This window comes from Rattus norvegicus, chromosome 17, assembly GCF_036323735.1.
Source record: "Rattus norvegicus strain BN/NHsdMcwi chromosome 17, GRCr8, whole genome shotgun sequence".
Taxonomy (NCBI): domain Eukaryota; kingdom Metazoa; phylum Chordata; class Mammalia; order Rodentia; family Muridae; genus Rattus; species Rattus norvegicus.
In genome coordinates, this window is record NC_086035.1 from 83,130,330 (window position 1) to 84,283,762 (window position 1,153,433).

At 38.4% G+C, this 1,153,433-nt stretch overlaps 2 protein-coding genes, 2 long non-coding RNA genes, 2 other non-coding genes and 1 pseudogene across 17 annotated transcripts in view; 5 read left to right on the top strand and 2 right to left on the bottom strand.

Annotated features, from left to right (window-relative positions):
- The first annotated feature begins 663 nt into the window (after positions 1-663).
- On the top strand, positions 664-46,181 carry Csnk1a1-ps1 (casein kinase 1, alpha 1, pseudogene 1; annotated as a pseudogene).
- A 150,861-nt stretch (positions 46,182-197,042) lies between these two features.
- On the top strand, positions 197,043-909,229 carry Malrd1 (MAM and LDL receptor class A domain containing 1). Its single transcript, NM_001287618.3, has 39 exons — positions 197,043-197,367; positions 223,269-223,409; positions 251,610-251,704; positions 251,795-251,956; positions 273,052-273,148; positions 299,287-299,433; positions 310,458-310,624; positions 324,466-324,558; positions 327,272-327,479; positions 343,351-343,497; positions 348,509-348,606; positions 358,805-358,978; positions 372,068-372,188; positions 397,993-398,145; positions 398,522-398,627; positions 399,048-399,415; positions 406,309-406,721; positions 446,657-446,744; positions 475,927-476,103; positions 478,630-478,795; positions 525,565-525,721; positions 530,621-530,731; positions 533,446-533,659; positions 553,578-553,825; positions 557,271-557,562; positions 615,178-615,423; positions 617,720-617,877; positions 679,090-679,273; positions 710,286-710,414; positions 732,460-732,621; positions 758,885-759,042; positions 789,488-789,689; positions 803,580-803,843; positions 815,848-815,973; positions 824,602-824,668; positions 875,983-876,062; positions 876,152-876,248; positions 905,632-905,707; positions 909,021-909,229. Exons 1-39 carry the CDS (start codon positions 197,190-197,192, stop codon positions 909,102-909,104), a joined length of 6,354 nt encoding a protein of 2,117 aa, NP_001274547.3. The 5' UTR covers positions 197,043-197,189; the 3' UTR covers positions 909,105-909,229.
- On the bottom strand, positions 232,055-232,188 carry LOC120097989 (small nucleolar RNA SNORA17). Its single transcript, XR_005495942.1, has one exon. It is a non-coding gene; the product is annotated as a small nucleolar RNA SNORA17 (small nucleolar RNA).
- LOC120098039 (U6 spliceosomal RNA) lies at positions 605,578-605,684 on the top strand. The gene has a single exon (XR_005495969.1). It is a non-coding gene; the product is annotated as a U6 spliceosomal RNA (small nuclear RNA).
- A 38,234-nt stretch (positions 909,230-947,463) lies between the features above and the next one.
- The window catches only part of Plxdc2 (plexin domain containing 2), a 425,039-nt gene continuing 219,069 nt past the window's right edge, over positions 947,464-1,153,433 (top strand). Inside the window, exons 1-5 of one of the 12 annotated variants that reach the window (XM_039095938.2) lie at positions 947,464-947,734; positions 964,685-964,746; positions 971,788-971,916; positions 974,714-975,463; positions 1,127,860-1,128,071. In XM_039095938.2, the coding sequence (XP_038951866.1) occupies positions 975,352-975,463; positions 1,127,860-1,128,071 (324 nt within the window). In that variant the 5' untranslated portion in view covers positions 947,464-947,734; positions 964,685-964,746; positions 971,788-971,916; positions 974,714-975,351. The other 11 variants (XM_039095937.2, XM_063276640.1, XM_039095939.2 and 8 more) reach the window with 11 other exon arrangements.
- LOC134482612 (uncharacterized) lies at positions 1,004,529-1,011,661 on the bottom strand. The gene is made up of 2 exons (XR_010058996.1): positions 1,011,546-1,011,661; positions 1,004,529-1,007,571 (listed from the first exon to the last, which is right to left on the bottom strand). It is a non-coding gene; the product is annotated as an uncharacterized LOC134482612 (long non-coding RNA).
- LOC134482613 (uncharacterized) lies at positions 1,011,899-1,036,211 on the top strand. The gene is made up of 2 exons (XR_010058997.1): positions 1,011,899-1,016,443; positions 1,021,443-1,036,211. It is a non-coding gene; the product is annotated as an uncharacterized LOC134482613 (long non-coding RNA).

The window sequence follows — 1,153,433 nt, forward strand, 5'->3', positions numbered from 1 at the left end:
TTGCCTTCAGTTTTGAACATTTGGCTCCAACATACCTCAGTTCCCCAGTCATTTTTCACTACTCTTTTCCTTCTTTGAGTGCATTAACATGAAGAACTGTAACATTTTAGACTTTAGTGCAGCCTATTAAGATATTAACTCACTGTACAGAGTTATCCCTCAGAACCAAAAGTGGATTGCTGTCCTCCTGTAAAAACCAGAATCTGAGCATGAGTCAGTAAGGTGTAAAAATACCGTAGCTTTCATACTGGTCAGAGAGAGGCCCATACAGCCTTGTTTTGAATTCCCCTTGTAACGCAAATAGAAATTTCACATGAAGTTCAGAGCCTTTGGGGTCCCGCAAATGACAGAAGAGAATGTCCTTGAATTCCTTGTAGCAAGAACCCACTCAGGTGATACGGACATTAATTTCTAGATAGAATAGAACATAGACAAAGGAAGAAGTGGTGGTCTCTGCATCATAATTCTGAAGAAGATATGGGAGAAACAGCTGATGACGATTACAGCCACTGTTGCTATTGGACAGTCTGTTTATATGAGCACCCAGCAGTACTGGCCATTTTTCTGTGTGACTGGAGCTAGTGATTCCTGGGATCTTTACTAACTGGCATGCAGCCTTCTGGGAACTCTATCACTGCCTACTGACTGATCCCAGGGGTAACCATGAATCCCTCTTATTTCATCCTGCCTACCATTGCTCTGAGTGACACAGATTCTCCTATGGACTGCGTGCACATTGTCACCACATGCACCAGCAAGGGAACTTACTCCTTAGGCTTGATGTGGTGCCTAGTTTGGATATGGTTGGTAGGTTTGATATGGCTGGCCAGGAAGCTGTATGGCGCCATCTCCTGTAAGCATCCTTGGAACGCCATGCCTAATTTCTGCTGTCTATAGACATCCTAAATGCATGGAGAAGGAAGCAAAGGCATTGCTGAAGTCTGTGACCAAGGTGGATTTCAGCGCAAAGGGATCGTGCTAGCTCCGGAGTTCATGGCTGCTCCATGTGGAGGCTGAACGACCCGACAAGGCTGTGCAGGCCCTCTCTTTGCCTATCACCTTTTTCCTGACTGAAGAGTGGGGTCCCCGGATTCCCACTGAGGACTGCCTTGTGGCTTCCATTTTCAGGCCAATGAATGGGCAAGAACAATAGTGAGTTGTCACAAGCCGTTGTATAGACACTGATGCAAAGTGGGAAGAATGTGGATAAAGCAGAGGTTAATAGAAAAGATGTGGTGTTGTGTAGATCCCACATAGATCCTCATGTTCTTGTGGTGATCCTTAGATTCCTTACAACATCTAATACAATGTCAATATTCTGTAAACAGCTACACTGTGCTGTGAGAGAGGTCTGTGCATACTTAGTACAGATTCAGCCTTTTATTTTTCTTCTTCAAATAGGTTCTTTATGCACTTGGTTGGATTCATGGTTGTCAAACCTGTGGATGGTATTGAAGTGACCAGTTTGTTATCCCTATAAAGACACAGACACACACACACACACACACACACACACACACACACACACACACACACACACACGTCTTTAAGGATAAGCATTCTTCTAATGATCCTCCCAAGCCTTTTGTCCCCAGACATTCCTCCCCAACTCCCTATTCTCACTCTGCTTCCCAGCTGCTACATTGCCAATTCTTATCTGGATTTTGTCCTGTCCCATAGTTAGCGAAACCCTTTTCTAAGAAAATTCTGAGAAATTGAGCAATAAACAATTCCTGGAACCCAATTTAATGGAGCTTGCTTTTTCCATAACAGATTTTCTGGAGATATTGTAAAGACATATGTAGCTTGGAGCTTAGCTTATCTGTTTGGCATTGAAGTGATGTCTTAGGAACACATTAGGCAATTAGAGATTATGTGACTTTATCCCTCAATAACCATATTTAAAAAATAGCAAAGCAGTTTCCTTCTGAAAAGCTAGCTCTGAAATTTAGCTGTCTCTCGGCAGAATTGCTAGGTGAAACTGTGAAATAATGAGAATGTGGGACCTTTGCCTTGGTAACTGGGTTAAGGCGGTCATCACAGGATTGTGTTAGGTGTAACAGAGGGAAGTTTGGTGACTTTCCTTTCTCACTTCTCTTCTGTCTTGTTACGTGATGCTTTCCATCATATGATGTAGCAAGATTGCTTTAAACCAGAAATTTCACCAGATGTTCCCCTTCACCTTTGGCATTCTTAGCCTCTAGACTCTGAGGCACATATTTATTGTTTATGATTTTTCTAACGTGTGTTGTTATAGCAGCACTAGATAGACTAAGATAGAGATCCATTACCATCATGCTTTGAGAAGTATCATGCTTTGAGCATATATATGATGTGGCAAATCATGTCTGAGGGGAAAAATCACATGGTGTAACTATAGTCCAACTTGAAAATTACTGAAACCAAAGTTTAGTATAGGTAACTTCTGAGACCACAGACCATAATGTCAGAACCCAGTTTTGAAATTCGAGTATACTCATTTCTAAAGCCTGGCATTCTATCCTCTATAGAGCATATTTGTGCAACCCGTACCTTAAAAACAGAATGACAACAACAACAACAATAACAACAACAACAACATCGGACATAGCTAGCAATTCTCACCAAAGGCACAATCTATCCACTAAATTGTTATGTAACCAAGTGTTATCATTTATAGCACAATTTCTTATTTGAACACAAATTATAGTTCTCTCATGGGCTCTCCTGGATTTTTATTTTTATTTTTTGTCTTAAAAGACAAATGTGAATGCTACTTATTTCTTCATACAAAAGGCACAGAAAGCCCTTTACTGGACTTAAAAGCCTGTTGATTTGTGCTTCCCTTTCACCTTCAGAGGTGAATCTGAAGGTTTAAGCACATCTCTTTTGTTGTCTTGAAAGCTCGAGATAACGTAGCTTACTTAAATTTGAAGAAGATCTTCAAGATGGCTTGTGAGTGAATTTGTCTGAATGGCTCCCTTGTTCTGGATAATTCTTACTGAAATATCGTTTTCCTGCTGCTCTCTATCAACGCCACCACAAAGCAGTTTACCAGCTTGTTCTTTCACCATTTATTTATGCTGCTACCAAGACTGAGGGAATCCATCGCCAGAGGTTTTCCTGGTAGAGAGGACTACACCTGTGAGCTCTGTCTGTCTGTCAAATCTTCAGGCTCCAAAGGGCACATTTAAACAACGCCCCTGCTGCTTCCCAATGATAACTGGAAAACCCTGTGCCATCTGCTAAGGAGGCAGCTCATTACACTTTACAGCATAAATTATTTTTATTTTTTTTTTTAGCAAAGTGTGTTTTAGTCACATCATTTTGTCCTATTTTTTCTGCATGTTATGTCATTGTCATTGAAGTTCAACACAATCACCATAATGCTAATAGTTTGCAGCCAGCATTCCAGGGACAGGCTTGCACCAAAGGCTTTTGAGCACCAGTGGTGGGCATTTTAAATGGGTAAGAAAGAAAATGCTGACACAAGTTCAGTATATGGAGGGCTTACCTAGTTTGGGAGTCAGTTAATCTCAAAGCCCCTTTTATTATAGCTTTTTATTAATGGATCATTTTACTCGTGTTATACATAATTCATAATATATCACACTGGTACTACTTTCATGCCTCTCAAATTTATGTGTGGCAGAGCCACATTTTTTACTATTCTTACAGAGTCAAAATCAATGAAAAATTTTGGTTTTGTGTAGAAAGCTCAAGTCTGATGTATAGGTGACATTTTTCAATGAACATGTTTCATGCACTTTTTTAAATTTCCATGAGGGGGAAGGAGAACGAGAAACACTTATGTTTATAGTTTTCATCACTCCTAAACATAAACACACACATACACACACACACACACACACACATACACACACACTCACACAGAGCAACCCCTCCCTCACACTATTAATGTTTCACCCTAGGAAATAATTCATATAAGCACAATACAAGCCTAGAGATGAGGTAAAATTAAAAAGTCGATATTTAGACCCCTAGACCAGTATGATATTTGTCATACTGTGCACAGTAGTCAGAAGAACAAACAAACAAACAAACAAACAAACAAACAAACAAACCAAAAACCTAATTGATTTTAAGGACTTCCTAAGATCATGAGACAAATTCTATTAAATGATTAGTTTAAAATATAATAATTACATATTATCCCCCTTCCCTTTCTTCTCTCCAAACTCTCCCACATAAATCTCCCTTGTCACGTTCAAACACATACTCTCTTTCTTCAATAATTGTTGCTACATATTTATGCATATGTATACACACACACATATTCTTAAATATATAAGCGCAACCTGCTAAGTCTGTGTGATGTTACTTGGATCTACGATTTCAGGACTGACCATTTGATATTGGATGACCAATTGGGATGCTCTGCCTCTTCTTATGGAAACTATATTTCCTGATCTCAGCATTTCTCTGTTGTCCACTATTAGTTCTTGGCTGGGATTGAGGCCTCATGGACTTTTCCTCTTCCTACCTTAATGAAGCAAATTTTCTTGTCAAGGAAGAAACTGAACACAGCCCACATCTTCAGACTCACATCTTGAATATTTAAAAAATCTGGCAAATATTTTAAGGAAAATAATTTTTTCTGGGAAGAACATTATCCTCCATGTAGGGTAATTCAATTTTAATGTCTTGTATATATGTAATATGTATGTATGTATGCATGCATGTATGTATGTATGTATGTCTGCATGAATGCATGGCATGTATGTATAAACACATATGTGTTTATAACATAGTAAGTTTCTTACAGACACCTTTAGTCTTAGATATGCTTCCCCAGCCTCTCCTCCCTACCTACCCACTTCCTTCGCTTCCTTGTTCCCTGTGTTGCTTTTTAGTGTGTGCTGGAAGCAATCCGCCATTTTTGAAGCATTGACAACTGGGCACACTTTGACTCATAGAGAAATGCTTGACCTACCTCCCCACCTCCTTTCTATCTAGCATCAGACCCCGGAGATACCTGTGAGCACATCGCTATTGCTTCAGGTCCCTTCTGCTGTCAATCTGCAACACGATTTCCCTTACGACTACTGAAAACCGTCCTAATTACGTCCTGCACTTCTGAAACCATGTCAAGGTAAGCCTGGACAGGTGTAGATAACCTAGATCTTGGTCGGCTGCGGAAATTAGCTCCTGTTTTATAAGGCTGGGGGCAGATCTAGATATCATCAGCTTTCCTCAGAATGTGTCCACTCATATAGCTCCTTAAATTTTTTTCTTGGATTTTAAATTTTTCATCTTGCTTATTTATGATCCACTAATTTCTAGTTCCTTGTCAACATGGTCTGAGTCGTTTACCTGTCTTTTTTGTACTTACTGTAGCAGGAGCATTGGGGTTTCTGCAAATTAGAATCTCAGACCCGGATTTCAAGTTTGGGTTGGTTGGCTATCGTTCCCACTCCGTCTTTTACATCCCATTCGCTTTTTACTGATGTAGTCATTCTCCTTTCACTTACATATTACCTGTGATGTCACAACACACATTCATATTCTTGTCGCTTAGGAAACACAAGATATTTCTGCTCCTTACCTTTGCGCAAATTGCCACCAAATTTAATGTCACAAGTCAATATTTTTTGGTTTCTTACATTTCTGTGGTGACTATGGCTTACTTGTCAATTATCCAATAGCCTCTTATGTAAAGCTCTGGATAGATAATGAGTACAATTAATACTTTTCAAAGACTCAGGCTAAAGATTGATTTTTCTTCAACAATAATATTTTCTTAATATTTTTATTCATTTTTCTTCTCTTTTTTAAATGCTTTCTTAAATCATCTTTGATAGTCTCATTGTGAGGAATGGTAATTAAAGGGATTTTCTTTGGATTGTTTATAATTGACAAATAAAAATTACACAAATTTGTAGTTTATGAAATTATCTATTCATACATTATGAAGAATAATCACCACATTCATCACGTAGCACAAGGCTGATTATTTATTAGCAAATTTGAGCAAATAATATATTATTGTTAACTACAGCCACCATGCTGTACAGAAGATCTTCAGAATTAGTAATAACTGAAGGTTTGCTCTCCTTGACCGTCATTTCCCTACTCTCTGAGCCATCTCCGTTTGATATAAACATTTTTGGTGGCTCTCTCATGGATTCCCCTCTTCTGAAGTTGATTTGATCTCACGGTGATTGGTTACTCAAAAGAAAAAACAGAAAATCATTGTATTGTGTAGCTATAGAAATGAAATCTCAAGGAAACTTCTGGCATTTTCCTGGACATCATGGTGGTTTACTCCTCAGTTGCCTTCTTCCAGGGTGCAACTGATATCACATTCCAGATGGGAAGGTCATGGAAAAGCTTGTAGCTTAACAGCCCCTTTCACTTGACCTTGGTCTCTGAGTTTTGGCTATCTAGCCCCATGAGCCTTCATAAAGTTCTGCTCAACAAGTTTGCTTCTTACAGTTTTCCTTCTCTGCAACCACCAAGTATCCTCCAGGAAAAAGTGACCTCATGTACTAGGTCCCTTTTTGGATAACTTTCCCTTCAAGTCTCAGCTATGCAATATGTTATTGGTTCATTGTCCTTTTTGTGTATTAGTCTATATTTTACTGTTGTTAATGACACAGTACCATGAACCCATTATGTGATCTGTAAAAAGCTACAAACAATACATTGTTTATTTTGGTTCAGTGTTCTGGACCAAGGTTAAGGGGCTGCATGTGAGACTGGATTTCTTGGTACCACATGGCATCACATGGACACAGATATAGAGCCTACCTCTGCCTCTCCTGGTTTATGTTCCTCTTATCAGTCATAATTATCTTACTTAATTACATTCTGAGGACCTGTAGTCTAATTTTCCATCCTCATAATGTCTCACATGGGGGATTAAAGTAAAAAATAGGTTTTGAACAAGATGAAGCAATTTGGATCATAAAAGCTGATGATACACATCTTTGAGAAATGTGTATAGGACTCCTGATTTCCCTTACTAGGAAAATTTCGATTGTCAGTAGATGAAGCAAAATTCCCACTTGTCTCATTGTTTGGCATACAATACTGAACTAACAAATCTAAATTAGTAATTTTTCTCAACCTAACTTAATATCATCAGCCATTTAATGAGATGCATGGACTTTTCATGTTGTGAAAAGTTAGGACCTAGGGGTAGGGGCTGGGGTACAATGACAAATAACTGTACAATTTCTACTTCTAATTTTGTTCTGAAACTGTCCTAAATTTGTTCTGAAATCTTACCTTTAATATATATATATATACATATACATATATACATATATATGTATTCTCAAAGATACATTTATTCTGATGTAGGGCTTACATTAGCAAGACAGCATAGTTTTAAAGCTGAGAGAATCATGCGGAAATATTTCAGGTAAGTCCTGGAAAATCAATATATCTCCATAGACATTCCCTACGTGTCTCTCTGCCTGTAATTACTAAGTCCTTGATGTCGTGCCCTCTACTTCCCTCTACTGGAATATGTTGTGCTAGAATCATACACTTAGGCGTGTGTCCAAGATGCTTATAAATGTGTGCACGGGGCAGGTGCAATTTCAAGGACAGTGACCATTTTCATTTATCTTTTATCCTCAGTCCCTAAATATGATCATTCCATAGTCAGCACTCAATATGTGCACATTGATCTGGCCTAAAATGGAGTACAAGTTGAAGATTTGAGATAAGTTTATTTTCAACTGAGATATATATATATATATATATATAATATATACTATATATATTATATATATATATATATATATATATATATATATATATATATCTCCAAAAGCAACTGAAGGAGGAAAGGTTTATCTGGCTTATACTTCCAAGTCACAGTCCATAAGAGAAGGAGGCTGAGGCAGGCACTCAAGCAGGAACCTGGAAGCAGGAACTTGAGCAGAAATCATAGAGGAATTCTGCTTACTCTCTTGTCCCCATGTGCATATTCACCAATCTTCCTTAAACATCTCATGATTGTCTGCCTAGAGGGTCAAACTGCCCACAGTGGACTGGGCCCTCCACTGTGGATTTCATTAATCAATGAAATGTCTTGCAGACTCGCCCACAAGCCAACCTGGTTGCGATGTTTTCTTAATTGAAGTAATTTCTTCCAAAGATGACTGTGCTTTGTGTCAAGGTGACCAAAAACTAAAAATCACAAGTATTGATTTTGAATATTTTCTTCGACTAAAATTATGAATTATCTAGTGGTTACACGTAAATCAGGGTTTGCTTTAATATGAAATTATTACAATAGTCATCAGGTAAAATGAAGATAAGAATCACGTAACTGGACTTTTGGTTACTTTATTGGGTACTTTTATCTACTATCCTTCTCCATACTTCAACCACTACCTACCCCCCAAATACTAGGTGGCAGAGAAAGAAGATTAGAGGGGGAAATGACACCGAGTTCCTTGAGGCAAGTCCAATTTCTTCTATTTAACAAACAGCAACCAACAGCATCCAGCCAGCCACCAGCCACCTACTATCATACATATATGATTGCTGCCTTTGCTGTATTTTTTAGGTGATCACCAAGACAGAAGTTGAGCCCACACTCATCAAGAGATAATGATGCAAGGGCATGGTTGATAAGATCCCCTATGGAGTTCTGCTACATTTGCAAATTTATTGAGCACCAAGATGGACAAGAAAGGGATACTTAAAAAGGAGATCAAGGAAGCTGTAAAGGATGACACTTATATTCACTATCTTGACTGTAGAGATTGCAATATGAACTGCATGACTGTAAATGCATGTTCCAGCTTTGTTAAGCATCCTAGTTAGTAGAAAAGTTGCCTAGGATTCAGGAATTCTAGGTTTAATTCTCATTATCACAAACACTAGGCATTGTGGCACATACCTATTATCTCAGAATTTAGTAGGTAGACACAGGGGGACCTTGGCTACAAAATGAGTTTATGGCCAGCACATGATACTTAGACTGTCTTATATAACAAAATAGAAATGGAAAACATATTAAATCATAGTCATCCCTTAGTACTCATCAGAGGTAGATGTAGGACTCTTTAAGTCTCCCTAAATTTAGGGATGGCTCACAGTCTTACATAAAATCATGTACTGTTTGATCATGACCTAAAATCTTCTTATATTTCGTATGTTCTGTAAATCATCTCCACGTTCTTCATAAAATCCAGTTCAAGGTAGCTGACGTGTAAATAGTCATTATGCCACATTGCTCATGTAATAATGGTAAGGGGAAAATCTTCACATATTCCAACATAGTTTTTCTCTCCAAATATTTTTAATACATGGTTGGTCAAATATTTACAAATGATACTCCTAGATATGGAGGAACAATTATATATAGTCAAACTGTAAAGTTTCTTGTATGTCAATGATCTACTGACAAAACTATCTTTTAAAACAGAATTATGATTCATTATGTAGCCAGACTAAAATTGATGGTAAGAGAGAAGCAAGTAGAAATATCATTGGCATTTCCTTAGTGTGAGCTCCTTGCAGGGAGCCCACCAATACACCTTTCATTCTTCCTGTGTGAAAGTATGCTAATGCTACTGCTATTGCCAGCTTTATGTAAACAAATGCAATTGCACGAAACATTGATGCAGCTGACATCAATTTAAATGTTATACAATTATGAGCTGTAGTTTATGTCTTCTCAGGAATAACAAAGAAAAATGCAGCTCATGTGTTTTTCAACTGGCAAGTTAATTCCTTGCATAAAGCATGGACAGAATAAGAAAATAATCTGTCACATTTGTGAAACTGGAGACATAGCTGCTAGACAGGTACATTATTTTAATGATACAATGCAAGTTCTTTTACAGTTTTTCATGATAATGGAATTATGCAAATTTGCTTTATGACATGGACAAACAATGTATAATGATAGAAATATGGATATTAAACTGAATTGCTATTATGTTGATGTTCAAATGGATATGGAAGATCTATCGTCTAAAGTCCAGAAATAGACAAGACAGTCATATATTACTTTATGATAAAAATAAATTCTGGTAGATTAATATAGTCTATACATAAGGAGAAGGAATACATGAAAATTTTCTTCTCTTTTTTCTCTTCTCCCTCCTTCTTCCTTCTTCTCTTCCTTCTCTTGGGATTGAGTCTGGGGCCTTGAATATGCAATGTGTGTCCTATACCCTCTACCATTGAGGTACATCTGCAGCCCTCAAAGACCTTACATTCATAATGAGAAAATGATGGAGAAATTGTTGAATAGTAGCAGTATAGTAAGAAAGAATGACAAGACTGAGGAGATGGCACAGTGGTTAAGAGCATCAGTTTCTCTTCCAAAGGACCTAGGTCACTTCCTCGTTTTCTTCTTGCGTTTCAGCTTCTCTCAATGTCCTGCCTTGCATACTGTTTACTTATTTTTGAACAGTTATATAAAATTTTATTTTATTCATAATGAAGTTATTGGTAAACATATTTTTATTGAATATTTTTTATTTATTATTCAAATGTTATTCTCTTTCCTGGTGTCCTGTCCATAAGCCCCCTATCCCCTCTTCCTCTCCTTCTTCTATAAAGATGTTTCCCTTCCATCCATTTCCCCCTTCCAACCCTCCAACATTCCCTTACACTGGGGGTCCAATCTTGGCAGGACCAAGGACTTCTCCTTTCTTTGGTGCCCAACACGGTCATCTTCTGCTACATGTGATGCTGGAGCCATGTGTCAGTCCATGTATAGTCTTTGGGTAGCCGTTTAGTCCCTGGATGCTCTGGTTGTTTGGCATTGTTGTTCTTATGGGTTTGCAAGCCCCTTCAGCTTTTTCAATCCTTTCTCTAATTAATCCAACAGGGGTCCAATTCACAGTTCAATGGTTTGCTGCTAGCATTTGCCTCTGTGTTTGAAGTGCTCTCTGGCTGTGTCTCTTAGGAGACATTTATATCCAGTTCCTGTCAGCATGCCCTTTTTAGCTTCATCAATCTTATCTAGTTTTGGTGGCTATATATATGTGGGCCGCATGTGGGGCAGGTTCTGAATGGCCATTCCTTCAGTCTCTACTCCAAACTTTGCCTCCATATCCCCTCCTATGAATATTTTAGTTCCCTCTTTTTAAAAAGGAGTGAAGCATCCACATTTTGGTCATTTTTTCCTCTTGAGCTTCTTGTGATCTGTGAATTGTATCTTGGGTAACTCAAGCTTTTGGGCTAATATCCACTTATGAGTGAGTGCATACCATGTGTGTTTTTCTGTGATTGGATTACCTCACTCAGGATGATATTTTCTAGTTCATTCATTTGCCTATGAATTTCAAGAAGTCATTGCTTTTGGTAGCTGAGTAGTACTCCATTGTGTAAATGCACCACATTTTCTGTATCCATTCCTTTTTTGAAGGACATGACGGCTCTTTCCAGTTTCTGGCTATTATAAATAAGGCTGCTATGAATATAGAGAAGCATATGTTTTTGTGGTATGTTGGAGCATCTTTTGGGTATATGCCCTGGAGAGGTATAGCTGGGTCCTCAGGGAGTGCAATGTCCAATTTTCTGAGGAACCTTCAGACTGGTTACCACAGTGGTTATACCATTTTGCAATCCCACCAACAATGGAGGAGTGTTCCTTTTTCTCCAAATCCTTGCCAGCATCTGTTGTCACCTGAGTATTTTATCTTAGCCATTCTGACTGGTGTGAGGTGGAATCTCAGGGCTGTTTTGATTTTCATTTCTCTGATGACTAAGGATGTTGAACATTTCTTTAGGTACTTCTCAGCCATTTGATATTCCTCAGCTGTGAATTCTTTGTTTAGTTCTGTACCCCATTTGGCTCTCTGGAGTCTAACTTTTTGAGTTTTTTGTATATTTTGGATATTAGCCCTCTATCAGATGTAGGATTGGTAAAGATCATTTCCTAATCTGTTGGTTGCCATTTTGTCCTATTCCACTGATCTACCTGCCTGTTTCTGTGCCAATACCATACAGTTTTTATCATGATTTCTCTGTAATACTGCTTGAGGTCAGGGATGGTGATTCCCCCAGAAGTTCTTTTATTGTTGAGTATATTTTTCACTATCCTGAGTTTTTGTTATGCCAATGAATTTGCAAATTGCTCTTTCTAACTCTGTGAAGAATTGAGTTGGAATTTTGATGGGGATTTTATTGAATCTGTTGATCGCTTTTCGCAAAATGGCCATTTTTACTATATTAATCCTGCCAATCCATGAGCATGGGAGGTCTTTCCATCTTCTGTGATCTTCTTCAATATCTTTCTTCAGAGACTTGGAGTTCTTGTCATACATATCTTTCACTTGCAAAACAGGCCTCAACAGACACAAGAAGATGGAAATAATCCCATGCATCCTATCAGATAACCATAGACTAAGGCAATATACAGCAAAGCAGTAGCTAATATTAAACTAAATGGAGAGAAACATGAAAAAAATCCCACTAGACAAGACTATCCACCCTCTCCCTACTTATTCAATACAGTCCTCGAAGTCCTAGCCAGAGCAATCAGACAACAAAAGGAGGTCAAAGGGATATAAATTGGGAAGGAAGAAGACAAAATATCACTATTTGCAGATGCTATGATAGTATACTTAAGTGACCCCCAAAAGTTCCACCAGAGAACTACTAAGCCTGATCAACAACTTCAGCAAAATGGCTGGGTATAAAATTAACTCAAACAAATCAGAGCCTTCCTCTACTCAAAGGATAAACAGGCTGAAAAGGAAAGAGGAAAATGACGCTCTTCACAATAGTCCCTAATAATATTTCCTTATTCATTACTTTTTAAATTCAGAATTAATTTATCTTTTTTAACTTTCTCTCCAGTTCATATTTTAATGCCTCTTTATTTGTTATTTATTTAGTTTCCTCCCTACTGCAGCCTCTCCTTGCTCTCCTCCCATCCTCATCTTCACACTTCTTTCCATAGCTTTAATTTTCAAAGCCTACTTTTAATAATAATTTTAATAATAGTTCTTCGACACTTTAACCTCGCTTCTAACCCATCACCCTCCACAGGCAGTGGAGAGAAAGCATATGCGAGCAGTGGACCTGTTTAGAAATTGTTCTTTGGAACAAAATTTATACAACTTGTCAGGAAATCAGCAGTTCAGTTCTCAGGTCAGCAGTGGCAGCTCAATCCACTGGCAAACACTTCATGGCTATACCATCAATCCAGTTCAGTAGAGTCAGAAGAGCAAACAAGTATCAGCTGCAGTGACTTGACCTAGCAGAGACAGCCAGTCCTCAGTTGGATAACACAAGCCACCTGGAGAAACGTGGGCCAACAGGGACGCCAGGAGTTCTCAGGTGTGCCTCTCTCAAACAAAGCAAAGATCAGCAAAGACACAAGGCTAAAAAGCATTGTACGGCTTGCTCTACAGGCAAGACTGTAGAGTCCTATTTATATTTTCTTCAAACATCACATGTCCTCCAAGGGTCTCGCCTCAACATGTTAGTCTCTTAGCAAAACTCCATGTAAGTCTGTCTTAGCTGACATCATCTGCTATATCAGTAGAAGTGGCAAGAACCCGTAGCACACCACCGGAAGTTTTTGGTGCATTTCTCTGTATAGATTCCTGGAAAATGTAGCTCAACTATGCAATGTAAGGTAGACCAATACATGTGTATCATTGGTGAAGAATTCTTCATCATGTGTCTTTCACATTCTTGCTTTATCAGAACATCATTTTGTCTGTGTCTGCTTCAGTGAAATGTTCCTTCGTGTGTTTGCCCCAGCAAAACACTGTCCAACACAACTGACTTTCCAAAGAACCCATAAGTTTCCACTTACCCTCCCCACCCTTCCTCCTTTTCTCCTCAGAAAAGCAGAGCACCCCCCCACCCCTTCCTATGGCTACCAACCTGCCCTGGCAATCAAATTTCAGCAGGACTAAGTGCATGGTCTCTCACTGAGGCCAGAGAATGTAGCCCAGCTAAGGGAAGGGAATCCAAAGGCAGGAAGCAGAGTCAGAGACAGCCTTTCCTCCATTTCTTAGGACCAAACTGGTGTACATCTACTACTTATGTGTAGGGAGCCTACTCCAACCCAAGCTTGCTCTCTGGTTTGGTTTATGATTCCATCTCTGTGAGCCCCTCTACTCTGTGGTCCCAGGTTAGTTCATTCAGTAGGTCTACTTGTGCTGTTCTTGACCCTGTTGGTGCTCCCAATCATTACTCTTCTCTTCCACAAGACTCCTCAAGCTCCTCCTACTATTTGGCTGTGGGTCTGCATCTGTTTCCATCAGCTGCTGGATAAATAAAGCCTCTCAGAAGTCACTTATAATATGCTCCTGTCTGTAAGCATAACAGTATCGTTAATAGTGTCAGGGGTTGGCTTTCTCCCATGGGATGTGCTTCAAGTTGGGCCAGTCATTGGTTGGCTGTTCCCTCAATCTCTGCTCCACCTTTATCCCTGCACATCTTGTAGGTCAGTCAAATGTGGGGTTGAAGGTTTTGTGGATGGATTGGTATCTCCCTCCCTCTACCAGAAGACCTGCCTGGCTACAAAAGGTGGCCCCTTCAGTCTTCACATCCCCAGTTGCTGGAGTCTCAGCTAGGGTCATTACCATAGACTCCTGGGAGCCTCCCTTGTCCCAGACCTCTGGCTAATCCCAAAGATGACCCCCCCCCCACCCTGGCTCAGATTTCTATTATCTCTCTCAGTCCTCTGCCTAGTCCCCACAACTCATCCCACTCCCATTTCCCTCTACACCCCCTCTCCCATCAAGTTCCCTCCTTCCATCTACCTCCTGATGTGTAATTTATTTCCCCTTTGAAGTAAGATTCAAGCATCCTCCCTTGAGCCCTTATTACTTAGCTTCTTTGGGTCATTGGATTGTAGCACTATATGTCTATATTACACTTCCATTGTCATGTACCATTGTACATGTTGACCCCTGCATGTGATTTACCTCATCTCGTTCCCATGTCCTTTGCTTCTTCCAGTCTTTACCTACTTCCCCTTTGCCAGCCCCTACTAGTTCCTCAAATATCCCCTACATAAAATTTGCATGAGACAAATTCTTTGGCGTGGGTAGCATGTGCCTCATGACAGGAAGGGCATGTAAGTCTCTTTTCTATTTAGCCTAACAGTTAAGAATGGCTTTCATGAAGTGCAGGCCGACAGGAACTGGATGTAGCTCTCTCCTGAGAGACACAGCCAGAATACATCAAATACATAGGCGAATGCCAGCAGCAAACCACTGAACTGAGAATGGGACCCCTGTTGAAGGAATCAGAGAAAAGACTGGAAGAGCTTGAAGGGGCTCGAGACCCCATAGGAACAACAATGCCAACCAACCAGAGCTTCCACTACCCAAAGACTATACATGGACTGACCCTGGGCTCCAACCTCATAGGTAACAATGAATAGCCTAGGAAGAGCACCGGTGGAAGGGGAAGCCCTTGGTCCTGCTAAGACTGAACCCCCAGTGAATGTGATTGTTGGGGGGAGGGCGGTAATGGGGGGAGGATGGGGAGGGGAAGCCCACATAGAAGGGGAGGGGGAGGGACTAGGGGGATGTTGGCCCGGAAACCGGGAAAGGGAATAACAGTCGAAATGTAAATAAGAAATACTCAAGTTAATAAAGAAAAAAAATGGCTTTCATTTGTTCAAATAGTTGAAGAATAACAAAAATAAAATAACATTGTGATGCCTGAGCGTTGAGTGAATGTCAAGCATTGGTGACCATTGACATGTTTAGTCTGCATGCAGCCATACCCATTTATCTATACATGTATGTGGCTGCTCTTGTAGCACAGGGGCTGGACTATGAGAGAGGTCATGGTTTCATAAAAACTAAAATATTTACTCTGTGGCCTTTTATAGAATCGTCATACTGATCCCTGCATAGAGCAACATTCTGAAGTGGATATTTCTGTAGTGACAGAAATGTTGAGAATTACACTTTTATTAAAAGAGCAGCTGGTATATTATAGTGATTTTAATTGAAATTTATATTACTTAAAATAAAATGAAAAATCAGTCTTTTATACACATTATTCACATATGACTGGTGGCTGTGCTGTTGTGTGGGGGAGCATTTAGAAATTGAGGTTTGTTATGCTAGCAGCTCTTTAGTTACATAGCACCTTGAACATAATGGTCTGTGTATGATTAAATGTAATATACTGTTTAATAACTTCCTAATTTATCCTTTTGTTTCTGGCTCACAATAAATCTTTTGGAGAAAGTTATTTTTATTTTATTGGACTTTGGAATTTAGGGCTTTTGTAGTAGTTGAGATAGGTCAGGACCTTAATGTGTCTTCCTTATGCTTGAAGTTTACATCCACATATTTACCAGCTATAAGTTGAAAATATTCAGAAAATTTCATATTTATTAAATACATACTCACTTAATTTTGTAACTATTTCTTAAACAGTAGAGTATAATGGCCATTTCCATACACATTTAAATCGTATTCTGTATTTTTGTAATCTGGAAATGAATTTAAGTGTGTGGAAGGAGGGGTGTAGGTTATGTCAAACACCATGTTACTTTATTTTTTAATCAACGAAATAACATACAATGACATACAGAAACTACCACATCAGAATTGGCAAAACAAGCAGAAGGAAAAGGGCCCAAGAGAAGGAATTAGAAACAGACTCACTCATTTGCACTGTCAGGGTTTATATAAAAAAACACTAAACTGGAAGCCATAATACATGTAAAGAATCTATAGCATAAAAGGAGAATAATATACATAGATAAAATTAAAATACAACAAAAATATATAAGATAAAATTTTAAAAAGGGAGAAGTCCTACCACAGCATTAAAAGATGAGGAGCCCCAAAGAGGCCACTGATTTTCTTTTTGCCACCTACTGTTGGGCATTATGCCTAGATGATCCTGGCAGGTGGAGGGAGGGGGAATGTGGGAGGGAGAGAGGAGGAGAGGGATAAAATAAGGGGGGCATTATCAGGAATTGGAGGTACAGAGGGTCAGGAAATCGAGTAAGAATATGTTATGGAGGCGATGAGGAGATGGGAATATTTTAGTAGAGAAGGGGAGATAAAATCTGTAGAGATTACCTCCAGTACACAGGCATGGCTTCCGGTCAAGAGATGGGTCTATCCACACATCTCAAAGTTTTTAACTCAGAAATGTTCCTATCCAAGGGAGGAGCAGGGACAAAAAAAATGGAGTAGAGACTGAAAGAAGGGCCATCTTGTCAGCAGACACCAAACCCAGCACTGTTGCAATTGCCAAGAGGCAATTGCTGACAGGAAGCTCCTTGGGAGGAGCTTGGTGTGGTTGCTACTTGGGAGGTTCAGTCCGCACCTGACCAATGTAAACAGACATGGATGTTCTCACAGCTAACCATCAGACTGAGTCAGGGACCCCAGTTGGGGAGCTGAGGTAAGGACCGGAGGAGTGGAGGAGGATTGCAACCCCATAGGAAGTACAATGTCTGCTGTCTGGACCACCCAGTGCTCCCAGGAACTAGACCACCAACAAAGAAGTGTCCTTCCCAGGGAAGAATTCATGGCTCCAGATACATACGTAGCAGAGGATGGCCTTGTCTGACAGCAATGGCAGGGGAGGCCCTCTGTTCTGTGGAGGTTTGATGTTCCAGGATGCTGGAGGGGTGGGGAGGGAGAAGATAGGTGGGGAGGGGAGCTCCTCATAAAGGCAAAGGGGAGGGAGGAGAGGGAGGTTATGGGATAGGGGGGAGCTTGTGGAGAGGTAACTGGGAAGTGGGATATCATTTGAGATGTAAACAAATGGAATGATTAATTTGAAATAAGAGTAGTTTGTTTTTGCAATGAGACTCCCTTGGAGGAAACTATATTTTCATTTGCAAGTGTTTATTGTAATCTCAATTGGCAATTGCTTCTCGGTTAGGGATGGGGCATGTGTAAACTCCTTTTTGTTCTAGAACTCCATCTGCCGCTCAGTATGAATACAGCCTCAGTCTCTGTGGATTCATATGAGCTTTGCTCATGTTGATATAGAGGGCCTTGTTTCCTTGTTCTCCTCCATCACCTGTGGTTGTTACATTCTTTCCATCTCTTCTTCAGGGTTCCCTTCGCCCCAAGGGGAGGGATTTGATGGAGACATCCCCTTTGAGGCTAAGTGTTCCAAATTTTATAATGCTCTGGATAATATCTCTGTATTTATTCTCTTTTTCTGACAATGCCTGAGCAGGATGTTGATTTATGACTATAGCAAAATTTCATAGGGGATTGTTTTCTTACTATTAAAAAAAGAACAGTAAAGTAGTATTTGGTATAACCCTAAGTCCTTGTGCTATCTAGTCTCAGGTACTTGGCTGCCCATGCTATGTCCAGTATGGTTTTGATCTCATGGAGTGGGCTTTACATCAAATCAGTGATTAGTTTGTTACTCCCACAAGTTTTGTTCAATCATTGCACTAGCCTATCTTCCAGAATGGACACTATGGTAGATCAAACTGTTGTGGCTGGGCTGTTGTTTATCTTTCACCTGTGATAGGGTGCAGAATACAAAAGAGCACTGCACGTAATAGCATGCACAGTCCTAAGATGTACTTCCTGTACTGAAGTTGCTAGAACAGGGGTGGGAAGACTCAATGTAGGCACTAACTGTGCTTGCCCATGTTCAAGGTGTTGTGTAGGTGTTGTCTTCAGTAATGGGTCCTCGCCATCATTCGTGTAGAGCAAACTATAGTCTTGGCTATAGCTTGGGTTGTTTAGGGATTCTTATCAGATCCATTTGGTCAACAACTCAATTAGATATAACCCAGTTGCAGGTACTAGAAGCATCATTTGGTGACAAGAGATATCCAGTTTGGGCTATCTCCTACATTATTTAGCAAGTCATTTAAATTCCTTTCACACATACACACACACACACACACACACACACACACACATATATAACATATATAATATTATATCATATTATAAATTATATACCACATGTTATACACTATATAACATATATATCATATATATTATATTGCATATCATTTATGACCTATGATTTATAATGATATATTTATTTATTCAAATATATTCCATATATATGTGAAAACTTTCTACTGTATTAGATTTCACTTTTGTTATTATACAGGCTTTAGGAATCCAGTATAACATGACTGGATTTGTTAGAATGAATAATAGGATGATCATGACTCAGTATAAGCCAGAGACAACACAGTGTCTAATTTTTTGCTCTTATAACTAAAGTTACTATACATATAAATTCCAGTGGCCTAACTTTTATTGTTAGAAAGAATGATATAATTAAAATGAAGTGGTAAGTCATTTTTACAGACTGTGATGGATAATCTTGGTCATTAACTTTACACCTCAGAAGACAGACCCCTAATTCAAGGAATTGTCCCCATTGCATCGGTCTGTGGAGACATGTTTTTGATTGTTAATTGATGTACAGGGTTCAGTCCACTGTGAGTGGCACCATTCCTAAGCAGGTGGGTCTTGACTGTAAAAGAAGGTTAGCTAAATATAAGCTGGAAGGGAAGTCATTTAATGGCATTCCTTCTTAGTCTCTGCTTCAGTTTCTGCCTCTGAAGGATCAGGAAAAATTCAGACCCCCTAACAAACAGAGTAGAGCCAAAAATGTAGGTTAGCCATTTGAGTAACTCTACTCCAGGAACCAGGGACCACAGAATGAGTAATTACACCAGCTGGTTCAACAACTCTCTCCCAGGAACTAGCTGACCATAAAGTTAGATTAAAATCTTAAAAAACAATCTTGAGGAACAGGGAGTTTCCCCTTGTGATTTTTCACTGGTATTCTCGACATTTTCCAATGACGTCATCCCTACCCCCTTGAGTTGTGGTTTCTTCCTTTAAATACCCCTAGCTACTCAGGGTCAAACTCTTCTACCCCTGCTTGGGATACCAATCTCAACCTCAGTGCACTGTGGTTCCTATCATAAACCTTTGTGATTACAGCAAGTATGGTCTCATGTGAGTTCTTGGGGGTTCATGTCATCCCAAGACTTGAGTAAGGGTCTCCCCTCTCTGGGGGGTCTTTCACCTCCAGGTTTGTGTCTTGAATTCCTGTTCTAGCTTGATTGGAGGTATATTGTGGCCTGGAAGTTCAATCTGAAGTAAATCCTTTCTTCCAAAAGTTGTTTTCAGCCATGAAGTTTATCAAATCAAGTAGTGAATTGTTGGGCCCTACCTTGGGATGTTTTCCTTCCCTCTCACTGAGCCTTTTAGCTTGCTATAGCAAGAAGTTGTTTTCACCCTTGGTAGCTGCTCTGGGCACCTGATTTGGGGCTGGGACTTTCCATGGCACCCTCCCACCCACTCCCCCACCGAGCATTCCAGCTTGTTGTTGTTAAGAAGTTGTTTATGCCCCTGATTGGGCCCGGGACTTTCCACCACACAGATTTTCCTGTTTTCCTGGTTGGGGATTTTCACGTGCCTTGTTGTTTTTCCATGGCTTTTGCCTCAGGTATATAAGAAGATTTCAGTAAAGCCTTGGTGACACTCTCTGAAAATGGGTGACCCGTGTACGTGTTTTCTTTCAATACCACAGACCTACGTCCAATATTCACACATTGGCGGCACAGGCACAGTCATCTGGAGGTTCCACTGAGATCAGGAAAGAGAGGACAACTTGACAGGATTGTTCCAAAAGGCCACCCATCAAGGAAGCGGAACAAGTGGTGACCACCGGGCAAAACTGAAAGTAAGTAGCCTACAAAGGTTTTGTCTTAGCCATGGGAACTACAAGTTCCTCATTATTGGTCATAGATCAGCTTGTAAGTTTACTCAAACAGCAAGGTACTGGTATTAAGGTAAAGACAGCCCATGGTTTTGATAAAACTATATAGAACAAGTCAGTCCTTGGTTTATAGCTAATGGTGGTTTGAATATTCCAGATTGGAAACAGCTTAAAAGGGACAAGGTAATAATGGTAAAATATTTTTGTGTATGTGTTCTTTTAGAGTTATGCTAAAATCTAGAGAAGTGAAGTCAATTCTCATTGATGCTTTTAGTCTTTGGACCCTGACTAGAGACAGTTTACACCCTAGACAAGAGAGAGAATGGGGTTGAGAAAAACAGTCCTCCCGGACTCTCCACAGAAGCTTTGTCGAGAGAAGGAAAATGAGCTTAAGCTTTGTAAAAGCTCTTCAAGGGAGAGAAGGAAGGTAGGAGACAGTCCTGCCTCCTTGCTGGTATTGGAGAAGTGCTTATTTCTGGTTCTGGGTCCTTTAGGTAGGATATCTGGGTCCCTTTCATGGGACACCATTTAGTTTTTTCCCCATGTGTTTGTCTGTCCTTGGTGCACCACGCTGTCCATGTATGTCAATTTATGTCTGGCTTTTGCTTCTCATTGCTTGAATGTTTTGTGTTTCATGTTTTAAAAAAATGGTTAAAACTTTAAATGCTGGTTGATTCACCCCTTGATGTAGTTTTAACTTCTTTCAAGACAGGAACAAATAAATAAAAAGCAGTTTCAGTTGGCTTTTGGAGCCCTGCATCTGTAGCCAGGACCTTAGGTCCGCTGGGAAAGCTCTCCAGGAGGCTGGCTAAATGTTTACACTAGCTGATCCTAAAGGGTCCAGGAGCTTCACAGATTCTATGGTAATGGCTGTTTCTCTTAGAAAAATCTTTGACTGTGATTATTGGACTCAACAGCTGACAAGGTGCTTCTCTTAAAATTATAGTTAGAAAAGGTAAAAATGGTGTTTGATCTAAATATTTAAGATATGTGTACCCACATTTTTGTTTCTGATTAGTTTTAAATGTATAATACGCTCTACATGTCTTGGTGATAGTTTACTGACTTTTAAGTTATTGGGTATGGTTAAAAATTTGTAACATTGATAACATAATGTTGGCTTAAAACTGATAATTCAGATGGAGTCATTTTAGACAACATATGGCATGAACCAGTCCAGGGAAACAGGCCTAAATTGAGATAATATTTTAATATAATTCTTATCATAGAAACCAGACTTATAAAAGAATTTAGGGCAATGTCTCTTTGTTGAGGAATTAGAGACTGCACCATCGTTCATTCATATGCAAGAATTGGCAGTCAAACTTTAAAGCATGAGGAATGGACATGGTGTTTTGGAGAGACTGGATTTTAGAGAATAGATGGTTTGTTGGAAGTTGAGTTTTGCTTTCCAAAATTATGGTTGTGCTCTGGTGATACAAAGGAAAGTTAAAGATTATGGTTAATCATTGTCAGTGTTACATTGACTACAGTTTTACAGTTCGATCACAGACAGTCTCAGGATTCTAACTCACACATATTTGTAATTAAAAAAATCAAATAGGTATAGATTGTTAACTTATAAGAACATTACAGCCTGTTTGCTTACTCAAACTGCTATTTCAAAAAAACACATGTAAAATTATTATAGATTTAAAAGTTTTTATGCTGTTTCTTTACTTACTGTCGATTGTAAAAAAATTTTCATTTAGTGAGCTTGCTTATAATTTTGGAGAGCCCATGAAGTGATAACCATTGGAAAGTTTTGCCTTGAGGAATCATTTTGGCCCTATATTATGTAAAAAAATTTTTGTCACTGCTTCAATACAAGAAGACCTACGCCCGATATTCACACACTGGTGACACAGGCATTGTCAGTGAATGATACTAGGATACAGATACAATTAATATGTTACTGAAAGGTATTATATACATTATAATAGTGAATCCTATATCTGCATTGCTGGAGTCCTGTAGATAAAGGCTAACCTACCATATATTCTCTCTCACGTATCTTATGATTCTAAATATATATATATATATATCTTTTAAAAATAGTTTTTAAAAGTTCAGGAGAGTCAGCACCATGCTTTTCAGTAACAAAACATCCCAATCTGTAGAATTTTGTGACTATGTACATAACCACTTGAATTAAAATTATGGTGCTGCAAAGGATACCAACTAGCCATCTTCTACATGCCCTTATCTTTCACTGTTGGTGTTAAGCTGATCATATGAAATCTTCTAAGTAAGAGTAAATTAAATGTCTGAAGGATGCAGAAAGATGTGACCTGCAGGTGCTTTCACTGAAGATGGAGTAAGGCTTTCATTGAAGATGGAGCCAAAGAATGTGATGGCACCCAACTCCTGAAAAGTAAATGAAGAACTTCTTCCTTTGAACTTCACAAAGACCAGCAGTCCAACTCAACACCTGGACATTAGCCTAAAAGGCCAGTGACCTATAATTGGCCTATAAAAGAATAAAGTACTAATTCATGCTGCCCCAAGCAACTGAAAAACAACAGGAGCAAGACGTAATGCTAGGTATGGTCACTTTTAGTGCCATTCTTAGTTCCTACAATTGTGTAGAAGACATTTTTTATTTTATTAAATTGTCATCATTACTAGATATCTTCTAACGGTCAGCATCACGAGTGTCACACGAAGATTTGAATTACTCTAGGGGATTGGAACAGACTTTAAATAAAGTGAATGATTCTTTGATGCAAAACGTCAGCAATCCAAGATAAATGAGAAGGGTAGGTACTTAGAGTGAAGAAAATAACATCTGCTTTCTTGAAATCTCACCCCATGGGTGGTCATGTATTGCATGCCTATTGGTTAATTCCCAAGGTGTTTGAGTAATATGGCTTTATTTAGTTGTATGGTGAAGAGATAATATTTAGTTACAACTATCTTTGTTGTTAGTGTAGAACAACACTAAGCAGTGTTTTAGTTAAGTTAACAACACTGAATTTCCTAACTCCAAATTGATGACTGTCAACCAATATTACAGGGAGAATCAGTTTTTCCTATAGATGATCCCCTTGATAGATTATCTCAAGCCCAAGTGCTCTTTCCTAAACACATATACATACAAAAACTACTGAATGGAGTCAGTAGGAGTGTGTGTGTGTGTGTGTGTGTGTGTGTGTGTGTGTGTGTGTGTATGTGTGTGTGTGTGTGTGTGTGTGTGTGAGAGAGAATTTGAGAGGAAGTAGTGGGGTAAGAGGGAGGGATAGAAATGATGTAAATACAGTACTTACATGTGAATTGCTTGTTAACAATAAAATTTAATTTTAAAATGTGATGACTTCTTAATCAGAATGTACTCAACAGAGATGCAGTAGAATTAGGTCCCCCAGATGATGGATTCCCAGCTGAAGTTCAGCGACTAGTTCTGAGCTAAGGAAAATAGTATTTACACCTAACACAGTGGCAATGCAGAGCATCCTCAGGGGTTCAACAAGCTTATGCTTGTGGTTGTTTTCCAAACAATGTGGATGTTTGTAATCAAATCTGGGGCTTCTGTAAGCGTATCCAGCACTTTAAACTGCTGAGATATCCCTCCAGCCCGTAATCATAAAATTGATGGATATATAGTCATTTGCTGAATTTTTAAAATCATCTATCATCTATCTGCCTATCTGTCTGTCTATCTATCTATCTATCTATCTATCTATCTATCTATCTATCTATCTATCATATATATATCTCTCCACCTATCTATCATCTATCTACCTGTCTACCATCTATCTATCTATCCATCTATCTATCCATCCATCCATCCATTTATCATTTATTTCCTGTCTGTCTGGCTGTCTATCTATCTATTTTTCTAATCTATCATTTATAATTATTGTCAAGAACACAGTAAGACAGGAATTTACTCTTAGCTTTTTGTGTGTGTTTTTATTTTATTTCTGCTTTCTTAAGTGCCTAGAATTACAAAGTGTTTTGCAAGTCAGATGAATTTTCACTAAAGTATTTATCATCCAAAACATTTTGTCCTTTTAGCAAATGAGTGGAACAGAAAGAAAATATATTTTGTTGCAGAAATTTCCTATAGCTATGCTTTAATTTGAAGATTTTCTTAAGATTATGTGAGTAACATGAAAATATGTTGTTGAAGGAAATTTTTTAATTGCTAAGATTATGTATTTGTAGAGTAAAAAAATCTATCATAGTGTCTATATTAGATCTACCCTAACCCCCAAGACAAATATTATAAATGTGCTACATACATCCTAGACAAGCTTCCTTATTTCATATGTATGCTGGGTTTAGTTTCAATGTTGTGTGATCATTCTGGAATTATTTTCCTGTGAGATGCCCTTCTAAGCCATCTCCTCTTGCTATGGTCTGTTGCCTAGCACCAGCCAACACCTAAAAGCAAAGGTCTCATTACCTCAATCCCCAATTAAGACCTTCTCATTGTGAGTCAAAACATTTTTTTTGTGTTTATTAACCTGATTCATCTCAGATATTGCTGTAGTAACAGACAGTAGAATAATGCTCACTGTGTAACAAAATCTCTCTAATGACTTTAAAGGATAACCACTTATTTCTTATTTGAAAGCACATCATTATTTTATTTGTACTGGTGTTTTGCCAGCATGTATGTCTGTGCACCAACTATGTTTGTGATTGCTACATGCAGAGAATAGAGGGGAGTATTAGATCCCCCAGAACTGGAGTTATAGATCATGTGGATGTTTGGAGTGAAACCTAGGTTTTCTGGAAGAGTTTGCAGTATTCTTAACTGCTGAGATATCTCTCTAGTGCTCATTTATAATTTGGTATGAGTGATAGTCATTTGGTGATCCTTTGGATAGTCTATCGTGTCTCTCTCTCTCTCTCTCTATATATATATATTTACATATATTTATATATTATATATCTATATATATTATATCTATATATTTATATAATATATTTAATCTATTTTTATGTGTTTATTGGCAGGCTGGTAAGAAGTTAGCAGGCCTATGATATCTCAACTGGGAAACTTGGCCTTTCGTCATATCTCTGTCACATCTCTTATGCATAAGGTCATATAGGTGTATTGTAATGGTATAAGGGGGAATCCTGGAGTGCACATAGATAAAAGCAAGGTCTCTAAGCTTCTATGAGCATAAAATTTGCTGTAGTCCTATTGATAGATTACTAGGTAAAGCCTAGTCCAGCAGAGACAGAGAGGAATATAATGTGTTGATAATGAAAATTATGAAAAGGTCACAAAATATAACATGTGATACAACATATTATTGATTCCATGTAGCATGATCCAGTAGGGTCGTATCCAAATTTATTAATTCCGAACCTCTGGACAGACACTGAGATTTCTACTAGCTTCACTGAGGCAGACACTGCTTCATACTTTAGCATGAAGCTTATATTCATGCTTAATTTTGGAGTAGTAATAAATTTTTAAAAATTGGTATTCTTTTTTTCATTGAGAGAAAAAGAAATTGTGAAATATAATCTTTCTTTCGAAAATGTGTCAAGAAAGCTATTCTGTCAAACCTACTCACTGCTCTCTGTTTTCACATTTTATGACCCAGAGTTCAGTGTTTGTCTTCCTGTTGTGAAGGGGAGAAGGCAAAGGGGAAATGGCAAATGGCCAGGCTTCTGTTGATTTTCTTCTAAGGCTCTCGCTGGTTTAAAGTAGGTCCAGTAACAAGAGGGAGTTAAAGAGTTGCTGAAATATAATTTCAGGTGAATGCTCTTATATTCTGTTACCATTTTCTCTAATCGACTATAATCTTATCTTATCTCATGGCTTCAAAAATTATTCTGTGTTAGGGCATTGAGGGATATAGATCAGCTGTTAAGAACACAGGATACTCTTGCAGAGGACACAGGTTCAAATCCTAACACCCACATGTCATCTCATAATTATCTGTAACCTGGGCGCAGGGGGTCTAATGCCTTCTTCTGGTCTTGATGGGCATGTATCTTGTGCATGTGGTGCACAGACATATAGACAAAACTGCATACACATAGTATAAAAGGCATTTTTAAAGTTATCGTATGTAGTTACTTCCTCTGAATAAAGTAAATGTGACATTGGGGTATTTAGAAACATTAAAAAAAACATATGAATCTTGTTCATGTCCTGAATGTAGTGTTTGGATCACTTTCTAGTACAAAATATGTTATTTAGTACATTTTTACTCAATATTGAAGATTTGTCATAACTTATGCAGTAGGTTCTGTGCATAAGAGAGGTTATATACAACAGAAAGTGAACTGATGCCCAAGAACTGGAAAATCTTGTGATTTTAGCTCACATACACAAGGATTCTGGTTCTCTTGATCATTTAGTCAGTGTCTAAGGTGCTAGAATAATAATTTTCTGCCATTTCATATTTCTGCTCATGACTAGTTATGAGTCCATCAGTTGTAGCATAAAGATTGGCATACTATAAATAGATCTGTGAAGAGCCAAGGTCTTGCGTGTGGATCACACAATTAAAAAATAAATTCTAAACCATAATGAGAGCTTCTGAGGCCTAAAAGCTAAGAATTTAAAGGGAACAGATGTAAAAGGGGAGGATAAACACCGTTGTTATTTGAAGAATGTTCTCTTTCCTACTCTCAAATTGAATTTCCTAACAATCCGAACTCAGCTTCTTTCATTTATTACTGAATAGACCCCTGTGACCTGCCTTCTCCTTCTTTGATTGCCAAATTTGGTTCTAAGAATAAAGAACAAACGGTGTGCCTTTGGTGCCTTAGAGGAAAGGTGATTATATAATTAAATTTTATTAGGATGTAGAAAACATCTTTTCCAAATCCATTGTCTGTAAAAGCAGTATGTTTTCATTGTAATTGGTTAAAAGAAACAGTCTAAAACAAGTTAACAAATTAGCACTCTTTTTTTTTAAATATCCTGGAAGAGTTGTTAAAATAAAGCTGATTCTTCTATTAACAATACATCTCACCACTAGCAATATGTAAATCACTCTATGATATTTGTGCTTTCAAATGGACAAATTGATTGACTCTATAGAAAATTCATTTTTTTCCCCAGTAAGTAGCAATCCTAAAGAAGGACAATGTAGCTGCACTCAGACTGTGTTTTAGAAAAACTCCTCACAGGAAATGCTGCCTAAAAATATATTTCTTCAGGTAGCACAAGGTTCAAGAGGCATCATTTGAGAATCACTGATCTGTACTGGCAGATTCGACACCATCTGCTCATAAGGAGCCCAGGGGCCTTGCCGCTATACTCTGGCAAAATCCCACAACTGTCTCAAGAGTGAGGTTTTCCTCCTCTGGTGCACAATTACGGTTCCTCACCATTCTCTGGGTACTTCCTCCTTGATTCTGTTTGCCTCATTGCCTAGGGCTGTCACAGGAGCACAATGCAGGCAGCCTGAAGATCCTTTCTCCCAAAATTGCTCTTCCACGTCAACTGATGACATCACCATACTCTTCCATAAAGGATGTAAACACAACCCTTTTCAGGGTTTTGATTTGCATTTCCCCGATGACTAAGGATATCGAACACTTCTTTAAGTACTTCTTGGCATTTTGAGATTCCTCAGTTGAGAAATCTCTGTTTAGCTCTGTACCTGATGTTTTAATAGGATTATTTGGTTCTCTGGAGTCCAACTTCTTGGTTTTTTGTGTATTTTGGATGTTAGCCTTCTATAGGATGTTCAGTTGGTAAAAATCTTTCCCCAATCTGTAGGTTACCATTTTGTCCTATTGACATTGTCCTTTGTCTTACAGAAGCGTCTCAGTTTTACGAGGTGCCATTTGTCAATAGTTGATCTTAGAGCCTGAGCCATTGGTTTTCTGTTCTGGAAATTTCCCCCTGTACCATGTGTTTAAGGCTGTTTCTCTTCTTTTAGATTCAGCATATCTGGTTTTATGTGGAGGTCATGGATCCACTTGGATTTGAGCTTTGTAGAAGGAGATAAAAAATTTGCATTCTTCTACATACTGATCACCGGTTGAACTAGTGGCATTTTTTGAAAATGCTGTCCTTTTCCACTGGATGGTTGTAGGATGCCATACAGGTGAAGGCAGGTACCAGATAGAATGAGGCCTGTCATTAAATGAGAAGGAAGGATGGACAGGAGAAAAGTTTTAGGAAGAAGGGGAGACTGGAACAGAAGAGGACTGGGGAGAAAAAACAGCCAAGAGAACATGGAGGCTGATGTTAAGATTCCACTCTGCACCTTTACAGGTCGTTATGAATGTTCTTAAGGGATGGATGTGTACAGGGCTTTGTATGTTTAGGTGGGCAATTACATCTTATCAATTGGGTCAGAGGTTATTGTGTTATGTGTTCTTTCTTGTGGCAATTGGAGTTTGGGAGAGTGTGTGGCAGCTGGGACACTAGGCCGTCACAGAATTGGGATGTATGTTTTTGGTATGATGGCAGCCTGCCTTGGCAGCTGGATTGGTGGAGGGATTGCTGTCAGGCTCAGAGAGGGACCTTTGGCAGTGTGATATGGGGTGGAGCAGAGCTGGTGAGAGACTTTGCTGATTGAGATTAAGATATCTACTAGATATCTTGGGTCAGTGCAGTGCCGGCCCTAGTGGGGGTGAAAGACAGCATTTTATTTTATTTTATTTTTTTATAATTTTATGGCTTCTTTGTCAAAGATGAAATGACCATATGTGTGGGTTTATTTCTGGGTCTTCAATTCTATTCCATTGATCTACCTGTCTGTCTCTGTACCAATACCATGTGGTTTTTATCACTATTGCTCTGTAGTACAGTTTGAGTTTGAGGTCAGGGGTGGTGATTCCTCCAGAAGTTCTTTTATTGTTGAGAATAGTTCTTGCTATCCTGGGTTTTTATTATTCCAAATGAATTTGAGAATTGCTCTATTTCTGTGAGGAATTGAGTTGGAATTTTGATGCAGATTGCATTTAATTTATAGATTGCTTTTGGTAAAATGGCCATTTTTAATTTAATCCTGCCAATTCATGAGCACAGATCTTTCAGTCTTCTGAGGTCTTCTTTGATTTCTTTCTTCAAAGACTTGAAGTTCTGATTATACATATTCTTCACTTGCTTGGTTAGAGTCAAACCAAGATATTTTATATTATTTATGACTATTGTGAAGGGTGTTGTTTCCCTAATTTCTTTCTCAGGCTCTTTACCTTTGTTTATATGAAGGCTACCGATTTGTTTGACTTAATTTTATATCCAACCACTTTGCTGAAATTGTTTATCAGCTGTAGGAGTTCTTTGGTAGAATTTTTGTGGTCTCTTGTCGGACCCTCCTGGGCTCCCTTGGTGTTTGCACCCTGCTGAGCCTTGCTCTGATGCATGGAGACTTTTGTTTTTAAGAAAAGAACATCTTGGCCTTTGCTGTTTGGCCAATGGGCGGTAACACCATTGAGTCAGTTCCTGTTTTTATCCTGAGAACATAAAATTTGTTTTTCCACTGTGCTTCCAGGTTTTCTTCAACCCTGTGGACTTGGTGTATATATTCTGTGAACCTCAGTAAAGCTTTAGCATTCTCGTAGCATGAATGACCCAAGTCTCTGTCTTCTGTTAAATCTACCAGGCCTACACCTGGTTCTCAGTACTGTGTTGGCGTGGGCACTATCAGTCTCTTAAGTATACTATCATATAATCAATCTTCAAATAGTGATATCTTGACTTATTCCTTTCCAATTTGTATCCCTTTTACCTCCTTTTGTTTTATAATTGCTCTGGCTAGACCTTCAAGTATTATATTGACTATATAGGGAAAGAGGAGGGGGCAGCCTTATTTTGTCCCTGATATTAATGAGATTTCTTCAAGTTTCTGTCCATTTAGTTTGATGTTGGCTACTGGTTTGCTGCATATTGCTTTTACTATGTTTAGGTATGGGTCTTGACTTCTTGATCTTTCTAAAACTTTTAACATGAAGGGGTGTTGAATTTTGCCAAACGCTTTTTCAGCATCTAATGAGATGATCATGTGGTATTTTTTCTTTGAGTTTGTTTACAGAGTGGATTATGTTGATCGGTTTCCATAGATTGAACCATCCTTGCATCCCTGGGATGAAGCCCCTGATCATGGTGAATGATCATTATGATGTATTCTTGGATTCAGTTTGTGAGAATTGTATTTGGTATTTTGGCATAATGTTTATAAGGGAAATTGGTCTGAAGTTCTCTTTCTTTTTTGGGCCTTTTTGTGGTTTTGGTATCAATATAACTGTGACTTCATCGAATAAATTAGGTTGTGGTTTTTCTGTTTCTATTTGTGGAATAGTTTGGGAAGTATTGGCATTAGGTCTTCTTTGAAGGTCTGATATAATTCAACACTAAAACTATCTGGTCCTAAGCTTTTTTTTTTTTTTTTTTTTTTTGGTTGGGAGAATTTTTCTGCTTAATTCTTTTTTTTTCTTTATTAACTTGAGTATTTCTTATTTACATTTCGATTGTTATTCCCTTTCCCAGTTTCCAGGCCAACATCCCCCCTCCCCCACCCCTCCCCTTCTATATGGGCTTCCTCTCCCCATCCTCCCCCCATTACCACTCTCTCCCCAACAATCACGTTCACTGGGTTTTCAGTCTTGGCAGGACCAAGGGCTTGGTTGGGAGACTTTTTAAAATATTTTTATTTATTTTTACACTCCAGATTTTATTCCCCTTCTGGTCCATCCTCTGAATGTTTCATATTCCATCCCCCAGTCTCCATGAGATGTCCCCACCCCACCCACCACACCAGACCTCCAAACTTCCTGGGGCCTCCAGTCTCTGACTGAATCCAGACCAGGGAGTCCTGTGCTGTATATGTGTTGAGCTGCCTGGTTGGTGATCCTAGTGTCTGAGAGATCTCAGGGGTGCAGGTTAATTACGACTGCTGGTCCTCTTACCGGTTTGCTCTTCTCCTCAGCTTCCATTTCCTCAGAGGTTATGGGACTGTTTCCAAGGTTTATCTGATCCCGATTTAACTTTGGCTCCTGATATCTATCTATCTATTTCCTCCAGATTTTTCAGTTTTGTTGAGTACAGGCTTTTGTAGTAGAATCTGATGATTTTTTGAATTTCCTCAGTTTCTCTTGATATGTCTCTCTTTTTATTTCTGATTTTGTTAATTTGGATACTGTTTCTGTACCCTCTAGTTAATTTGGCTAATTGTTTATCTGCTTTGTTGATTTCCTTAAAGAACCAGCTCCTAGTTTTGTTGATTCTGTGTATCGTTCTCTTTGTTTCTACTTGGTTGATTTCAGCCCTGAGTTTGATTATTTTCTGCCATCTTACCCGTCTTGAGTCTATTTGCTTTTGTTTTACAGAGTTCAGGTGTGCTATTAAGCTGCTAGAGCATACTTTCTCCAATTCCTTTATGGAGGCAGTCAGAGCTACGAGTTTTCCTCTTATCACCGTTTTCATTGTGTCCATAAATTTGGATATGCTGTGTCTTCATTCTCATTAAATTCTAAAAAGTCTTTAATTTCTTCCCTGACCAAGTTATCATTGAATGGAGAGTTGTTCATCTTCCATTAGTATGTGGACTTTCTGTTGTTGTTGTTGTTGTGTTGTTATTGAAGATCAGCCTTAGTTCTTAGTCTGATAGAATTCATGGGGTTAATTCAATCTTGTATCTGTTGAGGCTTGTTTTATGTCTGATTATATGGTCAATTTTGGAGAAGTACCATGAGGTGCTGAGAAGAAGGTCTATTGTTTTGTAATATGGTGAAATATTTTGTAGATATCTGTTAAATTCATCTGGTTCATAATTTATGTGAGTTTCACCGTGTCTCTGTTTAGTTTCTGTTTCCATAATCTGTCCATTGGTGAGAGTGGCATGTTGAAGTCTCCTACTGTTATCATTTGAGGTTCAGTGTGAGCTTTGAGCTTTAGTAATGTTTCTTTTACAAATGTGGGTGCCCTTGCATTTGGAGCATAGATGTTCCGAATTGAGAGTTTGTGTTGGTGGACTTTTCCTTTGACGAGTATGAAGTGTCCTTCCCCATTTTTTTGACATTTGGTTGAAGGTCTATTTCATTGGATCTTATAATGGCTACTCCACCTTGTTTCTTGGGATTGTTTGCTTGAAATTTTTTAGCCTTTTACTCTGAGGTAGTTTCTTTCTTTGTCACAGAGGTATGTTTTCTGTATGCAGCAAAATGCTGGGTCCTATTTATGTATCCAATCTATTAGCCTATGTCTTTTAATTGGGGAACTGAGTCCATTGATATTAATAGGTATTAAGGAATAGTGATTGTTGTTTCCTTTTATTTTTGTTGCTAGATTTGGAATTATGTTTGTGTGGCTCTCTTCTTTCTTGAGTTTGTTGCAAGAAGATCACTCTCTTGCTTTTTCTAGGGTGTAGTTTCCCTCCTTGTGTTGGAGTTTTCCATCTATTATCCTTTGTAGGGCTGGATTTTTGGAAAGATAGTGTGTAAATTTGGTTTTGTCTTGGAATATCTTGGTTTCTCCATCTTTGTTAATTGAAGAATTTGCTGGATATAGTAGCCTGGGCTGGCATTTCTGTTCCCTTAGGGTCTGTGTAACATTTGCCCAGGATCTTCTGGCTTTCATAGTCTCTGGTGAGAAATCTGGTGTAATTCTTATAGATTTGCCTTTATATGTTACTTGTCCTTTCCCCCTTACTGCTTTAATATTCTTTCTTTGTTTTGTGCATTTGGGGTTTTGAATATTATGTGAAGGGAGGAATTTCTTTTCTGGCCCAATCTATTTGGAGTTCTGTAGGTCTCTTGTATGATTATGGGCATCTCTTTCTTTAGGTTAGGAAAGTTTTTTCTCCTATCACTTTGTTGAAGATGTTTTGTTTACTGGTTCTTTGAGTTGGGAATCTTCACTCTTTTCTATACCTATTATCCCTAGGTTTGGTCTTTTATTATGTCCTGGATTTCCTGGATGTATTGGGTTAGTGGCTTTTTGTACTTTGCTTTTTCTTTGACTGTTGTGTCAGTGTCTTCTATGGTGTCTTGTATGCCTGAGATTCTCTCTTCTATCTCTTGTCTTCTGTTGGTGATGGTTGCATCTCTGACTACCATTCTCTTTTCTAGGTTTTCCATCTCCACTATTGTATTGCTTTGTGATTTTTTTATTGTTTCTATTTTCATTTTTAGATCCTGGACAATTTTATTCAATTCCTTCACCTGTTTGATTCTGATTATGTTAGAATTCCTGGGGGTCAAAGTGTTTCTGGGTGTGGACGGGGGGGGGGATCAGGGCTGGAGCACAGGAACTGCTCCCAGGTGTATCTTTCAAATGGAAGGATGATGTATCTCAGGCAGGGCAGAATTTTCTGTGTTCCTTTGGCCCCTATGGGTCCCAGTTATGCCAGGTATTGGGATGGGGGCAATCTCCTGTTAGTCTTGGGGTACCATAACTCCTTGGGGTTTAACTGTCTCTGGGTGGGGGCAGGTTGGGGCTGTGGAGCACAGAATCTGCTTCTGGGCACTGATGCAAACTGGAAGGAAGGTGTCAATCAAGTACAAATTGTAAGTACAGAGTTTCCTGAAGAAACACAGGTTGGCATATATTCTGCTTAACATTTGGAGGGTAGGTTGTGATGATGGTGGTGGTGGTTATAGGGAAACTTTATCACAAATTAAGTCTACTCCAATAGTTAAAATTTTTATTCCTTTTCTCCATTTTGGCACAAGTGTTGTTCTTACTTTAATATAATGAATAACTTTGGCATAGTAACAATGTTAATGGCTAATGAAAATGCCAGAATAAAGTATATTATTTATGACTCTAATTATAAGACAACAATAACAGTTGTGTGCTGTGAAAATTATAATCCATTAAAACTTAATACATGTTATAGACTTTAACCCTGGTAACAATCCTGTGAACGTAGATGACTTTACATTTTACAAACAAGGAGACTAAGGTCCAGGGAAGTTAATAACTTGTACAAAATTGCAGGGTTAGTAATTGGCGAAGAGGCAATTCGAGAAGAGGTCACTGAGCTTAATTTAAATGAGCCCATTTCCCAGTTAACCACATGACTTAAAGAGTAGATTGTTGTTTGGTAAGTGTTTCAAATTGTTCTTGCACTCTAATGGTTGGATTCTATACATAAATGGGCACATTTCCATATCCTGTGAGCTTATACTACTGTATTCTGCATCTCCATACTCTAGTTTATGCCTCACTTGTCTCTCTTATCAAATCACTGTGATCTTTGGTTTTCATTATCTCTTGGTAATAATTCTCTTTTTACATCATACCACATCACACAATGTATACACACACATGCCTGTGGGAATGATTAAACATCTCACTACTTTTCTGCATTTTCCCCCATTAAACAGTTTCAGAGCTCTAAATTCAAAGGCTTATTACTCATCCTTTTTCATAGCCATGAAGTATATCATGGTCATGCAGAACTTTAAGTTGTCCAGAATTTGTATGATAATGACAACTATTTTAGTTTGCAATTTTAGTCAATCTGAGCAGTGGTTTAATAAACTTTCTTTGAGATAAGATTCCACTCTGGGGTTTAGACTAGAAACAGTAATCTTTAAATAGTCTATGCTACTCTCAAATTTCTGACCTTTCTGGTTATGTTTCTCATGGGGTGCTGTTGTAAATATTTGTCACTATGCTGAGGAGTAATTATGATTTCTATATGTATATTTTTTATGGATTTTGCTGTGAAGGGGTACAGGCATAATTTATTTCAAACAATTATTGATAGTTTGCTTCCAAAAAGATTACAGTAAGGACCTGTGATGAATGGTCAAATTGGGCTTTTCATCTCTGGGAATAACATAATATCTCTTGGTAGATTTAGTCAGGACTTCTTTCCCTGCTATTATATCTCTGGCTTTTTTGACATATAAACAAGTATATTTTATATAAATAAATGCTTTCTTTGTAGAGCTTTTTTTATGATTGCCTTCCTATATTCTTTACTGTAGTTTTCTCCGGGCTCATTTACATTATCATGAGCTACTTGTAAACTCTCCCAACATATTATTTTATCCTTATATAACATATTAATAGTTTTGTTTATATTAAAGTATTTTCAGACTCATTATATTAGGTTAAAGTGTTTTCTGTCATCCATATATAATATATTGCTTCAAATAGTCTTTCTTCTTTCTTTTATAGGTACTGGTTTTCTACATATATTAAAGATTTTCTCATATTTAATATGATATACAAATTTTACTTTTGCAATTTGTTCTGAAATTTATTTTTTGTACATGGTAAAAGAATGAATTGCTTTAGTACATAAAATGCTGCTGGTCGGATACCACCATTTGCTTTTTATTTGTTTAAATTTATTCATTTATATTTATGAGGCAGGGTGTTGTGTAGCTTGGACTTGCTATGCACCCTCAGAAGTAGTCAAAATCACAGAACCAGATATAAAGGTGATTGCCATGGGCCAGACAGATAAATAAAGAATAGTTAATGTCTAATGGAGGTAAAATTAAATACCACAACATAAAATGTTATAGACAATGCTACATAATACGTGAAACTCCTAAGGAAAAAGAGTGTAGGTGGTAAGTTAAATGTTCTACGCTATTATCAGAACAAAAGCAAGTAAAAAGTACCTGAAAAACAAGGAAGTTAATAAATAAGGGTTGTATAAATAAGATTACAATGATTAAATTAAGTAGTTTTAACTGGTATGCAATCTTCTTAATTTAGGCTTATTGTAATTTCCACTTAATTTCTGCTTGCATTATTTTAAAGTTTTTTTTTCCCTTCTGACTCTGCTTTTTAGGCTGAATCTAGTTGCTTTCCATAATTTAGTGTTGTTTGATTTGTTTCTAAAGTTGCGTTTTAATAATTGTCATCTTTTTTGTTCTCTGTTCATTACATTAGAACTGATTTGTATAGCTCATGTGTGTGTGTGTGTTTGTGTGTTTGTGTGTTTGTGTGTGTATGTGTATGTGTAAATATCTCCTGTCGAATCCACTTCCCTTCTAGCCCACCACCTACTAGAGGTAGGGGAAAAGAAAGAGTAATAGGAAATAGGAGTTGTGGACTTGTTTAGAAATAGTTCTTTGGTGCAATTCTAATCTATGTTGTCAGTAGTCCAGTCCACTAGCAAAATATCAAACATGAATCAGCAGCAGTGGCTTAATCCAGAAGAAACTGTGAGGCTCCACCAATTGTGCTGTTTATATGTCCATTTGTTTACAGCTGAGCACTTGGAATTGTATAGGTTTATCTGGGAACTCATTACTGTAACTAATATTCCCTCTCCTAGATGCCATGGCTTAGTTCTTCGTCTCGAGATTGGACCCTGCAGGGCTTTCTCGATTGTCATGCTAACTGGAACAGTCCTTATTTGGGTCTTATTTAGGCAACCACGTTGTTGAAGTTTCAGTGGTAAAGCTTCTCTGTCTTGTTGGGAAGATGCTATCCCTCAACAGGCATCCCAATCCTCTGGCTCTAACAATTTTTCTGTTTCCTGTTTCATGATGCACCTTGAGACCAAGGTATAGAAGTTGTGTTGTATATGTATCAGTCGGGATTAGATACCCAGCAACTGCTCTTTCTTATAGGGTTAAGTTTTTCAAAACTTATTTTAATTATGGTTCTTTAATGCTTCAGCCTCCATTCTAGCCCACCAGCTATACCAGAGGTAGGAGAAAAGAAAGATTAATAGGAAATGGGAATTGTGGATCTGTTTAGAAATAGTTCTTTGGTACAATTCTAATCTTCCTTGTCAGCAGTCCAGTCCACTAGCAAAATACCACACATGAATCAGCAGCAGTGGCTTGATCCAGAAGAAACTGCGAGGCTCCACCAATCATCACAAGTCTTCAGAATCAGCAAGAAGCAAGTGGAATACCACCAGGGGTTCTTTGTTGATTTCTCTATGAAGTCACAAGTAAAGATCAGTGAAGGAAGTAATGCTAGGGTGGAGATGCCCAATAAAGACCAGCGGTTATAACTTGAACCACTGAAAGATTGTCATTCACTCTCCATTGGGTTGTACCCCTTTAAATATCACATGTCCTCCCAAGCATCTGCTCCAGCAAAACATCATATGCCCTTTCAGAAGGCAACTTCCAGAAAAACACATGTCTGTTCTCAGCATAACAATTCTCTCGTGTGTCTTACCCAATAAAATTCTTCCACAAGACAGTTTCCAGAAAAACATCACATGACACAACCGAGTCCCAATGGAAATCACAAATTCCCATTTCACCTTTTCTTCATTTTGAGCAGTTATGGATCTCTGTAGTAGACTCTATCTGTTGCAGAAAGAATTGTCTTTGATGAGAAGTGAGAGCTACACTTTTCTGTGAGTAAGTTACTAGTGAGCAAAGTTTACTAGCTTGTGTCTGCTGGTTCATGTGTACAAGTATAATATTATACTAAGCCTAATGTATTATGTGAGTTTCATATTGTTCTTTTGTATTTAAATATTTATATATGGGGTATTATAAATTTCTATATATTAGAAACTTAGTGTTGCTTTGAGAAGTTAAATTTTGAAAAATATTTGAAAACTGTCTTCACTTACTAAAGCATTTTAAGCTTTCAGGAAAGCATCAAAAATAATATTAAATCTTAATGCCTATCATCTAACTTATATCAGAATTTGCAAATCGTTTTGAAGATAAGAATGAAGTAAAATGAATAACCCTTAGTATGTAATTACATGACATGTTTTTACAAAATCTTCATGAATTTATTTAGTCCCAAGTCTCATTTAACTGGGATAGTCTAGAAACAGTGAATATTAATTATTTTAACAATTTCTCAGGTACGCAACACATTACTATTTTATTCTCATTAACTCAATCTTGGTTTTGAGAAATTCAAGTTTGTAGGAATCATTCTACTATACTAAAACCCCAAGACAGTGGTCAAACAACCTTTTTTACAGTATTCTCCTGAGATCATCAGAAATACCAGCTATTTACATTATGGTTCATAGTAATAGCAAAATTACAGTTATAAAGTAGCAATGAAAATAAATTTATGTTTGATGGATCACCACAACATGAGGAATAGTATCAAAGAGTCACAGCATCATGAAGGTTAAGGACTGCTGCCCTAGAACAAAGACTTAAATGAAAGTCAAAACAGGTGACTCCTTGTGCACATAATATTTGCACAGAAAATACTCATGTTTTTCAGCATGTGGCAGAAGCATTTTTGTGTGGCACAGAATCATGTCATTGAAAAAAAACCCTATAAATCTCTATTGAGATGAGGTGAAGGATTATGTGGTTCTTTATGCAGAAAATATCCCCAGTTTCTCCTGCCCTGTCCTCTCATTTGATTTGAGATGAAGGATGTCAGGGTGGATAATAAGGAAGCCAGTTCTCATTTTCACCAAGACTGCCCAAATTTAATACATGTGCTTCAAGCTTCAATGTCCTCCTAAGTAATAAGCTTCCAGGTGTCTTACTTTGTATTTGTCAGATGTGTGCAAGGGCATTATGAGACTTATATTTGCTTTGTTCAACCACCTGTAGTAACATTAATTGAAGTGACAATTATTTACTGTGATCATTAAAGATTTTAGTGCTCTGCCGTCCTCATGTAATTTTAAAAGATTTTTCAGATTTATTGGAGTAATTAGAGGTGGTACACAAAAAACACTTCTGAGAATATTCCTAATGTATTTATACATTTTAAAATTCATGCCACAATGAGCAACATGTAGACTTGGATTATGAAGGACTTTCCTCTCTCTTACGGCATCACTTCCTAGTAAATTATTGACTTTCTATACATTAACTGCTTTTGTATGTTATTCTGTATCTATTTGGAATTCAGTCAAATATAAAAGGATCTCTTAAGACTATTGTAGAATCCTATTTTAGTTTTGTTTCAGAGAGAAAACATATGGTCATGCTCACATACACATCAAACCCACACACACACACACACACACACACAAACACACACACACACACACACACAGAGAGAGAGAGAGAGAGAGAGAGAGAGAGAGAGAGAGAGAGAGAGAGATGCACACATACACAGGCACACGCACACACACAGATACCCACGCATAAAGGCAGTACATAGATGATTATGAGCTGCCTCATCAGCCCACATTTTATGCCTGAGAAGAATAGAGTAATAGTAATGAGTTTTTTGATAATGATAATAGGAGCTTTTCCTCAGTAGCCATTTCTGGACATAAAAATAGCAGAGGGATTTTGAACAGAAACAGAATTGCAATTCCTTTGTTCAATCATTAGTTAACAAAAATATTTAAGATTTATTAGAAAGAGCAACATAATTTGATTCTGTCTGCAATTAAATAAGGCCACCATTTACCTGAAAAGAAGGTATGCAGGAAATAGAATGGCTTCTAGGAGGAATTACCAGGAGGAGAAGATCAGTCACAAGGGGATTCTTAATTGTTTACTTTCATGTGAGGCACTATGTAAATTATAAAATAATGTGGTTTTTGGGACCATGGTCTAATATCATTAGAAGGTTTGACATTTATCTCCAGCATAAGCCCTATTTATACTCAGAGCATTAATGAAGGAGGCGAATTGAGGCAACGAACTGAGAGTTAGATGTGAACGGGTGACATAAGAAAAAGGGTCTGGCAAGACCTAAGCCCTCAGTGTTAGGTCTTGGTCTGACTTATAGGAAAAGTACAGCTCAAGAGATAAAGGTTAAAATAGAGACAGGGTTTTGATTGACCTGCTGTTAGGGGATATGGGCTGTCCTTTGAGAAATCATTCAGCAAATTTATCAGAACCTCAGAACATTGCAGTGATAAGACAAGGGCTGAGAGCCGAAACTGAAACCAGATCTGTAACTTTTACAAGGATGTACTTATGCAAGGAGCTGTTGTTGTCCTCATTCACCAATCTGTTTGCTATGACAATCTCTGGATGACATTCAAAGATTGTACAAAATATGCAAAGATAAAGAAGACATTTCTGGTTTTTGTTAAGATTTATTTATTTCATACATGAATATTTTGCCTGTCTATATGTATGTGTAGTGTGTGCATGTCCAGTATCCCTGGAAGTCAGAAGAAGGAATAGGATTGCCTGGAACTGGAGTTACAAATGGTTTGCAAATCACCATATAGGGGCTGAGAACTGAGTGCAGGTCCTCTGTAACACCAACAAATACTTTTTACTTCTGACCCATCTCTTCAGTTCTAAGAAGATATTGCTAAGAAATGAGGACAGTCCAGTCCCACACCCCTCTTAAAATGTAGTAAATATGAGCCATTTTCTCTTGTAGTAATTTCTTATTTTATTGGATATTTTATTTATTTATATTTCAAATGTTATCCCCTTTCCCAGTTTCCTCTCCGGAAACTCCCTATCCCATCCTCCTATGCTTCTAGGAGGGTGCTCCCCCACCCACCCACTCACCCAGTCTTGTCTCCCTGCCCTGGCATTTCCCTACAATGGGGCATTGAGCATTCCCAAAAAAATAAGGGTGTCTCCTTCCATTGATGTCCGACAAGGCCGTCCTCTGTTACATATGTGGCTAGAGCCATGGGTCCCAACATGTGTACTCTTTGGTTGGGGGTTTAGTCCCTGGGAGTTCTGGGGAGTCTGTATGGTTGATACTCTTGTTCTTCCTATGGGTTGCAAACCTTTTCAGCTCCTTCAGTCTTTTCTCTAACTCCTCCTCTAACTGGAGGAGGACTCTAACCCTGTTCTCATTCCAATGGTTGGCTATGAGCTTCTGCCTCTGTATTTGCCAGACTCTGGCAGAGCCTCTCAGGAGACAGCTATATTAGGCTCCTGTCAGCAAGCACTTCTTGGCATATGCCATAGTGTCTGGGTTTAATGTCTGTATATGGCATGGATCCCCAGGTGGGGCAGGCTGTGGACGGCCTTTGCTTCAGTCTCTGCTCCACACTTTGTCCCTGTATTTCCTCCCTTGAGTATTTTGTTCCCCCTTCTAAGAAGGACTGAATCATCCACATTTTGGTCTTTCTTCTTCTTGAGCTTTGTGTGTTCTATGAATTGTATCTTGGGTATTGTGAGCTTTTGGGATAATATCCATTTATCAGTGAGGGCATACCATGTGTGTTCTTTTGTGACTGGTCTAACTCACTCAGGATATTTTCTAATTCCATCCATTTCTTTCAGTATTTTCAATAGTTCTCATTACATCCTTGCTGTGAGCCTCTGTCTACACCTAGGAGTCTTTACATGCAAGAGCAGAGGATGTTCTAGGTAGTAGATCCCAGTTCTCGGATTTCCTGTGACCAACCTTTATACAAAAATGAGTAGAATTTGGTAGGCTTTTTCTGTATATTCTATATAGCATTGATCCTTTTGAAATTCTTATTCTTTACTTTTTCTTTGTTCCTTTCAAAGATCTCTTTCTCATTATTTACCTTACATCCCAATCAATTCAAGCTTCCCCTCCTTCATCTCCTCCCAGTCCCTTCCTGTCACCTCTGCTTTCTCTTATCTACTCTTCCTCCCTTTGGCTTCAGAGAGAGAGAGAGAGAGAGAGAGAGAGAGAGAGAGAGAGAGAGAGAAAGAGAGAGAGACAGAGAGACAGAGAGACAGAGAGACAGAGAGACAGAGAGAGACAGAGATAGAGAGAGACAGACAGAGAGAGACAGACAGAGACAAAGAGAGACAGAGAGAGACAGAGAGAGACAGAGAGAGAGACAGAGAGAAAGAGAGACAGAGACAGAGACAGACAGACAGACAGAGAGAGACAGACAGTCAGACAGACAGACAGACAGACAGACACACACAGAGGCCTATCACGGATATCAAGCAACCTTGGCATATCAACTTGCAGTAAGATTAGGCACATCATCTTCTATTGAGGCATCCCAGTTAGGGAAAAGGGATCCAAAGACAGGCTATGTAGTCAGACACATCCCCTGCTCCTGATTTAGGAGTCCCACATGAAGACCTGCCTGCATAGCTCTTACATATGTGCAGAGGGCCAAGATCTGTTCCATTCATGCTCTCGGGTTGGTAGTTCAGCCTCTGTGAGCTATGGGCTCAGATTAGCTGATTCAGTAGGTTCTCTTGAGTCCTCTGAATCCTTCAACTGTTCCCTTATTCACAAAGGTCCACTTAATGTTTGGCTGTGGGTCGCCACATCAGTTTTCAACAGGTGTTGGGCGAAACCTCTCTGATGACATTTATGCTGTCTGCAAGTATATCAAAATATCATAAATACTGTCCAGTAGGCTCCCTCTCATGGCATGGGTTTCAAGATGGGCCAGTCATTGGTTGGCCCTGCCCTCAAATTCTGCTCCATCTTTTATCTCTGTACACCTTGTAGTCAGGGCAAACTGGGTCTAAAACCCAAGCCAGGTTTTGTGGCTGGGTTGGTGTCCCAGTAGCTCCATTGGAATACTGCCTAATTATATGAGATGGCTGGTTTGGGCTCCACATCCCCTATTGTTAGGAGTCTTAGCTAGGGCCAGTCTCATAGATTCCTGAGAGTTTCCAATATTTCTAGTAAAAGAATTATACAAAGCAAGAATGCAGTGATCTCCAAAGTGATAATTAAACAGCTAAGGGTAAATATCTTTTGAAATGAGCAGAAGACCACAATCTTCATGTCTCTAAGTTATCACTCACAGCTGTCAAATAGTTGAACATTTGAAGTTTGTGGCCGTTGGTGTCTTCATTTGGAATGACAACTTTTCCTAAATAAAAATTAAAAGAAGCCATCATTTTGGAATGTATTTCAGACCAGGATCATACCGAAGTGGGTTAAATTACATAAAAAGTTTCCCATTAAATTGAAACTAAACATTTTATTTGACCTTCTAAGAAGTTAGGGTAGAGATACAGCAGCCAATTTTCCTTCTGTCCTGATTGGGAGTCCTTCCTGCCTCCATCTTCCCACACAGAGAGAAAATGGGGAGCACCTCAATGCCGACTAGCCAGATGCTTTTCTGTTGCTCTGGCTTCCTGTCCTGGTCACATGAGGAAAAGGTTTTTGTGGTTATTGTTCTGTTCAGGTTACTGGAATATTTATTTATTCTTTTTTATGGATATGTAGCCTGATTCTAGACTTTAAAACTAAAGCCAATCAGGTTACTAAACTCGGTCATAGTTTGGTGCTTTGACATTTGTGTTACTTTATATGCCAGACACCACACTAGTACAAAATAGGTCCCACTAAAAGCCATGTTGAATTTTTATTTATATTTGCACACATAGAACTCTGCAAGTACCAAGTACTCATTATAGAGTGAATATATGGGATATTTTTCCTGTGTTGTTGGCTACAGTTGTAGGCCTTAAATAGATACTGTTATCTTTCCACACTAATGGCTCCTTTGTTCAGCTGACAAATTTCATAACATTTCCTATTCATTTCTCTCCTCAAAATTCCAACACTTCATTATTTTACTGCTACCAAGAAATTTGAAAAGAAATGGAAAAAGAATCTCATTTTGAGACTTTTCATTTGAAGCATAGGTAAATCTAATAGGTAAACTAATTACAGGTAAATGGAGGGTTGCCATGTTTTTCAAATTATTCATCCAGCGCGAGCCAGGGACGGCAAAGTTTGGAAATCAACAGAGATCATTGAAAGGGATAATGTATCAGTAAAATAGGGGAATTTAATAGAACCACTTTGCAAACTCTCCTCTAGTGATTGTTGTAATTGGAGATTCTGAATTGAAAATGTGATAAAAATGTCCATCAACAGGCAGTGTGCCAGCTCTCAGAACGAATCTATCCAGGCACTTCTCAGCATTAGCTCTTTTGAATGTTCCATTTCCTTGTTATTTGATCATGAGCTCATTATTTTCTTTATACAGTTGCGCTGACTAAAATTTGATCTGACCATCTAATACTGCAGATTCCCTTAAACGCGCAGCCACTGGCAATATCGCTGCATGCATCCTGAGCAAGCGGATAATGAAACTGCACTTGAGTTATGCAACTGCTTCGCAATTTCAGCGAGAAAGCATGGTAGTCAGTGGAGCACGAAGATGATGTGCCCACCAGTGCAGAATGTTAGTACCTTGCATACTAAAAGTTTAAATCCTTAGTTAAAACAGTCAGACATGCTTCCAAGAGAATAGCACCCACTCTGATATAATTCTGTGAATTCAGCCCTGTGAACTCTCTTTTCGGTATTTCTGTTTCAAGAAGGTTAGGACATGGAATGGTAAGTGTGGTAATATCCATGCTTTTCCATTTTGTGTTTTTGTGACGTGTGTGTGTTTTATTTCCTATTATATTTCTGAAAAGAGAGATAAAGAAAGGGCATGGAATTGGGTTGGTGAGAAGGATCTGGAGAAGCTAGAGGAGGGGTGTCTTAGTCAGGGTTTGTATTCCAGCACAGAACATCATGACCAAGAAGCAAGCTGGGGAGGAAAAGATTTATTCATCTTATACTTTCACATTGCTGTAAGGAACTCAGGACAGGAACTCACATAGGACAGGAACTTGGAGGCAGGAGCTGATGCAGAGGCCATGAATGGGTGCTGCTTACTGGATTGCTTCCTCTGGTTTGCTTAGCTTGCTTTCTGGTAGAACCCAGGACCACCAGCCCAGGGATAGCACCACCTACGATGGGTCCTCCACTCTTCATCATTAATTGAGAAAATGCCTTATTGCTGGACCTCATAGAGGCATTTCCTCATTGGAGTTTGTGATAACTCCAGCTTGTGTCAAGGCGACACACAAAACCAGTCAGTACAAGAGGAAAACGTGATCAGTATATACTGCATGAAAAAAAGTGTTTTGTGAAAATGGTCAGTGTTTTCTTGCTTAGCATCCTACCTCACTCTTTCCCTAAAAAGAAAAATCCTGACAGTAACCAGAGTAAATTCAGGTTTCCCAGCTTGTTCAAAATATCTCTTTTTGTCTGTTATTTAAGGTATAGTGGGATTGAAGCGAGAGCTCCAGAAGGCCTGGCATCCCCAGATGCTGAATGAGAGAAAACCACATACAGTTCTTCACAGTGCAATTGGCGTTCCTCACAGATAATGGGTATGGGCAAGAAGATGCTATGGTGGCCTGGCTCTTATTAAACCACTCCCTGAAGATCTCCAGTTTCTGTTCAAGAAGGCTCAAAGGAAGATTCTACTTTTGTTAGCTGATCAGATGATCAGAATTGAATACATGCATAAAAATAATCTTATATGCAGGCATTAAATTAGATAAGTTCCTAATACATATTGGGCATCATTGTATTAAATTACTCATTGATCTTGGTTTGACCAAAAAGTCCAGAAGCAGCTGTAGAAAGCAATATGTTTCATACAAAGAAGATAAAAATCTCACTGGTGTTGCCCAACTCACTATCATTAATGTACATTTCAGTATAGTCACGAAGATGACATAGAATCTTTGGAATATGTCTTGATGCATTTTGATAGGACCAGTCTGCCAGGCAAGGGCTAAAGGCTGCAACAAAGAAGGAAAAATATAAAAAGATCAGTGAAAAGACCCATTCTGCTGAAGTTCTATGTAAGGGGTTTCTTGTAGAATTTGACATGTGTTTAAATTACTTTCATGGGTTATGCTTTGTGGAAGCTCTGGATTCCACATGTCTAAGGTAGCTCTTCTGAATCCTTTTTAGAACTTTTAATCAGCAACAGTTGATTGGACAATATAAAAGCAGAAACCAGCACAGCAAGCCAACCCCTTCCAGTTGCCAGGGTCAGTAGGTCCAACTCCCTGCAGGCAAACTGCCAACCCCAGAGTAGCATCGACCATGTCTAAAGCATGAACTGAAGTAGAGAAGTTATAGGGTAGATGATTAGAAAAATGTTCGCTTCTTCCCAAAGTTATGGATTTTAATTCATATGTAAACTAGCTAGTGGTTCTGCACAATCATTTACTTGGTGTAAAGAACTTAATTTCCATATAAGCTGTCTCTGATGCTGATTCTGGGCTGTAGCCACTCTGATGGTGAATATTAACTAATGTAGTAAATCAGGGTGTCTGGTTTTTGACTATACTTGTAGTCCCAAGTGGAAAAGTTAATTGAATGGCTGACACAGGAATTGGTTTAGAAATTGGGAATCTGCCCTTGTTAAAATCTTTTATTTTTGAACTATATTGCTTTGAGATCTCATTTTAGAAGAGCATAAGTAGTCATCAGCCACAGCTGTGATGGTTTTTAGTGTCCACAATTGTGTGTTTTTAGGGATTTTCCACCACTGGGATTTATAAGTTGTTCACTAAAATCATTCCTCAAATGGCTGGCTTCTTGGTTGCAAGCTTGCTGATATGGTAGCAACCAGACTCAAGTGCTTGAGCACTTGCAAGACTGTCCACTTACCTATGCCAGAAAGAACAGCATCAAAAGTAAAAAATTGAGGAAAAAAATCATGATGAATGTTGGATTTTACTTAGCACTCCACACGAGCTCTCTAATGTCCTTGGTATTACAAAACATAAGTTTATTTGTCACAAGAATTTAGTTACCATCTTACAAGTGAACATGTATGTGTGTCACCTAGGTAAATGTAGTCACTATTAAAAAAAGAAAGAAATTAAGAGATGGTATGGCAAATTCATGTAATCCAGACAGCAATCCAAATGTTAAGGAAAGGACATCATTGTAAGTTCAAAGCCAACTTGATAACTAAGTTGAAGGCCAGCCTAGGCTACCAGTGAGAACCTGTCCCAAAGTTCCAAAACAAACAAACAAAGAATAACACAGACCATTTCTCATGTGTCTTCTTGTCTGTTTCTATCTTGATAGCTAGTTTCTTTGTGTTACTGGATAATAGACCACTGTGTGATGTTTGTCTATTTGCTTAGTGATGAAAATCGTTTAATTACAACTACTGAAAATTATGAAGTCACTATAAATATTCTCGTGTAGGGTTTTATATGAATTAAGTTTTCAATACGCTGGGCTAAATACATACAAGTGTGATGGATGGATGATATCAATGAGATCTTTCAATTTTCCCTTCACAAACTTTTTGTTGTCTTAGCTCAGCCATTACCGACCTAAGATGACTTGGGTTTTCCCTGTGCCTTACTTTCTGGAGAAATCTTACAGTGCTATATGTTTTATTATGTGGTCTATGATCTCTTCTGAGTTAAACACTTGCAAAACTTGTAAAAAAACTGTACCCAGCTTTATATTGTGCATGTCATAGTGCCCTTTGTTCAAACCACCACCCTTTGGCTCTGAATTTGCTTTAGTTACCTTGTAGAAGCTCAGTTGGTCATATCTGTTAGGGATGTTAGGGGAAGTTTAGGCTGCTTTTCCCTCTTTTGATCTATTTGTCTTTTCCCGTCTGTTCCCTGCTATCTTGATTGCTGTAGCCTTAAAGTACTTAGATGTCTAGTGGCGCCAGTTCTCTATTTCTCTATTTCAGTAAGATATTATTGATAACACCCATAATTTTGTCTTGTCCCTAGTGTGTTTCTGAGGCTTGCATTGTTACCATTCTGTGCTTTCACATTTCGGTAGCCTTGACCTGTCTGGTTCATAAACAGCATATATGAAATGCAAGTGCATGGGTCTCTAGTTCCAACTTCTCTGCCGATTGGACTGGAAATTTCACATATGCTGTTGGCTGAGCAGCAAATACTTCCTGTGCTAAGGATGGAACCCAGAGCCTTGTATATGTGGGTGAGGATTCTACTTCTGAGCCTTGCTTCAGCCTTTGTCCCTCTGTCTCCCTGGGAAAGGATTCTGAACAGACTCAGGTATTCAGTGCTTTCTGCTGGGATCCATGTTCCACAGGAGGCTGGTTGATGTGGTTAGGAGTGAGGCTAGCAGAACATCTCATGGTCTTGGGAGTAGGTTTGGGTCTTTCAGAGAGCAGCAAGCTTCTCAAATGTCTATATTTCTTTACCCCAGCGTGGCTGATCATGAAGATCCCTTCCCCTTGCTATTGACTGGACTGGGATTAGTTAGACTCTAGGGCTGGGGCTGGTTAGATTCTGGGGCTGGGATATTTTAGACTCTCTGGCAAAGCCTCATTATCTAGAAACTGATAAAACAGTTCTTGCTGAAGACAGGCCTTCAGTAATGGAGGTGTTAGGGGTGGGTGCAGAATGGTAGGGATCAACCAGAAGGTTGCCTTTCTCTTTCGTGCTCTAGAACTGTGTGAAGAGTTTCTTCCACTCTTCTTTTTTTTCTTTTTCTTTTTTTTTTTTTTTTGAGCTGGGGACCGAACCCAGGGCCTTGCACTTGCTAGGCAAGTACTCTACCACTGAACTAAATCCCCAACCTCTTCCACTCTTCTTAAAACATGTTTCCTCCCGATCCTGACTACTGTAACCACTTCTGGCAAAATCTCCAATTTGGTCTAATCCTATTACTATCCTTCCCTGGACTTGTGGTCAGGTGATCAGTTTTATGAAAGAAAATCAGTCTTAAATCACAAATTCCACCCCTATGGATTCATTTAGGAAGCAGGTTTTAGTGTTCAGCTTGCTTGATGTGTCAGCAGCTCGTCAGATTACCACTTACTATGTCATCTGATGTTTTATTATTAGATTGTATATATATCTAATGTTGTGTGTGTGTGTGTGTGTGTGTGTATGTGTGTGTGAGAGAGAGAGAGGGAGAGAGAGAGAGAGAGGGAGAGGAAGGGAGAGAGAGAGAGAGAGAGAGAGAGAGAGAGAGAGAGAGAGAGAGTTTGTGTGTACCTGCATGTCTGGATATGACAACATCACATGTAGAGAACAACATTTGACAATGGCTTCTCTCTCCTACCATATGGGTCCTGGGGAATCAGTAGATCACCAGGCTCAGAAAGGAATCACCTTTAACCCCTGACTAGTTCTACATTTTTGAAGTCATTATCCACCCTTGCATCTTCTAAGATCTACACAGTCTTAGGACTACTACCTATCTACTCCTTAGTCTTCATTTTTAAATATTGTTTAGTGTGCGTTTGTGTGTATATGTACACATGTGCCATAATACATAATTGGAGACCAGGGGACAACCCGTTAGAGTGAGTTCTACCTTCTACCATGTGGGTCCAGGGCTCAAAGTCAGTTTATCAGGCTTGATTTCAAGTATCTTAACCCACTGAGCCATCTCAGCAGCCTTCCCCAATTTTCCTATTGGGTTATTCACAACCGTCTCCCTGAATATTAAGTAGAGAACCCTGTGCTGTTGGGTCCCCAGTCATCCTCCCTTATCCTTGTCTTACTGACAGGAATTTCGAGGCTCTCCTCCATATCCTGACATCTCTTCTGCATTTCCTGTTACCCACAGTACATTGCATTTGTTGATAAATGCCTTTCATTCTGGAAGTGTAGAGGAATAACCTGAGAAATACAGTCTTATGTGATTTTGTCACTGTGGAACTATCATGGAGTCCAGTTACACAAACTATATTAGTGGTGATGTCACTAGGCAACATAACCTTAAGAGGCCAGAAGTATATAATGCAGTCACCCTTCAGTTGAAAAGTCACTTCATGATGCATACCTGCATTCAAATATGAGCTCATCATATCTACACAGCTCATCTCCTTTATTCTTATTATCTTCATATGTATTCAGTGTGAGTAGTGTTTCTCTGAACTTTTTCATCCAGAAAATATAAGCAGCTAATAACTCCTTTCCATTGCAAGTGTTCAAATGTTCCCTGTGCCTTCTAGGTATAGTGCACAGGTTACTCTTAGGGGAATAAACTTTTTAGTCATTTTAGAATTTCATCATGAGAGGCTGGAGGGAAAAGGTAGCTTCATTAGTTATTTATGACCAGAGAAATGATTATTTATTCCAAGTGATCTGTAGTTTGAAGTCAAATATGTACTTATAAATACATCCCCTAGAAGAAAAGAGACCCATCTGTGAACACTGCTGGTTTAGAAAACCTGTGAAAGAGAGTCTAGACATAGCCTAAAGCTTCGTCTCTTTACTTGTCTCCTTTGCCTTGAGTCCCATGCAGGGATCAGGGTGTGTGTGTGTGTGTGTGTGTGTGTGTGTGTGTGTGTGTGTGTGTGTGTGTTGGTGGGGGTAGCTAAGAAAGAAAAAAATTGACCACTGTGGAGGCAGGCTTTATATGTTCAAACTACATTCATGGTAGGACACAATCTCCTCTTTTCTGCCTGTAGACTATGATGTAGAAGCCTCAGCTCCTTCTCCAGTACCATGTCTGCCATGATGCCGCTACGATGCTTCCCACCATGACGATAATGGACTAATCCTCTGAAACTAAGCTAGCCTGAATTAAATGTTTTCCTTTGTAAAAGTTTCCTTGGTCATGTTGGCTCTTCACAGCAATGACACTCTAGCTAAGACACCATATATGAAAAGGCAGACTGAGTTGATGTTACACCTTGAAGTAAGGCTGCACAAATAATCATGTGAGCCATGAAATCATCTTCAGCCTGTGGGGATAAACATTGTTTCCTATGTTGTAAACATGGTTCCTTTCCTTCCCTTTCTTTTCTTTTCTTAGTACAATTAAAAAATTTATGGGATATATTTTTATTTACATTTCAAATGTTATTCCCTTTCCTGGTTTCCTGTCCATACGCCCCCTATCTCCTCCCCCTCCCCTTCTTCTATAAGGGTGTTTTCCTCCCATCCACTCCCCTTCCTGCCCATCCCTCAACATTCCCCTACACTGGGGGGTCCAACCTTGGCAGGACCAAAGGGCTTCTCCTTCCATTGGTGCCCAACAAGGCCATCTTCTGCAACATAGGCAGCTGGAGCCATGAGTCAGTCCATGTGTAGTCTATGGGTCTTCCCTTTCTTTTCTACATAGTTCCTTACGGTGCCGTCTCTTATCAAGTAATTCTTCCCTAGTCCTCATGTGACCTGGTTACAGTTATCATTTGGAAAGCATCCTGAATCTGTGATTTCCTTGAAGAATCTCTGAAGTGTTTTCCCATTGATATTAGGGTATAGAGATCTATACCATGTCATACTAATGCTGCATGAACTGGCTTGTGTCTACTTCACCAACCGTGAGGAACAGGGTTTCTCTTACCTTGGTAGGTTTCAGCCCACATGTGTTACCTATTTCAATTCAGAGCCTTTGTGAAGGTTTTTCTTTCACTCTTTGGTGAACTCTGATAAGCACTTCAGTACATTCATCAACCCAATCATCTCTCTCCATATATATATATGTGTGTGTGTGTGTGTGTGTGTGTGTGTGTGTGTGTGTGTGTGTGTATTTCCTGAACTTACACTTTTACACTTTATGTAATCACTAATGTCTATTGCTTCTCTTCCCATTCTCATGAGCTTAAACACATGGTCTTTCCTAGAGTTTCCAGGGCAGTCTCCAGGAGAGAAAAGAGTATGCACTTGAGGAAAAGATATGAATGAATCATCAGAGCACTGATGTGGAATGTTTGTTCTATAGACGAAGTTTCTTAACTGGAAACAAAGTAACTGGCAACAGGCTTTAAAAATACAACTGAAATAGATTTTGCACAACACATTAATACGTTAAAGTGAACTCAGTAGCATGCCATACTTTTGTATTAGTTTTAAATGACTACCTTTGTCTAGTTCAACTTTGTTCATCACCCAAAGGAAACCTTAATCTCATTATGTACTTATTTTCTGTTTGCCTCTTTGGTACTCATTGATGCGATTTGTGTCTTTACCCTTCTTGGGTGTTGGCTCTTTGTTCTTCTGGATTTCTCATACAATAGGAGTTGTGAAATCTGTGATCTCTGGAGTTGGATACTCTGACTTGGAACAATGTCTCCAAGTTTCGCCCATGTCACACTTACCAGCATAAAACTCCCTTGAAAGGCTGAATAATATTCTATTGCTGTTTATATCCAGTCTATAACCTCTTTGTCTTTATCCACATCATCTATATCTGTTTCTCATTCCGTGTCACAGTTATTTTTCACAAAACTTACCTTTAAGAACAAATATATGTTCTGAATTTATTTGAAGTAATAGTATATCTCTTTACAGAGAATTTCGAGCTTGAAAACCTAAAGATCCCATCTAGTATAAGTAAAATCATCAAACTGTATATGTTGGTACTTAAAGAAATATGAGAACTTATTTTCAATTCCTTTAGGCATCAAATATTCATCTTAAATTGGTTTGATGAATGCTACAGTACTATAATAACTTGGGAAGATACTATGCACAAATCTAGTTTAATATCTGTGTTTGTAAATGAAATTCTGTCAGAAAACAGCTACATCTATTCATTTCTATCTTGCCTCTAATTTTTTCCATCTTACAAAAAAATTGCGTAGCTTTGACAGAGACTGATATGGCAGAGAAACATTCCTATCTCACCCTCTGTAGAAGAAGCAGACTAAACCCTGTTCAGGATTACTAAAATTCATATGAAATTCCTTTTCAGCCAGGATCTCTTTGGCTTGAATCTCTTCAAGAGAAAAATTGAAAACAAATGATATGTCTCTTATTTTCCTCCTGGGAGTTATTGATTAAAAGTAAAAAATAAGAACTTAGAATTTTGGTCTAGTGAAACCATCCAGACCATGATGGCTGCTTTGGGAATGATTTCAAAGCATGGGAACCCAAGAGAATTACAGATTGCTCACAGCAAATTTTGAAATGATTTTTTTTTAAATTATGTGCCCTAAATATTTCTTGATAAAGTTAAGAATAATGACCTCTTATTTTAGGAGGAGAACAAGACTAACTTTCTCTGAATAAAAACATATTAGAGTTTAGTTATTGAGCAATAACTTTGAGTTATTATTTCAATTACCATTGACTCCCATATCACCTTCTGCTGCCATCAATTTTGTAGGGAACAGTTCTGAAATAAAAGTCTTGGACCTTCTGAACCACTTTGTCCAATTAGTTTTCAACACACTGTCTAAACGTCATCTATGTAGACATCAAAGACAAAGAGTACTCATATCTTCTTTCACTTGGATAAAATTGCTTTTCTACCCAATTTTATTTTCAGGATTCTGTTGGTTCCTAAGAAAATGGATTTCAATTGGCCATAGATGACATGATATATTTGAAGAAACTTGTTTGTATCTATAAAGTTAAGATATAGCAATTGAGTTTCTTATTCTGACTTGAGTCTATAAATTAATTTATAGTCTTAAAGCCAAAAGTCAGTAACAATATTTCTTTCAGGCCATAGTGATGATGCTTTTTCATTGTTTTCCTTGAGTGTCCACATGTGTAGTGTATGCATATGTGGCTGTGCAAGTACATGTGCCTGTGTTCACATGTGGAAGCCACAGGAAGTTGTCAGGTTTACTGCTCTACAACTTCTCTGCTTTATTCCTTCGAGATGGGACATCTCAGTGAACATGGGCTAGTCTGGTGGCCATCAAGACCAAACAATCCTCCTGTCTGGGATTATAGACAAACATGTACTGTGCTAGAATTACAGTCACATGCTGCCATGCTTGCAATGTTTTGAATGTGGCTGCTTGGGAGTGAACTGAGGTCCTTACGTTTTTTGCATCAAGTACTCTTTTTATTACTGAAAATAGATTATTACCTCATACAATATCACGATTATAGTTCTCCCTCTCTCCACTACCCCATGTTCCTCCCCACATCTTCTCCCTTCCAGATCCATTCTCTTTCCATCATCTCTCATTAGAAAAGAACAGGCTTCTGAGGGAAAACAAGCAAACATGACAAAATGAAACATGAGATGAGGCTATTCTAGTGATGCTGGATACATCAGGAAAAACGTCTCAAGAATAGGCAAAAGTGTCAGGGATTTACTCATTTTCATAGTCAGAACTCCCATAATAGTAAGCTGATAGCCACAGTATACATGTAAAGAACCCAACACATATCCACATTGCTCTGTGCTTGCTGCCCTGTCTCTGCAATCTCATATGTGCCTTGCTTAGTTGACTCAGATGGCCTTGTTCATCTGGTGTCCTCCAGTTCCTCTGACACTTACAATCTTTCTGACTCTTCTTGCAAGGGATTCCCTGAGTTCTCAGGGAAGGGATCTGTTGGAAATCTCCAATTTAGACTCCCCATCTCTTCCCGTAACGGCTGGCTATAGGTCTCTGTATTTGTTCCTATCTCAGCAAGTACTCTTACCCATGAAGCCACCTCCCCCGTACGATGATGCTGTTTTCAAACAGGCTGATGATTCAGTTATATTGTTTGGTTTTTGTGGTTCTAGTATTAGAAGGTAAAATGATCTAGTTTTTTTTCGTTTGTTTGTTTACTTTCTATTTATGTTAAGTGATGAAAGAATTGCAGGCAGATTTCACTTTCCTGAAGATGATTATACAGTCTGTGATTTTTGTGTGTGATGATTCTCTCATCTGATTGTTACTTTTTCAATGTCTCTTTGTTTCTACAGTGATTTGAAGGGACAAAAGTCTCCCAAATGTCCCCTGTTGGTGGTACCCACTTAAGGAGGTCGTGGAATCCTTCGGAAGTGGAAACTTGCTGGCAAGAGTATGTCACTGGGGGTGAGCTCTAGAGTTTATAGCCTCTCCTTACATCCTCTCTGACTGCTCTGCTTTCTCTGTCATGCTTCTCACACAGACTGTTACAGCCATCGCTCCCTCAGTAGCACGGACTCTGCTCCAAATGAAGTTTTTCTTTTGTAAGTTACTTCAGTCATGGAGTTTTATCACAGGAAAAGAAAACCAAAAACCAAAACCAAATAATTTCTTTATTAAACTCTAGAAAATAGGAAAAATTATTGCTACTTAAAAACTATTTTAAGAAAACAGATTGGAAGGTTACTATACTCACACTAGCAGCACTGTGACAGCAAGAGTTTTTAGAAAGATATTTTACATGTTTAAGAGGCACATATGTTATGTTGAGAATGAATTTACTAAAGATGTATTTTGGTTTTCCTGATAAACAATTCAAAATGGCATTTGCCACCTTTTAAAATTTACAAGGCAGTTTGATCTTAAACTCAAAAATTAAAATGTGTTATCTCCAAAAATTAATATTAGTGGCTGTAGAAATGATGCTTTGATAATGGATTTATACTTTTCGCATGCACAGGCAATTTCTGTTTCCTTGGATTGAAGCTGAGTTCCTATGACTGCCTGAATTCCCAGCTTAAATCACTTTTTGTCTGTTATGCGGGTGTGTTGGTCTCAGTGCCTAAGCAGTTGTACCAGCGATACCAGTCAGTAAAACTTCCTTAGCCAGTTCTCAGTGTTTTTCATGCTGGGAATATAAGATTTTTCTGATTAATTTCTGTATTTCACTTTGGTAATTAATGATTTCGTGATCAACAGCATTAGGATTCCTAGAAACATACAATCTGAGTGTTGGTTCACATGGTAATATTTCAGTTGCAATCAATAGAGTCTAATCAGGAAGTCCTAAAAAAATGGAGACATTCATGAAAAGGATAATAGATAACGAAGAGTTTACAGATGAGTGAAAAGTTTTGACAGCTGGGCTTGGTAAGGGATGGAGACTGTATAGATAGCAGAACCACCTGTTCACCAGATGAAGCAGGGACAGGCCACTGCTTCGCTTCAGCTGGGTTCTGGTTCCATTTCCTACTAAGTTTTACAGTCAGGGAACGAAATCTCAATTACTCCTGGGACTCACATTCTCACCTGTTCTTTACAGGAGAGAGTGAGTCAATGGCTAAAAATATTCCTTCCTGACTATATCAAAACAGCAGAAATTAATTCTACAATGAAAATAAATTTGCTGTTTTGAAGGAATATGGAATGACTGTGAATGGAAGAAAACTCAATATATATCTTATGAATCTGTATTTATAAAAAGAGTGCAGTTTTATGCTCTTTTTCAATTTAACATACTTAAAGGTTGGTATTTTGATTAGATTTTACAATTTAGTTAATGCTATTGATTTTAGGATTATAAAATTTGATACCTTTTATACTTATTTCTTTGGGAGTATTAACAATTCCCTGATTATAGTTGCTAAAAGAATGAATTTGAAGGCTTATGTGAATTATTTTTAACTAATTGTTAAAATGAAATATTTCTAAGATTATACTAACACAAATTACGTATACATACATATATACATGTAATTTCTAGAGTCTCATCTAAGAAGCTGCAACTATATTAATAATGGAAAGTAAATATTTCCAACCAAACTTCAATTACCATTTTGTAATGCCCCAAAAGTATGCTCCTTACTTTCAGATGTTGTACTTTTACGTTAGTTGTCTAGCAGTATTTAGCATCCTTACCGGTGTTCTGGTTTGGATTGCTCTCGGTTTCCACAATCTTGCTTGTAACATGGTTCATTCTCTATCCTTAGTGCTGCTAGCTGCTTGCTTGCTGGGAGTTCAATTTCAGAACTTGCTGAGTTCAGTTTAAGTTTCCACAAAGGGTATCTGCAATCTCCCTCCTTTGTAAAGACAGAGGGATGTACTTAGGTTTCTGATTAGTGATACTAGAACCCCCTCCAGTTTGGTAGAAACTCAGCTTGGATGTAGCCTTCCATTTCTTTCTTTCTTTTTGTTTTCCCTTCACACTTTGCCCAATAGCTTCTTATTGATTTCAGTTGCAGTTGCCAGCTGGGCTTGTTAAGTGGTTGTTTGTGCGAAATCATGATCTTCGGCTTCTAGTACTCATTTATCACTGTCTGGTTCTGTTTCACTCTTGTGTGGAGGACCCAGAACCAAGTGACAGCAAGAGTTTAATAGGCTTCTTAGAACAGTGGTTCTCAACTGGTGGGTCACGACTCCTCTGGGGGGTCAAATGACCCTTTCATGAGAAGGTCTCCTAACAACATCAGAAAACACAGATATTTACGTTATGATTCATAGTAGTAGCAAAATCACAGTTATGAAGAAGTAACAATGAAAATAATTTAATGACTAGAGGTCACTACAACATGAGGAACTATATGAATGGTTTGCCGCATTAGGAAGGTTGGTGCTACAATTTTTTTTTACAGTGTTCTTCCTGCCTTGCAGATACTCTGAAGGTTTTCCTGCTGTGGTACTATCAGCAAATCTGACCAGGAACATTATCATATAGGAAGACACTCACTGTAGTTGTCTCAAAGAATGGTAGAAACTCATTGTGCTTATCCAGAGAAGAAAATAAAGTGCCACGTTATAAGGTCATGTCGTATACAAGAAAAAATATTTAAAAATTATGAGACACAAAGCCTTTAAACTACCTTTGTTATTCTGAAGTGACAGAATAACATTATTTTTAAATAACTTAATATTTAACAATTATACTGCATGGGTATAAATTACAACTTCAAGATTATAAAAGAAAGAAATGAAAATAGCACAGCAGAGCACTAAAAAAACTATAGCAAATGTCCAACCTAAAGGCAGGCACGAGGAGAACACTGCCTTTCTGTTTTCTTAAACAAGCCAGCAGCATTTTCTTCTTGTTTCTGTTCCTAACTCTGCTGCATCCCTTCAGTTTCTTCTCATTTATGCATTTCAGATGAAACCTAGTCAATCTTAGAAGTCACTCCATTGCTCCAGCCATTTCCTACACTCACAGCCAGGAGCCCCACAATCTCCTCTTTGTGAATCCCTTGTCCTACCTTTCCATATTTCTTTCTGTCACCGTGAGATAGATCCTTTTTTTTGTCCTTGACCATGTTGCAAATCTCTCTTGCCATCACCCTATCGACCCAGCCACTCATGGGAAGTCTGTTTATGTGTCAAGTCATTTTCTATCTGAGCCCTAAGGAAGCCATCATCAATCAGTTTGTCAAATATTTATCAAGTTCACAATAAAACATCAAATTCTAGTGCCCCAGCTCCATTGCACTTTCCTAATATGTGCAGAATCCTGGTAGATGTCTTCTTAGAACTGCCAGCTAGGTAATTTTTATCCAGCCTTTGTAATACTTCCTATATTAAGCTAGGGTTGGCTCTTGATACTCTCATATGTTCACTCATTTTTCTCAGAAATGTATTAGCTCTCCAAGGACTCGTGGGTATATGAGTTTATTGTCTTAAAAAAAACTATTGATTTGGGTACCCTCCAGGGCAGGGACAGAGGCAAGGATTAAGAGAGCATAACCAAAATTGAAAAGGAAGAAACAATGTCCTCTGAGCTGCTTTTGGCTCTGTAGAAATGAAAAATGATGCAAACTCTCAGAATGAAGTCTTAGGCACCAAATAAATCTATCGCAAACACTACAGTCTAGACTTCATCTGGTATATACTCAGGAAAATTTGATCGGGAAGTCTTTTGCTTTTAATGTAACCTGCAGGCTACTGAGAAGTTTAATGTTTAAGGGTGTGGAATGGCAATGAAAAGAGAAAATAAAACCAACAAATAAAGAAAAGCCGCAGCCTTAGTGTTGTGGTCGTAGCACAGCCACAGAGATGTCTGGGTAGTGTAGAGAGAATATCTTTTGTATTTTATGGATGCATCACTGCCAAGAAAACAAAGCAAAACAAAACAAAACAAAACAACAACAACAACAACAAGGAGCCCCAAACAAACCTAGGCCCATAGGAAGGGTAGAATACAAAGTGGGCCATCCAGGAGGCCAAAGGCATTTTTTGGATAGAGGCAGGTGCACAGGAGGATTTGTCTCAGGATGTGAAGGAGGACAGACATATGAAAGCTAAGTAGAGGTAACCGGTCATGTGGTAGAACTTAGATAAGAATAAATGGTATATTAAGTTTGTATCTAGCCAGAGAATAGGCCAAAGCTTATGTCCAAGGTGTTTGTAAATATAATAAAGCCTCAAAGTTTTTATTCCTGGGAACAGGGGCATGGGTGGAAAATTCCCCACAACAGGCCAGGGTACTTTGTAATTATCCCTTCATAGGAATTTATTACATTTTTATTTAACGTAAGAACTCCGTAGTGTTGGGTGTAAGACACCCTTAATAGGTCAAATTGCTGCTTATTTGATTAATATTAATTTCTTGCTCAGGAGCCCTTCTTTTTAAATTTTATATAAATAACTTAAATTGGTACCATTTGACTTTACTTTCAAATTTTATATGTGTCTCTTGCCTGCAAAGTGGAAGAGTTCATTTCCATCTTCTGAGCTGGGTGAAGAATTCTGGGTATTGTAGGAGTGTGTTACTTCCTGGGTGTCCTTGCTTTTGAGGTACAGGTGCTGAATTAGTAACTATATAAAGCTGAGTTCAGTTTATAAAGTAGCCAAATTTGTGTGTTCCTGATTTGGTATCTCTTTGGATTTGGTCACCATTCATAATGATTATTTGTTAGATCTTCAAACTTAAATTCCAGGGCTGTCAAGAGACTTTCCATCTCCTCCCACAACATGCTTCTCACATTTTCTTCCTTTCACAAAAGTCTTTTTGGAACACCTAATCTGTCCCAGGTCACACCCAATATACAATGATGAGCAGTGTAGTATTCGTTTGCATCACTTTTTCAAATAAAGCATGTAAATTGATAAATATCAATAGATGCTGTAAAGTAATACTAAAAAAAACCAATAATACAAACAGGGTGAGGAAGATAGAGGAGCATGTGATGGTCAGGTTCTATTGCTGGATTCCCTTTTGACACCAAGGCCCCCCGATTCTGGCTCCTACTTTAGTAAACCTGTGGACCTGTACTTTGCAACCCAGTGCCACCCAGCAATTCACTCCACAGGGATTCCTTTTATGTCAAACCTTTTGCTGTTCTGTCTTCATGGTTTTGCTCTTGTTTGTGAGTTGATCAGTTAGGTTTTGGGACTGCTGTGTTCTCTATAAGGCATTGTTTACTATACATTTTTTACTGACATCTTTTAAATCTTTCCCTGTACTCCTATAATTTTTCTTTTTTAGCTCTTCCATTTATGTCTTAAATAACCTTCCATAACTTTTATGACCTCTAGAACCTGAGACTACAATGGTATCTCAGCTTTTTGTCTCGTAGTAATTTTACACACATTGGTATTTTTCTTTTCAATGACAGGCTATTACTAACACCTATCATAACCTACCCTACTTCCCTCTAGCTTCTAATTTTATTAACTAAAACTTAACTATACAGCATACAATAATTGTTTATCCTTCAATAGTCATCTAAGTTGAAGAGATTACTGTTGTTAATAGGCTAGTACAGCATTGACTTAATGTAATATACAAAAAGTTGTGGTTAATGGTTAATATTTACTTATAGAATCCTATTCAGTAAGCACAGGGAACTTCGAGTTACTAGATTTAAAAACTATTTGCTGAAGTATAAACCTTAACTCAACCACATCCATATTTCACTTGAATGCAGCAAATATTCCAACTGAAAAATGCTGCTAAAAATGAAGGGGTGAAATAGCCCCTAATTCACATATACAACAAAGGAAAGTTTAACAAAAGGAAAGAAAATCCAAAGCAACATAACTTCTCCTGGAAAATTACTAAGCTTCCGGTAATGACATTCATTGAGAGTGAGATAGACAAACTCCCAGACAGAGAACTACAAAGAATGATTATAAAGCAAGTCGAAGAAAAGCAAAATCTCCTGAGAGAAAACCCAGACAGCTAAATGGACTAAGGAAGGTGATGGGAGATATAAAAGTGGAATTCAAGAAAGGAATACTGAAGAAAAGGCAATCTGAATTGCCAAAAATGCAAAATATGATACCTCAAATAAAAAGCTCTATGGAAAAGTTTAACAATAGATTGAACACAGAATAACCAACCTTTTCAAGATGTACTAATTGGAGAAATCCAACAAGGAGAAAGATAGAATAATAGGAAGGTATGAGTTAGAATGTTAGAATTTTCATGTATTCACATTATCAAAATATCAATCAATGGGTTATGGGAATAGGAGGGCAAGAATATTTCTAAAGCTATAGGAAATATTTTAAAAGAGTCATAATGGGAAACTTCCCAGAGTTAGGAAAAGATATTCCAACCTAGATAGTGGAGGTGTTTAACATACTGCACAGATAAAACTATAGCAACTCATAATAAAAATAGCAAAAAAATGTATATTGAAACTGGCAGGAGAGAAACACCAAGTAACATATGAATGTAGGCCTATCAAAATGATAATAGATTTTCAACAGAAACTTTAAAATATAGTAAGGGGTTAAAAAGTATAATTTAACTTATGGAGGATTATTGCCAACCCAGTCTATTATACCTAGCAAAGGTATCAGTCAGAATATTAATGGTCTCCTTCCCCCTAAAAGGCACACACTAGGAAAATGGAATTAAGAGTAAGAAAACCATATGCTTGTTACCATTAAGAAATTCAGATTACTCTAAAAGACAGACATTGCTTTAGGGTGAAAGGATAGAAAGAAGGTATTTCAAGTAAAAGTACCTTATATACAAACAAGAATCATTATTCTAATATCTAGGAAAATACTTTAAAATCTATTTAAACTATTGAGAAAGTACCACAGTGACGATATCACTAATCTGCACATTCCTGAAACAGGGGGACAAGTGCACACACATCTTCTTGTAGTACTTTTCAAAGTGCTTACACTTTTGGATGTAGTGGATGGCTATGGTCCTCTGTATCTTCATCTTAGTCATGATACCAGAAAAGATCTGACCTCTGATAGAGACATTGACAATGAAGGAACATTTCTTGTCTATGTATGAGCCCTCAACTGTCTCTTGGTGTGTCTTGAAGCCTAGACTGATGTTCTTGTAAAATATTAAGGGAACTCTTGCTAGTTTCTCCCAGCAGAACCTGCTTCTTGTTTGAAAGATCATGGGCTCCTCTTGGCATGCATGCTCTCTTTAAATGTCTGTCACACTCTGGCAGCCTGAGGAAAAAGAGACAATGTTATTATTAATGTCAGGGCAGAAATTAACGAAATAGGAAAAAATCCAAACAATTTAAAATACCAATGAAACAAAGATTTTTAGAAATAAAAATATCACGTCGGTAGACAAGCTAACCTAAATTGATAAAATTAAGAATTAAAAGAGAGTTGGGCTGGCTACTCTTATGTCAACTTTATATACAAATGAGTTATCATAAAACAGAGAATATGTTTCAATAATATCTGAAGGTAAGTAATTTTCTTTCTTTTTTCAACAAAACATTTTTATTGATTCTCTTAGAGTTTTCATCATGCACCCAGATCACTTCCGCCTCCTTTTCCTTCCATGCCTATTCCCCAACAAAAAGTTCAAAAAACCAAACCAAACCAACCCAAAACAAAAATGAGTCCAATTTGTGTTATCTATATACTTACTGGAGCATGGTTAAACTCTCATTGGCCATTCCCTTTAATACAACTAAGTCCTTTTCCTCCCATACCTCCACCAGAAACCTTCAATTGTACAGAGCTATTCTTCAGTATCCATACCATACTCTTAAGAGTTCTTTTCAGTGGCCTCATGTCTAGGCTGTTACTTTTGGTGACAGGGAGTTTGGGGAGTGGTAACAGAAGCATTCTGCCTCTCTCCCTCTCAACAACTATGTCTGAAGTGATCATACCACAGCAAAAGTAACCTCATTGCCCTTCATAGTCAGTGGGAGTGTGGTCTTATAAACACTTACTGGCAACAGCACAGACCACAAACACAGCTCCCTGTGCTGTAGCTCATGGAGATGGACAAGTCCTTCAGAGGCTGTCCAGACCACAGACATCAGTATGGCCACAGGTGGCAGCTACTCACATCAGCACAGCTTCAGAAAGCATCACAGACATGGACAAGTGCAAGACCTTAGATGGTAACTAGGGCCATGGGCATCACACAGATTCTGAGCACGGTAGGACCACAGATCCACAATGGCCTTCAGCAGCAGACTACACCCAGACTCTCCTATGACCTCAATAGACAGCATGGGTCACTCCCATCATTATGGCTCCAGCAGCTGCACAACCCACAGAACTCAACATGGCTTCAGGCTATAGCATAGTTCATGGACATCTACATAGCCCCTGGTGATAACATGTGCCACAGACATCAACACAGGCAGGCATGGTATGGTTTCACTGGCTCTTTTCCACCCTCAAAGTAAGGCATTTTCTTAATTTGTGATTGATTGTGTAGGGCCTAGCCCATTGTAGATGGTGCCACCCGTCTCTTGGGTGGGTGGTCCTGAACTCTATAAGAAAGGCTGAGAAAGCCAGTAAGCAACACTCCTCCATCCTCTTTGCATTAGCTCCTGTATCCAGATTTCTGTCCTGCTTGAGTTTCTGTCCTTACTTCCTTTGGTGATGAACAGCAATGTGAAAGTGTAAGATGAATAAATTCTTTAATCCCCAACTTGTTGCTCATGGTGTTTCACTGAAGAAATAGAAACCATAACTAAGGCAGGAGTCATTATGACACATGCCAAATTTCCTACTCCTTTCCAATACGGCCACTCCCTGGAGATTAAACATTCACATCTAGGAGCCTATATGGACTATTGCCAATCAAACCAGCATATTATACTCCCTGGTCCTCACAGGCTTGTGTCTGTATCATAGTTCAAAATACATTCAGTCCAACTTCAAACGTCCTCATAGTCTATTACCGTCTCAACACTGTTTAAAAGACCAAAGTACAAAGTCTTTTCTAAGACTCATAACCATCTCTTAAACTGCAAACCCCTGTGAAATCAAAATAAAAAAGCAGATCACATACTTATAACATACAATGGCACAGAATATACTTTACCAGGACAGAAGGGGAAAAATGCACTGTGAGGAAAAGCAAGACCAAAACCATCAGGGCAACTCCAAGCTCTGCATTTTCATATCTGATGTCAAAGCACTCTTCAAATCTCCAACTCCTTTCGGTTTTGTTCAGTGAAATACACTTCTCTCTCTTGGGCTGCTTCCACACTCTGCTCTCCTTGACTGATATCCTATGACTCTGGCATCTCCACTATCTTGGAGTCTCCAGTGAAATTGCCACACTGGGCCTCCATGCAGGGACACTCCTGACATATGGTTGACCATAGTGGCAGCTTCAGAAATTATTTCACAATTCTTTTCTTTTATCATTGACTCTAAAAAGCTAGAATCAAGTAACCAAGTACTACTGTTGGTTGGAGTTGGAACTTGACCCCCTTTTCAATTACATTTGCATCAGATTTCTATTGAAGCTTTCCTTCACTCATTGCTCAACTTTCTATTGTTGGCTTCCTTTGCTTCTTTTAAAAATTCCTTTTCAGAATTTGGAACCTTAGCTGAGCATGGTCTTACTCTGTGGTCATGTCTCCAATTACTCCATTTAGCATTAAACTTTTCTATAAACATTTTATTCCTTTGAGCACTATACTTATCTTTAATACACTTTCTGATGCTCCTTTTCTTCTTAAATTGTACATTAAATTTTTTTTGATTAGCATGCTCTTTCTTGTTATAGATATACTTAGAGTGACCATTAAAATTTATATGACAGATTTAATACTAGGCTGTCTTGAAATCTCCTCTGCCAACACCATTAATCCAAAACTTTTCAATTTAGCTTCAAGCAGATTTTTTTGTACAATGTCATAAAGCAGCCATATTCTTTACCACAATGTCACAATAATGGTCTCTAGGCCACTTATGAATATGTTTCTCCTATGAATCTTCTTGATGCAGGCCATCGAAATCTACATTGCTTTCAGCACCATCATCCTCCATGATTCTACTATTAGGGCCAATTACGTCCCTCTAAAAGCTTTTAACACTTTTTATAGTTGAAAGTCCCAGTGTTTACATTCTGCCAACAAGTAGTATTGTCAGCATGTCACAGCTCCCTGGAACCAACTTCTGTCTTATTCAACATTCTACTGTATGAAGGGGCACTATGACCAAGGCACTCTTATTAGAAAATGCGTTTAATTTATGCTTGCTTACAGTTTCAAAGTTTAGTCTGATATCATCATGGGAGGAAGCTTAGCAGCACAGAGAGACATGAAGATGGAGAAGTAGCTGAGAACTACGGCCTGATCCACTGACAGAGACAGAGGAAGAGAGAGGGAGAGAGAGGGAGAGGGAGAGAGGGAGAGAGGGAGAGAGGGAGAGAGGGAGAGAGGGAGAGAGAGAGAGAGAGAGAGAGAGAGAGAGAGAGAGAGAGAGAGAGAGAGACTGACTGACTCTGACTCTTGTCTCTACCAAGGCTATATCTTCTAATCCTTTCAGATAGTTCCATTTCTTGGTGACCAAACCTTTAAATCTTTGAGCCTATGTGACCATTGTTATTCAAATCACCAATATGTAATTCAGTTCATGTTATTAATTACACAAATGGTTCAAGGGTAGACATAAGACACTCATCTGTAGATATAGAAAAGATTTGAGAAAGCTGACATTTCAGACATAAGAATTCTGAAATAACTTGGAACACAAGGCATGTATCTCAACATAATAAAGGCCAGATACAACAAACCACTCCCTAACATTATATCAATTGGAGGAAAGTATGAAATTTTTTTCATTAAAAGAAAAATCAAGACAAACGTGTTCTCTGCTTCTATTCTTTTTTTTCATATTTTTAAAAGTTTTTATTGTTTATTGTGTTTATTTTTTTTCTTTTTTTTTATTAAATTGAGTGTTTCTTATTTACATTTCGAGTGTTATTCCCTTTCCCGGTTTCCAGGCAAACATCCCCCTAATCCTTCCCCCTCCCCTTCTTTATGGGTGTTCCCCTCCCCACCCTCCCCCCATTACTCCCCTCCCCCCAACGATCACGTTCACTGGGGGTTCAGTCTTAGCAGGACCAAGGGCTTCCCCTTCCACTGGTGATCTTACTAGAATATTCATTGCTACCTATGAGGTCAGAGTCCAGGGTCAGTCCATGTATAGTCTTTAGGTAGTGGCTTAGTCCCTGGAAGCTCTGGTTGATTGGCATTGTTGTTCATAAGGGGTATCGAGCTCCTTCAAGCTCTTCGAGTTCTTCCTCTGATTCCTTCAACAGGGGTCCCGTTCTCAGTTCAGTGGTTTGCTGCTGGCATTCGCCCCTGTATTTGCTGTATTCTGGCTGTGTCTCCCAGGAGCGATATACATCCGGCTCCTGTCGGCCTGCACTTCTTTGCTGCATTCATCTTGTCTAATTGGATGGCTGTATATGTATGGGCCACATGTGGGGCAGGCTCTGAATGGTGTTCCTTCTGTGTCTGTTTTAATCTTTGCCTCTCTATTCCCTGCCAAGGGTATTCTTGTTCCCCTTTTAAAGAAGGAGTGAAACATTCACATTTTGATCATCTGTCTTGAGTTTCATTTGTTCTAGGCATCTAGGGTAATTCAAACATTTGGGCTAATAGCCACTTATCAGTGAGTGCATACCATGTATGTCTTTCTGTGTTTGGGTTAGCTCACTCAGGATGATATTTTCCAGTTCCAACCATTTGCCTACGAATTTCATAAAGTCGTTGTTTTTGATAGCTGAGTAATATTCCATTGTGTAGATGTACCACATTTTCTGTATCCATTCCTCTGTTGAAGGGCATCTGGGTTCTTTCCAGCTTCTGGCTATTATAAATAAGGCTGCAATGAACATAGTGGAGCACGTGTCTTTTTTATATGTTGGGGCATCTTTTGGGTATATGCCCAAGAGAGGTATAGCTGGATCCTCAGGCAGGTCAATGTCCAATTTTCTGAGGAACCTCCAGACTGATTTCCAGAATGGTTGTACCAGTCTGCAACCCCACCAACAATGGAGGAGTGTTCCTCTTTCTCCACATCCTCGCCAGCATTTGCTGTCACCTGAGTTTTTGATCTTAGCCATTCTCACTGGTGTGAGGTGAAATCTCAGGGTTGTTTTGATTTGCATTTCCCTTATGACTAAAGATGTTGAACATTTCTTTAGGTGTTTCTCAGCCATTCGGCATTCCTCAGCTGTGAATTCTTTGTTTAGCTCTGAACCCCATTTTTTAATAGGGTTATTTGTTTCCCTGCGGTCTAACTTCTTGAGTTCTTTGTATATTTTGGATATAAGGCCTCTATCTGTTGTAGGATTGGTAAAGATCTTTTCCCAATCTGTTGGTTGCCGTTTTGTCCTAACCCCAGTGTCCTTTGCCTTACAGAAGCTTTGCAGTTTTATGAGATCCCATTTGTCGATTCTTGATCTTAGAGCGTAAGCCATTGGTGTTTTGTTCAGGAAATTTTTTCCAGTGCCCATGTGTTCCAGATGCTTCCCTAGTTTTTCTTCTATTAGTTTGAGTGTGTCTGGTTTGATGTGGAGGTCCTTGATCCACTTGGACTTAAGCTTTGTACAGGGTGATAAGCATGGATCGATCTGCATTCTTCTACATGTTGACCTCCAGTTGAACCAGCACCATTTGCTGAAAATGCTATCTTTTTTCCATTGGATGGTTTTGGCTCCTTTGTCAAAAATCAAGTGACCATAGGTGTGTGGGTTCATTTCTGGGTCTTCAATTCTATTCCATTGGTCTATCTGTCTGTCTCTGTACCAATACCATGCAGTTTTTATCACTATTGCTCTGTAATACTGCTTGAGTTCAGGGATAGTGATTCCCCCTGAAGTCCTTTTATTGTTGAGGATAGCTTTAGCTATCCTGGGTTTTTTGTTATTCCAGATGAATTTGCAAATTGTTCTGTCTAACTCTTTGAAGAATTGGATTGGTATTTTGATGGGGATTGCATTGAATCTGTAGATCGCTTTTGGTAAAATGGCCATTTTTACTATATTAATCCTGCCAATCCATGAGCATGGGAGATCTTTCCATCTTCTGAGGTCTTCTTCAATTTCCTTCTTCAGTGTCTTGAAGTTCTTATTGTACAGATCTTTTACTTGCTTTGTTAAAGTCACTCCGAAGTACTTTATATTATTTGGGTCTATTATGAAGGGTGTCGTTTCCCTAATTTCTTTCTCGGCTTGTTTCTCTTTTGTGTAGAGGAAGGCTACTGATCTATTTGAGTTAATTTTATACCCAGCCACTTTGCTGAAGTTGTTTATCAGCTTTAGTACTTCTCTGGTGGAACTTTTGGGATCACTTAAATATACTATCATATCATCTGCAAATAGTGATATTTTGACTTCTTCTTTTGTGATCTGTATCCCCTTGACCTCCTTTTGTTGTCTGATTGCTCTGGCTAGAACTTCAAGAACTATATTGAATAAGTAGGGAGAGAGTGGGCAGCCTTGTCTAGTCCCTGATTTTAGTGGGATTGCTTCAAGTTTCTCTCCATTTAGTTTAATGTTAGCAACTGGTTTGCTGTATATGGCTTTTACTATGTTCAGGTATGGGCCTTGAATCCTATTCTTTCCAGGACTTTTATCATGAAGGGGTGTTGAATTTTGTCAAATGCTTTCTCAGCGTCTAATGAAATGATCATGTGGTTTTGTTCTTTCAGTTTGTTTATATAGTGGATCACGCTGATCGTTTTCCGTATATTAAACCATCCCTGCATGCCTGGGATGAAGCCTACTTGGTCATGGTGGATGATTGTTTTGATGTGCTCTTGGATTCGGTTTGCCAGAATTTTTTTGAGTATTTTTGCGTCGATATTCATAAGGGAATTTGGTCTGAAGTTCTCTTTCTTTGTTGTGTCTTTGTGTGGTTTAGGTATAAGAGTAATTGTGGCTTCATAGAAGGTATTTGGTAGTGATCCATCTGTTTCAATTTTGTGGAACAGTTTGGATAATATTGGTATGAGGTCTTCTATGAAGGTTTGATAGAATTCTGCACTAAACCCATCTGGACCTGGGCTCTTTTTGGTTGGGAGACCTTTAATGATTGCTTCTATTTCCTTAGGAGTTATGGGGTTGTTTAACTGGTTTATCTGTTCCTGATTTAACTTCGGTACCTGGTATCTGTCTAGGAAATTGTCCATTTCCTGAAGATTTTCAAGTTTTGTTGAATATAGGTTTTTATAGTAAGATCAGATGATTTTTTGAATTTCCTCTGAATCTGTTTTTATGTCTCCCTTTTCATTTCTGATTTTGGTAATTTGGACGCACTCTCTGTGTCCTCTCGTTAGTCTGGCTAAGGGTTTATCTATCTTGTTGATTTTCTCAAAGAACCAACTTTTGGTTCTGTTGATTCGTTCTATGGTCCTTTTTGTTTCTACTTGGTTGATTTCAGCTCTGAGTTTGATTATTTCGTGTCTTCTACTCCTCCTGGGTGTATTTGCTTCTTTTTGTTCTAGAGCTTTTAGGTGTGCTGTCAAGCTGCTGACATATGCTCTTTCCTGTTTCTTTCTGCAGGCACTCAGCCCTATGAATTTTCCTCTTAGCACAGCTTTCATTGTGTCCCATAAGTTTGGGTATGTTGTACCTTCATTTTCATTAAATTCTAAAAAGTTTTTAATTTCTTTCTTTATTTCTTCCTTGACCAGGTTATCATTGAGTAGAGCATTGTTCAATTTCCAAGTATATGTGGACATTCTTCCTTGATTGTTATTGAAGACCAGTTTTAGGCCGTGGTGGTCCGATAGCACGCATGGGATTATTTCTATCTTTCTGTACCTGTTGAGGCCCGTTTTTTGACCAATTATATGGTCAATTTTGGAGAAAGTACCATGAGGAGCTGAGAAGAAGGTATATCCTTTTGCTTTAGGATAGAATGTTCTATAAATATCCGTTAGGTCCATTTGGCTCATGACTTCTCTTAGTCTGTCTACATCTCTGTTTAATTTCTGTTTCCATGATCTGTCCATTGAAGAGAGTGGGGTGTTGAAATCTCCCACTATTATTGTGTGAGGTCCAATGTGTGTTTTGAGCTTCAGTAAGGTTTCTTTTACATATGTAGGTGCCCTTGTATTTGGGGCATAGATATTTAGGATTGAGAGTTCATCTTGGTGGATTTTTCCTTTGATGAATATGAAGTGTCCTTCCTTATCTTTTTTGATGACTTTTAATTGAAAAGTGATTTTATTTGATATTAGAATGGCTACTCTAGCTTGCTTCTTCTGACCATTTGCTTGGAATGTTGTTTTCCAGCCTTTCACTCTGAGGTAGTGTCTGTCTTTGTCTCTGAGGTGTGTTTCCTGTAGGCAGCAGAATGCAGGGTCCTCGTTGCGTATCCAGTTTGTTAATCTATTTCTTTTTATTGGGGAGTTGAGCCCATTGATGTTGAGAGATATTAAGGAATAGTGATTATTGCTTCCCGTTTTATTCATATTTGGATGTGAGGTTATGTTTGTGTGCTTTCTTTCTCTTTGTTTTGTTGCCAAGACTATTAGTTTCTTGCTTCTTCTAGGGTATAGCTTGCCTCCTTATGTTGGGCTTTACCATTTATTATCCTTTGTAGTGCTGGATTTGTAGAAAGATGTCGTGTAAATTTGGTTTTGTAATGGAATATCTTGGTTTCTCCATCTATGTTAATTGAGAGTTTTGCAGGATACAGTAACCTGGGCTGGCATTTGTGTTCTCTTAGGGTCTGTATGACATCAGTCCAGGATCTTCTGGCCTTCATAGTTTCTGGCGAGAAGTCTGGTGTGATTCTGATAGGTCTGCCTTTATATGTTACTTGCCCTTTTCTCCTTACTGCTTTTAATATTCTTTCTTTGTTTTGTGCATTTGGTGTTTTGACTATTATGTGACGGGAGGTGTTTTTTTTCTGGTCAATCTATTTGGAGTTCTGTAGGCATCTTGTATGCCTATGGGTATCTCTTTTTTTAGGTTAGGGAAGTTTTCTTCAATGATTTTGTTGAAGATATTTACTGGTCCTTTGAGCTGGGAGTCTTCACTCTCTTCTATACCTATTATCCTTAGGTTTGATCTTCTCATTGAGTCCTGGATTTCCTGTATGTTTTGGACCAGTAGCTTTTTCCGCTTTACATTATCTTTGACAGTTGTGTCAATGATTTCTATGGAATCTTCTGCTCCTGAGATTCTCTCTTCCATCTCTTGAATTCTGTTGGTGAGGCTTGTATCTACAGCTCCTTGTCTCTTCTTTTGGTTTTCTATATCCAGGGTTGTTTCCATGTGTTCTTTCTTGATTGCTTCTATTTCCATTTTTAATTCCTTCAACTGTTTGATTGTGTTTTCCTGGAATTCTTTCAGGGATTTTTGTGATTCCTCTCTGAAGGCTTCTACTTGTTTCTTAATGTTTTCCTGTGTTTCCCTAAGGGAGTTCTTCACGTCTTTCTCGAAGTACTCCAGCATCATGATCAAATATGATTTTGAAACTAGATCTTGCTTTTCTGGTGTGTTTGGATATTCCATGTTTGTTTTGGTGGGAGAATTGGGCTCCAATGATGCCATGTAGTCTTGGTTTCTGTTGCTTGGTTTCCTGCGCTTGCCTCTTGCCATCAGATTATCTCTAGTGTTACTTTGTTCTGCTATTTCTGACAGTGGCTAGACTGTCCTATAAGCCTGTGTGTCAGGAGTGCTGTAGACCTGTTTTCCTCTCTTTCAGTCAGTTATGGGGACAGAGTGTTCTGCTTTCGGGCGTGTAGTTTTTCCTCTCTACAGGTCTTCAGCTGTTCCTGTGGGCCTGTGTCTTGAGTTCACCAGGCAGCTTTCCTGCAGCAGAAAAGTTGGTCTTACCTGTGGTCCCGAGGCTCAAGTTCGCTCGTGGGGTACTGCCTATGGGCTCTCTGCAGCGGCAGCAACCAGGAAGACCTGTGCCGCCCCTTCCGGGAGCTTCAGTGCACCAGGGTTCCAGATGGCCTTTGGTGTTTTCCTCTGGCGTCCGAGATGTATGTACAGAGAGCAGTCTCTTCTGGTTTCCCAGGCTTGTCTGCCTCTCTGAAGGTTCAGCTCTCCCTCCCACGGGATTTGGGTGCAGAGAACTGTTTATCCGGTCTGTTTCCCTCAGGTTCCGGTGGTGTCTCAGGCAGGGGTCCTGCCGCTCTTGGGCCCTCCCCCACGGGAGCCCAGAGGCCTTATACAGTTTTCTCTTGGGCCAGGGATGTGGGCAGGGGTGGGCATTGTTGGTGGTCTCTTCCGCTCTGCAGCCTCAGGAGTGCCCACCTGATCAGGCGGTGAGGTCTCTTTCCCACAGGGTCTGGGAGTAGAGAGCTGCTGCGGGCCGGGATCCGCGGGCGTGGGACCTCCGGCAAACACAGGACGTGCCCGGTCCTAGATGAACTCTGCCTCTGTGTGTCCAGATCTCACCAGGCAGCTCTCTTGCAGCAGACAAGTTGGTCTTACCTGTGGTCCCGAGGCTCAAGTTTGCTCGCAGGGTGCTGCCCACGGGCTCTCTGCAGTTGCAGCAACCAGGAAGCCTCTGCTTCTATTCTTATTCAATATAATGTTAGAAGATTTTTTTTGCTAGAGAAATAGGACAAAAGAAACAAAATGATACTAATAGGAAAAAATTATGTACCATAACTTAAAGATATGGTTCTATACATAAGAGGCTTTAAACCTCACCAGAACCTTTTAAACTGTTCTTTGAACTTGTAAAAATCCTACAAGTGGAAAGATATAAAATTAGCATACAACAGTTAGTAGCTTCCAATATACCAATGATTGGAAAGAAATCAGAGAAAGAATTCCATTGACAGTAGCATCAAAACTACCTCATCTAAAACCTAGGTAAGGAAATGAAAGACTTCTATGATAAAAACTAAAGAAACTGCAGAACAAATGTAGGGAAGACCTTAACAGATGTAAAGAACTCCTGTGATCATTGATCAGAAGAATTAACATTTATAAGTGGCCAGCTCTCAAAGGAAGTGTATAGATCTGTGCATTATGAGTTGAAAGTTCAAAGCCGTTCTTCACAGAAATAGTAGAAAAAAAGGACCCTTAAATTGATACAGTAGGGAAAATATCCTAGATTGCCAAGACATTACTGAACAAAAATTCCTACTAGAGGTATCAACATACCTGGTTTTAAGTTAGATAATAAAGCAATATTTGAAAAGCAGCATAGAATTGGTCTAAAAGCAGACATACAGATTAATGGAATAGAACAGATGATACAGATATAAACACATACACACCTATTGCTATCTGTTTATTGACAGAAACTAAAAACTTCAACAAATGATGTTAATTAAACTGGATGATAGCACATGCAGAATAATGAAACTATCTCACTCTGCAAGATAGGCTACATTCCTCAGAAGGTCCCATGGCCAGGAATAGATGGGCAGCATAACTGAAGCTGAGGAGGTTGAAGAGAAGTTGACAACTTGAATTTGTTTTGTAGGGGTTAAAGTTGAATATGATAGGAACTGGATGATATGTTGAATATGATGAAAATGCTTTGTATGAAATTATCAAAGAATTAATAAAATTTCATTAAAAATGTTGAATTTTATGTTATCTAGAATCTTCTGTGGTTTGCAATAGTAAGGACAATTCTCCCCATCTCAGACTTTGTTGTTGTTATTGAAAATGGTTTGAATATACTTCCTTGAAGAGGCTGTTTCTGCCTTGCTGTGAATCATCATTCAGATACATCCTCTGCAACTTGTTAACAGTTTATAGCATACCCCATCAATTTTTAAAGGAATTTATCTTTAGAAAATATTTAAGTTTATAGTACTCATTAATAGAGGTTAGAGTTTTTCCTTATGTTTCCAACTCCCTACAGGTATGGCTGACCTGACTGTCAACATGCCATATCAGAGTAATGAATTCTTTTCATACTTGATGAACCTCCATGGAAAAACAATAAGTGATGTATATAAAAGTTCTCTGGTGGTCTTGAATATTTTATAGTTCTGGAAAAATACATAAATAGGCATTAGCCATTGTTATAATGGACAGAGTGGTTTTATTTGCCTTAAGCATCTAAGCTCTTCCTATTTTTTAGTTCTTCTCTCATTTATCCCCATCTTTATTAAATTGTGTACTTCTTATTTACATTTCAAATGTTATTCCCTTACCTGGTTTCCAGGCCAACATCCCCTTAACGCCTCCCCCTCTCCTTCTATATGGGCGTTCCCCTCCTCATTCTTCCCCCATTACCACCTTCCCCTAAGAATCCCTTTCACTGGGGGTCCAGCTTTGGCAGGACCAAGGGCTTCCCCTTCCACTGGTGCCCTTACTAGGCTACTCATTGCTACCTATGCAGTTGGAGCCCAGTGTCAGTCCATGTATAGTCTTTGGGTAGTGGAAGCTCTGGTTGGTTGGCATTGTTGTTCATATGGGGTCTCGAGCCCCTTCAAGCTCTTCCAATCCTTTTTCTGATTCCTTCAACGGGGTCCCGTTCTCAGTTCAGTGGTTTGCTGCTGGCCTTCGCCTATGTATTTTCTGTATTCTGGGTGTGTCTCTCAGGAGAGGTCTACATCCGGTTCCTGTCAGCCTGCATTTCTTTGCTTCATCCATCTTATCTAATTGGGTGGCTGTATATGTATGGGTCACATGTGGGGCAGGCTCTGAATGGGTGTTCCTTCAGCCTCTGTTCTAAAATTTACCTCCCTATCCCCTCCTAAGGCTATTCTTGTTCTCCTTTTAAAGAAGGAGTGAAGCATCCGCATTTTGGTCATCCTTCTTGAGTTTCATGTGTTCTGTGCATCTAGGGTAATTGGAGCATTTGGGCTAATATCCACTTAACAATGAGTGCATGTGTGTTTTACTGTGACTGGGTTATATTACTCAGGATGATATTTTTCCACTTTCATCCATTTGCCTATGAATTTCATAAAGTTTTGATAGCTGAGTAGTATTTTCTGTAATCCCTTCTGTTGAAGGGCATCTGGGTTCTTCCCAGCTTCTGGCTATTATAAATAAGGCTGCTATGAACATAGTGGAGCATGTGTCTTTATTATCTATTGGAGCATCTTTTGGGTATATGCCCAAGAGAGGTATAGCTGGGTCCTCAGGTAGTTCAATGTCCAATTTTCTGAGGAACCTACAGACTGATTTCCAGAATGGTTGTACCAGTCTGCAATCCCACCAACAATGGAGGAGTGTTCCTCTTTCTCCGCATCCTCGCCAGCATCTGCTGTCACTGTAGTTTTTGAACTTAGCCATTCTGACTGGTCTGAGGTGGAATCTCAGGGTTGTTTTGATGTGCATTTCCCTTAGGACTAAAGATGTTCAACATTTCTTTAGGTGCTTCTCAGCCATTCAACATTGCTCAGCTATGAATTCTTTGTTTAGCTCTGAACCCTATTTTCTAATAGGGTTGTTTGGTTCCCTATAGTATACCTTCATGAGTTCTTTGTATATTTTGGGTGTAAGCCCTCTATCAGTTGTAGGATTAGTAAAGATCTTTTCCCAATCTGTTGGTTGCCGTTTTGTCCTAACCACAGTGTCCTTTGCCTTACAGAAGCTTTGCAGTTTTATGAGATCCCATTTGTTGATTCTTGATCTTAAAGCATAAGCCATTGGTGTTTTGTTCAGGAAATTTTTTCCAGTGCCCATGTGTTCGAGATTCTTCCCCACTTATTCTTCTATTATTTTGAGTGTATCTGGTTTGATGTGGAGGTCCTTGATCCACTTGGACTTAAGCTTTGTACAGGGTGATAAGCATGGATCGATCTGCATTCTTCTACATGCTGACCTCCACGTGACCTGGCACTATTGGCTGAAAATGCTATCTTTTTTCCATTTGATGGTCTTGACTCCTTTGTCAAAAATCAAGTGACCATAGGTGTGTGGGTTCATTTCTGGGTCTTCAATGCTATTCCACTGGTCTATCTGTATGTACCAATAACATACAGGTTTTTTTAAATCACTATTGCTCTGTAATACTGCTTGAATTCAAGGATAGTGATTCCACCAGAAGTCCTTTTATTGTTGAGGATAGTTTTAGCTATCCTGGGTTTTTGTTATTCCAGATGAATTTGCAAACTGTTCTATTTAACTTTATGAAGAATTGGATTGGAATTTTGATGGGGATTGCATTCAATCTGTAGATCAATTTTGGTAAAATGGCCATTTTTACTATATTAATCCTGCCAATCCATGAGCATAGGAGATCTTTCCATCTTCTGGGATCTTCTTTAATTTTTTTCTTCAGAGGCTTGAAGTTCTTATCATACAGATCTTTTTCTTGTTGGTTAAAGTCACACCGAGGTACTTTATATTATTTGGGACTATTATGAAGGGTGTTGTTTCCCTAGTATCTTTCTCAGCTTGTTTCTCTTTTGTGTAGAGGAAGGCTACTGATTTATTTGAGTTAATTTTATACGCAGCCACTTTGCTGAAGGTGTTTTTCAGGTTGAGCAGTTCTCTAGTGGAACCTTTGAGATCACTTAAATATACTATCATATTATCTGCAAATAGGGATATTTTTGACTTATTCCTTTCCAATTTGTATCCCTTTGATCTCCTTTTGTTGTCTGATTGCTCTGGCTAGAACTTCAAGAACTATATTGAATAAGTAGGGAGAAAGTGGGCAGCCTTTTCTAGTCCTTGATTTTAGTGGGATTAATTCAAGTTTCTCTCCATTTTGTTTAATGTTATCTACTAGTTTGCTGTATATGGCTTTTAGTATGTTCAGGTATGGACCTTGAATTCCTGTTCTTTCCAGGACTTTTATCATGAAGGTGTGTTGATTTTGTCAAAAGCTTTCTCTTCATCTAATGAAATGATCATGTAGTTTTTATCTTTCAGTTTGTTTATATAGTGGATTACATTGTTGATTTTCCATTTATTAAACAATCCCTACACACCTGGGATGATGCCTACTTGATGATGATGGATGATTGTTTTGATGTGCTCTTGGATTCGGTTTGCAAGAATTTTATTGAGTATTTTTGGGTCGATATTCATAAGGGAAATTGGTCTGAAGTTCTGTTTCTTTGTTGGGTCTTTGTGTGGTTTAGGTATAAGAGTAATTGTGGCTTCATAGAAGGAATTCAATAGTGTTCCATCTATTTCAATTTTGCAGAATAGTTTGGATAATATTGCTATAAGGTCTTCTATGAAGGTCTGATCGAATTCTGCACTAAACCCGTCTGGACCTAGGCTCTTTTTGGTTGGGAGACCTTTAATGTCTGCTTCTATGTCTTTAGAAGTTATGGGGTTGTTTAAATGGTTTATCTGTTCCTGATTTAACTTCGATATAGGAAATTGTTCATTTCCTCCAGATTTTCAAGTTTTGTTTAATAAAGGCTTTTGTAGGTAGGATCTGATGATGTTTTGAATTCCCTGTGATTCTGTTGTTATGTCTCCATTTTCATTTCTGATTTTGTTAATTTGGACACTCTCTCTGTGTCCTCTGGTTAGTTTGGCTAAGGGTTTATCTATCTTGTTGATTTTCTCAAAGAACCAGCTTTTGGTTCTGTTGATTCTTTGTATAGTCCTTTTTGTTTCTACTTGGTTGATTTCAGCTCTGAGTTTGATTATTTCCTGCCTTCTACTCCTGGGTGTATTTGCTTCTTTTTGTTCTAGAGCTTTTAAGTGTGCTGTCAAGCTGCTGATATATGCTCTCTCTTGTTTCTTTCTGCAGGTACTCAGAGCTCTAAGTTTTCCTCTTAGCACAGCTTTCATTGTGTCCCATAAGTTTGGGTATGCTGCACATTCATTTTCTTTAAATTCTAAGAAGTCTTTAATTTCTTTCTTTATTTCTTCCTTGATCAGGTTATCATTGAGTAGATCATTGTTAAACTTCCATGTATGTGTGGGCGTTCTTCCCTTATTTTTATTGAAGACCAGCTTTAGCCCGTGGTGGTCTCATAGGATGCATGGGACTATTTCTATCTTTCTTTATCTGTTGTGGCCTGTTTTGTGCCTGGTTATACTGTCAGTTTTGGAGAAAGTACCATGAGGTGGTGAGAAGAAGGTATATTCTTTTGTTTTAGGATAGAATGTTCTATAAATATCTGTTAAGTCCATTCGGTTCATAACTTCTGTTAGTTTGTCTATGTCTCTGTTTAATTGCTGTTTCCATGATCTGTCCATTAATGAGAGTGGGGTGTTGAAATCTTCTACTATTATTTTTTGAGGTGCAATGTGTGCTTTGAGCTTTAGTAAGGTTTCTTTTTTATATGTAGGTGCCATTGTATTTGGAGTATAGATATTTAGGATTGAGAGTTCATCTTGGTGGATTTTTTCCTTTGATGAATATGAAGCGTCCTTCCTTATCTTTTTTGATGACTTCTGGTGGAAAACTGATTTTATTCAATATTGGAAATGACTACTCCATCTTGCTTCTTCAGACCATTGCTTGGAAAATTGTTTTCCAGCCTTTCACTCTGAGGTAGTGTCTGTCTTTGTCTCTGAGGTGTGTTTCCTGTAGGCAGCAAAATGCTGGGTCCTCATTATGTATCCAGTTTCTTAATCTGTGTCTTTTTATTGGGGAATTGAGTTCATTAATGTTGAGAGATATTAAATAATAGTGCTTGTTGTTTCCTGTTATATTCGTATTTGGAGGTGAGATTATGTTTGTGTGCTAGTCTTCTCTTTGTTTTGTTGCAAAATATTTAGTTTCTTGCTTTTTCTAGGGTGAACTTGCCTCTTTGTGTTGGGCTTTACCACTTATTATCCTTTGTAGGGCTGGATTTGTAGAAAGATATTGTGTAAATTTGGTTTTGCCATGGGATATCTTGGTTCCTCCATCTAAGTTAATTGAGAGTTTTGCTGGATACAGTAATCTGGACTGGCATTTGTGTTCTCTTAGGTTCTGCATGACATCTGTCCAGGATCTTCTTGCTTTCATAGTCTCTGGCGAGAAGTCTGGTGTGATTCTGATAGGTCTGCCTGTATATGTTACTTGCCCTTTTCTCCTTACTGCTTTTAATATTCTTTCTTTGTTTTGTGCATTTGGTGTTTTGACTATTATGCGACAGGAGCAGTTTCTTTTCTGGTCCAATTTATTTGGAGTCTGTAGGCTTTTTTTTATGTTTATGGGCATCTCTTTCCTTAAGTTAAGGAAGTTTTCTTCTATGATTTTGTTGAAGATATTTACTGGTCCTTTGAGCTGGGAGTCTTCACTCTCTTCTATACCTAGTATCCTTAGGTTTGATCTTCTCATTGTGTCCTGGATTTTCTGTATGTTTTGGGCCAGTAGCTTTTTCTGTTTTATATTATTTTTGACAGTTGTGTTGATGATTTCTATGGAATCTTCTGCTCCAGAGATTCTTTTTTCTCTCTCTTGTATTCCGTTCGTGATGCTTGTATCTACAACTCCTGGTATCTTCCTTTAGATTTCTATATCCATGGTTGTCTCCCTTTATGCTTTCTTTATTGTTTCTATTTCCATTTTCAATTCCTTCACCTGTTGGATTGTGTTTTCCTGGAATTCTTTCAGGGATTTTTGTGATTCCTCTCTGTAGGCTTCTACTTGTTTATTTATGTTTTCCTGCATTTCTCTAAGGGAGTTCTTTATGTCTTTCTTAAAGTTCTCTATCTTGCTTGTATTTTTTAAATCTAGATCTTGCTTTTCTGGTGTGTTTGGATATTCAGTGTTTGCTTTGGTGGGAAAATTGGACTCTGATGATACCATGTAGTCTTGGTTTTTGTTGCTTGGGTTCCTGCGTTTGCCTCTCACCATCAGGTTTTCTCTGGTGTTACCTTTTTCTCCTGTTTCTGACAGTGGCTTGACCATCCTTAAAGGCCTATGTGTCAGGAGTGCTGTAGCCATTTTTTCCTGTTTTCTTTCAGCCAGTTATGGTAACAGAGTGTTCTGCTTTCAGGAATGTAGTCATTCCTGTCCACTGGTTTTCAGCTGTTCCTGTGGGCTTGTGTCCTGAATCCACCAGGCAGGTCACTTGGAGCAGAAAAGTTGGTCTTCCCTCTGGTCTTGGGCCTGATGTTGCTCCTCAGTGCTAGTTTTCAGCTCTCTGTGAGGGCAGCAACCATAAGGGCCTGCCCCTACTTCTTGTTCCTTGTGTGCAGGGGACCCTGATGGTGCTACGTGTTTTCCTCTAGAGTCAGAAATGTGGGCAGAGAGTAGTCTCCTCTGGTTTCCCAGGCATGTCTGCACCTCTGAAGATCTAGCCAAACCCACGGGATTTGGGTGCAGGGAGGTATTTGACAGCGTCCGTTCAGATCCGGGCACAGTCTGGACTGCAGGGCTCCTGAAGCTTGACTGCCCCTATCTTCCTATTCCCAGAGGTCCTATACAGTTTCCTCTTGGGCCACGGATGTGGGCAAAGGTGGGCAAAAGTGGTGGTCTTTCCTTTTCTACAGTCTCAAGATTGTCCACATGTCTGAGCAATGAGTTCTCTCGCTCACAGGGTTTTGGAGCAGGGAGCTCTAGTTCTTCTCTCTGAACATGAAAATTTGGCAACTCCAGTCTAAGCTTCAGTAGCTATTCATACACAGGTTTTTATGTGAACATATCTGTTCAATTACTGTTGGTTAGTGACAAAGGGCATAACTGCTGAGTCATGTGGTAGAAATGTATTTAGTTTTCTTGTAACAAACTGACAAATTGTCTCCCAAAATAGCTGTAAAATTTTGCAATTCCACTAATAATGTAGGAACTACTGCTGTTCCACATTCTTGACTATGTCCTTGTCGTTGGTATTTCAGGTTGTCTACTCTCGTTGTCATTTTAATTAGCATATCAAAGGTGCCATATGAGCTAAAAATTATTTCGCAGGGCTTACTATTTATATTTCTTTATTGATGATATATCTTTTATCCTTCTGGTCCAGTTTTTAAGTAAGAATTCTTTGCTCACATTGATAATAATAGTTTGAAAGATATGGTTCATATACTTTTCCCTCTTATTGGTGGCTTATCTTCTCATTGTACTGGCCATGTTATCTATTACAGACACTTTCCTGATTTAAAAAAAATGTTGCTTGGCCATTAATTCATGGATTGTGTTTTCAGTATACAATCTAAAGAGTCATTGCCAGACCCAATGTCATCTATTTCCTATCCTGAGTTGTCTTCTATTCAGCATTTGCCTGCCTTTTGTTTAGGGCTACAGTCCAGCTTTAGTGAAGTTTTATAAATTGTGTGTGTCTGCATTCATTTATTTGCAAGTGGCTGTCCAGTTATTCCAGCATGGTTAGTTGAAAAAAAATGTTCTTCCTCAGTCTGTGAATTTCCTCATTTGTTAACAGTAAGTTGACTGTGCTAGCAACATAGCTGAGTGGTAAAATGACTGTCCTGTATGTGAGTGCGTAGGTTCAGCCCACTGTTCTGAAAAATAAGACTAGGTGACTCTATTATTATGCATCTGTTTCTAGTGTTTTACTCTTTCTTACTGACTTTGTATAGTAAGTGTATGGCTCACTGCACTGTCTTCCCAACTCCTTTTTTTCTTTTTCTTTTTTTTTCTTTTTTCAGAGCTGGGGACCGAACCCAGGGCCTTGTGCTTGCTAGGCAAGCACTCTACCACTGAGCTAAATCCCCAACCCCGTCTTCCCAACTCCTAATTTGATTTTTTTTATTCTTTTTTGTGATTATCCTTGAGTTTATAAGATACATTGATATTTAATCTGTTTATTCTTAAACAAAGAATTCATGGAATGAATAAGTATGAGTCTTTTATTAATAGCAAAATAATCCTAATTTCTGTTTCCCATACTTTTTACCACGTTTATCTACAATAATATGTATGTATATATATATGCATTTATAACCACATAGATTATTCATATAAAATTGAGTTATTTGTATAATGTGGAATTATATTCATATCATATTTGAATTTTTAAAATTCAAATGAATATTTGAATATGTTGCTATTTTGAATAATTTTGTTCTGTTACTCAATAAAAATATGAAAAATACAATTTATATTTTACCAGCACTTATTACTTCTTTACTTTTTCTTTTTTATGTCTATATGAATTAATGAGCTGTATCATTTGTTTTTCTCAAAAGTACTTCTAATAATTCTGGTAACACCAGCTTACTGGCAACAAGTCACCTTACTTTTTGCTTAGAATGTCCTAAGTTCTATTGAAAATTATAAAGATAGTTTCACAATTCAGTTTCAGTGAGCTTTATTTTGTTTGTTTGTTTGTTTGTTTGTTTGTTTGCTTTGCATGTTTTAAATAGCTGCTATTGCTTGTGTAGGGATTTGAGGAAGCTTACTCTAATTCCTCTCTATAGTTCAGTTCCCTCTCCAACCCCTGGCTCATTTCAAAATTTATTTATGGAACACTAACCATAACCAAAATAAAAACAGGCTTCTAGGCTTTCATTTTATAAAACTAAGTGAAACATGCAAACATCTAAAAGTGATATTTTGAAGAATTCTATGAAGGCCTATTCCCACATCCAAACTTGAATTTGACTGATCTTATTGGTCAGGAATTCTTGGAGAAGAAGGATTTGACAGGGGCAGGGGAGGTAGTCCATCCTTTAAGGGATGAGTTTTCATGTTGTATTTGCATGGAGAGCTGGACTTTTATACCTGAGAGAAGCAGGAATGATTCACTTTGCTTAGTTTCAGAGGCTGTTGTCCTTGGGTCACCTGGCTGCAGTGCTGTGGGCCCGAGGCATGCACAGTGTCATGACTTAAGAACTTGTAGAGTGATGCACCTCACTTGATTGACTGGAAGCAGAAAAATGAAAGGCATATGGAAACAGGGCCAATATTAATGAAAAAACATGCCATTATAACCCATTTCTTCCAACTGAGCTCCACCACCTAAACTTTTTCCACCTTCTGTGCTTTAGAAAATAATACATTGTTGCAATCTCTTTTATTTTTTTCTTATGCTACTGTCTTAGGATTTTTTTACTTGGCTCTTTTTTTTGAGACAGGGACTCTGATCTTGGCTGCCTGGGACTCCCGATGTAGATGAAACTAACCTTGTATTTAGAGAGATCCCCTGTCTCTGCCTCCAGGTTGCTGGAATTAAAGACACATAACTACCATGGCTGGCTCTTGGGTTTCAGTCTTCAGAATTTTTATTCATGTGTAACTATACAAGGCTAGGAATTTTGCTGATATTTGGCCATTTGAGTATAGTGTACTTTTATTACTTTCACTCATCTTTTACTCTTTCCTAATTATGAACAAATGACTGAAAATTGAACAATAGCATCGACACCTAAGAAATCATATCAGTTGCCATTCTGTTGACTTTGACTTTTCTGTTGAATGGTACTGTGATACCACTGTCAACACATGGTAAATGTTTTAAAGAAGGTTTTGGATGTGGTAAAGATTTGTTAGCCCTATAAATCCTTTGGTGACTTAAAAAAATAAGGTAATTTAAAAGCAAGGTAATTTTAAATATAGGAGAAATACAAATACATTTAGATTAATTGTTTATAAGGAATGAAAATAAAAATGAATGGCCACTACTGTGGGAGGGGAATAGGATTTCAATGATAAACAATTCCCAAGAGTATCATTTAGCAACACATTCCATGTATGTCTGTGCCTCTTAGATACACTGAGAAATATGTCCTGTGGTGAAACATCATATGTGTTTATCTCTGAAACTCCCATATCTGATAAAGGGCATACTATATGATAGATTTGAGTACATTCTTACTAAACTTATAAGTCAAGGGAAGTGATTGTGGATGACATTGAAATGTAACATTATTGTTTTTTTATAATCATATGTGAGTCATATGTAATGAAATGCTGTTTGTGATAGTGTTATTGTCTTTATAGAGTCTAGGAGTATCTGGAAAACAGTTTTCTGAACATGTAAGTGGAGGTTATCATGATTGTATTGCTGAATGTGAGAAGACGTATCTTAACTGTGGGTGGGACCCTTCACAGGAGTCAGGAATTGTGTCAGAGAAACAGAGAAGAGAAGAGGCAAGTCTTCATCCAGTGCCTGTGTTTCTTAATTAAGATGTAGTTAACAACTGCTTCAAACTGCGCTTTTTTTTTTTTACAATGCTAGACTCTATCCTAGAACTGGATGCTCAAACCAATCATTTCTCTTAATTTTCCTTGGCAGAGTATGTTATATCAGCAACAGGGAAAGAAGCTAAGGTGGTGTGAGAAACTAAAACATTAAAGTAGAATTTTATTTTAGGAGGAATCCATCCTTAAACATCTAAATTTGCAACTGTTATTTTATTTCTAGTAAGGGATCACTGACCTCTTTTCATGTCCCAACTAAATAATTCAAACTGAGAACATTGCATTATCCTCAGTTTTACAGTAAGTTTACCGATTTATCTGGGGAGTTGTCACCATTTTAAATTCAGTTTATCTCACTTGTTTGAAAATACTATGGCAAAAAGTAGTAAGGGAGAAAGGATTTCTTCATATTTTCCACCATGACCAGCATACATTCCTTGTTTTGTTGTTATTCTTGTATATAAGCAATTCCAGACACAGAAGTTGAGTGTAGAAAATGTCTCTCACTGGAAAGTTAGCCGTTCACAGGACTTAAATAAAACAGGAGCTATTTGCATGGGTTAACTTTTGGTAGAGTTAATTAAAAATTTTGAAAACATGCCCACTAAATGAAGGACAAAGAAAATGGTACATAAGTTGTTTAAACATCCTGATGGGGTATTCAAAGTCATAGGATGTAAGAATGTAAAATTGCATTTAAAGCAATCAGTATAGCAATTGAATTGTAAATATTGAGGAGAATGTTCAGTGGGAGCTGGGAAACTGTGCACAGTGTTATTTTCATTGAAGTAAGAGGGGCCGTTGCTCATTCTTAGCAGATACAATGTTGAATTGTTACTCAGTTTTAAAAACCAAAAGTATGTCCTGCTGAGATATGGCCTCAATCACCCAAGGGCCTGGCTGATAACTTGATTGCAAGTAGAGAGTCTTATTTCACTTACAAGTGGAGTGCTAGCAGATGCCCTTAGATTCTTGTGGAATTAATAGTATGAACAGTATGAATTTCTCTTCAAACATGTCCCTCTATGCTGGCATTTCTATTGAATTAGAAATTGATAGGGTGTCCAATTCAATCCTATCAGACCCTTGAAATCATTACATCAAGAATCATATCCCGGGTTCACTCCTCCCTCATTTCCAGCTCATTTAGTTTCCATCTAGAAATCCATTTGGTGCCCTATTACATAGTGAATGATTCCCCAATTTAAACCATTTTCATTCATATTTTACCGACTTTTGTTTTGTTCCAAAAGAAATATTCTTTAGAATAAAACTTAATGATCACTGCTAATTAAAAATTTACAAACAATCCACTTAATCCTTTTGAAGTTTACATTTGCTGAGGGAATTGGGGATTTTGTAATTTGGCAGTATTCGTGAGGAAACATGATTTCAATCACTATAGTGGGGGCTAATATTCAAGTCTTCTTTAGAAACAAGAGTTGAGGTTGTAGGGCTTTGTATGGCTGACCCAGAAGGCTGATGAACTGAAATCATGGTCCATTTCTATACATACTTATATTTGATTGGAAGCCTTATTTATATGATGAAATCCATCATAAGATTCATATATTAGAAACTTGAAACCTAGTGTGATACTATTTAGAGATAGAAATTCTGGGAGATAATTAGGTTTGTTTAAGCTAGTGAGGGCGGATCTCTCAGAACTTAGAATTTAAACAGAGACACCAGAAAGCTTGTTTCCTCTCCATTTTCCAGTCATGTGAGGGCATAGGAGGAAGGTGACCACTGTTTGTGTGTTTCAGCTCCTAGTACAAGATTATACTTTAAAACTGGCTCCTAAAAAAGCTGCTTTCTTTAGAGTTTCCAGTGCCTTTATCTTCTTTTCCTTCTACCCTTAAAGCTATTTATATAGTATATTTCACCTAATATACTATTAGTGAAATATAGTATACTAACATACTATACTAGTATATAGTATATTGTCACCTAATAGGCCAATTGAAGGGTTAAGCTATGAGAGATTTTCTAATTTCAGCCTCATATATAGCTCAAGTTAAGAAGAATCTCACATAAGAATCTTATTTTTATGGGATCTCATAAAACTGCAAAGCTTCTGTAAGGCAAAGGACACTGGGGTTAGGACAAAACGGCAACCAACAGATTGGGAAAAGATCTTTACAATCCTATAACAGATAGAGGGCTTATATCCAAAATATACAAAGAACTCAAGAAGTTAGACCGCAGGGAGACAAATAACCCTATTAAAAAATGGGGCTCAGAGCTAAACAAAGAATTCACAGCTGAGGAATGCCGAATGGCTGAGAAACACCTAAAGAAATGTTCAACATCTTTAGTCATAAGGGAAATGCAAATCAAAACAACCCTGAGATTTCACCTCACACCAGTGAGAATGGCTAAGATCAAAAACTCAGGTGACAGCAGATGCTGGTGAGGATGCAGAGAAAGAGGAACACTCCTCCATTGTTGGTGGGATTGCAGACTGGTACAACCATTCTGGAAATCAGTCTGGAGGTTCCTCAGAAAATTGGACATTGAACTGCCTGAGGATCCAGCTATACCTCTCTTGGCATATACCCAAAAGATGCCCCAACATATAAAAGAGACACGTGCTCCACTATGTTCATAGCAGCTTTATTTATAATAGCCAGAAGCTGGAAAGAACCCAGATGCCCTTCAACAGAGGAATGGATACAGAAAATGTGGTACATCTACACAATGGAATATTACTCAGCTATCAAAAACAATGACTTTATGAAATTCGTAGGCAAATGGTTGGAACTGGAAAATATCATCCTGAGTGAGGTAACCCAATCACAGAGAAACACACATGGTATGCACTCATTGATAAGTGGCTATTAGCCCAAATGCTTGAATTACCCTAGATGCCTAGAACAAATGAAACTCAAGACAGATGATCAAAATGTGAATGCTTCACTCCTTCTTTAAAAGGGGAGCAAGAATACCCTTGGCAGGGAATAGAGAGGCAAAGATTAAAACAGACACAGAAGGAACACCCATTCAGAGCCTGCCCCACATGTGGCCCATACCTATACAGCCATCCAATTAGACAAGATGGATGAAGCAAAGAAGTACAGGCAGACAGGAGCCGGATGTAGATCTCTCCTGAGAGACACAGCCAGAATACAGCAAATACAGAGGCGAATGCTAGCAGCAAACCACTGAACTGAGAATAGGACCCCCGTTGAAGGAATCAGAGAAAGAACTGGAAGAGCTTGAAGGGGCTCGAGACCCCATATGTACAACAATGCCAAGCAACCAGAGCTTCCAGGGACTAAGCCACTATCCAAAGACTATACATGGACTGACCCTGGACTCTGACCTCATAGGTAGCAGTGAATATCCTAGTAAGAGCACCAGTGGAAGGGGAAGCCCTGGGTCCTGCTAAGACTGAACCCCCAGTGAACTAGATTGTTGGGGGGAGGGCAGCAATGGGGGGAGGATGGGGAGGGGAACACCCATAAAGAAGGGGGATGTTTGCCCGGAAACCGGGAAAGGGAATAACACTCGAAATGTGTATAAGAAATACTCAAGTTAATAAAAAAAAAAGAAGTGTAAGTCAAATAAAGCCTTTCCTCCCCCCCAAAAAAGAATCTTATTTTTAAAGGTTAATTTATTTGTTTATGCATATATATGTACATGAGGGTATGTGTACATGTGTATACTAATCCCCATGGAGGCCAGTCATCACATCTCATGGAACTGGTGTTCTGGTGGCTGTGAGGCACCCAGTGTTTGTGGTGGAAACTCTGGTCCTCTGGAAGAGCAAAAAGTATCTTTAATTTCTGAGCTGTTGATCCATCTCTCCAGATCCAAATATGAAAACATAAAGACAACCTTATAACTAGTCAAATGATTGAGACTAACCAATGAAATAAAATCTATAATTATCTTGTTACTATTAGTCAGTTCTTTGAAAATTATGTCACTCTTATACACATATAAGCATATAAATACACTTATACAAACCATATCCATGAATCCATACTTACATATACACTAGTATTTGTGACCAGGGATCACTTTAGTATTGTGTACCTTGGCCCTGCCTTTCTAGGTCTGTCTTTGTGTCATCCATCTCTGATCCTTTTCTTTATAGAATTTTGTCCCTTATTTTTGTCAGCTTTTAACACATATATAGGAATTATCAACTTTGGCTTATTTTTTAAATACTAGGAGCCATGTGTCTGGCTACTTATAGAAGTTTGGTGGTGTTGTCCTCTCACCAGCTAGACATATGGCTTCTTTGTTTAGACGTCTCTTGTCAGTCTCTGAGCAAATGCAGGGCACTTTCCGAGACGCACTCCTTATTAAAGTTTGACCTACTCCTGGAGCCTGTTGCTTAGGAACACTTTTCATATACTTTGGAGGTTTTAGTTTCTGGCCTGTGAACTCTTGGACTGCTCTGTGTCAGCAGGGAGAGTCTGTAAAAATTGGAGAAGAAGAGGGCAAGTTCTGGGGTTGACAGTAATCAGGAAAAAGTGTTTTGGTATGCAGACTTTATGACACTCTCTCTCTCTCTCTCTCTCTCTCTCTCTCTCTCTCTCTCTCTCTCTCTTAACATAGAAAATATGTTTCTGGATTTTGTGACCTCTTTGCTCTCTCTTTATTTATACCAAGTGTAGAGTACATATGCCCTGCTTTCAAATGTATCATCTTATTTGATTTCCCTCACATCAATGTATGTTAAGATGCTAGAGAGTCTATGTTTTTCAAAACAGATGAGAGCAGTCCTGACTAAATATACCCTTGGTAAAATAAATAAGCAACATTTATAACAGCAAGAGCAATAGCAACAGCAGCAGCTCTCTTTAGTGTCCTGACATAAATGCAATTTCCTGAGGCTGTAGTCAAAGGCAGGTGATTTTCTGAAATGAGAAATATGTAGATTAAGATTTTAGAAATTATAGTTGTGATATAGAGAGGTGTGATGTCAACAATGTTTCTAACCATGAAGCATCTAGACACACCCTGATTACACATTTCTGACTTTTCTCCTCTTGGGTCATTTTACCTCTTCATCATATTATTTTTTACATATTTTTCTTCTTGCTGTTGCCTTTCCTCCTTGTTCTCTTGTTTTCCTCAGATACCATTCTCTATGTGCAGCTCTACCATTTGTCTTTTCTGGAAGCCAGGTAGGAACCCCCATTCTTTCTTTCCCTTGCATTTTTGTCTCCATGGTGTGCTTAGAACACACCTGGCATTCAATGATGAGATGCTGAAAGTGATTTTTTTGAGTAGAGGCAACAGTGCCTTACTTCATTTTGGGCCTCCTTAGAATCTGGTAAGTCTTCACATGGACATGATGTGTGCTTGCTCATGCTCAAAGGAAAGGAGCAAAGGAACACCAATTAAGGCTTATGCCCTTCTGCAATAGCAACATAAATGAAAAAAAATGAAGAGAAACAGAGTGACAATCATAGAAGAGCAGAAAGTGCTCACAAGCGTGTCTTCATTATTAGTGTTTTGCAGAAATTATTGTTGTCAAAAAGCATTTAGAATAGAACAGCAATGTCTATCATTTTTACTCTGTCCAAAAGAATTACAAGTTTTTCTTACTTAGTATATTCATTGATTCAGTAAACAGTGAATTGCCTATTCTATGAAAGTCATTGTAAGGATGCTAAGGATGTTACACTAAGTGACAGATAGCTTTTGTATTTATAGAGTGTGGTCTATTGAGATACAAAGAGAATGGAGAACAGCAGGATGATAGAGTTCTTCAGATTGTGTTATGGTCTTATAGCTTGAATGCCTACCACAACAAGGGCTTATATATTGAAGGCTTGGTCCCCATGAAGTAATGTTGATAGATTGGCAGACTTCTAACTACTGACTTAGTTTTTACTCAGTAGGGTCATTGGGATGTAACCTTGAAGAGGCTGTCGATCTGATTCCTTCTCTTTGTTACTTCCTTGTCATCTCATAGGAAACAGTTTTCTTTTGATGTTCTCCTAACATGATGTCCTGTTCTGCCCCAAGTCCAAAGCAACACAGCCAAGTGATTGTGGGCAGAAAGCACAGAAAACATGAACTGTATATTTCCTCTTTTAAAGTTGATTGTATCAGGATTCCTAACAATGAAGCAAAGCAGACTGACACAGATCATAAGCAAACTAAATGAAATACGGTGGTGACACCAACAGGAGAGATGTAGGAAGGTTGGAGACCAGTTACTGAAATAAAAAGTGTAATACTTAGGCATGGTATATGTAGGGGACCTAGGAGTTTCCACCCTTTAGTTCCTACCTTAGTTTTCCCCTTGCAGAACTGATTCTCATGCAGGTTTCCTTCTCTCCATGGTAAGTGGCTCATTTTTTTTCTTTTATTAACTTGAGTATTTCTTATTTACATTTCGAGTGTCATTCCCTTTCCCGGTTTACGGGCCAACATCCCCCTAACCCCTCCCACTCCCCTTCTTTATGGGTGCTCCCCTCCCCATCCTCCCCCCATTGCCGCCCTCCCCCCAACAATCTAGTTCACTGGGGGTTCAGTCTTAGCAGGACCCAGGGCTTCCCCTTACACTGGTGCTCTTACTAGGATATTCATTGCTACCTATGAGGTCAGAGTCCAGGGTCAGTCCATGTATAGTCTTTAGGTAGTGGCTTAGTCCCTGGAAGCTCTGGTTGCTTGGCAGTGTTGTACATATGGGGTCTCGAGCCCCTTCAAGCTCTTCCAGTTCTTTCTCTGATTCCTTCAACGGGGGCGCCGTTCTCAGTTCAGTGGTTTAATGATGGCATTCGCCTCTATATTTGTTGTATTCTTGCTGTGTCTCTCAGGAGAGATCTACATCCGGCTCCTGTCTGCCTGCACTTCTTTGCTTCATCCATCTTGTCTAATTGGTGGCTGTATATGTACGGGCCACATGTGGGGCAGGCTCTGAATGGGTGTTCCTTCTGTGTCTGTTTTAATCTTTGCCTCTCTATTCCCTGCCAAGGGTATTCTTCTTCCCCTTTTAAAGAAGGAGTGAAGAATTCACATTTTGATCATCTGTCTTGAGTTTCATGTGTTCTAGGCATCTAGGGTAATTCAAGCATTTGGGCTAATAGCCACTTATCAATGAGTGCATACCATGTGTGTTTCTCTGTAATTGGGTAACCTCACTCAGGATGATATTTTCCAGTTCCAACCATTTGCCTACGAATTTCATAAAGTCATTGTTTTTGATAGCTGAGTAATACTCCATTGTGTAGATGTACCACACTTTCTGTATCCATTCCTCTGTTGAAGGTCATCTGGGTTCTTTCTAGCTTCTGGCTATTATAAATAAGGCTGCAATGAACATAGTGGAGCACGTGTCTTTTTTATATGTTGGGGCATCTTTGGGTATATGCCCAAGAGAGGTATAGCTGGATCCTCAGGCAGTTCAATGTCCAATTTTCTGAGGAACCTCCAGACTGATTTCCAGAATGGTTGTACCAGTCTGCAATCCCACCAACAATGGAGGAGTGTTCCTCTTTCTCCACATCTTCACCAGCATCTGCTGTCACCTGTGTTTTTGATCTTAGCCATTCTTACTGGTGTGAGGTGAAATCTCAGGGTTGTTTTGATTTGCATTTCCCTTATGACTAAAGATGTTGAACATTTCTTTAGGTGTTTCTCAGCCATTCGGCATTCCTCAGCTGTGAATTCTTTGTTTAGCTCTGAACCCCATTTTTTAATAGTGTTATTTGTCTCCCTGCGGTCTAACTTCTTGAGTTCTTTTTATATTTTAGATATAAGGCCTCTATCTGTTGTAGGATTGGTAAAGGTCTTTTCCCAATCTGTTGGTTGCCGTTTTGTCCTAACCACAGTGTCCTTTTCCTTACAGAAGCTTTGCAGTTTTATGAGATCCCATTTGGTGATTCTTGATCTTAGAGCATAAGCCATTGGTGTTTTGTTCAGGAAATTTTTTCCAATGCCCATGTGTTCGAGATGCTGCCCTAGTTTTTCTTCTATTAGTTTGAGTGTATCTGGTTTGATGTGGAGGTCCTTGATCCACTTGGACTTAAGCTTTGTACAGGGTGATAAGCGTGGGTCGATCTGCATACAAGGGCACCTACATACGTAAAAGAAACCTTACAAAAGCTCAAAACACACATTGCACCTCACACAATAATAGTAGGAGATTTCAACACCCCACTCTCATCAATGGACAGGTCATGGAAACAGAAATTAAACAGAGATGTAGACAGACTAAGAGAAGTCATGAGCCAAATGGACTTAACAGATATTTATAGAACCTTCTATCCTAAAGCAAAAGGATATACCTTCTTCTCAGCTCCTCATGGTACTTTCTCCAAAATTGACCATATAATTGGTCAAAAAATGGGCCTCAACAGGTACAGAGAGAAAGAAATAATCACATGCGTGCTATCAGACCACCACGGCCTAAAGCTGGTCTTCAATAACAATAAGGGAAGAACGCGCACATATATGTGGAAATTGAACAATGCTCTACTCAATGATAACCTGGTCAAGGAAGAAATAAAGAAAGAAATTAAAGACTTTTTAGAATTTAATGAAAATGAAGGTACAACATACCCAAACTTATGGGACACAATGAAAGCTATGCTAAGGGGAAAACTCATAGCTCTGAGTGCCTGCAGAAAGAAACAGGAAAGAGCATACGTCACCAGCTTGACAGCACACCTAAAAGCTCCAGAACAAAAAGAAGCAAATACACGCAGGAGGAGTAGAAGGCAGGAAATAATCAAACTCAGAGCTGAAATCAACCACGTAGAAACAAAAAGGACCATAGAAAGAATCAACAGAACCAAAAGTTGGTTCTTTGAGAAAATCAACAAGATAGATAAACCCTTAGCCAGACTAACGAGAGGACACAGAGAGTGTGTCCAAATTAACAAAATCAGAAATGAAAAGGGAGACATTCTACAGATTCAGAGGAAATTGAAAAAATCATCAGATCTTACTATAAAAGCCTATATTCAACAAAACTTGAACATCTGCAGGAAATGGACAATTTCCTAGACAGATACAAGGTACCGAAGGTAAATCAGGAACAGATAAACCAGTTAAACAACCCCATAACTCCTAAGGAAATAGAAGCAGTCATTAAACGTCTCCCAACCAAAAAGAGCCCAGGTCCAGATGGGTTTAGTGCAGAATTCTCTTAGACCTTCATAGAAGACCTCATACCAATATTATCCAAACTATTCCACAAAATTGAAACAGATGGATCACTACCAAATACCTTCTATGAAGCCACAATTACTCTTATACCTAAACCACACAAAGACACAACAAAGAAAGAGAACTTCAGACCAAATTCCCTTATGAATATCGACGCAAAAATACTCAAAAAAATTCTGGCAAACCGAATCCAAGAGCACATCAAAACAATCATCCACCATGACCAAGTAGGCTTCATCCCAGGCATGCAGGGATGGTTTAATATACGGAAAACGATCAACGTGATCCATTATATAAACAAACTGAAAGAACAAAACCACATGATCATTTCATTAGACGCTGAGAAAGCATTTGACAAAATTCAACACCCCTTCATGATAAAAGTCCTGGAAAGAATAGGATTCAAGGCCCATACCTGAACATAGTAAAAGCCATATACAGCAAACCAGTTGCTAACATTAAACTAAATGGAGAGAAACTTGAAGCAATCCCACTAAAATCAGGGACTAGACAAGGCTGCCCACTCTCTCCCTACTTATTCAATATAGTTCTTGAAGTTCTAGCCAGAGCAATCAGACAACAAAAGGAGGTCAAGGGGATACAGATCGGAAAAGAAGAAGTCAAAATATCACTATTTGCAGATGATATGATAGTATATTTAAGTGATCCCAAAAGTTCCACCAGAGAAGTACTAAAGCTGATAAACAACTTCAGCAAAGTGGCTGGGTATAAAATTAACTCAAATAGATCAGTAGCCTTCCTCTACACAAAAGAGAAACAAGCCGAGAAAGAAATTAGGGAAACGACACCCTTCATAATAGACCCAAATAATATAAAGTACTTCGGAGTGACTTTAACAAAGCAAGTAAAAGATCTGTACAATAAGAACTTCAAGACACTGAAGAAGGAAATTGAAGAAGACCTCAGAAGATGGAAAGATCGCCCATGCTCATGGATTGGCAGGATTAATATAGTAAAAATGGCCATTTTACCAAAAGCGATCTACAGATTCAATGCAATCCCCATCAAAATTCCAATCCAATTCTTCAAAGAGTTAGACAGAACAATTTGCAAATTCATCTGGAATAACAAAAAACCCAGGATAGCTAAAACTATCCTCAACAATAAAAGGACTTCAGGGGGAATCACTATCCCTGAACTCAAGCAGTATTACAGAGCAATAGTGATAAAAACTGCATGGTATTGGTACAGAGATAGACAGATAGATCAGTGGAACAGAATTGAAGACCCAGAAATGAACCTACACACCTATGGGCACTTGATTTTTGACAAAGGAGCCAAAACCATCCAATGGAAAAAAGATAGCATTTTCAGCAAATGGTGCTGGTTCAACTGGAGGTCAACGTGTAGAAGTGACTCTTTTTAATTTCAGAATGACACACAACTTAACATGTATGATATGTTATTTTTTTAAAAATATTTGTTTTATGTGTATGAATGTTTTATCTATATGTATACATGTATGTGTATGTATATGTGTGTACCACATGAATTCAATGCTTGTGAAATCTGGCAGAGGGTCAGAAATCCTGGAACTGGAGTGTCAGTCATCATGTGAGTCTGGGAAATTTAACCCAGGTCCTCCACAAAAGCCACCGACTATAACATATCACTCCAGCCCCTGACCTCAATTTTTGCAGCCAATGTGACTTCTTTATGGGTTCAGTATTGCTTGGAAGGACTGGATAGAGTTTTGCATCTATGGTGGCGATAGTTGAATTTTTGTTTGCATATAAGTCAATTAAAATATGTTTTGCTAAGAAAATTATGTATGTTTCAAGGAAGGAAGAAGTGCTGAGAGTAAAAAAAATGAAATAAAAAAGCTATGCTTACTACAAGTTCTATTGAGAGGTAAAATTGTTGGACTAGAAGATGAAGAAGATCTGTGAAGAACTGGAGGAGGGGAAAATATGACCAAAATATATTGTATGACTTTTTTCAATAGAAATATTATCACAATATCATAGACTGAGAAACTACTGCTGTTCACAGTCTGAGAAACTGTAACACTAAGCTGTGGATAACTGCATCTTCCATATATAGAGAAGCAGTGATGATGGAAACATCTGTGGAAAGCATGCAGGCTGATACACCTGTGATGATAGTGTCACAACACTGAGAACTGGGCATAAGCCTGTGAGATTTAAGAAGAAACACATACTTGGGTCATCTGTGTAAAGAGAATGAAATCTGGGCTTTACTGAGATCTCCTTATATACCAGAGGCAAAAGCCATAGAAAAATAATAGAGCAGGTGAAAATCCCCAACCAGGAAAACAGGAAAAATCTGCATCCTGGACAAGAGCAGTTGTCAAAGGTGTAAACAACTTCTTAACAACAAGGAGGGGGAAGGTTGTCATGGAAAGTTCCGGCCCCAAATCAGGGGCCAGATTATCTGCCAAGGGTGTAAACAATGTCTTACCATAGCAGGCTGAAAGGCTCAGCGAGGGGGGAGGGAAACACCCCAAGGTAGGGACCAACACACTTGTGCGCCAAGACACTAGATTCCTACACATTCCATTAAAGGGGGCCTGAGAGTTAAAAAGTTTTAACAAACTTCACACCAAAGGGACCATTATAAGAAAGAGTTATCATACAGAATAATTAAAGAATGGATACTCCAAAATAGAAAATAATCTGGTAATATAGCTCAGCAGAAGAGTACTACATTAGCAGCCATTCACTGCTTCGTTAGATCTCTACCACCAATAACACACACACACACACACACACACACACACACACACACACGGGCACAGACACAGACACACAGACTCACATACTCTCACATACATACATGCATACACACACATACACACTCACATATACTCACACACACACACTCTCATACACACACAGCCTTAACCACATACCACACATTCATACACTCAGATGCAGTCACACACATACACACAGACACACACACACACACACACTCTCACATATACTCACACACTCATACACACCCACACCCAAACATTCACATACTCATGAAGACACACACACACACACACACACACACACACACACACACACACACCCAAAATATATATGTGGTAAGTCTTAAATTGCTCAGGCAATAAAACACAATTGAAATATTCAATTAAAAACCAAGAAGAAAATATATAGCTGGCCTTGTTCATTAAAGTTGTCAACCCAACAGAATGACAGAAAGACTGTTGGTGTGGATAAATAGTGGACTGAGGTATACAGCTGAGAAACTCAGAAGAGATGACAGAGATAGAAATGAAAAACATATCAGATTTTTAAAAATCTAGTTGCTGTACAGGCATGGCAAGTTATAACACATTAGAAGCCCAGGAAGGGAAAGTGGAAAATAGAGGAGATACAAAATTCAAAGAGATAATGAATAGAGAATAATTTTTTAAAGATGTGGCAAGAATCAGAATTGAAGATACTCACTGATTCTTTGGTTAGATAAATGAAACAGATCCCACATAGCCACAATATGAACACACAGAACATTTGGCACAGGGGAAGCATTTAATACAACCATAGAGAAAAGGCAATTACTGCAAATGTCTGACAGTTGTGCAGGTAGCAGACTTTTATCTCAGAGCCTCTCCAAATGAAGACTACATTTAGAAGCTGTAACCTAAAATTCAAAACTCTGCCAGCCTTTCATTTCCAAGCGAAGTTTAAGGAAATGAATAAGCATCTTGGGCTGGTTTTTTATCTCAAATCACTGCTGAGAGGGCCAGTAAAGGATGCTTGTGCACAATCAGGGTCTCCCATCTAGGAGCGAGAAAGGTATTCAAGAAGCAAGTCAGCAAGGAGCCAGTGGAAGTATGAGGAATTCTATGTAACCACTAGCTATGACACAGACACACAGTGTGTGTGTGTGTGTGTGTGTGTGTGTGTGTGTGTGTGTGTGTGTATGTCTTCATGAGTATGTGAATGTTTGGGTGTGGGTGTGTATGAGTGTGTGAGTATATGTGAGAGTGTGTGTGTGTGTGTGTGTCTGTGTGTATGTGTGTGACTGCATCTGAATGTATGAATGTGTGGTATGTGGTTAAGGCTGTGTGTGTATGAGAGTGTGTGTGAGTATATGTGAGTGTGTATGTGTGTGTATGCATGTATGTATGTGAGAGTATGTGAGTCTGTGTGTCTGTGTCTGTGCCCGTAATAACAGGGGTCTTGCAGCAACAATAATTAGAATTGTTCACTTTAAAGACTGAGTATTTAAAATATGTAAAGAAAATATAGGCATATAACATGTGAAAATACAGAGCTTTTCTATGTTCTCCTTTGCTCTGAATAATAGCCTAGAGACCTGATACATTTATGAAATGCTTCAAGGCAGTAGAGCTGAGCAGGTACTCAGCGACTCCAAGTGACTATGCTGGCCTTCGACTACCTCCCAGCCACATGGTGCTATCTGTCATCTTGGTTCACACTGGCACCTCTTTCTTCATTCATGTCCTGATGGCGCCTCTCATCCATCCTACCTGAGACCCTTTCTTACTCTCTGGGCTCGGAAGTCCTGCCTTATCTTCTGCCCAGCTATAGGCTATTCAGCTACTAATTTAGCCAATCAGGATGCCATGGAGAACAATGTTTTACAAAATACTGTATCATACCAAAGTCAGCACTTCAACCAGATCCCTGGGTATGGACATCTGCATATGAATACACAGTGCACAGAAACATCCCCCAACAATGCCTAATATATATCAAAATGTATATGGGTGAGATGGTTGTGTGGACAAGAATGCTTGCTGTTCAAGAATGAGGGGTATGAGTTCAGATTTTCTGCCCTCATGGAAAATGTTGGGAGTGACCATGTATGACGGTTACTCAGACACTGGGGATGAGGTAGCTGAGATAGGACCACTAAAGCTTGCTGACCCTACTCTAATTGAAATATGATCTTCAGATGACTGAAGTGCAGATGCTTCAGTCCTTCTGAAAAGAGGGAACAAAAATGTTTATAGGAGGGGATATGGAGACAATGTTTGGAGCAGAGACTGAAGGAATGGCCATTCAGAGCCTGCCCTGCCTGGGTATACAGCCCATTTATATACAACCACCAAAACTAGATAATATTGATGAAGCCAAGAAATGCATACTGACAGGAACCTGATATAGCTGTATCCTGAGAGGCTCAGGCAGAACATGTCAAAGTCAGAGGTGAATGCTAGCAGCAAACCATTGAACTGAAAACAATTCCCCCATTGGAGGAATTAGAGAAAGGATTGAAGGAGATGAAGGGGCTTGCAACCTCATAAGAACAACAATGCCAACCGACCAGAGCTCCCAGGGTCTAAACCACTACCTAAAGAATACACATGGACACACCCATGGCTCCAGCTGCATATGTAGCAGAGGATAACTTTCTTGGTCACCAATGGGAGGAGAAGCCCTTGGTCCTGCCAAGGCTGGACCCCCCCACCCCAGTTCAGGGGACTGTTAGGGGAGTGGTAAGGGAGGTGGTTGGGGAAGGGAAATACCCTCATAGAAGAAGGGGAGGAGGATGGGATAAGGGGTTTATGGCCAGGAAACTGGGAAAGGGGATAACATTTGAAATTTAAATAAAAATATCCAATAAAAATATGACCTTCAAATGTACTGGCACACACACACACACACACACACGCACACGCACATGCACACACACACACACACACACACACACAAACAAAGTTAAATTTTAAAATATGGTTGCTTCCAATGTAGTCTAGACAGGATGATATTAAACAACTGTAAAGTGCTTTTTAGTACAGTATGATGAGAAACATACTTTAACATAATTTAAACTAGCAAAACAAATACTATCAGTTGTTATAAGAAAATGAAAGAAGTTTCAAGCAAATTACAGAATGAAAAGCTGATAATACAGAGAGACATTCTACAGATTACAAAAATAAATTCCTGAGTATGTTTCTTCTAAAATTATTTATAAAATTAAATACAGAAAATATCAATTATAAAAGGTTTCAAGGAGAGAAAAATAATTAAATTTAATATCATTTTGGTAAACCTTTGGTTGATATATAAAATTTGCTTATAAATTATATACTTACAACAATCTGTATAAATTATTCCACAAAGTTCAAAACCTTCTCAACAGTGGAATAGCTGTCAAAATTTTAAAAAAAGAAAATATCTTGATTTGCATTTGCTGACTTGTGCTTTAGTTCTGGGCTTTATTTCTGCTAAGGTCAATTTCCAGCTAGCATAGGAACTCAAGTAGGGTTTGGAAGGACATGTGTTCTTTGAATGTCCTGCGAGCCAGTAGGTGCCAGCCTAATAGAGCAGTGCCTGTGTTCTTTTGTAGTTTTCATTTGAAATGTTCATCAAAGGCCCAAATGTTAAAGGCTTGTTCATCGGCCAGAGTGTTACTGGGATATGTTGGGTCCTTTAAAAATTGGAGCCCATGGAGAGGAAGTTAGGTCACTGGGAGCATGCCCTAAAGAAGACTTGGGGCCCTTCCAATAGTGATCCCACACATGGGCATGCTGTGATGGATTGCTTCATTATAGGTCAGAAGCAATGCAGCTAAACAATTACGGTCTGAAACATGGACCAAATACCTTCTTTCCTGATAGGTTGATTTTTCTCAGGTGTTATTGTCACAGCAGTAGGAAGATGACAAACACAACTGTCTTTGAGGGTGGAAGAGTAAACAGGAGGCCGAGAGAAGAATGACTTCTTTAGATTTATTGTCCTTCTAGTTCTGTACCTACAAATTCATGCTGGCTTGTGGAATGAATACTACAGATTAACAGACAGACATCCATTCATCCATCCATTCTTCCTTCCTTCCTTCCTTCCTTCCTTCCTTCCTTCCTTCCTTCCTTCCTTCCTTCCTTCCTTCCTTTCTTCCTTCCTTCCTTTCTTCCTTTCTTCCTTTCTTTCCTTCTCCTTGTTTGTTTTTGAGACAAGTTTCTCTTTGTAGCCTTGTCTATCCCGGAACTCATTCTGTAGACCAGACTGACCTCAAACTCACAGAGATCCACCTGAGTCTGTCTCCCGAGTACTGAGATTAAAGGAACAGGCCACCACCGCCCAGTTTAGCGTACATTCTTATTTCAAATACTGGCTTTCTTTTCCTATATTAGTAAAGTCTACAGGAATAATTACACAGTAATTCCCAAGAGTGCATTGTCAGCAGTAACAAGGACAATTAGTTCCTCACAGAGGGAAATCATATAATAGAAACCCCTAGTTTGATAGCAGCCCAGGGCAACTTTGATAAGAAACACTTACAAAGGAACAACTGTAAAGTCACTATCAGCTTTGCTTATGATTCTTTCATCTTTAACACCACCAACCGACGCCTTATCCTGGAATTGATCTTCCCTGTGATTACAGTTTGTGCTGGTGATTATTAGGCCAAAGTGCAGCCTTCAGAAACAGAGAATCGGCACACCCTTGAACTTTGATATGTGTCTACTTCCCCAGTAGCTTCAAGTGGCAAGGGCGGTGACAATAGGCTGACAAGCCATGTGTCAGAAGGAAGAAGAAAGGCAGGGGAGAGCTATGACACAGCCAGGAGCTGCCAATAAAATTCTGAAGCTCATGTCAGCCGTGTTTCAGCCTAAGGATTCCTTCTTCACATCCCACAGACGTTAATATTTCAGAGTTGAGTCTGTACTAGTCCAAAAATAAAAATTTCAGTCCTCTCTACATAAGTAGTTTGGTAAATGAGAAAGGCAGATCACCTGTCTTTCTGCTTTATTTTTTACTGAAGACTTTCTTAAAGAGAAAAATATTTTTCTCATTTTCCCTTGTATACTCAATTAAGCTGGGTTGTTAGACAAGAATTATTCCAGGTGCAAACATGAGTATTTTTTGACCGAATCTAAAGCTTTTAGTAGATTAATGGCACTCTTTAGTCTATAGTTAAGGGGAAAATCTCTTTAAAATGGAGTATTCAGGTAATTCAAAGCTGTGTCTGGGCATATATTTTAATTGTAGACATTTTCTTCCTCTGTCTTTCACTTGAACTGAGAAGGTGACTGCACGGTGAAAGCTTGTTTACTAAATACACTTTCAAGTATAAATTGGGCTCCGATCTGTACATGGCAGTCAGAATAATATTTGGGTGCATTAGGCACCTGAAGCTGTTTATAGATGATTTGACATTTCACCTAATTGACATAGAGTTTTCAGCTTGAAAATTATTTGAGGAAATATCAAATCAGATGGCTCCCACAGGTGACCCACTGACCTGTGATTTTTTATGTATTTCTGTAAATTCGCCAAATCAGAGTCGAGACATCAAACAATAAAATAATAAAGCACTTTTTGTCCAAATCTTAAAAGACTACACGCATGCACTCACAAATCCATCAGATGGAAAGATGTCTAGAAAAGTTTTGAGAGGAAAGTATTTAGAATAATTAAAGTGTTGGTTTACATTGTGGAGCAAAAGTAGACATACTATACAATGTCAAAGATGGATTTGAATAGAGAGGAGGTACGTTCTTCCTCCACCATTTACTCTTGTTCTGTCTCTATCTACTCTTCTTACTTCTCCTCTGCTTTTTCTATATCCTTTTTGTCCCCCTCTTCTCCTTTCCTCCCTCCTGCTCTTCCTCCTCCCCATTCTCTTCTCCTCCCCACCTCGTCTTCTATTCCTTTTCTCCCTCTTCATGATTGTTTGAGTCAGAACCATCCTATGTTGTCTAGGCTGATCTCCATCTCCCTGTCCTCTTCTGCCTCCAAGTGCTGGAATGATAAGTATAAGCTACATTTGTCCACTGATTGATGTGTGCTCCAAAAGTCCTTTCAATGTTTTGTAGTCATTATCAGATGTGTGGTTTTGGAAAATTGCCCAGTACATATGTTTCCAGGTGAGGTGGGACAAAGCAAAATTCTGTTTTTTCGTTTGTTTGTTTCAATGTTCTTAAGCAAGTGTGATTGAGAGCTATATTGCATACCATGATTTTGTTGTTGATTTTGGTTGGTTGACTTGTCTGTTTTTTATTTCTGTCCTATTTGTATATGGCTTCCTCAGAAGAAACTGTCCATTAACTAATTTACTTTCAGGCATGAGTTATAGTGTGTCTGGCAATATGTTTAATACTAATCTATCAACTCTAAATATATAAGCACATTCATAAGGGAGCAGCAAAGTATTTAAAAGTATCTAAAACAAAGACAAGAACAAGGCTACCAATGAGTTAGTTAGTTGAGGGAAGTTGCAATTGAAGACACACATGAATTTATGGTTGTGTCTCAGACATCTTCAGTATTTTCTAGTTAGTGTATTTGTAGAACCCAACTGTAGAGAACCATGAGACTTAACCACATATACAGTGTGTGATGTGAAAGAAAGCTTGGTGTATTGATGACGTATCTGCAATATTCTCGGGTGGTTTCCGGGTGTTGTGTCAAGAAAATCAGTCAGAATTACAGAATATGAAAACCCAGTTGTATGAGGCAAAGACTTTTGTTCTTAAATAATTGATTTGAAAGAAAGAGATAGCCAGGAAGCCAGTCTTATTTGAATAACAACAGTGCATGGAAGTCATCTCTATGGGAGAATGTGTGGCTCTTAAAGTTGGAAATACCATTGGCATCTATCTTGTTAAGTGATCTGAGAACAAAATATGAGTTATAGCTGGTTAGAAATAAAATAATCTATTTATTTTTTGGACATTGACTATATAATCTTATAAGAAATTTGTCTTACTATAAAAACTTAAGTTAATATTTGCAATTATGGGACAGATAAAGCAGATTATGGGAGAAATCTTGTCTAGGACACACAAAGCCCTGAATTAAATCTTTTTCATTATCCAAGATTAGCATGATAATGTGTTTTTAAAACTAAATGCAACAAGCATGCTCAGGTAAACACACAGATTCCTCAACCGAACCAAAGAGGCAAACAAATGACATCAACACACCTACCTAAAATCAAATGAAGAATATTCTTGGTAATTTGAATGATTTATTCAAGGTGGCACTAAAATAGAAAGTACTTTGAAACTGTGGGAGGGTGAACTGGTTGTCTGTGCCAAAGGTACTCTAGCTGTTTTCTGGAAAGCCAACTCATCTTCCTGCTCTTCATCCATAGAGAGCTCCAGTTGAGCCTAGGACCCTCCAAAGTACTGTTTTCTCCTGGTCATGGGGATTGGCTTTCTGATAGGGTTGAGCTATGATGGAGACAAGGTCATATGGCCAAGGACCATCAGAAATAGGGCTATCTTCCTAGCCCTATTAACTCCCAGTCACCAAGAACTAGGCATGCCTGGCTTTGAGCACAACTTCTGATACAATCTGATAATGAGGCCAGCAGAGCTGAGTGAAGGAGAAAGGAACCCTGTGTGGCCCCCCATCTGGTTAGGCTCTCAGAAGGGAGAGTAAGGGCCTCCTTCTTTGCCCTTTGGGGTTCACTTTAAAATTACAATGTAAATATGGGTTTTATTCATATGTCTAGAGATGCTCTAAAATACAGATGCTCTACCATTTAGAGTTCTGAGGAGGTTTACAACAGATGAGAATACTCAGGGTTAAATCTTGCCTCTCACTTGCTCATCAAGATGTGAAAGCGAAAGGCACGTCCTTTTATTATTATATTTTATTGCTTAAAACAATATAAATTTTAAATATATTTTGGTTGTATTCTTTTTCTTCCCAAAGTCCTTCCAGATTCTCTCCCCTGTCCTACCTACTCAACTGTTTTTCTTAACAAATAACCAATTGCATTGACAAAACCTCATAGACTAAGAAATCAAAATACCCCACAAACAAACAAACAAACGGCAAACTGTAACCAAATAAAAGCGTACAAAAGCCACGTGGAGTCCATTATATGTTGGTCAACTACTCGTGAATATCAAATCCACTATGGAATTGTTTATAATAAAATACTCCAAGAGGTATATCCTTGAGGCATGGTCTCATATAACTCACCTAACTAATAATTATTTTTGAAGAAGGAATACACTGGAAATGTCCACCTCCAACATAGTTTGTACTCAAATACAGTTTTGGTTACCTAATTTTTTACTTAAAACTGAACACACTTAAAATAAGATACCATGAATTATTTTGATAACAAATATACAATATACAACAGTCCAATATACAAATATATAATAGTTTCACTTTTCACCATGTTCTAAACTCAGTTTCAATTTTCAGGGAAACAGCGTACTTATTGAGTATAATAGCTTCATTGACTTAGCAGTAAAATGTGGGAAATTCAAACGATCATCTCCATATTACACACTTGTAATAACACGAAGGTCAAGACGTAATTGGTCTCAGTTCCTAATATTCTCAATATAAAAACTAAAGTTTATAGACTATAACAGATTTTATGCATATCTTTGCCAAATTTGTTCTGCCTTTTAGGCTTTAGTACCTGTTAGGAGAATGTAATTTAGTGTTAGCTAATACTCCTGGGAGGGAATATACTACTTAGTTGTCCTGCCAATCAAAATAATCAGTAGATCTAGCTCCCGCCTGATAAAGTCCACAGAGAGAACTATGGCTTCAGGAAACATTTTATAAACTTGACCTTTATTATGAGAGAGCAGATTGTACAGCTTTGATTTGGGCATTTTTGCTATGCTATGGCTTCAGGAAGGGCTCACCGTACTATATTACATTTCTGTACAAAATTTACTTTCAAAAACATTGCTCTGTAATAAATTCAGGAAAATAAAAATATTTTAAAAGTCACATAGAGAGAATGCGGGTAAGCATAGCAATGGGCAAAGCTAAGTGTCAGGGGAACATATTCATAAAGGGTCAGTCTATCATGAAATCCACTGGGCACCCGTCAGCTTTTACAAACACGTTGCCAAGAAGGGCAGAGGTGGAAAAATGAACATGAGTTAGATTATGCCAGCCATATTTCACAGTGACCTTGAAAATAGTCTATTAATTTACCAAAGATGAGGTTTGAGAAATGGTGAAAGATGTGAACCATGGTATTTATAATTCTTTACAAAGAGTAATCCATTATTTTTTTAAAACCAGTGTAACAAAAGAGAAAATTTCTACAGGCGTACAGACTTACAGAGAAAAGGAAACTGAGAGAGAACATTGATAGATGAGCTGATTTAATTTTATTATTTATTTGCATGTATGTGAGTATGTGTGTACATGTGCCATGGCACTCATGGGGAGTTGAGTCTCTCCTTCCATCATGTGCATCCTGGGGATTAAAGTCAGGTTGTCAGGCTTAGTGGCAGGCATCTCTACCTGCTGGGCCAATTTGCTGTAAATAAATAATAACAATAATAGCAATAAAAACATTAATGATAATAATACAATTATTACTCCATATATTGAGAGACAAGATCTTTGGGTTCAGAGTCTGTCTTAGAGAGCTTGACCTAAGGTTGAACTCAAGTTAACTAACAGGCTGGTATCTAGCAACAGTTTCCAGGTTATCCCCCCAAAAATCTAGACATCCAAGTTATGATCCTGCCCTTGACACTTCCCTTTCTAATAACCACCAATCAAGAGAAAAGCAAAGATTAAGTTTATGGATTGGCTCCCAGCATCAGCCATTTATGTTAAAGGCCACAGTGGCTCCCAAATCAGATACGTGCCAGGCTAGATACCTTCCTTTTGCCTCTGTAAGTGTCCTGCTGTGTCGAGGCTGGCAAGGGGCCCAAGGTCCAGCTTGTAATAAAGAGATCCTAGCCCAGACCCGGTGAGAGAGAGACCCAACCGCCTGGTCAGGTGGGCACTCCTGAGGCTGCAGAGCGGAAGAGACCACCAACACTGCTCACCCCTGCCCACATCCCTGGCCCAAGAGGAAACTGTATAAGGCCACTGGGCTCCCGTGGGGGAGGGCCCAGGAGCGGCAGGACCCCTGCCAGAGACACCGCCGGACCCTGAAGGAAACAGACCGGATAAACAGTTCTCTGCACCCAAATCCCGTGGGAGGGAGAGCTAAACCTTCAGAGAGGCAGACAAGCCTGGGAAACCAGAAGAGACTGCTCCCTGCACACACATCTCGGACGCCAGAGGAAAAAGCCAAAGACCATCTGGAACCCTGGTGCACTGAAGCTCCCGGAAGGGGCGGCACAGGTCTTCCTGGTTGCTGCCGCTGCAGAGAGCCCCTGGGCAGCACCCCACGAGCAAACCTGAGCCTTGGGACCACAGGTAAGACCAAATTTTCTGCTGCAAGAAAGCTGCCTGGTGAACTCAAGACACAGGCCCACAGGAACAGCTGAAGACCTGTAGAGAGGAAAAACTACACGCCAGAAAGCAGAACACTCTGTCCCCATAACTGACTGAAAGAGAGGAAAACAGGTCTACAGCACTCCTGACACACAGGCTTATAGGACAGTCTAGCCACTGTCAGAAATAGCAGAACAAAGTAACACTAGAGATAATCTGATGGCGAGAGGCAAGCGCAGGAACCCAAGCAACAGAAACCAAGACTACATGCCATCATCGGAGCCCAATTCTCCCACCAAAACAAACATGGAATATCCAAACACACCAGAAAAGCAAGATCTAGTTTCAAAATCATATTTGATCATGATGCTGGAGGACTTCAAGAAAGACATGAACACACTTAGGGAAGCACAGGAAAACATTAATAAACAAGTAAAAGCCTACAGAGAGGAATCGCAAAAATCCCTGAAAGAATTCCAGGAAAACACAATCAAACAGTTGAAGGAATGAAAAATGGAAATAGAAGCAATCAAGAAAGAACACATGGAAACAACCCTGGATATAGAAAACCAAAAGAAGAGACAAGGAGCTGTAGATACAAGCTTCACCAACAGAATACAGGAGATGGATGAGAGAATCTCAGGAGCAGAAGATTCCATAGAAATCATTGACTCAACTGTCAAAGATAATGTAAAGTGGAAAAAGCTACTGGTCCAAAACATACAGGAAATCCAGGACTCAATGAGAAGATCAAACCTAAGGATAATAGGTATAGAAGAGAGTGAAGACTCCCAGCTCAAAGGACCAGTAAATATCTTCAACAAAATCATAGAAGAAAACTTCCCTAACCTAAAAAAAGAGATACCCATAGACATACAAGAAGCCTACAGAACTCCAAATAGATTGGACCAGAAAAGAAACACCTCCCGTCACATAATTGTCAAAACACCAAACGCACAAAATAAAGAAAGAATATTAAAAGCAGTAAGGGAAAAAGGTCAAGTAACATATAAAGGGAGACCTATCAGAATCACACCAGACTTCTCGCCAGAAACTATGAAGGCCAGAAGATCCTGGACTGATGTTATACAGACCCTAAGAGAACACAAATGCCAGCCCAGGTTACTGTATCCAGCAAAACTCTCAATTAACATTGATGGAGAAACCAAGATATTCCATGACAAAACCAAATTTACACAATATCTTTCTACAAATCCAGCACTACAAAGGATAATAAATGGTAAAGCCCAACATAAGGAGGCAAGCTATACCCTAGAAGAAGCAAGAAACTAATCGTCTTGGCAACAAAACAAAGAGAATGAAAGCACACAAACATAACCTCACATCCAAATATGAATATAAAGGGAAACAATAATCACTATTCCTTAATATCTCTCAATATCAATGGCCTCAACTCCCCAATAAAAAGACATAGATTAACAAACTGGATACGCAACGAGGACCCTGCATTCTGCTGCCTACAGGAAACACACCTCAGAGACAAAGACAGACACTACCTCAGAGTGAAAGGCTGGAAAACAACTTTCCAAGCAAATGGTCAGAAGAAGCAAGCTGGAGTAGCCATTCTAATATCAAATAAAATCAATTTCCAACTAAAAGTCATCAAAAAACATAAGGAAGGACACTTCATATTCATCAAAGGAAAAATCAACCAAGATGAACTCTCAATCCTAAATATCTATGCCCCAAATACAAGGGCACCTACATATGTAAAAGAAACCTTACTAAAGCTCAAAACACACATTGCACCTCACACAATAATAGTGGGAGATTTCAACACCCCACTCTCATCAATGGACAGATCATGGAAACAGAAATTAAACAGTGATGTCGACAGACTAAGAGAAGTCATGAGCCAAATGGACTTAACGGATATTTATAGAACATTCTATCCTAAAGCAAAAGGATATACCTTCTTCTCAGCTCCTCATGGTACTTTCTCCAAAATTGACCATATAATTGGTCAAAAAACGGGCCTCAACAGGTACAGAAAGATAGAAATAATCCCATGCGTGCTATCGGACCACCACGGCCTAAAACTGGTCTTCAATAACAATAAGGGAAGAATGCCCACATATACGTGGAAATTGAACAATGCTCTACTCAATGATAACCTGGTCAAGGAAGAAATAAAGAAAGAAATTAAAAACTTTTTAGAATTTAATGAAAATGAAGATACAACATACTCAAACTTATGGGACACAATGAAAGCTGTGCTAAGAGGAAAACTCATAGCGCTGAGTGCCTGCAGAAAGAAACAGGAAAGAGCATATGTCAGCAGCTTGACAGCACACCTAAAAGCTCTAGAACAAAAAGAAGCAAATACACCCAGGAGGAGTAGAAGGCAGGAAATAATCAAACTCAGAGCTAAATCAACCATGTAGAAACAAAAAGGACCATAGAAAGAATCAACAGAACCAAAAGTTGGTTCTTTGAGAAAATCAACAAGATAGATAAACCCTTAGCCAGACTAACGAGAGGACACAGAGAGTGTGTCCAAATTAACAAAATCAGAAATGAAAAGGGAGACATAGCTACAGATTCGGAGGAAATTCAAAATATCATCAGATCTTACTATAAAAACCTATATTCAACAAAATTTGAAAATCTTCAGGAAATGGACAATTTCCTAGACAGATACCAGGTATCGAAGTTAAATCAGGAACAGATAAACCAGTTAAACAACCCCATAACTCCTAAGGAAATAGAAGCAGTCATTAAAGGTCTCCCAACCAAAAAGAGCCCAGGTCCAGACGGGTTTAGTGCAGAATTCTATCAAACCTTCATAGAAGACCTCATACCAATATTATCCAAACTATTCCACAAAATTGAAACAGATGGAGCACTACCGAATACCTTCTACGAAGCCACAATTACTCTTATACCTAAACCACACAAAGACACGGGAAGGGGAGGCACAGGTCTTCCTGGTTGCTGCCGCTGCAGAGAGCCCGTGGGGAGCACCCCACGAGCGAACCTGAGCCTCGGGACCACAGGTAAGACCAAATTTTCTGCTGCAAGAAAGCTGCCTGGTGAGCTTGGGACACAGGAAAGCAGAATTTCTCTAGGACCGGGCACGTTCTGTATTTACCGGAAGTCCCACACCCGCGGATCCCGGCCCGCAGCAGCTCTCTGCTCCCAGACCAGGTGAGAGAGAGACCCAACCGCCTGGTCAGGTGGGCACTCCTGAGGCTGCAGAGCGGAAGAGACCACCAACTCTGCTCACCCCTGCCCACATCCCTGGCCCAAGAGGAAACTGTATAAGGCCTCTGGGCTCCCGTGGGGAAGGGCCCAGGAGCGGCAGGACCCCTGTGCCTGAGACACCGCCGGAACCTGAAAGAAACAGACCGGATAAACAGTTCTGGGCACCCAAATCCCGTGGGAGGGAGAGCTAAACCTTCAGAGAGGCAGACAAGCCTGGGAAACCAGAAGTGACTGCTCCCTGCACACACATCTCGGACGCCAGAGGAAAAAGCCAAAGACCATCTGGAACCCTGGTGCACTGAAGTTCCTGGAAGGGGCAGCACAGGTCTTCCTGGTTGCTGCCGCTGCAGAGAGCCCATGGGCAGCACCCCACGAGCGAACCTGAGCCTCGGGACCACAGGTAAGACCAAATTTTCTGCTGCAAGAAAGCTGCCTGGTGAACTCAAGACACAGGCCCACAGGAACAGCTGAAGACCTGTAGAGAGGAAAAACTACACGCCAGAAAGCAGAACACTTTGTCCCCATAACTGACTGAAAGAGAGGAAAACAGGTCTACAGCACTCCTGTCACACAGGCTTATAGGACAGTCTAGCCACTGTCAGAAATAGCAGAACAAAGTAACACTAGAGATAATCTGATGGCGAGAGGCAAGCGCAGGAACCCAAGCAACAGAAACCAAGACTACATGCCATCATCGGAGCCCAATTCTCCCACCAAAACAAACATGGAATATCCAAACACACCAGAAAAGCAAGATCTAGTTTCAAAATCATATTTGATCATGATGCTGGAGGACTTCAAGAAAGACATGAACACACTTAGGGAAGCACAGGAAAACATTAATAAACAAGTAAAAGCCTACAGAGAGGAATCGCAAAAATCCCTGAAAGAATTCCAGGAAAACACAATCAAACAGTTGAAGGAATGAAAAATGGAAATAGAAGCAATCAAGAAAGAACACATGGAAACAACCCTGGATATAGAAAACCAAAAGAAGAGACAAGGAGCTGTAGATACAAGCTTCACCAACAGAATACAGGAGATGGATGAGAGAATCTCAGGAGCAGAAGATTCCATAGAAATCATTGACTCAACTGTCAAAGATAATGTAAAGTGGAAAAAGCTACTGGTCCAAAACATACAGGAAATCCAGGACTCAATGAGAAGATCAAACCTAAGGATAATAGGTATAGAAGAGAGTGAAGACTCCCAGCTCAAAGGACCAGTAAATATCTTCAACAAAATCATAGAAGAAAACTTCCCTAACCTAAAAAAAGAGATACCCATAGACATACAAGAAGCCTACAGAACTCCAAATAGATTGGACCAGAAAAGAAACACCTCCCGTCACATAATTGTCAAAACACCAAACGCACAAAATAAAGAAAGAATATTAAAAGCAGTAAGGGAAAAAGGTCAAGTAACATATAAAGGGAGACCTATCAGAATCACACCAGACTTCTCGCCAGAAACTATGAAGGCCAGAAGATCCTGGACTGATGTTATACAGACCCTAAGAGAACACAAATGCCAGCCCAGGTTACTGTATCCAGCAAAACTCTCAATTAACATTGATGGAGAAACCAAGATATTCCATGACAAAACCAAATTTACACAATATCTTTCTACAAATCCAGCACTACAAAGGATAATAAATGGTAAAGCCCAACATAAGGAGGCAAGCTATACCCTAGAAGAAGCAAGAAACTAATCGTCTTGGCAACAAAACAAAGAGAATGAAAGCACACAAACATAACCTCACATCCAAATATGAATATAAAGGGAAACAATAATCACTATTCCTTAATATCTCTCAATATCAATGGCCTCAACTCCCCAATAAAAAGACATAGATTAACAAACTGGATACGCAACGAGGACCCTGCATTCTGCTGCCTACAGGAAACACACCTCAGAGACAAAGACAGACACTACCTCAGAGTGAAAGGCTGGAAAACAACTTTCCAAGCAAATGGTCAGAAGAAGCAAGCTGGAGTAGCCATTCTAATATCAAATAAAATCAATTTCCAACTAAAAGTCATCAAAAAACATAAGGAAGGACACTTCATATTCATCAAAGGAAAAATCAACCAAGATGAACTCTCAATCCTAAATATCTATGCCCCAAATACAAGGGCACCTACATATGTAAAAGAAACCTTACTAAAGCTCAAAACACACATTGCACCTCACACAATAATAGTGGGAGATTTCAACACCCCACTCTCATCAATGGACAGATCATGGAAACAGAAATTAAACAGTGATGTCGACAGACTAAGAGAAGTCATGAGCCAAATGGACTTAACGGATATTTATAGAACATTCTATCCTAAAGCAAAAGGATATACCTTCTTCTCAGCTCCTCATGGTACTTTCTCCAAAATTGACCATATAATTGGTCAAAAAACGGGCCTCAACAGGTACAGAAAGATAGAAATAATCCCATGCGTGCTATCGGACCACCACGGCCTAAAACTGGTCTTCAATAACAATAAGGGAAGAATGCCCACATATACGTGGAAATTGAACAATGCTCTACTCAATGATAACCTGGTCAAGGAAGAAATAAAGAAAGAAATTAAAAACTTTTTAGAATTTAATGAAAATGAAGATACAACATACTCAAACTTATGGGACACAATGAAAGCTGTGCTAAGAGGAAAACTCATAGCGCTGAGTGCCTGCAGAAAGAAACAGGAAAGAGCATATGTCAGCAGCTTGACAGCACACCTAAAAGCTCTAGAACAAAAAGAAGCAAATACACCCAGGAGGAGTAGAAGGCAGGAAATAATCAAACTCAGAGCTAAATCAACCATGTAGAAACAAAAAGGACCATAGAAAGAATCAACAGAACCAAAAGTTGGTTCTTTGAGAAAATCAACAAGATAGATAAACCCTTAGCCAGACTAACGAGAGGACACAGAGAGTGTGTCCAAATTAACAAAATCAGAAATGAAAAGGGAGACATAGCTACAGATTCGGAGGAAATTCAAAATATCATCAGATCTTACTATAAAAACCTATATTCAACAAAATTTGAAAATCTTCAGGAAATGGACAATTTCCTAGACAGATACCAGGTATCGAAGTTAAATCAGGAACAGATAAACCAGTTAAACAACCCCATAACTCCTAAGGAAATAGAAGCAGTCATTAAAGGTCTCCCAACCAAAAAGAGCCCAGGTCCAGACGGGTTTAGTGCAGAATTCTATCAAACCTTCATAGAAGACCTCATACCAATATTATCCAAACTATTCCACAAAATTGAAACAGATGGAGCACTACCGAATACCTTCTACGAAGCCACAATTACTCTTATACCTAAACCACACAAAGACACGGGAAGGGGAGGCACAGGTCTTCCTGGTTGCTGCCGCTGCAGAGAGCCCGTGGGGAGCACCCCACGAGCGAACCTGAGCCTCGGGACCACAGGTAAGACCAAATTTTCTGCTGCAAGAAAGCTGCCTGGTGAGCTTGGGACACAGGAAAGCAGAATTTCTCTAGGACCGGGCACGTTCTGTATTTACCGGAAGTCCCACACCCGCGGATCCCGGCCCGCAGCAGCTCTCTGCTCCCAGACCAGGTGAGAGAGAGACCCAACCGCCTGGTCAGGTGGGCACTCCTGAGGCTGCAGAGCGGAAGAGACCACCAACTCTGCTCACCCCTGCCCACATCCCTGGCCCAAGAGGAAACTGTATAAGGCCTCTGGGCTCCCGTGGGGAAGGGCCCAGGAGCGGCAGGACCCCTGTGCCTGAGACACCGCCGGAACCTGAAAGAAACAGACCGGATAAACAGTTCTGGGCACCCAAATCCCGTGGGAGGGAGAGCTAAACCTTCAGAGAGGCAGACAAGCCTGGGAAACCAGAAGTGACTGCTCCCTGCACACACATCTCGGACGCCAGAGGAAAAAGCCAAAGACCATCTGGAACCCTGGTGCACTGAAGTTCCTGGAAGGGGCAGCACAGGTCTTCCTGGTTGCTGCCGCTGCAGAGAGCCCATGGGCAGCACCCCACGAGCGAACCTGAGCCTCGGGACCACAGGTAAGACCAAATTTTCTGCTGCAAGAAAGCTGCCTGGTGAACTCAAGACACAGGCCCACAGGAACAGCTGAAGACCTGTAGAGAGGAAAAACTACACGCCAGAAAGCAGAACACTTTGTCCCCATAACTGACTGAAAGAGAGGAAAACAGGTCTACAGCACTCCTGTCACACAGGCTTATAGGACAGTCTAGCCACTGTCAGAAATAGCAGAACAAAGTAACACTAGAGATAATCTGATGGCGAGAGGCAAGCGCAGGAACCCAAGCAACAGAAACCAAGACTACATGCCATCATCGGAGCCCAATTCTCCCACCAAAACAAACATGGAATATCCAAACACACCAGAAAAGCAAGATCTAGTTTCAAAATCATATTTGATCATGATGCTGGAGGACTTCAAGAAAGACATGAACACACTTAGGGAAGCACAGGAAAACATTAATAAACAAGTAAAAGCCTACAGAGAGGAATCGCAAAAATCCCTGAAAGAATTCCAGGAAAACACAATCAAACAGTTGAAGGAATGAAAAATGGAAATAGAAGCAATCAAGAAAGAACACATGGAAACAACCCTGGATATAGAAAACCAAAAGAAGAGACAAGGAGCTGTAGATACAAGCTTCACCAACAGAATACAGGAGATGGATGAGAGAATCTCAGGAGCAGAAGATTCCATAGAAATCATTGACTCAACTGTCAAAGATAATGTAAAGTGGAAAAAGCTACTGGTCCAAAACATACAGGAAATCCAGGACTCAATGAGAAGATCAAACCTAAGGATAATAGGTATAGAAGAGAGTGAAGACTCCCAGCTCAAAGGACCAGTAAATATCTTCAACAAAATCATAGAAGAAAACTTCCCTAACCTAAAAAAAGAGATACCCATAGACATACAAGAAGCCTACAGAACTCCAAATAGATTGGACCAGAAAAGAAACACCTCCCGTCACATAATTGTCAAAACACCAAACGCACAAAATAAAGAAAGAATATTAAAAGCAGTAAGGGAAAAAGGTCAAGTAACATATAAAGGGAGACCTATCAGAATCACACCAGACTTCTCGCCAGAAACTATGAAGGCCAGAAGATCCTGGACTGATGTTATACAGACCCTAAGAGAACACAAATGCCAGCCCAGGTTACTGTATCCAGCAAAACTCTCAATTAACATTGATGGAGAAACCAAGATATTCCATGACAAAACCAAATTTACACAATATCTTTCTACAAATCCAGCACTACAAAGGATAATAAATGGTAAAGCCCAACATAAGGAGGCAAGCTATACCCTAGAAGAAGCAAGAAACTAATCGTCTTGGCAACAAAACAAAGAGAATGAAAGCACACAAACATAACCTCACATCCAAATATGAATATAAAGGGAAACAATAATCACTATTCCTTAATATCTCTCAATATCAATGGCCTCAACTCCCCAATAAAAAGACATAGATTAACAAACTGGATACGCAACGAGGACCCTGCATTCTGCTGCCTACAGGAAACACACCTCAGAGACAAAGACAGACACTACCTCAGAGTGAAAGGCTGGAAAACAACTTTCCAAGCAAATGGTCAGAAGAAGCAAGCTGGAGTAGCCATTCTAATATCAAATAAAATCAATTTCCAACTAAAAGTCATCAAAAAACATAAGGAAGGACACTTCATATTCATCAAAGGAAAAATCAACCAAGATGAACTCTCAATCCTAAATATCTATGCCCTAAATACAAGGGCACCTACATATGTAAAAGAAACCTTACTAAAGCTCAAAACACACATTGCACCTCACACAATAATAGTGGGAGATTTCAACACCCCACTCTCATCAATGGACAGATCATGGAAACAGAAATTAAACAGTGATGTCGACAGACTAAGAGAAGTCATGAGCCAAATGGACTTAACGGATATTTATAGAACATTCTATCCTAAAGCAAAAGGATATACCTTCTTCTCAGCTCCTCATGGTACTTTCTCCAAAATTGACCATATAATTGGTCAAAAAACGGGCCTCAACAGGTACAGAAAGATAGAAATAATCCCATGCGTGCTATCGGACCACCACGGCCTAAAACTGGTCTTCAATAACAATAAGGGAAGAATGCCCACATATACGTGGAAATTGAACAATGCTCTACTCAATGATAACCTGGTCAAGGAAGAAATAAAGAAAGAAATTAAAAACTTTTTAGAATTTAATGAAAATGAAGATACAACATACCCAAACTTATGGGACACAATGAAAGCTGTGCTAAGAGGAAAACTCATAGCGCTGAGTGCCTGCAGAAAGAAACAGGAAAGAGCATATGTCAGCAGCTTGACAGCACACCTAAAAGCTCTAGAACAAAAAGAAGCAAATACACCCAGGAGGAGTAGAAGGCAGGAAATAATCAAACTCAGAGCTGAAATCAACCAAGTAGAAACAAAAAGGACCATAGAAAGAAACAACAGAACCAAAAGTTGGTTCTTTGAGAAAATCAACAAGATAGATAAACCCTTAGCCAGACTAACGAGAGGACACAGAGAGTGTGTCCAAATTAACAAAATTAGAAATGAAAAGGGAGACATAACCACAGATTCAGAGGAAATTCAAAAAATCATCAGATCTTACTATAAAAACCTATATTCAACAAAATTTGAAAATCTTCAGGAAATGGACAATTTCCTAGACAGATACCAGGTATCGAAGTTAAATCAGGAACAGATAAACCAGTTAAACAACCCCATAACTCCTAAGGAAATAGAAGCAGTCATTAAAGGTCTTCCAACCAAACAGAGCCCAGGTCCAGACGGGTTTAGTGCAGAATTCTATCAAACCTTCATAGAAGACCTCATACCAATATTATCCAAACTATTCCACAAAATTGAAACAGATGGAGCACTACCGAATTCCTTCTACGAAGCCACAATTACTCTTATACCTAAACCACACAAAGACCCAACAAAGAAAGAGAACTTCAGACCAATTTCCCTTATGAATATCGACGCAAAAATACTCAATAAAATTCTGGCAAACCGAATCCAAGAGCACATCCAAACAATCATCCACCATGATCAAGTAGGCTTCATCCCAGGCATGCAGGGATGGTTTAATATACGGAAAACCATCAACGTGATCCATCATATAAACAAACTGAAAGAACAAAACCACATGATCATTTCATTAGATGCTGAGAAAGCATTTGACAAAATTCAACACCCCTTCATGATAAACGTCCTGGAAAGAATAGGAATTCAAGGCCCATACCTAAACATAGTAAAAGCCATATACAGCAAACCAGTTGCTAACATTAAACTAAATGGAGAGAAACTTGAAGCAATCCCACTAAAATCAGGGACTAGACAAGGCTGCCCACTCTCTCCCTACTTATTCAATATAGTTCTTGAAGTTCTAGCCAGAGCAATCAGACAACAAAAGGAGATCAAGGGGATACAGATCGGAAAAGAAGAAGTCAAAATATCACTATTTGCAGATGACATGATAGTATATTTAATTGATCCCAAAAGTTCCACCAGAGAACTACTAAAGCTGATAAACAACTTCAGCAAAGTGGCTGGGTATAAAATTAACTCAAATAAATCAGTTGCCTTCCTCTATACAAAAGAGAAACAAGCCGAGAAAGAAATTAGGGAAACGACACCCTTCATAATAGACCCAAATAATATAAAGTACCTCGGTGTGACTTTAACCAAGCAAGTAAAAGATCTGTACAATAAGAACTTCAAGACACTGAGGAAAGAAATTGAAGAAGACCTCAGAAGATGGAAAGATCTCCCATGCTCATGGATTGGCAGGATTAATATAGTAAAAATGGCCATTTTACGAAAAGCAATCTACAGATTCAATGCAATCCCCATCAAAATACCAATCCAATTCTTCAAAGAGTTAGACAGAACAATTTGCAAATTCATCTGGAATAAAAAAAACCCAGGATAGCTAAAGCTATCCTCAACAATAAAAGGACTTCAGGGGGAATCACTATCCCTGAACTCAAGCAGTATTACAGAGCAATAGTGATAAAAACTGCATGGTATTGGTACAGAGACAGACAGATAGACCAATGGAATAGAATTGAAGACCCAGAAATGAACCCACACACCTATGGTCACTTGATTTTTGACAAAGGAGCCAAAACCATCCAATGGAAAAAAGATAGCATTTTCAGCAAATGGTGCTGGTTCAACTGGAGGGCAACATGTAGAAGAATGCAGATCGATCCATGCTTATCACCCTGTACAAAGCTTAAGTCCAAGTGGATCAAGGACCTCCACATCAAACCAGACACACTCAAACTAATAGAAGAAAAACTAGGGAAGCATCTGGAACACATGGGCACTGGAAAAAATTTCCTGAACAAAACACCAATGGCTTATGCTCTAAGATCAAGAATCGACAAATGGGATCTCATAAAACTGCAAAGCTTATGTAAGGCAAAGGACACGGTGGTTAGGACAAAACGGCAACCAACAGATTGGGAAAAGATCTTTACCAATCCTACAACAGATAGAGGCCTTATATCCAAAATATACAAAGAACTCAAGAAGTTAGACCGCAGGGAGACAAATAACCCTATTAAAAAATGGGGCTCAGAGCTAAACAAAGAATTCACAGCTGAGGAATGCCGAATGACTGAGAAACACCTAAAGAAATGTTCAACATCTTTAGTCATAAGGGAAATGCAAATCAAAACAACCCTGAGATTTCACCTCACACCAGTGAGAATGGCTAAGATCAAAAACTCAGGTGACAGCAGATGCTGGCGAGGATGTGGAGAAAGAGGAACACTCCTCCATTGTTGGTGGGATTGCAGACTGGTAAAACCATTCTGGAAATCAGTCTGGAGGTTCCTCAGAAAATTGGACATTGAACTGCCTGAGGATCCAGCTATACCTCTCTTGGGCATATACCCAAAAGATGCCTCAACATATAAAAGAGACACGTGCTCCACTATGTTCATCGCAGCCTTATTTATAATAGCCAGAAAATGGAAAGAACCGAGATGCCCTTCAACAGAGGAATGGATACAGAAAATGTGGTACATCTACACAATGGAATATTACTCAGCTATCAAAAACAACGAGTTTATGAAATTCTTAGGCAAATGGTTGGAACTGGAAAATATCATCCTGAGTGAGCTAACCCAGTCACAGAAAGACATACATGGTATGCACTCATTGATAAGTGGCTATTAGCCCAAATGCTTGAATTACCCTAGATCCCTAGAACAAACGAAACTCAAGACGGATGATCAAAATGTGAATGCTTCACTCCTTCTTTAAATGAGGAAAAAGAATACCCTTGGCAGGGAAGGGAGAGGCAAAGATTAAAACAGAGACTGAAGGAACACCCATTCAGAGCCTGCCCCACATGTGGCCCATACATATACAGCCACCCAATTAGACAAGATGGATGAAGCAAAGAAGTGCAGACCGACAGGAGCCGGATGTAGATCGCTCCTGAGAGACACAGCCAGAATACAGCAAATACAGAGGCGAATGCCAGCAGCAAACCACTGAACTGAGAATAGGTCCCCTATTGAAGGAATCAGAGAAAGAACTGGAAGAGCTTGAAGGGGCTCGAGACCCCAAAAGTACAACAATGCCAAGCAACCAGAGCTTCCAGGGACTAAGCCACTACCTAAAGACTATACATGGACTGACCCTGGACTCTGACCCCATAGGTAGCAATGAATATCCTAGTAAGAGCACCAGTGGAAGGGGAAGCCCTGGGTCCTGCTAAGACTGAACCCCCAGTGAACTAGTCTATGGGGGGAGGGCGGCAATGGGGGGAGGGTTGGGAGGGGAACACCCATAAGGAAGGGGAGGGGGGAGGGGGATGTTTGCCCGGAAACCGGGAAAGGGTATAACACTCGAAATGTATATAAGAAATACTCAAGTTAATAAAAAAAAAAAAAAACAAAAACAAAAACAAAAAAAAAAGAGAAAACTCTCTCATTGGTTGACAAAAAAAAAAAATAAAATAAAGAGATCCTAATGAGATTGCATGGGAATTGGCTCCTCGGTAGTCTTTTGGAGGTTTTCAAACACTTCCTGGAACAACGGTACATGTGTTGTGAGTACATGCTTATGTGGGTGAATGTTTGCATGCTTGTATGAAGGTCAGAGGTTAAGTTTGAGTGCTATTCTCATCAACTGTCTCTTTGTTTTGAGACAGGATGTCTCCTCTGATCTCGTTGAAGATCTAATCTGTACCACTGACCTAGCTTTCTTCTCCTTCCTGTATGCCTATAATTAGAAAACTGGTCTTTCCATGGTGGCTCGCAGTTCTTGCATGTTCCTTCCGTGTTTTTACTTTTATTTGTGTTCTTTGTTTGTGTGATTTAATTCCTCTACTTTATCTCCAGTTTCTGATATCCTTCCTTCTACTTGATCCGTTCTTCCTGTGAAGGTTTCCCTTGGGATTTCTTACCGGATTGTAGAGTCTTCAATTCCATCTTCCCTTCAGTTTGATTTTTTTTTTTAGTGTTCCCATCTCTTTATTGAATTTGGTTTCAAATCACGGATTGCCTTTGTTAATCATTCAGACTTCTGCTTGTATTTATTTAGACGCCTCTCAGGAATTTACCGTCTGTAAGTTTTCTGAGCTGTATGTGGCTCATTTATATTCTTTGAATTAAATAATTAAACTTGTTTTAATGTAATTAAAAATGTTTAAAATTTAAAATTGCCTTACAATGTACCCAGATAGGGTATAAAAGTAGAATGATATCTTAGATATCGATTCTTACAGATATGGTTATTTTACTTTTCTCTATTATTTCAATAAATTTATTGGTCCTTGTATTGACATTCACCAGATTGTCATAATGTTCAGATTGCTTAGTAGGTTTTGTATCTAAGAATACATATTTTCTTTTTTTGTCTGGTTTGGATTTTTCACTACTCTTTAAATAAAATTTGATTTTTTTTATAAACACCATATTCTGATTATGGTTTCCTCTTCCAGTTCCTCCCCACCTCCCTATTTAGACCCACATCCTTTCTATCACTAGTTAGAAATCACACAGACATCTAAAGAATAGTAATAAAATAAAAAATGTAAAACAAAGTCCAATAGTAACAGTATAAAACAAGCCAACAGAAAAAAAGGGCAAAGGAAAAGGATAAGAAACACATGTAGATTCAGAAACCCATCTGTTCACACTCACAGGAATTCCATAAAAACACAATTAAGTTTATGGGTGTTCTTTTAAGATCTGTGCCCTAGGGTGGTCTAGGTTATTCTCACTTAAGAACAATTTTTGAGTGGCCTGGAGCTGTCCAGGAGGACTGGGTATTCCAGGGAATCTCAGGAACTCTGGCCTCTATATACCTAGTGTTAGAATTCTAAGTGTTCACTGCCATTCCTGGATTCATTCTTTTTATTGTCATTATCATAATCATTGCTATTTGTAGCACTGGAGATTAAACACAGGACCTTGGTCATACAAGGCAAGAACTTTTCTAGCCTGGATCTACATTTGCAGCCCAGGTTCTCACTTTGGAAACAAGGAATCAAGCTCACTTGAAATAAGACGCATGGTCTGGAAAAGGTGGAGATCCATCCCTGAACATATCCGACGTCAACCTCTCATCCACAACCCTCCCCAAACACACAAATACACCCACAAAGTATATCCACATTCATGCATAGAAGCACAAAAGAGGGCTGAGGATGAAACTCAGTGATCAAGCATTTGCCCAGCATATGCAGTCTCTGGATTGTACCATAAGAACTGCTACAGGGGGATTAGGTAGGAAAAGGCATGCAGTCAGGTATTAGAACCTTAAAAATTATGTTAACGTAAATAAGAAATACCCATTTAATAAAAATGGAAAAATTATGGTAAGAATTTAACTTGTTTTTATTTACTTTAAAAAATTAAAGCGTAAGTTTTATACATCAGATAGATGTCCATAATTTCTAAGTTAAGTTGCATCACCTTGCTTCTAACTTTGCAAAACAGCTTGATTTGAACTGATAATAGTGTTGATATGATGATGATAGTAATATGCAAATATATGACCAGATTAATGGCATTGTGTCCTAGTATAATGTTTGCTTTGGACAACCGTTTGTGTATGAAAAAGTCCTTAGAAAAGGAGCACAGTTTAGGGTACGCTCAGGTTTTTCATTCACCAGAGAATATAGCAGCTAGGAACTAGCCTTCAGATCAAACCTGAGTAGACTAGAACTTCTCTGATTCTTACTGCTGCCCTCCAGGTCCACCCCTGCTTATCATTTATGATGGCACAATTTTGTGATATTTTGTGTGGAGTCACATTTTCTGAATTCTGTATCTTCCTTTTTTTTTATTCAGTTGATTTTCATAACGGACTTCATTTATTCATTCTGTGAGTAAGATCGCTTTTAAAACATCTTTTAATCTTATTTCTCTGAAATGTATTGTATTTGACTTTGGATGCAGTGTATTTAATATTCTGCAGACTTGTAGATTAAAATGTTACTGTCAGCTCATCATTCTGAAGCATGGACACAATGTTTTGCATGTGTTAATGTTGAGGTTTAGAGGTTACATGTTTGGTCTATAGCCTCTTGCAAGAATATTGCTTACCTCTGAAAACTTCAGAGATATTTTTATATTCATATGAGAATTTAGAGCATTGTATTGATATGATTTGTTTTATTTATTTTTAGTGTATTTTAATTCACTTTACATCCTGATCACAGCCCTGCCCTGACCCCCCTCTCTCCTTCCCAGTCCCACCCTTACAATTTCTCTTCCTATTGCCCCATCCATTCTTCTCAGAGAAGGGAAGCCCCCATCGGGTACCACCCTAGTCCAAGGCATCTAGTCCCAGCAGGTCTAGGCACATCCTCTTCTACTCAGGCCAAACCAGGTGGTCTTTGGGTCTTTGATTTTCCTGAGTCCTAAGAGTCTCATGTTCGTCATCTCTACAGAGAAACCTTTCCTCTCTTTAGGAGTAGAGGTGTTGGAAATATGGACCTTGTCTTTAATGAGTAAGATTTAACCTCCTCCCAAATGTCAGCATTCCTTCATACGTAGGCTGGTTACCTCTACTCTCTAGCGCTCTGCTTGGGGACAGAAATAGGTTTCTTACGATTGGACTCTTTTGTAAGAGGATGTTTTTCACCACCTGCCCTGTCAATTACTTCTTTCCCATCTGCTATCCACCTTGGATATTATGTGGACCTATCTCACCTGTTATATAGAATTCCCATTTCTCTTCTTTTAAAAATTTATTTTATTTTTTTCCTCTTATTGAAAATAGATTATTTTCTCACATATATTTCCTGATTATAGTTTTCCCTTCCAGTTACACCTCCCAGTTTCTCCCCCTCTCCTCTCCCTTCTGGATCTACTACCTTTCTGTCTCTTATTAGAAAAGAGTGGGGCTGGGGATTTAGCTCAGCAGTAGAGCGCTTACCTAGGAAGCGCAAGGCCCTGGGTTCGGTCCCCAGCTCCGGAAAAAAAAAAAAAAAAAAAAAAAAAGAAAGAAAAGAGCATGCCGCTGAGGGATAATGAAATATAACCAAATAAAATTTAATAAGTTTCTTTGAAAAGGAAACATTTCACATTGGAATTAGACAAGATAAGGGAAAGAGTCCAAGAGATGGCACAAGATTCAGGAACCCACTAATTCACATTCCTTAGGAATTCCATAATGACATTAAACTGGAAGCCGTTATAAATATGTAGAGGACCTGGTGTAGACGTGTGCAGGCCCTGTGCATGTTGCCTCAGTCTTTGTGAGTTCAAGTGAGCTTTGCTCAGTTGATTTACAGGGTCTTGTTTTCCATGCTTCCTGGCTCTTATGTTCCTTCTACCTCCTCTTCCACAGGGTTCCCTGAGACCTGAGGGGAGGGACTCAATGAGACATTCCTACTTACTAAAGCTGTTAAGGCCAGAGTTTCCCTCCAATGGATCCTCGTTAAAGGATGTAAAGTGGACTTAATACAATTACAGGGCCTCCAAAGAGTCCTGTATAGTGTGTTTTTTCATCACTACCTCCCCAGTTTGGGAGTGGGTAATTTGTGTGGCTGTGTAGCCATTTCTCAGGCTCCCTCTCTAGAATTGAACCCTGATTCCCACCCATAGTCAGCATGGAAGGCTGTTGAGAACTTCAAGGAATTTGGCATGTGTTACTGGCCTCAGACAAGGAAGTAGGCTCAGATAAGAATATTAGAAGCAGTGACCATGGGGCTCTGTTCACTACTTTGCTTAATTACTACCCTCTGTTATCTTTTTGTTTACTACTTTACTTAATTATTGCCTCATGTGATCCTTTTGCTTACTTCTTTGTTTGATTACTCTCTTGTTTACTATTTCGCTTGATTATTTTGTCCTTGATCTAAGAACTGACCATGAATTTTGGAAGTACCTAGAATAATATAAAAAAAAGCAGGCTGAAGGAAAATGAAGCTGCTTCAGCCATAGCACTGACTGGAGTCATGTTACAGTTTTGTCTAAATGTCTTTGTCTCTTCAATCCTCACTCCTTCCCTTGAGACCCTGTTGACTCACTGAGCTGGCTTGGAGTAGGCTTGGAGATTATCAAAAGATGATAGGGCAGACTTTCAAATGGGTTGTTGCAGCCATTGGTCCAAGGTTATCTGGAGTCACCAAAGGCAATGACCATGGTAAGCTCATCTCTGCATGGTGTCTAGCTGTGGGTCTCTGTATTTCTTCCCATTCTCTGATCACTGGTGATGGCTAAGCAAGAAAGTTATCTATGAGTATAGCAGAATGACATTAGGAGTCATTTTTCATTGCAATGTTGTCGTTTTGTTGTTTTTGTTTCGTTTGGTTTGGTTCTCTTGTTTTGTTTTTTAGACCAGAAATATTTGGTTTTAGTTTAGGTCCTTTGGTAATCTAGTCTCTGGTTTTTGGTCCATAACCATGTTGTGTTAGGTGGGAGTTTCATCTTGTAGAGTGGGCTTTAAATCAAACCAGATATTCATAAATTCTCACAAGATTTGTGCCACCCTTAACCTCCTTTAACTTTCAGGAAAGACAATGGGGTTGATTAAAGGATTTCTGGCTGGTTTGGTGTTTCTGTTTATTTTTTGGTAGTGTGCAGAATGCTGAGAACAATGCTGTACCAAAGACACTAGAACTAGAATGTAGGGGTAAAATCTCTATCTAGGAACCAGCATGACTTCTCCATGTTCAATGAGTTGTGTAGATGTCTTCAGCAATGGGGCCTTAGTGTTTCTTTTTGAAGAATACCCCATTTGTCTTTGCAACAGCCTAGTTTCATGTGAGGAATTTTGGCTTTTAGTTTAATAATTCAATTAGATATAATTCAGTGTTGTAACTGCTGTTTCATTTAGTGACAAGAGATGGCCAGTAGGGGTTCTGTTTCTCTCATTATTTGGAAATTTCAATTAGATCTCCTTCATATATGTATACATTTAAGGAAGCTTTAACTTTATTAGGTTTCCAGCCTACCCTCAAATGGCCCTTCATTTTAATCGTCTCTACCCATATTCTCTTCCTCATCTCCCTCTTCCCACCTGATCTTATTCTAGCATGCCCCCATCTATAATTTTCTATTCTAATTCCATTTACTTAAAAGAACTGTACCCTCGAATCAGTTACTCCATACATATCCTCTGTGGTTCTATGGGTTGTAGCTTGGTTATCATTTTCTCAACAGCTAATATACACATATAAGCGAATTACCATATTCGTCTTTTCTGAGTTATGGGACATACCACACTCCGGATTTTTCTTTTTCTATTTTCATCCATGGACCTGCAAATTTCTTGATACCATTTTTGTTAGCAACTGTGAAATTCTCTATTGTCTGAATGTGCAACACTTTCCTTATCCATTCTTCTGTTGAGGGACATCTAGGTTGCTTCCAGTTTCTGGTATTATAGGTAGAGAAGCAATGAACATGGTTGAGCATGTGTCTTTGCAGTAGAATGATTCATGCCCAAGAGTGGTATAGCTGAGTCTTGAGGTAGATTTCCATCTTCCTGAGGAGTTGCCACATTGATTGCATAGTGGCTGTACAAGCTTGGCTCACCAGCAATGGATGAGTGTTCACTGTGTCACAAATCCATGCCAGCATGAACAGCCAATTGCTTCATTGATCATTGCAGTTCTGAAGGGTTTAAGATGAGGTCTCAAAGTACTTTGGATTCTCATTTCTCCAATGGCTAAGGATGGCAAACATTTCTTTAAGTGTTTCTCAACTACTTGAGTTTCCTCTATTGGGAATTCTTAGTTTAGATCTGTACCCCGTTTTAATTGAAATGTTATTTTGGCATCTAATTTCTTGAGTTCGTTATATATTTTTGGATACTTGCCCTCTATTTGATGTATAGTAAAAGATTGTTTGCCATCCTGTAGGCGGCCACTTTGAATGATGGTGTTCTTCATCATGCAGAATCTTCTGAGTTTCAAGAGATCAATTAATTGTTGACTTTAGTGTCTGTGCTAACAGTGCTCTGTTCATAATGTCTTTTTTTTTGTGCCAATAAGCTTATAGCTATTCTTCACTTTCCCTTCTTTTTGGTTCAGTGTAACTGATTTAATGTCAAGGCCTTTGATCCACTTATAGCTGCATTTTGCACAGGTTGATAAATATGGATCTTTTGGATTCTTCTACATTCATCCACTCAGTTTGAGCAGCACCATTTGTTAAAGATACTGTGTTTTTTCCTACTGTGTATTTCTGGCTTCCTTATCAAGACTCAGGTGTCCATAGATATGTGAATTTATGTCTGGGTATTCAATTTAATTCCAGTGCTCAATGAGTCTGTGTGTGTGCTGATATCACGTGGCTTTTATTACTATAGCTCTGTAGTACAACTTGAAATTGGGGATAGTGGATATAGTGATATCTCCCTCAGGTTTTTTTTTATTATTATTGAGGGTTATTTTAGCTAGTGTGTGTGTGTGTGTGTGTGTGTGTGTGTGTGTGTGTTTGTTTCTATATGAAACTGAAAATTGTCACTGTGTGGAATCTTGACGGTGATAATATTGAATTTATAGATTGCTTTGGGTGGGATGGGCATTTTAAAAAATGCATGAATTTCTTTTTTGAAAAGTTTTTACATTCATGCTATGATGTATAGTATGGATTATAGTACAAGGTAGAGATGATTAACACCCCAGTTAATTGTAAGAGACTCATTGTTCCTCTTTAGAAGAGGAGTCATTTTGTGTTCCCTGCAAACAGATCTCTGACTCCTAAATCTACAGTGTTCTCAAGAGTAATTTCTGTCTCTCAAATCCCTCGCCAAGTGCTTTTAGACTGAGTTCATAATTCTTAGGCTTATAATAAGCTAGCCAAGGGAATAGTAATGGAGCATTTTCTTTATGTGTTTCCACAGTTCTGTTGGTCCCATTTTTCATTTTTATATTAAAATGATACATAGTTCTCAGAGGCTTTTAGTTCAAGGTGAGGTAGGAATCTAGAAAGTTAATAGCATCTTTTCCTTGTTCTATATAAACAAATGGCTAAAAAAGAAGAGGTTTCAATGAATAACTTCAGATAAAAATTATAGTACTTAGAGTTTATAATTATGCAGTACTGTGAATTGTACACAAAAATAAAAATAAAATATTACTATAAAGTATTTCTGATTTAAACATTTTTCTAGCTTGTTAAGTATGTTTTTTTAACAGATGATAAAATTTTACTCAAAATGTGCTTTGATCTTAACTTTCCCTCTTTGACCTTTGCTTTTCCTCTTCAGCTAAGTGGTGTATATACATTCATTCTCTCCTACATGAAACAAAGAATATTTTATTGCTAATCCCATCATTTATTTTATCTAAGAAATGAAGACACCAACAAGGGAGTAGAATTTAAACAGTTACACTTATATTGGAAAAGGAACTATTTTGGATTTCTCAGTCCTTCCTTTATATGTTAAATTTTTACTAATTAAACTTCCCAGAAAAATTCCACCAAATAAAACCCACAGTAGAAACTGACTTCATTCATTTGCATTCTGGCCAGCTTACCACAGTAAACTCAGTTGGCAAACTTATTTCAGAAAGCAAGAAAACTTGCTCTCACTCAAATACTCCTTATTTGTTAGGGCAAACATAGTAGCCTGATTTGCATTTAGAACTTGATTGCTATCTTTTGTTAACGTTTGATTGCTTCAGAGGTGAACTTTCTACTCCCTGGTAGAATGACATAAAAGTGAAGAACTTTTGGAATGAGTCAGTTATCTAGGCAGATAGCTGAATATTAAGTTTTCAATAAAGAATTCAGGTTTGATTTTAGTTAGAAAGGACTGGGAATTCACATGTGAACAATACCCAGAATTCTGTCATAAAAGGAAACTCTAAAATTGGAGGGCAGTGCAGTAGACTCTATTTATTCATGTGTGTTTCACTTAGCATTGTTGCATAGCAACCACCGTCATACTGAGGGACTTAAAACATCAAGTATTTTATCCCATTTTATGCATTGAACAGTTGAGAAGAGCATGCAGAGTTTGGTTATGTAATTCCTCGGCACTGTATGCTGGCTGCTAAGCCTATGGCACTCAGCTGATTGACCAGTTGATACAGAGTCTCTAAGTTGGCTTTAATTTTACTTTAGAGACTTGACAGCTGTTGGTAATGAGATGGGTTCACTGGGGAGGTCACGATGTCACCATAACCTCTCTAGCAGGGCTTCAGCGTATTCTAAGTTCTTATATGGTAGCGGACTTCCCTAAATATGTCAAGAGAACCGAGCAGCAGACATGTTACCTTGTAAGTTCCATTTTAGAAGTAATAGGCATCACTGTGCTACTGTCTCTGGGTTTCAATTTCCCCACCCAGGTTCATGTATAAATAAGTAGCTCATCCAATCAGATCGTTGATTGTATGTCATGGGGTATATACCTCTGGTCAAATTTGGATAACTTACACTGTCACGATGTGCTAACGGATTATTGGTTTTACTTAGCTTGGTAGCTTTGTGACTTTGGACAAATTAATCATTTTTCCTTCATTTGATTATCTGCAAAATAACAAGAATCTCCAGAGGTGGAATGAGAAGTGAAATAGAAGTGCGTAAGGAGAACCATTAAGTTTCAAGCACTCAAAAGAACGGTTAGCACTATTTATGACTCTATGGTTACTGAAGAGAAAGACTACAATTTGGGCATTATCGAAAGAGCACCTTCTTACTATTGGGAAAGCTAGGAAGTAGTAGTATTTTAGCTGTATCTTTCTTCAATACCACTCCTTGAAGGTACGCTAACTTAATTCATGCTGATTGTCTCATGTTTTCACAAATGTTAAAATGTATTATCACGCATTATATTAATTCCTATCATATCCTAGTAGTATTTGTCTTCCTTCAAATAGAAGAAACAAGGCAGAGGAGTTGCCCTATGTCCCTAAGCTAAAGTATTGTGAGAGCAAGCAGAGGAATGACTTGAGTTTTGTTTCAGAACTCATGTTCTACCTTCCTAATTGCCATTCTCTATTATTAAGACACACAATGACTATAATTTCCTAAAGACTTGGAGAAATAGTCATCATATAAGTTATTTGACTTATACATAAAAATGTTCCAATATTTGTAACTTTTCCCAATTATTTAATTAATCTTTTTTTCTCACACAGTTTATAATTGGCACAGACTCAACTCCTGGTGTGTAAACAAAAATATCTGATATAATTTTAAAGGACTTTATATAAAGAAATATATTTATTTGATATATTATTAGCAATTATTTACTTAGTTTAGATTGTTGATCTCACATTTCTGGGGTATGATGTAAAAGCTTGCCAATGATTAAAATGGGACACATACTCTAGAAAGAAGGAAGTTGTAGGTATTCTTCTTTAATAACATATAACAATATATTTTAATTTTTAGTGATGTTTTAATATAATTATATTCTTAAATGTATTTAGGAAATTGGCAACATTTATTAAAATAATGGTAGTTGTAATGTGAACCTCTTTTCTCTACATTCCGTTTTATTCCTCTTGACGTTACACTGATTGTTTTATGGAGATTTTCATTCAGTTTATTACATTGGCATTGTTATACTACCAAGAAAATCATCGTCAAATTTATGTTTCAACTCTAGGTCTAGTTTCTAAGCTGTTAGCAGGCATTTAATGTGAGAAAAGTATGTTGTTCAAAGAACTTTGGAAAGTAATCTACTATATACATTTCTCCTGGAGATGTCCTGAGGCATTCAAGCATGATATACCTATGATTTGTGTTTTGCCTGCTGTGGTATTTCTTGTACTAATGTGAACATGTTTTAAGTGGGTTCTTGTTGCTACCTTCCTCATGAGCTCGGTAAATATGAGCAAAATTGCTCTGAACCTTAGGGCAAAGAGGCTCCGGGAAACATTTTATTGGTTTCAGATTTGAAAGCTTGGCATGACTCCAAGCAATGTTTTCTGTTCCCATTTTATTCGGTGTTCCTAGGTGTTTGTGGAAGAATTGGTCAATCAATAACTAGGCGACCATTCTATCAATATAATTCGTCCAGCTCTATTCCTGATGAACTCTGAAAACAACTTTTTACAGTCATTTTTGACATTTGTAAAGCTGTGCACATTTAATGCAGACACTTGATGAGTTTTGGGAGAATATACACCCATAAAACCATCTGTATCTTCTATTCCATGAACATATTCAGCACCTATAAAATTCTTAATCCCCCCTTCACATGGAAAAGGATTATTTTTGTGCCAAATATGCATGTAAATATATCTTAACAAAAATTTGAACGCTATTAACTATAGACCATAGACAGTAGATCTGTATGATACATTTATGTTCTATAATTAAAACATTTTCTCTTTAGTCATTTTCCTTCCCTAATACTAAATCCTGTTAACTAACAGTCCTCTCCATGTTTCTAGCTCACTGAGAGTTTTAGATTCCTCACACAAATATGGTCCTGGCAATTCTGTCTACTGAAATAAATTGGAATGAACATATATCTTCCTTTCTGTGTTCAGTGTAGCAGGATTCAGAATATTTAATGTTATAGATATAGTCTTAGTTCATTGATGGATAAATAAAAGTGTAACAGTTAAAAACAATGATATCAACGTTCACAAAGAATACAATTCTAATTCTACCAGTTATGACAAGTACATGAGCCTATATGACATCACAGTAACATTTGGCATTGATGGATGGTTTCACTGGAATAGAATCCTAGCCCATCAGTTACTGTGCATTGGCTGTTGAAATATATTACTTCATTTTCTTCTTAGTTTCATTATTTGATATTTTTTAGGATGTTTCATTTAGATGTGTATTTTGTTGGGCAGTAAAACCATTTGGTAGGGCACATGATGTCATCTAATATCATTTTCAATTATTTACATGTCTTCCTTTAGCTATTCCTGTGACATCAAGCTTGCTTACATTACTTATTCTGGCCAGTGAATTTCAGGGGGAATATCACCATGGAACTTATATACACAACTTAAAGAGTAGTTGTGTAATTTTCTTCCTTTTGCTTTAACAATACTTCTAAAATGAGGTAAACACAAAGAAGATCCAAAATGAGTGGGCAATATAAATGAGAGGTAATCTTGTGTTGTCACAAGCCAGTACAATTTGGGCATACATATTTTGTTTCCAATGTGAACATTACCAAATCTGAATGATACTAGGTTCCTCTTTTTTTACTGGATGGATATTTTCTAGACCTATGAATTTTTATTTTTCATAAATTTTTGTTTTTTCTTTAAAAGTAGACAAAAATATTTTGGGTCAAAATGAGAATATCATATTTTGAATGGATTTAGTTCTCTGTAAAAACTACCTTTTCTAATAAGCCTACACAAATAGGACATGAAAAAGTGAATACTGTCCTTGGTCTTGGTCTATTTTAGAGCCTCGGAGTGTGTCTTTCCACTCTGTCTTTGATAATGCCAACTTTACTCTTACTTCCCTTGGCAACACAAAGAAGAGGAACCTTCTGTAACCTTAGCATAGGAGTGGGAACACTTCTTTCTTACATTTTCCAATAAGATTTTTCTTGTATTTTATATGACAGAAATCGAGTTGACCACTCATTCCTGCTCCAATAACTCCAGCAAATCATCCCAGACGTATAATGAAACTCTTCATAGGGGTGGTTAATTCACTCCTAAGACATATGAGAAAGTGAAGTTTCCCAAGAAATAGAAGTCAGAATTTACATAATTGGATAAATTATAATTCCAATCATATATGAACATGACTGACTTTAATTATTATCAATATATGAATATGTGACACATTTATATACATCAGTTAATTTGTTTACCATCCATACAATATTGGGAATATGAGATAGGGTATCTCTATGTAGCCTTGGCTGTCCTGGAACTCCCTCTATAGACAAGGTTGGCCACTGTCTGGCTTTGTTTATTACATTTTAAAATAAACCTATGCATTTTATAAAATGGGAAGATATAGTCAAGGAAGTTATGGTCTGGGTAGCACACAACCCATTCTGCACCACTGGATCCAGTCAACAGGTTTATGATTTATAATCTAGCACATTTACATATGGCAGATGTACAGCATTTCCAGGATTTTGGTCTTCTTTAACCCAACTGTCTATTTACCAATTCACCTTCCAGCCCTCCCACCCATCCATTCTAATGTTTTTATCTATATCTCTAGCATGTATCTCTCTATGTGTCTGAGGACATGTTATGTCTATCTATCAATCTATCTGTCTGTCTGTCTATCTATCTATCTATCTATCAATCAATCAATCATCTATCTATCATCTATTCATCATCACTCATCTATCTATCAAGGTTGAGAAGAAACAGGAGTAGAATAGGAAAGAAGGAGGGAGAAATAATATATTAAAGTATTAAACAATTGAAATATGTTGGACTTTTTAACATAAAAGAACAAATATTGTTTATTCTTTAAAAACATATATCTTTAAGTGTATCAAGACTCATCCCAGTGTGGTATATGTTAGATTCCTGGGAAGGACATTTATTTTAACATAAAATCTCAGAATAAATAACTTTCAGACTTCTTCTAGATGGTCCCAGAATTATTATTCTTCAATCAAACATAAAAATTATAAATATTTGGCTTGTTTCACTATGGTTTTCTAACCACCAACCAAGTATTCAAAATATACCAATCAAACTATGACAAATCCACTGGAAACCTTGCTTTTTCTTCTTCCTTATTTATTTAATTCTTAGACAGGATGATCAAAAGTTTTTGCTGAGACACTATTTCATTTTGAATAATTTATAATCAATGTGGTTTTTCTGGTTTTGTTAGATGGCTGATCATTTATTTATTGTTGGACTATTTTGAAATAGAATTTTAATGGTCACTAAATCAAGTAGAATACATTTAACAATCATCGCAGATTAACTGTATTTGGACACCTACACTTTTTATTTTGATGAATGTGCATTGGAAAAGACCATACCTAGAACTACAGAGAATCTTATTAAGGATAAAGAAAATGTAGTAACAGAAAAATTCCCATTTTGATATATGATGTAGGCTCTTTAATACATTCTAGAATTTCAGAATTTCATATTTGATAAGAGAATGGCTAGTATACAATTTAGTGGTTTCTTCATAGAGCACACATGTAACATTTAAAGTTGGCCGCAGTTAACTTCCCTATCACAAAGCTGTAAACACCTACTTTGGTGGGTTTTTTTTTTCCTAACCTTAGTCATTCACAGTGCAATCATCAGGGAAGATGCCCAGGGGAAATTAATTCTGGGAAAACTCAACCACAGAGTTCTGCAGTGAAGAGATAGGCATAACAGTTCAAGTTCACAGGTGAAAATGTAGTCTTCAAGTGATGTAGTATACTTTTTTCATTATAAGTAGAAACCAACGGCAGCATTTGTCTACAGCATGGGTATTGGGACGTTCCTTATTGCTTCAGATTCGATCTGAGAGTTCCACCTCCTCCCCTGGAATATGGAGTGGACAGTAAAATATATCCTGAATATATTCCAGGAAAAACAATTGCCTTGGATCAGGCAACAATAAATAATTTCACTAACATCTAACTAGTCCTGTAACTTATAGATAAATCACTTCATCAGCATGACTCAGTATCATTCCTGAGACACATTCTGCTTCTCCTTAACGTTGGGAGAAGGATAGGGTTAGGCTAAGATTTGCAAGCATGACTCATTCTACCACAAGGAAAGACCAAATCTTTGTCTTCCTTTAGACACACCCCTGCCCGTAAAAGGAAGTGAGAGAGTTCTGGAGGTCAAGGAAACCATTTTTGATTTGGGTGAGCACTGGCTTGCAGTTAGACTATGTCTTCTAAAGCTTAGCGTAGAATCCTGCAGATGCATTTGCTACTTCTTACACACTGGAATGTAGGCTCATACCACCCAACATTGTAAAGAATTGGGAAATCATTTGTACATAACCATAAATATACTCTGCCAGGAAGAAAACTCCGAGTCATGGAGTTGAATACACTTCATTCTAGGGCTGTGAGAAATCCTTTTGTCCTTTGAGTTCTAGTACGAAGTTGTAGGAGATGAAGTATGTAAATTGATAGAGTTCACAGCTTAGCATTCGGTGGGCTCTCAATGGACTTTATACCTCGGGGCTCCATCATCAAAACACATAAAAGAGAGCTGCCTCAACTGTGTCCAGTTTTAATTCTGTACCTGTCAGCCCAGGCTTGGCTGTGTGCATGTCTTGCTTGGTATGTCCTGAGCTCCAGTTGTCACAGAAAATCGTATAATCACTCAGTCAGCACGGTGTGAAGTTGTGCTTCAAGGTAACTTGTATATCTGGGTAAAAACTTCAGGTCATTTTAGAGAAGCTGCCTGCATTTCATTTACTTCTAAAACGTGTACGAAGTACTCTGATGACCTTGGGTTTAAATTTTTATTTAAAATATTTGACACGGGCACCTCTCTTTTCAAACAAAAGTTTTATATATAGTATATAATGAATCATTTTGACATCGGAATATACAGTGGTAATTATATTACATGTTCCATCAGTTGGGAAGCAATAAGAGTTTATTGCTGCACTTAAAAATCTAATTCTAGACACAACCATTAAATTAGTTTCGAATGTTTTATATTCAGAATATTATGTATTGTGAGTGGCCGTGCTTAACAATCCTAGCTGCTGCCAGCCCCTGATATATAAATTCAGCAGTAGGGATGCAGTTTGGGGATTATAGGTAAAGTAGTTAAATATGAATATAGAATAGGTATTAGCAATGGCTGTGAAATTAGCTTGGACTGTGATGTGCAATGTTGAGGAATTGGGTTGTTTTGTAGCCTGTAGCAGACAACCAAACCCCTCTCTCTTCTCAATAGCTAAGTTTTCAGTGTTGTTCATGAATAATTAGTCTTAGGATGAGGAAGCAGAGACAATGGCCTCATAGATACAACAAAACTTTTATGATCAGATGCATAGATTTACTGTTTAACTTTCCGAGATGTTAGCATAGGTCTCTTAAATTGAAGTTGATTCTTACTGCACTCAACCCAAGAGTATCTTCTTTGGTAGTGAGAGGTTGGGGGAGGGGGTCCAGTGCCATTTTCTTCTGTTCACTAAGGTACAAAAACAGTGGTTCTCAAACTGTAATAGTATTAACATAATAGATATAATATAATGTAGTAACAACATAGCATAAAACATATAAGCTGTTATTAGGACCCAGATGTCATAATGAGACTCACTGATACAAAGGAAGTACTTCACCTGGATGTGTTGGGTGTCAATATCAGACTTCAGTGGTTGAACATGAAACCAATCTTACGGACTCCAGAATGTGGAGGAAAAGTCTGGACGATCCAACAGGACGATGGGTCATTGAGCGTATCCCATCTTTCTATGGTTTTTAAACATCACATCAGCTATGACTGCAACACTTTTAGCCAAAATGGTGAGGAGTGACAGTGTAATGGTGCCATTGGGAACTCAGCAAACACCAGAGGGAAACTTGTATATAGTGTTAGCAAAAGGTCCTCTGACTTCTGTTTTCCCAAAAGTGTTGAAATAGCACAAAACACGCTGATTATTTCATCCTGATCCCTTTCTTTCCTCTTTTTCATTCATCTCCACAAACATTGAATCATCTCCGCAAAACACTGTCTCCACCATCTTTATGCACTATGCTAACTGCTTGTACCTACCTTCTTCCTTTTCATCTACACAGAATTTGAAGTACATTTAGGACAGTAAGTTATTGTAGTTTGGCTTTAAGAATCTTCTAGTGTTTTCTCACTTTTTTCTGTTGTGCAGAGGCGTAATTTCTTTCTTCTTTGTTCCTTCCTAAAGTTCTTATTGCTACTCCTTTGGGAAACGTTTTTGTGTGAAGCAATAAAGAAAGCTTGGTGCATCTTGAAGAAAACTGCTTTGAAGACATGGAACACGTCACTGACTGATTAGATGCCCAGTCTGTAGAGAACCCTTTGTTTAGAACTCCCAGGATTTTCTCTTATCCTGCTGCATACTGTCTCCTCAAGGTTCTCCCTCCTGTCCTCTTCCTATTTCTGCAAAAGCAATTCCAAAATCTTTGCCTCATTTCTGTTTTCTATTCTGATATTCCTGAAATAATGTTCAACTTTGACTTCAGAACATGCCGCAAATCTAATTATTTCTCACACATCACAGCTATGACAGTGGTCCAATCCAACATTCTCTTATCTGGTTTCTCTCTTATCTAAGTGTTCTCCGGGCTCTCACCTTAGACTTCTTAAATTTATGCTCAACATGGGAGTCAGAGCAATTCTATTAAAATGTAAATAAGACCAAGCACTACTCTGTTTAACATCCCTCAGTGGTTCCTTATCTTTTTACAATTAAGAGCCAAAGGTGTGACAGACCTCCAGGGTTCACCAGTGATCTGTGCTCCTTCAAACCTCTCAGCTCCGTCACACCAGAGGTGTTACCACCCTGGGGGTCTTGCTCCTGCTGCTGCCTATTTACCTTTATCCATTCTCTATACACTTCAGGTTCTATCTCATATCCTCCCTGCTTGCGGGGGTGAGGGGGTCTTTCCTCATTCTGTTTAAAACTGCATCCTTTACCTCTGTCCCTCACCTGTTCTTACTATGTTGTGGTTTGCCCTGGAGTTATCTGTATTTTGATGCTAATTCCACTGCCCCAAGGACAGCTGCCTAGTCAAGGACTCAGAACTCAGGTGACTTCACCAGAACCACCTCTCCACTGAATTTGTAAAGTACAGGTGAGGGGCAGGTACAGGATAGAAGGAGGCCTGTCATTGAAGGAGAAGGAAGGATGGGCGGGAGAGAAGTTTGAAGGAAGAGGAGGAGACTAGAACAGAAACAGGAGAGAGAGAGAGGGAGAGAGAGAGAGAGAGAGAGAGAGAGAGAGAGAGAGAGAGAGAGAGAAGAGAAGAGAAGAGAAGAGAAGAGGAGAGGAGCGGAGCCATGGCAGGTGATGAAAAGCGATCTACAGATTCAATGCAATCCCCATCAAAATACCAATCCAATTCTTCAAAGAGTTAGACAGAACAATTTGCAAATTCATCTGGAATAACAAAAAACCCAGGATAGCTAAAGCTATCCTCAACAATAAAAGGACTTCAGGGGGAATCACTATCCCTGAACTCAAGCAGTATTACAGAGCAATAGTGATAAAAACTGCATGGTATTGGTACAGAGACAGACAGATAGACAAATGGAATAGAATTGAAGACCCAGAAATGAACCCACACACCTATAGTCACTTGATTTTTGACAAAGGAGCCAAAACCATCCAATGGAAAAAAGATAGCATTTTCAGCAAATGGTGCTGGTTCAACTGGAGGGCAACATGTAGAAGAATGCAGATCGATCCATGCTTATCACCCTGTACAAAGCTTAAGTCCAAGTGGATCAAGGACCTCCACATCAAACCAGACACACTCAAACTAATAGAAGAAAAACTAGGGAAGCATCTGGAACACATGGGCACTGGAAAAAATTTCCTGAACAAAACACCAATGGCTTATGCTCTAAGATCAAGAATCGACAAATGGGATCTCATAAAACTGCAAAGCTTCTGTAAGGCAAAGGACACTGTGGTTAGGACAAATCGGCAACCAACAGATTGGGAAAAGATCTTTACCAATCCTACAACAGATAGAGGCCTTATATCCAAAATATACAAAGAACTCAAGAAGTTAGACCGCAGGGAGACAAATAACCCTATTAAAAAATGGGGCTCAGAGCTAAACAAAGAATTCACAGCTGAGGAATGCCGAATGGCTGAGAAACACCTAAAGAAATGTTCAACATCTTTAGTCATAAGGGAAATGCAAATCAAAACAACCCTGAGATTTCACCTCACACCAGTGAGAATGGCTAAGATCAAAAACTCAGGGGATAGCAGATGCTGGCGAGGATGCGGAGAAAGAGGAACACTCCTCCATTGTTGGTGGGGTTGCAAACTGGTACAACCATTCTGGAAATCAGTCTGGAGGATCCTCAGAAAATTGGACATTGAACTGCCTGAGGATCCAGCTATACCTCTCTTGGGCATATACCTAAAAGATGCCCCAACATATAAAAAAGACACGTGCTCCACTATGTTCATTGCAGCCTTATTTATAATAGCCAGAAGCTGGAAAGAACCCAGATGCCCTTCAACAGAGGAATGGATACAGAAAATGTGGTACATCTACACAATGGAATATTACTCAGCTATCAAAAACAACGGCTTTATGAAATTCGTAGGCAAATGGTTGGAACTGGAAAACATCATCCTGAGTGAGCTAACCCAATCACAGAAAGACATACATGGTATGCACTCACTGATAAGTGGCTATTAGCCCAAATGCTTGAATTACCCTAGATGCCTAGAACAAATGAAACTCAAGACGGATGATCAAAATGTGAATGCTTCACTCCTTCTTTAAAAGGGGAACAAGAATACCCTTGGCAGGGAAGAGAGAGGCAAAGATTAAAACAGAGACTGAAGGAACACCCATTCAGAGCCTGCCCCACATGTGGCCCATACATATACAGCCACCCAATTAGACAAGATGGATGAAGCAAAGAAGTGCAGACCGACAGGAGCCGGATGTAGATCGCTCCTGAGAGACACAGCCAGAATACAGCAAATACAGAGGCGAATGCCAGCAGCATACCACTGAACTGAGAATAGAACCCCCGTTGAAGGAATCAGAGAAAGAACTGGAAGAGCTTGAAGGGGCTCGAGACCCCATATGTACAACAATGCCAAGCAACCAGAGCTTCCAGGGACTAAGCCACTACCTAAAGACTATACATGGACTGACCCTGGACTCTGACCTCATAGGTAGCAATGAATATACTAGTAAGAGCACCAATGGAAGGGGAAGCCCTGGGTCCTGCTAAGACTGAACCCCCAGTGAACTAGACTGGTGGGGGGAGGGCGGCAATGGGGGGAGGGTTGGGAGGGGAACACCCATAAGGAAGGGGAGGGGGGAGGGGGATGTTTGCCCGGATACCGGGAAAGGGAATAACACTCGAAATGTATATAAGAAATACTCAAGTTAATAAAAAAAAAAAAAGATTCCGCTCTGTGTATTTACAGGTTGTTATCAATGTTCCTAAGGGATGGATGGTACCAGGATTTGTATGTTTAAGTGGGCAATTATATCTTACCAATTGGGTCAAAGATTATTGTGTTGTGTGTTCTTTTATGTGAGGGTTTGAGTGTAAGAAAGTGTGTGGCTGAGATGTGTGTCTGCCAAGATATCTAGCAGATATCTTGGGGCACCGCGGTGTGGACCTAGCTGGGTAAAAGACAACTCTACTTTTTATTATTATATTTTTACAACAACATTACTACATCTCCTTTATCTGCCATGATTTATTTTTTTATTTCACATCACATTTATGTAGTATTTTATCCATTCATTCTTCTTGTATTCTTCCAGTAGAATGCAAGTTTTATGCATCCTATTATCAGGAGTGAGAAGAGTATCAAGTTCAGAGAAATTGTGAGAGAAATGGGTTGACTGCAAGAATAATCATCACACAGTAACATAACATTTATCATAAACAAATATAAAATAAGGATATGGAATCTATGTTGCTCACTCAGACTTATCCATGGTATCACCCTCTCTCCTTCACTATGTAGGTCCCTGGGTTCAAACTCAGGCCATCGTACTTGATAGCAAGTGACTTTGCCACTGTTGCCATTTTCCTGGCCCTGTATAGATTTCCATATGGAATGAAATAGCACTGAGGATTACTTGATAGCACTTAGATACCATTATCAAATATTACTTATTGAATTATATTTTCCCTTTTCAAATATATTTAGGTCATCAGTTGATTTATGTTGTACTATATGAATAAAGGAGGATTCTATTTTTCTTTTCCCTTTTCCCAGATGAAATTATACATGAATACATACAGACATAAATATATATGTATATATTTGTATATATGCATGCCAATCTTGTCTTCAGTTTTCAGAAATGCATATGCCTTCTTCTTTTTATTATAGCATATTTTATCTACCTAGAAGTTTCTCTCAGGTGTCCTCCAAGGCAACCGTTTCTGCCACTCTTACCCCACCAGGCCAGGTACTAATTACTTTGGCATCTTTTCACCACTAATTTAGTTAACCCTGTTCCAGAGCATCATGTAAGTTGGATCCTACTGTATAGGTCTCTTCAATTCACTTTGGCTCCATTTATGCAGATAAAGACTACGATACTTTATTTTAGAATGATTGAGAATGTTCACTCATGCTTCTTTATGTATTAGTAATTAGTTCCTTTTCATTGGAAAGTAATATTTGATTATATGAGTATAAGGTGATTTATCATTCTGTTTTACCAGTGATGGACATCTGACATTGCTTTGTGACCCAGAAAATGGCCTGTCTAGATGAATTTTTCATGTTAAATTGAAAAGAATATGTTTTCAGCTCTCATCTAAAAGCTGCCATAATTGTTATTGTACAAGTCCTTTGGGGAGGCATGTGTTTTCATTTTTTTGGATAAATACTTGGAAGTATCATAACTGTTAGGCCCAAGTGTGTGTTTAGCTATACCAGAAATATTAAACATATTTACAAAGTAATTGCAGCATTCTTACATTTCCATTAGCAGTGCTTTATGGCTTTAATTTATTTGCTTTGTGGAAAACTGTATTGAGCAAGTTACCTTTTACTTCTTTGTCAGGTGCCTTTGTAAAAATATGTAATGTGTTGTGTTTATAAGACCTTCATTAGCTCCATGGCCATGAATATATTTATAATTGGTGGCTTGTGATGAATTTTCTAAATGATATCTCTTAATGAGGAATTTTTAAACTTTGGAGAAAGTATGGCCTATATTTTTCTTATTATTTGTTTCTTTTTTATGTCTGCGTATTTATTAATTTAACAAATACAAGCTGTGTCCTTTAATAAAAATGCCAAGGTGCACGTTAGACCTTGGGACTAGAAAGCCTGCTTCTGACAAGACTGCGCTTCTTAGGAAAGTTCATAGTCCAGTGGGAGAAATAGATGTCTGAACAGAGAATCTCAGTAAAAGGAAACTGAACATTTTCCTAAGAGGAAAATGGTAACAACCGAGTTCACTTTTTTAAGATGGCGCAAGTAAATCCCATGACCCCAAGACAAACAAAATGCGAAACAACTCAAAACGTCCACTAATGAGAGCATTATAGAATTGGGTTAAACACAATTTCTTTCCTATGGCTTCTCTCACAGCACAGAATTTTTTAAAAAGTATTCAAATAGCCTGTGAATTATGGAAATTTGAAACATACAAGAAAGACAAGCCTTTCAAAATCAGGCAGAGGAGACAGATCAGTCAGTGAAGGACTTGTTCTGAGAGCACAAGGAGGTCTAAGTTTGATTTGCAGAACCACCAGAAGAAAAGAAATGCAAATGAACTTCTGGGAAGGCCCAGAGGATGAAGGCACTTGCTGCCAATCTGACACCGTGGAAGCCCCATGGAGAAGGATAGAGCCACTCTCACAGGTTTTCCTGGACATTGGCTGCATATGGGATGCATCTTCAGGTGGGGCAGTGTCTGGATGACCTTTCCTTCAGTCTCTGCTCCACTCTTCTTCCCTGTATTTCCTCCCAGGAGTATTTTCGTTCCCCCTTCTAAGAAGGGACTGAAGCCTCCACATTTTAGTTTTCTTTCTTCTTGAGCTTCATATGGTCTGTGAATTGTTTTTTGGGTATTCTGAGCTTTTGGGCTAACACAAACTTATCAGTGAGTGCATGCCATGTGTGTCCTTTTGTGATTGGGTTACCCCACTCAGCTTTTTCTTACCTTAGTTTACAAAGAGATTTCTTTATGTCTTGTCTTAAACATATTAGGATGATATACTTCACATTTGGATTCTATTTTGTCTCTGAATAATTTCAAGATAAAAATTATATTTGGTGGGGTAGAAGGTATGATAGAGCCTAGTTGTGGTGGGCACAAGACAAATTGTGGGAGTTTGTTCAGTCTTTCCACCATGTACATTCATGGGGCCACTCTTAGGTGACTGCAAGTGAATTAACCCCTGATCTATCTTGCTGGTTCTGTATAGTTTTACACATGGCATAAAATGGGAATAGAGACTATTTACTATCATTTAAATACCCACATTTCAATATGACTCAATAACCGTTTCCCCTTTCTGTTGTATCTTTGTCAGTTATCAGTTAACCACTTAAATATGCGTTTGTATCCAGACTTTTTGCTATCTTCCAGCAATCAATTTGTTTTTCTAAATCATATGAAGTCCTTGAGTATCACAGTAAATCCTGTAGTCAAGTGACATATCCCCCCCCTTTTTGTGTTTTACTGGATTATTATTACTCTTTTAAAATACCCGATTTGCTTTCTATATAACTGATCAATTCCTATGAAGATTCTTTGGTAGCATATATATGATTGTTTTTTTTTCATGGCTCAATACCTGACTTACTTAGCATAGAGTTGAAAAGAAATATATTCAGTCTGATTCTGGAATACTGCATCTAGGTAGAAATCTCTACCCTATCTTTGCTAGACAGAAGTTTTCATTACAACTATAACCACAGACCTGATGCCTGAGGACTGCCCTGTGCATTTCCCTCAGATAGCACCCCTATCCTCTCTGTGACCCAACCCATGCTCCCCTGAAGACCAATCACAATCCTGTGAACCTTCCACAGACCTCTGAGAATCAGCACTGAGAACCAGCTCTGTGGTGTTTGCTCTTGTGCTCAGATACTATCACAAGTCTAGGCTGCCACAGTGCCATGTTTGATGTTCATACTTCAACACTGAGTGACCTTAAAACTGAACTCCAATAACAATTTGGCTGATTAAAATCTGAAAAAAAATATAGGTATCAGCAAATAGAGATCAAAATGTCCACTCAATAAAGGTGGGGCAGATATGTAAGAATGCAAAGAGAGTAAAATGACCACTCAATAAAGTCAAGGCAGATAGCCATATTTAAAACAAAACACTATGAACAATCCATTACAGATAGATGCTCATGTTTTATGGCAAAAATATAAAGAACATAAAAAGCAAGCGTGTGTCGCCTCAGAAAAGTATAATTTTCTCCCAGAATAATTCTCTTGATAAAGCAGGTTTAAGACATCTATGCCCACCAAACCAACCTATAGAGGATTCTATGGACTGAAAACAAAAGAATAAGCAAAATGAAATTCTGATAGCAGAAAATTAATAACAATATTAAGCTAGCTATTAAGCAGAGAAATGCTAAGGAAGCAAAAAAAAATTAAAATCGACAAAATGACAGGAATCAGTGTACATCTCTAAGTAATATTTCAAATATTTTCTCAATTCTTTAATCATCAAACAACGCATACTAACAGATCAAGTTAAAAACAGCACTCATTATTTACAGCCTCCAAGAAACACATCTCACCACCAACGACAAAAACCATGTTGGAGTGAGGAATGGGCTAAAGGTATTCCAGGGTTTCATAAAAGTTCATGCCATACTGATTGTTCAAGGGAACAATCCATCAAGTATGTACTAAACTCAGGCATACCCAACATCATAAAGCAAGACAAAGCAAAAAACTAACCTCACCACATTAGTAGTGACTTCAGTATCCCACTTTTACCAGTGGACAGACATCCAGACAAAAAATGAGTAGAGGAAGAAATAGAGTACGTAACTTAGATCAAATGAATCTAACAACTATCTCCAGAGCATGCCATCTAAAAACATTCTTCACAGCAGTCCATGGAACATTCATTTAAACAACAACAACAACAACAACAACAACAACAACAACAACAACAACAACAACGTTGGGAAACAAAGTATCTCTCAAGAAAGAATAATGATAGAATTACTTGATGGTAAAGCCCTATTGTTGAAGATATCCCATAGTGGAGTCGTAGAACATGGAGACATCATGAAATAACCTGGAAGATTCTATACTCCTGTGTCTCTTGGTGATAGATAATACTATTTTCTCTATAAGAGAATTAAAATAATCCACAGTTTTAGTTAGAGATGAACCCTACGGCTTACAGTAGAGAGTATGCTAACAAGACACGCCCACTGGTGCAATAGTGTATCCTATTTCTTAGTGTATCCGTTTTCTTATTGGGTTTAAGGTTACAAGTTCATAAGATGAACTCACTTCTTTAAAAGGATCAGGAGTCAGTATCTGGATAGATCATAGTCTCTAGAGGGTGAACTCCTGCTATTGTTCCGTTAAGCAGACTTAGTATTACACCATCTTGAGTATTTATCTTTAACCAATATCTGAGTGTATCTCTTAACTTATCAGAAACTTTTATTTTGCAGTGGATATTGATTAACACAGAACTCCCTATTTATCAGGATGGATAAAAAAATATGGAAAGTTCAGTCCTAACTGAACTGTTCTTTGCTCCCAACACAAGGAAACATTATGAAAGAGGATACTGAAAGATTGTTGGAGGCAGAAGCAGTTAAGAACAATAACAAAACAATGTTTTCTAAACAACTGGCCATGAAAAGTCACAGTGTCTGTGGTTGCATAGACAAGACATGGTAAGATCAAACCAGGTAAAATCACTGTGTAGATATGGGATAAAGTCACAAAGTTCTACCTTTTCCAAGGAGTTATTGACAGGTGATGGAAGTTGGAGGAGGGATAGGCAGTTTTATACAGTGATGTAGCCCCTAAGAAATGCACATGCTCTGATATATATATATATATATGCATATATATATATGTATATATATATATATATATATATATATATATATATATATGATCTAACTGTCATGCACATATGGGCAGCACAGAGTGGACTTGGGTATAAAGATGTGCTCATGAATTTTAGAGGGAATTGTGGTACATAGTAGGAAAGGAATTGTAGGAGAAGGAATGAGGTGAGCTTGATCAAAACACATTACAAACATGTATGAAATTCTCAAGGAGTAAACAGAAAAATATATTCTTCTGTTTGCATATATGGTACATATACATTCAATAAGATTATTGTGATGGTTTGAATGAAAATAGCCCCTAAGAGCCCCTTAGGAGGTGTGGCCTTTTGGAGGACGTGTGTCACTAGGGATGAGTTTTGGGGTTTCAGAAGGTCAAGCCAGGCCTACTGTTGCCCTTTCCTTCTGCTGTCTGGTGATCCCACTGTAGAACTCTCAGCTACTTCATTGGCATGTCTGCCAGCATGCTGCCATGATTCCTGCCATGACAAAAATGGACTAAACCTATGAACTCTAGGCCAATCCCAAGTACATGTTTTCTTTTATAAGAGTTGCTGTGGTCATGGTGTCTCTTAATAGCAATAGAACTCTAAAGTAATCATGGTGGTGATAGTGTATTAGTTTTCTCATTAACTAGGAGATACAAAATATTTCAACTTGGTTTTGGTGCTTGGTGTTTTCTGTCTTTTCCCCTGGCTCCCTTATCTTCTTCTCTTCCCTTTTCTCCTCCTAACGTCTATTTTCTTCTCTTCTCATCACCAATTTTGGGCTTAGCAGATTTCCCTGTGACTTCATTTCCCTGAGTGAGCTGAGAAGACAGATTGAAGTTTTCACTCATGCAGCTTTTATCTAGTTGCAGTGATGACACCTCTGTTCTGCTCACGACAGCCTAGCCATCAGCAGTCAGCCGACTACTGGAAGACACAAGGACAACTGGTAGAACCTTTGTAGCCAACAGAGGTCTGTGGCTTAAGCCACTCAGCTTGGGATACATGATGTTTATATACATATATGAAATGTGCTGAGTACTATGTAACTGCTTTTTTATATATATTCTAAAATGGACAACATTTATCTGTCCAAACTATTCTGCCATTACTCTGCATTAATACGGAGCAATCCTTGAGACACTGTATTTCTCTCTACAAGAGTGCAAACTCAGAATTTTGCCATAAGCACATTTACATAGATGATTATATTTCTGATTCTATCATGTGGATAGAATCAGAATTCTACCAATCTACCCCAGCAATTCCTTACTGTATGGTGATTCTGTTTTCTTACAAAAGATTATCTTACTTCTTTGGAACAATTGGGGTTAAACTTGACCTTTCCTCTCTAGTGGTCAAACTGTCTACATTTCGTTTACAAGAAAATAATGCTTATTATATTATGAATTAATAGTGTAGCATGGCATAATGGTTCTGGGCAAAGTAAGACAATCTGAGGTTGTATCCAATTCAAGGAGAAAATTGGCCAATGCTCTGAAGAGAAAGCTAGGTAATCCACATTGTAACACAGACTATGATAAAAGCAAAGTGAAGAAATGTGGTAGAGTGAATATGTGAATTTTGTTTGTGTCTGCTTAGGTCATATGTGGAAGAGTTTAGTGTACTGCTCATATAGTCTTTGATGTCAATGGCATATACGGTTGGATGATTCAGCAGGCCTGACTGATCTTCACATTCTGTTGGGTCAGATACAATATCTCTAAAAAGTATCTCTCAGCCAGCTGATGAGCTGATAAGCAGCAGCAGCTAGCTTTGCAGAGATTTGTATGAATTGACTTCACAGCAGCAGGAAGTGCAGATAAAAGTGTCCTTGTGAGCTGAAATAGAATGAGTGACAGACATGTTGCCCGGGTCCAGATTATAGAGGAACTGCAATTTTTATTCCATGCACCATTAGAAACCATTAAGAGTGCTAAGGCAAGAGCAGTTGATTGTGATTTATAATGTAAATTAATTATTCTTTTTCAGATTCTACACAAAAGTGAATAATACAGTATTTGTGTCTCTGTGTCTGGCTTATTTCACTTATGAAGTTTCCCAGGCTCACTTGGAAGGTTGTACCCATAAGAGTCCCCAGAGTTTAGGAGCACTGCAAGAGGCAAGGGGTGATGTTGGTCAAATGGAGCATAGTTCCTTAGAAGGAATACATTTACTTTTTAATTGTGTTGTGGTAATACTCTTTGTGACCAGGGCAGGCTGTTTGAAATAATGAACATAAAAGAAAATAGATTTATTGTGGGTCACAGACTTAGTCCACATTGTGGTAACACCATTGTTTGTAGCCCTGTGGTGAGAAGCAGGTAGTAGTTGGATAAAGTTGCTTACCTCCTGGTGAATTAGAAGGAGAAAGAGAGAGGAGGAGGAAGGTAGGAAGAGAAAGATAGGCAAAAGGAGGGAGAAAGAAGAGAAGAGAGAAAGGTCCAGAATCCTAGCACCCTCACTCCAAAGGTATGTCTTCAATGATTCGAATTTTTTCTAGTATAGCCCCACCTTAAACATTCTACCATATCCTAATGGCATCAAACCAGAGATTAAGTCCTTAGTACAAAAGCCTTTGAGGATATTTAAGAAACAATCTGTGACCCAATTATGGCATAACATGGTGACTTCAGTTAATAATATATCATAAAATTGTTAGAAGAATAGATTTTAAATAGTCTCACTATCCATACATAGAGGACAAGTAATTAGAATGATAGATATATTAGTTATCTTAATTTAGTAGATGCAAAATAACAAAGAGATCAAAACATCACATGGTACCCTAGTCAATGTGGACCTACTATATGCTAGTAATCTTGTCATCATCTCATGACTAAGATGTGGAATAGTAGGGAGAACAAACAGACGGTGTCATGTAAGTGGCAGTCATATAAATGAGTGTTGAGGCTCAGCTATGCAGTCCCTTTGTTTTAGAATCATGATAGAGTATTTCTACAAGCAGACAGAAGAGATCTTCTGCTACTCCATGGATATGGAAGGCCATAGATCCTTAACACTCTAACACAAGTCCCCGGAATGAATGTGAGAAGTCAGTAACAACACCTTCATATTTAGCTATATTTTCATCAGCTCTAGAGTCTGCCTAAAAGAATTGTCATCTTCTGAACATGACCCCTAGTTTTCAAGCTCTTTACTTCTTCCAATAATATTTATTTTTGAAGAAGAGTCATTTTTTTCTTGTCACTTAAGTATTTGTTTTGGACATCTCATCCAAAGACTATCAAGGTCATTTCCCCCAAGCGTGTGTGATGACAAGCTGCCTGTTATGTTTCATGTGAAGTGTATTCTGTGCTATTCTACACTTAAATAGCTATTTCTTATTGTCGAGCATGAACAGATTGAAGATTTATCTTAATTTCATGATAACATTTGTGATTCTCAATTTCACGCATACTGATCTGCAGTTCTAAGAGCCCAGAAAACAAGTGATACTTAGGTATGAGACATGGTGTTAGAGTTTCTTGGATTCCTTTTTGTTCTCTATGACCAGAGAAGGTTGGGTGAATACTGTATATTAAACAGCTTTGTATCAGTATTGAGAAAACTCAAAATTTAGGAAATTTAACTATTGTAAAGGGCTAGATATCTTTCAAGAATTTTTGGATGAAGGAAAATATTTTATTTGTAATAATTGGATACTTAACAAACCTGATTTCTGTTCCCACTATCAGTTGCTGTTTATTCTGAAAGCATCCTATAAGAGGTAGGCTACATTAGAACTTGACTAGTGTTGTATGTAGCATAATGAGGGATCTATGTCTTTTAGTGGCTTTAACATAGTGTTCAAATCTTATATATTGTGTCACACATGTCTGTACTCCAGTGCACATACATACTTAGGAGATAAATACAACATATGTTTTGAGTAAATGTTGCTATTTATATTGCCTCTTTCTACTGTCTACATTTGCCCAACTCTTACCAAACTGGGTTAATATCAATTTAGTCTATTTCATTTAAAGGCTTACTTAAAAAAATAAGTGGTCTATTACTTGTCTTTTTACCTACTTTGGAGGTCAGGTGACATGGGAAACTTGACTTTTCAGATAGTCCTTACATACTGTGTACTTAAAGCATAAGATATACAACTAGAAGATGTTTCATAAACAAAAATGATCAGTTGTAGGAAAGGAATCATTTCTCATTTGAATGTAAACTTAGAGGCAGAGGATAGAATCCTTAGATAGTAAGCAGATGAAGTTGTTTGAGAAAGGGAGCCTATGTTCTTAACACTCCCAGCAGAGAATTCTCTAAGGCAAGCCCTGTAGCATCTCTACAGTAAACTGTCTTTTATTCAGGGATATTTTTCATTGTGAGGGATTTTCCCAGTCATTTCAGAAAATCTAGAATCTTTCATTCTCAGGCCCATGTGCCAGGCAATCTCTCCAGGTACTATCTATTATAAATAAATAAATAAACAAACAAACAAATAAATATGTATATATTTGTCAAAAATACCCTACAGCCAGAACAAAATATAATGAAAAAATATGCCCAAAGGGGTCATATTGTTCCTGGTTAGGAAGTAGTTGGTGAGATGAAAAAGTTTCAAAGTGATGAACCGTCTGTCAAGATCAAGATAAATTCTAATCCTGCATGGAGAGCAGTTACTAGATTTGAGGACACACGATTTCTGGCAGAGTATTATTCTCCTTAAGGTAAACTCCACAGATTACATTCCAGATAGATGTGAACTTCCCTGTGAAACAATTTAATTCTATATATTTGACTTATACTTTTAAAATCCAATAGAATTTATTCATTCACTTGTCCAAGATGTTTCCCAAGTTGCTGCTGGATGATGCATATTATTTTTCCGTTATATTAGAGTGAGGCATTAGATAAAGAAATATCCTAAGTCTGGGAGTTATTTATTAGGAGACTGAGGTGGATATTTTTTTCTCCACTTGACATGAACTAGAATCTGCTGGGAAGAGAGAACCTCTGTTGAAGAATCACACCTGTCCCTGGATTGACCTTTGGACATGTCTGTCCATCAATCATTTTCTTGACTAATGCTTCATTTGGCAGGGCCAAGACTACTGGGCTGGTACAATCCCTGAGCAGAAAGTCTTGAGCTGTATAAGAAAGCAAGCCAGTCAGTCAATTATGGAGAGCAAGTCAACAAGGAGTGTTCTTCTAAGGTCTCTGCTTCAACACATTTGTTCTTTGTTCCATCTTGAACTGAAGCCAAAGAACCTCATAGACCCTTTCTTTCCCACATTTCTTTTGGTTATGATGCTAACCACAGCAATAAGGCAAACTAGGACAGAGGAGATAGATAATGAAATCATACAAACAAAACAAACAAATTCACGTAGAACTAAGTCGCTAAAGATGCTAACAGCCATGGGACTAGGAATATAACTCAGAGAGAGAACTTGCCTAGCAAGGGTGAGGTTTTATGTTTGATACTTGTCTTAGTTAGGGTTTTACTGCTGTGAACAGACACCATGATCAAAGCAAGTCTTATAAAGGACAACATTTAATTAGGGCTGTCTCACAAGCTCAGAAGTTCAGTCCATTATCCACAAGGATCATGGCAGCATCCAGGCAGGTATGGTACAGGAGGAGGTGAGAGTTCTACATTTTCATCTGAAGGCTGCTAGCAGAATACTGGACTTCAGTCAGCTAGGATAAGAGTCTTATAGCCCACACCCACACTGCCATGCCTACTCCAAAAAGGCTACACCTATTTTAACTGGGCCACCCCCTTCTAATAGTGCCACTCCCTGAGCCAAGCATGTTTAAATCATCATAATGCTCAATGATAGAATACAGGACCACCACCACCACCACCACCACCACCACCACCACCACCACCACCACCACCACCACCACAAACAAATGCTTCCTGAAATTTATAATTGAAGATGGATGAAGTTCCTATTTAGACTCCTGGAAGTAGAGTAAGACTTCCAGTGATAAGGAAGTAAAATGAAGTAAAATATAAAAGCCAAAGAGATAAGGCCTTGGAATGACTGGTGGGGTTTGTTCCAGAGCAAATATGTTGAAGAAGAAGTTGAATGTGTTTCCTTTGTCAGTTAGACATTGGCTGAGTGACTTTGTGATAAAAATGATAACTTTCATAATCATGAAAGCAATGACTCATTTCCCAAGCTGTTAAAGGGACTACACATGCATTATTATACTCAGTTCACACAGCACTCTGTATGCTGTGTATGATTCTATGATTACCAGTCAAAGATAGGACACTGTCATGGAGAGGCTTATCCCTTTGAATACAAAATTCAACCAGGCCACTTGGGTAACACCCCTACCATTCACTGGGACTCTGTCTATCTCTGGACTATTCATTCGTTTTGTGGTCTTATTTTGCCTTCTAAATATAATTTGAACTTTACTAAAAATAATTGATTAGCTAATTATAACAAGATGCCATAGACTGGGTACCTTAAATCTGGACTCTGAATATTTTCCAGTTGGGACTTCTTTTCAAACGTGAAATTATTATATAACCCACAGGCATATAGGTCTGTAAAGTAGGCATGTAGATCAAATATTTGCGACATATGATATTTACCATCTATAAAAACACCAAAAGTCCAATTTTATAAAAGCGAGGTGGGTATTTTTATTTATTGTACTTAAAAAATTAAGTCTGGCTACACATTTGATTCCACAATAAAGGGCATTTTTAATGATATTTAGAATTGAACAGTATTTCAATTGCATAACCATGTATGCATTAGTGATATCAAGTTAACTTAAAGACCTGGATCCTCAAGTAAGTTTAGCTGTGGCTTTAGATACTCTTTATGTCCTGCTCTCGAATACCCTGAGTTAACACATTCCACTTTTCCGTCCTACTCCAGACTCCACCTTATTTACCAGCACTTTCAGGAAAGTTTACTTTGTCTTATTGCCTTAAATGCTGTCTTAGCATACCAGGTATTTACTGATTGCTGGCTGATTTGTTTTTACATTCTTCTGACACAGAAGCTCCTTAAAACCATCACACTTGTATTCCTGTTGTTTTGTGGTGTTAATAGTTGTTAGTTTAATCGGTTTTTTATTGGATGTTTATGTACTTATGTTTCAAATGTTATTCCCTTTCCTGGTTCCCTCCTCTCCCATTCCCCATCTCCCTGCTTCTATGAGGGTATTTCCTTCCCACCCACACACTCCCACCTCAACACCCTGTAGTTTCACTTACCTTGGGGAAAAAAACCTTCATAGGACCGAGGGCCTCTCCTCCTATTAATACCAGACAATGCTATCCTCTGCTACAGATGTGGTTGGAGACATGGGTCTCCCCATGTGTACTCTTTGGTTGGTGGTTTAGTCCCTGAAAACTGTGGGGAGTCTTGTTGATAAATATTGTTGTTCTTCCTATGGAGTTGCAAACCTCTTCAGCTCCTTCAGTCCTTTCTCTAACTCCTCCACTGGGGTCCCCATGTTCAGTCCAATGGTTACCTGCAACCATCCTCATCTGTATCAGTAAGGCTCTGGCAGAGCCTCTCAAGAGACATCCATATCAGGCTCCTGTAGCAAGCACTTCTTGGCATCGGCAACAGTGACAAGGTTTGGTGGCTGCATATGAAATTAATCCCCAGGCTTGGCAGTTTCTGGATGGCCTTTCCTTTAGACTCGGCTCCAAAATTGTCAGCATGCACTTCTTAGCATCACCAATTTTATCTAGGTTTGGGAGCTGTATATGGGCTGTGTACCCATATGAGACAGGTTCTGAATGGCTTTTCCTTCAGTCTCTGCTCCAAACTTTGCCTCCAATTCTCCTCTTATATGTAGTTTTGTTCACCCTTCTAAGAAGGACTGAAGCATTCACACTTTGATCTTCCTTCTTTTTGAGCTTCATCTGGTTTGTGAATTATATTTTGGGTATTTTGAACTTTTGGGTTAATATCCATTTATCAGTGCATACCATGTGTGCTCTTTTTTTTGACTGGGTTACCTCACTCAGAATGATATTTCCTAGTTCCATTCATTTGCCTCAGAATTTAATGAAGTCATTGTTTTTAATAGCTAAGTACTACTCCATTGTGCAAATATACCACATTTTCTTATCCATTCCTCTGCTGAAGGGCAACTGGGTTCTTTCCAGCTTCTGGCTATTATAAATAAGGCTGCTATGAACATAGTGGAGCACGTGTCTTTGTTATATGTTGGAGCATCTTTTGGGTATATGCCCAGGATCCTCAAGTAGTACTATGTCTGATTTTCTGAGGAACCTCCAGAGTGATTCCAAGAGTGGTTGTATCAGCTTGCAATCCCACCAACAATGGAGGAGTGTTCCTCTTTCTCCACATCCTCACAATCATCTGTTGTCACCTGAGTTTTTGATCTTAGCCATTCTGACTGGTGTGAGGTGGAATCTCAGGGTTGTTTTGATTTGCATTTTCCTGGTGACTAAGGATGTTGAACATTTCTTTAGGTGCTTCTCAGCCATTTGGAATGCTTCAGTTCAGAATTCTTTGTTTAGCTCTGTAGCCCATATTTTAGTAGGATTATTTGGTACTCTGGAGGCTAACTTCTTGAGTTCTTTGTATGTATTAGATATTTGCCCTCTATCAGAAGTAGAATTGGTAAAAATCTTTTTCCAACACATTGATTTCGATTTTCTCCTACTGACATTGCCTTACAGAAGCTTTGTAATTTTATGAGATCCCATTTGTGGATTATTGATCTTAGAGCATAAGCCATTGGTGTTCTGTTCAGGAAAATTTCCCCTGTGCCCATGTATTCTAGGCTCTTCCCCACTTTCTCTTCTATTAGCTTCAGTGTATCTGGTTTTATGTGGAGGTCCTTGATCCACTTGGACTTAAGCTTTGAACAAGGAGATAAATAAGAATGGATTGACTTCCATTCTTCTACATGCTGACTGACAGTTGAACCAGCACCTTTTGTTGAAAATGCTGTCTCTTTTCCATTGGATGCTTTCAGTTCCTTTGTCAAAGATTTACTGATCATAAGTGTGTGGGTTCATTTCTGGGTCTTCACTTTTATTTCTTTGATCTATCTCCCTGTCTCTGTACCAATACCATGTAGTTTTTGTCATGGTTGCTCTGTAATATAGCTTGAGTTCAGGGATGGTGATTCCCCCAGACATACTTTTATTGTTGAGGATAGTTTTTGATATCATTGTTTTTTGTTATTCTAAATGAATTTGCAAATTGCTCTTTCTAACTCTGTGAAGAATTAGATTGGTATTTTGATGGGGCTTGAATTCAATCTGTAGATTGCTTTTGGTAAGATGGCCATTTTTACTATATTAATCCTACCAATCCATGAGCATGGGAGATCTTTCCATCTTCTGAGATATTTTTCAATTTCTTTTTTCAGAGACTTAAAGTTCTTAACATACAGATTTTTTTCCTTGCTTGGTTAGAGTCACACCAAGATATTTTATGTTATTTGTGACTATTGCGAAGGGTGTCATTTCCCTAATTTCTTTCTCAGCCTTTTTATTATTTGAGTTTAATTGTTCTTTTAAATTGATATGTGACTCCTGGCGATTGTGCCAACCCATGACTCTTCAGAGAGTGCAATAAACTGATGGGTAGATGTCTTTTTTATTTTACCCCCTGCCTCCTGTCCATTAGTTATTTGTTCTTCTTGAAAGTTGTTTATCTTACTTACAATACACCTCATGATTCAGCTATGGAAAGCAAACCGTGGCAGGTGACCTCAAAGCAGATGTATAGTTCTATGATGGTAGCTATAATTTCTTTAATGCAAAAGGTAAAGCAATACAGCAATTGTTTTGCCTGAAGAGGACCTCTTACTGCACTTAAGATAAAGACAGTAGCCTTTCCTGAATACCATATACAGTAGCTTAGTACTGTGGAGTTAAGGTCTTCAATTTGCCTGAATTAAGTTGCAATGGCCTATAGACGTAGTTAAAGTAACAATAGCTAGATCGTATTGTTGAAAGCTTAAACTTGGTTATTAAATGAGGGAATTCATATAATATATAACATAATTTATATATAACAGAATATCAATAAATTGATATAATCCTGTTGTCTAATTTGCATATACATTTGTTTTTAGCAAATAAAACAATTTCTGACCCAAAGCTTAGACCCCGTGAATTGCTGTGTTCCATTTATCTCTAACCTTACTCTCATTTATTTTAGTAAAGTTTCAAGTACTGAAATTTCACATTGATGTTCTGGGCTGCCTGGGGGTCCTTTTGCTCTGGAGGTCCTTTTGCTTTGTGGGTTCTGATGTAGACTTTTACATTAATGTCTTCATATACTTCTCTGACAGCTTAATTCTCTCTCCCCAAGCTTTCTCCTTGGGATACCCACTAGAGGCAGGCTGAGTGTGCTGAACCAGTGCTCAAATCTTATTTCTCTCCCTTCCACTTCCCTAATTTTTGTCATTCCCATATACTTTCTAGAAGATTCTTTTGCTTTGTATTCTATTATCACTATTAGATTTTATATTAATTAGTTAATTAAAATTTTAATGTCTAAGTATTTTCTTCATTCTCTGACATTCTCTTCTTACTGAAGCTAGATTTACTAACATATTTTTTCATATAGTCTTTGTAAGCTATATTCACCTAGCTATTTCCAAAACATTTTCTATTTCTGACTGTTCTGTCTGTCTCTCTCTCATTACATGCTAAATCAGACTGGGCAGGTAGATAATAATAGTCACAGTAAGGCAAAGGGATAGATGGGTTACTCTATATAGATAAAGGATCTGTTTAAAAGGTTAGGTCTACCGAGAGACATGGTGAGAAACTAGAAGTTAGCAGTAATGAGGAGTTATTAGTGTCCAGGAGATGGAGAAGGGAAAGAGAAATTATTGGGATTGGAGACAACATGAATTGTAATAGCCACTGGAAGAAAGGGCAAGCTTGTAATAAACGCAACTGTTGCAAACTGTTATTATTTTGCTTAATAAAGAGACTCACCTATGTCCCAGCAAGGACAGAGACTTTAAAGTTGACTAGTACTTTCTGCTGTTGTCTCCTGCTCACTGCAGGCATCTGAGGGCGTGGGAGAACATCCCTTAGGGCTCAAGCTCCTGGATCATGCCATGTAGTAAAGGAAGGGACAAATTTCTGATGAGGGTCAGTATTTTGGCTCAGAGCCTACTTCAGCTACTGGTGATTGTTGACTATCCCCTCCCTCACGATTGGATCCAGTCAGAAGCAAGTTGGAATATCTAGGATGTCTTGGAGGCCAATCTTAGGTGTCCTACAGGGTGGGTTAGAAGACATTTCTGGGATGAAGAGTAGAGCACAGCACCCCTGGGATACTGAGAGCTTTAAATAATCATTCTTATTTCTGCAGTGTGGAGCTGGCTACTGCCACTGGGTAATTTCAGGATCTCTGAAGGGGAATTTAGTTTTAATGCTCTCCTTTCTGCCAAGTTATCTGCACATTTTCTATTTATTGTCCATAGTTTCAATTTTCTGGTTGAAATCTGCTTCTTTTCTTCTTACTCTTTGGAACTGGCAAATACACACACACACACACACACACACACACACACACACACACACACATATATGGTCATGTTTTATCCTCTTATCAGATTTAGGCATCAGTGAATATCTGGTATGTTTAACTAATATTCTTAGGTATTTTATAAATTGATGCACACTGAATTTTAATATATTGACTAATGTGTGAATGCATTAGGAAAGTTATGAATATCAGTTTCATTAATCACACAGGTCCATGGCTGTAGAAATTTGTGAATCTGAAAACTGTTACCACAGGCATTTACTATATAAGGTAATGATTCCCACAGTGGCTTCTAGTTGCTTGACAATGAGTCTAGACAATGAGCAGTGAACAGCGTCAGGGATTCTAACCTGAGTCTCAAAGGTGCTTGCTGGCGGTGGGAATGTTTGTCTCTTCCCAGCTTCCTCTGTTCTCTAGCCAGAGTGTAAATGCACTGACAGAGGAGCAAAACCTCGAGGAAGGGAGAACTGGAGCGCCTGGGGCATTCTGCATGGGCTGAGTGCAAATCGGGAGCCATAGACACCGCCAAACAGAAATCTCTTCTCGTGGTCCGTTTAAATCGAACACATTTATAACTCAGTCCTTACATTTGTAATTTAACAATTGACTTAATTTCACTTAAACGGCAGCAGATGGTGTGCGATTATTGCCTTCTTAATGCCTTCTTAATATAAAAATGTCTGTCAATGCTTGTTAAATATGGATTAAGCCAAGGGTTACCGCAACTGCTTGGTTTCTCATTAATATAGTTCTTTGTATTTGAATTTGGCAATTAAAATGGGTAGAATCCCCTTAGATTATGCCGTGCATCTTGGAGCCTCTACTTCAAAATGAAATAGTTTATGTGAATTCTTCTGAAAATGTCACTTTTCTGTGCTGTTTTAAATTAGAATGTGAAATTGTCCCTATGTACACAGACACAGAAGCTTTGGTGTTTTTAACTTGATTATGCTTCTGAAATCTTACCAGTGAGCTCAGAGTCCGGGGTAACGCTGCAGCCCGCTCTGGCTCTGTGCACCTACAAGGGATTCTGCACATGCAGGCTCCCAGACGATGCAGGTTGAATTTAAATGGCATTTTCACTCTTCAGAAACGGTAACTACATTTTATCGAACAAGCAGATAAACCTGTTTCCTAGAGTCTAGGTTCAGCTTTTAATCTGCCCCTTTAACTGCCCCGGATGGAGAAGCTGCAGTATCATTTGGGCGATTTGGGGCTGGAAGAGAAGGCGAGGGTTTGTAGAAACCATCACATTATGCACCCAGGGAAAGGATTCAAGTCACTTTGTCACAGATTTGAGAGGGGTTCTCTTTGTCCTTGTTTTGTTTTTAAATGGGAGTTGACCGTGTTAGGTGTTGGCTTGTTTGTTTTCAGGTCTCTGCCTCTCTGAAGATCACTGTTCTGCCTGCAGCTCAGTGCTCTTTTTTTTTTTTCAGGGAAATCTCTGGTTCAGGCAGGCCTGGGGGTGGTCTCCCCTGTGCTCCCTCTCTCTCTCCGGGACACCATTGATCTTTCTCAGCAGCGGATCCATCACTTCCCTCTCCACTTCTGACAGTTCGCTGCTCATTCGTCTCCTGACTAACATGGATGCCTTTCTTCAGTTAAGAAAAATACTCTCTGCCAACGATTTTCTTCTTTTAAAGAAAGTTTTTTTGCGATTTTTTTTATGCCTGTTTGAATGTCATGAAGTGCTAGGAAATACATAGGAAAAGATACACACAGAAAAAGACAGGCAAAGGCTGTGGAGACAGCTGGACCATGGTTTCAGAAGAAGTCAGCGAAGCCACTGTAAATGTTATTTAGGGCTTGCATCCCTCAGCCATAATTGGGGGCAAAATAAACAGGACTATATATGCAGATTTGGTAAAACCCAGTAATTGAGTAAAATCAATTTTATACGATCTAATTTGATACCTGAGAAAAGGTTTCTAAGATTAATAACATTTGATATCCATTAGGTGGCCAAAGGAATGAAACAACTTTGGTAAATTTTTAGTCTTTTTGGGTTTATCTTATATTTAAAATCACAGTCACTAGTACTAATTGCCACTGTATACCAAACCCTGTTTCAAGTTCAATATTGGATGTGACTCACATATACATTTGTGTCTGTATGAGGAATAAGACAATAAGTTAAATACATGGGAAGAATAACATATGTATACAAGAACAGAGAGATATAAGTAACATATTCTCCATTACATGACAAATACATTATCGTCTCTGCTTTATAGACGTTTGCAGGAATGATAATTGATTTGCATAGGTTACACAGTTTAAAGCTGGTCACCGTTAGGGCTTCGACGCCATTTTGTTCTACACACTTTGCTTCAATTGGTGTGTGCTTAATGTGTATCGCTATCAACTGCCGGTGGTCCCTGGTACCCTCGCTCTCTCCTCCTTTTCCATCTATCTCTTTTCACTTCAGGCTTACCTTCCCTCCTCCTTAGTGCTCATGCTCAGTCTACCACATGCCTCTCTCTTTATATGTCTAGGGAAATTAAAGCGTTCTGGAGGCAAATTCCTTCATCACCCATTACCCTGCCTTAATATGTAATGTATGTCAATTCTCAGCCTCACCTTCAGACGATGTGGAAAGCTGCTTACGACTGCAGTCTTTGGCACCCACAAAAAGAGACCCCTTCAGGATGAGCTCTTCTTTTGCATTCACTTTTTTCCCTTTCCCGGATCCTCTCACAAACACACAGACATGGCGTGACATATTTATTCTTAAAAGAATCTGCTCAGGCTGGAAAAGAGCTCCGTGGTTAAGAGGATGGATTCTACTCACAGGGAACCTAAGATTGGTCCTAGAGTGCTTGGTAGGCTCGCAATCTCGGTAACTCCTACTTCACGGGATTTGTCGCCCTCTTCTGGCCTCTGCAATCACTGCACTCATGTGAGCACACACTACATGTAATTAAACATGTCTTTAAGAGAGAACCTGTTCCGTTCACTCCTACTCATTTTCTTTTTCTTGTTTTCAGCGTCTCTTTCATTTTTCCCCCTCTCCCACTGGGATAAAGCTGTTGGGAAAGTTATTTCCTTAAATGTTTCTCTTGTAGTTTGGGTTTGGACTCCACACATGGGTCTCCAGTTCGTGCTCCTGACAAAGCCCCCAATAACCTCTATATCATTGGTTTATCCAGTGGTCATGCTACGATCTCTTGGCTTCAGTTAGTCATTGGTAAGACTATTCATTCCAGTCTTGAATTTAATTTCTTAATCTCCACATTCTCTCCACTTTCATTCATTAACCCCAACTGTTTGCTCTCTACCATTTTTGGTTTGTTCTAAACGCTAAATAACCCAGGATGGAATTTCTGACTCTTTGTATCAACCTCTGGCTGTAAATTTTGTTCTGAAAACTAAAGTCTTACTTGTATAAGCTTATCATGTAGGTTGCTTCTGTGTCATAACTTGTGTGTTCCATTTTCCTTTCCACAGCTGGGGATAGCTATGAATGCTTTGTAACACACACACACACACACACACACACACACACACACACACACAAAATCCAACTTTACTTAAAACGTCATGAATGTCTTGTAATTGTTTTGTAACTCAGATGTGTGGTTAATGAACATGGACCTTGTAGATGACAATGTTTTGTCACAGAATCAAAGTGTATATGTGCCTGGCTGTTTTCTACTTTTGTAATTGTTATGTTTACTTACTTTTTCTTTTTTCTTTTTCTTTCTTTTTTCGGAGCTGGGGACCGAACCCAGTTTACTTACTTTTAAAACTGAAATAATTGTAATTTTAATCTTAGGAGAAATATTTTCTTAAGTAAACATTCTTCAAATGTTCAAAGTAAAGTAGAAAATTAATCTCCCTTTCTTCACTAATAATTGTTCTTAATATTATGGTCTATAGTCTTTTAACATATTCCAAAATCTTTGGAAAGTCTTGACTGAGATGATAATACTGACAAAATAGATCTAAAATAATTTAAGGTTTTAAACTTTTTAATTTTTATTTTTTAATTAAAAAGTTAATTTACCTTAATTTTTAAGAAAAAATTTTAAAAAGTTTTAAATATTTAAACTTTTAAAGTCTCAAAATTTTCTATGAATAACTCTTTATTTAAAAATTACATTTGATTTATTTATTTATTTTTTGTCAGCAGAGAGGGCTATGCCCTGACTTTTGAGTTGTGACCAGAGGGCAGCCTGTGGGAGTTGGTTCTTTTTTTCCATCATAGATGACCCAGCAATCAAATTCAGGTTGTCAGGCTCAGCAGCATAGCAGCCATCTCCCCAGCCCTCCTCCAATAACGTGTAGGGTAATTTTGTTTCTTCCATGTGTTTTGAATAAAAAAGTCACATGCATTCTATGCAATTTTAATTATTTGATAATTTTGTGTAATGGCTTTTTTTGGTTGTTTTTATCCCCCTTACTCTCTCCCTGCCTTTCAACACATTGTAATAAAGTCCTTCTTACTTCAGTCTTTCAGTTGGGAACATTTTGATTTTGCTGTTGGAATGCACTTGTCATCAATCTCTGGTCACTGCAGGTCCGATCCAGCTGACCAATTCCCTTTTTCTCACCTTCTGCTGCTTCTCTTTCTGCTAATGGGACTTTCCCGTTGTTCTGTTCTCTGATTAAATTTCTTTTGCTTCTGCATAGCTCTTCCATGAATGAGACTGAATGATGCTATTCACATTTTCCTGTAAAATATCCCATACAAAAAGGATTTATCCGTGGAGACAGACTCAAAAAACCTAGTGCTATGTGTTCCAGGACAACCCCCTCTCTCCCCCCACACACACCTGAAAATGTCTGGTTGTGGGTCCCTACCTATATGTCCCCATCTGCTACAGGAGGAAGTTCCTCTCATGATGGCTATATAAGACACTGGTCTGTGAGTGTAGAATATCCTTATGAGTCATTTTATTGATAGTTAATTTTTTTAGACCAGTATTGTTGGGCTTTACCCTATGTCTCTGGGCTATTTGGTCTCTGGTTTTTGGTCACCTACGTAGTTCAGGTATGGGTTTCTTTCACAGAGTGGGCCTTTAGACAAATTGAGCATTGGTTAGCTTCTCCTACAAGTCTTGTGTCATTATTTCGCAGGAAGACAAGATTGCAGGCCAAATGTTTTGTGGTCGGGTTACTATTTACAGTTCTCTTTTGGTAGCCTGCCAAGTATCTTCCAACACCAAGCACAGTAGAATGTAGGGATGAAGCTTCCATGTAGGGCAGAGATCAACTTTTCCATGTTCAATGAGTTGTGTGTGTGTTGTCCTTGGCAACAGGGCACTTCTGTCTGGTTGCAGAGAGCAATCTATTGTCCTAGCAACAGCCTAGATTGTTTGAGAATTTCGTTAGCCAACAACTTAATTGAATATAACTCAATTCCATTACTGGAAGCCTTGTTTGATATCAAGAGATGGTGATTTAGGACTCTGTATCCTCCATTATGAAGAGGACTTCATATATTTTAGGTAGTTTGTACTGTACTAGCTTTCCATATTATCTCTCAAATGCCTGTCAATTGCAGCTGTCATGCCCCAGGTCTCCCTCAACCCTGTCTTCCCTCCCCCCTCCCCCTCCCCACCTGATCCTTTCATTCCTGTCCCCACCAGCCCCCAGCCTACCTGTAAAATCTATTCTGTTTCCCCTCATGCAATTTTTTCAATACTATAGCTCTTTAGTACAATTTGAACCTGGAAATGGTGAGAGCTCTAGCAATTCTTATTTTTGTTAGATTGTTTTAACTTGTCTCTATCTGGCTGTTCTATATTTGTCTTTCATGTGAAATTCCACCAATTGTGTCCCTTTGGGTCATCTCATAACTAATACATCTGAATTCCTATATATGTCTGCACATAATAAATGAAACAATACATTACAGATCCCCAACACCAATTTTACTGTCTAGGAAAAGAATGTCATTGATATCTGGTTTCCAGTGCAGATGCAATGCCCACTTCCTGGTCATCTAACTTTAGCTTTGGCTTTCTTGTAGTAGTCTGACTCTAGGACTCCTTCCCCCAACCCCTCATTCTTCCTTAAGTCTGTGTTGGTCTCAAGCCCATGCATTCTTACCTGGAGCCTGCACAATATTTAACTTAATTTGTCTCAGTCTAGAGTTTATTAAGCTGTAGCTGTCAAATCTCCAAACAGATCTAGACCTTTAAAAAGCTAAAGGAAAAGTTGTTCAGGGAAAAGCAAGATGGAAAATAAAGGGGGGAAAGCCAGATATGTCTTTCTTTGTTTTATTATTATTATTATTATTATTATTATTATTATTATTTCTTTTTGTTCTCTCAGATTTTCCTATTCTCCCTGAAGCCTCCTGTGTTTGGCTCTCTCTCTTCCCTCAGTTTTACCTCTGCATGCTTTCAGGGAACAAAGGGTAAAAGGTGAGCAGTAAGGAAATGCCAAGGGTTACACATCACCAAGATGTAATTTCAGCACTTGACATATTCCTTCTCTGATTTATTTATGTGGCTCTTACACTGAGCTTACAATGCCAGGTCTTTCATGTGTCATGTGCAGGGGTGAGAGTTTTAGGCATTTATTAGATAATAAAATAGGCACAGTCCTAATGAGATGTTTCCAAACACACAGATTGTGTATGGATTCACCATTGGTTTATTAGGGACTATATGTTTCCTGAACTGATCTTCTACGTGAGATGGGATCATGTTTTATGTGTTGTGTCCAACTGTTTCATACCCCACTATGTTTTTTTCTCACTATATCAGTTTCTGTGTCTTTCCTTCTGCCGTTCTCTAGATGCCTTTACTCATCTGATTCTTAAACACTATAGTGAGATCCAGTGGTGGGCTGGGAAGATAGCTCACTTCTCATGCAAGGATGAGAATGTGTTTAAAGTCACACCAACTGTATAAAAAGACAAGTGTGATAGTCTACACCTCTAACTCTACTGATGGGTGGGAGAGACAATAGGATCCCAGGAGTTCAGTGAACAGACAGTCTAGCCAGACAAAAAGCTCCAGCTTAAGGAAGTAAGATAAAAATTTATTTAACATTGAGTTCTGGCCTTCACATGTACATGTGTGAGTATGTGCACATATATACACATATACACATAATACTATATACCAACTCACACACAGACACAGACACAGACACAGACACACACACACACAGAGAGAGAGAGAGAGAGAGAGAGAGAGAGAGAGAGAGAGAGAGAGAGAGAGAGAGAGCGCTGATAATAGGACAAAGATGACTATATGGCTTTCGATGGAAAGGGAGGTTTGGAAACAAGACAAGTGGAAAAGTACAATTAAACACCTTGGGAATTGGAAAGATCACTCATTTAAGCATGTCTTTCAGTACAGTGACTTGACATAGAATTGGTTAAAAATGGTACTTTTAGTGACTCAGAATAGACTGAACAGGACGGCGAATATTCAGACTAGTTGATGGTTCAAACCCATGAGTACTCCATGAGGACTGAAGCTGTGCTGATGAATGTTTTTGGCTTCAGTTTTAGTCTAGACAGAGGATCCGGGTTGGTCATTGGGAATGGCATCCTCTTTCTACTTCACCTACATTTTTGCAGGTTATGGTATCTAAAACGAAGACATCTTTTTTGACATCCTCATCATGAATGGAGAAATTATCATTTCTATCCGGTGATTGGTGTTTCTTACTATGAAGTTCTCAAAACACTTTCTTGTCGATGTTTTGTGCTGTACAACTGTATCCGGTGTGTAAAGCAACCTTACATCACTGCCACACTTCTGGTACCATTTGTGGTTTCCTTCTAAAGCACAAATTATCTCCTTGGAAGAATTTCCAGACATTTCATTTCACTTTTGAGAAGTGGAAAAGTATTGAAGGAAGCAGTCCATGTCTTGTATAGTGAGTGTTAACAACAACGGCAACAACAACAACAACAACAAAAGACACCTTCTAAGTTAGGGTGAAAGCGACTTCCACAAGATTCCCCTATTCTTTCTCTTAAACATTCTTCAAGCATTAAGGCAGTTAGAGGCTTTTGGTACAGCATCTTTTCATATATCAGCTATTTTTGGACAAACATTTGTATTTTTAAAAAAATGCATCTTCGTCATGCTTATTTTTCTCCACTTGAAATACTTCACCTAAACATTTCAATATTCATTCCCAAAGCTGTTCTGGAGTCTGCGTTGGGTTGAGGCGAAGACTGCAACCTCTCTGAGTGTTGTAGATTTGTGAAATAAGATATCAAATTATTTCTGTTTAAAGATCAAACCACATGCGTTTTCAATTTTTATTTTGAGGCAACTACTCTACATGCTTTCTTGTGCACTGTCCATTGTGCAAATGTCTTTCCATATTGATTTTTGCAGAACTGTAGCAAAAGCCAACAAACTTTTTTTCTGTAAAGAACAAGGAAGGATATATTTTCTTTAGCCTGTGAACAGCACTGTACTGTTTTATTTTTGTTTTACAATAGTTTAAATATCTGTGAAAGCATTTCTTACCCTGCAAGGTATTTTAAGATAGTTAACCGACACTTGATCTACATCTTGAAAATTTTGTTTTGAGACCAAGTTTTGCTGATCAGGTCAAGCTGAACTCAAACTCACTATATAGTACAGAATCATCAAAATCCCAGTTCATGTGCTTCAACTTCCACTCCTGCTCTTGACCTTTTTCACTGATGGCACTTATAAATACATTGTGCTTATTAAATTGTTAACATTTATTGCCTTGTTCAGCAATTTATGATGAAACTCCTATATAAAATTTTCAGGATAACAGTATTTCCTTGGGAGATGTTTTAGGTGTGGAAGTGCTTCCCTGGTGTGTGTGTGTGTGTGTGTGTGTGTGTGTGTGTGTGTGTGTGTGTGTAAATACAATATACTACACCATGTTCGGAGTGTGATGGTTATGTATTACCAGCTGCTGTACATGGCCTCTAGTGATTGGAGGATGCCTTCAGAAAGCCTTAGCTCTTGCTCGGTGAGAACGGTACAGGGAAGTACTGTGCAATACCTGTCTACATCTGCTTTCACCCCATGCATCTCAGAGTTGTTTGAATGTTTGCAAATTGTTCAAAGTATCTATAGTTTTCTTAAGCAAACATTTTCCCATTTAGTTCTCATTGTATCAGAGGTCATGAAAAGATTAACTGAAGACAGATTGCTCTTTTTCTTAAGGACTAGTATCCCCACTTTGAACTATTACAAACATTTTTTTCTCCATGGATATCAATTCTTGATCTGGAGTTGTGGGATCCCCAATGTTTGTTTGTTGTGGCCTTACTTTTTCCTGAGTTATGTAACTATGCCCTGTGCATACATTGATCAAGAAGATCTCAGGGACTGGGGAGATACTTGGTTAAAAGAAAGTGCTTTCTGAATAACCATGACTACCGGAATTTGATACTCAGGACTCACACAAAAGGTTGGTGAGGCTGCACAATCTGGCATCCCGGTGCTGGGGAAATGAAGCAGGGACTCCTTGGGCTTGGTAGCCAGTCAGTCTAGCCAATCAGTAGCTTCAGGTACAGCAAATGATCCTATCTCAAAAATAAGGTGAACAACAATTGAGCAAGGCACAGGATGCTGATCTCTGGCCACCAAACACACACACACACACACACACACACACACACACACACAACACACACACACGCACAGACATACACACACACATAAACACATACACCCACACACAGACACACATACAGATACACACACAGACACGCATACAAACATGCACACACAAACACACACACACACATACACACACACAGTGATCCCAGACACCTTCTCAGTCCTAATGGGAGCAGACAGGAGGGCCATTAAAATGCACTGTCTTAAAAAGCATGAGCCTCTCACAAGGCAAGGTGTTCTCTGTGTAGCAACTGTATTTAAACATATATGAGTTTTAAGACTCTGCTACAACTTTGTATTAGTGTTGTGTGCTCTGGGTTTTCCATTCTGGGACGTCTAAATTGATGTGGAGGCACCAATCATAGCCCTACTGCTTCCAAACGAATGCAAAGCTAATTTTATAGATGAAAAGAAATCCTACACTGATATGGGTTGAATAGGAAAATAAAAATATAGACTGACTGACCTTTTAAAAACAAATTCACATCAATAGTGGTTCTCAATCCTGAGGAGCAGAGTATGAATTTTCTACCTAAGAGTTAAAGAAATTAGAGAGAAAAAGCAAATGGCAGCACTTTGATGTGAAGGGAAGTATTTAACAATCCTATTCAAGATCATTTTCAAAGCATCCTTACTGTTGAGAACTCCGATCCTTTCCATTCAGGGCAGTGAATTTCTGTATCAATTGCTGTCCACATCCTGTGTACAGAGTACCATTTATGCCACTCAGTAGAGCTAAAGATTTCAAAACGTTGGGCAATTGTTATAACTGAATGGGTCAGCTATCACTTCAAGGAGACAGAGTGAGTTCCGGACTTTCAGAGATAGGTTTTGTAGGAACCTTGATGGGGTTGAAGGAAGACTCCCTTGCTGTGAAGGATTTGCATCTTTGAGACTATATCTCACCACTGAAAAGTAAGTCTGATGTCACACGTGTGTCTCCGTAGGGTCAGAGCCAAATCTTAGTAACTCCACTATTGCTATAGTCACCATCAGAGTTTTCTTTAAATTATATCAGGAAATATAAATCTTTCAAACTTTATTTTTAAATTTCAATTGTATATATTCATACTTCATGTAATAAAGGATCATGTAAGTTAAATGAGACTTATTTTTAGCTCCCAACTTGAGAATTTCTTTTATAATTTCGGATATGTTTTTTATTTATTCTTTGAAAATGTCATACATGCATAAAACATTTCAATAATATTATCTGTTTAGTGTTCACTTCACCTAACCCCACCATGTCCCTCTTAAAATTTCATATTCTCTTTGGGGGATTTTTTATTGGATATTTATTTATTTACATTTCAAATGTTCTTTCCTTTCCCAGTTTCCTGTTCATAAACTTCCTATTCCACCCCCCCTCCTCCTTATTCTATAAGGGTGTTCCCCTACCCATTGACTCACCCCTTCCAACCTTCCTGCCCTGACATTTTCCTACACTGGGGAGTCCATCCTTGGCAGGACCAAGGGCTTCTCCTTCCATTGGTGCCCAACAAGGCCATCCTCTGCTACATATGCAGCTGGAGCCGTGGGTCTGTCCAGTGTACTCTTTAAATGGTGGTTTAGACCCTGGGAGCTCTGGTTGTTAATGGTACTGTTGTTCTTATGCAAACCCCTTCAGCTCCTTCAATCCTTTCTCTAACTCCTCTACTGGGGTCTCCTTGTTCAGTCCAATGGTTACCTGCAACCATCCTTATCTATATCAGTAAGGCTCTGGCACAGCCTGTCAGGAGACATCCATATCAGGCTCCTATAGCAAGCACCTCTTGGCATTAGCAATAATGACTGGGTTTGGTGGATGCCTATGGGATGGATTCCCAGGTGTGGCAGACTCTGCATGGCCTTTCCTTCAGACTGGACTCCAAACTTTGTCCCTGTATTTCCTCCTGTGAGTATTTTTCCCCCTTATAAGAAGGACTAAAGCATCCTTCCTTCTTTTTGACCTTCATGTGGTTTGTGAATTGTATCTTGGGTATTCTGATCTTTTGAGCTAATATCCACTTATCAGTGAGTACATACCATGTGGGTTCTTTTTTGACTGGGTTACCTCACTCAGGATATTTTCTAATTCCATCAATTTGTCTAAGAGTTCCATGAACTCATTGTTTTTAGTAGCGGATTAGTATTCCATTGTGTAAATGTACCACATTTTCTGTATCCATTCCTCTGTTGAGGGATGTCTGGGTTGTTTCTAGCTTCTGTCTATTAGAAATAAGGCTGCTATGGACATAGTGGAGCATGTGTCTTTGTTATATGTTGGGGCATCTTTTGGGTATATGCCCAGGAGTGGTATAACTGGGTCCTCAGGTAGTACTATGTCCAATTTTCTGAGGAATCTCCAAACTGATTTCCAGAGTAGTTATACCAGTTTGCAATTCCACCTCTTTCTCCACATCCTTGCCAGTATTTGCTGTCACCCGAGTTTTTGATCTTAGCCATTCTGATTAGTGTGAAGTAGAATCTCAGGGTTCATTTGATTTTAATTTCCCTGATGACTAAGGATGTTGAACACTCCTTTAGGTGCTTCTCAGCCATTCTATATTCTTCAGCTGAGAATTCTTTGTTTATCTCTGTTCCCCATTTTTCATAGGGTTATTTGATTCTCTGGGGTCTAACTTCTTGAGTTCTTTGTATATATTGGATATTAGCCCTCTATCAGATATAGTATTGGTAAAGATCTTTTCCCAATCTGTTGGTTGCCATTTTGTCCTAATGACAGTGTCATTTGCCTTACAGACATTTTGCAATTTATGGGAGGATTTTTTGAAAGATAAACATCAGCTTAGCATCTTCTCTTATAGCATCTACAGATACAATAACTATAGTGAATACTGTTTATGCTCTTTATACCTTCAACAAAATTGCCTGTAAATTTTAAAAGTAGATCATTATAGTTTGTTCCTAGAATGTCTTAAAAAGACCCGTATTGCAGGCATGTTTCCAGGTTTATTGGGACTCTTTGCAGACTGTGGAGACTTTCCTAGGTGGTATCTAGTAGGTATGTAGTCATTTGAAGTGGGCCCTTGATGAAACTATTGTTTTACAATATCTCTATTTATATTTGTATTTTTACTGCTATGAAACCAGCAGTTCCTTGACCCTGCATTCTCACATTGCATAGTGCTCCTTCATAGAAAAGCGAAAAGTCAATCATCGCATGCTTGTGCTCACTTTCACTGACAGGAATTTGCTTACATGCATACATGTATGCATGCACACCTGAGTGTACACACCACACACACACACACACACACACACACACACACACACAGGCAAGCAATATGTCCAGGAAATGAATGGTTGTCTGGACACTGCAGTGAGACTGTATAGCTAATAGACAGACAGGGGAAGGAGTATGGAAAAATTATCTAACAAATTCTGAACAAACATGACACTGCAAAACTGTGTACTAGTTTCATTTGGGACAGTGTCAGAGAGGGAAGGTCCTGAAGCGAGAAGACGATGAGAAGATTAACAAAACTTACCGACTGAGCCAACATATACATTGATTTAGTGTCTCCATCCTTTTCTAATCAGTGCTACAGGATGTCATGGCACCAGTTTGTTCTTGGACCTCAACCATGTCTAGTACATTTGCTCCGTACTAAAGTAGCAAAAGAGTTCTAGACCAGCTCAGGACAGGCTTTTACTTTTCCTAGTTGCAGCTCTGTACCATACTGTGTTTCTCTCTCTTAATTTCTTCTTCCTTAGAAAACAATGTATGTTGTATAAGTATGTAGGGCCTGAAACAGTCTGGCTGTGGGCTCAAAACTATCTTGAAAAGAAGTACACTAATATTATTGATAATCTGACCTCTCTTATGCTCCCTTTACTTCTGCACAGTTATCTCTCCATGGGGTTGTATTTTTTTATGGCAGAAACCAATAATAACAAACACCCATCCTACTGTGGAGAAAAGCAATAGAACTCAGTAGTTGGAGTAATCATACAATTTTGATTACTCCAGAGTCTCTGGGTGGCTTTCCCTCAAATAGGTATATGATCTGCACGATATATGCTCTATATCTGGGGAAATAGAATTGTCCACATGCTTTTTTTTTCAAGTCCTCAAGGTAAGAATTATGTTTATTTTAGCAAAGAATGGTGGGTATTATAAAACAGAATCAAACCTGAATCACAAAGGGTACTGAGCTTGTCTTCATAAACAACAGGTAAGACAAAGCTATGGGACTGATACTGTTCTTATATGGCAGAGGAAATTACATCTATCCTGAAACATATGTAGAAAAAGAGAGCCGCTGGACCTGGTCACTAAAGGTTTCAATCTGTAGTGGGCAGAGCATTTAAGGTGTAGGAACAAGATAAACAATGTTTTAAAAGATAGTAGAGTTGGCTAATTGGTCCTAAGAAGTATTGGTTCTTTGCAGAGATAAGGATGTAAAGGATCGTGGCCAGATGGTTAAGGCTAAACCTGAGTGTAGTACATTGTAGGCCATTAGAGTAGACCTGGGTATGAGTGAACCAGAGCAGGGGGCTTAATAGTTACTGCTGAAGAGGCTGAGAGACATTATTATTATTATTATTATTATTATTATTATTATTATTATTATTATTGATTTTATGTGTATCGGTGTTTTGCTTGTATGTCTATATGTACATCACATGTATGCAATTCCACACAGAGTACAGTGAAAGGCATTTAATTTCTTGAAACTGGATTTACTGACCTTTGTGAGTCACCATGTGGGTGCTGGGAATTGAACCCAGCTTCTCTGTAAGAGCAACAGCTGTTCTTAACCACTCAGCCATCCCTCCTGCTCCTCTAGAGACTTTTAAATGTCTAGGCATGACAGATAATTGTGCTATTTAAGGGTCCTGGCCAAAAATTCTGCATATCATGAAACATAAGAAAACAAAGCAGATCCAAGAACTTTTCTCTATAGTAGGTTTGGAGACAACTGAGCTTAAATATCATTACAAGTTGTAAAAAAATATGATGATGTTCTCTCTCTCTCTCTCTCTCTCTCTCTCTCTCTCTGTGTGTGTGTGTGTGTGTGTGTGTGTGTGTGTGTGTGTGTGTGTTCTGTAGCGGGATCTGTGTAGGACACTAGATAGGAGAAGAAATGAGCTGAATATCTATTCTTGGTGGCTATGCTGATTGTTCCTTTCCAAGGGTGAATATCTCTTTTCCAAGTAACAGCAAAAGTAATCAAATAACACCTAGATAAGATCCAAAAGAAGCTATTTATTACTAGTGTACAGATGAGACAGTCATGTTGCTCAAACAAAGACCCAAAGGCAGAGGGAAGAAGGAGAAAGCTTTAGTTTTAAAGAAAGGAAGGCTTCACACACACTCTGGATTAGGATAGAGAAGTTAAGGTGAGCTGGCTAAGGGAAAATGAAGCATTTGCATTCTTACTTTGAGGAGCACAGTTGACAGCCATCTGTCTGTCTGTCTGTGAGCACATACTGAGTGGTTTATGCCAACTGCTTCAGGGACTGTCATTTGACTTTATAGACCGACTGCTTGGTCAGTGTTGGATCTTTTCTCCACGTGTTAGCTCTGTCCATTCAACCTCTCACCAGAGCGGTTCCAGACTGTTCCTCTGGGAGATGCAGCTGCTGCAAATGTTAGTCTCGGCTTTGGTACTACTATCCCCTCTAACTGTCTCTAGCTTCTATAGAGGTGCTTTTTTGCTGATTCATTTTTTATTTTTATTTTTATTTTTGAGAATCTTATACATGGGCTTTGTATCTACATCATTTCCATGCCAATTCCAACTGCTCCCATGTTTTCCTGATTCACTCCGAAATTCATGACTTGCTTGTATTCTTGTATTTATTATTGTTATACAGACATACATATATTCACACACAGGTATATATATATATATATATATATATATATATATATATATATATGACATGATGAATCCAATTAGTGTTGTTCATGCACATCTAGGGCTGACCACTTGGAATTGGATAAGTTGTCAGGGGCTCATTTCTGGAGAAGCATGAGTGGCCCCTCAGCAGCATTACTTTTATGTAAAGAGGTGGAGAACAGTGGAGGAGCTCGAGGAAAGTATCCTTTCAGGAACTATTCATTGCCCCATGCTGTGAGATGGACAGAGATCTTTCCTTTGCAAAACAATGGGACACCTCTGTGTTGTCAGATGTTTAGTGGAAAATCTTAGATAACCTGACTGTGGAAATGTTGGGCTTGATTATGAAAGAATGAGTTCATACACCATAGAAGTTGTAAGATTTAAGCAATATGTACTGTCCAGAGCAGTGATCCTCAACCTCTGAATGATCCTTTTACAGGGGTCACCTAAAACCATTGGAAAACATAGGTATTTACATTATGACTCATAACAGTAGCAAAACTATAGTTGTGAAGTAGCAACAGAAATAATTTCATGGTGGGTGGCTCACCAGAACACGAGGAATGGAATTAAAGAGTCAGAGTAGAAAGGTTGAGAATCATTGATTTAGAGCTTAAAGGGAACCATGAAACTGGATTTTGAAGGTAATAAATGCTATCCGTGCCCAAATCCATTAATTTCTGAGAAGTCTCTTGGTACATCAGATTTAACTCTAGCTAAGAGGCCACAGGGATGAACAAGATGAGCAACACTGATGATAATAGAAAGGCTTGAGGTTCCCTGGTGAGGGGAGATATGGAGAGATGTAGGATACACCATTGTTAAAAGCACACACACAAAAATGCCTGTGAAAGGGACATCAGCATCACCAAAATCAGTTTTGGACATTGTAGGGTGGAGGCATGGTCACAGGGCTAGGCTCGTTAGTAATGATGAGGATGACAGAACTCTTCAGGAACAGAGACTGTGGGATAGATCCCAGTGATCAGAAGCTAACAGTAGCAAATCCCCACAATGCCTCTGAATAGCTTCATGATGACTGATGGACAGCCAAGGGGGATGGATGTCACATTGGAATAACACATAGCAGTAGTAGCAGTGGCAGCGGCGGCGGCGGCGGCAGCAGCAGCAGCAGCAGCGGCAGCGGCGGCGGCAGCAGCAGCTACACAAAAACAATACATAAAACACCCAAAAGGTTGAAAATAAGGACATAGTGCTTGTTTGTGGCGTCAGTGTCTTTTTTTAAAGAAAGAAACTTCGATAGTCAAGCTGTTAAATTCCTGTGCCGAGGCATGGTGGAAGGACCAGTAAAATTCATGATTCCCTAAAACAACCTCATTTTACTTGTAGATTGAGTCTGTTTTTGCAAGTTGTTGATTTAAAAAAAAATAGCCTGAATTTAGAAAGACATTAAAACTCCCGTGCGGACAGTAGAGAATTGCTTATGAAAGTGAAGGAGTCTGAGATCCTAATAAAAGACTGGGGAGCACTTGGGTCCGAATCCCCCCAAGCGTCCCTTGTGAGGACAGCTGCCTTTACTCTCCAAGGAGTTTGTTGTCTCCCTCAGGACCCAGCTTTTCTCAGCACTCACCCCATAAGCCATGTTACTCCAGAGATATGGGCAGACCTGTGAAGGGCAGAGTAATACGTTAAGAGGATTTCAAATCATTCAAAAATATTCAAAGAATTCAAAAATTCAAAAAATAAGTTAAGAGGATTGCCAAATCTTATCAACAAAAGTATGGAGACTATATATGGGAATAAATAATTAGGTTCAGGTAGTGAGAAAACAATTCTGACTTGAGGGCGATATTGCTTGGTTTAGATCATCCAGAGTAGTTAGTACTGCTGAGTCAAGTCCTATGCCCTAAGAAGACTGGTGTTTAGTATAGTTGAGATGCCTATAATAGAGAGGAAGAAACTGAAGACGCAGGAAACAGGACTATTAGAAAGAAGCATTAGTAGTTAGGGACAAGTAGTAACCATGGCATTACTGCTATAGTTTGAATCCTTGCATCCTGTTTGCTGTGAAATGAGATGGACCAGAAGACCCCATTTGCCAAATAATCATAAATTCCTGTATCATGGGATTTTCAGGATTCTTACAAAAAGCTACTGTGGATGATCTATTTGAACTTCGGATGGAATGAGGGTTATGATATTTCAAAGCGATAATGACTCCATAACAAAATATAACTATCGCAAGTGAAATGATTGCCTTGGTACAATGCTACACAAATCCAGGACAGTAAAGGACCTGAGTGGTGACAAATGAACACTGAGGTGCACAGGGCTAAACTGGATGGATCTACACTAAAATGTTTGAATATATTGTATTTTGATATAGAAACAACAAAGAATTTGCCAGGGTGAATGGATGTGTCTGTTGAATTATCTTGAGTCATTACACAGATTCTAAGTTTATATTTAACCCCTTTGATATTTGAAAGACTCCATTGCTTGTTGACCAGAGATGGGCAGTAAGAATTTTGGTGAGTGAGTGTACCTCAGGATCACGTGCACTTCCCAGTGAGTTCAGCAATTCTGTAAAGCCATTACATAATTGCTTTCCCACATTGGTGAGCAGGTAGTTGGCACAGATTTACTGTGCAACTGGCATCATTATTATATTCCTTCATTTGCTTATATCCAAATGCAGTGGATGAGCTCACTTTTTGTCAGCACATCCCTAAGGGCATCTTCAGATCTAATGAACTTTTAGGAAATATTATGACTATATTTTTATGACTGTTTTATCCAAGATTTATACACTATAGCCTAATCCCAATGTGATAGTATTTGAAGACAGGAAATTTGGGAAGTAATTAGTTTATGATGAGATTAATGTTATTATAACAGGATACACAGATATATGATCTGTTTCTACCACTCTCTTTCTTTTATAAGACATGAAGGACACTTGGGCCACTGTAAGGTAGCAGTGAAATTTTCTCCCCATCAGAGGATGGGTCCTTAGCGTATTTGTCAGCACCTTGGATTTCTTATCCTCTAGAACTGTGAAAAATAATGATAGCTTTAGTTGTAACAATGCAAGCTGACTGATAGGGAAGTTAGCACAGAATACAGCCTGCTGTTGTTTGATTGGTTACATTTTATTATAACAAAAGTATACAGAGCAAGATTAGTGAAAGAAAGAGGACTAGGTATAAAATTTAGGAGAAGCCACAAGCTAATTTCCAGAGTCCTCACTAATTGGAGTCACACAGGACATCCTCGATTTACCCAGTAAGGAGTCATGTCAATGAAATTGAGTGTCCATGGTAACAGTAGGGTTTATATCAGAGTCTGCTTGGCATGCACCAAAACTCCAGCCCTCCAAAAGGAAAGCAAGCATTTGCCATAATCCATGCTGCTCACAGTCAGACTTTAGGCATGGTAATTTATCTTCGTTTGGTACAGAATAGTAGGAAACCTTTTGAAATGGAAGATGCCAGATGCTGGCACAGATGTAACAGTGCAAGTAAGTTTGTCTAAGCGGTACACCCAGATTCAGTGTGTAATCTCTGCTGTGTGTGTAAGAATCAACAGAAGAGAGGTGTACTCCCAGGGCAGTGGAGAAATAAGGCCGCCATGAGCACTCATCCTTGTCCCCATTAATTTAACCTGTCTTTTGTCCTTTGAAGAAGATGGATGAGCCTTGGAAAATAATGGAGGGTTATTGAAAACATAATCAGATTGAGGCTTTCTGTAACAGCTGCGCCTCCAGATGCAGTTTTGAACCAAAACAAATCATCAAGTTTTTGTACAAACATCAGTGTGGGGAAAAAATGTATCGCTTTCTTAACTCCATCAAGCAGTCAGCTCTAGAAATATTTTGTTCTCAATTAAGTAGACAACAATACTCTCTTAATATCTATGTGTGTGAGGCACTTGTATGTCTGTATACATGTGGCATATGTAACTGTAAGTGTTCATGTGTGGGTTTTTTAGTACATGTGTTTGTGTATACGTGGGTATTTGGAGTTCAGAGGTTGATTTCAGGAGTTTTTCCTCAAATGTTCTCTACTTTCTGAAATAAAGTCTGTTGTTGGAGCTCACCAATTCAGCTACATTATCTGGGCAAGGAATCTCATGTACTGATATCCCAGCTGTTTGGTGCTGGAATTAAGGGGAATGGCACCAATTTTATGTGAAGTTTGAACTAAGGTGTTCATGGTTTTGGAGCTGTTAGCTTTTAAAACTGCAACCTTTCAATTTTACCAAATGAAGACTCAGGGGTAAGATGCTGGGATGAAAAAGGGGATAGCATTTGAAATGTAAATAAAATATTCAATAATTATAAAAACAAAACAAAAACAAAAATAAAAGAAAAAGAAAGAAATTCATCCCAGCTACCTTGGCAATTCAGGACCACCTGGATCTGGGTTATCCTTCCCAGTTTCTAACTTGATTCCCTTGCTCGTTCTCTCTTTTGCCTTACAAAAACTTTGTCCCCGCCCCACTCTTTACTGTCCAATCATGTATCACCTTGGTACCAACCTACAACTCAGTAAAGTGTTTGTTGCGTGCTACAGGATATCTGATCATAGTGTGAACCCCACGGTTGTATACCGGAAAAAATTGTATCTAGCTGTGATATGGCTCAGCCCTAGCACACACATTTAATCCACCAGCCTTCCTGTTTTTGTAAACAAGAATAAATTAAAGTCAGTCATAGGTCAAGACGCAGAGCAAACATCTAGTTGATAGGGAGTAAACATTAAAAAAAAAAATCAGAGAGAGGGAGAGGAAGTCAGGAGGAAGATTAGAGAGACACACCGGACATGGACATTCAGTTCGAAGGTTTTCTTTTTTCTTTTTTAATAGCAAAAACCATTTAATACTTTTATTAACATACAAAGAGATATGAATAGAATGGTGACTACATGATTGACATGCACAGTTCAATAAATTATAATTTCCCTAATATTAATTTTTTGGACATTTTTATTTACATTCCAAATGTTATTCCTTTTTCCAGTTTCCTGTCCATAAGACCCCTATCCTATCCCCCTCCCCTTCTTCCATAAGGGTGTTCCCCCTCCCCAACCACCCACCCCTTCCTGCCTCTCTGCCCTGACATTCCCCTACACTCGTGGGTTCAGCCTTGGCTGGACCAAGGGCTTCTTCTCCCTTTGGTGCCCAACAAAGCTTTCCTCTGCTACATATGCAGCTGTATGGGTTTGTCCATGTGTACCCTCTCAGTGGTTTAGTCCTTGGGAGCTCTGGTTGGTTGTTATTGTTGTTTTTATGGGCTTGTAAGGCCCCTCAGCTCCTTCAATCCTTTCTCTAACTCCTCCAATGTAAACCCCATTCTCAGTTCAATGGTTTGCTGCTACCATTCACCTCTATATTTTTCACACTCCGGCTAAGCCTCTCAGGGGACAGCTATATCAGGCTCCTGTCAGCATGCACTTCTTGGCATCAGCAATATTGTCTGGGTTTGATAGGCTGTACAGACTGAATCCTCAGGTGGAGCAGATTCTGAATGGCCATTCCTTCATTCTGTGCTCCAACTTTGTCTCCATATCTCCTCCTTTGAATATTTTTGTTCCTTCTTCTAAAATAGCCAGAAGCTGGAAAGAATCCAGATGTCCTTCAGCAGAAAAATGGATACAGAAAATGTGGTACATTTACAAATGGAGTACTACTCAGCTATTAAAAACAATGACTTCATTAAACTCGTAGGCAAATGGATGGACCTAGAAAGTATCATCCTGAGTAAAGTAACCCAATTAAAAAAAAAAAAAACGCACATGGTATGCACTCACTGGATATTAGCCCAAAAGCTTGGATTACCCAAGATACAATCCACAGACCACATGAAGCTCAAGAAGGACGACTAAAATATGGATTTCTGTAGGCACATTTATCTTATCTAGCTGGACAGTTTATATCCTAATCAATTGGTTGTAAGCTTATTGTGTGGATGTATTGTGGATTGAGAATTTAACATATAAATCTAATTGTTAAAGTTCAAGTTTTTAGAACTTTGATTTACCATGTTACAGGGGATGTGAACAAAGCTCCTGGCAGGCAGACAGACAGCCTGTCTCAGTTCTGGAAGCTGTGCTATGCTATAGCATACCTGGTGCTAGTATGGCGTGGTGCCATGCTAGAATGGCCCACGGAATTCGATGTGTGTGTGTCAGGCGTAGTAACCACCACCTTGGGGACTGAGCTGAGAGGGTGGCTAATGAGAGACATCTGGGGTAGGGCAGCTTATGGATAGAGTGGTAGAGTAGCAGCCAGAGTGAGTAGATCTGGCTCGCAGGAACTGATAGAAAATGTTCCTTTTTAATCTTACTGCAACACTGAGTAAGTGATCTCTCTAGCCTTTACTGTTACTTTAAGGCACAATCCCTCCATTTGAGGTTTGCACAGACTTGATATTTCATTATTGGACAAGGCACCATGCTCGCTCATGACAAACATGACTTGTTGCAGCCAAATCTGGTCACCATGAACTCTCAGGTTGCCCAGAAGCCCTTTGGAACTTTATATATGCAAAAATGTAGTAAACACGCACACACACACACACACACACACACACACACACACACACACACACACACACAAACAGACACAGAATTTTCATGAAGTTATGGCGAATTGAGGGATAACTGGAACCGGAGGACAATTTGTCCCTCATATCTCTAAGGAAGAGGCAGAAAAATCAATTGATCCTTTGAAGTTTTGAAAGAAGATGTGTATAATGGGAAAGGAGTGGTAGCTAAATAAGCCGACATTCTTGAACATCTGCGGAAGATTAATTAATCCACCCGCAAGACTATCTAATATAATAGCAACACATTATTAGGCTCTATCCTTTCTGATCAAAGCCAGCAAACATTTCTTCTATTTTTAAGCAAAGACTACTAGACAGATAGAGTCCTATCTGAGACATACCAATGACATTGCCACTGGGGCAGCTTTAAGTAAATAGAATGCAATATGACCCATTACATCATGCATTGAAGTTTCCATCATCATCAGCGAAGGTAGAAGAGTGCTCAAGACTATACTTGAAGAGGTCCTAAATTCCCAAGCAAATTCTATAAGCAGATTGTTCACAATCCTGTGGCATCTTTTCTAAGACATATGACTAATTCATGTTTTCTTTTTGTTTTTCTAAATTTCCCTTTTAAATGCCTTGTTTTTGTCTCTCTTTTGGCACTGAACTGCATTCCTATCAGAAGTCATCTATGACACACTGAGTTTTTGAAGTAGATAGAAGTTAGTTTGTTCTGGTACAACCATTCTGGAAATCAGTCTGGAGGATCTTCAGAAAATTGGACATTGAACTGCCTGAGGATCCAGCTATACCTCTCTTGGGCATATACCCAAAAGATGCCCCAATATATAAAAAAGACACGTGCTCCACTATGTTCATTGCAGCCTTATTTATAATAGCCAGAAGCTGGAAAGAACCCAGATGCCCTTCAACAGAGGAATGGATACAGAAAATGTGGTACATCTACACAATGGAATATTACTCAGCTATCAAAAACAACGACTTTATGAAATTCGTAGGCAAATGGCTGGAACTGGAAAATATCATCCTGAGTGAGGTAACCCAAACACAGAAAGACATACATGGTATGCACTCACTGATAAGTGGCTATTAGCCCAAATGCTTGAATTACCCTAAATGCCTAGAACAAATGAAACTCAAGACAGATGATCAAAATGTGAATGGTTCACTCCTTCTTTAAAAGGGGAACAAGAATACCCTTGGCAGGGAAGAGAGAGGCAAAGATTAAAACAGAGACTGAAGGAACACCCATTCAGAGTCTGCCCCACATGTGGCCCATGTATATACAGCCATCCAATTAGACAAGATGGATGAAGCAAAGAAGTGCAGACCGACAGGAGCCGGATGTAGATCGCTCCTGAGAGACACAGCCAGAATACAGCAAATACAGAGGCGAATACCAGCAGCAAACCACTGAACTGAGAATAGGACCCCCGTTGAAGGAATCAGAGAAAGAACTGGAAGAGCTTGAAGGGGCTCGAGACCCCATATGTACAACAATGCCAAGCAACCAGAGCTTCCAGGGACTAAGCCACTACCCAAAGACTATACATGGACTGACCCTGGACTCTGACCTCATAGGTAGCAATGAATATCCTAGTAAGAGCACCAGTGGAAGGGGAAGCCCTGGGTCCTGCTAAGACTGAACTCCCAGTGAACTAGACTGTTGGGGGGAGGGGGACAATGGGGGAAGGGTGGGGAGGGGAACACCGATAAGAAAGGGGAGGGGGGAGGGGGGAGGGGGATGTTTGCCCGGAAACTGGGAAAGGGAATAACACTCGAAATGTATATAAGAAATACTCAAGTTAATAATAATAAAAAAAAAAGAAGTTAGTTTGTTGAGTTAGCATTTTTATTTCTATATAGATTCTCTCTGGGGTTATAATTTTAAATATAGCAATTATTTTGGGACTTCGGGAAAAACTCAATTTTTATTCATTCTTTGAGAGTTTTGTGCATGTGTACAATGTAATTGATCACATCAATATCACATTTCTTCTCCAACTCTCTTTAGACCCACTCTCTTAAACCACACTGCTCCCAGTTTCATGTCTGGTTTTCTTAGCTAATCAGTGCTGTCCTGGAGAGATGTGGGGCCATGCACTGGAGCATGGACATCATAAGTGGAGCCACTCCCTGGAGGAAAACTGATGCTCCTCACCCACATAGCCTTCAACTGCCAAAGCTCCTCAACTCTGGGGGCTGAGGGAGAATGTGTTGAGGTCCTCCCCCATCCTTGACTGGGTTCATCTTTTGTAGGTCTTCTGTGTGCGACTCATCTGCTTGAGTTCATGAGTCCATGTGCAGAAGTTACTGTAGGGCAGCCAATTTGCTAAGCCACTGGCCATGCCAAATAAAGATTAGAATTAGTAGTCAGTTTGTCCTCTGATTTCTTTTCTTCCCAATAGGAAACATTAGTCTAGTGTCTTTTCGTTAACATCATAGATATGGTGAGATATTGAGACTATAAACAGTATTGCCTTCTACATAGTGTATATTGTCTCTTTGTTTTTAAAACAGTCTCTCTCTCTCTCTCTCTCTCTCTCTCTCTCTCTCTCTCTCTCTTAGAATATGTCTGCTAACAGAGAATCTACTTGAACTTATTTTCATTTATATTGTACCCGGATGTGTCAAGTTTGTATCTTTTCTTACTTCTGGGAAAATTATTTAAATCACTAACTGTGTTCATTGTCCCACATAGTACTTCCGTGAACTCATGTAGTCACAGGCTGAACCTCGGCATCTTATGCTCCTGTCTCTTAAGCTATATACTTTCATATTTTTCATGTAAGTTGCATTATTTATGCATATTCAATTCACTAAATTCTATATCCATTTTTATTGTGCTCTATTTCTACCCTCTGCTTTGTTTTCCTTCGCAACAATTACAATTTTAGTGATCATTCACAAAGCCATGTCTACTTATTGGTTAGCACCTGCTTGCTGCATGCATTTTAAGGATTTGATCTCATTATTACAGGTAGTTGCTTTATTTTCTTTATCATATGTGGATAATATATCAAACACAGCCAGTTTATTGATCATGTTTCCTCTCTCATCAATTTGCTTTGCACACGGCAGATGTCTCATGGTAACCTCTTATTTGAATGGCCATAATCCAGGCAAAGTTTAGAACGAAGGCAGAAGGAACACCCATTCAGAGCCTGTCCCACATGTGGCCCATACATATACAGCCACCCAATTAGACAAGATGGATGAAGCAAAGAAGTGCAGGCTGACAGGAACCAGATGTAGATCTCTCCTGAGAGACACAGCCAGAATACAGCAAATACATAGGCGAATGCCAGCAGCAAACCACTGAATTGAGAACAGGACCTCCGTTGAAGGAATCAGAGAAAGGACTGGAAGAGCTTGAAGGGGCTCGAGACCCCTTATGAACAACAATGCCAAGCAACTGGAGCTTCCAGGGACTAAGCCACTACCTAAAGACTATACATGGACTGACCCTGGACTCTGACCTCATAGGTAGCAATGAATATCCTAGTAAGAGCACCAGTGGAAGGGGAAGCCCTTGGTCCTGCCAAGACTGAACCCCCAGTGAACTAGATTGTTGGGGGGAGGGCGGTAATGGGGGGAGGATGGGGGGATGGGATATAGAAGGGGAGGGGGAGGGGTTAGGGGGATGTTGACCCCGAAACTGGGAAGGGGAATAACAATCAAAATGTAAATAAGAAATACTCAAGTTAATAAAGATAAAAAAAAAGAATGGCCATAATCCATGTTCTTCCTTTGTAAAGCAGTATCAGTAGTAATTTTCCATTTTTTTCAGATTGAAATCTTTTAAGGGTCTGTTTCTTTTTAAGCACAATGTTGCTTATTGTTATTATTTCTCCTCGTCTTCTTTGCATTATGAAGCCTCCCTGAAAGTATTTGAATAACAAACTAGTTCATCAACTCTATATTCATCACTCTTTTTCTGTTCTTGCCTTTCATCTTCCAAGTTTAGCACTTAGATCTGCATTTAAAATTTATATTCTATTCCACCCAACATAGAGCTTCTTGGAGTAATCTTAGAGTTGGCCTATTTCCTATCTAGATTTTTAGTAATGTTGTGTATGTTTGTATTGGATGTGTGGCATAGTTATTTGTGTGCTTGTAGGCAAGATGCCACATGGCATGGCATGAGTGTGGATGTCAGGTGACACCTTCTGGGAGTCGGTTCTCTCCTTTCACCTTGCGTTACAGGGATAAAACTCAGGTAGTTTGGCTTGTACAGCAATCACCATTATCTTCTGAGCCATCCTGTTAGACCATAGAGTAGCTGGTTTTACAACACGAAATGTAGTCCACCATTTTTTAACCTAAAAGTTGAAGCACTATGTTCACGTTTTATAAATATCTGTATATACCTTTATAGAGGCTATAAATTCTGTTAAAGCCAGAAGCACTGACTTATTCTGTATTATATCTATCATACCATCTTTCTTTTGTCTAGTCCTAATGGTTAACAAAGAATGAGTATTTTTTGTGAAAGTGTAAATCTATATTTAGGATGTTTATTGAATATGTCATACTTGGCATCTTTCCCAAGAACCTAATAATTACCATAATGAGTTCCCTGTTAATAAATTTCAACCCAGTCACCACTAGGCCTTAATGAATGTTTCTATATAGAGTTTATGTCCAGAGTCCCTTTTTAATTGTTATGTGATCCTGGAAAGGTGTCTACTGTATCCGAGTTACAGCTTTTAGACAATACAATAATAGGGATTAATACAAGGGTGATGTTTTGATGCGATAATACAGGACAGAAGAAACCCTCACTAAGGGTTAGAATAATGAGCATCATTAAGCCCACCCTGGATAGAAACAACCTACATGGTAGCTACATTCTCTGACTCCTACTGCCTCTGGTACCTATACAGAAAGTGAGACAAAGTGTAACCAGTTGAAATTAATTTTATACTTCGAAGCAAAAGATAAATTTGTCTCAGCAAATGTTACCCTACTGAGCTGACTTACTTTGTGTTTCATCCTGGCTCATTTATTCTCTAAATTATGAATGACACTTGAACATATGATAGTGTTATGCTCTAAGATTTTTCTTTTTTTTTTTTTTTGGTTCTTTTTTTCGGAGCTGGGGACCGAACTAGTGTTATTTTTAGTAGGTAGTAACAGTTAATAAAGCACTTCACCATCTGAAACTAGGCAATAAACAACTGAAACAGCAACATATGTGACTTTTTCAAAATTAAAAAAGTTAATATATTAAAATATTATGACACCTTAATTTAGAATCAGGATATAAAATTGAAGCCCTTCTGTCTTCTCACATTATCCCATGCTGTTTTCCATTTTCTTCTCTCTTTCTTTTCTTATTTCTCTTCTTTCTTCTTTATTAGTTTTTCTTATCTTCCTTTTTCTAACTTCTCAAACTTTCTTTTTTAAAAAATAGAAATCTGAAATGAACTTTATACAATGGTGTCCTCCACTGACTTTGTGTTGTGAGATGTGAGAGTTTCTATTATATAAATTTGAAATTTTAAGTGCTAAGAGGTCTTGAAAACGGACAAAAGGTTTAGAAATAAAAAGAAGTCATGAAATCTCATCATTAAGATCTTATTTTTAGTATCTTTGCTAGTGCACTCTTTATAAAAGGTGAAATGATGGTAATTATTAATTATTTTCATTCAGGTGACAATTAAATCAGTTGTGGGAGCAACTAGAATTTGCCAGTACCTGTGCTCCCAACTGGAGAAATAAGGATGAAAATCACATATTTCATATGTGTATACACCTGAAATGTATTACATAGCATAGTAAATGATATAGTATAGTTCCTGGGAAAATTAGTTAAAAAGAAAGTAAGGTTTTTCTTTTTCTTAATCTTGCACATTTATTACATTTTGAATTTATTTTTTTCTTATTTATTTATTCACTGCATGTCCTGGGGAGCGCGTGCACGCGCGCGTGTGTGTGTGTGTGTGTGTGTGTGTGTGTGTGTGTGTGTGTCCATGCATATGCTTATAGGGGTGCATTATACAACTTGCGGGATCTGGTTTTCCTTCCACATGAATGCTGGAGATGGAACTCAAGTGGTCAGAGTCAGTGGCAACCAACCTTACCTGCTGAGCCATCATGCCAGTACCACAGGATGGCTTTTATTGGAGTTTTGGTTTCTCCTGCTTTTGTAGGTTCTAAAGATTGAACTCTGGCGGATGGACTTGTAAAGAAACACCTTTCCTTCAGAGCCATCTTGCCAAGTCTTGGCCTTTACTTTCTTCCTTTAGGAGAGGGAAGAATGAAGGAATGAGCTGGGCTTAGGGGACTGGGAGGAGAGTAGAGGCTGATATTGAAATCAAAGAGGAGAACATAACAGAAAATAATTTCATTTTATTCTGTCTATTCAGGGTATTCAATGATATGTGGGGAGAATAAAAGGGATATTAATCATGAAACAAGTTTACATGCACAGTAGCTCACATAGTTTTTGCAGTTTTCATTTGATATATGACCAAAGCAGTTAAAATTTACTAATTCAGAGGGGCTCTGTCCGTCTTTTTTCTGTCCCTTTCTCTCTCTGTGTCTGTGTCTGTCTGTCTGTCTGTCTGTCTGACTCTCTCTCTCTCTCTCTCTCTCTCTCTCTCTCTCTGTCACACACACACACACACGCGCGCGCACGCACGCACACACACATAATTTTGCCTAACATGATATAACTATCCCTTGTACAACTGCAAATACATTATAAGTTTTAGAATAGGTGACAGTGTCTCTTGAGGGACATTGTTTCCTTATCTCAAAAATTAAATATGATGACCACTGCTATTCTTTTTATTGATTTTATGTTACCTGATAAATCCAAAAAAGCAAACACAAACATGTGAACAACTTTATTCTTACCAAAATATGATAGAAACTCTAATGTCAATTATAATCCTTATTTCTGCAACCTGTCCTCTGGCTTAGGTGGCATTTATAACTACCTTTTTCTACTACCATTCTGTCTTTTCCTCCTCCCCTCTTTAAGCATTCAGAAAGAGTTATCCCTTTTCCTGGAGGAGTAACCCATACATTCATTCCCAAAGGATCTGTATTTTTTGTCATCCTGCCTGAGTAATGTTGATATAGTTTCCCATTACCTTTAATCACAGGATATAGTAGAATCAAGAGACATCCTAAAGGTTCTCCCACACTCAGACATAATCTTTATTACTTTGACTGTGGAAGAAAAATCCAATTTCCCCATGACAATGTGGATCAATAACCCTCCACCCTCTTTAGCTTTTTAGTTTAAGGGCCTTGAAGTCAGGTGGACAGGGGGATGTCTGAGCTTCCAGTTCAATGGAATGTTTATTGTGGGTCTTAAGGGATTATAGCAAGTGGGAGTATTCCTTTTCCCACCCATTGATTATTGGACCTGTAGATCTCCACTATGAAAAAAACCTACCATATGGTGAATGCTGATTAAAAGCATGTATCGCCTTCTAGAGAATCCTGATCCAGTCTGCCAGACTTATGACACATTATTGGCACTGTAACTGTGTCTTCAATGGGCCACCCTATCTTTCTATCAAGTCAGCTGCCTCAGGATGGTGGGGAATGTGGTAGGACAAGTGGATTACATGATCTTGGACTCAGTGTCACACTTCTCCTGTGTTAATTGATTTCCTTAGTCAGAAGCAGTACTGTGTAGAATACCATGGTTGTGGATAAGTCATTCGGTAAGTCCTTGCACTGCAGGTTTGCAGAAGAATTATGTTCAGCAAAGGCAAACAAGTCCGTAACCAGAATAAGTATCTACTCTAGCAAAGGCAAAATATTGTCCTTTCCATGGAGAAAGTGGTCCAATGTAGTCAACCTGTTACCGGGTTGTTGGCTGGTCACCCTGAGGAATGATACCATGTCTAGGCCCAATGTTGTCATCTGCTATTAGCAGATTTGGCATTCAGCCAGGTCAGTCTTGTGAGTGGAAGTCCATGTTGCCAAGCCATCTGTGCCATGGTGACCATTTTATTCATGAGCAATGACAGGGATGACTGGAGAGGCTGACTGTCCATAGAATGGATCATCCAATCAACTTGATTATTGAAGTCTTCCTCTGCCAAAGCCACCCTTTTTGATGGTTTATGCAGGATATAACTATTCTGGCTTTCCAACCAATCTGTTGGCTCCAGCATTAGTGAACAATTAGACATCTAGTCATTGTTTTCCAAACAAAATATATTATCATGTGTACTGCCAAAAGTTCTGCCCACTCTGAAGATTTTCTTTCATTGGAGTGTTTCAGAGTTGTCCTAGAAAGGGATTGTAATGCTACCATTGTCCTTTTCTGGGTGCTGCCTGGATGACATGAGGAACCATCATTGAGACCAATCTTTGTCTTTTATTTACTCAGCTGATCTTAAGGTATATTCATGATGCTATAGGTACATGATTGGTAGCAGACATCATCGTAACAGGACTAGAAAACATAAATGTTTGGGCAAATTCTTCATATAACTTGCTTGTGCTTTTAGGATTTTCTTAGGCTTGATCAATACCACTTTTATTTGATAATGGATTGTTACTGTTCACATCCTACATTATGGCTTGGTGGGTCAAACAGTACTTAACTCATGATTGGAAGCTTTTCTCCTGGTATGAAAGTCTTTATTAGTCAACATTCTCTTTAGGAATAGAACTGATTGAATGAAAATCAATCTCTCTCTCTCTCTCTCTCTCTCTCTCTCTCTCTCTCTCTCTTTTTCCCTCCCTCCCTCCTTCCCTCCCTCCTCACACCCATGTATGTGTATCCTGTCTCTGTGTCTCTCTCTCCATATATGTATATATTAGATTATATATTATATATCTTATATTTATTAGACTATATATCCCAAAATCATATACAAGAATAACTTACAAGCTGTGGTCCAACTAGATCAACAATGACTTTCTACCAATTGAAGATCTAAAAATTCAGTAGTTATTCAGTTCACAAGGCTGGATGTCTTGTCTGGTATTCAGTATTTGCCAGAATCCCAAAGATGTAGGTTCTAATGACAGTGAAGAAACAGATTTACCAGAGTAGGCAAAGATAAGTTTTTTCTTCCATATTCTTTTTTTTTAGTTCTAGTAATATATTAGAGAAAATGTTATTTAAAATGTACACATAAATGATCCAGGTAGTTCAGGGGAGGAGCAAATAGCAAGGAGGCTCAGCGAAGGCCATGAAAGAACTTTCAAGGATATCACTTCATGAGTAGTGCCCATCTATTCTTTTTTTTATTATTATTAACTTGGGTATTTCTTATTTACATTTCGAATGTTATTCCCTTTCCCGGTTTCCGGGAAAACATCCCCCTAACCCCTCCCCCTCCCCTTCTTTATGGGTGTTTCCCTCCCCATCCTCCCCCCATTGACGCCCTCCCCCCAACAATCACGTTCACTGGGGGTCAGCCTTAGCAGGACCAAGGGCTTCCCCGTACTCTGGTGATCTTACTAGGATATTCATTGCTACCTATGAGGTCAGAGTCCAGGGTCAGTCCATGTATAGTCTTTAGGTAGTGGCTTAGTCCCTGGAAGCTCTGGTTGCTTGGCATTGTTGTTCATAAGGGGTCTCGAGCCCCTTCAAGCTCTTCCAGTTCTTTCTCTGATTCCTTCAACGGGGACCCTATTCTCAGTTCAGTAGTTTGCTGCTGGCATTCGCCTCTGTATTTGCTGTATTCTGGCTGTGTCTCTCAGGAGCGATCTACATCCGGCTCCTGTCGGTCTGCACTTCTTTGCTTCATCCATCTTGTCTAATTGGGTGGCTGTATATGTATGGGCCACATGTGGGGCAGGCTCTGAATGGGTGTTCCTTCTGTCTCTGTTTTAATCTTTGCCTCTCTATTCCCTGCCAAGGGTATTCTTGTTCCCCTTTTAAAGAAGGAGTGAAGCATTCACATTTTGATCATCCGTCTTGAGTTTCCTGTGTTCTAGGCATCTAGGATAATTCAAGCATTTGGGCTAATAGCCACTTATCAATGAGTGCATACCATGTGTGTTTTTCTGTGATTGAGTTACCTCACTCAGGATATTTTCCAGTTCCAAACATTTGCCTATGAATTTCATAAAGTCATTGTTTTTGATAACTGAGTAATATTCCATTGTGTAGATGTACCACATTTTCTGTATCCATTCCTCTGTTGAAGGGCATCTGGGTTCTTTCCAGCTTCTGGCTATTATAAAAGGCTGCTATGAACACAGTGGAGCACGTGTCATTTTTATATGTTGGGGCACCTTTTGGGTATATGCCCAAGAGAGGTATAGCTGGATCCTCAGGTAGTTCAGTGTCCAATATTCTGAGGAACCTCCAGACTGATTTCCAGAATGGTTGTACCAGTCTGCAATCCCACCAACAATGGCGGAGTGTTCCTCTTTCTCCACATCCTCGCCAGCATTTGTTGTCACCTGAGTTTTTGATCTGAGCCATTCTCACTGGTGTGAGGTGAAATCTCAGGGTTGTTTTGATTTGCATTTCCCTTATGACTAAAGATATTGAACATTTCTTTAGGTGTTTCTCAGCCATTCGGCATTCCTCAGCTGTGAATTCTTTGTTTAGCTCTGAACCCCATTTTTTAATAGGGTTATTTGTCTCCCTGTGGTCTAACTTCTTGAGTTCTTTGTATATTTTGGATATAAGCCCTCTATCTGTTGTAGGACTGGTAAACATCTTTTCCCAATCTGTTGGTTGCCGTTTTGTCCTAACCACAATGTCCTTTGCCTTACAGAAGCTTTGCAGTTTTATGAGATCCCATTTGTCGATTTTTGATCTTAGAGCATAAGCCATTGGTGTTTTGTTCAGGAAATTTTTTCCAGTGCCCATGTGTTCGAGATGCTGCCCTAGTTTTTCTTCTATTAGTTTGAGTGTATCTGGTTTGATGTGGAGGTCCTTGATCCACTTGGACTTAAGCTTTGTACAGGGTGATAAGCATGGATCGATTTGCATTCTTCTACATGTTGACCTCCAGTTGAACCAGCACCATTTGCTGAAAATGCTATCTTTTTTCCATTGGATGGTTTTGGCTCCTTTGTCAAAAATCAAGTGACCATAGGTGTGTGGGTTCATTTCTGGGTCTTCAATTCTATTCCATTGGTCTATCTGTCTGTCTCTGTACCAATACCATGCAGTTTTTATCACTATTGCTCTGTAATACTGCTTGAGTTCAGGGATAGTGATCCCCCCTGAAGTCCTTTTATTGTTGAGGATAGTTTTAGCTATCCTGGGTTTTTTGTTATTCCAGATGAATTTGCAAATTGTTCTGTCTAACTCTTTGAAGAACTGGACTGGAATTTTGATGGGGATTGCATTGAATCTGTAGATTGCTTTTGGTAAAATGGCCATTTTTACTATGTTATTCCTGCCAATCCATGAGCATGGGAGATCTTTCCATCTTCTGAGGTCTTCTTCAATTTCTTTCTTCAGGGACTTGAAGTGTTCTTATTGTACAGATCTTTTACTTGCTTGGTTAAAGTCACACTGAGGTACTTTATATTGTTTGGGTCTATTATGAAGGGTGTCGTTTCCTAATTTCTTTCTCGGCTTGTTTCTCTTTTGTGTAGAGGAAGGCTACTGATTTATTTGAGTTAATTTTATACCCAGCCACTTTGCTGAAGTTGTTTATCAGCTTTAGTAGTTCTCTGGTGGAACTTTTGGGATCACTTAAATATACTATCATATCATCTGCAAATAGTGATATTTTGACTTCTTCTTTTCCAATCTGTATACCCTTGATTTCCTTTTGTTGTCTGATTGCTCTGGCTAGAACTTCAAGAACTATATTGAATAAGTAGGGAGAGAGTGGGCAGCCTTGTCTAGTCCTTCATTTTAGTGGGATTGCTTCAAGTTTCTCTCCATTTAGTTTAATGTTAGCAACTGGTTTGCTGTATATGGCTTTTACTATGTTTAGGTATGGGCCTTGAATTCCTATTCTTTCCAGAACTTTTATCTGAAGGGGTGTTGAATTTTGTCAAATGCTTTCTCAGCATCTAATGAAATGATCATGTGGTTTTGTTCTTTCAGTTTGTTTATATAATTGATCACGTTGATGGTTTTCCGTATATTAAACCATCTATGCATGCCTGGGATGAAGCCTACTTGATCATGGTGGATGATTGTTTTGATGTGCTCTTGGATTCAGAATTTTATTGAGTATTTTTGTATCGATATTCAAAAGGGAAATTGGTCTGAAGTTCTCTTTCTTTGTTGGGTCTTTGCGTGGTTTAGGTATAAGAGTAATTGTGGCTTCGTAGAAGGAATTCGGTAGTGCTCCATCTGTTTCAATTTTGTGGAATAGTTTGGATAGTATTGGTATGAGGTCTTCTATGAAGGTCTGATAGAATTCTGCCCTAAAGCCGTCTGGACCTGGGCTCTTTTTGGTTGGGAGACCTTTAATGACTGCTTCTATTTCCTTAGGAGTTATGGGGTTGTTTAACTGGTTTATCTGTTCCTGATTTAACTTCGGTACCTGGTATCTGTCTAGGAAATTGTCCATTTCCTGCAGATTTTCAAGTTTTGTTGAATATAGGCTTTTATAGTAAGATCTGATGATTTTTGAATTTCCTCTGAAACTGTAGTTATGTCTCCCTTTTCATTTCTGATTTTGTTAATTTGGACACACTCTCTGTGTCCTCTCGTTAGTCTGGCTAAGGGTTTATCTATCTTGTTGATTTTCTCAAAGAACCAACTTTTAGTTCTGTTGATTCTTTCTATGGTCCTTTTTGTTTCCACTTGGCTGATTTCAGCTCTGAGTTTGATTATTTCGTGTCTTCTACTCCTCCTGGGTGTATTTGCTTCTTTTTGTTCTAGAGCTTTTAGGTGTGCTGTCAAGCTGCTGACATATGCCCTCTCCTGTTCCTTTCTGCAGGCACTCAGAGCTGTGAATTTTCCTCTTAGCACAGCTTTCATTGTGTCCCATGAGTTTTGGTATGTTGTACCTTCATTTTCATTAAATTCTAAAAAGTCTTTAATTTCTTTCTTTTTTTCTTCCTTGACCAGGTTATCATTGGGTAGAGCATTGTTCAATTTCCACGTATATGTGGGCATTCTTCCCTTATTCTTATTGAAGACCAGCTTTAGGCCGTGGTGGTCTGATAGCACAGATGGGACTATTTCTATCTTTCTGTACCTGTTGAGGCCCGTTTTTTGACCAATTATGTGGTCAGTTTTGGAGAAAGTACCATGAGGAGCTGAGAAGAATGTATATCCTTTTGCTTTAGGATAGACTGTTCTATAAATACCTGTTAAGTCCATTTGGCTCATGACTTCTCTTAGTCTGTCTATGTCTCTGTTTAATTTCTGTTTCCATGATCTGTCCATTGATGAGAGTGGGGTGTTGAAATCTCCCACTATTATTGTGTGAGGTGCAATGTGTGTTTTGAGCTTTAGTAAGGTTTCTTTTACATATGTAGGTGCCCTTGTATTTGGGGCATAGATATTTAGGATTGAGAGTTCATCTTGGTGGATTTTTCCTTTGATGAATATGAAGCGTCCTTCCTCATCTTTTTTGATGACTTTTAGTTGAAAATTGATTTTATTTTATATTAGAATGGCTACTCCAGATTGCTTCTTCTGATCGTTTGCTGGGAAAGTTGTTTTCCAGCCTTTCACTCTGAGGTAGCGTCTGTCTTTTCTCTGAGGTGTGTTTCCTGTAGGCAGCAGAATGCAGGTCCTCATTGCGTATCCAGTTTGTTAATCTATGTCTTTTTATTGGGGAGTTGAGACCATTGATGTTGAGAGATATTAAGGAATAGTGATTATTCCTTCCTTTTATATTCATATTTGGATGTGAGGTTATGTTTGTGTGCTTTTCTTCACTTTGTTTTGTTGCCAAGACGATTAGTTTCTTGCTTTTTCTAGGGTGTAGCTTGCCTCCTTATGTTGGGCTTTACCATTTTTTATCCTTTGTAGCGCTGGATTTGTAGAAAGATATTGTGTAAATTTGGTTTTGTCATGGAATATCTTGGTTTCTCCATCTATGTTAATTGAGAGTTTTGCAGGACACTGTAACCTGGGCTGGCATTTGTGTCCTCTTAGGGTCTGTATGACATCTGTCTAGGATCTTCTGGCTTTCATAGTTTCTGGCGAGAAGTCTGGTGTGATTCTGATAGGTCTGCCTTTATATGTTACTTGACCTTTTCCCCTTACTGCTTTTAGTATTCTTTCTTTATTTTGTGCATTTGGTGTTTTGACTATTATGTGTCGGGAGGTGTTTCTTTTCTGGTCCAATCTATTTGGAGTTCTGTAGGCTTCTTGTATGCCTATGGGTATCTCTTTTTTTACGTAAGGGAAGTTTTCTTCTATGATTTTGTTGAAGATATTTACTGGTCCTTTAAGTTGGGAGTCTTCACTCTCTTCTATACCTATTATCCTTAGGTTTGATCTTCTCATTGAGTCCTGGATTTCCTGTATGTTTTGGACCAGTAGCTTTTTCTGCTTTATATTATCTTTGACAGTTGAGTCGATGATTTCTATGGAATCTGTGCTCTTGAGATTCTCTCTTCTATCTTTTGTATTCTGTTGGTGATGCTTGTATCTACGGCTCCTTGTCTCTTCCTTTGGTTTTCTATATCCAGGGTTGTTTCCATGTGTTCTTTCTTGATTGTTTCTATTTCCATTTTTAATTCCTTCAACTGTTTGATTGTGTTTTCCTGGAATTCTTTCAGGGATTTTTGTGATTCCTCTTTGTAGGCTTCTACTTGTTTATTTATGTTTTCCTGCATTTCTCTAAGGGAGTTCTTCATGTCTTTCTTGAAGTCCCCCAGAATCATGATCAAATATAGTTTTGAAACTAGATCTTGCTTTTCTGGTGTGTTTGGATATTCCATGTTTGCTTTGGTGGGAGAATTGTGCTCCGATGATGCCATGTAGTCTTGGTTTCTGTTGTTTGGGTTCCTGTGCTTGCCTTTCTCCATCATATTATCTCTAGTGTTACTTTGTTCTTCTATTTCTGACAGTGGCTAGACTGTCCTATAAGCCTGTGTGTCAGGAGTGCTGTAGCCCTGTTTTTCTGTTTTCTTTCAGCCAGTTATGGTAACAGAGTGTTCTGCTTTCAGGCATATAGTTTTTCCTGTCTACAGGTCTTCAGCTGTTCCTGTGTGCCTGTGCCCTGAGTTCACCAGAGAGGTTGCTTGGAGCAGAAAAGTTGGTCTTACCTGTGGTCCCAAGGCTTAAGTTTGCTCGTGGGGTGTTGCCTATGAGCTCTCCGCAGGGGCAGCAACCAGGAGGAGGATCGGCACCACCCTCTCAGGGAGCCCCCGAGCACCAGAGACCCAGATGGCGTTTGGTGTTTTCCTCTGGGGTCAGAGATGTGGGCAGAGTGTAGTCTCTTCTGGTTTCCCAGGTGTGTCTGCCTCTCTGATGGTTTAGCTCTCCCTCCCACGGGATTTGGATGCAAAGAACTTTTTATGTGGTCGGTCCCTTCAGGTTCTGGAGGTGTCTCAGAAGCAACAGACTTGCTGCTCCTGTGCCCTTATCCAAGGGAACTTCCATATTCTTTATATAGGCTGCCAGCAGAAAGTATGGCCCAAGTAAAAGGTGGATCATCCCACTTCCAAAGATATGGATTAAAATTGTGTCTTCCCACTTCAAATGATTTAATAAAAATTCTCTCACAGGTGTCACTAGCCCTTTGAGTTTAGCAAATTCCAGATGTATCCAGGTTGATAACCAAGCACAGCCATCACAAGTCTACCCCTTTCAACTTGACACACAATCATATCTCTGTATACGTAAGTAGATAAATATTAGAAGCAACCTGTTTCTATTTGTTCATGAATGGGTGAAACAGTTAAACAAACAATTGAAATAGACAATTATTGAGCTCCAAAAAAATTCCCAGCTCTTGTCCTTTGTTATCATTGGATGATCCAAGAGGATATTCTTATGAGTGAAATAATTAAGAAGAAGGAAGCTTTATGCTTTTGTTTGACAATATATACATAGAGTCTAAAATTTTGAAAGTTCAAATGTAGAGAAATAGGAAATAAATCCTGGTCCCAGAAATGAAGAGTGAAGATGAGATTTAGGCACCCAGCATGAGTTCTATTCAATGAACAAGAATTCTAATATATACATTGCTTCTTTCCCTCCATTATTAGTAATGGAGGGCATTGGTTACATAGACAGTGATTATATGGTCTGAGAGATGTTGAAGCGAATGAGCATTGAAGGTTGAGAGATAATTAGGGATCAAACTAGTTCCACTTTTGGAAAACTGACTAAGGTATTCTACTGAAAAAATACTTTTATTAGTTTATGTTGCTAGGAAAAAGTGCATGACAAAAATTACTTCAGAGCAAGAAGACTTACCTGACTTCCTGTTTTAGACTAGAACATGGTGCAGGTGTGGCTGAGGACTACTTCATACAGCAATACACGTGGAGGACCCTGCTCACATTAGACCAGGCCAGGAAATAATAAGAAAAGCAGAAACCAAGGGACACATATACCCTTCAAAGGCATGCCCCTTTGACTACCTTCTACCAGGTAGTTTCCAGCTCCTAAGATTTCCTCAGCCTCCCAATATAGTGCCATCAGCTGGGGAACAAGTGTTCAAGGCACGAGCAATAGGGAACATTTCAAATTTGGCCCTTAATAATTCTTCAAGACAAAAAGTCAATAAGGAATATTGACTTGAAGAGATGAGGGGGAACTGGAGTTATGAGCCATTTACAGAAGCAGTCCAGGAAGTTTGCAGCAGAGAAGAAGAAAGGAGGCTATACACTGTTCCTGAATAGGCAAACTGCGTTTGTGTGCCACATTAATTTTACTTATTTTAGAAGTAAATAAGTAGGAATCTATTTTCGCTTTAGAGCTGACATTGTGCTGAAAGAACAGAAAATGAGTTGTGTGGAGAATATCAAATTTGAAATGACATAGAAATGAGAATTGATCATCTACACCTCTCACACAGAAGATACAACATTTAATGAATAAGAGAAAATGGATGAGATTAGCCCAGGAACAATACATGTTCCTGAGGTGGACAGCCCGACAAATGATTCACTCATTGAACTATGAAACAGAGAATAACTGCTGGTTGATTAAGCATGGAACAGGAAAATAGGTTTAATTATTCACGCAAGTATATACATCAATTAGCATATGTGAATATGTATTCGTGCACATGCATATGAACATGTGTGGGTTCATGTGTATATAGGAAGGAGACAAATTAGATAGGATTGCAGGCATAGAAGAGAAAACAGCAGTAAACAGATAATTCCCAGTGTCATAGAAGTGAAGAGAAAGTTGAGCAGCATATAAAAGCTTATCAGAAAATAACACTGCAGTGGTTTTAATGAAAACATCCCCCATAGACTCATAGGGAGTGGCATTATTATGAAGTGTGGGCTTTTGGATGTAAGTATGTCCTTTTCAAGGAAGTATGTCACTGGGGGTGGGCTTTAAGGTTTCAGAGCTCAGGTCAGGCCCAGTGTCACTCTCTTTTCCTGGTGCCTACTACCTAAATGGAGAACTTCCAGCTACTTCTTTAGCACCATCTCTGCATGCATGCCACCATGCTTCCCACCATGACAATAATAGACTAAAACTCTGAACTGTAAGCCAGCCCCAATGAAATGTTTTCCTCAATAAGAATTGCTGTGGTCATGGTGTCTCTTCATAGCAACAGAAACTCTAATACAGACACTCTATAAAAGTCTAAGGATAATCAATATTTAAAAGAGAAACCGAGAAGAGACATAGAGAATATATCATCAGTATTCATTCATCATATGTGAAATTTATAGGAAATTTATTTTCTGAAGAAAGTATGTATCCCAGAAAGTTTAAATGCTCTATATTATATAAAGTGTTCACTGATAAGGCACACACGAGAATCCCTCAAGAGCCTTGAATATTCACACATTCAAGGATGTACACAGGCTTTTTTCTAGAATACAGGGGTAGTTTTCTCACAGCACTAGAGCATTCTCTATCCTTAAATATTGGTCTCCCCACTTTACATTTTCTAGTTACTTCTTACAGGGTTGGGGGTTATCTTTGTATTTTGCAGTTACATTGCAGAAGTTAAAAAATAATGAAGTAGTTGAAAACAACTCCAAGAGCCAGGTATGGCACATTTAGGACATGGAGACGGACGGCGAATTCAAATCCAAACTTGGTTACATATTGAGATCAAGGCCATCCTGGTTAAATGAGAATATTTCCTCTGGTCCCTTCCATTTAAAAATAAAAGTTAAGTGCCCCAAGATATAGTGTGTAAAGAGTATTTTAATCAGAAATATATTTGTGATCCCTCCGGTATTCTTTATTTTAAAAAATGTTAGTTTATTTTTTCAAGGCAGAGATTTTCCATGTAGCCCTGACTATCCCAGAACTGTCTCTGTAGAACAAGCTGGGGCTTCCGTCTCAGAGAAATCCACCTGCTTGTGCATTCTAAGTGCTAGAATTAAAGGCATGTGCTACTCCCACCCAAAAATTCTTTATTTAATGTCTCTGTGCATCAGCTACTTCTGTTAATTCTAAGAACTCATCCCATGGTACATGCTTTATTTGTAAAAGCTAATTAAGGTGTATGGACAAGTGAGTTGTTGCATGGCAGAAAAAACAGTAATATGCTCACCACCAGGCTATGCAAATTCATGTTCCTGACCCCAAACTTTACTGTATCTTCCCCTATACTCCTACTATACTCTCAGAGCTTGGGGGTCTGAGGCAGGAGGACTGGGAATGCAAGGCCAGTCTAGGCTACATAGGGAGAATATATTTTGAAACAAAACAAACAAACAAAAAAAGAAACACACAGATTGGTGATAGAAATGTGCTTAGTATGCTCAGGTTTCTCAGTTGCTTGCACCCTGTGGGTGGGGAAAGCATTTTATTTGGTAATTCTAACAATCTGGTCTGATAGTAATGCCTTAAATTACATATGAGAGGTTACATAGGAATGAAGACAGAAAGTCCATATATTAGTTACAACTTTATTTTATCCCCCCTCTAATTTGTGTATTTGCTCTTTGTTTTTGACTTTTCTTTCAGTAGATAACAAGGTCATAAAACTATACACAGGGTTATAAACAGCCATGTTCAGCTAGCTTCAGATGTGGTGCAATTACTCAAGTTAAATATTTTCCAAAGTCCTTCCTCTCAAAGATTAAGTTATTGCCTGGAGAGTCATCTGTTAAGAATTGAATCACCGGAACTGGAGTGCACACTCACAGGAGACAAATCTGGAAAACAAAGAGAGAGGGGAACGGCTTCCAGTGATGAGCGCTCATCTTATAAGTGACTGACCTTGCATCCCAATGCCAAGGGATATTCCTCCCCGAGGCTGCTGTGTCCATGTCGGCCTTCCCAATGCTTGGACCTTTGTGTTTCCTTTGGACTGTCTGCCTTTCTATTTCTCCACTGGGTCAGCAAGGAGTCCAAGCCTTTCAATGCAGTAATGGAGTCTCTTTGCCTTCTGACCATGTGTGTGACTTTATAGACCATTGTGGGGACAACAGCGATGAGCAGCGATGTAAGTGTCATTTGTCTTCCCCAATCTTGCGTCCCTGTCTACCTTCATACAGGAGCTTGTGAGGAGCCATGGGGTTCCAGGTAGAGCCATAGCCTGTGAATGGTTTTATTTCAGAGACTCTGAGGGTGATGGTATATTGTTTAATAAATATGATCTGTGTGTAAAATTGTTATGACATTGATTTCAACTGATTGTAAGGGAATGATAAATGGAAATTTAGCTTGAAAGTTTAACTAGTGAAGCAAAATCTCCATGACAGCCATTAATTCAGTTGCAAAATGCTATGATAGAAATTATGAGCTAAAGGACAGATTTAATATGGAAAATAATTTTACTTTGGATTGGGTATTTTCTTTTCACATATGGGAGACTATTGCCAAACGGCTTAATATGCACAGCACAATGTCAGCTTGTGAGTTTTACTTGAGAACAGTGGAGAGTATGGGGAACATTCAAGACAAGGCTGAACTCTATGATAAGTATATGAAGTTGAACCTTCATTTTAATATAAAAGTTGGTAAGATGAGAGAAATCTCTGAATAGGGGGGCACAGATGTGCACATACTCCATTGCTTACCAGAATAGTGTTAATAACAGGAAGTAACTTACCAAAGGAGGGTTCAGAAGGTGGCTTGTACGTATGTGACGTTCCGATTACATTATAAAATCTTGATGGGAAACCATACAATGCCCATGGTGACTGGTATAATCCTTCTATACAATTTTTGCAAATGACAGTTTTACAATATTGTTATTTTGTACAAAAACAAAAATAGTTTTGTTGTTGGTTCATACAGCCATTGATTTTGTTATCAGAACCACTTATTTTCATTATTGTGCATTACCTTGCTCAGATTGTGTTTTGTAATTTATTCAGATAAAAGAGGCGTCAGTGTTAGGAGAATTTATCACTTTCTTTCTTGAAAATACAGAGCTATATTTCATCTTGTTATCGCCTTTCTTTACCATAGTCATTTTTTCTCCTGCAGAAAAAAATGGGTTAATGATTTTCCTCCTGTTTGGGTTTTTCATGTGGTTCATATCTAGTAGCTGTTAAATACAGAGAACAACCAAGACCACGATCCATTTGTATCTGTCCACTTTTCCCCGTTAGGCTAAATATGGATATGTTGCCCTGTGTTAGGTCTGTCTGTGAGGTCATTCATGTCCTCTGTGGGCAGCAGAGAGGAACCAGTGCTGGTTCAACAGAAAATGCAATGTCCTTTCCATGATTAATCTCTGTAAAACTTCCTCTGGCGCTCTAGTGCAATGTCATGTATGGTCTTGCTTCAGGGAAAGGTTAACGCAGAGAGAAAGCTGCTGAGTGGAAAAGGTCTCTGCTGTATGAAAAATTTTAATAAGCCAGTCTCTGAGGCAGGCAGAGGCATGGGTCTGTCCAATAAACACATTTCATTGTAAATGTTACATTGAGAAGTCACCTTTTGGCTTTTTCCCTTTTCATCATCCTTTTCTGATAACTTTCTGCTTTGATATTTTTATTTAAAATGTGGACAAGAACCTAGAGATAAAACTGAGAGATACTTTAAAGTGTTAGAGTTAGAGGTTTTTTTTTGTGTTTTTTTTTTTTTTTGCACACAACACTAGGGTTAGAGAATTGTGAAGCAATGATAGACAAGCAATTTCACTCACAAAACTGTGATGCTAATCTTAGTTTGGCTTAAAAAGAATTTAACCTTACAGTGATGGTAGAGTAGCTAGGTTGAAATAAAAATCAGTCTGTGCCCCGTTTAACATCCAAATCATGTGACCTTTCAAGAAATAGATCAGCTTGTAAGTCTTCGAGACTTTCTTAATAAAATTGGCAGAACTGAAGTTGAATTTAGATGTCAAAGATGCTATTTCTATGTTTTAAAATGTCTGTGTTCTCATCTTACATTGTAGTCTCCTTTTGTAATATTTTTTTCAGAATTACACATACAAGAGTATGGCATTTTCATTATTTCTACTGGAAAATAAGTTTCCCTGCCTCCAACTCCCGATGTTAGCCCTTTGTTTTTTTCCCTTCCTGTGATTATTATTGTTTCTCTCTCTCTCTCTCTCTCTCTCTCTCTCTCTCTCTCTCTCTCTCTCTCTCTCTCTCACACACACACACACACACACACACACACACACACACACATATTCACACTCCCTATTGAGTTCAGTGTTACCCTTACTTAGGGTTTAGAAACCTGTCAGGGAGCCAGTTCCTGGAGGAAACTGACTCTCTCCCTGTGTAGTGAGCTGTATCTCAGTCACAAGGGCTGGGAGCTTATGAATTTTCCACTGTACATGCTAACATGTGTGGTCTTGTTGGGTTTAGTGGAAACAGTTACATTGTTGAGTCTTTATGGTTACAGTATCCATGTGCATTGATAGTAATTTTTACACACACACACCCGCATGCATGCACACACACACACACACACATACACACACACGCACACACACATGCACATGCATACATACACACACAGTAGAGTATGGTTATATCAGTAAATTGGCATATCTAATTACCTCTCTTACTTTTATGATAAGACACTTGATTTTCCCTTTTGTTATTTTGAAAGATGCATTATTGATTAAGGTCATCTTCCTATGCAAAGAATCTAACAATTACTCCTTTTCTCTGTGTGAAACATTGCACCCTTTGTGAGTGCACACATTCGAGTAATGTCGTTCTACTCTCAGAATTCAAAACTTTGGAATCCACCTATAAATAACTTCATGTGATAGTTATATTTTCATGCCTGGCTTAATTCAATTCACACAATGTTCTCCAGATTCAAGAATATTGTTGCAAATGACATAATTTCCCATTTTCTAAAGTCTGAGTAGAATTTTATGGTGTACATATTGCATTTTCTTCATCCATTCAGGATTGGGTGTATATCTTGGCTAATGTGTAGTAATGCTAAGATGGTGATTTCTGTTTCACACATCAATTAATATTATTTATATATTTATGTAAGAATGATAGTTCCAATCTATGTGGTAGTTGTATTTTTGGATTTTGTAGCGATTTTAATAATGATTGTACTAATTTATGTTTTCATCAGTAATGCACAAAACTTCCCTTTTTTTCTGTTGACCCCAACACTTTTACCTGTCTGTTTTCTTTTCTGTGGTAAATGGGGATTAAAGCTCGGGACATGATAGGAAAGTAGTCTTTTAAAAATAATTGTATTTAGTCTTATCTCAAATATTACATGCTGGTAACAGTCTCCTCTCGTCAATCCCCAATTAATTCCTTCTCTGCTTCCCTTCAGAAAAAGGCAGACCTTCCAGGAATATCAACCAAGCATGACATATCAAGTTGCAATAAAACTGGGTACCTCCCCTCATAGTAAGGTTGGAAGAGTCAAACCTGTAGAGGGAAAGGTCTCAAAAACAGGCAGAAGTTTCAGAGGCAGCTCCTGCTCCCACTCTTGGGAGCTCCTCCATAAGACTAAGCTACACGAACATATGTGGATGGCCTATATCAAACCCACTCAGGCTCCCTGTCAGTTCAGTCTCTGTAAGCCTCTGTGAACTTGGGATAGTTGAGTTCAGCACTCTGCCTCCTTCAATCCTTTTGTGTAGGATCCTCTGAGCTTGGTTTAGCTTTTGGGTGTGGATGTCTGCATCTGTTTCCATGAGTTGCTGCTGGAAACCTCTCTGTTCCTTTTTAAATCATTTATTTCAAGAAAGGATATCCCTCAGTTGTTCAGGTTTGTCTTGAACTTGTGATCCATCAACCACTGCCTTATCCTTACAAGCTAGAATTACAGACCTATGGTACCAGGCTAGCCCCTTTTTTCTGTCCATAGCAACCAGTTCCAACAGGTATGAAATAGTATCCCCCTGTAGTCCAGTTTTGCATGCATTCATGTATGTGTAGGACTTCTCTGAGACATATCTGTTTAGGTTCTTTGCCTATTTTCAAATAGCTTTGTGACCACAAAATGCTATTGAGTTCCTTATGTTTTTGGTTATCCATTTTTACATGTGACGTAACAGGTATTTTTTTCTTTCCTCTGTGGAGATGATTTCTGCACTTTGTTAATTGCTTCATTTGCTGTGTATAAACGTTTTAGTTTGACACAATCCTGTCTGTACGTTTTTGCTCTTGTTGCTCACACCATGGGGCCCTACCTCCAGAAATCATTTCAATCCATCCTTTTAGTTTCTTCCATGTGCTAATTTGGCTTTATTTTGTTGTTCTTTATTTTTAACTCTTTGGAGGAGATTATTTACTTGAAATCAGTTTTGTGTTTGCACATGTGCATGTGTACACGTGTGTTCATGTGCATGCATGTCTGTGTGAGAGTGCTTATGATGTGTATATACATGGTTGTGGAGGTCAAATCTTGATGCCAGCAGTCTTCTGTAGTTTTTTTACATTCTATTTTTTTTTACTCAATCACTTTAAATCCTACTCAGTGACCCCTTCTCAGTCACCTCCCCTTCCAAAATCCTTCCCTGTCCTCACTCCTCACCTCCTCTGAGCAGGAGGGGGCTTCTGGGTACCTTCCCACTATGGCACATGATTACATTTTTCTTTAAGAGTTCCCAAGCTCCTTCCACTGTTTGGGTGTGGGTATCTATTGGTTCTTTGAGGAAATCAACAAGGTAGACAAATCCTTAGTTAAACTTTCCAGAAGACAGAGAGACAAGGATACAAATAAACAAAATCAGAAATGAAAATGGATCCATAACAACAGTCACCGAGGAAATCCAAGGAATCATTAAGTTTACTTCAAAAGCCTGCACTCCAAAAAATTGGAAAAATTTAATGAAATGGATAATTTTCTAGATAGATTCCACTTACCAAAGTTAAATCAAGATCAAGTAAACATTTAAACAGATCTATAACCCCTAATGAAATAGAAGCAGTCGTCAAAAGTCTTCCAACCAAAACTAGCCCAGGCCCAGATGGTTTTAGTGTAGAATTCTACCACACTTTCAAAGAAGAGCTAATACCAATATTCCTCTAACTATACCACAAAATAGAAGCAGAAAGAACACTACCTAATTCATTCTATGATGGTCACACTAATATCTAAACCATACAAAGACTCAACAAAAAAGAGAACTTAAGACCAATTGAAGAAAAAATACTCAATAAAATACGTGCAAACCAAATCCAGGAACACATCAAAACATCATCCATCATGTTCAAGTAGGCTTCATCCCAGGAGTGCAGGGATGGTGCAATATACAAAATCCATCAACTTATTCTACCATATAAACAAACTGAAAGAAAACAACCACATGATCATCCAATTAGATGCTGAAAACACATTTAACAAAATCCAATACCCCTTTAATTAAAAGTACTAGAGAGATCAGAGATACGGGGTGCATACCCGAACATAAACAAAGCAATATACAGCAAGGCAAAATAGCCAACATCAAGCTAAGTGGAGAGAAATTTAAAGCGATCCAACTAAAATCAGAGACAAGGCAAGGATGCCCACTCTTTCTGTATCCATTCTGTATAGCACTTGAAGTTCTAGCTAGAGCAATAAGACAAACACAGCAGGTCAAGGGGATACAACTCAGAAAAGAAGCTAAAGTATCAATGTTTATGGTTCATACCTCCTAGTTTTTGATGCTGAATCTGGAATTCACTACTTGGCTAGATTACCCAGTGAATCCCAGGGATCCTCCAGTGTCTTCTAATGCTGGGACTACAGCACACACTGCTATGCCTGGCTTTTTATTTTGTTTCTGGGATCTGATACAGATCTCAATATTTGCACAGTAAACACGTTATTCATCAAGTGGCTGCCTCAACTGCAAAGCTTGAATATTTATAGTCACTCTCAATTTTTAGATCTTTGTGAAATTCCTGAAATCTCTCTTATTTCTAGATTCAGGCTACTATGACAGGATACTTGAACTGATTTTCATAAATTTAAGCTTAATAATGTTTATAACAAAATGGATGACCCATCCAAAAGCTTCTTTTGCATGGACTTGACAGGTTTCATAGTTCTGTGTCCTTACATTAATGCCTGAGCATGTAAGAAAAGTGCCAGCCTTGCAGACCAGCCCTTGGCAGGTAGAGATAGATTTTTACCTTTGAATGTGGCCTAGAATTCTGCTACTAAGTATCTTGACTTTGGCTACTGCTTGTACACTGCTTGTACACAGGAACTGACCCAGTCAGATGCCCCTGGCTAGATTTTGTCTCATGCAGGAATACCAACTGGAGTTCTGTTATAGCCTTTGGCAGATTAGATTTTAAGTTATTTTCCCAGGTTGATCAACAATAAACATTCTTTGTAATCTGTAGTTTGCAAAGAAAGGTCTGTGGACAATGACTGTGAACAAAGACTGTAGATCACTGGTTTGCCATTTGGGTCAGATAAACACACAAACATTTGCTCCACATTTATTTATTTATATTCTATTTTTGAGAAAATAGTCACATTATTATCCCTTCCATTTCCTCTTTCCAAACCATTCTGTATAACCCCTTTGTTTCCTCCAAATTTAAATTGCCTTTTAAATTAATTGATGCTGCAGGCATATGTGTATACTTACGTACATATGTATTCCTTTATATAATCAATACATCCACATTTAGTTGTAGATGTGTCCTTGGCTTTAGGCCTGTGGAAGTATTAGTTAGGACACCAAGGTTTGTTTTCTTTCTTTCTTTCTTTCTTTCTTTCTTTCTTTCTTTCTTTCTTTCTTTCTTTCTTTCTCTCTCTCTCTCTTTCTTTCTTTCTTTCTTTCTTATTTTCTTTCTTTCTTCTTTCTTTCTTTCTTTCTTTCTTTCATTCTTTCTTTCTTAGTGCTCAATGATTTATTTATTTTTCACACTCCATATTTTATTCCCCTCATGGTCCACTCTCCAACTGTTCCATATCCCCTACCTCCTCCACACACCCCTGTCCCCATGAGGAAATCTCCACTCCACCTCCCACCAGACCTCTAAACTCCCTGGGGCCTCCAGTCTCTTGAGGGTTAGGTGCATGATCTCTGACTGAACACTCACCCTGGAGTCCTTTGCTGTCTATGTGTTGGGGGCCTCATGTCAGCTGGTGTGTGCTGCCTGGTTGGTGGTCCAGTGTCTGAGAGATCTCGGGGTTCCAGGTTAAACTGAGACTGCTGGTCTTCCGACAGTGTCGCCCTCCTCCTCAGCTTCTTCCAGCTTTAACCTAATTCAGCCACAGGGGTCAGCAGCTTCTGATCCTTGGATGGGTGTAAACATCTGTATCTGATTCTTTCAGCTGCTTGTTGGGTCTTTTGGGGGCAGTCATGATAGGTCCCTTTTTGTGAATGCTCCATAGCCTGAGCAATAATGCCAGGCCTTCGGGCTTCCCTTTGAGCTAAATTCCACTTTGGATCTGTTGCTGGACCTTCTTTTCCTCAGGCTCTTTATTTCCATCCCTGCAGTTCTTTCAGACGGGAACAATTACGGGTCAGAGTTTTGACTGTGAGATGGCAATCTCATCCCTCACTTGATGCCTTGTCTTTCTGCTGGAGGTGGGCTCTACAATTCCCTCTCCCCACTATAGGGCTCTTCATCTAGGGTCCCTCCCTTTGAGTCCCAAGAGTCTCCTATCTCCCAGGTCTCTGCTACATTCTGGAGGGTCCTCCCACCCTCCTACCACCTGAGGTTGCCTGTTTCCATTCTTTCTACTGGCCCTCAGGGCTTCAGTCTTTTCCCCCCACCCAATACCAGATTATGTTCCCCTCCTCCCTACCCTTGTCCTCTTTCCTGCCCACGTCCCTTCTTCTCTCCCCCCATTGTGGTTGCTTTCTTTTCCCTCCCAAGTGGGACTGAGGCATTGGGCACTACAGCTTGTTGACCTTTTTGAATTCCGTGGATTGTATGCTAGGTATTCTATACATTTTTTCTATACATTTTCAATAATGTCCATTATTAGTGAGTACATACCATGCATGTCCTTATGCGTCTGAGTTACCTCACTCAGGATGATACTTTCTAGTTCCGTCCATTTACCTGCAAAACTCAGGATGTCCTCATTCTTAATAGCTGAGTAGTAATCCTTCACGTAAATGAACCTCATTTTTTGCATTCATTCTCTTGTCGTGGGACACCTGGGTTGTTTATAGCTTCTGGCTATCACAAATAAGGCCACTATGAACATGGTGGAAAATGTGCCACTATGGCATGGTGGGGCATCTTTTAGGTATAGTCCCAAGAGTGATATTGCTGGGTCTTCAGGTAGATCTATTTCCGATTTTCTGAGGAACCTCCAAATTGGTTTCCAGAGTAGTTGTACCAGTCTAGTTTTCTGCAATCATGTTGCTGACTGGAGGTTGGCATGAGAAAGATGGAGAGTCTCAGATATTTGCTCACACGCTGGGCTTTTGATCTTGGGCGACCTTAAGGAGAGGATGGAGCTGGACGAGGAATATGCCTGGGGACTCAAGTCTTGCAGACATACAGACTTGCTAACCACAGACTAATGCAGTGGTGAGACGGTGCAGCTTGGTACCTATGCAGGTTGGAAGGGGGATCAACATCTATATTTTCATATTGGTTACTGTGGTTCCCCTTACTGTTTATAATGTTAATAACTAATTGATACTTGGTGATCTAGTTACAAAGATGCTCCATTGCCTTCCATGTAGCAAGACAGAAATTATTCTTCTATAAAGAGCCCCAAAAGGCTGGAAAATATGTTTTCCAGTCTCTTTCCCCCGTGGGCCTGAGGGAATCTTCTGTTTCAGGTGCTAGACTGTTTGAGGTAAAGGGCACATAGGGTGAAACCATTTCTCTTACTTTTTTTTCTTTTCTTTTTTTCGGAGCTGGGGACCGAACCCAGGGCCTTGCGCTTGCTAGGCAAGTGCTCTACCACTGAGCTAAATCCCCAACCCCCCATTTCTCTTACTTTTAAATGTTAGATTTCTCTGTTGGGAATCGGAAGAAGGTATCTCACTACCATATTCTGCCATAATCATATATGAATTCTTTGTGGATAGTTACTGGAGGGATGCAGTGAGGAACCTTCCTTACAGTACCTCACACCTTCCTGACATCATTTCAGAACATTCTTTTGTCTTCTATATTAATTGTTTTATTCCTTTTAATAGCAGGGCCATTTAAACACACACAAAGATGTCATGGTTTTTTTTAATAGCAATTGTTCAAAGTTACTTCCTATACAAAGGCTTCACTTTGCTAACTTTTATTCAGCAATAAATTCCATAGAATTATTTTATTGTTGTAACTTACATCTAAATCAACCAAAGAGCATAGGGTAGGCTGTTAATGAGGAGTGGATATATGGCTATTACAATGTGTCCCTCTCACTGGCAAAATTGTTAGTTAACACAAAGTTCTTGAAAAATCTTAAATAAGATCGTCGTACATCTGTAGGTGATATTAACATTTACTGTATACACAGTCATCTTTAGTTACATTTTCATGATTCAAAAGAGAAACATATCCATTTAATCAGATATTTTATTTTGTTCCTACTCTATTTTATGCTAAGAATATTTCTATTCATGCAAGCATTTTTGGAGTAGGAATTTACTTTCATATCTATGATTTGACATGAAGGATCATGATATTTTAAGATTATAACTACTTTCTTTTGCATTTTTCCATTGCAAAGCAAGTTTTTCAAAACATAATTACTGTGCAAAATTAAAAAATATATGCAAAAGTTGAGATTATCTTAGTGTAATTTTAAATCTAAGACATTTATCTAAATAAGGTTAAGTGCAAACACTGTTCCTTCAGTAGGATAAGAGGCAACTATTTTTAAGACTAATTGATTCTTTGAAATACTGCAGTACTGTGATATGTAAGATGCCATGTCTGGAATTTCCTTTGCTATTGCTTCAAATGCAAAGTGTTTCATGAGACAACTAACAAATATTTTAAAATCTAACTGACCCTGGTGACATGCCTCAGTTTGTCATTATGCTACAAATCATATACAGACTGCATGGTTTAGATAATAGACATCTAGTTCTCATAGACCTGGAGTCCGGGGAGCCATTTAGAGGAATTAGGCTCACTGTCCAGTGAAGATCCTCTTCCTGGTTTGTTTCTGCATAAAGTCTTCTTGTTAGAGCACTAATTGTATAACAAGGATCCACCTATTAATTATGTCCCAATATCTACTTCCTCATACCAGGACATATGAGATTTATTTGAGATTCAGCACCTTAGTTTGAGGAGGAAGGCATCTTAAAGCACAACAACATTACACAATTAAACCATCTAAATTTAAGTGTTGAAATGCTTGTGTGAAGCAAATTAGAAAAATTATATAGTTTTCAGAGTATTTTGCATCGGATGCTTCAGTCACACAATCAGGTACATTCTCATGGACTCAATTTATATGTTAATTATGCTCTAGTACAAAACCCAGGAAAGTGAATTTTTGGAACCTGACAAAGTATCTTTCAAGGTGACCTAGAAAATGAATAGTACTAGAAATGTATAAAGATAAAGACTAATGGGAAATATTTATTTTTGTGGTTGATGGAAAATACTTTCTTGAATAGGCTCATAGCAATGCATTCTGTAAATTACTCCAAATATATAGAAGTTAGTAATTAGAAATATGATTGTTAGAAATAGGAAGATTGGGAGGTGAGATAGTTGATTGGGTGAATTACTGGCTGTTATTTCTGATGACCAGAGTTTAAGGAAAGAACCAGCTGTATATATTGTATACATTTTATGGCAAGCATGTACCCACACATATGCACACAGATTAAATAATTAATGTTTGCAGAATTTAAAGAACTAGAAAGCATATCTGTGATACATTTAATATACAATTGTGGTATCCTCGATCAACTGAGGAACTGTCATAGTTAATCATTTCAGCTGATATGTGCTCAGTACTTAGGGCCAAGCATCTCTTAGCACCTTCCTATCATATTTCATATACTATTTACAATGTATCCAAATAGTAGAAGGTGCTACATTTCCCATTTAACAGACTGATAAAAAAGGAAGTTCAAATAAATAAAAATAAAATGCAAAAAACACAGAGCTTTGCAGCAACAAATCTGGGACCCATGCCATACTCTGCTTCTGTAGCCTCTGACACTAAATACTACCCAACACTGACTACAGACTGTAGACAACAGATGTGTATGGGGTTATTTCATGAAATCGATTTATCTCTTCCATTCATGAAGAGATTCTTAAAGTTGAAACACTAAATGTTAAAAATGATGGTATATTCTTTATTGCTTTAAATAATTCGTTTCAATTTTTTGAGATTATACCTCATTTATTTAGTGTGTGTGTGTGTGTGTGTGTGTGTGTGTGTGTGTGTGTGTGTGTGTGTGTCTGGATGCATGTAGTCAGGCAATAATTGTGTATATGTGAAGAGCAAAGACCGTGTTTTGAGAATCAGTTCACTCCTTATAGGACATGGGTTTCAGAAATGGAAATGAGGTCATCAGGCATGGGCAGCAACATTAACCCACTCAGCCATCTTCTGAGTAATAAATCTTCATGGTGTGTTTGCTGAGGGTTAGCGCCAAAGAAAGGGAAGTCCTTTTATGTGGAAAGTAAGAATAATATGAAAATCATGGGAAATTAGAATATTTGACTCAAAGGTCAAAGGTATCAAAAATGTCATGAGTAAAATTATATGCACCATATCTGACAAATAATTCTGTTCCAGGTCTATAAATTAAAAACAAAAGTTTTCTATCATAGAATTCATTGAGTAAATATTATAAAAAGGCAGGTCATGAGGAAAGAGAAATGACAACTTGCAATGAAGCGATCAATCGCCAAGGAAGCATAAATAAGAAGTGAAAGCACAAAGCCATCAATAGCTTTTAAATAAAATAAATATACATAAATCACAGGGAATACATTGTTGGTAAAGTTGTAAGAAAACATATTATAAGTCCAGGAATAGTTTGAACTTTTGCTTCTTTGTTATTTTTGTGATATTAACAAGAAATTGAAAAAATACATTCTTTAAAATAGTGATTTTTTTTTAGTAATTTCTTCCAAGAAACAAAAGAGTTTATATTAACATTATTATCCTTCTCACATTATCAATTATGATAAAGTTGGGAAGAACTTATTGTTATATTAGGCTAAATTTTAAATATATCATAGCACATTGATGCTGTTATTGCATAGTCATTTGTTAATTATGCTATTTAAAATGAGAAAGAGCATCTCTTATATAACTACAAAACAATAATGATCAATGAGTGTACTTAAATTATAGACTACCACTGAATAGCTGTGAAAATTTTATACATATACATTAGACTTACATTTGATTGTTCTTTTTTTATACATTTATGTTTCCAAACACATTTTTCTTTTCTTAATATTTATTAACTTGAGTTTTTCTTATTTACATTTCGATTGTTATTCCCTTTCCCGGTTTCCGGGCCAACATCCTCCTAACCCCTTCCCCTCCCCTACTATATTGATGTTCCCCTCCCCACCGTCCCCCCATTACCGCCCTCCCCCCAACAATCACGTTCACTGGGTGTTCAGTCTTGGCAGGACCAACGGCTTCCCCTTCCACTGGTGCTCTTACTAGGCTATTCATTGCTACTTATGCAGTTGGAGCCCAGGGTCAGTCCATGTATAGTCTTTGGGTAGTGGCTTAGTCCCTGGAAGCTCTGGTTGCTTGGCATTGTTGTTCATATGGGGTCTCGAGCCCCTTCAAGCTCTTCCAGTCCTTTCTCTGATTCCTTCAACGGGGGTCCTGTTCTCAGTTCAGTGGTTTGCTGCTGGCATTCGCCTATGTATTTGCCGTATTCTGGCTGTGTCTCTTAGGAGAGATCTATATCCTGTTCCTGTCGGTCTGCACTTCTTTGCTTCATCCACTTATCTAATTGGGTGGCTGTATATGTATGGGCCACATGTGGGGCAGGCTCTGAATGGGTGTTCCTTCTGTCTCTGTTTTAAACTTTGCCTCCCTATTCCCTGCCAAGCGTATTCTTGTTCCTCTTTTAAAGAAGGAGTGAAGCATTCACATTTTGGTCATCCCTCTTGAGTTTCATGTGTTCTGTGCTTCTAGGGCAATTCAAGCCTTTGGGTTAATATCCACTTATCAATGAGTGCATACCATGTGTGTTTTTCTGTGATTGGGTTACCTCACTCAGGATGATATTTTCCAGTTTCCTCCATTTGCCTATGAATTTCATAAAGTCATTGTTTTTGATAACTGAGTAATACTCCATTGTGTAGATGTACCACATTTTCTATTCCTCTGTTGAAGGGCATCTGGGTTCTTTCCAGCTTCTGGCTATTATAAATAAGGCTGCTATGAACATAGTGGAGCATGTGTCCTTGTTATATGTTGGGGCATCTTTTGAGTATATGCCCAAGGGAGGTATAGCTGGGTCCTCAGGTAGTTCAATGTCCAATTTTCTGAGGAACCTCCAGACTGATTTCCAGAATGGTTGTACCAGTCTGCAATCCCACCAACAATGGAGGAGTGTTCCTCTTTCTCCACATCCTCGCCAGCATTTGCTGTCACCTGAGTTTTTGATCTTAGCCATTCTAACTGGTGTGAGGTGAAATCTCAGGGTTGTTTTGATTAGCATTTCCCTTATGACTAAAGATGTTGAACATTTCTTTAGGTGTTTCTCAGCCATTCAGCATTCCTCAGCTGTGAATTCTTTGTTTAGCTCTGAACTCCATTTTTTAATAGGGTTATTTGTCTCCCTGTGGTCTAACTTCTTGAGTTCTTTGTATATTTTGGATATAAGGCCTCTATCTGTTGTAGGATTGGTAAAGATCTTTTCCTAATCTGTTGGTTGTCCTTTTGTCCTAACCACAGTGTCCTTTGCCTTACAGAAGCTTTGCAGTTTTATGAGATCCCATTTGTCGATTTTTGATCTTAGAGCATAGGCCATTGGTGTTTTGTTCAGGAAATTTTCTCCAGTGCCCATCAAATACATTTTTCTAATTAAAGTAAAACAAACAATACTTATAGATTATTGAATAAGCAGAATTCTTCTTAACCATTGTATTTATTCTAGAAATGAGAACAAGGAAAGGTTAGCTACATCAACCCAATAATAGCATTCTTTTTCTCCCTGGTATGTTTTTAATTGTTTTACTCAAAAATATTGAAAAGAAGTTTTGTTTTTTCTTTTTGATGAAGATATTATATGGGCATCAACATACAGAAACTAAGAATTTAGTAGTAAATTAATGTGTTAGAGTTGTGTTAGAAAAGGAGTCCATGTGAAGAAGATCACATTGGTTTAACCGGTGTACACCCTACCCTTGTCCATTCCTTCCTACACTTAGGACCAGGCAACAACTCTCCTTCACCACCCCTTTCCTGTATGGTGAAAAGAAGTCTGCTGTTTTTATTTTATTTGTGACCAGAATGCCAGGATTCATTCATTCTCCCTCTCCCTTTCCCTCTCTGCCTACCTCCCTCACCCTCCCTCCCTGCCTCCTTCTCTTCTCTTCTCTTCTCTTCTCTTCTCTTCTCTTCTCTTCTCTTCTCTTCTCTTCTCTTCTCTTCTCTTCTCTTCTCTTCTCTTCTCTCTTCTCTTCTCTTCTCTTCTCTTCTCTTCTCTTCTCCTCTCCTCTCCTCTTCTTTCTCTTCTCTTCTCTTCTCTTCTCTTCTCTTCTCTTCTCTTCTCTTCTCTTCTCTTCTCTTCTCTTCTCCTCTCCTCTCCTTTCTCTTCTCTTCTCTTCTCTTCTCTTCTCTTCTCTTCTCTTCTCTTCTCTTCTCCTCTCCTCTCCTCTCCTCTTCTTTCCCTTCTCTTCTCTTCTTCTCTTTTTCTCTTCTCTTCTCTTCTCTTCTCTTCTCTTCTCTTCTCCTCTCCTCTCCTCTCCTCTTCTTTCTCTTCTCTTCTCTTCTCCTCTCCTCTCCTCTTCTTTCTCTTCTCTTCTCCTCTCCTCTTCTTTCTCTTCTCTTCTCTTCTCTCCTCTCCTCCTCTCCTCTCCTCTCCTCTCCTCTCCTCTTCTCTTACTTCTCTTCTCCTCTTCTCTTCTCTTCTCTTCTCTTCTCTTCTCTTCTCTTCTCTTCTCCTCTCCTCTCCTCTCCTCTCCTCTTCTTTCTCTTCTCTTCTCTTCTCTCTTCTCTGTCTCTGTCTCTGTCTCTGTATCTCTGTATGTGTATGCTACTGCCCAAGGCCATCATGGCTGTGTATCCTTCAGTACCCACGAGTTCTCTGTCTATGAGATTCCTGTCTCATGCATGGTTGCCAACGATACACTGCATCTTCCGGCAGTGACCAGTTCCCCTGTTCAGTGCTAGTGTTTCTTTTTAGTACAACAATGTATTTATGGTTCTTGAGCTCAGCTCCCCTTTGCTTTCTGTCAGTAAACTAGAAGTGCTTGGCTCATCATAAGGCCTAACATGGTTCCTTATGTGGTTCCTACAGTCTGTACCACCTAGGAATCTGTCCCATCTGCAGACACAAAACCCAGACACTAATGATGATGTCAAGAAGTGCTTGATCACAGGAACCAGGTATAGCTGTCCCCTGAGTGGCTCTGCCAAAGTCTGACCAATACAGATGTGAATGCTCGCAGCCAATCAATAGAGTAGTTAGGGGAATGACTGAAGGAACTGAAGAGGTTTGCAACCAACAGGAAGAACAACATCATCAACCAACCAGACTCCCAAAGCTCCCACGGACTAAGCCACCAACCAAAGAGTACACATGGAGGGAATTCATGGCTCCAGCTGCAGATATATCAGAGGATGGCCTTATCTAGCATCAATGGGAGGGGAGACCCTTGGTCCTATGGAGGCTGGAGGACCCAGCATAGGGGAATGCTAGGGTGGTGAGGTAGGAGAGGATGGGTGGGTGGGTGGAGAACATCCTCATAGAGGCAAGGGGATGAGAATGGGGTAGGGGCGTTGCAGGGGGAAACCAAGAAGGGAGATAACATTTGAAATGTAAATAAATAAAATGACCAATAAAAAAATCAAAGTAAAAACAAGGCCAAGTTTTTTTCCTCTTCCCAAATCTGAACTTCCAATTAACCTCCATTTTGTTCCCATCTCTCATGGCTTTGCTCCCAACTGAATTCTTTTCCAAATCTAATCATGTGACATTAAATCTACACATACATCCTCTATGCCTTCATTTGCTATTTATAGATGCAAATAATATTCATGTAATCATATTTGAACAATGCTTATTTCTTCTTACATTTCTACTATAATAGTTCTAACTTTCCTAGAACCAATGACCAGAGCAGGGCAATAGTAGGCGATAAATAAAATAAAAGGATCGTGGCTAAGTTTTCAAAATTTACTGCTAATACCATCTTCTCTGGATTTTCTCAGAAAGTCTTGTGAGAGTCAGGTGATGGGCTGCAAGAATGGATTCTACCTTCATTGTCTTTTAGAGGATCGTGAAGAACTTCAGCATATAAATGCAATTCCGATTGTGTGTGCAATAGGATGAAGAAACTTTCTGGAGAGAGGTCTTAGTAGACATAAATGATAGACTCTGGGGGTCTGGATGGTCATTTGGTGAGAAAGCACATTATTTTTTAAGTTTTTTATTTTTCATTTATGTGTATAAATGTTTTGCCAGTATGCGTGTGTCTATGGGCACCACGTGGATGCTTGGTGCCAGAGGAAACTTAAGGAGGACATCAGAGCCCCTGAAACTGGACTTACAGAAGGTTGTGATCCACCCATCCCCCACCTCCAAGGCACTGGCAACTGAACCTGAGTCCTCTGCAAGAGCAGCGAGTGCTATAACCGCTGAGCCACTTCACCAGCTCCAAGGCTCTCCGTCTCTGTCTCTGTCTCTGTCTCTCTGTCTCTGTCTCTGTCTCTGTCTCTCTCTCTCTCTCTCTCTCTCTTTGTATGTGTGTGTGTGTGTGTGTCTATGTGTCTGTGTGTGAACTAGTGACAGTGAAACTAAGCCAGTAATTACTCCAGTCATCACATGTATAGCCCTGGAGCACACTGGAATATGGAATACAGTGATTTGGCAGAACCACATCATGAAAATATTTATTTGGCTTCACTGAATGACATAAAAAAGAATCATTTCCTTAATTTTGAAAGTTGGAATTTAGGTCTATATTTGTAGGCAAGCCAAAAGCATCACTCTTAAGGTACAGAAAATATTCAACTGATCTTCATTGTTGGATCTCACAAGTTCAAATAACCAGAGACAATTGTAAGATTTTTTTTGATTGGTTTGTTTGGGTTTTCTTTGTTTTGTTTTGAGACAAAAGGTCTCAGTGTAACATCCCTAGCTGTCTTGGAATTCACTTTGTAAATCAGACTGGCCTCAAACTGACAGCCATCTGTCTACCTGTGCCTCCTGAGTGCTGGGATTAACGGTGTGTGCCAGCGCTGCACGGCAGTGTTGCAGTTTTTAGATTCATAGAGTTTCTCTAAAAATATCTAAAAGATTCATAGAAAACACTTAAAATTTACTTATTATTTGACTATATATTATTCAAACTTAAAAACATAATTTCATGCAACCAATTTTGCAATTCCATAAAAATAACAAAATTAAATATCTTTTGTATTTCTCACAGTGCACAGAATCACTAGTGCCAGTCAGACTTAATATATCTCACAGTCCTTTGGATTTTTGGAGTGATAATACTTCTAAATATATTATCACAGAGAATGATCTCATTAGTAACTTGGCTCCTATTATCAATGTGAAGGGAGTAGTATCTAAGTTCAGAAGACTGAATATATAGACAATTAATGACAGCCTGAAACCTAAACGAGAGTTCTGACTCATATTATGTTTTAAACAGGAGTATCTCTGTCTATTAGAATGCTATTTGAATTTCATATATCAGTAAACTTTAGAGGATATTATCAAACAGCAAATTTTCTAAACAAAATCACCCACTAGTTATAGCTGCTAGAATATGTGCATAAATTTTTCTTAACCTATGTTTTACATAAAATCCAAGTCAATTTTCTTTATATGTTACTTATTTTTCTCCCAAATAATTTCAGAGTTGTTATGTATAAATTGCATAAACTGTAGGATGTTTCTGTTATGGTAAATTTGAAGTGAAAATGACAAATGGCTGTGGATAGGTCCTAAAAATGAACAGACATCTAAGAATTATAAATGGATAGAACAATCACTTTGTCTTAGTTACTGTTTTATTGCTGTGTGGACACAGCATGACCCAGACAACTTGTGCAAGCAAGTATTTAATTGACAGTTTGCTTATAATTTCAGCGGGTGAGTCTATCATGACTATGGTAGGAACATAGTGGCAGGCAGGCTAGCATGGTGCTACAGTAGTAGCTGAGAGCTTACATCTCAGTGGTAAATTAGAGGCAGAGAGAGAGAGAGAGAGAGAGAGAGAGAGAGAGAGAGAGAGAGAGGGAGAGGGAGAGGGAAAGGGAGGGAAGGAGGGAAAGAAAGATGGAGGGAGGGAGGGAGAGAGAGAGAGAGAGAGAGACAGACAGACAGACAGACAGACAGACAGACACAGAGACAGAGACAGACAGACTAGTTCTGGCATGGTCCTTTAAAGCCTCACAGCCCACTTCAAGTGGCACATATTCTCCAAGGCCGCATCTCCTAATCCTTCTCAAAAATTTCCATACATTAAGGACCTAGTATTCAAACATATGAGCTTTTGCGGGCCCATTTCATCCAAACCATCACATTCTACTCTGCGGGCCCCATATACTTGTTGAACATGTATTAACCCAGTATCAAAAGTCCCCATTTTCTTCCAGTTTCAAGACTATTAAAAAGTCCAAACTCCAAGTCTTTGCTGAGGCTCAAGGCAATTTCTTAATTGTAACTCTATGTAAAATAAAAATGTATGTCACAGTGGCATAGAATGTGTATTACCATTTTGAATGGGAGAAAAGGAAGCACAGTCAGGAAACAGTTAAACCAATCCTGGTACAAAATCCATCAGAGCAAACTTAAAATATTTAGCTTTAAATATGATGTCAAAGAACTTAAGTGGACCTTTGGATCTCCCATTTTCTTCCCTGTTGACTAAGCTTTGTTGACCCTTTCCTCTCCTGGCTTAGTTCCACTGCCTGTTTGCAGTTCTCTTCAGCAGACATCCTATGCTTTGACGTCTCCAACATCTTGGGGTCTCTAACAAAATCCAGGTTTCTCCTTCACAAATTCATCCTATAATCTCTCTAGTTTTCTATGAATGCCTCCATGTCACTTTTCCTCAGTGGCTTTCCTTAACCATGGAGGAAGATTCAACAACCCTTCTACTCTTGTATCTTGCATAACCCTTACGTCAGAAGTATGTGTTCAGTGCCGCCAAGTTCTGCTTGTTTCAGCTGGAACCTGACTTCCTTATTGAATTGAGTTTACCCGACTTTCCTTTGTAGTTTATTTGTGGGCATTATCCTTTTTTAGGTTGAAGGATTAGCTAGGTGGGATCTTGCCTGCTGACAGCACACTGTTTATTGCAAGCCTTTCCTTAAACTAATTTTCTTGAGCATAGGATTTGGTTTTAATAACGAATAACCATGTGACAACATTGACATTAGGATATCTTGAAATTTCTCTGCCAATGACTTTAGTTCAAAACCCTTCACAGTGTTTTTGGAGAAGGGCAGAAAGCCGACATATTCTGTGCCAAAATATAAGAGTGGTCCCTACTGCAGTTGTTAACACTGCTCCCCTCTGAAACTTCTTGAGTTGTGCCCCCATAGTCCACATTAGACTTAGTGTTACTATTTTCTAGTCTTTTAGGACCTCCTGTTAAGCCAACTGATTTTGTAGAGCAAAACACAAAAGTATTACACACTCTATAAGACAGCATCTTCAGGCCTGTCACAACAATATTGGTACTACTGGCACCAGATTCTGTCTTAGTTACTATTTTATGTGAAAAGACATCAACCATATTTTCTGTGAAAAGATGCGATCCATAATTGGGGTAAAAGAAAACATTTGACTGGGGGCTTGCTTACAGTTTCATAGGATGATTCCATGAATATTAGTTGCGAGCATTGTGACAGGCATAAAAGCATGGTGCTGGAGCGGAAGCTAAGAGCTCACATCCCATGTGCAAATTGGAGGGGGAGAGGGAGGGGCAGAGACTGGGACTGGCATTGACATCTGAATCTTCCGTGGGTCACCTGCTCTCACAAAAGCACACCTAATCCTTCTCAAACTGTTCTGATCAATAGAATCAAGCATTTAAGCATGTGAACTATCAAGGCCTGTCTGATTCAAACAACATACTTTAATTAATAACAAATATATCAATATCTATTTAATTTGGGCCCTTTGTCATAACTAAATAAATATTTCAACTCAAACTTTTTTTTTATTTCTATGCTAGTTTTTCTCTTTCTTCCAAACTCTTTTTTTTCCTTGTAAGAGAGGTGAATTGAATCTTGCTTCCAAAAATCAAACTTAGAGTGCACTTAACTTGAAATGGATTATTTTCTTTTTGTAAATGTGTCTATGAGAGCCCATCTGTTATTTTGAAAACAATCTTCACAAAATTCTCCTTATGTCAAGTAGCACTCTCAAGTTCTTTCCCTTCTGGGGGACTGTTGAATGACTAGGTGTTGATCCACCAATTTGTGGATATAAATCCATCTCTTTAATATCTTTTGATAGCTAGAATTGTTTCATAGTTGTGAATTGCTTTGTTCATAATGGGCAGTAGAAATATGAAAGACATGGATGAATCATATGAACTGCGGATTAGCATTTCATATCTGAGTATGATTTGTCCAAAATTGGTTGTGCTTCTTTGAGAACACTGAAACATAAACTATTCTCAGCACATTTGAACACTGGCAGTACAATAAAATCTTTCCCAGAGAGAAAATAAACCTACTCAAAATTTTAGTTTCTTTTCTTTGGTGGAATAACACAAGAGCAAAAGAAGCTATATAATAAAAAATTAGCAAATTTGATGGGGCCAGTAGCCTGTGGGAGTTTTTTTAAGCTACTAAAATAATTCATCACACCTACATGATGTCCATCCTGTTAACAGCTTCTCTAATATTTGAAATAGATTGTAAAACTCACAATATTTTCTATATCAGGCAAGAAACATGAATTTTTCTATTTCTTGAAGGATGCTTCTTAGAATCAGTTACTACCAGGGAGATTCACCAACTACTGGATTACTGATTGGCTGGGAGAGTGAAAACAGAAAGCTAAGTCAAAACATTACTGACTAAAGCACTAAAGAAAGGCTTTCCTTACCAGTCCCGAAGGAAAACAGGGATAAGGCTTTTTCGTTGTTGACTGGGATATCTTTAGCGTGACATGAAAAAGTGAAAATGATGTTCAGAAAGGATACATTGAACTTCGCTAAAAGTAAAAGACATTTAATTGTTGAAAGATACTACCAACAGGTTGAGAAGGCAATCCATAGAATGGGAGAAACATTTATAAATCATACATCTGGTGAAGGATTGGTATAAAGGATATAAATGAAATTACAACTCAACGGCAAAAATTCAAACATCAAAAGCAAACCAAACCACCTGTCGACTTCAATAAAAAAAATCAGTGAAGGACTTGAATAGCTGTTACTCCACAGAAGATATACAAAGCAAATAAAATTGGCCTCAGAGTCACTGATGACTAAAGCAGGATACTTCAAAACCACACTGAAATGCAGATTTAGCTCACATTCATTGGGGGCAGCTGTTATAAAAACCACAAGCAAAGTATTCTTGAAAATAAATATTGGTGGTGATTTGGAGAAACTAGAACCCATTCTTTGGTTATAGGGATGCAAACTCTTACAGATATATTGAAAATAGATGTAAATTTCTCAAAAATATAGAAGCAGAATTGCCATGTGATTGAGGAATTTCTCTATTGTATGTATGGCCAAGAGAAACAACAATGGGAAATTGAACACATAATTGTTTTCTCAAGTTCATGGCAGTGTTATATTCACCATAGTCCAAAGCTGAAAGCTACTCAGTATCATCGGACATTTGATGGTTTAAATATGATATCAGGTGTGTTTGTGCATGTGTGTGTGTGTGTGTGTGTCTTTGTGTGTGTATATATGTGTATGTGTGTGTATGTGTATATGTATATTTGCATGTGTGTGTATGTGTGTATGTGTGTGTGTGTGTTGACAATCCTATTTAACCTCTGATAAAAGGATACTCTGCCACATTATTACTTACATCAATTTTGAGGACATTCGACTACATGAAGCAAGCTAGTCATAGAAAAAATGCTATATGATTCCACACACCCTCAGTAGTCAAATTCATAGAAACAGAAAGTAGACTGAGAACTTCTGGGGACTTGGGGTGGTAAGAAGTGGGGTGGGTATGGTAGCTTGACTAGTCTAAAATGTCAGTGTTGTAATAATATAAAAAGCATTCTAGAATGCATGGCAAAGTTAGTTCAGTAACAAGGTAGAAAATGAACACCACAGGCTTATATGCTTAAAATGGTAAATTTTATGTAATCCACATTTTCCACAATACATACTCAATGAAAATCATGATTGTGTTTCCTAGAACTTTTAGGAAGAGAACACTGAACTTTCCTGACTTGGGTCTAGGAAATCTGTGAGGTGTGATTTGCTTCTGATGTTTCTATCTTATCTCTCTCTTTCTTACATTGTGCCCTGACTAAGGACATTATATTTTTATTATTTACCCAGATCTACCCTTTTCTGAATTCAAATTGAGTTCTGAGTTTTCTCACTCTCCTTATGTTTGTCACAATTAAAAGCTTACTGTTTCCAATTTTCTCAGAAGTGTGATTGATGCCAGCTTTGATAATTTGATATATTTTTATTATGATGTAAAAGATCCACTCTGTGAGAGATCTTCAGAAATTAGTGATCGGATATAGCATCATGGATGCTGGTTCATAAGATAATTGTGGTTTCTGAGAAACCTTTCGCAACACAATATAGAATCATGTTCGCTCTTTTTACTAGTGTAGGTCTGGCTTTTGGGGTCATAAAAATACAAGCAAAAAGATCAGTTTCATAAGTTGAAAAGAACACACAAGAATTCTACAGAAATGCCCACATACTTCATTGTTCATTACATTGTCCAAATGTGATTAAATCCACACAACGTATTGGTAGCTGTATTAGCAGCAGGCTTCAGAGTGACAGCTTTTATTATAGCAAATAGTTTCAGACTCGAATGCCAAGTCACATATTGAATTAGGAAACCAAACAGCCGCAATTTTATGAAATTTACAAAAATGGCTTAAAATGTGCAATTCTATACTGGTGGGAAAATGAATACTTATGAAAAATTTGGATGCCTTTGAATAATCTAGCAGCTCATGATTGCTTTTTCAAACAAAATTAGTTGAAAATCCGTGCTGATTAGATTCATTTTTATAACAAAAAGAACCCCCTTAGAGATTATTCAGAGGGAAAAGATGTTTTAGCAATTTTCTATAGTTTTTAAAATTTCATCATTACTTCTGTATGAAAAAAGAACAAAGAACTTTGCAAATAGAACATCAACTTAGCAATTGTCTTGAAGGTAATACCTTGGCATTAAACCAGTGTTTGTCACCTCTGTGAGAATGTGTGCACATTTATACATATGAGTGCTGAAATTTGGAGATTAAAGAAGTTTTTAATTATGAAGCATTGTAAAATTGTCAGAAACCAAAACAAAATTTGAAAAATGGAAAATTTATGCAAATACATGCAGAGTCAAGTGATGGCACACAATTTTGTGCTGCTTAATGACAAGGGTATGTTGTGAGAAATGTACTGTTAGATGATTTTAGCGTTCTGTAACTATAATAGCATATAGTTTCATAAACCAATATATTATAGTCTGCTGTCCATGTATAATGTGACTGACAATTAGCCCTCAGTTCCCCCTGTGCATTTATACAACTGACAGTATAATTTAGCTCAGTGTTTGTACCTAAATATTTCAAAGGGCTTATAAACTACGTTTAACTTTGCACAACTCATAGACTAAAACATTTTTTGCTTTTGGATAGAATAGTATCAACTATCTGTGAAAGGGGGTTTCCTTAAGTTGCCTAGAATTAGTGATCTTTTATTCTATCATGGGACAGGAAGGACACAAATTAGACCTCAGAGTAGGGTTTTAAGAACTGAAAGTAACAAGACAGCATTCCAGTCCGGACCTATCACTCAATAGTTGTCCTAATTTATCAAAGTCGCTTAATGTCTAGAAGACATCACCTCAGATTCCTCTTCTTTAAAATGGAAAAAAGATGTCGGTTTCCTGAGGCTGCTGAGGACATCAACTACTGTGGGAGGACGATTAGTGTAAAAGGCTGAAGATTCCTTCTACTATAACAGAACACTACTCTTTAGCAAAGTCTTTCAAAATAAGGCAGCTCGAGTAAAGGTAGTAACACACAGCATTGGTACAAGAGATGCTTCAGTATTACCTTTTCATTCTCATAAGAGATATCAAGAGAATGCACCATGTACACAGCTATGACTAAATCATATTTTCATCTGAAATTGATTAAATGAAAATTATGTCAGTTTTTCACTCAGTTGTTAGGCATCATCTGAAAACCTGCAAGCGTGTGTTCTAGTGCAACAAGAGAAGAATGGTGCTCAGCAAAGAGCAGCGGTCGTACTGAAAGGGCCTGTTACCCAGTTAAGGCTGTTTGCAGGTACTAGTTTAAGGGTAAGCATCGCTGTGAAGCTTATAGCCTGGGAAGGGGTTATTTGCATTTGAGAACTTTAACTCTTAGGACATGCTACTTCCTGACATTGCATAGTAAAATAAAGAATAGTGGCCTACACATTTTTGTAAACACACACACACACACACACACACACACACACACACACACACACACACGTCTTTAATCCTTCTGTTTCTCCCAAGTTTCTCCAATCAGTTCTATGTGAATGGGAAGGGGCCCAGGCAGGCCTCTGCCATGATAAAAACATGAATGTTTACCGCAATGCTGGGATTCAACCAAGAAGCCATATGCTTAGTTCTAAAGATACAAACCAGAGACAGTTGACTTTCAATTATGGCTCTTTTGAAACATGAAATACTGCTATTATCAGGTGGCAGGCAAATCCATACTCAGATGAGGATGTAAACGTCATAGTAACCCTTACATTTCATGGTACTCCACGTTGTAAAATATCATTGTGTGTCTAAGGTACTAGAGCCTCACAGTAGTAGTTTGAGGGAGACAAGGTTAGTTGTTGATGTTCCTTTTTCTTTACTACATTGTGGACTTATTTTTAATTAATTGATTCATGTGCTTTATAACCCAATAGCAGCCCTTTCTTTCCTTCCACTAGCCCCACACAAGTTTCTCCCCATTCTACCTTCTCCTTTTCTTTTGAAAATAACAGGGAGGACCCAAGCAAGGATGGTTGAATCTTTCTCAGAAGGAGAAACAAAATAGATACTAGTGGTTGATGGAGGAAACTGGGTGGAAGACGGGAGGGGAGAAGACGGGAAGGTGGAAATCATATGTAGGGAAAACAGGGGAAAGAGCTAGGAGAGCTGCAGGTGGACCATGCCAGAGACTTGGGATGGGGTAGGCCCCAGATGGTCTCTGGGGGTGATTCTAGCTGAAACTCCCAGCAGCTGGGGGTACGAATCCTGAAGTAGCCACTTCCTATAACAGTACTCCCAAACAAAGGACAAGGACAGAAAGCCACTCCCAAAACCTTTGACCCAAAATGTTTTCTGCATGTAAGATGGGCAGGGCTGTTGATATTCTAATTTTATGAGAGAAGGTAAAATAAAATTTCCTGTGGTTGAGGGGTTTGGTTAAGTCACTCAGTTAATGGGGACTCATATTCACAGAATATCTATCCCAAGGCCCCTGGCTCAGTAAGATATTGTTTTCCTTTGAGAGCACAGTGTTTTGTACATTGGTTATTTAATAGAAGGTCCCATGCAAAAAGAGTTGCATTACAGTAGTGAAACATAGTCCTTTTCTGTTAGCCTTTCTTATTTTGAATCTGGTGCGTTCTTTAGCTCACAGAGAAAGAAGATGTAAAAAGTAACTTCTCTATTGCCCCTTAGGCTGCAGTTACGGGAGATGCAACTTTGAGGATGGTCTCTGCAGCATGATACAGGACCAGACCCTACTACCTGGTTGGACAAGGAGAAGCGGGGTGAAAAGTGCTTCACCTCCATTTTGGGATCACAATGGCAACATATCTGGTAAATGCTGTGGACTCTTTTTTCAGTTATGTAATATGTTTCATAATATATTTCATAGACTACACCATCATTTTGTCAAGTAATCCATGTTTCCTTTACCTAATATGATATGTCCAATTCTACCCATGTTCCTGAATATGGGATGATTTTTTTACTTTATGGCCAAATAAAAGTCTACTGTGCATATATGGCACATTTAAAATTAATTTACCGATTTCTGGGTGCTCATGCCCATTTTATGGTCTGCCTATGGTTAACAGTGCTTCAGTAAGCAAATGTTTAAGAATCTACAGCTATTTTGATTCTATTCCTTTGAGTGTATTCCTGAGTTGCATAGCATTCCTGCATAAATATATCAGTTATACTTTAACTTTCTCTGAACACTCATACTCCTTTCCATAATAAACCGATTAATTTATATTGTCAAACATACTATTAAGATTAATTTTTGTATTGGGTTAACCCTTATTTTGTCCCATGTAATTGATTAGAGATGTAACAACTTTACTCGTATTTTTACATGAAACATATGTTATTATTTAGTCCCATAAAGTACTTCTGATTCTAAATGTAGCATAAAATGTTTTTCATGTCTGAACTCCTGGCACTACAATATGTCTATTTTACTAACATTTGGGATGATGAAAGCTCTTTGGACTCTTTAGGGAAATTATGATTCTAAATATGCAATACCACACAGATTCGATGGTTGAATGTCTTTACTGTTGGTGGGACAAATTTCAACTCTGCCAAGTCACACTTGCCTAGTCAGAATTACTAGAAAGATCCCTGAACTGCTTCCTAGCTCTTTGGGTATCACTGGGTGTTGGACTTCCATTCAATCCTTATTCAGTACCAAAAGAACTTTTTTTCATTCAATATTGTGTGTTTAACTTACATTAAGTAACCAAGGGATTGGCTTACTTTAGAATTGACAAAATTCAACTCCATACACGCCTTCAACTAGTTTGTTTCCAAATAATATGAAACAAGTTAACACATTGGCTTGGGTAAATAAAACTTTTCTTTAAAAAGAAATCGGTGATACTTTCCTTAATGAACACAATGAAATATCCAGGTATGGGTATTACCATGGAAATCATCTAAGCCAAGCACAATACTTAAGGCTCATGTAAACACAAATAGCAGGCTTGCTAGTTTTCTGAACTATCCCTAGTTTTCTGAACTTTAAGAGCAGAAATGATGATGCTAGGTTCACAAAATTAATTCAAGAGTAGGATGGATCTACAAGCTAAGGGACAAATTTTTGTTAAAGTTCATCATAGACTGGTACTCAAAATTAGCTGATATTCCCATTTCTAAATGATGTTATTGTTATTAGCAAGACACAATTTCATATGTTTTGACTATGAAGCAAAAATACTTTTGTTTAGAATTGTTAATAATTGTTAGGAACGAACTAACTTCATTGGAACAAAGAGCCAGTTTCACAAATAAGACCAACCGCCCCTACAATCCTGCAATACAGTGAGGTCGTCTGGGGTTGAGTCATGGCGTATGTTGATGCTGACCAACTTGGCTGCTGATAATTTTGTATTATAAATTATTTATTTGGTTCTGTTCCCTTACTCTTCATTGTTCTCAGGGTCTCTCATGTGTGTGTTTGTTCCTCCCACTTTAGTCACACTCAAAGTGGCTCCTCTTTCTCTGAAGAGTGAATTGTTTACTCTTACACTATCCCAGTCTCTGTCTTGCGCTAGGTAACCTGAGATGCTTTAAATTTGGGTTGCTATCTCTCTCTTTAAAAAAAAAATGACTTCTTTTTGTTTCTCCCCCCCATCCTCCAGCCTGATCCTAGAGTTAATGTTTTTATAGTCTAATAGAAGAGATAAAAGAGAGTTTATTTGTAAATGATGCTTTTAAATGCATCATATGAGTTGGTTTAAATCAACTGGAGCAGGAGCTGAGGCTGTCCCCTAACTAGACTGCCTTGTCTAGCTACCATAGGAGAAAATGTGCCTAGTTCTATGGGTATTGATTTGCTAAGGCAGGGTGATGTCTGTGAGAGGCCTCCCCTTTTCAGAGCCTTTTCTGAAGAGAAAGGGAAGACAGCAAGATGGTGGCATATTTGGTGAGAAGTGGGGGTAGAAGGAGAAGGAGGAAGGGGAAGCTATGATTTAGATATAAAGCAAAGAAATTAATTTTAAAAATTCTGGGGATTCAGAGGATATAGAATCTTGGCACTGTCCATCAGCTGGCTGTACAGGCTCAGCACTTTGCATTTTAAAATGAGATGATGATTCTACAAGAAACCCAGGCAAAAGAGCCTTGTTATCCTCTGGCATAATGGACTGATCATCCTAATAGTAGTTGTGAATCATTCATAAATACAATTAATATTAAATTGTGAATAATCCCTAGTAGTAATTTTAAGAAAAGAATTATTCTGACTTTAGATATAAGTCCTTGAAAATATTTATTAAAAATAATCTTAGGATCTTGACTCCATTTCAGAATCCTTGGTTCATAAGTATTAATGACATTTTTGATTAACTTATTCTTGAAATAATTTGCCAGTGCTTCAAAATAAGATTTTCATCATGCATTCAATGCCTGGAGGTATTAGCATTGAGCTTGAAAATCTATTAGGGTATTAAAATATCACTCTAGCCAGTATTTGAAATCCAATAAGGTTCAGGATCTTAGATAGAAATATAGTGTTTATTTTTAAAAGCATACAGTACTATATTTTGATAAAGTAGTATCACTATCAGAAATTCAAATACATCTTTGAAATGACAATATGACTTTACAAAAGAACAAGCATAGAGTTGTAAGAGTCTGAGAGGATCAAGAAGTTTAATGTGAGACGGTGTCTTCTAGCAACAACAGAAACTATAAATTCTCACCAATAGGAGTGCTTAAGTATAATTTCAACAAATACAAAAACAGTAGGCATTCTACAGTGGACAAGAAAAGCCCGCAGGCCTCTAACCTACATAAAGAACTACATGCAACTTAGGAATGCTGCTAGTGGGAGAAATAGTCTTTCCCAAGGAAGAACACACCAACGACCACCCAATACCAAGAGATCATCCCTGAAAACATGCATACAGGTAACATTACATAGACTCAGTTATACTTAGAAATAAACACACACATACACATACACACACGTGCACACACACATATACATATGAATATAACATCAATTAATGGGGAAAAGTTATATTTAGAAATATATATTCATATTTATTATTCATATATATGTATGTGAATGTTACAAAAATAATGGGGAAAAAGTTCATGAATATAAAGGAGTGGTATGTGGGATGTTTGGAGGGAAGAAAGCAAAGGGGAGTTGATGCAATTATATTATAATTTCAAAAATAAAAATGTTCAAGAGAGTTTCAGTGAATTAAGGAATTGGATAGCTTTTCAGAGGTAGAATCCAGGGCCTGGAGAGACGGCTCTACAGTCAGGAGGGCTCTTGCTTTAACAGAAGATCTGAAATGCTGTCCTTGCACCCCCACTGAGCAGCTCACAGTCACCTATTATCTACCCCAAGGGATCTGATGCACTATTTTGGTTTTCACATATAATATACACAGGCGCAAATGAAGATAAATATATATGTATATACATAAAGCTTTAAAAATAAATTTAAAAATGCATAATCCAGTACAAATCAAAATGGACCAGTTAGCAAAATAAAAAACATTAATCTTTAGTTCTAATATTTTCATTCCCGTCACAGATTATGGTTCTCTTCTTTGGGAATGCCTTCATATGGTGATTTAGATACCTTGTTACCTTGCTCAATTCTTACATGAGATAGATCCATAGACAATGAAACAGGTTTATTATTAAACAACAGTTTAGTATTTATATATTTTTGTAGACGGCATATGTATTACATCCATTATATATCTATCTATATATATATAGATATATGTATATACACATATACATACATATATATATGGATACATATATAGGTATATATGGGGATATATATCCATATATATCCATAATATTATATATATATATATATATATACAATGCCAACAGGTAGTAATGTTTGTTTTAAATAATACTAAAATAATTCTTATATTTGCCATCTAAAGTGTTTCTACTCCCTTCTAAGTCCCTGAATGTAACATTTCTTTTAAGTTGATAAATTTTATTTAGTATGACAGGTAAGGTACCTCTGCTGGTGACAAGTTGTTGTTTTTTTCTTTTATTTTGACTTAATTATGGATATATTGTTAGTGCATTTCTAATTTTTAATACTCTAAATATATTTTAGTGCAATAAATATGTTCTTCACTTCTGTTTTCTATGTTGAAATTCACATATCTTAATAACTTCTTTTGTTATTAATGCCGTTTGATTTTGTGCACGAGCTTCTAAAATTTTATCTAATGTCTACCAATCTTGTTCCTTTGATAAGAAATGACTTCTTTCAGGAGCTTCGTAGAGCATTCACTGATGATTTTTGCTGATCCGCTTATGCCCTGTTCTTTCTCCCTTTTCCTAACTGTGTTTCTGTCATAAACACAGTGAGTAAACACACAGCATTGCCAGATGACAATGTTTTCTTCTTGCATCTAAATTGAATGCATTCCAAAAGTCTAACTTCAGTTTTGTGATTGTTTTTATTGTTGTCTTCAATGTATTGATAAAACCACATAATTTTAAAATCACATATGTTTGAATGATAAACTTAGTCCCATATTGTCTTTTTTTTATCTCACTTTGTTTAAATAGACAACAGATTTTAGTTACTTTAGTTGATAGTATGTTCTAGGTTAGTGCATATCCCTGAATTGCTAAATAACTACATATATAAATATATCATGTATCTTGGATATTCTGTACTTTTTTTAAGCTAACATCCACTTATTAGTGAGTACATACCATGCATGCCCTGGGCATTAGAAATAATAGTAAAGAAACTCTAGACTTGGTATTCTCATAATTTACAGAATATATTATGATTTTCTTTTTACTTTCAAAACTCTATTTTTCTGTTAAATGGTATTATTTTTAAGTTTTTACTTAATTTTTATTTTACACTCCAGAGTTTTTATAAAATTTATTTATTTATTATATATAAATACACTGTACTGTCTTCAGACACACCAGAAGAGGACATCAGATCTTATTACAGATTGTTGTGAGCCACCATGTGGTCACTGGGATTTGAACTCAGGATCTCTGGAAGAGCAGTTAGTGTTCTTAACCACTGAACCATCTTTCTAGCCCTACACTCCAGATTTTATCCCCTTCCTGGTCCACCCTCTGATTGTTCCACATCCCATACCTCTTCTCACTCTCCACAAGGATGTCATCACCCACACATCCCACCCTACCAGACCTCCCCACTCCCTGAGGTCTCCAGTCTCTTGAGGGTTAGGTGCATTTTCTCTGATTGAACCCAGACCCAGAAGTCCTCTGCCGCATATGTGTTGAGAGTCTCATATTAGCTGGTGTATGCTACCTGGTTGGTGGTCCAGTTTCTGAGAGATCTTGGGGGTCCAAGTTAATTGAGACTGCTGGTCTTCCTATAGGTTCACCCTGCTCCTCAGCTTCTCCAGTTTTTCCCTAATTCAACCACAGATATCAGCAGCTTCTTTCCATTGGTTTGGTACAAATATCTGCATCTGACTCTGTCAGCTGCTTGTTGGGTCTTTCGGAGGGCAGTCACGATAGGCCTCATTTTGTGAGCATTCCATAGCCTTAGTAACAATGTCAGGCCTCGGGGCCTCCCCTTGAGCTGGATTCCACTTTGGGCCTGTCACTGAACTTCCTTTTCCTCAGGCTCTTCTCCATGCTTGTCCCTGCAGTTCCTTCAGATGGGAACAATTATGGGTCAGAGTTTTTGACTATGAGATGGTAATCCCACCCCTCACTTGTTGCCCTGTCTTTCTGCTGGAGCTGGGCTCTACAAATTCCTGCTCCCCACTGTAAAGCATTTCATCTAAGGTCCCTCCCTTTGAGTCCTGGTACATCCTGGAGCATCCCCCTACCTCCTAATTCCCAAGGTCGCTTGTTTCCATTCTTTCTGCTGACTTCAGTCTGTTTCCCCCACCTAATACGAGATCATGTTCTCCTCTTCCCCTCCCTGTCTCTTTTCCCACTCAGGTTCCTCCCTCTGCGCCCCCCCCCCATGATTGCTTTCTTCTGCTTCCCAAGTGGGACTGAGGCATCCTCACTTGGGCCCTTAAGCTTGTTAACCTTTTAGAGTTCTGTGGATTGTATCATGGATATTCTGTACATCTTTTAGCTAATATCCACTTATTAGTGAGTACATTTCATGCATGTCCTTTTGGACCTGAGTTACCTCACTCAGGATGATATATTGTGAATTTTTAAGCTGATGAATAACTTACACAGATGCAAATCACCACACTGTCATTCTTCTTGTGGGCAGCAATTTAAATAATATTTTAATACATTTTTCCCTAGTGCCTAGAACTGTTTCCTCCACAAGGAGATTGGAATTTTAGCCAAATGACCAGAATTTACTTTTTATAATTGGAATTTTTTATTATTGACAATTATATACATCAACATATGATCATATCTACCCCTTTGTACATCCAACTTACCATGTATCACTGACACGTTCTTTTTTTAATTATGTCTTCTTTTTATGTGCGATATTCCACCAAGTTCCATTTGTGCATCTCATGTGTGCTTAGTATGTTACCATCTCTCTCTCAGAGCACTATCAACAGCCAGTGGTCTCCTCAGTGAGGATTGGGGCCTCCTTCACCTACACTGGAGTTTTGCTTGGCTTGATCTTGTGTAACTCTTATCCAGGTGACCGCGGCTTTGTATGTTCTTGGGTGCAGTAACCATGTCTCCTACTGAAGACAGCGTTTCACGGGCCTTCCTATCCTCCTGCTCCTTTCATCCATTCCATGCCTCCTGTGATGCTCCTGGAGCCTTGTGGGGAATGGGCTCATTGATAGATATATTATAGTTAGTACACTTGCAATCTCTTATTTGCATTTTGGCCCGTTACTAGTCTCTTCATTGATGGCTGACCAATGCCAAAGAATCTCCTCTAAGGCTGAAAGTACCCCAGGTATTTAAACATCTATTTGGGAACGTGACCATTTAATAAAATAACAACAGCAGGTTCTATCATAGAGCCTATGACCTCCCCAGCTATGAACTCTTAAAAGCACTTTATATTGGTTCTCTGTGAATTTCACATCATGTATCCCAATCCCACTCCTCTCCCCTTCCTCTCATATTTCATTCCACCCCTGCAACCTCATTCTAACAGAGAAATAAAAAAAACTAAAAATACTGTTCATACTGTAGTAGGTTACAGTGTGTCCCACAATAATACCCTTCTGTTCACACTTCGCTGTTTGCTAATGTCCATTGCAATGACTTTGTCTGGTATGAAGCCTCTGGTTACTCTATTAGTACTGGAAGCTCCTCACTGGGACTCTTCTTAGTGATCCTATTTCTGTCCTGTGTCATGGAGATCCTGTAGTTTTGGATCTGTAGATCAGCCCCATCATGTACTCCAGTAGTTCATCAATGGAGTAGACATTGGGGTGGGCCAACTCAAAATCTGGGTATGGGAGGATCTAAGATGGTAATCCCACTCTCCCATTCTCATGCCCTTGGAGTCAGCTCATGAGCAAACCCCAAAGACCAGCTCTACCCTGCTTAACCTGAGTGTTGTAGATGGTGATAGACAAGGGCGACTTTCCTGTCCTTATGAGCTTGGGACAAATTCTCCTGTCTGCCTCAGTGGCGAGCAATGAGCGGTGTGGAGAAGGAGATTTGTGTGTGGTACATGTCACTGCTCAGGAAATAAGTGGTAGGCCCAACTCTTCTACTCTTATATCCCTAGGGAGGGTCCCCCAAAACTTGTAAATGTGTTCTCCTGAACACTGCAGATGGCTCTGAGCAGGGTCAGCTCTTCTCCTCTCATGCTTCCTAAAATAGCTCTCCTTTGATGCCCAGGTGAGGGGTGGGGCCAGGTCTCCATAGCCCTCAGATATCAACATTCTCCTGGGTATCAGCTTGGATTAGAAGTGTCTGCCTGGATTTTGGTGGTAACAGACTGCTGATGCTTCAGAGCCACAGACCCAGATGTGGCCCCTGGTGGCAGTACAGGCCAAGACCCCACCATGGTCCCAGGTGACATTATGTGGTGACTTACATCAGGCTGTTCCACACTAACCTAACGTCTCTAGTTCTATCCCTCTTCATTGTGCTCACACCCTTCTATATTTTATTATCTTCCATTTCTTTACCACTTACTTACCCAACTTAGTGTTCTCTGGGGACTCTGAGTGCCTGGGGTCATCTCAGGAGTGGTCTTAGGAGTGGTATGACACTCTCCTGCATTATGGCACAGAACAGGGGTCATCTTGGGCATGTTCTGAACCCCAAACCCTGTGTGGTGCCAGACTGGTGGTTATCTCAGTTCAGCTCCCTGTCCAGGCCTCATGGTGCCAGTCTGGTGGTTGTCTTGCTTTGATTCTCTCCTGTCCTGCCAGAGTTGCCTCTTGTGAAGGTTGTCTATCATGGTATCACCACTGTCCAGACCCTCACAGTCCCTCAAGTATCTGGCATGCTTGCATTCTGGGAGCCCATATAGGCCTGCCTGGCATCAGATTGGTGGCTATTTCAGGTTTGCTATTTTACAGAATGTTATTCTACACTAATTATTCAGACACTAATAGGTCATAACACAGAGCATAGACATAGCCCATCTCCTTTATGCCACCTAATAATGCACATGTGACACAGCAGCCACACCTGTAACCCCTCTAGGGGCAGGAACCAGATATGGACTTAAAGAACACACTTCAGATCTAATCAGAAAGTGGCTACTTGCCCAATAACAGTCATGCCACTGTTGCTATAGCAGACACATCTTGGCTTACAGGTTGTTATTATAGCATGTAGGGTCCAGTGCTGAGTGAAACTATTGATGTTTTTACACTGCTTGTAGGCTACATAGCAGTCCTCAGTTCTATTTATTTATCAATGAGGAAGTATCCTGGCTGTTTTGCTGTTGATTTATTTCTCTATGTGCTACAGTTAAAGTATGTAGTGTCTTCAGTTTTTGAGTCTAACCAGCAAGTTATGGTGAGAATTGCAAGAACGTATGTTACTTTGGGTGCTTCTAGGACCACCCTGCTTGTAAGGAAAAATTCCACGTTTTGTATGATAATTTGTATCTCATAACTCATGCCTTTTGGGAGCCTCATTGCTTACATGTGCAATGTATTTTTAAAAATTTATTTGATGAACTTTTAATTTTTTAAAAGTTATTTGCTGAAATTTTTTATTAACTAATGGGTTTTCATAAGTCTTCTGCACATTAACCCACCAAATGTCTCCTCCTCCTTCATTCCTCACCTCTTATCCATGCTGAATATTTTAACCTCTAGTACTCCCCACACATAACTTATGCCACATGGATCTACTCTCTTACATTATATTTTCATTGTATTGTCAAATAAGTGACTTTGTATGACTTTTTCATGCACTCTTCCCTTGGATTATCCTTCCCTCCACCATGTTATCTCCCTGATAATTTTGTCCCACATTATTTCAGTCTTTCTCCTGATACTATTCTACACGTCCAATTTCATTTTACCTACCTTCCCTTAAGGCATTTTGGTTTTCTCAGCACCCCTCTCTATTTTACAGGCTTCCACTTGTTCTTCTTAGACCATGGACATCTTTATCCTTGTTCTCTTTCTACAATTCTTTCTTAGTGTTGACATAGCTTTCTGAGTCCCCCTTCTCAGTTTTTACCCAGCAGCCTTTCTATTAGAGCTTTAGCCACACAAATTTCCTGAAATGTCATCCAATTCTTGTGTCTGGAGGAATTTCTTTGCTTTCAGTGTTTCTACTCCTTAAAAAAATTATACCTGTATTGTTTATGTTCAGAGCCCCTTAAGGTTTGAGCTTTCAGATTTTTATTTGTAATTCTTTTTTTTGGGGGGGGGAGCTGAGGACCGAACCCAGGGCCTTGTGCTTGCTAGGCAAGCACTCTACCACTGAGCTAAATCCCCAACCCCATAATTCTTTATATCTTTTAAAAAATTATTTCATACAGTACATTCCTACCAAAAATTCCCCTTCTTCCACTTTTATCAGTATCCCTCACCATGTCCTCAGTCCTGCAGATCAATCTCTCCTACATTTTCCCTCAGAAAAGAGCAGACTTAGGAGGGATATAAACTGAACATGGCACAACAAGCTACAACAGGACTAATACAAACTTTGTCTCCTACTATAATCATTTTGTTTATCTTTGGGCTTTCATTTTAGTGATCTCCAGCACCTCCCTGTCTGGCTCATGCTGCTTTCCTTCCAGGATCTGAAAACACACATCGATGTTAGAAGACTAGGCAGGGTGAATGATAGAGTGAGTTGGATTAGTTATCATGAAGAGTCCATTGAATGTGGGGAATCCCTCATGGTCACTATATAAATCATGCATTTAAAGCTTTGTGGTTTGAATAGCTGTTTATATTGAAATGAGGAAAAATGAATATTGATTTATTAGTTTCCATACTATCCCAAAAGCTCTTTGTTGAGCATCTGTGTTATATTAATGCTGCCCTAGGGCCCAATGATACAGTGGAAAGGAGTACAGTTCTCCCCTGTGAACTTTCAATCTACTGACATAAAACAAAAACAAAAACAAAAACAAAACCTTAGTTTTGTGCTCATGAGACAAAAGAAAAACATTCCACTAACCCTAACCTAACTATTCTTCTGGATTCATATGTACATTAAAAAACTCACAATTGGTCAAAGACGATGAAGTCTGCTCCTAAATGTATATTCTTATCAGATATCATTTGCTAGCATCTAAATTGTTTTTACCCAGAGAATTTTCGATTGCATGATTCATCTGTTCTAGGCATCTGCTTGCCTTTGTTTAAGGATTCTGTTTTTGGAGCTGTATTGTCTGTGTCCCAGTTATTCTGCTTTGTACTGTGGGACTAGACCTAACTAACACAGAAGGACTGAGCACGAGTCTGTTGCTTTAAACACTTAAGAGTTTAAGCAGTGAGACTAGTGAGATGGGTCAGTGGGTCACTTGTTATGCACACCTGACAACCTGAATTGGATTTTCAAAACCTAACAAGGAACGGGGAGAGGGGTACTGAATGGTATTCTGTGCCTGGCACATATGTGCCATAGCATGCCTGGACTAATACACAATACACAATACTAGTCAATAAAGATGTATTTATGTGTGTATGTATGTGTTTAAGTGTGCATGTATGCTGAGGATGTCATGTCTCATGTCACCTGAATGTTACTGATTTTCTCAATGCTACTGTTTCTTTCTCTCATTTTCTCTTCCGGATCTGAACACCTTCACAGTGGAAGGTCTCATGCATGGGGAGGAACAGTGAGTAATGGAGATAAGGTGGTAGCTAAGGAATGCCAAAGTATTTCAAAGGCGTGGATATTTGGAACTTAACAGTTCCTCTGTCTCAAGTAGAACTTTCAAAAAACCTTAAATTTCTACCATAATTTCTGATCAGCAAGCTAATGATATATGTATTGGAACATTGTATATGCTCTGCAGTTGAAAAGAATAAACTACATAGGATTTTCATAGTTCCCTAGCAAACTTGACAGCTATGAAGAATCAGAATATCATCTTATTTTTCAATTTACTTTATTTCAAATTGATGTATCTGTCAATGAGGAGATTAGAAATGACAGTTTAGATGCATAAATTAGTGGATGCAACATCACGGTAAGTCACCATACAACCTTAGTAATCAAACTGTCAAATAACTTAAGGTATAACTTAATTTCAGAGCTAAAAATGATTCATGCTCTGATTCTTCATTAAAATATCGAAATACACCTTTGTATAATTCCCTTTGTTTTAGTATGAATTGTATCTTTAAGGATTAATGGCTTATTTACTTGTAAATTTATTCAAATTAATTGAGCCATAGTGAAAAATGGTCATACTCAGTGGAACTATCTGAATTCAGTAACCGTATATTGTAGTGAATATAATAGAAAATTTTAAAGGCTTATGTTTGAATGATAGCCAGTGGTGAATTAGAATGAAAGTCATCAATTATGATGGAATTTTGCTAGTTGGCTCGTTGAAAGAACTCAGCATGTGTCATTTCTCTGCCTCTGTTCTCATTAATACTCACTTGAATTTTCCACACCCCTTGACAACATAACGGTAACCTACACTATGGTTAGACTTTGTTAGCTTTGGCCAACACCTGCTGTATAGCATAGGAAACATGAGAAACAAATAACATCTACTGGTCCTGGTTAGCATAATTTTAAACATTGCCACTTTTGCAAGATTCCTATGCCCCAGCTACCAAATCAGACACAGGTACTTCTGGGAAAGAAGTTTGTAAATGTAACTAAGTGCTTCAACTAGTTGACCTTAGAATCAGAAGATTACACTGAACCACTGAAGTGGGCTAAATGCAGCCATAGGAGGCATAAACAGGAGAAGATAGGAGAGATGAGGGAGAAGGCTTCCAAGTCCAAAAGCATGCATAGAAGACAGCATAAAAGAAGGCTAGGAGAGCCCTCAGAAATGAAGAACTACGTAGTAGTTAGCAAAGGAACAGGGACCTTCACTTTATAACTGCATAGAACAGAATTGTGCTAACAACCTGATTGAATTGGAAGGCAGATTCATCTCCAGAGCCATGAGGAAGAAATGAGCCAGTACCTTAATTTCAGCATGTTGAGTATCTAAGCAAAGACTCGACTAAGTCATCCTGTGTCTCCCCTTATAGCCCACAGGAATGGGGAGATAATACATTTGTGCTACTGAAAGTCACTGACTATAAAGTAGATTGTCACAGCAGCAACAAAAACTGAGGCCCGGCAGTGGCTGAGGGGCATACCTTCTCTTTTCTCAGATTTTACAGAAAGAGAGCTGCATAATTCCTTGATTATCCATTCATGCTTATAATTAACTTTTAACATCTGTAAAGTTTCCTTTGCTTGGAAAGACAAAAATAAAATAAATAAAATCTGCATTTGAACCATGGAGTCTTGTGTTCTTGACTCCATCTGGACACCAATTAGCAGCTTGGTTTTGTGTCAAACCCTTGTGCCTTTTTTATTCTTTTACATGACATGACTTTCTCTAGTTATTTACATTTAGTTTCCACATTCTTGTCCTGATTTCCAATGATTTTAATTTTTAAAGTGTTCCCTGTTAAGAATCCGTGTTTGTCACTTATTTTCTTTCCATAGTATGTATATATTAATTAAAAATCATAGGACAAAGGGGACAGGGCAATGGGGAGTGTGGGGAGGGATAAATAACTAAAACCTTTAGGTAGTATGTACTCCTCCTACTGTAGAAGCAACTCTCTCTCTCTCTCTCTCTCTCTCTCTCTCTCTCTCTCTCTCTATCTCTATCTCTATGTGTGTGTGGGTATATATATATATATATATATATACCCACACACACATATGTGGCTTCATATAAATATATACACATACAAATATATATGTGTGTCTAGATGTTTATATATATATACATACATACATACATACATACATACATACATACATATATGGATGCTTCATATACATGTAAATAATTTAAGTGGAGAAATGGAACAGTTACAATGCCCTTACTTGACACCAGAGACTAACAAATAAAAATCTGAGTGTCATAAATGGGTTCACTCTCTTGGGACTATTGACATGTAAGATGCAATAAACCCCTACATATTGCATCATCGTGAATTCTATTAGTTATCCTCTAGAACTTGACCTACTGCTGAACACAGCCCAGAGTTGAGTCATGAGACAGAGATAAATCAAACTGATACTTATCTGGAAGTTTCATCTCCCCTGACTAGAGTTCATAGTGCCAGTACATACTGCTGGAAGAGAACAGTAACCAGTAACCATCAGCCTTACACAGAGATGAACTTGGAGAACTACAATGATGACTGGCCAGCAGACATGGCCACTGTTATAATCATGGTGTGAATTGAATAGGAATAACCAACCATTTTTTATTGGATTTAAATTGCACTCCAGGGGATAAAATCCATATTTACTCTCAATACTGTGATCAAGAACCTGTGGCTAGTGAAGCCTTGAAGAAAAACCTACTACTACTAACATAAATGGAAATATTATTTAAACAACTCCTAATTACATATCTATCTATCTATCTATCTATCTATCTATCTATCTATCTATCTATCTATATCTATATCTATATCTATATCTATATCTATATCTATATCTATATCTATATCTATATCTATATCTATATCTATATCTATATCTATATCTATATCTATATCTATCTCTCCTTACCAGAGAAGCTTCTATTTACAATAGATGGTAATTAACACAAAGACTTCAGCGTGCTCAATCCTACGTGCTTATCTATATCACTACCCATCCTCTCCAGCCTGAGGAATTATTGTGGAAGATGAAACTTTAGTGGCTTCAATGAGATCGTCCCTCACAGATTCATATATTTGAATGTTTTGTTCTAAACTTTTGGAATTGTCTGGGAAGGATTAGGATGTGTGGTCTTGTTGGGGGTTTGACATTTCAAGAACCCACTCCATTTACAATTTTTCCCTCTTTCTCCCTCTCTCTTTCTCCCCTCCTCCCCATGCCATGTCTGTTTCTGTCTTTGTCCACATCATGGTTGTCTCAATATGTAACCTCTCTGTTTTTGCACCAGATTATTAAGTGCCTGTCTACCTGCTGCCATGTTCCCATAGTGGTTCACTTTGTGAACGAAAATAAGTCATAAAAAACTTTCTCTTTTATAAGTTGCTTAGTTCCTGGTATCTTTTCACAGCAAAGAAAAAGTCACCAAGTTAGGGAAGACAGAGTATTATGAATCAGAGGTCATAAATAATTACAAGGTGTTTGGAATCTTTTATTTTTATTTTTTTTCTGCACAGAGCAGGACAGTTTGACATGTATACTAAAAGTAGTTATGGAAACATGCAGAAGATACTGTTAAGCCAGAGTAACCTCAGTATGGAGGAAGAGTGAGCAAGAGATCCCATACTTGTTTGTGGAGCTATTAGAGACTGATACTTACTGGGAGATGGAGAGTAGATGTCCTTAAGCGCGTATCATATGATACATTTAACATTTTATTTTGGAAAAATGTACATTCAAGAATATATGGGCATCACAAGTTAGATTCAATGAGTTGATGGAAAACATTTGGTAGATTGGGGGAGAGGAATAACTGATAGCATTGTACAGAACTCTTAAATAACTAAAATTAAAATTATAATGTGTGTTTGCACGATTATCAATATTTTGGTCCCCTGACATAGATCTAAAGATCAGAGGATAACTTGGTGAAATTGGTTCTCTTCTTGCCATCTTTTCACAGTTTCACATCATCAAGTTTTTGTCTCCAAGCTTGAATGGCAAGTGTCTTTAATCATGGAGCTATCATGCTAGCCACCAGCATGGATAATTTTGATAAAGTCAAATTTTTTACACATATCTCCATTCACCCAGCCACTCACATATCCACTTTTGTTTATTTAGAGTTTTAAATTTCTGTATATATTTTGTTTTTCCTGGTTTATGTAGCATAAGTAATACACCTTTTCTCTAATGCAAGAGCAGAGATGTACTGATAGCTTCTGAGTGTTTATATATCATGTTTTCATCTTGATTTGATATATGGTATAGTTTAGTTGTGAATTTTGTTAGCTTTTTGTTTGAATGTGGCCCTTGAGTATTGAAGTGAGCCACTGTTATTGCCACAGGACCTATCTGACCTTTTGGACATTTTAATATTTGTTTCATAAATGTGAGTTGAAGATGAAACCTAAGGGTTCTTTGGAAAGACAGTTGTGTTGGATGGTATTTTTCTGGGGCAAACACTTGAAGGGGTGCTTTTCTGAAGCAGACACAGGAATCACCAATCGTGTGCTGCTAAAGCAAGCACATGAAAGGACACATGATGAAGGATTCTTTGCTAATGACACGCAGATATTTGTCTGCCTTACATTGTTCAGTTGAACTCCGTTTGTTGGGACTCCAAAGAAAGAAATGCCCCAAAAAACTTCCGTGGTGTGCAAGAGGTGTTTTTGTTTTTGTTTGTCTTTTGTTTTTTTTTTGTTTTTTTTTGTTTTTTTTTTTTTGTGTGTGTTTTTGCTGCTTCTGCAGACTTCAGTTGATTGGCAAAGTGATGTTGCATGGAGGACACATGACATTTGGAGGGAGTATAAATAGAACTCGCTGGACAGTAATGGAGGTTGAGCTTGGCTTGCTTGTATATCTTACTGCTTATAGGTCTTCTGTCTTTGCTAGTCTTTGCTTTGCTGAGAGAGAGGCACAGCTGAAAACTTTTTCTGGCATTCCTGTTGGTCCCTTTTGCTGACTTGTGCTCAGGCTGAGACCTGGCTGTCTCCGCTGGGTAGTAATACTGCCACTGATTCATGTTTTTTATACTGACTCTACTGACCTGGACTATTGTTGTATTCATGAAGCGTTTGCGAGTAGATCGAGCTGCCACTGTTGATCTGTGAACTGAAGTGCTGATTTCCTGAGAATGCAGATGAGAGTGGCTCTAAGGAAACGTTTCTAAACAGGTCCACTTCCCTGTATCCTTTCTTTTTCACTACCTCTGGTAGTGGTGGGCTAAAACAGAAATTAAAGAGTTTAAGAACCATCCTTAAAAATAGGCATTGAAAAGTTGAAGTTACAGTGAGAGAACTATCCTGAAGTGGAGAAATGTTTTACATTGCATTTCTCTTGAGGAACGTCCTTCTTATTACTATGTGGTGACTTTCTTTATCTCTCTTGACTTGTTTAAATTTAGATTGATATAACCAGCATGAGAATTGAATCAGTTTTAGTTTTGCTTGTTTTTTTTTTTTTTTTTTTTGGTTCTTTTTTTCGGAGCTGGGGACCGAACCCAGGGCCTTGTGCTTCCTAGGCAAGCGCTCTACCACTGAGCTAAATCCCCAACCTCTTGCTTGTTTTTTTAATATTCCTCCATATTTTTACCCTGTTTACTGTGTCTTTACCAATGAAGTGAATATTTCATGTTCCCAATATATAAATAGCTATTGACTTTTTATGAGTCAAGTACATTAGCATTTAAGATAATTATTGAAAGGGTTTGCTATTTTTTGTGGCTTTGTTAGACATTTTAATTAGTTGGATTATGATAGATACTTTTTTATTAGTTTTAGGGCTTTTGTTTGTTTTCTGTGATGGAATACTATTACTTTTATTGAATGTATTATATTCTGGACTTTCATAGTCAAGACTGTATTTTATTCTGTGTGCCTTATTTTTTTACAAAATGTATGCAGATTTGTTTTTTGTCATAAAAATCCCTTCATTTTTTATTTTCTTTAAATATTCTTATTTCTCCATGGATTTCTAAATTTTTATTTGAGGGTGATAACATTTTGAATATAAGCAACCGTAAAAATGACACCAGGAAACTTCTATATCTGATAAACAAAACTTCCAGGGAAGTAGAAGGATGCGTATATACACAGTACTTTTTACAATAGCCCCAAAAACATATATTGGGATAATTTTATTCAAGCACATGAAAGAATTATATAATAGAAACTTAAAAGCATTGAAGCAATAAGTTGAATAAGACACCAGGAGATGGTAAATCTTTCAGTGCTCATGGATTTGTGGAATGAATACTGTTAAAATGGCCATCCTACCAAAAGCAATCGACAGTCAAGGCCACCAACAGCCAAACAGTGGTTGGAGCTTGAGGTCTCTTATGGAAGAATAGGAGAAAGAATAGTGGCCCCTAAGGTGGTAGGGGCCTCACGTGCAGACAAACAGAGTCAACTAACCTGGACCCTTTTGGCTCTCAAAGACTGAACTAATGCACATACATGGGTGGGACCTAGGCCTCTCCACATATATGTAGCAGAAATACAGCTTGCTCTTCATATAACCATAGTTCCAAACAACTGAATCTAGGGATGTCCCAAAAGGTGTTGCCTACATGTGAGATATGTTCTTCTCTCTGGGCTGCCTTGTCTGGCCTCAGTGGGAGAGGGTACACCTAGCCCTATGTTGGGAGCAATGCCCTTGAAGCCCTCCATTATTGATGTTATTATTATGGTTAGTTAAATATGACTGGGTTCATGGAAAATCCCCAGCCAGCTGCAGAAGACTAATACAAATCTGGTGGTCAGGATGAATGATGTGATAAGGTTGTGACCTTGCTGAGAAATACATCTGACATCAAGATACCCAATGTGATGACCCGTAACCTTTCTGAAAAACCAACATCCTGCTGACTAATAGATCTGACAAACGTGACCTTTCTGACATCCTGTCAACATCAGCTGATTCCCTGACCACACAAATATTGTGTCCTTGGCCTGTGTAAATGTTTCTTACTTCCACCCTCCCTCTGCTACCCCTGTTATAGTATAAATTCAGTCTTGGGGAAAAATAAAATTGTCGCCTTGATCAGACTCTTGTCTTGGCGTCCTTCTTCGCATCCCTTGTCCCCCATTCTCTTCCAGGTACACTCAGCCCCCTGTCATTGACAGCCCTACAGAGACTTGATGTGTGAGGATGTTGGGATCCACCCCCCTGTGTTCAGCACCAGCTCAGGGGAGAAGGGGAAGGGAGATGCAGGGAAAATTGTGGAAGAGGGTGACTGGGAAATGGACAGGGAGCAGGATATAAAGTGACTAAGGAAAATTAATAATAACAACAATAATAATAATGATGATAATATAATGAGTTATTTGAATAAAAACTGTAACTTAATTCTTTATTGAAAATGTAAATTAAAATGTTTAACTTTGTGTGGAAACAAAGAAACAACAAAAACAAGATGCTTAAATCAATCCTGATTAATAAAACAAATTCTAGTTGCATTGGCACACCAGTTTCACGTTCTGTTAAAGAATCATAGTAATAGAAACACCATAGTTTTGGACATAAATGCAGATATGTTAATCAGTAGAATCTAATTGAAATCAATTCCCCCTTATATTGATATCAGATCTTTGAAAAAGAAGCCAAAAAATAGATCCTGGACAAAAGACAGTATCTTCAACAAATTATGCTGATCAAATTGGATGACTGAATATAAAAGAATGAAAAATAGATTCATATTTTTACCATGCATCAAACATAACTCCAAATGGACCAAGGACCGCAATTATGAGATCAGATGCTCTCAGTCTCACAATCGCACAAAAAATGACTTTCTAAAACAGGACAAAATTAGGATATTCATTAAGACCAACAAATAAATGAGATATCATCAAGCTAAAGATTTTCTGTATAGCAAAGAACACCATCATTCAGACAAAGGGACAGCACACAGAAAAGAGTTTTGTAACCAAATATATACCCTCATGGAAGGTCACCATTTAGAAAGTACAAAGGACTAGACAAACAAACACCTATACATAAAGAAAGCAAATGAACCATGAAGTGGAAGCTTCTAGTTCTTTGGAAAGCTGATTATGCCAAATGATGATTTACTGGGGCACACACGTGAATGGATGCCTTGCTAAAGCACACACATAAGAGACTTTTCCTAAAGCAGTCACAGGTGAAAGGATGCTTGATGAAGGAGTATAAATTTGACCCCATAGACAGTGGGAGATGAGCACTGAACATTGGTTTGGTTTGCTCTGCCTCCGTACTCTTCACTGAAGACGCACATGTATTGGTTTGCCTCACATAATTGAGAGAAACTCACCTAAGAACTGCTTGTGAGGTTCTTGCCACAGCTTACCACGTCTGCAGCATCACTTCAGGCAGTTGGCCAGCCTGGTGGTTTCTTCAGGATTGAACTACAGCTGCCTGGTGTCTGCTTGCTGAAAGAACTGGACTGTAGCTACTGGTTCATGCCTGCTGTCTGCCTTCCTAGAGGACTGGTTTGCAGCTGCTAGGTGATGTTTGGTGTTTGCTACGGGACTAAACTGCTGCCCAAGGAGATGAGCTCACCCCAAAGAACTATTGCCGAACAGGTCCACTTTCCCCTGTATCCTGATAACTTTTCTCTTCCACCACCTCTGCTGGTGGGCTAGAGGAGAGGTTGAACCCTTATTAAAAGTAGGTTGCAAAAAATGTATGCATATAGAACCATTTAATATGAGTTGTAGAACTAAACAGATCTCCAAAGTTGAAAGAAGAGTCTGGAAGTTTGAGAAATGGAGTGGTGAGTGCTTGTGGAAAGAGGCAGAACTGGCGATGAGACAGTGGTGATAGGTTAATAGGTGTTAGAAAAGGCTGCAGTGGATTGTGAGGGATGGAGGAGGTATGTCCTTGCTGACTATGGCCAATAGGTTACTGTGCACCATCCTGTGGCTTGTGCAGAATCAGCCCCTCCATACACTGCATAGCTTCAGGATCTCCCTGGTTCTGAGGAACAACAGTTTCTGGATTGGACCTCTTTGAAAGACCTCTATTTTCCATGCTGCCCAAGGAGGCTACCTCAGGACATTTCATCCACTGCCCCAGGCTCAAGGTTCATGTGGGTGTCCATGGTCATATAGTAACTGGGGAGCATGTTGATGTCTGTGGCCTGCATTCTCCTAAGACCATGTGAATGTCTGTGGTCTCTGGTGCTGCCTGATGGCCATGCCATGGGTCATGCTGCTGCCAGGGACCAGTTTGATTGAGTGGCCTGAGCTGTCACTTGAGGCCATGTCAATGTACTTAGCCTGTGCTGCTGCCAAGGGCTATGATGCTATCTGTGGCCAGTGCTGTGGCAGAAGGTTGTATTGTTGTCCACAGTTTGTTCTGCCACTGAAGACCATGCTTAGGTCTGTGGCAAGTGCTGATACCTATGACCTGTGCTGCCACAAAAAACCAAATGGTCCATGATATGTGGTCCTGCTGACTATAAAAGGCAAAGAAACTACTTTTGCAATCTGATTTCAGTCATTTTAAAAATAATTAAAATAGATTTTTTTCCATATGATATATCATCATAACAGTGCCCCCTCCCTCTCCTCATCCAGTTCCTTCTTACCTCCCCTCCCATCTGGATCCATCCCTCATTCTTTCTCTCATTAGAAATCAAGCAGGCTTCTAAGGGATAATATAAAATAAAGTAAAATAAAAGAAGTAAACATCATAATTGGACAAAACCAACCAACAAACAAACAGAAGGAAATGAGCCCAAGAAAAGGCATAAGGAACATATAGAGACACAGAGACCCACTCATTCACCTACTCAGGAATCCCATAAAAACACAAAACTAGAAGCCATAATATATGCAAATGACATGTAGGTTAAAAAATAAAAATAAATAAACTAAATCTCTTGTGCAATACAATATAATAAGACAAAGAACCTCAAAGATACTGCTGAGGCTGCTGTCATGTACTGATGCTTATGTGGCCTACCCTTAAGAGTGCTTTGTTTCCCCCAAAAGACTCCTTTGGAATAAACGAGATTGTCATTTGCAAGTGTTTAACAATTGGAGATCGCTTAGGGTTATCAATTTTAGGAGATAATTTTACAGGTTATAACAACCTTGGTTGATGGTGATTTACTTTCTAAGCATGAAATGCATCTTTACAAGCTTCCTTGGCTAGTTGGGTCCTGATCAGAGATTCTTGCTGTCTTGACTATAGTATATCGGGGAGAGGTTCTTCTCCAGTCATATCTACGTGGAGTCTAAATGTCTTTTATATTTGGACATGCATTTCTTCTAGGTTTTAGAAATCTGGTGTAAGTTCCTTGAATACATTGTCTATGCCTTTACCTTTTATTTAAGCTTCCTCCACTTTGTGGTTTCTTAGGTTTGGTCTCAGATGTATTATACATAGGGGTTCTTTGGTCAGGTTTATGAGTTATTTTTTATTTTGTAAATATGGATGTATTATTGTCAAACCCACTTTTCTGCTTGCCTTGTCTTTTTATCTGATTGATGACCTCTTATGTCTAACACTTTTATTTGGGTCTTTTTTTAAACTTCTTTCATGTTTTTTTTTTTTTCTGTATGCACTTGAATTTTTCATCCGAATGGCTAACAATTTCATACACTTTGTTCTAGGTTCTGACTTGATTCCTTTACCTCATCCATCACTTGATTAATGAGTGACCGAATGTGATTTTATTCAGCACTGTACGAATGAAATAATGAAATTTGAAGGAATGTGGATGAAACTGGGAAATATTGTCCTGGGTGAGGTCACAGCGAGCCCAGAAAACTAGCATAGCAGGGACACTTTCATATGCAGATCTTAACTTTGATTTTTAAGATGGAGATGTTTAAGTTGAAGTGACTGTCTTTACAAGCCAGGAAGCAGGAACAAGACAGAGAGGAGGACACTTAGGCGCTCTATTCCCAGAGCTCACACACATGCCCCCAGGGCTCAGGGAACTCTGCAGTTAAGGATGTGGAAGGAGTGGAGGAGCCTAAAGGAACAGAAGGCAAGACAACCAAAGCCCCTAAGTCTACACAAGCAGCTCAAATAAGAACCAGAAACCAACCATCTGTGACCTTACGGGATCTGACACCCACTTGACCTCCGTGGGCACCAGGCATGCACATCATACACATACAGGCAAAACACTCATATGCATAAAGTAAAATACATAAATCTAAATTTTAATGCAAAAATGATTAATTTCAGTAACTTTCTTGACAGATGAAAGTTATTTTCCATCTTTATGCCATGGATGATTGTTTTCCTTTATTGAAAAAATATATTTTTTCTCATATAATATATCCTGATTACAGTTTCCCCTCCTTCTACTCTTCTCAGCCCCAACTCTCCTTCCACCTGGACACAGCCCATTTCTACAGCCTTAGGAGGCTAAGGTATAAGGATAAAATAGAAAAAGATAAACAAACAACAGCCATCAGAAAATACAACAATCTAAACACACAGGAGGAGCAGTGTGCTTCCCAAAGACCAAAGAAAGAGATAGATGCAGACACACAGTCATTTGCATTCTCGGGAATTCCATAAAAGCACAAAACTGAAAGCCATAATATTTACACGAAGACTCTGGAGGGTACAAAAGAGAGAATATGTAAATTTAAAGATAAAATCCCAACATTATGAGACAAGGAACCCACAATGATGGCTTTAGATTCTTTTTCTTTTTTTTCTTTTTTTTTTTTTTTCGGAGCTGGGGACTGAACCCAGGGCCTTGCGCTTCCTAGGTAAGCGCTCTACCACTGAGCTAAATCCCCAGCCCCTTAGATTCTTTTTCTAAAGGCTATCTACTGCTGGACATGTGGTCTACCATTAAAAGTAGTTTGTTTCCCCAGTAAGATACTCTTGAAGAAAACAAAATTTTCATTTGCAAATAGTTACCAATTGGAGATAGCATCTGGGTGATGACTGGGAACATCTGTTCACTTCTCTCAGTTCCAGGACTCGATCAGTGCAGACATGTGCAGGCCCTGTGCATGCTGCCCCTGTTTCTGTGAATTCTTACAAGAGTTGTTCATGTTGATTTAGAGGACTTTGGTATTGTGTGTGTGTCTGTCTGTATTTCTTTCCCTTTGGCTCTTTCACTTTTTCCACACCCTTTATTGCAGAGTTCCCTGAGATCTGAGAGCAGGGATTTGATGGAGACATTTCATTTAGGTCTGAGTGTCCCATGGTCTCTCACTCTCTCACTCAATGCCCGGCTATGGGTCTCTGTCTTCATTCCCATCTGCTGTTGGAAGAAGCTTCTCTGTTGGTGGCTGAATTATGGCTATAACACTGATTTATGGGAATAACAGGATATAATTAAGGATCACCTTATTGCGTGTTCTTCCAGTCGAATAGTACTGTTTGGTTTTACCTTTGGTCCTTTGAATAGGTAGTCTTCGGTTCTTGCCAGCAAGTAGGGTTAGGTATAGTTTCCATCTTATGGAGTAGGCATTGAGTCAAATCACATGAAGGTTGGTTCCTCCCACAAGCTTTATACCACCCTTATGGTGGTATATCTTGAAGACAGGACACCATTGAAGATTGAAGGGTCTGAATCTGTGCTGGCATTTATATTTCACTTTTGGTAGCATGCAGGGTACCTTCTTAGAGGAAAGATGCTGGAACACAGGGCAAAGGTTCTATATAGGCATCAGCTTGACTTCTCCATGTAGTACGTCTCCATTAGTAGTGCAGGTGTTACCTTCAGGATAGGGTCGTGCCATCAGTTTGTGGAGAGCAACCTATAGTATTTGCAACTCTCTGAGTTGTGTGAGAGTTCCCATGGAACCCTTGGCTACCAACTCCATTAGGTACAACATATATACCTGGTACTAGACGGATCATTTAATGCCAAGAGATGTCCAATTGAGTATCTGTCTCTCTCATTGTTTGATAATTTCATCTAGAATGCCTTATATCTGTATATATTTTAAAATTGTTCAAATGTATTGTTTTCATATGACCCTCAAATATTTGTTAATTTTAGCTGACTCTCCCTTTATTCCTTCCTCACTTAATTACCCTGTTCCAGGTTTCCCTCACTGTCCGCTCACCCATAATTATCACATCCCCTTGCTGAGGAAGATATATGTGTCCACCTAATTTTTTACTCTATACATAATCTCTATGGATCTATATATTAAACTAGCTTGGATATCATTGGTTTTTCAACTAATAGCCAGCTATAAGCAGATGCATGCAATATTTGTCTTTCTGGGTATGGGTTACCACACTCAAAATGATTTTTTTCAAGTTCCATAAATTTACCTGCAAGTATCATGGCTTCATTTCATTTAATGGCTGAGTGATATTTTATTTTATAGACATACTACATTTTCTTTTTGTTTGTCCTTCTTTAGAAGGATGTCTAGGCTGATTGCAGTTTTGGATATTATGAGTGGAGCAGTAATGAACGTGGTTGAGTAACTGCCATCCTGTTGGTATATACCAAAAAGTGATATAGATGGATTTTGAGGTAGATCCATTCCAGTTTTTCTGAGGAATCACCACACTGTTGTTCATAAAGAATGCATGAGTTTCCATCCCCACCAGCAATGGATGAGTGTGTCCCCATTCTACATTCACTCCAAAATGAGCTGTCATCAGAAGTTCCCTGAATCTCCCCAAAACACTGCTTTCTTTAAGTTGCCTCTTTGTTCCAATGATGAAATCCTTTTCTGTGCAGAAGCTTTTCAGTTTCATGTCTCTAAGGCCTTTTAGGCATCTAATGGGAAGATCATGTGGATTTTGTCTTTCAGCATGTTTATGGAATGGATTATGTTTAACACATTAGGTATGTTGAGCCACTCCTGAATTTATGGGATGAAGCCTATTTGATAATGGAGAATGATATTTTTAATGTATTCTTGGATCCCATCTGCAAGTGTTTTACTGAGAATTTTTTCACCTGTGTTCATATAGGAAATTAATCTCTATTCTTTTTTGGTTTAATCTTTATGTAGTTTGGGTATCAGGGTAGTCGTGGCCCCATAAAACAAATGAGACATGTTCTTTTCCTCTCTACTTTGTTAAATAGAATTTGAGGAGTGCTAACATTAACTGTTCTTTGAAAGTCTGGTACAGTTCTGCACTAAAATCATCTGAGTGTGTGCTTTATTTAGTTAGTAGTCTTTCAATGACTTCTATTTCTCTAGGAGTTGTTGGTCTGTATAAACTGCTTCTCTGATATTAATTTAATTTTGGTAGGTAGTATATATTGAAAAATTATCCCATTTAAAGCTATTCCAAGTTGCTGGTGTACAGATTATTAAAGTATATCCTTATGATTCTCTGGATTTCCTTGGTGTCGGTTATGTTCCCCACATTTATCTCTAATTTTGTTAATTTGGTTCTTCTCTTCACCTTTTAGTTAATTTAGCTAACAGTTTGTCAATTATACTGATTTTTTTTCAAGAAACCGGCTCTCTCCCCACTCCCCCAGAAAACTAGTCCTTTATTTGGTTAACTTGTAGACGTAAAGACATCCTCATGGTAACCATCTTTGTCTTCTTCCAGTACCATCCTCCCTAGAAATCTAGTCTAGACTCGTTCCTCTTGGTTTTAGGTGATGCTCTTATTATTGCTCTTATTATTACTATTTGAACATAGTTGCTTTCTTTTTTGAAAAACTAAATTATGGGGTTTCCCTCTGAGTGTTGCCAATGGGTACATTAGAGTTCAAGGCTGACCTAGTACACGTGAGGAAAGGGCAGTTCTTTCATGGAACTATTTTATTGACGTTTTTTGTATCTTTGTCATAGCTTCTGTTTGTTTCTATTTTTTAATTTCAGCACGGAACTTGATTATTTCCTGTCATCTAGGCCTCATGGGTGTAGTTTCTTCTTTTTGTTCTAGAGATTTTAGGTAAGCTGTCTATTTTTTTTGTTTTTTGTTTGTTTGTTTGTTTGTTTAATGTAGGCACTCAGTGCTGCTAGAAACTTAGGAGTCTCGGATTTGCCTTCATTGTGCTCTAGAAGCTCGGCTACACTGTGTATTTATTTTTATTTAGCTCTACAACGTCTTTAATTTCCTTCTTAATTTCTGCCTTCACTCCTTTTTAATTCAGCAATGAGCTGTTTAGTTTACATGAGTTTGTAAGCTTTCTGTTGTTCATATCCTATTATAATCTTTGGTAGTTAGAGAGAATGCTTGATATTATTTAAAATTTTTATATCTGTTCAGAATTGCTTTGTGTCTAAGTATATGCTAAATTCAGAAAAAGGATTTTTTTTTTGGTGCTATAAAGAAGGTATATTATTTTGTGTTTGGGTAAATTATGCTTTAAGTGTCTGTTCCATTCCCTTGGTTTTTCTCTTCAGTTAGCTGGAGGGCTTCTGTTTTTCATTGGTGTCTGAATGACCAGTCAACTGATTAGAGTGGGGTATTGAAGTCTTTCACTATGAGTGTGTGCGATTAAATATGTGATTTAAGGTGTAGTAGTGTTTCTTTTATGAACTTGAGTGTCCTTTTGTTTGGTAATTGATGTTAAGAATTTCAATGTCATCTTGGTGGATTTTTCATTTGGTGACTATGTCATATCCTTTCCTATTTCTTCTGACTAGTTTTGGCTTGAAGTATATTTTGTCAGATATTGTGTCTATACCAGCTTTCTTCTTAGGTCCATTTGCTTGGAATACTTTTTTCCAACCCTTTACCTTGAGGTAATGTATAACCTGAGGTTCAAGTGTTTCTTGGATATAACAGAAGAAAACATTCTGTTTTATGCACCCGTTCTTTTAATCTGGGTATTTTTATTCAGAATACCACTGATATTGAGTTATCAAGGAGCAGTGTAGGTTGATTCCTGCTAAATTTTGTTATTGTTGTTGTGATGTTGGTGTCTGTACTCATCTGTTTGTGTATATGAGTGTTTTTGCTCTTTTGATTTGCTGGTGTGGGATATACATTACATATGATAACATATTCATGACTATATATATAGTCATGAATAGTAATTGCAAGCAATAATTTTAATATCACTAGTTTCCATTTGTAGACCTAATAATTTGTTTAAAACCAGCCTTATATCCCCATTTCTCATGCTTACAAATTAGTAATTTTCATGGCATATGTTTATTACCTGAAGAGCAAGCTAATGGATGCCCAATTTTTCTACCAGAATACCAGTGAAGATGAGGTTGATGGGCTTTATAATATTAATATTGATTGATGCAATGATGTGATAATTAGATTTGACTTCCAGTCTGTCTTTGTAATACCACTGAATGACTTGGATAGATAGGTCATCATAATCACTGTCACCACTGTTCTCCCTCACTCATTTGACAAGCAGCAATGTAGAAAACAGAGTATCAGATAACAGGGGCTTCAAAATCAGCCATGATAGCTCTGGTAAAGTACATCAGGGACTCTCTGACAGCCTCGCTTCTAAACAGTAACATACATACATGTTAATACCACAACATTCAAGAAAATATCATGGATCTGTGCTGTCCTTTGTGTTTCTGGGAAAAGCAAGGGCCATGTTGCTCAAGACTTTTGTGACAAAGATATAGAAAACAATGCTCTCATTGGATTTCTTGCTAAGGTGCTTATTTTTGTAGACAGTCTTTATGAAGTTGCCACTTCCTATGTCAAATGTTATCTCATTATATATCTCATTATATTTTGGACTAATGCCCATAATAATGCTATAAAGAGTATAATCATTATTAGTTCTTTAAATTGACCTTATAAAATGTAAAAAAATAGTAAAAATAGTTAATCCTTTAAACACAGCTATAATCACCTGTAATGCTTACAATAAGGTGCCAGGGATCAGTTTGAGTTTAATTTGATACTTCTTGTTTGTCACAGCCCATTTTCTCGCATTGGTCTACAGAGTGGATTCCATCTCCTCAAAGATAAAAAGCAGAATTTTCCTTCCAACTAATGATCAGCAAGTTTGTCAGGTATTTGAACACACAACTCATGTTCTTGGCACACTTGGCAATTCCCTTATTGCAATTATTTGGGTACCAATTATTATTATTTTTTTACAGATTACCTTTTATAACTTCTCCAGTCACCAGAATGGCAAATTGATAGCAAATCTTCAAACCATGTATGGATATCCTATTCAGCATTTATGGCAGAAAACAGAGGTACTCCCAAGTCGGTGGGAGAGAAATGTCATCACAATCCAGAGCTCACAGCAGTTTCAGGTACGCTTCTCTCTCCAACTATGTCATTAGAGGGAAAGCCATAAGAACCAAGATTTTAGAACAAGCCAAGTAAAAAGTCACATGGCCAATTCATCTGCCAGGGACTAGGATTTCCCATGTTTTTAAGTGTTAGTAAAATTAGGATGGCCAGTTTTAAAAGGCGTTTTGACTTTATATTATGAATTAAATGGATATATTTAAGATACAGTGATATAGAGGTTAACTACAATCACAAAATCCTGTGAAATTATCTCCTCAATTTTTTAGACCTTTTATTTTCATCTTTTACTTTTTGTACTCCTCTTTCTTTATACTTCTTTCTCCTGAGAATCATTTTTCTCTAACTTTTCTCACACATTTGAAAGGAGAGGATAATTTTGAATAATGAATAAAGAGATTTTAATTTGCATACTAATTCCAAATGCTGTTGAAGTAGAATAATTCTCATATTCATCTCATGGTTAAGCTCATTTCAACTCAGCCTTTATTTTCTTAAATAATTTTATGAATTAAATCCAATGCAAGCCTATAGAAAACAAGCTTATTCATGCAACCTAATAAAACTTATGCATGACAAAATTATAATGGTTATTATAAGACTTCCTGGGAAAGTATTGAATATTTTAACATTTGGGATGCTAAATTTTGGGCAAGCAAATTTTTTCAGTTAAAGATGAGAAGGATTTCGAAGTCTATTTTTCTTTAAGAAATTACTTTCTAAGCCCATTGTGTGGACCAATGTAGCCTAAGTAGAATTTCTTTTTGATTTATTATTAGAGTAATATAGCAATCAATTATTTTTGTTTTGCCTTTTTATTGCTTGAGGATTTCTCACATCCATATGTCTTTTAGTGAAATATGATCTCCTATTTCCTCCTCCCAAATTCCTCCACTCTCCTCTCCACATTTTTTCTTCCTAACTTCATGTATTCAAAAACAAAGCAGAAGAGAACATTGAGACCACAAATGCTGCCTGTATGTCTATGTATGTAGGGTCATCTGTTGAAATGTGAGTAGCATCTCTAGGGCTGCATCCCTGAGGAAAAATGACTCTTCTTTCCCTATTCTCCATACATTGCCAATAGCTTTTCAGGTAGGAGTGGTATTTCATCATCCCCTCCCCATTCATGCTGGCATTTTGCTGGCTTGATATGGTGTAGATCTTGGACATGTAGTGACTGATTCTCTGAGTTGATGTGTGCAAAAGCCATGCCCACCAAATATTTTTCCTGAAGATATCCACTATTTCTGATTCTTAAAATCTTCTCACCCACTCTTCCATGATGTTCCCATAGTTTTGGGGGAAGCGAGTATGATATTAGATGTTCCATTTGGAGCAGAACACTCCACAGGTCCTTATTTTCTGCACATTTACAGGTCATGGGTTTCTATGTTAATGGCAATCTACTGTAAATAGAAGCTTCTCTGATTAAGGTTGAGAGATGTAAACTGCACCTACTTTCTTATCTATGAGTACCATATAAAATAAATTTCATATTAAATTATCTGATTTGGTGGTATACATCCATTTGTTTAGATCTGTGGAATGAACTAGCTTCAATCTAACCTTCAGCAAATTTTGAGTGACTAAGAAGAATAGTATGGAGAAATGATAAGTACCTATGCTTGCTATAAATGTTGAATGAATTTATATAAGTGACATATTTTCTTAGTTGATATCATGAAATCACTGTACTTAAAATTTCCAATTATTATTAGACTAAAAGACTATCCACAAAATATATCAAAAATAATTTTGTTTTATTTTTTATTCGATGTTCTTTTTTACATTTCAAATGTTATTCCCTTTTCAGGTTTCTTGGACATAAGCCCCATATCCCATCGCCCTCCCCTTGTTCTATAAGGGTGTTCCCCTCCACATCCATACCTCCTTTGCCTACCACCCCTCCCCAACATTCCTCTATGCTGCAGGTCCAACCTTGGCAGGACCAAGGGCCTCTCCTTCTATTGATGCCCCAAAAGGCCATCCTCTGCTACATATGCAGCTGGAGCCATGTATAAAGTCTTTTGGTAGTGGTTTAGTCCCTGGGAGCTCTGGTTGGTTGGTATTGTTGATCTTGTGGGGTTAAAAGCTCCTTCAGTTCTTTCAATCCTTTCTCTAAGTCTTACAATGGGGGTCCCATTCTCAGTTCAGTGCTTTGCTACTAGCATTCACCTCAGTATTTGACATGCTATGGCTGTGTCTCTCAGGAGACATACCTGTCAGCATGCATGTCTTAGATTCATCAATTTTATCTAGTTTTGGTGACTGTATATATATGGGGCGCACGTGTGGCAGGCTCTGAATGACTGTTCCTTAAGTCGCTGCTCCAAACTTAGCCTCCGTATCCCCTCCTAAAAATATTTTTGTTCCCCTTTTTAAGAAAAAGTAAAGCATCCGCATTTTGGGCATCCTTGAGCTTCATGTGGTCTGCGGATTGTATCTTGGGTAATTCGGGCTTTGGGGCTAATAACCATTTATCAGTGACTTCATATCATGAACGTTTTACTGTGATTGCATTGTTTCACTCAGGATGATGTTGTCTAGTTCATTCCATTTGCTTTTGAACTTCATAAAGTCATTGTTTTTGATACTTGAGCAGTACTACATTGTGTAGATGTACTACATTTTCTATGTACATCCCTCTGTTGAAGTGCATCTGGGTCCTTTCAAGCTTCTGACTATTAAAAATAAGGCTACTATGAACATAGTGGAGCAGGTTTCTTTGTTGCATGTTGGAGAATCTTTTGAGTATGTCCCAGGAGTGGTATAGCTGGGTCCACAGTGAGTGGAATATTCAATTTTCTGAGGAACCTCCAGACTGATTTCTAGAGTGGTTGTACCAGTTTGCCATCCCACCAAAATAGAGGAGTATTTCTCTATCTCCACATCCTCACCAGCATCTGCTGTAACCTGAGGTTTTTTTCATAAATATATGTTATATATATTTATATGAATATATATTATTCATTTTATATGTCAAACAAACTAAATAGTATGTGGTACAGGTGTGGTAATAATAATTATTAAAATGAAAATGAGAAAACTCAAGCTCAGAAACCGACATGACAGCCTGTAAGCTTGTGTAGGTTGAGATAAGGATGAGGTTCTTCTCTCTTATAAAATCCATAGCACAGATATCAAGAAATAAAAACTACAACACAAATATAGGAAATGCACTTCTTCATTTGCAGCATATTGCACTGCTCTCTCTCATTTTTTGGTATGAAATGTCAATGATAACATTTTTAAAGGGATTTTGAAAACTTAATTCATTTCTTAAATGTGAAATGTCTGACTTTGCCTTTTTTTTCATCTTTATTAACTGGAGTATTTCTTACTTACATTTCGATTGTTTTTCCCTTCCAGGTTTCTGGGCCAACATCTTCCTAACCCCTCTCCCTCCCCTTCTCCCTCCCCATCCTCCCCCCATTACCACCCTCCCCCCAACAATCACATTCACTGGGGGTTCAGTCTTGGCAGGACCACCTGAGCTTTTATCTTCGCCATTCTGACTGGTATGAGGTGAAATCTCAGGGTTGTTTTTATTTGCATTTCCCTGATAACTAAGGATGTTGAACATTTCTTTAGGTATTTCTCAGCCATTCAATATGCCTCAGATGAGAATTCTTTGTTCAACTCCCTATCCCATTTTTTTATAGGGCTATTTGGCTCTCTGGAGTTTAACTACTTGCATTCTTTGTATATTTGGGATATTAGCCCTCCATCAGATATAGAATTGGTAAAGAAATTTTCCAAATCTGTTGGTTGCCATTTTGTCCTAACCAGAGTGTCCTTTGCCTTACAGAAGCTTTGTAGTTTTATGAGATCCCATTTGTCGATTCTTGATCTTAGAGCATAAGCCATTGGTGTTTTGTTCAGGAAATTTTCTCCAGTGCCAACGTTTTCTTCTTTTAGTTTGAGTGCATCTGGTTTGATGTGGAGGTCCTTGATCCACTTAGACGTAAAGCTTTGTACAAGGTGATAAAAATGTATTGATTTGCATTCTTCTACATGCTGACCTCCAGTTGAACCAGCACCATTTGTTGAAAATGCTATCTTTTTTTTTTCATTGGATGGTTTTAGCTCCTTTGTCAAAGATCAAGTGACCATAGGTATGTGGGTTCATTTCTGTGTCTTCAATTCTGTTACACTCATCTACTCACCTGTCTCTGTTCAAATACTATGCAGTTTTAATCACTATTGCTCTGTAATACTGCTTGAGGTTAGGGATTGTCATTCCCCCAGAAGTTCTTTTATTGTTGAGTATAGTTTTCACAGTCTTGGGTTTCTTTTCTTGTTATTCCAAATGATTTTGCAAATTGCTCTTTCTAACTCTATGAAGAATTGAGTTGGAATTTTGTTGGGGATTTCATTGAATTTGTAGATTGCTTTTGGCAAGATGGCCATTTTTACTATATTAACCCTTCCAATTCATGGGCATGGGAGATCTTTCCATCTTCTGAGATCTTCTTCTTCAGATTTCTTTCTTCAGAGACTTGAAGATCTTGTCATACAGATCTTTTACTTGCTTGATTAAAGTCACACCAAGTTATTTAATATTATTTGGGACAATTGTGAAGGATGTCATTTCCCTATTTTTTTCTCAGCCTGTTTACCCTTTGAGTAGAGGAAGGCTACTATTTGTGTGAGTTAATTTTATACCCAACCATTTTGCTGAAGTTGTTTATTAGGCTTAGTAGTTCTCTGGTGGAACTTTTGGGGTCACTTAAGTATACTATCATATCATCTGCAAATAGTGAAATTTTGACTTCTTCCTTTCCAGTTCATATTCCTTTTAACTCCTTTTGTTGTCTGATTGGTCTGGCTTGGACTTTGAGTATCATATTGAATAAGTAGGGAGAGAGTGAGTAGCCTTGTCTAATCCCTGATTTTAGTGGGATTGCTTCAAGTTTCTATCTATTTAGTTTGATGTTAGCTACTGGTTTGCTGTATTTTTCCTTTACTATGTTAATGTATGTGCCTTCAATTCCTGATCTTTCCAGGACTTTTATCATGAAGGGGTGCTGAATTTTGTCAAATGCTCACTCAGCATCTAATGAAATGATTATGTGGCTTTTTTTCTTTGACTTCGGTTGTATTATGGGTTACCTTTATGGGTTTCCATATATTGAACCAACCCTGCATCTCAGGGATGAAGCCTACTTGATCATGATAGATGATCATTTTGATGTTTTCTTGGATTTGGTTTGTAAGAATTTTATTGAGTATTTTTGTGTCAATATTCATGAGGGAAATTAGTCCTAAATTCTCTTTGTTGGGTCTTTGTGTGGTTTAGGTATAAGAGTAATTGTGGTTTCATAGAAAGAATTCGGTAGTGCTCCATCTGTTTCTATTTTGTGAAATAGTTTGGACAGTATTGCCATGAGGTCTTCTATGAAGGTCTGATAGAATTCTGCACTAAACTAATCTGTTCCTGGTCTCTTTTTGGTTGGGAGACTTTTAATAACTGCTTCTATTTCTTTAGGAGTTATGGGGTTGTTTAGATGGTTTATTTGTTCCTGGTTTAACTTTGGTACCTGGTATCTGTCTAGCAAATTGTCCATTTCCTCCCCAGTTTCCAGTTTTGGGGAATACAGAATTTTGTAGTAGGATCTGATAATTTTTTGAATTTCCTCAGATTCTGTGGTTATGTCTCCCTTTTCATTTCTGATTTTGTTAATTTAGACACTGTCTCTGTGCCCTCTGGTTAGTCTGGCTAATGGTTTATCTATCTTGCTAATTTTCTTAAAGCACCAGCTCTTGGTTTTCTTGGTATAATCCTTTTTGTTTCTACTTGATTGATTTCAGCTCTGAGTTTGATTATTTCTTGCCTTCTACTCCTTCTGGGTGTATTTGCTTCTTTCTGTTCTAGAGCTTTTAGGTGTGCTGTCAAGCTGCTGACATATGCTCTCTCCTGTTAATTTTTGCAGGAACCTCAGAGCTTGAGTTTTCCTTTTAGCACGGCTTTCATTGTGTCCCATAAGTTTGGGTATGTTGTGCCTTCATTTTCATTGAATTCTAAGTCTTTTATTTCTTCATTTCTTCCTTGACAAAGTTATCATCGAGTAGAGCATTGCTCAACTTCCATGTATATATGGACTCTCTGTCATTTTTGTTGTTATTTACGACCAGCCTTCATCTGTGGTAATTTGATAGCACGCATGGGATTATTTCTATCTTCCTGTATCTGTTGAGGCCTGTTTTGTGACAGAATATATGGTCAATTTTGGAGAAGATACCATGAGGTGTTGAGAAGAAGGTATATCCTTTTGTTTTCGGATGAATTGTTGTATAAATATCTATTATGTACATTTGGTTCATAACTTCTGTTAGTTTCTCTCTTTCTCTTTTTTTTTTTTCTGTTTCCATGATCTGTCCATTGATGAGAGTGAGGTGTTGAAATCTCGTATTTTTTTGTGTGATGTGCAGTGTGTGATTTGAGCTTTAGTAAGGTTTCTTTTATGAATGTAGGTGCCCTTGCATTTGGAGCACAGATATTTAGGATTGAGAGTTCATCTTGGTCGATTTTTCCATTGATGAATATGAAGTGTCCTTCCTTATCTTTTTGGATGAGTTTTATTTGAAAGTTGATTTTATTCAATATTAGAATGGCTAGTCCACCTTTTTTTCTTCGGATCATTTGCTTAAAAGTTGTTTCCCAGCCTTTAACTCTGAGTTAGTATCTGTCTTTGCCCCTAGGTGTGTTTCCTCTGTGCAGCATAATGCTGGGGCCTCTATGTATCAAGTCTGTTAGTCTATGTCTTTTTTGCGTGGAATTGAGTCCATTGATGTTGAGAGATATTAAGGAATAGTGATTGTTGCTTCCTGTTATTTTCATTGTTAGAGGTAGAGTTGCGTTTTGTGTTTCTCTTCTTTGGTTTCATTGCAAGATTATTTTCTTGCTTTTTCTAGGTTGTAGTTTTTTTCAGTACGTTGGAGTTTTGCATCTATTATCCTTTGTAGGGCTGAATTTGTAGAAAGATATTGTGTAAATTTGGTTTTGTCATGGACTATCTTGGGTTCTCTATCTATGTTAAATGAGAATTTTGCTAGATAGAGTAGCCGGGGCTGGCATTTTTGTTCTCTTAGGTTCTATATGACATCTTCCCAGGATCTTCTTGCTTTCATAGTCTCTGGTGAGAAGCATGGTGTAATTCTGATAGATCTTCCATTATATGTTACTTGACATTTTTCCCTTACTGCTTTTAATATTCTTTCTTTGTTTTGTGCATTTAGTGTTTTGACTATCATGTGAGGGGAGGAATTTCTTTTCTGGTCCAATCTATTAGGAGTTCTGTAGGCTTCTTGTATGTTTCTGAGCATCTCTTTCTTTTGGTTAGGGAAAATTTCTTCTATAATTCTTTGAGAGATATTTACTGGACCTTTAAGTTGGGAGTCTTTACTCTCTCCTATACCGATTATCCTTTTTTTTTTTTTTTTTTTAGGTTTACACACCTCTTTTTTTTTTTATTATTAACTTGAGTATTTCTTATATACATTTCGAGTGTTATTCCCTTTCCCGGTATCTGGGCAAACATCCCCCTCCCCCCTCCCCTTCCTTATGGGTGTTCCCCTCCCAACCCTCCCCCCATTGCCGCCCTCCCCCCACCAGTCTAGTTCACTGGGGGTTCAGTCTTAGCATATACCGATTATCCTTAAGTGTGATCTTCTCATTGTGTCATGTATTTCCTGGATGTTTTGGGCTAGGAGCTTTCTGTGTTTTACATTATCTCTGAAGGTTGTCTTGATGTTTTCTATGGTATCTTCTGCCCCTGAAATTCTCTCTTTATATCTTGTATTCTGTTGATGATTCTTATATCTGTGACTCCGGATCTGTTCCCTAGATTTTCTATCTTCAGAGTTGTCTCTCTTTGTGCTTTCTTTATTGTTTCTATTTCCATTTTAAATCCTGGATCATTTTGTTCATTTCCTTAACCTGTTTGGTTGTGTTTCCCTGTAATTATTTAAGGGATCTTTGTGTTTCCTCTTTAAGGACTTCTACTTGTTTACCTGTGTTTTCCTGTATTTTTTTAATGAAATTATTTATGTCCGTCTTTAAGTCCTCCATCATCCAAATAAAATGTGATTTTTATATCTAAATCTGGTTTTTCCAAGGTGTTTGGATATCCAGTATTTGCTTTGGTGGGAGAACTTGGTCTCTGATGATGCCAAGTAGCCTTGGTTTCTGTTGCTTAGGTTCCTTTGCTTGCCTCTTGCCATCAGATTGTCTCTGGTGTTAGTTTGTCTTGATGTCTCTGACAGCGGCTTGACCCTCTTGTAGGCCTGTGGGTCAGCACTCCTGTAGACCTGGTTTCTTTCAGCTGGATCTGGAAACAAGTACCTCTGCTCTCAGGTGTGTAGGCTTTCCTGGTGACTGGCTTTCAGCTCTAGGTGCAGGCAGAAACCAGAAGGGTCCTGCCTCTGACTGCTCCTAGGTCCCTGTGCCCAGGGTTCACAGATGGCACTAGGCTATTTCCTTTTGTGTTGGGAATGTGGGCAGAGAGTAGTCTCCTCTCAGCTCTCAGGAGTGTCCACACTTCTGAGGGTTCAGCTCTCTCTCTCATGAGATTTGGGTTCAGGGAGCTGTGTGAGTGGTTCAATTCAGTTCCAGGTACAGGCTGGATCCATCAGGTTCTGGCTGCTGACTGTTCCTATATTTCTGCATGCAGAGGCACTGTTCAGTGTCCTCTTGGGTCAGGGATATGGGCAGAAGTGGGCAGAAGTGGCAGTCTGTCCTGCAGTCTCATGATTGTCCCCACTTCTGGGTGTTCAGCTCTCTCCCCCTCGGGACTCATTTGCATGGAGCTGTTGAGTCAGTTCATTTCCTCAAAAATTAATTTAGTGTTTGTGGATTTTCTCTTAAGGGCTTCTACTTGTTTACCTGTGTTTTATAGTTATATGATTATATAGTTATATGATTGGACATAGTTTTAAACTTTGAGAATTTGTAGTCTATTGAAGCTAAACATCCCTGTTTGTTTATGTGGGAGACATCTTACATTATGACACAATTTTTATGCTGATTGAGTATTTAAATATTACATGGTATACTTGAGATGTGCTACATATGATGCATGAAAGGTTTTAAGAACCATTTTAAAGGATGTTTGGTATCGGTGGGGAGCAGATAATTGGTGCTATTGTGGTTTTAGCTGGGTGTGGTATGCTTCAAGTTACCCTGGAGACCAGTGGTTGCCATGGTCACTGAGTTGTGATTCAATGTTAGAGAAGATTCTAGTTTATTTCTTATGTAATTTTCAGCCTTCTTGTCTATTTAAGCAGCATCATAAATCCAAGATTAACTTTAAGAATGACCCACCTCAACCAGATGAGATTTGCCTCATTACCTTCTCTCCTCTGTCAATTTTAATGACTGACAAGATATTATTTCGGTGTGTTTTTAAATCATTTGTCTAAACTTTGAAAGAGTGAGTACATAGAAAGTTTTAAATGATCTCTGCCAAGTTAATACTCGTTTAGTGTATAATTGTCCATATCTTTAGGCCAAGGTTTTTATAGTAGGGTCACATAGCTTTGGATGACGAGCAAAGATGATACTTACTGGACCTTGTCTGTCAAACCTTTTGCAATTAGTCCCTTGCTTACTTTAGGTGCCCATTTCTAAACACTATAGATTTTGTTGGTCAAAGTGTGTATCAGATAAATAGAAAATTTAACATCCCAGACTGTATTATCTCTAGGGCAATTCAGCCATGGCTTGAACACTGAGGTTATCCACGAGCGTTCTTTAAATCCAGCAGGAACTTCAATTAACGTAGGTGCTTTCTCAGTACAGTAATGTGTTTCCCTAAATGCTCTATTGCTGATGGGAAAATAGTGCTTGTAACTTAAAAAGCTTTGTTAAGAGGACTGGAGCGCGATCCCGGCCCGCAGCAGCTCTCTGCTCCCAGACCCGGTGAGAGAGAGACCCAACCGCCTGGTCAGGTGGGCACTCCTGAGGCTGCAGAGCGGAAGAGACCACCAACACTGCTCACCCCTGCCCACATCCCTGGCCCAAGAGGAAACTGTATAAGGCCTCTGGGCTCCCGTGGGGGAGGGCCCAGGAGCGGCAGGACCCCGCCGGAACCTGAGGGAAACAGACCGGATAAACAGTTCTCTGCACCCAAATCCCGTGGGAGGGAGAGCTAAACCTTCAGAGAGGCGGACAAGCCTGGGAAACCAGAAGAGACTGCTCCCTGCACACACATCTCGGACGCCAGAGGAAAAAGCCAAAGACCATCTGGAACCCTGGTGCACTGAAGCTCCCGGAAGGGGCGGCACAGGTCTTCCTGGTTGCTGCCGCTGCAGAGAGCCCCTGGGAAGCACCCCACGAGCGAACCTGAGCCTCGGGACCACAGGTAAGACCAAATTTTCTGCTGCAAGAAAGCTGCCTGGTGAACTCAAGACACAGGCCCACAGGAACAGCTGAAGACCTGTAGAGAGGAAAAACTACACGCCCGAAAGCAGAACACTCTGTCCCCATAACTGACTGAAAGAGAGGAAAACAGGTCTACAGCACTCCTGACACACAGGCTTATAGGACAGTCTAGCCACTGTCAGAAATAGCAGAACAAAGTAACACTAGAGATAATCTGATGGCGAGAGGCAAGCGCAGGAACCCAAGCAACAGAAACCAAGACTACATGCCATCATCGGAGCCCAATTCTCCCACCAAAACAAACATGGAATATCCAAACACACCAGAAAAGCAAGATCTAGTTTCAAAATCATATTTGATCATGAAGCTGGAGGACTTCAAGAAAGCCATAAACACACTTAGGGAAGCACAGGAAAACATTAATAAACAAGTAAAAGCCTACAGAGAGGAATCGCAAAAATCCCTGAAAGAATTCCAGGAAAACACAATCAAACAGTTGAAGGAATTAAAAATGGAAATAGAAGCAATCAAGAAAGAACACATGGAAACAACCCTGGATATAGAAAACCAAAAGAAGAGACAAGGAGCTGTAGATACAAGCTTCACCAACAGAATACAAGAGATGGAAGAGAGAATCTCAGGAGCAGAAGATTCCATAGAAATCATTGACTCAACTGTCAAAGATAATGTAAAGCGGAAAAAGCTACTGGTCCAAAACATACAGGAAATCCAGGACTCAATGAGAAGATCAAACCTAAGGATAATAGGTATAGAAGAGAGTGAAGACTCCCAGCTCAAAGGACCAGTAAATATCTTCAACAAAATCATAGAAGAAAACTTCCCTAACCTAAAAAAAGAGATACCCATAGACATACAAGAAGCCTACAGAACTCCAAATAGATTGGACCAGAAAAGAAACACCTCCTGTCACATAATTGTCAAAACACCAAACGCACAAAATAAAGAAAGAATGTTAAAAGCAGTAAGGGAAAAAGGTCAAGTAACATATAAAGGGAGACCTATCAGAATCACACCAGACTTCTCGCCAGAAACTATGAAGGCCAGAAGATCCTGGACAGATGTCATACAGACCCTAAGAGAACACAAATGCCAGCCCAGGTTACTGATCCAGCAAAACTCTCAATTAACATTGATGGAGAAACCAAGATATTCCATGACAAAACCAAATTTACACAATATCTTTCTACAAATCCAGCACTACAAAGGATAATAAATGGTAAAGCCCAACATAAGGAGGCAAGCTATACCCTAGAAGAAGCAAGAAACTAATCGTCTTGGCAACAAAACAAAGAGAATGAAAGCACACAAACATAACCTCACATCCAAATATGAATATAACGGGAAGCAATACCGCTATTCCTTAATATCTCTCAATATCAATGGCCTCAACTCCCCAATAAAAAGACATAGATTAACAAACTGGATACGCAACGAGGATCCTGCATTCTGCTGCCTACAGGAAACACACCTCAGAGACAAAGACAGACACTACCTCAGAGTGAAAGGCTGGAAAACAACTTTCCAAGCAAATGGTCAGAAGAAGCAAGCTGGAGTAGCCATTCTAATATCAAATAAAATCAATTTCCAACTAAAAGTCATCAAAAAAGATAAGGAAGGACACTTCATATTCATCAAAGGAAAAATCCACCAAGATGAACTCTCAATCCTAAATATCTATGCCCCAAATACAAGGGCACCTACATACGTAAAAGAAACCTTACTAAAGCTCAAAACACACATTGCACCTCACACAATAATAGTGGGAGATTTCAACACCCCACTCTCATCAATGGACAGATCATGGAAACAGAATTAAACAGTGATGTCGACAGACTAAGAGAAGTCATGAGCCAAATGGACTTAACGGATATTTATAGAACATTCTATCCTAAAGCAAAAGGATATACCTTCTTCTCAGCTCCTCATGGTACTTTCTCCAAAATTGACCATATAATTGGTCAAAAAACGGGCCTCAACAGGTACAGAAAGATAGAAATAATCCCATGCGTGCTATCGGACCACCACGGCCTAAAACTGGTCTTCAATAACAATAAGGGAAGAATGCCCACATATACGTGGAAATTGAACAATGCTCTACTCAATGATAACCTGGTCAAGGAAGAAATAAAGAAAGAAATTAAAAACTTTTTAGAATTTAATGAAAATGAAGATACAACATACTCAAACTTATAGGACACAATGAAAGCTGTGCTAAGAGGAAAACTCATAGCGCTGAGTGCCTGCAGAAAGAAACAGGAAAGAGCATATGTCAGCAGCTTGACAGCACACCTAAAAGCTCTAGAACAAAAAGAAGCAAATACACCCAGGAGGAGTAGAAGGCAGGAAATAATCAAACTCAGAGCTGAAATCAACCAAGTAGAAACAAAAAGGACCATAGAAAGAATCAACAGAACCAAAAGTTGGTTCTTTGAGAAAATCAACAAGATAGATAAACCCTTAGCCAGACTAACGAGAGGACACAGAGAGTGTGTCCAAATTAACAAAATCAGAAATGAAAAGGGAGACATAACTACAGATTCAGAGGAAATTCAAAAAATCATCAGATCTTACTATAAAAACCTATATTCAACAAAATTTGAAAATCTTCAGGAAATGGACAATTTCCTAGACAGATACCAGGTATCGAAGTTAAATCAGGAACAGATAAACCAGTTAAACAACCCCATAACTCCTAAGGAAATAGAAGCAGTCATTAAAGGTCTCCCAACCAAAAAGAGCCCAGGTCCAGACGGGTTTAGTGCAGAATTCTATCAAACCTTCATAGAAGACCTCATACCAATATTATCCAAACTATTCCACAAAATTGAAACAGATGGAGCCCTACCGAATTCCTTCTACGAAGCCACAATTACTCTTATACCTAAACCACACAAAGACACAACAAAGAAAGAGAACTTCAGACCAATTTCCCTTATGAATATCGACACAAAAATACTCAATAAAATTCTGGCAAACCGAATTCAAGAGCACATCAAAACAATCATCCACCATGTTCAAGTAGGCTTCATCCCAGGCATGCAGGGATGGTTTAATATACGGAAAACCATCAACGTGATCCATCATATAAACAAACTGAAAGAACAAAACCACATGATCATTTCATTAGATGCTGAGAAAGCATTTGACAAAATTCAACACCCCTTCATGATAAAAGTGCTGGAAAGAATAGGAATTCAAGGCCCATACCTAAACATAGTAAAAGCCATATACAGCAAACCAGTTGCTAACATTAAACTAAATGGAGAGAAACTTGAAGCAATCCCACTAAAATCAGGGACTAGACAAGGCTGCCCACTCTCTCCCTACTTATTCAATATAGTTCTTGGAGTTCTAGCCAGAGCAATCAGACAACAAAAGGAGATCAAGGGGATACAGATCGGAAAAGAAGAGGTCAAAATATCACTATTTGCAGATAACATGATAGTATATTTAAGTGATCCCAAAAGTTCCACCAGAGAACTACTAAAGCTGATAACCAACTTCAGCAAAGTGGCTGGGTATAAAATTAACTCAAATAAATCAGTTGCCTTCCTCTATACAAAAGAGAAACAAGCCGAGAAAGAAATTAGGGAAACGACACCCTTCATAATAGACCCAAATAATATAAAGTACCTCGGTGTGACTTTAACCAAGCAAGTAAAAGATCTGTACAATAAGAACTTCAAGACACTGAGGAAAGAATTTGAAGAAGACCTCAGAAGATGGAAAGATCTCCCATGCTCATGGATTGGCAGGATTAATATAGTAAAAATGGCCATTTTACCAAAAGCAATCTACAGATTCAATGCAATCCCCATCAAAATACCAATCCAATTCTTCAAAGAGTTAGACAGAACAATTTGCAAATTCATCTGGAATAACAAAAAACCCAGGATAGCTAAAGCTATCCTCAACAATAAAAGGACTTCAGGGGGAATCACTATCCCTGAACTCAAGCAGTATTACAGAGCAATAGTGATAAAAACTGCATGGTATTGGTACAGAGACAGACAGATAGACCAATGGAATAGAATTGAAGACCCAGAAATGAACCCACACACCTATGGTCACTTGATTTTTGACAAAGGAGCCAAAACCATCAAATGGAAAAAAAGATAGCATTTTCAGCAAGTGGTGCTGGTTCAACTGGAGGGCAACATGTAGAAGAATGCAGATCGATCCATGCTTATCACCCTGTACAAAGCTTAAGTCCAAGTGGATCAAGGACCTCCACATCAAACCAGACACACTCAAACTAATAGAAGAAAAACTAGGGAAGCATCTGGAACACATGGGCACTGGAAAAAATTTCCTGAACAAAACACCAATGGCTTATGCTCTAAGATCAAGAATCGACAAATGGGATCTCATAAAACTGCAAAGCTTCTGTAAGGCAAAGGACACGGTGGTTAGGACAAAACGGCAACCAACAGATTGGGAAAAGATCTTTACCAATCCTACAACAGATAGAGGCCTTATATCCAAAATATACAAAGAACTCAAGAAGTTAGACCGCAGGGAAACAAATAACCCTATTAAAAAATGGGGTTCAGGGGCTGGGGATTTAGCTCAGTGGTAGAGCGCTTACCTAGGAAGCACAAGGCCCTGGGTTCGGTCCCCAGCTCCGGAAAAAAAAGAACCAAAAAAAATGGGGTTCAGAGCTAAACAAAGAATTCACAGCTGAGGAATGCCGAATGGCTGAGAAACACCTAAAGAAATGTTCAACATCTTTAGTCATAAGGGAAATGCAGATCAAAACAACCCTGAGATTTCACCTCACACCAGTGAGAATGGCTAAGATCAAAAACTCAGGTGACAGCAGATGCTGGCAAGGATGTGGAGAAAGAGGAACACTCCTCCATTGTTGGTGGGATTGCAGACTGGTAAAACCATTCTGGAAATCAGTCTGGAGGTTCCTCAGAAAATTGGACATTGAACTGCCTGAGGATCCAGCTATACCTCTCTTGGGCATATACCCAAAAGATGCCTCAACATATAAAAGAGACACGTGCTCCACTATGTTCATCGCAGCCTTATTTATAATAGCCAGAAACTGGAAGAACCCAGATGCCCTTCAACAGAGGAATGGATACAGAAAATGTGGTACATCTACACAATGGAATATTACTCAGCTATCAAAAACAACGAGTTTATGAAATTCGTAGGCAAATGGTTGGAACTGGAAAATATCATCCTGAGTGAGCTAACCCAATCACAGAAAGACATACATGGTATGCACTCATTGATAAGTGGCTATTAGCCCAAATGCTTGAATTACCCTAGATCCCTAGAACAAACGAAACTCAAGACGGATGATCAAAATGTGAATGCTTCACTCCTTCTTTAAATGAGGAAAAAGAATACCCTTGGCAGGGAAGGGAGAGGCAAAGATTAAAACAGAGACTGAAGGAACACCCATTCAGAGCCTGCCCCACATGTGGCCCATACATATACAGCCACCCAATTAGACAAGATGGATGAAGCAAAGAAGTGCAGACCGACAGGAGCCGGATGTAGATCGCTCCTGAGAGACACAGCCAGAATACAGCAAATATAGAGGCGAATGCCAGCAGCAAACCACTGAACTGAGAATATGTCCCCTATTGAAGGAATCAGAAAAAGAACTGGAAGAGCTTGAAGGGGCTCGAGACCCCAAAAGTACAACAATGCCAAGCAACCAGAGCTTCCAGGGACTAAGCCACTACCTAAAGACTATACATGGACTGACCCTGGACTCTGACCCCATAGGTAGCAATGAATATCCTAGTAAGAGCACCAGTGGAAGGGGAAGCCCTGGGTCCTGCTAAGACTGAACCCCCAGTGAACTAGTCTATGGGGGGAGGGCGGCAATGGGGGGAGGGTTGGGAGGGGAACACCCATAAGGAAGGGGAGGGGGGAGGGGGATGTTTGCCCGGAAACCGGGAAAGGGAATAACACTCGAAATGTATATAAGAAATACTCAAGTTAATAAAAAAAAAAAAAAAAAAGAGGATTGGAGCGCAAGGCTCCTGGGATGCTTAGGCTATACCCATGCTTTTAGACTGCAGATACCTTTAATTTTGTCCTGTCAGCAAGTGGGCAGATGTTCATTCACTGCTGTGTGGCGAGCTGCAGAGATGTGCTGTGCTCATAATGGGGACCACTGTCAGCCACTATCTTGTTTTGAAGAGCTTTTGTGAGAGACTATTTTAGGAATTTTGTAATCAGTGCGTCCATATTATATCTGCTGCCTCAGCAACTTGGAAGCCCGCAGGAATTATTTCATTCTCTGCCATTCTCCCTTCATGCTGACTTCCGATAGTTTAAAACCATACATGCTTCCTTCAGAAATAGCTAGATAAGTTATTTCAGTCAGTGACAGCCACATTCCAGGTTAATGTGAGTTCTGGGGAAATCCCCTGAAGCTGGTTGTCACCCAGGGCCCTTTATCTCTTTTATCTGAAAAAACACTCGTTTTGCTCCTTAATAAAATTGAAGTGTTTTAATTTCCAAGGATGTCCTGGTCCATGAACAAGGAGGTGGCCTTATGAAGAAAGATGACAGCGTTTCATAGATGTTATGAAGATATTTGGGGCATGGTAGCAACTATCATTTGTTGAACATTTACTGAAGTGAAGCGATTGCATTTAGTACTTCATGGTATAATTTAACTAGCCCCTCTGGGAATACTCTGAGGAAGAATGATGATTTGCCCCCATTTTAACACTGAGGCTTTGATCTTTACAGAGTTTAATAACCCATCACGTAGTCGTGCCATGTTAGAATCTACAGAAGTTTGGTCTCAGATGGCAATCACTTAGTTACTGAATGATAACAATTGTCTATACTGACTCTAATTAAACTGTTTCAGAAGAGAGAGATAAAAACCAGAACCTCCAAAAGCAGTCAACTCACCTGCATAGAACTCAGTAAATATTTTTTCATATGATGTGTTGGATAAAATTACAATGCACTTTCATTGTTAGTGAATTTCTATAGTTTTAAAATACTACAGATCCATGTGATTAGTTTAGTATTGTTTTAAATTTCTAGAGTGTAAAATGACAGCTAGGTGTGCTGACATAGGCTTACAACTCCAGCACTTGGAAAACTGAGTCAGGAGAGTCTACATTCAAGTCCAGCCAGGTCTCTTTAAAGAGACAGTGTCTAAAAACACAAGGAAAAGAAAAGAGAGTAATTGGAAGGTAATTGAATATACAGAATGAATTAAGGATGTTCTAATGATATGTGCCTTTTCTTCACTTATCCTGTGTCATTTATCTATATAGTTATGTAATGATAAAATTTATGGTCAGGTACTTATTGTTAAGTCAGGTCTCTTATTGATCTGACATTACATCTTCCTCTAACATTTAAATCAATTGTCCTGGGAGGGGACCTTTTGTCTCCACTCAGAGGTCATTTTCTCTAAAATGTCTGGGGGCAAATAAATTTGTCTGATTTTATTGTTGAATCTGTGTAGGGTATTCCCTGCCTCCTGATGCCATAACCCCTGACTCTATTGCCTGTCTTACAATCTGCTGACCTCTTTCCTTTTCTCTTCTCTTTTCTTCTTTTCCTGTCTCCTTTTCTTTTCCATTTCTCTTCTACTTCCCTTTTCTGAGACTACTTTGCTCAGAAATGTATACAAATAGCATACATTTTTCAGAGAAAACTTTGGATAAACCAGGAATATTATATATCTTTTTTTTTTTGGTGTGGAAACGATACTACCATAAGCCAGCATCGCTTCTGACATTGGCCCTTCATGGGACCTGGCTCCTTCTCATTACCTGGGGTTTTTACTTACTTTGAATTTTTTTTCTAGATAATAACCAACATCCCTGGGGGAAATATTTTTGTTTGAATCTGTTTGGTGGGTTTATGTATTTAAATCTGATGAGCTTTGTGTTTTGTAACCTCTCAGATCCATTAGCAAATTTTTCTTAGAGAAACCTCTCCTCTCTGAAGAAAAAGGTTTTCCTTGGCTGAGCTTGGGGGCTCCAATGGCAGACAATTTGCACAATAACTTCTCTTCAGTTATAGCAAGTTAGCCTGCGATTTAGCTGAGCCAAATAAACATATAATATCTATTGCGAACTCTAATGAGGAGAGGATTAGGGCAGGAAGGAAATTTAAAGGCAGCCTCAATAGATCAGGCACAAGGAAATGGGAGTAGGGACAAGGCTAGAAGGAAAATGGACTTAATGGGTGCTGGTTGATGAGACGTGAGACCTGAGGAGAAAGCGGTTCTAAAGGTCATTTTGGAGTTTTGAGCATTGCACAGTCATAGCCTGGCTCATTGTCAGCAAATGAGTGAAGTGAGAGCTTCAATTTGGAGAGAGAGTGCGGTGTGTAATGAATTAGAAGTAACTTTTCTCATTTGTGAGGAGATGCCTGGCAGGCGGCAGAGGCAAGGAAGGAGAGCCCAGGAGAGTGGCAGACATCTGTGAAGTAATATATGTGTTTCTTCAGGCTGGATACTAGCTTAACTCTAATGATGGGTGATCTTTTGGGGAGAAACAGAAATGAGGGTAGTGATGGAACAGACATTTATTACTGCTTCTGACTTTAAATATGGTGTCTGTGGGGAAATGCTTAACTCAGCAGGAGCTAAGAAGCACAGACATCTGGAAAAGTTCTTATCCACAAGTATGATCCACAGAATAGCTGTCATATCTTAATGTAATAACAGGAATTAATAACACTTAATGCTATGCACCCAGCATGTTTTATTCCTTAAAAATTTTGTTTGTTTGTTTAATGTGTATATGTGAGTGCCTGCATGCAAATCTATATCCGGTGTGTGTGCGTAATATCTGTGGAAGACAAAAGAGGTTTTTTGGATCCTCTGGGACTGGAGTACAGATGGATGTGAGCAACCATCAGGGTTCTGGGAATCAAACCCTGGTGCTTTGGAACAGTAGCCATTGTTGTTTTCCAACCAATCCTTGTCTCTCTTTTGATATTGGGTCTCGTGACACTCAGAATGGCCTCTGATTCTTTATATGATTAAGCATCATCTTGAACTTTGAACTCTCCTGTTTCTCCTGCTGGAAGTCCAGGGGTTTGGTTGGAGAGGGGGAACACCCTTCTAGAAGAAGGGGGGGGATGGGATAGGGGGCTTATGCACAGGAAATCAGGAAAGGGAATGACATTTGAAATGTAAATAAAAACATCCAATAAAAATTAAATTAAAAAATGGCATCGTGCTGAAAGAGCTTTGAGGAGAGTCACCAAGGCCACATGCATGTAAGGCAACTCTTAACCCCCATTGATCTGTACCTCAGTTACCTCTTTTGGTACAATTTTTTTTCTTTTTATAAATATACCATATGGACCTATGGGTTATTTGTTGATTTTTAGATTTATTTTTATTTGATGTGTATGAGTGTTTTACGTGAATGAATGTCTGAACCACCTGCATGTCTAATACCTGCATAGATCAGAAAGGATGTTCAGCCCCCTGGGATTGGGGTTACAGAAATGTTTGTGAAATTCTGTGTGGGTGCTGGGAACCAAAATCCAGATCTTCTGGAAGAGTAACTCTTGCTCTTAACCACTGAAGCATTGCTTCAGCCCCTCATATGGGTTATTTTTATAAGAACTATTATGCATATACATATGAAAATGCAAAACGTAAGGTGGCTATAGGAGGGAATCTGCATACTTTTTTCCTTAGAAATCATCTCTAGCAATGTTTTTGGCATCTTTCCAATATGATTCTGCTTTCCACGATTCCTTCAGTTTTTCCTGTTTTGAGGGTTTTTTTATTTTTGAGTGTTTGACACTTAAAGTTAAGGTTCCACAACAGGTGTTCCACGTATTTTATTGGATTTTTAATAGGATGGCTGGCACCATTGTCCTTGCAAGGAGTAATACTGGCATATCATATTGTATAGTATCAAATAAATGCAACTCAGGATAAGGAATTGTTTTGGTGGATCCATACTAATAACTAACCCCAAAAGGATGTTGGCTTTTAAAAGTGATAGTGTTTATGTAATGAACACGGCTGAACAATGTGCACATTCTTGATACACACCTGAATGAAGCCACAAGTGTCATTGGCACTCCTTGGTGAGGTTGGTATAAAACACCCATCAACACACTGGTTGTTTATTTATTTAGGTAGTCAGACAATAGAGTGGATCCTCACTATGGATTCATCATAGCAGGATATTTTCCGCTGTGTAGACTTAGGAGGTCTATACATCATAACATGAAACTCACTCTTTGTAAGTCAGTTTTCTTAGTATTGATTCAATTAATGGCTAGCAGTGTATAAGATGATGGCACAAAGGGAATTCAAGCAAAACTGTAAATAAAATGTGAAGAATTAGAAATAAAAAATGAAACAAGTTGCCAAGGTCCAGAAGTCCGATGGAACGTAGGCTCAAAAGCTGTTAAATGGTAGATATGTGCAGACATACATGAAATATGCTGGAATTCAAAACGTAAGGTAGCTATATGAGGGAATCTGCATGAGGTCATGGACATGGCCCCCTATCCATACTCTATATCTGCAGTACAATGAGGGCTATGCTGTTTTGTTCTAGAAAATATTTTCTTTGATCCACTTTCCTTGAAATCAGTGAGGTACCTGAGTACTTCCAGATTGTATATAGTATTTGAATGCTTTCTTCTATAGCATCGTGAGACAGTGAAGCCTGCTGTTCTGTGTTTTTCATTTGTTTTATCTTTATTTTGCAGGTCATTTTTCAAGCTCAAATGCTTGCAACTCATGGGCAGGAAGAAGTTTTGGCTATCGATGACATATCTTTCAGTTCAGGTTGCGTGCCCGCAGATGGTAAGAACATTTTCTCTCATACTGATTCTTAGTCTTTAAAAATTTAAGCATTGCCATGCCTTTCATTTGTTCTGGGTTTCTGTGGCGTTTTAATAGTAGATACCTTGCATTTCTCTAATACACTGTTTAGCAATGACTTGTTTATCTTGGAAGTGAAGATAGGCTCTTTCGCAAACTCTGATGCAATAGAGGATTAAGTAGGATGATTTTGTGTTGGTTTTTAATCTCTCAGTTATTGTTGCACTGCCTAACTAAATCTAAACTAGAGATTTCCATGTTTCCAGGAGGTTGGCAGTAAACTGGCTTCCATATACTTGAAATGGCCTCATTAGAGAATAACTTTGATAATCAACTGTAAGGTACAAACAAGAAGAAAAGCATAATTGTAATCTATCCTCTACATAGGATGAAACAAAAATATATGGATATCTATGTACAACAAATCTAAGAAGTCATCAATATTGACCTTTTAATTTTATTACTCAATTAACATTCAATTATATTTTTATATTTTTCTAATGGGAAGTTCAGTGTTAAAATTATAATTTTATTAGGATTAAAAATTAATCAAATAAGCAAGGTTTATGTATATATATATTATTTTACTTTACCTTTTTATTTCATTGTAGTTTAATATAATATACCAGAATAATATAGCTTATTGCAATAGTCAATTTTCTGTTATAATGAAATGCTTTAGACTAGGTACTATATAATGAAAATAAGTTAATTTAGCTCATAGTTATAGAGTTTCAATAGTATATTATCCACTCTGGTGACAACTTCATGTCACAAATACATCATTGTGGATGACATCATAGAAAAGAGTATTTAAAAGGAAAAGAGCATATGATGGGAAGAAACACAAGATAGGAATCTGGACTTTGATTTTTTTTTACAACAACCTTTCATGAGAATTAACTGGGATCCCACAAGAATTGCATTACATCTCTTCTGTAGTTATGTCCCATTTGGTTTATTGAAATCCTGACTAAGATCCACCACTTAATGACCCCAACATCTCTTAATGTTGTCACACAGAGGATCAAACTCCAAAACAAAAAACCATTGCGGAGTTCAACTCACATCCAAACTCTAGACATTATTTGGTCAAAAGGGGATCCATGTTTGAACTTAAGTCAAATATCTGGAAGTTATGGTAATTAATGATTCAGGATCCAAGGAGGTATGTTGGGTTTTCTTCTGATAGAACAAGGATTTTTTAATGAGTATTTGTATTGCATATGAAATTTAACCATTGTTAACCATGATAAAATAGAATTTGTAGATATGTAGGATTTATGGGGTCTGCAACTGTCCTTCTAATACTGAACCACCTAAAGGCCTGTATTAGCAATGTGCATTGTATATCACACAAGAAACCACCATACAATACATTGAAATCAATAGTTCAGGGGAATACATTTCACTCTAAGCAGCCTTAAAAGTTAATAACCAGCTCTGCACCCAAATCCCATGGGAGGGAAAGCTAAACCTTCAGAGAGGCAGATATGCCTGGGAAACCAGAAGAGAATGCATTCTGCACACATCTCGGACGCCAGAGGAAAACACCAAACACCATCTGGAACCCTGGTGCACCGAAACTCCCAGGAAACGGCGGCACAGATCTTCCTGGTTGCTGCCGCTGAAGAGAGCTCGTGGGCAGCACCCCCCGAGCAAACTTGAGCCTCGGACCACAGGTAAGACCAACTTTTCTGCTGCAAGAGACCTGCCTGGTGAACTCGGGACACACAGAGGCAGAAATCCTCTAGGACCGGGCACTTCCTGTGTTTACCGGGAGTCCCACACGCGCGGATCCCGGCCTGCAGCAGCTCTCTGCTCCCAGACCCCGTGGGAGAGAGACCTCACCGCCTGGTCAGGTGGGCACTCCTGAGGCTGCAGAGCGGAAGAGACCACCAACACTGCCCACCACGGCCCACATCCCTGGCCCAAGAGGAAACTGTATAAGGCCTCTGGGTTCCCGTGGGGGAGGGCCCAGGAGTGGCAGGACCGCTACGTCTGAGACACCACTGGGACCTGAAGGAACAGACCAGATAAACAGTTCTCTGCACCCAAATCCCGTGGGAGGGAGAGCTAAACCTTCAGAGAGCCAGACACGCCTGGGAAACAAGAAGAGACTGCATTCTGCACACATGACTGATTCCAGAGGAAAACACCAAACGACATCTGGAACCCTGGTGCACTGAAGCTCCCGGAAACGGTGGCGCAGATCTTCCTGGTTGCTGCCGCGGCAGAGAGCTCGAGGGCAGCACACCGCGAGCGAACTTGAGCCTCGGGACCACAGGTAAGACCAACTTTTCTACTGCAAGTGACCTGCCTGGTGAACTCAAGACACAGGCCCACAGGAACAGCTGAGAACCTGTAGAGAGGAAAAACTACATGCCCGAAAGCAGAACACTCTGTCCCCATAACTGGCTGAAAGAAAACAGGAAAACAGGTCTACAGCACTCCTGACACACAGGCTTATAGGACAGTCTAGCCACTGTCAGAAATAGCAGAACTAAGTAACACTAGAGATAATCTGATGGCCAGAGGCAAGCGCAGGATCCCAAGCAACAGAAACCAAGACTATATGGCACCATCGGAGCCCAATTCTCCCATCAAAACAAACATGGAATATCCAAACACACCAGAAAAGCAAGATCTAGTTTCAAAATCATATTTGATCATGATGCTTGAGGACTTCAAGAAAGACGTGAAGAACTCCCTTAAAGAACAAGTAGAAGCCTACAGAGAGGAATCGCAAAAATCCCTGAAAGAATTCCAGGAAATCAGAAATAAACAAGTAGAAGCCCATAGAGAGGAGTCACAAAAATCCCTGAAAGAATTCCAGGAAATCATAAATAAACAAGTAGAAGACCATAGAGAGGAGTCACAAAAATCCCTGAAAGAATTCCAGGAAAACACAATCACACAGTTGAAGGAATTAAAAATGGAAATAGAAGCAATCAAGAAAGAACACATGGAAACAACCCTGAATATAGAAAACCAAAAGAAGAGACAAGGAGCTGTAGATACGAGCTTCACCAACAGAATACAAGAGATGGAAGAGAGAATCTCAGGAGCAGAAGATTCCATAGAAATCATTGACTCAACTGTCAAAGATAATGTAAAGCGGAAAAAGCTACTGGTCCAAAACATACAGGAAATCCAGGACTCAATGAGAAGATCAAACCTAAGGATAATAGGTATAGAAGAGAGTGAAGACTCCCAGCTCAGAGGACCAGTAAATATCTTCAACAAAATCATAGAAGAAAACTTCCCTAACCTAAAAAAAGAGATACCCATAGGCATACAAGAAGCCTACAGAACTCCAAATAAATTGGACCAGAAAAGAAACACCTCCCGTCACATAATAGTCAAAACACCAAACGCACAAAATAAAGAAAGAATATTAAAAGCAGTAAGGGAAAAAGGTCAAGTAACATATAAAGGCAGACCTATCAGAATCACACCAGACGTTTCGCCAGAAACTATGAAGGCCAGAAGATCCTGGACTGATGTCATACAGACCCTAAGAGAACACAAATGCCAGCCCAGGTTACTGTATCCTGCAAAACTTTCAATTAATATAGATGGAGAAACCAAGATATTCCATGACAAAATCAAATTTACACAATATCTTTCTACAAATCCAGTACTACAAAGGATAATAAATGGTAAAGCCCAACATAAGGAGGCAAGCTATACCCTAGAAGAAGCAAGAAAGTAATCGTCTTGGCAACCAAACAAAGAGAAGAAAAGCACACAAACATAACCTCACATCCAAATATGAATATAACAGGAAGCAATAATCACTATTCCTTAATATCTCTCAACATCAATGGCCTCAACTCCCCAATAAAAAGACATAGATTAACAAACTGGATAAGCAACGAGGACCCTGCCTTCTGCTGCCTACAGGAAACACACCTCAGAGACAAAACAGACACTACCTCAGAGTGAAAGGCTGGAAAACAACTTCCCAAGCAAATGGTCAGAAGAACCAAGCTGGAGTAGCCATTCTGATATCAAATAAAATCAATTTTCAACTAAAAGTCATCAAAAAAGATAAGGAAGGACACTTCATATTCATCAAAGGAAAAATCCACCAAGATGAACTCTCAATCCTAAATATCTATGCCCCAAATACAAGGGCACCTACATATGTAAAAGAAACCTTACTAAAGCTCAAAACACACATTGCACCTCACACAACAATAGTAGGAGATTTCAACACCCCACTCTCATCCATGGACAGATCATGGAAACAGAAATTAAACAGAGACATAGACAGAGTAAGAGAAGTCATGAGCCAAATGGACTTAACAGATATTTATAGAACATTCTATCCTAAAGCAAAGGGATATACCTTCTTCTTAGCTCCTCATGGTACTTTCTCCAAAATTGACCATATAATTGGTCAAAAAACGGGCCTCAACAGGTACAGAAAGATAGAAATAATACCATGCGTGCTATCAGACCACCACGGCCTAAAGCTGGTCTTCAATAAGAATAAGGGAAGAATGCCCACATATACGTGGAAATTGAACAATGCTCTACTCAATGATAATCTGGTCAAGGAAGAAATAAAGAAATAAATTAAAACTTTTTAGAATTTAATGAAAATGAAGGTACAACATACCCAAACTTATGGGACACAATGAAAGCTGTGCTAAGAGGAAAACTCATAGCGCTGAGTGCCTGCAGAAAGAAACAGGAAAGAGCATATGTCAGCAGCTTGACAGCACACCTAAAAGCTCTAGAACAAAAAGAAGCAAATACACCCAGGAGGAGTAGAAGGCAGGAAATAATCAAACTCAGAGCTGAAATCAACCAAGTAGAAACAAAAAGGACCATAGAAAAAATCAACAGAACCAAAAGTTGGTTCTTTGAGAAAATCAACAAGATAGATAAACCCTTAGCCAGACTAACGAGAGGACACAGAGAGTGCGTCCAAATTAACAAAATCAGAAATGAAAAGGGAGACATAACTACAGATTCAGAGGAAATTCAAAAAATCATCAGATCTTAGTATAAAAACCTATATTCAACAAAAATTGAAAATCTACAGGAAATGGACAATTTCCTAGACAGATACCAGGTATCAAAGTTAAATCAGGAACAGATAAACCAGTTAAACAACCCCATAATGCCTAAGGAAATAGAAGCAGTAATTAAAGGTCTCCCAACCAAAAAGAGCCCAGGTCCAGACAGGTTTAGTGCCGAATTCTATCAGACCTTCATAGAAGACCTCATACCAATATTATCCAAATATTCCACAAAATTAAAACAGATGGAGCACTACCGAATTCCTTCTATGAAGCCACAATTACTCTTATACCTAAACCACACAAAGACCCAACAAAGGAAGAGAACTTCAGACCAATTTCCCTTATAAATATCGATGCAAAAATACTCAATAAACTTCTGGCAAACCGAATCCAAGAGCACATCAAAACAATCATCCACCATGATCAAGTAGGCTTCATCCCAGGCATGCAGGGATGGTTTAATATACGGAAAACCATCAACGTGATCCATTATATAAACAAACTGAAAGAACAAAACCACATGATCATTTCATTAGATGCTGAGAAAGCATTTGACAAAATTCAACACCCCTTCATGATAAAAGTCCTAGAAAGAATAGGAATTCAAGGCCCATACCTAAACATAGTAAAAGCCATATACAGCAAACGAGTTGTTAACATTAAACTAAATGGAGAGAAACTTGAAGCAATCCCACTAAAATCAGGGACTAGACAAGGCTGCCCACTCTCTCCCTACTTATTCAATATAGTTCTTGAAGTTCTAGCCAGAGCAATCAGACAACAAAAGGAGGTCAAGGGGATACAGATCGGAAGAGAAGAAGTCAAAATATCACTATTTGCAGATGATATGATAGTATATTTGAGTGATCCCAAAAGTTCCACCAGAGAACTACTAAAGCTGATAAACAACTTCAGCAAAGTGGCTGGGTATAAAATTAACTCAAATAAATCAGTAGCCTTCCTCTACACAAAAGAGAAACAAGCCGAGAAAGAAATTGGGGAAACGACACCCTTCATAATAGACCCAAATAATATAAAGTACCTCGGTGTGACTTTAACGAAGCAAGTGAAAGATCTGTACAATAAGAACTTCAAGACACTGAAGAAAGAAATTGAAGAAGACCTCGAGAGATGGAAAGATCTCCCATGCTCATGGATTGGCAGGATTTATATAGTAAAAATGGCCATTTTACCAAAATCGATCTACAGATTCAATGCAATCCCCATCAAAATACCAATCTAATTCTTCAAAGAGTTAGACAGAACAATTTGCAAATTCATCTGGAATAACAAAAAACCCAGGATAGCTAAAACTATCCTCAACAATAAAAGGACTTCAGGGGGAATCACTATCCCTGAACTCAAGCAGTATTACAGAGCAATAGTGATAAAAACTGCATGGTATTGGTACAGAGACAGACAGATAGACCAATGGAATAGAATTGAAGACCCAGAAATGAAGCCACACACCTATGGTCACTTGATTTTTGACAAAGGAGCCAAAACCATCCAATGGAAAAAAGATAGCATTTTCAGCAAATGGTGCTGGTTCAACTGGAGGTCAACATGTAGAAGAATGCAGATCGATCCATGCTTATCACCCTGTACAAAGCTTAAGTCCAAGTGGATCAAGGACCTCCACATCAAACCAGACACACTCAAACTAATAGAAGAAAAACTAGGGAAGCATCTGGAACACATAGGCATTGGAAAAAATTTCCTGAACAAAACACCAATGGCTTATGCGCTAAGATCAAGAATCGACAAATGGGATCTCATAAAACTGCAAAGCTTTTGTAAGGCAAAGGACACTGTGGTTAGGACAAAACGGCAACCAACAGATTGGGAAAAGATCTTTAGCAATCCTACAACAGATAGAGGCCTTATATCCAAAATATACAAAGAACTCAAGAAGTTAGACCGCAGGGAAACAAATAACCCTATTAAAAATGGGGTTCAGAGCTAAACAAAGAATTCACAGCTGAGGAATGCCGAATGGCTGAGAAACACCTAAAGAAATGTTCAACATCTTTAGTCATAAGGGAAATGCAAATCAAAACAACCCTGAGATTTCACCTCACACCAGTGAGAATGGCTAAGATCAAAAACTCAGGTGACAGCAGATGCTGGCGAGGATGTGGAGAAAGAGGAACACTCCTCCATTGTTGGTGGGATTGCAGACTGGTAAAACCATTCTGGAAATCAGTCTGGAGGTTCCTCAGAAAACTGGACATTGAACTGCCTGAGGATCCAGCTATACCTCTCTTGGGCATATACCCAAAAGATGCCTCAACATATAAAAGAGACACGTGCTCCACTATGTTCATCACAGCCTTATTTATAATAGCCAGAAGCTGGAAAGAACCCAGATGCCCTTCAACAGAGGAATGGATACAGAAAATGTGGTACATCTACACAATGGAATATTACTCAGCTATCAAAAACGAGTTTATGAAATTCATAGGCAAATGGTTGGAACTGGAAAATATCATCCTGAGTGAGCTAACCCAATCACAGAAAGACATACGTGGTATGCACTCATTGATAAGTGGCTATTAGCCCAAATGCTTGAATTACCCTAGATCCCTAGAACAAACGAAACTCAAGACGGATGATCAAAATGTGAATGCTTCACTCCTTCTTTAAATGAGGAAAAAGAATACCCTTGGCATGGAAGGGAGAGGCAAAGATTAAAACAGAGACTGAAGGAACACCCATTCAGAGCCTGCCCCACATGTGGCCCATACATATACAGCCACCCAATTAGACAAGATGGATGAAGCAAAGAAGTGCAGACCGACAGGAGCCGGATGTAGATCGCTCCTGAGAGACACAGCCAGAATACAGCAAATACAGAGGCGAATGCCAGCAGCAAACCACTGAACTAAGAATAGGTCCCCTGTTGAAGGAATCAGAGAAAGAACTGGAAGAGCTTGAAGGGGCTCGAGACCCCAAAAGTACAACAATGCCAAGCAACCAGAGCTTCCAGGGACTAAGCCACTACCTAAAGACTATACATGGACTGACCCTGGACTCTGACCCCATAGGTAGCAATGAATATCCTAGTAAGAGCACCAGTGGAAGGGGAAGCCCTGGGTCCTGCTAAGACTGAACCCCCAGTGAACTAGTCTATGGGGGGAGGGTGGCAATGGGGGGAGGGTTGGGAGGGGAACACCCATAAGGAAGGGGAGGGGGGAGAGGGATGTTTGCCCGGAAACCGGGAAAGGGAATAACACTCGAAATGTATATAAGAAATACTCAAGTTAATAAAAAAAAAATCTCTGGGAAAAAAAAACTCAGGTGACAGCAAATGCTGGCGAGGATACGGAGAAAGAGGAACACTCCTCCATTGTTGGTGGGGTTGCAGACTGGTACAACCATTCTGGAAATCAGTCTGGAGGTTCTTCAGAAAATTGGACATTGAACTGCCTGAGGATCCAGCTATACCTCTCTTGGGCATATACCCAAAAGATGCCCCAACTTATAAAAAAGACACGTGCTCCACTATGTTCATTGCAGCCTTATTTATAATAGCCAGAAGCTGGAAAGAACCCAGATGCCCTTCAACAGAGGAATGGATACAGAAAATGTGGTACATCTACACAATGGAATATTACTCAGCTATCAAAAACAATGACTTTATGAAATTCGTGGGCAAATGGTTAGAACTGGAAAATATCATCCTGAGTGAGCTAACCCAATCACAGAAAGACATACATGGTATGTACTCATTGATAAGTGGCTATTAGCCCAAATGCTTGTATTACCCTAGATGCCTAGAACAAATGAAACTCAAGACGGATGATCAAAATGTGAATGCTTCACTCCTTCTTTAAAAGGGGAAGAAGAATACCCTTGGCAGGGAAGAGAGAGGCAAAGATTAAAACAGAGACTGAAGGAACACCCATTCAGAGCCTGCCCCACATGTGGCCCATACATATACAGCCACCCAATTAGACAAGATGGATAAAGCAAAGAAGTACAGACCGACAGGAGCCGGATGTAGATCTCTCCTGAGAAACACAGCCAGAATACAGCATATACAGAGGCGAATGCCAGCAGCAAAGCACTGAACTGAGAATTGGACCCCCGTTGAAGGAATCAGAGAAAGAACTGGAAGAGCTTGAAGGGGCTCGATACCCCATATGTACAACAATGCCAAGCAACCAGAGCTTCCAGGGACTAAGCCACTACCTAAAGACTATACATGGACTGACCCTGGACTCTGACCTCATAGGTAGCAATGAATATCCTAGTAAGAGCACCAGTGGAAGGGGAAGCCCTGGGTCCTGCTAAGACTGAACCCCCAGTGAACTAGACTTTTGGGGGGAGAGCGGCAATGGGGGGAGGGTTGGGAGGGGAACACCCATAAGGAAGGGGAGGGGGGCAGGGGAACGTTTGCCCGGAAACCGGGAAAGGGAATAACACTCGAAATGTATATAAGAAATACTCAAGTTAATAAAAAAAAAGTTAATAACCAGATTTTCAATCTCAAAGATGTTTCAGGAAAAGAGGATAGCATTTATTAAACCAGAAGAATGCAGGCTGTCAGAATTGCAGGGTAAGCTACCCAACTGAGGACTGCTCCTCTGTTCAAATCTCCCTTTATATTCTTCCTTTCTTTTACCTTGTGTGGCATTCCTAAGTCAAGAACACAGCCAGTGTTCAATCAGCCTTTGATATGAGACATTTATTTCTGACTCTGTTCACATAAACTTTCTCTTTATTTTCTGCAGATATTTGGGTCAGTCAAAGTGATTTCTAACTAGATATATTTATTGGCCAGTCTAGTTAATCATCCTCAAAGGGAAAGAGGCAATGAGGCCAGACATTGTTTGTATCTTTTTTTTTTTTTGGCTGCTAGCCTTCTGTCAGTGATACTATATTTACATTACAAGTTTTCACAGGGTTGTAATTGAATGTTACTTGACAGAGGAACTTGCCTGTAAGACCCGACTATTTTTTCAGATGTGAACTTTCTTTCTGCTATTATTTGTGGAAACTGAAGCAATTCCTAATTGTCTGTGATTGCTATTTTGGAATCTTGGCCAAGGTAGAAGGGTGACAATACATATTCAAAAGAGAAGTGTAAAGTTTTGAGTGAAAATTTCAAATAACTTTTAAAAAAAGGAAGAGAAAAAGAAGAGAAGGAGGAAGAAGAGTAGAGTAAATAGGTGATCACATTAAAATGAACATCACAGCAAAACCTGAGGTCAGGTAGTACACCAGCAACATTCCTAATGTTTCACTCAGTACGGCATTCTAGTCATAATGTACTTGAGATTCCATGGAAGTGAACATTCTAACCAAACCCAGAGTCAACCTTTACACATTTCAAGGTTTTTGTTTGTTTGATTGTTTCACACTGTGACTTTTATATGCTAATTTTATACACCACTGTAGGAATTGAGACTAGGGAAGATGACTTTAGAATTTAAGACTGAGGTCTCCAATCAATGTGGGTGTCAGACATGCATGAAAAACCAAGCTGTGATGAGGGGGATGTCATGGAATGACATTAATATCATCATCATCATCATCATCATCATCATCATCATCATCATCAGTAGTAGTAGTAGTAGTAGTAGTAGTAGTAGTAATAGTAGTAGTAGTGAAGTCGTGGAAGTAGTATTATCAGTCTAGACCTATTACTCATGGATGTTAGAAAGCTATAAAAGACTGTAGCAGATACACAGCTTGGTCTTCATGTGAATTCCCCAACAACTGGATTTGAGGCTGTTCTTAAAACTCTTCCCTGTCTGTGGGATCCTTTTCTCTAACTGGGCTGCTTAGTCTGACCTCAGTGGGAGAGGATGCACCTAACCCGGCAGAGACTTGATGTGCCTGGGTGGGAGAATACCCAGGAGGGGCCTCAACCCTCTCAGAGGAGAAGGGGAAGGGCATACAGGGGAGGGACTATGTGAGGGGGTTTGGGAGGTGGGGGGACAGCAATTGGGATGTAAACCGAATAAATAAATAAATAAATAAATAAATAAATAAATAAAACAACGAGAATAAAAAGAATGGAAGATTCAAGTAAAAAAAAAAAGACCCTTTGTATTCTTTGAAGATGAAGGCCCAGCAGTGTTTAGTGCTTTGTTTACAAAGGAAATTAGGAGACCTGACTTCCTAAGTCACTGTTATTGGCGTTTGGAGCAATAAGTACGTTCTTGTGTGGTTACCTCCTCAGATAAAAATGGGGTGCTGGGAAGGTGATGTCAGAGGACAGTAAACTGATATTGAATTAAAGGTCATGTGGGGGTAGAAGTGAAGGCTCAGTGAGCGCTTTCTTCCTTTTCAGAGGACTCTGGTTCGATTCCCATCACCTACTTAGCAGCTTGCAGCCCCCTGTAACTCCAGTTCAGGAGATTCGATACCCTATTCTTGCCTCTGCCCATATGGATGTATTTGGTGCACAGACAAACATACACATAAGTCATTTTTTAAAAGGTGACTTGTATACAGGTGGTTCTGTTATTGCCATATGCTCTTTTTGAAGTGTACAAAATAAACTTGTTTATTTTTTTTTAAAAAAAAGGGTGGGGGAGGCTGAAGAGATGGCTCAGTGGTTAAGAGCACTGACTGCTCTTCCAGAGGTCCTGAGTTCAAATCCCAGCAAACACATGGTGGCTCACAACCATCTGTAATGAGATCTGATGCCCTCTTCTGGCTGCAGTCACATAGGCAGGCAGAATGCTGTACATAAATAAATAAATCTTTAAAAAACAAACAAACAAAACAAATGAAACTAGAAGAAAAAAAGTTGGGGGTATAGTTAAGAAGAGTTTGGCAGGGAAAGTCAGCAGGACCATGGTGGGTGATTGCTGAGAATGGCACACGGGGATGCGGCTGCATTCTGTAAATGGCCAGAATGTGAAAGGTGGTTAAATTAAAAAGCATCAAATTTCCAGTGGGACTGAGCAGTCAACTCGAGGCAGTCATATAACAAAAGAAGCACAGTTCATCATCAGTACTAATGTGGGCAGACTGGTGCCAGGGCTTCCTCAAGGCCTGGTAGAGTGCGGAGGAAGATTGTGCTTGCATTTTAAATTATGTTATCAGGACATTTTCTGTGAAATGAGCAAAACCATGCTTAAAAACAAACCTGGCATTATAAAGTGTGAGTCCTGGTTTTTTCCTGATTCTTGGATAAGAAGCGGAATCCCAGTTAGAGAGAGTCAGTGATTTACTTTCCTGACATCCTGGGAGTTGGAATAGGTGGAATCATCAGACATGGAAGCAAAGCCAAATGGATGTCTTCTGGGAATTTCCTTCCAAAAATCCTTTCAGAGGCAAGCCAGACTGAGACATGTGTTTGGTAAGATACGCACAAGTATGGTTAAATGACTTTATAAAATAAATGCATATGTACTTAGCTTGTTCCTCTCCCTTGTTGTGAACCTGAAGGAGAAGGTGACATTTTAATGTTTTTCTCATGTTGCTTGGCTTATGGGTGAACTCAATACACCCCAATTTGGGGGCTGGAAAGAGAAAGAAGAAGAGAAGAGAGTTTTGGCTTTGTCATTGGTGAGCTGATTCTTATATGAGTGACCTTCTTTGCTGGGGAGCATAAAATTCTCCTGAATTTTCACTTTTGTTCTAATAGAAAGAAGCAGTGGGAGAACGGTTCATGAGTTAAGTATATACTTGTGCTTCAGAATCTAAAATGTCTACCTAGTTAGGAATAAATTTCTATTTTCTGCTGTCTGATAAAATCCATTTTGTCTCTTATATTCTATATTTTTACTCTTGGTATATTCATCACGAGAAGGACATCTCTAAAAGGACATACTGTGACAATTTTTTTCTAGGTATAACCAGAAGCATAAAATCTAAAAAATACCAGAGCAAAATGAATAACTTCAAGTATATGGGAAGAACAATAAACTTGAAAAAATATTCAGATATAGTGAAATTTCCCCCCTAAAAGCATAAGTAATTACAGCATGGCATATTGGATATTTATATTTGCATTTTAGCTACATACATACACACACTCATTTATATATATATATATATATATATATATATATATATATATATATATATATAGAGAGAGAGAGAGAGAGAGAGAGAGAGAGAGAGACTGAGACTGTTGGAAGATTTCTGTATCATACTGTACATTCAATAAATGGAAATGTAACACCACTAACTTCAGCATAAAGTGAATAATGTAGAATTTTTAGGGCTGTAAGACTTCTGCATTTTGCTAGAAGCACTTACTTAAACTAAGAAAAATGTTAAAATGTGCACATTCCCAGAAATCTAATGGATGCAAGACAATAGGTATATGAAAGACGAATGTATGAACATATTCAAATGTTGGAATAATCTTCTCAAAGGCTAACGGAAACAGATAGTGAGCATAAAAGTATGGTGGGGGTAATAGGTGCAGAGGAGACAAAGAAAAGGATAATAAAACCGCCAACTTTGCTGTAATCATAGAGAAATTACTGTTAGAAGTCATAGTCTGTCAGCTTGGATAAAAAGGTAACCCAATTTTATTTTATGAGATATCACTCTAAATATAATTATATGCATTAATCAAAAACATGGAAGGATAAAAGCTGGGCATAGCGGGATAGTCCTGTGGACATTGGTCTCCAGAGACTGAGACAGTAGGATCAAAGTTTAAGGATATCTTGGATTATACCACAAGACTCTGCTCAGTAAACAAAACAGAACAACAACCTTAAATAAAAAGGATGGAGATTCTGGGCAGTGGTGGCACAAGCCTTTAATCCCAACCCTTAAAAGACTGAGACAGGCAGATCTTTGTGAATTTGAGGTTAGCCTGGTCTATAGGGGGAAGTTTCAGGACAGTTAGGCTTATACAGAAACCTTGTCTCAAAAAACAAACAAAACAAAGCAAAAAAGAAAGGAACAAAGAAGAAATAAATGTTGAGCTCATAGAGAGAAATTAAAAATAAGTTTACAAAACAGTGGTAGCCTTTTGAACTTGAAAATTGCAGATAGTAAAGTTTATGCCTACCTTTGTAATTATATGTTTGGAGGAAAATAGCCCTATTGTTTTTGTGTGAGTATATTCATTTTTACTGTAATTAGTAACAACTTTATATAAATACCTAATTATTATTATTTTTATAAATTTTTTTTGGTGAGAAATTAAAATAGACGGGGTTTTGGTGTTGGAGGAATCTTTCAGACATTTCCAACACTTCTAAAAATACCTTCTCAAGGTACAAATCTCATGGTACATCTCTTGGAAGAAATATCAGTTGGACTTTCCCAAAGTAACAAGCACAAAATAGAAACGAATGCTTGTGACTATGCTAAAATAAAATGTGCTGTTTAATCAGTGATTCTTGAATAACACTGATTGATTCTTGAATAAATTGATGCTTATAATTTTTATAATGATTGCATGCTGTGGCTCATAATCAGAATATTGTGAAATTCTGTGAATATTTTTTGATTGGGTTTTCAGAACTTTGCTTCAGTGTCATTTGTAAAATGACACCAATGTACAAATCATTGCTTAATTAGAATCTTCATGATGTTTAAATATTATTCAGTTAACTAAAATCCTACTTACCTTAAAATGTTAGCTTTCCAGTAACTGTTAAGAAACAATAATCATTAATTTAAATCCATTATGAGTTAAAGAAAACTGATATAAATTGTCTAAAATCTCTAGGGTCATAATGGGATGTCAATTGTAACTTTTACTGCAATAACCTTGAGACCTGGGATTTATTATCTAGTGAATAAGAATTACTGGCCAATTGCACACAACCTGTTTGTGTAAGATAAGCTTTGAAGGATGGCTCGCTTTAGACCTGTGACTTCATTAGTCTAGATGCTTTGAATTGGTTGGCAAAATTCCCTTCTACGGATGGTGAGAGATTTTTTTCTCTACCTAGCTGAAGTATTTCTGTAAACTGAGATGGCAGTACAATGTAAGAGAGGAAGTGAAGGAGGGAGGAGAAAAGGAGGGAGAGGGGAGACAGAGGTGGGGAGAAAGAATGAATATGGTATCTACGAGTGATTGCAAGCCACTGTATTGAATACATTAAAATAAAATGAGCTTCCTGAATATTTATTGGCAATGCATTCGAACCACATCCAAACACAAACCTTTATTTGTGCTTATACATTTGATTGGAGGTAGAGAATGATAACTAGTTAAATTTTTAAAAATTAATTTTTAATACCTACCAATATGAAGTACATCCCAATTAAATGCAATTTTCACTTAAATATTTTGCTAGTTTTGCTTATAGTTCTTTTAAAGTCTTGTATAAATAGTGGTAACTTAGAGATAATATATAGCATTTCATTGAATTATGCCCATAATAAGACTTCTAAAAGGAAGATTTGCAGCATTGATATGAACCCAAAAAAATTAACATTTTAATTGCGTCATGGTAATTGTTGTTGTTGGATCCCGACTTCACCTATTGTCATCATTTTCTAAATTGCATGTGCAATTTTATTTCCAGTGTATTTTAATTTCAAGATGATTTGCATATTCATCATTTTGAACTCTTATTATGCAAAACCAAATTATGCGTGTATAGGTAAATCCCTGCTATTACCAATTGAACCACTTTTATCACAAATAAAATATATGATGATTTCCAGGAACCTGAAAATACTTTCAATCTTCCAATCTGGTTTTTTGGTCATTTGGTCATTTGCTACAAAATAAAAATAAAAAAAATAAAAATGTATTTAACATCTGTATTCTGTCAAATATATTTCTAGGCATTAAAGTAAATAATAGCCAAAAGACAACTGATATTCATTGCATTCAGTAAACAAGTAAATAAGAAATGCATTTCATGTTCAGTTATGAGTAGAAAAACCTAGGACTGAGATAAAGCACCAGAGGTGAGGGTTAGCGAGTAAAGTTATAAATAGCACACTCAGCATGCTGACTTTAAGTGCACAGATAGTAATTGAGCAGAAAGGCCAAAGGGTCTAGAGTGCAACAAATGTACATTTCAGCAAGATATGTAAATGCAAAAGCCTGCAGGAATAAGCTTAGTTTACTACAAGATCATGGAAATGCTTTTTCTGCCTCACTCGCAGAAGGGATCCTTTGAAACGATTCTCTTTAGGAGAAATGCAAAAGCAGAAGGGTCATGAATTCAAGGTCATCTTTAACTTTATCAGTATAGCAAGTCCTGGGGATATATGCCTGTACTCCTGGAACTTGGGAAGATGATAGAGATGAAAATATGGCGAGTCTATGATCAGCATGGGTTATATAATGCTGTGACTCGAACAAAAATATTGCTAAAATTCAGAGAGTAGCATGGAGGTATTATGAACACATGCTAGGCAAAAGAAGCTAGATCCAAGTGCCACATCATTTCATTTGTGTAAAAAACACAGAGTGGGTAAATCTCCAGTGACAGAAGGTAGTGGCTAAGACAGTGGAGAGAGTGGGACCTTATCAGTAACAGCTATGGATTTTTGTTTTTGTTTTTGTGTTTGTTTTTTGTTTTGTTTTAATGATGAAATATTTTGGAAGTACAGTGTGGTTTTATTTTATAACTGCAGATACAAAAAATGACACTGAAGTAACAAATTTTAAATGGCCTAAGCAGTGGATTTTGGATAATAGAAAATTTTTTTTATTTTTTTCCATTGGATAATAGAAATTTTACATTAAGAAAAAAAGTCTCACTAGGACAAGCTCAAGAGTGAGCACAGGAAAAGAGTTGGAGTTTGTAAGAATCTGCAGTCCTTACAGAATATACTGAAGACGTGAATCTTTTGAAGATAGATGAAATGCTGTTGTTTTGACACCAAAAGGAATGATCTCACAGGGAAAGAAAACATGTAGCCATAAAGGAAAGAGGAGGAACATCTGAAGTGAATCTGTAAATACACAATATACACAATGTTTGTACAAATGAAAATTGTGTCCAGAGAGGGGCATGGGCAGCTGACAGGGTAAGATGTGGACAAGACAGGATACAGCATGAAAGGTCTGGCTCATGTAGGTCTCTTCTGATTTCTCTTATTTCCCCACTGTATGAAGCAAGATAATTAACTGACAGTGATGATGTTGTCAAGACCTGGAAGGCTATCTAAGATTGAAGAGACGAGCATGGTGGTGCCCTGCTGAAGAACTGAATGATTGCAAAAATAAACTAATTTCAGTTTTCATGATTGTGTCCTATCTTTATGCCTGTTAGTTGTATTGGCATATTGGCAGTGCCTGATGGAGTGCTGTATTTAGTTTTTCTTTGGGAATATTGAAAGTACATGAGAAGATAAAAAGAATAGCACCCTGTCTTGACAATTGTAAGAAAGACATGACAGACTATGGAGAGAATTTAAGACTTTGTAAGGCTGTAGGCTGTCAGATGCTGGTATGATAAAGCTGCTATTGAGCAAACACCATGGAGAGTTCTCAAATAAACTAAGATAGTTCCAGGTCAGTAGGTGGTATGATCTTATGGAATACCATTATATATATGCCACCTGTTCTTCTCTGGTGTCACTAAGAAACATATGACTGTCTTGCTAGAGTTGAGGTACTAGAGAAAGTAAGCTAAGTCAGGTGATCATTGCAGAGTGGGCCACATGAAGATATGAGAAGGAGAATTCAGTGTCATCAGAGGTTATCATGCTGAGATTAAAACTTCATCACCAGGACAAGTTCAAGACTTAGGAAAGAGTTGGATTTTGGGAGAATTGGCATCACAGAAGTAAGCTGAAGTTTCAATAGAGTTTGTCTTTTCATCAAAGTTCTTCATGAACCAATATAGGAGAAGTTAACAAACTGAGAAATATGTAAAAGTGAATGTTGAAATGACCAGAGCCCAAATTTTCAAAGACCAAAGAGTTCCTGCACCATTTGCAGCCTGCCCCTATCATAGACACAAATGTTGAGAGTTAAATTCCGTATTTCTGAATCTGAGAGTAGAAATTTTCTGCAAGTGGCAGAAGAAACAGGGATTACATCAAGTCTCCTTTCAAGTCTAATTTTCTACCAAACTAGCCAACATGAGAAAGAGCTTCAGAAAAGATAGTTCCAGGGTAGACCTCATTTATAGCAACAGAGGATGCCATTTACCATATTAGTTCCCTGACCAAGTTATAGTCTTAGATGCTTCATTTAGTGTCAGTGTAGATTTGAGAATATTGATGATGGTTTTGTCTGAGGCTTGACTGAGAGTGATCTGATTAAACTGTAGAACCAGTGGCATGTTATTTATTCTCCTAGTGTCTATCTCTCTGTCTTGATATCTCTCTCTCTCTCTCTCTCTCTCTCTCTCTCTCTCTCTCTCTCCCTCCCTCTCTCTCTCTCCCTCTTTCTGATCATGAATATGTAATCTGGCTACACAAATTTTTAGAACATACATATTGAATGTTAACACACTGAGAGAGTATTTCCAAGGGAAACTGCATCGTACTTATGACCATTCTGTAAATGTAATATGTGAGATTTTACTATGTGATTTAGTGTTGAAAAACAAGCAGGGTTTACGGTGCTCAGATAAGAAGCTCTTCAGAATTGATCCTGCAGATGAAATATTGAGATGTAAATGTCAAAGTGAGATGCCCATCTTATTGGTATGAACACATTTATAAAACCCAGAGACTGACTTTAGGAACATGTACATGCCAACTTTTATTAGTTTTAATGTCTTAGTTTTAGTTAGGTGTCAATGTCTACAGCTAAATTAAGCTACAAGCATGATTAAACACATCTACTTAATATGACATTTTATAAAATCATATCATTAAAGATTCTCTTATAATCATATACAGCATTTGGCTTTTAAAGTTCAAGTTTGGACCATTTCTCTTCTAGTCTTATGCTTGGGGGAAGATCACCCTGTGTTCCCCTCTCTCTCAACACTGCACAGTTCACAGGGTTTCATGGAGATCTGCTGTAGTCAGAGGAACTGGCAGGATAGCCGTCCAAATAACTGCAGCAGCAGGGATCCCCAGGAGCCAAGCAGACATGAGACCCCTACTCTACATGTGAACCCTTTCTTCCTTCTGGTCTGCCCCAGCTTGGGGGCAGATTAGCCCGACTCCTACTCTATCTTGACACTATATAGTCTGTAGGGTTCCCAGGACATCTGCTGCAACCAGGGCAACAGTCTTCAAGTCTCCCAGGAAACCAGTTGCAGCTAGGTCCACAGATTCCCCAGGATATATGCTGCAACCAAGCAACACAGAAGACAGGCTTCAGATAGAGACATGGAGGCCAGCTAACACCAGAGATAACCAGATGACAAGAAGCCAATTGAAGATCATAAGCAACAGAAGCCAACATAATTTGACACTGTCAGAACCCAGCCCTCCCAACACAGCAAGCCATGGATAGTAAATACACTTGAAAAGCATCATGCTGACCTAAAATTCCATCTCTTAAAGACAATAGAGACCTTTAAGGAGGATATCAATAACTCTTAAACTTAAAGAAATACAGAGAAACACAGTTAAATAGATAGAAACTCTTAAAGAGGAAACAAATCCCTCAAAGAAATACAGGAAAATATAATCAAACTGGTAAAGGAATTAAGTAATATTATCCAAGACCTAAAATAGTAGAGGAAACAATAAAGAAGTCACAAATAGAGGCAAACCTGGAAATGGAAAACCTAGGAAAGAGGTCAGGAACTACAGATGTAACAGAATACAGGAGCTAGAAGAGAGAATCTCAGGCATAGACGATACCTTAAAAGATATTGACATAATGGTCAAAGAAAATACAAAGCATAAAAAAAACCCTAACCTAAAACATCCAGGAAACATTGAGCACAATGAAAAGAACAAACCTAAGAATAATAGAAATAGAAGAGAGCAAAGATTACCAGCTCAAAGAGCCAGAGAACATCTTCAACAAAAATGATAGATGAAAACTTCTACAACCTAAAGCAAGAGATGTCCATAAAAGCACAAGAGGCCTACAGAACATGAACTAGATTTGACCAGGAAAGAAAATCTTCCTGTCAGATAACAATCAAAACACTAAATTCACAGAACAAAGAAAGAATATTAAAAGCTGTAAGGAAAAAAGGCCGAGTAACAAACAAAGGCAGACCTATCAGCATTACACCAGACTTCTCAACAGAACTGTAAAAGCCAGAAGATCCTGGACAGAAGACATGCAGACCCTGAGAGAACACAAATGTATCCCAGGCTACTATACCCTGCAAAAGTGTTAATCATCATAGATGGATCAACCAAGATATTTTATGTTCAAACCAAATTTAAACAATATATATCTATTAATCTAGTCCTACAGAGGATTCTAAAAGGAAATCTCCAACATAAGGAGAGTATCTACACCAAAGGAAAAATAAGAAATCAATCATCTTACAGACAACCCCAGAGAGAATCACACACACATAATTCCTCCTCAAACAACATATATAACAGGACCTAAAATTCAGATGTCTTTAATATCTCTTAACAGCAAATGACTCAATTTCCCAATAAAAGACATAGGCTAAAAAAAAGACTTTCAACCAAAAGTTATCAAGTGAGATGGGGAAGGACACCTCATTTCCACCAAAGAAAAATTCCACTAAGATGAAATATCAACTCTGAACATCTACACCCCAAATCCAAATGCATTCACATTCATGAAAGAAACTTCACTAAAGCTCAAAACACTCACACAATAATAGTAGGATACTTCAACACCCCACTCTCACCGTTGTACAGGTCATTGAAACAGAAAGTAAACGGAGACATAGTTAAGCTCATAGAAGTGAATATGAACCAAATGGATTTAACAAATATATACAGAACATTTTACCCTAAAGCAGAAAGAAGCAAACACAGCTGAAAGCAGTAGGCAGGAGGAAATAATCAAACTCAAGACTGAAATCAACCAAGGTGAAACAAAGAAAATGATACAAAGAATCAAAAGCTGGTTCTTTGAGAGAATCAACAAGATAGATAAACCTTTAGCCAGACTAGCTAAAGGGCTCAAAGACAATATCCAAATTAACAAAATCAGAAATGAAAAGGGAGACATCATAACAACGGAATCTGAGGAAATGCAAAAAATCATTAGATTCTATGACAAAAGACTAACATCAACAAAAATGGAGGATCTGGATGAAATAGATGACTTTTGGACAGATACCAGGTACCAAAGTTAAATCAAGAGCACGCAAACTATCTAAACAGGCCCATATCCCCTAAGGAAATATAAAAAAATGTCCAGGGGCCAGATGGTTTTAGCACAGAATTCTACCAGACTTTCCAAGAAGAGCAATATCAACATTCCTCAAACTGTTCCACACAATAGAAAAAAAAAGGAACACGACCTAATACATTCTATGAAGCTTCAATTACTCTGATACCTAAATCAGACAAAGACTCAACAAAAAAAGAGAACTTCAGGCCAATTTAGCAAATAAATATTGATGCAAAAGTACGTGATAAAATTCTGGCCAACCAAATCCAAGAACACATCAAAACCATCATTCAACACAGTCAAGTAGGCTTCATCACAGGGATGCAGGGATGATTAAACATATGAAAATCCATGAATGTATTAAACTATATAAATAAACTCAAAGAAAAAAACCACATGATCAACTCTTTATATGCTGAAAAAGTATTTGAAAAAATACAATACCCTTTCATGTTCCACCAGAGAACCCCTAAACCTGATAAACAACTTCAGCAAAATGGCTGAATATAAAATTAATCAAACAAGTCAGTAGCCTTCTTCTACTGAAAAGATAAACAGGTTGAGAAAGAAATTAGGGAAATGACACCCTTCACAATAGTCACAAACAATATATCTTGATGTGACTCTGACCAAGCAAGTGAAATATGTATATGACAAGAACTTCAAGCCTCTCAAGAACGAAATCAAAGAAGATCTCAGAAGATGGAAACATCTCCCATGCTCATTGGGTGGCAGAATTCATATAGTAGAAATGGCCATCTGGCCAAAAGTAATTTACACATTCAATGCAATCAAAATTCCAACTCAATTCTTCATAGAGTTAGAGCTATTTGCAAATTCATTTGGAATAACAAAAAATCCAGGATAGTGAAAATTATTCTCAACATTAAAAGAACTGGGGGAATCACCATCCCTCAAGCTGTATTACAGAGCAATCATGATAAAAATTATGGTATTGGTACAGAGACAGGCAGGTAGATCAGTGGAATAGAATTGAAGACCCAGAAATGAACCTACATACCCTATCGTCACTTGATCTTTGACAAAAGAGCTAAAACCATCCCATGGAAAAAAGACAGCAGTTTCAATAAGTGGTGCTGGTTCAATTGGAGGTCAGCATGTAGAAGTATGCATATTGATCCATTTTTATTTTCTTGTACAAAGCTTAAGTCCAAGTGGATGAGGAGCCTCCATATAAAACCAGATACACTGAAACTAATGGAAGAGAAAGTGGGGAAGAGCCTTGAATACATGGGTACAGGGGAAAATTTCCTGAACAGAACAACAATGGCTTATGCTCTAAGATCAACAATAGACAAATGGGACCTCATAAAATTGCAAAGCTTCTCTAAGGGAAAGGATACTGTCAATAGAACAAGACAGCAACCAAGAGACTGGGAAAAGATCTTTACAAATCCTACATCTGATACAGAGCTAATATCCAATATATACAAAGAATTTAAGAAGTTAAGACTCCAGAGAACCAACTAACCCTATTACTACCTGGGGCTAAACAAAGAATTCTCAACTGAAGAATATTGAATGGCCACAAAGTCCTTAAAGAAATGTTAAACATCCTTAGTCATCAGGGAAATGCAAATCAAAACAACCCTGAGATTCCACCTTGCACCAGTCAGAATGGCTAAGATAAAAAACTCATGTGACAAGAGATGCTGGCAAGGATGTGGACAAATAGGAACACTCCTCCATTGTAGGTGCGATTGCAAGCTGGTACAGCCACTCTGGAAATCAGTCCAGCAGTTTCTCAGAAAATTGGACATAGTATTACCTGAAGATCTAGCTATACCACTTCTGGGCATATACCCAAAAGATGCTCCAACTTATAACAAGGACACATGCTCTACTATGTTCATAGCAGCCTTATTTATTATAGTCAGAAGATGCAAAGAACCCAGATGTCCTTCAACAGAGGAATGGAAACAGAAAATGTGGTATATTTACACATTGGAGTACTACTCAGCTATAAAAAACAATGTCTTCATGAAATTCTTAGACAAATGGATTGAACTAGAAAATACCATCCTGAGTGAGGTAAGCCAGTCACGAAAGAATACACATGGTATGTATTCTCTGATAAGTGGATATTAGCCCCAAAGCTCGAATGCCCATGATTCAATTTACAGACCACATGAAGCTAAAGAAGAAGAAAGACCAAAATATGGATGCTTCAGTCCTTCTAAGAAGGGGGAACAAAATTCTCACAGGAGGAAGAATAGAGACAAAATGCGTATTGGAAACTGAAGGAAAGGCCATTCAGAGACTTCCCCACTTGGGGATCCATTTCATATGCAGTCACCAAACCCAGTCACAATTGGGGATGCCAAAAGGTGCATTCTGTTAGGAGCCTGATACATCTGTCTCCTGAGAGGTTCTGTCAGAGCCTGGCAGATATACAGAGGCAGATGCTAACAGCCAACTATTAGATGAAGAATTGGGTCCCTAATGGAAGAGTTAGAAAAAGGACTGCGGTAGCTGATGGGGTTTGCAAACCCCATAAAAAGAACAACAGTATCAATCAACCAGAAATCCCAGAGCTCCCAGGGACTAAGCTACCAACCAAATAGTTGATACCCATGGCTCCAGTCATATATGTATCAGAGGATAGCATTGTTGGGAGTCAATTGGAGGAGAGGCCCTTGGGCCTGTGAAGGCTCAATGCCCCTGTGTACTGGAATGCCAGGACAGGGAGGCAGGAGGGAATGGTTGGGTGGGTGGGGAAGGAATGTCATGGAGGCAGGGACTGGGATGATGTGATAGGGGGTTTTCTGGAGGGGAAACCAGGAAGGTGGATAATATTTAAAATGTTGATAAAGAAAATATCCAATAAAATTGAAAAAATAGGTGATGAACTTGAATAAAGTCTTATCAAACAAGAAAAAAAGTTTTGGAGAGATCAAGAATTCAAGATCTTTACCTGAATATGATAAAAGCAATATACAGTAAATGGTCAGTTGATACCTAATTAAATGGAGAAATACTTGAAGCAATCCCTCTAAAATCAGGGACAAGACATGGCTGCCCACTCTCCCCCTATCTATTCAATCTAGTACTTGAAGTTCCAGTCAGAGAAGTAAGACAACAAAAGATCAAGGGGATATGAATTGGAAAGAAGTCAAAATATCACTATTTGCAGATGACATAATAGTATATATAAGAGACTCCAAAAAAGTCTACAGAGAAGTTTACAGCTGATAAACAATATACAACAAAATGGCTGGATATAAAATTAACTCAAACAAATCAGTAACCTTGCTCTATACAAATGATAAACAGGCTGAGAAAGAAAATAGGGAAACAACACCCTTCCCAATAGCCAGAAATAGTATAAGATCATGGTGTAACTCTTATCAAGCAACTGAAAGATCTGTCCCTGAAAAAAGAAATTGAAGAAGACCTCAGAAGATGGATTAGTGCTATTAGCATAGTAAAAATGGCCATCTACCAAAAACAATCTACAGATTCAACACAATTCCCATCAAGACTTCAATATTATTCTTCACAGACATGGAAAGAGCACATCTCAATTTCATATGGAAAAAAATTCCAATATAGCAAAAACAATTTTTATTGTTGTTAATCATTTTATTTGTTTACGTTTCAAATGACATCTCCCTTTCCGGTTACCCTTCCACAGACTGCCCATGTCATCTGCCCTGTCCTCCTCACCTTTCTCTCTATGAGGGTGCTCTTTCAACCACGCAGCCACTTCCACTTCACTGCTCAAGCATCCCCCCTATGTGCAGCATCAAGCCTCCATGGGACCTAGGGCCTCCTGTCCCACTGATGTCAGACAAAGGAAAAACAGACAAAAATGGAACAGAGACTGAAGGAAAGGCCATCCAAAGACTGCCCTACCTAGGGCAGACACCCATCTGCAGACACTATTGCTGATGCCAAGAAGCACTTACAAACAGGAGCCTGTTATGACTGTTACCTGAGAGGTTCTATCAGCACCCGACTAATACAGATGCAGAGACTCACAGCCAAACCATCTGATTGAGCCCAGGGACCCCAATGGAAGAGCTGGGAGAAGGACTGAAGGAGCTGAAGGGGACTGCAACCTTAATGAAAGAACAGTATCAACTAACGGACCCCATGGAGGTTCTAGGGACTAAACCACTAACCAGAGAATACATGGGTGGACCCATGGCTCTAGCTACATGCATAACAGAGGATTGCCTTATTTGACATCAATGGGAGGGGAGGCACTTGGTCCCATGTAGGCTTGCTGCCCCAGCGAAGGGGGTTGCTGGAGAGGTGAGGCAGGACTGGGTGGTTGTGTTGGGGGAGCACCCTCATAGAGGCAAAGGGGAAGAGGAGAGAGGATGGGAGATTTGCACAGGGGAGACTTGGAAGCAGGACAACTTTTGACATGTAAACAAATAATCAATAATAAAATAAAGTTCAAGTTTGACGATGAGTGGTAAATACCCTTCCATAAAGTAGCTAAGAAGCCTTATGAAATTTTATAATTTATTCTAGATGCAAGAAAAACTAGAAATTTCATTTTTAAGACAATCGTTCTTATTAGAGATGATCCTTTTTCTATCATATTAAGGCTTTTGTAAGTAGAGTGGCTTAGGCATGCTTGCAGCTGTGTCTGGCAATGTGGGTCGCACACACCCCAGGATAGACATGAATTTGATCAAAACACAAAATTATTTAAACCAGTAAGTGATGTCTTTTTGTAATGCACTTATGTGGTTCTCCAGCATGAACTTTGTAGATGAAAGTGTCGCGTCCCAGTTGTAGAGGTTGAATAAACCAGTCTGGATCCAAAGCTTTATTAAATTAAAACTTTGAGAGAGTAATGTATTTCTACAGAAGCCCTCTTCATTTGTTATAACACACAGTTGTGGTTAAGCTGTCACTCTAGGAGACCATAATAATCCATCAAGGTGCTTTTCTCTCTTCTCTAGTTTGTCAGACCTGTGGATTTGACCTTGTCACCTGCGGCTGGGCAACTGAGGCATCTGCTGGGCGAACTTCTTGGATGTGCACAAAAGCAAGCGAGGTCCCTTCACTGGACTCTGTTCCGTGGCAGGATCAAAGCGGCCATGAAGAAGGTACCGAATAAACTGTAACATAGTTTATATGCGTGTTATCTGAGTGTTAGAATCCTGCCTTATTATGATGAGTATTAAAGTCTTTAAGCAATTTAAAGACTTTTAAGTCTTGTAAGTGTTGATAGACATACATACTAATAAAAGTGCATTATATCATAGATGCCAAAAGGGAAAAAGCAGAATGCTTTTATCCCTGTAAAAACATTATGATCCACTAGCTGTTGTCTTTTATGATGTTATTATTTTCTTATTACCTGGATGTGTGAATATATGTAAAGTAAAAGGAAAGCCTTTTAGTCCATTCCTTATTTAGCACTCCAGTACTAAGTTTCCTTCACTTATTCTAGTGTAAGTACTATGAACTGTGAGGGCCTCCCCACCATTCTCACCCTGGACCTCTTACTCAGTTAGTACTTGCCTTTTTCCTGCTTGCTGTTTTGGATGTGTTACTGGACATGTCTTTTAATATATGTACTTAATTAAAATTATTATACTTGTTATATGCTGTGTGTGTGTGTGTGTGTGTGTGTGTGTGTGTGTGTGTGTGTGTGTCTGGGTGTGCATGTGTACAAGTATACCAGGGAATGCATGTGAATGTGAATGCATTCTTTTCTTCTACTATATAGTTCTGGGAATCAAACTGAGGCCATCAGCCTTGGGCATGCCTCTCAAACACTTTTATTTGCTGAGTCGTCTCACTGGCCTGACAGTCTTAATTTTAATATGTCCATATAAACACTAAATTTATTTAATAAAACCTAAAGTGGGTGCTGGAGAAATGACTCAGTTGTAAAAACATTTGCTTTCTCACAAAGAACCTGACTCAGTTCCTGGCCACAGCATGGCTTGCCTCACAGAGGCCTCTACTCCAACTATGGGAGACCCGTTATTTTCTTCAGTCCTCTGTGGGCACCTACACACACATACACACATACGCATATACATAATACACATACACTAAATTTTTTTATTAAGAAAATCGTTCCTAGCATTTGTTTCTGTCTTCTTTTATGGAAGATATTTTTTGTACAATATATTCTGATTATGTTTTTCCCTTCCTGTGTGCTTTCCAGTTCCTTCCCACCTCCTCTTTCATCTAGACCCACCCTTCTGTCTTTCATTAGAAAACAGTCATCTAAGGAACAATAAAATACAATAAAACTAAAAAAAAACTAGAATAGAACAAAATACATAGAAGAGAAAAAGCAAAAGAAAGTACAAGATTCCAAATGAATTTGCAACTTGGTCTTTCTAACTGTATGAAGAATTGAGTTGGAATTTTGATGGAGATTGCATTGAATCTGTAGATTGTTTTTGGCAAGATGGTCATTTTTACAATATTAATCGTGTCAATCCATGAGCATGGGAGATTTTTCCATCTTTTGGGATATTCTTCAATTTCTTTCTTCAGAGACTTGAAGCTCTTGTCATTTAGATCTTTCACTTGCTTGGTTCGAGTCACTCTGAGGCATTTTATATTGTTTGTGATTATTGTGATGGGTGTCATTTCCCTAATTTCTTTCTCAGCCTGTTTATCCTTTGAGTAGAGGAAGGCTACTGAATTGTTTGAGTTAATTTTATATCCAACTTTGCTGAGGTTGTTTATCAAGTTTATGAGTTCTTCTCCACAATAAAAGAACTTCTGGGGAAATCACCATACCTGACCTCAAGCTATATTACAGAGCAGTAGTGATAAAAACTGTATAGTATTGGTATAGAGACAGGCAGGTAGCTCAATGGAATAGAAATGAAGACCCAGAAATGACTCAGCTATGGTCGTGTGATCTTTGAGAAAGGAAAAAAGATAGCATTTTCAACAAATGGTGCTGGTTCAACTGGAGGTCAGCATAAAGAAGAATGCACATTGATCCATTCTTATCTCCCTGTACAAAGCTCAAGTACAAGTTGATCAAGGACCTCATAAAACCAGATACACTTCAACTCATAGAAGAAAAAGTTGTGAAGAGCCTCATACACATGGGCACTGGTGAAATTTTCCTGAAAAGAACACTAATGGCTTATTCTCTAAGATCAAGAATCAACAAATGGGACCACATAAAATTGCAAAGCTTCTATAAGGCAAGGGATACTGTCATTAGGATAAAATGGCAACCATAGATTGGGAAAACATCTTTACCAATCCTACATCCTATAGAGGGTTAATATACAATATATACAAAGAACTCTAGAAGTTCGACTCCAGAGAAACAACTAAACCTATTAAAAATGGGGTACAGAGCTAAACAAAGAACTCGCAGCTGAGGAATGTGGAATGGCTGAGAAGTACCTAAGGAAATGTTCAACATTCTGAGTCATCAGGGAAAGACAAATAAAAACACCCTGAAATTCCATCTCACACCAGTCAAAATGGCTAAGATAAAAAACTCAGGTGACAGCAGATGCTGGTAAGGATGTGGAGAAAGAGGAACACTCTTCTATTGTTGGTGGGATTGCAAGTTGGTACAACCACTCTGGAAATCAGTCTGGAAGTTCCTCAGAAAATTGGACATTGTACTACCTGAGGACCCATCTATACTACTCCTGGGTATATACCCAAAAGATGCTCCAACATATAATAAGGATACATGCTCCACTGTGTCCATAGCAGCCTTATTTATGATAGCCAGAGCTGTAAAAACTTCAGATGTCCCTCAATAAAGGACTGAATACAGAAAATGATACATCTACACAATGGAGTACTACTCAGCTATTAAATGACTTCATGAAATTCTTGAATGAGGTAATGCAATCACACACAAAAAAACATACACATGGTATGTGCTCACAGATAAGTAGATATTAGCCAAAAACTTCGAATTACCCAGTAATACAATTCATAGACCACATGAAGTTCAAGAAGAAGGATGACCAAAGTGTGAATGCTTCAGTCCTTTTTAGAAGGGGAAATAAAAATATTAATAGAAGGAAATATAGAGACAAAGTTTGGAGCAGAGACTTAATGAATGACCATTCAGAGACTGCCCCACCTGGGGAACTAGCCCAAACACATACAGCTACCAAACCCAGATAATATTGTTGAAGTCAAGAAGTGCATGTTGACAGAAGCCTGATATAACTGTCCCCTGAGAGGCTTAGCCAGAGTGTGAAAAATATAGAGGTGAATGGTAGCAGCAAACCATTGAACTGAGAATGGGGTCCCTGTTGGAAGAACTAGAAAAAGGATTGAAGGAGCTGAAGGGGCTTGCAACCCCATAAGAACAACAATACCAACCAACCAGAGCTCACAGGGACTAAAGTACCATTAACAGAGTACACATGGACAGACCCAAGGCTCTAGCTCCATATGTAGCAAGGGATGGCCTTGTTGAGCACCAATGGGAGGAGAAGTACTTAGTGCTGTCAAGGCTCGACACTCCCCCACCCCCCAGTGTAAGGTAATATCAGGACAGGGAGGTGGGAAAGGATGGATGAATGGGTGTGGGAACCCTTTCATAGAAGAAGTGGGAGAGGGGATGGGATAGGTGGTTTATGGCCAGGATACTGGGAAAGCATATAACATATGAAATATAAATAAAAAGTATCCAATAAAAATGGAAAAACGTACAAGAAGCATATACACAGGTTCATATACATATTCACAGACAGAAATCCCATATTTTTGCAATGTCACCTAAAGATCTGATGAATTTCAGAAGAATTTTAGAAATGTCCCTTTTCCTCTCCAGTTGTACTGATTTTAGTGTTTTTTACCTTTTCCATTGCTTTGGTTAGAGCAGTAGCTTTGCCAATCTTACTTATCTCTTCAAAAATAAATTATGTGCACAGGTGGACTTGTGAGTCTTTCTATGGATTTAAGTGGTGTTGAACTTCTATCGTGCAAATGTCCATTGCCTACCAGTTCTGCAACTTCCTTTCTTTGTGTGCTAGAGGCCCCTGGTGGTGAAATTTAGCTTCACAGTGCCATGCACTGGACAGGTTCAGTTTTTCCCAGGTTTCCTTCCCTGGATTGGCTGACATCAAGGCAGTGTTTTTTTCTCCAAAATGTTTGGAATAGCAGACGCAATCATAGCACTGAAATTTATCGAGCACTAAAGCCAGAATGCTCGTCTTCGTATAGTTCAGATCCAGTAAGCGTTGGTCACCCCTGAATGGATGATACCATAGGTTACATTCAGACTCCCCAGCCTGTATTCATCTCTTGTTCTGAAGCGAGGAGGATGGTTGGCTTTTAACCAATAGATCTTCTGTGAACATGGCACCCAGAATCATACAGAGTAAGAGAAAAAGACTATGTCCATTGCTTATCTATCCACAGGAATCACCTGCAACTGTATTGGAAGATTGTGAGAGCCCTGGTTCTCCTGTGGCTAGGATTGCCACCACCTTCAGTGGGGTTTCCAGGGCTTCATTTTGGCCAAAGCTTCTGCTTGCCCCTCCTCTTTCTATGCTGGGAGGTATCAGGTTGCTGCTAAGTTTGTCATGGCTTACTTCCTTTGAGTGTTTACCTGTCTTTTATCCCATCTGAACTTTTCAAGCATATCAAAACTATCTTTATAAATTGCTGCGTGTCGTGTTTCTCTTTTTGGAGAAGATTCTTCTTTTTTTCTAGACCCACTCTTCTCCTTAAGTATGCCATGAAGCAACTTTCTACCAGCCATAATTCCTAGGAGTCATTTTCAGATCTGAACACTAAATATGTAACTTCATTCTTTTCTCAATTTTATTATTTCTGAAAAGATAATTTTTTCTTTTGAATGCCCTTTTTCTTTTTCATTTATTTATTTACTTATTTATTTTATATCCCACCTTCCTCTCCTCCCAGCCCCGCCCCCACAAGTCCCCCACATTACTCCTTATCCTTCTCAGAAAAGGGGAAGCCCTCGACGTGGACCAATCAACCCTCACACATCAAGTTGCAGCAAGACCAAGCACATCCTCTCCCACTGAAAGACAAGGAAGCCCAGTTATGACAAGAGGATCCGAAGGCAGGCAACGGAGTCAGAGACAACCCCTGCACTAATTGTCGGGGGACCCACGTGAAGGACAAGCGGCACATATGTTACAAATGTGTAGAGGGCATAGGTCTAGATTGTGCATGCTTTTTGGTTGGTGGTTTAGTTTCTGTGAGCCCCCATGGGCCCAGAGTAGTTGACTCTATAGGTCTTCTTGTGGTGTCCTTGATTCCTCTGCTCCCTCAATTTTCCCCCCAACTCTTCCATAAGACTCTTCAAGCTCCATCTGATGTTTGGCTGTGGGTGTCTGCATCTGTTTACCTCAGCTGCTAGAAGAAGCCTCTCAGATGACAGGCTCCTGTCTGCAAACATAATAGAATCTCATTAATAGTGTCAGGGGCTGGCTCTCTCCTATGGGGTGGGTATCACGTTGGGCCAGTCACTGGTTGGTCCTTCGTACAATCTGTACTCCATCTTTATCCCTGCATATCGTGTAGGCATCGAAAAGTTTGTTTTGAAGGTTTTATGGGTGAGTTGATGTCCCCCTCTCTCCACTGAAAATCCTGCCTGGCTATAGAAGGTGGTCACTTCAGTCTCCATATCCCTAGCTGCTAGGAGTCTCAGCTAGAATCGCCCCCATAAATTTCTGGGAGGCTCCCCCATCTCAGATCTCCAACTATTCTCAGAGATATGTCCCCCAACTCTCTCTGTCTCCCAGTCCTTCTTTCCTTTCCCCATGCCTGATAACAAAAAAACATTATTTTAATAGGTAAAGTATTTCCCCTTTGTCTTTTGTTAGATTTTTTCATTTTTTTCTTTAGTTGAAATGTTAGGTCTGTATAGTTTTTTTTCTAGTTTTTCTGTTTTGTTTTCTTGGTATTTATACTGCTTCTTATAAGTTATGATCTGAGATGTGGAGATATTCTATTGCAGTTGCTTCAAATATTGCTTTTGTTGTTTTTCTGGTTTTCTCCTCATAGTCCCTTTCTATACGAATTCATTTTTATTTGGGTTTTAGAAGTGCTACAAGTGTGCTCAAGCCCAGTGATTCTTCTCTTAACAGTTCTCAGTCTACCAGCAAAGCCCTCAAGGACACTTGTGACTTCTGTTACATTGATTTGTGCTCCAGTGTTCCTTTCTGGTTCCTCAATGCTCCATCTCTCTGCATGTGCTCTCTGTTCTAGTTTGCTGTCTGTGCTGTAACAAGACACCATGATCAAAAGAAACTGGGAAGGAAAGGATTTATTTGGATTTCAGGTTACAGTCTGTGTCTGAGGGAAGGTGGGGCAGGACCAGACAGTAACCTGTAGGGAGGAGGAATACTGTTCATATGGCTTGCTCTGATACCTTTCTTACACAGCTCAAGTCCACTCCCTAAGTAGGGTACTATCCACAGTAGTCTGGGACCTCCTACATCACTTATGGATGAAGAAAAAGGCTCACGGACAGGCCTCCAGACAAATCTTAGAGAGGTGGTTTCTCAGCTGAATATTCCTCTTACCAGGGATGTCTAGGTTTATTGTAAGGTGACACAAACTGATCAGCATATTATCTGTTTCTCTTTATTAAATTAGTGAAGTTAGCATATCAATTCTAGTTATATTAAATTTCTAGTCTCATCATTTCAAGATTCCTGACATAAGTATGTGTGGTTTGGGTATTTGCTTTTAATTTTCAAACATCGAGTGTCTGAGTGCGTGCATGTGCGCGCAAGAGAGAGAGAGGGAATGGGGGGGGGAGAGAGAGAGAGAGAGAGAGAGAGAGAGAGAGAGAGAGAGAGAGAGAGAACAATGAAAAGTTGGAATTCCTGAGTTTAACCCATTCGGTGTTAGATAGCGTACTGTCTGCAGAAGCTGGTAATTTCTGAAGCTAATTTGTTTCAGCACCTTTGTACTCTCTGCCCTTGGGTTCCTTTACAGATGAATTTTTAAGTAATATAAAACCATGCACTACCAGTACACAGGAGCTCCTCGGCAGTTGCATGCTATGAGGGAGATGTCTATGCTTCTGTGGTTTGAAACTTAGTTTTCTATGGAGTTTGTACTTCACTTTGTGGTTTTCAAAGAGATTCTGAGCAGCCACTCTATGAGGACAGACAGGAAAGCTAAGGAGAGTTAAATCTGCCCTTCCAACATGCCATCAATGTAGATGGCTTGTACTGACCGAAGCTGGATGCATGCAGAATGGTTCCAGGACATTTAAAAATGGGCACTTTCCCATCTTTTCAGTTGCAATGTGTGGTTTTGGTACCTTGGAAGTCTCTGTGTGCATTTCCTCTGCAGTCTGGATTCTGCTGTACCCAGTAAGAGTTGTTGCCTTTTAGTTTATGCATATTTTTCTTGTTACCTTGATATGACTGCCAAATTCTAAGCTCCTTACGCATGGTTCAGAATCAGAACAGTTTCAGAAACCATGTTCAGTCAGGTTGGTTTACTTCTTTATCCCCCTCTGTCTATCCGGCTTTCCCTCTGCCCTCCACTGGCACTCTGCTTAGTGATTTTTGTCATGGCATTGCTTAGCTCCCTAAATTACTGAGGCAGATTTAAGGCTTCACTCATCATGGACATTGCTGGCACTTCTGCATCTCTGTGGTAAATGTGTTGTTATATTTCCTTACTCCTGTCTGCCGAGAGCAATATCTGTGGCCTAATATGGGATCCCAGTGACCAACATCTCAAAACGAAACAGCCCATGCTCAATACACAACTCTTTAGTTGATAGTTTAAATAGTTTTTTAAGCAGCTATAGAAATATTTATTAACCTTCAGAGAAATGAAGGTTTCATATTTTACTTCTGTAAAATAGATAACAGAAATGTCTTTGTTGTTTGTATTACTGATATTATTGACTCAAGAACAGTCCAAATTAGTTTTAAATATGCGAAAAGAAATTGACTGTGATTTTGTTTACTACAAAATCTATAGCTGTAGCTAATGAGAGTGTAGATAACTATTCCTTCCGTGTGGTATTAAAGAAAAACAGCATTTTAAATTGTACACGTAAAACTAGCAAGATTTTTATGGGAAAACTAGAAAAACATTGCATAAAAGATGTTTAATTCTGAGAGGAAAAATAATACGTTTTGATAAAAGGAAAAACCCACTGTGATATTTAGAAGAAAATATTGGGCTAGCAAGATGGCTACCTAAGTCAGGTGCTTGCCTTTGGCCCCAGAATTGAAGCAAACAAAGCCAGGCAGTGAGCCATGCTTATAACCAAGGTGCTCAGGAGGCAGAGAGGAAGTTCCCTGAGACATTCTTCCCAGCCAGCCTTGCATAATTGACAGGGTCTGTGTCCTGTCTCTAGAATAGATCCTGTCTCATAAATGAAGGTGGACAGTGACTGAGGAAGATGATGGATATTACCTCTGGCTTCCATCTGTGCACGTACGTGTACTGACACCATGGATATACACACATGGCCATACACATATCTACACCATACATGTCAGGTGCAACCTCATTGCCATCATGGCGTCATGACCCAGTTTTGGCTGTGAGAGCACCAGCAACCTGAATAGTGCACCTCTACCTTTCTAATACACAGAGGGCGTTGCACTTTCTTGTATGCTTGTTTGTTCTGCCTTTTTCTATACCATATTTGTCCTCAAATACAACTTTGGTAAAAAATTTCTGAGAAAGACATTGAGAGTATTACTAGAGAAGTAAATGTGTTTGATGTCTATAACAACAATGGCCATTCAAAGAGTCAGCACAGGCATAACGGGACAAAAGGTTCTGGGTATGGAGGCTGACGACTTTAATTGTTCTATGGGAAATTTTATCCAACTCATGAGGATTAAGGAAAGAGTTGAATCAATAAATGTTTTTTTGAGAAACCTGAAGTTTTAGTAGTTAAGAGAATTGAAGATCTTCCAGGAAAAGGAACATTGAGCCTGGGACACTAAGGAAAAAGGTGTTCATCCAAAATACAAGGGACAAGAAAGAGAAGGAAATAGCTGCATCTACCGGATTAGTGAGCAATGGTGAGAGCCACAGAGGAGTTCTCTAATAATAGAAAGTTTGGTCCAGAAATATTATTGGGGGAAATTATAAGATATATGTATAATAAAAACAATAAAGGGTGGATGGGTGCTCCAACATTTAAATAACAAGGACACATGCTTCACTATGTTCATAGCAGCCTTATTTATAATAGCCAGATGCCCTTCAAGAGAGGAATGGATACAGAAAATGTGGTACATCTACACAATACTCAGCTATTAAAAACAATGACTTTATGAAATTCTTAGACTAATGGATTGAACTAGAAAATATCATCCTGAGTGAGGTAACCCAATCACAAAAAAACACACATGGTATGCACTCACTGTTAAGAGGATATTAGCCCAAAAACTTGGAATACCTAAGAAAAAATTCACAGATCGTATGAAGCTCAAGAAGAAGTAAGACCAAAATGTGGATGCTTCATTCCTTCTTAGAAGGGAGAACAAAATACTCACAAGAGGAAATACAGGGAGAAAGAGTGGAGCAAGGACCAAAGAAAAGGTCATCCAGAGATTGCCCCACCTGGGGATCCATCCCATATGCAGCCACCAAACCTAGCCACTACTGCTGATGCCAAGAAGTGCTTGCTGACAGGAGCCCGATATAGCTGTCTCCTGAGAGGCTTTGTCAGAGCCTGTCAAATACATAGGCGGATGCTTACTGTAAACCACTGGAGCACAGGGTCCCCAATGGAAGAGTTAGAGAAAAAACTGAAGGAGCTGAAGGGGTTTGCAAACCCATAGGAAGAACAACAACATCAACCAACCAGATCCCCCAGAGATCCCTGGGACTAAACCACCAAATGAGTACACATGGAGGGACCCATTGCTCCAGCTGCATATGTAGCAGAGGATGAAATTGTTTGGTGTCAATAGGAGGAGAAGTCCTTGGTACTGTGAAGACTTGTTTCCTCAGTGTAGGGGAATGCCATGATGTTGAGGTGGGAGTGGCAGCATCTTCATAGAAGTAGGTTGATGGGGGATTTGAAATGTAAATACATAAAATATCCAATAAAAATTTAAATGCAAAAAAGGAGAAGAGTTTGGACTACATGAGGGGCCATTGGATTAGTGAACTGACATTCCTGGAAACATTGTAACATACTGCTTTGCCATTGCCTGCCTAAGAAAACTAGATTACAAGTTCTGAAAGATAGAGGTTGAACTGTGAAGGAGCCCTAGGGAAAACTGCAAGAGGAATTAAAATAGCATCCGGAAAGGAGTTTGAAAAGCATCGCAGAAATAGATATTTGGATGGGCTTAGTAAAGAGATTTTTTTTTTTACAAATTTAAGACATTAGAAATATTAATATTACTTTGACCTCTTTAGTTCCTTTCTGTTTAAAGGCTAAGACTGTAAACACAAGTTTAGGCCCAGATGACCTATGGTTTGGAGGGTTTTCAGGGAGTTAAAAGTTACTGTATAACCTGATTTAGCAGATCCTGAGCTGTGACTTTGTGTATGCATTGTTCTTGTGGGTGGCATAGTTACACGGGGTTTTTCGGGGAAAAAAGTGGCCTTGAGAAAAATAATGGAAAGGCCTTTGATCATGGATTATAACAAGGATATATGTAACTGTTAAAAGACTGAGGTGAACTCAGAGAGAGGAAAAACCTGAGAGAGAGAGAGAGAGAGAGAGAGAGAGAGAGAGAGAGAGAGAGAGAGAGAGATAGGTAGATTGAGCGCTGTCTCACAGCACAGCTTCTGAACTGCAATGAGTCACCTGTAAGCTTGTACCTGCATCATTGCCTGAGATTCTGATTTCATGCTGATCCAATCCTCCCATTCTCGGGAACCCCGAAAGGGCTGAGGGTGGTCCTCAGTGGAGTATACTAACTTAATGGTGTAGAATTTTTAAACCATATATTTCTTTTACAGAAATATTAAATTCCATCACTGAAGCTGCCATTAAACCTTAACTTGATGAATGAGGAGGGAATTGACTTGTGAAATTAAGGCCTATCAGTAATTGGTACAATCATTTTTAGGTTTCATATCCTTTAAAGTACTTTGAGCCCAGTTTTGTAAGCTTCGTAAAAAGTTTTGTTGAAAAATGTAACCCACCATTTTTTCCCTAAATTGCATCTTTTGTCTTTACATTTAGGTTCCTTTGTATGGATGAGGGCCAGTCATGCATCTAATTCTGGACCCGTAGAGAATAGTGCATATTTAAACAGCTCTGTATGTCACTGCCTGGATGGAAACTGCCATCTTCAGTTCTATTACACCATGGAAAACAGTGTTCTGAGAGTAAGACTGTACAATGATAAGGTAAGAAAATTAGCAATTATTTAAAATCCATTGAACATATGGCATTTTTGACCTTAGACATTTGTCTTTCTAGTTCTTATTTATAGATTTCAGACATTCTGTTTATTTTTATTGATATGTTTGTGGGTGCCTGCTTGTCTTCATGTGCACCGCACGTGTACAATGCCCTCAGAGGTCAGAAGACGTGTTGGGTCCCCTGTAGATGGAGTTACAACAGTCATCAACCTTACCTTCCACTTGGGTACTGGTAACTAATACCAGGACTTCTACAAGAACAGAAAGTATTCTTTTTGGTCTATAATATATGAAAACTACTTCTATTAAAGACCAAGAAACACACACATCTGGGCCCACAGAGACAAGGCAGAGGGAGCCATTCCTGGAGGACTTTGGGCTAGTTAGTGACCTTTGGAGAGCGAGAGGGAGGAACTTCTTCCTCTGGTTCAGAGTTATCAGTTTAAACAAAGAAAGGGAAGATGGCAGACCTACAACATTGGGTATAGAGGTTGAGCTCAAGTCTTGAACTTATTTGACGAGCCTAGACTGGTCATCTGCTAGATGGTGGTGTCGGGGCCGGGTAACAAGGGAGGAAAAGATCTGCCAGAGCTTTGTTGAAGGTCACCAAGGTGAAAAAGTCAGAAACTTTGCCATCTCTCTTATCCAAGTGTGGCTTCCTTCCCTATTTGTCTGCCTTCAAGGATCTGGGTAACTCCTAGTTCCATAGTCTGTCCTCAGAGGTCTGTCTAGATTGCTGTCTAGGTGTGCAGGATGCAATTTCCTCAAGCTGACAAAGGGGAAAATATGGGAAGGAGCAGACAAAGATCCTCTAAGGAGGTTCTCAGGAACAATGATAAAATTTAACTGATGGTGAAGACCCAGAACATAAACTTGCCATTTAACAACTGTGCAAGACCTTAGAGTTTGCTATGTAGTTGAGACAGTGTCTGTAACACACAAAACCTGAGACAATTAGGGTTACTGGTTTTGTTGCCTTCTATCATTCTGCAATAAGGGCAAGACTTCTTCCCAATAATTTTCTTAACTATACCTTCAATAGAATTTAGTACTCTGATTAATCATTAACTATTTATCTGGCACTAGATTTAGATATTCTGTTTTTTTTTTACTATTTTTATTATACATTTTAAGAGTTTTTAAGAAGTCAAACATTACCAATTTAAAAATACTTGTGACATATACATAAAAATTCCAAAGTTTAGAAATCATTTAAGAGATGAAGGGTTTAAAAGAAATGAAATGTTTGGGATTATACATTGTTAATTACGTTTTAGAGTTGTGTTGTAATCTATATGAGATTTTATATCTACACATTAAAATCATAAATATGATGGAAATAAATTCTTTGTTCTGATCAGTAAGTACAATTGTGAGGACTTGTAGTTACTGAGTAACGCAAATGAGTTAGATTAAGTTTGAGTTGAATTAAGGTGAGCTGAACTAAAATACATACTGCTATAAGAATGAACATTATGGCTTCCAGTCTCCATGTGCACCCAAGTCCCACAGCCCTTCAGGCCCAAAACCTGCCTGGAGAGATCTAGTATCCCAGGAGCATACTCATTCTTAAGCCCACAAGTGAGACCCCACTTTCGCTTCGATAACTGTCCTAAGTGGGACCTCCCAGGAGCTTACAGGGCATAGGAACCAGAGAAAAGTATGGGAGAGGACACTTCCAGTCTCCATGTGTGCCCACAGATAAAGACTGCCCTACAGCCTCATAGACAAAAAACTGGCCTGGAGACAACTGGTCTCACAGCAGTGCTCTCCCTTCTAAGATCACAGGCTCACAGGCCCACAGGTGGCTACAAGCTCCAGTAAGATACAGCACGACCTAAACCATCAGAGATAACCGCACGGTGAGTAGCAAGAGCAAGAACATAAGCAACAGAAACCAAGGCTACTCCGCATCTTCAGAACACACTACTCACACCACGGCAAATACTGGATATTCCATCACACCAGAAAAGCAAGATTCAGATTTAAAAATCATATCTAATGATGACGATAGAGGACGTTAGGAAGAACATAAATAACTTCCTTAAGGAAATACAGGAGAAAACAGGTAAACAGGTAGAAGCCCTTAAAGAGGAAACACATAAAATCCTTAAAGAATTACAGGAAAACACAACCAAACAGGCAGAGGAATTGAGTAAAACCATCCAGGATCCAAAAATGGAAATAGAAACAAAAAAGAAACCAAAGAGAAACCTCGGAAAGAGATCAGGAGTCATGGATGCAAGCATCATCAACAGAATACAAGAGATTGAAGAGAGAATCTCAGGGGAATAAGATGACATAGAAGACATTGACACAACAGTCAGAGAAAGGGCAAAATGCAAAAAGCTTCTAGCCCAAAACATCCAGGAAATCCAGGACACAATGAGAAGATCACACCTAAGGATAATAAGTATAGAAGAAAGCGAAGACTCCTAACTTAAAGGGTCAGTAAATATCTTCGACAAAATTATAGAAGAAAACTTCCCTAACCTAAAGAAATAGATGCTCATAAACATACAAGAAGTCTACAGAACTTCAAATAGATTGGACCAGAAGAGAAATTCCTCCTGTCACATAATAGTCCAAACACCAAATAGAAAACACCAAAAGAAAGAAAGAATATTAAAAGCAGTAAGGAAAAGGGGTCAAGTAACATATAAAGGCAGATCTATCAGAATTATACTAGGCTTCTCACCAGAGACTATGAGAGACAGAAGATCCTGGGCAGATGTCATACAGACCCTAAGAGAGCACAAAGGCCAGCCCAGGTTACTGTATCCAGCAAAACTCTCAATTACCATAGATGCAGAGACCAAGGTATTCCATGACAAAACAAAATTCATACAATATCTTTTCACAAATCCAGCACTACAGAGGATAATAGGCAAACACAAGGAGGAAAACTGCACCCTAGAAAAAGTAAGAGATTAATTTCTTTCAACAACCCAAAAGAAGATAGCCGCACAAACAATTCCACTGCTAACAACAAAAATAGCAGGTAACAATAATCACTATTCCTTAAAAGCTATAAGTATCAATGGACTCAATTCCCCAGTAAAAAGACAGACTAAGAGACTGGATACGTAAATAGGACCCAGTATTTTGCTACATACAGGAAAGGCACCTCAGTGACAAAGACAGGTACTACTTCAAAGGCTGGAAAAAATTCTTCAAACAAATGGTCCCAAGAAACATGCTGGAGTAACTATTCTAATATCAAGTAAAATTAACTTTCAACCAAAAGTTATCAAAAAAGATTAATGAAGGACATTTCATGTTCATAAAAGGAAGAATCTACCAATGTGAACTCTCAATTCTTAACTTCTATGCTCCAAGTGCAAGGGCACCCACATTCATAAAAGAAAATTTACTAAAGCTCAAAGCATATATTGTATCATACACAATAATAATGGGGACTTCAACACCCCACCCCCATCAATGGACAGTTCATGGAAATAAAAACTAAACAGAGACACAGTGAAACTAATGGAAATTGTAAACCAAATATATATATATATATATATATATATATATATATTCATATATACATGAATATATATGTATGTATTCACATATATATGAATGATATATATGTATTCATACACACACATATACATATATACATACATATATATACATACATACACACACATATATATATATATATATATATGATATCCTTTCATGCTAAAACAAAACCAAAACTGAGCATAAATCAGTCACAAAACAGGCCTCAACAGACACAAGACAATAGAAATAATCCCATGCATCTTATCAGATCATGATGAACTACGGCTGGTCTTCAATAACGAAAGCAACAGAAAACCCACATACATGTGGAAGTTAAACAGCACTCTACTCCATGACAACTTGGTCAAGGAAGGAAGAAAGGAAGGAAGGAAGGAAGGAAGGAAGGAAGGAAGGAAGAAAGAAAGAAAGAAAGAAAGAAAGAAAGAAATTAAAGACCTTTAGTGAAAATGAAGGCAAAACATACCCAAACTTATAGGAGACAATCAAAGCAGTGCTAAGAGGAAAACTCATAGCTCTGAGTGCCTCCACAAAGAAACTGGAGAGAGTATGCACTAACAGCTTGACAGCACACCTGAATGCTCTAGAACACAAAGAAGCAAATATATTCAAAGGAGTAGATGGCACGAAATAATCAAACTCAGAGCTGAAATCAACCATGTAGAAACAAAATGAACTATACAAAGAATCAAAAAAGTCAACCAGGAGCTGGTTCTTTGAGAAAGCCAAAAAGATAGATAAACCTTTAGCTAGACTAACCAGAGGGCACAGAGACAGTCTCCAAATTAATACAAGTAGAAATGAAAAGGGAGACATAACAAAAACTGAGGAAATTTAAAAAATTATCACAAAGGCCTACATTCAACAAAACTTGAAAATGTGGATGAAATGGACAACTTTCTAGATAGAAACCAGGTACCAAATGTTAAACCAGAATCAGATAACACATCTAAACAGGCCTATAATCTCTAAAGAAATAGAAGCAGTCATTAAAAGTCTCCCAACCAAACCCAACCAAAAGCCCAGGACCAGATGGGTTTGGAGGAGAATTCTATCAGAACCTCAAAGAAGACCTCATACCAACACTGTCCAAACTATTCCACAAAATAGAAACGCACAGAGCACTACCCAATTCTTTCTATGAAGCCAGAATTACCCTTATACCTAAACCACACAAAGATCCAACAAAGAAAGAGAATTTAGACCAGTTTCCCTAATGAGTATCAACGCAAAAATATTCAATAAAAATTTCACAAACCAAATCCAAGAACACATCAAAATGATCATCCATCATGATCAAGTAGGCTTCATCCCAGGGATGCAGGGATGGTTTTAATATATGGAAATTCATCAACGTAATCCACTATGTAAACAAACTCAAAGAAAAAACAGATAATCATTTTATTAGATGCTGATGAATCGCTTGACAAAATTCAACACCCCTTCATGTTAAAAGTCTTGGAAATACCAGAAATTCAAGGCACATACCTAAACAATCATTACCCAATTCCAACTCAATCCTTCATAGAGTTAGAAAGAGCCATTTGCAAATTTCTTTGGAATAAAAACCAAAACTAAAAATCAAAACCAAAAACAAACAAAACAAAAAAACCAAGGATAGGGAAATCTATTCTCAACAATAAAAGAATTTCTGGGGAAATCACCACCCCTGACCTCAAGCTGTATTACAGCAATCGTGATTAAAAAAATTGCATGGTATTGGTACAGAGATAGACAGGTAGATCAATGGGATAGAACTGAAGATCCAGAAATGAACCCACACACTTATGGTCACTTGATCTTTGACTAAAAAGCTAAAACCATCCGGGTGGGGGCCTCCATTATTTTTAACAAATGGGGCTGGTTCAACTTAAGGTCAGCATTTAGAAGAATGCAAATTGACCCATTTTTATCTCCTCTACAAAGCTTAGGTCCAAGTGGATCAAGGACCTCCACATAAAACCAGATGCACTCAAACTAATAGAAGCGAACGTGGGGAAGAGCCTAGAACACATAGACACAGGAGAAATTTTCCTGAACCTAACAACAATGGCCTATGCTCTAAGATCAAGAATCAAAAAATGGGACCTTATGAAATTACACATCTTTTATAAGTCAAAGGACACTGTCAATATGACAAAAAGGCAACCAACACATTGGAAACATCTTTACTAATCCTTCATCTGATAGAGGGCTAATATTTAATATATACAGAGAACTCAAGAAGTTAGACTCCTGAGAACCAAATAACCCTATTAAAAAGTGGGGAACAGAACTAAGAAAAAGAATTCACAATTGAGGAATATCAAATGGCAGAGAAGCACCTAAAGAAATGTCCACATCCTTAGTCTTCAGGGAAATGCAAATCAAAACAACCCTGAGGGTTTTTTTTTTTTTTTCAATCTCATACCAGTCAGAATGGCTAAGATCAAAAACTCAAATCAAGTGACAGCAGATGTTGGAGAGGATGTGGAGAAAAGGGAACACTCCTCTATTGTTGGTGGGATTGCAAGCTAGTACAACCACTGTGGAAATCAATCTGGAGATTCCTCAGAAAATTGGACATAGTACTTACTATCTGAGGACCCAGCTATAACACTCCTGGGCATATGCCCCAAAGATGCTCCAACATATAACAAGGACACCTGCTCCACTATGTTCATAGCAGCCTTATTTATTATAGCCAGAAGCTGGAAAGAGCCCAGATGTCCCTCAACAGAGAAATGGATACACAATGGAGTACTACTCAGCTATTGAAAACAATGACTTCATGAAATTCTTAGGCAAATAGATGGGACTAGAAAAATATCCTGAGTGAGGTAACCCAGTCCAACAAAACAAAACAAAATAAAACAACAACAACAAAAAAAACCCATGCACACATGGTATACACTCACTGATAAGTGAATATTAGCCCAAGAGCTCAGGATTCTGAAAGATACCATTCACGTACCATGTGAAGCTCAAAAGGACAAATGACCAAAATGTGGATGCTTCAGTTCTTCTTAGAAGGGTTAACAAAATACTCTTGGGAGAAAATACAGGGGCAAAAGTGTAGAGCAGGGACCGAAGGAAAGGTCACCCAGAGACTGCCCTACCTGGGGATCCATCCCATATGCAGACACCAAACCCAGTCACTATTGGTGATGCCAAGAAGTGCTTGCTTACAGGAGCCTGATATGGGTATCCCCAGAGAGGCTCTAGTATAGCCTTACTGATAACAGATAGGATGCTTGCAACTAACCATTGAACTGAACATGGGACCCCAATGGAGGAGTTAAAGTACTGAAGGAGCTGAAGGGGTTTGCAACCCCATAGGAAGAACAACAATGTAGACCAACCTCCCCCCCCCAGTGCTCCCAGGGACTAAACCACCAACCAACGAGTACACATGAGGGGACCCATGGCTCCAGCTGCATATGTAGCAGAGGGTGGCATTGTCTAGCATCAATAGGAGGAGAAGTCCTTGGTAAGATAAAGGTTGCATTCCCCAGTGTAGGGGAATGCCAGAGTGTTGAGTTGGGAGTAGGTGGGTGGGAGTGGTAGGAGTTCCTTCAAAGAGGCAGTGGGATGGTGGATGGAGTTTAAGAGAGGCAGGAAAGGGGATAACATTTGAAATGTAAATACATAAAACATCCAATAATAATAAATTAAAAACAACAAAAAGAATGTACATTATGTTTATCCCAGTGAGTGAAACAATTTTGTAACTTTCCAACCTAGTTGAATGAAATTAGCTACAATTTGTATTCTCATGATATCCTCTAAAAAATCTCAACTATTATGAAGAGGATTAGTCATTGATAGGAATCAATTACACAGGAAACAATTACAGTCATCTAAAAAAAAAAAAGGAAACATTGCAGAAAATCCAACATTGGATAACCAGTAAGATTATCTAAACGAGTTTCATTTGTTTCAGCATGCTTTGGATAAGTCCATTTGAAATTTCCTCATAGTTTTATCCTGACACATTGATAAGACAAGCATATTTGTCACATGGGCCTGTCTGGTGGCACAGAAAACCTGTCACCAGAATTTTATTGTTTTCTTTTCCCTTCTGAAGCTTGGCATGTCAAGATAATTAATCCTGAAAGATAAGAATGCTTTTCAGAAGGATTTCTGAGGATGGGGGCGGAATCCATCTTACATACCTTTTGTTTGCTTTTGAACTGTTCTCATCATATCTGGTCTTTTTCCCTCTGTTTGCTCTGTGCGTAAATACTTGCAAAATTCTAAAACATTAAATTATGTGGGTGCTGTTCTAATATATGGTGATCTGTTTTCCTTTGTTGCTGTTTTTGTTATTGTTTCTTTTTTCTTTTTAAAATATGATACTTTTATTTGTCCTTAGAGAAATTCGTATAAATATCATGATCATATTCCTCCAACTGCCACTCAGCCTATGTTTTTTTCCTAAACCAATTCATGTCTTTTTTAATAAAAGTGCATCATAGCAAATATTTGATTATCTAGCTCTTTTGTGTAATTTCTTTTAATATATTTTATTTCATTATTTAACACACGTTTTAACTCTAGCTCTTACAGTCATACTCCATTGTCTTCCTTAATGTTCTATGAGTCTGAGGTGTAGGGTTTTATTGTAGTGAATTAATCAAGGACAGGTACCACATTGCCAGTTGATCTTTGCTTTTTGTCCATTGTGAATTTTTGTAATGATCTCTTTCTGTTGGAAAAGGAAGCTTCTTTGATGAGATATAAGATCTGTACCTTTCTATAAATATAAGGATATGTATTTAACATACAGTTAGAGATTACACTGGTTAAGGACCAAGCAAGTACTTGGCTAAATTTACTGAGCCAGGCATGAGTTACGTCCACCTGAACCAGCCTGAAGAACAGATATGTGATCGTTGGTTACGCCTAGGACATGAGTACCACTATTGCATCTCTTAGAATACCCTACCATTTTTGGTCATTATTATGGTTCATTGGCATTATAGCTGGACATGACTACTGATTGCCTTTCTCCACTGGCAGCCTACATGGCTCCTTCTTTAATGTGTCACTGAGACAGGTTTCCAGTAATAGTTGGTATCAATATTACTATATTTCTTCAATATATATTATTCAATTAAATCTGCTGCTTGTGAGACTGGCATAAATTAGCTTATTATATTTTATGTAACATTAGCAATTTTCCTTATGCTCAGAAGAAACTCTCCACAAACAACACCTCACAATCTCCAAACCAAGTTAGGTTTTAGTCTGTAAATGCTATGGCACCATGAGTGCTTTCAGTAATCTTTCAGCTTCTCAATTTTCTCCTCTAACCAGGGAATAGTGAAAACTTCTAGAATGGTCTTATTAAGTTCAGATTGTGGCTGGGAATGCTTTAAAACTATAGTCCCATTGTATTAAATGGCAAATAATTTATTAATGCTTATTTACACATCCAATGAGCTATTACAATACATTTCAATAGAAATTTCAACCATACATGCTTTATTTTTTCACGATTATTTTAATCTACTCAAAATATTACTGATGAATTTTTTTCAGAATCTCAGTACACATAATAATAAAATCAAATGGTATCTTTCTATTAGTGGCCTTGAAGCTATGCAAGAAAAGACTGGAAAATTGCTTGCAACTGGCATATAATTGTTAGTGTGAATTACTCTGGCATCCTGGGGGGATTTATCCTACAGAATAGAATCTTGTTTATCAACTCAAATTGGTTGCGTATGGAGCATTACTTATTTTGAAAGTATCTGTCTTCTCTGAGCCCCTCTTTACCTTTTACTGATCATGAATGCGGAGTCTGCCTCAGACTACATTTAAGTATAAGACTACATTTATGTTGATGCTTATTCATACACTTAAGAAGACGCTCAACTAACACCTAAAGAAATGTTCAACATCTTTAGTCATAAGGAAAATGCAAATCAAAACAACCCTGAGATTTCACCTCACACCAGTGAGAATGGCTAAGATCAAAAACTCAGGTGACAGCAGATGCTGGCGAGGATGTGGAGAAAGAGGAACACTCCTCCATTGTTGGTGGGATTGCAGACTTGTACAACCATTCTGGAAATCTGTCTGGAGGTTCCTCAGAAAATTGGACATTGAACTGCCTGAGGATCTAGCTATACCTCTCTTGGGCATAAACCCAAAAGATGCCCCAACATATAAAAAAGACACGTGCTCCACTATGTTCATCGCAGCCTTATTTATAATAGCCAGAAGCTGGAAAGAACCCAGATGCCCTTCAACAGAGGAATGGATACAGAAAATGTGGTACATCTACACAATGGAATATTACTCAGCTATCAAAAACAACGACTTTATGAAATTCATAGGCAAATGGTTGGAACTGGAAAATATCATCCTGAGTGAGGTAACCCAATCACAGAAAAACACACATGGTATGCACTCATTGATAAGTGGCTATTAGCCCAAATGCTTGAATTACCCTAGATGCCTAGAACAAATGAAACTCAAGACGGATGATCAAAATGTGAATGCTTCACTCCTTCTTTAAAAGGGGAACAAGAATACCCTTGGCAGGGAATAGAGAGGCAAAGTTTAAAACAGAGACAGAAGGAACACCCATTCAGAGCCTGCCCCACATGTGGCCCATACATATACAGCCATCCAATTAGACAAGATGGATGAAGCAAAGAAGTGCAGACCGACAGGAGCCAGATGTAGATCGCTCCTGAGAGACACAGTCAGAATACAGCAAACACAGAGGCGAATGCCAGCAGCAAACCACTGAACTGAGAATAGGACCCCCGTTGAAGGAATCAGAGAAAGAACTGGAAGAGCTTGAAGGGGCTCGAGACCCCATATGTACAACAATGCCAAGCAACCAGAGCTTCCAGGGACTAAGCCACTACCTAAAGACTATACATGGACTGACCCTGGACTCTGACCTCATAGGTAGCAATGAATATCCTAGTAAGAGCACCAGTGGAAGGGGAAGCCCTGGGTCCTGCTAAGACTGAACCCCCAGTGAACTAGATTGTTGGGGGGAGGGTGGCAATGGGGGGAGGATGGGGAGGGGAACACCCATAAGGAAGGGGAGGGGGGAGGGGGGAGGGGGGATGTTTGCCCGGAAACCGGGAAAGGGAATAATATTCGAAATGTATATAAGAAATACTCAAGTTAATAAAAAAAAAAGAAGATGCTCAACTATCTTTCAAATATGTCTTCATTCAAACCGCTATTTGTTTTCTTCAAATAATGAAGTTTTTCATTCTGGGAATCCAGTTTCTCTTTATATTGTCTAGCTAGGTAGGGTCTAGAACTTTCTTCTCTATTTGTAAAACGATGGTCTATAAAACTCCCTTCTTGATATTTTTTGTGCTAATAAGTTATGGATAATGGGAACTGGGCTTGTAACTTTTAGATGATATTTTAAATTCCTACCATGAGGTATTTTGCATCTAAAGGTTGGATCAGAATAAAATACCTTACAAAATATTGATGTTTTTCTATGATACAATTTTTCAGAATATAAAAATTCTATTGAAGGAACTTATTTTTCAAGTTCCATGATTTTATCATAGTGTATGTTTTAAAGTAGTTTTTAAAGGCGAACTTGGAGGTCATATATCTTACTTTTTCACTGGGAATGGGAGGGAGAAACTAGTGTCTCTGAGAAGAGAAGTAATAAATAGTAGTGAAAGGCAAGTCAGCAATTTCAACCTGGTCTGGAACAGCAACAGGCTCTTAAAAATTTTGATCAGTCAACATTTTAGTGATTGGTTTGTAAGGTAACAGGAAATTAGAACATATCTGAGAACCTTTCCAAAGTTGGGGATTTCTTGTTTTTTTTTAGTATTGACCTCTGTTCAAACTAACAGGGTACTGTGAGATTAAGAATTAAAATGAAATCTATCTTCAATTAGCTGAGGATGAATTATTTTTCTTTATCATTGCTAGTGTTTTCAGACAGAAAAAAAATCTCAATCTCATTTGTAATATACCATTAAGTTAGTATATAGAAAAGCATTCACGTTTTGAAAGAACTCTGCTGAGTTTATTTTATACAACTCAACGAATGTATCTTCAGCGAGATGAAAATCAATTAGTCATTGTGTGAAAAGGCAAATTGTTTTACATTATTTTCCTAAAATGATCACTGGGGGAATCAGTGGGCGTAATTTGCCATACGCTGTGACTGAAAGCCTTTGGAGAAGTGTGTTCATGCTAAGGAACCGAAGTTCTGTGGAAATAATTAGTTAGGAAATTTGTTGTAGGTCGTAATTTCTTATAACTGAATCATTTTAATGTGACACGCAAGCTCTCAACTCTCACCACATAGTGAGTGTCTCTGTCTTGTGAAAATCTCAGAGGAATAGGTAAAAATGAAAAATAATAAGAAAAATATTTTATGGCTCTAAAGAACGTTCTTAAAGATTCGAGGCTTGAGAATCCAAGGTAGATAACAGAGGGTGGCCTGCTCTGGTGTAGATATCCATTTCAAGAAAATCTTGGAAATGGATGAGAGACTTAAAACTGAGCGTGTAGTAAGAAGCCTAAAGCCTGGGAACATTTGCCTCCTATGCTACGATGTAAGAAGTCGATGTTTGTTGTGGTGAATATTAAAAATACCCTTTGTCCCTTGCTAGCCTGCATAGTCAAGCCATGTGGCATTAGTGGGTACATTCATATCAGCGGTGGCCAGTTCTAGAACACCAGACCATGCCACCTCTAGTCATTGTCTGGTCCTGGCAGTCAGTCTCTCCGCCTCCCCGCCTCCCCCCATTGCTAGCTGCCCTCTCCTGGCTGTCTCTCTGCCACCTGGCAACTCTCTGGTTGCAGCAACCTGGTAAAATCAGGAATCTAGAGGTCTCAGAGGCGGCTGCCCTATCATAGCTCCCTGGTGCAGACTCTACCCACACTATCAACCACCGCCCCCCGTTCCCAGCTGAAGCTACCCTCTTGCAGTTCTGTGTACATTCCCAGCATCTGCCCCCAATGTTATAATATCAACTCCTAACAGCCTACTAAAATCAAAACTCCTGATGCTTGTACTTTAGCAATCAGATTTATAACAGTAAATTTAAACCCCACAAAATGTCTGCACAATAAACTCAGAGCCAAGTGACAATGATGGAAAGTCCCCACCTAGATAAGGTAAATTGACCTATAGAAATCCAGCCCTTAAGAAATATTCCTGTGGCCATGTAAGACCGCATGGATCCAGGACTTCCCTTCTCTGCCGCCATCTTGGTTCTTCCCTCCTCTTCTCTCTCTCTTCTTACCAAAACTCTGTGCCCAACCTACTTTTTTTACTGTCCAATTACAAACCTCGCCTTAACTTGTGCCAGCCCTCACCTGCATATAGACTCAACCTACAGATGTTTACTGTTTTTTTTTTTTTTTGTTTTGTTTTCCATTTCATACTGGAAGCAAGCAAGGCTGACAGGGCTCAGCCTAAGCCAATTCTGTCAGCCCCATATCTGCACCAGGGGATTTCATGAAAAATTATGGTTCCCTATATTACGAACAATTTGATTTATTTTCCTCAGAAAAATATCAAATATCTTGAATACTTGCTAATATCTGAAGAAGCATAGGATTAATTCAGAGTATGGAAGCATGGCCTTAGATCACAATGATCAATACTATTAGTTCTGATATGCAGCACACGATTGACTTTGTCTCAAGATCTTAGCTCAAACCATTTAGTAATAATTTGCTTCTCATTGCTGAAATGAATGAGCATTATAGAAATCTAATAGCAAGTGGTTCTTAGACAAAAGTGATAGAAGAAGTGTCAAATATATGAATATGAACTTCAGACAATAATGGTGTTGTATAGGAATTAGAATCAATTCTCTCATAGGTAAAAATGCAAAATGGTTCCGCATGTGCAGCCAGGTAATTTATTGAGTCTTCTCTGAACTATCACAGCAGTGTTGCACAATGTAATCAGACCAGCATTAAGTCGGCAATTCCACCAGTTGTCTTTTGAAGTTTTATTTCTGAAGTGCAGTTGCTTATTTCCTCTTAGTAAAGGGGAAAAGGGAAGATATGTGTTGGATGTGGAGTCTGTTGTGTGCATATATGAAAATTCCATTCCAAGACCTGATACTGTGTGCAATTCACATGCATCAATAAGTGGAAATGTTTAGACAGGGCCAATTTTGAATCAAAAGTTTTGTAGGTGGGTCGGAGTCCCCATTCCTCCACTGTGGGTCCTGTCTGCCTACTGGAGGGGGTCTCTTCAGGTTTGGATACCCAAATCTTAACAAAGTGTAGTCAGGAGAGCATGTATATAAACTGGAGAGTAAAATTTCCTTTTCTATTTCAAATCAAAGGAAGAAATAAGGACTTGGATATTCAATACATCAACTTTCAGCGCATGGGTGAAAGCAGATGTGTTAATACCAGAAGATATGAAGACATTTAAGGTATAAAAGTAAATAAATTTTTGTAATAACTTTAACTTTTACTTTAATAGATAACTTATAATCCACTGCTAAATTTAAATTAGAAAAGTAGACTTGTATCTTTGGGAATAGTAATTAGATTTTTACTAATTACCAGTGAGATACCTTTTCTTTTTTAATATATAATAGAGTTTATTCAGGGCATGGGGAGGGGGAGTTACGAGGGTAGGAAAGGCGGAGAAAGGCAGAGAAGCAGAGAGAGTAGAGGAGTAGAGGAGTAGAGTCTGGCCATGAGCATGTGGAGAGAGAGGGGGGAAGGGAATGGGGAGAAAGTGGGAGCAAGAAGGGAAGAGCAAGAGAGATTTTATTTTCATTACATTTGGTCCTTAACAGGACCAAATATGTAAGCATAGGAAATGCTAGAGGAACTCCTCTCACTCAAGCCTTTCCCATTCTGCATCTCCTTTTGCCTAGTGCTTTCCAGCTCCCAGCATTGCCCCAGGCAAACACTTCCCATCAGGATGCAGATAGATGGTAAACTTTTGTGGAAAGGCAGGTGGCGAGATTACTATCTATACCAGAGTACACCTGAAATATACAGAAGGGTTGATAGATGATCTCTTTAAAGAACCGATGAGATTCTCTGCTGTGTGTAGTCTGTTGGCTGATGTTAGCGTGTCAGTCTGAAAGACTGGCTGTATGAGCGATGTACAGCTTTGTTTTATGGTCTTACTGTATTTATACAACTCTCCCAAAGAGAGGATGAATAACCATGTGAACCTTTACAACTGCGTATGCTCTGAGCCTAGAAGTTTTGAAGCATAATATTTTTTACATCAGTCTTAGACGTTGAGGTTTATATTACACTCTTTTGGGTTAACATCTTGATAGTAGTGTAACATTTTATAAGTTGATATTTACAGCCTCTGGGTGACATACTCAGTAAGTTTATTTTTTCCACATAGTGGAATTGGTCTTGTGATTTGGCAGATAGATAAAATAAAGCAAAATTTAAAGACAGCATAGCTTTGGAGTTATAAGTTTCTAGTGCATAGCAGATGAAACTAAAATATAAACTTGAAATAGCAGGACTTGGAGATCAAAGTTTAAACTCATCAATTTTGAAGCCTGAAATGAATCATATATCTGATCTCTCAGTGCTCTGAACAGACACAGCTGTTGCCCCAATAATGTATGTGCACATGCACTATTGATTATGGATGAATGATGTAACTGTGTGAATATTTTCTCCTCATACGGGAATTTAAAATAAGTATTGTATTCTGAAGCAAAATGTATTTGCCATCTGATATTTGATCAAAAGTAGTTTTAAAGTAAGAAATGTGTATCTTTTTTTGTCTTTGAAAATATGAAGATCTATGCAGAAAGCCTAAATTGGGTGAGGCTGAGTGGGGTCGATCACTATTCCTATTATTTTCATTGATCTTTTGTATGAAGTTCAGTAATGTTCTATTGAAATAACAATAGAGATATTCTCTAGAGTAATAGAGAAATTCTCCTTTGGTGTGTGACTTTTCCTGGGAAGAAAAACTTACTTCGTCTGGAAGGACCCTGTACCAATGACAGGAGGGATCAGTAGAGATGTCACCAAAGTAAACTTGACCAATCAATTGGATTGATTTAGAGGAATGTGGAGGAAAGGTGACTCACAGGAGTAAGGGTATCTCAAAGGCATCCAGCCTTCATCCCCTGAAGCCATGCCAGGGCAGATGAGAGCACACAAAATTTTGAATGTTAGAATGGTCTCCAGGATTGCAGACAGAATAACTCTTACAGGCCATTCTGCAGGAAAAGAGCCTCTTCACCCTGGCTTGTGGTCACTGATTTTATACCCTCAGGAAAGGAGGGTTTTATAATCTTATAGCTCTTGTGTCAGCTCTCCCAGGCTTGTGAGGTTTGCTTCCTGAGTCTTTTGAGCCTCCTTCCCCCATCCAAAAGAGAATGCCCCAGTTCCAGAGACAGTGCTGCATAGCCTGTGTCAATACCGGTAAGCACACTGAACACTTGAAACGGAGCTAATGTGACTCGGAAATTGGATTCTCATCTGATTTCATTCCACGTAAATGACTCACAAGTAGCTAGTGGCTACTGAATTGGACAGAAGGAAATAGGTTGCCATTCAGTGAGCTGTTTCTGCTGTGTCCTCTTGCAGTTCATTAACCATTGTTCTTGGTAGAAGTTTGGGGACTCCTTAATGCATTGACTTTGTCCTGCAATTGGCTGGCAATGAAAGATGGAGACACTTACTAACTCTGTGTATCTCCAGAGAAGCCAGAAGATCAATTAAACAAAACGGGATTCACTCCTTTAATTAGTGATCGGTGATACATTGCTTTTTAGAAAACTCTTTTCTGTGAGTGAAATGTTTTTAATGTTTGTTCTTTTCAAATCTTTAAACTATGCTTCTTTGTTATTTTCTGCTTGAAAATAAAGGAAAGAGGACTCTAAAGATGATACTTGAATAACAAGTTTGTAATAAAAGTTGTAGAGCATGTGCATGGTAACCTGGCTCTTTGTTTCCTCCTGATTGGTTTCCCAGAAACCTTCATGGACCCAACCATAGGAATATAGATCAGATTTGTCAAACAGTAACGTTGTCATTGGTCGCATTTGTGTTTTGTTCTCAGTGATTTATCTCTATGACCCTTCTTCAATTTTTTTCCTTTTTTTTGTATTTTATGAGTATAAACTCAACATATTTTTTTTCATAAAGGTCGTTTTTGAAGGCACAGTTTTGAGTCAGAAAAGTTTTATTGGGATTGATCAGCTATTAGTCGGCAACTGTGGACAGACCCACTTGCAGCAGCACTCTTCTGTAAATGAGTCCACGTGTGCCAAGGGACAGTGCCTTACCCATTCTTCAGTCTGCGACTCTGGAACAGAGCACTCTAGGGGGACTGAAGAAGACTCAGAGACTTGTGGTAAGTCAGCCGTTGTTTACCTGCTTTCTTTCATGACTGTGGAAATTTAGATAGCCTCAGGCAACCTTGGAGAACATCTAATTTCATTGAAATAGCAGGAAAGAGTGTTCTCACTCTGAAATTCTTATTAGCATCATTCCTTTGATGGCTTCTCTGTTCGTTTAATTCTTGGTGATTGCTGTTAAGATTACTAAGCATCCTGCTTTGTTCTACAAGCGAATTGCTGTTATTGATGTGGGTATGCTTGTGTTGTGTGGGAATGTGTGAGTGCACTCCTGTGCTTAAAACACTTCAATTAAAGAAGAAGACTATGGGAACGATCAGGGTGACTTTCTTTTTCTTTTTCTTTTTTCTTTTTTTTCGGAGCTGGGGACCGAACCCAGGGCCTTGCGCTTGCTAGGCAAGCACTCTACCACTGAGCTAAATCCCGAACCCCAGGGTGACTTTCTTGATGAATGTATTATAGATTCATAAAACAATGTTTAATGTGTTGTGTTTTTGCCTCTAAGTAATTATCTTGGAATCTGAGAAGGGAGAATAAGAAGGACATGAGGTGTCACCACAGCCTCCCCGCAGCAATAGGGACTGTAGAAGTCACCTCCAGCTATCTGCAGTCTTCAGGAAGGCCACACTTGGCCAACACCTTCCCTGCAGGCCTTTTATAAAGTGTTTCAGACAGGAGAGAGGAGGAGACATTCTGTAATGATTCAAACCTCATCATACTTCAAGGAAAAGGGAATTTACATTAGAAACTACATGGTGGTTCTCATATGAGGTAGCTTAGCAACTAAGATTCAGGGGATGTTTTTAGAAATGGTGGGTTCTAAGCCAATAAATGAATCTGTTTTCTGTATCACAAATAAGGAGCTTTTAAAAAATATGAAAATTCTGACATTTATTTTCCTGTAATGTTTTATACTCGGGATATTTTGTTATGTGTGGGGGGGAATATTGCAACAAGGTAATTGCCACCCTGTGATGTCAAGATCTTTGCACAGCATGCTTCTCTTGGTGGGCTAGTGAAGACTTTATTAAAAGCATTGGAGGTATCAGGAGAAGACAATGGACATACAAAGAATACTCCCAGGCGAGCCTGATTATGTACAGAAGTCCAATTAAATCCTCCAGCACTCTGCTTTAAGCATATAATCTTCTAACCAGTGTGATCTCAGTGGGAATTGTACTTACCTTTCTTTTCCATTCAGAGAGAATAAGGAGAATTTATTTTCTCTAACGTATGTGAAAGTCATTTCTATGACTTACTTAAATAGTTTCATAGATAACTTGCTTCATTTCTTTCTTGGCAAATGAGTGTTTCTTAAAAGCTTCTATCATTTTTTATTTCAAAGACTGAGAGAAAATATTTGCTTTTTTCAATCATTCATTTGGAAGGCTGGCTTCTATTTTTTCCTCTGTGCTAAATGATTCTTTGCCACCCCCAACAGGGTCCTAACAACAAGGGGCATCCTAACTCAAGCACATCCCTGGAACATCGGATGAACTTTTCAGTTTGGTTTTTTTTTTTTTTTTATTAACTTGAGTATTTCTTATATACATTTCGAGTGTTATTCCCTTTCCCAGTTTCCGGGCAAACATCCCCCTCCCACCTCCCCTTCCTTATGGGTGTTCCCCTCCCAACCCTCCCCCCATTGCCGCCCTCCCCCCATAGACTAGTTCACTGGGGGTTCAGTCTTAGCAGGACCCAGGGCTTCCCCTTCCACTGGTGCTCTTACTAGGATATTCATTGCTACCTATGAGGTCAGAGTCCAGGGTCAGTCCATGTATAGTCTTTAGGTAGTGGCTTAGTCCCTGGAAGCTCTGGTTGCTTGGCATTGTTGTACTTTTGGGGTCTCGAGCCCCTTCAAGCTCTTCCAGTTCTTTCTCTGATTCCTTCAATAGGGGACCTATTCTCAGTTCAGTGGTTTGCTGCTGGCATTCGCCTCTGTATTTGCTGTATTCTGGCTGTGTCTCTCAGGAGCGATCTACATCTGGCCCCTGTCGGTCTGCACTTCTTTGCTTCATCCATCTTGTCTAATTGGATGGCTGTATATGTATGGGCCACATGTGGGGCAGGCTCTGAATGTGTGTTCCTTAAGTCTCTGTTTTAATCTTTGCCTCTCCCTTCCCTGCCAAGGGTATTCTTTTTCCTCATTTAAAGAAGGAGTGAAGCATTCACATTTTGATCATCCGTCTTGAGTTTCGTTTGTTCTAGGGATCTAGGGTAATTCAAGCATTTGGGCTAATAGCCACTTATCAATGAGTGCATGCCATGTATGTCTTTCTGTGTTTGGGTTAGCTCACTCAGGATGATATTTTCCAGTTCCAACCATTTCCTACGAATTTCATAAACTCGTTGTTTTTGATAGCTGAGTAATATTCCATTGTTCAATATACACATTTTCTGTATCCATTCCTCTGTTGAAGGGCATCTGGGTTCTTTCCAGCTTCTGGCTATTATAAATAAGGCTGCAATGAACATAGTGGAGCACGTGTCTTTTTTATATGTTGGGGCATCTTTTGGGTATATGCCCAAGAGAGGTATAGCTGGATCCTCAGGCAGTTCAATGTCCAATTTTCTGAGGAACCTCCAGACTGATTTCCAGAATGTTTTTACCAGTCTGCAATCCCACCAACAATGGAGGAGTGTTCCTCTTTCTCCACATCCTCGCCAGCATCTGCTGTCACCTGAGTTTTTGATCTTAGCCAATCGCACTGGTGTGAGGTGAAATCTCAGGGTTGTTTTGATTTGCATTTCCCTTATGACTAAAGATGTTGAACATTTCTTTAGGTGTTTCTCAGCCATTCGGCATTCCTCAGCTGTGAATTCTTTGTTTAGCTCTGAACCCCATTTTTTAATAGGGTTATTTGTTTCCCTGCGGTCTAACTTCTTGAGTTCTTTGTATATTTTGGATATAAGGCCTCTATCTGTTGTAGGATTGGTAAAGATCTTTTCCCAATCTGTTGGTTGCCGTTTTGTCCTAACCACAGTGTCCTTTGCCTTACAGAAGCTTTGCAGTTTTATGAGATCCCATTTGTCGATTCTTGATCTTAGAGCATAAGCCATTGGTGTTTTGTTCAGGAAATTTTTTCCAGTGCCCATGTGTTCCAGATGCTTCCCTAGTTTTTCTTCTATTAGTTTGAGTGTGTCTGGTTTGATGTGGAGGTCCTTGATCCACTTGGACTTAAGCTTTGTACAGGGTGATAAGCATGGATCGATCTGCATTCTTCTACATGTTGCCCTCCAGTTGAACCAGCACCATTTGCTGAAAATGCTATCTTTTTTCCATTGGATGGTTTTGGCTCCTTTGTCAAAAATCAAGTGACCATAGGTGTGTGGGTTCATTTCTGGGTCTTCAATTCTATTCCATTGGTCTATCTGTCTGTCTCTGTACCAATACCATGCAGTTTTTATCACTATTGCTCTGTAATACTGCTTGAGTTCAGGGGGAATCACTAACAAACCTAAACCACACAAAGACACAACAAAGAAAGAGAACTTCAGACCAATTTCCCTTATGAATATCGACGCAAAAATACTCAATAAAATTCTGCCAAACCGAATTCAAGAGCACATCAAAACAATCATCCACCATGATCAAGTAGGCTTCATCCCAGGCATGCAGGGATGGTTTAATATACGGAAAACCATCAACGTGATCCATTATATAAACAAACTGAAAGAACAGAACCACATGATCATTTCATTAGATGCTGAGAAAGCATTTGACAAAATTCAACACCCCTTCATGATAAAAGTATGGTGGATCACGTTGATGGTTTTCCGTAGGTATAAGAGTAATTGTGGCTTCGTAGAAGGAATTCGGTAGGGCTCCATCTGTTTCAATTTTGTGGAATAGTTTGGATAATATTGGTATGAGGTCTTCTATGAAGGTTTGATAGAATTCTGCACTAAACCCGTCTGGACCTGGGCTCTTTTTGGTTGGGAGACCTTTAATGACTGCTTCTATTTCCTTAGGAGTTATGGGGTTGTTTAACTGGTTTATCTGTTCCTGATTTAACTTCGATACCTGGTATCTGTCTAGGAAATTGTCCATTTCCTGAAGATTTTCAAATTTTGTTGAATATAGGTTTTTATAGTAAGATCTGATGATTTTTTGAATTTCCTCTGAATCTGTAGTTATGTCTCCCTTTTCATTTCTGATTTTGTTAATTTGGACACACTCTCTGTGTCCTCTCGTTAGTCTGGCTAAGGGTTTATCTATCTTGTTGATTTTCTCAAAGAACCAACTTTTGGTTTTGTTGATTCTTTCTATGGTCCTTTTTGTTTCTACTTGGTTGATTTCAGCTCTGAGTTTGATTATTTCCTGCCTTCTACTCCTCCTGGGTGTATTTGCTTCTTTTTGTTCTAGAGCTTTTAGGTGTGCTGTCAAGCTGCTGACATATGCTCTTTCCTGTTTCTTTCTGCAGGCACTCAGCGCTATGAGTTTTCCTCTTAGCACAGCTTTCATTGTGTCCCATAAGTTTGAGTAGGTTGTATCTTCATTTTCATTAAATTCTAAAAAGTTTTTAATTTCTTTCTTTATTTCTTCCTTGACCAGGTTATCATTGAGTAGAGCATTGTTCAATTTCCACGTATATGTGGGCATTCTTCCCTTATTGTTATTGAAGACCAGTTTTAGGCCGTGGTGGTCCGATAGCACGCATGGGATTATTTCTATCTTTCTGTACCTGTTGAGGCCCGTTTTTTGACCAATTATATGGTCAATTTTGGAGAAAGTACCATGAGGAGCTGAGAAGAATGTATATCCTTTTGCTTTAGGATAGAATGTTCTATAAATATCCGTTAAGTTCATTTGGCTCATGACTTCTCTTAGTCTGTCGACATCACTGTTTAATTTCTGTTTCCATGATCTGTCCATTGATGAGAGTGGGGTGTTGAAATCTCCCACTATTATTGTGTGAGGTGCAATGTGTGTTTTGAGCTTTAGTAAGGTTTCTTTTACGTATGTAGGTGCCCTTGTATTTGGGGCATAGATATTTAGGATTGAGAGTTCATCTTGGTTGATTTTTCCTTTGATGAATATGAAGTGTCCTTCCTTATCTTTTTTGATGACTTTTAGTTGGAAATTGATTTTATTTGATATTAGAATGGCTACTCCAGCTTGCTTCTTCTGACCATTTGCTTGGAAAGTTGTTTTCCAGCCTTTCACTCTGAGGTAGTGTCTGTCTGTCTCTGAGGTGTGTTTCCTGTAGGCAGCAGAATGCAGGGTCCTCGTTGCGTATCCAGTTTGTTAATCTATGTCTTTTTATTGGGGAGTTGAGGCCATTGATATTGAGAGATATTAAGGAATAGTGATTATTGTTTCCCTTTATATTCATATTTGGATATGAGGTTATGTTTGTGTGCTTTCATTCTCTTTGTTTTGTAGCCAAGACGATTAGTTTCTTGCTTCTTCTAGGGTATAGCTTGCCTCCTTATGTTAGGCCTTACCATTTATTATCCTTTGTAGTGCTGGATTTGTAGAAAGATATTGTGTAAATTTGGTTTTGTCATGGAATATCTTGGTTTCTCCATCAATGTTAATTGAGAGTTTTGCTGGATACAGTAACCTGGGCTGGCATTTGTGTTCTCTTAGGGTCTGTATGACATCAGTCCAGGATTTTCTGGCCTTCATAGTTTCTGGCGAGAAGTCTGGTGTGATTCTGATAGGTCTCCCTTTATATGTTACTTGACCTTTTTCCCTTACTGCTTTTAATATTCTTTCTTTATTTTGTGCGTTTGGTGTTTTGACAATTATGTGACGGGAGGTGTTTCTTTTCTGGTCCAATCTATTTGGAGTTCTGTAGGCTTCTTGTATGTCTATGGGTATCTCTTTTTTTAGGTTAGGGAAGTTTTCTTCTATGATTTTGTTGAAGATATTTACTGGTCCTTTGAGCTGGGAGTCTTCACTCTCTTCTATACCTATTATCCTTAGGTTTGATCTTCTCATTGAGTCCTGGATTTCCTGTATGTTTTGGACCAGTAGCTTTTTCCCCTTTACATTATCTTTGACAGTTGAGTCAATGATTTCTATGGAATCTTCTGCTCCTGAGATTCTCGCTTCCATCTCTTGTATTCTGTTGGTGAAGCTTGTATCTACAGCTCCTTGTCTCTTCTTTTGGTTTTCTATATCCAGGGTTGTTTCCATGTGTTCTTTCTTGATTGCTTCTATTTCCATTTTTAATTCCTTCAACTGTTTGATTGTGTTTTCCTGGAATTCTTTCAGGGATTTTTGCGATTCCTCTCTGTAGGCTTCTACTTGTTTATTAATGTTTTCCTGTGTTTCCCTAAGTGTGTTCATGTCTTTCTTGAAGTCCTCCAGCATCATGATCAAGTATGATTTTGAAACTAGATCTTGCTTTTCTGGTGTGTTTGGATATTCCATGTTTGTTTTGGTGGGAGAATTGGGATCCGATGATGGCATGTAGTCTTGGTTTCTGTTGCTTGGGTTCCTGCGCTTGCCTCTCGCCATCAGATTATCTCTAGTGTTACTTTGTTCTGCTATTTCTGACAGTGGCTAGACTGTCCTATAAGCCTGTGTGTCAGGAGTGCTGTAGACCAGTTTTCCTCTTTTTCAGTCAATTATGGGGACAGAGTGTTCTGCTTTCGGGCGTGTAGTTTTTCCTCTCTACAGGTCTTCAGCTGTTCTTGTGGGCCTGTGTCTTGAGTTCACCAGGCAGCTTTCTTGCAGCAGAAAATTTGGTCTTACCTGTGGTCCTGAGGCTCAAGTTCGCTCGTGGGGTGCTGCCCAGGGGCTCTCTGCAGCGGCAGCAACCAGGAAGACCTGTGCCGCCCCTTCCGGGAGCTTCAGTGCACCAGGGTTCCAGATGGTCTTTGGCTTTTTCCTCTGGCGTCTGAGATGTGTGTGCAGGGAGCAGTCTCTTCTGGTTTCCCAGGCTTGTCTGCCTCTCTGAAGGTTTAGCTCTCCCTCCCTTGGGATTTGGGTGCAGAGAACTGTTTATCCGGTCTGTTTCTTTCAGGTTCTGGAGGTGTCTCAGGCAGGTGTCCTGCCGCTCCTGGGCCCTCCCCCACGGGAGCCCAGAGGCCTTATACAGTTTCCTCTTGGGCCAGGGATGTGGGCAGGGGTGAGCAGTGTTGGTGGTCTCTTCCGCTCTGCAGCCTCAGGAGTGCCCACCTGACCAGGCGGTTGGGTCTCTCTCTCACCGGGTCTGGGAGCAGAGAGCTGCTGCGGGCCGGGATCCGCGGGTGTGGGACTTCGGTTTTTTTTTTTTTTTTTTTTTTTTGTTGTTGCTGTTGCTGTTGTTGTTTTGTTTTGTTTTGTTTTTGTTTATTGAAATGCCATGAGTTACTTGTCTGTAAGTATTCTAATGTAACTCTCTTAGTGTTTTACTGCTGTGAAGAGACATCATGACCAAGGCAAGTCTTATAAAGGACAACATTTAATTGGGGCGGATTTACAGGTTCAGTCCATGATCACTAAGGTGGGATCATGGCAGCATCTAGACAGGCATGGTACAGGCAGAGCTGAGAGTTCTACGTCTTCATCTTCATCTGCTAGTGGAAGACTGGCTTCCAGGCAGCTAGGATGAGGGTCTAAAGCACATGCTCACAGTGACACACCCACTCCAACAAGATCACACCCCCTCATAGTGCCACTCCCTGGGACAAGCATATACAAATCATCAGAGTAATCAAACTCAGACTATTCTGTTGATTCCTTCGTGTGAATACAGGGACAAATCTCCATTCTTATCAACAAATACTATGATGTACTGGCCTTAACTTTTACAAATATTTTAAGCTCATTACTTCAATAAAACATTGTCATGCTTGACTGAGATCTATTTGATAGAATGATATGACATAAATATGTAGCTGTATTATTCACATGCACACACATTCATATTTGTTAAACTGACTATCTCGTGTAAAAACTTTTATGGATTCTTTGATTGTTAATCTTCATCATCAACTGTGCTGGATTTAGAATCCCATGGGAGTCTGATCAGAATATCCCCAGACAGGTAATCTGCTTAACAAAAACCTCTTCGGATGGGAATGGCAGCATCTCATAAGGAGAGGTGGGAGTGATCGAATGAAAGGGAAAGCCAGGCGACTACAAAGTCTTCCATTCTGCTGCTTCTCTGACTCGAGATAAAGAATCTCTAACTGTTCCCTGTGATATGGTCTTCCAGCCAATGTCCCTATGGGACCAAGGAAGCATCTGAAATCTTTTGAAATCATGAATCAAAACAACACTTACTTTTCTATTTGCATCATCTATTTTGCTATAGTGACAATAAACTCATACAGTTACATTTGCTTAGGGGAAACTATGTTATACTGAATTAGAAGCATTGATATATGGTCTGCAAATTGTACCTTGGGTATTTCCAGCTTTTGGGCTAATATCCACTTAGCAGTGAGTGCATACCATGTGTGTTCTTTTGTGACTGGGTTCCCTCACTTAACATGATATTTCTAATTCCATCCATTTGCCTAAGAATTTAATGAAGTCATTGTTTTTAGTAGCTGGGTAGTACTCTATTGTGTAACTGTACCACATTTTCTGTACCCATTCCTCCACTGAAGGACATTTGGGTTGTTTTCAGCTTCTGGCTATTGTAAATAAGGCTACTATGAATATAGTGGAGCATATGTCCTTGTTATACATTGGAACATCTTTTGAGTATATGCCAAGTAGTGGTATAGCTGGGTCCCCCGGTAGAAATATGTCCAATTTTCTGAGGAACTGCCAGACTGATTTCCAGAGTGGTTGTACCAGATTGCAATCCCACCAACAACGGAGAAATGTTTATCTTTCTTCACATCCTTGCCAGCATCTGCTGTCACCTGAGATTTTTATGTTAGCCATTCTAACTGGTATGAGGTGGAATCTTAGGTTAGTTTTGATTTGCATTTTCCTGATGCCTAAGGATCTTGAACATTTCTTTAGGTACTTCTCAGCCATTCGATATTTCTCAGCTGAGAATTCTTTGTTTAGCTCTGTACCCATTTTTTAATAGGGTTATTTGGTTCTCTGGAGTCTAACTTCTCGAGTTCTTTGTATATATTGAATATTAGTCCTCTATTAGATATAGGATTGATCAAGATCTTTTCCCAAACTGTTGTTTGCTGTTTTGTCCTATTGACAATGTCCTTTGCCTTACAGAAGCTTTGTTATTTTATGAGGTTTCCGTTATCGATTCTTGATCTTGGAGCATAAGCCATTGTTCTTCTATTCAAGAAATTTTCTTCTATGCCCACATGTTTCAGACTTTTCCCCACTTTCTCTTCTATTAGTTTCTGTGATCTGATTTTTTGTGGAGGTCCTTGATCCACTTGGACTTGACCTGTGTACAGACCACATGAAGCTCAAGAAGAAGGAAGACCAAACCACAGATACTTCAGTCCTTAGAAGGGGGAACAAAATACTCACAGGAGGAAATACAGAGACAAAGTGTGGAACGAAGACTGAAGAAAAGGCCATCCAGAGACTGCCCCACCTGGTGAACCATCCCATATACAGCCACCAAACCCAGACACTATTTCTGATGCCAAGAAGTGCGCTGATAGGAGCCTGATAGAGCTGTCTCCTTAGAGGCTCTGCTAGAGCATGAAAAATATAGAGGCAGATATTCAGAGTCAACCATTGGTCTGAGCACAGGAACCCCAATGGAGGAGTTAGAGAAAAGATAGAAGGAACTAAAGGGATTTACAACCCCATAGGAAGAACAACAATATCAAAAAACCAGACTCCCCAGAGCTCCCAGGGACTAAACCACCAACCAAAGAGTACACATGAAGGAACCCATGGTTCCAGCTTCATAGGTAGCAGAGGTTGTCCTTGTTAAACATTAATGGAAGGAGAGGCCCTTGGGATTAATAACACTAAGACCTTGAGAAGTAATATGGAAGCCTAGAAGCATCTCTCTCTCTCTCTCTCTCTCTCTCTCTCTCTCTCTGTGTGTGTGTGTGTGTGTGTGTGTGTGTGTGTGTGTACTTGGTGATCTCCCACAAGAGGTCTTCAACTCTTGCCATTTACAATACCTAAAGCCCCATTATAGTACAGAGCAGAGGTTTGTCATGTATTACGATCTTGTATAAAACAATCACAGTGACTATTCAAATGTATTTGCATCCCATATTCATTGTGACCTCATCAACAGTAGTCATAATAAAACAACTTAATCCATTGTCAATAGATGAATAGATTAAAAATGGTGTGAGATTTGTGTAAAAAGTTTACTGAGGAATGAAAACAAAGGAAGAGCTATTATGTATAATAAAAATGAGTTCAGAGAGGGTTCTGATAAGTGAAAGGAGAGAGAATAGTAAAATGTATAGTGTGTGACTGCAACTGTACATGCAAAGGAAGTAGGTCTGTCTGAGAGAATCAGGAAGACAAGTGTTCCCTAGGGTTCAGGGATAGTCACAGATCCCACTGATAAGATGATCTGGTTACAGAAGGGCCACTACACCTAATGATAGTGATGATCTGAAACTCACTAAGAGAATGATGAGAGTAGATTGGCATGTTCCTACTACTCACACAATTTCAAGATGTCAATTATGAAGGTGGCATATGTCTTACCTGCCTTGATTACCAAAAGCATCTTGCAATATATGCATGTAACAAATCACTGTGTTACACATCTTTAAATATTTAAATTCATCCGTCAATTATGCATTGATGCTCTTGCCATACATATTTAACCATAGTATCATATGGGTACAGGAAAAGATATTTATTATGACAGGTGAGAAACACATCCAGCTCCTTTACATTCTTCCCTCCCCTTAACTTCTCTCCCTTCCCTTTCCCTACTTTCTTTTGCTTTCTTCCTCGTTCTTTGCCTTCCTCTTCCCATCTCTGTCTCTTTCCCCTCCATCTTCCTTTCACACTCTCTTTCATGTGTATTGAATATTTTAAAATTTTCTATAAAAATTATTGAAATATGATGTGTACCAAACACATCCTAAGATATTGAACAAATACCTAAGCAGCTGTCACATGAAATATATCTAATTTTGAGACACATTCAGCACAGATATTCTGTGCAAAGTAAAAAAAAAACAACTCAGACTTAGAGGAGTTGAATTTTATGGTCCCCATTTGATGAGGTCTCTAGTCTTGTGAGATTCCTAGACATAGGAAGTTGAGTGGTAATTACTGAGCTAGACAGAGAAGGGACAGTTAAACCTGCTGTTGAGAGGAAATGGAGCTCTGGAAATGTACAGCAGTGTTTCCTCTCAACAGTGGACACACAATTAATGCCTCCTGACTTTGAGGTTGAAAATTATGAAGTAGCTTGTCAAGTATATCCTATCAAGTCATGCATATATTTATTTACATTATATATAATATATATATATTTTATTTATTTACATTTCAAATGTAGTTCTCCATCCTGGTTTCCCCTCTGCAACCCCCCAATACCATTCCCTCTCCATTTTGCTCCTCCCCCCACTCACCCACTCCTACCTCACTGCTCCAGCATCCCCCTATGACTAGGCACCAAGCCTCCACAGGACCAAGAGCCTCCCCTAACACTGATAGCAGATAAGGCAACCCTTTGCTACATTTGTAACTGGAGCCATGGATCCTTCCATGTATACTCTTTGGTTGGTAGTTTAGTACCTATTAGCTCTGGATGGATTGGTTAGTTGATATTATTATTCTTCCTATGGGGTTGCAATCCCCTTCAGCTCCTTCACAGCTTCCCCAAGCTCTTCCATTGTAGTCCCTGGGCTGAGTCATGGATGTTTGGTTGTGAGTATCTGCATCCGTATTAGTCAGGTGCTGGCAGACTATCTCAGGGGACAGCCACACCAGGCTTCTGTCAGTAAGTACTTCTTGGCATCAGCATTAGTGTCAGGGTTTAGTGTCTGCAGATGGCATAGATCCCTAGGTGGGACAGACTCTGGATGGCCTATCCTTTAGTCTCTGCTCTATTTTCTGTCTCTGCATTTCCTTTAGACTGGAAAAATTCTGAGTTAAAAGTTTTTAGATGGGTAGGTGGCTCCATCCCTCAACTGAGGGTCATGCCTATCTACTGGAGTGGTCTCTACAGATTCTCTGTCCCCTTTGTTGGGAATTTCAGCTAATGACATCCCCTTTGGGTCCTGGGAGCTTCTCGCTTCCCTAGTGTCCCCAGTTCCCCATCTCCCACTGCTACATATTACCATTCAATTTCCTGAACCTCTGTACTTCTCTCCTGTTTCTTCTCCTACCTGATCTGGACCTCCTTTATTTCCTCCCCCCTGATCTCCTCCCAGGTTCCTCCTTCCCTCTACCTCCTTTGATTATTTTTCTCTCATCTAAGTAGGATTGAAGCATCTACTCTTTGGTCTTCCTTCCCCTTAAGCTTCATGTGGTCTGTAAGTTGTATCATGGATATTCTGAGCTTTTGGGATAATATCTACTTATCAGTGAGTACATACCATGTGTCTTCTTTTCTGTCTGGGTTACCTCACTCTGGATGATATTTTTAGTTCCATCCATTTGCCTGTGAATTTTATGAAGCCACTGTTTTAAAAAACTGAGTACTATTCTATTGTATAAATATACCACAATTTCTGTATCCATTCTTCTCTTCAGGGACATCTTGGTTGTTTCCACCTTCTGGCTATTATAAATAAGGCTACTATAAACATAGTGGAGCATGTGTTCTTGTTATGTGGGTATATGCGCAGGACTGGTATAGCTGGGTCCACAGAAAGCACAGTGTCCAGTTTTCTGAGTAACTGCCAGACTGATTTTGAGAGTGGTTGTACCAGCTTCCAATCCCTGTTCTTCCTCCACATCCTTGCAGGCATCACCTGAGTTTTTGATCTTAGCCATTCTGATGGATTTGAGGTGCAGTCTCAAGGTTGTTTTGATTTGCATTACCCTGATGACTAACGATGTTGAACATTTCTTTAGCTGCTTCTTGGTTATTTAATATTCCTCAGTTGAGAATTCTTTGTTTAGCTCTGTACCCAATTTTTAATAGGGTTATTTGGTGTTCTTAAATCTAACTTCGAGAGTTCTTTGTATATATTGGATATTAGTCCTCTATAGGATGTAGGATTGACATTTTGCCCTATTGACAGTGTCCTTTGCCTTACAGAAACTCACAGATATATTTATATTTCCACTGTGTTCTGAAAATGATAAAATAGACAGATCTGTGTCAAAACTAAAATAAGTTCAGAAATTTGGTTAGGAGGAAGCTTTCTTCTTTTTTAGTGGGGTATTTAAAATGTACTATGCTAATATACCTGTCTATAGGGAGACTTGCAGTAGAATGACAATTTTGAGGTGAACCTGTGTTATCTGACAATATAAGTAAATGAATTAATAAAATGCTAACATGAATTGTGAATATTTGAGGAGTTAAATATAATACTTAAGTGGATGAAATGTAGACTAATGTAACCTTCATTGTCCTCTGAAAACATTACTCTAACAAATTAACTCTGAAATTTCTTTGAAACTGTAAACAGTACCAAACATTGTTTAGAAGTAGTAAATGTACCCTGCAATTACAGCAAGTTGACAGTAACCAGATATTCAAAATTACTACTGAAAATTAACGTACTTTATTATAACAGACATATATGATTTCAATTTACACATGTGTTGCATTTGCCCTGCTAAATATGACAACTTGCTTCTACTTTCTTCTGATATTTTAAATGGTTTATTATTATTAATTTTTATTATTATTCATGTTTACTGTAGTTTTGTCTGCATACATCTTTGTGTGAGCGTGTCAAATTACCTGGAACCAGAATTACAGACAATTGTGATCTGCCATTGGGTGTTGGGAATTGAACCCAAGTCCCTTTGGAAAAGCAGTTAATGTTCTTAACCTCCGAGCTATCTATTTAGCACTTCTGATATTTACTACTTCTCAGAATTGCTGAAATATGTAAGAGGAATATTATTAATGAAAACCTCAATTTAAGAGACTTCAATTAGGTTTTTACACTATACAGCAACTAAGGGGTAAAATGTTTAGTTTTGCAAAAACCCATTCCTTGTAAATGTAGCAGAACAAATATCGTCAGTAAAAACACCCACGTGGTTCACCATATTTTCATGTTGTTGGTGACGGATTCTAAAATTTGATTTTAATTTTCAAACAGCAGCGCTTGTTTAGTGTTCTGTGAAATGCACAGTAGCTGAAATTTATTTTTATTTATGTATTTATTTTGTCCTTATTTATTATGTATTTATTTGTGTAGTGTGTTTGTGTATGTATGTCTCTCTCTCTCTCCCTCCCTCCCTCCCTCCCTCTGTGTGTGTGTATTTGTGTGTGTGTGTCTGTGTTTGTGTCTGTGTGTATGTGTGTGTGTCTGTGTGTGTGTGTCTGTGTGTGTGTGTGTGAGTGTGTCTGTGTTTGTGTCTGTGTGTGTGTGTGTGTGTCTGTGTTTGTGTGTGTGTGTGTGTGTGTGTGTGTGTGTGTGTGTGTGTGTGTGTGTGCACACGCGCGCCCCTGTAGATGCTTAGGCATCTGTAGAAACTGAAGATTCAAATGGTGTGTTTACCTCAATTGCTGTATACCTAGTTTCCTTATTCTTTTTGTTTGTATACAAACTTAATTCAAGAGAAACTATAACATCAACCTTAGGTGGAGTTTGGAGGACATGTTGAGGCCCTCTGGCTTTTTTTAAAATCAATATCCTGATGCTATCAAAATACAAACACAACTTCTCATTTTGGGGTATGGTTTCTCTTCATTGAACCTGGAGCTTACTGAATGGCTGGACTGGCCAGTCAGCTCCACAGATATTCCTTCTTCTACTGGACTAGGGCTAGGATTACAGATTCATGCCGCTGCTACTATACCTGCCTTTTTTTTTTTTTTTTTTGGTGGGATATCCAAACCAAAGCCCTCAGGCTTACATGCCAAGCATTTTCCCCACTGAGCCATCTCCCTAGCCCAACTTAACTGATAAAACATTTGAATAATAAAAGGTCTGGTCCCAAACATTGTCCTGTAGATGACTGCAACATTCATATGGCCTAAAGTCATTTTCTTCTTGAATATTTTGCACCCTGTTAGTTGTTCAAAGGTTTGGGGATGCAGGCATCATGGGGAGCACTCCATTTCCCACACATTGCCTTGCAAGTAAGTAGTATGACTGCATCAATAACAGCCAACTGCTACAATGAGAAGAATTATTTAAGGGGACTTAAACTCATTGTCCCCAAATGTTAATATTCAACATGTAACCCAATTAGGGAAAGTAAGAGGAAAAATAAGAGCTATTAATTATTATGCCCAGGCAACAGGCATAAAGTGGGAGTGATACTGGACCAAACCAGAAATGTTATTACTTTATAGTAGAAGATGTCTGTTTTAGGAGAAGTATCCCTATGACTTGGGAGATCTCCTGGGACTATGTCGAAAGGTTTAGGCTGCAGCTGAGACTTGAAAATTTTACAGTACATCTTTATATAGACTGAGATCAAGTCTATATTTTATGTCTTATTTCGACACTTCACTTCCTGACTTAAAAATGACATGAGGTGGTCTACAGCCAACTAAGTCCTCAGGGGATCATAGAACATTTTGGGAATGACTGAAGAACCATATCAAGTTTATAGAGCTCTATGATTCTGTCAATAAACAGAATAGACTCTCTTTTGAAGAGTTACTTTCACTTTTTATTAATAACTGCACCTGCTAAACTATCTGTTCAGAGCCCAGGAGTAAAGCATATACAGGTGGAATAGGTTTCAGGTGGGGGAGGGGAGGGACTACACTACTTTGTTATATTAATTCATGTAAATTTCATTTAACTGTCTTGTGTTCAATTTCTTTTCATTCCAGGAGAATTCCATTTAAAAGAGAGAATTTTGCTTGTAATGACCAACCTGTAATCATATGTCTGTGTTTCCTTCTTCACACATGACAGCAAGTCACCTTACCTGGGACTTTGAGTCTGGTTTCTGTGGATGGGAACCATTTCCCACAGAAGACTTTCACTGGGAGGTGGTGGGTGGTCTGAGCAGTGGAGAGCACCTGTTCCCTGAAGCTGGTCACACAACGAGCATACAACAAGGTATGGCACTTTCTCTTCTTTTAAAAGCACTGGCCTTCAAGTGGAAATGGCCTGTATTTCTGTTTCTATTTGCAGACTAAATGGAGCTTTGGTTTGTCCTGCCTTAATTCCTCCTGACCTAATTAATAATTAGTAGCTAATTTTGCATCCTGAAAGGAACATTCTTGAGATAACCACCCATCTTGTTGTTGTGCTTTTTAAAAATACTCTAGTGATGGTGTAAAAAGGGAGGTAACATTTATGATAGATTGCACAGTAGGCTTGCTTTCATTCTTTAAGCATTGCAAGTTTGGCAAACAGAAAGGAAAATAGTCCCCTCTTCTATGTGGAAACAGAGCAAGGATTTATCACTATCTATAAAACCTGGAAATACTATAGACTGTATACTGCAAAACATCATTACAACTTTTGCATATCCTCATAAAATCAAGGAACCATAACTGCCTGCGATGCTCTGAGAAAGCTCTGTGATGCTCCCAATGGTTTTTCTCTCTAGTTCTTTGTTGTGCTTACACTCCTACGTAAACACACACTTCAGAACCACATTAAAATTGTCATCACACTGTTGTGGGTCCAGATCATTTTTATGCTCACTGAACATTGTCCTGCTTCTACTTTGAGATTTACAAAGAAGTGTGCCAAACACAAAACTTGGAAAAACTTTTATTAGAGCCTTTGCAAATGGGTTGGTGGAGCGTTGGGTGGTATTAGGGGGGAAGACTATTGGCTATAACAATAAAGCCAGTTCATTGTTCACTGGTACAGTCAGTTCTAGCTATTTTGACTTTTTGTTTATTAGTCCAGGAAGCCTTAATTTCCCTTTAGTATCTCGTGTCAAGGTGACTTAAGTTTATGGTTTAAAATAGATATAAGTAGAATTTTTCTTTGTAAACTGATATGCATGCTTTCTTTTTCTGTGTCTAGGCCAATTATTAAGGCAATGAACTAGAGCTCGGTACACGGTGGTAGAACCTGGTACCTCTGTTTGAAGCAGGCAGGGTTTGGTAGCTAAAGCTGGTAAAAGGGGTTTGGGTTCAGATATGCTGAAGGTTGTAAGGGCGATAGGGGAGTTACAGTAAGGTAGAGGGGGATAACTGAAAATGACTCCCAGTTTAGCATTCCTAAAGAGAAATGAGGAGCCAGTATGGAAGCTATAAGGACCTGGGAGGAGAGAAAAAGCCAAGGAGAGATGTGAGAAACATGATCCAATTAGGGGACCATGTACAAGAGGACGGCAATGGTCTTGGGAGTTTTGTTACACACACACACACACACACACACACACACACACAATGAAGGAGACCAGGGATTTAAATTTTGTCTAGAGGATGGTGGAGACTGAAGCCTATGACCAATCACATTTGCTAGAGCAAGCTGTCTGGATAAAATCTGGGGACAGGAGAGGATAAAAGACTGGAATAGGACTGACTATGTAATATGAGTGGAAAAACTTGAGGGCCTGAGCAGCAGCTGAGATTTCCAAAGAGAACAATATGCATAGCTATGATTTGATATGAACTTCACCATGACCAGGGCTTGTAAAACTGTGTTGTTCAGGGTTGGTTCATGCCTGTGCCTTTGCACAAAGTAGTTCGGTTTTGTTAGTGATGAAATAGAGAGACTAGAGTCTTCCTGTGTGTAGCCATGAAGAATTTTTATGAGATATTTAATAGGCTTATGCTTGCTGAGGGTTTTCACATAGTAAGAGCTCAAAGAATGTGTGTGTGTGTGTGTGTGTGTGTGTGTGTGTGTGTGTGAGAGAGAGAGAGAGAGAGAGAGAGAAAGAGAGAGAGAGAGAGAGAGAGAGAGAGAGAGAGAGAGAGAGAGAGAGAGAGAGAGATTGATTTACTTGTGGAGGTCAGAGGTCTGAAGACAACTTTTGGAAATCAGTTCTTTACTTGTTCCACATGGATGCCAGGGATCCAACTCGGGCTTGGCAGCTGCGTCTCCCATCGCTCCACCTAGCCTGCCCTGGAAGTGGTGTTAATTCAGAGATGAGGAGAAGAAAACCAGGATAAGGAAGAGAAAGGGGGTGATAAAAGGGAAGGCCCATGGGAACAGGGTGGAGTCCATTATAATGCTACAGAGCTCTAAGCCAGTGTGTTTTAGAACTTCCCATTTCTAAGTTGCAGCTTTTAAAATTAACCTTGTGTTTTCTCACACACCTGTACATACCTACGTACAGTTTGACAAAATAATAAAAAAAAATAAAAAATAAAAAGGCAGATGCTAGAGCCTGTGGGTATTTATGTTTGTTTTTATAGTGAACTAGTTTCCCCCCATCCTTTTTGCTTGATTTCTTTGCTCATTAGTAGCGAGATGCTCTGTTAGAACATGCAAACAGACAGCTCATAGGTTACCTCTCACCTTTGTGTATGTTCACAGAATCATACACAGATCACGGATGTATACATGCTATGTATATTCATATAGCTTGGATATTCCTACACATTACAAATTATGATCAATATTTTGTGTTAAATTACAATTGAAATATAGCAAGTACTGTCTTTTTAGTAAACAGTACAGTGAGATTTAAACGTTATATATAATCTGTAATCAAAAGCAATTCAAGATATAGAGTGATTCCATTCTCCCAAATGTCACTTTATAGGGGACACTTGTCCTGTATCCAGCCATCGGTCTATCCCAATTTTATTGTTTGTTCAAAGAGTGCCAGATAAATAGGTCATACTCTATAGTGTATTCTTGCCTCTTTATTAGCACCAATGATTTAAAATTTGTTCATGTTAATAATCATAGTCATTTTTCTCCTTTTAACACTTGAGTAATATTCCATTGTATGGATAAACTACATTTTATCTTTTTATATATCGACTGAAGAGATTTGGCTTGTACCTTTCTCAGTCTTGGTGGACATACATTTTTCCTTTCTTGTATGCTCTTCCCAATGCTTATAATATTTTTTTTCATCACAGTTGGTAAGGGACTTCTACTACTCCTGGTCCTTTGTCACCTGTGAGAAATAAGTGTTCAGTTACCCTGTGCTTATTGTCAAAGACTTCTTCTGTCAGTGCACACACAGGGCAGGACACAGGAATCTCAGAAACAGTAGCTCTGACATCTTGTACTCTTCTCTGCTGCAAAGGAACAGTTTTGGTACCTGAAATGTGCAAGTGAGCACATGTATCTCAGCACAGTGACAGCGTGCACAGCGTCTTGCTCTACCATGTTCCCTGTTGTACACGCTTGCTTATGACTTCTCATAAGAGTTCAGGTTGGAAAGAGGGCTCAGCAGTTAAGAGTACATCCTGCTCTTAGAGAGGACCAAAATTCAATTCCCAGCTCCTGTTTAGGTGACTTACAACTGTCTACAAACTTAGCCTCAGGAGGACCACACAACTCTGACCTCAGCAGGTAGCTGAGCGCACAGGTATATACCCACATGGAGAAACATACACACAATTAAAACCAATAAAACCAAATCCTTAAGAAGTTTAGAGTTTATCAATTTGTTGAGATAATATTAATTTTACTCAATACTTCATAGATTTCAGTGTAGAGATTTTAAAAAAGTCTGTTGTCATATTCTATAGGTGTTTGCAGCAACTATAAATCCCATGATCTAAAATTCTTCTTAGCTGCTGCTTGTTTATAGAATAGCAAATTTATTTGCTCTTTTTAAAAGGTTAATTTTTTGCATGTTTGCATGTGCATACACATACGTGTTTGTGCAGTGTGTAGAGATTTTAATGATAACTGCTGGGCTTGTTTTATCCTTGTCTCCAGGAAAATGTCAACAATTCAAACTTGAGTTCCACATTTGCTCAACCCACTTGTCTGTAATATTCCTTTTGACTCACAATGTGCTCACTTTTTAACATACATAAACGGGTTAAAGTTTGTCAGATGAGTTTTTCAACTTCTTCTGTGAAAGTCATGTGATCATCAGATTATACTTTTTGTTTATTTTAGAGATTGATTTGCAAACACGACAGCGAAGCTTGTTTGGGTTGCTATTTTTTTTATTTATCTTTTACTTGTGTATTCACCACATGTATATTTGCCTATGATTTCGCCTATGTTCATCAAGAGTCTGTTTCTCCCCTCGTTCCATGCACAGTCTTAGTTCTGGGCTATTCTGAGACAGGTACATGATCTGCAAAAGGTGAGGTGATAGGACCATTTGCATAAACATTGACAGGAATTTGTAAAACAGTATATTTGGAGATGAAATCCCTCTTCCTTTGAAAATACAGTCAGAATTGACATGAATCCAGGAAAATTACTGTCTTAATGAAGTCAAGCAGTTGGCTTTATAAGTTGCTTAAAGACCCTTTTTGTGCTATGTTCAGCCTGTCAGTTGATGGTTATCAAAGGGCAGCATTAGACACTGACATTGTTTGGCGTAGCTTTCCTTGTAAATTTTCAATGTTCAAAAAAAGCTACCCCTGATGCAGCTCACGGCGTGTGATCTTCTGTGCTGCTAAAGGATGCTGTCCCCTGTGCTTGCTCTGAGTACATCCACGTCAGTTAAAATCTAACAGCAGTTATTTTGTTAATGTTCAGATTAGATCTTTAATTAAGCTCTCATCCCTTCCAGCACAGACAACAATGTCAAACATGTAAGCCCCAAGAGGAATCAGTCTCAATGCATGCTCTCATCTCCTTCAGTGCATTTTAAAGAGACTTAAAAATAAAACTCTCAAGGGAATTTCCTAAGGGCACGTTGAATATCTAATTGTAAACTTACAAGCCTCATTTAATTTGATTTCAAACTCTACGACAGGAGTTAAAGTAATAAAAATGTTTGTTTAGGTGATTTGGATTCAGAGTTTATCGTTTCATCAATTAAATTTTATTTTAGATATTTGGTGTCATACATGTGAAATTCTCTGGATATTTACAGAGCCTAATGGCGAATATGTGAAAATGTGATTTTCTTTACCTGAATGAAGGTCGAATAAGACCAACAGGTAAAGTGCTCAGTGTACACCAGAACTGGCAACTAACTATGTGATTTTAAATTTGTTTCTGTTCCTCTTTCCAGAATCATTTATTTATTTTGGACCACAGCAATCCCCCGCAGTAGCCAGGCTTGGCAGTCCTATCCTTACCAAATCACTCACAGCCTCTACGCCTTGCCAGGTAATCAGTTCTTCTGACCACCGTTTGACCACTCTGTGGTTCTAAGCCATTGAGCTCAGATTGCATTGATAACAAATGCCCGCCATGTTTTCATATCATTTTCCTGATGTTTTAAGAGGTTTATAGGAGCAGCTTCAGCAGGAAATGCTGGTCCTCCTCAAAGTCTTTGCAACACTTACACTGTATGTATGGGGCCTGCTATAGCTTTTATTATCTTATAATCTTTCACACAGACCTTTGAATAATCTAAAGTGAATCTTCTTTACATGATTTACTACCTAGTTTTCTCGGGAGTGTAAATTGAGTGGATTAGATAAATCAGGTAAATGCCTGTTAAGAGAAAACTAAAATAATGAGAAAAGACACACACACACACACACACACACACATGCACACACACAATTAAATTTATTGAGACTTTATGTTCTTTAAGATTGTGAATGCAGCCAAAGACAGAAGAAAAGAAAACAAAGCAAGCATACCTGTGCAGCCACCAGGGATATAAACGTCTGGTTTGCCGTGTTCAATCGGAGTACATGTTACTTGGCCATGACTTTGGAAATAGTGTCTCTCATGAGAAAAGCATTGGTGTGCCTCCCTCAGGTGGCCTTGAAACTGAACATTTAATTATGCAATGCCCCGTATTTGGCACATAGAATGATGGCTGATTTTCGTAAACAACTTGATAGGTCTGTGAATCAATACGGAAATGCAGTTTGGGATATATCTGGGGTAGTGTTTCCAGGAAGGCAGATACAGATACAGGAAGATCTACCTCAGCTGTAGGAGGCCTCATCCCATGTGCTGGCATTCTGAAAGGACACAACGGTGAGATCTGTCTGAGCACTCCCATCTATTTCCTCAGCACACAATTTATTCAGGCACCTCATTCTCATCCATCACGTGACAGAGTTAGGAGATAGGAGGGGTCATCCTAAGTTGAAAAGGAGAACCCAGGATCTGGGGCATAGCAGTATCGTGGGGTCTCCTTTAAGGAAAGCTGCAGACATGGAATGGATCTGGCTCCAAAGAGAGTCTGTGTATGCTGCGTGGCATCCCTGTCATGATGGATATTACCAGAAATTATAAACCCAATTAACACTTTCTGAACTCAAGTCACACTTATCATGTATTTGGGCATAGCAATGAGAACAGTAGCCAACACAATAGGTATCACTAAATAGTCCTTTGACTTCCTATAGCACAGAACTCTTAAGTAACATGGATCTGTCCATCCTGTTTATTTTCCGTCCCTTGCAGAGGTTGAGCATATGTCCAAGTCTCAGGATTTCACTTAATGTTTAAGTCTTCACTGACCGGAATATAATGACAAGGTTAACCCAGAAGCTCACAGGAAATTCATGCCTCTGAATACTTGGTAATAGCCATGTACTCAGACGTCCTTGATGAAGAGTTACTTATCATTCAAGAATACAAATCTAATTATGTTTTCAGGTTGGGATAATTCTGAGTCCAAGTGCCCAGAGCTCTTAATAGCTTGTCTTTAGTTTCTTGTTTGCTTTGGTGTTTTAACTTTTGCCCCCTTCCTTTTCTTTGTGGGAATGAAGATTAAAGCGACTGCTGGTCTCCCCTCTATTTCCACCTTATCCAAATGCCCTCAATGTGTTCCTATCGTTCTTTTATTTTAATTAAACCCTATGTGATAGAATGATATAGATTTTTTAGGAACCCCAGGAGCAATTCTCCACAATTAAAAGAGTACTTTCCAAGCTAGCTTAGGTTTAATTCAAAGTCATTCACTGAGTTATAGACATGGAAGTCATGAAATGAAAGGGAATAGGATGTAGTATCTTTCATTCCATGTATTTGGAAACAAGTATTATGAGTATATAATGTTCTTAAAATTCACTGAGGTCACTGAAAATCTAGATGTGTGTGTGTGTGTGTGTGTGTGTTTGTGTGTATGCTTAAGGGTGTGTGTTTATGCATCTCTGTGTGTCTGCATGTATACATGAGTGTATGTGTCTGTGTTTGTGTGTATATATGTGTTTAGGTATTTGTAAGTGTGTGTGAATATGTGTCTGTGTGACTACGTATGTTTATATATGTATGTGTGTATGTGTATGTGTCTCTCTGTGTGTGAGACTTTGTGTATGTGTCTGTCTGTCTTTCTGTGTCTGTGTATATGTGTGTGAGAGTGTGTCTGTGTATGTATAAGTGTGTGTCTATGTGTGTGTGGGTGTGTAAGTATGTGTATGTATGGTGTGTGTCTGTATACATGAGAGTATGTGTCTCTGTGTCTGAGTGTGTGTATATATGTATGTATGTATATATATATATATATATATCTGTGTGTGTGTTTGAATATGTATATGTATGTATCTGTCTATGTGTATGTGTGTCTGTGTGTGGAAGACTTTGAGTATGTGTCTGTCTTTCTGTGTCTGTGTGTATGAGAGTGTGTGTGAGCAAATGTGTGTTTGAGTGTGTGTATCTGTGTGTGCATAAGTGTGTGTTTATGTGTCTGTGGGTACGTAAGTGTGTGTGTATGGTGTATATCTGTATATATGTATACATGAGAGTATGTGTACTTTTGTCTGAGTGTGTGTGTGTGCGTGCGCGCGCGCACATGCTTATGTGTGTGTGTATGTGTATGTTTCTGTGTGTATGTGCGTGAGGATTTGTGTGCATGTGTGTGTATTTCTGTCTTTCTGAGTCTGTGTGTGTGTGTGTGTGTGTGTGTGTGACTGTGTGTGAATGAATGAATGTGTATGTATGTGTGCATATATATTCTTTCTGAAGATGTCTTGTGGTTTTCATCACTGGGTCTTGCTGATGGTCATTAATTATTGTTAGTCATTGGAATGCCATGTTGTCATCACTTCCTGTTAAGGAAACTTTTCTGGTTTTGGTAAAGTAAGTAACTTTGCTGTGGATTATTTTCAGATGGATCTCAGTGAGAATAATATTCCTTATGTTTGGTGTTGAGCTCATAGCTCATATCCCTAGTGACTTCAGATACTAGTCTAATGGTTTTCCTATATTTATGGAAAATGAGAGGGCTTCAAAAACTCACTAGAGACTTGCAGAAGCATTTAGTTTTCTTTTGTTGTATGAATCTGCTTCAATCTTAGCTTTCTTTAAGCTGGAGAAGAGTTTGAGCTTCTTGATACCATATTTCACTCGTAGGAGACCGTTTCTCTAGTAGGAAAGGCACTTGTGCTAGAGATACAAATAGTTAATGCTTCTCAGTGTATTAAATATCCTTATTTATAAGTGTATGGTAATATATGATACTTTCATAAACATTGCAGAATAAGCAACCAAACCAAATTCCTATCATCTTTGGTAATTGGAGAATCTGCCTGATTCTCTGATTTAGAACATATTGATAATAGTTCTGTTTATGGAACAAATGTTCTTCATTATAAAATAATATGAAAAGCAATAAAATAACCCAAGTTGGGCACTTTGATATGATTAAAGCCTCCATCTCATGAAATTATGTAATCATTTTCTCCCTGCACAGTCATATCAGGCTGAGACCATTAAGGCTAGGTCTTGAAAGGACTTTAAAGGAACATGAGCTTTCTTCTGTGTCACCTTTTCTAATAGCACAATTTAAGGTCATTTTGTATGAATTACCTTGTACTTTATATATGGTCAACACATGGCTTCAACATGCGCACTGTTCCTATAGCCTTTCATTGTTCACAATGTAGACTTTAATTTAGAAGCTTCAAAAGTCACTTCAGCCACTAGTGGAAAGTTGGCGCATTTCCTCAGAAGAAGAGATAGGACAAACAGAACACATGCAGACCAGAAGCCAGTATTTCTCGTTGATGTTGAAGTATAATGACTGGTTATAATTAGCTAGGAAATATGGAATGTGAAGGAGATTAATGTGAGCACTAATATTTTCTGAGTTCACATTTGTTTTGCGAAAACCACACTATTTTACTTTTAGGATTTTGCTGTTGGATACAGAAAGCTTGATAATATGAACCTTGAGATTTGAGTGCTTAAGGTGTTTTTCTTTAATTATCAAACTCATTTTGCAATTACTTTAATGGGGCCTCATTTGAACATAATTCACAGTTTTCTCTTTTAAAAATACATATTGAAAAAGCAGGACAAAGAGCGGACCGTCCATATTTGGACATAGGTTTCTCAGCAATCCTGAGATGTGTATGCTTTAGAGTGTAAGGTGTCAAAAACAAAACGAACAAAACAAAAACCAAACCAAACATCAAAATAGTTCTCCTCCCATTTAGAACTCATGGTTAAAGCAATGTAAACATTCTTTCTGCAGTTCAGTACAGAGATGATTACTACTTTTTATTAATCACAGCACTTGAGTCTGGAATTTAATAGCAACAAGCTAGCCCCATGTTGGCTCTAACAACTGGTGTGGCTTGTGAGAGGCAGTATATTAGCAGCTTTGTCTTAGCGCTATGACAAAATACAGGACAAAAGGAACATAAAGGAATGACGGACTCATCATTTTAACTCATGGTTTTAAAGTGTCCAGCGCTGTGGTTTCCATACTTCATGCTCTTTAGCCAGAGACAATGGCAGAAGTGTGGCTGAGTTACTGAACTGACTCTCACCTCATGGTGGACAGGAAGCAGTTCTCCCTCCAGTGACACCATTTCTAAGGCTTGGCTGCACCTCCTAAATTGCTACCACTTAGCAAAGCACTAATAGCTTAGAGTCAAGTTTCCCAGACATAAAGGGCAAATGTCCATAGGGAAACTATAATTATATAATGATTCAGTGTAAAATTACTACACATAGGTAAGTGTGATATAGTAATAATTATAAAACTCACTGACGGTTTTCAAATTTTTCCAAAAGTAAGGTGATGAGCTTATATCAAGATCCAGTTAATAAAATGTAATTCCATGGTGTGTCAGGAATAGCATTCATACGTGCTTCTCCAGAGTTGTGCTGCTTAGATATTTTCTGATGTGTCTAAATGAGAAATGTGGAGAAACGGTTGAGCAGGTATATCACTGTTAGATAAAGAATTCAGTGAATATAAGACGTTCTAATTCACTGGCAATGCTAAACCTACACTTAAGTCTGTTTTGAGAGAGAATACTAGGAATAAATATAATGACACAAACATCCATAAAGTCTCTGTGGAATGGGGAAGGATGTGTAAGCATTGAGTAATCTTCTTCTCAGAGAACTTCTTCCTAATAGTGTTTATAAGACCTACAAATGTCATCAATTTTTCTGTTCTCATATTTTAATTATTATCTTTATCATTCCAGATATTCTTATTCTTGATGCTAAAATACACAGCAAGTGTTACAGAAACCAAGAACAGACAAGATACATATTCTGATGTGAAAGAAGCAAAGCGGAGGTAGCTGAGAGCAGGGAATGTACCCGAGAAAGGACGAGAAAGTCATTGCTAAGGAGTCCTGAGATAGGGAAACACGTTATCTACTCTCTTGCTGTTATAATAAAATGGCATGTCAATGGCAACTTAAGAAGAACAAGTCTACTTGAGCTTAGGGTTCCAGAGGGATTCTCGTCCATCACAGTCCACCACAGAGAAACAGCAACAAGCACCCAGCATGGCTGCTGGATCAGAAAGCTCAACGTTAATGACAAGCACGGAGCAGAGAGCGAACTGAAAGTGGTGTGAGGTTTTCACCTCTCAAACCCACCTCCAATGACTGATCCCTCCAGCAAGGCTGTGTACCCCTAACCCTCCCCAAACAGTGCTGACAACTGGCAACAGTGTTCAAATGTCAGAGCTCAGGGCAGGGGGAGCTTTCCCTCAAACTAACACAAAAAGAAATTGGTACAAGCACTGTACAAGATATAAGGAAAGAAGTAGAGAACTTGAGGCCAATTTTTGAAAGAGGACAGGTTAAAACTAAATGAAAAGGAAAACATGAACATGGGGGAAATGGCTTTAAAGTCTAAGTAAGCTACTGGGTGTTAAATAACTTCAGTCGTTAACTCTGGCTTACTGAAGTCAATCACTTGGAAAGGCGCGTTCTCTTTGTACTAAACTGCATATAAATGTATAGTTGTGTATGTGTGCTTGCTTTTACATTTTCAGGCTTTAACAAAAATATGTGTGTGTGCTTTGCCTGTATGTATGTCTCTGTACCACATGCCTGCCATGTTCTGTTGGAAGGCAAAGAAGTCATCAGACCCCTTGGGACTGGAATTACAGATGACTGTGGGCTGCCATGCGGGTGCTTGGAACCAAACCTGGGTCCTCTGGAAGCACAGTCAGCATTATTAACTACTGAGCCTTGTTTCCCCACTTTTGTAAACATTATCCTATATAGTCTGGCCTGAGCATGTCCTCATTACATAGTTAAGGATAACCTTGAACTCTGTTCTTCCTGCTTCCTGAGCACTAGGTATGATAGGTACGTACCATAGTCCCTAGCCCTGGATCCATATTAGAATGAATATCACAGTACACTGATGGAGAATAAACTAAGCCACAATTAAATTTTCTCTCTAATTTTCAGTGATGTAATTGTCCCATAGGATTTTTTTAAACTGTGCTGGACTCAAAATTGCTATTTCCATATCTCAGTGACCTTACTGTCTAAAACTCGGGTTCTTCTCCTCTCTTCTCTTCTCTTCTCTTCTCTTCCCTTCCCTTCCCTTCTCTTCTCTTCTCTTCTCTTCTCTTCTCTTCTCTTCTCTTCTCTTCTCTTCTCTTCTCTTCTCTTCTCTTCTCTTCTCGTCCCGTCCCGTCCCATCCCTTCCCTTCCCTTCCCTTTCCTTCCCACCCCTTCCCTTCTCCTCTTCTCTTCTCTTCACTTGACTTCTCTCTCTCTCTTTCTTTGGAGTATTTGTTATCAAATGGAGGTTTCTTGAATACAGTAATTCAGTCTTGAATATTATTATTGCATTTCATTAAAATTATACCCCAGTGAAAAAAAACCACATATTAAAAAGACTTGTCTCTGTATTAACACTATGTTCAACTGTCTTTATTGGTGCAATTTTAAGCATTCTCTGCAGCTTTGTTTAAATCGATGCCCTGCAATGATGGGAACTTCCTTGTTAGGTTCAGAACTGTAGCCGTTAGGTTCTTGATGTTCCTGAGCACTTAGGATGCTCGGCACCAGCGAGACATTAAAGCTTTCTCTTTGCTGTGTTTTAATTTATGTTCAAATATCTGCACTATGCTGTACCATTGCTATGACACATACATTCTAGTGTTCCTTATCTTTGCCAAGTCCCACTGAATCTTGTGGATTCCCAACGACATCCAAGACATTATCTATTATCTGATATGAATTCTTTCCTCCCTCTTTCCCTTCCCTTTTTCTTTTTTTCTTACCCCCTTCTCTCATCTCTAAATGTTTACAGAAACTAAACCCCTATGAAGAGCCCACATATTTCACTTTTTCCTTCCACGTGTTAAATAAATACCTAATATATACACAAATGGTTGTAATGGTTTTGTAAGGAATTTACAACATGCTGCATGATTTTAAATTAAAAGCTTAGTGGTCTGCCATTGAATGTATACCAGATGGAGAGCCTTGGGGTTTTCACTCTCGATGAGTATCTATTTGAAACCCCAGCTGTATTATGTACAGTTGAGTTACTGCTCCCCCAACAGTACTAAATTTGAAATGACTTTGGAAGGTTGCATGGTATGAAGCTGAAGCATTGAAGTCTCTACAATGCAAATTCTCTTAAATATAACTTGTAAGATCCTGTGCTGTTGAATATGGATCTCCTTGGCACTTATGTTTAGTAACTATTAAAATGATTTCACACTCGTGAAGAGCTGAGTGACAGTTTGACAGCTCAAGTACTGATGGGGTATGAGTAACTTCTGCACAACCAGGTTGGAAACACTCTTTTGCATATCCCAAGCTGGGAACACTGTGAGACTTACAGCAGGGATCTAAAATTTAATTGTCATTTAGAAGCAAGTCCTCACTTTGCCTGATATTTAATTAAACACTTCCCTTTGACTTTACATTTCTAATTTACCTGTCAAGGTCTGAACTTGAGCAAGCATGGCAACAAAATCTCAGAGGAAGTGGACAATCAGAAAGGATGTTTTGATCAGGTAGCGCCAATTACATCTACAGAGGAAAATAATGACAAATTGGGACACAGAGTGGTTAGTACTCTGAACCGAAGAATTTAAAAAGAACACTAGAAATGTATCTTTTTCTTACTAGCTAAAAAGCTCCCTCTTGGAATGCTTCATTTTTCTTTAAGATGTCTCTACAGCCTTAGAGCTCTCTGTGTGATAACGGGTAGGATGAAAAATCGCTGTGCATCTGAACTTCATTTCATGGAAGTTTTGGAAAAAAATTATACAGAATGAATCATCCCCAGACTGAAAGATTAATCCTTTCCTCACACAGTACCAGGTCCTGAGAACGTGCCTCGGAAGTTCGGGTAGAACAAATGGGTGCTGAAGCTCTTGTTAGAGCTACTGATGTTAGGAGCAAAAAGAGAACTCCTCTTATTCTCTTCAGTAAATAGTTAAGCTATGGGCCCCTTAGATGCTATTATCATTAATGATGACTAGGGAGTAAAATGATTTAAATTTTCTAGCCTCCTAAAGTATATTTTCTGTGCCTTAAATTATTGATGAGTAGTGCCCTATGAAAATTCAAGCTCATCAATACTATTATAATAGGAAAATTAATGGACTTATTTGTTATAATTTTGCTGTATCGAAAACATTAATTTTCAGTGAAAGTTTTTTACTAGTTTGGGGTTTGAACATAAAATAGCATACATAATTATTACCAGTGTTATAACTTTGACTCATGATTTACATGGCCCAGACTTACAAGAAGCAAGAGGATAGGAACCTCAGAAATTTCTCTGGGAACTAAGAGTGAAGACTCATAACTATGCTGGCAAAGACATGTCCTGATGCCTATTTTGTTGTGGCACATTTTTATCTGCTTTATTGCTAGAATATCGACGAATGTTAAAAATACCAACTCATGTAGGTGCCCAGATCTTTTTCTAAAGGGAGAACTATGAAAAGTTCAATGAAAGTAAGATTTTGTGGCATTGCACATTTTATGATCATAGAAAATGAAGTCATATTTATTATTTAAATATTCTTGGATATTTTATTTGTATTTTTAAAGGAAATCATTATATATCATTAGAGGAGTTGTGAATGGGGTGTATGAAAGCCAGAGGACAGCTAACATAAGCTGGTCATGGTTATTGAACATGTGTATTGGCAACAGTAGCCTTTACTCTATTATCTATCTTCCTGGTCTAGTATCTTCTTTTATACTGCTATTGAAAATAAATCAGTATATATTCTGATCACCCTTTCCCCCTCCTCTACTCCTCCCACTTCTTCCCCACACTTCTCTCTTATTCAGATATTCCACTTTTTTGTCTATTTAAAAAAACAGTTTTCTAAAGGAATATAACATACCATGATACAACAATATACTCATAGTATGAGAAAATAAATGCTAATATACTAGAATATGACAAACAAACATACAGAAGGGAAAGAGCCCAAGAACAGGCATAAGAAACAGATATGGGTTCAGAGAGCCACTCATCCATACACTTTGGAATCCCATGAAAACACTAAACAGGGAAGTCATATATACATCCAGAGGACCTGTAGGGTAAAAAGAGAGTGAAATGCATACATAAGATGTAACAAAATAAAAATAAAACATAAGGCAAAAATGGAAAGAAAAGTCCTGATACAAGATTATGAGACAAGAAGTCTCCAAAACGACATTCGGTTTGTTTTCTGTTGGCCATGACCCGCTGGGCATATGATCTACCTTTAAAGATAGTTAGTTTCCCCAATCAGGCTCCCTTAAGGAAAACTAAATTTTCTTTTACAATTGGACATAGCTTCTGGGTTAGTGAGGGGGACATGTGCCTATTTTTTCATCTCTAGGCAAGCCCTTTGCAGGCTCCCCAATCTCAGTGAGTTCACACGTACTCTGACCACGTTGATTTAAAGGGCCATATTTCTTGGTTTTCTCCATCCCTTTTGGCTTTTACATGCTTTCCTCTTCCAGAGTTCCCTAAGCCCTGAGGAGAGGGACATTCATTTAAGACTAAAGAGTGTGCAATCAGGCTACAACATTTATTACCCATTGACAACTTGCTGCTTTAAATTATAGGCAAAATACACAATATATCATCTCTATCTATCTATATAGCATGGATTTGTGGTTATATATTGATATCTATATCTATATATCCAAACTTTTCTCTATAGGTGCAGTTTTGGTATCGTTTATCAGAGCATTCCCGTCTTTCCATTTTCACAAGAACATCAGTAGATGGCAGTTTGCTAAAGCAGAGTGAAGTGACCCAATTCTCTGAATCTCAGTGGATCCAAGCAAAAGTTGCTCTCCATACAAAAGCTGAAGAGTCTACACTTCCTTTCCAGGTAAGTGTATAAGGAGTTAACGCACTGCATCAGAAGGAAGGTGCTTCATACTAATTGTTTCAGACAACAAAATAACATATTCAATGAATGCTTACTATACTAATAAGCCAGGCATATTAATGTAAGTATTAGTTATTCTCCAGGCAAATAGATAGTTACTTTGGTTGAATTTTTCAGAATTATGTGTACAAGTTTAGCAACTATCAAAAATAATAGATACGGGTTGGGGATTTAGCTCAGTGGTAGAGCGCTTGCCTAGCAAACGCAAGGCCCTGGGTTCGGTCCCCAGCTCTGAAAAATAGAAAAAAGAAAACAAAAAAAATAGATACATAAAATGGTTGGGAGAAGAGATATTTGGAAAGGATTTTATAGCTAGGAGGTGAGTACGAGTGTAATGAAACGCTGCCCCTTCGATTGACATAGCTGTTGCTACCATGAGCGCACAGCTGCGGTGGATACCGACAAGAGACTGGACCCTTTGACATCCATCATTGATAGAAAGGACGCTGGGGTTGCCCCATATTTTCTCAGGGAGCTGATGAATTAAGTTGCTATGGGGAGAGGATTTTATTTTCTCTAAATGGTATACTTAGGTAATAAGATGGACTTCACAGGGAAAGGAGGAGGGCTAACGCAGGGTGAGTAAGGCAATCCCAGTTCATTGGATATGTGTATGAAAATGTCGAACATGAAGAAAAAGTGCATTTTCCCAAATGAACTTACCATATCTGAGGTGAAGAAAAATAACTGGGATTGCGCCTATGTTTTCTTCCTACTGCTCCTGGCCAATAACACAGGGTGTTTGTTGACCTTCAGTATCATTTTCTTGATCAATAATAAAAGCAGGGGACTGTAGATCAGTCACTAAGTGGATAAAACAGTTCCTCCTTCCTGGACTGTGACTTCTTTCTGGATGATGCAATTATAGAAACTAGATCAAATGGTGGAGTGTTGAAAATTCATTACTCCTGAGCCAGGGGCTATGGGCGTCCACTCCTTGATCTCATAGACTCCAAATATTATCTTTCGCCTTTCTGTTTGCTCACCTGAAAGAACTGCAACAATGAGAAAAGTACTTTTATGAAGGACTTTGGGAGAGGCTGCAGTTTAAAGATATCAAATATTTTGACACAGATGCTATTAAAATCCACATCTGCATGTATAAAATAGGGCTTTTCACTTGCACTACATAGTACCCAGCTAGTAACTGATTGCTGGAGGAAGGCTGGGTTCTCATTGTAGGAGAAGCCTTTTGCCTTGACAATAAACAATTTCGGAATGCATGCATCGTAGCTTCATCCCCTGTTGCTATGATAAAATACTTCGACAAAAGCAACTAAAGGAGAAATAAATGATTTTGATTCACTGCTTCAGATTCTACTGAAATGGCAGGAAAGCCACCTTGGCAGGAACCTGAGGCGCTGGTTACATGGCTTCTGCAATCGCAAAGTAGAGATGAATACAAGCTATTGCTTAGAATCCATTTTATCCTTCAGAATCCCTGCCCAGGCAGGTAATGGCTTTGTTCACTGGAAGATATGTCTTTCAAGACCAATCACATTGATCAAGATAATTCCCACAGGCAGGTTGAGGGGATATTTTTGATCTTGTCAACTTAAAAATATCACTAACCACATGTCTCTGGAAACTAGCAACTTTCTCTGCAAAAGGAAGTTGGAGTGGACAAGGTAAAATGGAAAAATTGAGTTTGCCTGGTGCATTTGGCTACCATCTCGCATACGTTAAATGCTCCCTTCATCAGAAAGAGTAGCAACCAATGGCAGCATGTTATAATAGGTACTTCCTCCCAGTAAACATAGAAGGAATATGGAAAAAACATCAACTTCTGTGACTATTCACTTTATAAGGAGTAGGGAGTCTGGGAAGAGGAGACCTAGAGAAGGGGTAGTGTTGTAAAAATATAAAAAAATTAAAAAAAAGTATGGTTGTCTTTTATCCTCCACTAGGTCCAGCACCTCAGTGCTCTAAGATATCTGCTGGATCTCTTAATTCTCAGTCAGCAAAGCGTCTCACCCGCTCTGCTCCATCCCATATCACACTGCGAAGGCCTCTCTCTGAGCTGGCAGCAATCTCTCTACCTATCTAGTTCCCAAGGCAGGTTTCCATGCCAGAAACACACATCCCGACTCTGCGGCGCCCCAGACCGGCCGCCATACACTCCCTTACACTTAAATCGCTACACGAAAGAACACACAACACAATAACCTTTGGCCCAATGGATATAAATATATCCATTATAATTATAAGATATAATTGTCCACCAAAACATACAAAACCCAACACACATCCATCCCTTAAAAACATTTGTAACAATCTGTAAAGGTACAGCGTGGGATCTTAACGTCATCTGCCATATTGTCCTGCCACGGCTTCTCTCCCTCTCCCTCCTGTCTCTTCTCTTTCCGTTCCAGTCTCCTCCTCTTCCTTCAAACTTTTCTCCCACCCATCCTTTCTCCCATCCAATGACAGGCCTCCTTCTATCCTGTACCTGCCCTCACCTGTATTTTACAAATTAAATGGGGAGAAGGTTCTGGTGAAGTCACTTGGGTCCTGAGTACTTGACTAGGCAGCCATCTATGCGGCAGCGTAGTTAGCATCAAAATACAGATAACTCTAGGGCAAACCACAACATTGTAGCAATTGAGAGGTAAAAATAAATAACAAGCAAACAAACAAACTATAGATTCATGTAAAGAAATCTAGTATTGAGTAACTTACTCAAAATAGCTGTTTTTGTGGCTGTGCTGGCCATTACTTCCTTATTGCTTAGGAACGATGGATATGAACTAGATATGAGAAATCCTTCATGCTTTGAAAGAGAAAGTCCTTTTGATCATAACTGTGGATTCAATAATTAGAGACTTCTGTAGCTAGTGAAGGTTCCTCAATTGATGTCAACATTTAATGGTTAAAACTGCCGAAGACTTCTGTTGGGAGAAGTGTTTGACACAAAGACCTCCATGGATTCATCTCAGTGTTAGTCTCCATAGCATGAAGCAGGTTACAGAAATTAGGTGAATTTACTCTTTGTCTCTATTGCTTGTAGTCTACATTCAATGACTTAAATATATTCATTTTTTATTTAGACAGAAACTCAAACTCATCAAAACAACCTATCAAGTGTATGTTATTAACTAGACGTTGACAGGGCTAGCTGTCTGAGAAACACTATGAGCATAGGAAATGTCTGTTCTTTCTTTCTGTGACTGGAAGTTCTCCTCCACTGTCCCTAGTAAATTTCAATGAAGTATAGACGTTATTCTTTTTAATATTACTTACTTGGGGTCTGAGTTTTGGATTTGCTTTGCTATGCAAATTGAGTCTGAAAGTATATTAGGTTGTAGATTGGTGGTTTTGTGTTGTTTAGTGCTGTGGTGGTCTTAGATGGTGACAGTTTCTAACATGACCCTGCACTACTGATCCCAGGCTCTCTGTCCTCTATCCCATGCTCGACTTTTCTTTCCAACAATCCTGGGCTTTTGTAGAGTCTTATACATGCCTAATTCACCTGAGAGGTGGATCAGAGGTGGTGACCCTGCTCTGTACCTTTCATCTGTTTTTCTTTAATCCTTTTTTCATGCTCACTGTAGCCTGCATTTTTTGCAGGAAATATGGGCCAGTAAAGAGATACAAAGGGAAGAATCCTTCAACCTTCCCCACCAGATTTTATCATTATACATCTGCAATCTCAAATCAGAAAAGTCTGATATTAAACTTGGGACGCAGTGTCCTTTTGAAAATTAAGAGTTAAAATACTTACCTGGTACAAATGAGTAGAAGATATTTGGGAAATTGATTTAACTATGAATACGTTTATACTGTCATGTGCTCATTTCCTGTAATGCAACCGGTAATAAACAGTCCTTAGGTTATACAAACAATCTTAAGTCCAAACTATTCAGATCCTGAACCCATCTGGCCCACATAGACTTTGGATAGGAATTAATGAATTACAATAACTTTCATATGTGGGTTAGTTTGGAGTTTGTGCAATTATACATATAGTATGTAAAAGATGCATCCTCGTATGCTATCAACAATTTGTTCTAGCAGTATGACGTAAAATTATATCATGTAATGAAGAAAGAAATAAACATGCAGTCATACTTCGAGTAAATGTCAGTGACTTGGTTGCTGATGTTTTAACATTGATTATACAAAAAGATACAACTTTGTTCTTGTTATCAAATTTCTCTAAATATATCTTTTAAATCCTGAAACTGTGCATTAAGATTCTAGATTTGTATAAGCTCATGTATTAACAACAAATAAAGATGATATTATACCTATAGATATTCTATCTAGAACTTAAGTCTGAATGTATTTTTAAGTGAGTATTTTAGAAACACTCCAAGGTTGGGACACTTCAGACTGCTGGGCTGCATCCTTTAAGGGTGGCCTTGGTCTTGGTTTGATCGTTGGCTTCATGTGGTTAAACTCTAAACCTATTTACTTAGGGCAATCCAATCCAGTCCCAACCCAGGAAAAGAAGAAAGGTCCAGGATTACGAGACCTATGTATTTCATTTTAACCATGAAATGTGGATGCAGTGTGGTGCTTTGATGTGAATTGGCGACCATAACAGGGAACAAATTGCTTTGAGTTTCCTAGGGAATTTTCACGCTCAGTTGCTAGGACTTTGTTGTTCTCCTGCTGGGAGAGGATTAGGCTTTCAGTTGGTTTTGCAAGGAAATTAATTTAACAGCCTTTCAGGAATCTTTCCATCACCTGGGTAGAAGAATTGCAAGAATTTTAGTCCACTAGTTAATTATATTCTGTCCAATTTGTTTTAACTTGGTCTGTTCACATCCAGCTGCTATGCCGAGTCTTTTTCACGTAAATAAATTCCTGCACTTTGCCATTTTGCTCTTTTGTAACCTCTCTTATAAATTCTAATATCAAAAAGGTGTTTTATTTGAGTACTGTCCCTTGATTCCTTATTGGTCTAATATATATGCAAGCATATTTAAATCCTATTGAAACAGTCATGTCATATTTTAAGTTTCATCTGAAAATGACTCTTTTATGATTTGCAATGAGTGATTTGATGTACATTCTCTATAAGATTTATTGTTGTTAATAACATTTCATCACTAGAAGCATCAGTGAAGGGTAAGATTTATGACGCAGAACTAAAATATCATCTGTGTAACGTTGCTGAGTCCTCAGTCTTCTTCATGTAGGACCTGAGGAAACCTTGAGTTGACTGAAAGTTTTGGTGTGAACCATCTAACTAAGCAACTGAGATCTTCTTATTCACGAACTGACGTGAAGGGAAAGATGTTCTGTTTTACTTTTTTTTTTCTGGATAAGCTTCAAGTTTTGTTGGTGTATAAAATGATCACTTAAATATTAACAGCATTTATGAGTTATAATTTACAAAAGCAAGAAAAATTTGTGGTTTATAGTATAATTATAATTGCATAAAACAAAACAACAAAGTTTTTAAAATAATTTATAATGTTGCATAATTATAATTAGCAATGGCTTAGGCTACACATTCTCCCAAGTGGCTTTCTGACATTTAGCCAGTTACTTCTCTACAACTGTTTTTCTTTCGCTTTAAAATGAGTACAAAATATGTGCCGGAGTCACAAGACTAAAACTATGTAAAGTAAATTCTAAAGAAAACATGGCTGCTCCCACAGTCTAGTTTCTTTTTATGTCTAACAAATTCTATTGTCTGTTAGTTCAGCAATTAATTTTCTTCACTGTGTGTTATATAATAAGGTAGGGAAATATGTAACTTTTTTTCTGGGTAAGCTTCTAGTTTTGTTGATTTATAAAATAATCACTTGAATGTTAACAGCATTTATGAGTTATAATTTATAAAAGCAAGAAATTTTGTGGCTTACAGTACAGTTATAATTGTATAAACCAAAAGAGCAAAGTTTCAAAAATAATTTTCAGAGGGAAATGAATCTACATTTAGTTAGAAAATGAGTTTTAAGATTGCTTAAGGATCCTTTAAACAGAATTTTTTGCTTTCCTTTTCCGTTGCTGAAACATTTCTTCTAAATAAATGGTTCTATGTGTGTTAGTTTTCAGTCTTGTAGTTCTGAAAGGTGACAACTTTTAGATACAGCACAAAAGACTTGCCTGATAACAGTAACAAACCAGCAGCAGCAACAAATTAAACCAAAACAAACAAAAACCTCAAATGATTAAAATTAATAGGTAAGTGAGATGACTCAGTGAAAAGGGTGCCCCCTGCAAAACCTGATAACTTGAATTTAATTCCTACAGACTGGAAATTTAAACTTGCTCACATACATTGTTCTTTGATTTCCACAGATGTCAAATGACAAACATGTACTTGCACACACACACACACACACACACACACACACAAATTTTTTTAGAAAAATAAATATAATTTTTTAAAAAAGTAAAGATGAGCTGATAATTATTTATAGTTAGGTATTAGAAGATCAAAGAATGGCAGTCAGTGGCAGGAACTTGCTGGTTTCTGCCTGAGCCTGGAACTGAACTGAACCGCACCCCAAATCCCATGTGGGGAGACAGCTGGACCCTCAGAAGTATGGACACTCCTGAGAACTCAGAGGAGTCAACTACTGTCTGCCCACATTCTTGACTCAAGAGGAAATCGCCTCTTGGGAACAGTCAGGGACAGGACCTTTCCGGTTTCTGCCTGCTCTGAGAGTTGAAAGCCAGTCACCAGGAGTGCCTACACACCTGAGAACAGAGCTCTCTGTTCCCAGATCTGGCTGAAAGAAAACAGGTATACAGGAGTGCTGACACACAGGCTCACAGAAGGGTCAAGCCACTGAATGAGACAGTAAGACAAGCTAACACCAGAGACAACCTGATGGCTCGAGGCAAGAGCAAGAACCTAAGTAACAGAAGCCAAGACTACTCGGCATCATCGAGCCCAGATCTCCACCAAAGCAAATACTGGATATCCAAACACACTGGAAAAACAAGGTTTAGATATAAAATCGCATCTCCTCAAAATGAAGATAGAGGACTTTAAGAAGGACATAAATAACTCCCTTAAAGAAATTCAGGACAGCACAGGTAAACAAGTAGAAGGCCTTAAAAAGAGAACACAAAAATTCCTTAAAGAATTACAGGAAAATACAAACAAACTGGTGAAGGAATTGAACAAAACCATCCAGTGTCCAAAAATGGAAATAAAAACAAAAAAGTAAGCACAAAGGGAGACAACCCTGGAGATAGAAAACGTAAGGAAGAGACAAGGAGTCATAAATACAAGCATCAACAATAGAATACAAGAGATAGAAGAGAGAATCTCAGGGGCAGAAGACTCCATAGAACACATGGACACAGCTATCAAAGATAATGTAAAACACAAAAAGCTCCTAACCCAAAACATCCAGGAAATCCAGGACACAACGAGAAGATGAAACCTAAGGATAATAGGTATAGAAGAGAGTGAAGACTCCAACTTAAAGGGCCAGTAAATATCTTTAACAAAATCATAGAAGAAAACTTCCCTAACCTAAAGAAAGAGATGCCCATAAACATACAAGAAGACTACAGAACTCCAAATAGATTGGACCAGAAGAGAAATTCCTCCCATTGCATAATAGTTAAAACACCAAATGCACAAAATAAAGAAAGAATATTAAAAGCAGTTAGGGAAAAAGATCAAGTAACATATAAAGGCAGGTTATCAGAATTACACCAGACTTCTTGCCAGAGACTATGAAAGCCAGACAATCCTGGGTAGATGTCATACAGACCCTAAGAGAACATTGAATGGAGGGTAAGACAGTGTCCTTGCTGGGCACCAATGGAAGGAGAAGCCCTTCGTCCCACCAAGGTTGAACCCAAGTGTAGGGGAATGTCAGGGGGGCAGGAAGGGGGGTGGATGGGGAGGGGAACACCCTTATAGAACAAGGGGAGGAGAATGGGATGGGGGCTTATCTCTGGGAAACCGGGAAAGGGAATAACATTTGAAATGTACATTTAAAAAATCCAATAAAAGAAAAAAAAATCAAAGAATAACTTTTAAAATTGGGTGGTTTTCTTTCAATACATGGTCTTGAATTTAATTGCATAGGAGTAAACTATCAGGTTGGTAATGACTGAATATTAGTTTTCTATAAATTTTGAGGTATTTTAAAATTGTATTTTAGTGTCTGCAGATAAGATGGATCCCTCGGTGGGGCAGTCTCTGGATGGCCTTTCTTTCAGTCTCTGCGCCACTCTTTGTCCCTACATTTCCTTTAGACAGGATCAATTCTAGATTAATATTTGAGATGGGAGGTCGCCCCATCCCTCAACCAGGTACCATTTCTAACCTCTTGATATGGTCTCTACAGGTTCTCTCTCCCTCTTCTGGGTATTTCAGATAATGAGTTCTTGTCTGGGTCCTGGTAGCCTCTTGCTTGCCTGGCGTCTGGGACTTTCTAGTGGCTACCCTCAGTTTCCCATCCCCCATTGCTACACACCTCTATTCAATTTCATGACCCTCTGTACTTCTCCCCTGTCTCTTCCTATACCTGATCCTGACCCCCTTTGCCCTGCCCTTCCTTTCTTTCTCCCAAGTCCCTATTACCCTCTATCTTTCCTGATTATTTTGTTCTTCTATCTAAGTAGGACTGAAGCATCCATACTTTGGTTATCCTTCTTCTTGAGTTTTATGTGGTCTGTGGATTGTATCCTGGGTAATCCAAGCTTTTGGGCTGATATCCACTTATCAGTGAGTGTATACCATGTGTGCTTTTTGCGTTTGGGTTGCCTCACTTAGGATGATGTTTTCTAGTTCCATCCATTTGTCTATGAATTTCATGAAGTCATCATTTTTAATAGTTGAGTAGTATTCCATTGTGTGGATGTACCACATTTTCTGTATTCCTTCCTGTGTTGAAGGACATCTGGGTTCTTTTCAGCTTCTGGCTATTATAAATAAGGTAGCTATGAACATAGAAGAGCATGTGTCCTTGTTATATATCGGAGCATCTTTTGAGTATTTACCCAGGAGTGCTATAGCTGGGTCCTCAGGTAGTATTATGTCTAATATTCTGAGTAACCACCAGACTGATTTCCAGAGTGGTTGTACCAGCTTGCAATCCCAACAACAATGGAGGAATGTTCCCCTTTCTCTATATCCTCGCCAGCATCTATTGTATTGCTGTTGCCAAGAAATACTTGCTGACAGGAGCCTGGCCCAGCTTTCCCCTGAAAAGCTCTGCCAGAGTCTGACCAATACAGTTCCAGATTCTCCCAGACAATCCCAGTGAAGTTTAGCACATCAGACTGAGCATGAGAACTCCAGTGGAGGAGTTAGGTGAAGGACTGAAGGAGCTGAAGGGGTTCGCAACCCCATAGGAAGAACAACAATATCAACCAATCAGACGTACCCCCCCAGACCACCCAGGGACTAAACCACCAACCAAAACAGTACACATGGAAGGACTCATGGCATCATGCAAATGTTGCAGAAGATTGCCTTATCTGGCATCAGTGGGAGGGGATGTTTTTGGCCCTGTGCAGGCTTGATGCCCCAGAGTAGGGGAATGCTAGGGTAATAAGGCTGGAATTGTTGGGTGGGTAGAGGGGCTCCCTCATAGAGGGAGGAGGAAGGGGGATGGGATAGAGGTTTGAAAAGGGGAAACTTGGGATGGGGATAACATTTGAAATGTAAATATACCAAATAACCAAAGAAAAAAATTAAAAGCATGGAATAGAGAGGTTGACCAGTAGTTATTTGTCTGTAGAGGACAATAGTTGGGTTCTCTGCACTCACAATGGGCAGCTCACTATTGCCTGTATATCCTGCTCCATGGGAATCCAACACTGTCTCCTGTTCTCTGTAGGCAGCTGAACACAGTGTGTGTGTGCACACATATGCATTCCTACACATACATGGGTGGGAAAAAGAGAGAGGGGGGGGAGAGAGAGAGAGAGAGAGAGAGGCAGAGAGACAGAGACAGGGAGACAGAGAGACAGAGAGACAGAGAGAGAGGGAGGGAGGGAGGGAGAGAGAGAGAGAGAGAGAGAGAGAGAGAGAAGAGGGTAGAGAGGGAAGGAGGGAAGAAAATACCTCTTAGTTTGAAAAATTAAGATTTTTAAAAGTTAAAAAATATAAAATAAAATTACATTTTAATAAAATTAGTGAGCCACCTGCTGTTTCTGCTCAGTCAAACTTAAATATCCAAATATCATGATCTACGTTGTCCATGTTCTATTTGACTTTTAGCAAAGACCTACCAGTTAGACATATAGACTTAAAACATGCTTCTCTTCAGGAACAGAGTGGCATCTCCAGCATTCTGCTTCTTCGTTACTTATAAACATCTCTTTTCTAGATCAGAAGAATTATACAATTTATTTGAATTGACATTATCTGTGCATAATGCCAATATAAATGCTGATTATAAATGATATATAACAGAAAAATATAAAAGAATTTTCAAGTTCAAAGTTGCCACAAATAAACTAACATTTACTAAATTGTAGTGCTTGTATGTATTATGCAAAATCTCTCTTCTAAATTCTGTGCTATTATTTTCTGCCTCTTGTGTGAAAACCTGATCTGCCAGCCAAGATTTCAAAGAAGCCAAGTACAATCAGAATTTTATAAACCATACAGATTTTATGTATCACATGGTAAAATATCAAAAACTGCAAATCGGACAGCTGTTCTTCCCCACTGCCGTCTACCATCATATCCTGGGTTTGTTAATTTGAACATACTGTGCTAACCTATTTTAACTTCGAGCACATCCTATTCATTGACTACTAGTATTGTATTTTTTAATTAACTAGACCTAGAAACCCAAACTATTGCATATTTCAGACTGTTGACTTTTTGATAAAATTTTAAAATCAGAAGCACATGTTGAAGGTCTTCACATATTACCTCAAAGAGACAAAAAATACGTTAAAAGGGTGATTATTCCATAGGGATTATGCAATCACTATCAAAAGTAACATTAAAAGTGTGAGTGTTAGGTCTGAATGGAGAGAAATGGGTTTAACTCAAATGCTATTTCTTGAATGAGTATAGTCACCATAGGCTGGTTGATATATTTGCACACTTGCTCCCTAATTGTGGCATTGTTTGGGTAGAATTAGGAGGGATGGCCATATTGAAGGATGTTTGTCACTGGGTTTCCAATTTGAGGCTTAGAAATCCCAAACCACTTGTCATTCCCAATTAGCATTCTCTTCACCCATGTCCATGGATCAAGATATAAGCTCTCAGCCACTGGCCTAGCACCATGCCTGTCTGACTGTTGCCATGCTCTCTGCCATGATGATCATGGAATCTAACCTCCTAAGAGTGTAAGCCCTCAATAAACTCTTTTTTTCCTATAAGTTGTCTCGGTTTTAGTTTCTTATCATAGGAATAGAAAGGTAATGAAGACAGATAGTAGATTAATAATGATTCCATAGGGAATAAATGTCCATTATCAAAGTGACATTAAAATATGTTCATGTCAGCTATAAATATAGAGAAATTAGGTTATTTTCCCTTTAAATAATGTCGTTCAATTAGTCTCTACTAAAATTCTCCTAACTCATGAAATTTATCCATTCAATTTATTATCCAACTAATTGGTTATTCTCTAAAACCCTATACTTCCTTTATGCCCTAAGGCTTCCAACACCACATCCACCTTTATAACCACTTGCCTTTGGTTGTGTTGTAGTCTCTATTCCTTCAGAGCAACATGTTTGGTAGAAATTACTATTAGGATTTTACTTAATTTTGTGAAAGCTTATCAGCTATGCCCTTTGTTGTTGATGGAGATCACAAAGTTGGGATAATAGAAGCAAATCAGGGAAAGTACTCATCAATTTATTTTCACACAATGAATAGGAATAAACTCCTAAAAATCCAAAGTGAACTGTGGTTTACTGCTTGGGTTCAGTGACAAAGGACAGATAAGCAGAAATGAGTGATTGGATTAAAAATATGATCTAATATATAAATATTATATATAATATATATAAAAATATATAAAAATATATAAAAAGCTTCTCCATTGAGGTTATTTTTGGTTATTTTACATAGGGATCTTTCCTTCTGTTAGGAGGCAAGTTATTTGTCACATTGCAATAATGTGATTTATTTTTAGAAGAAGCAGTTCAGAGATTTCCATAGACCTAGCTGCCATGTATAAAGGCAACACAGTCAGCATGATGTCTCTACTGAAAGAAATGCAGAAACATGTTCTGAGCTTCAACACGAGTAAACTGTAGGTGTCTTGATATTGGATATTCACCATGATAAAACGAAGCTAGAGCTACCAAATATGTGCAAAGATGGTATCATTGGGACATGTCCTCAGGGTTCTAGAAATAACCTACCTAGGACTCTCTCTCCTTCATTCTCTTCCCCCTCACTCCCTCTTTTCTGTATCTTACTCCTCTCTTGCCTTCACCTCCTCTTCATCCTTCTTCTCCCTCTCCTTATCTTCTCTCCTCTGTTTTTTTCTCTCAATCTTGCTTTGTAGTAGAATAAGCACATGGAATAAAATGAGTGATTAACAGGAGGAGAAAACAAAAGTATGTCAAGTCGCCATTCAGAGTCTTGGAGCAAATTTAAGTAGATGCCTCCTACTGCTTTAGTAAATGAATATAACAAACAGCTATACTTGCTTCATGATTGTAATCGTTATCACCCCAAAGCTCGTTTCTGTAGTTATACATAATATACATGCATATTTAAATATTCAGATGCAGGAATGAATCATTCCAGCCAGACCATTACAATGAATCCATATCTCAATTAAACCGAGTTGTAAACCGCACAGTTGATCACCCCCAACGAGCTCATTTTAAATGCATATGACTCCTAATGGATATCGGAAGCATGCCCTTCACTGGTGATGAATGTTGCCATTTTTAACTGAAACAAGGTTACCTAACATATTAACGTTATGTAAGAGGCTGTCAAAGCAGTTATGACTATGTAACTTTATAATTTGAATGCTCAGGTCACAACAGTTTTCTAAAATTAGATTGAAAAATGGAACAGGTGTAAATGAGTTTCTTTACTGAAAGAACATGATTTTGAGATTTTTTACTTCTATGCTATATTTTAATAACTTTATCCTTCTGCAACAACAGCTAATTTTAGAAGCTACCATTTTGTCATCAAATGCTACTGTTGCTGTAGATGACATCAGTATATCCTGTGAATGTGAAATTTCCTATAAGTCACTTCGAAGTACCAGCATACAACATAAAGGTAAGACACCTTTTCTTGTGAGTATTGTAACTTTAAACATTCAAGCAATTTGGTTTTGTTTTAAAAATATATATTATAGTCACTAGTATTTAATAAGGATGCACATCCACTTGATATGTTCTTCAATGTTAAGTAATATTATTTACAAAATAATTTGTCGTTTTAAAGCCGTTCTTTTTTCTATATTTTCCCATCGTATTCTCCTCCCTCATCCCCTGATTAATACCACTAGCACCTTTCTCGATGAATCCATCTTTCTTCACTCATATCTTCTGCTTTTGCATGTGACTCCCTCACTGCATATAGAGTTACTTGCTTGTGTGTGGCTGAAAGGTTTTCTGTGAGCAAGGGCAACTCACCTTTAGTCACACCACTGAAGGAAGTGACACACTCCACCAACATGCATTCATTGCCATCAGTGTCTCTGTGAAGGGTAGGGTATCGTGAGTCAGCTGTGAGTTATGTCCTAGAAGCTGCTGAGCAGGGAGGATGCTAAGGTCTCTCAAAGACTATTGCCAGTGTTCTCGATTATCCATCAGAACTCTATACTAGACCCTATTGTTGAAGACACTACAGCACACTTTGGCCACAGACCTTTGAACAATTAAACTAGAACTGAGTTGCAAGTTTCTTCTACACTTGTTAAACTTCATAGTTCCCCAGAAAGTACTATGCAGATTACTTTGGGGAGAAAATTCAGGACCAGCCTGTTTAGCTATCTATCCATCCATCCATCCATCCCCCCACTCACAAAAAATATACTATTTTCTATTGAGATCTAGAATAAAGACTAATTTTGGAAGTTAAATATTTAAACTTAAAATTATGGAATATGCTTTCAAGATTTGACAGATACATACAATGTGTAAAAATTAAATTTGAATGGCTAAAATTAAATTTAGCCATTTTTATGTCCCTAAGCATTTAATTTTAATTAATCCTAATAAATGCATATGTTTATGGGTGAGAGTAGGACTTTTCAACAACGGATATGATATATACTGACCAAATCAGGTCAATTAACACTTTTACCTCCTCTTTATTGGAGATTTTGAATTTTTCTACCAAGTCATAAAGTCTGTAATAGGTTATTATTAACTGTAATCACTCAACTCTCCTATAGAGAGCATAACTTATTGCTTTTATATATGAATATCTTAGTTCTTGTTATCTAATCTCTATCTTCCTAGTCAGCCTCCTCAGCCTATAGTAATCTGTACCATGTATTCCAGCTGGCTTATTTTAAATACCCAAATATTGGAGAAAATATACAGTATTCATTTGTCTATCTCTTTCATATCACCTAGCTTAAGCACAACCACAACCTTTCGTTTGATACCAATAATGGACACAAAAATCAGAGACCCACTCATTCACCTACTCAGTGATTCTATAAAAATACTAAACTGGAAGCCATAATATATCCACAGAGGTCATGGTTGCTGGCCTTTGCAGGCCATCTGTTTGCTGCCTCAGTCTTTATGAGTTCTTTATGGGTTTTGGTCATATTGATTTGGAGGGCAAAGAGTTCTGGCTCTTGAACTCTTTTTGCTCCATCTTCTGCAGGGTTCCCTGAGCCCCGAGGAAACAGATTTGATGGCGACATCCCATTTGGATGAGCAATGCACTGATCTATGAGTATAGCAGAATGTCATTAGAAGTCATGTTATTGCTATGTTATTTGAATAGCACAGTAACATTTGGTTTTCCACTAGATCCCTGACTTATTTGATCTCAGGTTCTTGGTGGTCCAAGCACTGTCAGGTATGGATTCTGCTTTGTCAAGTGGTCCTAAAGTCAAGTTGGTTGGTTGTTCCCAGAGACTTTGTGCCACTGTTGCTCTAGCATCTCCTGCAAGCTAGGCAGCATTGGAGGTCAAAGGTTATGTGGCTTCATTGCTGTTTATGCTCCCATTTTGGTAGCATTCTGTGTACCATCTGGTACCAAGGATGCTATAACATTGGGGTGAAGGCTCCATGTAGGCACGAGCTTGACTTCTCCATGTTCATTGAATTGTGTTGATATTGTCTTCCGCCACAGGGCCTTGCTATCAGTGTGTGGAGAGCATCTTATATCACTTGCAACAGGCTGGAGTGTTTGAGGATTGACATGGTATTTCTTTGGTGAGAAGAGATGTCCATTTTGGGATTCTATTTCTCCCATTAGCCAGTGATTTCATTTACTTTTTTGTCTTTTTTTTTTTTTTCGGAGCTGAGGACCGAACACAGGGCCTGGCACTTGCTAGGCAAGCGCTCTACCACCAAGCTAAATCCCCAACCCCGTGATTTCATTTACATTGCCTTAATGAGTGTATGTATTTTTGAAAGTAGCTAGAATATCAGGTTCCCATATAACTACTCAAATGGCCCTTATTCTTAGCCATCTCTACCTATATTTGCTTCCTTGTTCTCCTCTGCTTTCTCCCTGGCCACTCAATCCTCCCATTTCAACCCCCCCACCCCATCCATCTATAATTATCTCTTCTCTTCTCTTCTCTTCTCTTCTCTTCTCTTCTCTTCTCTTCTCTTCTCTTCTCTTCTCTTCTCTTCTCTTCTCTTTCTCTTCCTTAACAAGATCTTTCTGTCCTTCCTACTCTCTTATACTATAGCCAACCTCTGTGGTTCTGTGGAGTTTAGCTTGTTTATCATTGCCATAACAACTAATATCTACCTAAATAAATCTATATCCTATTTGTTTGGATCTGGGTTACTTCACTAAGGATTCTTGTCTAGTTCAACATATTTAGTGTGAATTTCATGTAGGACATAATTATTTTAAATGGCTGAAGGATACTGAATTATTGGTGCATACCAAATTTTCTTTACCAAACCATTCATGATAAACACATAATTTGGTTGCATATATTGGGTGTTGTGAACACTATTTTAAGTAGTAACTCTTTATTAAGCATATCATTAATATTTTCAAGCTACTGATTACTTTGCATGTTTCAGAGTTTTGTCTGCAGGTATGTAAGTGCACCATGTGTGTGTGATGCCCACAGAGGCCAAAAGAGAGAGAGAGTGGAGCTTGTAAAGCTAGAGATACAGATGACTGTGAGCTGGCATGTAGGTCTGAGGACCAAACTTCGACCTTCTAGAAGAGCAGCCAGTGCTCTTGACTGATGATCTATCTCTCTAATGCAGTAGAAAACATCTTTCATTTTACAAAATATATAATTATGTATGCTAGGATTATATACATGAGAAAGTTTTCCATACACACATGAACCTTTCTAAGTACTCCTTTCTCTGTCTCTGTCTCTGTCTCTCTCTCTCTTTGTGTGTGTGTGTGTGTTTATGTATGTGTAGTATATGTTTCTTATAAGTTGTAAGTGATATAAAGAAGCAGATTTAATGATGCATTTAATAATTGATGAGTTTTTAAAGAGGTAATCAGTATTGCCTTATTTCTGTTTAAGTAATCTTTTTGCTTTCCTAAATTACAGACAATATTAATAGAATTTAGATAATATGAAAGTTAAAAGTTGACATTGAATGCAATATAATTTTAAGGTGTGGGAGAATCTCTGATGCCTTTCTCCACTTACAAGGACCACACCTTACATTCCTTTGCACCAAAGACAGATTACCAAAAGCAAAGAATAGCAAATTATTTAAACAAAGTTTAATGTTACACAGGAAAGTTCAGGAATAAACGCAAAAGTGACCAAGATAAACCATCCACTGTCAAGCTTAAATTCCATAAAGGATAGGTGAGCATGTGATTGAACGAAAGAGCATAGGATGCAGTGGTAACAGATCAAAGGAGGAAACTGAGCAAGGTCGGCAGGCTCAGAGGCCTCTGATCTCTGTGCAGCATTCCTTCTTCTTAGATGTGGTATTGACTTTGAATAGAGTTAGGTCTTATGACCCCTCATCACATGAGCATGTCATAGAAATTGAAATGGTCAGAAATCACCCAGGGAGAGAGAAAATGACATGGTGACCTTGCTTTTGAGGCTGTCCTTGTTTCTCTCAGATTTAGGCACCTTGTTGTCCCTTTCCAGACCTGAGAAGCAAGAGTGCCAAGGAAATATTTAAGTATAAGCGAAGATTGCTTTAGTGCGTGTGCAAGAAAACTTGATACTATGTATTAATAACTCTTCTTGTGGAGTAAGACAGAATTCTTTTTATATGTTAATCCTAAATGAGTTACTTAGACACTAAATCTAGCTGGGCTGATTTTAAATGAATTACTCCTAAAGTGCTAATAATTCGTATGTAATGAAAATGCCCTCATTCTCTCTCATACTATAAACTAGTTCCTGGTGTGTCTGAAGTGTTCCTATATGATCTCATTATGAATTAAGCCATCACCTGGGAAGAAGCTTAATGAGACCCTGGTCAAAGGAATTTGAAAATGTGCTCGTCACACAAACAGATAGTGGTCATGTTTGTGGGGCCGACTGGCTGGGCCTTAGAAAGACTTATACCTGAATAGAAGCTTCTGAAAGCTTTCTCTAGCACAAAGAGAGCTCTCTCTAGCACAAAGAGAGCTGTACTACTTCAGAACATTCTGGTGCATTTGCCTGTTCGTTGCATCATGCACACACTGCAAGTAGAACCATGGACCGTGGCTACCTTGTGTTTTGAAATCTTACAACTTTTCCTTTGAGTTTCTTCTTTTATTAGTTTTCCTGACCATTGGGGCTTATGAAAATGAATGTAATTGAATCAATAAAAGGTTCTGTTTAATCATTGATAGGCGATAGAATGCTTCTCATTCTCTTGATCTTAGTTTGAAGCTTGGTTTGCATTTCTACAGCATACGAACTGTCTTTCATTTAACAAGGTCACACACAAGTGGCCAAAAAGAAGGGGTAGAGGCCATGTTGACTTGAAAATGTGTGACTCATTCTGCGAGGATTTATATGTCTATATTTACCTTCTGAATGTCTAAACTGTTCTAGTCCAGTGAGTCTGTCCAATGAGGTTGATCAGATTTTAAAAGTCCTAAACAGATCTAAATCTATAAAACTTCTAGAAGATAACTGTATTAGCTACAGGTATTATGAGGAAATAGTAAGACTGTATTAATCTGATATATCCACACAGGGAAAGAACAAGAGGTGAAAGGATGCTTGCTGATTGGAAAATATATTTGTAAACTATCTATACTATGGGGTTGGTATTCAAAATATATAAAGAATACATTTAACTTAATAACAAAGAGACTGGTTGAAAAATAGGCAAGGGACTTCAAGGGGATTTCTCTAAACAAGATGTGATATAGCTAAGGTGTATATGAAAACTTTCTTACTGCTATTAATCATAATAAAAACAATCTTGTGTATACTGATGTATACTCTCGAATACTGATGGTAGAAATGTAAGTTGTTAAGAGTCATGAATAAAAATGTGGGCCTTTAAAATTAAAAGGAGAAGCATCATATGACTTGGTTATTCCTGTTCTGGAAACTAACCAATGGGAAATGAAATCATGCCATCATGTAAGTCTGGATATTACCAGGTATGCTGCAACAGTGTTATAGTGTTTATAATAGCCAACATAAGAAAATACCCTGTGTCCATCATCAGATAAAATGACAAAGATGTAAATATATATATATACATATATATATATATATATATATCTGAGCTTTCTAATTAGATCCTGTCATTTGCCTTAAGAAAGATGAACTGGTATTATTGTAGTAAAGGAAACAAATAAGAAAAGGAATAAAGGTAGTGCACGGTTTTGCTGAGATGTAAAACACTAATATGTACAAAGAAATAATATAGCTGTGAATATGAGGATCTGGGGAGAGGAAGTGGGAAGATACTGTTAAAAATACAATGTAGGAAGTATATAAACTATGCAAGCCTAGTTGATAAGATTGAATATATTTGTGATTTCTAGCAAATGAGTAAATGTGATTAATATTACAGTTATTCATACACACACACACACAAACACACACACACACACACACACACACAATTCAAAGTCCAAAGGCTAGGGGTGTGAGATGACATGATAATGTATAAAAAGTACAAATTGCAGCAGCAGTCCACCACCCTACAGTATCAGACTGCATAGTTGAAACATACATAAGCTATTACTGTATAAACTTAACTTCACAGAAGTGTATTCAAAGGACTCCTGCCAATAACTACCTACTCAAGAGAATTAGAAAATGCTTTCTATACAGATAGACATTTTCTAAACAGGAATTCCACAAAGTTCTGATTACTTTTCTTGCCACATAAGGCCCCAAATGGTTAAACAAAGAAATATGAGACAAAAAAAAAGCCTGCAAAAGTACCAGGGAGTCTGTTTTGTGTTGGCCATCCACTGCTGGGCATTAGGCCTCTCCTGAAAAGCAGTTATCCAGTCCTTTAGGTCAAAACAAATCCAAGAGGTAGGTAGGTGATATAACTTTCCTCATTTTATAGACCTTATTACCAGTGGTGTCTCTTCAGGAAATAGAAAACAACAGGAAAAGTAATTTAAACAGTCAACATCTACCCTGAAGAATTATGATGGAGTAAAACGTAGACAGCAGCAAAAGGAAGAAAAGAACAATGAAGGAAAAAGAGGGAGTTTCCAGGGTTGAGACAGATGGCAAAGGAGGAACAAGTAGGTGACCTCACTGGCCTCACACACGAGCTGACTCTGACAGGGCCATTAGATGAAGATCTTTGCTGGGATGACTTAGTCATAGCTAATGTGTCATGGAGATGCCCATGTCAGTAATGATGTAATATCCCAATATGTTCATGATGAGAGAAAACTATAATCGGGTTTCTTTTATTGTGGGCAGTTATAGGACAGGGACCTAAGCAAACAGCAAAACCGCACTAGAACACCCACCTCCAATAGAAAGAAACTGCTTTTACTATGTCTGACACTGAAGTATTCAAAAAAAGAGAAATATTTGCAAGGAGAAAGAAAGGTGACTTGAAACCTGACATGATACATTTGTAACCATCACACTTGTCTAATACAGCATCATCTGTAGCTGGTGGAAGCTAAGCACAGCCTGCCTTTAAAACCTGCTCTCCTAACAACACGCTGTACAGCCCTTTTCAAGGTCATCCTGGCCCTCAGATTGAAATTTTTCAGAGTCACCCTCATGGTTGATTTGATTAATAGTAAGTTTTAATCAGCTGCTGAGGCTCATTCTAGGAAGAGAAACTACTCTGTGAGGCTTATGCCACATAGAAACACAGTGCATGCTCTCTGGAGCACTAAGGAGTAATGTCCTGAAAATAACTATTAATTCTTTTCCTTTAGTAACATAAAAAACTTTTATATGTTTTGGTCATATTCATCTCTTTCTCATAACTTCTCCCAGATCCAAACACCCTCTCTACCCACCCAATGTCATGTTCTTTTCTTTTTAAAAAACCCCAAACCTATATTATATTATGAAATTTTAAAAAATTGGTTTATAGACATAAAAGGAATACTATTTGAGCAACAAGCATAGTGGATTGACTGTACAATTATCAAATGAACTCAGCCTCTGGAGTTTTAGTTTGATTTCTGTGGTAGCTGTTTCTTGGAGTGCTAATTTCCTCCTGTGAATCTGTTTATTCTTAGAAATGCTAATGCTTCATTCTTTTTAAAAAAATGGTTCATTCATTAAAGATTCTGGTTTTGAGGTAAAATGAGGTAAAGGCTTGGGGAAGACTTAGAGGCATCTGTTTTTCTTCTTCTTTCAGTAAGGTTGTCAGGAGGAGTAGTGTGAACATTACCCAGGGATTGCAGGTCTGGATTTGCTAGGATAATGAGTTTCCCATAGAGATCCATGTTCCTTACAATACGGGACTTCCTAGCCCAGGGGGGAAAGCACTGTACCACTCGAGGGCTCAGTCATAAATAGAATCCCTACTGCAAAAGAAACAGTGTGGTTCTGCTATAGAACTTCAAATATTTTTAATCTAATTTTATTTATTTATTTTTTACCTATTCACTTTACATCCTGCTCACTGCCCCCTCCCAGTCAGCCCTCATTTCCCCATTTCCCCTCCCCTTCTCCTCTAAGTGGGTACCCCTATCCCTGACATCCCCCTACCCTGGCACTTCAAGTTTCTGAGAAATTAGCTGCCATTGAGGCCAGACAAGGCAGCTCATCTAGAATAACATATCCTGTGTACAGGCAACTGCTTTTGGGATAGCTCCCATTCTAGTTGTTTGTGACACACATGAAGATCAAGCTGTATATCGGCTACAGATCCAGACACCTACAGTCAATCAGTGGACAGAGCGTGGGGACTCTTACGGAAGCGTAGGAGGAAGGATTGCCAGCCAAAGGGGATAGGAACTCCACAGGAAGACCAACAAAGTCAACTAATGCTTGGAGCTCTAAGAGTCTGAACCACCAACCAGAGATCAGGCAGAGACTGGTCCTATAACTTCAAATACTTAATGTTTTAGTTGTAATGTAATACAGTTTTCTTACTTTTGTAGCTATCACTATCCCAAATTGATTTCGTTTTCATTTAGTAACGACTTCAAATATTAAGCCTCTTAAAAATTTAGAGTCCTAGTACTTCTGTATTATGTTCAGTTTTTAGAAACATGAATTTATTTTATATATTCAATTTTTATAAATGAGAGCTAGTTATTTGAAAATAAATATATGGGATATGTAGAAACTGGTTTTATAGATTTAATGTTTTATGTTTACTTATACTGGAATATAATTAGTTTGCAAATTCAGTGTACACATTTTTAAGGATCCTCTCCTTCCCTTCTCATTACTCTGCCCTTCCCTTCCCTTCCCTTCCCTTCCCTTCCCTTCCCTTCCCTTCCCTTCCCTTCCCTTCCCTTCCCTTCCCTTCCCTTCCCTTCCCTTTCTTTCCCTTCCCTTCCCTTCTTTTCTCCTCTCCTGTCCTCCCTTCTCTTCTCATCCCCTCGTCTTCCCTCCCTTCCCCTCCCCTCCTCTCCTCTCTTCTAATTTCTTTTCTTCTCCTCTTTACCATCTCTTTCTCTTCTCTCTGTACCTCCCCCCTAAATCACCACACTGTGGTTTGTTGTTAAATTCCTCATGTGTATTTTCATCATCACTTGGGTACAGTCAATTTTAGTCATAGGAATTATTTGCACAATTTTGTCATTGGCACTGTCACAATGTTCTTGTAACATATACAAACTAAAGGACTCTAGCATCTTCAGGTGATGTAATTAATGAATTATATTACTCTGAAATGTAAGTGATCTATCATTGATGAAACTGCATCTACATAACTGAGTATACGTAACCCATCTTGACTGGACATTTTGGTCATCAGAAACACTGAACATGGCAGGCTTCATAATGAAGGTTTATTGCACATGGTAGGTTATGGTAAAATCACATGTCATAAAACTTTATGTCAGAGGATTTTTTACATAGGTCATGTTGCCATTTGTGAAGAAGATTGCTGCTCTTTGTGTTTACATTGGAGGCAATGCCTACAACCCTTCTGGTTGTCTTAGTCCTCAAACCAAACTGAATGTTAGTAGGACAAAATCTGACAAGGTAAGTGGGTACGTGGGCGTCAGCAGCAGAGAATAGTCAGCACCCAAGTTTGTCCTCCGTCTGTGCTATCTATTCCTCTGCACAGGTTATTAAATGCTAAGCCAATGGCAATGAACACATGATTAGTGTCCTTTTTGAAGGGATCGCTTCCTTTGCTTAAGTCAAACTGTTGCTTTGAATGCGCTTTAGGATTAGTTAATATGTAGTGGTAGTCATAGTAACTGCGTCTATCCTCCCTTCTGTTGTATTATGCCAGTTAGCAGCCACTTCATAAAATAGGAGAAAGGACTCAGATTTTCATTGTTCAATGACAGATCATAAATGGGCTTTACTTTTCATTGTTATCAAGATATTGTTCAGAAGTTTCTTTTTAAGCCAAGAAATAATTCTAATAGATTCTGGACTGCTGAGATGTTTCAGCAATCAAGAGCTCATACTGCTCACACAAAATATGATTAGGATCTCAGCACCTATAGTGGGCAGCTCACAATGACATGTGACTCCAGCTCCAGGGCTTCTGATGCCAGTGGCCATTGCAGCTATCCACACACTTCCATATACCCTTGTCTAAGTTAGGGTTTTATTGCTATGAAGAGACACCATGACTATGATAGCCATTGTATTGGGACAACATTTAATTGGGACTAGCTTGCAGGTTGAGAGGTTCAGTCCATTATCATCTTGGCAGGAAGCATGGCACTGTCCAGGCAGGTGTGGAGCTGGAGGAGATGAGAGTTCTACATCTTGATTCAAAGGCAAATAGGAGGAGACTGACTCCTCAGCCAAGTAGGAGGAAGGTTTTAAATCTCACCCTCACAGTGACACACTTCTCCAATAAGGCCACACCCCCTAATAGTTCCACTTCCGGGGTCAAGCATATTCAAACCACCATGACCCCCATACAATACACATATACATAATTTAAAATATAATAAATCTTTTAAGAAACTTTAGTTGGTTTACATTTTAGCATGGTGAGGAAAGGGGGTCATGAGCTCCCACTTCTGCCTGAAGAGCTACTGAAAAATGATGGATTCTGTGGAGAATGAGTCAATTTATTTTTTTTAACATTGCAGCCTCTGGTACTTTACCAGGTTCTAGTAGATGGCCCCATACTCATGAGCAGATGAGAAACAAAAACTGTAGGGTTATTAAAAATTAAGAAAAGATACAAGTTCAGAAAGGATGAATATGTGAGGCTGAATATGGAAGGAATTTGGAGGGTTCTGATCAAAATGCATTGTATAAAAATTGTCAATGAACTGATACATTCATTGAAATATTTCATGCATTCAATTTAATTCATTCAAATAATCAATGAAATATAAAGATTTTACATTAAAAAATACTGCAATGCCACATAGTATTGTTCAGAAAATAACTTGTGTTTACATTAATGGAGAATTCATGTGTCAGGTAACACCAATGGAAGATTTTTATTATGTCCATATTGGATAAAAAGATATATACACATTATTATATTCTTGTCTACTCTATGAGATGTAGGTGAGAAAAACTACAATGTACTTGACAGTTCTGTCAAACACAAACATGTTCTCTCTTTCAGATTGATTTCTGTTTAAAAGCAGAGGGGTCTGAAATTGGTGAAATTGAAAATATCTAAATGATTTCTTATTTCTACCTTTCTCCATTTCATATAAAAAAATGATCTTTTTAGTGTAGAACTTAAAGGAGTTTGCCAAAGGTAAGCTAGCAGCTCAGAGAATGGAATGACTCAGAATTTTTCTGATACACTTTTCATTTTTTAGAAGCTTTTACATCTTTCTCCAAACCATACCCTGACAGCATCCATATTGTGAGTCCCCTTCATTAAATAAACGCATTGAGACAAAACTTGCGTTTTTCACCTTCGGGGACGCTGACCAGGATCATGTGTTTTTTCCACATTTACTTTATTTAAAATATGTTCTGAGAAGTCTATTGGGATATTTTAAATTAATTATCAGCTGAAAGGCTTTCTGCAAGATCTTTCCGTATAAAACCGTAACGATTTCCCCAATAAATGCTGGAAAATGGGTTGCTATTTTTTACTATTTGATTTTGTTTTCTGTTGGCATAAAATGTGGTAGTGGTGGGACATGTCTAACTGTGCCTAAATTTGCTAACTGCTACACACGCTTCCTTTAAAATCAAACAAACAAGCAAACAAACCAACAAAACTAAATCACACTGGAACTGAGACCTGGTTTAAGAAAGCCGTCAAGGTTTTTATGAGAAAATCTTTCTTCCTCCTGTTCCCATGTTTAAAATCTGCATGCCATTCTCCAGTCTGAAAACCTCCACTGAATGATAAAATTGAAAAATGCCTGATATAGCTGTCTCCTGAGAGGCTCTGCCAGAGCCTTACAAATACAGAGACAGATGCTCACTGCTAACCACTGAACTGAGAACAGGGTCCCCACTGGAGGAGTTAGAGAAAGGACTGAAGTAGCTAAAGGGGTTTGCAACACCATAAGAAGAACAACAATATCAACCAACCAGAGCTCCCAGGGACTAAACACCATCCAAAGAGTACACATGGACAGATCCATGGCTCCAGCTGCAAATGTAGCAGAGGATGGCCTTGTTGGGCACCAATGGGAGGAGAAGCCCTTAGTCCTGCCATGGCTTGACTTCCCAGTGTAAAGGAATGTCAGGGTAGGGAGACTGGAGGGAGTTGGCGGGTGGGTGAGGGAGCACCCTCAAAGAGGCAGGGTGTGAGGGTTAGGATAGTGGGTTTCTGGAAGGGAAACCAGGAAATGGGATAACATTTAAAATGTAAATAAAAAATGCAATTAAAAAAAGAGGAAAAATACCCTAATAGAAAGTTGTTACTGGTGAAGACTCACCATTTCTGTAACATCAAACCAGACACGGAGACAGCCCATTAATTCTTACTTATCAAAGTCATTGATCACAGAAGAAAACTGAAATGTATTCCCACAGACAGGTAAAGTCTCCTGAGTAGCCGGTGGTCGAGTCTGAAGATTATATATAAGTATATTAAATCGGAAAAATGAAAGCTAGAGAAGAGAGTGATTGCCCTTAATTGAAAATTCCATTGAGGTTAAAATCATGCTATTTATTAAAAAGGCTTTCAATGATTATAAGTCATACTTTAATGTCTGTCTGAGGGCTGATTTATTTTCTGTTTCATTATTTTGAACTCATTTGGGATATTGTTTTTATTGTTAACAGTTTACAAATCAGAATTATAAGTGGTTTCCAGGGTGTGGCTGCTGTAAACTTCAGCCATTTTGATCTTTCTCTTTCCTCTCCTCTTACCATTTCTGTACACCAATTCTAATATTCATATTTAATAGTTATTACTATTAAATCTGGGTAAGATTCTATTTGCAATCTGGATAAGATTGGGAAAACATATTAATCTTTTCCTGTGTAACATCATCTTCTCCAAACCATCTTGTAGAGCTTTGCCACCCTAGTGGTGAAGCATTGACTTCTTAGGTTCACCTGAACTTATCTTTGGGGAATCGGTGTGAACAAACCAAGAAAGGTCATTTAATAACAGAAGCTCTCATGTTCTTCTCACTACTGACTTTGTTTCAGTCTGTTCTGGAGTGCACTTGTATGTATTAGTCTCTTTGTGGCTAAGTAAAGAGGGGTTCAGAGAAAGTGAGGGTCAGAGGTACAGGTCCAGAGCTGGACTCCAAAGTGTGTCTCGGGTTGATGTTCAGTTTCTCTTCTGAGTCTTCAGGAAAATTGAGTTTGCAGGATTCTCAGATAATGTAACTGCTCTCCACCCATGGCACTTAACGCATTACTTCTTGAATTATAGTCAGTATATTTTTATTGTTTTCACCGTTTTACTGAGCTTGTATTTTGGCAAATATGGAAAGAGTTTTCTCCTTCAGTGAAGAGGACATGGATAGATTCTAGACAGATATGCATAAAGGAGACTAAAACTACTTCACTGACAATCAAATAATAGCAGTACTTCGTTAATTATGATTAATGCCTGCTGTGGGAAATGATCCAAGAGAGAGAAAAAGAATTTTCATTAATTCTGAAGTGAAAGGTAGTTTATGATTATAAGAACAGTAGAAGATATCCATGAAAATTACAATATTAGAAAACTTTGTTTTTCCCCATTCATAATAAAGAAAGGTTGGATAGTAAGAAATTAGTGATTTATTTTAAGAGTTTTTTCTGCTATGAAAAATTAATTTTTTTATCCATCAGATAATGATTTCTATCACTTAAGATCATTAATTAATGTAATGATCTTTGTATAAGACTAGGTAAATGATGTTTGATATTTTTTACTTCTTGGTAAAAACTCAATTATCCTAAGAATTGTAAGAGGGATAGGCCATTTTGGCACTAAATTTCTATGATTACAAATTTTAGGATCTTTTCATTGCCTAATATGTTGTACCCCTGAGCTCCCTCAAAACCTCTTATTTTGAATTAAATCATTTTTAAGACCCAGCTTCAGTCCAACCTAATTAATATTCATATCTTTAGCACCATTTGATAGTTCACTTTAGTTTTATTATAGTACATGCATAATATTTAAATTATTTTATTACTATACTACATTTCAATCTTTTCTCAATTATATTGTGGATTATTTTTATAGAATAGCATGGTCCTTCTCTATGATTTCTTTAAGGCAATCACAGTATTTCTAGGGACTAAAGAAACATTTAGAGCATATTTCCGAGAACTTAAGAAACTAAAAGAATATAAATTCCGATTTCAAGTAGTACCAGGAACACTGATGAACTCAAAGGGAGCACCACAAAAGCTCACCATAATGTAATGGCTAGAAGTATTTAAACAAAAAAAGAAGTCATTCTAGGATTTATAAGAAATATGTTGCCTTCAAAGAATCACTTCTAGTCCTTGGTAATTTAAAGAATGGGAACCAGCTAAAAATTATATATTATCTTTAGAACTTAGAAGACAGCATCTGCCATTCTAACGATTATTTTCTTTTAGTATCCGAGCTTCTCATTATATGTGATTACTACAAAGTGACCGAAAACAATGCTCATTTATTGAAATTCCCTCTTTGAATCCATTGTTTTAGCATCTACTGATTACACTGAAGTTCAAAAATATTTGAATCGAAATTTCATGCTTGCACTAAACCCAGGTATAAGCTGCCTTTATTCTTCAATTGCTTAATTAATATTTATATTATGCTCATATTATAATTACACATGGTTCAAAGCATGCAGGAAAATGTTTGCAGGTTCTAGGGAAACAGCATGCCATTTTATTTTGGTGCCTTGGGTGAGGGAGATGTGGAATGGTCAGGTGGGAAGAAATGAGGATGGGATTCGGAAGCCAGTTCACCTACACAGTAGGGCAGCTCTATCCCATAGTGCTGGAGACCAGAAGCCCAGGATGCTATGACTTGTTCCTTGGCTTAGCATGTCATGAGGTTGTAATAAAAATATCTGTTGAGATGATGTTCCTCTCCAAACTGTGATAATAGCTACTCCCGGCCTCTTCAGGTTGTCAGCATAACTGAGTTTCTTGTGGTTGCAAGATCAAGGTTCTTGTTGCATGTTTTTGCTGCTTAGAGCGTCTTCTCTTTACTTGAGTTATGTATATTCCTACTCACATAGCCTCCAGCTTTAAACCAGCCTTGGGATTTCAAGCCTTTAATTTTGTTTTCTCTCATGTTCTTTTCTTTATGATGATGGGATACATATAGTATAAAATTTTATAGCTGACAATGTGAGTGAGTAAAGTACACACCTTTGGGTATGACGCTGGAAATTAAGTCCCCAGCACTGCATAAAACCTAGAATGGATGTTGTTGATAGTCATAATCCAAGCACTAAGAATCTACAGGCAGCAGAATTAGGAGTTCAAGGTCGACTTCTTCCACAGTCAGCCTGGGTTAAGTTATTCTTGATCTCAAAACTAAACTGAGATCTTAGGCATCTTTCCTGTGCTATTAGCAGTATTTATGTTTCGATATTGTCCCAGAATCATCATCCAGCTTCAGTATCTGTCAATCTCTCTGAAACTCTATTAAACAATAGCTTTTTGTTCTCTTTTCTTTCATTCATAAGCCACTACTGTTCTATTATCTCTCCCCAGATGTTTGTACTACTCTAAGCACCTCATATAAATGAGCCATATGGTATTCTATTATAGAACATTGGCCTGTTTCACCTAAGACAATGTCCTGAAGCTTTATGTGTATCACACCTTGTGACAGAATTTCCCTTTATTAAAGATAGAATAATAGCCTTTCTCTGTATATATTCCACCCTTTGCTCATTCTCCTTTGTGTAAATACTTGAATTACTCTTACACTCTTGGTCATTGTGAATAACACTTCTGTGAGAATTAGAGGACAAGGCTTTCATAATGTCCTTTGAATTCTTTCTACTCTGTAGCCCAAGTTGGAATTATTGCTTCAGCTATATTGATTCAAATGCTCATCAGCCTTTTCAGGACTTGTCATGCTTTTCCGTAAGAGCTATGAAAATTTCTTTTTATGTGTTGATTTCATTGTAACATTTTTTGTGCATACATATTTTTTATATATTTATTGGATATTTTCTTTGTTTTCATTTCAAGTGTTATCCTCTTCCCTGGTTTCCCCTCCAGAAACCCCCTATCCCATCCCCTCCCCCTGCTTGTATGGAGGTGCTCCCCTGCCCACCCATCCACTCCCTTCCGACTCTCCACCCTGGCATTCCCCTACACTGGGGCATTGAGCCTTCACAGGACCAAGGGCCTCTTCTCCCATTGATGCCCAAAAAGGCCATCCTCTGCTACATATGCGCCTGGAGCCATGGGTCGTTCCATATGTACTCTTTGATTGGTGGCTCATAGTACATGAGCATTTGATTTCTTTGTATCATCATATTTTATATATTAATATATTTTATTAGAGCATCAAGTTGCACAAAGTGGACCTCACCATGCTGTTTGCATCATTCATGTAATGTACTTTGCCCATGCCCATCTTCTTTTGACTCTCTGTTATCTTTCTCCTTCATTGGATTTCTTCTGTCTTCCCTGTGTCCCTTCAGCATTCAGCTTTAAGCTTCCCATGACTCCTTAGGTTCATTAGAAAATGTCCATTTCCTGGTTCTGTTCTTTACTTTGAGTCATTTTCCAGCAGATAACATGATTTATTTCTTTGTCGTGGCTAAATAATAGTTTATTGTTCACCCGTGGGTGGGGAATGCACATTTGTTTTATTCATTCATCTACTTATGTGGATGTCACATAACTTGTCTAGTCATGGTAACATGAACAGCTTGAGCGGCAAGTATCTATGTTGTATGTTGGCCTTGATTCTTTAGGTGAATACCTATGACTGGAGGAACAGGATCATTTTGTAGGTATTTGTCCGTTTTGAGACACCTCATATGACTTCCATAGCAACTGGACTAAATTGATTTCCCAGCCACAAGGCATTTAAGTAGTTTTCCTTAATATTTTTGCATTATTATTCTTCTAAGATTGAGTATGCATGTAAATTTAGTTTGCACATTCCTGCTGGCAGAAGATGCAGAAAATGTGTTCTTGTATTGGTTGACGATTTGTTCTTCTTTCTAACGGGTTTTTAAGTAAATTTGCCCTTTATTGATTAGATTATTTGTTTTCCTTGTGCTTCAAGGCTTTAATTCTTTGTATATCCTTGATAATAATTGCTTGCTGGTTTAATAGCTGACAAATATTTTCTCTCATGTCTCTTAATTATCTTATTTTCTATTCTTTAAAGAGTTTTAAGACAGGGTTTTACCTGGTCCGTGTAGAACTGTTTATGTGCTGAAATCCCGTCTGTCAATCCTTGGTTTTATGTCCTGCGTAATTGAAGTCCTACGTCGTGTGCTTCTGCCTGTGTCTACGTCTTCAAAGTTTTCCCTTATGTCTTCCTCTAGATGTTAAGGAGTTTGATCCAGTTGAGTTGTTCTTTATACTGGCTAAGAAATGGCGATCTATATTCAGTATTGTATATGTGGCTACCCAGTGTCCTTATTCTAGTTGCTAAAGTTGTGTTTCCAATGTGTGATTTGCTCTTTAACTTGAATGGGCTTATTTCTGGGTTTTCTACTGTATTCCATTAGATCATGTGCCAGGATTCAAACTAACATCATGCTACCTTAGTTGTTGTAGATCTGTTGGATTATTTGAAATAGGATATTGTAATAATCCTAGCGTTTCATTGCTCAGGATTTCTATTCAGGCTATTCTATGCTCCAATACAAATTTTTAATTTTGCTTGTTCTATCTCTAGGAAAATGGCAATTGTAGTTTGATGGGGATTGCACTGAATCTGTGGGATACTTTGATAAATGACAGTTCTAAAACTATTGATTTTCACAGTCAGGCATATAGGACTGTGACTATCTTTGTGTCATCTTTAATTTCTTTCTTTGGTGCTTCATACATTTTCTATGTAGAGGCCTTGCATTACCATGGTAAGTATAAGCTATTGCAAATGGGTTAGTTTCCTGTTTCCTTTATTTCTTTCTCAGTAGGTTCACTATGAGCAAAGAAGCAAAACAATTGATTCTTGTTTTTGACATTGTAACTGCTGCATACTTAATTTATTGGATTCTTTTCCAATCTGATGGTCTCCTTGTGGCCTTTAGAGTCTTACAGTTATAGGCTCATGTTATCTGAAAATAAGTTCACATTGATTTCTTTCTTACCTAATTTCTAGGCCATATTTTTCTCTTGTCTTATATCTCTTGCTAAAGTATCAAGTATTAGAGAAAATAGGATCTGTAAGAGTAGATATCCTTGGGTTGGGGATATCCTTGGGTAGCTCAGTGGTAAAGCCCTTGCCTAGCAAGCGCAAGGCCCTGGGTTCGGTCCCCAGCTCCGAAAAAGAAAAAAAGAGTAGATATCCTTGTCTTGGTTCTTATTTTAAAACCCATAGTATTTATGGAATTTATATTATATAATTTGTTATAATATATAATACATAAATAGATAATATATAATGTGTGATTATAATGTAATACAATACTTAATCTGGTGAGGTATGAGCATTACTTAGTTTCTTCAAGACATTCATCATGAAACAATTTTAAATTCCTTCCAAATATCTTTTCCATGTCTATTAAAATGATTAAGTAATTTTTGTTTGTGGCTTTATCTATATTATATTAGTTGATTTATTTGTGTTGAACTGTATTCTTATTCCTGGTCCAAAGCCAATTTGGTCATAGTGTATGATATTTTTAGGTATTGTTAAATTGAAGTTGATAATAATTTGTGGATGAACTTTATATCTATGTTCATCAAAGAGTACACCCCTATTTCTGTCCCCTTGTCCTTACCAAGTTTGATATTAGGTTTGTTGTGTTGAATGTATTTGAAAACCTCTCTCAATTTTATTTTATGTAATAATTTTATAAACACTGATATAAAAACCTTTAAAGTCTGATACAATTCAAGAGTAGTTCTGTCAGGTCCTGGGCTTTTCATTTTAGAAGCCTTTCTGTCATTAACTTTAATTTTATTTTCATATTTTTAATAATCTCTTGTTTAGGTTTAGTATGAAATATACACCTAGGACTTTATTGATTTTTATTTTGGAAAGCTTCATACATGTGTGCAATATATTGCAATCATGTTCATCTCTATATTACCCTTTCTCCTTTTATGCTTTTTCTCCTGCTGACTCACTTAACTAGTTTACTCGTATTAGTGTGTGAATATGTGTGTGTATGTGTATGTCTATGTGTTTCTGTATGTGTGTGTTTGTGTGAGTGCGTATGTAGATAGACACAGCTCTTATGAATTCATTATTCCAATATTTGTATCTATCCTGAAGACAGCTCTTGATAACATTCCTTACCCTGTCCTTACCCTGTTCTGGGTTTTGTGGCGTTTTTCCTCCTTTCCCATGATGCTCCCTGGGCTCTGGAGGGATACAATAGATGCTTCAACAGTCACTTGTCCTCAGATCCATGCCTATCCAGGAGTCTCTGCAGTAACCACTGATTGCTATAAAAACAAAAAGTCCTATGCCCGTGGCTAGAAGAGAACTCACTTAGAAGGCAGAGTTCCTACATGTCCGTTTACCAAAACATCAATACTGGAATCCCCTTTGGGACCTGTGACATACCTAGACATAGACTTTTGGATCAATATATGGTACCAAGCACCTATTCCCTCTTTGTCTAGATTTTTCCAATATCCTCATTTTAAAAGTTAAAAATTTATAATTCACATATTAATATTCATTGTATGGAATGAATGTATATATAACATAATGAGTGTAGGAAATATGTGTTGATAAAAATAATCTATTTCTTATTTATTTAACATGTAGCACAGTTATAGGCTTGCTTCCTCACCTGCTATTCCAGATTCCAGATGTTTCCCTCGCCACCCATTTTTCTCTAAAGACATTTGTTATTGTGTTCATCAAGACTGCAGCACTAGTCTCATAGATATATTTATTATGTGTTTTATTGTTCTGTGCTTATCTATTATCTATTTATCTATCTATCTACCTATCTGTCATCTATCATCTACATATCTACCCATCTATTTATTTATTACCTATCTATGTATCATCATTTCCTATCTATCTCCCTCTGCAGCTTCTATGTATACAAGGAGTTTTTTCTACTATTTTGTTGTCTTTTAATTTATCTGGTGTAGAAATGCTCCATATATATATATATATATATATATATATATATATATATATATATATATATATATATTGCCTGTGTATTATTTTCATACTTAGAGCACACAGAGGCCCAAAGAAAGTATCTGATTTTCTATATTTTAGAACTAGAGTTATGAATGCTTGTGAATCATTACATGGGTGCTGGAAACAGAATCCAGGGCTGCTTGAAGAGCAGTGAGTGCTCTTAACCACCGAGTCATTTTTCCTGTCCATTATTATCAACCCCCACTCATTTTATACCTGTATTCTTACTCCTTATATCTTTACAGATATGTACATGTTCTTTATCAATTTTTAAATTGATAGATAATAAATGATTAGATATATAAATGAGCACATAATTATTATTTCGTCATAATCACCTACTCACTTATAAGTTCTAGATTTCTAACTGACAGAGTACATATATATATGTCAAGAATTGTGAAGGTTCTTGATTTTCACTCTCACTGTAGATTACCATCTTCACATGCTAAAATTCCTGGGATGCTGATAGAATAGGGAAATTCCTGTCTGGCACAGAAGACTTTGTCATTAAGGATGTGGTACTCAGTGTGGGCATTCTGCCTGAGCTGCTCCTTCTGGCCCCTTTCAGTGGGAACACAGAACTGCAGGCGTATGTGCATATGAAGCAGGTTTACATAGCAGTTGGATCTCATGCTTATACAACTCACTTCCTTTACAATGGACTGCAAACCAATTTGTTTATCAAGAAATTTTATGAAAACTTCGCCTTTATTAAGTAGAATAGTTGGCTGTCCTTTTCAAAGCAAAGTTCTGTGCTATTTAATTATCCATGAAAGGATAGCCTTACACATCATGGTAGTCAAAGACTGAAGGGTGCCAAACCACGAGAGATGCATGGAGAATTGTTTAGTAACAGAGTCTGCATTGGATATATCACAGGATTATTTTAAAACCATATTACAGTCATAAGCTTTTAAAAGGAACATCTGTGGTTTAAATTTATTTTCACTGATAAATAAAAACAAAAATTTATACATATTAAAATATATGCATGATAGTACAGTGTACCATTATTGTTTAAGAAGCAATAACCCTGAAGATCAAATGCTGCTGTCTTTATACATTGGATTTCCTTTAGAATGAGCACCTCTTTCTATTAATTTACATAGGCTTCTTTCTTATTTAATAGTTTATTTGCCAATATTTTTCACTGTTATATAGTATACTTTAAACAATTAATGAATATTAACTATTCATAAGGTCCAGAGCTCAATTACTTCAACCTAATCTTAACTTCAAGCATTTAATCACTTGAAGGCATGATAAAAGCTAAAATTAAATAATTACAAAGGTGGAGAACATGCTATAAAATAGAGATACATTTGAAATTTATAATAACTGCCTTATGAAAGCACAACCTCGATGAAAATAAGCCACCACACTAGAATACTTGATTTTTAGTCTTTATGCAACTGTGAAGAATCTCAGGAAAGCTGGAGGATAACTGGCATGTGACTGTGTGTGTGTGTGTGTGTGTGTGTGTGTGTGTGTGTGTGTGTGTGTGTGCATGTGGGTATAGTGTATATACACATAGGAGTGTGCATGTATGTATGAAGGTTAGAGACCTACATCAGATGACATCCTTGAGTATTCTCCACCTCCTAGATTTATGACAAGATCTCTCTGAAGCTCCACCTATTGTTCAGCTATTCTGCATAACCAATGAGTTACAGGGATCTACCTTTCTCCCCCACACTCCTCCTAGCTCTACTTACTGCCTATCTTAGAATTTTGTTGCTGTGAAGAGACACCATGACCATATCAACTCTTATAAAGTAAGCCATTTCATTGAGGCTGGCTTATAGTTTCAGAGGTACAGTCCATTATCATCATGACAAGCAGCATGGCGGTTTGCAGGCAGACATGGTACTGGAAGAGCTAAGAGTTCTACATCTTGACCCAAAGACCGCTAGGAGGAGACTGGCTTCTATAGGCAGCCAGGGGATGCTCTGTTCTACACTGGGTGGAGATTGAGCACTAGGAGAATTCAACGCCTGCCTACCGACAGTGACAACCATACAACATTGAGGTCACACCTATTCCACAAGGGCCACACCTCCAAATAGTACCACTTCCCATGGGCCAAGCATATTTAAATATATGAATCTATGGGGAAAAAAACCTATTCAAACTACCACCCTGCCATTCCCAAGTTTTACTGAGTTGCTAAAGATCAAACTCAGGCACTTTACATTACAGCCTCTTTATCTGATTGAGCCATCTATCTCCCTTTAGAAGAAATAAACCGTAAAGAAGGATAGACTCCAACCTGTACACTTATTCTTATTTATGTTTACGTAGTTTGCCTGTTATAATTGTTAAAAACTATTATGTGAAATAAAATTTTATTAATTCTTTGAAAAATTCATATCATATTATATGAGTCCCATGCTTCACTGTTTCTCTTTCCCAATATTCCTGCCAGATCTACTTCCCCTCACTACCCACCCAATTCTCTGCTATTTCTCTCTCCATTGAGTCCAGTTCCTATTACCCAACTACTCTTGGGTCTGGGACCTGCCCTGAAGTGGGGCCAATATACAAGTGGTCACAATATTAAAGAGAACAGATTCTCTCTGTCCCAGAAACTGTGAAATCCCAATAGTTCTTCGGTCATTGCTGGTTTTTTTTTGTTTGTTTGTTTGTTTGTTCACCTTCCCTATCCCATGCTGGGATTTTATCTTTCCGATTAAAGGTACATGCTATCACATTCACTGTGAGTTCATATATACATCTGCCCTGTAGTGTACAGAAAACAGTTTCTTAAAAAGTATCTGCCACTTTGGGGTCTTGCAATTTTTTGTCACTTCTCCCCTGAATGAGCCCTGAACACTGAGGGACAGGTATTTGGTATAAACATCTCATGTAGGGTTAGGTATTTCAGAGACTTTTCTCTCTGTATGTTGACTGGAGGAAGGTCACTGTGTAATTGACTTCTACTTCAAAAAGAAGAAAATGGACTCTCGCAAGGTGTCTTCTGATTGCTACATGCAGGCAGCCTGTGACTTCTTATTTCCTCACACAAGGAAATGTAACAAAACATCTTTTTTTTTAAAAAAGGACAGTAATATTTCATGGCTATTTTTGGGGGACTAAATAAGACTGCAGGTGTTTCAAGATGTTTTCCACAGAGAATCAATGGTTGTTGGCTCAGATATCTGTGATGAACAGTGGTGGTGGCTTTTGAAATATTTATTTTATTTCACAATTTTAGGTATATGGTGCTTTTCCTGCAGGAACGTTTGTGCACCACATGTTTACCTGGTACCCAGGAATGCTAGAAAATTTTGTTTAATGCCCTGGAGGTGGAGGTGGACTATCAAACAGTTATTAGCTACCCTGTGAGTAGGAAAGAGCAGTGAGTGCTCCTAACTCTAAGCCATATCTCTAGTCTGAGATCATGACTTTAAAAACCATCATTCAAAGTTCCACCTACCCTCTTTTACTCAACATGGCCTCTGCTTCTAGGGCTTACATAAAAGAATCTTTGTTCAACCCCATTACATATCAGTGCATAATTCTGCTAAGGTTTTTTTAAAGGTTTTATGCAATGCCCAAATTATTAGTTCAGAATTTTTGTTTCTATATTTTATACTTATTCCTTTCATTAATTCAAATGGTATAATTTAAACCATCAAAGCAGTTCTAAGACAGTGAAAGTAACTGAGACAGAGCCTGATTCTGGCTATTTACCATTGTCTTGGATTCCACACTGGTTCAATTCCTCACTCAGAAGTGGCTTCAAACCTGACAGTGATGAACCTGTGTGTCAACCCACCAAGAATCTCCTAACACACTATCCCCAAGGGCAACACATGTAATTATAATTAACTTAATGAATAGGGCTCACTCAGGTAATTTTTCTCACAATAATTAAAAGCCACTGTAGAGTCATTAGCTTTGCTACCCATAGTCAGAGAAAAGACAAGCATTAGTCTCAGAAATTCTGTGTTGACAGACACTCAGTTACAGAACTGCCACCAGCACAAAGCTTCCTGCGTGTGAACTCTGAGAAAACAGTGCTGCAATATTGTTTTCACGGACAGATGCTGCTTGTGGAGATAATTGAGGAAGTCAATGGTGCTCTGGAGTTAGGGACAATCCTTGAACTTCAATTATTCAAACACACCCTGAGTATGCCTCAGTCAGAAATGGCCATGCGCAGTTGTTCACGTCTGTTCTGGAAAGGGATATATGCAATTAATGGCTAGCTTGGAGACTCATTTTTGTGTTTGGAAGTAATTAAGCTTTTTAAGTGTGCATGAGAACCTGGAAATGAAGAATGGTAGAAAAGAGGACATTTGAGTTTTAATGGCACTTTTTTTCTATTAAAGTTGTTTCCTCTTAAAGCTGTTTCTTCATTGTTACATAATAATTATATATATTTATGTGCGCTTTAATACATGTATGCATAGAAGAGTATGAAGAGCATAGAAATCACATCTGTATCCTTGAATATTTTTGTGGTAAAAATATTCAAAGCTCTCTCTTATCTTCTTTGGAACATGGAGCACACTATGATGTTCCTTAGTCACCTCCCTATATGATAGCTCACCAAACCTACTTGTCCCATCCCATCCATGGCTTGCTAAACAGTGGCCAACCTTTCCTATCACCTTCTTCTCTTCCATTTCTGGTAGGCACCTTCTACTCTCAAGTTCTGTAAGATCAACTGTTTGGCTTCCACCCAGGAGCCAAGGGCTTGAAATATTTGCTTTCCCTTCCAGACTTGCAATTCGTGGCTATTGGGAATAACGTTGCAAGATTTGGGCAAAGCAGATTTATTTCGAGCGTTGTTAAAGAGGTCAATTCTAAGAGGGCTAAAGTCTGCTCAGTGGTGCTCCCAGACCTATCATTGGAATATTCACCTTGTCTACAGCACCATGTTCCTTTTTAGTCAGAAAACCAGTTTTCCCCTCTGGGTAGTTGTATGAGGTACAACTTTTTATATAAAAGAAAATTTCATAAACTTGCCCATTTGTGACCTAACTGAAACTGTACACTTTCATCTTAACTTCCTTTCATTCTTCATAAGGAAGCCCCATCTTCATCAGCTGTAGCATAGGGGCCTTGTGGAGCTGTATGAGGTGTCAGCACTGAAGCTTTTGTGTAGGAACTTAGTAATGGTTACCCCTAATGCTGCACTCCTGCCATTCATGGCTTTGGTTCTTCCTGACTCTTCTCTTCTTTGTTCTCTAGAAGAGTTTGTGAGCTTTAACTGATTTCAAGACATATTTCTAAGGAAAATATTCTACAGTTTACACAAATCTGGTAACACACATGCAAATATTTGAAATACCAACCCCTACAGAACCAGACTCCCTGCTGATGTTGAAGGGGGGAAATGATGTGGTTACTAGAGTGATGTAGCAAATGTTAGCAATTCCTTAACCAACAAGACTGAATGATGTTGCTTTCTAGAAAGAATGGTTGGGAAGTTGAATTTCTGACATTAAGAATTCTGCCTTCTCTAGTATTCTTCCATATTCTTCTAGTATGAGAAGCATATTGTGTTTCAGCACTGGAATCTTAATTTTCTTTCTGTGACTCTTTGTACCTAAAGGAATATTGTGACTCTATATCAACTTAAGTACTACCTTCCTGAAGCAGGGGACTCTGGAAATCTGAGTCTCATTTCTCTTCTCTAGTGGCTGATTGTGACTTTGAAGCAAACAGCTGTGGGTGGTTTGAAGCCAGTGGTGGTGACCATTTTGACTGGGTGTGGAGCTCCCAAAGTGATCTTCCAGCTGAATTAGAGCAACAGGCTCCAACCAGAGATCACACTCATGGAACAGCTCAAGGTAAGACCCTAGTGATGTTCTACACAACTATAGATTGCTGGCTTAGATCCGGGGATCTGTGTTTAAAGATCACAGCATGGTAGGATGACAGTGACAATCCGCTAGGCTGTCCGCAAGAAATTATTTCTTTATGGGTGATATGATTGGAACTGATACATACTGCCTAGATTAACTGAAATTAAAAATCGCCTCTTGACATCATCCAAATGTGGATATAAATACAAAAACAAACTTTACTATTGGTTTGGAGTTTTTAATTGTTGTACAATTTTAATGGTCATGAAGTACACTTGGTATTGCATTAAGAGACAGAAGGACTCTCATGACATTGCTGAATCCAGTAGGTAAACTTAATGCTTTTTTTTAATCCCCACAGGGCATTTCATGTTCATTTTGAAGAGCAGCAACAGCTTGTTTCAAACTGCTAAACTTCAGAGCCCAACTTTCAGCCAGACAGGGCCTGAGTGCACACTGTCATTCTGGTAACTATATACGACGGTCAATTATCCTAGTAGGACGATAGCTCCATGCATCTCCCTTCATGTGCCAGCTATTCAAGTTTTATCCCTGGTTGCACTTTCTAAAGATTACTGCATTAACTTAAAACAATTTTAACTTCAGAGTATAATATCAGGATTGGTTAATTTATTTCTTAAGATGAAAGGATGGCCTCCCTTCTACCATTGGACTTGAATTTAATTAGGAGTCTCCCTGCGTCTTAAAAGAAGTCTCCAGGTTGTGAGAGTTATACAATGTGCATCTCAGTGGACAAATTCTGTCAAATGGCCAATTACGAGTACTGTGGGAAAGAAATGCGTGCATCGCCCCAATTAACTAGAAATTGGTCTGAGAGGAACTGTGTAGTCTCTCCTATAATGTATTCGTGTATCACTTTCTTTCAGGTTTTATAACTATGGACTGTCAGTGGGAGCAGCTGAGTTGCAGCTACATCTAGAAAATTCCAGGGATACCACTGCCCTCTGGAGAGTGCTATATAACCAAGGCAACCAGTGGTCAGAAGCAACCATCCAGCTTGGACGCCTCACTCAACCCTTCTACCTGACACTAGAGAAAGTCAGTCTGGCAGTGTATCGTGGGGTGTCTGCAGTTGATGACATCTGTTTTGAAAATTGTGCTCTTCCTCCTCCTGTGGAGAGTTGTGATGAACCAGATCACTTCTGGTGTAGACAGACAAAGGCTTGCATAGGAAAGCATCAGCTCTGTGATCTGGTTGATGATTGTGGAGACCACACAGATGAGATTGGCTGCGGTAAGTTAATTGGTTACCTTTTTTAAAAAATTAAACTTTGGGAGGGGAAGGCACTTTGTTTAGTTACCCGTTCTGACTAGGCAATATTGATCTTGATTAGTTCACTGCCAATGACTAAACTATAATTGAAAAGTTGTGTCAACTTAACTAGACATATTTTTATTATTAAAGATTGCCTTGTTTATTGTTCGTTTGCTTATTTATTATTGTTTGTATGTTATGTATATGAACACTTATGCATGCCATAGTGCATGTGTCGAAGTCAGAGAACAAGTCGTCTGAGTCAGTTGTCTCCTTCCACCATGTGGGTACTGGGGATCAAGTTGTCAGATGCAGTGGCAAGTGCCTTTACGGCTGAGACACCCTGCTTGTTCCTTGCCATTCATCCTTCAGTAGGTTTACTAACTGGCTCCTAGGGATTAAAGAATGAATACAGTGTTCCTGCCTTCATGTGCTTCACAGTCTAACCGAAAAGAGAGACATTCAAGTATTATTAATAAAATATACTAAGCCAATTTTAACTGGAACTCTGGAGTAAGCTATGGTGTGGCTTTACCAAAGAGTAAAGTTGGATTTTCTGCAGGTGTTGGCTTAGCTAAGATTGAAGCATGGTAAGTCAGACTTACATCCAAGAGCCATTAGGTATGAGACAGATAAAGTTAGAATGCGTAAAAGAGCTCGAATCAGAGACGGGATAGGAGGGAGGCTAGGGTCAACAATCATTGTGATACACACTAAAGGAGCATTCTTTATTTCAAGTCTTTAGAGTGGGGAGAGCACTGAAATTTGACATATGCCAATGTCAATGTGGGTGTGGTAGAACTAGTGGATTTGGAAACAGACTTAGGAGATGAATTAGGGAGCACTACAGCAGCTCATTGGTGACAGGGAATTGCTTTGACAATGAGGCCTGAGTCCCAGTGGGGAAAGAACAGAGGACTTGTGTGTGAGGTTCTTGTTTGTTTGTTTGTTTTGTTCTGTTTTCCAGGAGCTTATAGGGAAGTGCCAAGGCTTGGGGTTGTTTTCAAAATGTTTGTGATATCTTGACATGGTCTGGCCCTCAGTTTTTTGAGCCTGGCTTCCATTGATCATATGCTTACAACTGCTAATGAATTAGCCATTAGCAGAATCCCTTGTTTACAAATCTGTTGCAAAAAAAAAGTGTTTCCGGCATTCCTGGACTCCTATCTTTCTCTAAGGACAATTTATTAATTTCAAATTTATGTGTCTCATAAATTAGAAACCTCATCAGAGACCAAACAAAAAGCAATGAGTGCTCAGTACCACCATAGGTAACTTTCAGATAGAGATTTCCATACTAGTTACTGTGGAAAGCTTTGGGTAATGGGATCTTTGATATATATTGAGATATATGTATATATATGTATATATGTGTGTGTATATATAAATATATAACAATAGATTAAAGTGCAAATTACTGTCTAAATCATGAAATGTACACAACTCTTAATTGAGTGGATAGAGTCAGCATTGATTTTGACAGTGATAATCAATGACATCTAGTTTTTCAAAGTCAAATTTAGTCTGTGCAAATGTATAAAGATTTATTTAGCTTTTTAAAATTCTCAAAATAGTTTTTGAACATCCTGATAGTATTAGAATCAAATGGGATGTACCATAGCGTAAATAAATATAATCATAGTTTCAACATAACTCTAACTTATTGAATGGTGCCAAGAAATAAGAGCAGCAACCACTGAGACATTACCTTATGGAGTATACTACACATTACACATCCCAATACTAGGAATGAGTTTCTAACAGGGTGCTTGGAGATGTGGTTTCCGTTGAAGAGTGGAGCTCCACATCCCACCGGATTGAACACAGAGTCAGTATGTCAGTGGTCAATGTAAAAACTTGTTGGCTGTAGTGTCAGTTTTATGTCAAAAACTTAGCAATTTGACATCCTCCTTCTGCTTCACAGCCAATGACTGACACGTACGGAGTACCTGGTGTGTCCCCAGTTCACACCACAGCTGGCTTGATTAGTCACAAGTGAGCAGCCAGCAGATGCAAGCCCAGCTTCCTGCTGACATCTGCTCACTGGTGCCCTTCATTAGGTCCGAACTTCTCCTCCACGCTGTCTACCCAGATGATTTGTTCTGGCCCAGTTGCTTTGATTCACCTGCAGTTCCATTGATTGTTCACTGCTTGCTCACCTTTGGCACCAAGAGCCGTCACTGAGATGAATAGTTAAAAGGCAGCTGGCATTTACATTTTAAATATTAGCATATAAATGGAACTAAAATGTGAAACTACCTATGAATTCCAAATCTCATTTGCTCAGCCCAGTACTTCCAAATGTATATTTTTATCCCATTTTTTTTCTAAAGCAAATACCTGGTGCCAACCAGATCCTCATGTCTTGAAAAATGAACATGCTCCAATACTACCCTAAAAATAGATTACTTGATTGATGATGTCCTAGTCAATTCTTTGTAAGTTTGACTAAATGCTGTCAGAAGTTTAAAAGCCCAAGCTCCCCTCGTATAGTGCGATGGGGATATAAATTAGTGCAGCCCTTGTGGAAATCAGCATGGAGATTCGTCAACAGACCCAAAAATAGAACTACCACTTGACTCAGCTATACTACTGCTGGGCATAGAGCTGATAGAAGACAAGGTAAGTATATGGTGGGTATTGCTATAGAGCTGGCTATGTTTATTCATGAGAACCAACTTAGGAGATCAGCTTTAATGCCTTTCCATGGAACAAATGGACATCATCAATGCTGTGTATATAGCCGAAGATACTTTGTTCAGGCACAAACAAGAGCAAAAGCATTTCATACAGGAAAAATTGGAGACTATCATATGGAGTGAAATAAACTAGAGTGACAAGTATGTATTCCTTTCTGTCATGTGTGAAATCTGACGGAAAATAGATGAGATTGTGTGGAGAGATGGCACAGCAGTTAAGAGCACTGACTGCTTTTGCATAAGACCTGGGTTGAGTTCCCAGCACTCACATGGCCGCTCACAGCTGTTGGTAAATCCAAGTCCAGGTGAGCCAATAACTTTACCCTCCACAGCTCCTGTATGCTTGTGGGCCACATGTGTACACTGAGGCCTGCACATACACATAAGAAACCCAAATATTAAAAAAAATAGATGCCACGTAATTGGGACTATTAGAAAAGAGGAAGATAATCAGGAAGACAGAAGAGCTTTTCAATTGCTGTGGTGAGACATTGTGACTAGGCAACTTACGTAAGGTAGAGTTTAACTGAGGCTTACAGTTTCAGAAGATGAGAGTTTCTGATCTTTATGGTGGAGAACATGGGAGTAGGCCGGTGTGATCGTCAAGGCCCTGGAGCTATATCTGAGAGCTTCCATACAAGAAGGAAAATGAGCAAACTGAATATGGCACGAGTCTTTTGGAACTTCAAAGCTCCAGTGAAATATTTCCTCCAACAGGGCCATAAATCCTAATACTTCTCAAAGAGTTACATCGAAGGGGGTTGTATTCTCATTCAAACCACCGATTCCACTCCCTCACCCCTATAGGCTTGGGGCCATAGCATAACATAAAGTACATTCAGTCCAACTTCAAATGTCCCATGGACACAATATCATTTAAAAGTTCAAAGTCGCTTCTGCAGCTCAAAGCACTTTTTTAGTTATAACCAACCTCTTGCACAATTATGAAGCGAATTACACACTTCTAACATACAAAGGTCTGGAATATACATTACTATTCTCAAAGGGAGGAATGGAGCTATAATGGATATGTATTTCATCTAAGCAAGAATGAAACTCAGCAGGACAAACTCAGATTCCTATAGTTCTATGTCTGTTGGCAAAGGGCTCAGATGGCTCTGCATTCCACCTTTGCTGAATGCATCACATTTCCCTCTCTTAGGCTAGATCCACTACTTGTCTGCAGCTCCCCTGGGCTGAAATTCTTCTGCTATGACACCTGTAATCTCTTGAGGTCTCAAGCCCAATCCATGCTTCACCTTTAGGACCTCCAACATTACAATTCCTGGTACTTCTTTTCTTCTCAAAGTGTACATTTTGCATTTGTTGGTTTTGCTTCCTCCTTTTTACTGTAGATCTGTAGAAGCCTGATTATTCCTAACCACAAAACGGAGTCAATGTAGGCTTTCTTGAAATCTTCTCAGACAAGATTTGTTTCGAATTCTTCAATTAATCCTCAGACAGTATTAGAACAAGCGCAACAATCAGACCCACTGTTTACCAAATATCACAAGAAAGATTTAGCACAGTTGCTGATATCTTTCCCCCGTGAAGCTTCTGTTTAGGAACTCCCCTGCCCTATGCCTGGTTTTAGTGGCTGGTATTAATTGTAGAGGGAAATTCCATGATCCATTATTTCTGCATATTTCATAAAGTCAGAACCACATAGCCAGTGCTGCCAAATTTGGCTGCCTGCTTGGGATTCAACCTGATCCTTTTCCTGAATCACATTTGCATAAGATTTCCTTTGTTATATTAACTTTCCTTTTTCTGAATTAGAAGCTTTGCTGCCAGGAATCTTGTGCTGAGGGAACCACTTCCTTTGTTCCCTTCTAGTCTGGCCTCATTAAGTCTTTTCAGCAAAGCCTTGGCTCCAACATTACAATTCCTGGTACTTCTTTTCTTCTCAAAGTGTACATTTTGCATTTGTTGGTTTTGCTTCCTCCTTTTTACTGTAGATCTGTAGAAGCCTGATTATTCCTAACCACAAAACGGAGTCAATGTAGGCTTTCTTGAAATCTTCTCAGACAAGATTTGTTTCGAATTCTTCAATTAATCCTCAGACAGTATTAGAACAAGCACAACAATCAGACCCACTGTTTACCAAATATCACAAGAAAGATTTAGCACAGTTGCTGATATCTTTCCCCCGTGAAATCTCTTGAGTTGTAGCTTTATATGGTTTTCTAAGCTCCTATTAGGTTGGCCCATCAATTTATGCTTACAGTGCGCTTTCTAAGTGCAAAGTCCCCAAATATTCCACATTCCTCCAAAACTAAACATGATCAGGTCTGTCACACCAATAGTCTACTCCTAGTAGCAACTTCTATATTTTACTTTTCTGTCACTGTGATAAAATACTATGGCAAGGGTCACTTATAGTCAAAAGGGTTTATTAAGGACTTAATTTCAGAAGATGAGAGTTTATTACAATGATGGTTGGGAACATGAGATGGATTACGTCATAGAATTAGTACATATTAGTAATGAATTAGTACATACTAGTAATGAAATAGAATAGAATAAAATCAAAGTATCGGTGGGAAAAGAAATGAAACTGGGTTGATGAGACACAGTGAAGTGTCAACAGGTTTACAGTGTAAAAGTGGGCAAAATTAGGAGTGTTTTGCACATATAGGGAATGGTGTATGATTAAAGGGAAATATTGATGAGGACGGATTATAAGTCATTATAATTGGGGCTGAGACTAAAGTTTAGATTAACGGGAATGTGAGAATGTACCGAGCGGTTTTACAGAGAAAATCTTTAGGGGATTGTGATTTAATAGCAGCTGTATGGAGGATTTGGAGTGGTGGAGAGAAATGGAAAGGACCCTCTATGAGTGAGATTTGGAGAATCCCAAATCAGAATACACTCAAGTACTTGGAAACATGTAAATTTTGCTTAATAGGCCAGCATTTGTTTGAGGTTTTTCATTTTGATGTGAGCAACTTTTCCATGAATCACTCAGGTGATTCTTAAGTACTTCGAATCATTAGAAAGTAACACTTCTCAGTTCTATTAGAATCACTGAGGGAGCTTAGGAGACAAAATCCAGACGCAGGAAGTGGGCAATGGTTCAGAGGGGAAAGTGTTTGCCGGAAGACCTAAGGGAGTTCAAACCCAGAACCTACATTGAAAGCCTTCTGGAACCACACTGGTGAGAATGAGGTAGAGGGGCAGAGATTGACCTCCTTGGTCAGTCAGTGTAGTGGATGGGGGCAAGGACGTTGCTGGGGCCTGTTGGCTGCCAGCCTAGCTTACAATGACAAACCCACAGGGTTCCATGTTCAGTCAGAAAGACCAAGGCAAAAAAAATGACAGAGAGATACAGATGGGCTCTTCTGTCTCCCGCATACACATGAGGGATCAGCCCCCCCCCACACCACAATAATTATACAGAGGTTGATAATATCTGAGATACCATCCATCTCTGGCCTCCATACACATGTACCCTCCTGATACACAATGTGTGTACAAAACAGGATCACATATATATATATGTATATATATATACATGTGTATACATATGTATGTGTATATATGTGTATATATATGTATGTGTGTGTATTTATATGTATATATACATATATATGTGATATATATGTATGTATATGTATATATATATATATATGATATGTAAATAAGTACCCATACCAAAAGCCTAAGTGAGAATCCCAGTCCATGACTTTCAAACTATTTGGACCAATTAAAGCAACAATTTACATGTGACTTCTGAGTGGCGGTGGTTTTGTTTCATAGTTTTTCACGTCCCCTGGTTGGCACACTCAGCTACGTTTGAAATGCACCCCAGTCAAAAATGTGTTCCAGTCATGATCCTTTGCCTGAGGTGATAAAATAGTTGCGCTGGGGTTAAATTTAGGTTGTCGTGCATGCTAGACAAGTGCTCTCTCTAAGCTATACCACCAGCCCAGGGGTAAGTTACCGGAAAGGAAGACGAAAGCTCACTAAGGATCTTTAGAAGATAACGGTCTGAGCATGTCTTCTCTCCAGGAAATATTATTTGGTGTCTAGAAATGACTCTGCTCATAACTGTATTTTGTGTCACATTTGAAAGCTGCCACAGCTTTCCTTTGCGTGTATCAGTGTGTGTTCTTAACACCTTTTATTTTTCCCCCATACTCCTTTGATGGTGTCTAATGTCATTTACAGCACCGGAACTACAGTGTGACTTCGAAAGTGGAATTTGTAACTGGGAGCAAAGTACGGAGGATGACTTCAACTGGACCAGATCCCAGGGTCCTACTTCAACACTGAACACAGGCCCGATGAAGGACCATACCCTGGGCACAGCCAATGGACACTACCTTTACATAGAAACCTCGGAGCCACAGGCTTTCCAAGACAAAGCAGTTTTACTTAGCCCCATCCTTAACGCCACTGAAGCAAATGGCTGCAGCTTCCGCCTCTTCTATCACATGTTTGGAAAGCACGTTTACCGGCTGGCTGTCTACCAGAGAATTTGGAGCAATTCCAGGGGACAGCTGCTGTGGCAGATATTTGGGGATCAAGGCAACAGATGGATAAGAAAACACCTCAGCATTACCAGCAGGCACCCCTTTCAGGTAGGATAATGGGTTTTATAATATATACTTAAAATGCTTCCTAATGTCTAAGCAGTGTGAAATATCACTGTCTTCTTGAATTAAAAGCTGGTGGCATTGGATCAAAGTTACTTTGAAGCACATTCATCATTCACAGGAGGAGGCTCTTTGAATTGCTTTGCTCCATGACTACCTGAGTAATGTATGTTTAACATCTCAGATGAGCGCTTGACACTCAAAACAGCTGCAGGTCCCTCCAATGTTAAATGTTTGCTCTACTGAAATTAAAACACGAGAAAAAAGAAGAGTTTGGCATACGTTGTGAATTCCGCAGACTGTAAACTCATAAGTATATGGCTCTGAATACATCATTTGACATTTTAACATTTTATAGGTGAGCAGCTGAGATCCAGGCAGAGTATATTTTTTGTTTTTTTCTCATTTTCATTTATTTTTAACTGGAGTGCATATATCACATGCAGTTCCAAGCTTCATAAAGGCAGTTTGTTTGATGTATGTCAAGTACTTTGACCACATTCACCCCTTGTACCCTGTATTTTCTCCTTCTTCATAGTTAGTTTGTCTTCGGTATAGAAAAATCTGGACTCCACGTATAGGAGGAAGCATGCATTATTTGACCTTTCCAGTCTAGCTTATTTTGCTTAATATAATTGATTCTAGTTACATCAATTTTCCTGTGAATGACACAATTCACTCTTTTTATGGCTGCATAAGTCTGTATATGCACAGATTTTGATTGACAGCTAAGTTGATGCGATTATTTGGCTACTGTGAATTGTACCTCAGGAAGTATGGACGTGCAGGTACCCCTATGGTATGCTGACTTACAGACCTTTGCTTACCAGTCTTCGTTCATTTGCTTTCTGTGACATCTTGGCCCAGCAGTGGTATCGCTATGATCAAAGGGCCACAAAGAAAACAAATAGCAAAGGAGAGGACTCTTCTACACTGTTGGTTAGAATGTGATTTCCTGTGGCCAACATGATAATCCACATGAAGCATCCTAGAGAACTCCAATCTAGACTGTAGTAGATAGAGAGAGTACATGTTTTATTGAATTACACATAGATAGCTTCTCTAGTGAAGAACCTAAGTTTACCTCCACATCTCCTCACTCCTGGTACGCTATTTGGGGTTGGTTGGTCGGTTCTGTTTTTAATTTTACATTTGAACTGTCTGCACACATATTTGTACAATACTGTAGAATATTGTATATGTTTTATATTTGCTTTTCTTATTGGTTCCCTTATGTGATTAAATCAGAGCCCCCCTTTTGTCAGTTCTATAGATATGGGAAAAAATTCAGAGATGTCATTTATCCTCTGCCAAAAGAAGCAGAGACAGGACTTAAGCTGGATAGGGTTTATAAATGACCGGCATCTTTCTTTTAACCATTACATCTTGACGTGTGTTGCATGTAGGGCCTTGAGCATAGTTTTTCTCCTGTTTTTTTTAAAGATTTCTGTACATGAAATATTGTAAGAAACATAGTTATCGATAGCTCAAAGTTCTGGGTTTTTGTTGTGTTTTGTTTTGTTCTGTCTTTTGTTTGATTTGTTTGCTCTCATATGCTAAATTTCTTTCAGCTATCAACATTGGAATCAATATCTCCATCGAGTTACCTAAATCATGTTACCTATTTTATGACATGAACTTGTTCCTGTTCCAGGCCATCTTTTGAGAGCAGCTAGCAGTCACAGGTGCCATTGAATATGACTAAGCCAGTAAAGCACACATAGGGATTGGCGATATTTTTTCGGAGACATATAAGTTGAAAGCATGATATCTAATCTGTCACAGATAATGTGATATCTTTCAGTTCTACCACAAAGGCAGCAATTCAGTAAATAATATTAAATAATTCATTCTTAATGTGTGGTCAGGTCATTTGTAATTCAGACCATACTCTTATTCAGGGCATTAACTCTTCTTGTGAAGTTTACTCACTAATTGGTTTCCATATGAAAGCAAATTCATAGGGAGGCAGCTACACAAGCCAGGTGAACCTGGGACTTATCAAAACACCCTTCGCCATGAATCCAAACTTGAGGGCTGAGTTTTGAAATCCATCACACGTCACATAGGAAGTGTTCTCTGTGATTTTAACCAGCTTGCCTCCTAATAAAAGAACTTTTAAATACATGTCCTTTTATACTCTTAAATGAAATACACCCAGAAAATGTAACTGAATATTTTGAATATTGTATGCGCATGTCAAGGTAGCTAATGTGGAATCCAATTTAGTCAAGAAGATATGTTTTTCCATTGTGTAACAGCTACTCATAGTATCTGTTCTGAGAAACAACAACAATAATAACAACAACGACAACAGAAAGCTTCTGTTAGTTGTAAGAGCATAAGGGGAATTATTCATTCACTACCCAGCAGATAAGAGCTTCTCCTGGAGTATTTGTTTAAAAGAAACATTCACAGACATGTTAGGATCATTCGCTTAAAATCAAATGAATAGGATAGGACTGGAATGTATGTGTAGGAGTTCTTCTTTGCCCGTCCATGTTAGTTGTGTAGCACAGCCAGTAACGACTCTACAAATTGTTACAGAAAATTAAGTGAAATTTCCAACTGAATTCTTGTATGAGATATTGTGCCATACTTGCTATTAAAAACCATACATATTGAACAGTTTAATCAATATCACAATCAAGATAATGAATATTTACCACATTTCAGAAATTGCCTCCAGCCCTTACATGAAAAATCCTTTAGACATCTTTAAGCATTTGTCAACTACCATCTGTTTCCTGTGAATCTTACATGTTTACATAAAAAGAATTCGAGAGCATGAAATGTTTTTTTCACCTGGCTCATCGAGTACAATTGTTTTAAGATTTATTTATTTATTGGCGTGTATCAATAATTCATTTGGATAAAGCACAGTTTATGCATTAACTTGCTGCTTGCAATATGGATGGGCTGTTATAAATAACCCTGATTTGAGCAGTTTTGTACATATGTTCATATAAACAATGACACATTTCCACAGGTGAATGACCAAAAGGTGAGCGGCTGATTGTCTGCATTGGAGAGGCTTATACTTATCCTTTAGGAGACTTTTACTTGGTTTAAAGTTCAAAATTTTTCATTCATATCAACAACGAATGGGCATTTCAAGTCTAAGCCAATGCCTACTACATTATTAGTCTTTTAAATTTATCTCTTTTGAAGCTGATGGAAGCGTCTAATTGCAGTTTTAACTAGCTGCGCTGTGGTATGATCTATCTTGAACACAGTTTCATGAGATTAGTTGTCCAGCGAATATGTGTTTGGGATATATTTCACAGCCTTTTGCAATATTTTGAAATTGGGTTGTTATTGCATTTTTATATATTACAGATAGGGAGTCCTTTAATAGAGATTTAATTTACAATGCAATTTCATCACTCTAGAACCTAGTACAGTCTCCGTAATTAAGATCTTCAGTAACTGTTTACTGAATGATTGATTGACAGGGGGATGAGCCCAGATTTAGTAGGTAGAAAGTTAGGACATTAGGACTCTCTACATTAGTTTGATTTTTGTCACCTCATACTCAAATAATTTATTGGAAATTTTAAATTTCCAAACTGATTTCTTAGATCACGGTGGCTTTTTATAAGAACATGATTTGGTAATTCCGATTTTTGTTATATTTTTCAATAACTTTGAAAGAGCTGGGGAGATGGCTTAGTGTGCAAATGGCTCGCTGTCTAAATGTGAAGGACTGAGTTCAGATTCACAGAAACTATCAAAAGCCAGGCACAGCAGTAAACACCAACATCCCCAGTTCTCCTATACTGAAATCAGAGCAGGGGCAGGAGAATTCTCAAAGGCATATGGGTCAGCTAGCTAGGCACATGCAGTGGTGAACAAGAGTCCTTGTCCCAAACAAGATGGACATACAAAAACAAAAGCCGTCCTCTGGCCTCTGCATATGCACTGTGGCTTGGGAATACCCACACGTACACAGACACACACTAAACACAGGTGTGTATACACACGCAGACACACACACACAGAGTAAATTTAAAAATTGTTTTTTTGAAACTTGGGTATTATTATTTCATTTGTATTTTACATTCAATGGCTGTGAATTTTACATAAAGCATACCTGTTTTGATTTTGACAGGTTAGTGTAATGTTAGATTATATTAAGATTTACATTAAAATGATAGTTTTAGTTAACCTATAAACAGTTAGCAGTAGATCCCTTCCTCTTTCCCTGAGATCAAATTACTGTTCTCATATCAATTACGTAAATATTCTTTGGAAAGTAGAGATCCTGGGGGCTGGTGAGGTGTTTCAGGTAGTCAGGGTTTTTGCTCTTAAGCCTCTCTACCCAAATTCTACCCTGGAACCGCAGAGTAAAATGAAAAAAAAAATGTTGTGACTACAGAAAGCAAGTTGTCCTCTTGCTGGCATAGGCTTTCAAGTCCAGATACTTACTGTAAATAAATAGATAGATCAACAGATAGACAGACAGACAGACAGACAGATGGATAAGTTAAGAGAAAAGAAACATTGGATGTTTATACTTCTTAATTTTCATTCTAAAAAGATTTAAACCTACCGTGTGGTAAACTCTAGGTTTCTCTGATTAACTGGCATTAATATTTGTTTATAAGTGTTTATTTCTATAGTTTGTTTCATCCTTTGCTCTTGTACTATCTTATTTAATTTTATTATTATTATTTTTACAAATGTGTTTGCTTCCTAAGAAGAGACAGAAAAGGGTGGATTCAGATGGGAGGAGAGATGGGGATGATCCTGGTGGTGTTAGGCAAGGGGAAACTATAATCAGAATATAGCATATGAAAAATATTTCTTTTCGATAAAAGAACGCTAGAGAGAATATTGATATGGTGAATTATACAAGTCAGAGTGATCTTCATCTGCATCATCAATCTGTATGTGACATGGACCATGCTTTTCCAATGGAAGCTTTGTCACAGATTATAATATCTGTAAACAAGGAGGTGTTGTTTGCTCGCACGCATTCAGTTTACTGAAGAAAATGAAACTGCTATCTTTAAAGTCTTACAAGTATTGAGGAAGTATTGAGGAAGGAAGGTCTCCTCCTCAATGATCTTAGCACAGTTACATATCATGTCCTCATTATCCATATGATTAAACAAATACAGATTATATAGGAAAATTAAAGTCTAAAGAGCTCTCCATTGCAAATGTAACATTGTTCCAAGCAATTTGATGTCATTACCCATTATACAACAACTCAAACCATACATCCAGTAATTAGTGTAGGAAACTATACTTTGTCTGATCCCATCACTATCCTGGTTGTCTGAAAAACTATGTTTATTCATGAGCTGTCCAAAAACGACTCATTTATTCCAAAGTTTGACTTTAGAAGTGAATGACGTGTATAAAGCTGTACATATTTCCATACTGCTTTCTTTGCAGAGTACTCTCAGATTTTCTGAATCATAATAAATTATGATATATAAAACCACAAGAGAATACTGGTATTTATATAGTGTAACTTAATATCTCAGTACATTGTAGAATGTATTTGGTTGTTGTAGAACTTCATATTCAATTTTAGAATAATATGATATACTAACATTTTTCTATAATAATTATTAAATCCCATACAGGACTGCAAAAGAAATGGTTTATTGAGAGGAACTGTAGGTTTTGACAGTACCTATCCCAGGAGCAGTTTTTATTTTTTATCTGATGCAGGCTAGGCGTGATGCAGTTATTCCTTACAAACATGTCGTTCCTTATGCTAATGTTGTTGTATGTTTTGTTTCTTCTAGAACATTGCCACCAAACCAACATAATAATCTATAGCCAGAGAATTTGCTAATCAAGCACTGTCCTTCTCAATGGGGCTTAGTGGATACGCTTGTGGCAATGATTTGCTGTTTCCTTTCAGGGGACTCTTAATGCTCTAAGTTCTTTGTAACCAATGTGCTCCCTGAGTCTTTTTGTATTAAACAAAAGTTATTCAAAAATGTTCAGGGCTCAACAGTTTCCAGCATGGTTTTGTGGTGCAACATCCTACTTTCTCCTGGTACTGAACCATCTACACATTTCCATGAAAAATCAATTCAGTAAAGTGGCATCTCTTGGGAAGGGCCTGAGGGATTCATATATCAATAAAAAAGACATTTGAGACAGACTCAGTTGCAGAGGCTGTTGAATTAAATGAGAGAAAGGGGATACTTTATCACAGCTATTTTGAAAGGTATCCTAAAGTTTAACTTCTAAGGATGTTTTAACTTAGATCCTCAGCATACTACTGACACTGTGAATGGAAAATTTCTAGCCATAAATCCTCTACTTCTCACTCTACCCCTTAGATGACACCAAGCAGTTCACATCACGATTCACATTGAAGTCCGGGTACATAATGAAAAATAACTTTTTCCTGCATTTACTATATGATATTTCTGGCTCACCAAAAATGTTGCATCATAATCATAAAACATTATATTTTTAAATTTATTTAAATTTAAAATTAATCTGAGGCTGAAGCAATGGTTCTGCATTTAAAAATACCCTTTGTTCTTGTAGACAATCAAAGTTTGATTGGTAGTATCCATGCTAAGTGTCTCACAATGACTTGTAATTCCAGTTCTAGGGCATAATGCTCTTTTCTAGCTTCTACAGAAGCTGCACACCCCACACTCCACAGATAGGGAAGAAAGAAAGAAGGAAGGAAAGGAGGGAGGAAGGAAGGAGGAAGAAAGGAAGGAAGAAGGAAGGAAGAAAGAAGGAAGGAAGGAAGGAAGGAAGGAAGGAAGGAAGGAAGGAAGGAAGGATGGATGGAAGGATGTCTAAAAATCATTTTCACCAAAGACTTGGCCCATGTTTGTTCTAGTATCTTTGCTTTGTGTAGTTTTTCATCCTGCCTGTAGGCAGAATGTGCCTTCTTATATTAAACTATGATCTCTCTCCCCTTTGTCTTCCCCTGTAGGAATAAGTCCTTGGTTGGATTCTGTGTGCGTGACTTTTACTGAGAAGTATTGCAAAATCCCAGTTTATTCCAATTTATTGATTGTTTGACAATAGAGAACCTACTCATCTTTACTGGCAGCTCATTTTATTCCTAACTTCTCCTTTCAACGAAGAATGTAATTATGCACAAACTATACCCAGGACAGGGACATGGGTCTTTGAAGAAGAGGTGCCCCAACCTTTTGGCATCGTCATGTAATGCTTCTATCTACCAAGTTTAAACTGGAGAACCACAACTACAAAAGAGAGGCAGAAGTCTCATAATGTGTTAAGTAAGCTCATGATTTTGCGATAGCCTCATCCTTGGCTGCAGATAACTTTCTGAATAAGTTAGAAAGCCTTTTATTGCTATCTGGAAATCTGCTTCAATATATTTTTTTGGTTCTTTTTTTTTTTTTTCGGAGCTGGGGACCGAACCCAGGGCCTTGCGCTTCCTAGGCAAGCGCTCTACTACTGAGCTAAATCCCCAACCTCCTGCTTCAATATTAATAACAGAGAAATATTTTCAGATAGAGTTTAGAGTGAAACGTAATAATATTTTAATTAATTAATAATATTTGATATTTCATGCATGACACATGCCTATAAAATGGTATGCCATTTTTAATACTTCTAAGTAAAAAAATGCTTAAGTTATGTTTTAAGTAAGGCAGAGTCATATTTAACAAAGGTTATGTTCATCCCACTTTCCCTGAAATTATGTATGTAAGTACTGACTGTCACTTTGCATAACATTTTTGCTAGAATGTTCATAGAGAGGTTTTAGATGGAATTCTCTGACAGGCACCCTCAGTTAACCACGCTCAAAGATGTGTGGCTCTGTGTTGATCCCTCAATCTTGGGCTAACACCTTCAATTTCTTATAGGTTCTCCAGATTCAACCTGTTTTCACAGCCTTCAGTAATCTCTATAAACACACACTCGCACATGCACACTCACAAACACCTATGCAACATTTCAAGCTTTCAAAGAACAGTACAGGGAAGGAGAGGAGTCAGTCAGGGATGACCAGTTAACCAGATGGGCTGAGAACACCATCCCATAGGAGACAAGGACAGGAACATCATAAGTTTGAGGCTGCCCTGGGATAAAGCAAGCAGTTACAACAAAAGCATAGACAGCAAGGGCCAGTAATTGTTCAGAAAACAAGTCCAGTGTCTTCAATCCATTCTTTTAATCCCCTTGGACCTCTTAGCATTTCCTTGAAACTAAATAGAACCTATTTATTAAATGTTGTTAAAAGTTATCTTCTTTGGAGTTATACAGCAAATTTTGAAATTAATATATATCCATGAAAGTACCCAAATACTTATATAACAAGGGACAGAGGAGAGAAATATTGTAGCTATCAGAAATAACTTTTTGATAATTTGCCAGTTGGTATGCAAAACCAAAGAAACAAACAAAACCTCTATAAGATAAATAATAATACTAAATATGAACATGAATAGGTCCATTTTATGATGCTTTTAAAATCTTGTCAGTTTAGGAGTCACTTTCAACTTGATGAAGCTGTATTGTAATTTTCTTTTTCCCTTTCCTCCCTTCCTTTTTCATCCTTCCCTCACACTCTCCTCCCTTTCATCCCCTCTTCCTTCCTTCCTCCTTTCTTCCCATCTCTCTTCCCTTTTCTTCTTTCAAGTCTTCCAGTGTTTCGGTCCTTTCTCCTGAGGAATCTTGCCAAATCTCTTTGCCCTTATCTCTCACTACAGTTAGGAGAATGAAGTGAGCTATGTCTCTTGCGTCTGAGGTAGTGAGGTATGACTTGGTGGATTCTGGGAATGGGAGGCTGCAATGCTGGCTGACAGTTGTGTTGAAACCTCTCCTGTGGGATTTAGTTGTTCTCTGGAGATTTGTATACACATGCTGGGTCTGTAAGGCCCTGTCCCACTTGTCACTTCTCCACCATTTAAAACATGCTGTAGAAATGTGGTCAAGTGTGTTAAGTCATCAGGACTGGATTATCTCATTGAAAATTCTACATGCAATCCCATATCTGATACAAGTAATCCTAATCAGACTGACTCGCTCTCTGGATGCACAAGCAAGGCCGTGGCTCTCGGGTGCACTGCCCTGTCACTATGAATAATGTGGTGAAATATGTTCTGAATTGTTTGTTTCTATGGAGCCACAGTATTTTCATCAGATAAAGTGTGTCAGATTTGCCTTTTCTCTGCGTTTTCAGAGCACTGTAATGCATTGAACCAAATCCTCTTGCTGATTCTGGTTACACTTGAATTTGGCTTTTATCTTCAACGGAAATCGATGTGTCACATAGTGTTCACTGAGGACAGGGTCCAGGGTTCCTTTGAAATTCTTTGTCAAATTATTGCTTTATCTTGATTTGTGTCCTCAGCCCTTTTTGCATCCGACAGTGACTATTGTGTTGCCGTCTGTCAGAGCACTGCGATCTATACCAATCTACACTCCGAGGCCGGAGCTGTTCATGGCACATACGGGTTCACTATAGATCAGGGACAGGATGCGTTCTTTTTCTCTCATAGTGTCAGATTGGAGATTTGGGTTTCAATAAAAAGAGTGGTGAGCTGAGAAGAACTACTGGCAAGAACTGACTTCTGGGAAAATGGAGATTTGTCTCTCTCAGGAATGAACCTATTATTAGTTGTCTCATACTGCTCTGAAAGGATATATTTACAAACAACAAAAACAGACTCAGCAACTCATGAGGGCATGCATGCATGCCTGCATGCATGTATGTGTGTTGTGTGTGTGTGTGTTGTCTATGTATGCATATGTGTATATTAATAATAATCAAGTAGAGGCTGTCAGGAGAGACTGAGAGTTCATGGGAGTGATTCAAAGGAGGGTAGCTGGGTGGGGCTGGAGTGAGTAAAGGGAGGAGAACATAATTCTATTTCTACTAAAACAGATTTTAGTAAAATATTCCTTTACTGGTACAGAATAAAAATTACAGAAGACTGTTTTCTAATGCCTTCTTTAGAATGTCTATGTCTATGGTAAACAATTTAATTATTTGGTACTGACCATATTGTTTCTCCTCTTACAAGTTGCATGTGGAATGACTCTAGGGACTGATGTCTAAACATTTTCAAGGCAAACATTGTCAAATTTTGGAAAGCTGAAATTGGATTATGAATGTTACAAGATGAATTTCTTGGAATGGAATTCAATACTTTTAAAGAATATTTTTCCTTTCCTAAAATCTCATTCCATCTTTCTTTACTATGTCATTTGTTTGTGAAATGTGCTCGGTTATTATTCTCATCTTGAAGTCTTTAGTTTGAACATGGAATTATTGGGCCTGTATTGAACATGGAATTATTGGGCCTGTATTGTAGTTGTTTCAGAGATACATTATATATGATATGATGCAAAACCTTCTGTCAACACGAGGTGGGGATCAATAATATGAGCGAATCTAATGCTGTAGTTAAGGTGAGAGATGACTGTGTAACCCTAAATCATTCTCCAGGAATACTGAGATCAGAGAAGGAAGATAGAGCGATATTTAAGATTTTTTGAAGGGACCAACCTGCATAACTCTTAACTACTCTGCCATTGGATTATCCTGTGGCACAACTACAGCTGACAATTACTCGGAATATTTGATAGAATGATTTTTGTCACAGTATCTGAGTTAGTTTCTGTCTAAGACAAGTTTATATGGATATTAATCTGGCTTAAATAGCCCCATTCAAACCTCATGAAAAAACTTAATCACAGTCATGATATTAAAAGGTTGGAACAATGGGAGATGACTAAGTCAAGGTCTCCATTAAAGGGATTGATATTCTAATCAAAGGAGTGGGTTAGTTATCCTGGGAGTGGATAGATTTTTAAAATGTGTCCATTTTTTATTCCTTTCACACATATGATGAGGTGTGATATTTGTGCTCAGGCTGCTGTGCAGGCTCTACACAGATAACATGCGTTATCAGGATCTGATGCCCCATCGTGGTGACACAGAAAGAAGGCAAGCTCATTTCTTTTTCAGTTGAGAACTATAGGCAACTAACACTTGCTGTGAGGAAAACTAATTGGCTTTTGTAAAGTGGTCAACATTCAAACCATATTCAAATAACTAGACCTGGGATTTCACAGCTTCCAGAAGTGTTGCATATGTCTCTGATCTATAGAATGCATGGTGATTTTTTTGTTTGGTCAGCAGAAAACAGACTGAGATCCACACCAACAGTGATAATTTCTAGGATATTTGAGATGTTTACTAAGTAAGGTTTAGGGACTGTCTCAAAACAAAACAAATACACCAAAATATCCACAAACATAAAATTTTTTGTTGTTTATTACAACATTAAATTGAACACTTCAATTTTGTGAAAGGAATTCCAGTCTTCCTTGAAGTGAAACTTAAAAGTTCTTTGGAGAGTCAGTTGTTTTGGGTGGTATTTTGTTGGGGCAAACATGTGAAGGAATGTTTCTTTAAAGTGGACAGAGGTGAAAAGCTAAGACAGACTGGAGAAGGAACATTTTGCTGAAGCAGACACAAGAGATAGGACATTCTGCTAAAAAGCAAGCATGTGAAAGGACACATGATGGAAGATTCTTTGCTAATGACATACATGGATTGACATTTGTTTTAACAGTAGAATTGTGCTTCGTGGAGGGCTGATGGAAAGATTAGTGGATGGATTGTCTACTGTTATCACAAAGCTAGACAAAGGCTACAGTTATTTTGGGAGAAAGAACCTCAACTGAGAAAATGTCCCAACCAGACTTGCCTGTGGGCAAGTGAGTAGGTGCATTTTCTTGATTGATGCATTGATCTACTGTTGCCCAGAACTGTAAGATGAATTAAACCCATTTCTCTCTAAATTACTTTTGATCTTGGTAGTTTTATCATAGCAATAGAAACTGTAACTAACAATTAGAATGTTCCCGATGGATTCTAGTTAGCATTCTCTTAAGATGTTCCTGTGGTTCTAAGTGCTGCAGTCCCTAATTAAAAGAGTTTTTATCTCTGACAGTCACAACACAGCAGTGTATATACAGGCAGTAATTTTGTTGTTGTTTAAAAAACACAAAAAAGTTTAGGCACAGTTGCCTAGGGAATGAGTGCATGTATATTTGACAAATTTTAAGTGTTTGTAGTGAGGCTGGTAACAGTCCCTTGATAGTGTTGTTGAAACATGTTTTGTTTTTAAATAAAATAAAGCATGTGTGCAGTAAATAAATGAAAAGGAATGTAGTTTTCTATTGTCATGTATGATTGCCATATTGGCATGTATTTCTAACTTCTTCCAGCTGTATCACAAGATATCAAAGAGTATTAAACAAAGGGAAGAGAAAGTGTTCTAGTAAAGATATAATTTTGTCGAAGGTCAACAATTATATCATTGTGTACATTTTTCTTTAATGTCTTGAGAAGTTAGTACCAAAATATGTATAATGGATAGATAAAATTATCTTAAAAATTGCTTACACAACACACATTTAATAACATATTATTTTCTTGTTTTCATTTCAATAATGTCATTTTGGCCTTAGCTATTGCAGCTGTCTCCATGCTTGCCCGGTTTCCCTGTGTGACCTTTCTTATGGTTCTTCCAGATGACCTCTCCTTAAATTATGGCTGTATGCTCACTCAATTTTATTGTGTCTCTAGCCTGGTTTGCAAATGATGCTGGTAAATTTAATCAATGATTTGGCAGTTGTCTGCCATATGAGGTTTTATTCTCTCTCATCAAAGATCATCGCCATTCTACGGTTTTTATATGACAGAAAAATCTAGTCAAACAATAAGATGTGTTTCCCTGTGGTCACCAATGTGTTCTATCACTACATCTTATCCAAACTTCCCCTATCCAACCTTTGTTTGTTTTTATTGGTTTCCTGATACATCCTTACACTGCTAGTAAGAGACCAAATTTTGAGGGTTCAGATTCCACCTTGGAGAAACTGACCTAAGTTTGAACTCAAGTAAACTAACAGTCCAGTACCTAGTACCAGTTTCTAGGTTACCCCCCTGACAAGACCTGTGTTTCCAGGTTACCCCATCCCCCAAATCCAATGTCTAGCACCAGTTTCCAGGGTACTCCCAACAAGACCTGCATCTAGCAGCAGTCTCTAGGTTATTTCTGCAACAAATCTGCACATCCAGGTTACAATCCCACCCCTGCCTAACAACCACCAATCAGGAGGAAAGCAGAAGTTAAGTTAATGGTTTGGCTCCCAGCACCAATCAATTATGTTAAAGACCACAGTAGCCTCCCTCTCAATTAGATGCTTGCCAAGCTGATAACACTCACCCTTCACCCTTTGCTTCTCATTTCCCATAAAACTTGGTCCCAGTGAGTGTTCAGGGCTTTTCTTCACCATACTGTTCTGTGGTCGGTGGTGAGTTAAGCCCAAGCTCCAGCTTGTGAATAAAGACCCTTGTGTGATTGCATCAGATCAGCTCCTGGTTGGTCTTTCAGGGTTCATGAACATTTCCTGGTACTATACTAGAACCCTCTGAGGGAAATCTTGTCTATTTTCTATCTGAAAAGATTCTAACCTGTTGATGAATGCTGGAGCCCTTTAAGGGCAGTCAATATTTAAAGAATGCAGGGTTTAAAAATGGGGATTCTTCTTCACATTAGGGCAGTTCTTAAGGACCATTTTAGAGTTGGGACTAGAGACATTTATTTTTAGTTCAACTACTTTTTAGCTTACATTGTTTTTGTCCCTAGTTGGATTGTTGTTGTTTTCTCTTTTGGATATGTCTTCTGGTCCTTATGCTTTCACAGCAACTGTTTAACTATGTGTATATTGTGTATGCATGTTCACGTCTGTGCACCACTGTGTAAGGGTAGTGTGTGCGCGTGCGTGCATGCGAGCATGCGTGTGTGCATGTGTGTATTTGTGTACGCACACAAGCATGTATGAATACATGTGCATGTGTGTAAGACACAGGTTGATGTCAGATGGCTTTCTTATCACTTTGCATCTTATATATTGAGGTAGCCTCTCATTTGAACCCACAGTTAGACAATTAGCATTGTCTAACTTGCTAGCTTGCTCTTTCTGTCTCCCAAGTTCTGGAAGGAAGGACACCCTGTCTGGCCAGCTCTTAAGGGAGAGTTGGATATGCAAACTCTAGTTCTCAGATTTGCATGACCATTGCCTTGCTTTTGAACCATAACCCACTGCCCTGCCCCTTCTTCCTCCTGGGTACTAAACTACTCTGTAAGACTAGGCACATCATCTTCCACAGAGGCCAGACAAGGCAGACCACTTAGGGGAACAGGATCCATGGCAGGGCAACAGAGTCAGGGTAAGTGGCCCTCCTCCAGTTGTTGGGAGACCCAAAATGAAGACAAAGCTTCACTTCTACTATATATGTAGTTGGGGTGTGGCTAAGTCTAGCCTATGTGTACTCTTTGGTTGGTTGCTCATTTTCTGTGAGCCTCCATGGGTCTAGGTTAGTGCATTTTCTTAACTAGTGATTGATGAGGAAGGCTTAGCACCTTATGGGTGGGGCCAGGCCTTTGCTGAAGTCTAGACAATGGAGCCCAGTTTGGGAAACAGGATCTACAGGCAGGCAACAGAGTCAGGGTAAGACCCTGATCCAGTTGTTGTGGGATGCACATGAAGACCAAGCTTCATATCTGTTATATGTCTGCAAGGTGCCTAGGTCCAGGCCTTATATGCACTTTGGTTGGTGGTTCAGTTTCTGGTAACCTCCAAAGGTCCATGTTAGGTGACTTTATTGGTCTTTCTGTGGAGTTCCTATCCTCTCAGGGTTCCTCAATCCTACCCTTGACTCTGACAAAATGCTCTGTCTAATGCTTGGCTGTGGGTCTCTGCATCTGTTTTGGTTGGCTGTTGGGTGGAGCCATTATGTAGCATCTCAACACTCAGGAGAAGGCCTGTGAGGAACATGGGACACACTAAACACTGTTTTTACAACTACTTCCAATGTAAAATCAATTACTAAATTGAAACCAATGAATCACAGACCTTCATGGAGAATTTTCCTATGACACTTGTTTGAATTCTTAATTACTAACCTATATTTCCTGCCTTAGAAATAAAATCTTCTTTGTCAGAAACTATGGCAAAGTTACATGCATGTGTCTCTTTATTCACGGTGAAGTAGCTTTGCCATCCAGACAAGAGTCAATTCAAATGTTGTTATAAATGTAAGTGCTTTACCTGAAGTATCAGTCTACTGTTAGCAGATAGATTATGGTTGCTGTTAAAAGTAGGGAATTTAGGCTGGAGAGATGGCTCAGCAAAGAGCCAGACTGCTCTTCCAGTGGATGTAGGTTCAGTGCCCAGTACCCACATGGCAGCTCATAACTGTCTGTACCTCCAATTCTAGGTAACCTGACACCCCTATAGAGATTGCACATAAAAATAAGTAAATCAAAAAAAAAGAAAGAAAAATGAAAAGAGATATAGGATAATTTCGGAGAGCTTTTGCTGTATTTGGTAGAATCAAAACTCATAAGTCAGAATGCAGATAAATTTCAGTGAAATAGGACAGACACGCCCAGGTCTATGACATTGGGCTCCTATTTTTCCCTTGATCTTACAGTTTCCTAAAAATAGAAAAAATCCTTCCTATAGCCACTTTTTTTTGGTTCTTTTTTTTTTTTGGAGCTGGGGACCGAACCCAGGGCCTTGCGCTTCCTAGGCAAGCGCTCTACCACTGAGCTAAATCCCCAACCCCCTGTAGCCACCTTTTAACCCTCCTAAAACTTTTATCTAGTGCTTTCTTTTCTTGAACACTTTACCATTTCTGTTTAAAATTATTTGATTCTGTATTAATATGATGAATAGCATAATGTAGTTATGGTCATGAGAATAAGGAGAAATCTGAATTCGGGTTGCTTCAGTTTGAAGTATCAAATAATAATGAGACCATTATTATTCATTGATTCATGGTTATTCTCTGATTCATTGCAATTATATAGAATATATTTTCAACTTGTTTTTTTTTTTTTTTAGATGGAGGTGGGGATCTGCGTTCTAACATTTTCTGTGAAATTGTTATTTATATTCAACGGTGTTGAGATATGTTTTATATGTATTTTATTGTACATAAATACAATAGAGGGAGGGGTAGGGAGAGGAAAGTGAATTATTAGATCTGGGATGGAGATAAAGGAGGTCATATGGGGGAGTATCTAGAATGTAGAAATAGTCAGGAACTAACAAAATTTTTAATAAAATTAAGTACTACTTTGTCCTCAAAAAGTTTCCTATGCATGACTTCTACCTCTTCTGATGCCAACTCTTTACAAACAACCAACATAGATGCCACAGAATAGTTATTTTCTTTCACAGTGGAAGCAGAATTTTCCCACTGTTGCTGCTGCCCTTGGAAAATTTGTCTTCCAGGTGATTTGGTATAGTTATTCGTCTGCTCGTGGCTTCACAGAGCTATCGGTTAGCAATGTGAGTGGAACTTGTAAGCACTTCTAAGCATTAAGATTTGTCCAGATTTGTTTAAAGGTCTGTACAAATAGATAAAGATAATCTCCAGTCTTTTGTTGACAGAACATTCTGATGATTAAGTGAAGGTTTAAAGGAAAAGGTGTGAGGTGTTTCTAACCATCTAGTTTTAGGATTATATAATACAAACAAAATTTGGTCTACTACAGCACACTGGGAGATGGGGCTAGTTTCCTGGGATAGTTAAAACCATAACTTTAAAAATGAATCAGTAGACTAGATTGAAAAATGGCCATAGCATGTGGATGAAGGAGAAGCTGAAGAATCTGAAAGTGAGGCTTTAACAGTTAAGGCCCATGTATACTTCAGGCTCCTTATGAATTAATACAAATGAGTGCTTTACCCTCCAAATTACCCAAACGAACCTATCACTCAGCTGTATGACCTGTCCTTCTCCTCTGTAAAACTATCTAGGGAACTACTGCTTACAGCAGCAAGCACGGTCTTCTGCTGTGCTTAGTGGTATTACAGTCAGCTCATTGCACCAGACATGCATTATTGCCTTCCCCTTCCATTGGCTTCTTCCTTAGATTGCTTTTATCTTTTCCTGTATATAATTTTATGTAAAATTTACTTAAGGATTTGATTGGACGTTAAGTTGTGGTTTTATTGTAATTCACATACAGTAGAGCTCCAGGCACTTAAAAAAAAAGAAGAAGAAGAAATAGCTATGGGTGCTTGAGTACACTAGAGAGGAAGTACACAGAGTAACCCTGTAACCAAGCTACAAATACTTGGGTTGCAGGGTAGCTTTTGCATTTAGCTGTTACTGTGTTTCTCTTCTAACTGCGATGTAGAGCAGTCATGTTGTGTTTAATTTCCTTATTATATCTCAGTCTTGGGTTTCAGTTAAAACTAAGTACAGTGTCATACTTGCCACTTCTGGGCATGCAGATTAAACCAAATACAGAACATATTTTGGGTAGCAGGGAGGGGTAATCGTTATTGAACAGAGGAAGTAATCTTTCTTGTATTTGTCCTCAAAACAATGCCACCTTCAAGTTATGCACCTTTTCCCATTGTATAGAATATTGCGAATAATCTAGAGATGATTTTAAGTATGTAGAAGTACATATACCTGTAAAATAATGCCACTTTATATTAGAGACCTGTTCCACTGTATAATTTTGGTGTCTGAAGAAAAGAATAGGGTATTAGAACCAATTTATCATATACACCAAAGGACATTTGTGTAGCTCTTCCTGACAATTGACAATGTTTTGTCTCCTCCAAAGGGACAGTGTCCTGAGAATATCAGGGAAGAACTTCTGAGCATGGTACCTAAGGTCACTTATGGTAATGCATGATTTCTGTCAATGAATTTGCATATTATAATAGTATGCCTTTTAAATTCTAGGGGTGTGATGGAGCTTTAAATAAATGGTATATTAAGATTTCCAGATTGCCTAATTTTGTTTTAACTTGAGATTCCATACTGGAGTTTTAGGCTTCTTAAAAAGTCCTTGGTCTTACCAAGGCTGGGCTCACATTATAAGGAAATGTCATGGCAGGGAGGCAGGAATGGGTGGGTGGTTGGGTGCGGGAATACCCTCATAGAAGGGTGGGGGATGGAATAGGGGGTTTATGGACAGGGAACCAGGAAAGGGGATAATATTTAAAATGTAACTAAAAATATTCAAAGAAGAAGAAGAATTATTATTATTATTGAAATTTCAGAGTGAGATGAAGCATTATGTCCATCTATAGCACAGGTATACTGAAACTAGAAGAAACAGAATAACTAGAATCCTAGGGGATTATGAAATTATGTAAACTTACCATATGTATGCTTGTAAAAGATTACTACATGCCAGGATTTAGAACAATGACAACTAAAGTTTTCTTTGGAGGAATAAAGTTAATCACACATTAGTGCATAATATATTTTTCTCCATACGTCAGAGATGAATGACTACAATAGAAGTTTATTCTCTCTCATGTTGGCTGTCTTTCAAGCAGCACCATTACATCTTAGGTCTTCTGTGAGAACTTACACAAATGTATGCACCGTTATCTTAGCAGCCTGGTAGAGGATTTTATACGTGCCATACTGCCTGGTTTTGTGTGTCAATGTGACACAAGCTGTAGTTATCACAGAAAAAGGGGCCTCCCTTGAAGAAATGCCTCCATGAGATCCAGCTGTAAGGTATTTTCTCAATTAGTGATCAAGGGTGGGAGGGCTCATTGTGGGTTGTGCCATCCCTGGGCTGTTAGTCCTGGGTTCTACATGAAAGCAAGCTGAGCAAGCCAGGGGAAGCAGTCTAGTAAGCAGCACCCCTCCATGGGCTCTGCATCAGCGCTAGCCTCCAAGTTCTTGCCCTATGTCAGTTCCTGTTCTGACTTTCTTTGGTAATAAACAGCAGTGTGGAAGTGTAAGCTGAATAAACCGTTTCCTTCCCAACTTGCTTCTTGGTTATGATGTTTGTGCAGGAATAGAAACCCTGACTAAGAGACTCTCTATTTGCCTTGTACTTTTAACCAAAAGATTTGTTTTTAATTCACAGTGAAGAATTTTCCCAATTCATAGAGTCTTAATAACTACACAATCGTCAATCTTTATGTGTTTCATATTTGAAATTCTAAGGGGGTGCCTTAATACTTGATTTTTTAAAAGAAAGACCGTGGTAATTCTGGTGGTAAAATGTTAGGGATCTATTAGATAAAACAGTCTCTAAATTATGTGTCACAGTTAGTATGTGAATCCCCATTTCATATTCCATGGGAAGGAATGGAAATGTGACAGTTCATTCAACCATATCTCTTAAATAGCATTAGGAAGCCTATTTTCTGCCTTTAAGTAGCATTTTAAAAGATATCGACTTAAATGTACTGCATGAGAAATAGCTGAATTACAACAAACCCTAATGTATTACGATCTTAATCAAAGCTTTTTCCTAATAGGTTTTTATTTGGGTCTAATTCTATGTGAAAGAGAATACTCTATGGGGTCATCCTTTCTGCTGGGTAGACACATGTCCACATTAGCTCATGGTTACTAGTGCCTAAAACATTTCACACTTCCTTTACCATATCTTATAATAAATTATATTCTGCTCCAAATTTGCTCAAATAGATTTCCTTTTGGAATAGCCATAGTCTGATAAATATTTGAATACAATTTACAATTGCTTCTCATTTACGATATATAAGCTTACATTTTTGTTTTATAGTCAGTTTCTAGAGAAATTTCTGTTTCCTGGCACACCAACAATAGTACATCTTGAAGGCAGTCACAGCAAACATGAAATGAGACTCTGTCACTTTGCACTGGGGAATGCATGGGTGTGAGGGGGGAGATCCAAGTGTGATTGATCTGGGGTTTATAACCATGTACTCTAAAAACATTACTGAGTTAAGGTTTAGTTTTAGACTGACTAGATACCAGTTGACAGAGCTAAAATGAAGTCAGGCTTATCTTGTATCAGGTGCGGTTTGTAGAGTTGTGTCAGTAGATCCAGAGCAAAGGACTGCCCTGCTGAGCTTCATGTCATGCAGCGGGGGAGATCTAGATGAGGTCTTTGCTTTCATGACTTATAAGAACATTTATTTGTCAGAATATTTGAAAAGTTTGACACCTTTTCTTTTAGTCTTATTTTTTAAATTTGGTATAGATTGATACAAGCATCAGCCGTTCTGTTATACAAATGGTTTCAACCTGAAGACCTGCCACCTTGTTTGGTGAAATTTTATGAACATGTTTGGGCCAAATGTTGAGCAATTGTTATGTAAACTTAATTTTCATAAGCAGTTTAGATGGCTCCAGTTTCTGGCCTTAAGGTTCAAAAAGTACTTTCTGAAATGACATAGAGAACAATGGTTTTGTCTGTTTGTTTGTTTGCTTGTTTTTTCAAAGAAGTCAAAAATTACATAAGGAAGGACACATATTCCAGATGATACACCTTTGTAAAAATTAAATGGATTCTTGAGAATTTCTTACACAAGTACTGTATTTACAGCATTCACATGCCTCCCTCTGCTTCCAACTTCTATGTTTACCTTTCCAGACTTCATTTCAAAGTTTTGACCTCCTCTTTTTTTACTTATTTTACTATATTCTATATGTGTATATGTGTATACACCCTACTAAGTCCTTTAAGTGTTACTTGTAAACACATGTTTAGGGCTGACCACTTGGGACTAGACAACCTCTTGGGTGCACTGCACCTCTTAGGTGTAGACTTTTATCTGCAGAACTTATTCTCTATCTCTCAGCATGGCTGTTACATCTTGCAATCTCATAAAAACATGAAGACTAAATAAAACAAAAAATCTTTAAGAAATAAATGACCCTTAACATAATAAAGCTTTTCCAATTTTACTATTAATATTCTCTTAATTTTAAATTAAAATATCAAATATAGATTTCATTACAAAGACTTTCCAAGGTATGAAATGCTTAGTACACGTTACTGTTGATTTCTTTTTTAATTTCTTATTCTTTATTTATTATTATTTTATTATTATTTCTTATTCTTTAATTATTTTTACACTCCAGGCTTCATCCCCATTCCACTCTGCCCCCCCAGCCACTGCCCAAACCACACCATCTTTCCCCCTTCCCCATCTCCTAGAAGATGTCCCCACACATCAACCCCACCCCACCAGGTCTCTAAACTCCCTGGAGTCTCAAGTCTTTCAAGTGTTGGGTGCATCTTCTCTCACTGAGGGCAGACCATACAGTCCTCTGCTGTACACGTGTCTGTGGCCTCATCTAAGCTGGCTATGCTGCCTGGTTGGTGGCTCAGTGTCTGAATGAACTCTGGGGTCCAGGTTAGTTGAGACTGCTGGTCTTCCCATGAGGCCACCCTCCTCCTCTGTTTCCTCCATCTTTTCCCAATTCACTCACAGGATTCCCCTGATTCTGCAAATTGGTTGGGTGCTAGTATCTGTCTCTTTCAGTTGCTTGTTGGGTTTCTCAGAGTGCAGCCATGCTAGGCTCCTGTCTGTAAGAACATCAGTAACTTTTGTTTAAGGGTGAAATATTCTGTGGATATCTGTTAAGTCCATTTGTTTCATAGTCTCTATTTCACTGTGTCTCTGTTTAGTTTCTCTTTCATTGAACTGTTAGCAAGAGTGGGATGTTGAAGTCTCCCATTATTATTGTCTGGGGTTCAATGTGTGTTTTGAGCTTTAGTAAAGTTTTATGAATGTGTTCCTTTGCATTTGGGGCACAGATGTTCAGAATTGGGACTTTCTCTTGGTGGATTTTTTCCTTCGATGAATATGAAGTGTCCTTGCTCATCTTGCTTGATAACTCTTTAAAAATTCTATTTTATTGGATCTTAGGATGGCAACTTCAACTTGTTTCTTGGGATGATTTTCTTGGAGAACTTTTTCCAGCCTTTTACTTGAGGTAGTGCCTGTCTGTTATTGAGGTGTGCTTCTTGTATGCAACAAAATGCTGGATCCTATTTGTGTATCCAGTCTGTTAGTTTATGTCTTTTTATAGGAGAATTGAGTCCATTAATATTGAAAGACGTTAAAGACAGATGATTGTTAGTTCCTGTGACTTTTATTGTTGTAGGTGGAATTATGTGTATGTGATTCTCTCTTTTTGCCTTGTTGTGAGATAATTCATACCTTGTTTTGTTTTTGGTGTAGGTACCGTCCTTGTGTTGAAGTTTTCTTTCTAGAATCCTGTTTAGTGCAGGACTGATAAATAGATATTGTTTGAATTTGTTCTTGTCCTGGAATATTTTGGTTTCTCCATCCATGCTGATTTATAGTTTTGCTGGGTATAGTAGCCTAAGATGGCATTCGTGTTCTCTTAAGGTCTGCATAACCTATGTCCAAGATCATCTGAGTTTTAGTGTCTCTGTTGAAAAGTCTGGTGTAATTTTGATAGGTCTGCCTTTATATGTGACTTGGCCTTTTTCCTTTGTAGCTTTTAATATTATTTCATTATTGTGTGCCTTTAGTGTTTTTATTATTGTGTGAAAAAAGGATTTTCTTTTCTGGCCCAATATATTTGGTGTTCTATAGGCTTCTTGTACTTGTATGGCCATCTCTTTCTTTAGGTTGGGGAAGTTATTTTCTATGATCTTGCTGAAGATGTTTTCAGGTTCTTTGAGGTGGGAATCTTCATTCTCCTTATTTTTTTTTAATGTATGGAGTGTCTTACCTCCATTTATACCCATTTATGTGGTACTCCTGTAGACCAGAAGAAGACTGCAGATTCCATGGAACTGGGTTTGCAAAGCTTCCTGTGTCCCTGGGAGCTCAGATCTTTTAATACAGCAGCCAACGCTTACCCTCTGATCCATCTCCCTGATCATATATTTATTTTTATTGTATATTTCTATAATTAAAAATATCCACTTTTTTCTCCATGTAATTTAAGGAAAGAATTCTAGTTACTCATTAAAAGATCTCCAAAATTTTTGTACATTCCAAAATGCCATCCTGATATCTTTGAGTTATGTTAATGTCCGTTTATATTTTAGCCTATATTAAACAACAAGATATTAAATCAGACATTTTAAAAAAAGATTTATTTATTGATTTTTATGTACTATTGCTGTCTCCAGACACACAAGAACAGGTCATCAGATCCCGTTACAGATGGTTGTAAGCCACCATGTGGATGCTGGGAACTGAACTCAGGATCTCTGGAAGAGAAGTCAGTGCTCTTAACCACTGAGACAACTCTCTAGCCCCTAAATCAGAGATTTTAATGACATAATTTCCACCCGTATATCATGTTATATTAAATTTAATAACCAAATTCCCCTACAATGTTACTCTGGCTGCCATAAAGCATTTCTATGTTTATAATTCAATTTATGATAAGAAGGATGAAAAGTTAAATCAGATTTTCATTACCATAGGAAATAAAAGTCTCAAGAGATGAGACCAGGATGACAGATTCTTCAAAGACACTTTTCATACAGCATGCCAGAAGTTTTAATGACCACTGTGCCATTAGAAGCCTTAGTTTTCAGTTGTGAGCCTAGCATTTAATGGCTGAACCATCTCTCCAGCCCTCAGTCCTTCTTAGAAAGGAGAACAAAATACCCACAGGAGGAAATACAGGCACAAAGAGTAAAGCAGGAAGTGTAGAAAGTGTCATCCAGAGACTGCCCCACCTGGGAACCCATCCCATAAGAAGCCACCAAACCCAGTCAGTATTGCTGATGCCAAGAAGTGCTTGCTGACAGGAGCCTGATATGGATGTCTCCTGAGAGACTCTGCCAGAGCTTTACTGATACAGATGAGGATGCTTGCAGTTAGCTATTGTCCTGAGCACAGGGACCCTAATGGAGGAGCTAGAAAAAGGACTAAAGGAGCTGAAAGGTTTTGCAACCCCATAAGAAGAACAACATCAACTAACCAAACCTTTCAGAGCTACCAGGGACTAAAACATCAACCAGCGAGTACACATTGAGGAACCCATGGCTCCAGCAGCATATGTAGCAGAGGATCGCATTGTCCAGCATCAATAGGAGGAAAAATCCTTGGTCTTGTGAAGGCTTGTTTCCCCAATATAGGGGAATACCAGGGTGTTGAGGTGGGAGATGGTGAGTGAGAGTGGGAATATCTTCATAGAACCAGGAGGAATGGAAAAAGGGGGAAGGGGTTTACATTTGAAGTGTAAATACATTAAATATCCAATAAAAAGCCTTAGATTTCAAAAGCAACTGTTGTTTAATTTGAGTGGTATTTTAAAATTTAAACTGTGAGTGGATTTATACTTTGAGATCATCTAGTCTACAGGGCTCGCTCATCTCTGCTGGTGGACTAGAATACAGTTACATGACCAGTATTCAGGTACCTCAAAGTAGAGGAGTGTGACTAATATAGATGAGTGGTCATTGATCATATGGCTGTGCTAGCATGATGGGTGTTATGTTTGCATAGGAGAAATTGAAATCATTTTCTAGGTACAAGTAATTGTCTCAAGTACATTCACATGCCTGTTGTCCTAGAACTCAGGAGGCTAAGACTAAGGAGGAGGATTAGGACTCAGAGAACATTCTGCATAATGAAGTAAGTTTCAGTCTAACCTGGGAGGTCTACTGAGAACTTCTGTCAATAACTACCCCACAAAAACAAGTTTCAAAACAGCAAAACAAAACAGAACTATTTAAATATTTAAATACTTTGTACTGTTTGTATAACTTCTCAATCAGTTATTCTTTTAGTCATTAATAATATTGGTGAGTGAAAAACTTTAGAAGCCATTAAAAGAAGAGAGAGGGAGGGAGAGAGAGAGAGAAAGAGTTTGGTTAGAAGGACTTGGATTTTTAAATCAGCCAGGAGACTTCTTACAATGTGTCAGGCGTCATTTTACCAGAGCTTAAGGGTGAGTTATTTAGACTTCCTGGATCCTTTCAATGCAATGTAAAGATTTCACAGTCTACATGTTCTTTCTGCTTTATCCAGAACTAAAACAATTGCTGTCAGCTCTCCCAGCACACATTTGTGAAGTAGAAATGTATGGTTTCTTTGGAGACTCAGTTGTGTCATGTGATGTTTTAATGGAAACTGTCTTTTGAGAGGAGGTTCTTACTGAAGCAGACGCATAGGAGGATGTTTTCACTAAGGGCAGATATGTGCAGTTTTACTGGATCTTCTAGAACAACCTGCCATGGCTGCTTTGTAAATGGTGTTTGTGGATCCTACAACTGAATAGTGTTTACAGGTGATTTGTATGAACTGAATGGCTGATTTCCTAACAGTGAAAATTGGATATGCTCCAAAGACTTGTTTCTAAATAGAACCGCATCGCCTTTTGCTCTATTGACCTTTCCTTTGCCTTTTATCTGCTGGGTGGTAAGCTAAAAAGGAAGATTAAACACCTAAGAACCCTTATTAAAAGTAGATTTTGCTTTCGAAAAGAATCTAAGCCTTCATACTTGTTCTCTCAAAGAGATGGAAGCAGAATTGCACATTGAAGACCAGTCAATGGAAAGTGATGTTTTCCTAGCTATGACGAACACCTTCCAAAGACAATGGCAGGAAGTGCAGGGGTATCCTGACTCACAGTGTAAGGGTCCATGTTATCAAGGAGGGAATATACTAATACTATGAATGTGACTGGACTTGCAGCACTGTCCTGCAGTCAGAAGCCAAGGGAGATGAAAGCATGTGTTCAACTCACTCTCTCTCTGGCCAGTGTTAGATCACAGCCCATGCGATGGTGTAGCTCATACTATAGGCCACCTCCTCCCTCTGTTAATCTTGTCCAGAATTACCCTTACTGACACACCCAGTGCTGTGTGTCTGTTCTGATTATAAATCCCCATGAACTTGACTGGAAACTTAGTATCACTCCATATAGTAAAACACATCTCAAAAAGGAACAAAATGAAATGATAGGATTTTAAAATATAACTTTCTATATGTAAATATATTAATATATTTTTAAACATATACTTATTTTATCTAACAAATGAAACAATTTTTCTGGTTGGTTGGAGAATGATAATTAAGAAATAGCCTAAGAGTAAGGGAAAGAATCTGGAAACACCCATTCAGGTGGAGTTGGCGATAAAGAGAGAAGAAAAGACCCGGAAAAGGTATGTAGAAACTGGTATAAATTAATGGTAATCTAACAGCAATGCGTTGTAGGAAGAAGGGAAAAAAAACATGAGAGTTGTAAGAGCAAAGAACAGAGTGTGTGTCAAAGTTAGATGGAAGTGTGGTGGGGCGGGAAGAATTAGCACTGTGTATTTGGTCCTTACAAACCATATAAATAAAACCTGTTTAGAATAAGTCACAGCATCTGCCATGTAAAATGTGAGGAATAAGCCATGTCCCCAAGAGGGAAGGAAATGGCTTTAGTTGAAAATCTTCCTTTCTTTCCCTAAAATAAGCATTCACATACAACGTGCAGGCCACAGGGAATGTTCTTGGTATGCACAATGCTGTGTCGTCCTTAATGCCTCTCTGGGAGCTTGTCCTTCACTGTCAGAGAAAAACACAGATTTCAAAATGTAAGAAGTTTGGGGAAAAAAGTGGTCCAAGAGACTTCTCTGAGGAAGGTAAATACTGTTCAGCAGTCCCTGGACATTTAATGCACATAACTGATAGGGTGGACACACTATCTAGAACCAAGGACAATTATTGGTGTCATCTTGGCTGTCAACTTGACACACTGGGCAAGAGGGAACTTCAAATGAAGAATAGCATCATCAGATTGGCCTGTGGGCGTGTCTGTGGGGGTTTTCATGAATGTTGATTGATGTGGGAGGACCTAGCCTTCTGTGGGTGGCGCTTCATGGCCCCTTACTCACTGCAGGTGGGCCTTGGGTATATAATAAGCTAGCTGAGCATAATCCAGAGGGAGAAGATCAATAAACTTTGGTCCTTCATGGTTCCTGTAACCAGTTTTCTGCCTCGAGTACCTTTCTGAAATTCCTCAAAGTGAACTCTGTCTTGGAGATCTAAGATGAAAGCTCTTGCACAGAAATTTTTTTTGATCATGATGATTATTACAGCAACAGAAATGCAAACAAAAAGTGTTGAATTCTGGTAGATCTTGTGGTTTGAATAAAAAATGCCCCTCATATGCCCACAGGGAAAGGCACTACTAGGAGGCATGGCATTATTGGGGTAGGTGTGGCCTTGTTGAAGGACTTGGTCAGCAGGATTTGAGGTCTCAGGTGCTCAAGGCACATGCAGTGTGGAACTCGTTTCATACTGGCTGAGGATCCAGATGTAGAACCCTCAGCTACCGCTCCAGCACCATGTCTGCTGGCATGCCATGTTTCCATGGTGATAATAGACTAAAACTTCTGAATAGTAAGACAGCACTAATTAAATGTTTCCTTATAAGAGTTGCCATGGTTCTGGTGTCTGTTCACAGCAATAAAGAATGATTTATAATGACTTCCTATTTTTCTGCACTTGAGTCCATGTTAGTTTTCAATTGCTGAGTAGAAAGACTTGTTAGTCTCTTTCCGATTGCTTCAAGGAAGCACCATGATAAAGTAACTTACACTGTGAAGGGTTTATTGGGTCTTGTGGTTTCACAGAGTAGAGAGTCTATCACCACCATGGTGGAATAGCTTACCAGCATACTGGCATAGCAACTAGAGAAGCAAGGTAACCATGGGGACTGGAGCAGGAAACTGAGAGCTCCCATCTTAAAGTATAAGCAGAAAGCAGAAATACACTGGCAATGGCAAGAGTCTTACATCCCAACCCTGTCCTCAGCAATATGTATCCTCCAGCAAGGTCACATACCATCTCAAACTACCTATACAATTCCAAAACCTGGGGACCAAGTGTTCAAACATCGGAACTGTGGGAACATTGTCATTCAAACTATTCAAAAGGGTAGTTAGATGGTTCCTATACAAGGACATTGAAAATATGTAAGTATAATAAGACTTACTGTGTATTCATAACAATAAACTAGAATTCCACTCACTTTTCTTTAAATATTAGCTTTAATTGTACAGAGGGTCAAAAGTGATTAAAAATAGTATTTAAAGATAATGTGAAAAAAGAACATTAAGGGTGGGAGGAAACGGTAGGGAGGAAACAGTAGGGATGGAGGGAAGAGAGAAAAGGGTGGGAAGTAAGAAAATTAGCATGCATTAAATACATGTATGAGATTGTCAAAGAGCACATTTAATCGACTAAAAATACATGCTTGTTGACGAAAAATTCAGTTCTGGCATTTATGTGAAAATCATTTAAACAATAGTACATTATATTCTGTTGAGATTATATACCTCATTATGTCATTCTTAATCATAAAAACACAACTTCCCGAACTTTGCAGTCAATAGCTCTAAACCTCCTTTCATTTCTTTCCCTACTATCGACCAGGCTCTTTTCAATTAAATGCTTCATTGTACCCAGCAGTCAAATATGCTTTGTATGAATTCTTAGGACTTGGAGAAACTGGGTGTTATTTGTCTTCATTCAAATAATAGATGGGATGTGAGAGAGCTTCCCCAGAAACAGTCTCCAGAGGAAGCTTGAAAATAGCATGCACATTTGCAGAGCAGAGTCTCAAGTAGCGAATTAGTTTCAAATTGATCAACGTTTATCCCTTTCAAAATCCACTTGGGAAGTTTCAGAAAGGCACAGCAATATGGGGAAGTAGAAGAATAAAATGTAAACACAGAGCTAACCACATCCATATTTTTTACCCTTTTTTGTATATCTGAAGTGACAAAAGAAGCTGAAATAAACATTGGCTTTTTGATTCATTTACAATGGCAAAAGTAAATGTGTTTCATATGACCCACACACTCAGAAATAAGATTGTGTGTCTGTGTATGTGCATGTCACTTAATATTTGAAATACAGTTTTCATATAAAGAGGCTTGTCTAAGTCTTACATGTCCTTGTTCTTCAAGCAAGCTCTTCAGTGTTTTTTCTCTCTGCCTTCAACACATCCGAAACACAAATGGGAAGAGGCTTTGTGGGCGAAAAAAACTCTAATCAGCTGCAGCTGGGTGAAATCACTGGACCCCTACAAGAGAGAATCCCTTGATCCCAAATAATACAGTAGACAGGGTAAGGGAGATTGCACTGACCTAAACAGTATGATTATATAGTGAAAAAGAATTAAAGAACTAAAGATTCCTTTTGAATACTCTTGCTATAGCTCTTTGCATCCCTTACATAGTAAAAACAAGTTCACAATTAAGTCCTGTCCCTGGCTCTTCCATGATTCCACAAAGGGCAGTTCTGTGAACAATTATAAGAAGAGTCTCCCAATGTGTTTCTCCTGAGTTATGTCTCAGTCCATGGATATACTTGTCTCTCATCATGTTACCTTATGGGAGTGGGAAAATGGTAGAAGGCACTTCTATAGCTATACATTTTCACAATATAATCTGCGTTTTTAAATAAAAAACATTTGTACATTACAATGCGGTAGACTGTCTTGCTGCCTCAGATGTAGGGGGACTAGGGGGATATCACAGATGCTTTGGTTTCTGACTTAACATGCTAAAGGAATTTACAGATTTAGATGCCTTTGGGAACCACACAAAGTAGATGATGATAGACTTGTATTAAGTATAAGGTAATTGGTGATATGCAGCAGAGAGGACCGGGGTTTGTGACAATCAAAAAGCAAAGTCTTCTTGACAAATATCCTACATTTCAAACATTGGTGACCTATTTGACTTGAAAATATTTTTTAGGGAAAACTAAACTCTAATAATCTGGGTCTAGCCCAGAACCACTATTCAGTCTTTTTTGTAATACATATAAGGCATTCAAAGACTAACATGGATTTCTTTTCTTTTCGGTTACTATGGAAACCATTTTTTTCCTGAGTCAAAAACCTGTAAGAAGCTGTATTTCTTTATAGCTCAACATTACCTAAGAAGAAGTTCAATATGATAACTGAATAGCACCAAAAGCTTTATCATTTTTCTAGCCCATTTAAGGGAAGCAATCTTTTTATTGTGCTTAGTCTACTTGTCTGTGTTAGTTCATTTAATCCTTTAGTATCATGATTATATTTTCATTATCTATGTTAGTGCCTAAGATTTTATACTGATGAAATACAACTTTTATGGCACATATATAATGAAAAATAGTTTTTCATATCTAGTACAATAATTGAGAACTTCAATTATTCTACAGTGTTTTGTGTGTACCATAAAACCAACAAGAGATAAACTAATAAACAGAGTTTTCCAGATCAAATCTGCGTGTTTTTTAATAGAAATTGATTTTAGGGTTATGCAGGTAGTTTTAAAGATGATTTTGAAGCCCTCTTACGTTGATCTCAACAAATCTTTCCCTGTTAATTAGATGGAACCTTTTTATATTTCATACAAAACTTTAAGGTGACCATGAGAACCACGGATCATGTGACACATATTAAGTGTTTTCTGAATGCCTTTGGAGAAATTGAGAATAATTCCTTACAAATTGTTAGTGAAGTCAGACCTACGAGGGCTTTAGTTTTCTAGGAAAGCAAAATGAAAAGTAAGTATAAACTATTAAAAAACATAGGAGGTAGGGTAAATATTTGTTCTTTGGAAATTGTTAGTTAACTAGTTAGTGGTGAGTTTTGTACATGACTTGAACAATTAGATTGCATGTTTTGAAATTACCATGTGGTAGATATGATAGGAACATACCATCTCCTTTCCATCATTAAAACACTAAACTTCTATGCAAACAGAAAATTGCTAGAATGCTTCAGAAAATAACACTACAACTTAGGGCATGCAATGGTCTTAACCTCTGAGCTCTGGTGTTTTGAGCAGTGTTTGTACCTGCCATATGGTATTAGGACAAGTGTCAGACAGAAAAGCAGATGCTATGTATATAAAATAGGGGATATCAAAAGGTGTAGGCTTATTTTTAATACCTACTTTAATTGTGAGTTCTTTTCTAACTCTTTAACCTCCACTCTAACCCACTACTCACCAGAATCTGAGGAAAAAATAGGAAACAGGGGTTGTTGACAGTTCTCTGGAGCAGTTCCAATCTTCACTGTCAGCAGTCCAGTCCATGAGCAAAATATCAAACACAAATAAGAAGCAGCAATCCAGTCCACTTGGCAAACACCAAACATGAATCAGTAGCAGTGACTTGATCCAGAAGAAACTTTGAGGTTCTGCCAATGGGCATATGTCAGTGGAAGTGGCAAGAAGCAGGTAGAATACCACCAGATGGTCTTCGATGCATTTCTCTCTACAAAGTCACAACAGCAAAGATCAGAGAAGAAAGCAAGGTGAACCAATGCAAGAGCATTGCCCACTGTCTGTTGGGTTATACTTATATTCTTCCAAAACATGACATGTCTTCTCAAGCATCTGCTCCAGGAAACATCACACACCTTTTCACTAGGAAACTTCCAGAAAAACACCATGGATCTGTTCTCAGCAAAACACATGTCTGCTTCAGCAAAACATCCTCATATAAGACAGTGTTCATAAAACATCATAGGACACAACTGAGTCTCCATGACTACCAGAAATTCCCACTTCAGAAAGTTATATGGCACAACTCAAGTGACTGCGGCCAAGACATGCCAATAGGTCACATGTTTATTTTTGAATTACTTTATGGTTATGTAAATCAAGAAAACTTTTGCCAAATTCTTTCCATTCTTTGTAATCCTCAAATTTATGACATGTAGGTTGAAAAGCCATAATTTACACTAAACTTGGTTTTCAATAGAATCTTATATCGTTTAATAAAGTACAATGTAATGTAGGCATAAAATGTAGCTTCCCCAATTTCTAGAATTCAATATTATCTTCCATATAAACTTTAATATTTCAATGTACTTTCATTTACTCTAGATACAACATTCTATATAAAGTGGAATTTTTGAAACAGAGATACTTTGTGTGCGTGTGTAGTTGTGTATGTTTCTCTTTGTGCAGAAACATACTAATTTTCAGAGTATTCAAAAATAACTTAAGAATCTTTATGTACTTAGATTAATATATAAAACAGATATTGTTTATATCTATATTTGAAAATTAGTTTTAAAGTTAAAATGTGTTACTAAATGGTATCTTATTTAAAAATTTGTTTATTAATTAAATATATTTAATAGGCGGGGGGGGGGAGTGCTCACCACAGCATGTGTGTGGCAGTCAGGGTCCAACTTGAAGGAGTGGGTTCTCTCCATCCACCATGTGGGTCAAGGGGAGTAAAGTCAGATTCTGAGATGTGGTGGTAAGAACCTTACCCTGCTGATTCATCTGACATTTCCCTTAAAGTTTTGTTTGTTTGTTTATTTAAGTGATTTGCTTAGTATTAAGAAAGCCAGATTACCAGTATGACATAGAACTCGACATTTCTTTCAAACTATTGTTCATTATTTCTCAAGAATGTTCACATTTATGTCATTAACATATTGATATTTTGACAAATGCTATGTATGATTTAATTATGTTTTTGAGCAAGACCTGCCTGTTTTCTTGAAAAAGAGCACCAACATCTTTGTCAGTTACTTTATAGGTGTTTCTGTGAGTTTCAACTCTATTTTTCAATTAAACATTGCATCGTGGTATTATTTATTTTTCTATGCTCTATACTAAGCTAGTTACAATCACATGCCTCTGTGACTGAATTGTACTGGGTCTCTATTTTCCTGGTTTTCATTTTCCTCACTTCTGAGGTGAGCTGCTTTGTCACCTCACTTTGCTGCTTTTTACTATTTTGTATACATATTCATCTAGGCACCATATTATTAGCAATTTATTTATCTTTAGCTGTTTCAGCTAATTATAGGCTTTCTTCAAATTTATAATTTTGTAGTCATATTTGACAAAATTGATGGTTGAAGTGTGGTTAATAATAACATTTGTTGAATTTGATTCTGAATATGTTTTCTATACTTTGTTTTTCCTTCCCATTGTATTTCTTATAAATATTTTATTAGATTTATTGCTTGAAACTTATGTGCATGTGTATCATGCATTATTATTATTCTCATCCTGCCCCTGGACTCTCTCTCATCATCCTTCCATTCTGCTCCTTCTCCCCTCCTCCAAGCATGGCCCTTTATTACATTCATGTCTTTCTGTTTTGTGACCTACTGATTTAACTAACATTGTCTGTAAATGATGATTTGGAATTTCCCACTGGGATTAGGGTGGGCTCTGTGGTGGGTACACAACTGAAAACAATCCCTATCCCTCCACTGGAAATTGTCAGTAGGCAATTTGAGTCCTCTTTGTTCTATGACTAAGAGCTGACAGACCTAATCTAATGCAGGCTCAGGGCAGGCAGCCTAAGCTGTTGTGTAAACATGGGTGAAATTGCTGTATCATGCATTGAAGTGCATTTGAAAGGTTTTCTCAATATTCTTTCTACCCCTTTTCCCAGGGTGTTCCCTGAACATTAGAGGGGATGATATAAATGGCTTTTATGGGGTTGAGCACACAACTGTCACTTATTCTCAACACCTTGGTCCATCACACATCTCTGCATTCATGATTATCATGGCAAAGAGAAGCTTCTCCAGTTAGGCTGAGAATAGCAATTCTCTGAGGCTATAAACACACATTGTCACTCTGTTAATTTAGATAAATAATAGCATTATGTTGCTATGGAGGTCTAAGAGCTCCTCAGGAAGTTTTCACTGGGTTTATAGTACCAGGTGGGAGTTCCCTTCACTGAACTCTGTAACATTTTTTTCCTTCTTGATAGTGATGCAAATAATGTATATTGATGTAAACTATATAAAATTGAGTACACAAGCTTTTCTCAGGCAGTATCAGGTGGACTACACATTTGCCTAGTATTTGATACTAAGTATTTTCGTATTGACAGTTTTATGATATCCTGGCCTCAAAAACATTAAAAAGAAAAGAGAAAAGTTGGAGGAAATATACCAAGAGGTTTGACATCAGCAAATTTGTCCTTTTAAACCTCCCTTCTTGGACTGGGTTATCAATACAAAGGGACTTGATAGCATTCAGTGCAGGAGAGAATTTGAAAGGAGAAGTGAAATAAAATAACAGCTTCCATATTCAGCATTTGTGAAGGAAAATGAAATGGAAATTATTTTCGTTTAATAGTGGAAAAGAAAACGAACTTCCCTGAAAACTTTAGGTGTGTCCCACTCATTAAATTTAGATGCTGAGTAAGCATGCTGCACATTTGCATAAATATTAAAATAATTCATCATGAATAAGTCAATTACAGTAAGTCTCAGCCCTATTCACAATCTGTAATATACTATAGTGGTTTGCACTTATTTCCTAGGCTTTTGGTGGAATTACAGGTCCTATAACAGCATCAAAGTCGTGTGATTAATACAATTCCAGAGAGGAACAATATGGATTAGCAAGTTTTAAATACATCTGAAAATTCCTTAAAATATGATGTATTCCATCATGTAATAGAGCAAATTGGCTTCTGGAAGGGCAAGGTCATTTAATCTTAGAAATAGATAAAGTGTTAATGCATGACCAAAGGGGGGACTTGGATGAGGGAAGAATGGATGGCTTCAGATACCTAAAGATTGGCAGAAAATAAGACAACTCTAAAACTGCATTTGAAATTTACAGGGAGCCCATTGGATCCAAATGGTGAGGTTTCAGGCAATTGAATGGCCTCAAACAAATGGGACTTTCATGAAATTGCAAAGCTTCTGTAAGACAAAGGACACTAACAATAGGACAAAACATCAACAAACAGATTGGGAAAGCATCTTTACCAATTCTACATCTGATTAGAGGGCTAATATCTAATATATACAAAGAACTCAAGAAGTTAGATTCCAAAGTATCAAATAAACCTAATTAAAAATGGGGTACAGAGCTAAACAAAGAATTCTCAACTGAGGAAAACCAAATGCCTGGGAAGCACCTAAAGAAATGTTCAACATCGGTAGTCATCAGGGAGATGCAAATTGAAACAACCCTGAGATTCAACCTCACACCAGTCAGAATGGCTAAGATCAAAAAACTCAGATGACAGCAAATGCTGACAAGGATGTGGAGAAAGAGGAACACTCCTCCATTGTTGGTGGAATTGTAAGCTGGTACAACCACTATGGAAATCAGTCTGGAGGTTCCTCAGAAAATTGGACATAGTACTACCTGAGGACCAAGCTATACCACCCCTGGGCATACATCCAAAAGATGCTCCAATATATACCAAGGACACATGCTCCACTATGTTCACAGCAGCCTTATTTATAATAGCCAATAGCTGGAAAGAACACAGATGGTCTTCAACAGAGGAATGGATACACAAAATGTGGTTTATTTACACAATGGAGTCTAACACAGCTATTGAAACAATGACTACACTAAATTCCTGGACAAATAGATGGAACTAGAAAATATTATCCTGAATGAGGAAACCCAGTCAGAAAGGAATACACATGGTATACACTCACTGATAAGTTGATATTAGCCACAAATCTTGGAGTTCTGAAGATACAATTCACAGACTACATGTAGCTCAAGAAGAAGGAAGATCAAAGTGTGGATGTTTCAGTCTGTCTTAGGAGGGGGAACAAAATACTAAAGGGAGAAATACAGAAACAAAGAGTGGAATAGGGCTGAAGAAAAGATCCTCCAGAGACTGCCTCATCTGGGGATCCATCCCTTATGCAGCCACCAAACTCAGTCACTATTGCTGAAGCCAAGAACTGTTTGCTGACAGGAGCCTGGTATTGATGTCTCCTGAGAAGCTTTGCCAGAGTCTTACTGAGTCATACAGATGAGGATGCTTGCAACTAACCATCGGACTTAGGATGGGAACCCCAATGGAGGAGTTAGAAACAGGAATGAAGGTGCTGAAGGGGTTTGCAACTCCATAGGAAGAACAACAATATCAACCAACCAGACCCCTCTCCCCCGGAGCTCCCAAGCACTAAATCACCAGCCAGTGAGTACACATGGAGGGATCCATGGCTCCAGCCACATACGTAGCAGAAGATTATATTGTCTGGCATGAATAGGAGGAGAAGCCTTTGGTCCTGTGAAGGGTTGTGTCCCCAGTGTAGGGGATTTCCAGGGCATTGAGGTGGGAGTGGGTAGGTAGGAGTGGGTGGGTGGAAGTGGGCCATCTTCATAGAAGCAGGGAGATGTGAAAGGGGTGATAAGAGGGGAGTAGGGGGAAAACATTTGAAATTTAATTATATAAAATATACAATAAAATTAAAAGAAAAGAAAAGAAAGGAAAGGCCTCAGACATGATGTGGGGAGCCGAGGAAGCCTCCAGTGAATTTCTTAGATAAAGCCCAAAGTGAGTTTTATTACTGACAAAGACCAAAGCCTCAGACTCAGGGGAAATTGACAGGCCTTCTCCCATGTTAGATTCGGAGGATGGTACAACATTCATCCATTCCCAGTGGGAATGTTGATAGCGTGTGTATAAGTATACATACTTACAAATGATTAACCAGTGTGTGAAGAACTATCAACTACAGCTTCCTCCTCTTGGGTGTTTATAGCCCAAGACAGATACCTGAAGAAACCTCCTGAAGAGGCTAGCTAACTCCTTCAAGTGTGTTATACGTAATAGAAGTGCTGAGGGTCCTGATTACTGAGTAGGTAGAACCACTTCATCAGAGGATGCACAGTCACCTTGGCTCCAGATCTTCTGTACTTTTGTCAAATCTTTTTTTTTAATTCCCCAACTCCTCTGTCAGGTTTCTCAGATCCAATCTGCATAGTAGACATAGTAGAGGCAGAATGAGATTCAGCCACAACATAGGCCTGATAATCATAATACTTCCTGTAATCAAATTAACAGTTTTAATAGCTTTTATTTGTTTCTCCCTCTCCCTTCCTCCTTCTCTACCTCCTCTCTCTCTCTCTCTCTATATATATATATATATATGTATGTATATATATATATATCTGTCTCTGTCTCTCTGTCTCTCTGTCTCTCTGTCTCTCTGTCTCTCTGTCTCTCTGTCTCTCTGTCTCTCTGTCTCTCTCTCTCTCTCTCTCTCTATATATATATATATATATATATATATATATATATATATATATATATATATATATATATACAGACCGTCTTAGGTCATTATGGGAAAACCAATTCTGTTACCCATCACTGGAGTCTCTGCCAGTCTCAGAGCCCCTGTCTTAGGTGGTTACTGATCCCAAAGAGTTGCCTGTGATCAACTAACTACTTCTTGTAAAGATTGAGCTGGATTTGGGCAGAGGGATTGTCTCCTGCTGAGGAGAGCAACACTTGCTAGTTGCTGCTTGGGACTGGGAATGTTGTCTACGCATGTGACAAAGAACTAAAAGGCTAACTACTGTGATGCCGAGGTCCATAACACTGAGGCTCATTGTAAGGTTTCGAACTCTAGCTGGAGTCACACAAACATGTGTGAAAATAGGAGAACAGGAGGACATATAAGATCAAGCTATTCCTGAAAAAGTGCTGTCTGTTGCTTTAAATTCAGAATGTCCACTCATCAGCAACTTCTTTAAGTTTATCCACTGTGCTTGCCTTAACAAGAGATTGGGAGCAGTCAATCCCCGACACTGCAGCCACAGTGTCCACAGTGGCAATGGCTGTTATAATAGCAGCGATGATGCCAAAGTCTCTCCCATGATGGTTGAGGATCACCTGACTCTCTCCTGAATGACCAGTAGGCAATGGACCCATGCCTGGAATCCACATAACCAGGGTAGTGTCCTCTGGTCCCCAGCAACTTCATGTAGTTGGCAGTCCTGCCAAGAATAGTCAAGACTATCTCCAGCATTAGTTCCATTGTAAACCACAAAGAAAAATGGAGGAATTACACAGGTGAAGGAAGAGACATTAAAATTTTTACCAAACTTACTATTTTAAAATTTAAGGGAACCTTCAAAAGTGATAGACGAATTCCAAGAGGCAGTGGAATTAAAAGCTACCCCTGTTTTAACATGCATCCAGGAATGTAAGAGGACCACAAAGAAACATTTCAGGGGGAAATGGAGGGAATAGTGTGTCCCACCTGCAACTGCTCCTGCACAAGTCTGTGCACTGTCTTCAATCTTTCAGAGAAAAGGGGCCACCACTCCACCCACATAGGATCATAACATGAAGCAACTTATCAGTGTCCACCATAACAAACCTCCCAATCCCATGCCATCTGCATGGGCTCGAACAACTAGGTCCCCATCAGACACAGTTGAGGGCCCCTCTGCAGGTACTTTCCCAAATCCCTACTGGGGTTAAATCCCTGTTCATGTAGTATCCTTTGTACTAGTTGGGCTTGGGTGGTAACCACCACTCCCATATCATGCAAGATGTCTCTCCCCCATCCCGCAGCAGCATCTCTCTGAGCTGTCTGGGTGCATTGTTCCGGACATTCTCCTGCCCATATAAGACAATCTCCCCCAGACAGCAATGCCCTACATAATTGTTGCCAATCTCCAGGAGTCAAATTGGACATAACATAAAATTCAAAAATATCAGAAGTAAAGGGAGCACGGGGACCATTATCAGAGACTCCTTCTTTCAGGTTTTCAACTCCTTAAAACTCAGAGGAACATGTTGTCTAATAAATTGGCCTGTATTGTTGGGGTATGCAACCTCAATACAGGATTCACCACTCTCTGTCCCGGGGAGGCTCAGGAAAAATTACCCCTCTCCTTGGAGACTTATCTCCATAACACCACTCCAAAGAAGGATAGGGTTCATAGGCAGGAGGATCAATAGCTCCCTCTTCTTTAAAACTTTCTATTTCTGACATTTGTTCTTTTATTTGAGCGTTAATACTCAAAAGAGCATCCTTGGCCAATTTCCACAAAGAGAACCATGGCAACAGGAATGCTCTCAGGGCCATCTCTCTGCAGTGTTTTTTTTTTTTTTTTTTTTTTGGTTTTTTTTTTTTTTTTGCAAATCTTTCTTAAGATGTTCCCAATCAGGAATACTAAGTCCTCCTGAATGAACAAACTAGGGACTAGTCTTTTCTAAAGTTTTAATGAGTTCTTTAGCTGCTTTTACCTTTATCCCTCTTCAATGATGTTTGAGCAGAGCTCACATCTGATCTGTTAGCTGTCATGGGACCTCGAGGTGATCCTTTCACTTTGCCAGCTGGCTTCTTGGAATGATCCTGTCAGGGCTACTCACTTTCCCGATCTTGGTGGGATCTCCACTTGAAGACGCCCATGTTAGCATGGTACCAAGAACTGGGCGTAGGCCTGGGGGATTTAACAGAAGACACAGACTTGAGTCATTCATGCTACAAGAATGCCAAAGGTTTACTGAGGTTTACAGTATATATATGCCAAGTCCACCAGGTGGAAAAACCCTGGAAGCACAACGGAAAAACAAGTTTATGTTCTCAGCATAAAAATAGGAACTGACTCAATGGTGTTACCACCCACCTGCCAAACAGCAAAGGCCAAGATGTTCTTTTCCTAAAAACAAAAGTTTCTACATGCATCAGCAAGGCTCAGAAGGGGGCAAACACTGAGGGAGCCCAGGAGGGCCCAACATATATATTTGTATATATGTATATATACATATATTGTGTATAATATTGTATACGTATGTGTGTGTTTGCATATTTATGCATATATGTATATATGTAGGAAGGTGCATGCGAATGGTGTGTGCTTGTGGTGGCCAGATGAAAAGCTCAGTTGTCAACCTCATGAACCATATTCACCTCTGTATGACAGGGTTTGTCTCTCATTGAAATTTGGAGCTTCCCACTAGGCTACACAAGTAGATCTAAATCTGTGTGTGTCACACACACCCTTTGTCAATTTTTTAATCTCCAAAAATATTATGATTTGTAACAGCATCAAAATTATAGTTATGAATTAAGCAATTAAAATAATTTTATGTTTGGGGTCACCACAACATGCAGAACCATATTAAAGGGTTGAAGCCTTAAGAAGATTGAGAACCATTATCAACCCAATAAGCCCCTAGAAACATTCTTTCTCCACCTCCTCAGTGCTGAGATTGGAGATACTGAATACTTCCCATAATTTTTATGTGGGTATAAGGCATCAAACTCAGGACTTCATACTTACAGAGAAGTCACTTTGCTGAGTGAGCAATCTCCCTCCCCCCAGCGTTGTGAGTTCCTTTGGAGTTTGCAGGTTTCTACACTTTTACTCACAATGTAACACCTTTCTTTTATACCTTAGATCTTGATAGTGGCCTCAGTGGGAGATGGCTTCACTGGAGATATTGCGATTGATGATCTGTCATTCATGGATTGTACCCTCTATCCAGGTAAGAGAGAACATGTCAAAGACATGGTAATTTCCAAATCTGTCTACTTGAAAGAATTGCCAAGGAAGCCAATGCTTTATATTCTGAAATAACCTAAATGTCCTCACAAGTACAGTTCCTTAAATGTATTGACACTTGAAAGATTATTGTAAATCTTTACTAGTAGTTAGCCTTAAACCTTTGAAATACAGTAAATATGTTTGAATCTGTCATTTCTTTCTTTTATCACATACAAAATACTAGGAAGTCATATATGAAGTTATATTACAGTATCATGACCTTCATGAGACTTAATGATTGTAAAAATAATTGTTTCAATATTGCAATCATTGAGTTATTTATAGTCACATTGCATGTTTAAAAACTTCATTACCATTTCATTTCTCTTCAGAGACACCAGTATTTAAAATTTGAGCTATACTATAACTATTCCTAGGTATTGCTTACAAACTATTCTTTCCACATTTTAAATTTTCTGTCTATTGAAATAGAATATTTCCAAGATTTATACCTTCACCTGACATCTCTCTCCTAAACTCCATAGTTATGTTCTGTTCAACATTCACAAATTGGATACCTAATAAAAATCTTAGAGAAAATAAGAGAAGCTGCTAAAAATGAGAACAGCCCAAGCTTGGAACAGGGTGTAGAGAAGGGGGTGATTCTACTCTGCAATGAAAAGTGGTCCAGTAAACCTGTAAATAAAATTCATAGACATCACCCTAGCACTCAGACAGGAAGCTTTTAAATCAAATGACATGGAATACCAGTTGTGTGTGTGTGTGTGTGGTGTGTGTGTGTGTGTGTGTGTGTGCATTGGGGGGTGTTTGGAGTAGAACTCTACCTTGTGAGGGAAAAAGAGGGATGGAGAGTGAGGCACCACAGGCTTCTGTGACTCCTCAAAGAGTCTTGAATTACCATATACAGTATTAGCTCTAAAATGGCTTCTAGAACACTGGTGAGACAGCAAAAAGAAACCAAGGCCAGGATAGTAGCTGCTTCTACTATCCTCAAGGAAGTTCTAAGAGGTGATGATGACCTTCCTCCCTCAATCCTCTACACCCCACACCCAACTCTGCTCCTTCTGAGTAATGTCATCAGGCAGGGTTTTCATTGGGCACACAGTGATAATGTGGTGACACATAATTGGCCAAGAATTTAGAGACTTAGGATTGGGTCAAACACTGTATAAAGGCTTATGGGCTAGGCTGAGATCTGTACCCTGATGCTGGTCTCTGGAGTCTGATTTCCAGGATTCATCACCCTTATCCTGCATCCTAAGTCCTGTTCTTCCAGTGTCATTTGCAGACTATACTGGGACACAAGAGTACCATTATTACTAATACCTTTCTTGTCTGTTTGACTTTTTTTTATGTTATTGTTGTTGTTGTTCAAAATGTGGTTTCTCTATGTAGTTCTCATTATCCTGGAACTTGCTTTGTAGACCAGGATGGCATCTACCTCTGCCTCTGAGTACTGGGACTGAAGGTAGGCACCACCATGCCTGGCTGGATTGAAGAAATTATAACTAGGTGGGATTCCCTTATCTTGGCATCCCTGAGTGGAAGAGTTTAAAGCATGTTCAGGGGCCACCTTCCACTCCTTTCTCTGATGTTAGGATTCTTTCTATTTCACCATGTGGTCAGCAATGACTGCAGTCACTAGTCTTCAGCAATTCATCAGAACACGGTACAAAACCAAATCAATCTCTGTAGGCCCCGTCATAAGACAGCTTCGGCATCCCCTTCATATTTCCATAAGTGTACCTGTTCCATATGTACATACCTGGTCATCCTTTACCTCAGATCTTTCCAGAACCAACTCATTCATTCTCCTTTATCTCAAGCCACCATTGTCGCTCAGATTTTCATTTGCTTTGTAAGTGGGCTCTCTGTTTCTGTCCTTGAACCTGATATCATATTATCTCAAAAGCAGTTCAGTGGGTCCTTTTAAATTTAGATGATAAAATAGTACCTGCAGGATCGTTGACATCTTCCTTAGGCTGCCTATCTTATTCAGAGTCAAGTCAAACTTCAGTTAGGGCTCAGGAAAAAAATGATGGGCTTCTCCCCCCACTTTGCATTGTGAGCCTGTATCATCCACAACTGTAATAAAGGTCCTCTACCTAGTAATTATTCAGTGTATCGAGTTAAATTCAGTCTAGATTTTGACATATGATTTTCCTTTCTTCTTGGCATATGCTTCCTCTGGGTGCCCATGTTTATTCAAAGGATCCTTGGAAGACCATATACATAGATAGTTTTCTGGCATTTTCTATCTTTAGTCCCTAAATTTATCTTGTACATACCACCTATTATCCTTAAGGTGAAATTTCTCTTTTCTTCAATAATAATAATGGCAGTTGTAAGAAAGCAAGTATATTATTTGCTGTTTTATTTTTTGAATATAGAAATGACAATATTTTCTAAAGGAAGGATAAATAAAATGGAACCCATCTTTTAGGTGATTTTTAAATCTTCATTATTTGTTCAATCATATTATTTCATAAGTATTAAATGTTTCCATATAAACTATACCTAACTGTGTATCAGACAGACTTCGTGAAAGATAATTTTCAATTACTTATAACCACAAAATCAACTTCTAGCTCTGAAGCATGTGGATTAGCTTAGAAAAAGAATAGCTATGATAGCAATGTCTTTTGCAGAGCTCTGCAAAATCCCCTGAAGTTCTAAGCTGTGAATCTCCATTCTATATGTCCTACTTCTATACGACTAGAGCTAAAGTGCCACATCCCCATCTGAGATGTTTGTTTTCAAATCAGAGGATGGAGAACAGAAAGCACTATGCCCATATCAGGATATGGTATTCATATATTTACACACACCCTGAAAATTAAGCCTTACAATGGAATGATAGTCAGTATTCTGTACCTATAGGGAGACTCTTAAGGACAGAGAATGTATACATCTTTATCCAGACAGAATTTATAAACAGGTTTCATAAAACAACATTAGAACATGTGTTTTATATATAAAAATTATAATTTTGCATCCTTTTCATAGTGCTAGGAATGGCATGGGGATCCCATGCATGATAGGCAAGTATGTTATTACTGAATTATAATCTCAGACCAACACTATAATGTTTTAAGTGTTAAGAATAAGGCCTGGTCCATTCAAGGTTGCGAGATGTCAACTGCTGAGTAGAATCAGTAACTTTGCTATCTAGCCTTACATTAAGAAATAAAGTGACAAGTTACCAAGAAATATCTATATCTTGATCCATGATGTGAACCATTGGCATCCTGATAATCAGATATATTAACTGCTTTGCTACTGTAAAATATTAGTTTTTAGAATACAACTGAACCAGATGATGTAAAACTTCAGGGCAAGAGTTGTATTACAGCATAAATTTGTCTAATTTTAATGGCCTGGGTTTTTCTTACATACCTTGCAAGTTTATATTGAGAATCATTGTGGCTTTGGGAACGCTGAAGAAGAAAGAAGAATATAGAAAAGCAGGGCAAGTCACCACTGAAACTCTAGATTCCCCAATTATTTTCCTAAATTCACTCTGTGGCTAATGGTGCCCAGATGGCCAGAGTAGAGTTGCTGAAGGCAGAAGCAGAGATGGGGAGTATCTTTACAGATCATTAGTCCCAATTTTCTGGTTCAAGTTTGGGAAGAAAAACATGAAACTTTAAAACCTGTCTGAACTGTTTGTCTCTATGTTAACATCATAACAAATGAGACTTTTGGTCCAACCCAAAATGCCTCGCAAAGCTGAATGTTCCATAAAACAATGTCAAGCAGTGTTTCGTAAATCGAATACAAACAAAAACGAGACAGTAATATATTGCTCTTTATAATTCTCAGCCAGTGCTCCTGTTACCATGTTAGAAAAGGTAGGATGAAGGCCTGCAGGTTCATTTATACTCATTTATAATTAGCTTTCGGGTACTAACTAAACTACCATGTTGTTCAGTAATATAATGCTGCAGAGTGGAAATTAAAATTCATGAAAACGCAAATAGAAATCATTGAAGTAGTTCTTAAAATGCCTAAGCTTTCTGTACCACCTATGATTTTATAGGCACAGCTAGAAGGTGGGTCTTACTTCGCTTGCCTCAGCTGCAGTCTCTTTCTCCATACTTTCCTGCAAATACTCACAATGCCCGTTTTATCCAACAACCCCAGGCTGAATTTCAGTTGGGATCTTTGGCCTTTGACTTCCCACTGTACTTATCCAGTGGAAAATTCTGCTGAATACAACTTAGAACAGTTCTCACTTCTATTCTGTCTGCTCCCTTAGCTCTACCATGACCCTTCTCCCAGAGACCAATGCAGCAGTGCAAGCTTCTCAGCTCTAAGTGTTCATCATTGGTTGTCCCAGCAGTGTTCTCAGTAGTTTCTGGTTTTGGTTTGCTTTTTGTTCTTTCTCTTTGCCTGTAACATCATTATGACCCTTTTATTTTCTAATTTCTTATATGGGTAACAGTTTATTTTATGCTAATTAACATTTATGCAGTGAGCATTCATTGAATACCAAACTGCTTTTTATTACTCAAGATTTTTTTCTTCTTTCTTTTTAAAATTTGTTTTCTTTTTCTCTTTTTTATTGGATATATTATTTATTTACATTTCAAATGTTATCCCTTCTACAAACCCCCTATCCCATCATCATTCCCCCTTCTTCTATGAGGGTGCTCCCCCACCTACCCATTCTGCCTTACCTCCCTAGCATTCTTCTACACTGGGGCATGAAACCCTCACAGGACCAAGGGCCTCCCCTTCCATTGGTGCCAGATTAGGACATCCTCTGCCACGTATGCAGCTGGAGCCATGGGTCCCTCCGTGTGTACTCATTGGTTGGTGGCTTACTTTCTGGAAACTCTGGGGAGTCTGGTTCATTGATATTGTTGCTCTTCCTATGGCATTGCAAACCCCCTCAGCTCCTTCAGTCCTTTTTCTAACTCCTCCATTGGGGTCTCCATTTTCAGCCCAAGGGTTGACTGTAACCATCCACATATGTATTGGTCAGGCTCTGACAGGGTCTCTCAGAAGACAGCTACATCAGGTTCCTGTCAGCAAGCACTTCTTGGCCTCAGCAATAGTTCTTGGGTCTGGTGGCTGCTAATGGGACAGATCCCCAGGTGGGGTCCGTTCTGAATGGCCTTTCCTTCAGTCTCTGCTTCACTCTTTGTCCCTGTATTCCTTTCAACAGGAGCAATTCTGAGTTAAAATTTTAGATGTGGATGGGTGGTCCCATCCCTCAACCAGGGGCTGTGCCTTACCCCTAGATATGGTCTCTACGTTTTTTAAAAATCTTCCCTTGTTTGGGTATTTCAGATAATGTCATCCCCATTGGGTCTTGGGAACCCTCTTACTTTCCTGGTATCTGGGACTTTCTGGTGGTTACCCCCAGTTTTCATCCACCAATGATACATACGTCTGTTCAATTTCCTGACCCTTTGTACATAACCCCCATCTCCCCACACACTTGATCCTGCCCCCTTCCCCCCTTCCTCTATTCCACCCAAGTCCCTCCCACCCTCTACCTCCCTGATTAGTTTCTTCCTCCTTCTAAGTAGGACTGAAATATCCACACTTTGGTCTTCCATCTTCTTGAGCTTCGTATAGTCTGTGAGTTGTATCATGGGCAATCCGAGCTTTTTGCCTAATATCCACTTATCAGTGAGTACATACCATGTGGGTCCTTTTGTGACTGGGTTACATCACTCAGGATGATATTTTCTAATTCTATCAATTTGTCTAAGAGTTTCATGAACTCATTGGCTTTATTAGCTGATTAGTACTTCACTGTGTAAATGTACCACATTTTCTGTATCCATTCTTCTGTTGAGGGACATCTGGGTTGTTGCTAGCTTCTGTCTATTAGAAATAAGGCTGCTATGAGCATAGTAGCATGTGTCCTTATTATACGTTGGAGCATCTTTTGGGTATATGACCAGGAGTGGTATAGCTGGATCCTCAGGTAGTACTATGTCCAGTTTTCTGAGGAGCTGCCAGACTGATTTCCACAGTGCTTGTATCAGCTTGCAGTTCCCCCAGCAATGGAGGAGTGTTCCTCTTTTTCCACATCTCCATCAGCATCTACTCTTACCTGAGTTTTTGATCTTAGTCATTCTGACTGGTTTGAGATGGAGTCTCAGGGTTGTTTTGATTTGCATTTCCCTGATGACTAAGGATGTTGAACATATCTTTATGTGTTTCTAGGCTATTCGAGATTCCACAGTTGAGAATTCTTTGTTTAGCTCCGTACCACATTTTTAATAGAGTTATTTGGGTCTCTGGAGTCTAACTTCTTGAGTTTTGGTAAAGAAATTCTTAGGCAAATTGATGGAACTAGATTGGGTAAAGATTCTTTTCAAACCTGTTGGTTGCTGATTTTTTCCTATTGACAGTGTCCTTTGCCTCACAGAAGCTTTGCAACTTCATGAGGTCCCATTTGTCGATTCTTGATCTTAGAGCATAAGCCATTGGTGTTCTGTTCAGGCAGCTATTACTTGTATCCATGTATTCAAGACTCTTCACCACTTTCTCTTCTATTAGATTTTGTGTATCAGGTTTTATGTGGAGGTCCTTGATCCACTTGGACTTGAGCTTTGTACAATGTGATAAGAATGGATCAATTTGCATTCTTCTACATGCTGACCTCCACTTGAAACAGCACCATTTGCTGAAAAGACTGCTTTTTCCCACTAGGTGGTTTTAGCTCCTTTGTCAAAGACCAAGTGACCATAGTTGTATGAGTTCATCTCTGGGTCTTAATTCTTTCCATTGATCTACCTGCCTGCCTCTGTAACAGTACCATGCAGATTTTATCCCTATTGCTCTGTAGTGCAGCTTGAGGTCAGGGATGGTGAGTTTTCACTATCCTGGGTTTTTGGTTATTCCAAATGAATTTGAGAATTACTCTTTTTAACTCTATGAAGAATTAAGTTGGAATTTGATGGAGATTGCATTAAATCTGTGATTGCTTTCAGCAAGATGGCCATTTTTACTATATTAATCCTGCCAATTCATGAACATGGGAGATCTTTCCATCTTCTAAGATCTTCTTTGATTTCTTTCCTCAGAGACATGAAGTTCTTGTCATACAGATAAAGATCTTTCACTTGCTTGGTTAGAGTCACACTGATGTATTTTGTATTATTTGGGACCATTGTGAAGGATGTCTTTTCCCTATTTTCTTTCTTAGTGTTTTTTCTTTGAGTTAATTTTATACTCAGCTACTTTGCTGAAGTTGTTTATCAGGTTTAAGTTCAGGTTAGGTGGACTTTTTGGGTTCACTTAAGTATACTACCATATCACCTGAGAACAGTGATACTTTGACTTCTCTTCTAATTTGTATCCCTTTGACCTCCTCTTATTATGTAATTGCTCTGGCTAGAACTTTGAGTACTACATTAAATAGATAGAGAGAGAATGGGCTACCTTGTTTAGTCCCTGATTTTTGTGGGATTGCTTCAAGTTTCTCTCAATTTAGTTCAGTAGCAATCCTACTGGTTTGCTGTATATTGCTGTTACTATGTTTAGGTATTAGCCTTTAATTCCTGATCTTTCCAAGACATTTAACATGCAGGGGTATTAAATTTTGTCAAATGCTTTTTACTCATCTAGTGAGATGATCCTATGTTTCCCCCTTTGAGTTTGTTTACATAGTGGATTACATTGATGGATTTCTGTATATTGAACCATCCCTGCATCCCTGGGATGAAACCTAATTGATCATGGTGAATGATCATTTTTGAGGAGTACTTGCACTCAGTCTGAGAGAATATTATTGAGTGTTTTTGCATCGATATTTATAAGGGATATTGTCCTGTAGTTAACATTTTGATGGGTCTTTTTGTGGTTAAGGTATCAGCGTACCTGTGATTTCATACAATAAATTGGGTAGTCTTCTTTCTGTTTCTTTTTGTGGAATAGTTTGAAGAATATTGGTATTAGCTCTTCTTTGAAGGTCTGATAGAATTCTGCACTACAACCATCAGGTCCTAGACTTTTTGTTGTTGTTTTAGTTGTTGTTGTTGTTTTTGGTGGTTTTGTTATTGGTGTTGTTGTTATGAGACTTTTAATGGCTGCTTCTGTTTCTTTAGGAGTTATAGGACTGTTTAGATAGTTTATCTGATATTGATTTAGCTTTGGTACCGGTATCTATCTAAAGAATTGTCCATTTCATCCAGATTCCAGTTTTGTTGAGTAAAGACTTTGTAATCAGATCTAATGATTTTTTTAATTTCCTCAGTTTCTGTTGTTATGTCTCCCTTTTCACTTTTAATTTTGTTAATGTGGATATTCTCTCTGTGCCATGTGATTACTCTAAATAAGGGTTGATCTATCTTATTTATTTTCTCAGAGAACCAGTTCCTGCTTTTGTTGATTCGTTATATTGTTCTTTTTTGTTTCTACTTGGTTGATTCCAGCCCTGAGTTTGATTATTTCTTGCTGTCTATTCCTCTTTTGTATATTTGCTTCTTTTTATTCTAGAGCTTTTAGGTGTGCTGTTAAGCTGCTAGTGTATACTCTCTACAGGTTTTTTAAGCACTCAGAGCTAAGAGTTTTCTTCTTAGCATTGCTTTCATTTTGTCCTATAAATTTGAGTATGTTGTACCTTCAGTTTTATTAAATTCTAAAAAGTCTTTAATTTCTTTTTTTCTTTCTTCCCTGACCAAGTTATTATTGAGTAGAGAGTAGTTCAGCTTCCACATGTGTGTAGGATTTCTGTTGCTTTTTTTTTTTTTTTATAGAAGACCAGCCTTTGTCATGGGTGATCTGATAGGATAAATGGGATTATTTCAATCTCCTTGTATCTGTTAAGGCCTGTTTTGTGACCCATTATATGGCCAATTTTAGAGAAGGTACCATGAGATACTGAGAAGAAGGGATGTTCTTTTGTTTTAGTATGAAATAGTCTATAGATATCTGTTAAATCCATTTGGTTCTAACTTCTGTTAGTTTCACTGCATCTTTATTTAGTTTTTGTCTTCATGATCTGTCCACTGATGAAAGTGGGGTGCTGTGTGAGGCTCAATGTGTGCTTTGAGCTTTAGTAAAGTTTGTTTTATGAATGTAGGTGCCCTTGCATTTGGAGCATAGATATTCAAATTGAGAGCTCAGTTTGGTAGAATTTTTCTTTGATGAGTATGAAGTATCTGTCCTTCCTTATCTTTTTTGATAACTTCTGTTGAAAATTGATTTAATTAGCTATTAGAATGGTAACTCCAGCTTGTTTCTTGGGACCATTTGCTTGGAATTTCTTTTTCCCAGCCATTCACTCTGAGGTAGTGTCTGTCTTTGTCACTGAGTTGTGTTTCCTGTGTACAGCAAAATGCTGGGTCCTCTTTATTTATCCAGTCTTTTAGTCTATGTCTTTTTATTGGGGGAATTGAGTCCATTGATGTTGAGAAATATTGAGGAATAGTGAATTTTGTTTACTGTTATTTTTGTTGTTTGAGGTGGAATTTTGTTTGTGTGGCTATCTTGTTTGGTTTTATTGAATAAAGATTAATTTCTTGCTTCTTCTTGGGTGTAGTATCCCTGTTGTATTAGAGTTTTCCATCTCTTAGCCTTTGTAGGGCTGGATGTGTGGAAAGATATCATTTAAATTTTGTTTTGTCATGGAATATCTTGGTTTCTCCATCTATATTAATTGAGAGATTTGCTGGTACAATACCCTGACCTGGCATTTGTGTTCTCTCAGGGTCTGTATAACATCTGACCAGGATCTTCTGACATTTAGAGTTTCTGTTGAGAAGTCTGGTTTAATTCTGATAGGTCTGCCTTTATGTGTTACTTGAACTTTTCCTCTTTCTGCTTTTAATAAATTTTCTTTTTGATGCATTTGGTGTTTTGATTATTATGTGATAGGAGGCATATCTTTTCTGGACCAATCTATTTGGGGTTCTATAGGTTTCATGTATATTCACAGGCATCTCTTTCTACATTCATGGGCATCTCTTTCTTTAGGGTAGGGAAGTGTTTTACAATTTTTTGAAGATATTTACTGCCCCTTTGATTTGGGGATCTTCGATATCTTCTAGATATAGTATCCTTATTTAGGTTTGGTCTTTTCTTTGGGTCCTGCATTTCCTGTTCATTTTGGGTTAGGAGCTTTTTGCATTTTGCATTTTTCTTTGACTTTTTTGTCAATGTTTTCTATGGTATCTTCTACACCTGAGATTCTCTTTTCTATCTCTTGTATTTTGCTGGTGATGCTTACATCTATGTCTCCTGATCTCTTTCCTAGGTTTTCTATCTCCAGGGTTGTCTGTCTCCCTTCGTAAATTCTTTATTGTGTTTATTTTTCATTTTTAGATCCTGGATGTTTTTGTTTAATTCTTTTGCCTGTTTGGTTGTGTTTTTCTGTATTTCTTTAAGAGATTTATGTGGTTCCTCTTTAAGGGCTTCTACCTGTTTACTTCTATTCACCTGTATTTCTATAAGGAAGTTACTTTTGTCATTCTTAAAATCCTCTATCATCATCATGAAATGTGATTTTAAATCAGAACCTTGCTTTTCAGGTCTGTAACGGTATCCAGAACTTGCTGTGGTGGGAGAACTGGGTTCTGATGATGCCAAGTTGCCTTGGTTTCTGATGATTTTATTCTTGCCTCATTCAACCTGGCTGTCTCTGGTACTGGCTAGTCTTGCTGTCTGTGACTATCAGTAGTCCCTCATGTGATCCTATTAGTCTGTGGTCTTAGGTGTGTCAGCACTCCCGGGAGACCAGCTCTCTTCAAGCAGAATTGGTGTGGAGAGCAGCCTCAATATTTACGTTTATGTCAATGTGTTCATTCTAATTATTAGTTATTAAAACTGCCAGAATACTGATTTTATGTGATTATCAGTCATTAAAGGCTTTGTTATCCCTTCATTTTTCTCTAGAAATCATTCTTAAATAGATTTACAATTCACAATATGTTAAGTTGGTAAATATATACTATTAATAATTAGCAATATTTTTTGATATTCGTTATCTGTGTATATCTCTTCCAAAGGTCCTGAGTCTGAGTTCAATTCCCAGCAACCACATGGTGCTCACAATCATCTGAAATGGCATCTTATGCTTTCTTTTGGTGTGTCTGAAGACAGCATGGCACACAATCAATATCTTGTTGTTGTTGTTGTTATGGTTGAAATGGATTGCTGTGATTCTTGGCATATTTACTCATTAGCATTAATGTTTCACCAACTGAATGTGCTGAGGTCTCCCGTCTCTCAGCAGATTCATGTGTGTTTCAAGGTAAATAGATGCAAGGGAAGAGAGCGGGTAGCTCTGCCTTCGGAAGGTGTCTGCTCCTTCATGCCTCACTGAGATGATGCTGAGAAGGTGAATAATCAGTTATATTTGTCTTAGATTAACATAATTATTATGAGCAATTCATACAATAAATAAATGAAGTTGTGCTTTTATATCTTTAAAAATTTGTAGTGGTGTAGAGATTCAGAAGAATATATATTATTATGAAAGTTTTCAATAAGATTTCTAAGAAATAATCAGGATGTTTGTGGTAGTAATGGTAAGCTCACATAGTTTTAGCTTTTTTTTTTAAGATTTATTTATTTTATGTATATGAGTACACTGCAGCTGTCCTCAGACACACCAGAAGAGGCATCAGATCCCATTACAGATGGTTGTGAGCCACCATGTGGTTGCTGGAAATTGAACTCAGGACTCTGGAAGAGCACTCAGTCAGTGCTCTTAACCGCTGAGCCATTTCTCCAGCCCCAGTTTTAGCTTCTTTAGTATAGCATTATAAAGTTATATAGTATGCTATTTTCGTATAATATATACTGTCCAAATTTTGTGTGTGTGTGTGTGTGTGTGTGTGTGTGTGTGTGTGTGTGTGTGTGTGTGTGTATGTATGTTCCTGTGGGTATCAATATGGATTTAGTCTTTTCTCAACACAAGCCCCTGATAACTTAATTATTCCCAAATGGTCAGCCTTAAACACACATATATAAAGCAACATTCAGTATAGGTATATGTATATGCATATGTGTATGTATATGTATATATGAACAATTATTAATTAACAAAGAGGTCATGAAGTTCAGCATGTGGGGAGGCCATGGGAGAAGTTGGGGAGGGGAAAGTATATGATGCAAATGATGTAAACAAAACACTCATAAAATTTATAAAAAGTAATAAATGAATGTAAAAATGAACTTATGGGGTTGGGAATTTAACTCAGTGGTAGAGCACTTGCCTAGCAAGTGCAAGGCCCTAGGTTTGGTCCTCAGCTCTGAAAAATATTAAAAAAATAAAAAATGAACTTAGATTTCTGTGGGAATTTTTGTTAACTGATACATTTTGTTTTTTCTACATGCAATATTCTGTTTACTGTGTTCAACTCATAGTAGGTAAGGTATGGCATCAGCCTAGGTACCCATCAACACATGAGTGGATAAAGAGAATAATTGGTATCTGCATGCAAATAGAGTGTCATTAACCACTAAAATGAATAGAAATACTATTCTTTTAGAAAAATAAGTTGAAGCAGATGACATCATACTGAACAAAAATCAAATATTTCATGTTTTCTCTTATGTATAGGAAACAAAAACCAATAGAAGTAGAAGGGTTGTAATAACTGCGAAGGTGACTGGTGGTGAAAAGGGCAGAAGAGAGCTCAGGTGTAAGCTATGTGCAATATTACATGTTCTGAACTCTCCCAGTGAAACCCATCAATGTGTGTAAAGAATGTGTATTAAAATGGTAGTAAAGTGAGGTTGAAAAGAGAATGAGCTAGCTCAATGGCTCTGTTATGAGCTCTAGTTCCATTAGAAAGTGCTTCACTCTCATGGACTTGTTGCCTTTGTATATCTCATGCTCACAGAAAATACGAACCTACAATAGATATGCAGCATTAAAACAAAAACATTTTTAAATTATTAGAGGGGAAAGCATAGGGGGCAAGAATTGAAATGTTTGTGGTGGGAAGAACTTTCACTTCACTGAAGGACCAGGGTTATCCTCAGGACCACCATGTTCTATTCCTTGGTGGACTCCTGCTGAAGAGCCATTGTGAGAGTCTGGCCTCCTATAGGCTGAGGTTAATCAACTGGCTCTAATTTGAAGAAGCCCTAAATTCTGGTCTGCACTTCAATGTAAGAATGCCTAAAGATATGAAAATTTCCTTTGAGTCCATGTTATAAAGCAAACATATTTAGGAAGACTAGATTTTTTTATCAATCATATGAAAATAAACCAAATAATATTTCAGAATATGCAGCAAAGAGTTGTATTGTTATAAATCATTTTCAAACAGTAACTGTTGTTGGATTTTGTTTTGTTCTTGTTATTTTGAGTCTCACTATATTATCTCTTACTGGCCAGGCACTTTCTATGTAGAACAGACTAGGCCCGAAGTCATAAATCTGCATGCCTTGGCTTCCTTGGTACTGAGATTACAGACCTGAAGCACCATGCCTGGTCAGTAACAGTATTTGAAACTTCACTACACTTAAGTAGAGTTTACACAGACACTTTATTTCAGTGGTTCTTAACTTGTGGGTGATGATCCCTTTGGGGATGAATGATCCTTTCATAGAGTCAGCTAAGACTGAAAGAAAACAAAGATATTTACATTATGAGCCCTAACAGTAGCCAAACACAGGTATGAAGTAGCAACAAAAGTAATTTTATGCTTGGAGTCATCACAACTTGAGAAACCATATTAGAGTCTGAGGATTAGAAAGAATGAAAACTACTTCTTTTTCCTTCATGCTAAATGGAGCTTTTCCACCCTAAGTCTACTCTGTTGTTATGGTCAGTGCCATAGGAACTAAGTGTGCCCTGACCCTGAGGTATGGATAGTTTTACCTATCAACAGTATGAAGATTGATTAAATGAAACTCAAGTAAACCTCTCAGATTTTAATTCAAAACCATTTATAAACACGAAAGGTCACAAGCAAAACATAGACATTACCTCTAGAGAGACCTAAGTAACAGCTCTGTGAATTAAGTCATCTATTTATAGTTAAAGCTAGTAAACATTATCATGGACTGAGGGCGGTAAGATATTCATCCTGTTTGCTTAGTGATCAATGTGGGGATGGCCAAGGGGGTAGAATTCTAGTGTAAAACACTCTAGAAAAATCAGTTTTATCACAAAGATTGTATGGGTGTAGCCTGGAGCTGATCTTATTTGCTGCAAGGAATTCACGGAGCAAGCCCATCTGGCTCCTGAGCCATCGATTGAGGAAATCTTCCCTGGACAGATGTGCATCCCCCGGACAGATGTGCAGCGGTTTCCCTCCCCTGTGGCTTAGCAATGTAGAAGATTAGGTCAGAGCACACTAATCTCTGCTTCTCAGTTGGCTTGGGAAACGGTCATTCGTATGTTGTTTCTGCAATTTCTGTTTCAACTGGAAATCTCCCATTGCATTCATTTATTTCTTCAAAGTAAAGAATCTACTATCACTACCCATTTGGGTTTATTCTTGGCAGTTACAGGTCAAAACACATAACTCACATTTTCAACGAACTGAATGCGCCCACCCTAAATTAACAGATTGAAATCCTAATCCTCTGTCTGATGATATTTAGGAATGGAACTTTGGGGGGAGGGCTGTTGGGATTAGATTAATGCCCTAAGGTGGGGCCTGCAGATGGCATTATAGCCTTAGAAGGAGAAGGGGAGGGAAGGTTGCTATAATCCATGTGAAAGCTCTGTGCTGATATTACCGAGGATAAGCTTCTCCCTCCTGAGATTGAAGAGTGAAGTGTGTACTATGAAACAGCAGTGTTCAAGGCCACTTGATACCAGTGAAAGAACAGACATGTATAGAATAAAAATACAGAATAGAGGGCCATAAGCAACAACAACAACAACAACATACTGTGGAGCAGAGTCCTATTGAGCAATTTCTGTTTCTTGGAATCAGTGAACACCTTATGCCCAAAACTGTGCATCCTTCACAGAAAATTAATTCAAAATGGATTGAAGACCTATGTATAAAAGTCAATGAACTACAAAACTCCTAGAAGATGACATAAAACCTACAGGACATTGGGTGTAAAGATAATTTTAAGTACAGCAACAAAAGGCACAGACTATGAAATAACGTATGATTTCTCTGCGTTGCATTAAAATTAAAAATCTTTTCTCTTTAAAAGACACTGGGGAATGAAAAATCAAACAAGTTACACGTTGGGAAAGGCATTTGAGAAAGGCCATTGTGGGGAAAGAGGGTTATTGAAAACATCCACGGAACTTTTAAATCTCAGAGTCAAGTAACGAAACCATAATTTTAAATCAATGAGTGTGAAGGATATGCCAAGGACCAGCCTCGTCTGGGAGAGGTGTTCAGAGAGAAGGGTTGTCTAGGAGCAGTGAAAAGAGAAACTTGAAGTCTAATTATGGATCCAAGCTGACAGCCTTTATTCTGTTGGATACAGATTTCTAGTGTGGTTCTCTCTATGCTCTGGTTTCTCTCTGGAGAGTTATCTGTCTATATATATTCTTCTTGCTTGCTATTCTAGGAGATCTTTCTTTCCAAGTCCTGCTTGCTTGTTTGTGTTCTCCAAGCAGTTCTTTTTATCTTAAAAATTTCTCTGGATAGCTCATCTCCGGCAGAACACAGGTCCAGGCTTTCAATTTAAATATCAATCCAGTCATTTACTCCAGGTTTCCATTTGATTATCCTATGAATCAGCATCCCTTGGACCCCAGCCCTTTGATTCTTAGAAGACAGCAAGCATCCATATTTTTCTTTTCTTTTTTTACTTTTTAGATCCTTTTTTTTAACATTGTAAAAGAATTCAGAGGTCCGTCTGCCTTCCTTAGCACAGATGATAAACTAGCTGGGTGGAGCCGTGCCCTGAAATTACCATTTCCACCATACCTGGGGCCTGGTCTCACTGTGTCCCAGGATGACCTGTTAACTCAGGAATCTGCCTGTATTTGTATCTACCTGTATTTGTATATTTCTGACAAGTTGGCTCCTAAGTAGTGTTTATTTAGATTTGTGAAGCTCCTCATAATTCATATTCATCCTTCTATTTTTGCATGGTTGAGAAATTATGTTTTTGAACTCATGTACTTCATGAGTTCTTTTCCTCAACCTTAAGGGCTGTCCTGAAGGTTCCAGCATTTACCATTTTGTTGAGACATTAGCCACATCTTTGCCTCCTGGACTGGAGCTGTCTGATTATGGTGCAGTCCTTAATATTAACAGGGAGGACATACCTTAAGGGAGGAACATAAAAATATGAACATTACTATATAAACATTTTGCCAACAGCAGCCGTCAACACTCATGGAAGCTCACATGGGCCCCAGGGGCAGGAAGCATGTCACTCTGTGCCCATAAAAGCCACACCAGATTTGGCAGGGGTAATATGTGAAATATATTTATGTATAAAAATGTTATGATGAGTTCTATTATGTATAATTAATATTTGTTAATAAAATGAGTTAAAGTTTTAAAAGCACAAGAGATCTGAACAAATTCTTCCTCACATTTATAAATCAGAAAAATATGCAAATGAAGGTGTGTTCATAATGCACCATTAGGAAATTGCGAATCAGAAAACTGATGTATACCGCACAGATTTTAGAACAGCAAAAATCAAAGTCTGAATGACACATTATACCAACAAGGATGCAGATAAACAGATACTCTTCTTAACATAGGGAGATTATCAAATACTATGACCATTTTGAAGATGTCTAGATTTTTCCATAAAAGGAAATACCTTTACTGTAGATTCAGTAATAAAGCATATCAGTATTTACCAAAGGAACGCTTATATGCATATAACACCTGTACATGGGTAGTTAAAAGCTTTATTCATACTTGACAACAATAAACTGGAATCAACAATATGGCATCCCGTCCATCAGTGGATCCACTACACATGTTATTCATAACTCTTCCATTACTTTTCCTTTCTCATGCACATATACACATGTGTAAAAAGTGAAATTAAGAAATCACATTATTGCTAGTTTTCTACACTAGTTACTGTTCACTTTGATTAAAAAATCCTGACAGAAACAACTGAGGAGAGGGAGGAAGGTTTACTTGAGCTCATAGTTTAGAAGATAATCATGGCTGCAATGGGTTCAGCTGTGGCAGCAGGAACTTGAGGCAGCAGCAGTTTTCAAGGCATTGACCAGGAAGCAAAGAAGTTGCTAGAGAATAAGTCCAAAGACCTTCAAGGCTTGCTGTCATTGACAGAGACACTTCTGTTAGCTACACCCCACTTCTCAAGGAATCTAGAGTCTTCCCAAACAGTATTATCAGTCAACTAGTAAATGTGAGTTGAAACACATGAGCCTGAGAGGACATTACACATTGAATCCATAGCAATCCGTAGATGGGTGTGCAAAAATGTAGGGTCTTTAGAAGATAATTAGGTCCTAAAATTCCAAAAGAACATAGAGCACATCTCCGAAAAGACAAAGAGTTGGCTTTTTCTTTTCAAATATTGCAGACACAAGATCACATGTTCACATGCCAACCAGGAAGTTGATTCTTTCTAAATCCCAGTCTGCTAACATCATAATCTTGAATTTCCCATCCTCCAGAACTGACAATTTGGTTATGGCTGTTTAAGGCCCCAGTCCTTGGTACTATTTTCTGAGGATCTCCCTGTGACAGAGGATGTGACAAAGGGCATTGTGTTAAGCTGTACAAGTAGTCATAAGGGGCAAATACTGCCTATATCAGCTCATAAAAACACATGGGATTGTAGAACTCATTCAATTTTGTATGGTGATATGTAGTCTCTCTGAAGGCACTTGGGCCTGAGTAGAACCAGTCGAGTGCAGGCTTCTCGTTTCCTTTGAGTCTTCTTCCTCCTATCCTCCAATTCTTCTTTCTTTTCTCTAAGCATAAGCATCTGAAGTCATTATTAAGTAATAATTCCTTTAGTGTTGTTTATAGGGTGATGCATATGTTATATTATTTTCTTAACATATATTAATGCTCAAAATGATTTATTCTGAAAAGTAACTTTGAGAGAGAAATGTGATGATGTCATTAAAGTCGAAGCAAGAACCTTGAAGCCTCTTCTGTCTGGAGTGTCTACATATCTGAACTTGTACACAGTTCATAGCACGACACTTAGCTCACTACGTTTCTAGCTTGCCATGAAATACTCACGTCCAGAAACAGAAACAATCAAATAAAATCAGTAAATCAAAAGCAGTGCCCAGGTGTGTGTTCTATAGCAAATGCTAATGTAGTAGTCAAGGATAGCTGGTCTGGGTTTAAATTTAGCCTCTATATATGAATTCAAGATGATTTATTGCAAATTGAGTTTTTTATAAATATGTAGAGTGAAAGGCAATGCCACGAAACAGAAAGCATTTATGACCCAGTGCCACCTAAGCTTTTATTCTTCCAGCATATCCTGAGTTTGGAGCACAAATTAAGGGTCTCTCTTGAAATCAACATATTTCCAATGAATGCTTAAAGTAGAGCTTACAGCACACTCCATGGTGCAAATTATATGGATCTCTGTGGGAATTGGTTCCACACCCCAGGTCTTAAACTAAAACCATATTATGTAGCACATGGACCACCATGGAATACAGAATGGTAACCTGGCATCATATTCTGATTTAAATAAAGGCAAATGCTGATATGAAGCTAACCAAGTGTGTTGCTCATAGAAGACATTTCTAATATAGGATCTACAACTCAGAGTTTCCAATGTCTCTTCCTTCATGAAGTTTAATTGCAAAGTGTGTTTTCTACAAAACTGGGGGAATGAACCTTACTCAGGAAAGGTACGACCCATATTATGGTTAAATTCATTGCTGTATGGAGTTTGCTTTAGACAGTTTAGGAAGATGATCTACAAAGGAATTTCCCCTGATAGTTCAGTGAAACATGTGAAAGCAGTCTGGGCACTGAATGTTTTGTAACATTCTTTAAATGATTTCATATACCATAGTGATCTTTCCATATCCACAAGTAATAAGTTTCATGGTCTCAATGACTGGCCTCAACCTCAGGAGTTATTGCATCATGTAGAGAGATAATGACATGGATAGGGCTAGTTAAATTTGGCTAACTTGATATAAACTAGAATCACTTGGGGAGGAGTGGGAACCTTTATCGAGAAACTGCCTACACAAGACTGGCTAGTGAGCATGCCTATGGAATATTTTATTGATTAATTATTGATATGGGAGGGTCCAGCCTGCTGTGTGAGTAGTGCCACCCATGGATAGGTAAGTGGTTCTACATTATATAGGAAAAAGTCAATAAGCAATATTCATCCATAGTTTCCGCTTCACTTCCTGGTTCCAGGTCCCTGTCTTGGCTTCCCTGGTGATGGCTATAATGTGTGAGGAAATAAACCCTCTCTAGTTTCCATTTGCCTTTGATCACAGTGTTTATAACAACAGCAGAGAAGCAAAGGTGAACATAGAGACCATATTTATATGGATATAAATGTTGACATAGGTAATATAGAAATAAAGGACATTTTTGATATGCTATTTACCTAGGATACATTTTAATTGATTTTTGAAAACATAATGTAATTACATAATTACCCCTTTCCCTCTCTGCCTCCAAACCTTTGTATATTGTATTTTCTTTCAAATTTATAGTTTTATTTTAACTATTGTTATACATACATATATTGCACATACGTATGCAATATATGTGTAAATACAGCCTGGTAGTTCTGTATAATGTTACTTGTATCTATAATAAATTTTAATTTTGAGAGATTAATAAGTTAAAATAGAAAAATTTGACATTACATTACAATGGTTTATTTGAATGCGATCACTCTATTTCCTCTTTCTAAACTATGATACTGCAGTGATCTTCCTCATGCAGTCATATGAATGACATAATGGATATGAGCAGAGGTGAAAGATGTGGGCACTAGGATCCCATCCATCTCCTGCCATATCATCTGTTTCCAGTAATCCCGGAGCACTGGACCTCAGCTGACATCTATTGTGTGTCAAGCACAGATAACAGATGGCATAGATCTTTAGATGAAGAATTTTATTTGTTTTTGTTGTTTGGTTTCTAACATTCTTTGGAAGTGCAGTGCTGTCAGAAGTTAGTGGTTCTCATCTGTGTGTACTGTTTGATAATGTATGCGACCATGTATATGTCCACATGCTTGTAGAGCCCAGAGGTTAGTGTCATGTGTCATCCCCAATTACTCACTGCCTTATCTTTGAAGACAGGGTCTTTGCTGAGCCTAGAGTTCACCAGTATACCTAGACTGGCTGGCTAGTGTGCCCTAGGGAATCTGCCTGTCTCTACCTAGCTAACTCTGGAATGCCAGGCAAACACTGCCGTGACAGGCTTTTAAAGATGAAGGTTCTGGAGATCAAACTCTGGACATCACGATGTCGTGTTGCACATGGGCTATCTGCCCAGCCCCATTTCCTTCTTTTTAATTCATCTAAGTACTGCAGAGGGTCTTAGTCTTCATCAGCAAACAATGCTACAAATGCTTTCTGTTTTCCATTTAACACATTTGTATGTTTACATTACAGAGATGTTTCCATCTCTTTGAAAAAAATCCCTTCAAACCTGCTTGTGGTGTAGATGATCAGCTTTTGGTTCAAGTTTTCTTTTCATGGCCAATAGATTTTGGGTGGCCAGGTACATTACCTAATGAAGTTTTCAATTCCTTTTTTTTCCTGTTTCAAATATTGTTGCAGTTCTTGAAACGAACTTTAGTGGAAACTTTTCCTAAATGAGATGACTACTGTCATCCACGATTTCCAATTATGTAGTCAGGATCTGCGCAGATAATTCTACTTTTGTTTGAGATCAGGAGGGTTATTCATTCTACACTGTTTCTGGATTAACTATGCACCCTACACTGTTGCTAAATGATAGCAAGTTCGTTTCTACTTTTTGTTTAATGCTTAAGTACCTACTTTGTACTTTCATATGTACAGACCTATTAGAAGCTTCTTCAAAGAGGCAGGATTTCCTCACAGTTGAGGATTTACTTCTAGTTTGTTCTTTCTTTATAGTCACCCTCATCAGCTTCGCCATGACGCATCAGCAGCTCTTATATTGGCAACTATAGCCTATCCAGTGATTTGGAGCCCAAACCTGCCCTGAACCTGTGTAAGCCATCTTTTTCTTGCACTAAAGGCCTTGCTTCCCTCTCCTTCAGGGAAATCCTTTTTTCAGGCCCAGTGCTTCATATCAGGGTTTTCAGTGGGAACACATTTTCTGCTCATTTATTCTGCTGGCAAACTTGATACCATTCCCATATTAAAAGAACACTTATCACGGACTCTGATTATTATTTTTGCAATTTCTGATGTGACAGCAAAAACCACCCAGGTTTTTCCTTGTGTCTTACCACCTCAAAAACGGAAAGTTTGTTCTCGGCATTTATCTTAACAATTTAAGCATACAATTTTTTTCTTCATCATTAAGCGAGTAAGTTGGACATTCTCCCCTTGAAGCACAGCTTCAATATGTTTTCCTTCACACCCCTGGATTGCCCGTATCTTACTCTTGTGTTTTATGCATATCATTCAATGTAGTAGGGAGTACTTCAGCTCAAGGGATGGTGTGACATAAAAGATACTATGACAGTCAGTTCTATAACTGAGGTGACCACTAACATAACTAGTGGGCAATATGGTATATGGTGTGGAAAGCCTGGACAAAGAGTGGTTAAGATGCCAACCAGGAAGAGCAAGATGATACATGCTTTCAACATGCCTTTCAGAATCACGCTCAATTTAAAACTGAGGACTTTTCTTATTTAGTGTTTTCAGACTGCAGTAATCTGAAAGCAACAGAAACCAAGACTTCAGACAATTTGGGAAGGAGTACTTCAGTAATCTTGACTAACTTTAACTTGACGTAATTTTTTCATTAAACTTAGTGGTGGTTCTTTTTGATTGAAACTATGTAGTCTATAGTTCCTTTAAAATCACCATTTCAGACACTAAATCGTTCTATTGTTTATTTTTTCTCAAATTGTAGAATGATCTTGGATTCATCTAAGTTTAATAGGTGACAATTTTTTATCTCTAATTTTGCACGATGTTGACATTGGTATTTCCATTTGCAGTAGAGTGAGCTTGCTCCCTACTACAACTTTTCTTCTTAATCCATTAATACTGAATCCATATCTTGCCATAGAAAATACTTCTTTTTATTACAAACTCTTGCCTCTTTTTACATTATCTCCTATGTTTTAGCTCACAATGTAAGTAACCTAATTATTGCTGATATTCTTAATCTCTACTCTATTAAAGCAGAACACATTTTCCTTGATTATCATCTTTCTTCATACATAGCCTGAATTCAATATCCCTTTTTTTCTGCCCTTTTCCCTCTTCTGAACATTCCCTGGAGGAAGAGTAGCAGCAGATTACTGAGCTCAAGAAGAGAACTTGAGTGTGTGCTCCTCATTCCTTAGTTATTCTTTTCTTTCTTTTTTCCATTTATTTATTTATTTCCTCATTTTATGTCTCAATCACTGCCCTCTCACACTCCTGTTTCCTCCTATACAAAATTCTTTCTCTCTCACCCTCTTTGTAGGGTGAGGTGCATCCTTTCCCACAGAGGCTACACAAGGCCACCTAATTGGGGAATGAAAGGCAGTAGTTTTAGGGACAGCCCCTGCTCCAGTTGTTGGGGGACCCACATAGAGATTGAACTGCACATATACTACATATGTGCCAAGGGCCTCAGTCCAGGCCATGTTTGCTATTTGGTTGGTGGTTGTCCCTGAGAGCCGCAAGGGTCCAGATTAGTTGATTCTGTTGGTCTTCCTGTGGAATTCCTATCCCCTTCAGGGCTCTCAGTTCTTACCATAACTTTTTCATAAGACCTCTGGAGCTCCATCCCAGGTTTGGACTTCTACATCTGCTTTAGTCAGCTGCTGGTTTGAGCCTCTCAGAGGACAGTTATGCTCCTGTGTGTACGCATAAGAAAGGATCCTTAATAATGCCAGGGTTTGGTGCTTGCCCATGGGATGGGGTCAAGTTGAACCAGTTATAGCTTGGCCATTCCCTTAGTCTCTGCTCCACCTTTGTCCCTGCATTTTTTGAAGACAGGAAAAATCTGAGCTCAAAAGGTTTATGGGTGGGTTGGTGTCCTTATTCATCCATTGGGGGTCCTGCCTGGCTACAGAGGTAGCTTCTTAAGGTTTTATATCCTCATTACTATATATCATCAGCTAAGATCACCAGAATTGATTGCTGGGAGATTCTTCCATCCCAGGTCACTGAGACAGATGCTCCCCTACCCACCCACCCTTACCCCCAACTGCAGATTGTCATTCATTCTCCTGGCCTTCTGGTCCTTTCTTCTGCCTTTCCCCACATCTGATCTCCCCACTCCCGTCCTCTTCTTCTCTGCCTCCTAGTTCCCTCCCTCCATCTGCATCTGGTGGCCATTTTATTTCCCCTTCTAAGTGAGATTCAATCATCCTCTCATGCCATCCTTCTTGTTTAGCTTCTTTGAGTCTGTGGAGAATATTGTGGGTATCCTGTACTTTATGGGTAATATCTGCTTATACATATACCATCCATGTCCTTGTGGGTCTGTGTTACCTCACTCAGGATATTTTCTAGTTCCATCAAATGCCTGCAAAATTCATGAAGTCCTTGTTTTTAATAACTTAATAGTAGTCTATTGTGTAAATAAGCCACATTTTTCAGTGTCCATTTCTTCAGTCAAGGGACATCTGTGTTGTTTCCAGTTTTTGGTTCTTACAAATAAAGCTGAGCAAGTGTCCCTGTGGTATAATGGGCATCTTTTGGGTGTATGTCCAGGAGCAGTATAGCTGGGGCTTGAGGTAGAACTATTTCCAATTTTCTGAGAAACTGTCAGATTGGTTTCCAGAATGATTGTATAAACTTGAACTCCCACTACCAAAGGAGGAGGAGTGTTCCCCTTCTCAACATTCTTGCCAGGATGTGCTGTCACTTGAGGTTTTGATCTTAACCATTCTGATTGGTATGAGATGGAAGGAATCTCGGGGTCATTTTGATTTGCATTTACCTGATAACTTAGGACACTGAACATTCTTCAAGTGTTTCTAAGCCCTTTGATATTCCTCTGTCGTGAATTCTCTGTTTAGTTCTGTACCTCATTTTTAAAGTGGGTTATTTGGTTGTTGGTGTCTAACGTTTTGAGTTCTTTATATATATTGGATATTGGTCCTTTTTTGCATGTAGGATCCCAAATTTCCCAAATTTTAGGTTAATGTATTGTCTTATGAACGGTGTCGTTTGCCTTACAGAAGTTTTGCAGTGTCATGAGGTCCCATTAATCAATTGTTGACTTTAGAGCCTGAACTGTTGGTGTTCCATTCAGTAAATTGTCTCCTATACCAATGAGTTCAAGGCCATTTCCCACTTTCTCTTCTTATAGATTAGTGTATATGTTTTTATGGTCCTTGATCTACTTAGACTTGAGTTTTGTGCAGGGTGAGAAATAAGGATCTAATTTGCATTCTTCTCCATGCAGCCACCTGATCAGATCACCACCATTCGTTGCAGATGCTTTCTTTTTTCAATTGTATGGACTCGGTTTCTTTGTCAAAAAGCAAGTGTCTATAGGGGTGTGTGTGTGTGTGTGTGTGTGTGTGTGTGTGTGCTTATTTCTGAGTCTTCGATTACATTCCATTGATCAACCTGTCTGTTTCTATAACAGTACCATGATTTTTTTAAAATGTTGATATGTAGTACAGCTTGTGATCAGGGATAGTGATTTCTCCAGAAGTACTTTTATTGTTGGATTGTTTTAGCTATCATGACTTTTTTGTTTTTCCATATGAAGTTGAGAATTGTTCTTTCAATGTCTGTAAAAATTGCGTTGAATTTGTAGATGGCCTTGGGCAAGATGGCAATTTTCAGTATAGATCAATGAAAATGGGAGATCTTTCCATCTTCTGACATCTTCAATTTCCTTCTCCAGGAACTTAAAGTCCTTGTCATGCAGGTCTTTTCTTGCTTGGATAGAGTTACACCAATATATTTCATATTATTTATGGCTATCGTGAAGGGTGTTACTTCCATAATTTCTATCCCAGCCTATTTACATATCCAGTCTCTTGGCCTGTATATTTTTATTGATGAGTTGAGTCCATTAATTTTGAGAGAGACTAATGACTATTGACTGTTAGTTCCTGTTATCTTGATATTGGTGGTGGTACCGTGTGTGTGTGTGTGTGTGTGTGTGTGTGTGTGTGTGTGTGTGTGTGTCTTTCTTTGGATTTTGCTGGTGTGGAATTATCTATTTCTTCTGTTTTGGAATACAGTTACTCTCATTGTGGTAGAGTTTTCCTTCTTGTATGCCCTGTTGGACTGGGATAGCAGAAAGATATGGTTTAAATTTGGTTTTGTCATGGAATACCTTGTTTTCTCCATTTACAGTGGTCAAATGTTTTCTGGGTGTGGCAGTCTGGGCTGACTATTATGGTGTCTTGGGTCTGCAAGACCTTCTGACTTTTAGCATCTCTGTTGCGACTCTGATATAATTCTGACAGGTCTGCCTTTCTTTGTTATTTGGCCTTTTTACCTTGCAACTTTTAACATTCTTTCTTTGTTTTGTACATTTAGTGTTTTGATTATTATATAGTGGAGGAATTTTTCTTTTCTGGTCCAATCTTGTTGTATATTGTAAGCTTTTTGTATGTTTATAGACATCTTCTTTAGGCTAAGGAAATTTTCTTCAATGATTTTGTTGAAAATATTTTTCTGGGCCTTTGAACTGGGAATCTTCTCCCAGTTCAAAGGCCCAGCTCTTCTATTCCTATTATTTGTACATGTATCTTTTCATACTGTCCCAAATTTCCTGGACATATTGTATTAGAAACTTTGTAGATTTGCCACTTTCTATGAACAATATATCAATTTCTTCTATTGTATCTTCTATGCTTGAAATTCTTTTTTTCCACAATTGATTTAATGTAATTTTATTATTTTTATTAATCATTTCATTCGTTTACATCTCAAATGATATTCCACTTCCTGGTTACTCCTTCACAAGCCCCCCCACTGCACAACTTCTCTTTCCTCCCTCCCCTTTGCTTCTATGAGGATGTTTACCCACCTACCAACTCCCCACCACCACTTCAGCATCCCCCTATGCTGGGGCATTGAACCTCCACAGGACCAAGGGCCTCCCCTCCCATTGATGTCAGACAAGGCCATCCTCTGCTACATATGTATTTGGAACCATGGATCCCTGTACATTCCTTGGTTGGTCTAGTACCTGGGATTACTGGATGGTCCAGCCAGCTGATGTTGTTCTTCCTATGAGGTTGGAATTTCCTCAGCTCCTGCAGTCCTTCCACCAGCTCCCCTACCAGGGTCCCAAGCTAAGCCTGATGGTTGGCTCCTAGTATCCATGTCTTTATTCCTCAATTGCAGCTGAACCTCCCAAGGAGCAGTCATATCAGGTTCCTGTCAGCAAGTGCCTCTTGGTAATGACAACAGTGTCATGTTTGGTGCCTACAGACAGGATAGTCTCCAGGTGGGCAGTTCCCAGAAAGCCTTTCCTTCAGTCTGTTCCATTTTTTGTCCCTGTTCTTCCTTTGGGTAGGAACATTTCTAAGTTAAAATCTTTCAGGTGGGAGTGTGGCTTCATCCTACCACCAGGGGCTGTGCCTATCTACTGGAGGTGTCTCTACATGTTCTTTTCTTTTTCTTTTCTTTCTTTCTTTTTTTGACTGAATAAGGTTTATTGGAGTCACAGAGGAATTGGGGAGAAGGGCCAAGGGGTCAGTTTGAGGCTCACAGGGGAGAAACACCTAACCAAGTTCCCCTATCCTCTTGGGGCATTGGAACAAAGAATCAAGTTGTAGTGATGGAAAGATCAAAGAAATACAAGTCAAGGGGTAGGGAAACCTCCATGTCTACCATCTCCAACAGGTCAGAGTTACACATTCTATCTCCCCTTCTCTGCTAAAATCATCCCCTTTGGGTCCTGGGGGCCTCTCATTTCCCTGGCATCTGGGACTCTCCAGTGAAGGTACAGAGGATCAGGAAATTGAGATTCTGTCTTCCATCTCTTGTAATATGTTGATGATGCTTGCATCTATACTTCCTGTTCTCTTTTCTTAGTTTTTCAGCTCCAGTGTTGCATTGGTTTGTATTTTCTTTGTTGCTCCTTTCTATTTTCAGGCCTTGCACAGTTTTATCTTTCCTATACATCATGTCCTCCAGTAATGAGTTCACGTCACAAATTTGGGGGTTTTAATCTGTTATCTGCCCTATACTTCAATCCCAGCTCTTAAATGTCTCAGAACTTTATCTATAAAATAAAGTACTGCATTAGGCAATCCTTAAATTTTCAACAATACCCAAAGTACCAAGTCCCATTGATCCTATATAGATCAGCTTTTTGTTTTCTCTTCCCCAGAGTCTTTGCTTTGGTTTATTACTTTCCCATATGACAGAAATCACAGAACTTTTTGGTTTTCTCCATGTAAAAGCCACCACCAGCTTTCCTCCAAAGTAATGCTAAAGAGTCTTAAAATCTCATGTCTTATTATTTCTCCACAGCTTCTTGGATTTATTCCAGATTTACAATTTTGTTTCAAGTGACTTTTGTCAATTGGTATCTACTACTTTCAACTTATATTTTTAATGGCTCAACAAGTGTACATTTTCACCATATAAATGCCAAATTCTCATTATATTCTAAACAAAGCAAAATGAAACAGTCTAGTCTAACCCCACCACACAGGTTATCCTTTTGTTGGTCATGAAGACTTTCTACCCTTTACTTTTATGTCTGAAAAACTTACCATTCTCTTAGTGTTTATTTTTAGCCTCACATTGCCAAGAATTGTTCTTTGCTTCCAGTATCTTATATGTGTTCTGCAAGTATTCAGTAAAATGTTTCTCCTGTTTATTTGTTGCTGCACTGTTATCCACTCATTCTTCCACTCATTTGTTCACCTATACTCTCACTTGCCTATGACTGTGAGCTTGTCCATCACTTACCAATCTTAGAATTGTTCCGTGGATGTAGGTTAAATGGACAAGTGTGCAAAAAATCATTTTTTCATCATCGTGGAATTAGTGCAATGAGTATTTGATGTTACTGCCCAGTCATGGAAATTTCTTTGCAGCAAAATTTTGTTGTGAGTTACCCTGGTGCTGTTTGAATTTTGGTGTTAATTCTGCTCCCCAAGAGAGGCTGCCCCCTCTAAGAAGTAGATCACATACTCAGGTGAACTCACTGAACTTTCTCCCTATTCTTACTGATCAAATAAAGGCTAAAACCAATTATTGGGCAGTGGAAGGGAAAGGTGGGATGGGTGTTCTCAGATAAGGATAGGGAGAGAGAGAGAGAGAAAGAGAGAGAGGGAGAGAGAGAGAGAGAGAGAGAGAGAGAGAGAGAGAAAGAGAGAGAGAGAGAGAGAGAGAGAGAAGAAAGATGGAGCAGAACCACATGGCTTGGAGGAGACGTAAGTCACAAGGAGTCTCATAGCTAGGGAATAAATTAGTAGAGTGATAGATCTCCTCAATCTAGGCATACAGCTTTAAATATAATAACTGATTGTGTATCTTTTTTATACTGGCTTATTGGGGTAAGACATTACCAAAACAGACTTTGCTTATCTGCCATTGAATGATGTGGAGTTGTCACTAGAATGTTTTATCAAAGAACTTAATACAAAATTAATAAACTTCTATAAATATGTTTCAGTTTTGATAAGTTAAGAAGGCATAAACTTACTTTTTAAATTTTCTTTTAGAAAAAAAAGCCTTAAAGTTGGAATCTGTGCTACAAGCTTGAGCCAACAAAAATAACAAAGATTAGATTTATGAAACCCATGAAAGAATGAAATTGTGTGTCTTTCGTTGGTTTATTTGTTTTATGTATTATATTTGAAGATCCACAAAGACCTTGAATCTGTCTCCAGATGGTAGCAAGGGCCACTGTGTTGGCTCCTACTTCTTTTCCAAGCCATTTTCTTTGTATTCTCTTTTGTTTGACTTTGAATCACCTTTCCTTTTAAATCATTGCCACATATCAAATCTTTTGCCTACTTTTGTGCTTAAAAAATATTCAAGCTTTCTGCCTTTACTAATACAGAGACCTATTTTAAATGTTTAAATAAATTCAACAAAGCAATAAACACAACAACTCTCTTAAGACTGAATGCCCTGCATTATTAGAAATTTCAATTTTGAAAAACATTTAAGATAACTACAAAGTGTGCTACATGATATTTTCATATTATTTCTCCCCAAGATAATTTGCCAATGGACATTCCAAGTCCACCAGAAATTTCAGTTCCAGTGACCTTGCCTCCAAACAACTGCACAGATGATCAATTTGTCTGTAGGTCGAATGGTCACTGTGTTGGAAAAATTCAGAAATGTGACTTCAAATACGACTGCATTGACAAATCGGATGAGTCATCTTGTGGTAGGTGAATTCCTAACTTTTGCATAATTTAGATATAAAACTACTGTTTTTTTTTTTTGTTTTTTTTTTTTTTGTTTCTTTGTTTTTTTGTTTTTTTGGTTTTTTGGTTTTTTGGTTTTTTTTTTTTTTTTTTATGAACTGTAGCACTTCTGCCTCTATACTGATGTTAAGTTTTCCTGTATTATCAAGTACTTAGGAATGGGACCCTATAACGTACATAGAATAACGTTTTCAAACTTTTTCCTAAGCAAATTCACACAAAAATAAAGCATTCTGTAGTGAACATCTTGAGTTCATAAGAAGAGTGACAAATTTTCGACACAGTTTCATGTCTTGATGAAATACGGCTCTCATTTATGGCTCCCTAACAATCCTTCTCTTCTTGAATGGATCAGCGGCAAATTATTAATTTACAATTGAACTTTACAGACAAAGATCCAGGTGGAAGAAGCAAAATTCGCACACGCCTGGGAAATGAAGCACAACGTCAGACAGAGCAAATGCTCTGCAGGGTCTTTCTCTCCTATGCTTGGATGTGAGTTTGTCCTACTGCAGTATCATTCATAAAGTTAAGGGTTACAAACATGCCAATGGTAAGGCACCGTGAAATCCTCATCTGTCCTCAGCAGTGTGCTAACAATTCCTAGGGTTTAAGTTCTATAATAAGCGTAGAAAAATTTCCCTAAACTCAGAAAAAGGTCATTCTTAATTTGCAACTATACTACAAATCTAGACTACGTTCGACGCTAGTATACTCCATACTGCACAAGTCATACAAGAGAACAGTTCTTATCATTTCAACAATGTGAAAAACAGATATTGAGTCCTATGTATCATTACAAGATAATTCACCACAACATATATGAATATCAGAGTTTAACATCCAAATGCAATGAATCACTGCACAGTTTGAAAAAGGAATGATTTCCAATGACATGTTTCTTTGGCAGATTTTGTAGTAACATATCTATTTATGGTTTTCATCTGTGGCAATCCACAACTGTTAATACATTTAGAAACCAGGTCAATGTCAGGTTTTCTATAGTATGCATAAGAATTTGTTGAATTGGTTTTATTTTTACTTAAGCAACAGTGATTTCCACAGAAATGGATATATGTATTTTTTTTCAGCAAAAGGAGAAAGAGAAAGAGGGAGAAGTAATTTAGAAAGCAGCTGTCTCCTGAGAGGCACAGCCAAAGCATGTCAAATACAGAGGCAAATGCTTACAGCAAACCAATGAACTGAGAACAGGACCCCTGTGGGAGGAATTAGAAAGGTTTGAAAAAGCTGAAGGGGTTTGCAACCCCATAAGAACAACAATGCCAACCAACCAGAGCTTCCAGGGACTAAACTACTACCCAAAGACTATACATGGACTGACCCATGGCTCCAGCTGCACATGTAGCAGAGGATGGCCTTGTTGGGCACCAATGGAAGGAGAAGCCCTTGTCTTGCCAAGGCTGGATCCCCCAGGGATGGTTGGGGAGGGAAACACCCTTATAGAAGAAAGGGAGGGAGATAGGATGGAGGCTTATGTCTTGGAAACAAGGAAAAGGAATAACATTTGAAATATAAATAAAAATTATCCAATAAAAAAAGCATTGCTCCATGAAAATCTATTTTTTATATTAGAATACAATCACTACAAGAATCTTAAAAACATTCAAGGTATTAAGACCAATATAAATGATTGTATGTAACATTGCTTTGAAGGCAAATGCTTTCACTGACATCTTTATGGAATGAGCCAAAGTTAAGTAGTATATTGCCATGGACAAGGAAATGTCAGAAGGTCACAGCTCAGAGGTCATGCAGGCAGCCGAGGAGCTGAGTAGGAAGAGACAGAAGATAGATGCCCTAGGAGCTAATTACCATCTCACCTCCTAGAGCAAGGATATTGTTAATGTATGCATTTATTCACATGTTTTACTTTCTGTGGAGATTCAAAGAAAAATGAACCTCAAATTTTAAATAGTTTTCTTGTGATTATGTAAAACATTCGCCTAAATATTTTATCAGTGCTTAAGTTATTTATGAAAACTAGGGAGTTGGTAAAGTGCTGGCTAAGTAAGCATGAAGACCTGTGCTTGATGCCCTAAACATATATAAAAGCAAGGTGTGACAGCTTTGTCCTGTAAGCCCAAAGATCCAGAGATAAGGAACTTAAGACTCACTAACCACGCTAGCCACCTGCCTTCTCCTCATTGATAACTAGCAAGACAAATGCAAGATCCTGCCTCAAAACAGTAAATTGCAGAACACCTGAGAAATAAGACACAAGGGTGATTTGTAGCCTGAGCCCACAGTAACACACACACACACACACACACACACACACACACACACATGCGCACGCACACACACACACACACAGACACACACACACACACACAGACACACACATGCGCACGCGTTTTGTAGTATGGTATTTTTAAACCAACCATAAGAAAGTGCTGCAGAGTATAAACTCCCCCTTTCTGTTCATTGTTATTAGCTCATCTTGTCTTTGTTCTGTTTTATTCAAGTACTGGAGACTTGTACATTTGAAGATAGAAACCTATGCAAATGGTACCAACCAACACCACCAGCAAAATCACTTCATGATTCAAATACATTCAGGTGGGGACTCGGTAATGGACTCAGTATTCACCACGGGGAAGAAAACCACAGACCACCATTAGATCACACAAAGTAAGTAATTACGTATTTCAAAAGTCTTTCTTAGGAGACATTGCCCTCACCCACCTTACCCTAGGTCAATGATATTATAGAGATTAATGTAGAGCCCAAGAACAACAGAGTTGAATGTATTATTTTGCACTCACTGAACCAGGAAAAAAATAACTTTAAAAGCAAAAAAAAAAAAAAATCCAGGCAAAAGCACTTGCTGCTAACCACAATGGGCATGCATGAGTCTTCAGATCGCATGGTGTAAAAAGTGACTCAATTCCCACAAGTTCTGTCCCAACTTGTAGACATTATCTTTAAGACACGCGTAGCAGTGAATCAATCTGGCAGCTACACTTATTTACCTTATGCTGGTCCCCAATAACTTCATAGAGAAATTGCACCTCAGTTGCTGATCAGTTAAATGATATACCTTAAACTTCTATGCTAATCTGGCTACCTCCCAGCCCCACCTCATGATACTCAAATATTATTACTGATCTGGCTTTTTGGACACCTTCATGGCTGTAATTCTTCCAAATTGCCAGTTGATCTGAATCTTTTTTTCTCCCTTTCCTTCCTCTGGCTGGCAGACATGCTACCCTATCCTCTATTCTGCTCAGCCATGAGCTTTTCAGCATTTATTGACAATGCAGAGAATAAATGGTAAGAATTGTTTGCACAAACTTGAAATACAAGATTCTTGGTATAAGAGTTACAATGCTGTGTCTGGATTGAAACAAGGTATGAGAGGAGAGAAATCAGTGTTTTAATAACATAAGGGCAAACTTTACACTGCATAAAACTATCATGCTTATGCCACCTTCCACAGACACACAATTGTGTGCAAGCTTCCATGTACATTCACGTGTACATATATAGACTCACAGGGATACAAACACATACACAATTAAAAGCAAAGAATTATTCCGTGACACTAGACACAAACAAAAACATAAAAGTAGAAGTATTATGTAATATTTTAATATCCCCTCTCCATGAGAAGCTCAGGAATTTGTTTACTTCTTTATTTATTTACTTATTTATGCCTCTGCCTATGGCCTTCAATATTCTAGTCAAATACTCTACCAATGAGCTACATTTCTAGCATAAAAACTGCTGTAAATATGTTGTTGTTTTAAAAAACAAACCAACATTGAGGCTGATGAGATATCTCACTCAGTAACAATGCTGAGGAAGCAGAGACAGGAAGATCTTTTTGGCTCCCTGAGTAGCCTGGAAAGCCTAGGAGGGAAGCTTCAGGCTAGGGAAGGACGTTTCTCCAAAAGAAGGGAGATGATGCCTTGAGAAAGGATATGGAGTTGACCTCTGGCCTTTACACACACACACACACACACACACACACACACACACACACACACACACACACACACACACAGAGAGAGAGAGAGAGAGAGAGAGAGAGAGAGTTATGTTTGTAAACTTTGTGCATGCTCCTGAACACCACAGACAAAACACACACACACACACACACACACACACACACACACATAAACACAGACAAACACACTGACAAAATGACACATATATATTCACAGTTACAGAAACAAACACACACACACAAACAGATACTCACAAAAACATGCACATACACACACAGAGACATACATACGTACACTGACAGATGCTCACAGACACACACAGACAGATGAACACACTAACAAAATACAGATACACAAACACACACACTCACAGACATATACATATACACTTATACTCATAGGCACACACACACAGTGACAACAAACTCACAGACAAACACAGATACTCACAGAAACACACAGACACACAGACACACACATACACGCGTAAAATCAACTCAACATTCTTCTCTCTGAATGGCTTCTATTATTTTTTTAGCCATCCATCTCTTTCTAGATCTTTTTCTTTATCAGTTAATTTCAATTCCTCCCATGTTGTTCTCATAACTACAAGCAAAGCAGAAATAAAAGGGATCAGCAAGTGGTGAGCGGGCTTTTTCTGTACAGAGGACAAATTAAACAGTACTGAGTTGGTGATAGGCAGAAAGAGAGGATTCTCTTGTACAGACAGAACAAGTGCAAACCAGATGGTGAATGTAATTTTTTTTCTTTACTAGATTCACCATTAAACCATTTGTTCATTAAAATATTTCTCATTTTTGGAAATCTCTGAATATTTTATATTTTAAAGACATACTTTATAGCAACCATTTTTGTCTCTTGGCTTCCTATTTATTTTATATCTTGTACTTTACAAATTAATTTCATAACAATGACTACAAGTACAGAATAAAAAATAGTGAAGGAAAATCGATAGTCTTGTAATGACAGTCCTCCCATTTGTACTAACCCCAACCCAGTCTCCTGAAGATTTCTTAATCTGTTATAAGATTGTATAATTGTTCAACTATACTTTCACTGGGCATTAGTTTGTTCATATTTGTAAAATAGAATGTTCATATATTCTATAGTCACGTCTTCATTCACAAAGATATTAATTTTTAAAATATCTTTATTCAAAGAAATAGACATTCTGGTTTCTTATCGCCTGTTCCTCTTCTCCATCTTCCTGATACATAAGTATATGATTTAATTTAATTTTCATGTGTTTTGTTTTATATGGGAGGATAGAGTCTCACTTTGTAGTCTATCGTGGTCTGGAACTTGCTGAAAAGTGTCGGCTGCCCACAAGTCACACAAGTCCACTTCCCTTGTCTCCTGGGTGGTAGGTCTATAGTGGGGTGCACTGTCTTTGGCATTTAATAATTATACTTCGGCATATCATATACTTTACAGTCTTTAGCTTATACACTTTTGTTTACACTTTAATTAATGGTTGTTTTGTTTCTTTGTTTTAATCAATCCACTCTTTTAAGTTTATAAGATAACTCATCTCAGTGGGACTCTTCTCACTTTTCTTCAAGAGAGGCTGTCACTGAAGACCCTTGCTAGAATGTCCTCTGATTTTCCTCTGACATGCCACAGGATTCTTTTTTTCTAAGCTTGCTCTTCATTTACTGCATAAAGTATAAAATTTCTAGGACTTTAAACATTATGACTTTTCTACCCTTGGCTAAGCCTGCATTTTCTGTCTTATCTGGTCACTTGATGCTCCCTTACTGCTTGTATATCTCTTTCGTTACTACAGATTTTATATATTTGATGCCCTTCAGGTATCTATTATGTTAAAATGTAAGACCTTTAACAGTTAACTCGATAAGAGAACCAAAACTTGATATGGAATGCCTAACTGTAAAGTGATGAGTTCCTCACATTCTACTGTGTGTCTCCATGGTGATTTTTAAAACTATGGATGCTTTTTAATTTTAAATGGTGACACGTGACTTACTTTAATGTTTTATTTCTCACATGCTATACTTTGTAAAAAAAAAGTCTTTCACTCTTTAAAATTATAGTTATTCAATTTTTTTTTACAATTTTTCTAGCTACTTTGAATCACGGCCTATTTAGAGCAGTCAGTACCTAATACAGTATATAAAATATTAATTTGACCTAGAGGGAAAAGTCTTACAACTTAAAAATCAGAATAAGAATCATTTGGTTTTATTCAGATAAGCATATGAATTTCTCTTACTTTCTTTTCTTTATTGAATATTTTTTATTTACATTTCAAATGTTATTCCCTTTCCTGGTTTCCTGTCCATAAGCCCCCTATCCCATTCCCTCCCCTACTTCTATAAGGGTGTTCCCCCTTCCCAACCATCACCCCTTCCCAACTCCCCACCCTGACATTCCCTACACTGGGGGTTCCAACCTTGGCAGGACCAAGGGCTTCTGCTCCCATTGATACCAATAAGGCCATCCTCTGCTACATATGCGACTGGAGCCATGGGTCTGTCCATGTGTACTCTTTGGATGGTGGTTTAGTCCCTACAAGCTCTGGTTGGTTGGCATTGTTGTTCTTATGGGTTTGCAAACCCCTTCAGCTCCTTCAATCCTTTTACTAATTCCCCCAATGAGGACCCTGTTCTCAGTTCAATGGTTTGTTGCTAGCATTTGCCTATGTATTTGTCATGCTCTGGCTGAGCCTCTCAGGAGACAGCTATATCATGCTCCTGTCAGCGTGCACTTCTTGGTTTCATCAATCTTATCTAGTTTTGGTGGATATATATCCCATTTATACATGGGCTGGATCCCTCCGCATGGAAGGGTCTGAATGGCCATTCCTTCAGTCTCTGCTCCAAACTTTGCCTCCATATCCCCTCCTGTAAACATTTTTGTTCCCCCTTTTAAGAAGGAGTGAAGCATCCACACATTGGTTATCCTTCTTCTTGAGCTTCATGTGGTCTGTGGATTATATCTTGAGTAATTCGATCTTTTGGGCTAAAAACCACTTATCAGTGAGTGCATGCCATGTGTGTATTTAAGAGATTGGATTACCTCATTTAGGATGATATTTTCTAGTTCTACCTTTTGCCTGTGAATTTCAGGATGTCATTGTTTTTGATAGCTGAGTAGTATTCTATTGTGTAGATGTACCACGTTTTTTAATCCATTCCTCTGTTGAAGGGCATGTGGTTCTTTTAAGCATCTGGCTATTATAAATAAGGCTGCTATGAACATAGTGGAGCATGTGTCCTGGTTATATGTTGAGCATCTTTTGGGTATATGCCCAGGTATAACAGGGCCCTCAGTTGGTGGAATGTCCAAATTTCTGAGGAAACCCTAGACTGATTTCCACAGTGGTTATACCGTCTTGCAATCCCACTAACAATGGATGAGTGTTCCTCTTTCTCCTCATCCTAGCCAGCATCTGTCATCACCTGAGTTTTTGATCTTAGCCATTCTGACTGGTGTGAGGTGGAATCTCAGTATAGTTTTGATTTGCATTTCCCTAATGACTAAGGGTGCTGAATATTTATTTAGGTGCTTAGCAGACATTCAATATTCATCAACTGAGAATTCATTGTTTAATTCTGTACCCCATTTTTAATAGGGTTATTTGGCTCTCTGGAGCCTAACTTCTTGAGTTCTTTTCATGTTTTGGATATTAGCCCTCTATCTGATGTAGGATTGGTAAAGATCTTTTCCTAATCTGTTGGTTGCCATTTTGTCCTAATGATAGTGTCCTTTCCCTTACAGAAGCTTTGCAGTTTTATGAGGTCCCATTTGTCAGTTCTTGATGTTTTGTTCAGGAAAATTTCCTCATTGCCCATGTGTTCCAGGCTCTTCCTGACTTTAGATACTATTAGTTTGAGTGTATCTGCTTTTATGTGGAGGTTCTTGATCCATTTGGACTTAAGCTTTGTACAGGTTGATAAGAATGGATCGATTTGCATTCTTCTACATGCTGACCTACAGCATCATTTGTTGAAAATGCTATCTTTTCCATTGGGCTGTTTTAGCTCTTTTGTCAAAGATCATGTGATCATAGGTATGTGGGTTCATTTCTGGTTCTTCAATTCTATTCCATTGATCTACCTGCCTGTCTCTATACCAGTTCCAGTTATACCACTATTGCTCTGTAATACTGCTTGAGGTAAGGTATAGTGATTCCCCTAGAAGTTGTTTAATTGTTGAGGATAGTTTTTGCTTTCCTAGGTTTTTGTTATCCCAAATGAATGTGAAAAGTTCTATTTCTATCTCTATGAAAAATTGAGTTGGAATTTTGGTGGGGATTGTATTGAATCTGTAGATTGCTTTTAGCAAAATGGCCACTTATACTATATTAATCCTGCGAATCCATGAGCATGGGAGATCTTTCCATCTTCTGAGATCTTCAATTTCTTTCTTCAGAAACTTGAAGTTCTTCTCATACAGATTTTCCAATTGCTTAGTTAGAGTCACAACAAGGTATTTTATGTGATTTATGACTATTGTGAAGGATGTCATTTCCCTAATTTCTGAGCCTGCTTATCCTTGAGTAGAGGAAGGCTACTGATTTGTATGAGTTAATTTTGTACCCAGCCACTTTGCTAAAGGTCTTTATTAGGCTTAGAAGTTCTCTGGTGGAACTTTTGAGGTCACTTAAAAAATACTATCTTATCATCTGCAAATGGTGATATTTTGACCTCTTCCTTTCTGATTTGGATCCCTTTGACCCTTTTTGTTGTCTGATTGCTCTAGATAGGACTTTGAGTACTGTATTGAATAAGTAGGGAGAGAGTGGGCAGCCTTGTCCAGTCCCTGATATTAGTGGGGATGCTTCAAGTTTCTCTCCATTTAGTTTAATACTGGCTACTGGTTTGCTATATATTTCTTTTACTGTGTTAAGGTATGAACCTTAAATTCCTGATCGTTCTAGGGCTATTATCATGAAGGGGTGTTGAATTTTGTCAAATGATTTCTCAGCACCTAATGAGAAGATCATGTGTTTTTTTTTTCTTTGTGTTTGTTTACATAGTGGATTACATTGATGGATTTCTTTATACTGAACCATCCATGCATCCATGGTATGAAGCATACTTGATCATGATAGATGATCATTTTGATGTGTTCTTGGATTCAGTTTGGGAGAATGTTACTGAGTATTTTTTTTTTGAGATAGCATGGGGAAATTTCTTTCTTTCTTTCTTTTTTTTATTAACTTGAGTATTTTTATTTACATTTTGAATGTTATTCCCTTTCCCGGTTTCCGGCTAACATCCCCCTAATCCCTCCCCCTCCCCTTCTTAATGGGTTTTCCCCTCCCCACCCTCCCCCCATTGCCGCCCTCCCCCCAACAATCACGTTCACTGGGGGTTCAGTCTTAGCAGGACCCAGGGCTTCTCCTTCCACTGGTGCTCTTACTAGGTCAGAGTCCAGGGTGAGTCCATGTATAGTCTTTAGGTAGTGGCTTAGTCCCTGGAAGCTCTGGTTGCTTGGCATTGTTGTTCATAAGGGGTCTCGAGCCCCTTCAAGCTCTTCCAGCTCTTTCTCTGATTCCTTCAACGGGGGTCCTATTCTCAGTTCAGTGGTTTGCTGCTGGCATTCGCCTCTGTATTTGCTGTATTCTGGCTGTGTCTCTCAGGAGCGATCTACATCCGTCTCCTGTTGGCCTGCACTTCTTTGCTTCATCCATCTTTTTACTGAGTATTTTTGTGTCTATACTCATAAGGAAAATTGGTCTGAAGTTCTCTTTCATTGTTGGCTCTTTGTGTGATTTAGATATAAGCATAATTGTGGCTTTATAGAAGGAATTAGGTAGTGCTCCTTCTGTTCTCTTTAGTGGAATAATTTGGAAGTATTGGTATTAGACCTTCTCTGAAGGTCTGATGAAATTCTGCACTAAACCCATCTGGTCCTGAGCTTTGGTTGATTGGGAGACTTTTAATAACTGCTATTTCTTTACTAGTTATGGAACTGTTTAGATGGTTTATCTGATCTAATTTTAACTTTGGTACCTGATATCTGTCTAGAAAACTATCCATTTCATCCAGGTTTTGCCAGTTTGTTGGATATAGACTTTTGTAGTAGGATCTGATGATATTCTGAATTTCCTCAGATTCTCTCGTTATCTCTCCCTTTTCATTTCTGATTGTGTTAATTTGGATTCACTCTCTGTGCCCTCTGGTTAATCTGGCTAAGGGTTTATCTACCTGGTTTTGTTGATTCTTTCTACAGTTCTTTTTATTTCTACTTGGTTGATTTCAGCCCTGACTTTGATTATTTCCTGCCTTCTACTCTTCTTCGGTGCATTTGTTTCTTTTGTTCTAGAGTTTTTAGGTGTGCTGTCAAAGAGTTCATGTATGCTCTCTCCAATTTCTTTTTGGAAGCACTCAGAGCTATGAGTTTTCCTTTTATCGCTGCTCCCATTTTGTCCCATAAGTTCAGCTATGTTTTCATTAGATTCTAAGAAGTCTTTAATTTCTTTCTTCCATTCTCCCTCGACCAAGTTATCATTGAGTACAGTGTTATTCAGCTTCTATGTGTATATGGGCTTTCTGTAGTTTTTGTTGGTATTGAAGACTAGCCTTTGTCCCATGGTGATCTGATAGGGGTTATTTCAATCTTATTGTATTTGTTGAGACATGTTTTGTGACCATTATATAGTCAATTCTGGAGAAGGTACCAGGAGGTGCTAAGAAGAAGGTATATTCTTTTGCTTTAGGATGAAATGTTCTTTAAATCTACTTGGTTCATAACTTCTGTTAGTTTCTGTATGTCTCTGTTTAGTTTCTGTTTCCATGATTGGTCCATTGATGAGAGTGGGGTGTTGAAATCTCCCACTATTATTGGGTGAAGTTCAATGTGTGATTTCAGCTTTAGTAAGGTTTCTTTTATGAATGTAGGTGCCCTAACATTTGGAGCATAAACATTCAGGATGGTGAGTTCATCTTGGTGGATTTTTCCTTTGATGAATATAGAGTGTCCTTCCTTATCTTTTTTGATATATTTTGGTTGAAAGCAGATTTTATTCGATATTAGAATGGCTATCCCAGCTTGTTTCTTAGAACCATTTGCTTGGAAAATTGTTTCCCAACCTTTTACTCTGAGGTAGTATCTGTCTTTGTCACTGATGTGTGTTTCCTGTACAAAGCAAAATGCTGAGCTCACTTTACATATCCAGTCTTTTAGTCTATATCTTTTTATTGGGGAATTGACTCCATTGATTTTAAGAGATATTAAAGAATAGTTATTGTTGTTCCCTGTTATTTTTGCTGTTAGAAGTGGAATTATGTTTGTGTGTCCCTTTTCTTTTTGATTCATTGCAAGGAGATTTCTTTCTTGCCTTTTCTAGGGTGTAGTGTCCTTCCTTATGTTGGAGTTTTCTGTCTATTTTCCTTTGTAGGACTGGATTTGTAGAAAGATAGAGTGTGAATTTGATTTTGTCATACAATATCTTGGATTCTCCATCTACGTTAATTGAGAGTTTTGCTGGATACAGTGACCTGGGCTGGCATTTGTGCTCTCTTAGGGTCTGTATGCTATCTGTCCAGGATCTTCTGGCTTTCATAGTTTCTGGTGAGAAGTCTGTTGTAATTCTGATAGGTCTGTCTGTATATGTTACTTGACCTTTTTACTAAATGCTTTTAATATTCTTTCTTTGTTTTGTTCATTTTGTGTTTTGACTATTATTTGATTGGAGGAATTTCTTTTCTGGTCCAATCTATTTGGAGTCCTGTAGGCTTCTTGTATGTTTATGGATATCTTTTTTTTAAATTTAAGGATGTTTTCTTTTATAATTTTGTTGAAGATATTTACTGGCCCCTTAAATTGGGAGTCTTCACTCTCTTCTATACCTATTATCCTTAGGTTTGATGTTTTCATTGCGTTCTGGATTTCTTGGATGTTTTGGATTAGGAACTTTTTGCGTTTTACATTATCTTTGATGGTTGTGTCAATGTTTTCTATGGTATCTTCTGCCCCTGAGATTCTCTCTTCTATTTTTTATATTCTCTTGGTGAAGCTTGCATCTATAACTCCTGATCTCTTCCCTAGGTTTTCTATTCCAGGGTTGTCTCCCTTTGTGCTTTATTTATTGTTTCTATTTCCATTTTTAAATCCTGGACGATTTTGTTCAATTCCTTCACCTGTTTGTGTTTTCTTCTAATTCTTTAAGGGATTTTTGCATTTCCTTTTTAAGGATATTTACTTGTTTACCTGTGTTGTCCTGTATTTCTTTAAGGGAGTTATGTATGTCCTTCTTAAAGTCCTCTATCACTGTCATGAGATGTATTTTTAAATCCAAATCTTGCTGTTCTGGTGTGTTTGGATATCGTGTATTTACTTTGGTTGGAGAAATGGGCTCTGATTAGCCAAGTAGTGTTCGTTTCTGTTGCCTAGGTTCCTGTGCTTGCCTCTTGCCATCAAGTTGTCTCTGGTGTTAGCTTGTTTTGCTGTCTCTGACAGTACATGACCCTCCTGTAAGCCTCTGTGTCAGTATTCCTGTTTTCTTTCAGCCAGAGAGCTGCTGAACTAAAGCCTCTGGGAAGATCACTTATAGTAGAAGAGTTCATCTTACCTCTGCTCTTTGTTGCTCCAGGTGACTGGCTTCCAGCTCTAGTTGCAGGCAGAAACCATCAAGTTTCTGCTGCTGACTGCTCTTACGGTTCTGTATCCAGAGGACACTAAGCATGTTCCTCTTGAGCCAGGAATGTGAGCACTGGTGGTGGTCTCCCCTGAGTTCTCAGTATTGTCCGCACTTCTGAAAGAGTTGTTCTCCCACTTGCCCCCATGGGGTTTGGGTACCACATATGAATTTCTAATGACATCAGTTTGCCAAAAATTATGATCATATCTTCCCCTCTTCCCACCTTTCCTATATTGTTTTAAGCGATCATATTCTTGTTTTTATTTTCATATTTATTGTCTCTTTATATTTACCTTAATCATTATTTCACTTGAGCTTTGGCTGGGTCTTATTGCTGCTTCTCATCATTTAATTCAGTCTTTTGTTTCCCAGACCCCAGTACCTACCATCTGCCCTGTTTTGTAGTCCAGAACTCATGTGCTGCAAGTTTGCAACTTCTCTTTGTCAGTTTGATTTCAGGGAAACCTGTTGCAGTCCACACGTTGATGTTACACTTTCCAATTTAAGGCTGAAAGACACCTCAGCTTGCAGGAATGATGCTTCAATAAAAGGCTAACTCCATGTCCGATCTCTTTGGTCAGTGTGCTCTTATATACATAGGAAGGTATCAGATCTTTAGCATTTTCTTTGGGTTACAAATTTTCCCTTGATTTCTGAGCTCTCGTTCATCATTTTTCTTTCGGGTAAAATGGTAACAGCATATCTGCTCACAGTATACAGAGTGTCACACAATAAATGTTGTGCTGGCTTTAATCATATATATTTGTCATTAAGTAATAAATTGAAATATCTATATACTAAATGGTGTTGGGTTGTGTCTGACTTCATGTCAATGGAAGTTCCAAGAGCCTTCTATTATACATGGAAACAAACTCTGTTGTGTTATTAAAGTATATTGCAAGAAAAAAATTAGGGCTAAATTTGAACTCTACTCAGGAGTAGTGAAGGTGGAAATGGGATGGGATTATGTCAATATATTATCTAAACCAGAGACAAATTTCTTTCTATGTGTCTCCATCCTTCCATTTCCAATAAGCTACATGGTCCTGAAGAAGTCCCAGGGACTGCACTTCCCAATCTGCCGCATTGTTTTTGGCTGTCTGGCCCACAGTAAGTCTCCACAAGGAGATAAAGCACCACATTCAATTCATGTAAAATAAGAACACTGGCAGATGTTTAATTTCTATACCCACATGCTAGTGAGCCTTGAAGAAGGAAGTGGCCTCTAGCCCATGTCTATCCTGTGTCTCCCTAAGGTTTTTTCCAAGCTTCATTCTCAGCCAAGAGAGGTTGTCTCACCCATTCTATAGCTTATTATAAGCTTCAAGCTCAGTTTTTCTTGAAGGGAAGCTTTGCTCACTTAGAAAATGCTTCTCTTTTCCCTTCCTCTAGTGTGTGGCTCTAGAAACACAAAAGCAGTTTTCAAAGTCACTCTCTCAAAAGAATTTTCAAGACCAGTTTCAAGAATTCAAAAGGATGGTGACAATTATCTTTCCCTTATGACTCGCTCCCTAGGCCCTACCCAAAGCAAAGACCACTTCTGGCGCAGTACAGGAAAGGTCATTTACATGCAAGTACAGGAGGAAAAAAGACATTCATATATTTCAAAATATTCTTCCACTTTAAACACATAATGAGGCAATAAAAACTCTGGGTAATTCATGCTATGTTAGGATGGCATAGGCAACTTTTAACTCTATATTTGAGTTCTAAACAAGGTTTTTAAAATGTCTGTTTTTGATTATGAAAATAAAATGTCTAAGCTTAATAGAATTATATTCCAAAATGAAATTTTCTTTCTAAAAATATAAGCACACTTGTACATGTGAAATAAATTCTATGATTGTAAAATTTAGGTTGCATTTTTATTTTTCATTTACTTTTAGGAGCATGTCACCATTTGACACAACTAGTTCATTCGTTTCATATAAATTCGACAGCCCATTCTCCCTTTTAAGGCTAAGAATATGCAGCAGGGAGCTGCTGAAGGCATTCGTCCCATGTACAGCATAACTGCTGGCAAGATGTCTTCTCAAAATTCAACAAAGCAATACAATAACATATGTATAAAAATACTCCTGAAAGTCACCTATTTCCCTTTATACTATAAAAAGAGAGGCCATTTAGAAGAAAAGTTATTTTCTTAGTATTTTTTGGAAAGGTAACATGATCTGTTGAGGAAGAGGAAGAAGAAGAAAATAACAAGGGGAGAGATCAGGGAGGAAGAATGGGAGGATGGAGAGGAGATAGAAGAAGAGGAAGAGGGAAAGAGAAGAGGAGAAAATGTAGTGGGGGATGAATCTATGTCCTTTATTTCTCCAGAAACTACTAGGGAGTGTGTCTGAAACAATTTTTTTTTCAGGTGAGCTTGTTTTGAGATTACTATTAATTTAACACTGAACTAGGATACGGAGCATATGTAGGGCTTGAGTGCCACCTAATTCTCTGGAGTTTAAACATGCTTGGAATGATGTGGGTTTGGAAGCTTTGTAGAATGATCTCTCCCAGATTTTACTCTGATCACAGAAGCTTAGTCTGTGAACCATACAATCGGTGTAATTGGTTGTTCTTTTAGCTCAGCAGTATTACTACAGTATGTATATTCATAGCTAAGTACTGGAAGAGTTATAATCATTCTTATATCATAGAGAACGCTTTCCAAGTCTGTCGTTATTAAATGCCCATTGCCTGATAAAATAAACTAAAAAATAAATAAAGAATTTTCCATGAGCATGTACTCTAAACAATAGGCAAAATTTCCAGATTAGTGATTTCTAAATGTGCTCCAAAAATTTCTGAGAATATCAGGACTTTAAAATGAAAGTATGTAACTTTATACATATCAATATACTTTATACATATATGTAAAACCATTCTACTAAATTTACACATATGCAAATATATGCCTTAAAATATGTGAAACATATGCATGTATACACGTGCACAGACATATAAATAAGATTATAGTTAAATGTGGATTTTGAAACATTTATATCAACATTTAGAATAATAATTATCAGCCTTTAGAAACAGTTTTACAGTAATAAATATGAATACAAATATTCAAATTCTAAATAGACTATACTGACTTGGAATGGTTTTAATGCTTGTGGGCAAGTGGCACTCCTGCTAATTACTTAAGGGCTGAAGGAGATGTTAAATTACACTTTTAAAACAGTAGAGAAAAAATGCCTTTCTGTTAGAATGTCCCGAGGTTAATTTCTTATTGTTCACTTTCACATGTAATTTGCTTTGTGTAATTAAGGGAATTACATTACAGGTTTTCATTTAATCCATTAGTAGTTGATCTTGACAGGTAGTTTATAAAGAGCTGTCTTCAGTTACTTAAAGTGCATGTATTTTAGGAGATATACTCTATTTAAAATTATAATGCATACTGAGAAGGAGATTTGCTAACATGTTTTCTAAATAAGGTAATTTTTAATGAAATGTTGGAAATAAAAATGTATAAATTTATGATGTTGCCAAAAATCACTTCCTCATTTGAATATGTGCTAAACTACATTTTAATCACAGTTTCAATTTTATTCAAATGTTAAAATTAATTTTCATTATATAATTTTTAAAAAAATAAAGCAAACATATTCATTTCTGGTAGAGTCAGTGTAGTTCAATGACTGAAAAGGGAAACCATCTTCCCCAGTCATACAAAGGCAGAGTCAACTTAATTCTCCACATAAAAGTACAGCTTTAAACTTAAGTCTCATTTGTAGATACCCTCAATGGTATTTTCTAACAATAGTTACAACAGAGTTACTCACAGCAGTAAACTTTCCTACCTAGTACTCCTACCAGCCATCTTGTCCAGGGTTATGGTTCCCTCATCATAAGTCCTATGAATCTGAAGGCCCTACTCTGAAAATAGACAGCATCTCTAGTCCTGGGCCCACTGTTTCCGTGAGTGGAGTGGCATGCACACGGTAAAGCTCCACTTGCTGTCTATCGCTTGCGTGCTCTTACTCTCCCTGGAGGACGCATCAGGTAATAAGCTGTGCTGGTTTGTGTTTCCACCTTTACTAAGTCATGGGAAGATTTTCAAGCTTTTTGCTTATTGGTATATGATAAGAGTGCAAAATACTGAGTTTCGATTTTGTGTTTCCTTACATATATGTGATGCCCTTTGCCACAATCGTCTCTCATCCCTTTTTACTAGATAGTCCTATTTTGTATTGTCTGATATTTATTTATGTAAGTATATATTTCATATAAGAAAGAAAACATTAATTCTTCATCCTTCTAAATCTGATTTGCCTCATTTGATACGACAATCTCTAGTTACAAACATGTCTATGCAAAGGACGTAACTTCATTCTTTTCTATGGCTAAAAAAGCTTATTGTATGATTACTTCATTCTCCTCATACATTCATTTGTTGATAGACATTTAAGATTATTTTGTTTACTAGATATTAGGCATACTACTGTGTTAAACATGCATGTACACATATCTTTGTGTTTTGCTGACTTGCCTTAACTTGGTAATATATTCCCCTGAGGTGGTGTAGCATGATTCTGTTTTTAGATTTTTGAGGACACAGATTACCATAGTACCTAAATTATATTTCTATCAACAATATATAAAGGTTCCTTTCCATCAAATTTACCTCTAATGCTTACTAGCATTTGTTGTTTGTTTTCTTTATGGTAGCCTTTCTGCATGGGATGAGATGGAATATTAACGTAGTTTAGTTTTGCATTTCCCTAATGGCTAATACAAATTAATCAGAACAATACCATGAATGATATCACATAATGCTTTTGTTGACCTTTTTCTCTTTTCAATTTTTTCTTCTCTCATATATTGCATCTGGACTTCAGTTTTTCCTCCCTCTATTCTTCCCAGTTCCCTCTCTTTCCCCTCCTTACTCCCTCTTATCAACTCATTCTCTGTTTCCATTCAGAAAAGAGCAGCCCCCTTCCACCAGTATCAACTGAACATGGCATAACAAGTTACAATAAGACAAGGCACAAACCTTCATGTCAAGGTCCAATAAGGCAACTGAGTAGGAGAAAGAGGTTCCAAAAACGGGCAAAAGAGTTATATATACCCACTCCTCCCACTGTTACGAATCCCTTAAGAACACTAAGCTACACAACTCTTACATATATACAGAGGACCTAGTTCTGATCCATCCAGGCCTCTGATTGTCACTTCAGTCTCTGTGAGTTCCTATGAGACCTACCTAGTTGATTCTTGTGGTGTGCTTGACTCCTCTGGCTTTAACAATCTTTCTTCTTCCTGTTATATGGGAGTTCCTCAAGCTCTGTATAATTTTTGGCTGTGGGTCTCTGCATCTTCTCTCATCAGTTTCTGGATGAAGCCTCTCTGATGACAAGTATCCTAGGCTGCATTCTAATGTATAGCAGAATATCATTAGAAATCCAGTCAATGATTTTTTTCCAGTCAGGCTGGTTCTATTGTAAGCCTCTGGGCTCTCTAGCCTCTGTTTCCTGGCTATCCAGGCAGTGTCATGTATGGACTCCCACTTAAAATGTGGGCTTCAAGTTGGAGTGGTCATTGGTTGGCCACACCCACAAGTTTAGCACCACTTTTACCCCAGCCCATATTGTACATAGGTCAAATTTTAGGTTGAATGTTATGTGGTTCAGTTGACGTCCCAGTACTACCCCTGGAAGCCTTGCCTAGTCACAGAAGATGACGAGTTCAGGCTCCATATCCTCCATTACTGCGAGTCTTTGTTAGGGTCACCCTCATAGATTTCAGAGAGTCTGTTGCACTAGTTTTTGACCATCACCTCTAAAACGGCCCCTAAATCCTATCATCTCTCTTAGGACTCTTTTGCTCCATCACCTCCCCCGTATTTCCTATTCCCATCCAATTCTGCACCAAGTCCACCTACAAAATATATTCTATTTCCCATTCTCAGGGAGATCCATGCACACTGTCCTGCCTTGAGGCCTCCTTGATACTTAGCATCCTTGGGTCTATGGATTGTAGCACAATTATCCTTTACTTAACAGCTAGTGTTGACTTATTAGTGAGTACATACACTCTTTTTCTGTCTGTGTTACCTCACTCAGGATGATTTTTTTAATTCCACCCATTTGCCTGAAAATTGCATGATGTTATTTTTTAATAGCTGAGTAATTGTATAAATGTACCACATTGTCTTTATCCATTCTTCAGTTGAGGAATATGTAGGCTATTTCCGGCTGGCTATGACAAAAATGAAGTTACTATGAACATGGTTTTTCAAAGTCCTTGTACTAGGAAGGAACATCCTTTGGGTCTATCCCCAGGAGTGTTATAGCTGTGTCCTGAGGTACATGGACCCCAATATTCTAGGGAGCCACCATTTTCTTATGCATTTGTGTGTTTATATGTCAAAGAATAGTTGTGTACATGTATGCCATGATACATGTATGGTATTCAGAAAAGACATGTGGATGGTGATTTTCTCATTTCACCATATGGGTACTCGGGATTGAGCTGAGGTTATCAGGTTTGACAGCAAACTCCTTACCCGCTAAGCCATCTCATAAGCTCTCTCTTTTTTTTTTTTTATTTGTCATATGGCTAAAACAATTATTTCCTTTGAGCACAAAATTATTTATACATAGAAAACATAAATCAGAAAGGCAAATAGTATTAGTTATGCTCTACCACACGACTTAAGCATTGTACTTACATGTAAAGACATGTTTTAATGATATTTTTGTTGTATTATTCTTAATCTACTTTGAATTTAATACATAATCTCTGAGGAATCTCAATGAATATTGAGTCAATAGTATTTTCTCAAATGACTGTGCAGTAATTCAGTGAATCATGTCTGTACTATTTTTATTGATGAGTTAGTTGCCTTGGAGATTTTAACAAGCTTTAATTATACACACACACACACACACACACACACACACACACATATATATATATATAGAGAGAGAGTTGAAACTTTATGCTATGATAATTGCTTGCACTTTAAGACTTTTGATTTATTAGTACTATTAAGTTACTCTTCCAAATGTATCTCTTTTGCCAAGAGCACAGGGTAATGTTTATTTTTCTATTTTGTTGCCAACGCTGTATTTGAAATACTTTCTGTTTTCCAAGTTGATTGGTAATAATTTTTTCATGACATACTACAGAGTCTCTCATCTATTGTTTTTAGGCCTTGCCTATTTTGCCCTCACTTCCTATAGATCAAAATAGGAACTATGTGGTTTCTACTTCCCAGACCTCATGTTTTGTTTATTTGGTATTTGTATTATTTATGTGTATATCTAATTACATTTGCATGCATGTATATTTGAAGAACTCTATTTGTGTATATTAGAATCTCCTGAAAGTTTCTGTGCAATGAGGGTGACCTTAAACTCCTGATCCTCCTACCTCCACCTCCCAAGTTTTAGATTACAGGTTCGTTTCAGCATGCCTGGCTTTTACCTTCTTATTATAGAATCTAAGCTAGAACCCTGCTAACGAGAGAACCTTGGAAATGTACGTTTATGTTTCTCAGACACTTTGGTATCAGAAAGACCACATAATGTGAAGAGAGTATCCCGTAAAAGCAGGATGTATAGCTGGTAAGGGAGTGCTTCAGCAGGAATTTGGGGCACATTTAGGACTATGAATACAGCAGACCAGAGGGAACCCTAATGTGGCCTATGAGTTTCCATTTTTTCATTATTCAACATGAGACCATGTTTTGAGATTATTATGGTAGAAATCTCATCATTGCAGCAGTAAAGACCCTGACAGGACTATCAGATAAAGAATGGTCTTCTTAAAGAAGCTGAAAAGTTTTTATAAAAAATAGCTTAAAGTTATAATTATTGAGAACGATGTAAAGGAAACTTTTGCTTCTGAGATTGATGTCATATTTTTATGGCAGGAGAATATACTGTGTAATATAATATGGATATATTATATGTAATATGATAATAACATCCATGGAAAGCTACATGGGAAGTCCCACAAATATTACAGTTCTAAGTGACTGAGGGTTTGTCTAAAAACTAAGGTAGATGTATAGAGTTGAATTTGCTGGCGATAGCAGAGAGCTTGATGTTTCTGTAATCAGAATTCAGAGACGAAATGGTATCCTGAAAGACGTAGACTATTTTCCAGACAAGTGATAAATGTAAGTGGCTGTTGATTTAGGAGAAGGTCCCCTCTCTGACTTGAGAGTTCTCACTTATCATGGTGATATAACGTACTTATTTTCACTTGTCCAATATTTACTATTAACCTGATCAATTGAATTATTTTGTTTTCCTACTGCTAAGATAGGAGAATTCACCACTCTCTCTACTTTTCCTTTTGTGCTATTACTAGTTTCCAGTTGGACAGCTGCAAGCACCTAGGCCCCTGCACATCTGTAGCAGATGTGCAGCTCGGCCTTCATGTGGCTCCCCCAGCAGCTGGAGGGGGGCTGTCCCTAAGGCTGTTGCCTGTGTGTGGAATCCATCCCCCTAACTGTGGTGCCTTGTCTGGCCTCAGTGGGAGAGGATATACCTAGGTCTGCAGAGACTTGATGGGCTAGGGTAGGAGTATAAATAGGGGTAACTCCATTCTCTCAGAGGAGAAGGAAAGGGTAATGGGTGAAGGAACTATGTGATGGGATGATCAGGAGGCAGGAATTGAGATCTAAAATCAATAGGTGAATAAATTAATTGAAAAAAGTATAATGATGTTAAAAAGTCAATGAGTTGGCATTTGAGCACACACTTTAAGGCCAAACATGACTTTTTCAAAAACTCTGCTGCACTCTGTCATTTTTTAACTAAAACAGTTTTTCCCAACCAGTTGTTTCTAACATGGCCTATTGATTCCTCATTTTATTGACCCAATACACCCCCAACTATCAAGCCTGATGAAGTTACAATGATTTTTAACAACAGAGTCATTAAATAAAATGCCCCTTCATAGTCTCCTTTAAATTCGTCAGTTGGTACATTCCAGGAAAATTCAAAGAGAAGATGACCAGGAACTATGTTAAAGGGACCCTCTGCTTCTGGTTCCCCATCTGCTTATTTCATAAGTTAATGGAAAAAGTTCCCACTTCCCATCAAGCCCTGCAAACCAAACTGTCTTCACCTCTCTAGGTCTCTAAGTAATAGAACTCTTTATTTCACTTGTTGGTTTCACAGAATTGCACAAGACTGACACATCTACACTAATTTTCATACAGGACACGAGTCTTCTCATCAGAGGACAAGGGTCAGATAATAGTCACAATGGCATTCACCAGTATAAGCTACTTTCCTGTGAGAAAGTAACCAGGAAATACACTTAGCCAACTGTCTTCTTCATGGACAAAGCAATACATGAAAGGTATCTTGTAAGTTCCTGTAACCAAATGCCCTGAAGATGAAAAGTGAAGGGGTGGGGTTGGAGGGGAATGGGAAAAGAAGAAAGAGGAGGAGAAGGAAGGAGCTGGCTAGGAATGGAGGAAAGGAAAGGAAGGGGAGAAGGGAGCCAGAGGAGAGATTTCCTCAGCTCTCTATTAGAGGAAGATGCACTGCCTCTCCCCTACTTCTCGTGAGTTGATATGGCCACGTGTCTGCCTGGCTTACTGAATCTGCTCCTGACTACAGTCTTGCATTCATCATTTTGGATAAGCTTAATTTAATGGACACATTCTTCACTTGTCCTGTTGGTTTGGTTTTAATTGCTGTGATAACCTTCATAAAAACAGTCATCTGTTTTATGTTTCCAATAACCAAATAAGTGAGGTATTTTTTAAAATTCTGCCCTTCTAAACAAATTCATTATGCTGAATTTAAATGTCTCTGTGGATTTGGGGGATTAAAGCATATTGAACAAATCTTAGCAGTACAGTATACGTAGAGCCAAGTAGATATACTATGAACTTTCATAGAGGAAAATAGAAGTCTGTTTCCTAATTTGGTTGTTGTGTATTTAGTCAAGAGCAACAGAAATAGGAGCTAGGGAAGACCAGCGCATTTTCTTTGTGGCACAACACTGCCTGCTTGAATGTGGTGATTGTTCTTCTGAAGGGTAAAGAGATATTTATCTGCAGGATAATGTGGCTTTAATGCAACTATCTACCTATCTCAGGCATTAGGAACATAAATTCTTCCTGAGAGTTTTATATGGAATTCAAATTAAACCATAACCCAGAACAAAAGTAGTTTGCTGTTAGTAATACTATCTGGTATGGTCCTAAGTACTCTTCCATTAAACTTACATCTATCTTCTCCAACCATAATGAAATGCAAAATAAAGGTTCCTGCCTCAGAGGTTCCAGAGGGTTTATCACACAGAATTGGTGCTCTTCAAATGTTTTGTCTCCTTATTATCCATGAAAAAAACTTTCACTTTAGTTATCAAATGGGACAGACTTAACCTATTTTATTTGAAACATTGTATTTTCTTCTGCTTTAAAAAATAACAACCAAATTATGGAAGTTGGAGGTTAGGTATATAGGCTAACTTACTAAATCCAAAGACACGTAGCTCTCCACAGAATAGTACCATAACCCTTATTGAAAGGTATTTGTAGAAATAAATTATATGGAGTACTTTTGTAAATTAAGAATGTAGTCCTCACAAACGTGGTGTGCATAGGGCTGAAATCCCAGCTACTCCAGGGATTCTGAAGTCCTTATTTTCTTTTCAGCTAAATTGAATTTCTCAGGGCTTATTAAAATAGGGCTACTGGATTCAGGAAATGTCAATTGTCTTTGCTGTTCATGCTTGTGTTTCTGTACTGGGAAGAGGCATCTAGAGTTGTTCTCGGTGTAGATATACCACCTGGACTTGTCTTTGTTGGAGAGGGTGTTCCATTTTTTGGTTGCTTCTCCTGGTTCTGGATCCTAAGTATGGAGGCTGTGGGGTCCCTGGTAGAGAATGTTTCTTCGACTCAACGGGCAAAAAGGAATGGAAATGCAATAGTAGAAAATTCAGAGAGGGACTTTGGGAAAGAGCTAAAGGACTTCACAAAGAGTTGGAGTTTCCATCATGTAGAAGTAGGTTGGGAGAAAGGATGCTGCAGGACTAGGACTGAACAGGATATATTCACCCAACTGCTCCTCTTGAGGCTCAGGAAGGAAACAGTGTATTCCAGGGACAATTGTACTGACACACATATCAATCTGCAGAGCCTGTGCCACCATGCACAAGGCCTGTACAGGCTCAAGTCAGAAAGATCCTAGCAATGAGTAGGGGAGGTCGTAAAAGGACCCTACCTCTAATCAAAAGCTCTCTGTAAGGGGAAATTAATTTTCTCTCAAGGGGAAATAAATTTTGTGCTGTGGGATCTCACTGTGTGTGGCAACCACACTTCCCACTACGGGCATACTTAGGAAAAATTGGCCAACACAAAACAAATTTAATGGGATTTTTGAGGACTTTTTGTTTAATTTTGCTTTTGTTTTCCTTTTGGGAATTTTGTTGTTTTTGTTACTTTGTTTTGACTTTTAGTTTTTGTGGTTATACTTTTTTAATTATTTGTTTATTCATTTATTTATTTTTATACTCCAGATTTTATTTTCCTCCTGGTTCACCCCATGATTGTTCCACATCCCATACCTTCACCCCCAACCCCCAGTCTCCACAAGGATGTCCCCAACGCAACCACCCTACCAGACCTTTAAACCTCCTGGAGCCTCCAGTCTCTTGAGGGTTAGGTGCATCTTCTCTGGCTGAACCCAGATCAAGAAATCCTCTGAGATATATGGTTGGAGGCATCATCTCAGCTGCTGTATGCTGCCTGGTTGGTGATCCAGTGTCTAAGAGATCTCATGGGTCCAGGTTAATTGAAACTGCTTGTCCTTTTATCTGGTTGCTCTCCTCCTTAGCTTCCTCCAGCTTTTTCCTAATTCAACCAGAGGGGTCAGCAGCTTCTGTTCATTGGTTGGGTGCACATATCTGCATCTGACTCTTTCAGCTGCTTGTTGGGTCTTTTTGCAGGGCAGTCATGATAGGTCCCTTTTGTGAGTGCCCCATAGCCTCAGTAATGGTGTTGGGTTTTGGGGCCTCCCCTTGAGCTGGATCCCACTTTGGTCCTGTTGATGGACCTTCTTCTTTTCCTTGGGCTCTTCTTCATTTCCATCCCCTGCATTTCTTTCAGACAGGAAGAATTATGGGTCAGAACTTTGATGGTGGTATAGCAACCCCATCCCTCACTTGATGCCCTGTCTTCCTGCTGGAGCTGGATTCAATAAGTTCCCTCTCCTCACTGTAGGACCTGTCATCTAGGGTCCCCCCACCCCACTTCGTGGATATTTTATGTTTCTTGGATTAGTTACATTTTAGTTGTGTGTATGTGTGTGTGTGTGTGTGTAATAGAGAGAAAAAGAACATAAAATTGGGTATGTAGGGAGATGTTAAGGGTATGGGGAGAATTGGGGGAGGAAAACGTCATCAAAATATATTAACTTATTTTCAAAAACATAAAAAGCTATATATTTTTTAAATTAAAATAAAAACTGCTAGACATACTACCCAGCAAGAGTTGACCAGATGTCATGGAATCGAAATGTGTCTAAGTGGAAATGGTTTATGGTTCTATTACCTTAGTCATTTTTTTTCTGTGAATTATCTATCAGTAAATGTCAACAGAAACAATTTTTTGTACTTGAAATTCGTATTTAATGCCAATTTGAAAGAATAACTTAAGCAATGTGAAGGGAAATTTCTCGTAATGGCCTTGTGGTTTCTACAAGCAGAACCAAAACAGATCAAGGATTAGTCAGGTGTCTTAGAATGCAAGTAGGACCTGAAGACTCCTTACCAATGGGACCTGACAGCATTTATGGGAAAATAAATCAGAGACAGCAATTTAATTTCCTATATTTCAGTCCATTCATTTGTTTTACATTGGTACAGGGTCTTCTATGTGCAGCCAAGTTCCCTGACTTTGAGAAAGCTGTGTGTTCGTATGCCTGGAACCCATCTTAATTTATGGTCTCCCCTTCAAGCTTCTAATCTGAATGGATGGACTAAGAAACTTGGAGTAAAACTTAGGGCACTTTAAGGTTCTGAATTGACGGTGATGTACATGTAGGTAACTGTTCTCGATTATTGTCCTCCTAGGCTAAAGTAAATAACAAGAGAGTAGCATTAACTAAATATTAGTTCTTTTCATGTAATGGAACATTCTAGAAATGAAGCAATGCCACTTGCGAGTTGACTTTATGAAAGAATTTGTGTGGTGCCTTTTCTTTGGAATCACAGTAAGTTAATCCAATAAAAATTTCAGTGATAGTATTCTTGATTGATAATCAAAAACAACTGGGCTCAAACTCATTTGGCTACTGTCTTTGATCCTTCTCTTAGTAATGTGGGCGCTAGATTCTTTATATCTGGTCCTCACAGATATTAAAGCCTGCTCTTAAACACTTTCCTGCCTCATTTTATGAAATGCATTTACAAAAAGAGAAGCATTCAGGAGATTTGTAGCATGCCTTAATTGCAGTTAATTTGCATTAATATGCTACCACAGAGAAAGAAAAATCAGAGCATACTCATACTATCTCTGGTCCCAAAGGAAAAGAACACAGGGAACATAGGACGAGTCCAAGCTATGGTAAAACAGTATCTGTAAAATATCCAATGCCACCCCCAAAGTTTTGCCTGTTTCTTCTTTACATATGAAACTTTCATCTTGTTCATAGAAATTTTGTTCCTCTGGGCCAGTGGTTCTCAATCTTCCTAATGATGCAAACCTTTAATATAATTCTTCATGTTCTGGTGACCCCCCAACCATAAAATTATTTTGATGCTACTTTATATGCTACTGTTATGAGTTGTAACCTAAATATCTGATATGCATGATATATGTATGGTATTTGAGCCCCACCCCATGTCCCCCACAAAAGGGTTATGACCCACAGATGTGAGAACCATTGTGCTAGGCAGTTTGAGACTAGCTCTATGTTTTAGGCCACTGACTGGTGGTGCTGGTCCCAGCCCCAATCAGTTTTCTCTGCTTTGTTGGTTTTGGTACAGGATTCGTTACATACCTAGTGTTGGCCTACCTCTTGAGTTCCACTCTCTCTGGTGTTGCTACTGAAGCCCTGCATTATCAGGCCCAGTTTTTCCAGGGGCTCTTACCTGCATCATCGATATACTTGCAGGCCTGGTCAGGACACCATGAAGTTTCTTGTTAAATAAGTTTGGGGTCTACGAAGGTATTCATATTTTATACTATAGTTGAGCTTTCTACCTTAGAAAATTATGTTCTTATTTATTTTAGGAAAAATTTAATGAGTACTTTATTTACAAAATTCTCAATCGCTCTTTCTTTTCCCTCCAACCCCTCCCATTACCATTTCCTCTTCATTTATTATTCACACACACACGCACACACACATCTGAATCTATTTAGTTCTGCTTATATGTACATAAATTTATGAGTTACCAATTGGGACTGGATAAGCAGTATTATTTCTCAGTGCATTTAAATATTTATGTATTAGATACATGTAGTTCTAATCAGTCACCTTTGAGCCTTAGTTTCTCTTTCTAGTTTAGGCAGGCAAGACCTAGATTTCAAACTCATAGAACATAAGGACCCCAAGTCAGACACCGAAGACCAAGTTCAATTGCATTCAGTTGATTAAAAATTTTGGTTGTAGAAGTATTGGTATATATATATATATATATATATATATATATATATATATATATATATATTCACTTTAGAAAAATACCCAGCCACCCACCTAAAACAAATAATCAATAGATAAACTATTTGTACCATGTGCACATGAAAATGGCTGCAAAAACTTAATGGCTCACTTTGCCAACTTTTTTCGTGTTCCCTTTGTTACTCATCTTCTGCATGTGTGTTCCTATGATTTCTCTCAATTTTATATCTCTACTGAATCCCCAAGGGTGAAGAATCCTTTCAATTATCTTTGTTTACATTTCTATCTATATATTTCCTTGTTGGTTTATTGCTTGGTGGCTTCCTTTTGATAATCTGACCTCCCCATCCTGCAATGTTTTCTTACCTTGTGGAGAAATCTTTCCTGAAAAAAATTCATTTTATTTAGAGGTTTTGTTGACTTTTCCTCAGCATTTAAATATTAAAAGGGATTAAAATTTTAAAAGATTTGAGATATATACGCTACAAAAACCTGCCAGCACTATGATATCAAGATAAGCTAGAAATAGCTAATAAAAGATGAGGTTAATTATCTTACTGGTTACACATGTAGTAATTTATTGGATTGGTATTTATGATGTTTGCTAGCTAAAACTGCCTTTGGAAAGCTTTCATTGTTTGTTATAAAATAAATTTGTTGTTCATTGTTTATTTTAGGGATGTGACTGAAATAATTGTTAACAAATTTATTCCTGTTCTTTCTATTGAGATATATGTAAGAAATTATTCTGTCTGTTACGAGCTGTGATATTTAACTGAACAGTGTCTTTGCTTAAGGCTCAGAATCATGTTTATTATTTTGCTTTTCTTTGTGTATTAATGTGAAATGCTTAGAACCAAACCATCATCATCGTTGTCATTGTCATCATCATCACCATCATCATCAATAGTAGTAGAAGTAAATAAAGTAATGAATTCCATCATGACAATTTCATTATGTATGTCACTGTAGCTTGCTTATCACTTGAACATTCTCTCCCCTCTTTATCATGCCCTTTCTATTCCCAAGTAGCACCATATATTTCTATGTAATCTGTCTATCATCTATCTATCTATCTATCTATCTATCTATCTATCTATCTATCTATCTGTCTGTCTATGAATATTAGTTCCCATATTTACATGTATAGTTAGACTTAGACTTGACAAATGGGAGAAAACATGCTTCATTTTCCTCTATCAACGTTTTTTGTTCCTTCCACACTGTACCTTTAAACTTTAACCTCCTCCTTGCCTCAGTTTTCCTGTCTCACTTCTACATTCATGTCTTCTTTTGTATAGCTTCTCTCTCCACATATACATACCCACATTTGTATACACACATGTAAAAATGTGTTTCTTCTAGATGTGAGAGAAGACATGGCATTAGTCTTTCCAATTTAAGCTTATTTCATTAAATTGATGATCTCTGGGTCAATTCATTTCCTATAAAATGAGATAATTTCATTTCTCATTATGACAAACTCTATTGTGTGTATGTGTGCGTGTGTGTGTGTGTGTGTATGTGTGTGAGTGTGTGACAGAGAGAGAGAGAGAGAGAGAGAGAGAGAGAGAGAGAGAGAGAGAGATCAATTTATCTGTTGATGGACACCTAAGTTGTGGTACAAAACTTTAATCCTAATGATAATAAGGTTGATATTCTATACTCTTTGAAAACCTCTTGTTTGTGACTCCACATAGTGGATTGTTTATTTTTCTTAGTCGTAAGTGTAAAAACTACTTGTACTTATACATGTATAACACATATATGCATATATTATATATTCATATGTAGTTTTAATAGGCACAGAGGATAAATGATACAGAACAACAAATGTATAAGATAGGTAATTTTTGAGCTAGTTAAAAAAGTTTGCATAAAATTTTACTAAGCAAAATTGAAGTAAGTTTTATACCAGAACAGAAGAATAATAAAGTATCCCGTAAACTATATATGTGTGACAAGTATTTGTCTGTTTATCTCTTAGCTTCTATAATGTATGGTATTTTGTAAAAAGTATTATAATTTGGGAATGAAGAGGGATTTAAATATAATAATTAGTAAAAATAAAGTGAGCAATATTAGTGATTTTATTAGAAATATTCTAAATTGTGAGTCTTGTTTTAATTGGGACAGTTTATTATTTGTTTTCATTTTATGTAATAATCGCAATTCTCTCATTAAAATTATTCATCATAAAATAATTAGAGTTATTAAAATTCTGTAATTATTTTAACACAGGGAGTTTATATAGATGGCATTTTCTTTATGTATCTATAACATTTAGACATTTCATTAGTAGCATGATAATAAAAGTAATCTAGTTTCTACAGAAATAAAATTTGGAGTCAAAATCTGTATTTTGACTACTACATCATTACTAATGTTCTTAAAGGAATGTTTTGTAGGTGGAGTATTGTTCCGAATACCTTTATTCTCAGTATTCAAAAGGCAGAAGGAGATGGATATCTCTAAGTTATCTTTACCGACGTAACAAGTTCCAGCTAAGGCTACACAGTAAGACACTGGCTCAAAAGAATCAAAGATTGTTCTTTACTGTTTTAGTTTTATTTCATTAAGAACCTTGTTACTACACACCCTTTTGTAGTATATCCATTATAATTATAAACTTTAGGTTTCAAATATTGCCTTTGAAAACATTAAAATATAACTTAATAACTATATTTTGTATACTAGTTTATCAAAATAATGTATACAAATAACCAAAATGTATAGAGATTACTATCTACCACATAACCTTTATATACCATTTAAAAGAACCAGATTCATCTGGCTATTCATGTACATGATAACTGATAAGAAGGAATGTAAAAACATACTCATCAGACAGATAGATAGCAAAGAGGGATAGGGTGTAGGATAGGGAGAGGAGTCGAGAGAGAGGGGGGAGAGGGAGAGAGAAGAGATTGATAGATTTAGAATGTTTGATTAAGCCAGGATAATGGAAATAATCAACTGGAGGAGGAGCAGCATGACTGGGAAAAGTTTAGAGTATAATGATTTTAGAGTCAGGCAGACTTGAAAAGAGGATCAGAATTACATTGTCTTGATGGAGAATATGAAACATCCAGAAGCAAGTAAGTGAGGCTGAATGGTGGCTCACAGCAAGATAAACAGAAGCCCAGCCTCATCCAGTTCATTGCTTGTTTGAGTGCTATAACTTGTTTGGCTTTTTTGCTGGTCAGAACCAAACATTTTCTTCTTGAAGAAATTCTCCGTATTGAGGTGAGAGTGCTAAATTACAAATTTAGTAAAAAAGGATAGGGAGGGGAAGCCCATATAGAAGGGGAGGGGGAGGGGTTGGGGGATGTTGGCCTGGAAACTGGGAAGGGGAATAATAATTGAAATGTAAATAAGAAATACTCAAGTTAATAAAGATAAAAAAGTGTCTCAAAATTTCAAGGCAAAATAGAAAGAATACACCAGAAATGTAAGGGCAGTTCTGGACATAGCTAGTCGCTATATCTGTATAACTAAGGAGTGTGAAAAATTAATAAGAATTTGACAAATTCTCTCAGAGAATATAGTTTCACTGACATATTAAAAACAAGTGGAACAGATCAGGTATTTACCATGGCAGATAATTTCTTAGGATAGCCAAGTAAGTTACTGCAAAGTATTTTTGTATATAAATGGTAATTAGAACCATAGTTTATAGTGTATATTACAAATTAATCAAATTAACGGCAGTTTTATGCAAGTGAGAAAAATTATTTGTTACGTAGAGAATTGGGTTTAGATACAAAAGGACTGAATTAGAATTTGGTCACCACCCTACCATGGACTTTAACTAATCTGAAGTTCAGGTTGTTCATAGTAGAAAAGAGAAAAATTTTACTTTGTTTCCTGGTGGGTGGGAAGATTAAAAACTCAATCATTGTGTACTATAATAGTTGTTAAATGGCACCTTCTCCATAGTCTCACTTTTTTCATAGAATCACTTCTGATTGTTTTTGACCGTGGAAGACATTCACTCACAGCTAAATAGACTTCAGTATCAAGATTCCAGAATGGAGTACATGTATTTTACTTTTGACCCTCTATAGCGAATATCTTGGATGATTCCATGGTTTATTATAACTACAGTTAAGGAAAAGACTGGAGAATGGTTAGACTGGGACAGAGTTAGTGGATGTGGGCTGCTAGTAGCTTCGATTTTTGTTTGACCTTCCAGCCAGCGTCTTTCTATACAGTTCATCCTTTTTCTTTCTGTAGTGAACCAAAATCCATCACCTTTTCTTCCTCTAGTTCTGTGTGAGTTTTAAAAAAATATATAATGTAGGTCAGAGTGTAGTTTATGCCATTTTTCTGTCTGCATGAGGACCATATTTCTTACAGGGAAGCTGTCTGGTAAATGATTCCGTTTTTTTAAAAACAATCTGAGCATGTCTGCATTCTTCCCATAAATTTGAAAGCTGCAGGACATTCTCGTTGAGTCTGTTTAAAACAACACTTAGAACATGTTATCCTTATGTCTTTGAAGGTTTTAGAGTAGACATTTATTTTTATTTATCCTGACTTTCTCCATTCCCCTTCTTTGCCTGTATATATGGCTTTTCTCTTTGGCTTTTACATACCATGATTTGACAGCCCTGTGTACATACTGTTAAGCTTCTTGAATATATACCTTATTCTCGTTGCACTTAGCAATTTTTAACCACAGTCCTTCAGATATTCTTTTCTGTTTCTTTCCCATCTTCTAGAATTTTAATTACTCCCCCCTTGCTGTGTTTTGTGTCTTCCATGTTTCTGAGTTGGTGCTTTGTCTTGTCAATCTTTCTATAATTTTAAAGTTAACAATGTACTAATCCATTTTTATTCTTACTTATCCCCCTTTGAATTTATTCAATTGTCTCTTTAATCCCAGCAACATTTTTAAATTTTCAATTATTATACTTTCTATGAATTTCTTTTAGTTATATTAGAACTTATGCTTTTCTCTCACCACTATATATGTCCTCAGTAACACCAAAATTTTCTCTTTGTTCCTTGAACATATTTTCTATAATTTTTGAATGCTTCTTTAATAGGTGCTATAGATTTTTTGTCTGCTTGTCTAAAGTAATGCCTCTCTTGTGATTACTTCCTGGTCATTATTCACTCATTTTGGCCCTTAATGGTCACATTTTATGTCTCACTGCCTGTCTAATGATTAAGAGGAGAGCATTCTCAGCTATAGGTTACATGCATCTCATGAGTGTTTAAGAAGTCCTGTTGTTCTCTTAAGGGATTAGTATTCCTGGACTTGAAGAGTAAATTTCATCCATCCACAATGTGCAGCTGTTAACATCTCTCAGGGTTTGTGCGACTTTCCAGTGTTGTTCAATTCTCCATGGGGTGGTCAGCCAAAGCTTGAGGCAGAGACGTAACTCATCTTCTCTGCAGTTCACTGTCTTCTAGGAATTTCCTTATTTATGTCCATACCCTCGGTTTCAGACTTTGCTTTCTGAAACATCCAGAAGGCATTTGTTTATGTCCTGTTTTCTGTCTGGGTTACAAGCGCAGGCAATTATCACAGCAGCTGTTGCTGTAATAGAGCTGGAATCAGCAATTTAGCAAAAGGCAGCCTGTAGGCCACATTTAACCCACTGCCTATCCTTGGAAATGGTATTTATTGGAACACAGTACATATATTGCCCAATCATTTGTATATCTTCCATGGTTACTTTTGCCTAAAACCAGAAAGTCAAATAGTTGGTTTAACACCGCGCTTAGAGTAAGAGATCGCAGCTGGTTCTTCACAGCGAAGTCCCTAGCGTCTAAAACAGAGTGTTATTGAACTTTATACTTGTTATTGAGAACTGGAATTCAATAATCCTACCAAATATAGGAACGCCGAGTTTTTGCCAGCAACCATTGTACCAATAAGATGAAACCCTTGTTCCTAACTAAACAAAAATCGTACATTTTGTCTTTGATTCAAATGAAATTAAACAACAGATTAAATTGGAAACATACAGGTTTGGAAATTTCCAGTTTCATCTTATTGATGCTATTCATCTTTAGTTTGAAATATTAATTCCCACTATTTTTGTAATAGAATGTAGTACTACTCTCTGAAGCATGAGTATCCTATACGTCTTCTTATTTGCCCCTTTTCCCAGGTGGTTCTGGAGTCTTGCTACAGTGGCCCTCCCATATCTTTCCTCTTGTACCACCCAAAACAGCAGAGTCCTATTTTCTTGCCATGCCTGGAATGGCTTTAATAAATGCTCCATGAGTAATAGAAAAGAAACCATAAGTGGGTACATGTTCACCCGCTGGCTTTGGCTTGCCCCAGTTCACACATGCAGTAAACATTTAATTAGTACTTTCAATTCTCATAGACATTTTACAAGCTTTTGGCATCCGGATGTCTGCCTAGGAAGCATGTTTCCTTGGAGAAGATTTGTTTCCTCAGCTTTTTGCATAACTGTTTATTTCTGATGGGTTTATGAAGATTTATTATTTTTGAGAGTTTTCACATATTTTCTTGTCTGAGGTTAGATGTTGTTTAGTTTCCAGTTGCTACAAAAAAATACAAAAGCAACTTAAGGGAGGAGGCGGTTACTGGATGCAGAATTCCATGTCATAGTTCAACACTGCAGGGAAATTAAGGCAGCAGACAGTTGCTAAAGCTACCCACAGTCCTCCGACAATAAAGAGCAGACAGCAGTGGGTTGGTGTTCAGCTCACTCAGTGTTTCATTCAGTATGGGACCTGGATTGTGAACTAGTATTGCCTATGTTCAAAGAGGATCTGCTCATTTCAATTAACCCAAAAAATCCCTCATAGATATGCTTACTGGTCAATCAAATCTAGACTGCCATATTGAAATTCACTGGGGATTTTGCAAAGCTGATGACTAAAACTACCTGTGCTGGCTAGTTTATGTGATCTTGACATGCATTAGAATCATTTTTAGAAGAGGGGATCTCAACTGAGAAAGTGTTCCCATCAGATTAATTTGTGGGCAAGCCTGTGGTACATTTTCTTGAATGATGATTGATGATGGTGGGGCAAATTACCGTAGTCCATGCAAACCCTTGGCTAGTGCTCCTAGGTGGTATAAGAAAAGAAACTCGGCAAGTTATGCGGAGAAAGCTGATAAGCAGCCCTTGGTTATTGCCTCTGTATCAGCTCTTGCCTCCAGCTTTTTGCCTCCCTGTTTTGAATTTTTGCCTTGACCTCCTTCAGTGAACTGTAAGACGAATGCACCCTTTCCTTCCCAAGTTGCTTTAAGTCATGGCAGTTTGTCATAGCAATAGAAACTCTAAGACACTAACCAAACACATGTGAGTGTGCACAAATTCGTGCATGCACACCCACACCCCCACCACCCCACACACCATGAGAGCATCAATTACACTGTAGCTTTCTGTCTTTTGTCCCCCACATCTTATTTTGATCTTATAATATCAGCATAGTATAGTGTCCAACTCTAAGAGATCCATGGGCTTTAAAAATTCCAACACCTTAAAAAGTTGAAATTCTCTTAACGCTTGAGTTCCTATAAGCTTCCAAAAAAATAGGATAGAGAAAACATCTCCATTTCAAAAGGAAGAAGCAAGGGATTGCAAGGTTAATCACCACTGGACACTGAAGTGGAACCAGCAACGATCAGGGAAAACATTACATCCTACAGCTCCATATTCTGCATATGAGGTAGTCCTATCCCTCAAGCTTTGCCACCTGTAGGATCACACAGATTTCCCTTCAGGTATAGGCTAGCTCCATTTCACACCCGTAGACTCCTGGAGGATGTATGTGCCTTAGTCCTGACATCTCTAATATGCTGGGTCCTCTCTCTGTGGGTACTTACCATCCTAGCTGTACTCTTGTTGCAGCTCAGAGTCTCTCAGCAGGGAGTCGAGTGGGCCTCAGAAGTTCTCCATACTCCCTCAGTATTTCATCTTTTATGCCTTCAAAATCAGAACTATATGTGAACGGAACCACCAAATTCTGCCAGATGGTGATGTAGGTAACCTGGCCTTCTTGTACCACAACACTATAACTTCTGAGTGCTGATTCTGAAGAACTCATTCCTGTTATCTCAGGATGGAGCACTAGGTTTCTCTTGAGTGGAACCAATCTCTTTAAGTAGCTACTTGCTTGTCTGCATTCTCTTTATCTGAAAACTTAAGCTTACCCATGCACATTTCTCTTCTCAAACTAGTTTCTCGTCTTTAAATTCAGCACACCTCAAGTTCTAAAGTTAGAGGAGGACCACAGCTACATTCCTGCCAAATGGCACATAAATGGCAACTAGCTTAATTCCTGGTAAAGACCCGTGTCTGCCTCTATAGCCGGTCAATGCTTCCATATTTTCAGTTTACTATCCTTCTTTCCTATAATATTATTATCTTCCTTGTTCCTACTAGAACAGTCAGTTAGGCTTTAAGAGCATGCATTGAATTTCTTAGCCCAAAGTTCCAAAGTCTTTCACATGTCTCCCACATAAGTGTTCCAAAAAGCAAAGTGGCACATGAAAGGGTTTATCAGAACAATACTCTTACTTTTCTCTGACAATTCCTGTCCTAGTTGCACTTCCTGCTCAGCTTCGCTTGCTGATGGTTACTGGTCCTCTTTGGTTTGATCATCCACTGCAATACATTCGCTCTTCAATTTTGAAAACAGAATGTATTCTCTGTCCCATTTTTTTCGGATGCTTAAAGGAAGTCAGAGTTAATAGAATTTAAATTTCAATGCCCATGAGTCCTTTAAAGTTGGAGAATACATTGCACTACACTTAGCATGAGTTACACTTAAAATGAGATTTGGGGACACAAGGTAGAAAGTTACACCTTAAAGTCATTCTCTCTCTCTCTCTCCCTCTCTCTCTCTCTCTCCCTCTCTCTCTCTCTCTCTCTCTCTCTCTCTCTCTCTCTTTCTCTCTCTCTCTCTCCCCCTCTCTCTTTCTCTGTGGTGTGTGTGTGTGTGTGTGTGTGTGTGTGTGTGTGTGTGTGTATTTGTTGATAAAGAAAGAATTTTGGTGATTACTGTCTCAGTTAGACTTCCTGTTGCCATAAAGAGCAAAGAGCATATGTATGCCCAGACCCATAGCATCATATCAGGCAACACTGCCCAGAATCACAATGAGTTTCTAATATTATTCTTTAGTCAGTACATATTCACAAACCTTTTACTGTTGTCAAACTTTTTGTTCTCTCATTAAGTTCTACTATGAACTTCTCTGTGGAGCCCTACCCCACAATCTAAGAGTCTGGGCATTTGAAAGGCATTAATTTCTGTTTTAAAAAATGGCTGTAGGGACAACCAATTCCAGTCCAACTTATGAAAGATTATTTTAAATGATATGTGAAGACTAGGTCAAGTGATTCAACAATGGAAATGGATAAATCAGGCATATTATGCCAAAAAAATCCCAAGAATTTGACTTACAGTTGCAGCAATGATTTAAAGAAGAACAGCCATTTCTGGCTATGTCTTAACAGTAGTACTAAGTTTCATAGAAGACTGGAGAAACATTTAAAATATTTTACCATAAAGTGCTGTAAAGGTAAACCATTCCAAACAGGTATTTGAGTACAAGTTCACATAAAAATAAGCCACATATAGTTCATTTAGTGATAAACACGGGAATAAAAGTATGGGTTGTTTTTTCTTGGTTGTTTCATTGCTTCTTTTATATACCTGGATGTATATATCTATGTTCTATTCTATATACTGCTGGTATGCTTATGCATACAAGGATTAATCCTGGAATATTTTCCACTGAGATATAAATTTAGGCAAATTCATATAATAGTCTTGCTTCTTAAAACTTTCTTGGGGTTGGGGATTTAGCTCAGCGGTAGAGCGCTTGCCTAGCGAGCGCAAGGCCCTGGGTTCGGTCCCCAGCTCCGAAAAAAAAAAAAAACTTTCTTAACTCATACCTTCCCTGTTACCTTGCTTTCCTTTATAATGGGATATATGAGATAAACAGTTTAAAAGAAGAGAATATGTTGTGATTAACAGTAAAAAAATGGTTTTATGAATCTCAGTCCAGGTGGGGCTACATGACAAGGAGCACAAACTTGGTCACAGTAGATCAAAGCTGCTCACCACACTATGGGCAGGAAGCAAGAGACAGGAAGCCATTCAAAAAATGTATTTTTTTCAGTACTACACACCTGTTGACTTAACCTCCTCCAGTTAGTCCCCACTTTAAGGTTCTACCCTCTCTCTATTCTCATTAAGCTATGAATTCATAATTGAATTACTCCAATGATGGGACTAGAACCCTCAGAACCTCCTCACCTCTACAAAATACTACTAAACATAGATACCTCATGGACTAGCCCTTCAATATGCTAACTTCAAATAAATATTTCTTATCCATTCCCCCTGGAAGGCAGAATGCAGAGTAATTTTAAGAAACTTATAGTAGAAACATAAACATAAATTACACCTGCTATTTGCCACTTATTTAGACAAAGTACTATGAAATAGTTCACTTATTGGTTTCTTAATATTTTGGGATAACTCTAACCAACAAGTGAAAGATCTTTATGATAAGAACTTCAAGTCCCTCAAGAAAGAAATCAAAGAAGATCTCAGAAAATGGAAAGGTCGCCCATGCTCATGGATTGGCAGAATTAACATAGTAAAAATGGCCATCCTACCAAAGGCAATCTACAGATTCAATGTAATCCCCATCAAAATCCCAACACAATTCTTCAAAGACATGGAAAGAGCCATTCTCAAATTCATCTGGAAAGGCAAAAAAACCCAGAACAGTAAAAACAATTCTTAACAATAAAAGAAGGGCTGGGGGAATCACCATTCCTGAACTCAAGCTCTACTACAGAGCAATAGAGATTAAAAACTGCATGGTATTGGTTCAGAGACAGACAGGTTGATCAATGGAATAGAATTGAAGAGCCAGAGAAAGAGCACACACTTACACACACTAGATCTTTGACAAAGAAGTCAAAAATATACAATGGAAAAAAGAAAGTATCTTTAATAAATGGTGCTGGTGTAACTGACTATCTGTATGTAGAAAAATGAAAATAGACCCATATTTGTCACCATGCACAAAGCTCAAGTCCAAGTGGATCAAGGACCTCAACATAAAACCAGATACACTGAATCTAATAGAAGAAAAAGTGGGAAAAAGCCTGGAATTCATTGGCACAGGGGGAAATTTCTTAAACAAAAGTCCAATGCCTCATGCTCTAATATCAAGAATTCATAAATGGAACCTCATGAAACTGGAAAGCTTCTGTAAGGCAAAGGACGTAGTCAATAAGACAAATTGGCATCCTACAGATTGGGAAAAAACTTCACTAACTCCACATCTGATAGAAAGAAACATCCCAAATATATAAAGAACTCAAGAAGCTAATCAGCAAAGAAATTAAACAGCCCAATCCAAAAATGGGGTATAGAACTAAACCAAGAATCCACAACAGAGGAATCTCGAATGGCTGAGAAGCACCTAAAGAAATATTCAAAGTTCTTAATAATCAGAAAAAATGCAAATTAAAATGACGCTGAGATTCCACGTTAGACCAGGCAGAATGGCTACGATCAAAACCGCACATGGCAACACGTGTTGTAGAGACATGGAGAAAGAGGAACACTCCTCCATTGCTGGTGAGATGGCAAACTGGTACAACTACTCTGGAAATCAATTTGGAGGTTCCTCAGAAAACTGGAAATAGACCTACCTAAAGATCCACAAATACCACTCATGGTAATATATCCAAAAGATGCCCCAGCATTTCACAGGGGCACATGTTCCACTATGTTTATAGCAGCCTTATTTGGAATAGCCAGAAACTGGAAACAACCCAGATGCCCCACAACAGAAGAATGGATATAGAAAATGTGATTCATTCACACAATGAATACCACTCAGCTTTTAAGAATGAAGACATCCTGTGTTTTGCAAGCAAATTGATGTAACTGGAAAATATCATTCTGAGTGAAGTAACTCAGACCCAAAAGGACATGCATGGTATGTTCTCAGTAATTAATAAGTGGATATTAGCCAAAAAAAGTACAAAATACCCAACTACAAAACTCAAATATGTCAACAAGCTGAAGGGCCCAAGTGAGGATGCCTCAGTCCCACTTGAGAAGGAGAAAAAGCAACCACAAAGGGGGAAGGAAGGAGGGACAGGTTAGGGGAAGGGGATGCAGGTTGGGGGGATAGAGAACATGATCTGGTATTGGGTGGGCGAAAAGTACTGAAGACGCAAGGGCCAGCAGAAAGGAGAGGAACAGGTAACCTTGTGAGGAAGGAGGTTGGGAGGACACTCTAGACTGTATCAGAGATCTGGGAAGTGAGATATCCTCAGGACTCAAAGGGTGAGGAATCTAAATGAAGTGCCCTATAGTAGAGAGAGGGAACTTATTGAATCCACCTCCAGCAGAAAGACAGGGCATCAAGTAAGGGATAAGGTTGCTGTCCCACAATCAAAGCTCTGATCCATAATTCATCCTGTCTGAAAGAAATGCAGGTATGGAAGTGGAGAAGAGCCTGAGGAAAAGAAAGTCCAGTGACAGGCCCGAAGTGGGATGCAGCTCAAGGGGAGACCCCAAGACATGACACCATTACTGAGGCTATGGGGCATTCACACAAAGGGACTATCATGACTGGCATCCAAAAGACTCAACAAGCAGCTGAAAGAGTCAGATGCAGCTATGTGCTCCCAACCAATGAAAAGAAGCTGCTGACCCTCTGGTTGAATTAGGGAAAAGCTGGAGGAAGCTGAGAAGGAGGACAACCCTGTAGGAGGACCAGCAGTCCCTATTAACCATAACCCCTGAGATTTCTCAGACACTGGATCACCCAGTAGGCAGCACTCAGCAGCTGAAATGAGGCCTCCAACATATATACAGCAGAGGACTTCTGGTATTGAGTTCAGTCAGAGAAGATGAGAGTAGAGGCCCCAGGAAGTTTAGAGGTCTGGTGGGTTGGGTTGGGTGGGGACATCCTTGTGGAGATTTGGGTCAGATAAGAGGTATGGGATGTGGAACAGTCAGGGATGTCATGGACTGGGAGGGGAACAAAATCTGGAGTGTAAAAATAAAGATTGAAAGAAAAGTAAAAGAAAAAGAGAGAATAGTATACCAGTGGGAAATAGGGTGTATGAGAGAGAGGAGTAGAGAGAAGGCAAGCTGAGGTTGAAATGTATGTACTGAGAGAAGAATAAACAAAAAATTAATAATAGTTATTTGCTACTGCAATAAAAATAGAAAATGCAAAAAGCAAAAAGCTCTTAACCTAAAACATACAGGAAATCCAGGACAGATTGAGAATACCAAACCTAAGGAATATAGGTGTAGAAGAAAGTGAAGACTCATAACTTAATGTGCCAGTAAATATCTTCAACAACATTATAGAAGGAAACTTTCCTATCCTAAAAAAACAGATACCCATGAACATACAATAAGCCTACAGAAACTCCAAACAGATTGGACCAGAATAGAAATTTCTCCCATCACATTACAGTCAAAATACCAAATACAGAAAATAGAAATTAAATATTAAAGGGAATAAGGGAAAATGGTCAAATAACATATAATAGCAGATCTATCAGAATCACACCAGACTTCTCAACAGAAACTAGGAAAGCCAGAAGATGTTCGGCAGAGGTCATACAGACCCTATGAGAACACAAATGCCAGCCCAGGCTACTATCTCCAGCAAAACTCTCAATTAACATAGAAGGAGACCTAGATATTCCATGACAAAACAAAATTTACACAACATCTTCCCATAAATCCAGCCCTACAAATGATAATAGATGGAAAACTCATATATGAGGAAGCAAGAAAGTAATCTCCTTGCAATGAAACAAAAAAAAAAAAAGAAAGAAAGACAAACAGACATAATTCTACCTCTAACAACAAAAATAACAGGAAACAATCACTATTCTTTAATATCTCTTAACAGCAATGAACTCAATTCTTCAATAAAAGTATATATTAAAAAAGATATAGGACCCGGTGAGAGAGAGACCCAACCGCCTGGTCAGGTGGGCACTCCTGAGGCTGCAGAGCGGAAGAGACCACCAACACTGCTCACCCCTGCCCACATCCCTGGCCCAAGAGGAAACTGTATAAGGCCTCTGGGCTCCCGTGGGGGAGGGCCCAGGAGCGGCAGGACACCTGCCTGAGACACCTCCGGAACCTGAAAGGAACAGACCGGATAAACAGCTCTCTGCACCCAAATCCCGTGGGAGGGAGAGCTGTTCCTTCAGAGAGGCAGACAAGCCTGGGAAACCAGAAGAGACTGCTCCCTGCACACACATCTCGGACGCCAGAGGAAAAAGCCAAAGACCATCTGGAACCCTGGTGCACTGAAGTTCCCGGAAGGGGCGGCACAGGTCTTCCTGGTTGCTGCCACTGCAGAGAGCCCATGGGCAGCACCCCACGAGCGAACCTGAGCCTCGGGACCACAGGTAAGACCAAATTTTCTGCTGCAAGAAAGCTGCCTGGTGAACTCAAGACACAGGCCCACAGGAACAGCTGAAGAACTGTAGAGAGGAAAAACTACACGCCCGAAAGCAGAACACTCTGTCCCCATAACTGACTGAAAGAGAGGAAAACAGGTCTACAGCACTCCTGACACACAGGCTTATAGGACAGTCTAGCCACTGTCAGAAATAGCAGAACAAAGTAACACTAGAGATAATCTGATGGCGAGAGGCAAGCGCAGGAACCCAAGCAACAGAAACCAAGACTACATGCCATCATCGGAGCCCAATTCTCCCACCAAAACAAACATGGAATATCCAAACACACCAGAAAAGCAAGATCTAGTTTCAAAATCATATTTGATCATGATGCTGGAGGACTTCAAGAAAGACATGAACACACTTAGGGAAGCACAGGAAAACATTAATAAACAAGTAAAAGCCTACAGAGAGGAATCGCAAAAATCCCTGAAAGAATTCCAGGAAAACACAATCAAACAGTTGAAGGAATTAAAAATGGAAATAGAAGCAATCAAGAAAGAACACATGGAAACAACCCTGGATATAGAAAACCAAAAGAAGAGACAAGGAGCTGTAGATACAAGCTTCACCAACAGAATACAAGAGATGGAAGAGAGAATCTCAGGAACAGAAGATTCCATAGAAATCATTGACTCAACTGTCAAAGATAATGTAAAGCGGAAAAAGCTACTGGTCCAAAACATACAGGAAATCCAGGACTCAATGAGAAGATCAAACCTAAGGATAATAGGTATAGAAGAGAGTGAAGACTCCCAGCTCAAAGGACCAGTAAATATCTTCAACAAAATCATAGAAGAAAACTTCCTAACCTAAAAAAAGAGATACCCATAGACATACAAGAAGCCTACAGAACTCCAAACAGATTGGACCAGAAAAGAAACACCTCCCGTCACATAATTGTCAAAACACCAAACGCACAAAATAAAGAAAGAATATTAAAAGCAGTAAGGGAAAAAGGTCAAGTAACATATAAAGGGAGACCTATCAGAATCACACCAGACTTCTCGCCAGAAACTATGAAGGCCAGAAGATTCTGGACTGATGTCATACAGACCCTAAGAGAACACAAATGCCAGCCCAGGTTACTGTATCTAGCAAAACTCTCAATTAACATTGATGGAGAAACCAAGATATTCCATGACAAAACCAAATTTACACAATATCTTTCTACAAATCCAGCACTACAAAGGATAATAAATGGTAAAGCCCAACATAAGGAGGCAAGCTATACCCTAGAAGAAGCAAGAAACTAATCGTCTTGGCAACAAAACAAAGAGAATGAAAGCACACAAACATAACCTCACATCCAAATATGAATATAACGGGAAGCAATAATCACTATTCCTTAATATCTCTCAATATCAATGGCCTCAACTCCCCAATAAAAAGACATAGATTAACAAACTGGATACGCAACGAGGACCCTGCATTCTGCTGCCTACAGGAAACACACCTCAGAGACAAAGATAGACACTACCTCAGAGTGAAAGGCTGGAAAACAACTTTCCAAGCAAATGGTCAGAAGAAGAAAGCTGGAGTAGCCATTCTAATATCAAATAAAATCAATTTCCAACTAAAAGTCATCAAAAAAGATAAGGAAGGACACTTCATATTCATCAAAGGAAAAATCAACCAAGATGAACTTTCAATCCTAAATGTCTATGCCCCAAATACAAGGGCACCTACATACGTAAAAGAAACCTTACTAAAGCTCAAAACACACATTGCACCTCACACAATAATAGTGGGAGATTTCAACACCCCACTCTCATCAATGGACAGATCATGGAAACAGAAATTAAACAGTGATGTAGAAGACTAAGAGAAGTCATGAGCCAAATGGACTTAACGGATGTTTATAGAACATTCTATCCTAAAGCAAAAGGATATACCTTCTTCTCAGCTCCTCATGGTACTTTCTCCAAAATTGACCATATAATTAGTCAAAAAACGGGCCTCAACAGGTACAGAAAGATAGAAATAATCCCATGCGTGCTATCGGACCACCACGGCCTAAAACTGGTCTTCAATAACAATAAGAGAAGAATGCCCACATATACGTGGAAATTGAACAATGCTCTACTCCATTATAACCTGGTCAAGGAAGAAATAAAGAAAGAAATTAAAAACTTTTTAGAATTTAATGAAAATGAAGATACAACATACTCAAACTTATGGGACACAATGAAAGCTGTGCTAAGAGGAAAACTCATAGCACTGAGTGCCTGCAGAAAGAAACAGGAAAGAGCATATGTCAGCAGCTTGACAGCACACCTAAAACCTCTAGAACAAAAAGAAGCAAATACACCCAGGAGGAGTAGAAGGCAGGAAATAATCAAACTCAGAGCTGAAATCAACCAAGTAGAAACAAAAAGGACCATAGAAAGAATCAACAGAACCAAAAGTTGGTTCTTTGAGAAAATCAACAAGATAGATAAACCCTTAGCCAGACTAACAAGAGGACACAGAGAGTGTGTCCAAATTAACAAAATCAGAAATGAAAAGGGAGACATAACTACAGATTCGGAGGAAATTCAAAAAATCATCAGATCTTACTATAAAAACCTATATTCAACAAAATTTGAAAATCTTCAGGAAATGGACAATTTCCTAGACAGATACCAGGTATCGAGGTTAAATCAGGAACAGATAAACCAGTTAAACAACCCCATAACTCCTAAGGAAATAGAAGCAGTCATTAAAGGTCTCCCAACCAAAAAGAGCCCAGGTCCAGACGGGTTTAGTGCAGAATTCTATCAAACCTTCATAGAAGACCTCATACCAATATTATCCAAACTATTCCACAAAATTGAAACAGATGGAGCCCTACCGAATTCCTTCTACAAAGCCACAATTACTCTTATACCTAAACCACACAAAGACACAACAAAGAAAGAGAACTTCAGACCAATTTCCCTTATGAATATCGACGCAAAAATACTCAATAAAATTCTGGCAAACCGAATTCAAGAGCACATCATAACAATCATCCACCATGATCAAGTAGGCTTCATCCCAGGCATGCAGGGATGGTTTAATATACGGAAAACCATCAACGTGATCCATCATATAAACAAACTGAAAGAACAGAACCACATGATCATTTCATTAGATGCTGAGAAAGCATTTGACAAAATTCAACACCCCTTCATGATAAAAGTCCTGGAAAGAACAGGAATTCAAGGCCCATACCTAAACATAGTAAAAGCCATATACAGCAAACCAGTTGCTAACATTAAACTAAATGGAGAGAAACTTGAAGCAATCCCACTAAAATCAGGTACTAGACAAGGCTGCCCACTCTCTCCCTACTTATTCAATATAGTTCTTGAAGTTCTAGCCAGAGCAATCAGACAACAAAAGGAGATCAAAGGGATACAGATCGGAAAAGAAGAGGTCAAAATATCACTATTTGCAGATGACATGATAGTATATTTAAGTGATCCCAAAAGTTCCACCAGAGAACTACTAAGGCTGATAAACAACTTCAGCAAAGTGGCTGGGTATAAAATTAACTCAAATAAATCAGTTGCCTTCCTCTATACAAAAGAGAAACAAGCCGAGAAAGAAATTAGGGAAACGACACCCTTCATAATAGACCCAAATAATATAAAGTACCTCGGTGTGACTTTAACCAAGCAAGTAAAAGATCTGTACAATAAGAACTTCAAGACACTGAGGAAAGAAATTGAAGAAGACCTCAGAAGATGGAAAGATCTCCCATGCTCATGGATTGGCAGGATTAATTTAGTAAAAATGGCCATTTTACCAAAAGCAATCTACAGATTCAATGCAATCCCCATCAAAATACCAATCCAATTCTTCAAAGAGTTAGACAGAACAATTTGCAAATTCATCTGGAATAACAAAAAACCCAGGATAGCTAAAGCTATCCTCAACAATAAAAGGACTTCAGGGGGAATCACTATCCCTGAACTCAAGCAGTATTACAAAGCAATAGTGATAAAAACTGCATGGTATTGGTACAGAGACAGACAGATAGACCAATGGAATAGAATTGAAGACCCAGAAATGAACCCACACACCTATGGTCACTTGATTTTTGACAAAGGAGCCAAAACCATCCAATGGAAAAAAGATAGCATTTTCAGCAAATGGTGCTGGTTCAACTGGAGGGCAACATGTAGAAGAATGCAGATCGATCCATGCTTATCACCCTGTACAAAGCTTAAGTCCAAGTGGATCAAGGACCTCCACATCAAATCAGACACACTCAAACTAATAGAAGAAAAACTAGAGAAGCATCTGGAACACATGGGCACTGGAAAAAATTTCCTGAACAAAACACCAATGGCTTATGCTCTAAGATCAAGAATCGACAAATGGGATCTCATAAAACTGCAAAGCTTCTGTAAGGCAAAGGACACTGTGGTTAGGACAAAACGGCAACCAACAGATTGGGAAAAGATCTTTACCAATCCTACAACAGATAGAGGCCTTATATCCAAAATATACAAAGAACTCAAGAAGTTAGACCGCAGGGAAACAAATAACCCTATTAAAAAATGGGGTTCAGAGCTAAACAAAGAATTCACAGCTGAGGAATGCCGAATGGCTGAGAAACACCTAAAGAAATGTTCAACATCTTTAGTCATAAGGGAAATGCAAATCAAAACAACCCTGAGATTTCACCTCACACCAGTGCGATTGGCTAAGATCAAAAACTCAGGTGACAGCAGATGCTGGCGAGGATGTGGAGAAAGAGGAACACTCCTCCATTGTTGGTGGGATTGCAGACTGGTAAAACCATTCTGGAAATCAGTCTGGAGGTTCCTCAGAAAATTGGACATTGAACTGCCTGAGGATCCAGCTATACCTCTCTTGGGCATATACCCAAAAGATGCCTCAACATATAAAAGAGACACGTGCTCCACTATGTTCATCGCAGCCTTATTTATAATAGCCAGAAAATGGAAAGAACCCAGATGCCCTTCAACAGAGGAATGGATACAGAAAATGTGGTACATCTACACAATGGAATATTACTCAGCTATCAAAAACAACGAGTTTATGAAATTCGTAGGCAAATGGTTGGAACTGGAAAATATCATCCTGAGTGAGCTAACCCAATCACAGAAAGACATACATGGTATGCACTCATTGATAAGTGGCTATTAGCCCAAATGCTTGACTTACCCTAGATCCCTAGAACAAACGAAACTCAAGACGGATGATCAAAATGTGAATGCTTCACTCCTTCTTTAAATGAGGAAAAAGAATACCCTTGGCAGGGAAGGGAGAGGCAAAGATTAAAACAGAGACTGAAGGAACACCCATTCAGAGCCTGCCCCACTTGTGGCCCATACATATACAGCCACCCAATTAGACAAGATGGATGAAGCAAAGGAGTGCAGACCGACAGGAGCCGGATGTAGATCGCTCCTGAGAGACACAGCCAGAATACAGCAAATATAGAGGCGAATGCCTCAGCAAACCACTGAACTGAGAATAGGTCCCCTATTGAAGGAATCAGAGAAAGAACTGGAAGAGCTTGAAGGGGCTCGAGACCCCAAAAGTACAACAATGCCAAGCAACCAGAGCTTCCAGGGACTAAGCCACTACCTAAAGACTATACATGGACTGACCCTGGACTCTGACCCCATAGGTAGCAATGAATATCCTAGTAAGAGCACCAGTGGAAGGGGAAGCCCTGGGTCCTGCTAAGACTGAACCCCCAGTGAACTAGTCTATGGGGGGAGGGCGGCAATGGGGGGAGGGTTGGGAGGGGAACACCCATAAGGAAGGGGAGGGGGGAGGGGTATGTTTGCCCGGAAACCGGGAAAGGGAATAACACTCGAAATGTATATAAGAAATACTCAAGTTAATAAAAAAAAAAGGAAAAAAAAGATATAAACTAACAGACTAGATATGAACAAGACTCAGCATTTTGCTGCATACAGGAAACACACCTCAGTGACAAAGACAGACACTACCTGAGAGTAAAAGGCTGGGAAAAAATTTTCCAAGCAAATTGTCCCAAGAAACATGCTGGAGTGGACATTGTAATATCGTGTAAAATCGACTTTTAATCAAAAGTTATCAAAAAAGATAAGGAAGGACAAAAAAAGACCACAAAGAGAGCTATCTTAATGTACAAAATGCAGAGCCGATCTTCAGAAAAGTTAAATTGTGTACTTAAAATTGAGTACCTTGTAAATAATGAAGTCAGAGTTCAACCCCATCAAAGGCTTTGCAATTGATTTTATTTCTAGTTCCTTAGAAAGTCACTGGCGTGTCCAGCAGGACTAAGCACTCAGTAAGTCTGTGGCACTGAATGAATACATCTGTCTTCCTATCCATCTATTCCTGTTAGACTTCCTTTCTAAGACCAACTGATAAAACTCACAATGAAAAGGGTTTTAATAAGCTTAATCTCTACAGCATCAAGTAACTAAGGTAAGAAGTGGTGAGAAAAATTAACACTTTTCAAGGAGGACTTGTCTTCAAAATGTAAAGAATTTGTTTTTTAAATGATGCCTCAAAAGCTATGTAATAACCTTGTCTCTCTTTAGTAGTTTATATTTCTGTATTGAATTTTGGTTTTTTGTTTTCCTTTTTTAAAATCACTTCTATTTTTTTACAGTCCAGTCATTATCCCCCTCCCAGTCTGCCCTCCTATAGTTCCTCATCCCATTCTTCCTCCCATGACTCCAAGAGGATGTCCCCACCCTACCCCCGTACCCCCACTATCATCCCTCCACCCCCATTTCTTCTAACCACCATCTCCTCAACCATCCTATGCCCATACTGCCCATACCCTCATCCCCACCACAAGGCCTCTCCACTCCCTGCAACCTCAAGTCTCTCAAGGGTTACGTGCTTCTCCCACTGAGGCCAGACCAGGAATTCCTCTGCTGTATATGTGTCAGGGCCCTAAGACCAGCTCCTGTATGCTGCCTGGTTGGTGGCTCAGTTTCTGAGATATCCAGGTTACTTGAGAGTGCTGGTCTTCCTATGGGGTTGCCCTCCTCTTCAGCTTCTTCCACCCTTTTCCTAATTCAACCATACGTGTCCCTGACTGCAGTCCATTGGTTGGATATAAGTATCTGCATCTGTCTCAGTCAGCTGCTTGTTGGATCTCTCAGAGGACGAAGATCATAAACTCTTGTCTTTTATGTGCAAACAACATTGTTATTTAATTTTTTATCATTTCCATTTTTTCTGTCTCTGTTAGAAACTGGGTCCAGGAAAGGAGAGACACATTTTAAAATTAGCTATAAGGTTATTAAAGTTTGTTGACATGAAAATTAACTAAATTAATAAAGAAGGAATGAACTTAAACTAAAATCTTCTCTGAACTGTGAGTTGTGCTCCTGGCCAGGCTTGACTCTGTTATTTATGGCCTCTCTATTGGTGTATTCACCTTTTCTCCCTCCTTACACCGTTCTCACTGATTTGGGGCACAGATGATGATTTCTACAAGTACATAAGAATATTTGTTATATAATTCTATTAGAACAAAGTCAAACATATTCTAACAGATTTGGTCATTTTGATGTTCTCAATCGTTCCTACTCATGCATCAATAGACACCATTACAAGGCCCATTAATTCAGAATCAGGACATAGGACTATTTCAGGTAAAGGTTACAGCTGTAATTATGCCGTAAAACATTATCCTTGTAGAAAAAAATCATATAGCTTTAAAATAGAGACATTGTCAAGCCATGACATGTTTTATCTCTGTTTTCTTTCTGTGTGTGATGGTCTTTCTCTCCCCCAGAAATACCACTGAGGGTTGGTACCTGTATGCTGACAGTTCCAATGGAAAGTTTGGTGACTTGGCTGATATTGTCACTCCTGTCATCTCACTCACCGGACCGAGGTGTACATTGGTATTCTGGACGTATATGAATGGTGCTACAGTGGGTTCGCTCCAGGTACTGTACAGTCAATACTGTTATTTGGAACTGTTTCTATGAACATGCATACAGTATAATCTGTAGTGTAATTAAGGCAAGTGAAAACATCATTAGCATCACAATGAGATGCTGTAAAAAATGACCAACTCTGTCCTGAGTTTCTGGCTATTGTGAGATGTTATTTTACACTGGGGTATGGACTGTTAATTTCAGCATCACTGTTGAGAGTATAATATAATAAAGTGGACACGATATGTGTTCTCTTGCAATCCTACAATCTGTTGTTTTCTGTGGATGGTGGAAATACTACATTTCCCAATAGATTTCTTTTCAACTTGTTTCCTTAATAAGAAAAAGAACTTTTAAATTATTAATCTCAATAAATTTTTCACAGATTTCAGTTACAGCCTCAGTATACCCATTCATTAGAAATCCCATTTTTGTTTGATTGCGCACTGTATCAAGTCTTAATGTAAACTAAAAAGCACCTTCATTTTTCTAGTGCCTTTCACATGAACATTTTCTTAACCTTTCTCAGACAGCTAGAACCTCAGTATTTTAAAATTATGCAATTGAGTCATCTTTAAAAATATCCTGTGGGTTGACTTTGCCCTCCCTGTGTAGTTTTTGCTATGAGTTCATCTCACATAATGTTATAACACTAATCGCCACTGGTTTATCGTTCTTGGCCTTGTTTGTTTTGTCTACTTTATATTAATGAGTACGTTGTCTTGATACTCAAGGTCTTTCAAAATTTTAAATCTGACCCAATTTTATCAATCAGTCTTTTACTCCACTAGTATATATTTTTGACCCAACTAATTTACTAGAGACTATCTGAGTGTTATTTAACTCAATTAGTCTGTCTATATTTCTAGTTTCCTTCTCTGTTTCAAATCAAAACATTCTCAAGTACCTTTTCTTTAACTTACGTTTTTAAATTTATATAAAATACGTGATTAAAATGCTATTTATATTAGTGTAAATAAAACACTCCTATATTTTTTCAATGTGTTGGTCTATTAAACTAACATTTCTTGGATACCTAGACTGTCTCACATTTAATTACAAGACAGTCCAGGAACCAATCTCTAGCTCTTTGACAAACCTAATCATTTTGTAACTATTTTTTATTTACTCTCTTTTATTATTTTCTTTATTTTTCTTGCCAAAGTAATCAATCAAAACTTCTTTTGCCCAGAGAAATATCTGGATTAAATTAATTCTGGTTTATGTCTAATTTCTTTTGCCTGAACAGAATACATATCCAAATTGAGAGAGGTTCTAGCAAACCAAATCCACCCTATGTCCTGCCACCATTTTGGATGTTCTTTGGTAGAGAATAGTATGTAAGAATCCTTAGTGATTATACATGGATTTAGATCAATTTTATAGATTCACCATTCTATTTTACTGATTTTTATTGCTTGTTTGTTATTTTCTAAGTACCCATGTCCCAACATTAACTGTCAAATCTCTGACTTAGTGAGAGTGAATAGTTTTAAAACATTCCTGATTGAAGCACTATATAGATAGGGGCTATCCTTTTAAAGACTGTTAATCTGTCTTCCTAAGACAACTGTGTTTTGTACTTATAGTAAGATGAAGCTATGCTACCTGTGTTGTTTTCCCCATAAGAGAAGGAAACAGCTGTGGCAAGCTATACAATTTCTATTCCAGTAATGTATTGAATGTTATAATTTTGTTTTTGTAATAAGTATGATTGATTCACACTTAGGACTGTTTTGTTCTAGAACTTTCAGAAAAATATTAAATTTTTCCTCTAAAACCCGTATAAACATATTTTCTTTAAAATGATATTATTAGGGATTTTTTAATGGAAAATTTAGTTTAGCTCTGTAAGACTCACCTTATTTAAAGTAGATGATAAGTCTTCTTTCTTTTCAAAGGTGGGAGATGACCTCGGTTTATTCTCAACATCAGATCTTTTTATTTTTATTATATAAAATAATGTTTCAGTTTAATGATATTTTGATCATAATTTTCCCTCTTTCAAGTTTGTCCAGATCCTCTTCTCCTGCCTACCCAACTTTCAGTTCATCCTCAAAATCAAACCAAAAACCATATACAACAACAAAATGCTCAAAACGTAGAATACAGAACGGAACATTACCCGAAAAGAAAAACAAAACAAAACGACAACAAACCCAAATAAAAGCAAATGAAGCTGTGGGGTTCACTAATTTTCGGCAGTGTTCCTGAGCATAAGCCCTGTGGTTCATATGCCCAGTGTTGTCATTAATTGGAGAGAACTGATTTTTCTCTCTCCCAACAGGCATAAATGGCAGTTATGTTGTTAACCTTCACATTACTTGCTAAATTTATATTGATTCGTTCATAAATTTTATAAGTATAACATAATAAAATAAACTAATAAAATAGAATAAAACACATCAATTTCAGGCATGAAAGACCAACAGAAGGAGAAAAACCACAAAAGGAAGCAGAAGATTTGGAGTCTGATTCGTTTACACACTCAGAAACCCCGTGAGACCACTAAGTTGGAAGTCACAATATAAGGCAGGTTAGCCTTCCAGTGAGCAGTATCTTATAAATGTGTATTTCCACGCATATATGTATGCATTTGTTTAATAACATAAAACTGCCTAAAAATTATGACGGAGGTATGATTTTCTTTTGCCTTTCATTGGTATCAGTGGTTAAATTCTGTGCCATGGAAACACAAGGAATTGAGTTGGGACCACCAGAAGCCATGCAGAGAGGCCAGGCTTAGCAGCTCTCCTGTAATACCTACTCTGCACTTGACTGGTTAACCAGGTTAAACCCATGAGCTTGGGGTTTGATGAAAAACCCTGCCTCAAAACACCAAAGGTGAACAGTAATACGGGACTCCACAGGCATGTGTCCCCCACATGTATGCACACACTTTATTTTAGTCAAAATAATCATTATAAATTACTTAGCATTTCCATTAGTAGTATGAACATTATAAACAGTATATTTGTGATAGAGATTAAAAAGTAACCAGTTAAAAATAAAAATATATAATAAAAATTGTATATATATATACATATATCCTATGTTTGCTCATGGTTGCACATTAAATATTTCATTATATATCACTTTATAGGTTGTCACTCATTGTTAATACTACCATTCATGTGGCATTAATACAAAGACTTTTTTCCTAAATATTCTTTTAACATGCTTCAGGAATGGATTTATTTTAATGATGATTATGATTTTTGATTTTGCAAAATTAGATACTCATACAGCAAGAATTTGATGCCATCATTTCTAGCAATATTTTACTATGGTAATACTAGTTGTAGAAACTAACTCATGTGAATCTGTAAAGTATGACACCATTAATTTACATTATTTTTATTTATTATTGTTGTTTATATGTATGGTGTGTGAGTGCAAGTACATGTGTGTGGACAACAGAGAACTTTCAGGACTTATAACCTTCTTACGTAAGATCCAGCATGTTTGTCATTCTTGTGAATCAAATGCATTTACCTTTTAGTCATCTCACTAGCCTGTTACTTTCTTTTTAGTAGTTAAAACCCTGAATTTGATCTAAATCTCAATTTTATAAATTAGATTTAAAAGAGTAATCTTTTTTTAATTTTAAAAATAAAACATCTTACTTATTTTAATACTGTAACACTGATCATATTGATCTGATTGATTCTCTCTCTCTCTCTCTCTCTCTCTCTCTCTCTCTCTGTGTGTGTGTGTGTGTGTGTGTGTGTGTGTGTATGTAAGTATGTATGTATGTGTATGTTTGTATGAATGTTTGCTTTTGCTTTTGTTTTGAGATAGGTCCTCATTATATTGTCAGTGGTTGTCTTAATTATTTTTGCAGTCTTCCCTACCCTCTTACTTATGCTCTGCCTGCCTCATTCTCCTGGGATGACTGATATTCACCAGCATTTATGCTCAGTTATACTCTTGGTGTTTTAATATGCATCATTTTAAAATCAGAGCCACAATTATTGCAGTAATTGTCTAGTCTAACAAGAGTAATCCGAGTCCTCATTCATAGTGAGTACAGTGTTATGCTATTGCTATAACAAAGACTTTAGTTCATCTATAAAGAGGAAAGGTTTATTTGACATTGTGCTTTGAAGTCTGTAGGTTGGTGCGTAGCTTCAAAGCTTGTGGGCTTATGGTAAGACAACACATCATGAAAAGACTTTAGGTGGAGTAAAACCTTTGTAACCTGAATAGAGAGGAGGGAAAAATGGGTCTGGGTCCCATGATCTTCATTAAGGTCACAAACTCAGTGACCTAAAAGGTACTGCTAGGATGATCCTCAAGGTTTTCACTCATTCCCAGTGATACCACTTACGATGCAACCTGATTTTCATGCACCTTCAGGGGAGAGTAAAGTACAACTGTAGCAAGTACAATGGCTTTGTTGGCTTCAAGAGCATTGAGCAAGGAATTCATACGGAGTGGGCAGTGTTCACACACAACACTCATCTGGGCTGCTATGCTGCCCTTGCATTATGAGATAACTGTCTGCTAAAATCAGTTAGAGAAGTCAACCTCAAAAGAGTGTTCTAGTAGGTGAGCTAATACTTTTCTTTCAATCATCCACATATTATTTAATATATAGCATATCAGCTGCTGCTGCCACATTTTTCATAAAGCCAGTAGAGTTGGAGTCCTAATAAAAGGATGCCTGGATACGTACGATTTCATTGACAGGTACTCATGAGCACCTTTATCACATCACCACACAGAACTTGTGAGATTCCCCCTGGGCTACAGTGCGCTGTGGTCACAGTAGGAAACTAAGATATCTAATGGAAATGTCCCTCAGATTTTTCTCTCAGGGACTACATGTGGGTATTCAAAACCATAAAATCCCACATGTTAAAAGCCTAAGTGTTTAAAAACCTATTACTTGATTTATCTCTGCAGGTACTCATCAAGACGGGAATTGCGATTTCCAAAGTGTGGGCTCAGAGTGGACAGCAAGGGCCACGGTGGAAGAAAGCAGAAGTGTTTTTAGGCATCCATTCACACGTGGAGGTCTGTGATCCAAGGGAGTTTGTAAAGAAAGAGCTTTGTTAATTTTTGTCTTGAATACTAATTTATCTCTTCTTCCCATTATCTTCATTTCTTCACATTTCCAATTTGATGCACTATGTATGCAGAACATTTAACAGCCCATATGGCATTTTCCATAAAGAATGTACCATTTTAGAAAGCCATAACTTCTCCCAATTAGACAGTTACACTTCTAGGTACACTTAATTTGAGTGATGATCATCTCTTACTCTAGCAAGCTTCTCACACTGAAAAAATATCTCCCCAGATACTGAGATTCGAAATTCAGAGATTTTAGTACAATCATTTAAATGTGACTTCAAAAGCCATCTTCGAAACTTTATTTAATGGTTGAACCTTCTTATACTGAGTTAATTTGTGTAATTAAAATAATTTTGTAAGCAAATCCTGGTATATATGTCTTTATTTAGATTTTAACATCTGTATAATAATACATATCCAACAATGTAAATTTTAAAATATTACAAAGGATAACAATATTAAAAATAATGAATATCACAATGTGAAAAGATATTTACTGTTGGTTTCTATTTGAGGGTCACATTAAAATTACAAGATCTGTAGTTTGGATTAGAGTTAAATTTACTTCTTGGCTATTAAGATAAAAGGAGTCTTGGCTATTAAGAGAAATGAAGCAAGAGCCCATCCTATTTATGCAGGGGAAGATTCTCTTTTTTCTTTAAAATTTACTTTAAGAATGTGGAGGCAAGTTCCAGGAATTTGAAAATATTCAAGTGATAACATCACTTGAATTAAATTGTTAAATATTGTATTTTCTGTCTTGTTTGTTTATCACAAGTAGGCATGGTGGTTGTGCATACATAGTAAATATGTCTATGATCCTTCCTGTTAAAGCAGTTGTTTTCAATAGTGGAAGCTCTGCCTGATGTACATGTATAAGGCTTGATGCTCTACGCCCAATTTCCTGAAATGTTACATGGGCTGTGGAATAAATGCCTTATTCTTTTGCCCTCTTTAAGACTATCTAGTTTCCTTATTAAGCGTTTAGAGATAGTTTAGTATGTGGATAGGAGGAAGCTCTACCCAAGGAAATGAAAGTTTGAGAATAAATTAATGACTTTACATATAAGACTTATCATTAGAAGGAGATTAGATATTCAATTTCAATAGGCTTTCAGTGGAAAAAATCTCAGCAAGAATACTTAAATGGGTCCAATCCTGTCAAATATATGTTTTCAAGTCACCTAAAATATTTATCAGTTCTGTACATAGACTATTAATATGGAAAATTGTGTTCAAAGGACATTAAGTGATTATTTAGCACGTAGAAACATGGATATAGTTTTTTCCATGATTCAAAAAACTTTACACCTTGAAATTGGTTTAAAGTTTTATTCATATTGAACAAATCTTTAAGTATGGATGGCATGTGTCTTAGGTTTTTTGCTATAAACGGGCAACATGACTTAAGTGTACAACACTTACAAAAGAAAACATTTAATTGGGGCTGGCTTCTACTCAGAGGTTTAGTCTGTTATCATCATGTTGGCAACCATGGCAGAGTGCAGGCAGACATGGTGCTGGAGAAGGAGGTGAGAGTTCTACATCTTGTTCAGAAAGCAGCAGAAGGAGACCGTACACCAGATGTAGTGTGAGCATATATATGACCTCGAAGCTCAACTCCACAGTGACACAATTTCTCCAACAAGAACAAAGCTACTTCAACAAGTCTACACTTAATCGTGCTGCTTGCTATTACCAAGCATTCAAACACCAGAGTCATTCAAACACCCGAGTCAATGGGGGCCATTCTTACTCAAACCAGCACAACATGTAAATGCATGCTTTTTCTTATGATCCACTCATCCCTTCAGTAACAATGCATTGAGAATCTGCTATGAAAAATACATTGAGAGGGTCCAGTGGTGAGCACACATGTTCATGATTCTTCAGTCATAGGATTCCTTTCCCTTTAGACTCAGGAGAATGACAAGATATAACCTTGACCTTCCCTCCCTCCCTCCTTCCCTCCAATCCTCCCTCCTTCCTTCTCTACTTTCTCATGCTGAAGCAGCATGAGAAGTCTGCAGACTCTTTTGAGGAGAGTCCTATATTTAAACACAGTTTTTTTTATTATAATAACCAGAGCAATCATATAAACATATACATAGATACACAGATACACAGATAAACACACACATATACATATATATATGTGTATATATACACAAACAACCGCACATACATGTGTGTACGTGTGAGCACTGAAGACTTTGTCATGTATTTAAATGTATCTACTCACTTAACTTTGACAGACATGTAACCCTATTTATAATGTTGTGGGTACATATTCAGTTTATAAATTGGAACACAGAAGTGCCTGTCTGGGCAAGTCTTGCTGCTCTTGCAACTCAGGGAGTAGACGTGGGTCTAGGCACTAAATGCTAAGTACTATGCATATATTAGGCAGTAGTGTTTATTTTCTCATACTCTCGGGCACTCGGTATATTAGACTTTAATGCTGCTATTTCCTTCTGGACCATTCTGAGCCATTATCATGGCGGATGCTTATATTGCTCGGTATCTGTTGTGAGAGTCAAGCTAGGGGTGCTTGATAGGTCATGTTTGTTTTAGTTCTAAACTTCTTGGCAACATAATGCTAATTGGTTTTTCTTTGTCTTGATTGGATTTCCTTATTCATTTTATCTTTTCAGATTGTCTTTAGGGCAAAACGTGGTGTCAGTTACATAGGAGATGTGGCAGTGGATGATGTTTCCTTTCAGAATTGCTCCCCGTTACTTAGCACAAACAGAAAGTGCACCCCTGATGAATTCATGTGTGCTAACAAGCACTGCATTGAAAAGGACAAACTGTGTGACTTTGTGAACGATTGTGCTGATAATTCAGATGAGACCATGTTCATCTGTGGTAAGTAGAAATGAGTTTTTGTGGTGTCTACATGGCATTTACGATTGCAATATAAAATTTTAATCTCAGTAGTAGATCTCAGTAGTAGGTGCAGCCATATTGATTTAATTGTTTAAATGGCTTCCTTTCTCCTTTTCAGTACTTAGCTTTGAATGTAATTCATGGAAAACTGATGGATGGCCCTTTTTTTTTTTTTTGCATGAAGGTATATGGTAATTAGAGCTAAATTGGAAAGTAGGTAGAGAAACAGCTATTTACCATATGAAACAATGTCTTTGAAAAAAGAGGCCAAGCTCACGTCAAAGTCTATTGATATGGACTGATGAGCATGCGTACTTTTATAGATTTTGAAAGGTTGGCATTTATTTACATGCATGATCAGGCATGATATATTGATAAAGAAAATAAAAGAATGTTCTCAATATATATTAAAGTGATGAAGCATTCTACCATAGTATATACAGAGTACATCTGTAGAGCTGTTGTTTGAGTTCACCTTATACAAGACAGTACCTATTAAAAAGCCCGTAGCTAAGAGACCCATCTGTGCTCAATGAGGTGATTCGGTATCATTGTGTGACACAATCTAAGTTTGCTTCATTGCATTGTAAATGAAGTGATCGTATATTGTCCAAATGAAGGTTTATGGGTCATTCTACTGCTATCACTTCTGAACTATAACTGTCAAATATTATCTGCTTCTTGGAACCAAACCTGCACTTTCAAAGAACCATTTTAGTATCAGAATCAATTGTTACATAGAACTTTTTTTTAAAGTCTTTATTTACTTATCTCTGCTTGATCTTCATGTAAACTTTTAGAGGACAAATATTAATGGTACTTGTCATAGGTCAACCTACCAGTAGGACTAGAATAGGCTTCATCAAAATTCATAAAACTGGTACTAACCTGGTCCTAGCGTCCAACTGCTTTGATTTATGATCCATGCTCTGTTTAAGCTACCACACTACTGTGTTCAAAACTGAATCCTTCAGATAAGCTATTGGCCTGGGAGACAACCTGGCTTGTAAAGCGTGTGCTGTGTAAACATGAGGACCTGAATTTGAGTCCCCAGCAAGCATGCGAAAGATAATAGCACAGGTCTGGTGTAGGATTTTTAATAAGGGTTCTTAAATGCTTTAACTTCCATTTAGCTGACCCCCCACCAGAGGTAGTGGAATTCAAAGGTTAATAGGGCAAAGGAGGATATGGGCCTATTTAGAAGTAGGTTTTTGGTGGAAATTACTGTCTTCATTGTCATGATAGCAACAATCCAGTTCACACAAATCAGTAGTGGAATTCAATCCAATCAAAACCACTGTTCATGAATTGGCAATTACAGTTCAATCTAGAAAAAACCATGAGGCTCTGCCAATCTGCTGGAGTCTGTGACAGCAGCAAGAAACCTCCAGAACACCAATATAAGTTCTTTTGTGTGTTTCTCTTTATGAAGTCACAACAAACAATGATCAGCAAAGAGTGGCAAGGTGAACCAATACCACACAACATTGTCCACCATCTGTTGGGCTATATTTATACCCTTTCCAAACATCACATGTTCTCTCAAGTGTCTGCTCTAAAACACTCTCAAAACATCACATGTCCCGTTTCCAGGTAGCTTCCAGAAAAATACCATGTGTCTATTCTCAGCAAAACATTCTCCCACATGTCTACTTAAACAAAAACATTCAATCATAAGACAGTTTCTAGAAAAACATCACAGCATACAACTGAGTCTCCAAAGAAACAAGAAATTTCCAAAACACAGCACTGGGTGATGAAGGCAAGTGGATCCTCATTGGTCAGACAATCTAACCAATAGTGACCTCCAAACTCCATGAGAAACCATGTATCAAAATAATAAGTTGAAGAGTGATTGAGGAAGATGCCAAAATCAAATTCCAGCCTCTCCACTCATGCACACACATGCATGGACAGTGAACACTTCTCCGTACATGCGTACACACATGAACACATATATATGCTGTGCACATGCATATATTCATCTACAAAATAATTATTGCTATAGACTTTTCTTTATGTCACACAGATATTTGTTATTTGAATATGTGAAAATAAAATACAAATGTATAAAATATGGCAAAATATTTTAATACTTTCTATTGAATACTGTATTTATTAATATGTAACTATTGAAATCTTTTACCTTTGAATACTTTCTGCTAGACGTTAGTTAAATTTCACATCAAATGATTGTGTAGTTTCTTTAATGTCGTTTTCCTTTGAATAAAATACTAATTTAACAATGTATTAGTTAAACAGAGTTGATATGTTTATGAGAACCACGTGTAATGTGGCCTTTGTCACTTTGAAATATATATTTTAATGTATTTTCAGTATAATTTCCTACTGATTAAATTTTTCTAATGCTTTATGATTAATATTTTAAAATTTTAGCACTTTGAAAATTTGGTATATACTAAAAGACATATGTTGAAAACTTTGTCTCTTGAACACTCTTGTGTAGGATCCAGCCACAGGGAAGGGTTAATCCTTCCGACAGTTTCTCAGTGCCTTCTCTACCTTTCTCCTCACCTCTTTTGTCCTCGCCTCTTCCTTCCTCTCCATGCCTCCCTCCATTCTTCTGTCTGTCTTTCCCTACCATACTCAGCAGCTGATATTGCAATCGACATGTCTGCTCTCTTGACATGGAGCCAGATTGTCCTCAGCCTCACTATATAGCTGAGGCCGGATTTGAACTTAAAATCCTCCTTTCTTACCTCTCAAGTCATGAGATTATTGCCACAAGATATTATGCCCACCTTTCAGAATATGTTTTGGGGATGAGCATATCATTAAACGCTTTGAAATTTTTAGTGGGGCTATCTAGAATTGTGAATATATTATTTGCTCATCTAGACATACAAAGCTCTGTATACATCCATCCCTTAAGAATATTCACAACAACCTGTAAATGTGCACAGAGGAATCTTAACATCCGCCTCCATGTTCCTCTTGTTCCAGTCTCCTCCCCCCTCTAAAATTTTTCTCCCGTTCATCTTTCCTTCTGGTCCAATGACAGGCCTCCTTCTATCCTGTACCTGCCTCCACCTATATAATGACATCATCTTACAAAATGTTTTAAGTTTCTCAGGAAAAATGGACAATAAAATGTTAAAAATGCCTCCCCATACACAAAGTAACCATTTTTGACCTGGCTCTAACTACAGAAGTGGGATCTGTTCTTCCATAGCCTTCTTTGCTTTTATTATAGACTCTAAATATTCTAATGCATTCCAAGACAACGGGTCTTGGATGTTTCATTGTAATTACAGTGGCTAGAATATGCTGCAAGAATTATGGGCACCGTTACTCTCCTGCACATGCTATAAACTTTGATATTCTACTTAGATCTAGAATAATTGAAAGAAACAATAAAAAGAATCACCCTAGTAACTGATTTCAGAAACCGATTAGAGTTTGGGCTTAAATCTACCTTCTTTATTGAAAAATTTATATATACCTTGAATATGTATCACCACTGAAGAAAATTATAACCCCTAAAGCGTGATCATTAGTTAAAAGAGTAACATCTAAAATAGGACAAAGAATGAAGAAGTAGGAGCATACACTGTGTCTCATCCTGGAGTAGAAGATAACACACTATAATACAAACTTACTTGTTGCCTTAATTTGATGAAACTTCATATAAACTGAGAAATCCCAAACTTTCAGAGAACTGAAAAGCATTAGCTGCTTTAGCATTTGAATAACATTTCTAAAATTTTGGAAATAGTCTCCCAAAGTGATTTGTATATCTAACATCTGTAAATCCTTAATTTACTATAATTGATATAAACGTTGTCAGTAAAACAATTACTGTTTTGGCTTCTTATCATTTTATTGTATTTCATTAAACATTTCAGATAGAGGGTTGCTGAGAAACTAGCCTCAAATTTGCTACACAGTCCAGTCTGTCACTAAACTTAGGATAAAAGTATATCCCACTATAAAAGTATTGGGATTTAGGCATTAAACACCCTACTAAGCTTCCTTAAAATATTTTAATTGGAAATATATTATCATTATTTGACAGCTAGTATAGGAGGAATATCAAAACACTTGAGTTTTGCCAAGTTATCAGGAAATTATATCACTATTGAACAGTTTTAATTTCCTCTTCATTTTCAACATGGAGACTATATGCATATAAAGACAATAGAAATTATGTATTTAAACATTAAGCTAATTTAAAAAGTTTATGTATGTTAAAGGCACATTACTACATGCTTGGAAACAGGCTGGAGTCAATTAGAAGACAGGAAATTTTCCATTAGAATTTGAAAGATATTTTAATAACCTCTGTGCTTCCCACACAAAATCCACAATAGAATTTGTAAATATTTTGATCTGAGCAGTCATAAAACAAGTTATGAAAAATTATGGGTTTTGTTAAGAAGTACTTAAGTAATGTGGAAAATGGTTAAATATTTTTCTTTTTTTTTGGATATTTTTTATTTACATTTCAAATATTATTCCTTTTCCTGGTTTCCCGTCCATAAGCCCCTTATTCTCCCCATCTCTGTCTTCTTATATAAGGGTGTTCCCCTCCCCAAAGACCCCTCTTTCCATCTTACCACCCTGACATTCTTCTATACTGGGGGGTCCAGCCTTGGCAGGACCAAGGACTTCTCCTCCCATTTGTGCTCAACAAGGCCATCCTCCTTGACAGGAGCCATGGGTCTTTCTACTTGTAGTCTTTGGGTAGTGGTTTAATTCCTGGGAGCTCTGGTTGGTTGGTATTGTTGTTCTTATGGGGTTGCAAACACCTTCAGCTCTTTCAATCCTTTCTCTAATTCCTCCGAAGGGGGTCCAGTTCTCAGTTCAATTGTTTTCTGCTAGCATTCCCTTCTGTATTTGACATGCTTTGGCTGTGTCTCTCAGGATTAGGGGGATGTTTGCCGGGAAACCGGGAAAGAAAATAACATTTGAAATGTAAATAAGAAATACTCAAGTTAATTAAAAAAAAAGAAGGAGTGAATCATCTGCACTTTGGTCATCCTTCTTGAGCTTCATGTGGTCTGTGGATTGTATCTTCAGTAATCCGAGCTTTTGGACTAATATCCACTTATCACTGAGTCATACCATGTGGTTTTTTTTTTATGATTGGGTTACCTCACTCAGGATGATATTTCTTAGCTCCATTTATTTGCCTATAAATTTTATGAAGTCGTTTTTTTTTTTGTTTTGTTTTTTTATTAACTTGAGTATTTCTTATTTACATTTCGAGTGTTATTTCCTTTCCCGGTTTCCGGGCCAACATCCCCCTAACCCCTCCCCCTCCCCTTCTTTATGGGTGTTCCCCTCCCCATCCTCTCCTCATTGCCGCCCTCCCCCCAACAATCACGTTCACTGGGGGATTCAGTCTTAGCAGGACCCAGGGCTTCCCCTTCCACTGGTGATCTTACTAGGATATTCATTGCTATCTATAAAGTTGTTGTTTTTGATAGAAGATTAGTACTCCATTGTGAAGATATACCACATTTTCTGTATCTATTCCTCTGTTGACGGGCATCTGGGGATTCTTTTCTGCTTCTGGCTATTATGAATAAGGCTGCTATGAACATAGTGGAGCATGTGTCTTTGTTGTATGTTGGAGCATCATTTTGGTATATGCCCAAGAGAGGTATAGCTGGGTCCTCAGGTAGTACAATGTCCAATGTTCTGAGGAATCTCCAGACTGAGTTCCGAGTGATTGTACCAGGTTGCAGTCTGACTAACAGTGGAGGAGTGTTCCTCTTTCTCCACATCCTTGCCAGCAACTGTTTTCACCTGAGGTTTTGATCTTAGCCATTCTGACTGATGTGAGGTTGAATCTCAAGGTTGTTTTGATTTGCATTTCCCTGATGAGTAAGGATGTTGAACAATTCTTTAAGTGCTTCTCGGCCATTCAATATTTCTCAGTGGAGAATTCTTTGTTTAGCTCTGTATCCCATGTTTAATAGAGTTATTCAGCTCTTTGGAGTCTAAATTCTTGGCTAAATTAAGTTCTTTGTGTATATTAGATATTAGCCCTCTATCAGATGAAGGATTGGTAAAGATCCTTTTCCCAATCTGTTGGTTGCTGATTTGGCCTAATGATGGTTGCTGTTTTGGCCTAATAACAGTGTCCTTTGCCCTACAGAAGCTTTGCAGTGTTATGAAGTCCCATTTATCAATTTTTGATCCTAAAGCATAAACCATTGGTGTCTTCTTCAGGAAATTTTCCCTAGTCCCCATGTGTTCCAAATGCTTCCCCATTTTTTTCTTCCATTAGTTTGAGTGTATCTGGTTTTATGTGGAGGTCATTGATCCACTTGGACTTAAGATTTGTACAGGGTGATAAGAATGGGTCAATTTACATACTTCTATATGCTGACTTTCAGTTGAACCAGCACCATTTGTTGAAAATTCTATCTTTTTTTCCACTTGGTGGTTTTAGCTCCTTTGTCAAAGACCAAGTGACCATAGGTGTCTGGGTGCATTTCTGGGTCTTCAGTTCTATTCCATTAATCTACCTGCCTATATCTGTACCAAATACCATTCAGTTTTAACACTACTACTCTGTAATACTGCTTGAGGTCAGGGATGATGATTCCCCCAGAAGTTCTTTTATTGTTGAGGATAGTTTTAGCTATCCTGGGTTTTTTGTTATTCCAAATGAACTTGCAAATTGCTTTTTCTAACTCTATGAAGAATTGAGTTGGAATTTTGATGGAGATTGCATTGAATTTGTAGATTGCTTTTGTCAAAATAACCATTCTTACTATATTAATCCTGCCAATTCATGAGTATGGGAAGTCTTTCCATCTTTTGAGATCTTGGATATCTTTCTTCAGAAACTTGAAGTTCTTGTCATACAGATCTTTTGCTTGCTTGGTTAGAGTGCACTGAGGTATTTTATGTTATTCGGAACTATTGTGAAGGGTGTCATTTCCCTAATATCTTTCTCAGCCTGTTTATCCTTTGATACCCAGCCACTTTTTTGATGTTGTTTATCAGGCTTAGTAGTTCTCTGGTGGAAATTTTGGGGTCACTTAAGTATACTATGTCATCTGCTAGTAATGATATTTTGACTTCTTCCTTTCCAATTTGTATCCCTTTGACCTCTTTTTGTTGTCTGATTGCTTTGGCTAGGACTTCAGGTACTATATTAAATAAGTAGGGAGAGAGTGGGCAGCCTTGTCTAGTCCCTGATTTCAGTGGGATTGCTTCAGGTTTCTTGCCATTTAGTTTGATGTTGGCTACTGGTTTGCTGTATATGTTTACTATATTTAGGTATGTGCCTTGAAGACTTTTAACATGAAGGGGTGTTAAATTTTGCCAAATGCTTTCTTGGCTTCTATTGAAATGATCATGTGTTTTTTCTTTGAGTTAGGTTACATAGTATTGTGTTTACACAGTGGATTATGTTGACGGTTCCTGTATATTAAAGCATCCCTGCATCCTTGGGATAAACCCACTTGATCATGATGGATGATCATTTTGATGTGTTCTTGGATTTGGTTTGCAAGAATTTTATTGTATATTTTTGTGTCACTATTCATAAGGGAAATTGGTATGAAATTCTCTTTCTTTGTTGGTCTTTGTGTGGTTTAGGTATAAACATAATTGTACCTTCATAAAAATAGTTGAGTAGTGCACCTTCTGTCTCTGTTTTGTGGAATAGTTTGGACAGTATTGGTATGAGGTCTTTTCTGAAGGTCTGATAGAATTCTGCATTAAACCCATCTGGTCCTGTGCTTCTTTTTTGGGGAGACTTTTAATAACTGCTTCTATTTCTTTAGGAATTATGGGACTATTTAGATGGTTTATCTGATCCTGATTTAACTTTGTTATCTGGTATCTGTCTAGAAAATTGTCCATTTCTTCCAGATTTTCCAGCTTTGTTGAATATATGCTTTTGTAGTAGGATCTGATGATTTTTTGAATTTCCTCAGATTCTTTTATTATGTCTCCCTTTTCATTTCTGTTTTTGTTAATTTGGATACTGTCTCGGTGTCCTCTGATTAGTCTGGCTGAGGGTTTATCTGTCTTGATTTTCTCAAAGAGCCAGCTCCTGGTTTGGTTGAGTTTTTGTATAGTCCTTTTTGTTTCTACTTGGTTGACTTCAGTCCTGAGTTTGATTATTTCCTGTCTTTTATTCCTCTTGGGTGTATTTGCTTCTTTTTGTTCTAGAGATTTTAGGTGTGTCAAGCTGCTAATGTATGCTCTCTCCAGTTTCTTTTTGGAGGCACTCAGAGCTTTCAATATTTCTCATAATTTTTGTTATGTGGTACCTTCATTAAATTCTAAAAAGTCTTTAATTTCTTTCCTTATTTCTTCCTTTACCAAGCTATCATTAGATAAAGCATTGTTCAACTTCCATGTATATGTGGGCTTTCTGTCATTTTTGTTGTTATTGAAGACCAGCCTTAGTCTGTACTGATCTGATAGGATGCGTTGAATTATTTCAATATTCTTGTATCTGTGGTTAAATGTTTTCTTAACTCAGGTAAATAATCAAGAGTAAAAATTGGAGTATATATACAATTTTATAAATGTTTAGAGAACAATTATATATCAGGGAGTCTATAAGCATTTACAATAAATAAAATAAAAAATTTTCTCACAGGCATATACCACAAATATCTGTTAAGTAGAAAACATTCTCTCTGTGTTGGCAGGTAAATGATTCAGTATCTACTTCTGTCCTCCATGCACACACACACACACACACACACACACACACACACACACACACATACACACACACACACAGAGCAAGTAGACAGATACATACAATTTTGAATACCATGTCAATGTCATTGGGTCAATATCTGGTAGCATGACTCTTAAGAGTAGAATATTTGTATACACTCTTTGTTTCCATGCAAATGTCCACTTCTCTACCATGATGTAGTAAAAATAACCCAGGTCTTTTTTGATTTACCTGTGAATGATTATTTTATACAAATGTATACTTTAAAAATATTTATCCTATTTATTTATGCATCTATGTGTTCATTCATGTATGTATGGATATGTCTACTTGCTCTGTGTGTGTGTGTGTGTGTGTGTGTGTGTGTGTGTGTGTGTGTGTGTGTATGGAGCACAGAAGTAGATACTGAATCATTTGGAGCTGTAGTCTTGGAATTTGTATGTTGTGCACTATGGTTTCTTGGATCCATTGTCTGAATCTATGAGAAATCATAAGATCCTTACCACTGGTCATTTAGCTGACCTCATACATTTACATATTTTTATTTAATCTATTTGCTTCTTTGTGGCAAAACTGCATTGCAAGGCCTGAAGTCAATGACTTTGGTTCCTCTTTACTGACCTGCTCATCATTTTTGACTTTTGCTTCCTTCACATAAATGCATGATCAAGTTGTCAGTAACCATGAGGTATTTCATTGGGATTTCATTAAATGTAAAGATAGGACTCATTATGAATTGACATTGTGCCAACATTTGAACTCTTACCCTGGAATGTGGAAAATAGTGCCCTGTGTTGTTGCATGGTCTATCTACATATACTGATCTATACACTGATATACAGATTGTATAGTTAATGAGAAAGAAACGGATGCTCTACTGCTGACATCAGGAACAAACATGAACACTCTCGTTCCTTCCCTTTCAGCATTAGAGAGAATATAATAGGGCAATACGGCTAGAAAAGGAAGGAAAAGTAAGGTCTCTACGTGCTGAAGCAGGCTTACAAATATATAAGTGATGTCATTTGGTCATGATTTACAATTATTTTTAAACACTGTTATTTTTGCCATATTAATTATGATGAGAAGTTTTGCAATTTTGTTTTTAAAGAAATTATGTGAAATCTTCCTAATATTCGTAGGGTTCCATTTTCTTGGTAGTATGTTGTTGCTAAGTAAACTTTTGCCTGCTTGTCAATTTTGACAAAATCTATTATAACATCCTTGCCTGAAATTGCCAGATATGGGAAGAGTCCAGAACTTCTTCATATCTTTCCGATCTTCCTTGGACCAATACATCCCTGAGGCTTAACCCTATTAGGAAGAAAATAAACAGAAACCCACAGAAGCCAGAAGAGATCATCAGATGCATGGAAACTAGAGTTAACAAATGACTGAGAGGCACCATGTGGGTCTGGGAATTGAACCCAGGACCTCTGGAAGAGTGGCCAGTTGTCTCAACTGCTGAGCCGTCTCTCCAGTCCCTTGTTATATTTTTAGTCATATCAGAATACAAACCTTCTCTGCATAACCCAAGTGTTGCATTCAGTTTCATTCTTCATCTCAAACATTATTTAGAAAATTGTGTCATTCATGGCAACATGGCACTGCAGGGTGCCTTTTGTTAGTTGTAAGACACTCAAACATATATTGGACATGTGTCACCAACAAACCATGCTAAGTTGAAAATGTAATTAAGTAAGTTGTATTTAGTGTGTACCTACAAGCCATCCTAGCTGATTGGTACTGTGTGCTATACTTCAGAATAGTAGTTATGTGTCCTGGATACTTCAGGCAGGGTTGGAGATGTCTAGCATCACAAGAGAGACTCTTCCTGCATGCTGACTGTCCAGGGTGACCCCAATTTCAATGGCTCAAGTTTGATTCTTACTCAGCATGTGTCTCTATGTATGTTACAAAGTCAAAAAACTAAGCTAAATCATTGAATGCTAGAAACCCCATCTTTCACTCTGTCAAAGTGCATATAAAATCTAAGGAAATAATTTGTAATTAACACATGCCACCTGACATATGAGAACCAAAATTCTCTTGCCTTTATTTGTATGTGAAATATTGATTATTCTAATAAACCTGACCCTGGAGAATCACAGGAAAAAGAGGAATGACATGAATAATTTTGGAGGATGAATAATTTCTAGTAAAGGGAATAAATGCAAGAGCATCCACTGTGTGAGAGAGGGACAGTTACAGTTAAGTGCAAATTACTTCTGGAGCGAAGAGGGGGATATAATTAAGTCATGTTTAAACACTAATCCCAACATTGGCTTGCATAAAGGTGATACATCACCTTGAAAACAACTGGTGTGTTTTCAGAAACTTTATTAATCATGAACTGGGAATAACTTTTGCTTTCTTTGGGAGATTATGTTAGAAAGTAGGTCAGGTATCATAATGTTAATAAGCTAGGTTTCTGGTGAAGGATCAGCTACCCTAAGCTTTAAGAACTCATTACTGAAGCCTGATGCGGAATGGAGCTTAGAAACCTTTCATTGTCTATTCAAAATTATCAGAGCTGATCCCACCTATTCCTTAAGCCGTATTTTGAATAACATGGTAGCATATTATTGTCCAAATTTTGCACTCAGTCAATAGAGAAGAAGAATTCATGTCTGCAATATTTTTATTGATCCCTCAAATTATTTGCATATATACATATAATTCATTTTATGTTTTCAAAAGATTGACATCACAGGGAAAGTTTTTCAAAATACTATGCCCAAAATCTTTTCATAAACCAGTAAGTATACATTCCGTAGAGGATTAGATCTCCTGCAACTTCAGTTATAGATGGTTATACATCTCTGTGTGGGCTTTGAGATTTTAAATCAGAACTACTTAAGAGTTCGTGTCAAAGAAAAACCATGAAAATGGTACTCAATATTATTAGAACTAAGAGTAATATAAATTAAGGGTCACTGGTTCTTTGACACTCACGATATGAGCAGGAATAAAAATGGTTACAATATCTAATGTTGTTTAGGTGTTGGGGAAAAAAATTCAGGTCTTCTGCCAGAGAAGCCTGTGCTTCAAATCAGGAGTCATTTCACTATACTCAGAACCTAATTTTTAAGCACTGCTAGCAAAAAAAACATAGTTTTCCATGTTATTATTGTTTGATGAAAATTACAAGAAAATAAGAAAATACAACTGAAGTAATTCTATCACAGATTCTTACTGATATCATTGTCATTGACAATAGTAACTATATCATCTTTTATGACAATAGCATTGGTAGGTGCTTTTCCCCCAACACCTAAACAACATTAGATATTGTAACCATTTTTATTCCTGCTCATCTCGTGAGTGTCAAAGTACTAGTGACCGCTAATTTATATTACTCTTAGTTCTAATAATATTGAGTACCATATTCATGGTTTTTCTTTGACACAAACTCTTAAGTAGTTCTGATTTAAAATCGCACTAGGTACCTCTGGCTGGCTGACTAGGAATTCATTATGTGGCTAGCATGACCTTGACCAGAGATATATCTGCCACTGCCTCTTAAATGCTGGGATTTATAGTGTCTGTATGTGTGTATGTGTGCGTGTAGAATTTGCACTTCCTTTTTATTAACATGCTTCTTTATTCTATTGCCTTCTTTCTAAGTGATATTTTTACCAGCCCACTTCTGAGACCATATTATACATTATTGATATATGTATGAAAAGTCTTTACCCTTAAGCTTCGGATAGAGTTTCCATTCCTTCAACATAGATTTGGTCAGCAAACATTTTTAATTTTGATGAAGTCCAATGAATTGATAATTTCTCTTCCGGATAATGACTTAGAAGACTTTGGAAGAAGTTCAAGCCTCTGAATTTTGTTTTCCTGTTCTTCTCAAAGTTTTATCACATGTATTTTATATTTAAGTTGATGACCCCTTTTTAAATTTTTATGTAAGGTGTTAAGTTATAGCTAAAATTCCTTACTTTCCTATAGCTACCCATTACTCTCAGGCCTGCCCTCTCTTTTAATTTTTTTCATTATTATATTGTTATTCATATCCTTGTCAAAAAGTAATTGATTGTAATAACTAGAGCTACACCGAGAGCCCCATCTGGTCCATTGATTTGTACGTGTTCTGTTGTTTGGAAGACTCATAAATTAGCGTTTGGTCCACAGCAAGGCACCGTGGTAAAGAAATAGAACAGGAAAGACATGAAACCTAGAAGGAAGTCTGAGTCTCTAGAAGATATTCCCTACAACAGTGCAATACTCTGTTTATATTTTAGAAAGATATTTATATAAAATATAAATTTGTTCAGAATAGTATTAAATAATAACAGATCTGAAAGAAACAGTGTCTTCCATGAGTTTCGATTTTTGATTCATGAGCACAGTTTTCTCCATTACTTAAGTCTCGGACTCCTCTCACCAGTGGCTACCAGTTCCAGCATACAAAAACCTATCTGTATTTAAGAGATGTATACATAATAATTTTACCTTGACAGATTATATGTGGCATTCACTATTTCATGTTCATTTAGAGGCTTTACGAGCTAAAATTAATTTTATTTTTTTTTGGTTCTTTTTTTCGGATAAAATTAATTTTAAATATCTGCCTTATATGTTATTTTTGTCAACATATAGCATTACTATGTTATGCTGTACATTCTAGATTTTCTAGAGTAGATAATTATAATATCTAAATATCTGGACATTTGTCATTCCTTACAGTGTGTATGTACTGAATAGTTTCTAGAATTCTTCAGTAAGATCAATTGATCCTTGAAATTTCGGAAAAGTTTATTATTAATATCATTTTCTTACTAGTCACAAATCACTCAAAATATCATGTATGCTATTCTAGTAATTGGCTTATTTATATATTTATAGAATCTATCTATCATAATTTTGATAGCCATAATGTCTTGAAGATCTGTTTTAGTTCCACAGGTGACTTCTGTTTCTTCTCTTTTTCCCTCATATGAGTTTTTAAATACATAATATCAATTAATTAAATAATGAAAACATGAACGTTTAACAGAAAACCTGCTAATCTTTTTACAAGCATGTAAAAGCAAGATGTCAAAGTTGAGGTGATTAAATTATGAACAACTACAGAGTTGTATGAATCATAAATATTACTTCAAGCCCTTTACAACTGGATCTAACATGTAGTTTACACTGAAAGTTTTGTTTTGTTTTGTTTTTTACTCCTTTATAATTGAGCTCACCTTTAAAGTTTTTCTTCCTAGCACTTACTCCACTCTATTAAAATACAAGAAATCCTCTAGGTCCTGCGTATGGATCAGACGGCATAATTTCTTCGAGTTGTTACTGAGTATATTAACAAATGAAGTATGAGCCAATAAAGAAATCATTCCCACAACTTAGGTGACTTGGGAAGTGACAGAGGTAGTGTCTATGACAGTGGAGCAGATGAGAAACAAGTCCCACTTAAACTCTTTCCAGGGGTTACACACTGCCTCTCATTTAAAAATAAAATTTTGTGATTGTCAGGTGTCTTCTTTTATAGTAATTTTTTCTAATACTAAATTATTTTTTCTGTGTTTTTTCTAGCATGGCCTTTGATGGCACCATTTCCTGAGGGTTCTACTTTTTGTAGTAAAAGCTAAATATTAGAAGATTGATATCGTTGAGTATACATGCCTTTAGTACCCTTTAGCAAATTCTGAATGAGTTGGTCAGGTATTTTTAAAAGCTTTGATAGTACCTCATATCCATCACCTCAATCCTCTATAACTCACTATTTCTCCAACTGTTTGTTTTTTACTTTTAATTTTTCCTTAACCATCCAATAGATACTAAAGTAATTTAGTTATGATCATACTATCACAATGATCTTTGTAATTCTTGATTATCTAGAAAATTCGAACATCCTGAGAATTCCAACAGGTTATGTGCATTTATTTGGTCTAGTGTTGCTTATGCCTCAAAAGGAGTATGAGGTAGCAGTATAAAAATGGAAAAGGATAAACCCAGATGGTAGGAATTACAGGGTCGCCTGCACAGATGCGAAGGTGAGGCAGATGATTATGAATTTATGGGGTTAGCCTTGAACATTCACTTGGAGAGTAGGTTATAGCTAGATGTAAATCAAAGGAGACAAACAGTAATAAAGTGAAGCAATGCCCAGAAATGGATGCTTTTAAAGCCACTTAAACACTCTAAGCAGAAGAGTGGTACCATCAAGTATTGGTTTTAGAGATAATATTCTGACAGTATATGATGTAGATACCTTTAGAAATTGAGGGTCATGGGAAGACACTTGAGTATTCCATTAAAGAGACATCTGTGTTAAGTACTTTCATTGAAAACAAAGTTAATTTATATCGGGAGGAGAACCTTAGAGATCTGAGAATTACTTAACTGTGGGAAATGTCTGGGTTTCATGAGTGGATTGGTGGCAATTTCATTGTATATCCTTAGTTAAAGAAGGACAGGGGAGCTTTAAAGTTCAAAACTTCATGTATTTACTTAAAACTTGACAAGTATCTGATCTTTTAGAGAAGTTATCACCCAAGAGATTGCCACAGAGAACTCAGGCTTGAGAAAGATATTTTTATAGGTTTTATGATGTTGAGAACCTTGGCACTATGCATATATATATTATATTTATACATACAACTATAATATATGTACAATATATAATTTATATTTTATAGGTTTTATGATGACTATATGATTACACATATATAATATATTTAACATGCAAGTATAACATATACAACATATAATTTAATATATAAAATATTATATTCATATAATGGTAATAAAAATTTACTCTGTGATAATAGCATAGAAAGTGTAAATGACAGGAATAGTGTAAATTATCCCAAATACCAGCAGTAGTTCAAGGGAGAATACTTGCAAAAGTGATAGAAAGAGAAGGAGAAAAACAACACAAAACAAAACAAACCTCAAAAAACGAGTCCTGCTTATCATCAGATGCAAAGGTAGCTCTTGTCTCAAAGTAGTTGGCATTGCTGACTGTGAACACAGTATATAGCATCAGGATTCAGAAATCTCAGGTGAATTTAATAATGATGTAGGAAATTGGGAATCACTAAATGTTAGTTCTACAAATGTGTAGAAACTACATTTGTGATTTTTAGTGAAGTCAATCCTGTTTCCTGTTGTAGCTACGTTGGCTCACACCTGCCTTGGGCATTCCTATTTTCAAGTTATAAATGAGATTTGATATTTACTCACATAAACTTTTATTATTATGTTATGTTTTCTGTATAATGTAGAGCATATCAAAACTACTCTCCTCAGCGTGAAAAGTTGATCTTTGTGCTTGCATATTCTCCAAATATCCTCCTTTAATGTATTTTTAAATCAAATGCATTCTCACAGTCTGTCTTAGAGTTTCAATTACTTTGATAAAACATCACCATAAACAACTAGTGGAGGAAAGGATTTATTTCAGCTTTCAACCCTCAGATCAGACTCTTATCACTGAGGGATGTCAGGGGAAAAGCTCAAGGCAGGATAGAGGTATACGCCAGGAGACATGTGGTTTGTTGACTGCTCTTTATGGCTTGCTCAAACTGTTTACACAACTCAGGACCACTGCCCATGGGTGACACTACCTCCCTGTGTGCTGGGCCAACCAATATCAATTTTTAATCCAGAAAATATCCAACAAACTTGCCTATAGGTAATCTGATGGAGGCATTTTCTTGACTGAAGATTTATTTCCCGTATTAATTTAGCTTGTCCCAAGTAGACAGAAAACTAATGAGTGCACTATCCATACAAAAAATATTGTTTTATGAGTAAATATTTTCTCAATTTCAGTAGCTAATATAAAATAATTTTATATCTTCTTTTAGTAGCATAGACACATAGCTGACTTTTCAAGAGTAAGTTTTCTGTACAATTTTAATAAAGTAGAATGTATATACTTTTTCCTGAACAATTGCTGTCTTGAAGTAAGAAACAATATGATAGTAAGAAATGTTTTACTTTCATTCATTAGATAGAAATTTTATGTATATCAGAAAGAGCTCAAGCTCAATTACACAGATATCACAGTAATTCAGTGATCTTTTGATCACTTAGAGACAGTCCTCATCAATCAGAGAAAGAGAGAACATGGTCAATCAGAGACATTTCAAAGACATTTACAAGTAGACAGATGAAGACATTACCCACACTGAGTCCAAATTTGACCAATCTTTTGTTTTAATAACAAACAAGAATTGGGGTGGGAATTTAGCACAGTGGTACAGCATGTGCCTAACAGCAGATTTTACCCAGTGTATATGTGTGTGTTTAAATTACAAATACATTTTGTGTATCACTTTTCCTTCTATGGAAATAATAAAATATGAGATAATTTAAAAAGTCAGATAATGGAACATTATAAAAGAGACGTCTGCTTCTATGTAGGAACAAGGAAATGGTACAGGGTTTGTGCTTGCCAAAACAGCAGCAGGATAAGACAGTCTAAAGTGTCTTCAGACATTCAACAGCTACGATAGGACATTCAATGTGGCAGAAGAAAGATCTAAAAAGCACTAGTCTGTCTCCAAATGGTAAAAAGTAACAACAAAATGTATATAATTCCAAATGATTTGACAATAGCCATAAACCTATACATTTCAGTTTTACACCATAAGCCACAGAAACACAGTTTATTAATTCAAACACATTTATCTGATTTGCGATGAGAATTTGTCCATAAGTAAGAAATATCCCACCGATGCTACATAGAAAGAACCTAGGGCACTTTTACGAAGATTCTTGTGCAGTGAATTCTTTTTCTGAATATTGCTGTGTCTTCTACATTCTTTCATTAGTTTTTCTTTGGCCAGTGTACTAGAAAGAATGGCTCCTGGTGTTTTGATAGTAAAATCATTCACATTCTCATTTAGATAAAACTGCCTCAGGATAACTCAAACACTTGTCAAATAAGCTTTCTGCATTATCCTCAGGAGTGATACTTGCTTGAATGCTGGTGGACGGGTTGCAAAGGTTTATTCTCGAGTACTTTCATCCTCTGGATACTAGCTAACATATTTTTTCAGAAGTTTCATTTCTGCATTAATATTTAAGTAGAAGTTAATCATAAATTGTTTGAAAATAATTCTAAATCATATTTGTTGCCACACTGTATTCATACTCTCATTCCATTTAGGCTAAAATAACGTGTCTATACAAATGTCCATATATACATACATGCATAGGTATGAAACAACAATTAATAAAAAAGAGCAAGAAGAACTGGAAGGAGGGTTTTGGAGGAGAAAAGTGAAGGGAAATAGTACAATTACATTACATTTTTTAAAGTTTTTTTTTACAAGTGTCCTAAACAAATATTCTATAAGTCGTAACCTAGTGATTGTAGCATGATGCTTAATTCTGAAACATATTCGCTGTTATTGTTAGCTTTATGGCCAATAACATAACTATTTAGAGCTAACTGTACAACTTCCCCAATCCTGAAAATGGTAGAAAAGTATCTTAAACAATAGAAGTAATATTCAGGAGAACATCTTTTATATAGTTTGAAACTTAATACAACTTCACCTTTAATTTCTGCAACTTACTGCAATAATTAATTCCAATTATTATATTTTTTACTTTTTACATTTCAAGATTAAGTAACTTTTATAAAAAATTAAAATGATGAATTCTAGCTTTTGTTCCAGGCAATAGGTCTCTAATTAAACTCTATTGTATAATAGTAGCATTCCTAAATTCTATACTGAGAAACAAAGGTGAAAGAAATAGTTTCACTGACTGAATACATTCTTCAAGGAGAAAAAGTATAACATTAAAATATTTTGATTAATTGCTTTAAGACTATGGCTAGATTTGTAGAAAATAAACTTCTGTGAGTGGAGTGATGGCCACAGCTATATATAACAAATTAAGTTATTATACTTAAAACATTGTAGTGAACATATCATTGTAGAGTTTTATTACATGATACAATGTATCTAAGACTTTGAGTTATGCTTTTGTTTGTATCACCTCTTTGAGAGTTATGTTTTGATCATGTTCAATCTCCTCCCCCCAACTCCTCCCAAATCATTCCCTTTCCTTCCCCATCCTTTGTCACTGTTGTAGTTCTTAAATACTTCCAGACCAATTTGTGATGCGCGAGTATTCTAGGATATGTGGCTCTCCCCCGGAGAAGTGTAGTTAGCAAGGATTCTGGATTGTGGTCCTCCCCTGGAGAGGTGCACTTACCAAGGGCTGTCTCTGAGCGAAAACTGTCTCTTCCTCTTCCAACAGTTAACAGTTGCCAATTGCTCCAGGGCTGGGGTGGGATTCTATGCCACGCCCCCTCCTTGCTGGGTTTTGCTCTAGCTTGCACTACATTTTGTGTATGCCATGACAACTGCTACAGGTCACACGTGCAGCTCCCTGCCGTGCACGAAAGATATTTCCTTGTAGTCATCTACCACTTTAGGATCTAATACTCTTCTGCACTGTTTTCCAAAAGGATCCTTGAGGGAGGAAGAGGGAAGTACATTTTCCCTTTTGGTCGGAACACTCGAAAATTTTTCATTCTTTGCACCGTGGCTAGTTGTATTTGTGTTAAATATCATATACTCCAAATAAAAGCCTTTCAGAGAAGGGTTGGAGGAGCTTTGGTATGGTGGTACATTACTATGTGTTCTTCATCAAATCCCTCCTTTCGGAGCTTGCAAATCTTGTTGAAGACAGGCAAAAATCGCTAAGAGCCAGAGGACATAGAGGACACCAGGAGAACTTGCTTCTCTGGATCAACGCAGCAGGGACATGAGCTCATGGAGACCGAAGGAGCAAGCCCAGGGTGTACATGGTCTACACCCGGCTCTCTGTGTATTTTAGATGTAGCTACGCGGTCAGAGCAAGTGTCTGAGTCTTTGCCTACTCTTGGGACTCTTTTTGTCCTGTTGGGTTGCCATGTCCAAATTCAATATAATTGTTTTGCTTCGTCTTAGAATGTTTTATTTTTGCCACGTTTGTTTGCTATCTTTTAAAAACCTGTTCTTTTCTAATGAGAGGCAAAAAGGGGAGACCCAGAGGAGAGTGAAGGGGAGGGTAAGGGAGGGGAGGGGAAGTGGGAAGAAACTGGAAGGAATAGAGGGAGTAAAAACTATAAACAGATTTATTGTTCGAGAAAAGATTATATTTTAAATTAAAAAGTGGAATAAAGAGATTTAGGGGGGAAAAAGAATCGTTTAAAGGTAGGTTTTCTTCCTTCTCTACCTGAGTTTGCAATTTTTCCAGGTACCTCTAGTGGGCGCTGTGACTTCGAGTTTGACCTTTGTACCTGGGAGCAAGATCAGGATGAGGACATTGACTGGAACCTGAAAGCTAGCAACATCCCTGCTACAAGCACAGAGCCAGCAGTGGACCACACCCTGGGGAATTCCTCTGGCCATTACATCATTCTCAAAAGCTTTTTCCCACAGCAACCAATGAAAGCAGGCAGAATATCAAGCCCTGTTATAAGCAAGAGAAGCAAAGACTGCAAGGTATGAAGGGCAAATTCGGGGATCTTATAAAGAACTACTGCTAAAAGGTCACATACAGAAAACAGGATGCCTGGGAGTGGAGCAGTTGAGCATTCAGACTCAGCAGCATGACGTATTTGAGAGGGAGAATGAATGGGAATGGTTATTAGAACTATTGGAGAAATTCTCTTATAAATATACTATACATGCCTTAGAATTTTGGACATGCCTGGAAAATGCTGTGGATATATATAAAGAAGTGGGGTTGGGGATTTAGCTCAGCGGTAGAGCGCTTGACTAGCAAGCGCAAGGCCCTGGGTTTGGTCCTCAGATCCGGACAAAAAAAAAAAAAAAAAAAAAAAAAAAAGTGAAATACCACTGGTCCCCTTTAGTGCTTGTAGAAACTATGAGAATTTCATGAAAAATGAATAAGTAATAATAATATATAAATAATATATCCAAGACTTTGAGGTAGTTAAAGATAGCTAGGAGATAAAGTCTTTTTCAGAGTGGAAAAGAATAAACGTGGTCCTTAAAACAAGAAAGAAAAATTACAGGCAAGAGAAAAAAAATGGCTTCATCCTTAGCAAATGGAGATTTGAGTGAATGCCTAAGGATTTTTAGCTACTGGACTCAACATGACTCATTTAAGTCACTGTCTATAAAGTGAGCTATCAGCGGCAAGTCCCCTGTTTCCTTGCTTACAAGGAACTGACAAATGTGTCACTTGTTTGTACTGAATTAAGTAACCTAAAATTTTGTAACAATACTCATATGCCGACCTGGGTGTTCATATCAGATTACATGAAAGTTGCATAATATAAACTCTTTTTTTTATCTTAATTTTATCTTAATCTTGAATATTTCTTATTTACATTTTGATTGTTATTCCCCTTCCTGGTTTCTGGGCTAACATCCCCCTAACCCCTCCCCCTCCACTTCTATGTGGGCTTCCCCTCCCCATCCTTCCCCCATTACCACCCTCCCCCCAACAATGATATAAACTCTTATGACCTTCAGAATCACTCTATTTGCTGTTCCTATGTGCACAGCACCGGTAGCTGTAGCCCAAGGAGACAGTCTATGGATCAACTTCCAGCAGGTGGTCATCCTCACCATCAGTCTTAATTCTTGGCAAAGGGTTCCTCATTGAAGGAGATTTTCTCTCTCCTCCTGAACCGGCTTCACGATCAGACTCTCCCGGTGCAATCTCTTCCCTCGGCCACCGGCCACCGTAGGGTTTTACAAGAGTAATTGCAAGCCTCTTAGAGACAGAGAACTTGACCAGCACTTTCCAAGGGAGTGAAAAGTCACACAGCAGAATTACACTTTGGGTTTCTACGGATCTGAATTTTAACAAAGCATCTGTTTATGTGGTTTTGCTCTTACAAAGAACTGTCACTTCAAAGTTAAAAGCCAGACGCAGCAGATTTTGTATATGTTTAGTCTGTGTCTATAAATTTAGCTCTATCTGTCCCTAGAAAAATCTCAAAATTGCAAGTTAGCTTGAGTCTATGCATCTAATTAAATAGAAAAGCACAGAATACGTAAACTCACAGTTTGGCTTCCAAGATTGTCTATTTTTGGTATTTTCTATGAAACCCTTAAAAGTTTTATGTTACAGTAACAAAATTCTCACCCATCTCAACATCCCCTTGGTCACAACACTGCAGTTGCTCCTATCTAAAGCACCAGTGTGAGGCTATTAAGGGATACCTGGAAGTGTCAAAATTTTGAAACAAATAGCTTATTTTATTAATATTTACTACATAGATTAAATACAAACAAGCAAGAAAAGTTCATACTGAGAATTGCCTGATCTCTAGAATGGCAAGTATCTGTATGAAGTAAGCAGAAAGACCACAACGTTTGGTAAAAATTATCTGTGTTCATTCACCTTGTGGACTATTTAACCAGAGAAAATTAAATTGTTTTCTTTCTTCATTGATGAAAGATAGGTAACAGGGAGAATACAGGAATTGATGAAAAAGTACATCTCTAAATAATTTTAAATTTTATTTAAAAAATCTTTAGAAGTCTAAGTATTTTGTGGTTGTTGATAATTCCTTCTTGCTGCCTTGGGGACAGTTTATGTTTTTATCAGGTAAGGATGTTTGTTTACATATTACCATATTACAATGCATACCTACGGGCAGGACTCAAAAATACCTTAAGATAGAGATATAAAATATATGCATCATAGCTTTTATATAAATGAAACCAATGAAATGCAGAGCATTGTGGAAATGCAAATGCCCGTGGCTCCTTGTTATCCACACAGCCGTGGGCCACAAAGCTGGCCCTAAGTTCCTAGTATCTATCTGTTGATGCCTTATGATGTTGACCCTGTCCTCTACATTCATAATTAAAATAAGTGATGCTAGGTTGGGTTTAGTGTCCCATGAAAAACACTGTATAATTCATGTTGGAAAATTTAATCCGTGGAAGGCGATTTCATACAGAAAAACACTTCATCAGCTGGGAAATTCGAATAGTCACATGGTATGTCTCTCCTCTTAGTCCAGGCTTTTGTAGTAAACCACTACACACGTTAATTAATCATATCTTTCGTTCTTTAAGTGCATTCATTCCACTTCTCTAGAGCATTGTACGCAAAATCGTTGGTGTTTCAATAGTGTATTCTTCTTGCATAAAGAGTGCCTTCTATAATCATTTTCTCTCAGGAACCTGGCAAAATAAAAGCTTTCTAAAGCTCTGAATCACTCTTGTTTACAGCCCATTTTCTTCTTTTTCCCAGAATTTTCCTTGACTATCCACTGTGTAACAATGCCTGGCGAACTAGTAAACTCTGTCTCTGACCTATTATAATATGAGTCCCTTGAAATTGATTTATTAATTTTAGAAGCTCCAGGCTCTGCTCCCCGGTGCTTCTTTCTAACACCCCAAGTAAAATCTGGTAATTGCAACTCTGCAGGATTTGCTATATGGAGAAAGGTAGACCTTATGGAACTAAAAATGAGCTTCAAGTATAAGAACGTGGTGGACTAGCAAAGTACTCCTTTGTAATTTAACATAAAAACACCCATGTGAGCCATAATAAGGCCACGCTTATGGTGTCATCAGTCCATTGACAAAGGGAACCCTGATGATCTAATCACTTCATGAAGTTTCTGTCTCTGCACTTTGGCCTTGGAAGTTAATTGCCAACACAGGAATTTTAGAGAAAGTATCAAAACTATAACCTTGAGAAATCATGCTTTAGAAATAGAAAATAAACTCTTTTCGTTTTTCCACTGAATTTCTATTCAATCTATGCTGTACAATCTTCTCTGCATATAATTCAAGGCTATCTATCCTACCTTCATTCAGTGCTAACCTGTGCAAGAATCAATAGAGTGCACATTAATTTGCCTTCCAAATCTGTTAATAAAGAAGAGGATATTAAAATATTTTTGAAGTGGAAATAATTATACTCATCATATATAATTTCCTGTTCTCGTTACAGATCATTTTTAATTATCACATGTATGGCAGTGCTATTGGGGCCCTCCTCTTGCTCCAGGTGACGGTCACAGACCACACAAAGGTACTCCTGAATCTCACTAAAGAACAAGGCAATTTCTGGCAGAGAAAAGAATTACCATTGTCTAGCGATGAAGACTTCCGACTCAAATTTGAAGGCAGAGTTGGGGAGGGCTTCCGTGGTAGCATTGCACTTGATGACATTGTACTTACAAAGAACTGTCTGCCATCTCACCACTCCACAAGGGAAGAACCAATTTTTCCCTTTCCAACAGGTATGTGTTCAGTTGTGTTTGCTTTGTGCTTTAATAGGGAGGAGGGGAGAAGGTAAGGGAATGGGTGGAAATGAAATAAATTTCTAATAATTCATTGCTTCCTACTGAAAAATGTTTTAAAACTAAAATGGGTCATGCAAGCCTTTACTTACAAAAATGTCTCCCAAAGTTCCTATGAGCTCTGTTCTATTTACCAGTACCTGAATTCTCGATTTTGACAGTTGTGTCTTAGATAGGCCAAGTAAAGGAAGACTCTCCAAAGGAATCTGATTTAGAGTAAGATTCAGTTTTAAGCAAATATGCATGTGTATTTTAACAAAATGTAAAGAAAATCAAGAGCAGAGGTATTCTGCTTTAATTAAACATTATTCTGGTTATGTGATTGATGCATTTTCCAGATATAAGGAAGTTACTTTCTAGTAAAATTGTCAGTAAGTTGAAAACCGTGCAAATAAATCGTGTGTTTTAAGTCACTTAAACTGCCGAACACCACACCTTAACCACAGGGGACACTGCGGTGAACCAGGTGGTTCTCCTTGTGCTTCATAGCTCCTGCTTCTAGCACCAGTCCAGTACCATAGCAGGCATGGCTACTCCAAATGATGTGAAATGTTTGGAATGGTTTCTAACGATTCTTGAACCATCACAAATCATGAGCAGCCTGTATTGACATTTCTGTGTGTGTGTGTGTGTGTGTGTGTGTGTGTGTGTGTGTGTGTGTGTGTGTATTTGGATAGCTGGATGTATATTTTCAAATAATTTGTGATTTAAAACATTTTATCATGAAATATCTTGTAAAATCTTGAAGATATTTTTGGAAATCATTGAGCTAGCAATTTACTATATAATGTGCACAGTGACGATGTTGTAAGATGTGAGCACCATGAATTTGCATACTGGTGATATGACATAAAAACAAAGTATATAGTTTTCAGTAGACAGTATTATATGCACTTCACTGGCAATAGTCCTAGAATAACACAAAAGAATACACAGGAGAAATAATAGAATACACAGAAGAAAATGCAAACATACCAAGACTATATTGAGGGGTAAGCCTCCTTAGATGGGCTATTTGTAATGATTTTTGGATTCCTCAGTTAATCTCCTTCTTGAACAAAGTATAGTCTTCCTTCATAACTAGAATACAGGAATGGTGTCTATGCTGATTTTATCCAAGTCTGGCCTATAAAAAAGTGAGTTCTTGAACTCAGTGCAATATAGCCTCAAAATATTGTAGTGGAAAGAGATAATTCATTTTTATTGATCCATTTTAGTATTTAATCAACAGCTACTTAATGAAATTCATGATAAATAAATAAATTCTACTGGAGGATATTGAGACCTTTAAACTCATAAAATATTTTAAAAGTCACTTAAACATTTAGAGGTAAACAATTTGGGGATTTAGCTCAGTGGTAGAGCGCTTGCCTAGCAAGCGCAAGGCCCTGGGTTCAGTCCCCAGCTCCGAAAAAAAGAAAAAAAAATAGAGGTAAACAATTATTACAAAATAATACTAATTTTATAATAATCACAAAGTTAATGTCAACTATTAATAATGTTATACTGTTCGTTTTTATAGTATTTAATGCATTTTACGATTCGTGATTGATGAGGTTGCTCAGATGATAGATCAGTGGCTGTGAGAAACTGAGTTCGATCTCTAGAAGAAGTGGTGGTGTGCATTTTAGTCCCATGGCCAGTGATTCGAATGCTGAGGTAAATAGATGCATCCACCGGTGACTTTACCAAGCAGGTGTGAGGCCGAGGAACAAGGTTCACAACCATCTTATCTCAAGTTCCTGGATGATCTGACACATATTCTTGGCTTCTGAACATCCATGTACACATGTGATTTTTCGGATAATAAAAGGGAACCTAGAGTAATGACTGAGTTGATATGTAAATAAAAAAACTGGGCGTTTTGATCTATCCAGAGAGCTTTTAGAATTGAGGGGGTGGGGATGTATGCATGAGAATTGTCTCCAGAGAAAGAACATAGAGAGCAGTCTGAAAATCTGCCTAGAGAAGGACACAGAGCATAGAGCAATCTGGAAAATTGTCTCTAGCAGAACATAAGCCGTCAGCTTTCCATCTACGATTTTACTAAGTCATTTCTTTTGCTGCTCCCACACACCCTTTCTCCCAGAAAACCCTATCCAAGTCAAGGGTAGTCTTCGACAGATCTGTGTTCCTAATAAAAACCAGTGAGTCAAAGGAACAGAGAAAAAGTACCATACTATCCTATCTGGTAGGCTATGATTAAATGCTGAAAACAAAAATTCATGAGTATGTTAATAGGATGCACAGAAGATATTTATTACATGTACTGGAATTTGGAGCCACAGTGCTGCTTCTCTGAGGAAATGGCAGACTCAGCTTGAGGCTCACATAGCATACACAGTGGACTACATGAGGAGCATGGTAGAGAGGGCGGCAAAGGCAGGACGGATGTCATGTCAAAGAGGAGATAGTCACGTATTCTGTGGATGTGGCTGTGGATCTCTCAGCAGGAATAAACAGTCTCAAGGAGCTCGATACCTAAAAATGGAAAAACTCAGAACTTCCTTAGAGATTTTTTTCCCTCAAAGTGCACATATATAGGGCATAGTTTTAGAAAACAAACACGCGAGATGGAGGTAAAATAGTTGATACTTTCCAGATTGTGAGTGAAGAAGATAAAAATAAATGGGCCCATTGATTACTTTCAGTAATCTATCAATGTACACTTAACCACATTAAGATATTAGACCAGTGCAATTATAAGCACACACATTGTTAAGAGTGAAATGCCTACGTTGGGAGTTAAAACTGAAGCAATCATGAAATACCGACTTCATTGTGACTTTAGAGGATGCTTCAGGATTCTGATATTTAAGGAGAGGTGGCTAGCAGCCTAACCAAGTAACAATCCAAATGCTTTCTTTTGACCTTAAGGAAAGTTGCATTAAGAGAGTTAGTGCCTATCATTTCTGGCACAGGAGGCTTTCCATGGTGGCATGACATGTCTAGTCAGTCCGTTGTTTTCCTTCTATGTGGCACCTTTAAATTCCTCTCATATGTGTACTTATTTAGAAAGCTTCTAAACATTAGGTTTCCAGGTAGCTCTCCTACTTTACTCTTTCCTCATCTTCCTCCCTGTTTATTCCTCCTACCGTAGATTATACATTATGTCTCCATAACACTATATTCCATTTCCCCTTCACTGGAGGATCTTCTCCTCTCCACTGATTACATACTAGGTACCCAGGTCAGCAGTTATTCTAATTTCATAACACATTGAAACTTTAAAATATAACATACACATAGAAGAGGAAACCCATAATTTTGTCTTTCTAGATAGTGGTTACCTTAGTCAGTATGTTTTACTTTTACCTCCATTTACTTGCAAACTTAAAATTTTCATTTCTCTTAATCATTACGTAACATTCCGTTGTGTGAATGTAGCACATTTTCATTATCCATTCATCTGTTGATGAGCTTCTAGCCTGCCTTTGGTGGAAATGAAAAATAAAACTCTTTTGGGAGTTCATTTTTACCCCTGTGTGAATGGAGATCAATAAAACAAATGGCAACTCATTCTGTAAGGATAATGGGGAAGAGAATTCTTATTCATTGCGGGCAATTGCTCTATCTCAAAATCCAGCTACGTCACTCTTAGATACACACACACGCACATGCAAACCAGAGAGAGAGAGAGAGAGAGAGAGAGAGAGAGAGAGAGAGAGAGAGAGAGAGAGAGAGAGAGAGTCAGTCCAAGGAATTGTGTGTCCATTTTCTTTGTGGTTCTATTCATAGTTGGGTCTTGGTCCCTGCTGCCCCAGAGGTGGTGCCGCGAGGCAGGACACTTGAGCAGGAGCGGAAGTGACTGCAATAGGCTTGAGCAGGCGCAGAAGTGACTGCAATAGGCTTGAGCAGCATCCAGAGATGAAAGCTTAGGCAGAGGATTCTCTTCCTCAAAGTGGTACAGCTCTATAAGACAGACGCTTTTAGATGACCTTTGATGAAATAACGCGAGGCACCTTTATTCCTTGTGGATAAGCTCTTGCATACGTTTGGGGTGGGTTGGGCTCTAAAAGCACATGCTTTCTATTGGCTTGATCTGATATGGTAGGGAAGCCTCATCTGCATGAGTAGAGTCTTTGGGAATCGCCCTTATGTGACTGATTATCACAGTCTTCTCCATGGTGTGTCAGCCACATGGTCCATCCAGGACAGGAACTGGGCCGAGAGTAGATGAAACACCTACCATTTCTCAGCAATGCGAATTCATTGAGGCTTCTGAATCTGCCCAACCTTGGTTCCACTTGCCCCACAGAATGATGTCCTCTGGTTCTTCTTCAGTTCCTATACCCAGGGTTGTACCTTTCTTTTCTTCTCCTGAAGATGGGCTATAACTGGCAAGCCAATGAACCATTGCCCCCAAAATTAAATGATAAAATAAGGTAAATATTAAAAGTAGAATAAGTTTTTAATAAAGACCAAATTGGACTGAAGCAGTTTTTCCAGGAAATGAGTGATATATGTAAAGCAGTGATCACAGATAACAAGGTTTTCATTAGCAAAGTGATATTAACTGATTATTGAGGCCTTGAAGTCTTGTTTGAGAGCTTTATTTTATGACAGTTTTATTAATTGCTAATGGCAAAGGATAAAAAAATTGTTAAATGAAATTTAATAAGGAAAAGGCAGCCAATATTATTCTTTGTAATTCTGTTATGCAGTCTGAGGCAGTGTTGTGTTTTTATGTTATTGAAACGCATTTCATAAAGTCTAAGTACAGTTGGGGATTGTGTTGAAAACATGTGTATGGTTTTGTGTGTAATCATAATTACTTTTCCCAAATAAAGTTCTACAATGAATTTCTTTTTAGGACCTATACATCGCAAAGATACTGTGTTCTAAAATGTAAAAGATGTAAGGCAGGTTTAGGTAAATCATGTATTTGACATGGTTCAAGCTAGGTTTTGCTTTTGTTTTTGTCTTTTCCTATACATGGTGAAAACCCCTGTATTTCTCTTTGTTGATATCATTATTTATATTAATACATAGCCAAACAAAATGCTTATGTTTTAGCATATACATAGTTGTGAAATGTTACATAGATCACTCATTTCCTGGGAATATTTGCCTATAGTTAAAAATGCTGCTTCCCCCAGATAAGCATGCGGTGCAGCAATTCATTTTGGAGTTTCCATGCTAATCTCCTGAACACTGCACATGACGTTTAGTGCAAAATGAATGTGTCCTGAGATGCAGATAGGTCCTTGGATCTTGACACTGCTTTTTAGCTGTGTGAGACGCCAAACCCACTTCTTTATTTCTTATTTTTCTCTTCCATAAAATTTAGACCTGAAAAAAAATAGTGAGTGAGCCATGTGAAAACCATTGGAGGAAGTGATATAGAGTACCCTGAACAATGCTTCAGTATTACTGTTTTGTGCTATACTTCTTGTTCTGTCCTTTAGTTTCTCTTTTAGAGATACTATGAAATTAAAGTTTAAACGAAATGATTTTCTTAAATGCATACAGTGAACCCATTCTTCTCCCTACATTAATAAAAGCAGGCGTCAGACCTTTGATCATTCTCTTCTTTGCAAAGAAAGAGACCTTATAAAATCTCCAAAATATGTGTTTACTAATTGCACTGGTTTAATTTACTGTCTGTAATTAAAAATGGAAGGAAGATCACAATTGCAACCCAGAGGTGACAGATGGATAACCACTAAAGGATGAAGAAGAAAGAAAACAGACAAGAGACTGCAGGATTTAAGCTTAGAAACATTTAAAAAGATTCCTGGAATTCACAGATGTCGCCGACATAATTGGTTATGTATTGTGGGTTGCTAAGAGGAAATGTGTTTATTTCATACCTACAGGCACACTGGAATGAGTTTCAAATTATTGATTGACTGGTAGAACACATCTTGATTTTAATACCTAACTTCTTAAAACCGCCATTTTCCCCTTGTGTTTCAGTTACATTATTTAGTCTATAAAGTATATACACATCACCTAATACTCACTAGGATACTTTTTATTGCAGCATTTACTATGCAATAACGTAGAGAAATTTTAAATATCCATTGCATTGGTGCTTGGTAGGCAAAGTTGTTCGGTAATTTCATGGATGGAAAGGAGAACGTCCTCCATGGATGTTATCACAGTAATTTCACACCACTTAGCAGATACAACCTAGAATTTAGTGTAAAAATACAGGTGAGCTTGAAAATCGAAGAGTGGACTATTGGTGAGATTTTTACAGAACATGCAAGATCACACATTTATCAAGTCAAAACAACTGGAAACTAGTCTGTTTCTCCCTCACCTCCAACAGCAGAGAAGCAATTGAACTGAATGGAATTCTGTGCATTAGTGTTCACTTAGCATAAATTACTGTTTGTCCTGGGAAATTGTTTGAGCAGCTATTTCAAGCGGACTGTAATTTTCCCATCTTTATTGCCTTTCCAAAGAAAGCTTGTTTTAATATGTGAATGCACTAGCTACTTTTAAATGTTTTCAATGACTCGGGTTGTATGTATAAATGCATTACCATTCTTTAAATGCCTTAGTAATTTAGACAGCATGCATAATCCAATAGACAGACCCAGAAACTTGGTGTTTTGTAATACGGAATGTATTTTAATATCGTAGATATAATATTACATAATCTTCCCAGTGTATATAGTTTAAATTCCATTTATGTTAATATTATAACCCATGTCAGATCAATTAAAATTTGAATATAACGGTCTACTTGATAAATGTTCCCATTAAAATGTTGGCGATTCATACAAATCCCAGCAGTAAAATTGCTGCAGTAAGGGGACACATGTTATGAGAAACCTAGGGACTATCTTTCCTGAAGTTCCAGGCAGAGTTTAGAACAGTCATATTTTAACTTAGTATTCTATAAGCAGTTTCTGTTGTCATCTAAGTAGCCAATCACTAGAAGCAGATATACCTGCACATCATAGGTATGCACATGTATGCGTGTAGACATTGTTAATTGTAGTTTATGGAATCAAGACTCAGCTAACTCTTTGTCTTAAGCAGTTTGCTACATTCTATCATCTTCCTGGTCCAAGATAGCAATACGAACCCTCCAGATAGCAAGAGGTATGAATTCACTTTTAAAAGATTCCCCGCTGAAGGAATCAGAGAAAGGACTGAAAGAGCTTGAAGGGGCTCGAGACCCCATATATACAACAATGCCAAGCAACCAGAGCTTCCAGGGACTAAGCCACTACCCAAAGACATGGACTGACCCTGGGCTCTAACCTCATAGGTAGCAATGAATAGCCTAGTAAGAGCACCAGTGGAAGGGGAAGCCCTTGGTCCTGCCAGGGCTGGACCCCCAATGAACGTGATTGTTGGGGGGAGGGCAGTAATGGGAGGAGGGCAGGGAGGGGAACACCCATAAAGAAGGGGAGCAGCAGGAGGATTAGGGGGATGTTGGCCCAGAAACCAGGAAAGGGAATAACAACCAAAATGTAAATAAGAAATAAAGATGGAAAAAAAAAGTGGCTCATAGCTGAGCATCAGCTAAAATCGAAGGCAGAGCTTCTTTTGCTGTGCGAGTTGTTCTTTTTTATTGACTTTTATTAGAATATTCTTTTTTTTTGAATATTCTATTTACTTACATTTCAAATATTATCCCCTTTCCCAACTTCCCCTCTGTAATCCCTTCTCCCCCTCCCCCTGCCTCTCTGAGAGTATTCCCTCCATCCACCCACCCACTTCTACCATCTCCCAGACCCCACATTCTCCTATTAAGGCATAGCTTCTTAAACTGTGAATTATAGACCTATAGGAGACCATATAAACAAAATTGGGTTTTGTGAAAAAATTGACAATAGAAAAAAGTTTCTCGATGTACTTAATTAATGTGAGGTGTTACCCATAGTCTTGGCCATGGTCATCCCTGCATTTTTCAGAACGCAAAATAAAGAAAATTTCCCTAAACACATTCCAATAGCATAAAGCACCAACAGTTCATGTCAGAGGGTACTGCATGCGGTAACTGACAGAGATTTTACTGTATGTAAAACGGTTTCCGCTCTGAAGATACATAATTGTTTAATGGCAAAAACAAATATTTAAAATATTTCCTATCATCTTTTTTAGCATATTAAGTCAAAATTAGTATATAGCAGAGAGTAGTCTGTTGGTATTTTATTTTAAGAGTATTTAGGTTCCTGATTTGAGTTTTATTTTTTAAAAAAATCATTAATCAAAATTTGTCTTGGTGTTATGACAAATTCCTAACAATCTCTGGAATGGCCTTAAATTGACTTTTTATATTATATATTTTTTGAAAGTTTCTTTCTAACCATTAATGACTATACAGTCAGAATATAATGCAAGTTTGAAATTTTTTGGCAATTTTATATGTTCTGAAAGTATCAAAATTTCAGCCAAGATTTGTTTTTTATGTAAAAATAAATAAATGCATATAGTTAGTATTAAATATGCTTTGTTTTTAATAACCACAAGTTTAACAAAAGATTGGTTTAGAATGAACTTTGCCAAATCCAGCTTGGACACCAAAGGGTAAACTCAGGCAGGCAACTGATAGGGGTCAATGCTTAGAACCACTGACAGAGGTCAGTCCAGATACTGAAGGGGCTGCTGCCTAAGGCAGCCAGTGATTAGAGAATTTACTCAACAGACTTTTCTCTGAAAGAATAAAGCATAACTTACTGGGGCTGGTACTTTCTGTGACCAGAAAAAACTCTCAACTCTTTTTACTACTTGGGGCCTGTGAGAAAGGAAAGAGAAAATTCATACATAATACATGCAAACTGGCTGGATAAAGCAAAAGGCAGACTTCAGTAACTTTATACAAACAGAGACATTCATGCATGCAACATACATACATGCATACATATATGTGTACAGTCATGCATGCAGACCTATATACAGACATATACACATTCATACATTCAATGCTTAGCGCAAATCTTCAGCAAGCAGGATCCAGGCATTTCAATTATACAAATATATATATATGTATATATATGTATATATATGTATGTATGTATATATATGAACACACACACACACACACATACACACACACACAATTAGTGGACGGAAAAAGCTCCAAGACAAGACAAACCGAGAAAAGCTTTACATATATACATACATACAGATTTGATGGATAGAAAATGTTCCAACACACTCTCACATAAACTTTATACATATATATATATATACATATATATATATATGTATATATATATATATATATATATAGTTAAAGAGTGGAAGGAACAATGTTCCAAACCCTACACTTAATTTTTTCTTTCATACCTTTTATGTCCAAGCAAAATCTTTCAAGCAGTATAAAATTTCGATGTGCTTACATTTTCTTCTAGTGAATATGACTATGAAAAAACAATATGCTCCTAATACCTTCACAAGAAATAACATTGCATAGTACAGATAAAGAAAACAAATTATTCTCAGGAACCCACATATGTCCATAACCGAGCAACTCGTTATGAGATTTAACAAAGGGTAAGCAAGCAAGGGAGTTTTCTCAGTCGCTTTCTCTTACTGGCAGGCAGCGATTTGCAGTCACAAAGAAAGGACTAATTATTTTATTATCGACCTTTAAAATTAATCTTACAAAAATCTTCAAAGAATCACAAATCTGAACTTCTATACAAAAACCAGTCATATCTTTGTTAAATGCTCAGAATGTAATCTGCTCATTACTAATTCTTATTAAATCATATCAAGATGCTGAGGGCTAAAAGGGCTATAAGAAATCAAGTATCACCAGTCCAGCCTCAGGGAGAGTCACATGAGCCAGTGCTGCCATTGTTCTTGTTCCCTGACCATAAAGGGTCCCTAGCTTAACTAATAAGAGTGTGCCCTTCTGAACTTCGAATTCTTCCCTAAGATTTTCTCCATCAGAGACAGTAGCAAAAACATCTCAACCTGGCTTCACTAACAATTTTATATTTCCAAGTATTTTCTAAGGGTTGTTAGTCATTGAGGACAATCTACATCTCTTCTTTCCTAGGGTATTGATTGAATCATTAATCTGCTCCAGAAGCAAGAGATCAAGCACTATTGTTCTGAGTGCCAGAGATACTGCCTAGCAAGTGACTGGAAGCCCCCTTGGAGTTTCCATACATTTCGTAGATTAAGAGGGTTATGGGAGCAGCAAGCAGAGCAGAACTCCATAACAGCATGAAGTCCTCAGGACACACTCTCAGGGAGCTCCTCAACCAAAGTGTACCCATCATGGTTGTGCTAACTAGTTGGTCACATTCCATGAGTTCTAACACCTTTTGTCATTCCTCTTGAATGACCCTTGACCAAATTGTTTATGATGTATTATCACTAAACACTTGATTATAAACCTATTTTATATACCTGAATACATGAAAGATTGTTTTCCAAGCAAGAGGTGGTCATGATTTGAAAAATTCATAAAGCTCTCGTTAAGACCTGATTTTGGAGATTGTCAAAAGCCCATGACTAAAAATTAGCCAGTATCAAGTCATGGGCGCACAGTAAAGCATTCTGGGAAATGGGCTGTTTCAAGCAGCTGTGAATTCTGAAAGTTGCGAATCAGTACTAGAAGAGGGCAGATAACAATCCATGTCAGGTTGTGAAAATAACCCAGCGTAATGGTTAACCAGTACTCAATACATGCAGGTTTTCAGGAGAGAAAAGTTGTTGTGGGCAAGGAATTATATTTCCATTTCTTTCTTGGTTGACTTTATGTTCAAAATAAGGTTATCTCCTATTACCTCACATGAGACTCACTGTTCCCAACCTCCATTGTTGTCTCTTAGTAGTATCTCAAAGTACTTACTTGCCTCTAGCCAGCTTACAATGTCTTCCACACAGAGAGGGTAACTTTGACGGCTAATAGCCAAAGAGTAAACCATTAATGATTTAGCAATGGAAATGGTGATACAAGTGAGTTTGTGTTGTATCCCTAAGCTTTAGCACATTTTTAGCTAAATAAATGTTACTGCTCTGTAAGCTTAGACAATGCCACTATAGAGGGCACATGCCTATATTCAGAGCGAATTATTTTTCATACCTTTAAAAATGTTTGCAATTCATGGTTAGTATAATTATTTTAAATCCATTGCTTGTAAAATAGTCAGTTTAGTAGGTAAAATACAGGATTCCGAATTAAACTAGAATGGCAAACCAACATCATTTAATATTTCAGTGAAAATATATCCATGTTGAGATAAAAAAATTTTAATAAAAGGCAGAATGGTTCCCATGCATACCTTGACAGTCATGCTGCTCTCGCTGGTTCTGGCTCCGGTGGGCAATAAAATTCAAATCTGAAATTCCAAGTCACAATTTGTCTTAAGTTGCAATTTTTCCCAATTTTGGCGATCTCAACATCATCAGAAATTTCATAACAAAGTTAATTAATCTTATATTTCAAGAATAATTACATTGATTGACATTTTTCCATGAAACACACTAAGTAGATTCCCCAAAACATAAGGAATTTAGCTTTCTGAGTTTGTAGAATTATTTATAATCTAAGTTTGAATTGTTGGGTTCAGTGACTTGATTTTACACTCCTTTAAGTTGCCTCTGTATCTGGACCTAGACAATGTTAATGAATAAACAATAGGTATGGATTGATGAAAAAGGGATAGACTTTTTAATTCCCTACAAACCTATTTAAAGATAAGAATTCTCTCATGGAATTTATGAGATGTATGTGTTGTGTAGAAATATAAAAATTATAATGCTGTCTCTTACCCCCTCTGCTCCACCTCATATCACACTGCCAAAGGTTTCTCTCTAAGCCTGGTCCAATTTCTCTACCTATCCAGTTCCCAAGGCAGATTTCCATGCCAGAAACACACATCCCAACTCTGGGGCGGCCCAGGCCAGCCCGGTCCCACACTCCCTTACTCTTAAATCTGCATATGAAAGAACACACAACACAATAACCTATGATCCAATTGATAAGATATAATTGCCCACCTAAACATACAAAGCCCAGTACACATCCATCCCTTAAGAACCTTCATAACAACCTGTAAAGGTACAGCGTGGAATCCTAACGTCAGCCTCCATATTGTCCTGCCACGGCTTCTTTCCCTCTCCCTCCTGTCTCTTGCCCTTTCCGTTCCAGTCTCCTCCTCTTCCTTCAGACTTTTCTCCCGCCCATCCTTCCTTCACATCCAATAACAGGCCTCCTTCTATCCTGTACCTGCCCTAACCTGTATTTTACAAACTAAATGGGGAGAAGTTTCTGGTGAAGTCACCTGAGTCCTGAGTAGTGGCTAGGCAGCTGATCAAGTATCTGGAGAGATACTTGAAGCAATCCCACAAAATCTGGAACAAGGCAGGATGTCCACTCTCCCTATATCCATTTAATATAGTACTTAAAGTGCTAGCTAGAATAATAAGAAAACTAAAAGAGATTAAGGGGATACGAATTGGCAAAGAAGAATTAAAGGTATCACTGTTTGCAGATGATATGACATCCATATATGACCCCAAAAATTCTACCAGAGAACTTCTCCAGCTGATAAACAACCTCAGCAAATTAGCTAGATATAAAATTAACTCGAATAAATCAACTAATAAACAGGCTGAGAAAGAAATTAGGGAAACAATTCCCTTCACAATAGCCACAGATAATATAAAATATCTTGGGGTAAGTCTAACCAAACAACTGAAAAACCTTTATGATAAGAACTTCAAGTCTCTTAAGAAAGAAATCAAAGAAGATCTCAGAAATTGGAGAGATCTACCACGATCATAGATTGGCAGAATTAACATAACAAAAGTGGCCATCCTACCAAAAGCAATCTACAGATTTAATGCAATCCCCATCAAAATTCCAACACAGTTCTTCAAAGACATGTAAAGAGCAATTCTCAAATTCATCTGGGAAGGAAACAAGCCTGGAATAGTGAAAACAATTCTTAAAAATGAAAGAAGGGCTGGGAGAATCAGCATCCCTGACCTCAAGTTCTACTACAGAGCAACAGTGATAAAAACTGCATGGTACTGGTACAGAGACAGACGGGTTGATCCATCAGTTTTCAAGTTTATATTTACTTCTTAAGCATTCTCAAGACAGTCCTTTATTGTCCTTTAAGATTTATAGACTATGCAAAGATGAATTTTACATTGTTGATTTAGCTCTTGCTTACATTCATTTTTATCTATCAAAATCTATAGACAAAGTTTTAGAAATTTTACTAATATTTTCAAAGAACTCATTTTACTGATGATTTTACTTGTCTTGTTCTGTACATGTCTCATCTGTATTTTCATCCCCTTCTACAAATTTTGACTTAAAGTTGCTTTTAATATTAGGCAATTTACCTGTGTTAAGTTTTACCTGAACTATGTTTTCTGTCCCTTTAATAGGAAGATAATATTCATTAATTCATGTATTGAGTTCTTGGTTACTTACTTAAAAGCACGAAGTCACGGCAATTGGAAACACTTAACAATCATTAGTTTTACTGTCCAGTGTTTATTGCAACAGTAGTTATACACAGAGTATAGCATCAGTCTGTAGGCAGAGAATGCAAGAAACTCATCCTGCTCTCTGTGACAGTAAAATGTTCCATAAGACAGTACAGTGTTGGAGTGGAATTGAAGAATGGTTAGAAAAAGCAGGAAGAGGCTACTCAATAATTAAATAAGTGTGTGGAGAGTTAAATGTACAAGGACACTGTGTTTTCTCCTATGGACCTTTAGATTTTGTAATGATAGTTGAAGTATCTATTATAGCAGGTCTTAAATGTTATCTTTAAAGAATATGAGCTTTTGTCTTTGGGATCTGTGCAGTTTTGTGCCTCTGGAGAATAATGAAACATTTGAGTCATTGAAAATGATGAAATTTATTTGTTAATTAGAAAGATAATAAGAACTAGTATCATGCGGGATTAATTAGAAGAAGGGAGTATGATGATGGACTGTTGCAAATAATTGAAGATGTCTGCCTAAATGGAGGCAGTGCAGGGGGATGAAATGTGGTATTTTAAAAGTATCACATAGAAGAAATGTGAGTTGATTACTATGAGACAGAGACAAGGCCAGAGAGAATTGGGCAGAGTTGGGAGAAAGGGAGAAACAGCTAATAAGTATGATAAACACAAGATCTCCCTGGGATTTTACAGAAGTTTGTAAATTGGTTAAATGAGAAGTTATTATGACCCTGGATTGCTGTGTGTGTTGTGATTCAGGTATCACCCAAGGGACTGTCAGAAAGATAAGTAAGTCAAGCAGTATGTGTAACAGGCTAACACTCAGGAAATGAGAGGTGCTCGTATACCTGTATAAGGTTTATTTAATACTTGAAGTCACAAGTAGAAATATCGAGTCCATTTAACAATGCAGGGTGGAATTAACAGAACCAGAAGAATGTTGTGGTTTGGTTTTGATGTATTTAAAGTATCCTTTCCTTCCAGAGGCATTGTCAGGTCTTGAACATATAACCACCAATGAAGAATTAATTTTCATCCTTCTACATTGTTCAGAATGTTGCTAGAATATGAAACCAAAGCTGATATAGGACATTCTTTATAATCGATGAAGACTGATCATGAGTATGTCAGTCAACTTTCCCTTCACGCACTAGGCCTGTTCCCTCTCCCCAACATCATGTGGAGAATGCTAAGGACAGTGTTCTCCACATCCACAGAGCACTCATCTCCTGCAAGAGAAATTAAAAGTTACCCCAGTATATTTCTGAGTTTGCATGTCTTCTATTTCTTTAGAAAATATTTTTGGTTTGATTAGCTTCTTGGTGTGATCCAGCTATAACACAGATATAACTACCTAACTGTGCTCTTTTCTACTTACCAGCCCTTTATCTTGCAGGCTTCCTTGGTTTGTCCAAGCTCTTCTAATGGCTCAGTCTCTTGAAATGTTATATAATACGAGGTACCCTATCCCTTTACTAGAGTATTTTACTGTACAAAATGACATTTTTCATTATGATATTTCCACACAATATTTCATATGTATTGATTTGTCATTATGGAATGTATCTCTGAGGTAAAGTATGATGTTTCAAAAACTATGTAATGAAGAGGTAGAATAATTCACATGTCTTTATTTATTTATTTATTTATTTATTTATTTTGTATTGGGAACATTCCAAGTCCTCTCCGATAATTATTTTTAATAGTCATCAAATCGTAGTAAACCACAATATTAGGTTGGATTGACTTTCTTAAACCCACTTTATATCTCAAACTCTAAGATCTACAAGATGAATCACTAGTATGTACACCAGTTCCTACAACTCACAAAATTGTTTTCTATCGATTTGGCCAGAGACTCCAAATGGTCATTACTTCAGTTACGTTTCTCATTATTCTGTCCCGATGCCTTATGAAAGCAACTTAGGGAAGGACATTTTAAATGTGGCTTTTAGTTTTAAAGTGGTGCATGGCCACTTTTCCTCTGTTTCTGACTCATAGTGTGAGAAGAATTGCTCCACAGTAAACTGTGTTGATGCTCTGGAAACAAGAGCTGGAGAAACCAGAGAAACAAGGTAGGGAGAGCCCCCAAGGACAAAACTCCAAAGAGCTAATTCTTCTGGCAAAGCCCCACCCTGATCCAAATCCTCCTCGTTATAAAGCCCTAGGTGATTAGTGCCCGGGTCTGTCCACAACACTTAGGATCTATTTCCGTCTGGAAGCAGCCGGCGTGCATACCTGCCACATAGGGCTGTTGGTGCACTCAAATTTATAATCAGTCCGCACCATCACATCTTTCACTGTGAAGAAACTCGGTGTGAAGGAATTTTCCTTGAGAAACTATAGATTTTCAATAGATTTTTATCTATTACTGAAAAGCAAAACAATCTACTTCTTGTACGTTCATGCTTTCCCGTTCACTGTTACAGACCTTCATGCTGACTATGTTTCCATAAAAAAAGGTTCACTACCATGCACTACAGTAGTGGAAGTTTCTATGTGGCAGCTATTTTATAAAAAAAAATTACATATATTTGGGATCATTTGTTACATAAATTCTATTATAATTTTTAATACTATATCTTGGTCCATATATTTTAAATCATTATAATTACTTGTTTCTTAAATTCTATTTTAAAATCAAGATAGTTACTATGCAGTAGTGTTTCCATTGTTGGTTGTTTGAAAAAGAGGGAGAATAGAGAAGACTATTTAAGGAGCTCCAATTCCAGTGACTTTTACTTTGTCTAGTTTCTTTCATTTTTTATAGCAAGAGCTAACGCATGTGAAATCAGAGACAATAAAAACTAATGTCAGGTTTGCATTAGGTGGCATGGCTACTTTATCTTAATAAAATATTCATAAAGTTCTATCTAGTTTATATCGTAACTGTGTTGCTTCAACACTGTAACATTAAAGATTGAAAGCATGTAAATATCATTTGCATATATTACAAGAGTTGCGTGCCTCTAACCTGAAGTAAAGAATGCTCAGCAAATCCCTGCGGTGCGTTCCATTTCCCAGAAGTGAATTAGGCCAAGTTCGTTGCAAGCACATTAGCCAAACGCCTTACCTATAAATAGCTCTCCTCACAAAGTATATTTCATTTTCTGTTATTCTCTTGATTATATTACTTTATAAATGACTCTTTTGTTAATGTCTGCAGCAAATACAACATGAACACTCAGGATCAATACACTATAAGTTGAGGGACATTTTTGCTGAGATGTCTGATGCCTATTAAGTATTATTTTCCAAATTACAAAACTTCTATGAGGATATATATTTTTTATTTCACAAATAACTTGTAGAAACTGAAGTTCAAAATGGCTGTTCCGTGTTTCCCTGAGCATAAACAACTTGTATTTGTTCCTAACTTTTGTTTGCCTTTAATAACTAAGGATTATTTCAGTAACATTAGAACGGTCTACCCATTTGTGCTTAAAAACAAAACACCCCCAGACTCCAGAAAGACTTCATTAAAGTTTTATTTTCAAAGTAAGATCAATTTGTTGAGAGTACTGTATATTACATTTTGTGATGCCTAGTGCTTGATAGAAAACATTTGCATTTACATGTGGACAGGAGTCTCTCTTGGGATCAATACAATAAAAGGCATTTTGTGCTATTTATATGAGCACAAATAAATTAGCATGATTTCTAAAGTTTATTTATTTTTATTTTGTCTATGTGAGTAGGCTCTTTTTTTTCCCTTCATGTATGTGTGTGTACTGCATGGACTCAGTGCCCATGGTGTCCAGAAGAGAACACTGGGTCACTTGGAACTGCATTTCCATATGTTAATGAGATCTTGTAGATAGTGGGAATTGAACCAGTGTCCTCTGCAAGAGTGGCAAATCCTGTTAACTACAGAACCATGTCTCCAATTCCTGGCGTATTTTCTTAATAGAGCCTCTCCTCAGTGACACAGCTTGAATAACAAATGTTTGAGTTAATATACCATGGAATGAAGAAAGAACTTTAGAAAAATCCTTTTTAATTCAGATGAAGGCACTCATTCCAAATGTATTTATTTATTGGTTTATATGCTTTTTCTTCAGTTGCCTCAATTTATATTAGAAGTTACTATATACTAGTAACCCTAACACTCAGTTGTTCAGAAGGGTCAGGAAGTGAGCCATCATTTAGATCCGACAAGCATTTAATCCTAGTCTACTAATGATATTCAGTATGTGCAGACATTGAAAGAATGCTTGAACATCTGATAATGTTTAATCATTGTGCTCTCCCCCCACTTTAGTAAAGATTTTGTTTCTAATACTTACTAAATATTTTAAAATTTTTTAAGATGGAGTATTGATTTCACAATAAGATGGTGACATAATTAAGTGGTTCTACCTAGAAATTTCTTTTTCCCAACCAGATATGCTGGGGTGAAATGCAGTTCTTCCTTGAAAGACAGCCAGTCAGAGGAAAAGGATAGGTGTCACTGAAGAAGTCTGTAATATTAAAGGAATCTAACCAATTCACTAGTTCATTCCTTTCTAAAACAGAAAGTCCTGGGTCTTTGTGGAGTCATGTCTGATGTTCCTCTGTTTAATTTGCCTTCGTAAATTGGATATTCTTGCTGCTTATATTATTATACCTTCATTCTATAGTTTTATTTTGTTATGTGTCTTTCCTTAGATTTGGAAGGTTTTATTATATAATTTCATTACATAGTTTTTATTTCACTTTCATCTTCTAGTCTAGATTCTTAGAAAAAGACTAAGAATTAAGAGACTACCTCATGGTCCATGCTTGAAAGCTGAGGGTATGCTATTGGTAAACCATTGTTTTCTTTACTGGTATCTGAATGCAATAGTTCCTTGACCTTGTCTTGTCCTCTGCTTGACACCCTTTCTTCTGACTGATCATGTCAGCTGATAATGTTTTCCAGTGTGTATTTAATTGGTCGACTTACTCTTTTAGAGGGTTCTATGTTTCTCTGTTTAATTTGCAGTTTGTTGGAAAGGCTGTCTTAAAGGTATTACTCTATCTTTTTCCTACATTTTGGTGAGTCTTTTGTCTCACATTTTAATAAGTGGTCTTCACATGAGCTCATGCTCTGAGTACTAATTGGATGGATGTAGCAGATAGCAGTAACAGGAGCAATGATGTGACACTCACTCTGGATTTGTACTCCCATGTCAAACACATATTGCGAGTATAAGCATGGAATAAGTGGGCGCTGTGGAACAATTTTTTCTCTGCTCTAGCTGTTGTAAGTTTCTGCTTCAACCTCCCTCCAATGATGGACTCTAGCCTGGAAGCAACAGCCAAACAGATCTTCCTCTTTTATGTTGTTTTGGTCAGGATATTTTATTGCAGCAACAGAAATGAAACTTGAGGGGGCTGGAGGGATGGCTCACCGGTTAAGAGCACTGACTGCTCTTCCAGAGGTCCTGAGTTCAATTCCCAGCAATCACATGGTGGCTCACAGCCATTGTAATGGGATCTGATGCCCTCTTCTGGTGTGTCTGAAGGCAGTTACAGTGTATTCATATATAAAATTAAATATATATTTATATATATTTATTTATATATATTTATACATATATATAAATAAAACTTGGACACTCCCAAATTACATCCACATCCTTGTGAGTGAAATACACTACCAGAGAAGAAATCACAAAGGCAACTCAGAAAAAAAAAAGATTATGAGTGAGTTGAAGTAAAATTGCAGCACATGAAAGCCATAACAGTTTTTCCACAGCATCTCTTAAATAGAACTGCAAGCTTCCATTTTACCTAGATTCTTTAGATCCAAATAGAATGCATCCTGTGGTCTTTCTACAAACCACTGCTGGGAGTAAAGCACTTGCTTGTGCTATAAATAGGAGAGGAAGCGTCACATTAAGGGAGCAGTTCCCTACTGTCCATATGAAACAGTGGGGACCTCTTTGCTTTGCACTTAGCACAGAGTAGTTAGTCTTCTGTGCTTACCCTGCCAATAGCATTCCAGATAAATATCTGGTTGAAGCTCTACTGCTATTCATTTTCTCCTCTGAATGAACCCTAAAGCGATGGACATGTTTATGATGGAGAAATATTTCTTTTTAGTGAGTATATAAGAGAAAGTAAGTAGTAAGTCTCATGGCCTTGAAATATGAGGGCCCATAAACTGTTCAATACCAAAACTATAACTGAAGCAACTGTAGAAATAAGTGGATTGTGAGGCTGCAACTGATGACAGCAGCATTCTGTGCCACAGCAACATTATTCTTGATGGTTAATATCGTCTGTTTCGGCAGTGAAAGCTAGGAATAACTTTTCCTTTAACCCACCTCTTGCTTAGACACTCTTCTCTCTCTTTTCTTAGGACAATATGGGTTTTATGTGACTAGTAAACCGAAAATCATGGTACTTACCCACTTAGGGAATCGTACACTTAGATGTACTTAGGAGGGCATATCTAAATAAATCATGAAGTCCTTCAGGGTTCTGTGGCTGCAGAGCCAATGAAAAGTACAGCTCACAAAGTAGATTTCTAGTTGCCTTTGGGCACTCCTAAGATGTTTGTGACACAGCAATTTGCATTATTTTTCATTTTATTTGCTTTCTACATATATTCTCTTTGCGGCAAAGACAGTCCATTCCTGTACAAATACTTTTGCTAAAAACTATGAATGATCTTGGACTAAATTTTCTTTCAGCTTAAGAATTGCCAGTTCTAATAATGACAAGCCACCAGAGCTTCCAGGGACTAAGCCACTACCCAAAGTCTATGCATGGACTGACCCTGGACTCTGACCTCATAGGTAGCAATGAATAGCCTAGTAAGAGCACCAGTGGAAGGGGAAGCCCTTGGTCCTGCTAAGACTGAACCCCCAGTGAATGTGACTGTTGGGGGGAGGGCGGTAATGGGGGGAAGATGGGGAGGGGAAGCACATATAGAAAGGGAAGGGGGAGGGGTTAGGGGGATGTTGGCCCAGAAACCGGGAAAGGGAATAACATTCGAAATGTAAATAAGAAATACTCAAGTTAATAAAAAAAAAATATATATATATATAAAGAATTGCAGTTCTTGCTAAATCTAAGACATTTGTGAACCACAATTACTATATAAACCTTAATATGCAATTTAAAAACATGATTTTGGCTTTAATTGATTATATTAGTCAGGGTTCCCTAGAGAAGCACAACAGAGGTAACCCATATATGTTTCCAAGGTAACATAACTAAATTAACTTAGAAGATACAGCCTGCCTATTTGTACAGTGATTTACCTGCATAGCAGAGAGACTGGTGTCCAAATAGCTAGCTACTCTTTCCTCACAGCTGGATGCCTCAGTAGCCCCAGCCTGGTACTGAATGCCTGGAGAGCCACTGGTCTTCAATTCACATTGGAAATAGACACAATAGATACAGAAGGCTAGGATAGCTTTGTTGTTTTATTGTACTGTTGAATTGTTAAGTTAATGTGGGAAAAGAGAGTAGATGCTTTTTTCTTATATTTATATTTATGTCGGTTAGTGGTAAGTAATGTGTTGAGATGCCATGTGAAGAGCAAATCAAATAAATAATCTTACAATTAGATTAGTCACCCTTTAGGGTAAAAGAGAAAATTATCATATTCTTAGAGCTTTGTGATAACTTGTTTCTTTATTAAAGTATTAGCAGTAAATCAACCAAGTGGTAACTGAAAGAAGGGGACTTAATTTTGCAGAAATCTATTCATATCATTTTTATTGACCTCTCAAAGTGTTTTCAAAGTTCTGTGCATAATTAAGTAAAACCCAGATAAATGGAATGTGATAGGATCTATTAAAAGATACTAATTTACTTCATTTGTTAAAGTTTGCATATAAACGTTTCCCCACAGTCCATATGTTCAACAGTAGATTCTCAGCCCATGGCATTATATGGGGGTTGTATAAAGTTTATATAATTATAAGTAGAAGTAGGTCTTGGAGCAACCTCTGAAGGTAAGACCTGGTCCCAGTGGACTCCCTCCCACTATTATATGAACAGCTTTTCTACCCCACATGCCCCTATCTCCATTATGATCTGCCCAAGCACAGGAGAACAAGCACATGGCAGAGTAACCACCAGATAAAGGAATCTTTCCTTTCTTAAGCTTTTTTTTTCTGTCGAATATTTGGTCACAGTGGAAATGAGAGTAGCTAACACATTCTCATCCCATGATTTTTACAAATGAATGAACCATCGCCTAATTTAAACAAATTCAGGGCAGAAGCTGGAACAATGAATTTATACCATACTTTTGTTAAGTATACCAAACTGTTGCTTGATATCAGACCCTTCAGGGAACTAGTCTATTAGGCAGTTGAATGCATTAGGGGGATGAGAGGAACTGTCTCTTCTCTGGGAGAAATGAATGGCTTCATTGTAACATGTTAAAAGGGAAGTAGAATATTCACTTCTCAGCAACATAGAACCCACAAGCAGATTTCAAATGTCTATATTACTGAGGTTCTGATGAATAACCTATGGAGAAATGGAGATCTGTGAGGGCATAGACCAGTGGTTCTCAATGTTCCTAATGTTGCAACTCTCTAATATATTTTCTCATGTTGTGATAGCCACCAACCATTAAATTGTTTTTCATGATACTTCATAACTTTAATTTTGCTACTGTTATGAATCATAATATGAATATCTGACTTGTAGGACATATAATATGTGACAACCATGAAAAGGTCATTGGACTCCCAAAAGGGTTGCAACCCTCAGGTTGAGTGTCACTGTCTTAGACTGAAAACTGAAGTTTTGCCTGTGCCTCTCTGAGAAGAGTAAGAATTTATTGATAGGTAAATAGTAACAACTGAGCCATGTCGCATGTAGCTTCCTATTTAAGCCACTGAGATGATGATGTGAATAAGATCTTCCACAGAGTAGAGCTTGTTGCTTTGAATTGTCTTTGTAGGTCAATATTATAACCAGAGAGATGCTTCCCCAGGTTCACTAATTCTGTACAATTCATGGAGGATCCTGACCAAAGCTGCTTCATGCTTTCTGCATGATTTGGACAAAATCCCAGATGATGAGTACTTCCTGGGGAGAATTGATTAAATTTGGAATATGTTCTGCTAATGTGGAAGAGGCTACTAAATTTATTATTAGGCTTCAGACATCCTGCATCAAAGGTTGTGAGCTAAAAGGTTTCTTTGATAAAGATGACAGGCCCTTTTCTGAAACTTGTAAAGTCTATGTGTTGTGGCAAACAGACAGTTTCCCTACTGTTTAAAGAAAATGTACTTCTGTAGATCTTCTGTTGTAGTCAGTATTCCTCCACTCAACTATAAAGTCAATTATGTGACTCTCAGACCACTTCTGAATTCCCTCTGAAATCTGAGGCCACATCAAAGGAAGCTGATTTGCTGTCCTTGAAGGTAAAAGAAGAATGAGGATGGATTCAAGTTTCTTTAACTCCTGTGGGACAGAAATCATAAATTATGCTCCAGTTCAAACAAAACAAAGTAGGCCAGGGGACAGTAAGGAACGTTAGAGAAATATTTCTTTTGAAAACAAATCTTTCTAGAAGCATAAGTGACAATAGATTAGAAAATGTAAAATAAGAAAAGAAATTAACTCTGTAATGTAGGTAGCAACCATTCAGACTCTAGTTGGTATAGAAGTTTTACCTGTAAGTTCCATAAATATTCAAAGTTATATGACCTTTATCATTATAAAAAGCATGATGCAGATGTTGCTAAACATGTACTTAGCATAGAAACTACCGGGACTCACAGTGTGTTCAAACACGACAGGTCTTTCTACTTGTGGGGAGCATCTGGCAGATGTTGAACAAGCAATGATTGTAGACACTTTACCTCGACACACTGAGCATTCATCAAATGTCACAGGGGCTCTTGATTGTGAATTATGTTTTGAAGGGAAAGTGTAGTGAGACAAACTGACACTAATATTTCTTATACTTATCACAAAATATGTAATATTCAAGGAAGAAAAAGAAAAATCACAGCTTTTCTGAAGTCTTTCAACACAGTAAGGCTATTGTTTTGAACAATGAAATACCTCAACATACAAACTTAGTATATCTAGATAAGTGTTGAGTTGATTGTCACCAACTAAATTTAGTTTTGATGTATATGATTATGACTATTTTATATGCTATGACTTTCATGGAAGAAAATGTATCACCAATAGTCTTTGGTTTGTTATCACAGTCATTGATTATAGTCTTGCACACTCTCATACTGGACAAGACCAGTTGCCATTGAAGTCTACTAGTGCTAAATGGGCACCTCACACTTTTAAGAATAATTATTTCCATTGTAGTGACATACTGATAAGCACTAATAAAATGAGATTGATAGTATCATTGGAGGAGATATTTAGATCTGACTCCAGCAATAACTCATTAATTCTATTAAGATATCCAGCCCAGCTACCCAGTATGGATAGAGAGTTCTCCATGTGTCTTGTGCATATTTGCATTATTTTCTGAGCAAATTACAAGCTTCTCTGTTTGGAATTTTCTTTGTGCTAACATTTGAAGAAAAACAGAATTGGAAAATTTAGACTTGTCTACTTTCCGTGTAAATGCAGGTTTACTAAGAAATTTGGAATGTAGTCATTTTTTACTTCTGGTAAAATCCCAGAAATTATCATACTTAGTACCCCAATTAATCTTAAGAAGATTGTAGGATGAAGCTCAAAGATTGATCAAAACACAGATTTCATGACCTAGTCCTGGCCTGTCTCTATGGTATTGTTTCCTTTCAAGTTCCCACTAGCTTCATGTATCTATCCAGAGAAGATGTGCTTCTATTCCACTAAGCACATATTGACCTTTACAACCCTGAACCATTTGATCACATTCACCCTTCTGTTTGGTATACATTTTCTTTCAAATTAAACCTAACCATTTTTAACCAGTTTTTGGAAAATGAAAATTGCTTTGATCAAAAGTACAAGAAAGGAAAAATGTAATCATTCTGTGGCCCCCTACTACCAAAGAAAAAAATTACCTAATCACTCTGGGATATCATCCAGGTATTTTACTCAAGTGGACCAGAAAATCTGCTGAAAAGCAGCATACAATGCTATAGGCAATGCAATAAGCTTTCTCTAAGGTGGTTCTTTTGGAGCTGAAAAATTCCAACTTCTGCCTGAACTCCAAGCATGTGTTAGTAATCACTGGTGATAAGAGACTTGTAAAGGGAGGGTTTTACCAAGGGAGTTTGGAGTGCTCAATTTTGCCTCCTTGGGTGGTCTACTCAGTACATCTCCTTTGAGAAACAGTGGAAAGACTGGTATTGGAAATCTGGGGAGACAATTCAGCTTCCACAGCATTGCCAGGATACAGCGCCTCAAGATACTCTACTTTGTAAAGCTCATTTCCTGGTATGACAATGAGTATGGCTACAGCGACAGGGTGGTGGACCTCCTGGCCTATATGGCTTCCCAGGAGTAAGAAATCCTGGGCCACTCACCCCAGCAAGGTTACTGAGAACAAGAGAGGCCCTCATTTGCTGAGGACTCCTCATCCCAACTTGGCCCCCAACACTGAGCACCTCCTTCATAATTTCCATCCCAGACTCTCATAATAACAGGAGGAGGCCTAAAGAGCCCTTCCTACTCTCTCGAATACCATCAATAAAGTTTGCTGTACCCACAAAAAAGATATTCTACTCCCACCTTTTGTTGCAACCACAGTAGAGTTCTCAAGGGACAGAAGCATTGTTAGATTTTAATTAACTGCCTAATCATCTAGTATTTAGAGGCAGAGTGTCTTTGCCATTCTGCACTCAAGACCCTAGAGAACAGCCCAGTTTTATTTCACAGAGAATGCACCATTTCGATGGTTTCATTCACCAACAAATGAGTAAAACCGATTAGATTTAATTAGAAAGAAAATATACATACAACAGAAGGGTGAATGTGATCAAGTGGTCTAGGTGAGTACAGGTCACTTTGTGCTTAGGGGAACAGAGAGACATCCTCTTTGCATAGATACCTGATGTAGTGGCAACCTCAAAGGAAGCAATATCACAGAGACAGGCTGAGAGTATTTCATAAAATCTTTGTTTTGATCAGTCTTTGAGCTTCTTCTTAGTTTATGCCTTGATTTTTTTTAACTAAGCATGTTTGTTAATCTAAATTTGTTTTGATAAATTCAATTAGTGATACACTCTTTTCTCAAAATATCTAATAAACTATTTATATGTCAAAATAGGCTTGAAAGTGAAACATTAATTACATCAATAACTTTTAATAATGGAAAATATTATACAGAAATGTTAAGGGAGCAGATTATAGCGAGGCTTTGGGTCACTTGAGAATTGTGAATTGAATTTAATATTGTGACTTTTGGCCTTAAACATAGTTAACAAGACAAATTTGCTTCCTGAAATTAATCTTGTATTATCAAAAGCATATTAAACTGTCTGACATTCCTATGTATCTACCAAAATCATTTGGTCCTTTAATGATATAAGATACCCTCTCACATCATACAGGATCTCTTCAAATTAATTCTCCTGCTGGTTATTTCCTAGTTTCTTATTTATTTAATGCTTCAGGAGAATATAAACTTCAAGGAAATTCCAGCATTATTTTTCTAAGAGAGAGCAGTTGAGCACAGCAGAATAGTCAATATTTGCCAATGTGTGATTTGCTGGGGTAATATATCTTGGCTGACTTATATAGGCTTGGAGACCATTTAGCCTCCTCTCAGGTTCAAGTTTGTAATCTATCCAAGAAGATTTTAGCCTCTGCACCATTCAGGGAATTGTGAAAGGAACATATGAAAGAATACAAATCGATGCCTTGCAAAAACAACATATTTACATTATTTGGTCTGATACGTTTACTTGTTTTTGCAAATAAAATACATCTTGATTTCACTTCAGGATTCACTCTACCCCATTTAAATAAATGGTTGGTTCATTTACACTGTCTCATGGCAATTTCTAAAAGTGGTTCCTGACCCCTTTCATTTTCTGAATATCCACCTTGAATATACCATGAATTTATCCAGACTCTATCATAAAAATGCTTTGGATCTGGAAAAATTTGGGGGAGAGGAAAAACATTATCAAAATGTATTGTATGAAAAGTTCTTTTCAAGACATAAAAATAAAATCCAAATTTCACTAATTTTACCATTCAGATTACAACAACTCGAATGGGGTCAGCTTACGCATCTAAGTTTTCACTCCTTGCAGATGCTCTTTGATTAGCACCTGTACCACCCTGGGTCTGAACCTGCTTCACTGCTCAACTAGACCATATATTTGTCCTGCATGCAAGTCTCTACTTTCTTTCGGTGTGCCTTCTATGGGTTGATTTTTAACATCATTGTTTTCTCTATGATCCTTGGGAAGAGATACCCTTGACTCCTCATATCAGAATAAGATCAAAGTCATTACAGTGTTCAGTAGAACCAGGAGCATCCGACATCTGACGGTTGAGCTTTTCTTATCTTCTGTGACACTGTCATTGCTCGCTAGGATCTAACAATACGAGATTGCCCAGGTCTCCTCAAAACTCCAGTCTCTCCTTTCTAAGAGCTTTGCATTTAGAAATGGCTTATCCAAATCCGAACAACTGTTTCCTAAATTTTAGTCGGTTCCATCCTTCACTGTTATATTTACTTAGCCATACCATACCTCTTCCTGTCTATCCAATCACTCACCTTGACTGCTATGTTTTCTGTATATTTGATCATTATACCTTTTATCTATTAGATGACAAAAAGCATGAGGGCATTGGTTACCTTCTCTCCTGCACTCCCCACACCACAACACAGAGCCTGGTATACCAGAAGAAAACATTAGTTGTTACATAAAGAATGAATCAAATAATAACATGGATCTTAATAATAGCAGTGACCTTTTTGCTATTTCTGTTCTTATTGAAAGCTGTAATTTAAATTTTCTTCTTTTTAAAAATATTTACATTAAATTATTGGAGATATATAGAAGAAACTTCCTTACAATGTAGTACCAAGGGTTTTGGTTTTGTCCTATGCAAATGGTGTGACTATGTTTAATTTCACAGCTACTAATTTTATCGTTCTTCAGGATTTTCCTTAGACTAGATCTAGCATGAGTTTACAGTTTAATTGAGTTAACTTCAGGGCCACTTTTCAGTTATAGGCTTATATATAGATTTGCTGAAGTCATATGCTAGTACCTCTGATTTGGTAGAGATCTTATTAGGGAGGTTGGATGGATATAAATCAATACAGAGGATAACAGAGATGGGTAAAATAACAGTGTGCATTCCTTTAAAAGTCATAAGGAGTTATACTATTACCTAGCAAAAACAAAGCTCACAATACATGGAAGTCACTATAAATATATATATGTATATATATTTATATATATAGTGAAATTTTCTCATATGGACTGACAGTGCTCTCCCAAGTGCCAAAACTAAAAACTTCTAGCAATAGGCAGTAGCTCCTTTTGATTTGTTGTCAGTGACTGTCAAGTAGACTCCCAGGTTTCCAAAACATTACAGGCTATTAATAATTGCCCCTACCCATCTCCCTGAGGCGTAAGCAAGTCCCTATTGCTGAAGACACTCTGCATGGTCAGAGTCCAGAGGCCCCTGAGCTGGAACTGACCTGATTGCCTGTTCTATGAGGACTAGCTTTCATGGTAGCAGGTGTTATGCAAACTTCCGAAGGAGGGAAGCCACCAAAAGCCTTAACTGTGATGATAATAAACCACAGCGAAGATCAGCCTGTCATGATAGCCATCAGGGTGCAATAGTGGCATGCTTACCTTGGCAGTAACCAATAGCTCTCTCATTGTACCTAAGATCTGCTCAAGAAAAGGGAAGTCATACCTGGTCTTATAAAGTTAGCCTTATAGCTATGGATCTTGGAAAAGACTATATAATCACCCCTTTACTAAAACAGCCTAACCCCTGTTCATACTCTAAATATTTGTTTTTATACCTACAGGTAAGTGGAGCCCTCACTCTTCATTATACAAACTTATCTTTGCAACAGATACAACTCATTACAGAACTCCTTACAGAAAACTACAACAATCCAAAACGCAGAGTTGTGGAGCCTGGTTGCAACAGATCCATCTATAAAATACACTTAAGGGTCAGGGAACATTGGTTTATGGGGGTGAAAAGATTATAAAATCCAGAGGACCAGGGAATTTTCTGTGAGCTTGCTCCTGGGAATGTTTGAAACTCCACACCTAAGGTCCTACCAAAATTACTTCCTAACCATTAGCTGAACAAGATCAACAATAGACATTCCACAGGTACAAGTGAGAGCTCACATGCCACAAACCCACACAGAGAACTGCAGGGAAGCGAAGAATGCAGAGGATGAAGAAACCGTCTTCCCCACGGGAGAAGGTCCCTATCTGATTATCGCAAATGGTCATCCCTGAAACCCTAAACACAAGTAACTTTACAAATATGTGTAGAGATGCATGCAACAGCAGGAGATGAAACTGGAAAGAGAACAAACAGTAGACTGCGGGAGGAAATGGAAGGGCAAATGAAGTTATTGCACAGTAACCTCAAAAATGAACAGAGGCGATAAAAATTACATATGCACACATAGATTCCTTTTCAGGGAGAACTATCATTTTTCTGACTGCATAAGAATGTCCATGCGGTACAAAATGTGGAAAACACAATTTAGAGAGAAATAAGAAGTAGTTAGAGTTGAATCCTGGGCTTCTTAACCAACAACATCAAGGTATTCCACCATTTTGGCTGCACGCATTCTGGACGTTGGTAAGTAGAGATAAATTAGGGTGTGGTTTTTAATTAATTGACTTGTGTTCGTGCAAACTGCTGTTGATGTCAGCATCTCCGTATAGTTCCTGGGATAGTGCCACTTGCTAAGTACCTGTTTAAACCAGTCACCCGGGTTGTATTGAATTATCAGGAATTCAATTTTAAGATTTTTTTCAATTATATGTGTGTCTGTGTGTGTGTGTGTCCTTGTATATGTGTCCCTGTTGGTCCGTGTCCGTGTGTATGTGTGTGTGATCTTGTATATGTGTGTGTGTCCGTGTGTCCATGTGTCCGTGTGTGTGTGTGTGATCTTGTATATGTGTGTGTGTCCGTGTGTCCGTGTGTCCATGTGTGTGTGTGTGTGTGTGTGTGTGTGTGTGTGTACATGTGAGCACAAATGCTCATAGAGTTCAAAAACATTAGATCCTCTAGAGCTCGAAGTGTAAGTTGCTGTGAGCTACCTGGTGTGAGTACTGGAATAAAACTCAGGTCCTCCACTGAGCGGCCTCTTCATCACCCAGGAGTTAAAATGCAGCCTAGTTATTGGTCTTTGAAGTTTTTACAATTACTGTTTGTTCACTGTAACTATTACTGGGCTTTATAAAGTTGTTTTAGTTGCTATTGTTTTTAATTTTTCAATTTATATAACACAAATGCATATTCTCAAGTTATTGTTAACTTTAAGATTTATTTGTATTTTTATTATATGTGTGTGTGAGTGTGAGTGTGAGTGTGAGTGTGAGTGTGAGTGTGTGTGTGTGTGTGTGTGTGTGTTTCTGTGATAGCACAACCCTGCAGTATCTTTGGGTATCAGAAGATCTCCTGGAAGTACAGGCGGTTGGGACTGGGAACCTCTGAAATAGCAGACAGTACACTGACCTGATGAGCCATCTCTCTAGGCCTTAGCTCTTCATTTTATTTCAATCCAATTTGAGGATTATTTTCTATGATATCAAGGGCTTGTTATTTCAAACTTTTGGCTAATTCAGCACATTCTAAAGTCAAAAAGTAATAGTCTCTCAGTTCAGTTTTTGGCTTTGTTTTTTTTTTTATTTATTTATTTATTTATTTATTTATTTATTTATTTATTTAAGATTTACTGTTTTATCTCTCACATTTAATCTGGAATTCACCCAAAAGTGAATTTTACGTATGACATTGTGAAAGTTGTCAACATTAAAATGGAATGACTGTGTCAACATTCACAGAAAGAAATGAGGAAAATATTCTCTCCAAGCAACTCCAAACCATTGCATGTTTAGGGATGAATTTAACGAAATAGTAAATGTTCTTTACAATAAAAACTTCAACGTACTGAAAATGGAAATTACTGGAGATACTATATATTGGAAAAGCATTCCATAATTGTAAATTACCAATTCTTCTGGAAGCAAATGAAACATAGAACTCTTTTTTTTTTTTTTGGTTCTTTTTTTCGGAGCTGGGGACAAATCATAGAACTCTTAATGAAATTTACCCAGTCTGTCAATCAAAGACTTTATCATCGTCTGATCCATGCTTTAAATGAAGACACACAGCAGTGCATCCTGATTTAAGAGGCTGAGGTGGTCTGCGTGAAGGCTTTATCTGTGCAGTTCTTGTTGCCCCTGGCGTGCTCATCCGCACCCATAGAAGATTCTCCCTGGCAAGGCTTGGCCACATGAAGGCATTTGCCTGTTTAGACTTGAACCAGGGCTTTCAAATAGTCTCTCTCTTCCTCCTCACAAGTGAAATCATGAAAATCAAAGTCACAAATACAGAACTAAGTCAATTTAAGAATCGTTTATTTAGCTGACTTAAAGATATGCTGAAAAGTAGAACTGGTATTAATGAATAAAATAATATGAATTTGTTTTGTTTCATACTTCAGTATTGAGCTTAAACAGTCTGATTGCTTTTATTTCCTCACATTTATATTAGATAATTGCCTCAGCGCTATTAAGTAGAATTTGTTTTAACTGGGCCACTAAGGCTCACAAATGGATGCTGCTTTATTATAGCATCAAATTCTAAAAAGGCATCTTGAACTGAGATTGTGTCTATAGAATATCTATTACCATAATGAAAAAATTCCCCTAATGTATCAGAAGTATTTATTTTGAATAAACTGAATATGAATTTTTGGAACAAAGGAGAGAAGGTATTTGTCATTTTTCTGTGGTAAATGTTGTTGGAGATGGTCTGCCCTTGTTTTGCAAGCCACAGATTTTTGAATGGAGCTGAGCTCCTTAGCTGTCATTTTTGTCAAACAAAATATGCTGACTCACTGTCTAGTCTTCCTTCTCTCAGAAAGCTGTTGCTTGGTCAGTCAGCCAGCTCTTCTGATTTATTCGGCTCCTTTGGTTTTCTAATAGTTCTTCTTTGTCCAGCACATATATAACACCAGTACAAGTAAGTTTCTCTCCCCCTCGGAGCTTGCTGAGTGATCATACAAGGCTATTCTACAAAAATCACGTAAACTCCTAAAGCACTGTTCTTGCTATGACTATGGCAGTGTAGCTGCTTATGGGAGAAGACATAGAAGATACATTTGACTATGGGTGATTGAGCTAATATCCATAAGAGTTTCAGGAATTCCTGAAGGGAGGTGTCCACCATGTATATGGTTAGAGGACCTAAAAAAATCAAAGGTATTGGGTCAGGAAGTGAGGGTCAGCAGCCTAACACATGAGGCTGGAGCCTGGGAACAGCTCAGGGGCTTTCAACTCACCCAGAGCCATGTTACCGAAGTTGTTCACGCTAAGCGTGATGAGATAGATTCCCTATCTTTCGTCTCTCCCTTCCTCCCTTCCTCCTCCCCTTTACTAAGACAGTAGGACAATGAGACTTTTAAGGACTTTACAGTATGAAGGTGATCTAGTTTTCTTCTTCTTTTTTTAAATTTTGATTGGATATTTTCTTTATCTGCATTTCAAATATTATCCGCCTTCTCTGTTTCCCCTTCAGAAACACTCCTATCCCATTCTCCCACCCTCTGCCTCCATGAGGATCCTCCCACATCCATCCACCCATCCCTATTCCCTCCTGGCCATGGCATTCCTCTACACTGGGACATTGAACCTTCACAGGACCAAGGGCCTCTCCTTCCATTGATGCTCAACAAGGCCATCCTCTGCTACATATGCAGCTGGAGCCATGGGTCCCTCCATGTGTTCGCTTTGGTTGGTGGTTTAGTCCCTGGGAACTCTGGAGGGGTCTGGTTGGTTGATACTGTTATTTGTTCTATGGGGTTGCAACTCTTCCTTCCCCAGCTACCTCAGTCCTTTCTCTAACTCCTCCAATGGAGACCTGTTTTCAGTTCAATGCTTGGCTGTGAGCATCCACCTCTGTATTTGTCAGGTTCTGGCAGAGCCTCTCAGGAGACAGCTGTATCAGGTTCCTGTCAGCATACACCTCTTGGTATTCCCAATAGTGACTGGGTTTGATTGAATGCATGTGGGATGGATCCCCATGTATGGCAGTCTCTGGAAGGCCTTTCCTATAGACTCTGTTCCACATTTTGTCTCTGTATTTCCTCCTGTGCGTATTTTGTTCCCCCTTGTAAGAAGTACTGAAGCATGAACACTTTGGTCTCTCTTCTTCTTGATCTTCATGTGGTTTGTTAATTGTATCTTGGGCATTCCGAGTTTTGGGGCTAAATTCCTCTTATCAGTGAGTACATACCATGTGTGTTGTTTTGTGATCGAGTTACCTCACTCAGGATGATATTTTCAAATTCCATCCATTTGCCTAAGAATTTCATGAAGTCATTGTTTTTAATAGCTAAGTAGTACACCATTGTGTAATTATTTTCTGCCTCCATTCCTCTGTTGAAGGGCATTTGGTATCTTTCCAGCTTCTGGCTATTATAAATAAGGCTGCGATGAACATAGTGGAGTGTGTGTCTTTGTTATATTTTGGAGCATCTTTTGGGTATATGCCCAGGAGAGGTATAGCTGGGTCCTCAGGTAGTGCTATGTCCAATTTTCTGAGGAACCTCCAGACTGATTTCCAGAATGGTTGTACCAGTCTGCAATCCCACCAACAATGGAGGAGTGTTCCTCTTTCTCCACATCCTTGCCAGCATATGCTGTCACCTGAGTTTTTGATCTTAGCCATTCTGACAGGTGTGAGGTGGAATCTCAGGGTTGTTTTGATTTGCATTTCCCTTATGGCTAAGGATGTCGAACATTTCTTTTGTTGCTTCTCAACCATTCAATACCCCTCAGTTAAGATTTCTTTGTTTAACTCTGTACTTCATTTTTTAATAGGATTATTTGACTCTCTGGAGTCTAACTTCTTGAATTCTTTGTATTTATTGGATATTAGCCCTCGATCGGATGTAGGATTAGGAGAGATCATTTCCCAATCTGTCGGTTGCCATTTTGTCCTAGTGACAGTGTCCTCTGCCTTACAGAAGCTTCGCAATTTTATTAGGTCATTTTGAAACTTTGGTAACAAAGGATGGAATTAGGAGAATTTCACAAATAAGCATGCAACAAGCTAAGGGCCTGCGATTAGCTGAAGAGAGAGATGAATGTTCCGTGTTGTATCTTAAGAGAAGTGGTTTAAGGGGTATTTAAATAGGTGTGGCTAATTAAATATAAGAAAGGAGGAAGTCAGGGCACTATGGGGGTTTTCTTCATTCTCTGGTTTTACTGCTAACCTTTCTAAGATTCATGTTGACACCTGTCTGGTAATTTCATATAGATCCTGGATATAGTAACAGAATTTCATTTCTTATTTCTTTTCCTATACTTAAGTGTGACATTTCTTCTAGAAATTTCCAGAGAAGGAAGTGTCCAAACTTCTATTCCTCTGAAACCATGACATTAAAAAATTGTAAGCTCTCTATCATTTAATCTAGATTGTCATTCCTCACTGGTGTTTCAGCCTTGCTTGGCCTATGTTCTGGGATGAGAGCTTTTCTTTTCCTCCAATTCTTTGTCACTGAATGAGTCTCTAGTGTAGAATCTTTCTTTCTTTCTCTTTCTCTCTTCTTTCTTTCTTTCTCTCTTTCTTTCTTCTTTCTTTCTTTCTCTCTTTCTTTCTCTCTTTCTTTCTTCCTTTCTCTTCCTTTCTCCTTGAGTTATTGGTTTTAAGTAAAGCAAATGTTTATTTAATGCATTCATATAGTACTAGGACATGAGTAATAGATTTAAAGTAATGTTTTCCTTTTCTGTATTAATGTTCTTATTTCTAAAGACACTATTCAGTTCATGCATTTTTTTTTCAGAACATTCATCAGCTATCCTAGCATAGGTCTGTACAGCAAACATGGGAATGTAATTGTTCTGTGTGTGTGCACACACACCTATCCCATTCAATGAAGGTCTTGGAACCATCACCCCTTTTCTATCTCTCATTTTTCACTTTAAAAATCCTTTTCCTCTGCATTCTGAATCCCAAACCACACTTCAGTTACATAAAGGGTTTAAATGTTTTCAAAAAAGGAGGCATGAAGTCATAAAGTAGTAGAAAAGTATGGGAGAATTAAATTTAATATTGGATGACAAAAAGCCATGAAAGAGAAAATCGATAAATTTTGTTCCGTGAAATCACAAGATATAATTTTGTTGAAATGATTTTTATCTTGGGTTTTATCCTTAAAATCAAGCTTGAGTTCTGTCTGCTAGCAGCCACTCTATTTGCGATATCTACAGTAAAAGCAATTCTCCTTAAATACGCTAAGCCTCTGTCAGGCAACTTGAAACACCATGAAAGATTATTACATTTTTTAGTTATTTGGAAGGAGAGATATGCTGGAACGTCTTCCTGTCGTGCTGCATGGTCAAGTTTCAAATGTCAGAAGCTCAACCTTATTGCCTTACTTTTGTAAGCGTAACATGCTATAAATTCTGTTTGTATAAATGACTTACAACTGAGGCATGAGAACTTCAGTCCAAATTAAAATCATTAAGGAACATTTAATTTTGCAGACATCTTTGGATTTCCTCTTTCAGTGTTGTTCCAATATATAATTAAAATTATATTTATATTGCCACACCATACAAAGACTATATGTTAGATACACAAAGTGGGTCTTTAAAAAAACCTGGTGGCTTTAGGCTGGAGAGATGTCTCAGTGGCTCAGAGCACTCAATGCCTTTCCAGAGGACCAAGTTTTGTTCCCAGAATCCATGTCAGGTGGGTCACAACACCTGTATCTCTACCTCCTAGGGCATCCACTGCTTTCCTTTAACCTCAAGAAGTACATACACACACACCATACACGCATATAAGATACATATACAACCAAGTCTACTTTAAGAGGAGCAAGTGCTTAACTTCTGAGGCATCTCTCAAGCACTGAAAAGAACTTTTTAAATGACTGTGAACAGTAAATGTTAGAATATACTTCATCATGTTGGTGAAGACTAGAGAAGTATTTAGATAGATGTTCAGAATGATGCTGTTACAGAAAAAGTATCTAAAAGACTTGGCCATTTGTTTATACATGAGATTGAGCCTGGGGTTAGGAACAGTGGTCAGAGAACCTGAGACGTCAGAAACTGATCCTTCAATGGAAGGATCAGCCATATTTCAGTAGTAAGCAAGGGTGGGTGTAAGAGAAGGCACATTGGAACTTTCTCATTTGAAGGCCATAACAATGTGCCTTGCCCAGATTTTCTCCCTTGCATCTCTTTTGTTGAATACAAATTGTAATTTTCCTTCCTATTTAAAAACCATCCTTTTGAAACTATGGTCATTTTTGTGGGCTTTCTTTATGTGTGTCATCTCCCACACTAATAATTATTTTTCACACTTTCATAATATAAGGTGATCGTATTCTCCTATTTTTCATTCTCAACTAGCTCCTCTTCCCAGAGAATTCTTTCCTAGTTTCTTGCCATTTGTTTCATTGGTTCCTTCCTTCCTTCCTCCTTCCTTCCTTCTTTCTTTTCTCTTCTCTTTCCTTTCTTTTCTCTTCCCTTTCTTTTCTCTTTCTTTTCTTTTCTTTCTTCCTTTCATTTATTTATTTTTATTACTCCAGATTTTTTTTCTCCTCCTGGTCTACCTTCTAATTGTTCCATATCCCATCCTCCTCCCCGCCCCTCTGTCACCACAGGGATATCACTACCCCACCCATTCCCACAAGACCTTAAACTCCACGGGGTCCTCCAGGCTCTTGAGGGTCAGGTGCATCTTCTCTGACTGAACACAGACCCTGGAGTCCTCTGCTGTATATGTGTTGGGGGCCTCATCTCAGCTGGTGTATACTGTCTGGTTGGTGATCCGGTGTCTGAGAGATCTCAGGGGTTCAGGTTGATTGAGACTGCTAGTCCTTACAGTTTGCCCTCCTCCTCAGCTTCCTCCAGCTTTTCCCTAATTCAACCAGATGGGTCACTAGCTTCTGTTCATTGGTTGGGTGTAAATATCTGCATCTGACAGTTACAGCTGCTTGTTGGATCTTTCAGAGGGCAGTCATGATAGGTCCCTTATTGTGAATGCCCATAGCCTCAGTAATGGTATCACATCTTGGGGCCTTCCCTTGAGCTGGACCCCTTTTTGGTCCTGTCACTGGACCTTCTTTTCCTTAGGCTCTTCTCCATTTCCATCCCTGCAGCTCTTTCAGACAGGAACAATTATGGCTCAGAGTTTTACTGTGGGATAGCAACCCCATCCCTCACTTGATGACCTGTCTTTCTGCTGAAAGTGGACTCTACAAGTTCCCTCTCCCCACTTTAGGGCACTTCATCTAAGGTCTCCCCTTTGATTCCTGAGAGTTTCTCACTTCCCAGGTCTCTGATACATTCTGAAGGATCCTCCAGACCTCTACCTCCTGAGGTCACCTGTTTCCATTCTTTCTTCTGCCACTCAGGGCTTCAGTTCCTGAGCACTTTGGGTGAAGAACACCTGATCATGTTCCCCTCTCTCCCATTTCCTTCCCATAACCCTCCCTCCCCTCTTGTGGTTGCTTTCTTTTCCTTCCCAAGGGGACTGAGACTTCCTTACTTGGGCCCTTCAGTTGTTGAACATTTTGAGTTCTGTGGACTGTAGCTTGGGTATTCTGTCCTTTTCGTGTGTGGGGGGGGCTAATATTCACTTATTAGTGAGTACATATCATGCATGTATTTTGGGTCTGAGTTACCTTACTCAGGGTAATATGTTCTCGTTCCATCCATTTGCCTGCAAAATTCGGGTGTCCTCATTCTTAATAGCTGAGTAGTATTCCATTATGTAAATGAACCTCATTTTCTGTATCTATTCTTCTGTCATAGGACATCTGGGTTGTTTCCAGCTTCTGGCTATCACAAATAAGGCCACTATAAACATAGTGGAACACATGGCCGTGTGACATGGTGGGGCATCTTTTGGGTATATTCCCAAGAGAGGTATTGCTGGATCTTCAGGTATATCTATTTCCAATTCTCTGAGAAACCTCCAATTGATTTCCAGAGTGGTTGTACCAGTTTACAATATCCACGAGCAATGGAGGAGTGTACCTCTTTCTCTACATTCTTGCCAAAATGTGTTGTCACCTGAGGTTTGGATTTAGCCATTCTGATTGGTGTCAGGTGGAATCTCAGTGTTGTTTTGATTTGCATTTTTCTGTGCACTAAGTACTTTGAACAATTCTTTAGGTGCTTCTCAGTCATTCGAGATACTCCTGTTGTGAATTCTCAGTTTAGTTCTATACCCCATTATTGATTAGGTTCTTTGGTATTTGGTGGTTAGCTTCTTGAGTTCTTTATATATTTTGGATATTGGCCCATCTCTCTGTTGTGGGCTTAGTGAAGACATTTCCTCCCAGTCTGTAGGTTGCCAATTTGTCTTACTGACTATGTCCTTTGCCTTACAGAAGTTTTCCAGTTTCATGAAGTACCGTTTATCAATTCTTGATCTCAGAGTGTCAGCCATTGGTGTTCTGTTTAGCCAATTTCTCCCTGTGCCAATAAGTTCAATGCTCCTTTCCACTTTCTCACCTATTAGATTCAGTGTATCTGGTTTTATGTTGAGGTCCTTGACCAACTGGACTTGAGCTTTCTGCAAGGTGATGAATATGGGTCTATTTTCATATTTTTACATACAGACAATCAGTTAGACCAGTACCATTTATTAAAGATGCTTTCTTTTTTCCATTGTGCTATTTTTGGTTTCTTGGACAAAGATCAAGTGTGCATAATATGTGACGTTATTTCTGGGTCTTCCATTCTATTCCATCGATCAACCTATCTGTCTCTGTATCAATACAATGCAGTTTTTATCATATTGCTCTGTAATAGAGCTTAAGGTCAGGGATAGGGATTCTCTCAGCTATTCTTTTATTGATAAGAATTGTTTTTGCTGTTCTCGGTTTTTTGCCTTTCCAAATGAATTTGAGAATTGCTCTTTCCATGTCTTTGAAGAATTGTGTTGGGATTTTGATGGGAATTACATCGAATCTGTAGATTGCCTTTGGTAGGATGGCCATTTTTACTATGCTAATTTTGCCAATCCCTGAGCATGGGAGATCTCTCCATTCTGAGACCTTCTTCCATTTCTTTCTTGAGAGACTTGAAGTTACTGTCATACAGATATTTCACTTGTTTGGTTAGAGTTACCCCAAGATAGTTTATATTATTTGTGGCTATTGTGAAGTGAGTAGTCTCCCTAATTTCATTCTTAGCTTGTTTATCATTTGAATAAAGGAAGGCTACTGATATATTTGAGTGAATTTTATATCCAGCCACTTTGCTGAAGTTGTTTATCAGCTGGGGTTCTCTGGTAGAATTTTCAAGGTCACTTATGTATACCATCATATCATCTGCAAATAGTGATGCCTTTATTTCTTCTTTGCCAATTTTTATCCTCTTGATATCTTTTTGTTTTCTTATTGTTCTAGCTAGCACTTTGAGTACTATATTTAATAGATATGGGGAGAGTGGGCATCCTTGTCTTTTCCCAGATTTTAGTGGAATTGCTTCAAGTATCTCTCCATTTAATTTGATATTGGCTGTTGGCTTGTAGTAAATTGCTTTTATTATGTCTTGGTATGGGCCTCGAATTCCTAATCTCTCCAATACTTTTAACATGAAGGGGTGTTGCATTTTGTCAAATGCTTTTTCTGTATCTAAAAAGATAATCATGTAATTTTTTTTCTTGAGTTTGTTTATAGGGTGGATTACGTTAATGGATTTTTGTTTGTTGAACTAAACTTACATTCCTGAAATGAATCTGAGTTCATCACGGTGAATGATGGTTTTGATATATTCTTGGATTTGCTTTGCAAGAATTTTATTGAGAATTTTTGCATTGATATTCATAACCGAGATTGGCCTGAAGTTCTCTTTTTTGGTTTGGTCTTTGTATGGTTTAGGTGTCAGGGTAATTGTGGCTCTATAGAATCAATTAGGTAATGTTCCTTCTGTTTCTATTTTATACAATAGTTTGAGGAATATTGGTATCAGGTTTTCTTTGAAGGTCTGGTAGAATTCTGAACTAAATTTATCTTGCCTTGGTTGGGATTTTTTTTAATGACTTCTTCTATATACTTTTGGGATATAGGCCTGTTTACCTCTTACCACTGCGTTCATTGTGTCCCAAAAATTTGGGTATGATGGGTCAATATTTTCATTAAATTCCAGAAATTTTTTAATTTCTTTCTTTATTTCTTCCCTGACCAAATTATCATTGAATAGAGAGTAGTTCAGTTTCCACATGTATGTGGGTTTTCTGTTGCTTTTGCTGTTACTGAAGACCAGCTTTAGGCCATGGTTGTCTGATAAGGTGCATGGGATTATTTCAGCCTTCTTGTATTGGTTGAGGGTTGTTTTGTGATTATATGGTTGGTTTTGGAGAATGTATCATGAAATGCTGAGAAGAAGGTATATTCTTTGTTTCAGGGTGAAATGTTCTGTAGATATCTGTTAAATCTATTTGGTTCAGACCCTCTATTAGTTTCACTGTGTCTATTTAGTTTCTGTTTCAATGACCTGTCTATTAGTGAGAGTGGGGTGTTGAAGTCTCCCACTATTGTGTGGGATTCAGTGTGTGTTTTGAGCTTTAGTAAAGTTTGTTTTATGAACATGGTTGCCCTTGATTTTGGGACATAGATGTTCAGAATAAGACTTTTGCTGGATTTTCCCTTTGAAGAATGTGAAGTATCATTTCTCATCATGCTTGATAACTTTTGGCTGAAAGTTTATTTTATTGGATATTAGGATGGCAACTCCAGCTTGTTTCTTGGGACCATTAACTTGGAAGACGCTTTTCTATCATTTTACTCTGAGATAGTGTGGGTCTTTGTTACTGAGGTGTGTTTCTTGTATGCAGCAAAATGCTGGATCTTGTTTGCATATCCAGTCTGTTGGCTTATGCCTTTTTATAGGTGAGTTGAGTCCATTAATATTCAGAGATATTAAGTGCAGGTGACTTTTGTTTGCTGCTATATTTTTTTATAGGTAGCTTTATGTGCTTGTGATTCTCTCCTTTTGGTTTTGTTGCGAGATGCTTAATATCTTGTCTTTATTTAGTTTGTAAAGTTTTTCTTGTGTTGGAATTTTTCTTCTTGGATCCTCTGTCGGGCTGGATTGGAAGATAGACAATGTTTGAATTTGGCTTTGTAGTGGAATAATTTGGTTTCTCCGTCTATGTTGATTGAGAGTTTTGCTTGGTATAGTACCCTAGGCTGGCATTTCTGTTCCTTTAGAATCTGTATTACCTCTGACCAGGCTTTTCTGTCTTTCATATTCTTCTGTATGCCTCAGGATATGTTGTCTTTTGGGGAGCAGGATAGCTAGCAGCCTGTCCCACTAGAACAGACTGGGTAGAAAAGGAGTGGTATTAAGCAGGTGGGGGGTTTGGGGTGTGATGGCTTCCCCAGTCCACTGGGCTTCCAGTGGTGGCTGTGGAACTTCGGGAGGGTTTACCAAATGCTCTGAGTGCAGTGGATCTTTTGGTATGCCTCAGGATATAACCTCTTCCAGGAAGCAGACAAGCTACAAGTCTGTCGAAAGAGAAAGGACCAGGCAGAAGGGGCTGGTGTCATTGTTTCTCGGCAAATCTTTTGATCATGGTTGCTTGCTTGAGTACCAGATTGAGGGATCACTCACACTCATTGAACAAGAGCAATTTTTTATCAGCTATAACAGTGAGGAACACTACTGCCCATTCCACAGCAACCATTAACTAATTAACTCATGGAGGAATGGGGACTAATGGGCTCCTCTCATATGCCGAATAAAATGTTGATGGGCCAGTCTTTTACAGGTCTTGTTGAAATAGCCACTACTGCTATGAAATTATTGGAACAGTAGCTTAAGGCAACTTTTCACAGCACGACTTTCTGTCCTCCGGCTCCTCTGTTCCTTCTCCCTTCTGTGAAATGATCTCCGAGTCTTGGAAGGGAGCTATGGATGACTTGCTTGAGGAAGGAGGAGGATACCACTAAGAAGTGACTAATTCTCCCTCAGCATTAAATATTGCCTACTGCAAATAGAAGTTTCTCTGACCAAGGTTGGAAGTACCACTAATCTACGGGCATAAATATTTTAGAAGGCAATTGTACATCATACCCTTAAAGCAAAGCAATAACAGCTTCACTGATGAAGTCTGACTCCCATCTTCCCTCTGTATCATGGGCATTGCATAGCAAGCATGAATTCTTCCTGTGGAGCAAACCTAAAATCCTGTCACAAGGTGTTTGGTTACTCCTGTGGTAGCCCTGCCTTATTGTAGCACTGGGGTATCTTGCCTGACAGGTTGGTCTTGTAGCTCATAGGGTTCACAGCTGGGGAAGTCTGTTAATGACTTTGCTCCCTCAGCAGCCTGCATCACACCTTTCACCACTGTGCAGACTAGCCAGCAGGGAGGACGCTTCCAGCCCATGCCAGCTTTACTCTTCCTTGTATTGCAACAGAAATGTGCTGTGTGTTCAGTAATGTAGTCTTAGCATCTATTTGTTTTACGATTTTGTACAGCTTCGTTAGGAGAGTAAATGAAAAGTACTTTAATGTATTTTAAAATCATGACTTTGAAGACCTTTAAGATGCTTCTGAATCTTTAAGCAATTATTCAGTTTGAAGTGGCTAGTTTGCTTTTAAAAAATAATCAGAACCTGATTGCTTTTGTTTCTGATCTCACAGTACACATGAAGAGTACATTGCTTGATCTAGCTCTGTTAGCAAATAATTGCAAAATAAGAAAAGGAAAAACAATTCTGGGCAGAAAACTAGTTGATACTTTTAAACTGACTAGACATGCAGAGGGCATCTTTCATGTTCTCTGATTCAATACAAATAGTGTCCACATGTGAAAATTAATAATAAACAAACTACACATACATACATATTCAATACACACACACACACTCTTATAGGTATAATCTAAAGTTAAATTGAATAAGAACATTTTTATCAGCCAAAAGAACGGTGAAATTTTGAAATATATTTCTATCTTGACCTTGGAGAGGTGAAGTCTGACCCATTACTTTATTCTAGCCTGTCTTTGTTGCTTAAGATTTGTAAGTACCTAGTCACAGACTTGTGTCTGTTTCTCCATGGTATCTAGTCCAATTAAAAATCCTTCTCTTAAAAAAAAAAGAAAAAAATCCTTCTCTTTACCTTCCTTTGAGTAACCTAACCAAAATCCACTTTGAACACCTTTCTGTTTAAATTCTTCAGTGCCCCAGGGCACTTACCTTTGCTTCGACAACTGGTAAACCTATGTTTTCCGACTACAGATATCTGTACAGAGGTCCTTGGCTAGAAGAGGAGGTAGAGAACTTATATTGTATCTGTAAACTGTTTTCACAGCTTGTGAATGAAATTCACAAATTTGTTAAGAGGTTTCTAACTTTTAAACTTTTTATATTTTTCTTTTTTTTATTACTTTTATTTTTTACTTGCCCCTCCCGGTTTTCCTTCCCACAGTTTCTCAATCTATTCCTCCTACCCTTATCCCCAAGAGGATGTCTTCCCATACCTGACAGGCCTCCCCACTCCCCAAGGCCTCAAGTCTTTCAACAGTCAGGCTCATCTTCTGCTACTAAGGCCAGATCAGTTAGTCTGCTGCATATGTGTCCCAGGCCTTGGACCAATTCATGTGTGCTCCCTGGTTGGTGGCTCCCTGTCTAAGAAATCTCAGGGGTCTGGGTAGGTTGAGGCTGCTGGTCTTCCCATGGGGTCACCCTCTATCTCACCTTCTTTCAGCCTTTCCCTAATTCCACCACAGAGTTCCCTGAATTCAGTCCAATGGTTGAGAGTAATTATCTGCATCTGTCTCAGTCATCTGCTTGTTGGGCCTCTCATAGGCCAGCCATGCTAGGCTCCTATTTGTAAGCACAAATAGTAATGGTAATAGTGTCAGGCCTTGGAGCTTCCCCATAAGATGGATCCCAAGTTGGGCCTGTCACTGGATGTCCCCCAGTCTCTTCTCCATTTATGTCCATGCAGTTCTGTTAGACAGGAACAATTCTGGATCAGAATTTTTGACTGTGGAATCTTTGACTATGTTCCCTTTCCCCACTGTTGGGTACTTCATCTAAGGTCCTTCCATTTCAGTCCAGAAAGTCTTCAACTCCAAGGTCTCTGGTATTTACTAGAGGGTCCAATTACCTCCAACCTCCAATCCTTCAAAGTTGCATATTTCCATTCATTCTGCTGGTCCTCAGGACTTTTCTCCTGTTCCTCTCCTCCATGCCTAATCATGTTCTCCTTTTCCATTCCACCTCCTCTCTCCCACACAAATGCCCCCTGCCTTTTGCTTCCTGTGATTGTTTGTTTTCTCCCTTCCAAATGGGATTGAAGCATCCTTACTTGGGCCCTTCTGCTTGTTAACCTTATTCAGTTCTGTGGATTATATACTAGGTATTTTATACAATTCTGGCTAATATTCGCTTATTAGTGAGTACATGCCATGCATGTCCTCTGGGGTCTGAATTACTCACTCAGCGTGATATTTTCTAGTTCTATCCATTTGCCTGCAAATATCATGATGTCATTTTTCCTAATAGCTGAATACTATTCCTTTGTGTAGACAAACCACATTTTCTATATCCATTCTTCTGTTGTGGACTATCTGGGTTGTTTCTAAGCTTCTGGCTATCACAGATAAGGCTGCTCAGAATATAATGGAACATAAGCCCCTGTGGTATGGTGGGCCATCTTTTAGCAATATTCCCAAGAGTGGTAGAGCTGGGTCTTTGAGTAGATATATTGCCAATTTTTTTTGAGGAACATCCAGATTGATTTCCAGAGTGGTCGTACCAATTTGCAATCTTACCAACATTGGAGGAATATTCCTCTTTCTCCACATCTCACAAACATGAGCTGCCACCTGAGGTTTTGATCCTAGCCCTTCTCATTGGTAGAATCTCAGGGTCTTTTTGATTTGCATTTCCCTGATCATTAAGGACGTTGAAAATTTCTTTAGTGCTTCTTGGCCATTCCAGATTCCTCTGTTGTAATTCTCTATTTAACTTTATACCCCAATTTTTGATTGGGTTGTTTGAATGTTTTGGAGGGCAACTTGTTGAATGCTTTATATATTTTGGACATTCCTACTCTACTATATGTAGGGTTAGTCAAGATTTTTTTTCCTAATCAGTAGATTGCCAATTTGTCCTATTGACTATGTCCTTTGCCTTCGGAAGCTTTTCTGCTTCATGAGGTGCCATTTAAAAATTCTTGATCTTACAGTCTGAGCCATTAGAGTTCTGTTCAGGAAATTTCCCCCCATGCCAATGAGTTCCAGGCTCTTTCCCACTTTCTCTTCTCTTAGAATCAAAATATCTGGTTTTATGAGGTGGTCCTTGATCCACTTGGACTTGAACTTTGTGCAAGGTGAAAAATGTGGATATATGTTTTTTTCTACATACAGACTGCCAATTAGACCAGCACCATTTATGGAAGATTCTTTCTTTGTTCCATTGTATATTTTTGGCTTCTTTGTCAAAGATCAAGTGTCCATAAGTGTGTGGGTTATTTCTGGGTCTTTAATTTTATTTTATCGATTGACCTGTCTGTCTCTATACCAATACCATCAAGTTTTATCATTATTGATCTGTACTACAGCTTGAGGTCAGGGATGGTGGTTCTCCCAGAAGTTCTTTTATTGTTAGGAATTGTTTTCCCTATCCTGGGATTTTTGTTTTCCATATGAAATTGAGAATTCCTCTTTCCATGTCTGTGAAGAATTGCGTTGAAATTTTGATGGGGATTGGATTGAATCTGTAAATTGCTTTTGGTGGGATGGCCAATTTTCCTATGTTAATCCTACCAATCCATGAGCATGGGAAATCTCTCCATTTTCTGAGGTCTTCTTTGATTTCTTTCTTGAGAGACTTGAAGTTCTTGTCATACAGATCTTTTACTTGTTTGGTTAGAGTTACCCCAAGATATTTTATATTATTTGTGACTATTGCAATGAATGTTATTTCGATATTCTTACTCAGCCTGTTTATCATTTGTATAAAGGAAAGCTATTAATTTATTTGTGTTAATTTTATATCCAGCCACTTTGCCAAGTTGTTTATTAACTGGAGAAGGTCTCTTATAGAGTTTTTGGGGATATATCTATCTATCTATCTATCTATCTATCTATCTATGTATATAGATAGATAGATATATCTTCATATCATCTGCAAATTGTGATCCCATTATGTCTTCTTTGCCAATTTTTATCCCCTTGTTCTTCTTTTGCTGTTTTATTGTGCTAGCTAGAAATTCTAGTACTACATTGAATAGATGTGGGAGTGAATAGCCTTGTCTTGTCCCTTATTTTAGTGGGATTGCTTCAAAATCTGTCCATTTAATTTGTTATCGGCTGTTAGTTTGCTGTATATTGCTTTTATTGGGTATTAGCCTTGAATTGCTGATCTCTCCAGTACTTTTAACAAGAAGGGGTGTTGTATTTTTTTCAAATGCTTTTTCAGACTCTAATAAAATGATCACATGAATATTTTTGATATTGTTTATATAATGGATTATGTTAACACATTTTTATATATTGAACCAACCTTGCATTTCTGGGTGAAACCTAGTTGATCATGGTGAATGATGGTTTTGATGTGTTCTTGGATTCAGTTTTACTGAGTATTTTTGCACTGATAGTCATAAGAGAAATTGATCTGAAGTTCTCTTTCTTTCTTGGGTCTTTATGTGGTTTAGGTATTAGAGTAATTGTGGCTTCATAGAATGAATTTGGTAGTGTTCTTTATTTTTCTGTTTTATGGAATAATAGTTTGAGGAGTGTTGGTATAAGCTCTTCTTTGAAGGTCTGGTAGAATTCCTCATTTAAGCCATCTGGCCCTGGGCTATTTTGGTTGGGAGTTTTTTAATAACTTCTTCTATTTCCTTAGGGGATATGGGCCTGTTTAGATAGTTTACCTACTCTTGATTTAACTTTGGTACGTGGTATCTATCTAGAAAATCATCTATTTCATCTAGATTTTCCAGTTTTGTTGAGTATAGGCTTTTTTATTAGAATCTCTTGATTTTTTTTTTAGTTTCCTCAGTTTCTGTTGTTATAACTCCCTTTTCTTTTCTGATTTTGTTAATTTGGACACTATCTCTATGCCCTTTGTTAGTTTGGCTAGGGGTTTATCTATCTGTCGATTTTCTCAAAGAACTAGCTTTTAGCTTTGTTGATTTTTTATATAGTTCTCCTTGCTTTTGTTTGGTAAATTTCGGCCCTGAGTTTGACTACCTCCTGCTGCCTACTCCTCCAGGGTGTGTTTGCTTCCATTTACTCTAGGGCTTTCAGGTGTGCTGTTAAATTGCTTGTGTAGAACGTCTTCAATTTCTTTATGAGGCACTCAGTGCTATGAGTTTTCCTTTCAGCATTACTTCCCTTATGTCCCATAAGTTTTGCTGTGACATCATTTTTATTGAATTCCAGGAAATCTTTAATTTCTTTATTTCTTCCTGATCAAGTTTCTGTGTTAGAGGGTTGTTCAGTTCCATGTGTATGTGGGTTTTCTATTATTTTTTGTTGTTGTTATTGATGTCTAGCCTTAATCCATAGTGATCTGATTGGATGCATGAGATTATTTCAATCTTCTTGAATCTGTTTAAGCTTGTTTTGTGATCGATTATAAGGTCAATTTTGGAGAAGGTACCATGAAGTGCTGAGAAGAAGGTACATCATTTGTTTTAGGGTGGAATGTTCTGTAGCTATCTAAGTCCATTTGGTTCCTAACCTCTGTTATTTTCACTGCGTCTCTGTTTAGTTTCTGTTACAATGACCTGTATATTAATGAGAGTAGGGTGTTGATACTCCCCTGTGATAGTTATGGTATAAACTCCCAACAACGTGTTAAAATCAAGACTCAACAAATGGTAACCCAACAATCAGATTTATGTCTTAAATTCTCAATCCACATTACATCCACACAATAAATTTATAACCAATTGATAAGGATATAAACCGCCCACCAAATAAAATAAATTTGCCTACAGAAATCCATCCCAGCTACTGTGGCAATTCAAGACCACCCAGATCTGGGTTATCTTTCTCCATCTCCATCTTGATTCTCCTTACTTCTCCTTCTCTCCTGCCTTATTTTTTACTGTCCAACAATGGCCTTGCCCTAACTGGTGCCAGCCTTCACCTGCACATTGTCATTAACCTACAGAGTATGGCATTCTTTTACATATATGTACTTTTTTTTCTATAGTAAGAATATTATAAATCAGCTATTTAAAATTTTGTTCATTATTTTTAACCATTGTCACCATAAAAACACAGGGATTTGAAAATATTTCTCCTGTCTGAAATGTTTTACCATTTAAACTTTTCCCAACCATATTAAGTTTTAGCTCCTTGCCATGTTTGTATTTGCCTCTCCTGACCAATTTTTGTCGTACCTGTATGGAGATCACATAGTTATTCATGGACCTTGAGTACTGGTCCCTGTGTGCTAGGGCTTGGACTATGTTAAAAACTGGTATGCGTGCTCGCTTCGGCAGCACATATACTAAAATTGGAACGATACAGAGAAGATTAGCGTGGCCCCTGCGCAAGGATGACACGCAAATTCGTGAAGCTTTCCATATTTTAATCACTATTCCTTAATATCTCTCAACATCAATGGCCTCAACTCCCCAATAAAAAGACATAGATTAACAAACTGGATATGCAATGAGAACCCTGCATTCTGCTGCCTACAGGAAACACACCTCAGAGACAAAGACAGACACTACCTCAGAGTGAAAGGCTGGAAAACAACTTTCCAAGCAAATGGTCAGAAGAAGCAAGCTGGAGTAGCCATTCTAATATCAAATAAAATCAATTTTCAACTAAAATTCATCAAAAAACATAAGAAAGGACACTTCATATTCATCAAAGGAAAAATCCACCAAGATGAACTCTCAATCCTAAATACCTATGCCCCAAATAAAAGGGCACCTACTAAAAGAAACCTCACTAAAGCTCAAAACACACATTGCACCTCACACAATAATAGTAGGAGATTTCAACACCCCACTCTCATCAATGGACAGATCATGGAAACAGAAATTAAACAGAGACATAGACAGACTAAGAGAAGTCATGAGCCAAATGGACTTAACAGATATTTATAGAACATTCTATCCTAAAGCAAAAGGATATACCTTCTTCTCAGCTCCTCATGGTACTTTCTCCAAAATTGACCATATAATTGGTCAAAAAACGGGCCTCAACAGGTACAGAAAGATAGAAATTATCCCATGTGTGCTATCGGACCACCACGGTCTAAAACTGGTCTTCAATAACAATAAGGGAAGAATGCCCACATATACGTGGAAAATGAACAATGCTCTACTCAATGAAAACCTGGTCAAGGAAGAAATAAAGAAAGAAATTAAAGACTTTTTAGAATTTAATGAAAATGAAGGTACAACATACCCAAACTTATGGGACACAATGAAAGCTGTGCTAAGAAGAAAACTCATAGCGCTGAGTGCCTGCAGAAAGAAACAGGAAAGAGCATATGTCAGCAGCTTGACAGCACACCTAAAAGCTCTAGAACAAAAAGAAGCAAATACACCCAGGAGGAGTAGAAGGCAGGAAATAATCAAACTCAGAGCTGAAATCAACCAAATAGAAACAAAAAGGACCATAGAAAGAATCAACAGAACCAAAAGTTGGTTCTTTGAGAAAATCAACAAGATAGATAAACCCTTAGCCAGACTAAGAGAGGACACAGAGAGTGTGTCCAAATTAACAAAATCAGAAATGAAAAGGGAGACATAACTACAGATTCAGAGGAAATTCAAAAAAATCATCAGATCCTACTATAAAAGCCTATATTCAACAAAACTTGAAAATCTGCAGGAAATGGACAATTTCCTAGACAGATACCAGGTACCGAATTTAAATCAGGAACAGATAAACCAGTTAAACAACCCCATAACTCCTAAGGAAATAGAAGCAGTCATTAAAGGTCTCCCAACCAAAAAGAGCCCAGGTCCAGATGGGTTTAGTGCAGAATTCTATCAGACCTTCATAGAAGACCTCATACCAATATTATCCAAACTATTCCACAAAATTGAAACAGATGGATCACTACCGAATTCCTCCTATGAAGCCACAATTACTCTTATACCTAAACCACACAAAGACACAACAAAGAAAAAGAACTTCAGACCAATTTCCCTTATGACTATCGATGCAAAAATACTCAATAAAATTCTGGCAAATCGAATCCAAGAGCACATCAAAACAATCATCCACAATGATCAAGTAGGCTTCATCCCAGGCATGCAGGGATGGTTTAATATACTGTAAACCATCAATGGGATCCATTATATAAACAAACTGAAAGAACAAAACCACATGATCATTTCATTAGATGCTGAGAAAGCATTTGACAAAATTCAACACCCCTTCATGATAAAAGTCTTGGAAAGAATAGGAATTCAAGGCCCATACCTGAACATAGTAAAAGCCATATACAGCAAACCAGTTGCTAACATTAAACTAAATGGAGAGAAACTTGAAGCAATCCCACTGAAATCAGGGACTAGACAAGGCTGCCCACTCTCTCCCTACTTATTCAATATAGTTCTTGAAGTTCTAGCCAGAGCAATCAGACAACAAAAGGAGGTCAAGGGGATACAGATCGGAAAAGAAGAAGTCAAAATATCACTATTTGCAGATGATATGATAGTATATTTAAGTGATCCCAAAAGTTTCACCAGAGCACTACTAAAGCTGATAAACAACTTCAGCAAAGTGGCTGGGTTATAGCTAAAACTTTCCTCAACTATAAAAGGACTTCATGGGGAATCACTATCCCTGAACTCAAGCAGTATTACAGAGCAATAGTGATAAAAACTGCATGGTATTGCTACAGAGACAGACAGATAGACCAATGGAACATAATTGAAGACCCAGAAATGAACCCACACACTTTTGGGCACTTGATTTTTGACAAAGGAGCCAAAACCATCAAATGGAAAAAAGATAGCATTTTCAGCAAATGGTGCTGGTTCAACTGGAGGTCAACATGTAGAAGAATGCAGATCGATCCATGCTTATCACCCTGTACAAAGCTTAAGTCCAAGTGGATCAAGGACCTCCACATCAAACCAGATACACTCAAACTAAGAGAAGAAAAACTAGGGAAGCATCTGGAACACATGGGCACTGAAAAAAATTTCCTGATCAAAACACCAATGGCTCATGCTCTAAGATCAAGAATCGACAAATGGGATCTCATAAAACTGCAAAGCTTCTGTAAGGCAAAGGACACTGTGGTTAAGACAAAACGGCAACCAACAGATTGGGAAAAGATCTTTACCAATCCTACAACAGATAGAGGCCTTATATCCAAAATATACAAAGATCTCAAAAAGTTAGACCGCAGGGTGACAAATAACCCTATTAAAAATGGGGTTCAGAGCTAAACAAAGAATTCACAGCTGAGGAATGCCGAATGGCTGAGAAACACCTAAAGAAATGTTCAACATCTTTAGTCATAAGGGAAATGCAAATCAAAACAACCCTGAGATTTCACCTCACACCAGTGAGAATGACTAAGATCAAAACTCAGGTGACAGCAGATGCTGGCGAGGATGTGGAGAAAGAGGAACACTCCTCCATTGTTGGTGGGATTGCAGACTGGTACAACCATTCTGGAAATCAGTCTGGAGGTTCCTCAGAAAATTGGACATTGAACTGCCTGAGGATCCAGCTATACCTCTCTTGGGCATATACCCAAAAGATGCCCCAACATATAAAAAAGACACGTGCTCCACTATGTTCATCACAGCCTTATTTATAATAGCCAGAAGCTGGAAAGAACCGAGATGCCCTTCAACAGAGGAATGGATACAGAAAATGTGGTACATCTACACAATGGAATACTACTCAGCTATCAAAAACAATGACTTTATGAAATTCGTAGGCAAATGGTTGGAACTGGAAAATATCATCCTGAGTGAGGTAACCCAATCCCAGAAAGACACACATGGTATGCACTCATTGATAAGTGGCTATTAGCCCAAATGCTTGAATTACCCTAGATGCCTAGAACAAATGAAACTCAAGATGGATGATCAAAATGTGAATGCTTCACTCCTTCTTTAAAAGGGGAACAAGAATACCCTTAGCAGGGAATAGAGAGGCAAAGATTAAAACAGACACAGAAGGAACACCCATTCAGAGCCTGCCCCACATGTGGCCCACACATATACAGCCATCCCATTAGACAAGATAGATGAAGCAAAGTAGTGCAGGCCAACAAGAGCTGGATGTAGATCTCTCCCGAGAGACACAGCCAGAATACAGCAAACACAGAGGCGTATGCCAGCAGCAAACCACTGAACTGAGAATAGGACCCCGTTGAAGGAATCAGAGAAAGAACTGGAAGAGCTTGAAGGGGTTCGAGACCCCATATGTACAACAATGCCAAGCAACCAGAGCTTCCAGGGACTAAGCCACTACCTAAAGACTATACATGGACTGACCCTGGACTCTGACCTCATAGGTAGCAATGAATATCCTAGTAAGAGCACCAGTGGAAGGGGAAGCCCTGGGTCCTGCTAAGACTGAACCCCCAGTGAACTAGATTTTTGGGGGGAGGGCGGCAATGGGGGGAGGATGGGGAGGGGAACACCCATAAGGAAGGGAAGGGGGAGGGGGATGTTTGCCCGGAAACCGGGAAAGGGAATAACACTCGAAATGTATATAAGAAATACTCAAGTTCATAAAAAAAAAAAAAAAAACTGGTACGCTTTGTCCTAAATAGTGGTTAACTTGTTTACAATTATGATTTCCCTATTTAATGACTATTTCACACAGTTTTATTGTAAGGCTAAAATATAGAGCATAATTCAGAAGATACATTCTGTTAATTACCAAAGAGTAAGTATATTTTCATGTAAAAGGCTTTATAGTCCTTAGTGGAAGTGTTCAACTCTACCACTATTGTATGAAAACTTTTATGTAATCAAAAATGTGTATGTCCATCTAAATAAAACTCTATTTATAGATATAGGTGGGGTTGAATTTAGGAATATAGTTTGCGCAACTATAATGTGAAGAATACTTCTCTCTAGAGTTACTTTGTCTTCTACTAAGTATTTTCCTTTGTAATGTTGCCTCTGAATACCTAGTATTTGTCCAAAACATTTTACTCTAGAAGGTAAAAGCATGAAGATGCCTGGCTTTCTGTGAACATTTAAAATAATTGTATTTATAACTGCATGTTTATTGTTTCTTAGAAGTTCCCATTCTTCCTTATGAATGCAGGCCTATCCATATGCAGTCTGAAAGTCAGGCAAAGACTGGAGCACATTTCTGCATCTCGTTATCTACCCTGTCCTTTTTCATTAGGTGATTTGTCTTGCTGATTTGAAATGCTTCCACCTTTGTGTCTTCTTCAGTCACAGAGAGCCCAGATTTCTGCTTCACTTCTAGAATTCAGCTTGGAAAGCATGACAGAGCAGAAATGTGGAGTGGCAATATAATGCAGCTTCTTTTTCTCTTGAGAGGATCATGGTTCTATACTTCCTGGTTTTAATATTTGACCCAAAATGGTTTAATGTATTCGCCTCATGCTCTAGTTGCTTAGGTGGGAAGAAAATTTCAGACCTCTTCCTCCATCCTAACTATAAGCAGAAATTCTTTCATTACTTACTTTAATCATAAAATTATCCATGATTTAGCCAGAAAATTTTCTTAAAGGTCTATAAATCAGTACCAGATTTTAAAAATATTACTGTAACATCCTAAACCTCTTTAAGCCTTTCATCGATGTGCTGGTTCCTCCTATAACAGCTTGATGCACAAACTAGAAATACTGAAGGGAGGGAACCTCAAATGAGGAAATGCTTCTATTAGATTTGGCATTTTCATAGGTAGTTATTCATGGGGGAGGGTTCACTCCATTGTGGGTGATGTCTGCTGGTCTGGGAGTCCTGGGTTCTACAGGTAAACAGACTGAGTGAACCAAGGAATGCAAGCCAGTAACAACCCCTCCACAGCTTGTGTATCAGCTCCTGCCTCCAGACCCCTACCCTGCTTGAGTTCTTACCTTGAAGTCCTTAGATGATGAACAGCAGCATAGATCTGTAAGATAAATAAGTAAATCCTTACCTCCCCACCTTGATATTTGGTAATGGCGTTCCATTGCAGCAATAGATACCTAACTAAGCCAATATGACTTTTTGTGTCATCTTTAAAATTTCTTGAGCACACACACAAATCTGAGGCTCATCTTCAACTTCCTTCTCCCTGGACCCCAATGGGCTATTTCAAACTTTTTGTTTTCTGTAATGAAGACAATAGTGGAAATAATTTTATAGCTTATGTCAAATATTACTTTCATCTTATATTGAACAATCCGTGGTTCTTGGTTATTTACATTTAGAGCAAGGTTAGAGATGCAGTGGTCAAACAGAAATGGCAATAAAATATATAAAAGCAATACTGAATTTTATTAAAGAATGACAGTCTGATGAAATAGGTTTTGATTGAGTTTGCTGAGATATTTTGTGATTGATAAGATTAAACTATTGTATTATGAAAACCACTGTTCCTGGAGCTTGGCAATCATCCAGAACTTGCTCCTATTCCGTGTTGAGGTCCAGAGCTGAGACTGATGATATGATATATAAACCAAGATCCTTTGGAAAGTTGTAGATTTTGCATAGTAGAGCTCTGTGAGAACATGAGTCTCAAGTACAGTCAGAAACAAAATAATAGGGGAAGGAACTAGTTTGGGCATTCTACAGTGTTTATGGAGAAAACCAGAGGAAATTTTCAGCAACCAGGTACATTCTTGTGTTTGTTTTCACTTTTAATCCTTTGCCAAAGGAGAGCATGATAAACCAGCCCGTCTCCATCTTAGGCTTGACAATGGCTATCTTGTGATATAAACAAACTAGGTTCATCCCTGTTTGTGATTAAATCTCTGTTTCTCAAAGATTGGGCTATGTGTTACCTGTAACTTTACTATAAATGCTTCACTACTATCTGTTCCGGAAAAGGCAAGCATTATGACCACCTAGTCATGTTGTCACTATGGTAGTAATGGCCGCTCTGCCACCGAGTCATGTTGTCACTATGGTAGTAATGGCCACTCTGCTATAATCAACTTGCATTGCAACCATGCCGTTGTTTCAGGAGATTGTTATGAACAACTTGTTCTGCTTCTGTAATGCCTTCTATTTGCCTGCCAACTTGCCCATTTGTAAGCCACCTACCTCCTGAGCTGAAAAGAAAAAACAAACAAAAACAAAAACAAAACCCTTATCTTCCCCATGTCCAATGCTGATATCTTGAAATGTACTTTAGGGAGAGATAGCCCGTGTGCATGAATAGAAAAGCTTGCTTTAATTAATTTGGCCATGATTTGGGTCATTGGTCTTTCTCCTTGCATCTCTAGGACTAAGAGGGCATTCCAGGTCCTAGATGTGAAAGACAAATGGAAGGAAATGAGGTTAAATTTAAAGACTGTAAATCAACTTGAGTTACAAATGATGTTTCATAACTACACAAAATTCCTTCATATATCTTTCCTGAGTAACTAGAAGCATAAAAATGCTGTCCATAGAGAGGGAGGCGTCTCTACTCAATTGGCACATTCAGAAAAGAAAATTCAGAGTCTTGACAAAACATGAAGTATCAGATGCCTAAAGTATCTAAAGCATTGTAATTTATTCCTTTTAACAAAAATAAAATCCCTGCTATGATGGTGAATGAAAAATTTAATCAACCTAGATAATGTGTGACATAATAATAGATGCATGATGCTTACATTACTGGGTTTTTTGTTTTGTTTTGTTTTGTTTTTTTTTATTGTGATTCTGACAAAAAGTCACATAAAACAACCTAGAAATAGATAAATAATATCAGTTGATAATTTCTCTTGCCCTTTATCAAAACCAGATTGTAGTGGTCTCCTAAACTATAATTATACCATCTAAATACCTAAAGGTAATGATAACTGCCTGACCATTTCACAGCTGAGCGTCCAGATCTGGAACCCTGTTACCCTGTTGTGGAATATACATATATATTGAATATCTTCTTGGCTTTAGGCCCTTGTAACATAAACTGGATATACATATATATATATATATATATATATATATATATATATATATATATATATATATATTCAACAGTTAAGATTACCAATACAGACCTACAAACCTAATATCAATCTTTAGATCATGAATGTTAGTCAACAATAATCTGATTCGTAGAAATCAGAGCCAGTGGGGAATGTAGCTGCTGATTGTGTTAAATGAATGTGACTTCATTTAATGAAAGAAGCTATCTTAGAAGACTAAGGCCAGACCTGTCAACCTCTTAAGGCTTTTAAGACAATTCCCGGAATTGTATGCCCTTTAAAGTATTCCAGGAATGCAAAAGACTCTGCAAGTTATCCTACATCTTCTAGGTATATGTCTAAAACAATGAATTGTGGCTTGTGCCTTTAGCTGGGCCACAGTTTCACTAAGGGAACTGTGGACAGCAGCAGCAGTTTAAATGAAATTTGGGTGGTTAAAGTCTTGATAGAGTCTGCTTGGTCTTTAGTTCATCTTAAACTCCACAAAATCACTGTGCATCATCATATAAATGGAATGTCTTATATGATAGCACTGACATTTTCTTCATTAATGTAAAGATTGTGTTTAAGTATAGTTTTGCATAGATATATAATTATAATTTTCATTTATGTAGTTTCATTTTTTAAAGTTAAAAAAGTAAATCACTATGCCAAAATATTAATTTTACTAATTTGCATAATGTATTAAAATTTTAGTGTTTCTCTGTTCATAACTGTGTCTACATTTTCATTTTTAAATTGGAAGGATTCAGTTGTAGTTTGATTCAGTTATTTTGGAGAAAATCATCTTAAGAACTGGTTTTATTTTTAGTCTCTAAATAAACTGGAATTGTTGGAATCAATGTGTCATCTTTTATAAAATAAAATAATACATTGATTTCTCAACTTCTCAGTAGTTCTTCAGTAATAATGCTTCTTCCAACCCCAATACCACTAGTCTTCAGTAGTGTGTCCTGCCATGGTGGAACTTTGTCCTATTTAATTCAGTGCACTCAAAACATAATGTAGAAGACTTGACAGTTGGGTCTAAATAGAAACTATTATTTTGAAAAATAGTTACAAACCTTGTAGCATCTGTAACCTTTATTTTTTCACCTCTAAGTGAGAAAGTTAGTATAAGAAACTTCCATTTTTGAAGCATTTTGAAATGCTTTGGCATTGTGATTCATGTATATATATATATATGATGGCATTATGATTGCATGTATATATATATACATATATGTCCTTTCTCAGGACTAATTCTTCAGAACAGACTGTTGAAAGATATTCAAGACTCAAGCTTTACCAGTAGTTTCCAGAGCATTTTTCAGTACTGGCCTGTAACATCAATCACCATCTCTTATCTACACCAACTCTCAGCCACATGCAGCATCCTTCCATCATGGGGTGCTCATCCTAGAAATAAAGTGAAGAGGAGTCTTACTATATTCCCTTTCAGGCACCTAGGAGTTTAAGTAGGAAGAGAGTAATTGGTTCCTGCTGGTAAACTTAACATGCAAGAAAGTAGAGCCTTAGGATTGCTTTGAAATTTCCAGGTCAACCTAGGGAACATAGTAAGTTCCAGACTAGACTACAGAGCAACACTGCTCTCCCCAAAACAAGCAAGCCAACCAATCAATGAACAATTGACCAAGAACAGCAGAACAAAACAAAAGTTAGAGGGGAAAATATATTTTGATTTTATATTATAAAATCAGAGATCAAATTTAAGGCCGATGCACAAAATAAAGTTTTCTTCTGAAATTTTATACACATTTTTCTTTCACTTTTAAATAAACCTGATCATTGGAGCAAATTTGAAAAGAGAAATGTGGGTCAGACCATTCAAACTCTTATGAAAACCGTAGCCCTTGGTACACTATAAATAATATACAATTACACATTATAATGCATACATTAGACATTATAAATTATGTACAGTCATTCTTGTAGGTTATTCTTAATGAGTATGGAATAATCTAGCATTCCATTTGTGTTTTATTTCAGGCTTCTGCCCACAGGGCTATGAGGAGTGTCAGAATGGCCGATGCTCCAGTCCAGAGCAGAGCTGTAATTTTGCCGATGACTGTGGGGACAACAGTGATGAAAACAAGTGTGGTGGCTCCTGCACTTTCGAGAAAGGTTGGTGCGGCTGGAAGAACTCCCTAGCTGAAAACTCCGATTGGGTTTTAGGAATTGGCTCTCATAGAAGCCAACGACCTCCCAGAGACCACACACTTGGAAATGAACATGGTAAGTTACTAGATTGTTGTTGGTGATGTTGCTCTGTTTAGGTTCATAACGTCTCCCTCATTGTCATCAGCAGCAGTTAAACAAGGGGAACATGGCAGTAAGACTGCTGTTCAGGGGTTGGGGATTTAGCTCAGTGGTAGAGCGCTTGCCTAGCAAGCGCAAGGCCCTGGGTTCGGTCCCCAGCTCCGAAAAAAAGAAAGGAAAAGAAAAAGAAAAAGAAAAGAGACTGCTGTTCAACCAAACCTTTAGCTTGTATGTTCATATCCTGTCACAGTTACACCAAAGCACCTAGACCAGGTAGCTGAAAGTGTGGACATTAGTACTATCTCACTTTTGGAAGTCAGAAATCCAACATGAGGCAGGTGGCAGCACTGATTCCTTCTGAGGGTTTGAGGAAGAAGCTGAACTTCCTTGTCTCTTGCCTTAGGTTCTGGAAGTCTCTCAAACTACTCACTTATAGACTATTCACTCTGCATCTTCACATCAGCTCCTTCAACATGTACGATATATAATTTCCCATAATTCTTTTTTATTAGATTGTGCAGAGGAATTTTAGTCCAGTTGCTCTGCCTGGAATACAGACAAACCCTTATCATTCTTTCATCCCAGGAGACAGAGAGAGGCAAGCAGATCTCTGAGTTCAAGGCCAGTTTGGTACAGAACAAGTTCCAGGTAAAGAAAGGCTTTACATGGTCAAGGCATGGTTGCACATGTCTTTAATTCCAGTACTCAGAGGAGAGAGGCATACAGATTTCCATGAAATGAAAATAAGTGAACGTCCAGTCACCTGTTAAATATGTAAATAAAATACTGGAAGTTTTAATGTGTAACATGAGTTCAAAGTCAGTTCTGTTCAGTCAGTTGAGTTCAGCGCAACTGAGTGAAGTTGAGTTCATTCTTGAGTTCATACAGTTCAGTGCAGGTCAGTAGAGTCAGTTAAGCAAGAGATTAAGAAGGAGAACAAGATTCGAAAAAAAATTGTTGAAGTGTTTTTTTGAGGCCAAGCAGGGCAATTCATTGAGAAGCCTGGAGAAGCCAGATTGAAACAGTTAGATTGAACCAGAAAAACTGAGTTTAATCAACCAGCTAGGGTTCAGAAAGAGCTAGAAAAGATGAGATTATTCAGCAGTAAGCCTCTGTCTGAGACAACAATATAGGCAAATAAAAAATACATTTAAAAAAATCTCAGGCATATTGGCTAAGGTCCACTTTAATAGCATGGTCTTTACTTATTTTCAACAGAGCCTTTATTTCAAAAAGGGAGGGGCAGTCATAATCTAGCATCCAGCCCAGTTTCAGTTAGTTAAACTAACTGTAGGGTTAAATGACAGTAATTGCTTCCCTCAGATAACTTTCCTGAGTGGAACACACTCACCTGAATTTAGCCCTGAATTTGGATACTCTTTTGATCATTAGCAAATCGCTTGATATTTCCAAAGCTCAGCTTCATAGTTTTTCAAATGGAAGTAATAAAGTTTGCTCCGTGTACATAACAGAGGTCGTGAGACTGAATGCATTGGAGCCAATGGGTAAAGAAACTGAGCATAGACGTGCAGGACAACATTTGTAAGAGTGTCCCCATGAACTATTTTCTAGAGTATTTACAGTCTGCCATCACATACAACACCCAAGGAGAAAAGAACATCAGTAGGATAACGAAAGGACTCTTAAGTCCTGAGCAGTGCATAGTAGCAGAATGGTATCTCAATTCTGAGATTTCATAGGCACATAAAACAGATATGCTGAGTTAGGCCACAGATTCAAAGACCTAAACATGCATCTGACATATGTGATAATGTATTTTCATAATAAGAATTAAACTCAATAGCCTCCCTTTCATGTTACACACTAAAACTTCCGGTATTTTATTTACATATTTAACAGGTGACTGGACGTTCGCTTATTTTCATTTCCTGGAAATCTCCATACACTTTTATAATACTTGGTAGTTTATGGAGTCCGTTAACTGATTCCTATGACTATCTTGTTGATGTAGTGTTGATAAATATTTGTCAGATCATTTAGTCTGCATACTGTGAAGCTCTTTGCTAAAATCACACAGAGTTGGGAGTTGTTCTGCCACTATGCAATAGACAAGGCTATTAGATTTATTATCTACTTCAGATGAAAATGCCCTTGGCAGCTAGATCACATGAAATGTATTGATGATGATGATGATGATGATGACGATGATGATGACGATGACGATGATGATAAACCTCAAGTAAGATGAAAAGGCTAGGATAATCCCCACATTGTTCTTTTGGTCCTTTTTAATTCCCATCCTTATTCCTAGGTCACTTCATGTATCTGGAGGCGACCCCAGTGGGCCTTCGCGGTGACAAAGCCCACTTCAAGAGCGCCTTGTGGAAAGAATCCAGCGCTGCCTGCACGATGAGCTTCTGGTATTTCATATCTGCGAAAGCCACCGGGTCTATTCAGGTTCTCATTAAGGTAGGATCTCGGCTAAGGATGCTGCAGAGATTCTGAGGCTCTGGCAGGGAGGACAGTGTAGTGTTCTGTCCTGCCTAGAGGAAACCTCATTCCTCACAAGGAGAAGCTCCTACAGGCCACACACTCTATAAAGACTGATTAACTGGGACATGGGAACACAGAGTTCAGTGACATGCCACTGTTCCAGTCTCTCTAACTTTCTCTCATTTTGCTTTCCTTTCCCATCTATTTCAATGAGAAAAAAGAGGTTATTTGTACCTTTGAAAAGAGAGCAACTATTCATTTTCTCTCATTCAAGTAATTAGCAAGTACTAATAATAGACATTCTGGCTCCACAAATCTATCACAAAGGACTGAGCTGCTCATGAGTCTGATCAAAGGTATGATCACATCGAACTGCTTATTAAGTGTGACATATGAATGCATTTCCTTCCTGATTACTAATTGGATGCTTTCGTCGGAGTTTTAATTTAACAAAATAAAGTGACAGGGTTTGGGGACAAAACAATGAAGTAAATATTAATATTAATAAGAACTAGTTCAAATACCTTTCCTTTTTAACAAGTTAAAACAGCAGTTAAAAGGAAGTGTGTGTGTGTGTGTGTGCGTGCATGCGTGCGTGCATGTGTGTGTGTGCGTGTGTGTGTGTGTGTGTGTGAAGAATGTCTGTTTTAAGAATATAGTTATCATCCCAAGCAACCTTGCTTTAAGGCCTGCTCTAGCACTGTCTCCTCCTGTCTCTTCACACATGAGCTTAACTTAAGAACACTGACGCTAATGGAAAAGACCTGACCCGAATGTCAAAGGCCTCATCTAACTGAATCACTTACAACCGTGTGGTTCATGTTTCACGGGAAACTGAGCTGAGTTGGAGGTTTTGGAGCGTGCTGTAATGAGGTATGAAATGCAGCCTAGCAAGACCTATGTAGCCAATAACCACAGAGTTATTGAATATAGAAACTTATACAAAACATAAAGTCCTCCATGGAGTATTTCCCTAGTACTCTTTTGAGTACGGTATTTTATTATTTGGTGTCTGTGTGAGGGATTTGTCCTCTGTGGGATTGGTTTTTATTAGTTACTTAACTGACACTTACTTTCAATTACCTCCTATTGTAGTGGTCAACTTCATATTCCAGTAAAATGAAAGTTATACTGTTATAAAGCAATCTAGACCTACTGTGGCTCCTCTAACTGATACCATGTGGATTTAGCAGTATTTTTTTAATAAAAAAACCATTGTCTCAAGACAACAGCAAAACAACTAAAATTCACATTCTTAGCAGGACTACACAGAGAAAACCTATGAGATTCTGTTTTATGGGAGTGACATGGTTGTGTGACTCACGAGCTTACAAGACTTAACTGCACAGAGACTATGTAGGACTAAGTCTTTAAACATTCAGTCAACAATGGAGAGGGACTCATGACATTTCATGCCACCAAAGAGAGCTAATAATGTTTGAGGGATGGTGAGGGAGAGGACATGGTTATGTTTATTGATGTAGCCTCCGGTAGCTTATTCCTGTTCATATCCATCCTGTGCAAGGACACTTGGTTAAATCCAGTAAGTCACTAACTAAAACAAAAACCGCATAAGAAATATGTAAATGGAATGGGGTTTTACTGGGTGGAGTAGTAAGTTGGTAAGGGAGGGGACAGGATAAGAGAGGGAATGAATGTAATAACATACTATATCTATATACATGTAATTAACTAAGAACTGGTTGATGAACAAGATTTGAATCAGAAATAAGTTTAGATTTAGTAAAATTACCATCCAAACTGGGAGGGAGAATTCGTGTGTTGCTTTGGAGCTCCATGCCTGAGCACATGACAGGCACAAGACTCTGGATGTGACACTTGTTCCTTAAACAATGAAACAAATATTACATACTGATTTTATGAAATCACTGACTATGAAGAAGAGAAATCTTTCATGGTGTGTATTGAATTTATATATTCAGAATTTTATGGAAATCATTTTACTTTAGTGAATAATAAGATGTGTGGTTTTGATCCTGTTTACAAAGTATTGCTTAGAGTTCCCCACGTGTGGAACCACGCTGGATTTAACCTTCTCAGGAGTCTGAAAGCAAGCTAGACAGATGCCACACTCAATAGGGGTTGGATTCTTCATTTTCTTTCTTTCTTTTCTCCTTTCAAAAATATATTCATGAATGAGTCCCCTCTGGTTCAGTCTCCTCTTTGTACTTCACACATGACCCCCTGTGATTTTGCTCCACATCAAGACCGTACAATTGCAATATTCAGTGGGGTTTTTTTGAGGGGGGGTGCTTTTTCTTAAAACCACTTTTGCTTTCCACAATTCCTTTCCTCAGTGTTCATCTGATCCTGCTCACGGGGTAGTGATTGGTGATTATTTTCTCTCTATAAATTGATCGCCAATTATTAAGAGCAAAGTATTGACATTCATGGTTTTGCAAACCACCTAAGAGCTTCAGGGAGTGATTGCTGAGGCGATTATAAAGGGGTTCCTTACTAGGTTCTTGTTAAGCTTCATCCCCTTAGAAGGAATGACAGTTACCTCTGGTTAAAGAACTTATGATCTAGAAACTGAAGTATAGAATTCAGATGGACATAAGCATCTAACCATTGCACAATAGTTTAATGATGGCCCGATTTATATAGTTTATATATTTCAGGCACCACAATGCCAACACGTACTAGCATGAGCCACTCACTGAGCATTCATACCTCCACTGCTCCTTGCAATTCTTAGTGCAATGTTCTGAAACACACAGTAGGACTCCACTTGTACTAATGGGCCAAAGAAAGGAATTCACAGAAATAACACAGCAACTGTCTTTTCACCCTGTTATTTTGTTCATGGACCAGGTATTTAAGTCTGGACATGTCTACATTAAAAAATTGTGTTCAATTTCTCCTTCTATAACCAATGTTCTATGCAGATAGTAGGAAAAGGAAGTTTCGTTTAACTGAGTTCCATGTTGGTTGCATGGACCTTGGGTTGAAAAATAAAATAAATAATGGTTCTTAAAATAGAATTACATGATTTTTGCAATATTCCTGTAATAATAAAAGGAAAACAGAAAAACCCCACCTAAGCTATTGTCTTACATGGCTTTTCATGTATACCCATACAATTGAATAGATTATATATTTAAAAGTCTCCGTCGTATTTCTTGCTACCAGTTACATAACAGCTACTATAATTTTTATGCCATAAATATGGCAGGAAGTAACTAACAGGAATCCAATATGCTAGTCTGCTGAGAATCCAATACTAATTATTATCTTTCTTTATTTGTCTTGTATATTGATAGTAAAAATAAACACAACCTCTAAAATAATGTAAATAAAACTTATGAAGAGTTCTAATGCTGTTTAAAATAAAATTATATAGTGTTAAATAGGTGACCAGATGGAAAGATCATTAGTTTTTTGTCCCTTCTTGCTGGACTCAAAACAAAGCCTTGGTGACAGGGATTCACCTCACGGGAAGTGATGGAAATGTATCCTTGTCCCACAGCCTTCCTCTTTATCCAGTGGGGTCCATGTGAATTAAATGCAAAGTCTAAAACCATAAGAAAGGGAAATAATAAGGGCTTGAAATCAGCTAATTCTAAATTAATATTAAAGCATTGTATGGTCAATTTGTGTCCTGTGTTACTATGGAAGCTGTTCAGAAGGGAAGTGCCCTGCATGTCTACAATCAGTAAACTGTGGCCTTTCCTGGCTATAGTAAACGATTCATTGGCAAACTGGTGTGTTTCTGTACCATTTCTTAGTTTTTATGTGCCATTTAAACCATTCTCGTGTCTTGTTAATTTTAAATGCTTTTTTAAAATGCTTTTGACAAATGAAAAGCTTAAACCAAACGTTTAAAAATGTTCAGGAATACAATAAAGATATTTGTTGTTTACAAAATGGTCTCCTGCAAGAGAGGAGGCTTTAACTCAGTGTGCAGCCAAGGACAGTTTTGAATTTCGGGTCCCCTGCCTCTACTCTGGAGTGCTGATTTTGCAGGTGTCTGTCATTACACTCAGTTATGCAGTGACGGGAAGGGAAGAAAAGGTCTCCTGCGTCTTAGGCAAGGCCAACCGTGCTATGTGCTTCTCTCAATAAGGAAGATTCTTGAAGCATACTTGGTTTAAAAATATTTAGTTGTTCTTCCATAATTTCTCTTATTATTCCAGCTATTGTTTTTTTTTTCTTCTGATGAGATTAACACAGGACACCAACACTCTTCAAACTTGGAAGGGGAAATTCTTAAGTTTGCTTTATAGATGGTGTATACAGTGGAGTCTGCCCAGCCTCAGGTAAAACAACCTTCTGAATCTTTTCAACTAATCATTTGAATAGAATGCACCTGCTCTTTGAAGACCATTATCGCCCTCTGGACGTGCTCCATCTGTAATAAACTGATGATATTTTAATCAAGATTACTGCTTGCTTTAGGGAATTTCAATATATTTAATTGAAAGCATTCAGGACTATCCATTATGCAGTCACGTTAGACCACATAATATATTCAAGCCAGAAGTGGAGAAAAATAATGTATTTCAGGAGAGCTCTCCTGATACAGCAACCCCGAAATGCAGAAAGACCATAATTAAATTACTTTCATGCTTTGTCCTGTTTAGTGGAACAGAGAAATTTTAGAGCTGGCGAGTCCTTCAACACACTCTAGTGTGGCCTGTTGGTTTCAAGGGTGAAGGTCCAGGAAAGAGAAATATATGTCTTAAGTCCATTACATGGTATTTTTAGAAAATTAAGATTGGATTTAATTTTCTGATTTCTAGTTTGAGCGGTTTGATTCCTTGGAAATTCTGTTTGATGACTAACACATTAAAAAAATAGAAACAGATTTAGCATGTCCTCTCTATGAGTTCCTCACCTATAGGTTTCCCAGTGAAACATTAAAAAAATTAGTGCATTTCTCTTCAGGTTTTTTCTTCAGATCACATAAAACTTCTTCATCTATATTATACATGGATATACCCTTAATCCTTTTAAAGGTTTACTTATTTTACTTAATATGTAAGAGCCTTTTGTCTACATATATGAACGTGTACCACATGTGTGTCTGGTTACGGTAAAGGTCAAAGGTATTGGACTCTTGGAACTAGAGTAAGCGATGGCTATGGCCAGCAGCATGGTGAATGCTGAGACCCCAGCCTGGGACTTCTGCAAGACCAACAAGTCCTCATAATAGCTGAACCATCTCTCCAGGTCATTCACAGAATTTATTTATTTATTTATTTATTTATTTCCATCTCCTGGACAATGTAGCATAATAACTCTTTAACTATCATTTGCATTGAATTGGGTACGTTTAGCACCTTAGAGGTGATTTAAATATACCTGTTTCTTGCAGGCAAAGAATATATTATTTCGTTATGGATTCAGACATGTATGTATTGTGGTTCCCTAGGGTTTCTCGAATCAGTCGCTCAAGGACACTGAAGAATGACTATTGGGATTTTGTTCACTGGGTTGTAGAACATGTCAAAAGATCAAACAAAAGACAAGTATCCTTTGATTAGTAAATAGCTCATCATTCTGAGAATCCTATTAATCTTCATCTAGTCAGTCCTGTACAAAGATTCAAATGATTTAAATGTAAACACTTACTCTGCCTCCAGCCCTCCAGTTACATTATCTCCTATACATTTGACTGCACCCTAATCTGCGAAGCTCTACAAGGAATGCCTGATACACATATTTCAGACTGTGTGTATTCTCAGTTCTTCAGCCCACTGGATCGCTAATGCAGCTTCATTATCCCATGGTTCAGATAAAGGGTCTACAGGATGTAGAGATAAAGGATATTTAGAACCTAGAGACAGGAAAATTGAATTTTCAGTGATTGTCACATAGAATCTATAACATTAAATAGTTAAATTAGATTTTCATATCCTCACGTTATTATTTTTGAGATTATAATATCATTATATCATTTCCCTTCTCTTTTCTTCATCCAAACTTTCTCATATACCCTTCTGTCTTGATAGGGTTTCCATTGCTGCCATAAAACACTATGGTGTAAAAGCAAGTTGGGGAGGAAAGTGTTCATTCTGCTCACACTTCTATATTGCTTTTCATCATTGAAAAATGTCAGGGCAGAAACCTGGAGGCAGGAGCTGATGAAAAGGCCATGGAGGGATGCTGCTTACTGCCTTGCTCATCATGGCTTGCTCAGCCTGCTTTCTTACAGAACCCAGGACCAGCCTAGGAATGGCACCAGCCACAATGGGCTAGCCCCTCTCTTATCAAGCACTAAGAATCAACCACTAGTCTATAGGTTAGCCTAAATCCCTATCTATTGGAGACATTTTCTTAACTGAGGTTCCCTCCTCTCCAATGGACATCATTTTGTGTCAAGTTAAGATTTCTGAACAACCAGTCTAGCTTTAGGGTTGGTGAAAGCCTATCTCAAAAGAATAAGGTTTCAACCGATTAAGAAAAGTGCAGTCACCATCACCATCTACGTTTAGAATTTGAAACATCCTGATACCTAGGAGGCAGAGATGTGACTGTTCATCAGTGTTTCCCTGAAGTCATACCAATTAGAGATTTCTATATCTGCATATTAATAAAGCCACAGGCTTGTTCCACACACAAAAGAACTGACTGCTATGGGTTAACTTCATTTGTTTCTTTGCTTTTTTTTAATGGATTTTTTTAGTTGACAGATAATTATAAGCCTGTGGGATATAGTGAGATATTTCAGCTCCTGTGAATGTTGAGTGATTGTCAACTCAAGATATTTAGGTGATCCATTATTTACATATGAAAGGAGTGTTTATTTTTCTCACTTTGCCTGTCATTTAGTAGCATAATCACACACACATATTATATATCACTTCTTCATTTCTAATCATTTTCTTCTTTTCTCATCATTAAAAATTGTTTTATAGCTATATGCTAATGTTGATAAAGGGAGAGTGAACTAACCTGTTTTCTAAAATGTAATTGAGGCTTACACAATAAGACATAATGAAAGATGATATAACTATTTCAGTTGGACAAGCATCATAGGTGGAGGTTTCAGGTAATCATGGTACTTCCTTGTAAAAAAATAAACATTAGCTATCATCAGCGAGAGTGTCACATTATCATCAGCTATGTATTGCCTGTGTTCACTGATTAAAAACGACATGATTTTTAACTTAAGTTAATGAAAAGAAGATGACCTCTATTCTGTACTTTAGTGTGCAAAGCTCCTGAAAATGAATATTCTCCAAATAAGAATCCTGGGAAGGTTTTTAATTTTATAGGGGTATTTGCCTTATAAATTGAATATTGACTTTTTTTTTTAGTGATGGTCAAAAGGAGAGAATGGGTCAAGAGAAGGCTCAGTAGAAAAAAAAAATTGAATCTAAATAAGTGTGGTGATTTGAATATGCTTGGCCCAGGGACTGGCACTATTAGAGGTGTGGCTTTGTTGGAGGAAGTGTGTTACTGTGGGATTGGGCTTTAAGAGACCATCGTCCTAGCTGCCTGGAAGTCAGTCTTCTCTGATTTGCTTTTGAAACAAATGGAGAACTCTCAGCTTCTTCTCCAGCACCATATCTGCCTGGTCACTGTCATGCCCCACCCCCATCCCACGATGATAGTTAACTGAACCTCTGAAGCCATAAGGCAGCCCCAATTAAATGTTGTCCTTTAAAAAAAATTACCTTGGTCATGGTGGCTGTTCACAGCAGTGGAAACTAACTGAGACAATAAAGAAAGACATTTTTTATTTCATTTTACACTATGATAGTTATATTATACTTTTGTCATCACAAAGAAGTGTTGACAGGGATGTAAATGCTAGCTACCTGCATTTTTTATTATGTAATGTATTCATGTATCAAAACACCGTACCAGATGATGTAGTGTAGAAGTAATGAACACATCAGGTAAATGCAATAAATACAAAATACAAGAAAATAAAAAGAAACTAATAAGCCATTGGCTGTGTATCTGCCACACAAACTGAGTGAAAGAAAGAAAGACAGTATTCCTGGTTTTCTGGCTTATAACATGATAAACCAGTAGTTGGGCACAACTATTGTGCATTTGTCATTATATATTCACGGATGCCACCATTGAACAGAGATGGTCTCTGTGAATGCTAAGACCCAGTTAATTCTAATTTTGCTTTTTTACTGATAATAGTTGTGTTTTTAAATTGTCATTTATTTATTATCCTTTTACATTTTTTCTAGGACACCGACTCAGAAATTATGCATTTTCTACACAATAATAATTTTGTGAAAATTACCTCCTCTCATCAATTATATTTCAGTGTTATTCAGCTCATTTTCTACAGAGTTTGAAACTCATAATTTAGCTGTGATAGAGTAGAATGTCTTGCCATCGTAATTGTTTCACACCCTGCCTCAGATGAGGCTACATGATTGGAGATATGACCAATTATAGATGATAGCATTAGGGTGGAAAGGCTCTGTGAATTCTCTTGCTCCAGTGTTATCAGAGTAAGCACTTATCATGGGCGAAAACCTCTATTCATTGCTTTGTAAAAGATGAAGAACAAAACTATTCTATTTATACTTTTGGAATCTTAATTAAAATGAATGGTCAGAATCAAGATTTCAGTGATGGAGAAATAGTCACAAGTCAGTGCAAATTCCTGAGAATACTATATTGGTCTATCGACATGTAAAGAAGTCAGGAATATTCCAAACTATTCATTATTTATGTCCATGGAACTTTGTCAAGGTTTTCTGTAACTTGTCAGATATTTAATTAGAGTTTTACCTCTTCTGGGGGTTAGGTAAAATTCTAAGTTTAGAGTGAGCTCCCAGCTTCGAACGGCTACTCAGTCTGTTTGAAGCTATAAGGATGCTGCTGGTATAAACTGGGTATTAATTTGGAGTTTTTATATTTTTTCAGAAGCAAAATGTGGCTCATGACTTCCTCTACTGGAGTCAATCTTGAAACTTAGATGGATTCCAATGAGGCCCAGATTGTCAATATATGTGCTTGTACAATGGGAGTCTCTGCTTCCAGATATCACTACACTATCTGACCTCTCCCATAAAGGACATGCTCTTTATTAATTAGAGACTTGCAAGATACAAATATGGTATTTGCCCTTTGTCTATTGTCTAATCTCTAGAATACAGGGTAGTATAACTAAATTCCACATATACAATGAAATATTTAATATATTATGGCTGCATAAATTGTTACAATATTTATAGAATTAGGTGTACTGGTAGAAATAAATATTTAAATTCAATTTTAAAAGATGAGTTGAATTTGGATAGAGGAAAGAAGACATGTTTTAAATGACAGATTTAGAAATTTCTAAAATGCCTCCATTAAATTCAGAATTTTCCAATTGTTAGATAATTGTTAAGAATAAACAATATTGTATAATGATAGTGATGCTGACAAAGTAAGCACTCCTCTTTCACTTAAGTTGGTTATATGTGTTAACTTTTAATGTTTGATTTTACATTAGATGGCAAGACATCAAATTATACATACATTAGTAAGCTGTATAATACCAAGAAATAAAATCATCAAGTTAAAAAAAATCTAAAACTACTTTTTAACTGCAAGGGAAAAACAGTTGAAATACTAAATCCTTAATGGTCATTTTGACAGAACTAACTTTGAATTTTTGCTTGAGATGAGAGACAAATTTCAGCTTCTCTGCTACTTTCTCAAGCATTCTTTCTTCCAAAATTTGAACAGTGACAGGTTAAATGATTTTTCGAGTATCATATAACAAAACTTTAGCATTTTAATGAATTTCCAAGTTATGGAAAATAAATCATGCAGCTCCAACATAAATAGTATTGATGAGATGGTCACTGACAGCCAGTACACTACGGCTTTTTGATACAATTTTAAACAATTTAAACTATAGCAGTCAATGGAGAGATGGTTCTCCATTCAAACCCTTTAGTCAATCAATATTTTGTACAGCATACATTTTACATGCTATTCAAGAACTCTTTGTCAACATTCATTGTAGGATTTCCACAAAAAAATAAGATTAATTGAATGTTAAAGAACATAATTTTTCTGGGGTGACATTGATGTTTGAAAAACCTCCAATGAAGGCGACAGCTTTGATATCGATTCCCTAAGAGCAGGGCTTTCTCCACATTCTGCCTGTCGCTTCTCTTTTCTTGTGCTGCCTGTAGTTCTTTCTCCTGGGAGAGACAGAATTCTTCATGTTTTCAGAGAGCAAACATGTCCAAAACCATGGCCTCAGCTAACTTAGTACTTCCCTTTAAATGTTTCTCATCAGGCAAGTGTTGCCACCTGTTAAGCAATAGATGTATCAATTGTGCTCCTGTACACACCATTTCCTCATTCATGGCTGTTTAAATCTCTGTGCTTCCTGATACCGTTATTCTTTATTCTTCTCTCCATTAACATATACCCACACATAATCTGGCATTGGCAAATCCTGGTTGTCCTGATTTTATATCCGTTGCAATGATAAAATACCCTGATATAAATCAATGCATAAAAGAAAGGTTGTATTTTCATTCCAGCAGGGAAGTCAATGTGGTGGGAACGTAAAACATCTAGTCACATCACGTTCATGGTTAAGAGTACAGGTAAAGGAATACTGTCTATACTTGTGCTTAACTTCTTTCGTTATGCGTACATAGTCCAGGACATTCAATGTAGTTACTACTTCCCTAAGTCTTGTGGAGGAGTTAAGGGAAAGATTGAGAACCCTGAGGAAAACAGGGACTCCAGGGGAAGAACAAGAGTCTTCTAACTTGGAACCTTGGGAGCTCCTAGAGACTGACCCACCAATCAAAAAACAAGCATGGGCTGGACCTAGGCCCCTGCACATATGTAGCAGATGCGCAGCTTGGTCTTCATGCAAGTCCCCCAACAACTGGAGCTGGGGCTGTCCCTGACTCTGTTGCCTCCTGCCTGCCTCCCTGCCTGCCCGCCTGCCTGCTTGCCTGCCTGCTTGCCTTCCTCCCTGCCTGCCTGCCTTGGGATCCTGTTCCACTAACTGAGTTGTCTTGTCTGGCCTCAGTGTCTCCTCAGTGACTTGATGTGCCATGGTGGGGTGATACCAAGGGGGCATCGCCTTCCTTTCAGAGGAGAATGGGAATGAGGAATGTTGGAAGGGGCTGTGTTTAGGGGGAGACTTGGAAAAAGGGGGTATTGAGATGTGAAGTGTGAATAAATAAATAAACAAACAAGCAGAAAAGCCAATACCCTATAGGTATCCCCACAAGTCCCATATCTTGATAATTCCTGTTTGAGACTTTACTCAGGTAATTTTAACTTGTGTCAAGTTGACAATTACAACTAACTACCATACTGGGAATCTTTCTAAACCCAGCTTAAAATTCTCTTGGTCACTTGACTTGCTCCTACTATCTTGAAGATGGGATACAAGTGCAATCTATTTGGGTGTCCCTACTTATGAGTTACATATCAATGGCATTTCATTGTTAGGAAAACAGTGAGGTATATTTTTATTATAAAAAGATATTAAATTTAAATAAGTAAGATATTAAATGTAATAAGTAAAGTAGAGGAAGATTGTGTGTTGGAGTTCCTGTGGGATTGCCTATGCTGTCTAGAATGGATCTACTTTCTATATAGAATAACTAATTCGTAGTGTTACTTTAAAACCCTGCGTCACCTTATAATTGATGCTTTCCCCTCAAAAATTAAAAAAGAAACCATTAAAGCAGATTTTTTCTCTTTTTAAGAACTGTACCAATATGATAGTTACCATCAATTGTCAGGTGACAGTATCTAAAATAATGTAGCTACAAACTGTGTACAGGTATGTGAGGGCATTTGCACTGGACTCACTGAAATGTTGGGACCTATACTAAATTTTGGTGGCACCCTTCCATGGGATGGTTTCCCAGATTAAAGATAAGGAGAAAGTAATCTGAGACCAGACTTCATGCCTTGGTACATCATGCCTCTGGCTATGCTGCGACCAGCTGCTTCATCCCTCTCTCACAACGATAATCTATACTCTTGAACTGTGAGGCAAAAAGGAATCCTTCTTTCCTTAATGTGATTTGGAAGATAGTTTAAGCAATGGGAGAAAAGTAGTCAATATAAACACATATTGATCAATCTGTTTAACAGACCAAATCAACTGTATATAGGTTTTACAATCAGACATTCATCAGATACAGCTTTGTAGACTTGGCACAAATTTCCAAGGCTGACTGGGTTTATTTGCCATCCCATGTGTGCATCCAAGTTAGGGTTGTGGCACTGTTTCAATTTTGGCGCTAATCTATAGTAGTCAAAATACGTAAGGATGGTGATTCCCCCAGAAGTTCTTTTATTGTTGAGGATAGTTTTAGGTGTCCTGGGTTTTTGTTATTCCAAATGAATTTGCAAATTGCTCTTTCTATCTCTATGAAGGATTGATTTGGAATTTTGATGGGGATTGCATTAATTGTGTACATTGCCTTTGGCAAAATGGTCATTTTTACTAATCCATGAACATGGGAGGTCTTCCCATCTTCTGAAACCTTCTTCAATTTCTTTCCTCAGAGTCTTGAAGTTCTGGTCATACTGATCTCTCATTTGCTTGGTTAGAGTCACACCAAGATATTTTATGTTATTTGGGACTATTATGAAGGGTGTCATTTCTCTAATTTCTTTCTCAGCCTGTTTTTCCTTTGAGTAGAGGAAGGTTACTGATTTGTTTGAGTTAATTTTATACCCAGCCACTTTGTTAAAGGTCTTTATCAGGCTTAATAGTTCTCTGGTGGAACATTTGGGGTTACTTAAGTATACTATCATATCATCTGCAAATAGTGATAATTTCGCTTCTTCCTTTACAATTTATATCTCTTTGACCTTCTTTTATGCTCTGGCTAGTACTATATTGAATATGAAGGGAGAGAGTGGGCAGCCTTGTCTAGTCCTTGATTTTAGTGGGATCTCTCCATTTAGTTTAATTTTAGCTACTGGTTTGCTGTTGCCTGCCCCACATGTGCCCAATATATATTTATATACAGCCACGAAGACTAGATAAGATTGATGAAGCTAAGAAGTGCATGCTGACAAGAACTGGACATAGATGTCTCCTGAGAGACACAGTCAGCTCATGTCAAGTACAGAGGCAAATGCTAGCAGCAAACCACTGAACTGAGAACAGGAACCCCCATTGGAAGAATTAGAGAAAGTTTGAAGGGGCTTGCAACCCCATAGGAACAACAATGCCAACCAACCAGAGCTCCCAGGGACTAAACCACTACCCAAAAACTGTACATGGATACCTTGTATTGTTGAGTATCAATGGAAGGAGAAGTCCTTGGTCCTGCCAAGGTTGGACCCCCAGGGTAGGGGAATGTCAGGGGAGTGGGAAACAGGGGTAGTTGGAGAGAGGAACACCTTTATAGATGAAGGGAAGGGGGAGGGGATAGGGGCTTATGTCTGGGAAACCAGGAAAGAGAATAACATTTGAAATGTAAATAAAAAAATCCAAAAAAAAAGATGTAGGGTGTACTTCTGATTTATGAACTGAGTTTTTCTGTTTATCAGCAAAAAAAAAAAAGTACAGAAACGCACAAGGTTAAAAAGAAGAGGAAAGATATTTTGTGTGAATTCAGGCATTTCTTTTTATCAGAAGATATAGGCTACAAGGAATATAGAGGTTATTTTTACTGAGTTGTTTTAAAGGTGTACTTGACTCAGGGTTCATTCAACAAATAAACTCTTACCCAAGTTACAGGTGAATTTGATTCTGAGATGGTAAGAGGAAACTCAGAAAACTTGTTACTCTTTTCTGGAGTTTTTGCTTTTCTTTTGTCTTTTAGAAAATCCTCAAGCCAGAGGTATAGTATTGAAATGAGCATGTGGTTGGTCTCTTTTTAATTGCAGTTCATTTTCTACTGTACTGATACTAACACACATGTACAAACACTGATGCCGATGTCATAAAATATGACATGTATGACCTTCAAAAATCAAAGCTTTGTGCAGTGGAGTTCTGTTCCTTTTTTGTTACCAACTCAGCAGATAAATTAAAAACATAAATAGTCAAAACTATAGGAAATACATTCCACTTTCATTTTATGTATCCATTTGCAAACAAAGTGTAATGAAAGCATATATGTGGCGCTTTAGCAATTTACAATGTTTACTTAGATGTGAAGAGATTGGAGAGTTTTCATTTTGCAGATATATAGCAGTAATTTCAGAATTCATTTTTACTTTATTATGGCTCTATCCAGGCCATACCAATAAACTTCATTTGGAAAAGCCCACTGGATGCTTTTAAACTGAAAGCTCAGAACTAGGAAAAAAATGTTCCACACTTTGTAAAATGATTAAGACCAGAGTTTTGACCAAGATCATTTATCTTTGGTTAATATACTGTATATTCTGTTTTTAATTAGATTTCTGAAATATGTTGCTTTTTTAAAATTAACAATTTTTTTTCAAACATATAAATATGTGCTCACTTTCCCCAAGGAGCTTAGACAATATGAAATTTCTGAGAAAATGTTTTATTAAAGCAGATACAGCTGTCAGGAAGTAAACCCAGTAAATGGCATCACTGAAGATCATGGATAAACTGCACAAGGGCATTTGGTTGTCCTAACACTGGGTTACCTTTCTTGTTATTCATGTCTAACAGAGGTCAAAAATACATTGTATCTATCATTCTCCAATTTATATTTTTAAGATAAATTCTTTTATTGTCCTAGACCCTGTAACTTTAATCTTTTTCAAACCTTATTTTTTTAATCTTTATTAACTTGAGTATTTCTTATTTACATTTCGATTGTTATTTCCCTTCCCAGTTTACAGGCCAACATCCCCTAACCCCTCCCCCTCCCCGTCTATATGGGTGTTCCCCTCCCCATCCTCCCCCCCATTACTGCCCTCCCCCCAACAATCACGTTCACTCGGGGTCCAGCCTTGGCAGGACCAAGGGCTTCCCCTTCCATTGGTGCTCTTACTTTGCTATTCATTGCTACCTATGAGGTCAGAGTCCAGGGTCAGTCCATGTATAGTCTTTAGGTAGTGGCTTAGTCCCTGGAAGCTCTGGTTGGTTGCCATTGTTGTTCATATGGGGTCTCAAGTCCCTTCAAGCTCTTTCAGTCCTTTCTCTGATTCCTTCAACGGGGGTCCTGTTCTCAGTTCAGTGGTTTGCTGCTGGCATTCACCTATGTATTTGTTGTATTCTGGCTGTGTCTCTCAGGAGAGATCTACATCCGGTTCCTGTCGGCCTGTACTTCTTTGCTTCATCCATCTTATCTAGTTTGGTGGCTGTATATGTATGCGCCTTTTTTGTAATGATGGTTCTTAAGCACTTTAACCTCTCGTAGCTCACCACTAACCAGAGGTAGTGGGAAAGAAAGGATATGGGGAACTGGACCTGTTTAGAAAGTTTTTTTTTTTTTTTTGGAACAACTATAGTCTGTGACTCACAGGTGAGCACTGGCAGCTCAATCCACTCGCAAACACTTCACAGATACACCAGCAGTCCAGTTCAGGGCAGTCTGGACAGCAACAGCAGTGACATGACCTAGCAGAGAAAGTCTACCCTCATCTTCTGCTCAAGTTAGCAGGAAGGACCAGCAAGAACACCAGGAGAGGTTCTTGGCTGTCCTGTCTCAGAGAAGCAAATGTCAGTGAAGACTTGACATGTAGAATAGTTGGACAGCTAGCTGTACCAGCAAACCAAGCACCGTCTCTGTCACTCTTTGGAGTCCTGTTTATACCCTCCAAGCATCACGTGTCCTCAGCATGAGTGTCTTGCCTCAGCATGTACAACCAATCAGCCCAAGTCTGCTTAAGCAGCAAGAGACTGAAGCTCACCACCAGTAGTTTTTTGGTGCATTTCTTTCTGTGGATTCTCAACAAATGCAGCTCAACTATGCAGTATAATGCAGTCCAATACATGTATGTCCTTAGCAAGAATCCTTCATCTCATTTTCTGCCTTTGCTAGAAGCTGACCCAGTCTCACAGCTCTCTGTACCCAATCCCACTGGAGAGAACACTGGACTCTCAGAAGTGTGGACAATGCTGAGAGCTCAGGACAGCCCACCACTTCCGCCTACATTCCTGGCCCAAGTGGAACCCACCCAGAGCCCTCTGGAAAGAGTACAGTCAGGGACAGGATCCTTCAGGCTGTGCCCAGAGCTGGAAGCCAGTCTCCAGGAGCTCTGACAGACCTGAGAGCAGAGGTAAAACCACCACTTCTGCTCCAAGGGACATATCTGGAGCCCTCAGGACATGGGAACCCAGGAGCAGCCTGGGACAGTATCTTTCCAGTTTTTGCCTGTGCCGAGAGCTGACCCAGTGACACAGATCTCTATACCCAGATCCTGCTGGAAGAAAGCCAGTATCCAGGAGTGCTGACATACAGGCTTACAGGAGGGTCAAGCTACTATCAGAGAGAGCAAGACCAGTTAACACAAGAGACAACCAGAAGGCAAGAGGCAAGTGCAGGAACAGAAACCAAGACTACTTGGCATCATCACAACCCAGTTCTCCCACCAAAGCAAATACTGAATATCCCAACATACTGGAAAAGCAAGATCTAAAATCACATATCATGATAATGCTAAAGGACTTAAGAAGGACATAAATCGGGGTTGGGGATTTAGCTCAGTGGTAGAGCGCTTGCCTAGCAAGCACAAGGCCCTGGGTTCCGTCCTCAGCCCCGAAAAAAAAAAGAAAAAAGAAAAAAAAAAGAAGGACATAAATCACTCCCTTAAAGATATACAGGACAACACAGGTAAACAAGTATAAGCTATTAAAGAGAAAACACAAAAATCCCTTAAAGAATTATAGGAAAACACAGCAAAACAGGTGAAGGAATTGAACAAAATCATCCAGGATTGAAACATGGAAATAGAAACAATAAAGAAATCACAAAGGGAGACAACCCTGGAGATAGAAAACCTAGGGAAGAGATCAAGAGTCATAGATGCAAGCATCAGCAATAGAAGAGATAGAAGAGAGAATCTCAGGGGCAGAAGATACCATAGAAAACACTGAGACAATCGACAAAGAAAATGTAAAATGCAAATAACGTCTAACCAAAACATTTAGAAAATCCAAGACACAAAGAGAAGATCAAACTTAAGGATAATAGGTATAGAAGAAAATGAAGACCCCCCAACTTAAAGATCCACTAAATATCTTCAACAAAATTATAAAACTTCCCTAGCCTAAGGAAAGAGATGCTCATAAACATAAAAGAAGCCTACAGAACTCCAAATAGATTAGACCAGAAAAGAAATATCTCTGGTCACATAATAGTCAAAATACCAAAATGCACAAAACAAAAACAAATTTTAAAAGCCATAAGGGAAAAGGTCAAGTAACATATAAAGGCAGACTTATCAACATTACACAAGACTTCTCACCATAGACTATGAAAGCCAGAAGATCTGGGTAGATGTCATACAGACCCCAAGGAAACACAAATGCTAACCCAGGCTACTATATGCAGCAAAACTGCAATCAACATAGATGAAGAAACCAAGATATTCCATGAAAAATCCAAATTTACACAATATCTTTCAATAAATCCAGCCCTACAAATGATGGAAAACTCCAACACAAGGAGGGATATTACACCATAGACAAAGCAAGAAAATAATCTCCTTGCAACAAACCCAAAAAGAAGAGTCACACAAACATAATTCTACCTCTAAAAACAAAAATAACAGGAAACAACAATCATTATTTCTTAATACCTCTTAACATCAATGGACTCCATTCCCCCAATAAAAAGCACATAGACTAACAGAATGGATACTTAAAGAGGACCCAGCATTTTGCTGAATGCAGAAAACAAATGTCAGTGAGAAAGACAGACTCTACCTCAGAGTAAAACGCTGAAAAATAATTTTCCAAGCAAATGGCCCAAAGAAACAAGCTGGAGTAGCCTTTCTAATATTGAATAAAATCAATGTTCAACCAAGAGTTATTAAAAAAGGTAAGGAAGGACACTTCATATTCATCAAACAAAAAAAATCCACCAAGATGAACTCTCAATCCTGAATATCTATGCTCCAAATATAATGGTACCCACCTTCATAATACAATCTTTATGAAAGGTCCAAGCACACATTACACCTCACACAATAATAGTGGGAGACTTCAACAGCCCACTTTCATCAATGAATAGATCATGGGAACAGAAACTAAACAAAGACACAGAGAAACTAACAAGTTATGAACCAAATGGATTTAGCTGATATGTATAGAACATTCCATCCTAAAACAAAAGAATATACCTTCTTCTCAGCACCTCAGGGTACCTTCTCCAAAATTGACTCTATAATTGCTCACGAAATAGGCCTCAGCAGGTAAAAGAAGATCGAAATAATCCCACACATCCTATTAGATCACCACAGACTAAGGCTGGTCTTCAACAACAACAAAAGCAACAGAAAGCCCACCTACACATGGAAACTGAGCAATGCTCTACTCAGTGATAACTTGAAAATTATTCTAAACAATAAAAAAAAAACTGGGTGAATCAGCATCCCTGGCCTCAAACTTTGTTACAGAGCAATAGTGATAGAAACTTTATGGTATTGGTACAGAGACAGGCAGGTTGATAAATGGAAAAGATGTGAAGATCCAGAACTGAACCCATATACCTATGATCACTTTATCTTTGACAAATGAGCTATAACCATCCACTGGAAAAAAGGCAGCGTTTTCAACAAATGGTGCTGGTTCAACTGGAGGTAAGAATGTATGAGAATGCAAGTCAGCACAGTTTTATCTCGTTGTACAAAGCTCAAGTCCAAGTGGATCAAAGACTCTGCATACAACCAGAGACACTGAAACTAATAGAACAGAAAGTGGGGAAGAGCCTTAAACACATAGGCACAGGTACAAATTTCCTGAACAGGACACCAATGGCTAATGCTCTAAGATCAAGAGTTGACAAATGGGAACCTCATAAAATTGCAAATCTTCTATAAGGCAAAGAACACTGTCAATAGTACCAAAAGGCAACCAGTTTAGGAAAAGATCTTTATCAATCCTACATTTGATAGAGAGCTAATATCTAATATATATAAAGAACTCAAGAAGTTAGACTTCAGAGAGCCAAATAATCCTCAAAAATGAGGTACAGAGCTAAACAAAGAATTCTCAACTGAGGAATATTGAATGGCAGAGAAACACCTAAAGTTCAACATCTTTAGTGATCAGGAAAATGCAAATGAAAACAACTCTGAGATTTCACTTCATACCAGAATGGCTAATATCAAAACTGAGGTGACAGCAGATGCTGGCAAGGCTGTGGAGAAATAGGAACATTCTCTCATTATTGGTGGGATTGCATGCTGGTACAGCCCATATGGAAACCAGTGTGGAGGTTTCTCAGAAAATTGAACAAAATACTATGTAAGGACCCAACTATACCACTCCTGGGCATATAGAGAAAAGATGCTCCAAAATATACGCACATTCCACTATGTTTATCGCAGCCTTATTTATAATAGCCTGAAGCTGGAAAGAACCCAGATGCCCTTCAACAGAGGAATGGATCCAGAAAATATGGTACATTTACACAATGGAGTACTACTCACATATAAAAAGCAATGACTACATAGAATTCTTAGGCGAATAGATGGAACTAGAAAATATCATCTTGAGTGGAGTAACCCAGTCACAAAAGAACATACATATGTACTCATTGATAAGTAGAATTTGGAATACCCAAGAAACAATTCGCAGATCCTATGAAGCTCAAGAAGAATGATGACCAAAATGTAGATGCTTCAATTCTTCTTATAAGGGATAACAAAATACTCATAGGAGGTAATATAGGGACAAAGAGATTAGCAGGGACTGAAGGAAAGATCATCCAGAGACTGCCCCACATGGGGATCCATCCCATATGCAGCCACTAAACCCAGTCATTATTGCTGATGCCAAGAAGTGCTTGCTGACAGAAGCCAGATATGGGTGTCTCCTAAGAGGCCCTGCCAGAGCCCTACTGATAGAGATAAGGATGGTTGCAGCTAACCACTGGACTGAACAAGGGGACCCCAATGGAGGAGTTAGAGAAAAGACTGAAGGAGCTGAAGGGGTTTGCATCCCCATAGGAAGAACAAAAATATCAACCAACCAGACCTCTCAGAGCTTCTGGGGACTAAACCATCAACCAAATAGTACACATGGAGGGACCCATGTCTCTAGCCACACATATAGCAGAGGATGGTGTTGTCTGGCATTAATAGGAGGAGAAGTCCTTGGTCCTGTGAAGGCTCATTTCCCCAATGTAAGGGGATGCCAGGGCATTGAGGTGGTAGTGGCTGTGTGGTAGTGGGAGCATCTTCATAGAAGGAGGGGAAAGGGAGGAGGGGTATGGCAGGGGGGGAAAGGGGATAACAGTTGAGATGCAAATACATAAAACATCCAATTAAAAATGGTATTAAAAGAAATTAGCAGTGATTAAGAAGAGACCAGCATCATTGAGGTGAAATCTGAGAAGTGTTTTCTGAGAGCACATAGCAGCTGTGTTCCAGAGTTATCCAAGGTTCTCGATGCAGCTGAACTTGATAATATGTTAAAATTACCAAGGTGGTACTGGTTTTGAAGGTATGAAGGGTCATGGAGAGAAGCTGAGGATTACCATTGTGAGAGTCCAGAAAAGGCCATTGGTGAAGATGCAGCCTCAGTTGCAATTGATAGTCCAGGGCTGACGGATTAATGCAAACTGAGGTTTGGCACTATGAAGAGAGCCTATGAGACACTATTGGTGAAGCCTACTTGCAGCAGAAGATCCCAGTGTATTGGAGATGCCAGTACCATTAGATGTGTCACTAAGAACAGTGGCAGCCTTGGAGTGGAGTCAACAGGAGCCTACAGTGCTACAGGTGGCAGAGCTGAAGATGTGACCCTAACCATTTGGAAGAGCCCAAAGATCATGTGTGGATCTCAGACTCTGGGACAAGCTGTCACATTGAAGTTGTCTTGGAGACCTCAAGATGTTAGAGATGCCAGAGATGTGGGATATATGCTGAGGAAAACTGCTAACAGGGAGTGGAACCAGCCCAGAAGAAAGAAGTTTGCTGGAGTCAACAAAGATAAAAAAGGAGTTGAGATCAAAAGACCACTTTGACATCAAACATGGAGAGGCAGAGTTTAGCGTTTGCCTAGCTGGTTCTATGTCTTGCTGTGGGGATTACTGTTAAATGACTGGATGAATCTTAGAAGAGTTTGAATTTTGTACTTCTGACATTGTCGAGATTGTATATTCTCTGCGGACTTTGGGAGTTCTACTAAATGTGCCCTTTTATTATGCTATGGCTAGATATGGCCCCCATAGACTCATGTGTTGGAACAAACTTATGGGGGCCAGGGAATGGAATGTGATGGCTTGTATGTGCTTGTCCTAGGGCATAGCACCATTAGGCCTTGTGGCCTTGTTGGAGTAGGCATGTCAATATGGGTATGGGCTTTAATACCCTCCTCTAGCTGCCTGGAAGCCAGTCTTTTAGCAGCTTCAGCTGAAGATGTAGAACTCCTAGCTCCTCCTGCTCCATGCCTGACTGGACACTGCCATCATCCTTCCTTGAGGATACTGGACTGAACCTCTGAACATGTCAGCCAGCCCTAATTAAATGATGTCCTTATAAAAGTTGCCTTGATCATGGTGTCTGTTCATAGCAGTGAAACCCTAAGACAGCTAGGCATCTACCTGCCTTTACCTTCCCAGTGTTGGGATTATAAACTTAAACCAATTTATGCAGGTCCAGCAATGAACTCACATTCCTGTGATATGCATGGCAAGCACTTTATCCACAGAGCTGTTTCTCAGCCTTCCTAATTCTCAAAAAACATTTCAGAAAATGTATGTCAACAATGACAACTTCAACACGAGTGCTTTAGGTATGATGCATGATTAAAAAACTGTTGTACTAAACCATCTGTACATTCTGTTATTACTTTTCTGAAAACATGAGACCTTCTGCATACAAAAAAGACAAATTTAAATATTGATTACTTGGTCTTATACTTCCTTTGAATTTAGTACCAGGTAATGGTTTCTCTTAAATTCTTTTCTATATGAAGGAAAGAATTCATTCAAGGGAGACACTGTAACGAGCACTTTTAATATGAAATGAGGAAGGATTCTTCTCCTTGTGAAATATGTGGCTAAGTTTCTTATTTCCCAAGAGCAGAAGTATTTAGTTAACAGAAGAATAGAAGTCTCCGGGTAATGAAAAATGATCACTGGACATGTACTGAAGAGAGACATGGATTTGAGTCACAACTATACTGCTTCCCATTCATCATCTTGGCTGAAATTACTGGCATCTATATAGTAGCACCTTCTCTCCATATGGAAAAGGATGTTCATAATGGAGCAACAAATAATTTCTTTTTAATGTTTTGGAATTTCTTACACTGTATTTTTCTCATATTCTTACCCTTCCTACAAATAGTTTTTCAGTATCGCTAAATGCTATAGTAATGTACAAGGATATATTTTTAAAACTATAAATCATTTAAGATTCATTAATTTTATCTCTCACAGAAGGTAATTGAACAAAATTATGTAAGAAAATCCATAATATTTATTTGGTACTTTTGTTCAAATAAAGGAGATGGTATCAATACACATGTCATTCAAAAAATTTGACTTACTGTTTCCTAAATCATAATTTTATTGGTTTTCCATCAAAATAACCTTCTATTGTTGCCATATTTCACCCCATATGTTTGTTCTTACACCCTGTCTATTTAGATGGGTGTGTGTGGATCTTAGTGTCTGCAATCGCTGATAACTGAGCCACAGTGTGATTTGTTAGGTATCGAGCTGAGAGTACATGATGCTATTGTTTATTTTCTGTAGCCTGGCTAAAAATGTCACGAGGAAATGATGCTAGAAAAGCACAATGCTATCAGAAGTCAGTGATTTTCATGATGCATGAATATCCAGGTAAAACGAAATGACTGTTTTCAAAGAAAAGGAAGAACGAGCTATTGACATCTAGCATCAGAAAACGTCATTACCCTCTCCTCATGTATGACAAATGTCCAAACCATTACCATATCTCATAGGCAGCATGGCATTAATGTGACATGCTACTGTAACCAAGGCATTTAGGGGCTCTGTTGTAAAAAAAGAATGCTTGTTTTCACTTTGTCATTAGTCATCCAGTCTTTAAAGAAGCAGAAAAATCAAAGAGCATAATCAAATGTTTGATATTACAGTAGATGATTTTTTCCTCATTTTGTATGACCTTGGTTTTTCTCTTCCACTAACACATATTGCTTTTAATGCTAAATAGGGGTAGGATTTACCATATGTGTGAAGGCTGACTCTTCAACCTCTGGTCTTCTTTCTTACCTCTACTGATTTTTATCCTAATAACCAGCTTTAAATGAATCATATTAAATCACAGACTTAACCTCCAGAAGCTAAATTTAGCTACTAAATACTACTGTGTCTTTAAATGAGTCCTATGGATCACTAAAATATAGACAAATGGTCCAAAGACGCAAAAGAGAACATTCAAATGGAAGATGAAAATGTCGACTAAGCTTATGAAAGAATTCTTTAACATTTCAGTGATCATAGTAATGGAAGCCAAAACTACAGCCAGATATTATGTACGTATAATATTAACTGGTGTTGAACGAACGTTATACAGGTAATACTCAATATGGTCATGGCCATATGAACATCCCATTCATTACTTAATGAATAATACTCTGTTTACTAGGACAGTGAATGTGATTCCTTCAAAAGAGGTAAAAGGAGTGATAGCTGAAATTCAGAATAAAAGCTGGGAATTTATTTCAGCTTGTCAAGACTATTCACACCTATATATTTCATGTTTTATTTCCTTTATATAGTAATAATTAAAAATAATTCAATCATAAAATGAGGAAAATATAGCCCATGGTGAAGAGTATAGATGTCAGAAACAAACAAAACATGAAAGGAATTTCAGTATAATTAACCATAAGATGTATCAAGTCAGTTCATAGTGAAAAATCACTAAAGCCACCCAGAATGGCTAAATTTTTTTTAAAAAGCAGCATCAAATTGTCATTAAGATACAGATGAGATAGTTATCTGATACTCTTTCTTTCCTCTTTCTTCTCCCCTTCTTTTCCCTTCCCTTATCTCAGATCCTCTCTCTTCTTTCCCTTCCCTTCCCTTACTCCACTCTACTCCTTTCTTTATCCCTGCATCCATTCCTTTTCTTCATGTCCTCCCTTGCACCCTCTCTTTGCTTGCAGCAAGAAGACCTCCTCAGAATCATGTTAAAAACAAATCATCCTTGTAGTAGCAAGAAAATGATTAACTTACTATTCTAAGAATTCCATCCATATTACAGAATAGTTACAGAGTACTGATCTAAACATCTACTATACCAAAATTGTAAATTTTGAATGAGAACCTAAACATGAAAAATAATCTTCTAGGTGTGTATGTTTCTTAGTTATACAGTCCTTGATAGTGTCCCCACAGATTTTTCCAAATTGTCTGAACTTTTTCTCTTGTCTTTTTTGGTAGAATACATGGCATATATTTGGTAGATTGTACATGATTGATATGTTATTATATTTGACAGTTTTTATTAGGAAGTATTATAATTACTTGACCACAATTATAAGTAATAATAAGTAGAAGGATTGAAAATGTTTCAATGTTTACCCATGATGTCATAAGAATAATCTATATGTATAAACCTGGATTTAAAAGCTTTCCATTGAGACATTACCATTTTTGAAGACAGAGCATTAAAAAGACAAGGACTACATGTTAAAATAATTTGAACTGTGAATATTTTTAATTCTAAAGATGACTACTCATCAGTGATTAGCATTTACCCACATTTCCTATGGTCAGTGTTAGCTACACTGTACCCAACACAGGGCAAGTAATTAGAAAATGCATATTTAATAGGACAATGAATAGTGGGTAAGTCTCATCCCTTCTTCCTATGGAACAATCACTTATACTTCTAAATTTAAATATAGGATCTCATTTAGTCCTAAAGGCATTGTTTTGATGCTTCTGTTGAGATAATTAAGTCATGGCACACTCATTTGCTTATTTAGGTGGCTGTGTGCGACTGTTTGAGCTACAGGATCCATGATTATCCACTCAGCTGTCCCTTAATATGTAGGACGCAGGTTTGCAGGTTCCACACAGTCTTCACAAAACATTTAAGAAAGAGGTGCTCGAGTGACACTCTTGGTCATCTACAATGATTTAAATGCAATAATGAATTATAATTTGCTAATAAAACATTTTCTTATTTAATTATTATTATTTAATTATATTCCTCTGTTGAGGCTCTTTTCAAAAGAAAGCAAATTGGAAGAATTGAGCATGCAGTGAATTTTTAAGACCTTTTATTTTGCATTGATCATTCAGCAAATTGAAAAACACATCAGTAGAGTTGTTTGTCTGTTTGTTTGTAGATAGGTAGGGTTGTTTTCTGGGTTAGTTTTTTGAGACAAGGTTTCTCTTTGTGACTCCAGCTATCCTACGACTCACACTGTATACCAGGCACACTGGAACTCAGAAATCTACTTATCTCTGCTTCCAACGTGCTGGTTAATGGTGTATGTCATCACCCCTGGTTATATACGTCAGTATTAATGAAGGGGCTCACAGTGCAATTCTCCCTCTTAGAGATGAGCAAGTGGTAGGAGCACAAAGGAGCCTGCAGAAACTGAATATTCAATAGAGAGGTTGTTAGAAAAGCTCCATCAGATTACCAGAAATGGCAAATGACAAATATTCATCTGAGTGTAATTCCATAGGGAGATAAAAAGTCTCTGAAGAAACGTTAAAATTCAGATTTATATAATAATTAAATGCAAGATTCAAATATATGCTTTTCCATCTTTATTAAATAGGGTATTTCTTATTTACATTTCAAATGTTATTCCTGGTCTCCAGGCCAACATCCCCCTAACCACTCCCCCTCCCCTTCTATATGGGTGTTCCCTTCCCACTCCTCCCCCCCATTACCATCCTCCCCTCAAGAATTCTGCTCACTGGGGTTCTAGCCTTGGCAGGACCAAGGGTTTCCCCTTCCACTGGTGCTTTTACTAGGATATTCATTGCTACCTATGAGGTCAGAGTCCAGGGTCAGTCCATGTATAGTCTTTGGGTAGTGGCTTAGTCCCTGGAAGCTCTGGTTGCTTGACATTGTTGTTCATATGGGGTCTCGAGCCCCTTCAAGCTCTTTCAGTCCTTTCTCTGATTCCTTCAACGGGGGTCCTGTTCTCAGTTCTGTGGTTTTCGGCTGGCATTCGCCTATGCATTTGCTGTATTCTGGCTGTGTCTCTCAAGAGAGATCTACATCCGGTTCCTGTCAGCCAGCACTTCTTTGCTTCATCCATCTAATCTAGTTTGTTTTTTGTGTAATAAAAATGCACTAAATAAATAATTAGCCATAAAACAAATGTAGCTCTAGGATTAAACTTGTAGATCTATGGGAACACCTCAAAGCATAGCAAACATCCTTTTGAACTTTGATTATTGATGCCTAAAAGAACTGATAGGTAAGTTGGAAGAGTCATCATACAAGTTGGAAAAACAAAAACATACAAAATGAAACATTTGGACAAAAGCTAAATGATCAGAGCAAGACAGAGTAGAAGCTAGGAAGGATGGTAGAAATTAATGATATCATGATCCATCTAACATATCAACTTAGGAACTGTGTTTATCCCGGTGGAATTGGCCATTGGTGTATTTCACTGATTTTCATTAGCTTTTGTGTGATATAGTTGCCATGAGCAATGACAGTGTTTGAAGGTAGCCTGAGGAAGAAGCTTAGAAAGACCTTACATTATTTAAGGATATAAAAAAACAAAAGACAAATCACTAGGGACATTATAGATTATAGAATTTATATATGTTATCTTCAAAAATGTCCCAGAATGTTGTGACATTTATCTTGCTTTATAAACTTACCATTTTTCAAGTCAGAGACTTCTGCTAGTGAATTTCTGTTACATGGGGCTCCATAGCTTTGGTGATCCTGCCTTGTAATGATGACCTTTTCTAATACTCAAACGTGACTTTCTGGCAAGAAACTTGACAGTAAGTAGGGAACAAAAAGATTAAGAATCTATTTAAAACTATTTAAACACAACAGTTAAAATTAAATGTGAAAATTTCTTTTTTAGTCTCCATTAGATAAACTTCCACTATTTAACAACAATATATCTCACCTTCCATTGTTCTCAGATAAACCATAAGGCGAAAATCTATTCATTCTTTTCCCTTTCTTTCTCTATCTATCCTTTTCCCTTCCCTCTTTTCTCCCCCTCTCCTTCCCTCCATCCTTTCATCTTTAATTCTAGGGTTTCATGTCTATTAGATAATTTCTTTACCAATGAGTGATATCTCAAACATTTTTTTCTGCTTTCTTTGTTTTTTGCTTTTAGACACAAGGTCTTAAAGATGTTGCTGATCTATTCTTGAACTCACTCTGTTGTTCAGACAGGACTTAAAAATAGGATCCTGGTTCCACAGTGTCCTTAGTATTTCTGCTAATAGGCCTCTACTACTAGGTCTCGTTTTCATTTTGCTTGACTTCCCCTGTATGATGGGTTGATTAAGAATGGTTCCCAAACACTCATATATTTGAATATAAATGAACAGGGAGTTAAACTTGTGTTGTAGTAGTTGTGGTGTTGTTGGGGAAAGTGTCACTGCCTGAAAGCTTGGAGGTTTCAAGGGATCAAGCCTGGCCCAGTGACTCACTCTCTTCCTGCTGCCTATGTATCTATATATAAAACTACCAGTTACCATGTCTGCCTGTATGTCACCATGCTTTCCACTATGAGAATAATGGACTAAACCTCTGAAACCACAAGCAAGTCCCAATCAAGTGCTTTCTTTTTAGTTGCAATGGTCCTGGTGTCTCTTTACAGTGACAGAACACAGACTTCTCACTGCCCTTCTAGACATACACTTACACACACACATTCACAAACACAGTATTTTTTTCTGGCTAGGTTACAGTCTATATTCAAGAGATGGAACATTTAGATCTTTGCATATATGTCCCCACATTTTCTGTGGTCCCCACCATTCTTGAAAAACTCATATATCTAGAATTGTTCAGATCTGTTTACATGTTCCTCTACCTAAGAGTTAACAAACAACAAACATAACACACACACACACACACACACACACACACACACACACACACACACACTCCTCTTAAGTATTTGAAGGATTTACTGACTTTCTTTAAGAAATTAGTGTCTGAGTACTATGGATTCTTACAAAAACAGTAACATCCTATCAGTCAAACCAAAGCAATATGATTTGGATGGAAATCAGGCCCCCACATCAGTTATCTTGAGCTTGGAAGCTATTGTACCAGAATAAATGAGTCAAAGGACTAAATTTGAAAAATGATCAAAAGGAGATCGGCGGGGATCGGAGACCTGAGTGGGGTAGAGTAAGAGCAGCAGGAGCCACCCTGTTATACATAGACATATATATACATGCAAACCAAACACCACAAAGGCATTTGACAGTTTAGCCTAAGCTCATGCCCTCAGATTTTAATTTATCTAAATGAAAGACATTATATAAATGTTATAAAATAAAGATGGGACTCCCTGCTTTGAGTTATTAAGCCCAAGTCAATAGTTTCAAGACATCATTCTTCAATGTTTTTCTTATTGACTATTGGTAACGATCATCTGTGCTTTTCCTTTTATGGAAGGCACACACTCTGTTCCTCAGGCTGTTCTTAAACTTGCTATTCAAGTCACTTGGGAATATAGCACATGGAACTTCTCAAGTGACACTGCTGTGTGTTGAAGTTTTAGGCATGATCTACCATGCCCAGATGATAATTCATATTGTCCTAAGTAATGCATTAGAATAATTGAATTAATCAGCACATTTAGACATTAAAAGCAATGGCATGTAATTTTTTAACTGTGGAGACTACAAGGAAGAAGGAGTGATTTCCAAGAATACTGGCAAATTACCAGATTGTTTCAATTGTTAGCTTTCAATTCTGCAAAAGTTCTCCTCTGTGAATGAAGTCTTAGAGAATAAATGATTTCTTCAAAATGTTCAAAATGGCAACCTGAGAAGTATATTTTATAAAGTTACCTTGACATAACTAGGTATGGTAATCAAGCCTGTAACCACAGCAATGGAGAAGCTAAAAGACGACCATGGCTACCCCAAGGCTATCCTTGGCTGCCTAATCAGAACTTGTCTTAAAACAGCAGTAGAACAAATTAAACATCGAAACAAAATAACACCAGAAGAGTTTCAAGATGAATGGGAAGAATGAAGAAATTTAGAGGAAAAACAAAAACCTCTGGTAATACTATAGACAGAAAAAGGTGTCTCTAAGAAATACATTTTTGAAAAGTTGATCATAATTTTTTGTCTGTGTTACTCACATATGATTCCCTGTCTTAGTGTTCTAGTTCTGTGAAGAGACATCATGACCACAGCACCTCTTATAAAGGAAAACATTTGATTTGTTTCATGGATTTAATCCATTACCAGCATAGCTGTATCACATAAGCAGACACGCAGTGGAGAATGAGCCACGTGTGCTGTACATTCAGATGTGGGCAGCAGGAAGAACGAGAGAGAAAATGTAATATGGTCCTAACTTGGGCTTCTGAAGCCTCAAAGTTCAGCTCTCCCTGCGACCCGAACCTATTTTTTCAAACATGATAATAACTCCTAATCCCTATCAAGTAGCACAAGATGAACAAGCATTCTATGAGCCTATGGGAGCCAGGCTTATTCAAATCACCACAGTACCAAACATTAACAGGCACTGTGGGCTGGAGAGATGTCTCATAAGTAGGAGCACTTATGTCCAGAGTCATAACCTCCTCTAACTCTACCTTGACAGAATCTCTCTCTCTCTCTCTCTCTCTCTCTCTCTCTCTCTCTCTCTCTCTCTCTCTCTCTCTCTCTCCCTCTCCCTCTCCCTCTCCCTCCCCCTCCCCCTCCCCCTCTCCCTCTCCCTCTCCCTCTCCCTCCCTCCCTCCCTCCCTCCTTTATCCACCCCCCCTCTCTCACACAGTAAAAATAATTCACAATCATTTGATGTAGGATGGAGTTTAAAGGTGTCAGTGAGCTCCTAAATAATTGAGACAGAGACCTGTTAAGCTTATTCAACAAGCTTTAAGCACAATTACTGAGGAGATAGTCCTAATCCTCTATGTTGTCTACTACTTCTCAGCTATATTCCACTAGTTGGCTCACTCTGCTGTAGCTGTCTGTTCTCATGGAGCATTCTCTTGGCGACTCTTCCTCATGCCTGACCTCATGGTAACATTCTTCTTTCACCTGCCTCCTAGCTCTTTGCTTCCTGGACCCTCACGTGACTCATGATGAACTTCTATTTGGCTCTTCTCCCTCTGACACCTAGCTAATCAGAAGTTCAGCCTTCCTATGTCCTGTGCTGTTCAACTATTTCTTAACCAATCAGAGCTAACTGGGGAACATTGTTTGCATCACATTGATACAGGACATTTTTCAATATTCATGACAATGCCTGTGTCCAGAATAGAATGAGATCTTGAGGCACAGAAATCCGCATCTGAGTGTACAGTGCACAAGACCAACAGTTTGCTAAATAATTGTGCAGCTTTTAAAGAAGAAATATATAAATGAAGGAAGATTGTAGATAGTTTCTGATCACAAACAAACTATGTGTATAAGAAAGTAGGAGTTATTTATCAACTAATTTGACTAACTCCCAGAGGAAGTGGAAATTATTATAATCTGTTTTAAGATTTGGATATTCTGCTGAATCTTCTGCATGTATAGGCTTAATGAAAGAAAGAAAGAAAGAAAGAGAGAGAGAAAGAAAGAGAGAAAGAAGAAATAGAGAAAGAGAGAACAATACCATTCCAGTTAAATCAAATGCAATTTTCAGTGGGATAGTCTGCTCCCACTTCAGTTTTCTGAGTACAGTCTTTCCCAGCCACACCCATCTATTCACACTCATAATTTCTCTAACAATATATATTCCTTTGCACCCTCTTGGCTTATCAGTCTTTTAGAATGATCTGACTTCTTTTCTAAGGACTTGTATTCAAAGAACTTACTTTATAATTCTGGGTTGAGAGATTAGTTAGGAAAGTCATTAATTTATATAGTTAGTAACAGGCAATATCCATTCACTTAAGATCATTGTAGAAAAAGATGGGAAATCCTAGGAGACCATTTTAAATTCTTGCTTAGACACCTTAATGAAATTAGCCTGAGGGTTTCTAGATACCAAGTCCCAAGATTATTATGTCTATAGATAATTTCTCTAGGGTGTCAGAATGTTAAAAAGCTATTCATGATCCAGTGTATAAGAGACATATTTTATTATTGTCAATCTGACTGCCTAGAGAAAATTATTAATTGATGTTTTGGCCACTTTATCTTACATATTCTAGCATGGTGATTGGACAGAAACTATAATTTTGGACAGTACATTGAGCTCCATAGAGACAACACTGGAAAAGGGGAGAGCAGGACAGGCAATGGGTGATTTTGTTCCTCCCAGAAGTAAATCAACTAAATATGGGCAAACGAGATCCTATAAAGCTAAGAGGCAAGATGTCCGTCCTTATATGCATTCTTTGTGCAAACCTGCCATAACATGCTACAAGAAGAAGCCCCTGGATGCTACTGTTTATTCTCAGGGTTCTGTAAAACACCATGTCTGCAAAGGAAAAGGGAAAATCTGAAGATATGGCATAGGCTGACAAGGCTCATTATGAGAGGTGAAAACCTACACTCCTCTCAAAGGGGGAGACCAAAAAGAAGTTTAAGAATTCCAATGCACCCAAGAAGCTTCCATCAGCCTTCGTGTCCTGTTCTGAGTCCTGCCCAAAATCAAAGGAGAATATCCTGCCTTATCCATCATGATATTGCAAAGCTAGAAGAGGTATGGAACAGCATTGCGGAGGATGGCAGACAGCCCTATGAGGAGAAGGCTGCCAAGCTGAAGGATAGGTACGAAAAGGGCATTGCTATCTACAGAGCTAAAGGAAAACCTGGTGCAGCGAAAGGAAGTGGTCCAGGCCTAAAAGAACAAGAAAGGGAAGAAGAGGAGGAAGCATGATGTGGGTGAGGAAGAGGAGGAAGAAGTGGTAGAGAAACATGATGAATAAAGGGATTCTAACAGTTAAAACCCCTACTGCAGAACACACTCATTTAAAAGACACAATAATGAATTGAAGGCTGTTTTAAGTTTTATAAAAATCTGTAGAGTGCCTCTTTTTGTACAGTTAACACACTACCAAATGTGTCTTCAGATCGCCCTGTCCTGGTGATATTTTCAGCAGCCACTAACCTTGCCTGATAGAGTCTCTTGACTTGTAAACTGGCATGGAAATGTATATACTGGGACAGTGGTTTGTTTTTTGTTTGCTTGTTGATTTGTTCTGTCTTTCAGTCTTAGGTGCTTCTGGTAACAGGATAATTGTCATTCTGTTAACTGAATACCACTCTGTGATTGAAAAAAAAAGTGCCTGTTTTGTTGGCATTCTGAAAGCTTCTAAGTAAATACTTTTATCTTTTAGTATTGTTCTTTTCATACGTCTTGAGGGGAAGTTGGTCATTTTCTTTTGCTTATTTTGGGTCATGTGGATTATTGCAGTATTTATTTGCGCACCCGGCATATTTGATGAGGGCAACATTTCATCCATAGCTGAAACTCCACAATCAGGATATTACCTAATCCGCTTGACAAAGCAAAGAGAAACCAATGCTGTCACACCATGGGATTATTAGAATGAAACAATCCAAAAGTCTGTCCTTGAGGGACAAATAGGAAAGTCTGTTCTAGTCCATACATAAGGGCTCTCCCTCAACTTCCATTACTGTGCAATGGCAGTCATATTTTGCAGTTTACCTACTATTGAAGGCCCGAGAATGTACCCCCAAATGTATGTGTGAGCTTAAAATACAAGATTGCTGGTGTTAGTCTCAGTGAAGGCTATGATGAGATCACAGGCTATGATGTTCTCGCCCAGCTATCTAAATACAGATTGCTGAGGAAAGTTAATTGTAAGTAGTGGATCCAGCTTTCCTGAAAATGATGCCACATTTAAAATGAAAATAATGCCACATTTAAAATGAAAATAATGGTATATCTTCCTATATTGTGATTTATCCCTTTATAAATCAGATACAAGGAAAGTTGATGAACTTTATATATTAGCACCAATTGTGCTATTTGCTTTTCCTTCATAAAACCCAATTCATTGATCATGTTTAATCTGCTTGGTTTAAGGGAAGGATTTGCCAACTTTGTGGGTTCATTTGTTTTTTTTATTGAGATTATCATTCTCTGAGAGTGCCAATGTTTTAAAATAGAGTCTTGTAATTTTACCGGCTTTTGTGATGAAGTGCTTTTACATAATTTTGGGTTCTTTCCATTTGCGTTTGTCTATGTAATTTGAGGAAGGATATTGACCATGAGTCCTAGATGATACTAATAAACTAATAACTGCAGGGTTAAGAAAACTGTATGTTTTTCTCCACTTAGAGAATTAGACTAACCACAACTCACAGAGAAGATTTTGACAAATTATCATTTCCTTTCCATCCACAAACACAAACTGAGGCTGTCTTTTTTCCTTTCCCTCTGTTTCTTGTTTGACCAGTATTGGGTTAGTACACTTGACTTAAAAGATACTTTGAAGGCTTGGATTGGGCACAGGGTTTTCAAAGATCAGAGCCAACATCAGTCTGTCCATGCCAGGAGAGGGCTGGAAGACGTATACGATAGGGGCCATCTACAGAAATTGTTTTTGATGATGCAACAAAAATAATTAAAACATAACAAGGGCAGTAAATGATCCCAGTAACAAGCACAATGCTCAAAAAGACTAATGAAGGTGGCGGTGCAGGAAAAAATTGCATTTCATTGAAGAGGAAATTTTGAGAGGCAACAGCCATTTAGAAAAGGTTCACAGCTTCATGTTGGCATTAATAATGTTTAGTAAAAATTTCTCTGAAGCCCTGAGATCGAGTACCACTATGTAATATCTGTGCAACTTTATGATCAATGAGATTCCTCTCTTACATAGCACAGTAGTCAGTGCATGAGAAAGGTACCACACAATAACTAAGGCATCAGCAAAATAAATAAGTTTTGTTACAAATGTCTTACATAACAAACAAACACAGCAACACAGAGACGAAAGCTAGATCAGCAACATTTGGAGAAGACATGATAAGAAGGATGAGGGCTAGTTAGAGAAATCATTAAAGATATTTTAGGTACAGCGAAGGCAAGTACGTCCTCACAGTAGTTTTATGTAGTGTAGTATTTGGGATTTGGAGATGCAGATGTGTGTCATCCCAAACAAATGAAACCTGCTTCTGTTCTTAAAGATGAGATGTGATTCAGTATGCCCTATATCCCTGTGCCAGTGGAAGATAATTTACTGTTATATAATCTTCTAAGGTAGATTTCACTTTCTTCCTAGAATTTTTCTTGAAGTTTATCTTATATTTTCTTTTCTTTCCCTTCACTATGAATCCCCACTAATTGGGCTGAACATTTCAAAAGAGAAAACAAAGTGAAGAGTAATGAGAACATTTGCTTCCAGTCTTCTCTTCCCAGCTCTGAGCGAGCCCCAAGAGAAGCAGTTAAAGTCTGTACCTTCTGTTCCATTTAAGGACGGTGCAACCAGGAAGCAGTCTGCTCTCACATATGATTATAATTGCTGTCTTCGCCAACACAGAAGTTCCAAGTGTGTGTCTTAAGGTCACAGTGTGTCTATCATAGACTCATTGATTTTTAGTTTATACTAGCTCTTTGCAATGTGTCTCCCAGAAACAGAAAGGACAGAGATCAACAGAAACATTGTGCTCATTCCCATCAAGAAGTTCTGTGAATCTGAAAATTGTTAAGTGAGCTTTCTGCTCAATATTGCATGCAAAAATCTTGATGGTTCTGATTGTTTATGCTTTTTACTTACAATATGTCTAAACAAAGTATAATCATTTTTTGTATTTTACTCAAAATGTACTGGCCTGGTAATAAAATTACTATTCTGTTAATAGACATATATACATACCACACACACACACACACACACACACATACACACACACATATATATGTAACATATATAATCATTTTAACACAAAATGCCATGACTTTGGAAATATAAGTTTCAAAGTTTTGTGGTGTAGAAAACACCTATATATCTTAAGAAAGGTTTTATTGTTGCAAAGAGACACCATAACCAGAACAACTCTTTTATAAAGAAAAACATTTAATTGGACCTGGAGCTTACAGATTGAGAGGTTTAGTCCATCATTATCATAGCAGGAAACACGGCATGCCAGCAAACATGGTGCTAGAGAAGCTTTGAGTTATACATCTTGACTTACAGACAGCAGGAGACTGTGTACAACAGTGGCTGTGGTTTGAGCACACATAAGAAAGATCTCAAAGCCCACCCCCACACTTCCTTCAATGAGACCACACCTACTCCAATAAGGCCACACCTCCTAATAGCACCACTCCCCATGGGCCAAGCATTCACACACATGAGTTTATAAGGGCTATACCTATTCAAACCACCATACCATACAAATACATATACATAAAAATCATGTAATAATACATATGTAGAAATGATAACAGTGACATTAAATTGCATAGAGTAAGTCTCAAGTCACAAAGCCATCTTATCTGTAAGAAATATAGAGCATGTGGTATTCTTAATGTCAAAAGGAGGCAGGGGATATATTGAGGACACAGTAGTGGGTCATCATGTGTACAAAGACAGGACAGAACATTCAGTTGCTACATACAGACAGAAGAGAAATCAGTACAATTAGCTGTAGAGGAAGACCGTGTGTCTTTCTATATGATGCCTAGGGCTTGATCTTTGATACAGTAGAAAGGAGACTATCAAGCTTAGCAGCTGCATGCTATAACACAGCACACTGTTCTGCTGCTCATAGAGCCTGGCTGGCAACAGCCAATTCGATTTCCTTAACAAGGACAGCCATCCTCACAGCAAATATGGGTTAACCTCAGGAGGTGAGTCAAACATAATAAGAAGAAAATGGGATGGTTGTATGGGATGTAATTCATACAGAATAGCATGTAAAATATAAAGGAAATGATTAAAGGAAATATTGATATAATAGGTGCAGTCTATAACAAAGGAGAAAAGGAAAAATTAGGTTGTCTATATAAGCTAATGAATTGATTGGCGAACTTGAAAATCTAGTTTTTATTTCTGGAATTATGCTTAAACATGACTGTAGCATTGTAATTTCAATTGTAAAATACTAACCAATGTTTCCTATACAGAACATGTAGATGTAATGTGCATCTTTCCATGAAATACTGAAAAGTATTGCAGGAATGTAATGTTTAGCCTACAAAGAACACATTTCAAAAATGTGTTTGGGTTTTGTTTTATTTCTGTTCTGAGTCAATACGTTAATTACCTGCTGTGGCATTCAGAAATAGATCCAGATTTGCTTGATGTTAAGTGTAAAAAATTGTTTTAAAAATTACTTGATTTTGTTCTCTCTCTGACTTTTGGAGTGGCCTTTAGCCAAAAGCAGTAAAATTCTGACCTGAATTTTCTTGGCACCCATCAGACATCCAGATCTAAAGTCAAGTACCAGAGAATGGTTGAGTCTCTAGTTGACAGAGGATAACTCTAAAACCCAAGAAAAGTCAAAGAGTGAAATAAAAAAAGAAAAATGACACAAGGAGGGAGATTAATTTGAAACAGAACCCCCGTATTAATAGTTTAACATGAATTGCCTTTTAGAATTGTCTTTTAAAATGTTATACTTGTACAGTTAATCATATTATTTAACGAGTGTGGGGCTGGAGAGGTGGGCAACTTCTTTTCCATCTGCCGGAATGGGTTTCTGAGAGAATGGCATTCTCCCTCTAACAGCTACTAAATGACGATGTAAAAACTGTATCTAGGATCTTTTGATTGGCCTTTAATAACCACTTGTTTCCACACTGTCCTTAATGCAGTAGGCTGTTCCTTACCTCAGTTTTTCAGTGTGGTCTTGCTGGGTTGCTCATGAATTTCTTCCCTCTGCTTCCTTTAGCAAGGAGTCATATCTATGTGGAAAATAGAGTTATCTGTTGACTCATGAAAAATAGCATTGACTGGATCATGGTGTGTGTGTGTGTGTGTGTGTGTGTGTGTGAGTGTGTGTGAGAGAGAGAGAGAGAGAAAGAGAAGAGAGAGAGAGAGAGAGAGAGAGAGAGAGAGAGAGAGAGAGAGAGAGAGAGAAGCGGGGGCAGGGAGAGAGAGAGGGAACATATGAATATCTATGTATCTAAATAGGAAGCTGATTTGATTGGCATGGATTGGAAGAGGATGGGGGTTGCGGTAAAGTCGAAGTTTGGTACAGTAGATCCAGGATATTCTCTGCCTGCCTTGCTGCGTAAGTGGAATCTCTCTCTCTCTCTCTCTCTCTCTCTCTCTCTCTCTCTCTCTCTCTCTCGTATGATTAAAACTGGACAGAGAAGTAAGAGGTAAAATACCTCTAGCTCTATTACTTCATAGCCAGATGAACCTGTTATTGTTTGTTTATTCATTTATTTCAGCTACTTAGTATTTAAATGTTTTAAGATTTATGTTTTAAGAGTCCATTTATTTTATAAGTTTATTGTCTCTTTTATTGAGTCTTGATTCTTTTCAAGGAATATAACCTCATTTTGGTTTTCCTTCCCCCTAGTCCTCCCAGCTTTCTGCCCCCCCTCCCATTCCGGATCCATAACCTTTGTTTAACTCCTTAGAAACAAATGGACATCTAAGAAATAATAATAAAATAAAACACAGTAATACAAAGCAAAAACAAACAAATTAGAACAGGACAAAACAAACAGAATAAAAAGAGCAACAGACAAAACATAATAAACATATAGAAGAAGGACCACACACTTTTGTATACAATGTATACTTTTGCCCTGATGTATATGCAAACACATGCACTACTACATATCCAAAAGACCTGGAAAGTAAACAAACAAAATCATGACCCTCAACCTTAGAAAACGAAGAATGTCCAAACGTGCCATTTGTGTTGGCCATCTATTGCTGGGCAAGGGGCATACACCCTTGAAAGAGCTTGTTTTGCCCCAGTGAGACTCCCTTGGAGAAACTAAGTTTTCATTTGCAACTCCTTAGCAATTAGAGATATCCTCTTTAATTCCTCATGATCTTAATAAACTTTCTGTATAAAGATATATAAGTACACCATTCTTTTTAATATATGTAACTGGCTTCATACTGTAAACTATAAAAATCTGACTTCCGATCTCCACCTAGTTTGCAACATGTTTGGAAACTGTCATGTTCCTGATGAGGTCAATGAAGTTTGTGGTGTTTAGAATTTGTCATATTTGTAGAATCTTGTTTCACTTTACTCCTCTGACCTTAAAACACAGTCAATACTGATGAATTAAGTTGGAAAGTCATGAACAAATTTAACTCATTTGTCATTCTTATGCAACATCAGGGTAGGAAATACTGCAAAATACAGTAATGTCTCTAAGCCAGCTCCCGTGATCAATCGTGACATTTTCCCTCTGAGCCCACATGCACTGTTGGAGTTGTCAAGTCCTTGATAAATGAGAAGAAAGTCTGGTAACTCAAGTTTATGGATAGAATCTTGTTTTCATTTCAACGCTTCCTCCTAAAACATCTCATTACCTTTTGTTTTCCAGTTATTCCCATGAACACATGAGTAAGTGTAAATGTATATGAGACTGTAGTCATCACATAGCTCCCTGTCATGCTAGAATTTGCCAATTTTAATCACATAAGCTTCATTCTAACCAGTTTTACACATACTTCTATTTGGTTATATTCTAATATTTCCGTGGTCAATCCTTGGGAGAACATGCAAATTAATAAATTCAACAATTATTCTTTCTCTCATGCGTTCTGGTCCCTGGAAACCATCTTGCCATTTGTTACTAAGTGGTTTACTATCCAATCTGTGGTCATTTGGATCTCATTGTTGTTGCCCAAGGCTTTAAAGGGCAAACACAGTTCTTTTCTTACATTAAATCTTAATGAGCCTGGCTCTCATAATTTTTATATAGGTAATAAATTGAAAGGCTAAACCAAATCAAGGCTTCATTTCCAATTCTAACTCTGGAATTTCAGCAGTTAAAATGTCCAGATAACAAATGTTGTTACTGCCTTTTAAAAGAGAGGTCTTTATTACCACTGGCCCAGCAGGACCTCAGCCAGGCCTGGCCAGTGACCTGGTAAGTGGTTCTAAACTTCTATACAGGTATAGCAGTATGGACCCTTCATTCAAACAAATATAGCTTCCATTTCTGTTCAACATTTATTCTCTTTCTTGTGGGCTCTCTATCTCCAGTTTCTTATCTATTCAAACCTCCACTTCCCTATTGATAATTATTAATAGATAGTTTCAGAATTGTTATTAGTATTACCTATGCTTTATCTGAAACCCTTTTCTGATTGCACCTATTCCTACTTTAGAATTATGCACTAAAGCAAAGCAAGTTTCACACACACACACACACACACACACACACACACACACACACAAATTTATCATAGTTTATTGAGCATCCGTATTGAATGCCTGCATTATACAGTTTGATAGTACATTACAGAGAGGAAGGCATGGGATATATCAAGGGGGAACTCAATCTAGTAAGATGCTTAGGGGTACTACATAAACCTATAAAGACAAAAATAATTAGACCAAATATCAAGTTGGCTATGATTATATCCTAACTATAGAGATCAGGAGCTAGTAAATACTTGACCATTTCCTCCCCTGCTGTCTGAGAGCTCTGACTATGTGTCATCAGTTCTAGGCCATCCTCCCCACATTTCTGAGAGAATAAAGAACAGTTCTGTCCACAATTACCCCCTACTATTATCATTTTGAGTGAGGAATGACAATTAGAAGATGACTCACTACAATTAGGATATATGTGTTCTGAATCCACAGGCTTTAGACACTTCTACTGGGTGATCTGTGTAGGGTTGGTTCATCAATTTGGGTTTTGCTTGACAATGACTATGCTTGTGTTTATCTGGATTCCTCCTGTGTCTTGTCTCCACCTTTAATTCTAAACAGCTACCTCAGCAAACATTCCCTCACCAGAAATCATCCTGAATCAATTTCTATCACTCCAAAACATTAATCACTGCTAAAACCCTGACACTTTCTTTCTCAAATTACTACATTTTTCTGTTTCAAGATGACTATCAAATTCTATTTGTTCTCATCACTGTCTCTTTTCAATCTTTATCACCCTCATTGGAAGCTTTACAGAAGCTTAAGTCCTTTACATGAATGACCTGTTGTAGTTATCACAATTCTATTAGATGTTAAAGACATCCTCCTTTCTCCATAAAATTAAATTCTAAAAACACCTTAAAATTTTTAAGATTATAACTCACTCCAAATTAAAATCGACAAAACTGATATGAAACTATTTGCAGTTATTAGTCTATTGATTAATATGAGTCAATCTTACCTTAAAATAATTACTATACTCTCTTATGAAATTGCTACTACATGTTTATGAGAACATTATCTTGAAGGTATGTGTAGAATTATGCAAGTCTAAAATTAGAATCAAGGTATCTGAAGTTAGAGAGATGGTTCAGCACTTAAGATCACTTGCTGCTTTACTAGGGAACCCATGTTCAATTAGTAGCACCCACATAGGGTCAGTCACAACCAAAGCATTGAGATGACCACAGAAAATGGGTGTGGGCTTTATATCGGGCCTTACTACTTAATGTCCCTACTTGATTTGTGATTTTCTCACTTCATCATGTGGATGTGGATTTCCAAAATATTAAAACATTTAAACATTCAACTATCTTTAATAATGTTGTTTTTATAACTTAAAATAACCCCTCTTTTCTTTGTAAAAACACAAACTATGTTCGCTTTGATAATAAAGAACTACTTACTTTAATTTTATCTTCTTTTATAATATTGTAGCAACAAGTAGAAGGGTATTTGCCACAAATGTAATGTTTAATATATGAGTTTAAAAGAAGAAAATGAATATATTTCACATGTTAAAGTTCTATGATTTAATTAATCAATATTTATTAAATTTCATTTCCATTCCATATTAACTAATGTTTGAATTAATCTTTTATTTTTTTAAATTTATTCTTTAATTTTTTTATACTCCAGATTTTATTCTCCTTCCCAGTCCACCCTCTGAAAGTTCCACATTCCATACCCCCTTCCCACCCTCACCCTCCAAGTCACAAGATGATGTCTCCATGTTGCTCACCCCACCACACCTCCCCACTTCCTAGGGCTACAAGTCTCTTGAGGGTTAAATGTATCTTCTCTGACTTGGTCCAGACCCAGTAGTCTTCTGCTGTATATGTGTTAGAAACTTCATATGAGCTGGTGTATGCTACCTGGTTGGTGACTGAGAGATTTTGGGGTTACAGGTTAGTTGAAACTTCTGGTCTTACTATAGGGTCACCCTCCTCTTTGACTTCCTCTAGCCTTTCCCTAATTTAACCACAGGGTTCCCTGGCTTCAGTCCATTGGTTTGGTGTAAATATCTGCATTTGACTCTTTCAGCCACTTGTTGGACCTTACAGAGGGCAGTCAGAATAGGCCCTTGTTTGTTAGCATACCATAGCGTTAGTAATAATGTCAGACCTTGGGGCCTACTTCTGAGCTGGATCCCAATTTGAGCCTCCTTTTTCTCAGGCTCTTCTCCATTTTTGCTCATGCCATTCTTTCTGATGGGAACAATTCTAGGTCAGAGAGTTTGACTGTGGGATGGAAACCCCATCCCTCACTTGATGCCCTGCCTTTTTACTGGAGGTGGAATCTACAAGTTCCCTCCCTTCCTTCCAGTGTAGGGTATTTCATCTAAGATCCCTCCCTTTGAGTCCCGAGAGTCTCTTACCTCCCGGGTCTCTGGTATATTCTAGAGGGACCCCACCTCCTATCTCCGGAGGTTGCCTACTTTGTTTCTTTCTGCTGGCCCACTTTCCTTCAGTCCTATTCACACATCCTCCAAATACCTGAACATGCTTTCCTCTTCCCTCCCTGTTGCCTTTCCCACTGAGGTCCCTCCCTCCTTCCTCCCTCCTCCTATGATTGCTTTCTTTTCGTTCCCAAGTGAGACTGAGACATCCTCACTTGAACCCTTCAACTTGTTAGCCTTCTTGATTTCTGTGGATAGTTTCCTGGAAATTCTGTACTATTTGGCTAATACCCATTTATTAGGGAGTACATACCATGCATATCATTTTGGGTCTGAGTTACCTCACTCAGGATATTTTCTAGTTCCATCCATTTGTCTGCAAAACTCATGATGTCCTTGTTTGTAATAGCTGAGTAGTATTCCATTGTGTAAATGAACTTTACTTTCAGTATCCATTCTTCTGTCATGGAACATTTAGGTTGTTTCCAGCTTCTGGCTATCATAAACAAGGTCGCTATGAACATAGAGGAACACGTGCCCCTATGGCATGGTGGGACATCTTTTGGGTATATTCCCAAGAGTAGTTGGTATAGCCGAATCTTCAGGTAGATTATTTACAATGTTCTGAGAAACCTCCAGGTTGATTTCTAGAGTGGTTGAACCAGCTTGCAATCCTACCTGTGGGGTGGCGAGCTGTGGAAGGTACCCTGATCCTGGTCAAGTCAGGTCAAATCCCCGGAAACCCTAATAGGGATACCAGGCACATCCCCAGCCTCCCAGATCAAGGCATCACTAGCTGCAGCCTCCCACAAACCCCTGTAGAGAGGTTTGAGACAGACCAGTCATGTAGAGTAATTCCCCAAGCTTCTCCTCCACAGGTGAGGAGGTGACCACAGGTTGTATATGCTCAAGACAGATCACTCACAGAGGACAATATCCCAAACCCCTCCTCCATAGGTGAAGATCATGACCGCAGGTTACATAGGATCAGACAATGCCCCAAGTCCCTCCCCCACAGGTGAGGATGTGACCATAGGTCACATAGGCTCAAGACAGATGCTCATATAGACATACAAAGCCCTGTACACATCCATCCCTTAAGAATATTCATAACAACCTGTAAATGTGCAGAGAGGAATTTTAACATCCACCTCCATATTCTCTCAGCTGCTTTCTGCCCTCGCTCCAGTCTCCTCCTCCTCTCTAAAACTTTTCTCCTGCCCATCCTTCCTTCTCATCCAATGAGAGGTCTTGTTCTATCCTGTACCTGCTTTCACCTGCATAATGACATTATCTTACAATCATATCTGCAAATAGTGATACCTTGACTTCTCTTTTGCCGATTTGTGTTCCTTTGATCTCTATTAATTTTCCTATTCCTCTCACTAGAACTTCAAGTACTATATTGAATAAATAGAGGTACTGTCTTGTCCTTATTTTAGTGAGGTTGTTTTAATTATCTCTCCATTTAATTTGATATTGGCTGTTGGTTTGCCATATATTGCTTTTATTAGTTTTAGTCATAGGCCTTGAATTCCTGAGCTCTCCAATATTTTTAACATGAGTGGATGTTGTATTTTGTCACATGCTTTTTAAGCACCTAAAGAAATGACTGATTCAAGCTCTTCCAGTTCTTTCTCTGATTCCTTCGACGGGGGTCCTATTCTCAGTTCAGTGGTTTGCTGCTGGCATTCGCCTCTGTATTTGCTGTATTCTGGCTTGAAGGGGCTTGAAACCCCATATGTACAACAATGCCAAGCAACCAGAGCTTCCAGGGACTAAGCCACTACCTAAAGACTATACATGGACTGACCCTGGACTCTGACCTCATAGGTAGCAATGAATATCCTAGTAAGAGCACCAGTGGAAGGGGAAGCCCTGGGTCCTGCTAAGACTGAACCCCCAGTGAACTAGATTGTTGGGGAGAGGGCGGCAATGGGGGGAGGGTTGGGAGGGGCACACCCATAAGGAAGGGGAGGGGGGAGGAGGATGTTTGCCCGGAAACCAAAGAATTATTATTAAGTATTAAATAAATTTTAAAAAAAAAGAAATGACTGATTTTTTCTTTGAGATTTTCTACACAGTGGATTACATTCATGGATTTTCATATATTGATTCAACTTTGCATCCCTGAGATGAAGCCTACTTGATCCTGTTGAATGATAGTTTTGATGTGTTTTTAGATTTGGTTTGCTAGAATTTTATTGAGCATCTTTGCATCAATATTCATTAGTGAAATTGGCCTGAAGTTCTCTTTTTGTTGGTCCTTTTCTGTTGGTTTAGGTAGAAGAGTAATTGTGGCTTCATAGCATGAATTAGGCAGTGCTCCATCTGTGTCTATTTAGTGGAATAGTTTGAGGAATGACGGTATTAGCCCTTCTTTGAAGGTCTGAGAGAATTCTGCACTAAAGCCATCTGGCCCTTGGCATTTTTTTGGTTGAGAGTTTTTTTTTAATCTTTATTAACTTGAGTATTATTTACATTTCGATTGTTTTTCCCCTTCCCGGTTTCTGGGCCAACATCCCCCTAACCTCTCCCTCCCCTTCCTTTTTTTTTTTTTTTTTCTTGGTTCTTTTTTTTTTTTTTTTTTTCCGGAGCTGGGGACCGAACCCAGGGCCTTGCACTTCCTAGGTAAGCGCTCTACCACTGAGCTAAATCCCCAGCCCCTCTCCCTCCCCTTCTATATGGGCTTTCCCTCCCCATCCTCCCCCCATTACCACCCTCCCCTGAACAATCACATTCATTGGGGGTTCAGTCTTAGCAGGACCAAGGGCTTCCCCTTCCACTGGTGCTCTTACTAGGATATTCATTGCTACCTATGGGGTCAGAGTCCAGGGTCAGTCCATGTATAGTCTTTGGGTAGTGGCTTAGTCCCTGGAAGATCTGGTTGCTTGGCACTGTTGTACATATGGGGTCTCGAGATCCTTCAGGCTCTTCAAGTTCTTTCTCTGATTCCTTCAACGGGGGTCCTATTCTCAGTTCAGTGGTTTGCTGCTGGCATTCATGTCTGTATTTGCTGTATTCTGGCTGTGTCTCTCAGGAGCGATCTACATCTGGTTCCTGTCAGCCTGCACTTCTTTGTGTCATCGGTTGGGAGGTTTTTAATGACTTCTATTTCCTTAGGGAATATGGTACTGTTTAGATAGTTTACCTGATCTTAATTTAATTTTGTTATATAGTATCTTTCTAGAAAACATTCATTTAATCTATATTTTCCAGTTTTCTTCAGTACAGGCTTTTGTAGTAGGATCGGATGATTTTAAAATTTTCCCCAGTTTCTGTTGTTATATCTCTCTTTTAATTTTTGATTTTGCTAATCCGGATACTACCTCTGTGCCCTTCAGTTAGTTTGCTCGGTGGTTCTCCATCGTGGTTTTCTCAAAGAACCATCTTTTAGTTTCGTCGATTCTGTATATAGTTCTCTTTGTTTCCATTTGGCTGATTTAGGCTGTGACTTTGAAAACTTCCTGCTCTCTACTTCTCTTAGGTGAGTTTGATTCTTATTTTTCGAGGGCTTTCAGGTCTGCTATTAAGTTGCCAGTGTTGAGTCTCCGATTTCTTTGCAGGGGCACTTAGTGCTCTGATGTTTTTCTCTTCACACTGCTCTCATTGTGCCCCATAAGTTAGGGTGTGCTGTGTCTTCCATCACTTTCATTGAATTCCAAGAAGTCTTTTATTTCTTTCTTTTGTCCTCCCTGACTAAGATATCACTGAGTAGAGAGTTGTTCAGCTTCCACATGTATGTGGGCTTTCTGATATTGTTGTTCTTGTTGAAGACCAGTCTTAGTCCATGGTGATCTGATAGGATTCAGGGGATTATTTCAGTCCTTTTGTATCTGTTAAGACTTGTTTTGTGACTGGTTATAGGGTCAATTTGGAGAAAGTACCATGAGGTGCTGAGAAGAAGGTGGTTTTGTTTGTGTTTGTTTGTTTGTTTTAGGGTGAAATGATCTGTAGATTCCTTTGGTTCATAACCTCTATTACTTTCACCGTGTCTCTGTGTAGTTTCTGTTTCCATGATCTGTCCACTATTGAGAATGTGGTGTTAAAGTTTTCCACTATTATTTTGTGGGGTTCAATGTGTGCTTTAGTAAAGTTTCTTTTATGAATGTGACTGCCCTTGCATTTGGGGCGTAGATGTTCAGAATTAAGGGTTTCTCTTTGAGGATTTTTTCCCTTTGATTAATATGAATTGTTCTTTCTCATCTTGCCTGATAACTTTTATTTGAAAGTCAATTTTAATGGATATCCAGATGGCAACTCTACTTTGTTTCTTGGGACCATTTCCTTGGAAGATTTTTTTCCTAACATTTTACTCTGAGGTATTGTCTGCCTTTGTTATTGACGTATGTTTCTTTTGTTTTGATTTGTTTTTGCTTTTTTTCCGGAGCTGGGGACCGAACCCAGGGCCTTGCGCTTGCTAGGCAAGCGCTCTACCACTGAGCTAAATCCCCAATCCCGACGTATGTTTCTTATATGCAGCAAATGCTGGATCCTATTTGCATATCCAGTCTGGTAGCTTACATCTTTTATAGGTGAGTTGTGTCCATTAATATTGAGAAAAATTAAAGACCGATTATTGTTAATTCCTGTTACATATGCTTCTGTAGGTGGCATTATGTGCAAGTGATTCTCTTTTCGGCTTTGCTGTGAGATGATTAATATCTTGTCTTTCCTTTGGTATAAGTACCCTCCTTGTGTTGGAGTTTTCCTTCTGGAATCCTCTGTAGAGCTGGGTTGGTAGCTAGATATTGTTTGAATTTGGTTATGTTCTGGAATATTTTGATTTCTCCATCTATGTTGGTTGGTAGTTTTGCTGGACTGGCATTTGTGTTCTCCTAGAGTCTGAATGACCTCTGACCAGGATCTTCTGACTTTTATTGTCTTTGTTGAGAAGTCTGGTATAATTCTGATAGGTCTACCTTTATATGTACTTTCCCCCTTTCCCTTGCAGCTTTTAATATTCTTTCTTTGTTCTGTGCATTTTGTGCTTTGATTATAATGTGAAAAGAGTATTTTCTTTTCTGGTCCATTTATTTTGTGTTCCATAGGCTTCTTGTACATTTATGGCCATCTCTTTTTTTAGGTTGGGCATGTTTTCTTTTATGAATTTTTTAAAGACATTTTCAGGTCCTTTGTTCTGGGCATCTTCACTCTCCTCTATTCCTATTATTTTTAGATTTGGTCTTTTCATTGTGTTTGGAATGTTTTGGGTTAGGAGATTTTTATGTTTCAAATTTTCTTTGGCAGTTGTGTCAATCTCTTCTAAGGTATCTTCTACACTGGAGATTCTCTCTTGTATCTTGTATCTCTCTTGTATTCTGTTAGTGATGTTTACATCTGAATTCCTGACCTCTTTCCTAGGTTTTGCATTTCAATGGTTGCCTTTTGTGTTTACTTTATTGATTGTGCTTCTTATTTTAGGTCTTGGACTACTTTGTTTAATTTCTTCACCTGTTTGATAGTGTTTTCCTGTATTTCTCTAAGGTATTTTGTTTGATTGTTTGATTGTTTGTTCGTTTCCTCTTTAACAGCTTCTACCTGTTTACCTGTGTTTCCTGTATTTCTTTCAGGGAAATTTTTAATTTCCTTCTTAAAGGACTCTATTATCTTTATGAGATAGGATTTTACATCAGCGTCCTGATTTTCTGGTATGTTGATATATCCAGAGATTGTTGTGGTGGAAGAACTGGGTTCTGATGATGCCAGAGTATCTTGGTTTCTGTTGTTTATGGTCTTGAGCTTGCCTTTTGTCACCTGGTTATCCTTGGAATTTGCTGGTCTGGGCATCTCTGTTTGTAGCCTGCCTCACGTGTTCTTGGGTTACTTCAGGTCTTCTCGTAGGTCTGTGGTCCTGGTTGTAGCAGACTTTCTGTAGGGCCTTCAGACTGTGGGGTCTTCAAAGGAGCATGTATGGTGGTGACCTGTTGCTCTGGCTGCATTGGCTTTTCAGGGATGCCTTTAGACTGTGGGGTAAGAACCTGCTGATTTTTTGCCTTGGGCACAGCAGATCTCCTAGGATTACTTCAGACTATTGGGTCTTCAGAGGAGCAGTCAATCTGTTGCACTGTGTACAGCTGCTCTCCAGATAGGCCTTCGGACTGTGGTGTTTGTTGCTTGCTGCCAAGCACACAGCAGAACTCCTGGATGCCTTCAGGCTGTGATGTCAGTTGTACTGTGTGTATTGAAACTGCTGGGATGTCTTCAGACTAAGGTGTCATTAGGGGAGCAGGCAAGCTAGTGATCTTCCCTGGCAGAAGGTCATGGACCAAAGCACATCCCTTTTATTGTTTTACTGCCCTTTCTACCTTACTCGTATTTTAATTTTGTACTCCTGTATTTATTCTACCTTTTTATTATTAGGTAAAAGTAAACTGTTGCAGGGGTTGGGGATTTGGTTCAGTGGCAGAGCGCTTGCCTAGGAAGCGCAAGGCCCTGGGTTCGGTCCCCAGCTCCGAAAAAAAAGAACCAAAAAAAAAAAAAAAAAAACCAAAAGTAAACTGTTGCAAATTTGGTTTGTTTATTGTCAAGAATGCATAAGGCAATGCTTATTGTCTTGTGGCCAGTGAATTATTAAAGTATTCCAAATGTACACTGCTCTAATCAGCTTTGTACATTTGATTCTTGTTCAATAGCATTGGTTTACAACTATTTTATACTGAGATTTTATGTTTGTACTTGGTAAAAAAAATTTATACTGGACTTAGCAACAACTTAGTATATAGTTGTTGCTTTGCAAAAAGAAATTTTCACAAGACTCAGCCTGATACCAGCCCCTAGTTATTTGGGGCTGATGCCTTATGAGCATGTATTTGCTGTACTTTCTCTTTCATTATTCTCCCCTACTTTACTGGAAACTGAGTGAACTGATTTATGTGCCATAACTTCATCATAAAGGGCTGTCCTTCTGTGTGCATTGACTAGTTATCAGCCTTCATAAGTGACAGTGTGCCAAGAGACCAAAACCATCATTCATAACTGATATCTCGTTTTTGACCTTGCTGCCTTTTCTAATTTTTCTTGCTGTCAAATACTTTCTAGGAATTTTTCATTCTCCTTTTTTCTCCATTGTTTTTCTACACTCAATAACATGTCTTTTCTTTTTCTCCTTCAGAAATCAAATGTAGTGTGAAAGACAAGGGAATCAGTCATTGACTACTAAGTAGGAAATCATCTTGAACATCAGAGATTGGGATTTTAATTGGGTTAGTGAGCCTTTTCTACACAAAGACAGCAAAGACCTTGCAAAGGTCTTGTGAAGGACACTGTCAGAACAAGGAACTCCTTGGCATATTCCACATATCCATATATGTTTAATAAAATCATGTATTATCTGAAATTTTGATGAATTATTGCGTAATCTAGCAAAGTTATTTCTATACATACTAACAACTCACTGTTTAAGAAAGAAACCCATAATGACTTTTTTTAGTGGTTATTTAACATTAATTCAACTAAGTTATGTAGTTTGAAAGCATTAAAATTTGTAGGTAAATAAGGTTACATTTGATATCCAATGGTTGTTTATAGATTTTTAGGTCAAACTTTAGCCAATGTTAAAAATGACATGTTAGTTCAGAAAGTTGAAATGAAACATTCAAGCTTTCATTAAACAAATGACTACTTAGTGTGTAAATTAAGCCAAGCTATATTTTAAGTGGAAGAATTGCAGGTGTGAAAAAGATGGCAAAAACCATTGTTTTATTTTTCATTTCTTTCTTTTTTACTGATTATAGTTTCCTCTTCCTCTACTTCTAGTTTCTCCCCAACTCACCTCTACCCATATCTACTCTCCTTTAGTCACTTATTAGAAAAGAACACTATTCTAAGAGAAACCAAACAAATATGACAAAATAAAACATAATAAAATGAACCAAACCTATCCCATTGAGCTTAACACAGCAACCCAACAAGAGTGGAGGAGTCCTAAGCACAAGATCCATAGACCCACTTGTTCACAAGGTCAGGATTTCCATAAAAATACTAAGCTAATAGCTAGTTCTGCCGCTTTCTGGTTGTAATGCTTAGGAAAACAGGCTCTGCACAGTCCTTGTATTTCAGCAAATGCCTGGGCAGCATGGTAAAGCTGACCCTGGTGCACGGGTTTAGGTGATCTAGCCAGAGAGTATGAGAGTAGGAGTGCTTGCCAGTTCCTTGCCTGCTGATGCACTCCAATGAGATGGCCCTGACCCTCTCCTCTAAAGTCTTGGAGACCTGGCCCAGGGAGTATAGATGCAGGAGTACTGGCCATGTTGGTATGAGTGGGAGAACTGTAAGGCTGCCCAACTCAGCTACTACCCAGGCCCAGATCCAGGGCTTTGAGTGGGCCCATCCCAACTTCAGTCCCATCTACCAACTGCTGAAGTTTGTGAAGGAGCTGTTCCGTCAGAAGCAAAGGTGCAAGATCCCCCCCACTCAGGGAAATAACAGGATATGCAACAGGAGTCCTCGTGAGGATTCAATACCGATAGCATAGCCCAAGCCAGATGTCTTGAACCAGACCCATGACTCATTCCAGTGAAAATTTACAAGGAAACCTGTTTGGGCAATAGTGGAACATGAAGCTTCAAAGGCCTCATGGCCTCATTACCATTTTTTTCTTGGCTTTCTTTAAAGGATTTATTTATTTCCTCCCGTTGTTTTCATTTTTCTGGATTTCGATAAGGGGTTTATTTGTTTCATCTTTAAGGATCTCTATCATCTTTATAAAATTGGTTTTAAGGTTGTTTTCATGTCCTTCAGTATTGTTGGTTGCTGTGGGAGGATAGCTGGCCTCCACAGGTGCCATATTGCCCTGGCTATGGTTCATTGTACTCCGATATTAGAGTCTAAGCATCTGGGTCTGGGATTAATATAGGTCTAGGAGCCGATTTACTGAGTTTTGTTATGTTGGATTTATCTTGTTCATCAAAGGAAAAATCTACCAAGATAAACACTCAATTCTGAACATCTATGCTCCAAATGCAACAGCACCCACATTAATAAAGGAAACTTTACAAAATCTCAACGCGTACACTGAACCACACATAATAATGTTGGGAGACATCAACACCCCACTCTCATCAATGGACAGATCATAGAAACAGAAACTAGACAGAGACACAGAGAAACTAACAGAAGATATGAACCAAATGGATTTAATGGATATCTGCAGAACATTCTTCCTGAAACAAAAGGATACACCTTCTTCTCAGCACCTCATGCTACCTTCACAGGATCAAGGGCTTCTCCTCTTATTAATGCCAGACAATGTCATCCTCTACTACATAGTGGATGAAGCCATGGGTCAATTATGGCTGCATAAATTGTTACAATGTTTAGGGAATTAGGTGTATTGGTAGAAATAAATATGTAAATGCAATTTTGAAAGATGAAGGCTCCTGTCCCCAGTATAGGGAATGCCAAGACGTTGAGGTGGGAGTAGGTGGGTCGGAGTTGGAGCATCTTCAATGAAGTAGGGGGAGGGGGTAACCAAGAGAGGGGATAGAGAGGATAATATTTGAATGTAAATATATAAAATATCCAATAAAATTATTGAAAAATGGGATATACATGTAAAGAAGAAATTAACACTCTCTGGAAAAATTCAGACTCGAATGTATTGTTTCAGATCATTATTTTTCAAGGTCATGTTAAGAATGTTCTTCTTAATGCTTCACTCCTTCTTTAAAAGGGGAACAAGAATACCCTTGGCAGGGAAGAGAGAGGCAAAGATTAAAACAGAGACTGAAGGAACACCCATTCAGAGCCTGCCCCACATGTGGCCCATACATATACAGCCACCCAATTAGACAAGATGAATGAAGCAAAGAAGTGCAGACCGACAGGAGCCAGATGTAGATCGCTCCTGAGAGACACAGCCATAATACAGCAAACACAGAGGCGTATGCCAGCAGCAAACCACTGAACTGAGAATAGGACCCCCGTTGAAGGAATCAGAGAAAGAACTGGAAGAGCTTGAAGGGGCTCGAGACCCCATAGGTACAACAATGCCAAGCAACCAGAGCTTCCAGGGACTAAGCCACTACCTAAAGACTATACATGGACTGACCCTGGACTCTGACCTCATAGGTAGCAATGAATATCCTAGTAAGAGCACCAGTGGAAGGGGAAGCCCTGGGTCCTGCTAAGACTGAACCCCCAGTGAACTAGACTGTTGGGGGGAGGGCGGCAATGGGGGGAGGGTTGGGAGGGGAACACCCATAAGGAAGGGGAGGGGGGAGGGGGAAACCGGGAAAGGGAATAACACTCGAAATGTATATAAGAAATACTCAAGTTAATGAAAAAAAAAAAAGAATGTTCTTCTTAGCCAGGCAGCAATGGTGCACATGTTTAATCCCAGCACTTGGGAAGCAGAGTATAGGCTGATTTCTTAGTTTTAAGGCCAGGCTGAAAGCTGGACAACAGAGTTTCAGGACAGCTGGGGTTACCTAAAAAGAATGTTGCCCTTAATGTCAAAGGAAGTCCCTTTGAGAGATTTTTCTAAATATGTCATAATAAAAACATATTTATGCATCTATAAAGATTTGTACATTCTTTTATACTTGCATGAATGGGATAAAATATAAATGCATTCTTATACCATATGAGGTTATGATACTGTATTTAAAAATTCTTAAAATCAAATTTTGTTAAAATGAGCATGTTCTAATGAAATGATTTGATCCAGAAAAAGATATTGGAGTCACTAGAACTGGAGCCACAGGTGGTTGTGAGCTTTCTAATTTGGCTGCTCAGAACCAAACCTGGGCCCTCTGCAAGTGCAGTAAGTGATTTTTCCTACTAGCCCAGTTTCGTTTGAAGAATATTTTCTGCTTAAAATGATCTTACTGTAAATACTAATCATTCTTTTCTATTTCTCTATCTTTGTCTCTCTGTCTCTCTTTCTCTGTCTCTGTCTTTGTCTCTCTCTCTGTCTCTCTCTCTCTGTCTCTCTCTCTCGTGTGTGTGTGTGTGTGTGTGTGTGTGTGTGTGTGTGTGTGTGTGTGTGTGTGCTGTATGTGCTGTGTGTCACTCTGGAGAAGAGAAGCCCAGTTAGCACATAAAACACGTTGTAGTAACACTGCAGCATACTGTCATTAGAACACAGGGGCATAGTGGCAATCCCATGAAGATGTGTGCCCACCTTGCTCATCTTGATGGATGTTTCAATTAATACACCAAAAAAAATCCCTCCAAGATGTAATTCATACTATTATAGAAGTTTATTAGACCAGAACCATTTCTTTCAGAGATCTATATACAAATTATACATTTCTCAAAAGCATGAAATAAAAGCAAACTTACCCCAAAATATAATAGAGGGAAAATTTGAGCAATATAGAAAAATGCTCAGTATAAATGAGGAACGGTTAGAGACTGATATATATATATATATATATATATATATGTATATATATATATGCGTGTGTGTGTACACATATATACTCTATTTGATATATGGACAAACAAAAAACTTGCTTTTTTATTACTGAATCAACTTATTTGCAGATTTTCTAAATATTAAAACATGAAATTAATTTACATATGTTAACAGGAATAAATGGGGAAAGTAATATTTAGAAAAATATCACAGCAAAAATATGGTGTGGTAATGGTTCATCTTGGCACTATTATTGGAACCAAGCCCTGTGAAATATTTGGAAGAGATTTTACATTCATACATATATAAGTAAATTTCATTATTTTGGAAATATTTTGTTCACTTTAACTTATGTGTGTACCTTTATTGTACATATGTACATAATTTATTTGTATTTTTATTGAGAATAATATTTTTATTCTCACTGTGATCTTTGTTCTTTTTTGAATTTTTATTTTTTTCTGACAGTTTTTTACTTCATTTTTATTTAGGGATTTAATTTACTAATTCACTTCACATCCTGTTCACTGATCCCCTCCTTGTCACCCCTTCCTACAATCTGTCCTCATCCCTCTTCCCCTTCTCTTCTGAGTGGGCACAGAGAAAAGTTCTACTTTTTAAAGATTTTTTCATAATTCTTAAGGAAGGGACTTGGTGGGAGAGGGGACGAAGAGGGAAAAAGGGGGAACGTGATTAGATATGGTGGGGGAGACAGGAGAGAAGTTGTGAGGCCCAGCATAATGAATGGAAATATGCAGCCTCACGGGTGTGTGTGGGGGGACCCTCTAGAAAGTACCAGAGTCCTGGGAGGTGAGATACTCTCAGGACTCAAAGGGAAGAACGTGAGATGACATGCCTAACAGTGGGGAGAGGCAACTTGTAGAGTCCACCTCTGGTAAAAAGACAGGGCATCAAGTGGAGTGGTGGGGTTGCCATCCCACCGTCAAAAATTCTAATCCAGAATTGTTTCTGTCTAACAGAACTGCAGGGACAAAAATGGAGAAGAGACTGGGGGAAAGGCAGTCCAGTGACCGGCCCAACTTTGAATCTATCCCAAGAGGGAGACTCCAAGGCCTGACATATTGGTGCTATGGTGTGCTTACAGAAAGGAGCCTAGCATGGCTGTCCTCTAAAAGGTCCACCAAGCAGCTGACTGAGACAGATACAGATACTTACATCCAACCATTGGACTGAAGTCAGACACCCCTATGGTTGAATTAGAGAAAGGTTGGAAGAGGATGAGGAGGAGGGCAACACCATAGGAAGACCAGCAGTCTTAACTAACCCAGACCTCAGGGAGCTTCCAGAGATTGAGCCACCAACCAGGCAGCATAAATTGCTGTTCTGAAGACACTGACACATATATGGTAGAGGACTGTCTGGTCTGGCCTCAGGGGGAGAAGAAGCACGTAACTGTTGAGAGACTTGAGGCCCAGGAGTTTGAGAGACCTGGTGGGGAAGGGGGCATTCTATTGGAGATGGTGGGAGGAGGAATGGGATAAGGAACTGTGGGAGGGGGGATTTGGAGGTGGCAATAACTGGATTGTCAAAAAATAAGTTAAAAACATTTTTAAAGATATTTTATTATAACTCAAGAGGATTTTCATGCTAGTAAAATCAACCATAAAAGTTGAGTCATTGTGTTCTAGTCCTTCTCTGCGAAAAAGAATCAGTCTTGGCTTCTGTGAGGCTATTAGGTCTCAGTCTTGGCTTCTGTGAGGCTATTAGGTCTATGTATTCTTGAAGTGACTTTTATTTTCTCATCGTTTAAATTCTACATGATTCCTAATCTAATCTTTGGGGTCTAATCTTTGGTGTCTAATCTTTGGGGTATCATTTACTTCCTTATATTTTTGCCATCATTGTGCTTGCTTAAAGATATTTAAAATTCTAAAAAGGTTATGTCAAAAAGAATTTATGGATGCACCAAATATACAAAGAGTTTTATTTAATTAGAACATTTGGAGGTTATTCCATTTGTGTTTATAATATTAAGTAGAGCGAAGGTCAGCAGTCCTAACAGTTACTACATTTCTATCTTTACATATTTAATTTTATAAATCATAGCTACTAATCAAATTTACATAAATATAATTGAAATTCGTATTCTATAGTATATGTAAATGGGCAAAATATTAAAACTTGTTGAGTGATTTTTTTAATCTTATAAAGGCTTAGACTAATATAATTTCAGCAAAAGTACAGGGATATATATATATATATTCCAAACTCACTTATTATTAACACCTAAAATCAACCTGGCTACACTTGTCATAATAGTTCAAGATTTTATATGAAGGTGATCTGAAGATATACTTTCTCACTTTTCAGCTCAATTTTAAAAATATAGTTGCACTTGTGTCCTCTAAACCTCCTGTTGTTTACAATAACATCAACAGTTTCCTTGTTTGGGGAGATATTTGCAGTCTTGAGGAATCTAGCCAAGTGTTTTGTATAATGTCAGTCCACTGGCACTTATGCTAGCCCTTCTCTGCGACCCACAGTCGAAGGGTGAGAATTTAAGCTCCATGTCTTTCACAGCAGAACATTTCTGTCAATTTTCCAAAATTCTTTAGCGTAGCAGGTTTGTCTGTTTTCTGCAATTCATTTATTCTGTGTATATTTTGTTTATCAGTTGTCACCATGCATTATAAAGCAGCAGTACATTGGTTGTTTTGTTCATTTCTTTCACACTTTGGGGACTGGAACTCTTCGACTTTGCCTATGTAGCCCATTGACACATTCCCCCATCATTAAGAGTCTATTTGACCACTTCATCACTTCATCTGGGAATATAAAACACACCGAATTCCTGTATGTCCTTGGTCTTGGTCCATCTCTGCTGTTGCACAAACTTACAGCATCCTTTTGTTTGAGAATAGGATTTATAGTGTATATCTGAGCACCAAGGATGCTCCTTTGACAATCCAATCTTATTTGTATGGCTCTAGCTGGTAGTGGGAGACTCTATACATGGTTATGAGTTTAGTAATCTACATATACAATTCTACAGACAAACATATCTATAAGCATTTTATGTGTCAGTATCTCTTCAGACTGCTCTAAAAGTAAGCTCATGGTATCTCTAACCGTGGTCTATTATCACACAAATCAGCCAGTTCTTCTCTAGTGTCTCATTTGTAATCTTTCATTCAAACAGCAAGAAATTTCCCCCCTACCATTTTTTACCTAACGTCTTTAAAATTTTAGTATGAATCATCCCCATGTAAGCCATGCATCTGTTTGAACTTTAGTAACTATCATACATTGCTTAATGCATTTACTTTCCTTTTTCTTACAAATCCATTTATTTATAGATTTATTAGGTCTGTGAGATTGTTATACACATCATTCATGCATTTCAACTGATTTTTCAGATTCTAAACCACTCGGACTATTCAACCCCCTAAGTGAAACATTAAGTTTATTTTTAAACTTTCATATTACCTGGGTTTTGATGGATGCTCAATGTCTTATACCAATGCTTTAGTATAGTATAATGAATTTGTAGAAATGTTTCCTGTCACAGAAAGTACCCTCTATAATTTAAAGTTATGGTTGTCTTCATATACTCCTAAACCACCGCTATTGCTATTAGTGCAGAAGTGTCCAGTATTTTGACATTTTCGTCTGAGGTAGAACAATGGTTCTTCAAATATTGTAAGTGTTCTGTGCGTCAGGGACACAGGTCATAGATAAAGCATGTGTTTAAAATATTTTGGGCTCTGTGTTCAATGCCCACAACCAAAATATTGTATAAATAAATATCTGAACTGAATGTGTCATTGACTATCCTCAGTGTTGAGTTTCATAAAGAAATGGTAAATATGTCACAAGTACAGGACCACAGCTCTGTGACAAATTAGTCAGTGTTTTTTTTTTTATTTTCACATAAGAACAGCTTGAAGCAGGGGCTGTCCCTGAGCCTGTTACCTGCTTGTCTGTGGATCCCACATGTCTAAATTGAACACCTTGTCTGGCCTCAGTGGGCGAGGATACACCTAGTCCTGTAGTGACTTGACACTCAGGGGTGGAAGAATATTACTGGTGGGGTGAGGCACCTTCTCTAAAGAGAAGGGGAAGGCAGAATGGGGAGTGGCCTTGCATAAAGGGTACTTGGAAGAGAAGGGCTGATATTGGGTTGAAAAGTAAATAAATAAATACATTTTTAAAAGAGAAAGAAAGCTGTGAGGAGACCTTGTTGCAATGTAGTGTACATAGCAGTATGGTACAATGATTATTGACCAAGGACCATCTTTCTTGCTAAACTTACCCCTTTCCAGTCTTTCACTACAAAAACCAACCAGATTATTTAGCTTATTCAAACAATTTGTTTTTCATAGTTTATTTGTATAAATGATGACAAATGAACACTTTGGCATCCTGCTACCTTGTGACTTCTTATTACCTGATATTCTCAGGTAGCCTAGCATCTACTCTTTTTCTACGTTTCTAATAGTTTATACAATGCTCTGTATTATCCAAAGGTTTTGATTGTTATTAGCAGGAAGTCAAGAGAGGGATAAAATATTTCCCAAAGAAAAAAATGATGGTGACTTAACAGGTATAGCATTAATGGATAAATATATGAGTCATTTAGAATCTGTAAAAATCTTTCAAATATGAAGACATCAGTGGAAATTGTTTAGTATTGACTATTCAATTATCTGGTGAAACTCCTTATGTTTATATAAAAAATCAGATGAAATCCGTGAGCTAATTTCCTGGTTAACACATATTTAAAATGTAAAGTGGCTTAATCTTATGAGTATGTCCCATTACTTTTCTTTACTAGACATAGAGAGAAAGCTTTGAATGAGGCAAAAACCTTGTAGTGCCCCATATGCAACACACATCACAAGGTAATCGACCCAAAGCCTTAAAAAAGATTAGGGGCTGGAAAGATGGCTCAGTGGTTAAGAACAGCAGGGGTAGGGGCATGGGATGGGAGGTTTCTGGAGGAGAAAAGGAAAGGGGATAACATTTGAAATGTAAATAAAGAAAATATCCAATACAAAAGATTAAAATAGAGTGTTTTTTTATTTTTGAAATTTAACCAATTATTAGTGTATTTTTTTGCTTCTGTTTAATTAATTGTGTCTATGGAAATATTGAATTAATTTTATGTGAAAACAAATGTCAGTCCATGGTCAGTGAGTTGGTGAAGTAATAGAATGCATGCGAGTGACATTTTCCATACATTTTAGAAAGGACTGAAATCGAGACATTAATAAATGTGAAGAGAGGCAAAGAATTGGAAATCGAATGCTTACCCACCCTGTAAACATGTGTGTGTGGTGAGACGTAGTCATTATAGTAATTTTTTCATGAATTAGACTATTTAGTTTCCATACTGGTAGGCTCCATATCTTTTCACCAGGTTATTCAAGAATGTAACATTGAAATTGTTAATATATGAAAATGGTATGTTTTCTGAATAAACAAACAAGTAGGCAGGAATGTAAAAGAAAAGTGCATTTAAAAACTAGCAATTATAGGGCTAAGAATTGATGCTATATTCTGTATTTATACATATTAGAATATATAAAGTATTAGATACATTAGAGTGACATTTTATGATGGAAGGTTTACAACACAATTAACTCTCATTTTGTTCTTTTATTACCACATACCAATCAAAATGTTCAAGTCTTTCAGTCTTTTTACTTTTAACAGTAGCCTAGTTATAAGATTTAGAAAATGATTCATATTTTATTGATTAAAGGAAGCACGTGACATTTTTTATGTTATTTGTTGAAAACCCTTTTGAGGCTTAACATATTTCAAGGGGGCTGTATGAGTGTTACATAAGTGGATGCCTGTGAAAATGTTTCAATTTATAAATTAAGATAGACTTTTATCACTATCCTTGCCTATGATATTCATAAGTGTCAGACAGATCCCCTCAGTTTAATCTTTAATTTAATTCAGCATCCCTTTGATTCCCAATCACTATAACATCACTGAGAGTCAAAGGCTAACCTTGAAAAGGAACATCTTTCATCATCAGAGATATGAAATCCCCAATGGAATCTATGTGTGAATTCCCATCCCCTTCAGTGCAGATATTTCGCAAGTCCTGATAGATAAGTATATGTTGTTTAGGAAACTGTCAAAAGTGTTATCTATGAATTGGTAGTTATGTTGACAAATTAATTTTAGACCAGTTGATGGACAGTTCCACTTTCTGCTTGTTCCCTAATACAGAGAGAAAACAACTGGATCAAGTATTATTTAGCGTCTATCGAATGAGGCACTGAGTGTACACATTCATTCTCCAAAGCCAGAGATGATAAATGTGAAACTTGTTTTGATCTTTCCTTCAGATATTTCTCTTTGTAAAGTTTTCTATGTCCTTAAAATACAAATAAATTATATATCTCACAGCTGTGCATTACAAATTCATATGAGCATCTTGCCTGATTTTCTAGATGCCATTCTATTAAATATGCCCCTATTCCATTATTTAAAACTCCCTTCTAAGAGCAGATTGTTTTATTCAGGAAGAACAATGAAACAGCAGCCAGGAGTATTGATTATTTGGATGCTAACCATAAATATTTTGTGATATTAATGTTTTTCTCCTTTGGTAAATATCTATTATCATGATCTATTAATCATCCTGTCCCTGATTCTCTGCTGCTGTTGGGATAAAATAGCCTGAAAGAAAAAGAACCTTTGAGAGGAAAGGTATATTCTGGTTTACATTTCAAGGGGACAGTTCATCCTGAAGGGAAAGCCAAGCAGACAGGGGCATGAAGCAGGTCCTCACGTTTACGATGGGAAGCAGAGTGCTTTGAACTCATGAAGCTCTCTGTCTTCACTGCCACCTTCTAGGAGGTAGACAAGGAACAGCAGACAGGCCTCCGCATCTCAAAACAGTCACCATAATGCCCCATAGGCATGCCTGGAAGCTGATATGCCGTTGATGCCATACAATTCTTGGGAAAAGCTGGAACCAAAACACCACAGAGGTTGGGGATTTAGCTCAGTGGTAGAGCGCTTGCCTAGAAAGCGCAAGGCCCTGGGTTTGGTCCCCAGCTCTGAAAAACAAAACAAAACAAAAAACAAAACAAAACACCACAGAGCACTATGCATAAGGAAAGTCCTCCTGATTCTCGGCTGGGTTCTTAGCTTAATACAGATGTCATTTTTATTGGCCAGTAGGATTATGATACATGTCATGTCACATTACAATTCTATAAGCATTCATATATCAGTATGCTGAACTCCTTGTTGATCGATCTCCATTTTTTTGAGGAAATATTTACATGTGTATTTTAAACTAACTTTTTGATTTGAAAAATTATATCCTGAAACTGATATAGCTGATTCCCAAATAGTTATTGTTTTGAATGTAAAAATATTGTGATTATGTAATTATAGAATACTTCAAATCTGACTGACTTGGGTATTGCTTTCCCTCCGTGTTCAACTTACTGCAAAGAAATAGCTGATTTTCTATTCATCTTCTGCCTCTTCTTTCTCTGCATTAGTGAACTAAGCTCGTAGGAGGAATGTACAACTGGAATTATTAGATATGATGTTTAAAAAGTAGGAAAAAGGCATCAAGAACAATAAACTCAGTAATCCTATAACTTCTTCCAGATTTTAGTCAACACAAAGAATTTTGTGTATATGCCAGGATATGTGGATTTATCTAATATGTACGTCATAATGTGAATACCTCTGAAAGTACTAAAAACATGTTCATTTCTAATCCCACCGGTAGTGCTTTGAGGAAAGGTGAGGATGGGTCAGTGTGTCTGTACTCATGAGATAAACTACAGCAAGAGTGTTATCAGAGCTCCACTGTTTTTCTTATCATTTTTAAATGGAATTTTACTTGGCCAAGAGCTTGCATGCCATGTGTTATTGCTTCCTATTATTAGGGGCTTTGGTTATCCCACTAATACAAGCTTCTTTCATTTCAGACAGACAAAGGACTTTTGGAAGTCTGGCAACAAAGTGAACCAGAGCCTGATAATCACTGGCGAAGGGCCACTGTCCTGTTGGGGAAATTGAGGAACTTTGAGGTCATATTTCAAGGCATCAGGACAAGGGATCTAGGAGGGGGAGCTGCCATAGATGATATTGAATTCACAAACTGCACAACTGGTGAGTCTCCATGAAGTCTTCCTGTCTGGAAAGACATTTAGAGGGTGCCCATTGTCATCCCTGGTATGTTTATAAATTGTCACCTGTCCATATATTTTGTCTATATACACAAATACATTGAAAAGTACAGTTTAGTTACTGTGAACTTTAAAAATACCTATTAAGATGTAATATCTGTCCATAATCCATCTGGGCTATTGTAACAGGATGTCATACAAATTTTGTGTCTAAGGAAAAGCAGCTCATGGTTCTAGATGGTTTCTACCTTAACCATCATAAATCATAAATGCCAACTCATGCAGTGTTTTCAGATAGTACCTTTCTGCTGGGTCATAGTGCTGAAGAGAAAATTTGCTCTCTAAGTCCTATGCTTGTATCTTATTCACTGTGGTCAGCTTTATCCTCGTGACCCACTGCCATCCTTCAAAGGCCCTACCTTCTAAAAAGATCATTGGAAGTTAGTGTAACAACAGTGAATTTGAATGGGATTTCAATAGTTTAAAAACCACAATACTTTCTCATTATTCAAATGTAAAATGTAAGACCACTTCTATACCATTCCTTTTCTACCATGAAGAAGTTTTCTCTTTTAAATTTATTTTTTACATTATATAAAATGCCAAGTCTGAGATTTACATACATATCTTTAGTATCAATTAACAAAAATATGAACCAACAAGATTGAAAGTGGATCCTAATTTATGCACAAGAGATAAATTTAAGACCATATCAAGCAGACCTTGAATTGGAAACTATCCTTGGGATATTTTAAAATGCAGTTCCAACATTAGAACTGCATTCAGATAACAATGTGAAAGAATTTTGCAACCCTTTCTGACCTGTCTAAATGTGAAGTCTAGCTACAGATTTTCTTTATAGAGCTACCTAGTAAATGTCAAAAAAATTATAAATAAGTTTGTGTTTGTACAGTTTCAGCTTGCAAAATTCTTTTAGTGAAATTCGTTGGTTTGAGATCCAAAATAGTCCTGTGTGATATATACTGACAGTTAAAGCCACTCCTGTGTATTTCTGTGCAGACCCAGCTGTCAGCAAGTCACTGGGTAAGAGGAGCTAAACCCGTATGTGAATTAATTTTAATCTGGCTTTTGTATTAAAATATCATTTTATCAAGGGAGTTCAAAATGCAACTTAGATGTGAGTGATGTTAAGTTACCTGTCCATTTCATGAGCAGTGCTGTTTCAAAGTTACTCTGGTTTTTATAAACAAGCCTTTTAATACCCCTTCTCCACTATCTAGGAAAGGTAGGTGCTTTTCAATTGCCTGACATAGCTGCATAAAGTGAGATATGTTCATGTGTCCCTTATGATCTTGGAATCATATTGTTCTGGGAACCTAAGACATGTCAGATGGGACTTTGAGATATTTAGAAGCTGATGATCCAACAAATAAAACAAAGTTATGCACAAAAATAAGGAAAAGAGACTTTTCAAAGTGCATCATTAAGTAATTCCTTAGTAAAATTTCCTATTAATACATGTTACTAGGAATCAAGTTCATTTAAAAACTAAGGCAGAATAATGGTTCTATCATTTAGTTTGTTCAAGCATGCACCATGAAGCACATGCCTTTCTGGACAAGTAAATATAGAACCAAATATCTTATATATAGCAAAAGACAGGATCAATAATCTCATTTATATTCCAGGTTCTTTTAAAATAGCCCATAAACAAATCTTATATAATTCAAAATCCATTCCATGGTATAGGAGTATACTTCCATAAAAGGAAGAGAATATATACTGAAAAAGAAAGAAATGTCCATCTTTACAACCATAAAAGTTCTTAATTTTCAAGTGTACTTCAATTTAACCAATTACAGTGTAGGAGCATTGGTAACCGGTTGTGCAACAAGACCTTGGGTTCTCTGGTCCTCTGGTTTGTTTGTTTGTTTGCTTGCTTTTAACTTAAGGTCAATGAAATCTTCTCTTTTGCCTTCTTTTTCTCACCTATAACATAGCAATGACAATGTTTCTATCTCATAGTGTACATAGGAGGCTTCACTCTAAGTGAAGCATATAAGGTATATTTGATGTCTTAATAGTTGTTAGCTTAGAAAGCACATACAAACAACAGCAAATGCTAAAAGAATTGTTTTAGTAGTAAAAAATTCTCTATTGACACTGGCAGCCTGATTCTGCTCCACACTCTCATTTCCATAAGCCTAGCAAACATCCTTTGGTTATTGAAGCTGAAGGAAGTTGTGCAGGAGATGAGTCTTACCTCCTCAGAGCAGGGATAAATGTGTGCCCCTTAATGCTAGGGCATATGGGGCTTTTTTATTTTATTTTCACTTTTCATTGCATCATTCCTGACCACCCCCCTTCCACTCCCATGTGTTACTTCTGGATATTCTATTTCCAGGATCTCTTTATAAATGACCTCCAACACTACAATAAATCCAGATTCCCAGGGAAAAAACTGCAATAGTCCTGGCAATCATTCCTTTTCTTATGAAAATCCTAGAAACCCAATGGAGTTAGTACCGGTTTCCAGTTTAGGAAACAGGAAAGAGAATATTTAGGGAATTGAATATATTTGCAGAAGTCAGTAAAGTCTACAAAGTAGAACAAGTTTACCCTGTTTCTCTGTAAGTTCAGATAGTCCATTCCTATCTTTCTTATCAAATAATTCTGACCATTAAAGGGTTAAATGATGATGATGATGAGAGAGAGAGAGAGAGAGAGAGAGAGAGAGAGAGAGAGAGAGAGAGGGGGGAAGAGAGAGAACGCAAGAATCTAGCACCAATTTTAGCTTTCTAGCCCACTGTCTTTGCACCTCATCTGAAGAAGACTTTGTCTTTTGTTATAGACTTTCTCACATCTTTCATTTTCCCTCTCAAAGCCTCTAATTAAGACTCCTGACTATTCCTGGAAAACCTAACTGATCTGATGTGAAAACCGGTGGCATGATTATCATGATTTCAGCCCCGCATCACCCTTGATTAAAACTGAAATCAGGAGATCATAAAGCAGTGATGACTGTGTTTAAGGTTTGTGAACAAATAGACCTGGAGCTTCTGATGTTAAAAATATAATCTCTTCACTCAGTTTAAGTGGTGAATTCTGGTTTTTTGCTCCATGTGTGGCATTATTTTCAAATAAATATTCTGGTTGAAGAAAGTGATGCCAAGTAGGAAAAATAAATATCACACTCTATTAAAAGAGCTAGAAAAGACTTTTACTTGAAATAATGGACAATTAGGGAATGTGTGGCACCTTATAATGTAAGTGTAACTATAAATAAAACAAGATTTGTAAGTGCAAGGTGGATAGGCTAAAGAACCAATGAAAATCTATCGGTGGGTTCTGTTTGTATAAAACAGCATGAAAAGTAAGAATAGACAGAATTCCTCCTGGCTTTCAAAGATTTTCATTCTGATGGAAGATTGAAGTACTTAAAGTAATACCCACTATTGTACCTTTCAGTGGTGATGGGTGTAATAAATGACATGGAAAGGAAAGTGACAGAGAATTAGTGCTCTGATGGGACTAGTGAGAAATACTCAACTTGAGAGTCACACTTGGTCAAGCATAATAAAAGGAGAAGTCACAGAGATGACATCTACAGAAAGAAGCACCCTGGCCTGGAGACAAACTAGGCAGATTTATTGAGAATCAAACACATTGAAGGAACAGAATAAGAGGAGGAGAAAATTAGTTATGGGTTCATGGTATATAGAATTTTGTCATAAAAAATAATGTTTGTTATATATATATATAAAGGGACTCCCCCAAGGAAACTAAGCAAGGAGACAGTAGACTAAAAAATTTTAAGTGTAAATTTTGGCACTGTAAAAGTTTGAGCAAGTCCTATAAACTTTGTCTTTGTTTACTCTTGAAAATAAAAATAGGATCTACTCTATGGCATAGATGGGAAGACACAACCAATCAGTATGTGCCATGTGCATTCGGTATTAATAGCCACTGTCAACTGCTCCACCAATGGTAAATGATTGTCGATTTACTATTATTACAACCACAATATTTAAATTGATCCACACAAACTCTGGAAACAAGGTTACATAGAAATTATTGTGAATATTAGGCATATTTCTCATCTCTCTAATACCTAATGGTAGCTGGCTACTTCTAAAAATCACATTTATTACCTAGAGGTAAAACTCCAGCAACCTAGCAGGTGACTTCACTGGTAGCCAGTGTGAGATGCATACCAAGTTTTCTGAGTCCAGTGAAGCCGAAGAGTCAGTTATGGGATGAATTTGAGGAAAGGAATGTATTACACCATAAGGAGATAGGAGCAAGCAAAACCTAGTGTTCACGGCCAACCGGGCCAACAAGGCCAGGGAAAAGCTATCCAGCATTGACAGAGTCTCATTCCAATGGTGCTTTGCTCACCAATTGTTCCATAGCTGACAGTCCTGGAGATGGAGCCGACCTCCTTTCATTCTCTTGGGAAACAGGACACCTTTGGGAACAGTATAGCAGTATGACTGAGAAACGAGACATGGAGCCTGCGATGTTCCAGACCTTCTCCCTTACCTTAGCATGATGCTTTCTCAACACTTTCCTTAGTCATTAGCAGAGATAGTTGCAAGGAAGTGGGAAGAATATAAATGTACTATGGCCACCAAGAATACTCTCCTATAGAAACTTGGTGAAATACTTCAAAGGCTCTCAAAGGGAAAAGGTGTCAGACATTTCAATGTTCCCAGCAGAGGCATGGTTTGTAGTACTAGTTCAAGTCTTTCAAAGAAATGAACGTCCAAGTTTATCTTCTTTTAATATTTAGGTGATCCTTGCTGTTAGAGTTGTTCTGTCTTTGAATAAGAAAAAAATTCTTTTGTTTTTCTTTTTTTTTATTTGATAGTTTTTTTTTTAAATTAACTTGAGTATTTCTTATATACATTTCAAGTGTTATTCCCTTTCCCGGTTTCCGGGCAAAATCCCCCTCCCCCCTCCCCTTCCTTATGGGTGTTCCCCTCCCAACCCTCCCCCCATTGCCGCCCTCCCCCCATAGTCTAGTTCATTGGGGGTTCAGTCTTAGCAGGACCCAGGGCTTCCCCTTCCACTGGTGCTCTTACTAGGATATTCATTGCTACCTATGGGGTCAGAGTCCAGGGTCAGTCCATATATAGTCTTTAGGTAGTGGCTTAGTCCCTGGAAGCTCTGGTTGCTTGACATTGTTGTACTTTTGGGGTCTCGAGCCCCTTTAAGCTCTTCCAGTTCTTTCTCTGATTCCTTCAACGGGGGACCTATTCTCAGTTCAGTGGTTTGCTGCTGGCATTCGCCTCTGTATTTGCTGTATTCTGGCTGTGTCTCTCAGGAGCGATCTACATCCGGCTCCTGTCGGTCTGCACTTCTTTGCTTCATCCATCTTGTCCAATTGGGTGGCTGTATATGTATGGGCCACCTGTGGGGCAGGCTCTGAATGGGTGTTCCTTCAGTCTCTGTTTTAATCTTTGCCTCTCCCTTCCCAGCCACGGGTATTCTTTTTCCTCATTTAAAGAAGGATTCACATTTTGATCATCCGTCTTGAGTTTCATTTGTTCTAGGGATCTAGGGTAATTCAAGCATTTGGGCTAATAGCCACTTATCAATGAGTGCATACCATGTATGTCTTTCTGTGATTGGGTTAGCTCACTCAGGATGATATTTTCCAGTTCCAACCATTTGCCTACGAATTTCATAGACTCGTTGTTTTTGATAGCTGAGTAATATTCCATTGTGTAGATGTACCACATTTTCTGTATCCATTCCTCTGTTGAAGGGCATCTCGGTTCTTTCCATTTTCTGGCTATTATAAATAAGGCTGCGATGAACATAGTGGAGCACGTGTCTCTTTTATATGTTGAGGCATCTTTTGGGTATATGCCCAAGAGAGGTATAGCTGGATCCTCAGGCAGTTCAATGTCCAATTTTCTGAGGAACCTCCAGACTGATTTCCAGAATGGTTTTACCAGTCTGCAATCCCACCAACAATGGAGGAGTGTTCCTCTTTCTCCACATCCTCGCCAGCATCTGCTGTCACCTGAGTTTTTGATCTTAGCCATTCTCACTGGTGTGAGGTGAAATCTCAGGGTTGTTTTGATTTGCATTTCCCTTATGACTAAAGATGTTGAACATTTCTTTAGGTGTTTCTCAGCCATTCGGCATTCCTCAGCTGTGAATTCTTTGTTTAGCTCTGAACCCCATTTTTTAATAGGGTTATTTGTTTCCCTGCGGTCTAACTTCTTGAGTTCTTTGTATATTTTGGATATAAGGCCTCTATCTGTTGTAGGATTGGTAAAGATCTTTTCCCAATCTGTTGGTTGTCGTTTTGTCCTAACCACCGTGTCCTTTGCCTTACAGAAGCTTTGCAGTTTTATGAGATCCCATTTGTCGATTCTTGATCTTAGAGCATAAGCCATTGGTGTTTTGTTCAGGAAATTTTTTCCAGTGCCCATGTGTTCCAGATGCTTCCCTAGTTTTTCTTCTATTAGTTTGAGTGTGTCTGGTTTGATGTGGAGGTCCTTGATCCACTTGGACTTAAGCTTTGTACAGGGTGATAAGCATGGATCGATCTGCATTCTTCTACATGTTGCCCTCCAGTTGAACCATCACCATTTGCTGAAAATGCTATCTTTTTTCCATTGGATGGTTTTGGCTCCTTTGTCAAAAATCAAGTGACCATAGGTGTGTGGGTTCATTTCTGGGTCTTCAATTCTATTCCATTGGTCTATCTGTCTGTCTCTGTACCAATACCATGCAGTTTTTATCACTATTGCTCTGTAATACTGCTTGAGTTCAGGGATAGTGATTCCCCCTGAAGTCCTTTTATTGTTGAGGATAGCTTTAGCTATCCTGGGTTTTTTGTTATTCCAGATGAATTTGCAAATTGTTCTGTCTAACTCTTTGAAGAATTGGATTGGTATTTTGATGGGGATTGCATTGAATCTGTAGATTGCTTTTGGTAAAATGGCCATTTTTACTATATTAATCCTGCCAATCCATGAGCATGGGAGATCTTTCCATCTTCTGAGGTCTTCTTCAATTTCTTTCCTCAGTGTCTTGAAGTTCTTATTGTACAGATCTTTTACTTGCTTGGTTAAAGTCACACCGAGGTACTTTATATTATTTGGGTCTATTATGAAGGGTGTCGTTTCCCTAATTTCTTTCTCGGCTTGTTTCTCTTTTGTATAGAGGAAGGCAACTGATTTATTTGAGTTAATTTTATACCCAGCCACTTTGCTGAAGTTGTTTATCAGCTTTAGTAGTTCTCTGGTGGAACTTTTGGGATCACTTAAATATACTATCATGTCATCTGCAAATAGTGATATTTTGACTTCTTCTTTTCCGATCTGTATCCCCTTGATCTCCTTTTGTTGTCTGATTGCTCTGGCTAGAACTTCAAGAACTATATTGAATAAGTAGGGAGAGAGTGGGCAGCCTTGTCTAGTCCCTGATTTTAGTGGGATTGCTTCAAGTTTCTCTCCATTTAGTTTAATGTTAGCAACTGGTTTGCTGTATATGGCTTTTACTATGTTTAGGTATGGGCCTTGAATTCCTATTCTTTCCAGGACTTTTATCATGAAGGGGTGTTGAATTTTGTCAAATGCTTTCTCAGCATCTAATGAAATGATCATGTGGTTTTTTTCTTTCAGTTTGTTTATATGATGGATCACGTTGATGGTTTTCCGTATATTAAACCATCCCTGCATGCCTGGGATGAAGCCTACTTGGTCATGGTGGATGATTGTTTTGATGTGCTCTTGAATTCGGTTTGCCAGAATTTTATTGAGTATTTTTGCGTCGATATTCATAAGGGAAATTGGTCTGAAGTTCTCTTTCTTTGTTGTGTCTTTGTGTGGTTTAGGTATAAGAGTAATTGTGGCTTCGTAGAAGGAATTCGGTAGTGCTCCATCTGTTTCAATTTTGTGGAATAGTTTGGATAATATTGGTATGAGGTCTTCTATGAAGGTTTGATAGAATTCTGCACTAAACCCGTCTGGACCTGGGCTCTTTTTGGTTGGAAGACCTTTAATGACTGCTTCTATTTCCTTAGGAGTTATGGGGTTGTTTAACTGGTTTATCTGTTCCTGATTTAACTTCGATACCTGGTATCTGTCTAGGAAATTGTCCATTTCCTGAAGATTTTCAAATTTTGTTGGATATAGGTTTTTATAGTAAGATCTGATGATTTTTTGAATTTCCTCTGAATCTGTAGTTATGTCTCCCTTTTCATTTCTAATTTTGTTAATTTGGACGCACTCTCTGTGTCCTCTCGTTAGTCTGGCTAAGGGTTTATCTATCTTGTTGATTTTCTCAAAGCACCAACTTTTGGTTCTGTTGATTCTTTCTATGGTCCTTTTTGTTTCTACTTGGTTGATTTCAGCTCTGAGTTTGATTATTTCCTGCCTTCTACTCCTCCTGGGTGTATGTGCTTCTTTTTGTTCTAGAGCTTTTAGGTGTGCTGTCAAGCTGCTGACATATGCTCTTTCCTGTTTCTTTCAGCAGGCACTCAGCGCTATGAGTTTTCCTCTTAGCACAGCTTTCATTGTGTCCCATAAGTTTGGGTATGTTGTATCTTCATTTTCATTAAATTCTAAAAAGTTTTTAATTTCTTTCTTTATTTCTTCCTTGACCAGGTTATCATTGAGTAGAGCATTGTTCAATTTCCACGTATATGTGGGCATTCTTCCCTTATTGTTATTGAAGACCAGTTTTAGGCCGTGGTGGTCCGATAGCATGCATGGGATTATCTCTATCTTTCTGTACCTGTTGAGGCCCGTTTTTTGACCAATTATATGGTCAATTTTGGAGAAAGTACCATGAGGAGCTGAGAAGAAGGTATATCCTTTTGCTTTAGGATAGAATGTTCTATAAATATCCGTTAAGTCCATTTGGCTCATGACTTCTCTTAGTCTGTCGACATCACTGTTTAATTTCTGTTTCCATGATCTGTCCATTGATGAGAGTGGGGTGTTGAAGTCTCCCACTATTATTGTGTGAGGTGCAATGTGTGTTTTGAGCTTTAGTAAGGTTTCTTTTACGTATGTAGGTGCCCTTGTATTTGGGGCATAGATATTTAGGATTGAGAGTTCATCTTGGTGGATTTTTCCTTTGATGAATATGAAGTGTCCTTCCTTATCTTTTTTGATGACTTTTAGTTGGAAATTGATTTTATTTGATATTAGAATGGCTACTCCAGCTTGCTTCTTCTGACCATTTGCTTGGAAAGTTGTTTTCCAGCCTTTCACTCTGAGGTAGTGTCTGTCTTTGTCTCTGAGGTGTGTTTCCTGTAGGCAGCAGAATGCAGGGTCCTCATTGCGTATCCAGTTTGTTAATCTATGTCTTTTTATTGGGGAGTTGAGGCCATTGATATTGAGAGATATTAAGGAATAGTGATTATTGCTTCCCTTTATATTCATATTTGGATGTGAGGTTATGTTTGTGTGCTTTCATTCTCTTTGTTTTGTTGCCAAGACGATTAGTTTCTTGCTTCTTCTAGGGTATAGCTTGCCTCCTTATGTTGGCCTTTACCATTTATTATCCTTTGTAGTGCTGGATTTGTAGAAAGATATTGTGTAAATTTGGTTTTGTCATGGAATATCTTGGTTTCTCCATCAATGTTAATTGAGAGTTTTGCTGGATACAGTAACCTGGGCTGGCATTTGTGTTCTCTTAGGGTCTGTATGACATCAGTCCAGGATCTTCTGGCCTTCATAGTTTCTGGCGAGAAGTCTGGTGTGATTCTGATAGGTCTCCCTTTATATGTTACTTGACCTTTTTCCCTTACTGCTTTTAATATTCTTTCTTTATTTTGTGCGTTTGGTGTTTTGACAATTATGTGACAGGAGGTGTTTCTTTTCTGGTCCAATCTATTTGGAGTTCTGTAGGCTTCTTGTATGTCTATGGGTATCTCTTTTTTTAGGTTAGGGAAGTTTTCTTCTATGATTTTGTTGAAGATATTTACTGTTCCTTTGAGCTGGGAGTCCTCACTCTCTTCTATACCTATTATCCTTAGGTTTGATCTTCTCATTGAGTCCTGGATTTCCTGTATGTTTTGGACCAGTAGCTTTTTCCGCTTTACATTATCTTTGACAGTTGAGTCAATGATTTCTATGGAATCTTCTGCTCCTGAGATTCTCTCTTCCATCTCTTGAATTCCATTGGTGAGGCTTGTATCTACAGCTCCTTGTCTCTTCTTTTGGTTTTCTATATCCAGGGTTGTTTCCATGTGTTCTTTCTTGATTGCTTCTATTTCCATTTTTAATTCCTTCAACTGTTTGATTGTGTTTTCCTGGAATTCTTTCAGGGATTTTTGCCATTCCTCTCTGTAGGCCTCTACTTGTTTATTAATGTTTTCCTGTGCTTCCCTAAGTGTGTTCATGTCTTTCTTGAAGTCCTCCAGCATCATGATCAAATATGATTTTGTAACTAGATCTTGCTTTTCTGGTGTGTTTGGATATTCCATGTTTGTTTTGGTGGGAGAATTGGGCTCCGATGATGGCATGTAGTCTTGGTTTCTGTTGCTTGGGTTCCTGCGCTTGCCTCTCGCCATCAGATTATCTCTAGTGTTACTTTGTTCTGCTATTTCTGACAGTGGCTAGACTGTCCTATAAGCCTGTGTGACAGGAGTGCTGTAGACCTGTTTTCCTCTCTTTCAGTCAGTTATGGGGACAGAGTGTTCTGCTTTCTGGCGTGTAGTTTTTCCTCTCTACAGGTCTTCAGCTGTTCCTGTGGGCCTGTGTCTTGAGTTCACCAGGCAGCTTTCTTGCAGCAGAAAATTTGGTCTTACCTGTGGTCCCGAGGCTCAGGTTCGCTCGTGGGGTGCTGCCCACGGGCTCTCTGCAGCGGCAGCAACCAGGAAGACCTGTGCCGCCCCTTCCGGGAGCTTCAGTGCACCAGGGTTCCAGATGGTCTTTGGCTTTTTCCTCTGGCGTCCGAGATGTGTGTGCAGGGAGCAGTCACTTCTGGTTTCCCAGGCTTGTCTGCCTCTCTGAAGGTTTAGCTCTCCCTCCCACGGGATTTGGGTGCAGAGAACTGTTTATCCGGTCTGTTTCCTTCAGGGTCCGGCGGTGTCTGTGGCAGGGGTCCTGCCGCTCCTGGGCCCTCCCCCACGGGAGCCCAGAGGCCTTATACAGTTTCCTCTTGGGCCAGGGATGTGGGCAGGGGTGAGCAGTGTTGGTGGTCTCTTCCGCTCTGCAGCCTCAGGAGTGCCCACCTGACCAGGCGGTTGGGTCTCTCTCTCACCGTGTCTGGGAGCAGAGAGCTGCTGCGGGCCGGGATCCGCGGGTGTGGGACTTCCGGTAAACACAGAACGTGCCCGGTCCTAGAGAAATTCTGCTTTCCTGTGTCCCAAGCTCACCAGGCAGCTTTCTTGCAGCAGAAAATTTGGTCTTACCTGTGGTCCCGAGGCTCAGGTTCGCTCGTGGGGTGCTCCCCACGGGCTCTCTGCAGCGGCAGCAACCAGGAAGACCTGTGCCGCCCCTTCCGGGAGCTTCAGTGCACCAGGGTTCCAGATGGTCTTTGGCTTTTTCCTCTGGCGTCCGAGATGTGTGTGCAGGGAGCAGTCACTTCTGGTTTCCCAGGCTTGTCTGCCTCTCTGAAGGTTTAGCTCTCCCTCCCACCTATTTGATAGTTTTTATTTACATTTCTAATGTTATTCCCTTTCCTGGTTTCCTGCCCATAAGTCCCCTATCCCATCCCCCTCCCCTTCTTCTATAAGGGTGTTCCCCCTCCCCAACCACTCCCGTCCCACCTCCCCCTCCCCCCCGGGGATTCCCCTACACTGGAAGATCCAGCCTTGGCAGTACCAAGGTCTTCTCCTCCCTCCTATTGGTGTCCAACAAGGCCATTCTCTACTATATAAGCAGTTGGAGCAATAGGTCTGTCCATGCGTAGTCTTTGGGTGATAGTTTAGTCCCTGGGAGCTCTGGTTGGTTGATTATGTTCAGCTTCTTCAATCCTTTCTCTAATTCTTCCAATGGGGACCCCATTCTCAGTTCAATGGTTTGTTGCTAACATTCGCCTCTGTATTTGTCACGCTCTGGCTGAGCCTCTCAGGAGATGGCTATATCAGGCTCCTGTCAGCATGCATTTCTTAGATTCATCAACATTGTTTGGTGACTGTATGTACATATGTATGTATGTATGTGTATACACACACACACACACACAAACACACACACATATGTTCTGGATCCCCAGGTGGGGCAGGCTCTGAATGGCCATTCCTTCAGTCTCTTCTCCAAACAAAAATATTCATAGGAGGGAATATGGAGACAAAAACAATTTTCTAGTAAGAAGAACAGGTCCAAAAATTTAACTTGAGCAAAGTTCAGGTCTAAAGTTTTCTACCTGATGGTGGTGATAGGTTAAGTGTTCTTGAGATCGGGTTTTGATATGTAACACAAGCTAGCCTTGGGCCTACTGCTACTGATTAATAAATACCATGTTGTTTTAGCTTATTGCTGTGTGTGACAGAATAGGATTTTTTTCAGTAAATATTTTAGCCACCTCTCCTCTTCAGTTAGAGAAATCCACATGAGTAATATTTTACCAGCTGTTGTAACAATTAGTAACTTGAGAAAGGATGAAATCTTGGTTGCAAACGCCATTGCTATAAATTCATTTTACTCATTGTTTTATGTCAAATACAGCTATCTTTCTAGATGTCGCCTTTGTATTAGAGAAGACCTCATCATATGTTCAAGATCCATGAGTACTAGTCTCCCTCAGTTTATAGAACCACTTGGTCAATTTGTTTTTTATTTTAAAAGATGAGTGAATAACTTTGATTTTCAAAACATATGGGTTATGTTTAAGTGAAATATAACTGGAACAATACTATCGAAATTTAATGCAATTTCTTAAATAATATAGGAGATAACATCTGTAATTATAAAGTCATTGCACACATAGAGTTGTGTTTAATAGTGAGCTGGCCAGCATTATGATCTGGGTTTTTTAACACATTACTGTTTGTTAAGGTGCTATTCGAAGGACTGTTGTTGCTTAATGAATGAAAGAAGAAATCATATATGAGTAATTAACCCTTTATAGGTTTATCCAGTGTAAAGATATCAGGGAAGAGTAAGAGTTTTAAAGTTTAATTGTCTATGTTAAGAAACAGCTTTAAGCATCCCCAGTTCTACACTATGAAGAAAGATTCAGGGTGTAGACAGTTGACACTAATAAAATTCTGAACTAAGAGATGAAGCTAGCCCTGGTGACATCTGCTTTCAACTCCCACTATTAGCAGCTGTACCGTCGTCTGCTTTTCCTGCTGGATTTGGTTTGAGACAGGAAACAAGAGTCAAACCTCATCATTATTCATCTTCAGATTTAGAACCATACTTTTTACTTCATCTAAAAATCAGAAAACAATTATGAAGTCTGGCCCAGACCCATATTGTAGACAGAGTACTGTAAGATTGAATTCAGTGTATCTTTGATCAGCTATTTTAAATTAAAACAAAATCAAGGCCGTGGATAGGTCTAATTAGTTTAATATTGTCTTCCAGTAAACCATTTGTGGCATAGTGAGAAAATATCAGATATTGCTTTATTTTTCAACTCAGAAAAATTAGCATTTTAATGTTAAAAGGTCTATGATTGAAGACATAATTTATGGATATCATAAATATAAATGGAATATTATAATTAATGTTATTATTTTTGATGATAATCAAAGCCCAATGATAAGACTTAGTTATTTGTAATATTAAGAAAAATAATTACTTGTGCAGTTATTTCAGTAAGGCTTAAATAGCCCTTGAAATAGCCCTAGGATCAAGTGAAGGCACTGTAAATCTGAATGCTAGCATTATCCTCAGTTCATATAATTTCTAATTAGAAACTCTTCTAATTGTAATGAACTTCTCCACACATTATTGAATCAGTAAGAAACCATAGACAACACAGTCTTTCAATTTTTCTGGACTGTATTTTATTCAAAATATCATTTTTCAGTAGAATTTTCACTTTATACTTATGCATTTTTAGATTTCTCATTATTTGATTGTAAGATGTGTCCCCCATACCTGAAATATTTGTACCAATGTATTCAATGCAGAAAAATATAAACTTAGGGTATTCTTCAAAAGCAATCTGAAACACTAGAGGTTAAATTATACATATAAGGAAGCAAATTACAAAGAAATCTCTTTGTATTTAATGCATGTGTTTCTATGTATTATATCAGATCTAGAATTCACATTTTCTTGGCTATTGCATTTTATGGGAAAAATATATCATTTATATTCAAAGTCTTTATAATAGCAAATACCTTATTTTATTAAATAAGTATGAAATATTATAGATATTTTGAAAAGGAGACTTATGGAATTACAGGTTTGGGGGAAACTGCTATAATCAAAGGAAACAAAGTCATACAACACCAACTGTTAACACATCATCACTAAGATGCTTAAAGTATTAAAATTACCAATGCATAAAAGAACTTCAGTACTTTAAAAAGAAAGATGGGTGATAAGAGTTTTGTTGGGTAAAGGATGTGGAATTATAGACTACAGGTTTGTGGTTTCCCAAAGACTAGGGAACAGGGTTTACAGATTGTCCCAGGAGATACAAACCCTTGAAGACCTGAGTTTCAATCCCCAGAAACTACCAAAAGCCAGAACTATAATACAGCAAGCATCTATCATCGCACTACACCCTCAGGGAATGGGCAACAGAGACAGGACAATCTCCAGATGAGCTTCCTGAGTTGTATGACAGCACAGTGACCCTGTCTCAAGCAAAGTGGAAAGGTGACACAGAGAGGCTGTCTTCTGATCTCCACACATGTGCAGTAGCACATGCATGTCCTTATTAACACCTAACACACACACACACACACACACACACACACCTCTACACCTGTACTCACTAAAACAAATGACTGAGGAGTATTGTGCAACTAAATAATACTTGTGCAAGAAAGCACATAGAGTAAGAGCAAAGGACACAGGGAAAGCATGAACTCATCAATTCTGGAATGCTTTGTAAGAACCTAGTCATGCAGGTACAGGGCTTCCTGCTCACTTCTGTGCCTTAGAACTACTCATGCCGTAGTTGAAATGAGCAATGATCAAACCAACACAAACTCTCAGCTCTCTTATACCGACGCAGGTCCTTGGTTGGCTTGTGGATATGAGCTTTTGTGTTTTATAAAACATGTGCTGTATAAATAGCATTGGATGTAACAAAGAAAACTATTAATGCTATATGTTGAAGAAGAAATGGGTGCTGAGGGCCAGCCAACTGTGGTGCATGTGTGATCTGATTTATGGAGGTTGAATACACAGCAGTGTCTTGGAGGGTTTGAACCAAATGAATCACACAAATTGCCTGGAGAATTGCTCGAAAAAGCTAGAGAGTGAAGTGTTTTAGATTGTTGATTAAAGGGTCAGAGAGAAGCTCAGGGGAAAAATAAGAAACTGAATGTGGTTTATATTTCTTTCCACTACCATAATCTTAGGTTTTAAGTCTTTCTCACGATAATTGCCGAGAATCTTGATTTTAATGATGTCTTCTCTAATTGCCAATAGCATCAAGCTTATTTAAGGACACAGTTTATTTAAGAACACAGAAAATCTCAGAGGACCTAAGATCAGACCAGCTTCAGGATTATATTAAAATCAGAGACCAAAACATGAAACAGAATTAAACTGGTCTTTATGTACATATTAAGGGCTACATCATTCTGGCCATATATTGTGTGGCCACTTTCTGAAAACACAAGCCTTTGCTTTATTATTTCAATATAGAAAGGATGACTGAGTGCTCAAGTGTTGGACACATGGCTTCGGACATGCTTCCTTCATAGATAGACATTGGGATGGGCGTATCATGGGTCCAAGACATATTCAAATCAGTTAACTGGGGTTAGCTAACAGTGATAAGCCTACTGGAACTCCACTCTGTCAATGACAAAGAGCATTGTGTGCAAGTTGCTTCTGTTTTATTTCAGTATTCTAATGCTTTTTTGAGGTATTTTTCTAATATAAACTTCTAATTCAAACTCCAAACCCTCCTCCACCTCCTCTGTAATGTTTGTAGATTCAGGATGCTACCTATCTACCCTGTTCAACCCAGATATCAACACCAGTAATGGCCATGGAGCATACTAACACCATCCAACTGGGTAATCATAACGCTATTTCTTACAGAAACCACCATAAATGCTATTTCCCACAGTCCCTCATCTACTAATTTTTTTTCTTACCAAACCTAAGACATCCCTGTGTAGCTAGCTACCCATGGCTGTATTGCCCACCTTCTACTGGGTTCAGTTGAGAATTTTACACTTTTGTCAGTGGGTCTCACTCCTTCGTCCATTGGCTTCACTGAATCTAACAATGCCAGTGTTAAGATACAAACCAAATAAGCTCATTGAAATGTTCTCTTAGGATGTTGAATCAAGCATTCAAATAAATATTATTACAGCATGTTGAATAAATAAGTAGGGAAGGTTGTTTTCCAGATATTGATTTTTCTAGTAGCTGGTTAGTCTAATGTTTATCTAAAAATTAATGAAAGGAACTAAAATAGTGGATTGGGAATAGAGTGTGGATGCAAACATAAAAATATTGTGGGAGAATTCATAAATATGAATAACTGCTTAGCTCAATCATATGGTTCCTCTCAAATTTGCTGGACAGAGTCGGATGGGGAAGAATCAAAAAAGCATGTGCCAGCTGCCTCTGAAAAATGTTTTGTGAAAGCTGTTGCACATCAGTTAACCCTTACCTAATGATTCAAAGTTTATTTGCATTGTCAAACCACAAGAAAACATGTTTATTCAAAATCACTTTTTGTTACTGGGGAAGAGAAAACAGATATTCGCATTAAACACCAACTAGCCTACCACAACTTTCTAGGAGGCAATTGGTGAGGTTGCAAATGTAACCGATTTAACAGGTTCATGTATTCAGCCACCTCTGACTACTCACTAGAGTTCGGATCCTGGGACCCCCCAAGAATACCAAAATCCATGTATGCTCATACCCTTCATTCAAGAAAGCATACTTTACGCACACTACCTTTATATGTCTTCCACACACTGTAAATCATGTCTAGATTATCTATATGGAATGCAGTGCAAATGCTATATAAATGGCTGTTATGTGGTGTTGTTTAAGAAATGATGACAAGCCAGCAAATCCTGTACATGTTCAGGACAGATGTGGGTATTTCCCAAGACAGAATTTGTGGAGGTAGAGCATGCGGGAAAGGAGAGCCAAGTGTGTAGTCTAAGAAGGGAAATAGCCCATCTGCTCCATTTCTGTAGGCTCTCTATGGAGGTTTCCTACTGCTTGCTTCCTCATAGACTTGGGATTAATTACTTTATATCTATAACTCCAAACACTGACACCTTTTTTTATAATTCTGCCAATTCAAGCCTTTTTTATTTAAAAAGAACTAATTGGTTTTCTTAAGCCGCACAAACATTGGTGTTTGTTAACTTTATAAGAAGACATTTTCCTAATTGCATAGATAAGGTGGCGTTTGTTATATCCCTCTATGATTAACAATGAGCTTTATAACTCCCATCCTAGTTATGGGTCACTTACCTTTTATTGAGATTCGACAAGTCATTCTTTAGCACATTTGTGTGCTGCTATTAGCCTTTCTGCATTTGATTTACTCCTACCTGGGTCCCGAATGATTTATAAGTAAGTAGGTTTATAAGAATATAGGAGAGCGAAGGAGAGAAACCCTTAGTCCTGCCAAGGCTGGAACCCCCAGTGTAGGGGCATTTCAGGGTGGGAAGGGGAGTGGTTGTGGAGGGGAACACCCTTATAGAAGGGGAGGGGAACCAGAAAATGAGCTTATGTCTTGGAAACCAGGAAAGAGAATAACATTTGAAATGTAAATAAAAAATATACAACAACAACAACAAAAGAATATAGGAGAGCAAGTAACCATAAGCAGTGATTCTTCCTGGGCCCTGCTTCTTTTCCTGCACACAGGTTCTGCTACAAGTTTTTGTCCTGGCTTCCCTCAGTGATAGACTAATAAATGTTTTCCTCCCCAAATTACTTTTGGTATGATGGTTTTTATCATAGCAATAACTATGACAGCTAAGATACATATCTTTATGTTTAAATGTTTGTATTATTTGACAACCATAACCATGCCTCCCCCAAAAAACTATCAACCAAACAAAACCAAAGGAAACAAAACAAAATAAAAACCAACCAACCAAAACAGAGACAAAACAAACAAAATAATCTTCACAATCTAGCAAGCTTAAACGCTAGACAGGGATTTTCTCAGTTCAGCAAGCTGACAGTCCATGATTTCAGCAAATGAGTGTTTGCTTGAGTCCCCTTTCTATGGCTTTCTGTTGTCCACGTTCATGCACTGTTCTTACATTTACGTTTCCCCTTGCAGAGAAGTCTCCATATCACTTCCCTCATCAGATGAGGATACCAGTCTGACTAATGTCCTCAGCTTGACTTAATTACTCTCTATCACCAAACACAGTTGCATGAATTAGAGCACTCTCTTGTGAATTCGTTCACCATACAGAAGACTGTTGCTGGGCATTCCCATTCGGCAGTATCACAGTTTCCATCAATCCATTGCTGACCAATGGCCCAGGCACATGATGACTGGATGCAGGCAATGTGGGTGTGTCAAAGCAAAGCCATGAGCACTTCCTTTTACATTTTATTTTATTTTTTCTATTGAAAATACATTCCCCTTTCAATCAGCACATCCCAACCAGAGTTCCTCCGATCTTCACTCCTCCTCATTCCACTCACAGCTCCTGTTTTCCTCAGATGCATTCTCCATTTGTTTCCTCTTCAGAAAAGAGCAGATCTCCAAGAGATGACAGTCAAGCAGGACAAAGCAAGACACAATAAAACAAGGCAAAAGCCATCATATTGAGAACTTCTTTTATATGAAAACCAGAAAAAAATCACATGTTGAGGTTACTGAGATCTACAGTATAATATTTTGAAAGCTAGCACAGTAATATTTTATTTAAAAATTATAATTATTTTATGAATCATTAGCTATTGTAAATATATTAATATGCCAAAAATTTTATTACAAATATCATACAGATATGAATAAAAACATGATATATTTAGTTTTTCCATTTATGCCTTCAGAAATTCACTGTAAATCCTTGAATATATATTTTTGAGTACAGAAACATTACTATAATTATTTCTCTTGAGCCCTTGTTCCTAACTAAATATTAATATATTTGAGTATAGAGGGATTGGGGCATCACAATACAATTTTTGTGTGAGAAGGAACATAATCCAGCTATTGACTAACTGTATTTCTCTAATTTTAATTTTCTTTAAGTTAGCATTGATGATGATTAGAGCTAGAGTCCTGAAAAGACCTTCCTGACTGGGAACCCAATATAAAGATTGGTGTGGCCCCAGGTTTACAGAATTCTACCTGCTTCTGCTTTCTAGAGTGCTGGGACTAAAGTGGTATACTACCATGTCTTAATTATGCATATATTTTTATATTTTTTCTCCAACCTCCTATTTTAAAATTGTCCATAAGTTTATTTTTCTTCTCCCCTTTTCATATTATAAAATATCTTTTGAATATATTATACCATGTTCAGTATATCTTGGTCTGTGCCCCATATATCTCCCCTCAAGGATCTACCATAAACCATATCTCCTTCCCAACTTGTGTCTTCTTTTTGTGTTTCTCACTGACTCTGATTAGTGATGTGCATATGTAACTGTAAGTGGGGACATCGTCTGTGGAATGAATAACCTACCAGTGGCCACTAGTCAAAGAAAAGTATCCTCCCTCAGTATGTAGTGGGGCCTCAATAAGTAGCTCCTTGGTTATGGGTGGGACCTTGAGAGCACTGGTGTGTGTGCATTCGTGCACACACACACACACACACACACACACATCTCACACACACAGCTGGAATTTTTAATTGGATTGATAGTGTACATTTCTTATAAAGGCAGTCATAGCTGCTGGGTATTCATATGTGCAGCAGCCATGCTATGCATGAGGACTGAACTCCACCACTCTCGACTGCTCTTTCTTTCCACCTCTCTTCTATAACATTCCCTGAGCCTTGGGAGAAATGATGTAGATAACCTTTCAATGGCCAAGTCCTCACGATCACTTATTCCCAACTAGTAAGGAACATCCAAACCTCTATATTAACCTTTGACAACTGGAAAATGAAACTTTTTTTGACCATCACAAGTCTATGGTTATTAAATGAATATTTAAAAGGCACTTTGTCGGTATGACCATTAAAAACAATGTATGTCAAGAAGTTCTTGATGACAGGAGCCAGATATGGGTGTCCCCTGAGAGCTCTACCAGAGCCCTACTGATAAAGATGAGGATGCTTACAGATAACCATTGAACTGAACAAGGGGACCCCAGTGGAGGAGTTAGAGAAAAGACTGAAGGAGCTGAAGGGTTTGCAACCCCACAGGAAGAACAACAATATCAACAACTAGACCCCACCAGAGCTCCCAGGGACTAAATCACCAACCAAATGGTACACATGGGGGTACCCATGACTCCAGTCACATATGTAGCAGAGGATGACATTGTCCAGCATCAATAGGAGGAAAAGCTCTTGGTCCTGTGAAGGCTTGTTTCCCCAAAGTAAGGGAATGCCAGGGCATTGGGTGGGTTGGAGTGGGAGCATCCTTGTAGAAGTAGGGGAAGGGGAAAGAGGGGATAAGAGAGGGGAGAAAGGGGATAATATTTGAAAAAATATGTAAAATATCCAAGAAAAATAAAATTTAAAAAACCAATGAATGCCAATGCATTTTCCCTTCGCCTTAAGACTTTCCTGTCCATGGGGTTTATAAGACCAAATATGAATTCCCTCTATTAAAGAATGCCTCAAACCTCATCAAGAGAGCAACTGGCTATGTCCATAAACATTCTTACCACTAATAGCAGCAGTAAGCCATCTTGTCTGACAAGTATGCAGCAAGTATGATGTAGCATTAGGTAAGAGTATTGACATCGTCTCTCTTTTCCTGTAACCAGCCAAGCACAGACAACCACCATGAAAGTCACCCGGCAGTGAGAGAATTTTCTGGTCAGTTCAAGATTTATTCCTCTATCTCCAAAAAATAGCATGTGTGTTGTCTTCAGCAATAGGATCTTACCATCTACCTATAGTTGGCAGGCAAGTTCAATTGCCATAACCTTCATTATTTTGGATGCTTCTGGAGCCTCCTTGATAAATAGCTCATAGGGTGGTAATCATAACTTCTGCCTACCACTGAGATTTTATTTCATTGTCTAGGATTTTTGGGGACAGCATTGTTTATCTATCTTAGTTTTGGTTCTATTTCTGTGAAGAGACACAATGACAAGGCAAACATTAAATTAAGGCTGGCTTACAGTTTTAGAGGTTAGGTCCATTATCATCATGACAGGAATCATGGCAGCATCCAGGCAGGCATAGTGCTGTATGAGGCACTGAGAATTCTACATTTGCTCTGAGACAGCCAGGTGGAGACTGGATTCACACTGGGCAGAGCATTAGAGACCTCAAACTTGCCCCACAGTGAAATAGTTCCTCTGTCAAGGCCACACGGACTCCAACAAGGCTACACCTCCTAATAGTCCCACTCTTCATTCAATCACATGAATCTATGGGAGCTATGCCTGTTCAAAACACCACATTCCACTCTGTGGCTCCCACAGACTTGTAGCCTTATAAGAGTTGCCTTGGTATTGTGTCTCTCCACAGCAATGAAACCCCAAGACATTACCCATGTAGAATATTCTGTTCATCTTCTGTTTTTTGAATTATACTATAACCTTACAAACTAGTGGGGTTTTATAAATCTTCTTCAAATGACTTTTAGTATTGCCTAACTCATTCTCTTGCTCCCAGAATGCTTCCCATTCCAATATTCTTTTGTATCATATTTGTCCTATTCTTGCCTCTCACTATATAATTTACTTGATTTCAAGAGCATAGGCTCCTAAGTCATTTCTTCGAGCACATTTTCATCTTGGGTGTCAGTTGCCATGTTCTTTCATTCTTTTACACCCGTCATCCTAGAATTGGTTGAAACTTTCTGCCTCTAGTAGTTCCTGTCTCTACTTCCACTTCATTTCTATTCTGCAACCCCCCATTCTGAAAACTGTACCTCACCACAGCCCATGTCTAGTTTCTTAGATCCACGAATTAAACCCACAAAGCAAAAGATTTGAAGCTAGGAAGAGAGGACTTGCCACGTTTGTATTTTGGAGCCTGGTGACTTTACCCAACCTTTTGAGAGTTTTTTCATTTGTTTCTCTAATTTATTTCCCTTACAAAGCTCTGATACATTTTGCTTCCCTAGCTGTATCATCTACATATTTCTTTTTTAATCCATTGTGCTCTGCTCCAGGGAACATCCTGGATTTATTTCCGTTGCTGATTTCTCAGTGGTTAATTAGAATTCTCTTAATTGTACCACTCTGGTAGAAATGCAAACGTGGAATTAGGTGATTATCCTGATTATCTGCGACTCACAGGAATTCATCTGGCTGGATGATGCTTTCATTCTCTTAATTGCTTTAGATATAAGCAACATGCGAAGTATTAAATGGGTTCTTTTAATCTACAGTAAGATTAATATGTAATTTCAACGATTAAAAAATGGAAAAGAAATGGGAGTACTAAGAAATTAATAATTCTATCCCAAAATAATATCTTTTTAAGTCTTGTTAATATATCTCTAGATCATCGTTATGTAAATTATTTTAAGCCTGCAAATATTTTGGGGAGTAGAATCAGAAATTGAATGCTATCTCCTATATATTAAAAATTAAAGTCACACTGAAATGAAGTTTGAGTTAGTTCAGCTTTCTCTAATCATGTGTGTCTTTGCAATAATTAGGGGAGTTTGTGAATGAACCAAAAATATCTTCCTTCAGAAGGACCCCTAAAGACTTCCAGAGGGAAATAAGGCCTTGACATTTAGGAAACTTTCACTTCCGTAAGGCTCTTGTACCTTGGGAAGGCAGAGATTTATGTGCAGAAAGTTGCTTCATATTTAATGTCTTGTTTTGCTGTAACCGCACTAATAACAATAGAGCACATCTCTGTTTTCTACCTACAATGTTGACATTCTGTGAATCAATGTTTTCATGTCATGACCCACATTCTCAAAAATCAGTGATGCCATTATCCAAAGTTATTACCAAGAATGTGTCTCGTATTATTGAAAAACGATATATTAATAATGAATACTAATTAAGGGTGATTTAAAATATTTAAAACAATATTTTGTTTTATCCTAGACTTTTATGAAGTAAAATCTTCAGGATGTTCAGCATTATTTTTTAAGTTAACAGGTTTTTTTGGCAGCTCTCTGCATTTTATTCTAGTTCAGTTGTAGACGAAACCAATTTTAAGATATGAAAGCTAAAGATTAGTAAAAGACAGAAAAAATTTACAAGAAAGGAAATGTAGACAAATAGTAGTGAAAAAACATTTATCAAACCTGAGACATATAATAAAATTTGTCTATGCCTTAGGTCAATTAATTAGGTCACTTAACTATTTCATTCACATATGAATTATAGAATGTCCAGTTGTCTAAAGAGAAAACTGAGGCTCAAGAAGATTAATTATATTAAATAGTTTGAGAAGTTATATTCAGGGAGATTTAAATATTTAACCTTCATTTAAATTTTCTTGCTTTTATAATGTTTTTCTTAATAATTATAATGTTAAAATACAGTATAATATATGAGTGTCCCAGTTTCAAAACTTATTCTCACTCCTCAGTAAGCCTACTAAAATCTGGGGGGTCTTATTGAAATACTATATGAAAAAATTCTTTCAGATACAAATTTTATGCACATTTATAATACAAGAAAGTTCATTGAAAGGATTAAAAATAATATTGTAATTAGATTAGCAGCACTTGTATCTATTTTATTTGGAAAAAAATATATGTTGATCATAGTTTGACCTGAAACTTGCATGTAAATTGAAAATTATGTATTGTTACCCTGAAGTGAGCCCACCACAAAAATACTATAGAAACCAGACTAATAAAAATTTCTGAATCACACTTCCGGTCTCCATCTGTGCCCAGAGCTAAGGCTGTCGTACAGCCCTCCAGACCCAAATCCTTCCTTGATTGAGCTGGTCTCCCAGAAGTACTCTTACTCCTAAAATCACAGGTTTATGGGCTCATAAGAGAGCAAGCTTCAGTCAGAGAGAGCAAGACCAACCAACATCAGAGATAGCCAGATGGCAAGAGGCAAGCACAAGAACCTAAGCAATTTCAATATGTGGCCTAGAGATTGCTTTTGTGATATTTTGGTGAAGAATGTGGTTAATTTTTGACCTTGTCTGAAATGTCTGCTTGAGACTAAGGTGAAGAGACTGAAGCCTAGGAATGGTACCACCCACAAGGGGCCCTACCCCCTTAATCCCTAACTGAGAAAATGACTTGTGGCTGGATCTCATGGAGGCATTTCCTCAAAGGAGGCTACTTTCTCTGTGATAACTCCACCTTGTGTCAGTTGACATACAAAACCAGCCGGTACAAATGTAAAACATACTTGAAGAAATAATGCAGAGGAAGAAGAAATATAATCTCAATCATAAGAATGAAAAAAATAATAAGGTTCATTAAAATAGAGGAACAAATGGTCTAAGAATCAGTCTATGAAATTTATAAATAAACTCCAAATATTTATAGGAGAGATGTAAAAGACCAAATATATTCACATACATAAACACCACAAAAAGCACATACAAAGATGAACAGTATACCCTTACAAAAATATGCAAGTTTGCATAATAGAGGACAGTGTAAATAAAGAAAAATAAATCAATAGTAATGAAATGCAAAGATTATGTGAATAATTATAAATTCAGAATTCATTATTAAATAGCTAAATAAAAATAAACTTGAGCTAAATTTTTTAAGAAATGTCATAACCACTACATGGAGTTGTGTTAACAATTAATGAAGTAAATATATGACATATAGACATACATAATAAGGGAAGCACCTCTCAGACGTTTGTGTTAACATCACCACTACCATCCTCACCCACCCTATCATCATTATTGCTACACCTTATTGTATTAAACCACTGCTATTACAAAACAAATATAAATATATTAGAATCAAAAAATTAATATATCAAGGCTTAAGGGAATTATTCCTTTAAGGGGATTGTCAAATGAACAGACTAATATGAAGATTTCTTTGAATATTTTTTTTAAGAACGGAAGCACATTTTCATTTCCTGACTGCTCAGGGCCATCTCCGTGATCCTGCTGTTTTTGTTGATTTGGGGCCTTAAGGAACAACCTATGGAGAGTAGTGTGTAGACGTGTGTATCGCTTCACCCTACAGTAGAGCATTATCTCTATTCACATTGAGTGGGTTATAACTCAGCCTTAATGGTTTCACCAATGCCTAATGGAACTAAGAAATGCCTTTTGAGTTACCTAAGTCATTTGTCCCATAGACATGAGAACTTGGATTCAACATGCAGTACCCATGTAAAAGGCTGTGATTTCACTTTCAATCCAAGAACTGGGACGTGGAGCCAGGAGGATCCCAATGTCTTCTTGGCCATCTGGTCCCCCATGGTCAACAAGTCCCAAGTCCTAATAAAAGAACATTAATGTCCTTAGGGCAATGACATCTGAAATTGACCTCTGTCTTCCTCACACATGTGTACATGTGTAGGTACATGCACAGTTATTACAGAGAGATAAAGAGAGGGGGGAGGGAGACAGGGAGAGATAGGGGCAGATACAAAGTCAGAGAACCATGAGAAATTAGATGCTCATTAAGGCAGCCACTTTATATATAACTTTACACATATATTTTACTGGAAGTGTGAGAACTATATTGTCCATAGCTATGCATTGCCACTGCATGGCTAATGATGGGTGAGGACACAAAATCTTGATTAAACACAACAAAAATTATGTGAACTTGTGGAACATTCATAGATTTTTTTTTGTAAAGTTACTCAGAGGCAACATGAAGAAAGTCATAGAAAGCTCAGAGGGGAAAAAACCCAAAACATATGGACTTTCGTTATCTGACCTGCTGCAGAGAAATCTCACAGAAAAGTTATCAAACACGATGAGAACTCTGTAAGCAGAGGCGGTTGGACTCTCAGTGTTGTGTGTCTTCAGTCCCAGGGAGCACTCAAAATCATAATCATGATTTTATTAAGACCTTCTAGGAAGTGCAAATGAAAAGGAGTCAGACTCACAATTTGTTCTTCTGGCCTCCGAAAACCTAGAATGAAAAAGGAGCCAGACGATAAGAGGAATGGAAGGAGAAGTGGCTGTATGGCTACTAGAGCTAGGATTCATAGAACCTAGGAATTTGAGTGTATCGAAAGCAGCAATAAGGTCCAGGATGGAAAGAGTTGGTGTGTTTCATTTGAAGACATAGTTGGGAAATCATCAGACATCCAGTTAAGGGGTTGTTTTGGTGAAACAGTAGATAAATCACTAAAGCAGACTTTTCTTTATGGACGGGGGATGTACCTCAGTCGATAAGGTGTTTGCCAATTATCTCTGAAGCCAAATTGGATCTCTGGTGCAGCATAAACTAGGTAGGGTGACTCAAGCATGAAGTCCCAGCACTGAGAAAATCCAAAGAGTTCATGGACACAAGGTGGAATAAGACCAGTATATCCTTAAATATTCCTTTGGGCACTAGTGGATAGAGATTCAAGTCAGCTGCATCACTTCTGTGTAGTGGCAATTTAGTTAACCTGCTCTGAGCTCCCAGCAGGTTGTGTGTGTACCACCACCAACCAGAGCCCTCTGAATTTGTAAATGAAACGCACACAAACACACAGGCGCGCACGTGCGCACATGCACACACACACACACACACACACACACACACACACACACTCATACACACACACACCAGTTAATTTTGATATGTGTTGGCTAGCTCAGTGGCTGGGCACTTCTAATCCATCCTCCTGCCACTAGTATGTATTCCCTCCAGTACTCCGGGCTTAACACCTTTTAATTCTATGTTTTATCTTTGCTGCCCTGTTACCTTCTGGGCAGCTCCCCCATTGGGCTGCATTCCTCATCTACCTACATTTTGGATGATTTTTCTTCTGTAGCTCCTAAAGCCATTCCCTCTGCCTCTGAATCATGGCAAATCTGCCTCTTCCTCTCTTTCCTCTCTGTCCTAAGCCTGGGAAACCTAAAAGTCCCATGTCCATCCTGCCCAGCCATTGGCTAGTGGCATCTTTATTTACCAATTGGAACCAATTTGGGGCAAGGTCCCTAGTGTCTTATGTGCATACACTCGTGTAAGCAGTTTTGGGGACCAAAATTAACATCATAACACAAGCAGCATTAGGCCAAACCCACTTCACTTATATATTTCAAAGATGTTTTCTTTTATCAGATTTCTCTTCTTTCTTCTTTCACCTTTGTATAATTTTTCTGTACAGTCATTTAAACCGTTAATTTGAAGTACGTATCAATATATGGCTCTTAAGTTACATGAGCGTAAATAAGAAATGAATATTTAAAAGGCATCTATGTGTAAAATATGATAGACAGGGAAACTTAGTGTATACAATTCCTTCAAAAGTATATGAAGAGTTTATAAAATCACATTGTTATTTTAGAACATTATAAAGTCACTCTTACAGTCCTCTTTGCATGTCAACTGATGTTTATATTTGTCTAAGCTCTCTCCATATACTGCTATGCAGCCTAGGAGCTTCTTACTCTGATCATTTTAACACTAACTGAAGTGTCTTGTCATTGGGATCACCACAGTGACAATTTCAAATGTATTGATATCAACTGTCTGATATGTACAATGTCTTTCTTTATACCCCACATTCTGTCTGAATATAAAATATTTAAATGATCACAGTGAACACAGAGAATGAAGGGTAATGTTATTTCTAGACATGTGGAAATACTGACCACATAATACGCCCTTGCCTGCAGTGTGGAGAATTCCTTTTATTTGCAAACCTTGCTCCCATAGTCTTTTCTAGATGAAGAGGCCAATCAAGTATAATGGGTAGTTTCCTATGAAAAAAAACTTGTAGCAGAGATTGCTTTCCTTTTATTACTATAAATATTGGTCTTCCTTCAAATAAATGGGAGTATTTTAGGAATATTAGTTAGCAATATGTTGTGGAATTTGCATAAGTAAACTAATAAAAATAGAGTTTATGAAGAAATTCCTATAAAGTGTTTCTTTTCAGGTTAGGTACCTGGCATACCCTGACCCCCCGTCCCCTGCTAACTATCTAAAGACCATCCAAAGATAAAAAGGCATTAAATGTATATTAACATAACAGTACATGATAGGGTTACTTTATGCTCCTCTGAAAATAATTCAAAAGCACCCTCAATTACACCACACAGCACAATCTTTGACTACATTTTCAATACCGTGTTATAAATTCTGTTTTTATTTGTTTTATTTGTTGTTTAAGAATTTTACATATCAGGACAATATTTACACAGTTTCCCCCACCTTCTCCTATATATCTCCTTCCATGTACCAACAACTCTCCTTCAAAATCATTCACTGGGCATTGCAATCTGTGATCAATTCTCTTCCCCATTTGGCCAGCTGTAGATGAAATGACACATTTACAAGATAAGCCCTGCACCCATCATGCTCAGGGAGCATCATTCGAGAAGGGACAGAGAGTTTGTAAGAGCCACTACACCGTAATGTTTGTTGTGAGGTAGCATCTTCTTTTTATTTCAAGAATCTGCACTCAGGAAAATTTAATAATATCGTTACCTCAGTGAGTCCTGCACAATGACACTGCCATTTGGCATGGCAGCATAGATGAGAGAACTCTCACAAGGTCAAGGAAGAGCTAGAGGCAGTGGAAGGCTGCTGAAAGAAAAAGAATCAGTTTTCTCTGAAGTTATGCCCCAGATAGGTTACCCAAGGTTAGACCTAAAAACATGTACATATGAACAGCAGAAACAGACCCTGCTAAGCTATCATTTTAGTTGGATAAATATCTACTCTTCTCTTATTTGATGACATGTGCTGCAACCCAGATTATTCTGACCAATAATGGTCTCCCATTTCTGGTGTCTTCAACTGTAGAACATGTGAGAATATCTTTCACTTCACATATTTCTCAACCAGCTCAATGGCAATATTTATCAGTTGGCTGACCAAAGAGTTGGATTATGACAGTATGTGTGCAAGGTTGGCTCACTAAGTAATCTATCTTTTAAATTTCCTTATCTTTAAAGATTATTTCTTTTCTTAGGATTTTGAAGTCTCTTTCTTTAAATTTATTTGTGCCTGATATACCTACTTTTCCATAGAAACCATATATATCATTCAATTCACTGGACCTCAGAATACTGTCTTCCAGTCCCTCCATATCTTTTCACTTATATATTGCTAAAGAAAATACGCCTTATTTAAAGATTTAGTGTTGTTGTCATATTTTAAATAATTAAAAGAGTGTTTACTGTTCAAAGTCAAAACGTCATTTACCCATGGAGTAATTATATAGATTCATATTCATATGTTGAAAAAATAAGCCCAGTTGCATAGACTTGCATATTAGAGTGTTCATATACTATGCTGGGTTCACAATAAGTTCTCACTGGAGCTGACCACAATATTGTAACAATGATTCTATACTTAAATTCTTGACTAAGATCTTAGATTACCTCCCCTTCCTTCTCCAAGCTTGCACAATCTCATTCCATTAGTAGTTAGTTGGGGAAGTCGTGCAAGTTTTAACTGAAGACGTTTTACAACTTTAGCAGCATAAAGGTGACCCAAAGGTAATAGAAATGCACTAAGGTGGAATCTACAAAACTTTTGTCTTTTCATTCATAAAAATACAACCTAAAATTGGGTAATTTACATAAACTCAGGCACACCAGCCTATAGTCATTTATGTAAGAAAAAATTATTTATCAGCTTAATTATATTGTTGAAGATGATTTAAAATAGTTTTATAATTTAAAAATACTGCGAAGCTATGATATATATTTATCAATATATCTATAACAATGGAAATTTAAAACTATGAATACTTGGAAGATTCTATGAACATCTACTGAGTCCCTCTAACAGAACAAATACAACTTCAGTTATCATAAACTGCACTTAGTACTTACAACTAAATGTGAATGATGTGTTAGTCCCAGTAGAACACAGTGGAGGCTTCTGCTCCACTAGAGGGCGGAGTGTGGAAAAAGCTGCAGATATCGGTTACTAAAGCGGAAATAATCCAGACTCGAACCGTTCTTACAGGAGATGAAGTCAGTAATGTCAGACCTAGGAGAAAGATGACCAAGACAAGAGCACAAGAAAACAGGTTGTTTCTGTGAGTCCGTGGTTCAGCAGCACACTATTCAGGACCCACAAAGGAAAAGTCTGCAGGTGGAGAGGAGATATTTGTGAGAAGAACGGGGGGCACAGAGTATGTGCTGTAAACTGTGAAGCATTTCGGCAGAGGACATTAACTGCAGAACTCAAGGACAAGGCCTTATAAAATGAGACTGATCCAACAACAAGAAAGGATATTTGACCCACAAACTAGAGTTTTAATATATGGAGACAAAAATGATCAGCCTTTAAACGGCTAAAAGATATAACCTGCCCCTTTACTCTGAATTATTAGCTTTCAATAGATTCTAGGAGAGAAGAAGTCACTGCTCTTAGTCCTGTACTCACTTCGGAGCCCATCAGGCTTCTGTGGATATTTACGAACCTATTGGCATGCAGACTGCCCAGATAATGGCCGAGGGTCACAGATCAGGGTAGAATAAGTTAGGCAGTACTGGTAGGAAGATGTGTGCAGTGGTCTGTGTGCAGAACTTCTTTAAAACAAATTAATTTAATGAAAATGCGGGGGTTGAGTGATGCAATGAATGAAGATGGAAGGAAAGACAGGTAGCTGTCCACATGTCCACCTTGGGTAGTTGTTAAAAATCACTAATTTAACATGTGAAATCTATGCAGCAACCGTCTGTCTTAAACCATAATGACAACAGTGAATCAATGCTGGTTTTGTTTTGTTTTGTTTTTCCATAGATGAGGAAACCACTGATACTTGTTCAGACGCGACAGACTTTTTGTGCCAGGACAAGAAGTGCATTGCATCCCACCTTGTTTGTGACTACAAACCCGACTGCGCGGACAGCTCTGATGAAGCTCACTGTGGTGAGTACATCTGCCTGCCACTATGGCGTCTGATAAGTTCATGCCTTCTCTAGTGGCATAGATGGATTGAAAAAATGTTCTTATGGGGGCTTGAGGTGGCTCAGAACATAAATCACTTCCCAAGTGTTAGAACCTGAGGATGACTCCTCAGAATGCACATACACTTGACCGTTACAGCCCATGTCTGTACCCTTATCGTTCCTAAGGGAAGATAGGAGGCAAAGACAGAAGAGTTCTCAGAAATAGGCAGGCGGGCTAATTAAAATGCATAGGAGAAAAGAAAACGGGGGACCCTGATTCGAACATGTAAAATGAAAACCATGGACACCCATGGATGCCCTCTGACCTCTTCACAAGTGCCATGGAATATGCAGAATCACACACACACACACACACACACACATGAATATATGCCCTATTATAAATATGTGACAAAGAATACTACTAATAATAGTATTGTTATTGCCATTCAAGAAGTTAAATCTAGACTGCCATTTTGTCCAACTTTTCTATAAGAATATCCAAAAAGCAACCCTCTCATCCACTTTAATTTTTTTTTATTTTTTTTTATTATTTTTTTTTATTAACTTGAGTATTTCTTATATACATTTCAAGTGTTATTCCCTTTCCCGGTTTCCGGGCAAAATCCCCCTCCCCCCTCCCCTTCCTTATGGGTGTTCCCCTCCCAACCCTCCCCCCATTGCCGCCCTCCCCCCACCAGTCTAGTTCACTGGGGGTTCAGTCTTAGCAGGACCCAGGGCTTCCCCTTCCACTGGTGCTCTTACTAGGATATTCATTGCTACCTATGGGGTCAGAGTCCAGGGTCAGTCCATATATAGTCTTTAGGTAGTGGCTTAGTCCCTGGAAGCTCTGGTTGCTTGACATTGTTGTACTTTTGGGGTCTCGAGCCCCTTCAAGCTCTTCCAGTTCTTTCTCTGATTCCTTCAACGGGGGACCTATTCTCAGTTCAGTGGTTTGCTGCTGGCATTCGCCTCTGTATTTGCTGTATTCTGGCTGTGTCTCTCAGGAGCGATCTACATCCGGCTCCTGTCGGTCTGCACTTCTTTGCTTCATCCATCTTGTCTAATTGGGTGGCTGTATATGTATGGGCCACATGTGGGGCAGGCTCTGATTGGGTGTTCCGTCAGTCTCTGTTTTAATTTTTGCCTCTCCCTTCCCTGCCAAGGGTATTCTTTTTCCTCATTTAAAGAAGGAGTGAAGCATTCACATTTTGATCATCCGTCTTGAGTTTCGTTTGTTCTAGGGATCTAGGGTAGTTCAAGCATTTGGGCTAATAGCCACTTATCAATGAGTGCATGCCATGTATGTCTTTCTGTGATTGGGTTAGCTCACTCAGGATGATATTTTCCAGTTCCAACCATTTGCCTACGAATTTCATAGACTCGTTGTTTTTGATAGCTGAGTAATATTCCATTGTGTAGATGTACCACATTTTCTGTATCCATTCCTCTGTTGAAGGGCATCTCGGTTCTTTCCATTTTCTGGCTATTATAAATAAGGCTGCGATGAACATAGTAGAGCACGTGTCTCTTTTATATGTTGAGGCATCTTTTGGGTATATGCCAAGAGAGGTATAGCTGGATCCTCAGGCAGTTCAATGTCCAATTTTCTGAGGAACCTCCAGACTGATTTCCAGAATGGTTTTACCAGTCTGCAATCCCACCAACAATGGAGGAGTGTTCCTCTTTCTCCACATCCTCGCCAGCATCTGCTGTCACCTGAGTTTTTGATCTTAGCCATTCTCACTGGTGTGAGGTGAAATCTCAGGGTTGTTTTGATTTGCATTTCCCTTATGACTAAAGATGTTGAACATTTCTTTAGGTGTTTCTCAGCCATTCGGCATTCCTCAGCTGTGAATTCTTTGTTTAGCTCTGAACCCCATTTTTTAATAGGGTTATTTGTTTCCCTGCGGTCTAACTTCTTGAGTTCTTTGTATATTTTGGATATAAGGCCTCTATCTGTTGTAGGATTGGTAAAGATCTTTTCCCAATCTGTTGGTTGCCGTTTTGTCCTAACCACCGTGTCCTTTGCCTTACAGAAGCTTTGCAGTTTTATGAGATCCCATTTGTCGATTCTTGATCTTAGAGCATAAGCCATTGGTGTTTTGTTCAGGAAATTTTTTCCAGTGCCCATGTGTTCCAGATGCTTCCCTAGTTTTTCTTCTATTAGTTTGAGTGTGTCTGGTTTGATGTGGAGGTCCTTGATCCAATTGGACTTAAGCTTTGTACAGGGTGATAAGCATGGATCGATCTGCATTCTTCTACATGTTGCCCTCCAGTTGAACCAGCACCATTTGCTGAAAATGCTATCTTTTTTCCATTGGATGGTTTTGGCTCCTTTGTCAAAAATCAAGTGACCATAGGTGTGTGGGTTCATTTCTGGGTCTTCAATTCTATTCCATTGGTCTATCTGTCTGTCTCTGTACCAATACCATGCAGTTTTTATCACTATTGCTCTGTAATACTGCTTGAGTTCAGGGATAGTGATTCCCCCTGAAGTCCTTTTATTGTTGAGGATAGCTTTAGCTATCCTGGGTTTTTTGTTATTCCAGATGAATTTGCAAATTGTTCTGTCTAACTCTTTGAAGAATTGGATTGGTATTTTGATGGGGATTGCATTGAATCTGTAGATTGCTTTTGGTAAAATGGCCATTTTTACTATATTAATCCTGCCAATCCATGAGCATGGGAGATCTTTCCATCTTCTGAGGTCTTCTTCAATTTCTTTCCTCAGTGTCTTGAAGTTCTTATTGTACAGATCTTTTACTTGCTTGGTTAAAGTCACACCGAGGTACTTTATATTATTTGGGTCTATTATGAAGGGTGTCGTTTCCCTAATTTCTTTCTCGGCTTGTTTCTCTTTTGTATAGAGGAAGGCAACTGATTTATTTGAGTTAATTTTATACCCAGCCACTTTGCTGAAGTTGTTTATCAGCTTTAGTAGTTCTCTGGTGGAACTTTTGGGATCACTTAAATATACTATCATGTCATCTGCAAATAGTGATATTTTGACTTCTTCTTTTCCGATCTGTATCCCCTTGATCTCCTTTTGTTGTCTGATTGCTCTGGCTAGAACTTCAAGAACTATATTGAATAAGTAGGGAGAGAGTGGGCAGCCTTGTCTAGTCCCTGATTTTAGTGGGATTGCTTCAAGTTTCTCTCCATTTAGTTTAATGTTAGCAACTGGTTTGCTGTATATGGCTTTTACTATGTTTAGGTATGGGCTTTGAATTCCTATTCTTTCCAGGACTTTTATCATGAAGGGGTGTTGAATTTTGTCAAATGCTTTCTCAGCATCTAATGAAATGATCATGTGGTTTTGTTCTTTCAGTTTGTTTATATGATGGATCACGTTGATGGTTTTCCGTATATTAAACCATCCCTGCATGCCTGGGATGAAGCCTACTTGATCATGGTGGATGATTGTTTTAATGTGCTCTTGAATTCGGTTTGCCAGAATTTTATTGAGTATTTTTGCGTCGATATTCATAAGGGAAATTGGTCTGAAGTTCTCTTTCTTTGTTGTGTCTTTGTGTGGTTTAGGTATAAGAGTAATTGTGGCTTCGTAGAAGGGATTCGGTAGGGCTCCATCTGTTTCAATTTTGTGGAATAGTTTGGATAATATTGGTATGAGGTCTTCTATGAAGGTTTGATAGAATTCTGCACTAAACCCGTCTGGACCTGGGATCTTTTTGGTTGGAAGACCTTTAATGACTGCTTCTATTTCCTTAGGAGTTATGGGGTTGTTTAACTGGTTTATCTGTTCCTGATTTAACTTCGATACCTGGTATCTGTCTAGGAAATTGTCCATTTCCTGAAGATTTTCAAATTTTGTTGAATATAGGTTTTTATACTAAGATCTGATGATTTTTTGAATTTCCTCTGAATCTGTAGTTATGTCTCCCTTTTCATTTCTAATTTTGTTAATTTGAACGCACTCTCTGTGTCCTCTCGTTAGTCTGGCTAAGGGTTTATCTATCTTGTTGATTTTCTCAAAGAACCAACTTTTGGTTCTGTTGACTCTTTCTATGGTCCTTTTTGTTTCTACTTGGTTGATTTCAGCTCTGAGTTTGATTATTTCCTGCCTTCTACTCCTCCTGGGTGTATTTGCTTCTTTTTGTTCTAGAGCTTTTAGGTGTGCTGTCAAGCTGCTGACATATGCTCTTTCCTGTTTCTTTCTGCAGGCACTCAGCGCTATGAGTTTTCCTCTTAGCACAGCTTTCATTGTGTCCCATAAGTTTGGGTATGTTGTATCTTCATTTTCATTAAATTCTAAAAAGTTTTTAATTTCTTTCTTTATTTCTTCCTTGACCAGGTTATCATTGAGTAGAGCATTGTTCAATTTCCACGTATATGTGGGCATTCTTCCCTTATTGTTATTGAAGACCAGTTTTAGGCCGTGGTGGTCCGATAGCATGCATGGGATTATCTCTATCTTTCTGTACCTGTTGAGGCCCGTTTTTTGACCAATTATATGGTCAATTTTGGAGAAAGTACCATGAGGAGCTGAGAAGAAGGTATATCCTTTTGCTTTAGGATAGAATGTTCTATAAATATCCGTTAAGTCCATTTGGCTCATGACTTCTCTTAGTCTGTCGACATCACTGTTTAATTTCTGTTTCCATGATCTGTCCATTGATGAGAGTGGGGTGTTGAAGTCTCCCACTATCATTGTGTGAGGTGCAATGTGTGTTTTGAGCTTTAGTAAGGTTTCTTTTACGTATGTAGGTGCCCTTGTATTTGGGGCATAGATATTTAGGATTGAGAGTTCATCTTGGTGGATTTTTCCTTTGATGAATATGAAGTGTCCTTCCTTATCTTTTTTGATGACTTTTAGTTGGAAATTGATTTTATTTGATATTAGAATGGCTACTCCAGCTTGCTTCTTCTGACCATTTGCTTGGAAAGTTGTTTTCCAGCCTTTCACTCTGAGGTAGTGTCTGTCTTTGTCTCTGAGGTGTGTTTCCTGTAGGCAGCAGAATGCAGGGTCCTCATTGCGAATCCAGTTTGTTAATCTATGTCTTTTTATTGGGGAGTTGAGGCCATTGATATTGAGAGATATTAAGGAATAGTGATTATTGCTTCCCTTTATATTCATATTTGGATGTGAGGTTATGTTTGTGTGCTTTCATTCTCTTTGTTTTGTTGCCAAGACGATTAGTTTCTTGCTTCTTCTAGGGTATAGCTTGCCTCCTTATGTTGGGCTTTACCATTTGTTATCCTTTGTAGTGCTGGATTTGTAGAAAGATATTGTGTAAATTTGGTTTTGTCATGGAATATCTTGGTTTCTCCATCAATGTTAATTGAGAGTTTTGCTGGATACAGTAACCTGGGCTGGCATTTGTGTTCTCTTAGGGTCTGTATGACATCAGTCCAGGATCTTCTGGCCTTCATAGTTTCTGGCGAGAAGTCTGGTGTGATTCTGATAGGTCTCCCTTTATATGTTACTTGACCTTTTTCCCTTACTGCTTTTAATATTCTTTCTTTATTTTGTGCGTTTGGTGTTTTGACAATTATGTGACGGGAGGTGTTTCTTTTCTGGTCCAATCTATTGGGAGTTCTGTAGGCTTCTTGTATGTCTATGGGTATCTCTTTTTTTAGGTTAGGGAAGTTTTCTTCTATGATTTTGTTGAAGATATTTACTGGTCCTTTGAGCTGGGAGTCTTCACTCTCTTCTATACCTATTATCCTTAGGTTTGATCTTCTCATTGAGTCCTGGATTTCCTGTATGTTTTGGACCAGTAGCTTTTTCCGCTTTACATTATCTTTGACAGTTGAGTCAATGATTTCTATGGAATCTTCTGCTCCTGAGATTCTCTCTTCCATCTCTTGTATTCTGTTGGTGAAGCTTGTATCTACAGCTCCTTGTCTCTTCTTTTGGTTTTCTATATCCAGGGTTGTTTCCATGTGTTCTTTCTTGATTGCTTCTATTTCCATTTTTAATTCCTTCAACTGTTTGATTGTGTTTTCCTGGAATTCTTTCAGGGATTTTTGCGATTCCTCTCTGTAAGCTTTTACTTGTTTATTAATGTTTTCCTGTGCTTCCCTAAGTGTGTTCATGTCTTTCTTGAAGTCCTCCAGCATCATGATCAAATATGATTTTGAAACTAGATCTTGCTTTTCTGGTGTGTTTGGATATTCCATGTTTGTTTTGGTGGGAGAATTGGGCTCCGATGATGGCATGTAGTCTTGGTTTCTGTTGCTTGGGTTCCTGCGCTTGCCTCTCGCCATCAGATTATCTCTAATGTTACTTTGTTCTGCTATTTCTGACAGTGGCTAGACTGTCCTATAAGCCTGTGTGTCAGGAGTGCTGTAGACCTGTTTTCCTCTCTTTCAGTCAGTTATGGGGACAGAGTGTTCTGCTTTCGGGCGTGTAGTTTTTCCTCTCTACAGGTCTTCAGCTGTTCCTGTGGGCCTGTGTCTTGAGTTCACCAGGCAGCTTTCTTGCAGCAGAAAATTTGGTCTTACCTGTGGTCCCGAGGCTCAGGTTCGCTCGTGGGGTGCTGCCCACGGGCTCTCTGCAGCGGCAGCAACCAGGAAGACCTGTGCCGCCCCTTCCGGGAACTTCAGTGCACCAGGGTTCCAGATGGTCTTTGGCTTTTCCTCTGGCGTCCGAGGTGTGTGTGCAGGGAGCAGTCTCTTCTGGTTTCCCAGGCTTGTCTGCCTCTCTGAAGGTTTAGCTCTCCCTCCCACGGGATTTGGGTGCAGAGAACTGTTTATCTGGTCTGTTTCCTTCTGATTCTGGTGGTGTCTCAGGCACAGGGGTCCTGCCGCTCCTGGGCCCTCCCCCACGGGAGCCCAGAGGCCTTATACAGTTTCCTCTTGGGCCAGGGATGTGGGCAGGGGTGAGCAGAGTTGGTGGTCTCTTCCGCTCTGCAGCCTCAGGAGTGCCCACCTGACCAGGCGGTTGGGTCTCTCTCTCACCGGGTCTGGGAGCAGAGAGCTGCTGCGGGCCGGGATCCGCGGGTGTGGGACTTCCGGTAAACACAGAACGTGCCTGGTCCTAGAGAAATTCTGTTTTCCTGTGTCCCAAGCTCACCAGGCAGCTTTCTTGCAGCAGAAAATTTGGTCTTACCTGTGGTCCCGAGGCTCAGGTTCGCTCGTGGGGTGCTGCCCACGGGCTCTCTGCAGCGGCAGCCCACTTTAATTTTTAATGAAAATTCCATGAAATCATATTATAAGACATCACCATCATATGTGCTTGTAGAACTGTCAGAGAAGTAAGAAGTACAAATTAATAAACTAGCTGTCTATGTTATGTATTAGCTTTATCAGCAATATTTCTTTTACCATCCCTCCTTCAAATGTGGTTGGTTTATTGATAAAATAGAAAAGAAACCTGAAAGTAAAAAGTAAGCACAATTTTTTATTAATTTTGTTGCATTAGCTATGATACTATGAGATTCACTTCATTTTCTAAATTCAACTCCTTGAAGTATGAAAAATAAAACGAGTTTGTAATTTAAAAGTAAAAGATGTGTTACACACTTCTTACTGAACCAAATCCCACCACCTTTTCTGTGGAAGAGGTGCTTGAAAATAGCACAGATCGGTGCTGAATCACCATGCCTTTACCTTCTGGGACTTTAGAATATCAGGCTTGTATTTCTATCTGCCTCCAAAGAGTTGGTTCCACACTAATTGGGAATGAAGTCAGGGCCTCGTGCAGGCTATGCAGAAACTCTACCATTGACCTTGAGCTTCAGCTCATCCACATAACAATATAGGATGCTTATAGCAATTGTAGTTTGTCACACATGAGCTACCCTCAAACTAGTGGGCCAGACAACACCTTCATATTTGGTCCCTTGGTGAGTTGACAATTCAACTTGGCAGTTTGACCCTTGAATAACTGGTGTGACTTTGAGGGACTGGAAAATCAAATCTATGATGGTTTCTTCCTCTCTGAACTTGAACAAATAGTTCTCTAGTTTCTTTGTCTTACTTCTGATGGAATTTCATCCTCCACAGTTACCCTGCACTCATACATTATGACCACTGCACAGGATTGAAAAGTCATCCTGCTGAGTACTATCAAAGTTGATCCTCCTAGAACCCAACATTCCAGAGCCACAGGAAATCTAACCAAGGTTCGTTTAGTTTAACTGTAGATATCCCAAATGTCACTTGCAACGAATTCTGATTGCCAAGCAAATTAAGTCTAGTCTGGACTTGAATAGATAAAAGAACTATACACGTGAATATGCCCTGTACCACAAGGAGGTAAGAACTAAGGGTGATCGTCTTGTACATAAACAGATGTCTTTCCCCTTTTTTGCAGTTTGCTCTTAAAGAAAAAACAGTAACAAAATTAAATATACTAAGATAAAAGAAAAACCATCATCTCCCTGTAATTATATATGTGTAAGTTTATGTATGTCTGTATGTATATATTTATGTGTGTGTATGTAGGTAAGTATGTATGTATGTGCAATGTCTGGCTGTGGTTCTCTCTATTGTGTCCATCTGTGGCAAGAGGGATTGGTGATGTATAAATAAAGTACCCATCTGTAAGTATACCAAAGTATCATTAGGAGTCATTTTATTGTTACTTTTTCTTTCTTTCTTTCTTTTTTTAGACCAGTAGTGTCTGGTTTGTTTAACTCGTCATCATTTTCATTCTTGAGAACTATTATGACAATGATTCTGCCACAACACTCATTTTTTTCTTTTATTCATGTTTGCTACTTCTTTCTTTGGGGTGGGGCATTTAGATAGGGTTTCTCAGTGAAACCCTGACTGTCCTGGAACTCATTCTGTAGACCAGGCTGGCCTAGAACTCACAAAGATTCACCTGCCTCTGCCTCTGGAATACTGAGGTGGAATGTATGTGCCACCATTCACCACCATGCAGCTGTATCTATTATTTATTAATACTTTTGCAAAGTAAATATAAGAGACTTTTCATTTAAATCATTTTAAATGTAGAGTATACTGAAATTTATTATATTATTGTCCAACCATCACCAAAGTCCATCTCTACAATGCTTGGGAAATAGCAAATTATCCATTAAACAACAGCTCCCTAAAATCATAGGCCATGATAACCAGCATTCTATAACTGTCGATAAACTATGGACCTTGAGTAATTCATGTAAAATGTGTCTTAATATTGCTGGCTTATTTCATTTAACATGTTTTCAGTATTAATGTTGTCATATTGAAAACTGCATTATGGAGGCTACAGTGTTATCATTTTGATATCACATAAATTATATTGACTAAGGATGTCTCTTATTTAAATTATTAAATTTTCTAACACTATTTCTATGTACTTTTAAATGAGTCAAAACATGGCATTAATTGTAAGGAAGTAATTCTAATAAGGTTCTAAGGGAATCTCTAAAACATTTGTGAATTCACAATTTTCCCCTAAAAATTATAATGAGTAGATAATTAAAGACTCATCAGTATACAATAGAAAGTTAGATTAATTTATATAAAAGCTAAAGGAACAATAGTTTGGACATGATGCCATTGACAGATATAATTGAATAGAAAGATTTATGTCACTTTAGTGTTCAGTCGAAATTTCTCATCATATTGTTCTAATTTTATTTCTAATGCTATTACAAAAAACTTAGGGGAGGGAGTTTATTTCAGCTAATAAATCCATGTTACTAGTCCATCACTGTGGGAATCTAAGGCAGGGAGAGCTAGAGAGAGATGGTCACGTTGCAAACACAGTGAGGATCGGAACGGAGAATGAGTGCATGCCGAGTGTTCTGCTAGTTACCCTAGCTTACACAATTTAGGATGCCCTGCCTAAATGGTTCTGACCACATTGGGCTGGATCTTCTGAATTTAACTTGATCAAAATAATTTAACTTAATTTAAATTAACCTCACAAATTAACTTAATCTTCCACAGATGTCCACAAAGGCCAACCCAGTGTAGACAGTCTTTCATTGAGACTGTCTTCTTGTGTGATTCTAGATTGAACCAAGTAGAAAAATCTAATATAAACTACACCAATATTAAATTGCCTTTCTTAGTTAGGATCTACATGGAAAATATTTATGTAAACATGAAATTCTTTTCTGAATTTCTGCATATAATATGTGTTAGAAACAAAGTACTGAATATCTAAATATTTCTATTATAAAAAATTCAAGTAGAAAGAATATTATATTGAATTGCAATTTTCTTTGAATTTTTATGATTCAGGTCCTTCATAATGAATTTACCTAGTTTAATTTTAAGTCATAACCAATATTGCCAATGAGTTTACAACCATTTACTTGTATATTACAAATGGAGACTGTTTATGGTGTGTGTATGCGTATGTGTTCGTGTGTGTGTGTGCACACAACATACATATAGCCTTACAAACCTAAAATATAATACTTGATAATTTGATTATCCAAATATAAACATTACATATTTTCTCTGTTTTACTTTCATATTAACTTACATCATTTTACATTTCTCATAGTTGAGGTATTAAAGGTATACAAATGTGATCTTGCTCTAGAAACTAAAGTCAACTACATACTCATATGACAAATGTTATTCAAACTTTAATGAGCTACTAATAGGAGTATTTAAATTTATGCAAAAAAGCAATGTGGCGTCAATGACATAGGCAATTTTCCTCAAAAAACTTGAAAATTTTTCTTCACATCCTTAAAGAGCACTCACAGGCTGATAGGTGATGATACACCAGTTTTCAAGTAGGATTCACTGGGATTTATATTAACGGCCCTGTAAATGCTTTGCAAGTGTTAAATATGGAATACTTTCAATTAAATACATGACTTATTATGGATAACAGAATAAATGACATTTAGAGAAATACATGGAATGAACTGACCTTTGGAAATATTAAAATGTAGCCTTTAATTTTACTAAGACTCTCACTTATTAAAACTAAATTAAAATATATTAGATCTCAGAGCTACCATTATTTATATTCTCAGAGATTCATTTTTCTCTTCTTCATAGTAAATAAGTCACTCATTATTTAGTGGTCTATAAGAACTAGCTCCATATATTAAATACAATTATTCAGTTAATATATTGAATTGAATCATAAATTGGTTTATTATTCTGGGAGTGGTCATATGGGGGGGTCATCTGTTTCATTATATTTGCCCTCAATTGAAAATTTCCCTTTATTTATTGAAAATGGATTTTTTGCATAAAATATCTTGATTACAGTTTCTGCTTCATATACTCTTAGTTCCTCCCCACTTACCATCCTTCCCAACAAAATCCCCTTCTTTTCTGTTTTTCACCAGAAAACAGACTTCTAATGAATAATAATAAAATAAATGTAAAAGAAAAGGATAAAACAAAAATTCATATATCAGAATTAGGCAAAACAAATAGTCAAGGAAAAATGAGTCCAAGAGAAGGCACTAAAATCTCACACTAATTTCACGCATTCATGAAATTATCCCATTAAAAACTCTAAATTGGAACCCATAACACATGCAAAGGACTTGCTGCAGATTGGTGCAGGCCCCGTGCACCCTGCCGCAGTCTCTGTGAGTTCCCATGAACTTTGATCACGATTATTTAGAGGGCCTTGACTTCTTGATCCTCTTCTCCTTGATCCTTCCATCCTCTCTAGCTCTTAAAATATTTCTGCCTCCTCATTTGTGGGGTTTCCTGGATGCTGAGGGGAGGTATTTGATGAACATATCTGGTTTAGCACCGGAGTGTTCTGAGATCTCTCACTCTCTGTATAATGTCTGACTGTGTGTGTGTGTGTGTGTGTGTGTGTGTGTGTGTGTGTGTGTGTGCGCGCGCGCGCGCATGCATGTGTGTGTGTGTGTGTTCTCGTTTGCTGTAGGAGGAAGCTTCTCTGATGATGACTGACCAATGCACTGATCTATGAGTATAGCAGAACGTTCCTCAGTTGTTTGTTTCAGAACAGTCTCTTTGTTTCCTCCCTGGTCCCTAGACGATCTAGTCTCCCATTCTTGATCACCCAAGTAGTATCAGGTATGGGTTCTATCTCATGGAGTGAGCTTCAAGCTAAATCAGATATTGACTGGTTATTTCGACATGCTGTGTGCCACCGCTGCACTGGCATACAGACAGAACATCATTGCTAATTACCATGTTGAACAGACTGTTGCTGGATTCAATCATTTTTTGTACCTCATGGCCCTTGATACTACAGCAAGGAAAGCACTTATACCATGACTCAGTATTGCTGTAGGTGTTGAACAGACATAAAACTCTGCTTTCCTCCCTCCTGTTTGAGAAAAACGTTGTTCGTAAGAAATGAGATATTCATTTAGGAGAATTATTCATTAATTTGAAAAGGATGTCTTTTCACTACTATTTTCGCTGTAGTAGTATCTCATTAAGGCATGTGCAGTGTTGTAATGGACGGAGGCCTTTTCTTCCCTTTACAGCATGTTAACACAGAACTGTTGAGCTGTAGTATTATTTCTCACTCATTCACATTATTTGAAATCATGCTTAGTATAAGTCAACAGGAATTAAAAGTGTGATACTTGGAGTATCACAAATATTCCTATACCTTGCAGTGTGATATGATTAAATTAGATGAATATATGAAGATGAGGAATAAAAATAACTTACTTTGTACTTATTTTCATGTTTATAAGTGTTTACCCTGATTGATCATGTGGCCATGGGGCTAAATAATATACCACTGGGGAAATGGCTGTTGCTTAAAAGAATACCGATAACGTTTTAAGTCCACTGAAAGACCATCCTATGAAAGGAGTTCTCCAAAAGTAATTGCTATTTTGAAAAATATCCATTATTGGGATATATAAAACACGTTCTCTCTCATCAGCAGGTTTTACTGAATGTTCACGCAAATACAAGCAGCTCAGAGGTAGGAAGAAATCACTTAGGAATGTTTACCATAACACAAAGTTATAAAACAATTGAAGTGACAGTACAGCCTAATTAATAGCCTTTCAAATAAATGATAACAACTATAATTCCCACCAAATGCTCACATTAAATACCATCATGAGAATTAGTATGCTATGGGTCAGGACACCTGAGATTTAAATTGGTCATTCAAGAATGAATGTGATGTTACATGAAATGAAAAAGGGGAGGGCACATTAAGGGTGCTTAGATCTGAAATTTCAGCCTTGGCATCCTGGCAGAACTTGTTAGGTTACCGCCCGTTCTTTTCCATTGAATCTATACAAAACCAAATCTGTTCATTTCACTTATGGTAGCATTGTGACAACTAGTAACTAAAACATATTCAAAGTTTCACAAAGATGACAGATGCCATTGAGAACAGCATAACAATTTGAAGAAGGAATTTACTCCATGAGAAAAAAGCCGGACAAGGAAACCACACCTCTCTTCTGACCCTCATCTCCTTCTTTCTGTATGAGGAGCACGTGTGATGCCAGAAGGATTGTGGTTCCTGAAGTGTGAATGAAAATGAAGGTGGGAGGGTAACCCACGAGGCAGACTGAAGTTATAGCACAGCCTAACCTGAAGTTGCTAAAACTGGAAAGTGCCTCACTTCATTGAGCTAAGTGCATGGCTATGGTTTAAAACTATTGTAGGTTGGTGTTTCAAGTGCTTGGATAAATAGCTATGTCTAACTATTAATTCCCATGCCATACAGAATGAAGTCTAAGAGCTGGTAGCTGGAAATCTAGTTAGTCTATCTTAACAATATCATCCACGGTACAGAGCAGTTAGGACTCCATCTTTTAGTTGGCTTCTTATAGAAGCAGCTACTGATAGAAATTTTAAGAACATTGCAGACATATTATGAGGACAACTATAAATATATCTTTAAGAATTCTTATAGAAAGATGAAGACATGAATGCTAACATTTAAAATCCAAGATGAACCTTGCATGGTAGAAAGGGATACAGACCAATATCTTCATATCTTGAAGAGTCGATTTCCATACCTGGGTAATGGAGCAAAATGACTTTTATACAGGTATAAGCCACTAAAATTCACATGTGCAAAACCTCCAGGTCTCTCTTCCCTTATCAGGATCCCCAAAAGATTATCTATGAAATTTACTGGTCCTATTCTTAATTATCTGCCTAGGTTCAAATTAATTCGTCTTTAGAGCACTACCTGCTTCCCATGACTCCAAGAATATATTTGCCCATGCCATTTTTGTTATAAAATGAATAACTCCTTGAATGCAGCGAACAGTACAAAGGAGTCTAAAATGTTTGCCTCCCACTTAAGAAATGCTCAACCCCTAAGCTTCCATCTCTGGTACAGAAGTTGTGCTGTAAACGACTCAAAACCAAGCCAGTGGAGAACATACCACAGGCAACCGGACAAGTGCTGTGTGCTCACTATACATATTAGTCAGCAAAGACATTACAAAACAACTGGCTGATTACTGAGCTTTTAAAGTAGTGATTATCTATATATTAATATCTGTGTATTCCTAGAACATAATGACAAAAGGAATCTGTCGGTATAGCAAGGTTCTTGACCCTCGTCTCAACATGAACAATTTAGGAAAGGTTTTGAAGCCCCCTGCAAGTCATTTCGGATGCACTCTATAGCATACTTAAAACTCCTGTCCAACATCAGAGTGCCCACACCAGGATTTTCACTATCTTCAACATCTGCATCTCTCCATGAGAAACATGTGCAAAGGTCTGAGAAAATCGTGTCTCTAAGAGAGTGGTCTCGGAGGTTTGTCACTATGTAATCTTACAAGTAAAAGAAACAAGTTTAAAAAGCACCTGTGAAATATAAATGTGGACTTGTTCTTAAATATAAAGATTCACTTCTATTTTACAAAAGAAAAAAGCAAATAACAAAATTTTCATTTTTCTGGATTAACAAGAAATCAAACTTTTCTTAATTTTTCACAGTAGCTTCTAGTATCTAGATTCTCTTTTGTTTTGTTTTATTGTTTTTAAAATTTTTATTGCAAATAAATTCCCTGTTCTCACATAATATATCCTGATTAGGATTTCTCTTCCTATAGTCTTCCTAGTTCCTTCATACCTCTCCTCCCTTTTATATCTACTTCTTTTCAATAAACAAAAATATTCACAAGAGTAATAATAAAATATAATAATATGCAATAAAACTAACACAATGGAATCAGACAAAACGGATACAGAATTAGACAAAACACACAAATAGAAGAGGTCCCCCCAAAGAGAAGGCACAGAAACAAACACACTTGTTCACACAGTCAGAAGTCCCATAAAAACACACGTATATAATGGAAGCCAAAATTTGTATACAAGGGGCCTCGTATGGGCCCTGTACATGTGGTCTCAGTTTCTGCGAGGTCATGTAAGCTTTCATCATACTGATTTAGACAGATTTGTCTTCTTGGTGTACTGTATCCTTTCTGACTCTTATGCATTTTCTGCCTCCTCTTCTGTGGGGTCCTCACAAGCTCAGGGGAAGGAAATTTGTGGAAATATCTCATTTGTAGAGAAATCTTCATGTTCCAAGGTCTCCTAGTCTCTGCATAATGTCTGGCTGTTGGTCTCCCTGTTTGTTCTCATCTGCTTCTCTGATGATCTGATGACGAGTGAATACGACACTGATTTGTGAGGACAGCAGAGTGTCCATAGGAGTCATTTTCTTGCTATTTTTTAAAGAACAATATTTGGTTCTACCCTAGGTGTCTGAGCTATCTAGTCTCAGGTACTTGGTCACCCAAGCATTTCATCGAATGGGCCTTAAGTCAAATCAGAGAGTGGTTGGTTACTCCCACAAGTTTTATTCCACCATTGTCCCAGCATATTTTGCAAGCAAGACACTATGTAGATCGAATGCTTGTGGCAGCCTTGGTGTTTATGTTTATTCTGTTATAGTGTGTGTGCCATACTTACTGTGCTAAAAATGACAGAATCACTGGGTGAAGGGGTTATGTAGGTACCAGTTTGACATCTAAAAGTAAAATGAGTTACATAAGTATTACCCTCAGCAATGAGGCCTTGCCATCAGTTTGTGGAGGGCAACCTGTAGTTCTGGCAACAGCTTTGATAGACTGGAGATTGGCCCACCACAAGACCTCTTGGTGAACAACTGAATTAGATATAATCCAATCTCTGCATTGGAAGCTTCATTTGGTGTCAAGAAATGGCCCACTGTCATTCTATCTCCCCATCATTTGGTGATTTCATTTATAATGGTTTTCATGTATGAATATATTTTATGAAATTTCTAGTATTGTTTTCATACTACCTCTGCAATGCTCCTTAATTAGCTGTCTCTCCTTATATTCCTCCATAACCCCTCTTCTCTCCCTCTACTCACTTTATCCTCCTGTTCCAGTTTCCCCTCATTATTTCATAAATATATATTCTATTTCTCTTTCCTAATAGGCTCTATCTTTCTTACCTAAGCCCTTGCCTTATACTGGGTCTCTGTCGTTCTACAGACTTCAGTTTGGTTATCATTGACAACATATATATATATATATATATATGTATTACTTATATATATATATATAAGTAATACAAACCATACTTGTCTTTTGGGTCTGGGATACTTCACTCAGGACGATTTTTTTTCTAGTTTCATTCATTTACTCGTCAATTTCGTGATGTCATTTTTTGAACATCTGAGTTAAACTTCATTGCATAAATGTATCACATTGTCTTTACACACTGTTGATAAACGTCTATATTGTTTACATTCACTGGCTACTATAAATAAGCCAGCAAGGATCATGCTTGAGCAAGTGTCTGGTAGCAGAATAAAGCATTCTTTGTGTTTATTCCTCATAGTTGTATAGCTGGATCTTGAGTTAAGTGTCTTCCCACACCAATTTCCATAGTGGCTAAACAAGGTTGCGCTCCTACCAACAATGGATGGATGTTCTTCTTACTCCACTTCCTCACTAGAATGAGCTGTCAGTAGTTTGGTTTTTGTTTTCTGTTGTTTGTTTGTTTTGTTGTTGTTGTTTTGTTTTTATCTTAACAATTTTGATAGGCATAAGATGAAATCCAAAAGTAGTTTTGATATTCATTTCCCTGATGGATTAAGATGTTAAATATTTCTTTAAGTGTTTCTCAGTCATTTGAGTTTCCTTGTTTGTGAATTCTTTGTTTAGCCCTGTAAACCAGTTTTAATTTTTTTATTTAAGATTTTGATATCTAGTTTCTTGAGTTCTTTATGTATTTTGTATATTAGTCCTCTACTGGGTGCGGTGTTGGTAAAATTCTTTTCCTTTTCTAGAGGCTGCTGCCTTGTCTGAATAATATCCTCTGTCTTACAGGAATTTTCCTTTTCATGAAGTCCTATGTATTAACTTTTGATTTTCATGTCGGCTATAGCACTGTTTGGTTCAGAGATCCCTTTTCTCTGCTTATGAGTCGAAGGCTATTCCTCACTTTCTCTTCTATCAGATTTAGTGTATCTGAATTTATGTTTAGATATTTGGTCCAATTGAAGTTGAATTTTGTACAGGCTGATAAATATGGATTATTGCACACATGACTATCCAGGTTTCTCATCACTATTTCTTGAAGATGCTTTTGTCTATATTTACATTCAAAACTATTTCTAAACTAGCAAAGAGAAGGAAAAGTAGGTTAACATATGGCTAGTTGATTCATAGGATACATGGGTAAGGAAATTGTTTCAACTTAATACGCATCCTTTAATTTTGAAGGGGCTTAGTTAAATTAAAATTTTCTTACTACACATGTAGTACATAGATATACATGCAAGCAAAACACACATACATATAAAGTAAAAATATAAAGAAAAACTGTTATGTTAAGTAAGACCTAGAAACAACTCTTATGAAAAGAGTAACCAACTGCTAAAGAAGTATTTTTAAAAACAAGGATATAAGTCTAAGCATAAATGTTTTACAAAGTCAGTTCATTTTAGAGAGATGATCCTGTAACACATTGTTGGAGTTGAAACAGTTGTACTGATGAGGCAGACTCGGCCTAAAAACTTTGGATCCAAGTAAATGTTATTGTATTAAAAGTTAAGATTTGCAAGAGTGTTTTTACAGTGTGAAAAATGGACTATTTTAGCCAAAACAAAATAACACAAAAAGAGTATTAAAGATGATTAATATGGCTTGAGCATGTAAAGGTGGTTAGGATGAAGCTTATTCTAAAGACAATCTCTACGAATATACCCTAGGCTTGAATCAGTGTGCTTGCTATGAAACTTAAAATAAGGAAATACATAAATTCTCAAAGGAAAACTAACCAGGTTCTGGTGACATTTGGGGTATACAAAGGATAGAGAACCAATAGTGAGACTGTATGTTTGAGTCTTTATAAAAGAAGATAAGATTCATGTGAAATGGAAATATCAGAGAGGACATACTTGGAGAGAACACTGTGATGGTTGGAAGTAATGGATGTTTATTTCTCCTTTTTTTTAGGCCTTGAATATGATATTTTATTTCTTTATTGTTACATATATTTCTTTACTTACATTTCAAATGTTATTCCCTTTCCTGGTTTCCTGTTCATAAGTCTCCCATCCCTTCCTCCTCCCCCATACAGGTGTTCTCCCCATCTGAGGAATCTCCAGACTGGTTGTACTAGTTTGCAATCCCACCAAAACTAGAGGAGTGGTCCTCTCTTTCTCCACATTTTCACCCAGCATCAGTTGTCTCCTGAGTCTTTGACTTAGCCATTCTGACTGGAATGAGGGGGAATTTCAGGGTTGTTTTGATTAGCATTTCCCTGATAACTGAGGATGTTGAACATTTCTTTAGGTACTTCTCAGTCATTCCATATTCCTCAGTTGAGAATTCTTTGTTAGCTCTGGACCCCATTTTTAATAGGATTATTTGATTCTCTGAAGTTTAACTTCTTGAGTTCTTTGTATATTTTGGATAATAGCCCTCTATCAGATGTAGGATTGGTAAAGATCTTTTCCCAATCTGTTAGTTGCTGTTTTGTCCCAGTGATAGTGTCCTTTGGCTTACAGAAGTTTTGCAGTTTTATGAGGTCCCATTTGTTGATTCTTGATCTTAGAGCATAAGCCATTGGTGTTTTGTTCAGGAAATTTTCCCCAGTGCCCATGTGTTGGAGACTCTTCCCCACTTTTTTTTCTATTAGTTTGAATGTATCTGGTTTAATGTGGAGGTCCTTGATTTACTTGGACTTAAGCTTTGTACAAGATGATAAGCATGGATCGATCTGCATTCTTCTACATGCTGACCTCCTGTTGAACCAGCACCATTTGTTGAAAATGCTATCTTTCTTCCATTGGATCGTGTTAGCTCCTTTGTTAAAGACCTAGTGACCATAGATGTGTGGGTTCATTTCTGGGTCTTCAATGATCTGATCTAAGAGTTTTTGAAATTGTTAGTCTGTATTTTATCATGTGTGTATATTTACCGGACATCTTTTCAAAGTAGATGGAAAGAAAATTGAGGATACACAGAGTGGAAAACCTAAATAAGTATATTCATTTTGAAATGAAGATGGAAGCCTGATGCAAGTTACAGTAAAGTCATAAGGACGGACTGTGACACTGGAAGAAAAGGAAGCATGTATGACCTTAATGGAGATGAGCTGTAGACTAGGAACAAAGTTCTGATGAAGAGTCAGGGTAAGAGGCAGAGATTAGCTTTAGAAAACAGAGAGTCACCTGTTTTACGATAGAGAGAATGAAGTGTAAGAAAACACATCCTGATTTCTGATACATCTTGAAAGTTGAAGTTTAATGATAGTTAAGTTGAGCCACCAGGGACAAGATTATCTGCCTGGAAAGTAGTGGAACAAGAGCTATTAGGTTCAGGGGTCGGGAATAGGGTGCATGAAAATACAAATACCCCAGAACCCATGTGAACAAGCAGAGAAGCAGTCCTGGGCATTCACGAGATGGGTCTGGATATTTGATGGTGTGTTGACTAAATGCTTGGATCAAAGAGTTTATTACATCTATGCATAGTATAATCCTATTTTGTATTATAGAATGATAGCATAACATCCAAATGAAGCAGGATCCATAACTTAGCACATAAAGTAAATAGATTATATATATTCATTTTAAATGAATTAAAACAATGTACTAAAAAAGAAAAAATATTATTAAAATTTTGTTTTAGAGATAAAATCAAACAATGCTTAAAGAAGCAAAATAACAACAGAAATTCTCTTAGGAATTCAGTAAGTCATAAGAGAGCATCAGTTCTGTATATTCTGACTTCAGCATCCACTTAACACTTTTTATTTCTTTATTTGTTACTCCATTTCCCAGTTTCCCCGGACATAAGCCTCCTATCCCGTTCCCCTCCCCTTCTTCTATAAGAGTGTTCCCATCCCCAAACACCCCCCTTCCAGCTCCCCTGACATTCCCCTATAATGGGGGTCAACCTTGCAGAACCAAGGGCTTCTCCTTCCATTGATACCCAACAAGGCCTTCCTTTGCTACATATTAATTGCTTTCATTTTGAAAACTTAATTACTTTTGAATGAGTTGGCAATCAATAATTTTAGAAGATAACTTCTTTTATAGCTTAGTGGCTAGCCTGGATATATGCCCGAAAATATGTAGATTGGTTTGTGGCCAGTGTGGTCTACTGCTTTACCCAAAGGCACCTTTCCTTTCATAAGCAACTTTGCCTTACTACTGGTCTACCTATGCCGTTGAAACACTAGAGCAAGTCTGGATATACCGAACAGCCACACAATGGAATGTTTTGTTTATTCACCCAGAATAATTCATATGAATACAATGTCAAACTCATGGTTTTGGCATCAGCCTGGTTTGTATGCCATTTGTAAACAATATTATTTAATCCAGATAATTACATAATATGTAAGTGACAACACTCAATCAAATATTCCATATCACTTGAGAGAGAAAGTATTATGGAATAAATAAGTTACTACCGATTAGTGTAAATATTTTAGCTATAGAAAATTCATACATAAATAATTAAACTATATGAGTTGTAGAGATGATTCAGTAGGTAAAGCACTTGCTATTTAGCATAAAGACTTGAGTTTAGCTTTTCAGAACTCATGTAAAGCCAGGAATGTGTGTACCTGACATTTGCTACTTTGTGGATTCTTCTTTGTTCCACCCACATCCACCTCCTTTTCCCACTCTTTCAACATCCTAACACTAGATAGGACAGTAAAAGGATTGAAGGAAAAGGGCAATGTTTTTATTAAATTGCTTCCCATTGATTATTGAGTTCCTTAGGGAAAGTTTGATCTTTGCCCTCAAGACATTTATGTTTTCCTTTCCTCTTCTTTGTCCATGAGTTCTTAACAAATAGTGACCAACAACAACCAAACAACCAACACCCGAACAACCAACACCCGAACAACCAACAACCGAGCAAACCAACACCTGAACAAACAACACCTGAACAACCAACACCCGAACAACCAACAAGCCTGCCCCCTTCTCGGGCCCCTAGCATTTATATACCCTTTGAGAAGTGCCGAGAAGTCCCAGTATCATGCCACCACAAAAATCATCTGCAGCTGAAGAAACCATGCCTCTGCTAGACCAAGAGGCAAACCATAGCTGTTGTGGAAAATTTAGAACACCTGGGATTAATCCCACACCTGGGGTTAATATAAAAACATATTCTTCCATATTTCTGTGTTTTTTTAACTAAATCAGAATTTCAGAATTCTCATTGTAGATGTGTGTCTGTGTTCTCCATAGTTCTGTGGCTAGAGTAAAGCACAGACAGGTGAACAAATCTACGGAATTACTGCAGTCAATTAACCTGGCATGTGGAACTGCCAACAGTGATGAGAGTTTTATCAAACAACATGGGAGGACAAGCACCAGCAACTGACGTTGTCCTCTGACCTCCTCTGATACACACTCCATGGCATGAGCATATGCCATGCAAACAGTCATATCTGTGTGTGTGTGTGTGTGTGTGTGTGTGTGTGTGTTTGTGTGTCTGTCTGTCTCTGTCTCTGTCTCTGTCTCTCTCTCTCTCTCTCTCACACACACACACACACACTCATGCAATGCACACCAAAATATTTCAAAAATAAAAACAAAAGAATCATGAGATAAAATGATTTGAATCACCAAAAACATAGTGAGGCAAAGGGTGTTGTAGACAGTTTGCGAAGCTTACGTGAACTTCTTGTTTCGCTAGGGTACTACATAAGCACAGCAGGAAGCTGCAATTTTGAAACAACTTCAGGAGACTGGACTGTGGACTGCGGACTTACCCAAGATCCTGAAGATGACTTGGATTGGAGTATTGGTAGTGTAATTACTACCGAAGCCTTGAGCCCAGATTCAGACCACACACCAGGTAAATCTAGCAGCTGTAAGCAAGTCTAGTGGTGTTTACGAACGTTCCTGTGGGGTAGAAGGTAGTAAGCTATGTGAAAGGGCTGTCTCTCCTGTTTTAACTACTGAGACGTTAAATGGACTCAGCTGTCACCGTCACAAAGAAATCCATGACTCTTTAAGAACAAAAATAAGTAAGTATATTAAATTAAAAAAATAACTTGATAGTATCACAGTTCTCAGTAACGGTGGGGTGTGTAAAGAGCTAAAACTTCACAAAGAAACAATTTTGAAAAATTATAGTCAAATTGTGGTCAACCCTCAATGACTGTTCCACATTTTGGTACTAAGGACACACAGGATGACTTGTGAAATATTTTTAAAAATCACTGATTCTTGCTGGAAAGCATTTAGATTTGTCCTATAATGTTTTTTCAAATTACAATTTCTTTTTCCTTTTTCTTCCTCTAAACCCTCCCTTGTAATTTATCTTTTTGTTCTTTCTCTAAAACTATAGCTTCTTTCCTTTAATTGTTTTAGGAGGCTAGACATTTTATTCTCATATAAAATGTATGTATTTTAGAGTTAACAAATAGCCTGAAATGTTCGATTTACTTTATTTCATTCGTCAACATGAGCATTATTATACGATGGGTTGACGTTTAAATTGTTGAACTGAGTAAAGATCACCTGCTATAGTGTAGTCTCATGCCAGCTGGCAGTCTGAATAGAACAGAAAGGCCAGCTCCTTCAGCAAGGTAAGAAATTCTTGGTGAGCTGGCTTTGGACTTCATCAATGGCAGAAGCCTTCCTATGACTGCATGGTAACCCCTTCTAACAGTTACAGATCCACCTCCCTTCTGATTTCACTAGCAAGTTCCTTATGAAGTCTCTGTCTCTGTCTCTGTCCCTCTCTCTGTGTATGTCTGTTTGCCTGTCTCTCTTTCCTAATGTATATTGATATGCATATTTATATAATATATATTTACTTATGAACATATATGTATTTGTGTGTGTAAAAACATAAATATAAACCTATATGTATTTATATGCATAAATATTTACACACGTGTAGTTATGCATGCAAATATGTGTACATAAACATTTGTATTCATAAATGATATGCATATTTACCAACATATTCAAATTATTTGATCTGTTTTTAAGAAAACCTGAATGTAATAATCCCTTCAAACAAGTGATGCATAAAAACTAAAAGTAGAAAAGCACCGGATAATAAATATAGAAACAAAATGGCATTTTAAAGGAAATGTATGGAAGATTGGCTTAGACCTTGTAGGATCAGAAAAAAACAGAACACATTGCTTTATTTTTATACTTTCTAAATAGATTGAATGTTCATAAAGTTTAATTGTAGTATAGGTGTCTGTTCCTGTTTTGTTTTATAAATTAATCTTTACTTTGAAAATTCTTATCGTTTGACTTACTAAGTTCTATTTCCTTTTCTTTTCACTTTAAGATTTGTTTCTACTGTAAAAATATAAAATTAGTGCACGCTAGATGAAAGGTTGAACAGGTTAGTGAATTGAAAGCTTCACATCAGTTATGGGATTTAACACATTTAATATATGACCAAGGGTGGATATTTTATGTGAATAAAGAAGGGGCATGTTCCTTCATATAGTGGCATATCTGGTCATCTAACCAGAAGGCTATCGATTTCAACCCTAGTACTATACGATATGTAAACATGCGTTCCATGTAGAATAAATGTTTAAATATAAGAAGAAAATAATAAAGAAGAAAATAATAGAATCTTACAAGAAAACTGAGTGAACTACATGCAGTGGAGAGGCAGAACCTACTTACTAATACAGAAAGGGAATTTCTTGAACCAAGTTAGAAAGCCTTCTGCCTGAACAGTTATATAAAAAGAGCACATAAGGACATATGCATAATGATATATACTTTAGTTACATTTTTATCCAAAAATAAGAAACAAGTGAATACCTACCCAATATCATTTAAGTCATTTTGCATATTCATTAATTTGTGTAATAAATAGCAGGAATATTTCTAGCTACTGTTGGTACATCAGAGATTAAACGAGAGCACCTGGTCATAATGGAGCTTATGTTTCAGAAGGAGGGAAAAGGCAATATGTAGACATGATTGATAAAGCATATGGCTTGTTATAAGTTGCTAGAGAAAAGGAAATAAGGTCAGAGCTGGTGGAGTTGGGAAGGACAGAGGATGATTCATGTCTAGTCAAGGTAGGTCACAGAATAGAAATAAGGCTATGAAGAGAGAATGAGTGGAACAGGTGGCTGAGTTAGTACTTCTAATTTTTAAAAATTGATTTTCTCAAATTTTCATTTTATAAATATAATAGCAATAAGAAATGTGACACTTGAAAATTTTTATATCAATAAGTGGGATAAAGAACAGATTTTCCTTTAATCTAGTATATTTATGGGTTCTAGTACAACTTTTGAAAAGCTTGCATTTCTATATACTGTACTCTTTTATTGTTTTATCATGGCTGTTTCTTGTTTTATATACTAATTTTGTTGGTAATGTTTTTGTCTACTTTAGTGGACTTTTATATCTACAACACTTTTGAACATCATTCCTCCCCAATCCCTTTCTGTTTTTTATTTTATATTTGATTTTGTTTTTTATTATAACTTTTTCTTGGATATTTTATATACATTTCAAACATTATCCCCTTCCCCCCTTCCACACTCCTTCCCCTGTCCCTGTTTCTATGAAGATGCTTCCACTCCCACCCACCCTCTCTAACCTCAATGCCCTAGAATAAAACTATAGAGGGGGGAAAGCCTTATCAGGAACAAGGGCTTTTCCTCCCATTGATGCTGGATAATGCCATCCCCTGCTACGTATGTGGCTGGAGTCATGGGTCCTCACTGCTCCACTCTTTGTCCCATTTGTATGTCCTCCCATTTGTATTTTGTTCTCACTTCTGAGAAGGAAGGAAGCATTCACATTTTGGTCTTCCTTCTTCTTGGTCTTCATATGATCTGTGAAATTTTTCATATAATCATGTGAAATTATCCCATGCTTTTGGGCCAATATCCACTTATCAGTGTGTTCATACCATTTGTGTTCTCTTGTGACTGTGTTACCTCACTCAGGATATTTTCTAGTTCTATCCATTTGCCTAAGAATTTCATGTAGTCATTATTTTTAATAGCTGAGTAGTATTCCATTGTGTAAATGCACCACATTATCTGTAACCATTCCTCTGTTGAAGGACATCTGGGTTCTTTCCAGCTTCTGGCTATTATAAATAAAGCTGTTAGAAACATAGTGGAGCACATGTCCTTGTTATATGTTGGAGCACCTTTTGGGTCTATGCCCACTAGTGGTATAGCTGGGTCCTCAGGTAGTGCTATGTCCAATTTTCTGAGGAACCTCCAGACTGATTTCCAGAGTGGTTGTACCAGTCTGCAATCCCACCAACACTAGAGGAGTGTTCCTCTTTCTCCACATCCTTGCCAACATCTACTGTCACCTGGGTTTTTTGTCTTAGTCATTCTGACTGGTGTGAAGTGAAATCTCAGGGTTGTTTTGATTTGCATTTCCCTGATGACTAAAGATGTTGAACATTTCTTTAGCTGCTTCTCAGGCATTCGGTATTCCTCAGTTGAGAATTCTTTGTTTAGCTCTGTACTCTTTTTTTTTTAACGATTATTTGATTCTCTGGAGTCTAACTTCTTGAATTTTTTTTATATACTACACATTAGCCCTCTATCAGAGGTAGGATTGGTAAAAACCTTTTCCCAATATATTGGTTGCTGTTTTGACAGTGTCCTTTGCCTTACAGAAGCTTTGAAATTTTATGAGGTACCATTTGTTAATCCTTGATCTTAGAGCATAAGCCATTGGTGTTCCCTTCAGGAATATTTTCCCTATACCTATGTGATCGAGGCTCTTTCCCACTTTTTTTTTCTATTACTTTGAGTGTATCTGGTTTTATGTAAAGGTCCTTGATCCACTTGGACTTGAGCTTTGTACAAGGAGATAAGAATGGGCAATTTGCATTCTTCTACATACTGACTGCCAGTTGAATCAACATCATTTGTTGAAAATGCTGTCTCTTTTCCACTGGATGGTTTTGGCTCTTTTTTCAAGATCAAGTGACCAAAATGTGTGGGTTCATTTCTGGGTCTTCAAATCCTATTCCAATGAGCTACCTGCCTGTACCAATAACATGAGGTTTGTCTGTTTATTTATCAATATTGCTCTTTTTATATAGCTTGATGTCAGGGATGGTGATTTTCTCAGGAGTTCTTTTATTGCTGACAATAGTTTTTGATATCCTGGGGTTTTTTGTTATTCCATATAATTTGAGAATTGCTCTTTCTATCTCTGTGGGGAAATTGAGTTGGAATTTTAGTGGGAATTATTCTTTTTTAAACCTTGTGCCAAAGTGAACTATTCCTTAAGTTTGCTTTATCAGGCATTTCTGTCATGGAAACATGAAAAAGTGACTAATATACAATATGAACCACCATTTATAGCTAGTTCCATTGTTATTAATATATTAGGCCTTGTGGTGGTTTAAATAGGTATGCCCCCCCATAGACTTGTATGTGAGTGCTTGGTTTATTGAGAGTGGCAATATGAGGAGGTATGGCCTTATTGGAGTAGATGTGACCTTCTTGGACAAAGTGTGTCACAGTAGAGGTAGGCTTTGAGGTATCGTATGTGCTCAGCCATGCTCAGTGAGACAGTCCCCTTTTGTTGTCGAAGGATCAAAATATATACTTTTAGCTCCTCTTCCATCTCCATGTCTAGCTGAATGCTACCATGTGTTCAAACATAATGATAATAGAACATACCTCTGATACTGTAAGCCAGCCCCAATTTAATGTTTTCCTTTGAAAAATTGCCTTTGTCATGATATCTTATCTCAGCGATAACTCCCAAACTAAGACAGGCTATAAAACTATTTTAAGTTGGTTACGGTGGCACATACTAATGATCCCATCGTTATGGGAGGCAGAGGCTGACGCATCTCTATGAGTTCAGGCCAGCTTGGTCTACATAGAGAGTTACAGAATAGCATAGACTACATAGTAAGGCCTTGTCTCAAAAATCAAACAAACATAAACCTAAAGCCAAACCCAAAGACCAAAAGTGTTTTATCATATTAATATGATGTACTAGGTTTGTTCATTTAAAACTATGATACATGTCTGTTTATATATCAGTAAATATTTTTCAAACATAGTTTGGCACATAGTTTATTTTGAGCATGAAGCAGCACCAAAAATAGGTATCAGATGTTTGGATCAGATGGTAATCAGATTTCCAAGGTTGAATACATGTTACATTTCCTTGAGGTGATGTGAAAATTGGCTATTGTTCTGTATTGTTGTGATTCAGAGAATTACCTAGACATAGATATGCGTGAGTTGTTTAGACCTACACACAGACCCACCCCTTATAACTGAAAAACTTTAGTGTATTTTTAATAATTTATCACTATCAGTGACACAAAAATCTGGTAGTCTCAACTGTGAAAGATGAAAGGCTAGTCAGTAGACAGGACAAATGTCTTGTCAGAGTTCAAGGAGACCCACATGAGTGACTAGTGATGTATTTTAATGAAGTAAGTAAGAACTGTTAATGGGAGTAATTTTTGCCTTTATTGAACTTCCATAGTATGTGTTGGGTCTCTTGAGTACCTGAGAGAATATTTTCCTGGTTATTTATACAATTTTATCTCAATTCTGTTATCTAAAGACCAAGAAATTGAATCTTCCTGATCAGGTGCTGTATTGTCATCCCTATTAATGAATATTTGAAACAGTATTATTTTCAGAGTGTTCTTCTCAAAGCAACCTGATAATATCATCTTGATTCAAGAATATGGCTCAGCAAATTAGTTTAGGGATCTCTGAGACAATAGGCTGACAAATTTTAAGGACGTTAATTAATTCTGATCTTCTGGTAAATACAAAGTTTTTCTTAAAAACCAACATATTCAAAGGGCCTAGCTTTGCAGTGTTGCTATTAATTAAACTGATATTTATAAATCATTTCACTTTCTGCATTAGAAACTTCTATGAACAGTTTCCACATTCATTGCAGGCTTATTTGTGAACAATTTTAGAGACATTGTTTAATTATAAAGAGAAACTATGAGCATCAGTCTACTCTGTAGTCTACAGAAGAAAAATATTTAGTCTCAATATATGTTCAGCTCAATAGAAAGAGTGTCATTTTAATAACTCAAATCAGTGTAGGCATAACACAAGGTTCCTTTGTTCCTTTTCTTCATAATCATATGTTTTCTTTAATGATCTAATTGATCATCGACATAACTAGTCTGTACACTCGAGTGGTAGAGACATCACAACTTTAGTAATTTATACATTCTCTGTAGCATTTGATCACTCTTGAGAAGTATGTGTGTAGGTCATATGTTTCTGGTTCTATGTTCTTTTGTCTGGTCAAGCACTATCTTTTGATAAAGATATTTTTCAAAACTTACTTCAATAGGGGTACTTAAATGTTTTAACCTCCCTTCTAGCCCACCGCTCACCAGCAGTAGAGGAAAGGAAATGTTAATAGGGCAAAGAAGGATGTGAACCTGTTTAGAAGTAGTTCTTTGGGGTGACTCTTATCTGTGTTGTTAGGACATCCGCAGTTCAGTTCACATGAATTAGCAATGATAGCTCGATCAATTTGTGAACCCATTCATGAATCAGCAACCGCGGTTCAATTCAGAAGAAACCAAGAGGCTCTGCAATCCACCAGAGTCCATGGACATGGCAAGGAACTGCCAGAATTCCACTAGAGGTTCTTTGGTGTGTTTCTGTCTACAAAGTCACAACAAATAATGGTCAGCAATGAGTGGCAAGGTAAACCAATACCACACAGCATTGTAAGTGAAAGCCAGCCACAACAAAACCCAACAAAAACCAGCAAAGAGTGGCAAAGAGAACCAATATCATGCAACACAATCCACTGTTTGTTGGGTTCTATTATACACTTTCCAAACATCACATGTTCTGTCATGCATCTGCTCTAGCAAAACATCACATGCCCATTTTCCAGGCAACTTCCAGAAAACACCATGTGTCTGTTCTCATTAAAACATCTGCTCACATATCTGCTTCAGCAAAAACATCCTCTCATAAGACAGTTTCCAGGAGAACAACACATGACAAAATTGAGTTTCCAAAGAGACCAGAAATCCCTCCTTCAAGAAAGAGTCCCAGGTATTCATGATAAGCTTAGAACTCATTGCATAACTAAGGATACCAATCACCTTCAAAACACCGAGATTATAGTCATATAATATCCTGTCTGTCCTTATAGCAATAATTTCAACTATAAAGAATTCAATAGATATAATTTGATATTTTTGAGTAACATACAGACTGGGTACATGATAAGCGTATGTTCTGAGAGAGATAAATACTTTTTTTCCTATCACAAATATGAAGGAACATAGAAAATAATTTTTTTAATAAACTTGTATCACAAAAAAACAAAGCCTGAGCAGTAAGACCAGAACATAAAGCCTAATCTAAGCTATTTCTAGGGCTTCACCATGCTGTCCCTTGCTTTTGGCTTCCCTTCAACTTCTTAATCAAGACAAGCTTGCTTTAATTCATTGTAGGTTTTCGCCTTTGCTTTCTGAAAAGGCAAAAGAAGACTGTAATATTCATTTACTTAGGAGTGCTGCCAGACAAGAACATGTAATTTTATGTAGAAAAGCTAATTCCTTCTCATACATGTAGCATGTCATTCTAATTCAGTTCATTATGCTCTATACACATGCACACATATGTACAAATGTAGGTATACAAAACCAGATGTCTATATTGTTATACAGCTTTTACAAAAATTGTGGCTGGACTCAGAAAGCTTGAAATAATTTTAAGGTTCAGGAGGAGAAGGAGGAGAAAGGGGAGAACAGAGTGGGGTTAGAGAGGGAGAAGATGATATAGAAGGGAAGAAATAAGGGGAAGAGTTGGGAGATGATGATGGAGTGGCCAGTTTGAATGAAGCAAGCACAGTAGAAACCTAAGCCTTAGGAACTCACCATAGATCATTCACAGAAACACACAAATATTCTAAAATCAAAGTGAAAATTGCCATTGAAGACCAAATAGTGTTACTCCCCCAAATAATTCATTTGTGTGTCTTTAAGTCTCTAATCCCTGATCTTACTGTATTTAAAGGTAGAAACTTGGAAAAGCAAATTTTCATTAAATTAAGTGACAATAATGAAACCCACCTAGGATTAGGGAGCTTGTGAGGAAAGACAGCAGAAATGAGCTTTTATAGAGAACAAGTCATGTGAGGATAGAGATAGAAGTACAAATGAGCAGCATTGAAGATGAAGCATCACAAAAAATAGCTCTTCAGATGTTTGAATCAGATGTTAATTTTTCAAATTCAATGAAAGAGAATCCAGGAGACACTGGGTATGGTGCTCTGATTTTGATTCCCTTATCTTCAGGCTTGTGAGAACATACATTTCTGATTTTAAAACCCCTCAGTCAATGATACTGCCCTAGCAGGATAATACAAATACCAAGAAAGTCCCAAGAACTTCACTAAGAAACAGCCCAAGAGTATGTAGAAAATCAGGGAACACAGCCTCACCCTGTGTATGTCCTCCAGTAAACACTGTTTTCAACCTACCTAACTGTGCATGAAAGTTGCTTCTTTTATTAGGTTAATGATCAGAAAAGTGCTGAACAGAACATTGAACACCTGCATAGGAAAGAATGAGCTTACATAATTACTCCTGGAATATAGACAAATATATGCCAGAGGTCACACAGGATCAATGCAACAGACTTCCAAGGGAAATACAGATAACTTTGCCAAGAATAATAAATTAGTACACGGTAGTTTGCCTAAAAATCTATCTCTATAGAATAAATATCCCAACATCTATGTACTGGAACATAGAAAAATTAATACCAAGCATTGCTATTTTTAAGAACTAACACAGAGTTTTAATAGATAATAAGTGCTATTTGGATAAAAAGAAAATATATATGCACATGCGGTATATAAAAGGAACATCATTTAGCATTTAAAAATAACTCCTCATTTGTAAGACCATGGACTAACCTAACTAACCGACAGGATGTGAAGCAGAAATAGGAAGCGATATATTGCATAGTGTCACTGGCATGCACAATCTAAAATGACAAAGAAAAATAAAGAAATACTTAGAAACATATCCTAGAAAAGTAATCTGCAGTGGTGAATAGGAGACGGGCAAGAATGTCCAAAATGCACAAAATCAAAGTTTCACATGATAAATAGATGGAGAATTCATTTAACCAAATGAAGCTGCAGTTTAATATTGTACTATTCCGTGGAAGCTTTACAAGAATAAAAGACTATACATAGTTTTATAAAGCAAACACAAAAGGTAACTATTTACAATAAAATATACTTTAATATTCTAGAGCTTTTCACTGTATAAATTTGCACATCAAGTTTTCTAAGTGTTATTTTGTATAGAATTTAAAAAGGAAGGGTCAAATTTATGAATAAGAGGAACACAGGAAGAATAATCCACATCAAAGTCATAGAAAATACTGTCAACAAAATCAATGAAGAAAATTTCCGTAACCTAAAGAAGGAGATGGCTATCATGTTACAAGAATCATACAGAACACTACCAGAGTGGATGAGAAAAGACTTCAACATATCACATAATAATCAAAACACTAAGCATACAGAACAAAGAAAATATTAAAATCCTAAGGTTAAAAAATCCACATGACATAAAGAGGTAGACTTATGAATGTAACTCCCAACTTTTCGATAGAGATTCTACAAGCCAGAAAGGCCTGACAGTTGTTGTACAAACTCTAAGTGACAACAGATGCCAGCTCAGACTTCTAAACCCAGCAAAAGTTTCAGTCACAGTATATAAAGAAAGAAATCCCATTATAAAAATCAAAATTAATCAGTCTTTATCTACAAATCCAGCCATACAGAAGGCACCAGAAGGAAAACTTCAACCTGGAGAAGCGAACCATGTCCAAGGAAACACAAAAAATAAATAATAGTAGACCATCAAATCAAAAGCTGGGGGAAACAAAACAATGGGGCAGCAACATCAACAACAACAAAAAACACATTATCACAACAGAATAACTAGAATCAACGAACACTGCTCATTGATAACTCTCAACATCAGTGTTCCCAATTCCCGAATAAAAAGCCATAAAGTAGCAGAATATGTGTGAAAACAGAATCCAATCTTCTGATACATCCAAGAAAGATACTTCTACTTCAAGGATAGACATCATCTAAAGGTAAAAGAACGGAAAAATATATGAGACAAAAAAATAAGAAGCAATCTGGTGCAGTGATTTTAATATCAGACAAAATAGTTATTAAATAACATATTAATCATCACACAATGATAGGAGACTTCACAATTCTTGCCAATAGATAGGTTATCAAAACAAAATCGAGACAGAAAAATCCTGGAGTTAACTAACATCATAAACCAAATGGACCTAACAGATATTTAGAAAACTTTTCTAGTATATACAAAAGAATATACCCTCTTCTACCACCTCATGAAGCTTTCTCTAAACATGAAACACAAAGAAAGCCTGAACAGATACAGAAATATTAAAGTAACAAACTGAATCCTATCTAACTACTAATTAAAATTGACCACCAACAAGAGAATCAAAAGAAAGCTTAGCAACACATAGAAACTTAACAGCTGACTCCTGAATGAAAAAATGGGCCAAGACAGATATGAGAAATGAAATTAAAACTTTCTAGAATTGAATTAAAATTAAATCTCAGCATATCAAAACTTATTTAACACAATGGAAGCATTTTATAGAAGTGAGATCATAGCACTAAATGTCATGATAAATTGGAGAGCTCTCATATTAGTAATTTAACAGCATATGTGAAAGCTATAGAACAAAAGAATAAATCTTACCTAAAAGGAGTAGATGGCAAGAAATAACCACACCCATGGTTGAAATTAATACGATAGAAACAAACAAAAATAATACAAAGAATCAATGAAATAGATCTTTGATAAAAATCAATAAAATTTACAATCTCTCAGTCAAATTACTAAAATCCAAAAAGAGAAGATCTAAATTAACTAAAAGGTAAAGAAAGAAAATCTAACTTAACAAAATTAGATAAGGAAAGGGAGAGATAACATCATGGCAACATATTTAAAAACTTATACTTCACCAAATTGGACTATCTAAAATAAATAGATAATTTTCAATAAGCTATAAAGTTAAATAAAATTTAGATAACCAATTTGAACAGAGCTATAACTCCTAGTGAAATAGAAGCAGCAATTAAAAGTCTCCCAACCAACAAATCCCAGGGCCAGATGGTTTTCACACAAAATCCTACCAGAGTTTGAAAGAAGAGTTAACCCCAATACTTCTCAAATTATTCAACAAAATTGAATCAGAAATAACATTGCTCACTTCTTTTTACCAGGCAACAGTTATTCTGATAGTTAAACAACATTAAGACACAAAAAAGAGGAGAAATAGCCCAGATTCCTTCTTGGTATATAGATGCAAAAATTCTCAATAAATATTTGCAAACCAAATCCAAGAACAAATCAAAATGATCATCCACCATGATGAGGTTGGTATCATTCAGAGATACAGAGATTGTTCAACATATGTAAATTAATAAATTTATTCCATGAAATTGAAAGACAAATCCACATGATCATCTCACTAGATGAAGAAAAGACCTTGACAAGATTCAATGTCCTTTTTAAAATAAAAGTCAAAATTAAAGAGAGATCATGAATACAAAGGACATACCTCAACATAATAACAACAATTTATAGTAATACCATGCCAACATCAACTCAAAGGGAGCAAAATTTCAAGCAGTTCCATCAAAATCAATAAAAAGATACTCTCTCCATTCCCCGTCATTACAGTACTTGAAGTCTTAGCTTGAATAAGATAACTGAAAGAGATCAAGGAGATACATATAGGAATTCAAACTATCTCTATTTGGATATGATGTCATATGATAATATACATAAATGATGCTCAAACCTCTATCCAGAATCTCCTACAGCTGATAAATGCTTTCAACAAAGTAGCAGAATTAACATACAATCACTCTCCTTCCTATATACAATAGACAAGAGAGAAAGATAAGACAAAACAACAACCTTTACAGTAGTCTCAAAAATAGCAACTATCTTGTAGTAATTCTAAATAAGCAAGTGAAAGAAAAAACACTGCAAAAACAAAACAAAACAACAACAAAATCATTCTGCCAAAAGCAATCTACAAAATTACAACATAATTTTCACAGACTTTGAAAGTACAATTTTCAGCTTCATATGGAAGCACACACACACACACACACACACACACACACACGCACATGCACATACACATGCACGCATGCACACACACACACACACGCACATGCACACACACACGCGCATGCACACACACATGCACGCATGCACACACACACGCACATGCACACACACACGCACATGCACATACACATGCACGCATGCACACACACACACACACACACAAACTCACACAACATAATAGCTAAAATAATTCTGAACAACCGGTGATATTATTATCCCTGATCTTCAGTTATACTACATACCTATAGTAATCAAAAGAGCATGGTATCTGGTAACAAAACAGACAGGTTGATCAATGAAATCAAACTAAAGACCAGAAAAATAAATCTACCCTGACACTTTTATAATGAAGCTAAAAATTTAAAAGAAACAACCCTAGAAAAAAATGACAGTCTTTAACAAATGGTACTTGTTCAACTGGATGACTATATCCAGTTGCAAATAGACCCACACCTGTCATTGGCACAGAAAAGAAACTGTAAATGAATAAAAGAAGATCAGATAACTGAATCTGATAGATGAGTAAATTATGTATAGTTTGAACTCATTAGCACAAGGAAAATCTTTCTGTACAGAATACCAATAGCGCAGGCACTAAGACCAACAGTTAGTAAGTTATTAGATGGGACCTTTTGAAACTGAAAAGCTTATATATAGCAAAGAACACCATCATTTGTACAAAGCAGTAGCCTACAGAATGGGAAAAGATTTTATTGTTTACTGACCACATATCTAATACAGAGATAATATTCAAAATAAATGAAAAACTTACAAAAAATGGACATCAAGACAATGAACAACCGAATTAACATAAAAAGTAAAGATAAAACCGAGAATTCTCAAAATATAAAACTCAAATAGATGAGTATCACTTTCAAGATGCTCAATATCATTATTAATCATAGAAATTCAAATAAATACTTTCAGTTTTATATTATCTGAATCAGGATGACCAAGATCAATAAAGATCAATAAATGACAGAACATGCTGATAAGGATATACAGTAAAGCAAGCACTCATCCATTGCTGTTGGGAGTGAAAACAGGTACAGCCAGTCACTATAGAAATAAATTTTTCATTTTATCAGAATTATGGGAATAGATCAACCTCAATATCCAACTACATCATTATTGAGCATATACTCAAAAGATGCTTCATCCTATTAGAAAGACACTTGCCCAACCATATTCATTGTTGCTCTATTTATGATAGCCAGAAATTTGAAACAAACTAGATGTCTACCAAGGGATGAATTGATAAACAAAATGTGGGATTTTGGTAAAATGAAATATTACTCAGCTTTTAAAAGAATAAAAATTTCAGGGAAATGGATGAAAAAGTCATCCTGAGTGAGGTAACAGAGATCAAGGAAGACTAACATGATATATGTTCACTTATTTGTGGATATTAGCTCTTAAATCATTAATAAGGAAAGTACTGTTCAGATAAGCACATAGACTAAGTAGAGAGTAAGGGACTGGGGTGAGACATGAACCTCCCAGGAAGGGAAATTAAAATAGATAACTATGGGAGGGGGAATAGAATGGGAGGACCAAACAAGCAGGTGGAAAGAGAAGGGTAAGTGGGGCAGTATAGAGAGGCACAGTAAAACTAAAGGCCATTTGATAAATCGTGTGTAAGCGTAATCCAATAGGAACTTCCTTTAGCATGTTCATATATGAAGATTGTCTAAATGCAGTTGCCAAATACTGACTGATACAGAGCCCCAACTGGTCATCTCCTGTCACCAAATGAATCTTCCAGTGCTGGAAATTGGTCACATTTAAATGGAGTTATTGGTCAAAGGGGTTCCATGGGAACCTCCAAACAACCCAGCGGTTTGCCAAAGCTGTTGGTGCCTTTCCACAAACTGATGGTAAGGCTTGTTCCTAAAGGCAGTGTGCACACAACTCATTGAACACAGAAAAGTTGAAATAGTCCTTACCTACAGCCATCACTCCTGTGTACTAGTATTTACGGTACTGGAAGTTACTATGCACACTACCAAGGAGAAAGATAAACACCAATGTAGCTATGAATGCTTTGATCTACATTGTAATCTGACTACAAGATATACTGATACAATAAAAGTTGCACAAATCTTGTGGGAATAACCAATAAATATCCAATTTGACTTAAGACCCCTTCCATGAGATGGGACCCTGATTCAAAGTAGCCTTGGTGGCCAAGACCCTAAGACTAGATAGGCCAGTGACATAGGGTATGCTACTCTTCTGTTTAAGGAACCTGACCACGTGCCTATGGCATAATTAGGTAATGATGCCTAATGCATTCTTCTGTGCTCATAGATAAGTGCCTTGCAATTTTAGAGTGTGAAAATGGAATAACCCTTGTTGACAGAATGAATTTTCCTTATTGAAATTTAAGTTGTCTCAATAGTGGTAATATTCTGAACCCTCTTACAATGGCAGCACTCTACCTTCCTATGTAATTGGGCGGAACTGTAATGCAAATCATCCTACATGAATCTCTCACCTTGTGATTGGCTTGACCAGCCAATCACGAGTCACAGTCTTGATCTCCTTTGAATGGTTTCCCTTATTAAATTACATAAATTTTTAGAGAACTTGTCAGAGATCATGGGAATTCACATTTTAGCTCCATGTGAATGTATCTTAAATATTTTGAGATTAGTTATTTCCCTGTAATTTTTAGAGCTATTCATGTCTTTAAGCTGTTCTAGGAAGACTGCCTTTGCAGTTAGCAGAATTCATTTTCTCTCATCACCAACATTGAGGGATATATGACTGGATTTATATACATCATCTATGCTAATACATATGGATTATTTACATTAAAAAAATACAGTGTTTTCCCTCATTTTCTCCTACATGTATTTCCTTATTTTCCTGCCCTCTGATTTTCTTCCTTCCTTTTATATCATTGAAACATTTAGAAATTAGGAAGTAAGACTAAAGATATTGCAATAAAATATGCAAGAAAGGAAAGTCTATTTATTACATACTACGTGGCTTTATCCTGATTTAAACTAAAACAAGGATTTCTGGGTTAGCAAGATGGCTTAACACACAAAGGTTCTTTCTGCCAAGCGTGACAATCTGAGTTTAGCCCAGACCTCACATAGGAGAATAGATGAAATCTTCTCTATTCTTGTCCTCTAATAGGCATGTGCATGCTGTGCACAGGGATCCCTACATGAATAAACAAGAATACACAGATTGACAGACAGATGCGCGCGCGCACACACACACACACACACACACACACACACACACACACACACACACACACACACACTATGGTGACTTTAGAAAGAACATGCCCAAAACTGATATACCTCTGCAGCTGCTATTCAGAGTATTACTCCGCACTCTGGTTAAATCATGTTATCTTGCTTTAATCCTCATGGGAATCTTAAGGGTTTAAAAGAGGGGTCAATGAATGCATAGAAAGGGTTACTAACCCAGCCAATCACAACACAGGAAGTTCTGCTGGACTCTGGCACTGAGACCTCCATTTGAAGAAGCAGTCTGCACATCTAGCTACATCCCAATATATCGTCATATAACTTTTTCGACATTTAGTGAAGTGCCCTCTGCCATGCTATAGTGATTGGGATTTGCTAGAGGGTTTTCTATGAGTAAGTCTGTAAGATAAAGGACTTTACATTCTAGCTCCTGTGAGGAGTTAAGAGCCTGCTTTTATGTACCATCCTCTACCCATTGAACTACCTAGCCTCTCCAGTCTATATCACTATGTAGTTCCATACTCACACTATCCTTCATAATCTCTCTATAGTCTTAGTGTTAGCACTCACCCAGGGGCAATTGCTATTCAACATGGTAGAGATGGAGACTGTCCAAATGTGACAATGTTATAAAGACTTGGGTTTAAATCTAGGTTGTGTGGCCCAGTGCTCTAATCTAGTGCTACCTTAATCGTAGGATTCATTGCTTTGTGCCTCACACATTGCTTGTTAGTTCTTAGCAATATCTCTAGTAAAAGTGGGAGACATACCACATGCTCGTAGTAGCTATCCAATCAGTAATGCATGGTTTATGAACTCATTCCCAATTCTAGAATCAGTTTGTATCTCTTCTCTAAATTTCCCAGGAGAATAGCACTAATTTGCGACTGTGTTCTAGGCACTTTGCCTTTAGTATATCATTTAATTTTTTCCCAACAATCTCATGAGAGAAAACTACCTATGGTAATTATCTCTTATTGCTTCTGAGTCTTAGAGAATTTAAATGGAGCTATTCATTATCAAACACCCAGTGAATGGTACAGTCATAACTGAAATCAGATCTGTCACTTCAGCGCCAATGTAGACATGGTCAATCCTCCTCAAAGTGTCTGCTGACTCCATAGTCAGAACAATAACCAGGCTCCTGTTCAGATTAAAAGAGAATAGTGTTGCAATTCCTACTTGTTCTCCATACTCTTTCAGGGACAATCTATCTGAAATCTAAATGAATGTAAAAATCTAATTTTACAAGCTCCTAGTTATTATTTAAAAAAAAAGAAATAGATTTCCATTTATTTTACTATTGCTTCCTTCTTATGTGACTACAGCCCAGCTTTCTTTGTATTCTCAACTTGGGAAATAAGATCAAGTTACAGAAAAGCTATTAGGCTAATCCATCCTTCATAAGACATGTTGACAAATAGATGGCACATAAATGGGTCTTTCAGTCCTTCCACATGAGGACTAGGAGCTCAGAATCCTGCTTCTGCTTAAAGTTGTTGCAAGTGCCAGCCAACACCATCTGTTTATCATCATCATGTTACTGGACTATCCTTAATAAATCAGTAACTTTAGAAATGAGATGAGTCTACCTTTGATTAGCATGCCACTATGAAAAACCTTGTTTCCATAAGTGATTAAAACATGCCAAAATGGAAATTTTATAGGACCAAATATAGTTCTGGTTAGTAGCATTAAAAAGAAACATTCTGTTGAAATGAGTATGCTATCTCAATAATCATGCTCAGAAAAAATTAGGAATAAAGCTACACTTTAGAAAAATTTGAAATAAGGAGATTCCAAGATGTAGTCATGGTAATATCCAGAACAACTGGAAATAAGATAACAACAGCCTCTCTTTTCTATCTATACCAAATTTCACTTCCAAGATGCTTTGTTTAAGGCTTCTGTTTTGGCAATTTTGATGAAACTATTGGGCTACAAATGTGTTTCAAACGTGCCCTTGAAATATTTCAGAATCAAGTTGCTGCCAGCTCAGAAAATCAGAAGGAGAATAGATGTACAAAAAGTGATCGAGGGCATTCTAACAATAGTCACTATGCACTGCTCTACTTTAAAGTAAGGCTCAAGCAGAAATAAGCCAGAGTGTAGAGCCAGACATTGTACTCTGAAGCAGGGAGAATTCTCGGTTTTGAAGGAGAGGTATCTTATATACTATTTTAGAAAAACACACATGGTATGCACTCATTGATAAGTGGCTATTAGCCCAAATGCTCGAATTACCCTAGATGCACAGAACACATGAAAGTCAAGAAGGATGACCAAAATGCAAATGTTTCACTCCTTCTTTAAAAGGGGAACAAAAATACCCTTGGGAGAGGATAGGAAGGCAAAGTTTAGAACAGAGACTGAAGGAACGCCCATTCAGAGCCTGCCCCACCTGTGGCCCATATATATACAGCCACCCAATTAGATAAGATGGATGAAGCAAAGAAGTGCAGGCTGACAGGAACCGGATGTAGATCTCTCCTGAGAGACACAGCCAGAATACAGCAAATACATAGGCTAATGCCAGCAGCAATTCACTGAACTGAGATTGGGACCACCGTTGAAGGAATCAGAGAAAGGTCTGGAAGAGCTTGAAGGGGCTTGAGACCCCATGTGAACAACAATGCCAACCAACCAGAGTTTCCAGGGACTAAGCCACTACCCAAAGACTATACATAGACTGACCCTGGGCTCCAACCTCATAGGTAGCAATGAATAGCCTAATAAGGGCACCAGTGGAAGGGGAAGCCCTTGGTCCTGCCAAGGCTGGACCCCCAGTGAACGGGATTCTTGGGGGGAGGACGGTAATGGGGGGAGGATGGGGAGGGGAACACCCATATAGAATGGGAGTGAGAGGGGTCAGGGGAATGTTGGCATGGAAACTGGGAAAGGGAATAACATTAGAAATGTAAATAAGAAATACCCAATTTAATAAAGATGAAAAAACAAAAAAAAAGAAATGGAAAAAAATTATTAGGCAACTTTATATTATATGAAGAATAAAAGGAGAATAATTGCTCCCAATTTTAACCAAAGAGTGAATTCAAATCATTTAATGTGGGAAATTGTCTCTTATGATTTTACTAGGGAATAAATGAGCATAATTTTCCTAAATGGCAGAAGACTCATGAAAATAGAGATTCCGTTATGAGTATTAACTGTCCTTTTACAAAAGAAATGTCAAATTATTATAATTTAACACAATAATTCAATGAAATAGTTTTAAATATAAGATAGTGCTTTCTCATATCTAAAGGACAATTTAGGCCTTTTTTCTTTTGCTCATACAAGAATGGTCATGAAATGTGAAGAATATAATATATATTCATATGTATAATATATGTGTGTATTTACATAATATATTGCTCCCTCTGCAATAGAAAATTATCATTGTCACTTGAACAAAGCACGACTCAGTGTTGAATGCATACTACTTAAATATGACATTAAGTGGTCCCCAATTTTCAAAACTATTCAATTGCTTAAACAGTTGTTAAAATCAGAGGCAAGTATTACTGAGAAAGCTGTCCCTGTTCTTGATGGTAGCTAATTAGTTGTCAAACTTAAGAATCTTTAAACGCATAATCTCAGAGGTTTGAAATTATAAAGCAGAAGTGAATTCCAAAACTGAAAATATTTAGGAAGAATGAGTAGCAAAATTTATAAATACTTACTGAAACACAACATTCAGAATATTGCGCCCTGGTCAAACTTAATTGAACTATGACAGATTGTATAAGATCAGCTGAGAATCTTGAGATCTGATTTATGAGTAGTAAGGTTTTTAAGATGACAGAGCTGCTGGACAGCTCCAAATCAAATAATCAAAGAATTTTGCTTTTGAAACTTGGTACCCCGGGATACTATTGATCATTCCACACAGCTTCATGTAAGTAATGGAAATGAACTGGTTTAATGATTTCCCATTAAAATCTAAATATGACCTGGCAGTTGAGACATTAGCACTTTTTTTTTCCTGTAGCAAATTTTTAACTGTTTAATGTATCTGCACCGACCTTCCACCAAGGATTTTGCTAGATATTAATGTGTGGTTTTCAGTCAGCAACCGAATGCTGGCAAATACCTGACAATGAGGGTAGCCTGAGCTTGCTAGATAAAAGATGGCTTTATTCATGACAGCATATTCAGTGTAAGCTGTAATCGCTTTGTGATGTGGTACCTTTTATGGAAAACTCATGTTAATAACTTCGAGAGTCTGAGCAACTTTCTCCCTTCTATTTTTGAGAACAAAGTGACAATGTAACAAGTTGTCCTGGGCAAATCTGTCTGTGGCCAAGACTTAAACTAACAGTTTGTCAAAGAACACGTTTACAGTGGCAACTTCAGAATCTGTAGGCTGATCTGCTGTCTCATTTTAAACGGGGTTCACCTACACAGAGATATGTATCAGAACTTCAGCCCTTAATCAACTTTCTGATATCTGTGTTCTCCTGTAGGATTTTGAAAAAAATCCACCCTGAGCACGTAAATTGGAGCTAACTATTGAGAGCAGACTTTGAAATCTCAGCCCAGAGAATCCTGATTCATAATTGGAATTGGTTGCACGTTTTGTTGTTGTATATCACAAAACAGTGTTTGTCCTAAGTTGCGGTAAAACCCCTCCCCTTACCCTCTTGCCTTCCTAATCTACCAATACTCTCCTAAGACATCAACTGTGAATATCCTCACCTCCCTCTCTTGGCAGGTCCTGGTGTTCGTCTATCACCTCTTTTGTGTGTTTGTGTGTGTGTGTGTGTGTGTGTGTTGGATGACTCTATTGGTGAAGGCACTGATCTCTTTGGTGCTTTATAGGTTTATAGGCATAAGGAAGTCAACCTCAAAGTGACCAGGAACTCTCTCCCTGAGGATCAGTTAAATAGTGCCAGAAGAGGCTCATTTAGATTGATGAGTGATAAGAGACATGAATGATCTTACCCATGCTCCCTGCAGGCTACAGTACTGACCTGTTTGGAAGAAGGTGCCCACTGGTGCAATAACGGCACAATAAGGTTATGGAAATAACCAACTACTTTCTGATCAGATATGAGGCCTGCTCTGGAGAGGAGATTCCATGCCTGGTACTATTAATCTAGTCAAAGGCCCATGTCTGTCATGGTGTTGCTAAGTGATCATGCTACCGAACTGCATTCTAAAAATTTATACACTCCTAGATTTGTTCTCTCAACTTTGGTCAGAGAAGCAAAGACTCACAAGTGGTCAAGTGTGGCGCTTGTGTGACTCAGGGTTCTGCTGTGGGTGAATTATCTGTATCAACCTCCCTTTGCTCATAATTTAGAACATTTTGAGGAATGGTTCCGGAAGACTGTAAGAACTGAGGATTGTGTGGGAGAATGATGAAATGCTGACTTCTGCACGTAAGATGGTTGCTGTGCACAACTGCTCACAGCAGCTGTGGTTACCTGCAGAAGATGACTAGAAGAAGCCAGACAGAATTTTGGGATGAAGGCAAGAGGGGATTAGTAGTTTCCAAGCAGTATTTGCAGTTGGTAGCGGCTGAAAGGGGGCATCCTCTTTGGAAACACAGCTGCCAGTAAATTGTCCATGCCCCCCCCCCTGGAATAGCTTCACACCTAGATTCTTCTATATTTAGGGAGCAGAATAAATACACTGAAATGCAATGTTTTCAATCAGAATTCAATTCCTATCTATAAACTTGATTACATTTGCATCACTGAACGCAATTGCCGCTTTCCCTATGGCTTGAAATATTTGACTTTCAATGTCAAGTTAGAAGCTAGCATAGAAAAAACTTGATATTGAAATATACTTATTTGAGTTTTGCATGTTATAATATTTAGGAGCTTAATGATAAAATGTAGGATTGTAGTATCCAACTATATTAACTAATTATTTCTTCACATCCAGGTTAAGACCAGTAGATTTCATATGATTAACATGCACTGAAAATCCCCATGTATATAAAAGTCAAGATGTAAGACAGGGTACATGTTCCTATTTGGCTTAAGATAGCATGGAATTAAAGTATATTTCCAAAGAACAAGCCACTATCTCTTTATAGAAACTAGGGCAGGAAAGTCCAAATATATGTTAGCTGTGTGAGCCTCATAAAACTTCTGCTTCCAAATGATGAAAGAAAATATCTTCAAACAAAATGTAAACTCTAAAAGTATTTTCTTGTGACTTAAATTACTCTGCTTATTTTTCCTAATTGAGTGGCACTTACCAACCCCTTTGGAGACTTTGGGAAGGAAGTCAACTTCCATGTTTTTTCAATCCCTATTTATTTGTCCTGAGAAGACTTCATGATAATAATTCTTGGGTCATATCCTGTTGCTAGTTTTTCTTCCTTTTTTGTTTTGCTTTTCTTTGTTTTGGGTGTTAATTTTATAATTTTATTTCTTATTTGTTGATCATGGTCATGCTTTGTTTCTGCTAAACTTTTTCCCTGATAATTTCACACGTGCATATAATGCATTCTGGTTAGCCTCACCCTTGTCCTAGCCTCTCCTATTTCTTTCTGAATTCCATCAACCAACCTTCCCCTACAAGTCTATTTTTTGTTTTGCATCTTTCTATTTTGTCTTGTGACCCACTAGATTTAATGGGTTTGGGTTTTTAAGACAGAGCAGTTTCACTTTCTTCAAAAGCAGTTTTAATCTACACCCGCCGTAGGGTCTTCTCACTCCAATTCGCATACCAACTCTCAACTTGTGTATTTGATCTAACAGTGGTACTAACTGAACTTGTTATCTTGTCATAAAATATTCCACTGCCAAGGGAAATAAGTGTGAAGACAAAATTCTAGGAGGGGAAGCTTTTGATCCTGTGAAGTCTCGATGCCCCAGTGTAGGAGAATGTTAGGGAGGTGAGGCTGGAGTAGGTGGGTGGATGGGGGAACACCCTCATAGAAGCAGGGTGAGGAAGAGGGGATAGGGGTTTTGTGGAGGGGAAACTGGAAAAGGGGATAACACTTGAAATGTAAATAAATAAAATATTCAAGAAAAAAGAGAAAAAAAAGACAATGCATTCTCAAAATTGTTATAAACCTTCTGTTTCAATCTCCCAAGGCCTAAATAAGAGGTATATTCAACCCAACCTTGCTAAATAATTTTCTTAATGGATTTTTTTCAAGTAAGACTTCATAAAGTCTGCTAAGTGAAAGAGGAAGTTTTCAGTTAGGAATATTTCAGTATAGATATGTTATTGCTATCTCTTACCCAGCATGTCAGGAGATTTGAAGAACCATCTTCATCCTTTTTCCAGTAAACAAGTTATGTCACTGAAAAGCATTAGTATTTATTGACTTACTAGACAGCTGAGATCACAGACAGGAACTGCCACTGCTTCTGTGAAAGACACACAGGTGGGCACAGGGTCATAAAAGCTAGAAGAGGAAAACCTTGGGAATGAATGTCTGTGGGCAGGACATCTAAGCCATGATTTTCCAGATTCAATATAGAAACCTACAGGAGATGAAATTCTGAGAGGACAGTAGGGAAACATCTTCTCTGAAATCCTCATCAGGTTTCCACATAGAAGCTTAAGAGTTCTCTCAGCTTTCACAAGGGAAGAGAAATAAGGTCATGGAAACAACTGTAAATGCTAGTTCTAAATCTTTACTGACACAAGGGAAGAGAAATATTCAAGAATGTGAAAAAAGTTGGGTTGAATTAAACAGAAAAGTGCTGTTGGAAAATACTCACTTCTGTGACCCATGAAGTGTTATGCACATATTTGAAGAAGTACTTGAGCTAGTTGTAATGTAATTTTTAAGTTCAAGGTCATCCACTAGGAAATACGTTTTTATAAGGTATGCAACTAGTACACAGAGAAGATGAAAATTTTAATCACATAAAATTACTAATTAGCTTCAGAATAGAGAAAGTGGATAAAAAGTTTAAAAAGACACACAAATTGTTGAATATAGAAATGGTAAAATGTTCTGTCAGTAGTTCAGCTCCATCAATAAATATTAATAGTATAAATTCGGCAATTAAAATACATTCATTGTCAGTGTGGATAAAGAACAGGATACTATCTTTCAGAATCTATATTTAATACAAACATAGAAAAATCAAAAATAAGGGAAGGACACTCTTCAAAAGAACTTGAGAGTTAATAAAAAGACTCTGAGGCAAGGAATATTATTAAGGATAAAGAAAACCATAGATGATAATAAATAGGCCATTCCTCTAAGAAAACAAAAAAAATCTCCAACATATACGAATTTAATACCAGAAAATCATAGTTTTTCAAGTAAATCCTGATAGAACTTTAAGAAGAAATGAATGACTCTATTATTACAGCTGGAGAACCAAATTTGCTTGGCAATGAAATGATCCAGCAGGAAAGACATGGCTGACCTGAACAGCACAATCAACCATCTGGCCCTGAAGTCATCCACTGAGGACTTCATTGGAGAATTATCAGAATGCCTATAGTCTCATGTGACACGCATACAAACATACACAAAATAACATGAGAAAAACATGTCATTGGCCATGAAACGTAATGATCTAAAGAAATGGAGACCATACACAATATGCTTTCTACAATCTCCTTTTGGGAGAATGGATATTTCACATCAAGTCAAAAGTATTCTCTGCTTTCTTTGTGTTTGCCTAATGTGAGAAGAACCCCATTTCTGTCAGTGATTAAAATTGATAGACTTTCCCAGTTTTTCCACAATTTCTCTATAATGTAACAGGACTCTGATTACACAACTTCTAATTACATACAGATTCAACATGGCTTCTGAACAGCTCATGAGTCAAGGCAGTTAAGCCAACATCTTGACATATTTTAATTCAGGAAAGAATGGAGACTCAAAATATGTGTATTTATTTAAATACATTGATTATAAGAAAATTTGAGGGAATAACAATTGAAATGTAAATAAGAAACACCCAAGTTAATAAAGATGAAAAAAAAAAGAAAGAAAATTTGAGCATTTGAATAAAAGAGAGTAACAAGACAAATTAAGATAAATTAAAAACTGTTTAAAATCAAAAGAAGAAAATTAAGTATTAAATATGAGTAGATATTAGTGAAATGTATGCAATAAATAAATTAAATGAAACTACTCACAGTAAACCATTGAGCTGAGCCGGGGGACTCGAGTGGAAGAAAAAAGGGAAGGACTGAGGAACTGGAGGGGATGGCAACCCCATAGGAAGAAGAACATCAACTAACTGGACCACCTAGCGTTCCCAGGGACTAAAGCACCAACCAAAGAGTATACATGGCGGGATCCATGGCTCCAGCTACATAGATAGCAGACGATGGCCTTTGCAGGCATCAATGGGAGGGGAGGCCCTTGGTCCTGTAGAGGCTTGATGCCCCAGCATAGGCAGACACTAGAGTGGTGAGGCGGGAGTGGGTGAGTGGGTGGAAGGGCACCCTAATGCAGGCGAAAGGGAGGAGCATGGGATGGGGAATTTGAGGGAGGGGGATATCATTTGAAATGTAAATGCATTAAATTAGTTTAATAAAAAGAAAATAAAACTAAAACATAGTATTTGAAAGAATAAAGAAAATAGAAAACATTCTCACCAAGTTACTTGAAACAACTAAAGAAAGCTGGAAGTCATTCTACCAGAAGTGAAAGGGACACTGTTGCTGGTGATCTTTGAATTGTTTTAAGCCATAAAGAAAACTATATTAAATAGAAAACAATTTATTAGATTTGTTTGAGACTATACAAGTAACTTATCTGCGATCCCACACCAACACACACACACACACACACACACACACACACACACACACACACAGAAGAGTAGATAACTTTTGACAACTATGCTGAATAGAAAACAAATAAAATTCTATTGGATACAGGAGACCTTTGACAACAAATGCTGCTGCACAGACATTATTTATAGCTCAGTGGAAAAACATCTAATATGGCTGTGGAGTCAGTGAGTGAAGTCATCATAGGAAATGTAAAGAAGTGAGTCCAGATCCCCAGCACCCACTTAAACATCATGCTCAGTAGCATACATCTGTAACCCAGGGAACATGAAGACATAAAGATCCCTGAAGTTTGCTGGGCAGACAGATGAACAAGGAACAAAGTTCATGTTTATCAAGAGAACTCTTGTTGAAATGTAGGGTATAAAGTAATGGAAGACGGCATATAGTATAAACCTTTATCTTCCACATATGACTACATAGGCAATCACCTCCCTGCTGCACACACACACACACACACACACACACACACACACGAATAAATTATGGAATAATTCTTAGAATCACCACTCTGCAGCAAATGTTGCCACATTTTAATACTCTGGCTAGTGTAGAAGAAGGGATAACTGAAATAAGGTCCCATATCAATCAGATCCCAACGTCCACTCTGGACCTCTGTCCACTCTTCATGAAATGCAAATGCTATGGCCTGAAAGTGAGACTGAAGGACACTAGTACAACTTCAGAACCCACGCAGGGTTGAGTCCTGTATAAAAGGAATTCTGCATATCATGTGACTGGAGCTCCACCATTCTGCTCAGAAGAATTAACTGCTGTTTCGAGATGACTTGTAAGAAATAAATTCTATTTAATTGGGGAGAGGAAAGGAGAGTGTTTAAGATGATAATGATTTTTGCGCTTGCTTCAATAATTCTGTATTAAATATATTATTTCCCTAAAACCTGAAACTATTCCCCAATCTTTTCTAGGTAGCGGTCGGCATTTCTTGTTTGTCAACTCTTCTCTCTCCAGAGAAGGATCTACTGCAAGAGTCATTACCTCTCGCTTCTTCCCAGCAAGCCTTGGAATGTGTACTGTTCGCTTCTGGTTCTACATGGTGGATCCCCAGATTATGGGGATATTAAAGGTACGGAAGAAGATAGATTTGTGTCCTTGGAAATATTCAACACGTGAATTTAATCACCCCCACTGTAATCAGGCTGCCAAAGTGCCTTCATTAACTTCCCATCTCTGCCTGGGGCTATGGGTCTTTGGCAATGCACTACTGTCATTCATCTCCATCTGAGTCAAGATAAAGCTCATTGATGTCTGCCACCTGAACTCAATTATAGCATTGGCTATGTAGAAGATTATCCGTAGATAAAATAAAAAAAAATGTCAGAGTAGATTTTACATGTACTTAGCAAATAAGGGCTTGCCTAAGGACACAGGAGGAAAGGTGACACTAGAGGAAACAATACAGAAATATCTATCTCATATAAAATATAGATAAAGCAGCCTTGATGTTCCAAATTAAGATTTGCCCCAAGTATAAAACACCAGTCTTTGAGAAAGAAATGACAGTATTTATACTTATCGTTTTATCAAAGTTTAACACATTTTTGACCACAAAGAGCCAATTTTATGATCTACTTTCAATTTAAAAGTATGAATTAGAGCCTAAGCCTAGTGTTATGACCTAGCAGTTAATTGTTTAGATGAACGTGACTGGTTTTATTGCCTTAACTCCAACATTGTTCCTAGGAAATGGAGACAGGTGTTGGTATTTTCTGTCTGTCAGGAGATATTTTATACACACTGTATATACTATTCATTTTAGTTCAAGTGTTGCCCTAATGGGGGAGAGATGCATACCTTCTAGCTTTAAAATAAATTGAGACCCCAAAATGCTCAGCAAATTGTCTTCTCCCAGATTACAAAATTAGCATAAAACTTTACATCAAAAGCGACCATCTATAACTTACCAACCTTCTACTCTATCCAAAAAGTCTGGAAGATACAAGATAAAAACCAGAAAAAAAGAAAAAGCAATACCAATTATAATAACTGACAGAATCTCTTACCAAGTCAAAACACAAGCATACAAAGAAAGTGACATATTCATCCTGACTCTATGAGAGTATCTGTTTTCAAATGGAAACCAGTAGAAACAAAGAAAGTCCATTCTAACTGCTGAGGGACACACGTGTTAGCGTAACACCTTAATATTTTTCATAGGTTTTACCTACAATATAGATTGCAGGAAGGTAACTTCCTGATCATCCTCCTTTGGTCTTCCTATTCTGTGGTGAATCTCTTGCTCATGAGAGCAAACATACTTTACTTACTAACATGATTCAGCCTCTCCCTTCATTCAGAGCAAATACCCAAGCATGCTTTTTTTTTTTGAATATCGTTAGTTATTTGCCTGGGGTTCTCAACTGTATAGCTCCTATCTAGTATTTAGCTATGAATCTGTGAAAAGCCTTTAAATTACAAATGTTGGGTTGAGTCTTTATTTAAGATGTCTTGTTGTGAAGTGATTCATTGTTTTTCAAATTACAGGTTAGCAGTATAGAGAATCCTTCTCTATACTGATGATGATGGTTGAGATGATAAGGACATCCTTTTTTCTCTGAACTGTCTGTGTGGGACTGATTAACACAGTGAATTTTCTTGGGTATTTATGGTTTTTCTATTAGATTTTTTTTCTAGTTTAGAAGGCATGGGACAGGATTGAAGAAATTCGATATATTTGAGAGCATGTGTCACACATGAGGAGAGAGATTTGAGAGAAAATTACACATGTGTGCTACACAGAAAGAATTAGGGAGACCTTTTTGTCTAATCCTGGATCCTTCTTTATGTGAGCCAGGAACCTCTCAACACAACAAGCCACTGGAAGGGTTATGGTCAGCACAAAACCCAGCAGTATCAGTTTTCATCAGGTGATCTTGATCTTCCAAACTCTCCTAATAGCATTTCTTAGGTGTAGAATTCAACGTAAGAATTGGGGAAAGCCATTAGTATTCAGTCTGTTTCAAGGGAACTAGTTAGATGATATAGAAGTCATGGCAGATACTGTATGATTGATTTAATGTGGACTATCAAGGTACACTGGAAAGCAATGAGTACTAACAGCAAATAAAACATTTCTTCACCAGCATATTGAGATTATTTTCAAAGCATGTCTAAATTGTATCACCATGTTAATATGATTCATCAGATAAGACTAAAGCAATCAATATAAATTTATATAGTTGATAAAATCGGGTAAAATTAGATATGATCCTCCATGCTAAATTATGGAGTTTACACTAAATTACTGCAACTTATCCCAGCCTTTGAGTAGGAAGCATGAGAAAAACAAATACTCTTGATGGCTAGGAGTCCTCCAGTAGCTTTTAATAGTAAAGGGAAAAAAATCAGATTGTTAGAATGGTTATACGGTTATCAACATGCTTTGATACACAGACAAGACATTACAGAAAATACCAGCAGGCATTAACTCATTATTGTATATTTAGTATAAAAGAATTAGTCGTGTTAGTTTCTTTCTATCTTTCAGGTACATATTCAGACATAAAATTCAAATCTCACATTAAAATAAATATGGCCTTCTTTTAATCCATATTGCCAAAGAGCCCTAAAGGAACCAAATTTGTTTCTTCTGAGAATATTAAGCTTTAGTATTCATTCTTGGACTTGTTTAGATTTTTAAATACAATCACAGTGAAAAGAGGTAAAATTTGGACACAGTAAAATTTGGAGTTTATAATAGTGACTAATCCTGATTTCTAAGTTCATCCTAATGAGATGGAGGCCATTAAGAAGAAGTACCTTTCAAGATGCGTGTTCTTTGTTGCATTTAGTATAATATACGGAAACTTCATTTTGTTTTCATTTGCTTTGGTATGTTTTTTGGCTTATGGGTTTTTTTGGTTGGTTTTGATTTTTCTTTCTGTTTTGTTTGTTTCAGAGAGAGGGAGAGAGAGAGAACATGCAGATGGCTATTTAGGGAGGAAGGAGGATCTGAGGGAAGTTGGAAGGGGGAATATGATCAAAATACACCATATAAATTTAATAAAAAAATAAAATAAATCTTAGTTTTGATAACATTTTCTGTAGTGTATAGCTATTTATTATTGCTCAGGAAGAATATTTTAGCTCTTTCTTAAAATCTCCTTCTTTGACAACAGATAACTTGGTAAATCTGGAAGGTGCCTTAGAGGTGTAACGGACATATTTCAGAATAATTACCTGGCCATTCTGAGAGAACTTTTATTTTAAAGTTGGGCTCATAGATTTAAATAATTCTATCAAAGTCTATGAATCTCATATTCACTTACAAGTAAAAATTTTCAAGAAGCTCTAGAAATTGCTTTTGTTAAAATTACAGAAGTTTTAGTCATGTTCACTCTTAGTCCTGAAACTTGGGGTTTTAGTCGCTCACTGAACATTCATTCCTTCTTCCTCTGATGATGAAGTTTACTTTCCTGAGAAACCTCTGAATTGGTACTCACTTAATGAATCTGTTGAAATCGCTATGTAGTATTTTGCATGTTTTATTGGCCTATAATAAATGTTTACAATGGGCAGTGACATAGTCGCATACATGTTTATAATGTGTAATGATCCATTCAGAGTTATTAACCTATGCAGTATTTTAATTTTTTAATCTCTTATTTCAGAGACAGATTCTTACTTCTGGCTTCTTTGAAATACATACTGAATTTCTATTAACTATTTTCACCTTAGTATATGATGTAACACTAGAATTTTTCTTCCTATCTATTTTTGTGCCTATTGATCAATTTCCTTCCCTCCATCTTTCTTTAATCTGCCCAATCTGTTAACTACTATTCTTTGCTTCTATGAGATCAACTTCATTAGTTTCCACACACCTATAAGACCATGTGGTATTTGTCTTTTAGTGCTTGACTTAGTTTTGCTTACCAAACTATTCATTTTCATCCATGCTGCCAAATTACAGTATTTCATCAAAAAGATACTGTTGTGGTCTACTTCTTACATTTGTTGTTTTCTGTTTGTTTTTAGTTTTTACTAATTATTTTTATATAAATTTTTATTGAAAATAGATTTTTATGCATAAATTATGATTATGGCATAAGAAAGAAAATAGGTGTGGCACTAAACAAAAAAGGACCAAAGGACCGTATCAAATATAATAATAGCAGTTGACTATGACATGCCAAAACTATTGAAATTTTTATATGAATTAATTAATCTGTTCCTTATATAATAATGTTAAGTATATTGTAATGGAGAAGAAGCCTCCAGAATCTGTTCATTATCGTAAAGCCATAGGGTGATAAAATGAGTTTCCCCACATGTAATGACTCTGCTGTCTGCTTTTCACTCTATGTCTTCCTGCGTCTCATATTGAGAGAGTTCTCTTAATGGCCTATTTAGTGTTTCCATATTCCTCTTTCAAAAATCACTTTAATATTCTGCAAATAGTTCTTTTTCAAAAGCTTTGCATGTTCTACATATGACATACTTTATGGTACAAATGTGGTTTTTCATAAATTTTACAAAATATAATAATAAATTAGTCAGATATAAAATGAATCATATATAAAGAGTGGCAAAAGGAATGATGAATGTTTTTTTTTCGGCCTAGTTTCCTATGAAACAATACATTCAGTTCATTTGTTCAGTAACTTCATATGATCAACTGCTGAAGGACAAGAGCCAAGATGGCATCATGTTTGTCAAATTGAGACCTGCCCTCCATGACTTTCATGTTGACCAATGCCTAGAGAAAAGTACGACCTTTAAATGCTTTCTTGTCTGACACTTCAAGCAGAGCTCTACTCTCTGTGATACATTCTGGGTTTATAAACCATAAAATGGCAAATAACAGAAAGATGAGACTCATTCCAATTAATCTATGTCTTAAAACACAGATAACTGAGGATCCTCAGGTATTTTCGGACAAGAAGAGCTTCTAATCCATCATTCACAACTTTCCTCACATCCACATATAAGGCTATGATAATATGAATATTTACCCAATAAAATATGGTGCATAAAGTCCTCTTGGTAATAAAAGAAATATATCGTAAATTATAGTCACATAGTAACCTGGCACTATGTTAGAATTTAGTGCAGTCACACTTTAATTTGCAAAGGGATTGTACAAATCTGCCCCTCCCCAGGCCCTCTTTGCTGTACCCCATAAACTTGGAAAGCCAACGCACTTTGTAGGTATTGTTTCAATATATGTAGATAGAGAAGTGGGAAAAATAAAGACGAAAAAACAAATTTAAAGCAGCTAAAAGAAAAATATGCTGAGGTAAAAATATATTTATGATACCGAAATCCCATGCAGAGAGAGCTAGACTCTCAGAAGTACAGACAATCTTGAGAGTTCAGAGAACACAACTACTTCTGTTCAAATTCCTGGCCCAAGAGGAACCCGCCTAGTGCCCTCTGGGCACAGGCACAGGAATCTAGCAGCACTCAGGTGCACAATCCTTCTAGTTTCTGCCTGTGTTCAGAGCTGAAAGCCAGTCATCAGTACTGCTGACACACCTAGAGCAGAGGTAAGACCCACCCTTCCTCTCTGAGTGAACCACCTGGACACCTCAAGACACACAAACACAGGAGCAGTCTGGGACAGGACCATGCCAGTTTCTGCATGCTCCCAGAGGTAAACCCATCCCACAGCTCTCTGTACCCAGATCAGGATATAAGAAAACAGGTCTACAGGAGGTCTGACACACAGGTCAAGCTACTATCAGAGATAGCAAGACCAGCTAACACCAGAGACAACATGGTGGTGAGAGGCAAGAGCAAGAAGCAAAGCAACACAAACTAAGACTACTTGTCATCATCAGAGCCCACTTCACCCACCAAAGCAAATATAAGTCTATGGGGTACAGCAACACATCAGAAAAGCAAGATTTAGATTTAAAATCATATATCATGAGGATGAGAGAGTACTTTAAGTAGGACATAGATAACTCTCTTAATGAAATACAAAACAACATAGGTAATTAAGTAGAAGCACTTAAGGAGGAAACACAAAACTCACTTAAAGAATTACAGGAAAACGAAACTAAATAGGTGAAGGATTTGAAAAAAGCCATCCAGGATTTAAAAATGGAAATAGAAACAATAAAGAAATCACAAAGGGAGACAACCCTGGAGATAGAAAACCTAGGAAAGAGATCAGGAGTCAAAGATGCACACAACACCAACAGAATACAAGAGACAGAAGAGAGAATCTCAAGGAAAGAAGATACCATAGAAAACATTGACACAACCATCAAAGATAATGTAAAATTCAAAAAGCTCCTCACACAAAACATCAAGAAAATCTAGGACGCAATGAAAAGATCAAACCTAAGGATAATAGGAATAGAAGAGAGCAAAGACTCCTATCATAAAGGGCCAATAAATATCTTCAACAAAATTATAGAAGAAAACTTCCTAACCTAAAGAAAGAGATGTGCATAAGGATATAAGAAACCCACAGAACTCCAAATAGATTAGGCCAGAAAAGAAATTCCTCCCATCACCTAAGAGTCAAAACACCAAATATACAAAACAAAGAGAGAATATTAAAAGGAGTAAGGGGGAAATGTCAAGAAACATAAAGGCAGAGCTATCAGAATTATATCAGACTTCTCACCAGAGACTATGAAAGCCAGAAGATCCTGGGCAGATGTCATACAGACCCTAAGAGAACACAAATACCAGCCCAGGATACTGTATCCAGCAAAACTCTCAATTAACATAGATGGAGAAACCAAGATATTCCATGACAAAACCAAATTTATACAATGTCTTTCCACAAATCCAGCCCTACAAAGGGTAATAAATGGAAAACTCCAACAGAAGGAGGGAAACTACACCCTAGAAAAAGTAGGAAAGTAATCTCCTTGCAACAAACTCAAAAGAAGAGAGCCAAACAAACATAACTCCACCTCAAACAACCAACATTACAGGAAAAAACAATCACTATTATTCAATATCTTTTAAGATATTTAAAAAAAAAGGCATACATAGACTGGATATGTGAAGAGGACCCAGCATTTTGCTGCATACAGCACTTTAGTGACAAAGACACTTCAATGACAAAGACAGTCACTAGCTAAGAGAAGGATGGAAAACAGTTTTCCAAGCAAATGATCCCAAGAAATAAGCTGAAGTAGCCATTCTAATATCAAATAAAATCAACTTTCAACCAAAAGTTATCAGAAAAGATAAGAAAGGACACTTCATAATCATCAAAGGAAAATTCACCAAGATGTTCACCAAGATGAACTCCTAATCCTGAATATTTATGCACCAAATGCGAGGCTACCTACATTCATAAAAGAAACCTTACTAAAGTTCAAAGCACACATTGAACATCACACAATAATAGTGGGAGATTTCAACAACCTGCACTAATCAATGGATAGATCATGAAAACAGAAACTAAACAGAGACATAGAGAAGCTAACAGAAGTTATGAACCAAATGGATCTAACAGGTATTTATAGAACATTTCATCCTAAAACAAAAGAATATAAGCTCTTCTCAACACCACATGCCACCTTCCCAAAATTGACCATATAATTGGTCGCAAAAGAGGCCTCAAGAGACACAAGAAAATTGAAATAATTCCGTGCATCCTATCAGATCACCATGGACTAAGGCTGATCTTTAATAACAACAAACACCACAGAAAGCCCACATACACAAGAAAGTTGAACAATGCTCTAATCAGTGATAAATTGGTCAAGGAAGAAATAAAGAAATTAAAGACCTTTTTTAGAATTTAATGAAAATGAAGGCACAACATACCCAAACTAATAGGACACAATGAAAGCAGTGCTAAGAGGAAAACTCATAGCTCTGAGTGCCTCCAAAAAGAAATTGGAAAGAGCATACATTAGCAGCTTGATAGCAGACCTAGAAGCTCTAGACCAAAAAGAAGTAAATACACACAGGAAAGAAGGCAGGAAATAATTAAACTCAGGGCTGAAATCAACCAAGTAGAAACAAAAGGGACTATACAAAGAATCAACAAAACCAGGAACTGGTTCTTTGAGAAAATCAACAAGATAGACAAGCCCTTAGTCAGACTATCCAGAGGGCACACACAGATAATCCAAATAAACAGAATCAGACATTGAAAGGTAGACATAACAACAAAACTGAAACATTCAACAAAACTGGAAAATCTGGAGAAAATGGACAATTTTCTAGACAAATACCAGGTACTAAAATTAAATCAGGATCAGATAAACCATCTAAAACATCCCATAACTTCTAAAGAAATGGAAGCAAAAGTCTTCCAAGCAAAAACAAAGCCAAGTAACAATAGCTTTAGTGCAGAATTCTATCAGACCTTCATAGAAGAATGAATACCAATACTGTCCAAACTTTTCCACAGAATAGAAAGAGATGGAGCGCAACCCAATTGCTTCTATGAAGCCACAATTACACTTAAACCTAAACCACACAGACCCAACCAAGAAAGAGAATGTCAGACCAATCTCCTTTATAAATATTGACACAAAAATACTCAATAGAATTCTCACAAACTTAATCCAAGAACACATCAAAACAATCAGCCATCATGATCAAATAGGCTTCATGCCAGGGATGCAGGGATGGTTCGATATACGTAAATCCATCAATGTAATCCACTATGTAAACAAACTCAAAGGGAAAAAATACATGATTACTTCATTAGATGCTGAGAAAGCATTTGACAAAATTCAACACCCCTTCGTATTAAAAGTCCTGGAAAGATCAGGAGTTGAAGACTCATAGTCAAACATAGTCAAAACAATATACAGGAAACCAGTAGCCAACATCAAACTTAATGGAGAGAAACTTGAAGCAATCCCACTAAAATCAGGGACTAGACAAGGCTGCCCACTCTCTCCCTACTTATTCAGTATAGTACTGGAAGTCCTAGTCAGAGCAATCAGATGACAAAAGGATGTCAAAGAGACACATTGGAAAGGAAGATATCAAACATCACTACTTGCAGCTGATATAGTAGTATACTTAAGTGATCCGAAAAGTTTCACCAGAGAACTACTAAGCCTGATAAACAACTTCAGCAAAGTGGCTGGGTATAAATTTAACTCAAACAAGTCAGTAGCCTTCCTCTACTCAAAGGATAAATAAGCTGAGAAAGACATTAGAAAAATGACACCCTTCACAGTAGTCACAAGTAACATAAAATACCTTGGTGTGACTCTAACTAAGCAAGGGAAAGATCTGTATGACAAGAACTTCAAATCTCGGAAGAAAGAAATCAAAAAAAAAAAATCTCAGAAGATGGAAAGATCTCCCATGCTCATGGATTAGCAGGAGTAATATAGTAAAAAAAATGGCCATTTTGCCAAAAGCAATCTACAGATTCAATGCAATCCCCATCAAAATTTTAACTCAATTCTTCATAGAGTTAGAAAGAAATTTGCAATTCACCTGGAATAACAAAAAACCCAAGATAGTGAAAACTATACTCAACAATAAAACAGTGTCTGGAGGAATCAACATCCCTGTCCTCAGGCTGTATTACAGAGCAATAGTGATTAAAAAAAAAAACTGTATGGTATTGGTACAGAGACAGGCAGATAGATCGGTGGAACAGAATTGAAGACCCAGAAATGAACCCACACACCTATGGTCACTTGATCTTTGACAAAGGAGCTTAAACCATCCAGTGGAAAAAAAGATAGCATTTTCAACAAATGGTGCTGGTTCAACTGGAGGTCAACATGTAGAAGAATGCAGATCGATCCATGCTTATCACCCTGTACAAAGCTTAAGTTCAAGTAGATCAAGGAACTGCACATTAAACCAGATACACTCAAACTAATAGAAGAAAATGTGGGGAAGAGTCTTGAACACATGGGCACTGGAGAAAATTTCCTGAACAAAACACCAATGGCTCATGCTCTAAGATGAAGAATTTAGGACAAAACGGCAACCAACAGATTGGGAAAAGATCTTTACCAATCCTACATCTGATAGAGGGCTAATATCCAAAATATACAAAGAACTCAAGAAGTTAAACTTCAGAGAATCAAATAATCCTATTAAAAATGGGGTCCAGAGCTAACAAAGAATTCTCAACTGAGGAATATGGAATGGCTGAGAAGTACCTAAAGAAATGTTCAACATCCTCAGTTATCAGGGAAATGCTAATCGTAACAACCCTGAGATTCCCCCTCATTCCAGTCAGAATCGATAAGTTCAAAGACTCAGGAGACAACTGATGCTGGGTGAGAATGTGGAGAAAGAGAGGACCACTCCTCTATTTTTGGTAGGATTGCAAACTGGTACAACCAGTCTGGAGATTCCTCAGAAAATTGGACATAGTGCTACCTGAGGACACAGCTATACCACTCCTGGGCATATACCCAAATGGTGCTCCAACATATAACCAGGACCCATGCTTCACTATGTTCATAGCAGCCTTATTTATAATAGCCAGAAGCTGGAGAGAACCTCTGTATAGCCAGAAGCTGCCCTTCGACAGGGGAATGGATACAGAAAATGTGGTACATCTACACAATGGAGTACTACTCAGCTATCAAAAACAATGACTTCATGAAATTCATAGACAAATGGATGGGCCTAGAAAATGTCATCCTGAGTCGGGTAACCAAATCACAAAAAACCACACATGATATGCACTCACTGATATGTGGACATTAGCCAAAAAGCTCAAATTACCCAAGGTACAATCCACAGCCACGTGAAGCTCAAGAAGGATGAGCAAAGTGGGGTGTTTCAGTCCTTCTTAAAAGGGGGAACAAAAATATTCATAGGAGGAGAAATGAAGACAAAGTATGGAGCAGAGACTGAAGGAATGGCCATTCATAGCCTCTCCCACCTGTGTATCCCGCACACACACATATATATATATATATATATATATATATATATATATGTACACACACACACACACACACACACACACACACACACACACACATATATATATCCATTCAAACTAGACAATATTGATGAAGCCAGGAAGCGTATGGTATAGCTGTCTCCTGAGAGGCTTAGCCAGAGGTGAAGGCTAGCAACAAACCCCTGAACTGAGAATGGTGTCCCCATTAAGAATTTAGAGAAAGGACTGAAGGGGCTGAATGGGCTTGTGACTCCAAAGCATAACAATACCAACCAACCAGAGCTCCCAGGGACTAACTTGGACTGACACATAGTTCCAGCTGCATACGTAGCAGAGGATGGCCTTGTTCAGCACCAATGGAAGGAGAATCCCTTGGTCCTGCCAAGCTCAGATCCCCTGTGTAGGGGAATGTCAGGGCCAGTAGGCGGAAAGAGGGTGGTTGGGGAGGGAGAAACACCCTCATAGGAGAAGTGGGATGGAGAATGGGATAGGGAGCTTATGGACAGGAAACCAGGAAAGGGAATAACATTTGAAATGTATAATAAAAACTATCCAATTTAAAAAAAGGAAAAGAAAAAATTAATATGTAAACTTGAAAAATATATTTACATTTAAAAAGAATATGTATGTATTCAATAATCAAATAAACAACAGTTTGTGTAACATAGACGTAGGGCAACATACCTAACAGAACTTTAAAGTTCTTTAATTATTGCTATTTAAGATGAAAATGAATGTTCTATTATTATGAACATTTTCAAGAATTGCTCTCCATTGCTATTTATTTTTTATTATTTTATTTATTTACATTCTAGCTATTGCTCCCCTTCCGGTTCCCCTTTCACAGTTCCTTATCCCGTTCCTCCTTGTCCTTGCCTCTGAAATGGTGCTCCCACCCTACGTACCTTTCCCCTTCCCTGGAGCCTCAAGTCTCTCTAGGATTAAGCACATCTCCCACTAAGGCCTGACCAGGCAGTCCTCTGCTATATATGTGAAGGAGTGGGCAGTAGGGAGGATTTCAGACTGTAGGCTTCCTGGTTGGTGGTTCAGTCTGTACGAGTTCCCTTGGGTACAGGTTAGTTGAGACTGCTGGTCTTCCCATGGGGTCACCCTCCCCTCCAGTTTCTTTAATCCTTCCCTTAATTTAGCCACAGTGGTCCCTGACTTCAGTCCTATGATTAAGTCTAAGTATCTGCACCTGTCTGTCTCAGTCAGCTGCTGGTAGGGCCTCTCAGAGGACAGACACGCAAGGCAAGGCTCCCTGTCTGTAAGTATATCATAGCATCAGTAATAGTTTCAGGCCTTGGTGCCTCCCACCCTCCATAAGGTGGATCCCAATTGAGTCTGTCATTGAAACACCTTTCCTTCAGTCTCTTCTCCATCTTTTTGTCCCTGCAGTACTTTTAGACAGGAACAATTCTGGGCCGGAAGTGTTGATTGTGAATTGGTAACCCCATCCCTCAACCTGAGGCCCTGTCTATCTGCGGGAGGCAGATTCTTCGAGTTCCCTCTCCCCACTTTTGGGCATTTTGGCTAAGGTCACCCCATTGAGTCCTGAGAGTTTCTCACCTCCCAGGTTTCTGGCAAATTCTAGAGAGTCTCCCCATCTTCCCACCCACCCACACCCCACACCCCCAAAACCGCCCCCCCTCCAAGGCTATCTATTTCCATTCATTCTGGTCCTCTGGGCTTCTTTCCTGCCCCGCCCCCATAAGTGATCCTATTCTACCATTCCCCTCCCCCTTCCCTTCCCCCTCCCCTTTCCACTCATTTGCCTCAAAATAGAGGTTTACTTTTTTAAGTATATTTTAACTGATTTCTAGATCCAGTAGTTTTCTTACACTTCTGCTTATAATGAACTTGATGGTCTTTGCTTTTACAAGCAGTTGTAAAACTTCTCAGCATGGACTAATACTAGAGAATGTATAGGAGAAGAAACAGTGTATAAATCTCCAGATGGTGTGATATACACAGGAATGGATGAAAATACTTAGATATCTGCTTTCTAAACAAAACTGCAAGAAACCCAGATATTGGTCAAATTGGTCAGTTCTTACTGATTTGAGCATAAATAAGATTAATACAGAGAAGGCTGTAATTATCAATATACCTTGATATGCTGCAGACATTTCTGTTCTGTATCACAATGTTTTAATGGACATAGTTAAAATGAACTAAAATGTTTTTATCATTAGCTGGTTAGTTCTTTGAGAAGCCCAAGTGTTGTATTTTGATCATATTATCCTCTTTCCTTTTCTCCCAGATCTATCCCCCATTCCATAGAACATTCTTTTAGTTTAACCTGTGGAGTCCAATTATTGTTTCATATATACTCTTAGGTATGTGACCTGGGTACATGTTAGATCCTCAAGGAGTTTCACCTTTCAAAACAAAACAAAAACTCCCCAAAAACAATCAATCAAAACCCTGATTCTCCAGTAACTAACAATTACCACAAGCTCCACGTCTTTTCCAGGTCACCAGTTCATGTTGAGATTTTGTCTGACGTGACCTTGTATAGATCTTATGGAAGCTGTCACAATCACTGTGAATTCATATGGGCAACCGACCTGCTTGGTTCATAAAACACTGCTTCTTTGCAGTCCTCCCCCACCTCTGGCTAGTACAGTCTTTCCACCTCATCTTCACAATGGTCCTTGAGTTTCAGGAGGAATTTTTTTTAACCAGATGTATACCCTACTATATAAATAATGACCTGATTGGTAGGATTAGCACACTAGTGTAATAGGGGCACAAATATCACAGAAATAACTAAACACTTTTTGCTTGGATTTATGTAAGGCCAGCTCCACAGTATAGAACCCTTCCCTACCATAGATCAGGGCCAAGAACCTGTGACGAGACAGGCTGTAGTTTCCATGAAAGCACCTACCACTGCTACTTTGCTAGTAGCACATAGTGCTAAAATAACACATGATAACTTCTCATAGCGATAGATTAGTGTGTCTCTCTGAACCTCATCAGAGAATCTTCCATATTATCAATAGAGGCTAACACAGAGATGTACAACTGATCAAAGCTCAGAGAATGAGTGATTGTGACGTTCTCAGCCCTAAATAGGGCATCCAAACTGTTTTGCTGGCTGGCTGGCTGGCTGGCTGGCTTGCTTTCTTGGTTCTGGTGAATTGCCCCATTTTGAGAATAGATTTGATATCCTCTCTGTATAATATTAAAGTCTCATATGTTAATATGGAATGATTTATTAAAGAGATGTTTGACAGAAACACATGGCATCTCATTGGATAGGATAAATCTGTGAATGTATCTGCACACATTCATTACCTATCACATGACAAGAATCATGGGCCCATATTAACCATTTGGTAAAATTGGGTGTGTAGGTTTTAACAACAGAGAGATATATTGACACTTGAGATGGAGAAAAGCATGTTAGAATAGTCTGTGCCTCTCCTTGTAGATAATAGAAAGCAACCTTGGAGAGAAACATTGCTGTGAAACACTACTAACTTATAAATTACACAGGACGGGAAGGCAAGGCAACACGCAAATGCAAAGGTGGACACTCAAGAGGAGGGAGCTAATCTAATCTGACCTTCTGCACAGGACTTCCCCTTCTCGGTGTAAGAAGGAGAAAAAGTGACCTCCAGTTGAAGAGCTATCCTGCTGGAAATTAAAATCAAGTCACAGTGTAAAGACATAGAAGTGGAAATTTGCAAAAGAAAGTATTTCTTACACCTGACTCTAAATGGACTAGGTACAAAGTCACCTTGAAAAATAACCAGAATCAGCTTTGCTTAGAAGTCTGGGTCCCAGGCTGAGTAAGACTTCTTCAAAGAACTGTTTAACATATTGGAAGCTAAAGAAACTTTTTAACAATTTTAGTTGGTGAACTCTATTTTATTCCTTATAGATTCTGAATTTGATGCCTTGCTTGCCAAGCCCTTTCTCATTATAGAAGAATAAAAATGTACTCATTTATTATTCTATAAACTGGAGCTGTGGGTTTAGTTAATTACTTTGGTTTTGTTATTGAATAGAAGTGGTGGTAGATTAGGATCTCAAATTTTTCTCTACAGCAGCCGTTATTTCACTACCATTAATGGAACCCTTTGTCCTACCTACATTGATTTCATAGGACCGTGTTATCAAATGTTAAATCTCTATTATGTACATACATTTTCTTTAAGTGTATGAAAGAATGATTGCCCCTAGTCTGTTGCTAATATAGATAGATACATAGTTGAGTAACAAAAACAGAGAAAAATTAGACCATTTCTCTTTATTGTACTGTTTTCCCTGTTAGAATGAAGGCATGCAGAATTTAACTACACTCAGTCTGTATTTTTGTTCTTGGTGTTATTCGTTTTGTTCTGTTTCTCTGTGTATTTATCGGTCTCAGCTCTGATATGTCAAAGCTATATTGGTAAATACTTATAAAACTCAAGACAATGACTCTACATGCACAGTGACTCTACTTCCTTTACGATTCATAGGACATTTCCTTTGGCTTCTGTTTGCCTTTCTCCTTGTCACACATTGCCTTCATTTGGGTTTACTTGGCTACACTTGATTGAAGCTCCTCTTTCTTATTCGGGGGAGGTGGGGGTAGGAGGTGGGGAGTGGTGGTGGTTAAAGCTGTAATTATTGTTGCTTTGTGTGAACTGGATGTTTTTATTGAATTGTTTGGAAATTTCCATCTATAATGATTAACAATGAATTTTTTTCTTTTTTCTTTTTTTCGGAGCTGGGAACCCAGGGCTTGTGCTTGCTAGGCAAGTGCTCTACCGCTGAGCAAAATCCCCAACCCCTTAACAATGAATTTTATACTTTGAATCTAACCCAAACCAGTACAAATAAAAGATATTTGGCAAGAATGTACTGGCCAGGCTCGGTGATTTCTTGTAATTGGCTGGAATATTAGATGCACTTCATAAAGAATACATATATTTTCTTGGTAATCTTATTAATAAAAATATCTAACATTCATAGCCTATTAACATTGAATAAAAGTTTTTTACAGCTATCTTTTCTCACTACACTACTACTTCTATGTAATCCACAAAATTATGCTGTTCTATAATTTGATATACCCATTTATTTGCTACTGGCAATAGCGAATAAATACTAATTTAAGTAGAAAACAAAGTCATGCAGATAGCTGTAATTATCAGTGTACCTATTGATTTGCTGCAGAAATTTCTATACTATAACAAAATAATGTTGTTATATCCATAGTTAAAATGAACTAATACTTTTATTGTTATTTGGTGAGTTCTTTTAGAATCCTATATTTTGATTATATTAACCTCCTCCTTCCTTTTCTCCCAGATCCATTCCCCCATTCCATATCTACCCAAACTACAGTCTAGGTGACTTACACACCAGCAATGAATTTTCTCAGAGTTCTAGCCAAAGGTTCAAGATCAGTGAATGGATAGATGCAGTTTCATTTTAGGCCTCCATCATGAACTGACCAATATCCTCATGTGGCCTGTCTTCAGTTTAAAAGCCCTACCATTCTTTCCTGTGTCCAAACTCCCCTTCTTATCAGGACGTCATTCACATTCCGGTGTTAGAATTCATAAGTTCTCATGGAAGCCTGGTCCTGCTCCCTTTTAACCTCAGAAATTCTGCTACAGTTTCTTCATTCTCAGTTGTAATTAATCTGGGCCAATTCTGATAACCAGTTTATAACTGAAGGTTTTATCTGGATAATCAAGATAGTCTTCACAGTTTATGAAAAAACCAACTCTGTGCATCTGTGTATATGTGAGTGTATATGTGAATGCATGTGTGTGTACATGTGTGTATGCATGTGTGTGCATTTATATGTGTGTATATGATTGTGTAAACATGTGTGTGCATGTGTATGTGAGTATATGTTTGTGTATGCATGTGTGTGAATGTGTATGTGTGTGCACATATGTCTGTGTGTGTGTGTGTGTGTGTGTGTATGGTGTATCTGTGTCTGTGTGTATGACTCGAATTTAAATGACACCCAAAGCAAAGAACTAGATATGGTTCTTTGCTTTCCCACTGCTCTACTGTCTCTCCCATTTACTGACATTGTAAAATCTGCTAAGTTTAGTGATTCCCTTTTATAATTTTCAAAAAGTGTTTGTTTACATCTCTGCATGTTTGTGAAACTTGTTTGAATAACACTAGCACGTATGTTCCAGTTCCTTAGACAAACCAATAACTAACTTTCTTTCGGCAGTGACTGCACAGTTTGAGTGACCTCCAGCTCTATGTCACTCTAATGTCATAGAGGAGCTATGACTTTGATGTCATTATATTTTCGATGTACAGTTTTTGCCATTCGTTGGAGGAGGTCCAAGGTATTTGTAGAAGTCTGAGGAATCATTGCTACATTAGTTTGGTTCAGTTCTCCTGCTTGGAAACTCTTATGTCTGATCATCTCAACAAGAGTTTGCTACCAGTGTGACCCAGGCACAAATGCTATTCTCATCAGCTCCTCAGGCAAGCTACTGACCCAGCATGCTTGGAGCCCCTTGGTTCATTGCTAGCATTGTGCCTAAGGCACCATCTCCTGGGGTGAATTCACAATCCTGCTAGGAACATTATTTATCTTTTCCCTTGTTCTTTACAGTGTTGCTTGTTTCTCTCTCCAGTGATGGTTTTAAAACACTGCAGTTCTGTTGCTGTGATTTCACCAAACAGTTTTGCTTTACTTTAAAATTCCCAGAAAGTCCTAACTCTCTGTGCCTGTTCGCTGCTGTTCCTGATTCTCCAGGACTTCTGTAGATTGATATCAGCACTTTCCGCCTTTGCTTGGGAATGTTCGTGAGAACTATAGGTAACCAAGTGTATCCAGTTAGACACCAGAACCAGAAACCATTTCCCCAATACTTAACATTTTATGGAACATTCTGAAAGGGACGTAAATCAACCCACACTTCCATTTTGACTTCTATTTGAATTTTCTTTGAATGTGGGTATCGCTTGTGAAGAGTCCTTTCTGGGAATGACTGTACTTTCTCCACTTTGTTGTCTGTTTCTTGGCTGTTTCTGGGACTTTTGTTCTGTTCAGGTCATTGACTCATATCTACAGTGTTGCCTTGATTGTCATAGCTTTTCATAATTCTTGGTAGCCAATTAGAGTTGCTCTGAATTTGTTCTATATTGTGTTGTTTTTCACTCTCTTTCGATTTCTTTTGTAACTTTTGAATTAATTCATTAATATCTTCACCATAACCTCCTGGGATTTTGACTGGAATTGTTTTAAGTTGATTCAAGTCAGAATAATTTATAAGATATGACTGTTGTTTATATTTGAGTTTTATCAGAATATTATTATTCTTATCAGATTATTTTGTTAGATTTACATATATACAATCTTGTTTCAAATAACATGTTGGCCAATAACATTTCAAGACAATTGACTTATTACATGAGCATTAATGCTTTGGATTTTATTGTCTAATGACATTGTTGCAATTATCTTCTATGATGGCCCCATAGGAATGAGTGAACCTAGTGACTCATTTATCAGAATTTATTCCCATTATTAAATAGCATATCACTATATATTTCTCCTTCTTGTGCTAAAACAGATGGGGTATTTATTTCACATTCTAATCTTTTATTACTGGAATATATTTTTCATGGTAACTTTGCATATACACTGTAACATTGTTCCAACTACGTATTCATTTTAGGAGATTTTTTATTTAATTAGAGAGATTTCCTAGGGGATTTTTCTATATAGTCATGGCCTCTGAAAAGAAAGGCTTATTTCGTCCTTCACAGACAATACACATCTTCTTCCATAACTTAAGTAAAGAATTTCAGGGTAGTGTTGAATATAAATCATAAGAATGAATGTCATTCTTTGTTCTCAGTTTCCTGGGAAAATACTATTTTTCACCCTGAAGAAATTGTTCTTTGTAGATATTCTTAACATTTCAGATAATCTTTTCTCATCCAAGGTTTCCAAAAGTTCTTATCATGAATGGGTTTGGGGTTCTCATCACCTTCTTTTGTGTTTGCATGTGTACCTGTTTATGTGTATATATACATGTGCACATATGTGCAAAGTACGTAAGCACACATGTGGGAGCCAGGGGAGATACCGGGTGTCTTCTTCAATCTTTCATTAACTTGTTTTGAGACAAAGTCTCTCAATGAACTTGGAGCTCAGTTATTTAACAGAAGGCCTCAGGGATCCTCTTTGTCATCTGTCCAGCACTGAGCCACAATAACTGGCTTTTTATGTAGGTTCTAGGGAATTGATCTCATATATATATATATATATATATATATATATATATATATATATGAGTCCTTACATACATCATACACACACACAAACATATATATATATTCTTTGTGTATATACTATTTTTATCTATAATCTATTGATTTCATAGACTATATTTAATGATTATTGAATTTTTCTGGCCTAACATGCTTAGAATAAATCCCTTTTGGTCATGGCATTGAATTGTTTTTAATAAATTTGATTTATTAATAGTTTTGAGATAGTTTTCTTTTATATTCATAAAAGGTATTGCTCTGTAGTTTCCATTTATAATACTGGCTTAGACTTACATCATTTTGGAAGGTGTTGAATAATTCATTCAAATTATTTGTCAGGTAAATTCCTATTTTGATTATTAGCTTTTCTCCAGTGAGTTCTGATATGTGTGTTTCAAAGAATGAACCCACTCATTAAATCTAGATTATCAAACATGGGACCTAGATTTATCCCTAATTTCCTTCATTATAAAAATAACTGTTCCCCACAGCTGCCATGGTCCATCTGCGTATGCACACACATGTGTGTGAAAACACACACACACACACACACACACACACACACATCTATATATTGTCCTCTAAATACTGATGGCTGCTTTGAGTTACTTTGAAGCACCTCTGAAACTTCTGTGGCCCATGTATTATCTTCCCTTTTGATCTTCCAAGTTAATTTCACTGAGGTCCAAGAGCAATTACACACCCAATCATTTGAATTGGCTACAGTGTGCTTTGTATTCCAGAATGCCATCAATTTCAGTGATTGTTATGTGTAAGCTTGAGAAGACCAAGCCTTCCTCTGTTGCTGGATGAAACATTGTATAAATGCAAATGAACCCCAGCTGATTGATGCTTTTCTCTTCAAACCTATCCTGACTACTTTGTTCCCTTCTGATCTGTTTGAAGTCTTCACTTGTAATAATAGATTCATTGATTTTTTTTTCTCCTTGTAAACCTGTGAACATTTGCCTCAAGTATTAGGAATTAGGAAGACATACATTAAGAATTAGTATGCAATTTAGGAAACTTATATGATGTAATTCTGTCTCAATTCCCTAGGGTCACAATAACAAACAAACAAACAAACAAACAAACAACAACAAACCCTTTAGAATGAAGGAATTGCAAGTGGAAAAAAATTATTTCTAGTCTGTCCTTGATGAGATCAACTCCTAGAAAATTCCCTAAGGTTTCCATTAGTCAGGTACTGATCAAACTAAGGAGGGCAAACACTCAGACCTCATCAGTTCCCAAAGGTTACACATTTTAATAACATCACCTTGGGCTTCAATAGTTTTTTTTTTATTGGATATATTTCTTTACTTACATTTCAAATGTTGTTCCCTTTCCCGGTTTCCTGTCCTTAAGCCCCTTATAATCCCCCCTCCCAAATGAGGGTGTTCCTCTGCCATCCATCCCCTAACAACTACCCCACAACATTCCCCTGCACAGGAGGTCCAACCTTGGCACTTCCACTTCCAGTCGTGCCCAAAAGGGCTATCCTTTTCTACATATGCAGTTGGAGCCCTAGGTCAGTCCATGTAGAGTCTTTGAGTAGTGGTTTACTCCTGGGAAGCTCTGGTTGGTTACTATTGTTATTCTTATGGTGTTGCAAGCCCCTTAAGCTCTTTCAATCCTTTCTCTAATTCCTCCAATGGGGGTCCGGTTCTCAGCTCAGTGGTTTGCTGCTAGCATTCACCTCCTGTATTTGACATGCTTTGGTTATATCTCTCAGGAGAGATCTATATCTGCTTGCTGTCAGCATGCACCTCTTAGCTTCATCAATCTTATCTAGTTTTGGGCGACATGTGGGGCAGACTATGAGTGGCTGTTCCTTCAGTCTTTGCTCTAAACTTTGCCTCCATATCCCCTCCTATGGATATTTTTGTTCCCTTTTGAAAGAAGGAGTGAAGCATCATAATTTTGGTCATCCCTCTTCCTGACCTTCATGAGGTCTGTAGATTGCATCTTGGGTAATTTGAGCTTTTGGGCTAATATCCATTTATCGATGAGTGCACACCATGTGTGTTTTACTGTGATTGTGTTACCTCAATCAGGATGATATTTTCTAGTTCAGTCCATTTGCCTAAGAATTTTGTGAAGTCATTGTATTTGATCACTGAGTAGTACTTCATTCTATAGATGTACCACATTTTCTGAATCTATTCCTCAGTTGAAGGGCATCTGGGTTCTTTCCAGCTTCTGGATATTATAAATAAGGCTGCTGTCAACATAGTGGAGCATGTGTCTTTGTTGTATCTTGGAACATCTTTTGGGTATATGCCCTGGAGTGGTATAACTGGGTCATCAGGTAATGGAATGTTCAATTTCTGGAGGAACCTCCAGATGGATTTCCAGAGTGGTTGTACCAATTTGCAACCCCAATACAATGGAGGAGTATTCCTCTTTCTCCACATCCTCAACAGTATCTGCTGTCACCTGAGTTTTTGATCTTAGCCATCTGACTGGTGTGAGGTAAAATCTCAGGGTTGTTTTGATTTGCATTTCCCTGAAGACTAAGGATGTTGAACATTTCTTTAGGTGCTTCTCAGCCATTCGATATTCCTCAGCTGGGAATTTTTTGTTTAGCTGTATACCCCATTTTTTAATAAGGTTATTTGGCTCTCTGAATTCTAACTTCTTGGGTTCTTTGTATAGTTTGGATATTAGCCCTCTATCAGATGTAGGATTGGTAATGATCTTTTCCCAATCTGTTGGTGCCAATTTTTCCTAATGATAGTGTCCTTAGAAGCTTTGAAGTTTTCTGAGGACCCATTTCTCAATTCTTGATCATAGAGCATAAGCCACTGGTGTTTTGTTCAGGAAGTTTCCCCCAGTGCCCATACGATGGAGACTCTACCCCATTTTTTCTTCTGTTAGTTTGATGTGGAGGTCCTTGATCCACTTGAACTTAATCAGGACAATAAGAATGGATCAATTTGCATCTTTCTACATGCTGACCACCAATTGAACCAGCACCATTTGTTGAAAATGCTATCTTTCTTCCATTGCATGGTTTTAGCTCCTTTGTCAAAGATCAAGTGAGCATAGGTATGTGGGTTCATTTCAAGGTCTTCAATTCTATTCCACTTATCTATCTTCCTGTCTCTGTACCAATACCATACAGTTTTTATGACTATTGCTCTGTAATACTGTTGAGGTCAGGGATGGTGATTCCTCCAGAAGTTCTTTTATAAATTATATAGTTTTTGCCATCCTGGGTTTTTTGCTATTCCAAATGAACTTGCAAATTGCTCTTTCTATCTCGATGAAGAACTGAGTTGGAATTTTGATGGAGATTGCATTGAATCGGCAGATTGCTTTTGGCAAAATGGCCATTTTTACTGTATTAATCCTGCCAATTCAGGGGCATGGGAGGTTTTTCCATCTTCTGAGATCTTCAATTTCTTTTTTCAGAAGCTTGAAGTTCTTGTCATACAGATCATTCACTTGCTTGGTTAAAGTCACACCGAGGTTTGTTTTGTTTTGTTTTGTTTTATATTATTTGGGACTATTGTAAAGGGTGTCATTTTCCTAATTTCTTTCTCAGCTTGTTTATCTTTAGAGTAGGGGAAGCTACTGACTTCTTTGAGTTAATTTTATAGCCAGACACATTGCTGAAGTTGTTTATCAGGTTTAGTGATTCTCTGGTGGAACGTTTGGTGTTACTTAAGTATACTATCATATCATCTGCAAATAGTGATATTTTGACTTCTTTCTTTCCAATTTGTATCTCTTTGACCTCCTTTCCTTGTCTGATTGCTCTGGCTAGGTCCTGGAGTATTATACTGAATAAGTAGGGAGAGAGTGGGCAGCCTTGTCAAGTCCCTGATTTTAGTGGGGTTGCTTCAGGTTTCTCTCCATTTAGTTTGATATTAGCTAGTGGTTTGCTGTACATTGCTTTTACTATGTTTAGCTATAGGTCTTGAATTCCTGATCTTTCCTTGACTTTTATCATAAAGGGGTGTTGAATTTTGTCAAATGATTTCACAGCATCTAATGAAATGATCATGTGGTCAGTATCTTTGAGTTTGTTTATATAGTGGATTACATTGATGGATTTCTGTATATTGAACCATCCCTGCATGAAGCCTACTTGATCATGATAGATGATCACTTTGATGTGTTCTTGAATTCAGTTTGCAAGAATTTTATACTGTATTTTTGCATTGATATTCATAAGGAAAATTAATCTGACGTTCTCTTTCTTTGTTGGGTCTTTGTGCAGTTTAGGTATAAGAGTAATTGTGACTTCACAGAAGGAATTTGGTAGTGCTCCATCATTTTCTATTCTGTGGAATATTTTGGACAGTATTGGTATGAGGTCTTCTATGAAGGTCTCATAGAGTTCTGTTCTAAGCCCATCTGGTCCTGGGTTCTTTATGGTTAGGTTAATAACTGCTTCTATTTCTTTAGGAGTTATGGGGTTGTTTAGATGGTTCATCTGTTCCTGATTTAACTTTAATACCTGGTATTTATCTAGAAAATTGTCCATTTCCTCCAGATTTTCCAGTTTTGTTGAACATAGTGTTTTGTAGTAGGATCTGATGATTTTTTGAATTTCCTCTGATTCTGTTGTTATGCCTTCCTTTTCATTTCTAATTTTATTAATTTTCACATATTCTCTGTGCTCTCTGGTTAGTCTAGCTAAGGGTTTATCTATCTCGTTGATTTTCTCAAAGAACCAGCTCCTGGGTTCGTTGATCCTTTGTATAGTCCTTTTTGTTTCTGCTCGGTTGATTTCAGCCCTGGATTTATTTCCTGCCTTCTACTGCTCTTAGGTGTATGTGCTTCTTTTTGTTCTAGAGCTTTTAGGTGTGCTGTCAAACTGCTGATGTATGCTCTCCCCTGTTTCTTTCTGCAAGCACTCAGAGCTATGAGTCTTCCTCTTAGCACAGCTTTCATTGTGTCCCATAAGTTTGGGTATGTTATACCTTCACTTTAATAAAATTATAAAAAGTCTTTAATTTCTTTCTTTATTTTTTCCTGTACCAAGTTGTCATTGAGTAGAGTGTTGTCCATCAGAGATGTATATGTTGGCTTTCTGTCGCTATTGTGATTTAAGACCAGCCTTAGTCCATGGTGATCTGATAGGAGGAATGGGATTATTTCTACCTTCCTGTGTCTGTTGAGTCCTGTTTTGTCACCGATTATGTGGTCAATTTTGGAGAAGGTACCATGAGTTGCTGAGAAGAAGTATATCCTTTTGTTTTAGGATGGAATGCTCTATAAATATCTGCTAAATCCACTTGTTTCATAACTTCTGTTAGTTTATGTATATCTCTGTTTAATTTCTGTTTCCATGATCTCTCCATTGATGAGAGTGTGGTGCTGAACTCTCCTCCTATTATTGTGTACAATGTGTGATTTAAGATTTCGTAAGGTTTCTTCTATTAATGTAGGTGCCCTTGTATTTGGAGCACTGATATTTAGGTTTCGAGTTCATCTTGGTGGATTTTTCCTTTAACAAATACGAAGTCTCCTTCCTTATCTTTTTTGATGACTTTTGGTTGAAAGTCATTATTATTCAATATTAGAATGACTACTCCAGCTTGTTTCTTTGGACCATTTGCTTAGAAAGTTGTTTTTCAGCCTTTTACTCTGAGATAGGGTCTGTCTTTGTCTCTGAGGTGTGTTTCCTGTATGCAGCAAAATACTGGGTCCTCATTATATATTCAGTTTGTTAGTCTATGTCTTTTTATTGGGGAATTGAGTCCATTGATGTTGAGAGATATTAAGGAATAGTGATTGTCGCTTCCTGTTATTTTTATTGTTAGAGGTAGAATTAAGTTTGTGTGTATCTCTTCTTTTGGTTTCTTGCTTTTTCTAGGGTGTAGTTTCCCACTTTGTGTTAGAGTTTTCCATCTATTATCCTTTGTATGGCTGGATTTGTAGAAAGATATTTTGTAAATTTGTTTTTGTCATGGAATATCTTGGCTTCTCCACCTATTTTAATTGAGAGTTTTGCTGGACATAGTAGCCTGGGCTGGCATTTCTGTTCTCTTAGGGTCTGTATGACATCTGTCCAGGATCTTCTGGCTTTCATAATCTCTGGTGAGAAGTCTGGTATGATTCTGATAAATCTACCTTTTATGTCACTTGACCTTTTTACCTTACTGCTTTTAATATTCTTTTTTTGTTTGTTTATTTTGTGAACTTGGTTTTATCACCATTATGTGACAGGAGGAATTTCTCTTCTTGTCCAATCTATTTGGAGTGCTGTAAGCGTCTTGTATGTTTATGGGCATCTCTTTCTTTAATTTAGGGACATTTTCTTCTATAATTCTGTTTAAGATATTTCCTTGCCCTTTAAGTTGGGAGTCTTCACTCTCTTCTATATCTATTATCCTTAGGTTTGATTTTCTTATTGTGTCTTGGTTTCCCAGATGTTTTGGGCTAGGAGATTTTTGCGTTTTACATTATCTTTTACAGTTGTTGTTCCGTCTAGTAGGGCAGTCAACGAGGGTGCATAGGGTACCTGGAAGAGAATGGGGAACAAGAGACGTAAAGAAGGATGCCAAGACAAGAGTCTGATCAAGGCGACAATTTCATTTTTCCCAAGGCTGAATTCATACCATAGCAGAGGTAACAAAGGGAGGGGGATGTGGGAAGCATCTACATAAGCTAAGGACACAGTATTCATGTGGTCAGCTGATGCCAACAGGATGTTTGTTTCTCAGGAAGGTCACAGGTTTGTCATATCACTGGGCATCCTGACCACCAGATTTGTATTAGTCTTCTGCAGCTGGCTGGGGATTTTCCATGAACCCAGTCATACTTAACTCTAACTATACTATTAGCATCAATAATGGAGGATTTTGAGGACATCACTCCCAACAAGTTGTGTCGATGTTTTCTATGGTATCTTCTTCCCCTGAGATTCTCTCTTCTATCTCTTGTATTCTGTTGATGATGCTTGCATCTATGACTCCTGATCACTTCCCTAAGTTTTTTTATCTCCAGGGTTGTCTCCCTTTGTGCTTTCTTTATTGTGTCTATTTCCATTTTTAAATCCTAGATGGTTTTGTTCAATTCCTTCATCTGTTTGGTTGTGTTTTCCTGTAATTCTTTAAGGGATTCTTTTGTTTCATCCTTAAGGGTTTCTACTTGTTTACTTGTGTTGTCCTGTGTTTCTTTAAAGGAGTTATTTATGTCCTTAGAGTCCTTCATCATCATCATAAAATGTGATTTTAAATCTAAATCTTGCTTTTCTGGTGTGTTTGGATATCCAGTATTTACTCTGGTGGGAGAACTGGGCTCTGATGATGCCAAGTAGTCTTGGTTTCTATTGCTTAGGTCCCTGCACTTATCTCTCAGCATCAGGTTGTCTCTAGTTTTAGTTTATCTTGTTGTTTCTGACAGTGGCTTCTCCCTCCTGTAGGTCTCTGTGTCAGTACTCTTGTAGACCTGTTTTCTTGTTTTCTTTCAGCTGGATCTGGGAACAGATCTGCTCTCAGGTGTGTAGGTGCTCCTGTTGACTGTCTTTCAGCTCTTGTCATAGGCAGGAACTGGAAGGGTCCTGCCCCTGACTGCTCCTTTGTCCCTGGGCCCAGGAGGCACAGATGGCACTTGGTGATTTCCTCTTTGGTCAGGAATGTGTGCAGAGGGTAGTCTCTTCTGATTTCTCAGGAGTGTCTGAACTTCGAAGGGTTCAATTCTCTCCCCCACAGAATTTGGTTGCAGGGAGCTCTTTGACTGGTTCAGTTCAGTTCTGGGCGCAGACCAGAACTGAGGGTTCCTGCCACTGACTGTTCCTATATTCCTGTGTCCAGAAGCACTATGCAGTCTCCTCTTGGACCAAGGATATGGGCAAAGGTAGGGAGAAGTGGCAGTCTGTCTTGCGGTCTCAGGATGATCCGTACTTCTGGGTCTTCAACAGTTTTTTGTAGAGGAAGGACACAACATTGAGTGTCTATAGCAATGACATCATTATGCATGTTAACTACTCTGTCTCTGAAATATGTTTTATTCAACATTGATATAGCTTTCTACATTTCTTTCAATGGGTATTCTCTCTATCACTGCATATTTTTCTTTATCCCATTAGTTTTCATCTATCAATCTCCTGCCATTTAAGTTGGATTCCTTTAAAGCACATTTACTTTTCCTTAGCTCTGAGAATGCTGCCTTTCTATTGGTGTAAATGAGTTTAAGCAGGCATTGATACTTAAAGAAATAGCTACCATAGTCGTTTACCTCACCCTTGCCATTATGTTTTCTGTTATGGTTTACTTCAACAGTTTACTAGTTTGAAATCCTCTGCTCTCCGTACATGAGCTGGTCAGTGGTCCTTTATATATGTATTAGAGGACTGCCTTGTCTGGCCTCAGTGGAAAGGGATGTGCTTGGTCCTGTGGAGGCTTGAATGCCCCAGGGAAGGGGGATGCTGGAGGAGTGAGCTCGGAGTGGGTGGGTAAGTGAGGGAACACCCTCCTAGAGTGGAAGGGAAGGGAGTGGGGTGGCTCACAGAATGGGGACGGGGAGAAGGACATTTGAAATGTAAATAAAGTAATTAATAAAAAAGGGAAAAAAGAAAACAAGAAATTCTCTGTACTCTTATTCTATCAATGGTTCTGCTTTTCAAACTATATTTAGTTTTTCTCATGAGTTGTCATTGTGCACTTATAACTTATTCAAGGTCAGTTTTGAATAATTCTGTATAGTTTCCTTGGTAATCCAAGTACTTTAGAATAGAAGACTCCCAACTTCCCCTACATTCCCTTTGTAACAATCATTGATTTCTCACATCCAAAAGCTAAAACAACAGAGAATATTCTCAATATTATTTGCATCAAATTAGCTAAACAACCAAAAATGATTCAAGTTTTAAAATTTGTTTCTTCTGTAATAGTCATTACATTGATTTGATATTTTGGCCTACAGTATTTCACCTGTGTCTGAAAAAAAATCCTCCTGAATTTATTTGCAAATAATGTCTACAAAGAATTTTGTAATATTTTACCTAATAAAAAAGGCTTTATTACACTTTGCTGAATATTTTTTCTTGATAAAGAATATTAAGTAGGGATGTTTTTCTTTCAGAATTTGAAAATATTTCATATTTTATGTTACATCACACGTTGACTTGCATAGTCTGTGCAGAATGGGTCCCTTCTTCTCTTATGCTTCCTCACCTGTGACTGAGAGAGAGTTTCCCAATAAGGCTCTGGCTTCTACACACTTTCTCTCTTTGTCTCTTTGTTTGTATCTCTTAGTGTAAATGGCTAGGTATGATTAACCCCTATGCTGCTCTTCCTTTCACTAGATGTTCTCAGGGAATCTGGCACCTTTTACTTGTTCTCATTCATTAGACAAGAGATCTTGTAGTCAGTCCAGTAGACCTAAGGTAGCCTGCTCTCCTATTATTTTTTCCTCTGGTGCAAGGCTTGTTCCATTTCATGTTTTGAAGTTTGTATTGACTTGTTTCAAGTTCCTCAATTCTTCCTTCTACTATGTTTTGCCTATCAAGTCCACCAAGAACATAATTCATCCTTGTTATACTATTTATTTGTATTTGTCTCTTTTTGTCTTTATTAGAGTTTTCATCTGATATAATACTCTTGATGGCTGATGCTGCTAAAATCCCTGAGGCTTGTTCCGTTTCTTCTGGCTATACTGTTTTCTGCCGTGTGTTACATCATGCAAATACACCGTTGCTGTTGACAGCTTGTTACATATGGTTAGATGTGCCTGGGGCACAGCCCTTTAGTACAAGGTTTTATGACCAGAGATTATTCTATTTATTGCTTACTGTGGGTGGGTACATGTTATCTTTGAGTTTCCAGAGAAACTTCTTAAATAGGGCTTTGTTCAGGCACAGCCTCCTGCTGTTACTCAATGTAGTTGTGGTTAACAGGGATTTTCTGTAAACCTCTAGGTTTAAATTCAGTTTGTTTCTATTATTATTTTATATTTATTGACACACATGTCCATGTATGTATGTGGGGAGGGTGTGTGTGTGTGTGTGTGTGTGTGTGTGTGTGTGTGTGCAGTATAAGCACATTTCTTCTGCTTCATAGTGTGTTAGTGAAAAGACAGCTTTTGGGAATTAGCTATTGCTTACATTGTGTACCTCACAAAGGATAGAAGTCAGACTTTTATGTAAGTGGTTTTGCCCATTACCCATCTCCTAGTCTCAAAATTCAGGTTCTTTAAATTAAGGCCATTACATTAGAAAGATTCTGGGTCCTAGGATGCGCCTGTCATTCATGACTATGCTTCTCAGGTTCTCAGGTTGTATTTTGAGCTTCAGTTCTGTTCTCATAAACTGTTATGCAGTCTCTCTCCCTCCTCCCTGGCTTTCTCCATGTTTCCCAGTATGTGGGATCTGAGAATTGCTCATTTTTCTTTGTGACTGTGATGGCAATTCCCAAACCCCTTGTGTGTTAGACCCAGCATGATGCTTTGCAGCTTCGTGCATTTAAATTGTTTGAGTTCTATTTCTGCATCTGGAGAATTCAGATGACAGTTGGCAGTCAGCAGTCCTACCTTATATCCATATACCAGTTGAGGCTCAGCAAACATAAATTATTCACATCATTAAAAGTAATAAAATTATTAAACTTTCATTAATATTGACAGCATCACTATTAGTTTTATATTTTATTAACTTAGGTTAAGCCCTATTAACTATATATATATATATATATATATATATATATATATATTGCTATTCCTGATATTTTGCTTTTGTTAAATAAGATTTGAGTTTTGAGTTTTTCTTTTATTTAAACTATGTTAAGTGATGCACATCTATGGATTAAACTGAATCTCATTTCTCTACTTTGACCTGTCCATGAGTGATTAAAGCACAGAACCACTGAGAGCTGCTGGGGGTTAAGACAAGCCACTCTGTCATCTCACTCATGCATTCCCTACACTACTTTTAATGAGCAAAATATTTAATGAACAGGCAAAGGGCTTTTGATATCCTGAGGTGTCCACCTAGGGAATCCAAGTCAGTGCACAGGCTTGCCTTCAACACTGCAGGAATATAAAGCCTCTGGAAGATGTGGCAGAGGAGGCCAGAGAAAGCTAAGCAGTCTGTCTCTGCCTTTACCTATGCATCCTGGATGCATGATTATCCGTAAAGCAGCCCGCTGCTCTGCAATATAAACATGGATACTCATACCTGTATTGCTTTTTCATAGATGTCGCTAAAATTTCTTTATATAAATAAGTACTGTGGAGATGATCAATCAAAAACCTTAAAGTTAACATTATAATGAAAATGCATTATACATGGCAATCTTTTTGCTTTGACCTTTAATGTTGAATATGATATGATTAATCTGGGGAGATTTTTCTATTGTTAAAGATTTTATGTATATTGTTCTGATCTCTAATTTCTTGAATAATTCAAATCAATCTTGAGGATCCTCATAAATACCTAACACCCAACCATAAACAATGGTTTTCTCTATTATAATTATAGGTTTATCTCATTGAAGAATCAGGACTAAACATCCTGATGTGGTCCATGATGCAAAACAAAAACACTGGATGGACCTATGCACATGTACCTCTTTCTAGTAACAGTCCCTTCAAGGTGGCATTTGAGGCTGACTTGGGTGGAAAGGAGGACATCTTTATTGCTCTTGATGACATCACTTACACCCCGGAGTGTGCATCTGGAGGTAAGTGATTCCTCTAGAAGGTAAGAATAAATATGAGGTTTATATCAAAATATACAGTAGTTGGGAGATTCAGAGAAATTGTATTTATTTCTGAATCTAGTCCTATTCTTAAGTGATGAATAGATGATAGATAGATGATAGATAGATGATAGATAGATGATCGATAGATAGATAGATAGATAGATAGATAGATAGATAGATAGATGTGTGTGTGTCTGTGTGTGTCTGTGTGTGCATATATTGAGGTAGTTTCTTTGCCCATGAACTTCGCCATAAAATTTTCATGACTTTTAGGCAGCAAATTAATGCCACACTAAGGCTAAGGCAACAAGTTTCCACTGCTAGCACTTTACTGCCATTGTTATCCCCCTATCAGCCTGCCCTCTGACTGTTCCTCATCCCATACCTCTTCCCCCATCTCCAAGAGGATGTCCCTGTTTTTTCCTCCCACTCCACCAGACCTCCCTACTCCCTAGGGCCTCAAGTCTTTCCAGGGTTAGGTGCATCTTCTCCCACTGAGGTCAGACCAGGCAGTCCTTTGCTGTGTATGTGTCAGGGGCCTCATATGAGCTGGTGTATGCTGTCTGGTTGGTGACTCAGTGTCTAAGAGATCTTGGGGGCCCAGGTCAGTTGAGACTGCTGGTCTTCCCCTGGGGCCACCCTCCTCCTCAGCTTCTTCTAGCTTTACCCCATTCAATCACAGGGGTCTGGGCTTGTGTCCATTGGTTGGGTGTTAGCAACCACATCTGACTTTCAGTTGCTTGCTGGGCCTATGTGCAATTTTTTAACAACGGAATACACATTACTATTTAGTTCTGCGGTCTGTCACACGGCTGTACCTTAGTTATATACTGTTAGTATATATAACAATGTGATTGTTTAAAAATATGCTCCTGGGCACACAGATAAGGACCTCAGAAAGTGTTTGCCTACTACATTAGCTAGGCACTTTAGGAACAGGCACATGTGGCCTCCTGTTCCCAGAGCCGGCTTCTTTAAGCAGTCTTTGAATTAGTCTGTTTTGTCTCTCTGGCTTTTTGCATTCTACAGATGTTCTTGCAACATTTGTGTAAGAAACAGAACTGTTCTATGGCAAACTCTTTCAGTTTTCTTATTTTCATTTCCAAATGTGAACTCTTTTCTTATCATTCTTTTTCTAAAGATAACTCTCTTATCATTCAAGAGTAAATGTATATAGCCCTGGTTATTTCCTTTCTCAATATTTCCTAGCAACTATAACATCAACATGCTCTCTGGCAATCTTGCACCTCTCTCTCTCTCTCTCTCTCTCTCTCTCTCTCTCTCTCTCTCTCTGTGTGTGTGTGTGTGTGTGTGTGTATGTGTGTGTGTGTATATGTAAAGAGCTAAGAATACATGAGTATATTATGTGTTTGTGCATTTGTGTGTGAGAATGTGTGCATGTATGTGTGTGTGTTAAACTGATTTTAGTATCTTCAAGAATAAAAGGAACTTATATAATTTATTTCTTGAACTAATGAATAAACTAGGAGATTCAGCCTGAAAATTGCTATTATTCAGAAATAACAGAAAATATTATTTAATATTTACCTAAATAAAAGTATTTATTGGAATACTATATCAACACCCTGATTGATTCTGATAGACTGATGACTCTTTCTCAATATATTATGGAATGTGCTTACTGTAGAGAACCTTATAAACAACTAATACTTGTGCCATGAATCCATGGATGTCTTTTCTGTCATCTTATGTGTTACTATGTCCTTCCCAGTCACATCCCCAATTCCACAGCCTTGTGGCATAGGGATTCACTGTTGATTTTGTTAAATGCCTTAGAAAGTAGGAAAATAAGATAGTAATTCTGAAGGACCAGTTGTCAAATTCCTCAGTAATGTTGCAGAGAATCTTTAGAAACACCTGGTAAGCCTAAAACAGCTTCATCTTAAGAGCTGTCGAAAAGACACAGGCAAAATAAATCACATTTGAAATAAACATAACTGCAGTATATACATTATAATCTTTTATAATTTTACACCATTATGTTTTAAAGGCTTTAAAGTAATGTTATTCTTTTACTGCTATTACAAAAATCCTTTCATGTGTCTTTAGTACTATTAGAAAAATTTTAGAGAGATACTGAATAGGTGATTTACTGATTGCAAACCAAATTGCAACGTATTACATTTCATAATATGTTGGTGAACATGAAGGACATAACCAATAAAGACACAAGAAACAGGAGGCTATTTTGCTTTTAATAATTGTAGAAAATGACAAAGAAAATATGAGAGCATATTAATAAGCTGTAGATACCATCTGTCATGTCTGAAAGGGCACACAAAATAATATACGACTCTACGAAAAGGAAGTAGGAATAATACTTCTTTTACTTTTGCTATTTTTCTACAGTGTTAAGTATCTACATGAACAATGTTATTTCTAGTTGTGGAAAAATGTATATAAAAAGTTCTATATTAAAATATTACCGTGTGTGTGTGTGTGTGTGTGTGTGTGTGTGTGTGTGTGTGTGTGTGTGTGTGTTGTTATGGATTACATGCAGAATGCTGTATATAGTAAACAAAAGTTTTTGTTTCTCTGTTTTGTTTTGTTTTTAATCTCTGATGTCTATGGCAAGCTTTGAATCATTGTTTTAATTTTTCCCCAAGTGAAATTATTCATTGGAATTAATACAAAAAGTTGTGACATAAGTGGGGTTACTTTTTATTACTTTAAATCATGCTTTCTAGTTGTTAGTTCAAACAGTAATAACCCAGCTTTTGAAACTTTGAGAAGGATGAAGTTTGTTCTTCCCGAGCTCTTTCCTCTCCAGGGAAGCGTTAGAGATATCAAGCCTTGTGGATGTTCCATGTTTTTGTTTTTAGTCACATGGTCCTCCTCTCACTGTGTAGCAGACAAACCTATGGCAGGCGAGAAGAGGTCGTCTTGACTGAGTTGGTCTTGTTCAGTAGCATCTTCCAGTCATGTTAAATTTCCAGAAAGGAGCGAACAAACACACACAGCACTTTTAGTCTTTCAAGAAGAGAACAGGAGTTTTAAATACCTCAGAAACATGGACTAAAACAACTCAGCAGCAGCTTTTATTGAGCACATAAAACTTTCTTCCTACCGGAATCAGTGGCGCATGTCTGTCTTATTTGTTTATCAAGAGATAACAAAGAACGTGACAAAAAGGAAAACAAGATGGGGAGGGGGAGAAGTAAGGAAAGACAGGCAGAAAAGGCAGGAAATGAAAAGTATCTACCAGTTCAGTTCTCCTGAGAACAGGAGGAGTGTTTTTGAAACATTTAAAAAGTGACAAGTTTTAATAAATTCCTTTATAAAATTAATGTTTATTGACTAGAAATCCTGAAAATAGAACATGTTTTCCACTGAAATATAGCAATAAGATACAAATATCCTCATAATACGGAGCCCTTACAGTGAGTATATGCTGTGTGGAAGATAGGATTTCCATTATTTTTTTCCCAGTATTGACGAAATACTCAGCGTTCCACAAAAGGGTAAAAAATATTTAACTTTTCTGAAGTCTAGATGATTTCTCTGTCCATCTTCCCTTGGCACAGTCTGGACAAAAGTCAGATAGGATGTGGTATTAACTTAGATAATTTTCTGCTGACATGTAACAAACCCTCCAGATTCTAATTTAATCAAAGGACACATTCTTTTTTCATAAAATATGTTTTCTTTATGTGAGTTTTCTGCAATGTAAAGTGGTTTCTGGTTTTTTTTTCCCTCCTTTAAAAAAAAAAAGGAAGATCTGAGATTTTCCTCAGTAATGAAGGAACAGTTTAGAAGGTTGTAAGGATACAGATGTTTCCAAAACTGTAGAGGAGGTTTTGTGATATTGAACAGTGGGTTATCACATGCTATGAACAGTGGATAATCTCAGGCCACTAATGGTACAGGTATATACATTTTTGTCAGGAGTCAGATAAGTAGGCAGACATCAGGACATGCCAATGCAGGTTGAAGCACAAGTTTCCCCACAGAGTCCACTCATTGCTGGGCTGATGAATGTCTACCCACAAGCTTTGGTTAGCCTTAATCATCAATGTGACACAGTCCAGGGTATTCTAAGTAAGGAAGTCTTAATAGCATAGTATAATGGTACATATCTGTAGTCAGAACACATGAGGGCCAAGGCAGGAAGATTGTGACTTTAAGGCCTGCTAAGACTCCACTGTGAAATCCTGTCAAAAACAAAATCAACAAAACCCCATAAATCTTTATTTCCCAATAGCTACAGAGTACCAGATACTTGAGTTCAAGACCTTCTTAAAGGTGGCCTCCCTTTGAAGTTTCCATTAAAGGAACTGTATAGATGCAGGACGTGTCTTGATTGCATATAGGACAGTCTGGATGACTAATTGATGCCCTAGGCACAGCCGACTCTCCCTAGGTACCATCCCTCAGGAGGTGGTCCTAGGCTGAGAAGAAACCAAGCAGAGTATAAGGCAGTGAAGCAGCATGTAGTGCTCCTCCATGGTTCCTGCCTCAGCTTCCTACCTTGAGTTCCAGTTCTAGCTTCTCTCAATGATGACTTGTGCCCTGGAAGTAAGTTAAATAAACCCTCCCACCCAGCTGGGTTTGGTCAGTTTTTTGTTTCTGTTGTGTTGTGTTGTGTTGCTTGTTTGTTTTTCATACAGCAAACTCAGACTAAAACTAGAACATCCCAAGTCCATGTCCTTCTCAGAACCTCTGTTTGCAACCCTATGAGGAAATGAGGAAAGTTTGGCAGATGTAATTATAATGAACCTTTGGATGTTATCAAACTGGAGTAGAAGAGACCCTATAAACTAATGTGGCCCATGTCCTTATAAGAAATGTCACACTGAAACAGACACACAATTCCATATGCTGCAATAAGCAGAGCTTGAAAATAATCCGTCAGTTAGAAATCACCTGGATACTTAGCAAAACAAGTATCTAAGAGGAAGGAGAAGACCAGCTTCTTTTATGGAACCTTTAAAGAGAGTCTGACTCTAAGAAGGCCTTGAACTCAAATGCCTAGCCTCTATAGCTACTATAAAATAAATATCTATGGATTTTAGTTGATTTTGTTTTTGACAGGGTTTTACAAAGGAGCCCCAGAGAGCCTAGAATTCAAGATCTTCCCTGCCCAGCCTCTCAAGTGCTCTGATTAGAGTTATGTGCCACCATTCCACACAATACATGTTATTTAAGCCACGCAAACTGGCACTTTGGTATACCACAGAAGGAGCCCAGTATAAGCTTCCACTGAGGCTCATGTTAAGATCAAAGGGTAGGTTCAAATCTCCAGTGCACCAATTACTGCCCTTTTGGCTTGATATTTCTCATCTGTGGAAGGAACACAGTCAGGACTTAAGACACTGTTCTTCCTGAACATTAGCATTAACTATTTCAATTGGCAAACGAAAAAGGATATTTTTAAGCCTGGGAATATCTTTCATGGGACTCTACATATCTAGTCATGCACCGATTGATTTCTTCGTCAGAATATGCTATCTGATGTCCCATCTACTAAATAAGCACTGCAGACATCAAGCTTTGCTGACAGCTTCCAAAAGCCTTAATCTTCATTTAGCTTGTTCTTTTTAATGGAAAGAAAATAGACCTTCAGATACCCACGACAGATTCCAAAGAAAAGAAATATTAGTCCAGGGTATATCTTTTACCTTGACTTGCTAAATATAAATGGCCAGTAGCTAGCAAGGTGTCAGCAACATAAGAGAATTAGGAGGAATTCAAGATGACAAGAAGCTAAGGAAACGTGTGGGGGTGTTTGCTTGTTTGGTTGGCTCTGTTTTAGTTTTGTATTATCGCTGCTGAAAAATCGCTTGCTTCACATCCCTGAGTGGAGGCCACATATACATCAAGCCCAAGGTTTAATTCCAGCTTAGATGTAATCCCAAAATTTAAGTTATTTAAAGGCAAAGATCGGTTAGATTCATTCCATATTTTTATTACTTTTATTCAGTAGGAAGTCAGTAAATATGCTGCATAAATAAACAAGTATTGTGAATGAGATGGGAAATGAAAAATGCTATCAACACTTGAACTGGCTTGGAACCTCCCTCCTTACCTCCCAGAGCATGTCCTTTGATGCTATTCTCACTACCATTTTGGGGTGGGGGGAGAAGAGCGAGGAAGGGATGTGTAAATTTTCCCATCCTATGTCTGAGTCTCCTGAGTGATAGAAAAAGACAACTCTACTCAAAATTTTGTGACCTGAATCAAGGTTACAACTGTGACTCTCAAAACATATAAATTGGGGAGGAAACCCTTCCTTAGTCTATGGTTTATTCAGGTAAATTCAAGTAAGTTCAGTAACTAGTCTGTAAGTGACTTGCAAGTCTGCAATTCTATGCATATAAAAAACAGGAACACAGAAGAACACAAAGAATAGCATCACAAGGGGACATACAGAGTAGGGTTTAAAGAGCATGGCGTTCAGAGAAGATGGGTACAGGAGGTGTCATTGCAGTTTGGTAAAGGAAACTTCCCATTATCCGGATACTTGTAATTTTAGTCTGTCATTCATCCAATCAATACTATACAGAATCTACTCCTCTCTGCCCTGTATGCGAGTTGGATGACATGTATTAATATAATAATATCTCTTAAGAACTGTGGTAAAACATCAGCCCAATATGTATAAAATTAAACCCAAAATTCAGAATTTTCCTACACTCACACATGTGAGGCATGCAGAAAGGGACATGCAGCCATGCCCTGGTAATAGAGGCAGGCACAGATCTGTCACCTAAATGACATGTCTTGTCCCTGGGTCTGAGAGCTAGCTGTAAAGATGCTTCTAGCTGTCCAGGACTACAGCTCGTGCTAAAAAAAAAAAAAAAAAGCAGCCAAGTAGATAAATTAATATAATATACAGTAGAAGAGAAATACCAAAAGATTCTATGATAACTACTAAATTAGTTTTTTACCCTTTAACACAAAGCTTCTGTTATCTCTATGTGTCCATATAAAAATGATCCCTTCAGAGTTGAACTTTTGTTTTTTCTAGTGCAGCCCCATGCTCTTCCATTTCCATAACTGTAGCCCAATGCATGCCTGGCTAAGAACTCCATGCCCTTTTTCTCCTCTTGTGAAAATCCTTCCTTCATATCAAGGTCAAAGCCAAATCTTGCTTCTTCAAGAATTATCCTTAATCCTCTCCACAGGAAGCTGCACTCCATTTTAGAATATCTATCTTTAAGTTCGCCATTCCCGTTTGTGTTACTGTGCAGTTTAAGACATCCATAGTTCGTTGCTTGACATGTTAGTTTTACTATTTTTAAATATCCTCATTGTCACTACCCCATTTTTTCAATACAAAAATAACAAGGAAACGTTGCTTTAAGGTTGATTAGGAACCATATAAAGTTCAGTCAGCATAGAGAATATGTGTATGGTAGAAATTATACATAAAATCATTTAAAGCCATTTGAACGCATGGCTCAATTTTCAAAGTTTGCATCAGTTGTGACGCATAAATTGGCCTCATTTTAAATTGAATGGTAATGAATGTGCATGATGCTCAAAGAAAAGCCTTATCGGACACTCCTAACTCATTTATTGGATTATAGTAGATTATTACACTTTAATGCTATTGTGAGAGGGGGCATCATACACTCCTGCTGTCTGTTAGAAGATGGCATTTTCGGCTTACTTTTCAAATGGATTCCTTAGATTTGCAGATAAGAAAATAAGAACCAGAAGCTTTCCATAGAAGTGAGAGTCCTGCAGGTTCAAGGGGCCTCATCCCCCTCTTGTGCTCAACTTCCTTTGGGAAAGCCTCCTGCCCTGGGAGGATTACTAGCTCGTGCCTTCCTGCTGAGCAATAGGTAGGAAAGAAATTCTGTCAAATAAGAGGAAGAAATCTCAATGACAACCATGGAAAAGCCAACCCCAGCTTGAGCTATACTCAATGCATATTTTCATTATGATTTTTCTCATTCTCTACAACACACGTCTTAAGCCTGATTTGCATTCAGAGATTACGAAGCAAATGTTTGTTGATTAAGAAACCACATTAGACCATGACACCACATCACTGAAAAGTTAATGTTTTGTGGGGAAATTTTTCTTCAAAAAGAAAAACAAATGACAATAACAGATGGCTAATTTCTAACTTTTCGAAAGAAACAGAATGGTCATTTTTTTTTTGCCATGTAAGATCATTTTACTCAGAAAAAGATGAGTTTGTGTAGAAATAGGTGAAAACGGAAAAGGAAAAATAAAACTTGGACTCAACTAAGAATGCCTATGAGTCTTTATTTTTCATTATTATAAACTTCCTCAAAACTAAAACTGTGAGACTGGAGATTGACTAGATCTGACCATAAATGTCAAAGATGTCCAATGAATTGACAAGGCAGCATCTTGGTCTTCTAAGCCACGTAAAGAGGGTAAAGAGATTCAACAGACTTTACCTGTGTTATTTCATGTAGCAGCTGATTAAGTAAGTGTCTTGGAAGTGTCTGCTTGCATGGACTGTAGATTACATCTCCCTGCTGAGCCACCTCTCTTGACTAACAATATCAAGGATATGTGTAAATTAATAGAATAAAATAATTTTACTCATATTAATGAACCACTTCTGTTTCTGTTGACAAAGCAAAAGTTAGCGTGACAGAAGTGAGATTATTAAATAGTTATGTAGTTATATTTAATTCTCCAAAATCTGTTTTAAAATATCTATCTCTTTAGTCATTATTTATTTGTTTATTTATTTATTATCTCTTTAATTATCAGTTAACTTAGTTAACTATATCTAGGTAATGCCCTGGTCATCGGTAGTTGTGACATCGCAGTCATTGATTTTGTGTATTTTGTTTTTTTTGTTGTTGTACTTACTGTTGAGTTTTAATATGCCATGAATCTATGACTTTTTATTATTTCTTTTATTTTTTTAATATTAGTGGAGTGTTAATAGTAGTTCAGCCATTACACCTGATAGACCCCATAGAAGGCATTTGACTCCTTTGGTCTTCCTAAACCTGGTGGAAAAAGGGCTTTCAAAGTGCATATGAAATTGTATATGTTCCTAAAACATACATTACTTTCTATGCCTACATTTTTTCTAGTTGTGTTTGTGGGATACATTAAAGAAGTGGGTTTCCCTTGGCACTTTCAGTTCTTGTATAAAAAGAGAAAGATCTCATAATTGATTGGGCTTTAAAATGGCTCATAAGATGGAAATGAATGACTTCTAACTTCTAAGTTTAATGATGCCCAACCTCACATGCGACCAATGCCACAACACACACACACACACACACACACACACATACACACACACACACACACACACACACACACACACACACACACGGAATTGTAGCATCATATAGAAGTGATAAGGCAACAAAGCCTCCACTGGAGGCTCTCTGGATTGTTACTCTCATGTCAGGAAGGAAATGATTGAACTTTCAATCCACCATGGGCAGAATTTTATGTAAATTTTATCAGCTTTGCATATATTTAAGATAATTTTGGGTTTCTGAAGACAGAATATTTGTCATGTGTATCATCATCTTAGAAGAAAATCCTGTCTGTTGGTGTTAAATACCCATGTTAAATACAAATGGTGGAGAAAGGTACTTCTAATGGGTTCTTTTTCTTTAGCACTTGGTTTCCTTTCTGATTTGCCACCTGTGTATGTATCAGGAGAAAGAGGATTCCTAAAATAGGTCACCTAAGGCTCCCCCACCGCTTGAAGTCACCGTGTTTATGACACTCATCACCCATGCCACATTCCCCACATGTACAGATGTACTCCTCCACAAATGTGCGTTCACTGCCGCTTATGATCACACACATGTCGCGTGCAAGGATGTTTATATGCATGTGCCCTTCTGTAAGCTTGCTCCAGTCTTTATGTAGGCTTTATCCTTGTCTGGGCATGGCTAGTCACTGTAAAAATACTTCATATGTTATTTGACAGCTGTTCTCAGATCCTTTCAGACTCCATGTAGGACCTAACCTACGGCAAGTTTACATTTTTCTTCATTTCTCCATTTTTCTCTCCATCTTTTGACTTTTCACTAAGATACAGGCTAAAGACCAGACAGAGAAGCCACTAGCACGTGGGCCCTACTCATTCTCAGCATAGCTCAGTAGATGTCAGTAATCTCCTATTACCCACAGTCAATGTAAAAGACAAATTCTGTCTTTCCAGGAGTGTGTAAGCTATTAGATTTATGAAACAAAATAACAGACCAAACTACCTTCTTATAAGAGATGAATACTCTGAAAATTAAGCCATTATTTGTATTAATTATGACAGGAAATATTACCATACATCCAAAAAAATCCAAAGTTATCACAAGTGAAGAGTTTTTATGAATTATGATTAAAAACTATAATATTCCCACAAAAGTTTATAGAATATTTTACTGTTGGTGGTATAATAGCCCCAAGATAATAACCAACTTAAAATCAATTTCCTGTATATTTCAATAAGCGACTCTCCCAATTAATTCACCAGTATGGTCATATCTGCATTCATTTTTGATTTTCAGAACTGAAGTTTCATGTAAAAAGCTTCCTGTCAACTTGTTTTCTCTAAAATATTTATCTCGTAGATAGAAACTCACTGGGTTACCCTTGGGCATCATGGGATTGTAAAGAATGTCTATGAAACTTATGACAATGTCCCACTGATTGTCATTATGAAATAATTTTACTGTGAAGAATATGTTTCTACTGTTATCTAGGGATAAGTGACCAATAAAACTTAGCACTCTAAGTAAACTTCCCAGCATCAAGATAGGGCAAATATTGGGTGAGTATATTGTGTTAAAAGACCTTTGCATTACACACACACACATATATATATATATATATATATATATATATATATGTCTTCTTTGTCCGATATTATTACAGTATATTTAGTCAAATGGAATAGTCAGTTGGGCAATGTGCAATTAATATTTAAAGCATTGAATTGTTATTCATCAGTAGAAAAATATATTGAATTCATCGCCTCAGTTCTACCTGGGTAAAAGGATGCCACTATTTTCTCAAAGAAAAGGGAATCATTTTTCTTTCTCCAACTTGGAATTTCCAAATTCTATGTAAAATTAAAGCTCTAATTGATCAAAGATACTGTTCAGGTGCTAATTACTGAAGGAGAGCAATTGAAGTTCCCTGATGATTCTATATATGTTGCTTTCCAATGCCCATTCTTCTGAACCCATTTGCTGTTGGAGCAGAAGACAGCTGAGAGTCACGTGTTTGCTATACTTTGCAACAGAGATAATGGTGGCTCCTTATATACAGCTTCAGATCATATTTGACAATTTCCACCTTTGGCACTCCATTACCAAAAAACATACTTGGTAGGAACACAAATAGAAGAGAATAACTTACTTTCCTACATCCATGAATCAACTCTGACATACAAAGCATAAATCAACTGCTACCTAAAGATGAGATTATTGTATAATAATTGTTGATTTCAAATCACTCGAAACTCATGATCCTCCTTTTGGAAACATCACAGCTTATTAGCTATGAGTTTATGGGTTAATTCTCTGCCCCCTCCTGTCTTCAGGACTATATGTTACATTTGAGGTATCACAGCTTCAGAACGCCCTTGATTCACATAATAAATAAAATCATGTAAAAATGAATCAAAATTTCTCATTTCTCTCTTACAGTCTCTATGCCTTTGTGCCTTTCTGTCAGTCTCTCTGTCTCTCTGTCTCTGTCTCTCACACACACACAAACATTTCAAATTATCTCTCTTTATGTATTACTCTCTTTAATTGTTTCTATTTTAACTATACTCCATCGTGTTCTAAAGGATACTCTCAACATAGAATATGCTCTTTTCCTTTAACATAAGCCATAGTCTTCACTATAAGAGTGTGCCATATTCTCTTGAGAAATATCTCTCTAACGTAATGCCTGTTCAAGGAAACTCATTATAGTTAAAATTGATCTGACGTGGCTTCCCTTCTGCTTCCATTGTCCTTGAACCTCAGTGCCATTAGTTTAATTAATCTGACAAAGCCCATTGTTGGACCTAGTGAGACAAGAAACAAGGAAATAGACAAGCACACATTACATTTACTAAAGCATCATCTGCTTCTAAGGCCAAATCTCTACTTTTCCAAGAGGACTTGGAGAGATTCAGAACATAGAGATTTCAAGAGGGAAATATTAGATATGAGCTAAATATTGGGCTCTTTATTGGTAACCATACACACAAATACACACATAAAGCCCAGCACCAGCATTGGCATTTGCATTGACATCCATGTATATAGGATGTTTTGCGGGATGCATAACCATACATATAAGACTTATGTAGAAAAGAAGTTGAAGTGTCACAGCAAACGCAAGTAGAATGTATAAAGATCTACTCTACTCCCTATGCGTGATTGGGTCCCTCAATTATAAGGTTCATTTGTTATAACCAATGAGATTACTCTATATTGATACCTCATTGTCACCCAAAGTTCATACTGTAAATTAGGGTTCACCCCAGCACTGACCTTGGTGTTGATAATTCAGTGTATTTTGACAAGTGGGCATTACTGCATGATATGGAGTATTTTTATGGCTGTAGAAGCCCCATGGCTCTGTCTCTCCCTTCCTTCTTATTTCACTGTCTCCAGCACTCCCGGCAGTCACTGTATCACAGCCCTGCCTTTTCCCAAACGTCATGAAGTTGAAGCCATGCACCGTATGGCTTCATGAAATTATCTTCTTTCATTTGCAGTAGGAATTTAAGTTAGTACTTAGTCTTTTCAATGGGTAAAAAGGGAACAGTTAGTGATATTACTGTGAAATGAGAAGTTTTAACTCAATTATATGACTCTATAATCATTTCCCATAATCAATTCATTAAAATTTTAATTTTAGGGAAAAAACTTTTCTAATTGTCAAATGTTCTTAACGTATGCACGCAAAAGATTACATTCAGGATTAAAGGTGAGGCAAGTGTTTCTTGCAGAAATTTTAGTTTCATTTGAACACTGATAAAAGTCATATATATGAATGGTAGAGAAATTCTGTACTAAAGTGCAGAATTTACATTGAGATAAAACAAGAAACTGAAATATTGAGATAACTGAGAGGGGCCTCTAACTCAGAGCCTACCTAGACTCCCATGAGAAATGAAATTTCATGTTCTTCCTGGATCAAAAGTATTTCAGTGGAAAAGTTGAGAAAGAATTCAGAGGAGGTTCTATTTTAAACAAGAAATGTCTTGATACTTGGCTATGCTTTAGATCAGGGTCCCCAGGAGGCCAACTCTACGGGCATATTGCTGCTGAGAAAGTTCATTGGAGAAATCTCCCAGGAAACTCAGATAAGTCAGAGAAAGAGTACTGATTATCAGAAGAAATGATTGGAGTCCAGCAGAGCTGGGGGTTGACAGGTAACTTGTGGCAATGCTGTGGTGAGCTCTTAAGATGCACTAGCCCTTCAAGAAGTGGCATAGGTCTATGGCGAGGAGAGGGGCTCTGCAAAACTATACCTTTCCATCATTACAGGTCCAGTGATATTGCCAGAGCACATCGTCAAAACCCTTTAATACTCTTATTCTTTGTGTGTCTATGCGCGCGCGCACACACAGACACACACACACACACACACACACACACACACGGACATGTCTCAGTGAAAATAAAACACAACTTGATATAATTGTTTCAAACTCAAGCCATCAAGCTTGAAAGGAAGTACCCATGTCTGCTGAGCCATCAGCCCCAGAAATACCGCTTTTAAAGAATATAGCTTCTGAGAGTAGATAAGGCATATTCTTTTTATCACATCTATATGTTGTATGATTTAATAATTCATGATTAAAAATTAATTTATTTAAATTTTTCACCATTTTATAATCATGGCCATAAACAAAGCATCACTGTGCTTTGCTCTCTTTTGCAGGACCAGCCTTACCACAGCCATCACTGTGTGAAGAAGGCCAGTTTGCCTGTATCTACGCACTCCAGTGTGTCGCTGCCTCAGAGAAGTGTGATGGGAAAGAAGATTGTATGGACGGATCTGATGAAATGGATTGCTCTCTCAGACCCTCTCATCAACCATGCAGCAATACAGAATTCCAATGCTTTGGAAGTCAGTGTATCCCATCTCTCCTGCTATGTGACGGAGTGGCTGACTGCCACTTTAAGGATGATGAATCCAGCTGTGGTGAGTTCTTTGCATGAACTCAGTGTCCAGGAAGAAATTCTGTTTGAAAATAATAGTGTTCGACAGGCTAAGTCGAGTTTTCTAGAATTTTCCCATTATCACCAACAGTATGTTTGTATCTTACATTGCTAAACAACCTCTGTTGCTCTTGAGTTCCGTGTCTAGAGGGACTGAATCTGTGGTTACACTAACTTCTGTCATCTTTCTCTATTTTTTTGTCCAGTTAACTCTAGGTCTTTCTCTATTTCTTATCTTTTAAACACATTTGTGGAAATGTTTGAAGTAGTATTTTCATAATTTATTTCTATCATAAATGTTAAGAAAATTGGCCCAAGTCAAGAAAAATTGGCCCAAGACAAATAATTATAACACACACACACACACACACACACACACACACACACACACACACACGGGTTTAGGACCAAAAAATTACACTAGTAGATATTCTTTTGACTTAGTTAAGGTTTTACTGCTGCAAACAGACACTATGACCAAGGTAACTCTTATAAAGACAACTTAATTGGGGCTGGCTTACAGGTTCAGAGGTTCAGTCCATTTTCATCAAGGTGGGAATATGGCAGCATCCAGGCAGGCATGGTGCAGACAGAGCTGAGATTTCTGCACCTTTATCTGAAGACTGCTACACAGTGGTGGCTTCCAGGCAGCTAGGATGAGGTTCTGATAGCTCACAGTGACACACCTACTCCAACAAGGCTAAGCCTCCTAATAGTACCACTTCCTGAGCCAAGTATATAGAAACCACTACCCTAGTTGTTCACGGTTTTTCTTATGAGCTCTCACATGCCTCCGACTGTGAGTTGTCTGTCCCTGCATTCCCTCCTTTACACCCATCATCCCTGACCCTCCCCCACTTTGCCCTCCAGCTTTAGCATCCTCTGTCTCTAGATAGCTGTATATTCTATTTCCCTTCCTTGGGGAGATTGTCCTCCTCTTAGCCCCTCACTCTTTACTTGCCTCATGATTTCTCCACCCACTTGCAAAGGAAAAATTCATTTTCTATAGTGGAGTCTCACTTTGTAGGTTAACTATGCTTAAGTGTATGTCCCAAGACCAACTAAAATCAAACGAGTTCAAGGATACTTGCAGTCTTTTGTCTCATAATGCTTTTTTGGGCTTTATTTTTTATCTTGCTGTTCTTTTGTAGTATATCATGGTTTCCTATGTTGTGTTTCCGTGCTTTTTTGTTTTTTGTGTATAGGTGTGTAGGGATGTATGTGTCTGTGTATGCGTCTCATGACTTCTTTGTGTTATTGTGTTTTTTTTTTAAATTCTGATTCGTTTGCCTGTTTGTTTTCTAACGTAAGAGATAAAGAAGTCACAGAGACATCTGGATAAGGAAGTGAAAGGTCCAGGAAGAGTTGGGAAGAGTCTCCTCAGACCAGACTCACGATCAGAATATATTATATGAAAAATATTTTCAATAAACAGGAGCTCATGCTGTGTTAAATATTAATGATTATCTAATCCCAGTAGAATTCAAAAGTCACTAACATCCTACTTATGTATTTGCTTAGTTCTTCATTTGCTTTCTACATTATATTTTTTGAAGTCCATAAAACATAACAGCAAGAACAGTTTTCATATTAAGAAATGTCATTTAGAGATAGAACCATATGAAAGAACGAAGGGATGGAGGATGCAGGGCTTAGTAATCAGCTAGGCATCCAGAAATACGATTATTGGGAAAGGGGGGAAATAAATGAAATGGTGGAACACAGCCTCTGTGAATTAAAGTCTTAAGTCTCACATCGGTGAAGTTGTTTCTCCGCCTTAAACATGAGGATTGTTCTGCTCTCTGTCCTTCCTTGTTTTTCCTCTCTGTGATAAAACAAAAAAACAAACAAAAACAAAACATGCCAGGTCTCGGTCTTGTAATATATTATTATTGGTGAAGTAAGCAGAGGGAGATGATTCCGGATAAACCTTGCTAGCTTACTTCTCGCTGTTCCCATCAGAGATCTAATGTAATTTGGCTGACAGAAATAATATTATGTTCAATCTGGTTGTCTGATGTTTGGCTTTAAGGTAGAATGCTATTTAAAGAAGCTTAGAAGAGTATAATATCCTCGTGATTTCAGGTATTCATTAGAAACGTAACTTCAGAGTAGTTGGTTACTGGAAATTCTCTTCCTGAAGGGAGTCCACATGAGCACCAGATAAGGAATAAAATGCTACAAGAAGCACAGAATAGAAGTGTTTAAGGGACACAGTTTGCCAAATATTTCAAGACATTTTATAAAATTACAATGTCATTGTGTAAAATTTAATTATTTCATTTCTTCACAGACTAATAAGCACCCTTGTTGACCCTGTATCTTGTACTGGACATTATGCTGGGTACTTTTATGGTAACTTGTCACAAGCTAATGTCATCTGGGTGGAGGGAACTTTGGGAAAATTGTCTCCATAAGAGCCAACTGCAGGGCATTTCTTTTTTCTTTTATTAATTTATTTATCCACATTATATTCTGATCACAGTCCCCCTTCCTCTCAGTCTCACCCTCACATGACCCCCTCTTCACCCTTCTGCTTCTCCTCTGAGAAGGGAAGTCCCCACATGGGTACCAGCCTGCTATAGCACTTGTAGTATGCCCATACTTCCCATGTGAGGTCAGACAAGACAGCCTCGTTAGGTAAAAGGGATCCATAGGGAGGCAAACGTGTCAGAGACAGTCCCCAATCCTATTGTTTGGGGACACAGGAGACCAAACTGCACATCTGTTACATATATGTAGGGTTCCTAGGTCCAGGAAGTGCTTACCCTTTGCTTGATGATTTAGTCTCTGTGAATCTCCATGGACCCTGGTGAGTGCATTTTTATAGCTAATGTTAGGAGGGGAGCCTCCATCCTATTGCCCTGAGTTCTATAAGAAAGCAGGCTAAAAATTCATGATGAGAGAGTCAGGAAGCAGCACTCCTCTGTGGCTTCTGTATCAGCTCCTGCCTTTAGTTTCCTTCTCCATTTGAGTTCCTGTCCTGACTTCCTTCAATAATGAACAAAAATATGGAAATGTAAGCCAAATAACCCCTTCCTCCCTAGCTTGCAATTTTGGCCATGATGTTCTATCCTAGCAATAGAAGCCCTAACTAAGATGTCATATGGTACTTTTTGTGTCTTGTTTTTAAAATTTCTGGTGCACACACATAAATCTGAGGTTCCTCTTCAAATTCGTCTCTTGGACCCCAATGGACTACTTTGAAGATTTCTGTTTTCTATAATGGAGACTACTATGGAAGTAATTGTAAAACTTATGTGATAAAAATTATGAATGATTTAGAATACTACTAGGTAAAGAGGAAAAAATATTTCAGAATGACTGACATTCTCTATTTGGGTTTAGTGCCATAGTGACAGCTGTGAAAATAGGGAAAACAGGAAGTCCTTTGGGAAGATCATGACCATGGCATCATTTTTGGATGTGTTGTTCATGGAAATGAATGTTCAAAGTGTGTTTGAAAATGTATGCACAGAGATCAAAAGAAAAACACAGGACATAGAAGCATTCTTGCCATCAGCATATAATAAATAACACTGAAGGTATGGATGAGATAAAATAATATTTGTTTTAAAAAGCTAGACAAAATCTAAAGAAACACCTGAGCTATCAATCAATCAATCAATAATCAATAAAATAATCATTGTTACCTAAACCAAAGGGGTATTAGGGATAGTCATGAAGGGGACAAACAACAAAGAATGTAGCAAGAGTAGGATGGGAGAGGGAAGCAATTGATAAGTACACATAAAATATTATATTGAAGACCCAGAGAGATTGCTCAGCGGTCCTCCGAGGAATGCAGTTTCCATACCATGTAACACACTTGCATGGAACCTGAGTTTGGTTCCTGGCACCCACGTGGGGCAGCTCCCAATGGCCTAGAGCCCCAGGTGCCCTCTATGGCCACCATGGACATCTGTATTCACAAGTGCATAAAGCCATCCATGGGCACAAATGAATATGATGATTTCCTAAAGTATTTTAAATACTCATTACTATATATGCTAGCTTAACATTGATTTAACAAAGGAAGCATTGAAAGATACTGGGAAGACATGATTGTAGAGGCAGAAAAACCTTCCCTTTCTTGTCCTCCAAACCTATCTGGGCCCTATGAATTAAACTGTAAAATGGGTTGGCAGGAATAAAAAGTTTTTCATGGCACAGATATTCCATACAAAGTAAAAAGTCAGAAGAAGCAGTCTAGTCGAGGGTTTATAAACAGGAGTGAACACATAGTAAACTGTAAAGGTGGCAGTTGTGGGACGCTTTACATAACTATGCTGTAATTATGTTCAATTTATATCTGTGAGAAAAGAGCCTTTTATTGGACTAAAAGGGGGAAATGTTGAGGTTTTGTCTTTTACTGTTTATTGTTATACTAAGTGTGGGTCCCCAACACATGGAATCTACACATAGCCCGTGTGTCTCTGCTCTAAGGTTAATTCTGATTGGTAAATAAAGATTCCAACAGCCAATAACCAGAAGAAGAAACATAGATGGGGTTGAGGTTTGTGGACTTGGGGGTTGTGGGTGGGGGAAGAGGACAAGATGGAGAAGGTGCAAGAGGAAGAAGGAGAAACAGTCATGGGTTAGGGGTCAAGAGAGCATAGCCATGAGGGCTGCCCATTGGAGCTAAGAGCAGCCCAGATTAAACATAGTAATAACTTGTAGTTGTTGATAGAAAAGTAGATTGTAACAGCATGGAGGGTAGCCAGCTGCCCAGCTCTTGTGTTGTTTCAGGCTTATTGTAAAATAAAGGCTCGGTGTGTGTGTGTGTGTGTGTGTGTGTGTGTGCGTGTGACTGTGTGTCTTTCATCCAGGAACATAAATGGTTTAAGGTGGGGTAGAAACCCTGGGCGGGATTAAATAATTACTAAAACACCAGAGATATCCTAACAGCATCTCTACAGCATTATTTTGCTCTCAGCTTCTTGCTCTAGAAAATGGTGGTGTAGCCTTTTTCTTCTATTATGGGGAGTGACTTGCATAGGACACTTTTACCTAATGCTATTAAGAGGTCAAAGTGATCTCCCTACTGCTGATCTCCAAGGATCTTTTCTAAAACAGTAAATGTGCAAGAGAGGTATATTTTAACCCTTTCATGGTCAGAGACAAAGGAGAAAATAAAAAAGAACTATTAGATTAAATAGGCTCTGTGGTGATCCTGGAGATAGTCAGGGAGAGTAGGCCAAACAACAAATGGTTCTGTAAAGGGGTCTACTCTCTGGTACTTGACTCCAGATTGATTACCAAACAGGTCCTTGGCACTAAAACTGATCCTGGTCTTCTCGTTTCGCTTCTTATGGCTATGACTTCCTGTAAGCCAGTGAGCTTTGGTTTAAAATGGCTTTAACAGGGACAGCTGAAGAGGAAGCCTTGGTTTCAGGTTGCTGTCCCAATGTAAAACCCATTTATTCTGCTTGCTTCTGGGACATAAAAGCTAGCAGGTTTGGGTCTTTGGTCCAATCTCTATATTCTGGGCCCATATTAATGCAAATAATATGGTGTTCATGCTGATCTTTCTTGTGAGTCCTTTTATTGGTTGCTCTTCTCTTTGGTCCTGTTACATGTCTGGAATACATGTGAGAATCTGTCAAACCATGACCTAATACACCATTTTGCTAGAAAGATTCTGTCGTATTCCAAACCATGAATTAGGAGCCATAGCAATCTATACTTCCCTATTTGCCCTGCTCTGCTGAGTTTTAGAGTTCCTAAAAAGATACATCAAAGTCAGGACCGGTCAGTCAGCACTTCTCAAAATGTAACTTATTTCTATAAATACCATTTCCTTCATATCTGATTTAATTAATACAACCATACACATTATCTTTTGAAACACCTTAGTTAAATTCTTTTAAAAAAAGTAATAGAGAAATACATTCATTGCACAAGAACAAAGACAACTCACAGTCTGTTAAAAGCAAATTGATAGGTTGTGTGTGTGTGTGTGTGTGTGTGTGAGAGAGAGAGAGAGAGAGAGAGAGAGAGAGAGAGAGAGAGAGAGAGAGAGATCTGGAATACAGATCACTAAATATGGATCTTACACAGATTTTTGTCAACTATGCTATACTATATTCCCTTCTGGAAGTACAATCAATGAAGAAAAATTATTTGAGATGATTAATCTAATTTAGTTTTGAGAGTTTTTAATCAAATTTTAATGTGAACTTGGACATGATAAATGGTGTTTTCAGCATATGTATGTCCATAGCCCAAGCACGCTCGCTCTGAAAAATCGCGGCAGTACTTTGTATTGAGAAACCCTTTCTAAGGTGCTGAAGTATCGGCTCACACCAATATCTTTTATTGAATTTCCAGTAATTGTAAGATACTCTACTTAGCACGTACAGTAAGGAGCAGAGAGAAAATTTTACTATAAATGAGAAGGCAGAGCTGAAATGGAAAGAAAATAATAACACTGTAGCTCAAAAGAATAAAAACGGAATATATGACAAGCCTTAGTCAACAAAGCATTACTATCAGTAACATACACAAAAGCAGAATTGGACATACAGTGCTTTCTAGAACATAATCCAGTCTCAAAGACAGAAAAGCAACTTAAGAGGAAGAGACAAGAAGATGATGAATTCTTGGCTACACTGATCTGTTTAGATAGATTTTCTCAAAAACATAATTCTTTCTGTGTGAATATGTCTAAACGAGTGAAATCTTAAAACATGTTTAAATTATGGTACTTACGAAAGGATCATTTAGCTGAGTGGGTATAAAATGTATAGATCAAAAATCATTAAGTGAAATGATAGTTCAGATGAGCTAAAAATGAGAAAGTCTTGAATCCTATGCTGAGATGGGTAGCTGAATATCTGTTGGAAAGAAGGAGTGATTTTTTCCAAAAGGTTACATCATTATATCATATACAATAGTAAATAAATTATACTCCAAGCCAAACAAAATAGAAAACAGAAATTTTCTACTTTCAGAAAGAGGCAGATATGATTGTGTATGAATATATCTGTATATTTATTTAATGTATGAATATTTACACACAGTATTTTTAAGTACATTTTTTAGTTTCTGTGGCTTTTTTTTCTTTTTTTCTTTTTTCCGGAGCTGGGGACCGAACCCAGGGCCTTGCGCTCTACCACTGAGCTAAATCCCCAACCCAGTTTCTGTGGCTTATATATGCTCTCACACTATAGTTAATGAATATTCATAAACATCCTTTAGAAGTAGGCAAAAATAGTGAGCGTAGCTAGTGTAATATTAATTGGCATTCATAAAGCAAAGAATATTGTACTGAATGTAGAAAATGACATTACATTGATTTTCTATAACAATAAATGTTCATGCAGTGAAGAAACACTCCAAAATCAGTCCAAATAAGACCATGAAGTTTTCAGAAAATTTCAGATTCTAAATGTCTCATGAGCATTGTTTATCTTCTGCCATATTCTTTTTCAAGCATCATGCTTTAATGTATGTGGGCATACTTATGCCAATCTATCATCTTAGAGCTTGATAGGCCTACTACCGCAACCCTAAATAACATAAATTACCTCGTACATGCAACTAACTGGCTAGATGTTGCTTTAGAAAATAAGCAGTATATGAATGGTTCATCAGAATGATTTTTCTGAAAGAAAAAAATTTTAATTGGCTATAATTGCATAAACACAAAAAGAACTAGGGACCTGGGTCAGTAGAGGAATGTATGCTTAATTTATGGGACTTGGTGGGTTCGGACGAGTGTGCTAGTAGGAAGAAAGGAGAGAGGCAGAGTAGAGCAACTCAGTGTCTCTCTTTTAAACAGCATTTTATTACCTCTTTGAGAATTTCTTATAGTGTATTTTGAACATGTTCACTGTCTTCCCCAACTCCCTCTCTAACATAACTCCCTCTCTAAAATAATAATTTATTGTATGTGCATTGTGTAGATGACCATATTCATTTTATACAATATTTCCATAATTTTATACAATATCTCTATAACTTAGTTACCAGTATTTTAAGGTAGAATAAACCAATCATGACTATTATAAGAGCTGACTTATTATAAGAGATGACTAATCTGAAGGCTACCACTGACAAGTAAAAATACGGATATTATAGCTGATAACTTATAGGCAGTAATGAAATATATTGATAAAGGATGATCCTTGGAAAGATTCATTTTACATCACCAAAAGTGCCACTCTCATGAGACCCATCAGTGACTAGTAAGAAATATGTCAATTCGCTGTGTTCCAGTCTGCCCCTTACATCTCTGTCTAGCATGGGTGGGTCATATATACATATAACAAACTTTTTAAAGTTGTATCCCAAGGTATGGCTGAGTTTGGCACAATGGGAAGAAAACATGAGTCTAACAGGATTGATCATCTCTCCTTATCCAAATGCTCCATTGTTTTTAGTGGGTTTTTTTATTATCGTTTCTTTTTTCAGTTATTACATAGTGCCCATTAAAATGGTAATTTTAAAAGGTCTATAGTTTCTCTCTACTCCCAGCTAGCTCCCAAATAAATGACACTGAGACGACTAGATTTATCCAATCAAATTTATTGCACAATACCTGGGCACTCATTGATCTGTTGTAATCCTCTAATCTGGCTATCTTCCAGTCAAAACACACAAAGTACTTGAATTTTATTGTGGGTCTGGCTTGCTGAGCTTCAGATGTGTTTTCTCATGATGTTTCTTCTTGCCATTCTTCTTGCCATCCTCATTGCTGAATTCTTATTCTTTCCTCTCTCTCTATCCCCTGGCTTGTAGAAGTCTCACTCTATTCTCTCTTCTGCCTAGACATTGGCTGACCAGCTTCTGTTGGCATGGCAGAGACAAAAATAGCAAGCATTATTTACACAAACTCGGAACAGGAACTATTCGGAATAAGCATTAGAGAGACATGTCTGGATTGCTACAAGATATGAGGGCAGAGAAACCAGCATTTGAAAAACAGAAGGATAATATTTGCACAGCCCACAAAATAGTGTCCCTGTAGTCTATACCTATTTATGGACTATAGCATGACATTCCAACACAGCTACACAGCATGCAATGATCAAGTTGGATATCTGGCAAGTCTGTCACTTGGGTTACAAAGCACTTATTAGTACTGAGAACATTCACACTCTGCTCGTTCTGAAATAATCATGCCACCCATTGTCATTCTTAGTTATCCTGCCATGCTATCAAGGACTAGTCATTCTTCCTATTCCTCAGCTCACCAACACGTTCTCAGCATCCTCTCCCTCCCTCACCGTCTTCTCCCCCAACCCTTACACATAATGCATTCTTTAACTCCAATTTCAGGTAACTGTTCTGTAAACTCAAACCCCTTGGCCAGCCCCACTGACAGTAACTTTCATAGCTTTTTATGCAAGTCGTTTATCTGAGAGACAGCTCTATGTCACTATCTTGTCACAGCATGGTGTATCAGTAGACCACCTATTTTGAAGGGAGGTAAGTAATATTGATTGAGGGAACAAATGCTGATATCAGGAAAGCTTCAAGAAATATAGATTGTTCTCAGATGTGTGCCAACAGGAGAATCTTTTTGTTTTAGTTTTATCATTCTGTATAATTAAAGTAAGGTCAAGAGAGACACCAAGGCACACTCCTACAATCCTAGCACTCAAGGATCTGATCCTGAAAGACCAAAAGTTATAGCTTAGCCGAGGCTCCAAAGCAAGACAAAGATAAACTGTGCTTGTTTTCCCATTAGGTTTTAAGGGAAAACATGATTCTTCAAAAATACATACTACTTCAGTTAACCAAAAAGTTAATTTTCACTGACATGGTAGTACTCTATATGAATTATTTTAAAATATTGGTCTCATCATTAATTCATGGGAACAGTCTGATAGCTAGCTCGATTTTGCTATAGAAAAGGGCCTTCAAATATCAATTACTATTGATATTCCCACCTAAAATTGCAAACACCTTAGAGTCCTCATTCTTAGACTATTTCAACTTCTGCAAAGCACTCAAACTAAATAGCCCAGTCCATCTGTTTTGCATTCCACCTCAATGCCAGCTTTTATGGAAGAAGTTTTTTACTGATCTCCTTGTACCTTTTTGCTTGTTTCTCAAGATGATTGTCTTTTATAGTCCTGCTTTCTTACCCTCAGAAAGTGTTCTATGACAGGTAGGAATCTCTGTTTTATACTTCAGAGCATCCTAATAAGGTTCAACAAACATTCTTTCCATGATGATCGAGGGTTTTGTGAGCAAAGTACATTTAACCTATCCATGTGCTCGAAAGTTGGGCCAAACTCACTTTAGAAGCCCCAACAAGGAAGTTCTCTGCTTCTATCAGAACGAAACCAATGACAAATACAGAGGCAGATGCTTGCAGTCAATCTGAGCACTGAGTACAGGGCCTCCCCAATGCAGGAGTCAGAGAAAGGACTGAAGGAAGGAGCTGGAGGGGTTTGCAACCCCGTAGAAAGAACAATATCAACCCATCAGACACACACACACACACACCCCGTGGTCCCTGGCACTAAACCATCAACCAAAGAGTACACATGGGATGACCCATGGCTCCAGCCACATGTGTAGTAGAGGATGGCCTAGTCAAGCATCAATGGTAGGAGAAGCCCTTGGTCCTGTGAAAGCTCGATGCACCATTGTAGGGTGATGCCAGGGTGGGAAGGAGGGAGTGAGTAAGTGGGTGGGTGGGTGGTGAGCACCCTCATAGAAGCAGGGGGAGGGAGATGGGATAGGGCGTTTCCAGAGAAGAAACCATGACAAGTGATAACATTTGAAATATCAATAGAGAAAATAGCCAATAAAAGAAAAGAAAAAAATGAAACCAATGCACTAGAGGCCCATGGGTGCTACATACTAAGTTTCAGTAAACATTTATGGTCTAATAGACACACAGTGACCACTCACAGTTTTAAAACCTTTGAGAAAGATTTCAGTATTTGTCATCTTGAAAAGTCCAGAAGAAGACACGTTATCCCTCATCCTGACCCTCTCTTTCTCCTTCCCTTTCTCCTCTCCCTCCCACCTTCCTTCTCATGAGGATATTAATAACATTTGATAAGGTTCTTAACCTGATGTCTACACTGAACTCTAATTCATTTCTTTAAATCTCTATGAAGAAATAGAGTCCCATTAAGAATTAAGTTCTCACCCTTGGTTGTGGGCTCACATAAGACCGAGTCCCTGCGAATCAGTATTTGATAAATGATTCCATCAATATTTTCTTCTTGAAGGTCCTTGTTAATTTAAGTTGTCTTTAAAGATCTGTTTTCTCATTACATGGGTCCTACCTACTTTGTCGCACAACAGCTGTGGTTACCTGTACGTTATGAGCACAAGATCCAGCCAATCAAAACTGTGGCATAGATACCGCGGATGATCTCTCTGCCCCTCCCATAACTGAGAAGCTACTGTTAGGTGAAAGTTGCTGAAAGAGAGAGAATCACTCTGAGGATGTGGACACTGAGAAGATTCTCACACTCTTCTGGAAACCCGACTTCCATACGGGCATCACTAGCTAGTTTTTAAAATGACAGGAAGTTGGGAAGGACGTGTGTCAAATGGAATATGGGGACAGTTGGACAGGACATGTGGGAGAATATAATTATATTTCACGCTAGGCATATATGAAAATTTCAAGAAAAATATCTTTAAATTATTTTATTTTATTCGTATGGGTGTACCCATGACCTTTTTTTGTATGTACTTTGCCTCCAAGTATGTGTGTGTGCTACTTTTGTGCCTGGTACCTACAGAACCCAGAAAAGGGCATCAGATTCCATAGAATTGGAGTTAAAAGTAGTTCTGAACTGTCACAAAGTTGCTAGGAATAAAATCTAGGTCCTCTGGAAGAGAAGCTAGTGCTCTTAACTGCTGAACATGGAATAAAAGAAATCCAGAGAATTCTTCAAAACTATGTATCTGTTTATAAAAAGAGTATGACGACTGTCATTTCCTTATGAGACACTCATTCAAAAACAAATTTACTCAATATCATTGCTCATCTTCTTCATCATTTTTTTCAGCCAATCAGAGCTGCCCCAGTGGAGCCTTGGTATGCAACTCTTCCGGCCGCTGTATCCCAGCTCACCAGCGCTGTGACGGTACCGTCCACTGCGACGACTTCCAAGTCGATGAGTCCAGCTGCTCAGGTACGCCTTTTCCTTTCAACATTGCCTTGCAATACAAACTATTAACTAGATCTGAGGTGATAAAATATTAAAGGTGGATTTCCTAAATTATAGGCATGGGTTTATAGTGAGGGTTTGGAGTCAGAAAGAATGTTGATATCCTACATTATTTAGAGGTTTATAAATGAGTAATGAATTCTTTATTATTCTATAAAGTGTTCACCAAATAATGAAAGCTAGAAAGCAGGCAGAAGGTCCAGTTAATAAAGTGCTATTCGTGCAGTCATAAGAAACTGAGTTCAGATCCCGAGCGTCCAGGTAAGAAAACTAGGCATGGTAGCTAGATGTAATTCTGATATTGGGATGACAGAAACAGAGTGAACATTGGAATTTTGAATCAGTGAACTGTGGTTTCCATGAGATCCTATCTGAAAAAAAATTAGGTTGGAGAGAGACAAAGGAAAACAGCCAACATTAATATTTGGTCTCTACACATATATGTACACACCCCCCATACACACACACACACACACACACACACACACACACACACACACACATGACACATGATGCAAACACCATTCATACTGCATAACACAAAGAAAAACAACATACGATTTTAATTTGATATAATTTGTGGTCCTTAATATCTAATAACCTATAAATATTGGTTGTATTCTGGGAAAGACTACAATATAATGTTACTGTCTTTATGAAGTGTCCTCCTTTTTCCTACTTTTTGATGAGAATATTATATGATTTAATGTTGTAATTTCCCATAAAGACACTAAAGCTTAAGTTGCTTTTGAAATATTCTTTATTTTTTGACCTTGGAGAATTCATAAAACATAAGAACTGATAATGTACATCAGTTGTCCTATGTATAACAACCGCTCTAAAAACCCTGTGATATATTAGATAAAATCCCATGGCATAGCCCATTGCTGTCTTCTCTCCGGAGTAATTGAATTTTTATTTCGTGCGGGGGGTTCATAAAATATTAGAGAGTTAGAGGCAATAGAATTCTGTCAAAACTAAAAGATGATATAAATCAGCAATAGGAGATATATCTGATCATATATCTTATTAAGTTGGAAATATTTTATGTCATGTGTAGGTAAGAATATATTTTATATATTTAAAGATACACTTGGAATTATGAAATGTGTGACTCAAGCATGATTCAATTGTAGTTCACAGAAGGCTCATTTATTAAATTCATATTTTATGAGTATATTAGGATATGAATAAGTAATCAATCTAATTTCACAAAATATACAGAGATATTCTACAAAAGCATTATTGTTTCCCATTATGTCATTACTAAGTGACTTAGACCTCAGTTAAGTGACCCCAAAGGAAGACCTGTTACTCTATTGAAGAGAGTAAGGGAGACTCTGGAAATAGAGACGAATGGATATTCAGGTCTCATCCCTCAGGAGCTGGGGAAGGAAGATGTAGAGTTAGAGTCCTGCCTGAGCTGTATACAGTGAAACTTGGCAATAAATAAATGGAAAAAGAAACTGACAAAGTGGTAGCAATGCACCTCTGTTCTTTAAAACTTGGCACTTTGCTTACGACTATGTGAAGGTGAGATTTTCTTGAGGACATCCATTTATGAGCACCAATCAAACTATGCTATGATTTACTGCTTGCTCTGACATGATGTGCCATTAATAATAAGGTCAAAGGAACAGAAGATTTGCCATACATATACTGAGTAATAAGCACTCTCTCTACTCCAGTCAAGTACCCATCCCTCACAATCTGCTTAAAAAGTTCAGCTCACACTGACCTAGCTTTTGGGATGGAGTGATACAAAGAGCTAGTGAAGCCATTGTCATAGAAAAAAATCCATAATATTTCTTCTTTATTTATATTTTATATACTTTTGGATCATCTATCAAATATGATAAAGTTAATATTTGTGCTTGTAGGAATGTCTTCAAGACAGATAATGATACATATCTGACAATGTACACCATATATTTCTATTTTCCAAACCTCAGCTTCTTTTATGGTCAGCCTTGCATAGATTTTTGAGGAGCGCTATCATTGCAGTGGCCTCACAGCAGATGGTGAGCATCTGGCCTTGCACACCTCAGGTTTTAAGTTGGTCATTAGGAACAACAAATCCAGACACAGTGCAACTATTTCAATGAATTTTGTCAGTCCCCCGAGTTGAATTAGAAGGTCATAGTAATTTCAAGTTGTGATTGCTTATATGACAGAAAAAAAATGTCATCAAGAATTCCTGGAACTGAAATTAAACTGAAAGTGATTCTTCTAGTCATGTGCCTTGATAGCAGTTTGTAAAGTTTGTGCTAAAGTAAGACTATAATTATGGTGGTATTTTACTACAAAGAGAATTAGAAAATGACATCAAAATACAAAATTGTAGGATGAGACATTGAAGGTCTAATGTGTGATGATGACATAGCTTTATAAAGTCTCAGATGGTTTTACACAAAAACAAAGCCCTAACAATTTCCTGCAAGGGTCTTGGAACTACTCCAAGTCTCAGAGGCATAAGAATCCTTCCTATGGCCCTTGTTGTGGCATCTCAAGTTGTAGAAAACAGGTTCAGATAAAATACAGTATTTTCATAAAAGAATGGAAATCTGAGTTCAGATCTAGAGCACTGGTGTAAAAATAAATCCAGGTATGGTGGTGCTTGCTTTTCATCCCATTGCTGAAGAAAAACACCCATTTTTCTGGGACTAGCTAATGAGATAGTTAAACAGATTATGGCAAAATGTAGGTCCCAGAGGAATATCCCATCCTAAAGCTAATATGAGTAGTGCCTCCTGAGAAATACAAGGTTACTATCTATATAGCTTCTTCAAAGTCATACACACATAAACCATCACACAAATACCCACGCATGCATGCATACACTTTGTGTGTATATGAAAGAGTATCTATCATTGGGGACGTGACATAGCAGGCTGTATAAGTTTTAGAATCCATACATCACTTTAAACAGTACATAGATTATTGTGCATATGTTTCATATATTCCTAGTGCAGAGAGCCCACATTTTGGAACTGAAGTAAATAATCAAACATTTGACATTTTCAGAAAAGCAGCTCCGTACATTAACTGAGCAAGCTTTAGTTAGTTTGTCATTCTTCACTAATGACAGAGAAGTTTGAATAGTCCCACTGAGCTTCCATTTCCACATAACGTTCTGAGGTTCGAGAAAAACAACATGTGTCAAACTGTTTAGATTGTACTCGGCTCACAGCAGGCCCTCAGACACTGGTACTGGTGCTTGTAACAGTAGGAGACAGGACGAGGAGAACCTGGAGATGCAGTGGATATTAGTGTAGCCATTCAAAGCCTGGCTCCAATTCAGAGATGAGTGAAAACAAATATTTAATACCGAATATGAAAAACTTGTTAATATAGAAAAATTTTAAATATAATTTCACCTTCCCAACTGCCATATATCCATTTGTATCTACATATATCTATCTATCTATCTATCTATCTATCTATCTATCTATCTATCTATCTATCTTCATCTCTATAGATAATGGATTGATGGATAATTTTAAATGAAAAATATGCACTTAAGTCCCAAACTCACATAAGTCATAAGTATCTAATACCAAGTAACACAGAGGGGAAATTAGAGCTTTTGTGGCTATCTGTCCTCCCAGAAAAATTCAATATAACATGCCACATTCAAACCTCGATTTTATTCAGAGAAAAGAATAGGTACCTAATTGTACATTTAAGGGTAAAAGTTGTACTTCTGTGTATGTGCTTGCCTTTGTCTAAAGTAATAAACTAGCATGAGAAGAAATGTGAATTCCTCTGCAAATATTGTATGACAATGAGTTATGTTGGCCTCTGGACACAGGATCATAATAATGAAGGTCAGGGGGTCAGGCCAATGAAAGGTCACTATGCTACAGAACAATGGGCCTTATTCTCATAGTAATGTGCTATCATGGATCCTTCCATTATGTTCTTAAAATAATGGACCTCTTCATTTGTAACAAACCATATTCATCTCTTCTCCACTTCATTTAGTGTTCAGAATTTCTCAGAGAAGATTAAAATGAAAATCGTCTTAATTTCCATTAATGAACTGCTATCAATGTATAACATCTTCACAGAAATAATCCACAACTCTGTCAAAATGCCAGCATTGAGGCTAGGAACAGGACAGGTCATTCTGCGAAGTACTTTCTTTGAAAGCCCAAGGAGAGGAAATTGACCAATACATAGATAGATGATCAATAGATAGAGATAGATAGATAGATAGACAGACAGATAATACATACATACATACATACATACATACATACATACATACATACATACATACATACATGAAATAAAAGTCTACCATGCTGGTCCACTTCTATTCTAAGTCCTAAGGCGTCAGAGACTGGTCGATGTCTGGTTGGTGATCTGTACGCTAGTTAGAGGCACTGCCAGAAGCAAACAATTAAACAATAAACAAGAAAATAAAGACAACAAAAGCATGGATGATGGTAATGTGGAAAAACACCTGAGCCTATCCTTTGACCTCCACATTCATGCACATGTACACACGTACACACATACACATAAACATGCACAAAGAAACACAAATACACTACTACGATCATCACCAGTGGCAGAATGCCACTTGCTCTAATCAGCTTCTAGGTTCTTTCCCCAGTACTCTGTTGGATTCAAAGAAACACATCCCAATGTCTCCATAGCATCACACTGATGAGCAGCTCCATTCATCATGACCACAGCGAATAGTAATGTCTCCAGACACTAATATGAGGAAGTTGGCAATGCTTGCGGTATACATTGTGAAGCCTTAGAGCATCACACTTTCATGCTTGTATTTTTGTTTTTGTTTTCTGTTATGTTATTGTTTGCTTGTTTTTATTTTGTGCATTTGGTTGGTTTGACTTTCTGCAATAAAACAAAGCCATTATTTGATAAATGTTAAACTGCACTTAGGAGAAATAAGCATGAAATTTTTTCATCTACTTGTGTATCATGATTATTGGGCTCCTTTTCTTAGAGTATCTAATTTCTGGAAGGAAATTTTAAGTCTGTTCTGATTAAGGAGGAACAAGGATTTACTCTCATTGCCAACTCTGTAACCTCTAGTTACTTAAATAAAACCATGAGAGGCCAAGATGGGAAGGACACTACTGGAAAAGCAAATTGTTGAAATAGTTTGAAACCCCAAATGACACTTGACAGTAGATACAAAACACATGCTATTTTCAGACTCCCCTGCCTCCCCCAGCCTTTCCTTTCATAATGTTATTGGAATGTTCTGGGACTGGCTAGACAATCATTCTCAACCTTTCCTCCAGTATCCCACTTTAATCAAACAGTGTCTGCATAACATTTCTTTTTCTTCATAAATATTTTTTCCTTCTCCCAAGTTAAGCTCTCAATCTCTCTCTGTGTCTCTGTGTCTGTGTCTGTGTCTGTGTCTGTGTCTGTGTCTCTGTGTCTGTGTCTGTCTCTCTCTCTCTCTCTCTCTCTCTCTCTCTCTCTCTCTCTCTCTCTCTCTCTCTCTCTCTCTCTCTCTCTGTCTCAAGCTTGGCTAACTCCTATTGGTTTGCCTCCTTCGCACCTATATCAGTGACCTAAAGTGATTTGATAAAAAAGAAATGGCGGCTGAGTCTAAAGGAAAGCTTCCAATTCATGACTGACCCACATTTCAAAGGGGTCACACAGCTGCAGATTTCCATGCTTTGGAGATTCAGAGAGTGCTTCCCTTTGCATGTCCCTTAACCACCCCAAGACAACATCATCTTTCCCTGTGTAATTTTTCTTCCCCATCAACCATTCAACTATGTGAATGAAGCCACAGGTTAGCCAGTGGCCCAGCTAGAAATGGGAACAGTATTCTCTACTCCTCCAAATAATCATGAAACTGGTTCAACTTCAGAACCTTAGTCTATTATGAATTCTTGCAATTCTCATCCCTCTGTCCCAGTCTTAGTCTATTCCTTTAGGGAACAACCATCACTTTGCCAATTATTTTTTATTGGATTTTTTTAATTTACATTTCAACTGTTTTCCCCTTTCCTGGTTTCCCATCCATAACTCCCCTCCCCTCTCCCTGCGTCTGAGTGTGTTCTCCCACCTACCCAACCCTTCCCACATCCCAGCCCTGACATTCCCCTACACTGGGGCATGGAGCCTTGTCAGGACCAAGGGCTTCTCCTCCCATTGGTGCCCAAGAAGGCCATCCTCTGCTACATATGCAGCTGGAGCTTGGGTCCCTCCATGTATACTCATTGGTTGACGGTCTAGTCCCTGAGAGCTCTGGTTGGTTGGTGTTGTTGTTCTTGTGGTATTGCAAACCACTTTAATTCCTTCAACCCTTTCTATAACTCCTCCAGTAGGGACCCCAATCTCAGTTCAATGGTTGGCTGCTAGCATTTGCCTCTGTATTTGTCATGCTCTGGCTGAGCCTCTCAGGAGACAGCTATATCAGGCTCCTGTCAGCATGCACTTCTTGGCATCGGAAATATTGTCTGGGTTTGGTGGCTGTATATATATGGGCTGGATCCCCAGATGGGGCAGTCTCTTTATGGCCTTTCCTTTGTTTGCTCCAAACTTTGTTTCCGTATTTGCTCCTATGAATATTTTTGTTCCCCCTTCTAAGAAGGACTGAAGCATCCACACTTTGATCGTCTGTCCTTTTTCTTGAACTTCATGTGGTCTGTGGATTGTATCTTGGCCCTTGGTAATCCAAGCTTTTGGGCTAATATCCATTTATCAGTGAGTGCATACTATGTGGTTTTTTTGGGTTTTGTTTTTGTTTTTATTTGTTGTTTTTTGTTTTTGTGACTGGGTTACCTCACTCAGGATATTTTCTAGTTCATTCCATTTTCCTATGAATTTCATGAAGTCATTGTTTTTGATAGCTGAATAGTACCCCATTGTGTAGATGTACCACATTTTCTGTATCCATTCCTCTGTTGAGGAACATCTGGGTTCTTTCCAGCTTCTGGCTACTATAAATAAGGCTGCTATGGACATAGTGGAGCATGTGTCTTTGTTGTATGTTGGAGCATCTTTTGGTATATGCCCAGAAGTGGTATAGCTGGGTGCTCAGGTAGTACTATGTCCAATCTTTGCCAACTATTACAAAGGACTCTTAACAAGATATGCTTTATTCTTCATTTCCTCTTTACTGGACAGAGTGTTTCCTTCCTACACATGGAACATGCCAGGTTCTTTCTTTAAGTCTTAGCTTCCATGAGCCTACATATTCTGAGCTCCTCTCTATCTCACTCTCATATTACCACAAATCCAGCCAGGATGAATGTCCTCCATATTGAATTCATTTAAGCCTAGCAGCCTCTATGCTTTCAGCACACAGCGTGTGATTGCCAGCATAAGTGGATACTGACTCTAAAGTACAGAGCATACGGGGATTTTGCTAACATTGCATCCTTATTGTTCTTATGAGTTTTCTGTGTCCATCTAAGATGCTACAGTGCATAGAAGGTATTTGGTGTTTCACTTACTCTTTTGCCTGCTCAGTAAGCCTGGCTTCATGCCTGCATAATTTTATGATGTCACTACTTAGAAGGCAAACACTGTGATAATGTATTTTCAAACAGCCTCAACACAACTTTAGAAGAATTCTGTTTTTACTTCCGTTTAGTAGTAAGGAGACACACAAAGATATTTACAAGCTTCTCAATATTAGTTGAGCTAAGATTCCAACTCAGATGGCTGGTTCTAGAAATAAAAGCCTCATCAAGTGCACTAACTTGCTAGTATCATAACTTATGACATTCCCAAGGTCTAGCTCAGTGTGAGATCTTTAACAGGTGGTCAGAATAAAATTAGTGTATGATTATATTAAAACTTAAATGTGATAGAAGTTTGCATCAAAAACCCAAGCCTGATGGAATGGAATATTAAAAAAAATGGCGTAGTGGAAAGAATAGCAATAATAATAATAATAATAATAATAATAATAATAATAATAATAATAATAATAAAAGATAAGAGAAGCAAGCTTTGGGGAAAAGAAATGTTGGCCAGACTTGATGCATCAGGGAAACAGTGTCAGTAAGTATACTACAGAACGTGCTTCTACAGTAGAAAATAGGTGAAAAGCAGACCATGTTAGAAAATAAATACCCTTTCTAATAGTAAAATAGGGAGCAATGCCCACAATGACAGAGAAGTGCCTGGGGTGAATGAGATAATGGGAACTGTGTTGACATAGCTCATAGACACAGTCAGGGCATATGTATACACAGAAATGCCAGACTATCCATGCAGAACATTAATCTGACATCATTCAGAGACTTCTTTGGCACATAAAGGATGGTTCAGTAAACACAAACTTCTAGTGTGGTCAAAAACATGTCTTACAGACATCTCAGAGATAAATAGATTGTACCTAATCTAGGGGGAAATATCTTCTTTGACCGTAAGTCACTCGGATGCACAAGAGACCAAGAACCATCTAAAATACCAGGGAGCCCTGCTCAGATTGGAAGTAAGAGATGTGCACATGAAGAATTTCTAGCTTTTAGTAACCTAGAATCTTGTTATCCTCAGAAATAAAGTTTAATGCAGTAGCTAATTCTAATATGTCCTCCTTCCTTACAAGAATGTTTATAATTAACTGTGCTTCTTTTTTAGAGTGTCCAATACATTATTGCAGAAATGGTGGCACTTGTGTAATAGAGAATTTTGGTCCCATGTGTAGGTAAGAATTAATTGTTTTTAACATTTAAATCAGTTTGCATGCTTATTTGTCTCAAGGCTTGAAATAATAGAGCATAAACCAGTATATGACTTGCCAGGTAAAAATGCTGGATTATGAAAATAATACACAACTTTCTGCATGTGCAAGACTTGAAAACATTAATATTATTTCAAGAAATATTGAGTGTTTGATGCAATTTTACATGCTTACAACATTTTCCAGCATTTGGGATGAAGCATTTAAAAATATGTATTACCTGCATTTGATGTTGATTTGTTTCCAACAGATTTTTCTTTGTGCTTTTGAGTCTCACTCTGTAGCCCAAGCCAATCTTGACCTTGCCATAGTCCTCCTGTCTCATGCTTTCTAAGTTTACAGGTATGAGCTCAAAAGAAGTTTTTCTGATACAGTTGTCTAATTCCATATGACTTTTGCTGTTGCTACTAAGAGATTCAGTGAGTTTAGCCTAATGTCTGCAATTCTATTATCATTTTATTTCAAATTGCATATTTGACTCTCCTAATAAGAAAGAATAAAATTAATTCATAAGCAAGGCTATCTTCTGACTTGCCGATGGATGTTTGTAAGAAAAATAAAGGTACAGATAAGGAATACATTTGCATACTCATTGCAAAAATAAACAAAAACAGGTCTTGTGAGTTCTTTTGGGAATTGCTTGTATTGCATATCAAAGAATTTTTTTTTATTTTTTTCTTCATCCTGCAGGGAATTGTGCAAAAAGTTTCATAAACTCCAAAGAATATGATGCATATTGCATTATATTTATATTTATGACATTTTACTCTAGCAAAGCCCTGGATATATTACTTTGCTCATTGCAAAACCTATTTGAAGACTGATATTCAAATTATAATGAAACACATAAATATCTAGAAAACACTCAACAACAGCTATTTAAATTCTTAAAAATTTTTGAGTAACACTCATATCTTTGAATAGGTTGTTCCTTTCTGTCTCCTGGAGGAGATTATGGAGGCCTACCCTCCATTTCAGACCTATTGGCTACTGAGGGGGTCTAGGTTACTGTCTTTAGCTGGGTACCCATTAGTAATCCTTTCAGGTTCCAGTAGACACTTTCAAACCCTTGGTAACAAAGATGATCATGGTATCATGTAAAGTCTCTAACGACAACAAAAGTCATGAATGTGGGAAAGGCGTTTTGGTGAGCTGGGTGGTGAAAGAGTGGGAGGGAGATTGTGGAGTGATTATGAGAATGTTCACTATACGTGCACAACATTGTCAAAGAACAATGTCAACAAACTCTTCAAACCAAACAAAAGGACAAACAAAAACCGTAAGAGGCTTAGGCCAATCGGCAGCTTGGAGAGTAAAGGCGCTTTGTACCTAGGACTAAAAACCTGAGTGTGAGCAGAGTGGATTTTGTTAATTTCCCAAATAATCAGTAAAATCATTATGTTGGATTAAAACAAAAAGAATATAAGCTCAAACTTGCACCCTGGGATCCACATGGTGAAAGGAAAGAGCTGACTCTCTGAATTGGTCCTCCGACCTCCATATGCTGCAGTAACATGTGTGAACCTGAACAGAGGCTTGTGCACGCCATATCTAATATCTATATCTATCTATATAGCATAAAAATAAAAACGATTAAATAAAATTAATAATAAGCTTTATTGTTTCTTTATTTAGATGTGGCTTTAACATTGATAAAACAATTTCAAGAGAGTTTTCTTAAAGTGCTTTGTCTTTTAAATCCATTATATTGATATCACATCTCAGGATTATACTTTTCCTCATATTATTTAGCATGGAAGTTTACCATAAAATATTAGTTGATCCAGAGATGGTATGCATTCTAGTCATTGCTAAAATCTCCTCCCTCCCCCCAAAAGAGAGAAGGCTGCCATATGCTGTTTATTGGACATCACCTAAGTGGATGGAGCTTTTGAATGTCAACTGTTTACAGTAAAGCAGTTTGCACTGCTGTCCTCTTCAACCCTGGCTTTCGATAGTCTCAGCTGAACAAGCAAAGAGCTTTGCATTCCTGGCAACCTCCTCAAGTACTTAAATAAACTTTAGCAATTGGAATCCAGATGGAGAAGCACTAAATTTATTTCTCTCCAATGCAAAGCTCAAAAGTGGGGGACAAGCTATGATGGAAGACAGACAGACAGATGGGATTTCAGGAAGGGAACTGATGGAGCAAAGTTTAAGCGCGCTGCAAAGGAAGTCCAAGAAGTATATTAACACATTGCTGGTGAATCAAAAACTATGTTCATAGAAAATAACTCTTAAAAACAATGATTATGAGCAAATTTCTTATAATTTACTGTTATCTGCTTTTTTAATAATAATTTTATCTTTTACATTATATTTTAATCATATCATATTGTAATAATGTGGTCTGTATATGTTTTGTGTATATGCCATAAATATACCTGATCCATGGAAGATTATGCCTGATCTAAGGAAGAAAAGTTTCTGATAGTAAGTCATTTAAGTACACCAAGAACATCAGTCCATCCCAGAGAGCAGGTACCACGAACAAGTGAGCAAGTTAAGTATAGGAATATGGAGGGATACGGAAGAGAGCTAGGAGTCAGAATCTAATGAAATTGCTTGGCAAACACCAACAAGAAAGAGTACATTCAAATCTGTCGGCAATTATGATAACTATAAATATTATAGTCAATTAAAACACAGACTATGTCAAAGAATGATACACACATACACACATATATAATTTTATCTAGTTTATATATTAAACGAGAAACATGCCAAGAAGAAAACTGAAAAATCAGGGAAAACATAAATGAAAACAATATATATATAATTATATATATACTATTTAACTATAAATAATTATAGATGTATGACTATATAACTACACAAATTAATGCTAAAAATGCTTAAACAGGCAAAAGCTTTTATCTAACAAATACAACAATACTAAAATATGCAAGACAAAAATTCTTAAATACTCAAAATACTTCACTAAAGAAACAAATCCTGAATATACACTTGTTGAGGTTTGGCTTTTACTGTGTTTAATGTGCGTTCCTAAGACCTACAGCCTACATGTAGCCCCTTTGATCCTGTCCCCCAGTTAACTCTGATCGGTAAATTAAGATGCCCATATCCAAAAGCTTAGCAGAAGAGACATAGGTGGGGTTTTGCAGGCTTCGGGGGAGAAGACCATGAGAAGAAGAATGTGTAGGAGATGATGAAGGAGAAGTTGGCATGGGTTAGTTGAGTTGTAATAATATTCTCCTGAGAGCTAGCTGATTGGAGTTAAGAGAAGCCCAAATGAAATCTAATAAAAAGTAAGTAAAAACTCAAGGTTATAGATAGAAAAATGGACTTTAACAACATAGAGGGTGGGCAAATACCCAACTCTTGTGTTGGTTAAGACTTATAAATATAAAGACTATAAATGTATCTTTCACCCAAGAACTTAATAACCAGGAGGGGTTATAATTGCAGACCAGGATTTAAGTATTTTCTAAAAACATACACAGCAAATCCATTCCTATAATTTTACACTTTTTTATTACCTTGTCACAGCAAAAACTCACAGATAGTGTGTAGATGGGTCAGCAGATGAGAGCTGTGTGCAATCCTGAAGGCCTGAGTCCAATCACAGAAGAGAATCCACACCATAGTGTTTTCCTCTGACCTCCACATGCATTCTGACAATACTCCCACCACACATCTCACATACACACACACACACACACACACACACACACACACACGTGCCCACACACACACACACATACATGCACACACATACACACATGCACACGCACAAATGGTAACTAGATTTTATAATGATAAATGGCAACACCATGACTCCCCTTTTATCATCTTTAAAAACTGGCAGTGTATGAGGGTAGATCATGTTTTTCCATTGATAGAAAAGATCATAACTTCATCATCTTTTCATGATCCATACACAACACCTACCAGATGTGGCCACAGCTCTATTGAAGAATGTGCTAACCAAAGAATAAATGAAGCAATGAGTGAATGAATGAATTTCATTTATGCAAATCAGCCATCTATAATTTCACAGAAAATATCATTATGCTAAAGTATGTTCTCAAATGTACTGGGAGAGGAACTCATATGTCATCATAAACCCAATTAGCAATCACAAATGAAATTCTGGGGAATTTCTAAGACAGTAGAAAAAACATAATGAAAAGCACATGATGTGTTTGTTATGTGATCAGAAATTACTGCTTTGTTCCAATGACAGAAGAGGGTGCTCTTAAACTAGAAATATCATTCAACCTCAGCTGCCTGGCCCTCACCACAGTGACAACACAAATTTCATTTCCACAAAGCCACTGTTTTAAACATCGTCCCTTTTCTTCCTTTACCCATATTTTATTGTAAAAAATAAGAGGGAGCAGAAAGAATGAAATAAAAACAGACTACTCTATTTCCAGAGAGAATGGATCCTTCCCACTTTAGCCTAGTCAAAGTCTATGTATAAAAATAAACAACAAAATATTAAGAATCGATTGAAAAAAATGAAATTCTTCGTATCAGCTGAATTGTTAGAACTTTGCCAAAAAATAAATTTAAAAAAGAAAGAAAAATGATCCATTTCTCAAGTAGATATATGTTTAAATGAAAAAAACATTATGAACTTGGGGATAGGAGGCAATGAGTCAGGAGCAAATGATATAAAGTTAAGAAAATAGAGAAAGAAGCAGAGGGGGCAATAAAAAAAAGTTTGCATCCTTGAAGTCCCTGCAGAGAAAGCAGAACATGCACAACTAGTGGTTAAAAACTTATCACCGGCCCTTTGCGGCAAGATTGAAAGCCAAAGGATCTCTAGGGAATCTCGGTGGCTTCGTCTGTTGGTGGAAATGCAAGTCTTGGCTAGAGAACCAAGAGCTCTGATATCAAGAGCAAGCAATGAGGGTTTGCTCCAGAGGAGAGCAATGTTATGTCCCTCTCTTTGTTCTCGTCAGTGGTTCAGTGATCTGATGATGCTTCAATGATAAAGATCGGTCTTCCTCGCTCAGTCCTCTAATTCAAGCACTCTTATAGATACACCCAGTTGTTTGTTTTGACAAGCCAATTATCTAGGAATCCCTTAACCCTGCATATTGATGTCAGACTGAAGTCCATTGTTTTTCATGTTAACTAAAATTTCATATTTAAAAGTGCTACACATTCATTTACATTTTAAGGAACCAATTCTATTTATAGAAGTTTTCTCTTGGTAACCTCTAAAATAGCATTGCCCGAAGGATTATTCATCGAAGCCTTATTATAACTTAAAAACATCATGGATGCATGAGATGACATAAATGACTGCCCCTAGAACATAAGCTAGACCTAGTAGTGTAAAGTGGGGCTGGGAAGTGATTGAAGATCATTGACTGGTGTAGGGAAGAGCTGAGCCAAGGCAATCTAAAGAGACATGAAAAAATGCCTAAGAGTCATAAGAATTATTATGCAATTGTCTGTTCTCCCTCAAATAATAAAAATAATAATCTAGAGAGTGTATTATTGTGAAAATTGCATGTAAGTAGCACTTAAGAGTTTTTGACCTGTCTATGGAATAATGATATAAGCTTTATAAATGCCTATAGGATAGATAAAATTGTATCTAATTTGCTTGTTAGAAATTTGAGACAGTGGCACTATAGGAGGACTGTTTCTGCTGCTAAGAGGAATTGCTGACCTTGCAGTAGACCTAGGCTAAATTCCCAGGACCCATAGGCATGTGGTATAAAACACGCAGGCAGATAAAACACACACACACACACACACACACACACACACACACACATTAAATCTTTAAAACTGATATGGTGCATTAAATAAATTTCCCTGAGACAAAAACAAACAAGCAACCATTGGCGTCAATGTCACTATTATTTTTCTTTAAGCCTAGGTCTTTGAAGCAGAATCTATGACTGTAGGGTTTGAAATGTGTGGTGTCTTGCCTCTTTGGAGTTTGAGTCTGTGGCCTCTAATTCTAGAACTGCAAGGTCCTGTGAGCGTCGACTTTTATCCAGTTTCTAAGATAAGCCAGGACTTATTGTTTTCAATCGTGTGCTGCTTTGAAAATAAAGAGCACTTCCATTGCTGGAGGCCTGTATGTGACGTTATTAGTTAAGAACATTGCCAAGCTTGTTCTAGCTCCATGCTGGCCATGCTAATCAGTTTGTGAATTGTCTGTCTACTATCATCTTAATTATCTCCATAGTAACACAGTACATTTCTTTACAAGTTGACATACAAAGCCAGTCCAAAAAAAAAAAAAAAACCAGAAGACCATTTCCTTGGTTGTTATTTTTGGAAACTCAGTGTACACATGCTTAAAGATTAAATATGTAACCATAGTTACAGGAAAGCGCTGAACATGGAAACAACTGGATTCTCAAGAGGTCAACTTGGAAAAGCCAACACTTAGACACTTTTAAGTAAGCTTGGAGGCCATGTAGTCGAACATTTTTTCCCAAATCCAATAATTGCAAAAGATGGCATTATAGAGAGATGAAAATTACTAATTCGCCAAAAGTGGGAGTCAAAGATGCCCTTCTCTTTAAACTTGCTTGTACTTTTATCTCAAAACTTGGAAAATGTCATGACTCTCATTAAAAATATATTCTGGAATACATTCACAGAAGGGTTGAAAGTGTTATCATCATGAATGTGTTATCCCTGTTAGGTAATGTACACATTAAATAGGTGGATTTAATCACCTGACAATGTACACCTACATAAAAATATCACAGTCAACACATCAAAAGCATAAAATCTTATCTTTTAACTTAAAGATTAATGCTTTAATAAAAATATTTTTTGCAAAATTATAATAAATGAATATCTGTCAGGCATATTGAATATCATAATTCACTCAAGAGATTCTACCCATAATGGTATGCAGAAAAGAAATAGGTATGCAGAAAATATACAGACAAAAAGAAAAGCCACAAATATTTTGCAGATATTGATAGTCTATACAAATTAAAAGAATGAGAAAAGAGTGTGGTATGGTAGCTAGACACAAAATAAATAAGCCTGTGGCCTGTGTTGGAGATTGGTTCTAATGCTTTGATTCAATAAGAAATCTGTGTGTCCAAACGCTAAAGGTCCTTGTCCTCAGTTGTTTTTTTTGATCAATCAATAAAGATACCAGGCCAACGGTTGGGCAGAGGAAGAAGGAGCAGAGCCTTAGAGTTGCACAGGCTCGGAACTGGGCAGAAGGAGACAGAGTGTCACCATGATGTGGTGGAAGATGAATCAGGTTTAGAGCTATAGGAGAGCGTCAATGAGCCATGTAAGAATTTGGGTAAATGGTCACTGTCTACTTCCTTTACTGTGCCTGGGGTAGCAGGTGCAGGATTAGAACTGCTCAGCCATTGAGTGAGGCAGCATATTGAAAATAAGCGAATGTGTGAGTGTCTTTCATTCTTGTACCCAGGGAGCTGCTGGGCAAGTGTCTGGAGAAGCACGACCGGCCGGGAACATAAAAGCTGAGTACCCAAACTCCAGGCTGTAGGACAGGTTTTCAAAAATACCAGTAATAGTTGAACCAGAACATGTGGAGGAGTCTATTCAGAAGCAGAAACAATACCATAATACGTACTCTATTCAAAGATGATACCCAAAAGCACAATTAACCGCACAAACAAAGCTGAAAGTGCAAACAAAGGAACTTTCAAAGATGCCTTCAAAAATAGATGGGGAAAAAATGTGCAAATCAGTGTCTGATACTAGCAGTATTCAGTGTTTTACAATATGGCTTAAAGAAAATCAGCTCATCGGGCTTATCGAATCCAGTTAGCATTCTGTGTCTGTAATCATTTCTTAAAACAAAGAAAAAGAAATTAAATGCTTACCTGGAAATTTAAGCATCAAACTTAAAGGCATGCCTATGAATTAGTACAGCAACCCATAAATTCACAACTTTATATTACTACGAAGCAATAAATACTACGAAGATTGAAATGAATAGAGAAATAATTATAGGAATGAAATAATCTGCTAATAGATGATGTAATTTCATAAAACTAGCATAAAAAGTAAAATTTCAAGCTAATGAGAATGAATAAGTTGAACTGTCCATTAGTATTCGGAAAAAATGTTTAGTCAATTAATTATTTCTGATATCGTACATATGAATTACTTTTCAATTTCTCAATGGTATACAGAGGGAAACAAAAACTCTTAGGTAAGTAATGACGTTTTAAGTGTATCTGCTTCAAAGCAGAGGTAAAAGCAATGAGCAGTTGTAAGAATCTGCTCTATAAAGTAACTCTGGAACAAAATTAGTGAAAGACATCAGGAACAGAATTTAACAGTAAAACCTTATCAGCTAAGAAAATATTTTATATAAATAATCAATGATCCACATATTTCTCAAAGCAACGAAATATATAAAACATAGACAATGAAGACTCACAATGAAAAAATATATAAATGGCTAATGTCTGAAAGCAGTTCGATCTGTATTAAGAAGTTAGTAAAGGAAACGACTGAATTTTTAGTTTTATGTGCTATCATTGAAAATAATGTACAGGGGTTGGGGATTTAGCTCAGTGGTAGAGCGCTTGCCTAGGAAGCGCAAGGCCCTGGGTTCGGTCCCCAGCTCTGAAAAAAAAGAACCAAAAAAAAAAAAAAAAAAGGAAAGAAAATAATGTACACAAAGACCAGTGTAGTGATAGCCATTCATCAGGATATATCCTCACTAGCTTTGTATGTACAGTTATGGGGATGCAACTTTTAAATATCCTTCAGAAACTGATCCCACATTAGGAAGAAAAACCTATTTTTGGAAGCAAAAAGTGCTAATATCAATTTGAAAGTTTGAAAGTTTAAGGCAAAGTCTATACTAACTAAACCAACTCAATCTTATAGTTGAAACTAGCATCATTGAGATGCAGATAAACACTGTTAATTTATACCTCAATTGAGACCACCCTGTTGATCATCCCTATTACATCATAGGAGCCCATTGAAAACAGACTTAAGTGTTCAATGTGGTACATCCAAAAAGCTATGTGACATTTTTAAATAGAAAATACACATCTTGACATAGAAAAGTTTCAATATTATTAGAGCAAATATACAAACGCTAAATAGAAAAATTGCTACAGTCCTGTTTCTTGGAGGAGAAAGTATCTGTTTATGGGGCTGTAACATATATTGAACTACAATGAACAGTTGGTGATCTCAAAAGAGACTCGCCTTATTGAGGAAGACGCCACATTTTAATTTCTGCAAGGTTGTCTTAACGGGCTTCGATTTTGTCACTTTAAAAGAGACTTTTCAAGCCAGATAAAATTTTTACAACACAGACATGTACACACATGTGCACAGACACCAAATATAACAGTAACACACACACATACACACACACACACACACACACACACACACACAGACACACACATCAGTGGAAATAGAATCAACTGGCTGCTTTTAATGTGTCCCCCTGCAGATGGACCTGTCCCTCAGTTTTCTCCCCATTGTCAGAGAACATTACATAGTTTCTACTGCAAGCCCCACCAGCCAATCAAAATCTCTTTCCTCTTGCTGCTGCTGTTAAAACAAGAGTCTGTTCTCAGTAAGTCCTCCAAACTCCCTCTCTGTCTCACTCCAGACCTTGGGTCTGATTTTATGCTATGTACCAGTAATCATGAACATTAAGAACATAATTAATACCTCATTTTCTTTCTGTGTGCTTGTAGTAGCCTCTGCCCCTAAATTACATCCAGGTTTTCTATGCCTGCTCAGTGATTGTTTTGGTAATTGGGTGTCTGTCCCTCCTGCATGACCCTTCACCTTTCAGAGAAGACATTCTCTGAGGAAAGACATGGCCCAGATTCCACTCACTGGCGGTGGCTGACAGGGATTTTTGATCTAGCTGTTTTCCAAGGTCTCTACTATGATCTGACTGTTAAGTAGGTATTTCTGTCTTCTGAGAAAAAAAGAGGTAGGTTATTTCTGGGGCAGTGTCCACTGCCAAATGGCTTGCTTTAAAAGTCAGAACAAGAGATAGCTGTTCATAGAGCAAGAATCTGAGTTCACACAGCTCCTTCATCCATGCTCAAACAGCTGAGAAGGGAGTGCACCATCATAATCAGCACAGTTCTTATCAGGCTTCTGAGTTCAAACACAAGGAAGCTTAAATGGGTGCCTTTGATTGATTAATGGAATCTTTTCATTCAACGATGTGACGTGAGTGTGTATGTGTCTGTGTGTGCCGGTGTGAGTGTGTATAGTGTGTGTGTGCCTGTGTGAGTGTGTGTGCCTGTGTGTATATGTGTGTAGTTTGTGTATGTGCCTGTGTGTGCATGCACAGATGTGTGTGTGTGTCTGTATGTATGTATCCTGGTGCTCTAGTACATGGGACTGGGGAGAAAGCCAAATGAGACCTGATTGTCTACAAATCTTACAGAAGTCACTGCTCCGAATTTCACAATTTTCCAAACCAGACTCCCTGGTGACTGTGGCATGGCAGGCCATCCCGCTCTGTCCTGCTCCTACACACAGCTTTTTTTCCTGCTCAGTAAGCATGAGTTCAGCTACGCCACAGTGGAGTCCTTTGTGTGCCCTGTTGCTAGGTGGCTGAGTTCAGCCTTACAGAAGAAAATCTCAGCAAATGAGGTAAAACGTTTTGAACTTACCCTCTCCCCAGTGAAACACTGACAGACTAAAGGAGTTCAATGCATTTTAATTTTGAAACTCCTCCGGGAATCTTCTTAGCCCCTGAAAGCACTGGTCTGTGTTTACCATTGCACTAAATTTGCTATGTTCTGTCCGCACACTCCGAGATGGAGGAAGTGCCTTCTGTTTTCTTCGAGCAGAGATCTATTTTTTCTGCTTTCAGCCAGCAGTCTCTTATTTAGACTGGTACACATCCCGAGCTTAAGGTGAAGTAATGACTAATTAAGAGTCTAAACCACAATCTACGTTTAAACAAACATACGCCTTGGCATGAGGCTACAGAAAACATGTTTTGAATTTATCGTCTGGAGCCATGAAGTTAAAACACACAGTTGATAACTTCCTAGAAAAACTTCTCATTTTGAAGTCAACACAAATTGGCATAACATCATTTCTGATTGGACATGTAGAAATCTAACTGTACATCTTCCTCAGAAGTACTCCTTTATTGAGTAGATGAAAGTTGTAAGACACTGTCATTGTTCTAGTGTCAGAATAAAGATTTCTTTAGCTTGAATAAAGACCCCAATAAAGGAAATAAATGTCCATTCATTGACATTTAAAATGATAATGATGTTTTAATAACTTTTCCCATAGGCATGTAATTTGCAATGATGATCTTTCAGTGGTGTTTATATATTTCACTGTGCTGAAGGACTATATAATATAGATATAAAAAGGGACGTGTTGATAAATGATAAAAGAGTAACATACTCTTTTTTACCATTCACTGTTCACCAGAATAAATCACACTAAATCAATCTCTCTCTCTCTCTCTCTCTCTCTCTCTCTCTCTCTCTCTCTCTCTGTCACACACACACACACACACACACACACACACACACACACACACACCTTACACAGAGACACACAGATGGGTACTTATTCTGCTTCTTTTTTATGGAAAGTATCATAATATTGGACTGCAGTCTCACTGATGCTCGATTGTGAAGCACAGCGACACACGTAGAAGGGAGAAGGCACTTGGGGTTAGAACCTGCTTCGGCAGCATTTGATAATCACATAGTAGGGTTAGTAGGGTCAGGCAGAAACCAAGAGGATGAAAATTCATATAAAATACCTCAAATCACAGTAAATTCAAGAAACAACTGTTAGTTAGACAAAGCTACAAGGAGAAAAAGGTAAGCGGAAGCTTCTAGAGACCAACAGCTCAGAATATGAAAAAGAAAATGTGAGGGCAGGAGCTTGACTGTTCTGTGCTCTAGGAGCTGGGACTGGGACTCAAAGCGGCTAATGCTCTGGAGAACATGCTAGAAGAAGCAGGAAGTGTGGGTCCCCTATCAAGGGTTGAACTTGATAGAGGCAGACATACGGTGTGGACCTCTGGCCTCCATGCACATATCCACACACACATGAACACATGTGCTTACATGTGTTATTTAGTTTTCTGTTTTGCTTTTGGCTTTTGTTATTGTTTGCTTCGTGTGTGTGTGTGTGTGTGTGTGTGTGTGTGTGTGTGTGTGTGTGTGTGAAGAGAGAGAGACAGAGATACAGAGAGAGACAGACAGAGAAAGACAACGAGAGGCACACAGAGAGACAGAGAGAGGGAGGGTTGTAAGAGGCACATTTACCACAAAGCACATGTGGAAGTTCCTAAACTCTTTTTTTTCTCTCACCATTAGTTAGCTTCTGGGGCTCAAACTTAGGTCATCACACTCATGCGGCTAATACCTTTACCCGCTGGGTCACCTTGCTGGTCCCCCACATCACTCTTTATTGAATGAATTATATTATTGGTTTTTAACAATTCAGTTAAATGCTTCCTAAAAAGATACATACAAAAACTTTTGTGAAAAGTTTAAGTAAAATGGTTAACAACAAAACTAATCATAGCAAGGTTAATAGAATATGAAACAACAGACACTAAGTAAATATTCCTTTATACAGGGCTATGCTAGAAAATGACAGTGTAGAGATACAAATAGTTTCTAAAACAAGTTCTCCTAAACTCGGTATAAACATATACCCCTAAAATAAATGTATATAGCAAAACATTGACAAGGTCACAAGAAAGATAAATTTCCAAGATTTAGATAATAGGATCTAATTTGGGATGTAGCATGTATTCCTTAAATATCAGATATCATATGACTGTCAGTAAATTAATTTTTCTAATGTGTGATGATATCTGTCTAGAATCTGACAGCTAGATGGGACTGCAATAGGATTGTAATTTTTAGACTACCCTGGGCTATATGATACACCATTTCAAATAAATGGTAAAAAGTAAAAGAATAAAATTAATAAGTATCTAGAGTATTTTAAAAACATGTCTTAATAAAATTGAATTGCATTACTTTTCCCCTTCGCTTTCTTTCTACTAGTACCTCCCAAGTACCCTGTCTCCAAACCTTCTACTCCATATTCTCAATTTTATAGACTCTTCTTATTCGATTATTATTGTTATACATACACAAGCATGTTCATGTGCACACGTATGTGCATATGTGTATACACAAATGGTGACATAATAAAAAGAAGCCATTTGCCTTGAGAATGGATTAAATTACTAACTACATGTTCAATCAAAGGACAATCAAAACCCGGTACCCTTTTATCATTTAATGTGAAGTTCATACTTATGCACTCAAGGAAAACATACATTTACCTCCCAAAATTGTGTCACAGATTCCCATATAGATGGTGTTAAAACATGCTATGCCTTTTTTCTATGAATTAATTTTTAGTTTATATCAAGAATTTCACAATGAGAAAAGGAAACAGAAGGGCCTGTGCACTTTTATGAGGCAGACCAGACTCGACATTCGCTGTGGATTAGGAAGAAAAGCAGTCCAGCCCACAGCTTCTTAATGAACCTAAGTACACAAGTCAAAAGGAAGCATTACTGAATAGAGTTGTCACGTGTTAGCAGGTAAATTGACCGAATCTAATAAAGGTTTTTCCTGTGTTACTGACAACCCTAGATACATGTCGACCTCACTCAGAATCACAGTCAACCTGGGGCACTTGATGGCTTGAGGGCACATCTCAATCCCCTTACCCAAATTCTAGGTTAGACTGGCTGAAGCTCTCTTCCCTTTCTCTAAAATGTAACAGCGCGTGGGTAGCCCCCTGTGGCTGACTCAGAGCTGGCGTGCCATACTGGGAGGAGCTGTACTGCCCCAAAGAAGTTTGAGGTCCCTTTCTGGAGAGGAAGTCAAGGAATCCAAAGATTGACACAAGAATTCAGGAGAGAAGCCGACGCTTCAGTCCTAATTAGTCAACAAAGGGAATGGCAGAGTTTCGTAAGGTACAAGTTTAAACAGAGGCTGTAGAGCCACATGTTACGGGCTGATTGATTTTATCTTATTGGTTTCTTGGTTTCTGTACAGAGGTTATGGAATGATGTTGTCAGTTAAAGGCACAGGACAAGATAAATGGGGATGAGGGCAAAGGTAGAATATTTAGAGACTGGAAATGGTGAAGAACATTTCAGGCAGATTGTTGGCAGCATGGCGCCGAAGAAATGCTACTTAAGAGAATAGCAGAAGATTAATTTTGAAAATTAAATTTTAGATGTTCATAATTAGTTCATGGAGTTGATGGACAAGGATTAAAAGTCAAAGTTGCATACGCCTTTTTACTACAGGGAAAAGGGTGGTAGTGAAGACATGAGTTTGAATGTGTGGCCAGTGTTGCTTTAAAGAGAGACCTACTTTCCTATGAAACTTTCCAGCGAGTATGTTTCCAGCCACTTCCAGGATTCTACCAAAGAGTCCTTCACCAAAGCAAGGCTTTGTTTGCAATTATTGTGGTGTATTTTTTAGCAGTTGCTCTTGGATTCCAATGAGGTCACCACCCACACACAGATTGTCTGTGGAAGCTATTTGGCAGGAGTCCTGGTTAAGGAAGGTCAGATTAGAATCATTAGAGGGGTGTCAGCAAACAGCCCGGCTGCTTCCTTCTTGCCATGTGGGTGACCAGAGGAAAAGCAAAGCTCGTCTGTTATTGCTTTCTTTCTTTCTTTTTGTTTTATTTGAAGCATTTAATTTGAAGCCTCATGAATGTTCAGCTTTCAAACTGCTTCATTTGGGAGAAGTGAGGTTAGAGCAACAAACAGAATTAAAGGTTTGAGAAGTTCCTATATGCAAACACGTAAGAAGGTAAAGAATAGGCAGTATATTTCTCCATTAAAAAGTAACACAGAGCCTTGATACTGTGACCTTATTTCATAAGTGGTGGCTGTGACAACCTCAAGGAAGATAAAATTATATGTACATAATAGAAACTGGTATCTGCATTTGTCCCTGGAGCTTCTGAGATAAACACATACACACACACACACACACACACGCACACACACACACACACACAAATATATATATATTTAAATATTTGACAGTATTGACAGATTATGCCCACATCAGAACTGTGTAGATTAAACTGAGACAATTAACTTTCATCTGTCTTCCCTCCGGTGCCTCACAGTTTTTCTCCATGTCTAGGAAGTCCTTCTGGGAGATTTTCAATTGGATTCTGTTCCCAGTATTTCCCACGTAGGAATCTCATAGCAGGTGCCAACCTCCATCCTTCTTACACTCCTTCTATAGGAGGACAAAGAAAAGAAATGATGAGTTAACAAAACAAGACAAAACAAAACAAAACAAAACAAAAGAACATAAGCATCAACAGGATCCACAAAACATTCTGACTGTGGAAGCCTACGTTTCATCCTGGCCACATTCGTCAGGTATTTGGTGGAGTGTCCAAATACTGCACTATTTTGGAAAATGTGATGTTAACAAAATCTAATTCTAGTTTGTATATCTCTGGGTCATTGGTGCACTGTTTCTAAGTCTAATTTGTATATCTCTGGTCACTGTTACACTGTGTCTAAACCTAGTTTGTGCATCTCTGGGTCACTGTTACACTGTGTCTAAACCTACTTTGTATGTCTCTGTGTCACCGTTACATTGTGTCTAAAGTGTTAGTTTCAATGTGTTTCTTGAACTTATCTAGCTTTCTCCTTTTTCTAGAAATAGCTATGTCAGTGATATTACACAGAAAAAGAAAGGAAATGTAGAAATTGCATATTTTGTTTTTCACATGAAAATTTAAAGACATAAATAAATTTAAAGAAAACTAATTCATTTTGTTTACATGTCCAGTATGAAGTCATCTGATAATAGCCCCCTACTCATATTGTTCATATCTTAATTTCATCTTATTTAATCTTAGAAGCTAAGCTTTACTAATGACATCATAGAAGAAAGTAATAATTTACATAGACCATAAAAGGCCCTTGAATATTTTATCAGCTTTAAGCATCCCAAATTTATATTACATATTTTGCAGTCTCTGTGCTAGGAGAACATGTCAGTATGTGTAGCTTCATGAATAGTATGATAAATAACAATACATAGTCATATTCTGGAGTTCACAGTCAAAAATCTCATCACACTGCTGTAACATTTAAAAGAATCTCATCTCAGATCAAGTGGCTGAGTAAGTAACAACACCAAAGCTATTATAAACATACAAAGAAGTAATTGGATGTACAGTCATTGTCCTTGCCACCACACACTGATGCTTTCCCTGCAACAACAAAACTGACAGCATTTTAAAGTAAAAAACAAAAAAATTTGTAATTTGCCATATTATAAAAGAATGTGGTTCTTTTAAGAAAATAATTCATTCTGAGACATTTAGATTTTTATTTATTAATTATTTTCTCTTTGTACAGTCTGATAATTTTTGACATAGTTAAATCTTACTTTTCTGTGTCATGGTATAGTATCTAACATATAATATAGGCAAAGGAAGGGATTTAAAGAGTATCAGAAACCATTTATGACATTCTTTAAGCCAGTCCACAATCCATTTGCTATCTGTATTCTTAGGGTCAAAAGTATTTATTAGCCGAGAATTAGAATTGTAGCTAAGTTTCTCAATTTACTGTCTGATAGGATTTGGCCTCCCTCTTGTTCAAGTTCATTATCTGAATTTTAAAGACTGGGACAAGCAGCCTCATTTAATTGCGAGTTATTCTACAAAGTATTTTTCTACTCATTAGACATGACTTTCCCTGTTAAATTATAAATTCCACACTTTTATATTCTAAATGACCACATTGTATTAAAACCAAACTCTTGTTCTTCTATTACTAGTAAAAATAACTTATAATACAGGAATTGCATATGTAATTTTTCCCTCAAAATTAAATTCAGTTATCCAATTATGGCTGTCTGGGGACTGTTTCCAAAAGATACATTTCCAGAGGTTTTTAAAACTTAGTCCTAAAGTAAATTTATCAAAATGTCACAATATACTTTGTTTTTCAGGATTATATCATCAATAATGTTTTCAATGTATTGTCTTATGTTGGCTTTAATCACTTAGAAATGAGATGTCAAGATACTCCACAAAATACATCAAGCCATCTGACACTTACTGTTCCTACACATCATGAGTGTACTTGGGCCCCCTAACACCCGGAACTAGCAAGTAGGAACCATTTGTATCCATTTGACCAAGACTTTGTATCTTTCCTTTTGCAATTTGATCAACAAGAGTATAGTTATGAAATTTACCCTATAGACCATTAGCTGTCAACCTGACCCAGCCTGGAATAACCTTTTAAAAGAAGAATTTTAATTGAGCAATTCCCTTTATCAGAGTAGCCTGTGGCATCAGTGAGGAATTACGCTAATTAACTGATGCAAATGGCCCAGCTTCCTGAAGACAGCCTGGTCTCTGGGCTGTTGTAAGGTTTGAATGGGCCAGAGTCAGCACTCCTTGGTGTTTTCCTTTCAAGTTCCTGGCCTGAGTTCTTGCCCTGACTTCCTACAATGATGGGCTGTAACCAGGAAGTAAAACCACACAAGTCCTGGCTGCCCCTCTGCCCCTAAGGTAATTTCAGCCAATTGTTTCGATTTCAGCCCCTGGAAGAAAAGTAAACGAAGAGCCAACCTAACCATCAAAGAATATAGTGCTTGCCTACCTGAATAGTTGCCTGTCCTGCACTGCTCCCCAATATGAGTGACATATAAGGGAAAATAAAATTTAACTTAGGAGAAGCAATCCAGAAATTCATTCATTTGACTGACAAGAGAAAATTAAACATCGAAAATAAGAAATTGACTGTCATCTTGACAGACTAACACACGGAGTGTCAAACATGCAGACACACACACATGTATATGTATGGTGTGTGTGTGTGTGTTTGTGTGTGTGTGTGTGTGTGTGTGTCTGTGTGTGTGTGTGTCTATTCCACTTGGACAAAGCTATACACACTCTAAAGAAATTATAGTTTTAAGAACAGACACAGGCTCACACAGATGCACACAAATTCTGAATAGAAATGATTAAGTTCAGTGTGAGTGACAGCTCCAGAAGTGCTGATGCTAGGGAAAATAGAAGTCGTGGGCCACTTCCTTCACCACTCAAGCCCCAAAGGAAAGTGTTCAAGGTTTCTGTCCTCCATACATTACAAGGAGAGGTGATGGCTTAATTCAGTGGTTCTCAAACGTCCTGATGTCGCAACACTTTAATACAGTTCCTCCTGTTGTTGTGATCCCCAACCACAAAATTATTACACTGCTACTTCATAGCTGTAATTTTTGCTACCGTTATGAATCATAATACAAATATATGACGTGCAGGATCTCTGACATGCAACACCAAGCAGGTACTATCCCATGCGTTTAGAACCACTGGGTTAGAGAGAGGGTGTGAGCAAAATGACCATTATTTTCAAGGTCAGACCACACAGGTTTGTAGATACACAACATTTCCAAGGATTATAGATAACTTCCTGTCTTCATGTCCTTGTTAAATTGACTTACAGCATGATGTAATCATCGTAGTAATTGTGTGCCTTTTTGAATGTTACTCTGTTATCAACCCTCATATGCAGGTAAATCTTCACTTTGCTTTTAGAGATCCTCGGTATTTTCCTTGATGTTAGAAAAGAGATACCTATTAACTAATAATGTAATTACTAGTCATTTGGATAAAATAAAAATTATTTAAGCATATGTAAATAAGACTGTGGATATTATACATGCAATTACCCAGAGTTAATTATTTGACTAACCAATCTAATAATTTCCATGCATTATAATGAGACATTATTAATTCTAGTGTAAGTAGGAAAAAAATCAGTACTATTTGTGACTTCTAACTTTAGCCTCCACTTTACCCACTAATAGATTAAATTAAATGATAGAGTGGACTATTTAAAATAAAAGTTTATTTATTAATGTACAGAATTGCCACATGTTCTGTTGTTCCCTTTCTCCTTTATGCCTTTTTCTCTAGCTTTGTATTCCCACAATCTGTAGCTAGACTGCTGGCATTTCTGACCTATATTGTCAGGCCCCTTGTCCTTTGACTTCTAATGGGATTCAGTCTGTGGGGCACATGGATAGAGGTCAAAGGTCAAAGGATAAGCTGATTTCCCACTGGCTTCCCACTAAACTCCTGGAAATAAACTCTTCCCTTGTAGGCATTATATTCTGATATACCCCTTCTGCTGTCTCTGGAAAGAGTACCCTTCTGTTGCATCATCATGCCCTCTGCTATTTCCTTTGGCATAGAATTCCAGTCTCTATTTCATTACCTCAACTCCTTCACTTCTACCACATTTGCCTAGCTCATTGTCCCTGGTTGTTGGCTGTGCTGTCTGTTTCCTTCCAGGATATTCCTCTCCATGATCTTGACTGTTAAGGGATAAAACGTACAACAGCCATGGACCTTAAGCTTATACATCCATGAATTCTAGGACCAGGGATCCTGCGGGATGCTAGTTTCATTGGAATTGGTGATCATTCATTTGAAAGACACAGGAAATGTATGTCTAGTGTCTGGAGATCCTAACCTGACTGCCATACCACTCTGATTTATTAAAACCAATATATGCTCACGAATTCTTTGTTCTTCCCCATCTGAAATTAACAAAGAAGGGGCAGTTCATGCAAAGAGATCATGACAAAATTATGCTTTTATAAGAAGGAACTTGCATGTCTGTACACTCTTTTGGCGAAGTTGAGGTGATGATACAGAGACTGGAATTCTATGCCAAGGGAAATAACAGACGGCATGTGAAGGAGCAATAGAAGGCGGCTATTTCTAGTCCTGAGTATTAAACTATGGAAAATGAATATCACCTTCAACATGGGCATGTTTGGAAAGAAGTCATAGAAGAGACATGGGATCCTCTATGTTCTCATATAAGATTCCATAGAAGAGCATAATAATTCTGTTGATAACAGCATGCCATCTAATAATATAATTGATCACTATGGTTGAACAGATTAAGAAAAACCTTTTTTTCATTTACTCTTCAAAGAAAGGACTACTAGAAATACTTTAGAGCTGTGAGAAAGTCATGTGTCTTTTGGGGTTTGCTTGAGTTAGTATTTCTCTCTATGTGTAGGTAAGGCTGGCCTAGAACTTGCAGATTTTCTGCATGATCTTTCTGAGTATTGGGACTGGAACCCTGGGCCACCATAACCAGCTTCAGTCATGGGTTAAGTCGGATTAAAGAGCTCAGTTGATAACGTTCAGTATTTTCTCATGGTAGTGGCATCATTCTGTGTGATAAAAATCTTAAATTATATAAGTTCAGTATACAAGACACGGATCTTATTAATGTTATTTATGTGAATCCTAAATAATACGATTTACCACTTGGCTTTTCAACGGTACACACACATTCTGATAACCTTCATTTCCTTCTCCCTGTCATTGACTTACGAGCTCTGTTGTCCATGTGAATGAGGAGAGGCAGCTTTGAGCTCTTAAATATGGGCATAACTTTCTCCAGGCTTTCTTGGCTTTTACAAATATAATAGCATTTCCTCCTTTGTTTATTGTGCCTGATACTATCCAAAGATTCCCATTTCCATTTTCAGCAGCTCATTAGGGGAAGTGCTGGCATGTAGCTGCTGGACAAGATTAATAGGAAAACTGACTCGGCTGTCTAATCTACATTTGTTTGCAATTTTTGGTTAACTAGCAGCCCAGCATATTTGTAGAAAATGAAATATTTTAAGTTCAAAGTAGCTTCTAAATGGTTTTCTGTTAGCCTCTTGGTTTCTCAATGACAGTGACTAAATGCTGTTTACCCCTCTGTCCCTGGCGTTCAGAACCATGCTAAGCATGTGAATGCCTTCAAGAAATTATATTGAAAATTTAACAATTATTTTCATAAAATTTATCTCTCTGTGTTGAATGCAATCACATCTGAAACTTTCCCTAACTGAGTATGGAACTAAGAAAACAGAAAAAAATGCATTTTGTTGTTCTTTTGGAGGCATAAGATATGCTAGGCATGTAATTCATACAAGAGTTCTCTGCTGCACACTAAGTGACCTATGAGAGATAATCGAGCAAAGAAAACATTGCGGATAAGTTTCTGAAACGGGCTGAGATCATTGGGTGTTGTAGGGGTATACATTAGACTTTTTGTTGTATGGGTGTTAGCCAAAAGAAACAATTAGAAGTAAGAAATAAACTCATAGCACTAGAGTATTTGGGGACATGGTCTAGAGTCACACATTCCATGTTCAATATTAATTTTAATTTGTATAACTTCTTGTTCATCTTTTGCTTTGTCTGAGAGAACACAGCATCATCTTAAGTGTTCATCATATTACATCTGTATTTCTTTTTATATTACACTGCTTTCTTGGTGCAAGAGATATTAACCCAATATTGATTCAATATTTATACCTTAAAATATGCCATCTCTACCATGTTTTAAGTGCTCCTTGAAACTTACCACTTTCCCACCAAGCTATTAGAGTGAAACCAGCCTAGAAGTGTCTCAGATGCCCAGTCTGTTAGGGAGTTCAGGGCAGTAAAGCAGTCCTCAAGAGAGCGATTAATAAGGATTGTGTATACCTGAGTGGGAAAAGGCAGGCAAGTGAAGCCATTTATTGTCTAAACTAGGACGTGTTTGCAATGAAAGGAGATGCATTTAGACAGGACAAACTAGGCAATGATGCCCAAGGAAACCAGAACACATGGTCATCTAATTTACATATGTAATTCCTCAGTAAATCCTGCAACTGTTGGAGCAAGCAGGATTTAGCAGGAGATATAAACATCCTTTGTAATAAAAAAAAAAAAAAGGCCAGCAACAGGAAGGGTGATTGTAGTTTTTATTGAACAGTACAAACTATTAGAATGGTTTTCTTATTTTTAATTTTATTTTTGAGATTATAATATAATTACATTTCTCCCGTCCATTTCCTCCCTTTAAGTTCTTCCATATACTCTTTATTCTCTTTCAAATTCATCATCTTTTTCCCCTACCAATTGTTACTGTATGCATGTATGTGTGTGTGTATGTGTGTGTGTGTGTATGTATGTATATATATATATATATATATATATATATATATATATGGAGAGAGAGAGACAGAGACAGAGACAGAGACAGAGACAGAGACTGACTGACTTCTGGTACCCACTATCGTAGTTTCTCTTTATCTGTAGGTCATTTATTCCAACAACTCAGTGAATGCTTGAAACCATGAATAATTCTGAAAAACATACAAACTTTCTTTTCCTGTATACAGGTTCCTGTGTTGAAGGTTGATTTATAGATAAGGTGCTGTAGGAATTGGTTATTACTAACGAAGCACAGCAGCTATAAAATTATGCTAAAAGAGATGTGTTTGGTCTTGTATCTTGCTGTAAAATAGTCACCCTTCTGCTGATGGTGTGAGATGATCCAGTGTTTCTATTATGAAACAAAATGAGGTGAATGAGAAGGGCCTTTGTAGAACAGTGTTAGATTGCTACTATGACTTGAGTTCACAGAGCATTACAATGTCCAGAGAGCTGACCTAAAACTACAATGCCAACTTTCACCCTAACAGGTTGGTTAAAGAAACACTTTGGATTCAGTTTACAAAATTTGAATCACATTGGGGTAGGCACAAACCCTGAAAATACATCATACTCCTAAGAATGACCTAAGATTTATAATTGGTGAATGACTTTTTTGGTAGTTTTCCGTTTAATACTTTTTTTTTCTTACCATGGTTGACGATGTGGAAATGAAACTTTGGACAGCAGAACTGCAGAGAGTGGGAAAGTGATCTGTTTTATTTGAACCTTTATACCTAGTTGTCTCGGTGGAAACAGCCCTAAGACCGAGCACGCTGTAGGCCAATCATTTCCTGACCTTAGACTGAGCAGCAAAACGCCGTCATGTATAGGAAAAGAGGAAACGGCTGAAAGAGTGCCACCTCCGTGTCATACAGAGCCATGATTTTCCAGCTGTGACATAGGAAGTCTATGTTCATGCAGATGGTAATGGAGAGCCAGCAAAACTTCTGGACTTTGCAGATTTCAACAGACAGAAAGAATTAATCAGAGAAAGATCTAGAAGTTTGTGAGTAAGTCTCTATAGACAGTACAAAGCTACTCAAAGATGACCAAGGAGCTATTTTTATGAGACCAAAAAACATCATGAAAACCAAGATTGACTTAGGATGTTGAAAGTCCACTATCAACATTGCAGAAATATCTTAGCTGGAAAAGGTGGCTTGTGTTTGTAATTTCAGCACCCCAGAGTCTGGAATAGGAAGATGCCTGACTGTAAGTTCTAGGCCAGCCTGTGCTACAGAGTGAGATGCTATCTCAAAATTAATTAATTTATTAATGTTGAGAAAGTATCTGGCTAACATCATTTTGGTCCCAGTGGAATGTACCTAGAAACATTGAATATATAAGATCACATGTAAGATAATACCTAACTTAAGGAAAAAATACTATACCTCAGAATAACACCTACACCAGATAATCCCAACAAAGCCAAAAACTAAACCCTGATAATTCTTGCTAGAGAAAGAAGATGGGATACAGAATCTGGCAAGTCATAAGAGCATGGAGAAGTTCTATTCCTTTGAACAGACTAACCCCCCACAGATATTCAAACTACACCTTTGTAGATTTCAAAATAAGGGACCACATATTGAAGTGTCAGACAGAAGAAATGATCTGCATTCTGCAGAGGAAGTTAGCTCATGCATGATAGCACATGATTTTCAGGGCCAAGTAGATAAACTTGCAGAGATGCACAAAAATGATGACCCCCCCCAAACCAGGAAAAGTTAGATCAATATAAGAAAATACCTCACTATTCCGTTCAGCAAATATTTCAATGCACTGGCTAGAAGTGTGTTGGAAGAACTAAGAAAAGTCTGGTCTTTTAAAAAATCAGCTGAAATGTAATTGCCATAAACTAGAATAAAGATAAGAAGAGAGATGCATAAACAATTTCACGTGGCTTTGGATGGAGATCACCCTCTTTGAAACACAAAGGGAAAAATATTGATAAACTAAAGTAGGTGGAGCTTCTGAGATTGTAATGTTGACACCATATGGAATTTTATGCAGAGGAAACACCTAGAAGTCTGTGGAGGTAATGTCAGGGGTCTTGGGTACATGTTAGGTAACTATTATGGCATAGGAAGTCATGTATATATGTCCAATGAGTCCTGGTTAAGACAGTGAGAAGTAAACATAAACATATTTAAGAACACAGGACCACATTGGAAGAATTTCATAAAACACACCAACTCATAAATTTAAGAGAGGCAGAAAACACCAAGCAAGATAAATAAAAAGGAAAGCATATCTAGACGTATCACAGCAAAACTGCAGAAGTACAAATGAGAGAAAAAGGCTTAGACACTGCTAGAGACAGAGATACATAATGTAAATGAAGCTTCACTCCACAGCAGGAACACTGGAAACCAAACAGCAGTCAGCCAGCACCTCAAGTGATGAAAGGAAGAGAAGCTGACCATCAAATCACCACTCAAAACCCATGCCGAATGGAAGCCATTTGCCATCAACGAAAGCCAGAGAAATTAAACGGCAAAGCCATGTCTCCTAGAATTGCAGAACAATAATACTCAAGAAGAAGAAGAAGAAGAGGAGGAGGAGGAGGAGGAGGAGGAGGAGGAGGAGGAGGAGGAAGAGGAGGAAGAGGAGGAGGAGGAGGGGGAGGAGGAGAGGGAGGAGGAGGAGGAGGAGGAGGAGGAGAAGAAGAAGAAGAAGAAGAAGAAGAAGAAGAAGAAGAAGAAGAAGAAGAAGAAGAAGAAGAAGAAGAAGAAGAAGAAGAAGAAGAAGAAGAAGCAGCACAAACTTGGATCCATGTGGATAAGACAAAAGCATTGGGATAAATGACCGAGGAATATATAAAAGACTGTGCATTTTTTCTTATTTTTGCATAAAAGATAACTAACTGCTTCTGGACAAACAAGTAGAGCCAGAGACAAAATAACAGACAGACAACAGGTACAGGTAGGTACCTGTAAGTAAACTGTGAAAATCTACTCTGCTTGTGAGGGAGCAGAAGGGAAGTTTAAATGAGTTGTGAAAGGAAGAAGGCTCCCTACTCAGGTGTTGGTAAGTTAAGGATGCATCATTGCTACCCAAGCACAAGGAGAAGTCAATGAAAACTATATTGGAGGGAGTGCCCAAGGGCATTCTGAAGAAGTGCTTTAATACTCTCAAAATATCCAATCTGGAGAACACAGACATGAGGCATTAGAAAAATAAGTTTGATTTTTTTTTCTTTTTTATGTAAGAAATGGAAAACAAGCAGGAGGACCATTAGCAAGAGATACTTGCCAAATTTAAAGACCCAGACTGATGGGAAGTAGCAGGAAAGAAAGGGAGAATCTATGCAAACTGTCTGTCAGAATGGGTAAATGGGTATGGCACTTCTGATAGCATGCAAAGTAAACACAAGGGTGTATTAGTGTTAGAAGTTAACAGGGGCATTCATAAAGACAAAAGAGACAATTTGGATACAAGAATTGTATGTAAATATTCATTCAATTAAAAGAAGAGTTTCAAATGTTGTGAAGCAGGCTAAACTGTGATGAGTTGGCTAAGGGGATGGAAGTGATTGTCAGCAAGCCTGAGTTCCCATGGAAGGAAAGAACTATTCATGTAAGTGATCCCTTGACCTGAGGTGAGATCTCTACCCAGCCCATAAGCACCAATGTGTGTGCATACACACACACACACACACACACACACACACAAATAAGCCCGTAAAATCTAAAAAGATAAAGGACAACTTGCAAAGTAAAGGGGAAAATAGATAAATTGACAATCATAAGAAAAATGTGATACCAGAAACTCATTGGATAACTAGACCAAAATTTAAGAAATGCAACTATTATATGAGCACCACTTTTCAATCATATGTATTCCATATTTGTATAAATGATGTGTCATAACTACACCTAAACAACCAAAGACCAATGTTTGGGACATGTACAAATTAATAAGTCTAGGTTTCTAGGACCCCATTCAGACACAAGGCAGGGAAGTTGGTATCGGTTATGTTTTTGTCTACTTGTCACAAGCTGAAGTCATCTGTGAAGAGAACTTCATTTGAGATGTCCTAATCATATTGGCATGTAGGCCAGCCCTTCAGCCATTAGTGATTGACATGAAATAGCTCAGCCCTCTGTGACAAATACTATTCCTAGACAAGTTGTACTGGGGTATGTAAGAAAACAAAGTGGGCAGGTCAGAAGGCGTAAGGCAGTAAGCAGCTTTCCTCCTTAGTCTGTACTTGAGTTCTTGCGTTGGACTGTAACCTGTAGGATAAATAAGTTCTTTTTTCCCCAAGTTGCTTTTAGTCATTTTGTTTGATCATAGCATTAGGAAGCAAACTAAGACAGTAGTTTTTATTTTCTAAATCTGGAACAAAGATCATGTTATATATTCCCAGGACCTAAGAGTGGCCCTTTACAGTTTAATATGACAAACTGATTAGTCCATTCCTTTTCATCAGCAAGCTCTCCATTTAAACACTGTCATCGATACTATATTAAAAGTGACAAGAATCCTTTATATATGATACATAAAACACATTTTTTATCTTCCTCTTAAAGAGTAGACACTTTGCGTTCCAAAAAGGACATGTGTATTACTTGATTGTAAAGGTAATTTTAGTAATTTGCATGAAAGGTATTTCTGTGCATTGTATGCACTAATCCTCAAAGCATCTTTTTAAAGTGATAAATGCCTTATATAACCAAAGTGTAGAGATGAGAAAGGTGGAGAAATTTCTCTCAAGCAAAGCCAGCACCATGACTCACTCAGGTTCAAGATTCATAAAGGCAAATCCACCGCATTGTCAGTGTTCATATCAGAGACCTTATACAGTGGGGAATCCTTAAAAGGTGCATTTCCTGAGAGCTCTGTCCTTTGTGTTTATTTTTTCATCTGGTTAGCCTTTGGGTGCTGTTACAACATTTGAGAAAGACAGCGGTTTTGATAATCGTATATTTAAGGTGTTTGGTTCATTAACATATATTATCACATGGTGCTATCAATCTAAACATGGTGTATAGACCTAGTGACATGGTCATGCAATCCTAACTGAAGAGGCTGAAATAGAAGGATCAAGTTCAAGGCCAACATAGGCTACTCAGTGAGTGCTAGGCTAACCCAACAACTTAGACCCTCTGTCAAAGTCAAGAGTGGGGGGGAAAGGCCGTGACATAACTTATAACCCAGATGTAGTTGACTGCCACAATGTCAAACATGTTACAAAGCAAAAACAAGTTACCATTCAACATCTCTTGAAAAGCTGACGAACATAAAAAAGCTTAAAATTTTAATCAGTGCCAAAGATGTGATATTATTTGTTAGTATACTAAATGGCCTTAAATATATGATTTTCAAAACTGCTGTCTCTTTCAAATGCTGTAACAGCTCCCAAACAGAAACACACTGAGCCGATACTTATCAGAACGAGTAAGTAGTGGGGGTTGACTGGACTCCTTAACCCATCCAAGAAATGGTAGAAAACATTGCCAAAGCTGACTTGTACAAAGCTTCTTTTTTTTTTTTTCATTAACTTGAGTATTTCTTATATACATTTCGAGTGTTATTCCCTTTCCCGGTTTCCGGGCAAACATCCCCCTTCCCCCTCCCCTTCCTTATGGGTGTTCCCCTCCCAACCCTCCCCCCATTGCCGCCCTCCCCCCATAGTCTAGTTCACTGGGGGTTCAGTCTTAGCAGGACCCAGGGCTTCCCCTTCCACTGGTGCTCTTACTAGGATATTCATTGCTACCTATGAGGTCGGAGTCCAGGGTCAGTCCATGTATAGTCTTTAGGTAGTGGCTTAGTCCCTGGAAGCTCTGGTTGCTTGGCATTGTTTTTCATATGGGGTCTCGAGCCCCTTCAAGCTCTTCCAGTTCTTTCTCTGATTCCTTCAACGGGGGACCTATTCTCAGTTCAGTGGTATGCTGCTGGTATTCGCCTCTGTATTTGCTGTATTCTGGCTGTGTCTCTCAGGAGCGATCTACATCCGGCTCCTGTCGGTCTGCACTTCTTTGCTTCATCCATCTTGTCTAATTGGGTGGCTGTATATGTATGGGCCACATGTGGGGCAGGCTCTGAATGGGTGTTCCTTCAGTCTCTGTTTTAATCTTTGCCTCTCCCTTCCCTGCCAAGGGTATTCTTTTTCCTCATTTAAAGAAGGAGTGAAGCATTCACATTTTGATCATCCGTCTTGAGTTTCGTTTGTTCTAGGGATCTAGGGTAATTCAAGCATTTGGGCTAATAGCCACTTATCAATGAGTGCATACCATGTATGTCTTTCTGTGATTGGGTTAGCTCACTCAGGATGATATTTTCCAGTTCCAACCATTTGCCTACGAATTTCATAAACTCGTTGTTTTTGATAGCTGAATAATATTCCATTGTGTAGATGTACCACATTTTCTGTATCCATTCCTCTGTTGAAGGGCATCTGGGTTCTTTCCAGTGTACAAAGCTTCTTTTAAGCCACCTGATAAAGATTAATGAACGAGGTTGTAGCTTAATTACTTTGTAAAGTGTATCAAGTATTGTGCTTACTCTTTAATATATGACAATGAATAATTAGGTCCAATAATATATATTTACTCCTCAGTTCTCTCTGAGTTGTCTAGATTCCCAACCAATTCTTCCATGTTTCTCAGTACAGCTTGGCATCTACAGTCAGCCTCCTTTTGTCCTATTAGGTTAATTCTGCAGACACAGTTGCTTCTGTGTAGATATTGCTTCAATTAGTTCATCAGACAGCGGTGACTGCAAAGACTGCAGTAGGACAGCAATGGTTACCCAGGCCAGTGGCTGGTCATCAGAGGCCAAACTCTTCATTATCTCTAAAACGCTTTATCCAAACCGAAGGATAAATACCACTCTTGCTTCAAATATTTTAAGTCAATATTGGGACAATTTATATAATACCATTTCACTTATTTTCCTCTATTGAAAATTTTAAAAAATGGCCACGAGTTTAAAAAATTTGGAAACTGCTTTCAAGTTTATTAATCCACTATTGAGGGTAGGAAATTAGCATGTTCTTTTTTAGGATAATTAATCCCTGAGTACTGTGATTGGTCCTAGGATATCCTGAAGATGTTAGGATCTGCTGGGAAGATTTATACCATCAGAAATGTTTCTATGAAACGGGGGAGAGGACTATATGGCTACTCGAAAGAGCATCTTTAGAAAGTATTTAACTCACAGGTTCAAGGACTATCATTATTTCTTGCAAGAAAAACTATAATATAGACAATGCTTACTTCAAAAAGGCAGTAATTTTCTTGTTTCTTCAATAGTTCCCTTGTTGAGGATAAACAAACGCTCCCTGGGTACTATTTTTACTACAATGTCTGATAGATGGAGGGAACGACATAAAGAAGGCAATTATCGTGGCTTTGAGATGATTAATACAACGAGAGAGAGAGAGAGACAGAGAGAGAGAGAGAGAGAGATGTGGCAACGCCCCAATGTAATGAGACGAGTGACGAGTGCATAATAGACTGTTATAAAGAGAGGTGAGATCAGAGAATAGGTCTTGCTGGGCACTGTGTTCAATGTTTGCAGTTATAGACAAAGGAGGTATTTCTACTGGTTCAGGTTCAAAGGATGCATTTTAAAATAAAACTTTCTATAGTCCCTACAAAGCTGGAGTACAAGACTCAGGGATGAGGGAATCCAGGAACAAGGGCCCTATCCACTGCAGAGAATTGACAGAGAGGAAGGCAGGCTGCTGCTGCTACCTCTCCACACAGTGCTAAGCTTATGACAATATTGCCCACCAACTGACAACTGATGAGAAGACCAAAGTGGTCACTGGGGTTGGCCATGCTTCATCACCTCCTCCAAGTTCACAGTTAAGACTGTCTCTGACACAGTGTTACATCATGACACCCCAGCTGCCATGGAAACCGATAAGGCAAGTACCTGGTATGTTCTACTTAGGTAGGACCTATCTACACGCCCCCTGCCCCCTGTAATCTATTCTCAGGAGGAACCAAAGGCACACAAATGGATTTGCTAAATGTAAGTAGATTGATGCTGACGATGTGGCCCCCATGAGGGCACAACAGAAGGGAGATGCCAAAGAGTAAAGAATCCAGCCCCTGGCAGGTCATTCTTGGCAACATGAGCAGTTTAAGTTTTATCCTAGAGGAAGTCTGGAGAAACATCATTGGAATCTCATTTTTAAAAATCACTGTGCACTGTGGAGGGTGCTTCTGAAGGATTGGATGTATGATGGCCCCACAGGATCATACCTTTGAAACCTCAGTCTCCAGTTGGTGATACTCTTTTGAGATGTGGAACCTTTTGGAAGGGGAAGCTAGCTGAAGAAAGAGGTTAGTGGTGAGGGTTGTCCTTGAGAGTATGTCCATGCTTACTGTCTCCTCTCTGCTTCCTGACCCAGCTACATGTGAACGAGCAGTCACTTTAGCACTGGCAGAACCAAGAACAGCTCTGACCACCATGCTTTCCCTATCATGATGGACTCCACCCCAAAACTGTGAGCCCAGATCAACTCCCCATCCCCTTGTTTTTTGCTATGTATTTGGTCATAGTAACAAGAATGATGGTTGATACAATTCGTACAAGGAAGATGAAAGAGTTCATAAACATTTCTATATTCATAGCTGGGACAGATTCCTATAACAAGAGCTAAACAGGTCAACTTATTTACTCTATGTAATGGAAGCTATGTGAGAGAAGAGTACCTTAGGCTATTTCCTGGAGTCAGCTTTAAATGCTATTTCAATATAAAATAATCATTTTAGAAAACAACAAGACACATAAGTACCTTCTATAGATCTAGAAATTTAAAAAGTAATAGAATAAAATCCTTAGAAAAATTTAATGGTCACTTCTCTTCAATTTGAATATGCATTTGTTAATGCTGTGTGTGTGTATGTGTGTGTGTATGTGCGCATGTGCATGCATATGCTCCTAGAAGACATTTTTCTTTATTTTTACACACACACACACACACACACACACACACACACACACACACTCAAGGACAATTTTCCAAAAGTTTGTGTATACTCTATTTACGTAGTTGTGTAACTATAGTTACACACACACACACACACACACACACACTCAAGGACAATTTTCCAAAAGTTTGTGTATACTCTAAGATGGTATTCATTTTTGATACTCATGAAGGTTGATTTGAGTGATTTTCTTATCAGTAGTCCATTTCTCCCCATTCTATATATTTTATATACTTGATGAAGAGGTTGGCTTCTTATGAAAGATCTTTTGGCCACATTTTTTTCTGCAGAGAAACAACCCTAGATCCCATCAAAGTGTCATCCAAATGAGTAACTCAAAATGAAGTTTATCACAAGCTTTTGTAATTGGGTCTTTGGCTACCCATGGGCAAGGTTATCATTAAGGAGTGGCTTCTCACCCACACAACACTAGAAGTACTCAGCCATGATTTCGTAGCATAATATTGTTTCCTTTGGGAACAAAAGTATAAAGTATTTGTGATTTTTCTCAAAGCAACAAAGTGATTTATCACTTCCTAAATGCACTGCCATCTTCCTGGCAGAACTAAGCTCCCCTGACATACTCTCTCCACTGTGACCATGGACATTTGATGGATAAAGGATTAATCTAGGATTATGAGAAGGGAGAGAAAAGTGTGAGTTTTTTTAGTGTGTCTCATAAACAAGAAATATAGAGAACATGGTTAATCAACCTCAGTCATTTTTCAAGCACATGAGTAAGTGCAAGCCTGTTTTATTAGATTAAGTCCTTCACTAATGTACCATGTATGCACCAATGGAAATGTATATAAAGGCTGGCTCTGGCTGTGTCCAGTGTCAATGTCCACATTTCTTCAATCAACTCTCAACACAGGAGAGAAGTCACATTAAGTTATACATTTATTTTCTAGGTTTTGAAACAGAAACCTTCAGGTCTGTAAGTGGCTGTTTTATTTGCTTCCCCTTGTGCTCAGTTGCAAACAAGTTAACTGTCACCTAAATTTAAAGTTCTTTTTTTTTTAGGTAAAAAGTAGTTAGGAAACTAAGTTCCCCAAAGAACTTCCTTTTGTTAATAGGAAGTGCAGTACTAGACAGTATGAAGATAACATAAGCAGGCTCAGAGTGAAGTCAAAAATGGCTACCAAGAGAGTTGGATGCCTGAGGAAATGTAAGAGACATAGCAGTCTGTGCTGGGACTGGAATATTGAATATTTATATACTGCTTCAGTTTCCTATCCCCTGCTGCATTAAAAACCTTATTATGACTGAAGATATATACATATACATATATATATATAAAAGAATTTTAGCCACACACACACACACACACACTGTATTTGATAAGAAAGACCTTCTTTAGTAATAAATTAATTAATCACAAACAAATTTATATCAAAAAATATTGTGGAGACTCACAGATGTGAAAAATCTGTTTTCAAATTAAATCTGTGAAAGTTACTAAGCTACATTCAAGAGAACAAAAGAAATTAGTAACCAATGGTCCCAGCTGTCTATGATGCCCAAGAATGACAAAGACCAGCATTGGCAAGATATCCCTAAAGGTTCAAAAGGAGCGCTATACCGCGGCAGGGCAGCAGGGACAAACTGCTAATTGGACTTAGGGCCCACTCAACAAGAGGCAAATAGTGGCTGATTCTGGAAAGAAACTCGGCTTCCTGGGACTGGGGAGACCATGGATCTTAGAGAAGAACTAACTACTGACATTTTACTAGTATAATAACCAACTGTTTTCTAAATACTTATCCTTGTACCTAAAGTTAAATATGGCTCTCATGCCTCAACAAAGAAGCTTCTTACAGCATACCGAGACTATCACAGAAAACTGCAACGGACCCAAACGCAGAGAAAAACTGGTCATGGTGTGCCCGGTACATATGTCTACAGTACAACTCCTGCACTGAATACTTGGGCGTATCATAGGCTAGGGACACATGAATATGAGAACCAGAGGGCCAGGAACTTTACTGTGAGATTGTGTTTCCAGGATGTGACTAGAGAGCTTCATCCAGAGTACTTGAACAATATGGCTGCCCATGCAAGACCATAATTAATACCACACCAATAGACATGCTAATATAATGTGTCATGGGGAAGTCTCACAGGGCTCTACAACTAGACCAAGAATTATAGGCAACTAAAGAATACCGAAATAGGGAAAGTTAGCCTTCCCCAAGGATGAGCCTCCTAATAGATTATCCAGTACAAAGATGATCAGCCTTGAATATATACACATACGGACCCCTTTAGTCTCATCTGTGTGTGTGTGTCTGTGTGTGTGTGTGTGTGTGTGTGTGTGTGTGTGTGTGTAAAAAGTCATCAGAGAAAAGGAGGTCAAGGATTTGAAGGATGTAAAGGGTCAGGGGAACATGGGAAAGACCAGAAAGTGAAAAATGAGAAGAGGAATGTAATTAGATTTTAACTAAAATTATGCAATTTCCTGTTACTAAAAGTCAACGTATAAGAACATAAATATATATAAGGGCTTTCCCCCCAAAAGTTTAGATAATTTTTTTTCTTTTTTCTTTTTTTCGGAGCTGGGGATCAAACCCAGGGCCTTGTGCTTGCTAGGTAAGTGCTCTACCACTGAGCTAAATCCTCAACCCTGATAATTTTTAAGAGAATTAAAAACTTTAAAAATGTTTATATAAAGACTTCAATGAAAACAAAATTTTCCTAAATGTTTGCCTTTATAAACCCAAATGGGAGGAAAAGAAACATGATTTTATAAACTATCCATTGAATTAATTTCTGCATATTATTTAGCATACTAGGTCTTCAGTTTCTTTAATGTAATTATTGATGATTTAGATGAATCTGAGAAATGTGCATATAAATAAAGTTTTATCTAAGAATGATTCTCATTTTATAAAAGTGAAATAAAGTGTAGTTCTGATATAAGGTGTGTCTATCTACATGGCATTCCCAATGTCAAAAAAAGATGCTAGATTTACTCATGAAGTTGCGGAATAATGCAAGAAATACCTAGCACACCTCTTACTTTTTCTCCCAGTCTCCAATGCATCTGCTGTATAGGACATTACCCTCTAACATGCAGTAATTTGAAGCAGTAGCCTGTTACATGTCATGATCAAGTGTATAGAATTTGGAGCCAGAGCATTTGAGTTTGTACCTAGTTACCATGACAACCCTGACATGTGTTAGTTCATGTTGATTTTTATTCCCTTAATACCTTTATATGTAAATTAGATACATAGTGACTCCGTAATATGGTAAAAAATAAAATTAAATGGATTAATACTGACAAAGCCCGTGTGTAAATGCCAAGCACATAGGGAAATACCTGATAGTTTTCATAAATTAATTACTGTAAACATTCGTGATCATATTCTAAAAATACCTATAAAAGATCAGCCATGTTTGAGTATTTGGTATTGTTTACAAAGGCCAATACAATGATCTTATAATTAATGTGTTGGAAAAAATGCAAGTAGACATTCAGCTATGGTTTTTGGTATATTATTTCTATAAATACATATTTTTATTAAGTATAACAAGTTGCACTAATAATGTGTTCAAATTTCTTGATCCTGATTTTGTCCATTCATTTCTAGTGTTCTTTTTATTGATGTTTTCCAGTAAAACCCAGCAATATTTGAAAAAAAATGAACATTTATTTTTCTGTCTGTTCAAGCTAACCTCCCATCCTACACATTTCGCATCCGTGGTCTCTGTTCTCACCCTTTCTCCCATTATTGAAAATAGATTCTTTTCTCACACAGTGTATCCTGATTATTGCTGCTCCTCTTTCTACTGTTCATATTCTTTTTCCACCTCCATTGCAAGCCACATCCAAACCCTATCTGTCTCTTATTTTAAAAGAGCAGGCTTCTAAGAGATAATAATAAAATACAGCCAAATGTAATATAAGACAAAAACTATCACATCCAATTTGGACAAGACAGACCAACAGAAGGAAGAGCCCAAGAGAAGGCACAAGAGTCAGAGACCCACTTGTCCACACACTCGGGAGTCCCATGAAAACACTAAACTCAAAGCCACAGGATATTAGGAGGATCTTGTGCAGATCCCCGCAGGCCCTATGCTGCTGATTTGGTCTGTGTGAGTTCATATGAGCTTTGCTCAGTTGATAAAAAGGAAGCTACCCTGCCTTCTCAAGTATTCCAGCAATATATTGTGCTCACACTACTAGTGGCTGTTATATTCTAAGAGCTGAGTAGAGAGAATGGAAAATCATAACAGTTTTGAGAATTAGACAATGATGATGATGATGATGATGATGATGATGATGATGATGATGATGATGATAATGATAATAATACCTAACATACATGGGGAAGTTTAACAAGGATATGTTGAATGTATTGTTAAGTTTCTTACCAGCTCCCAGAAGAACCTGATAAAGCATATATAGCTTGATTTAATAACGGGGAGGAGAGAGGGTACAAGGAGTCAGAGGACAGGCAGAAGGGCCGCTGAGATGGTTCTCCATTTGTAGTCCATTTTCTAAGGATGAGTGTCTGAGATGAACAACAGTTGGTGATGTGCATAATGGTAAAGGGTGTTGGTTATTGTGCCATGAGTTGAGTCATTTCAAACTGGTGCCTTGTCCTCTCTGATCCTAATTTCTTATACATGTGGGGAAATGGGGACAGGGAAGTGAACCAGAAGTTCAGATGAGGACATATTCAGCTTGCATTTTCATCAAACTTCTGTTTATCAACATGATTCTTGGCACCACTCTGATTTCCTACAATTTATTTTTCACTATAATGTTGACCACGGTGAAAAATCAGTCTTGACACTCTTGGTGGTATGACATTCTTGGTGGTGTGACATTCTTGGTGGTGTGCCTCTAAAGACCTTCTGATTACTGCATGGGATTCTCAGAACAAAGCCATTGAAAACAACAGTCAGGGTATGTTTTTAAAAGAAAGAAATGAAGAATCGATGGAGTCCATGATTTACTTTGGAAGGCAATGGTTTGTTATCTTGTGGATATTTTGATTGGCAAAGTGTTTTACTGCTTGTCTACTGACCGGGGGCAACTAAGTCACCATTCTGTTTTTCAGTCCTTTGATATTCAGCCATCGAGGTTATTTTAGGACACAGAATTCTTCCTGGTCTGTCTCAGTCTTTTGACATTTACTCTACCAATCTTTTGAACCACACTTTTTAAAATGTCAGTTCCTTTCAGCATGAGGGGTCTAATAATAAGCACTATACACTGAGTAAGTTCAGAGCTTACTAAGTATGTTTATGGTAACAATAACTGATCATCATAGAAAGCTAACTATATGCCTGTGTCATTCTGAGCACCTACATGTATTAACAAGTGGGTGCTTGCAATATCCCCATGAAACTACCACTCCTACCTCTGTGTGCTTAACAGATAGAAAAGCTGAAGTGCTAGAAGATTGAGTTATCTTTTTTCTTTCCTGGCACCTAAGGGAAAAGATTCAGTTCCTGCAATTGTTTTAAAGACCCTTGTGTTTGTCTTATATTGCAAGGCAGTATTTTAATGTCCATTTAAGAAGAATTCAGAAATGCATCGAGACTGATGCCTGAAATGCCAGAGGTTGTAGGCAGATGTGAGGCTCCACATCTTCCACATTCTCCCTCTCAGGTGTCCTGATGCTGCTGCACACCAGGCTCAAAGAATAAAGCAGAGTCTGGAACCAGCAGGCCCCTTGTGCATTTTGGAGGAGTGTGAAAAATCTTACTGTTATGGTTCTTTTAGGTGAAGGCCTTCTTCAGCGATCTTTAATGAAGCACCTCTGAGATGGTCTTAGCTTGTTCGTATTTCCTTATTGGGGTGGGTTTGAGCGCATACACTTTTTTGGGGGTGAACCAATGTTTTGCGGTGAGAATATCTAGTGTGGGGAAAGGTGATTGGTGGGAAGCGAAGGCACTGAGATACATTATTAGCGTGAAGAGCTGTTCAGGTGCTGCTGGGTTCCTGACTACTCGTGACCACTTGGTTGGGGGTTGCCCGGTTATGTTCTTCAAGGCAGCCAAGGAAATAGGGAAGAAGCAAGTTCCACTTCTGCTGGTCTCATGTTTTGAAATTTCTGGGGTTTGAACAGGCTCTACCTTATCATTTCCACCAATTTCTCTTGTGACACAGTCCAGGTGTCACAAGAGACTCCCACCCCACTGATGCACCTTTTAAAAAACAATCAGGACTGTGCTGTTTATACACCATTGGAAAACTTCTTTTTGTACTTTTATCATAAACAAAACTCATTTTATATTTAGTACAGATGGTATTTTAGAATAATGTTATTTATGTATCATTAAGCATTTAAACGGAAGGCAAATACCATTTACTTAGAGTCTTGGTTAATAAAGAGACACACCATAGAATTGCTTATATTCACTCCCTTTATATCAGGGGGGAAAATCTTTTTCTTACCATCATAGGTTTACTGGCTGATACCCTGAACCTAATTTCCTTTGCTTTCCTCCAAGAGTACATCTCCTGCTCTCACCTAATGTGTATTCCATTGCTCTCCTTTATTCCTACTCCTCGACAGTGTCTTGGCTATAACTGACTATGAGCAGGGTAACCTCTCATGCATGTTGTACAGTACCAAAACCAGGAAGGGAACTTAGGCAAACATGGAAACGAGCCCAAGATGCTGGGCTGATGTTAAACAGAAGATCTCCAAGATCATGAAGTGCCAATCCAGGGTAGCTTTAAGATAAAAAGGCAACGGAAATCCTTTTCTAAACTTCTCCTTTAGGAATTTATTTTTCCAAAGGAACAGAAATACTGGAGGCAGGGAGAAAAAAAAAGAAATACCATTAGTTCACTGACATTTTATTGTAGGAGAACATCACAGTGAGGGTTAATAGTGGATACAAGTTCAGGTAGTGTGTGTGTGCACGCGCTTGTGCGCAAGTGTGTGTGTGTGTGTATGTGTGTATGTGTGTATGTGTATGTGTGCATATGTGTGTATGTGGGTGTGTATGTGTGTGTATGTGTGTGTATATGTATAGGTGTATGTGCATATATGTGTGTATATGTGATGTGTGTATGTGTGTGTATATGTGTATGTGTGTATGTGTATATGTGTGTATGTGTATATGTGTGTATGTGTGTATGTGTATGTGTACGTGTGTGTGTGTGCGTGTGTAGCTGAGGATGTATTTGAACATGTGGAATTGGATAGGATAATTATGGGGAAGAAGTAAGAATGCACTATTGTGTAATATGAAGAAACTAACTGTAGCAGCAAAATAAATAAGATCTATATGAATTATTTATATAAAACTAGAGATTCAGAATTCATCTGTGGTGGCTCATACCAATTATCTCAGCATTTGGGAAATGGAAGCAGGAGGATCAAGAGTTCAAGGTCATCATCCCTGGCTCTCTACAAAGTTCCAAGCTCACACCATGAGAAACTGCCGACATTGTTGTCATTTATCTTTAGAGCTTCATTTCTAGTGCAACTTGTGTATGGCTAACCATACTCATGCAATGTTCTGACATAAATATGAGTAGCACAAATTTCCACCTACAGAATGACAACCTTATGCATGCATTCACAAGGTAATCTGACACACACAGTCACACAGTAACACTGCACACACACATTCACAGGGTAACCTTACACATACACATTCTCAGGGTAACCTTATATATGCATTCACAGGGTGACCTTACACATACACATTCTCAGAGTGACCTTACACACACATTCACAGGTAAACTTTACTCATGCATTCATATGATAACCCTACACAAATATATTCACATGGTAACCTTACATATACATCTACATGGTAACCTTATACATACATTCAAAGGGTAACCTTACACACACAGGCACAGAATAACCTTACACACACATTCACAGGGTAACCTTACACAGACGTCTACATGGTAACCTTACACACACACACACACACACACACACGCACGCACACACGCACACACACACATTCATTTGTTAACCCATTGCAGAAATTTTTAATATCAATTTGATATTTTTAATCTGCCTTGGATCATTTAGGTTTTGAGGAAAAGACACACGTAACCTTTGTATTTATAATAAGCCTTAATCAACATAAGAGATGGGCAGATATTTACCCTCTATGCTATTAAAATAAATTTCTACTGATAACCCCAAGTGATTATTTACTATATTTTATTTGGGCTGTTCCTAACTCTAATTGGACAGTCCTCAACCCACATTTTTATGACTTACCTAACCCACTGTGACTTCTCCTCCATTCCCTTCATCCCACCTCTTGCCTTATGATTCTCCTCAAACTTCCAAGCACAAAACCCTAAACCCCACTTATGTCTCTTCTGCCCAGCCACTAGCTGTCAACCTCTTTAGTCTCTAGTCAAAAATAGCATGATGGTAAGGTCACATAGCATCACTTGGGTATATGTGGGAACTCATTCCCATCTGTGGCAATCAGGTTTAATTAAATCCATATTAACAATAAAATACAAAGATCATCAGAGCAACCCATTTTGGTAACCTTACACACACATTCACATAACAGTATTCTCTCTCTCTCTCTCTCTCTCTCTCTCTCTCTCTCTCTCTCGGCAGCCTTGCACACATATTCCTGTTTCTGTTTCTCATTTTATTGTAGTCTGAGTAAAAAGTTACCCCCATGTTCTTCTCATACTGGGCATGGCCCTACTGCACAGGGCCACTTCTGCCAACTATGTCCCTTCAAATTCCTCTGAGATTTTGTTATCAGACAACTGTCAAGTAGTTCTATCAGCAACACTATAAACCAGCAATCACCTGTCATGTTCCATGGCATCTTTCTGGAAAGACCTCATTCAGGGTCTCAAGAACCTATTGGTTCACCTCTCCCATAGAGTTACTTCTGTGCTGATTTTTCTGTCTGTCAGGCGCCAACCCCACCACTGAACTATCCACAAATATGCTGTTGTAGCCATGAAGAGACAAGGTGGCCCCACTCTCCCACTCCCTGGTTCTCAGCAGATCTGTCTCCTTCATTTAACGATAAGACTTCTTGGAAATGTGCCTGGAGAGACAGCCCCACAGTTAAGAGCATTTGTTGTTCTTGTAGAAGACCTGGTTTTGATTCCCATAGCCCAGTCGAGAACTGGTAACTCCAGTTCATGTGGATTAGACACTCTCTTCTGACCTCCATGGGTGCTATGCAGACATAGGGCTGACATATATGCAAGAAAAATTCCAGTAAACATAAAACATTTAAAACCAGTTAATCTTTAAAAAGAAACTTGAATTAGTGGGCTATATTCTGCATTAAAGGTCTCTGGTCTCATCTTAAATTAGATTCTTATTCCATTAATACATACTTATTGTTTATTTGTTCACGGTAAGCTCTCACATGTACCAATTATACCCATATTCTCTTCAATAAAATGTAAATTGGGGGGCTCAAGATAATTGTTATTTGTTGTTCTATCAGGTCACAGCCTTAGTTCACCCAAAATATTTCTCAATATATAACAATAAAATATTTATTTCAAAACATCACAATGATTTTTTAAAATAATTTTTAGTACATAATCTATGGTACACAGAGTTTGACAAGTACTTGAAGTTTTCAATGTGAACTTTAAAAACCTTGTGTTGATATAAATATGCAAATCAAATGCAAACATATTTCACTGCTTACAGTGTGTTTGCATGATACACACATATGTACAAGCTGATATGCTATAAAATCATTAAGTAACAATACAAACAGGAGCAATATTTGCTAAATATCAGTTGTATTGCCTACAAATTTGAATCTACTTCCTGACAAACATTACAAAACTTTTAGGAAATACATGTATGTGCATTTTTCATGGAACAAAAAGTGCTTGTTGTTCTGTATATAAGATTTGATGAAGATGTGGTAACAGAGCTCATTATGACAGAAACTGTGCAAACCTAAGAAGACCTAATGGTGAAGTTATTTTTTTATATAAACCCACTGTTTTCTATTTTTTTAATATTTTGTTTGTTTCTTTCTTTCTATTTTACAATTTCTTTCTCACTTGCTTCACTTTGAGAATTTCTAGGAAACAGTGAAATGACACACTGTCCTTAAAGTTTATAAGATTTTCAGAATGGAAATAGCATTGAAGAGAGTCAGTTTTCTTCCATCACTTCTGTGGACATTCTAGTCTTATCTCAGAGACTCCAAGCTCTCTCTAACTGTAGATGATCAGCAGTCCATTTCCCAAGGAGCTTAAAGAGTATTATGCTTTGCTTTGTCCACGTATGTGAAGTTTAAGAGGTCATCAGTTAATATGACTGTGGATGACATATAAACAATGAAATTACCACTATCTGATTTGATGTGTGTGAGTGTGTGTGTGTGTGTGTGTGTGTGTGTGTGTGTGTAAGTGTACTTCTCCTTTCTTTAGTTGGAGATCTTTTACTGTGCTGTCAGACTTCAGTGTCCACAGGAGACTGATTTTTAAGACCCTGGTGTATATTGCAGACTCTGTAGATGCTCCAGTCTTCCATATAAAATGGCTTAATGTTTGTGAATATACAATGCATATTGACTGTACACTTTAAATCATCTTCTTATCACTACAAATATTAGTACAGTGTAAATACCATGTAAATGATTATACATACAATATTGATTAGGGAATAATGACAAAAATATCTATGTCAATTCAGATGGATTTTCCCAAATATTTTTGTCTGAATTTTGTTGAATCCACAAGTGCAGGGAGGATGCCAGTTTAATTAAGAAAAGATCAGTCTATTATCCTGTGAATGTGTTATTTGGATTTTAAAACAGTGATATTTTGACTTTCAACTTCTCATTTCTTTAGAGTTGTATTCATTTATATACATACACATATTTATGTATGTACATATGTAAATGTATGTAACCTGAGTTAAGTAGTCATATCACAGGAGACATATGAGACAAGAATAAGATAGTTGTGTGTGTGTTCTTGTATCATCTTTATCCTAAGTGAGTTGGGAGGCCAGATAGAATATAATCTGATGATTACGTTGCTTGAAGCCTATAGCAAGGCTAAAAAACAGAAACCAATCAGTAATTTCTCAAGAAGCAGAATATCGAGTTTGGCATCTTTCTTCGGTTTGATATAGCTTAAGCCCCAGGAAGATTCCTGGTTCTGTACTCACATGTAAAGCCTTCCTTTCTTTACCAAAAGGTCAAAGTGAGTCTGAGACTCCTACAGTTCCTTAGTGAGCAATACAGCTGGTGAAATTTCTTCCAGAACCCAGCAGCCCATGCTTTATTCTTTCTCCATTTTAAACTTTCCCATACTGTGCTCTGTGCTCATGTATATTTCAGTGTGTAAGACAAAGGGCGGATAAAGGTCTGGCTAGAACGAAAGTTTAAAATGCGTTTCTTAAAGGAAAATTATTTTTAGACTTTATGGGGAGAAGAAAATATAAGGAAAATAATACCCACAAATTATTTTGTATTTGAAGTAATATTCCCCCACAAGGCTGTATGTCTTCAACATATTTAGTCTCAAGAGGGTCTAGGTTCCACTGACGGGCAGTCTGTTTTCAGTTGCCCAGCTCACAGATTGTTTAGTTTTATTATTATAATATCTTCTTTCTTTCATTCTTCTTTTGCTTCCCATGAAGCTCTCTGGAGGCTTACTACTCCATAACAGCAAGAAGAAAGCAGGAGGAACAGAAAGTGTAAAACACAAACTCAGGACTATTTTTAAGTTAAAAATGTTTCATTCAACGACTTCCACTATGCCAGCACAGCACACACCTGTTTGAACATAGGAAACATGATTTCAATTTTCTCTTCTCTCTACTATCAAGTAATCAAGCTACTTTCTTTACTGTAATAATTTAAAATAAGTTCTGAACACGTTTCCATCCTACATATGCAACATTATGCAGCCTGACTCAGATTTCAAGTGCAAGTTGCAATAAAAGCCACAAAGGGGCACGCATTTCGCATCTCTGAGGTATCATCCTCTGAGGAGAGAATCCGATGACTAAACAATGTTTCACGAGGAAGTAGATAATTTTCACCAATATTAAATGCAGTGTGAGTATGAAAATTCAAGCAGATTAGAGAACCTGAACTCCTTGCATAAAAAAAAAAACACTCGATGTTTTCATCTTTTTCTCTTAGTTAGGAATAGTTGATTTTAACCTCAAACGATGCTCCTAGGCCGTGCTCCCCAAATGGAGCCTTCAGAACAGAAGAGCCAATAGCATCTGAGAAACTGTTCCGTAGCACAGCTCAATTACTGCATCTGAGACTCTGAGGGCCAGGCTCATCGCTTAGTGCTTGGGCCAGCGTCCCCGTTAGCTCCAGGCATGCTAAAGCTCTAACTGGCAGCGCTAAAGTTTAAAGGAGATTACATATCATAAAAGGAAAGTATTTTGATAACTATTATATAATCTAGATAGTAACGGCTATTATGAGGATGATAATGGCTATTTTCAGCAGACATTTACACACAGAGTAAAACTAGTTAGATCCTGTAAGAGTGAATACCTGCAGGGCTTGCCTTCCGTCACTTTAGTTTGAAAGATGTTAACATGAAACTGATCACTGGAGTACCATGTGATTGTGTGCCAACAGGGTAGCATGGAGTCACATTTGGTATGTCTAAGTCATGCGAGGACACTAAAGAAAGCCAACAGAGGTCAGTGACAATCGGTCTCTTGTGGCTGTAAAAATATAAAAAATAAAAAGGGTATAGGTTGTCTTTTACCCTGCTTGGTCCGCACCGCAGTGCCCCAAGATATCTGCTAGATATCTTGGCGGAAACACAGCTCAGCCTCACACTTTCCTACACTCAAACCCTCACATAAAAGAACACACAACACAATAACCTTTGACCCAATTGGTAAGATATAATTGCCCACTTAAACATACAAAGCCCGGTACCATCCATCCCTTGAGAACATTAATAACAACCTGTAAATACACAGAGCAGAATCTTAATATCACCTGCCATCTTGTCCTGCCATGGCTTCTCTGCCCCTCTCTCCCTCCTGTCTCTTCCTCTCTCCCTTAGTCTCCTCCTCTTCCTTCAAACTTCTCTCCCGCCCATCCTTCCTTCTCCTCCAATGACAGGCTTCCTTCTATCCTGTACCTGCCCTTCACCAGTACTTTATAAATTCAATGGAGAGGTGGTTCTGGTGAAGTCACCTGAGTTCTGAGTCCTTGACTAGGCAGCTGTCCTTGGGGCAGTGGAATTAGCATCAAAATACAGCAACTTCAGGGCAAACCACAACAGTCTCTGTCCCTAAGGGAGTAAATACCTAAGTGGATAAGACATGAGGGCATCTTCTAGCCATTGACCGAAAAGGTCATGGAAACTCATAGAGTTTGAAAGACTCTCTCTCAGTGAAGGCACTGTGCACAAGTATAAACCTTACTAAAACTGAGATCAAAGCTTTGCAGTCCATTTCGAGAAAGTTTTTTTTTTTTTTTCTACACAGAGCTATCTTACCTGGCAGGACTCTATAAACACTGAAAACACACTAAAGAGTTTGAGTCAGCGGAACTATAGAATGTGACCTATATCTGCAGCCCAGAAGCCCAGGCCCAAGGGCAGGAATGCAATGGAGCTGAAGGACATTAACAGTTTGTGAAGTAAATTAATGAGACATGATGATTCCAATGAAATTGAAGGGACAAATAGAGTCATCTGTCATTTTTCTCAGAAGTGCATGGGGAGGCAGATGTGTGTGTCCATGTGTCCATACGGTGTATAAGTGCTTGTGTACATGTACATGTATATGGAGGTATGTATGTGTGTGCCACAGGTCAACCACATGTATTTGTTGCATGTTATAGAGAATCCTTGTTTATGAAACAGAGCCTCTCACAAGCCCCAGGAATTCACTTGTCTCTAGCTGCACAGTGCTGAGATTCCAAGCAGGCACTATCATTCCTGGCTCTTTATGGGATGCTGGGAATTGAACTCCAGGCTTCATGCTTCAACAGCACTTTTCCAACTCATCACCAATATTTTAAAGCCCAGAGCTCACTTTTATTTTTTCCTGGTGGGCTTGACATATTAAAGTCAGTGAAAAAAAAATTTTTTTATTCATACTTATTAGATTCACCCAAATGTATATATTCTCTATTTTCCTGAATCCATGGCCCATATTGAATGATATCTCATTGCTGTATGCACTGTCTTTTAAGTTTAAATAGTCACAACAATATCTTTAGGAACTAACCTTGTCTCTGAACTCCCTCTTATTTTCCTCAAATTCATTAGAGAAATTATAAATAAGCTAACCTTAATTTTCTTGCTTGAGCCCACAATTCAGTTCATTAAAACAGCCAAAGCGAACCTTCTGCTGAATCTTATGACATTAGTCCCCAAACGCAAGCTCAGTAAGTGTGTAGCCGCTCCTTACTTGCCCTGGCAGTGTGACAAATGAGCTGGGGCGTGTACACAAATGACAAGAAGGACAAGATGAGCTTGTGTTCCAGCTGTGGGAAAGTAATGAATGGGTGTTGCCAAGTACACCCAGAAATGAGTTATTCTGGTGACACCTTGATCAGAACCTGCTAATAGCAGAAGACCTGCTACAATTTAGGAAAGCTCAGTGTGTTGGTTGTAGCTGAAAGAATTTAATTACATTTTATTTCTCCTCTTTGTATAAAAGAACAGACCCTTATGCACGAACAGAGAAGGATGTTTATCTTTTTCTTCCAGGTGGGCTCCGCCTAATACTTAGGAATTTTGGGAAACATGATGGAGCTAATTAGTCATGGGGGAAATTAGTCCAAGAAAATTAATCACTAGAATTCACCATGGAGTTGCCGCATTCTGTGGCTCGGAGATTATTCAATGGCTCCTCCCACCTTCCCTTTTCCTATTAGAGTAAATTCTTCCATGACTTTAATGGACTTCTTACACTCATTTTCTTGATACAGTCCCAGCCTATCATCCAGAAAACACTCAGGTTGAGCCAAGCCCTCCAAGTTTCTCCAATGTTCTCTGCAGGGGAAATTGCAGTGGGTAGAAATGCATTCACCAGCTGCCTGTCTTCCTTGCGTGTATACCTGCTTCAAGGATTTTAAAGATTATCCTGCTTGGGGACATTTTTGATAAGCCTGGAAATCAGATGTGCCAGGGACTTTAGTTCTTCTTGCATTGTGGCTAAATGTCCCTCACGAGATTGGAGCCAACATTTGCCAGATTAATTTAAAAGACCAGACTGTTAGGATACAGAGCAAAGTTCAGTGGGAAACAGTCATGAGGAGAATGAATATGAAAAGGCACAGTACTGTATCTGCAAGAGCTTGGAGTGGCGTGGGTGGGACCATGTGCTCTCCTGTGTCGCCTTATTTTTGTGTATAATTCTCCCATAAATTCTGTAAGCTTTTATTACAGCTTTTCATAAACGAGCCTGATGCATCTGGACTTCAGGAATCCGTGGAGGTAGAGAGCAGTAGATTTTCACCTGGTGTTCTAGGCTTCCTCTATGTTCCCAGGAGCACACTTACACTGTATTTCTGTATTTCCAGATGGTCCCACTAAAGTTTGATCAGACAAATGGGCTTGAGACAAACCGGATCAGATTTCTCCTAATCATTGTTTTCTAACACATAAAAATTATAATGCCAATCACAGCTATATCCAACTATGCTCCATATTTTAACATGAGATAGACCAGGGGAAGAAAGCATTTGTGGCCAGCACAGGAGAGTTTGAGACTCCAAAGTAGAATGCTTTTCAGCGTGCCTTCCTTAGGGATGTAAAGCTCAATTTCTCTATGTGAAATGTGTCCTAGTTTGTAACATGCCAATGTGGACAATAACTGTGGAGTGATCCTGGCTCCTCCTAGCAAAAGTGACAGGTGTGCATTAGCAGTTATAATCCATAGGTATAAAAACACTTAAAAATAGGACATGAGCATATCATCTACAATGCTAAATTACAGGTCTCATCAACAATATATCAGAATGCACACTGCTCCTGTCCTTTTCCAGAGGACAATTTGGAGCCCAACTCTCTTAACTCCAGTTCCAGAGAATTCAATGTGCTCTTCCAACCACCGTGGGTCCAGAACCTCTGTATCACACACTCATACAGACACGCATAAATAAGAATTTAAAAACTGATAAATGTTAAATTATAGTAGTCAACATGATTAAAAAGAATATAGACTCAAAACCAAAAGCATAAGCATGGAGAACTAAACCTTGAACTGAGGAAAGACATCAGAGTTGACCACCATTTCTCCATCTCTCACTGACTGCCTTCCTATTAGTCAGTTACATTCTCAGAATGTCTTTTCCAGGAAACAGTACCAAGGGGACTCCCTGAGCTTCCAACAGAGCTCCAAGCATGCGTCCCGTTTCACATCAGAGTTGGGGAAGAATTTCTTTAAGGATATATAGTTAGCAAAGCACAGCCCCTTGTTTCCAAGCACTTCCCTAGAAGTATACATACGTCTATCTATGAACCCATCTCTGCTGGCTGTGAATCTGTATGTTGATGCTTCCTTGTAAGGACATGACAGTGCTACCAGTCAGACAGGCTATTCTCCATGCAAACCAAAGGAAAGCTACATAGAGTTTAATGTCGGGGGATTTAATGAGATGATCTTGGAGGAGGTGCCTACAATGCTCACTGTAAGTGGGTCATAGTAAGAAGAAGACGGACTTACTAGGTCTTACTATATATGCAAAGTAACTACGAAAACAGATGCATAAAGCTAAATAAATCAGATTTCTATGAGCATTTTTCATGTGGGCACTTTGAATAAAATAAATGCTTGTTAAATGACTGTATTTAAAAATAGCATAATTAACTATTCAAAGTTATTAGACTTACTTTTCTTTCTTCTGAGCATGAAAAAGTAGTGAGATACTCACACATACACTGAGGTAGGGAGGGGAGGACAGAGGGACGGAAGGAGAGATACTGAGGTCCAAGTAGTCTAAATTAGAAAGATATATATTAGGTGACCATGGGTATTACAAGGTACTCATGCCCTTCACAGATACTTTGGCAATACACAAGAGGCAAAACCATGTTTGCTTTTGGTCTTGCCTACACATAAAGTAGCTAAGTAATTCCTTTAAGGAACATTTTGGTCATTAACTGTCAAGGTATGTGATGAATGTCTATCCTATTCCCTGTTGGAACAAGTTTCTAGCCTCAGACAATTATGTAACAGTTCCAACCTGGCCAAGCTGATGGGGAACACACCCAGATTGTATCTCCATGACTAGACAGTCCCTATCTGGATGTTTCTTCTTTGGCGTTTAGCTATATAACCGAAGCCTACTTCCAATTCCACAGCTCATCCACTTTTCCGGACTCATTTCTCCTACAAAGGCCTTGACCCTTCACCTCTCACAAGTATATAATCCCTCCACACACTACTAAATTTTCAAACAGTCTTTATTCTGGGGTGTTGGACATTGTTTTTCATTTGTCATTCTAATCCTCCTGACTCAGTAAAGGGAGACTCCCTGTAAAAATCATGACGAAACAGATGCTAGTATCTTCTTCTAAAAACATCTTAATGACATTTATTAGGATTTATGGTAAGCTTGGAGGAAATGAATGTGCTCAGCCGTACTTAGAACAGAAAGAATATTCATTTTCTTCCCGACTCTAGCTCTTCAAGAGAGGCAGGAGAAAAACTATTTCAGTGTTGTTACTGGAAGAACGAGCAGATATCCTGGCATGGTATTGATGCTGTCCTCAGAATCTGGTTCAAAGGCAGAGGGACCACCCTGCCATGGAAATGTTACAGAAGTCTAAGGATCAAATTGCCATAATTGCTTCAAACTGGTTTTTCCATGGAGGAGGTTTTGTTTGAGAAGCAGAAATGAAAACACATCAAGTGTCCTGAATTCTTTCTACAGCCCTGTAAACATTTCTCCTTCTTTCTCCCCCAAGTTCACGTCTCCAGGTTTTATGCCATGTCCCTATCTAAGTATGTAGGTAGATGGACAGCAGACACAGACGAATGATGAACTGATACACAAACATTCCGACAGCTGATGGGAGTCGTTCATGCTGGCCCTCTGTGTGATCTGGTTCTCCCCTTTATTTTCTCAAGTGGCATTTCCAGATAGTCCCAGAGGCCTTATCTCAGTAAACATATCCAAATATGGAGAATCTGCTTAAAGTAGAGATTCTGTAGTCCTGACATCAGCATGACAGCACTTTTAGACTCCTAAAGAACCCAGTGAACCCACACAGAATACACAAATAAACCACACCGGCATCCACATGTGAAAGACTGCCATGTAATACTCATTGAATGAGGACAGGCAAGGAGACGAAAAGACTTAGAGTCTTAAGTGTTGTGAGAGTAGAAACTAACTATTCCAATATCAATAAATCCATTTTCATCTGAATCTCAGAAAGTTTAGAAATTTCAAATTGCGTTTGATCCCTGCTTTTTTAAAGGACTATTAACAAAGATCTATCTAATGACCTTCCAGAACCTGTAATAGGGCTTTTCAATTTAGTTCAATTCCATTTTTGAGAAAATTGCTTTCACTCACCCAACTTTTCAAATTTAAAAGGGAGACTGACAGACAGCATGGTCTCACAGAGTGTCCTAGTTAGGGCTGCTACTGATGTACTAAAGCAGCAAGCTGGGGAGGAAAGACTTATTTTACTGACTTACCCTTCCGCACCACTGTTCATCAACAAAGGAAGTCAGGACAGGAACTCAAACAGGGCAGGAAGACAGAAGCCATGGAGGAGTGTTGCTTACCAGCTTGCTCCTGAGAGCTTACACAGTCAGCTTTCAGAAAGAACCCAGGACCTCCAGGCCAGATGTGACCTCACTCACAGTGGACTGGGCCCTCTCCTGTCTGTCAATGAGCTACAGGTTCATCTACAGACCGTCTTACAGAGGAATTTCTCAACTGAGACTCTCTCTTCTCCAACAACTCTGGCTTGTGTTAAGTTGATACAAAACCAGCCAGCACAGTAAGCAATGCTTCTGACACACATATTCAAAAGTTGATTTTAAACTTAGTTTGTAGCATACACCATGAAACTGAGGAACTCTAGCTGAAACCATCTCAATTTGAGTCACATTGTTTCTGCTAAATAAGAACATGGATATTAACTTCCATGCTCATTTGGGGACTCATTATACCCGAAAAAATTACTTATAAATAAAAATGTTCTTCTGGGCATGGTGGAATGGCCCTTAATCCTAAGACTTGAGAGACAGAGGCAGGTGGATCACTCACTGTGAGATCAATTCCAGCAAGTTCTAAATAATGAGTTACGGGTCAGTCAGTGTGAGACAGAGACAGAGACAGAGACAGACAAACAGACAGGGAGAGAGAGAGAGAGAGAGAGAGAGAGAGAGAGAGAGAGAGAGAGAGAGAAAGAGAGAGAGAGAGAGAGAGAGAGAGGGAGGGAGAGAGAGACTGTTACAAACAAAGAAACAAACATGTCCCTTAGCCCTTAGACAGGCAATCTGCCTGCAGATGGTGTTCTGAGGATAATCTATTTCACTATTACAGTGTGACCAGTTTTGCCATTTCTGAGTAAAGGCTGGTGTGATCCGAGTATTCCTTGCTAAAGAACAAATTACATTAATATAAATTAATTGTTAATCTAAGTGATTAAGGAAATATCCCTCTGCGATGATAAATACATTTGTATTCTGCTTTACACGTTTGCTAATCTATACTTTGAACTGATGCGTTAGTGACTGGACAGAACCTCTTCACTGACACATATGTGACGGCTGGAGAGGAAGCTTGGATGGTGACATGTTTACCCTTTAAGCATGAGGAGCTATGTCCAAGCCCTAGAGTTCATCTTTTTTCAAAACAAATGGGGCTTGGAATCCCAGCCCTAAGGAGGCAGAAGCCTGTGATCCTGAATTTCCCCAGGCCTCCAGCCGAGCTGTCATGTCAATGTTCTGGCCTGTGAGAGACTATCTCAAATGTAGGTGAATGGCACCAGAGGAATGCCCAGGGCTGTCTACTGGCTCCATGCTTATGCACAGACATGCGCACATGAAGATAGATAGATTCGTTTGAGACGAATGGGAAATCATCTCAAATGATAATGGATCCTAGTGAAAAAAATAAAAAAGTCAGTATTTGCAAACAACAACAACCAAAAGTGCTGGGTGAAAGCCGCTGTCCGTTTTTCAAAATCCACAAGGGGATACATTACAGCAAAGCCGTAGTCCACCAAAATATGGACATAATGACGTGTAATGTTTCATTCTGGTTTCTGAGCCACTTTTCTTATCTTCCTGTTATCTCCAGGTATCCCGGCCATCATCAGTGTCACCCCAATTCTGCTCAACTAGTCTCCTGTTTTGTTTTTGGCTTATTGTCATATCTCACATGATTTTTCTTTTCCAGGTGTGAAAAGGGCTGGACAGGAAATCGGTGCCACATCAGGTCTAACCTTTCTACCGAGGGTTTCGCGTATACTCAGAATTGTAGGTAAACATTATGTTTGAACAAACAGCTTGGGGTCCTTAATACTTTTCTGAATCATGATAATCTCTTTTGTGGTTTGAAATTCTAGACATATGGACTCTGCTGGGTATCGGATTCGGGTTCCTCCTGACTCACATCGCAGTGGCCATCTTGTGTTGCCTTGGCAACCGGAGAAGACCAATGAGGTAAGCCTAAGCCGTGCCTTCCGGGTCTGGATGTAAGGTGAACCGCAGGGAGAATGCCCAAAGCATTACTTCTGCTCTGCTCTCCTTTCGAACTTCCTTATGGAAGAAGTTCTTATGCTCTCATACTTTGAGGCTTCTTCTCTTAGAAGCAGTAGCTACTTTCTGTTCAAAACTTTACTTTTTACTTACAACGAAGAAAACAGGACATCATTCAAGACTGAAAACATCAAGTTATGCTATGTACTGATAGTACCAGAAATGGCCTCAGAGGTGAAGGGAAGATCCCTTTCAGGCTTCCACAGAGAGGCTATCCTCTCAGCACCTGTGTTTCAGGCCAACATTTCCATCTTCCAAGCATCAACACACAGACTACAGGCTAAGATCTGCTGGACCGAAAAGCTGGCTTCACGCCTAACTAGAGCCTCTTCTAACGCACACGGCTGTTAAAGATATTTTTGAGTTCGCAGCACACCACACCTCTTCCCATTAATGGTGTAAACTACAGGTCACACAGAAAAAGAGAGCTGATTTCTTCACACTCATCAAGATAAGAGCTCTTAGAAGAGGGCATGACATTTTCAGAGATACATCATGTTCTGTATGCCTGACTGAGTGGCCACTTAGACATGTGACACCAATATATGCCACAGCAATGAAGGACAAGATGTTTTCCTTAAATTGTTCATTTGACCTGCTTGAAGAGATCCTCTCAGTTCTCCAACTCTAATGAACTCCAGTCATATTAGTTATATTCTTCTCCATGTCATGAAGTAAGGGGAATACGTTTAGAAAATATGGTGTGCACCATGAAAAAAAAAGTACATTTTATGCCTATTCCCACCAATAGATTTGTATCCATGTAGCAATTTTTCAATTGTTTTCTGTGTTCTTTAAGTACAACTGGGCGGTATTTGTAGAGAAGTATTGGTAAGAAGCCCTTTGGACTTAAAAGAGCTTTTAACATAGAGGAAGAGACAGAGTCACAAACCCTAAGGGAACATTGACTGTGTGTATTCATAATATGTACATAATAAGTTGAGATTCTGCAGTTGTGTCTGTGCTATGGGAGTGTCAGGCCTGGAAAACTAGAAGTCTGTACAGCTGGGTTACAAACTGGAACTGGTCAGAGTTGAAGGTACAGCCTTGAACCCACATCCACACATAGCACAGGCCAACTGTTGTGGTAAAAACAGAAAAGCAGCGGAACAGGTTCCCACACGTACCTGGGCAGTCGAGCTCTCTCACTGGTTCTGACTCCAGCTGCCATTGGAACTAGTGCTAGTTTATCTCAGTGGTTCCACACTGTCCCCAAATACATTCTGACCTGCTGTCCCTGAGCCATTCCAACACAGCACACTGTCAGACTGCCCCACCCTCACTCACAGCTCTCTTGGCTGGTCTCCACCATGCCAGGCATACACACCCCATTTCTGTGATGGGACCCATGCATCCGGCCACCATATCCTCTCTTGAACTAAATTATGTTGCCACATGAAAGAACACGTCACACACTATCCTCCGATCCGATTGATAAGATATAATTTACCCATCTAGACAACACAAAATCCTGTCCACAACCATCTCTTAAGAATAGTCATAACAACCTGTATTATGTGCAGAGAGGAATCTTCACATCCACTGCCATGTTCTCTTGGCGCTCTCCTCCTCACTCTGGCCTCCACTTCCTCTCTAAAACTTTTATCCCACCCATCCTTCCTTCTTGTCCAGTAACTGGTCTCATTCTATCCTGTACCTGCCATCACCTGCATAATGACATCAACCTACAGCCAACAAGTTGGAAAGTTTGGTTTTCCAAGTTAAGGGAGTGTTTGAGTTCGTTTTGTTTCTCCTCTTTCCCCTCCTCCTCCTCCTCATTCTTGAGAAAGTTCAGTTTCTGTCTTTGAGGGCTAAGTAAGTTTTTTTTTCAAGTTCTTTTATTTAACCTAAAGCAAACTACTTTACTTAGAGTCAATTGACACTACACTTTGAGCATGTTTAAGGCTTTCACAGAAACACCTAGGTCAGTATTTGACCAAAGAACCAAACCCTAATCTGATCTCAGTGACACATGAAGCTAATGACTATAGTCACTTAGTCACTTAGCACAATCCTCAATTCACACCTTCTCCAGGTAATGTCAGACAATCTACAACTTGAAGCTACTTAAAGGTTTTGCAAGTAGGTTTTGGTGGCTCTGTGCTACAGTACGACAGTCACTTGTCCTTTGTCTTGACTTTATTTGTGTATTTTGTGGTGTGTGTGAGTGTGTGTGTGTGTATGTATGTATGTGTTTGTATGTGTGATTGTGTGTGTATATGTGAGTGTGTGTGTGTGTGTTTGTGTGTGTGTTCACATGGGGATGCACACATGTGCATACAGGTATATGCATCTGTGGATCAGTTGTACTCTGCCTCATTATTGAGATGGATTCTCTCACTGAACCCGGGCTTAACTTTGCAGATTCAGGTGACTCTGACTTCCCGTCTCCCCATCTACCTCAGCAGCCATTTCTTACAGGGATTAACATCATATGCTTAATTGCTCAGTATCTTACATGGGGACTGGGATGTGAACTCCAGTCCTCAAGCTTGTGAGGTACTCCACTGACTTAGCCACCATCCCCCTTCATCACTGTTTGACTTTCAGTTGCAAACCACCCTTTACTTTGGCTCTTCACCTCCAGCTTTTGATAAAGTCTGCTTCTATTTTCTGACCCCAACTTATTTTAATTTTTCCTGTTTTTAAATAGTATCTAGTATTTAAAAGGAATCTCAAAAAATTCATTTCTGCACACAGATGAAATCCAAATATTATCACTATGGAGGTCATAACCAGAAAAATCCACAAACAAAAAATAAAATAACTGAGTTACAGTGACCCTTTGGGCAGTAGAAGGTACCTCCCTACCCCCCATTGAGTGGTTAGTTTCCTAAGACTCAGCTTCTGCTTCTGTTTTCAACATGAAAACAAACCTAGCAAACAGAGGATGGTGCTGTTTCAGATCCAAACCCAGAGATTCACCATTCCCCTTTCTCCAACTGGAGGCCTGGCTCAGATGTTAAGGATACACCAAGAAAAGGGTTGGAGAGAAGTGGTGGTTGCTATGGGCTTCAAAGAAGATTTACTTCAGTGTTAAATAGGGAATACAGACATGAAGTTATGGCCATGATGTGCGATGATGGGCCAAGATCTGAGAGGTAGACTGAGGAGAAAGGCAGTTGAGAAAACATTGAGGAAGTGAAAGATGTACCAATCAGATTGCCAAATATAACAGAAGAGCATATTCACAGTATTTTTTTTTCTTGTGGTCCTTTGTTTGTGGCTATCTTTGTGACTCAGCGGAGTTTGCACATTCTAGGGTACAGTCCTTCTCCAACTCTTTTCTGTTTGGTTTCTTCCTGCTGTTTTTTTAATTCACATTCAGAGGAGGAGGTTGGCTTAGTTTATGTCGACATTGCTGCCCTCTCCCATCCCCTCTTCCTGACCCTTGCGTAGACACTTTATACCCTAGTATCTTCACTTCCACATTCAGGTCCCAAAAATTCTGTCTCCCCACTTCTCTCTGAAGGCATTATCTTATATCCCGAGCGTCATGCCCCTTTCTGCTTTCTGGTTTCATGGTGTCTATACAATCTCACTCCGACATAAATAAAACATAAAAAATTAGAAGCCTTTTTCTTATGAGAAAGAACATAGGGTGTTTGTCTTTTTGAGCCTGGGTTACTTTGCTTATTATTATAGTATTTTTCCAATGCATTTCAAGATTTCCACATTTCCTTAATTCAGCTGACTTGAATGGATCCCTCCAGAAGTTGAACAATGGGTTGAAAAGGATGGCCTCCCCTGACAGACCAGGGCCACCCTCTATATTGAAGTACCTACTACCCTCCTGTACTAGAAACTTCAAACAAGTCCTTCTATGCTTTCTCCAATTTCCCATTCTCTTCCTTGTCTGTATGTTCTCTATTTCTGATTTCCAAAACGTACTCCAGACTCTCAGGGCATGAACTTTACCTTTAGCAATCCTTCCTTCACCCATGCTAGACTTCTGACTGGCTTGATCTTACACAGGTCTGGTTCTGTCAGCCACAGCTGCTGTGTGTTTCTGTGTTCAAGGCTATATGCCATGTCTCAAGAAGACTTTCACAGCAGTCACCTACTACCCATGCTTCTTTCAATCTTCCAGTCCTGCTATCAGGATTACAATACTGTAAATCTTGTAGGCAGAAGTATGACATAGACAACCAACTGGGTACTTCCCATTTTCTTATTCTCTACACATTTGCTAGTTGTACGTCTTTATATCAATTGCCATCTGATACAAAAAGATACTACTGTGATGAAGACAGAGCTTCTCTATTGTACGGGTTAATAAATGAGTACTTAGGAACATTTATGGGCACTTAAATACTATGTCCTTTACCAAAGCAACAGCAGTAGATTCTGCTCTAGGGCCTGTCACCTAAACTCAGCCAAGGGTTTGAGCACACTTAACAGTGTCCTGTCTTTATTACCATTAACATGGTTGATAGTGCCTGTCCTGGGTATCAGAAAACAAAAGCTCATTTCCAGGATTCACTCCCTTGATATTGCTGATTAGTGGGGTCTCAGTGAACCCCAATACAAGCTATTACAATTGCTCTTAATTACCCACCAGAACTAGTAGACAGGGTTGTATTGTTGAAGACACCATAGACTTCCTTGAGTCATAGGAGGTAAATAAATAAAGCTGGAACTGACCTGGAAGCTTCTTTCTTACCGGCTTATTTTCATAATACTGGAAGATGCTATGTACAACACTAATGGGGAATAAAAAAAATCCAATAGCTTCACCTACCCATGAGTCATTTCAATTGCAATAACAAACATCCAATTAAGAAATGATCCTTGGGTGAATAGGCCCATGATTGAATTTAGGGCTTGTTCCACAATACCTTATCTCTTGAGACAAGAGCTCTCATTTCCCCTGTGACTCATCAATTTGGATAGGGTGGGTATCCAACAAGCACTAGGAATCCACATGTCTTTGACCCATCTTTTATGTGTGGATTAGGGATCTGAACTCAGCTATTCATGTTGGCATGGCAGGAACTTAACCAATTTAGACATGACCCCAGGTTCTCATAGAATTATTCTTAAGAAACATCTACAATATCTAATAATTTACATATTACACTTACAAAACATAAAAAATATAGATATTAACTTAAGATATAAAGAGGGTCATGAAGGATAGAGAAGCATTTCATCACACAAGCTTTAACGCCTGAGATTAATTCCCAGAACTCATATTAAAAACCCCAGTGTTACAGATTGTGCTTTCAATCCTAAGGCTGGAGAGACGAGGCCAGGTAGATCCTTAAGCTTCTTGTCCAGTCATCCTTGCCTGAGTAGTGTGTTCAGACAAGTTATGGAGATAACCTACTCAATCCATTTGGTTTTGGTATCATGCGAATATGGTCTTTCATCTGATCAGTATTAGTCACTCAAGACTCTGTCCTCTATGATACGATTCTGTTGTAGAACTCATTAATTGTTGTGTAACAGCTATTTCCACATTACAGTCCATGTCTTTATGTTCTATCACATAGCACTGCATGCATAATTGGTTCCCGATATGTGACAATAGATGGTCGTTTATGCTTTACTGAGTGCCACCACCAAAAAAGATAACTAGATCCAAAAATAGATACTGCTATAAAATTTCACAACAAGGCTTTTTGCCCTAAAGTTGTCTGAAATATTTTGCCAAAGATGATTAAGTAAAATAACAAAGGCTTACTTGAAAATAAGTCCAAAATCCAGGGTATACAAAAATTAATTTAAGCAAGAAGGTATCACCCTCTCCAAGTAAGCCTTGACTTAAGGTTTTTATTAAATGTCGTAAGGAGATTCTGTGGCACAAGAGACCCTTCAGCAACTTGAAAGAAAAATTTAATTAATTTCTTTTAAAATATAATATGGAGACTCTGCACTCCGACAATGCTAAGGATAGGAAAATGGCCAAGTTCCTGTAGGAGATTTCATTCCCTGGTGTTTGTTCTGATTTCCCTGGCCTCTGTATTGTCTACTTGCCACTTTGATTGCAAGGAAAGGAAAACAGAACTAGCTGTCTTAATCAAAATGAAGATTTAATAGAAGACCCAGGGTGTTTGCTGGAGCTCTGGGATAAAAATAAACCGAGGTAGAGTCTCAACAGTACTTGACCAAGTCAAACTTCTCGTCACCTCTCATCCCTGCCTCTCTGTGCTTGCCAGCTTTGTGATTCTCTCTCTAGACAGATTTCTTCTGTTCTCTATCCAATATTAAACTATTCTGTAGAGGGTGAATGTTATTTGGTTTTTTCCCCCCAGACATATAAAGAGATGAAGTCTTTCTCTCCTGGGCCAAAGTAAACTTTACAAATGAAAAACGTGTGATTGGCATCTTGAGTGAGACTCCCATACCTGGTCAAATCACATATGGGTGAGATTTGGGGGCATGCCCATAACATAAACACTTTCTACGTGGAGAAGCCAAGGTCCCATGGTGGTGGGAATGGTCAAGGCAGTAGTCACCAGGCCTTCAATAATAGTTTGTACAGCACTGCTGTCTCAGCAGGTAAACTTATGTGCCCCAGGAACTTGATAACTTCAATTTTTATCCCCAAGTACATGGTGGGAGAAGAGAACTGACTCATGAAATAATTAAAAAGTGGTTCACACTAAGAGAAAATAGATGCCAGTATCAAATTTGTAGCAATAGATCCAGATCAAAAGGCACAAGAACATAAGAGGTTATTAGTCCTTTCTTAGTTATAGCCAGATTATACCCACTCATTTTCTATTTTAGACTGTATCACCTTTGCTTGGGGAAAATCCAATAACAGTTTGTTATCTCACCTCAGGGCACATAACTAAGAAATACGGTATTAATTTAATAAACAAAGAATAAAATTTAAAAATAGACATAGCTAATTTACTTATAGTTGGAAATAAATAAACTATAAAAATTGTTAAAAACTTTAGATATGAAATATTTCTAACATTTTACAGGATTATAATTTGCTAAAATTTGAGGCTTAGTATCCAAGATCAAAGTGAAGTAGATTCCTATGAGACCTGTTCTGTCCTTGCAGATGGCTGCCAATGTCCTGTGTCCTCAGACGGCTGATATTAGAAAGTCTTATGAGAAGACTCTAATCCCTTAATTTAAGGAGGTTCCATTATGACCTTACATAAACCTAATTACTTCCCAATCACATCATTTTAAGGGCAACAGCTTCAGAATGTGAATTAGAGTGGTTAAAACATTCAGCATATACAGCAGAAGGAACGCTGAGTAGGACTGATGCTTTCCTTAGGAATGTGATCTTAGACATGTCTCATAACTCAAATGCACAGCATCTGTGCAAAGTTCTCAGGGCTGGAGAGATGGCTCTACCATGAAGAGAACTTGTTAGATACTGTTGAATGAAATGATAGGATACAGATCCAAATTCTACAAATAATTCTGTCAGTTTACATTTCCTATAAGAGAAGAAACAGGGACATTCAACATCACTTTCCCTGAACAAGCTATATTTGTTTTTTTTTTTTCATCTTTATTAACTTGAGTATTTCTTATTTACATTTCGATTGTTATTCACCATCCCGGTTTCTGGGCCAACATCCCCCTAACTCCTCCCCCTCCCCTTCTCTATGGTTGTTTCCCTCCCCATCCTCCCTCCATTACCACCCTCCCCCCAACAATCTAGTTCACTGGGGGTTCAGTCTTAGCAGGACCCAGGGCTTCCCCTTCCACTGGTGCTCTTACTAGGATATTCATTGCTACCTATGAGGTTAGAGTCCAGGGTCAGTCCATGTATAGTCTTTGGGTAGTGGCTTAGTCCCTGGAAGCTCTGGTTGCTTGGCATTGTTGTTCATATGGGGTCTCAAGCCCCTTCAGGCTCTTTCAGTCCTTTCTAAGATTCCTTCAACAGGGGTTCCGTTCTCAGTTCAGTGGTTTGCTGCTGGCATTCGCCTCTGTATTTGCTGTATTCTGGCTGTGTCTCTCAGGACAGATCTACATCCGGTTCCTGTCGGCCTGCTCTTCTTTGCTTCATCCATCTTGTCTAATTGGGTGGCTGTATATGTAGGGGCCACATGTGGGGCAGGCTCTGAATGGGTGTTCCTTCAGTCTCTGTTTTAATCTTTGCCTCCCTATTCCCTGCCAAGGGTATTCTTGTTCCCCTTTTAAAGAAGGAGTGAAGCATTCGCATTTTGGTCATCCTTCTTGAGTTTCATGTGTTCTGTGCATCTAGGGTAATTCAAGCATTTGGGCTAATAGCGACTTATCAATGAGTGCATACCATGTGTGTTTTTCTGTGATTGGGTTACCTCACTCAGGATGATATTTTCCAGTTCCGACCATTTGCCTATGAATTTCATAAAGTCATTGTTTTTGATAGCTGAGTAGTATTCCACTGTGTAGATGTACCACATTTTCTGTATCCATTCCTCTGTTGAAGGGCATCTGGATCCTTTCCAGCTTCTGGCTACTATAAATGAGGCTGACAAGCTGTATTTGTAATTGGCCCATCAACAATACTGAGAGTTCTTTGAGATTCTTCAATGAGTGGTGCAGGTAATAAAATAAATATCTATTCCTATTATATTAAATTTTCGTTACCATACTCGTTCCCAGTACAAACACTTTGTATCCTAATGTGAATCTTTGAAGGAAGAAATGCAGATGACATTCAAGTCTGAGATTACCTGATAGGCCTAACCTGGATTCAGAAATAAATATTTATCCCAAATAAAATCCAAAAGCTCATTTATTCTCTGCCTCAAAGCATTCAGTAGCATTGGTAGCTCTGAAGTCTCTTGTGAGTCTATGCAGGTCCCATGAGTGAATTATCCTTAGCCACCAGAATGCCACAAGCCCAGTGGATGCAGTTATAATGCTTGGAAAACCTTTTCTCTCTCCAACAGTTCACCATTGCATTCACTCATAAGAAACAAAGACCATTCTCACATTCTGAGGGGGGGGGTGACCTGCCAAGTCTTAGTCCTCTGTGCCTGTTTTGGTCATTCTCAGACAAGCCTGCTCAAAATTCATTTTCCAATAGAGACCAGGGTTTTAAAAAGCAGGATTGGGCTGTAAAGGATATTTTTCTAGTCTCCCTTTTCTTTTTTCCTTCTCCCTATTTAAAGAAATAGTTAAGCATCCTGTTCCTTTATACCGTTGCCTTAATTCTACCTGTAGCTTTCTTTCTTGTACAATGGTAGAAAAGATCTAATATTAATGCCCTTGAAGAAAGAAAGCATGTTCTTCCAGCTCATAAAACATTCTTCTGTTCTACCCTACTTAAGGAGATGGGGGTTACCAAAGGCAAATCCTGGGAGCTGGCAATCCAAATGCACGCATGAGGAAGGCTATAAAGAAGAGGTAGCGTTTGTGTTGAGAGGTCTGAAGGGAGAAGAAATCTCGTTGAGTTAAAATAAAAGACAAGAAAATATAGAAAGTTGTGGGCTCCAAAATGACACAATGGATTGTAGTGTGTGGGAAGGTAACTGAATAAATTACTCTTTAAAATGTATGTGGTTGAGATGCTATAGGCTTTGAACGCCTACTAAAGAGAGTCCAACTTACTTTGTTCTTAAAAGGGAAAAAATGCTATCTTCTGTTTTTCCTAAGAGGTCCAATTTCTACCCCCAAATGGGGTAGATTTTTTTTGTTGTTTTGTCTTTTTGTTTTATTTATTTTTTTTTTATTTAGAGACCAACCCCAATAGATTTCAGCAAGGAGCCCCTGTCACCTGCAGTTACATTGTAAGTAGTTAATTGGTGGCTTTTGAGGGAAGCAAGAGAGGAAGGTTAGGTATTGGTAGTCTGACAAGGCTGTAGGTAGACCTCCACCCCCAGTATACCATCACTGCTGTGTCTGACTTCCAATAGCCCTTTATTTGTTCTCCTTCTTGCTTCAGTGGTGATTGGCCTAGTGTCCCCAGCTCAATGACCGGCACCATTTCTCTGTGTTCTGGTGGCCACACCATTGTGTAGGCAACATTTTACCAAACATATTTCTTTTTCCAATCTGAGTATACTAGCCATTTCCCACTAGGACTCTGCCTAACACGATTCAGGAAGCTATATTAAGTAAATAAATGCCAAGATCATGTGTGTGTTATTAAAAGAACAAGAATGGTGTAAGAATAGATTGGTAGAGTTTAAGAAGAGGGCTAGTGGAGTTCATGTGAGACCCAGTGAAGGTTGATTTAATACAGGGGGCAGGGAGGGATGAGAATTAGAGCAGATTGCAGATGATTGGCCTTAGGATACAGCACGTCTGAAAGTGCTGACGAGATCATTCCCAGATCAGGAAGAAAGCAAGCTTGGGCAATAGAGAAATAAACTATTTTGATACTTGACATTTTCTTACATGTCAAATGATGAAACTGGACCTTCTTATCATGGATAAGATATCTTCAAAATATAGGCTACAGTCGCGTAATTTTTATAATTTTTCTAGAGGAGTTAGTATTATTTTTTAGTTAGTTATCTCCTGAGCAAAAAAAAAAAAAACTCATAAGATCATAGATTTTATATTCATCTTACAACATTTTCTAGTATACTTTAGTGTGAAGTGAAATCTTGTAGTAACACTGCTTGTGTTGCTTAAGTTAACCTTTCCTATAACTGGTGTTAGAACAGTGACAAAATAGGAAATTATAAATTAAATCATTTTAAAGTTCTCTACCCACTTTGAAATTGCCTGGTTTAAATCAGATGCTAAGCTTAGCTCTTTGGGGGGCCTAAGTATTCCCTGGTTGACATTTAACTGCATTAAGCCTTTCAACTCTTAAAATGCCTTTCATTTGACAGAGGATTGTCCTACTTTTCACTTTGCCTGGTGAGTTCCTGAAAGAGATCTGCTATGTTGGAAAAAAATAAAAAAACAATCCAATTTACAAATTAGGACTGGTTAAGATACCTGACAAATTTCGCTGTATCACCTAAATTTTGTTCTGTGTTAGGTGACACTTATAAACCCCTAGGGCTCAATTGTTTTAGTTCTGCTTCCGGACAAAGCTCTGGGTAGAAAGAGCAGGAAAAATAATGTTTAATTGCCTGCATCTTGCTTAATAAAAGACAAATATTTATTGAAAATGGTTAGGACAATTTTTTAAAAAAATGACATGGACCATAAAAATGTTCCAAAAACAAAATACCACCACCATCATCAACAACAACAACAAAAACAATGAATTCTTGTGACCTGGGACTCTATGGAATAAGAAAAAGGTATAGGATGGGTCAAGAACATGAAACTGATCAAGTGTAGATATAATAGTTCTCCTCATGAAAAGCCCTTGGTCCTGCCAAGGTTGGACCCCCAGTGTAGGGGATTGTGGAGGAGGACAGTAAGGGGAAGTGGATGGGGAGGGGAACAGCCTTATAGAAAGGAGGGGAGGGGTTAGGGGGCTTTTGAACTGAAAACTAGGAAAGGGAATAACATCTGAAATGTAAATAAGAAATACCCAATTAAAAAAATAATAGTTTTCCTGAAATCTGGGACAAAGAATTTTTCAGAAATCTTCCATTTAATTCTTCCTTCACTGTAAAAATAAAACATGAAAAGTACTTTCATCATGGCGAAATCCAAAACTGATCTCCTCTGTCACCATTCCCAGGGCACCATGGGATAAAGAAACCACTCTGTCCTCAGGCATAATTTTACTTGGTCCATTGGCTTCTTTTCTATGTCTCCTGTAACAGATCCTAACCTTCATGATAGCAGAACCTTCCATATACCATATTTATACCTCTTAGCTTAGCAGATGGCTAGAGGATTCATTCCATCAAATGTATATTAGGTTTAATTTTTGTCTTGTCTCTCCTTGGCTAATGGAGACCAGATTTTTATATTACAAATACTACACTTTCTCTATCATTTATTCATCTAATAACTCCAGCAGATGATTGAAAAGGCATGGATATCTTTGTGTTCCTAAAGAATTTTCTTGAAACTTGGCCAACTTTCATTCTATTCTAAGGAAGTCAAAGTAGCATCTAAGGGCATGCCAGAAGATGTTTACCTGTATGGTCTTTGACAAAGCCATCCCTGTGGTCAGTGGTAGGCTTCGAATTCAATTCTCAATTAGAGTTGTAAATACCAGAATTTTAGTGAGTGGAGTTTCAAAATGAGAAGTCCAAAGCATTTATAATCTATGAAAGGAACTGAGGCAACAAAAGTCTTGGCATTTTAGGAGGACAGAAAATCAGCTGCATGTGTTGATGTGAGTAATATACTCCTCACGCTAAACTATTTAATTCAGAGTCATATATGTGACAGGTTTCACCCTGAAGTTACCCTGGCATCTGACAACTTAATGACGAGTCTTATTTATAAAAATAATATCATTCCTGTTTTGTTTTCCCCAAAGCAAAAGGTCATGCCTAAAACATTTTATGTTGAAGACTTTTCATGAATGTAAGATAAATGCATCAAACAAAATAGAATTTTTTCATGATTTCAAAATGACTTTCCATTTTTCCTCCCTACCTCACAGCTAATTAAACAATTCTCCAGTCATTTAATATTTTATTTGTCCCATATATAATCAGTGTGATACCAATATAGAGTAATCCAAGCTTTACAGTGTATACTCATGTTAGTATATTATTATTATTATCTACAAATGTTATTATTATTATGTCTCATGACTACAGATAAATAAATGTTTGCAATAAAATATGAGGACCATTTTACTGTTTAGTAGCCCCATATTCTAATTAGTCATTCTAAAAATAACCAATCACGATTATTAAAGTGACAATATTTCTGTTAGATAGAGGTAGTCCCTGGGCACGGTTCATTTTTCAGGACAGTAGACAGTCTTCCTGTTCTTTCTTATAAGTCTTCTATATAAGAAGCATGGTGTCTTTAAACCCGACACATTTCTAGGGTGGATTCATTTCCAGAATGTTGGGAAACACTCTCACTAAGGAGTGGAACTCAGGAAGGCAGAGAGGGCACGCGAGCGACTCTGTCAGTCTCACGGCATGTACAATTGAAGTTACACGGAGCAAGAATGTCCAGGGCCCTTGAGTAGACACCAGAATTTAACTGGGATTTACTTATGTCACTAGGAAGCACAGACTAGGAAGGCTGACTTTTTAAAGTTTTCCTCAGTAACTGCTCTGTTATCCTTCTGATAGACTTATTCTTGTCGTGCAAATCTTCATTCATGTAATTTCTCTTGGGAAGCATCCTTGGAGAAACTTCCACAGCATCAGCAATATGTTTCCGGGTTAGAATTTCAATCACTCTAATGAATCAGAAGATAGAATGACAAAGCCCACGTGAGATCAACTCACTTGTATCTTTTAGTGGGGGAGGGGTAAAAGAATCACCAAATCAGAACCCACAGAGGTTCTTTCAGGCCGCATGAGCAACAACTTACAGTGGACATAATATATGCTTCATTATGCTATAAGCTGAGATGAATAAAATAGCCAGCAGGATCCAGGAGGTCAGTGCATACGAGTACTTGGCGCGTAAGCATGAGAACCTGATTCAAAAGTGCTTAAAGAAAGGTAATCTTATAAATAAGGCTGCTATGAACTTAGTGGAGCTCGTGTCTTTGTTGTATGTTGGAGCATCTTTTTGGTATACGCCCAAGAGAGGTATAGCTGGGTCCTCAGGTAGTGCAATGTTGAATTTTCTGAGGAACCTCCAGACTGATTTCCAGAGTGGTTGTACCAGCTTGCAATCCCACCAACAATGGAGGAGTGTTCCTCTTTCCCCAGAAGCTGAAAAGAACCCAGATGCCCTTCAACAGAGGAATGGATTTAAAAAATGTGGTACATCTACACAGTGGAGTACTACTCAGCTATCAAAAACAGTGACTTCATGAAATTCATAGGCAAATGGAATCAACTGGAAAATATCATCCTGAGTGAGGTTACTTAATCACAAAAAAAAAAAGAAAAGAAAAAAGAAAAAAAAACCACACTTGGTATGCACTCATTGATAAGTAAATATTAGCCAAAAAACTCGAATTACCCAAGTTGCAATCCACAGACCACAGGAAGCTCAAGAAGAAGGATGACCAAAATGCAGATGCTCCCACTCCTTCTTAAAAGGGGGAACAAAAATATCCATAGGAGGGGATATGGAAGCAAAGTTTAGAGCAGTGACTCAAGGAGTGGACATTCAGAGCCTGGCATACATGTGGCCCATATATATATACAGCCACCAGAACTAGATAAGATTGATGAAACTACAAAATGCATGCTGAAAGGGACCAGATATAGATCTCTCCTGAGAGACACAACCAGAGCATGTCCAATACAGAGGTCAATGCTAGCAGCAAACCACTGAACTGAGAATAGGACCCCCTTGGGGGGAATTAGAGGAAGTATTGAAAGAGTTGAAGGAGCTTCCAACCCCCAAAAAACAACAATGCCAACCAGCCAGAGCTTCCAGGGACTAAACCACTACCAAAATACTACACATGGACTGACCCAGGGCTCCAACTGCATACGTAGCAGAGAATAGCCTTGTTGGGGCACCAGTGGAAGGGGAAGCCCTTGGTCCTTCCAAGGTTGGACCCCCAATGCAGGGGAATATGGGGGGCAATAAAGGGGATATATATATATATATATATATATATATGTATGGGGAATACCCCTATGGAAGAGGTGGAGGGGGAGGGGAGGGAATGGGGGCTTATGGACAGGAAACCAGGAAGGGGAATAACATTAGAAATGTAAGTAAAGAAATATATCTAATAAGAAAAATAGCCAAATTAATAAAAAAAGGTAATCTTGGCAATCTGTACTTGGGGTTCTCATACTAGTAAAAAGAAAGAGATCCAAGGAGTTTGCTCATTCACTGGCCTGGCCAAAATGTGAGCTTTAGCTTTAGTGAGAGACCCTACTTCAAACAAACAAACAAGGCAGGAAGCAACAGAATTAGCGACAACTTCTTATGTCCCCTGCATGCACACATACAGGCTTGTGAACCCACATTCAATATGTATAACATATATTAAGAACAAACAATGTATGCATCCCAAATTAAACACTTTATGTAAATCAAATAATCCAAATGCTTCAATAAATATATGTCAACTGCATAGAGTTGTTTCCTAGGATAAACTGGAAGGGCATAAAAAGGCAGGAAGGCACGGTTCTTTGAACATACAGGCAAGGTGAAGAGAAGGTTGACTAAGGATTTGGTGAGGACAAGACATCACAGATTGAAATCCATGAGATGACAAACGAAAAGCATCTCTGGAAAACAGAATCTGTCTAGTAACAGAGGTTATAGAGACAGTCAATGTGAGGCATCCATAGGTCAGATAGGAAGATAAATGGCTGCAATTAACTGGGAATTCAATGGGTACGGATCAATTCAGGGCAATCTACATAGCCTACCAATTACCTACTGCTCTGTCTAGGGCTCCTTTGTTTCCTATACAGAAACAACTATAAATAAAAACTACTTCATTGTTCTTTTTATTTTCCCTAATACCTGTTATAAACTGAAATTAGGTATAGATGCATTCTAATTAAACATATTAATAAATCCAAAATGGCACACATCTATAGGAATTTGAGTAGATTCAGAATTCATAGTGTAATGGAACCAATTTTCTCAATAGGTCTCTTACAGTTGTCCACTCGATATTGTCTGCAAGTTTCGTGAAGAAGCTGCTAGGTGACTGCTGAGGAAAATCATGGAGAGTGATAATTAACTTCAGAACTGCAATCAGTTTTCAATCAAACAGATTATATGTCTAAAAAAATCAATAAAGACATTAGAGTGAGTTTTCATATTCAGCAATTTACAAGGAGAAATGCTTCATTCGGATGAGGGAAAGCCAAAAAACAGATGGTCTTCTCCAAGTGTGGGGTGTGAAGATGTCAAAGGAGAAGGGCAAGAGGAGTGTTTCCAGAAGAGGCAGCTAGCAGACGCTGTCTAAATGAAGAGTAGAAGTCAACCATGGCAGGGGCCACTTAGTAATAGTCGATAAAACATGCTGTAAAACAGAGCTGCTATTCATACTGTGCGTGCAGAAGGAGTAGCTAGGACTTTGTTTCAATTTCTAAACTACCATAGGTTAATATCTCTATAAGACAAATGACCATTAGAAAAATGAAACTAAAAGTGAATTGATATGACATGAATGAGATTATTTTTTCCTTGAATAGTTTCTTCTATTTTAATTATATTTGTTCTTTGTCCTTGTGGTTTTATAAGGTATATATTGATTTATGATAATACCAATTCCAGTTTCCCCCTCTCAAACTCTCTTATTTCCCATCATCGATTCAAGCATGTACCCCTCTTAACTTTATGACCCTTAAAAAGTCCCTTATGTCCAATTACTATTTGCCATATGTACATAGGTGGACCATCAATGACGCATAGAAAACTACCAAGAGCCACACCCTAAAAAAGAACGAGTATCTCTCCTTCAGCAGCTATCAATTGCCAATAGTGTCTCAGAAAATACTGTGCCTGGAGAGTGATCCCACAATTTATGCAAGAGTTTTTATTGACTTTATCTTTTTTAGGTCTTCCACAGGTGACCCCAGGTACTGTGTGATATGATAGCCATGTCATGTCTAGAAGATGGCATTTCACCACACTCTTCCTCTATGATTCCTATATTGTTTCTGCCTTCTCCTTTGTGATGTTATCTAAGCCATGGCAGGGAGCAAGGGTTTGATAAAAACCATGTCCCATTTAGTTCTGAGCACTCCATAGAATTTTCTTGGGATTTCGTCTAATTATGCTTTTCTGCATTGGTTGTTGCCCACTGGGGGAAAAAAAAAGCTATTCTGCCCATGGTTGAGTCCAGATCTCTCTCTCTCTCTCTCTCTCTCTCTCTCTCTCTCTCTCTCTCTCTCTCTCTCTCTCCCTCCCTCCCTCCCTCCCTCCCTCTCTCTCTCTCTCTCTCTCTCTCTCTCTCTCTCTCTCTCTCTCTCTCTCTCTCTCTGTGTGTGTGTGTGATATACGACAATTTGAAAATGACCCTTGAGCAATGAAAGTGAAATCTATTCCAGAATCTGTGACCTCTCCAACTATGTTGGAGATATATTGTTTTGAAGAGACACCATGACCAAGGCAACTCTTATAAAGGATAACATTTTAACATTTCATTGGGGCTGGCTTACATGTTCTGAGGTTCATTCCATTATCATCATGGCAGGAAGCATCGCAGTGTCCACAGGGTGTCCAAAGTGTCCATAGCAAGTTCAACATCTTGTTCAGAGAGACGTCAGGAGAAGACTGTTTCCAGGCAGCTAGGAAGAGTGTTCCTAAGCCCAATCCAAGAGTGACACACTTCCCCCAACAAGGCCACACCTCCCATATTGCCACTTTTTGGGTCAAGCACATTTAAACCCCCACAAGGGATTTTGTTGGGTTTTAAATTGTGTTTCTTTTTATTATTAGATATATTTCTTAATTTACATTTCAAATGCTATTCCCTTTCCTGGTTTCCTGTCCATAAGTCCCCTATCCCCTCCCTCTCCCCCATACAGGTGTCCCCCTTCATCCACACCCCTTACCGCCTCCCCACCCCAACATTCCTCTGCAATGGGGGTCCAACCTTGGCAGGACCAAGGGCTTCCCCTTCCACTGGTGCCCCAACAAGGCTATTCTCTGCTACATATGCAGTTGGAGCCCCGGGTCAGTCCATGTATACTCTTCCGGGTAGTGGTTTAGTCCCTGGAAGCTCTGGTTGGTTGGCATTGTTGTTCTTATGGGGTTGCAAGCCCCTTCAGCTCTTTCACTCCTTCCTCTAATTCCCCCAAAGGGTGTCCCATTTTCTGTTCAATGGTATGCTGCTAGCATTCTGTATTTGACATGTTCTGGTTGTGTCTCTCAGGAGATACCTGTCAGCCTGCACTTCTTAGCTTCATCAGTCTTATCTAGTTTTGGTGGCTGTATATATATGGGCCACATGTGGGTCAGGCTCTGAATGGCCGTTCCTTCAGTCTCTGCTCTAAACTTGGCCTCCATATATCCTCCTATGGATATTTTTGTTCCCCCATTTAAGAAGGAGTGGGAACATCCGCATTTTGGTCATCCTTCTTTTTGAGCTTCCTGTGATCTGTGGATTGCATCTTGGGTAATTCGACCTTTTGAGGTAATATCCATTTTGATTTGTAAGTTTAACCAGTTTTACTGTACCAGAAATTACATCCCCTGCTATACAGCAGGCCTCGAATTCATTCAGTAAGTGCTTAGTTGACTCAGAACATTCATACCACAACTGTACCAGTGGACACACGTGGTGTACAAAGTCCTTATTGTAGCATTCAGGATCTAATCCTGTGGCACCAGCAGTGTTTTTTCTCTTCTAGCATCCTGCACAGCACCACCCAGCAGTGTGGAACTGTGTACCAGGAAGTTTCTCGTTTTGTCTGAGATTGATTTTTGTATCTCCTGCTGGCAATGTGTGTGCTGTCTAAGAAATAGGCTCTTAAAACATGGTCATGATGGATAAGCAAGACTCTGGACTGTAGTAGAGAACTCTAAGGTCTCCCTGACTATTAGGGAGAAATCCAGTGCCTTGCACTGCAATGTTTACCTAGTAACCCTTGTCGTCCAGAAGCACCATTATATATTCATGCAGAAAATTCCATTCAAACTCTTTATTGATGTTCTTTTTAATTAGCTTATAGGCTTTTTATAGTTTTAAATATTTATAAAATGTGTGTGTGTTTGTGTGTGTGTCTATATGTGTGTGCATATGTGTGTATAGGTATGTGTGTGTGTCTGTGTGTTTGTGTGTGTGTCTATATGTGTGTGCATATGTGTGTCTGTGTGTGTCTGTGTGTTACATGTTATGGCCATAACTTTACCACTAAGCCACACTGCCAGCTCTAAACAGTTACTGTTGTTTTTCCTATCATCTCATGAAACAAAGATTAATGAAACAGAAGCTTCATGTAAACCTCTCCCTGAGTTTACAGCAGACAGTTGGCTAATGTATTGTTTTCTAAATAAACTGCAGTCTGTGAGCTCTGCCCCACGGGAAGTTAATCTTGAAGTTGGAGAGACATGGATATAAGTAAACAAATGCCACTATGTCCAATTTTTCTGTAACAATTCTTATGTAAGTTGTAAACTTTTTATTGCCTAAACAATTTTTTTTAAAAAGAAACAGTATTTAATAAGTAACTAAAGACAGTCACAAACAAGGCAACATTTCAACCAAAGAGACTGAGTGTCTACAGAAATTCAAAAAGAAAATTAAGGTGAATTTCCCTGCAGAGCAATACAGCTGGAAAACAACTTTATGCCAACAGAGACATTAAGTGCTGATAATGGGGTAAACAATGAATATAAAATAAAGCACAAAGAAGTGGCCTGTTTTACAATGTTTCTGGCCAGTGAGGAGGGCATTGAAAACATACTGGGGAGTCTAGAATTCCTCACATCTTTGTAAGTTAAGCAGTGCAGCACAGTTAGCAGGAAGTTTGAGAAGATATGATAAAGGGTGCATCATGGGAGTGGGTTAGAACGACTTAAGTCAGTCAAGAACAATGATATCTACTGTTTAAATGCTGGGGTAGCTGTGGGGCTCATACCCAGGACACACTGTGGGATTCTTTCTGAATTCTAAAGCTACCACCCAACTCATATATCCTAGTGCACAACCACCCTGGGAATCATAATAAGAAACCCAAACCAAAGGAGAGAGAGAATTTTAAATTATATTTAATTTGGCCATTATTATATTAATATCATGATGTATCTGCTGAACTTTTTACAAGCCTGTCACTTAGAAATAATAATTTGTATATATGAACTTTTTTCCTAATTTGTTCATTCTTAATATTTTAAGATAATTTTTATACTTTCAAATGTTATTGAGGACTCGCAAGAGCTTTCATTTATGCAGTCTATATCTAACAAAAGTTTGGACAACAGAAATTAAAACTAATAAGTACTTATAACTAAATTTTATTCATTTTAATAATGTCTTATATACCAAAAGTAGGATTCAATATGTATAGTATAATATAATATATAATAAAAGTATAATTTTCTGGGAACTGAATTCTAAACACTCTGTAGCTTTAAATGACCACACTTATTGAATGAAATGATGAAAAATATTCTCAGAAGATTGTAGCTACCAAATCCTACTGAAATGCTTGGCATAGAGTCTCTCACTTATAGTTACAGCACTTCAGAGGCTGAAAAATAAAAATGCTCATGGGTTTGAGGGCAGCTTGGCTTACAGGAAAAAATCTTGCCAGCCAGCCTACAAGTTAGATCCTATCTGAACTTCAGTTCTGAAAATGTTGACAGGGAAGTCTTTTTTAAATCATATATATATATGTATATATATATACATATATATACATATATATGTATACATATATATGTATATATATATGTGTGTGTTTGAAATATATATATATATATATATATAAGTTTGAAAGGCAATTTTAATTTTAATAACCTGATAATTATGGGCAATTTTATACTGCACTGAAACTTGATACTGTAATAGTTTAAACTGAAATACCTGAAATAAACAGTAAAAAATTTTATGCTGTTGTCTTAGTTAGGAATTCCATTTCTGCAACTAAACATCATGACCAATAGCAAGTTGGGGTGGCAAGGGGTTATTTAGCTTCTACTTCGACAGCACTGTGGAAAGTAGGAGCTGATGCGGAAGCCATGAAGGTGTGTTCTTACTAGCTTACTCCCGTGTTAGCTCAGTCTGTTTTCTTAGAGAACACAGGAACATCAGCCGACGAATGGCACCATTCTGGCTCTCCCCCAACAACCTCTAATTAAGAAAATGCCTTACAGCTGGATCTTAGTCGAGGTTCCCTCCCTTTAAAGAACTCTAGCTTGAGTCAAGTCAACGTAACACTAGCCAGCGCTGCTTTCCTGTTACAAATCCACTGATCTTCTTTGCACTTGGGAAACATCATTAATCCATATGTGGTTTTGATGCAGTTTCCAAGTCTTGGCACAGGTAATTGGGCAATAAAAGAAATATTCTCTCCAGTAAACTCTTCAAAGTATGGAGAATCTGTTGTCTTTGTAGAAGAAAACAAGTTCTGCAAAATTTCTAACCTTTTTGACTATTCTCATCATTAATGGACATCATAGTGTGTTTGATTCGATGTAAAACATTTTTTCGTCTATATTTTCTATGAAAATGACTGTTAGATGCCCTGGTCAGAATAATTATAGAAGCATTGTCCTATGAAAGTAAGTTTAGCATGTAACTCAATCTGACAATTTCTTCCCAAAGGTAACCCATACCTGTATTTTTCACTTGCATATTTCCCTTCCAAGTGCCTATTACTCATACTTTTAACAACATAGCAAGTCATGTACATAAAGATTGAGATTTAATATGATGAATGATGGTTCCTGCTTTGTCAAGACTTTATAACAATTATTGCATGCTTGTGGTGAGATATAATGAACATCTCCATCTTTTGTTGTGCATGGAGAGCATCAGCTTAGCTCACTTCTACATTCACACATTACTGAAAATAAAAACAATATAATACCTGATTTCATCAATTATAATTTTCCCTTGCATTATGTCATTACTGTGGAAGGAATTTTGAACTAATATATCTCTGGGTCTTTAGACATACTGTTTCATAAACCATCCTTAAGAAATACTGCTAGACTCATCTAAATATATTTTAAATGTTGATGACAGGGCTGTACAATGCCATCATCATTTAATAATGCTTGGACTATTAGATATGGGGTTGCAGCTAACGTTTTTGATAGCTTTGATGACATCTTTCTACATAAATATTCATTTTCCCCTTTAATTATCTTCTAAATATTGTCCTCTGGTAATTTTTACCAGCTCAGGAAATATTTTTACAATGTGCTTTCAAATCCTTGTGCATAGGAACTATGCTACCCTGCATCTGGTTCAAGTTATGTGCCTGTGAATTTGCTAACACTGCACTCATGAACTGGTGTGATGACCAAGGCTCTCGCTGGCAGCCCCTCTTGACTCAAGGTTGGGTTACAGGAACCCGGGTCAGCTTCATACCTATAATTGCATCCAGATTCCTGGGCAAGTTCCCATGGAAGGGCTTCATTGTGGCCAGCTTCCTTTTAAACAGTCACAGGTTTTGTGGTCAACATATTTATTTCCTGCATGAAAAGAGTGAGAGAGAAATGTGGCAGCTGCTATCTCATTTGAGTGAGGTCAGCATAATTTGGTGTCCCAGTGTTTCTGGTTCCGTGACCCCAGATGATGAATCTTTTCCTCTCTATTTTTGGGGCTTTTCTAGTTGTGTAGCAAATCTAGTTCGCGCTGAACATTTTTTCCCAAATATTTTGTCCTTAAGAACTTGGAAATGAATACTTCTAGATCATGATATTTCCTCCATTTATCTTTGCCCTTTCAAACTGGCCTTCTTCCTCTCCTTCTGTGATGTTGCTTTATCCCACCCAGCTCTTCCTTCTCCTTCTCCTTCTCTCTCACATTTTTCTTCTACTTCTAACCCTTTTTCCTTTCCCTCTGGCAGATCTCTAATGACTGGAGCTTATGTAGATCAGTGAGAAAAATTAACTATCCTGACTTCTTCTTTAATACCTTGGGTCATCATACAATTTTATTCTACCTTCAGATAGTTATAACGGATCAAGCATTGCATTTTATATTCATTTTGCTTTAACATTGAATATGTGCCTACACATGTGTGAATGCCAGTGTGCATATGCTAAGACCTGCACATGGAGGTCAGAGGACAACCTTGCCTATGGTTTTCACTTTCTAACTTATTTGAGGCAGGATGTCTTGCTGTCGGCCACTGCATTTGCCAGCCTCTTGGTAGTCTGTCTCTTCCTCCTTCTCACAGTGGTAGGAGAAGAGTAGAGCACCACATACAGCTTTCCATGCATTCTGGGGATCTGAACTCATGCTCTCATACTTTATGGCAAGCACGGACACTGAGACATTGCCACAAGCCCGAGGTTGACTTTCTAAAACTCACACTCACGAACAGATGAAAATGTCTCCCAAATTAGCATTTCTCTGTCCCTACCAAGCTCCTAGAGAACCTCTTCTCATTCATTGTCAGAGGCCTTCTATGCATAGTGTTTTACTAAAACATATCTTGGCGCAGTCTCAGCATTGAATTCTGAGAGACATTAGAGCATTGTGTGGAGTCTCCTACTGCCTTCTTAAAATAATGCTCTGAACGTGTTACTTATTCATGCTGGATGACAGTAGTGGCTGCACATAATAAATGTCACTTGTGCTTCTGAGTGCCTGGTTTGCTTCCCTTTGAAAGTGTGGCCCATGTAATTGACTGTCTTGCTTACATTTGACTTCCAGCATCTCAATGTCATGCATCTATCATACACTGTATATATACGTGATATCGTCTCCGTGTGCTAGTTCGTTACCTCAAGATCATTCCACCTTCTCGTACTATCTACTTATTTATGCCGTGTTCTTTCACGGCACATTTTTTGCACTGTGTCTTAAACATGTCATACAAAAATGACCAAATACTGTTCTAAGGTTTACAGAAAAGGATGACGGCCCAGGCATGTTATCTGACACTGAGTTCTTCATGGGACACAAGGGCAGCAGTCTCTTACTAGAAAATAAACAAACAACCAAGATAAAAACAATGCCCCCGCCTCCCCGACTTGGAAAATTGTGTGGAAAAGACTATCTCTTCCAAGCTTTTTAGAATGATATAGAATGGGGAGCATTAGTGATTGGATCCTGGTTGAATCAAGTATTTCTGGCATCTGTCCTGGGCAGAGGAGATACTGTTCGTGAACATTGAAAATGCATATGAAGAGCTGGGGCCGTAGCTCAGGGCATAAGTGCCTGCTATGTAAGCATGAGGACCTGGGTTCAAATCCTTAGCATCTGTGCCAAAGCCAAGCCTTGTACATGCTAGGGAAATACTGTACCACCGAACTGCTTTCCCAGCCCTTCTTGAAGTGCTGTTGAGTGTAGGAGAGAAGGAAAAGTAGATAGTACTAACTTGGTTCCATTATGAGGCCTTCAGAAAACAGTATCTATTAAGTTGTTATCTCTTTAAAGGTTTGCTTTGTTGATGCTATATTCCTGGCAGTGTACTAGGAAATGGGGGAGATGAGGAAAATAGACGTGATCTTTATCCACCAAAGGGCTAAAATGGGACAGTCTCAATTGTTCTGTTGTTTTAAAAGAGGGAGAAATTGCACACACACACACACACACACACACACACACACACACACACACACACACGAACACATACACACACAAAGAGAAAGAGAGATGCAATGGACTGAGCTTTTTATATATTTCCCTTTTATTGTCAGATTTCTGATAGCATTAGCTGATTTGTAAATGACAGAACTTCAGCTAGAGAGATGGATGGCTCAGCAAGGAACAGCGTTTACTGCTTTTCCAGAAGCTCTGAGTTTGGATCTCATCATTCATATCTGCTCATAATTGCCTAAAACTTCAACTCCATAAGATCCAGCAGCAAACTCTTTTCTCTTCCAGTGTGCTCCTGAACACACAAACACATACTCACACACACATACACATATACTCACACATAAAAAGGAAATCATTTTCTAAACGTCGCTAGTAGTTATTTCCACCATAAACTCTCATATTCCCAACCGGTCCAAGCTTTGGATGCAAAAGAGAAGGAAATTTAAAGGAAAATGTAAGTGGCATCAGAAGAAAGAAATGAAGAGAATAGTAATCAATCATTGTCAGCTACCAATTTGTAGTTGGCACTGGTAACAACTATATCTACCAGAGTCCAGCATCTTTACAAAAAGACATCCCTCTAAGAAGAAACTCTACAGGGATGAACCATGCACCGATCAACTACGTAGGATCAGAATCTGCTAGAGAATGTCCCACATGTTGTATGCATTGGGTGCATTTCAGTAAGTGAAAGGGAATGGTGGGAAATGACAGAGTCACCATGCTAGCATCTTACAGAGTATGACCGTAGTGCACTGCCTTCCACCTGTGAAGTAACGGCATTCATGTCTGGAAGCTTGAAATATCGGCTGGCTTCTCAGAAACAGTATAGAGAAGTTAGCCTAGTAGCGGAAGCCACTTCTACCTCCTAATGTGCACAGGCAATAACTTTTAATGGAAAAATCACTATGGTAATCGCTTCAAATGATCTTCATGTCGCTGTAAGTATAACCTGAAATTATGGTGCTTCTAGTCATTGTTGGCAAAAATATAAACTTGTGCAGTCACAATGTAATCATCATGGAGATTCTCCAGAAAACTGAACAGAGAGCTGTCTTATATAAGTCTTGGTTATTTGTCAAATGGCTGTAATTCACCATCCCACAGAGACACTGCTCATCTATGTTTAGAGCTGCACTGTATAGTCTATCTAGCCTGGGTGGTCAAGAAATGGGATTCACATATACAATAGAGTTTCATGCATGAATAAAGAAAAATGAAATCATGACATTCACAAGAAAATAGATGAAACTAAAGATCATCATGTCAGACCATTTTTTTCTATTATTCACTTAAAAGTGTATATGTGTTTGTCTGTGAGTGTGTGTGTTTCTGTGTGTTGTCTGCCTTGTATTTATATGTTTGTAGGTCACAAAATGAGAAACTGAATCATAAGAGGGGAGAACAATATCTTAGTGGAAATGAGAACAGGATAGGACAGTAGAGTACATGTAATAAAAAGGGGTGAGAGGTAATCAGCTAGGTAGGGAAAGAGAGAAGAGAGCGGCAGTTGGAAGGGGAAAATGAGATCAAAGTATAATAACATATTTATACAAAGAAGTCAGTATGAAACTCATTACTTTACACATTAAGCTAATAATTAATTACAACTAAAGTGAATAAAAAGAAAATATCATCCTCCATGTTTTGAGATGGTCAGGGAAGGTCAGATAATATGATCTATTTGTAGATTATCAGCAAAGACCTCTGAAATACATAACCTCTGAAATACTGTTCATTTTAATTTTATACTTTGTGTTTAATTTTTGATCTAGATGTTCCCTAGTTCTCTCCAACATATATTTCTGTGTATGTGTGTGTAAATGTATATATGTATGTGTGTACATGCATATGACTGTGTGCATGTCAGTTCATGCACGCATGGGCACAGAGACCAATGAAGAACCATCCACTTTCTTTTGCCTTTGGAGCCAGGCTCTCCACTTCCTAGAACTCACCGCCTTGTCTAGAATAGATGTTCTGTAATCTTTGGGATCCATTTGCCTCTGCCTCTCTAGCTCTGGGATTACAAGCACAAGCATAAAACCTTATCACACACATGTGAGAACTTAACTCAGATCCTCATACCTGTGTAACAAGGTTTTTCCCAATTAATTTGTCTTCCTAGTTCCCTAACATATTTTAAACATAAATATATTATGACAGCTTTGCTCAAATGAAATAACAGTGGGGCTAGTTGATCAATGGGTTGACTCAGAATCAGTCCATTCTCTCTGGCATACAAAATGACAGGCCAAAGGAATGGAGAAAACCAAGACCATCGAAAATCTTAAATGACAATGGCAAACAATTATGTAAACAAATTTAATGACAGATACTCTTACTAATTATAAAAGTAACTAAGCAAATTATAAAAGTATAACAATGTATAACTATTAATAGGTAAGCTCACAGTGCTTACATACAGGGTTTAATTTCATCACCCCTGGCCAGTCACCTTTGAGAGCTAGTCTTCAATATTTAAAGTGACAGTTGTATTCGTCATCACTGTTTGGTTCCGTTCAGCCTAGACAAGGATTTATTTATTTGATATTATTATACTTTATAATATCAAAATAATGTCTGCAGCATGCTAGCAATTAGCTTTCTATTTGAGTTTACAATTGAGATTCTATTTGAACGAATGAAAATATTTTAGAGGTAGACAATACTGACAGTTATGTAACATAACAAATAATTGATGACAGTGAATTGTACAATTCAGATCGGTTACATTGGCAATTTTATGATAGGTATGTTTATTATGATTTTATATTACTAAAATTTTGTAAAATTAATATCATAAACACTGAGTCATATGCATATGACTGTGTGAATTGGGGGCTGGAAAAGTGAGTCAGTGTGTGAAATGCTTACTGATCAAGTGTCAAAATGCATGTTCAGATCCCCAGAAGCCATGTAGCATGAAGTGCACATAATAACACATGTCTGAGATCAAGTCGTCATACAGCGAGATCGCAGGTGGATACAGGAGAATCCCTAAACTGTATGCCAGCTGGCTCAGTGCACTTAGCAGTGAATCACAAGGAGGAATTCTCTTAGACAAGGTGGAAGGTAAAGGTTGGTACACAGCCTAGACTTTCCATTCACCTCCATACATGTGCACCTACACTTACAAAAGTGAACATGTACACTCATGTGTACACACACATATTCACACACAGAAGCACTAAGATTTTAAATATGCTATTTATATGGCATGTGAATAATATTCTATTTGTGCTGTTAAAAACAATATAAACATCCTCCACAAAGTCTTTTATTGGCTAGAGCACATGTGGGTTTGATTTTATTCTTTTTCATTTTTTTCATTGCCCTTTTACAGTATTTGTAGACTAATATTATAAGCAACTCCGTATTTACAGTACTGTTGGGACTACCAACTTTTGAAAGATTTGCACGGCATGTGGAGTGACAAATTAACTTTAAGGGAGTTAGGTCACGTGTGATGTTTAGTTTATAGGTAGGAAAGATATCAATACTCAGCCACAGGAGCCAAGCGTTCCCACGAATGGAGTCAAACTTTTGGCTGAATAGCGGACGGCTTGAGGCCGCTAAGAAACACCGACGGAAGTGTAAGTTCCTTTCACAAGCACACACCGACGCCCTTTTATTACGACTCCACTCCCTTACAGCAATACCATCATCCTTCTATAGACCCCGTCCGCCCGTACATTGCACTTTAGCAGAAAATATAAAATTTTAAATTATTTAAGACTTAAGAGTCTTTTTAGAAGAAAAGTTGCTTTCTTTCACATATTTAGACGATTGGGGGCTTTATCTGGCATCCACCTACCAATCTTTGAAATGTCTGGGCTTCCATCAGTCCAAAGCAAAAGCTGTCACCTTCTATCAGCATCACTGTGCCCCGGGTGCTTCTTTTAGCAGTGCCTGGTCACCTTCACAGTCAGTTCTCGGACTCTCTGTCAGGCCTAGGAGTAAGGCTTCTTCCTACTTTTTGATTCCATCCCCAGTTTGAACGTCAGTTGGATTTACATTTTGTATGTACTGCCTGTGGCTGTCTTATGTTTCCTAGCTTTACCCTGCTTTGATACTTTCTAAGTCACGTTCACCCTGGCCTGGCCCAGCTCTTGCTTTGACATTTTGACACATTTCAAAATCACCCTTACATTCTTGCCAGTCGCCAGTTGGAGAGAGCTCCCACCTAGATACACGCCCTGAATTTGCCTCTCTGGGCAAATGTAACATGGACTGGGAAGAAACAAACACAAAGACTCAAAATGCATTTATCCAGTTTAATTGGAGAAATTCACAAGTATCTCATTATTGGGCCAATGAATTAACAAATAAACAGGATAGATCTCTCACTGCCTTTTCTAATTATAACCCGTCCAAAGCTATACTCGATACATTGATCAGTTATCAAAATGTAGCCTTAATTACAGTGAACTACTTTCTCAGTGGCCTATTTGATCCAGTGTTTTAAGAAGTCGTAGTGAAAGCATGCTTAGACGAGATTGAGGCCACAAGGAAATTATGCTTCCAGCCAAACCTGATCACCTAGATTAGGCTCTGCAAGGCTGTATGGTTTGGGTAGCTGGTACTAGGAGGCCTAGCCTCTGGAAACTTTAAACAGAAGGTCAGTAAGAAATCCCTCTTAACCTTTTGCATTTAAGGATATGGATAATACTGAAAAACCTGCTTATTGACATTGTACCCTGATGATGCAAAAAACATTAAAGCATATCTTTTTTTTTTCTTGGTTGCTGTTAAGACAATAGTGATCATCCCAGAATTACTGGTTCGTTCTCTCTCTCTCTCTCTCTCTCTCTCTCTCTCTCTCTCTCTCTCTCTCTCACACACACACACACACACACACATATCTATTTCTACTAAACAATGACCTGAACACTTACCATGGTACCATGAAGCACTTAGTACTTATATATTTCCAGGTAAGGTGACACAGTTATATACATACATGTATGTATACCTAAGGTGATACATGCCTATAGTTCCCTTATCTAAAGATTGAGGCAAAAGGAAGGAGAATTTGAGGCCCAACTGGGCTACACAACAAGACTTTGTAAGACATAAATAAGAACATAAACCCAACATTTGGGTTTCTGTGGCCCAGTTCTGTTTGCTTGTTTGTGTTTATTTGTTTGCTTTGTTTTAAAGGAAATCTGAGGGTGGAGGCAATCATGCCTTTGTCAATCCAGTTTATGGGAACTGCATCAACCCAGAGAAAACTGAGGTAAGTGGCAAGTGAACTATGTTGATTCAGAAGCAAACACACACACACACACACACACACACACACACACACACACACACGTACACAGACATGCAACACAAACACATTCACAAAGAGACACATATACACTCACATGCACATACAAACACACAAACCAACAAGCACAAGCGAACTCACACACATGTACACATACAATCAAACTCACACATACACACACACACACACACACACACACACACACACACAGCCCTACCCATAACCAATTAGCTGTGTTTAGAACCATTTCTATGTTATAGCTAAGAGAAATAGTCTAGTGGATTTATTTCAATTAGAAGCAAAAGGGCATTTCAGACTGTGAAAATGAGTGAGATTTTCCATTTAGGACACTGCGATTCTGCTTGTAAAATCAGTTCAGTGTTAAATGGCTTTGTGGTGACTGTACACCTTCCAAGAGAGCTGGTAAATCTGGAAAGTATCAATAAAACCCATAGAGTGTTATTAGTCATCTCTTCCCAGTAACCACGCATTGGGTCTTTGATTGGCTTATTTGCATTCTCAAAAATAAGTATATAGAAAGCTTGAGTGTTTTCCCCATTACATTTTAAAAATTTATTTTATGTGTGTTATAAGTCTGAATATATGTGTACAGGGGGGAAGGACACCCTAGTACATGTGTGGGCAGGAGGGGGAAGGACACCCTAGTACATGTGTGGGCAGGAGGAAGTCTGACCAGAGTGGTGCTACAGGCTGTTTTGAGGGCCAGACATGATGCTGAAACCAAGCTCAGGTCCTTTCCAAGAGCAGGAAATGCTCTGAACTCCTGAGAAATCTTTCCTATAACCCTTTCTTATTTTTATTAAATAATCTGTCAACAGTTCCTTATCTTTAAGTCTTGCCATTGGAAATGAGCACCAAAGTGTCAGGTCAGGCAGATTCCAATGTTTCAGAGCCTTGTATTGTGTGGGTGAAGACTAACAGATGTTGGCTTCTTAAGTTTCCATGCTTTCTTCATCAAATATGTCATGTACATTTTAGTTTTGTTTAAGTGGAGATGGAAAAAAAGAAGAAATTTCCCTAATCATGAAGGGTTTAAATGTGGATAATTCAGTGAATAAATCAAATGTATCCTACTCAGTTGTTAATAGTTACCCAAAGAGATACAATATTTACTCCATTGAATCAGAAAGGTATAAGTTTCTATTTTTAATGAAGAAACCTGATCTCTTTACCCCCAACTTAGATAAGCTTTTGTGTCTGATAAATGCTGATTCTAGAAGAAAAGAGTGAAAACCATTAGAGGTGAAAATTTGTATCTTAATTATCTCAAGAAATGGATATTTAGTAAATAGTGGCTAAGAAGATATCCTATATTCCTTCCCTGAGAAGACAGCTTTTCTAGTGTTCTAGTGTGTGTGTGTGTGTGTGTGTGTGTGTGTGTGTGTGTGTGTGTGTCCCAGAATGCACAGGGAGAGATCTAGATCAAAAGCCATTTGCACAGACTTTCAAGCAGATTTCACTGCAGGTTCCTAGTGATCACTCAATGCAAAACTTCAGAATTTTATTTTATTTCTTGATAAAAGATAAATTACTCGCATTTCACAGTCCTTTTAAAAATCACCTTTTAGTTCATTAAGGATGACTAGGGAAGAAATCCTGTCATATCTGTTTCTATTATTTTAGAAAAATGACCGAAATATATTCAAAGTTCTTTTATATAACAGAAAAATACATTTATCTCAAATATTTTTCAAAAGCTTTTACAGAAATGTCTTACAGTGCTATTGATTTGGGGAGAATAGGAAGATCTCTCGATCAGCCATCAGCCATGTGAAATATGTTCAATGGTTAGCTCTCTTTCTCCCTTTCCTCAATACATGCTGCCCCAATACATTCATGATTGTTAAGCAAATCATAGCAATTATTTAGGTATGAAACTTCATTTGTATCTTTCAGAGACAAAAACACATTTAAAACATACCAGTGGCATCATACCTAAAGACGCAGCAGTATCAAAATAATATCAATCTATCAAAAATATGTGTCAGTGTTAAACTTGCTCCAATTACCTTTCATATAAGAAGGGCTTTTATACTTGGGTTTAGCTTTTGTTGGTACTGTAATTTTAAATCAGAATCTTTTCTTAAAGAACACAAATACAAGTGAATAGCTATGTCTTTCAAGGCTCTCTTAGACTTTATGTTCTATATTCTCTTTGTTTTCTTCTTGAGAGTATTTATTGAAGGGACAGGGTTTTCCCGAAGAGCTTGCCAAGTTTTAGACTCTGTAATATACTTTACATCTTTAACCCTACTAATTCAAAGATCGTGTTGTGGTTATTGGTATTGACGTTGTTGTTGCTGCTACTGAACCCCTGCTTTACTACCTTTAACTACAGTCAGCATAGCAAGCTGAGAGCAACAGTACAGGAGAGAAGGTAGAAACTCAGCCTTCTGAATTTATCTCTGCTCTCATAGATGGGGGAAGGCAGTGAAACCCAAGGCTACAGGGCCCTGCAAACCTATTTTATGAGACTCCACGTCAGAGACATGTTAGTGTGAGCTGCTAGTATGAGATGGTTGTGCTGGAGCAAGGCTCGGGGATACTCTCATTCACACTCTTATGAAGATTTATTAGAAATATCCTTCATGAACACCCATTCAGAGCCTGCCCCACATGTGGCTCATACATATACAGCCACCCAATTAGATAAGATGGATGAAGCAAAGAAGTACAGGCCGACAGGAATCGGATGTAGATCTCTCCTGAGAGACACAGCCAGAATACAGCAAATACATAGGTGAATGCCAGCAGCAAACCACTGAACTGAGAATGGGACCCCTGTTGAAGGAATCAGAGAAAGGACTGAAAGAGCTTGAAGGGGCTCGAGACCCCAAAAGTACAACAATGCCACCAACCAGAGCTTCCAGGGACTAAGCCACTACCCAAAGACTATACATGGACTGACCCTGGACTCTGACCTCATAGTTAGCAATGAATAGCCTAGTAAGATCACCAGTGGAAGGGGAAGCCCTTGGTCCTGCTAAGACTGAACCCCCAGTGAACGTGATTGTTGGGGGGAGGGCGGTAATGGAGGGAGGATGGGGAGGGGAACACCCATATAGAAGGGGAGAGGGAAGGATTAGGGGGATGTTGGCTGGGAAACCGTGAAAGGGAATAACATTCGAAATGTAAATAAGAAATACTCAAGTTAATAACGATGGAAAAAATATCCTTCATTCTTTTTGATCCTTTCAGAAGTTTTCTATATTACTCTGGAAAATACTAACTCTCTAAATGTATGTTTCCTCCTTAGAGTTCCATCTATTCTTTCCCAAATCCGTTTTATGGTGTAACATCAGGAAGCCTGGAGACAGTGTCGCGTCATCTCAAATCCTAACATCAAAACTAGGTTTCATGCAAAATGTGTCAATAGAAAATTTCATTCATTAAACTGATCCTGTATGAGGTAAAAGAGAAGATATTCAAATGTTAGTTTGATTGTAACATATTGAAACAAGCTCCTTACAAATTCTTTGAATATTGCCATGGAATCACTGACAGCTCCTTTTCTTCTTTGTACATCTGAGTACTTCAATAAAATATTCTGCCTGATCAATGGATATTCCTTTTGTTTTTTTTTTTACTGATTATTATTTTTAAGGGTCTAAAAGATAGTTTATTCTAGAGGCAAATTTTGAGTGGCCATGGCCTGAGAACACAGATTTAGGTTACCTTAAATTTCATGTTCATGGAATTGGTTTCATGGTTTTACAAAGAAAGTCATAAATCAAGGCAAGGTTAAAGCACATCAGGTAGACCACAGACGTGGTTGCAGTGAGATAAACAAGCTTTTCTATAGGCCACAGAGGTTATCTCTAAAATGTATGAATAAGATTGCATCGTATCTGGAATATAAAGAAATATTAAAATCATATTTCTTTGCTCTAAAGCTTAGAAACAAAGGTGAACTCACTCTCTTTGCGATCTCATGAGAATGGGCAAGGAATTGTTACCCCAATCAATAGTTCTTTTTGTGTTTGGAAAAACATGTGATAATTAACCTTAAACCCATGTCTGTCAGATAATCATGAGAATTTTATATACACATGGAAATGTCAAAATATAAGTTAAGAGGTATTGAATGATATAAACTGAAAAGTCTCCACTCTAATAGTTCAAATAATGTGTGTGTGTGTGTGTGTGTGTCTGTGTGTGTCAGAAAATTAGATGTCCACAATGTATATTAATTTGGTTGTCCATTGTTAGAATTGTTACGTCAACAAAACTCCAGGTTGTTCGCAACTCCCGTTACTCACTATTGGGATAGTAGCAGAGGATGACCTTGTCAGGCACCAATGGGAGGAGAAACCCTTGGTCCTGCAAAGTCTGGACACCCCAGCGCAGGGGCCAGGGGGGAGGGGAGGTGGGAAGGAGGGCGGTTGTAGAGGTGGAACACCATTATAGAAGAAGGGGGAGAGGGGATGGTATAGGGGGCTTATGGATTGAAAACTGAGAGAGGGAATAATATTTGAAATGTAAATAAAAATATCCAATAAAAAAAGAAAGAAAGAAAAACAAAACAAAATGATTATCTGATCTCAACTGGTCAGTTTTGCATAAATGCTAAAAGAAATCTTGACACATAGAGCATGGATGACAGAAACTCAATACAGAATTAGCAATGATGCTGCAACTATGAATTTATTCTTTCAGGTGGGGGTTTGTTATATACACCTTAAAATATTTTAACATTTTGTATGATATCGTAAACATAGGCGGAAATTCTATGAAGGTGAAGGAATGGAACTGGTGACTACTTGTGCTCATTTTTCTGATTTAATGTGAGACTGAGATAATTCGCAGTTCTGCGCATGCTGCTTCTTTTGAAGCCTTTTTTGTACGAGCGAAGTTTGCAGCAGGGTAGGCGTAAAGCTGGATAAAGGAAATGGAGCTCGCAAGCACTTTACAGAGTGAACAGTCTGTCTAACTCAGCTTCAGGTCAGGAAAGCATCTCATCCCCCACTAGCTTGGACCTGCTTACATTTTTTTTTTCAAATCTAGGACATTTCAAGAGAATAGATCACACAGATGGATGTTAATTGGTTCTTTATTTACTTAAGACATTTCTTTGATAACCTGTTTCATGTAATGAACCAACTCATTGGATGTCTTTTAAGATAATAAGTATAATAGCTGTGGCAGACCCGAAAACGGTGAAAATATACATAAATACAGCACTTTGCAGTTTGCATATTTTAGGTTATAGATGTAAATAGCATGCTATGTGCTATGCGGTAGTTTCACTGTTTACATGTGGGTGTTTAATAGGAAGTTTGATTTCATTTAAACTACTGAAAATCTAAAGTACAGTGCTTCGGTAGAATTGAGAGCATTTCAAAAGTTTAGTGGGTGCTTGTGCTAGAGAAATCCGCTTTCTTCGGACAGCAGACAGGGCATCTTATCATTCCGGTAGGCTTTCTTGTTTGACACTGGCTTAGATCAATGTTGAAATAATTTTCATAATAATGATTTCTTGCCACATAAACGTTACCTCGAATTCAAATGAAGCCACATAGTCTTTGCCCATTTCATTCTGTTGGATTTAGATGGTGCCCCGGAAACAATATGATTATTTGTTTTCTCTTTTCATCTTCTTGAACTTCCATTGTTTTCCCGTGGTTGTCTGGCTTGCATCAATGTTGAAACAGTTTAATAAAAAGAATACTGCTATAATATGCATAAACTAAAGAGTATTAAAGGGTTTCACCATGGATACATTTTGACTAAAAACATCCAATTTACACAGAATAATGATGGATTATCTAAAAGAAAACTAACAGGTACATATAATGAGGTGCCTTTTAATAATGCTTTCTTGACATATAAATGTTACATAGGATTCAAATGAAGCTGCATAATCTTTGCCCATTTCACTCTTTCGTGTTTAGATGGCACTTTGAAAACACTACAATTATTTGTTCTCTCGCTTCATCTTCTTGAGCTTCAATCGTTTCCCATGTTTACCACACCATAAACTAAAGATTCAAGTCTGCCTCTAAATACCAACTACTTTTTCCTCCCACAATAGAGCCTCATACATTTAGGGAAGAAAAACACAATAGAGCAAAACTACTGTATTCAGAATAATATCTTTCACAGTTCACCGTTTCAAACTTCATTCTTTGAAAGAAAACTCAGAGAAAATTTGTATTGACACATAAGGGCAGTAAGGGACTATCTTTCCCAAAAGACTTCTTAGAAAGAGAGGAGATTAAAAGAAAAGAAAGATATCTTCAAGTGTGCACTACACTGACAAACCAATGCCAAGTTCGTGATCCTCAATGTTATTCTGCTCTTCTCTGTGTCAATTTCCAAAGTGTTTTTAAGCTCATTGCTAATGTATCTAGGAAACCTCAATGAGGGGTTAATACCTAAGATGAGGAAAATGAAGGTACTGGCTTTTCAGTGCCACTCCTATAAGCCGCATCCTGAAACTTTAGAGAAATTAAGTTCCTGACACATCGTGAAATAAAGAACTATATAACCGTGGACCACTTAAAGTGTGCGTAAAATAAACAGTGTTAATACCAAAGTAGCTACTTAGATATTCACACTGACACAGACCATTAAACTCTCTGGCAGAGTTAAGTGCTCTGAGAAACACAATATTGTTGTTTTTGTTTTCCTAGAATATAGGGGCAATATGAATGAACTTTCTATCTTTTTCTGATATTTAAAATATTTGATTACTTGGGTATGATTCCAGAAATTTTAGACATAACTTCCTGAGTTGTTCAAAATATGTATAGGGGTCTGTTTCTAAGAAATCATCACAGAAAGTAGGAACAGTTATCTTATATAAATATAATAAAACCTTGAGCCAATAAAAGAAATGCCAGCATACAAGACTAGGAATGGCAACTCCATTTTCCCTTTCCAGGTCCCCCCACCTTCAAATTTTTAAATGTTATTTTTATTTTATGCATATAAACATTTGACTGCATGTATGTATGTGTACTCTGGGCATGACTGGGGCCTGAGAAAGCCAGAAGAGTATACAGTTCTCTAGATCTGGATTTACAGGCAGGCGAAAGGCTTGGAATCAAACGCAATTCCTTTAGAAGAGAAACCAGTGCTCCTAACAGCTGAGCTGCCTCTCCAGCCCTGTGTTTTGATTTTTGAGACAGGATCTCACACTGGAATTCATGCTGGACTTCTTGACAATCCTCCTGCCTCAACCTCTGTAACATGGTGTAAAGGCATGAACCATGATTCTAAGTTTCTATCCAGTTTTTACACATTTATTAATTTATTACTAATCCCAAACTGGTATCTAAGAAAAAGATGTAGCCAATGTGGAGAAACTGAGCATGATCACACACTAAGCATGTTGAACAAGTGCTTGACAGGAAAAGAGGTGAGAGTGTAAGAAGAATGTGCAGAATGGTGTCTGCAATTGGTCTCCACCCATCGGGGACATCGCTTCTTCCCTCAACGCTGGCCTTAAAATTAGTTTCTTTGCTATTAGTATTAGAGTTTCTGCAAATGTATCAGGTAAGCAATTAACAAAGTAGGAGACACACACATAATGTAAGCCAACATAAAAAGTGTTATTTGGAAAGAATAATACTGCATGATAAAAAATCTTGTAAAACAAATAAAATATGTCATAAACATGGAAGTAAATAAATCAAAGGAAAAATATGTCGTAGTAACCAATGACAGCAGATGATATGGGAGAACTATTGCAGATCCAAAAAACGTAAAGGATGACACGTATACAAAACTAAAAGGATGAAAAAAATAACAAAAACTATAGAATGTAAATTCCAAGAAAATACAATATTTATAAATAAACAAACAAACAAACAAATAAATAAAAGAGCAAAAAGTCCTGAAACAAGATAAAATTGATATTTAGTAATAATCCTAACGACTGAACTAAGGGCTCAAATGTGAGTTTTATAATATAATAAGATATTGTCAAAATCATACATATATTTAGAGAAATAGAGAATAAAATCCTCCTAACATATTTCATAAGGATAGAAAACTACACAACTTCTAACAAAGATATTATAAAGAAGGCGAATTTCAAATGAATGTCATTTATAAATATAGATGGGAAATATGTATATATTATATGATTTATCATTATAGACATATATGTGATAGATTTGTGAATGTGTGTTATAGTTTGGATAGGAAGTATTATCTTACTGAAGGCAAATAGTGCTCAGAAATGGGGCATGTATAGGCATAGTATCCTTAAAAGGTCAGATCCCATTTGAACTAAGAAGTCACTTTGGTCAAGCCATTGCCAAGATCATGAAGCATCTCTGTTTTCATCAGTTGGACTGACAAAAGTAGGAAACTGGAATTAATGGATCAGTTTGTACAGTGGGATGCAAAAGGCCTATTCACATGATCATTGAATATTTGCTCTCTTCCCCTAATGAGCACTGTCTCGCTAAACGAATAAATCATTTGGGGTGGGCTTTGAGAATTCAGAGCTCACACTGCTTCTAGTTCGCTGTCTTTGCTCTCTACATGTGGTTGGGGAAGGATGTGATTCTTCAGCTTCCTCCTCTGGTGGGCTGCTGCCATGGCTTCCTCATCATTAGAGACTTCCCTTCTGGAACTGTGAGTCAAAATAAACTCTTCCGTACATTGCCTTTAGTCACAGTATCTTGCTGCAGCAACAAAAAAATTAGGTAATAAGCTGGAGGTATGTCCTAAAGAATTTACCTTATCTCAAGTGCTTCCTGGTTTATTTCTTTCAGCTTCCTGGCTACCACAAATGGTGGTCCTGCCCCTTCATACCCTCTGCATGATGCAATCTTACAGCATCCTGTGGTCATATGGCTGTGGGGCAGGAATATGGCTTAGCAGGTAAAGGTACTTGCTGCCTACCCTGACCACATAATCCCATCCAAAATGGAATAACCTGAAGGATGGACAAAGAAAACTGACTTCAGAAACTTCTCATCTGACTCTTATACATGAAGCATGGCACAGGAAAACTCATTCACACATGTGTGCACACACACACACACACACACACACACACACACACAAAGCATAAAGACAGAGACAAAGACACAGACAGAGGGGTCAAATAAAAGGCAACTGGTGTTACTGACAATAGAAAGAGATTTTAAAACCAGGCAACATTGAATCAAAAGTTTCCTGTTCAATAAAAGAAACCAGTAAGCCATGGAAGAATAAATTATAGAGTGGGAAATTTTATTTGAAACATTTGAAACCAATGAGTGATTCATATAGAAGATTTCAACAGTACAAACCCAAAAGTAGGACTCATCAGAAAATTTAGTAATGATTATTAAATTCATGAAAGTAAGGATCCAGTAAATTTATGAACAAATCTACAACCTTCGAAGTTATCAGGAAAATACAAATTAAATTTACAACTAGATAACAGTGGATATTGGGTTAACATACATATTAATTATTAATATATGCCATAGAATGTCCATCCACATTTTAAAAATCATTGATAATAACAAAAGATGGTGTTCTAGACTGAATGTTCCTGTATAATAAAAATTAATATAGTGAATCTATAAAGCCCAACTAGTAGTGTTTAGAAATGGACTGTTGGGACGTAATTAATTTTGTGAGGGTCATAGCCTTACACAAAATGATGCCATAAAGTTTAATCCTTTGCCCAGAGCATACAAAGGGAAGAAAGGATGGTGCAACAGGCAAGACAAGGTCTTCAAAATAAAAGTTACCTTTTTTGCCATGTTGATTCTGTAATTCTCATGACTCCAGAACACAGTCTCTCAGTATTTGGCATTTGTAGTCAATGGTCTGAGTTGACAAATTCAGCAAATTTGAAAACAGTGAGCGTGCTCATCCTCTCTGGGTCAGTTATCACCTCTCTCAGGAACTGTACTCATATATGATTCCATGTAATCCAATAACTGCCAGTTAGCTTTACATACACTACAAAACCTGTAAATAAAATATAACAACATGGGAGCATCAAAGTGAATACAGTATAACTACGTTCACCAACACTCATCAATCTCATGGCATAATGTTGAGTGGAGAGAGTGGGTGCTAAAATAACCACCCATCATCTGAATGCTGAGTTCAGAGCTGCAGGCTTAGGGATGGAACCCAAATGAAAACTTGAAAGGCATATTAGCACTGCCCTAGTTTTCCAGCTTAGGTGTTTGCACACAAATATCATTTTTACAATTTCTAAGGACTTTCCTTTCAGATTGAGAAAGTTACATACTGCAAAATTTAGCCTTTCAGATGATGAAGTTAAGGGCCGGTAGGATGGCTCCATGTGTACTGTAAGAGAACTTGCTGCAGAAGCATAGGGACCAGATGTCTTCTCTTTAAACTGGTTCTTTGCCACTATCCCCCTTCTCAGTTAAAATGCCTAAGCTATGCTACAAGTAAAACTGGAAGACGCAAAATTAAGGACAACCGTGGCTGAAACTTCCTTTAAAATAGATTTTAGCAAATCCCGAATCATATATACCAACTCAATTGCACTAAAAAAAAAGATAGTACCTTTCTGGTGACAACAAGAATCATGTACTAGACTGGAGAGTGGTTGGGCATTTAATGGAAATCCCTGAATGATGACTGAATTTTAACTCTATGGTTGACACACAGCAAATGTGAGGAACCTATGCAGGTTCTGCTCATTCTGCCTTACCTTTAATTCTGTGCACTTCTTGATCTCCTTTTAATATCTCCTCTTTCTCCCATGAACGGGTCAAGGACAGCTTCTGCTGTTGAAAACCATGGCAATCACCTAGAACACAAACGCAATATTCCTCACCTCGAATTTCTATAATCAGTTACCACAGACTTTATGACTCTCACAAGAAAACCATCTTCTTTAGAACTATTGGCCTTTAGAAGCTAGTGAGTCCACCATTAAGAGAATGAGCAACTTTGCTCCATTATTAGGCACCTTGGCTTTCAGGGGGCCTCCATTCCACAGGTCAGCTTTGTGCAGTCTCAGATTGAGGAACTGGTGTCTCCTATTACGAGAGAACAACTATGATCATGAGAGACCCTTATTTGGCTCAAATTACCTTCCAACTTCACATCTCTGAGTGCCTTCATGTTGGGGCTTTGAGGTTTGATATATAGAACTGGCTAAAGTGTATAAAGACATTCACTCTGTGAAGAATTGTTATATGAAACAAATGAAACAAACTGTCATTGTTTGACTTTAATAGTTTATAGATTATATGTACTGAAGATAAATTTTGAATCGTGTAGAATATAATAAAAGATGCAAAGTTAAGGTGTTAATACTAGCAAAGGCCGTGATTGTGGAGGAAGAATGTGTCAGAAAAATGCAGCTTTTCAGATTTCTCAAAACTCCTTCATCAATTCTTCAGACATATATTCTCTTATTTTTCTCTTATGAAGGATTAGACAAAATACACAAGAGAAACTTGTGATGAAACGTTCATGTGACTAGCTTTATTAATATTCACTCTATGGGGAAACATTCAGAGGTAGCATATGAAGCTTCTCGCTAACTTTTGTTTAAGGTACATTTGTCCAGAGAACTCAGTGGATAAATCCTGAAACTGCGTTAATATAAAGATCTCTTAACAACAGTCATTATTAACCTGTTCATAAAACCCTTTTGTGAAGCAGACTTATGAAAGTCCAACACTATTACACTAATATCAGAATCTGTAATAATTTCTTTCAATATGCCTGAAAAGTAGTGTCATTTTCCAGTTGAAATAACATAAATATGTATTTGTATAAACAGCTATGGAGGTGGGCTTGTGCTTAAAATGCTTGCCAAGCAAGTGCAAAGACAGGAGTTTTTATGAGCACCCACAAATGACAGGTGGACATGGCAGTCTACATGTGATTTCAATGTTCAGGAGATCCTTGGAGCAAGCTGTTCAGCCACATTGGCCATTTAGATTCAAGTAGGAGATGCTACTTCAATCAATGAAGAAGAGAGTAGTTGAGGATGACACCATACATCAAACTCTCACCTCCACACACATGTGCACACATATGTGCACACACACACACATAAACACACACATACACACACAAACACATACACACACAAACACACACACATACACACACATACACACACACACACACACACACACACACACACACAATGACGACCCAAGAAGGAGGACAATACAAATTAGAGATTTCCCCAAATGCATTTCACTGACTTACGAGAGCATTAAATGTTTAGCTCTCAGCAACTACCTACTTGGCACACTCCTCTCTGTAGTCTCAGAAGCCTTTGCGTTTCTACACACTTAGCTGTTTGCCCAGGAACTACAAAATATCCATGCCTGTTCTGCTGTTTAAGTGCGTGGTCTTCTACATTTCAAGGTTTTTCAGTTTAATTCCCACTTGAGGCACCTTGCCTTAACTGCAGCAGACCTACCCACTACACTGAACATGTACCTCACAGAGAGGCTAGCTTCCTACCACAAAATACCTCCAAATGACTATTTCTGTCTGTCATTACAGAAAAGCTTCCACAATAGGTAGATATCATCCTTCCTTCACAACGCAGCTCTTGCCAGGATTGATTCTGTAGAGATTCTATTGTAGCCGCTTCAAACGTTCCTGTTCCTCAGCCTCAGCCTCTGTCACACCATGACTGGAAAGACAATGAGAAAGCTGCAGCTTTGGGGGTGCTTTGATCTACTTCAGCATCAAGAGGCAGGACCCAAAGCCAACAGAGGAGATGGGAAAGGGTCTCAGGAAACCAGCCTGGTGTCTGCTCATTCATTCCCTTACCTAACAGCGGAATAAATGTAGGCAGAGCAATTCGTGTGAGGGAAGGGTCAGTGGTCAATGTGTTTCTTCAAACCATTATCCGAGTGCTCAGTGTTCAGACAGAGGTTGAAAACAGAGCAAAGTTGATGAGAATTAAACAGCTTTGTGTTTTATGGGAATTACGTGTGATTATAGTCACCGAAAGCACAGGTGTACTTTCCTTTTGTCTTTTGGATCCAAGGCATCATTAAAAATGAAGGTTTTTTTTTTTAAAGAACCATAGGAGGAACAAAGAAACAATGGTATCTATTCTCGTTAAAACTAGAGCATATAAGTTCCTTTTTGCCGGAAGCTCCTCTGTTCTTTACTCTGTCTAGATTTTTGATGGTATATTTGAAAGATGATACCCTGGGAAGTGATTTCATAATGCAAGTTTATTACTTTCCTGCCAGAATAAGGAATGACAAGTAGGAGAATTCATCTTACTGCTTTTTGTTTAAACTGAAAGATTCTTAGCTTCCAACACAAGGCTTGCAGGGGCTGAGTAGTGTTTCCCACACAGTCGTTTACTATAGTCATCTCAGTTTGAGTCGCTCTGTGGATCTTCAGAGTACTTACAGCATGCGAAGATGAGTTAATTGGCTTTAAAACTGATAATGTACATAAAAGTCTTGCATTTCACAATCAGGCCAGATATTTAGTAATGGCAACAGATCTTCATTGATTGTGCAAGCTTTTTAAAAAAGATAAATCTTTTGTTTTAAAGACTTTTACATATTTTAGTAAATATTATATTGTTCCAAGTGGCGGCTGTAGAGTCTAAAAATGTGCATTATCTACTTTTTACAACTTTCGAATGCCATTTCATGGGCGAGTACCTTAAAATAGCTTTTCCTCCCTTTTACATGCTGTTTTATAATATTTTATGAATCCCTACAGTGTCAAAACTCTTTATCATATCCTTTTTGCATTTTCCTTTAGAGAAGTTCAGAATATGAGAGGAATTATTGTGCTTCCATGATTTTGTGCCATTCTTTATTTTTTGGAGAGTTCCTAATTTCAATTTTGTACCACACCCCACCCCCTGTCTGTAGGTTCACTTTAACAAGCGTGTATCTAAAGGCAGCAAAATTTTTAGACTTCTATCTGCTTGAAAACATCTGTATTTTGTATTTATTTTAAATAGACAATTTAAGGTATTCTTGAAATTTCATTCACAAACCAAGGATGCCACTCTAAGTTATTATGAGCTACATATTTTGTAGTAAGTCTGAGGGGAGTATCATTGCTCTTTTATGGTCTAACTTCAAGTGTACTTAACCCCCTCCCCGGCTTGGTCTGTTCATGTGTCCATTGAGGGAACTGTACCACATAGAGTCTTCCTCATTGTCTTCCTCATTGCAGAATTTTCCAGTGAGATCAGACTGCCATGTTCAGTACATTTCCCGAAAGGATACTCAGATAACTGACAATTGAACCCCTGAGTCATTTGATTGTCAAGCTTTTGGGTCCAAACGGTGAATAAACACTTGAAGAGACTCTTGATATAATTATATCAGCAGAAAAATCCAAACTGAATCCAGGGGCTGCTCCTCTTTGTAAACTAGACAGACTGGAATTTAAAAGTCCCAAAATATTGTATACAACATCAAGAAGTAAGGACACTCTTTCACATCACTGAGAATGTAAAATAAATACTATATCTGTTTTTGGAAAATGCTAGCACTTACTCAGATTACTCACCATCAAGTTATTAGATGACTGGTTAAATCTCCTTCTAGTTCTGTATCCAAGAGAACACAGAGAAACATGGAAATAAGATTAGAAGACTCAAAGAAATTTAGTGAAGGACATGGTGTCTTTCTTTATAAGAACATGGACTATAGTATGTATTTTTAAGAAAGTCCATGGAGGTTATTTTAGCAAGGAAGTTTCATGACCACACAGGGTTTTTCTAAATTATCATTATTATTACTTTATAAAAAGAACTTGGTTGGCAAAGTGATAAATCATTTGGGATACAGGACAAATGGCAACAATGAGAGTAAAGACATGGCTGTCATATGGACAGGTAAGTATTTGGATTTAGATCAAAATTATACGTGTGTGGTGAAAGGTTTGAAGACCTCTCAACAGCTCACTGACTAAAAGTCTAGAATACATTAAAGAAAAATGTAAAATAAGCCTCAGTTTTGAGCCGTTTCACTTATGCTAGGGTTCCCGAATTTTCCAGAACAAGGAGAAAACAGTTCTGTGAATTTCTTAGTCGCCTCTCATTGGAAAAAGATTGCCACAAAGGTGACACAGGACCAAAATCACCAGTCACATTAGGTGCGAAACATATCACTCAATTAAAGAATGTGAACGTTTTCAGAGTAATGCTTGTGGATTGTTGCAAGCCTTTATTAAAATTCTAATGCTGTCACACACACACCAAGGCCATCAAATTATAAAATGTTACTATTGTCTCTAAAACAATTACCCATACAGAAAAGCTAGCACGCCTAAGTTTTATGTCAATGTAGTAAAATAGAAAACAAAGCCAATGCTATACTTTGGATTTTTCTCTTGTTTCTCTTTTTATACCTTCAGTGTTCTAGTTTTCTATGAGGTAACAGGTAAATGTTCACATTTTGTGAGGATGGTTACAACACATAAATAGCATTTTGTTCCCACCACCATGAGGAACTTCTTGAAAACTCACTCCTGTGGCGTCTGCCTACTGGTCATGCACACTGTCAGATTCACCATCTGTGAAATGGAACTTATATGGGGGCAGGAGAAATGTTCATGGTGCTATTTGACAGTTTTTTTCCCTGTTAAGAACCCTCAAGCACCTTTCCTGTTCTTATAAGAATGATCTTTTTCTTCAAGCTGATTTCTACTCCTCTCTCCTCATCCGTGAAGTAATATCTCCTGCCACAGGATGATGGGGACTGAATTCTAGTCAGGGTCAGAACAGCAGCAGTCCACGGAAAAATCACAGCAATCTGAGCCTCATCTGAAAGGTGTAATTACACATTAAATGACTCAGTTTATGCTGGACATCTGCTGCTCATAGCCATAATTATTCACACATGTGTGTTATAAAAGAGAAAGAAAGAGGCAGGATATGTTTGGTAGAGGCGCAGCGTGGTGAGGAGGGAGGGGGTGCCTGCTTGTGCCCATGCTGAGCATCCCGTTCCCCTGAGGTATCAGCCATACAATGGATATAGTATGGAATAGAGTTTATTTAGGGCGTGAGAAGGGGAGCTGAGGATGTCATAGAGATAGGGAAGGGCGGAGAGAAAGAGAGAGAGAGAGAGAGAGAGAGAGAGAGAGAGAGAGAGAGAGAGAGGAGAAGGGAGGGGAGGGGAGGGGAGAGGAGGAGAGGAGAGGACTACCAGGAACACAGGAACACCTAGAGAAAAGGAGGAGGGGGAGGGACAGAGAGGGGGGAGAAGGAGAAGGGGCAGAGAGTAGAGGAGGGGGCAAGCAGTCCCTTTTATAGTGAGTTAAGCATATCTGGCTGTTGCCAGGTAACTGTGGGGCAGAGCCTAGAAGGAATGCTAACAATGTGTAAGTACAAAACTATTAAGTGTTAAGCTAAGCATTCTCTCCTTCCCTCACTAAAACAGAAAATAAATATCATAGAATTGTAAATAAAATACAAAAAGGTTCAAATAAAAGAACACCTTGAATCACTGTGATTTTTTTCTTTTTTAATATAAATAACTCTTAAGAAAATTGGCTCCTGAGACCACAAGATAGATCAGTGAGTGAAGGTTTGTGCTGCCACAGTGGGCAACAAGAGCTGCTGTATGTTTAGTGCTGGGATTACAGAATAGAGTGTACCTGTTGCTGAAATTCTTCCCTGTAGGGGTCGGGGAAGGGGGGACATCAGTGATGTCCCAATGAGAAACTGCCCACAATTCCACAACAGCTAATGCTGGTGCACCAGGGCTTGTTACTAGACTTACTTACAAAGCCTAGGTAAGGTGTGGCACTTTTCCCAAAAAGTCTCCACCATTTAAGTCTTTACCCAGCAGGGTTGATGCCTTTCTTATAGCCACAAAGGAAAAAAACATCTACTTGTCCCCGCCTCCCTGAGGTTATTGCAATTAGGGTAGCCTGGAGAAGCTGTTTACTCAGGTGAGGACCAGTGGGTGACAGTTCCCACCCCTCTGTGAGCGGATGAGGACAGCAAACCTAGCTGAGGCTGATCCTTTGCCAGTTGGCACAGCTGCACTCCTGAGGTGGAGGTGGCAGACGTTTGTCTCAGAAGTTAACGGTCGCCTTTAAAATCCCCTACTCCTGGAGCCTCTCACTTGACTTTCAGGTTAATAAATACCTGGAGGACACATCACTGACTCAGCCATTTTCTCAGCCCCTGCCACAATGGTTCTTAATAAAAATCCTGTATTGATGGATTCAATAGTAAAGCCGGGGGAGAAAGTGGTCAAAAGTAGTAGAAAAGAGGAATGAGTTGAGAAGAAACTTTGGAAATTACAGCGTCTTCATTCCTTCATGAAAAGTTAGAGGGTTGAGTATGTTTTTTCCTGCACTAGGGCTTAAGCAATCCTAAGAAAACTAAAGTATGTAAAAGGATCCAGAAAAGGTAGTACGCTTTCTAAGATCAAACGTATTCTCAGTCTAACCATAAATAGATTTCAAAAATTAGCACCGTGCAGGAAGAATTTTAGGTCCTGAGCTGGAAAGTAGTTCATCAAACTTCCACAGGACACCCACCCTCTGGTCCCTTTCTGTAAATATACACTGAATAATACCAAAGAGGACGCAAAATGGAAAACTCGAATCCAGTGCTCTGAATAATCACTAGAATCCAGAGAAACGAATGCTAACTGCTTAGCCTGTAACAAGCAGCGGTGTACAACAGCAATCCGCTGCCCTGAGAACTTGTCTTCAGGTGAGATGGGAAGAAGTGGGTGTTTAGGGTCTCATAGACACTGAGACGTGTTTAATATCATACCAAACACGTTTATGACGTACCTGGCCCTCATCTTAAACTTTACTTTAGATTTCTTGTGAATAATGCTATTAACCAAGCTATCTTTGACAAGATATCAAAAGGCTACATTTTACAGATATGGGTTTAGACATTCATCAGTTTGACTTCATGGACTTTTCATCCAGTCTGTACATGGTGTAGCATTCAGTTTCCTGTCATCTGACAAAATACCTAAGACAGTTAACTGTAGAGGAAATTTAATCTAGCGACCTGGCTGCTCGGGCAAGGGGTCCCATCCAAAGACCTTCTAGGTCTGTGTGATAGGTTGGAATACAGTCGTGCCACATACCTTTAAGCCCTCTGGCTGGAATGTAGATTTGGCCTTAGTACACACCTTTAATTCCTCCCAATGAAGGTAAAGTTAGTATGTAGAACAAGAGGTCATGTTTGAAAGTAACATGTATAACTGAAGGGCAAAGTGACAAGTCAGAGAAAGATTTGATGGAAGTAATCAGAGCTAGGATATGCCAACTAACTCAGAGCAACACAGGAAAGAGAAGCTGCTTGGGAGCAGGGCAGAGAGAGGGGAGAGGAGGCAGCTTTACCTGGACAGTCTTACAGAGACAGTTGCAGTTGAAGACAGAATGAGGCAGAGAATGAGGAGGCAGAAGATTGGAGCAGATCGCCAGAGCTAGTTTGAGGCCATGCAAAGCAATTCAGTGAGAGGCTGGAAGAAGCCAGCTTTGAATCGGTCATCTTGGAGAGGAGTTTGTGCCAAAATGGATGAGTCTAATCAGCCAGACAGAGTTCAGAAAGAAAGAAAACTAGAAAGGGTGAGCTTGTTCAGCAGTTGCCTCTGAGACAGCAATTACATCTGGCAAATAAAAGTTAACAGAAAGAAAGGGAAAGTTTATTTGGGTTCAGTAAGGTGTTCCTTCCAGTCCATGGATTTCTGGCAGAGGAAGTTTTCTCTTGGTGCTAGTGGGGGAGAAAAGAGAAGGGTAGGAAGGGGGTCGCAATATCCCCAGTAACCTTACATACTCGCAACAAGACTTTATTCTCAAATGTTCTACTATGACGCAATAGGACCACAGGCTGAAGAGCAAGACTTTGACGCAGGATTCTGGGAACATATCCAGTCACAAAAAGCACATTTCCCCCTATATACTTGTATTTTCTTAAACTTCTTGAAAACTCAGTCTCGAATCACAGTTGTGGTGTTCGACAGGAAAATTCTAACCACAGGATTTGACCTAATCACAGACTCTGGAGTGATCTGTGTTTTAGGAAGAAAGGATCCTAGACCCAATAGACTAAGTGGATTGTACAAACAGAAATGGATGTCACCCAGTCTAGGAGACCAGTAGGTCAATGATCAAAGCTGACAAATCAGCTTCAGAGATGGCTGTCCTCTTGCTGTGTCTTTACACAGGGGAAGCACTGAGTATGTTTTCTGATCTCAGAGGTTTGTTTCAGCCTTGTGAAGAGCATCTCCCAAAGACTCCACCTTGTAATTCCATCACATGGAGGATTATTAAATGTCACTGCATGGGTTTGGGAAGAACATAAACATCCTGTTTTGTAATAGTCACTTTTCGCTGCTGTGGACAGATTCTCAACAGAAACAGCCTAAGGGAAGAAAGTTCATGTTTCTGTGAGGTGTTAGACTTGGCAGAATAATTCAGTTCATGATGAAGGAAATGTTTGAAGCTGTTCTCTGGTGATCAGGAAGCAGAGATACTGAGGCAGGAGGAAGGAGCCCAGTAACACCTTCAAAGGCCAGCCTTTACTGAGCTACTCCTCCCAGTGAGGCCCCATCACCTAAAAGTCCCGTAGTCCCATTAAGTAGCATCAGTACCTGGGGACTAAGCACCCACAATGTAAGCAGTGTACATTCACATCAAAACAGGTATCTCCATAAATGATAAAACAATGGCCTTTCCATAATAATTGATTACACACTACCATATTTGAATAAGAGATTCTGCCTACCCTGTAGTCAGCAAAATTCTGCATGACAGGACACTCTGAGATTCTATTTCTTTCTGGTGTCTGTAATTATAGGTAAGTCACTGAGTGTCTTCAGTTTTGTTTTCTTTTTCATAACATAAAGATTCAACTGTAGCGCTATAAATGTGATGACTTTGAAGATTCACATGAAAGACTTTCTATAGTTGTAATGCATTGTGGCAGCTGTAATAACCCAGTGCTTTTATCTGGTATTTTCCTTTGAATGCAAGCACAGCAAATGTTCTTAAAATGTTTTTGTTACAAGGCAGACAAGGACTTGAAATGATGAGAAAGACCTTTGCCTCTTTGCCGTTGGAAAGCGTCAGATGTCTTCCTTTACTATGGAGCACTTGAGAGCTATTGATTTTGATTGTGAGTTATCATATGCAAAACTCACAACTTGATAGATGCAATGCAGCATCAACATCAGATCAGACCATGAGGAATTATGCAAATGATCTTCCTGCAAATGTGGAATGTCCACAGGTCCCTAGGCATTTGAGATTGGAAAAGATGGGTGGGGAATAGGGAGGAGAAATGGCTCAACGGTTAAGAGCACTTGTTGGTTTTGCAGAGGGCTGGAGTTCAGGTTCATAGTACCCACCTGGTGCTCACAAATTATCTTGTAACTCCAGTTCCAAGAAATCTAAGACATTCTGACCTCTGCTGACACCAGAAATGAATGTGATGCCCATTCATAAACGCAGGCAATCATTCAAACACATAACATAAGCAAGCCTTTCTTAAAATATTAAAGTGATTGCTGGTGGAAATGAGTAAATACTTTAAAGCAAGAGAAGCACAACATGTGCAAGCCAAACAAGATAAATATTGAATCTGAAAAATTCATGGTCGAAATGCCTCTTTGATTTCCATAAGCAAAAGTGTTCGCCATACCCTGAGCTCTCACAGTTCTGTATTAGTATCTCTCAAAAATAGTAATAACTGTAGTACTTTCTAATTTTATTATATTTTATTATTATTATTATTAAATCTTTATTGCAGTCCAGTCGTTATCCCTTCCCTGGCTGCCCTCCAACAATTCTTCATTCTATTTCTCCTCGCCCTTCCCCAATTACCACCACCACCATCCCCACCTCTAAGAGGATGTCCCTACCCCCACCCCAGCAGACCTCCCCACTCCTGAGGGCATCAAGCCTCTCCAGGGTTAGGTGCATCTTCTCTCACTGAGGCCAGGCCAGGCAGTCCTTTGCTGTATGTGTGTCCAGGGCCTAATATCAGCTAGTGAATGCTACGGGGTTGGTGACTCAGTGTCTTCGAGATCTCGAGATCTTGGGGGTCCAGGTTAGTTAAGATTGCTAGACTTCCTATGGAGTTGCCCTAAGCCTCAGCTTCTTCCAACCTTTGCCTAATTCAAAAACAGGGGTCTCGGGCTTCAGTCCACTTGTCGGGTGTAAGTTTCAGTCACCTGCTTGTTGGGCTTCTTGGAGGGCAGCCATGCTAGACTCCTATCTGTGAGCACACCATAGCATCAGTAATAGCGTTAGGCCTTGGGGCCTCCCTCTGAGAACGATCCCATTTTGGGCCTGTCATTGTACCTCCTTTCCCTCAGTCTCAATTTTTGTCCTTGCAGTTCTTTTAGACAGGGACAATTCTGGGTCAGAGCTTTTGATTGTGGGATGGCAACCCCATTCCTTCACTTGATGCCCTGTCTTTCTACTAGAGGTGGCCTCTACAAGTTCCTTCTCCACACTATTGGGCATTTTTCATCTAAGGTCCCTCCCTCTGAGTCCTGAGTATCTCTCACCTCCCACATCTCTGATACATTCTGGAGGGTTCCCCCCACCAGCTACAGCCTGAGGCTGCCTGTTTCCATTCTTTCTGTTGGCCCTCTGGGCTACATTCCTGTTTCCACCTGCCTCTCAACCCCCAATACCTAATCATGTTCCCCTTTTCCCCTTCCTGCTTCCTTACCGACCCAGGTCCCTCCTTCCTTTTGCCCCCAATGATCGTTTTCTTCTCCAAGTGAGGCATCCTCACTTGGGCACTGCTGCTTGTTAACTTTGAGTTTTGTGAACTGTATCCTGGGTATTCTGTACTTTTGGGGCCTAATATCTACTTATTAGAGAGTACATACCATGCATGTCCTTTTAGGTCTGAGTTATCTCAGGATGCTATTTTTCTAACTCCATCCATTTGCCTGCAAAACTCATAATGACCTCATTCTTAATAACTCAATAATATTCCATTACATAAATGAACCACATTTTCTGTATCCATTTTTCTGTTGTGGAATATCTGTGCTGTTTTCAGCTTCTGACTATAACAAATAAGGGTGCTATGAATACAGTGGAACATATGCCTCTGTGGGGCATCTTTTGGGTATTTTCCCAAGAGTGGTATACCTGGGTCTTCAGGTAGATCTATTTCCAATTTCCTGAGGAACCTCCAGATTGATTTCCAGAGTGGTAGTGCCACTTTGCAATCCCACCAGCAACAGAGGAGTGCTTCTCTTTCTCCACATCCTCACCAACATGTGCTGTCACCTAAGGTTTTTGATCTTAGCCATTTTGATTGGTGTAAGGTAGACTCTCAGGGTCATTTTGATTTGCATTTCCCTGATAACTAAGGACTTTGAACATTTCTTTAAGTGCTTCTCAGCCACTTGAGATACTTCTGTTTTGAATTTCATTTGGTTCTATAACCCATTTTTGATTGGGTTGTTTGGTTTTTGATTTTTTTTATATTTTGCATATTAACCCTCTACCAAATGTGGTATTAGTGTAGTTTTTTCCCAGTCTGTAGGTTGCAAATTTTTTCTATCAACAATGTCCTTTGCCTTACAGAAGCTTTTCAGTTTCATGAAGTCCCATTTAACAGTTCTTGATCTTAGAGCCTGAGTCATTGGATTTTTTGTTCAGGACACCCCCATCCCCACCCCATGTCAATGAGTTCAAGGCTCTTTTCCAATTTCTCTTCTATTAGATTCAGTGTCTGGTTTTATGTTGAGGTCCTTGATCCATTTGGACTTGAGCTTTGTGCAAGGTGACAAATATGGGTCTATTTTCATTTTTCTACATACAGATAGCCAGTTAGACCAGCACCATTTAAGAAGCTACTTTCTATTTCCATTTTCCATTATATATTTTTGGCTTCTTTGTCAAAGATCAACTGTCCATAAGTACATGGTTTTATTTCTGGGTCTTCAATTCTATTCCACTAATTAAATTATCTGTGTCTGTACCAATAACACACAGTTTTTAATCACTGTTGCTCTGTGATAATCCCCACAGAATTTCTTTTATTGCTAAAAGTTGTTTTCCCAATCCTGGGTGGTTTCTTTTCCATAGGAAATTGAGAATTATTCTTTCCATGTCTTTGAAGAATTGTATTGGAATTTTGATGGGAAATGCATTGAATCTGTAGATTGCTTTTGGTAGGGTGGCCATTTTTACTATGTTTATTCTACCAACCATGAGCACGGGAGAGCTCCTCGTTTTCTGAAGTCTTCTTTGATTTCTTTTTTGAGAAACTTGAAGTTCTTATTATGCAGATTTTCACCCGTTTGGTTAGAGTTACCCCAAGACATTTTATATTATTTGTGACTATTTCGAAGGGTGCTGTTTCCCTAATTTCTTTCTCAGCCCATTTATCATTTGTATAAAGGAAGGCTACTGATTTGTTTTAGTTAATTTTATATTCAGTCACTTTATTGACATTTATCAGCTAGAGATGGTCTCTGGTGGAACTTTTGGGGTCACTTATGTACACTATCATATCATCTGCCAATAGCGATGCCATTATTTCTTCTTTGCAAATTTGTATCCCTTGATCTCTTTTTGTTGTCTTATTGTTCTAGATAGAATTTTGAGTACTATATTGAAGAGATATGGAGAGGGTGGTCATCCTTGTCTTGTTCCCAATTTCAAGTATTTCTGCATTTAACTTGACATTGACTGTTGGTTTGCAGTAAATTGCTTTTATTATATTTAGGTATGGACCTTGAATTCCTGACCTCTCCAATACTTTTAACATGAAGAGGAGTTGTATTTTGTCAAATGCTTTTTTAGCATCTAAGAAAATGATCATGTGATTCTTTTCTTTTAGTTTGTTTACAAAGTGGATTAAGTTAATGGATTTTTGTATATTAAACCAACCTTGCATGCCTGGGATGAAGCCAACTTGATCATGGTGAATGATAGCTTTGATGCGTTCTTAGATTCGGTTTGTGAGAATTTTATTGAGTATTTTGCATCGATATTCATAAGTGAAATTGTCCTGAAGTTCTCCTTCTTTGTTGGGTCCTTGTGTGATTTAGGTATCAGAGTAATTGTGGCTACATGGAATGAGTTAGGTAGAGTTTCTTCTGTTTCTATTTTATGGACTATTCTGAGGAGTGATGGTAATAGCTCTACTTTGAAGGTCTGGTAGAATTCTGCCCTAAAGCCATCTGCCCTGGGCTCTTTTCTTTGTTTGTTTGTTTGTTTGTTTGTAGGTTTTTAATGACTTCTATTTCCTTAGGGAATATGGGCCTGTTTAGATAGTTTAATGCTCATGAATTATTTAACTTTGGTTTTTTTTGTGTTTTTTTTTTGTTTTTTTTTTTGTATTTGTCTAGAACATCATCCATTTCATCTAGATTTTTCCAGTTTTGTTGAGTATAAGCTTTTGTAATAGGATCTACTGGTTTTTTGAATGTCCTTAGTTTCTGCTGTTATGTCTCCCTTTTCATTTCTGAATTCGTTAATTTGGATACTGTCTCTGTGCTCTTTAGTTAGGTTTACTAGGGATTTATCTCTCTTCTTGATTTTTTTCAAGGATCCAGCTTTTGGTTTTGTTAATTCTTTGTATCTTTTTGTTTTTATCTGTTTGATTTCTGCCCTGAGTTTGACTATTTCCTGCCATCTACTCTTCTTGGGTGTGTTTGCTTCTTTATTTTCTAGAGATTTCAGGTGTGCTGTTAAGTACTACTGTAGGATCTCTCCAATTTCTTTGACAGGGCACTTAGTGCTAGGAATTTTCCTCTTAGCACTATTTTCATTGTGTCCCACAAGTTTGGGTATGCTGTGTTTTCATTGAATTCTTTAATTCTTAATTAAATTCTTTAATTTCTTTCCTTATTTCTTCCCTGGCCAAGTTATCATTGCATAGAGAGTTGTTCAGTTTCCACAGGTAAATGTGCTTTCTGTTGTCTTTGTTGTTGTTAAAGTCTAGCCTTGGTCTGTTGTGCTCTGATAGAATGCATGTGATTACATCAATCTTCTGAATCATTGAGGCTTGCTTGATAACCAATTATATGGTCAATTTTGGAGAAGGTACAATGAGTTGCTGAGAAAAAGATATATTCTTTTGTTTCAGGGTGAAATATTATATATATATATATATATATATATATATATATATATATATATATATACGTTAAATCCATTTGGCTCATAACCTCTATTAGTTTCACCATATCTCTATTTAATTTCTGTTTCAATGACCTGTCCATTAGTGAGAGTAGAGTATTGATGTCTCCCATTTTTATTGTGTGGGGTTCAATATGTGTTTTGAGGTTCAGTAAGGTTTCTTTTATGAATGTGGTGCACGTGCATTTGGAGCATAGATGTTCAGGATTGAGAATTTCTCTTGGTGGATTTTTTCTTTGATGATTATGAACTATGTATCCCCATCTTGCTTGGTAAGTTTTGGCAGAAAGTCTATTTTATTGGATATTAGGATGGCAACTCCAGCTTGTTTCTTGGAACCATTTGCTTTGAAGACTTTTTTTCCAGCATTTTACTCTGAGGTAGTGTCTGTCTTTGTTTTTGAGGTGTGTTTCTTGAATGCAGCAAAATACTGGATCTTGATTGAATATCCAGTCTGTTAGTTCATGTCTTTTTATTGGGGAATTGAGTCCTTTGATATTGAGAGATATTAAAGACAGATGATGGTTAGCTTGTTATGTTTGTTATTGTAAGTGAATTCTTCCTTCTTAGCTTTGTTTTGAGATGATTAATATCTTGTCCTTTTTTTTTTTTTTTTGGTCTAAGTAACTTCCTTGCTTTTGTTTTTATTTTTGTTTGTTTGCTTTCCTTCTACAACCCTTGGTAGCACTACATTAGTAGATATGTATTGTTTTGTTTGATAAATTTAGGTTTTGTCCTGGAATATTTTGGTTTCTCCATCTGTGCATTGAGACTTTTGCTGCATATAGTAGCCTGGGCTGGCATTTGTGTTCTCTTGGAATATGCATAACCTCTGTTCAGGCTGTCCTAGCTTTTAATGTTTCTGTTGAGAAATCTGGTGTAATTCTGATAGGTCTGTCTTTATATGCTACTTGGCCTTTATCCCTTACAGTTTTTAATATTCTTTCTTTGTTCTGTGCATTTACTGTTTTGATTATCATGTATAAGAGGATTTTGTTTTCTGGCCCAATTTATTTGGTATTCTCTAGGCTTCTTGCACATCTATCACCATCTCTTTCTTTAGGTTGGGGAAGTTTTCTTCTGCAATTTTGTTGAAGACCTTTTTGGATTCTCTGAGCTGGGCATCTTCGCTTTCTTTTATTCATAGATTTGGTCTTTTCACTGTGTCATTGAATTCCTGGATTTGGGGGGTTAGGAACATTTTATGTTTTGAATTTTCCTTGACCTGTGTGTCATTATCTTCAAGGTATCTTCTACACTTGAGGTTCTCTCTTTTATCTAATGTATTGTGTTTGTGATGTTTACATCTGTATTTCATGAACTCTTTCCTAGGTTTTCCACTTCCAGGATTGTCTCAATTTGTGTTTTCTTTTTGTTTCTACTTTCACTTTTAGGTTTTGAAGCACTTTGTTCAATTCCTTCACCTGTTTGTGCTTTCTAGTGTTTCTTTAAGGGATTTATTTGTACAGGTCTTCTACCTGTTTACCTGTGTTTTCCTATATTTCATTCAGTGAATTATTTATATCCTTTTAAAAGGACTCTATTATCTTCATGAGATAAGATTTTAGGTCAGTATCCTGTTTTTCAGGTTTGCTGGTATATCCAAGGCTTGTTGTGGTGGGAGAACTGGGTTCTGATGATGCCAGAGTATGTTGGCTTTTGTTGCTTATGTTCCTATGCTTGCCTCTCACCATCTGGTTATCTCTAGTGTTAGCTGGCCTGGGTATGTCTGTCTTGAGCCTGCTTCCTGTGTCCCTGAGTTGTTGCAGGTCTCCCAGGAGACCTATGGCCCTGGATGTAGAACTCCTCCTGTGAGGCCTTCAGACTATAGAATCTTCAGAGGGGCAGAGAAGCTGCTGATCTGTTGTCCTGGCTGCAGAAGATCTCATGGAATGAAAACTGTTGGGTCTTCAGAGAAGCAGTCAAACTCTTGCCTTGCATGTAGCTCTTCTCCTGGGAGACCTTCAGACTGGGGTCTGTTGTCCTGCCTGCAGCAAAACTCCTGGGAATCCTTCATACTGTTGGGTCTTCAGAGGATCAAAGAATCTGGTATTTCCTCTGGCAGAAGGTAAAGGCCAAAAGGGGAGTGGAGTTTTGTGGGGGATGGTTTGAGGGGTTGATGGGTCCCAGATCCGTTGGGCTCCTTGGATTTTCCAGCAATTGTGGTTGTTTGGGGCAGAGTCCCTTACCTGATGCTCTGTGTGCAGCAGAACTTCTGGGAAGCTGTCAAACTGTTGGATCTTCAGAGGAACTTTCTCAGTTTGATATATCTATTCTTGTAAAGAATTAGATTCTTTCATAACGGTTGTTAAACGTTTGTTTTGATTTGTCATAAAGTTACATTTATGTGCTTCAAATACTAGAATGAGAAGTCTTTTTTTTCCTGTCCATGAACTCCAACCAGCCCAGAAATCTCCAATTATCTGTCTTTTCTGTCTTATGCACATCTCACATTCTCTCAAAGAATCATCATCATTGTTAATTCTCCTTATGCATATTTAGGTTGAAATTTTCTAAGCATATTCTGAATTCTTAACTTTATATTCACAGGGAGTAGTAGCTCTCACCTCTCATCAATGAAACTTCTTTTTGCACCAGGCAGAGATCACTTATAAAAAGCCACAACTGCAGAGACCATGGGGTGCTGATCCTCAACTAATACATTTACAATACAATCTCTATGCCTAAGGGTGAGATCCTGAGGTTCTGGGCATTTTTTTCTTCTCAAAAGAGGAGCAGAAGAAGAGGATGACTCTAAATAAAGAATAAATTTAGAAGGTATGGTCAAAGTACATTGTATCAAATTTTCTAAGAATTAAAAAGACATTGTTTTAATGTTTTAATTGGGTTAAATTAAAATCAAATAATCTAATGCTCACTTTAAACAATTTGGTTAAAAGGTTGGAACTCCACCTCATTTGTAGGAGTCTAGAAAGCAGATTTATATTCATAAAATCGAGTTACAGAAGCAAAATTCTTGAAAAGTGAAAAGACAAATAGAGTAGTCAGAAGGTTTGATTTATAATCCTTTTCTCTATGATCCTCTTCCCTGAGCAGGAACTATGATTCTAGCTTTCTGTGTGACCTCTGAAGCTGCTATTTGTGCAAGGAAAACAAAAAAAATATGAACAAGATTGTAGGTATGGTCCATCATATTCATAACAGCCTAAAATTTTCTCACAGAAACATGTGAAATCTATTACCACTACCTTTTTTTCTGTCAATGAAGAAATATGCCAATAGACATTTATAAGATCTCCAATGTGTTTATTCTCTTCCTTTGAATAAATAAATGTTTTGAAATGATCATATAATAAATCTGACCACTTCTACAAAGTAGGAATGATCAATATAATTAACTTAAATATTATACATTTATCAAATGAAAGTAATACTTATATATCAGGATAGATTCAATACTCATAAGTCAAAGTAAAATATTTCTATATATTTTTGGCATAGATTGTGTACAAATTACAACACCATCAGGATGATTTATTGATTGAATTGTATTATATATTGAGTTATTCTTGGTTGAGAGACCAATAGTAATCAGATTTCTTGTCACAGAGTATGCAGAGAGCTCAATTGCCTGAACTCTCAACCAAAACAACACTCCACTTATAGTTCATCTCCTTTTTATTTTGGAATTATTGGCTAAGCCTCTTCTGCATTTAATTGATAATTATGACTGGAGTGACTTCAAGAATTATGGGAGGAATGTCCCCAGGGATACATTAACTATATCATGCTGTATGAAAATAGAAAATGAGGCCCACCTAAAGGCCTTCAAAGTATGTCCCAAGAACCCACCTTTCTGTGACAGGAACAGACCCATGTCTTGCGCTGTTGTCTTTTGCTACATTGCAGTGTGTCTAAGGAAGAAGATTCCCATGAATTTGGTCTCTATCTTAGTAAGGATTTCTATTGCTGAAACAAAACACCATGACCAAAAGGCAAACCGGGGAGGAAAGAATTTATTTGGCTTTCTCTTCCACATTACTGTTCATTATCAAAGAAAGTTAGGCCAGAAACTCAAACAGGGCAGAAACCTGAGGCAGGAGCTGATGCAGACTCCATGGAGGGGTGCTCTTAACTGGCTTATTCAACATGGCTTGTTCGGTATGCTTTCTTATAGAAACCAGGATCAACAGCGCAGGGGATGATTACAAAACAGGATCAAAAGAATGATTCCTTGGGGAACTGTGAGAGAGTCTTCAGTTAAAAAAGCAAAGACGGCTTTTACCTCAAGTACATTTTCTTCCCTGGATTGTTCTTAGATATGATTTCTTGCCTCCTGTATTAAACACATTTAATTCATAAGAAACTTTTATCCTTGTTGGATGTCAGAACATAGCTAAAGAACCCAATCTGGTGAGAGTGTATATTGAATGCTATCTTCAGTGTACCCTGAATCGGATATGGCCTTCTGTCTTGATTTAGTGCTTTCCAAACTATAATTTATAGTATGTAGTAAGCAATTGTGTCCTTAGAAATTTCTAGAAAAGGCCTATTCTGTTAATACTTGGTATGTGCTTACCAGTATTTATTTACATGTTTTTAAGATTGCGTATTTCTGAACTCAAATAACCTTCCTTGGATCATTGCTTTCTTTGCTGCATGTATAAAAAGTACTCTGAAACTGAAGTGATCTATCTCGTTAGACTGTAGTCTACACCATTCTTTCAGGTCCTCATATCCCAAGTTGAAGACAGATCTACATAGACACATGGGACTGCCAATAGTGGACTGGGCTCTCCTCCATTAATCATTAATTAAGAAAATACCCTTCTGGGGCTGGGGATTTAGCTCAGTGGTAGAGCGGTTACCTAGGAAGCGCAAGGCCCTGGGTTCGGTCCCCAGCTCCGAAAAAAAGAACCAAAAAAAAATACCCTTCAAGTATGCATACAGCCTGATCCTATGGAGGCATCTACTTAATTGACATTCTCTCCTCTCAGATCTTAGATGACCTTAGCTTGGGTCAAGTTGACATATCCAGCACAATACCTGTGCATGATATCTTACAGGTTCTTTCTTGTAGAGGCTATGCATTCTGATATGTATTTTTGAAAATACTAGTTCAGTGATTTTGATAGTGAGGTGTTTGTATCAGTGTGGGCATGTGTCCTCTAAGAGTTAGCTTTGCTGATGACATTTAGTAACTATCTATTTATGTGCTTGATAGTATCATACCTACACCTCCACTAGCAAATCAGAAGAGAGGAGGGAAGGCCATATCTAGGTTCATAATTGAAGGGAGAAGATACATTGTAGCCCATCGCTTTCTATCCTACTAAGAAAATAGAAATCTGTATCGACTTAGATAAACTTAGTAGAATGCATAAAACACACACACACACACACACACACACCTTTGGTCTTAGAAAATCATTAGATTTAGATGAAACTGATGAAGTCATGAAGGTGGGATTACATGATAGGATGGTAGTGCCTTAAAGGACATGAGCAGAGAGGAGCTGCTGTTCTCTCTCTCTCTCTCTCTCTCTCTCTCTCTCTCTCTCTCTCTCTCTCCCCCTCCCTCCCTCCCTCCCTCCCTCCCTCCCTCCCTCCCCTTTCTTATACCATGAGTAGAGAAGAGAATAGGAGCTGCCACCTACAGTTACTTAGGAAGATATATTTGCAATGGAAGCCATTGGACCCATGTTATTGTTTTCAGCAGACTTCTGAAATGACAGTACACACAGTTGTGATACCACATCAACCACACACTGAAGAACTTGAAGCATAGGGCAGAGGACCCTGCCAAAGACGAGTTCTCAGATGTACAATAAGCTCATTTATATGAACATGCATTTTTAAATAACGAAATATTTTCTTTTAAAAATGTGACATGCTGACATTTAAAACCAAAGCTGGAGCTTGCAGAAAGAGATAGACTATAACCAGGCCCTCTACCTTTCATTTGCCTTTCATCCTCTGTGTGATCCTAAGTATTTAATACCCAAGAACTATATAATCAAGGAGAATTCTGTGCCCTGCATATTTAAAAATGAATTGACCAAGTTTCTACTTTAACTTTCAGTGAAAACCAAAGCTCTTTAACTCTACACTGGCAGTTTCTTCCTTGATGGGGAACTTGGCCTATCACATAGATCCTTAACCTCGAATCCTGGTAGAAGTTGAACTGTGGAAGCCAGAAGTGAGCAGATAATGAGATTGGACCTCAAATTTCAAGACTTCTAGTGGAGAGCCTGATGGGTCTGCTGTGACCTGGGTGGATGGGGGGAGCATTGCCTTAGTTTGGTGAGTGTCATTAAGACATTTATACTTGTTCAACTCTCTAGTTTTAAAGTATATGACAAGGACTTACTATATATACTAGCTTTACCTTGTTTCTCTGCTGTGTCTTGGTCCTCCTTGGAACCTCATGTCACCAGGGCCCAAAGCCTCATTCCTAGAATCTTGATCCATCTGGGCTCAGAGCCTCCCAGTATAGTCATGTCCCTTCAAATGCCTGGCAGAGTGCCCACTACCTTTTATTTTTCATCCCATACAGAATGGTTAATGAGGCACCTTGCCACCTTGGAATGGTTGGTGATGAAGGAAGGCCTTTCTATATGATAATCCTGTCTTTCATGCTCAACCAGAATTAGCATCCCCAAGGTAAATTGGCTCCTTAGATTCAGCTTTGACCTGTCCATTTGTCTTTCTTAGAGCTAAGTATATAAGCCTTTGAGGTTTTCTATTAGTTGCATAGAATTAGGCATAGACCCAAGATTTTAGCAAAGATGCATTCAGCCTTATTGACTGATCAATATTGAGTACTTTTAATGCATTGATTCAATAATCTCTGTAGTTCTGAAGTATACCACTATTCCTTTGTTGCTATTAATGAATTTGAAGCAATAAGACTTGAGCAATTTCCCCTAAACCAGAGCTTACAAATGTGATGGAGGTAGGATTCAAATTTAGTCTGCTTCTAGAAGTTGTATAAACTAGGAAGACTTGGAGCCTCTCACAGTGTGCACTCAGTAGTAGCAATAAACATGGTCTATTCTGCTGTTCATTCCTCAATAGGTTTAATAGGTTGTGTTGAACCAGTAACTTAGTCATTGGTCTCTCTGCATGGGAGCATCCTCATAGAAGTAGATCTACCTGGAGCTAAAGGAAGCAGTGTATAACAAGAGATACATTAGGGGTCTCCGTTGTTAAGTATGATTGTGTCTGAGAGCCTTTGGGAGATGAGTAACTTTTTACAGTGTGCCAACATCAGAATCTAATTCAGAGCTTAGCTATGTTCCTTTTTACTCGACCTTAGCACAGAGAAGACAATCCATTTCTTTCCTACATACAGACAACCAGGCATTTCGTTGTTGGAAAAAGACAATGTTGAAGTAGATCGTTGATGGATCCGCCCCCCCTTTCCTCTTGAAACCCACCCTCTCCTCTTACGAGAAAGATGAACGAATATTGGGAACCCTTTTTGTTCCTACCTGCAATATTTCCTGGATATCACACCTCAGAAATTTGAAATATTCTGAAACCATATCGCTTACTGATTCTTAGAGAACTGTTTATCTTTTCAGTTTATTTGTTTTTCTGAATGCATTAAGACACAGGGAATGGTTTAGTTCTCATTTGCTATGTTGTAACCGTAGCCAGGCGTCCTTATTACTTCCTTAGAATCTATTACTGTACATTCAGAAGCCTTGTTTTTTTAGGGAACATCTTAAAGCTCTCATATATTTCTCTCATGGCACCTCCTAAAACTTTCAGAGTTAACCTTAGTGCTGCCTTTCTGATATACAAGGGCCATCATCGTCCATCTTGGTTAATACTATATAAAATCAAGTGTACCCAATTCTACTACCACGACCAAAATAATTACTGTTATCAAGTGTACCCAATTCTACTACCACGACCAAAATAACTACTGTTAGGAAAGTAATAATCCAAATACAATTTTTCTGGAAATTAAAAACCTACTGATTTGAATATTTAAAACTTGGAAAATACGTACAGCTGACAGGCCATTTATTACCTTAATGAAGATATGCAACATACAATGTAATACTTCTCTTCTTAGAGAACTACAGATTATTACAAATGGCTGCAATAATACAACAGCCTTGTTCTCCCAGAAAAGTCCTCCTGCCTCACTTATATTCCACATAGTATATGCAACGAACTACTGGGTAACTGCCTGATACATGTGATGTACACTGAAAATACAAACATGGGCATAGAAGCCCATACAACAATAATCACATCAATCCATGGCCCCTTCCCAATGTCCCAGACCCTTCACTATTGCTTCTTGCTATTGTTCCTTGCTTCTTGTAATTTTTTTATAATTTACCCTAAAAAATAGGGGTACTGCATTTCACTATTACAAAGTACTCAGCATAAAATATGCAAAAGCTTGTCGGTTTACCTGTTCATGTACGTGTTGGTTTTATCTAATTCGTAATTACATGAGAATGCTATTTAATCATCTTTTGTCATTCCTTTAGGTAAACGTCAATCTACATTTTTGTAAGTGTGTATCTGAGAGGAGGAGCGTAAGTATTTGCTCGGCTTTAAAGACAAAGAAAGCATACAAGATACCTTAACATCTTACATAGTATTATAGCAACATCTCACTGTCCGTGTCCCTTCTCTGGTTACACTCAGAGCTATGAAGAGAAGCGGGAAAAGACAGATTGTGCCTGAATGGCTTATCACTGTTGGGAAAACCTTCTGCTACCAAGAAAGAAAATCAGTAGAGGAACCATGTGGTCAGCAGTGGGCTCAGCTCATTGACGTAGTTCTTTCTTTGATGGGAAACCTATGGTCACCTAGCGACTCGCATAAAACTCCTGCCTAATTCTTCTGTCCTCTTCCCATTCAGTTCATTCATCTGGAACTCACGGTCGTCTCTTCCTCTTTACTGAACCAGCAGCACAAGCACAACCATTAGACATATACACTATTTTAGTGGCCCTGTGTTCTCTTCTTTTCCAGTTTTATGCCCCTGTAGCATTCAAATAGCTTGATTTGATTTGAATGATTCCCCCTGCTATCCCCAAGTGTTTCCTCTTAATTGATTTCTATATTACGGTTCTCCAAATGAAAACATGACTGTTCATAATGGCTGGCGTGAACAGCTACACATCCATACACTGCTACCTTCTGTCCCCTCTGCTCCAGCCACAAAACTTTATGTTTTTTCTCCTTCAAGATCATTGTGCCAATGTTTACATCCACCTAAGGAGGTTGGGGGTTGTGATCTAGACTAGGACTTGTCTAACCCTGGTGGTTAAGTGAACAAGGACAAACAATTGGGAGGCCCTAATGTGGCTGCTCTTGGTTGGCCACTGGACCATGTCTGGAATGAACTAAAATTCAAGCATCTGTGTACAACTGTGAGAGATTTTTGTCTTAATTAAATCCCTTGAAGTGTGAAGACCCACTTTTAATCCACATCTTTTGAAGTAGGAAGATCCACCTTCAACCTGGGCAACACTTTCTGTTGGCAGCCTGTGTAAAAGACATGGAAGAAGGAAGCACTCTCTCTCTCTCTCTCTCTCTCTCTCTCTCTCCCCTCTCTCATTTTCCTGCTTGTCTTTACTTGTGGGTGAGACTATTCCTTTACTGACACTAGAGCCTACTTCTTCTAGATACTGGCATTAGCTGAGACGTCCAGCCTCATGGACTGAACAACTATTGGATTCTTGGACTTGCCATGGCTACGCAGGCATTGTTGCACCAAATAGACCATAACCTGTATTTAATAAATCTCTTCAGTACACACACACACACACACACACACACACACACACACACACACACACACACAAAGACAAAGAGAGAAGAGGGGGAGACGGAAAAGGGAGAGGGAGGAGGGAGAGAGGGAGAGAGGGAGGGAGGGAGGGAGGGAGGGAGGGAGAGACAGAGAGAGAGAAAGAGAAAGAGAGAGAGAGAGACTCTACAATCCTTGTTTTGCTAGAGAACCCTGACTAAAGCAGGTCTGAAGCACATTCTACTTCCTACATAATTCAAAATCAATTCTGAAAGTTTAGCACACAAGGATTGCCTATGAATGATAAAACTGGTTATTTGGTGATTATATTAAATAGTTTTATTATGCGATTATAGGTCTAAAGTTAACTAATTAGTTAAAATCACTAAACCCTTTGCTGCGGCACCCACAACATATCACAACATATGAGATCTGCCTTAGGAATGTCTGTAACAAACAAATCTCATGTGCTGTGTAACCTCCAGTTGATGATTCAGAAATAGGAATGAAGAATGGAGCACAACTATGTGTATTTGAACCTAAACTCTCATAAATAACAGAAAAGATTAATAAATCAGATGTTAACTGTCACTGTGCACATGCCCCACACCCCAAGCAATTCCTTGATTAACTGTTACATTGAAGGATGAAGGCTGTTGCTTGTTCATATAACAGAATAATTTTTCCATTCTCATTTATGCTCTGTTGTTATTTAATCCCCAAAGAAGCCCAAATTAAAGGGACCAAGGGGCCAGGAAAGACAGGAGTAAAAGAGCAAACAAGGAGGAAGTAAGGACAGAAGAGAGGAAGAAAGACAAGAAAGGAAGGGAGGAAAAAAAGGAAGCAAACACAAGCATATACAGACACACACACACACATACACGCATGCACGCACGCACACACGCAGGCATGCACACATGCATATGCACATGCACATGAAGAAAGCATGGGATTAACCAAGAAACCCATCGCCCTATGAAGCAAGCTCCCAAGGATGGCTGCTGTCATGGTCCCAATATTGTGAAAATACTTTTCTGGCACTTGGTCAAGCCTAGGGATGCTTTCAGATTATTTCCGGGAGAGAGCACAGCTTACTTCAAACATGCTGATTACTGTGCCTTTGTTAGAGGATAACAGCCATAGGGAAAAGCACCATTAGGAAACCAAAGCAGAAAAAAAAACCGTAATGCTTCCAAAGAACACTAGAGATAAGGCATTTCTGATTTCTTTTAGAAGAAGCATTTAGAGGCCTCAGTTTATCGTAAAGAGTAAGTGCCTAGTGGCACTGGGAAATGCTCAATAAGCAGCTTAGTTATAAGAACCAAGACTAATATCATATAATGCATTGCAAAATTTAGCAATATTATGATCCTATTTAAGTTTACTTTGATCATGTCTCTCCCTTTCATTCTGGATGATACTTGTCACAGTAGTTTTTAAATATGATTCAACCTTAAGAGCCTGCTTATGTACTTAATAAATAATTAGTATCTAAAATGTAGCACGTAAAGCTATATTTTTCAAATTCCTTTGTACTCTGATTCTTCGTGAACGTATTAGAGGTACTTAAAATATATTCATTTACTATATTGTTGAGAAAAACCCTAAAAGTATCAGTACAGGGAGAATTCAGATATCTCTTAACTCTGTCATTTCTAGTTTGGGTTGTGGGCCATCGGCAGCCTGACCAACTCAAGCTCATCGAGTGCTGCAGATTCGAACTTTCTGCCCCATCACTGCTAGGCTTCTTCAAGGGTTAATCCTTTGGCTTTATTATTCCTTTCCTAGCTTTCTCCTTTCTTTCTTCCTTCATTTCTTTACTTTTTATTTATCTCATCACTGTTGTTTATGTCATGATTCCCCATTTGTAGACTGTGATCAACCACATTTGCTGAAGTCTGATGATATGGTGGCTCCCACGGTGCTAAGAGGCACAGCAAACACAAACAGGCCTTGTCCTTGTCGCTCTTCCTGCATGTATGACTACTTGAGAATGACTACTTGAGTATTTAAGTTTGCTTGGGTTTTCGTTTGTTTGTTTGTTTATTTTTTGTTTTTGTTTTTGTTTTTGAGATGGACCCTTACTCTGTATTTCAGGCTAGGTTTCCACTTGGGATCTCCCCAGCTTAGATCCCCAAGAACTTGGATTTATATGTGTCTCTCAGTTTACCTGGTTCAAATTATCCTGATCCTTGTCCTAAGGTGTCTAGAAGAGACATATACTTTGTAGATGTGTGTGTGTGTGTGTCTGTGTGTGTCTGTGTGTGTGTGCTTGTGCTTGTGTGTGTATATATGAAGATATAACCAATAACGCAGAGCATAACCCAGAATAAATGAACAAGCAGAGCGAAACATTAGCCTCCTTAGGTTTCAAAATCATTGTAATCTTGATAAGTTGTACTTAAAGGAACCCCAGATGGCCTCCAGAGATTGCAGCAAGGAGACAAAAGTAGGCAGTCATGTGTCTATCTACCATGGAAGCTTAATTTTCATAAACTATACATCAGTGTCCTTAGGCCACCTTGAGAACTCTGAATGCAGTCATTCAGTCAGAAGGTATGCTTGCTACGCTGTCCCATAGAGGAGCCGCTCCCACCTGAAGAAGCTCCGTTACTCTCCTGTCACCACTTATTTGCAACATTGTTTCAAAATTGTTTCAACTTTATTCCATTTTGTCCTCATGACTTTAGGAAGAATACAGAAGCCGAGAAACAAAACCTGCCATTCTGTTGTCTAGAAGACTGCTGTGAGTTTTGAAAACACATTTACGTTAAAAAAGGAAAACTCACATCTTAATCAGACCCCTTTCAGAGTTAGACAGGCTTATATTTGGTGCTAAATTAAAACAAACAAACAAAAGCACTTTTTAAGCACAGGCATGGAACATTGGAATTCTGTCATTGGGACTGACAAAACAAAGCTTTCTTTTTTAGAACTTCTCTAAGAAAAAGGGGAAATGTATTTGGCTACTGCGTACGTGGCTTTTACAAACGTCTTTATAAATAGGTTAAGTATGAGAGTAAGCTCGCCCAATGAGAGTCTCTGGTCATTTTTGACAAAAATTCCTCCTCTTTTCTCCTTTGTTTTATCTTCACTCTTGTGTTTTTTCTCTGCTATCGATTTGGCCTGCTAGTGCCACCTAGGGGTACCTTCGGGCACTGCACCCCTCAGGATAGACTCTAAAGAAATGGCTTTTACTTCCCCCACAAATTTTGATGTTCAGGGTATAAAGAGTATATTTTTCCTGCACCAACTATTCAAGTTTCCTGAGACTTCTAGAAACTTTGTTAATTTTATAAATTGTTGGCTTCACAAAATAGTACGGTGAAGTGTGGGGGGGGGCGATTAAAATTTGGCTCTCATTGATCAACCTTGAGCAAGTTGCTTATTCCCTTGGGAAGTAGGCCTCCACGTTTACAAAGTGTGTGCTGGCGGGTGGCTGCTCAAGATCACTGGGAGGATTGGGAACACATCTGTCATGTGCTAGATAAGTTTCGCTATATAAAATACAGTCTATAGGAAGCATCTGGTCTACACTAGATAAGAGATGGGCTTATCATGAGTATTGCTGTGGTGCTAATTAAAATTATATGATGTCACACTGAACTAAGCTGTTGTCTTTAAAACAGAAAAGACAATTAAATGCTATCTAAAATTCTCCTTTCGAAAACTTTAAAAATTAAAGGCAAACTTAATTACCCTTCCATGTATCTCTTGGATCTTTAAGGAAATATTGACAAACTTACATTCCGTCGTGGCAGCAGTTACAGATGCTGAGATAGTCAAGACTGTGGGACTTAGCTGTGGAAGAGGAGGAGCTTTTCCTTAAAAGCTTGGCAGTAAGCAAGATATTTGTATATTTCTTCTAGTATAGCAATTCCAACATAGTACTGAAAATCATAGATCCTTGTCCATAATAAGGGGTAAACCACGGAAAGAATACAATTCAAATGTTTTCATTTGAAACATAAGCTTCAATGAATGTCTATTTCTTTTTCCTTTCAACAATGTAAAACCTGAAAATACCCAGGGGCACACAAGGGGCAGCCACAGAAGCACACAAGGGTCAATAGCTATGTCAAGAATATGACTCTTTTGACTTCTTTCTGTTTCATTTTTTAAAGTATATTTTCCGTCATCCTCTCCTAATTGCTTCATCCCTCTCTGACTCAGACAGTGACTTCTCTTCCTTTAACACCTCAAAAATGCTTCTTCTTTCCCTCCCCATCGTGCATCTCTTCATTCGAACCTGTCTGCGAGGCTCTCCTGAGCTCTGGCAGCAACATTATCGAACAGATAAAACATGAGTCTGAAGATCAACTCGCAGAGGGACCCTCTTTGTTTTTGAAGGGCACACAGCACAAACCCCGATGGATGCTGGAAACTGTAGACAGCATTGAACGCTGTGTGTGTGTGTGTGTGTGTGTGTGTGTGTGTGTGTTCATGCATGTGCAAGAGTGTGTCTATGTGTGTACTCTGTTTTTACAAATGCATACATGTAATAAAGTTTAATGCTGAATTAGGTACAGCAGTAAAACGGAACTATAAATAGAGTATGACAGTCTACTCTAACAGAAGTTCTTATTTTTCCCTCTCTCTCAAACATCTCCTTACACAGTAGAGCCTTTTTCAACTTCTGTCAACTGTGGTGAGCTGAGGCCATAGAAAGCCAATATAGGATGTGGAACTAGTATGTGGGCACGAGAACAGCTAGGGTATTGGAAACAATGGTTACATAATTCATTCCTAGACCTTCTTGCATAGAGACCATAGGCTGAGTCTCCAGGAGTGGGTGATAAGGAGCAAAGATGCTTAAGGGATGGGTTGTGCATTTCCAGTGAAAAAATAAAATAAAAACATGAATGAGTTCCAAGACACGGAAAAAAATACCAGATTTTTCAGAAGATGAGTAAGTTGTTGCCATTCATGACTGTAGAGGAAAAGCTGAGGTAGGAGCGGGAGGTGCTTTGAGTGGCACTCAAAGGACAGAATGAGGGACAGAAACATATTAAAGGGGGCAAGTTGTTGAGGGAAGTGCTTCAATAAGCTTGCAGATGCAAGTGTGCAATTTGATGAGACAAAGCTCATACCTGGTTGAAGCTGAGGAGAGGGCGGGTACAAAGGCAGGGGCTATTATATTTAAGAAAAAAAATGTGTGCCACAAAGAAGAAACTTAAGAGTTTATACTAAGACAATAGGAGAAGATGCCGTGAGAGCAAGATCCATACCCATGGGGAGTCCAAAATGCAAATCATTCCCATCAGAAGTGATACAGGCTTCATGAAACACAATGCAGAAGGGTCTTCTGCTGGGAAACAAACATCTAGGGACATTTTCCCCCCATACCCTGAAACCATCAAAGAAGACATTGCAGCTGCAGCTTCGGTAGGAAGCAGTCAAACTCCATATCACGTTCATAGCAGAACCTGCCAATGTCTTCAGTGTACACACGGATGGTTCTGGTTTTGCAGGCATGGGCACTGCTGAAGTTTGGTCACAGAGGCTTGCCTTAAGGTTCCAGAAAGCCGTGCGCGTAACAGGCCTGGGTTCTCAAAGGGAGAAACTGAAAGTCAGCTATGCAGCAACTAAATCGCAGCAAAGACACTAGAATGATGGAAATGCCACAACCACGAGGGACCAAGAAGCAGGCATGGAGAAAACCTGGAAGGAAACAGCTGCCTTAGGCTGTCGGCCTACAGGTGATACCATGACAACTTCCAGATCCCAGATACAGAACTGCAGGATTTGGTATCTGCTCTACTGGATTTCAGTTTTGCTTTGATCTGAAGTTTGCTATATCCCCCTGCTTCCCTACTGGGATAGGAGCGTAATCTCTGTGGCCATGGAAATTGGAAAGAGGCAACTTACTTGTTTACTATGTTCTGGACATTCAGAACTAAGAAAGCGCTTAAGTCTTGGAAAAGACTTTGTGCTCTTAAAGAGTGTTGAAATTGTTAAATCTATGGATACTTTTGAAATTAGTGCATTTGGCATGATGGGAAGGCAATAATTCCAGGGAGGCCAGGAGATAGATTTTCTGGTCAAAGAAAATGATTAGGTGTCAAAATGACAAGCGTTGTTGTACTTGTGATGGGGACATTTGAGCGTTAACTTAAATGCAATAGGATAAAGCTAGATAAACCTAGAGGTGTGGAGAGCTGGCAGTTATGAACACTGGCTGCTCTTCCAGAGAACCTAGGTTCAGTTTTCAGCACCCACATGGCTGCTAACAATCTGTCCGTCACTCCAGGGATTCAGAGGATCCAACACCCTCTTCAGGCCTCCGTGGACACTGTACACAAGCGGTCCAGAGCTAAACACGCATATGCGTAAAATAAAAATAAGTACATCTTTTTGAAAAGATAAATCTAGGCCATTGGTTTTTCACACCTTTGGGTGAGCCTGTGCTAGCATTTAGGTACACAGGGAAGACCCACTGTGAATGGGGAAAAAAAGCTATTGACTAATCCCAGTCCCATTTCTCTGCCACATGGCAGATCAGTGCTCCTTAGCAAACCATTCCTGCTTCAATTCCTTTCTTAATCCTGGTGTGGGCTAAATAGACCCCTTCCCTTACACTTACTTTTTTGGGGAGAGGGGGTCAGGTTTTAGGTCGTTGAGAAGATGAGGGAATAAAACCCAATATAATGAATGTCATGAAAGATTTGCATTCTCCAAATGTTTGATTAGAGTTTGTCAAAAAAAAAAAGAAAAGAAAAGAAAAAAAAGAAAAAAAGAGGTTGTTACATAAAATGAAAGGGGAAATTCTCTTCTAAGACCGAAACCACCATCGTGCAGGCACTTCTTCTAAATTGGAATATTCTGTCCTTGAAAGTCTCTGCATGTAAACAAAAGTCACAAGTTCAGGGAAGCTGAAACTCTCTGGACTCCCGAGGCCTCTCTCCACAGTCAGAAAAGCAGTAAATACCTGCAGGGAACACGAGACTCTGACTGACCAAGGTGCCTGAGGATGTTTCTGTTGAACTGCCTGAAAAAATGGCCAGAGCACCGGTCTGACAGCTGTGTGAGTTGCTACTTAAGCCAGGGTGGGCTTTGAAGCTGCTTTCCTGTGGTCAGGCCTGTCTTTTATGCCTTTAATGACCTCCAGTAATGTCACCAGATCACCAAGATAGGGCTTTTTGGAATCACTACTTTGTTCTGTCCTTGATTGTCTAACTGGGGTGAGTATAGTATTTCCTTAATTTTGATTTCTAGTCAATTTGCAAACTGTTATTAACTTAGCTGAAGTTGTCATGCAATGTCAGGATGCTTATATGCAAAGTCTCAGGTTTAATCCTTAATATCACACACATACACACACACAGAGAGAGAGAGAGAGAGAGAGAGAGAGAGAGAGAGAGCAAGAGAGAGAGAGAATTTGTGCATATACGTGTGTGTACACATATACATATATGCATACATACATTCATAATGGTCTTTGGTAAGCTGATGTAAAAGTACATATGTGTGTGTGTGCATACATACGTAGGTACCTATGTATACATATGTACATATATAGTGTTCTCACAATGTCATCAATGTATTAATTACAGAAGAAAAAAGTCAAACAGTAAACTAGAACATTGAATGATGGATTTCCCAGTCTTTGCTAATCCATCCACTTGGTTCTGAAACTACACATGCTCTCTGGTTCCATAGAATGTCCAGAATCTTACCACATTAATGTGTCTTCTAATACTTACGCACATGCGGACCACAGAAGGGAGCCGAGAGATTTCCACTGACTGGAATGAGACTTTTGCCTCTTATAGCATCATTTGACAGCTTGCTGTGCCACTATGCTCAGTCTCCTGGCTAAGGTGTCAATCATCCTCTCTTCAATGCTATTCCAAATAGAATACCACGGAACTGTGATGTTTATAATTTATGAGTTTGATGTAGCTAATGTTAATCACTGAAGGAAGGCAGAATTCAATGTAGTTCTTAAGATTTTGAAAAAGGGTTGGGCAAAGCCCCTTAGTCATCAAAAACACTTAGAGCAGCATTAAAAGCAAGGTTTCTTTTCCTTAACCATTGGGCTCATCGTTGTATGCAATGACTGTTTTCTAGTGTACATAAAGAAAAAAATAAAGAAGTAAAAGTAGGCAGTTATTCCCATGCTGATAAGAGTTTTCCCAAAGGGTCTTTCTAGGAATGTGCCCTTTAACTGCCTTCATGTCAGATTTCCTGAGTAGATCAAGACCCTTAGAAGATATACACATAAAAGCCAACTCTCACTCGATAAGCAGAGAAAGAAAAATTAATTAAGCAGATAAGCTTTATATGACATTTATATTATTTGCATCCTGTTGCAAACAACATATTAATAAGCAATGGATACTCTGTAGATAAAGCTCTTGATTCTAATAATAATCACCAGGACCTTTTCTTAGAAATGGTTGATTCCTACGCTTCCTAAATTTCCATAAGCAGATTTTGAGCACAGGTCGTGGCAAGGGCGCATCATTGTAGCAATAGGCGTGGCAGCGAAGCAGCAACTCCTCCCTTATTACATTGTAAACTGGACAGCCTGGCTGAATACGATCCTGTGTCCAAAGTAAAGAAGAGAATGAAAAAAGCAGATATTGGGATGATACCCAACAAAATGGCAGAGGAATGTGCGGATGGAGTACACACCTTAGAGAAATCACCCAAAAACCACGTCAGCAATTCATGGCACACACACTGAAGAGTCTACTTTGGACAGAATTTTACATCCATATATTTTTAAGAAATAACAGTCATCAAGGCAGTTAGAAGAGTAGTCACCAGACTCATCTCTGTGGGTGGCTGCGCCACTACAATGAGCGAGTGTGTGATGGAGAGGTGGGACAGCAGAACAGAACAGTGTGGGCACTGTGAGGACAGGCGTAACCAGAGACAAGACTGCTGACAGGTGTGAGGGAGGGTTGAGGTCTACGTGGAACGTGCTGTAACCACGTGCTTTTCCACTCGCTCCTCAGTTTCCCAAATAACAACTTGGAGGCTTATTATTGTTTAAAGAATGTCCTAGGTCAGAAGCTTTGGTCTGTTACCCAACTAGGTCATAACTTATATTAACCTGCTTATACTGTTCTATGTCTGCCAGATGGCTAGTTAGCACTGCTCAGTTTCATACATCCAACTTCCTCTGAGTCTGGACGGAAGTCTTTTCTTTTGTCTATTTCCCTGTGAGATGTTCTACCTTCTACTTTACTGTTTTGTATAGATCATCGCCCTTTTATTGACAGGTGATGCTGCCACATAGTACGTAAGAGATTGTCACTACCCCTACCCCTTTCAGTCCAATAAAAGGCTCCTTCTCTAACATCAATGAACTATGTAAAGTAAGAACAATTATGAAAACCAGCCGGTAAGAATTACATCCACAATGTCCAGTCCATATGCATTTGGCAACTTTGGAGAAAGTAGTCTATTGTCTATCCTATCTTGGCGAGTTCAAAGTTCTGTGACTAAATCATTTTCTATCATCACTTGCATTACCAACCACGCAACATCTTCATGGCCCTTCAAAACATTTTTTTTCCGGAGCTGGGGACCGAACCCAGGGCCTTGCGCTTCCTAGGCAAGCGCTCTACCACTGAGCTAAATCCCCAACCCCAAAACATTTTCTTAAATCCTAAATAACTGAAGCGTAATTGCGAGACTATGACCATCTGGTCTTCCACTTCATCAGAGACCCGAGATGGATAAATGTTACCCAAGTAAATAAGGAGTATAGAGCAAGCAACTTTCAAAATTATGGAAATTATAGAGGTTGCTGACTGCCTGGACAGTCACCTGAGATTTCTCTGTCATTGGAACATCATCTTCAGCCTTCTGGCTCAGTATGTCTGACAGACTTTTTACAAAGCAGGGATTATGAAGGACAAGCAGTTGACTTCCTTCTATACCATTTGACCAGTTTGGACAGCATACCCTCGGCAGTTGAAGTAAGTGCCCAGTGATTAGCTTGCCACATTTGAAGCAAACTCCACATGGACATGTTCATCATCTCTGAAGTAGAATAGGGCTGATGCCAAGAGCAGATGTGTCTCACTGTATTGTAAGGCCTCATGTTAATAAAACATCTTTAAATAGCATATTCTGAATATCTCTGTAGTGTTTGAAGACCGTCTGTCTATCTATAATAATCTGAGCCTGTTTCTAGGTATTTACTCTCTGTTGAACCTAGAAAAAAATATTTCTCTAATTAAGAAAACCAGTACCTAACAGGACCGTAAATCTGATTGATTGTCTATTAACTTGAGTTTCGAAATTAACCTAGAAAGTTTGCAATAGGGGCTTTCAAGGCCTAGAACTTCACATTACACAGGCACGCTACCTTAAACAAGAGTTGAAACATATACACAATATGTTATTAAAAATGACATTAAATTTGTATCAAATATACAGAATTCCATACCAGTGTGAAAATATTTGGCTTGTTAACATTCTTTAGCCTCAAAGTAGGTTCAACAATCTACCCTTTAAACTTAACACTTCTATGTCCCCACTTTTTTCTTTTCTTCCTTTCCCCCCCTCTTCTTCCTTCCCCTACCATTAGATGGGAGAGAAAATAATAGAGGACAAGGGGAAAAAAGAAAAATCTCTGTATTTAATCTTTTATACTTTTTCCCTCCCTGACAAGACCATTAACAACTTGTAAAAAGCCCCTGTAAAATGTCATCCCTCATGCAACAAGCAACCAAAAGCCATCTACCTGACCTCTTGGGAATGGGGTGTCATTTTCTAAAATGACTTCCTGCTGTCTTCAATGACATCTCTTTTGAGGGTCCATAGAAAATCAGTTTACGGCCAAGTTCTAGGAAAGCTGGGTGTATCAGTCTCTGTGTGATGGGAAAATGAAGGGCTTAACTGAAGTCCTGGCTGGACCAGTTTGCAAGGCTGAACTAACTGAGCTAACCATTTTTTTTTTTGGTTCTTTTTTTCAGAGCTAGGGACCGAACTCAGGGCCTTGCGCAAGCACTAGCACTAGGCAAGCACTCTACCACTGAGCTAAATCCCCAACCCCCTGAGCTAACCATTTTAAAGTTGTTGTGGATGCCGATTTTTGAGGAACCACCATTTGAGGCTGTCTGTAAGGCTGGGGCACCTGGGCTACTTCATTGGTGTCTGGTCCTTTTGGTTTGGAACATATAAACTTTCAAAGGTAATAAACATAGGTGTCTACATTAACACATGTATGGAATGCAGAGCGCGAAATTCAGCTAAAGATAATTATGTTCAAGCAGGAAAGAGGCATTTCTCATTGTAAGTGTTTGGACTGTCTCACCAAACTCTAGTATAAATTTTCATCCATGCCATTTGAAAGGATGGCACAATACGTCTTGTGGTCTCTGGCGCTAACACAATTTATTGGCTATGCCTAGTTGAAGTCCTGGCTGGAGGCATTTTTATGTCTCAGCCAGTCTCAGACCTGTTCTCATCTAGAGGGACCAGCATATACTTCACCTGTTTTCTTCTTCTTGGCTTTTTCCAAGGTCTGTAGCCTAGCTCTTCAGGAGGTCTCTCCCAGTCAGATTTGATGGGATGTATAGCTTTTATTCTCCAGTTGAAACACACACAAAACCTCTTCTCCAACATAACACATTTCCTGATTTCCGTTCTGAAATTAAGATGTATAGGTTGATCTAAGTCAGCAGTCATTTCTTAAATCCAGTGCTCTCCAGCAGCTGTGTTATCTGTCTTGTTGACACTTTAAAAATTTAAAGTCAAACAGCATTATTTAATCTACCTCTAGGAGATCTTATATCCCCCTTCTGTTCCATGAGCACTTTCTTCAGAAATATAGTTAGATCTTTTTACAGTTGTTTGCCCAATAAGATTGTAAGATATATTTGTAACATGTTTTATGCTGTAATATCTAACAATTGGTATATTCTTATACTGGATACATGTGTTGGAACATCATTAGCTTCAATCTGTAAAGCCACTGCTAGGATAGCCATCCTCTCTAACACATGTACAATCTCAGATTTATCCTTTTCAGAATTCAAGGGGAAAGCCCATTAGAATTCTGAATATGTATCAATAGTCTGATGAATCAAGATGTGTTGTATCTTAATTCCTCAAACTCTACAAAATGAAACAATCTATCTATGACATTGTTCCAGGATAGAATTATTGAATAGACTTGATTCTTAGTATTCTTAATTCAGTACACTGCATCTCTCTGGGTTGCCATTCCAAATCTTCAAACCTTTGTGGATTTTTCTCTTCTGGAACTTCTTGTTCTGTAGTTTTGTTGTAGGTTCCTGACTGTATTCTTCTTGAGTTTCTTTATTCTGATTTAAAGAATCCTCTAATCTCTGTTTTATGGCCTCTAATCTGGCATTTACTTATTTAGTCTTCTCCTCCTTTGCTTTATTTTCATTAAAGGGTATATAAAATTGTAATTATTGTTGAACATATAATTATTTACATGTTGTTCATCTGAACAAATTTATATAGGGTTCAAGAGCCCTCTTGTATAGTGTTTTCCATTTTCAACACAGAAAGTATTTTTCTTTTTAAATCTCTTACCTTAAGGTCTTCCCAAGTATCTTACTAAGACTGTTGACTTTTCAGCTTTTCCCACCATCGTGCGTGTTTACAGCTTGTGTCTGCCGCGTCTCTCTGCTGCTCAGCTTGCACATTGCGCAGGCAGCGGGCTCCTGGCTCTGCGCCCCTCCGGCAGGTCCCTTTCTCCAATCTGGGCAGTTGCAGGTTTCTTCTGCATGGACCTAAGTTTGGCTGCAGTTTTCCCACGGGCCACCTAGCTCTCTCTAGCATGCTCTCTGACCTTTTACTTGACCATGTCATACTTGCGACAAGCCTCAGCTTCTATGCCTTGAAGCTCCAGTAGAAGAGATGGCTTTTCTACTCAGCAGGGGCTTTTTAAAACAGAGTCACCTTCTGCACTGCCTCTGTGTGGTTTCCCTGCTTCTTCTCCAGGCTTTGACTAGAAAGCTGCCTTCCACCCAGGAGTTCTCCCGCTCTAATCCTGGATTCTTTGAGCCCAAACATTGGCTACCGTTTGTAACCCTCATGCTTTTCCATCTGCCCCACAGTTCGCGAATAAAGACTGGGAGGCTTATTATTTATTCAAAACAATAGGCCATAGCTTTGACTTGTTCCCTGACTGTCTGATAACTTATATTAGCCTGTTTATATTATCCCGTATGCCACATGGCTAGTTATCTGTTCCTCATCAGGAAGTCAGTTCCTTCCTGGGACGTCCAGGTCATGATAAGGAATCTTTTCCCGGGTCTGACTATTTCCCAGAGTTCCTATCTCTCTGCCGAATGTCTCACCTTCTAATCTATCATTTTCTATAGACTTATTGTGATGGCAGGCGATGCTTCTACACGGTACACAAGGAATTATTCCTATAATGTGTCATTGCCCAGTGGAGTCATTGGAGTGGTTAACACTGACTCAGACTCAGCCCCCTGAGTGTGGCTCTGGCCAATGACGGGGGCTCAATATGGGGAATGGTTCACTTTCTGGATGGTCCTTGAAGGACCTCCATGGGCCAAGATGCTACCAGTGGCCATGTAGGTTTTCGCGGTCCATTATGTTGTCCCAAGCCATGATGAAGCCTGAGATCTATGTGAATGGACTCAGTCTGTCCTACTGACTGCAACCATGGTGATGTCCTCAGGCTTTGTGGCCTGGTGTCTGGTGTACATGTGTGTGTGTGTGTGTGTGTGTGTGTGTGTGTGTGTGTGTGTGTGTGTGTGTGTGCATGTATATACAGCATGTGTAGACACCTAAGGCTAACACTGAGGTCTATGAGTGGGTCAGGGGTTCTGATACTGTGGGGTTTAGGGGTAGCAGATTGACGTCTGTGGCCTGTGTTACTACCCAAGGCCATGTGGATATCCATGGTTGGTACTGCCACCTGAAGCTTCGTTGACTAAGGGCTTTGCTGCAGGCCAGGAGCCATGTTGGTATGAGTGGTCTGTGCAGTCACTTGGAGACCATGTTGGTGATTTTGGCCCATTCCGCCACTGGAGGCCATATGCATGGGAGGGCCTTCTTGGCACCCTGAGTCCAGGGTGATGTCCAGATCCATGTTATACTGAGGGTCAAGTCTGGGTCCAAGGTTCCACTGCAGCAGGAGCCTGTGGTATTGGAGGAAACCATTTGCAAGACATTTATCTGTGCTCTTGCTGACTGGAAAGAAAGCTACTCTTGCAGTGATATTGTTGGCTACAGATACACAATTGAGAAAGAGGGACATGAAAGTCTTCTATGAAAACCCCTACCACCCTTCCACCTCCCAAAAGTAGTTACAGCCTAAACAGAAACTCTTAAAAACTGTGCTAATGATCCTGAAGTGTTGCTCGCCAGAATCCATGACTTCTATGACTTGTTTCTTCTTTGTTCATTTGCTGTTTTCTTGGGAGTTGTTGCTGTTGTGAGGGGAGGTCACAAAGGTAGAGGCAGACACTGAAGGACTGGGAAGTGTGATCTAGATGTATGATGTGAAATTCCCAAAGGAATCAATTATGTGAGAAATAAAACAAATAAAAGATTAAACTATTAGTCTCGAGGAAAATCGCGTTTTAGAAGAGTGTCTTTTCTCTGAAGTCACTGTAGGCAAGTATGTCTTTATGGACCTCTTGTGGAATACGAGGTGATCTAAACCTGAAGAGAGAGCATAACTTCTCCCCCCTTTATTGTAGGCATTGATGCTGTTTCATTTGCAGTGCCCTAATTCAAGCACTACATCTATTAAATTAATCTCAAGTTATCAGTGAGGTGGTACCCAGGAATCGGGGCAGAATGCAGGGACTGTAAGGATAGTGATGGCATGTAGAGAAAGCAAGACTTATTCCAATTTACTTCTCACCCAGTATTCTCTTCTATCTCCATTGATTAATGCTTTCCTTGAAGAAACGACGGCAGTATAATGAATGAATGAATAAAGCATGTAGTATACAAATAAGTGAAGTCTTTGGAGAAAATGAAAAAACTGGGTTAGAAGGATTCAAGGCAAGGAAATGTTGGAGTAGCTGGGGTTTTTACATGGAACATAAAGAGCAGGTATCCGAGAGCTGATGCATAAGCAACGGTTTCAAGAAAAGGGACAAGAACTGGGTGAGTACCAAGGAAATTAAATTCCACATAGAGGAACCTTCAAAGGCTAAGATCCTGAGTTTATGACAAGAGAAGTGTGTGGAGAAGCAAACAGCAAAGGACCGGGTAGGGGTTGGGGGCCTGGGGCAGGGCAGAAAGGAAGAAGATTGCTTAAAAGGTAGCATTGAGGGGAAAGAACGTAAGGCCTAGGGGACTTCCCATTGTTGGAGCTGTACTCTCTGAGAGATGGGGAGACGGCAGAGTATGTTGAGCAGAAGATGGCATATGGTTTGGTGTGTATGTGACGGGTCTCTCTGGTGGCTCTGTGGATAATAGCTGGTGGCAGAGCTGGAGCAGGCTGTGAAGACCTTTGGAAAATAAGACAACAAGAAGAGATGAGGCCACGTCAGACAGAAGTGCGAAGTAGAAGACAGAAGTGGAAGCAGAGTGTCTGGGGCCTAAAATTAGTCTGGCTGAGCAAAGCTGTGCTATTAGCTGCTCTGGGATCCTGGGAGGAAGCATGTTGCCCCATTACTGGCTGTCTGCTTCCTCAGTCATTTCTTGGGTGACCCCAACCTCTCAGTCTTTGTCAGTCTCTTGCTAACACCAACTCCTTCTTCTAACGGCCACTGTGATTACCTGCGTCCACCCAAATAATCCAGACGATCATCCCATCTTAACATACTTAAAATAATCACATCTATGTAAGGACTTCAGCTATTAATCTAATAAAATTATTTGAGGAACTGTTAATTAGCTTATCATATCAATGAAATAACCAAGAACATTGGAATGTCCGAGTGGTTAAGAAAAGGCTAGTAGTATGAATTTGTCTATAATGATCAAAGCCCTAGTTAACTCTTGTTACCACAGACTTGCGTTCCGTGAAACAGAGTAAGGGCAATGTTGTAATGGAAGTTAGAGATGTCTGTGTCCTAGTTTTCACAATGCATCCTTAAGCTTACTTCAGAGATGAGTGTGAAAACTCTCCAGTATTCACTAATGTTCAAACTCCTTTCACACGCACCATATGCTGACCTTTCCAGCCACTTTCATTGCTGAGTACTCGATCAGTGGCTGCATAGGCTTCCTTTCCTATTCTTAAAATTGGAGACATACAGCTAAGGTAATAAATAACAGGTTCTTGGTGACAATAACACCTTTGTCGTCAAAATAGGAACTTTCATCGAAACATCATAGGCACAGTGATAGAAAGCACAGGAGTGAAAGGCAGAGCAGAATAGGGAACTAACCTGAGGTAGCTTTTAGAGTCGCATTTACTTTTGCTCTGCTGATTTTGCCCAACATTTGTAGTGTTAAAATAGAGCCCAAAACATAAGACCCTCAATTATGCACTTATAAGCCATTTCTAATTTAGTCAGTGTTCCCAAATTAGGCAGATTGACCTGTGACCTGAACTGCAAGGAAAGGCAATCAAAAAGGACATTGTTTTCCTCACTGTAACCCTTCTGTGTGACTGGAGGGTGATGGCTGATACTTCACAATGTGCCTTCAGAATAGTTCCCTTTGTCAAGCTGAGTCACAGTTTGGGCAAACACAACTCAACCATGTGCCAGAGGATTCCTTCCTGTTGTACAGCTCAAGACGGAGGACACAACTTAATCTCCAAACAAAAATGGCTCAAAATAAGATTCGCAAAGTGTATAATGTTCAAGTAGATTTATCTTACACCTCATGCCTATGACGCTTTCGGGTTTTATCCAGACAATTGTTTTGATTGATTGGGAAGAACAATTTTTTTGGCCTTGTTAATCTAAATGTTTTAATGGTAAGATGCAACAAATTGTTACTATATGAATCGTATATTTATATGTGTTTTATATTAATTCATATATTATTTTAAATAAACCAATAGCAAGGGTAAAATCACTATAATTTATGTAACATATGCTTTGTAATAGTTACTGCAAAATATTTTAAGTAAACAAATCTACAGCAAGGCTAAACATGAGCATTTGTGGAAATAAGACATTTATTTTATTTCTTGCAGTGCACTGGGAATGTAATTACAGTATTTTCTTAGATAAAGCTGTGAACAATGTGCTAATTACTTGCTATAATTAAAAGTTAAGCCAAAATGGTTAATAATGCATATCTGTGTGCATATTTTATCTTTCTATATAGTATATGTAAGAAACAGTGAGAATGTATCTAAATTAAAAAGCTATTATTATTTTCCTATGGTAAAAATACTACTCTCTTTAAAGTAATAAAACTACATAAGTAATGTGTAGCTGTATATAATAATTTTACTGTTTTTTACTTATAAACACAATAGAGTTTTTTTTAAAGTTCCCACAAGCACCTCAAAAGCCTCTGTGAGAAAGAATAATGTTTTTAATCCAAAGAGATCTGAGAACAGAAATTCAGTGTACAAATATACTGGGGAGGAGCTATTTAAGGAGAAGGGCTGGTCCCAACTCAGCTATTACTTTTGATACTCCAAACAGTAACACCTCCTCATGTAAGTGGATCTAATCTCAGAGGAATGTGCTTTGTATTGACTTTTTAATTTATGCTCTTTTCTTGGTAATCCAAATTACACCTGGCAAAGACACAGCCATATGAGGGCTGCTACCATAATACTGCGAAACAGTACTAATTTGCAAGGTAGATTTTCATTTAAGCTTATTCATTAGCCTTCATTATTAACAATTGAGAGATAGTTTTCAAAAGTATAGTATTTTCACACATGCATGATACCCAGGTTTGGCCTCAGGATAACTTGCATCACGTAATCTCCTAAAAGTGCTTGTTAGAAAATTGGTTTCCCACATTCCACCCCAACTCAGCATCACTGATGCAGAATCCCAAGGCAGGGTGTGGTGCAGAACTTTGTGTATGAAACAAGTTTAGCTGGTGAGACTGGTAGAGAAATTTCAGGAGAGTTCTACAGGAGAGGGCTAATGCCAGTGTTCTGTGTTTTGCTCTATCAAGGTTTTTAAAGAAGAGAACAATCTGGGAACAGATGAGTTGGAGAGGGAGAAGGAGAAGGAATGGAAGGGGGAGATGGAGATGGAGACAAAGGGAGGGCAAGGGAGGGGGAGGGAAGGGAGGAGAAAAGGGGAGGGAGAGGGAAGGGAGGAGGAAAGGGGAGGGGGAGGGAAGGGAGGAGGAAAGGGGAGGGGGGAAGGGAGGAGGAAAGGGGAGGGGGAGGGAAGGGAGGAGAAAAGGGGAGGGGGGAAGGGAGGAGAAAAGGGGAGTGGGAGGGAAGGGAGGAGGAAAGGGGAGGGGGAGGGAAGGGAGGAGAAAAGGGGAGGGGGGAAGGGAGGAGAAAAGGGGAGGGGGAGGGAAGGGAGGAGGAAAGGGGAGGGGGAGGGAAGGGAGGAGGAAAGGGGAGGGGGAGGGAAGGGAGGAGGAAAGGGGAGGGGGAGGGAAGGGAGGAGGAAAGGGGAGGGGGAGGGAAGGGAGGAGAAAAGGGGAGGGGGAGGGAAGGGAGGAGGAAAGGGGAGGGGGAGGGAAGGGAGGAGGAAAGGGGAGGGGGAGGGAAGGGAGGAGGAAAGGGGAGGGGGAGGGAAAGGGGGTGGGGAGGGGGAGGAGAGTTATAGACAGGAGTGAACTGCCTTGTGAGTACTGGGAATAATAGCCCTAACTTCTGTAAGTGTGCTCTTAACCACAGAATCATCTTCTCTCTATGTAGCTGCTTCTTTTCCAAACTAACATTTGACAATGCACAGAACCCAAAATGCTAGTAATTACTATTATTCCTTACGTACTAGAACTTAGACCAATTCTCTGTCTGACACCAAGACATTCAAAGTGTCTTAGAAGCTAACAGCTGAATGGCAGTCAGCGACAGATGAATAATTACACAAACTTTCTTGTCTTCCTTTGATCAATATGAAAGTATTTATAATTTTCCTAAAGATTCTGAATACCCACTCACCAAGGTGTGCCAAGTTCACGATATTCCATTTATTTATTTGTTTTCTGTATTCTTGACATCTAAGGACATTTTTATTATAGTCTGATTGTTTCTATTTTAAAAATATTTTTCCAAACACAAAATTATAAAAGAAAATATTCTACCTATATACCCTATTTTTCCTCGAATCATCTAAGCCTTACAAGACATAAAAGTAAATCCTGTTGAGGGTCACGTTTATATAAAATGGTAGGTTCAGAATAATAATGTAGATGTCGATTCCAGTTGTCACCACTGATCATGGTCCTGATTGTAGGATGTGTAAAATGGAGTGAAGTCCTGTAATGTTAGTCCAGAACGTCACTTACAAAAGAGACAGCAATCATTATGGACTTGTTCCTCTGGCCATACTTTCATCATATTTGATCTGTGTATTTCCGTATCTGCAATTATGTTTCGAAGCTGTCTCCAGAAACTCTATATACTTTTTCACACATAAGCTGCACATAATAATCCATAGCTTGTACAGTTAGCAGGGGTCTAATCTAAGACCTTCCTTTCTTAATCTACCGAAGTCTCCTGGTGCTTAAGTATAAAACCATATAGTATTTACATAAGGCCTACATACATCTTCATATCTAATTTAAATCAACTGGAGTTGATTTATATCTAATATGAATATTATGTGTCTGTTACACTGTACTTCTTCAAGAATAATGTAAAGAAAACCTGTCCATGTTAAGTACAGACACAAATGTTTCTTTTTAGGAGGACATTCTGTTGGTTGAAATCATTAATGCAGCATATTGAATGTAAACATCTATATCCAGAATGTATCCCACTGACATAGTTTCTCAGAGACCTTGGGAGGTTTCAGAATGCGTCACCTGGGTTCCCATGCTCCCATGAACAGTCCCTGACATTCTCAAGCATGAAGTTCCTTAAGCACGAAGCTCAGGACCTCCTGCCATCACCTTCAGTCTCTGTGGGTAGATGCTAAAGTTATTGCCAGCCATGTCCTCTCTGCCCTTGTACAAGTTGTCTTGATAGGCCCTTGGTATCATTTAGCCTTCCATATCACATTCAAACGTTGTTTCTCAAGTCTCATAAAATGTATTTCTCTAACTTCGGTGAGGCATCAAAAGCAACAGGCTACCTTTTCAGGTGAATATTAAATGCAGGACATGAAATGCAAGCTTTATAATCAAGTAAATGCAAAGCACTTGGAAACATGTACTCGTGGTACAAAATCCGGTGGTTTAGAGTGACGGTTATATGACAGATATATGACAGATTAGGGTCAACACTTGCTACATGGGGGAGCCTTATTTAATTGAAGATACTGAGTACACATAAATATGCAAGTTTCAGGAATCCAGGTGATACTTCTTGTAAAAAGGATAGCAAAAGCATAAAAAACAAGAACTGATAAAATGTATGAAATGTAGTTAGAGGGCTGAATTTTAAAAAGTTGCTGGGCTGCTCCAAACATTTACACCAGGAAGAGAAAACAGCACGTAACTGTAGTGAGTGCTGCTATTCCAAACCAACATGGGGTTGGGAGGGACCTCCCTACATCGATGGCTGATTCAATTAAGACAACAAGAATTACATCAGAAACCGAGAACACATCCAGGTAGTAACATATGTCACACTACATCCTTAGCATGGACAAATGGGCATCTGATTCTTTAATAATAGATGGAATGTCCGGCATGTTAAAAGATGAGCAGCCCTTTTCACTAATGCGCAGAAGACATATTTATTAACAGTGCATCAGCCGTCATTGAAACTGTTAGACGCTGAAAGAGATTCTTAACCTTTCATTCTCCCGTTTGTACACCATTTGCACTGCAATGCATTTCATGTATGTCCCAGGATAACCTAGCTGAAATTCTTTTCTTCTTTAGAAGATTTTCCTCTTCTTCTTTCTGAATTTTGACAAATAGTTTGCATTTCATCGAATCAGACATGATTAAATAATACTTAAGTTCCACCAAAAACAAACAAACAAACGAATGAATGAAAAAAGGAGAAAAATTCTAGAACTTTGGACAGAAGTGTGGAGTACCAATCCTTGGTAAGCTCAATAGGACTCGGTAGACTCTGTGTGTCATTTTTTTCACCCTGTGTTATTCTGAGATCAATATATTATTGGCCTTCGTAGTTGCTTTTCCATTGCTGTTTAAGCACACCGTGATCAGGACAGGTTCTCAAAGAAAGCACGTGATTAAGAGCTTGCTTACAGTTCCAGAGGCTGCTTCCGTGACCATGACTATGAGGAAGGAGCACAGCAGCAGGCAGGCAGGCACGGCCCTGCAGTAGCAGCAGCAGCAACAACTGAGAGCTTGCATGTTACTCACAAGCTGGAGGCAGAGAGAGGGGGCAGGAGAGAAGGGAAGGAAAAAGAGAGAAAGAGAAAGAGGGGCTTTTGAAACCTCAAAGCACATTTCCAGTGACACACTTCTTCCCACAAGGCCATGCCCCTAATCCTTCACATGGTTCCACAGACTGGGGACTGAGTATTCAAGTACATGAGCCATGAGGTGTATCCTCATCTCATTAAACCAACATAGGGCCTCTCCCTCCCTCCCTCCCTCCTTTCCTCCTTCCTTCCTTCCTCCCTCCCTCCCTTCCCCCTCTCTGAAATGTCCTTTATTCTCTTCTGGTTTTTGCTAAGTATTGAGATGTTGTAAGGTGTTCCTTCCATTTATGATACTAAATATGTATCCGTTTCTTTTGCTAATACTTCTCCTGACGTAAGTATAATTTTATTAGTTTTCATGAACAACACCAACAACAAAACCTATCTCAGCACCCTAACAACTAACTCTGGTGTTAGCAAGCCTCATAACATATATCATGGCACATTTGCATGGAAATGTTCTGAGATAATAATGTAAAAAGTCAACTTTCAGAACCACGGCTTTGAATCTTCTCTTGAGAGATTCACTTTTTCTCCATGTCTTGGGCAGGTGGTGAAAGGAAGTCTTGCTCAAGATTTGCCTGCGCCATCTCCATCAATTATACCTGAAAGATACTTGTGACTTTTACACTGAAACAGGAAGAGATCTAGTAGATGACTTCAAGCTTATGCTGTATATACTAATCTGCTAATTCTTTTTCTGGTAGAATAGAGCTTCTCTAATATATATGTCACAGGGCAAGAAGAAACAGACATTTTTAGGATTAGAGATAATTAACTCAGACCTTCAAATTACCAGTTAATATGGTCCCTTTCTGAGTTTATCCTGCCAGGATGATCAAATCAGACCCATGAGGACATCTGAGCTGACTGTCAGTGACTCTAGTGTCCCCATCTTTACATGGGTAGGTAGAAACTTGCTGTGGTGATCAAGTTTCTGTTGTTTGCATGTGTGGCTTGAGTTTTTACCACACCCTTCTTGTCTTCTCAAGCCTTTTGCATCACGCTAGGCAAACAATCCTGTCTCTCCCACACACTTATTTTAATTATCCTTATTCCCAGTGAGGGTTGCAATTCAATTCTTAATAGAGCTTGCCACAGTTGGGATAACTCAATAACATGTTATAAAACCTAAGTGATACATAGTTATAATTGTGTCGATAGCAAATTACCTCTTTAGAGGTAAAATATTGATATTAATTCAAATGTGTGATAATTTATTACATCATTAGCAATGAAAATGAAAATGGGTATTTGATTTTTAGACTTTTATTTTTTATTGCTGTTTTTCTGTTTTGTTTTAAGCGTAACAGTACTTAAGCAATACAAGATAAATTTTAGGAGAAAATAGTTTTACATTTAAAATTTTTAAAGAAAAAGTGAATGCCTAAGTTAAAATAAATAGTGAAAACAAATTACCAAGATTTTAAAGGCCACTGAACTTCTCTCTCAAATTACGATTAGTTGGTTGCAAAATTTGAGCAAAAAAGGCTATGTTACCAAATATTGTTTAAGATTTTTGATATTTATTTAAATATTAATCCTGAGAGTCATTTAAAAAATTGTACTTTTCTTAAACTGCAAATAGTAGTGTATTGCTATATATATATAAAAGGTGAAAAACTCAGTCTCAACTACGTAAAAACGCTAATGTGATAGTATAATACATTCATGTATTCTGAGATGTATATGTATGTTTTGGTTTTATATACTGGAGTAATTTTCCATTTTCCCATTTCATTTCTTACTACACCAATGATGCGTTATTTAGTTTGTTGAAGTAGTCTCAGGAAAGGAGATTAGACAAACATCTGTGGCTTTATGATTAACAATATATATTATAAAACAATATATAAATCATATATAATATTGTCCAGTCTAAAACAATGGAAGAAATTAAAAATTGAAGGTATCAACCAGTCAGTAAAGTGCTTACCTCACAGGCATGAGGACCTGAGTTTGGATCCCCAGTAAACATGTAAAAATCTCAGCACAGGGGTGTGTGCTTATAATCCCAGTACTAAGGAAGCAGGAGGAACCCTGGAGCCACTAGTCTTATTGACTCAGTTTGCTCCATGTTCGGTGAAAGACTCTGTCTCATAATAATAATATCGTGAGTGACTGTGGAAAGTATGTGACATTGATCTACTCTCTAGCATGTACACATACACACACACACACACACACACACACACATGTATGACATTCTGCTAAATGCTACAATATGAGTGTCACCAAAACCATTATACTAAAAATGTGGATTCCAAAGGACAAGTATTATACAATTCTGCTTACTTTGGGCCTGTACAACAACAGTCAGCTACACAAAAAGGGAAAAATTGAATATATACTGAGGTGATGACGAATGTCCAGTAAGTAGGTTTAACGCTGAGATAAGAAAAATGTCATGCATAGAAAGGACAGTGTCAGTTGTGTGATGACAGCATTACTCTTAAGGCCACTAAATTACATCCTTAAAACTGGCTAGGATAGTTAATTTTATGATGTGTTATCTTTTACCACATACACACACATACAAAAAAGCAAGAAATAGAAAACTTTAACACTCTTGACCCCTTTGGAATCTGTAATGGTTTAGTTGTACAATATCTCTTGATGGCCTCATGTGCTAAAGGCTTCCTTCACCGAGAGTGATGTCACTTTTGGAAGTATTAGAGATACTAGGGGATGGAGTCTTCTTGGAGGAAGTAAGTTTCACATGGGACATCGTTCTATCTCATTCTCTGATTCCAGGCTGATGTGAGTTACTCCAGTCTTCTCTGCTATCATGATATCATTCTGCTTTCCCATGGCCGGTAAGTACCAGGCCTGACTGAATATACATACATTTGTTATAGCAAGGGAAATAATGATTAACATGAGATACTGAGGTTGTGGCAATCAGGAACACAGTGAAATTCAACTAAAAAGGAATATGAAGAACTAGTGAACAAGCTAAGGTCAAATAAGGTCATCATTACCATACCTTTTATATAATAAAATTAATCACTTCAATAAATCATATTTTATGACTGTATGTGAATGCATGTGTAAAAATTGTTTAAGGCAATTCTGCTGCCACATATAAATATTTAAAATGACCTGATATGATCTCTATCCATTTACTTATTGAAAATGCTGATTAATAACATTTTACTCTTTTATGCTGATTAATAATTTTCATGATTTAAAATGACACTTTCTTCACAGATCAAGTTATAAAATTAAGTTATTGAATTTAAGTTAACTTATTTGCTAGGATGTATAAGAACATACAGGGTCAGCATCTATTGTGCACCTCATTTTTATTTTACAAGTTAAAAGGTAATAATTACCTATTTAAAAGTCTGCAAAAGGGTGCTGAATAGTATCTCACATCAGTATTCGTTGATGGCTTTAGAATGTGTAAATATATAATTAGTGTTAAAAGCAGCATTATGTAGCAGAAGTATAATAATATAAAATTTTTTACAACACTAAATTTAGTTTGGTTTAATTCAAATTACATCATTAAAAACTACAATTAATTGTAATATTACTTAAAGGACCACCAGGAAAGAAGCTTTATATGTAAAGTAAAAGAACTAATGAAGAATAAATTGATTATTTGGAAAGTTACATGTTCCAACAAAAGGAAAACGATGTAGGAACAATAAGACCTACTGAACACAATTGTAAAACTGTAGATGTTGAGTCCTCCCTTATAAATAATTACATGTATATGGATTAAACTCCAATTAAAGAACAGTTATTATCTTTAATAAATTTTTCTAAGATAATATAGAAAAAAGAGACAAAAGTCAGATTCAGAGATACAAATTCTCAGAATTTGTATCTTATCCTTTAAAGGTTAAGGATGGGAAAAGACACATCTTCTAAATGGTGGCTGAGAGACCAGGAAAGGCATTGTTTACAAAATATATGATCCAAAATCTGACGGCTTTGACGAGGTGAGAACCCAATTGAAAAATAGTAGTTAGAGATTCTGATATCTCATATTCAAGAGTAGATAGAAGATGTAATATAGAAATCTTTCACAAAAAGAAAACTGAGAATATAGCTTCGTGGTAGAGCATTTGCCTCACGTGCACAAGGTTCTAGAGTCAACACCAAGAAAAGCAACAAAATGATGAAACAATCACATGCAAAGGCATGTGTTGGCCATTGGGACCAACCATGTTGGTGTCCATGCCAACATGGTACCCAGAGCTGGGCGTAGGCCCTCGAGGTTTAAGAAAAAACACATACCAAGCTGACATGATACCAACACAACCAGCCACAGGAAATGCAGTACATCTCGCAGTGACAATGGAGTATGGCGTATGCTTAGATGAAGTGCACACAGTGCAGACTCCGTGATAGGGGATGGGACAAGTCCCCACAACAGCAGCCTAGCCGACCACACAGGTTTCCTCCCTGGGTACAGTGGATGAAAGGTAGGAGCCAATAGCAGAAAGGAACATGGAAAATTTACTAAGATTTGGATCAAAAGTAAACTCACAAGAGGAAATAGAAATGGTTTACAACGTATTTGATGTTAATAAAAATGAAAACCTAACTTACGAAAACATGAGACTCAATGTAAATAGTTCTAAAAGAATATATTATACAAATATATACATTAAAACATCTAAAATCACACTCTAAATTTCCACAGTTAAAAAAAAATCTAGAAATAAACATCGATGTAATCAAAACAGGAAAACAATAACCGTAAGAGAGATAACGTAGACAGAGTCCTCCACATGTCTATGCACAGAGGAAAGGCCACATGAGGGTCCAGTGAAAAGAGAACTCCCACAGGCCAAGTATAAAGGCTTCAAGAGGTGCACAGTGTTTCAGCTAACACAGTTAGCTTTCATTGTGGGGTGGCCTTGGCACAAAAATTCACTAGTCATTAGCCAGCCAGAAATTGAGAATTTTTATTTTTTATTCTTATCTCATAGATCACAACCAAAACATAGCTTCCCCTTCCTCCCATCCCCTAGTTTCTTTCCCCAGACCTTCTCTCTTCCCCAGATCACCTTCCTCTGTCTCCTCACATAAAAATGTAGGCCTCCCCAAAACATGAAGGAACACAGCATAACAAGTTACAATAAGACCAGGCACCTACTATCCCATCAAGGCTGGAAAAGGCAACCCAGTAGAAAGACGGGGTCCCACCAGTAGGTAAGAGAATTAGGAACAGGCCCTGCTCCCAATGTGAGGAATCCCCCAAGAACACCAAGCTTTGCAGCCATGACATATCTGCATAGGACCTAGGTCATATCCCTGCAGGTTTCCTGATCTCTGAGAGCCTCTATGAGTCCTGGTCAGTTGATTCTGTGGGCCATGTTCTCAATGTGCACTTCTAACCCAATACAAGAGTTGAAAGAGAGACTTTCAGGCATTGAAGGTGCAACAGAAGGAAAAGATTAATCAAAGAAAATGTTAAGTTAAAAAATTTCCTAACACAAAACATCCAGGAAATGTGGGAAACTATGAAAAGTCCAAACTTAGGATTAATAGGAATAAGAAGAGAAAAATCATAGCTCAAAACCCAGAAAATATATTTAACATAATCATTTTCTTAACCTCAAGCAAGGCATACTTATAATGGTACAAGAAGCTTACAGATACCAAATAGGTTGGACCAAAAAAGGAAGTCCCCATGCCATATAATAATCAAAACGTTGAACATACAGAACAAATAAAGAATATTAGAAGCTGCAAGGGGAAAAGGCCAAGCAACATCTAAAGGCTAACCTATTGGAATGACACCTGACTTCTCAATAGACATTCTAAATCCAGAAAGGCTGGACAGATGGCATGCAGATTCTGAGACCACAGATGGCCAGACCAGCAAACTTTTCAATTATTGTAGATGGGAAACATAAGATATTTCATGACGCAGTCAAATTTAAACAGTATGTATCTACAAATTCAACCCTACAAAAAGTCTTAGAAGGAAAATTCTAATCCGAGGAGGTTAGCCACACACAGGAAAACAGGCACTAGATAATCCCATGCCAGCAAAACTCAGGAGTGCATTGGTAGAGACATAGGTAGTTCTTAGGTTTACACCGGAGTCATTCTTAGCTCTGCACTTTATCGAATGAGGGAGAGGCTATCGCTTGAATAGAGGGCTTGCCAACACAACAGCTAGCATTGCTACTCCAGTCTAGCCAGCTTGCTCCTGTATTTCCTCTGTCTCTGTAATAGAGGCCAACACACACCTTTAATTAAGTGTGTTCTGGGGATCCAAGTTTTATCAGGACCCTCACACATGTGTATAAAACATTTTAACCACAGAAATACTTCCCCAATGCTATGGATTTTTAAATGTATGTTGTGCAAAGAAGAGTCAACAATAACAACAATTAACATATATATCAATTTCGATCAAAGAACGCTACAGATAAGTGCAACAACATGCAGAGTGAGAGAAAATGCTTGCAGATCGTATAAATGATAAAAGTTCATCTTCTAAAACGTGTACCAAACTCATAACAAAGACAAGCTGATATAATTAAAAAGGAAAAGTCTCCTCACAAAGAAGAAACCCATGCCCAAGCGTCAGAGGAAAACATGTTCGGCATCGTGAGTCATAAGAGAAATGCAAATTAGAACAGTGAATTCAACTTCACACCATCAGGGATGCTACTAATTTAAAGAGGGAGACTAAAGAATTGCAAAATGGCTCAGTAGATAAAGGCATTTACCGTGCAAGCCTAGCAACACAAGTTTAATACATGTAATTCGAGTGAAGGAGAGAACAGATTGCACTGCATTGTTCTCTGACCCCTGCAGGAGTCACGTGGATATGCACAGCGCCCTGCACACAGGGTAACAATATATACATAAAAGAAGATTAGCATTTTCCCATGTTACTTAAGAATGCAAAAAGTTGTTACTGCTTTGGAAAAGAGTTTATCGTTGGCTCACAAAATTAATTACAAAATAGCCCTATTGTGGGGGAAACCTACACAAATCTTGTAACCTCGAAGAATGCAGTCCAAATAACTGATGCATGTAAATGTTATTTAGTTTCCACTCCGTAGAATACTATTTTAAAAGCAATAAGAATAGACTTTGGAAACCTGCATGCCACACATGGCTGAAACATGAAAACGTTATGCTAAGTGGAAGAATTCATTTATGAAAGTTCATAGATGGTTCCTTTTACAGAAGTGTCCCCAGACATCTGTTCACAAATCCACGGAGACAGTAAGTTAGTGTTCTCTAGGGCTGTGGCTGGGGAGGAGAATGGGATTGACTATTAATGGGCCCTGGGTGATGAGAACCATCTGGAATGAGATGATAGTTTTTGTTTCTATCACCTTGGAATACATTAAAACCCACTGAGTTGCATGTTGTAAGAGGGTAACTTTTAATCTGTGTGAATTAGGCCTCAAAAGTCCATAGTTGTGAGAGTGAAAAGAAAACTAGAAACAAAGGAAGTAAAGGTGAGAAAAGAAATGGAGGTTAAGCCACAGGGCTGACTCCTGACAGTGACTGTGTTTCTGTGACTCAGGGCCCAGCAGCAAGTGAACAGAGCCTTGTGGCATGTGCTGGCAGTTAAGACTTCCGTTAAGGTTCTGCAGAGGTATAGCTTCCCCTGAGGTTGAGGTTGCCACCCAAGAAACAAGTTTCCTGTAATGTAGATATTTGTTATCAGTGCAGAAAAATCCAGATAACTAAATCAACAATGAACGTGGTGTTATTTTGCATTGTGCATAAATCCTTAGCACCGTTATTCCATTTTATAGTTCACTAAGTATTTGCCAAGCATTTGGTTTGTTTCCTCCAAGATGTAATCACTAATTCATCTTTGATGCTAATAATTTTAAAACGAGGTGTATGCTTCCGTTCTGTGCTGTTTCTTACCCTATGCCTTTAAACAGTGGACTGGTCCAATTCGTTCTCCTCCTTCTGAGGTTGCTCTCATTTATACACTGCTTTTTATTGGCCAAATTCCCTTAAGGATTCTAAGTTTCAGAACGCTATAAATCTATGCTATGTTAATGTATTATTTCACAAAATGTGCCAAACATAATGATGTTGTTAATCTCATCTAAATGGTAAAGGTAACAATTATATAAGGCTTAACAGGCATCGAGGATTCTTGTATGTTAAATTTTCTATCAGTAATGACTAAGTTTTAGCTTCCAGGTAATTCTTTCTAATGATTGTTGAATTTAAAATGCTCCATTCGTGAATTTTATTGCTTAAAACTATAAAAATTAAAACAGAAATTTGAAGTACCACCAACCATATAATAAAAGTCAAGTTGATTCTGAGTTCCGGTCAGCCAAGATGAACAAATGAGTCTTGTAATTGCAGAGCAGAGGTCAAAAGGTTGGCTCTGTCCAATGACGAGGAAGAGGAAATATTGCTGACCCAAGGAGAGGTCATAGCATAAAACTGCATAAAAATGCACCTTCACAGATGGCAATTGTAGAACGTCTCAATAAATATTTTTAAATGGACACAAACTATTTCCTGAGAATGATTTTGAAGGAGAGCAAGAAAAGCAGACTCTCTGTAGCCTGCGTGGCATCTCAGGTTTTGTTTTTGATGCATATCAGTATGAGTATATATATATATATATATATTTGAAGGTTGATTTAGCTCAGGTCATAAAGTCCTGAACTTGATCCACGAGCCTCACATGAGCTTGAAGTACCAGTACTCTGGAGATAGAAGCAAGGGCAGCAGAAGTCCAAGGCCATCCTCAACTATACAGAAAGTTCACATACAGATAAAAGAAAAAATTCTTTATGAAAAGAGATATTGAAGGTTAATGAAAATGGGGTGTTTTCAAGGGTGTTGAAATCTGGAGAGACATCTCAAGTTTGCATCTATGCACAGTTCTATGTGGTTAAGAATGCTTCTGTTGAATCATGTTTAAAGAGAAAGTATCCTGTGAATTCTAGGTCTTATCATTGAACAAAACCAAGGGCTACTCATTTGCACTTCCTAATTCATTTGTACTTTGGGAAATTATCTTAAAGGAACCCAGTGGGTAAGAGAGATGGCTATGTCTCTCCTGTACCTTTAATAGTTAGTGACAAACTCCAGTATTACAACACCTCTCTCATGTCTGTGGACGATGATGAAACTTTTCCTACAAAGCTCGCTTAGTCACCAGACAGGTGACACTCACACTTGTACTGTGGTGAAACACACAACACAGATCTAACAACTGAGGACTCCGTCTATCACCTTCAATCAGCCAGAGCTATATGTGTAGTTGACTCTCGCCATTCCACTCTGAACATATTGTGTGACACATATTTTATTTGATATTGCTACAATGTAAAGGCAAAACACATTTATACAAATACAAATCTTGGTAGACATTTAAGGCAAAGTACCAGGGCGTAGATACATTACGATGTTCTCCCTTGTGATTTAGTTTTGCACTGTATGTCATCAAAAATGCTAGTTTTTGAACCACCAACCAAAGAACACACACAAGCCGAACCTAGGCCTCCCTGCACATATGTAGCAGATGGGCAGCTTCGTCTCTATGTGGGTCCCTAACAACTGGAGCAGGAGCTATCAGAAAAACTATTGCCTGTATGTGGGATATGTTCTAGCTGGGCTGCCTTGTCTGACCTCAGTGGGAGGGGGTGATGTAACTAGCCTGACAAGGACATACCCAAGGGGACCCCCACCTGTTCAGAGGAGGAGAGGGGGAGAGGGGAAGAGGGGGGAGGATTGTGGGAAGGGGTGCTGGGAGGGGCGGTAAGCAGGGTGTAAAGTGAATAAGTAAAAATAAATACGTGAAAAATGATAGTCTTTACTCATTTGGGATTCTCTATCTGTTGGTTAGAAGAGCACTAGTCTGAATAACGTATTTGACTGCGTTCTAGGTTCACCAGCAGCTTCTTGCTCAAGTGACTCCACACCCTGAAGACTGCGTGGATGTCATCAATAGACTCGATCTGTCATAAACCTACTGGAAGAGGACATATGTACACGTTTGCCAAAGTAAGATTCAGGTAGGAATAAAGCATTGTAACTGAACAGCAGACCTGATTAGAGACCAATGGATGCGAATGGACCAAATTGCATCTGAGCTGACATTTGTTTGACTTTCAGTTTGTAGCAACCAGTTTTCCCTGACAAAAGTGTATTTATAGCTGTCATCGATGGCAAAGCACAGCCAAGGGCAGCAAACAATAGCAAAATATATACTACTACTCTGCATAAACAGTAAGAAAAGGGGTGAGAATGAGAGAGGAGACAGAGACTTGTGTCTTCTCAGAGTGGAAATGGGTGTTTGTTTTGTGTTGTTTTTTTTCTGATTATTGCTTGTGAAGGGTTAAAATTTCTAAAAGTTAGTCATGAACAAAGTCCAGACATGCCTGAGAGAATTTGAGATAGGGCTCACTGGCCCGACTATCAACTCCCAAGGACACTGGCCATCTGGAGCCACCCCCTCCCCTTCCTTCACTCCCTGAGGATGGGTCATCCCCCTGCTGCAGTGAGATGAGTTGCCCTGCCCACATTGCTGAGATGCTAGATTACACGTATGCTTTGTTGATGTAACTCCGTGCCAAAAGTAACTGTGCACCCTTTGTATTAGCCAATCATGTGTATTCACACGAAACCCCTGGTTTTCCCTATATAAGCTCCTGCCTAGAGAGGCTCGGGGCTTGACTCAATCTCCTGTGTGAGATACGTGTCAGCCCGAGATCTCGTAAATAAAACTGCCTCTTGTTGATTACATCAAGACCGGCTTCTCGTGTTTCCTGGGGGTACCTCAACCCGTGACTGGAGCGAGAGTCTCCCCAAGTCTGGGGGTCTTTCACTTGGTTTCCTACAGTTGTGGACGTTATGAGAACTGGAGTTGGATAAAAGGGCCCAGGAAGCTCGAGGCCTGGGTTTCCAGTACAGCTGCTGACCTGTTTTTTGTTTGTTTTGTTTTGTTTTGATGATGGCGGTGAAGCTGGCGGATGTCAGCCATTCAAAGTGCAGAAGGCAAACTCAGCATCAATGAATGTCCCATTAAATTTTCATTAGATGACTACACTTTAAAAATTGATGTAAATACTCTAGGCGCTCAGATTGAGATGCAATCTAGAACTTAAAACACTCTTGGTAGTGAGAAATAAGAGAACTACAGTCTGGTCCTCAAGAGGACATCAACCGCTCAGAAGAAAGCTCAGGATTTGTCAAGCACCTTGGGATAATAAAAGGCGTTGGCATGGCGTATTTAAACCTTCACAAATATCTGGAAATAGAGAAATTAGTCTTATTTTTAGAGAAAACAGACTTGTTAATGTTTTTCAGTGGAAAAGCAATAATTTCTGTATCGGATTTTTGCAGTTATCTCGGCCCACTTCGAGTGGGTCTTGCTACAAGTAGAGAGATCAATTTATAGTATTCATGGATCCTTCAAAGCAAGGAAAGGCCAGGACAAGGACAGGCTACAACCCAGAACACTTTCAAATGTGTTAATTTAGCTCTCCTTTTGTCTTCAAGAACGAGCATTTCTCTTTAGGCTAGGAGATGATTTAAAAAATTAAGTTTACTTGGCTAATCTTCATTGCTAGGACCTTCTACGAACTTCAGTATAGAATCTTCCTGATTTGATGCCTAAAGACCTGAAGCTTAAAGCTTAAGTAAATTGCTCCTTGTGGGGAAAAAGAAATTGAAGTACTAGCCCAGGCAGTGCTCCAGAGCGTGTACTTTTCACCAAGGATGCATTGTCTCTTTGCTCTCTATTTAGCCCCACTAAAGGGTGGTTAAATGTATGCGGAATAAAATGTAAGCGGGATGAGGGGCCTGGAAGGAGTTAATACCGGAGCAGATCCGCAAGCTGAAAAAACAAAAACAAAGTAGCAAGCAAAAGCCCTTTAAAGCCCCCATAGGAAATTCAATGGGCTTCCTGTTCCTTTAAACTCTCCCTTTCGCTCATTCTGACACTTTACCAAACCGCGGTAGAGGCCTCAGGACCCCGCAGCCCAGATCCACCTTCCGCCACCCTCGGTGCCGGGCTGTGGTAGGAGGGGTTTTTGATAGGATGGGGGTTGGGGGTTGGGGATGTCAGTAACCCTAGCCACACAGGTTTGATTTTTTTTTCCCCCTACACCCGAACGGTTGCCAGACCAGTCTTCAGCTCGGGATGAAATGTTATTAACCACTTAGCGCCCAGGCCGAACCCAGAAGATGGTGGGCGCTCGCTGGGGGCCTTGTCCCTCCCCACCCGCAGGCTGGCACCCAAAATCCCTGGGAGCCTGACGGGTTCAGGCGACGTTGGTCCCTCTGCAGAGGGCACAAGCCGGGTGGGCCGATGGCGTCCGGGAGACTAGGATCTGCCACCACCCCATGTACCAGTACTCGGGATCCCCGGGGCGCGTGGGGCCCACAATGGTTCTCTGGTTTCCCCCAATCAGTCTTCCCCGGCTTTATCTGTGGGAGACTTTTCTGGCGCCCCCACCCCGACCGGAGAAAGGCTCAGCCATTGGACAGGTCTGTGCCGAATGCTGGTTTCGGGAGGAGGAAGGTGGGAGAAGCCTGGAGGAGAGAGGAGGAGGGAGGAGGGCGGAGGGAAGAGAGAGGAGGGTTCCGCCGCAGATCTAGCAAATGGCCAGCCGCCTTCCCTCCCCAAAGTGTAGAGCTGGAGCGCGGGCGAGCGCGGCGGCGCCTCCGCCACCAAACTCCTGGGGCTCCGCGGTGTTCGGAGCCACCTCCTTCCTCACCCGGAGAGGCTCTCTCAGCAGGCTGCAGCCTCACTTTCCTTTGGTTTTTCTCTTTCTTTAAAAAAACCCCCCACCCCTCTTCTGATCCCAGCAGCTGGTCCTTCCCCGGCTCCACTCTCCGGAGCTGCCCATCCTTCCGGCTGCCGGCGAGGACGCACGCTCAGCCTTAGGCGAAGCAAAGAAGAAAAACTTGTCGGAGGGGTTTCTCCAGCCTCCACGAACCTCCTTCTCTCGCTAACCCCAACCGCCCGCCGGGGCCAGCCCTAAGTCTGGGAAAGTTCCACCGGTGCTCAGCGCCCTCTTGGATCTGGAGCCGCACGGGCGCAGCCAGTGGAATTAGATCTGTTTTGAACCCAGTGGAGCGCGTCGCGGGCGCTCGGAAGTCACCGTCTGTGGGCGCCCGGGTGGCGCTGCCTGTGAGGACCCGGGAGTTTGCGGGACCGACTGCAAGTGACCTTTCCTCTCCGCATTTGGTTGGTTCTGTCTCGGCTGGGGCTGCGAGGGTGACAAGTTGCGGTGAGAGCTCCCGAAGTTTGGAGAGGGCTGGGTCGTCTCTCCTTCGCTTCTCTGGTACCCGGAGTGAAATCCTAGCGAAACTGTCAGAGGCCTCCGGATCCCACCCCAGACTCACCGGCAGACACTCCGCCGCGTCGCCCCATCCCCAAGGAGAACCCCGGAGCCCAGGGCCTCAAGGAAAGATCGCTGGGCAGGGGAGGTCGCGGCAGCGGCATGGCGAGGTTCCCGAGGGCCCACCTGGCGGCAGCAGGAGTTATGTTACTTTGTCACTTTTTAACAGACCGGTTCCAGTTCGCCCACGGGGAGCCTGGACACCATATGAATGGTAAGAAGTACTTTTCTCGATTGTTTTTGTGTGAAACTGAAGATCCTTTCCGGTGTCTCGGAACCCTCATCCCCAACCCACACCCACCAAGAGCATCTGCCCTTGGGAAAGTTATTCCAGTTGTTTTTCTGGGAAACTTGAGTTTCTCAAATGGGGAAGAGGCTGGCTTGATCAGAAGGTGTTGGAAACCAGCACTTCTTTGAGGCTATGGTGCTTTCTCCACCTGGGCGCCAGGGGGTGGTCCTGTCTACCCCAAGTAGCCCAAGGAGGTCCTGGTGTCAGAGAGCCAGCTGTCGCGGATACCTCTCTCTGAATCTCGGTTACGTCAGGTTGTTTCCCCTCTGGCTTCTCATCCCTGGAGCTCAGAAGCTCTTCCCTGTGCACCGCGGAAGGGGTGGATGGGTGAACGATCAGATGACAATCAGGCTGGTCGCCCTGTGCTGAAAGAAAATGCCTTGTGGCTGCAGCTCGCTCCTTCAGGCTACCCTCACTAGTCTTCTCAATGTGGGGTTCCAAAGTGGGTGCAATAGATGCAGCAGGGTTCAGGGATGGAGAAGAGGTGGGAAAGATAAGGACGGGCGTGCCTCTGAGGACAAGCCCTGGTCCCATTGTCCTCTGCCTGTCAGCTTCACAGACGAGCCCCAACGTGCCAGCAGTTCCTCATGGATTCTTGACACTGTCCCAGGAGGAGGGAGGGCCTCTAGATCCTTGCAATTGGCTGCACCCACTGCCCTGGTGGCCTTTCTGGCTAGGTGTGTGTGGTAGTGAACTGTAACTTCACAATGAGCAGGGATTGGCTAATCCTGCTTTCTCCCCTGACTACTTTATCCTCTGTGACCCCACTATTGCCTTTCAGCAAAGAAATAAATAAACATGCAGGTCAGTGAAACACCTGGACGGGAATCTGTGAACTCTGGTGGATTCCCGGAGCGGGTGAGAGCCAAGAGCACTTGAAGAGAAAAAGAAAAGGAAACTTCCTGGTTAGGACAATCAGTTTTGTTCCGCTTTGCTCTGTACATGTCTCTGTTAAATTCAAGAAAGAGAGGGGTAAATGGTTCCTCAGAAAGTATGCATGTATACCCAGCTGTCAACCTTCAAGGAGTCACAGAGAGAAGTCTGGGAGGGACGCCTAGGGACTCCAGGTGAGGATAAGTGTTTACAAAAACCTTGAATAAAATTGTACCACCTGGAGAGGATAATCCGAGTCCTGTGTTTACCTCAGGTGCAAATTTTAACAGAGAAAGAAGATACTTTCTTGGTGATCTTATTAAGGCTGGAAAGATTGTGTGTGTGTGTGTGTGTGTGTGTGTGTGTGTGTGTGTGTGTGTGTGTGTGTGTCCTGGTGAGGGGCCATGAGGACCAGAAGATAAAAGCTGAGATTAAAATCCTTGGATTCTATTTGGTCACCTACAGTCATCCTCATCAATGAACATAAGTTCTTGGCTATTTATAATTTATAACAGCTCACCAGATTTCTCTTTATTTTCTTGGCACATTGCATTGGTTGAAAAAATGACAGTTATTACTTTCTTCAGAAAGCAGCACTTCAAAAGATGCAGTACTCACCTCCATGGAGTAAATGAATATGCAAAACGATTTTGCAAAAGAGGGGGGGGTAGAGTCATCCTGAGTTGTTTGTTTAAAACTTCTTTGGCACTGGAAGTAAATAATGTATTTACAGCAAAACTACATAGGAGAGAGACTACGCATTTTCTGTTTTTTTTCCTTTCATTACTATATAATACACTGATACCCATGTAAGTTTGCTACGCTAAGGCTTCAACCTGAGGATGAGATCCATTGCACTCTAGACCAGCTGGTGAAAAGCCTTTGCTTTGGGGAGCATGGCATGCCTGTGTTGATAACATAAATATGCCAGCATTTTAAACAAATTCACTGTTTCTGGTGGAACTCTTGGCAAGATTTCGTTCACAGGATTGGACAGGGGGAATTCATTGTTTCATCAGTTCTTTAGAGACTTAGCTATAAGACAAACAACATTCTGCATGAAGTTTTATGAAATTACCTCAGAATTAAGTGCTTATAACACAGAAAGGTAACACAGAAGGTAAAAAGGAAAGCAAATGCTTCATTTTCCGTTGTAAGATGTCTTATCTGAAAATTAAATATCCAGCAAAGAATTCAGAAGGTGAAAGTGGGCATTCAGCAATTAGGGGTTTTACTAGGGCATTTTTGGTAAAGGAAAAACATCTGATTTCATAACAGATCTGTTTGTTGTGCTTTTTACTTCTCTTATGCTGTGGTTGGTTTTATTGCCACCAGAGGGCAGAGAAACCACTAATTTCTTCTGTTCCTGTTTCTAATGTGTTTGTGTTCTAGAGACATGTAGTTCATATTTAATGTGTCATTTACTTGTATTTTCATTGTTTTTCCCCCCTGGGTGGATATTTTTTATGCTTCCTTTCCAGCAAAGTAAGCAAGCTCAACTGGCAAAGTTCCTCTTGACGTTCTGTGACTAAAGTTTCTGTTAGCATCAGTATCTATGACAGATACTAAGACAGGGATACTCCACGTGAGTGCTTCCTATACAGCAAGTGTGGGTCAGATTATTGGATTATTGGATGATTATCATTGTCCTTCTCCAGCAGTGACTCCATATGTTTTCATAAGGTACTTAATGTAAAATTGGGGAAGACTTTTGTAGTTTGAGTTTGTCTAAGTTTGGATCACCACAGAAATGTGCTTTAGAATGGGATTTTCATCCTTGAATGTCTGCATAGAAGCTTATAACTATTATTATATAGTAAACATAGTTTTAACTATTGTAATCATATCATGTATAAGTTGTGCATACAGTAAGAAATGGATATTACTGTTTCTCATCCTTGAGAATGAAATTGGAAATGCAAGATGTTGCACATTTCTTCTCTACAAGAATCAAGCAGGCCCCTGTAGGGAGGTAGACAGCATGTACCTGTTTCTCTTTCTAAATGTCATCTCCTATTGTAGAAACACTACTTTTAAAGATGAATGAACTGACCCCCACACAGCTATGATCTTGAGATTTTCCTCTTGTTTTGAAAACCACAACCTTAGGGCATGAGCCAGTGCCCCACCCCATCACCTTCTGTATTCTTGAATTCTCACAAAACGTTCCCTGAGTGAGGACGACATGTTCCTGTTGTCTTGTCATCTTCTTGTTCTTTTTTCCCCCACTAATCCTATTTCTACCTAAATCCATGCTCTGACTTACAGCTTCCATTGAAGAACTTTAAGGACTTTATCTGTCACTTATGGTGTCTTCTTTTGTTTGTACTTATCCATTCCTAGCATATATTCTATCAGACCAGCCCACTGGTCCCTGCAATCAGGGTCCATCGTTATCTTTTTGATTCTGCTGCAGCATATACATTCAGGCATGTGATACACACTTGCAGGACTGAATGGAATACCGTATTGCTATAGTTCAAGGTAGATTTTTGACCTCAATATGGCCCTGGGGGACTTTTAAGTAGTTCTTAAAGTAAGATGCCTTCAATCAATAATGTAGAAATGGATATTAAAAATTAGCTTCATAGAATGATAATTTAAAAGCAGAGTGTGTAATCTAGGTAGGTCTAGCCAAGTATCCCAATGCTCCGGTAGATTTCCACTTGTCTTAAGCTTTCTATTTTAATTTTATTTTTGTCTTGGGCTCATTTGTCCATTGAGTAAGTCTTTGAAGCCTGGGCTATCCTGGAACTCACTTTGTAGACCAGGCTGGCCTCAAACTCAGAGATCTCTCTGTCTCTGCCTCCCCAGTTCAACCATTACCTGGTATGATACCTTTTTGTTAGAAACATACGCACACACGCACTGCAGCTGTCTTCATGCACACCAGAAAAGGGCATCAGATCCCATTACACATGGTTGTGAACCACCATGCAGTTACTGGGAGATGAACTCGGGACCTCTGGAAGAGTAGTCAGTGCTCTTAACCACTGAGCCATCTCTCTGGTCCTTAAAAATTCTTAATGATACTTATTTGAAACTTATATCTTCTAGATCAGGGGTTGTCAACATATGGGTTGTAATCCCTTTTGGGGTTCAAATGACCCTTTCACAGGGGTTACTTAAGAACATGACAAAACACAGATATTTACATTACTAGTCACCATGGCAACACAATTACAGTTATGAAGCAGCAACAGAAATAATAGCACTAGGAAGCTTTAGAACCACTGGACTAGAGGTATGACTTATTATTCTTGCTTATTTTTGGTGTTGGGTACCAAATCCAGGGACTCAGACATGCTAGGCAGGAGCTCTTCCCGAGGAGCTACCTCCTCAAATATGGGGCTCCTCAAAGAGTTCAAAGTGAAATTTATGTTCAACTCTCAACAGAGAAATAGGTTTTCCTGCCTGCACTTTGGGTATGTGCTTACCCTGTGTTCATCATGTGTGTGGTGTGGTGTTGGCTGGTTCCAGTTAACTGCACATTGAGACTTGGTCCCCAAGTAAGCAGCATCGAAATATGGTAGTGCCTCCGAGGACACTTGGGCTCTTCTGAAGATTGGGCCGGTTTCCTAGGGTAGGACTGAAGAACAAGCTGTTGTAGTGCTTGTCGCTTCTTTGTGTTCTGTTTCTCCTCTATGCTGTGACACTGCAAGACAGGCTTGCTAAAAAAATACTAAATCCCAGAATGACAACTCTGACTAATTATTTATTATCAAATGTCTAGGCTATGAGCTTTGGTCTATTCTCCGTTAGAACTTATTTAACCCTAGCAAAGTTTTCTGTGTCTACCATGTGGTTAGTTACTGTTCTTTAGTCCAGGTCAGGATCACGTACTCTGATACAAATACAGAGGACTAAGACTTCTTTTATCCCTTAAAAATAGCATCTTGTATTTGTTTGGGAAGTCAGAAAAAAAAAAGTGAATCTTATCAAATTTCCATAGTACATTCAGTTATGTATTACAAAACTGCTTTTCAGCTTAGTCTTAATCTGATGAATTCCAAACTTTCACTTTGTTCTGAAAACAACCCTTTGCTTCCAAATTTAGCTTTAATTATCTCTGGAGCATTCTATTCTGGAAGGTCATTCTCTACTGAGTGCCTTCGTCCTAACCCCATCCCATGATTCTAACCCACTGGAAACCAATAGAGAGTACCAGTCCAGTAAGGGTTCTTCCATTAGGGTACTCCTTCCACCATGCGTAGTGTCACGTATTGCCAAGCCAAACTAAGAGAGAAAAGAGAAATGTGTAGACTATACCACTATGTGTTTCTAGACAGTGAAGTCATTTGGGTTATTTCTATACCCCCGCCCATTAATGAAAGAGACATATGATTTGGAATGCTTTTCTAGGTTTCTGCATTTGAACAGAATGCAAAGACTTGTTTGGAAATTAGCCAAGTATGTTCCAAGCAAACCTAAGAATCTGATTTTCTTCTTCCTCTGGTTGATAGCACTAATAGCTCCTCTTGACTCACTGAGTCACAGTGGGCTGTTGTCACTATTGCTGTGAATAGTACACGATAGTCCTTTAGGTGTGCTGTGGTGAAGCTCTTGGTGACTCCTTACGCATCTTTGCTTTATTTTCCCCAAGGCTGAGACTCCATCAACCTAATAAAAGGAATTCCTCAGTATGAGCTTTCGTTTGTCCTCTTAACTTTCAGGCAAGGATAGCTGTACACAAGCCCAGCATTGCATAGACTTTCTTTTGAGTGTCCCCTCTCCATTTTTCCTCTTTCCTTCCATAAACTGAGAAAGGTCTTCATAAGGATCATATGCATGTAAACTACCTGCAAAACACTCACACCAGGTTTATGTGATATTTGTGGTAGATTGATTCATATTCTCAGTACATATTTTTAAAGAACAGACAAAGAAGTAACTAATCCTGAAATTTTGATTAAAAGTAATCTCAACCCTTCTTAATTATTGCTGGTTTATATATATCTTATTAATATGAGCTAATGCATGCTAAATGTACAAATAATTTTTAGGAATTCCAGCATTTGATTTTGCTTCTAAATTCTGCCTATTCACTACTTAGGCCTAGACATTGTGCACTCTTGACTTTTATTTTGTAACAGAGTTGTTTTAGTTTGATAATTCCAAGAATCAAAAATTGATTGGTTATTAATAAATGCCATACATTTTTCTTTACTTTTGAATATTGTTTGTGATCTTTCTAGTAATAATTTTCTCCTTGTAGATTTACATAATTGTTCATGGCTGGATAATGAGTACTGTTATGAGCAGGGTGGTCTGTTTGTCCTTGCTCAGATCTCTTCCTGTTATAGGCAAGAGTTACTCATCTTTCATATAGAGCTAGCATTTCCAGAATCCTGGGCCTGTGAATGTTCTGCTATAAAAGATAACTCCTGAGGTAATCCCTACGAAGCTAATAAACTTCAAAGATAAAAGGAGGCAACTCACAATTATTACTGTGCTCATATCACACAGTTTTATGTCTTCAGAATAAGTCTTTGAATCAGATGGGGCGAGGCCATTCTTGTTTTTGCTCTTCAGATGTTTTGCTTATGCTTGTAGGTTCTTTGTTTTGTTTTGTTGTTTTCTTTTCTATAGCCATTTATAAGATATAATATCAAGGTTTTAGGTTTTGCTAAATAAAAACTCTTGGAGTTTTGATTGGAATCATGTTAAATCTGGAGTCATTCGTTAAAAATTCAAGCTTTAAATAACTGGGAAACCATGAAGTTTCTTTCCTATAACTACTAACCCAACAAGTACCAGGATAGCTGATAAGAAATTGTTAATAGTGCCCTCATGGCAGTGCCCATTTTCCGTTGTAAGACTCCCCCAAAGTGGAGGACTTATGCTCTCTCCTGATAACATCATGAAACTCACCACAGTTCCCACATACCTCGTAGAAAGCACAGATGGGACCACAGGTTAGCTCAAAAGATAACCAAGGAAAGTCACGTTTGTCTGACTCATGAATTACCCAAAGAAGTGTGAGCTCCAGGCAAATGGGAGGGGGTGGGGAATGATGACATTTCATTTTTGCTGTGTCCCTTGAAGATACTTATCTCTGGGCCCAGACAGAGTTCCACAGAGCAATTCCTATATCTTCTTGGAGATTATCATTTTAGACATTGAATGTGGGATCAGATAGGCAGTTATCATATTTGTCCTCTTATTTGTCTTTGCTAGATTTTATAGAGATACATAAAAGTATGTATGGATGTAGGACCTGATGCTGTCTAGAGGGAGAAGGGACCTAGGAGGAGAAGGGAGAGGGGAGAAAATGAGGACAGTGTGGGGGTGTTAGAGATCACATTACACACAAACATCACAGCGGATCCAGTGTTTGGTACAATGTGTAGACACCAATACAAATATTTGCTCACCATAGGAAAGACCTCTTCTGCAGGCTGGGGGAGTGAGTCAGAGGATAGAGAGGGACTAGAGCTTAGATAAAGAGCATCCATGTAAAAGCAATAGGGATTGTCTACAACCCCAGTACTGGGTGCTGTCCTTCCAATACCAAGGCAAACTGTAGGATCAGCAAATGACCCTATGTCAAAAAGTAAGGTGAAAAGGGATGTTGACCTCCGTCGTCAGCATTATAACCCATGGATATGTATAAGCACTTACACATCCATGCATAAGCATATGTACCTACACACACACACACACACACACACACACACACAGAATAAACACATGCATGCCTACAACACATGCATACAATACACACAAATGAATAGGTCTATGGAAACTAATAGAAGTCCTTGGATATGGGATTCTCCTAATTTGTTATTCATTAGTTAATTTCAGTTCTGTAGGAGATTTACATTGAAAGGAAGCAGACATGACACATTGCTCCCATTCTCAAGGCAATACATGTATGATTCTATGTAGTGGCAAACATTTCCAATGAAAGGTTCAGACTTCTGCATATCAGTACCACGGTTTAAACTCCACTTCCTCCTCTGTGACACAGTGAACCGCGTGCTGAATCAGGAGTAAATGGTCGTGCTGGGCAGCTGGTTTTATTTCTTTGTTGCTTTGCCTTCCTTATCTTTTGAACATCTGTTGCTCGTTTCAGAATCTTTTTTAAAGACAAGCGTGATTCAAAGTCCTTCTACAGATAAGAGTCTCGTTGTGTGGACATTGCAAAACAGCTCTACATGGGTAGTCAGATTTGTGCAATTTCAGTTTTGTCGAGTTGCTTTCAGAAGAGACATTTGTCCGCTAATAATAGGCCCGGCCGCTGAGATGCTCATTGTTTTTTGAGCTGTGTGCTGGAATTTGACTGCACATAATTGGCGCGGTTAGCAGCTCCTTGCTTTTCCGGGTGTCAGGTACCCTTGCCCCCTCTAGCAGTGTCCTCCTCCCAAACTGTCTCGCTGCAACCCAGAGGTAGCAGTCGTTTTATCACTGTTGACCACGGTACCTGGCATAAGCAACTTCATCAAGGGAGGATTTATCGGACCCACGGATTTCATAGGCTCTGGTGCTTTATGGTGGGGGTGGGGGTGATAGAGCAGTTCATTTTATTCCACTCAGGAAGTAGAGAAAGGGGGATTGTGGCAACCTGCTGGCTCTTCAATTTTCCCCTTTTATTCCAACTAGGCTTTCACAGCCATGGGGGTTGGGGCAGCCCACATTCAGGGAGAATTGTAATCACCCAATCCTCTCTGGGAATGCCCCCATAGATACACCCAGATGAGTGCCTTACCAGCTCCCTAGGTGATTCTAAATCAAAACAAGTTAGCAACCAAGATTAGCACACAGGCCAGACTCATCCTGCAGCTGGAAAGGTCTTTCTAAAACGCATATGGGCCTTGGTGTTGGAAATGATTTTGTGTATAGTTGTTGCATTTAAACTTGTAATATTCTAATATTGCTTTATATTTCCAAATTCATCACTTCAATTCCACCTCCTCAAGCCCTTCGAAGTCTCCTTCTAAAATTCTGCAGCCTCCAGGGTATCCTTTCATCCTGTTCTAGACTTTATGCCTTTTTTCTCTTTCCTTCTTTCATTCATTCTTTCTTTTTTGTTAGTTGGAATAACTTATTTCTGGGATGGCGAAATTGTAGTGTGTGTGTGTGTGTGTGTGTGTGTGTGTGTGTTTCTCCATCAGCACCAAATCTAAGATGGAAATTTCAGCAGAAAATGCTTTCATTATTCACCACCGTATGAGGTATCATCCAACCTACAATTCCTGTGCATGTGCTTGATTATAAATGAGTAAGATACTATCTGTGACTGACTCCAGAGTCACTGACTGCAGAAGCAGGAAGTCTTCTCTGAACATTTAGTGAACAACAGAAACTACTTAGAGTTCCTCTTGTGTAATGGATTTTTCCCTCAGGGAGATTTTTGTTTGTATTTTTTTTTCTGCACATTATAGGCAGTTTTCTCAGTTAGTTTTTAGAGCTGGATACCTTGGCTTTAAATGTCAATACCCAAGTGTAAAATATAGATCAGAAGTTGGACAGGAGAAGTTGGAAAATACATTTGTAAGGGGTTAGGCCTTCACTTAGTTTACAGCTATAGCACCACACACATACCTGGTGTCATCTGATCTTGGAAGGGAAGCAGCGTTGGCCTGGGTTAGTACCTGGATGAAAAGACATCATTCATAAGGGTAGGTTTAGAATTTTTTAAAAAATAAAAATGGGTTTAGGAATGATGCAATCACAGAAGTAAGGAAGGGCAAGATGTCTACTTTAACCATTTTTCTTTAAAAGTAGTTTTCAATTTCTGAGCTTTATAAATTTGAATAACATTTCAAAGGTCATGAAATGACACAATTTTCATTTTCTGCCATGATGGTCCTCTGAGCCATATGGAATTTGTATCACCAGCTTTCTAGGTTTCTACAAGTGCCGTCTTAATGCTAGGAAACAGTCCTCATAATGACACCTATCAGATGTTTTTAGATCTAAGCTATGGGCTGCCTTTCAAACCCACTGGTTCTCAGCAACTGTCAAGAAGATCTCTAGAGCTGCATTCAGTGACAGAAACTGACCCCTTCAAGGTCTTTGGTGGGAGCCCCTTGTCCAAGTGAGCTCAGCTCAGATGAGCCTCCTACACCGAGCCTCTCATGTCCTCCATCCCCTGCGACTGCACTCACTTACCCTCGACTTTGTTTTTCTTGGAATGTTCTTCAACGTTCTTACCATCCTCCACACTAATCTCGTGCTGCAAACATCTGATGTTTTTTATCTGCTTAGTATCTCTTCTCTGTTCTCCTAGATACAGGAGCCTCCCATTGTATGAGAATGTCCTCCAGCTCACTCTGTTCTGAACTATGCAGTGTCCTTCTTCTCCAGAGTGAGCAGCCTGTCTCCTACACTTCACTCTTTACCTAACCTTATATACTATGGTTTGGATCATAAATGTTTTGAAACCTAGGTGAAATCTTTGGGGTTTGAGCCTAGTTAGAAGATGAAATAGTTAAGGGCAAGTACATTGGTCCCTTGGCTCCTTGATTTCTTTCTTTTTACTTCCTGGCTACCATATAGTGAAAGGTTTCTTTGCATGCTTTCTAAACTGATTGTATTGCCTTGTGTTGGCTCCGAGAGGAGTGGGGCTAAGGAACTGCAGAGTGGAACCTCTGAAAGCACGAGCCAGAAGCCAGGTTTTCTCCTTGAAGTTTGTTTTCAAAACTTTCATCCCAGTAAAGGACTGAATACTAACACGCACAGAGTCCGAACAGACGCATTCTGCCTGTGTTTTACGCTGGTATTCCTGCACTGGGATGGGGAGGTCCAAGTCTACAGAGAGTCTTACATTTCCTGGTATTGTAAATCAGCGAATTCCAGTTTTGAGGTGTTATTGTCTTCCCACAGGATGAACCCTGTTAAATATATCAAAGTTTCCAGTTCCGTTTCTCTTTATATATAATTAGTTGATTCTTCTTCCATTGATTTACAAGTTCGTGTGCATAGGAATCAAGTTTCCTTTACTTTTTAGCATTTACTTTGAATTCTTGACACTTTCTGCAGCACTGGGTGTATAAAAGGCAATGTGTTTGTTAAATTAACTATGTTACTTCATTGGTTAGAGCATAATCCAATCTCAAACATCTCAACGTCATGTGACATTCTCCAATTGCTTTCTTGCTTTATGTATTAAATTATCTGATCCATTTTAATATTTTAATCTTTCCTTGTACTTAATTTGATCTCTTCCTTTGTTTTGTCCTGAAATTGAATCACCGTTTTAATTTTGCTCCAGGTATAAACTTTGTAAGCACTAAAAGCTATTGAGAAAGAAACAGCTAACTGTTCAATGAAATAGCATTGTTTCTGCAAGTCTCCTAATCTATATGACTGTAAGGGGAAAGATAGAAAAAACCCAGACAATCATTTACTTTCTTTATTTTATACCATTGTTTATATTTCCAAGAAACCTGAAATTTTAATAAAATAAAAATTATATAATTGCATTTTAGACATATTACCAAGCAATAATAGGTTCTTAATATAAAACTTGTTAACTTAATTATTAGGTTTTTATAAATTCATTGACTGATTACTCCATTTGCTCAAAAATTAACAAATGATTTAAAAAAAAACAGTAGATGGAAGAATAAGTTGACATATTTAGTAGACTCCAAGAAGGCTGTTTTAGGGTGTCTGCAAGCTTCTACACTTTTGTGCTCAAAGAGCCATGTGTTAATGAGTTTAGTTGCTATGGTAGTGCTATTGGGAAGTGGTGAGACTTAAAGTAGAATTTAGTGGGAGGTTTTTATATCACTGGGAAGAGGTCTGGTTTCCTTTTATCATGGGCCAAGGAGGTACCTGTTGTTTCTTTCTTATGCACTCCTACCATTACTTACTACCAGGGGCTTAAAGGTGCTAGGTCGACCTGATCGTAGACATACAACCACCATAACAACAACAACCATAACAACAACAACAACAAGAACAAGAACAAGCCTTTCCTCTGTATAATTTGAATATTTAACACTTTTTATGATGAAAGAAAACTTACTAACACAGAAACTTAGCTATTTATGTCATATTCTTTAGAAATGACAGACTTCCATATGTTAGAATTTACAGGAGATCCATAATCTAAGGATGACATTTTCGTGGTATTATATGATATTCCTTCATAAAGTTCAAATTGCCTAATTTTCATATTAGTTCCTCTTTTCTCCATCTGTGTACTTCAGTTTAAACTGTTATTATCAATTTCACTTAATTTTAAATTTTCAACAAGTGAAAAATACACATTATTTGAAATTTCAAAGAAATGCCATCTATAAGAAAAATGGACATGTTCTATATTCGCTTTTTTTTCTGTTAAAAAGTGCCTAAGAACGTAAGTAAAAGGGGAAGATGTTATGGCACAAATGTAAAGGTTTTCTACTTTGCTCACTGGGGCTTGTAGGACGGGGGGATGGCAGGGTTGGAAGCGTGAAGTTACATAAAGCCTCACACTTCACAAATGGCTTGCAGAAACCAGAGTAAGACAGAAGTATGTGAGGCATGTCCCCAGTGACCTACCTCTCCTAAGTGAGTCTACTTCCTAACTTCTCTACCACTTTCAGATAGAGATAGCATTATGAACCCATCCATGGCTAAGCTCTTTGAAAAAAATCCAAGTCGTCATGATTGAGTCACCCACCAAAGCCACACTGCTGAACATCGTATCACTAGAGACTAGCTTTCAGCCCGTGAGCTTTTGAGGAAACTCTCAAATCAACATCGTAAAAATGTCTATAAAATGAATATAATTCCAGGAGCCTGGCAGCATGAGTCTATGGGACTAATCCATTTAGTTAGCCATGACTTTCTGGAGTGACAAGGTCTAAGTCATGGAATACCAGAACTTACATGGTAAGAAAAATTCTTATGCATAATAGAATTCCAGTATTTTCTTTGCTAAAAAGATGCTTTGGCACTAGGTAGATTTTCTCGACATCTTTGTTTTGTCATTTACTGGCTTCGTGACATTGGGCAAAACTATGAACACTCAGAACCTCAATTTCCTTATTTCTAAGATAAAAATAAAACCTCCAGTCTGTTTTAATGAAAGCTGTTATGTTTTCACTAAACATTTACTCCTCTGAAAGTTTACTTAGTGTCTTAATTGCTTTTCTACTGGTGTAATAAAACACCATGACTGAGGCACTTGGTCTTATAAAAGATGTGTTTAATCCAGCTTATATTTTCAGATGGCTGGAGTCCATTATAGAGCAAGAGAGCATGGTGGCTAGAACATCTGAGAGTTAACATCCTGATCTGTAAATAGGAGACACAGAGAAAGCACACTGGGAATAGCTGGAGCTTTGGGGAACTTCAAAGCCAGCCCACAGTGACACACCTCCTCCAACAAGGCCACACCTCCTAATCCTTCCCAAACGATTTCAGCAAAAGGGGACCAAGTAGTCAATCACAAGAGATTATGGGGCCATTCTCATACACACCATCACAGTTAGGTTTCCATAGGAAAAAATACTTGAAGTGGTATGTCCTGAAAATCTAGCACAGAGCAAAAATGTAGAGAAGGTCACGTTATGGGCTTTACCCAGAATGATGAACAGTGAAGAGAATTTTATTAATAACAATTAAATATTAATCATCAATCTCTCCAAGTTTCATATGGCCAGAGATAAAGCCATGTTACTTTATTCGTGTTCAGTGACACTGGCAGAGGTTAAAGAAAACCTTATACCAATTGCAAGTGTTCGTGGCCAGGTTTGTGGGATTTGAGTCCTGGAATGCAAAGCATTTCTGTTATTTACACCCCTCCCCTTCCCAGTGAGCCTAGGGCAAGATTTGAGTCCGAAGATCATTGTTCCTATAAAATACCTACTAATAGAACAGTCAAGTCACTTATTAATGTCTTTGTTTATTAACAAATTCATGTTGCATAAACTGAGACATGGGCTCCTGCAAACTGTCTACTTCTCTTGGCACAGGCTGAGTACACAACAAAATTCTGCTGGGTCATCTACTATGAAGCAAGGAAATGTTGTTTTGACCTTATGCCTAAACTTGCTTTGGGGAGAAATACACTGTCTTAGAGACTGTGAAATTCTCTGGATAACAAGTGATTTGTTTTTTAGATAACAATGCTCTCTGAATGTACAGATTCAACATGCTGCTTACTTCTTGGTGGGCTTATCTGGAAAGAAAGCCATGCCAGAGACCCTAAGCTTTCACTGAGGAGTGGAAGTCAATACAAGGCAAAATAAAAAGGAATCCAAGTCTAGTAGTCCAGTTTCTTATTTACTTGTTTCCCAGACCTGTGTAGTATTCGTTTTTATCTGAGGTGAGTTAAGCATGCCCCTTACATGGAAGGACCACAGTGAGGTCCCTTCATGGAGTCGAGAGCCATGGAGCAACTCTTGCTCAACTCCCATGAGGATGTGTCCTACACCAGCTTCTCAGCAGCCCTTAGTCTTAGAGAGTCATTTGCTTGAATTTTGGGAATGTATCAGTGAAGATGTTAGCGTTGGGATGGAGAAGTGGCTCAGTCGGAGAACCCAAGTTTGCTTCCCAGAACTCACATGGTGGCTCCAGTCCCGGGGGAACTGACATTTTCTGCTATTCCTGGGCATAAGGAACACCTGTAGTGCATAGATAATTCATGCATAAAAACGTATAAACACTCATAAACATAAAAGAATAGAAGGGGGCAGAGAAAATGGACGCACATGGACGCACAGTGGCGGCTTATATCCTTCCTGTTTGAAGGCTTTAGATAAGCCCTTGTAATAAAGCGGCATAGAGTGTGAAGATCCAACTGACAGAGAAGAAATCCTGGGCAGGGTTCCTGTTTCTATGCAGAATTGTAGGAAGACACCAACAGCCATGTTTTGAGGCTGGGGGAGTGTATATGGTCTCTCTATCAGAGTGTAAATGTGTTCGTATGTGGGTAGAGGGTAGGGTCAGTTAAGACATCAGAAAATGGGTACTGGGAATCAGGGGGAAGAATTTGGGGAAATATCACCGAGGAAGAGGGGTGGCTGGGTCTGGTTTGGAAGAGTGAGTGAAATTGAACAATGCAGAAATAGATAAAAAAAAAAAAACCCTTCAGCACAGAGGAGAACGCAGTGTGCACTCTGTGGAAAATGCCATTGCTTTGGGGGACTAGGCAATGACACCACCTCAGACTTAAGAACTCAGACACTCATAGTACAGACATTCTACTGGAGCGACCAATAATCCCAGGGCCAGCCCAGCAGAAGGTATCATTGAGATCATGAACCAGTCCAAATGCATTATGGGTAGCAGAGGCCAGCAGCAAATAGGAATAGAGAATGAGTAGCAGAGAGGTTGAAGTCAAAGAGAAATGATCTTGGAGAGTTAGTCTGAGGAAGAAGACAGCGACCTGGAGGACTCAGATTTGTAGGAGGAAACACAGAGTTCCTGGGCGTACAAAAACGTGTTCATTTGTTTAGCAAAGATGGAGAGATCCTGGAGTGGGTAAGGGCAACCGTTGCCGGGCCACGGGAGAATACATGAGGAGGAATTTGCCCAGCTTTTTGGAAACACCCATTGGAAAATAATTTTGGGGAAGGGAGTGGAGGGGGAAAGAGAATTGGGGGTTTTGAAGCCGTCGGTAGTTCTGGGGAAGCAGCCTGTAGTGGGGAGTGAGATTGGAGCAGGCAGGTGTGCTCCAAGCACAGGAAGCAGGGTTCTGACTGCTGTATTGAACATAACCACAGTTCTCCCCAAGTGCAGCTTGACTTCAAGAAGATCTTTGATTGTGAATACTGAGAACAGGCATGACAGATAACAGAAATTTAATTAAGACTTAGATAGTATCCTGTTTGATGTAACCTGAAGTCATTCAATACAGGAAATCTCTTCTTAAGGATAATAGAGCTTATTGGAAAGAGTATTTCCAGAAGGGACTGTGGGAAGAATGAGTGAACTCTGGATTTTATCAGTTAACTCTGGCCTACACTGTGGCTGGGGCAAGGTATGGAAAGAATTGAAAAAGGATATAGACGATGATTTCTTTACTCTGAAGCTCTCCCTCCCCCCAGACATCATAGTACCTAGAAAGAAATGTAGTAATAACTTGAAGAATTCAAACAATGATATGAAGAGTGTGATGTTTTTCTTCACTGGTCAATTATATTTACTCTTACTGTATTTTTTTACACATTATTTTATGACAGTTGCGAAGATGGACTTTTAAAGTGAAGAACACATTGAGTGGTACGTAATAGTAAAGCAGAGAATGTTGAAAATTTATTTTTAGGTTTCTAATACTCAGGGAATCTAAGCATCAAGAAAATAATCTTTAGTGAAACTTTAGAAGTTTTTCTCACTAAGAACCTGTAACGTTTACAAAGGAGTTACTGTCCCCACCTAGGTGAGTGGCAGCTTTTGTCAACGATCATTTTATGAAATTGTCTGAGGTCTGAAAGGACAGATTGTCACCGTCTGCAATGTGCTACCCTGTAATACATTCCAGAGTGGCTTGAAGTTTAAAAAAAAAAAAAAACAAGACTCAAGGTTATGCAAGTTTCAGATTAAAAGCTAAAGTAACAGTTAAAACCACAAACCCTCCTCATCTGGAGACTGTTTGCCTGGAGTACAAGATAGTTTTGTTTAATAATCAGGTCACTGCTCTGTGTCCTCTGGGAGTGAGCTGTGTGTGTGTGTGTGTGTGTGTGTGTGTGTGTGTGTGTGTGTGTGTGTGTGTGCACGCGTACATGTGTATTGTGGTGAGTTGAAAAGAAAGTAAAGGTAAAATAACAAGGGCCAGATGAGATTCTCATGATTTCATAATGTTTAGGGATATACCATAAGGTGGTTACATCTGCTTTCATAAATTATTAGTGTTGTTTTAGCTCTGTAAACCTTTGCAGAGACCACAACACCACCATGTAATATTGATCAGCGTTGTTTCATCAGACATGCAAAAGTGGTAGCATCAGACATGCAAAAGTGGTAGGTAGACTATTAGTGCACTTCGGTTTACAGTGAGCCTTCAGCTTGTAGCTGAGCGTGATGGATCATTTATCGTTGTTTGTCTGTGGAAGCTGTTTTATCACAGCTTCCGTATAGACCAGAAGCTTCAGCCTCTTCTCTCTACGGAGCTCACTTCCTACTCATCGGAGACTCTCAATATTTAACCCGGTGGGGGGAAAAAAAAACATCTTGCTATCGTAAAACCATTTACTCTCTCATTGACATTTTGGTTAAAACATTAACTTCTAATTCAGTTAATTTTTCTCATTAAAATGTCGAGGATCTAAACCCTAACTTGTCTTTTAAAATCAATTTTAATGCTTTATTTTTATTTAACAAACGTGAATAAAAATGTCAAATGGTTGTAATATTTCTGTTTATTTATTTGCTTACTTACTTATTCACCTTACATTTCCTCCACTGGTCCTTCCTGGTCACCCCTTCCCACCACCCCCCTCCCCTCTCCTGTGAGTGGATTGGGCCTCCTGGGTATCCCCCCACCCTGGTATATCAAGCCTATGTGAGGCTAGGTGCATCCTCTTCCACTGAGGCCAGGCAAGGCAGCCCAGCTAGAAGAACATATCCTACATATAGGCAACGGCTTTTGTTTTAGCCCCAGTTCCAGTCATTCAGGACCCATATGTAGACCAACTTGCATGTCTACGACCATTGTTTAAGGAGGCCAGTCCACCCTGTGTATGCTTTCCAGTTGGTGGTTCAGTCTCTGAGAGCCTCAAGAGTCCAGGTTAGTTGACTCAGTTGGTCTCTCAGTGGAGTTCCTATCCCCTTCGGGGCCCATATTCCTGTATTTTTAACTTCAATTCTTTAGTGCTTCCACCGATATTACTAAGTACACTTGAAACTTGTAATCTGTATATTTAGTTTGTAATTTGTTTATTTACTCACCAAAATATAAAAAGAAAGAAACAAAGAAAGTTTTAATTCTGAACTTTCTAGGGGTATTGAAGAATATTCAAAACAATAAGCCAAGGTGAACTAGAGTCAAATAGTTTAGAATTTCATAAACCAGAAATACTTGGGGCCAGAATGATTGGGCATTTTATCCTTGGTTGTTCCTCTTGTTGTATTATTGTATATCCAATATATATATATAATGAAGTTTATTGTCATGGAGGATGATTTAGACAACATCTTAAATGATCTCATTCATGAAATAGTTTTGCTGTTTGAAATTTCCCACTTGGCGATTACTCAGAAAGTTTCAGATTTATAGTATATTAGATTTTTGATTTTTGGATTAGAAATGTAAGCCTGTATGCTGAAAATTACTCTACACACGAATCCATAGATTACCTGTTGGGGCATATGAACTGTAGGGAGTTGATTGACTTGTCCAAGCTTAGAGAAATAGCATGGGCATTGTCCTCTAACAAATAATTGAAATATGTGAATCTACTGTTTTTATATGTTTCAACAGCAATGTTGAGAACTTTTTTCAAACCTTTTCCATTTATTTATATAAATGCATATTTTTAGGTCAAGTCAGTTCATTTGAACTTTATCGGAGTTGAACTTTATCTAACTTATATCATATTGCTATTATAATTCCAATAATATACACTCGACTTCAATGTTTTCATACTCATCACTTTTTTGGAATAATTGTTAAGCCAATAGGCCAACATGTATACATTGTACTTACTATGGACTTCCAGTTCTTGTTCAATAAAATGTACACATATGTAATGTTGCCACACACACACACACACACACACACACACACACACACACACACACTTAAACACTTTACTTTTTCAAATGTAAGAAATATATGAATTGATTATTGAAAACAGAGGAGAAAAAGCCACCCCTGCTCTCACAGGTAAGAAGTTGAGGCAGCGTGGCTGAAAGTTTAATGTCTGCCTGGTCTACTTAAGGAGTTCAAGGGCAGCCTTCACAGTGAAATCTCATCTGTGAAAGTATAAAAGCAGCAGAACATGGAGCTCAGATATCCAGGATCAAATCCCTACTACCACTACCACAAATACATATATAGTATTTCAATATATCATGTTCTCTCTGCATACTTCATCTATTATATATATATATATGTTCAAACTAACATATTACTTTATACATATATTTTATATATTAGCTTAAAATTCACATACGTGTTCTCATGGTGTCTGAAGAGAGAAAGAACAGCGGGAAGGGATGAATGGGGTTCCTAACACATTGATTAAAGAATGCCCTTGGCAAACTGACTTCCTCCATAATGCTGGGAGTTTTAAAGATTCTCCGACCCTTAGGAAGTACCATGGACTTGGGCCCAACTCTTCAGCAAGTGGCCTTTGGGGGGTTCAAAATCAAGCCATTGGGATTTGTAAATTTAGTTGTTTCTTTGTAATGGCAATTTCCTTTGCAGCTAGGATGGATAGAAAAAAAATTAACATAACATAAAATAAAAGAAAGAATGAAAAGAAACTCAGAGGGCTCTAAAAATCATCAAAAGTCTCATTCATGCTAGGGACTTACTTAGCGCTTAAATATTTAATTTGCATCATGTGTATGCTGTATTTTAACACTAGCGACATCTTCCTTAAGTTGTCATTTCTGTTTGGAAATTGCATATAAAGTTGTGTACAATTGGAGATATCACAAACAGTTCTATTTAATGTATGCCTAACAATTTATTTTCATGTTCATTTTCATAATTGGAAACTGAAGATAAATAATCATATGATGCAATTGCTGTGTTTGGAAAACCTACTGGTTGATTAGGAAAGTGACAACCAGTGTACATTTAATTGTGGAGATGAGCCATAGATCCTGATGACTCTTGCTATCAGCTGTAACTTCTTGTAAACAAAGCATAAAATGTGCCACCTTCCATGCAAAGGAGGACTTGGGTCAGCTGCGAAAGTCTCAAATGATGCCAGGACTGCTTTCTAGCCCTGAGTTACCACCTCTGTGATCTTGGGAAAACTGCTTTCTCTCCCTTTCCCCGACTCTGTTAAGTTGCAATGATATTGTGTAGCTTGTAAGATAGTTATGAGATCCGGAATACGGAATATAGAAGAACCTGACTTACAACACTGGACAGAGTGAGTGGTGCTGGCTGCCGTCTGCTGGTAAACAGACGTTCGTTCCACCGGCTGACCAGGTGCCTTAGTGCAATGGTGTGTGTGTGACTTGACACTTGCCATGGGTGAAGGTCTACTATGTATTGTCTTCTTGCAGAGAATGGAAACGTCGAACCTGTTACTCACCTGTTTGATTTATTTTATAAAAAGCCATTTAGATCTTAAAACATACAAAAAATTCATAGAGATTGAATAGTCAAGGTAGTGGGATTGTTTAACTCACTTCTTGATAGGATGAATACACACACACACACACACACACACACACACACACACATATATATATATATATGTATATATATGGAGAGAGAGGGAGAGAGAGGGAGAGAGAGACAGAGACAGAGAAAGACAGAGACAGAGACACAGAGACAGAGATGCAGACACAGAGAGACAGAGAGAAATAGACATATAACTACCGTAAACTAAATTTGAACTACATTACTGGTTATGTTTGCTATGAACGTAAATGACATACTTCTTGACTCTCTTGTTCTTTACTCATGCATTGACATCTTTAAATCTGTCTAAGCAAATCAAGGATGGCATTGGTTTGAGGTTGATGCCGAGTATATGTTATGTTATTGTGAAATATTAAAAAATTAGCACACAATGAATGTTATACTAAAAGGAAGTGATGTATTTGATTGCAGAAAAAGAAATTATCATTAATTGAAAACTCCGGTGTTTACTCCAAAGGTCAATATGTTGTCACCATAAAAGCACTAAGCTTTCAGAGCTGAGATTTAGAAGGTATCTCGTTCAACCTATATAGTTAACCAAGGGAGTTTATAGGACTTTTGGGACAGACGTTGCTTTTGGTGAAGACTTGATCAGGGCTAGAGTGCTCCTACTCCTGTTTAGTTAAATGTATAAGATCTCTAAATACATTCACTATTCTGAGACAGACTACCTCAAATAGCAGTTTTAGTAACAGAAACGTAATAAAGACATAGTTCCTTAACTGTCCACCACTATGCCTTGTGTCTTAAGCAATGCAATATCAATTTTATCCCTAATTCATGGAAAGTTCTACTCCATAACAGACCTTCTAAATTATATGGCATCACAATTATTGAAAATAAAATTATTGCAAGAGGAAAACCAGGAACTTTAACTGTACTATATGTTCGGCATTACATGGTTAGAAATATTTGGCTAGGCACAAGCATAATTAGTATATACCAGCATTTTATTGTGGGTAAGCATTATTACTGATGGGATATGAACTCTCTTCATGTCATTCCTTTCATTAAAGAACTGGTTATGACAGGGAAACCTGTCAGGTAGCACTTTGACTAATAACACCACGGTTATTACCACCAACGGAGTTCTGGAAACCTTCCCAGAACCTTTATGCAGCAAACATTTTTTTTTCTAGAAAGGCACTGATCGGTATCCTTTCCCCACTGCAATTTAAAAAAAAAACAAAACTGTAGGGCAGGCAAGATGGCTCAGCAGGTAAGAGCAGCTTGGCACAAACCTAATGATATGAGTTAGATGCTGGGAACCTCTGGTAGAAGGAGAGGATTGACTTCAATCCAAATTAGAGATTGCCTACAAATCCTAATCCAGCAAGAAGCATTCGTCTTGCCTGGGTAAAATGAATTTGAAGTTGGTTAAATCCATTGCATATGTCAAAGATGGTTGTAAATCAAACCCTGTGGTCAGGTTTTCCTTCATAGACTTATTCATTTTGATGATTGAACACTAGGTTTCCCTTAGTTTTCTTTTCATTCTTGTGTCTCAATCAACCTCATTTTTGTCTGCATTTCATCAGGGCTGAGAAATATTACATGAGAAATTCCAGAAAATCAACAATTTGTAAATTTTGTTACATTTTTATTTATTTCACTATTCCTGTTCTAGAATCTCTTATGTCATAAATGAAGAAACAAATATCTTTTAAATGACAAAAACTTGACTTTTAGTGGAGAGAATAGTGTCATAATTTATTTTGTAAGTTTGTTTTGGAACTGATGTCTGCTTTCCCTGTGGGTAGATGGTTTTTAACAAATTTATTCAAAATTACTATTTAAAGAGGTGAATTAAAAATGTGTGCTTCATGGTTGGCAGCTAATGTTTGTGAATGGCTGGTTAGGATTATGCAAGAGCTCCTGCCTTCAGCTAACTTATTCAGAATAACTATTATCTGCCAGACATTATAGAGAAGGATTTGCTTCCAGAGGCTATAGGGAAGATGGGGTTATTTTAATGTTGCTTTGAAGCCCTAGAGAAAATCATTTATAGACCAAATATATCTGCAATTTCATCACTAGAGTTACTAGAGTGTCATGCAATCAAGGCCTTCCTGACTAACTAATGCTGTTCCAACCAACCAACCAACCAAACAAACAAACAAGATGTCATTAATTATACTCATAATTCATAGAATTTTGAACATGAGAAGAAGGAAAATAGCACTCTGTTTCTTGCCAACATTTGTAAAATCTTATAGTACAAAAATATCTTACATCTTGGTTATTTATTTGTTGTAAGTATTAGATAATTGCTAGACCAGAGCACAAGTTCTTTTCTAGGAACAAGATAGATATAAGTAGTGGTTTCCATGGTGAGTCCATTTCTCTAAATGTGTTGGCCAGATTATTAACTTCCTTCCATGCTCTTTCCTGACTGTGGAGGAAGGCCCTTGTACCCATTTTATTAAGTTTTAGACACAACATTTTCACAGGTGTGCAGACAAGTGTCAAGAAAATGAATGTTACAACTTGGGGAAAGGCATTATGGTGACTTCTCAGATGAAACGGTAAGCTAGGCTGTGCAGAATGGGGACAATTCATTGCAAGTGGAGGGTAAAGTATAATGCCAAAACTGTCACCAAAGAAAGCCACGTGTTCACTAGGACAGTCTTCTGCGTGTCAGTCAACCTCAGGGAGGTTACTTAGGAAAGCTTTCAAGTCATTTTTTTTTCTTCCAAATATCTTGCTTATGCCAAAAATTTGCAAATAGCACCAGATTTTATGAGCCCAACTTCTCATTTTTTTTGCCTGTTGTAGTCATGGCAACCACCCTAAAAGGTAAATATCAGTCCGATTCTTGTGTGGGGAGGCGTGAGTCATTCTGATCTAGTAGTGCAGGGAAGCTATAGTTAGAGGAAATCCCATTAATCATCTCTGTTTATTCCCTTTTGTCTTGATAACTTTCATATAAAAGATAAGACTACAGTGGAGACTAAGTCTCAGTCAGCTCCTTGTCACTGCAGCAAATGCCTGAGATAGTTACCTTGCAAGGGGGAAAGGTTTATTTTCATCCATTTTGGAAGCTTCCAGTCGCTGAGTGGTTGGGTCCTACCTCAGGGCCTGTGATGAGACAGCTGTCATGGTGGGAGCTTGTGTTGGAATAAAACACTCACTCTGTGGCCAGAAAGGAAAGAGAAAAAGTGACCACAGTTCCACAATGTACTTTTTGTTTCTCCTCCAATGACCTAGAGACTTCCCACTAGGTCCCATGATTGTAAGGTTGATTTGTTGTGGTGGTGGTAGTTGTTTGTTTGTTTTTGTTTCTTTGTTTTGTCTTCCAAAAGTGGCACCTTGGTGACAAGCTTTCAGTAGTTAGACCTTTTTGAGATAGTCAAGATTTAATCCACAGGGCATAGGGCTTTCTGAAGTAATTAGCTCAAGAGAGGAGGGAGCAGGTGGCTCAGCTGCTCCTGCAGTCTTTAACCATTTCAAAAGGCAGTGTTACTAGAATAATACATTCTTGTCATCTTTATAATAATGCTCCTCTTTATATGTTTAAAACTCATCAGCAGACCCCTTTGTCCACAAAATATAACTGATTTTTGCATAGGTCAACCAAAAAATTTTTTTGAGTTTCTAAAATGACTGACTTCTCCGGAAGCCACTGTCAAGATTCACAACGTAGAAAGAATGGGATGATGGGAAAAGTCTCACAGATGGAGATCCGTATCACTTCTGTAACTCGGCATCGGGTAGCTACATAAGAAGAGTGAAAGGACTTGACTGGTTTTATACACTTCTTAAAAAGATTTATAAAAAGAGTATATTGGTTATTTTTTTCCTATTTTTTATCAGGTCCCTGATGAAAGCAATGAAGCATTTTTTCAATTTGTTGTGGCAAATATTTGAGTGTCTGTACTGTTTATATTTGGTGGTTAGTGAAGTATTGAGTCCTCTTTCAAACAGTTGGCGTTGAAGATGACAAAACTTTTATAAAGACATAGTTTGCCAATTGGCGGAAGTGAACAAAATCAATCAATCTATCTATCTATCTATCTATCTATCTATCTATCTATCTATCTATATCTATATCTATATCTATATCTATATCATCTATATCTATATGTTTGTTTCTTTGTGTTGATGTTTGGGCTGATTACTAGTTCAGAGTCTCTCAAAGTGCCCAGTATTAGCACCACCTTGGAACTTATCCGAAATAGAAGTGTACAGCCAGCACTAAGATCTACTAGATTACATACTGAGATATCAGGACCTGGCGAACTGTTTCCTAATAGCCAGCCTTCCAGAAAGTCTATCAATTGTTAGCATTCCCAGTGGTGCCTCCTAACTGAAGCGCAATTTAGTCCAGCCAAAATCTAGCCATGTGTAGTACACCCAATGATCTGAATGGCGTTACAGAGTATGCCAAGTCTTTCATATTTGTTAGTTTGATTTTTTTCCCTCTTAGTCCCCTGTTGTGGCTGTTGTCAAGCCAGTACCATGATGGACTTAAAGGTTTCTCTTGATTTTTTTTCCTGTTTGGACAGTTTCTCTAGCCTTTCTTCATCTGTCTTTCCTGACATCATCTTGACACCTTCTGTTCCCGTCTTTGGAGGTTTTGCACAATGTCTGTGTCTCTCATGTCTAATTATTCAAGAGAATTCTATGTATTTTCTAGAGAGAAGTAAACAACTAGGAGCTTCTATCAGGGCTCTGTTTTGCACAAGGCAGTGGGGGACGGCTTCCCGGAGGCCTCCTGATTGGCAAAGCTGCTTATAAAATATCTTCTAGGTGAAGGAAACGCAAGCCTATGTGTGGGAGTGTAGTCCTTGAATCATGGAAGGGAATTGCTAAAAACAGTACATAGCGAAAGAACTCTTTGTTGAAACTTTTTTGCCATTGGTAAGTACAGTCTGTAAATGTCTTCGTTATGGATTATGAGGAATTTCAATGGTGCACTGAAGATGTGCACCACGGGGATTGCTCTCCTCTGTGCTGTTACTTTTGCATCTACAGGCGTTCTTCTGGCTGTAGTTAAGTTTCAACTCGCGGTGTTTCCTTTTCAGTGTTTGAATGACAGGCGGCAGGAGATTTGTTTTGCTTTGTTTATACGAGAAAAAAGCTTTCAGATGAGACAACTTGGCTTCATGGCTACAAACTGAGGCTGTGAAAAAGATTCTAAATATTAACCAAGAGCTAAGATGTCTTATGTGGAAAATAAACCTTTATTGCTTTCCTATTACATCATATTTATAAAGATCTTAATTCTCAGTGACCTTCGGGGGGCCCATGCACTTATTGAAACACAGGGGTTTGTAGGAAATAAATTTCCTTTTAGAAAGAGTTGTTTATACAACTCAAGCTGACCTTGATCTCATGACATTTCTACTGCCTCAGTCTCCCAAGTGTGGTGCAAAGGAACACACTGAGAAATATGGCTACACAGAATAAAAATGGAAAGAGTCCTAATGCATGTTTGTTTGTTCTTATTTTTGTTCACGCTTCTGTGTGCATGACTGTGTGCTACATGTATACATGTGTGCAATACTCACGGAGGCCAGTAGAGCACGGCGGATTTCTTGGAGCTGGAGTTACAGGCAAATATGCATCATCAGATGTGGGTGCTGAGAACTGAACTTAGATCCTCGAGAACAGTGGCAATCTTTTAAACCTGTCCCTTCTACTTAGCGCTGTGTATTTCTCCTTTCAATGTGATGAATTCATTGCTAGAGTTTGTTAAATAGAATGCACAAGTATGAGCATGGATTGTGTGTGTGTGTGTGTGTGTGTGTGTGTGTGTGTGTGAGAGAGAGAGAGAGAGAGAGAGAGAGAGAGAGAGAGACTGTCCCTGTGCGTGTATCTGTGTCTGTTTATCACGACACAGATCGTTAAATAATGATCGTCAAATTTTTAAAATGAAAGACTAATTTCTACATAATCAAGTTAATATAGTATGTGTTAGTATAGTGTATGTGCTGTTGTGAAATTAAAAGAACATAAGGAGGATGTTCATTGGAGGATAGAATGCACAAGAAGGACAGACAGCAGAAGCCATTTTTCCAACCTGTCTCCTACAGGCTGTGCGTGTTGCTGGAGCTGTGGGAGTTGGGAGCAGTCCAGACGCTTTATTTCTCAGCAGAATTAAATCTAATTTTCCAAGCCACATTTTCCCGTGGCCTAAATTATATTAGAGTAATTCGATATTCCTAAGATAGGAATTAGTAATTGGTATCAATTTATTGTTATTAGTGTTTATCAATATATTGTGCAGCTTCTAAATACGAGTTAAGGGCCGGGAGAATAGACTGTTTAGTGCTAACCCCGTCGGTCAACTTCACTGCCATAATTCCTTCTCTTGTTGTTTGTATGTGCTTCGTAGTTAAATTAGAAACATTCCTTATCATAGCCAGGGCAAACTATATCTGCCTAGCTGATAGGCTTCATTCCCAGACATGGTGTATGCTCACACAGTTCGAACACAGAAGAAAGTTAAATATCTATTTCACCTCACAGTCGTTTTCAGTAACTAAGATTTGTTGGTCATTAGAAGTTCTCCTTCTTCATAGTCAGTGTGCATTTGGCTGAGTTATTTACTGATGATTGTTCTACAACGTTGAAGACATAGCCTTTTCTTATGGGGTAGTGTAATTAGCAAGCAAAACACAAAGCAAATTTGCTAAAAAGATCAGCATCTCCTGGGCATTTAATCCTGACAGATTAGTGTAATTGCTGCCAGAGTGGCCAGTGTCACCCCACACTGGGAAAAGCTAAGGCAGATAATCAGCATTTGCATTACTATCTGTTAAATTCTTTATAAGAGCAGCCAAAGTATGCATTTTTAAATAAAATACTCTGTTCTCTGCACTTTGGGAGAGACAAGAGTGTTAATGCATTTTCAAGTTGGTGATAAGAGAGTAAATTGTGGCTTATGCAGGATTCTGAAACTATATAGTCCCTGCACCCAGAGCTTTGAGAAAGGTGAACTCTGTCTGGAAGATCAGTCCTTTGCTGCTGTAGCGTAGGAATGAAATGTTCAAATGAAGCAAACCTTTATCAAAGAACTTGTTTCACATTTATCTATTGAACCTACGATATGGGAAGCATTTAAATATACAACTCTGGAACATTGGGAAGAGAAGAAAACCTTTATTACCATTAGATTATTAAAATATAGGATTGCCTAGTAATTGGGCAAACACACTCATGCGTACACGTATCTGTGTAAACAGGGCTAAGGCATATGTAAACCAAGTGTTTCACGATGTTGACCAGGTTTCTTAGTAATGGTATTCTCTTAGTACTGTGTGTGTGTGTGAGGATATAGATGAGATGAGAAAGACTTCGCAGTGGTGTAATCCCTGCCTCTAATGTCATAGCCCATCGTAATAAGGCAAAACAGTTCGTGGCCCATGCCCTAATATAATTTAATGCTCATACATTCATTTGATTTCAACTAAAGAATGTCTATTATTTCAGTGTTTTGAAAAGTGGACACAGTTAAAATTGTTATTTGCTGACAAAGTTTCCACTTCCCCCACTCTGCCACCTGAACATGCTTTGGTTCTCATTTGTGCGTCCCATGTCCTCATAGCGATTTATGCAAATGATCGTGCACAGTAGTCCCTGATGGCACGGATGACCCAGACAAGGAGAAAAACCTCAGAGTTTCCTTCAGCTCTCCTCCTTTATTCCTGAGAAGCCTGGTTAACCAATCCTGACTGAAGACTAACAGATGGTAATGATGATTAATTTTACTCAAAAAATAGCCAGCTATTTAAATTTAGAGAAGAAGTATGAATCAGGCTATGAAATGTTAATGGTTGCTTAAAGTGTTCTACCTGAACCAGTGACTTCAGGTTCACTTGGGAGCATCTGAGGGATGAAAAACCTCCCCCATACCCGGGGAACTAGAGACCACATCATAAGTGATCTAGTCTAGTGTTCAGTAAACATTGAAAAGGGGGAGGAGAGCCAGCGGGAAAGGAAGAATGCTAAAGGATCCTTGAAACCAAAGGATGCTGATGTGTCTCATTTCATAACAATAGATGACATGAGGTGCAAATGATGGCTTAGTCAAGACGTCAAAATACATGATGGATATTCAAAACACCAGCACACAATACCCATGCTCGCACGCATGCACACACGCATGTGCACACAAAGGTTTTATAATGTTCCAGTTTCTCACTTGTAGTCCCCGATGGCCTGAAGCTCACTTTGAAGCTTAGGCTGGCCTAAAACTCATGCAGTCCTCCTGCTTTTGAGCAGCAGGAGTGGTAAAATTCCAAAGGCAAGCCAAAAGTTGAAGTAGCAGTTCGTTATTTTGATTAGTATGCAGAATAACAGCCAGGGCAGTTCCCTCCAGGTGGGGGAGAGTCCAAGCAGTCAATTACTAAGGAGAGGGCTCTGCCAGTTAAAAAGTATTTCTTGATCTCTTCACATTGTAGTGGATTTTACATCGTGCTCTTGACTCTCACAACGCAGTGAGCAGTGCAGCTGTCCTTAAGCTGAGACTGAAAACACCTTTCCCTGACTGTATAGACTTGAACTCTGAAAGGAATTTGAAACTTGGACCCACTTCAAGACACCCATTTATGTAACTGATCGGACATGCATTGGTTTAGTTGTCCAGTAAAATCCAGAGATAGAGAGAATGGGAAACAATAAGCCTGCAGTTCTAAAAGACTCAAAGAATCCACCAGATATGTAATGTAAAAGCACATGTTGCCTGACATTGCAGGGCTTAGAGGAACACTGCCTTGTTTCTCTTTTTAGCTTGTGTGCCACAATTAATATTAGAAGTGACTTTATTTCTTCCTATATTGTTTATTTAACATAAACTTTAAAAATTGCGGGTGTTTCCTTCCCCTACATGTCTTCATAGTTAGCTTTTACTGCTTGGCTTTGATGGCTTCCCCTCTTCTATGTGGTCTCCACCTTTTCTCTTGTCTCTTTCCCCTTTCTCTAATTTAACTTAGCTTGTGGTCTCTGAAACAATGAACTTCACGCTATTAAAGACACGATGGGATTGTATCAGGCCTAGAAGACTTTCTTTCCCTTTCTGCTGCTGGGAGACCTTACAGAAGCAACTCACAAGTGGAAGGGTTTGTTTGGCTTATAGTTTAAAGTTTAGTCCATCACGAATGCGAGTGCGGCAGAGCAGATAGTAAGTTCACCTTACAGGGGCAAGAAAACAGAATTCGGCTGAGACCAGGGTCAGGAGTAACCTCCAAACGCCTGCTCCTGTTGACCTATGCTGCCAGGCCTAGTCCTCATCTCCAAGGGCCCCATTGCTGCCCCAAACAGCTTCCAGTAAGTGTGCAAATCATGGGCCTGTTGGGAAGATTACAGATCAAACCATCACAGACAGCAAGAGCTGAAAGAAAGTGAGGAATAAGGGTGCTACTGAGGTGGCCTTACTCTGATAAAAATGGAGGAGAGATAAGCAGGTGGTCTCACAGGCTGCCTCCTGACAGGAATCGCATGGAATGACCCCACAGGTTTCTCCTCATCCTCCTCCTCTTCCTCCTCTTCTTCCACTTCCTTCTGCTTCTCCTCCTCCTTCCCCTCTGCCTTCTTCCTTGTTCCTTCCTCTTCCTCCTCCTCTTTCTCGTCCTTATTTCTTTTCTCTTTTCTACTTGGCCCCTTAGCAGACACAAAAACAACAACAACAGCAGCAACAACCCTACCGTGTGGTTTGTGCCAGACCTGCACATTGTAGGGATTCAGGCTATAGGAGAATCCACATGGGAGCCTGGCCCATGCTCATGAGACACCGACTCTGTTACACAGGAGTTAAGTGCAGTGTGACCGCAGTCAGTTTCATGAAGCCAGACGAAAGCAGTACTACTTGGGGACATCCCTGATTTGCATCAGACCTGGGAGAGTTGACCTCACCTGACAGGCATTCAGTGCAGCCTCTCCATAACTGACTGAAGTGCATGCACCTTAAAACCCCCTTTGTCTTTTTTCAACAATCAAAGTAGCTCAAACTACAGCAAAGACATACACATATGGTTTTGCGAAGATAAGTTAGTGTCTATCCAGGATCATTTTTCCTCCCAGTAGACCAATGGCAATCTGTGGAAAACACGTGGGTGGTCACCACATGAGGGGCACTTCTGACATCTAGTGAAACAGATGCTGCCTTTCCAGCTTGAGGTAGGTAATAATAAAAATATTATTCACCTCAAAAGGTCTTGGTTGAGAAGTGTTGATATAGTCAAAGGGCTTCGACTTTTATTATTGTTATTATTGTAAGGTTAGATTTTATCTAAGGAGTTTAAATAAAATCCTGAGTTCCTGCCCCTTCACCCTTGGTTGGACATCCAGCCCAGTCTAGACTTCCAAAACCCACTAATACCTTTCCAGATAGTCAGTGCCTTAGGATAAATCGGGCTTCAGCAGCTCCGGGGAGAACAAGGGGAGAGAGAGCCCTGGGCAAATTCCACTTTGGTAAACTGTGCAGTGCAGAGAGGTTAAACTTTGATCTTTTGTTCTTCCTGCCCTGGTCTGCATTTTTATAATGCCTGTGTTCAAAATCAAGAACTAAGGCTAGAATCTTGAAGTCTGGGTTATTATGATTGTTTTCTAAAGAAACATAGTATCAGTGTCTAAACACCATTTTGCAAAAGTGAAAATGGCAAGTCTGGTAAGAGTGATATTTCACTGAACAAATTATTAAAACTAGAATACTGCTCCTCTATTTTTGGCCAGATTTTTGTTGATCCCACAGAGATACTAGGACCATTAAAATCTGGTTTAACTTATCAACAACCATTAGCGTTTGAAGTTCCTGAAATGAATATTTTCTATTTTTCCTTTCGTTCATATTTGTACTTTAGAGTTTAGGGATGTAGGTCCGTTGGTTGGGCTTTGCCTAGCATGTGTGAAACCCCGGGTGGGATTCCCAGCTCCTGCTAAGCCTGGTTGTGGTGCCACAGGGAGGTAGAGTCAGGAGAATTAAAAGTTCATGATCATAGATACAAACTAAAGCCAAAAACTAGGTTCTGGGTCTGCTTCTGAATACAGCGGTGTAACTTTTAAGAAAAAAATAGTTGAATTTTCTAACTCTAGTTTCTATTATAAAACTTATAGCAGTACATTAAATAATGTAATCAACTCACGGGAGTAGCTCTAAAAATAAGTATTCAACAACATTATTGACTGGGTTATTGTATGCTATTTTAAAATTGGGCTAAATAGGCTTATAACTTAAAAAAAATCCTGTCAATTTACCTGATTTACTAGCAAGAAAGTCTTTCTGTGACATGTATGTTTTCTGCTTGTCTTATTGGCTTTTTTCCTCCCTCCCTTCTTTTCTTTCTTCCCCTTCTCATTTTCTTTTTACATGCATAGTGCTGGGGGTGGAACCCCAGACTTGAGCATGGGCTATATGCCTGAACTATACCACTACATTCACTGATACATTTTCCCAACTCCCATAAAGTACAATAATTCTTGTGCATTGTTAGACGTAGGCACAAACACGTACACATGCACACACTGTGTCAGCGTTTTCTTATTAAGCACAGCTTCTTAAGCATCGTTTGCTGGGTTGGTTATATGTGGTGAGTTTAGACATGTGGGTTGGTGTGCAGTTCAAGACCTGTCCGTCACGATCAACACTGTAGGCCATGGCTTTCTTCAAGGCTGCAATCTCAACTTCTGAGAGCTCAACTCAGGAATTCAAATGCGTCACCTGCTTTCCTCATACAAGGAAGGGGATGTGTCAGGAAGGCCGCACATGCAGATTGGGAGGTAATTATGAGGGAAGGGTGGTTGGAGGGGAGTAGGATTTGGCAGTGACATACATGAGACATGAAGTGGGGATTACCTGACAAAGAAAGAGAATCATCCAGGCAACAGAAGGGCAATCAATACATATGAACAGAGAATTATGATGTGTGTGCACGGAGATTCCTCTGTGAATGCTAACCTAAAATTAATGTGAGAACAGAAAAAGTCAACAAAGGGCGAAGTCGCCTGACATGAATGAAAAATGAGAAATTAAAACAACTTCATACTGAAAATTTTATGGCTCTAAAGAATTATTCACTCATTTCCCTATAACACCTTTTGGAAGTAAAATCAAGGATCTTGTTTAATTCATTTTTCAAGGTACATTAGATTCTGGCGATAAACACAACGGATGAAATTGTGCTGTGTTTATCTCTGTCTTGAAAATTCTCAGGAAAGACAGGTATATACACAATAACCAGGGCCATTTAACATGGCTCCGACCATGACTTTTTATTATCGAATGAATAAGCAGTAGTAGTCATAATTCATGAAACACTGCTGTATTCTGGGTGGTATCCCATTCACATGCTTGGTTTCAGTATACTTTCATTTAAACTGTACTGAATTTACAATGGAGTGTGCTAAGCTATAGAAAGAGGTCACACACACCAAGTCACACAGCTTGCAAATTATGGAGCAAGAGAAGACTCTCCACAGTCATCTTTCTTTTACCTTGCATTTCAGCTGTTTCTTAGCATAATTAAAAACATTCAGATCTTCTATCTTAATTACACAAAGAAACAAAGTGAGCTAAAATTTAATTTGAACTGTAGTTCAATACCCGTCTTTCATCCCCTCCTTTAGGTCAATAATGTACAAATTTCTGATGCTTTCTTTTTTTTAATTGCCAAATTGCAAACTGGACACACTGGGAGTCATCACTGAAGTCCCCACTAAGGATCACTCATTAATTTATCTACTCTTCTCAACCCTTCAGGTAACAGTTGGAAATGGTTCTGGTGGACACTTGACTTTCTTCAGGGCTTATTACAAACTGTTTCCAGTTGCTGGCTAGAGGGTTCCTTTCGAGACCACTGTTTTTGTGGCTTGGGAAAGTTTTGTCCACATACTAATCTCAGGGAGAGAGGTTGCAGAGCCATGCTGCCCCACCGCATAGTTTTCTTTAACAGGGGAGACGATGGCATGAGATTGGTGTCGACATCTATCTGTTCTCTGTTGTTAGGCGGCCTGGGGCCTCCTGTGCTGATTGACATGGCTTACCTATTGCAGTGCCCCTTAACAGTTTGCTTCTTCCTATTTCGTTTTTCTTCTTGCATTTCAAAAGATCCCATTTTGTAGCACTCTATCTCTTTATACTCTGTCTCCCTAGCCGTAGGATGCATCTGAACTTCTTAATTAGCCCAGCAATCAAGCAACCTTTTCAGCTTCATTTCATGTACTTTCTGCTCTTTGCTTCCCTTAAATGACCCGGAATCGGCCTCACGTACTGTGTTCTCTCATATCTATTCCTGATATTTTGCTCCACGATGCCCTTCTGCCTTGCCTTCTTGCTTTGTGATTTCTGACATCTTTTAAGCTTCAGTTCAAATGTTCAGTGTTTTTGTCCTTTTCTTAAGCTTCTGTGACTCCTAACGCTGCCTCAGTTAGCGAGGTAGCACATTATTTATGTTCTCCAGAAGTCTAAGATAATTGGCCTCACATTAATATCTTCACTGCACTCCAAACTCAACAGAGGCTCCTCCTTCTTTCTCCCTCAGCCGCTCGGCTCCTTCCCATGGAGAAGACATTGCTTGCAGATTTCTCGCACTGCGCAGTAGCAGTAGGTAGTATTGATTTCCGACTCCTGGGGAAATGCAAATCTACTTTCTTCAACTCTAAATACACACAATGTATTGAATGGTAATACTTTACACAAAGAAGATGGTAAAATCTTTACACAATGCCTAATTTTTGTAGAGCTTACTGTGACAAAATATTCATAATGAACATGGCCACTAATGCTATCATAGTGTGATCTAAGATAAATCAAATCATAGACTTTGAGTAATACTTGTTTACTTGTTCACATGTTTGTTTTGATGTAGAGCCCAAGGTGGACTTGAACTCACAATCCTTATGGATTAGCCTCTTAAGGACTGAGACTGCAAGCATTGGTTACCATGCCAATTAGAACACTGATGACTCTTCCTGTGATTAGTACACATTTTTCACATTGTGTGATGTCAGCTGTATTGAGTGTAAGTGTGAATTTGTTCCATAGTTCCATTCAATCAGAAAAATGGTTTTTATGCAACCAGTATTTATTTAATCATTTAAAAATTAGGGAAATGGAGAAATGGCTCATTTGGTAATATATTTGTTACAAAAACATGAAGACCTGGATTTGATCCTCAAGGCCAACGCTGTAGAAGAAGATCTCCACAACGCTACTGTGTCACATGTATGTCATCATATACACACATTTACATATACACACAAATGCACAAAGACAGAGGCACACACATATACCCAGACATACACACACAGAGACAGATACACACACACACACACACACACACGCACACATGCACATACACCCTATAGGCAAAAAAAAAATGCTTAAAAGCAAAAGTGCAGTTTGATGTTCTGCATGTACACATCTACAGAAATAATGTTTGAAAAGTTGACAGGGGAGAAAAGAGGGTAGATACTCAGAGTTTATTGGCCAACCAGTCTAATCAATCAGAGATATTCAGGCTCAGTGAGAGACCCTGACTCATAGAACGAGGGGACACCCAACAATAACCTCTGACCCCACAGGCCTAGGTGTACTGGCATGCACTGTGTGCTCCTTCTTACCCCCTGCCTTGCCTCTCTCTCCCATCCTCTCCCTCACCCCTCTCTCTCTCTCCTAAATGGCTTCTATTGTTCAAGCACTAATTTAATTATTCTCCAAGACTTGGAGTAAATTCCACAGTAATGGCACCATTTATATCTTCAATGCTCCTCTAAGGCCCATTTCTTCTTCTTTTTAAATATATTATTCTTTATTTAGTCTTTGAGAATATCCTGTGTACATGGAGTATATTTTGATCATAGTCACTCACGACATCTCTTCAAGTTCTCTGGGATTCCCCAATCCTACATCAGCTCCCAACTTCATATTGTGTTAAAAATATTATAGAACGAGTCCAGTTACCACTGCCCATACCCATGGGTGTGGCCCCCTCCATTTGATCGTGGTCAACAGGGGCCATACATCTGAAGAAAGCATTGTGTAGTTCCAGTTCTTCCTAACCTAGGCCTCGAGAACTTTCTGCTCTCTCTTCTGTGATATACCCTGAGTTTGGGGAAGACGGTGTGTTGTAGATATCCCATTTGCATGTGAGCATTTTCATCAGTTCAAAGAGTTTTTATTCATCTGTACCAATGCATAAAATATGGTTCTCTGCTCACGTGAGGAGCACTGTAGATATGGAGGTATGTAGTGAGAAGGTAGTTTCTTATTATGCCCGTTTAGCAAAATAGTGTGGCCACTGTCTTATCAACTTAGGTCAACCCTGGTGCCAGTGGAAGTGGGAGCCAGTCTGAGGCTTTCTGGTCATTGAAGTCCTGGAAGGGTGTCTGAGCACTCAGGCACTTTCTCTTTTTATTCATTTTGGTATCCTGGCCCAGAGGAAAGTGACTTTTATTCCACCAGACACTCCCACAATGAGGCTTTGCTTTCTCATTAGAGAAATAAAAGAAATGGGCCTGGCCAATCACAGCCTGGAGTTCTAAAACCATGAACCAAAATAAACCTTTTCTCTTAGTAAGTTGATTATCACAGTCGTCTGTTACAGTCACAGAAAGCTAATGAATAATGCAGAACTGTGCAGCTAGGGAAGGCAGACTCTTTTTGATTTGTTTTGTTTTGGTCTTTGTGTTTACTGTGAGTTTGAGAATTTGAACTGGCTCATTAGCTGTGAATAAGAAAGTTTGTGGGCTTTGTGCGTTGCTGCTAAAAGGCATTTATAACGCCTACATTGCACAGCACCTTACAATGTGAACTCATTTCTTCTTTTCCGTCGTAACGAACCCCCCAATCTGGGAAAGGAAAGTGAGGGTTGAAGGCTCTATTTACATCCTGCCAAGACTCAGCCAAGCTCCTTAGACCCACTATGGACTCACATCTTGTGTTCTTTAATCACCATCCATCTCTGGATCCCGGGTCCTTCACGTCTTCAAATCTGAAAGTGAGGGCGTGAACTATGTAGGGCTCCAACTCTGTTTACTTCTGCCCTGAGGAGTAAATGGAAGCAGGTCGTGAGGAGCCTCATGGAATCGTCAATGGTGGTTTCTATTTTATGCCAACCTTCTAACTTTCTCTCCGCTTTTCATGACTACAACTATTTTATCTAAATGTACATATGTGCCTCGTGCCAAGAGCAGCTAGAGGATGGTGTTGGCTCTCCAGGAACTGTGGTTAGAGTGGTTGTGAGCAAATGAATAGGTCCTTTCAACTATATCCAGGTCATCTGAAAAAGCAGCAAGTGCTTCTAACTGCTGGTCCGTCTCTCCAATGCCCAATAATGTTCAAACTGGTTTCTTCTCGATACATCTGAACAAAGCAGTGAACGGAAAGTCTGCTCTGCTCTTTGTGGTTTTGAGACTAACAGGGGGTGAGTTTGTTGTTAGACATAAAATGAACCCACCTCTGCCTACTTGACTCTTCATAAGGAACCTCTGTCTAGCAAACTGGAGTCTTCCTCTCACAGTTCAATTTTTTCATGACATTCAGGATGCTAAAGACGTAAGTGTGTCTGAAACTCTTTTGATGTGTAGACACTCTTTTGATAAATGGTGGATTCTTTTCTTCTTTGTTTGCTTTCTCAAAAACTGTATTTGGCAAAGACATACGTGTAGATCTCCGTTCAGAACAATCTCCAGCTCAGGGAATTGTTGAGAAACCGATGCTGGCTAATGCTCCGGGGCAGAAGCACTGGCTGGGCTGGTCCAGGACTTGTAAGGTTTTGTGTTTGCTAATTAGGAGCTGACAGATGGGACTGCTAACAGATGATATGTGAGGCTGGGAGGAGCAGGACATCAGAAGGTGCGTCCCCGGTTACAGATAAACATTGCTTTCCTCTCAAGCAGCCCCCAAAAGGCACAGCACAACAGTTCAAGGGCATGTGCGCTTTTGCACACTTAAGTGACATTTTTGTTCCAGTGAGTGTTTGAATCAGAAACTTAAAGCAACAAGCCTTCAGCTTAACACAATGTCTTAGTTCACATGTTTTTGTTATTTCACTAAGCAAAGGATGGCTGTTTTCTTTTTTATAGAGCCAAGTCTGGTGGTTTCTCTGGTTCATGTATTAAAAATCATCAGACATTTAAAATATTCAGTTCAAGACAGTAAATAAGCTAAATATTGGATAATAGAGAACGGGGAAAAATCTGTTTTATTGGTCATGGTTCAGAAAATGCAGAAATGGATTTTTGTTCTTCTGAGGTATAAAATTGAACTTCATGAATCTGAATCAAATATAAAAATTCATAAAATATGTCATCCTATGGCCAATTAAAACCAAAGCATTTTTATATTCATAAAATACATGAAATTACTTTAAAATAAAAGGGTAAACTATGTAAGTTGGAGAAATTCTCTGCTTGTCTTCTCTGAGGAGGTTCTTGTATTTGCAGTTTTTGTGGTGATTCACTGTATTTCCAGTGCCTGGGTGTTAACATACACTACGTCTGGCACACAGTGTTAGAAAACAGGGGAAAGTAGCATTTTAAACTCAGGTTTACTATCCCGACTGTGGCTTGATCTGCTCTATCAGCTTAAGGAGGTTCTTTAAACATATTTTGAGTAAATATCATGTGTATTTCTGGTGTTGTAATAGTCTAAGACTTGCTATATGCCCTTCTTATGTGCAAAACATGTACTTCCAGAAGACTGGTTGGGTGTTTGAGAGAATAGACGATACCAGATTCTTTTTCTGTTTCTCCTATACCTACATGTCATGGTGAAGTGCAAGTTGTAAGTTAGGCACAATAGGAGACGCATCACAATGTCTAATAGTAAAATTGAAGGGTCATAACAGTATCCTTTAGGAATTTACTGTGAATGCTCTCACTCTTGGTTCAACCATCACAGGCTGGTGATTCATACCGTAGAGGGGATGACCCATGTTCTGGGCATGCTATTGAGACAACATTGATTTTATCCTGCTACTGGAAGAGCATGTCACTTAAAACTTAAATGCTTGTTTGCTTTTGGATATTTGTACTCAATAAGTTTGAACTGTGATTATTGATGACTAGGACCAAACTGTTTGTAGATTGTCTGTAGATTGTCTCTTATACTGTATTCCGCATGGATACAGTAAAGAGGAAAGGAACCCAGGGAAGAAGTTGGTGTATGAGTACACGTTTTCACTTTGTCCTAAGCAAAGTATGTCCTAGCATAGAGATGGAGAAGATTTAGCTAGTTTTTGTTCTCGAGAGTTGTCCCTTCTTAATTTGCAGAAGTACAATGGGGGCTTTACTGTTCAAATTGCAACAAACAAACAAACAAACAAACAAACAAAAGATTTGTGTGCTCTGATGGTCTTGCCCTCTCACTATTGGAATGAATAAACTTGGAGAAAGACCCCTTTGGTTATGTGTTTTAAAGCCTTTTTTGTAATAACCTTAATATTTACTCTGTAACATTTTGGCCCTTGAGAATCCCAGAAAAACAGTAAAGAGTAAAAAGACCTAAAATACCTACACATTATTCAACATCGTATAAGCTGTCCTTTTTTAAAAAAAAAAATAGCACTACTTATAACACATCAATTTGCAAATGACATTCTGTCTACACTGGAGCATGCTCCCTGTTATCTTATTAACAACATCATTCTCACCCAATTGTATTTCAATACACTTTCTTTTTAATTTTAGTACACATTAACTTGTGTGTTTGTTTGGGAGTGGCGGCACACAGTTGCTACAGTACGTGAGAGGATGTGGGTTCAACTTGAGGAAGTGGGTTCACTCCTCATCATGTGGGTTTCAGGGGTGAAGCTTAGATGGTCAAACATGGCAGCAAGCACCTGGACCTGCTGAATCATCTTATGTAACCATAATATACTTCTTAAGACAGGTCTTGGGTCACAGTTACCAAACTGAGCATTTTGTGAAACTCCAGATGTGGTCCCATGATATGTCCTCCAAGGGAAAAATCACTTGTTAGGAGTATCATGAAAGAAAAAAAAAACAGGAAACAGAGAATTCTTTTGGGAATTTTAGAAACCATGAGAAATAATGTCTTCTCAAGCCCTTTGTGCCCTGAAAGCCTGTTGACACAATGTGTGGCCTTTGGATAACAGACATTCAGCATTTGCTTTTTTTTTTCCCCTTGAAATTTTAAAACATAAAATACAATATGATAAAATAAATACTAACTGTAGGAATTGGACAAAACAAAGAGAAGTAAAAGAGCTCAACAGAAAGCACAGTAAACATAGACCCTCTAAAAGTCCCGCTCAAGAATCACATAAAATCAATAATCTGGAAGCCCAAATATACATATAGAAGACCTACTTCAGATCCTTGCAGGCCCTCTGTGTGCTGCCTCTGTCTCTGTGAGTTCGCATGTGTGCCCATTGTTTGTTATGTTGATTTAGAGAACCTTGTTTTCTTGTGTCTTCCGTGTCTTCTGGTCTTACCCTCTTTCTGTCTCCTCCCTGAACCCTATGGGGAGAGATTCCATGGAAATGTCCAGTTTCCCACTGAGTATTCATAGGTCTGTCTGCCTGCCTGCCTGCCTGCCTGCCTGTCTGTCTGTCTCTTTGTGTCTCTGTTTCTCTCTCTCTCTCTCTCTCTCTCTCTCTCTCTCTCTCTCTCCATCTCTCCATCTCTCCATCTCTCCCTTTCTCTCTCCTAATGCATCGTGTAATGCTATGGGTCTCTGTATTTGTTCTCCTTTGCTGTGGAAGGACGCTTCTCTGATGATGGCTGCTCAAGGCACTGATCTCTGATTATAACAGAATGTCATTAGGAGTAACTTATTGCTATGTTCCTTTAGTAGAACAGGGGTATTTGGTTTCCCCCTAGGTCTCTGGGCCATCTGGTTTCAGACTTTTAGTTACCTAGGCAGTATAGTGTATGGGTTCCATTTCGTAGAGTGGGCATGAAGTCAAATTAGACATTGGTTTCGGTGCTCCCATAAACTTTATGCGACCAGTACATTGCCATTTCTTGCAGGCAATACACCACTGTAGGACAAAGGATTCCTGAAACTTCTGTTTGCTTTCTGCACAGCTTAGCTATGTCAGGAGGCTCTCGAAATAACAGGAACTCTAGAAAATGGGACAGTTATCAGAAGCAGGCTTTTGGTGCTATAAAGCAGACTTTCACACTGGTTTCACAGATTTCCTTAAGCTCTTTGTCTGAAAAAATAAAACCAAAACAAAGCCACACAACAGGATTGTAGCTTCTGGTGTCTGGCCACATACTGAACAACGACACTTCAGTACGGTTCGAACCTTCTTGGGTTTCAGAACAGCTGGATCACTCTGCCCAGCTCTGATGGTTGGTACTTAGAGCAGTGCCAAGATGGTTCCCTCCTCTGCTGGCTCTGCACGTTTACACCTTCATTGCCAGCAGATGCATGCATACATCATAAAAAATTGTCCTCCGGGTATTTTTTGTTTTATTTTGTTTCTCTTCACACTTTAGAAGAATTTCAAGGGAAAGGGATTATGGGAAACTTGCTCAATGGAGCTTTGCATCACAATCACGATGGAGCTGTGGCATTCATTATGACTCTGAGAATAATGACCATGTGCGGTGGGGATGAAGTTTCTCTTAAGGACCCTAGAGGTCAGGGGGCCCTTTAGCTAACGTTCATAGACCTTCCTTTGGAAACTGAAAGGAGCAATTATGTGAAGTCTTACCAACTGATTCCTATATTAAGATACCTAACGAAATATTCACTAAGGCATCAACATTAAACGTATTGAAAAGGTCAGGGACTGGGGAGGTGTCACAGTGATTAAGAATTCTTCCAGAGGACTAGGCTACAGTTCCAAGCACTTAAGGTAGGTGGCTAACAGTTACCTGTAACTCCATTGTCTGTGGGATTTGAGGACTCTGACTCTGATGCCTTAGGACACATGGACTCACATGCATGTATGTGCAGACATGCGCGTATACATAGTTTCCAATCATAAAAATTAATACTGAAAATAAAAACAAATACCCGAAGGTCTTGCCTAGGTTTCAATATACCATTTGTGAATTGCTATACTTAGAAATTAAAATGGTTATTCAAGGGCCTTAGGAACTGCTCAAGTTTTGGTGTTATTAGCGATTCTAAATAGATTTGATAGAATATAAGGATACAGGGGCTGTAGCACTGAGAAATTCTGCAAATTTCTATACCAACAATCCCTGGATAAAAGCATTTTAACCGCTATATATAATTAATGTAGTCTCTGCATTGTCTACCTTTATAAATGTGCGTAAAGGGAAAAGTCAAAACTATTCAATTGGAAAACTTGGTTGACACAATTTACATGCTGAGTACTCCCCACAGATGGGAGTGGTCAAATGCTGGTGCCCTGTGGGATACTAGTGGAAGGCGGAGCCGAGTGAGTGGAGGTCTTCAGATCATTGGGCGCATGACCCTTAAATGAGACCATAGGGCTCCAGTCTTCCTTCCTTCTATGATCTCTCAGCAAGGAGATGAACAGGTTTTTTCTGTCAGATGCATCCTTACATGGTGCGGTGTTTTGGGCAGTTTTGCTAAAAAGGCAATTGCTCAAAGACAATGAGACTAGTCAGTCATATACCAGGCCTCTCATTTTTTGAGCCAAATTATTCTTTTCTCCTTATGAGTTGATTTTTGTTATGGTGATGAAAATGTGACAAGTATCGGCCATTTAATCTGTTATTTAGATAAGTAATTATTCAGTTATGAGATCATGGCTATGGCTAGCATCCATGAAAATAGTATTTAATTGTTTAAATTTAATAACTATCTAACACAATCTTTGTTCTCTTTGAAACTTTATACCTAGCATGTTTCACTTTATCAGGCCATGCTTGTTTGCCCTTTCACCTTGTCACATCTATTATTCCTTAAACACTACTCCGACCTGACAACTGCTTAGGGACCCTGGGGTGAGGCATATTCACACCTAACACAAGTTTTAATTAAAACTGCAGATTTGAAAACATGGAAAGTTTTTGTTTTTTGTAAGTTTTTTATTTTCTTTCTGATTACATCCTCAGTAATTTTGGTTAAATATATAATAGAAAATTTTCTTTATCCTGTAGATTGTTACAAACAAAGATAACTTTGCAATGGATTTTGGATCAGATAATTCAGAATTCATAATTGGGCCAAGTCCTGTTCTCCTGTCATAATTATGAACAAGTTAATTTAGTTCCTCTAAGTGTATGTGTCTCCTTTATGCAATATATTAATAACTATGCAGTTTATTTTAGTGAGAGTTATATTAGAGAATAAGCACTATATTTAGCTATCATATTACTTTTGATATTAAGTTAAAAACGTTCATTAATATTTAATTGTATTGAATAGTGATTATTTGCATTTGATTATCAACAATAATTTGGACTTTATTTAAATGAATTGTATAGTATATTTCTGATCATGTTAGATACATATTTATTCCACTGTTAATAAGAGATATTGTGGAGAAATATACAATGAAGGGATTCAAAACTTCTAATATACAACCATGAATATATTTTTGATATTTATTTTTATAATAATATTTTAGTGTTATTTTCCAAGACATTGTGAGGTCAAAGGTGAATTGAAAAGCATTATTTTGTGAAGGTAATTTCTGGTCAGAAATATATACAATACAGTGAAGAAGGAAGAATTGGGAAGTCTCCTTTTTAGAGCAAGGGGATGACTACCAAGGTTGTGCATTGAATAGACTAGAACATCAAGCCCGGCACTACTAAGTTCAAATGGCTAGTGTTAATTTTTGAAATTAAGGAGAATCTGTGGCATGTGATTGCAATTGAGTGAAAGATAAAGAGCAGAATTGAATTTCATAAGGTAGAAGGTGGTAAGTTCTAGAATAATTCTGCAACATTGAAAATGGGAAGCAGAGCATTTTTTATTGACCTATAGATGCCATTAAAGACCATAAATTAACTGAAAAACTGTAATATGCTCTAGACCTCCGTCTACTATATGATTCACCATTAGGAACTGATTTAGTGACATATATGACACCTGGGGACGGGAATGAGGAAGGAAGGCAGGTAGAAATTCCCTCTGAAGTTGAGACTTTACCATCTATAGAACCCCCCTCCCCTGAAGAAGGGAACCAAAGCAAAAAGATAACATACCTTTCCCTTCTCAAGGAATTAGAACCTCATGAAGTGTTTGCCCATATCTTAATACGTTCACAGGAACAATCATCCTTTTAATCACATATTGCATTATCTTGTAAATGATAACAGTTCTAATGAAAATTAAAAAGGAGAGGATAGGCTTTGTGATTATGTCCATGTCAAAGTGCATGCAAGTTGTACATTTTATATTTTAAGATGTTCAAGTAGACCTAGTTCAAACACAAGCCTGCCAATGAGGAAGTTGGATATTTTCCCTTTCATGATGGATTTTACATTATTGATACCTGCCTCTTATTTTGTTTCCCAAAACAGTTGGATTTATGTTCTCTTATCATGGGACTTGTACCTGTATTGATTACTATTTGTCCTTAACTTTAGTGAAAGACCTAGAAAGGCAGGAATTTCTGCAAGTCTCAATTACTTATCTCAATAGTATACACGAGTCATAGTTCTCAACTGAATGGGTGACACTTTTCCACAATTAATCTGAATGCCAAAATGATAAAAAAAATAAATTATTTTCAGTACATCTGCCATATTTGAGGAGAAATATTCTGGGACATTAGCCTTAGTTGAAAACATGAATGGGGTCTTTTTACAGAGGTAACTTAGCTCAAATAGGAGTATTTTCAAAAGACACTGCAGGTAATTCCATTCCCCAATGTAAAATAGTTATACAGGAATGGTGAACACCCAGATGGGAAGAAAACGCAGCTGTCTGTAGTAGTAAAATCTCACTTTCTACCTCAAAGTAATAGCCCTGATGACGACATAATAGGCTGGCTTAGTTTGCTGACTTGCTGAGGATCTGTGGCCTTATAGAGAGAATCAGGTTAATAGAGCCAGGGCTGTCATTACATCTTTCTTTTATCCTGAGAACTTCATGTACTCATTTCTGTGGTTTTGCTTATATATATCTAAAAGAGATTCCTGAATAATTTTGTCATTAAGTAAGGGGGAAAGTGCTTTAGCCACACCTAGACAAATGTGTTTTCGAACCTTGGGAGGCTCTAGAGGGAAAGGGATGTCAGACTTTGAGCTGAGACACTGGGTGGAGTGCAGGGGAGTTGGGAAGGGAGTTTGAAGCAGGATGGGTGGAGGAGGGGTTAAGTGTCCCTGATCTCTATCAAAAGGGTGTTTTCTTCCAGAACTAAAGGTTACTGGTCATGCAACATTGATTTATTATCCATGAAATACATCACTTGAAATGCAGAAAATTTCCTTTGTTGCATACTGTGATTGCCTTTTAATGTTTCTCTGGGTCTACTCGAAGGTCACCAGTATTTGGGAAAGAGTCTGGAGTTGTTTTGTTAACTCTCCCTTTCCACATGTCTAATCTTTATGCTGATATAAATGATTGCACAAACTCCTAACAAAACATTTTGGCTGTTTACAAGACGCCGATGAGTTGTTTTGACAGATAATCTCCTAAGACAAGCAAGAGGAACCATACTGGTTCAGAACAAGGGTGTCTGTGCTGTGTTTTTAAATCACGTATGCCAAAATGAACCATAGTTCAATTCTAGTGTTTGTCTGTGGAACTCCCATAGTTCTTCACTATAATGTTTTAGGGTGGTGGTACCTCAAGACAGGCAGGAAGTAGGAACAGGTAGCCATGTGGAACTTTGGGCCGTGTGTTTCTTATTGTGATAAGCAATCAGCCGAGTAGTGTGTTGTATCAGTTTTGTCTGTACACAATGTTTCTCAGCGTCGAAATGATATGAATCTAACATTGCTTCCCATCAGTGAAGCATCCCTTTCTTAATCTAATGCCATTCCATGCATGGGTTTCCTCCTTCTAAGCTGTCATTGTGTTTTCGGTAGATCTGGAATTGGTTGACAGCATTTAAAAAATATCTCAGGGAAGCATTGTATACAATTCATCTTCTTATTAAATAGTTCATATTTAGCTGGATGAGGTAGCTCGTGCTTATAACCACAGAACTTGGAAAGCTGGGGAAGGAGGATTAATGAACGTTTGAGGCCAGCCTGGACTTCTGTATGAGGCCATGTCTCCAGAACACCCTTCACTCTCCAGCACAACTCCTACACATATATGAAGTGTGTCTGGGTTACTTTTGTTGTTAACTTGCCACATTTGGGATGACAAAACTTTAATGGAAGGATTGCCTCCATTGGTGCTCATGCCTGTGAGCCATTTTCTTTATTGTTGGTTGAAATGGGACAAATCAATGTGCTGTGGGCAGTGCCAACGCTGGGCAGGTGAGTCTGTGCTCTGTAAGAATGGTAGATGAAAGTGATGATGGAAACAAATCAGGAAGAGCAAGCATTGCCCCTCTGTAATTTCTACTTTAAGCTCCTGCCTTGGGTTTCTACCTTGGCTTTCCCCAATGGTGGACTATCACTTGTAAACTAAAAATAAACCCTTTCTTTCCCAAGTTGATTTTGCTTATGTTTTATCATGCCAACAGAGACGTAAACTAAAAGAAAATATATGACAAGAAAATCTAATTTGCTTCTTAGTATCACAAAGATCTGTTTCCAGCATAAAGTAAGATTTAGTTACTGTACTGAAACTATCCAATATCTGACACTCCTAGAAAATTCCAGTTAGGAAAGGGACTTAGGAGTAAGTTCTTGGAAATGATTTCTTGTCCTTATCAGGACTCATGATAAATGGTTATCAAGGCTTTCTCTTGATATTAGAACTCTTACTGATTTTTATATTCTTAATTACAGGAATGCTCTGAGTGGCTAAGGCTGGCAGAGAAGGAGTCAATTCAGCAGTGGCAATGGAGTTGTATAGAGCTTTCCAACTGAAATGGTTCCATCTAGTCGTGTCTAACCAATTCAGCAGCATTGCTGATGACAGTTGACTCTATGTGCTTAGAGAGTGGGACTGTGAACAGGCTTCAAGTACAGCTCCGGAGACAGGGAAGTGGAATGTATTAGAGAGCGTGAAGAAACTTTGGAGAAAACATCATTATGTGTAGAAATAATTTATAGCAGGCAAATGTAAAACGTTTTATTAAGCAATACAGGTTCGTTAGTGTGGAAGGATGTTCTGATTTAAGTCTGCCATGATCCCATGGGTGGAGCTTGCGAGGGTGCAGAACTTTCACTATGACACGGAACTTAGTCCACGACGGGGGGCGGGGGGGAGTGGCAGGCCTGGTGTACCCAGCCCAGGTTGGGTATAACTCCCCTTTATTCTTCTAACATCTACAACAGGGAAACTCCAGCTCATACTCTGCCACCAGAGAGCTTTTCCATCATTTCTCCATTAATGTTATGGAATGAACTCTCTGAAACCATGAACTAGGTATAGCAACGAGAAAAGTAACTATCGCATGAAGCGCCTCCCTTTCTTCAAAACATAAGGAGTGTTACCGAGTTCCATATGTGTCTATGAACCACTGGCATGGTGGTCAGTAAGTATAGAGCCAGTTTTTGGTAACGATTATAACAGTGATGCATGTTAGCAAAATCCCTGTGCACAGAGGGAGTCAAGGCAGCATGCATGCAGTCACTAAGGACCTATGGTGTCTTGTGCTGGAGGGAAGGGCTGTGTTTCCAAAGGTCTGAGATAGATGCATGCAGGAAAGAGACCTTCCCTTTGGAAGCTTGGGAGAAAGCTGGATGATGCTTCTTAAGAAAGTGAAGTACATACTTGCTTAGACTTAACTTTAAGGGTGGCTATGATACCAGCAAAGTAGAGTTGACAGTAGGCTGCATTTTTAGCTGAAGGAACTTAACAGTTACGTGGTTGTCTGTGGAAGCAGAGGGAGATCAAGATTGAATGGAAGTAAAGTTTGGTGAGTATTTTCAGAGACAAGGTAGTGTATTCAGACAAGGTATTCAGAAGCAGCCGTTCTGGAAGACTCTTGTACCAAGTGGAGAAATTTTAATTTTTACAATGGAGAAGAAGCAAGGGTATGGGTGGAATCTCTTCATGGGGTAAAAGTTTAGCCCAACAGCTGTCTTTGGTATTTTCCTAATGCATCAACCTTGGGACAACTAAACCATTCTAAGAATGAAAGTCTAAAAATTAAACAATAAAGCTGAAACAATCAAGATATGGCTCATGGGATATGATTAGCCTGGTTAATGTTTGTTTGAGCTTTGATGTAGAAATGAATGCAGAATGCAAAGATGTATACATTTAATTTTCCAATTAGCTTTCAAGAAATGAAAATCTCTTTCTTATTTTAATCACTTTTGTGTCCTCCCAAACATGGTAATTAATATTATGGGAATAAAAGAAGATATAGTCCTTATACAGAAAGAATAGTTAGCAAGCTCGGGGGTGTGACTCAGGGGTTATCTTCATGTTTCCATAGTAAGCAACATAAAAGCTGAGTGATCTTCTGAGCACTAGAAATGTTTTCATGTTGTAAATTGTGATAACCAACTCACAGATTACCAGATGATGGTAATGGTGCTTAGGGCACAGGCAGATAGCAAAGTATCCGAACTTAGCTTAAAGAAACAAATAAGATCCAATAAACGTGTACGAGTATGTATGCACACAAATGCAACTGTAGTAAAATAATTAAATAAATCGCAGTAGTGCAAGGTTTTGGGTACCAGAATGAAACACAGACACACACACACACACACACACACACACTCACACACAGATACCACACACACAAACACACACACAAACACACATACTCACACACACACAGACACCACACACACACAGACACCACACACACACAGACACCACACACACACTCACACACAGATACCACACACACAAACACACACACACTCACATACACACAAACACCACACACACACAGACACCACACACACACATTCACAGACACCACACACACACATTCACAGACACCACACACACACACACACACACACAAACACCACACACACACACACACACACACACACACACACACACACACACACATACTCACACAGCCTTTATATTTTAATATGCCTTATTCTGCTCAATGGCTGGGCCACTTCCTATCTTCCATGAAGCTAATCCATCTCTCTCCGATAGTCTTGAGTTACAACTTACTACATTCTGTTTTCTATCTTGGCTGCCCTGGACCCAGTTTGCCAATTCTCTTGGGCTGCACTCTCCTGGATCCTACATGGTGGCCATGCTTCCCTGTCCTGCATCTTCTTAGGTCTCTTCTCTCCTCCTTCTCCTTCCCTTCTCCCAGTGTGGATCTCCTCATTCTCTTCCGCTCTGTCCCTAGCCCAGGAATCCTAAAGTCCACCCTCTGTCTGCCCCGCTCAGCCATTGGCTGCAGGCACCTTCATTTACCAATCAGAAACAACTGGGGACAGGGTCCCCCAGTGTCTTACCTGCTGACACTTCTGTAAACAAGTTTTTGGGGAACATAATTAGCATGAGAATGCTACATACATGCCTTTTAAAAATATTGCTCAGTTAAATAACAAGACATCAAGACATCGCCTAATTGGAAAACTAAATATCAAGACATCTTCTAAATTTGCATTTTAAAGTAAATGACAAAAATAGTCAATGCTGTTAATTCAGGTTTTCCTAGAAACCAACAGCAAAATTTATGTTGCTTTCATCTGTAATTTCCTCTCAAGATACAATTCCTGACATCAAGGATCAATGAAGCTATAAATTTTTAGTCATCATTCTCTAGTTTTATGTTATTTGAAAAAATGGAACATTTTTAACCAAAAGAGAAAAAGTTATCGTGTTGGTTTTCTTGATATATGCAAAGGCATGCAATACAAATTTATGTCCAAAATTCTGCGATGTCTGTTTGAATTGAACAGGAGAGGCCCAGCAGTCCAGGCTGTAAGTCCTGCACCATCGTGTATCCTGCTCCAGTGCTTTTTCTCAAGGCGGATTTGCACAGTGTTTAGTGTGTGGCAGGAAAAGGAGCTGGTATTGTAGAGGGAGGTTGATCTTTTTGGCTTTGCTCATTTTGAAGATGATTTGAAATGAACAGAAAGTCTTTGCATCAACCCTTCCCGGTTGTGTAGGATCTGGTTTGTTTTAACACTCCACCAATGAAATGCACCCAAAGCTGTGATTTTTGTTGTTGTTTTGTTTGTTTTTGCTTTTGCAAACAGAATCATAGTGCTGGTATATCTTTGTTCATAAGTGAAATATTTTAAAAGAAAATTCCTTAAGAGGATAGGTGTCTTCTAACTTTCCCGATTGTGTCAACTCAGTGTCTACATAAACCACAGTATCCTCACAAGCCACATATGCATACAGACCACACTCTCTACAGACTACAGTATCTACACAATCTACAGTGTCTACACAGACTCCATATCCACACAAACCACTGCCAGTTAGTTTAATTTCATGCTATTTAACCTTTGTGAAACTCAAAACTCTCAATTATGACAACGTTGAGTAGCATGAAAAGAATTTCCACCCCTAAATATGTAATCACTATCAGGTTAAATATTGTCTCATAAGTTAGAGTTGTTAAACTCTGAGTTTACCACTAATGACTTTTTCTTACATTATAAGTTGTTAAAGAGCTCCTTCAAAAACACCCGATCTTTGAGTAACTAAATTAATACTAGCAAAGATTGCTTAAATTGAAAGAAACAGGAAAAAAGTGATGATACCATTCAAAATGCCAATTCAATCAAGAACTCAATAATGAACTCAAAAGACGTTTTGAGTCTCACTGCATATTAATTGTTGGGTGAATTGCATGGCCATGGATGATGTCAGTAGTGTTCAGAGGTGAAATCTCTTAGAGTTGAGAAAAATATAAAATGAGGAGAAAGGGAGAGAGAAGAAGGAGGAAGAGGGCATCAGAGAGAGAGAGAGAGAGAGAGAGAGAGAGAGAGAGAGAGAGAGAGACTGCTGTTTTTGACGACCAACATTTCTGTTTATTATATTTATATTACCTGTATGAGCTTCCATTTACTTCCCCAACTCCTCTTCTTTTCTTTGCCTCCTTTTAAGTTGTCTCACACATGTATACAATATATGGTGGTAATATTCACACTATCTTGCCCCCTTTTAGGGTTTATTTATTTTATGTACATTAATGTTTGGCCTGTATGTATGTCTCTATGAGGGTGTCAGATCCTCTGGAACTGTATCTACAGACAGTTGTAAGCTGCCATGTGGATACTGGGAAATGAACCCAGATCCTCTAAGATCTCAATGCTTAAGAGCACTCAATGCTCTTGACCTCTGAGCCACTTACTCTCCTCTCTTATGCCCCCCCTCCACCCACACACACACCCACACACCTGATGACCACTTCCCTTTTCCATTACAGATTCAGGCTTGCTTACTTGTCCGTGGTGACATGGATGTTCTGTTCAGAGCTGAGCAATGAGCAGTTGCTTGTTCTCAGCACTTTGGCCACCACGTGTCTCTGCACTCGCCCTGCTGACTACATGAGGGTGCTTCTAAGGCTCTATAAGTATAAATACATAGATGGTAGTTTGATCACATGTCTGTTTCGCAAAATATTAGAAGTAATTACTCTCTCCCTCAAGGTAATAAGCTAGAGACTTCACAAATTATAGGCCTTTGATCAAATTTATAGTAAAAGGTTTATATTCTTTTTGTGAAACTACTTTCAAATCCAGTCAGCAGGAACAAGCCAGGCCACCATCATTCCAGCAGACACATCTACCTTGTAAGTTCTCGATTGTAGGATGCACGCAGGCTCCACAGCTGGGTAAGACCGCGATGGGTCCATTAACACACATGGCTTACTGGAAGCGATGGAGGGTAGCAGACGTCTAGTGAACTGTGTGACAGCACCAGGAGCCTGACAATAGATTGGGAGAACTCCACCCTCCGAGAGATGGACGTGTTCTGTTTCAATAAAATTCACAGCATGACATTCAACATTGAAAACTCTTGAATCCATATTTATGTCTCCTTAGGCTACTCTGCCTGATATCTTTGCATATAACCATTTATCCCAAGTGTCTTGTCAGTCAAAATCAGGAGGAAAGAGTCAAGTACCCGCTTCCTTGTCCTCATTCTCTTTCACTTCTTCTCCTTCCTTTTTCTCTTCTTCCTCCCCATCTTCCTCCATTTCCTCTTCCTTTCTTTCTTGAAGAGTGAAAGTTGTTTGATCAGGGAGGCCTCACTTCATTATTGTGACTTCTCCTTTACTACTCTGTGTGTGTGTGTGTGTGTGTGTGTGTGTGTGTGTGTGTGTGTCTTGGGTGCGGGCATGTGATTTTAGAATTAAAGAATATATTATAGGAAAGAAGAATAATGAAAACTATAAGAGAGCAGCTCAGTCACCCTCCCCCCAGCAGCCCCTGCTTCTTCACTGTTCTGGGGAAGTAGCTATGCTTGTGTCTATGGTGATAAAATACCCTTGCGTGGACATTTGTTTAGATTTGTAAGAATTATTGAGATCGTAATAATGTCCTTATATTCCCTAACATTTACATATTAGAAATAAAAGAGTAATGAAAAATACTAACCTACCAATTAAAAACAATAATAATAATCAACTTCCCTTATATTTGAACAAATGGCATTTTTTTAGCAAAACACTACATTTACTAAAGCAAAGACAACTTAGAATAAAGTCAGTACACACTTTTGTGTTTGTAAATGTCTTGAGAACTTGGCTTATTAGAGGATGGCTAGACCCACGTTATCTGCTCCTGATTCATTTTCTAGGTTCGTCAGCATCAAAGCAGGATGCTGACTTTGTCAAAGCGAATACTGATTCCGTGTTATTATCACAATATCCTTTGATCCTACACCCCTGCTGAAAGTCTTCCAGTAAAATTTCTACCCCCCACAAATTCCTGGTGCCATAGAATGTCAGATAGTTGATGTGTATTTTAGTTCTTTTAATTGTGCCACATGTGTGCTACTAGTGGGATGCTCAGCGTAATATGCCCACTGCTATTCTGCAAAGCTCTTCTTACCAGAGAAGCTGCTGATCAAAGCTCACAAAGGTCTGATGTTAAAATATACATTGCGCGTATATGTATATACATACATGTATCTATATACATATATGTATTATATACACATGCACATGTATTCATCTCTCTATATATACACATATATATATATACACACACACAAATATATACACGTATACATATGTGTACATTCTCTACTAATCAATACAGATGGCAGTAAGAGAAGCCATTCGAAATACTCATGATATTGAAGCCAGTATTTTCCTCTGTTGTGTTTCTAAACAGGCTGGAATTTACTGAGGTCACCTGACTCAGAAATAAATGCTCATCCACTATTGCTTGAAATAGGGTGGGTAGCTTTGCATAATTAAACTGACAATCCAGTCTATATGTCATTTCTAGATGATCTGAGTGTTGGGCCAGTTAAAGGAAAGAAGGAAACAATATTTTGAATTACTTCCACACAATCTGTATTCTCTGAGGTAAAATTCTAATTGTGTGTCTGTGTAGACTTGAAGAGGAACATGGAGGTCATTCTGACTGTGACAGTGGAAGGAGCTTTCCAGTGAGAGTCATTAATGTGCTGCTGTAATGAAGGCATATACTTTTTGAGGAACTTCCCCTGCATTCCTTTATTTTACATGTATATTATTGGTTGAAAGTTCGAATGACAGAGATTTTAAGCTTCAATCTTTACTAGAAGTATGAAGTACGGGGGTTCCTTATGACATTTTCATATGAACATGTAAAGTACTTGGATCATTATTGAGTTGATTTCATGCTAAAGTGATAAAATTTTGCTTCCTTGGAATTCTGGTGTATTAAAATTGTAAGGAAATCATTCCCCTCTATTGAAGACTTGGTGTGAATTACATATTTCTAATTTCAGGCTGGTTTTTCTCCCTCCCTCCCTCCCTCCCTTCCTTCCTTCCTTCCTTCCTTCTTCCGTCTTTCCTTTTTTTCTCCTTCCTATCTGGCAATTGATTTCTAAGAAACTATTTAGCATCCTTCAAAACAGCAAATACAAGGGAACAGGAGTGAATTAACTATGGCAGCCACAGGACTGAAGGAACTAAAAGTCCAGGGAGGTAGGCATCAGGGAGAACAGAGAGAGAGAGGGGGGGGGAGGGGAGGGGAGGGGAGGGGAGGGGAGGGGAGAGGAGAGGAGAGGAGAGGAGAGGAGAGGAGAGGAGAGGAGAGGAGAGGAGAGGAGAGGAGAGGAGAGGAGAGGTGGACAAGGGCAGCTTAGACTCGAATGGCAGATGAATGGATAGCACTGGACTTGTGTATGTGGTAGGACAGTCCCACCAGACACCACCTGGCAAGCTCTTTGTCAGGCCGTGTTGGAGCTAAGCAGACATGCACAGCTCTAGGTGTCCAAGTCACTGACAATGATCAGGCTTATTCAGAACAGCATTCTGTCCATGCTGATGGGTATGTGTCAGTGTATCTACTTCATGTTTGTGTGGGTATTGTTTCAGGCCAGAAGAATGGGTCACATCTTGTACAGCCAGTCCCAGGGTAATGAGCCAGACAACATGGGTGCTGGGTCCTTTGGAAGGGCAACAAAAGCTCTTACTTAACTAGAAGCCATCCCTCCAGCCCCATGGGCTCACTCTTATAAACATTAGTGAAAGCTTGTTGTTTGAATGGAATTTCTTTCAAACATTTGCTAGCGTTCGTTTTTATTATGTTTATGGATTTCCACATGATGTTTGTATGTGCACCATGTGTGTGCTTGGTGGCTTTGGACAGCAGGAGAGGCTCTCAGATCCTCTGGAGCTGGAGTTACAGCTGGTTCTGAGCCACAGTGTGAGTGCTAAGATTTAAAAACAAAAGACCTCTGCAAGATCTGTATCTCTGGCATTGATAAAATCATTTTAAAAGTTTATCCCTTGATTTGATCTTTCAGGAGTCTAGAAAAAGGTACTGAATACCCTAGGGAAAGTCTTCTTATGATAATATAATGGAGCACAAGTTTCGACTCATTTATGTAAAAGTATTTAGGACTAGTGTTCATCTCTCCCTTTGTGGTTTAAGAATCACGGTAGAACATTCAAAGGTGATTTGTAAGGGTGGTACTCCCCCCTTTTCATTAAGTATGTTCTTTAAATTTATACTGTGACAACCTCTGTTGTTTCTTCTCATTACTAGTTGTTTCATTTCTCTAAATGCCTGTGCCCCTTCTGTCATTAATCATGTGCCAGGGGACACACATTCAAACCGCTTGGGCCCCTCCAAATATACTGGTATCCAATTCATTAAATGACTCATTAATTGTTTTCAAACCACAAGGGTCTCGTTTAATGACTTGCTGCAGCCATGTAATTAAATTGTGTCCTAGTGCCCTCAAAACGTATCCTCGTTTAATGACTCAGACTTGAAAAGGCAATTTATTGAGTGGCTACCGCTATGCCACCATTATGAAGTGAAGTGAGTTATTTTTCCGATTTGCATGTTTTTATTTTCTTAGCCTATCTGTGATGTCCCCACTATTGGTCACAACTAAACATATACCAGTGATATCACAACTTCAGAATAATTCAAGTTCATGGTATAACTGATCCTCAGGCTCCAGTTTGCACATCTACAGGGAGAGAACACATGACTGCAGCACCCTGTACTGTAAGCTCCACGGCAGTATCCGTGGTCACCCACTGTGTCCAGGCCTTGGCCTGTTTCATGTAGTTTTATAAGCTACTGCCATTGCCCAGGCCATCCCTGCTACTAGCCCCACCCGTCTTCCCTTTTGTACTAACCTCCTTCGGTTCCACGAGATGACTGTGCTACTAGTCCTCTCCCAGCTTCCCGCTGATAAAAGACACACAGAGACACAGAGACACAGAGACACAGAGACACAGAGACACAGAGACACAGAGACACAGAGACACAGAGACAGACACAGACACAGACACACACACACACACACACACAGAGAGAGAGAGAGAGAGAGAGAGAGAGAGAGAGAGAGAGAGAGAGAGAGAGAGAGATTGATTCTTTACAATTTGCCTTCTAGGCCCAATTGCTGCCACCTGGTTAAGCTTGTCCTTAATAGTTTTTTATCTCCATTTCTCCACTTGCTCAAAACTTCAGTGTCTAGTCCTACCTAGTGCCTGCTAAACATCCTTGGCAACCTGCCATAGCAGAGGCCACCGGCCCAAGCTATACCCCAGACCTCAAATGATTGCTGCGTTCTTCATCCTCCAAAGCATGGTAGAAAAGGCTCCTCTCTTTCCCTGCATCTGCTTTTTCCTCTTGGGACCCACAAGTCCCACCCATACCTTCCTCCCAGTAATTGGTCCCCCGCCTTCATAACTGACAAATCAAGAACCAACTGGGGAATAGGACATTAGTATCAGAACCTCCCCTTACATCGGCCCAACTATTTGCCTTATTTTCTCTTTGAAATCTAAGCAGAATGATGAGAGCTTGCATGCTTTTAGACTTAAGTATATTACTGATGACATGATTAAGCCTTAGCACAAATACGAGTAGGTGACAGGATTTTTCACTATGAGTGTAGTCCTCTCTAGGATGGTGTACTTTATCTTCTTGCAATGATATAGTCACACTTCAAATCTCTCCTTGCTTGTTCATTAGTTCATTCTTCTATTCATTCTGCTTTCAATTTCAATTTTAATGCCTATATGCTGTGACCGGTTTGATAGCTTAGTGGGAGAGAACGGCAGTTAAAGAAACTACCATTTTAAATTGGGGGAAAGCTTTTGGCATTTAATTAAATGTGTGTGTGTGTGTGTGTGTGTGTGTGTGTGTGTGTGTGTGTGTGTGTGTCTGTAATGTGTGTTCATGTGAATATGACTCATGTATTTTTGACTCTGGAACCATAGTTTGGACTTTTGGTTGTGCTGGATCCTCTTCTGTGCTTTGTTTTTAAATTTGCTTTGATTCCTTCAGTTTCTCTCTTCCGGTGTCAAACACAGACTGTCATGCTAAACAAACTCTCATCCATCAAGTCACCTAAATGCCCTGTCCCTGATACTGCTTTCTTCTCAACAATTTCCATGTGCTTCCTTTCCAATCGAGTTCTATCACATGTCTTCAGTCATTCACCTTTTGATTGTTTTTGTCTTGTAGGGTACACACACACACACACACACACACACACACACACACACACACACCCTAAGTTCCACCACAAAATACCAGTTCTCTAAGCAGTTAGAATAAAAGACAGCCCATCTATTTCTCCTTTTAAAACGATTGAGTAGTTTCTATTCTCTCAGGAGTAATCCAAAGCTGCCACATTGTGGGCTAAAGCATGTTATTTCATGGCTTTTATTTTCTGGTCTTGATTTGAAATACCCCCTACCTACGTTTTTACCCCCTTTTCCATGTTCTTTTCTTTTCCTCTTTTCCCTTTTCATTTGCTCTTCTACAATCTCCAGTGATTGCCCTTCACACATGCAGAGTTGCTCTGTGGCCTTCGGAGTGTTCTATCCACAGAGTCTAACACACGGAATGCTATTTTCTACTGTGTACTCCCTATTTCTCAAGTACCTCCTGCAGGCATTGAAAGATGAAAGCCACATGTCCCCAGCACTGCCTCCTACTTGAAAGCTCCCTGCGCCTTCACTGTAGAGGTATTAAATCTACTCAGACCTGCTGTTGTCCAGACTGGCAACTTCTGGAGTCATTGCAAAGCACTGCATGATTAAGGAAATTTCTCTTTTGCTTCTAGATAAATTCCACTTAGCTGTTTCAACTCATGCTGGAAGTAAAACTCAAGTTTAATAACCAAAGAATGTGTTTTGCCCTGAAGTATTCAACAAAGCAAACAGGCAAATGATATTTCGTGTGGAATTGCTTCTTTGATTTAAAAAAATGAATTTCCATTTTCACAGAATGAGTTAAGAGATCCTTTATGAAACAAAAAGTCGCACGTCTTTATTCTCACTTGAAATGTTCTCTCTTAATGAATTCATTTATTTAGGGAGGCAAAAAAAGCTCAAATACAAGACACTATCTTTTGTTGAAAAAAGCAGGAGATATTAGAATCATAACATGAATAATTGAAAGTATAATACAGAGAACTATGCAGGACATATTAATATTTTCATGAAAGAGGTTTCTGTCCATGATACCTAGAAAGTACTTGATAAATATTTTTATAATCATGGTAAGCGCTAATGTATACATATTTATTTTTATATTTATTTTTACAATGTGCTCTTAGTGCTGTTATTGTTTCTATGTCAGTGGTGAATCTATGGATACAGAGAACTTGAGAGGCTCAGTTTGTCCAAAATCATTTGGTAGGTAGACAGTGACCGGAAATCAGGCCCAGGTAACCTCATTCCTACATACCGCACTGTCATCCCACTGAAGATAAATGAAGGCTGCACATGCCTCTACACATCAAGGGTGCCAAGTGAAGTAACAGTCGATTGCCCCTGCAGCTTTGGGCGCATGGCAGTACCACATATCCTGACAGGAGGACGTACCAGTAAAGGCGGGTTCAGGACATGGTCAGAAAGCAAAGAGCTTGGAAAGGCAGGAGACTCCACATCTGCTTCCAGTGTATACCTGTGTACGTCCAACTTCCTTCCACAGAAGCACCACCCCCAGAAGTGCAGCACATGGAGCTCCATAGGCTACAGACCACACCTGAGTGCGGAGAACTTCTAGGGACAGTATGAACCAGGAAATCAAGAAATGGACTATTGAATTGTTGTCTACATATGTGTATGTGTTATATGCCTATGTTCATGTATGTTTACATGGATGTGCACATGTGTACATCTACACGTGTTAACTAGAGGATGATCTTATGTATCTTCCTTTAATATCTTCACTTACATTTTTTTGTGATAGTGTTTTCCACAGAACCTGGATTAACGCATTTGGCAGGACTAGTTGAAAGCAAGTCCTAGTGATCCTTCTCTTTCTACCACCCCTTCACTAGGAATTACAGGTTGAGACACGGCTCTGCCAAGAATTCCAAATCAAGGATTTATTGTGTATGACAGGAGGAACTTCAATCATTGAACCATCTCTCCATCCTTTTGATTGTTTAAATTTTTTAAATTCAGGCAGTTCTTATTTTGCATTGGTCCATAAAATTCTATGGCAAAAAATTGATTTAAAGGAAGGGAGATTCCTTTAAAGGTACGCACACACACACACACACACACACACACACACACACACACACACACATTGCTGTGGGAACTGTTTCAGTGGAGATCTAACAATGCTTCTGGTTGCTATGAACACATTGTTAACAGGTTAACAGCGAGTAGTTTATGATTTATAAACAAGTACTAACACTGTTTAGTGTACTTACTGTTTGTCACAAGGCACATTAGATAGTTTTGTCATGGAAGATAGATCAATGAAATGAGTAGTGGGCTATTTAACTCTAATGTAACAAATTCGTGTACCCTCAGTTTTCTAGTTTTCATTCTCAAAGTTCTAAGTGATTTTAGAAAGACATCCGTTCTGTACTAAAATGTATATGTGACCAGAATGATAATTGTTTTTCCTGGGAAGAGAAACTCTATGAAGTAGTGGTTAGACAGGTGCATATTACAAACAGCAACTGGTATTGGTGACAGAATTGCTATAAGCAATATTTTATAATCAGTTTAATGATATTCTAAGTCAGAAGCGAAAACGACAGGTCTTCCCAGAAATGGTCCCTTCCAGATGCCTCGCCAGTGAACTTTGAAGAAGGAGTCTTGAATATTTGGTTTAGGGAGTGACATGAAGAGTTGTGAGCCAATCATGATGACAGCTGATTGCCTTTGAATCCTTTTCAGCATCCAGAATGTGGACTTGCCGGGAGAGTCCTTCCTACAAGGTGATGGGGTTAAAAGCACAGCCACAGGAAGTCTTTAAAGGGAATATTAGTGTGGGCACAGCACCACAGGCTGTAGAAACATAGGAGACAGAAGAATGAGAAACCATCTAATACACCTAGGGGAATAGATGGTAACCTGGTATGGTGAAAACAGTTTATGATGGGACCCTTAAGTCTCCATGATCCCAGGAATCTGTGCCAAAGCCAGGGAGTGATTGCTCATCTTTATATTTATTTTATTTCACTCTTCGTATCATTAAATCTTAAGGCAGCCAGGTTCCTCCCTAGACTTGTGTATAACACGGTGTGAAATGATCCTGAAAGTCACAATCGGGGAATCACAGAGAGTTCTGCATATTCAGGGAACAGAGAAGGGTAAGAGGGCATTGGTCTCCTCACATTGCTTCATAGACCATTTTATTTGGGTTATTTTTCTCATAAAATAAGATGTGTGTGTGTGTGTGTGTGTGTGTCTGTCTGTCTGTCTGTCTGTCTAGAGAATAAAGCTAGGGACTTTCACATGCTAGACAGCCTCTTTACCATTGACATATATGCCTAGCACAATTTGGAATCATCCTGACCTGAGATTGAGTAAAGTTCGTATTTTGTATATGATGGTGGATCTAGTGGTGTCACAGGGATGTGTGTGGGGAGAGAATTTGAGGACAATACAATAAGGATCAGGATTCTTCCTACATAATATGGGGTAGGACACGGGATGAAGTTGGTAGAATTTTCTGCATAAACTACCAGCCAGAATGTGATTGAAAATCATCCATGGGCATTGATCTCAGGGCTAGCTATATAGTATTGGATTAGCAGGTTGCATTTGTGTGTGTGTGTGTGTGTGTGTGTGTGTGTGTGTGTGTGTGAACAACAATTGGGGAGGAGGAGATCAGTAGTTTACAGGGGAACCTGGTGGTTGGAATGGAAGGAGCTGGAAGTAGAAGAATGGAGAAAAAATAAATATAATTATATTTTTATCATATATATTTAACATATATTTTATATTGTTAATTTTATAGTTAAAATTGTTATTTCACTCTAATGAATATATTTTATTGATTCAAAAAATTATTTCATTGTATAACTAAAGAAAATTGTTCCTGTTATGTATTTTAAGTTATTTCTCTCAGAATCTTTGGAACCAAGTTAAAGCACTTCAGAGTTTGGTTGGCTGCATTTCTTTCTGGTAATCATGAGTAGCTGGTAACTATCATCCTTGGCATCACAGTTCTGAAGTTTCCTCTGATAAGCCCCAAGGAAAGCCTTCTGAGAAGGCATGTGGATTTGCACCTACTCTTGAACATAGGACAGAGAAGGATGCCTACTCCAGAGTCACATGCTGTTCCGAGCCCCACACTAGGTCACCATGGTAGAGACCTGACAACCCCAAAACTTTTACTTCATTTTCTTCCCTTCTGTACCAGCTTTCGGTTTTGTTGAGAAAATATTTGAGGAAAAAAAAATCAAAAGCATGAAAGCTTTATTTTAGCTCATAGCCTTGGGTGTTCCCCATGTGCTTCTTCTGGCTCCCTTGTTTCTCGGTTAAACAGCTAAAACAGCATCATGGCTGGGAACATGTGCAAGAGGAAAGCTGCTCCCCTCATGTCCAGCAAAAAGCAGAGAGAGTGAGCATGAGAGAGCAAGAGAGAGCATGAGAGAGCGAGTGAGAGCGAGTGAGAGAGAGCAAGGGAGAGCAAGAGAGCAAGACAGTGAGAGAGAGAGCAAGATATATATATATATATATGTATATATATACATATATAGATAGATAGATAGATAGATAGATAGATAGATAGATACTGCTTGAGAGATAGCGAGAGCAAGAGAGAGAGAGAGAGAGAGAGAGAGAGAGAGAGAGAGAGAGAGAATGATTGGGAGGGAGAGAGAGAAAAGAAGGAGGAGGAGGAAAAGAAGAAGAAGAGGAGGAGGAGGAGGAGGAGGAGGAGGAGGAGGAGGAAGATGTTATCTGCAACAAGAGCAATCTCCCATTGACTACCTTCCCCTTAGATGTCCCCATCTTGTTTTTTACAGCTTCTCAATTGATCATTAAGTTGTGAATATACTCGTGGAGTCAGAGACCCCACAGTCAATAATTCCCCAAACGACCCCATAGTGCAGTCTTGCAATTGGAGGATAGTTAAGACCCCGATTGTAACTAACCTCTTCTCTCTCCATGCTTCATTCAACCGGCCATGATGTTGGCTGAGATGTTCATCTTCCAGCCCCTGAAAGCTGACTCATGTGTCAGTCAGGCTACAGCCAGAACAGCAGCCCAGGATCTTACTGCCCAGAGCTAGTTTGTACTCACACAGAGAAAAATCTTCCTGGCAAACCATAGCATTCCCTCTGCACTGGAGAGCAACAACAAATGAGAGAAAATGCCAGGTCGGACTTTGAAGAGGACCCAGCGCTGGGTTGCACGTTGGTAGATTTTCATTCCTTAGCAGCTTTGTGAGGTCATATCTATTCTATTTCTTATATCGTGACTAGTATATGAAAGTAGATGTGTCCTATCAACTTTCTTTATTCTAGAGTTTAATTTTCGCTATAATTGAACTATAGGGTATTTTTCTTTGTCCTCAATCATGAATGATCTAAAACAATTATTGACACATGGCAGGCATTCATTTATCACATACTAAGTTAATACATAAATAAATGAATTAAACAAATACTTAAAAAGTACAATAATATAGCCACTTGGAACTGAACTCTTTATAAGGTTCTGGCCCTTGGGGGTTTTATTCTCTTTATAAAGTCCTTGCATGTTCTATAGAACAGAAAGAAAAAAAGATAAAAGGGGAAGAATTCAAAAGCGGCCCGTTATCTGACATAAGTCTATTCAGGAGTGACAAGGAAAGCCATCCCCAGCTGCTATCTCCTGATGCACAGGCGTCATCTCCTCCCTGCAGAACCCCCAGGCTTCTTTGAGTTCTTTTTAGGACATTTTGTTTCTCTGAAGTTTTCTCTTCGAGTTTGCCTCTCATAATCAGTGCATTAAGCTTATTCAAATTTGCATACTTCATTGGTACACTGAATACCTAAGGGCTTGACTATAAGTTAGCAGTCTGTCCAATTTTCTTCCCAATCAGGTGTTTATGTAGATCAAGCAGACCGCTTGCCCTCCATCTGCTGCCGGAGCTCCTAATGTTCTGCTGGTTAAACACTCTGGCCTTCAATGTACTAACCGCTGCCTGATTAAGACATTGTCTCTATGAAATGAGTGCAGGTTTTTTTGATTAAACATATGATATGAAATTAAATCCCCATGGACTTTGCTAAGTAGTCCCAGAACTGACCACTGAAGGCCAACCAGGTCAACGTAAATGGTAGAAAGGAGTGATTTTTTTTATCACTACCTATTTATGTATATATGTATGTGAATATATGTGTATACATGTGATTTGAAAGCATAACTAAATTCTTACTATTGGGGAAGAGATAGAACTTTTTAATCAATTGATAAATTTCACATTGTTGCCAAATATGAAAAGATAACAGGATACTTAATTTGCATTGCGTGTGAATGCCATTCATCAAATATTTTATATTTGTAAAAAGTTCATGTATGAACAAGATAAATACTTCAATAGCATTATAATTTTGTTATTTCAATTTATGGATTACCAGTTCCAGTTTTTTTTTATACAATATGATTTTTAGAACAATGCCAATACTATTTCAGTTTTACTTCCCTCAAATATGATTGTACTGAAAGTCTCTAGCAGTATCTTCTAGATATATAGGTATATTATGGCATGGGAAAATTCATAAACTGTGGAATGTATTACTTTTGGGGATTTCAAATCTCCCAAATTAACTTATTTTAAGTTATTCTTTTCTATGGTCCACCAAAGGAAATTCACTAATACTTTCCATGGCATATGTAATTACGTATCTCTCTCTCTCTCTCTCTCTCTCTCTCTATATATATATATATATATATATATATATATATACATACATATACATATACATATACATATATATGTATATATATTTTATACATATAAATTTTTATATATACAAATATATATTCTCTCTATATAAATTTTTTTATATATACAATTTTTTTCATAAAAATTTTGAAAAAGTATGCAACTGAGGCTTAGAGGAACTAAGAAAGACTCATGACCACAGTGTGGGTGTTTGCTGTGGGGAGGAGTGGTATTTTCAGATGATAATGTTTGAGCTTTAAATTTCTAAGAAACCATTTTAAAAGAGTTGGTTTTGACCTTCTAGGTGATGAAATCAAAAGCAGAAATGAGCAATTATGTAACTCACAGTTCCCATCCAGAAATATCTTGCCATTTCTTTGAAAGATATAAAAGCTTTCCTAACCCTCAGCAAACATTCTTTACCATACCTTCAGGTCTACATGAGGTTAGTAATAACTTCAATAACAGTCGTATGGCTTACTTAAAAATGATGCCCCAGGAAAATCCTCCTGGCCAAATCAGCTATTGTCATATTTCAGCAAAATTCTTGTGTGATAGTATTTGGTTCGGCTTAGATCATGCAAGTAGCCTGTGGTGTGTACAACTTCCTGCCTGGCTAGAAGGACTGGGCACGGGCATCATTACACATTTCACCCCAAACAACCTCATATGTCTAGTTCTTTGTAATTTTTTATTTGCTTTGTTGATAGTTAAATCAAGCTTCCTTTCCTCTGTTTATTCAAATTAGTGTGTGGACAGGTCTTTGGATTATTTTCAGTGTAGCCACAGCTATGAATCAAAGAGGTCAGTCAATGGAAATAATTCAATTAGATGCCAAAATAAACATGGCGTCAGCATCCAGCCATCTGCTGCTTCGCTTTTATTGAGATATTAAGCCTTTGGATAAACTGCTGTTTGGAACAAATCTTTGTAAACATTACACTCCCTTGCCGAGGCTTTGATTGATGTTGTGGAAAAAAAAAAAGAGGCTAAAGGCTATCTTCCTCAGTGACCAAAACATCCTGGATAATTGAAAACAGGGAAATTCAGATACATAAAGACCCATGTAGTATATAGTAAGATCGGAGAACGTTATGTTTTGCCAAATTTTACAGTCCTAATAATGCTTGGTTTTAGATTATATCACCAAACAGCTACATAAACTTCCCAGTTATAACCTAATGAAGTGCTGATTTCACAGCAGCTCTTGTGATTACCCCAAGATGATTTTGTTGTCGTCTGAGGCAGGAGTTCATGTTGTCTGCCTTCAAACTTGTTACACAGAGGAGGGTTGCCTGCCTGCCTTTACCTCTTGAGTATAGAATGACCACCTGGTGCTAGGAACCAATACCAGAGCTTTTGTGCAAGGTCATCAACTCAAGCACCTTACCAACAAAGCTACTTCCTCTGCCCCAGGATGAACTGAAATGAAACCAAGTTTTGATCAAAACTAAGTTAATTTGATGCATACCTTCTAAATATCACATCTTTCAGTTTGGAGTAGATGGTTTTAAGATAATCTTTCTGACAGTAATTGGCCAATAGGAGTGGTTTGTTTATTCAGCTCATTTCTAAGTCATTCATTTATTCAGGAAGCCTTGTTCTGTAGTACCAAGTAGAGCTGTGACAAATATCCCCAAATCCCTGCCTCTACACTCCTTACATTCTAGTGTGAGTCAGGGTACAGGGAAGGTCTAAGGAGAATCATAGGCCATGCTAGAAAGAGATGAAGCAGAATAAAACAGAGCCAGTGAAGTGTATCTGTCTTATCTGCCTGCCTGCCTGCCCCTCCCTCTCTCTCTCTCTCTCTCTCTCTCTCTCTCTCTCTCTCTCCTCTCTCTCTCTCTCTCTCTCTCTCTCTCTCTCTCTGTCTCCTCTCTCTCTCTCCTCTCTCTCCTCTCTCTCCTCTCTGTCTCTCTGTCTCTGCCTGTCTTTCTCTGTCTCTGCTCCTGTGTCTATCTGTCTGTCTCTGTCTGTATTAGTGTATATTTGCATGGGCATATACTTGAAAAATGTAGATTTTATAAGGATTCATGAATGACAACACCAATATACTAAATAATTGACATAATATAGATATAATATTTTAAAATTCCCAGAAAATATGGGAAAACACTAAACACACCCAGAGTCAAAGTCTCATGCTCAATCAGAAGGCAGCTGAGACGAGTCATGAGCGAGAGCTGTATTTATTCTTGCTTTGCAGAAAGGAATGTGTCAGTCAGCTGATTAGCAACTTTGATATGTCAGTGGGTGAGACACGGGGACTGTCCCTGATGGACTGGTACCTGATTTGGCATGATATTGTTGTTGAAATACGTGCTGGGATAATTTGTGTGCATATTAAAGAATTGTACATAGCCTAGAAGTTTACAGTTTGGCCAATGACTGAGGTTAGGACGGACGTTCTGCTAGGTATGGAAGACGCCAGATATCAAAACTACAGAAAATGGCATTGGATGTAGCTCAGTGGTAGAGCACTTGCCAAGCAAATTGTTTGACCATCAACACTGCCAGAAAAAGGCAGAAAAAGTACAGTAATAATAATGCTCTGTGTGTGAAGGGCGGGCCAAGGAAGATGTATGAAAGGAGTGCATGATCCCCATTGATATTTGAACTGCAGGCATATGAAACCTCAATGGTCAACGCTAACATCCTCATCTGGAAGCATTGTTAGCATGGTGGGAACAGAAAGGAGAAGGGAATGTAATTAGCACATCAGTGCAAGGGACAGGCTGGATTTAAGCTGAGAAATGCAAGGCCCAGCTCACAGGTGCTAGGGCACTGTAGGGGTTTTGGCTTTTGCTAGGGTGGACTAGGGGCCCACAAGGTACTTGAGCAGCTGAATTTCAGGATCTGGCTCGCACTTCTGTACAATCCTTCAGACTGTGCTGAGTATTAACCGTAAGTACAGAAGCGAGGCAGCGGGACACTTAGTTAAGAGCCTCTTGGAACATGTCAGGCATGAGACACAATAGCTCAAGCCAAGTGGTGGCAGGGGAGGTTGTGGAACCTGGCTGGACTGTGTGTCTGCTCTAAAGGCAGAACAGACACCATTTCATTCTCTTTTGATGGTTAGATGTTTGTATATGAGAGCTCTGGGGGAAAGAGTGCTCTCAGCTTCTGTATATCTTCTTACCAGTGAAGGCACCCCCCCTTCACCCCACTGTCTGGGAGATCATATTCTGATGGGAGGCACATGACTTGGATTTCAAGTTCTAACCTAAGCTTCTTAGCCAAGCATAGTTGGCAGTGCACAGAGAAAACCGCCATGTGTGGACTGTCTGTCACCTGACAGGGGGCTTTTATAGTTTCTTTTCTGTCACCTGACAGAGGGCGTTTATATTTTTGTTTTGTTTTGTTCTTCTTACTAAGGAATGATGTATCCAACGGATCAATAATTAGAGGTAGTCAGCTTCAAAAATGTGTTATTTTTTCCTAGATATCTGTTTATTAAATCGTGTTATTATTTTAAGGAGCAAGAATCTTATTTTCCACAGAGCGAGGAGACTGAAATCTGGGCTTAAGCGCTTGTGTGAAATCTACATTATTCTTTCCATTCAGAAATGTTTCTGAGAGTTTCTAAATGTTTCTACTTCCAGTAAATAATAAAAAAAACTTGATCTTTAATCCATCTGTGTCCCATAAGTCATCTTTGACCAGGCTGTTGTTCTCTACCCGCTTGTCCCCCATTGCTAATGCTGTTCTGTCCTGTCTCCATCTCACGGCACTCAGGACGATCAACAGAACGATTTACCAATATGGAAAGATATGAAAATTTTCTGAACACTCTTAGGGCAAGAAAACCAGAGACATGAATGACATTCATGATCTATGGTTTTCCAAACAAAACAGAACAAACAAACTAACTACATCTTAGCAGTGAAATACAAGTATGGGGAAAGAGTGGATGAAGCATTAAATCAATCTCTAAACATATGAAGCACAGCTAATTTTATTAGCCTTACTGAATCTGCTGAAACAGAGACAGTGGCATATTTAATAGAATATTTTCAAGAAGGAAGAAGTAATCAGTTTATGTTCGTGTCTTCTATTTTCACATTTGCATATCCATAGAAAGAATTTAGAAACCAATTATTTTCACTCGTTTTAAAGTTAAAATGCACAATTTTTCATTATAAGATTCAGTTCTGTGCTTCAGAAGATACAAGTTCTGGCTATAAAGGTTTAATATCCTTTTTAATATAAACTACTGACAAAAACTATATTGTTCATAGTTTCATGTGTTACATAAGTATATATAATATTTTAAAATTAGTACTTCAGATGGTTAATTTTACTCTTCAAGTCATATACAAATCACTATTCCCTCATAAAATTGATCCCTGTATTTTGCTCGTGAAAAAAATTTGACTGACAATTTATAATTGTTCTTGGATCTCACATTCTATATAAATCAAAATCAAACATTAAAAAATGTTTGATGTATTTTCCAATATGTTGAATTCTTTCTCTTTTTTTGAGATAGTTATAATTACCAGAAGCACGCAATTGTTCAAAATATATATCACCAATGCATTTATATTGTATTAACTGCAGAAGAAAAAATATGTCTGACAAATTAATTCTGAAGGGGAAGGATGATATGGGAATTAGGGTCCCAGTTAGGGACGTTCTGACACGGGTATGTTGACTTACTCATTGCTTGGCACTGGGGAAGTTTCAACATGCACGAGAAAAGCATCATACTAAGATACTAATGGGGAGATTTCTTTTAGAGAGACCAGTTATGAGACAACAAACACAGAACTTGATGATGTGGGTAGCAGATGTTGATGTTCCCTTAAGAATACTCAGAACTTATTTTAAAGAAAACAGATTAAAAAGACTGGTTATGTTATACATGCTAGCTTATTTATTCTTCTTAGCTCTCCTTAATTAAAGTTCCTGATATAAATAAGATCTTGAACTTCTCTCAGAGTCCCATGTATTAAAGGCTATGAAGAGTAATGAAGCTGTCTCAATTAGAACTTCCATTCCTGTAAACAGACACTATGACCAAGGAAAGCCTTATAAAGGACAACATTTAATTGGGGCTGGCTTACAGGTTCAGACTTTCAGTCCAGTATCATCATGGTGCACGCATGGCACTCTCCAGGCAGCCATGGTGTTCAAGGAGCTGAGAGGTCTACATCTTGATCTGAAGGCAGCCAAGAGATGGCTATTTCCCAGGGAGCTAGCAGGAAGGTCTCTTCTGTAATGGGTGGAGCCTTAGCATATGAGGAGACATCCAAAGCCAAAAACCACAGTGGCACTTTCTCTAACAAGGCCATACGTCCTAAGAGTACCACTCCCTGTGGGCTAAGCATATTCAAACCACCACAGAAGCCTTTAGGAGGTATGACCAAGGGGAAGGAATTTGGGTCACTGGGGCTTGTCATAGGAAGGCTTTCTATCCTTTGTTTTATTTTTGGCTTCCATGAGATGAATAGGTCTCCTTGAGGAGGTACTTTTCTCCTGTTATATTTCGCTGATACAGAGCAAGGGATCAGGGTCAGACACCCTATGAGCCAAAAGTAAATCTCTCTGCTTACAAATTGATTTTCCCAGGTGTTTTGTGACAGCTAAGGAAAATTAACACAATATAAACAGAGTACTCTCTGTACCCTATCTACATTTGGAGGGAAGGGTTTTCTACAGAGGAAAGCAAGTTTGGTTTTTACAAATGGACAGGCAGCTTCACTATCGGGGCAGTGTTAGAAGAAAACCATCAGTTTTCCAAAGTTTTGACCTTTTGACCACCATGGCACTTTCTGATTATAATTTTACCATGAATATAAAGTTCTTTTCAAGTAAATAAATATCCTTGTAGAGCATTGTTCGTAACCATCCCTGTGGTGTATATAATAAGTCCATTGGTACTCTGATTTATATGTCAGTACGTCATGAAGTTGTAGGTGAAGTTACTACTCTACAATTCAGTCTGTATGAGTAGGAAATGAACTGCAGGGCTGGAGAGATGTCTTGACAGCTAAGAGCACTCATTCCTGTCCCACAGGTACTGAGTTTGATAATTTACATCCACATGGTGACACACAACTGTATCTTACTATTTGTTAAGGAGATTTTAGCTTCTGCATCACTGGGCACACACACGTGTATACATGAACAAGTATACATGTAGGCAAAATATCCTTACATGTTAAAGAAGGAGTGAGAAGGTAAGGACCAGAAGAGTGGGAGGAGCACTGGAGATGTAAAGGAGTGAATTAGTTGCCACCGAACTGAGAGTGCCTGAATCAAAATCTTGGCGATGCAGGTGACAATCAAGTGGCCATTTTACAATTTACAAATTCTCAGATACACACAGAAAAGGATAAAGCAGAGAAGAAGGCTTTTTCCTTTGATTAGAGTGGTATGTATCTAGCACAAATTAATCTTACACTCTACAAAATAGTACAATTTATTCAAATATCTTTCACTTTATCAGTGTGTGATCCAAACACAAGTTAGAAAGGAGATTAATAAGCATTTTAGATGCCAGAAAATATTTTACCGAAGTCACAAATCAAACTTGACAAGGCTTGGCAATAGGTCTGAGGAATGGCCAGATGGCCCGAGTGGCATAGACTATGCTCAGCAAATCTATATTTTGTGACTCACTCTCTTATAATTAGTTTATTATCTATTCTTCCATTCATAGACAATTATTGATTTATTAATAAATATTTCTGGGGCAAAGCAATATTCAACATTCTTGGGATATCAAGAAGAATAAACTACAATTCCAGTTATAGAAAGGCTTACTTTCAAATAGATACAAAAATAATGATAAGGATGATGCCAGTGATGCCAGATAGTTGTAACATTTCCCACGAAAGTGGCAAGATTCTACAAGGCTAATGCTTAAATTCTCAAGTACTATCCAGTGAATGTTTAAAGTAATTCTAGAAGATTCATTAGGGTACCATATGGTAGTAGTAATTGTAGTTGGTAGTTTTAATACCAACTCCTTCAGGAAATATTGAATAAAAAACATAAAGCTAATGTTTCATCTGTTCATTACCAACATATCCTCAGTGGCTGGATACTATCACAGGGACCTTCAAACCTTGGGAGTTTCAATGTCTTTGAAAGCAGACAAAGATACGAAAAGATGCTTAGTGAATCGTACGTGCATGTTACTGGTCAGTAGATCTATTGGTTTAATGCCAACTTCCCTCATGTTTGAACATTATTTTCAGGGAAATAGTAATGTTTTTGATATAGTAATAAGTATAAAAGCAGATACTGTTGATGTGAGACAGTTCTCCTGATGGGGTTGGCTCAATTGCCTCCTGCAGACATTGAAAACCATGGCTGCTTCCTTTTCATACAGAGAATTCCACAGTGTTTTCATGTTTGCTATAGACAATGTTTCATGTGTTATAAGTTTATTACTTATGGTAATATTACTTGTGGTATACATTAATTATAGTGACTAATATTTACAACTAGTACACTGTCATAATTTAATGTTTAGGGAACAGAGACATGCAAAAGTCTAGAGTGTCATTGTTTGTGTGGACATAGCCATCTTTGGCCTAAGGCACAGTCTAATTACCTAAGCGTTAAGATATTGTGGATGCTCTGAGCCTACAATATGTTTATATTGTATTTTTTGAAATGGTTTTCTAATTCTTTTTTCATAATAACATAAGAAAATATTTTTATGCTCAGTACTGAGAAAAGGAAAATGAATCTCCATGAGATGTCTGTCATTCAATGTAGACTGGGAATGGCCTTTCTTTTCAGCTTTAGTCCCTTGACACTTGAGAGCCATCATTTCTCAATGTGAGAAGAACAGCTTGGTTGCAAGAAAGGCCTGGTGTGGAGAGAGGTATGAAGACTCCTGGCACCCTGCTATGGTCTCCATATCTCTTGTGGGCATTATTTATGAATGTCTTAATTCTTATATATCCTTCAGAACTCAACCTTCTGGGCTTGTTTGACTGCTCATATGGCCCAGTGTTACTCTTCCCCAACTAGAACTGTAAACTCTGGGTACACAGTTCAGTGTGAAGGCAGAAAAACAATCTATTAAAAAACTCAGTGACATTTTTTATCTTTCGGGAATAGAGGTAAAACCTGAAATTTCTGTGTTTCATATAAAAATAAACTAAAAAATGACCCTTAAAATGTGTGTTCTCAATACCATTGTCTCCCAATTTTAAGGTTTGGTGCCTAGCTTAAGTTTTAATAGTTTCCAATTTGCTTTGACACAAATGTAATAAAATCTCTATGGTCTGTCCTTAAGTCTCTGAAGGTATGATTGTGTCCCATGAACTTTCTATGTATTTTGATCTGGATTCGTGGCTCATATCTGCAATCCTGTCATTCTGGAGCCTGAGACAAGAGCACCAGAGTGAACTGCAGGCCAGCATGGGCTATAGAGTCGGGTACAGTCCACCTTGTGTTATATAATAGTATTCTGCATCAACTTCCCATACCTCTTCCAAATTTTGAGATTATCTTACATTATATATGCCTGCAATGATGAAAAAGACTGTGAGCTTCAATGAAGCCTTCAATGTCACTGTCTGAGGTGTTGGGAACTATTAGACTTACAGATTTACAGAATGAACCTGGGGGGTGAGCTTTTAAAGTCATCTCATTTCACTTTATAGATATGAAACTTAAGAGGTCCAGGATGGAAAAATGATATCCACACTGATATCTAAGGTTTTGACATGGGAAGCAAGATAAAGCCCAATTCTCTGATTCCTACTGAAGAGCTTTCCTTACCCTGCCAGAAAACATACAGTCTGTTTCTCCCTCAGTTCATTGAAGAGCATTCACTAAGCGTGCACTCTTTTAGCTTGATCACTCTTGATAAATTAGCAGAGTTAAAACTATGAAGAGATAGATCCATGAAATTTGGGGTCTGTTTCATGTAAGCTCTCTGGCCTCTGCTGGATGCATTTCCAAATATTTCTTTGAAACTGGTTCTCTCTCTCTCTCTCTCTCTCTCTCTCTCTCTCTCTCTCTCTCCTCCCTCTCTCCCTCCTACCTCCCTTCCTCCCTACCTTCCTTCCTTTCTTCTTTCTTTTATCTTTCTTTAAGTCTATCTTCTGTGAGTTTCTCTTAGTTTCTCACTTGTGCCACTTTTGTCCAGTTTAGTTTCTTTTTCTCAAATTGAATCTACACGCTTATTTTGATTATAGGTTCTCAATTCTTGTCTGCTCAGCTCCATACAGTATTTCACATTTTTAGTATTTTACTGGAATTTTAGGCTGAGTATACAGAGCCAGGACAGCTAACATTCTCCATAATTTGCCCAGGTTTTCCTGCTACTCTACAAAGAAGTCTCATTTCTATGACACAAGACAGCAAAAATCCACAAAATACATTCTTTTGCCCTTTTTATATAAATGTAGACTTTTCACTTGCGCATCGTGACATCATATTACACAGAAGAGAAGCAGCCAGTGCCGTGCACCTGTTATCCATCCGGTAAGCATAATTGAGGCAGGAGAATGCCTGTGACATCAGCTTGTGCTCTATAGCATATTGTAAGCTAGTTTGGGCTACACAGTGAGAGAGTATCTCACAATTTCATGTGTAGATGCAAGACAAGAAAAATTTCTAATCACTGTTTAATTTGATCTTTCAAGCATTTAGAAAGAGGAATGCTTAGTAATAGAGACTGTCAAAAGAATCACTTGAAGACTTCTTTATAGTAGTCTTGTATCTATGAGTGGCTCTTAATTGACTCCCATCATTTAAGTTAGCTATTTTAATTTTGTTCTGTTTTGAAATGAGGTTTTACTCTGTATCCTAGGCTGGTTGGAAACTTACTATGTAGTCCAGGCTGCCCTTGAACTCAGGGCAATCTGCCTGAGTAAGATTCCCCAAAGGTGAGAGGCATGGGTTACTATAGTCGACTTTTTATCATTTATGCTATAACAATGGTCTTGAAAATGCTTCAGCTCCTTCTGGGAATCATGGGATGTGCTCAGTAAGGATGTTTTCCACTTGGCCTCCTGTTCTGCATTATGAAAAGAAGCACAGAGCTTTGCCTGCAAATTGTGCTATGTGAGAAGGGGCATGTTTGTAGAACCTAGCCACTAAACAAAACAAGGCTCAATACACTGCTACAGTATAGTTAAGGCCCTGCTGTGCTGTTTGTGAGTTCCAGCATGATTGAAACACAGACAGGCCTAATCAACAAAAGGAGTTTTCCAAGACTTTTTTAAATTCATTATGATCTTCAACATAAAAACTGTCACACAGAGCTGGGAATGTAGCTTAGTAATAGAACTTTTGCCTGGCATGTGCAAGGACCGCAGTTTGATCACAGCAGTGTCAAAACCTCTTAAAAGATCACCCCAACACACATTATGTTCTACATTCTGTGCTACAAATTTCTTTTGAAATTTGGACACACATCTCGCCTAATGGTCTTAGAGTTCTTTAAAATACCACATTTACTCCTAAAAATGAAAAGAGAGCAGAGTTTTCCTTTGTTAAGTGCACATATTCTGCCTGGGTTTCAATGCTTCTTTTAAGTTTCTGCTGTTTGTGTTTTCTCACATGAGTGAGAATGGGATTCAGATAAAATGTGTATTTTTAGAGACTTTTAATTCTCTAAAGCCCCTCGTTTGTGTCAGTAGCCAAGGAACCTCTTTCTACGAGTATTTAAAACCTTCTCATCTGAACAGATTACAATGAAATAAATGAAATGCTTACATTCTGCTTCAGCTGCTCCTGAATAGCTCATAAAATAGAAGCATGGAGAGCCCAGAAAAAGCCCAGCCTTAACCCCTGCTCTGCTTGTGAGCACCATGGTAAATCAGTGAACGAGTTCTGTACAATTCCTAGCCCATGCTCTGCTGCTGATTGATGAAAAGTACCCTGGTCTTCTAGCTGGCCACGAATGATCTAATGAAGTGTTTGCCCCTTTCCACACAGATGCCCAATACGGTGATGAAGTCAGCTCCTTTAGATGGAGAAATTAAGTTCTCGTCCTCCCGTTTAGCTGTTGGTTAACCTGAACCTGCTCCTCAGATAGATGCTGTCTATAATTATCATTTACTACTACAACTACTACTACTACTACTACTACTACTACTACTACTACTACTACTACTACTACTACGATTACTACCACCACCACCACCACCTCCTCCTCCACCACCACCACCACCACCACGACAACCACCACCTCCACCTCCACCACTACTACTGCTGCTGCTATTTTGAGAAGGGTGAAGCAGTTCAGTTACTGGGTTTGGAGAATCTGCATGAGGCAATGATGCTGTTTTTATGTTGTCCTTAGTTTTTCAAGGCGGGAGATCAGGCTAAGAGAGATTTGAGGGCCCCGTGTTTTAAGACACATAGCTGGCTAGTGGCAGAGCCAGGAATCCTAGTAGCCTCTGATGCAGTAGTTAAGAAACAACTGGAGCAGGTGGACCTTGTCCTCAGCCTGAGTGACGAGAGGCTCATGAGCTGGTAGAGTCTGAAGTCACCACATTCTCTGCGGGCTATAGAAGGAAGACCACCAAACTGAGGGCAAACAGGAATGGGCAGAAGAAATATTGAATGGGCTATTTTGTTTTCTGCCAGTAAAAAAATCAAATATGAACCAAGCAAATTGATGTATCCTATTTCTTATTTAAAGAAAGTTTTGAGCTACCACAAGTTTTAAGACAGAGGAGACAGGCTTGGCCTGGCATGGATTGGGGACAAAGATTCATGTAACAGAATCCATTAAATGTAGTTCATGCTTTCCTGTAATGTTAAATTCAGGCTTTTGAAGGATAGTGTACTGATGGAGTAAGTGGATCATTATAACATTTTCTTTAAAAAAGTAATATTTCCCGAAAGGACATATATAAGGTAGGCAGTGCTTTTAGTGGCAGAAACAAGATAATAGGGCACTTTAAAATAGTTAAGAAGCAAATCCATGTACACAGGATGTAGTGGCGTTTTGGGACACAGAGGCATTATCAAGTTGACTGTGGTTTAGAGTGAACATTCTGTGAGATGCTTCTCCAGGGACAGTCTGGTCAGCTATGAAATGCATTTGATGCTTTGGGACAGCAATGAGAAATGCCAGGTTACTAATGTAAACTTCAAATAGTAAAGTGGCCCATTGTTACATGTAATGTCGTTTGCATCATTCAGTCTGTATACAAGCTAAAAAGACATAGAGCATAATATAACCATATAAATGACCCCTAATTACTTGTAACAGAATCCTTTGAAAACTCCTTTGCACTCAATGTAGTGCATAAAATTCGTATCAGAAATAGTGGAAATAGCAGTCCATCTAACAAGACACTTTGGCATTAATTGGCATGGCTTCTATACTTTGTGTTCTGCTCATTTTCATTTGCACGAAGCCCTTATTAAGAAAGGATGTTATCTTGCATGTAGGCACTTGCTAAAAGAACGCAGCTTGTTGACAGAGAATATTTTAAACTGACAATCTCACCATGAGCCTGTTCTAAAAACATCTGCTGCCTAGGAAAATCGGAACGGGCTAATAACAGTGACTATAATTAATAGTTTATTGCTTTAAGGAAAACAATTAACAAATTAGGCTGATGCTTAATCTTCCCAATTAATAAACAAGAAACAAAAACAATTCAGAGAAAGGAAGTAGTATGCATTGTCTGCCTGAGTTACTTTTTTATTTTTTTTATTTTTTATTTTTTTTTCTTTTCTTTTTTTTTTATTAACTTGAGTATTTCTTATATACATTTCGAGTGTTATTCCCTTTCCCGGTTTCCGGGCAAACATCCCCCTCCCCCCTCCCCTTCCTTATGGGTGTTCCCCTCCCAACCCTCCCCCCAATGCCGCCCTCCCCCCAACAGTCTAGTTCACTGGGGGTTCAGTCTTAGCAGGACCCAGGGCTTCCCCTTCCACTGGTGCTCTTACTAGGATATTCATTGCTACCTATGAGGTCAGAGTCCAGGGTCAGTCCATGTATAGTCTTTGGGTAGTGGCTTAGTCCCTGGAAGCTCTGGTTGCTTGGCATTGTTGTACATATGGGGTCTCGAGCCCCTTCAAGCTCTTCCAGTTCTTTCTCTGATTCCTTCAACAGGGGTCCTATTCTCAGTTCAGTGGTTTGCTGCTGGCATTCGCCTCTGTATTTGCTGTATTCTGGCTGTGTCTCTCAGGAGAGATCTACATCCGGCTCCTGTTGGTCTGCACTTCTTTGCTTCATCCATCTTGTCTAATTGGGTGGCTGTATATGTATGGGCCACATGTGGGGCAGGCTCTGAATGGGTGTTCCTTCAGTCTCTGTTTTAATCTTTGCCTCTCCCTTCCCTGCCAAGGGTATTCTTTTTCCTCATTTAAAGAAGGAGTGAAGCATTCACATTTTGATCATCTGTCTTGAGTTTCGTTTGTTCTAGGCATCTAGGGTAATTCAAGCATTTGGGCTAATAGCCACTTATCAATGAGTGCATACCATGTATGTCTTTCTGTGATTGGGTTAGCTCACTCAGGATGATATTTTCCAGTTCCAACCATTTGCCTACGAATTTCATAAACTCGTTGTTTTTGATAGCTGAGTAATATTCCATTGTGTAGATGTACCACATTTTCTGTATTCATTCCTCTGTTGAAGGGCATCTGGGTTCTTTCCATTTTCTGGCTATTATAAATAAGGCTGCGATGAACATAGTAGAGCACGTGTCTCTTTTATATGTTGAGGCATCTTTTGGGTATATGCCCAAAAGAGGTATAGCTGGATCCTCAGGCAGTTCAATGTCCAATTTTCTGAGGAACCTCCAGACTGATTTCCAGAATGGTTGTACCAGTCTGCAATCCCACCAACAATGGAGGAGTGTTCCTCTTTCTCCACATCCTCGCCAGCATCTGCTGTCACCTGAGTTTTTGATCTTAGCCAATCGCACTGGTGTGAGGTGAAATCTCAGGGTTGTTTTGATTTGCATTTCCCTTATGACTAAAGATGTTGAACATTTCTTTAGGTGTTTCTCAGCCATTCGGCATTCCTCAGCTGTGAATTCTTTGTTTAGCTCTGAACCCCATTTTTTAATAGGGTTATTTGTTTCCCTGCGGTCTAACTTCTTGAGTTCTTTGTATATTTTGGATATAAGGCCTCTATCTGTTGTAGGATTGGTAAAGATCTTTTCCCAATCTGTTGGTTGCCGTTTTGTCCTAACCACAGTGTCCTTTGCCTTACAGAAGCTTTGCAGTTTTATGAGATCCCATTTGTCGATTCTTGATCTTAAAGCATAAGCCATTGGTGTTTTGTTCAGGAAATTTTTTCCAGTGCCCATGTGTTCCAGATGCTTCCCTAGTTTTTCTTCTATTGGTTTGAGTGTGTCTGGTTTGATGTGGAGGTCCTTGATCCACTTGGACTTAAGCTTTGTACAGGGTGATAAGCATGGATCGATCTGCATTCTTCTACATGTTGCCCTCCAGTTGAACCAGCACCATTTGCTGAAAATGCTATCTTTTTTCCATTGGATGGTTTTGGCTCCTTTGTCAAAAATCAAGTGACCATAGGTGTGTGGGTTCATTTCTGGGTCTTCAATTCTATTCCATTGGTCTATCTGTCTGTCTCTGTACCAATACCATGCAGTTTTTATCACTATTGCTCTGTAATACTGCTTGAGTTCAGGGATAGTGATTCCCACTGAAGTCCTTTTATTGTTGAGGATAGTTTTAGCTATCCTGGGTTTTTTGTTATTCCAGATGAATTTGCAAATTGTTCTGTCTAACTCTTTGAAGAATTGGATTGGTATTTTGATGGGGATTGCATTGAATCTGTAGATTGCTTTTGGTAAAATGGCCATTTTTACTATATTAATCCTGCCAATCCATGAGCATGGGAGATCTTTCCATCTTCTGAGGTCTTCTTCAATTTCTTTCCTCAGTGTCTTGAAGTTCTTATTGTACAGATCTTTTACTTGCTTGGTTAAAGTCACACCGAGGTACTTTATATTATTTGGGTCTATTATGAAGGGTGTCGTTTCCCTAATTTCTTTCTCGGCTTGTTTCTCTTTTGTATAGAGGAAGGCAACTGATTTATTTGAGTTAATTTTATACCCAGCCACTTTGCTGAAGTTGTTTATCAGCTTTAGTAGTTCTCTGGTGGAACTTTTGGGATCACTTAAATATACTATCATGTCATCTGCAAATAGTGATATTTTGACCTCTTCTTTTCCGATCTGTATCCCTTTGATCTCATTTTGTTGTCTGATTGCTCTGGCTAGAACTTCAAGAACTATATTGAATAAGTAGGGAGAGAGTGGGCAGCCTTGTCTAGTCCCTGATTTTAGTGGGATTGCTTCAAGTTTCTCTCCATTTAGTTTAATGTTAGCAACTGGTTTGCTGTATATGGCTTTTACTATGTTTAGGTATGGGCCTAGAATTCCTATTCTTTCCAGGACTTTTATCATGAAGGGGTGTTGAATTTTGTCAAATGCTTTCTCAGCATCTATTGAAATGATCATGTGGTTCTGTTCTTTCAGTTTGTTTATATAATGGATCACGTTGATGGTTTTCCGTATATTAAACCATCCCTGCATGCCTGGGATGAAGCCTACTTGATCATGGTGGATGATTGTTTTGATGTGCTCTTGAATTCGGTTTGCCAGAATTTTATTGAGTATTTTTGCGTCGATATTCATAAGGGAAATTGGTCTGAAGTTCTCTTTCTTTGTTGTGTCTTTGTGTGGTTTAGGTATAAGAGTAATTGTGGCTTCGTAGAAGGAATTCGGTAGGGCTCCATCTGTTTCAATTTTGTGGAATAGTTTGGATAATATTGGTATGAGGTCTTCTATGAAGGTTTGATAGAATTCTGCACTAAACCCGTCTGGACCTGGGCTCTTTTTGGTTGGGAGACCTTTAATGACTGCTTCTATTTCCTTAGGAGTTATGGGGTTGTTTAACTAGTTTATCTGTTCCTGATTTAACTTCGATACCTGGTATCTGTCTAGGAAATTGTCCATTTCCTGAAGATTTTCAAATTTTGTTGAATATAGGTTTTTATAGTAAGATCTGATGATTTTTTGAATTTCCTCCGAATCTGTAGTTATGTCTCCCTTTTCATTTCTGATTTTGTTAATTTGGACGCACTCTCTGTGTCCTCTCGTTAGTCTGGCTAAGGGTTTATCTATCTTGTTGATTTTCTCAAAGAACCAACTTTTGGTTCTGTTGATTCTTTCTATGGTCCTTTTTGTTTCTACTTGGTTGATTTCAGCTCTGAGTTTGATTATTTCCTGCCTTCTACTCCTCCTGGGTGTATTTGCTTCTTTTTGTTCTAGAGCTTTTAGGTGTGCTGTCAAGCTGCTGACATATGCTCTTTCCTGTTTCTTTCTGCAGGCACTCAGCGCTATGAGTTTTCCTCTTAGCACAGCTTTCATTGTGTCCCATAAGTTTGGGTATGTTGTATCTTCATTTTCATTAAATTCTAAAAAGTTTTTAATTTCTTTCTTTATTTCTTCCTTGACCAGGTTATCATTGAGTAGAGCATTGTTCAATTTCCACGTATATGTGGGCATTCTTCCCTTATTGTTATTGAAGACCAGTTTTAGGCCGTGGTGGTCCGATAGCACGCATGGGATTATTTCTATCTTTCTGTACCTGTTGAGGCCCGTTTTTTGACCAATTATATGGTCAATTTTGGAGAAAGTACCATGAGGAGCTGAGAAGAAGGTATATCCTTTTGCTTTAGGATAGAATGTTCTATAAATATCCGTTAAGTCCATTTGGCTCATGACTTCTCTTAGTCTGTCGACATCACTGTTTAATTTCTGTTTCCATGATCTGTCCATTGATGAGAGTGGGGTGTTGAAATCTCCCACTATTATTGTGTGAGGTGCAATGTGTGCTTTGAGCTTTAGTAAGGTTTCTTTTACGTATGTAGGTGCCCTTGTATTTGGGGCATAGATATTTAGGATTGAGAGTTCATCTTGGTTGATTTTTCCTTTGATGAATATGAAGTGTCCTTCCTTATCTTTTTTGATGACTTTTAATTGAAAATTGATTTTATTTGATATTAGAATGGCTACTCCAGCTTGCTTCTTCTGACCATTTGCTTGGAAAGTTGTTTTCCAGCCTTTCACTCTGAGGTAGTGTCTGTCTTTGTCTCTGAGGTGTGTTTCCTGTAGGCAGCAGAATGCAGGGTCCTCGTTGCGTATCCAGTTTGTTAATCTATGTCTTTTTATTGGGGAGTTGAGGCCATTGATATTGAGAGATATTAAGGAATAGTGATTATTGCTTCCCGTTATATTCATATTTGGATGTGAGGTTATGTTTGTGTGCTTTCATTCTCTTTGTTTTGTTGCCAAGACGATTAGTTTCTTGCTTCTTCTAGGGTATAGCTTGCCTCCTTATGTTGGGCTTTACCATTTATTATCCTTTGTAGTGCTGGATTTGTAGAAAGATATTGTGTAAATTTGGTTTTGTCATGGAATATCTTGGTTTCTCCATCAATGTTAATTGAGAGTTTTGCTGGAGACAGTAACCTGGGCTGGCATTTGTGTTCTCTTAGGGTCTGTATGACATCAGTCCAGGATCTTCTGGCCTTCATAGTTTCTGGCGAGAAGTTTGGTGTGATTCTGATAGGTCTCCCTTTATATGTTACTTGACCTTTTTCCCTTACTGCTTTTAATATTCTTTCTTTATTTTGTGCGTTTGGTGTTTTGACTATTATTTGACCGGAGGTGTTTCTTTTCTGGTCCAATCTATTTGGAGTTCTGTAGGCTTCTTGTATGCCTATGGGTATCTCTTTTTTTAGATTAGGGAAGTTTTCTTCTATGATTTTGTTGAAGATATTTACTGGTCCTTTGAGCTGGGAGTCTTCACTCTCTTCTATACCTATTATCCTTAGGTTTGATCTTCTCATTGAGTCCTGGATTTCCTGTATGTTTTGGACCAGTAGCTTTTTCCGCTTTACATTATCTTTGACAGTTGAGTCAATGATTTCTATGGAATCTTCTGCTCCTGAGATTCTCTCTTCCATCTCTTGTATTCTGTTGGTGAAGCTTGTATCTACAGCTCCTTGTCTCTTCTTTTGGTTTTCTATATCCAGGGTTGTTTCCATGTGTTCTTTCTTGATTGCTTCTATTTCCATTTTTAATTCCTTCAACTGTTTGATTGTGTTTTCCTGAAATTCTTTCAGGGATTTTTGCGATTCCTCTCTGTAGGCTTCTACTTGTTTATTAATGTTTTCCTGTGTTTCCCTAAGTGTGTTCATGTCTTTCTTGAAGTCCTCCAGTATCATGATCAAATATGATTTTGAAACTAGATATTGCTTTTCTGGTGTGTTTGGATATTCCATGTTTGTTTTGGTGGGAGAATTGGGCTCCGATGATGGCATGTAGTCTTGGTTTCTGTTGCTTGGGTTCCTGCGCTTGCCTCTCGCCATCAGATTATCTCTAGTGTTACTTTGTTCTGCTATTTCTGACAGTGGATAGACTGTCCTATAAGCCTGTGTGTCAGGAGTGCTGTAGACCTGTTTTCCTCTCTTTCAGTCAGTTATGGGGACAGAGTGTTCTGCTTTCGGGCGTGTAGTTTTTCCTCTCTACAGGTCTTCAGCTGTTCCTGTGGGCCTGTGTCTTGAGTTCACCAGGCAGCTTTCTTGCAGCAGAAAATTTGGTCTTACCTGTGGTCCCGAGGCTCAGGTTCGCTCGTGGGGTGCTGTCCAGGGGCTCTCTGCAGCGGCAGCAACCAGGAAGACCTGTGCCGCCCCTTCCGGGAGCTTCAGTGCTCCAGGGTTCCAGATGGTCTTTGGCTTTTTCCTCTGGCGTCCGAGATGTGTGTGCAGGGAGCAGTCTCTTCTGGTTTCCCAGGCTTGTCTGCCTCTCTGAAGGTTCAGCTCTCCCTCCCACGGGATTTGGGTGCAGAGAGCTGTTTATCCGGTCTGTTCCTTTCAGGTTCCGGCGGTTCTCAGGCAGGTGTCCTGCCGCTCCTGGGCCCTCCCCCACGGGAGCCCAGAGGCCTTATACAGTTTCCTCTTGGGCCAGCGATGTGGGCAGGGGTGAGCAGTGTTGGTGGTCTCTTCCGCTCTGCAGCCTCAGGAGTGCCCACCTGACCAGGCGGTTGGGTCTCTCTCTCACCGGGTCTCCTGAGTTACTTTTTAATGGATGATTCGAGTCACATGTCGTCTAACACGTACCTGAGTCTGATAACAGTGTCTTTGCATCATAAGACTTGGTTGTTTTGTCTTTCCTTCCTGTCAGTATTAAAACTTGAAGTATGATTACTGCATAGGAAAACTCTGAAGAACTCCATTCGAAATAACACACTCCTGGGGTGATTGCCCGAGTACCCATGTTTTCTCTTAAGAACACTAAATAAAGACATGCTAACTACACCCCAATACTTGAAAGGCTGCATTTGAAGTCAGAGGTTTTTTTATACCCAGTAATTCCAGATACACTTTTGGGATGAATGAGTGACCTCTTTACGCACAGTTACACTCAAATACATTTTATAACTTCTCCATGTACTTCAAGTGCACACTAGTGTTGGCATTACCATTTCCTTGCTTAGGGTTGAACCCAGGGCTACATCCTAGTTCCTGACTTCCTTACTTTCAAATACGACAATATTTCTCGTTGTCACTACTCTCTGTTCTTTGCCAACACTGAGGTCTAACTTCAGTGTTCACCCATGGTTGGCTAATATCTTGGTTGCCTTACAAATGGCACTCTGTGCTTATTAATGGGATTCACCAAGTCCCTGCAGGCATTGGACCATGTTCTGACCTTTGAAATCTCTTCTAGAACACAAGATTTTAATGCTTAATGGTTCAAAGTAACTAGCTATCATGTATTAAATTTTTATTTTCATTTCAGTTAATATTTGCCTTACTTCCATATGTATGAGTTTTACATTTTGACATTCGTTAAAAAATATCATTTTGGATGTGATATTTTGTGAAAATCATAATTTTAAATGTTATAGAAAATATGATCATGAGATACTAATGGAACATCTATCAAAGTATAGAATATGAATAATTATATAGGTCTTTCAGAAGGTCAGTTTCTACTCTGTTGGCCACCTTCCCATATCACTGAAAAATTAGCCCCTCTCTTTCTCTGGAACATAAAGGTTCAGACTTACATATCTGAAAAAGATTCACAAAAGGATGTCTCTTCCTTTCAGAGTGTACAGTCTGATGTGCTTTGCTACTATGGGTCATTATGTCACAAAACAAAACACTGCACTGGACTTTACTTTTAGCTATATTTACTTCCTCCCTTTGGAGTCTCCTTTCTACTTAAGGATTTTTCCTTTCTTGAGATTGTGCTCCTACATTAAAAGGGCCAGTGGAATTGACCCAGGACTGCCGATGTGGGCTATATCCAGTAAAATCTGCCGCTAGCCAATGAAGGAAAGAGGCTAAAATCCAGCCAGCATTCCCTATGCCAAGCACAGTGCCCAGACAATGCATGTAAAAATCCCACCCAGAGGACATCTGATTCTAATTTACACAAAGACACTCTGCAGGCTAGCAGAGTCCCTGGGGCTAAAGTAATGCTGTCTCACTGTGAATTGAGGGACACTTTGCCAGTGTGTTTAAAAGCTTGTCATAACTTATCCTTTATGGGGCTGTTCCAGAAGGGCAGAGTTATGTGTGTGTTGGAAGAGAGGCAATTAGACACACTTCAGTGATAGTTTTATTCACTTGCTGTTTGTTCAAGCCCTGATGCTGGGCATCTAGAGGGAGAAGTATTTATTAGAAGCAAACTCCCTTTGTGATCCCTCATTCAATTAGATTTGAGCTTCCTGGACTCTACCTGTGAAGAGGTGGGCAGAAGAGGCCCCTCTTGTGGCCATCAGTGTTTGTGTATTCTGCTAATAAAGTTTTGAATGGATCATACCACATGGACTTGATTTCTTCATTGTGTTAGATGGACACATTCAAGAACAGAGAATAAACAGTTGGCACCTTGCTCGGGGATGTCTGAGCATGTACTGGACCTCGCTTAGGGATTTTTGTAATAAAATACAGCTCAGTGATTCAAAAGCTAAAACATGTTTTTAAAGCTCCCAAAGTTGAGCTAAAGTGCCAGCATTTTCCAGTTTGGACTAGCTTCAAGGCCATGAGAGCCCAGACACTGACTCATGGAGCCATTTCCTTATTAACAGACATAGTACTTCACATATTTGAGGCTTGAAAAAAAATAACTGGACTTCAGCCTCTCCAACGCAAAGCTCTTCTCAACTCATTTTGTTTTTGAGACAGGCATAATTTCAAAGGAAATCTAGTCTGTCTATATTGTTTATTCTCAACTTCTCCCAAATGCTCTTTGGCTGTGGCTGGCTTATGTCTGAGGAATCCCTTGAGTCGTTTTCTAAGTTGGTCAGTCTTGTCTTTTCTAAGAGCAGGAAGCTGCACATTGTCAGTGGTAAGGAGAAAGTGTGCCTGGCGAGTTGTAGCTCCGCTGAGGGTGAGTATACTTTCTTGTATTTCTGAATTACTGATTACTCTCAGTAACAGTCTACCTCAAATACCATATACGATTAAAGATTCCTCTTAGACACACCATGAGAAAAGCGTCACACAGAGTAATGTCAATCTAAGTTATAGTAATATTTATTTCATCATGTTTAAGGGTGGTTTTGCTTGCTTGTATGCACATACATCATGCACATGAAGTTCCCATGGACACCAGAAGAGGGTATCAGATACCCCAGGAATGGCATTATGGCTGGTTTTGAGCCAGCATGTTGGTGCAGCGAATTGAACATTGGTCCCCTAGAAGATAAAACAAAAGGCGCTCCTGACTTCTGTCCCACCTCTCTAGCCCTGCCTAGATGATTTTGTCCAAAACATAAACACATTTATACACAACTCAGTGTTTTTGGCAAAGTTGTATAAGCATAAAAGTATGAAAGAATTTATATAATGTTTCCTTGTATCCACACTCTTCTGAGGGCTTGGCATTGTTATTATTTGTATAAATCAAACAGAATAATTTCCTTTGATGGAAAAAATAAAATTCTGTCGCCTGCTCTTTATGCTGCTAAGGAAGGTAACTGTCATTAAAGCAAACTCTTAATTAATATATAAGTGAACTGTCCATTTTTAATTTTCATGTAATTCTTTACATTGCAAGCTGTCCCTATTCAGAGCCATTCCTGTTCACCTTGTTACATTTTAAAACCAGTGCTCAATGACCTTGGGTTAAGCATGTCCCTAAATGTACTCTACTTCCTTTTTCCATTATGACCCTAGGCCGAGCATGCTCAGGAATGTACTGCTTAGCCAAGCATGTGTGCTTAGCCAGGGATGTGTGCTCAGGGAATTCCTTTCCTGAATGAATATGTAAAGGCTCCCTGAAGAAAATTCCCATTTTTCCTGAGTTATAGCAGGATACTGCTTTGGAAATAACCAAAGCCCTTTAACTTAATGTTTAGCTCAGAACACTGTGTCCACTCTTTGGGTCATTTCCTCGTGTGCTTGGATAGTTTTGGTAGTAAGTGACCTGTGAGTTCATTGCTATGATGTACTCGCAGACAGGTGCCTGGCCTGGCCATCCTGAGAGACACTACCGGCAGCTGACTGAGACAGAAGCAGATACTTAGACCCAGCCATTGGACTGAAGTCAGGGACCCCTCTGGTTGAATTAGGGGAAGGTTTGAAGAAGCTGAAAGGGACCCCATAGGAAGACCAAGAGTCTCAACTAAGTCTGAGTCCAGGGATCTCTCAGAGACTGAGCCACCAACCAGGAGCATACAGGGGCTCCTTTGAGGTTCTTGGCATATATGTAGCCCAGGTCTGTCTCCTCTGGCCAAAGTGGGATAGCATAAGCTTAATCCTTGAGAGATTTGAGGCCCCAGGGAAGTGGGAGGTCTGGTGGGAGGAGAGCACTCTCTTAGAGGCGAGGGGGAGGAGAAGTAGGATGAGGAATGATGGGAGGGGGAGTAAGGGGGTAGCAACGACTGGAATGTTAAATCCATAAAATAATTCTTTAAAAGGAGCTGAGTCAGCTCCCTCGCAACTGGTGTCTGCATTTACTTTCAAAAAATGTATTGGTGCCCATGCGTTTGCCTGTGATGCAGTGGAGGGTCAGAGCTCATGATTTCAGCCTTGCTTTACTCTTTAGGTGGCAAGAGGTATATTCTGGGACCAGCTCTACTGCCATCCTGCAGAGACACAGTAATGGCTTCCTCTGATGGCAGTGCCTTTGTATTCCCTCCCTTCCCGTGCTTTTTCAGAGGTTGACAGAAAATGGGATTCAAAATCAGGGCAGAGTTAAAGGTCTGCAAACGGTGGCTGTGTAAATATGTCTGCGGCCCTTCTGCCACCAACACTGCTAACTCACTTAAGCTCAGGTGGTGACACCAGCAAGCTGTATTTAACATCAAAGTACCAGGAGAGTCAGCAGGGCCTGCAGAAAACTCCGCCAGGCTGATTGCAGCTCAGTCAGAACCATCAGGCAGCCGAAGGCGAGGAAGTCTCTGCACACCAGTGAATTTATAAGCCGGTTGCAGAAGCCACACGGTTGTGTGGTGAACGGGCTTTGAGTAGACATTCTAAGGGGCATAAAGACAGACCTGCTCAAGGTACAGATGGTAGGTAATCGCTCAGTGAATACAGTGATAGAAACTTTTTGTTCTGCACCTTTTTCTTTGGTTTGTTTGTTTGCTTATGATGTTGGTAAATGGCATTTGAAAATAGTTTTATGTTTACATTTCCTCATCGAATTTTATGTCAGATTCTATTTGACTTAACAAGTCAGTGACTTGCATAGCTACTCACTTCCTCCCAACTCTGGAATAAAGGACTGCAGTGGAGATGACTGGAGACCCAGAGCAGGCTACCAGTTCTTCTGTTCAGAGTCTGCCCATCCCCTCACGGGGTTGCACCAGGCTCTGCAGGGTGGTGCTGGATGCGGAATAACTTTCATCCATTTGGGATGCCCTGCTGCTTCCCACCCACAGTCTGAGAAAGCAGGCAGCCTTCAGAGGAATTCTGAGTGGTTGTTGTATGGTAGAGCTTATTAGCTAAACAGGAAGCCCCTTACACCTCTTCTGATGGAACTACAAGAGGCCCCTAGAGTCTTATGGAAGGTACCCGTGTGGACACACTTGGAGGCAGCAGTCAGATCGCCAAGCTACTATTTTTCTTAATTTTTTCAACATGGACACATGCAAACAAACATGGATATTTTGGAGTGTGAAAAAAGCTGATGCCAATACACCTGGTTAAGATAACCCTTAGCAAAAAATACCAACCCCAACACAGCAGACCCATATGTTTCGAAGTGATTGACTCCTTACAAAACCCTAGTACAAAGTAAAGGCAAACTTGAAAAAGAATGGGTGTTTATTCATGTCGAGCCAACAGTTCAGGTGAGAATGTCCTTCTCCCAGTGAAGCTTGAGACGAATTACCAATCTACCGTAGGCGTGTAGGGGAGTTTTATTGTTTGTAGTATTATACAGTCAGAAAATTACCTAAAACAGTGAAGGAGACAGCGCTGTCTGTCTACCAGACCCCAATACCAAGCAGAAGTCTACACGAATCACTTTCTTAAGATTCTACGATGGAGAAAACAGGCCAGCACAGAGTTAGTTTTTATCTGGCCCCTTTGATTAGTAAAGGAGTCAGAAAATATCTTCATGGGAAATGAGAAGTTCAAGGTTGCTAGACCTTAACTCATGGTTGGTAGTGAAGGTCTTTCAACTATGGGGAAAGAAGCCCGGGCAGATTTATGCCGGGCACTGAACGCTACTTTGTGACTTAAGCTTTATGTACTGAGATAGAAATGAATGTTGTCGATGGGGTTTAGCTCACAAGACTTTGCTGCATTTACCAGGAGGCAAGTAATATGGGGTAAGTCCTTTTTCTTCCAGAGAGAGAGAGAGAAAGAGAGAGAGAGAGAGAGAGAGAGAGAGAGAGAGAGAGAGAGAGAGAGAGAGAGAATGAGAATGCACAGGTGTTGGCAAGGAGGTAGATGAGGATATCTATTATAATTTTAGAAAGAACCATTCTGTAGAATTTGGTGCTATACACTAGTAAGTGAATTCAGAACTTGAGGCCAACTTGAGCCATATTTCAGGACACTATCTCTCAACACACACAAATGAACACCATAGGACCAATTCTTCAGAGGTTATCGGTTTTAACGGATAATTTGTATCACCTTGGTTTATGAGCAACCCTGGAGGTTTTATCTTGGAAACCCTCCAAGCTAGCAAAAATGCAAAGAATTTTTAGAACTGCCTTCTGTACTTGGGATAGTCACATTCTGTTTCAGAGACATGGATGTTTAATTAGATTGTCAAGACACTCAAATACTTTTGTTGAAATTCTTTTCACTTTCTCATAAGTGACGGACAAAATATTAGCAGTAATTTAAAAACCAACACCCATTTCTAAAGTGCTTCTAGTTCTGGTTCGTTCTGATTTTTAAACTGTTCCTACACACACAGAAAGATAAGATAAATTTCAACTCTTTTGGAAAAACAGAGCAAGTGCTATCTTTCCATTGTTAAAACAGAACGCCCAAGTTTACTAGTAAAGAGGAAAGGTTTATGCTACCCCAGTTTTGGAAACTCTAGCCCAGGATTGGTTTAGCCTCCTTGCTTTGGAGTTTTAATCGGGGATTATAAGGAGTCTTAAAGACTCAAAGCCACACCCTTCTATGACATTAAAAACCCCCAGTAGGCTCCATTCTTAAAGACTGCAGCACTCTTCCACTAAGAACCCCATCTTAACATTGAACTTCTGGAGAGCTGGCTATGCATAGTCTAAGCGAGGCCATCATGGAGCTGAGTCAGGAAGACATAACTGGTACGACTACGCTTTCATTCAGTTACCAAAGGGCTCTCGGTAGGTGGCTGCTCTGAGATAGGACATAAGAACACCTAACGCTCTTGCCGTCCAGTACTCATTTAACGTATGTGGCCCTCTGTGGATTCAGGTACTGGACATTGCTTTTGTAGTTGCAACGGTGTTAGCAAGTGTTATTCTGAAATTCTCAGGACAGATGTTCCTAGCTTGCTGGCTTTCTGGTGTGTCCAGGAGAAAGTCTCCTTTGTCCAGAACCCGTGACATTTGGAATCGCTTCACTCTCCATTTCTTTTTCCCTCTTAGAACTTTGTCGTTTTTTTCATTTTGGAAGATGATTTCATTATGAGGTGGACTGAAACCAGTTTACAGTGAGGGTAGTTTATTTCAGTTGCGATAGCAGCAGACACTCAATGTCGAGCCAGAGGATGGGATCTTCCTGTTTGAAAAGAGCTGCTGGGACTCTTTTCCGCTTGAGCTCTCTGCAAACCACTAATAAGGTCTTTAGCTCTGTGATCTTAGCATAATTCATGGTTGTCAAGAGCAGTATTTGCTGACTTAGTGGAGATGTTGACTCTTATCAATGAAATGCAAAGAGGCTGGAATGTATCCTGAATTTTCATTCAGGCGAACTGCGCCTGTGCCAAATGCACAGTGAGAGTGAGGGATAGTGACTCTGTGATAAGCAGAGGTGTGCACTGATTTTGCAAAATGTGTTGGCTGCCTTTGGAGGGGTTGCTAAACAAGATAAGACACAGGTATCTTAGGTATCGAAGGCAGAGATGGTCCTTGACTTTGCTGAACTGGGGAGCAACAACTTTCCTTCTGCAAGTAGAAAAGGCCACGGGAAGGAGGCTGCCTGGCTCACTCAGAGAGCTGTGGTAATGGTGAGTGTAAACACAGCATTTGACACAGGTTTCTGGAAGTGATCACGTTCTGTCTGAGCTCCTTGTGGTCGGAAAGATGTCTCAGTTCCCACTTCCCTTCCTCCCCATCTTCTGCATTCATCCAGCTCCATTCTCTCTTGTATAAGTGTTGATTTGCCTGGCACCAGGCTCAGCTGTGGACCAAAGTGAATTGTCCTTTAGCTTCGTCCCTACAGCAGGTTTACAGGTCTGTGCCATTCTGTGCTTCACTATTAATAGATACTTTCACAGGTATCTACATTTAAAACTGCACACAGTCATTGTGAAACATATTTTCAGTGTGCAAGTGGGCTTGCTGTTTAAAAGATGTCCACAGCAGATGGATTTTTGAAGGCAGAATAATTACCTTATTTTGCTGGTTTCTGTAACCTGCCCCCTAGGCTTGCCCTTCGATGTTTGAGAGCTTCAAAAGGAGTAAAGTTGATTCTCAGGCTCTTATGTTCCTCGGAGGTGCACACTGAGCAGTGCCCATTCACCTGTCAGTTTACTACTCACCCTGAAGGAAGACTAGCTGCTCTGCTCTGAAGAGAAGTCAGGTTTTGGTCCTTCTGTGTCACTCACTATTCTGCTTTGCCAAGCACCTTTCCGAGGTCTTCTAAATTGTGTGAATGAGCATTGACATGGAATCTTATATGGACATTAATATATTTCTGGAGCTTTAAGAATGGAAAAATTTCATGAAATACGTTCTTTAAAAAAATCCCCCCCCTGTGTGTGTGTGTGTGTGTGTGTGTGTGTGGAGAGAGAGAGAGAGAGAGAGGGAGAGAGAGAGAGAGAGTAAGAGAGAGAGAGAGAGAGAGAGAGAGAGAGAGAGATGGGAAGAGGGAGAGGGAGAGAGCTTGTTTTAAGGTAAATAATGGGATCTCGTAAAAACACCTTCTGACATGGGGAATGTTCTTAGCTAAACAGACAGAAGTAGATATTGCACAGTGAATGATTTTCAAATAGCTTATATCTCACGGCAGCTCAGGTCACCATCCTTCCTCATGCATCATGATGGCAGACTAGTCATTATTTTTGTGAAAATACTGACCACTGTTTTGTGCACAAAGAGCTTTGGCAAAGTACCAGCTCAGTTTTGATTGCTATTTTGGTCTGGGTTTATTTCTACCAGGTCCTTCGAAGGGCCTCTGTGTTTTTCACTCTTCTGTCTGACCCCTTACAATTTTCTCGGGGCTCCTTTGTCTTTCCTTTTGGGTCTTTTGTCATTTCTGATCCTGAACTTATGTTACCTTCTAGTTTTCCAGGCTCAGTACAGAGACCGTTAAGGCAGCCAGCTGGAGTTAGCAGTGCGATATTTCTGACAAGGTTCCAAAGCTCTTTCAACAAACATTAAGCATCAACTTTTACAGGCATGTTTTCTTATCCTTTACTTAATTTTTGTTTGCTTAGCATGTAACTTCCATTTTGTAAATTTTTCTGCATTTTTGCATTTTCTGCTTTAGGATTCAGTTTTCTTATACACATGAGATAGACACCCACTCTTTGTGCTGTCTATGGCTGATAGGAAAGTAACCAGTTCTTTCTGTGAGCAGGCTTTTAGGTCAAAGGCAGTCTTTGATAAATTACCATTATATCCGCTATTGGCGGTTGCACAGGGCTGCAAAGCTCAAAGTTAGATTGTTATGGGAATTAAAAGACACGGTCTTTTGAGCATGCTGCAATAATAACTTTCCAAAGCAAATGTTTTGAACTCATTGGCCAGCACTTAGGTAAGACATCACATCTGAGATATGTCAAATCAGAGAGATATGACATTTGGTTAAGCAGCTAGTGATGGGAAAAAGCTGGCAGGAAGGTTTACCATATTCAATTGCCTTTTGGGGTTATCTTTTTTATATAACAAGTAAGCAGAGTCATGTGTGTGGCTTCCCTTTGTCAAAGACAAACTAGCTAGCAGTTTGAAAGTAGATTTGAAGAATAAACTCTTTGATATATATATATATCAAAGATAAACGACTTCTTTTACTCAGGCATGGCTAAGGTTCTTATGCTATAGGCTGAAAGCATCATCTACAAGTGGTTGATAATGTTCTTTCTAGACCAAGACAGATGTTCATGATGTAAACCTTCCTGTGACAACAACAACCCTGGTCACCTAAATGGAAAGCAAATTATCCATCGGTCACTATTATAGGATGGCTCTGCTTCCAAAGCCCAGTCATGGTACCTGATCTTTGCTAGGTGATTCTCTGGCTAGAAGGCTGTGTGCGCAATTTATACTTCTCATTCCAGGTTGGGGTAGTTGGTTTGAAACAAGGAAGTGCACCAATGTGACTTAGATGTGCTTCTCATTCAGAGTAGTACACAGCTAGTTTGTTTTCTAGAATGTTTTCCTTCGTAAAATCCCATAGTTCATAAAAGATCCGCCTGTCCTATAATTATGGGCCCTTTATCCTGACCTAAATAATGACCCTGCTTCATTTGTGTTCCAGGAACTTCATCTGTTTTTCTTTTGTTTCTTCCTCTTTATTTTTGAAACTATTATACAATTACAACATTTCCCCCTTCCCTCTCTTTCCTTATAACCCCCCTTTCTCTACTCTGAGTCATTAGCTCTTTTTAACTTGATTGTTGTTACTAATATGTGCACACTAATAGACACAGCCTGGCCAGTCTGTATAATGTTACTTGTATGTAACGTTTTCAGAACTGACCACTTGGTATTAGGGCTAACAAGTTGGTATGCTCATCTCTGGAGAAGACGATTTCTCCTACTCTGGGTACTTGATAGTTTCTTTAAAATCCATAAAGGATGTTTCAAAATTTGTAAGCTCTTTATGATAAACATTTAATTAAAAATCCAAAGCAAATGACTCATGTGCTTGTGAAATTTGCCAACTCCTATGTCCCACAGTATATCCACATCAAAACCTATTCTCGACAGTCTTGTAGAGCTACTGTTGTTCTGAACAAAAGAAGACATGTATTTCCCACAGCAGAGGAATTAGTAAATTAGAAAATCCATTTTCATGTCCCACAAATTATTGGTTATATGTGAGTGAGGGGTTAGCTAGTGCTGGCTTGGAGATACGCGTCACTAGGCCTGGTGCTACCTCAGAAGTCACTGGTAGAAGAAGGTGCTGTTGATAGTGCTCTTCGGCAGGAATGAAAGCCTCACCCAGCCTCCAGATTCTCCTGTAGCTCACAGTAGGCCTCATCTCCTGTAGCTCACAGTAGGCCTCATCTCCTGTAGATCACAATAGGTCTCAGGCTGGCTGACTGCTGTGGGTGGAGTTACACACCAGCAAGGCAGCCACAGGTGGTGAAATCTGAAGCTAAAGGAATGGATCCCCAGTTTGGCAATTCGGCACAGTGCAGGAAAAACTCAAGACCTATGAACTCCAGCTTCTTTCATTTTATCTTAGAACTACAAACTGCAAGACTCAGATAGACGAGTCTCCCGGGAACACCTCTGGGAATGTGTCAGAAAGCTACCTTTCCTTCGGACTCAGTATGCATACCTAGCTGCTGCCACAGATTCTTAGCAAGAGAGTCTTCAACTTCACTTCTCACTTATGAGGATGCTAAGCAGAATTTGATTGACCTGCCTACTGTACTTTCAAGAGGAGTACATGATTATGTCAATGAAGAATCAACTTATTAAAAGTTCAGAGCCTATACACAGATTGAGTCCTTCGTGCTAGTCAACGAAACTGGGTGTCTAAAGAATAATGACGTAACCACCCATCTCTCTCTGCCAGGAGAGAAAAGAATCGAAAATGCTAGTACAGAGCAAGGAAGGTTTGGCAAGAATCACCTGCAATAAACAGGTCCTCTTTGATGCTAATGCTACCAATTGATATCTACATTGACAGAATCTGCCGAATGTCAAAAGCAAGACGTGGTCCTTTTCTGATGTTCAAAAAAAGAAATCATTTAATAGAAAAAATATATATGCATCATCTCAGTGTTGTTTCACGTTATTGCTTATTGATTGATTGATTGATTGATTGTGATGAACGTGTGGCATTTGTGTGCCCTGCCTGACTGTGGAGGTTAGAAGACCTCTTGTGGGATTCAGTTCTGTTTCTTACTAGTTGGGTTCCTGGGATCACACTCAATCATTAGACTTGGCAGCAACCACCTTTAACCACTGAACCATTCTATTGGCCTGAAATTGTTTCAAGCACCATTTTTATTAAGATACGATTTGCCCACGTAAACAAGCATAGCCCTTAATTTTAAGCTCAGAACAGGCCTGGTACCCGAGATGTGGTATGTGTTCTGCTCTGTTCTGGTTACTACTGTATCTTTTCCCTTCCCAAGACACCACTGTCCTCCATTCCAATGAATTTGGCTCATTTCAAACTTTCCAGCATCGGTTGACAAATGTTTTCTATGAAGGCCGGATGGTAAAGAGAATGGCCTTTGGGGCCTAGATAGTTTCGTTGCAACTCTTCAGCCCTGCCTTTGCAGTGGAAATAGTACCAGGCAGTGTAAAGACAATTGCATATGAGTGAGTTCCAATAAAGCATTGATACAGAAAATGAGTTGTGGCTAGTTGTTGCCCACGTGTCACAGTTTGAAGATGTCTGCTTTATAAAGTTCCTAACAATATGTTTGTGAGATCTATATTGTGTACTGTGGCCAGCTCAGATTGGTCAACCCCCAGCATGAGGACATAGCTTCCCAACTCTCTATAGTGTTTTTTTGATGGTAGTTGGAAGTTGCCATGGTTTAACCACTGTGGGTGACTGCTGTGAACTATGTCAGCTATCTCCCATTTCTCAGTCCATGTGTTATGAAATATGACAACTGAGTCAAATTAGCAATTTATTCAATGTTTCTGAAACTATTTATTCATCTGAAAGTGAGATATAGAACCATTCTAAGATAAATCGCATAGAGTCCTTAGGAATATGGCTAATTTCAAACCCATTGATGGTATTCAAAGGTATTCAATACATGCTAAATACGAACAGTTCACCTTAGCACTGTCAGTGTGCTCATGGCTGCCTGGCTACGTATGCATATGAGTCTTGGTTCATCTGGAAGGCACAGGTTAGTGTGCTGTTTCATATTCAATTGCTCTCTCTTTTATTCTGGAAATAGTTCCTGTCATTAAAACCAGAGCACACCAATTTGGATAGACTGGCAGACCAGCGAGCCCCAGAGATCCTCCTGGATTTGTCTCTCCAACAGAGATTACATCACTATCTCAACACAGCTGCATCAGGCTTTCTTACAGGGGTCCACCATGATGAATTCAGGTGCTTATGCAGTTTATGGACTGGAGCATCTTACCAAGCCTATCTTAGCGGCCTTCACCTTCTCACTGGAGGTCCACAATGTTCCTACTGATGTTGAGAATGCCTGACACATCCATTTTCTACTTCCTAATTTCTTCAAGATTTAGATCTGTCCAGCAATGCCCCTTCACATGAAGTTGTCTTTTTATCTGTACATTTAGTCCATCTACAGCTGTCACCAGGAATGTCTTTTACTAAGTGGGACATTCCTTTGTTTGAGGGACAAGTGAAAGACTCTCCATGCTCAAACATGGATTGCCACCCACTTTAGCAAGTCGTAGGTGTTCCTATCTGAGGCAGGATAGAAGACAAAGACATGAGAGGAGATGCTCATTTCTGAAATCTGATTAAAGTCTCTTCTCAGCAGTGGCACAGGAACCTGAATACACCAGCTATTTGAGGTCCCTTCTCTTCCTGATTGTAGCCTTCAATTTTCCGAGAATCTGATCAGAAAACCCATGTTTTCAGAAAGGGTAGCTACTAAAATTATTTTGCAATTCTAGTAGCTTCTGGTTTTACTCTCTCCAGAATATCCCTGTATATCAGAATATCACTCCTCTCTCTTATCAGAAGAGAAAAATCTAAAACATTTCATAGAAACTTGAGAGACACTAAAAGTATGTATACAGTCATGTTAAAGCAATTGAATGTACTCTTCCTCGAGGAGCCCAGACATGTGCTCAAATCATTTCACTCTCTGAGGAGCCCATGTTCATGTTCTTGGTCATGTCCTGCTTTCTTCTTGAGTGCTTCTCTTTGTCTCTTAACTCTCATGCTTATGACTAAATTATAGTATCTTTAATGAAGCCAGCAGTTCTGTTTCATCATCCTAGCTAATGCTGAAAGCTTTTCAGGGTCAATGCCAACAGTCCTGGTTTGACCTCAGTGAAGGTCTCTAAAAGGTTAGGGCTCTGAGGCTTCTGAGGGTGGCAGTGTGAAGGTCTGTCTGTGTCCCTTCACAGTTAAGCCCGTATCATCATTGTTTGTAGATTGTACTCAGCTCTGCCTTACTCTCAGAACATGTAAGAGCTCTGGTTTTACTGAAGCTGTGTTGGGTGTCTTCTCAGATTATCTTTACATTGGATTTTATTGACAATTCATCGCTCTTATCCCCTGAGTGCACCCTTGCCCGTCTTCATTTTTCTAAGACTGTCAGAGCCTGATACTTTAATCATTGTTATGATACATTTTTATGAGTATCTTTTCTTTTATTTGCTAGTCCTATTTGGACATGTTTTGTCTTGATATGATCCCTATCATTCTAACTTTTGGAACATATTCATAGACTAACAGAATACAAATATGAAAAATGAGGGAAAATAAATATGTAACAATGCAAACTTATTGCCACATCTCTTGAGAAAACTGGCCATCTGAATGTATGCTTCTCTAAAAAAGTGATTTCTGGTTGAGGAAAAATTGCTGAACAATTTGACTCATGAGAGAGGAGAAGGCAGTAAGTAACGCCAGTCACTTGGAGCTACTCCATCTCCATCACAAATTTGTCTTTCAGTGAATTTAAGAGGTGTGGTATTACCTTTGAATGATATCCACTGCCATTGTGACTTTGGAAAGGGTGATACTAACACATCTGTCTGATCTCCCAGCCTTTGTCTATTAAAAATAGGATTCCAGTTTGTATAATAGTAATACTAGACTTCTTGATGTGAAAATCCATGTCCATACTTGAGACATTGAAATGTGTTACGCATAATAGTGGTTGCTTATTTTTTGTTATTTAGCACAGCAGGAAGTCTGGCTGTAACAAAAGCAAAACAGGTTAAATGGTTGATGGGGACAGGAGCAAGATTTACCACTAGCAAGCAGCTCATTTACTTGATCAACAGAAGAAGGCATTTGGAAAAGTAAGGAGGTTTACATGGCCTTGATGTACAATTGCAGTCCTGCTCTGCTTCTGAGTAAGCAGTAGGAGGTGAATGAAAGTTGATTAACCAGTGGTCAGTCTGAGAAGATTAAACTAGTGGTTGTGTGCAGAATAAAATGGACAGGAAGAAGCAGAACAGACATCTTTCAAAAAGACTGTTGTAGTTATTTGGAGAGGAAGCAGTGAGGACCCTCAGTCAAGCAGCCATCCTAAGGTTTGACCGCACAGAGAGCCTGAGTAGGAGAAGCCTGACATCTGTGTTTCTGAACACATCATCCAGTGGTGTCCAGTAAAAGGAAAGAGATACTCCCAGAATCCAAGAGTTGGATTATAAAAGATTGCAGGGCGTGAGTGAAAGGTTCAAAGGCTAGAAAGATAAGTATAGGATGAATTGGTACAAAAGTGTTGAGTGACACAGTTAGCTAATTAACAGAGTATAGTGCCTTTGCCGTCTTATCTCTAACTGCCCTTATAAATGACATGAAACAGGCATTTCCCAGATGACTTCCCAGAAAGGACTTTGACAGTGACATTGGTACTTGCTGTAGTCAGGCAAAGGATTATTCTTTCTCCAAAAATGTAAGAAAATCTAGACAAAGTAGTATTATAAAAGAAGGGATCTTAGGGAGGGATGTCCACCAAAGGGGGAAAAAAACTGATTAGAGTTTTCTCAGTGATGACTACAACTTACCAAATTAGCATTTGAAGGCGCAGTTATCTTCAGATAAGAACAGAAAACAAATATCATGTAGTTTTATGCTTTTATCTAGCAGCCCTTTAAAGCTGGGCCATAGTTATAACGATATTCTATATCTGGAAGCTAATGAAACAAGCTGAGATTTTTCTCTACTTTCTTTTCCCTTTGGGAAAAGGTTACATGCTGATGTGTAGAGAGATGAAAATTCATCCCAGTAGCTGAGTACAGTCTAATATTTCCCGGTTCTGTCACAGCTTTCTGCTGGGCCAATGTGGTAGGAAACAACAAAAAATATATGGTTGTTTTTAAGGGGACTATAGTTTGTAAAATTTGAATGAAGTGTAGAAGTGGGAAATATATGTTTTGTATAGATGGAATCTTATATAATTTCTATCTTTATATCTGTGGTGAGTGAGGCTGCCTTAACATATGCAAATCTTTATCTTTGATGATAATTTGGGTGACTAATACAGTCCGATAAGGAATTTGGCAAGCAGACAATCTTTTCACTGAACAGTTCAGCATACTGAAATGGAAGATAAGAAACTGATACAGTATAAAGGAATACTAATTCTACACTCTGGGAAGATTTTGTTTCATTTAGGTACATAAGGGAACTTTGAACATCCTATATAATTTATAGTAAGACTCTAGAAGCCTGTGCTCTAAGAAAACCTGTAGTAGCTGTTTGGAAGGGGTATTTTAAATACAAATTAATGTTCACAATGCTTATTATCCCTTTAAAATAAATTTGAATTTTGGGCCAAAAGTCATCAAGTAACACTTTAACAAATATCATATTTGAATTTCTAAGTCAAGGAATACTTTTGTTGTATATTTTACTCGAGTGTGTAGAAATTTTTTTTTCTGCATATAAATTCAGTTGATTATACAGAAACCTGTTCCTTTTGTCTTGGTTGTATGAGATGAGGCTGTGACTCAGTACTGTATCCGGAACCAAACATGGGATGTAATTGATGTGGGCAGCTCAGAGCCCTTCCCTTTTGAACTAATAATTGTAGTGCAGAGTTGATGTCAGCTAACTGGATTGTCTAGTGAATGGAAGTGTTATTGGTTCCATTGTTACCTTCTTGTTGATGTTCTATGGGAACTATCTGTGCATGATGTGGAGGCAGGCACAGGGGTTGGGGGGTGTGTGATGAGTAAGTAGCCCAGGCTAGGCCCAAGTTCTTTCAAAAAATATTTATTTTTTATATTTTACTTCATTTTGGATTTTTTCCACTGAGAAAATTTTAATCAAGTGCATCAACAAATGTATTTATCTTGCAAATTGTTCTGCAATCCAAATATACACCAACGTGGAAAATAATAGGTAGAACGCAAACGCAATGCAAAAGGACAGGTTAAACAACTAATGGACGGGTTTCATATGGCTCAGGATTCAAAGCTTAGAGCTCCATTCATGTCAGAGCTTCCTCAGCTGTCCTGAACACTGATGCACCTAATTTCCCCAGTCTGCAATATCCTAGAGTGGCCAGGGTTGCCTCTTTGCTTGAAAGATGTCAAAGCTTAACAGTCTCCTGTTTCCTCAGAGATTTGGGGGTTTTGGTGATTTTGTTGTTGTTTTGTTTTGTTTTTTGATTTGTTTTTGTTGTTGTTGCTTTTCTTTCATTCTGTCTTTTAGTTGTTTGGTTGTTTTTATGTTGTTTTTGCTTTTCTTTTGTATTTGTTTGTTTTGAATCACTGACTGAAGAACTTGAAAATAACACAGTCCTTTGATTTAAGCATTGCTGTCCCGACGCTGCCCAGTATCCTCTAGCTCTCCGGCCCAGACTCAAACTCTTAGTCCCAAGCCCTGCTGCCTTGACTGTTGGGTGGGTTACCGGGATATTCTGTCATGTACAGTGATATTATGTAGCTTTTACATCCTGACATGCAAATATCTGACCACCAAGGAAATAGAGAACAGATGGGGTGTGTGGTATGTTGCTAGCTTCCGTGTTCTCAGTGCAGGCGTTCTCAGGACCCAGTTGTGGTAGAGCAGGGTATTGTACTGAGCGCCTAGAAGCAATTCCTCTTGCATTCCCCTTGGAGTGCAGCCTGTGAAATAACAGGAGAGCTTACCCATTTTGATGTTTGGATTTGGCTTGAGTGTGTTCTCAAAGGCTCATGCCCTGGAGGCTAGACCTCCAGTGTCCTGGGATCAAAGTGGTAAAGCCTTTAAAGAGGTGTGGTGGAGTAGAAGTTAATTAGATCAGGGGTGCTCTATCCTTGAAAGGGATCCATCCAGTTCCCATAGGATTAGCTCAGTTCCTGAGGGAGCTGATTTTTAAAGAGCCAGGTTAACGTGCTTTCTCTCCTTTGTACATAGCCACTCCTCTTTCTATTACAGTACCATAGTGTGTCATAGCCTGGTGACCCTCACCTCACCCCAGCTATGTGAAGCCTCAAGCGACAAGAATTATAAACCCATGGGGTCTCTTTGTTTCTTTTTAATGAAGAGCACACTCACAGATGTTTTAAAAGAACAACCCAAAATGGACCAATGTATTTTTATTTATTTTAAAAGCATCTCTACAGAAGAAAGATGGCTTCATATTTGGGGGATAGTTAATGTCACAAAAACTGAACATTTTGGGCATACAAATGCACCAAGCAAACCCGAGTTCCATATCCCCCTTCAGTTTTCTTTTCTTTTATCCTCCTGGGCTTACGTCCCACCCATTCCCCTTCTCTCACTGTCTCAAACAAATTTGATATTTTTTGAATTTCATAAAGTCTGTACACTGATTTTTACACACAACCCTTTTGTGTTTATTCTGCTGCACTGTAAAATACAGGCAAAACAAACAAACAAACAAATTGACAAACAAAGAGAAAACTCTGGCTTTTATTTTAGCGCCTCCAAAGCGACGGAAGAGTTTGGCATGAAGGACGTGGCCTGGCGTTATTTATCTTGACCTCTGGGAAGGTTTAATGACTATCCACAGTTGCCAGTTTGTAAGGATGGTAGTAATTTTGCATCTTTTCCAGGGCCCAAAGAAGAGATGGACTCAGTGAAATGTGAAAAGCTGCCTCTGAAGAAATACATTATAAAGAATGTGTAGCCTATGGACCCTGTAGGAACCATGCTGTAAGAGGCAGCCCTATTGCCCATTCCACTGGGTCATAAAATGCAACTTTACTCTTTTCTCCTGCCCCTCTCCGTGTTTGTTTTACCTAATAATTCTCAGAACGCTATTAGACAATTACTATGTAATTCTAAAAGTTTCTCTGTATGACTAGCGAAGTTTATCATTTCTATGCACTGTTTTCCATAACTCAAAACACTTGTCATTAAACCTAATTAAGCTTTTTAAGGGTACTACTAAAAATTGCTGATACGAGTTAATTCTGTTCCAATTCAATGTACATTATAGATTTTAGCCATAGTCTGCTAAGTGTTAATCTTAAAATTTTGAAAGAAGAGGCATGTTGTGATGTCTGAGGAGCTGGACGCTTTTTAACTGCTCTCGCAGAGAACCCAGTTCAGCTCCCAGTGCCCACACGATGGCTAATACCTATGCATCTCCAGCCCCAGGGGATCTGAGGCTCTCGTAGGACCTTCACAGGCCCCTAGCATGGTCATGGAGCACACATACACATGCAGGCAAACCTTTACTCACATAAAATTGAAGAAATAAGCTTTAAACTCTTCATAGTTATTTGTAAGGGAATATGAAATTTATTTATAATAACAAGAGATGCCCATTATGAATAACTACACATCTGGTTAAATATTCATTTTTAAACCATTATATCTCTACTTTACAAAAGCCTGTTTCCCATTCAATTGCTCATATATGTCACAGTGATTTCGAGTGTGGCTTCCTTTCCTTTCTGTTGAAGCTCAAGTCACATTGATGTCCTTGGCTCTTCCCCTTTGCTACTGGTGTTTTTACAGTGCATTTCCGTCTATACAGAAGCTTTGTAACATGAGGCTTTTTAGACTCTTATTGCTATAAGCAGGCAATCTCACACCACCAGCTGCTAAATTGACACATATCTCTGACATTCTCTGCCTCCTCCATCAGATCCTAAGGGATGAGTCTCAACCTCTAATGTGGAAGGTTTTGTCTTTGCCATTTTTTTCCCTCTTAGAAACAAGGCAATGTGTTTGTCAGAATGAAAAGTTATTTTAGGGAGAAGCCACCAAACAACTTTCACTTCGTGCAAAGACTTAGCACACAAGCATTGTCACATACCAGGAACATAGCTTTAGTTTGCTACTTAAACCTATTACCCCTCAAACCACCATGCTTTGCAATTTGTTAGAACATACAAAGCTCCTTAAGTCTCATGCTTTTGAGAGGCATCTTTTCCTCCTTCCCTTACATATAGTGTTAGCCATCAAAATACTCCAGTCAGAAACAGTGTTTTCCTTTTGATATATTAAACCCAAAGTGACATCTTTGAAGAAATGGTTTATTTCTATGACTTTTTGGCAAGTGGATGTGAATGTCAGAGAATTGTGTTTCCATTTAGAGGAGATCCACTGTGTCTGGTGTCAGAACGCTCCTTTCCATTTTATTGGAATATTCCATTTTGTGCAATTAAAAGGGTTTGATGTCGGTTCTTATCACCTTCCTCTGAAAAGTGTCATCTGTGCCTCTGGCTTCTCATGGCTTCCATGCAGAGGTTATCACAGAGTAAATTTGTCAGAGGTGTAAAAACACAATTTGACTAGACTGGAGTATTTTCATTAATCTGAATGGATTTGGTACATTTTCCAGAGGATTTAGATATATAGATTTTCTTACAAAGGAGACTAGATAAATCAGTGATTTGACTGGAAACCATCATTTTCCACTGGATTTTGTATTTTAAAGAGATGAAGAACACATCCAGGCTAAAGAGCCTGTGTTTTCCTCCAAGTCGAAGGGAGAAACTTCAAAATGTGCATAATGCACATGGATGAGCAAATAGACTGTTTTGGATATGTTTTTCTGTGATTGGGAAGTCCTGGGATCAATACCTTTTCATTTAAAAACATATACAGAACCTGATTTCTGAGGATCTTTATCTCCTAGTGCCCTGTCAGGGCATTTTCTTCTGTCCTTTTTATTTTATTTTTTCATTTTAAACATTAAAGATTCTTTGTGATTATATCATAGTTTCTGGTTTTGTGTTTTATTTGGGATTTCTATGTGTGGTTGAATGTGAATCTCTCTCTCTTTCTCTCTCTCTCTCTCTCTCTCTCTCTTTCTTCCTGTCTCTGTCTCTGTCTCTCTCTCTCCATACACACACACACACACACACATATATATATATATACATATATATATATATATCATATGCTTATGATGTATATGTGCCTGTGTGTGCATGTGTGTTTCTTGATTTTTTTTCTTAGCCTGTGTTTTGTTTTGTCCTATGCTGGATTGGTTATTTCATCTCATTGTATTTTATTATTATATTTTTAGATGCTTGTTTGGATCCTAATGAGAAAGAAAAATGAGGGACAGTGATATGGAGGGGTGGGAAACTGAGAAGGATTTGAAGGGAAATAATCAGAATATGTCATATGAAAAGTATCTACTTTCAATAACAATAAGTACCTAGAAATCGTAATGGCTTCAGACTGCTGTGTGTTTTCCTGAAGTTCATATTAATGCTTTCATTCAGATCCAATGGGCACTGAGCTCATTTTCCTTTTTGGATTTCCTTTGATAACTTAGTAATTGCACTGTGGAGTTCATTTTTGAGGAGCCTGTCATTCTGCCAGCATCCCTGCTAGTTAATAAGCAAGTCTGATAAACTAGTTTAAAACCATCTTGATATGTTCCTAACAGACTGAAGTCATGTCATGGTTCTGGCGAGGAGAAACACCCGATCAGGCCAGCTGTCAATTTATTCAGAAGTGGGAACCATGTTGTCATCACTCGCCCATGATCAGTTTTGATGAGGTCACGAATGAGGTCTGAATTCAGCTCTCTCAGCCTTGGTCTTTTATTTTTCCTCCCTGTAGTCTACATAGAATGAACAATGAATTTAGCCTGGCAGTATGGGTAAAGTCCCTGACTGTGAGCAGTTTGAGATGTGACCTCTATTGTCTTCAGGTCATCAGGCCTGCCTTCACACCTCACAGTGTCTCCCTGTCACCTTATCTATGCTTCACAAGGACACTTATGTGCTTAGAGTAAATTCAATTGTCTCTTGATAGCCATGAGTTAACAGAGGGAAAAAAAGACCCGTATCTAACCCCAATAAACTCCATCCGGGCAATGTGACTAGGTCTCCAATTCACTCCAATCAGATATAAGGGATTTATATTATGTTCTTCTCTGTTGTGTTGAAAAAGGTTTCTGGAGGACTGGAAATGTATTTTCACACCAGCTTCCAAATCCCTTGTTATAATTTAGGACAAGACCATGTGAGAAAGAATGAATTCAAATTGGATTCAATATTGTGCATTTCTCCAATTCCCCTGTCCATTACGGGTAAGAATGGATGAGACAAATGGCTTTCCATTTTGCAAAGACTGTTGACATCATCATGAATTGGTTGTGGCGTATCATAGAATTTTCTCCAGACAGGCTCAACTGAAACTACTCATTCTTACCTGATTCCCTGCCTCAAACTCGCAGCCCCATTAATTATAGCTGTCTGAATGAGGAATGCTCTAAAATATACCTCAAATGCTGATGGTGAGAGAGGAAGTTTCTCATTGTTTAAAAGTCTAAAATTTCTTTTTTTCTTAGTAGCTAATCTTTTGACACATCCACATTGAATTTCCTGTGGAGAAAATAATATTCCTCTCTTTCTCATTCTGAGCCTCGGCTGTCCTGTGATGCATAGGTTTGCTGAAGAAATTAGATCTGTTAATCGGAATTTTTGAGATATAAGGATTAGTCCTAATTAATCTGTTGGGCCCAGTAAAATTGCAAGGAGCTTACAAGTGAAGGAGAGAGGAAAGGGGGAGTCAGAAACATCAGAAGGAGCTAGAGACTGCTGGCTTTGGAGATGGGGAAGGAGGTCACAGCTGAGGAAGACAGCTAGGAAGGTAAAGGAATGTGACCCTAAGGAAATGGGCTTTAACTCAGTGAAAGCCACTTTTCTCCTCATCCTCTAAAACTACCTGCTCATAAACCAGCTGTTTCAAACACTTTTCTAGTTCATGGTCATTTCTTACAGTAGCAATGGGAAGCCAGCAAACCATTGTATGGTGAGGCAGTTCTGAAAACAGAATGAGAGTCCAGACTGGCAGTTCTGACTTAAAACATTTGATGTACAATACATGTGCACTCTCCATCCTTAGAGAAGTTATCCAGTGTTTTCAGTGAGGTGACCTCCTTCCTCTACTCATTAAGACTTCACATGACTCAACATTTTCTTTCACCAAAGAAACACCTGTGCTTTGTTCTGTATCTATATTTCTTGGAAGAAATGACCATGTTACTGCATCCAGCATTAATACTGCCTATATCCGAGAATCTTTCTGTGTTCCTCTCAGGACAACTAGTCTATCTGTCGGTCTGTCGGTCTGTCGGTCTGTCGCTCGCTCTCTCTCTCTCTCTCTCTCTCTCTCTCTCTCTCTCTCTCAGCTCTGTGTGTGTGTCTCCCCAAGCTTCTCATGTAGTTAAAACTTTGCATACAGTTAGTTGTTTTATTTAGCGTAACATCACTGTTAATATTAAAATCCATTGACAAAATTGATAATTTGTACTCATCTTTAAGTGCTCCAGCACTCAGGAACTAAAAATCCCACAGGCTTAATATAGATGTCTTTTAATGTCTGAAGAATCAAATTTAGCTCTTGACAGGGAAGTTATTTTATATCAAAGAGCATGCTATTCCTTTTAATGATTAAATGAGATTGTGTACCCAGTAGGTCCTTGTAGAGTGTAAAAGAAATAGTAAAATAAACTGAGTCTTCTTAAACCCTGAGCTAAATTTGAACTAAGCATTTTTATGTGATAATTATTTATAAATGGGTATTCAAAGGTGTTGTTAGTATTTACAATGTATGAAGAGTCTGGACACTCAACATATCAATGAGACCATCAGATTATGCTCAAAATTAAATGAGGTATGTTCTTTTTCTAACACCCTAGGTATCTACTGACTTCCTCACATATCAAAGGGGAGAAATTGGAGAAATAAGATTTTTTTTTCAGTGAATATATAGGGCAACATTTTGCAGAACAACTTTTTCTTTCTGAGATCTAACCTAGTGCCTCCCTCATAGACAACTCTATCTCTGAGCCCCCTCCACAGTCCAGGAATGATCTTGATACCCTATTTTACTTCGTGCTTCAAGAATCAATATATGCCTGGACTCTTGGACACATTTTGTTTTAGGACTAGACTTTTCTCCAAAAATATTGCTTGGTGATTACTTGGTAAAGCTATTGTTAGAACTAGGAGAAAATGCTGGCCTGACTGGTAGTTATTTTAAACTCTCTGCACTGAATAGGAAGGGACTGAATGTGGTCACAGCTTTATGTTGTGAAATTCTTTGTGCTTCAGGTCCACGTTAATACACCAGCTCTCTTTCTGCAGATGTTACTTATAATCATGGTAATTGTTATTTCTGAAGCCCTGCTTCTTCCTACACTGTGTATATGTTCTGTAACGTTGTTCAGGAATCTAGATTACTACCCAGCATTCTACTTATCAAAGTCTTAATTCTAGGAGCATTTGAAGGCTGACACTGGTTGAAAACTTGACCTTTAATAGCAGTGAAAAAAAAACCAATCTGATATGCAGAGAAGAAAGAATTAACATCTGTTCTGACATGAGCGGTTCCAGGGCTTGTCAGAGCAGAGGGATCTGCATATCTTCTTGAATTAATCGGGGTTGCTGTACTGAAACCCGAAAACAATTAATACCAACAGTAGGGGGTAAATCTGAGAGACACCCTTCACCTCAATTAAATGTGGTAAATGAGATTAACATTATAGAGTAATGTTAGGAGAATAAAATACCAGGAATGATGGATATGCTATGGCATAGAAGAAATATTCACTTGCCAATAGTCATCCACTGTATGGCTATTTAAATGAATAAGTGGAAGTGTGCCTCTGACCAGACTTGCCCAGTGCAAGGACTGGCAAAATGTAGGAGCTTGCTGGACAGCCAGTCTAACTGAAATGGTGAGCTCCAGGATCTCCGAGAGATGGTGCATCATCAATTAAGAGGCAGGAAATGGAGGAAGAGACTTGACATCCATCTCTAGCATCCCTGGTACCAACAGATGTGCACACCTCTGCACACACACATACAATAGAGTACACTGAGTCACACAGAGTATGCTGATACATTTGGATATACTTAATAATCAGAGGCATTAGTATAGCTCAAAATCTGTAGACCCAAGTCAAGTATTAATGTTCTACACACAGAAGAAGAAAGTCAAGGATCATGGTCAGAAACCTCTGAATGTCTGAGACAAAATAAACTTTTGTCATTTATAAAGTTGATAATCTCAGCTGTTTCACTCGTAGTAATGGTTGCCTAAGGAACTTTTTTTTTAAAGCTGAGGACAGCTTAGATTCTCTAGGTCTGAGAATTCTAGAAATAGGAAATAACTAGGAAAGCTACGGTGAGAGGGGCTCAGCCTGGTCACAGAATTGCAGGAATCCAGAGCGGCCGGGGAGGGTAAGAAATGTGTAACCTGGACAAGAGGGTTCCAAATCTCAGAGATTCCACAGTAAGGGCTTTATGGTAAGGAGTTTAAGTGAGCTGAGAGTCTGAGTGGACTCTGAATGAAAGAACTCGTCACAGAAAGTATGGTAGTAGTGTACCTAGCAAGAAACAAAAATTGAAACTGTGCAGATCTTTTTGGAGATTTACTATAGTAACTTCAAATATAGTCCTATGGATAAGCAGAAAACAAACAAAACCAAAACAAAGTGAAACAAAACCCACCAAGTAGAACTAAAACTCACACAGGACAACATATTTCCAAAGACTTATCTACATTTAGAAGTACCTTGCATTTAACCCTGTATACCTAGGTACATCCATAGCTATGATGCTTTGTCTAAGATCAGTACTATCACAACACAGCACAGAGCAGAGTAGCTTACAAAAGAGAGATATATTCTTAAAGTTCTGGAGGACAGAGGTCAGAGATCTGGATGCCAACAGGTTCAGGGCTCAGGAGTGATGTCTCCTCGTGTGGATACAGTAGACTTCCCTTGTATTTCTATCTGCGAGAAATAGGCAATGAAATTTCTGGGAATTCTTTAGAGAAGTCCTCATCCCACTCACAGGGACTCTCTTCTCGTGACCCTTTACCTTCTTCAGCTCTAGCTCCTACTGCTATCATGCTGGGCTCTAGAATTCTACCATATGTGTCTTGAAGGAACACTTTCAGTCCACTACTCTTGTTCACAATATTGATATGAACTCATGGAATTCAATTCTGTGTGTTCAGGTTTAGATTTTGAAAATTCCCAAACTAGAATGGTTGGTGAAATACCATGTTGATGTTTTTTAATAGAAACCTGGGAATAGAGTCTAGTCTCTCTGAAAGTTCACAAATAGAGAATTTCAGTATTAGTGAAAATAGCACACACACACAGAGACACACACACATACACACACACACAACATTGCTACATTGACATATATCCAGTACTAGCTGGTAGAGTATCATGTCAATCTTCTGAAAATTATTTACTATATCAGTACTCAAAGAACATATTTAAATTCTCATTTCTGCCTTTGGTGAAATTTACTATCTGTGTTTTCTCTGTGACTCATAATTGTGTCCTTGCCAAAGCATGAGGCTCACTTTGTGTGATGTTCTCATCAACACCAGAGTCTGATCCAGGTATAAGAATTTCCTGGTATCTAACAAACGTGTCAAAACCTTGAGTGGCCAAAGATGTCACCTGGCCTATGTGGATCTTATATTTAGACCATAGAGTAAGTCATTCATTAGGTTGGGCATTCTGGGAAATGCTGGTTTCCTAAGATCCCCACAGAAGTAATGATTGTCAAGTGCCTGAATTCATTCGACTGTCAACTGAGTCAATACTGTATGGATTTTTTCCCACAAGAAAACCAAACCAAACCAAAATAGCTAAAATTAAACAACAGTTGGCTGCATAAATCCAATAGGAGGCAAACTGCAGGAAATTGCCGTTAGCACTCAACCCCAGAGGATAGCATGCCCAATCAGAACACTGCCTGCAAGTTTTGTTCAGAGAATAAACAGACAACGCTGAATGTATAAACATCTGGTGTGATTGCCTTAGTGAAAGCACTGCTTCCGTCTGTGCTTATTAGAACTGGGTATTTTTGGAGATGTTTTTAGCTGCAAGTGAAATCTGTGTAATTGACAACTGGTTATTTACTTCATATTTTCCAAGTGGAAAACAAGACTGTGGCATATAGTAAATATCAGTGTGTATGTGTATGTGTATGTGAATGTGTGTGTATGTATACAAGTATATAATTCAGAGTTCTGCAATTTCTTTGTACTTTTTTTTCCCTAATAAATACCACTGGATATTATAGGAAACCTTTTCAGAAATCATTAATGTTACTGTTGGATTGGGACTGCCACATAAGAAATAACTGGAGAGAGAAAACAAAGAAAATGAAACAGTTTTGAGGATGTTGTGGACACTTAGACCAGCACTGCTACTCATTGGTACCAGAGGAGTGGGATGGAGAGGAGAGAAGGAGGTGTCTTTATGACTCATATTGGGAGCCAAGTCCAAAAAAGTATATTCAGATACTATGTGTCTGTGCTTTTGAAAGTGAGTGTGGGCGTGTGTATGGGAGTGCATATACCCTTGCTGTTTACCAGAGAGTGCATAGAGAAATTGAAGATGAGACAGGACGAAAAGTCAATAATAAATTATATTTTGTTTTAACGATATGACAAAAATAGGTATGTCAAAAATATGAATTTCATTCACAGTCTGAACAAATGTTCCAACTTAAAGTCATTCTATGAAAATTAGCATTCAAATAGACTTTCTGGATTTGGCTTAGCCTGAGAAGATTGGAAGGGAGAAATATTTCAAATTTCAATTTTAGAACTGTCAGTCTTTTATCTTTCTTGAACACTTACATTATTTTTATAAAGGGGCTTATGATTATCATGTTTTAAGTGATCTCTGAGTAGTTTAACACTTTGATTATCATAATCTTTGCTATCAAATGAAATCAAATTCATTTTCTACAATTTCCACTGGAGTCTGATAGTGACTGTGTTGTTTTGTTGGCAAAATGATGATCTCCCATGCCTTAGTTATTGTCTTTTAGTTTCAAGGAGTCTAGAAAAGAAAAGGACAACTGGCAGCATCCAGCAGAGTAGGAAAGAGTCTGGTGTTATAGTTAAATCATGACAAAAACTTGCTTCGAATCATGGGAAGTTTAGCAGTTTATAGCAATTGAAATAAAGCTAACTGAGTCTGGTAAAATGGATGGGTAGGCATAAAGATAGGTAGAAGTTATAAAAACAATTAAGACAGGGTAGTTGATTCAGCTGGAGTGAATATATAGGCTTGTCTCTGTATGTAATTTATAAAACATACTTTGCCTTTCATATTGCTGTTTTTCTCTTATCATTCCAGTCAACACTATTTACTGAAGATAAAGTTGGTTTTCTCTCTCTCTCTCTCTCTCTCTCTCTCTCTCTCTCTCTCTCTCTTTGTGTGTGTGTGTTTCCTTCTCTCTCTCTCTCTCCATATTTCTGTCTCTGTCTCTTTTATCTATCTATCTATCTATCTATCTATCTATCTATCTATCTATCTATCTATCTATCTATGTATATATGTGTGTATGTATGTATCTATCTATCTATCATGTATGTATATATGTATGTATCTATCTATCTATAGATCCATCTATCCATCCATCCATCCATCCATCCATCCATCCATCCATCCATCCATCCATCCACGTACCTACCTACCTACCTACCGAGGATTGAGTACAGGAGCTCAAGCATTCTAGGCAAGTTCCATACTGTTGAACTGTCTTAGAACCCATTCTCTCTTTGAATTTTATTTCTAGTTTCACAGAACAATATATCTTACTAAATTCCTTGTGCTTGTTTCAGTCTCTTGAGTGCTAGGACTGCACATCTGCCCTAGTGGCAATGGTACCTCCACTCCTCATTATCCTTAATGCTCGTCTCACTACAAGACACCCTTTTTCCCCCTCAAAAGGGGGACAAAGCAGGGCTTCATGGAACAGACCCAGTTTACATGCTGCCTTCAGGTAGAGTGACATATCCACATTTTAAGCTGCTAAGCTTCAGTTTATTCATTGACATAACACAACAACATAAGACAATGCTAATAAGATTCTTGGAGAGTAAGTGCAACACAGTGTATGAGACATGTACATAAGGCCTGCTAATCATGAGGTAACCCTGTATTATTTTAATGAATAAAGATACATGTTTTTGGTTCATTAATAAAAACTGTCTGATTTTTCGTCATTCTCTACTAGCTGAAAATTCCTTGAAACAAAAGATTTTAACTGTTTCTTCCAATTTCATAGCATAAGACCTCAAACAATGCAAAACAAAAGTGGAAACTAACAGGGATTTTCTGAGGAGCCACTATTAACTGGGAGGGCAAGTCTTATGGATAGTCAGTCATCTCTGCAGGAGACCTCTAAGCACTGATGTAAAAATACTTTTAAGAGGATAAAATATCTCATTAATCAGATCATTTCAATATTGATTACACATTCACTATTTCCTTTTTGCTTTCTGAAATATTTTATATAATCTGATCAAAACAACAACAAAAAAGATCCAAATTAAAAAGAAACACAAATGTATACACACAGAGACACATAGACACACATACATAGAGAGAGGGGAGGAAGGAGGGCAGGAGGGAAAGGGAGAGAGAGAGAGACAGAGAGAGAGAGAGAGAGAGAGAGAGAGAGAGAGAGAGAGAGAGAGACCTCTCAATGAGAAAGTATAACGTACAAAAGAATTACCCTAAACAAAGCAGTAAGAGCAAAAATACAATTGATTTCATTTTGTGCTGGCTCTCCACTGCTAGGCATGGGACCTGTTCTTTAGTATAGTTTGTATTCCCAAAACGAATTTTTTCTTTCCACGTGATTGTCAAGCAGAGATAGCATCTTGTTTAGGGATCTGAACTCATGTCTACTGCCCCTTCTCCATGCTGGGACTCTGGATTAGACCTGTCCAGTCCTTGTGAATCGCTGCCATAGGCTCTGTGAATTCCTGTGTGAGTCAGTTCTATTGGTGCTCTTGCAATCTGTCTGTCTCCACTATTGCATAGTTATCTGAACCCTGGCGGGAGGGCGTGTATAATGGTTGCATCCCATTTAAGATTGAGTTCCAAGGTCTCTCACTCTCTGCACATAGTGGGTCTCTGTTTGTCCCCATCTCCTGCAGGAGGAAACTCCTCTGATGATGACTGAACAGGACACCGATTTACAGGTATACCAGGATGTCACTAGAAGGCATTTTATTATGAGATTTCTTTAGCAGAACAATAGTATTTATTTTTTTCCTTAAGTCTCTGACCTATCCAGTTTCAAATTCTTGGTCATGGTATGAACCTAAACTCCAATCAGAAAGTTTTTGGTTATGCCTACATTTATGCCACCATTGCACCAATATAACATTTAGGCAGGGCACCAATGAAAATCACAGGGCTTGTATATGGGTTGGGGTTTACCCTTTTTTTCTCATAGCAAGAAGGGTACCTTCCAGTACCATGAATTCTAACTAGTTAGTAGAGGTGAATGCTCAAATACTGAAAATAATAATGTGTTGTTTCCTTTTATTTATTAAAAACATCCATGTTCAAAAAAAACCCTACAGTTCCAGATGTTGCTCTCATTTTACCTATACAGTACATTACTGTTCAGGAATTTTAGAGTTAAAACAGTTCATAAGATTTTAGTTTTCAGTTATATTGATTGAGGATTTTCCCTTTTCTGATTAATAGACGTTAGTCTGGGTGACTAGATACTTGATGGAGCATCGTACGGAAGGACGGACAAAAATGATAGAATGCAAATGATCAATAAAGACACAGCTCATGCTTGTCACAGACTCTTTGCATCCCCACTAGTTCTCAGTTCTTTTATGGTGGAGAGTGTTTGCTCAGCATGTGAAAGGACCTGGATTCTATCCCTCAAATCATTAAGAACAAAAAGTGAGTACCAAGGCAACCTCTACCCTCAACCAAATTCAAATTTTGTTGGAGGAGCTTGCAAGAATCCAGGCCTTGGTGAGCTGTCCCAGGATGTGCATGGTTTCCTTGGAGAGAAAGTCATATTCCTAATGGTTGCTGTGGAAAGAGAGACACGTTCCTCAGTGGTATAGCCACGGGTAGCTTCTCTTGCTCACACAAATCATGTTCTGCCTATGCTCCTATAGGCAATCCCAATTAAACAGGAAAAAGACACAAAAGTAGGGGGATCTCTGCATCTGGATTTACATTAACTCCCTAAGTTCTGTCCCTGATGCTCTGCTGCACATCTGTATCCTAGGAATTTTCTCTTTCACAATCTTTAAATACATCCATCCCGTAAGTCGTTGTCAGTTTTCTCTCAACTCACTTTTTACTGGTATGCCTGTGGTTGAAAAGCTTGTGGATGGAAAGTGTTGCTAGGGGAACATTTATGTTTCATCCTGTGTTATAAATAGTCTTCCTCTCACAAATTCGAATTAATTTTCATTCTTTAAGAAGAATATCCATGTGCTACTGAGTTAGACACTAGTGGAGGTGGCCCACAAAAACACTCTCCTTCCTCACTGCAGTGGGCATTCCATTGAAGCTCACCACTGCTTGCTCTGTAATAGTCCTGCATGTAATGGTTTAGAGCCCATAGGCAGGCTAAATGTTTATCATTCAAATAAAGGCAGAAACAAAAACATGTTTTGTATGGTGTGCTGTATTTATGAGGCAGTCATAGATGGTGAGGATTCTGAAAAACTTGCTTCTTTGTAGTTTAGATTTCTATTTATCCATTTAAATGCTCCCATATTGTTATTTGATGCAGAGAGTTCTGCCGACTCCTTATGCATTTTACAACATTTATACCTTAAAATGGTTACGTTTCAAGTACCTTTATAGAACTTTCCTGGAAAAAAAAACTTCTTTTAGTGGTCGGTCTATCTATCTATCTATCTATCTATCTATCTATCTATCTATCTATCTATCTATCTATCTATCTATCTAAAATGGGCTTCTCTTTTCCTTGGACGCATGCATTCTTAATTTCAGGGTTTCCCTCTATATAAATAAGTATTTAAAGCAATAAATTTCTCTCTGAATACTATATTATCTGAATTTTTATGCCTGACATTTAAAATTTCCTTATTTATTTCTTCATAGACATTATGAACTTTTATCCCCAAAGTATTTCCATAGGTTCAAAAAATATATGCTTCATGATTAAATTTCACTTTATAACCAACATACACTGTATCCTTTTGAATGGCCTCAATATACTGCAAAAGCCAGTATATATTCAGTAGTAGGTGATTCTAAAATTCTTTAGGTGTTGACTAAATTTACTTGTTAATGTTGTTGTTACTTTTAAAAGTTGAAAAAAATACCAAAAAATTAGTATATCTATGTATGGTTCAAGAAGTTTTATTTATTTTTCTTACAGAGCCATGTGTATTTGATCCTATGTTGAATTTTCCTATTTGTCCACTGTGCAGTGGCCTTATGTATTTTCATAATCATTGAGTCCTAGTGCTAATAACAATATCTTAATGATTTACAATGTGGTTTTCCTCATTCTCTGTCATTTAAACCATCTACACCTTTATAGCTAAACTGAGGCTCCATGGGCACCACATAGTAGTCATTTCTTTTTGGGTATCCAATCTGTATATCTGTCTTTAATTTTTTATATTAAATAGACTTCAATTTAACAATTGGGATAGTGCATATGTTTGCCTAATTTATGTGTCCAAATATACTCTGTCTTACTTAATGCTTTTCTTCTTTTCATATTTACCAAGAACTTTTTTGGTGTTCTATTTTAGATGTCTTGTTATAGATTCTCATATTTTTATTGGCTGATTATTAACTCATCATATGTAATTATAGTGTATCAAACTCCATGGTAAGTATATTGATTGACTAAGAAATCATTTTATGCATAAATGACTTCACTTGCCTTCCCACTTTATACCATTTCTGTACCAACTGTCACAGATTTTATTTTTCCATTGTTACATTTATTGTATATTATTTTTTACTTTACATGCATTATTTTTAAGAGAAATTAACAGGGGAAATACTGTTTAAGCATTCACCCATATCTTTGTTATTTACTCCATGCATCCTACTCTCTACTCTTTCTGGCTGGTCTGTTTGTTATAGATCTAGTGTCCTTTTTCCTATCTTCCGGAATCACATTTTCTCAGATTTTCAAAGTCTACTTCAACTTGGATTTAATTTTAGATAAACATTTGCTCTACATTGATTATGATAATTCAGGTTGATAATTTGTTTGCAACTTCCACCAAAGACATTGCTTCTTTGGACGTTCTGCTTTTCCTTGTCTTTGATAAGAATTCAGCCATCTTTCCTCTCACTGCTCATTGTCTATCTATGTGAGTGTGGGCATATCATGGAGGACATGTGGAAATAAGAGGACTACTTGCAGAAGTTTTGCTCTTTTCCCGTTCCATCACGTGAGTTCCAGTCCTTGGTATTTACTCACTGAGCCATTTAGCCAGACCCATAATTATATTTTAAATCTGGGAAACGCACTTTTTTAGCTCTTTTTTTTTTTGTGTGTGTCTGTGTGTCATACCCATTCATTCACAACATTTATTAAGTTTGTGGTATGACTTAATATCTCTAAATGTAAACAACACCAATGTGATTAAGGTAGAGTTACTGTTATCAATTTTATGTGTATTTAAACAACTTTGGAATTTTAGGGACAGAGTAGACACTGGGTGCTTTTTCTGTTAAAGCATTATGGAATGACAATAATAGGTACTCCTCCCGCCTCCAAAGGATTGGGGGAAAAAAGGTTGGCACATTTTTCTAGACTCACAAAGTATTTAATTCAAATGACTGCAGCTTGTTACCATTGTGGCCATTCGGTTGAAGGTCATATTGAAACTGTGTTCTCTGTAGGAGTGTGTGGTTGAGGTGTGGATGAGCAGGGAAGCACTGAGCTCAGACTCAGGAAATGAGGAGGCATTTGCACCATGTTCAGTATCAGTGCAACACGACGACTGCTCAGGCTGTGCACAGTAGCATTCATTCCTGCCATTTATTGCTGTCCTGACATGTGTCAAACTCTGTTTATTCATTCGTTTTCGTAATTTAATTAATTTAACTCATTAACAGTCTCTGGGTAGCTTCCTTTTCTTTTAAAGGTTCTGATATAGAACTCCAGATTTATAAAAAGAGTGCAAATTTTATACTGCATGTTTTTTGTGTGTTCTGTGTTGTAAAAATATGAAAAATAAAAAAAAAGTATCACTGTCTTTTATCCCCCACTAGGTCTACACTGCAGTGCCCCAAGATATCTGCTGGATATCTTAATTCTCAGTCAGCAAAGCGTCTCACCTGCTCTGCTCCATCCCATATCACACTGCCGAAGGCCTCTCTCTGAGCCGTTAGCAATCTCTCTACCTATCTAGTTCCCAAGGCAGGTTTCAGTGCCAGAAACACACATCCCAACTCTGTGGTGGCCCAGACCGGCCGCCCCACACTCTATTACACTTAAATCTACACATGAAAGACCGCACAACACAATAACCTTTGACCTAATTGATAAGATATAATTGCCCACCTAAACATACAAAGCCCAATACACATCCATCCCTTAAAAACATTCATAACAACCCGTAAAGGTACAGCGTGGAATCTTAATGTCACCCACCATATTGTCCTGCCACGGCTTCTCTTCCTGTTCCTCTTGTCTCTTCTTCCTCTCCGTTGCAGTCTCCTCCTCTTCCTCCAAACTTTTCTCCCGCCCATCCGTCCTTCTTGTCCAATGGCAGGCCTCTTTCTATCTTGTACCTGCCTCACCTGTGACGTCATCCCACATGTGTCATACATTATTAGACTTGCCGGGCTTTATACTGCGTATACCTTAACTATTTTTCTCTTGTTTTTATTTATAATCATCAATAATGGGATCTGGTATGAACTCTATTAAACTGTAAAAATTTCCAATATCTAAGGAAGCCAAGTCTGTTTGCTGTAAACATTGAAAAATTGTGTTCTTTTTTTCTTGCCATTGCACTATATCAAAAGAACTGGAGAATGTATATCTTTTGGGTTGCCTCCCAGTTCTAGATTTTGTTCTAGAAATAGTTCAATAACATTCACTTAACAGTTGGGAAATGGACAATTGAAAAATTTGCAGGGTCCAGGGATTTACAAAATAAATATGTGATAAAGAATGGTCATCAGATCGTGACTGGGCATAGACTTTATGTGAACTTGCTTTGTACCGTCTGAAAGTTTTTGATTCATGGAGAATATTTTGAGCAAAACTAGACTGATTCCACACAAGACATAATAATAGTCATATTATTGCCCTGGGTCTATATAATTATCATCTTTTTTTCCCTTTTCAGTTCTGAAAGGAAAAACTTAAGAGGGTGATGAACCACAACTAAAAACAATTCTCCGTAATTAAAAGATCCATTTTCGATAATGCTTCCCCAGTCATTGGCAAGGTTGGTGAAATGTCAACCTTAAATTCTTGGTCTTCGAAGAGTTTTATTTAATAAAACAATTTTGAAAATTTACATCAGGAGAAAGATTCGTATGCTTTAAGGTATCTATGCGGACCTTAGAAGTTTTCAGAGAAACTCGAAGCAATCTGCATTTCTACTCTTACTTATTGAACTACAGCTGTGTAAGATATTGTTTTCTTCAGAGAAAATATTCTGCTGATACATGCTACATTTGAAAAGGACATTGGGTTGTCTATAGTTATTTTTGTTTGATTGTTCATAGAAATTATTCGTTGCCCTTATACTGTAAATCCATGCAAAATGTAGACTGTTTTGTGTTTTGAGGTAGGATCTTGCCATGTATCCAATCTGGGCTATAACTTGCTAAGCTGCCCAAGCTGACTTTGAACCTGTCATCATATTGCCATGTGAACAACTGCTTGCAAAATTTTAATACAGGTTGTGTAATGCTTTAGGGACTAGTTAGGGCTAAAAGTGTTTTGGTTTGTGGATGTCTTTCAGACCCTGAAATATTCGTTTAATGTAATGAGGTACCTTGAGGTTGCGACTGCATAAACAAATTCCTTTGTTCTTTATGTACACTTTACGTGCATAGCTTTATAAAGAACTATTTGAGCATACCAAATTTTTGACTATAACTGACCACAGATGATCAAGTGTGAAGTTTTCCTTTTATTGCAAAAATTTTGGTGACTTTGAAACAGTTTGGATTTAAACTTTGTAAATCAGGGAATTTAAATCTGTAAAAAGAAAAATATCTGAGATCTTAAAACCCAACGGAGGCTGAGTGAAATATTTAACTGCACTGTACAATATTCTAGCTAGCGTGTCAATTTTGGTTGAATTTAGATTATATGTATATAATTTTACAAAATCCATCAATTATGTAAATTTTGACTCCGTTATATGTTGTAATTATCTTCTTTCAATATCATCACATGCTTTTTCCCAGATAAAACCAAATAGCAAAATCAAATACCTTGTTACTAGAATGCATTGAATGAAGGTAGATGTCTCCTGTTTAGTTTGATAAGATTACTGAAGAATAATTCATCATGAAACGGAAAACTACACAGGAGAGACAGTGTAGCAGTAGAATATTTGGTCCTATTCCTATTAAAAGAATTGTCCAAATTTTCATTAAATGTATGGTCAGTGTTACTCACGAATTTCTATCTAATTAAATAATTATAAAATGCTCTGCGTGTTTGATTGAATGTTTAAGTATAAAATGCTCTGTGTGTTTGATTGAATGTTTAAACACACATTGATTGTGTGTTTAAAATGAATTTAGGAAAGTTTGTATCTGAAATATAGCTCAGTGTAATGTGAAAGTGACCGGCAAAGGAATATATTCACGTCAGTAAGGAAGGCATTAGTTATGGAATTCTCTGAGTAGCAGGAATAACAGAACTGAAATAGAAGCACCTGAAACAGGGATATGGAAGTCTTGATTATAACCAATATTTCATCTCAAATTCTTGACTTAATGATTTTCAGAAAGAAGTCTTGTCATCAAGATTTTATGAAAATACTCCTGACATCTCTCTCCTCTTTCTACTTTTTTGAATGGATGTTCCTGAGTATTCTCTTTGTGCTGTGAGATGGCATAGGCCTGAGTCCTTTGAGTCCCTCCTAACACTACTCAAAATTGCCCTACACTATAGATCCTCACGATTACTGCTTAAGGAAGAAGGGGAATTTTGAATACAGAGGCAACGTACTCCAGAGAAGTGGAAGGGTTTACTTTCTTCTCCTATAATGAATTATGGTATTCCTACTCCATGACTATTGTGAAGGTTGGTCTCATTGTCATGGTGGCTCTCTAGCCCAGCTTTTCCCTAGGTCCCCCCCAGTTTCTTGTTTCTACTCTATTTTTTTTATTGAGTTAAGACACTTTTCTCCTCTTTCCTCCTAATATTCTCATTGAATGGCATTAAATTAATATTATCTCACATCTACTGAAACAACAAAATATTTCCACAAAAAGGCAGTTTCTTTTAAAACCTTGGCCAAGCAATTATAGTGGAAGAGTTGGGTTTTGGCCTATCTGCCTACTTTTCCATATGGTATTTCAATGACACTGTCATGTTAAACTTCTCCACACTTATATAGCTTCATTTCTCAGCTGTCATAGTTTCTATAATCAACTGGTTTACAAATGTTCTATGCACATAGCTTTCTGTCTCTAGAGACCAGAGAACAAAAACTAATGATTTAAATGTACAAATTATTTTAACCCCTTGGAAACTTGACCATCAAATTTCATTCAAGGAAATTTGAATGCATTTAGCTCTTATTATATGGATGCTTTCTACTTGATTTTACAATGAAATTCTGCAGTGCTTTGAACAGTATTTGTATGTTTTCTTCAGATCAATCAGTAGCCTCAGTTGGAATAATTCTTTTGTTTGGTCCATGGAAATAAGTAGGAGCAATATATATTGTACAGTCTTTTTCTTTCCAATATTTAAGTACAAGCTGTTGATTTTGTATGCATTGATTAACAAGCTTCATGCTATTTCAATGTTGACCACAGATGGGTTGTTGTAGAGCTGTACATGTAGAATGCAAGTACATTACTTGAAAGGCTCCATGTTCTTAGTGTTCTGTTAAATTTTTGATGTATGTGCCATATTGATATTAGATGATAAGAAAAAAGGTATTGGTAAAATCTCCTACAGCAGAAATGAGGAAACTTTCATTGAGAACTGAAGCACTGAAGACAAATTACCAGAAATTGTAGGAGTTTTTGTAGCATGAAGTCATCCATTTTAGATTTAGTGAATTGAACTGGCTTAAGGTACAGCAGTAATGATAGGCGTTATAGTCAACCTCATTAATGATGCTTTTCTTCCTCTAAAGGAGGTAGGTGGTGCACGAACATGTATGCTGCAGTGGATGTTTGAGTGACACATTACACACAGAAATCTTGGAGGAAGTTTTTTCTTTCTTTTTCTTTCTCTTTCTTTCTCTGCCTGCCCCCCCCCTTTCTTTTTTTTTCTGAGAGCATTGTACTGACCCAGGGGAGAGCAATTTAATTAGCCTCATCTGACTTTCCATGACTTCTTAGCTTGATGACACTGACAAGGTATGTCATCACCACACTATGAAGTCCTCAAATTATGACACATGGTTTCTTGGAACACAAACTTTCATAGAAGCAGTCATTTCTAAATTTAAAGGCTCACTTTCACATTCTGGAAATTGTGTATTTGAACTGAAGTCACCTATAATTATCACCTCTTCTGCACCTTTTCTCAAAGCAATTGGTAATGAAAGCATGATTTTATTCTCTGGTAAATGGAGCTTCTTTGTATGACTAGTAATTATTTATGTGCTTAAAAATGTGGATCTTCTAGTATAGGGGGAATGCCCGGGTGGGGAAGTGGGAACGGGTGGGTGGTTGGGTGGGGGAGCACCCTCATAGAAGAAGGGGAAGGGGGGATGGGATAGGGGGTTTATGGACAAGAAACCTGGAAAGGGGATAATATCTGAAATGTAAATAAAAAAACAAATAAAAAAAGAATGTGGAAAGAAACATATAAGTCATGTTTTTGTTTGTTTTGGATGTTGCTAGAAATTTGATATTTAGCAAATATTTTTGTATTAAAAATATTTTGCCCAAGAAACAAAGAATGTGGTTAAAGAGAGGTCTCAGCTTTACAGAGCACTGGCTGCTCTTCCAGAGGACCATGCCTTTATAAAGCAGGTACATATACAATACAAATACATATAAGTAGGCAAAATGCTCAAACTCATAAAATGGCTTTTTAAAAGTTAAAGAAATGAAGATATGAATGTTGTAAGTGAAATCTTAATATTTACAGTTCTTGTTCCCTGGGAAACTCAACAGTGATGAAAGATGATCAAGTCTAGATCATCTTTCTGAAACCAGGGTTCTGTTTCTAATAGGAATATGTGAAGACATGATCAAAATTCCTTTTGCGATAGTACTACAAACTAGACATTGTTCAAGTTAAAAAGCCCAAGGCTCTTTTGACATAATCAGTTAAAAGTCTTCAGAAAGGCTGGGGAGTCTGGGAATATTTACTGACCATGGCTTTCTTGCAGAAATTGTTTACCATTTTGGTAGCCCCAGTGTAGGTAGAGGAATATAACCCAAGATCTTCCATGTTCTATGTGTTCATCTGTCTGAGATATATATATATATATATATATATATATATATATATATATATATATATATATATATATATATATATATATATCAATGAACCCACATTAGAGAAGATGTATCAGCCCAATTTTGTGTGAACTAGATTTTACCCAGATTGAGTGTTCAGTTCTCATTTAGTAGTTCTCACATTCTGTAAGGAATAAGAATTATATTGGTATCTTGTTAAACTTTAGATCTCTGAGCCACTCACTAGGAGTTCTGACTTTGGGCAAGAAGCAACATTTTTCTTCGGTGTCCTAGCATTGATGGTACAGAACTCTTCAGAAATATACTCAATCAAAAGTTCAGCACTTAAGCAGGAACAAAGACGTGTGTTCACAGAGGCCAGCCAGCCAATTTATTTGAGTCATTGAGAAAATGCTGTTGCAGAAAAACAACTGAACTGAAATAGTAATTTAAAAAAAAGTTAGGCATTCGAGCATTATTTTGTGCACGTGTGCAAGCAAAAGGAATAAAAGTTATGGAGGGAAAACCTCAGATTAAAATATTTAGAGCTATAACATTTAAATTATATTTGATACAGATTGGTATGTCAAGTTACTGTTACTATAACAAAGTACTTGGGAACATTAGCTTTAAAAGAGGAAAAGTTTGTTTCAAAGTTTTAAGGTTCTAATCATGTTCCCTGGATAGCATTAATTTTGCTCCTGTGGTGAGATTGTATGTCATGGCAAGAATGTAGTAAAGTGGAGTTGCAGGGACATGGAAACTCTGTGAAGTCAGAGAAGAGAAGAGGAGAGGAGAAGGTGGGGGAGGGAGCACAAGCACAGCAAGGTCTGCATATCTCTTAAAGGACACTCCCTCCTACCTCCTCTTCTTAGAAGCCTCATTCCCTCAGCGTAGCAACACTGGGTGGGAACCTTGCCTCTCACACATGACAACAGGAGACACCCCAAAGAGAGCTGTTGTTGAGATGACATTTAATAACACATCATTTATTCAGACTTGGAATGAGTTCCATCTGACAATGTTTACTTTGCTCTCTGAAATTTCTATATATTTTTTATTTGTGAACTGTATTGTTAGGGATTGGTTCTAAAACTGCCTCAACTCAATTCAGTTCCCAAAGGCCACTGGATTTGTTTGACAATAAAGGATTGCAGTATAGCTAATGACTGGGCAGGCAGTCTAAGGAGGGACCTGGGGAATTGTCCAGTCTCGGACCAGGGGAGAGAAGAAAGGAGACAGAGATCATCCTTGTGGCAAAGAAGAAAGACCAGGCCCACAGGCCCACCAGCATGTGAGAATCAGGGAAGGTGACCAAATGGGCCGAATCCCCAATTGTGTTTGTCCCTGTTCAACTAATCACCTTCCTGTCAGATTCATGGCCTCTTCTTCTTAAAGTATTTTTTAATGTGTGTATGTGTGGTGTGTGTGTGTGTGTGTGTGTGTGTGTGTGTGTGTGTGTGTGTGTGTGTCCTCTGTTCCCCATTGAGTGTATGTGCTTAATTGGTATTGTTCATTCCCAATAGCCTTTCACCCATGGGTCGGGTCTTGTGAGATTTCATGCATCCACTTTGAAATACCAATGGGTGTTGTCATGCAGATCTTCCTTAGGCAACAGTAATATTTACTTTTAAAAGTTGATTTTCTGTCCTTCCACTCTGCTGAGATTTTGATTATTTCTAGAAAGCCTCTGGTAGAATTTCTAGGACCTCATGCATAAAACTGAATAACTTGAAGTGGAGGTAATTTTTTTCTCCTGTTTCTATTTGTGTATTTTAATTTCCCTCTCTTAAATTATTTTCCCAAACTTTAATGATTGTGATAAGCTATGGCTGGGAGTACCCCTCCCCCACGTTGAGCAATGCTTTGTACTCAGTGTGCTGTGTGGGTAGCCAACTTTGCATTAAGTTTTACAATATTTCAGAGGTAGACTTGACAGAAAGCTTTCATACTTCATATTGAAATTAGGCATACATAGATCACTCTGGCAGACATCAAAAGGCCCTGAGCACTTTTTTGTCATCATAGCTCTCCTTGGCATTTGAGGCACAGGATTGCCTTGAATCAACGCAGGGAGGATATTTTGCAATACATCTGTAAAGCCCTTTTGATGACTTTGGTGGGAGCCTATTTTGAAAGTCGTAAAAGTTAAGGAAGTTGCGTTAATGTTAAAAAGTGAATTGGGTCCTTGTCTGCTGGGAAGGCAGAAATGTTGCACCTCCGATCATGTAAAGTGGTGGTAAAATGTATACATGCAAACAAGGTCAATTCATCACTGGCTAAAATAGATTAGGGCAACTAGAAATTTTACTGCCAAAATAATATCATCAGTTGTTTCATAAACATAGTATAGAGTAGACATTTCATTATTGGCTCACCAAGAGAATGAAAAGGCCAAAATTTGGAAGGTTTTCAGACTTCCCTTGCCATTCCCACCATGGCTCAATTCAGGCTACCAACTAGTCCTCTGGGAATAGTGTTGGTAACGGAGATGCAAACAGTCAATTCTTGGGATAAGGGCTAGAGATCCATGCGGTGGGTCCATTGATGTCTGTTGGTTGGGTTACAGGCGGATAAGAAGGAGGAAAGGATGTCCGAATTTTTACTATTCATATTTTGATATGGCCCAAACCAAAGTTCCCGGCTTGGATCTGTTCCTAACTCCTACATAGCCCTTTAAAAGGCTTCCCACTTTTTATCACTGCAGAGATAACTGCACATCCAAAGGTGTAACACACTAAAGGCTCTAAAGTTGACCGCTTTTGGGGAGACAATGAATGCCCTGCCAGAGTGAGCTGTCTTCACTGTAGCATATGATCTCTGATTGCTTGTGCTGTTCTTCCTGCCTGGTGTTACACATCATTATCATAAGCACCTGTCTTCCCACTGTGACATTATTTGTGGCATGACACCATGGCCCACTAGACCCATGGATTTGAGTACAATCCATGTTGTTTTCTTTATCTCCAAGGCTTTGAAGACTGGATAATGCCTGGCATCTTTGCTGAGTGGTCGGCCTCTCAGAGACATCTAAGGAAAGGCTCTTCTGGCATCAAGCTCTTTCTGTAATCAGTACTGGACATTTAGCTTCTTCTCTCTGTCTAATTGTGCCCTGTGCTCCACCTTACTCCTTCAGTTTTTCACAGATTTTTTTTCTTAAAGCATAGAGCAACAGAGAGCCTGCTTGCAACTCTCTCTCTCTCTCTCTCTCTCTCTCTCTCTCTCTCTCTCCCTCCCTCCCTCCCTCCCTCCCTCCCTTCCCTCCCCTCCCCCTCCCCCCTCTCTCTGAGACGATGTTTAATTTCTATGCTTTAAAAATGGCAGAGCAGCATCAAGTAGTTTGCATTATTCAGAACAATAAATGTCGTATAATTCAGTGGCCTTTTCTGGAAGGCACCTTTAAACTCGATGACGCCTGAGTCTGTTAGAGTCATTAGCAATCTTTTGGCCACTGTGCAGCGAGACTCCTGACTTGGCTGTGATTCCAGTAGCAGAACCCTAAAACAGCACAAGTGCTTCTGAGAAGGAATTATATAGCTCAGATGCACGGCCATCTTCTAGAGAATTTTGAACAATTGGTAGCGATTATTGGCTTGTTTTTACTTTTACCTTCTTTTTAAAATTGAAAATAGATTCTCCTCTCATACAGTTATACCCTCACCAGTTTCCCCTCCCTCTACTCTTCCAAATCCCACTCCCTACTTTCCATTTTTCCCAGTCTCATCCTCCTCCATTTCCACGTTTCCGTGAAATGACAGCCATCCACAATAAAGCAAGATACAATTAGTCAAGGCAAACACCCTCATATTGAGGCTGGACAATACAACCAAATGGGAGGAATAGAGCCCCAAGAGCAGGCAAAAGAGCCAGAGACACAACTACCCACAAGTTAGAAGCACCCCAATAAAAGAAGAAAAACTAACCAGTCTAACAGCCATAACATATATGTAGAGGACCTGATGGAGAGCTCCTCATGACAATGTAAAGATAGACTTTTGCTGTGAGCTAGCTGCCCAAATGCTTTGCTATTTATTGCCCCTTTGAATTGAACTTACTGTCTAGATTCTTCAATGTGTCACATGTACATCATTAGAACTGACTATTCCCATTTGACATCTGCTTCTGGAATAACAAAATTTTAGCCATGCGACCAACCATCTCATTAGCTTAGGTGAGACAGGAAACCAACAGGTCGGTGTACTGGGACTGCAGCTGCTGAACAGTACAACACATTTCCTTGAGAAATACTATCTATCCTCTCTGCTTCCAGAATTAAGTGTATCCAAGTGCATGACTCTGATAAGTCAGGATGGTAAACATTATGCCCTAGAACATTGCCCTAGTTTTTGAATGAAGTTCCTAATTTAATTATATTCCAGCAGCCCTCAGATGGATATACAGTTCCCTTCTTTTGAATGTGATCCTATGGTCTATTCTGGAGGATGTTTCTTTTAGCTGTTAATAAGAATAGGACAAGGAGAATGTTAACACTATTCTTGAATCAGGGAAAAGTAGGATGGGTTATAATAGTCACATTTTAGGCATTACAATTAAACATCAAAGGTACATGTGATCACAGGAGCTGGCATTAATATGTATTTAAGTATGGCAGTCTTTATTAATCCATTTGTATATATGGGCCACATAACAAAGGTTGTGTTATTAATTGAAGCCATTGTCAATAAACAAAAAAGAGAAATGATAAAATGAACTCATTTACTAAATTATTTGTCTCATGGATTTATTAGGCATATTTTTGTTTTCTTATAGAAAATTCTCTCTTTCAATCTTTTATTATATAGTTAAATAAAAGTAAGAGACCACTGAACAGAAGTCAGCCATGTTGGGTTTGATGCCCAGCCAAGTTAAAACTCAATGCTTCAGAGAGCTTCCCTGAGAAGGGGATGGCCTGTATTAGCATTTTCTCCAAGCCCTTCTTAGCATTCCTTATGTGAGCCAGGCAGTAATGCGGAAGAAGACCAGGAGAGAACATGTCCCTAGGCTCCAGCAATGTGTCACTGGCACCTGCTGTTTGCCCAAACACATTCTGGAGGTTTGAGTTCTTTCTTCCTCTCAACATTGGTCTCAGCTTGTCTTCGTATGCAGTGACAGATGGCAGCCTCCTGGCAAGACTTGGTTTATGGTCTAGATTTTGCAGTCAGCTGGAGCAGCTGCCCTAGTGGAAAGTGAGACCATTGTAATATTGTCACGCTCTAGAAGGAAAGACTTCCTTTTCTTGATTTTTATCTATTTGATTCAAAATTTTCTGTGGTTTACTAGTGACTTCATGTTATATTTTGGTTATGTCAAAAATCATATATGAGTTATCAAGCAAAAGATTAATCACATAAATGATTAGAATGCACCGAGACTCTGTGATGAGTACAGATTTTTCAAATCTATGCTTAGGAGATGGGAAGATGACAGGATCAGAGACAAGAAAATGGTGTGAACTAAATGTCATGTGGGCCCAGGAGAGTAGAAAAAGCAATTTAGTAAATGAATAAAACAATATTTTATTCAGTTACTTTAGCTTAGACACAAGAAAACATTCTCAAATTTATTAATTTATTCCTTATTTTTAGGCAAGAAAAGACTTAAATTGGAAAGGCATAAGTAAAAGTATTAAGAGAAAACAGTATAGGTAATAATAATAGTTTCATTAAGAAAGTATAAACTATGTTACTCCTGTTCACTAACAGAAAAACTAAGAGAGAAAACCTTTTAAAAGGCAAACCTTTTAAGAGGTCAAATCTCTCTCTCTCTCTCTCTCTCTCTCTCTCTCTCTCTCTCTCTCTCTTACCCTCACCATATTTATTAAGTGGATTTTTTCCAATAAATATATTCAATCATTTGTCAAATGTATCACATTGCATTGGAAGTCAATGTGCCATACTTTTAAATTTAATGTGTGATATCACTAAATCGCCTAGGGCATCTGGATCTCACTTGTTTTCTGGACTGACCTAGACGTTGCAATAAGCCTTTTGCCTCTGCTCTGTGTGAATGTGCCATTACACCTGACTCAAAAGCATCATGTTATGTCGGTTCTGGAAAAGTCAAAGACTGTTTCCCAGTTGCAATTATTATTTGTTGACATGTTTTCAGAGGATGCATTCTAACATAGAATTTAAATTTTGTTTAAAATAACAAAATGATGCAAAACAGGGAAAATATTACATTCTCAAAGAACTTGGAATATTTAGCCCAGATCATACTGGAGGAGGAATATGGGTATATTAGATACTTGATTAGTTGTCACAAGGATGATGGCTTAGGCTTTCTTTTTGTACCCGTAATGCATGAAAGAACATACAGTAAGCAGGGGTTAGCAGCTAACAGGACTCTGGGCAAAGTTTGTCAGAAATGTAGGTTGAAATGAATTTCCTTGAAACCATCCTTGTTCAAATGGAGGGTGAAGCTAGTTTGTGATAGAAGGAATCCTTGCTTTAAATATGTGATCAAATATGATGATTTTACAGATACACTTTAAAAAGTTTATTGTCCTTCTGGGTATAGCCCATTTCACAAAGGTCTTATTGAATAAACTATGAAGGACTGTTAGCATTTGGACAGGACTCTTGTCCTTTGCATGAGTCATTTTCTTTTCATAAACTGTAAACTATGGCATTAGATGTAGAAAAGGTTACAAGACAAAATCATTCAGTGATAGAGATAGTGTCCTATAAATACCGCTATGACAAAGCAAACAGTAGAACCCAGTGTCAGTCAAGTGAGCATGCTCAGGACGAGGCTGCCAATGTACAAATTGACAACAGCTGGCAATCGTTCCCTGGAGGACTTGGCATCTGTAAGTAATCAGTTACTGTAAAAGTCCTGGTCAGACACAAATTAGCCTCATTGCTGATGACATTCTTCATGCCCCAAAGACTTCACGGCTTTATTTAATTATAATCACAGGATCCAGTGAACATATAGCCGGTTACTTTGACAATTGTTTGAGTCTCTTCTATTTTGTTCGTCTAAGCTGCAGTATTCCCTACCTGTATTTCTTTAAGACATGGGGATCACCAGCACACCATGGAAGGCAGAATGGACTTGTTAGTCAACATTGTGCCAGTGTTTTCTCTGGTTCTTTCATTCATCCATAACCAACTCTTGAGAAGAAATCAAATACATATGTTTTGGTTTCTGTTCAGTGGAATTTAGATCCCACAAAAACCAAACGTTGGTTTAAACTGAGTGCTCCTTTTCAAAGTATGTAACTAGCCATATTGACATTTGATCACAACACCATCCTCTACCTCCCTAATGGGTACAGAATCAAGTTAGTGTATTCGTAAGAGAGCTGATGGATTAGCAGATATTGCTGCCATTGTTCAAAATTAGCTCTTTCTAAACCTTGAGTCTTTCGCTTCAAAAGTTTGAACACAAAGGCCCAAGAGGCGATGATTAAGTCAAAGGTCTGTTCTATTATTTTGGAGAAAATAATGAATAGCTCAGAGTTTTCAGGCACACCCTGGAGAAATTGCTATATGAAATTCCTATATGTCGACTTGCATAGGAAGGCAGTTTTCCTTCCGAAGTTACTATGGGTAGTTTCTTGAAACAGTATGTTACAACAGTTAAGACTGTTTGTAAAGCAGGATACAAATATTAGGGAAACTTCAAATGGCTTGAAATACTTCGTTATGAGAACTTGATATTATACAAAGGCAAAGAACAGTAGACAGCATACAGTTCACACGTTATTTACTTACATTCCCCCTCTTTTGTGCATGGTAACATAGAAGACTTCAGAATGCAAGTCTGTTGCAGAAAGAAGCAAAAACTGTAGTCTAAATAAAAGAGCTCTAAACGGAGGTGGTACCATTTAAATTTTGTTCCATTTTTGTATATTAGATGGCCTCTGTCTCCTACTGTCTCCTCTAAGGCAGGAGACATTTTATCTACACATGTTGCATTATTTTCTACTAGACATTAATCTGTCATCGAAAACACCAAAATCAATTTTGCATTCCAAATTTGTGAAGCCTCTGGCTTGTGACCTGATAGCTTTTTCAGGTCAGGAATGGTTGATGTATTAAGAATAGCTTTCTGGTCATGATGGTCTTCAGGTGTTTTATGTATCAGCCGCCTAATCAAAATCATAATCTTAAGTTTGGTTCTCCTTAAAGTTTAGAGACCTTGAGTGTATTGTGAAATGGCAGTGATATTTTCAGGTCAGTTCATATGAGAGAAGCAAAAACACCTAATAGCCAATGGATATCTTTGGGTAGTTTATAGATATGGTATTAACATTCTTTTGTGTATTTGTGTGCATATATGATTGTGCATGTACACAGAACACATGTGTGTACATGCATTTGGAGGTCAGAGGAAATTTCTGTGTGTGTGTGTGTGTGCGTGTTTGTTTGTATACATGTGTGCATGGACATATATACATGTATGTATAGAAATGTGTGTGCAAGAGTGTGCATTTTTCTATGGGTTTGTTTGTAGAAGCTATAGGACGATGTTACATGTCTTTATCAACTCTCTCATTCTCTTAAGACTGGGTCTCTTTCTGACCTGAAAATTGCCAGACTTTGGCTAACTTGGATAGCCAGTGAATTCCATTAATACTTGGAGCAATCTTCTTGTCTCTGTAACTCCATTGTTGTGTGCCTTGTGGCCATCTTGGATTTGCACATGGTTTCTTCAAGCTTGCACAGCAAGCGCTCTTGCTGAGCCACTGCCACATTCATCCATGTTCAGAGTCTAACTCCTGCCCTGGGCATTACTGAGTAGAAGAGGCTCCTTTGTTCTTGAGCCTCAGGGATTCTGCTGACTCCTCCCCAGTGGTGGGATGGCAAGTACAGATTCCATGTTTTTTTATGTAGCTTCTGAGAATTGAACTCAGGTTCTCATTCTTTGAAAATTCAACTCTTCATATGAATTTAAGCCGTTTTAATGTTTTTGGTAAGGGACACTCTGTTTGAATTCTTCCTAATCTCTTAGACTTCATACCGTAGCCATTGCTAACTTGGAGCACACAGAGTAAATAGCCTCATATTCTGCAAGTTAAAAAAAAACTACTTTGATTTATTCTTAATTAGGAGAGAGTAGAGGCATTTTTCTGTAGATGCCATTCTTAAACATGTGTGGTTCTTGCAAAGTACAATAAATTGTGATGTTTTTATTTAAGAGAAATTGTTGAAATATACCAATTCATCAGTTTTTGTTTATTTTGCTACTTAGCTATTAATTGCTTCTATTAAATTTTTACAGAGTGTGAGTAATCATGAGCTGATATTTTTATATACTAATCATTATTGGTGAGCAAGTTTCCAAGAGATGAAAGCCATTGGCTAATCTTTATTCTCACAGTTAACTGTATATATATATATATATATATATATATATATATATATGTATATATATACATATATATACACATATACATATATATATGTGTATGTGTATCTATATCTATCTATCTATCATATCTATATCTAGATATAGATATATACCTCTGTTTACTGAGCTAGGTTCCTTGTTATCAGGGATGAGTTGTACAGACTCTGGGCCAGTCAACATTTCTTTTTTGCCACGAAGGTCATTCATTATTCACTTAACCTCATAATACATGAATTAAAAAGTCAGTAGAATGGCAAAGCAGGTAAAGTGCTTGTTATTAAGTTGGAATTCCTGAGTTCTATCTTGGTTCTAGCCAGTGGAAGGAATGACCCAGGGATGCAAGGAGTTTTCTGACCTTTACAGATTTGTGTCTTGAAATATACAATCCCCCAATTAAATATAAAAAATGTTTAAACATAATGAAGTTACAAAGGTCTTAAATGAGGGTGCATGGTCTCTTAGGCAATAGAGAACCATCAAAAAGCCTTGTGGGTGGGTGACTACGATAGGGAATGGAGGTCACTTATCATAATCTAGAAAGTATATGATAAAGAACAGTGAAGACCTGGGTATAGGAAATGCACTGGGTGTTTTCACAACCAGGGGTTTATTAGAGGAATCCAATGTTGTCCTGGACTTTGTCTTGTCACATCTTTCTCACCCATATCCTGACATAGATTATTCATATGTTATGTAGTGATGTGTTTATACTGAGATTATAACAAGTTGACTTAGCCCATCCAAAAAGTCAGGGAAGATATGATTACATCAGTGTAAGTCAGCATGTTAATGGCCAAGACAAGGAGAGAAAAGACTTTTTGAATGTGTAATGAAGCTGGGCATCTTGACCTGGGACCTAAGGAGCAGCGCAGCTGAAGGGAGACTTGCTAAGTATAAGCAGCGATGTGGAGGAGACATTGAAGGAGGATTCTTCAAGAATTGCACCAAGTGTTGGGAAGCAATTCTTTCTAGCACAAGATTTGAATGCTACACGGAGGTATAAATTATTGTTGCCTTGATTATCGCAATCTGTCTCAACACTTCTTCTCTGGAAGATGTTGGTCAGGTCACAACATTTCCAAGATGTCTAACAACAGTGACAGGAATTAAAAAATTAAGTAAATAAGAGACTAAAAGATGCAGGGGCAGAGTGAAGTTGTTTCAGTAGAGGGAAGACATAAGCAGCCTGGATTTTTATTTAACACTAAAGGGAAAGGAAGTAGCATTTAATTGATCAATTAAATAATCTGAGCTAATTAATGTCCTCCAGGTACTTTTCTACCACCCACAAAGCAATACATTTTAAAACACTCTCTACATACAGTGGCTAACCAAAGTTAAGAAAGAAATAAAACAAACTTGTTTAAACTGGTATTATACATTTGTTAAAGTCTCATCACCTTTATGTGATGATCAAAGTACGGGCTCTTTTGGTCCAGAACTAAACATTTGGAATTCTAGTTAGAACCATAATTATTTAAATGAGTCTGAATTTTAATTTTCTTTGCCATTCATGCTAAAGAGTTTTGTGGAAATATTATTTGCAGTCAACGGGGATGTTCTATTGTTTGATATTCTTTGAGAACTGAGAATTAACATCTTCATAGAGACCTGATAGTCAATGATCCGACACTGAGGCCAGTGCAAGAATTATGCTATCATTCTCTTTATTGTGGTGGTGGTGGTGGTGGTGGTGGTGGTGTTGGGGAAGGCTGCTTTTTCAAACTGACAGCCTCTTAATTTCTAAGTGGAAATTTCTAATTGCTGTTATCACCTACAGTTAGCGAGCAAAAGAACTTGAAAAAATCCCTTTGGATTCTGCTGTGGAGTCAGAGGCAAAGGGCTCACATTTGCCCCTTGACTGCTACAATGGAAAAAAAAAGAGGTACAATAGTGGACTTTCCTTTTGCTAAGAAATTGCCAGTCAGAGAGGAAGCGGTTCAGGAATGGTAGCCCTTCGGCCATAAAGTCAGAAAACAACCATTAATAAGTACTGTCTGGTGGAAAGCTATCATTATGGGGCCTGAGCTCCCTGGGAGAGCACTACTTGTCCCCATCCTCACTCAAAACAACCAGCAAGAGAATGAATGAGAAAGGCTAACAAGCTGAAAGAGACCACCCACAGAAGCAAAGATATCTAAAATTAGAACACCTGTTTCTCCTCAAAGCCACTCTCAAGGTAAGACTCGACTCATCACAGTTACCTTTGATGAACTTGTAAAATTTACAAGTCAAGGTAGTGTACATTTAATTGCCCAGAGTTTTAGTATGATTCTTTTGGCATCTAAAGTTTAGGAAAATAGGATGGATGTAGAATACCAATGGTTTATCTTTTGGAAAGGCCAAGTCAAAGTGTCTACATTCTAGGAGTGTTCTATTAAATGGGATGCATTTCTCATTTCCAAGGAGAAGTAGATAAGTGACTGATGTTACGTGTTGCTCCACAATCCTCAACAATATCAATTTAAAGCTAGCTCCTCGTTGCACCACAAAATGTAAATTGTTACTTCCTCAACCAGCTAGTGGGTTATGTGGCTGGGACAGGGCTGTCAGCCAGTCTGTGGGCTCAAACGTTGGCAGAAAGCAGCACTAACTCGGAAATATGAAGTCACAGAGAGGCCATGTTTCACAAACCCATGACCATACCTTCCCTGACTCTGAGTCAAAGGAAAAACAAATTATCTTGGTGCTCAGTATATTAGGAAGATCTCTATGTGGTGAGAAAAACTTACATGAGGAATATAGGCCAGAAACAGAAGGGAGTGGGTCTGGAGGACTTTATAGAAGAACTTAAAGGTAATAAACAATAATAAGTCCACAGAAAAAGTAGCATTGACATGTAAAAATATATATAATTGGATCTGGTCTTTAGTAAATAGTGAGGAAAACTGTGGAATTAAGAGAGATAAATACTTGCAAGGACACATTATTGACCATTGAATATGGGGATGGTAAGTTGTGAATAAATGTATAGAAAATTTGTTTCCCCTTTTTCTTTCAAGGCAAATGAGGGAGATGGATATGATGCTCTTGGTGGCCTTTATAGCCATGCATTTGTTTGCATGTATGAATACATTTCTAAGTGTTTGTATGCCAGTGAGAAGAAATCGACACTAGAACTACCAGGTCTCCAGGCTGCAGATGTTCAGAATAATAATAGTTCTTTCACATATAATACATTGATCTTAGTTAAAACGAAAGAAAACAAACAAACCAAAAAACCTTTCACAAACTCTGTTCACTATGAGGCTCTCCCTTCTTCATAATATTTTCAGAATGCTTTCAGTGTATCTAAAAAGTTGGAGATGAAGGCCTGTGTGGCACTGTATTTGTCATTGTGTGATGGCAGCATGGTATGCCCTGAGCTGAGCTCTGTACTTGGCATGAGCTCCTCAGGTCATTTCAGGGAAGCTTAAGCTGCTGTGCATCGGTCCAGCAGTGCCTCTCTCTGTGACAACGGACAGAACAAGCAAGCAAACCACCAAAACCCACATCAGCAACTGCCACTTACCAACTGAATTCTATGGCGTTTGCTCTGACCTAAATGCTGGGACACCGCTCTCCAATGGCAATGCAGAAAGTTCAGCTACACACTGTTAAGAGATGGGAGCCGGGATGGTTGTCTCATGGGTGAGAGCAATAGCAAGTGAGATACTGAATGGAGTGAGTTTGTCCCTCTCTCAGGTGAGGGTCCACTGTGGAGCTTGATTTAAGGAGAACAGAATTTGCTGTTTGAAGACACAGACTCTTAGCAACTTGGCCTATGAACCAACCAACCCCCCAAACACCAAACACACACACACACACACACACACACACACACACACACACACAAGTGTGAGAAATAAATTTCTGTTATTTAGACGTTGCTTAATCATAGATGTTTCATTATAAAAACTTCCCTTGAGATAAAAAGAATGATCTATTGTTTCTACCTGTATAAACTGGAGATACCAGATAACGAGTTTTTCAGCAGGTGATGATGGTTCAGTTCCTCACTTTGTGGCAATGTGAACTCTGTGTCCCCACTTCCTAGAATAATCTTACCTCTGGGTATGTTCACCACAAAGAAGTTGGTAAACCTTGATAAGCCACACTGATTTAGGAACTTGGTACTCAGCTGGATCATTCTCCAGTCGAGTATTTGTCATAAGAAAAAAAAAACAAAAACTCCTTTTTGGAAAACGAGGCTCTATTTCCTGGGAAGTGTCATCGTATTCTGTGTGTCAGCTGAAGTAATATCAAAGCATCTCAAGTGCCGTTCAAATTTTCTTTGATGATTTTGATAGTGCCTGGTGCCTCTTATTTCAATTTTAGTTTGCTAAACTGTTGACACAAGGGGCATACAAGAGAGAAGCATAAATGGCAACTTGTTGACATGGCTTCTTTTGATAGCAAAATGATTTCTTTTATCTCTTTTACACTAACATCCATGTATCATTGTAGTATTCTAGCTGAAAGTTTTGGCAAATTGACAGATTCTAGGAAGTTTTCTCTGGAAGGAATCTTACACTCTTCTGTACTAAACTAAAATTCATCAAATGTTTAAACACAAGGCAGATGTTCAGTTACATTTGCATTGTCTAGAGTGTGTGTGTGTGTGTGTGTGTGTGTGTGAGAGAGAGAGAGAGAGAGAGAGAGAGCATGTGTGTGTGTGTGTGTGTGTGTGTGTGTGTGTGTGTGTGTGTGTGTGTGTGTGTGTGTTAGGGGGTTCATAGGCCAAGTTGCTAAGAGTCTGTGTCTTCAAACAGCAAATTCTGTTCTCCTTAAATCAAGCTCCACAGTGGACCCTCACCTGAGAGAGGGACAAACTCACTCCATTCAGTATCTCACTTGCTATTGCTCTCACCCATGAGACAACCATCCCGGCTCCCATCTCTTAACAGTGTGTAGCTGAATTTTCTGCATTGCCATTGGAGAGCGGTGTCCCAGCATTTAGGTCAGAGCAAACGCCATAGAATTCAGTTGGTAAGTGGCAGTTGCTGATGTGGGTTTTGGTGGTTTGCTTGCTTGTTCTGTCCGTTGTCGCAGAGAGAGGCACTGCTGGACCGATGCACAGCAGCTTAAGCTTCCCTGAAATGACCTGAGGAGCTCATGCCAAGTACAGAGCTCAGCTCAGGGCATACCATGTTGCCATCACACAATGACAAATACAGTGCCACACAGGCCTTCATCTCCAACTTTTTAGACACACTGAAAGCATTCTGAAAATATTATGAAGAAGGGAGAGTCCCATAGTGAACAAAGTTTGTGAAAGGTTTTTTGTTTTGTTTTGTTTTAACTATGATCAATGTATCATATGTGAAAGAACTACTGTTATTCTGAACAGCTGCAGCCTGGAGACCCTAACTGAACATTCAGAGTGTGGTGCATTATACAGCAGACATTTACTCTCCATTAACAGTGAGGCTATAAGTCCGTAGACTAAACGAGAACAAACACATGCTTTTGCAAGGATTTCCTGAATGTAGCCAGTTCGTTTCTTTTTCCTTTTTTAAACTGTAACCAGCTTTATGAAAGACACTTTTCATAAACAATCATGGTATTTCAGGCAAGACTTGGGCAGACAATCAACAATATGCAAGAACTTCCAAATTCCCTTCTTGTGTAGACTACCAAAGTCAGAAAGCCACTGAAAAACCCAAGGAAATCTTCATTCAATGCTTTGAAAACGGGAAAGTAGCTCAGAGTGAGGGTTGACGTTTCACATTAAGGATGGTGTTTAACAACTTTCCACACGCCGACCCTGACTGTCAGGAACTGAACATGGCAGAATCATCAGTCTGAAGAGCCTCAATCTTTTATAAAAGGAACCAGCCATCTGAGAACACTCAAAGTTACTGCAAAGTCCACATCGCCCAATAAATTAGAAAACCAATTTTGGGGGTGATGTTCCAACAGGCTTTAAGGGAATTAAGTCTATGTTGATGGTACAGAGGGAACAGGATATTTAAATGAATTTAGAGTTTCCCCAGACCACAAGACCTTTTTTTGCCTTGGTGGCCACCTATGCAAGACAGGGATGTCTCTCCTGGAAACCAACAGGAGCCATTCAAACTTATCAAGGAAAGAGGTTTTCTGTCCTCAATCCAGCGTGGGCGATATTTTGTTAGTGACACATGATTCTCCCCACCTCCAACAATGAAGTGTTCTGTGTGCTAACAATACAGTTTTTTCTTAAAGTAAAACCAAATTCTGCATTTTTATAAAACTTGATAAAAATAGCTCACAGTTATCGAAATAGTTCACAGTTATCAAAAATGCACACACATCACTCAGCATTTCCAGCACCTTCAGCCTTCTGTGTCTGGTCTGTGTTAGCATCTGCATTTTCTCTAGGATTACTCACATCCTACTGGCATCGGCTTTCCCTTCTTCCCCTTGGGTACCTTCTCTCCCTTCTCTACGGGGCCTTTTTAGGCTTGGACTCTGACTTGGGAGGAGCAGTTTTAGCAGGTTTTCTCTGTGGCATGTCCTTCACCTTGACCTTGTCCTCCTTAGCATCCCCTCGGCCTTTCTTTTGGGCATGGCTCTAGCAGGCTGCGAACATCAGCATTGAACACAGGTATACAGCAACGGGCCGGTTCGTTCCCTCCTGCGTTCATCCTCACTGATTCTGCCAGTTTGTTTCTTGATGTGCTACTTCTATGTGGCTTTTCTTTGATGTTTGGATGAATAGGAAAAGAGGCAGAGATATAGAGAGGTAATTTCTGAAGGGTCTCTTTAAAGAGGACACTAATAATATTGATCAGGGACTCAACCTTATGACTTCATTGTTTTCCATTAAATATTTCCTGATAATCTCCATCTCCAAATACAGCCAAACATTCAGGCCATAAATTTGGTTTTATGAAATCTGTTTTGTCTATCATTTTTTACTTATCATTTTAATTATTTCATTAAGACTGAATGTCTAAAGAGCAAACACATCTCACTGACTTCAAAATGAGGATGGACATGCGATGAGTTTTGTTACAGAAATCATGAGAAGTGTGGAAGAATTAAAGTTTTGCTGTTTGTTTCTTAGCTGCGTTTGACATCAGATTCCAGGGAAACTACATGTTATTTCTTTTAAAGTTAAATTAAAACTTGTTTTGCCTTATTGAAGAGGCAATGCACTTTGGCCCATATTAGAGTGGTCTATTCCAATTTCTATTTGATATCTTAGACATCAGAGAGAGTATAGTTTATGTACAGTTCTACAAGTGAAGAAACAGACACCCAGAGAGCAAGGTCTAAGCTCTTATACCTTCCTCTGACGTTCCTTGGTTCATTGTCTTTTTGTATCAATGTATGATGTTTGAGTTACAACTGAGCCTTGAAGTCATTCAGTTGGACAAGAATTCATGTGTGTTTACTCAATCCCCATTTAACCAACAGTTCCACTCCAAAGAACAATCTTAGATTCATACTGTCTTCGTACTTCCCCGACCATTGAACTATCTCCACCATGTCTATAAACTGTGGCAGGTTGAAGTGGGTTTTGTTGACTAAGAGTCAGACTGGTTGGGTCAGTAGTGGTTAATTAAACATGTGCCTTTTTGTTACTTTACACACCACTGAGGAATGCTGTCTACCCATCCATCCGAAAAGTATTTAAAATAATAGAGTTGGTAAAGAGATGCTTATTTCAAATTGGTCCTGAAGAAAATCACACTAGCATTATAGTTTGTTGTGTAGAGTTCCGTCGAGAGTGACAATGATGCTTACAGTCTTAATCAGGGTTGGCAATGTGACTGTTGGTTCATTCAGAAACAGAAATCCTGCTCACTGGCTAAAGTTTTTCAGTTATCTATTAAAATCTAGTAGACAGATTTTTCAATTGAAAATGAATATCATTTTCCAAAATAAAAAAAAACCAACCCAACAGCTTCTTTATACATTTTGGTGAATGCAAAGAAATAAATTATGTAGCTCACATTCAACATATGTGGTCACTCATATTGCTAGGAGACACTTAAGTGTTATACGCTTTCCTTTATATAAGGACTCCAGATCTACAAAACCAATTCGTCTCTATAATTAGTAAATCTGCTAAAATCTAAATATGTTGTATAAGAAGTTCATCTAAGTCTCTTTATAAGCATCTCAGAAAATGTTGTTTTTCCAATATTAACATAGTCTTATGCTAGTGGCTTTTTTCTTTGCAATATTTTAATGTCAAAGAATTAATACCATATTTAATGTTATAATTCTTTTCTTAAGTAGCATGTCTGCTTAGGTAACCCATATTTAATCAAAAGACATAAAGTTCTCAATCTGTACCTTCATTGAGTGAGTCACTTGATACTGACAGGTACCCACAGTATATATGATTGCAGTCCGTTCCCCAGTAGGTAATTGCTGAAATCCATTATTAATCTAACTCATTTCTTAATTAACCTACAAAGGTAAGAAGAAAGACAAACTATTTATCTTGTATAAAACAAACAGGGAAGATGTAGAGTTCCTCCATCGAATTTGCCTAAAGGAATAGTCATGGCTCTCTGATATTCATTATTATCTGTGTTGCTATTTAGGCTAAATGACTACTGGAAATCTGAAGGTAAGAGGCAAGTGGGCGTACTGGCCACTGGACTAGACCAGTGAACCTAGAGAGGGTAAGGTCATAAATGCTATGATAGTTATAGGTTCTCTGGTAATTTTAGCTAATACAAGGAACCTAAAGCCTCATGGAGAATAGAATATTCATGCAGCTCTGTTTCTTTCTGTCTCCCACTGCTTTCATGATTGTCTTTGATTCTCTTTGATTTTCTGCAGACTCAGGTTTCTGCTGTCTCTAGTTTGGATGCTCAAAATGTGACCTGTGGACTAGATTGTGAGCAGCATTTCCCAGGGTGGGTCATTGGATGCTGAATTCTTTTTTTTTTTTTTTGGTTCTTTTTTTTTGGAGCTGGGGACCGAACCCAGGGCCTTGCACTTCCTAGGCATGGATGCTGAATTCTAAGTCCACTTTGGATATGCTGTGATAGATCTGTATTTTAACATACATGCTTCTTCTGTTCAAAGAAGTACGTGTTTACTTGAGAAATGAATCCTAGATTTTCCTAAGTACCTTATCTACCTATCCTGTCATTTTAATTAATGTTTACAGTTGTAAAAGGCAAGAATCAACTATCAGGTAATAAACTTGTTATTGTGACATGGTCTAGCCTTTTGTCCAAACCCAACATATGGGTTGTCAATTTTATTAGGCAAAAGCAAACAATACTCTTTTGAGCCTCTCAGGTGTACTCCTGTGTTGGTTTGATTTGCATTCCAAAGACAGTGCTGCTTCTGCTTATTCCTGATTTCCACCATTTTCTCCACCTTCACGCTGGACATTGTAAGTCACAGTACATGATGATGGATTGGAGTGGAGATAAAATAAATAAATAGCAGCCTCACCAAAAGAGGATAACGAAACTGAATGTCCCCCTAGCTTTTCTGGGGATGCCGAAATGGGACTTGACATCAAAGTCCTTGGGCTGAGGGATCAACTTTCTAGTGGCTGGAGGTGGGGCCGGGTGGGGCACAGAATTTCTTTAGCTACTTGGAGTTGGCTCCCTTTGATTAGAAAATCGGAACAATGAGCTTGCCCTATGTTCCTCAAGGAGTATTGTGGAAAACAGTCAATAGTATATGATAAAATACTTTTCAAAAACATATATGCAAATAAGGAGCTAATGTAAGGTCCCAAAGATATATGCCAGACTTTTGCATTTTGCAAACCAGATGAAATAATTGACAATAATGTTGCTTCCCTTTATAATAATTGAAATATTCCTCTTGGAATGTAAAGCAGGAGAATGGGTCTGGAATGGATTAGGATGTTTTTCTCCTCTTTTTCACCCTTTGATGTAAGCTCAGTATTCTGCTGTCATAGTGGATAATATGGGCATGGGTTGTTTTCACGTGGGAATTGGTTACCTCATCAAGGGAACTTGTTGGTACTTCTATGACATTGCTGACCATGGACGGAGGAGAAAATATTTTGCTTTTTAAATTTCTATCAGCTGAACCTAAGGTTCTAGCAACATCTACTCTCACAGACCATTCTGACGTGATTAATGAGTCAATCTTTTTAAAATAGGCTCCACAAGGATCCTGTCTTTTCCTCCCTAAATCTTCTTGATGGTTTTTCCTGTGAGGGAGAACCACTCAATTCAGTATCTGTATTATACAACACCCTGGTGATGCAGTTTCAGCCTGCTTCCCTCCCCTGTGACAGACTATACTGCCTCCTGCTCCCCCCCCCTTCTCTCAGGCTATAGGACTTAGTTCACTCCTGCCTGTGAATGTGATGGCAGCATCTTTGACATAACTCACTTATGGCTTTAGAGTCTCTGAGGCAGGTAAGAGAAATAAGTTGATTCATAAATGGGTGAGCGAATGATTTTTTACAATGAACTGAATGAAGAGCCATGCTGCGCTTCAATGGGATATTTAATAAGCCTTTTGCACAATATCTTGATGCATCCGATATTGGCACATGTACCTGGAACTTGTGAGGGCTCTTTCTTGGTAAATATATTGTAAATTTGAGTGTGATAGAAGGATCTTTAGCATTCTCAGAGTGCACCTGAATCCACATTTAGAAACTGAAATTTACATATAAATAGAAAAGTAAATCAGTTTTCCACACAGTATTTAAACACACACACACACACACACACACACACACACACACACACACAAGAGGGTTACTAACTTAACAAACTAAAGAAATATTTCTGACTTAATTAAGCTTCATGAAGTATTTGACCCCTTCATAACAAAAGAAGAAAGTATTCTCTAAACATTCCAAATAACATTGGAAGATGTTGGTGTCCTAAAATCTTATACAATTCACCTGTCTCTTAGCCAAATAATTCCTAACAGAAACCCACGTCTGAACCCTTCACTCTTGAGCTGTGTGTTGTGAGATGTGAGACATATGCGAATTGACACAAGGACTTAGTGCCGTGCTTTCTTTTCTCTATTCCCATGTCATCTTCTATAAGCAGGGCACTTGAAAGTTTGTCTCCAAGCATTTTGCCTTCCCTTGGGGGGGATTTGTGAAAGAAAATTATGTCTCTAGAGTGAAAACACTTGAACGTGAACTCATTTATTCTAGCAGACAGGCAGGACCGGGATGGGATTGGAATACAAGATAGTCATTTTGGTGTTGGAGTGTGCATAGCTAGTTATCACGATATTTGAAGTGGAAAGTAGAGAAGAGTGAGAGAAAGAGAGGGGCGGGAGGAGAGAGATATTGTGTGTGTGTCTGTGTGTGTCTGTGTGTGTGTGTGTGTGTGTGTGTGTGATTATTTACCAGCTTTTGCTGTTCAGATGGTGACTACTTTTTATCTCACATTAATTGAGCTAAAACTGCAATGAAGTCATTACCCAGAATTCACTGTTAAATGGCAGACCTAGCAATGTTAACCTCACTTTGTAGGAATATAGGAAAAACAAAACACCCAGTTGCAGCATGTAAATACCTACAGCTTATTGTACTTCCATAGGCAAGTGCACAGCAGACTACCCAGAAATGCATGTCCCTTGTTAGTATGTCCCCTAATTATCTTATGCGTATTTGTAATCACGGTAACAACATACAAGAAGTGTTCTTTTCTTTTTCTTTGTTCCTACATTTTCCTGATTCAGCAGTTCCTGATTTCTGGGTGTAAATCACATCGACAGTCTATTTTGATACCAACTACGAGCCCCCTGACTTTATGCTAAAGGGAAGTGATGTGCATCCGTATCTGGATGTCAAAAAGTGTAAAATTTAAATATAGATAACTGACTCCAGATCCGTGATCAGAATTCTGTGTGGTGATTTATTTCTGTTTATTATGTTACTGTTAAGAGAAAGTATGCAGCGGAACAGTACGTTTATTTCTTATCTTAGTCGTTACCCCTCATTCTACCTTTGTTTAAAATTTGGACTCTTGGTTCAAATATTTCTGCATGCTCTCCATGGGACCTGAAATCAATGAGTTCAGAGTAGCTGTCCTTGGATTTCAGCGATATCCGTCGTTTTCATAACTGTAATCTTGGGGTCGACTGCCATAGAAGCTGACTATTTCTTAGAATTTGGGGGCTCAGTGACCTTACTGATAACTGAAAAATACAAACCACAAAATACCTTCTAATAATATCTTCCTGGAGAGATAAAAACATTCCAATAAGGTATATAAGCATTTGATACATCTCCGGGCTGACCTAATTATTTCCTAGATAGTTTACACTGGCTTTAATACTTGCTTTTTATTATTTCATCTGTATGTAGTGAAATTTCCTCTAAAAATCATAGGGACCTGTTTCTGTCTACTTTTTGTATCTATTGGCTCAAGATAAATATGTGGGATTATATCTGAAGTTTCAGAAATAAAAATTTAACTTCAAAAGATTATAGAATTATCATATGCCCAGTTCCTATCAATATGGAAAACAGAATATGTAATACATGACGTCATCTCCAAAATATTATGCTCCGGCAAGGATTTGCATATTTTACGAATATATCACAACAAACTAAATCTTATTTTAGTAGAGGTTTTTCTGTGTTCATTTCTTTTTTTCCATAATGTGGTTTTTTTATTGTTGCTTATTACAATGTTAATTAAAATACATAATCATTGTAAGCACAGGCAATCATGCAGTTTAATTAGGTGTTGTCATTTTGGGGAGACATGACAATATCTAGACAGTCTTATCATTTTTGATAATCTCTGGAATCATTTTAAAACTGCTGCTTGAGTAAATGTTAGTTTAAAATCAAATATAAGTCCTTTTCTTTCCTCAAATTGTGGATAAATCTTATTACCTCAATAGCATAAACTTTAATTTTAAGACTATGATACAGTTTGGGAATGCAAAACTTTCTTAACTTGATTTATTCAGATTTATACAGACTTTCTGCTCCTCAACATATCCTTAATTTCTGGGTTGCCATTTTCCCAGTCTTAGGAATCAGACAATTTGAAAGATAATTTGTTTTTAAATTAAAAAAAAACTGTAAGTTTAAATAAAGAAACTTTTTCATATGAAAATATTTCATCTATATATACTATATTGAATTAATAATGAATGTCATGGGGCAAACTACTAACTTTGATGGAGTTAGCTTATAAATACTTAAAAACAACATCACGAATAGAAGTTGGTTTTGTAAGTAAATTATTTCAAACTTAAGTGTCAAAAGCAATGTACCCATTTGGTTTAAGGAATTGTGCACTGTTTCCTGTGACTGACAAATCATTCAAGGTCCTTCATTTCACAGTCGTCTTTGCCATTCAGAAGTACAGGCCTTCCCTTTGGTTTCTTTCTTCATGAAGCTTCTTTGTAAAGTTATTTGGGAAAGAAAAATCAAAGCTAGGTGGCTTTGTCCATTGCTTTATGATTCCAAAGCTCCGTGAAGATTTATTTCATTAAGGATATGAATCAAATGTGAGAAGTAGGGTAACTTGGGGAAAATTGCTTTCTCTTGCTGCACTAATCTCTTTGAACCTTTCAAAGGGCTTTAAAATTATACCACTATAATTCTCATCATTTAGTTAATGGAACTCATCGATAAAAAAGAGGTGAGAAAAGTATAGGAAATTGCACAAAATTTGCAGGGCAGAGTCTAATTTTCTTGAGAAATGATCTGACTTATCCAAATAGTCAAGGCTAAGAATTTTAAGCAAAGAAACAAGATTGACTGAATAACAAGGTGATACAGAGGATGATAGTATGGGGTCACCTCAACTGTGTCAGGATCTGACAAGGAAGGTGGCTGGAAGTATGGCCTTAGTTTTGATAGCCTTTCTTTGAACTTCTGAAAGTATGAAAGATTGTAATATGTTTTGTTTTACTCTCTTTTCCATGTTATCATCGGCATACTTAAACCATTAGATGAAAAATTCCCAATTTAACTGGGCTGTATTTCAAATTGCATCCTAGTCCGAGTGGTGTTATAAACCCTCACACCATCCATTTCTGCCCTGACTGAAATAAGAATCATGTCTTTGTTCAGGAGGCCCACACTGTATACATTACCTGCCTATTAGTCACTGGGTAGCCCTCGCATCTTGGATACCAGCTTATCACAAGGAGCCCCTGTTTTATTTCATGATGGTACCAGGCAGCAAGATAAATGATCCTGACAGTTCAGAAAGCAATCAGGTAAAAAGACTCAGTAAAGGAAAAAAAAAAAGCTAAGATTGATGCTAAGAACTTCAAACGTTATGGTCACAGTGCCTGATAAACACTTAATTAAAGATAGAAAAGGCACTTGATGATGTTAGTGTTGATGAAGTTAGGCAGCTGCTTGGGGACTTAGTATGTATCCTCCATAACCAATCAGGTAATCCTCCATCACTTAGCTCTTGAATAAAATAAAATATCACCTCCTTTTTGGAAAGTGATCAATAGCATTATTCTGCTCTGACTACAGAATGGTGTACTTGAATCTCAGAAAAAATGTCATTGTAACTCTAAGAACCTGTGTTACGCTCTGTCTTCTAACACTATCATTAAATGCTCATCCAAGTTGATAGACTTTCCTAGAGTCACGTAATTCAAGTGAATTTCAAGTTACTGTATTTTAAGAATCACTGACAGAGATAAAATTCGTGATGAAGGAACTAAGGTTTATTGGTCAACGTGCAAAGTCACTAGAATACTTTGAGGATATTTAACCTATAGAAATTTGGTCGTATAATGACATAACTTATCTGGTTTAATGCAGTTTACAGATAGAAGGCCGTGTGCTGAATAGGACCTCTAGTCATTGGCTGAGTAAGTCTGAGCTCACCAGTGAGCCATTGTGGACTTTTACTCTACTCACCGAGTATGATGTGATAACAACATGAGATGACATTGACTTGCTCTGGCAGCCTGAGTTTACCAGATGTCCCTCTGTGATTTGGGCCCAGGGCATTTAGACATTATTTCTGACCCTGGGTACCATTATATCAATAGATTCCATCTGGCTGGTTCTGGTTCAGAAGTTTATACTTTCCCAGGAGGTGTTATTGTCCATGACTGATCTTTGTTCACAGAATCTTTTGTTTCCCTGGCTGGCAGTCATTCCTTTCATGCTTTGGGATTTGGTTCCAGTGCCTGGACTTCATTTTAGAATCAGTCATTCATAGCACAGGAAACACAAGGGTTTAAGATGCCTAATGATGAACAGAAAAGGAAAGGTATTGAAACACATGGTTTTAGTTTTTATTGTACTTTGAAGCCACTTAAGTATTATATACATACAGATATACATACATACATACATACATACATACATACATACATACATACATACAAAATTTTCACAAATAATATAGAAAACTTGAACAAAGCATGGACTAATATATGGCCTCAAATATAATAAAATACATTTATAATACATTTGGATGCTAGTAGTATATTAGACTTTTGTAGCTAAAGGAAACAAAATGACTGTAAGAACACATCCTGTCCTACTGGTTGAGGTCATGATGGCTGAGATTACAGACCCATCATGGTCCTGTTGTTCTGGCCCCATGATGCAGTACGGTCTGAAAAACACAATAATCTTGTGGAAACACTATATCTTTTATTTAATTAGCTACATTGATGTGCATGACTGTTTGCCTTGTTTGACTGTTTTGAATAGTATATGTTTCTTATATATTCCATTAGATTATTTTATGCGGTTCTATCACTAAGCTGTGATACAAGCTGATAATTTGACCCTGGGAAAGATTACTCAGAAGCAGCTTAGATAGAAACTGTGAAAGAGCCTCTATAATCATCTCTGATGCTTTTGCAGTCGCCTCACACACCTGCTCATGATATCAAAGTGTTCATGTGTAAAATGGATTAACAGTTCATTACTAACGATTACTATAATACTAACTATGTGTTGCTAGAAGCACTGTACAGCAATTCTTAGTTCATAGCCATGAGTGCGGGTTTATTCTATTTATCTTTAACACATCAATGAATTATTACAAAGTTGTACCCAAGGCTTGTTTGAAGTTTACCACACAGTCCAAATCATCTACCACCTTGTAGTGCTCTTACCTTAGCCTCGCAAGTGTTGGGATCATAGTGAGCGCCACCTCAAAGCTGTCTTCAATTTTATTAATGAAGGATTTTTGCATATAGAATAATTTACCCTCTATGTCTATGAAATTAGCATGTCCATTTATCCTTGTATTTTACAGTAAAATGGTTAAATCTCCCTAGTGTTCAATGTAAATACTCAGTGTATGATTTGGATCATGTTCTTAATAATTACAATTTGTCCAACCCAATTTATCTTTTATAGCAGTCCTAACTTTCCAAATGTTCTTCATTCAAAAGGAATGAGAGAGGTAGATACAGAACCTAGAATGTGTTCCTGGCCATAGGCTTTGAAGTTCCTCATTCACTTCTGTCTCAGATTGAACATTTTCTTCCATCAGTTTGAACTATTTGATAATCATAAACAAATAGTATATGCCAGTGCCCATGCTTGTACTTAGAGTCCAATCTCAAAACATGCAAATATCCATCCACATACCTGCACACACACAAAGCACACACTGCATAAAATAGAGTCACTATTCTGAGGCAGTCTATGTCAGGTATCCTTAAGGCGATCCTGGCTATGTACAATTACCTCATGGAACCAATAAGATTCAGTGTTAATTCATATTCACTTAATTTCTTTTAAAAATAAATTGATTTAATGCGAACTTTGTAAAAGGAAAGGATATGGAATAATATCTTGAGAAACTGGGGTTAACAATTGGTACTTCATTTCTCTACCAACACAGTATGAAGACACATAAGATGTTGTTAATGCAAAGGGGGATCAATTAGAAATCCCCCTGAACTACTCATCTGTCCACCCGAATGACTGAAACACTGAGAAAGATGAATTAAAGGAAGAAACATTTATTTTGGCCCATGGCTTCAAAGGTTATAGACTATGATTGTTTCTGGACCTGTTGGTAGTCAGAACATTACAGTAGAGTATATTAACGCAAAGCTGTTCACCTCATGTTGACTAGAAGCAAAAGGAGGAGCATGGAGGAGGAAATTGTGAGAGAGACAAGGTAGAAGGATGGAGGGAGGAGGGGGAGATTGAAAGAGGAAGGGAGAGATGGAGGGAGGGAATGTAAGAGCAACACAAGGTGGAGGGACAGGCATGCACAAATTATTTCCTTCAGTCTATCTTCTTTTAATATATTGCATCAAATTAGATTCTATCCCCTGACATTTACCCCACCTGTTACTACTCCAATCAAGTAGGACTCTACTGATAGTCTAATCCACTGATGAGGTCAGTCTCTCGATCCAGCCACTCCTGAACATTGCTGTCATTAGGAACTAAGTCTTTAGTACAGGAACCTGTGGAAACCCTTCATAGTCAAGTTATAATAACAATTCCTAAAAGTTTGTAGTTGTTGTTGTTGGGGGTGGCACTACTCCTGTATTTTCTAATTGTTTAGTATATACCCAAATCTGATATGCTGAACAGGAGGGCAGGTGTTCACCATGAATAGTTTCACCTAAGTAATTTAGACACTGATACACCCTGTCAGTAACTGATTAGGAACTCTTTCCCCACAGGAAGTTTTCAGAAGACAGCCGAGCCTAGCATGTTCATGACCTCGCTTAAGAGAGCAAGTGCCAGGCTTGCTGCGTTAACAAAGTTTTTTTTTTTTACAATGCCTTACCCAAGGGGAGTTATGCATAATATGTGTATTTAAAGGATTCACCTTTGAAGAGTGACTATATCACAGAAGAAAACTCAATTCATTTATGAATACCATTTATGAGCTGGAATTGGAGGGAGACATGTAAGCTTTCCTGAAGATTTGGGGTTGGGTTTGCATTTGTAGAAGATAGGTCTTGTTGGCACAGCATTTTAAATCCTCTGTGGTGGGAACAGGAAACCCTCCTGGAAGAGTTGAACGAGTACCTGGGACAAGAGCCTGGAGGATGTTACACTTGGGTGGATTCAAAGAAGCACATACGGAGGCAGAAAGTCTCTCCTGAGAACTTAATAAATTATGACTGCTAGATCCCATTCAGAACCCTTAATCCACCTCAATAAAACATCCTTGGAACTTTATCTCCTGTAGCTACCTTGCTGAATAATGCGACCAGTCAAAACTTCCAAATCAACTGCAGTAGCGAGTTCATTATTGACACAGCCAAGGATATCATTTATTTAATAGAATTTTTCTATTCAGTTCTGAAATAAATTGAGATTCATAGTCACATGGCAATATGCCTTAGCCAAATATTTCTATACTTTCTCAGGTGATTCCAGCCAGTAAATATGCTTTCTGCAGAACTGCTAAATGTTCCTTCAGAGGATTTCAGTGGTGCCTTGCTTCATTTATCAAGTGCAGAAGGGAATTTCAGAGATAGCTCAGTCAATAAATTACTTGCTGCTTAAGTGTGACACCTGAGTTCAGTCCCCAGGACCCACATTAAAAGGTTCATGCAGTGACTCATGACTGTAATCCTAGTATGATAGAGGTGTGGCTGAGAGCATCTCTAGGGCATGCTGGACAATCAGTCTAGCCAAAGCACTGAGCTCAGGTTGAGTGAGAATCTGCCTCAAAAATGAGTTAAAGAGCAATTGGGAAAGATACTTAATGTCAACCTCTGGCCTGTACTCTTATATTCATATGTAACTACATACAAATTCTCATATTCATGCATCTGCACACAAGCATATACATACCTTAACACATATAACGTCCAGAACATAGAATATGTTAATAATTACAGTTGTGATGAATCCTAACTTTGTAGGATTTTTGCCTAAGCATACAATTACTTTCTGGTAGTTTGGCATATGTGTATTATGAGTATCATTTATGTACAGTAGTCAAGTCAAAAGAAGGGGTCAAAATCTTTTCATATAATTGTAGGTTACTTGCAAAATATTGAAATAAAATCATTAGCATGTGACATAAAGTAGATATTACTAAACAGTGAGGAAAAGATGAAGCCAAAACTGTCAGAAGTCCTGACGTAGAAGCCATGTGGTCATATAAGCATATTTCAGCCACGAACTTTCCTGCTCTTTCTGCTGCCCTGTCCCCAATCTTGCAAAGGATTAATTCTGAGTGCTAAACAGATACTTAACATATTAATCAGATTTCACCTAAAATTAGAAATATGGACATTATCGCCTTTAGGTTCTGAAACACCTTTATTTATTCTCCAGAGTAAAATGAATGAAAAGAAATAATGAAGGGTATTTAAGAAACAGAATCAACACAAGAGTCTCTTTTGCTGATATTTATTCTGTGTGCGTCTTATGCTAAGATTACGGGTGCCTGAAAGAGGCTGGTGGGTCTAATGAGGATTATGGGAAGAGTTGTGATATGCTGTGTTATATCTTTCAGAGAAGAAATTGTAAACTTAACGTCAGAGTGAGCCTAACTCATGTAATCAAGATGCTTAGCTCAGTAACATGCAACTGAATTCCCAGACACTAGGGAAGCTGAGTCTGGAGGATGGCAGAACTTCAGACCAGACTATACTGGATGGCAAAATTGAACAGGATCAAAAGGAAAGAAGAGAGAAGGAGAAGGAAGGGGACAAGAATAGAGGTGGAAAGGGAGGAGGGAAGAGCAGGGCAGACTTGGCACAGCTTGGCATAACTCACCGAGACATACCATCCTACGTGAGAGGTAGATGGATATCTCTGAGGTTGACCTAAGCTTTTTGCCAGAAGGTCTTATCTGGTTGTTAGAAAATTTTATTGCTTAATTTTGCTATATAGGTCCTCATATGTCTTTGATAATGAGGCAGGATACAAAAGTGAGTCAAGAAAATGGCTTTGTGTAGCTCTGCCTAGGACCATCGTTCTTAGAGCCAGACACATCCTTAGAAAGTGATGCTTGCCTTTGCAGGTAAGCTATGTCCATTATGACCTAAAACACAGGGTAACAAAAGCAGAGAAAATTTGTCAATTATCTCAGGCCCATAAACAGCAACAGATCTGAAAGAATGTCCACTCCCACTGCTGGCTTACTTCTGCCTGATCCTAAAGGTCTTGTGCCGAAGAGAATGCCAGTATTGTTTTCCTTCCTTCCTTCCTTCAGTCAGTCAGTGAACATTGAAGCATTGTCAAACGGCAGGCAGAGGGAGAATGTTTTCAAAATAAATGTTTCCATAATAATGTCAACAGAGCTAAGTAGATTTTCTTGTTGAACATTCAGTATATGCAGTGGGACTGGGGAATCCTAGGCAACCATTTACAGAGCACATGAGCCCCATTTGGTGTGTAGTTCACTGACACGAGCACAGCCCTGCCTTTCTGTCCTTGGCTGCCAGATTTCTCCTTGTGCAAATTTGTTGAATTTGGTACTCATGATTCTTCCTAGGGCTCAATGAAAACTGTAAGGTAGGGCTTCTCATAGAACTCCATTCAACAACACATCAGACTCTCAAATATCTTTAATGTCTTAGGGAAAGCAGACTGCACTGTCTTGTTTGGAAGGATCATCCAAACAAGGTCTATCCAGACATGGTGGTTGGTGAAATATAGTGGTGGTTGTGGCCTATTCGTTTTGAAGTTATGAGTGCCTGATTTAGTGGCATAATACTCTGTGTTAAGCACTCTTTTCCTTTCACAAAATGTTCCTAGATTGAGGGGAACATCGCCTCCATAATTAAATCAATGTTCTCTTGGCCCTTCATGAACCCATATCTGGCCAGTTATAAAGGCTACCGATCCCTATCTTTCGGTAATGTTTTCGTAGAAGGCTGTTCCTCTTGCTTGGAAACTGAATTTTCAATCCTTATGGTATTTCATCCCCTGCTGACCTACTGAAATGAAAGACTAGGAGTCATGATTAAATCTAATTTTCCCCTCCTGTAGTGGTAGAATGAGCTGGGTCAGCAGGGCCAGACCCTGCAGATAGCTTGAAAATACCTTTGTGATTTGATCTTCTTACTGTCCTATCCATTTCTGTACATGCCTGTCAATGTCAGCCTTTCCCACCATGACAAGTTCCCAAGGTGAGGACAGTGCAAATGAACAAGCGCATTTGTGACGCCTCTTGAGGGTGCTGCTTATCAAATAAGTCAGGCAATGAACCAAGGCTGGCTTGTAAATGACAAGATAGGTTAGCCCATTTACAGGAGGAAAATGTCGCTGGGCTTTAACCCACTCAAGCACATCGCTGTACCTTCACAGCCTGGCACTAGTCATGTGAAGTCAGAATTAGCTCTGACATTCATCATTCAATTTGCTTTGAAGTAAGCTGAAAATACCTCTCTCCTGTTCCCTTTTATTTCTATCTTGCTTTGTCATCTCTCTCTCTCTCTCTCTCTCTCTCTCTCTCTCTCTCTCTCTGTGTGTGTGTGTGCGCGTGCGCGTGCATGTGTAAGTGTGTGCACTTGTATACAGACACACACAGAGGGAAGAACAATCCATTTCTGTAGTGCCATATGTTTGAGGAACCTTTAGATTTCACTTCAGGAATCATAGGTACATATGCGAATTTCCTCATGCTCTTGGATACAGCATTATAGTGATGGGGACATATGTGGTAAGAGTCTGTTCATCTCCTGATAGACAAGAAGCACAAAGAGCAAGATAGGAATTGGGGATGAAGTATAACCTTTAATCAAAGGCATATCCCAAGTGACCCCCTTCCTCTAGCCTAAGTGTCAAGCATCTGTAGACCAAGCAGTCTGTATAACCTGCTGACACATTTTATATTAACTCATACCACTTGCATTATCACACCAACTCTAATTTGAGGAGTAATTTGGTCTTACTGTGATTAGTCTGTTTTTTATCTAATGACCAACAGGTGTATATATTTTTACTCTAATAGGTATTATAGAGAGAGTCAGACCTGGAGGTAACACACTTGTATCTTTTTCAGACTGGAAGTATGTAGTTGCAAACACCTCGCCTCAGAGTGAAGAGGGGGTGGAAGTGGACTCTCAAGCATACAGCCACCGGTGGAAAAGAAACGTGGACCCTTTTAAAGCTGTAGACACAAACCGAGCCAGCATGGGCCAAGACTCTCCGGAGTCCAGAGGCTTCCCCGACCTGCTACTGGATGACGGGCAGGACAACACCACCCAGATCGAGGTAAGTAGATATTCCGGATCATTGATTTCAATCAACTGCTCATTATTTTTTTTTTTTTTTTTTTTTTTTTTTTTTTTATTTATTTATTTTTTTTTTTATTAACTTGAGTATTTCTTATATACATTTCGAGTGTTATTCCCTTTCCCGGTTTCCGGGCAAACATCCCCCTCCCCCCTCCCCTTCCTTATGGGTGTTCCCCTCCCAACCCTCCCCCCATTGCCGCCCTCCCCCCATAGACTAGTTCACTGGGGGTTCAGTCTTAGCAGGACCCAGAGCTTCCCCTTCCACTGGTGCTCTTACTAGGATATTCATTGCTACCTATGGGGTCAGAGTCCAGGGTCAGTCCATGTATAGTCTTTAGGTAGTGGCTTAGTCCCTGGAAGCTCTGGTTGCTTGGCATTGTTGTACTTTTGGGGTCTCGAGTCCCTTCAAGCTCTTCCAGTTCTTTCTCTGATTCCTTCAATAGGGGACCTATTCTCAGTTCAGTGGTTTGCTGCTGGCATTCGCCTCTATATTTGCTGTATTCTGGCTGTGTCTCTCAGGAGCGATCTACATCCGGCTCCTGTCGGTCTGCACTTCTTTGCTTCATCCATCTTGTCTAATTGGGTGGCTGTATATGTATGGGCCACATGTGGGGCAGGCTCTGAATGGGTGTTCCTTCAGTCTCTGTTTTAATCTTTGCCTCTCCCTTCCCTGCCAAGGGTATTCTTTTTCCTCATTTAAAGAAGGAGTGAAGCATTCACATTTTGATCATCCGTCTTGAGTTTCGTTTGTTCTAGGGATCTAGGGTAATTCAAGCATTTGGGCTAATAGCCACTTATCAATGAGTGCATACCATGTATGTCTTTCTGTGATTGGGTTAGCTCACTCAGGATGATATTTTCCAGTTCCAACCATTTGCCTACGAATTTCATAAACTCGTTGTTTTTGATAGCTGAGTAATATTCCATTGTGTAGATGTACCACATTTTCTGTATCCATTCCTCTGTTGAAGGGCATCTGGGTTCTTTCCATTTTCTGGCTATTATAAATAAGGCTGCGATGAACATAGTGGAGCACGTGTCTCTTTTATATGTTGAGGCATCTTTTGGGTATATGCCCAAGAGAGGTATAGCTGGATCCTCAGGCAGTTCAATGTCCAATTTTCTGAGGAACCTCCAGACTGATTTCCAGAATGGTTTTACCAGTCTGCAATCCCACCAACAATGGAGGAGTGTTCCTCTTTCTCCACATCCTCGCCAGCATCTGCTGTCACCTGAGTTTTTGATCTTAGCCAATCGCACTGGTGTGAGGTGAAATCTCAGGGTTGTTTTGATTTGCATTTCCCTTATGACTAAAGATGTTGAACATTTCTTTAGGTGTTTCTCCGCCATTCGGCATTCCTCAGCTGTGAATTCTTTGTTTAGCTCTGAACCCCATTTTTTAATAGGGTTATTTGTTTCCCTGCGGTCTAACTTCTTGAGTTCTTTGTATATTTTGGATATAAGGCCTCTATCTGTTGTAGGATTGGTAAAGATCTTTTCCCAATCTGTTGGTTGCCGTTTTGTCCTAACCACAGTGTCCTTTGCCTTACAGAAGCTTTGCAGTTTTATGAGATCCCATTTGTCGATTCTTGATCTTAGAGCATAAGCCATTGGTGTTTTGTTCAGGAAATTTTTTCCAGTGCCCATGTGTTCCAGATGCTTCCCTAGTTTTTCTTCTATTAGTTTGAGTGTGTCTGGTTTGATGTGGAGGTCCTTGATCCACTTGGACTTAAGCTTTGTACAGGGTGATAAGCATGGATCGATCTGCATTCTTCTACATGTTGCCCTCCAGTTGAACCAGCACCATTTGCTGAAAATGCTATCTTTTTTCCATTTGATGGTTTTGGCTCCTTTGTCAAAAATCAAGTGACCATAGGTGTGTGGGTTCATTTCTGGGTCTTCAATTCTATTCCATTGGTCTATCTGTCTGTCTCTGTACCAATACCATGCAGTTTTTATCACTATTGCTCTGTAATACTGCTTGAGTTCAGGGATAGTGATTCCCCCTGAAGTCCTCTTATTGTTGAGGATAGCTTTAGCTATCCTGGGTTTTTTGTTATTCCAGATGAATTTGCAAATTGTTCTGTCTAACTCTTTGAAGAATTGGATTGGTATTTTGATGGGGATTGCATTGAATCTGTAGATTGCTTTTGGTAAAATGGCCATTTTTACTATATTAATCCTGCCAATCCATGAGCATGGGAGATCTTTCCATCTTCTGAGGTCTTCTTCAATTTCTTTCCTCAGTGTCTTGAAGTTCTTATTGTACAGATCTTTTACTTGCTTGGTTAAAGTCACACCGAGGTACTTTATATTATTTGGGTCTATTATGAAGGGTGTCGTTTCCCTAATTTCTTTCTCGGCTTGTTTCTCTTTTGTATAGAGGAAGGCAACTGATTTATTTGAGTTAATTTTATACCCAGCCACTTTGCTGAAGTTGTTTATCAGCTTTAGTAGTTCTCTGGTGGAACTTTTGGGATCACTTAAATATACTATCATGTCATCTGCAAATAGTGATATTTTGACCTCTTCTTTTCCGATCTGTATCCCTTTGATCTCCTTTTGTTGTCTGATTGCTCTGGCTAGAACTTCAAGAACTATATTGAATAAGTAGGGAGAGAGTGGGCAGCCTTGTCTAGTCCCTGATTTTAGTGGGATTGCTTCAAGTTTCTCTCCATTTAGTTTAATGTTAGCAACTGGTTTGCTGTATATGGCTTTTACTATGTTTAGGTATGGGCCTTGAATTCCTATTCTTTCTAGGACTTTTATCATGAAGGGGTGTTGAATTTTGTCAAATGCTTTCTCAGCATCTAATGAAATGATCATGTGGTTCTGTTCTTTCAGTTTGTTTATATAATGGATCACGTTGATGGTTTTCCGTATATTAAACCATCCCTGCATGCCTGGGATGAAGCCTACTTGATCATGATGGATGATTGTTTTGATGTGCTCTTGAATTCGGTTTGCCAGAATTTTATTGAGTATTTTTGCGTCGATATTCATAAGGGAAATTGGTCTGAAGTTCTCTTTCTTTGTTGTGTCTTTGTGTGGTTTAGGTATAAGAGTAATTGTGGCTTCGTAGAAGGAATTCGGTAGGGCTCCATCTGTTTCAATTTTGTGGAATAGTTTGGATAATATTGGTATGAGGTCTTCTATGAAGGTTTGATAGAATTCTGCACTAAACCCGTCTGGACCTGGGCTCTTTTTGGTTGGGAGACCTTTAATGACTGCTTCTATTTCCTTAGGAGTTATGGGGTTGTTTAACTGGTTTATCTGTTCCTGATTTAACTTCGATACCTGGTATCTGTCTAGGAAATTGTCCATTTCCTGAAGATTTTCAAATTTTGTTGAATATAGGTTTTTATAGTAAGATCTGATGATTTTTTGAATTTCCTCCGAATCTGTAGTTATGTCTCCCTTTTCATTTCTGATTTTGTTAATTTGGACACACTCTCTGTGTCCTCTCGTTAGTCTGGCTAAGGGTTTATCTATCTTGTTGATTTTCTCAAAGAACCAACTTTTGGTTCTGTTGATTCTTTCTATGGTCCTTTTTGTTTCTACTTGGTTGATTTCAGCTCTGAGTTTGATTATTTCCTGCCTTCTACTCCTCCTGGGTGTATTTGCTTCTTTTTGTTCTAGAGCTTTTAGGTGTGCTGTCAAGCTGCTGACATATGCTCTTTCCTGTTTCTTTCTGCAGGCACTCAGCGCTATGAGTTTTCCTCTTAGCACAGCTTTCATTGTGTCCCATAAGTTTGAGTATGTTGTATCTTCATTTTCATTAAATTCTAAAAAGTTTTTAATTTCTTTCTTTATTTCTTCCTTGACCAGGTTATCATTGAGTAGAGCATTGTTCAATTTCCACGTATATGTGGGCATTCTTCCCTTATTGTTATTGAAGACCAGTTTTAGGCCGTGGTGGTCCGATAGCACGCATGGGATTATTTCTATCTTTCTGTACCTGTTGAGGCCCGTTTTTTGACCAATTATATGGTCAATTTTGGAGAAAGTACCATGAGGAGCTGAGAAGAAGGTATATCCTTTTGCTTTAGGATAGAATGTTCTATAAATATCCGTTAAGTCCATTTGGCTCATGACTTCTCTTAGTCTGTCTACATCACTGTTTAATTTCTGTTTCCATGATCTGTCCATTGATGAGAGTGGGGTGTTGAAATCTCCCACTATTATTGTGTGAGGTGCAATGTGTGTTTTGAGCTTTAGTAAGGTTTCTTTTACATATGTAGGTGCCCTTGTATTTGGGGCATAGATATTTAGGATTGAGAGTTCATCTTGGTTGATTTTTCCTTTGATGAATATGAAGTGTCCTTCCTTATCTTTTTTGATGACTTTTAGTTGGAAATTGATTTTATTTGATATTAGAATGGCTACTCCAGCTTGCTTCTTCTGACCATTTGCTTGGAAAGTTGTTTTCCAGCCTTTCACTCTGAGGTAGTGTCTGTCTTTGTCTCTGAGGTGTGTTTCCTGTAGGCAGCAGAATGCAGGGTCCTCATTGCGTATCCAGTTTGTTAATCTATGTCTTTTTATTGGGGAGTTGAGGCCATTGATATTGAGAGATATTAAGGAATAGTGATTATTGCTTCCCGTTATATTCATATTTGATGTGAGGTTATGTTTGTGTGCTTTCATTCTCTTTGTTTTGTTGCCAAGACGATTAGTTTCTTGCTTCTTCTAGGGTATAGCTTGCCTCCTTATGTTGGGCTTTACCATTTATTATCCTTTGTAGTGCTGGATTTGTAGAAAGATATTGTGTAAATTTGGTTTTGTCATGGAATATCTTGGTTTCTCCATCAATGTTAATTGAGAGTTTTGCTGGATACAGTAACCTGGGCTGGCATTTGTGTTCTCTTAGTGTCTGTATGACATCAGTCCAGGATCTTCTGGCCTTCATAGTTTCTGGCGAGAAGTCTGGTGTGATTCTGATAGGTCTCCCTTTATATGTTACTTGACCTTTTTCCCTTACTGCTTTTAATATTCTTTCTTTATTTTGTGCGTTTGGTGTTTTGACAATTATGTGACGGGAGGTGTTTCTTTTCTGGTCCAATCTATTTGGAGTTCTGTAGGCTTCTTGTATGTCTATGGGTATCTCTTTTTTTAGGTTAGGGAAGTTTTCTTCTATGATTTTGTTGAAGATATTTACTGGTCCTTTGAGCTGGGAGTCTTCACTCTCTTCTATACCTATTATCCTTAGGTTTGATCTTCTCATTGAGTCCTGGATTTCCTGTATGTTTTGGACCAGTAGCTTTTTCCGCTTTACATTATCTTTGACAGTTGAGTCAATGATTTCTATGGAATCTTCTGCTCCTGAGATTCTCTCTTCCATCTCTTGTATTCTGTTGGTGAAGCTTGTATCTACAGCTCCTTGTCTCTTCTTTTGGTTTTCTATATCCAGGGTTGTTTCCATGTGTTCTTTCTTGATTGCTTCTATTTCCATTTTTAATTCCTTCAACTGTTTGATTGTGTTTTCCTGGAATTCTTTCAGGGATTTTTGCGATTCCTCTCTGTAGGCTTTTACTTGTTTATTAATGTTTTCCTGTGCTTCCCTAAGTGTGTTCATGTCTTTCTTGAAGTCCTCCAGCATCATGATCAAATATGATTTTGAAACTAGATCTTGCTTTTCTGGTGTGTTTGGATATTCCATGTTTGTTTTGGTGGGAGAATTGGGCTCCGATGATGGCATGTAGTCTTGGTTTCTGTTGCTTGGGTTCCTGCGCTTGCCTCTCGCCATCAGATTATCTCTAGTGTTACTTTGTTCTGCTGTTTCTGACAGTGGCTAGACTGTCCTATAAGCCTGTGTGTCAGGAGTGCTGTAGACCTGTTTTCCTTTCTTTCAGTCAGTTATGGGGACAGAGTGTTCTGCTTTCGGGCGTGTAGTTTTTCCTCTCTACAGGTCTTCAGCTGTTCCTGTGGGCCTGTGTCTTGAGGTCACCAGGCAGCTTTCTTGCAGCAGAAAATTTGGTCTTACCTGTGGTCCCGAGGCTCAGGTTTGCTCGTGGGGTGCTGCCCAGGGGCTCTCTGCAGGGGCAGCAACCAGGAAGACCTGTGCCGCCCCTTCCGGGAGCTTCAGTGCACCAGGGTTCCAGATGGTCTTTGGCTTTTTCCTCTGGCGTCCGAGATGTGTGTGCAGGGAGCAGTCTCTTCTGGTTTCCCAGGCTTGTCCGCCTCTCTGAAGGTTTAGCTCTCCCTCCCAAGGGATTTGGGTGCAGAGAACTGTTTATCCGGTCTGTTTCCTTCAGGGTCCGGCGGGGTCCTGCCGCTCCTGGGCCCTCCCCCACGGGAGCCCAGAGGCCTTATACAGTTTCCTCTTGGGCCAGGGATGTGGGCAGGGGTGAGCAGTGTTGGTGGTCTCTTCCGCTCTGCAGCCTCAGGAGTGCCCACCTGACCAGGCGGTTGGGTCTCTCATTATTTTTTTATAATATAGAAGAATCCAAGCTCTACTCTATCATACTCTGTGCCTTTTGGGATTTGATTTTAAAGAACAGTTCGTGTGTGTGTGTGTGTGTGTGTGTGTGTGTGTGTGTAGTAGCTAGTCATTGCTTTATTCATGAAATAGCTGGGAACACTGGAGATTAAAATGCAAGAATGCAGCTGCAGCAGAGGTCTCTGGGAATCCTCTATAGAGAAGGTCAGGCCATCACAACTAGATTATGTCTATAGTAGTTGACATCTTTGAAACAATACATATCAGTTTGAATTGACATAGGGTGTGCTGAATTCTCCTTAGGACAGCAAATCAGATTGCTAAACAAAGAAGTTTTGCCCAATAATGGCTGTTTAAACAGGGTCTTGTTCAGTTATGAAGAGTTCACTTAGTCCATAAACTATCAGTGAGAAGTAAGACAAGCAATCATACTAAAAAGAACCACATCTACAGGGGATGAGTGTCGTTGGAACTACACAGCATACTGCCATGGTTAATTAACTGTTCAGTTTGGGCTATGGTTCAGAGTTTCATGGAATCTAGCCTTTTCATTGCTAATAAGGGTACATTTTTGAAAAAATGGGGTGACTGATCATTCTTTTTTTGTAATTCATCACCAATTTGTGCTGGAATCATGAAGTAGATAAGAAGGGCACTTTAGAGTGATTGAATGAGTGTGACTTGCAGGGCAGATTAGAAGAAGATTTTAGGATTGCATCAAGGCCTCACAGAAGGTGCTAGAGTTCTAAGATTACAAGTCATCAAAAGATGATCTTGATGTGAAATAAATATAACAAAAGCGAATGTGAACATCTTTCAGGAGAAAGTAAGAACCATCAAGATGAGAAGAAACTTTGGTTAGCTATAGAAATGGGGCTGTCTTCCCATCTCTTACCTTTGTTAAATATAGATATGTGAATGTGAGTAAGACCTCTGATAATTTGTGAGTGGACACTGTTGGCTGGGAAGCTGTTGAACTATCAAGAGCATCACAGGTGAAGTGTTGAATATAATTTGGTTTTCTATGTTTGGTGCTTTGTAGAAGAAAGGGACAAAGATCAGAGAAACTGTCAGTTCTGCATCTGTCTCAGACCAGGCAGGCTACTTTGGTTGAGATCAGGCCAATGCTTTTCCTTCTTGGACTCTTGTTGTAGAGGTTAGGATGAGAATTGGGCTGGGGTATGTGGTCTAGCCATTGTCGGTTTGCATATCATTCCTCCATTTGACATTTTAGATGCTATTTCCCCATAATAATAGACTTATAATTTCTCAGAACCTAGAGTCTGTCTTTTTCGCTGTTTTCCATTTCCTAATTTATGCATTACTTGGGAGATAGATCAGTTTCATGAAGCAGACCCTGTACCATCCTGCAAGACAAACTGAGGCATGATTTTGATTCCTCATAGTCAGAAAAAGTCTCCAAATTATAAACTGTTGGAAGTGTAGGTGTGAGAGGCTCAATCATGACCAATGGCTTCTCTATGGACATGGCAGCTATACCTTTCCTTTTGTGCTTCTACAGATGCTCTGTGGTCAGGCAGTAATATAACAGACACTGTTCTCCTGGTGTAATTTTAAAAATACACTTGTGCCTTTGCTCAGGGCTCTGCCTATGCTTGCTTGTCTCACCCAACTCTGACAAAGGGTGTTTCTTCCGGGAGCTGTGATTGCTCCCTCAGTTCCTCACAGCCAGCCCCCAATAACCACCACCACCCCTGCTACCCATTTTCTCCTCCTGCCCAACTTAGCACCAGGGATGGAAAACACTATACAGTTTTAATATTTTGTAATTAGCCAGAGAGCACAACTGCTGGGCTCTTATCAGTTAACCTATTCCAGTCAGCTACCCTTTCTAGCCCACCAAGATTTTACATGGCTGTTGTATCCTCCCATTCCAACACCTGGTCAGAAAACTTTTCCCTTGCATCCTACTCTTTTTTTTTTTTCGGAGCTGGGGACTGAACCCAGGGCCTTGCGCTTGCTAGGCAAGCGCTCTACCACTGAGCTAAATCCCCAACCCCTCATCCTACTCTTTCTCTTGGGACCCAAAAGTTCCACTTTTCCCTTCGCCCAGCAACTGGCTTCCACCTCCTTTGTTGATACAATCAAGAAACAGGCTGAGAAAGAAATTAGGGAAAGGACACTCTTCACAATAGTCTCAAATAACATAAAATACCTCAGTGTGACTGTCCAAGCAAGTGAAAGATCTGTATGATAAGAACTTCAAGTCTCTGAAGAAAGAAAGTGAAGAAGATCTCAGAAAATGGAAAGACCTCCCATGTTCATGGATTGATAGAATTAATATAGTAAAAATGGCCATTTTGCCAAAAGCAATCTACAGATTCAATGCAATCTCCAATAAAATTCCAACTCAATTCTTCATAGAGTTAGAAACAGCAATTTTCAAATTCACTTGGAATAACATATTTACAAAGAACTCAAGAAGGTAGACTTCAGAGAGCGAGATAACCCTATTAAAATGGAGTACAAAGCTAAATAAAAAATTCTTAGCTGAGGAATATCTAATGGCTGAGAGGTACCTAAAGAAATGCTAAACATCCTTAGTCATCAGGGAAATGCAAATTAAAACAACCCTGAGATTCTACCTCATACCAGTCAGAATGGCTAAGATAAAAAACTCAGGTGACAATAGATGCTGGTGAGGATGTGGAGAAAGAGGAATACTCCTCCATTGTTGGTGGGATTGCAAACTGGTACAACCACCCTGGAAATCAATCTGGAGGTTCCTCAGAATATTGGACATTGTACTACCTGAGGACCTAGTTCTATCTCTCCTGGGCATATACCCAAAAGATGCTCCAATATACAACAAAGACACATATTCTACTATGTTCATAGCAGCCTTATTTATAAGAGCCAGAAGCTGGAAAGAACCCAGATGTCCTTCAACAGAGGAATGGATACAGATAATGTGGTACATCTACACAATGGAGTGCTACTCAGCTATCAAAAACAATGACTTCATGAAATCCATAGGCAAATGGATGGAACTAGAAAATATCATCCTAAGTGAGGTAACCCAATCACAAAAAGACAAAGAGGGTATTCACTCACTGATAAGTGGATATTAGCCCAAAAGCTTGAATTACCCAAGCTTATACCATCCACAGACCAACTCAAGAAGAAGGACGACCAAAGTGTGAATGTGTCACTCCTTCTTAAAAGGGGGAACAAAAATGTTCATAGGAGGGGATATGGAGACAAAATTTTGAGCAGAAGCTGAAGGAATGGACATTCTGAGCCTGTCCCCCCCCATATATATATATATATATATATATATATATATATATATATATATATATATACATACACACACACACATATGTATGTATATATATGATTGATGAAGCCAAGAAGTGCAGGCTGAAAGGAGCCTGATAGAGCTGTCTCCTGAGAATCTCAGCTAGAGCATGTCAAGTAAAGAGGTGAAAGCTAGCAAGAAACCATTGAACTGAAAACAGGGTCCCAGTTGAAGGAATTAGAGAAAGGGTTGAACGAAGGGCTTGCAGCAGTATGAGAACAACAATACCAACCAACCAGAGCTCCCAGGGACTAAACCATTACCCAAAGACTACACATGGACTGACCCAGGGCTCCAGCTGTATATGCAGCAGAGGATGGCCTTTTTGGGTACCAAGTGGGAAGAGAAGCCCTTGGTCCTGCCAACATTGGACCCCTCCAGTGTAGGGAAATGTCATTGGTGGCAGAATGGGGGTGTGGTTGGGGAGGGAAAACACTCTTATAGAAGAGGAGGGACATGTGATAGGGACTTATGGCAGGGAAACTGAAGGCAATAACATTTGAAATGTAAATAAAAATATCCAATAAAAGAAAAAAAAACCAATTAGAGAATTGATACCTTCCTCTGAATTGTTATATTTTGTTTTCTGTTGCTGTGATAAACTCTGGCCAAAAGTACTTGGAGGAAGGGTTGGGTAAGACTTTATTTCCCTTGTACCTCCACATCACAGTTCATTTCCTCAGGATGTCACGGCAGAAACTCAAGGATCTTGGAGACAAAAATCTCCATCAGAGACCATGGTGGACCACTGCTAAATGGATTGGTCCCCTGGCTGACTCGGCTATCTTTCTCATGTAGCCAGGGTCTACTTGCTTAGGAAGGCATTATCCATTATGGGCTGAGCCTTCCAAAATCAGTCAACAGAAAGAAAATTCCTCACTAACATATCCATAGGCTGGTCTGATGGAAGCAGTCTCTCAATCGAGATTCCTTCTTAGGTGACTCCAGTTTGTATCACCTTGACAAAACTAACCAGCACATGCACTGAGAGAGTGCCCTTTTAAAAGAGGTGTTTCTGGCTCCATAGTCTGGCATGTTGACAATGGTATTGGTATAGCAACTTGGATTTGGCAGTTGTAGCTCCTCCCTCTGAGACAGCCTCAAGATATGGCTCACAGTGGAGAAAGGAGAACTGAACTGAATGAATCAGAGACAATCACTCATCCGCCATGAGGATCCTGTCGTGGAAAGCTGGTTAAAACAGGGTGGTCGTCCTCGTCATTGTCATCATCCTCTTCCTCCCCCTCCTCCCCCTCCTCCTCCTCCTCCTCTTCCTCCTCCTCTCCCTCCTTTTCTTCTTCCTTCTCCTCCTTATTTACTTTACTCACTGCTCACTGCTTTATCCTACTCACTGTTCCCCCCCTGGTCACCACCTCCCACAACCCTTCCCCAGTCTCCACTCCCCTTCCCATGTGAGTGAGTGGGGTCCCCTGGGTAGCTCAACTACCCTTGTACTTTAAGACTCTGTGAGTCTATGTGCTTCCTCTCTCTGAGTCCACACAAGGCAGCCTAGCTAGAAGTACATACCCCACGTATAGGGAACAGCTTTTGGGATAGCCCTTGTTCTAGTTTTTCAAGACCTGCACGATGGTCCAGCTGCACATCTGCTATATTTAAATAGAGAAGCCTAGGTCCAGCCTGTGTATGTTTTTTGGTTGGCGGTTCAGACTCTGAGATCCCCAAGGGTCCAGGTTAGTTGACTCAGTTGGTCTTCCTGGGGAGTTCTTATCCCCTTCTGGGCCTGCCGTCCTTCCTTCTATTCTTCCATAAGAGTCCCATGCTGGCAACAGGGATTTTTGAAGCTGACTCTGATGTCTTCTGGAAGCTGCTCCTCTTGTTCGGGGTGAGGTATAGTAACACTCCTCCAACTGTAATGCTGTTGTTGACGAGCATACTCCTCAGAGCTGGAGAACATGCTCGGCATGACTGATGTGCTAGGTGCAACCCAAAGCCCGATGAACATTGTACACTGTGTGTCCATATGGGCATAGGCTGCTTGTTACTTTACCTTTGATTTTGTTATGCATTTTTCATTTCTTATGTATTTCACCTCAGCGGAGGAGACAGCAAAGGGTCAGGTGTTTTAAGTTGGTGAAACATAAAGGAGAATACAGGAGACCACCTTCTGGAGACGTCTTTGAAATGTAAGATCAGTCAGGAGCTCAGAGGACATGTGTTCATATGGTTCTTAGAGTGGCTCTGTGCAATTTGTGTCCCCAAATCCCTGGAGAAACTTAATGACTTTTTGAACGCTGTTTTTCACATTTTAGTTTAGTGTTTACTGAATACTTTCCATTTGTTAGGAAAGGAGCTGGCATTCAAGTCCAGACCTGCCAAGCTCTTCTGAAGCCTGTTCCTTCCCAGTTCAGTCGGCTTCCTCTAGTGAAAAGAAAGACAAAGGCATTTGTGCCATGCAGTGACTGCACAGGCAAGCCCTGAATACCCAAGTGAGAGTTTGCATTTCCATCTCCATTATGCTGGAAGAAGACTTGCCTTGGAGATTCAGAGTGCCTGAGGTACTAGATGTCTTTTTCTTGTGATTTGTTCATTTTAATATGTTTTGGGGATTTGATGAACTTTATTAGGTTCTAAAGTAGCCTGGGCACTACTTTGAATAAAGAACCTATTTCTGACAGTGTTCTGGAAACTTTTAGTTTTGCTGATGCTTGAGATATATTTTTGCTCAGTGTAACATATCTCCTGGGAGGAAAGCTTGTTTGCTTTGACTGCTTATATAATAATAATGAAAGAAACAAGCATTTACAGAATGGCTCTCTTAAGGTGGGTGGGAACCATGAGAAGATACTGCCTGCCTTTTAGATAGAAGCATTTTGTTTATTAAAAAAACAGAAAATATACTTGAATGTGCTTTTTTCCTTTCATTGATTTGAAGTCAGTATCAGAGACCAAAGTTTGTCCATCAGTCCTGAGTCTAGTGATGACTGTTAAAATTATATGCCAGTGAGATAAAACCACATTCCTTGCTTTATTCTTGCACATTTGCCTAGTTTTTTTCTATTGTCAAGACTATATACCCCAAAGGACAAAAACATGAGGAAATGAGAGCATATTAAGCACAAAAGACTCTCAAATAAAGGAAATTGATTATTCGCTCAACATCATTCTTGGAAGCAATGTGTTTACAGCTGATGAGATGGCGTGCTAGGTAGAATGTTTCCAGGTACAATTGTTGTTGTCCTTTTCTGTTTTCATCTTTCTACAAAGATAGAAAGATGTTGTGAAACACAGGACACCTCTTACTGTATCAGCAGGGACTGTTGCTAGCTTATTGATTTCTCCAAGTTTTTCTTCTCATATGCCATTAATACATAGAGCCACACAGTCCTCTAGATTCTGCTTCTTAATTTGGGACCTAACATGTGGTGTTAGTAAGATGCCAGTTAACTGTGACACTTTCTTTAATGGTTTGACGGATGTGCAATGTGATCGGACTCTTGGGTGTATTGGATTCCATCTACCATTGGCCTTGCTTGAGCCGACTTCGGTACTCTGGTGGCTCTGAGAACACAGTGCCAATGAAAGCAGGCAGGATATGTGTCTCTACCTGGAAGCTGGCTACATTTTGCTTTCCAGCATGGAGCTATTCCAGTAAAAGTAGCCACTGAGACAATGGTGCACACCTTCCCAGTGTTTCCGAGAATTAAAAAGTATTCTACAAAGCTTACTTTCAACAGGTTGTTCCGGCTGGATAGGGCTGGAATCTAATAGGTCTTTAGAAGTATGCGAGAGAAGTGGAAAGGAGTGCATATTCTCAGTGAAGTAGAAACCTATTGCAATGGAAATTCCCTGGAATCTGTGAGTGTTACCCTAGTAATGACTCCTAGTAAAGATACAGAGCCTGAAGCAGTCATCTTCTGTCATCAGACAAGACTTCCAATGGTGGGACTGGGAAAACAATCCAACCTTAAAACTTTTGACCTACAATTTGTCCTGCTGCAATACTGCTGGGGATAAAGGTGGCATGGAACTCGTAGGAGGGAACAACCAATGACTGGTCCAACTCGAGACCCATACAATAAGAGGGAAGCCCGTATCTGATACTGCCTAGGTGCGTAGGAACCAGAGGCTGGATATCCAAGAGATTGGGATAAAGTCAAACATGACTGGAAAAAAAGAAAGAAAAGCAAAGAAAAGAAAGAAGAAAAAATAATTTCGAATGGTAATTTGCTATACTGGAGCCCAGCATGATCGTCACCATAAAGGTTTCATCCAGCAACTGCCAGGGGCAGATGCAAAGACCCACAGACAAAAATTAGGTGGAACTTAAGAAGTTTCTCAGAAGTAGAAGAGAAAGGATTATAGGAGCCAGAGGGATCAAGGACACCATAGATCATAGCCCACAGAGTAAACTAACTGGTGTTCATAGGAGCCACAGACATTGAAGCACCAACTAGAGCTTGTGTGGGTCTGACCTAGGTCCGCTGCATATGTATTATGGTTGTGTAATTTGAGGTTCTTGTGGGAGTCCCAGTGATGGGCATAGTTCTTATTTCTGACTCTTTTGCCTGACTCTGATGCCCTTTTCCTTCTACTGGGTTGTCTTGTCAAGCCTTGATATAAGGTGTGTTCCTAATCTTTCTGTAACTTGTTATGTCAAGTTTGGTTGATGCCCCCTGAGGCCTGCTCCTTTTTAAAGGGAAATGGGAGAAAAAGTAGATACAGAGACTAGAAGACTAGGAGCAAGTGGGGGGGGCTTGTCAGGTTGTAATATATGAGAGAAGAAAAATATAAGCAATTTAATTAAAAACATAGAAAGAAGTAATATTCACAAGAATGGTCATTAAGTATATGTGATATGTTCACATAGAAATGGAGGTCTACTCTAAATATTACTATATTAGTTGGTATTTCTATTGCTGTGATAAAGCATCATGAAACAAAGTACCGTGTGTGTGTGTGTGTGTGTGTGTGTGTGTGCATCTGTGTGTGTGTTTGTGTGCGTGTGTGTGTGTGTGTGCGTCTGTGTGTGTGTTTGTGTGCGTCTGTGTGTGTGTGTGTGTGTGTGTGTGTGTAGGGGGGCAGTGAGATGGTTGATTTTGTCTCACACTTGTAGATGTGTTCTGTCATCGATGGAAGTCAGGGAAAAAGGTCAAGCAGGACAGGAAACTGGGAGTAAAAACTGTAGCTGACCGATCAGCTTGCTTCCCCATGGCTCGCTCAATAGGCTTCATTCTCTTTTTTCTTTTATTTTTTTTTCAGTTTATTATGGCTGAATTTCCTTTTTTCTTTGTGTTTCCATTAAGTTACTTATTCATTCACCTTACATCCCAGGCCCCCCAACACGTTCCCATCAAACAATCCCTTCCACACACTCTGTCCTCTCCTTTGAGACGATTGAGGTTCCCCTTGGGTATCCCTCCACTCTGACACCTCCCTAGTCTCTGCAGGGCTAGGTGCTCTGTTCTGTAAGCATAATAGTATATCATTAATAGTGTCAGCGATTGATGCTTGCCCATTGGATGGGTGTCAGCGATTGATGCTTGCCCATTGGATGGGTGTCAGCGATTGATGCTTGCCCATTGGATGGGTGTCAGTTTTGGCCGGATATTGGTTTGCCATTTCCTCTGTCTCTACTCCATCTTTGTCACTGCATTTCTTGTAGATAGGACAGATTTGGGGTCGAAACTTTTGTGAGTAAGTTGCTGTCCTTATCTCTCCACTGGGGGTTCTGCTTGGCTATAGAAGGTGGCCTCTTAAGGTTCCATATCCCCATTTGCATGAGTCTCAGCTGAAGCCACTCCCATAGATTCCTGAACCCAGGTCTCTGGCACATCCTAGAGATGTGTCCCCCAATCAAGTACAAGTAGATCAAAGACCTCAACATAAAACTGGATACACTAAATCTAATAACTCAGCCTGCCTCTTACAAACTCGGGATAACACTGCTGTGCCCTTCCTCATCAATCAATAATCAGGAAACTTTCCTATAAGCTTTTCTACTAGTCAGTCTGGCATTTTCTCCAGCGGGTATCTTTTCCTAAATGACTCTAGCTTGTGTCAAGTTAACCCAAACAACCAGCACGGTTAACTGGTAATGATTTATGCACACAAATTTACTGTTTGAATTGTTGTATATTTTACCCTCTACAAGTAGATGATCTTTTTGATATGAAATGGGTCACAAAGGTTAATCTGAAAATTGAAATGATTCCTTTGAGGATGACTTTTATGAAAAAAAAGATATTTTAATTTAAAATTGTTACAATTTTAATTGACATCCAAACAAATAAATTTTATTGTGTTATTTGAATAAAAATCCTTCTCTTCCTGGCTTCTGGCACTCTAATTAGCTTCTGTCCTGTAGCTTTCATGTCATGTGATTCTATTTCCTTTCACCACGTTCCTTAAAACTCCTTATTTTTTTTCCTTTTTCATATGTCTCTTGTTGTCCCATGACCTATGAATGCAATAATAGTGAAACCTACACACAGTCTGGATTACCTCTGTAATTTCCAAATCCAATCATTTTTTGATGATTTCCTACTTTAATCTTTATCCTGAATACAACTTCATTGTGTATCATTTTGATGTAGGAATAATCTGCATGGCGTTTGCAATATGGAGCTTGTTTCAACATAGTCCTGAGCTAATGCAAAAGTGCACCCTCCCTGTACTTCTTTGTTGTTGTTTAAGTTAGTGGTCTTGGTTTTGTGATCTGATTATAATAATGAATGGAGATATGAGATCATTTTAAAGCTTGTCATCCTACTTTGCAGAAACATAGTAGTGAGAGCTGGACATGGTGGCACACACCTCCAGATCCAGCATCTGGGAGGCTAAGTCATGAGGGTTGTGAGTTCAATTTCAGCCTGGGCTATCTCTGAAGAAATGACAACATAGAGTGTCAAAATGAACATAGCCTCATACTCGCTCTGTTCTTCATCTATTTTACTGTTTAGTGAAATCGGACAGGATGACATTTCTATCCATTAAGAACTGATCTAGACATGTACATTTTTAATAAAGAAGTAATTGATTTCAAATTGTACTGCCTAGTTTTTATGAGTGTGAAAGGTTGATGGAGATTATGTTTACTGTAGCCTTTCTATTTCAAAGAGTCTGGCTCTCGTAGACCTTTCAGCACATGGGACCAGAATCAGAAATCTGAGCTTAGGGACTAGTGATTAGCTGTTCCCTGATAGTGCCATGATCTAGAAGTTCCCCATCAGTTCATTCTCACTAATTAGTATGGTAATAAAATATGATAGAATCTTTGTGAATAGAAAGGGGTTGACCTAGTAACACTCACTGTGATATTCTTATAACTAATCTCAGGATGATGGTGCAGAAGCTGAAGCTAATATGTATTTCGTTGAACTTGTAGAATGCAAAAATCTCATCTACACCGAAAGCTAACTCTAGTTTTAAAAACAAGCGATAGAAGTAGCATTCCTCATTGTGTGCTTTGGTCCACAGACTATTTCTATGCTATTGCACGAACCAAACTCCATTATTAGCATCAAAGCTTCACGGCGATGACCCAGTTATTCGTTATGGAACCCTGCGAGGGACAGTTATGGATCTTTTCCCATTTCTGTTGCAATAAGAAGCTGACATGTCAAGCCAAGAATAATCTATAATTGAGCAAGATATATGATACCCTATTTTAAGCCTCATTATCCTTTTAGAGGATGAGCGATAATTGCAGATATCATCGCTCACTGATTTACTATTTTCAGTGTGTTCCTTCTTTTCAATGTAAAGTCCTCATCAATATTCTAAAAAGGAAATGAATGGAATCCAATCAGAAGTTTACTTCCATAGAAGATTTCTTCCACATCATGAAAACAGAAGAAGCTGAATCAGATCTTATTGTCACTTAATGTGTGATCTCTGGCAATATGCAGTAGATGAAATGAGGCTGATTTCCAACCTACAATAGACAAGGATTATTCAGCCTGGAGCAAGCAACTCTTAGAGGAAAGAATGACAATTCTCAAGATTAACTTTCAATGTCGTCTGCCCTAAAGGGTTGAATGAAGTTTTTGTTAAAACAGATTCATTTAAATTCATCCCTATAGATCTACTTTTGAAACCCAGATGGCCACCAATACCCTTTAATGGGCGCTGGATAAATCTTTATCAACTCATTGAAAAAGATGCCAATCTTTAAATGAATAGTGAGACTCTATAAGTACATCTGTCAATCTTAAGTGGCAACCTTCGTAAGTGATGGCCTGGTTGTCTACTGGTACTGTAAGCACCATTATAGTGGCTCTCAGCTTTCCCAGTGCTGTGACCCTTTAATACAGTTTTGATGTTATGGACACCCCGACTCTAAAATTATTATTATTACTACTTTATAACTTTAATTTTGCTTCTGTTATGAATCATAATGTAAATATCTGTTTTCCAGCAGTCTTGGGTGACTCCTCTGAAAGGGTTATTTGATCCACAAAGGGGTTATAACATACAGTCTGAGACCTGCTGCTGTATTCATTGCGCTCACACATGGACTATTACAAGCATAGGAGATCAGAGCTCGAGAGATGTCTTAGCAGTTAAGAGGATCCAGATTAGGTTTCTAGTAACCACATGGCATTTAACAAACAACAAACCATCTATAACTCCAGTTCTACGAGATCCAGTGCTGTCTCTGACCTCCGTGTACACTGCACATGTGGTATACACACACTTATGCAGGAGAACACTAATACACATGGAAAAATGCATTTACACACAGAGACACACACATGGCACACACATGCACACACAAACTCACTAACTCACATACATAGGAAGCTAGGAGTGGTGGCATATAGCTTTGATCCCAGTACCCAGGAGACAGAGACAGGCAAATCCTTTTAATTCCTAGCCAGCCAGAGCTGCTACATAGTGAAACTGTCATATAATATAGTAAGCGACATATATTTGTTGTCTACAATCTTTAATTAAATAAATTTTATTAGCAAACCTTTGCTGTCTGCTTGTAAAACAAAATGGCATAGAATATATTCCACTAAGTGTTCAGTGTGCTTTTTACTGTCTTTCCTTACCAAAGTAGACACGACTGGCAAGGGTCTCATTACAAAGGCAGTATGCATCTGTCAAGTAATAGTCATTGTTTTGAATGTTTCATGCAGTAACTAGTTTGTGTGATGCTTTATACTGGGAAAAAAGAGATTGAATATCCCAGGTTCAAGAATCCATAAAATGGCTGCTGGTTTTCTTTTTACATTTCCCAGAAAGAAAACTTTGCTCTTCTTGCCCTAAGGATACATGGGGCGAGGTAGGGAGGTCAGAATCTACCTGGAGCTAGAAGAATTGAACTATCCAGCCATTGGCGACTTTCGTTTAGTTCTATTCCATATGATATTTCTAGCCTGAGATATTAAATTGAAACAATAATTTGGGATCCATTGAACTGAACGAATGGATTAAACATGGATAAAGCCATTTCTCTTTTATAAGTTCTTTCAAACTCTTTCTAACTCTTATGTAATCACAAACTTAAGGAGCAGAGCTTCAAAAAATATCAATATTCATCTTTTAGATGATCTCTCAACATCCTGTGTACCTACCTTTCATCCTCTTTATTATTTTGGATTCATGACACAGATCCCACTGAAGGCAACAATTAATTATATTAAAATAAAAATTAAAACATTTGAAAACTTTCCAAAAGAAACTTTTTAAAATTTGTAAATTTTCACTTAGTTCTATCTTTGCAGAAACAAATTAGGTGCTTCCATATCTAAAATGGTTTTATCTCATACAGAGATTTTCTACCTAAAAGTAACAGTGACTCATTTTTGGAACTTAATGAGCTACAGTACAGAAAATTTTAAAAATTTCAAAGGTGGATATAAGGACTTAGTTCTCAGATTTTTACTGATAAAACTTAGACTGCAATCTCCTATATTATAGTGTCTTGCACAGTTTTCATTATGTATGTTCAGTTCTTTCCTAATGTTACTTAAAAATACCATAGAATGTAGATAATTTAGAGTATCATCTTGTGAAAATATTTATAAGGAACACTAGCAAGCCTTCCAGAGAAACGAAAACAGTTAATTTCTCTCTTGAAAAATAATGAAAAAACTGTTTCTCCTTACAAGACAGACGCAAAGAATCATTTCGCTCCTCTTAAATGTCATTTTAATAAAGAAATTTTTGTGTCTGTCAATTAATAAGATGCCCCTTTGATATTTTTAAACTGAAATTATTTTTATCAAAGCAGCAGCAGAATCCATTTGCATCAGAAAATTCAGGTAAACATCGCAGAACCAACTTACTGAATAAATTAAAAAATGTGACAGACCAAAACAATGAACAGTCATGATAAGTAGTGGATAAAATTTTTTATAAGCAAGCAAACTCTTCATACAGATATTTTCATATTCACTGATTCTCAAATGGTCTTTGAAATTTATTATTTTCTGTCATAAGCTTAAAGCAAAAGAATGGTGCATTGAAAAGCTGCCCTTCTGCCCTCTGACAATTTGCCTTCAAAGGAGGTTATGGTGTAAGGCTTCACAGAGCACCCATTGTCCACTAACTACTCTGAGAATTTAGCTTGAAATTAAAGTTGGTTTGCCACAATGGACAAAACGTTATCTTACCTCATTCGGCGGAGTTGAAATGACCTGAGTAAATTTGCAGTGTATTAGGCATTAGCTGATCTGCTGTGTCGCTGAACAGTTGTCATTTAAAGGGGTCTTACTGCTTAGAGGTGGTACGGCCTGTGCCCCGTATGTTCGAGGCTTTGTCTTTAATTTCTAGTGCATGTGCATGTAGTGAGCATGCACACATGCATGCACATGTGCAAGAGAGCACACACACACACACACACACACACACACACACACACACACAAATGCAAAGTGAAAGGCCACTGGATGGAAAAAGAAGGGAGAGGGATATGAAAAATGATTGAGGGTATTTTGAAATATATAATTTTAATGCTTTACAAAAAAAAACCCTTATAGATTCTGCACACACCACTCTCTGCCTAAAAACCCTGAGAACGCTTGCTTGCCTTTTAGCTTCAGCAACCAGTCTTGGCTCCTGCTCTCCTTTCTCCTTCTCATGCAATTCACTGTTTTCACTCCCTGCGCTTAGTTACTCTGCTTGCCTTTGGGGAAGCCACAGATTGAGATAGAACAAATCACAGTGCCTAAAGAAAGAGGAAGTGAACAGGATAGTGGGAGACTGGAAGAAAACAGAGGCACACTTCATGGAATCTTTATGCCAGTGGGAACAAGAAGCAGGGCGCCACCACAGTGACTCTTAAGCTACCTGATCTGGGTGCTAACAGGGCTTCCTCAGCTACAAGCCAGCATCCTCCTGCTTGTAGATGGGCAGGGGGATGTTTCAGTACCAAAGTAGAAGGGAAAGTGCAAGTCTCCTCAAAACACTAGATTCTGTTAAGGCTGCATAGCTGCTTCTTAGAAAATCATCCATGGCTCTCAGATTCCCTGAAGTGAGTGAAGGATTTCTTCCTCTCCTTGTAGCAATGAAGAGATACTCATCTACTAAGTCCTTGCAGAGTATCCAACACAAAATTCCCTTTTCCATCTTTTAATGGAAAAACGTGCAACTATGTACTGCTCAGATTGAAAAAAATCATGTTTGATATGGAAGGGAAGATTTGTTCTTTCTTTTCTTTTTTCTTCCTTCCCTTTCCTTCTCTTTCCCTTCCCTTCCCCTCCTTCCCTCCCTCTTTCTTTTTCTTTCTTTCTTTCTTTCTTCCTTTCTTTCTTCCTTTCTTCCTTTCTCTCTCTTCCTTTCTCTCTTTCTTTCTTTCTTTCTTTCTTTCTTTCTTTCTTTCTTTCTTTCTTTCTTTCTTTCTTTCTTTCTGTGTCTTTGGTTGTGATCCTTCCTCAATGGCTGAGGCATCTCTCTGGTTTTCTTTAAAAAATGTGACCTCTTCTATTTGGATCACACTCCTGGGCAGGGCCATCGCTTAAGAGTACTTTGGCAAAACAAACTTGACTCTATAGATTTAGAGCACACACACACACACACACACACACACACACACACACACACACACGGGGGTGCAGGGAGAGAGAGACAGAGAGAGACAGAGAGACAGGGACAGAGAGAGAAAGAAAATGTAGGTGGAATGTTGGGTAGGTAGGGAGCTAGAGGTGATTCTGGGACTAGAATGTGTTGTGGAAAACATGGTCAAAATATATTATATGACTTTTTCAGAGAATAAATGAAACTATTATGTTAAAAATAGCTGGATATAAATCAGTTTTGGATTGATTACTCTTTCTTGACACACAGACATCTTGGTAACAGAATTCTACACTCTATATAAGGTCTGCAAGTCCTAAATGATTGACACATTCCTAATGTGCGTATCGTGGCTGAAGATCTGCCTCTGCCCAAGCTATTCAATTATGTGCATTATTGTGCATATGTGTGCATGTATATGTATGTATTTGAAACATTGCCAGAATACTCACAGTTTTAAAAATGCAGAACCAGCCTATGGATATTTTTATTCTATTACATTGTTTTCTTAGAGGAACAGGATGGTGGTAATTTATGAAACCGATTTACATAATAGATCTGGACAGTGTGTCAATGACTGTCACCATGTTACAAAGGCAGAGAAGCAGCTAGAGGTTCAATCCAAACAGCAGGACATGTGTGATATCCACCTATTACTGAAGGCCTGGAGGCTCTCCAGAAATGGCTGCTATTTGTCCCCTATGTTAGCACCTGGTGTCAGTAGAAAATGGCAGTAGTGACGAACACACACAGAAAGGGTCTTGAATAGAGCCTTCTTCAGAACCTCAGTTCACCTACACGCTCAGTCCATCAGAAGGTACCATCCATATTCAATGTAGACACTCCATCCCTGTCCTCCAGCCTGAAAACAGCCCCACAGGCACACGGGTTTATTGTTGTTTTGGTTGGTTTGGTTTGCTTTGGTTTTTACCAATTATAGACCTCTCCCCATTCAGTCAAATACAAAAGCATTCCCATTTGGTAACTAAAATTAAACAAACATATTAAACTATAAGAGCACCATATAGAGAATGATATATTTGCATGTAAAGTAGTTTCTAGCATTTCTAGTTTCTATAAAAATTTGAAGGAAAAAGTGAGAGTACTCTACCAAATAAATGATGGAATCGGAGCAAACATTAAAACAAATTTAGTTTCCTATCACCTTTGAGGTACCTTATGCCACTATAAATGGCAGCTGATTTAGAGCCGTCTTTGGTTTTTGAAATGCGGTCTCACCTTATACCCCAGGCTGGTCTTGAGCTCTCCTAGTCTTCAAAGTACTGAGGAGATGGACATGCCTCACCAGGTCTCGATTAATTACTAGGTAATTAAGTTACTAGGGATTGATGTTACCCTGCCAGATCTTGAATTGGTTGCAAACCTGCTTCTGGCTCCTGCTTCCAGCCAGCTTTTTACTAGACACCCACATCTATTACTTTCTCTTGGCTCCTGACAACTGAATGTGATCTATAATCTGAAGTGAATTCTCCCCAAGTTTATAAGGTTAATCCCTGACTACCAATCTGACTGTATGTAGAATTAAAGTTTTAGGAGAAGTAATGAATGAAAATGTAACCTAAGAGGCTTTATGAACTTCTAGAAATGAGGAGTCCTTTCTGTATGTCTTTATCCTTGCTCCATGCACATATGTTGAGAATGAGCATATGAAGGCTAGTAGACAGCAGCCTGAAAACCAGGAGGATGGCCTCCTCAGAAGCTAATAAATACTAGAATTCTACCCAGCCACTGCAGTTAGGGAAATTCATGACCCTTGCATAGCCATCTAATGAACTGTATTTATTATAGTAATTCATACCAGCTCAGATACTTTGCAACCATATTATATTTTTCCAAAATTGGTCCTTGGTACATCTTAAGTTTTGAATAGTCATCTGCTAATCTGAGATCAGTCATGAGTAGAAGTATGCGGGATGACCTCAAACCTGCTATGTAACACGGTGATGGCGAACTCACGACCTGCCTGCCTCAGCCTTCTGAGTTCTGAAGTAAGGTCATTCTTTTTCTAGAGATTACTTTTTAATCATGTGATAGCACGATTGTTCATATGACTCCCTAAAATGAAAGACCTGAGTCTGTTGACCTTTATACCAATTTTCTCATGACCCACTTCCTTGTGAGTCCACAATAGTTATCTCTAGAAGAAAAGCAATGGTTATTATGATAGACTGTTGTGCTCTGTTCTCTTTGGTGAAGTCACTGCTGGAAGGGCGATGGGAGAATCCTCAAGTTTCAGCTTCAAGTTTATCTTCAAGTTTATCTTCCTTTCGTGGCCTACACTTATAAACCATTGTTCTTTATTGGTTTGAAATTCCTAGGTTCTAGTTTAATGGGTACTGAATTAGATTGCCTAGTCATTCCCATCCTTACCATAGTGTGCATGTGTGAACAGAATCACTTAATAATAATGGCATGAATGCATATGTACTTCAATACATATTAATCCCCAGTGGGGAGATGAATGAATATCCTTGTCTGTGCTGTCTTTTGCAATCCATAACCTGAACGTAAGAGTGGGGTATGGGGCAAGGTAAACACTGTCCTGGGAACTCCAACCCATGTGAATGGGGCAGAGATGAAGAAAAGAAGGTGAGACCAGAGGTGTTATTTGGGGGAAATAGCAAGTTTCAGGTTTTTGTTTTTTCTTAATAGCAGTCACCGATTAGGTTCACAAGTCTTAACCATTGTTAAGCTGAATATGGTGTGAATCTATTAATGAGAGTTAAAATAAGAGTAGAGATTATCAGGTCCATTTCATCTTTAGATTGGACACATTTGTCACATGCCAGATAGTATTTACTCAAAAATGATTACGTTCCTAAGAGAGAAAACTCTGGTTTTAATATTCAGTAAGGTATTTTCTCATTCTTGAAAAAACTTCCATGCCCTTAATTGCTATTCTGACCTCTGGACATCTTAACATCCCTTAGCTTCTCCAATTTTATTCTTTGCTCATGTGGCTTTACCCACAGACCTTATCTCTTTTGAGCTTTTCTTTGGGTCTTAAGTTATTTCAAATATCTGGTGAAAGTTATATTCAGCAATAACTCACAGTGAGTTCCTTATGTACCTAGCAAGGTATTAGCAATTATTCCTTGGTTTATTCATGTGATATTTTGCACAGTCCTGCTTATTAACTGACATTTATGAAGTCTGAGTGGGGATGAAGGGATGAATGGATCGGGAAGGGCAGATCTCACATAACTACCTATACCTTCGTGAGGACCCAACACTCCCTTCTGGACTCTGTGGGCATCTACACTGATGTGTGCACCTAATACACTCATAATTACATATATACATAAAATCAAAAATCTAAATTAATGTTTAGAAAACCGGGTTCATGGGACATTTTTAAAAGATAACATAAGACACTTTGATTTTCTTCATCTATTTTGTGTTTACTTATTCAACCAATGCTGAATCAGTGCTACCCACAAAGACATTAAAGTATACAGTGAGCATGTAAACTGAGCCTTTTTTTTGAGATTATGACCCATTGGAATATAACAATAATATGCAAATTAACACATAATTATGAATATGAAAATGGGGTGATATATAGGAGATTGCTT

What these genes read in the sequence shown, in the direction of transcription:
- Malrd1 (NM_001287618.3), top strand. Translation starts at nt 197,190, where the DNA reads ATGTCGGCCTTCCCAATGCTTGGACCTTTGTGTTTCCTTTGGACTGTC. An exon ending in ATTCACAAACTGCACAACTG is followed by an intron (nt 679,274 to 710,285) that starts GTGAGTCTCCAT and finishes GTTTTTCCATAG; the next exon opens with ATGAGGAAACCACTGATACT. An exon ending in CTCTGATGAAGCTCACTGTG is followed by an intron (nt 710,415 to 732,459) that starts GTGAGTACATCT and finishes TTGTTTCGCTAG; the next exon opens with GGTACTACATAAGCACAGCA.